This window comes from Columba livia, chromosome 6, assembly GCF_036013475.1.
Source record: "Columba livia isolate bColLiv1 breed racing homer chromosome 6, bColLiv1.pat.W.v2, whole genome shotgun sequence".
Classification (NCBI taxonomy): domain Eukaryota; kingdom Metazoa; phylum Chordata; class Aves; order Columbiformes; family Columbidae; genus Columba; species Columba livia.
In genome coordinates this window covers 24482566-25606074 of record NC_088607.1, presented here as the reverse complement: position 1 = coordinate 25606074, position 1123509 = coordinate 24482566, and the positions used below count along the sequence as shown (strand labels likewise).

General features: G+C 36.8%; 8 protein-coding genes and 1 long non-coding RNA gene across 82 annotated transcripts in view; 4 read left to right on the top strand and 5 right to left on the bottom strand.

Annotated features, from left to right (window-relative positions):
* Positions 1-2226: 2226 nt before the first annotated feature.
* On the bottom strand, positions 2227-38047 carry SHLD2 (shieldin complex subunit 2). Of its 15 annotated transcripts, none has more exons than XM_065067587.1 (12): positions 37919-38029; positions 35701-35841; positions 21432-21576; positions 19565-19669; positions 16160-18610; positions 14802-14909; positions 13760-13954; positions 11271-11405; positions 8627-8833; positions 7442-7676; positions 3669-3784; positions 2227-3090 (listed from the first exon to the last, which is right to left on the bottom strand). In XM_065067587.1, the coding sequence occupies exons 5-12, from the start codon at positions 17664-17666 to the stop codon at positions 2918-2920; spliced, it is 2676 nt and encodes an 891-aa protein (XP_064923659.1). In that variant the 5' UTR covers positions 17667-18610; positions 19565-19669; positions 21432-21576; positions 35701-35841; positions 37919-38029; the 3' UTR covers positions 2227-2917. The 15 variants fall into 15 exon arrangements, 14 of the variants coding, with proteins under 14 accessions (XP_064923659.1, XP_064923661.1, XP_005500162.2 ...); XM_065067589.1 differs by lacking the exon at positions 37919-38029 and adding an exon at positions 37750-37901; XM_005500105.3 differs by lacking the exon at positions 37919-38029 and adding an exon at positions 37688-37703.
* A 112-nt stretch (positions 38048-38159) lies between these two features.
* On the top strand, positions 38160-67562 carry LOC102097566 (glutamate dehydrogenase 1, mitochondrial). The gene is made up of 13 exons (XM_065067600.1): positions 38160-38727; positions 50612-50692; positions 51534-51589; positions 52479-52542; positions 54212-54306; positions 57591-57770; positions 59331-59468; positions 60534-60671; positions 60795-60875; positions 61709-61832; positions 63105-63196; positions 65500-65562; positions 66200-67562. The coding sequence occupies exons 1-13, from the start codon at positions 38298-38300 to the stop codon at positions 66317-66319; spliced, it is 1662 nt and encodes a 553-aa protein (XP_064923672.1). The 5' UTR covers positions 38160-38297; the 3' UTR covers positions 66320-67562.
* Positions 67563-79203: 11641 nt separating this feature from the next.
* On the bottom strand, positions 79204-85219 carry RPS24 (ribosomal protein S24). 4 transcript variants are annotated; one of them, XM_065067604.1, is made up of 7 exons: positions 85104-85219; positions 84350-84415; positions 83799-84008; positions 83259-83369; positions 82374-82391; positions 80203-80238; positions 79316-79404 (listed from the first exon to the last, which is right to left on the bottom strand). In XM_065067604.1, the coding sequence occupies exons 1-5, from the start codon at positions 85104-85106 to the stop codon at positions 82386-82388; spliced, it is 396 nt and encodes a 131-aa protein (XP_064923676.1). In that variant the 5' UTR covers positions 85107-85219; the 3' UTR covers positions 79316-79404; positions 80203-80238; positions 82374-82385. The 4 variants fall into 4 exon arrangements, with proteins under 4 accessions (XP_064923677.1, XP_064923676.1, XP_064923673.1 ...); XM_065067605.1 differs by lacking the exon at positions 82374-82391 and having other exon boundaries at positions 79204-79404; XM_065067601.1 differs by lacking the exons at positions 79316-79404; positions 80203-80238; positions 82374-82391 and adding an exon at positions 83084-83143.
* Positions 85220-85235: 16 nt separating this feature from the next.
* POLR3A (RNA polymerase III subunit A) lies at positions 85236-120573 on the top strand. Of its 2 annotated transcripts, XM_065067583.1 has the most exons (32): positions 85236-85651; positions 86184-86319; positions 86847-86984; positions 87552-87723; positions 89051-89205; positions 89372-89611; positions 90460-90622; positions 90819-90955; positions 91508-91611; positions 92319-92460; positions 92988-93128; positions 94318-94387; positions 95079-95206; positions 96763-96901; positions 98834-98998; positions 99292-99464; positions 100691-100802; positions 101406-101524; positions 102921-103058; positions 103597-103767; positions 104588-104701; positions 105934-105969; positions 109348-109434; positions 109524-109606; positions 110449-110619; positions 111177-111270; positions 111381-111473; positions 111901-112065; positions 112736-112900; positions 113223-113354; positions 114709-114841; positions 118600-120573. In XM_065067583.1, exons 1-32 carry the CDS (start codon positions 85236-85238, stop codon positions 118746-118748), a joined length of 4581 nt encoding a protein of 1526 aa, XP_064923655.1. In that variant the 3' UTR covers positions 118749-120573. The 2 variants fall into 2 exon arrangements, with proteins under 2 accessions (XP_064923655.1, XP_064923656.1); XM_065067584.1 differs by lacking the exon at positions 105934-105969.
* A 10509-nt stretch (positions 120574-131082) lies between these two features.
* Positions 131083-135718, bottom strand: LOC135579842 (uncharacterized). The gene is made up of 2 exons (XM_065068633.1): positions 134462-135718; positions 131083-131192 (listed from the first exon to the last, which is right to left on the bottom strand). The coding sequence occupies exon 1, from the start codon at positions 135716-135718 to the stop codon at positions 134753-134755; it is 966 nt and encodes a 321-aa protein (XP_064924705.1). The 3' UTR covers positions 131083-131192; positions 134462-134752.
* DLG5 (discs large MAGUK scaffold protein 5) lies at positions 135657-242942 on the top strand. Of its 5 annotated transcripts, none has more exons than XM_065068506.1 (34): positions 135657-136017; positions 176513-176581; positions 188613-188778; positions 193956-194099; positions 195246-195429; positions 198643-198902; positions 201609-201921; positions 205331-205561; positions 207560-207744; positions 208427-208552; positions 209275-209407; positions 211702-211829; positions 212510-212685; positions 213222-213325; positions 214040-214132; positions 215058-216077; positions 218934-219072; positions 221378-221522; positions 222034-222155; positions 223208-223297; positions 224525-224693; positions 227755-227832; positions 228491-228653; positions 229579-229712; positions 230279-230443; positions 230820-231003; positions 231940-232088; positions 232385-232555; positions 234653-234849; positions 235570-235713; positions 235894-236021; positions 236795-236904; positions 238576-238685; positions 241064-242942. In XM_065068506.1, exons 1-34 carry the CDS (start codon positions 135717-135719, stop codon positions 241165-241167), a joined length of 6135 nt encoding a protein of 2044 aa, XP_064924578.1. In that variant the 5' UTR covers positions 135657-135716; the 3' UTR covers positions 241168-242942. The 5 variants fall into 5 exon arrangements, with proteins under 5 accessions (XP_064924578.1, XP_064924577.1, XP_064924580.1 ...); XM_065068505.1 differs by having other exon boundaries at positions 221375-221522; XM_065068508.1 differs by lacking the exon at positions 227755-227832.
* Positions 242943-308390: 65448 nt separating this feature from the next.
* Positions 308391-788403, top strand: KCNMA1 (potassium calcium-activated channel subfamily M alpha 1). Of its 35 annotated transcripts, none has more exons than XM_065068522.1 (33): positions 308608-309289; positions 428083-428247; positions 521675-521736; positions 571274-571297; positions 583577-583670; positions 585567-585678; positions 610344-610419; positions 614452-614527; positions 616304-616474; positions 618112-618203; positions 634376-634486; positions 635807-635912; positions 637306-637388; positions 639665-639734; positions 641422-641577; positions 655319-655428; positions 659946-660014; positions 664052-664063; positions 675316-675402; positions 679612-679688; positions 712791-713084; positions 717413-717506; positions 728181-728304; positions 731209-731433; positions 734650-734842; positions 759879-759992; positions 760699-760782; positions 763213-763343; positions 771598-771792; positions 772877-772995; positions 774731-774955; positions 777014-777042; positions 781819-788403. In XM_065068522.1, the coding sequence occupies exons 1-33, from the start codon at positions 308978-308980 to the stop codon at positions 781971-781973; spliced, it is 4047 nt and encodes a 1348-aa protein (XP_064924594.1). In that variant the 5' UTR covers positions 308608-308977; the 3' UTR covers positions 781974-788403. The 35 variants fall into 35 exon arrangements, with proteins under 35 accessions (XP_064924613.1, XP_064924594.1, XP_064924600.1 ...); XM_065068528.1 differs by lacking the exon at positions 712791-713084 and adding an exon at positions 689132-689305; XM_065068524.1 differs by lacking the exon at positions 571274-571297.
* LOC110357179 (uncharacterized) lies at positions 782251-836737 on the bottom strand. Its single transcript, XR_010473638.1, has 2 exons — positions 821860-836737; positions 782251-784715 (listed from the first exon to the last, which is right to left on the bottom strand). It is a non-coding gene; the product is annotated as an uncharacterized LOC110357179 (long non-coding RNA).
* Positions 836738-907611: 70874 nt separating this feature from the next.
* Positions 907612-1123509, bottom strand: part of LRMDA (leucine rich melanocyte differentiation associated) — a 702006-nt gene continuing 486108 nt past the window's right edge. For 14 of the 18 annotated variants that reach the window (XM_065068554.1, XM_065068557.1, XM_065068570.1 and 11 more), the window contains 2 exons: positions 1016104-1016188; positions 907612-909786 (listed from right to left, as the gene is read on the bottom strand). In XM_065068554.1, coding sequence (XP_064924626.1) covers positions 909707-909786; positions 1016104-1016188 — 165 coding nt within the window. In that variant the 3' untranslated portion in view covers positions 907612-909706. Of the gene's footprint in view, positions 909787-926182; positions 926253-938194; positions 964256-1016103; positions 1016189-1123509 lie in introns of those variants that run through there. The other 4 variants (XM_065068562.1, XM_065068560.1, XM_065068563.1 and 1 more) reach the window with 4 other exon arrangements.

Below are 1123509 nucleotides of genomic sequence, written 5' to 3'. Positions count from 1 at the left end.
TAACAGATTCCACTTCACCTGATCCCCCATTTGAAATGTTCCCTGGTACCCTCAGTCCATCTCGCTAACGGCACCACTGGATATAAGGTGCGCCTAGACTCATTACATTTAATTGAATTTCACAAAGTGTTCAGCCCTCATTCTGTCTCTGTTAAGAGAACAATGCCAGCACCCCCAACACCAAAGAGACGTTTTCAAATTTTACTCCTACAAAATCACTGGGCGGGGGGAGGAAAATCAATCTAATAGGCAACATGCTCAAACCGGGAATGAAAACAATAATATATATAAACTCTATATTACTACAAGATAAAGCAATTTACCAGATACATTATGTCCCTCTTTATTATTTAAATCATACCAATAAACATTAAAGATGTTAAAAGTAAACTGTTAAGAATGTTTCAGACAGGTTTACTAGCTTGTGCAGAAGATGCATGTAACGTACAGTGTCTATTAACATAAATACCTCTAAAGGGGGAAGTCATCTGACTTGATGTATAGTCAAAGTGATAAAATAATGTATTGTACTAACGTGGTCTTTTTTCTTTGTGCTTCTTATAAATTAAAGTACCAATACTTACAGTTTGTGTGTGCAATAATTCCAGCTAAAATTATGAAGAAACATATTTAAATGCACTTATCAACGTACTTGACTTTGCTCAAGGTCATCCGAGTGAAGTAAATGAGAAAGGTCCCTCTTCAGATGAAGGAGGACTGATTGTAAGATCTCTCACTGCCTAACAGTGCCTCTTTTCCCCTAAAAAACTTTACAGTTTTACTAAAGCACATGGCACAGAAAACACAAAATAGATACAAGATCATACAAAATGTGACACCTTTGTCAGTACTTTCCATTACTATTTACAAATATAGGAACTTCTAAAGCTCTGCAAGAAATCTGTCATGTAACTTAGTGATAGCACAACTCCCTCAAATGACAGTAAGCAGCAAGTTACTACCATTTTAGAACAGACATCAATAATGGTTGCATTCTTGTTCTAAAGAACAGGATCCTGGAGAAGCCCTACCACTACTCAAGCAGAGTATTTATACTCCCTTGTGGTTCACTCTCCACCTTCCCTTTCCTCTCCAGAGAATTTGCAGTGTATCTGTTCTGCAAGTGGCTACCTAGTTTTTCCTGGACTTTTTGTCCCACCATCTGCACTTGATTTACACATCAGTGGTGCCAGTGTTGAGCATAGGTTTTGGTGTCACTGTGCTTTCTTGTACTAGTCTCAGGTATCTTGGCACCGCAGTAAATTGATTTTGCTGACATAAGATCAGTATTTCTATGCTTGCTGACAAAACTGCCAGAAACTGTTTCAGGGATAGACAAAAATACTGGGGATTTATTTTATCATAGGACAGCTAAGGCTTAAAGTGGGAGACTAAGTTTGCTTTGAGTAGCAGAGCTGCACAAACTTGTTTATCTATAGAATCTGACCATATTGATCAGTACACAAGTAGTTAAATAAGTGACCTTGTGACACTTCAGCTGAGAATTCATTTCTTCAAAGTCATCCAATAATCCTTAGGATTCTCTTGCTGCCAGACTTATAATGAATGTTACTACTTTCCCCTTTATTGGTACACAAGAAAACACATGGTTTACACATAGGTTTCTAATGGTGTTGAGTAAAGCTAACAGTCCCAAACTGTTTTCACATGAGATACAAAACCAGAATCCAAACCAGCACCAAGAAACACTGCTTTTCAATTTTAAGTAGCCACTTCCAAGAAACAGCACATGAAAGCTGTTCAACAGTCCTGTCACTTGTATTATGATACATTTGACAACCTGATTTATCAAATTCATTTTTGAGAACAGTTCTTTGTTTGAAGCCTGAGGACAGCTGAAAGGTCTATGTGGAAACTGATTTCCTAAATGAGAACAGTGCAGGTAAAGATCTGCAAGGACCTAGCCGGAGAGCAAACGTGATTCATACTGAGGCTGGTGTAAGCTGCAGGGTAAGAGGCACAATTTATATCAGAGAGAGATATTTATATCAGGGGAGAATACTGATCTATATATTTAACCACATTCAAAAGTAACAGTTATGAGATTGTTACTTTATGAAGCCAGTTGTAGTCATCATTTACTCAGTCTTCTACTGATAAAAATCCCTATCAGAATACACTAAAGACTTCAAAAAGAATTAAGTTCATTTCTAAATCTGACCAAGTCAGGAGAAAATTTTGCAGACCAGTATTAAACTGATTAAGTTGGCTTAAGGTGATGAAGTTTATTTGCCAGCTTATGCTGGATAAATACCACAACTAAATCATTTAAAGTGTCCATGAAAGAATGCATTATTTTAAGCTGTTTAAAACCTCTTAAATAAATCAGTGCAACAACTTCTAGATACACAAAATTAAATTCAGTGAGATGGTTCTGTTTTACAACAGAAAACAAAGGCAGCAAAATTGCTGAGGGTAAGTGGCAGAAATTCTGCTGTTAAAAAGAAGGAAAGCAAACACAACAGCAAAACAAGCAAAGACATAACCAGCTTACAGATAAGGTATAGGATAAGACAAAAAAAAACTCATAACTATAATAATACTACTGAGTTGTGGCTGTCTTCATCTAATCTGCCATATATGAGAAAATCTCAGTCTCTCAATGCTAGTGAATTTTTCTGGAGAGAAAAGGGAAACAGATACCCCGTAAAAGTTTATTAAGAAAACTGTATGTATAAAAAAATACTTTATAACAATTTATCAGTATTATAGCAGCAGTATAGACTATTAGCAGATATTCCATACCAGTCCTTTGTGTGAGCGTGTAAGTTAAAACCAAAATCCTTTCTTGTATTTTTAAAAAGATTTCCTTCCTTGAGCTAATTCATTTTTCTTCTGTTTGCCATCTGTGTATTCCTATGGTCTCTGTTACTCAGTTACAGCAGAGGTCGACACTTCAAAGATCAGGATGAAAATTTAGCAGATGGAAATCCTTTTGCAGAGGACAGCTGTTTTCATCTAGCACAAAATGGCTCCTAATTTCCAACAAATAGGATGCTTCCGTATCTGCCAGCAGCAAATGACACAGATCTGCTACTATTGTGCTGTAGGTTATATCTGAGGAGGGCACTGCAAAAGACAGAACAATCCAATGTACTCTTTATTTTCATAATAGCACTTAACATTCAAGTTCTGCTTCCATGAAAGCTACACAGACTTACTGGAAGCATAGCTCAACATCTGAATAGAAAATTAGCTTTTGGTTTTTAAATAATTTTTAACAACAATGTGCAAAGACTGTTTCCCATTAAACTGTAACACTTGTGAATCATGTAGAACACCTCAAGAAGCCAAACAGGATTATCAAGGGAAGCCTGTCTGAAATACAGCTCAGTTATTTACATTGTGAAAGCATGCCTGCTATTAAATTCTATTTTTCATAAGGAATTCTTTTATTTACTAAATACTTAGCTATATAATGTATAAGTGTTTAAACAAACTCACCTTTTGTTACTACCTCAACTCTGAATTTCTGAGTGTGTCAGCAACTGTTCTCTTTGAGATTTTTTTTTTGTATCATACAATGAGCAATTGTCATATTTCCAGAACAATCTCATCCCAGTTCTAAATTGCCAAAAATTAAAAATGTCACTTCCATTTTGAACTTTGCTGTCTGTTTTTATCACAAGTAACTCACGAAACAGTACCTACTAATCTGTTCAGCCAGTCTGCAGGAATGTTGAGGAAGATTTTTTCCATCAACTCAGACACCACATGAACATAAATTTCATATCCTTCATCTTCTACCGTCATCAAAGCAGGTCTAGGTCAGAAAAAAAGACTCTTGAAAGTTAGCTGCTATGGTTTTTTGATTGCAGCAACATTTCTGAAAGTAATACAACATGATATTACACTCCAACATAACACCAAGAACTAAAAAAAAAAAGCACCAAAACATGATATGTCAAATAAAGTAATAAAATAAGGCACAATCATCTTCAGTGCAGAACATTTCAGTAAGAGATGCTCCCAACAGGACAAGATATTAACTTCAAGAGGTCAGCCGAGCTGCACTGCCACAGAGGACAGTCAGTCAGTACTTCAGTATACTGACACTCAGAGTGTGTTACTAACGGACTAATTTAGTTAGCATGATCCAAAATATACCTAACAGCCCTAATTTGAATGCCTGTGAGGCACAAAGGCAGGTAACTGCAAATATGCTGCTTTCCCAGTAGGCAAATCATTTGACTCGCCATCTGTTGATCTAAAGCTACTGCTAAATTTCATAATCTTAAGTAACATGATCAAAAGAGATAAGAGAACTCCATGTCAGATTATCTGTCAGATTATTTCCAATCTGTTGGTTTAGGCAGAAACCAAGGCTCACACTATCTGTAGTCATTAAAGACTGCTAGCTCTCTTCATGAGAGAAAGCTTAACAGTACACTTGTATGCTCAGCTTCTCAAATAATTGTGGAGAATTGCTATTTTATCTCTGAAGACATGTATTTTGGTTTAGACAATTTATGCTGAAGTACATGAGAGTTATTATGATTTTCAGAAATACTAAATTAACATTGTGGAAACAGTATAATTAAATATGTTTGCAGTGAAACATACCAAGAGCTGTTGTAAAATTGAAAGCTTTCAAAGCCATAGGCAAATGTGGCCTACAGATGTAACTCACAAACCAAGTGATGCATTAGGAGAAATGTTGCTTAATTCCTGATTACTATATACCAACTACCTGTTTCTCAGTTCATACTCTGTTCTCAAGGCCATCTAAGTCTTCTTTCAGATAATCTGATTTACTTTAACAAAAGCGAACTGTCATATTGAGAAAATAATCCAACACAGCCTCCAAAACAGAACCTAGCACTGTTGGTTTTCTTTCACTAGCACCACAGAAAATGCAATTTAGTGATTAACTTTAATTTTTAAATATAACTGGTTTTAATGAGGTTAATTTAAATAATTGTAAACAGTTAAACATATTTAAGGATATTACTAAATTTCACTCAAAGCACACATAATTCTACCAAAATATTCCTTAGAGGCTACTGAGTAAACAACCTTTGGTACCTGTATACAAAGCTGGTGAAGTATGCCACTGAAATGGGCTTTTCCATTAGTATGGAAGGGTTAGAGTCAGTCTGTGTTGAGCACAAGTATATATGACTCTCTTATCAGATTACTACTACTGTTAAAACATTCATATTTTTAAGTGACACTCATTGGTATAGACTGAAAAATTAATTATCATACCAAATTCCAGGGAAAAGATGCTAGGAAACAAAGTTTGGCAAAACCAGATGTAAGAAACAAGGACCCATCTGTGATATCTGAAATCTAGGAGGTGAGCTCTGAAATATAAAATATTTTTCCTTGTCTTTCTTTTGTTTATTTCTTCCAGCTTGATATTGTCCTAGCTCAAAAAGAATATGGAAATATTTACACATAGTATACGACACCATTTATGTAAAGTAAAAGTTTCTAGGATCTTCTGCCTCATTATGACTGCTACTATTGAAACATTCAATGTTCTGGGTATTTAACTCAGGAAAGAAAAAAAAAAAGCAGCTAACATGCATCTATCTTAAGCTTGTGTCTTCAGCAGCTGAAGGAAAAGATGAGCTTCATTAGAATCACAGCAGATTAACAAAACTGGGCTCTTACATTCAAAGGAAAAAGGTGATAGGGGATGACTTCACTGACCCATAGTACTGACACCCTAGATTTTAAGGCTATGTAAGTCTCTTAAGTACTAAGACCTTACCACAATATCTATTTTCCTACCATAGTGTGTATTTAATCTCTTAAATATTCACACTCTTAAAAAAAAAAAAAGTATGTTGAATTAATAAGTTACTACATTCTCTGAATCACAAAGCAGCAAATCAAATTACAGACTAATCCTATGTTTTAAGAAGTCTGCAGTGTTTAGCATTATTACAATTCCTCATACTAAGTAGAAAACAATATGCAGATTTTAGCCCCAATGAGATGCTGGTAGCTATTGCCTTGCTAGAGATATAGCACACTGAATCCCGTTTATTGAAGGACTAAAACCAATCTGAGGTAAGGGGACGTGAATTAGCAAACTACAGGGAAAAAAACAAGTAATTTTCTACTCATGCATAGTTTTATAAACAAGACTAACACTAACCATTGACAAATCAAGCTGTTGAGCAGTGCAACCATGCTACAACAGCACATGTAGTTAATAAGTTAATGTCATTTCAACAAGGTATTTCTTTAGCAAAAGAGACTGATTTTTCTCCTGTTAGGATGTAAATGTACTAAGTCATCCTACAATACTGAATTTGGAAATACAACCACAGAGATGCATTGTGACTAAGAGCAAAATTTCAGTGCAAAAAATGACAGCCTTCTCTTTGAAAAAGTTGCGCATTTAAGTCCCACATCACACGCTGAGAATATAGACATTGGAAAACTTCATCACTTCTCTATCACCTTTTGAGCCAGAGAGTAAGTTGTGGTCCTCCAGGACCACATGAGAGATCAATCTTGGGAAAGAGACGGAGAATCTTTTCAGTTAAGAAAAAACTCTTTGCACTTAATCCTCCCTCATAGCAAAACACATAGTATCTAAATTTAAAGATACAAGACTATTTTGCATTGAGGAAAAAAAAAAAAAAAAAAAAAAAAGACAAAGTCACTGATCTTGTTAGACAAATGGGATTCTGGTATTCAAATCAAAGCCAAGGGAGAAACTATCAAGTATGCAATGATTCATTAAACTCACCATGAAATAGTTTAGCAATAATTTTAGACAGAATTTTGGTAGAAAACATACATATTCTACAATTCTGTTACATCTATGATTGTCTCGATTACTCTACCTACACATCTTCCAAGTTGCTACAATACTTACATTTCAAAAGCCCAAGATAAATTTAAGAATTAGAAAATTAGCTAATGATGATTTTCTTACACCACCTGGATCTGTTTAGTTTATTTTCTCTAAGTAAATGTGCATATACCTCTTGTCTCACAGTGCCACCTGCTGATAAGTTAGTATGTCTGCCCTCTATGTGAATGTTGACTGAAAACATTTGTTATTATTTCTGCAAGGCTAAAATTGATTAATCAGTTTAAAAATATGGTTGTGTGTTCACCCTACTTCAAACGTAGGTCAAAACAAGACACTCAAGGAGTTTTCCTTTGTTCCTCAAGCTCCTACTCTACCTTAGCTTACTGACACAGTAGAACTCATTACTCTAGGATGAAGTATTCAAAGAAATTTAAAAGTTAGATTTAAATGAAGGATATAATCTATACATGATGGTACTATAACACAGCAATTCAACAACAGATCATTGAAAATTCATTAGAAAAACAGAAATTGCTAACCACGTCTTAAATACAGGATTTTATATACGAAGGAACTTAAAATGGAGAAAATTGTAGCTTACTTCCCTAACGGTTCACATAATTTCAGTTTTGTTTTGTTTACCTGTAGAATGTTTTTACTTGGTTGTATGGCAAACATCTAATACATTGCTTGTAGATCATGTTCTCATCTGCCTGTAGTTCCAAACCACATTTAGCACAACCTGAATACGTAATCATAGGCAGAGAAGCCAAAACACACTCCAGCGAAGTGTCGGCACGGAAGATGACTTGCTTGTACTGGCCAGTTGAAATCGTGAACTTCAGTTCTAAGATATGGGCTTTCACGTGAATCACTCCTACAAAAATAACAATTTCAATCAAATCTGCATTCAGCTTTATTTATAACCAGAAGCGTAAGCAAGGGTTACAGATGATTCAAAACCAAATAATTATCAATGAAGCTTTGATATTTTTTCCTTTAGTAGCACGTGCTTATGTTTTTAGAGATTACTTAACCATAATGATTTTTTTCACTGTGTAAGTGTTATTTTAAAATGCATAGAAGTACCACATTTTTAGTTACTATTGCAGCAGATGCCAATACAGAAGAATCTAAGAGATCAAGACATTAGAATTGTGCACATAATTTCCAATTGCTTTTCTTCCAAGTTAACTCAGAGAAACTGAAAAAGCATAGCCTCAACAACTTAGCTTTCCACTATTTATACATGAACTACAGTTAGATGCTGCAGTACCAACTTTATTCAGTTACTCCTTAATGTTTAACACCAACCTCAGCAATCTTCTAGGTTTATCGGGGAGGGGGTGATTGTGTAAAATATATTCTTTGTTCTTTCATAAGAAGTTTTCAATTACAGTAGCTATTTTACTCCTGCTTTAGAGAATTCTAGTTTTGAATAAACAGTATTTGACAAACCTTCAGTGATTAAACACATAATTACTAGACTGGTTGGCATGAACAACAACAGGCAGCATTTCTCCCTATGTTCCAAAGCTATCACTGTGTGGTACCACATACCACCGATCCCACCTCTGGGCTCACTGAATGAAGGCTCTATTCATCGTTTGGCTGCATAGTGAGCAGCAGCCTCCAGAATAAATTCAGACTCCCAGAACAGTGCCAACTTAAAACAAAACAAACCCCACCAAAACCAACGCAACAACAACAAAAAAAATCACATGCAAGAGAACCAAACCACACATTTATTCGATCAACAGAACATCCATTTTGCATAGTTATCCACTGTACAACAGACTATTAAAGAGCTATGGGCAACAACTTTACCTGAGCATTTTTCCTCCAAATGTGCTGAGAGCTTTGTCACCTGCATATGGGACATTTTGCTTTTCTGAAACTTTTCTTTAAATTCAATTGCCCTTTTGTCATCATCAAACAAGCACTCGTAAGATGACCACGGAGTCGTGTGCAGTTCAAAGTCACCTGAGACAGAACTGTGTTGGACCAGAAGGTATTTAAAGTCCCATATGTGATCTACAGAAAAGCAAACAGAAATTACTTTCTATATGTTGTTTAATTCATAGAAATCCAAGGTCACCCATAACACTGAGAAACAAATCAGCAAGGCATTTTCATGACTGGTTTTGGCAACTGCATTTCAAGCCTGATGAAAGATAGGGCCTTTGATTTTCCCTTCCCTATAAACTTGGCATGAGTTTTCCCATAACCAAATGATGCTTTCATTTCATGTGTACTGAATTCAGCTTTCAAGACAACTCAACTTTTTGAAAAACAAACCAGTTGTGAAATTTCTTGTCAGCTCTCATAATTAAAAGTTGTCAATATCTAGAAGAAAAAACCCTTCATGTTATTAATCAACTTCCATGTTTAATATGTCCCTGTTTAATGTTCTGATTTTAAAATATTAATTCATTTTCCATCTTCCAATTGACTCTAATAAATACTTCAAGAATAGAGATTACAGAAGAGTAATATATTTAGGGTTGTCCTTCACTTTGTTATAGGAATCCAGTATGCACCTACTAATCAAACCTGATAACCATTTAGACTGTTATTTTTTCCAGTGTTTACTCAAGTTGAAAGTTTGAGCCAAAATAATTTTTGGAAATGAGGTTAGAAAAGTACTGGAGTTTTTTTCTTTGTTTTGGTGGTTTTTTTTGTTTGGTTGGTTGTTTTTGTTTGGTTGGGTTTTTTTCATATATTCAAATATCTGTACAAGCATTTTATTAGCATGCTTTAATATTTTCGTATTTTGGATCAGTCTGATTTTTGGTATAACTTGCTAAAATTGCAAGCTCCTGAAAAGTCTGCTGGCAGACAGTGTTTTACAGTAAAATACTCCAAAAAAAAGTCTCCTCTGAGCATCATTCTAGTTTCATGCACCTCACACCTGACTAGAGATCTTGCAGTCCCCTAGAACTGAGTATGTTCCAGTCCAAAGCAAGATTCAGACAGTAACACCAGAGCAACACTGAGGGAAAATCTAAACAGGAGGAAACAAACTGGCACTTGGTAAGAGAAGACAGAGACTAAGTAGGGTACAAGATGTGGCTGAAACCTGAATTTAACCTATTAAGATCTTCAGCGTTCCCCTGTTGATTGGAATATGACAGATGAGGCAAAACTTCACAACCCAATTCATTCAACTTTTGAAGCCTTGGTTGTGTGACATGCGGTTGGGTGTTGTCGTGGAGAAGAACTGGGTACTTTATATTGACTAATGCCGGCTGCGGGCGCTGTAGTTTTCTGTGCATCTCATTGATTTCCTAAGTAGGCTTCTCAGACGGAATGGTTTCATTGGGATTCGGAAAGTTGGAATGGATCAGACCAGCAGCAGATCACCAGTGACCATCACTTTTTTGGGGGGCAAGTTTGGCTTTGGAAAAGTGCTTTGGAGGTTCTTATTGGTCCAACCACTGAGCTGGTCATCACTGGTTGTCATATACTATTCGCTTGTCATTGCACGTCACAATCAGATCAAGAAATGGTTTGTTGTTGCGTAGAAGATGAGGACACTTCAAAACAACTATTTTTTTATTTTTGGTCAGCTCGTGAGGCACCCACATTTGCACCTTTCCAATTTGCTTCAAATGCTGAACAACTGTAGAATGGCTGACAGTGAGTTCTTCGGCAACTTCTCGTGGAGCTGTGAGAGGATCAGCTTCAGTGATTGCTCTCAATTGGTCTTTGTCAACTTCTGACGGCCACCAATATGCTCCTCATCTTCAAGGCTCTTGTCTCCTTTGCAAAACTTCTTGAACCACCACTGCACTGTATGTTTGTCAGCAGTTCCTGGACCAAATGCGTTGATGATGTTGCGAGTTGTCCCCACTGCTTTACAACCCATTTTGTACTAAAATAAGAAAATTGCTTGAATATGCTTTTTGTCTAACATAATTTCCATAGTCTATAATAAATATAAAATAAACAGCAAGTAATAAGTCAGTAGCAAAAAAAAGAAAGAAAAAAGCATATTCAAATGATGTAAAACAACCACGTTTAAGAATCTGTTCTAATACCAAATGGCAAACTTCAACAATGCAAAACCCACAACTCTTTTGCACCAACCTAATAGTAAAACCAGCAATTTGTGCCAAAACAGACAATAAGAAAAAGTCAGCAAAACTGATAACACAGTTAACACCCAGGTTTTTCTTACAGTTACATAACTGCCAGGCACCAGTGCATTTTGTGTCTGGATTCAAGTTTCTAAATACTCATGCTTTCTCAGTATTCTAAAGTGAGCGTATTCCAATTCTGTTGCTGATGGCACGGCTTCTGAACAGAGAAGACATGTTAAAATTGGTATCAAATTGGTATCAAATACTTTGCCCTTCCAAGGGGAGTATTTAGAGGTTGAACGGAAAAATGTTACCGGGTGAGCATTTAGAAGATACTAAGAGCATCACAAAAATCCTTTTACAGCTACTTACAGGTAGAAGGACTTTACCTTTTTTCCTTTGAAGCTGAGGGCACCAGGCAGCCCCTGCTCCCCACAGCACCATCCTGTAGTGTTGATCTCTGTTCTGTTCTACCGTTAGAATAATTTTCCTTTGGTTGCCACCTCTGTAGCTATACACAGATTCTGAAAAAGTTTGAAATTATGACTTCTACAGTAAAAACAAAACAAACACACAGAACCCATATGCCTCAATATTAAGATTAAATCACGCTGATATTGTATTTCATGGTACAATTATAAGCCAACAAGAATTACCTACAATTTCTTCATGACAGAAAGTAAACAATCCAATTTCTTCAGTAACATTAATCTAGTTTGAAGGAATACATAAACTATAATAATTTACCTTTATCCACCTAAATACTCAGAAACTGGACACCTCCCCTTGAAATAGCAGGTACCCTTCAGCTCCCACTCATCCTGACTGGTATAAGTGGAAAGAAATTGTACTCAATCTCTCAGCAACACACTGTCAATTTGAAGTGAAAGTTCCTGTAACTTCTATGGAATACACAACAATAAACATTTTTCTGGAACTTTTCACATAAAAGAAAACTATAGTAATGTACAAGCACACTAAGAGGATTAGTAACAGTATATATAAATTCGAAAAAAATTACCATCTCTACAGCACTCTTGCCTAGGATACTGCCCTTAAAGTTTCAGTTCCACACTTATGAACTACAATATTTCTCATAAAGAACACAATTTTGAACAAGAACTCATTTTAAACATCTAACAGTTCCGAGATTTATCTTCATAATTCTCTATTTATAATGAATAAACATGATATTGACAGTGTGGGCAAAAATTTGGATTGTACTAATACAAGCACTGATACAAGAAGATAGTGCAATATGACAACATTGAAATGCAAAGCTTTATGTGAAACACTGAGAAACAGTGGTACTGTGAAGAAAAGATAATCAGAACAGTCATGGAGGGAAGAGAGAGCAAGACCTTTTCTGCGAAGGAACTGTGGTCTTTAACTGCCCAAAGCATGTTAAAAAACATGGCAAGAAACTGCATATAATACTGAGAATGCCCCAAGATAATTTGGTTTTGTTCATTTTCGAAAATGGAGAGGATACTAGGAAGCAGCTGTAAGGCCTGATTGTGAAGAAATAGAAACAAATCATCAATTTTCAAGTGGAAAATTTCTTCCGCCAAAAAGAATCCTAAAATAATTGCATTCACTATTTGAAAAGGATGAAGAACAAGCTCAAAATCAGTACATGGATTGCTGAGCATGATTCTTTAGGGGAGAGGAGTTTTTACAATAAAAATATATAGGAAAGTCAGATTTCCAAAACCATTTATATTAATGAGGTAGCTCTCTGTTGTGCTCATGCAGGAGAAACAGGCATAACATAGAAAGACATCTTAGTAGTTTCACACTGTGCATTTTCCAGTGTTGAAAAATCAAGAACTTGTAAAAAATGCACACAAGTAAGGGTTATTATAAAGAAATACTGCATGGATTTCAGAAAACAGGAATGCTTAGCTTTAAGTATCTAACTAGGAAAAAATAGAAATAACCAATAAACCTTCTGAATAAAACATTAGAAAAGAGCACCACAGTTCCATTATAAAGTAAGAATGGCAAGCAAATCCTAAACAGTGGATTAAAATAATCAATAACTTATTTCATTCTTAAAAAAATCACATGATTTACAGTACAATCAAATTTTCATTTAATGACTGGATGCTTACGTGGAAGGCAGTTGGCAAGTAAGCTCTGAATTAGTAAAGCTTGACTGTCCCACTTGACATTTTCAAAAACCAACCCCATTTCTCAAGCAGTGGTCTACAGCAGGAAATGTACCTCTCAAATTTCCAGAGCCATTAAAAATACACATTTATGATCAGCCACCATAACTGCAGTAACTCCCTCTTCTCATCACTCCCGCTATACACATCTGTCTTCCCTGAAAAGGATTTTGAGCCCACATTCCTCCCAAGATGTTCCTTCTGCCATTCCACCTCCCAGCACTACACTTCATATCTGCATCTCTGCAATCCACCATCTTCTTGAAGATCAGGTACCACACTATTGGAACTGTGGAGATGCTCAAGCCATTTCACTGACAAGTCAACCCACTAGTAACTGCAGTTTGTGGTGAGTGCTCATTCCTTAGTGAAAACTCACCAAGCCCTCAGAAGCAGGATCCCTGATTAGCAGTGCCCACTGCCTGCATGCCTGTCCCACAGACTCTGGGAGATGCCATTAAAGAGCACTAGCAGCAGTAACCTCCTTTCAGCAGCTGATTACAGCCATTATTTCCCTCCTGCTGCTAACTCCATTTCTCTAACTGCTACGGACCCCGTGAGTGGATCATTACAAAGGTTGTACTTGGCACTCCCATGTCAAACACACGGGTACGGAATGAGAAGCAACCACAACTGCCTTGCAAAATTTCTTTCAGTTTCACCTGTTGCTGAAGTTCTGGAAGTTGAAGTCTAGTGCACAAACTTACCTGTTAATATGGCAATGTTGATAATTTTTAAGACTGAGTGGACCAACGTATTTGGCTGAAGCTGGTCTAGCTGCACATACTGAACACTGTCCAGTCTCTGAACTTGTCTTCGTGGAATGTCTCCGAAGTGTGGAAATGCTGATAATATGTATGCTAATAAACCACGGAGAACTTCACCATCCACTATAGGATAAACTTATTTGAAAAAACAATGTTAAAGGGATACCCCCTTTTTTTAAGCTTCAAAGTATAAAATTTATCAGTCGGTATCTATGCACACTGACAAACACAAAACTGTTTCAGAATAATTTTAAGGCAAGAAATTCTTGAGATGGGTAACACTAAAGTGAACCGTACCACTTCATCTGCCTCTTCTTGATAACATCTCGAAGTTAAGCTAAGTACAATACTTTAAATTACACCAAAAATAAGAAAGAAATCTTGTGTCACAGCTTGGTAAGAATAGCCATTCATGATCATTTACACCAGAATCCACCTTAAACAGCTGGCAATAATGGCCATCAGGAATCCAGTATGAACAATGCAAGTTCACAGTGATACTTCCACTGTATTTTCCCCCTTAGTCTCCAACTCTCCAAGGCTCAGGTATCTTTAAAGACTTTGTGCTTTATAGCCCACAGAGAATTACTTTCCCTGAATGGATCTGCTTACTCTATAAGCCTTTAAAATTTTTGCAAAAAATTTAAATAATCCTAATGAAATCTCAGACATCTTATGGTTGAGTCCTGGGATAACTGCTGTTTCTTAAAGCAAGTTCAAAGAATTCAGTTTTTCATAGTTCAGAGTTTTGAATGGTAACCACGCAACTTGAGCATCAACTCAGTGTGCCTATCTGGCATCTTCATGTCCACGTCTTGTCTACACATGTTCCTGTCATACTTTCCTATAATGCTTTGTACCTCTTGGATGCTCACATTTCTGTTTTATACTGTGTATGATGCATTGTCAACAAAATCACGCACTTTAAATAGCTGTTTTACTGTGATTTTTTTTGGTGGAAACTTATGCACTATAATCTTACATTCTTCTGGATTGAGGGCTGAGCAGTTCCCCAGATTCAGTAACTGACTGGTAAACGTAGATTGCAGCATGATTTCTCCACACCAGAGATTTTCATACATTATTATATCTGCAAGAAAAAAGCCACTTTACCAACTCAGGTATCAACCATATTGAAATATACTTCTTGACTAGAGAAGCATCATACATACAGGTGTGAAAAACGGTTTGAAATAGATCACTTGGAAACAAAAGGGTTTTTTAAAATCTACCAGCACCATTTACAATGAATTAATCAAATTTTCTCAACAGCTTGAGGTAATTCTTCAATACATATAAAATATTTAATAGCCTCACAGCAGGTACTGTTTAAGTGGTTTACCATATTGGGTAAATTATTACTGTGCAACATTTCAGAATGAGTAGTGAAGGACTAAGCCTACTCAGAGACACTTTTGGTGTATTCTGAGATACAAATGTCTAAGCTGAAAAGAAACAGCCCAACTTATCTTCAATCTCTTTGAAATATCTACCTTTGCATCTATACATAAGCACTTAAAGAACTCTTAAGAGAAATATGTATTTTAAACTGTAGAAGTATTCAAACAATTTTACGTTGTGTAATTTTTTGCATATTTCAAAACCTAAATGGCCAGATCACTATTGAGTTCTGGTCAACTCTAGCCCTAAGTTAGGTGCAATATTGTTTTTATAGTACTGCATCCTCTTACATGAGATGTGCTCTCTTAAAGAGAGAGGGTTTTCCTCCTGTTAGATATTGAAGAGTACAAAGGATTTATCAGGAGGAATCCTCATTATTAGCTGACGTTATGAAAAAGGTGAACTGCAAGCAGCATTTTATATTTTTGCAGTTTATGTCAGTTTCTAATTCACAATACGATCAACCTCAAAATGCTAGTACTAAGCTAAAGTTCTTCACAGGAGGAAAAGTACTTCTCATCCTGAGACTCAACATATCAGAATTTTCCAGTCCATCTGCTGGGTCGACAGCACAGAATTACAAAAAAGCCTACAAATCAAATAAATAGTAGATCTGGTTCGTAGTAGCACTTCTATCTTTCAGGAACAAGTGTTTGAAAACACTGTCAGGTTACAGAATACACCTGACTACCTATGGCACTGCTGGAGTGTCACTGCACTGCTGTGTCCCAGGCCAAAGAGACGGGCAAACTTCTGTGGGACAGTTGACACTCCACTGGCAGGATGACTGAGAATCAAAAGTGATGTTGAACAGTGTAATAAAGATACTTACAAATGCTTAGCCACAGTTCCAAATTACTGCTTACATATTGTTCTACTTTAAACAGACATTTTAAAGATCCACATTTAAAAAAAAAAGGCAAATAAAGGAATTCTCACCTGTAAGCAGCACAATATCCCCAGGAAACACAGTGAGTGACCAAAATGCAGCACCACGCCACAGCATCACCTTCCTCTCAATTTCTGACTGGTCAATAACTACAATTGTTGCTACAGGAATTTTACATGAAGATTTTGGTCTAGTCTTCACCTGTATTTCTTTGATATGACAAGGATGTACTACTGTGACTAAAACATTGTACTTTTGATTTTTGCAGCAGCAATTTTTAAGTGGCGATAGTTTGTTTTGAAGTTTCCTGAACTTCGTCATACTTTCTTGATCCACTCCCATCCCAGGACCAGCTGGAAAAGAATTCAGTTTAGCTCTCTTTGATTTCAGCTGCCCTTTAAACCCTGAATGAAAAATATTGGAGGAATCTTCACATTTGTGGGCTCTTTTAGAAGAGCTCTTATGAGAGCTGTTGACTTGAGAGCACAATATTCCTGAGCTCAATGGTTCAATATGGATTTCATTTACAAATGGCTCAGCAGGAATATTAAGTTCTTGAGACTTCTCTGTATTATCCTGAGCATTTTCTTCTTGTTTTGTAGCTTCAAAGCAAACATTTTTCTCATCACCCTCAGAACTGAAGAGTTCAAGGGAACTTGTATACTCTTCCTTACATTCATTTTCAGCCACATTAAGACATGTTCCAACACCAGAGTCAAATTGGACTTGATCACAATGTCCTTCTTCAGGTTTTTTGCCTGCTTCTGTTTCCAACAGTTTAATGATTTTCTTCTGCATCTTATTCTGATCCTGCACAAAAACAGCCATCTGACTTGAAGTCATTATGCTACGAAATTCAGTATCTGTTGACACTGCAAAGTCTAAACAATCCTTTGGTTCTTCTTTTGGTTTTGACTCTCGATTTTGGGGGAGAAACATGTTCAGATATTGACTTAGATGTTCATGGTGATCACTTCTACAATCTGATTGAACACTCTGTCCCACAGACCTCAGATGTATGCTAATCTGCTTAGTACTGTCAACCAAATCAGAAATGTCAGAGCTGTTAACATCTAAACGATGAGCTTTTCTTTCTGTGAGGTCTGCACAACAGCCACGTGATTGTTTGTCCTGCCCAGCTGACTCCGCACATTTTTGCTGAGCGTGGTGATCTGCAGCCTGTATGCATCTGTCTTTAGATATCTGACAATCAGAATAAATTAAGCTTTCAATCTTTTTAGGTGTGCTGGTACAAGTTACTGCCACAGGTACGAGAGATGTCGAATATTCATTTGCTACTGTTAATCTCCCCCGTTCAGACTGCCAAGAGCTCTCGTCATTTGTAGGAAGTGCTGTGACCAGAGAACTTTCTGCCTGAAACAACAAGTGGTCAGCACCTTGGACTTTTTCAGAAAAAAGACTACGGGTATCACACAAACAGCAGAGTTCTCTCCATTTTTCAGCAGCAGGTGCTGAACTATTTTGCTCTGACACCTCCAGCAGGCTTGGAATACTGGGTGCCCCCACAAAAACATGAATTTGAGGTCTTTTGGACATTTTTGATTGCTATGTAAGTTTGACTTTAAACAATGTGGTTTATGCAATAAGCACACCACCAAATACTAGAAAATAAAAAAAATTCATATTTGGCCTTTGCTTAATTTAAAAATACCTAAAATTCAAAAGAGTATTTCATAATTTAACTGGTAAAAACACTGCTACTCAAAGCCTATAAAATTAAATGTACAAAATAAAGAGTATAAGTTATTTATTGGGCCAAACTCACATAGAAAAATAAATTTAAAGTAACTGGAGAGAGATAGCAGATGCAGAATTACAGTGAAGTTCAATTTAAACTTAATTATTGAGCAAACATCTTCATTTACCATTGCTAATTAAAAAGCCTGATATGAATTCACTATTCAGTACCTTATTTGAATTAATGTGAAACAACTGTTTAAGCAATGTTCACAGCATAGTTAGGAGATAATCTAATCTCACAGAAAACTACAATTTCAACTAAATGATTAAAAATACTAGAGCTACTTGAAATTAATTTAAAAGTTTATAGTAATGCAATATTTTACATGCTGTTTTAGCACAAAAATACTGTATTAAGTGATGATTTTATGAAATTGAAGGTTCAGAATATTACTGATAAATTATAATTCTTTAGTAAGCACTAAGAGATCAGTAAAACTTGAGCAGATGATTCAGAATTTACTTTATTTCATTTATATAGCATCATACTACCCAAGAAGTTACTAGCTTTTCTAGCTATTTTTTAAAAGCCCACCTTACACAGCACAGAAGACGCTTTTTAAAAAAAAAATCTGCTATAATATAATTTCAAAATACTCAGCTACAGCTACAAGTGTTTGTTAAAATGCAGACACCTCGCTACATGTTTTGGGAGTGTTGTTAATAGAAGTTGCTGCAACAGGAAATTCTGCAGAGGTAGGAAACAGGACACCAGAAGCAAAATTTGGGAGGTAATCCATCTGCAAACAGAAGAAAAAGAGCACTGAAACAATACAGCATTGAAAAGTAAATTTTTGATTTAGCATGTATGAAATGAAAAGCCATTCTCCTAACAACCCACTAGGTGTCGATAAATCCACATGTTCATAAAGTTCATAATAACATGGAAAAACTATAAACATCCTATAACACTGGTATATTATAGGCATAACTGGAAAAACTATATATAATCACTAAAATTAGATATATCGTGTCATAATAGAAACAAACTACAAAAAAATAGTGACAGGTATCTCTCAGTTTTATAGTATTATTTGTTTTGCAATGAGCATAAAGATCAGAGTATCCAAACTTCTGCAGTTGTACATTTAAATTTAGACTCACAAAAATGCAACTTTTAAAGGACAATTTCCACACAATTGAAAGTTTTAAGTCATATAATTAAAGAATGGTGATATACAAATAACTAAAAAAGACAGAATTTACAGTTCAACAATAAAATAATGCATCAGGTAAGAAGGGAAAGAAAGCAAAGTGACAGTGAGGTTGAATCCCTAAAGAAGTGACATTAATACGTTTTGTAGATACAAAGTTGCCCACCAACACATGATGTAAAAAAACCTTCAGTAACAGACCCCATGACAAACAGAAAATGTTACCACTACCTTTAAATAAACTTTACAAGTGTAACCTAACTGATGAGATTAAATTTTTCCATTTCAAAATGTGTAAGTCTACTGATAGCTTTTTTCATTTGTTGTTCCCTTGGTTGCAGCCATTACAGATGGGTAGCTTTTCCTAATTAGATACTCTGTAGTCGAACAGTATAAATGTCTCTTAAGAAGTAGGATGAAGGGAATAAAAGGTTCAAATTAATTACAACAGATTTCTTCAAAATACGTGCTATAGTACAAAAGAGGTTGAACAGCAGAATTCTGATACAAGTCTGTGTCATTTCTAAAGAACTTGCATACCATGCAGAGATTAATGAAATCAGTTATTTCCAAACTGGGCTTTGGCAGAGTGAGCAGCTCCCTCACTTCAATCTTCAAGTTCTTCTACAAGGGCCCATCACTGACCTGTAACAGGTATAAGATATCATTTTATTCTAGTCTTACTGTCCTGTTGAAAAGTTCTCAAGTATTTGGGCACCAAGTTGCAAGGATATAGAAATCTTAAGTGAAGAAAAGTATGTTCAGGACCACACAATTTGCTTACCTGCTTTCTATACCCCCAGAGTAAGCTTATAACAGAATTCTTCTAAGTTTTCTTATAAGGAAAAACAAAGAGTCAACTACACTGAATAAGCCCATAGAATACTTCAGCTCTTGATGAGTTCTGAGGACACTGGAAGGACAATTTGGTTGCTAAATACACAAGATCATTAGAACAGTATATTTAGAGGCCAGCTTACAACCTGGTGTTGCAAGACCTTTCAGAGACTTTTGTATTCATAGAAAAGTTGGTGCTTAAGATGCCATGGTATAAGGAACTCAAAACTAAAATTAAAAAACTGTGAAGTGTCCTAGATTAGTTCATGTAAATATAATGCAGGGCTTTACATGCTGTACTAGAGCAATTTTTTCTACTTTAGTTAAATTATCTATGGGTAGGTAGGGGGTTAACTACACCAAAGATAAGAGGAGCAAAAGCTCAAAGATATAACCAAAACCTGAATGCACATATCCATTATACCTGTTAATTATTACACCATTTCTTAATTTGAGGAAAGGTGCTCTATTCATAATAGCCAATGAAAGCCTAGCTTTTTATCTCTGGAATGGTCAGAGTCTGATTGACGGGTCAATGATCTATTAAAAAACAGCGACTACATCAGCAAGTTTTACATTTGCAGGACACTGGAACCAAATATACCTATTACAAGAAATACATTATGGTACATAGTGTACCTGACCTAAACAGTAAGAGAGCAATTGTAAATTAAAAGGTTTTTTAAAATGAAACAACTATTAAAATAATTAGAAGTTTGACAATCTCTAGTGATTTGTTACACATAGGGCAAAATTAAAAATAGCTTTAAAACTCCTCTTCCAATTGCTAAATACTCCAGGAACATTGTGTGTTGCTACACATACAGCCTCAAATTACCCTTAAAATACCTTAGCAGTGTTCATAACTTCTATTCCATATTTCACTATTCATTAATATTATTCAATCACCATGATAAACACTTAAGCATTAGACCAAAGTAATATAAAGACAGTGACACAGCTTCAGCTTCCTGTCACTCCTGAGTATTAACGGTCATCAGATGCTTAAATCCCTGATTTTAAAAGTTACATTCTAATTTAGTTTCACTAAACCTTAACTGAAGCTCTCTACACTGAAAGTAAACCGCACTAATTCCACCTCTGGAGAATTTTCTTTATGTCTGTTACACGCTACAGCTTCAGTATACAATTACAATTACAGAAATAACAGACAACAATGCATCAGAAGACAAAGGATTAGAGCAATATAACCAAAAGTAATTTATTTCCCCCCTCCAGAATTCTCATATATGGGTAGCACTGAAGTTTTTTGAGATAAAACCAGTATATTCTTTTAACTCGCAGCTTCCATTTGGTACAGCTTGAAAATGAACATTCTAACCTGTAAGTAGTTAATCACTTGATTCCTACAACAGGCAAAAGCAATTATATTGTCCTTTATCTGCTGAAAAGCCAGCACTGTAGATTAAAAAATACATAAAGTAGGATATTCTTTAAATTCCAGATTTTAAGTTCTAATGTGAGCTTTCCCCTCCCCCTCATTTGCATGCTTGATTTTACACTTATCCTATCTGTAGTATAAAGAAAATTAAAGTACTGTCTCACTGACCTTACAACAGAAGAAACCAAGTTATTAATAGCCATCTTCAAAATATTTACTTTCAGTTCAATTCAAGCTGTGGGGCTGTTCGGCTGGGGTTTTTTCACAGCAGTTCATGCCATATAATAGCAGAGTAGAAAATCTACTAAGATACCTGATAACCAAAAGAAAACCAGAAATAAACCTCTGGATGCAGAATTCTGATCATATCACAGGAAACCCTTCTGTCACTTTTAACATGCTGCTCAAATCTTCCCCCAAAATTCAACTTTGTCTTTTTAAAAGCCAGGTACTGTAGCTGGACAACAATCTTGAAAAACTGAAGAAACAGCAACCAGTGTAGCTAACAGTTTCACACAAATAGCATCTGAAACAGTTTCCAAACAAAGTGATGAACACATTATATGTTTGCTTGCAACTTGTACAAGAAAATAGAAGGATGATCTTTATGCCAATAACTCCTGGTGGCACTGCAAATTAATCAATAGACCAGGAAAGCATGTATCTATCAAATCAATAAGAAGCTTAGTCTGAACATATATGTATTAAGAGGAACCCATTGCCCATTGGAAAATAAAAACTGCCAGAAGAAATCAAGCTAAGCAACTCCAAGCTGAAACAATCTTATATTCTACGTAAGAGCAAGGGCTGTATCATATGGGTTTAAAAGATTATACCTGTAGGTAAATGGCAGGAGATTTAAGTGGATTGCTTTAGACTAGACTAGTGGGACCTGACTGGAAGTCAAGAGAATATGCATGTGGTAGAAAGTACATGTACATATGGGCAACTGGAGAAATGGATATGCTAGGTATTTCTAGATCTTATTTTTGTCATCCTTTGTTTGGTGATCATTACAGTCACCAAATATATTTTATCTAAATTTTAATACAAGATTTCAGACAAAGACTGTAGTGTTATCTATAACTGACCTGTTTAACCAAAAGCAATTTTACTCCAAGTCGGTTATTTGGCTCACATAATGAAATAATGTTTCTGGAACACTGCAGAGAGGCAGCTGTTGACTACACACAGTGCTATAGCAAGAATCCTGCCAGTCAGTATCTAAAGTCACAAGCCTTCATTTGACTACAGCAGTACCTGTAATAATCAGTATAAAGTTATCTCTAAATACTACCCAAATATAGATCGCCCTTGATGGAATTTCTTTTAGTACTTATTATTTATACTAAATATAGCAGCAATACTAATCCTTCCAGTGTTTAGTTCTTGCCACTGGCTATTACCAGAAGGCTATAATACCATTTGGCCTCAAGACAGGTAGAGCTAGTTTACAAATACAAAACCACTGTATTTGGCAATATACAGCCATAAACCAACATGTATCCAACGTCAGCAACAAAACACTATTTTGAATATGAAACACCTATGATTTAGGCATTGCAATAGAAACCCTCATATACACTCCTACAGCATGAACAGGAAAATCAATAACTTAAACCAAAATCAGTGTTTTGATAAGTTCAGTTTTGAAAAGTTAAATCGAAACACTGAATAAAAGGTTAGAAACATTAAGTTGCTCTTCATAACTATTACTGAACTGTTAAAATAAATAACTCAGGCAAACAATCAAATGACATTGCTAACATTTCATGTGCACCTACTTGCCTGAGGAATCGAGGCCTGTGGTTTCTAAACCTGTGCCCTAAAATAATTTCCTTGATCTGAAATGAAGACATTCCTTCTGCAAATACAAGCTTGCATCATATAGAAGCATCTGCTCAGCAGTTTTACTTTAAAATTACTTTTTTTTTTAATCAAGTGATGCAAAAGTCTTAACACTGATAATCCATTTCCAATTCAGCCATTGAGATGGCTTTCATTGTGTTTGAAAATCAGAGTAAAGGTAGAAGGTTTCTGTGATTAACTTGATAATTCTCTCCTCACTGCCTTTGTGTCTTGCAAGATCTCCTTTTAAGTAAATGCTATTTATTGATTTTTCTCTTGCAATGCATAAAAACACATAATTAAGGAGATACGAACATACAGTGGCTCTTACAAACAAAAGAAGTTAAAAGTTCTGAAGAACAGTGACCTCTTGAGTAGGAAAGAAAGATAAAGGTAAAAGGTCAAAGATATACAAAAGTGCTGTGCGTGTTCTGTTGAAGAACACTCATTCCCTAAACGCATATTTTGGAGAGCTATTTAAGCAACTAAACTGCTATATCTTCTGTCAAGAAAGATATTCTTCCAGATATTTCAGCATCTTGAAAAAAAACTCACAATATTAGAAAGACATCATCATGACTTTTTTTTTAGAAGAATGTTTAAGTCTATGCAATGAAAATCTATTCTAGAACTTAATTCTTCTGATAAACTGAGGCTGATAAAACAATACATGACCTAAGACAAAGGTGAGGCAATTGGTCAGAGAAACATGATAATAATATCCCTACTTCCATCACCTTAGCTGCCTGTAGATTTATCAGAATCAGAAGATAAAGAAACACACAAGTTATCAGGCTAGCATCAGGTTTTATTTTCTTCTTGTAAAAGTCTGTTTTCCTTAACTGCATTTTTTTGACCAATCAGAAACATACAACTTCCTAAACTAAGGAACAATCTACTGGGCTTTAACACATTTCTGTAAAATGTACTTCCAGAACAGCAAATACCTTTCAGCATTAACTAGAAATGCAAATGCCAGAGCATCGCTATGATACTGTGCAACAGGCACTGTAATATTAATGAAGTACAATTTCCTGCACAAATCCATTGTATTTCTCAAAAAAAAAAAAGTTATTTATGCTCAAATCCTGTGAGTTGGTATTCCACATTATGAAAGTTATTGGAATTCACCTTCCACAACAGTTACATACATCACTGTGATTAACTGGTTATAGCATACAGATAACCATAATCAATGGCTGCTCTCTCAATTGCAGTTGCTTTAGTGGCCCGGGAAAGAGAATTTACTCCCCATACTGCCATATTCTATGTGGTTTCCATGCTATAACATGAAAAAAAACCACAAACCTAAAATACAAAGCCATCACTATTTTGTCACCTCACTCAAAAAAAAAAAAAAAAAAAAAAAAAAGATTAAGTTTTATAACAAGAAACTGGATGCTGACTGCACATTCATAGACAAATATGAGGTATCAATGTTTTGGACAACAGCTGCAGGTAATGCTGTGCTTGTGCTTTTGTGCTGTGGTAGGCAGGGTGTTGAAAATACATCATTCGTAAGATTACTTAGGTGGGATAAATCAGTAATTTACTAGTGTTAGTAAAATGCCTTTCAGTCTCCACCACAAGTGGCTATGTTAACACTGGACTTGAACAAAAGCCACACTTCCTCTTGCATTTAAGGCAAGTCTGGTATATTTTTAATTTGTCAGCATCACTAAACAATTCAAATTCAACGTCTGTTAACTAAAAACCAAACAAACGAACACCCACCCACTCAAATGAGTCATACTAGGAGCACACAAGTCATCACTAGATCAAGACGTGCTCCAAGGACATGCAAAACTAGGAACTACACAAGCAGCTCCAGAAAAAGCCAGATGGCATACAAGCCCACAAGACTTCTTTAGACCAACAGCTCAATCACGAGTTCATTTACATCCTCACTGTTTATGCAGGACCTCTTCAGGAGAGGAAATATTTAACCCTTCTGTAAACAGCAACAACAGCAAATATTTTTTGGCAGGACTGAGTCTATGGCACCAGACCTCTTCTAGTCTTTCCCCACCCCAAGCCACATTCTGCACCTTGTATCTGTTTCTGTAGTGTACAACTACATCCCTCATGTGCTATCATTAGTATATTTTGTGAGGTTCAAAGTAACTGGCAATCTGGTATACTAAAGAGCTGATGTCCTCAAAACATTCACATCTTGGGAAGATGAAAGCTGGCTTCGCAGAAAATTTCTATAACTCTGAGGTCTCAAAAGGAAAGCTCATAACACATGCTTCTGATGTGAGCATTGTATTTTAAACAATCCCCTTGACAAATGTTAACTACAGGGCAGTACTGACTTTTATATCCAAATCTCTAATATTACTGTAAAGAACTTTCCAGGATATTTTAGGATCCTCCTATTGCATACACTACATACACCTTCAGTAATACACTTCAGCCATAACAACTTCTGTCTAGAAGTTGAGGGGTTTAAGATGTTTTCAGAGATAAAGCTCCCTTAAGGAAATATAACCTTCAGACTTCAGCCAAGCTGGCTCTGTACAACAGTGAATAGCACTAAAGATCACAGATGGTTCACTGCACACACTTGCTCCTTATTGTGGCTACAGAAGCAACATAACCTACCGACCTTTTCATAGAACTGTATGAATGTCAGGCAAGCAAATGTTCTTTCACAGGTATTATGGCTAAGGAGTAAAGTTCTTAATGTACTAGAGCACTGCAGAAAAATCAAGACAAAAATTTCAGAGTATTTTAAGTTAGTGAAAACTACAGCAAAACTTCTCTAAGTGAAAATAAAGTTTTAAAGTCCTTTAGTGTTTACTTGACAAAAACATACGATACATAAAGAAAATCAGCATTAGCTTTTTAATATATAAGCCTTTAATGTCAATGGTTTAGATAGATGTTAGTTTAGCCAACTAGTTAAGCTTTAACAGATAACAGGTGACACTGAGTAACTATCAACACAGCTGACTGAGCCAAAGGTGCCTTTTAGATGCAAATTTCCCTATTTCAAAGAGGTAACTTTTCTCTCAGACTTTAAGGCAGCAATGCACTTCAACAAGTTATTCAAAATAATTTTATTATAGTTGAAAAAAAAAAAAGAGTAGATCTGACTTCTATCCTACTATGTCCATAAAATTTAAATGAAAGTCACAATTGAACAAAGTCTGTGAATAAAATGTTTAAAACATGGATATGACCTGTACATATATCTTCCCTTTCCCATGTTAACTCAGCTGTCTGAAAACACCTCAAGCAAAAATAAAAAACCTCAAGGTATGTTGTTACAAGCCACCTTGGGTCTCTCTCTACTGTTTTAAATCATAATGCATAGCAGCATAACCACTGACAAAAACTCCCCGTACCCATATTCTCAGTGAAGACACATCATTTTCTTCACTTTTTATGTTAGAGACAACACCTTGACTATTTTCTGTACCATGCTAATGTAACAATTGCTATGTAGTTTTACTCAGTTGCCCTAATTCAATAATTTTTAGAAATTATTTTATTACTTGCAGTACTACATAGTGCTCATTTGTGAGTTGTACTACACTAAGGAGGTGAGACCAGGCCCATCTGCCTGACTCACAGCTAATGTGATAAGTCTTCAACATTTATTTCCTCCTCATCATTTTAATACCTGGGAACATTCTTCCCACCCCTAACTCCTCCATCATGTGCTTTGGGAGAAAGTGCAGCCAGCTGTATGCACACTTAACATGTTCACGTACACCAGCAACCCACCTAGAGGAAAGCACCTTTCTTCAAAAAGAAGCTGGTGCTCTAGATGAGCAGTCTTACCACCAAACTAGATTGACAAAACCAGAAATACAAGAGCATGAAGGAACCACAAAATTTTAAGTTGTGTAACTTTCAAAGCTTCTAAAGTACAAAGAGTTAAGGATGGTTTATCTATTTATCCATTTGCCTTCATGCAGAAGCTGCTCCCATCTGAAGCAAAACTATAAATTGCTTCTAATTCAATATAATGAGGAAAGACACTCACCTCATAGTTTACTTAATACTTTGTGTACTGAAATTGCAATCCTGTTTGCAAACACAATTTTTTCTGTCTGCCAAATAGTTCAAGTTCTGTACTTGCTCTTTCGTAGGATAGAAACAATATGACTGATAGTGTACACAAGGCCAGTGTGGCTACTAGCGTACTAACATAGTTTTTATCCATACAACCCCATGAGCTGCTATATAAAGCAAAAATCACAGTAGTCTTCAGAAAAATGCCAAAAGAAAAACACTAGTCGTAAGTTTTCACATAGAACAAAAACGGCAGTGCCAATGTTAGAAATGTATCTGTACCAAGAATTCTGTTTAATGCCCCAATACACAAATGAGTTTGGTACTAGAGTACCTCTGAATAGTCTTTTGTAACCTGCCCTTATTCTACATCAACTGACACACTTTTACAGAAAGACAGTTACAGCTATGTCTAACTCACGGCACTTCAGTTTCATGTGCATACAGGTGGATTTCAACTTCTGTAAAGACCTAAAAGAGGAAAATTAGAGGTAAAATAAATTATGATTAATGCAGGGAGTTGAAGAAACACAGGGAACTTGCTACCCATTCCATATCAAACTATTGTATGTATTTGGCTAATGATTTCAGTAACTCCAGATTTTACTTGCTTCTGTTAGCAAGCATGTGGAATACAAATGATCAGCTATTGTAGTACTGAGCATAACATGTAGTGAGTAAATATACATTGGCTTTACCCTTCCCATAAATTTCACAAAAAAGATTTGTTTATATAAGTTTACTTTAAAGATTTTAAAATTAGCAGACGAAGTAGAAAACAAAAAAAAGCAAGTACATTAAACATATGACCTATTCTCTTTCTCCAGAGATTAATAATCTCTACAACTGACCAGAGAAAGGAATTCAAAAAGCAGTACAGTTTGTTCTACCTTAGCTAATGTTCTGAGTTACCTGACATCTCATTGCAAGAACTTTATTGACGTTTACACTATATAAAGCTTTATCTTGCAGCTAAAACTAGTACATCTTCCAAGTTAATGGCAGCTTAGGAACCGTGAGCTCATAACAACAAACATTAAGTGAAATATGGCAACATTTGATGTTAACAATTATGAAATACTGCAGCAGAAGAAGAAAGAGATTAATAAAAATACATAAAACTAAGCTATCATATCTATGAGCACAAACCTAAAAAGCAACAAACAGAGATTCAGTTTATGGTATGGAAATGAGATTTAAAAAATAATTGAAGGCATCTTCCCCAAGATAAAGATAGTGTTCATTCATTAAATACAAGGTATCAGTGACAAGAGAGAATCAAAATATTATGTTAACTGAAAGCTTTTCTCTACAGGAACTTGTATGATATTACAACATATTATACTACATATTATGAACTGCTGCTGCCAACAGAAAAACCACGCAGAAAACTGAATTGTCAGATAACAGAAAAAAAATAGCAAGTGATGGATGGAAGGCTTTAATCTTCACAAAATAAGCAAGTGGAAGTACCTGATTTGATTAACCTTGGGAAAAAAAAAATAAATCCAAAGCAGTGTCCATTTAAACTGTATTCCTCATTAAAAAAGGCAAATATAGAAGAGACAAAGGTAACATCATAATATATAAAAGAATTAAGAACTGTGTAATCATATTGTGTAGCCCTTAATTCTTTTACACATTATGATGTTCCTTCATGCTCCTTTCTCAATTTGGCAAACAAATAAGTTCTGCTCCCAAGAAAGCTAAAACCCTAATCTCAAATGGGAACCAGCTGTTAAGTCCCTTTACCTATGCCTATCTCTTTAATTTAGGAAACCCAGGGTTCAGAATACAAGTACTTACATTTTAAACAAGTGGAGAACTCACTCTGCGAATCTTTCATATTCTTATTTTAAACATTGCACTATCATTCCCCAATGCATATTCTTTCGCCTTTTGGGTAAGACAGAAAATTATCCTTTTTATCTCAACTTTTCAGCTTACCATGGAGATTTTAACATTCATCAACTCTGGTTATCCCATTTCTACATCTGCAATTTTCTCTCTTTCTGCAATCTAAGACTTATTGTCCTCCTCAAATGCTTCTAGTCCCTACTTGAGGCCTCAAGTGCAGACTTATACCAGCATAAAATAATCAAATTATTCAAAGCTGATTTTAACACAGGGCATCTGGTGCTACTTTTTGGTTTGTTTTGATCTTGACCCTCATACAATATTTGATAGAGGTTCTTTCTTACTTTATATACTGTGCAGAACCTACAAACACAACTAAGCCTTAATTTTCAAAACATTAAGAATTACTTTAAAATTTAAGTTCTGAGGCAGCGCACGATATTCTAACGCAACTTTAAGACTCATACACTCAGAGAAAAAAAGTGATGAGCACAACATTTGGCAAATAAGGTATCTTTTAGTTAACAGGCCTGTTAATTTCTTTGACTTAAAATAACCTTCACTGAATTAACCATGTAATAAACAAGAATAAATTAAACCTAAAACTCAATAGCACTAATGGACTTGCACTACAAGTATGGATTCACTGGTAGGTGAGGCATGAAGTGTACAGGGGAAACAGAACAGTGAAGGAGACTGGCTTCTTTTTCCTTCCTTCCTTCTCTACTTTTATGGAACATTTGTCACATGAGGAAAAAGCTAAATTTCTGTTTATATAGCCCAATGGTATGTTAATTTATATAACTGCTACATTTATTTATATAACTGCCACAATGCTAATGTAGACTACAAACCTGAGATGAATATACAGCATACACTCTATTCAAGAAAGCTGATCTCTAGTGATAATGGTAAATCGGCTAAAAGTATACATTAGACTGCCTGCTAGTTTTCCTTTACTAAATTAAAGCCAAATACTAGCTTATCTGAAAAACTGATAAGACAAAACAAAAGCAATCAAGATAAGCTTTTACAAATTGCATAACAATTTTAACACATTTAGTCAGATGACAGCAGTAAATACTCCTCCTGAAATCAGAAAAAACTGTTACCAATGATGTGCAGAGGCTCTACTTTACCAGTATTTCAAAATAAGGTTACCTTCAACCTACTGACTTTCAAACGAAAAAAAACAGAAGAGATAAAGACAGATAAACTAAACATCATCTTGCCAACATCGACAAGATTAGACAATAAATAATAATCAAGAAAAACTTAAACAGCACAAAATCTGCAGCTTGTTAATTAAAAGACACACATCTAAATCAGATTCTGTGGCAATGCTGAGAGTTTATGGCAGCAATTGCAAACTGTTCTCATGCCAGCATCCCTTGGATGCTCAGTACATCTCTGGACACAACTAGGTCCATTCCACCCTTGCCCCTTAAAGTGCCCACCGCTCCCACACCGGCACTGAGCAATGACAGCAATGACAGATATGTAGGTTTTGCCACAATTCCATAAGCTGGCACTTATGTTTGACACTGCATGGCTATACATTTAACATAAATGTCATATGACCACCTGAACACCATACATAACATATGATTTTAGTGAACTCCAGCACTTCCACAGAAATAAATTATTAATAAACCAAGTCATTTAAATATAACACATCAAAAGGACTAGAAAAATACATAACTTTTTATAACACAGTGATTTTAAAAACCATTCAAATGGGCTCAAAATGGGACAACGTAATTAAACCAGAAGTATTTCTTATTATGACCTATTTTCCCATTCCAAGATTTCTCTGGGAAGAGCAATGTAACAGTGACTTTGTGCACTGGATCTCTGCAACCAGTGGGCACCATGAACAATTTGAGGTCTGTGAAAGATGTCTACGAAAAGATACCACATTTTTAGCATCCAGCACAACTAGTGACTTTATCTTTTCAGGAAATCCATAATGTGTTGAAAAATACCAGTCAATGCACTCCTGGACTTTCCTGATCAACAATGTCAGTTTCAATTGTACCAACAAACTTCAGAGGCAATTCTTAATTTCTTTGTATTTGGGCTTCATCCACCAACATCTTCCAAATGGTTAAGTATTCAGACATATGTTAACAATATGGACTTCAATAACTGGTCTTCCAAAGTGAAAGATGATAAAGCTGATTTTGTTAACAGAAATCCGAACAAAAGCATTACAGAAGACTAGTACTCTCTAGTTCATGAGAGCTTTAATGTTTGTTATTTAAACAATACACTTGGTTTATGTCAACAACTTCTGATTGCCAATTGAGTATTAAAGCAAGAAAAAAAAAATGTTTTGCAGTTTCTGATGCTGTGATTCCAGTCTGTTAAGATCCTAGGTATAATTTTTAGCCAGACATCCAAGGCTAACAAGAACTGCAAAAAAAAATGTCAATTTTAATTGTAAATGTTACTTTCAAAGAATCCTTAGTTCACTCCGGCAAATCATACTATCTGTTGTTCACTGTATTGACTAAATGAGACAGTGGAAATAACTAATGGAAATAGTATAAATTCCAGTAAATAAACTGACTAAAGCACTTTCTTTCCTTCCTAATCCTATTTAAGGGAACAAATCTCACATGCTCACCATGTATCTCTGAAGTTTTTAATGCCTGTATACCTGTCACCTTTCACATTACCGGCTCTTTCATCAGCTGATTTCAGACACATTTAACAGTTGGATGGGAATCTCAAATATACTGGGTTTGGTAAAAGTATCATCCCCTCTTTTGTGTTTGAAACCGGAAGTAAGGAAAAAGCAAGCAAAAGCTAAAGATTATTCCACAAAGACACAAAAGTGCTGCTTTAACAAATTCTCACTGATCCAGGAACTGAAAAGGCAAAGCCTTCACATTGACCCACAAAAGCCCCTACTACTTCAGGAAGGGACATGTTGACTGAAAGGTCACTGAAATGAGATTAATTTGTTACGACATCAGATCTGTAGCCTCCAGAGAAAGTTACTTTTTGTCCTACCCATCTGAAAACCAGATTTGGCATTACAGAAAGTGTTATAAAAAACATATTTTATATTTCTCAGTTATATTATCTGGCAGTGCCTATCAGTAATGTATTGACAGTAACAGTACCAAAACATGGCATAGAAAATTTTTGCATAACTACAGACTGTCTAAACAGGAGATGAGGACATTATCTCTCCTGTATACATGAAGAGCTTTTTATATCTGTTCTGTCAGAGCTGAAGTAACCAGTTGGCAATCTCCCTCAGTCACCATGCACAGCAACCACGTAAACAGAAGAGGCAGACGGTCTTTAAAGCTGATAAACATAAACACCACCACTTTTCAGGGCAATCAAAGCTGTATTTACTCATGAGGTAGTTATCAGGATTTATTAAGTATTTTTTGACTTCTGCAGCAGAATTAACATTTTAAAAGCTCAGGAAACTACCCTCTGACACTTACTCTGAACTGCTTGCACAGTGGTCCACTTACTAAGGGTTTTCCAAGAGAATTAGGAACCCCTGTCAAATTTACATTCTGGAAAAAATAGATTAATAATTCTATTGGGAGAATTGTAAAATAAGAACAATATCTTGTTGCAGAAGTTTTGGGAAAGTAAAAATTAATAAGCTTAAATATTATTTTGCTCAGCTACTGATTGTTTTTGTAGCAATGCCTCAAGTATAAAAAACAAGACCCTCACTTTAGACTAGCATCTCCTAAAGAAAATCCCTGCTAGGCTAAACCTATCAACTTCTTACTTGTATAATTAAGAGCTTCATTCCCTATTTTTACAGGGCTATAGAGAAGCAAAAAAAGTTACTACTTACATGAACAGTTTATACTTTAACAATCATGAAAATACTTCTATGCATTATTTTGTATTAAGAGTAGTATCAAATAATCAGACCACAGGTACCTAAGCAACTCACTAATAACACAAAGTATTGGAAGCTTTAAAGTCTTTATCTCAATAGGAAATAATTCCGATACCTGTTCTCCAACTCCGCAGTATTACACAAAGCACATCTCAGATTTGTTGCATGTGCAAATGTAACTTCTGAAGCCTGCCTGGAAAACCACCAAATTCAGGTTCTTTTGTATCAAGGCAAAGGGAGCAAATACAGACAACCTGACAGTCTGCTCTCCACCTGAACTCAGCTGAAGCTATTTATTAAGGAAAGAAAAATCATCCCATGGGCCTCAGTTAAGGTATTCATAGGTCTTTATCAAAACTTCAAACTCAGCTTACTCCTCAGTCTCTAAACTGAGAAGGTAAGTATAGATACCTTATGCTGCCAGCGAAACAGCTTTTCATCACCTTGAGCCTCTAATTGGTTGTAAAGAGACAACCAAAATGAAGATTTCTTGTCAAGTGTTCATTATGTAAAAGTGCTTATATAGACAGATGACAAATTAAAGGAATCTTCTGGAATTTATCTAATTCATGTGTTGCCTGTACTAGTGTCTTACAGAGCGAGCTCTCTAGCAACACTGAAGCTAGACAACCCATGTCACACTTCTCATTTCATTCGTATTGTATTGTGTACTGGCTTGTCATAAAAAAGGAAGAATATGATCAGGAAATGTGGCACTTACAATATAACAACTTATTCACAAATTTTGAATTTGTGAAATAAAATTAGGGTCAGATTACATTAATCATTCCTTAGATTCCTTAGGCTGTAGTATATTTTATAAAAACATACAAATTTAAAAGAACACACGCTTTATCAACATGACCCACCATTATCCTGAAGATTGAATGCTAGAACATTTTCCTGCAAAGAAACAGCCATCTCTACTTTCATAATTAATAATCTTATAATGACACATTAAGTTTTACTTCAAAGCATTGTGAAGGTGGAAAATACAGTCCATAAAACTTGAGAATATCTCAAGTTAAAAATCTGCACAGGACTTCAACCAAGAGGAATATGAATAGGACTACAGCTAGTATTCCTGACAAATTCACACCCTCCCATTCTCCCAGTAACTATTATTCAGCCATCCACAGATCTGTTAACACAGAGGCTGAACAGTTTTTCTTCAGCAACAGTTTGGGACAATATATAATTATTTAGTTACACTACCATGGTCTGCATAAAGCAATATAGCACAACACTTAAGTCCAAGAAAAATAAGTTTTTTTTGTTGTTGTTTTTTTTTGTTTGTTTGTTTGTTTTTTACAACTTGTGGTGAAATGAGGAAGGGAAACATAATTGCTCATATAGGCAATTCAAAGGGGAACAAGAACTTGCTTCGATTCGTATAATATTCTAAACTATCCCAGTGGGTTAGAACCTCTGTTTTACAGCTTGCCACATTATTTCTGGAATCACTAGGAAAAAAATTGTCTTTATATGTACGTGTTAACCAATACTTGAACTTTATCTCAACCAATTCTTTAAGCAAATGTTAAGAACTACCAAAAACTTCACCTAATATGTCTGACAGCTTAAACTGAAGCTTGCTGAAACAACTGTAATTCAATTTGCAGAGTACTTAAAAAGCCATTTGTTTCCATTTCCCAGAAGAAAATTTGTTTACCACAGAAGGCATTATTTCTCTGCCTACCATACAGATCAACTTTCCTCCGGAGCATGCTGTCTAATTGGTGTTCAGACTCTGAAGCCTCTGAACTGGAAGCAATCCCAGGGTTACCCTGGGCTCCAAGGGGCTTAGCCACACAAGGGGCAGAGTTATTCAGAGCCTTGTGAGGACCCCTCACTTCCAGCTTCTCTCCTCTCACCTGCTCTGGCAAGCTCGTAAGTAGACAGGGATGCAAACTGGGGACAGCTGTCCTGGCTTCTGAGAGAATCCAGTACCAGTATATCCTGGGAACATTTTAGCCAAGTTGACAGACATTGACAGAAAACATTAAGCTGAACCTAACTGAGCTTTTAGTTTTAATAAAAATATATTTTCCATTTATGATGCCACTATAAATGATGCTAGACATAGGAAAAAGATTATCCTAGTCATCTGCACATTCTCAAATAGCTAACAGTTCAAATAAAATAATGGATGAAAGCAGAACATACTGGATTCCTGTCTTAGATCACTATTTTCAATAAGATGTTAAAACCTGACACATAATAAATTGGACCCCATTTGCTATTAAATTGATAACTCATACCTTAAAATTGTAGATTGCTTCAGGAAGGCACAATACAATGGTTATTATTGTCTCAAATATAATAAGAAACCAGTTTGTTAAAACCATAAAAATGTTTTAGAAGCAGTTTAGGAAATGAAATCAACTTGTGTCCTTCACCTGCACTTCAGATTTTAAATTAAATCTTGTACCAGTCTATCATCTATACACAATTTCATATGACCCTGTTGCAGAGTCCATGAATCATACAGACAGTTCCTATCACACAGGTATTAAGTTCTATGTACCTCCCTCTCTTCAGATGCAGGTCTAAGACCAACATTCATTATGGAACTAACAAAGTTAGTGAAACTGATCTTGAAGAAAAAAGTTACCTTTGAATCCATCCCAGAGATTCTTTTTTACTGATGCTACTCAAATATCAATCTTCTGATGGCAACTCATATGTTATACAAGAACAAAAAAGATACAGTTAATCTTTTATTATTGCAATTATCACTTTTGTACCTCCTAGAACTAATTCTAAAGCATGTGAATTTTACTTTCCTCTGACAAATATATTTTGCATCAACTGCTCACCACTTACCATATAAGAATACTGCAATGGGGTAGGTATATCACTTTTATTCTTCCTGAATACCCTCAGGCAGCATGGTTACTCTTGTTTCCACAAGGGATTCAAAGCAAACAAAAATATGGTAGGGATCTGCTGAGGCTGGTAAAGTACCTGTAAACATGATTTCATCCATAAAAACATGCAAACAGAAATCCCTAGTTATCTTTTCACTTACAATATTTAAAGACTAAGAAATTTAACATATTGGTTTGGTTATTCTCAGCATTTAGCACACAGTTTGTTGAATATTTTGCTGAAATCCAGTCCTGTTTAGAAAAGAGTACAACTGTGGTGCTGCCATTATACAAAATATAGTTGTGTGACTGAACCCATGGAGAGATCCACTTTGATCTCACACTGTCATGTCCCACACTCAGTCTCAAATACATTCACAAATGTGTATCGCAAACATAGCCTGATACTGCAAGCAGCTGATAACTGAGTGAAGCTCGTAAATTAGAGATGCCACAGCTGAAGGCAGGTCAGGAGCTACGCATGTTAGCCTTTTTATTTTCATCTAAGTCTACACACCTGAGCAAACTGGTTGATGGTATTTTTCACTCAACTTTTTGTGTCTGTGAAATAGTATTCTAAATAACCTACGAAACCAGGTGAAAAATCATTAGCTGATAAAGATTAACTGCCACAGTACCTTTCACTGACTTCTTTCCTACACATTTACAAAATTTAAGAACTTGTACAGAAGTTGAGCTTTAGCTAATGAGAACCTGGAGATAATGGAAATCAAATAATAGCTCAAAGCTAATACATCGCTTAGAGCACTGCAGTACTGTGAACTGAAAATGAACACCACAACAGAAGCTGTCTGTGAACCTCCTACAGCACGGACAGTAAATCAGCAAGGTTGTTTCTGAAGACCTGTGAGAACACCCAAATAACAAACTGGCCTAAGAACAAGCTTCTTTCTTTTGTTTTCCTAGTACTATCAAGGCCCTTTGTTCTCTAGACTATATCGTTATAAACCACCCTCGTTACAGATAAGAGGCGACCATTCTCTTTTTAGTGGTCCTTACTACAACTCAACCTTAGGATAAAGAAACAACATGAAACGAAGACAGAATTTGAATACCAGTTGCCTGAAAAGTTTATGTGCACTGAAAGAGCCTGTGACTAAGCTTCCTGCTGACAAATACACATGAAAGCTACACTACTTTCCCACAAGCTTCACAGCACAGCCCTTGGATGCCCATAGTGGTGAGAGAGATTCCCACTGAGATAAAGCAACTTCCTGGTCACACCTACCCTAAGGGCTTTGGTCTTCCACGTGCCTAAACAAACCAACCAACCAACAAAAAACACACCCACAACATCACAAACACACAAAAACCCCTCACAGTATTTTCCAATCAGCTGCCCAATCCTACAGAAAGTGAACAAATAACTTATTTCTTCTAAAATGAACCTGGTAAAGATGCTGAGACACACCATCTCCTACAGTCTGAAAGCAGCTGTTACAGCTTAAAACTACGTTCTTAGTGATGTATTCAAAAGTCTGAGCTATGTAAAGAACAACTCTCTACAATGGACCAAGACCCAGTAAAAGGCAACATGCTACTAACGTAACACCTGAGTAGACAAAGCAGCCACATTAGCAGTTTGACTTGAAGCCTCTGTCCTTTCTTGACAGCGCAGTCACTTAAATACAGGCGGATAAGCTGGGGTTTCCCAAGAGGCTCCCCTCAGAACAAGGGCTTACACAAACCGCCCTTTCCCTGAAGGATTCCGTACACTGCTCCCTATGGAAAGGCCCGCGCTTGTATTTGTGCTCGCGCTGCGAGCAACCACGTGTTTTGCACGGCAGGGGCAGCACGTGCCAGCCAGGCCTGTCACCCAGCGCACCGCAGTGTCCCCGCGGGGAGCAGGGCCGGAGAGGCGGCCCTGGAAGGCGGCCAGAGGGTCACGTTCACATGAAGGCTGCTGGCCGCAGGTTCCTCACCAGCAACAGCGCTTTCCCAGCGCACATTAGGGGAGCGGAGCACTGGCTAAAACGCAGCTCACCCGCGACGGATAGTGGGGCCCGGCAGCGGCCGTTACCGGTCACCTGGCGGGAGAGGCGGCCCGCGAGCGCGCAGGAACCCGCAGCTACGCAGGAGGAAAGGGGAGCAACCCGGGCGAGAGGGGCAGCGAGGCGTACCCGCCGCCACACGCGCGGTCGCCGCCAACCTACCGCAGGCTGTGCGAGCGCGGCCATGCGCGGTGTGTGCGGGAACGGGCGGGGGCACGCCCCGCCCGCCGCGCGCATGCTCGCCACACCCCTCGTGTCCCGCCCATAGCGAGACTCCCGCCCGCCGCGCCCCCTGCCCTCCGCGAATCCCGCCGGGGGCGGGGCGGAGAGCGAGCTGCGCACGCGCAGTTGGGACGCGCGGCGTGTGCCTGCCCCGCCAGCGCCGGTTCTGCCCCCCTTCCCCGCCCCCACACCGAGGCCGCTTAAAGGCGGCAGCGGCGGCGCACCGCGCCCCGGGTGGCAGCGGTGCCGCGTCGGAATCCGCCGCCTCGCCCCTACGGTCTCCTCTCCGCGCGTAGCGGAAGCGCCGGTGGCCGCCACCATGTACCGCTACTTGGGGGAGCTACTGGCGTCCCGCCTGGCCGCCGGTTCGGTGCTGGCGGGCGCGGAGCCGGGCGGGGCGGCAGCCGCAGCCGGTGGGGCGGCAGCGGCGGCGTGGGGCAGGGGCCGGTGCCCGCGGCGGCACTACTGCGAGGCGGCGACGAAGGAGGACGACCCCAACTTCTTCAAGATGGTGGAGGGGTTTTTCGACCGCGGCGCTAGCATCGTGGAGGACAAGCTGGTGGAGGGGCTGCGCACCCGCGAGAGCATGGAGGACCGGCGCCACCGCGTCCGCGGCATCCTCCGCATCATCAAGCCCTGCAACCATGTGCTCAGCGTCTCCTTCCCCATCAAGCGCGACAACGGCGAGTGGGAGGTGATCGAGGGCTACCGGGCACAGCACAGCCAGCACCGCACCCCCTGCAAGGGAGGTGAGACCCGCCGCCCCCCACACGCCCCCTCCCCAGTGCCCGGGCCCGCGGGGAGCCGTGCGGCCGGGCCCGCAGCGCCGCGGCCCTGCCCTTCCTGTGCCCAGCGGTCGCTCTCCCGCCGCGGGGCGGGCGCTTCCCGCGGCCGCTCCCTGAGGTAACGCGGGACGGCGCTTGGGTCCCCGCTACCAGCCCGGCCAGCGACCGTTAACAGCCGTTGCGGCGGGGACAGGCATCAGCCTCCCGTCTGCTTTCCGACGGGAAGGCGGGAGCAGAGGCAGAGCGGTTCCTGTGCCGCCCCTCGGCGGCCTGTGGCCCGGGCTCCCACGCGTGGCCGCCTGGTTAGCCGAGGTGTGAGGTGTCGGGGCGGCTGGTCGCACAGCCCTCGCCGCAGACACCGCTGGCTGGGTGTCGGGCAAGGTGAAGGGTGCGAGGACAGCTGGCGTGATTGCTCCGTGTGACTCAAGCTTTGGAAGTGTTTATTGGAAAATGTGTGGAAACTCCATGCTTGGAGTGTCTGCTCCTAAGCTGGGAGCTGGAGAGGCTGTCCCATTATATGCTGCCTGCCGCATTCACAAAATGGGAATGTTCACCCACAGAACATCAGTAGAGAAAGATAACAGATATTTGCAGTTACTGGCTGGGTATGCAGGAAGAGCCAAAAGTGTTTTTTCTAGGGAAAGCTGGCATCATAGGTGAGTCTGACAGCCTGGCTGTGCAAAGGGACCAGGAGGATGTATCCCACAGCTGAGCTCATGTGGCATCAGCTCTGATCTCAGAGGAATCCAACTCCCTTGTAGTCCAGGATAGATGGTATTTCCTTGAAAAACAAATGCAAATGTCCTTCAGCATAACTTATTCAGGAGCTCTGATCTTTGAGTGCAGTTAAGCATTGGAGACCATTTCAGGACTGTCTCAAACCAGAGCTGCTGTCATGTGTAAATATATTATTTTTTCTTCAGCTTAGACAAACTTTGTGGTAAATAATGATGGTTGTATAAGCAAGGTTTTCTGTTATTTCTTATCAGCTAAGACCTCTGACTTCTAGAATAGAGTATGAAGGGTGTTCTTAGGTAAATGCATTCTTGATAATCAGTTCAGCTGGTGTGTGTATATATGACGTGGGGATTTTTCTCTTTGCAGCACAAATAATCTGTCCTGTTACTGTGTTTCCATTTTTTTCAAAAGCAACCATGTAGTGAGCATCCTGTGACATGTTTACTTGTTATCCACAAGAGGATAACTCAAAATAAATTCTGGTGATTACTTGGAACAAGAGTCACCAGCATCAGACTGCGTTGTAGCTGAAGCTGACTATGACTGAAGCTTACTCTTTGTGGAGCTACTGCTTCTCTGCTGTAATTTCTTTGAAAATACTGATGGTTATTACAATTCTGTTTTGTCACTGCTTAGGTTAAGTTACTTTTTTGCCGCTGCTTACAAGGAGTCTGTACAACCTGTTACTCTTAAGATCCCTGCTTGCATAACAAAATACAGTTCAGAGGCATATGAAGTAACAAGATAGTATTTAACATATGATAACTTCTAGTATTTCACATTACTGTTGCTCAGAACTGAAAGAACTATAGTTTTCACAACAAAGCATTATAAAATTCTCTGTACATGAACAAAAACCACCAGTTGGGTGATTGGATACCTTCTGTTATTATACCTACATTTCTAAATCCTCAACAGAATTTCTTGATTTTCAGTAGCATTTTTTGTGCCTGTCTGCACTGGAACTGGAGCAAACACTGCAATGTTCATGGAAAGTTACAACTAAATTTCAAGGCAGTTGGAAATGACAGCTAAAGAAAATACTAGGTCTCAACAGTTTGTCCTTTTCTTCCTATGTTGCTCCCTGGCCCCTGTGGGTTTAGGGAAGGAATTGCAAATGATATTTCCTTTCCACTCTTTCAGGATAGTAATCATAAATGGATTTCACCTTCTAATGCTCTCTAGGAATTTGTTCACTATCAGATGACAGATCTGGCTTTGTAGTAAATTTAAGTGGCACATGTGATGAGTGTAGATCAAGTGCTTGGAACCTGCTATGAAAAAACATGGGAGGAAGTAAAACATTTCTACTTAAACTGCAGAGAAAAGGGGCAGTAAAGGTATTTCTGCCGTTATGGTGCATGGGATCCACTGGAAATGCACCAACAATGTGAGCTTTTGTCTAAAAGTGGTTTTTAAACTGGAAACCTAGTAGATTTGACAGGGAGAAAATAGCAAAGCCCAGTGAAATACAACTGAGACCCTGTAGTAGTATGATATGCGAAAACTTGCTGCAGTGAGTGTCTCTGATGCAAGTAATTCACACCAGCAAGAAACAAGGGACATAAGGCCACGTTTTAAAAGGAGGGATGAGATGACATCTGGAAGGCTTGCAGAGCAATAAGAGGAGCCCAGCTTCCACATATTTTCAGATGCAGAATTGTGAACTCTAACTTTGCACTTGCTGAAAAGTAAAGTTTGATAAAATCAGGTCCCCACACCATTTTTTTAAAGTTCCATATTTTAGTTACTGCTAAGTAATTTCTAGCAAGTAGGGATGCTTTGTCATCTGTCATTCTTTTAAGGAGCAGTGTACTTTATATGCTCATCTCTTGTATTTCTTTATGTTTACATGTTACATCAATTGTAATCAAATTTGGCCTTACATCTTTAAGTACATTTGCAGAAAAAGTACATAGCATGCCCATTTATTACTAATAAGCCTGGAGGATGAGATGCTGTTTAGATAATATGAAGTACTGTTCTGTATGCAGATTAGACAAATCATCAAAGTGCACTTTAAGGTTCAAATATGGGATGCAGGAAAACAAATGTTTTATGTCTTTTAAAGGTTGTTTTTCCTTAATTTTGTTCCTCATTTCTTTTTATACATCCATGCCAGAATACTTCATCAGTGATTGTATGTTATTCCTATACACTATTTTTCTTTACAAGGTCACTTACAGATTTAACCATGAACTAATGAAGGGTTTATACTGTAAATCAAATTAAAGCATCTTGATTTAACTGCTCTAAACCTGGAGACAGCTCAGTTACTTGAGAAAACAGACTAAATAAACATTTGAATTATCTGCATTTTAGCAGCACCTTCTGTTTCTACTAAATGTTTTTAGCTTAACATTACAGCAGTTAGATTATGTTCCTTCTGTTATAAACATCATCATCAATTTCTTCGCCTGCTCATTCTCTTCTAGGGTGAAACCTACCCCAACCACTGCTTAGTAGTCTGGCCCAAATCTGGAAAGTGCCAAATTTAATGCCAGGTTGATCTTTATGAAGCAAGTTCAGAACTCCACTGTGCCTGCAGATTATACCTGTTAGCAGAAATGCAGCAGCTCCTTGGCTGCTAGTCCTTCTGTACCTCCTCTGCTGTCTTCTCTGTTGCCTGCAAGTAGAAATAGCAGAATGAATGTGAGAAGAGGCCTGATTTGACAATAAGGCTTGTGGCTGGATGGATGACTGTGGCCTGAAACAGAAATGGAATGGCAGACCCACATGGGTTGGGCTGCATGAGTGCAAATTCCAGATCAGTCTTACCTTTTTTGCATAGGCAAACTTCTACATATCAGTGGGAAACTTGGCTGTCGTGTTTCAGTTCAAGTATGATGCTTAATACCCAAATCCTGGCAACCTAAACCACAGTTAATCAAAGTAGGAAGTTACTTAGTCCTTATCCTACTCTTCTCTTTCCTCCCAAAATGTGTAGGAACGCAAGTCAACTTGATTGTGTCACAGTTGTCACTACATGGTAGTGCAGGTGATTCTTTGTTGGGTCAAGAGAAGAGCTTTTCAGGAAAACTGGCACTAGGTAGTGAAACATGCTTTTTTTCAGTTTATAGCTTGTGGGTTTTTTTGCACCTCATTGAGAGAACTCAGAAATAACATCCTTTGGTGCTTACCTTTTTAATTGGTGTAGAAATGAATCTTTAATTCTACTTCAGGGGTTGCAAAGCTTTGCAACTCAAGAAGGCTTTTTCTTTTGGTGTGCTTCTGTGCTTTAGGAATCTTTACAAAATGGTCATTTAGGTGGTAGGCTTCACAGTATGTCTAGCACACAAGTCTAGATTTTAAAGACTAACTTTTCTGCAATGTAGCTGTTTGCTGGAAAGGAAAATTATTTGGAAGCCTCCTCACCCTATTGAGAACATGGAGATAAGCAGTTCTGTTGTGTGTTGGAACTCAAGTTGCTCACAATCCAAACTTAGTATTTATACGACTGGACTGATGCTGGGTGGTAGCTGAAGTAAGGCTGGGGTCAGATCACTCTTCCCTGTGCTTGTGCGGTGACGTGCGTGCTGGTGGCCAGCGCTGACAGGAAACCACAGCTGCTCTTGTTCACTGCACCGACAGCTGCCAAAAGAACTAAAACCAAACAGGGTACAGGAAATGAAATGGCTGAGTACAGATGACTTTGTTGAAAAGTACTCTGGTTGTTCCTACATAATAAATCTTTGTAAATAGTTTAATCAGGTTTATGAAAGGTATGAAACTGGTTAAGCTGCTTTTTATGTGGTTGCTGACGGCTGTTTTCATTAATAAGTTGGTTTCAGAGAACATGAGTGAAAATAACCAGTGTGCAAATATGAATAAGCTCAATGAGTTCCTACCTGTTTAGTAGTATGGAAATGACTCTGTGTTTGTTAGGCAGCAAGGATAAAGTTAAGTGGTTTTGAAACTTTATAAAGCCATTTTTTGTTAACTGACTGTCTAACAGGTCTGTTATCAATGAAAACAAATGAATCAGAGTTGTGAAACAGCCTAACCATTTGTTTATGCTCACACAGATTGCCTTAACCAAGTTTCAATGGCTTCCTCAGTTCTGAAAGGCTTTAATACCATTTTTAGTTTCAGACTAGATTTTATCTGACTTTGACTTACATTGGGATTTTGAAAAGCTCTGTCATATGTTACTTCAAAATTCACTATCTGTATATAAAGGCAGATGATTCTTAACTTCATTTGCTCAGTTGACTTGAAGGTGAATGAATCTGATTTCCTGCATGGTGCTGCTTTGGCTAGTTAGTGAAAGGAACTATTCTGTGTTACAAAACCTCTGTCTCTGGTTTTGACTGCTTTTCTTCTGCCTATCAGGATTCATCCTCCTGACATGACTTAGGAGGTCACATTAAAGAGCTTCTTACTGCCAATGGTGACATTCATTCATGCTATCCTTGCTGCCATTTTCCAGTTGCAGAGGTCTAAGGCCGATGATTATCTCAGTGCCCAGTCAACAAATAGCCTCTGTTGCACACATTCCTTTGTCTAAATCACTATATGTACATCGTGATAGTAACCTGACTTGCAAGAGGAGAAGCTTTACATACAAGAGTTTGGCAAGTACAACCTCATATGTTGTCTTGGCTACTGTGACATTGTTTATTTCCCTTTGTAAGAGGGGGAAGTAAGAAGTAGTGCTGTATGGTATTTTCACATCAGCAGAGCTCTCTTGATCCTGAGATTGCGTTGGTGGCTTTGCTTTTTCAAGTCATGCATGCATGAAAGTTCTGAGGTTGTGTCTTTGACCCAGGGGTCCTAGAGAGTAAGACATGGAATGTACCCAAGGGACAATGGACCTTTAACATAGATCATTTGTAACCTGAAATAAACCATGGAAACTGATCTGACTTCAAAGGAACAGGCAAGTTTTACCAAAAAAAAAGATAATTAGCTTGTGATAACAACACTTGCAGTGTTGCAGCTAAAGCTTACATGAGCGCTTTATTTTCATAGGTTTCCATTTTCTTGTAGAGCATACCTAACTTTACAATTTGTACAACAGTGGATATGTATTTAAATTGCAAATTGAAAAAACAGGACAAAGAATGGGTGTCCTGTGCTTTTGTTGTCCTCTAATAAGCTAGTTGTGATTCTCAATGAACCATATATGTTTCAGTGTTTTTACCTCTGATATTCTTGCAGGAGGCTGTGCCTTGCTCTTCTGGCTATGAATCTTTTCAGTCTCAGCTCTTTCATGTAATCAGCTCATATTGTTTGTGCAGTAGCCAGCTTTGTCCTTGATCTTAAATAGTTGTTTTCCCTTGCTGCTGTTGGCTCCTTGTCTATTTATAGAGAGATCATACCTCTCTCAGCATCGGGCTTTCTGGATAAACATGTGTTGGAGGGAGTGAGGAGGGGAATCTCTTGCATGATAGCCTCCCTCCTGTTCTCTGGGTTGTCCTAGCAGGTATTCTTTGTTACATGAATTGCAACAGCTCCTTTTCATCAGGAAATAAACTCATAGGCAAAGCAAGGAATTTGCCTGCTTTGTGTCAGCAGTATGGTGGCTTATTGTTTTGTGGCTCCTGTGGCATTTAGACTAGTCAGGGCCAATGTGTGTGTTATTTCCACCCTCTGCACACGCCCATGTGCATGGTATTAATATCTGCATGGCAGAAGAGTACTGCATCTCTGTACCAGTCCTTGTTACTACAGTGTTGAGTGCAGTGTAGGGAACAACCTACTCCTTTAGGTAGGGCTGAGATAGTTCTATAGGTGAGACTCTACTTCATAGCCATATTCTAAGTGCATGAATTCAGGGTAATATGTACTTGCTTGGTGGTATACTAAATTTGCCATGTTTACATTTAAAACACAAGATCTTACTAATGCACCACACTTTTTTTTAATAGAGAATATTCTTAGCTTCTCTCTTCATGGAATGAAATAAACATTTATTTGTATGTGTTTTAAGTATGTTTCAAGTATACGTACAGCTTATTAAAAGTATACAAGAAGTGGTTTGCTGAAGTATTCTGCCTGGTTAAGTACCTTATTGGTCACTGAACAGATACTTCTGGTTAAATAAGAATGGTGGGATGTCTGTAGGGGATTCTCTTTCCTGCCCCAGGTTATAGCTGGCTAATACTGTGTGGAAAGAGAAAGAATTTTATCTCCTCTCTTGGCAGTTAGTGAATTGAATTTAGGAATGTTCATGTTTTCCAGCACTAAATTACTCATCTTGCTTTGTTAGATTTTTCTGGCATTTCTTCATCTTCAATAATTACAAATTTGTCATTTTGCTGTTTACCACACTTTCCAAATGGTTAAACAAGGATAAACAGTTTCCTTAATAGGGAAAGGCTGGATTGTTTTTCTGCATTTAGGAAAATGTACTCAATCTGAAAGAGCCTAAGGATTGCTTGGAATATTGGTTCCTACTGTGTTAGGTGTCAATGATGATGTAGAGTTTGGTAGTATTAGCAGTCTCACCTGCTTACTTCCCAAATTTCATCTAAAGGAAAATGTTATACATAATCCAGAGGTAAAACATGAAGGAACTAAAGCATTACAGTAAATGCCGGAGCTGATTTATGTATTTTGTTTGGGGATTTTGCAGAATAGTTTGAACAAGGTGAGCATCTTTACTGAAGCTCCTTTAGACTCTGGATGTAATGTCAGCCTTTGGACAGGCTCAGGAAAGCTGTTAACCCATGAAGCCACTGCAGAATCCAGTGTTGCTGAGTGGGAGATTATTATGGTTGTAGTCAGTCTAAAAAGTTGCCAATGAGATAATAAAATCTGTTTTGCTGAGTGATATATGGATACTGTAGGGTAAGCTGCTGCCCTGAAACACTTGTTCTGTTGAGCAGGTATTTTGCAAATAGAGGTGAGTAGAACAAATGCACCATCATAACAAGAACTGTCATCTGTAAAGGACCCAAATTAGTTTTGAAGGTCAAAAGATGATCATAACTAGAAGAAAACAGTGTAGTCAAAGCAGGACAGAAGCCTCAGTCAGATATTAATAATTCAGACTGAGACACAAATCTGTTCCAGGTTCTGAGGAACTTGAGAGACTTGCTAAGATTTGCAAGATACTTAGTGCAGGAGGAGTAGTTTACCAAATGTTTTGCTCTGAAGTGTTACTATGGCAATTGTGTAGTTTTGAGACTTGCCTTTGAATATTTTACGCTCACCAGTAGTGAGAATATACGTAGATACTGTCACGTTAGATCACTGCACTAGAAAATCAAGAAATAATTAACTTTCCTACATGTAGATTTTTAGGCATACTAGAAAGGCAGGAATCATCCTTGAAAAGTCGGTGGTTCTGTACACCATGTTTTCTAAGGAAGCATAATAAAACACACTGAACATCATAGAACGTATTGCAATCTGTACAATGTAAAATCTAGTAGGATGTATAGCAAATTGTCTTTGAACTGCCCATTAGTGCACTCCTTAGTAAAAAATTGCTGGTTAAAATGGTAACTGACAGCTGTTGTTGCAGAATCCAAAATACAGTCTTATGGCTAATTACAACTTCAACACTTATTTAAAAAATGCTGTAGTTCGAGTGCTTTGTTACCTCCATTTGGAAAAGTGAACCTTAATCCGTAACATCTGTCTAAGAAGCGAAGTTTAAATCATGAGCAAATTTTACTTTGGCTAAAACAATTATTGGGCTCAGTGCAAGAGGGTGAAGTGTAATATCTCCAAAATACAGATCATAAAAAGGAAGTTTTAAAAGTGTAGGCACAGCAGTGTGATGATGAAGCCTTCTCTTTATAGTGGCCAGTAATGCAACAACATTAAAATGAAAACATTTCCTCTTCTAGAAGATCTTGTGCATAGAAAAACAAAGTCTCTCTCAGCATACTGTTTAACTTCTGGGGTGTGGCAAGGAAAGAGAATTCTCAACTAGAACAAGAATTTGTATGGTTTCCAGTGAAAAGTATTTTCCATAGCAGTGAGTCACACTGTAACTTGAGGCTTTCTTCAGACTCTTTTTGTAGCTAGTTTGCTGTAAAAGTCACAAGTTTCCAGAGACTTAATGCGTGGGACTTGCCAGGGTTTAAAAAAAATTACAATCTTGCTGTGTAGCTGTGGCTTTCATTTGCTTCTGTATTAAGAATCTTTTAAAAAAAAAAAAAAACAAAAACAAAAACCAAACCCAGTATTTTATCTGTGTATACAGTCCATTTTTAGACTCAGGCTATTTAATGCATAGTAACACTGCCAAAAGAGCCATAAAAATGCATGGCAATACTCTCCTCCTGCCAAATTCGGAAGCTGTCAAACTAAATTTCACTGACATCCAAATAGAATAGAGATTAAGTCTTTTATCTTTGTGCATCCCCTTGCAGCTGAAATGTACAGCATTCTCAGATGCCTGCTTCTCATCAGCCCTGACTGCTGAGCACAAAGAACTTCCCTGTCCAGAGACAGGCCCCCTGGAGAGTCATTACAGTTCCTGGAAAATGGTAACTGGCCAAATTGTGTAAAGGAATGAAATGTTAGCACAACTTAAATGTTGTCCACTCATGCCACAGGAGGGAAAAAATCATCACACGTGCCAGGGAGCCGGAAGTGCACACCTTGAGCTATGCCTGACACTGTAATGAACATTTTTAGCAGATAAACTGGAACAAGACAGCCAGTGAAGTCAGCACAACTCTCATGATTGACTAGTCTCCCACTTAAGAAGACAAAGCCAGCAGACAAGCCATTTTAAGTAAAGCTGCTTAAAAGGCTAGAAAAGAAGCCAAATCAAAACCATGAAGTTGTCCAGAAAAGGACAGTTTCAGCCTCAAGTCTGAAAGTTTTTCCTCTGTGTACATGGGTGACAAATAGGCAGCTCAGCTGAAAACCTTTCAGTACTTTGTTAGTCTTGGGGCTTTTTCCCTAGTTCCCTTGGTATGAAAGTTTAATATTTATTACAGTAAAGTTTATTCTAACCCTTGACTGTAATACAAGGAAACTGAAAAGGTAACTGTTTTGCATGTGTTTGAGCTTTTTAGTTAAACTGCTGCTTGTTCACCTTTTCAGATCCCGTCTTCCATATGATGTGCAGAAGAGGCTGCTCTCTCCTTTTGTATTTTGCTTCTCTGTTAAAACCCTATGAAATAACTATAGCAAAATTTTTAGCCCACCGCTGCTTTCCATATAACAATAAACATTTTGTGTGCCTGCAGGACTACAGTTATAGCAAAACTCCTTTGTGTGTGCAACTTGAAATTTGAATAAATATATGGGTTGAGTAAATACACAGTGACCTAGTCCAGCTGGGGGTGGAGGGGCAGAGTCCATTTTAGCCCAGCATAGATCAGGGCTTCAGACTCGTCTGGCTTGAGCAATGCTCAAATGAGACGTGTCCCAGAGTACCTGCTTGACCAAGAGGGAACAGTGTCCCCAGGCAGGACAGTCAGTGCCATAGGTGGTGTTTGTTCTTTCTCCAGGCTTGATTGAGGATAACCACTCCTCTGAAAAGATCAAAATAAGAAGAGTTTAAAAAGCATGTATTATACCATGTAACTTTGACTGGTCTGTTGGCCTGTGGTAGATTCTACTGAAATTTGAAATATTACTTCCTGTGAGAAGGCTCTTGAAAGCCCAGACATGAACACTGTACAGCTACCTAGGTCAGAAACTAGTTTGCTTTTGGAGACCACCCTTCCCCCATATACACACTAAATTGAAATTCTGTTCTTGAGAGGCATGGTGCTTTCTTTTACTGATTGAGCTCGCATGAGAAAGCAGCACTTGGCCCTCAGCTTTATTTGAGCAGCACTCAGTTCCTTTGAAACTGGGATTGTTTCCAGAACATTCAGAAATGGCTTTCACAGCAGCACAGTGCTTCAGTTTGGATAATGGATGCTGGCCTTTTCTCACTTCTGAGGACCTGAATATGGTCTTCTCTTTACATAATAGGAAATTTGTGGTGCCTTGTCCTAGCATCTAAAGGACACTCTGTGCCTGCTACAAACCAGTGTGCAACTTGGCACAAGGATTTGAGGAGTAGAGGTGGGGATACTAAGTTCTTCATGGATCTGTTATGTGCTTAGTGATGTAGGAGAAGCTTAGGTAGAAGCTAACAAATAGCTGTAGGTTTTTCTTTAATGTGGCCACATGACTTTGGGCACTGTGATCTTAAACATCATGTTTAGCCTTCTGTAGTTCTGTATATGTGCCCTGACAGTATGGTTAAATGTTTTCTACTCTGCGACTGCCTCCAGAATACATGGATTTTAACTTTGAGTTCAATCACTTTATTGGAGAGCTACAACCCCTTTTTAGAAGACTGGTAAGAGTGAGGCAGGTGACACATCTTCCTACCTTTGTGTAATCATTTTCCATTGAGTTTTGAACTGCCTCAATGACTGCAATCACCTGTTTTGCATACAAGGAGCTATTGGACCACAACAATTTGAATTTGCAGCTGGACTGTGTCAGAACACCCTGGCAGTTCTGCTGAATGACTCAGAGCAGGGAATGCAGGTGTGGGCTGACTTACACATGGGTGTGGGATGGTGGCCTGGTCACACAAGCTTACTGGGGTAGAGTTACTCCATCAAAATGTTTTGAACTAATTTAAATTAGCGGAGTGGCTTGATTCTTTCTGTTACGTGGCTGTGCCTAGCAGCCAGAGCTCTGAAACTGCATATGGTTTTGCTGTACCACAGGCAATGTATTGCAAGGCTCATAGCTTAACAGGAGCTTGCGTTACTCTAGCAAAGAAATCCTGATTATAACCTGGTAGATTAGGTTCACAAAGAAAGTTCATCTTGTATATACAAGTCCAAAACCAAAGATCTTATGGGATGCTGATGAGCTCTATCAGCCTCCTGAAAACTGAGTTATCTATCAGCTTGGCTCATTTTCCTCCCAAGTAATATTCACTTTTGTTCCAAGGTTGAGTGCTGCTGTTAAACTACTTGACAGAGAATTGTTGAAGTCTTGAATTTCTACTAAGTAGAAGACAGTTATTTAAGTAGGAGATTGGGGATTGTTCTTTAAGCCTTAATGCAAATAAGTTGATAAATTACATACTTGCATGTTATAGATGGCTAGTCTAGGAGTAACCTTCCCAGTTTATAAATACCTCCGAAGTTGTTCAGTTCATTCCTTTTTTCTCATTTGTCATTTTCAGGTATTCGTTATAGTTTGGATGTTAGTGTGGATGAAGTGAAAGCCTTAGCATCTCTAATGACATACAAATGTGCTGTGGTTGGTAAGTGATAATTTTTCAAGCAAGGATTCAATGTTTAATTTCAATCAGTACTGATGTAATCTACAGAAAAACATCTAAAGGATTAAATTAAGTTTTAGACATTAATCTCTGACTAAAATCTTAGCAAGATGGGAAGAAATATATAGTGACCAAAATAATAATATGTATTCCCCTCTGTTGTTACCATAGATACTTGAATAAAGTTACATTTTCATTTGAAAAGTCCAAATTCTGCTTGTTACTGCCTCCTGTAAAAGTACTGGTCTTTAACTCAAATCAAAGGATAACAAACCTGGATTAGGAGGGGACTAATTTTAGGGGAAACAAATGGAGGCTGTGAAGGATTCAGGCAGAGGAGCTGTGGAGAGAGAAGGATAAATTCCTTTACGTGGGTCCTAAAGACATGTAACTCATATACAGCTACTAAATTGTAGGGGAGTTTAGAGAGAATCTGCATATTATGTGTAAGAAAATGAAATACTTCTTAATGTATATAGAAACACTTTACTTAAGACTTCTAAAGTAAAATTCTTGCGCTAAACCAGTAAAATATAAACTGTAAAACTCATTGTTTCTACAAATGCCAAGTTCAAGAGCTTGAAGCATAGAATATTTAAATCATGATCTTCTGAGTTTCAAAGACCATTTTCAAGCGCCCTTGAAGATTTCCCATTTCTATAGGAGTACCTAGATGAGATTATAGCTTATGCTTGTGAAGCCCTAAATGTGGCAAAACCAAATTCACTGCTAAAATCAAAGATATAATTCCTCACACATATTACTGATGCGTTCTGCCTTTATTGTTGAAAAAGTAAAATGGTTTTCCTTTGCGTTCTTGTAGATGTGCCATTTGGTGGGGCAAAGGCTGGTGTCAAGATCAATCCCAAGAACTACACAGTAAGCTTAATCATAGATGAAAATTCGCTTACCTGAAGTACTGAAGCCAGCCAGTTAAAAAAGCTCTTCTAAGGCCATTTTTGACCACTTAAAACTTCCTGCCACTTCTGCCTCTGTAAAGGCAGAATTTAGCTTTTGCATGCAATAGATAGGAAAAGAATTTTTAAAAGCTGTGTCTTTCGGAGGTACAATACTTCAATTATTAATTACTTTTATTCTTAAAGTCAGAAGACTACAAATAATTTGGAGCCTGAATTTTTTTAAAGTTGAAACTGTTTAATCAAGGCTTAAATTAAATTACTTTCAGAAAAGAAATTAACCTTTTTGTTTATTTTGACAACTAGTTTTATGGTGCATTAACCTTTGTATGCAATGTTCCAGTGTGAATAATAACTAACTTGGCTTATAAAAAGTTTACTGCAGGCTTGCCTTCTTGCCCTAATTAAAATACCTTGTACAGAAAGGCATACTAGAATACATAACATGTATTCTAAGCTTAAATAGCTTATATGGATTTGTGTGAAGTCGTTCTACTGTGCTTATTACACAGTAGAACAACTATTGACTGTTGCTGCTGCTGGTGATAAAGAGCTCATGTAGGATATCAGATTTGTTTGCTGTAAATCTCTGCCACAAGTACAGGTGGTTCTTCCTGTGCCACACTTGTAACTTCTTGTGAAACAGAATGTACAGAAAGAACACTAAATATTTTCTTGTGATGCCTGAGTACCAAGGGTCTGTTAGGGTGTGGCATATAAATTATATAAATAAATGAGTCATCCTTTCTTTTAAAAGAAAAGGGCGTCTGTTTCTCTTTGGGCGTAAGTTTTAGCAAATACTAATAAGCACTAATGATGTCTTGTGATATTTATTGCATTTTTTTCTATAGGACAATGAATTAGAAAAGATCACAAGAAGGTTTACCATGGAGCTGGCAAAAAAGGGCTTTATTGGTATGTTGTGCTATTTTACTATTAAAATTCAGGAATCTGATTTAATGTGCATTGGCAGCATCCACTAGATAGTATCCTTAAATAACCATATTTTTGAGAGCTTTAAATAATTTGGGCAAGAACTTTCAGCAGAGAGGCACAAAGAATCGAGTTGTTGCATCTTAGTGCATTTTAAAAGGAACTGTGTCTTAATTTTTTTCTGCTATGAAAAGCCACAAAAGCTGAGCTCACAGGATCCAGAGTGAATCACATTTCTCTTGGAGGTAGATTAAAAAATTGTGACTAAGTTTGGTGCAATTTTTAACCTCAGTACCAAGTTCTTCACTGTTAATGTTTCCTGTAGTCTCAGTTGAGGCTCTTGGCAGATATCTGAGGAAACAGAGGAAGGAAACAGAGGATCCACCCCAGAAAAAGTTGATGGCTTCAGCCATGGCAAGCACAGGCTGCATGAGCAGCGTAGGCAAGCAGCACAGGTGCCTGTTGAAACAGAACTGCAGCCTCTGTAACATTAGTAGGTGTTCCAGTCAGACTCTCAGCCCAGGGTTGTTCTGATCACTTGCTGCCTGGAGTTGCTTTCTGGGAGTCTCCTCTGCAGAAAGCTGAATGTTATTAGCTCATCTTGTAATTAAGTGGAGGGTATTTACTTGGAGAAGGTTTTTATTCAACTGAATAATAAGGCCTGGAGCTAGTGAAAGGCCTGTCACGTACTCCTGATGTCTTAACAGCCCCTGGGAATATATATCCATTTATCTGCAATTTCTTGCTCTTCAGCCAGAGTGTTTGTCATCTGCTCTTTCAGCCAGAGTGTTTCTCATCTAAATTAAGCTTCTGTGTAAACACAGTTATTGATGTTACATGTGACTAGGGGAATACTATTCACTATGCCAGCTATAGTGATTGTTAGTTCAGTGACAATTTAAACAGCTTGATTAAATTTGTCTTTCTTTTTGGCTCTATAGTTGGTGCTATGCAGCTTTCATAAACCTTTTAAAAATACTTGGGGGGGGAAAAAAACCAACTAGTAGAGGCAGAGTTGCATTTAAAATCTTGCTGAGCAAGCCCCTCTGATCCTAAATAGATTGGGCAAATGCTATTTTTAGTTATCTAGAAAAAACAGAGATAATTTACTTTTATTACAACAGATGTGTGAAAGTTCTTTCAAAGGTTTATTTTGTCGAGAAAGATGAAATGTCTTTCTTGAAGTGAAGGGTAAGAACAAATGCATGTGCTACAGTGCAATGACTAGGAACAGCCTATTGTCAATTTTTAAACTCACCCAGGAATAAAAAGGAAATTCTAATGCAAAATAAAAAAAAGCCACCCATGAAGGTATATGTAAATTATACCTAAATAGTGCGCTTCCTGCTACAGCAATGATCATTAAAAAAAAAAGCTTTTGATACATTGACTTTTTGTTGACAAACTGACCTTAATTTTACTGAATGGTTTGTGTGAAAGGTTGGAGGTTTTGACAGTATCGTACAAATGCATGATATGGCATCTAAACCAGAATTCAATCCAGAAGAATCTGTTGATTGCATAATAAACTGAGGATTAAACAGGAAAACAGTTACTCTCTGTCAAGCCCTGCACAGTTCCCAAGGGAATAATGGTTGAAGATAACTGTTAATGTTCAATCCTTAAAAGCTGTTTTCACTGTTGTCATCAGGACCTGGTGTTGATGTGCCTGCTCCTGATATGAGCACAGGGGAGAGGGAGATGTCCTGGATTGCCGACACCTATGCCAGTACCATAGGACACTATGTAAGTTTTGGACAGAGACTTTGAAGTAGAAAAGCTTTCTTGGTTTTGACTGTACCAAAAACATGTCTGTTGACCAAACACTTTTGTTGTATACTTTTGACAGGCTGGACAAAAGAAAAATGTATTGTGGACAACTTATTTCTTAAGGCTTTACTGTCCCTGCTACCCAAGCTTTCTAGCTTCTCTTTCAGACATTGTTTCTGCTACTCCAGCATGTCATACTTTGCTAAGGAGTCTTGCTGTACCTTTGTATTAGTGTGTTGATATGCTGAGCACATTTGCCTATTCAGCTCCTTTTGAATTGAAAAGACATTTCCTTTCAGTTTCTGCAGTCCCTTCCAACAGCTCCTGAGAAACAGAGCAGGGTGTACACCCCCGTAATGAAGCATCAGAGCCACCCAACACGCATTTCTCTCTGGCGTGTCTGTTCAAGATGTGCCTGGCTTTCTTGATAAAGTCTCTTGACAGAATGCTCGTCTTGTGCTTGTCTGATGCCTTCAATAGGAGGATGGGAGCACACAGCTTATTCTAGATCTGACATACAGTCTGAAGTATCTTATGGGAGTAAAAAAAAAGAATGCTCGAGGAATAGACTGTGGCATGGTGATTAGTCAAGTTTAATCACTTTTACACAGAGCTGTGTGTTAGATGGGGGTAAGAGTGTAAAACATTACTTGCTTTTTGTTATTCACATATGTAAATGCCAATATTTTATCTAAAACTTCAAACCTGATAAAAAGCCAAACTTATGACTCCCAAAAGACTTCAACATGCAGAGTGGCAACTTGCTTCCCAGTCACAACAGTTTACTTGATTCTGCTGGGTTGCTAGTTTGTACATGGAAGAGAGAACAGTAGCTGTAGTGGAGCTCAGGAGCTATTGTGGAGAATGACCAGGTGTAGAGAAGGAAGGTGAGAACTCTGACAAGGCTGCAAAAAGTGGAGTAATGTATCAAAAACTGTTTGTAGAGGAAGATGCTTCAGATAACTATCTGGTTGAGACACCAAGAACAAAACCAAAGATGATTAAGGAACTACCAGATATACAAAAGTGACCATGGGGGAAGGAGGGAAGGAAGCTAGGAGGAGAAAATGACCATTGAGCAAAACTGAAGCTCACTGTAGTTTGGAAAACAGATGGAAGCTGTGCAGGGGACAACATGCAACTAAGTGGAAAGATAACTCTTGGGTGAGATCTACAGACCTGATGAGTCAGTGTGGTTGCACACAGATGTGTTCAGGGAGCTTGAAGTGGAAAGGAAAGCTAAGCAGCAGATACAAACAGATGGGGCAAGTCTGCTCAAAACCTGAGATGCAGAGCCAGGAGACAGGACAAACAAGGAGAATATTATTGCGGTGTGGAAAGGAGTTAAGAAACAAGCAAAAGTTCAGTGTCTGAACTTTGCCAGCTATGTTCACAGATTATTATTACTAATATAGGAGCCTTTAATGCTAGCTGTAAGCCATTTTACAAGCTTCTTGAAACTGTAGACTTTTTGTTTTTCCCAAGATGTGTTAAACATCTTTTGATTGACTTAAAACCAGAGATTTTAACATTTTGACGTCGACTGTGGTGGCTTCAAGAAGACCGAGACCTGCCCTCACCTCATGCTCTGTTTTCTTGCCAAACCACGCAAGTCTTTAATAACTACTGTGTTAACTGTTCCAGAAAATCCATCTTAAGTTTCTGGATCACTAAATTATCTATGGCTGAAGCTTTTTATTAAATTAATCCTTTTCATTCTTCTGTACTTCCTCACACATCCAACTGACTTCTGGGACATGTGAAGGGACTTCAATAAATACATTCTCATGTATGATTGGAGGGTGTATTTCTTTATTAGTAAAACATATTTCCTTTGTGAATGCATGAAGACTAAAATGTGGTTTCAATCTCAAACACAGTGAAAACCTAAAAATACATCAGAATTCAGGGCCAAGTTGTTCCTGGCCCAACAGCACACTTCTTGTGCATAGTCGGTGTGCCAGCAGAGGGAGCACACGGCTGAATGAGAGCAACGCAGCTACATTTTGGGAAACTGACTTCGGAATTTTGTGGCAAGCCGAGCATCACTTTTATTGTTTTTAAAGAGGGATTATCTTTGGCTTTACATTGTTAACTCACTATAATTTTCAAATAATAAATCGTTTTTGTTTCCATTGTGGCTCTAGTCATCTCCTGCCATTCTGCCTCTGCTCAATTTTGGCTGCTCCTTTCCTTCCTCTCATCAAGCATCCTGCACTCACGCCACAGGCATGCAAATGCATTTGGCACAAGTGATGGAGGGAACGGAGCCTCCCAGTGAATGTGTGGTTGATGGAACAGAAACCCATCCGGCTGCTGGCAGACTCTTTTCAGTGGATCCCCTTTCAGCCCTACTCTTTCACTTGTGTTGGATGCCAAGCCACTGTGTGACTGTGCTCCCAGGGTGTGGGAACCAGGGGTGGCAGAAGAGGGGCGCCCAAACAGCGTCTCATTTGGAAGATGTTTTTTCAAATTATTAATTTCAATTTGAAAAATTAACTCTGGTTTTAAATAGTCTATTTTAGCTAGCTGTCTAGCATATGGAAAATTTAATTTTATTACCACTAAACTAATGATAGAGGCTACATTGTATATATTGCTTTTCTGAATAAATGTCGTAAATACTTGCCTAACTTTTCCCATATGACCTTTGTACTGTAGACTTTCCTCTGAGATCAAACATCACTGTATTCTGACAACAGGAAGGTATTTAGGCCTGTATTGTTGTTTCTAAATAACTGGATTTGGTATAAAAGAGCATTGAACACTTTTTAAAGATAATTAAACAGCTTTAGCTGTGAACAGTCCAAGGATATGTCTAGTCCCTTTAAAAGATAAAAATGTCAAGAATAATGATGGAAATTATGGCTGTAATAGGAGCTAATTTTGAGAAACACACCTCTCAAAGCTTTTTCATTCATCAAAGGCCTGGTCTTTGCTAACAGTGCAGCAGAGATGTCACCATATTTAATTAGCCACAGACTGAAGTTCACATATACACTTAAATGCAACAAAAAATTTACAGAGCTTGTCTAATAATGTATTGCAAAACTTTTCCATCATCTACTGGAGTAGTTCTGAGAAGCTGTTCACACAAGCTCAGGAGGGAAATCATCTTTACAAACTGAATGTATATAAAATGTATAATGTTCTGATTTTCATGATTCCTTGTTTCCCTTATCTCTAAAGTGTACAAAACTTCTTACTACAGCTGTTCTTTGGTCAATTCCGTAGCTCACGTGTCCTTTACTATTTTACAGGATATTAATGCACATGCATGTGTAACTGGTAAACCCATCAGCCAGGGTGGGATCCATGGGCGTATATCTGCAACTGGTCGTGGTCTCTTCCATGGAATTGAAAATTTCATCAATGAAGCATCGTATATGAGTATATTAGGAATGACTCCTGGATTTGGGGATAAAACATTTGCCGTTCAGGTAACTTTTTTCTTTCAACTGCAGGGAAAAAGCAGTAAACTTCCAGTAAAGCTACTTTTAAAAAGGGTTGTAGCAATAAATCCTGTTAGGGTTTTACGACTTCCAAGTTAACCTTTACTCTCAAACTTTAGAAACACTTTTCAAGCAACATAGCTGCCCTTTATTTTGGACTCTTAAAAACTGAACTTTTGATTGCACTCCACAGGCAGAAAGCCAAATCTCCAGCCTTTATAACCATAGGTTGCAAAGAGCAAAGTGAAATACTAATACAGGAGTTCTTAAAGGCATTGCACACTTTTCAATGAGCCATGACACTGTGTCTGCTTACACAAAATTTGTTGCACTGTTTTGTAATAAATAATTTAGGGAGAGAGGGGATTGGCAGTTATGTTCTTGTTCCACTGTGGAATGAGCAGTTTGAAAAGTAGAAACCAATAACTTATCCTGAATTGTGGAGTTGAATGTATGTTTTCCATGTTCGTAAGACTTCAGGATTGGTGTAGTTGAATTTTGAAGGGGCTTGGTATTTGGTAATATAGGTTACCATTCTTAACAGTTCAAATAAATAACTTGTTCTGTTCAGCTTTGAAGAGTATGTTAAATGGAGAATTTGAAGCATGATTTTGTTGTTGTTAGTACCACTGCACTGGTGGTTAGAAATAGCAGAGTAATTGTAACCTCCAAGTTGTCCTCTAGTTAAGAAGTGGGTTGAAAACAACACCTCTGCCCTGCGGGGGCCCAGCAGCACACGCCTCCTCCTGCCCTTTGGCAGTTTCATGCCTGACAGAGGGTTCACCAGCAGGCACTGAGGTACAAGTTACACTGGAAACACGGCCAAAAGAGTAGCTGAAGATTCATCTAGGAAAACGAAGATACAGCATTGCAAAGAAACTTAGAGCATAATGAACTGTTGTACTGAAGCTTACTTCTAATATATAAACAAAAATTCTAAATATAATCGGAGATATGTTATACAGGAATTTAAAATTCAACTTTTTTCTAGTATAGAATGTTACTGCAAACTTCTGACAAGGATCGTTTGACCTTTTGGTCTGCCATGTGTTCCTTAACTTCCAGAATGTTGAATAATGGGCTGGAATTAGGTATTCTACACCTATAAGTGTGTAAAACATGCTAATGAAATGCAAGATTATTTAACTTTCTACAGGACCACTTAAGAAATGTATTAGAAATTAAATAGCTTCCTACTAGTTTGTGTGCTTTAATGTGAAGAATTAATTATATTCTTGGTTAATGCTTTGCATTTTGGGTTGGTTTTACACTTGTAAGCCTTCCTTATCCAAAGTAATTTAGAATATTTCCTGGCTTGCAAATATTAGTCAAACCTTGAAGTGGTCATACAGAAATCCATTAATCCCTCTAAGACAGTGCAAGTTGTAAAATAGATACACACAATGTTCCTATGTTGGTAATAATGCTAAGACACGCCAATAGATGAGAAACTATTTAAAGCTATTCAAAGCTCTAAAAGCTTTAGCAGTAATCATCATTTCAGTTGAAGGGCTAACTACTTTTCCCTTTCTCTTTTTCCACCTTCAGGGATTTGGCAATGTGGGCTTGCATTCTATGAGGTACTTGCATCGTTTTGGAGCAAAGTGTGTTGCTGTTGGAGAGTTTAATGGTTCTATCTGGAATCCTGATGGGATCGACCCAAAGGAACTAGAAGATTACAAGCTGGTATGAAACTTAGATGAGAAGAAATAGTTTCATTTTGGTCAGCTTTGCAAGCACATATGATGACTGTAGACTGGTGTTAACTTGTGATATTTAAATCATACAGCAATTAGTACTTAGAAAATGGCTTTAAGAATGTTGAATCTTCTGGCTTTTTCCTTATCCCAAATATGAATGCAGGTGGTACTTTTTTAACCATTTGACCTGACTCTCAGAAAACTGGCAAGGCTCCGCATGTGTGCAGGCAAATTACTTTGGTTTCAGAATCAGAATTCGTGATTATTTTTTCTTTCTTACAACTAAACTAGGGAAGATGTCTCAAGGAACCAGGGCAAGGAGGTTCCTGAAAGGATTCTTGACTGAAAATGACAATCGTGTGGACATCCTAAACTTTAAAGTGCACTTTTGTTGCTTCTTGCCTATTGGATGTTTCTGAAAAAAATGAAACCGTCTGGCAGTGTGACTTGAATACGTCATTCATGATGAAAATGGTTATGGTCTTTTTATTTCAGTTTCTGAGTGAAGCAGTCTTGAGGGGACAGTCCGTGAGTTTCTAAGGGGCTTATTTGATATGTTGGTAGGTCTTCTTTTACATAGGGAGTATTTGAATGTCTTTATCATCTCCTTTTTCAAAAGGATGAAAATATTTTGTCACTAAACAAAGCCTATCATTGTGGTACTGAATTTTCAAATGGTACTTCTAAATCTTATGTGATGGAACTTATCCTTTGAGTAGCAGACTGGTGGGTCATTTCAGTTGTTTGAAAACTATGCTATGTATTTTAAGACTTGAGAGGGACCATTTTTTTTAAGTACTCCAGAGCCCAGGTGGTTGTCAATATCTTTGGCCAGAGAGCAGTTACGTCTCAAATCATAGGAACTTTAACTGTTATCCAAGCTTTGTAGCTTGCTTTTTATGCCTAATCTAAGTAAAGAGAGGAATTACATTATGTGCTGTCTTTCTAGTACTGTTGCTTCTCCCTTTCTTTTTTTTTTAAATTAGAAGAAGGAAAGGAAGTAATGAGTGTGCATACACTAAAAACACACCGGTTTGTTTCCTTCAAACAGCAACATGGGACAATCATGGGCTTCCCTAAGGCACAGAAACTTGACGGCAGTATTCTGGAAATAGACTGCGACATTCTCATCCCTGCTGCCAGCGAGAAGCAGTTGACTAAGGCCAATGCTCACAAAGTTAAAGCAAAAGTAAGCTGGAGAGTTCAAATGCAAATGAAAAATAGGGAAGGCCTGTTTAAGTACTAACATTCAATAATTAGCACAGATAGAAACAAACATACATCTGAGTTACTCTGCTGTGATTCCTTTCAGATTATTGCTGAAGGTGCCAATGGACCTACGACTCCTGAAGCTGACAAGATCTTCTTGGAGCGGAATATCATGGTTATCCCTGTAAGGTTCTATTATGACCTTTGATTTTCATTGCAAGGGTAATATTTCTGTGAATTGTAGCATGATGTTATTTATTGACAGCCATTTATTCTCTTACAGTGGTCTTTAACAAATGATGTTTAGGAAATGGGTATCAATGTTGCTAAAGATGGGTAATTATTACTTAAAGATCTCACTGCAACTGTAAATGACCAGAGATAACTATTACATGAAGGCTATGGATTTGGAAGAGAGAACAATTGACAATTGGTTCTTAAATCTGCAGTTTTGCGTTTTGGAGTATTAACTGACATTTGCCCAACTAAATAGTCCACTAAGCAAAGGAAGGCGGCAGAGTAAATACATTGGCCGATTTGTAAACGTTGTGTCCCTGGGTGGTGCTTTGGCAGATCTTTGTATCATATATTGCAGAGAGTAAATGTTGCCTATGGTGATCATTTGAAAGAATAAGACCTATCCAGGTATAATGATAACCTGCTACCAGAGAGTGTCCTGATCAAGTGATATTGCTAGAAAGAGTAGCCGATCTTCAGCTTTTACTCACTGAGATGGCCTAAGAATACACTAATTGATTAAAAACTTGTGCTAAAATAAAAGAAAGTAGTCAATCAGGCACACCTGAATTTCATGTGTTCTAAAGTCAAGCCCTCTTAAATCTGTAATCTCTGGACTGCAGAAGAGATTGAGTGCTGTCATGTAAGTATAACAACTGGATTGTCTGCTGTACTGCAGCTTAAACTAATACTTTGTATATAATATTTATGCTTTCTTAATACAATAGAGTTGTCATTCTCAAATGGGCACAATTCAAGACATTTACTATTTCTGTGCAGGATCTTTACCTGAATGCTGGTGGTGTAACAGTATCCTATTTTGAGTGGCTGAAAAACTTGAACCACGTCAGCTATGGCCGCTTGACTTTTAAGTATGAAAGGGATTCAAACTACCACTTGCTCAGTAAGTGCTTTTGCTCACTGTTTAATTAATAGATTGGACTAGCATATACCAAATGTGGGAGAAATGAATATAGAACTATTTTAAATGCACCTCAAGTTCCCACAAGTCTATAAATGCTGCATACTGGAGAGCAGGAAATATTTGATAGGTTAACTGATGTTCAACTCTAATGACTTAAGTTAAATACATACTTTTTCAGTTAGCTTTTAATACATAAAGAGGTACTTTCCTCAGTTTTGTGTAAATACCAAACTCAAACCACTTATCTGAAACATGTATTACTTCTTAATAAACATCTTTCATCTGTATGCTTGGAATTTGAGATACATCTAAAGTTTGGGTGGGTAACATTGTTCTGCACGTCCAGCAATAGGGGATTTCTATAAAGGGCAATAATATAATTGGTACAAGTGCTGTAAAAATCTGCTTGTGGCCTACAGCTCCACTCCAGGGTCATTCTGTGCTTCCTAATTTCTGGGTCAGAATATGGATTATGTGGAGAGAGGAAGCTTACTTGAGAAGAACTGTAGGATATTGCTGCATTTTAAACAATATTCTGTAGAAAACATGAGACTCTTGGGGCATTGTACTTAAAAAACATACATCTGAATGTTTCTTAACATAACCTTTCCTCATAAATGAGACCTTTCAAGGTGCTTCTAAAGTGGTTGAGGGTTATGGCAATTCTAATTGAAATCCCTATCTTAACTTCAGTATTGTGTCATCTGAAATACTCTGTGATGTTGTTTAGGAAACCTTACTAATTAAATTTCAGTAATTAAGATGAAGTAAGTATAATTTCAAAATCCCAGAGCACTACTCACGTCCTAAAGAAAATCTAAAATTCCACATGGGCTTTTTTCTTAACAAGTAGTATGTATGGAAAGTGCAGTAGGAGATAATTGATTGCTTTAACTTCAAGAAATATTTTGTTTAATGCTATCTATAAAGTTAGGAAAGTTAATCCAGATTACTCTATCAGCTTTCTGCGGTTAGCAAAGTGGGATCAGTAAATCCACAGCTGTTTGCCATGTGACTGTACTATAGCAGTATTACTACTAATATTAGAGGCATTCACCTACAAAAACAGAAAAAAATCAACATCTTTCCTTTTTCTTAGCAAACAAAATAAGATTACTTTTTCACCCCCAGCCCCTATAATTTGCATTTTATGCCACTGAATGCTGGAAGTCCTGGGGTCAGCTCCTTCATTAGGGAGCACGTTCTTCTCCTTACCGGTTACCTCTTGCCTCTGCTTTTTTTGCTTTCTAGTGTCTGTCCAGGAAAGCTTGGAAAGAAAATTTGGGAAACATGGTGGAACTATTCCAGTTGTGCCTACAGCAGAATTTCAAGATAGGATATCGGTAAGTAGTTGCTGTTGGTTTTTTTTACTGTTACAGCGTTCTGGTATTATAACTGAATTTTACCATTTACCAGTTTTACCATTGTAGCTATCATGGAAGATTTTGCCCCAGGCAAGGCGTTAGTACATAGTTAGCCTGATGGCCAAACGAATAAAACAAGCAAGTGATCTGAACTGCTTAGGAATACTAGAAATAAGGTATTTTTTCTTTCTTTTACTTGAGCCCATACAAAATACCTGCAATATTGTTAAAAAGCGTAAGTTTTAATACAAATGTGTTTTGTGTTTTTAAGTAGTGCTAGATCGCATGTTGCTGTTCATGTAGGGTAGTTTTTCAGAGCAACAGACTATCTCCATTGTTAAGACAAACATGTGGGTTGGTTGGTTGGTTGTTTTTTAACAGGCAGGGTGCAGGGCATGATTCCTTTTGCAGGCTAGTAAGGAAAACTCAAAAGCCTGTGTTTTTTCCCGATGTTTTAGTTTGCTGTGAAATACTTGGTATTTCTGCTGGCTAACCTGATAAATATGTAGATTCTTTGAGCCCTAGCTATCACAGTCTATAGAGCTTTTGTAGTGGGAAATACTGCCTCAAACATGACCTGAATTTGTTTTGGAGATCTTGTTGCTATAGGTTGCCTGGATTTCCAAACAGCTTTCAACAAAATCTCACACCACAGGCAGTTTGGTATGCTGTTTCTGTAACTAAAGTGTAATATAGATGAGAGCTGACTGAAGAATTGTGGAATGTTCTTTTAAAACTGAATTAATGAGCAAAAAAAATGTCAGGTGAAATTTCTTTTTATCTAATGTGTAACAATACATAGTGGGGAAAATTTCCTATAAAATTATGGGCTGTGAGCTCATACATTTGTATTCACGTGGAAGACCTGGATGTAATGGCAAAGTATACACTGAGAAGTCCATTGCAATCAAAAACCAAATACAGGGTTCAAGATTGTTCTGAAGGGAAAAGAATAAGACTGACTAATGATGCCATAATATCAACCCAGAGTGTGTCTGCCTTCTGAATACTGCATGCAGGTTACGTCTCTTTATCTTCAAACATCGTAGAGGTGAAGAAAGTTCAGAGAAAGATCACAAGAATAATCAAAAATATGGAAGCTTCTCATACATGGAACAATGAACTAATCTAGGTCCTATTGTCCTGGAGTAGTCCTGGGGTGGAGACCGTGATCTGTAGAATGAGTGGTGTGAAAATCGATAGGTATGGATAGATTGTGCACTGGAAGGAAAGGAGAAAGAGGATGACGTGCTGTCAAACAAAACCAGTGAGGAGCAGAATGAAGAATGGGGATGGTTCCTGGCACAGCTGACAGTTAAGATGTGGAATACCAGGCCCAAGGCATGTGTGGAAGCTAAAAGGGTTGGTCAGTTTGCTTTTTAACACAAGTTCAAGAGAATGTGGGACAAATGATTGGGGGAGACAACCCAGTGAGTTGTGAAAAACATTAAACCATCCTTCCTCAGGAAGAAATTCGGGGAAGTGCATGTGAACTTGGGTCACTGTCAGTTGACAGAAACAAACTTTAGCCTGATCCAGTAAGATGCTAGCATTTTCATAAGTGTCAGGCTGAATTAGTAGCATGATAGGTAGGTTCTGTGACTGAAAGGAATTTCTGTGATCTTTTAAATACAAGCCATAGAAACTGCCCTCATAATTTCTACATCCATCCCAAAATGGTATTTGAGGAAAAGCATGTGTTTTGTGAAGCCAGGTCTGAAATTACTAGGAAGTTATAATAGTCAGATGATGGAACACTGAAGCTGATAGTCTGAATTAGGATGGTTCACCTCAGTTACTTGTTGTTCTGTGTATTTAAATTTTAATAGGAACAAAGTTATTGTGGAGTCCCTCAGGACTAATACAGTGTTGAGTATGTGAACTGGGGACCCATACCCTTCCTAAAACCTGACAGTCTTCAAAACAATTGGAAGTAGTTTCTATAGGTTAACTCTTGAGAGCTTTTTTGTTTAACATGTACTGTGTGTTTTGAAGGCTGAAAACAGTAGTTACATCAATTAAAAAATGTTAACATTATACATCTAGCTAAGCATATAAAAGACTCCAGCACTTATGTATGAGGTTTCAGAAGTGAATTGGCCATAATTAGCTCTTTGGGTAACACAGTGAAGGCAATTTAGTTTCTTACACCAGTCATCACAAGAAAATGAGCAAGCAAGCTTCAGTAATTATGGCAATTCAGTGTGTCATTGTCGCCGATACATGACTAGTACCTTTTTGTGTTCTGAATTAAACTCTGATTTCATTTCCTGTTGTTTCAGGGTGCATCGGAGAAAGACATTGTCCACTCTGGGTTGGCTTATACAATGGAGCGTTCTGCCCGGGTAAATATTGCATTAGTAAATGTACCTATAGGAAAAAGAACTTATGTGGCTTTGCAACATTTTTGAACGTGTGGTACAGAATTTTTTAGTAATTAAAGGAGGAGATAAACAGTTCATGGTAATGGAAATCACTGTATGAGGTATTTCTGCTCTGTGCAGGGATGACCAGCTCTAACTGACTATAGTAAACATTAGAGACTAATACATGAAATTGAAAGGATTTTCTAGTAGGAGCTGTAATAAGTAGAAACTTTTTAGTTGTCCTCCTGTACCTGACTGATCTGGGGTACATGCCTTAGAGTGCTTTACTTTGTAATCAGCAGTTTTAGATTAAACCCTTTACACAGTATTTTCAGTTAGTGGGGCAAAGACTGCTTGAGACATCTTGTCTCTCCCTGTATCTGAGGTATACATGGATCCAAGACCTGAAAAGAGGCAGTACAGTAAACTGGGAAAGATTTTCTTCTCTTTCAGATCTCAGTTGTAAGTGGAAGCAAGAAATTTTAGACTTGATCGTCAAAGGATCTGAGCTCTGATACCAGTCTAGCAGCTCTTATAATTTAGATCCTCTAAGCAAATCTAGTGTAGTTCCTATGGAGAAACTTGCGGAAGTCACACATAACCTTTTCTGTTTCAGCAAATCATGCGTACTGCCATGAAGTATAACCTGGGTCTGGACCTGAGAACAGCTGCCTACGTCAATGCAATCGAGAAAGTCTTCAAAGTGTACAATGAGGCTGGCCTGACCTTTACATAAACAGGCCATTACCGCTCCTTATTGTATCCCATCCCTCTCATCGTTAATGTTCTCTCTTCTTGAGAAAGCTTATCACAAGTTTACATGTAACCACAAAATTTTCTTTTCTTCTGACATAATAGTGGATCCTATTCTCAAATAGTTTCAGTCCGAACTAGCCTTTTTTACAATAAAAATCCATGGATTAGGAAGTTGTATACAAGTATGTATCTGAAGATAACAGTTCATCTGCACTTGTGGGGGCCATTCTGGGTATTTCGCCTACAAAACAAAATGGTACATTTTATATACAGAAGAGTGGTCTTGCCACTTGGGCCGCTTCTCAGACTTCAGATCAGATACTGTACTAGATGAGCACTTGGCTCATTATTACTTCATGCACTTTTGTTTAATGATGTAATTTTGGCTTTGGCACTTTCAGTAAGGCCTTGTATGATCAATGCTGTGGCATTGTCAAAGGAAGATCGGGCCTCCAGCAGGGATTAACTTTGACAAGAGTTTTATTTTTATTTGTAGAACAGCTTCAGGCCTGATTCTCTTTAGGCAATGTTTTTTTGTTTAACTGTGCTGCTGTTACAGGACTGCCTTTTATTGCTTGTTCAAGCTAGTTTGACTATCACCATGACATGTAGAGGTGACAGACTAATATTTTTGTAAGCTGAAACTACTAAGCAATTCAAGTTATGTTTTTAATCCAGTATCTACATAACTATTCTGACTATAGGTTGTTTCCTTTTTTTAAAAAAAAAAAAGTCTGAATCTGGTAAGCCATCATACATAGTTTTTTTGGAATTCTGTTTCAGTCTCTTCCTTTCAGAGGCTTTTTGAAAATCAGATATTGCCTCTGTGAAGAACTACAGTGAAACTGAACCCAGAAGTCATTGGCCAAAGTACAGAGGAGCTAGAATGCTGCTGCAAACTTAATCCACTGTCTTAACACACACAGCCTTTTCTTTTTTTTTTGTTATCAGGAGGTCTTGAAAGTTTGAAACATATTAGAGTACAACAAAATGGACCTCACCACAATATTGGATCAAGCACAGTTTTTAAAGTGTAAGGCTTTTGTCCAATGGAGTCCCCTTGAAGTGCCAGATGTTATTTATGTAATGAATATGAATGTTTTTTTTAAGAGACAACTAGTCCCTCCCAGAAACTCATGCTTTTTTTCTAACTACTTTGTAACTGCATGACATAACCTGGAGAGAAGAGCAGTTATTAAAAAAAGTTGACCTTTCCAAGCCTACTATGCTGGTGTATTACTATTTTCTATTTCATGCAATAGCTTTCTGTAGTTACAATCAGCCTGTGAATCCTCACAGCACTTGTTTATTCATTACATGCCTACTGATAAGATACTGTCTCTGAATTATCCTACAGGGCTCACTAATACAGATCTCAGTCTCTTGAACTTGCCTGTCAGCAAGACTTTCGAAGTTGGATATATTTGGTAAATCATTTCAGGTCTCTACTTTGTCCCCTCAAATTTGTGTGAAGAACTATTCTAGTAGTTAGCATAGAGCAATAAACCCATGTGATGCATTTAACTAGTGGCTTACTCCATCGTATATGCTGATATCCAGGGTTATAAAACTACTTACAAATCACTTCAGTGCAGTGTATATATGTATTAATATATATACTGGCATTTAGTTTTTAAAACATGAGAACCCTTTGAGCACAAAAGAATAACTGTGATCTATGGGTGGATCTCTAAACACGAAACCTGTATCTTGGATAATCTTTTTCAATGCAGTTTTTATGTACACATTTCTTAGACAGTAAAATGAAACTAAGATTTATGCCTGGCAAATTGCAGCCTACTTCCACCAAAACTCGGAGGCTAAAAACCTCACAGAAAAATCATTGTGTTATTGAGAAAGAATCTTAAAGGCCTAGTTGTGTTATCTGGCAGCAAAGTTGTTGAAAGCTAAGTGCAGTAGCTAATTTACTGTCTTTCTGCCCCTTTTCCCCACCTCATTTTCTCCCCTCTGCAGCTAGTTAAGCACCTCTAGTTTGGCTCTGCAAACTTGAAAAATGAGACCCTTTCAAATGTTGGAGCATACGGAAGGCGGGCACAGCCAGCTCACTGGGTTGTCTTCTACTTCCTACCCCACTTGAAGAAAAAAAAATCTCAAAAGCTGCACAGTGCTTGAATTCCCCAGTTCATTAGCATCTTCTATTCTTCTACACTCACATGTTAACACTTCCCAGGATGTCTTGAAAGAAAGCAAACCTACCGCCTGGCATGACTTTACCCAATCCAGAGATGGGTCCTTAAGGTTGACTGGATTTCTCCTCAGCCAACTTGACAGCAATTGTTACTGACCTCTTGTTTACAGGGTCAGTGGTGGGGACACACGAGACATGAATCTGAGCATATCCAAGGGCTGGTATAAGAATAACCTGCGGAGATTCTTGAGGAGGTTGATGCCTGGAGTCTGACTTAAGATTACAGCACATCAGCTGATTTGCCCTTTGCTTGTAGGTGAACACCAGAACCAAACTGCATCAGTGAATCCAGACTTCTTATGAGGGCCTGTTACAAAGTGGGCTTCTACACTGAGGCTTTGCTGGTGCTGAGCATTGTTGATCTCAGTCCTAATGTGATGGGTTTAGAAAAAAGTAAAATTGGGTGTTCCTTACCATGTTTTGTAGCACATACCTCTCAAGGCTTGGCAACAACGACAGAGAGAACAAAGTGGTAACGTTTCAGGCAGTTTCTATGAGTTAATGTAGTTTTAGAGGCCTGGGTGCAAAGCAGCTCCAGCCTATTCTTAGCACTTAGGCACAGCTGAAGAAAACAATCACTCTCTGAAGTGCAGGGGTATAAATATTGTGGTTTGGTGGTTTTGTTTTTTACTACAACTGTAACTTCAATTAGGTGTTAGATTAAACTTCTTGGGCAGTGCTCCCCTCCTCACATATGCATACCCCCACAAAGTTTTATCTTCCAGATAACAACATTGTCACCACTTTTATTCACTCACATTCATCGAGAAACTTGCCAGGTGTTTGGCAAGGTCAGTCGGTACCTGAAGTTAGGTATGGATGCAGATTTGAACGTGCTCTGAACCATGTTTACTATCTGGAGCAAAAGACATCCTTACCACAGCAGGTGTTTGGGATCTCTCATGCAGCATTAAGTGCTGTTTGTGCAGATAGTTTGTGCTGAACAGCATCTCGGTACATACTCTGGAGCTGGGAGTGAATTTCCTGAGAATGACAACTGCACTGTTCAAGGTTACATACTGCTGGCAGACTACGAAATGCAAGGTATCTCTGTGATACAGAAGAGCACACAGGTGCTTTCCTTGTATTGGAACAACTGTGGGGTGCTCAGCTTGTGAGACTTGCACACACATACACGATCGTGACTTACACTTGGTGACAAAATGGGAGAGACCAACTCTCAAGTCCTCGACTTTGCATTGTGCCCCCTCCAAGCCATCCCTTCCCATGTTAAAAAAAAAGCTGTTTGTCTGCATTAGTAGCACAGCACAGCTTTAGCTGTTTGCTGTGTATGGTAATCCAGTCTTTCTAGATCAGTGATTAGAAATGTCTTTTTAATATGTGTAGCCAAAGGATTCTTAAGGAATACATACAAGCCAAGTGGAGTGTAAGTATTTTCTTTATTTAAGAGTACATGTGTTAGAAATCTGTTTACAAAATTTTCAGTGATGGTACATTTTCTTCATTGTCCAAAGCTTTTGCCCCACGAAGTTGCTTGATTCGCTACATTTTTTACAGCTTTTTCACCAGTTTCAGCAACTTTGTAGACTTCATCAAGAACTGTTAAAACAGAAAAGGAAAGATCACCGTAGCATCACTGCAATACCTTCCCCTTTCCCACCAGGTGTGCGACAAGGAGCAAGGCAGGGTTGGGGGACCTATCTGGGATTTCACTGGTGTGACATTGTTGAAATAAACATTTCCGTACCTTTCTGACCAGCATCCTTAGCCTGTTCCACCGTTTGCTGCACAGTCTGGCCCACAGTGTTAACTGGAATTAGGAGAAAACCAGGTGTAAATCAAGCAGTCTTTATGCTTTCCCTAAACTCAGTAATCACATTTTAGAAAGGTTTGCTGAATGTTTCAGTGCTAGAAGATGAAGAATTATTCTATAAGGATGGGCACCCTGGTTTAGTGGGAGAGAGATGCCATTAGGAAACTGGCAGTAGTTGCCCATGTTACCACGTGTCTTGGTACAGATGAAGATTATGGAAGTTACCATCTGTGTCACCTGCAGTATCAGGAAACAAAGCCTGGTATAGAATCATGTGCAATGAAACCTTCATTTTAGTGGGCCTGGGTAGGAGCTGCAGAGGGCAGGCTTGGGCAGTTTGGTTGGTAAAGAGTCTCCCACCAACAGCGTAAAACTTGATGCTTACTGCCTGGAAGCAGCATGTCGTGAGGGCAGGACATCCAAGTTTAACGTACAGCCTAATGCTTCTCTTTTAGTTAGAGCAAATTGTACTCTGTAAGAGACCAGACTGGTTTTAGAGGCATGGAAATGTTGAGTAGAAGAGACGTGTTGAGACATGGAGACCAAGAGAAAGTATTGTCTTAAAGTAAAGGAATTGGATTATCAGCTTACAATACCTGTGATCAGGGAAGTCTTGCTTACAAGAGTCAAATAAAAATTTGGGGCAAATGGGTTTCGTTTGAACCTTTATTTGTTTTATTCCGCCTGGCTCCAAATACTACCTTTTAAAACAAACACTGGTGTGTGCTGCACAACAGACACCCAAGCGGGGGCTGACTAAGCAAGCCAAATTCCTCATGGACATGGCATGAGGGAGACGTGCTGCAGTGAGGAAGGACGTTTAAGTGGACTGGGAGTGTCTAAAACTTCAAAAGTCTCCAAGCTTGGATTGCATCGCTCAACCGTAGTTGTTTTGTTAAGTCTCTTGTAAAAAACAGTGGCCTATTTCACCTTGAGTTTGTAGGACACTTTCTAATGCTTTAAAAAGTACTAATTATCATCATGCATCATTTTTTGCTGCAGTTTCCTAACATGAATGATGTACGCTGCTCACAAGGTGTGGCTGAGGAAAATGCTTCCCGTAGTGACCTTAGGTCACAGCTGCATTCACGGCTCCTTGTACGAACCATGGGGTAGGTGCTAATTTTAGATGCTTACAAAGCCCAGTTGTATCATTCTGCACCTAGCAATGACTCATGAGACTGTGCCTTTGGGTCATGTGCAGGCACAACAGGCATAGTTCAGAGACAAGGTGATTAAGAGATTTACAGCCACCCATTGGACAGTCTTGTTTAATATTAGCAGAAAAATCCCCTTTTGTTTTCATCTAAATGGGGATTTGGAGGATACCTCTGTGCATAATACTCCCAGAGTGGGTGCAGTACTGCTACTGATGCAACATGAGTTCAGCATCATCATCAAGCTATGTGCTGATGGCACAGAAGTGGCCAAAGTCAGGCCAGTGCCTGGGGGCTCCTGCTGTTGTTCCAGGATCCAGCTCCAGCTGGAAGGGCTGTGCTGTGCCACAGTACTCGCTGGGTAGATGGTGTGCAAGGTGCAGGCAAAGAGCTTCAGAGCTCTGGTGCCTGACCAACTGGTTCAGCTTCAAGTGCTTGGGACAGAAGGACTGCTGGTGCCATCTAAAAACTCCGCTCTTAGAATTTGTTGACTCCTAAACAGTTAAATCAGCTGAACACCAAGATTACTACTCAGTCCCTTCAAGATGACAAATACCACTTCCAAAGCATCCACATCAGTCTTACAGCATAGGAAACAGCAGATAGTGTTTCCCCAGCATTAAAGAAAGTTGAGAACATCAAAAAGCCTGCTCAAGATATGCATTTTTAGGGATGCTGTACAGCAAAAGCAAAATGAAGACATTTTCATTTGAAAACAAAAATTGAGCATAAAAATAATTGATTCCTGAATAAAACCAAAGTCTTTGGAACGGGGAGCAGTGGGTGTGGAATGAGGCATCTTTCATCTTCCTAGCAAACTGAACCAAGGATAGGTGGTAAATAAGTAGCAGGCTTTCCACTTGATCACTGGGCACATAAGTAATATTTCTACTGCGTTTGAAGTTACAGACAAAATGCTTGGTTTGTAGAGTTTACCTAACTGTCATGTGAAGAAATACGAAACAGTCTCTAGTGTTTCATATATTGTACTAAGCACAATCATTTCAGGAATCGCATGAGTCAGATCTCTTGTTTGTGTTAAAGCTTCACTAACAATGGCTCATCTAAATGGCATGCTATTTAAATTCGGGGTCGATTCTGCAAGTCTCTCAGCAGGACTAAACTTGACTTAAGTGCCCTGAGCCCCCACAGCTGCACTTGTGCTTTTGGTGGGGTGAGTGGCTGTGACACCAGTGGGGCTGGAGCACTGACAGCACAGCGGAGCTGACTTAACTGCACGTATTTGTGCAGCACCGAGTAGATAAAAGACCTCAGAGCTTCAGGAAACTAATCCACTACTCCACTACAAAACTCATGTTTATCACGGCTGTTCATGTCAGAATACAAAGCCTTAAATAAACAGCCTTGCCTCCCCTCTGGGCTTTTCCTCTGTCCTCTCGTCAGTGCATCACCAAGACACCCACACAGTAAAATCCAGAGTGGGACAAGTTGTGAAAAACCAGTAGTTAATATTGGTCCTTCATTTCCTATAGTGTTAGAGGGTTTGGAGGTTGCAGTTCACTGACCACACTCTTGAGAGCATCTAAACCAGGGGTGTCAAACCCATTTTCACCGGGGACCACATCACCCCCCCGGTTGCCCGGGGGGGTGATGTGGTCCCCGGTGAAAATGGGTTTGACACCCCTGGTCTGTAGAGTTCCTGCCCAAGAGAGTGATTTGTTCCCAGCTGAGGGACAAAAATCCTGCAGGGGTGGCAGCCAAGCATATCCTTTAACACCTAAGACACAGGAGGAGGGAAAGCAGCAACTTATATTTACCTGCCGCCTGTGCAGCGCTTTCGGCCTGTTGCGTGGCTTCCTCAGCAAGCTTCTTCCCAATCCCGAACATGGCTGTGCTCAGTCCTCTCTCCTGCAGAGGATGGGCGAGTGAATCCCTAAATTCAGTGCTGTTACAATGTGCAGCAAAGTGCAGCTTTTTATAGACAAAGCAGGACTCCTCCCAGTAGTTACAGGGCAAATGCAAGCTGGAACATGGAAAGCCATGAGCCCTTGCCAGGTGATTAATATAGGAGGCATAAAGGGTGAAGGGACATTAGGTTTTGTTATGTTTTCCTCCCCAGAGAGAGGGCGTAGATTAATCGGCAGTTTTCCATGGCTCAGGAATGAAAGCTTTGTGTTTCCATGTTGAGGAGTTGGTAAACAGCATGTGTGCCACAGCTGTCCCGACCAAAGCTCCCGAAATGGTGCCGTTCAGAGAGATACGGAGACAAGCACAGTCCACTGGGAACCAGGCAGAAAAACATTGCATTGCAAAACACGCAGCTGAAGAATTACTTAAATCAACTTCGGCATTTCAAAACCTTACATAGAAAAGTATCCAGTTTCAGATGATTCTTTCCCACATTTTTTTTCTCATCAGTGAGACATAAAATTCATGTCTATAAAAAGAAATGGGAGGAGCTAACCCTGCTTTTTAATGTATCTGATGAAATCTTTGTTGTGTTAGACAAAGCTAATAATTTTGTGGTGTGTCATAATTAATATTTTAACCCCTTGTTTCCCATGCCTGGCTCAGGAGAGTGAAGACAGAAGGTTTGTGTCCTTCCCCTCTGTCCCCAGCGTGAACACTCAGGCCCCAGCGCAGCACACAGGGACCTGGGCAGCAGACCAGGGCTGGTGGGGGCAGCCCCGCCGCCTCTGCCCACCCTTTCCAGCTGCAGATCCAGGCTCACACCGCCTGCCCCAAGCGACAAAGAGCTGAGCTGCCACCTTGTCCCCAGGGCCAGCGGGGTGGGAAGTGGCACAGGGCCAGCCCGCACGACAGGACAGGACAGGCTGCCCAGCACGCTGTCCCCAGGCCACCCTGGTTCCTCCTGCTGGGCGCCCATACACTGTCCAGCCAGCTGGGAGCTGCTCGCACCTCAAACAACCAGGCTGATCAAATAATTGTTGCTGAAAAGGGGGAAAAAATATAACCTACCTCAGAACAAGGGATTTATTCATCAAACTGATGTTCTGCCTACAGTTACCAGCACAGCAGGCTCTAGGAATACCTCTCCTGATCCCAGACATATCACTTCATGAACAACAGTTCCTCTGCAATGTTCCTTCCAGCACTACAGTAAAAGTTCTGCTTTCTTCCAACCATTGCAGTTTCTTACCAATCACAAAGTCCTGCTTCATGTCAATTAAATTTAATGTGGAGGGATTTCTGGGGGTGGGGACAGGATTCTCTGCATCATTTTCTTCTGACAGCAGGGAGGGGATTACTCACCAAATCCGAAAGAAAATTCTACCAGAATATGCTCACAAAAAAAATAGAAGGAGGGAGACAATTCTGTTTTTAAATTAATGCCTTGATTTCAAGTCAAGGGGCCTTGTCAGAGTTTAGAACTGACCTACAGTGCAGAAAAATACCCTGAAATATTTCAGATAACTCAGAACAGCATTTGACCTCTGGAAATTCACTGCACAGCAGCCAAGCAGTAAACTGCACCCGTTGTTCCCTGACACAGCCCCAATCACCCACAGCTGGCCCTGCTTGCAGGAAACAGCAATTTCCTAGTCCTGCTGGGCTGCTGCTCCACTTGCTGACAGAGATGTGAGAAGACAGCGGGACTCAGTCAGCAACAGGCTTGTGTATTTGGTGAGGTGACTGTTGTAAAGAGACCCTAGAAACACCCCTCTTCATCCTATCCAAACTGCAAAGGGAAGGACAGTTCCTTCTCTTCCCCTCCAGTACTGCAAATGGTGCTCCTTTCTTTTTTTCAACAGCCACATCAACACCAGCTCATTAACAACTTCCACAAGAGCAGATTGGTACAGCTCCAGCACTGATGCTTTGACTTCCCAATGAACATGAGTGTCGAAATAAAACTACAGAGACAAACCTAATTGTATTACACTGATGCACTGCAGGTACATATTGAATTATAACACTAGAGGAAGTACGTGCCATTGCAACACTCCTACAAACAGGAAGGTGATGATTGCCTCACAGGAGTCAAAACACACAACATTAAAACACACTGCAGTTTTCAAATATAAAAAGGACCTATTTTGTGTTATAAGAAAATCGTCAAAGCTTGAGTGGCAAACATCCTCAAAGCCGAGAACTGACCTGCATAAAGTTTGTATCGGGAACATCTTCCTGGTGTCTGACCTGAAGCCTGGTATGCAGTGCTACTTTGACACATTTGCAGTACTCACCAACACTAACATAACCACTGTGTACATTGGCACCTTTGTCAGAAGAAGGAGGAGGCTAAATAGGAAACGGTTGAACTGAAGGATGGCAAAGTTACAGGTGTGTTCATTGAGAGAGGGGAAGCCGGATTTCTATGGTTTGTTCCTGTTTCATCTCACTAAAAAGTCACCTCCTCTGTTCATTCATGCTTGGATGCTGTTCAGATCCAAGTGAGAAGAGATGGAAAACTTCTCCTGTCTCAAAAGGTAGAGGGTGTGCAGCAGTGCCAGCTTTGAGGAAAAGCAAAAGCTAAGTATCTCATTAGACTGAAAGGGAGCAAAAAAAAGCGCTTCTGTGCCGAGGATCTTGGCTACAATTAGCACCAACAAACAGTCCTTTCCTTCTTTTCCTGAAGATACACGAGTCAAAGCCTTTGACAAACTCCACATGTGTTCTTTGGTCACGGTGGCTTCGCTGGGGATGCAGGAGAGAAACGTTCTGCATCTACAAAAGGGAAGTGGATGACAATTACAATGAAGAGCAGAAGAAAAGAGAGTAGAATAAAGCCAGTACGCCAGAAAGAAAAGTAACAGCCATTGTACACAAAGTCTTATCGAGGCGGGCCTCAGGAGCCCATTGCTCACACATTTGCACCTTGGTTATGTAATCCCTTTGGCGTATAATGACCAGCGTTCAGCTGAAGGCCACCAGGCCTGTGCTAAAGCCAGACTTAACTAATCGTGATGCTTCAAAATGCCTGAAGCTGCAAGGTCGGTGGTCTCGGTAGTGTCTGATCAGGCGTTTCGCAGGTCACTTTCAGCCTGTATGGAAGGGCGGGCTGACCAGCCCTGAGCGGATTCGCATGTCTGTGGGTCAGCGGTCGCCAGCAGGAGTCACGCTTCACGTGACACTGGGCACACCTGTCCCGACCGGGTGTGTTTGGTGCTGGTCCGCGCACGGTGCCCGTTCCGGGAACGCTGTAGGAGCACACAGGGTTTTAATTTCCACACAAAGGCGCGGGTTTGTTTGCGTTCCTCTGGGGCTGCGCCTCACGCGCCGCCATTTATCGCAGCCGCCGCGCGCCCCCCGAGCGCGCGCAGCCGTGCGCCGCCGGGCTCGTGCCCCCTGCAGCCGTCCCGCCGCGGCTCCGCTGCCCGGCGGCGGCGGCCTGGCTCCTCCCCGGCTCCTCCCGCCTTCCTCCGGAGCCGGTGGAGCCCCGCAACCAGCCGCTCTCCCTGGCGTCCCCCCGGTGCGGCGCAGTCCCCGGCACCAGCCCGGGCCTGTGCAAAGCGCGGGCACATCCGCGCCGCGCGGGGTCGCGCTGCAGCCGCCACGAGCGCGGGGCACAGTCGGGAAGGCGGGTGATGTCCGCGCGCCACCCGGCGGGCGCGCGGGGTAACGGCCGCCCGGGCCGGGCTGTCCCGCTCCAGCTCCAGCTCCCGCTCCAGCGGCAGCTCCGCCCCGCGCTGCCGGCCCGCGCTCCTCCCGCCCGGCTCCCGCTGCTGGGCGGCGGACGGTGGCGTTTTGTCTTGTTTTGTGCTGTGGCGCTGTCCCGGCCCGGGCTCCCCGGGCAGAGCTGCCTCCCGGAGGGTCTGGCCCCAGCCCTGCGGCTGAGGGGCCGGCCCGCCGGTCCTGCTCTTGACGCTCGGTGGAATGGATGATTTTATTCCTCGTTTCGGGATAATAAAGCCGGGCCTGTGAAAGATGTGGCTCAGCTGAACTGCGGGTCTCTCACACCCCAGCCGGGTCACATCCCTTGCCACCTCCTAATTGAATTGGAAATCTGTGGATCATCTGAAATCCCAATTATAACTATTCTGGTGGCTTGTTTGTACAGATAGAGGCATGCTGCTGGTAACACTTTTTAATATCTGTTTTTGTCACATCACCAGCAATGCTGAAGCTAACCCTTTATTCTCAGCCACAGCAGCTGATGCTGACCCATGAGGTTGTCAGAGACCTGGCTACCAGGAGTGAGCAACCCTGAGCATCTTCACTTGGATCATTCAGTTGCGTAGGATTGTGGAGACATCCTTTTGTTGAGATTGCATTTGTTGAGAAGGTCATCATCCTTTTCACATATTTGCTTTCTAGAGTAAAAATCTACATGCAGAGTGGCTTTTAGTAAGATAAATACTAATTATCTCCTTCTACAGTGGTCAGTAGAAGTGGGCACTCAATATTCCTCATTTCAAATAAAGCACAAGAAGCCCCAATTTTTGTTTTCTTGTTTTGCCATAATGACAGCACAGCAGTGGAGTAAAGACACATTACGTTGTGTATTTCTGGGGAAAAGCACTGTAGGATAAATTATGTCAGCGCTGTGTTTCCATATTTGAAGACATCTATGGATATTGATATAGTAGTTTCATGTCAAGCACTCCGAAAGTTTCCCTTTTTCAGTGTTTTCAAGCACTGAAGTCAATGATATACTTTAATTCCATTATTTAAGAGTTCCTAGGCCTGAGGAGAATATGTATTTTGATTTTTATTTTTTAACAAAACCTCTAAATCTATCACAGTGAAAACCTATTGATTGTGAATACAGAACAGACATTCTTTCTTCATTTCTTATTCACCGATACTAGAAATTGGGTAACTTTAATAGCAACTCTTATCCACCAAAGGCAGTGGAAAGATTTTTGGGTTTTGGCAGGGATAGCTTTTAAGCAACAGACGTGTTCATACATTTACCAAATACAATCTGGTGGCTGTTTATCACAGCAATGAGGTGTCATGAAATAGCAGCTTTTTTTCAACATGCTAATGTAACCTAAACTGAAGTGAGGACTTGACTAAATAAATATTTGGCATTGCAACTATATCTATTTGAAGACTATTTTAATGCATGTACACAGAGGAGATACAGTTGAACAGTACGCTAGTTCTGAAATCCCAAGTTTGCAGATTTTTTACTTTGAAAACTGATTGATCTTTTACGATCTTATTTTTTATTGTTGTTTGAAAGTCATTTATCTTCTCAAATCATAACAGAAGTGCAGTATTGAAAACAATAGGAATGATTACAAACAAAAGAGCAAATCCTCCTGAAAATCAAACATCATCATCTCTTGTCTTAAACTGTAATGATATTATATAAATTTATGGGAATCATACAAATATTTCTTACTTCAGAAGACATGTCTATTTGCTCAAATTATGTCTGGTATTGCCTTTTTGTTTTTCAATTTGTTTTCCGACTTGTAGCTAAGCTAAGATAGAAAGAAACAAATGGCCACCTAAAAAAACCTGAAAATCATGAGGCTTATACTTTATATGAAGTAACTCTTAAAGAAATTACTGGAATATTTTTCCTTTCTTGAAGCACTAGAAAAATTGTGTGGAAGTAAGCAGCTTTGAGTGTATCTGTCTACATGTTGGGTTCTCCCTTCAGCAATATTTTACAGGTCTATATAATCAAACAAGAACATCTCAAAAGGACCTTCCAAACCAGCGTGTGAACACCAGATGACAAAATCATGCCGACCTCCACGACCCAACGTTGCCTGCTTGGAATTCGGTTATACTACTGTCCATGGGAAGCTCTGATTCACTTCAAATTGATACTCAAAACGAGATTTGTTTAATTATGAAAAGATTTTAATACAGTGCAAACAGTGCACCAATCCTGAATGTCACGAACTTTACAAAATGGTAGCTTTCAAATCAAAACTAAAGGGCAAACCAGCATTTTATTGACATAGTTTATTTGATGTTAAACCCAGGTGAGAAGCTTCTTCCCACAATAATTCTTTCTATGCTTCATAGAATAATGTAATCTGTAAAGGAAAAGACAGATCAGTGCCACATGATTAAGACTTTTTTTTTACTTATACCTTTATAGGGCCTGAAAAACTAGTTCCCCAAGAAGTCAGGTGAACCACACTGCCTTTCTTAGAAGAACATAAGGTTCACAATCTCACAATACTGTCATGTGAATAAATAAGAGCCTAGATTACACCATTTCTGTAGAGGAGCTCCACAAGCTACAATTGCTTTACCAGCTTCTGTTTAAGACATTGCACTCACTACACCAGCCCCCAGACAGACTGTTTAAGGTGCTTTAAAATGAGTCATTCACACCATTTGTAACAAACGCAGAGTTCTCTGTAACGGTTACTGCCCACAGCACATCCAACTCACTTCAGGTTTCTGCAGCAAAGAGATATAGTCTAGGACTTGTCTAAAGAGTGTCAGGTTTGTTTATAAGGAATTTACTTGAAATAGTATCTCTAAGAAAATAAATCAGTCCTCAAAACAGAAACCATACTACTTTTATCTATTTAACACACTAAAAAACAAGGTGTGCTATCCTTTCCTTAGAATACCTACAAAAGAAAAAATGTAAGCCTTGTTTACAATAAGACTAAATAAGCAATAGTTTTAGCAACAGTATATCTGAACTGTCTGTTATTTCAGTCTTTATACTAGTCAGGTATTTCATGTAAGTGGAAGTCATAAATTATCACCTCAGTAGTAAGCACAATAATCTTTCTTTGTTTAAGTCAATACTAAACCTATCGTCATGACTACGGGCTACTGCATGTCTACCATTACAAAGAATTCTGAAGTCATACCTGTTGTCCATTTTCCATCTGAAGTATGCTCATTTACTGAAAAAGAAAAAGCATTAGTAAGATAATAGTTTTATCAAAGTTCTACTACTGCAGAAGATACAGCTTTGAGGCTTTTTACTGACACAATATGCTTTTTTCAACTACCACAGGGAAATGTGAAGGAAAATATCAAGGGTTTTTACTGATACAGAGGCTGAAGACTGAGATTTCATGCACTCTCTCAAACTGAAATAGGACCTAGCAATAGCTGTTTAGAGCTCGAGACACAGAATGCAATTGCATATTCAATTAGACCTACAGGCTACAATCGTTTAAAGCCATCCACACTTCTGTTTGATCAAGTGTTTTTTAAAAAACCATTTCTGTTTAGAAGGCTCACCTGTCAAAGGCTGTCACAAACTACACAACTGAAGTTGTGACATTAAAAGGCAGAGTGGGGATTTTTTGCATTTGCTCTGAACACAAACACTGTGTGGCATCCTTAACTACTTGTTGCAAACTTTTATGTGACCTCAACTAACAATAGTGCCACAGAATATATTAAATAACACAAACTACTTTAAAATACTTTTATTGAAACTGCAGTGAAAACAGAATGGGAATTCTGAAGGAGTAAGAATATAAAGGAAGCACCAAAGAAAACTTTTGACAGTCAGGCATCAGCACAGTTGATGTCTGACTTAAAAGTTCAAGAAAAACTATTTAAGTAGGAGTCATCATTTCAACAGTTTTCATGACTACATGGTGCGTAACTCTCAGAACAATACAAAATTACCTGAAGATGTCTCAGAATCAAGTGCCTACACTTTTCTGAGGTAATCAAGTTTTCACAGATCATGTAGGTGTACTCCAAAACATAGTCCATGACTCCTATTACAAATTCCATGCTACACTATCATGTTTAAACATGCATTTTTCAAGACAAAGCTTTAAGATAGACGTGTATTCCACAAGCTTTTTTTCTGTGATGCAGCACAGAACTCTACCAAGTTTTCCAGAAAGCACAGAAATTTATGTATTTAGTTTCAAGTCTAACACAAAGATTAACAAAACCTGTGAACAAATAAGATCTAACCTATGCATACTTATCAATTAAAAGATCATTGAAAATGACATAAAAAAAACCTCTAACCCCAAAAAATCATTTACATAGTACTGAGGATCACACGCTCCTTTGAGAAGCGCTTGATCCAGAAGTCACATCTGCGATACAATTATATATACCAGCACACAATCCTGGTCTTGTTTTCTGAAGTGTTCATATGCTTTACAATAATTTCTATGAACTGGACAGCTTTAGTAATTCAAGTGATAGTTCAACATTTTGTGTTAACACTCGATAAAAGCTACCTTCAAGTGCAAAATTCTTGAAGGGAAGGATTTAATTCATACTACTGGTCCCAGTGCAACACTAAATGACTCCCTTGACATTCACAAGAGGGTGTCAGTGTTACTACTATATCAAATACTTATTCATGCTGTTATACAGTAGACAATTGTAAGACTTCATGATTAAAACAGCATTAAAGCAGAAAGGTAAAGGGCTGCAAATCTCGTCTAGAACTTTGCAGTAACACTGGCTTCCTTCCATTCAACGATAACAAGACCTTCACTTATACAGGAATCGAAGAATTTAATTTCATGAAGCAATCTCTATTGTTTGTGTCTCAGCTTGGAATACTGCAGTGCAATAGTGAGATACAGTTTAATGCTGACAACTGTGTCATTTCCAACCACTGTCTCAAATGCACAAAGCTGTGATATGACTTAGCTATCATAAAGACACACAACTACTTTCACACAAAGGTCAAGTTACACATGCAATCACACTATACTACTTTGATTTGGAATGGGGGGGTGGTGGGGGGGTGGGCACAGTTTGAACCAATGCCTCAAATCAATAGCATTGAGTTTCTTTCTTCTCATTCAGGATTCCTTAGTTTAATGATGTTTCACTACTTCCAAAAGTCTTGTTTGTTTTTAGCCAAACCTCATTTTTAAGTTGCACAGAATGAAGTTCATTCTGTACTTATTTGAACCTCTACAGGACAGGAGCAAATTTAAAACAAACATGCACACATGCAAGGCAGTACAGTGCTTTAACTAAAAACACAGACATCTCTTTCAGTGATGTATAACTCAGTCACCACATCCATGCTTATTTTCAGTACCTGCTAGATACTTCATTTCTGATGGAGAATTCCAAGAGAGTAGAAAAAAGCAGAAGTGAAGATTACTAAAGTTCACAATGTCAGAGCACTTTAGCAGCTACAAAGCTAAGTATCAAAACCCATTGCCCTATCTTCCCTCGTTAAAACACTCAAAAAAACCTACTTAACTGTACAGCTTACTCAGTATTTTTCAGAGAACAAAAAGCTGCTATGGAAGATGTCTTCACATGTGGGGTATTCCTCCATTTTGGTGGGGTTTTTTTTTGTTTAAGGATAGAGGAACTCTGTCTCCCTCCAAGCTGGACATCTGACAAACTTGTATGAGGTTCCAGCCCCATCACAGGGAGCTCCCACCAGGAGAAAAGACCCCCACTATCTTGGGAATCAGTCACTTAAGCCCAGGATAAAGCTGGCATTCTACCTTATTTCTATTTACACACTGTCCTCGCTGCCTACACCACCACACTTCCTGAACAAAAATCTCCCCTATAAATAACATCATAAATAACAGTAACTTGGTGGAGTAAGCATTAGATATTACGGTAGCCTGAGTAACAAGTGTTAAAAATATCTATTTGTACATCGCAAGGCTGAGTTATGAAATTAGAACAATACTGTTAGGTTTATGAAAGTTTAGTTCAAGTGACATGTAAGAAACAATCATGTAAGAAGCATTGTTTCACATCATGTCAGCTAAGCTTGCAGCAGTGAGGAGCAAAACAAAGCTACTGAGCTGCTAAGAAGCTATACAACACCACACAGATTACCTTCTGATATCCAGTAGAACAGGTGAAAGAAATGGAAGAAAAACAATGTTATTCTGTTGAAGAGTTTCTATTTTAAAGGCAACACAGTCACTTTAGCTTATGGATATCCTCATCCTACCTTTTTGCCAGCACCAACATTTGCCTTGGCTGTGCCCCTGACTTTCTTCATTCTGTTCTTACGCTCCTTTCGCTGCTTCCTGGAAGTCTTCTTCTTTTCATACAAGCCATGCTATTGAAGAACAGTTAAAGTTCCATTTAGTTTCAGGCAGCAACTTCGAAATTTTTTACTGTTTCTAGACTCTTCAAATACTGTTTGAATTTGAAGCATTAGTTAAGTAGTGGGACAAGTTCATTACTTAATAAATGACTGAACACAAAATGCAAACGCTAAAGTAGCATACGTATCAGCCTCATCTCTTATGTTTCTTCAAGACCTTTGGTAGTGGTTAGTTATCTATTACCGCGAAATGGCACTGCTAACATGAATTTTGCCTTTGCAATTCCCCTATAATAAAAAATAAAAATATTTCCCTATTTTGCCAATGTATAAACTAGCCAGTACTATTCTAAGGCTTTTTACATAAGCTTTCATACACGTAAATCATGAACCACTAAATACTTCAGATCTATCCTAATTGTTTTCAAGAACACAACATACCCTGGCAAGCCTGTGCTTTGGTTCGTTTTTCTTTGCATAGTCCAGAGAATCATAGATCATGCCAAAACCTGTTGTCTTGCCACCACCAAAATGAGTTCTGAAGCCAAAGACGAAAATTACATCAGGGGTTGTCTTGTACATTTTTGCCAGCTTTTCCCTGATTTCTGTTTTGGGGACTGTGGCCTTCCCAGGATGAAGAACATCAATCACCTAAAAAGGAATTTTTTACAAGTTATATAAAAACAAGAGAAAGTCAATATCCGGTACAACAGCCAAGTACTACAGACCCACCATGAGCCCAACACTTAAGCTAACCCATCTCGGCAGGAGAAAGTATTATTAGTTTGATACCAAAGTTTCCTCCTTCAAAAGAAAGAACAGTTCACTAGCTCACCATCAGGATTCACCTTCAGCATGCACCAACACATTTGAACTAATGAGCTCATACAAGAACTCCAGAGGTTTCAAGGGCACTTTACTTATAACAGCTGAAGAACACTTGCAGCCCAGAACAAGCAGACAATTAAAGACAATTTCTTGTGTTCCTTTACCATCTGCTTGCGCTGAAGCAGCCTGTTTGTCATGAACTTCCTGGTTCTGATGGTCACCGTGTCATTCTGCAAGAGAAAACATTAAATAAACCAAAATAAGAGCTACACATGCAATCCAAACTTAATAAACATACAAATGCACAGTACAGCAACGCTCAGTAATCGCTATCTGGTCCTGAGCTACAGAAAATACCTCTCGAAGTACAATGAAAAACTGACAGACTTATCCCCAGATTCCCAACGCAGCAACACAAGTACTGTACCGCTCTGAAAAGCTGAGGCAGCTTTTAATGAAACAGATGGAGCATCCCAAGTACTACAACAGAAGTTTCCTTAACAAACCTTTACATTACAGTTTCCTTAATACAGGAGTTTACTTAGAAAACCTACATGTTTCTGTTTCCCTAAAGCTTCCAGGCAAGACCCACACAGACAAGCATAACCAACAGCACCCCCCTAACGCCCTCAGAGAAGAGCTGCGATGTGGCAGCTCCTGCCCAGGCCAGGAGCAGAGCGACAGGGCAGCGCGGGCACCGCACCCCGGCGCTCGCCGCAAACACCCGGCCCCGCGGCGCCGGGCCAGGCCGCAGGAGCCCCGGCTGCCGGCGGGAGGACAGGCCCGCTCAGCCCGGCCATACCCGCGCCGGCCGCTGCGGGCGGAGCGGCGGGGCCGGCCCGGGCGGCGCGCGGCCCCGCGGGGGCAGGATGGCGGCGGCGCGGGGCCGATTGTCGCGCGGCGGCACCCGGCACTCACCATGGCGGCGGCGGCGGCCCCGGCAGCGAGGGAGCAAAGGAAGAAGGTCCGCCTCGCAGCCAATCATAAAGCCGCGCAGCGGTCCTTGCGCCGGGGAGGAGCCGCGCTCAGGGGTGTCCTGCCAAGAGCCGGATGCGGAAGAAGCGACAAGGGGTGGCTTCTGTGTGCCTGCTGAGCAGAGCCGGGCAGCAGGCTCTGTTAGGGTCGGTGGGGCTGCGAGCGCGGCGAACTCCGCGCAGGCAGGCTCAGCCCGCGGCCGGGCGGCGGCGGGACTGTCGGCAGGGTCACGGCTCCGCCGGCATCTTTCGTGGGGCGGCCCGGGAGACCGCTCTCGGAGGACTCCTGCCGTGCCCCAGCAGGGGGCGCTGCAGGCAGAGCCCGCTCCGCACAGCCGCCGCTCCGCACAGCCGCTTCTCCACGCAGCCGCGGGGGCGGGCTCTGTGCCGCCGCGTGCAGGCCTGCCGGGCGCTCGTGGCCGCCGCCGGTCGCGGTCCCGCCGCCGCCATGGTGAAGGAGCAGTTCCGCGAGACGGACGTGGCCAAGAAAATGTGAGTGGGGCGGCCGGGGCGACGCCCCGCGCGGCGGGAGGGTCCCGCGCTGCCGCTCCGTTCCCCGGGGCTGCCGCTCCGTTCCCCGGGGCTGCCGCTCCGTTCCCCGGGGCTGCCGCTCCGTTCCCCGGGGCTGCCGCTCCGTTCCCGGGGCTGCGCGGCGCCCCGCGCTGAGGGTCCCGCGCTGCGGCCGCTGTGGAGGCGGCCGGGCAGCGGCTCAGCGGGCAGGGGGAGCGCAGCGCGGCGGGAGGTCCGGCTCTGTCCGCCCTGCGGGGCCGGGCCCAGGCCGCTGGCGGGGCTGTGTCGCTGGGCCGGCCCGGGAGCGCCGGTAGATCCGCCGCTGTGACCAGCTCACTGCAGAGCCGCGCTGCTTGTTGCAGTTATCCTGAAAGAGCCCACTGCGGGTACAGTGTGGAGCAGTTTGGCCTCCTCTGTATTCGCCTTTAAATACATATGTGTGGGCACGCCTGTAGTTATACGTATTTCTGCAAATATATGTGCGCATACCTACGTGTTAAACTCCCCATCCTAGAAGCCACATCTGTTTTGGCATGAAATCTCCAGAAGAGATGCGTCAGCAAGCTCACATCCAGGTGGTCAGCAAGAACTTGTACAGTCAGGACAACCACCATGCTCCACTGCAGTATGGGGTACTGGACCATCGCATGGTGAGAACCATTTTCTTTTTTCAAACCGTTTCTGTAGAATTATTTGAAGTGGCTAAAAGTAAGTCGGGATGACCAAAATGTACTGCTCATGCAAAATGTGTGTGGGTATGTCTCTTCTTGAATTGCACAGATTGTCAGTTGCAGTGACAGCTGCTTTCTTAATGCACTGGATGGTTCATAAAGTGTTCTTTTGAGGCAGGAGATCTGTTCTTTCTGCCTAGTTGTTGGGAGACCCAGACCCAGCCATCGACAAAATACCATATTGCAGATTAGCAGGCTGCAGATCCATTGCAAAAGCTGAATGAATTAGCATCACTGGTATCAGTGGGGTCTCTGTGAAAGACATTTTTCTTAAGGAGTGTGTGTGATGCTACTGACTTGCTTCTGATGCTGGGAAAAAGGAGTAAGTGCGCTGGGTCTGCTGTCAGCATAGCTAACTTGCTTATGAACTGTTGTATTTTCTGTGTACTCAGTTGCCTATAGCTAAAACTTCTTTTTTCTGTGTATGTGTTCTCCTCGTCCCAAAGGGAACCAGTGAAAAAGACCGTCCCTGTGAAACCTGTGGGAAAAATCTGGCTGATTGTTTAGGACATTATGGGTACATTGACTTAGAACTGCCCTGTTTTCATGTTGGATACTTCAAAGCTGTGATAGGCATCCTACAGGTAAACACAGTTATGGTTTGTCATCAGTTTCTAATCTAGAAAAAAGAAATTATCTGAAAAGAGGATGCTTGAAAGAGTAATTGAGAAGGCTTGGTTGTGTTATGGTTGTGTTATACATTTCATCTTTATCCATCTTATACTTTGTAAAAGAAATGTATTTAAATACCTGTCTTAGTGATTTTATTTTATATAATCCATTTTATTTTATATAATCTCACACTAAGTAATTTAATCCATTATTTTTCTGTAGTAGTTTGAATTAAATGTATGCAGTATAACTTGCCTTTTAGGACATCGTGGTAAATCAAAGCTCTGTTTGCTTTGTACCTGGATTTTTAAGGTCCTACAGAGCTTAGATAAGGATTTGCCTCATTGACTGTATCACTGACTGTATTTTTTTAATGTACTTTTTTTTGGTATATTTGAGCATATGAATTGGTCTTTTAACCAAGACCATTGTATTTAATTTAAAAAGTTGTGCTCCACTGAAGAATTTAAGTTATAATAGATGTTACAACTCTGGATGTGTCTGTTAAACAACTGTTTTTATATACGTTTACGTTTAAGATGATCTGCAAATCCTGTTGCCGTATCATGCTGTCGGTGGAAGAAAAAAAGCAATTTTTGGATTACCTGAAGCGGCCTGGCCTTACATATCTTCAGAAGAGAGGGCTAAAGAAGAAAGTGTCTGAAAAGTGCCGGAAGAAAAACACTTGTCCTTATTGTGGTGCCTTTAATGGTGAGTGTTGGCATTAGGAGTTAGTGGGAGCTGTCTGCTGTGATTGTTTTTACCTTGGTGGCTCTGATAGGCATCAAACTCCTGAATATCCCTGTTCGTTCCACAGCTAATGGATGTACTCTCTGGCCTTTATTAAGAACCTGGTAATTTCATTCTTAATGCTAAGCATGTGCTTTCTCACATCTCATTTGTGTGGATAGAGACATTGTCCTACTTGCTTGTTTTGTTTCACGTGCTATCTCTTCATGGCAGTAACCAATATTTGATACTTGAATAATGGAAAAAAAATCCTCACAACTGTTTAATGTGTTTTTAAAAACATTGGGAGCTATTGTCAGTGATCAGTACCTTAACTTAGAAGCATTTGTAGACTTGAATTTTGATTAAACTTCATTTTTCATCATTGTATTAAATTATCTTTCATAATACTAGATGTGTTAGTCATCTTCTCAGAGGGTATGTTCTGGAGTTTGGCAGTACTTGAGCTGTGATGAACTTGGGTTACACGGGAGTTTGTTCTTCAGGGAAGAGTATGTTAATATAATTTCACATTTGTTTTTCAAAATACATTTTTTTCTTTATGTTCTCTGATCAAGTGGTACTGCTGTTAAAGGACTTTCTGTGTTACAGTCATAGTGCAGAGTTAATTCATAACTCAACATTTTACATTTTTAATTAATTCAAATTTTGGCTTGTGATGATCAACAGCCTGAATAAATAAAGAGCTGCTTCATTATAAGTGCCACATATACATGTAGCGGGCACAAACAATAGGCATTTACAAAATTAAGTGGTAGGTCAGCATACCTCACTAAAACCAGAGTTTGGAAAGCACTTGGACTAATCTGTGGAAGTTTTATGAATACTGTTACCTGCATGACGTGAAAACAGTTGTCAGATTCTTTTTACAATTAACTTCTAAAATTACTTGAGAAGGTAGTGGAGTGATATATAAATGGCACATCCTGGTCCTGTTTTTAGTGTGTGAACTTAAAAAAAATCTCTGCTATGATGGAGGGGAAGTGGAAGTGGCATTAAAGTGGAGGCTCAGCCACCTGCTTTCAGCTTCAGAAGCTTCACCGTGACCTGGGCATGTGAAGCCAGCCACAGGAGGGGACATCACCTGAGTGTCTTCTGTGTTTGAAGAATTTAGGAAACTGGTTAATAAAGCTGACAGAGTTTTATTTTATTTTTGTGTTCACTGAAGGTTTAACTAGTTTTGGAACTGTTGCTTACTCATTTTAAGGCTTCTATTTGGTTGTTGTTTTTTGATTGGTTTCATGTTGGTTTTGTTTGTTTTAAAAGGAACACATTTATTTGCTTGCAGGAACTGTGAAGAAGTGTGGTTTGTTGAAAATAATACATGAAAAATACAAGACTAATAAGAAAGTGGTAGATCCAATGGTATCTACTTTTCTCCAGTCCTTTGAAACTGCCATAGAACATAACAAAGAAGTAGAACCCTTACTAGGAAGAGCTCAGGTGAATTTAATTATGAATTTTTTTTTCTTTTGCCTTTTGTGCTTTAAATAAAACTCCTTAAAGGTTTTCAATGTACAGCTTAAGCCTTGTGGTGATCCAAGAGTTGGGAGGTGTTGAAACTGTTACGTCATGGCTTGTTTTTCCCTTTCTCCAATGGATTTTGTAGGAAAACTTAAATCCTTTAGTAGTATTGAACCTCTTCAAAAGAATCCCAGCGGAAGATATCCCTCTGCTCCTGATGAACCCAGAAGCAGGGAAACCTTCGGATTTGATCCTCACGCGACTCTTAGTGCCTCCGCTGTGTATCAGACCCTCTGTGGTGAGTGACTTGAAGTCTGGCACAAACGAGGATGACTTAACGATGAAGCTGACAGAGATAATTTTCCTCAATGATGTAATAAAAAAGGTGAGTCATCCTTCAAGCTCTTAAAGACTGTTACCTTTGAAAAAAATCATTTAGAATTGAATAGAGTGAGTGTTTTTGCTTTGTTTTACTGCTTACAATCTAGCAAGCAGTCTGTACTGTACTGCTGTGTCGTTTGGAATTTATTGAAAGAAATAGAGAAACTTTCTTCAAATGGAGCTGCCTGACTGGCTGCTTGCAGTGGTGGATCATGGGACATGTTTTTTCATTTGAGTTCTGGTCTGTAAACTCTTCTCTCTTTCTCTCTCTCTTTTTTTTTCTCTCATGACTGTACCACTTTTTGAGTGGTCACTTAAAATTAAAACATTATACCTTTGGGTTGTGGTTTTTTTTTTGTGTTGTTTTTTTTTTTCAAGTAGACCTTCATCTTTTTTTACTACATCTTGGTCTTTATTTTTTGTTCAGAAGAACAGTTCTACCAAACTAATACACTTCAGGCTTTTCAAAACTGTCAGGAAAACAAAATCAAGTGAGACCTAACTCTCCCATGAATTGTTAATTACTGGTGATTTTCTTGTTTGTGAAGTTACATTAGTGTAACTTCAGTGGCTTGGGAAAAATGGAATTTAAACAAATGCATATTTTTGTTAGCAGCTGTCCAAAGCTTGTGGTAGTCAAAAGAATTTTTTTTTCTGGCTTCTCTAGTAAATGGCCTTATGCTGTAACATGCATTCTGTTATAACGTTATCCCACCTTTTTCATTCCAATGTATGAAGATTTTTTTAACGTTGTTTTCAAAAGAAGAGGTGTACTCATATCAGAAAAGTTATTTGCTAGTTTAACATGTGTTGTTATATTTATTTTCTGAACTGGATGACTATTTCGTTTAGCATAGGATATCAGGAGCCAAAACACAGATGATAATGGAGGATTGGGACTTTCTTCAGCTGCAGTGTGCCCTGTACATTAACAGTGAGCTCTCAGGAATTCCTCTCAACATGGCACCTAAAAAATGGACCAGAGGTTTTGTCCAGAGACTTAAAGGAAAGCAAGGTTTGTCTAGAAAATGGTTTTAATTATTGTTTTTTAATTAAGCCACAAATATTTGCTATTCTAAAGCACCTCTCAGCTACTATTGTGTTGTGCTTCAGTGATGTACCTTGAAAGATTTTCTAATGTGGTGTCTTAACAAATAATGTTTTGAAAACAGCTTTTATGTGAAGGAGTTTTCACTTGCTTATTTTGTTAGGTCGGTTTAGAGGCAATCTGTCTGGCAAGCGAGTGGATTTCTCTGGCAGAACAGTCATTTCACCTGATCCTAACTTAAGAATAGATGAAGTAGCAGTGCCTATTCATGTTGCTAAAATACTAACTTTTCCTGAAAAGGTAAGTAGTGGAGAACAAAACCTTTTTCTATTCTTGCTTTTTTTTCTTTCTTTTTCTACCAGACATCAGTGTTGTCCTTCTTTGTAGCTTTACTGTAAAGGAAGTGAATGTATTGCTTTGTGTTGGAAATGTCATTCAGTGACACTTGGCCAGTTCATTGCTGCTGATGAATGAAGGTCATCCTGTCAAATATATGCAAGTACTGTGAAGGCATGTGGTGTAAGGAGTGACATATCACGAGAGAAGAGTTTTCCTTTTTGGAACTCATATGTAGCTCCATATATTGGTCTATCTGTCTGAGAAGTAGCTGAGTGTTTTTATTTCTGAATTTACTTCCCAGGTTTTTTAATTTAGCTTCACTCATATCTTCTGCTCTATGATTGCCTTACATTTTCCTTCTCTGTTCCCTCCTGCCTGTTCCCTTCAGCAGCTGGAGGCTGTGAGGGTAATTGCGAGTTGAGCCTAAAATTTGAAAACGCAAAAGCCAGGAGTAAAAACAAGAGGTCCTGAAACATCTTTCATTTGTTTCTGATTGAAGTCTTTGTGCAACAGGTGAACAAAGCAAATATTAATTTCATGAGGAAACTTGTCCGTAATGGTCCTGATGTGCATCCTGGAGCCAACTTCATACAGCAAAGGCACACACAGATGAAACGGTATCATTCTTATCTATAATGATTCACCTGTGTCTCTCCCCATCAACTTGTTCTTGCTGCTGTGTAAAAACAGTTATACCTACAGGGATTAAAATTTGGTTTTAGAATCTTTCATAAAAGGCAGTAACAATAAAAAATTGTTCTTATCTCCTCAGGTTTAGCGTGTGATTTCTTTTTGGATAACCTGTTGGATTTAAACTTAAGTGGAAATAAATGATAGTGAACTGCAATTAGATTTTTTTTTTTTTTTTAAATAACTGAATCTCTCTTGTTTGGAATAGAGGCTGTAGTACAGAGATAAATGAAAACAGGCAGTTTTGGGCACATTGTTGTGCTGGCTGTTTTCATGGGAGAGCTAAGATGTGGTCAATTCATGGGTAGGAAGAAGTGATGGTATATGAGTGAAACTCCCTGATACAATTGAAGCAAATTCTTTGTTTGTTATAAGTAGCATTTTTTCTCACTTAGTTTGCTAGTAACTGTGGCTTTATTAAGTAGTGTCACAAATAGATTCATTATTTAAAATAGCAGCAGGGCTGATGTTTAACAATGCAATCCACAACAGTTTTGTCTTCTAGTTATTGGAATACAAAGAATCCAATGTTTAATGGAAGAACTTGCATGATAAACGTAAAATTTATTTTCAGTTGTCTTTACATCTTTCTGACTTCACTTATTCTGACTCCCTTGTTATGTGTGACTATAAGGTTTTTGAAATACGGAAACCGAGAAAAGATGGCCCAGGAGCTGAAGTTTGGTGATATTGTGGAGCGGCACCTCATAGATGGTGACATAGTTCTCTTCAATCGACAACCCTCTCTTCATAAGCTGAGCATCATGGCTCACATTGTAAGTGCACGTACATCCTAACACACAGGTAGCGCATCCTTGAATATTAGGTGATTTGCCTTCTCTGGTGTTTGTCTCTTGCACACACAAAATAAACAGCTTTTTGAAACACTGCGTGGGGTCGAGCATGAATATGGTGCAGTTGTGCTTTTGCATGCAGATTGATGCGTAACTGGGCAGCATGCTGTCTGAACGAGCCTGTTAATAGCCATAATTCACCTCGGTATCTGTTCTTGCGTAAGCATTTCATTTTTTAGAGTTGATGTGATCTCTAAAAAGCATGCTGTTTTCTGCATGTGTTTGTATAAATTATTAATAATAGAAGTTATTAGCTACCTCTGTATAATATAACGTGAATACAATTTTTGTCAGTTCCTGGTTGAGTTAAATTCTATAATCAGAAATTTTACCTCATGACTGTAATAAAAAGAGAGGATAAAGCCTACAAGGAAGCACCGCTCAGGCATGGCATTTCATCTTTTAGCATGCTTGACTGCACGTGCATCAGTTTATTTTTTTTTTTCCAGGCTAGAGTAAAACCTCATAGGACATTCAGATTTAATGAATGTGTCTGTACACCATACAATGCAGACTTCGATGGAGATGAGATGAACCTTCACCTTCCTCAGACAGAAGAAGCAAAAGCAGAAGCACTTGTTTTAATGGGGGTATGTAGATAATGTTGGGGTTAGGATTTTGCTAGTGACAGATGGGCTGAGCCCCGTATTTCTTAACTGAAATCTGAAATCCTGATGAGATTCCTGGTTATGGATAATGTGTAACTGTGAAGCTGCGCAAAAGATCTGCAAAAGGGAGTTTAGAATAAATTAGGAGTGTTATGCAATGGTAGCCTAGTAGACCTATATTTAGCATCTGTGGAAAACTCAGTGGTTTTAAATAAGTAGATGTCACTAGTATGTTTCTGCCTGACTTACTGATTGCTACCAAAATAGGGTGTCTCTGTTACCAAACACCGCTTTCTGGTCTGACAGCCCAGCAGCTGCAGGCAGTCAGACCAACTGGAAATGAGGCAGCAATAGTGTGCGTGTACAGAAGACAGGAGGCTCTTAGGGCAGGGAAAAAAGGGAGAAGGGAGGGTAGATAAAGAGGGATCTGATGGTTGTAGGCATTGATCTGTGGTGTGAAAGTAGAGTCAGTAGGAACAATCTGAGGATTTTCCAGTACGTTGCTCCTTTAGGGTGACTGAATGCCACCGCTACTTCAGACATACCAACACAGCTGTTGGCTGCAGCATGTGTTGTCTTGCTGAACTGATTTGGGAACTTGAAGCCCCCACTAAAGTGTGTGATTCGGGTTTGTTTGGGCCTGTGAAGAGTTCAGGTGAAACTGAGCTGCACAGGGCAGGAGATGAACTGGAGCAATAGTCTGAGTAAGCCATAAGAAAATGGGGCTAGTGGAAGCGACTGGCTTGGTTATTGCATATCAGTGGGGACCACACAACTTGCAATATTTCACTAGCACCCTGTAATGAGCGTAATTTCTTTTGTTCCTTCTCAGGTGCTTAAAGCTAGCTTGTCTTCCCTTCCCTGTCCTGTTCAAACAGTAACCTACCAAATGCATCAAGTTGATTGCAACTTCTGCTTTGGAAACAAAATGTGTAATTTCCAGTAACTGTTCTCAAGTTATTCCGTAACTGTCAATAGATTTGCATGGACCATAGTGAACTGAAACTTCCAGTTTATTTTTTCTACTTTTTGAAGAAAACTGTATTTTGATTTAGAATAAGCTTTTACCATTTTTGCTAAAATAACTGCCAGAAATGGTAAGTTTCCTTCTGGATAACAAACAGAATATCAGTGTCTTCAAATGCATATTTATTTTGGTTTTGTCACACAGACTAAAGCAAACTTGGTAACACCAAGAAATGGAGAACCTCTCATCGCTGCTATTCAGGATTTCCTCACAGGTGTGTCTATAAGCTGATTTTAGAGCTGTGTGATTTAACAGTTGTTCCTTCAGAATCACTTCTGTCTTTTCCAGAGTTTTTCTGTATTAATTAAAATTTTCTCCTTTCACAAGCCAAAGTGACATTACGAAGATAAGGCCACTGTTAGTCTGAAATACAGTGATGTGCTCAGAATCTCTTCTGATACTGTCTGCCTTTGTAGGTCCAATTATTATTACCTTTGCATATGTTCTGCAGTGTTTCTCCAACAGAGAAAATGAATGTTTGGGATTTTTGTACACATTGGTAGATGACGTAGACTGCTTATAATGATGGTAGAGGAGTTGAATAAATAAGTCAAAAATTCATTTTAACCTACAGTAAGTACCTTCAGGTTTCCTTAATTTTTTAAAAAATGGATATAAGGAAGAAAGTTATATCAAAAATTATACCAAGGCCTTATTTTTACCTCTAGGATGGAGTCTGAGAGAGAATAGATTCTAGAAATGCAGTGGTTTTAATTTTTAGAAATTTGAGTACGGAGCAATTAAAAATCTGGAAAAGATTTACAACTGAAGCTGTCCAAACTGTCATAATTTTGCATAGTAAGTAGGTAACTAATATTAGAATTAAGTCACTAATACTGAATATGCAATAGATTTTAAATTTAATCTCATTTTAGTCTGTCAAATTAATCATTTTTACATTCTAGGTGCCTATCTTCTTACATTAAAAGATACCTTTTTTGATCGAGCCAAAGCCTGTCAAATTATAGCTTCTATCCTGGTGGGCAAGGATGAAAAGATTAAAGTTCGTCTTCCGCCTCCAGCAATTCTGAAGGTGTGTCAAACTTTTTTTAACGTTACTAAGACTTTCTCTGCTGTATGTTCCTGACCCATGGTGATGTTCTCAGCAGAGACAGTTCTTGTTTTCTCTGACATTAGTTTTGTATGAGATTTTGTATTTGCAAAGTATAAAGTGCAAGGATCAGATTTCGGGGTCAAAGCTACGCAGGACTTGTTTGAGGGTTTGTGATGTTGAACAGAGTCAAGCTTGCGTGGTGCAGCGCAGATGCAGGGCTCCTTCAGGGTTCAAACACGGCCTTGCGACTGTCCTGCTGCTGTGAGACAGACTACATCTGTCTGTCTGCATCGTTCTTAGTAACCTCACTGTTACAGAATAATACGGGCTAAGTGGAGAAACTGTGTTGTTCCTTGGGTGCCTTCAAGTAACGTCATAAAATGCTCAACAGTTCCAGGTTTCAGTATCCCAAATGTAGGAGATGTTAAACTTGGGAAATAGTGTGCTTTAGTTATTAACCTGGCAATGTGTTAAAGATTAAAGAGGGTGAATATGTGATTTTGTTTGTTTGTTTTTGTTACATCATGAACACAAAATATTTATTATGAAGGGCAGAGTACTTGTGTATTTGTCACAAACTTTGAAGAGAGCTATAGTATCATTTGTTAGACTAGGGTCTGTTAAGCCTTCATTCACACACATTGCAGGGTGTCTGTATTTGATTAACTTTGTATTTGAGGCAAACAGTATTGTTTGGAGATAGTTTGGTACATTTTAAAATTTCTTAAATACTAAGTATTAGTGTATACATTTTTATACCCTTTATTTAATTTCAGGATGATAAGTGTAATGTTAGGGAAATTCATAAAGTGAAATTGAAATACCAATAAATAATCACTGACTCATAGATTGTTTGGGTTGGAAGGGACCTTCAAAGGTCATCCAGGCCAACTCCCCTGCATAAAAATCATATAATATAAAGCAAGGTCAGAACAATTACGGGCAGCATGTAAAATGAATTTTATAAATCTATATGAAGTTGTGCTAATAGCCAAGAGCAGTGATTCTCTGACTGCTTCTGTCACTCCAAATGAATAATTTCAGTACTGGCTGTGACAGTTACATTTAACTACAGCTGAGACAAGGACATAATTATATGAATCTTTAACCTCCTAAAATTTAAACCAAAGGCACTACATTAAGAAGGAATTACAAACGTTGCAACCCCTTTGGGAAAGAAAATGGGAAAGAAAATGACAGCAGCATAATCTCTTTTTTTTTGTTTTGTTTTGTTTTTCTTCTGTGATCAGAAAGGGAAGCATGACAGTAAGAGGAAGAGGTAGAGAATATTTCTCTGAATGCATGCACATACCATTATGTAAAGGATAACCATTCAGCAGTCTGTGTTTTTATATCTATAAAAGTGCATAATAATTCCCTATTCAAAGGAATGCTGCTATGCACTTCCACAAGTATAGTTCAGTATAGAAAGGTTTTGTACAGGATACAATTTTACAATTAAATTCTTACTTGGTGTTTTACTGTAGTTGTATCAAACTCTGTAATCCTAATTCCTGTCCTTTTGTTTCTCTAAGCCTGTAACACTCTGGACAGGAAAACAAGTCTTCAGCCTCATCCTGAAACCCAGTGATGATTGTCCTGTAAAAGCCAATCTACGAACCAAGGGCAAACAGTATTGTGGCAAAGGGGAAGACCTGTGTTACAATGATTCTTGTGAGTGACTCTTGTAAAGTCATTGTGTTTTGGAAGTCTGCAAAGAAATTATAGCTATTGTTTAGTTGAGTTTGCTGCTATTGAGCTCACTGTATTTCATGTAAATATTCTTGAAATGAAAAATCAGTAGTTTTTAGAAAAAGTTGAAGTCATGTTGAACACCAATAAATAAAATTTATTTAATAAAATTTCTTTTCATGATGCTGGACTTGTTGCGAGACTAACGTATTTGAAGGCGAGAGAGATAAAAGCAAAGAAGCTTAGGAAGTGGTTGTGCAGAGGGCAAATGGGAAAACTGAATATCTGAAGTGGGGTGGTGATACAGGGATTAGAAGTCAAACAGCAAGGAACTAGGATAAGTAGGGAAGATGAGAATCCCTAGGATATCAAACCATCTGTATCTTTTCAGTTAGGGAAGTCAGAGTGGCAGGCGGAATGCAGCGCATCAGGGTTAAAGCCTGTAGGAGATGACCAAGGCTTTGCTTGTTATTATTAATTTAACATTCTGGTAACAGATGAAAAAGAACTTGAGCAGGCAGCATTAGGCTGGCTCCTAGTTGCTCAGAAGTATGAGTTGAGGAACCACTGATTTACATAATTCTGTCATGTAATGTTGATGTGAGAAACAATTTTACCAATTTACAGTTTACCAGTCTACACCAGACTTAGCGGTTTCTTTAGAAAATAGGACCAGTGTGTGGTTGAGAAGTTGGTTATAACCGTGGTGACACAGTTTCCTACAGTCTCTAAGGAATGTTGGGTGAAGGCAACAGTTCACACTTTTTCACACCAGAAATCCTGTTCACACTCCTGTGAGTGTCAGCTTTGCTTTGTAGTCTTTTTATTTTAGGAAATATGGGAAGAATTTCCATTTTTTTGAGTTTGATGGTGGCAGATGATGTAGAAAGCTTCTGGCTGTCATTGGGGGCTCTCTTCAGTTCTCTGAAAAAACTTCAGTTCTGAAGCAATTTGAATTCTTTTCGGACGGTTCACGGCAAATTCTTCAGTCTCAAGAAATCCTGGTGTCATATTTTGATTGTATACAATAAGTGACAGAGCAGTGACTTCTGGTTCAAGAACATGACTCCCTAAATTCACATTGAAAATACTGAGCATAGGGTACAGTGTGCAAACGTCTATAATGTTCTGCATAAAATGATTTGAATTTGGATCCTTCTACATATGCCAGTTCTTCTTTGAAAGATGCATGAAGTTGAGGATGAACATATATTGTTCTGCTCTCATAGAAAATGTGTCTGAAATTGATAGACAGAAGATCTTTTTTAACCACTTAAAGGCTATAGCTTGTAAGGAACATTTAGTCCCTGAAATGGAAGGCCTCTGATGAAGCAAAAGGAAGAAGTGTGGCAGAGGGAATGTGTACAGGCCTACAGGCAGGATGGATGTCGTTATGATGTGCTTGTAATTAAAGAGACATCCAAGTCCAGTGTATCTTTTAAATTTAAGCTGTGCCTCCAGTGGCAATTGAGTTGAACTGAATGGTCAGAATCTTCGAGTAAGAGAGCTGTAACTTCACTTCTGAAATTGTTGCTCTGCTTTGTAAGTAAATAACTTTGGTTTACTATGCGTGATTGAGGACTTTATTTCTGGACAGTTAAGTCTGATTGAAGACTTTATTCTGATTAACGAAGTTTATATTTTTAACAAAAAGGATTATTCACAATATTTCTCACAAGTCTTAAATTGGATACAGATGTCTTTCTGAGGAGGAAGGGAAATAAATTGGTACGGTTAGACTGTAGGCTGTTCCCCTTACATACTTATTCATGCATTTGTACAAATACATTTAATGTATGAATTTGGGTTTTGTTCTTTTCATGAACCATTTAAAAACCTGCTCCATAACTTATTGCTGGAGTTTAGGTAGTGTTGTAGAAAAATAATGAGTTGTTTTTGTCTTTTTAATTCTAGATGTCACAATTCAAAACAGTGAGTTAATGAGTGGCAGCATGGACAAAGGAACTTTAGGTTCAGGATCCAAGAACAACATCTTCTACATCTTGCTGAGAGACTGGGGACAGGTAGAAGCTGCAGATGCCATGTCACGACTAGCCAGGCTTGCTCCTGTCTATCTTTGTAAGTAATGGGGGAAGTACATTTTCTTGTAAAATAGTATCTTAAAGCCAAAACATAGAACAATCAAGCACGTTTTTTGCTTCACATATGACGTATTATGTTTAAAAAAATAAGTCAGTTGTGAAGCTGACAGAAACAGTGAAACAAATGATTGTGCTTATGAAAAGCTTATGATGGTCGCATGATGACATGATGGAAGGAAAAAACCAATGTTCCCGATGCTAATATTTCCTGGATTTAACTTCTGTTTTCTCTGTATGAGATTAAGCTAGCAATTTTTTTTTTTTTAAAAGCTAATCGTGGATTTTCAATTGGAATTGGTGATGTAACCCCTGGGCAGGGACTGCTAAAAGCTAAATATGAGCTCCTGAATGCTGGCTATAAGAAATGCGATGAGTATATTGAAGCTCTGAACACTGGCAAGCTGCAGCAGCAGCCTGGTTGTACTGCAGAAGAGACATTGGAGGTAATTTTTTTTTTCTTTAAATCACAATATATTTAGAGACTTTATGAATGTATTAATGTAAATTCTGAAGTTCAAAGCTGTCTTCTGAAACCTAAAAATATGAGCAAATATGGTCCCTAGGTATGCAACTTTAGCTGAGTTTGTACAGGCTTAACATTTAGGTGCTTGTATGTATCTAAATATATTGGCTAAATACTAAACAACTGAAATCCTCCCTCCCTCCTGGCTGGATGTATTGGGGTGACATGTGAGATGATAAAATTACATAAGTCATTTTAACAGGGTTAATTACATTTGTCAATATTTGCTAAGTTAAGAAAAAACAGTAACAGCAAAGGACCTAATCCAAGAAGCAAAACATTGCTTTAGTTATAGTTCTGTATCTGTGCAACTGTTTTCTTGTTCTTTATTAGGGCAAACATTAAGTGGACTTCAGTTATGCCGGGTTTTTTCTTTTTTCTGTAGAAATTTGGATGAAGAGCAATGAATGTTATCCAAAAGCTTATGGACAGGGACTTTATTAAGTCAGCTGAAGAACACTCTTCATTGTCTTTAATTGCTTTATATGTTTGTCTTCTTGGCTAGTCAATGTCTAGTTTTTACCTAGAAAGACAGAATAAAAGCAAACAAAAAACCACAAACCCAAGCCAAACAAAAAAACCCCAACCAAATGAAAGCCCCCAAACAAACCAACCCCAGCAACAACAACAAAAACAAAAAAACACCACCAGAAAATCCTGCCCTATGATGAAGTACTGCTGCAGTTGCCCGGTCCATAGTGGCTCTCTGGCTGATAGACACCTGGGTATGTCCTATTTTTTTTTTAATGCATTTGTTATGTTTTTAACAACTGGAGATATCAGCATTGTACTCTCTGAAAGCAATCCAAAAATACTTTTTTTTTTGTGGTAATTTTTTATGTAGCACAGCAAGGCTTAGAGTTTAGGTCAATGCTCAGTTTAGCTAAAGCTTGTGCTGTTGACAAAAGATTTTGTCATGTCCCTGGCTACCTCTGTCTTACCCCCACAAAGACTTTGTGCAGCAACTGGAAGGTTATGTTAGTTAAAGGTTAAACTTGTTTGACCCAAAGCAACATCTAGGTTTCTTTTTCTTCATTGTGTGTTGAATTCCCTTTGACTACTGAAGGTATTGCTGGCAACTGGTAGAATACTGTTTGTGTATGGTATTTTTAACCAGTGCTGAATCTCCGATATCTTGGATTTCAGGCTTTAATCCTTAAAGAACTCTCTGTTATCCGAGATCACGCTGGCAGTGCCTGTCTCAGAGAACTGGACAAGAGCAACAGTCCCCTTATCATGGCTCTATGTGGTTCTAAAGGTAGGGATAGCGAAGCTTTGGAAGTAGATTGCTTGCTCCATCACTCTTCTCAAAATGGCTTATTCTGTCTTTATAGCTTATTTTATACAGTCAGATGTGGTATTATTAAAATCATGTCATATAGATTTGAAGTGACTCCTCTCACTAAGTACATATTGGGTATATTAAGTTGAAAAAACATCCTCTTAGTAGTTTAGATGTTCTTAAGACTTGAATTAATTAATCAATAAAAAGTTTACATTTGCCTTTCTGACTTCAAGTATCTATATTGCATACAGAATCAACTGGAAATGCTATATTAATGTGCTGGGTCATTCAATATGAGGTTTTTTAAAGGACTGTAGTCAAACAGTTGTGGCATGAATGCCTGTGACACAAAGGAGTTTTTAGGTATATTTTAGACTAGCTTAGTTGCCAGTCTCTGCATAAATGCTGAAATTACAGGACAAATAACAGCTTTTTTAACTGTTGCAATTCTAAATGCATCTTTGATGAATTGCAAAGGTAAATAATAGATCTTAATAGAAGTGAAGACAGCTTGTCAGAGCAGCACTGATATTCTGCATTTGTGAGTGAGAGGTTTTTTTTTTTCTTTCTTTTCAGGCTCCTTTATTAATATATCCCAGATGATTGCTTGTGTAGGTCAGCAGGCTATCAGTGGTTCCCGAGTTCCTGATGGATTTGAGAACAGATCCTTGCCTCACTTTGAGAAACATTCTAAGGTACGTTTACAATAAATTGTAAAGAAAAGTGAAACAAATTGCCTTAAACCATTTTAAGAAGGATGTATGATAGAGTGTGTTGTCATGACATGGTGAAAGAAAAGGATCACATATGCTGAATGTAAAATGTTTTGAATGTGATTTTGGGAGTGAACAGTAGTGTTGTGAATTGCTATAGGGTGTCTAGTTAGCTTGGATTTTTGCAGCTAACCCTTGCTTAGGCCTTTCTATGTTAGGTAAATTAGGTCTTATGAAACATTTTTAGTCCTGAGAGTCCTAAAAGCAACTTGTTAAAGTTCCTTTCTTGTGTTCACTGCACCAAGACTTACTCCAGGACAACTGCTGGGTGTGTGTTGGTATCTTTAGACAAGTGAAACGTAGCAGACTCCAGAATGGTTTATCTGGCTATATTTTCTTTTTCCACTAGGACAGATAGATTTCAGGTGCTACTGTGAACGTTCTGTGTCTGTGTTCTGTTCTGCTTGAAGCAATAAGGAGTCCAGTGCACTTGTTAATACAATTCAGCGAGATTAGGCTTTTTAAAACTGCTATCTGAATTCTAATGACTGGTAGAGAAGGTTCTAGGTACCGGCTGTCAGTCTGGTTAGTGTGTTGGGTAACTCAAGTGTCAGGTAGCCATGACACTTGCATTTGTCACTAAATGTCCAGATTTCTGAATTCTGTGATGTAAAATCTTTTATTTTCTGAATAAATTAAAGAAGAAAAAATATATTATGAGGAGGAAAAAGTTAAATCTTAACTATAACTTTTTTACTGATTTAGAAAACACTACCTGTTAAATAACAGCAAAAAAGTGATCCTCTAAGGTGAACCTTTTTGTATGTTGTATATTGTTCTGTGTGATCATGGAGGCAGTTTGGTGTTATTTGACTTAAAGGGATGCCTGCATAAAGTTCATTTGCAAGAACTCTTCTCAGAGGCGAGAGCAAACCATTTGAAATAATTAGTTATGTACATATATCCAGTCTTATTTTTTCTGGATTCCTTAGTCTTCAGTACGGCAAATACCTTTGTTATTCTATTGCAACATGAACATTCTTATTTCAATTTTTGCAACTCTAAGGGAGGCCGAAGTGTTCGAAGCTGGTGTAGTGTTTGCAAGGGATGGCTGGGAGCATGAAAAGCCTTGGAGGCGGAGGAAGAAAGTCTATTAGATTATTTTGAAAGAACTAGGAAAGGGTTTTGAAGCCTTTGTTCAGATGTGAAATACAGACATTAACTTCAAAGCTAAATGCAGCCGAGACAATTGCTCTGTGTTTGTGTATGTGTTGGCTAACTATCTGAGAGAATTTAGATGACATACAACCTGTTTTTCTGTAACATGCATACGAAATGTACATTGAATTTTAAGCCCATTTTCCCCACTCTTCTCTAGCTCCCAGCAGCAAAAGGCTTTGTTGCTAACAGCTTCTATTCTGGGTTGACTCCCACTGAATTTTTTTTTCATACGATGGCTGGTCGAGAAGGTCTGGTTGATACAGCTGTAAAAACAGCCGAAACTGGATATATGCAGGTAACTGACAGTGGAGTGAGGCTTTTATCAGCCTTGCAAAAGGAAGATGTTTCTTATGTGCATGTTGAGGTGAGGGAGAAGGGCTTTCATTATGTGTGTGTGTGTGTCTGTTTTTAACCTGTGAAATACAAGACTGGTTTTAATTCCATAAGCAAAAAGTGGTGTATCCCTTGAGAAATAAACCTGATTGGAAGAATATTAATATTCTGGTAAAAAGAAATAAATTTCCTCGGGCTATTGTATAATAGTTTCTTGCAACTTAGCATTATGTTTCCTATATGATGTGATTTCTAAATGTGAAAAATTGTGTGGTTGCTTTAAATTTTATTATTGTTGGCTTTCATGTTCTGGAGAATGTAAAGTAAAGCCCTAGGGATAACGTATGACTTAAAATAGGTTTCCATGCCTTCTAATCACTGTGTCAGATTTATTTCCCTTGTCCAGTTTTTATACTTTTCATAATCCAAATCAATAGCTTTTTTTCTTAAAAAAGGATTCCATTTACTTTCCTTGCGCCTTTTTTCTTTCCCCCCCTCAGAGGCGGCTGGTAAAATCACTGGAAGATCTTTGCTCGCAGTACGATTTGACAGTCAGAAGTTCTACTGGTGACATTATACAGTTTATTTATGGAGGAGATGGCTTGGATCCTGCAGCCATGGAAGGGAAGGATGAACCGCTGGAATTCAAGCGAGTTCTAGACAATATCAGAGTAAGGATTACTGAAATCTTTGTTGGAAGTGTGAAAAGACTAAGAAGCATGTAGGATGAAGTAATAAATTAAGGAGAAAATTGTTTCAGTTGGAGAATTTATTTTTGAATCACCTCTTTGAGTGGTTCTGGTCAGCCTTTCAGCATGTGTGTGCTAAGAGTTACAGGTATTTTTTACATTGGAACAGAGCAGCTAGGACCAAACTCTGTGTGTAAGCTGGGAAAAATAAAATGTTTTTTCTGTGCTTAGACATAGTTCTAGGGCCTAACACCCAGCTCACTAGATAAATTACTGCTGGCTTAGTTGGATCCTGGATTGGACAAAGTAAGTCCTTATTAAATCAAGGTGTGTGTTCTTTGTGTTGAACGGCTGCTTCTGTGAGAGGCCTGATGTGGTGTTTAGTAACTCTGGACACGCTGTGTTGTCTGAAGAATGGAATAGTTGGGTTTGGGGTTTGTGGTTGCTTTGATTGTTGGTTGTTCTTCACCCTGCCCCTGAGAGAAAAGCCTTTTGCTGACGTGAATCTTCAGATTTCTGTAATGTGAGTGTAATGAGTTGATAGAGTTAGAAATGTGTGTGTGTGTGTTTACCTTCAGGTTTAAAGAAGTCGAAGTGCATGTGGAGCTTCTCTTCACAGTAGTTTGGTATTACGTAGTAAAAACAAAACAAAAAAAAACAAAAAACCAAACACAAAAAACCCCACCGAACACCAGAACTGAGGAATATTATTAATCAGTTGTATATATCTATATTATTTTTCTTTACAAGGAAGTTTTTGTGTATATGTTTTATGTGAAGAAGTAATTGTTTTCTTCTTAAGGCTGTGTATCCATGCCGAAGTGAACCAGCCCTTAGTAAAAATGAATTGGTGTTAACATCTGAGTCCATAATGAAGAAGAATGAGTTTCTGTGCTGCCGAGACAGTTTTCTGCAGGTAACTATCTCATTTCCTTATCACAATGTGATTAACTTTTCCTTATAAATCAAGTAAATGAAATAAAATGATTTTATCAGTCTGTAGGAGCAGTGGCTGAATTTTATGAATTAGTAGCAGTAGTAGTAGTTTTTTCAGTAATATATTTGTACATTCAGGGCGCGGGGAGGTAGGACCAGTAATTTTAATTCTTGTTATGGTAGTTGTTCATATTCACCACAGGAGCTTTAGAACTAAGAGAAAAATCGAGTAATTTTTGAGTAGGAGATGCTGTGGAGATACCTGGCTGGAATTTCTCTCCCTAGCAAGGTGCTACAGGAATTGTGCGCTTCTCCTAGGATGTCAGCAATGAAATTATACTGACGCTATGTATGAAACCACTTGGACTGAGTCTCATGCTCTGTTATGCATGTGTTTTGATATTATCAACTTTCTGAATAACTGTTTTTACTCATTTGCTTACTTTCCCTTAATAGAAACACGAGCTATACACTTGCCCCTGTTTACTGTGCTTTCCTATGATACTAACCCAGCAGAAAATATCTGTCAAATGGAGTGCTTTGCTGGGCAGGGTTATATTCTGGGGAGTACTTAATTGTCTTTTAAGGATGAGTGGACATTTACATGACTGTTTACACTTGGGATTGTAAAAATCAATTTGTTTGAAAGAGCTTTAAGCGTTTTTAGTATTTGTGAGAGTAGTCGTGCTTAAGACTACTTTGGGAGACAGTGATAAAAACTGTAGAGTTAAGCTGTCTGTGGACACATAGTGGTATTACCTTGGTGAACCTTCTGGTTACTGGCAGTGATGAGAACAACATGAATTTAGTTTCCTGCTTTTGAAGGGTTTCTTTTTAGTAGACTAGAGTGCTTCAGAGCAGAAAGTGACAAAGCTAGTAAGCAGTTGTTTATAAACCTGATTTGCAATTCCATTAATAGAGCAGAGTTGAAAATAAAATTGCATCCATGCTTGAAATATACTGTAGATCTTAACAGCATCTCTGAAGGAAAAGATGTGCAATATAATAATACCAAAGTTTGGAGAGGAAGCTGTTCTTTGAGGTGTACATATTTTTGTTACTATCAGAAAAATCTAAATAACCGCTATTAATTTCAAAAGCACAGATTTGACTACATCACCTTAATAGTAATTAGTTTAATTTAAGATTTTAAAGTTTTAGCTACTGTTACATTTTCTTCTTTCCTTTTTTTTTTTCTGTTCATCCTTGAAGACATTAACTGAGACAGGTTATGAAAAATATAATGAGGTAATTGTAGCATGTGTGTGCACTGTGTGAGCATTAATGTTAGTGCTTTTTAGCTAAAAGTGTGTGTATAGTGCTAATGTAACTGATTAGCATATATAAATTACGGCTTGTTAAATTTTAACGTAGGTGTTCATCACAATAATTTACCCAATTCTTTTTTAATGGTGAAAAACATGACTCATGAAATAATATCCATAGTTGGATTTGAGGAAGCTTTCTTTTAGTACCTGACTTCCCTTTCTGAGACTCATTCTTTCAACCTTCAGGGATATAAGCATGTTTTTTCTGAGGTTTTACTGTCCCTTCCTCCATTTCTCCCTTCCAAAACGGAGCTATTTCTTATCCCTGTTATTTTACCAGGAGGTTCCTATAATAGGGTTATCCACTCTTGTACAGAAAACAGTCTGTCTAAATAGCTTTTTCAAACAGACTGGCATTCGTTCTGCCTGCGCTCCGACCTCACCGGAGGCCTGATGGAAAATCAGATTGCTGGCACAGTTTCAGTTGTGTTAATATTTTAACGTATTTTAGTATTTTAAGATACAGGTGAAGGCAAATTTTTGTTTTCTTCTCATCGAAAGTGGGAATATCTATAAAAACCCACAACAAATAACAACATTTTTCTGTTTGTTTTTTTTTTTCTGTTGGGGTTTTTGGTTTTTTTTGAGTGGATAGAACATGAGTACTGGGGAGCGTGGTGCAAACGTGGAAAGGGCTCAGCACACATCCAGTCAGTGCTGGTGGGTGCGGAGCTGACCGACTGCGTCTGCCTGGACCTACTGCTGAATGCCCTGGGATGGTGTGTACCGCCCGCGTTTCACTGGGCTTCTTCACTGGGGGCGTTCTGACACCAGCAGTGCTTCCCGTCTATAAATGACCCCACTAGCTTGAGTGCTGGGACACAGTTTGCAAACACTGGAGGGACCGGGCTTTATACCCCAGACTGCTGTTTGACTGAACATCAGCTCTGTGAGAACTGACAAAGCCCATGTTGAGCCAGAGTTTATTGTGTCAGTTTTGTGCCTTTTTGTTACTGAGTCCAGAATGAAAGACTTCGTAGGTTTAGACTGTGTGAAAGACCCAATGATTTCTTGAGCTCCCTCTGGATGTTATATGGCTGTGCTCATAAACAGCGTTGCACTGAATATGGTAACCCCTTAGCAACAGACAGACCCAGCAAAGAATGAGCTACAGTTTCTATTCATGGCATAGATTAATCCATAGTTTGGATGAATTGCTAACAGGCAATTGAAAGTTGAGAGGAATAGGTTATTTCCTTTTTTAGTTCTTGTGCGTGAATAAAACTTTTGACAACGAAAAATAAATCTCTTCAGAAATTTATTTTCTATTTCTCACCTTTATTCTTTGGCTCTAGTGCATGGAAGTAATGTATTGTTTGAGTACCTCATTTTTACAATTCAAAATGATGCATAACCATCGACTTAGTATGCTGGGGACATTTGTTTTTTTTTTCAAGTATTTTGGTACTTGGGAACTGTCAAAGGGAAGGTTGACAATGAATAGTTTGCTCTAATGCTTGTTGAACTTGTATGCTGATTTGGTCTCAGGTCTGCCCGATTGTGGTTTTCCTCCATATGACCGCATGAGTAGATCTTTGGCCAGTATGACACTCCTTTTGGGGAGTGGTGGTGGTGTTATTAGTACTGCCCCTGAGTTTCACGTGAGCAGGTGAAAATTTGAAAGAACTTAGTGTTTGGTGTTCTGGAGGGAGAACTTAGTGTTGTACCTTCTGCCTTCTTCCCCTTCCACTCCTCCCTTCCTGCCCCTCCACAAAAGCAGCATCTTTCAAGATAGAACTACAGTCTTTCCTTAGTGGTTGTTTTTTCTCTACAGCAAATGTTCTGAGTAATCTTCTGCAAGTCCTGCAATAATCCTCTTTCTTTTTTTTTTAATGCACCTGTAAATAAAAGGTTAATTTTTCTAACATTATTTTAGGAAATAAATTATCAATTTTATGAAGAGATTTCGAGGTCAAAAGCATTTACAATGGCAAAATATTTCATTTGTGCATTTCTACAACTTACTGCAGGGCAAAAGTGGCAGAAATGTAGGAATGCATCCTGTTGTCATCCAAGTGGGGAAACAACTTGAAGCATCCATTCCAGTAGCACACTTCCGTTGTTGGTTCTTTCGTTTGAACTTTGTTGTTGTATTCACAGAAAATAATCTACTCTCTGAAAATACCTGGAATACCAGTAAAAATGTTGTTATTTTGAGAATCTGAGGATTCTGTTAGGATATAATAGAAGTGTTTTGATAATGATTTATTCATTCAATTATTAAAAAAGAAAAAATTGTAAGTAATTTTTGGTGCCTGGCTACCAGAGTGGTTGGAAGGATTCCAGTAGTGAGTGAAGAATAGGTGATGTTATACAGTCATCATCCTGGCTGTCAGGCAGGACTAATAGGGTGGAAAGGGTTTAAAAGAACTCTAAAAATCCAACTGTTTACTCCTCCACAGAGGCTTTTTTGAATCATTATTGAAGTAGATGGGAAGGATGTATTTTTGCTTTTTGTTTATATTTCGGTCTTGATAAGCCTGTGTTACGGTTATGACTTGCACTGAGTCCACTTTCATGACTTCTGGTGTACATATCTATGTCCAAAGCATAATGCCTGAATGATGTTTCATAAAAATGTTTGATATTTTTCCGACAGTATTGTTTCAATTTATGTTCCAGTAGAGACTGCTAGAACTACTTGGGGTAAGAGAGTTAAAGGCTTAGGTACCACCACATGTTAAATGCAATTACTTGCAAGACCTCTCCACAGCACAGAGAAGTTATTTGAACTATGTTAGCTAGAGACTGACATGTATATACATCAATTTTGAGCGTTTTTTTTCCCACCCAAATGAAGTACATCTTGAATCTCTGAAATCTATCCAGCAGGTGACCGTCATATACTTTCTCTCTTGCCACAGTCTTTCCACTTTGTCTTATTTTGAATACTCAGGAATGGTGAGAGTGTGTTTGTGAGAAAATAAGGATTTGGAGATTGTTGTTGTTGCTGTTATTATTTTGATGGTAGGATCAGTTTCACTAAGTGGTGGGTAGGAAGGAAGGATCACTCGAAGTCAAATCTCTGAAGTTGTCAGTGTGTGCTCAGGATGGATGCTTTTGTTCAGCATGGACCAAATTCCTCATGTACTGCTACTAATTTGTGGTTACATAAGAGTGAATCTGGTTTGCTAAATTCTAGTTTGTGTGTGTGTCTTAAGTTTTGATGTTCTCTCTTCATATTGTGCATTGTTAATCTATGACTGTAAACATTCCATGAGGAGCTTTAAGCAAATAACTTACTGAAGGCTTCGCTAGGAAGGCCATGTTGCTTACTGTTGCTTTAATGTAATTTCAGGAAATTAAAAAGTTCATCAAAGGTGTTTCTGAGAAGATAAAAAAAACTAGGGACAAGTATGGCATTAATGACAATGGCACAACAGAGGTAAATATTTAATTTCAAGGGAGTAATTATGCAGTTATTTTAAATCTTCATAAGCTATTACTTTTCCAACTCTTCTACTCTCTTTTCAGCCACAAGTTTTATATCAGTTGGATAGGATTACTCCAACACAACTGGAGAAGTTTCTGGAGACTTGTAGAGACAAATACATGAGGTAAGTGTTTAGCCGGTTATTTTCTCTCAGTTTATCCCTCTCACCTGCCCCAAATTCAGTATTTATTGCTTTGTTTGCAATCTAGGAGAGTATTTTACTATTTTTACTGAATTAGTGTTGGTTCTGTTGTGAGTGCAATGCAAATAAAGAATAAGAAACAGTTGGCTCAGTGACAAACATTGCAAGATAAACCCCAACACATTGCCACCTACAGGTGAGCTTGTTAAGGGGACGTGTTCTCTTCCTCTCTTGCAGAAAATTGTTCCAGACCTCCAGAGAGTCCATGCAAAACACTGTCAGAATAGTTCAGTTCCAAATCCATGGTTATTCTTGATCTATGGAGTCTCTGTCACACTTTATGCTAACATTCTTGAATCTGTTACACACTTGTAAGAGCCTTTTGTTTGTTATTCTGGATTTTGTTCTGATTAAAAAGTAGTCCACATAATAATTTTTTAAAGAAGATTTCATAGAGGTCTCTTGTGCTTGAACTTATAAAGCAGAGTTTTGGAAATGTTAGAATACCGCATTTCCCTGAATGGGGAATCATGAATCTATTGCTTGATGCTTAAGAGGAAGAGGACAAGCATTTTGTTTTCTGTTATGGATATTACATGAATCCATGGAATGCCTGTGTGACAGAGCATCCTCTTGCCTTGCATGAGATCAGCGACTTGAGTATTGTTGGCCTTTTAACCTCTCTCATGTTTGTTTATTGAAAAAAAATAAAAAAAGTTCTCATATGTCTACTGGAATAGTTGGTGTCTTTCCTTGCTTCGGATTTTATGCCTTTTTGGGTTCTATGTCTCTTTACTTTTTTAATGAGAGAATTTCTTTATCAGGGCGCAGATGGAGCCTGGTTCTGCAGTAGGAGCTCTTTGTGCACAGAGTATTGGTGAGCCTGGCACACAGATGACTCTGAAGACTTTCCATTTTGCAGGCGTTGCTTCAATGAACATTACCTTGGGTGTGCCAAGAATCAAGGAAATCATTAATGCTTCAAAGGCTATTAGGTTTGGTTTGTTTTTTTCCCTTTGCTTAAGTGAAACCTGATGGATAAATTTGCAATATGTGACAGCCTTTCCCTGTTCTCAGAAATATACTATACAACATTGAATGCATAGAATACACAAACAGGAAAAGTGTAGCGTCTTTCCAATTAAGAAATACTTGGGCCCAAGAATGACAGGTTTTCTTTTTTTCTGAAAATCAAATTAAGTGTTTACTTATGAAGTTGAATATTCCATTAGGTTTCTCTGCTATACTGTGAAGCTTTCTGGTGTTTAGTGGTAGTTGAAGCAAACCGCTTCCGCGGTTGCCATGAACCCATACTTAAACAATAGTAGAATAGTGTATAGTCACTAGTTGTTGTCTTGTAATCTTTTGTATGTGTGCTTGTTTTTACCAACCTGAAGTACATGAACAATAATTTTCTTAAATGTACCCACGTAAGGTGAAGGTCTCATTATCATATTAAATATTACTCTAGATGATGAGGGAGATTCTGTAAGGCAAACAGTTTCCTAACTGTGTTTTTTTTTTTGTGTGTGTGTGTGTTTATTCTTTGTAGCACCCCTATTATAACAGCACAACTGGATAAAGATGATGATCCTGATTTTGCCCGCCTGGTTAAAGGAAGAATTGAGAAAACTTTATTAGGAGAGGTAGGAAAAAATGTATTATTGCTAATGCTTTAAGTATAAGCATTAGCCAATTGCTGTGGGGCATTTTAACCATTTTCATATGCTAACTATTTCATCCTTATCTCTTAAAGATTTCAGAATATATTGAGGAAGTGTTTCTTCCAGATGACTGTTTCATCCTAGTGAAGCTGTCTTTAGAGCGCATTAGACTACTGAGATTAGAGGTGAGTTGTTCAGTTCTTGTGCAGAATATGCCTTGGGTAAATTCCCAAGGGTCTCTTAATCCTGTCTTGGAAACAGAAATTTAGACCAGTGGAAGTTAAAAAAAGAAAAAAAGAAAGTAAACTAAGGATGTTCTGTAGCTACATTACATCTGGATTTTTTTTCCTTGTAAAGTGGATAATTTTTCCTTTATTTGGAAATGAGAGAATATACTTTCATTACATGGTGTCTGCTAAATACAAGGATGCCATTTCTGTCAACATATAGGCCGATACCCTATTGTAGTTCATGCAATTTGTAAGAGTAACAATTTTTGTTAATTTTTCTATGTTCTGCTTTTTTATCTTCTGTTGAAAGACTGCAGCATGTCCTTGATCATATTTATATAAGGGAAGTATCCTGATGTTTACTGGCTGACTTTTGCCACAGGTGAATGCAGAGACTGTGCGCTACTCTATTTGCATATCTAAACTCAGAGTGAAGCCTGGGGATGTTGCTGTCCATGGAGAAGCAGTTGTATGTGTGACCCCTCGTGAAAATAGCAAGAGTTCAATGTATTATGTATTGCAGTCCCTGAAGGAAGAACTACCGAAGGTAAAAAACAAAGGCTGTCCCATGTTTTTGTGGGAGGTAATCAGTAACAATAATTTGGGGTTCTGTAGTGGGAAGATGAAGTAATTCCTGTCAGTATTGACAATGAAGATGGGCTGAGATCATAACTCTTAGATTACGATGCTACTGCTTTACAGCTGAAACTAAGCCTTGGTTACTAATCCTTATAAATAAAATTGAAGCCACAATACTTTCCTGACAATATTTACTGAAGCATTCTGAATGCAGCAGTTGTGTGAAATAATTGCATCTTCTTCTAGCTACATGTAGAGTGGAACCATATGACAGTATTTGGCATTTTTGCAGCTGTGAGGACACTGTCTACTTTGGATTTTGGAAATCCTGATAGGTGAACCTTAGTTATGATGCTGGCTCAGTTGTGTGGATATACCACCATTCAGAGACCCAGATCTGAGTGTGAGGATATCTGGCATAAAATATAAAATGTAGGTAGTGTGAAAGGTTTAAAGTGTGAATGTCACGTTTGCACTAGTGTATTTAAGAACAGGAAATCTTCTTTCATATATATTTTAATTGAGCATTTACTCGAAAGGCTGGAGCTTCCAATTGTGTTTGAGCACTAAAAAGGGTTACCCTTTTATACTGCGTTACTGTACACATCAAAGTTACTATGTTTATTTGTTTTGTGAAGGTTGTAGTGCAAGGTATACCAGAGGTTTCCCGGGCTGTCATTCATATTGATGAACAAAGTGGAAAGGAAAAATATAAACTTCTAGTTGAAGGTGATAATCTGCGAGCTGTTATGGCTACTCATGGAGTGAAAGGAACAAAAACGTCCTCTAACAACACTTATGAGGTAATGTTCCAATGGGTACTGTGGGTTTTTCCCCATAGCATCTTATAATAAGTGCTTGTTTGTGCTCAGATGCAGCAGTTGATATGTAATCAAGCCTGATTTCACTAATAGTTGTCAGAATGCATTAACACAAGTGAGCAATTCGACTGGCAACACTGTTCACTTCAAAGAAGCTTTTTCTATAAATATTTTTAAAATGGAGAAATGCAAAAGGGTAGTAATGGAAATGACGTATTATCTGACTTCAGATGGTATTTGTTCCAGGGAAATGCTTGCTCCAAGCATTTGGCTCTTCATTAATCTGACAAAATCTCCCATGTAGGTAGAGAAGACACTAGGAATTGAAGCTGCTCGGACAACCATTATCAATGAGATTCAGTATACAATGGTGAACCATGGTATGAGCATTGACAGGAGACATGTTATGTTACTGTCTGATCTAATGACTTACAAGGTTTGTACTGTGCTTTTTCTAAATGTTACACTAGTCTGTTTATGCAAATTAATTTTATCGTGTTTGAGAAGGGCGAGTGAGCTAGGGAGATGGAAATCAGCTATAGTTTTAAAGAACTCTAAGTTATACTAACCAAATACTTATGTTTGTTTGTCAAATAAAATACTTAATTAAACTAGGTCTTGGGGGTGTGGAGGAGAAGGTCTATTTTTACTGAAAACAAGCTGGGGAGTCATAATTTCTTATTGGAAATAGTAATCCTAAAAATTGTGGCATGAAAATCAACTGTTTGGGTAACCATGCATGCAATTTAAGGCTTGCTGTGCAGAAAACCACATGAGGTGTGGTTCATAGCAGCTGCACTGTATATAAGGGTCAAAGCATACAGACATTACAAATAGAATCAGATTACATGTAGAGAATGAGCAGCCTTCTAGAACTTGCTAGTAGAAAATCCCTATCTGTTCTTTATTGATGGATTTTCTCTCCTTCACATCCAGTATGTTTTTTACATTTGAGTACATTTAGTGAAGTGAGATTTTCCACTTTGCCTGCCAGAGTGCAAGGGTTTGAGTCAAATGGATGGAGGAGTTCTGACTTCTCCCAGAACTGTAGGGCTTTGTTGTCCTGAGCTGCAGCAGTCCCCGGGCTGGCTCTGTGGAGCTGCCACACAATAGTGGAAAAGGGCATCAGAGCGCAGTGTTTCACACTTGCTGGGCTCCTAGCATTCTTTTGTTGGGACTTTTGACTTCTGCTTCTGTGCACAGTCTGTTATAATCAGGAAGTTTGTTAGAAACAGAGGCAGAAATAAACCAAGCTAGTTTAAGAAGCTAATTTCTTTTTTTTTCTGGAGAGTGTAAAAATGAAGATTTAACATCTGTGATGTTCAGGCAGCTCAAGTCAGATTTATCAGTAGACAGCAGGCAGTAGCTTCAGCATAGTGCTCTCAGAACCCACTCAAGTTTGTAGCTCACCAGCTAGTTTTATAGTTGCGTGATTTTTTTTTTTCTCATGGCCATGATTCTCTCAATCTTTCCAATATCCTTGCTTGAAAAAAAGTAATCTATTGACCATTTATAACAGCTTCTGTTGTATATATGAATAATCACTTCTGTTTTATTTAAATATTGATTGCTACCATACTATTAACCTTCAGAATGTTTAGCTGCAAACCAGCGTATTATGACAATGCTACATTGCAGATAGTAACCTTTTTACTTACCATTTATTTCATGTGTTTGTTAGAATAGAAGCTAGTTTTCTGTTGTTCACTTGATTTGCCTCTTCAGCAAACATAACTGACCTCCAGCCACTATTGTGATGTTCTGTCTTTCGGTTTTTTCCATCAATCAAGGGTGAGGTGCTGGGCATTACTAGGTTTGGACTGGCAAAAATGAAGGAAAGTGTGTTGATGCTGGCTTCCTTTGAAAAGACTGCAGACCATCTCTTTGATGCTGCCTACTTTGGACAGAAGGATTCTGTTTGTGGTAGGTATTACAAATTCTGCTGCAGTTTGCAGTCTTTACCCAGCATCTGTAAACCTCTTCAAAGCATTGGACTTTTGCCCCTGTTAAGCTTACTTGTCAAAAACTTCAGGTCTGAGGCTGATCCATACTTCTTGATCCTAGAAATGTGGTGGATGTTTCTCTACTTCAAATCTCAATCAGAGATCTTGAAATCAGTTGGAGATTTGTGGTATGTTTCTTAAAGTAAACTTTTAGTAATTTGGTTTTACTTCTCACTGCATAGCTCATTGAAATACCAGGAAGTCTGTCCCACTATCAGTAGTTCTGTTTTTTCAACTGTGAAAGTTTGTGTATCTTCAACATGTAGAGCTGATGAAGGAATCTAGTACCCCATTCAGTCTTTAAAGTTTGTTTTCATTCCTACCAAGAGGCAAAAGACATAGATGTCTTTTGCATAGGAGACTATCATACTGTGCATAATGGTTGCTTATGTGATTTGTCAGTTTTACATAGAAATTAACAAAGTTCTTGACTTCTTTAGTTACTTCTGATCTAAATAGGTTAAAATTGTGTTTGCATTTTTTTCTTTTTCATTAGAAGCCTTGTTTATCAGTACTCCGTTCATTAACAGAACAGAGAAGATCCCTGTCCTGAGAAACAGGTTTTTAAATTTATCTATAAATTTAAAAATTATAAAGTTATAAAGTTAAATTCATTAACACCCACTGAATAATCTTCTCACCAAATTCATGAAAGAATCTGATAAGAGTTTAAAAATACATGAGCTTGTGCATACAAGTTTATGCGCACATACATACAGCCAAATACAAAATTCAAATAGAGGAATTTTCTCATTCTGTTTGTCTCTTAATTTTGCATTTCTGCCATGTACTCTAATATTTGGAATTGAAAGTATTTTTCTTTTTTTAAACTTCTTTGCCTCCATTCCTCCCAGATTTCTCTCTACTTTAAGCTACATACATTTTGGGATTATTTGTTAACAAGTCTCTCTCTAGTAGTTTAAACAGAGAAAAGGAGAAGTCAGGCAGATTTTGCCCTCTCATCATTTGTTTATGTAATGCCTGCCGTCCCAGAGCTCTAACCGCTCATTTGGAGTTTCTGGGTGCTAATGATGTATAAAAATATGAGTGTATTATGTTAAGGTCTAGTGGTCTGTATATATTTCTAGGTGGTCTTAGAAAGTGTAGTCAATTTCAAACAGTGCTTTGTGGACACCGTGTTTTCTGAATCCCTGGAAGCTGTCAGAAACTTTTGTGCTATTAGTTTGTATTTTAAGAACTCTGCCACTTTCTGACTGTCCAGCATTCCACGTGACTGGGATTTTTTAATTATTATAACTATTATTATTATTTGTGCATGACTAAAGCAAAGATCCTATGGGAGATTGATTCCATCCTGGACCCTAAGAAAAAATAAATATTTTCTCAAAGTCTCCTCTGAGCCGGTAAAATCTTGTTTTGAATAATGTGGGAACCAAAGATCTTTTGATGTTGCCTTCTATATAAAAGTCTTAGTTTAAGTAAGAAAATGGAATGAACAAAACAAAATTGTTGTCTGTCTTCCAAAACTTGAGAGAGAATACTGGTTTGCTTGAATGCAAGTGCTGTGCAGCTGCCTGACCTGGCCATCACTGGTTACCTCTTGGAATTACTGTGAAAAGACTCTTAGACGCTCATGGTTTTGCATCTCCAGAGCAGTAAAAAATTATAAATATTGCCAAGAAAAATGAGTATGTACCCAAAATTAACTGTATGTCCTGAACTGAATGGCATCTCAAATCAGTGCTTCTCCTGAATGTGTGGGTGTAGTTTTAGACCATGTGGCCTTTGAATCCCTTTTGTTTTGCAAGATGCTTTTTAACACCACAACAAAATGGGACAAAGCTGCTCCCTGTTTTTACCTGCATAAAGAGAAGCATTTTCTTTTGAGAATTGCTGATCCCACCTGTCGGTGGGCAGAGTGGGTTGGAACAAGAGCGAAGGATGAGATCCAGTTCCAGCAGCAGCCACTGCAGCAGCAGGATCAGCAGGAGAGCTAGACGAGGTTCCTGGGGACATGGTTGGGCTTGATGATCTTGATGGTCTCCTCCAACCAGAATGATTGTATGATTTGATGAGATGCAGTCGATTTGCCTTTCTGTCCCCTTCCCAAGGAGCAGCCAACAGCACTCTCATTTCTAACTTCAAAGTGCAACTGCCAGCTACAGATCACTGCTGTGATACTCATAAATGAGGATGTGATCTGGAAGGGAAGTGTCAAGAATATGCTTCCCAATTAGAGCAGTGTGACTGGCTTCATCTCTGCCTAGCTTCTTCCAGCTGAAAGCGAGAGCAGCAGTGCCTTGCTGTCAGCTACATGCTTAGGTCTGCAAGAGATGACAACTGATAGTGTTACAAGGCATTGCACTGAAGGAGGCTTGAATGGTCAGTGGAGTGGAGTGTGCTGTCCTGGCAGTTGTTCTGCCATCATCAACATCATTATCGCACCCTCCCGGAATGATTGCTGTTGGCCTCCAGTTTACATTGATCTGAGCAGATAGAGGACACGCGCTTGGTTGTTACAGTGGCATTTTCTGCTAGACACGACTGCCGTCAGGTGAAGGGAGTCGTCTGCAAGGTGCAAGGGAGGTGGGGAGGAAGGGCTCCTGGTTATGCACATGGAAGTACTGCAGGGCAAGGAGGATTTCCAGAATTTAAGTGCAAGTTTCATGGTTCAGAGGTTGGCTCAGCTTGAAAGGTTATTGTGCAAAAACAGTTAAGTTTTATTTTGTTAGAAAAGTATTTCTTCTATCCATTGGAACCTGTGTGCTGTAGGGGCTGTACAGATTAGTGGGCCTGATTATACAGCGACTAACTCCTAGGAGTTCTATTTTGCACAAGATTGTTACGGTATGGTGTTGGAAAATGCAGTAGAAATGCAGCAATGGTCTAAGAGTAAAAATACTGAGTCTTCATTCATATACGTTTAATTTACCAATCAAATGTTGCCCAAATTTTAAGCAAATTTATTTTCATCCTTTGTGCATTCAAAGGTGCAGCTATTTATTGTTATTTTCTTAAACATTTATGTGAAGGACAATATTCTTATATTCCTGAGAATGTGTGAAAGTGTCATTTGAATTATAACAGTATGCCAAGAAAAAAAGCACTGGTATCCATCGGATAGCTTGCTTTTGATGTGGATTGTTCTTTGGGAAAGTTATATACATCAGTAGACCTGGGATATAAATCTGTCAGCACATTGCTGTGAAAATGTTATCGCTATCAAAAATAATTGGGGCAGACTAAATCTTTAAATTCAAACCAAGCATGTTTTGAACAGCGAAAATGCAAGAAGTGCTAGAGCTAAGGTGGTGGAATGACTCTCTCACTGGGATGTTGCTGAGCTTTCAAGGGAACCTCGACCAGGTGTGACTGAAGTCTTAGCATTAGTCAGAGAATGAACGTGAAGCATCTGCTGTTGTCACTGAGTGCAATGTGCCTTCTCTGAAAACAAACCTTCTGAAGCTCTTTAATTGCTGGAGATGTTCAGGTTTTTTCTTAACTGTCCAGAGTGCAAATAACACTGATGAAATAACACACTGATCTGATGACCATAATATTTAACTTTATCTACTGAAGAGGCCTTGGCCTGTACGTGAGGTTCAAGGAGATTTGATAGGCAATGCATACAGGATGAGCAAATGAAAATAGCTTTGTAAATACGTGCTCTGTAGATGTTCTACAAGTTCTTGTTTTGTTTTGTTTTGTTTTTCCTAGGTGTTTCTGAGTGCATCATCATGGGAATTCCAATGAATATTGGAACAGGACTCTTTAAACTGTTGCACAAAGCAGATAAAGAATCAACCCCTCCTAGGAGGCCTCTGGTATTTGATAATAATGAATTTCATATTCCCCTTGTTACATAGCACTTGGGCATAATACTATAGCAAAACAAGAAATAGCAAGAAAACATCATTTAAGTTAAGAAACATGCTTGATCAGTTCTGTGTGTCTCAATAACTGTGAATTGGTAAGTGAAAGACCATCAAAAGGATTGTCCAATTGTTTACCACCTGTTAGTACAGACCTTGAATGGGGAGGCTTCTCTGCAGCAGAGAGTGGAAATTAAAGTGGATTTCAGCTGATATAATTTTCATTTTCATGTGCTAGAATTAGATCTTTGTGTTAACATTAATGTTAATCTGTGGAGGTTGTTATTAACTCAGTATGAGACACGTATATTCAGATTTTATTTAAAAAAATAACCCGCAAAAGAGATCTGTGAGCTTGCACAGAGTACACGTGGAAATGGCCTTTGACCAGGAGCTGCCGGGCTCGGTCTAGCTCTTAAGAACAGAGACTTCAGAAAGCTAGAACTTAATTACTTTAAATACTTTTGCTGTTAAAATTGTTTGAAATGTTTGCTCTTTGATTGCATTTTTCATTGTTTTTTCGTTTATGCCAAGTTATTATCCGGTAAATGGTTTTCCTCCCCAGAATTCTGCTCTGGGTTTTACCTACATGAAGCTGCAGATGGTAGAGCTGTTACTAAATTCTGAGGAGACTGTTACAAGAACATTACAAATTATAAATAGCTTTTCATGTTACAGCAGCTGTTATACTGCTGGAATCTGCAATTTACAGCCATCTTAGTTTTGGGAAAGTTTCATGATTGAGCAAGGTCATATGAAAAACCTAGTTTTGTTTTAATATGTAAAGCAGAAATAGAACGGAAGCTGTTTTCATGCATGGACATGAAATAACTGGAAAGTATTTTAGTCTTTAGCCCACTAGAGCAGTTTCAGAATGAATACACATTTTTAAATTGTTTTAGTGTAGCATGTTTAATTTTACTCTGGTGCTATGGAGGGAAGGTATCTTAGTGTTTTCTAGTCGGCACTGTTGGGATATTCAGTGTACTTGTAACACGGATCAAGGTTGGAGAGAAACAAAATAGAGAGAAAAGCTGAAGTTGTGCACTCATGAGGTAAAATCAGGCTGCTGAATGAAAAAGCATTTCAAAATGAATGAGTTTGTGCTGCAGTTTGTCTTCATTTCATTCTTCATTCTTCTACATTCAGAGCATGTAAATCTGTTAAGTCTTAAAGTGCCACTGTGTCTGTTTTTAAAATCATCCTCCGTACAGAGAAGACGTGAATTGAAATTCAGCATAGCTGTTCTCAAATTATTTTGTATTTTCAATGTTATACTAAGACATACTTCTGCACAGATTTTGGCAGGGTAAAGATGAGAATGTAATGCGTTTAGTATCTGCTCTAAAAGCCATATGTATTTGCTATCTCCCTTTTAACAATAGAAACTTCAGAATAAATTTAAATTTTCTTTGTGATCTCAGTGAGATTGCCACTTACTGATTTGTCTGTAGAGAAGTCCAGCTCAATTTCTTTTTTAAAGATGTAAGTTTAAGAGAGGGGCCAAGTGGAGAGAAAGCCCATAAACCTTTCCTGTGGATAAGTACTTCATCTTATCATGGGAAATGCTACTGAAAGTACCTGGTGGTTTTGTGAACAAAGATTCTTCTGAAGGTGTAAATGGGTGGAATTTGTATTGAAATGAGTAACCACCTCTTTTTTTTTCTTTTTTTTTTTTCTTTTTTGTAAATATAGTGAAATGCGGTTATTTAAATGATGGGTTTACTTTTGTATGTGTTAAAAGTATTCAGTAAATGACATCTGTTATCATTGTCCTTAATATGACAATAAAAAGAGGCAGAGATAAAGGAAATATAAACCCTTTGTTTGTTTATTGATGCATTATATTTGTGCATAATGAATTTATAGATGACCTAACCTCCATCTCCCTCATTTACTGAGACAGTTGAGAATTATTGAGCTTAAATCTCAGGTATTTACACCCTAAATGGATATAATGCAAAACCTATCTTGCTTAAAGTAAACAGAAACATGTCTTGGCCTTTGAGCAGGCTATGCATTTCCTAAGGGTTTCAGCCAAAACCAGATTGCTTACCAGAGCACTCCGAATTAGTAAGTACTGTTTGGGCTTTCTGTACAGTCAGTAAAAGAATTAGCTGTTGAATTTCCCTCAGAAGCAGGTCTTTTTTAAGGGTGAGTTTTAATGACCACAGAAATGGAATATTAGGCTATTTCCTAAAATTTACTTATTAATTTATATTTCAAGAAATTGTTTCAGAAAAATTACTAGGTAACAGTAGAAGCCCTATAAGAGAACGTTCCAGACAGCCAACAGGTCTTCACGTGGAAAAGCATCACTGATTCATTTATGATGTGTCAGAACTATATTAAAACATTTGCGAGTTTAGTGCTGAGATCTGTAGCTGTTGGGTGACAGGGACAATCGGGTGCTAAGAAGATGATGGGCTGGTGTGGGGACCGGGCAGATGGAGCAGCCCAGGCAGGCAGCGCTGCCGCAGCCGCTGATGTGCTGTTGGTACCAAGGCGTGGGCTGAGCAGAACCTGAGCAAGGAGAGAGGGCGATGAGAAATGCAATGGAGACCCCGAGGAAGGCTCTGCTTCCTGAGACTGCTGCAGGAAGGTTCGGTACGTGCTGTGAAATACATTCCTGTGACAGCTGTGTGGACGGCAAGACGCAGCTGGGGACACTGTGGAAGGACAAGCGGCGTGTCCCGGGTCTGCAGCCCTCGCCGTGGAGCTGCCTGGGCAACACGGTCAGCACGGTCAGCTTTCCTGGCTCGTGGCTGAAGTTCAGCTGGAGCGCTTTTGCAAGCCTGTGTAATGTTATTCTGCAATGTATATAGCCTACATAATTTTGAACAGTAGATATAGCCATGACAGGATTATAATTTTTACAGGTGAAGTTTATACTATTTAACAACCTGTGCTTAACCTACATCTTTTGACAAATTACTGTTCTCTCCCTGTAGTATTTGTATTTGAAGGGAAGCGTACTTAAGGTGGAAGAAGCATGCAGGCAAAAGTTGTAGTTAAAATTAATTAGCAAACCAATAAGAAGAGAGCATTTTAAAACAAAAAACCACACTTCATTTAAAAAAAAAGAAGTAGTAAAGTCTGTTCTGTTCTTAGTATGTTTATCAGGATATTACTTTACACGTCTCTTATCTGCAGAGATAAGAAAACAGAAGCACGTGCTATATAGTTTTTCTGTTGTGAGTATGGAAGCTGGGAATGAATCTAGATCTGCGCTGCTTTGGCCCATCATTTGAAGAGACCGAGTGTGGAGAGCTATTCCTTTTTTTGCTTTATCTATGCTTCAAAAAAGAAAAAAAAGGAAAGCATACTCATACTGCATTTTACTGTATTTTATAAATTAACTACGAGTAGGGTAAAGTTTGGTACCATCACGACAAATGCTGATGTCTGACCACAAGTCACTGTTTCAGTATAAGCTGGAGGAACCATGGCAACAGGTAATGCCTCAATTTTGCATCCCGGTGCTTGCAGGCAGGAGTGTCTTTGGAAACCCATAGCAAACAGGACAAAGATTTCCATAGTATCTGCAGATTTGGCTGAATTCTTCCGTGAGCGTAACTCATGGATGCTTCATCTTCACCATGGTTAGCTAAAGCTGTGTATTCAGACCTAGAAAAAGTATGTCAATAATAAAATATGTGGAAAAATAAAAATCATAAGAAAAATTGACCAGTATTTTTTATAATGTCTGAGAACAGGAACACTTCAGGGGATTAAATTAGAAAATGTGTCAATACTACAAGGCACAAATATTTGGCAGGTTATTTGGATGTGGTTACAGTATTGTATATAAATGTATTGTATTTATTTTGAGGAATAAATACCGAAATCTTACACAATCTGAAAGAAATAAAACACAGCAGCCATACTACTCTTGTATGTCAGTGCTTGTGAAAATAAGTTTTGCTGTAACTGCTAAAATAAAAATTTTAAAACATTCTTTCTATAAAATTAGGTCATATCGTCATCTTCCACTAGAGAGCAGCGTTTTGTTTTGGGAAAAGGGGTGTTTGGGTAGCAATTCTTTATTTTTCTATTAGAGATGTTTTCTGCAATATCAGAGCTGAAATACAACTATGAGAAGGAAGGTTACCTGTTAAAATCATACACATTAGGAAGGAGATTAAGGGAATTCATTTTCCTAAGAAGGAGAAAAGGATCCAGACATGCTTTTTCACAAATTAGTGAGGACTTGCTTATCTTTTGCCCCATTTGGCTTAAAAACCCACCCAACCGGGACGCAGTAGCACTTCAGTAGAAGGCTGTAGTCGTTCCCAATGAACACGGCGAGTTGCTCCTGGCAAGCAGGAGAAGGAGGGCAGCAGATCTGTGCTGTGAAGGGGGACGTGCCTTTTGTTGCAGCGTTTTCCATGCAGCGGTGATGGTTACAATCTGCGTTCATTCCCCGTGGTGAGCCCTGAAATACAGCTCCAAGAGCTGCTCTGAAGCGTGAAGTTCTGTCAGCTCGCTGGGCAGCATCTCTCATTCTTCAGCTGCTGCAGAAACCCAGAGCAAGGCTGTATTAAAAATACGTGAAGGTGATGCTGAGATATGCAAGAGATGGATGTTTAGGAGAAAATAATATGAAACAGGTGGTCTTCCCTGTGTACAGACAGCTGAGAACAGCAAGATTTAGAAGGATGACTTCTACCTTGATGTCTGAAAGCTACAGGGATGCCTGTAGCTTTGTTGGTTCCCATCAGACGTATAACCCAATTCGCAGCGGTCTTTTGAGCAAGAGCTTAGTATTGACTGGCTGCATTTAGGGGTTTGGTTGGCCTTGAGCTTCTTTGAATACAGTGTTGTCTTAACCACCACAGTTCCTTCTAGTTGTATGTAAAGCTGCTGTGTGCATCAGATGGTAAAAGAGTCTGACTTGTGAGTCCCAAGCCCGCAAGATCAGGAATAACTGCATGTTCCTTTTGGAAGCAATGATGGTACGTGTGGCTGACGCTGCACAGGAATGCGGTGGTTTCTGCAGGTGCTGAAAAAAGGGGGAAGAAAGCTGAAAAGACAGAGCAGGCAGAGATAAGCAAGGGGATATAGAAGCAGAGTGGAAGTATATATCTATTTGAGGGGGCAACAGAAAAGTGCCGGCTTGATAAAGTGACACACAGATACTTGTAATCTCTACGAGGAGACCCAGTAAAGTGATGGAAACAGCTGGAAAATATGTGTGTTCCTGAGAACTAAGATTTTGTACTGGAGATTACTGTCACTGGCTGTGACAAGTGACGGTTAAATTATCATTCATTCATTAGATGACTATGAATAATGAGTAATAATTCTGAATTATTTTCTTCAGTTATTGTATCTGTTTGGTTATAATACTCTCAAACAACTATGCACAGTTATAGCTCCTTAACTACAGTGATATGCTACAGTTTAGTGTAAAAACTGCTGTGCATGTTGGGTTCTGGTACAGTCCGTATGTAAGATCATATCTAAAGTTAGGGGGCAAATAAGAATCTGTCCTTTAGTGTTGATACCTGCAGTTAGATCAGAAGCACTCCTGGAAAATCATTATCTTAGGAGTTTTTAATAATATGGACATCCTGCTACTGGGCCAAGATACAGAAATTACATTTTAGTCCATGGATAAAAGAGGACATGCGGGTGCTTCTGTAACTGTGGCTTTCATGGCCCACAGAAAGCTGAGGTACCCCACGGGATTTCATACCAAGTTCTTTCTCCTCCTTGATCGCTGTGGCCAGAAATGAAGCTGTTGCGAAAGCAGCAGGTATCTGGATTATTAACCACAGGCATTTTGTTCTCCTTTTTGTGAAAGTGGCTGTTGGTTAGCCAGCCTTTCAATACGTAGGGCAATTCTATCTACATGCACCAGTATAAAATGTTAAATTGTACAGATTTTTAAAAGCAAAGTAAAGAAAATAAACTGCCAATAAAAGCAGAATCAATAGTGAGACTATGCCAGTAAACATTAGGAATCCCAGAAAATACTGGAATTAGGTTTGAGACTTAAAAATTATTTGAATTGATTTATTATTCAGGGTTTGTTGGTTTCTGAGAATAATTGGTTAGCAGTGTGGTGTGATTCATCCCAGATTTTAATCATGTGATATTATTTTTCTTCTGTTACTTCATACAGGAGTTGCTTCTTAAAGTCCCCTCTTCTGCAGAATGAAGGCTGAGCAATGCACAGCCACGGGTGGGGGATCCTTTCACAGCATCTCTGTTGTAAACCGCTGATTGTTTTTGGAGGGACAAGGGTGGCCTTGGCCATGTCGTGGCGCAGGCTGGAAGCACCAGCAGCGGTGCTGGTTGACTCACTGTTGAAGGACACAGCGGGCAGGGGATCTCCTTCATGCACACCCTGGATGACGCACTCTTTACCCTGACCCCTGCACTTTTCCAGTGCAATGATGCTAAAATGTTTGCTGGATGAGCAGGTACTTTGACAAGCCCACACAACAACTCATTCCCTTTCCCATATGCCATTCTTCCAGATTTTCGGCTCATGCATTTTCCAGTTATATCGGGGGCTTCCTCTGAACTTCCATTCTTAGGAAGATATTTAGTCCTTCTGACTTAATGCCACTGCTGTGCATTTTCTAGCTCCTCTTTACGTTTGTTTCTTTCTCCTTGTCCTCCTCACACGGATTCCTCCCTTCTGGGCCCACAGTGACTGTCACTGCTGGTGACACCGCTTCCCCACGGCACGGCTGTGTCAACCATACTGTGCCACCGGCTGCCTTCAGCTCAGCCAGGCAAGGGCACTGTGAGCTTTGCCTGGAGGGCGATTCAGCCGCTCAAGGAAAAAAACCTCCTCAGCACATCTGGATGTGGAAATTTACTGCCATCAAAATTACAATTACAGTCAAATAACTTTGGAAAAAAAGACCTTATTATATAAGGGAATGTATTCATACTCTAAGCTTAAATGAAAGGCATCTCTGCTTCGTGTGGCTGTTTGTCAGCACTGAGAACTGTAGTCAGCTGTTTAATTTCTCTTTATCCTGCTGCTGGTCCTTCCCTCTTAACCTGACAGTGCTGTTTCCCTTGCTTGTGTTTGCATGTATTCTGTTGAGAGCAAAAACAAGGAGAAGCAATGATCAGCACAGGAGCTTTTGGAAGGTAGCTGGCACATGTAGAATCAGTTAATTGTTGCTGCCACAGACTTGTGTGACCTGGGGAAATCTTTAGGCTTTCTGTATTTTAGATTCAGTCTATTAAAGACTATTAAATCATAATAGTGTCTCGGCAGCAACGTGTTGTGAGAGGAGATGACAGAATCATCTGTGTGAGAGAAGGGACTGTGCTTGTGAAAACTTACACGCTATACAGAAGACTTAGTAAAAGGCATATACCTTCTTAGGTTTTTATTGCCAGGATGTGTGGATTAAATAATATGATTAGCATCTGCTGTGTATAGTTCTTCTTATTCTTTCATCTTCCAGAGAAAGCAGGAAAAGGCTACAAGTTGCTCTTCTTAAGTCACCTGCAAGACAGACGCTGACTTCTGCAGGGACGGGAAAGGGGGTGACGCAGTGAAGCTCTGTGCTGCCATTAGTATTCTGGAGGGGGAGAGCGGCAGCTCTGAATACGAGTTAAAGGGAAAAATTCTAATAGTACAAATAGCCCATAGTAAAAAGGATAATATTTGGCTTGCCTTGCTGATGAAGTGTATTAATCCTTCATGGAATATCCCTAGCAGACTTGGAGAGATTTTCTTTCAGTTATTCCTTTGCACAGTATTTTTATTACCACATCGGGGCTTAATCCAAGTCCCCTGGAAACCAATTAGAGAACTGCAACTCGGCAGAACTGGATGAGCTTTGATACATGCATTATATTAAATATTTCTATCCATCAAATTCCCTCCAGTTAATGCATCTTTATACATTTCAAACAGTTGCACAACACTTCTCTGAACATCATGGCTGCAGACTTGATCCAGGAAGAATCATTTTAATCCAAATCCTTTGCAAGGCTTCCATGCTGCTCAGGACTTTCTCAGATGTTCGTTCTTATTCTGGGTCATGCTGTTTGCTACATGTTCTTTTCCATTTATTATCAAGATGGGATTTTTCATATGTTTCGGGAGTTCTTTTGTTTGTTGCCCAATTCTGACAAATCTTGGCATTTATAACAACTTAAGTTTTAAGTTACGTTTGTGGCATTTTTCTTTGAAAAATACTAGTCAACATGAACTGTTGAATTTTTAATTTTTACTTTTGTGTTATGAGGGGAAAAATACAGATGTGCTGAAGATTTGTAACTCAGTCTAAACTGGATGACCAAACCTTGTGGAAGCTGGTAATGCAGCTGCCACTGTGCCAAGCCAAGACATTATTTCATTCTGGAAGTCTCTGACAGCTTTCCCATCCCTGCCAAGGCATGTAGACTGGCGCAGAGGCTGTGTTCCTTCTACCTTCTAAAATGGAGTGTGATTTAGGAGTTACTTCATTTCACGTTAGTTACTGTTTTCAGAACTGATTTTAGTTAAGTCCAGTATTTTTGTAATGCTAAACACCCCTCAGTCTTTATTTGCGTCTTGGCCACAGTCTGTTTCACCTGAGCAAATTGACTAGCCGAAGTTATACAAGGGTTTCTTTTTGACTCTGTTCTCACTGCAATCCCAGTCTCATTTTTACCTCCTAAAAAAATAATTTTCTCCTCCCATGCAGGGAATATCCTGAAATGTTAAAAGTAAAAATTTCTTCTCAAATCACAAACATATGGAATTTATGTAGTATTTATGTAAACAGACATCAATGTATCACTGTCAAATAGCAGTTAAAACCTTAGCTATGGGTATGACACATGCGGTCTCCTTAAAGACCAGCATATTTTTCAACCTCCTGACCATCTACATTTGTCTGGTTTTCACAAAGACTATAAAACTGTACACAGTTAATGGAAGCACACTAGAACTGCTTTCCCATTTCATAAAGCAGATGAATTCAGAATGCTAGAGCCTTTCGTGATGAAGCCAAATAGCTTTTGTTGGACTTGGGTGATGTTCCCCTCGGACTGGATGCTCCCCACAATCCTGCTCATCTGCTTCTATGTATGATAAGCTTTTGGAGTCAAAACCAAATCTGAGTGTTGGTCTAATCCAATATGCAGATACTCTGGGTACTGGGTACTAAACTGCCGTTTCTGCTCCTCCTTTAGCTTAAACATTACAAAACTGGTGAGCTGTGGGACCAGCTCTTCAGGCGTGTGTGACACGAGAGGTGTTGCACTGGATCTAGAGAAACACGGAGAACCACAGTTGCACACCTGTCTGTTTCCGCATGGAGCTCTCTGGGCTCGGACTAGAGATATCTGAACTGCCCTGCAGCTTTCAAGAATTATTGGCTTCTATTTAGCATCAAGAGCCTTTTTCTTCAAGTCCAGCTGTCCCACAATCAAAGTGCTGCCCCGTGCTGACCATCTGTAAACGAGTGCTGCCTCTGAGTCTTTCTAAAGCTCTGCTTTGTCATTTCTGCCTGCTAGGCTTGATGAGATGTTTTTTTGCTCTTTCTATACCCATCATGCTAATGTCTGACAGGAATTACATTCTATCAAAATAACTTCCCTTTCTCTCTGGCTGCATTTCTTTTAACATACTAAATTTTCTAATGCTAGCATAAAATGTGTATGTTTTGGGAGACAAGGAGCAAGACCAAAGCCATTTAAAATCAATGGGAGGACCAGTGTTACCCGCACGGAGTCTTGGATCAAGTCTTAGGTCCTTTCAGCCACTTGAAGATACTCAAAAACTTAGCTTGTAACTGAGATGTATTCAACTCCAACCCTTGCATGCCAGGGAGCAGTGGAACAACTTGCTATTAAAAGTAGATGTATAATTCTTAGCAGATCTGAGGCTTCAAACATGAAATGGAATACAAGAAAATACCCTTCCTTATTCAAGAGCCTTTACATGCAAATACAGTTTGAAAATGCTCATTGCTGACAGGAAAACAAGGAAGATGCTGAAACTGTGCCGAGACTTACCCTAGAGTCCTTACTGCTACATTTGTCTACCTCCTTCATCTGCAGTTTGGGTTTTCTTTTTATGAATTCTCAGCTTGTGCATGTCTTGATTATAGAAGTTACCCAGGGATGTTCTGGGCATCCATTTGCATTTACCTCCCCATTAGTGCTAAAAGAAGCAAAAGCAAATGATTGGTGTGAACAGCCTCTCTTGGCTTGACTTAAAAACTGACCTAGAAACGAAACCAATAACAAACTGCGAGTAACAGCTTTTAAAAGGGGCTGTTTAACATCTGCTTGCTTAGAGAATGTAACCACATCACAAGTCAGCCCAGTCTCCCAAAGAAAATTAAATTGCTCCCCAGTTCTGTTCTAAACAGATGGTGCTTGAGAGGTGCATGCAGGGCGCCTTCCCTACGGCTGCTGAGAACCTCGCAGCCCTGTGGGGTCACCACTAATGCGCCTCTGTAGTACTGCAGGTCTTCCTTTGCTGTCTGTTTTTGGAAGGAGTTGTCTGAGAAACAGAAGTGATTGTGTTTATTCACCACTCCCGGAGGAGCCATTTACCTCCCCTTTTCTTCTCCTCCTCCAAACAAACCAACCAGCCCTTTGTGCCAGGTATTTTACCCCAGGGGAGCACCTATTCTTCCTCTTTTAACAGGCAAATCTTTAGTTCCTTGAGTAAAACTTGTCTTTTTTTTTAATTTGCTTTTTCCACAGCCCATGGAAATTTAAAACCTTCAGCAGACAGGGTGTTTTCTTTGTATTGGACCTGAGTGAAGAAACTGTCTAATCTTCTTCATTCTCACTTGAATTACCAGTTTAGCTTCTGCCTAGAGTGTGAATAGGCCAAAATAATTACAACCTGAAAACCGCCTAGTGCAGTGCAAGATGAAATGACCAACTGGTTTTAAGGTTACAAAAAGAAAGAAAAAAAGGCAGGCAGCAATATAATCCTCTGGTCTGCTTTCCTTCATACTGTATGTCATAGGAGCTCATTTAAGAAAGAGCTAAACCATTTCCTGGAGTTCACGCTTACACATTTTTAGGAAGACAAATGATCCTTGTGCTTCTGTGAGAGTCCAGCAGCAGCTCCCTCGGCCCACAGCTCCAGCAGCAGCTCTGAGGACCTCAGGATTTATGGGCACAGCCCATTTCTGGAGGCCACACTGCCAGGTGAAATATTTCGCCTGGGCAGCACTGAGATTGCTCACATCATGTTTGGGGTTTTTTTCCTCTTTATGGGTAAATGAGATGTGATCTGATGGCCAATAAGACCAGTATCTTCCTATCCTGAAAATGCTAATTAATTGTCTATAAGCTATATCAAGCTGAAACAATAAACTTCTGTCGAGAACTGCTTAGCTGTTAGTATTTCATGTAATACCTATTACAAAATGTCAGTTGTGTTTACTTTCTATCTATACAGTTCTAATCCTAACTTGATATCTCCTGTATTTTTCATATACCTGTCTAGGAGATTATATGATCTTTCTCCCCAGGATGCACACAGTGTCGTCAGTTTCCATTAACTTACTGTAAATCTGTCAATATTTTTCTCTAAACCCTTAGTTTCTTGAATCATGTGATTACGTGAAAAGCTTAGCTTTCATTACAAAACCATTTCTAGCACACATGGCTGCCAATGAATCTTGAAGACCTGTGTCCTCAGGGCTCCAAAACCAAAAACCAAATAAAATGTCTCCCATGTACTTAAAAACAATAGAAAAAAGCCTCCTAATCCTAAAGAAAATCCTCTACTTTTGGCCATTGGAATTTCTGACTGGTTCAGATTAATGACACTGAGGAGAGGATTTAACAGTAAAACTACAGCAGCAAAGCTGCTGCTGTGACTCAGGCAGCAGTCAGCAGGTGGATGCGGAGAAGGAGGACGTATTTGACAAGGCAGGTGTTTTTTACACAGAAGACTATTGTCCTATAAAAAGTCCTATTAAAATGAGTAGAAGTGATCTGTTTTAGAACCCAGATGTTTCTAAAGTGTGCCTTATCAGAACACACCAAGCTAAAATAATACAGTAGTATCACTCCATACGTGGATGACCGATGTAGAATACAAATCTCATAATCTAACAGCTTTTGGAAGCAAAGATGTTGTGAGATAGAGCAGTCACTGGGCACAATCCCTGCCATTGCATGTGCAACATGGTATACTATCTTACTGAAATGAATCTTGAAAACAGGTTTCCCTTCCCTTCCCTTCCCTTCCCTTCCCTTCCCTTCCCTTCCCTTCCCTTCCCTTCCCTTCCCTTCCCTTCCCTTCCCTTCCCTTCCCTTCCCTTCCCTTCCCTTCCCTTCCCTTCCCTTCCCTTCCCTTCCCTTCCCTTCCCTTCCCTTCCCTTCCCTTCCCTTCCCTTCCCTTCCCTTCCTTCTTTCCTTTCCTTTTTCTCCTCTTCCCCTTTCCTGCTTGATTGTCATGATGTTCACAGTCTTCTCAGTTTCATCCTGAAGTTCTCTGATCTGTATGGAAGGTATATTTTACAGTGAGAACTACGTGCTAGATTATGTGAATTTGAATCTCTTTTTAGATTCCAGTGTGATTGTATGACACAACATAGTATTTCAGGCAAAGTGCTGAGTTTGCATGCACAAGCATTATGATTATTGCATAATAAAAAGGTATATTGACAGTTATGGGAACAAAATATTGTACTAAAGGTTGCATTTTTCTTCCACTGCTCTTGACTCTGATCTTAGTATTTTCAAAGGCTTGCATTTTAAACCTAGAGAAGGAGCTGTTTCAGAGGCACATATACCAAGCAGCTACTCAAACTGATTTTTCACATTCCAGTTTCTGCCTTTGAAAACCATCCCCAAGGTCTGATGCCATCTTCAGCCTTGTGTATTTTATCAGTATTTGAAAGACTTCATTTCTGCATGGCAACACTACTGTTTCTAGTTTTTTTTCCTGAAAAGAGGATACAAAATGGAATAAAAATAAAAATAACCCCCAATTTCTGCCTCCATGTCCCCATCCTGTTCCCCAAATGTTTCTCAAGCTTCCTGTGCATAGGTATTGCTAGCCTAATATGCTCTCTCAAAAAATCAGTGTTGTGTATTTTTTTCTAATGCCCAAAGCATACAGCCACAGGAGCTTAATTTCCAAATCTTAATTAAAAAAAAAAAAAAAAAAAAAAAAAAGAAAAAAGAAAAAAGAAAGATTCTGAAAGCTTTTCCAAAGCTTAGAAAAAACTACTTAGCTGCTGCTTCTGCTAACCTGTCAAGCTGTGGTTTGAATCCAATTTTACACAAGTACCCATGACATCCTGTGTCAGGGCTCCATATTTAATTACATTTTTTAACTCCTTCCTGTCTTCCTTTTGATACTCTGATAAACACCTGTTTGATTCTTGCATGTTTAGTGCAAACTGTAGACTTCGATTCACTTCAGGGATCTGTCTTGGATTAACTTAGATTTTAATTCTGAAAATTTATTCCACAGATACATTCTTTTATTTTTTTCTGAAAACTTGGCAGGGGAACCAGAGGAGTTTGCCTATTTATTTTTTCTTTTGGCAAAGGAAGGAAGGAATTAATTGAAAAAAAAATTGCTTCTTATTTTAGCAGTAGGGTTGTCCATTCTGGGGCACTGTAACGACCTGAATTTTGGTAACTTCATAAACCTGTGTTATAATGAATATGCATATGTTTCACAGTTTCAGCCTTCAAAGATGATCTGTATACCTAAGTCTTATGAAGACTGCAGTTGCTGAGGAGGGAGCCAAGCAACTGAGGTAACAGTAAAGTCCCTCTCTTACACAGGCAATTGCCTGTCTGGGGACCCATGGATGAGATAAATGTATCTGAATTTATCTGAGAGCAAATGAAACGCGCCATTTCTGAGAACAATGGAGTGTAAGAGAGTCAGAGAGGATGGAAAGATGGTAACCGCACTACCAGAAAGAAAGAAACTGATACGACAGGGATTCACCTGGCATTATCTGAGCAACTCCGATGGGAGATGTGGATCCACAAAAGGCGAGGTGGGCGCTGCAGGATGAGCAGAGCCCTGTTTTACTTGGGAGGGCAAAGGACTAAGACACACATTTGGGAAAGGCAGGAGTAAATGGAGTCCAGAGCAAACACTTGCCAAGGCACACCTCCCTCCAGACTTTGGAACGGGTCTGGCGATCCCCACGCCCTGCCCTGCCTGAATGGTGCTGTTCCTGTGTTCTGCAGCCACTGGCCATGAGCACGTACCTACCCCGAGTGCTGAGTCAGGCAGAGGGTGAAAACTGAGATTGTTCTTCAGTATTCCAAGTAGCAGAGGACTGCTGCATAAATCCAATGTGCGGCTCTTATCGTAATGGCCCATCATGAAATTTGGTGTTTTGTTTCCTGTTCTTACCAGGAAACTATATAAGCACACACATACACAATGAAACATTATTGTTAAAGGACTGCTGGTATTAGAAGGTCTTAAAAAATAGGAAACACTCAAGTAATTTGTGAAATCTTTGTTCAGTCTTCTGTGCCTTTGCCTTACAAAACACTTCCATGGCACGATCAGTTGCCCCTGGTTCTGCTGTGGGCACCGAGGGCAATGCCTTGGCACGGGCTGCGAGCTCCGGCTGTGCACCAGGTGACAAGGGGCAGGGCTTGTGTCTTACTGGTAGCTTTTCACTGTGTCCTGTTTCAACTTTGTTTTGCTGAGTTGAAGACAACAATTAATGCATACCGCCGTTAACTAGTATTTCTTGAATGTACGATTACTTTACTGGCTAAACTTTTCCCAACTTATTGGAGAGAAACAGGCAGATTTTCTGAAGAATTTAAATAGTCTAGAAAGAGCAAACTTTACAGGAATTTACAACATTAGTCATTGGCCAACAAAGCTCCGTGTATTTTGTCTAGTAAAGAAAGTTGCTAAAAAAATGGATGCAAAATTAGAAGAAATGAATCTAAAAGAGCATAAGTAACAATAGACCAAACGTGAAAAAATTGTTTCAAAATCATGCCATACTTTCAAATATCGTTTTAAATAATGAATTTTAAGGTTGAGAAAAATCCCTAGGTCCCTTTATTCCGTATCTGTCTCCACTAATAGCAGCAGAATGGATACCATGATTATGCACATAACCCAAGGCTGTTTTCACATACAAGAGACATCATCATCTGCTGAACCACATGATGTAACTTGAAACTCAGTTCAGCACCTGAATTCTCCAAATGGATGTGTTAACAGAAAATGTTAGGGAAGAATTGTTTCCTCTTGTACCTCACTGAGTCCAGCACTCTGGACACTAAGTAAAGCATACAAGTGATTGGAAAGGAAGCTTTCAGATAATTTTGATTGCTGCTAGGTGTAAGAGGGATAACACAAATACTGGTAACGCTCTTTCTGTGTCATTACAGCCGTTATTTTTGCAGGTTATCAGAAACATGCCTATACAGCAAGACAAGAGTATTTCATATTAAACGTGAATTTAAGGTTATAATTGCTTGCGGCCATTCTGCAGTCTGTTCCCCCAGCTGCCTGCAAATTAAGGTACCATTCGGTGCAGGTGATCTTGGCAGACTGTTTACTTTCAAACAGAAACGTTGTTATTCTCCTTTTTCTTTGCTGAACAATCACAACCTGCTGTTGCCGCTGAGTACAGACACATCTGTACTCTATTCGTAAATTGCCTGGCCCCTGGTTATTCACCAAACACTCGTGAAACTGCATTTGGGGGGAAGGTGAGCTAACAGATATTACCAATGTTTAGATCTTTTGTTTGAAAACTTACATTTTGTAAATTCTAACGGACAAAGCCCCAAACGGTCTGTTATTATTTTGACGTTTTGCTTTTTTCCAGCTTAGGATGAAGTAGATCTTGGCGTTTGAAGCTGTGTCCCCGCTGCAGACGGCGGTCCCGCAGCTGCACCGCCAGCACCATCAACAGGCGGCCGCTCCCGCCCCCGGACAGGGCCACGGTCCGGGCCGCCCGCCCGGGTCCGGACCGCCAGGGCGGGGGAGGCTGGCGGCCCCGTCCCCCGCCGCCAGGGAAGAGCACCGCCCGCCGCAGCGAGCCTTTGTCTCACCACCCAGACAGCCGGGGCCGATCACCCCCTCCCGCCCCGGCCAAGCCCCACTTTCCCGGAGGGAGGAGCGGGGGGAAGCTCCCCCTGGCCGCTCCGCACCGGGCGGGGGGCGTGGAACGACACGACGGGGGAGAGCGGGTCTCGCTCCCCCCGGCTCGGCCCGCTCCGCCCGGGTGCCGGCGCCCCGCCTCCGCGCCGCACGGGGGCCGGGGGAGCCCCTGACTGACGGCCGGGAGGCGGGCGGCGGCCGGGGAAGAGGCAGAGGCAGTCGCCGCGGCGCGTCGGCGGGAGGCGAGCAGCGGGCGGGCGGGCAATGCGCTGCGGCAGCTCCGTCTCGGCGCAGGCGGCAGCCTTGTGCAACCAATATGGCTGCGTGCGCCCGGGAATGAAAGGAGGCGCTTGGAGCTGAAGCCGTCTCCCCCCACCCCCTCCTCGCCCCGCGGCCGTGTGTCCTGTAGCGAGCGGAGAGAGAAGTTGTCCGGGGTGCCCCGCGGGGGCGTGGGGGGTGCGCGGGAGGCGGCAGCGGCCCTTCTCACGGCTCCTGCTCCCGGCTGTGTCGCTCCCGGGGGCAGGGAAGAGGAGAAGTTGTTTCGCCGCCCGGGGGGGCGGAAAGGAGCGAGAGGGCCGCCCGCTGGAGGAGGAAGAGGAGCAGCAGCCCCAGCGGCGGCTGGACCCCTCTCTGCCTGAGGGGCAGCGCGGCGGCGGCGCCTCCCGGCCCAGAGGAAGAGGCAAAGCCGCCCTCGGCCCAGCTCCTGCCCGAGCTCCGCGCCTCTTCTCCGGGACGAAGTTTCGCCGGGGCGCGCTGCGGGTGCGCCGGTTGCCGGAGGAGGGCGGCCGGCGGTGCCCCCCCTCGGCCCGCGCCTCCCCGGGGGCGGCGGTGGCGGAGCGGCGGGGCCGGGGGGCGGCGGCGGTGCGCGACCTCGGCGGGCGAAGTTTGGCCGGCGGCGGCCTGCCGCGGCCATGGAGCCGAAGCACAAGGAGCTGCTCGCCCAGTGCCGCCAGAGCCTGGCGGAGGCCATGACCGAGGTGGACAAGGTGGTGGAGCTGCTGGAGGCCGCCGGCGCTCTCGGTCCCCGCGACCTGCGCGACCTGGAGGCGGCGGGTAGCGGGAAGGCCGAGCTGCTCATCGCCCTGCTGCTGGCCAAGGAGCGGGACCACTTCCAGGACCTGCGGGTGGCCCTGGAGAAAACGCAGCCCCACCTGCTCTCCATCCTCTACCTGAACGGCGTGGCGGGGGCGCCGGCGGCGGCCGAGACGGCCGGTGAGTGGGGTCGGGGGGCGCGGACACGGTGCGGCCCAGGGAAGGTGCGGGGGAGGGGGAGGAGAAGGGCAGCGGCTGCCCTGGGGGGCTGGGTAGCCCGGGGACCCCCTGCTGAGGGTAGGAGGGAAGCGGGGCGGCTGCGGGCGGGGGTCGTCCTTTCCGGGGGCGGGGGAGAACTCCCCGTGTTCGCATTTGGGTTCTCGATTCGTGTTTTGCGCTCCCGATCTTTTTCCTTTCTCTTTTGGCGGGCACGCCGGGACTGGTCCCCGAGAGGCGCCGTGGATGCTGTGCGGTGCCCTTAGGAGAAGGCACCCCAGCCTGGTCCTTGCTGCTGCTCTCACCCTCTGGAGCCGGGTGCCGGTGGGGGCTTGGGAGAACCAGACTTGAAGGGGTTTTCCTCCCCCGAGCTCTTCTGGAGCTGCCGGTCGTGTTAAAACAGTCGCTTCTTGACCGGGCAAAACTGTGCAGCTCCCCTCTGCAGCCAGGCTGCTGGAGTAGGCTGGCTGGCAGGAGTCCAGCAGATGTGCGTTTGAATAAGTGTTGTAACTATTTTCTCCGGACAAACATGTGTTTGTTTCGTGCTGTGTTACTGTAACTCTTTTTGGTGGTTAGAACAGGAAAACAATTGGGTTAGCTGTAAACCTAGACAAGAAGAATTTGAGTGTAAACCTTCTTCTTAGTTAAGTTAGGCTTTTAACTGCAGGTCTTCCCCTGTTCTTCTGCCTCCAAAACAAGCCACAGTCTGCTTTTATGTGGACAATACCAGGCTTTAAAACAGTAATTAAAAAAAAGAAAAAAAAAAAGGGGATTTGGTGATACTACACAAGGCCTTGCAAGGGCAGCTGTGTTTCTGGATGAGAAATGCTTCAATTGAAGTAAATGGTCATTCTGTGTTATAGATTACAGATAAAGAATATGCAGTTCTTCAAGTGATGTGCAGGTGTTCTTTTCTGCTGTGTGTACAAGTTGACTGGTTCAGAAATATGGGGTCTGTTTTTGCTTTTGTCACCAGATTTGGCAGTTGCAGGGTTTGTTTGTTTTTAAGGCTGGGGAATGTTAGTAGCCCAGTACCATTAATGCATCTTCTCAACAAGACAAGACTAAGTATGAATCCAATAATACAAAAACATCACGGGTCTCATTCCGGAAGGCAGAAAGTGCCCTCATCTCCCATTGATGTCAGACTGTATAATGTCCGAAGTGTTGAGGTCTGCTGTTCAGTCCATTTTTCCCATCCTGTGAGGTCCTGCCATATATACATTACACGAAGTCATACACTATAATACACTGAAATAAAACGTTAGACCCTCACGCATTTTTTTGTGTTTATCAAACTCTTAGCATGGACAGCATCATTCAAATAAGGGCAGAGTACACAGCGCAGCTGAACGTGCACACTATTTTCCAAACAGAGGCAGCTCTTAAAGGGTTTTATTTTCTTATGAGAAATGGTATAGTTTATAAGAGCCAGGAAGCCCTCCCAATGCAGTTTCTTAGGTGATGGGTTTTAAAATTTTGGTGCTTTCATTTATCAGTATTAATAAAAAGCTAACTTTGAGAGTTAGGGTTTTGTTTCCCTTGTGATAAACGTGTCTACAAATTAGTACACAGGAGATTACTAACAGTGACCTTAAGAATAAACCATCACATACATAGGAAGGTAAAGGACCTGAGCCTTCAAGCGCTGTTGTATATGTTCCAACTTCACTCCCTGAGGAGGTCTCATGGTAACTAGTCATGAGGCTGCTTGCATGCCCACTGAGCGCCTCCGAAAAAATCCTGGGCTGTGCCCGAGTTTGTCCTGGATGTGTTATGCGAAGAGCTAATGTTTGAGGGTAACTGCCGTAAGAGGGTTCTTGTTTGAACCTCTATTCAGATTTAATTGGGTTTTATGCTGATATCTCCCTGTAGGAAGTCTGACCAACCATCTGCTCTTCTGCCATTTAGGAGTTTCACTCCTTTTCACTGAGGATTTTGAAAGCCGATAAGTCGTTTTTTGGTTTTTGGGTGTAGTAGCAAACTGTAAATGTGGTAGCAAGGAGAACTGTTGGATTCTATAATTAAAATACTTTAATAGTCCCTGAACCTATCCAGCTGAATTAATTTTTAAAATTACTATTAGTATATGAAAAAATGACAGTTTACAGTGGTACACTTAATTTTAGTATTGTTTGGAAGAGGAGGCTAATACAAAGTACATCCCCTGAATGCTTGTTGGAGGTGAAAGTTATTTATAACCAATAACCACTTGTAGTAGTGTTTGCTAATTTCTTTTTCCAATGTGCTCTTGTGAGAGAAATGGGAAGGTAATCAGCAACATAATTTTGTTCAAAGTTGCAGAATTCAGTTTGCAGTCTGCTCACTACACTAGCATGAGTGATTCTCTTTCGATTTTAATATACACAATGTGTACCATTACTTTGTGTTTTCTTCCTTCTCATTTTAAATATCCTCTCCCGTTGGACTTTAAAGGTGATATGCAAACTTGAATGGAAACTCAGTCTGTTAGTTATACGCACAGTTCTTATGGCTAGCTGGACAATGTAGAGCTGACGCTTCTGTAAGTATTTATCTACACAACAGGGAGGGAAGTAAACAGCTGTTGTGACTGCTAAAGGGAAAGAACTGGGGTCCATTAACAGCCAAAAGACTTCCAGTATAGACAACTCTGTCTTTACATTATGAGGAGCTTCCTTTTCTTCTTCTTCCCCCAGTTCACTTATCATGTAATATGTTTTGCCTTCTGTAGTGGGTTTTGATTGCTTTTTTTAAGCCTAAACCTATATAGTGGTTTGTGGATCACAGTTTCTCCAATAAAATGTGGATTTTCAAGTTTGTTTCGTTTCTAATTCAAGAATAGGGTGCCTAACAGTGTTAGTAAACAGAGTGCAGAATCTAACAGGAGACTGCCTTCTGTGAAAGCAGAAGCTGAACAAAGTGCCATTTGCTCTGTTTTACATAGTCGCCTGTAGAGACATCAGCCCCTCCTTGAGTAACACCTTTATTTACTACCCTGCGCTTTTGTGTAAATGGTGCTGTGAGAAATTGACTCTGTCCATGTGAAACTGACTGGCGGATTTAAAAATCTCACAGTACTTTGCACAGGGACTAATTTCTAAGTAATATGCCAAGTGCTTTTATTTATTTGTTTTGGGCGAATCGATGAATTATTATTAAATACTTGATTTGGTAGATTATCTCCATCATGCATGTGAGAAATCCTCTGTCCTGATAGAATAACATATCCCTTTTGATGTGGAAATAAATGACTTCTGAGCGTTCAATTATCTCTTAGATATCTTCCTAAGCAGATAATATTTCATTCTTTTAGTTGATATAATGTATACTTTGTGACATAAAATGTGCCCAAGACAGGAATACAGTGGAAGATACTTCATTTTGACAGGTACTATTAAAAATGTATTTTCTTTTAAATGTAATTAAAGGGCTAAACCAGAAATCTAATGGGACTGTGTAGGTTTTCGACTGTCTCAGATAATGTAGAGCTTTGTACTTAATGTTTTTGTGATATTAAAAGTTGGGAAAAAGGTGGGTTTTCTTGTAAAGCTTGTAATTTGTTTTTGGGGTGAGCTTGAGGGGCTACAAAGGCACTCCTAGTGCTTTATCCTCGAGCCGAGTAGATTGTTAAACTTAAAAAGCTTCACCGCTGGTTTCACAACTATTAAACTTCTAGGTTCACAGTTTCCTTTTATATTAGCAGTTGGTCTCCTGCTTGTCTGTACCCATACGGCTGCAATCAGTGAGTGTGCGCCTGTAAGCTTAACCATAACATAATGGCTTTTTTACTGTAAGGATTTAGCACCATTTTGTATTTCAAAAGCAGAGCGTGTTAGGCTTCAGAGGTATTTTATTTAACTGTTTCAAGATTGGAATTTAAGTTTTAAAGCTTCAAAATTTAAAATTCCATATTGATAGCATTTTAAAGAAGGTCTCTAAGGGGTCAGGAAGGAAAAAAGGGAGGTTGTTGTAGATTGACTTTGAAAGTTTTCCTTCTATAATTTAATAAGACTTATTAATGACTTATTTTTCTGTGTTTTTTTCTTTTAATCTTTTTTCCCCCTTAATTTCTACTTCTCTGGAGATCAAGTGTTTATTTCCAGTCAAAAAAAATGTGGGCATTTATAGGAGTAGGAAAAAGTTAGAATTCAAACTTTTATAGCTTTTTAGAGGGATTATATCAACTTCTTCTTTCTGCTTTATAAAAAAAAAAGAAGTCGTTCCAGACAATATCGAATTTAAAGTTTTAGGTTTACTTCTAAATATTGCAAAGTCTTTTAGCATGTTCAGAAACAAACACGAAGGCAAGCTCCGTGTGCGTGAATGTAGGGGATGGAGAGCTGGGACCCACTTCTCTTGCTGGCACCACCGAGGAAGCCCATGAGAAACGCTGTAATTCCAGGTGTTTCCCTGAGGAGCCAGGAGTGGGGCTGCCTGGGGCTGGTGCTGGGGCCTCCGCGTTGTGCCCCCTCTGCCCTGCCCCACAAAATGTTGCTGGTGACTGGCGAGAGGAGCTCATGAGCGGGAGTGAACTTGAGCTAGCGAGGAGGTGAGGGGTTGTGTGGAGGGTGTGAGGTGCGGAGGAGGGATGTGCTGCAGGAGCCAGGGAGAAGAAAGGGCATCTCAGGAAGCGGTGCGGCGAGGTAGGGGAACAAACCAGCAGATGCGTTGGAGATGAGAAAGAACGCTGGAAGTGTGCGTTCCCTGGGAAAAGAGGGAGGGGAGAACGAGGAGAAATTGTAAAAGCATAATTTACTGACTCAAGGACTCAACTGACAATTTTGCAATTAAGTACAATTTACACTCCCTTCCGTCACTGAAAATTGAAGAGTGGGAGAAGTAGAGCAGTATGTCTGGGTTTTTCCAGACCTGTTATTAGTTCCCAGGGCAGCTTTGCAAGTTAGGGGATTTCTTAAATGTTGCAGATGAAAAAGCAGGCAGCATTCAGAAGTCACAGTAGAAGTATAGGTCTTCAGCCGTGCTGAGCAGTAATTAAACTAGATAAAATACCCGCTGCTAGTTTTGTAGTACCTGTGTCTTCCGATCTCAGATTTGTGATATCTCTTGAAATTGTCAGGCTTAAGAAATGCAGTAAGTTTCTGGCAAGTGTCCAGAGGGATATTCCCAATGAAATGTCTAATAGTCAGTAAATGGAAGCAGGCTCTCCGTCCCAAAGAAGGAAATGTGTGTTTTAGTAGTTCACAGATCCCAAGGGTTGTAGTTCTCAATTACATTTTTGCTGTGCTCAGGAGGGTCTGGAAAGTAAGTTGGCCACAGTAAGCTCATGAGGACACAGTTTTCATCAGTGTAAAATGAATTAATAATAATTTTTGTGCTATCACTGCATACATCTATTGAGCTGCTTTGGACACATGCAGGACTGGGTGTTGTATAAAATTACAAAAGAGAAACAGACATTTTTTTGAATGGTTTGTTTAGTTTGTTACTTCTATGAGCATCCTGAAATAGACACATAAATTTCACTTCCAGACATGATCAGTGAGAAAAGCCAACAAGTTTCTGTAACTAGTTCCTGATTTATTCATTAAAGCTAAAGTTTGCAGGTCTCAGAGGTTTCAGATCTTTAGCTTGATTTAATTACTGTTCTCAGTCTCGTTGTCTTGGAGTTTTAACCAGTGTTGGTTGCTGTGAGCTTTTTGGACCTTTGGTCTAGATAGTGAAGACCACAGCCCAGTACCACATGGGTAGTGACTTTGGGCTTTCCAGTTCTGTTAGCAGCTTGTGATTTGAGCTAAGTGGTGTTATTCGTTTTCTTTGCTGCTTGCTTTTACCACTTTCTGTGTGTGTGTTTGTTTGTTTATTTGTTTTCCCCTTTCAATTTGCTTCTTGTCTTCCTTTGCACCTGTTTACTCTCTTTATCTTTCTCCCTTTAGTCCTGATTGTTATTTCAATTATTATTTTATAGCATTGCAATTCCTTATTCAAAATGCTAGTCATTGGAAAGTTTCTAGTAAGTCTTGATAAATTCCTTCTACTTTTCACTTTTTTTTCTAATAATTCTTATGCAGTAAAATCTCAAGGACAGAGGTATCATTCAGAGCTGTTCAGTCCCAAGCATGTGTGAGAAAATTAGTTCCTGTGGGGTGTGTTTTTTTATAATATATATATATGTGAACAATCTTAAAATGCTGTACATGTAATAAAGCAAAAACATTTCCTTATGTACGGTGTTCATAGCATTGATTGAGGTGGCAAAACTTATTAATGCATACAACATGGTATGGACAGAGCTGTAGTAATGAAGCTGAGGCATTTAGGCTCCTGCGACTCTCCAAGTTAAATTGTGTAGTCAGTGCTGAAACATTATTTGTGACCTTTAAGATGCAAGTCATTGCCCGCTTTATTGTGAACTGTGATAATGTGGAACTGAATCATTCTCATGTAGGAGCTGGAAATGTCACACCGACTGAGCTTTGGCTTGAGGCAAACCGATACTTTTCTAATGAAAGCACAAAAGAAGGGTCCTGTTCCCTGACAAGACGAGTGGTGTTAGTGGATCTGAAATGTTGGAACCTGTTTTTCTCCAAAAGGTCCATATTTTGGAGTTCTCAGTGTCATTCGGGTATATTAATTCTTGTTAATGCAAAATCGAATTACAAAAACATTAAAGCAGGTCCCTGGTACTGTACCTTAGAAACCAGTTCAAAATACCTAACATATAATGTTTGCTGTATAATTGATATATTTATATGCTTGCCATAGGCTGTGGTGCACCAGTAGGTATATTGATGGTGACAAATGGTAATACAAGCATCTCTTGCTTTTGTAACTAACACATCAGGTTAAATGTTGGAACCCCTGTGGTAAGCTGTTGTACAAGAGGAGTCTGATCTCCACAGGGCACCCTTTGCGGGCTTGAGAAGCTGGTGATAGCAGGGTGGGGTAGCTAGAATTGATGGTTCTTGAAGCAGCTGATGGAAGCACATGGCCACTAAGGGTGAACACTTAAAGAACACTTTCCTTTGCTGGGCAATACAGAATAACTTGGCAGAACTGGAAAGTCCTTCTTAACCAAACAGGTGTCAGAGGAAGTTAAGAACAGGCCATTTTATATAGATAATCCCCACCTTCTCCTGTCTCACAACTTCTAAAGCCTCCAATTCCACAATTCCTGGGTTGAGTTGCTCAGCAGTTTGCTTGCTCACAGCATTAATTAGTTTGTTCTGGAGAGCTGCTGTTTGTATTTTAGAAATTTTTTGAGTTGGCTGCTAAAGGAATTGAATTTTAAATAGGCCATATTGCCCTGATTCAGAAGCTTCCCAGGCATGCAACTGGCATGTAGCTGGAAAAAGAAAGCAAGCAGGAATCTAAAACCAGTAGGTGTTTCAGCTGGAGAGTTGGGGGGATTGGGTAAAGAGGGACAGTCTAAGGGTTGGTTCTTGGCAAACTTATTACATAATTGACCAATTAGTGTGTATTCAGATGATAAATCATCTGCTGGGATGCTGCTGGAATTCTTTCCTCTTCACACCTGAACCCTCAAAGCCTGCATTCTTTGAATTTATTTCTGAGTTGGCTTTCCTAGAAATCCAGTAGGGAGCATTCACTCTTACAATAATAATACCTTGTGACAATGTTCTTGCCTCTTGTGCCCCTTCTCCTTTCACCTTGGCTTTTTATTCTACCTGAACATAGTTGCTGATTCATGAACATGCTTGTTGTTCGTGTTCTTGCTTTCCAGCATGTGAGTAATCCCTGTTTATATGCGTCAGGTTAGGCATGTGCAAGTGTTGGCAGGATCCAGACCTTGGATTAGACAATGTCTTCAGTAAAATGCTGCTTGTGTGCTTGGGCCTCAGAAACTGAGGCTGGTGGCTGTTTGCTGTAGTAGCTGTAGTGTAGGTCGATGTATATTTTCCGTGAGGATTGATGCAAAATGTAGTTGGAGTTCTGGACTCACTTGGTGTAGTTGAGCTATGTCCTGTTGATGCTGGTGCAGCAAAATCTTTACCTTTAAATATATTCTTCCTTTACGAGACAGACAGGCCACTAGGTGTGCGTATGTATGGTTTTCTTTAAAAGCACCAGAACTTTTGGATTTGGGAAATAACGTTCATGAGGTAATATCCATACCAATTATCCAATACAGCTGCTAAATTGCCACATAGATATTAATTTATTTTAATAAGCATAAAAGTATATTTATCTCCTTTATTGTTTCTCTTTATTGTATTTGTTTTTAATGTAGAAGTTGACAGGAGATTGACAGATGTGGTTTTAGTGACTTGTTTCTTTCAGGAAACCTTGTAATGAAGTTTTAAAGTTCTCTTAACCCATTCATAGATTTTGTTGTGAACATTTGCAGTGATTTTTAAAAAGGTCTGCTTTGCATTTAGATCATGATGGTCTGTTTTTTCAGATGATGTGCAAGTGAATGTGTGTTTAATGGTGGTGAAATCAGGTTATCTAAAGGTTTTATTTGAGGCAATATGCATCATCACAATGCAAATATGCAGGTATTGATTTCAGCTCTTAATCTTTAAAATAATCATGAGCGTCCAGTCTGGTTTTTGCCTTCTGAATGCATTTTTGGGAAAGAGTGATGTTATTTGAGAGCTTGCTTAACCTTTAGTGGAAGATGAACCATGTTTTGTTTTTAAGAGAATTGCTCTTTCAGTTTGTTAAAGGCCATTTGGCTTAAGTAGGTGTGGTTAAAAAGAATATAAAAAGCTTAAGTCTTAAACAAAAACAAGAAAACCCAAACAGAAAACCCCAGGCAAGCCTTAGAGGACCGTAGGCTTTCCCTTGTAATTCATCAGCTGCCTTCTTGTCATCAGCTGCTCCTTCATATAGTTCTTGACTTGGGCTAGATTCAGAGTGAGCTATATAGGTACAGCCTTTGGGCATATTAGGAAAGGAGTCTTTCAGTGAGATGCATTGACTGCTTTAGGTCAAAGGTCTTGATTAGTCTGCCTTAGTGGGTTAAAAAAAACCAGCCAACCCTGTTGAGTAATGTGAGACTGACTTACGTATAGACTGCAGATGTGAACTTCGGGATATTTAGTGAGTTATTTTTCTAAATTGCTGGCCTTGAAAATGTGTAGGCCAGCACTTTAAGGTACACTACACGAACTCATGATTTGAATATACTTATCTCTTACCCTGGTTCATGAACCTTTCTTGTTTTTCTGGCATCTTTGCAGCAGTTGGGAGCATCTAGTGAGCCATATTGCTGCAAGTGGCGGAGCAGTGTTTTGACTGAGCGGGAGAAGGTTCCTTGATAACGCTGAGAAGCAGTTTTGGATGCTGAGGGCAGAGATGCTTTCCGCCTCAGGTTTTTAGAACTTGGTGGGATATCAAAAGTATTGGTATTAATATGAAAATCAGTTAATACAGTAAAGGAAATAATCAGGCAAGGCTGGTGCCAGTCCTGTTCTGCTGAAACCTCTGTGTAATGTGTGCTGGACTGGAAGGAAACACAATGTATAAACATTAAGCTGTTTTTCTGTCTCTGGCTGAGTTGATCTACAGTGATACGCTGTGCATACATGACTTGCATAAAATTTCTTTTGCCAGGGAGTATCCCATTATATTGTCTAGGATGTCAAATCCCAGTTTAATTTTAGACACAGCTATAGGCACAACAAATTCATTGAGTGCTGCAAAAAGCCAGGTTGTTAGTACAGTTTTTGTACTGAACTTTTGCTCTTTTGAGGCCCCCGTTTTCCTCCTTTCCAGTGATCACTGGAAGGCAAAGGCAGGCTGGTGAAGCTGTAAGGATTGCAGTGTGGCTGTTACCTGCCTACGGTGATGAGCAGTTTACTGCGCATACTGCGCTCCACAGCGTGCTCCTGTGTAAGGAATTTCAGGGTGCTATATTGCGTGTTGCTCAGCACCTCTGGGAAGTTATTTTTGAATTCTTCTGCATCTCTGCATTGCAACAATACAGTGTCGACTTTATTGGTTTTGCTCTGAATGTGTTTAGCTTTCTCACAGACGCATGAGCCAGATTGTATCTGAGGGTTGTAGTAGCTGATGTAAGGAATCCACATAAAATGTTGCATGAATTCATCTCATCAAGTGCATTTCTGTGTGTATGTTTATGCATGGAAATTTTTAATGCATGCTGCTTTAGTAACGGAAACAATTTTTTTGTGGGAGAAATTTTTACATTGAATGTAGGTGAGATTTTTTTAGAGACCCGTTCTCTCTTATCAAAATGATTGAGCATATTCCTACAATGTATTTGAGAAAACAATCAAGGAAAAAACGCAGAATTAAAGTTTTGCAGAATTATGGTGGCATACATTATCATGGAAGACATGAACCCACAGTAATCATTAAAACCATTTTATAGCACATTGTGGAGAAGTAATATCCTTTCACATAGTTTGCTGTGGCTAGAGCTTCCCTGGTCTTTGACAGTGAGACGAGGTGACTTTGGATCAGTGGGACTCCTTAGGATTTCTGACCATGTAGGTTAGAACATGAGACCTTGGCCTTTTGATTTGATTGCAACTAATATCAGACTTTGGATCGTATCCATCTATTACATGGAATTCTTAGTATTAAAAACACTTTTCTAGTCCTGTTTCAGAAAATCACTAACAATGGGCTTAATTTTCCTAATGTTTTCAACAGAACTTTGTTAGCTTATGGAGGGAAGTCTTATTTGGCTGGTTAATCTCTGTTCTCTATTTTCTGCTGTCCTCATGTGTTCTTCAGTTCACAGGGGGTGCATGAGAAGACGGGCTTCTCTGCTTTCCAGACAGTACTCGGTGTAGGAGGGCCTGTTATGTACATGCGCTAATGCACACACACACACTTGTGTGTCTTAAAAGGTGATGAAATGCAATATACTGTTTTAAGTAATTACTTAATTCTTAGTCCTACAGAATTTTAATCTAAATTTATTTTTTTCTTTTTTTGTGGTGTTCTTCCCACTCCTCTCAGCAGTGTGATCTAAATAGGAGTTATTATTATGGTAAGATATTGTATAACATTGTAAACTAAGGAATCCAGGAGCCACTTCAGTGACTCCCACTTTTGTTTTGTGGAGGATAAACATGTAAGAAAGCACTAGTAGGGCAAATAACTGTGCATTCCCTTAAGAGGTATCCTTATGTTAGCGGCTTTTTCAGTGAAACTCGAAAAGAATAAAGATCAGTTACGCTTTTTTAAAAAATTAAATGCATTCTGATTTGAAGAAGTTATGTATAACACCCATGTCTGATGTTTATGTTCTGAAGTTATTATATTCTGGATAGCAGAGTTGTTCTGAGCATTTGTAAATGAAGGTAATAAATAGGTGTGGAACATTGGGAAGTTTTAACAAAGCATCTGTGTCTTTGGCTGTTGGATTGCAAGGCCCAGTAGTGGCTGGGCTTATCCAGAAAGGACTTCCAAAAGTTCTTGAAGAAATAAACTTGTTCTTGGGTTCTGTTATGCTGGGCAAAAATGATTTAGGATAGCTAGTTTTTCTGCTCCAATGTTATAAATAAGTACATCTGCAGCCTTCTGAAAACTGTGCGTTTGTCAAAATGCTTCTTCATATCTCAGGTCTTACTGAAATTATGTATTTTTATTTTTTTTTTTTCGACTCAAAGCAAGTGCTTTGTGGCTTTATGAATTTATTAGCGTAATAAAACACATATATATGTGTGTATACGTATAAACTTTTTCCCTATAGCTTTTCTCAGATCGAGAATAGAGGTTAAATAAAGTAACTTTAGGTCCTCAAAAGCTACGTTCTTTTGTTTCTATCGATGTAACGTGCATCTGTATTTTTGGCTGGAGTGGCATCACTGGGAAAATATGTTATTCTGAGTGTTCTACACAGCTCTGGGTTCACTAAGAGCTTCATTAAGGGTGAACCTGCTAATGCGTAGGCTAAAAATGCTCATTTCATGCTAGTATAAAAAACAATTGCAGTTTCAAATAATCCTCCTAAAAAATGGCCTTTTAAAGAGAACCTTTCTTTGCCAACCGCCTTCTGTATAGTTTCCTTTCAGCCATTTTGTGGATGTCTAAGCTGAGCATCCAGCATTACTGATGTTAATTGTTCTGCCTTAGCTTTCTAGTGCAAAAATTGGGAATAAATATTGTAGAGCTAAGTGTCAGAATGCCGTGAATGGAATCACTGAAGGACTTGGGGACTTGCACCATGGAGAAGAGGGAAAATGGTTTGTATTCAGAGCAGGATGTGTATAATATATTGTTAATGAAGTATGAGGCAACTCGTTGCGGGACTTCCTGCATGTTGAAAATCAGAGTTCTGTAAGGAGAAAAAATAGATCATGGGCAATTATATGTGCTTGCTTAAGCCCTGAGCTTGTTTGCAGAGCTAGGTGACCTTTCATAGGCTTGGGTTGGAGTACGATTTAATACTGTGTGCAACCTGCCTTGCAACTGAGGTGTTTTGGGATCTCTGGGTGTTAGGAGGGAGCTCTGGCCAGCCTGGGCTTGGGGTCTCTGCCTTGTATCGTGGGTGGAGTGATGATGGGCTTTGCAGAGGTTTAGGGCTAAGGGGTGGAGTGGGTGGCTGAGAGAAGGGGGACCTCACTTGATCTTCGTCTGCAGTGGCGATTGTGAGCATTCATTCACTGTTTGCCATGATACAAAGTACATTAAGTTAGCTGTGTTAGCTTTTTTTTTTTTTTTCCCCAGTACTGCTGTGGTTGTTGTTGCTCTAGTTAAATGCATCTGGTTTTGACATACCAGTTTGAACACAACAATTGAAGGTTAGGATGTTTGTTGAGGTGAAGTCCAGGGCTCGGCTTGGCCAGACATGCAGCGATCCATAACTGAAAATGTGTATGGATACCCTTACCTCTCGTGGATTCTTAAATTTGTGAGTTCATGACCCTAAAGTTAAGAACTTCCCTCTGAATGTTTTGCCAGATTTGACTCCAATTACGTAAGTCTACTCCATGATTACTTTTTCAACTACTGTGTAAAGCTCATGCAAAAAGCCCTTTGCAGTGCATGGGAGAGGTAGTTGGGTGGGATAACCATGGTAAAATGCTTAGTGCAAATTTGCTGGTAATCTTCTGCTACTTTTAGGTATGCAAATGGTACACATACGATGATGGAATGTGAATTGACTGCATTATACGAAGACATAATCTTATTTTTTTTTCTGTGCTCAAATGCTACTTGCAGATCTGAAATAGAAGCGTATTAACATTTAAAATGTGCAATCTTAATGCTGTTTTCAGACACTAAGCAGAAAGTGTGTTCATGGATTTGCAGTTAATGGAAAATGTCGAGCTAGATGTCATATGCCTTGCTACTGGATATTCCGCTTTGGTGCTGATGCTGTGAGAAAATGGGAAATTATAGAAGTATAGTCAAACTACAGTTGCCCTACCATGTTTAGACATGGGATTGCAAAACTTGTCCTGAGTCTGAGTGTGAAGATGTCAGTTCGCTTCCAGGTGAAAAGTTGATTCTTAGGTGGAACCAGGTTTTTTGGTCTCTTTTCTCAAAATTGGCAAAAATTTCTCATTTCCATGAATGCACAGATCAGGCATTATAGCGTCAGTAATGAAGACTTTTGGAGAGGGTTTCTGTCATTCAAAGGAAACTAGTATGTGAATGTGAACACTACGGCAAAGCAGATCATGCATGACAAAAATAAATGATTTTCCAAGTTCCATCTTATTTTCATTAGCATTTATGTTCAGAATGATGGGTTTTTTCAGCAATTAAGCTCACTTCACAGGTTCAGAAAGGTGGCAAAGTGCAGTTTCACAGTTGGAGAGGTTTGAAGCAGAGAAGGGAGAAGTTCATCCCGACAGACAGAAACAAAGCTGGGAATGCAAGACCTGTTCCAGTGCTTTGTTAGACAGGGCAGCCCACAGAAACAGGAGTGAAATTGTCATTATTTTCAAAATCAGGGCCTCAAAATACATGATGCAAACTAAAGCTAATATTAAAGTGCTGTGACTGTGTCACAGTAGCTGTGTCTTCCTGGTATATTTTGACAAAAATAGCCTACCACCCAGTACAAAGAAGAAATACAGGAAAGCCTGCAACCTCTCCCGGTGGCTTACTGCTGATGGACTTTGTAATTACATCTGACTCCATCTGTACCCTGCTCGGCTAGAGGCTGGATTTAAGATTAATTGTATGCCGGAGGATTCTGGTTTACAGCTGTATCTTAATTAGAATTCACAATCTACTTTAAATAGAAATATCTGAAAACTGTTTTGTAAAAGAACACAGATTATAGGGCAAATGAAAAATTTTGATCTATCTTTTTTCATAATTTGGGAATAATTTAAGCACATATAAATATATTCTCATGCCATCTGGTTTATTTCTCTCTTCATCTTACCCTTGGCTTCTGCATCTTGCTTATTGCTCTTTGCCTTTTTAATTAGTAGGAAAAAGCAAACAGAAATGACTTTTCTGTGATCACAGTAACATTTAATAGATTTTTGAATGTTATGAAAAGTAGTGCTTTTCTGTGTTTTGAGATTTATTGCTGTTGAACATAGCTCTGATACTAAATCTGTTTCAGTTGGGTGTATAATATTTTCTTTAGTATAATCGATAACTTTTTTTCTGGAAAATACCACTTTTTTGGAAAGAAGTAGTTCAGTTCTTGAACTACAATGCTAAGGTTGAACTATGATGGTGTTATTTTTAATTCTTATGCACTATGAAGTTCTGGCTGAAATGGATTTGTTTCTGAAAGCTGTGGTTTGGAAGTATTTAACTAAATGTGCAGGAGGCAATATTTACCATATTCTGGGAACTCAGGATACAGTCTTGTGAAGACTGATAGAGAAATTCTGTCTGTTCTAAGGATTTGGGCAAGAGGAGAAAAAGAAGGAAAATATACAGTAGTCTTTTGTTTGGGTTAATTTAATCTCAAGTGCTACAATGTAACTTCAGAACTTTGTGTGTGTGTTTGTTTTTTTAACTCTGTAAACACAGTGTTTTGAGGCCAAGAGATTTTCTTCGTGTGAAGTGAGTTTCAATAAGGTAACCTCTTATGTCTTAGAAAAAAATGGGTGGGGGGGAGATAGGGGAATAGAGAAGGAAAAGGAAAAAAGGAGGAGAAAAAAGAGGAGGAGGTTGTAAAGACCTTCCTTAAATAGCACCACTTAAAAGGTTCTGTCTGGTTTGTTAAGGTGCGCAAGCAAATGCTCCTCTTAAGCAAGAGAACACTTCCTCTCTTGGGCTTTATAATGAGATTGGTGCTTGCGTGAGTTAAGATGATTAAGTGTGACCCTAATGTTGTTAAGCCGGTGCCTGAGTTCCTGATATGACGATTTGTAAACAGAATTTGCATTCTCATAGTGCCAGTTGTATTCCAGTTTGTCTGGCAGCATTTGGAAGTTAAATATCTTGGCTTGGTGCTTCATTGCTCCTGTTGGAGATCCTACAGGGGGAATGATCTTACACATGAAAGAAGATGCTGGACTGAAGGAAAAGCATGAAAATATTTTTAAAACCTCAAGGTTTCTGTATTTGTATTTGAAACTTTGTATTAAGCACCTGAATCATGGTTTAATAATTTTTGAAGTTACCTCAAAAATTAGGAAAATGAAGTTCCTTTTTACCCAAGGCTTAATGCATGTTTTTAAAATAAGAAAATATGCAGGTTTGTAACCTGATTGTAAGTGTTAAGAACTTCGTTTTCGTATTTATTTATTTATTTTTTAATGCCATTTATAACATCAGGTTCTCATGCATTTTGTTGTTTGGTAGCAATCTACACAAGGTCTGTGTTTTGCCAGAGAGGAAAAATAAAGTCAAGTAACCCTGATGTTCAGGGTGTTTTCCAGCTGGCCGGAGGTGGTGGCTGTGAAACCCCGTCCAGGACTGGCTGAAGGCCTGCCCTAAGCTGTGGGACTTCAATATGTGACTGCTCAGAGTAGATGACTTGAGCTAATTGCTGATTAGCAAGTGATCTTTAGCCTTACTGGAGCCATGCTAAGAGTGAAGACGTAAGAAATCTGATTTTTTTTTTACTACTGGATCATCTAAGAACCTTATTTTTGATTAAGACACTTGTATGGTATAGAGGTGTCTTGGCATCTTATTTTTGCTTGTTTCAGATCTGTCTTTGATAGTTTTGCATGCACGTTTGGAACTGGTGGTTAAGAGAAGTTGTCTTGGGGAGCAGCATTACTGGGAGAGGAAATAGTCCTTCTGGGACAGCACTGTGGGATTTGAGCTGATGATGAGAAGGGCAGTCCTGTGTGGTAGGATAGATGGTGTTGGCCCCAGTAGTGTCTTTAGCAGAGAAGAAAGCGTAACTGGATTTCTTTGTAAGGTGTGTCTTGAGTTGCTTATAGCATGTGTGAGAAACTTTACTTGGTGCTGCTTATACCTTCTGGAGGGGATGTTGTACTTTATTGCTGCACCTTGAGCATCTTTGGCAATAGAGTGTGATTTTTGTCTTTGCTAATTACTCCACAGCTGCTCACCCGCTTCCTCATCACCATCTCAGTTAACATTGTTACCTGGATCTTTAAGAGAAAGATCACAGTATCTATCTTTTACAAACTCAAATTATGTTATATGCATGTTAAAGCTATTAAGCTCATCTCAGCAGTTGCATTTTAATTTCGCAGTGAGCTTTAAACAGGAAAAAAAACAGTGGTGCAGTTATTTCCCCAGATTTAGGGGAAATCTGGAAGCCAGTTTTGCAAAGAAGCCGGTAATGCTGCTTCATGAAGGGTTGTACTGCAGTACTGAAATTCATCTGTGAGCAACCTCATGTACAACTTTCTAACTCCACACCAACACACCCTAATTGTCTGCTCAGGTCACAGCCAGCCTTTGTTGTCCCACGAACCAGCGAAGGGTACTGGGCCAACTGGTCCAGCTGCCACCCTGCTGCTGGTGCAGAACAGCAGCCCCTTGGGCGCAGGGAACGATGAACCCCCAGCCAGGCTCTTGTTCACTTGTGCTTCAATAAAGCGTGTGGTTTGGGTTATGTTACCACCAGTAGCACAAAGTCCAGGAGATGTCTACGGTGTGTTTTGTTTGGTTTTGGCTGTGAAGGTGTCTGCTCTGTGCTGTACGCACAGCTTCTGGTGCCTCAAGTGTGACAGTGTTTCCTGGGTGGGCTGGCAGACTTAGACTTTTCAGTCTGTGTTCTTGCAGGTGCTCTGCTTATGTTTTAGCTTATACCAGTGATGTTTCCTGTAAAAGCATACTAGGAGCTTGGTTGGTTTGTTTCTTTAACTACTTCTCTTCAGAAACCCTTGGACAAAGACTTCTACTCATTTATAGTTAAAACTAATTTTAGGATGCCTTTTCCAGACCTATGGGCATAAATGTCCTGGTATCGAGAATAAAATTTTAAACAGAAAAATGTCGATACATGCACACTGTTTTATGATTCCAAGGATATGGAAAACCAATAATTTGGGTTGTTACGGAGATGCTTGTTTATAAGAATATTGCTATGCCAGGAAGCATATGAAGCATTTTGAAAATGGATCTAAACTGATTTTCATGCAAGACATGAATTCATGTTCCATTGATTCAGACATTGTTACTGAGATTGTTAGTGCTGATTTTTATATCTTCTTGCCACTTTGATACAGAAACTTTCTGCAGTTTGACTAATAGAGTACCAGTCATACTTGGTTGTTCATTGTACATAAATACAATTTCCTTAGCTCTTCCCCTACTTTCCTCCCAGCATTAACTTGTATTTTTAAATCACAGAGACCAAGCAAAATAGTTTCTTTGATATATATGCATAGAATATATGTCGGTCCGTGTACAGTGCTTGGAAAAGTAGTATGGCTGCTTCTACTAACGCTTCCCTTGGCTTTTTTTTGTCTTTTTCTAATTTGTTTTTTCTGACTTTTTTTTTTTTTGTTCCGAGCTTGCATTAACTTAAGCTTAAGGCTTATTTCATTTAATGAGCACTTGCTGGTCTCATTCATTCCCTGAGCAATACTGAAGAGTGCAACAAATACATTATTGCTATAACATAGTAAAAATAATGAAAATCAAGTGTTATGCAGGCAGCACCTGAAACCAGGTGATAATGACTATGATTATTAAGCAGACTTGTCTGGCTTTAATCAGAGACCTGTTTGTGGAACACAAACTTGGTGAGGAAGACAATAGCAATGTGATAATGACAAAGCTTTGCTGGGTTGGGAGGACTCGGGAGCAGCGTATATGAGACACCATCTGTATGATCAGCCTGTGATCTTTGGAGTTGAGTTGGAAGATGAGTTGGAAGAGAGCAGAAGCAGAAATGCGTTGCTGTAAAGCTGCACTGAAAGGTATTGGAAAGTTGAGTGGCTGTGTTGGTGCTGAGTAGCTTTGTGGGCTCTGGGTTGGCTTTTCTTTCAGCTTTCTGTTTGGTTTTGGAAAGCAAATGGAAAAAGGATGTGAAAAATTTGTAGTAATGTTTCTTTTTTTCCTTCTACAATTTCTTTTTGCTACTCTCTGTCTGAAGGATTTGATTATAGCATTGATGTACATTTTGAGCAGTGGATTAATGTATTTCCGACATTCTTTGCAGTAGCTTGGCTGTAAAATACAGGAAGTTGTTGTTTACAGGCAAAAAATAATTGTAATAAATTGCCGAAATTCCTTTAAAGAGGGAATAACATTTTTACTGGCAAATCAGTCTGATGTCCAATCCAGACATCAGCTTATATGGTTTCTGGTAAGAAGTGAAACATTTTGAAACCAAAATTGGGCTTTTCAGGTGGTTTTATTGTGCTGGTGTCATAACCCACTTCCCTCTGTCGGTGTTCAGTAGCATGGGAAGCTCTTCAGCTGCCATCCCAACCACCTTCCTGTGGTTTTTTGGAGACTGATTAAAAGTCACACACGGGGAAAGAGAATTCTTGTTTCCTTCAAAGAAAAGCTGGATGGTGTGTTTTTTATTTTTTTTGCTTCCCTCCGCATGGCATATATATATTATAGCCATATATGTGCTGGGGAGTAATTTCTTGAGCCATATTACCTTTTTAGTTTTCTGTAGAACCTGTAGCAGGCAATCTGGTTACATATCTTTTCAGATCTTAACGTTAGTTCCTACACAGCTTTTCTAGACACAAACTCTTAAATGATACCTGGTAACAGGTAACAGCTGAAAAAATAGCTTGAAGAATTTTCAAGAATATAATTTATCTGGACGTGTCTCATACTGAAATCACAGATTGATACAAAGGTCCCTCTAAATGTGATGTTCAAGTTCTGGGTGTGCAAGTGTGATGTATCAATTTATACCTTCCTCCATTTATAATCTTGTATAGGGGATATAGCCTTACTAGTAGCTAAGAATAAAAACGAAGGCATTATAAACCTGGCTTTTGATAACTAGGGCTTTCTACAAGTGACTTCTATCTAAAGGGAGGTCTTGCTAGTCACCATGCTCAGACATGGTGTTTTCATTTCTGTATCTCCCCCCAATTTCTTTCATTCTTTGTTTTAAAGGTCTCGTGGAACTTTTCCTGGAAATCCCACTGGAGGGTTTGCATTGGTGGTTTGCAACAAAGTCTTGAGTTTGCAGCTGTGGAATCAAAGGGAAATTGCTGTGGTTTGGATATGCTACAGCTTATATTTTGGATGCAGTGAAGGGTATTAATGCATAGCTTTTCCTGTAGGAGTTAATTTATTGTCACAGTGTTGGTTCTACACAGTGTGTGTCGAATGGGACATGGCTGAAAACATCAACTCTGAAGCTTGCCAGGCTCTTCTAGAAGACCTGGTTGACTGAAGGCGTAAGTGGGGCTGCTCTTTGGAGCTGCTGTTTTTTTGTGAAACTCTCATTCATAATTGAGCTTATTTAAAAAAATACTTTTAATGAGAAAAGTGAGATGTGTAGCTGATGTTGAAACGTTTTCCAAAGCCTTTTTGCACCTACACAAGAGTTGTTAGGCATATCTGTAATGTATACCACTGCAGACATTCAGATGAAGGAGATTATTTGTCAGCATTATTTACTGAAGATATGAAACCTAAATAATACCCATTCACAGTCCTTTGACTTGTGTAATAGTTGATGTAATATTTTGGTAGTGAGAACATATTTCCAAATGAGCAGAATTCAATAAATTAACATTGTTCTAAGTTTCGAAAAGATAAATAGCATGTCAGCTTCTTATTCCACACACACAGAAAAGAAGTCACTAAGGATGAAAGCAGGAGTTAGATGGTGCACAGCAGTTGTCTTCTCCTGGGGCTGTGCTCAGATTGTGGTAAACTCCTGCAGGTCACACAGTCGTTTGAGGAAAAATAAGCAGAAGGAGGAACCACAGTCACCTGTGACTTTGTGAAGACAAAGATTTGAACAGTCAGCAGCTGCTTTTTCAGTCCACGGGCAAATGCAGGGACAGAGTCGTGGGACAGCATGAAGAACACTTGGCTTTACTGTTCGCCTCACTGGCATGGCACTTAAATTAAAGGAGACATGTATCTTATGGGGGAGACAACCTTTGCTTTTGCTATGTTGTACATTGCTGTGTTTATGGATTTCAGAGAAGATGAAATGTTAGAATATACATTTGTCTTTTAGTCTAATAAATGGCAATTGGCACCCACTCTTGTGGTACCTTTTGCTGCCTGAGGAGACATAGGAATATCAGGAGAAATTAACATTGGCTCCAGCTGCAGCTCAGGTTTCTACAGGTTCCCAATTTCATCCCCTGCTCTAATAGTCTAAAAGCACTCTTAAAGCTCAGTCTTATAAATTTTTGCTACTTGCATTCCTCTGTAGTATTTTTATTCAGACAATAAGCACAATTTTCCAGACTTGCCTTTGTAACAATCACAATAGTGCGATTCTGGAGCTTCTGTCTTGGTAGCAAAGTGGGTTTTACCATTCCAGTTTTCTTTTTGATGTATATACAAGCCCTGCTGACAGCTTTCCTGCTATTCACAGCTGAACGTGGAGGCAACGGGACTTTTTAAAACAAAAGCTGTGGTTTATTCTTTAGGACTTCTGGTTCATACATCTTATTCCTCTTAAAACGTGCTGTTACAGCTTTAATGTTTTAAATTGCAATTCTAAGCTGTACTGTCCATGTTTGTGTGTATGTGTTGGGTTTTTTTGTGGGGAAGGGGCAGCATTGCTGAAAATTTTTTGGTGGAAAAAAGCTCATGTGCTAACATGAGTTTTTGGTTTTCAAATTGGGGTTTTACTGTCTAGGCTTAGGTTAGTATGTGCTTGCATAATAACAAAATGCATGGAAAACATTACTCATTTAGAGATATTTTGTGCCTTAAATAGCTGTGATTTATTTTCTGGATTTTTCTTGCACTGTACCTGCTTCTCGTAGTGGATATGTGACGCTAAGAGTGCTGCGTTTCAGACTGAGCCGGCTCGATGGGATCAGTGGTCACAGTGGCAGGAGAGCTCTTGTGCCATGACACAGTTCAGAGTGCACAGTTGAGAAAACTTGCCCACTTATCCCTCCTCCTTGTTCTTGGCACTAGTTTCAGGACTTTTGAAGCTGTCTGTGCTTATACCATCTAGTCACAGGGACACAAGAGGTTCCTTCAAGTGCCTTGGAAGTTTGGCACAGGGAGCACAACACTGAAGAATGTGTTAGCATTGACATAGCTCCTCGATCAGTGAGCATTTCCTATCACACCACACAACTTTCTCCAGACCTGTTCCTGCTGTTATTTAGTGTATTGCATTGCAAATGGTCTGTTCTCCATTCTCTTTTCACCCGCTTCTATGCCTGCATTGCACAGAGCAATGCAGTGTTTAATGGATATTTCTGGTCTTTCAAAGCTTTACCATTGGAGAATGGACTCTGAGCTACTGTGTGTGATATTACTGTGCTGGCAATTTCTCAGAAGCTTCCTGCTTCCCATTAATTTTGGGGAAAATGCCCAGGGCTGATTTCTGATTTTGTCTTGTTGAATATTGCTGGCTAAAACTTCTGGCTGTCTAAAAACCAACAGTTGTCTGTTGTCTTTGTTTTCATTGTTTGTGGGAAGAACAATAAATGTATAGTGTACAATGAATGGACATACTGTGTTCTAACAGAAATTTTATAAACAGCAACAATGCTTTTGGTCATCACTAGATGCGTAATCATGTTCTTCTAAATGCAGGCTACTGCGCTTGGATTAAGATGCTGTTGATGTTGCAACTTGAAGAGGTTTGGAATAGGGAAGGTACAGGTTTTTTTTGACAGTTTATAGTTTTAAGAAGCTAAGCCTAAACCTGATCTTGCTTCTGTGTATCAGCAGTGACACTCTTATACTCTTCATTTTTTTTTTCTTTTTAGCTTTTAAGAAATTAATCCAGCCACTCTTATTGCCCTGTGCTAAGGCTTGCAGCAGAAAACCGATGCCATTTTTTCCAAATGACATCTGTTTAATAAGCAGTTCATTTGCCTTCCTAATGTGTTGCCACTTGTTATTACTGAAGACTTGAATTTTTCCACTTTATGAACATACATTTTCCATATTTAAAAAGAAAATAAACTCTGCAAGTGTTTTCCTTCCTTCATTTATTGGAAAGCAGAAGATATAGGCATGGTCTGTAGTTTTGAAAATAGAATACCAGATTTCTGGGTAGGAAATAGTTAGGAATATTGATGAGATGATGGATGTTTTGAGAGATTTTCATGTGCATATTTGGAGCCAAGGGCCATCATGTGGACTTTCTGGTCCTATAGATATTGGGCTGTTTGCTTTCAGAACACAGCTTTTCTTTCTCTTCTCCAAAAATATTAGTCATTAGAGCTCCTCCTCTTCATGATGATGAAAATTCTTACTAAGACAGACGAAAATATTAAAAAGTAGAAAAAAAAAGTTGCCTTCAGTAAGAGGATAAGCAATGTCTTGAAAAGCGGAAGAAAGATGATGATGAAGAGCTAGGACTAGATCTGTGTTTCTACAGTGAGATATAAGGATGAGATTGGAGCCACCTCCATTTAGGAGGGATGAGAATAGTACAGGGCCAGCAGGTTCCTTGGGGCTCTGACTTCTGCTGTTGGGGAACATGAAGGAGCATGGTTGCTTCTTTCTATGGACTTCCAGTGTCCTAATGGACTGAGAATAACTCTGCCAATGCCAGCGTGGATTTCCTAATCCTGTTTCTACTGGTTTTACTAGTTGTTTTTCTTCCCTGTCTGATGGGAGTGGAATAGTTTGTAAGATCCACTGTACTTTTGAAAGCACAAAGCAATTTCCAGTGCCTCTCTACATGTGCCAGTAAAACATGATGGCTCAGTTGTTTGATCTATAGTCTTTCTGTTTGAATGTTTATCTTCAGCATTTCTTTGAAATGTTGAGTCTTCTTTTCTCTGTAGCTGCCCATTATCACTGCTGCTTATTTGCTGGATGTTGCTTTTATTTGTATCTGCTGTTAATTTGTGTAGGTGATAAATGTGCAATTATGTGTGTGTGGGAGAAATAATCTCAAATTTAAATCTGCCAACATGTTTTTTCTGGTGAATTCTGAACCTGGCTGGCCAGAGGGCACATGCTTACCATGTAGGCACGAATCCGTGGGTGATGGTTTCGTCTGCAAAAATTCGCCCTTCTTGAGAGCTGAAGAACCAGGGAGGTTACATTTTTAAAGCATGTAAGTCGTGACTAGGATTTTCTCATCTTGAGAACAAGGTAACGCTCATTTATAGTGTCCAAATGTGAAGCGACTAATAGTAGTGGTTAGTGTTTGCACCTCCAGGCATGCTAACAGAGGTTCAGCCAGAAAGTAGCACAAGGGAGGTAAGTGCTGTAACCAAGCAGGGCACTTTCTTTGTCTTATTTAGTAAAACATATTTGCCTAATACGCTTTTCCAGTACAGGGCTGTTGGTTGCATATGCAAAGGGCCATGGTAGCTCAGAAATTCAAGGTTTCATTTTTTTACAAACTTCCTGATGGCTCCCCTTTCCAAGTGGTAATTGCTTCCAGATGGCATCACCAAAAAGCACTTGAGGCTGTGCTTTTTGATGGGGAAACTTCTGCTGTTTTTAAAATGAACCAGGTGCCAGATTGTCTTGGATGCAGCTGCAGCTCAGTTTGGAGTCGTAAGGCCTCTCCTGTAAGCCTGGGAAGATGCTTCTTGAATAGTTGCAAGGACTCAACAGTCAGCTCCTCTGTGTTGGATGTATGGAGCTGGTGGTAAGTTACCAGCTTCATTTTCTGCCCAGACAGGGCAGAGACATCAACAGTCCTCCCTCAGTTTATAGTTTTCTTTCTCCTAATAGTCTACCTGAAGGTAGGAACTTTATTGTTTTATTTATTTTATTTCAGGACTCTGATGCTTGTATTTGCTTATAGTGCAGGGGACTATGGTAGGCAGTTCTGGTCAGGTGGGTGGAGAGGGTTTGTGTGCCACTGATTTGTTTTATTTTTTTATCAAGTGTTAATTTACATTGGTGTGTTGAGTCGCTTCCTTCCAATAGTTTGTCTGAGGAATGGAGAAAAGCATAATTTATGAAACTGAAAAATAAATGAACATGACCAACCTCCAAACTCACGCCTGTCAGGATGCGTTACTGGATACATACAGAGAACATTGCTTAAAAAATAAGAATGCTCTCCAGATTAAACCCTGCTGTTATATCCCATTGTCCTCATACTGAGGGTAGTGGTGTGTAGGTTACCTGACTTTGCCCTTGATCAGATAAGTCTGGACCTATCTGAAAGTCTATGAAGATGTAAATATTTCCTCTGGTTGGAAACAAGCTTTCATTTTTTTTGCTTTCATGCTTCTCTACAGTAGCTTGGATTTCTTTTTCCTCATTTATTTTTTTTTTCCCCCAAATATCTCCATTCTGTGCATTTAATATATTTTTAAAGTACTGATTTATTAAATATTTCTGGAAGGTTCTCTGCATTTTATATAAAACAGTATCAGTGTAAGCATCACTAATTATAAAGCAAATTTAGCTGTTCAAGTGAAAAGTTACAGGTTTTTTTTTCTCAGCAGGATAAAATGTAGTGCGGGAAGCGAAAGCAAAGATTTTAAGAGGTACATGCTATCAACCTTGTTTCAGTCAAAGAATTTAAGTTTTCTCTGAAGTTTTCCACTGATGTTATTTATGAAAGAAAAAAAGATGGCTATATGCTTTCATACAAATTAAAACCCTTTTGGGATTTGTTGCTGTGTGGATTTTGAAATGTGAACTAGTTTCTAGCAGATCAAAGCTAATATTCACACTTGTTTCTGACAAATCTTCTAATGTACTCAAAATGTCAATTTTTGGAAGGTGTTACCCAAGCAGAAAGAAAATATGGTATTTCCCCTGAGGAACTTGTAGTTTACAGCATTATTAGAAAAGTCAGAACTGTTGACTTGAGCTCCGATCATCTATTTGCTTTTACATACTTCAGTTTATACAATTAAACTTACTAATTTTTTTAACGGTGTATTCTTAACATTAAAATCCCACAGCAACCTAAGAACAGACTGATGTGGAGAAACTGTAATTGAATGTGCCCTAGTTGTTTGCGATTTAAGTATCTTGAATATTTTTGATTTGTCTAATGGAAAAGTAGGATAAAAATACTTATGTAACAACAGGAGATGATACAGTACTATGCTAGAATAAATAAAAAATGGTGAAAATCTCTTGCAGAAAAGAGTTGCAGTATCAAAGATTGCTGTAAGTCATGACAGGGTAGATTTTAATCCTGTGCTTCTGAACAGTGATCCCTCTCAATCTGTGTTTTTACAGTAATTTCCTAAGCACTTTTTCATATTACAGACTAGTCGGATTTGGTCTTCACTGTAACGTGTTTAAAACATTTGGTGGTTATGAATATAGCAGCATGCTCATGTGTCTCAGTTTGGGTCTTGTGAGGGTTTCTTGGGGGAAGCCTTTTCTTACTGTATATGGAGTGCACGGTTTTGATTACAATTTAATCAGTGCTTAACTGTATGTCAGTGTTTCATACTGAAAGCAGTGTGTATGTGCGGAAAACAATGGATGGGTCTGTCTGTCTTTTTTTTTTTCTTCTCTCCCCCAAATCCATTGACATTCTCTTCTTGCTGTTTCTGTCCCCTGCACACCCTTGACCTCACTGGTGCTCTCATGGCTACTGCTAAAATGAGAAGCAAAATGAAACACTTGATCCTGATGGCAGCTGCTCTCAGTGACACCATCTCCTTCAGGAACATCCCCGGTGTCTTTAGAACCTGTTCAAGGAGGAAGATGTAAAGAAGGCAGGTTCACTGGGGGCTTAAAGTGGAGCAGAGGTGTCAAAGCCTGCTGTTAAGCCTATACAACAAGGCCTGTTGCAAGGCAACGTATGGAGGCCCAACTTTTACCATCTCTTGTGTTTCTGAAATGGGAACAATAAAATGTGGATGTTTACACAGTTAAATGAAGATCTTTCAAAGTGTTTCACAGTCTCTCTGCTACTCCAGACCACCTGGCATGCTTATTTAAGGTACCTCTGTGCTGGCAGCAGCAGCTGAACCTGGATGTTAAAGCTGTCCTCACTCAACCTTCACGCCTGACAAGTGGTGCTGATGGGGAGGCAGCATCCTCATCTACTCCGAGAGACGTGCGTGAGAGAAGGTTGAGGGGAAACCACAGCTCTGTGACAGGCAGGTGACTTTCCAAGCAGGACAGGTCTTGACTCGTTTATTGGCCCAGTCACCCCCCTCAGTTGGGAAACTATTCTTTCTCCCCTCAACAGTGCTGACTTGTCCTGTCCATCATGCCATGTTATACTTCAGAGTTGTATTGTCTTCTCTCCTGCCACTGCCTTAGTGGGTCATTGGAGCGATATGCTGGACGTTGGGTGGGTTTACTGAATTTTAGCCTGCAGGGAGGTCTGCTGCAGTCCTTCAAGCTCAGTGTGAGCTGTCATGTAATGCTAATGCTTCCTGGTAAGAGTGTGATTTCAGTCTTTTGTAGATACATTGTCAGTGCAGTAAACTTTAAAACTTTTTCCAGAATTGATGGAGCTGATAGCATTTGGCTGCCTGTACTGCAGGCATTTTTTTCCTTCTTATTATTGATCTTACAGTGAATATTTGGCTTATAAAAATCCTCACATTACTATGATCTGCCTGGTTGTCAGTAGTACCGCAAGTTCCTGCTTATTCTTTGTATGCTCACTGCAGTTGCTTGCTTGGCAACGCAGCAGTGTTGGCTTAAATGTTCATAGTTAAGCCATTTTAAAGTCATTAGCCACTCTGTGCTTGAGTTGCAGTAGTTGTAGTTGCTTTCTCCCAAAAGAATAATCTCAAAAAAGCTAAAAGGCCCATCTAGCATGTCGATACCCTTGCTATGCAGGAAAGATTCTCTCTAGACTCTGAAATTGATTTAGTCTCCAAACAGGGTCTGTCATCAAGGCATTACCCTGTTTCCCCAAAAATAAGACAGGATCTTATATTAATTTTTGCTCCAAATGGTGTGCTGGGGTTTATTTTCAGGAGATGTCTTATTTTTCCATGAACAACAATCTACATTTATTCTTTAACAAAAAAATGAACATTTATTCAAATAAAGTCATGTCATCACATCCTGGAACTTCATCATAACTCTCCAAACCCCAAATTCCATCATGAATTTCTTGTGACTCTGTTTCCTTTAGAACCATTGGCCCAAATTTCTCATGTCTAGCAATAGCACTTTCCTTAAACGCACACCTCTTGTCTTTGTAGTGTGCTCGTAGTGCATTGGCAACGCAACTGTTGGGTGTCTGCTTTTCTTGGTGAAGGGTCTGTCTGTCTTGCTGCATTCTATTGCCAATTAATTTTACTTTTTTACGTGCATAGCTGCCTGGACACTATTTAAATTGACTTTTTGAATGAACTGTAACTAGAGCTTATTTTTGGAGTAGGCCTTATATTTTGAGCATCCTCAAAAATCCTGAAAAATCATGCTAGGGCTTATTTTTGGGAGAACAGGGTACATAAAAAGTGAAGCTGGCAGAAGGAGCCCTGGGAATACATATGTCTAGGCAAGCAAACTCCTTCGGCACTGCAGAACAGCGTGTGACCACGCAGGGCTGCTCGGCTGCTCTGTCAAGGCACAGCAGAGGCTGAGGACACTGTCTCCTCCTTGCCCTGCCATGGCCATGAGAGAAGGAAAAGTAGCAGCATTCACATCCTGTGGAGAAGAGGCAAAAAAGGGGAGAGAGGAATGTGTGCCGTAATTGCTTCCAGATGAATTTCTTTTTCCTATCGTTCTCTGCTCTTAGCACCCAGGTAGAATGAGCATTTGTATGCATGAGTACCCTGTTACGTGGGGGAAGATGACTTTTTGTTGTATTTAGTTACATATGTTACTTTTGCCATTAGGAAGCTTAAGCAAGGTATTCCTGTGTTATTCTGTGTGTGTGGCAGGGAGAGGTCTGCTCAGGCACACTCTGGCAGTGCCTGTGCTGCTGGAGAAGGGTGTCAGCCTGTTGTTGCCATCATCACTGCTGAAGGTTACCTCTGGTAAGGGATGAAAAAGTTCCTGTGGGTGGTACAGCAGTAACCAGAAGAGGCATGAAGTTCACCCCTGGGGATTTCTGCAACAAATTATTTTTGTAAATAGTTCATAGGTAATAGACTTCTGTAATAATCACTCAGTACAGCAGAACACTTAAAGACATACTTAATTGCATTGTTTAAATGAGGGCGTAGGTGCAGTTTCTTTTTTATATCTGTGTGTTTGTCTTCTGAAAAAGTACAGTCTATGGTTCAAATATATTCTTAATAGATATCAGTACCTTCTCCGCCCCTCTTCTGCAGTCATATCACTGCTTGGCACTTTCAGAAGTTGCCTGGTTAAGCTTTGTGAAAACTTGTACATTTCTGGAAAGATCTTGTATAGACACACACAGAACATTTGCTCCAATTTGTCCAGTTTCAGAGAGGGGTCTCAGTCACTTTGCCATGGATGCAACATTTCTTTTGTCTGTAGCACTTCATAGAATCATAGGATAGTTTGGGTTGGAAGGTGCCTTTAAAGGTCATCTAGTCCAACTCCCCCTGCAGTGAGCAGGGACATATTCAACTAAATCAGGTTGTTCAGGGCCCCATCCAGCCTGACGTTCAGTGTCTCCAGGGATGGGGCATCTACCACCTCTCTGGGCAACCTGTTCCTGTATTTCACCATGCTCATTATAAAAAGCTTCTCTGTCATGTCTAGCAAGAATCTCCCCTCCTTTAGTTTAAAACCATTACCCTTTGTCCTATCACAACAGTCACTGCTAAAAAGTGTGTCCCCATCCTTCTTACAGGACCCTTTTAAGTACTGAAAGGCTGCAGTAGGTCTCCCCAGAGTCTTTTCCAGGCTGAACAAACCCAACTCTCTCAGTCTTTCCTCAGAGAGCTGTTCCAGCCCTCTGATCATTTTTGTGTCCCTGCTCTGACCCCTCTCCAACAGGTCCATGTCTTTCCTGTACTGAGGGCTCCAGAGCTGGACACAGGACTCCATGTGGGCTCTCACCAGAGCAGAGTAGAGGGGCAGAATTACCTCCCTTGACCTACTGGCCACAGTTCTTTTGATGCAGCCCAAAGTATGATGGGCACATTGCCGACTCATGTCCAGTACCAAGTCCTTCTCTGCAGGGCTGCTCTCAAGTCCTTCATCCCCCCAGCCTGTATTGATACCAGGGTTGGCCCCACCTCGGGTGCAGGACCTTGCACTTGGCCTTGTTGAACCTCATGGAGTTCCCACAGGCTCAGTTCTTGAGCTTGTCCAGGTCCGCCGTGGATGGCATCCCAGCCCTCAGGCCCGTCAGCTGCACCACTCAGCTTGGTGTCATTACAAACTTGCTGAGGGTGCACTCCATCCCACTTGCTGTGTGCTAGTAGCAGTCACAGAGTTCTGATGACCTTCTTGTAGTTGAAAATACCCTGAAGAGGACTTAGACCTGAAGTCTGTAGGTAGCAGGGACTTTTATCTCTTTTACTGAGCAGACCCTTGGACTCTGTGCCCATAGAATAAATATGTATGTATTTAATATGGATTTACTGCTGGCAGCAGGATTTCCTGCTCTACAGCACTGGAAGGGGAAAAAAAACCTCTTATGTTTTGTTCTTCTTTGCTTTTTCTTTCTTAAATGAGGGAGAGTCTTAGGGAAAAAATAAACTTACCAAGGAGACAAGAAGTCTTAGTTTAAATGATTTAGCTTAGATATGTGTTTTCTATTACCATTTTAATTAACAATTACTGTAAAGAGAAAGACAGAAGACTCTTGGAATGAGCTCTCTTCTGTATGAAAGAGCGTGTAGGTTTTTCCATTGTAGCAACAAAACAAAGTTGAATTTAAAGCCCTTCTCTGACATACCTCAGTGAAACCATCCCTGACACCTTTTTTTTAAATTATTTTTCTTGAAGGCTGGGATACTTAGAAGCTGAATACTGAAGCATGCTATGAAGAGCAGTATAAGGATAATTCATTTTTTAGGGCTTAGTTGGGGAGTATGGATCTCCTTTCAAGGAGGTTACTTGAGCATTATGTCAGGCTTCATACAAAGTAGCCTGAATCTCTTTTTCTAAAGGTGCATGATTTGAAAAAGTCAAATCTCATAATACCACTTGAATTTCAAAGGTGTGTTGAGTATTGACTTCCACATAGTCCAAGTTTGAATTATTGTATTGATACATCTCTTGCAATCCTTAAGAGCAGTAGATGTGAGCTGGTTTGTGACTTGTAAGAAAATGAGGAATTCAGGCTAGAAACAATAGGCTCTTAAGTTTTTCCTGATTAGTTATTATTTGTAGTGTGTAGAACAGCATATGAGGAGATATTGTGTAACAATAACTTCTTCAATCAGTTGCTGGTTTAGCTCTTGAATAGTAATGTTCTGTGTTTTGAGAAGCTACTTTGTTCTGTTTCTTATTAGAAAGGGAAATTTGGTCCTTATTAATAAGCTAGGACTGTAGAAATCAGGAGGATATTCCCAGAAGACAGATTTATGAGATTGAATTGTACACACCAGACGAGTTTAGATAAGGTAGGTAGTATGGGGAGAGGGGAAAAGAGCCTTTGGACTTTGATATGTTACTCCTCTGCTTGGAATCACAAAGGACTGGCCTAAACGTGGCTTTTTTTTTTCCCCCCTGAGCTGTAGATAGCACAAGCCCTTGGTGTGATGGTGGTTGTGTTTGTGTCGAGTTGCTTTCTTCCTTGTGTGCTTAATTCTTCTCCTGTACAGCAGTAAGCTAGAATTACATTAAACCACTTTGTCCTTGTTTAAAAGTCTGCAGAGCAGGATAGCTACCTGACTTGAACTGTACCATTATCATTGAAGCAGACTAGTTCTTATATATAGACTATGTTTATAGATGGGTGTAGGTACATATGTGTTCTTGATGACTTGTCCTAAAAAAACAGTTTGAACCATAATGCTTGTTTGTTATGGGCAAAGTTTGAATTGCCAGAGGAAAGCTCCAGTTAGGCACGTGATGGACGCGGCTCCAGGCTCCAGGCGTGTCCCCAGCTGCTTCTGCAGGGGAAATACCCGGCTGCAAGATACAGTGAGTTAATGAAAGGACTGGATGTGTCAAGAGGCTAATCTTGAGGAATTAATGCTTGCTTTCCTTGTTACCTGGTAGATTTCTAGTCTTTTGCATGTCAGTGTCTGCAGTTTTAAATACCTGTAGCTGCTTTTTCCTTTGTTCTTCCATGGAGGTTTTTGTAATGGCCTGGCCTCTTTACAAACATAATTAGGTGGTTACTTTGATTTAATTCCAAAATTTAAATTAAATTTTAAATATAGCATTTAGCTGTAGAGTTAATAATGCTATTTTTTAAATTTCAGTTTGCCATTCTTATTACCTGACTATACAATTATTTGATGAAACAATATACTACAAAGCTTTGTGTACATCTGTGCAAACTAAGTGAAGTTTGAATTTTTTGTCACCATTACAAATTTAGCAAGGCAACTGTTGCTGATTCAGAATACATTTGTAGGGATCTAGTATTTACCACCTTCATCCCACAACAGTTTCTTGCTCATGGCTGCATAATGTGTGGGTGTTTTCTGAACATAATTTCCTTTCACTTAAATCCTTCTAGAGTCAGTTACAAATTGCAGATGGTGTCATCCTCCAGAAATCTTAGACAGATTACTTGCAAAGCTTCTGGAGTATAGCTTGATGTAAAGAATTACCTCCAGATGTGGAAATAACTTTGCGAAGTGAGCTTTTCCTGAAAGCAGTGCTGCATAATGAAATGGGTAACCAACAAGTCTTTCTTCAAACTTAAAGAACTGGTCAGTGTGCTAGGAAAAATGGATGTGGATATATTATTATCTGGGGTTAAAAGAGCTCAGAAGTGCTCCAGCATCAACAGGTTTGAAGTGTGGGTTCCTGTGGATAGAGACCATTTGTAGCAGGAGCAATATACTCGGGCAATTCCTTATTTGCTGAGATGACTTATATACTGTTTAACTTCTGCTGTACTTGGCAGTAAAACTCATAAAATGGACCAGAAAGACTGATTAGTGGCCTTGAAAATGGGATTTTCTAAGTGTCTGTCAGATGAAAATGAATCATTATCTAGACACAGGGCAGATGAGAAACTTTTTAGGAATAGACAGGTCAAAGCTAGCACAGCCTATTGAAACAGTGTTGAGTAATAGGCAGCTGGGACCAAATGGGCCCAGGCCAGGTGCAAGGATAGGCAGAACTGGGATGTGCTTTAAGAACTGATAAGTAGAACAAAAAAGTTTGCAGGTGCTCCCTGGCTGGGGTAGATTGATGGTACCCGATGTCCTCCCACTGCCATGTGTGCAGAGGAGGAGAAATCCGTAGCTGCTTTGTGTTGGAGGTGGCATCTCATGGGTGGCTGTAGGGATGAAGAGTGCAGTGCTCAAGGTTGCGTGGGTCTGTGAGGGCCTGCTGGGGACTGCCATCGCAGCGCTGCCCAGGTGAAGAAGCCTTGAGCACTTCAGCAATACCTGGAATATCCAGCAAATGGTCAGAATGCCAATTTGCTGGACACCGTGCGGATGGAATTCTGAAGGAGCACGTGATTGCCAAGTGGATTTAGGCCCTAGGTTATCCGATTTCCTTCCTAGAGGGAAAGGGATTGGTCAATGTCCTCTACTGCATTTTGTTAATCCGGGAGGTTTAATGAAAATTTACATCTCTCATTTAATTATATCCTCTTATGTATAATGTAGTGAGTAATCTAGATTAAGATGATAACTTTAGGAGAAATGGAGTTTCAGATTGCAGGAAGCTTGTTAGAAAGTAAAATGCTCTTATATTTTTTTATGTGTGTCCCCACCCCCCCTTTTTTTTTTTCCTCTCCATTGGTTTATCATGCAGAACCCAGCAAAAAAATGTAATGTCCATGACAGCTAGAAGCGACAAAATGAATGGATGCACTGGCCTTCTTACCAGTGGAATGGAGATGGGTATTTCCAGACTAGGTTAACTGGCTTTGTTAAAGCAGCGATGTTAAAAATAATTAATAGAAATGATTTCTATGTTTATTTAATAAGGTAGTCAGCTGTAATAACACGTGTTTGTAGAACAGAAGACAGCACTGCTGCATTGATAGTAATGCAAGGACCACCTGTATAATCCACATAAGCTGAAATGAATGACAACTGAAATGAATGAAATGAAATGGCTGACAACTGCATTGCAGTTTTACTAAGTCTTGAATTTAAATGTAGCTTTTTCCTATCAGTACTAAAACTGAAGTTAAAGAATCTGGAGCCAGTTATTCTTTTCTCCACCTTTTGAGTGTCAGCTTACAAAAATATGCATTAGTCTTGTAAGAAAGTCAGCAGTGAAGGCAGTGTGTGCAGCTCTACAAACTGAAAGTTGTTCTTTTGCCAGAATCTGAGTAATGTAAATTTGCATGCTGATATTTTTGTGGTAGCCAGGTATATTGCTGTTAGCCTTAAAATAACTGAAAAATCATCACCCATCTTGCTGCACTAGCTAATGGAAATTCAGGGCTGTAAGAGCAGGGCACGGTCATTTGCTGTTGCAGTTTTCCTCAGCTGAAATGGGGTGTTGGAGACAAATGACTTGTCAAGACAAAATGCACTCACTCCAGTAGAGTTAAAAGCCGTCCCAGTCAAAAAGCAAGAACACAAAGGTTAAAGCAGTTGTTTCTGGAAAGGTTAAAGCAGTTGTTTCTGGTTCAGAACCGGAATTGCTGCAGGACGTTTTGAATAAGTAATAGCAGCAGCAATTATGATTGCATCTTTGGTCCTACTGCTCCAGCAGATATATTTAGTCACTTCTGATGTGGTTTCACATAGTGCCAGACATTAAATTAGTCATTTTATAAATTGCAAAGAAAGAAATGAAAGATTGGAGGTAGCAAGGGGCGTTATTTCTAGCTGACCTGATATGCTTGGGTGTGGTTTTGTTTGTTTTTTTAAGCATAGTTTTTTTTTTACATCTTTGCTCCCAATTACCAGCTGGTAATAGCTGCTATCCTGCTAATAAAACTTCATGGTAATTTGGCTCTTCAAAATTGCTTCCATTCTGCTCTTTAAAGCATCGTTAGAGCATCATGTCCATGGCAAAATAACTTGAATGCTGTCAGCTGAAGTACTGTCATCATGTGTGTTTTGTGAACCGAGCTATGCAAATCCAGATCTGTAAAGATTTTTAATCTTTTCTGTGCTTCTTTGTGTGAAAAGAGGATGATTGGACCCAGTGCTCGGAATGTGGTAAACAAGAACAGATAACGCTAATAAAGTATGTGGACAGTAGCAAGTGTATCTTAATGATAAAGTGATAATGTAGAAAAATGAACTACCTTGTTTTCTTGTCTTTTACCCTTTCATCTTATCTTTCTCATGGCTACTATTCTGCTTTTTTTAATGAAGGCACCGACATCTGCTTCCTTTCATATTTCACATTGCAGTAATATGCACAACAATAGTCCAGTGACTTGGATTTCTCTTAAAGATAGGTTGTAAATTCTTTTCAGTATAACTCACTATATTGCTTCCTGGCTAAAGAAAAAAATATCTATAGCAATGAGCATAGATGTTGCTAGAGAGGATACACTTAGGAATGCATATTTAGAAATATCAGTCTGTGGCTTTGTTCTACTATGAAGTGTTTTGAACAGATGTTGCCAAGAAAATAGGAATTTTACAGATGTCTAGTGTTGTTTCTAACACTTGAAGATCAAATGCTGTACTTGACTGTATGACTGACAACTAGGAAATTAAGCATCTGAACTCTGGGCTTCTTTAGTGATGTCTCTGGCCTATGGCAGGTTACTTAACTTTTCTGAATCTAAACCTAGAGAGAAATTGTCATATTAAATCAAAATCAGCCTGACTTCTTCTGTCACCAGTGCTGGATTTTGCTAAATGTTTCAGATAAAGGTGCCAGAGTCCTTGCTTGTGTGTGAAGTGTTCTGTCCATAACAAGAGGTTTTTAATTGCTTAGAATTGAAAGATGGCCTAAGCGCTAAAGCGCTTTTAATATTACTATCTTAATATTTCCTAAATAGGTTGTTATAAGATGTTTTCTACATTGTAAAAGGAAAATGAACTTTTTGACCCTCACTGTCTCTGTGAAAGTTACAGACTAAATGTTCATTTAGTTTTCATGGTGTCCTAAAGATGAGAGGATTTTATGCTGCAGGGCACAGTAGTAAGGAACCAAAGGTGTGCAGAGTAAGTAACAAAACCATATTTAAAACAGTTGAGGCAAGTTTTGCTGGTATGGCCTCTACTACTGTGTTACCTTTATTGCTAAGTTTGTAACTTTGTCTTGGAGTTACCAGTATCCTTAAAGGTAAATTACTGTGAAACATCTGAAATAACTACGACATGGGTGGAAGCAAATACCCAATTGAGGGTTTTGTGTGAGATCAGAATTTAACATCTGAACGTCACACAATTTGCAAGAATGGACCACGTCTTATGGTTTCTGACAAACCTGGCTGCACAGGTGGCGAAGAACACAACAGCCTCAGGGACAGGGCATGGCAGATCCATGTGATCCTAAGCTCCTTGGGCAGTTTGGTTTGTTGTAAAGGCAATGGGAACATTGTAATCTGGGTCATTTCCAGTTTTAATCAAAGTTTTTTGCTCCCCCACAGCAAGTAGGAGTCCTGCCAAAGTCAGTTTGGTTTGGTGCGTGGAGATGTGGATAAACAAATGTTTGTCACGCTGCCATCTTGCCCGGTGCGCTGGACCTCCAGCTGAAAAGTCATTTGCTGACAAGAGGTTGGATCAGCTGGTGGTCGCTGCGCTGGGAAGGGAGCAGGGAGGAAGAGCAGAGTTTAATTAACAACGGAAATTTGCAGCAGGGGGTTGTGAAGGGTTGCTTCATGTCATCCCGCATCTCATGGGATGGAACACCTAATGCTCCTTGAATTAAACCCTGGTTCTTCACACACAGAAACAGGTTCATTATATGTGTCTCTTTGGCCCTGTGCTGAAGGTGTGTACCTGATGCAGTAATTATTCTTATTCCTACACAGTCATTTAGTTAACATAGCAAATTTGGGAAGATGAAATAGCCTTTTGTCGAGGTGAATTATAATTTCCTAAATTTTTGAGAGTAAAATATACCTTTTGATAAAAGAAGAGTTGAAAGCATACGTGCAATGAATTTTGAAAGCTGAGTCCCTCTGTTGTCTGTTGCCACTAGTCCCCTTGGACAGACTGTGCTCTAGAGCCATGAGCAGCGCCTGCAGACATATGTGCATTTGTACATATGAGAGGGTTCTATGCAGCCATGACAACCCTGACATTCATCTAACCCCACATAATGCAAATTGAACACTGTGTTTTTCTCAGAATTTGTTCAATAATTTAGCATTTAGTCATAGAAAAAAAAAAATCTTACTTGCTCCTTTGTGCTGCTTTCTTCCAGAAGATACCAAGTACAAGGTTCTTTTGGAGACTTTACTTTGAGATTAGCTGGCTTGTCTTTTTTAGTCTCTCCTTGAAGTGTACAATACCCAGTGTTATGTGGTGTTTCACAATACAAAGTTTAGAAAGACTGAAGAGAGAAATGTTCTGTTTTAATTATGTGCTAATAGTTTAATTCCGTCCGTCTAGATTTGGCGTTGCTGATGAGGAAATTGCTTGGTTAGATGGTTGGTGTCTCCTTAGGACATAAATCTTTTTGTTTCCTCCATCATCATTGCCTTTTATAACAAGGAAAATATATATCACTGTTTTTTTGTGGACATTGTGTGAAACATGGAGAATCCAGTTCCTCTGCTGTCCCTGGAGGCAGCTTCCACTCTTAAGCAACTAGTTCCTTTCCTGAATTTGCAAGTTTTAAAGTGGCCTTCCTGTCATTTGACTAATAAATACAGTAATAACTTAAGGAAATTTGACTTGCTCTAATTGTTGAAAATAGAAGGAAGTGGGATTCTTAAGACTCTCAAGTATACACTTAGTGATTTCTAAATCCTTCTGCTCTGCCAAAGCTGTTTGATACAGCCGGGAACTGAGACAAAGCTTAAATCTGGATGAGCAAAAAAGAAATGCCACAAAAGTGAGTCTGCTGTGCAAAGACAGATGCTTATACTTTTTTTTATTTTTTGTCTCTGAATGAATGTGTATCTGTTAAAGACAGGTCACTCACTGCTTGGTTGGTTGTTTTTTTAATTAGGTATAAGTAGTATCTACCGTGTTTCTCAGAATCCTGTCATTTCAAGTTGTAATTTTGGACTTAGAGTATGTCAGCAATTGTTATGAATCAGTGAATTGTAATCAAATGTAGCAAGTTTTTGTACTGGGGGACTTGGCATACAAGATGAATACTAGTGGAAATGTATGAAAGAGAAATATTTGGAAAAGTATGGGGAAAGGCATGTAAATCCCTGGGTGTGAAGCACTTTCAACATTAACCTGAAAAAGTAGTTGTGGCTTGTTTGGTTTTCTGTTCTGATCTTATTTTTTGTGCAATTTGACAAGGTGGACAGATAGTTTTAAGAATATGAAATAAAGCAGAAAATTGCTTAGCAAGGGGGATGAGAGGGTAGTATGCAACAAATTTTTTAAAATACTGTGGGCACGTAGCTCATGAATAAATGGGGTGTTCTAGTGCCTTTGATTACTGAAGCTATCTTTTACCTTTTTCCTTGCCTTTTTGCCTGTATCTGAACTCCTGTTGTGGTGATTTTGAGCATTTTCATTTCTGTGAGGAGGTGTCCTATAGAGTGGGGATATACTGTCTTGGAGCATTTTCAGGTACTGCTGAGGTATTACTAGTTTGATTGAGCAGAATACATCAAGTACTATGCTATTTTAGCCTGAATTGAATGTGTACCTGTTCAGTACCTAAAGACGAAAGCTCTGTAGAGTCCTCTGATTATTTTTTCTAACGCTTACTAATAGCGCTTCTGATGAGGAAGGTGGCACGTGTTACCGATAATGGGCTCATATCCTGTGTGGTTTAAAAACAAACCCGACATAACCACAAACAGCTTTGCAAGCCAAACAAATGCTACTAGGTTTTTTTCCTTTGTTAGAAGTGAGGTATTATGAATGGGTCAGATGATTCCTCCCCTCTTCACAATTGTATGTTTTCTTGTGATAACATGCCATGCATACCGGATCTTGCATTTACAAATCTGAGCTAATGTTTTAAGAATATCGCTAGGGAGGGTCATATGTCTCCATTGATGAAGTCAGCTTCACAGAACTTTTCTATCTATTCCAGAGAGCAGAATTTAACTAATTTTAAGTCTTGGCTCTGGCTTTTAACAAAGGAAAAGACAACAGAGAAGATCAGCATTTCTTAAAGATAAATAAAAGCAAGAGGATGAGATTTTGAGTTTCTTCTTTTTCCACTCTTAAGAAGAAGCACAAGCAGCTAACAATCAGTAGAAGTTTGATTAGGTATGGGACTCCAGTGTAATCTTTTAGAGGAACTGGGCAAATTCACCTGAAGTTGCCAAATATAATGAAGTGTTGCTTCGTGGCATGAGATTTTATTGTGCTTGAGTCCCACACGGTTTTGATATAGTCTCGGTACACATTTTCTGTCATAAAGATGTCCTAATTTGTTTAATATATTGATCTGCTTTTTTTTTTGTTCTAATTTTCCTCATGATTCTAATAATTCTAGTCCAGACTACAGAAAATACTGCAAGTCGTATTAGTTTAGACTATGCAAAGAGGTTGTTTTTAATTAATGCAGAAATCATTTTGCTTTTAACAAGTGTATGTTTTCCTTAAAAAGCAGAACAAAACAAAAAACTGACATCTTGTACAACCAACTAGAATTATCTATAACCAGTACATTTCAAATAAATTTTCCCAGGGATTTGTCAGGTTAAATAGCCTATTTCGACTTCTAGTTCCTGTTCTGGTACTAATTTTCTGCAACACATGCTAGTAAAACCAGATGTTTTCCTTGGAAGGAGTTTTCCTTACATTCAAATACTTGTTTAAGTTTGCTTTTACCTATATGTCACTCCTTTTATCAAATGTAGGAGCCTTATTCTTTATCAAGATAAATAAACACACCCCATTAAAGTTAGGGTCCATATAGCTTTTTCTACCTGAAGTTTGGGCCCTAAGTGTGTTTGCTTTTTTGAATTCATTTTGTTGTTATTGCTTGTGTTGTTAGTAAACTTGCATCTAGTCTTTCCCGTGTCTAGCACCATGGTAGATACAGGGGTCATGTATTTTCCTAGTGAGAAGCAGAGGAGATGAGCAAAAACTAGGATTTCTTTCTTATTTTCCTGCCTGTCTTTAATCTATTTCAAAGATAGATCCATGTGTTTTATCTCATGCTGCTACTCAGCTTTTATTTCTTAATTTCAAAGAGACTGGAAGAAGCAAATATTGAAACTTAAGAAGGAGGACTACAAAAAAGTCAGCTCCTGAAAGCATTGAAGCTGTTTTTGAGCTTGGCTGTTGTGAAGACAGCTCACATCCTGGCCAGTACTGAAAATAGACCAGATTTCAAATCACTTTTGCACATAATCACACCCTGTCTTTACTTTGACGTGTTTATCCTGTTTGTGAGGGATGGTGGAGCTGTTTAGTTTGTAAGGTTTTGAAGTAGGACCTGTTTTTCTAGTTCTTCTGGTAAGTAAAATCTAACATACTTCTAAAACAACTAAAATAAAAGGCGCCTCTGTCTATTGGTTTATTAATACAGGAAAGAACTTGCTGTCGTCAGTAACAGCAGATAGCTGCTTTGGTTCTTGCTTTTAAGGTGAGATACTGAAAGTTACAAATGGATGCAAGCAAAATGTATTTACCAATGAAGTGAAATTTCTAAGTGAAGCAAGTTTGAGGATGAGAATACAGATCAGTTACACAATGAAATAGGAGCTGGTACATGTAAAAAGATAGCAAAAAAAGTTTGGACTGTTGCAGATGTCACTCATAATCTTCATATTGTACAGAAGAAACTCTGTATTTTTGGTATATCTGAAGTAACCATTGTATTAGTTCAGTGTTTTGCTGAACACATTTTTACTGTTTCATCTAAAATAGTTTCCTACTCAGTGCATAGTGCAATGTTCATTTACAATTATACATTTTCTGTTAGATTTTTATGCATTAGCGACGTGTTCTCAATAACTTAGTGTGTTTGGCATCTACAGTATCAAGAAAATGAGTGGTTAGCTTGATTTGGGGAGAGAAAAAAAATGTAATGCTGCCTTTATTTTTCTGATTTTTAGGATCTACATACAGTGTGCTGTCCATAATGCCTTCTGATTCCGAAAGCAGCAGTTCTTTGAGTAGCATTGGTGAGTAAAGTATTGATCTAACAATTTGATAAGTGTATCTTTCAGGGGCTGGGAGAACACATTTTTAAGATTGCCTTTGGGAAGGGTAAAGGGGTTCAGGTCATAACATCAAAGAAGTCCAGCTGCAAGATGTAACTGCATCTTCATGAAGAAAAGGTTATACCCCTTCTGTGTAGTGCAAGTTAAGCCTTTTCATAGCTGTATGCAGTTGTTGCCAGTAAAATCTCTTACATTTGGATACGTTAAATTGTGTAACTACCCTTTGAGTTACTTGGTAGTTACTGATGTAAAAATAGCAGTGTTAGTTTCCTACAAATCTCCATATAAAATATATATGTAGGCATGCATATGTGTGTATATATATATGTTTATGTAGATGTGAAAACTGTAGTACTTAAAAATAGTACTTAAATAGTACTTAAAAATATTATTAGCCAAGGTCATAGCCTTTTAAACTTCTGGAAGTAACTGCGAGCTTAAACCATTTTTTTCCTCCATCCAGTTAATTGCTTAATTTTCTCCGTAATGTCATTGGGAAAGAAAATATTAAAACACTAGAGGAAAAAGAAATGTGGACAAAAGACCTCTAACAACACGATGATCTTGGAATAGCTGTTTTAGCTATCAGTTTTCCTCTTCTTTGCTTACACAAATACTTTTATTGTGAAATCTATGTACCAGTCACTTGCCTTGGATTGGGAATGTAAGCTCTTGCATGTTTAAAGTTCCAGTGTTGTGTCAGGCATCTGTAGGCTTCCCTGACAGCAGCAGGCAAGCCAGTTGTCTGTTTAAGGATGTGAGCAGGCATCCGTCGCAGTCGCTGAGCTGAACATTTAACTCCAGCATACAGGAGCAAGATTTTAGCATTGACTGAACTTTTGGCTGAAAATATAGGAAGCTGTGGCATGCTATTTTCATTTTTATTAAGATCACACTTATATGCTGTTGTGTGAAGGAAGCATGTGATTTAATTTGCTATTAATAAATTTGGGCTTGGAATAGGAAGAAGAAAGTTTATAAATTTTTAGGACAGCCAGACTTGAGAAACAGAGCCTTTCAAAGAAGGAGGTTCTTTTTAGGTGAAATCCAGTAAGCTTGTGAAATAATAGGAAGAAGTGATGCCCGAGATAGAAGATGAAGGTGGTCCTTTCTAGTACCATGTTCCTGATTTTAAAACGGAATGGTTCACTTAAACCTTTTTTTTTTTTTTCAAATTTCTGTAATTTTGCGAATGCACATACTCAATTCTTTGTACGTGACCTTTTGGAGTCTTGGAAGCAAAGGTAAGTAAACGAACAGCTAGTGTTTGCCATTGCAAAGAGAACATTTGTGAGTGAACCACTTGCGAACTTACCTGGCCTTTATTTTCTATTTTGTTAATTTTCTGTGTCATAGTACCTTATGGGATACCTGTTTCTGACCAAACATTTGGAATTTATCACGTTACTTCTGAGACATTAATTGTTCCCATATATGAGTCAGAACTGAATTCTTTCCAAACTATGTTTTGTTCATGTTTTAAAATATTGAAGTTCATACTAAATCCTGCTCCATGTATTTTACCTAAAGGGCTGTCCTCGGATGTGTTTTATGCCTTTGGTGTGTGCAGTGATCAGAGTTGTTAGTAACCTAAAAATCAAGTGACCCACTATTAAACAAAACTTGTGATCTACTATTCCCCATAGTTTTGTTTTATTCAAATGATTAAAGTGAGTTAGGTGTTTAATATTGAGTACAGTAACAGCCAGGGGAATTATTTGTTTGAATCTGGCATAGGCTTGCTTAATAAACAAGATATCTTGAGGGTCTTTTCCAACAAAATCTATACTAATAGACATGTTTGCAAGTCACTTCAAAGCTGCAGTCAGATTATTTTAATACTGACTGATTTGTTGAATGACAAGCCATCATAACTGAAACTGTTTGCATGCCAGCTCCCCAAAGGCTTCATATGACTTCTTTGAATGGAATCCCAACAAATACTGAGTTGCTATAGCATTTCAGGAATTTTACATACATCTTCCCCCCAAGTCCCCATCTCACTGGAATGCATTTTCACAAGGGTAGTTCTGTGCTGTGGAAATGATAAGTTTTGCCTGTGAAATGAATACATCAGTGAAAAAAGATAAACAGCTCATGGTTTGGAGACAGTGTAAGCTTTGGAATATGTTCAGTTTGACATTGATAGTTAAATGATCACACACCTGCATATAAAGGAATATTTTCATTTCTCCACTCGCATGTGTCTTCCTCATGGAGCAGAAAAGGGATCTATTTTATTTTTCCTAAGTTCAGATCATGGGTTTTCATTAATATTCAACACATTTTTATTTCTGGTTTACCTTGCTTCTGTTTGTCAAGCAGCTCAGAAACATTTACGTGTTTGACCTTTCAGAAGAACTGAGAAGGGTGTTGGGGCCACTAGTTAAACCCAGATAAAGAAGTAGAGGGTGAATCTTAGCATCTTCTAATTAGCAGAGATAATACGATCTTTCATTTGTAGTTTTTGGACTCCACAGTTCATAAAAGTAATAGAAAAGGGTATGTACATGTGCTTCGTCTTTTCTTCCCAACCTTAATCACTGTAGCTATTGTTGGAGGTGGTTTCTGCTGCCAGAATTCTTAATTAAATGAACTTTTTCTGAAATATTTCCACGTAAGCCAGAATGTTGTAAAATTGAGGTGATTCACTGTGTTTTACAGCTATCCTGCATTTCAGAGTTAATTTATGAAGCTGATGTTATATACATCAACAACATGTTATATACATCAGCCAACAGTGGGCTTGTTTTCCAGAAAAGAACCCTGATCTAAGAACTAAGCTTAAACAGTACTAAGATGAGTGTTCTTAAAAGATAGTTATAAGAAAACATGGGCTCAGGTCAAATATATAAAACATGATGTTAAGATTTGGAATGGAAGAGGGAAGGATGAGAGTCACTGTGTAAATCCGTGATGTGCCTGAGTCTTGGGTATATTTGCAGTTCTGATTCTCCCATTGAAAGAGAAGCGGGCAGCAAGCACAGAGAGCAGTGGCATGGAAGAACAGCGGTGGAGCAGCCTCTGTACAGGGAACAACTGGGTACACTGGCATTCTCTCAGTCTTCGCTCATGTCATAGTCCTAATATGAGAGGAAAGCAATGAGCAGTGTAAATCAAAGAAGAGTTCAGGGCTAGTCTGTCCTGAGTACTGTGGTGTCATCCAAGCTTTTTTCCTCTTTCCCTGCCTAGATGGACTTGCAGGGCTTGAGGGCTGTAGCAAGGATGAACTTCCAGCCTCATGTGTATGTGGTAGAATTGATAAAGCCAGTTTTCCCACCTGTGTAGCAGCAGGGTAGCAACTTCAGAGAAGAAAATCCTCTTCATAGGTTTATCTGCCTTAATCATAGGTGTATCTGCCTTTTTTAACTTTCGTATCTGTATGTAAATAAAACAGAGTGACAGATCATTGCTCTTTACAGGTTTTGCTTGTATGTTTTCCTCATCATTCCAAATTGGTTTAGTTGACAGTATTTTCTTTTTATTTTATGCTTCCTTCTTTTTCTTTCCCGTGTATTAAGAAAGCTCATGCTTTCTTATATGTATATATATGTATATGTAAAATAGGTAGTTTCGATGGGACTAAGGGCAAATATTCACTTCTAATTTTCAAAAGAGGTATGATATAAACTGCTGTAATCCCTGCATCCCACCATTGTTCTCTGGCCCCACCTTCTTCCCCACAAAGGAACAAATCCTCATTAAATTGTCATACTCTCTCTGTATTTCCTTTCTCTTTGCTCTTGGCTAATGACAAATATTTTTGTGTGTAAATAGAATCATCTGTCATCTGCCCACTCCCTGTGCCTGGCAGACCCTCTGAATGGAGCTACAGTCCTGTGTCTTTGACATCAGAATAGTTACTTATGGAGATTCAGTGTCTGGCGTGCCAAGCATGGAACAACAGTGTCACTTAGGAATTGGATAGAAACCAGTAACACAGCTGTAAGTTGCAGTCACTGACTAGTCTCCCACTTGACCAGTTGTGATAATTGAGAGGAAAAGAAAGGCCCCCTTTTTAAAAAAACACTACAACAACAAGAGGAAGAAAGTTTGCATACTGCCACACAGTAATATGACATTTATCATTTTAAAGATAAATGCTCACCAGGCACTCTAGTAAATTGCTTAGTCTTGGTCGACTGACTCTAGGTGGTCCAGCTTAAATGGGAGGGTTGGACCAGATTTCTTTCTGTATCACAGTAGATAATGTTCTGGACCTGTAAAGGAAGGTATGGAAGGCCTGTGTTGTAAAAGATTATCTGTAGATGATATAATCTCAGTCAAATGTTACCTTATTTATATGATACTTCAGCCTGAAATAATCAAATTTGTTCTCAATGGGAAGTTGTAGCATGGTGTCCTTACTACTAGTGTCTCTGCTCCTCTCGGTTATCTACTCTACTTTCAGTTTCCATCCTTTTTACATACTCTTCCATTTTATGAGAATATACTGAGATCCTAATGAGAGGGTTTTTGGAATGGAAAAGGCCTCCTGTCTTTCCACATGTCTGATTTCCTTCTTTCCACAGCCAGATCTCTTTGCATTATTTTGATTACAGCTGTCAATCTTGTATCCTCTTCATTCCACATTGGGTACTATCACCTTTAACTTTTAACAGAATGTTATTGTTCCAACTGTTCAGTTCTTACCAATTTTATTAGTTTTCTTGTTCTTCACAGTACTACTTTTTCCTATGTGAATTTACATACCAGTCTGTAACAAACACTGTCATTGGCACAATTTTATGACTTTTTCTTGCAGCAATGAGAGAGTCATATATCTGTCCCCACCAAGCTTGTCCAACTTTGATGTCAACTGACAGTATTTCCTTGCTTAGTGCTTTGTTAGTTTAGCAGCCTGACAGACTATTTACAGACAGTTGCAATTCAAGTGACTTAATCTGAGGGCTTTAATTCTTACTCCAAAGCAAATGTTACCCCTCCCATTCGATGATAATTCCTTCCATACAACGTGCAATCCTTTATCCCCCATTTTCATGATAACCATTTTGACAAGTGTCCTTTTATGTTGTGGTTTCAGTTTATTGCTTTACACTTTCTTCAGCTGTAATTGTTTTTACTACTGATAGGAAGTATTCAGTTGCAGGTGTCATTTATGATAGTCCTTCAGTGAAATATAAACACTCATTAGTTGTCTGAAAAAGTGATTGATTTATTCTTCCATGACAGCCTATAGGAAACTCTCGCTGTATTTATTTTCTTAATAACACAACCCCAACATTTATTTTTAGTAAAAATACCTCAACTGTTAACACATACCGATAAAGGAACAAGTGACATTATTACACCTGTGAAAGGCCACAAGTGAATGAGAGAACGTACTAGGAATACCAGTGGTACACCACATCAGAATCCTTTTCTGTGCTGCAGTGATTGCCTTCCATGTTCCACCTCCTCACCAATCAGTCTCTCTATTCAGAAGTAATTTTTCTGTAAAACTTGGCTTCAGTAATTAAACTAATTTCTATATATTTATTTCATGTGTAATTTTCTTGTCCTTTGATCTGAGTAGTACCTGTTTAGCTTAGTGGAAGTAAGACTTTTAATTTTGGAAATAAACACCCTCTTCCACCAACTTAAAGTAACTTTATTCTCCTTCTATTTAACTCTGTTCATGAAACATGTCAATGTCTGTAGGACTGATCCTTAATCTCTTTGCCTAATTTTCAGTGTATTTGTTAATAACACTTTTCTCTTAAATAATGAGCACTCTGAATAGCTTTAATGTATTATCACTGACTTGTTTGGGATCCATTTGCAGGTAACTGTGAGTTGCCATGTAGTCATGCACGGTGTTCTCAACTTCTGTCACTTCAGAGGTACCCAAGAATTAATCAGTGGCTCTGATACCCTGTTTTAAACAAAACAACAGTAACAACAAAGTTAAGTGTGCTGATGTATACTGATGCAGTCTTGGAGGATGGGTGTTGGTTTTTGGTTTTTGTTTGGGTTAGGTTTTTTGCTTCTTTGGTTGTGGTTGGTGATGGTGTGTGTGTGTTCTTGTTTGTGTTTTTTTGTGGTTTTTTTATACTATTTTTTTTCCCCTTCCTATTGTTCTCTTCCCTGCGCCCCCTCCCCCCCCCCCCCTTTTTTTTAACATTTGCTGTAACGCATCAGTTTGAGTTACCTGTTGGTCTCTTAAGGGTTCTGCATGAATAGGGCTTGAAAACCGCTAATGAATAGCTGATTGCTTTATGGTATTTTGTTTGCTATAATATCGTCTTAACATTTGGCAGCTCCATGGAGAAATTTCTGAAGATTTGAGAAATTTCTGAAGATTTGGTTTGTCTATAATGATTTGAATGGAAATACAGTGTGTGTGAATACTCATCTTATTCACTCCAGACAGCATGTCTGGAACATGGTGTTTTTCACTGCTCCTTGAGGCACTTTATCAGTCTGCGTGAAATTCAGGAAATCCTTTGGTATCTGCAGTTTTGTTTTGAGGCCATAAAACAGTACGGTGAGATGATGCTCCCAACTTCTCTGCCAGAGATGATGTGAAGGAATGAGGGCTGGTGGAGTCTCATCCGCTTGGCCAGTGTGCAGTAGTTGTCCCATGTGGGTTCAGACTGGACAACTTTGTCCAGGTTCTGCTTTCAGTGTGTGGTTGTAAGCCTGACAAATGTAGGGTTTGAGCTTTCCCACCAGGGAGCTTCTGAATATTCATACCCAGAAGCTTTGGCTGTATTTTTCTTGGTGATGGTAACAGATTTTACTCTCTATTGTATTTTAGCTCAGCAAAGTTCTTCAATGACTTTTTGAATTGACATATCTGGCCTTTTTCCCTCCTCCTTGCTATTTTTAAAAATTAGGCTTTGACTGTGTTTCATGATGGTCTTTCTAGAACCACAGTTCAGTTCTGAAGTCTTAAACTTGCTGAGGTTGGAAGTTTGTTTTACATGCCTGGAGGGTTTGTTTAGCTTGTTATATTCTGCATTAAAGCACATTCTGAAGTGGTACCCATTCTTTTGTCTTTGCGTGTTACATGAGCCTCACTGCTTTGAGTACCTGTTAGGTTTTCTGTCAGATGAAACTGGTTCCACAGTTCATGATTTTACCTGTACGTTCCCTTTCCTCAATGTATTGCTGCTTGTTTTTACTATTTCAAGACCACCTCAGAAGATACATCTGAAGAAATGTATCTAAATGATAACTTCTGACATGTAATCCTGTTCTAGACCTCACAAATTATTGAAAGTAGATATTTTAGCATGCGTTTTCCTACAGCACGCCCAAGTTTTTACTCCCTACCCCTTCCCAAGCTTGGGGAGAAACCCTGTTGGTCATGCTTTGCAATATATTTTGCAAGTATTTTCTGTCATGATGTACAAGGCCGTAAGAAATAATATTCTGAACAACTTTTTTTTCTGTTTTGAAAGGAATGAAAAAGGCTTGACTGTACAATTAATAGTCTCCTGTGTGCAAACAAGAATTGGCACAAATTTGTAAGAGGAGTTGTCAAGGGTTTATATTGCGGGGTGACAATAAAACCCTGGCAGATGTATTGTTAACCCCCTCTCCCCCCCACTTCCCCCTTTTTTGCCCCTCACTCTCCCCCTTCCCACTCAGGACAGGTGATCCGGAGGGAAAGAAGGGCAGAAAGAAGAGAGTTGGAAAAATTAACAATGTTTTACTAATGCTACTAATAAGAATAGAGAAAATAATACAAAATATACAAAACCAATCTTGAAAGTCTCAGCAACTGCAGAGCTGGCACCTGAAGTCCTGGATTAGACTCTGCAGCCAATCGGAGCTGGATTCAGTCTCTCACTAGGCCTCAGTTCGCAGGGACGACTAGCAAGGTCCTCTCCTAATGTCAGCCATAAGCAGAAGGGAAAAAGCAAAGGCAAAAAGGGACGAGATCCTCGTGATCTCCCACTTTTATACAAAGTATTCACGTGAATGGAATGTTATACACAGTTGGTCAGTTTCTTGGTCACTTGTTTCTCGTCGCCCCTCTCGCGAGATGTCCATCCGTGCTTATCAATAAGTTTGCATTCCATTGCTAGGTTTACCAAAACATGTGTCTGGTTCTCCAGGAAAATACAGTTAACATGAAGGCTTTAGCCTATAGGCAAAATTCACTGAAAGAGAAACTTGTTTTTAACAAAACCAGGACAGGAGTTTAAAAAATTATCATAAAATTCAGACATTTGTTAGCTTGTGACAATTGTCTTTTGAAATACAAACTATTATTGTATACTGTGCAAGCAGTAATGAGTTTATTATAATTCAAAATATATTAATGATATTTTTTAAAAGTAGTTGTTTATATATTGGTACCCATTTTTCCACCTCAACATTATATTGATTCAGCATGGTGATACATCTTGGTCAGTTTAACAAGTTTCCCAGCCCACTTTCTCTTAAAGTGTGCTTTTTTTTTTTTCTTCAAAAATTGTGCTACCCCCTCTCCAAATATGATTATGAAGCTAACCGAGCAGTGGTTTCTGTGTGGCTGTGTTATCTCTTCAGTCAGTCATGATTAATCATCAAGAATTGTATGCAAGATAGGATTGCTTCAGCATCTGTTTTTAATGCTGTTCTTTTATACAATCTGTGATGGAAATCCTACAAAATCTTGCTTTAGGTACGTCAGTGTGTACTCAGGACTCAGTGCATGGACTGCATTACAGGCAAAATGCGTTTTGCCCACAGGACGCATCCTGGCTGTGGGTGGTAACGGGAGCTGGTGGGACACCCCTTACCTGGGGGCTGGCCGGGGAGGTGACTTCTGTATGGTTGGGTTCTCAGAGCCCAAGTGCAGCTCACCTGAGAAATGAGTTGCAAGGCTCATGAATGAGTTGCACTTGGCAGGACACGCAGTAAATACATTTCTACAAATCCAGGTTGTCCGATAAAGCAGGCGAGTTACTGAAAGGTGGCACAAATTGGATAATGGAGATTTAGCCTTTAGGCGTGCACGTTTTAAGACCAGTTTGACTGGGTAAAGCACAGAAAGGAAGTACTGTTGCGTAAAATATGCAGTCAGATGGAAAAAGAACACAAAGCTGGAAGCACAGCTCACTTTCCTCCTACTGGATCAAGATGTCAGATGCAATAAAGAGCTTTTAGCATTCAAATATAAAAGCCCCTTTAAAGGAAATGAAGAGTATTGATTTTTTTTTTTTTTTTTTTTTAAATGAAAGAGGAATTTATTGAAGCGGTGGTTGTGGTTTTTTTTTTTGAGCATCCACAAATCTGATTTAACATTTATGAAGCCTTTTGTCCAACTCCTGAAAATGTAAGGTTGTTAATAAATCAAGCAAAGATGAACTTTTTTTACTTGTTTTAAGGATAAGAGTGGGAATATCTGGATTGTATTGATCTGTGTTTTTACAGCACTTAGAAGGCACGTATCTCTTGGCTCGTATTACGTGTTGACAACAATATAACTGCATTTGAGTTGAAAGTATTTGTTGATGTACTTGTAAAAAGTGACAAGTTAATGAAAAATAACCGTTTCTGATACTAAGACAAATGGCTTCATGTTAGTCAAGAAAGCTTATTAGTCAAGAAGGCTAATTAGCCTGTCTTTATTTAAATCAGTCTTGTCTGGCTTGGCACAGTTTTGTAACTGTGTGCACAAATGTTTTCCTCACCTGCAGCAGATTGTTACTGGGATGTTGTCAAATCTGGGAGGGGAGAGAGGTGGAGGAACAGCAGTAAAACCTCCTTTTAGTCTGTTTTATATTCCCAGAGCAGCCACTGTGTGCTTGTGTCGGACTGTGCAGTGGACATTGTCTGTGGGACAGCTCCTGGGGATAATGCTGATATTGGTGCTGGACTATTGTTAATCCAGTGCCCTTTCCTCCATGTAAAGCACACCAGCCTTCCTGATTTATCTCCTCCTTCCTCTTGTGCCCTCTGCATCCTGTTGATCTGTTTTGCTCGCTGTTTTGCTCGCCAGCAGCCCCAGGGTGACAGATAAGCTTTTGAACTTCTCTGTTAGGCCGAGCAGGAGACTTTTTTCAGTGTTAGGTGTTTTCTGACATGTCAGCTCAAGTGTGAGGATGTGCAGGTTGCCACTGAATTTACACAAAACCATGCAGTCTGTCAGTACCTGAACTAGGTTTGTCTGTCGTTACCATTTCACTTGTTTATGAAATTCCCTGCTCATTGATGTGTCCAAAATATTCCAAATGAATACATACTCTGTCTTTTTTAATCTGTTCATTTTTTTCCCTATTTATTCCTTATATAATGAGCCTAAGATAGTGCATTTGCATTGGTGGCTGCATTTGTATAACCTTGCCGTAAAAGTTATGTAGAATGGTTCTTATTTTAGAAAAAGAAAGTATAACTGCATTATAAAAGTGAGAGATCCGTAGTCCGTGTACATGAAGGGGCTCTGGATGTATTGAGGAGTGAAACAAAGCAGTAAGATAAAGCTGAAGTGAAGCCTCCATTGAAAATTCTTTTGAGCGATGTGCATTTGTGCCTTTCTGCAGAATACAGCCTGCTCCTCAAATTTTTTATTTCTTCAGTTCACTATTAGAGCATTTACATACATAATTATGCAATAGTTAGATTAAAAGAACGGTCTGTGCTCATAAATTCTCCTTACAGAATTACACTAACAGCTGAAAGGAATAAGAACAGGGATCCTATTATTCTAGATGTTGTATGTGTGGTAGCCCTGACCCTGCAGGTATTTTGGTGTGAGAACTTCAAAGCACAGGTAGTTCTGCTTAAAAGTTGGAGGGAGTTTTTGCGCTCTGCAGTACATTCCCAAACTGGGCTTAGGTATAAAAAGCCAATCCTTGCAACTCATTAGCATTTGATCAGGGGAAATAACTGTTTGAAATGATTTCTTTGAGAAGGCAGCAATCAGAGAGTGTTATTTTACTTTTGCAGCTTTTGTTTTTTCATTAAAAAAAAAGGCATAGTAAAGGTACATCCTAAGCAGTTAATACATATGTTAACGTATTGTTTCAGTTGTATAAATACACAAACTGTTTCTAGAATTTATCTTTTGGATAGAAAATAATTTCCTTTATATGCTTAGGCCTTTATCTTTCACATCTATGACCTTTATCTTTGAGTTTGCTCTCATGTCTGGGATTAAAATGAGCAGAACTAAAATTACAGTTGAGTTAATTGTCAGCATGTTGTGAAACATAATATACCAAACTCTCATGTCTCAGGTGGAAGAAAACCTCTTTGTATTGGTATAGCTGTTTGAGAAGACAGTAGGCATCATTGTTCATTTCTGATATTAAGAAAACTGAGAATTGGAAGATCCCACAAAACTCTTTAACGTATGACTGCCCCTTAGAGGAAATGCCATATGTAGCCCAGTTGCAGTGATGGTAAATGTGCTTGTTTTCACCAGTGTTGTTAAAGATGAAGCCTGTTTCTCACAATTTGTTGGCAAGTCAAATCTTTGACTTCACACACTGGACTGATAAATTGCAGCATGTGGAAGCATAGAATTGTGTTAAAAATAAATATTGGCAGTAGCACATGGCAAAATAATATGTCTGTGCTGGTAGATAAAGGAAAAGAGCCCCTGTGCTGTAGCAGTTTCTCTGCTGTTGCTGAGGCAAGTGTAAATGACTTTTTTTTTAAATTATTTTTTTTAAAGAAAGAAGAATGTGGTTCTGTATTAGAAATACCTTTGTGCCTATGGCTTCTGTTACTATGGTAGTTCCTGAGGTCTTCGCAATTGCGACCGCAAACTTGCCTTGTTTTTTAGGCAACTTGGAAGTTCATGAGTAAGCAAGGAACCTACTCATGCAAAGTTAACTTGCAACACAGACAGGACCTTTCTGCTAGCATGGAATCTGACTGGAGTTATTCTTGTGTCAACTCACTAATGAAAACTTCCATTACTTGTTTCATTTTTGAACAGGATTCTGCAACCAGAAATGTAGGATCTTTTAAATCAGTGTTAACTTCTTGGTGAAGATGTATTGTTCTTTTAAGGAGTTCTCTGACTGCCAATTATTTATCTCTTGGTCAGGTACAACTGGTAAAGCATCATCTCCACCACCTGTAATAGACACAAGACAGATGAGTGAGAAGCTGGAGACAATATTATATCAGCTCCGTCAGGTAACTCGAGAGAGGGATGAGCTGCGCAAGAGACTTGCACTTTCATCTCCTGGATCAACTTTCGATGACTGCAGGTAAAAACAAAGAAATGTAACACTTTAATTACATTCTCAATAGTGTTTAAGTAGCTTGACTCCTGCTTGCCTGTAAAGCAGCAAAGATATTGTGATGTAAATATGTTGCTTGTAACTTACCTGCATCCTGGTGATGTGTGTGGGTGTAGGTGACCACGTCCAGGTCTTTGAGCTTCCTGTTGAATGTGTATTCCCACTTTGTCCAGCAATGTTGCTGGGAGAATGAGGGGAGTAGGGCTCATCTCTGTGTTGAGAGAAGAAAGCAAATAAGTTCCTTCGTTATGTTATGGGAAGAGAAGGAAGACAGTCGCTGAAGCATGTGCTGTTTTGAAAGCAAGAGAAAAGAAAGGGAAATAGCTCCAAACAATTGGCTGGAGAACAGAAATTACAAGAGAAAAAGATCTCAGCTATTCCTGTGCTTCTGCAAGGAGATAGAAGTTTGGACTTTCCTTGAGGGGAGTAAGTATTTTATAGGACATAAGCTTTCTGTTATGCATATATTGGGGGACTGTGTGGCATTAAGGTGTTGAGAGAAAGATACTCATCCAGTGAGAAGTTACGGGCACTGACAAATTAAAACACCACGTGTTCAAAAGTCAGTTAATACCAAGCAGCCTTGTGCAGCTCATTCTCATTTGAGAGTTGATTAGCTATGAGGAAGATAGTACTCTGGGAAAGTATGAGTTAATTGTAGATAAAGGAAACAGAATTGGTTTATTTTAGAGGAGTAAAGATCTGCTAAAGTTTATAAATGTAACTTTTGGCACACTGAACAGGTAGCTTTTTGCCTGCAGTAAGCACATGTAAAACAAACTTTTTAACCCTGGAAAAAAATTCTGTCATTGAATCTGAAATAAAAGCAAAGAGCAGATTACCTGGGAGATGTTGTATAGCACCTAGCTTCCTTGAACTTAAATGTTCTGTTTGTTGCTGTTTGTATCTTTTACTTCATCAGCTCAACCTAAATGTGTCCAGGTCATTAATTGGACTTTTTGTCCCTATAAGATAAGGTCAAGATTTGAACCACTGAACTAGAATTGGGAGAATCTGTGTATCTTATTCACACGTGAGCTACCCATCTTGATGCCCCCATCCTATCCCAGTGAGTTCTGAGGGCTCCTTTAAGAGCGTTGTGTTCGATCTGAGGGTCTGCAAGTGTTGCGGGAACAGGAGAGAAAAAGGTTGTCAAATGTCAATGTCTTTTGCATAGCTTCCAGTTAGTTACTCGTACAGAGGAACTTTTAAGTCACTAGAGTTTAGACATTTAGGATTTTATAGCTTACGTTAATGTTCTCCATAATCCAGGATACTATTAATAAAGTTTTGATGGGCTGGACTCTGAACTGCCCTAGTTTTTCTCCTTAACTGTTAATCTGCTGCTGCCAGTGTAGGATTTGTGTGTTGTGGAAAATATAAGTGTTTACAGCTTAGAGAAGGACTCATCAGAATAAACATTGTATTTGGGCAGTGCTTGGACAGTGTATGTTAGATGGAGAATGCTGCCTTCCAAACATTAAATATTTGAAGAGTGGGAAATAAATGAAGATTATTAGTTGACATTTTTTTTTTCTTCAGCATAAAAGCAACAGCTCCTCACATCCATATATACCTCTGTAGTTTTCGAAAGCTTCCTGGTATTTTTTTTTACTTTGTTGTGCATTCTTTCCTCATATAAAAGTAATCATCACCCTTCCAGGAGTCAAAGCCCAGACATTGCAAACTGTTATGCTGAAGTGTGAAAGGCGAAAGATCGTTGTTCAGATGGTGACTTTTATGACCCAAAAAGGGCTTTTGTCATACCAAACGCAGGTGCTGCAGAGGCGAATCTCGACACGTCACCACGGCGCAGTTCAAAACAGTTGCGGCTCTCAACACACTTGTAGGCTGGGCTGTGCTGGCGGTGAAGGCTGGCGGTTGCAAAACCAAGAGCTGTTTTCCAAAGCAAGTGTTGACTAAGCCCAGAGCAGTGGAAGAGGAGCCACAGAAGTGGATTGTGATGTGCTGAATCAGCTGAACATGTGTCATCCTGCTGGGCAGGAGCAGGATTGCTCATGCTGTGCTTGTGTCACTTGATGGTGACTGTACATGTGCACGTGTTGTGGTGGTCGAGCAAAGATTTGACCAAATAATTTAGCATGCTTAAGGTGCACTTTAGAGATTTAACCTTGCTATTCTTCCTGCTTTTGTGGTGGTGGAAGAGAACTGCAACACAAATAAACCGCCTGAAGGGACTGTCTTTGAGAAGAGGTTTTCTTTATGTGTGATACATAAGTGGTGGTGGTGGTGGAGGAATTGCAATAGTAAAGAAAAACATTTTCAAGTTGTTGGGTTGGCATTGCCCACAATTGCTGTTGGGATTAGCTTTTGTGTCAGCATCAGGTACATTTAAATGTCAGTCTCGTTGCGGCCTTGATTTATGCTTGGGGTAATTCTACTGGAATACGAAGGATTTTTAGAGCTGTTATACGAGTATCAGAAAAACTATGGGACCATTTTGTTACTGTTTGAACCAATGCTCCTAAAATAGTAACTGACACCTCTCTTTTATTGAAATAATATTTTCATGTACTTTATGAGGCATTTTAGCATAAAAGTGTGATGGTCTTACTTAAACAAGAGTCAACCACTGTGTGCGTTTGAATGGATTGCTTTGTTGCAACAGTTTTGATTTTTGACTTCTGACCAATGCTCCTCCTGTGCATATCCCTGTTTGTCTTGCTGAGACATAAAGCCTTGGAACAGTGCTGCAGAACATATGGCCCTGGCTATCCAGATGTTTTTTATTTCATCTAGATGACGTAAAATGCAGAATGTTACTGATGGCATTGTTGTTCATTCCTCATTGTGTATGTAGGCTAACTTCTGTAGTTACCTACATGGTATCCATAAGTTTATAGGATTTATTTTTGTTTTAAATTAGAGTAACGCTAGTGTTACTTCAGCAATACATGAAATACACGTGATTTGTGTTAAACTTGTAGAACAAGTTCTCACCATTGCTTTGACTCAACTAATAGTTATCCTTTAGTAAAAATTCATACACTGAAATATTTTGCACCAATATGAATTTATGATTACAGGCTTAATATGAACATGTGCTAATGGGTGTGAGTAAGGTTAACACTTCAACTGAGGATTAAACTGTTCTTCTATTAATGTTGTCAATTTAATAACTGTGGTGGACAGATGGTGTCTACTCTCAGGAAGTTCTCCCTAAAGTCTGATTTAAATAAATCCTTGGGTTTTTGTGTTTCTGTCAAGGGTGTGAACATTTCAAATTAAGTTCTACGTATGCTAACAACGGTTATATTTTAGAAGTATTAAGATGGTAGTAGTTTTGGTACTATGCCTGTAACATTGTATGAATAATGTACTAGTTCTTTTGCATCCCTAAACAATTAATAAAAAACCTAAAAGACATCCCTGTAGATATGACTTGAATATTCCATTGCTTTATATTAATTTAGCTTTTAACTGTTGCTGGAGTCTGTCAGTCAAGGAAGGGTTTCTTTGGTTTTGTTTTTCCCAGGAGCATTTCTCTGTAGAGAGGAGAAAAAGAGGAATTGCAGTTGAAGACCTTACTGGGTTGCTAAAAAACACCTTCATATCATATACATGCTGTCTAGAAGTCTGTGAATCAGATGTGGCTGGCATTTTCTTTTTGACAACTCTGACCACTGCAGCAGTGAGAAACCATTTTCATTTTGATTCGTGCCAGCTGCGTTTCAGTTCCAGAATCCATGGTGCTGTTGCTGTTCCTATATGAAGTGAATTCTGATTGCTTTTCAGGCTGCGCTTGCGGTGAAGCCGCTTGGGAGACAGAGCTGGGAGGGAGAAAGAGGGATCTGTGGAACAATGGAGCAAATCCAATATGTGAATAAACAGAGTTAAATTAGGAAGCAGTTGTTTTCTTCTCTTTTGGTGGTGGTGTGTGGGTGTGTAGTGTGTTTTGTTTTGGTTTGCCCCCTACCCGCCCATTGCCTGTGGAGTTAAGAGACCCAGGACGTGACACAGAGACAGCTGTCAGAAGCTTCATTTTGAAACTGGAGAATCAGATGGTGCAGAAATTTTGTGGCTATACAGAGGAGGAACAGTTCAATTTAGAGTCTCTTTCAGAAGCTTAGTGCTTCAAAACAAGAAGCCGTAACCCTGCTAATTTAGTTTCTAGCATGATTTATGATTTTTTAATAAATAAATAGAAGTATCTTGTGCAATCTAGAATAATGTGTTGCTTGACAATTGCTTGACAACGTAGATTATTTTAGAAAATGTCTCCTCTCCCGGTAATCCTTACATACTAAAAAAAAAATCAGTCATAAGTTATCTTTTGACTGACTTTGGCTTTCACTTTGTTCAGGTTACTGAAAATTTCTTATTGGAGATTGTATTGTACAGGAGATTCTTAGTAATTATTTTGAACAGAATTTGGGCTATTTTGTGGAAACACAAGGTAGATTCTGACTTATTTTCTCTTTTATGTATAGTAGTTTAAAAAACATGGTAGCACTCAATGAGATATGTAATTCAGCAGAATGACTTAGTCAAATTAATTAAATTCAATGCTCAATAAGTCAAATTGGTCAAGCTCTGCTGGCACAGATGCATGTGTTTGGTGTCCCATTGAAATGTTTTCTCTCAACTCTAACTCTGATGTTTCCATGGGAGCTGTAGACGAGATCCTCCAGCTGCTGCCTAGGTGAGAAGTTGTTCTTAGCCCAGGTCTCTGCGCAGCCCCCGCTTGGCGTTGGCAGCATCTTCTGAGCTCCGCTCAGTGCAGCTCAGTGCTGCTGCCGTGAGAGGTTTGCCCTGGCAGCGCAGGGAGCTGAGCTGCTGGGATTCACTTGTTCCTGTATCGAGTGACACTTCTGCCCTGTGATAATCCCGCTGCTCAGAAGAGGGGTGTATGCGTGCTCAGGACTGGTTTTGGTTATGTCAGTGTTAGAATGATCTCATTATTAGATGTTATCTCTCAGTATAAAACTAATACAGGTTAAAGTTGCTGAATTTTTATTTGTGGTTACATCTTAATGTGACATGGTCGGTGTTTTAATTACAGCATAATATAACCTAAGAATCAACAGTTGTCTGATACTATTTATTTATTGGATAGTAATTTCCCAGACTTTCCATTCTCTTTAATAGCTGACATTTGCCTTCATATTCTTTTTCCATGCTAGGCCCAGTCCAAAACCAAATCATGATTATGAAAGACTGAAGATTCAGTGCATGAAGGCCATGTCAGACCTACAGTCTCTGCAGAATCAACACACCAAGACACTTAAACGGTGTGAAGAAGCAGCAAAAGAGGCAGATTTTTATCAGTAAGTATTAGTAAAACTGTCCAAAGGAAGACTTTACCGGTCTGTGCTAGACCATAAAGTATTAGAACATGGTCATAAACATTTTTTTTTTTTTAATTCTGTTTTTTTCACTTTAATCACAAAGTTAATGTTTTCATGCATCAGGTAACACATTTCTGGCCTATTTGAAATGATAAAATATGGATTGGTTATTTTATTTTGAAGAATTTGAGATAGAAATCCCTGATGTTTTGATGGAGCACTGACAAGGAAAGCCTAGTTGCTGATTTACAGATACAATCTAATAGTCTTACTGTCGGGATGGAGAGCAGAATATAATTTGAGAGAATGTCACTGGTTACTGTTTTTAATAGGTAGTGATATCTCTCATGCTGACTTGTGTAAGTTTTAACAGAAACTTAGATCAATTGTAAGCTCTTATGAAAATGTGGTGAAACAGAGAGAAATTGGTGAATATTTCTAGCGTGTGCTTCTGTTTAAAAATCAGTCATTGGTGCAAGCAGCGTAACGTCTTGTTCACTTGAAAGGAAGACAACTCAGAAATAGAAGTGCGGATAAGTTCTTGGTTTGAAGTTTATATCGCCTAAATCTGCACTCTAAAGTGTGACTAGTATTTCATGACAGTGTTTGTTTTTGTTGGGGGCTGCTAGTTCTTACATAGCACTTTCACCCACAGCTCTTCAAGCCTTTAAAGATAGGCATCATTTCCTTATGTTCTTTTTCCAAAACCTCAAAATAGTATTAAATATTGTCACCAGGTGCAGATGTAGTAAGTTGCGTGGCTTCTTTACAAAGAGCTCGGAGTACTCTTGGAATACCATTTCTGTTTGTTTGCTTGTTTTTAAAATGGCTGTGAAATGGCACTGGTGGGTGGCGTAAATCCATCATCTCTTCTGGTGCTGTTTAGTACTGTGTACTTTTGTGTGTTTTTATGCTTATATCCCCATTTCTGGTGTTCTGATGTGTTGTGTGGTGTTGGTTTTGTTTCCCACCCCTCCTCCCGCCCCGGATGCTTGGAATACTCTACACAGAACTGAGTTAATTTGACTTGCTTTCTTGGTAGGAAACTCATGCTTGAAATTAGTTAGTCTAGGACTTTGTCCTGGCAAGTTGGCCTCTAAGAGCATTTTCTATGTGCCGTGACAGCACGTTGCACAGCCGGCTGCTGAGTGACCAGTCACAGCTGAAGGAGGACATGGATACCTTGAAGAGGAAAAACACGCAGTTGGTGCGAGAACATAATCACCTCCAGCAGTCGTGTGAGGAAATGAAGAGACTTCATGACGAGGATCAGAAGGAGATAACGGACCTGCGCAGTCAGCAGCAGCAGGTGAGCTGCAACTGGTAGTCTGAGGGCTGGGAGAGATCATGAATTGTCCCTTTGATAAATAAGTCAATAAAACCAAATATGCGGTGTTGCGGCCTTTTGTGTCATGCTCGTTCTAATACATCCACCTTACGTTTTACAGCACTAGGGGAGGAAATGAGATCTTGGATACTAATTGGTTTTCTGTGTTTAGCTGTGAAAAAAGAATGAGGGATGTAGAAGGTTAGGTGGTATTAAGAAACTTTGATGCAGAGATGAAAAAAAAGGTACGTGAGGAAGATTGTATATGTGTGATTTTTTTAAAAGTTGATTAATATTTTTTAACTTAAAAAAGGTAAGCTTTTCAGGAAGAGGTGGGCATTTCAGAACTGTATATAACAAGCTGTCTCTAGGCCAATGTTGTTCACACATTCTGAGGAAAGACGAATAACAATAAGGATCAACTGGTCATATCAGGTCCGTGGTTCACCTATGGAAAAGTCTGATCATGTAGTTAGGATAGTTACAGTAATATGTGGGATGGTTAAAGAGAATACCTTGGTTAACTGTGTGTAGCCTGATTCACAGGGCAAACTTGCAAGTCAAACTGACAAGTCAAACGTTAGGCTTCAGAAGCAATACCCATGTAAAGAAAAATAATTATTTGCTAGAGTAGGAGGGGCAAAGGTCAAAGTGAGCTGGATGTGCTGAGTGGCGCTTCAGGAGGTGCTTGAGAGCTTGTGCAAAAAGGAGTGAAGATCTGTGTTTCCCTTAGGGCCCTTCCTCTAATGTTAACTCAAGAGTTCTTCTGTGAAATGGTCGAGGGGCTTGGGTCTGCAGATAGCTGATGTTCTGTGTAGCAGAAATGGTTTGATGTGTAAACCTGGGCAAATTGCTTAGTTGTTCTGTGCCTCAGTTTGCTGGTCTGCAAAGCAGGGATGGTAAAACCTCCAGGAGAAGGCTATTGTATTTTGAGGTTCTGTCCTGAAGTTTGAAATTGTCTGGCAGCGGAGAAGAAGGCTGAAGTATCATTGTCAGTGTTTATTTATATAAATTCGGTCTCATGTCAACATCATGATTAAACCTTTAAAGAAAACTGTAAGTGACTCCGTCAGAAAGTTGTGTAACCCTGTTTCTCAGTATGTTACAGTGAATCACGGGGTCTTGAAGGGGCATCAAGAGTCTTGTCTGTGTCATTTCTCATCTGAATCAGTCAAACTTTGTGTTGACCTCTCTGACATGTTGTTTCATCGTCAGGCTGTAGCAAAACACAACATCTTAGTGGCTTCAGAGGGCAAAAATGTTTGCTTGGGTTACTCTTCGTGTGGGATTGTCATGGATTTGCTGTGGAGCAGCTGACCAGCTTAAGTTTCTGCTGCTTGCATATGAAGTTTCTTGTTGCCATGGCTGCCGTCCTCTGTCCAGCTGGGACTATTTACTTTTTCTCAGACTGGGATTTTGAATGGGAGACCTCCTTTAGTGCACTGCTCCCTGTTTATGGCATTTCTGTCCTCTGTCAAATCTCTGGTAGAAAGTTTATGCTGAATTCCATACCATTTTGAGTATATTTGTCCTTCTTTTCCTTAATGATTTAGTGTGTTTTCTGCAAAAAGTTATTCCATGTATGCTTTAGACAGAGAGAAGTGATTTGTTGCTGCTTGGATTCTCAAATACTTGGTTCTCAAACCTGTTCTCAGAATGCTTTGGGAAGCAGTCTTCAGGAAAGCAGCTCTCTTGAGTGGGTTTAAATCAAAATGTATTTACACTTTACATATGCTGACAGTTTATCACATTTAGCATGTCTGAAGTGGTTGACTGAAGCATGCTAGCTAATCACGGGTCCAACCTTGTGTGAATTATGCTACTGAATTCACTGAGAGTAGGACAAGTGTGTGGAGAATAGCCATAGCCATGAGACTCTCGTGAAGTGCAGCCTTGTTTCAGGGCCGCTTTATGAACAGTAACTTACTGCCTTTACACATCTGCATTATTTAAAGGAGAGCAGTGTCGGGCTGAAGAACGTTGTCTCTCCTATCTTGCCTGTGCAGAGAACAGATTTCCTGACAGTGCTGGTTGTTACCAGCTGCCTGTGGGCAGGGAGCGGGCAGTCTGTCCGGCTCCTTCCCTTCTGCTCTGCAGGCATCTGTGTGCTGCCCTGTGCGGGAACTGGTCCTTACTCTGAGCGTACGGCAGAAGAAGATGAGGAGACAATTTGTGCATGGGGGGTAGTTGCTATGTATTTGGTTTCAGCATTTTATAGAGCTGATATTTTCTGTCTTTTTTCTTCCTTTTTTTTTTTTTTTTTTAAATAGTCTTTATTTTCGGATAGTTGGGAACACACCTTTGTAGGCTAATGTTATGATTACAGGAATTCTGGCACCTCTCTATATAGAGTGTTCCTGTTTGTTCCCACTGCTCCATCAAGGACAAATTTCTATTTAAAAGGTGAAATGAAAAAATGAGCCTAGTATTTAAAAAAAAGGAGGGGAAAGGGGTAAGGTCTCATTTTGGGCACTTTTTTTTTGTCTTTTGAGAAGGAAGAAGGAAGGACTAGATTTGCTGAAGCTCATTAGTGCCTTTCTGTTGTTGCTGGTCATTTATCATCAACTTTGCTATTTACAACAAGATTCTTATGTCAATGGAAATTAATTTGAAACTAAGATTCAAGTCAGACTTTGTGTTTAAATGGATTTTTCTTTTCTTGTTCATATTTTATGGATAGCTTTTGAAACACAAACCTCTATGGGTAGTTCTCAGATGAAGTAGTGTATGAATATTAATACATATGCCTGAATGTATAACATATTTAGGGTAGATTTTATTCTCCTGAAGTTTTAATTTATTTGTTCATGGAGGATACAGGCAACCTGCCATCGCTGCCACCTCGTGGTCATTTCCTAAATTACAGCCATCATCTTGGTCATCAAATGACTTCTTGCTAAAACGACAAAGTACTTTGAAAACAACGTGGATTTAATAACTGTTGGTAGCGAGATTTACATAAACTTGTGCACTCTGAATTGTGATAAAGCAGGCTTTTACACAGTTAACCTTCAGCATATGTAGTAATAGACTTAACAGTAATGAGTGGCTCAGTGTTTCCTTAGTCATTAAAAAAATTATTATTAAACCTGATTAATATATTTTTGTTCTAATATTGTTTATATATATATATTTCAGATAAAATATATTGGACTGATTAAAAGTTTATTAATACTGTTTCTGGCATTTTTTTAGGTTATGAAGCAAAATGGGTCATCAGAGATATTAAATAAACTTTATGATACAGCAATGGACAAACTAGAGGGTGTGAAGAAGGATTATGATGCCCTAAGGAAACGGTACAATGAGAAGATTGCCAGTCACAATACGGATCTGAGCCGCCTAGAACAGGCTGAGGAGGAGAACAGGCGCCTTCAGAAACAGATCGACATGTTGATGAAGCAAAGGGACACAGCAATTCATTTTCAGCAGCAGTATTCATCCTCTCTTAGAAGGTATAACCAGGTTTTGATAACTTTCAGATATTCTGTAAAGGCAGTAACAATTCTAATGTAGCACCTTATTTTCTCTGTGGTACAATCACAAATACTTTTCTAACTTTTTTCCTAAAAATTTTCTTTAGTGTATTTTCTTTTGGTGTGGTGACTAAACATGCACTTCTCTATGTAAGATTTTTCTGGAAGGTCCTAGGAGGTGTGATGGAGCTCTTTATTTGGAGAAGTGGTGCATTTTTTCTCAAGAAAAGGATTTCACAGTTAGGGTTTTAGAGTTGTATGAGGAATTTTAACCATTGTTTAGCTCATGTGAGAAGGGGATATTCTGCCTTCCAAGCATGTTGACACAGGAGTCAAGTACAACCAAAGTTTTGTTAAACCTCAGACTTAGTGTTCCAAACAAACTCCTCAATGGATGGTGAGTCCATTAACATGTGTATCTTTGTTTAAATGATTTTTAAAAAGTCAATAGGAGGATGTGTTTAAAAGGTGTTCAGCAGATTAGGATGTTCTCAAACATAAGTTAACTTCTCATGAAAATTAGAACTGCAGACTGCATGGGACTCAGAGGCAGAGCTTCTGGCTGGCAGCAGAGTTCGCTGGATGCAGACGGCTGGGAGTGTTGCTTTGCGGAGAAGGTGCTGCTGCTGTGAGCACCACAAGTGCCAAACCAGACGGGCACAGACACTGTTTCATCCCACACTTCACCTCTCTCTGTTCCTCCTCGATACTGAGCCTACACAGTTACTCGAATAGGGTAGGAGGAATGCTAATATACATAAGGACTCCAAAGAGGATCTGTGTGCATGTTGGGAATGTTTTTAGTGCCATAAGTTAGGGATAATACACAACTCCCACAGACCAAAGCCAAAAAACATTGTTTTCCACATTCATAGACTTCTCGTCTTTCAAAAAGGGGAGGTTGCGCCTAGATAATAACGTACACGTGAATAGCGTGTACATAGTTGTGATCCATCAAATTAAACTATAGGAGAATATGAACAATAAGATAATAAGTTATTTAACTTAGACTGCCATGGATTCCTGAAAGTGAGGGAAAGCGTAACATACACTACAAGCAGTACTGCAACTATGCTGACACATGCAGAAACTCAACACAGTGGTATTGTGGCCTTGTGATTTAGGAAGTTGTGGTTCGATACTGAGCAGAGTTTGGTTCTTGAGAGGAAGGTGTGGGTTGATGCTGAGCAGAGGTTAGTTTTACAAATTTTATTAAAGATATTCACGTTCCTTTGAACCGGTGATCCACCTCAATTCATGTAACCAAACTTCAGGAATATTTGCCTTTTATTCAGTTGGCTTTAGGTCTGGGCTGCTTTTTCACTTTTTTCTATTTGTAGAAACCATTATTTGTCTCATGTTTATACCCTTTCTTCATAACCAAAACCATATTTCTCTGAGTGACTGACCAAAGATTTTTGAAGTGTGTTTCAGATGTGTATGCTTTTCAGAATGTAAAACTTAAAGTTGTAGTTTGAGGATGAATGGGTTATAAATTGCAGCACTATTTTTTTTAATACAAAATATAAACACAGTCAAAATAGCTTTTAAGGAGGGCAGGATGAGTAAGATTCAAAATCAGGTTTATAGGGGTCTCTTGGGAAAAGTCAGGCAATATGCTGTATGAGACAAGAAACTGCACTTTTAAACAGTGGGAGGTATATGGGGCGGGGGGAGAGAGGGAAGAAAGTCTGCCAGAAGTTTGTAGGCACCTGAAATTTGGATAACCCGAAAAGTTTGTCAACTTAGGTACAGTGTTTCTGTCAATGGCACTTACCTGTGAGTTTTGGAAAAAACAAGCAAGGAAATCCTAGTGTCCAGTTGTGGTAAAACACTGCTCTCGGGAGAAGTCTCTTTTCAAACCTAATCGTGAACTTGTCTGTAGAATGACATTCTTGCTTTAAAGAATGTTTTGTGAATATAAACACAAAGTTACTACTTGAAAAGCAAATAAAATGTTTAATGTCTTTTTTTTTTTAATTGTGCCACACTTCAGTATTTTGTAGTGATAAAGTACTGATGTTTTTGTCTGTGTTAAATTAAAAAAAATACTTTAGATAGTTCAAGATATTTTGCATTTCAATTTTATTTGATGACCTACTGGTGAAAACAAACAATGTTTGAATTACCTTGGTTTAGTTCCATTGTCTGCATTTTTACCATAAAAATCTGCTTTTGCTTTTTTTTGTTTTTCCCAACCCTGTGGCATATTTGGGCATGTGCAAGTTCTATTTTTTTTCCGATTTCTGCATTTGCTTCCCTTCTTCCCACATACCCGAGAGTGTGTGCTGAAAGAAGGAATTAACTTTGAAGATGAGCAGAGCTAAATGCAGTAAATAAAGTTAAACTTGTGCTATTAAATAACAACATTTTGCATTCCTCTTAGAATAAATTGTTAGAAATTTGCTTTCAATAATTAAAGTAATTATAAATTATTTCTGACAATTTTTATGTTTTGGTTCCTTAAGAAGGTTTCTTAACATTCCTAAAGGTTCCCTAATGTTCCTAAAGCAATAATTAGTCCAACTTTTATTTTACAGCACTCAGAGTACATTGTCTAAGGGAGTCCTCTGCAGTTGTGTGTTACCAATGGATATGCTTGATTATGCTGCCAAATCCATAATGTATGAAAAAAAAAGGAAAATAAGGAACAAGTACCTTATTGGTGTTTCTGCTTGTTTTTAGATTTGAATCAGTACAGCAGGAACTAAGCAGTGCCACAGCCCAAAATAAAGAGTTGCAGAGAGAGATGGAGCGGTTGCAGTCGGAGGTGACAAGGTTCAAAACAATGCAGCTGAAAGCAGCAAAGGATGCAGAAAAATATAAGGAAGAAAGGGATTCAGTTTTCAATGAATACCGCCTCATAATGAGTGAGAGAGATCAAGTGATTAAAGAAGTAGATAAGCTTCAAACAGAGCTGGAGCTTGCGGAGTCCAAACTGAAGAACACTTCTTCTGAGAAGCGAGTGGCTAGTGAAGAGATGGAAGCTTTAAGACAGGTACTAACATACTGTTTTGAAGGGGAATATTGTTGCTAGAATCTCAAATGTATGACTGATTAATGAAAAATAGGAATGCACTGCAAAGAGAAAATTCTGTGCTGATGTTTTCCTATAGCTGTCCTTTTTACTATAGATTTATTAAGATTTTTATGGTTGAACAGAGTACCTGTCAGTTGAAATTTGCTGTTCACTTGACTTAATGCTGTTCTCCTTTACTCCATTGGTCTTCTCTGCCTTTTCAAGTAATGCTCTCTGAAACAATATAGCTCTAAATATTCATTATTTTTAACTTCTTACTTGTACAGGAACCACTGGATACTATCCACTATAACTGAAGATGGTACATAATAAAGTAGTCTCAAATGTTTATGCAAAGCCTGTGCTGACATGCATGGTCTTACTTTCTTTCCCTCTTTCTGCCTTTGTGTTAAAGAGAATATTTTAAAGATTTTTCACTAGAACGCAGGCATGCCTTAGAGAATGTGAAACCAGAACTTTGTATTTCTCAGCAATATGTTCTTGAAATGCTTATATTTCCACCATGTTGTAATGATGCCGTTAAGATTTCCAAAACGCAACTTAATTCTCGGTTTCATTTCAGCTGATAGACATTGACGTGGCCCATTGGTTTACAGATACTAAATTCAGCATGAAATAGATACAAGTAAATATACCTCATTGCCTATAAATCTCATTTTACTTTTTTCACAGCATTACATCTGAGCAAAATGGTCTTCATGAAAAGTTAATGCGTGGAGCTTATTTTACATCACACCATTGTTGGTGGACATAATGTGAATTGTGACATACGGCATCAGAGCTTTAAAAATAACTGACTTCTGGTTTTCAGAATTCATAGTTTTCAACCTCGCATAGTTGCCACCTAAACAATGTAGCAACAGGTTTTAATACGTTTTGTACCTGTTCTACATTCATCAAAGCCATGAAGCCAACAGAAACATCTGTTGCTGATTTCAGTGGAATCAGGGTGACTACTAAGGAATATTGATGAAAACAGCCACAATTAGTCGTTCTGCTCCAATTTGTTATATCTGTCATTGTGGCACTATGAGTAATTTGCCAAAGTGCTTTAAGAGGCAGGAAATTAAAATTTTAAATACAACAGTGTTCTCTCCTACCTAAATGAGTTTGAAGAGATGTTTGAATAAGAACAGGTAAGCACATTGGACTGCTGAGCGAGGTGCTGGCAGGGCACAGACACATGCTTGTCTTTGCCCCTGGCACTGGCCTATCAGAAAGCAGAAATAACCACTTCTGTAATGTGTTAAAAGATGTAAAATAGCAGTACTGTGAGTTTTCCTTTTTTCCTGTTTTCCTGTGGCTATGACTCTTCTGCTTGTGAGCAGGTATGTTGCTGTGTCACATAGTACTTCTTGTGGTTCCATATGCCCAAACATAATGGGTTAATTTACATCCAGAATGTCATAATTTTCTGGCATTTATAAACAATAGAAGAAAGGTCAGGGTTTTCCACTATGGACAGTTTTGGATTAAGTTCTAGTGAGCTTGGTCACTCAAAGCTAGGGATTAGATATTATGTGTTTCTCCTTGTACATGCCCAGTGATGGTTTTGTTTGACATAATTTTTGCTCCAGGAAATACTTAGAATGTTGTGTTTCATCTCAGTGGTAGTCAACTTTCCCCAATGTTTAATGAACTTATTGTATTTTATCCTGTATGAAGTTATCTTACTAAATTCAGGTGCACGAACTTCCTTCCAACATATGAATTCTTCACAAATTCATAATCGTTCTTCAAACCAAACCACGTTGAGCTTTCCAAACAGAAGCTGTTCTAATCAGCGCCAAATGGCGCGTTGCCCTGTGCTGTCATGTTGTAATTTTGTGCAAATGTCACAGGAAAAAGACAGAGGAGGAATTTTACTACTGACCACTGGAGGCAATGGCTGCTCTTATTCAGATAGTTTGTCTTGAGCATGCTGGAATAAACTCTGGCAATGTGTATTTTTTTCCAGTCACTGTAAATTCCTGTTTAGCTAAGGGCTTTCTGCAAACTTTACCTCTGCCTTGATACTGTGATGACTTTGATCTCTGCTGCCTGCTGGAAAAGACTTAATATTTTTGTGTAAGTTTTATATGAACACTTGAATGCCCATTTTATAAAGTCTGTAGTTAAGCTGTGCAAAACATTGCTTCCAGTGCTAAAACTTGCCTGCACCAGCAGATGGGTTAGAGATTTCTTTTTAGAGGTACTGAGCAATGGAAGCTCTTACTGATGTTGAGGAAACTTAAGTGCTCTGGTAATTGCAATGCACTGATATGCTTAAAGTTCACAGAGTGAGTCATTAATTCTAGTACTTGTCTGTTACTCTACAGTAAAAATAGCTGTTTTAATACTGGCACGGAACTGTTGAAACAGCCTGACTAGCCTTAATTAAATGCCGTATCTCAAAAACAATTATGTCAATACAGCAAAATGCAATCATCTGTGCTTTAAATACTCAGTCTTATTCCTTGCAAATTGTAGAGGAAAGTAGAATGAAAGTCAGTTTATGGTATGATGTCTTTCTATCTTTGAGTATTTGGACCCTTTCTTTCTATTGCTTTTCAAATGTCAGCTGTCTCAGGTGACCTTTTTGAGATCAAAACATCAATAGTTTTCAGTTAGGAATGCTTATATGTAGAAGGACTTGTAGCCATTGTTTGAATGCTTCTAGAGAGTGGGACTATCTATTGTAATGGCATGAAATTCAACTGTTTCAATGCCTCATTCTTTCAATAGGAGCTCTAGTTTAAACTATTTTAAAAAGGCAGATTGTATCTTAGAGCTGTGTTTGCCTCATCTTTTTTATTATGGTGCAGCTGAATACCAAACTTAATAAAATGTCATTCTGCTTTACGGCATAACTGTGGTTTTATCTTTGAACGTGCTGTAGCTTGCACACTGCTATCATACTGGCATGTGACTTTAATATCCCTTTAAAACTGATGAAGAAGCTATAAGATATGTAGCTAGGTTGTCTGAGTGACTGCAGTCCGATAAACTCAGGGTAGTTGCTTAAAAAAATTCACAGTATATTCTTAGCCTTTGCCATACTTAAAGCCTTTCTTACAACACCAAGTCTGACTCGTTAATAACTTTCCTTCATTTAGAGTCCTCAAAGCTGTGAGTGCTCCCAGATTCTTGCTTATTTTTGACATTGGACTGTGCTAATGTGAAATTCTGTTCTCTTCAGTATTGATTTAATAATGTTTGCTAGTACTTAACTTGTATGTGATGTGATCACAGTCCTGTTCTGCTCCCATTTTTCAGACCATTAGTGGTAAACTCTTTGGGCTTTTAAGGTATCAGAGTGTATCCAGTTGGAAAGATGAACTGTTTCCTTCTGTACTTAACCTACTGCAAACAATGGATCTTGTTTTAGGAGCTAAATTCAGCTCTAGTGGAAAGAGATCGAGCAATTTGTGAGAGGAACGAGTTGCTGGAAAAATACTGTCATGAAGTGAAGGACAAAGCTGAGGCTCAGAAGGAACTTGATCAAGCCTGCAAGGATATAGAGACAGTGAAGGAAGAAAGAGACGTTGCCAGGAAGGAGAGAACAGAAGCTATCATCCAGAGAGACCATCTACTAAGGGAATATTACCAAGCCCGTCAGGTATTGCAAGTCTTCATAGATTACTGTTTCTTTCTTAGCTTCAAAGGGTCATTCATTTTGAAGAGATCAGTTAAAGGTCTGGGCACATGGAGTAGTGGAGGAAGATGCTCAAAGTCACTCTAAAGTACATACAAACGCATGTATGTTCTTCAAGACACAGTGACAGATCTTCTTGTTTGAAAAAAATACAGTTATGCTTAGTATTAGGTTTCTGTTCGTAGACGGCAAGTAAAATATTGTAATTAGTAGGTGAATGGGCAGATTATTACCTGCTGGTGGGCTTGATGACATCTTTAATGTGTTTTGTTTGTGCCTGTGACCTGCTTAGGATGTTAGCTACTTATAATACTTCATAAAGGAAGTTTATTGAAGTGCGATTGTACATTTTCTAATCTACACATGCTCTTAGTGTAAATATGCTATTCTGACGATTTATGTCCTTGTGTGGTTGGTAACATTCTTACAGTTCTGCACACTTACTGGCGTTCTTGTCATGTGTGCAATACTAAACATCAAGCCACATACAACTGTAAATGCTTGCAAGTAATGTAACATGAAAATGCGTACTATCACAACTTTTATGCTCATGAAATAACTAAGGAATATGAAATTATTTAATATTAAACTAGATTATTTTCATTAAACTTGTATTCTGTTTTCATTGAATACCGGTACAAATAAACTTTTTAGCCTTGCCAGTCACACAGATTTGCAAATCCTGAATGAGTGTGCAGGGAAGCAATTAAGTTATGTTTTCAGTTGTACTGGAGATAAATCTTTCATTGTGTTTGGCTCTTTATGACCAAACCAGTGAGATTTTGGAAACTTGTGCTTTTCTCAAGGAAGCTGCGTAAGCTTGGGTGAGCTTTGCTGTGACTTAGCAGTGTCCCTGCTCAGCTGCTCACCTTTGGCGGATTCCAAATCAGAATTGATGCTCAAAATAGAAACTTTTTTTGTTGCTTTGAGTGGTCTTTTCAATTGTCTTTTTCCTGCCAGTGAAGTGTCAGAGAAGAAAGTGATCATTGGAAATGAAGGAGACAATCAAAAGTCCAGACATGACTCTTCGTAGCCTTTGTTTGGTCTTATTTGTTGCAACTTTTTATTTTTAAACCTGGGGTTTAAGGTTTTGTGCTCTCTTATTTTTGAATATAATTGTAACTTGGAGGAAAAAAAAGAGCCTTTAAAATATTAATCATGACTTAGTCTCTCTCTGACGTACATGCATTCAGGTCTTAAAAACAGTCCTCCAAAGTTTAATCTTCAATCTAATGACAAGTCTAGTCAGATTCATTAGATTTATTTATATTCTTGAAGTGAAGCACACACAGTTTTTTTGCAAGCCCATGGCCTTCAGTGTTTGTGATGGGCTTTATCCTTTAGTTGGCTTGTGGTTATTGGGCTGCAAGCCTGGAGTGCTCTCTGTGTATCTGTCTTACTATTGTCACCATCTCGCTTGTTCAACATGGAGGATGTTAAAGAAACAAGTTGAATTAAGAAGAAAGTAGTTGTATCTAAACCAAGAAACATTCAAACAAAACTTTGTTAGAATTTTGTTGCTCAGATTTGGAGTTAAGGGGCCTCTGTGCATCGCAAAGTCAGTGTTGTGAAAGTGTGCATCTAGTTGTTCCAGGGTAAATATCAGACATTAATGCAGGAAATCTGTGTTGTAACTGCTTATAGTAGTATATCTGATTTCTAAATATCCTTGAATTTTTTTCTGCTGGTCAAGTAGAACAAGAAAGAAATATGGAATGTCATATCTGAAATACAAAAGATTCACTGATGTTATTTCGAAGTAAGGGTTTTTATTTCTGTAGGTTCTACTCAGGTTTGTGTACCACTGAGTGAAACACATTACAGCAATTTCAGTCTTCCCCCTGCCAAAGTTGCCAACAAGATAAATGAACATTTTTCATGAAAACATGAGAACTGAATACGTTTGTGTGTACTTACCTAAAAATTGTGCTTAAAATACTTATCTATGTTGTTCATTCCTAGATTCAAGATTCTGCTACCTTAGACATAGAAAGAGCAAACAAAGAAATTGAAATGCTTCGGAAACAATATGAGGCAATGTCACAAGAACTAAAGGAAGCTGTCCAGGAAGCAGAAGTAGCCAAGTGCAGGAGAGATTGGGCCTTTCAAGAGCGGGATAAGATTGTCGCAGAAAGGGAAAGTATACGGTAAATGAATGCTAGGTGGTGTGTGAATGATCTTTGTAACATCTTGTGTGCAGTTGGTCAAATTCCAGGTGTTGCTGGGTTTTCCTAGCACTTTCTTCAACTTGTCAAAACTTCTGCATTAGCTGTCACAGAGTGATTTCTTTTAAAACCTGAGGGCACCTTACTTTGTTTAGTCTGTACTTTCATACCCATAATGTCTCTAGTAAATACCATAGAGTCCAGCAGCACTGCTATGTAAGGACCACAAATTATGTGTTCTTTTAGGTGTGATATACCTAATCCTACTACAGCTGTAGTTCTGCAAATAATTCTTTACCTATGGGGACATTTTGCAAAAAGTATCCAATATATTTGTTACTAAACATGTTTAAGGAACCAAGGGAAAATACTTTAATAAGACTTTTTTTTTTCTGCTAGTTTAAAGAAGATAAGTAGAAATAAAGTTTTGAAAGGAATGAATAAAGTTTCTGTTATCTTGACTAATTTTTGCATAACACAATAGCATATGTAACTTTTTTCTTCCTTATACTTTTTTTTTTTTTTTTTTTTTTTGAAAGGGAACATTTGAAACTGCTTTTTAAAATTTTACATTAACTATACAGTGTTGTAAAACTAGTTTGTTACTTAGGTAACAAACTTAGGTTACTTAAGTAGCTAAATTGAAACTTCTTTGGTTTTGAAGGACTTTGTGTGACAACTTAAGGAGGGAGAGAGACCGGGCTGTGAGTGACTTGGCTGAAGCTCTTCGCAATCTGGATGACATGAGAAAGCAGAAAAATGATGCTGTGCGTGAACTGAAGGAGCTGAAGTATGTTAGTGAAATGATCAAACTGCATGGGAGCTTGTGATAAAATCTTCCGTTTGTTAGCTGTGTTTACAAGTGAACCATATGTTGTTATAGCCGTGGGCAGCACATGTTCATGACATCATGTGTGGAAACACAGCCTCTATTTTCAGTTATCATGGAAATTATTGTGATGGGTACTATGTTAACCTTTTAATCTTATTAATGAGACATATTCTAACCTTTGTACTGTGGAGATACGCTTGAGCAATATGAGATTCTTTCACTGAAGTCAGATTAACAGCAATTTAGTTTGTCTCAACTCTGTTCTGACTGGCTTATGAATGCAAGGAAAATGTGCATCATACATCATCTCAATGGGTTGTGGAAGAGGTTTTGCAGTTGGTATTTATCATGCCCTACCTGTCCTGAGCATATTTATGCAGCTCATCTGAGGGTAAACTAAATCCATTTTGACAGATGTTAGAAAACTAGTTGTGTGTTTCAATCATGGAAAAAGAATGCAAAAAATGTAAGACTATGTTAGGATGATATATAGAAAAGGAAAGTCAATTGAATAGCAGCCCAAGAATACTGGAAAGATGGAAACATGGGCCGAACTTTTGGTACATCTTGGATTTTTGATCTAGAAACCAAAATATAGTGTATCACATGATGATAACGTTAGGTATCAGTTTATTTAAAAGGCTTGTCTGTGTCTAGAAATAATTATTTTCTTTGTCTAGGGAGAAGATGGAGAATCAGTTGGAAAAGGAGGCCAGATTCCGTCAGCTGATGGCCCATAGTTCCCATGACTCAGCCATAGACACAGATTCTCTGGAATGGGAAACAGAAGTGGTAGAATTTGAAAAAGACAGAGTGAGTCAAAAGCATGAACTGCATTGTCTTATATATTGGGTAGCTTTGAAGTCAATTATAACATCTTGATACAGAGGATGATTAAAAATAACTGTATATTTTTAGTTCTTTATTGTTGTGCTAGGAACCGCACACACACATGCAGCAAGTGCAGTAACATCTAGATGAAAGTAGTTGACAAAACAAAGCTGTTGCACACAAGTTTTGGGTTTTTCTTCATATGAATTAGAAATACAAGGCATTTCAAGAAGATAGACCCAATTTCAAAGCATAGCGATTTCAAATTATGTCCATACTTTTTGAAACACCCTGTAGTTTCTTAATATGATCTTGCAAAGTACCCAGGTCCATGTACTGTAAAAAAACCAAATGTTTTAAAGTAAATGTTTAGTGTTCTTAAAGCTAGATTCATTGCAGAAACGGGAGTGCTAAGGCAGCAGAAACTGAAAATGTGATAGAAACACTGACATCAAAGAGCCCAGTCCTCTGCTGTTACAGGTGACATCACTTAATGCATAAAACAGTTAAGCTTCTCTGTGAAGCTATTTCTACTACATTTGCTCAGATTTGATGATTAGAAATGTTGAAGTATTAAAAATATTTATTAATAATGAACATATATAGGGCAACATTGCCCTTCAGCTAAAACATCTGTGATAAAAGGAGGTGCTAATTTCTCTTACTTGTCTGTAGAAAGGGTTAATTCTCTTTTCCATTTTGGCATCTTAAATAAAGTTCTTAGGTTTAGCTTTTCAGATAACCTTTACATCCTTTCATTATCCTGATAGTACTTTGTTTCATTTAATTTTCTTTTTCTTCATCGTAGTCTAGAATTTTTATTTCACTGCTTTGTATGCAAGTCTTGTATGCTGCTCTATTTAAAATTTTTGGCTGGCACATCACATGGTTCACTAATTGTAATTTTTTTGACTGCATAGAACTCACAGGTGGTCTCCCAGATTGTGTTTCATTTTTAACATCTTCTGGATATGCCAGCATTTCTTTCTTATTCCTGAATGACAAAGTGTGTGGTTTAATGCTGTTCCTTCTATTTTACTGCGGTATTGGGGGGTCATCTTTTTTCTGCTCTTTCACTCTGTCTGTGTTATGACAGTGCATCTCACCAGACTTACTAGTACGTTCCTTTTTTGATACCAAAAATATAATTTAGTAATATTATATGTTGAAATATATAGATTGAAAAGACTATATGAACTGAGTGCCAATGCTGATCCATCAGGGCCACCATCTGTAAATTGTTTCTGGAAAAACAATTCCCCTTTCACTGTGCTTTTTCATCTTGTTTGACCAGCTCCTTCATCATCAGATTTTGTGCATTGCCATCTTCTCCATTTTAAATGAAAGTAATAGTTTTGCTTCTTCATTGTCTGGAAAATTAGTCAGCAACTCTGTCATTTCATGTAGTCACGATAAACAACATTGTAGCCTAATGAATTTTCAATTCCTGTGCAGTTATTTAATTATTCTTCACTTCAAAGACTGTACCGAATGCTTGCATTACTGAGATCAAATGTTGTAGACATTGTCATCTGCATATAGCTTTTCCTTTTCGAAGTGTAGTATTATTTAACACTGAAAAATTCAATAATAAATCAGTTTGTGGTCAGTTGGTCTCAATTTTTAAAGTGACTTTGCCATTTAGCAAACACCAAATTAAAATTTCCCTGTTTGGTTCATTGACAAATTTGTTAAAGTTGTTTATCTCTTTATATATTGAGGATGATGAGTTTTGGACCAAGGCTGGTAGAATATTGTTGCTAATGTGTGTTTAGAAATGGTCCTCTAAAATGTTAGAGCTTGCTTTCCCGTTTGCTTCTGGTCTCTAGCCATATCAAAGCAAGCGTCTTTCTGAGTTCATCATTAAGACACAGTTCTGTTTCCTTACCTTTACAATTGTTTTTGGCCCAATTAATGCCCATTCTTGAGGAACATGTCCTTGTTCTCTCATGATGCATCCAGCATCATACCTGAAAATGGGTTATACGGGTCTGAACGTGCTTTCTTCTATGCCCTTCTACTTTCCTGTTCCTCTTTGAAGTTCCATTCTGTGTTATTTCAGCCTTAATTTTCATAATGCCAGAGGATGCCTAATAACTAATGGAATTGAGAATTGGGAGCTTATATATTGAAGTATAAAATATAAAAACTTGCCCAGAACAGGTACCCTGTAAATGTAAGTGCATAGTACAGACGTGCAGTAATGCCTCTTGCTAGCAGCCAGTGGCACAATGGTTGCCAGTGCAGTTGAGTCACTTATTAATAATATATTTTAGGATGATATGGACTTGAAAGCACTCGGTTTTGATGTGGCAGAAGGCGTGAATGAGCCATACCTCCCTGGAGACTGTGGGATCTTCGTTACCAAAGTAGACAAAGGAAGTATCGCTGATGGTCGATTAAGGTAGGGTTTGACTTTGGAAGATACTTGTCTTTTGTTCATTGTGATAAATTGAATATGACCATATTGTAAATTGCCTGCAGTTTTTCCCATTTTTTAAAGTTGTTTTTTATCATTGGTTATGTGTGTATTATTAATAGTGTTTGGGAAATTGAACTGAGAAGACAAATCCTGAAAGCATTACAGAAATTAAACAGTTTGACTCATCCCTTTAAAGCTTACCAGGATTTGAAGAGTTCTTTTGTTTCTCTGTCTTACCTACTCTGTTGATTATCTCCTCCAACTTTGATCTATTTATTTAAATTTTGGGAAAGACATGAGGGTGAGGTATTGAGGGAGAGGGAAAGGTGAGTAGAGCAAGGGATAATTTGAAACCTGCTCCCATTCTTAGTGTCAATAAGAGTTTTTTAACCACTCTCCTCTGTCCAAAATGTTGCTTTTAAATAAGGGGTAGTCATTACCAATTTCAGGATATACTTTTGCTTATGAAGTGCAGACTATAAGTTCTGGTTTTCATTTAGCTGCTATTCAATGCTTTTTCAGGAACAGAGAACTCCAGATAATTAAGGTTTGGTATAATGAGATCAGCTCTGCTGCATCCTTTTCCATGGATGTTATTCATGTGCTGCATCCAGCAAGGTATGCTTGTAACATTGACATGTTTATTTCTGTTTATCTGCTAGAGTGAACGATTGGTTGCTGAAGATAAATGATGTGGATCTTACTAATAAGGATAAAAAGCAAGTTATAAAAGCTGTTCTAAATGGAGGTGGTGTTATTAACATGGTAGTTCGAAGAAGGAAGTCCTTAGGTGGACGAGTGGTAACACCTCTTCACATCAATGTTTCCGGACATAAAGGTAATTGCTATAAAGGGTGTAGGTAACTGGTATGTGTTTGTTCAGCCAAAAATGGCTTGATGTAAAGGTGCCTGTTCTGAGCTTCTTAAATCCCACTTAAGCTGTTACTACCTCCTTTATAGGGATTTTAATTATTTGTTTTTAGCAAACTAAGAATGCTTATATTGATAGCTTTATTCTGTAAAGTACGGGTTTTCTGTTCTTGGGTGGGTTTTGGTTTTGTGGGGGGTGCGTCTGTTCCTTGTTTATTAGTTTATTTTTCATACTTCTAGTTAGCTGCCTGTCTGGAGTGCTACTGGAAGGCTAAACAGGATTCTTAAACCCATCAGGCACCTCAGGTTTTTATTATTACATTAGGTTTTAGGATATTTAAAAAATCCCTGTTTTCCGCCATTGTGTTCTTATTTATTTGTGTTTTCAGAAAATGAAATTCAATTAGTTCGCTAGTTCTTTCTTGTGCAAGCAGGTCAGACATGCTGTCTGGGCAAGGTATTTGAATTGCAGGAGTAAATGTATGTTTATTTTGTGTATTTCAGATAGTGGGGTCAGTCTGGAAAATGGAGTGTTTGTTGCTGCTGTTGTACCTGGAAGCCCAGCTGCCAAAGAGGGTTCCCTTACTGTGGGAGACAGAATAATTGCGGTAAGTCTTAAGAATACATTCTCTTCCTTGTTTTTTTTAAATTTATTTCAAAGTGTTATCATTGAGGCTCCTCTAAGATCCCAAACTTTCCAGTTAATTTTTTACTTTCACTGTATTATGACCTTTTTGTATATTCACTAAGTATTTATTATAAACAATGTGTTTGTAGACTGAGTGATTAATATAATGTGCAGGTTATTTGCTCCAGTTGGTTCATATGAGAATTAATGACAGAGACACTGACTCTTCACACTTGGCTTGTATATAATGATACTCGTTATTTTTGTACTGAATAGGAAAGGTCAGTTCCAAAAAGACATCCCTTGGTTGGATGAAAGGTTTCTTGTCATTCTTCTTGGTGGGGGAGGTTTTCTTCTATGTGCATTTGCAGCCTTAAACAACCTGTCTGATTTATGAACCCCCGAAGAAGGGAAGGCGATTACTGTTGATGTACAAATACCATAGAGGCTAATGTAGTGCAACAAGTGTTGTTACACTGTATCTCTAGTAGGAATAGCAAAATCTTAGTTAACAGGCTCGTTTATTTTAGTGGAGAATGGAAAAAGACAGGACAAGGTCAACCAGACTTGAGTCATGTACACATATAGAACTAGTGGGTTTTTTTTGTCTCAGCGATGCTACCTTAAGATGCTCCGCACCTGCTACCTTTGATTTACGGATCTCTGTTGTGTTTGGTTTTTTTTGTGTGTGCAGATCAATGGCATTGCACTAGATAATAAGTCACTTACTGAATGTGAAGCTTTGCTACGAAACTGTAGAGATTCCCTTACCCTGTCACTGATGAAGGTGAGTAGGAGAAGCTAAATTCGCAGAATTTTTTTGAACTTACACAGAATTATTTTAGTTCTTCAGGGAAGAGTATGCCACAAATGAATATATCATTATGAGGAAGTCTCTGCTAAAGATAAGACCATCTGGGTGCGTTTCATTGGTGGTACACTTAATAGTTATTTCCAAGTAAGGCTATTGTGGCATCTGGTAGGAAATGAAACTTATTTATTGCTCTTACTTCTTTCCCATTTGTTTGCTGGCTGCATGAAATGACTCCTAGCACAGTTCCTTCTTTTTTCTTGGTTTCGTCTTTGGGACTGCAGTAGTGTTGTACATGAAAGATAAACTGCCTTCTGACTACAGAAAGGTTTCCTTTAGTCCAGAGGGAGTTGTGCAGAGAACAGAACTCTGGCTATCGTGAGGATTAAGTACAAGACTTTCTTTTCAGACTTATTGCAATAAAAATATTATTCTGTTTTGCTTATTGAGGTTATAATCCTCTTATGCTGGGCCTGTGACATGGCCTTTGTGAGTGATAATTCCAGCTCCAGAGAGCTTGAGATCTTAAGAAAGTAAAAAGATGAAATATTTGAAGGGAAAATGGGCAATGAGAGATGACTTATTAGCATCACTTAACAGAGGTAGGAGTAGAGTGCAGGTCCTTTCACTGTCAGTAAAAGGCTTCTGCCACAGTGTGAAGTTGCCCTTCTGGAATTGTTCTGAAAGCATTTAAAATTTTTTTCTAGCTTCATTTTATCTGTGTTCCGTGTTTTGATCTCCAAAATTTTATTAAACCTTTCCCAACTGTATCTATACATGTGTTGGTGCATATTCAGGTATAGGTAAATCAAGGAGGCTAGAATATGCCTCATACTAAACAGAAACCAACCTTAATAATGTGATCACTTGTGGTGGTTTTTTGTTTGTTTGTTTGTTTTAGGTTTTTCCTCAGAGTTCATCTTGGAGCGGTCAAAATATATTTGAAAATCTGAAGGATTCAGAAAAAGTATCGAACTGTAGGGTTCATGCATCAGAGATACAATCCCAAAATAAAAGAAATCTGAAACTCAATAGCTCAACACAGACAGACATTTTCAATCCAGACATCATGGATGGCAAGAAGGAGCAGAGTGATCAGAGCAGTGGTTCATTTTGTGATCACAAACCTTTTCCTAATAACACACTACGAGTAGACTCTCGTAGGAACACAGTGCACAGTTGCCACAGTGATTCAGAACACAGTCTCAGCTCCTTCAGCCCAGAGGCATACGGGGACAGAGACTATGGAGCTGTTGACTTGGACAACAGAAGGCTGCCTTATGAACCCACGGGAGCTGACTGTATGGTGGTTGAGACCACGTGTGACAAAGGACATGGAGCTAAGCACAGTGGTGGTACCTGGCCAAAAGTCATGGTTAACATCTCAGCAACAGAAACGGAGAAGTTCTCTGTCTACAAAAAGCCAAAACAAAGGAAATCTATCTTTGATCCTGATACCTTCAAAAGACCACCAACTCCTCCCAAGCTGGAGTACCTTTCCCCTAATCAGGTGACAGGCCATTCACCTCAGCCATCAAAATCTGAAGTGGCTTCAACTCCTCCAACTCCTCCTAAGAGAAGTGACTCTATCAAATTCAAGCACAAACAGCAGGCAAGCTCTGCATCAGAGTCTACAGTAACAACGGGATCTCCACCCACCAGCCCAGCCACTGTCCAAGCTCCAGTTTCCTTGGCACTTAAGCAGGACTCTGCTACTCTCAAGGGGCGCAGCAGGAACACTGGGCATTATTATCGGGAGGAGGGTATTGACTGCACTCACCTCTCTTCAAGGAAATCCTGTGAAGATGACATTGGCTTTCAAAGAGTTGAAGAGCCAGAGATTAAAAGGCCAAGGCCAAAATCAGCTCCTGCATTGAGGCATAAAATGACCTCTATGCCCATTCCTAATCCTGCGCTTCAGGTAGAAGCTTGGTATATTGAAGCACAAAACTAGAAACCTTAAAGTGTATGTTCAGTGTGTGTTTGGGTGCCCAGTTTCATAGCATAACAGGAGAAGCATAACGTGTTCTCAAAAACCACATTCCCTGTGAAGCTACCCCAGACTCGACAGTTTGTAGTATCAAAGAGTACAAAACCAATTCTTGGAGTTGCAGTTTTTAACAGGTGCTGGTGGCCACCAAATGGAATCGTAGGGTTCTGTTTAACAGCCACATCTCAGGGTTTTAATGCTGCTCGGTGGAAAATCAGGGCTCTTTTGTGTATATTTTTGACCACCTGACCAAAAAAAGAAAATAAATAAAAATGCAAAGAGGCAGGTTTAGGAAAGCTAACAATAGAATCTCCTAAGTTTTCCAAAAGTCAGACTGGTTGCCCAGATCACTGTACAAACTATTGGAAAAAAGGTACGCCATTCACAGTGTTGGTTTTTTGAGTCTTTCTGTGTGTGTAAATTTTGTAAATCTAATCTGAAATTCATAGGGCATTAGGTACATTACACTCTAGATGGACTGTTTATGAAAATGTGGTTTAAGAATACAGTTCAAAATGAGATTATAGTTTGTTAGAATAAACAAGGCTACTGTGGAGACTGTGGGTCATGTCTTACCACAGTAGGTAGAAGAAAAATTTTATGTGGTCTAAGAAGATGAACCTATTTAGATGGCGACTTTATATAAAGTGGCAGCATCAATAATGTAGCTTTAGGTCTACTGCTTCAGATTTGCTAAGGTGGCAGATACAGATTATTTTTCCCAACTGAAATCAGAAGTTTCAAAAAGTCTTATCTTTGCTTGTATATAATCACACCATAATAACTCACAATATCATATTTTTTGCTTGTAACTGTTTATACCTGGATAATCCCATTATTTTCATTGAGTTTTAGAAGCAATACAGAGAGCAAAGCTGAATTGGAAGCAATGCAAGGTTTGGAGCCATATTCTGCAAAAATACTGGTATAAGAGAACAGCTAGCGGTTTTGTTTGTCTTTTTTTTTTTTTGACTGCTTTTATTGTATTTTTTTCTGCATTCCCTAACATTTCTTTGGGAAAAATAGTTACGGAGGGCTTTAAGCCTTTTTAATGAAAGTTTCCAGCAAGTTCTGCATTATCAATGACAGAAAAGCATAAGTACCTGAAAGCAGCAGATTTGTTCTAACCCAGGTCTGGAAAGCAGTACGGCTAAGAGAAAGGTCACAGCTTTTCATCAAGAGTTGCCCTGCAAAAAGCTGAGGAAGGAATGTTCTAACATCTTTTGGCACATATATAACAACAAAACAATATCAAACTATTCAACACATTTGAATGCAGGGTTTTTGCTTTATGTAGAATATCAGTAATGAGCACTGATACACCCATGCTTCGTTATAGTGCATTATCACGAGCATATAAGTTGTCCTGTGTTGATAATGAAGAGTTGGCAGCTGTGACGGGACACATGTAGGTAGGGGCTTACATGTAAGAAATTTGTTCGCTGGAACGGATGGAGTTTTTTTGGCACTCACTATTTAAAAGACTAGAAAGGATTGACAAGTGCATATTCTAGTTGGTTCTACATAGTGCCCAAGTGATAGTGCAGGTATCATAGAGGTGTTGGTCCGAGGTGAAACAAATTGTGTAATAGAACTATAAAGTCATAATTTTTGGTTTTTAAGATTACTTGATATATTAGTTAATTTACATTTCTAGGGTTAAATTAGGACTAGGTTCTGTGATTACTTTTAAATTTTTTTTCCTCCCTTAATTTCTTCCTTATCCTCCATGAAGATAGTCACAGCTTCGTATCTCTGAAGCTGTTGACTGGAGAGAGGTGATACTGTGCCTCAAAAAGTGGACATCATTCACTATGAAAATTTCTCTCTGGTGGAATCATTTTTGTGCACTATAACTACCTTAGGTTGTCTGGTGGTAGTATCCAGTCTGCATGTATTAACTGCAGAATTAGCATTTATAATATCAAAAATATGTATGTAGAACATGCAGCGTACTTGGATTTGTAGCCATATTGGGTGGTTATCAGTTTCCTTAGGTATATACAGAGTTAAGTTTGTGTACTTTGATAAGTGGATAAATTTAAGAGAACTTAATTCCTGAGTAGTGGTACAATTTCTAATACACCCATGGTAGTGATCAAGCATTCATTCTAAGAAGGTACCTCTGTATCTTATAGACTTTGTGCTCTCAGTAATTCTTCATTTAATTAATATCATAAAAACTGTAAGTACCTTTTCATTAATTCATTTTTCACTCATTCCATACTTCAGTCTCATGGTTTGTGTTGTATGTTTTAAATGTGTAAACCCTGAGTGCTGAGCCCTGAACTTGTCAGTTTCTGAGCTATTCTCATGTTCCTTAACTCACCAGTGTCAACACATTATGTACAGAAGTTGTGATGGTTCCAAAGCCTGAATTACTCTCTTGAAGAAAGGTTGCTCCACGCATACCCGAAAATGCAGACTGAGAGGGAAACACTTCCTGGCTTCTTAGCCGGGTCACCTTTAGGAAACACTTGCAAGAGCAGCTGAAATGACTGTTGAAATGTCCTGTGAAAGCAGTATTTTAAAGGAGAGACATAACTAAATGCTGGGTGTTTTTTTTTATGAAGGAGAGTATACCAGTTAAATTGCAAACATTGGCCTAAAAAGATTATGAAATAATTAAAATTAGTAACAGAGCAAGATGGAGGAAGGAAGGGGCAGAAGTGAACAGCAACATTGAAAGATAAAGTTGTAACAAGCGCTGTGATGGCAAGCACTTGTTTTGTTTTGTTTTTTTCTGAATCTCCAACTTCCTCTAATCAAATTTCTGTGTTTTTGTAGGTGCAGAAGTATGCTCCAGCTAGTGAGGAGCATCTGTCTCCAGAGCTACAGGAATGGGCACCATATTCACCAAAACGGTCTGCCAGGCACAGTGACGGTTTTGTGCCTGCCGCCTTGTATGCTGGCAGCATGTCAGCAGGTGAGTGACATCTTGTAGTTACTTTCTAGAAATTCCCCAAAGAGTCTGTACATATGGAAAATATTGGGGATTATTTGTGATAAGTGCAGAACAAATATCACACAAAACATATTTCTGTAATCTGTTGTAATATGAACATGGTCTGCTCAGCTTTTGGATTGTAAAGAAGTGAAACCTGTTAAAGAACCATTAAGGAAACTGAGCATCTCCTTGCTGAAGGACTTGTTTAATCATTTTCTGTGCTGAGAATTTTTGAATACATTAGTGGTGAACAAGTTGTAGCCTATACATTAGCACAAGTAAAATTAAAACATTCTGAGATACTTAACTTAGATGCTTAACTTCGCAAATACTTCCAAGGAAAAAGATCTGATGTTCAGAAAGTACAACATATTAAGTTCTACATACTGGAAATGAAATGCTTGGAGTTTCTCAGGTTGAGTGCCCAAACTGGTTTTAATCTTAATCTAAATTAAATATTAAATGCTGGTGCGTTTGAGATACTAAGCTGCTGAAGAGGGGACTTGCAAGCAGCTCACACAGAAATCAGTATAATCAGGTAAAACAGAAAACAATTAGCGTGTGGTCTCAATTGATCAAACAGTTGTTGGTATTGGGGTTCATGTTAGCAGGTCTTAAATTGACACAAACTAAAAGAAATGCTTCAGGACCTAATTAGGGTATCATACATTAGTTGGTTAGACCTGGTAAACTTGTTGCCAGATGGATTGTTCAGTCTTTAGCTACCTTCAGCAGCTGCATACAAAACTTGATTTTTCAAATCAAGATAATATTGATTTGTATGAGTTTACCCTCAGTTCTTTGGAAAGCCCCAAACTCCTGTGTGCTCTAGAAATTATGGAAGATTTTCTTCTTACTGGAGTCTGCGAAGGAGGTAATGACTTGTGTGTCTGGAAAAACAGACAGCTTCCAACCCAAACAATTATCAGAATGTAAAAGCATGCTCAAGAGTAGCTCAGATCAGTAAAGCTTTTGCTTTTCTTTGATTTTTTACTCTTTTCTGCCTCTTTTAATAATAGTAGAAAAAGTATTAAAAGGTATTATTTCTAACTTAAAAGCTTTATATTACCAAGATAGTTTGCATAATAACACAATCAAGTCAAACCAACATTTGACTGTACAGTGCTAAGTCCTGAAATGTGAACAAGTTTTTACTATTGTATTCTATGCAACAAACTCACTTAAGAGGAAGATGGCGAAATAGACTTCGGTTGAATCATAGAATAGTTTGAGTTGGAAGGGACCTTCAAAGCTCATCTGGTCCAGCCCTCCTGCCATGAGCAGGGACGTCTTCAACTAGATCAGGTTGCTCAGAGCCCCGTCCAGCCTGGACTAAAAAGTTTGTCCCTGTGTTTCTTGTAAGCCCCCTTTAAAGTACCGAAAGGCCATAGTAAAGTCTCACTGGAGCCTTCTTGAGGCTGAACAGCCCCAACTCTCTCAGCCTGTCCTCACATGAGAAGTGTGGCCTCCTCTTGCCCCTCTCCAACAGGTCCATGTCTTTCCTGTACTGATGGCTGCAGAGCTGGATGCTGTACTGCAGGTGGGGTCTCACCAGAGCAGAGCAGAGGGGCAGAATCACCTCCCTTGACCTGCTGGCCATGCTGCTTTTGATGCAGCCCAGGATACAGTTGGATTTCTGGGCTGCGAACGCACATTGCTGGGTCATGTTGAGCTTTTCATCCAACAGTACCCCCAGGTCCTTCTCCACAGGGCTGCTCTCGCTTGGTTGAGTACTAAAGCATGAATGTACTTGAAATCACAGCTTGAGAAATAAGTTTCACAAATATTGAAGTCCTATTATTTATAGTCATAGAACACACTAGAAGTGTGAGTCTTTGAGGCAATAGGAGAAGAACAAGAGTAGTTTTAGTGGCAGTCAGTTCAAGTACCAATTAAAAACTTGTGTTCCTATCAGAAGGCTATTCAGAGAGAAATGCAGAATTTTTATTACTGTATAAAAAAAGCTTGATACTTGAAAACAGAGGAAATCTTTTAGTTACCCGTGGACCTTAAAACAATATACTGTGAATGACTTCATTTTTTGGTAATCTTAATTACCGACTAACCACATTATAATCCAGATTGCAAATATGCGTGTACCACTTAGAAGGTGTAACATGGTGCTTAATAATATATTTTTCTGTATGCTAGTTGTATTTATATATACATGTTCATACATGCAGATGTTATAATATGTGATTATATAAATATTTAAATTCTTTAAAATTCTGTAGTTCATGTGCTAATAATGTTGGTAAGAATGTGTTTTTATCATCTTAAGCAGGTACTGTACCAAGAAGCCTAGCACCATGTCCTGCAGTAACTGCTGTCATGAGAAATCCAATCTATACTGCCTGGAGCCATAGAGTTCACACCAGCAATTGCCCATCAGTTGCCAGCCAAATATGCCATCAGCATCTGCATCCCAGGTGTTTTAAAACTTATTATTTCCTTAGGTTTTTGTTTTTGTTAGGATGAAATTGCTTCTCGTAGTTGTTTTATAGAGTGCAGAGTGAAACACAATGCTGTTGCTTGTTATTTTGACCTGGGGTTCTCGAAGCCATTATTGTGTAGAAGTGATGTGCCAGTTACTTTCCTGTCTTTCAGTAGCCGATGGATTAGGTTTCCCTCCGCTCCGCTGGCTGATATTGACAAAGAAATTTTTTTTTTAAGTGAACTAATTTCGAATGTTTTTTTTTCTTGTTCTTGCCAAAGCAAATAAAGCCTTCCCCTTTTTTTTATAGTACTTTGGGCTATCTTTCCTCTGACTTCTCTTAAGTCATAAAATGATGGGACAATTAGAAAGTGGGAAGGAGAGGAACATTCATTTTATTGAGTAACTCAGGGATATTCAGACTTCTTTGTTGGCCAGTTTGCTATTTGCTGAGGTCCTTTACCCAGTTCTAACTGTTGCCCTATTCTCCTTTTCTTTTGATGTAGTTCCCAGCATCAAGGTCGCCTGAGTTTGGACCTGAGTCATAAACACTCCAATGACTACTCTGAAAATTCACGTACAAGAGCATCTCATGGCTCAAATTCATTACCATCCAGTGCAAGACTTGGTAAATAGCTTTTCTGATTTATTTCCTCTGGAATTCCTGTATAGTGGAGGCAAAGAATAAATGGAAAATTCCTTAAACATATGCATCGTAGAATTGTCATAGCTAACAAAGCCTAAATGTATCATGTGTTCCTTCATTTTTTTTGTGGTTTTATGACTAAAGGTGTTCCCTAGAGATAGCTCTTTAATTTGTTCTTTACACTCTCTTTAAAATGCTGTGTGTTTGAGTGATTCTCCTTTCTGTGCCTGTTACTGTATAAAAGTACCCTTATAAAGATGGGAGGCCCAGCCAAAGTGTTTTTAAGATTCCGTGAAGTGGAGAGAAGAGAAAAGCAGCGGGCCCCCAGAACAAAACATCAAGCATGACTAATGGCCTAATGTAAATTATATCGTTGGATGATAAGTTACACCTGTGTTTACTTGATTGACATGTAAGATTGTTTATGCCTATCCCAGTAATACCAAGCAAATGCATGCTTTGTAGCAGCAATATTTTAACATTTTAGAATTTTTAACATTTCATATAATAACTTTTTTGTGTATGTATGTGTCTTGTGCTACATCAACGATTGACAGTTGCATCTGAATAGAGCATGACAGCTTTGTAACCACAGCAAAAATGGCATAACAGTTTACAGTGTCAAAAATGTATGTATTCATCCAGGCAGAATGTAATTAGAATATTTTAAGTGCCTTTTGGAGAGTCCTGTGGATTCTTAATCAACAGTTGTTAGATTCTCACTTGGACTTCAAGTTAAATTTTGTTTGTTTGAAAAAAAATTCAATTTTTTTCATACAAGAATGAATAGTATATATATACTGTATGGTTATGTTGTGCTCTGTTTATATTGGCTGTGTACTCAAGACAACTTACTAGAAATATGATATACACAGTATATATGAGGGTAATTATCAAGGCTTGTGCATAAATTCAGAGGCTGTTTTAATGCTTACTGAAGAAGCAGAATATAAATGTTTGTGGGTTTTTTTTTTTTTTTTGTTCATCGTAGTTTTTACTTTTGTTATTGTAATGATTTCCTGTTGTAAAAATAGGTTCTTCAAGTAACTTGCAATACAGAGCAGAACGAATTAAGATCCCTTTGACTCCAAGATATCCAAGGTCCATCATGGGCTCGGACAGAGGTGAGTTATTTCATAAGCAATTTTAGTCATACTATTTCCAGTATTGCTAATGCAAAGCATTTGCCGTTGTTAAATGAAGTTGTGCCAAAATCTAAGTATGACAGTTTTATTAAGGTTAGAAAATTTGCATTTTGCCACAGGAAGGTAGGAAAAGAAACTTTCTAATGAACGTTTATTTTTGCTGTTAGTTGATTCTAGGATGTGCACACCAAAAAAAAGTAAGAATAAGTATTGCTCTATATTTTACAGTTGTGGTTTATCTTATAGAACGATGTCTTAAAAATTTTAACAGTGAGATGACCTGCATTATTTTTTGATTGTTTATTATTTTGCATATTATTGTATTGCTGATTGTAAAGTATATTTTGAAATACAGTGAAAATACTTTAGTACTTCACTCATAATTGCTTGGTGTAGGATGTATAAACACATGAAACCAAATACCAGTTGGCGTGCTGGAGAGCTGTGGAATTCAAAGTTTGATGACATCATTGCTCAGATGTTCTGTAGCCTTAATGGATTTCATGCAGCACTTTTCCTAACTGGGCAAATAAAGTTCTTAGAAATGGCTGTCATTTGTGACTAGTAATATGAGATTTATTTTTTGTAGCTTTTTCAGAGGAAGCAAACTGAGTGTTTCTGTCAGGACACTTGCTCAGTCAGTTACTCAGGGGGAGGGTACAACCAGGGAAGAGATGCAAACAGTCATGTTAAGCTTGTTTGGAATTGCAGAGCTTTCCTGTCACTGTGTATGATTCATGCTGGGGTTTTGTTGGTGTTTCCAGATGTTTCATAATATATCTCATACCCAAAGGAAAGGACTGTACATAAATGTTATTTGAAAATAGGCCTACCTATTAAGTTTTATTTTACTTCTCCTTTCCTGTTTTTATTATTTTTCTTTAACTTTGTATTGCTAAGTGTTTTCAGACATGTATATGGTGTAGCTTGTCTGTGATGTCTTCTCCTTGTTGAGAATGGCAGTAGTTGCATGCACACATACAGGGGACAGATTTGACGTATAGTCATTAAAGACAGTAAATTTGCACTGTTTGAAATGAGTTATGTTGAGGAATGTTGAAGTGGTTTCCCTAAGCTCGTTATATGATTGAGTGCTAGTGAACAACCAGTCTCGTTTCAGATGTGTGTGTCTTTTGTTATGTCTGTGTAGATCTCCAGACTCTGACAGATGCAGGATACTAAAACTCAGCTGTTGGTTTTCCATAGGTTCCTTGTCACACTCTGAATGTAGCAGTCCTAGCTTGATAACTCCTCCGCAGTCACCTCTTAACTTGGAAACGTCTTCTTTCGCCAGCAGCCAGTCTCAGAACTCCCTTTCTACATTACCTAGGATTTCCATTAGCCCAGTATCTGTAGGAGAACGTAGAAAAGATAGGTAAGGTCTCCACGTTATTTGCTTTTCATACCAATGTGTCTGAGAAAATTTGGTACGTTTGTTTATTGGCCTGAAGGAATATGAACATTTAGTTTAAATGACAGAGATGTAGGTGCAGGAGTGCATCTCTGGTTCTGTTACTTGGTGTTTCTATTTTCTTTACAAAGTATGTGTGGATTTTTTCTTCAAAACTGAAGAGCAGATTCTCAAGTTTAGAAAATTAAGGCATTTAATAAGGGTTTTTTTTCTTCCATGTTAGATTATTGGCCACACCAAATAAGGGTGATCTAAATTGGAATACACCCCTTAAGGTGAACTATCTCAGGTGCTTGTTTTGTACTCTAGAAAACTAAATAAAATGAAGACCTAGTACCATCTGGTAGCTAAGTAATCAGGTGCCTTAGTGTTGTAGAATCTATGCTTGAACACTGTGCCTTGATTAATTTAGCCAGATAATATGAAAAATTGAGGTCATAACTGGGCAAGAATATATCTATATGTGCAGTTGCAGTTTTACTACTGTGACTGATACCTTTGGCTGTAGCTGGACCACTACTAGCAATAGCATTAATTACATGCTTGCACAATTGAACCTGATAGAATGGTTTTCTTAAACCCAGGAGATTTGTGTTTTGATGACTTTCTGTATCCATGATGAATATTTTCAAGATATATTGCTTCTGGTATCAGCCCTGGACACCTGATTTCATTTTCTCATGATCTGGCTAGACTGGATATATCAAAAAGTTTGCATGAATTCAAAGCTTTGAACACTAAGACATAAATCTGAATTGGGCTTTTATTTACAGTAAGGCAGCTGAATGCCATTCTGGCAGTGTAAAGCAGCTATGATGTTTTGGAACAGGTTACATTTATGAGGACTTCAAGACCCCTTTGTGTTCCTTGATTTATGTAAAAGCACTGACCATAAAAATGTAAATGATAAAGAATAAAGGATATTCTGTATTCTGAGTTTTCTGGTAGTAATAAAAACTTATTCATAAAATGTCATATGAAACTTTTATGTAAAGAATCAGTAATTCAGCTATTGCAGTAACTCTAGAATATGTATTGTGTACAGCGGACAGTGTTACTTGGAAAGGGAATGTAGAAAGGTCTCTGTGAATTTTCATCCTTTCTTCAGTGTGACTTTTGTACTACGTGTACTCAATTTGTGTCCTCATATAAATGTTTTTCTAATTGTCACTTGCAAATTCAAAGTCAGAATTTCTTTTCTCTTTCATGTGACTAATAATGTATAATGTTCAGCTGCAATAGCGAGGTTTTTGACACCCCTATGACTTTGTATCTCTGAGCACAAGATATGTGTTCTGATCTCTGGGAAATAACAATTTCTGTTAATGCTGATCAGATGATTGAAGTACAGTCAGGTTCCAGCCTCTTTGCTCTTGCTATGCATATGTGCAAACCATAGTCTGAATTGACTTTCTAAAAAGAATCTAATTCTAAGTTTGTTTTTAAAAAGCAAAATAAAAACCTAACTAACACAGACAATTTTTAACCTAAGAAAGTAGCTGATTTAAGTCTCTTTCCTAAGAAAATGTTTGAAGATGCCTAGATAATGTTTTAAATGGTTATTTGGTCTTAATTCTTTCTGCTTCCAACAACATATATGTAACTTTCTTGGCCTTTCTCCAGATAAAAATAATAATACAGATTAAAAAAAAAAAAGTTCGTTTGTTCTGTTGATTTTAATTTAAACAAAAATTAAAAGATCTGATCAATTAAGACTTTTTTTCTCATCGGTGTTCAGTAATTACGGCAGGGAGTGTGCCTGTTCTAGAAGAGTGCATTTCACTTAATTTCAATAACACTGCTTATCAAGAAAGACACTTTTAAAATGTTGTTGTTCTGTTTTACTTATTGATTCTCTACTACATGCATTACTAGGTATCATTCATATTTTGTGTTTACTAGAATTCTAAGATACAATCCTGTGCAATTTGTATGGGCTTGAGTCTTTCTTATTCCAATCCAGAACAAGCACACCAAATTTAAAAATGCATGTGGTAGATGGAAAAGCAGGAAGGTACAATAAATAAAAATTAGAAAGATGTAATTTTAGTTTTTAATGAGGTAGTATGCCATGATAATTTTTGTGGTATTAAGCAGCTTCATATAACATAACAATTTACATGCTCATAATGAGTAAAAAGAAATCATAAATTGCATTTTTCTGGGAGTTAACACAGTTTAGCTAAGAAATGCTACATACAAAAAATGTGGGCTTCAGTTTAACTTTGCTGGTAGTAGACCTACCTTGTCTTCATTACATTGATAGACAAGCTCTGAGGCCATTACTGCCAACAGTGATGTTGATATTAGAAGATTATTTGGTTCCAGAGTTGTATTTATATCATCAGCCAGTTTTTGTCTTTTATGCACTAGTAAGCTGGCAAACTATTATGCACATACTGCAGAAGTCTAGCAAATAGTTAAAATACTGTGGCAATAAACGTTATTTATGAAATTATTACTTCTTCCCTCTGCTCCCAGCCCTAAATCCTACTCTTTCCAAAAATACTTTTTTTCCAGCCCAGCTCACGTTGGTAGCAGTGAGTGCAGTCCTGTTAAGTCATCTGGTTTCTGAACAGCACAACTGAAATAGTTCAAGCAACTGGCACAATTTAGGGAACGTCTATATGATATAATGAAGTCTTAGGCAATAATACATTCAAACGAAAGCGTGTCAAAAGGAGTATAACCCTATTAAAATTAAAAATACACCACATCTGGTACCTAAGCTGTTTCATTCTGAATGAGCTTGACTGTTAATATGTGGTGACACTTTTTGCTGTGTAGACATTTTCATAATAATATGAACCAGCACTTTTTAGGAGACTACTGTTTGTTTATATACTCCATGAAGGGATCAGCCCTATTTGTACAGGTGGATACATCCCAGCTACGGGGGGAGGAAAGGGGAATTTATCAGGATTTTCTTTTGTATCAGCCATTCTCTTGTTATATTTCTAGTGTCTTACTACTGTGTGTCTTTTTCTAAGTGTTCTTTTCTTCTCAAATCTTCTACATCTTTCAGATATCTGTTCCGTAATAGGTCTTTTCTGAGAATCCCTGTGGCTCCTAGGCCTAGGTTCTCATCACTAAGGAGTTTGAGGTTGGCCTGATATAAGGTTGTCCTTCTTGAGCAGTATTGCGCACTTTGTGCTATTTGACATGTTTGGATAATTGCCCTGAGGAGAATTTGCATGGTAATTGTAATGCTACCATGCAAACTGCTGTCTTAATGGCTTGAGTTTGCAACTGCTTAATTTTCATTACTAATTTATGTTTCCCTGTATACAAATATGAAATCTGATATTTGTGCATTGTTGTTCCTTGGTTTTCCACGTTATCATTTATGATGTTTATTTTCACTGGCAATAAAGACCCCCAGCATTTATAATTGTAACATACCTTTCTGGAATATGATTTGTAAATTACATACTATATACAGTGGTTCAATTACTTTCATACAACATTCATCTGGAAGCTTCTTTCCTACCAACTTCACTATCATACTCTTTATCATTCGTATTTACCATAACATCTTTGAGCAGCTGTGTATCTGGTATACATTTACTTCTGCCACTGTACATTGCATGGTGTTAAAGGAATGCATTTAAGAGTTGACAGTAATTTTTTTAAAAGTATCTGTTTAAACATATTTTTATTACTACGATTCAGACAGCCATAAAGTATTGCATGTAACTTTGAAATTGTGATGGTTCCAGTGCAATTTTGTCCAAATCAGTTTTAACTATCTCCTCTAAAAGGCCCTACATGGAAGAGCCACGTCATGTTAAAGTGCAGAAGGGTTCTGAGCCACTAGGCATTTCCATTGTGAGCGGAGAAAATGGTGGAATATTTGTCTCTAAAGTAACAGGTGGGAGCATTGCCCATCAAGCTGGCCTTGAATATGGTGATCAGTTACTAGAGGTAATTGTTTGCTTACTATTCCTATGGCTTAATGCATCAGTTCATGTGACTCCAGCCATAACTACCTTCCCCAACAGAATATCTTGAGAAAGTGTGTATGCTGTGAGAAATAGCAAAGTGTGCTTACTCTGTATTGTAATATTCCAGTAATTGTGATTGTTGTGGCTTTTTCATAAAATAATGTCAAGCTTTATCATAAAATGTCTTTTTATGGTAGATCTGATTGCATCTTGTGTAAATGTAATTCAATTTTAAACCAGCTAGTTTCAGTACTTAAAAATATATTGTCCCAACACCATGCTCTGCCTGATAAGGTGAGTAAATATTCAGGCAGCTGTCTTGTACCGAGTTTCATGCTGCTATTGCTGTGCCATATGCTTACCTGAGAATACCTGCTTTAAAAAGTACTCAGGTATGCTACAGTCCTGTTTTTGCCTACAATATTAGGTTAACACATGGAAGAGCGTTTTGTACAGAGCTGCTTTGCAAATGTTAGATTTGTTCATGCTGGTGTATGGTTCAAGCATCTTCTGTTGCACAGTGTGTGGATGATGCTACAATGGACCGGAATAGATCATGGATCGGAATTTATCTTTAAATCCTGAATTCGTTCAGATTGGTGATCTGAACCTGCTTGTATTTAATCAGTGACATTAGATCATAAGACAGCTCAGAATAAATGTGTTTTTCAATAGTAAAAAGATTTTTAAACTCATGGTCAGGTTACCAAGTAGTTTAAAATTACAGTGATTCCTTCCAAGGAGTAAATCCTAGGAATCATTGCTTAACAGCATTTCCAGCCTATTTACCCTAGTGGAAATAAGTCAGCATGTAGACATTGAACTAATTAAGAGACTGAAAGAATTATTTTGCTAGTTTCCATTTGTAAACTTGACATTCTGGTTTGTGTTTCTTTCCCCCCTAGTTTAATGGAATCAATTTGAGAAATGCTACAGAGCAACAGGCTCGACTAATCATTGGACAGCAGTGTGATACCATTACTATTCTGGCTCAGTATAACCCACATATGTATCAGCTTGGCAATCATTCACGATCAAGGTAAGGCTGGCTGAGCTTTGAAAAAACTTCTCTCTGGTCCACACAATTATCTAGCTAGTAGATAACTTCTGTACAGATAATGTGTTTGCAAACATCAGCATGTTTGTGCTGATGAGAAGTGTGGTTGCTTAGAAAAATAATGTGTGGATACATATTTGTCAAAGGAAAAGAAATATGCTTGATGCACCTACTATATTTTCTCTCATGTTTGAGCATAATCTTCAGATACATTAAACTAAAGTCAAAGGTTACTTCTTCCTAGGATTATGAGATTCTAGTGCTTTTATTTTTTTTTTTTTATAGCTGGAGTTGCCAAAAACTAATTAGAAAGGGCATATGACCTACTGAAATTATCCATCCCGTTTTGATGCGTGATCACACTTCAAAACTGAGCTTTATCTTTCTCTTAGACTTATGGTCAACATATGTTCATATGTTACTTGGCATGCTGTTTTGGCATTTTTTTTTTTTTCCTTTATACTGCATGAAAAATACTTGGTGTTGGTGAAAAACTAACCACCAATCTTTTGTGGTGTGTGGTTTTTTTGTTTGTTTTATCCTCCTAGTTCTCGCCTAGAACATGTGAGTAATCATTCCACCCCTCAAGGCAGTGGAGGTGCAACGCCTGACAATCATTCCGTGATCGATACTGTGAGTGAACAGGATGAAGGAACAATGACACCCCCATCCAAACAAACCACACCAACTACAAGTCCCCGGAATTCCTTAAGGTAGAGAGTCAAATTTTTGCCTTAGAGGAAAGAAAAAAAAGTTCAAGGGTAGATGTGAAGGGTATTAAACAACAAAGTGTATTTCTGGTTGAAATAAGTCAGCAGACAAGTTAAGTGGACCCCGGGATAAAAATACATATATTTTCTGACTGTTTTTGAAAGATGGGGTCTGCAAGCAATGAAGAACGTTTACTACAAGAGTGATTTAGTTAACAAGGTCTGTAGGGAACATCAGGTTTGTCTTACAAGGCTCTATCTCTAGATGACTTATTTAGATTAGTAATTATGTATGTATATATATTTTAGATGGCTAGTTGATTATGTGTAATGCAAGTTTTTAACTTGAAGTACATGTGTTATTTCTCCCTGTCAAAAGGGGTCCTGTGGACACAAACAAAAGGACCCCTGAACCTAGAACTGTTGTTGTTAAAAAATCCCAAGTGGATCTTGGGATCCAGATATGTGGTGGAAACCTATATGGAATATTCGTCTCAGATGTAGATGATGATAGCCCAGCAAACGGACCTGATGGGCTAGTCTTGGGTGACATGATACTTGAGGTAAGCTTTTAAGAAGAGTCTGCAGCATACTAACAAAATGTCTAGATGGGTCTAAAGAGGATGTTGCAGTCTCCAATGAGAGATGTTCTGTGAATTTTGAGTTCCTGCCGCAAAACCTGGGTAAGAATGATGAGAATGCACAACCTCCATTCTGGCTGTGACACATGAAGAACTGGATGATGTGGACCTGGAGAACTCCCACTGTTGAGCGTGCAAGCTGCCCACAAGTTTGAAGGACTAATGCATTTCTACTTGGAATTATGAACACCTGCTCTCTTATCTCTAAATAATAAACCTTGAATCCAGTTGCTGTACATAGTAGAAAGGCAAGGATATGAAAGATTTTGCAAAACAGAGAAGAATATTGATCTTATCACTTTCAAATTCTAATGAGAGTTTGGGGAGAATGGTGCAATATGTCTTTGACTCTGCTTTCTATATCTGAAAAACAATTACTTGACAGAACTGTTAAGGTGATAAACACACATGTCTTTATGACCTTTTTAGTTTCAACTGAGCATTGAGACTGTGAGCACTGAGACTCTCCTATTGCACCTCTAGTATGCAGATAGAGATTTTGCTTTGTAATCGTGTTTCTGACTTCCCTCAGACCACTCGCTTTCCTTAAAATCCACACTGGAAAGAATTTACTATTTTTATGATTCTCAGTTTACACTTGGAAAACATTTTAAAGAAGTGCAGGCTGTCTCTCACAGTGCATGTCTGCTTTGTTTACTTGAGTATTTTGTTTTCCACCCCCATGTTTCAATCTCCTGCTATCAACATCTTAAGGTGCAAACTGCACTAGAGTTAAGTGACAAGATTTACTTATATAGAGAGCTTGCCAGTGGGAAAAACAATGCATGTTTTTCAAGCTCACCTGCTCCTATTGCTTATTAATATAGTTTCACATCTGAGGTTTATTGTGTTTTGCAGTATGGGTCCATTGATATGCGTAATAAAACAGCTGAGGAAGCTTATCTTGAAATGTTGAAGCCTGGCGAAAACATCAAAATAAAGACTCAATATAGAATAGAAGAATTTAATAAAATAAAAGACCTTCCTGGAGATGGATTCTATATCAGGTATTCGAGTGTGACTGGTAATGACAGCATAAGACTGTTAGGATAATATGCTGACCACCATGAGAGAGATAATACATCAGTTTTACTACACTTATAAAATTCAAAGTTTACTAATTTATCCCAACTAGTCTCTGACAGTGAGTAATCGGCCTGTAATATAGTAACTCTGCACATTTCTCTGTGAACTTGAAATACAGTGTGCACCACTGATCTTTTTTTTTCAAAGTAAGTATGCGTGTTCTTCCCTTGAGTTGGTGAAGATCAGTTGCAGAGCCTATTTATGTCTTCCTTTCCAGAGCACTTTATGACCGTCTGGCAGAGGTGGAACAGGATTTAAGCTTTAAGAAGGATGACATTTTATATGTTGATGACACTCTACCACAGGGAAACTTTGGTTGCTGGATGGCTTGGCAGCTAGATGAGAATGCTCAGAAGCTGGAAAGAGGACAGATTCCAAGTAAATATATGTGAGTGACCTCAGTTACAGTATTTATCTTATGGTCTCTAAAAGTCTGACTAGTGAGGTGTGATAAAAAAGACTTGTTTGCTTTTATTCTTTCTGGGAGATAATAATTCTTAGACACGTCATTTTAGGGATGGCATATTTTAATAACATTGAATTAAATATATTGCTCTATCAAGTTGTTTTCAATGCTAATAAATAGTTAACTAAAAATGGAAATGATATATAGATGAGTGTCATGATAAATAATTGAGACTAGTGCTGTTTAACTTCTTTGTGAGCAACATGAACAGTGGGATTCAGTGTACCCTCAGCAGGTTTCCCAATGACACCACACTGTGTGAGGCAGTCAACACACTGGATGGAAGGCATGCCATCTAAAGGGACCTTGACAGGCTCGGGAGGTGGGCCTGTGTAAACTTCATGAAGTTCAACAAGGCCACATGCGAGGTCTTGCCCATGGGTCAGTGTAATGCCCAGCACAAACGTAGTCTGGGCAGAGAGTGGATTGAGGGAAGCTCTGAGGAGAAGGACTGGTTGGTTGATGGGAAGTTCAACATGACCTGGCAATGTGTGCTTGCAGCCCAGAAAGCCAACTGTATTCTGGGCTGCATCAAAAGAAGTGTGACCAGCAAGTCAAGGAAGGTGATTCTCCTCCTCTATTTCACTCTTGTGAGACCTTACCTGCAGTACTGTGTCCAGCTCTGGGGCCCCCAGCATAAGAAGGACATGGACCTGTTGGAGCATGAGTCCAGAGGAGGGCCATGAAGATGATCAGAGGGCTAGAGCATCTCTCCTGTCAAGAAAGGTTGAGAGGTGGGGTTGTTCAGCCTGGAGACCTTTTAGCAGGGAGACCTTATAGCAGCCTTCCAGTATATAGAGGGGACCTACAAGAAAGCTGGAGAGGGACTTTTTACAAGGACCCATAGTGATAGGACAAGGGCTAATGGCTTTAAATGGAAAGAGGGTAGATTTAGATTCGATGTAAGGAAGAAATTCTTTACCATGAGGGTGGTGAGGCACTGAAACAGGCTGTCTAGAGAAGATGTGGATGCCCAGGCCAGGCTGGATGGGGCTTTGAGCAACTTGGTCTAGTGTAAGGTGTCCTTGCCCATGGTATGGAGGTTGGAACTAGATGATCTTTAAAGTCCCTTCCAACCTAAACCATTCTATGAAGTTCTATAACTCAATAACAAAAATGAGAGTAACTGCAGCAAAAATATATCCTTGATTCCAAGGTTATCACAGTTGTTCTTGGGAGCCATCAGTGGTTTTAGTTGTCTGTGGACAGTGATGTTGTTATAAGACCGTGTGTCCTTCACAATCTTAGAATGTTGGTAGAACAGTTAACAGGAATATGCAGGAACTAGAGGTTTTACATTGTTATTGAAACCATATTAGTTATCACTCAGTGATTAGAATATTTTTTCCGTGTTAAGATTATTGTTTTTCTGGTTCCTTTTCTTCCAGTAGCCTTCTCTCCATGTCATAACTTGAAATTCACCCTGACAGTGGTAGCAGTGGTACTATGTGCAATGTGTGGAAGTACCATATATGCATACAGACTCATACACATCATTGATAGGCTTGTTACTGGAAGACAGATAGTAAAACCAACTACATTTTACATGTGTTATGTGGCCTAAATATTTGTGCACATATAAAATAAGACTGCATAAAATAAAACTGTTATTTTGGATTGCTAGTAAGTTTTTCGTAAGGATGAGTATAATGTGCAGTTTCATAGAAAGAATGGGGTCTCCACATCTGCGTGAGGCTCACTTGACTGGAAGGTGGGTGCACACTGCTGCTTCTGCCTTGGAGAATTTTGCCCTGCCTGTCAGAGCGGTCACCTCTTGTGCCATGTTGCTATAATATTTTTACTATAACAATCCTAAGGAAATAATGATAGTGTGAGGTTTTCAGATGCTTATAATTTGTTAACATTTGTTTCTGATTAATTTTCTGTGATGAAGATATTTGTTCTAAGGCTTGAGATGAGCATTTCCAGTGCATTCCTGAAGCAGCAGTGACATTATTTGTTGAAGAAATTTATAAAAGATAACTTTAAATGCCAGCCAGTTGGTCTGTTTCATTATAGGATGGATCAGGAATTCTACAGGAGACACAGCATGTCTGAGGCTAAAGATGAAAACAGCTCATCGAAGACATTGTCAGCAGCAGCACGGAGGTCATTCTTCAGAAGAAAGCATAAACACAAGCGAAGTGGTTCCAAAGATGGGAAGGATTTACTGGCTCTTGATACAATCAGTACAGACTCAATTCCTTTCTTGGATGGCAAGTACCATTGTTATACTTGGGAGGGCTTTGCCTTCTCTTTAATTTTTAAATGGCTGCAGTGTGACACTTAAAAAATGATGTTGGTTTCTGGTCAGTTTGAGTACAAATGGCAAGCATATGTCCATTCACATTCATAATTTTTAATTTTTTTATTATTATTAAATAACAAGCCAGAGTGTTTAAATTTTTGGTAGTTTATTCCTAGATCTATTGGCATTAATATTTTGTTTGCAGAGGGCAATTGCTTTTTGATCCATGGTTTTGATCTTCCTTTCAACTATTTAATTTCTGTCCAGGTTGCTTAGTCTAGACAGAAATCCTGGGCACCTCTCAAAAATCTTCACTTCTCTGTCTTCACTTCTCTACAAAAATCACGTTAGTTACAATGCTTACTTTCTTGGAAGAGCTCAACAAACCAAACCAGGGAAACCAAATATGGTGTCTTTTTTACACTTTTAAGAAAAAATAGGAATGATTGGTTTTTAAGTTTGAGTGGGGAGAAGCACCAGCCAGGTTCAGTAAGAAAAACATCTATTTTAAGGTTGGTAAGAGGAGAAAAATGCTGTAATGGCTAGTGACCATTTCTTGTACTTGTCAAGGCCCTTATCCCTTGCCAGGGAGTTGTTTTCATAATTACCATTTAGGGTGCTTCTGTTTATCTGATGAATGCCAGGAAAATAATTTATACTTTTATAAGTAAACTTTCTCTGTGTGTAGATTCTGCAAGTCTGGCATATCAGCGTGTACAGAAAGTGGACTGCACCTCTCCTAGGCCTGTCCTTATTCTAGGACCTTTACTTGATGCTGTGAAAGACATGTTGGTCAAAGAATCCCCTGGAAAATTTTGCAGATGTCCTCTGGGTAAGTACACACATCTGACCAATTTATTGTTGTTTAGGGTACATGAAAGTAGCAGCTACATAAGTGAACTAGATTGTAGCACAAACATGGAAGAAAACCCAATAATCTGAATTTGCAGGCATTACTTTGTTAGCCTTCGAATAGTCATGAAAGTCGATCTTTTCTGGTTCTATGAAACAGAGGTTATGAAAGCTTCCCAACAAGCCATTGAACGGGGTGTGAAGGATTGTCTCTTTATCGATTATAAACGGAGGAGTGGACATTTTGACGTGACAACTGTAGCTTCAATAAAAGAGATAACAGAAAAGGTGAGTCACTTTTAATGCTGTAGTTCTTGGCAAAATTTTGAATGTATGGTCATACTATGTTGGGGGGATGGAAATTATGTTAGCATTGTCCTCCTTTAAGCCATTCAGAGAATCATTCCCTGGGCCACTGAGTAAATAAAAAAATAAAAAAGGCAGATAACTGTTTAAGGATTATTTTATATAAGCTCACCTTTGTAGAAACTCCTGTTGTTTTAGGGTGTTATTAAGTAAAGGTAGAACTTATTTTCTTAGATGCCATAGATTTCACCCCTAGCCCCGAAATGAGGATTTAAGTTTTTTAACTATTCCATTTAATGCAGTCATACAGAACATAAACATCATATTAATCCTAGAGACAGATGTTAATTAAAATCTGTATATTGCTTATAGTTTTCTGTCAAACGACACAGTCTTATTACTTTAATGCATGTGCTTGCTTATGACTTCTGAAAGAGAAAATGAATATGAGTATTTGGGAAAAAATGTATTGCATATATTTCAATCTGAGTTCTCATTTCATTAGTTCTTCAAATACTTTTATTTCTATCAATGCATGCTTTTGGTACTATGAGTGGAATTTCTTGCAGTTTTTCATCTTCTGTCTTTTGTTATAAATCCTTTGGGTACGAATTGCTCAGTAGCCCCCAAATGCTATATATGTGGCAAAATTCTCTTGGGTTGCTATGATTTAAGTAGGGGAATAAATGGGGGATTTGCATGTGTGCTTGAGATCTTTAACTGAATGAGTGTTTTGCATTTACATTTGATCTTAGGATTGTCATTGTCTGCTTGACATCGCTCCTCATGCCATCGAACGGCTCCACAGTGTTCATATCTACCCTATTGTAATTTTTATTCGCTACAAAAATGCTAAACAAATCAAGTAAGTCTGTGAGGGTTATAGTTCAGGGACATTTGTTGTAGCTTAAAATAAGCTTGTTACCTTTATTGTTTCTTTCATCCTAGTCATCTTAAATCTCTTTAAAATGTGGAAATTAATCCTTGTTAAAACTGCTGTTAGGTAAATAGTCTTAACTTCATTTTGGTTGCATGTCAATTAAGTGAATCTTTCAAAGACAATGTAGACTAAACTGTATGTACTCCAGGATACACTCAGATCTTTCCTGCTCACCTTTTTATTTAAACTATAGATATGGGTTAGATCCATCAAGGATTAAGTGGTGACCGTGACAAAGAGCTATTATTAATCTTCTCAATGGGGATGTAGTATGTGTATGGATGCAGTACAAATAGATTCATAACCTCACCTTTCCCACCTTCATTCTACAGTGAAAACAGCAAGGGACGTCCCCCTTTCCCATGGAGTGTATATAGTGTGGTCTTCTCGGGCAGTGCTCTTTCAGTAATGGTGAATTTGCTGCTCAAATATAGCCAGGAACAGAACACAGAGTTACAAACCCTGGTCCCTCCCATAACATTTAAGTAAGCCTTCACCCATTCCGATAGATTGATTTGGCAAAATGTGGCATAATCTCCCAAGATAAGTGTTAAGAAACAGTTTTGTTGAGAGATACAGTATACTTGTGTTATCTTCATTTTGAAAGTTGAAAACTTTTCATATTCTTGATCTGTAGTTAACTTTGAGAACTATGCATTTAATAAAGAACGTAAGTATCACCACTTTAAAGTAGAAGCAAGACATAAAATCAATGTGGTGTATTTCATTACCACTGTAGGATCATGCACTTGAATGATAAATGGAACTGTCATGGCTTGAAGCCCCTTTGGAAATGGAATGGTGACCATTAAGCTATTTCCCTTTTTGGGAAAGTGACAGAGAGTGATTGAACTAGACAAGCAAGAATTTCTAGCAGTAATCAAAATAAGATGCAGTGACACAATGTCTCTGTCTGTCATGAGCACCAAAGGTTTTTTTTCCAAACAGCCTTTTTGGTATAGCCCACGTTTTAGTGGCATTCTCTGAAATGCTACACAGCAGTCTGCTTAGTTGGTCCTTCCAAGTCAGATTTGGAGGAGAGTGTTAGAGCCCTTTATCAAAATTGAAATACTTTTTCCCCGCTTGCACTTGTATTTCTCTATATTTTTTCTTATTTTATTTCCAACAACATATATAATGGAAAAACAATTGTCTCAAAAATGTGTCATATGTAAGATGACATAAAATATGCCATTTGCTCAATGCTTGATGCTTGAAGCTCTTTAAAAGAGAGGTACTTGAGCCCAGCTTTTGTGTAGGGAGTACTGGAATATATATATATATATATATATATAAAAGACGATGATCCAGCTTACGTGAACTGGGAACTATTATTCTTTCTCAATCAACCGCATCCCAATCTCTGAGACTTTGAAGGAATACTGTCTTGGTCTGATCACAAACAGAATTTGTTAGCACTCATGACTATGCTGATACTGCTGAAACACAGTAGATGGCACTGTATGCACAGGATTATGCTTGCATGTTAATTAGCCTTTCACATTCCCCCAACTGCAGTTAATAATTGCAAATCCATTAAAAAAAAAATTACTCTCACAGAAGGTTTTTCTTTTTTTCTTTCTTTTTTCTTTGCAGAGAGCAAAAAGACCCAATCTTCCTGAGGGACAAAGTTACACAAAAACATTCCAAAGAACAGTTTGAAACAGCTCAGAAAATAGAACAAGAGTATAGCAAGTACTTTACAGGTTAGTATTTAATCTGCATTTCACTAGGAACACAGTGGCAATTTAATCTGTTTACACTGTAATTCAAAAGTTCTATGTTCCTTCAAAGAGCACCTTTTTTTTGTTTGTTTTTCATTCTACCTTCCCTTTTGGCAAACCCATGCTCTGGTGTTTTATTTTACTGGGAGAGGAAATCTCATGATAATAAGTACTGTCCCTTGCTTTTAAGTTGTTTTTGCTTTAGCGTGTTATGAATCTAACAATCTAAAGAGATTCTGGTAATGTTCTATTACAAGCCAGAAGTATGGTGTTTCAAGTTTTATACCATGTAAGGAATAAGATTTCATTTTGTAATTGTAAAATCAAACAAAGCCACCCAAAACCAACAAAAACCGAAAAAAACCTATAGCGTAAATTAAGGAATGATTTGTGAGCCATACTTTACATCTTTCCAGAAAGGAAAAACATTGTCAAAGGCTTATTAAGCTTATATTGTAATTTGGAATAATTAAATTCAACTTCAGAGGCCTTTTTAACATCCTAAAGTATATTATATGACTCTTGGGTTGTAGTTAATACTGTATTTTTGCCAGAGAAAGAAAACTGGGTTTGAAAACTGTCTCTGCTTATTTCGGAGTATGTTTGTGTGGTTCCACGTACATTCAAAAGAGCAGGTTTAAAATTCTAGCCATCCTGATGTGAATGGCAACAAAACTTCAGAACAAAAAAAAAACCCCACACCACCACATAAAAAAGAACACCACTCCACCAGCCAAACCCCAGCTTTTCATCCCCCAAACAATGGAGTTTCTACAGAAATGTTCTGAGGCATACCTGCCAAGTGCAGGGGAAGGAAGGGGGTGTATTTTTTAGTATAGAGCCAGCTCAGCTCATCTTGAGAGGTTGCACAGGGTCAACAAAGTCAGTTACCTGGTACATTATAGTCATACAAATGTTAATTTAAATGATACGTACTAAACCTTCACAGAGCTTGACCTGCACGTGGCCAGATTGCATCACCATGTGTTATCAACTGCTGCTTGTTAAGTCATGTGTTGCATTTTAACTTCACCCTGATAGCGAAAGTAGCACTTCATCCAAGAGGGCCCTATGTGTATCTTCTCACATGGCCTGTGGGAAGGGCCTCCTTCTGGTCCTGCCAAGGACAGTGGACTCCAGCTGTCATCAACATTTCCAGATGCTGGTAGTCAGAGAGGGTTGGTGTTCAAACTGCACTGACATTGAAGTTTGTTGAAATTATAATGTTGTGCATAAAATAAGCCTGTAGGATAGGCATGTTGCACATAGTAGCTTCCTGATGAAGCTACATGACACACTCTCTCACCTGGGCTCTGTGACTGTTTCATGAGGTAAATTTTTTTGACTAGTGACTCTTTTGTGTTGGGTTTGTTTCCTGTACCAACTTGTAAGCATGATGTGCAGTCTGGATCACTTCCTCACTGTTATTTGTCACCTTTCATAGAGCTTGTCAATACCTGCATCTGTATCCAAACTAACACGACATCATTAACTGTAGCGTATACTGCAGAGTCAAGTGATTTTTTTTATGTGAGATCAAATTCACTCTTAAAAAAATGGAAATTGTACCTTAAGCCTTATAAGACTTACTGTATTTTTCCAGCATTAGTGGTAGCTGAGGCCAGAGCCTTTGCTGACGTATTTCTCAAGTCATGAAGTTACCAACTTTTAAGTCTTAAAGCTAATACATTCTCCTCTCCTGTGTCAGTGCTGGCATTTTATTTTTTGTGACTGTTACGTTTAGCAAGAATAGAATGCAAGGTGTCCGTTTATCTTTTGAACTGATTTTCAGGGAGTTGCTTGCTGTTGGCCTTTTGTTCTCTGAATGTAGTTGACAATAAGAACTGCAGTAGCAACTGCTGCTGTTTTATTTAGCTCAAAGATCTGTGAGCTGCCTCATAATTTGCTTCTAATATTTTTAAGTAGGGTCTAGTTGCTACAACTGTAGTCTCTATGTATATTAACACATAAATATAAAACTCTGAACAAACACCACATGCTGAACAGAGAAGGTTTATTGTAGCAGGTTCTGACTTTGCCACCTGATGCCTCTGAAAAGAGTACATGGAAGCCTCTAAGAAGACAGTTGTCTTAGATGATTATAGCTATCAGTTTTGTGACTTCTTGGGGTGTTTTAAGAGCTAGCAGAAGAAACTTTATATTGAATGCTTGACCTCTTTGCTCTGCTTGTGCTTTTTCTTGTTTTAATAGAGTCATGCATCTGGCAAATATTGAATCAAGTAGGTTAATTATGATCTGTTGATAAACACTTTGCAGAAAAATGTAGAAGGCTGTTCTTCGTAATTAGTCATAACTGCTTGTTCCAGTCTCATTTGTGTGGTGGGGTTCTTTTTCTCCAGGCATTGTCCAGGGAGGAGCCCTTTCGAGCATTTGCACTCAGATTATGACAACTGTTGATCAGGAACAAAACAAAGTCCTGTGGATCCCAGCTGGCCCGCTGTAGACTTATTTCGCTGTGAAACTACTTTGCGGATGTAAATAACCAACTAACTTTCTATCCAAGGGACTCTGTCCATTTGTGTCTTTATAAAGATATCCGTAAGTGATTTCTGTTTCGTGAAGGGGAATGATAACACTGAACACGCAAAGACCTGATGAGGCACGTGGGAAGGGGTAGATCACTTCACCAAGCTTGTCTCTTATGTCGTACGTGTACATGTGACAGGTTGTCACGAGGCGTTGAGACCTGCGTGTACTTGTCCATGAGTAATGAATTTAACAATGCTGCAAAACCCTGTAGAATGACAAGTTTACAAAAGTATTTTCAAAGTATTTGGTTGTTGCTGTTTACTTGAATGTCTTTTTGTGTTTGTTTTTCTTTTTTGTTGTTTTGTTTTTTGTTTTTTAACTGTGTCCTTTCACTTAATGAGGTAACTCTCCAAAATGGAGTGAAATTTCTGAATATAAGTGAATTGTTCATGCGCAACGTGATTCTTAGTTGCAATTGTGACCATTTCTAAGCACGTTGTTGACTTGACAACCAGGTAATAATGTGGGATTGAATCGGTACGTCTTGGGAGTAAGCTCAGAAGGAAGTACACTCCTCTACAGGGCAGACCACTGTTTGTATCCTGTCAATGCTTGTCTGTTAAAGATATCATTTCTTGTTTTATGCATGAATCTAATATTTAAACGTCATAATATATCTGAACAATCCAAGCTTAATATGTGTTGAGAAATAATAATTTTTGGTTGTTGGGCCTGGTTTAAGTACTGGTGGGGAAGAGTCGTAAGCTAGGCCTAGCATGCTGTGTTCTGTCACTTTTCAATACTGTAAATATGGAAAACTTATGTCGGTGCAATTACGCAGGGTAATTCTTAAGCTTTGTACTTCAGTGTGTAGCATTCACATAGATTGTTTTTATTTAAGAGAAGCCACAGTTTTAGGGCTTTGATTAAAAGCCTTTAGAAAGGTACTAAATTGTTAGCATTTTCACTGTCAAAAAATAAGTGATCGTTTAGTTTTGGTTGCAATACTTATTTACCTATTGTACCAAACTCCATTGTATCGGTTCCATTTTTGTTTTTTTTTGCACTTCTGACTCTGTGTTCCTAACACAGGTTTTGTACCTGTCTCTTCTCTCTCTTGTGCCATGTGTCTTGGGTACTGTATTTTAATATTTTTAAAATATCATTTGGAGTAGAACTGCTTCTTGGTCACTGTTTCTAACATTTCAGTTTGTAGGGTTTCTAGTTTTACACTACAGGCTGTAGTTTTGCTTCTGTTTGTAGCTTTTTTTTAATTAAAAAAGGGATTTTTCTTGCACAGTTCTTCAAAGAAAGATCTGGTCCTAAATTTGAATTCTGTTTTAGAGATGCTATTTTATAGTTCAAAATACTTCATATAGCATTTATATAATTAAATACTGTAGAGATTTTGAACTATAATACGTATATATATAGTATTTTATATAGTATTATACCATACTATTATAATACTATATATATATAAATTAAAAGTAGGAAATGGTATTGATTAATAAGTAGTCAAAGAACTTCTCATGGTGAGGGACAGCAGTTTTTTTTTGTTTATCTCATTTTTTGTTTGTTTGTTTTTTAAAGTTTGAAGTCAGAGTAAACTCCAGTGGTACAACTGAAACAGACAGGTACTGTTCTGATATGGATTTTCTGTACTAAAATAAAAATGTCACTTTGTATCAAAAAAAAAAAAAGTTAAAGAAACTGATTACTAAATAAAGGTCAATTTCTATAACTTGACTTGTGTGTAAAAGGTGCTTATAGCTAATGTTCTTCTTGACTCTGTTTAGTTGAGTCCTTATATAAGGTTTTACTTTCTATCTAAAATTGGTGCATATAGGTTCAAGTGCCCACCTTGAGAGGAACGAGTTTTGATTTTGTGTTTTTGCCAAGCCTTGCCTACTTTAATACTAAAGACATTCAACAACTGTAGGACACAAGCGAGATGTTTTCTGTTAACATATTTTTAACTTTCTGACCCAGTGGTGATAAGGGTTTCAAGCAGAAATGCAGTTAATTGGATGGAGGCTTTAACAGAACAAGTCTATCACTGTTATTTTCAAGAGCATCACTGGAAAGTGGGGAAAACCTAACAGGTGAAAACATGAATCATTTAGCTTAAAGGCACATTGAAGAGTTTTGTGCCTCAGTTTTTACGCTTCAGGCAGACCATCCTGTTCTTTTCATTGAGTTATCTGAAAGCTTAGGGAAGGTAATTACTGTGTATATTAACTTTTCTGCTTCATCAATTGCTTTATTCTCAGATGCCAGATAGTCAGCTTCAGCATGAACCAGATTGGTGGTTGGTCAATTGTCTTGTAATCTGCATACCTAGTAATAGCCATCAATCATAAGACAGGACTTGTACCTTATCTGCTTTTCTTGGAAAAAAACACCAAGGTGCTATAATCTAATAAAGGATGAAGAAAATGAGAACAGGCAGGTTCTGGCAGGTCAGTAATGGCCATACCTTACATGTCTTCTAAACGCAACAAAGTAGAATTGAAGTCTTGATTAAACACTAGAAAGATTCCTTTCACTCAGATCAAGAGCTTCCTGATACATCATTTTATTTTATAATACTACATGCTGGAGCTAGATTTGGCCATCATTCTGAAAAGAGTAATGTTGTCCAGGTGTTTAAATAAAGATATAATTCTGTGGATATTTTAAAAATAATTTAAATGTAATATAGCTAAACAACAAAAGCCTGAAAATTCACCCTCATGCTTATAAGCCACCCTGCAGCATCTTTTAACTTTATTTCTCCATAGCTAAACTGACATAAAATGGCTGAAGATAACGGCAGCCCATATGTTTGATCTGTTGTTAATATGCTGATGGGCATCTGCTTGCTTTCAAACTTTTGCATTATCTTCTTATTGACCTGAATTGCAGGGCAAGTGTTTGCCAGATCCAGAATACACTCTGACAGCTGCCAACCTCTCCACCTCAGATAAGGGTCCCTTTTCAGTGTCTAGTAAATTGGAAGGCCGTATCACAATCCCTTCCGGTGAACGCAAACATTGCTGTAAGCAGCTTTGAAAAGCTTTCCCAGTTGCATCTTGTATGGGTGTATTCTTGGTTGAAGTACAGTCTTGTAATGTTTTCTAGACATATGTATAAGACTCCGGGTAGTTTCTAAGATTTTATGCCTTCATTTCACAATGGACAGTTTCTTTTAAAACACACTGACGTTAGAAAAATGTGCACTGGTTTAGAAACTAAGGAGACTGCTGTGAAAAATAGAGACCCAACACGGCAGTCTTTGATCTTGTGCAACAACTAGTGAAGGTCCCAGACCTGCAGTAGAAACTAAACTGTATAAAAACAGTGCTTAGTCTCTTCCTGTAAATTTTGTAGTGGCTGCTGTGCCAGTGAGCGTAAGGGTTTCTTATTCATTTGGTTGTTTCTAAAGAGATTTTTTTTTTTTTGCCAACCTTAATTCTCTGTTATTTTGCTTAGAAAAAGTCTTAGTGTTCTTCACTGAAAAAGTACATTTTTGATGAACATTCGGTAGCAGACTTTTTACCTATCCAGTTTGACTTCTTTCTCTCTTAATATTCAAAGAGATGCTTTTGCTAGCACAACACAAATTATGTGAGTGTGAATCCAAAACGCAGGTGAACAGGGGATCCTAGTATTTAAGTGTAAACATATTAGCTTAACTTGGGATTGTTCAAATTTATTTTAACAATTTTTTTCAATGCAAATGTGAATGACACTTCTTATGTAATCTTCCTTATGCCCTTCCTCCAAAGGCAGGGGATGATCAGCATTCCGAAGATGGTGACTTCGATCTTCAGAGGAAGTGACCCTTTTCTTGCAATTTTTGCATCTGGTTTTGCTGCAGGTTCATCTGATCCCATTAGCAAAAATGACAGTCAATTAAAATCATCATAATTTATTCATTTGCCAAATCTGCTTGCTCCACAAATACCTAACAGTTGAGCTTAGCATTTAGATGCTCAGATAATCTAATTGTTTAACCTAATTAAGACAATATTTGTGACCCACCTTTGACAAACCTAAGGTTTTAGGTTTTGAGCTTATCTGATGTTTGGCTAGCGTAGCCAATGAAAGGCTGAAAATGCACTGCTTCATTTAAATATGTGCAAGGGATCTAAATGTGATTATAAGTCATATAGTTCTGTCATGAAAATAAGAGTTATAGCATTTTGAGAGGATAATGCCAGTGGATTCAGCCAAAGGATTTTAAGTTAAGAGACAGAAGCTTGTTTTCTGCTGCAAAGATGTGATTTGAGAGTGCTAGCAATTGCTCGCATCATTTTAGTAACTAGTACGTTTGTGATGTGAAGATGAATAAGTGCAAATACTGAAGAAATCAAACCTGTGGAGCTGAATTCCAGGACGGTGATACAAGCTGTGTGACCTCAGCAACCCTTAAGGTTGGTCCCGTGGTGACAAATGTGTTTCACTTATATCTGGAGTTGGCTGAACTATGTGGCCTTGCAAAGCTTCTGGCTGCAGGTGTGTTTCTATTCAAATGAATACCCATACTTTTATACCCTGGCTTGTACTGTAGTAAAAAAAATGTGTGTTTAATAGCTGCAATTACAGTGTGATCTGTTGAGACCTGCTCTGACAGACTTGCAGTTCAATTATTTAGAATTCATTTTTCAGGGTGGTACTTCATATCTTCTGCCGGAGTGACTATTTTACAGCTGCGAACTAATTCAAATGAAGTTGTAAAAATCAATTGAATATCCTCCCCCATCTCCCAGCTTTACATGGCAGTTTCCCTCAGAGCTGCAAAGTCTGAACTCCAAGAGACACTTGAATTCCTATCTGGTGTTGTCCTGGACAGGAATGGTCAGAGCTGTCTCTGACAGTGTGGGTGAGGAAGCACTGGGGCTGCACTGGCTTCAGTCCACAGCTGTGCCCCCATGGGATGCCTCCTAATGCTGCTGTCTTTGCATGAGTTAACCCTAGTGAGATGCTTCCAGTCCAGGCTCCACACTGGCAGTTTTGTGCCTTCCGGAGCTGAAATGGGGTTTCTGACCAGCAATTGTGCTGCATTTTTTTCCTTTCAGTTGTCCCTTTTCTACTATGTAACCATACATGGGTGTATATAGTTTTGGCAAGTGCTCTGCAAAATCTTTCTTGGAATAGGAATAAGCTTTGAATTTATCTGAGAACTATATTATGGATACATCAGAAGTCTTCCCATTCTTTTACTGTTATATTCTGCTTTAGTTTCCCTTTCCTTTATAGTCTTGCTACGAGTAGTAGATAAATTTTCTTGCAAGGTGTGTCTGCCATGCAGTGCAGCCTCCCTGTTTGCCCCATTTCTGTGCTTTGTGCGTCACTTGTGTCATTGCTCCTCAACCCCTTGCACATATAAACTCTTATAGATATTTTTCCATTGCTGATGCAACCTAATCTCTCTCTTCCTCTCCCTGTTATCTAATGCTGAAGTATTTTGGGATGTTATGTAAAGTCTGTCTGTTTCATAAAGCATACTATGCTGTTGTGTATTAATTACTGATTTGATTCTAGATGCTTGTTACTCTGTTGATGATCTTGTGAACAGCAGCGGCTGATCCACTCCAGCATTCAGCAGCCTGCAATTTCAGATAATGTTTTAGCAAGGATTCCATGTCTGCAGTTTCTGAAAGTGATGCTTTACTATGTTTCCAGCAGTGTCAGCAGTACATTTGTAAAATAACCTACTTGGTAAGTAACAGAAGACAACTTGAGAAAGACCATACACCTGCTGTAGGATTTCATGATCTCTGCTGGCTTAGAGAGTCTTTGAATTAATTTGCATTTTCCTCTGCACTGTTCTGATTCAGTGCTGGTAAGGTATGCAGAAGTATAGCTGAACTGACTTTCTACAGATTACTGAGATTCACAAAAGATGCTTGATCTTCACTAGAAATAAACTACCATTATTCTGATTTTAACCTTTTTGCTTTAACTTAGGATGTTACTGAAGTTGTAAGAGGTCAGTTTATGAAGAGAGTTCTGAAATGCTGGAACTCACCAGAAGTAGCCGTATTTCCCTTGATTCTTTCCCACCCTACTCTTGCACTTAAGCCTAATTTTTATTTTACACCCCCTGTACTGTCAGTCGTTTGAAGCTGTAGGCAGTCTGTAATACACAATATGATGGGAAGAACAGCAGCAAACCTCTGTTGGGTGTTAGAAGTCGTAGGCCCTTAAAATCATTTTCAGTTATCTTACCTGCAACAAGAGCTACTCAGAAACACAAGTCCTGTTGTGAAACAATTAAGTCACGTTTTCAAAGTAATTTTCTTTCTTTCTCTCTCTCGTTACTCTGATAATAACTTTCCAAATCTAACTTCTCTATTTTTACAAATGATCTGATGGCCAGACCAAATGCATCTGTGGCACTTTAGTGATTGTTCTTGTGAAAATACTGTTTTTACTTCTCTGCCTCAGTATATGTACTTCATGATGCAGAGGACTTTCAGCTTGTGTTTTACTGAGCTAAACAGACTTACCTTTTAGACTCTTAAATGGTAGATTTCTTCATTCCTGCTACCTCTTCTCTGCACCTTTTCTAGACTGAATGAAGCTACTTTGAATAACCAAAGCTTACCACCACATGAACAAATGGAAATGTTGCTTTCTAGGCATTAAAAATAGTGTTGGTAAAGAAACAGAGCTTCTTTCTCCTAGCACAGAACAATGAAATTTATTGGAGCAAGGAAGAGTCTATTTACATAAAGTTCCGATCTCTGCCACAGTCTTATCTTGCTCTTTAAAACAGAGGTGGTTTGTTATTTTTCCATTGAGTTCTTAAAGGAGGTCTTTAATCCAGAGACAGCTTTCAAGTATGCTGGATGTAAACCTGATCTATTAATATTTCAATTATTTGGGTTTTGTGGGGTTTTGTTACAGCCTACTACTTATCAGATGTGGTTTTTGTTTAAATAAGGTTTTGTTCTATCATAACCATTGAGTCATCCTGCTTGATGCTGTGAATTCATGTTTCTATAGTCCATCCAAACCGAAGTGTCCTATTCCTTAAAAAAAACAAAGTTAGGTCGGCTAACCCATCCAGTGTGGCATTCTCCTTTGAGAATATGTCCTTGTGCTTTCTGACTGTGGTGCTTTGTTTTTTGCCTGTTCTGGTTTTCAATTATTTAGCCTTGTGTTTGGTTTTTGATATCCCCATCTTAAAAAGGTGTTTTGGGCCTGAAAGTTATATTTGGAAAATGTAAATGAATTGGGATGGAATATTTCATTTGATAAACACTGAAATATGAAGCATTAAGTTTCAGCAAAAGGAAGGCATCCAATTTTTGGTATTTGCTATTTTCAGGAAAATTTTCCGTAATTTCTGAAAAAGAAAGTACCCTTTAAAAGGTATCTTAAGCCGGCCACTCAAAACTGGAATTATACTATGTAATTAATCATCATTAAAAGTTTTGCTTGGGGATTTTTACTGTGTGTAGTACAGAATGTACGATTGGAGAGGAAAAAAATATTTCTGGTATGTGAGAGAGACTAAATCTTTCTTTTCCCAGTATGTTGATATGGCCAGCACAAAAACTACAAAAGAAGAAAAAAAAAAATTAGAAGTTATTTCTTCCACAGAAACAATAATACATGAAGATGACTTGCATTTATCAAACTGTTGTTTTAAAATTTGAGAAAGTCTCCCTTGATGCAAACTGGCACATCACATATTATCTCTGACACTCTATTTATTTTTGTAGTTAAAACATCTCATTTACAGTCATTTTATGCTGTATATAGCACTGATTGTTTTTTTTTCTCGCAAGATTAAGAGCGAAGCTTTAAAGTGTCATCCTCAAGGTCACAAGCCTGGCAGAAAATTCTTCTCTTCTTTTTTTTCCTCTTTTCTTTTAATCATGAAGTACTTCAGTAACCGAAAAAACAAACCAGACAGTCATGCTTAGGTTTAAGAAAATACAATAATATGTATTCTGTGACAATCGTCCAGAAGACAGCAAGTATTAACGAAGTCCGTGGTGAGAACTTGCAGCCTTAGCGATGACTGTAAATCAATGGCTGCCACATGTGGCATGAAAAAGTGCCTGAATCTTGAAATAATGCATTCTGCAGTCTATAATGCACAATTAATGGGAGTTCAAATAATGGTGGTTCTGAAGAGATTGAAAAGTAGCACGTATTTCTTTTCTGTAAATCCAACGTTTCTAGTGTGTTAAATCTAAGCACCTATTATGGGCGCTTTTGTCGCAATCACTCTAAATTGATGAAGGCAAACTAAGCCTTGTATGGCCACAGACCTTGAGTTGAGACCAGACAATAATAATGTCGTCTCTAAAGTATGCAAAAAGCACGAGAGAGCATCAGCCTGACTGGCTCAGTGTCAAATCATACTTATAAAAGGTATGACTTAAAAAGGAAAGCCTTTGTGACAGTTTATGCTGACTAGCTCAATGTGTATAGCCTGCGCAGGGAGTTATTATATTTTCCACTTATTCATGAATACACAAGCAAGGAAATTGGCTTTAAACACAGAGGGGTGCAGACATTTCTTTTGTTTAGTCAACTAAATATTTTCCGATGGACATTTAAGTCGTTTTAATTTATGATGAACAGATGGTATCTCTTCATTAGTAATTATTTTTCCTGAATATAACTCTGTGTTAAAATTTGTGAGGATTCATGAGCTCTTCTATCATAGGTAAAGCTCTTTCTCGAAACCACTTGATTCTTTTTAAACCAAAGCAACTTCCTCAAACCTCCAAAGCCTATTACTTTATTTTATTCTTTTTTTTAAAAAAAAAAAGCAAAGGCTGTTAAACATGTTGTTGCACTCTTCCCTAGAAGGACAATCCTTAAGTGTCATAGGATGCAGGCATAACAGAAGCTTGCTAGAACTGCCTCTACTCTTAACTCAGGTAAGATGTGATGGCATCCGATCAAGAGATCAGATATAAGTCCTGAAAACTCTTTTGAATCCGCCTGTGTTCAAAGTTAAGTGCTCAGAATTTCCTGACAATGAAAAAGCGTTATTCTTGTTTTGGGATGAGCGAACAGTTTGATTTTTGTCTCCACCCATATCCCACTAAAATAGACACTTTACTCTTTGCTGTAGGAACAGAACAGGAACTGAGGCCTCTCACGTTGTAAATGCTCGTGCCAGAAGCATATTGTTAAGTTCTATTTAAAGCATATGAAGTATTTTAAGTAATTGGAGCAATACTAAGAAGTTTTAACCTTAATAACTGATATACTGGTTCGACAAGGCATTCACAGCAGAAGTCGCTGTTGTATAAGCCTTCACAGACACAGCACTTTTCTCATTATGGAAACGTACAGCTTGAGTACCATTTTCCTTTTATGACATATTAAGAGGTCTCTACAATCCTTTAAGGTATATTAATACAAATATGTGGAGGAAGCCCTCTAAGACACAAGTATTTGAATTAGCAGTGACTAGTTATGTTGACTTAGAGCTTTACATTTTAAAGGTTCAGAATTGACTGATAGCATTTTTTCTCACTGACAGATGCACAATTTTAGTTATCAGCTTTGAGTTAGAGTTGCAGAACTTCCTCTTACTTGAAAAAATAGAGATTTGCATCTTTCTTTTGTTTAGGCATCAATGTAAGTTATACAGTCGTCAACTTGTCAACAAACTCCTCTGCCATGTGTTGCTGTCTTGTACGCGGCACATGTAAATTGTCCCAGTGCCTCACGAGAAGTCGCTACATGTCTTTCCTTTTGCGATCCATGCATGGGGCCGTGACCTTTCTCTTCTAAGTTTCTTTATTCAAATTACAGACAGCTCGGTGTGCAGTTTTTGCTGTGATCCGTGCCCTGGTGCCCGTGCTAACCTCTGCCATCCAAGGGCACAAGGAGCAGTCTCCCTCTGGCGCGCGCAGGAGCGTGGCAGCAGTCCAGCTCTGCCTCTTGCGCTTGCCCCGTGTGGTTCGCGCTGTTGTTTTTCAAGGGACGGAGGCAGCGGCTGTGGTTTGAGGCCCCCAGAGCCTCGATTTGCTAACCTTTATTTTTTCATTTCCTTTGAGAGCTGTAAAACTTTAAATTACCCGGATTTTACAGGTGTCCTACCTGTTTGTACAAAATCTAGTAATACAGAGAGGGAATGGGGCAGGGAGGTCAGTGAATGGTTAGCTGTTACTTGAAACAGGAGTATAACTAAAACAAACCCTTCAACAGCAAAGTGATCTGTGAACACCACTTTACCAGATGGGATTGCAGGGGCAAGTTTGTTCTGAGTGCCTTTGGCTCTTGGACGAACCTGTGTGTTATCCCAGAAGATTACAGAATCCTTTTTATGCTGCTTAACATCTTTTAAAGGATGCTTTACAGGTGGGAAACTGTATCCTGTTTTACAGATAGGAAACTGTGAGGCAAAGAAAGAGACGCTGATTTTTAAGAAATCATAAGGGATTTTTAGAAAATAAATAATACAATGCTCTAAATGATGGTATAAAGAGGAAAGGCATGTTATGCTAGGTATGTAGCTTAACTGGAGAGCTGTGCTACACAATGCTACATGGTGTCAAACTACCTCAGTGCAGCTGCTTTCAGTGCACTCACTGAAGCAAATAATTACTTCAGGAAATAACTATCAGTATCTCACAATCAGCATTTCTCTAGTTTACTCCTCACATCATTCTGTTCCTATTTCTTCTGGTCTTCCGGAACAGACTGTGAGCTCTTGGTTAGTGCCACTGAAGACAATAAAGTTTCTCCTCAAAGGCAAAACTTGTTTCCGCCATTTGTCATGTTCAGCAGCCCAACAATTCTCACCTTTCAGGAACGGGAAGGTAGGGGCACAAACATGAAGTTTTATTTTGAATTTCTTAATGCAGAGGGACTGATGAATGAGAAGTTTGGTCCTTTGGGGTTTGTGGTTTGTTTTTCTTTTTTTGTTTTTTTTTTTGAGCTAAAGCTGGGCAGCCCACATAATAGATATTGCTGTGGCATCCAGCCAGAGCTGGAGGAGCTGTCAGTCAGTTTTAACCTGCTTAAGGGCAGAGGTGGACAGAAATCCCCTTTTTCAATGAAGTGTCAACATTTTTCTTTTAGACTGCTTGCTTTTTTATTTTGTGAAACTTGTAGAGCAAAGGGAGCGATTTGAAGGAAAAGGTCTGCACCATGTGAGTGCTTAGTTTGTTAGTGGAGTTTTGATCTTAGTACAACAAGATTAGTCTTTGTTATGCAGCTTCTAGTTTTACATACAGGAGAGCTGAAATACAGTGACATTACAACCATTATTTCTACCAAGTACTAAATAGCACCACTTTCCTTAATGATGGGGGTCCCTGACTAGGAGCTACACAACCCTATGCAGGTCACTATAGGGTCAGCTCTCCAGTGCTCTCCTCTTTGTGCTGAAAACTGAGGCCTGCACCCCACTGAACTTCTGTGGTCAGTTCTTTGTGTCTAGAAAGAAGTGGCAGCTGCTGGTGTGCAGTGGCCTTAAAACACGGACTCAACCTGTGGCACTTTGTGACAATATGAAGGATGTTAGAGTGCCTGTATCTACTGACATTCCCTGCAGAGTCATTGCCCCCTGAATACAAGGGTATTAATTACAGCAAGAGAGAAACATGGTGACTCCAAGGTCAAGAGATGAGAGCGTGTAATCTGGAATTTCCATCACAACTGATTATGCTTACGCTTCAGCTATTAAAAGTTACAAGGTTGCATTTCTTACGTGGATGCTTGCTTCTAATTAAAGAAAATGTGTGTGCTTTCAGAACTCAAGAATAAATAGATTACAATTTTAATCTTTAATTTCTTAATTCCCTTTTCGTGTGAATGCTAGCTTACTCATTTTTTTGCGCAAATGTGGCTTGTGCATTTGTTGGATCAATTTAAGACGGCATTTGTACCTACCTGATAGCTTTAGGGGCAAGTCTTGCCTGTGACACAAGGTAAAATGAGCCCTATAGTCTTGTCTTATTCTTTTCTTCATCTGTGGTGCAGCCCTTTTCCTTTTCTCATTTACTGTCTGTCTGTATGGAGGTGCTTCATACAGTTAATCTAGTCAGGTGAATTTAATGTTGGTTACTTAAACCAAAATGAACAGTATGGATACACTTGTTCAACAACAGAGGCATTTTGAAGTGAGTTACACTGCAGAAACAAAAGCTCCTTGAATTTTGATGAAAGCATTCACGTTGCAATGTGAGATGTGAAAGTACGTCAATTAAAAAAACCTCAAATGATTTTTCCCAAGTGACTCTTTGCAAACGCAAATGAATCTGTTCTCTTGAGTCCAGCATCTTGGTAAAAGAATGAACCCATGTAGTTTGCTCTTCACCCCAGTACTACTCTCACTTGTAGCAGAAAGGTATGCACAGTTTCCCGTATAGAAAATACCCTCTCTTTTCACCAGTAACCTTATTGCTTTATTTGTGTTTCAATAATATAATTTGTGCTCCCTGTCTGCCTTCCTTATTGCTCTCCTGTTTATGCTTTCATTATTTGCTGTGGTTTGCATATACTGGTAGATGGTACTACTTATTGACGTAAGTCTTTTATGATGTTTATTGACGTTTTGTGAGAATAGTCTCATTGTAGCCTGTTCAGTTACTGTTTGTTTTGCTCTAATGTGCTGCTTTTCAGAAGCCTTTCTGTAAGCTGTGTGAAATGACAGTCCCAGCTGAGAGCAGTTCAGAACATCTCCTTTTGGAATAGTAGCTGCTTTACTGTTTCAACAAAGTAGGATTCAGTGAATGTACTGACACTCACATGAACATCTGAAGCTATGCTAGTTTAGGATGAAGACTGCAAGGGATATCAGGTATATGCTTCTGAAGACATGCTCATCTATAGCTGCACATAATATAGCACATTTATATAATGGGAGATTCTCCTATCAGCCAGTTGGTTTTGAAATAGTTGTTTTCCTTCCATCCTCTTTGAGCCTCTTGACATGTATCACAACTGTTAATAGAAGGAAGAAGGATAGTAGTTTACAGACTACAGTTCCTTCTGTATATACCAGATGTATTTCTATTAAAAGCAGAGGTTGCATTCAATGTACTGTGCTGTTAGTAGATGCAGAAATAAGGATGGAAGTGATTATAAGCTACTAGGTGGGCACTCAGAAAATTGTCTCCCATTTCTGGGAAATGTTGATTTTCTTTCGTAATCCTAGGCAATTCAGTCTGGTTTGACATTAGATGTCCCATGAAAGTCTCATCAGACCTAAAAGAAAAGAGGAGAATATTACAGTCCTAATATCCTTGAACTGGCATAAATCTACCCCAACTTGAGAAACTTTACCCCAAGTTGTATGCATTTCTTTTATCTTCTTTCTTCCTGGACCATCTAGACTATGTAGATTCACTCCAAAGGAGTTATCATTCTCTGTTTCACTTGGGTGTAGAAAAATAACACATTTCTTTGCTGGTCTTGTTGACTTCAGACTGTAGCTTTACTTGTGTATAACACCTTGTAGGCTGTGATTTCATCTATGGCCCTTGTGGAGCCCAAATAGGAAAATTTGTAGAACTGCTGTACATGGAAGAAAATGTTAATATAACAACTTTAGATATCATGTCTGTCTGGTGAAAGGGGATGGTCTGGAGCTGCCAAAACAGCAACTGAGGCACAAAATAGAGAGCATTATTTACTGATCACAGAATGTTTGATGCTTTGCAGCACCCTAGCCAAGTCTCAAAAACAAAGTGACATGAGAGAAGCAGCCAGTCCCTCTGCTCTCCTCCCTGCCCTGCCTTGCTGGTTTGAGTTCTTTAGAAGCCTCTAACAGTGGTGAAATGCATTTTCATCACTTGTGAAAATGCCTTACTATCAGTCTGTGTCCACCATCAGCGATGAAATTTCAGCGAATCAAAATACTGCAATTGGCAAACAGACTTTAAAAGCAGGGAAAAACAAAGGATGCAAGTGCCACAATGCAATTTCTGCCTTATAGGGAATAAAACTTTGCATTTTGCAGACACACGTAACAATTTCAAATAGTTAAGCTGCAGAGAATTGGCTAATGGAATAAATATAAATGTATTTAGTGCAAATCTTCAGGCACTTACGGCAATTAGCTGTGTGTCTGTCTACCCAAAGTTTTGCCTCTAAAGAGAAATGTATTGACTGCAGAGCAAGCACATGCCCCTTCAGTCTTTCCCAACAAAGAAAATAGCATTTCGTGACATGGGAGAAAGTGGGAGTTGATTTTTCACAGTAAAGCAGTGAAGGCTGAGGTCAGGCCTGCAGCGGTAACCTTTCCTGCTGTCAAGTGACAATATTGACAACTGGAGCATCACTGGAATACATGTATTTGGCTGTTTCTGCCAGCATCATGAACTTCTCACAAAGGTGATTTATATCTGCAGAAGGTGTAGGCATGCCCTGGAAAGAGCCCAGGGCTTTCACCAGTTGACACCGCTGTTGTGCTGGCACTTTGCCTGCAGCAGTCTGGCTATTGAGGGGCTGTGGTGTTCAGGGAAGAAATCCAAGTGGCAGAAAAGTGAACATTGCTGCTCAAATGAGGAAAAACTCAACGTAAATGAAGAGCATCCTCGTTACAAGAACTTTGGAAGACAAATTAATACATCGCATGCCTTTCGGTATCTTGCATGTGATTTTGGACGGTAAATATTTATTTCAGGGCATGCTGCCTCAGCCAGCGCATTGCAGGAAGGAGCACCAAAAGTGTTGTAGACAGGTCACTCCTCAGCTCAGGCTCCAGGCTGGCCGTAGGCGCAGATGTCTCTTTCTCTGGAGGATTCTTTTGCCTATTTACTTGTATTACTGACAGCTGTTCTCTTCTACAAGTATGATATACTGACCTGATATTCTGGCCAAATTCTAACTGTAATCCTTACTGCCTGCTTGACTTAAAATAACCTGTACATTAAAATATGTCATTTCTAACTGATGGTGTTTTTAAACAATTTCCATTTTTCACCCCAAATATGGCTCTTCCAGCTTTGAGTGTTTCTCTATTTCTAGCTTGTTAAAGTGCTTGGAAGGCATTATGCATTGCATTCATAAGACGAGCTGTTATAAATATTTAGCTAGTTAAAGCATTTGTGATTTTTTTAACTTCAGAGTTAGAAGTAAATGGGATACTTGCACAGAGTCTTGTATGTTTACAGAAAGTTAGCTAAATAAATCTTTCACAATAGTTTGGGACTTTTCACTGTGTGCCAAAATACCTCCTATCTCAGTACCACTGGGATTCAGAAATGAGACAAAGTGTCAGAGACTAAAACAAAGACTCATGCCTGGAATATTACTAGGACAGTGACAGTATCAGTGCTCTCTCAAAGTGCCATTCAAAATGCTTGTGTTTGTCTGTTCCTTTCTGTAGACCCTTCTCGGCTATTATCCCGTACCAGGGAGTGGGAGATGCAGCTTTGATCCTTCCCTCTCCTGTTGGATTCTTACAGGATCTAGGTTTCCCATTTTCAGGATGAGAATCCTTAATTGCTGTGGACTGTGAAACATAACTTCCTTTTCCACCCTGACAGCTTTGTTTTAATGGGAAAAAAGCAAGGCCTGCTCACTTCTTTCAGGGGACAGTTAAAGAGTTTGCCGGGGATGACACCACCTCAGGCTTGCGCTGAAGCTGAGTAAGCAGGACTCTGTGGAACAGAAAGACTGAACTCCAGTGGGGAGTTTAGTTCAAGGTGTCACCCAGACATTTAGCATTTTTTCTATTTTACTGACTAGCTTTAAACAGCTCCTTTTCTCCTGTTTGAACACACCCCTTTTGAAGCATTTGCTTTTTCTAAAGCACTGTGTCCTGTCCAAGTTCTTTTTTCCACTCCGGGCAGTTGTCACCCAGAGGCCCACAGCCTCTGGACCTGATGTTACCCAGCCATCAGACTTCTCAAGTGTCAAGAGAGTGTTCCTCTTCTTAGTCCATTCGAGTATTTGTATATATTGAATGTAAACCACTATAGTATGACATAGTAATGTTTTTTTAATAATTTTTACGATTTTTGACCCAAGGTTTTGTTCGGGGTAGGTCCCTATTTAGTACTTGAATTCTTTAATTGTATGTTTTCGGTTAGTTGGTCATTTTTTAAATACCGCACCAGCCTCATTACTGGCAGTTTACTATTTCACTCTGGTTTTATGGTTATTTTTTGACAAAATGAGAAATAGTTGAGTGGTGCTGGTTGGAGAGGATCAAGCAGTAAAATAATTTTCCTTTTTTCTCAGGGAAGACCAGATATTTCAGCGGAGTCCATGGTTTTGCTTCCCTTTCTGTCAAAAGCTCTGGGCAATCTCTAGAAGGCTGTGTAGCATCTCCAGGCCTTGCTCTTATGCTATAAAATAGGAGCATAGGTACATCCTTTCCTCATAGAAACATTTTCTGGATAAGATTGCAAGGTACTTCAATGCAAGTCTGTACAGTAACTGGATAAATGTTTCTTAGTTGTTTGATTAATATCCTGGGAACACAGCTGGACAAATAACTGAAAGTACCTTTTGTCTCTGTTTAAGAAAACGAAGAATTTCATCTGAGCAGTATTCTCATCTCAGCTGAGTATTTTAGCAAAGATGTTTGAAGAATCTGCGGCAAAGAATGTTTGTGAAACAGCTAATCTTAGACAAATAAAAGTGAATTATTTAAAGAAGGCAAATGTTGAACTCTGAGACACAACTATTTGCAAAAGGAGCCTGGTTTCACTCAAAGTAATGGAAACAGCTCACATGAGCTATTTATCAAGTGCTCTGCACGGCTAGGGTTTCAGAAAAAATTTAAATTGCTCAGAGTTTTTAAGCCAAAAACTTAATGCAGAAACTACTTAGAGAATATTAGTAAATGTGAGAATAACAAAATGTTCAGTGGCAATTCATCAACGAAATACTTTTGCTTCTGTATTGTTAGTCCTATGTCTAAATATTACTTTTTCCTTGTAGTCAGGTACAAAGAGAGTGGGAATGGAATTCTTGAAATGTAAGTGTTCAAGATTATCTTGAGAAAATGGAAAAGCTTCCCTGCTTTTTAGACCAGGTTTAGACCATAACTAATGTGCCCAGGATGGCATGAGCACTGTTCAGTCTCAAAGACATCCTCGTCTGCTTCCCTCTTTGTGCTAAAGGCACCACAAACCACTGGAGAGAGCATTACACATTTTCATCGTGTGTTTTTATTTTAATTGGACTGGATTTACTCTATGCCTAGATGTGCTTTCAAGAAGCTGTGGTTTTCATATTTTTTTCATTGAGACTGACTGAAACTGACAATTTATGGCTTGTAGAGCTGATGACTTAGTAGTTTCCAAGTTAGATCTGGAACCAAGCACTGCAGTAGTTATTTTGCAGTTGATTTCTTATGGACCTTTGAAAGCTGGGCTTGGGGACGGGTGAGGCTCAGAGGCAGTGCAGCAGAAGCAGGGGCAAAACAGCAAAGGGGGTCACTGGCAGTTCACACCAACTCCAAATCTCACTGTTGCACTTCTTTTCCAAAAGAAGCTTCCAGTCTGTGATGAAAGTGACTGACGTTCCTCTGTAGAAAACAGAGCAAAACTCTAGCACTTACATATCACGTTTGCTGAAAGATGTTTTAAAATCATTGCAGATTAGTCCATCACACTTTGCTGCTCCTTCCAACAACTGTAGATCCATAATCACATTATTCAGCTGCCTGAGAATCTCTAAATCTGCTTTTCACTTTTAAGTGTCACTTCTTGGTTGTTCTATTAAGCTCAAAAGGCAAATTGAGATGAAATTTATTTCAGAAAGGAGCAAAGGTGAAATCCACAAGGGATTCAAGATACTGCTCAAACTCAGCGTATGTATGGAAATTTCATGGTAAGTGTGATGTTTATCTCTACAGATTTTCCCTGGATCTCTGTGTGGCCCTTCTCTGGATTGGAGAAGACGAAAACAAGGGTGAAGTAGTTTCTAGCCATTACTTGCATACAGGATATAGTTGCCCTTGCATATAGGATATAGTTGCCTGCCTTTCTGCCTCTGATGTTTGCATTATATTCCACAGTATTTCTGCCAGTGAATTTGTCCCATAGGTCTCTTTAGTCAATTCATGGGAATGTTATGTCTTTTATAACTTGAGATCTTTTAAAGTAACAGCTCCCTCCCTCCTCTTTTTTCAAGTCACTTAAAAGTTAATGCCCCACTGACCTGTGTGTGTGGCTACCCCTGGAGTATACTACCATTTAGTATGAACAACAGTTTCAAAGTACCATGTATGTACTAGTCACCGTGTAATGACTGATGGAGATTTTCAAGTGTTCTTAAAAATTCCAGTCCTCCAGAGCTGTTTAAACTTTGCTGAGGTTACCTACATAGCCACAGTAGGAAACCAGGTGTTGACATGAGATTGTAGCTTCCAACAGCACCTACAAAGCCGAGATGCATATTAATGTCAGAAATTATTTTAAGGAGGCTTGGAGGAACAGCTTTATATACACTCTAAAACAGTGTGTGTAGATGCATATATATATATATATATATGTGTGTGTGTGTGTATATATATTTATAAAGACTGAAATACTCTTTGCCAGAGCCTTGGTGTTAGGATCTATCCACTGGGTCTTGCGCTGCATTAAATGCTTTGAGAAGCTGGTAGTGCCTCTTACTTTTGAAACAGATCTTTCAAAATGTCAGGTGCAATTTCATGCATTTTAGGGTAATGCAGGGACTGTAAATCGAACTGTGATTGAAAAAGTCTTGAACTGTCTCTTTCCATGGAAGCTTGTATTAAAGTAGCCCAACTCTAAACATAAGGAAGGGGGAGAAAAAAGCCATGTAGTGTTGTAATTTCAAAGCCACCTCATTTTAGGTGTATATTGCCTTTCTGATGCACAGCCAGAATTTTAAAAAAAATGAAAATTGCCATCAGAAAATGCAACCTTTTGCCATATCTAGCAGAATACTCTTTACCTCTCACCAATTCGTTGCTTTGATTCCCCTGCTTCCAGTGTCTGAACACTGTTTATAAAGCCTGGCTTCTAGTGATATGTAAAGATCGAGTGACTTGCTTAGAGGTCTTTGTATAGAACGTTTTCTGAAACAGTACAATTTATTCACAGTGGCTGCTTTTCATTACTGTGCTATTTTTTCCTACTGAAGCATTTTAGGGGTGGTTTCTTTGTTTGTTTTTAAGTCTATCCCTCCCACCTGGGTTGCTTTTTTTCTGTTTTTCCAATATTCTGGAAAATGCCCTGTCTCATTCATCTGCTACAGTTGACTGTGTTCCATCCCTCCATGCCAAAGATTGACTTTACCTATCATTTGTCTTTTCTTGATTTTTCTTTTTTTTTTTTTTTTTTTTTTTTTTCTTTCTCTGTACTGCCCTCCTTGTCTTTATCCTGGGAAGATCTGTTAATCTGTTAATCTTCACTCCCATTCTTGTCAGAGCTGTGAAATACAGGGAGGGGTTAAGGGTTTTTTTTCAGCCTAGGGCAATCCCAAAGGGTTTTATGCAGATATTGCAGCAACAAAAGACTTGGTAAAGAGTGTTAACTGCATCCTTAAACCCTATTAGTTTCAGAAGTACTACGTTTTGATTCTTATTGCAGAGATTTCCCTATACAGGGATACACTTTTGGAGATGATGCGACTTAGCATTAGTATGTGACTGCAAGCTAAGAGCTGGATGTATTCCCTTCAGGTTTTTCTTTCACTTGGGCTTGGTTCAAGGCCCATTGTGTAGTTTTTTTTTCTTATCCTCACCTTGTGGACTCTTTCTTTGCTTCCTTTCTTGTCAGTCTCTTTTCTTGCATTGTAGCTGCCCCAGCTTCTGTTGGTCAGCACCTCTGAAATCTCCCCAGCTCAGAGATGGTCCCTCCAGCTGCTGTCTCTGTCACCCGGGACAGAAAGGTGTGAGTGTGGGTGAAGCACTTTGGTAACTCCTCCTAGGCCACTGCTTCCCCTGGACACAGATACCCCATCTCACCATCTCCTGGCTAGCAAGGCTACCCCCATGCTCTCTGCAGAGTACTTGCTTTTTTTTCAGTGCACAGCAGGACTTTATTTTCTACACCTGTTTTCTGACAAACATGGAAGTGTGCTTAGTCTTACTAGTGACCTACCAATTATAGCTCTTTATGCCCTATATTATGGCACTTAATTGACTTCCATATATCAAAATATAGCTGAGAATTCCTACTCTTCCATATGCGCTTAGACTTGATGGGAGGGGGAATATCACGTGCAGGCAATGAGCTTGCCTTGCTTAGTGAGCTGAATAATTTGTAATTTACAAATTCAGTAAACAGTAAATGTGCTCTTGACCTTCCATTTGCACCAGCTGTCTGATGAGGCACCCAGCTGACATGTCCAGCTGCCTAATGCCTTTTCCCCATGTAAAACCCCACCGAAGCTCCTGCTTGCTCTGTGCTGGTGTTTTGGAAGGCAGTGTGGTACTGCCTACACTGCATTGTGCTTTCTGATTCATACTAATCCCCTCATCTTCCTATGGAACATTAAACACAATCACGATATTGAAAATGAAGGCGTTGCAGATTTAAAAGTGGGATCTGCTTAACTAAAAATAGCATTAAAGCAAACCCTGTCCTTCTGTGCTGAAGGACTGGCTGGTATTTACAGTGCCGTACAGTCATCAGACTCGAGCATAGGAATAGGAAAGAATGCCAGCCAAGAGGGACCAGGAATTAGAGGCTTGTCCTGGTTTATTCCAAGATCTGTTCCTCCTTTGCTGTGTGACCTTGAGCTTGTCACATCATCTGCCCAAACCACCATTTATTCTTCTTTAATGTGGGTATAAGGCTGGTTTTGCAACTCCTGAGTGTGAATAGAAGAATTCACATTTACAGAGTGCTTGAGGATCCTTAGAGCTGTGGTTGTGATCCATCAGGAGACCTCAGGTATATTTGGTACTCATTTCTCTGAATTCTAAAAGGAAAAGATTTGTGCAGTAGAAAAGATCAAAAAATTTATTGCAGAGGACACATCTTTGTCTCGGCACACAATAATAAGACACAGCTACAATGTACCCTCCAGTCTCTAGCCCCAGTTACCATGCTTATTTCTAGATTTGCTTTGGATGACACCAGGTAATTTGAAGCTTGCTTTTAAATACTGTGTGCCAAGGCAACTACAATAGAAGGAAAACGCAGTTATCTTATTCACATTTAGCCTTCTGTCCTCCACAACCTTGCTGGTTCCCTTTATACTTCCATGTGATTCTGTCAAACTAGTACTGACTTCCAAAACAAGACCATATTTACAATAGGAACCTTTTATCTTTCAATAGCTAAATTGTACAAATGACATGTCTCCTGAACACTTTTCCCTGTCTCTAAAGGTTTCATTATTTTCATTAAACTGATGTGTAAATTCAGTGAAGCTGTTGCAAATTCATTGTTGAAATGACCTGGTCAAGAGCTAGAAATATATTAATATTAAATGAAATCAGTCTCTCTCCTCAGTCCCTTAATTCTAAGAGCCGAGGCTCTAAGGCAAACACCAACTGTCACAAGTCTTGCCAATCTGCTTATGCATCTCACTATATCAGTTTTCCTTCCCTTCACTCTCCCTATTCTCTGCAGTTGACTCAGGCTTTTTTCTAGGTCTGAAAGCCTATTTAAAACTCTACTGCTTGCCTCCCACAGTGTCCTCTCTATAGTAACAAGCAGCTACAGTCTGCATTCAGATGTCCTGTGATCTTGCTTAGGGCCAAGGTCTGCAAGCTGGGCTGCATATTGTATAAGATTAGCTGGTCTTTGATAGACACCAGTGATTCTAGGGCTTTCAGACCATTTAAGATACTATCTTGTTGTCTCGGCTTAGGCAAGTCTCATGATCAATTATATAATCTTAAGCCGACTGGGTACCTCTTGCACACTTATCCTCAGCTTCCAACCATGCCTTTAACAAGGGAGAAGTTAAAATGTTTGGCTATTTCTGCCTGTATAAATGCTCAGTGAATAGGATTCAACTTCAGGCAGTCAAAACAACATAGAAAAATGGTCTGTGTTGTCATGGACAGTCCTGCACTGTGAAGAAATAAAAATTCCATAATTATGTTTTACTTTATGTAGACCTAAAAGGAGTTAAGGTCCAGGCCGTGCCTTTTATTGTGGCTTTCTGGCTGTTATTTTTGGGATGGCTGCCTGAAGCTCAGGAGACGGTGTTGTAAATAAGGCTGTGCTTTTCCCTTCTCGTTCTTGCTGTCTACATTTAGGCATGGAATGACCTTTGGTGAATATACAGGTTTGGCTTTGTTGTGTGTATGAATTTATCATTTGCAATACGGTGCTATTCTATTTTTTTGTTGTAAAATTAAAACTTTTAAGAGTGACTTTTCGTTTTGTGTTCTCTGCTTAGGTATTTTTTAGACATCTATCACTGCTGTCATAGCTATAAAAGAGAGAGAAGGATAAGCAGACTACAAGAGATATTTTTGAACTCAAGGGAATTAATATTTTTCCTTCTGTCAGGCTGGATCTGCTCTCTTGGTAACACACCCATAGGAATAAATCTGGTACTATATATGGTCATAGACAGCAACAGCCAACTAAATTGCATATAGGCAGTAGTGAGGATAGAATCCAGGATCCTCCATTTAAAAAGCTACAGGTCTTGACCACTGATATTAAAGAACAGCTCACGCTATTTTATTGACTAGTAGTCCCTCCTCCGTGAATTGGAGACTATTACAGCCACATGGAGATGCACATGCTTAGCCTATCTGATGCCATCTAGCAGATATATATACAAGCAGGCATTTACATAACAGAAGGTGGTAGAACTCACATAAAATTTGTCTTTTATCTCCAATACAGTCAAGCATACTCCTGGGTGCTGCTAGCTGAAATTCAGATTTTCTGCTTCTAATTAAAAGAGCATCTGTATTCAGTATTCTAGAAAAATTATTCCAGGCTAAGAGGCATATCCAGAACATAGCTGCTCCTCTAATTAGTATGCTGAATGCTTGTTTGTCATCTTCCTACTATTAAACGTTTTCATTGTATTTGGTGTTCATCTGTATTGCAAGCTATCCAATAAAACAGATAAGAGATGTCAACCTGTATCACGTACTGGCTAGTCTTAGTCTTTTTAATAAAATGATTTATATATTAAACAATGCACTATTTCGTTCCATACTGTGACATTTTACATAAATAGCATGATGAGTATAATGCGGGATATGGCATTCCGTACTATGCTGTGACTTGCCATTTTAAAGTGAAATGTACTGCTTCAAGTCTAATGGTAGCAGAGAGACTCTGTAGAGAACAGCATTTCTTTTAAGGAGAAATGTTGAAACAAATCCACTGCAATAGCATTTTATTTTAATGACCTTCAAAAGCCAACATGATTGCACAGCAGTGTAAAGGAAGTAATTAAGAAGTTGTTTCTAAGTAAGCATCCATGAATGAGCCTAAGCGTTTGCTAGATACAGATAAAACTGGAGCATCCTGTTAGAAACATAAAATCTAGTAACAAAATTTGGTCTAATCACATCAGAACCTGGGAAGATTTTTGAGTGGTGTTTGGAGCAGACTGTTGATCCAGGTATAAAAGGGGCAGTCTGGGAAGATTAAGGCTGTTGCTGAAAAGCTAAATGTATTGGTTGCATCAGTATTCAGGGAGAAGGTGATCAAAGATGTTCTTCCAGCAGTACTTAAAAAAAAATCAAAAACAAAACCGCAAAGAACCCCAACCCAAACAAACCTAAACCACAGCCATTAATTTGAGAAATCTTAAACTGCAGAAGCTATAAGTGAGGTGTTTTTTACAGAAAACTGCCAGTCTCAGTAGTAAAAAGTGCCAGGATCTGAGATTTTTTACCTTAATGTTCAAAAAGATGTTAAATATGAAATTGCTTATGTAGTAATGTGGTGTGTTCCTCAGAGGCACAGAGGCTGGGATGTCTACAGCTTGCATCCAGGGATGACTGCAGATTGACTCTAAGTTGGACTGGCATACTAGGCAAATTAATAGAAACTGTAATAAAGAATACAATTAGTAGACACACAGGTGGCTATAATATACTAGAGAAAAGGTGAGAGAACCTTTGTAACAGGGATGTCAGTACCTCACACCTCTGTGTTTGTTAACACTGTTAAAGACCTCATGAGGTAAGGGTCATTAGAGCATACTAGGGTTTTCAGAAAACATCAACGAAGGCCCTTTGTAAGCTCTGTTAGTAACTCTGGGATATGACAGGAATAGTCAACTTCTGAATTAAGAGCAAAATAAGAGAAAGCAAAGGAGAGGACTAAGTGTTTTTCCACCAGCAGGAGGATACCAGTAGCATATTAGTTATCATAAAAGAGAGGAAATGTGGGGTGACCCAAGTTTTTTGAAGTCATCAAATAAATCAAAAGGCAACTACAGAGAATTGTAGGATGGTAAATGCAAAGCAATAAGGGAACAAAGGGAAAACACATATATGTCTGTGTAGCTAATGTGATTAATAAATAGCAATTTAGCTGTGTGTGTGAACTATAAACTATCACCACCTTTACAAATACTTTTTCAAGACTGTAATGTTCATTGTAATTAAAAAGGTAAATAAGATGTTGGGACTTCTTGGAAAAGCAGTAGGAAATAAAATAGAAAACATTTACTGTACAAATCCGTTGAACAGTCTTCAGTACTGCGTGCCTTGTCAGAGGCCCTTAGACTCGTGAACAGATACATACCATTTTTCTAGTTCTAATAAGGATGATGTGTAACTACTGAGACACAAAAGAGAGATGAAATCTGTAAGAGAATATTGAGCTCCCTGAATTAATGAATGATGTAGAGAAGATGAATAGAAAAAAATTATCCCATGTGTCAAAATAAAAAAGATGAGACATCCTCAGAGATTGAGTTTCAAGCAAAGTTTGTTGTGTTTTTTTTTTTTTTTTTTTTTTGGTGTAGCAAAGGGAGTTATGTTTCTGTCTTCAATACTACAGGATTTGTGGGGGCAAAGAGCATGCTTCCTTTTGCAAATGGATCTTTGGAGCAGGAGTCCATCAGTGATTGTTGAATGTGAACTACATGTGCCTCCAAATCAAGCAGATCTTAAGCTGTTGATACTTGTGAGATATTGGTGCGAAAGGAAGCCCCTTTCTGGGTGGTGTTCTTTCATGAGCACCAACTAGTTGCCTGTTTGGAAGGGAAGTTACTGTCTAGAGAGTCTGGCGACAGCTCTCATCCAGTATAGCTATCCTCAGGTTAATACTTCTACAACAAATATAATGAAATAACATAACACTAGTCCACATTAAAAATTAAAATACACGTTCCACTGTGGAAAAAGACATAAACCATTGTTTCCTGGAATAATTTAGTTCTTTAACTTTTTTGTGACGGGAACTGATGTGGATTTATCTCATTAACCACTACTCAATGCAACATTTCTGGCAGGAAAACTGCTTATGTGATAAACTTTCTTCCCACTTTGGTTCTGGTCACAGAATTCTTCTCCTATCAATTTCATACACATCCATGTCAGTACATGCCAACATTTCTGCCATCCCAGTGGACCTAGTAAACTTCACAAGTGGGTTTCCTGTATCAGGTATCCCAAAGGATTCTTGCTCTTATTTCAATGAGACAGCAGATAACTGAGCACAGTTTTCTAGGTTCTGCAGCGACACATAATGAAATGGGAAGAAAACAAGGCAAGTAAATATGAGTTTGTACAAAGTATATCCCTTAATAATAACAGAACACTGTGAGCACAGCCCTTTGCACAGTGAATCCAACAAGTCTATATGCTTCTCTGCATAGTTAATGATAATACTTATGAGTATTATACATGGGCATGAAAAAGATGTGTTTAAATATTATATGTGAGAAATATAGCCATCAAGGTACTACAGTAATTGCCTGCATACTTTATGTCAGTAGCCTTGTCAATTTGATAATGGCTTCAACTCTTTATCTGGTTAGAACATAAGTCTTTGTACAATGTACGTTGTCATTAAAGACTTCATTGGTAAAGCTGTAAATGTCTTTCTTAATGATAGATTCTTTCCAAGGTAGCTGAAGTTTGTTGATATTACCTGTTCTGGCTTGGCACACTGAACACACACCTTAAAAAAGAGACTGAATAATAATAATCAGTGTATCTTTATGGTTGTGTTTTACAGCTGCTTTGAGTTTTTCTCCTCTTTGGTTAATGGTACCTTTGGCATCTGCTGCTGGCATCATTGTAAATGATGACCCATATCTGCAGATGGCATGGGCTGAAGAAGGACCATAGACTTCATCACTTCATTGTAATAATGAACTCTGTTGTCTTCATCAACAGAGAAATGGAAGAAGCTGAAGTGCCAGCAAAAGGCAAAAATTTGGCTCTTTCACTCAGTATAACAAATGACGAGTACCTAAAATTTAGCACAGAAATGGATGAAATAACTTGAGGACAGGAGGAATTTGTCATAATCGGGGCCTTCCTGTGACTGGACTAACCAAATGAGAAGTACTGATCTTCATGGCCAAGAGTTTGTCAGGGTCTAGGAAGTAATTAGCACTATAGGAATTTTTTTTTTTTCTTCACAGCTTCCCATGTATGTAGATGCTCTACGTGTCTTCCTTTAAAGCAGTTAACCCAGGCCTCAATCTGAAACAGGACATGTGTGTGCACATCTGTATCTATCAGATGGCAGTTTGGATGGGATCCCAAAAGGCAGGTCCCCTGTAAACTTATGTAAATCTTTGTTGCATGTTTTTCTTTAGAAGCTTAGGAGCATTTCAATTCAGGAACATCTTATAGGGAGTAATTTTTTAAAAATATTTTTACTTTTTTTTTTTTTTCTTTTCCCCCTGCCCCTCTGATAGATTATAACTAAAAACAAAACAAAAATCTTTTGTGTACAGAATGTTAGGTTACATGAACTATGATATTGTGAGTATCTTCCCTAAGTGAGTGACCGTGAAAAGGGGAAAATTTGCACTTTTGGAAAGGAACTACAGATAGGGTTTGGAATTCAGTATCTACATGTGAACGAACCAAGATCTTATTCTTTGTACTCACAGAAAGCAAAAATAATGAGCAATAATTTAAGCATCTTTAGCTAAAAAAATACAACAAATGGCAAACAGCATGTATTGTTTATCTACGTGGAGAAAAGAGTCATCTGCTGTCCTTTCATGACCTTAACATGATACCTAATCAAAACAGATTTTGATCAAATTATCAGAAAGCATGGCTTAAAACAAACATTGTTTAGTTTAAGCTGGTGACATATTATGATTTTTTATTTCAATAATTAATCTTGATTTGACTAAAATAGACTTGTCACTGGTCTTTATCAAATTGATCTACTACCCCAAAAATGAATACATGCAGAGAGATTTACACCTAAATATCCACATTACATGCATCTTTCATTTAAGTTGGTATAAATCTGTGCTGAGATTAGTTATTAGATGGGAGAGAGATGACAATTCAAACAGTGGAACGTGTGTATTTCAGATATGACCTCGTGGAGTGAGCTGACTGGGGACATTGGCGGAGACTCGTGTGCTTGAAAAAAGGCTGAGCACTTGCTAGCGGCTGTTGATGTGCCAATGGAAAATACTGAGGGTTCCAGACATTACAGAGGTATAATTTGGTCTGCAGTAAAAGTAAGCAGGAACACTCACTGAAAAGAGCTCCTGTTGTAATCAATGAGGTTTTGCCGTGGGCTATGGGAAAAGCACTAATGCTAAAGGGTTTTGGGGTACATTATTATTCCAATGGTATTTTAACAAGAGGTTTATATGGATAGCAGCGTGTGTGTTTTTGTCAAGACAGACTCTTATCTGGTGAACAAAATTTCCCATTATGAGCTATGGATATGTCTTCATTGTATTTGGAATGTATTGGAATATAGTATGTATTAGAATGTAAGGGGTAATTATCATGTAGTTTACAAAATATTTAGAATACCTTTGAAGATTTGAATGCTGTTAAAATATTAACATTTTATTTTTAATTTTGAGTTCATTTCTCATTCAAGGATGCTATTGTTTTACAGAGCATTAACAAGCCCTCTAATTCATCATTTTGTGCTATGTGAACCATAGCATAATGAACAGGAAAGTATTATTCCCAGTAGGTGTGATGCTGCATTCTTTTGAAATCTTGTTATGGCATAATCAGAGGCCATTGCTGAAGGATCTAGAACAATGATAGTTAAGGTTTTTTTAACTTTTCATTATAATTGGCTCAAATATTAAATTGTTAAGCTGTTTTCCAGGACTACAGACTTTATGAACATTAACTCCAAGATGTAAGTGGAGCGAGAATAATTCAGATAGGGTTTGAGAGGTAGGTGGCAAGGGGTATCTGATCATTAAAAACAATTTCTGTGATTTTTTTAAGAATGTCTTTGCAAAGGAAAACAGTTAGATTTCTCCCCTCCACACACACACACTGTTAATTAGCCATACGAAGCAGTACCTTTAACACGTTTAAAGAACTCAGTTTGACATGACCTAATTTTGATGGCAAAGTAGCAACATATCCATGGTCTTTTCTATGGACTCATCCTTAAAAAATATATCAACGATGCGTTAATATTAAATTGTCTTACTACTGTCACTATGAGATAAAATGAATGCTACTGCTCATAATTTATAGATGAAGATCTGAGAAATGCAGCTGTTCTCTAATTCTGACAATCTATTTTATGTATACAGAAACAGAGACTTTTTTTTCAGAGCACTTAATGTTACGTAGCACTTCACATGTTGTCTTAGCAGACAAATGAAATGTGGACTTCAGACCACAATATGTTAAGTTCTAGATGAAAATATCTCTGGCTTTTAGAGTACTCACTTGGAAAGGAGGTCAATCAGCAGATGTGAAGAATTAAAAACTCCATCTCTTAATGTGCCTGTACTCTGAAATGCTGTCAGTGAGGTTTATAGAACCTGTAAGACTTAAGGAAAGAACTCTGTAGAGAAAAGTCAGAAAAAGAAAGAATGGTGAAATCAAACACACATTTGCCCAACTGAGAGCATCATACTTTTAGGTTTTAATTCCAGTAGATTTTAACTGTCATGCCACACTATACTTTGCTAATGCCTTCAAGAATAAGTTCCCACTTGGTAAAAGCAAGTATTTTTATCATGCATTGTAGTGTGATGTTTAAATGAGTTTTGAAAGAAAAAAAATATTAACTGAGGTGTAATAATGGGAGAGACACCCCAGCCAGCCAAAGTGCTTGTAATAATCTTGTTACAACAGCTGGTTTCTTCTTCTGTCTCTTTGATGTTCTCATAGCTAGCTGATGCTTGCTTCACAGCCTTAATTTCAATATATGACCTGGTCTTATACCCCTGCAGTTGTTTTGATGATCCAGAATGCATACACATTCTGCACTTTTTAAAATTTTTTAATTTTTTTTTTTAACAGCTAGAGGCCAGGAAACCAGTTTTGGAATAAAGAAGGAAAAGTTCCTTTGATAGTTGCCATATTCTCCAATGCATGGAAAATCCTTCAACAAGCTTGCACTGAATTCCATTAGTAAAGTTAGAGTACCAAACAACATCACTTTGGTTCCTAAATCTACCAGATCTGAGACTCCAACCAGAGGTTCTGCACCAGAAATATAATACTTTCAGCCACAGTGGCATCAGCAGCAAACATCAAATTAAAAAGGACTGAGAGAACAAGTACTTTATTTCTCATTCTCCTCTGTGCTTGTCATCATGCTGCCATTTCAGATATTGAGATCGCTTAATCCTGACATGAGCAAAACCCGTCTCTGAGAACAACATGGCATGCAAAAGAACAGATTTCAGACTAGAATCTGAAAATATATTATTGTATTCAGTTGTGAAAATTCAGCCTCTGTGTTCTCCAGCTAAAATTAAACAATATTTCCTTCTTACTTCTATCACCTGAGGGTACATTTCCACCATTGAAATGAGAAACAAAACAAAGCTTTGCAACCTGTTCTAGAATATCTGCACGATCCAGCCACAAGTAGCTGATTTTTTCTTCTTAGTTTGCAGTCAAATAGGATCATCCCCATGATGCACAGTGTTACACTTGATAAGATACTGAAACTAGTCAAAGCACCTGCTCCATAGTCCAATTTGATTGAACATAATAACATTGCTGGCACTGCAAACCATCTCCTTACAAATAAGGAGGAAGGTTCTTGTATATAAAGAACGTATAAGCATATCTTTGGTTTCATTTCCGCTGCTCTCTTACTGTTGCTATCGAGAGTCACTCACAGACTGTAAATCAGCATAGTAAATATGGCAAAAAAGAGAGAAAAAGCTTTTTATGCAGTGAGGTTTCAGATGACAGATTGAAATTTGTAAGAGTGGAGCTGTTTTCTCCACTCTGCCAGTTCTTTTGAGGTTCTAGGTATAACCTTAAGTGCCTTTTGTCTCTGTTACCCATCAATAAAATGGGAAAATCGTACTTTTTTGTTTCACTGGAGTGCATTGGAAATAAGTGCATCACAGATTTTAAGTTCCACAGATGCTTCAGTAATGGGTTGCACAGACAAATCCAAGATAACAGGCTGCCTCAAGAAAAATGAAATTTAACAAGTTTAGCCAAGGCAAATTCTTAACCAGCGAGTAGACAACATTCAGCTTACATTGGTGGATGATCTTAAAGTATACCAGCTTTCTGAAAAATATTTTAAAGTAGGAGATCTCTTTCTTGCCTTACATAGCTTCAGTAAGTGCCCTTACATAATTTGTGCCTTTATGCTTTGACATTCTCTCAAGTGGGCTGTACTGGGGAGCAGTTTTCTCTTTATGCAGTGGCACAGTGTGATATGTAGCAGAAGTGAAAACTCAAAACATTTCCTGTAGCTAGAAATGAAATGAAGAGCACCTGAAATGAAGAGCAAGTTTCAAGATCGCAGGTGTGCATTGCATATCTGCCTTACTTCACAGAGGTGATTTATTACATCCTAGGTTAACATGTGGTAAGGGAGAAAGAAAAATAACTAAAACTGCAGGGAGACACTGATTTTTTTTCATTTTTATTTTAATGTTTTTTTTTTTAACCTTTACAGAAACAAGAGTTTCTGAAGATCCAAAGGTTTGGAGCCTTTCTTTGAGATATAACAGAAATGTCTTACTGGGACACTGAGTGATTTCTATTCAGACACACTGCTTCTGTGTTAAGCTTCATCTATTAATGTCCTTGGGAGTGTTTTGAAAACATTAGCTATAATGAGATTAGTTTATGAGATTCAGAAAGGACAAACTTCTGAAAATCGTGCTACTTAATTTTTTCAAATTCACACTGAGAGTAACTTCAGCCTTTGAGTACCTCTTTTGGTTCCTCTTAGATCACAGTTTATTTTTAAATATGACAGGATCAATAGGATCACAAAAATGGCATTTATCTTGTCCAATCTGGTTGATTTCTGGTTGGTGTTGGGTTAGTTTTAGTTGATTAATTCCTGTGTCATTTTACTAGTGATTTCTGACTGAAAAAAGAAATTTATTTGGCCTTGCTAGACTGGTGCCAAGCTAGAAACGCACTACAGCTACTGTCCAGAAAGCTGGACAGAAAATAAGATCTTCACATCACATGCCATGACTGGGGTCTTGGGAAAGTGCAGACGAAATTTACTTGAAATCTGGATCCGGGCTGAAATCATGGATTAGTGAATTTGTCTTTTGGCTAGCTCAGTGCTTTCTCCTCTGTCTTCTGTTGGAGCTGGGTTTACATGCTGTTTAGCTATAAATGTTTCAGCTACCCCTTTGAATTACATAACACATTTCCTCTGTGTTATTGGACCAAAACTAGTGATGACAGCAGGGGCAACATTTGAAGGCTAAGCTGCAGGGTCTTGCATCATCTCTGCTCTCCCTTTGCAGTTGCTACTAGATGAGCTTTTTCATTAAAATAACAGGAGAAGAAAGGTTATTAGACTTTAATTCCCAATGTGAAGTACACAGTTCTCAATAACTGTTAATATGAAGGCAATGATGGCAGCAGCAACTTCTCTAGGACAGACCGTGTCCCTGCTCAGGTGGAGCTGTGTCCAGGCCCATCTGGCACACGAGTGGCAGCACTGCAAACAGGCTCAGCCAGTGTAGGACAGGAAGGGATTGCTGGGGTTTTCTAGTGAAAAAAAAAATGCGGTGATATTTTTATTTTTTTAAACCTTTGAGGCAATTTCTTTACAACTGTACGAGAACAAACCATCAAAATCTCTTCTCAGTCTGTGCTTTAAAATTACTAATGATATTGAGAGGTTTTCTCTGTAACTTGTTACATTGTTTAAAAACATTCATTAATTACAGCTTAAAATTTTGCTTCCTTCAAGCTGAAATTTTAAGTCCTTTCCTGCATTGCTTCTCAAGGCTAAGATCCTAATGGCCATGTGGAACAATCAGTAACTGTTCTTTTTAGAACAATGTTTAAGGTTTTGAAAAATCAGAATCATGAGTCCCTTCAGACTTTTATTGCTACTCTGACTTCCTTCTAACTTTGCAAAGGGTCACATTTAAGCCTGTTACTCTCTTTGATCTTTTAAGGTGGGCTCCATGCAACTTGCTTCCATCTTTCTCAGTGCATTGTTTCTGGCTCCTGTTTAAGACTATACTTCACTCAGAGCTTCATCAGCACAAAACAAGGTGGATTAATTTAATATGTAATGGATCTGGTCATTTCATGCATTTAACAGAGACCAAATCATAAAGTTCTTCTCACCTAGTTGCCTTATTTTTCTTCTGTTTTATTTCAGAGTTTAAAACCAAAACCTTCTTAAGCATTGATTTATATTTCCACAGAGCTCATGTTGCCAAGACAACTATAATAAATGTTCTCTTCTGGAAAAACCTCTCGTAGACATAAGAAGCTTTCCCAGATATAGTATTCCAGCTGAAATGGTTGTAAAATGAAATATATACTAAATTCACTAGCATTTTTCCATACACTGTCAGTTTAATTGACATGGTGGGATTATTCCCCACTCTGTGTTTGCAGTAGATGTTATTTTTCATCTTCATCTGAACAGTATAAAAGAAAGAAATCAAATACATTTTGGTGATGTTTTTTGAGTTAAAAGGAGTAGGAAGTATTTCTGGTCAAATATTTTTGGTAGTAGAAATGCACGTTCCCTGTGTCGCTCTGACATTAATTATCAGTATCTTCATGCAGAAAAAGTGGGGGAGGCTTCGTTTCTGGCAGAAATATGTTAGCTGCTAAAGCAGCTAAAGAAATTAACAAGATTGTTGTTGGGTTTTGTATTGATTTCTGCATTTTTTCCATTTTATATTCTACTTCCTCTGCACTGTATAAGATAATGTCTCTAAGGGCAACAGCACTGACCCTGCTTCAATTCTGCAAATTTGAAAGCCCTAGAATAGAAAGATATAAGCTGTTCCCATAATTTTAACAACTACAAGAATTAGACCTGTGCCTTAGCTCATTAACAGTTATTAGTCATTGGTCTGTAGTGTGTTTCAAGGTTTGTACTTGTTTATCAAGGAACTGGGATCACATGAATTAGGTTACATACCACAGCATATGAACAATGAGAAAATTTGTGGGTGTTAATGAAGACCACAGGCAATAACCCATGCAATATTTTGAATGAAAACAGCTCTATTTCCATCTTGAAATAGGTTGGTGCTCTTTTTGCACAGCCTGCATTGGATAAATAAATCTGTGGTTGCACACCATAGTCTTCTCTTGATAGGGAGTCTTGGCTGTTGCATAGACAGATAGTTCAGTGAGGAATCCTAGCTCATGGGGAAGAATTTGAAGGACACAAACTGTACGTAATACGAAACACTAGATCAATGCTTTAGAATAATAAAAGGTATTCCATTTTCAGATAAACCCAAACCAACCTGTGTAAAATCAGCATTCTTGAAAAAAATTATGTTTAAATGATTAGCTAAAATTTCCTAACAAAATTGCTTGAATTGAAAAATTTCAATCACTTCTCTATTTTCAGTCAAGTTAGGGAAAACAGACCTGAGAAAAGTGAAAAATGGACAGAACTTGTGTTCACAGGAACTATTTAGATGAGTAGCCTCCAAAATACACAAAATATACGAGATTTGTGAATGGGTGAAGATGTGACGGATAAATGCACAAAGAGCTTCAGTTCTCAGTTGTGTGGGTTTGGTTTTGTGGTGTGTGGGTTTTGATGTGTGTGTGTGTTTGTTTGTTTGTTTCTACAACAGCTAGTTCAGCAAGGTATGGAAGAGATTTCAGAAGTAGAATGAGGAACTAAAGGGAGCAACCAGGAACGCATGTAATCCCTTCCTCCCACCAGCCCTCTAGATACAGAGAACTGAGAAGCTGTTTTGTTTTTTTTCTTCCAAAAAACATGTCTTTACAATTATAGCTGTTCTTGTTCTAAACATGTTTCAGCCATCAGAATTCGGGAGATAAAGACATCTGAAAAGCTGTATAACATAATGGCTGATTAAAGATTCTTCATCCCCAAGAGCACTGCTACAGGAGAATATTCTTTCTTTTGTAAAAACACATAGCAGTTCTGCATTTATATAAAGAAATAATTTAAGATGGGTAAAAAGGAGTTCTTGGCAACAGCAATGTCTTTGTGAGGAATATGTTGCTTTCTGTAGAGTTCCATCAACATATTCACGTTTCCTTCCAAGAATCTTTTTTCAGAATTAGCATATTTTTTTATAACTCCATCTCAAATACACTGTCACTTGCTCTGCACAGTTCCCATTTATAACTGATATCACATGAGCTTCATTAAGACTCAGAGCAGAGCCTGAGCTGTTATGACACCAGATCACATATATGGGCACAAATTTTCTTTAGTAAGTAGAGATTTTTAAAAAACTATTACTTTTAAGGTAGCATATCTGTACTAAATGTAACCACATCCAATACTGAAATAAATGGAGGTCCTGAAACTCCTCAAGATTTTGCCTCATCCAGATCATCTTGGCAGGGAGATGTGGATTCAGTTTCCCAGAAAACTGTCAAACAAATTCAGCTCCAAGAACCAAGAAAGTAGACACCAAACTCAAATGTCTTTCATAGTAAACTGTACTCTTATTTGCACGTAAGAACCCGTTCCTTGTTTCAAGTAATTTTCTTCGATCAAGGTGAGGCCCAGATCAGACTGATGGGCTTCACTGTAGGTTTCTACCTCCCTCTCTGCACAGTCACTACCTAAGCCATTCACAGGTTTTATTTATTAAGTTCTAGGTGTCATTTCCCTTGCTATGGTACCTTTATGGTGCTGTTTTGTGACTTGTGCCATGGACAGGGGATAGCTGCTTTGTGACTCTTTCTGAACTAGGCAGACGTTTGTTGCATGGTTGCCTGAAACCAGGAGTCCTGGCTTGGGTCATGCACATGTTGCCCAACAGTCCTGTACTTCTATGATCCGTATGTCCCTAAGAACATTATCAATGCTGCCATGACTGCATCTGACACACAGATGAAGAAACTAGCTTGAAACTAGACAAAGATTGCTATCAACATATCTGTAGCAGACTGCAGCTCAGTGTGGGCTTGCTGCCTGAATATTTATTATATTTAGCTTCCTGGGCAAGTTTTCTAGCTGAATTGGTCTGCAGCAACTACATGGCTAGCAGAAGCTGAGTTTAGCTGGGTGAATACTTGTATTAACCTACAGTATAAGGTTAATGCTTCTAAATGAGCTGCAGGGTGTCCAGAACAGAGATGACTGGCATGAACACAGGAATGTTGGATGCTTTTGGATAATGCCACCCATAAGGTGTTCTCCAGTGACTTACTGCATACACTGGTCTGATGAGTTAAAAGTTAGAAGGAATAACTTTCAATCAAAGTGAAGGGACTAAAGCAATATGATAGACTGGTGGAATGGTGCAACTTTTGATATACTCTGATGATTCTATTCCTCTGCAATTCTGTATTTCTGTCATGCACAGGGTGAGGTACACGGCTTATATCCACAACAAAACATTGAGAATGTCAATTATACTAAATCTTGCAATGTCAGGCAAAGGAACTAACTCACAAAACAGCTGTATTCCAGGAGAAGGGGAAGAAAGAAATATGTAATCACCTACTACTATCACAAGTGTTAAAATACATCATATCTAATGAAAAAAAAAAAAAAAAAAGCCTGGTGCATCCTAATAAAAAGGAAAGGGATAAGCAAGAGAGATGATGAATGAGCAACTTGTAGATGGTTGTAGACTCCATAAATCTTACAACATGGTAGCAGCGCAGTGCTGGGTACCTATCAAATACACTGAGTTGCAAATTATAGAAGGCAAGACCTGGCCCATGTAGCCATTTGATTTCTGATGCGCAGAGGAAAGGACAAAGCAGCCTTTGGGGCAATCAGGATCTCCAATGGGCTACAAGTTCACTTGAAAACTTCCTCTTTCATCAGTTGGGCTCTTATTTCTTCTCACTTTCTTCAAACTCAGGAAGTAAAAAGTTCATGCAATAGGACAAAGAACACCGATGCCTTTTGTTCTGTAGATACACCACACAATACTTATCAGTGTTAGGGATTGCAAAGTTTTGTTGATGTTCCTTCCAGATATTCCAATAGCAAATATTTACACAGTTCAAGAGATTAGAATGATGAAATAAAAAAATAAACGTTGTCCAACTGAATCTGGAGAATGTCAGCTGCTTCACCAATATATATATGTACATACACACACATATAACAACAAAAAAGAACATGAAATGGAAACCAGACGGGTTAGCATGAAACAAGCTGTATTGCTAGCTCTTTAGCTGATTTCAGAAAGTAAATTGCCTTCCTCTTTGACTTTCAGTTTTTCTAGAACCCTTGTAATTCACTATGGCCACCTTCTTGCTCAACTAGTATTTTGTGAGGTGCTTTTGGTTCGCATAAATCTGTACCTGTATTCTGTTTGAATTTATAACCATGTTTTCCATGTAAGCATTTTGTTTTGATGCTTTTACATACTGAATTCTCAAAGACTTAAGTACAATGCAAAATACTAGCCAGAAAGAAGGTAAAACAGTGCTGTCTATACAGTGAGCAGCTCATGTATTCCAAGGCGCTTCAGGGAGTGCTAGATTATATATTTGGACTGCAGGACAAAGGGAAAGTTTTGGAATGGCACGTACATCTGGATGGCTTCTTATCAACTTGAATCTGTAGAAACTCAAGAGCTTTCTCTGTTGCAGTAAGGGCATAGAATGAAGTATTGTTGCTACATGGTAGAATGTGAAGAGCTGTAGTGTGGTATCCTATGCTGGCATAGCAACAGAATCTATCAGCAGGAACATTTCTCACATAGATTTTGCCACAGTCTAGAAAGCATAAACTTCTGTTTTAGTCTGAATTAGTATTATTCTCACAGTGTAGAATTGAAGAGATACTGTTCTCTGGGAAAGAGCAATTCCCCAGAATGAAGAAGCGAGAAAGAAAATAATTCTACAGGGGAAAAAAAAGCCTTTTTTAATTAATTAATTTCATTTTGAATTTTCTTTTTAATATGTACAGAAGTTTATGAAGCACTAAAATGTTACGAAAAAGTGCAAAGTGCTATTCAGATTGTGTGGAGCACTTCTGGCTTTCTGCGTGCCTTGGCCTTGGAATGAAAGAAAGAAAGGGGGAACCTGGTAACCAGGAACCAAGTCAGGTAGGAAATTTTGAATCTGGATATCCTGGATATTCAGAGCTGTGAAAGGGGAAGAATGGAGCTCTACCATTATGTTTCTTCTACTTAATTGTGTTAGTATTAGCTTGATCTTGAAACTAAACGCAGCTGCAGTAGCAGTGTGAAAGGGTAAGTTTTGCTAGACTTATGCCAAGCAGCGGAGAGCCCTCAAAGACAAAGTTCATTCATGTTTGGTGGCTTTGTGAGAAGTTTAACTTTTCTCTGTTTGATCTGGATTAGCTGTGTGCAGCACAATCTGTCAGCAGGTCTCCAGAGCTCTTCCCAGCAGAATGTGGAGAGTGGAGCTGAGGCCAGAGCCAGGCTGATAACCAGCAGTACAGGGAGCTGTTTTGGTTGCTGCCCTACTTGTGTCTGCCTTGGGATGAGCCTTTAACTTTGCAACATATATCTATATGTAACTGGAACATATTGATGTGACTGGGAAGGCAGTGGCAGAAGAAAGCTTATTGAAGGTTTGTTTAATTTCTCACACATCAGAGACTTCTGGCAGCACTGAGGACTAATTATCTATCGGTCTCATATGAATTACGTAGAATTTCACTACACAGGGTTAGAACAACACCATCAGACAGCTCATTTCACATACTAATAGGCTTTAATATCCTTCTGCCATGTTTCACAGTCAAATTATTCATTTATTTAGCAAATCGAGATGAAAGGGAGAGGAAAAACGTATTATAGAGGATCTTAGCCACAGAAGTGGCCTGTATTGTAAAACCTATCCTTTTTTTTAAAAAAAATATATATTAACAGCTGATGATATGACTGGTAGCTTTGTAGGGTAGGGTCTTATACCAGCTTGACATCCTGCCTTGAATTTCTGTGGCCTGGCTGTTTTACTCAACCATCTCGTTCCATAGGCTCTATTTTCAGACCCCTTCTCTTTATTCCGTGATGCTAGCAACATCTGTGCAGGCATTTAAGCATTTTTTCCTTAAGTGAGGTTTGATTATAATGACATATCAGAGACTGAGCTATGCTGTAGTCCTGTCCTATATATCCATTTGTTACAGGGCACTCTATCCTTTAGCAGTTATTTTCTTATATGTATGAGGTTCTAGGAGTGGGTTTCTTATTACCAAAGAAGTACCCTTCATTACCTTCCAGCTAATGTCTCACTTCTAAAGTATGCTATTGCTTTTTTATTCAGCTTCACCATACTGATGCCTAAGTTTGGACCCGTTTGATAACGCTTCCAGAATAAATTAGCATCTTTTCTCCTGTCTGTGAGAAGTGCAGAGAAGGGAAGAAAGCACTACACTGAAGAAAAATGAATAGAGAGTAAAGCTTTGGGGAATACCTTACAAATGAAAACATGAAGAAAAAAGAACAAGACAATCCTATTTTCTTAAGATGCACCTCACAAATGGACAGCCAGAGAAACATGTTCTGGTCTAACCGCAAAGTAAATAAAAAACCCTTCCTTCTCTCTATTTTGTCATATTTTCTAGTGGAAGAGGAAAAAGAAGAAATAAGAAATATCTTAATTTCTTTGTTGTATAATGAGGCTTGTGAAAAACAAAGTAGAAGATTGCGGAGAATAGAAAATAAAATATCAATGTAAGATTTATAGGATTGAAGGAGAAAAAATCTACAGGCATTTTCAAAGATCCTTGCTGATTACCGTTATTCGTAGCTATTACTAAGTGCAACCAAAGTATGACTACTGCTTGAATTCTGCTTTTGAATTATTCATCACTTTTGCTTTCATGTAAAAGAACTATTTGTAAAGTCTTTAAGCCTTTTATTTATTTATTTTTACTATAACACGGAAATCTAAGGAGAACTTTAAGATTTACAGAGTGGTACTCTCTGTTAAAAACCTTGCCTAATTAGAAGGAAGTATGAGACACAGCAAATAGAGCACAAATCTAGAAGTGTGCCTGTAGCTTTAGCATTGTGGACTTTACAGTCTAAATGGCCAAGGAGGTTAAGGGGCCACAGAAAGAGGCAGGAAGAGTGCTCTTTGTTGAAGACTTTGCTACAGGAGGACGTCAAGGCCAGGAAGAGAACACAAGCTTGAGCCTATAACCCTGGTATCTCAATCCCTTACATGTGTGCCCTCTTTGCTTCTGGCTGCTGAATAGTTGGTGTTGAACAATGAAATGAATTTTTTGCCATGTATTCAATTTAAAGTTACTGTCAGCAGGAGAGAGTGTCAGAATGTGAACTCTTTTATAGAATTCTTTGTATGTATTTTGGAAAAGGTTTCATTAGCCATCAAACTTTTCCTTGTGCATTTTCATTTCAAAGCTCCATATATAAGCAGTTATTGGTGTCTCACAGCCTTCTGGCTTGCAGAAAATGTACTGTCATTCACTATGCACCCAATTTTTTATAGTCTGGCTCCCTAAAGAAAGAAGACTTAACTATGCTGTCTGTCTCTGTTTCCTGCAATTGCTATCTCTCTCAAATCACTTTTAAAACAGTTGTCTGATTTCATCCTCATTTGACAGAAGTGAAAAAAATCCATAAGAACACATAACTTCTACAGATCAAGCAAAAATATAGGGCTAGAAAGACAGGGGAGATAAAGCTTTGCTCATCTTGCTGCCTGTGGTACTTCACAGAATCACAGAATGTTAGGGATTGGAAGGGACCTTGAAAGATCATCCAGTCCAATCCCCCTGCTGGAGCAGGAACGCCTAGATGAGGCTACACAGGAATGTGTCCAGGCAGGTCTTGAATGCCTCCAGAGTAGGAGACTCCACAACCTCCCTGGGCAGCCTGTTCCAGTGCTCTGTCACCCTCACTGAGAAGTTGTTTCTTCTCAAATTTAAGTGGAACCTTTTGTGTTCCTGTTTGTACCCATTACCCCTTGTCCTATCATTGGTTGTCACCAAGAAGAGCCTGGCTCCATCCTTGTGACACTCACCCTTCATCTATCTGTAAACAAACTTACTCCTCTATCCTCACTGTCTGCCTGTTATTCCCATTAACCCCCTTCAGGTGGGTTACTGGTGAGAAAGGATGACCATGATTTAGGTGCTTTTCACATGAGCAGTCACTGTAACTTAAACGTTGCTGGATTCCATATACAGACTGCTACAGAGGCAACACAATTTTTCTCGAACGCTGATTTTAAGTATTTATTTGTTTTCATGAAAATGTTTTCAGCTTTTTAGAGCTTAAACATTTTGTCACTTAGGTTTTAAAAGTCGCTTTCTTTTTCCACATGCTTCTTTTCTATGAGGAGAAAGATTTAATAAATAGAAAAGGTGAAAAGAAACAGAAAAAGCTCCAAAGTTAATTTATTACTTTCTGCCATTTTCATTTAAATGTTTTCCTTCAAAATGTTCCTTTTCCAGTCATTTATAGAAGAACCTTTAGTATTACCATGGTCTCCTCTCATAGTTCAAAATATTTAAATTTGGGACACCTGCTTGGCCAACCTAGCTGCTTCATGAGGAACGACTGTCACTAGGAAAGGTTAAAAATTTTACTTTTCCTCTGAGACATAAATTGGCAAACTCTCCAGTAATCTGTCTTGACTATATTGATTTGTACTTCTAATTTGAGAACAGTTTTTTGTTAAAGTATCTGTTTTGGTTCAAACAGGTTATATGGTAAAAGTCACTATGTTTTATTTTCTGCTCTGTTGCTAATGATGAAGCGTCCCTTATGTCTGAAATTTTTCTAGCAGAAATGAAGTCTGTCAGCTAATAATAGCTCTTTCAGGGATCTGAGGCTTTTGAATCCCTTTACACAGACTTCCCTTGTATTATTTTGTTCTCTCTTTTTGGCAGGTGTTCCAAGGCTGAGATTTTGCTGTTTAAGGTACCATGAATAGTGTCTGTAGAATCTGAATGACTTCAGTTTGCTCAGCTGAAAGGAAAACTAAGGGAACTGAGGCATCTTGTTGTATTTTAGAGGCTCTGTGTTTACTATGACAGATGTATTTTTTTAAGATGGATAAGATGTGACAGAGTGTCCATTAGGGCTATCTCTTTTTAGCCTTTTTTTATATTAAAATGTCTAATGGTCTTAACTGCTGTTTCTGACAGGGGCCTAGAAATCAAATATTGCATCTCAGACTATACACACAACCATTTTCAAACATATAAAATGCATAGTCAAATATACCTCTGAAAAGAGAGAACCATTAACTTTTATTTTCTAGAGGAGGAATGCACTCAAATGTCCTTGTAAAGATGAAAGGAGACACTTTTTTTTCAATTAGATCCATTACTTGAGGAACAGATGCCTTAGAGTTTGAAATTGCATTGTGCAAAGAGCTCAAACACGCTGCACAGAACACCAGCCGAATGTACAAAATGACTGAGTAGGGTGTTTTCAGCTCTGTTTTTTATGACACAAGAAGCCCTGAGAGAGAAAGTTTTTGTTTTGCCTTAAGGAGGGTATGCAGGTTCAGGGGAGAAGGAGCTCGCTAATCACAGCTAACACTGTAATGAGTCTTGCCAGAAAGTAGTTGGCTCCCCAGGATAACAGGATTAAAGCCTCCCCTTCTGGAAGAGTACCAGAGCTGAACCGTCATCTGCAAGTATGCGGTAAAAACTCAAGACTGAGTATGACCATGGCACACAGTTCCTACTGCTGCAGATAAACAGGCAGCTTTACTCTGTCGTCACCTTTTACATAAACATGGAGGTTTTTCGTGGCTTTTCCGCAGAAGCACAGTGCTGGCTGCTAAGGCCCATTTTCAGGTGCCCCCTTCCTTTGGAGTGAGAGAATAAGTGAGACCTATAAGCGAGTAGGCTTTTCTCCTGCAGCAGATGGTTCAGGACATAAGCTTGCATTGCTGACCTGAAGGGATTTGGTGATGGGATGTAGAAACTGTCACTTTCAATCACTGCTTCTGCTGTGGTCTAACTGTTGTTTCTGAAGATTTACTACCACTGATTCGGTATTTTAAAGTCTGGGATGTTCTGTGAGATGATGGTGATGTAGTTAAAGTTTATTTCCTAATGAATAAAAATGAATCTGTGTTACCTATTTCAAAAGAGCAAATGAATGGAAAGGTCTTAGAGGACTGTCTCTTTTACAGGGAATATCTCTCCAGGGCTACTAGTGCTGCATCTTTTCAGCAGTTAAACATAAAAGCTTATTTGCAAGAGATATCAAACAGCACGTTTACATTTGTTTCAAGTCACTTGAGAAAGCCATTTGCTTGAAAACTCTATTTGAGAAGTTTTTCCTGTACTGCAGTAAAATTTAAAATAATAAGGAAGGCAGAAATTAAAACATTCATGCCAATAATGCTAATAACTTATAAGTTTTTCTTAAAAAACCCTGTGTCGCTGCGCAACATTACTGCTACTGAGAACAGTATGAGAACTTCTATGTGAAATCACTTCAAGCTTCTAAGTTCGGGATTTTGGTCAGTTAGTAGAAAGCGGCCATCAGACTCTGTGCATGTTTTGCCTTTGTAACAACTGGTCCCTGACTGAAAAGCTTGTAACAGGATGAAGTTGAGTGAGTCAAAGTGCTCCAGACTCCTCCTACGGCACGTGGGTTGTCTTTTCTACTCAGCACTACACTTCATCATTTGGTGTTATATTTTATACTGTGGTATGTTAAGTAATGGGAACCACATCGGTCATATGTCACTGCATTACTGAGATATTTAAAGTGTTAAACTGTTCAAAGGTCTTTTGAGGAGCAGATGCCTTTATAAAGCAATAGCTTTCTGTCTGCTATCTGGTCATATTTTCTGTTGTCTAGATACAATAATATTTTATTTACATTAAGAACTGAGAACAACTTTTCTTGACAATCAGTTGAGAAAATTAATGCAAGAAATAAAAATTGCTTCAGATAGTATTTCTAGCGCTGATTACAGAAGGAATTGATGTAAAGGAGGATTAATTCACAAATTCTCTTGAAGAAACAGGGAAATGCTTTATATTTACAATAGGGAACCATTCTTTATAGGCAGTGATTAAGATAAATACTCTAATTTTGTGATATAGGCTGTCAAATAAAGTCCTCAGGAGCGTATTTTGAGCAATTGCTCAAAGTGCAACTCTTTGTCATTAACCTGAGACACACTCTCCGTCTGTTATGGCTTATGTTGTGGATGGAAGACTGAGCCTAAACTCAGTACATAAATTTTCTGACACTACCCTGTTTTGAAGGTAATGCAGTCGATAGCTGGGAGAAAGCCATGTGGCTGGAAAGCAGTAATTGCCTTGCCTGCAGAGAAATATTGTCTCTCCTTTGGTTAGAGGCATGCAGGGAGGAGGAAGCAGACTGCAGAGAGTCAGAGATAAAGTAGCCAAAGGCGAGATCTTCTGAGAGAGCTTGTGGTGACTCTGGGCAGCTAAAGCCAGGCTGGGGCTACCTTTTCTTTATCCCACCTGGTTGGATAATGTGCCAATGCTACAGCTACATTTTTTCCCAAACGCTGCAGCTGAAGGGAGAATAAATGATGCCAGCATCTGAGGAGGCCTGCTGTTCCCCCTCAGAGCCTTGCTCGTAGGGCGGTGATGCACAAGTGGAGAGTAATGGACCAAAAAGGTTGAGAGCCATCCCCCTTCTCTGTTAGGAACAGACCTGTCACCACTGCTTATGCCGTGTGTTAACAGCTGATCTATCACCCCCTACTTAACACAGAAGGACTAGCACGGAAATGTGATCCCTAAATCTGCACGGATTAAATTTAAGTTATACACCAGGTATAATTCATCAAAAGTCTCTTTTGCCTTGACTGTGAAACTGCACAGGATGAGTCAACAACAAAACCCATCTTTTAGTAAAGATCTGGAGCCTTAGGCTAGCAAAATTTGAAAGCCAGAAGAAGCATTCAGGAGAATATTTCCATTCCTATTGAACAATGAAAGTAATCAATGTTTAGTGGAAATTAAATCAATAGATCAATATCCAAACACTGTCTAAAATAAGTGAAAGCATTTTTTTTATGTGTGGGCTACTAAGACCACTGTGAGCACAGTCTATCTGATTAAGGCTCTGGTTTGGGCTGCATTTTATCTTATTCTGTGGACATTGCATATCTTGTTCAGCATTTCATTTGGCAGAAGCTGATTCTAGTCTGATAGATGGTTCCATAAAGACAGTTATCTCTTAAATACAAAGTACTTTTTTTTTTTTTTTCAGTTTTGTTTCAATCTAAAGCAATGTTAAAATGTATATTAGGCTAAGGATTTGTTTATAATTTTTTTAGTTTTGAGGCAAAACACTTTCACATGAAAATTGAATGTTTAAAAAGAAATGGGCAAATGTCTGCGCTTCACTTGTAAGCATTATGTATAGTTGTAAGTGATGAAAAATATTTCCTCTTCTCATGAAAAAGATAGCAGTGTTTTTCAGGGCTTAAAGAAACAAGAGAGCTTAAAAAAAGGTTATTTTCTTTCTTGTGTTAGCAGTACTGTTATTGCCTTGTTGCATTTGTGACCAAAATACACTAGACACTGCAAGAGAAACAATTCCTCATCATAAGCGTTTAAAATCATTATGCCACTATTAAAATTAACTGACAATTACAGAATATGTTAAATACAAAAATTCATTTTTGGAACTTGAAATTGCTACTGATTGGGTTCATGTGTTTGACTCATACTGGAGCCCAAGGTATCTCATTCGTATGACTTAAGTTGTCTGGGGAAAATGTAAAATAATAGCACTCATCGAATTGACACTAGACTTGTTTTCAGTGGGAGATGCTGCAGTCCAAGCTCTGTCGAAAATTTTGTCTTTGAATCAGAGGTGGTTGCTGTGGGAAGGTGCACACTACCATATTATCATGGTTGAACTTCTGCAAATTGTGATGAAAGCCGTTTGCGGTCTCCTTTTCTGAAATAAATCACTACTGAATAAATGGCAAATCTAATAGCCCACTTGCAAGAAACATCAATACCTGTTTTACTCATTAAGAATTTTGTCCATTTAGAAATGCAGTATCAAAGCTTAACTTCATTCACTATGAAATCTTAAAGAGTACAAATGATTTCTTTTTTTCTCTGAAATATTACAGTGTTTCTATAGGCTGAAGCATAGGAAACCACACAGAAAAATACACCCTTTGCAACCAAGTCATTAAGTTTTTGTTTCAGATGAAAGAGAAATTCACACATTGTTGGCAATATTCAAAACTTCCTTTGTATCAATACATTTTGCTTTAGGTGAGTGAAACGTAGAGAACATCAACTATGCTGTCAAAATCTATCGATCTATAGAAATTACAATAGAAAATGTTACATTTTCTTACTAAAATGTCTAAAAGAAATTGTCCAGTTGTTAGAAGGTACTTTGTACAGAAGTACCATATGCCACTTTTAATTTATTGAAAAGGTCATAAATATGGTGTTGATGTAAAGAGCCTTTCAGTAGTTGAATATCATTTTTAGTTATGTTATGACATATTCAAAATACATGAATATTTATCTTAATTTGATATTTAGCTTAATCTGAACTTCTACAGTGAAATTTAAATGTAAGTTGCAACAAAGAATTGATGACAAAGCAGAAGCATAATTCTTATTTTAAAAAACCCTACATCATAGTTTAATAGTTATAATGGCTTTCATGTGGTAAAGCATGTTATCTTTAACTATATGATTTTTTTTTAGTTTTCAGCAGACAGGCTGTCATTTGATACTCTAATTTTCTTGGAATAACATGTCATTTTAGAATCTTTTTTTTTTTTCCTTTAACTCAATCAGCAAAGATTTATTTCCATCTTATGCTTATTATTACACAATTTAATTCTGTATGGCTGAAGGAGGCAGCAGATCTTGCCTGTAGGGAACACATTGATGGCCCAGTTCCCCAACTGATTATTATTTCTAGTAGAAATGTGTTGACTTCTCTTTACCCCCAAAAGAAAATGCACAAATCAGTAATGATAAAAGTCAAGAAATGTAGAAATGACCAATCAGTTGGGTTGCTTCTTATTTTGGGCATTTAGTACAAGACCCCTCAAATTTATTTCAGAGAAATTTACTGGAGGAGCAGTCCTCTCTAACAGTGTCTCAGATTCAGCATCCTGAAGTGAAGGCATCCAAAGGCACTCTGGGAAACCTTATGGTGACCATCAGTCTTAAATTTGTAGAATCTTTGTCCCCTTTCCAGATGGTGACCAAAGATAGCCTCTTGTTTACCTTCATAAATGGATATTTTGGGTGACATAAATCACCTTCATTAAAAACATAAATGTTGTACATGTTGTACATCCAAACAACCACTTCCTCCCAGCTGTATCTCCTTGCAGTAGTGCATACTGTGTGCCAAATGAAGACCTTGAAGTCTCATAGGAACTCCACCTCTACAGTCATGCTGTAATGTAAACCTCTTGGCATTTCTAAAACAGCAGTTCCACATATCAAAGCCATGCTTGTCTCAATTTGTTTTCAGATTTTATCATCTGCTGTAACAGCTGTCTCTGAAGTAGCACAGAATGGGCCCTGCAGACAAGTCTCACCATGGGAATTCTCCTCCAAGGGAAATCTTGTGCTGTGGCGATTAACAGCTCACATGTTTGGAGTGATGCATACCAGGCATGTTATGCTGGTTGAGATGTTAGAGGAGCCCTGACATGGAATGTTGCCTTGCTTCAGTAACAAGTGTAGAACAGCATGTCTGTACCTCATCCACATAGTAAAATATACCCATGCAGCACATAGAAAGATGTTTAAATTCAGTATCTATGAATGGAATTGAGAATTGTCATTCTTAAACTGCTTAGCTCATGTTAGATTCTGTTTTGTGTAGGTTACTTAGATGTCTCATTATTTTCCAACTATGAGTGGGAGAGAATATTTCTCATACTTTTCTACAGATGTTGGGGTTCACAGTGTGGCTTGGATTCACAAAAGCTGTCAAAACTTTACTGAAAGCTCTGCTGCAGGGGATCTGATAGAAAGCTTTGATGTAGGGAGTCTAATTCCAGAATGATCTCAGATCCTGTGTCATACTTTCCTTCTGATAAGCAAATGTGGTGGGTTTTGTGTGTGTGTGTGGTTGCTTGGTTGTTTGGTTTGGTTTGGTTTGGTTTTTTGCTCTGTTCAGAAGCCATTGTCCTAGCAACTTCCTCTTGAGTCGTCTTTAGGTGGTTACTTTTCATCTTCAGGTCTATTTATGTTACTGTTCTGATTTTACCTGAAATATTAAACGAGGACTTCAAGACCTAGTCTCCAACTTTGTTTTCTTAGCTTTAGGGAATAAACACCATCTAAAAAAGAATATTTGTACGCTCATGCCCTGCAAAAGGTATGACTAGCTACTTCTATGATATGACAAATATCTGAGTGCAACATTTTGTTTAGAAAGATGTTGTACTTAGCAGTATAGAGTTAATAATTTTAATTTTAGAATTTTAGTTTTTCAGGTAGGGAAATATAATTGAAATATAGTAATAATACGTATAAATATAACAAAATGCACAACACAAAACCTAATAAAGGGAGAAAACCAGAGCAGCTTTAAAAATGGGACAAGCACAATCACCATAAAACAGTTCAAATCCTCAGGAAAGCTTAAAACAGCTTGTAAAATGCAAGGATTCTCTTCCTGTCTCCACATCTACTGCTACTGTAGCTGTTCCTACAAAAGCTTCATTCTGCAAAAGTTAGTTTTAATACCGGTTGGAAAATGAGACTAAAATATTTTTGCTATGATCAGACTAGATGAATTTCACACCTCTCTGTAAAAGAACTGGCTGGGCCAACAGCAGTCAAGTCACACTTAATCCTTGTTTTGAGGGTTTAAAGGAAACATAAACCCTGTGCTCGTTCTCAGCTGAAGAATTAATGCAGAGTAAATTCTGTCCCTTTCCTCTAGCTACCAGGATGCCTTGCAATAAATAGGAGGTAATAAAAGGAAATGCAATATATAGCAATTTGCAGATCATCGAGGCTGACTCAGCAAGGTCTTTCTCTGTATTACATGAAGTTCTCACTGCAATATGTTGTTTCCTTTCCTCACCCATTTGCAAAAACAGGTGTTCAGGTTACTGTTCCTGCTGCTGCACTAAGGAGGTGACAATGACTGGCAGCACCAAGCAGACCTGCAGTTCCCCAATCCCTGGCTCACGTATTTCAGCTGGTTTTACAGGGAGGATTTTGGCATGTCTGTTCAGGCTAATTGGCTTGACAGCTAATTGGAGCTAACGAGCAGAAGCACAAAATAAACATGACATCTATGCTCTGCCTTTCATAACTCTGGCATTTTTCTCAATTTGGTGACGCCTATTCATGTCACATAGATTGAAGTACCCAGTTGATCTTATTAACCATATGACCACCCTGAGCACGTGGTAATGGATAACACAATGTAAGTCATTGTAGTGTTAACACGGGTCATCCCAATGGGGCTCTCCCATTCATTCAGAAATGTGGTTGAAGGACTGAACTAAACCAATTATTAAGTGGAAGGAGATGCCATATGGAAGAATTGTCTTCAAAGAAACTGTAACATAGTGAAGTTTTGAGCTGGATGCAATGGGTATTGAAAAAGAAATAACTGCTAAACACAATTAAAATTATGATCTTTTAATTCATATGACATTCATAAGAATGGCTGATTCATGAGTTGTAGAAAGAATAAGCTTAAAACAGCTGAGCTGATTCTGCTGCACATTATGAAAAGAAATGCTAAGTTCTACTCTATACTGCTGAAAGTTAACCAACACCTTTACTGTTATTAGCAACTAAAATTACCAAAATAAAAATAGAATAATTTTCTTACATGAATTACCTTATAACTGAGCTTTACTTTTCCAGCTCTAAATAAGATGTTTGAAAATGGAAAGGCCACATCCTGTTTTGGTGTCAAAACACAGAAGACCCATTGCATTACTACAGTATGTATTTGTTAGGTAGAACTGAGTTCCAGAAAGATTTTGGGCATGCGTACTTCTGCCAGTCTTTTCCTTCTGCAGCTGATCTCCAGGCTCTAGGCTCTGTTTGAATAGGATTGCACAGGCATTGCAGTTGTACATAGGCTTATTTGTTCTGTTTCTGCTTTTAATTTTGCTTTACAAGGAGGATTTGGACATGTAATATCATCTCTCTGGCTGAGTTCTTGGCCTGTACAATGGGGATGGTTATTCTTCCTTATTCAATTAATTATTTAGAAGGCTAGATGGAGTAAAACTGCCTTTTCAGGTGTCACTTTTATTGCCACTAGTGAAAATAATGCTACCATATCAGGTTCATTTTAAACTCATTGTCAGTATTTAAGTAACTACAAGCACTGCAGATACACAATTAGAGCCTGTATCTTAAGTGTTTACGGAAGGCTTGCATATCACAATGACAAACATAATTGAAAATGTTACAAACCTATATGACTTTTTGCTACCTCATCAGGTCTATCAAGTATTATTTTCAAGGTATAAGTAACCTTGTAAAAAGAAAAGGAGATGAAAAATAGAGCACACAGTTCAATGAGACTGATCCTGATTAGAACATTCAGGTCCCATAATAACACAAATAGATAACATATAGAGATATACTATCTATATAGGTATATTTAATGCATCTTTTCAATCAAGATTCGATGAAGAAATCCTCATCGATTTCCTCAGAGAGAGGCCATAAGGGAAGTATTAAATGACCTTTTTTTTTTTTTTTTAAAAAAATCTTGTTTCAAAGGAAATTACTACAATTAAGTATGAAACAGCATCTTCCATGCCAGCAATTTGCACCTCATGAGTTTACTTGACCAAAAAAAAATACAGTGCTAGAAGAATGCAGTGTTCAGTCTGGAAAGGTTTCAGCAATATAGTGATAGGATAAAGAATTGTTACGGTTAATAAGAGCTTTTGAGGAGAAGGGCAGAGAGGAGAGAAGCAGGTGTCATTTTCTTGGGTAGGTGTTCCATTCACGAAAACAGAGATAAGCATGTGTAAGAGCCCTGGGGATGAACAATGGGTTAATCAAGACACAGAAAGCATTTTAAGTTGCTGTTTTTTGTGGGTGTGTTGTTGTTTGTGGGTTTTTTTTTGTTGTTGTTTTTGTTTTTTTGTGTTTTTTTTTTTGGTTTTGTTTTGTTTTTAAATTGGGGAAAAATTGCCACAGCTTTTCTTAAATTTGTAGTCAGGGGTTTGCACGAGCTATTCAAAAGCCATTTCTTTCATATTGCATGCTCTTCCTCTTGGGGTTATTCCACAGGATTTAGAGTTCCCACTGCTGTCATAGTATCATATAAGAGGCTATTTGCTCCACATCCTCTAATACACGATTGCATTGTTTCTGATGACATATCAGCTGTGATGCATTCAACCAGTTCCTAAGTAAATCAAGGATGTTAATGTGTCCTTGCTTTCATGTATTACAATATATTATTAATTTTACCTATTGAAATAAACCCACCATTTCTTGGATTAAATATGCAAAGAATGGACAGGCCTGGATTGAAATAAGCTTTTTTTCCAGTGAATATCCCTTCCTAAAAGTATTGGTGTATGTTTCAATGGTTTATATGGGATGCTTAAATTATAATAGTTTTTGGACTAGTTTTCACAGTCTGTGTGACTCCCCTTTTGCAATTTCATGCTTATGGAAAACGGTAAAATGCTTCTGAGGTGGGGTTTATTGAGCCTTTTATTAAGCTGCTTTGTCTCCACTTAGGAAAAAAAAAAATATATACTATATGGATAGGAAGATTCCAGGGATCTATTTCAGGGTCTGTCGTCAACCTGCTACCAAATTATACTATTATTATTATTCAGTATTGTCCTCCAATGATTCTGCAGTGCTCAGTTCATAAGCAAAAAAGACTGACTTAGACAAGACTCCATGCCAGAGAGATTAAAGGAACTAATCTGTACGCCTACCTCATTAGGAGGAATTGCTCAAGAACATGTTGTCCTTATATACAGATTGGCCCTGTAAGGCTGCCAATGTCAGCAAGACCTTGGGTGCATCTGTCATGCCAGTGACTGTAGACTTGATATATTTTCTCGTGTCTAATTGTGCACGAGTGCAAAAAATTGCTGAACAATTTTGTTCTTGTGAGTTTACTCCCTTTGCTTCTTGGATCATATAAGAACAAGCATCTGTAATCAGGCCAAAACACTTTTTAAAAACAGATTAGATGGTAAGATCTCTCTTCTCCTATCTACAGGAACTTTTCTAATACTTGTGTTAATATTGCAAGTCAGTTTTTTGTCTGAATAAGATTTCAGCTCTTGTATATATTGGATAAGTCAAAAAACAAATTTCTTTATACTTATTAGCCAAGAAAAAAGGGATTTTGCAACTGTAAAAAAAAAAAAAAAGTTGTACAGATTGTCAGGACCAGTTATTTTACTATCTCAGTATACGAATGTCTTTCAGACACTTTGTTAGAAAGGTGTCTTCAGGACAGGAGTGCTCTGTGGTTGCTTGCACGTAGTTATTCACTGGTTCTCAAGGTAGTTGGTGACAGCTTTCTTCCCACTACTGCTCTGGGTATCACTGCAGCAATTTCAAATGATCAATTTTGTGCAGGAGTGATTCCACATTAAGAGTGTTGACTCTGTCCAGCAGATCTTGTGATCCTTCTTTTAATGGATGCTTTTGTCTTTTGCCACCTCCTATTTGGTTTTAATCTGCTTAATGTATGCCTTATCCTGCAGTGCTCCCAAAGCTAATAGTTTATATCTTATTGTAGTAGGGCTACATGACTTGCATAAATCTACTAAAATGGTAGTCTATGGCAAATTGCCTTCAAGATCTAATAAGCATTCAACTTCGTTCCTCAGCCAGCTGGCAGACCTTTGTGATATCATTCTGATTTTATGACAAAACACTGATAAATCAGTGATAACTAAAGCTAACTAAACTGAGATAACAAAACTGAATCAAAGGCTATGCAAAGGGTAATACAGAGTGACCCAAAAACATGCAGAAAATGAATGTGATGGCACTCATGAGGATGCCACTTTGGTATCCCAGTTTATTCTGCTACATTTGTGTACATTCCCATTCATTCTCTCAGAAAAGGCTTGAGCACTGACACTGTTTAATGTCAGTGTTTGGGGTGGTATCTGGTATTTGCATGGAAGGGTTGCTGTGGACAAAACATGGAAGCTGAAATTAAGAACTCAGACTGCAGTGTCTCTGGAGCTCTAGAAGTAATATTTCAAAATGGAACCCAGTCCTCCCACAAAGGATGCTCTCAACCAGTCCAAACTATGGATGTCCTGTGAGACTTACATTGTAAAATGTGTGAAAGGGAGAAGTCTTGTTCTTGAAAGAGAAATAGACTAGTTGACTTAACAGATATTTTCCCTTCTAACTTCTGGACTTAATGAGAAAATGATAAATAATGTTTCCCAGCAATCCTATTTTTCAAATAGACACACTGCTGCAGGAAAGAACCCAAGACTCTCTTCAGAAATAGAGGAGCTGAGAGCTTTGTGATCAATGACATCCGGCAAGTAATGCCTGGAATACTAAGTCCTCATTTTCCAAAATGTAATGGAAGAAAGTATAATGACAAATAGAAGGAAATGCCATGCCTTGCTTGCAAATGTAAATTCCTTCAAACAGAATATTTCACAAGTGAGCCCTCAGGATGGCAGGCACGTGTACATTTTAATCAGAGTCGAATGGTTAATCACAGGACTGGTCCTCAGAGGTTAAAGGCCTCAACCCTGTGTCCAGCTGCTGATGAGAGGCTGCCTCCCTAGTTAAGCCTGGGCATGGGGGGTATATCTTTTGAATCTGTCCATCAGAAGATTTCCAGCCAACTGAGTTCAGAAACCCAGACTGCTATGAGTGAGGAGTCCTGTTAAGCTAAACCTTGCAGGTTTCACAGAGCTGGTTCTGCTGCAGAATATTGTCATTCATAATGACATTCTCCTGTGCTTAAACAGCAAAGGTAGGGAGGAAATGTACTCTGATTTTGAATTTAAGAGTCACCTCACAATTTTCTAAGTCATCAAACAACTCTTTTGGGGATAAATAACAGCCATATTTTGTCCTTTTACTACAAAAGGGAAATCGATGTAATTAACATCAGACAGTGAGATGGTGCTTTGCTGTGTAATGGGAAGGTGACGTTGAATTTGGCATTTGGTGAATGCAGTCTAAGTTTATCAGATTGTTAACCAGATTCAATGCTTCTACTGACACCATCTTTTAGGACAGTGATACTATCAGTCTTGGGTTTGAAAGCAGGCGCATTCCAGCTTTGCCATTGTGTTTAACATCGGTCTGCAAACTTATGTGGGCTAGAGTTGGAAAAAAGGCATTGCCATGATATTAAGGAGATAAGGGCTCTTAGTTAGTGATATTGATTTAGTTCTGTGCTGCCACAAGACAACTTTTTAAAAAACTTCTGGCAGTCAGATGTATTCAAGGACATACTGTGATTCTAAGACAACTTGTTTTAATGCACATGGAGGAAGGAAGAAACTAGTATCCCTAGGGGGAAGGAGTGAGCTATCTGAACAAAAGTGATGTAATTCATTTCTGAATCCTCCCTGTCCAAGTCTGAAATGTTATACACCTGCAGAATTGTGTGCATCCAGAGACAGGCAGAGTCCACTGACTCTCAGACTTAGCACTCTTTTCCTTTTTTTCCCCCCTCACTCCATCTGTTCATATAGCACCTGTATTTCTATGCCTCACTGACTCTCCATCTGTTTCTATAATTTGTATCTTTCTCATCTGCTCATGGCCCTTAAAATTTATAATAGAGGTAGGAAGACATTAGGAATGAGTGCCTCAACATGTTCATCTCACGAAGTCTTTACACTAATGCTTTCAGTTCCTGCCTGCCGCAGCATCTCTCAAACCTGTCCCTACTCCTCCAGGGCAGCTTTAGACTGTTTCTAATAGCCCACCATCTGGCTACATTAAGCAGTTAAATCTTATTTCACCCAGCTGTTGCTGCTGATGCAATTTATACCTTTGTCCATGTACTTCCGCTGTTAGAGAATACAATCCAGCAGCAGGATCGCTATAGACCGCAGTGACCTGGTTTCTGACTGTCAGTGACTGACTTAGCTCATGGTGTACTGACAAAGTAGATTTCCTTCTCAGCTGGATGTTACTAGGCCTGGGGAAAAAATATATTTCCCTTCCTACATTGATATTGGCCAGTTCACAAGTTTAATCTCCCTCTACACCTTTCTTTCACAGAAGCCAAATGTATATAAAAAAAGAAAAAGCTGCCATTTAATGTGAAATATAATGCTGGAAACTGATCCTGTGATATATTTAAACTGCAACACATTAAGTGAAAATTTAATTGGATTCATGCCTTTCATTTAAAAAAAATAAAATACACACACATAGGCATATTAGAAATTTAATATAGAGTGCAAATTCTCATGCTTAATAGTTCAGTAATATGACTTATGCTATATCATTCATCACACCACTCAAACTGATACATTATGAGCAATCAGGCACTTCCTTAACCTCGACTAAAGAAACCCTTGAGATTATGCTTTGCAAACATTTTTGTTCATGTAGGAAACCAGCCAAAAAATACAGGAAAGTAACCTGCTATACAAACATAAAATATCAGTTGAGTTTTTGTCTTTTCAGACTGTCTCTCTTTGGACTGTGTTCTCTCATGTTTGTTTCTCTACATCTAAAGCTGCCACTAGCAGCTTTGTCTGATCCTGGGTATTTTCTGTTCCTCTCCTTGTTTCACCTGTACTAACACAGCACAAAAGATGTCTCTCTGCATGTTTCTATAAATGCTGTTAAATAACCCACATTCTTAGGTTCTGCGTTACAATACAGCAGGAGGAAAGACAATCTGCATAAATGGATGGCATTAAGGCCTTGAGAACCTTGGAACTCCAACTATATTTTAACACACATGATCTTAAATAAAGTCACAGCAACAGTTAATTATAGGGTAGCACTATTAAGTATCCTGGCCAGATGAGAGGTAGCTCGTGTTCCTATATCACGTATGATCTGGTATTATGAGTATTCAGTTACAGCTGCTGTTGTGTCACTGCTGGGAAAGTTAAGGATTAGAGAATTTTTTAAAGAGTGGTCCAGGATACATGAAAGCAAGCAGAGCTGCAGATGGTAATGCTGCTATTGTAAGGGTGAAACTATGTTAGGTGGCTTTTTTCATAGCTAAAAGTCATAGCCTTTTTCTTATTGTAACACCCCTGTCAATCAGCTGATTATCAAAATGGAAAATCTTCAAGAGTTGTTTCCAAAGGACTGAGTCTGTCTGCCATTTTTAGTTTTTCATAATGCAATCCAATCTGTTATTGAATGTCACTTTGCTCATATACACTTTGCTTGTAATGCTTTCAGTGTAACAAAATATAGGCTCTCCCACCATTTCTTAATCTTCTGCTGGTATTCATGCCATTTTAAGAAGGTGACCTAGTATCATTCTCTCAGGCATTCAGTTAATCTGGTGCAAAAGAACTTTAAATAAGTAGCTGCTGCAGTCTGTTTTATTGGAGAGGACCCTCAGCTTTGTAGAAATACAAATCCCCATGCTGGATACCTGAGCCATGAACTGGAAAGATATGTGTATATATATATACAAAATACATTTATATGAAATAAATAAGTAGTGCTTTGAGCTTTTACAGTACCTTTCATCTGAAGCTCTAAAAGCACTCTAGAAATATTAACCCACACAATACCCTTTGCACAGAAGTAAACATGAAACCCACGGAGTGAACAAGACCTGCTTAAGGTCACAAAGCCAAGGTTGCATGTGCCTCTTGGCTTTAGGGCTTCTGCTCTAATAAGTAAGCTACAATCCTAGACCCTTGGAAATTAAGCAAATACATAATAAAAAATTTTTTTTCAGTGGTCTGGTAGGACTGGCTGAAAATGACGTGTAGTTCAGAAGACTCCAAAATAATCTCATGCAGGTGTGTAAATTTGAAACTGACTTTAATTTTGTGTGGAATTAGAACAGTAATGAAATGAGATCGAACTCAAATGAATAATGAGCTCTAAATTGAGAAATGGTGTGATAATGCTTTCCATGGTTCAATTAGTCAGCCATCTGTAGTACTTTCTAGTAATAGATACATTGCCTGGTTTAGAAGATATTTAAATGCCTCTGTCTAGTTTTCAAGAACACGTACACATTATACAAGAGATATTGGGCATCGTGAGGAAAATGCAACGGGAAGTCTGTGTGCATTGACCCACATACAACAGATTTAAGTTTGATAGAATGCCAGTCTGAATATTCAAACTGTTAACTGGAAAAAATATCTGTATATAACTGAACCTGCCCCATGCATTTCCTTTGTAAACAGATACTTGAAACATTTATCTCAGACTTGAATATCTTTTTTGCCTTCAGTCTCCATTTCCATTGTCGAGCCCTTGTTTGGATGTTGCCTGGAATATTACCACTCAGGAGGGAAAAGTCCAGCACTGTCTTCTGTCACATTTTAAAAGCACTGAAAAGAGCTGACTTCTAACATAAGGTTATCCTCAGTATGGGACATTTTATCCTCAGTATCTTGACTTCCTAAAGATCTCATATTTCATCTAGGAGGGTTCAACAAGCTACAGAACTGGGATATTTTTATTATACACAGAGCGGCATGATTAGAAAAGGTGTTTCGGTATTGCAGAAGTATCAGTCTAAGCTGAGAACCAGGTAACATGGAACTTTTGAAAAAGTGGAGCAAGTTAAAGAAGATAAAGCAAATCTGATCTGATTGTTCAAAGAACAAATAGCTCTGTCTTCAGCATTTCCTGAAACCTGATACTAATCCAGAGAAGACTAAAGGGATGACACACCATGTTTCAAAATGTGTAATACTGAATTTATTAGGAGGGCAGGAACCCTTTTGCAAAAGGGAAGGTAAACCACTTAAGAAGGCTGGCTGTATGTTTTAGTTGGTGCTAGCAGTTACTGTGCCATTTGGGAAAAAAGGCAGTGGAAACCATTAAAAAAAACAACAAAAACCACAAATGAAATGCAATCTAGGTTATGTCTTTCACTTTATTGATGGTGATTTTAAAAAATGGTTAAATTTATTGCTTTGTGATTCTCGTAATGCATACAGAAGTGTGTTGCGTTGACACATCAATCAAAATTTAAACCATCACAATTAGTTGGCAGTGCCTGTCACCGAAAGGGCACTAACATGATGCACAAAGAACAAAGTGTATTGTCTAAATACTGTCTACTAAACCAGTATTTATTTATATTATTATTAACCTGCCCTTGACAAACTTTCATTGTCCTATTGCTCTGTTGCAGTTAGTAAATAATTTGCTCGTGATTGCCTGTCTCTAAATACCTTAATCTTTCCGCAAACAAAAGAGAAAGTGTTTTATGAACTTTTTCTCTGGGAGAAGGAGAATGAGTTTCCTTCCAGGTAAGCAAGCTGATAGTGAGCCTTTTCTGTCTATGGGAGTAAGTATAAGCATCCCTGAAATTTTAGTTTCATTTTTCTTTTTTTTTAAATTAGAATGAGTATCATGCTGCTAGGGCTCCTCCAGGAACACACTAAGACCACTAAAGTACTGATGATTCTGTCTTATAGAATCTTAATATGGTTGTAGGGTTCTCTAGCACTTAAAATGTCTTTTTAATTGTGGGTGATAAACACCGTACACATCTTTGCATTTCACCTGTCTTGATCCTAAGACACATATATGCTTATAGAGCTTCAACAGTTTGTAGACCTCAAAAAGTTCTAGGTTAACCATTTCTGGATTAAAAAAACCAAACAACAAAACCAACAACAACAACAACAAACCAAACTAGAAACCCCCAACAGCTGAAATATGACACTCTGGAAATTCAGAGCAGGGGGGGGAAAAGTGATGATTACCAGCCTAGTAAGCGTCAATAATACTTTATAATAAGCATTTAGCAATAGGCATAATTTGTGAAAAACAGATTGTTTAAAAAAATATTGAAAAAAACCCAACCTATGTAAAAATGAAAAATATTCTAACACATTTGTCAATAGAGTGTATATATTTGTTTCTCACATAAGAGAGCACTATTGCACGAGCAATGATAATGTATTGTATAGTAGGTATAGCAGTGAACTTCCTTCTACTAAAGGAAGCACTGGGAAAACCTGTTGTGTGAGATAAGGTAATATAACACAAGAGTTTATTGGCAGAGTCTTTGACTAAGACTTGACTGAGATGGTGACTAGATGGAAGGTTTGTGATTAACATATCTCACATTTAAATACAATTCAGTATTCCATTGCCTAAAACTGCATGTTAATTAATAATTAAAAATTATCTGCAGGATATCCACCTGTGAACATTTATGAAAACAGAAGAAAAGCATAATAAATCATCTAAGGTATTGAATCACTGATTATAAATTATCCTGTGTCTATTATTAGGGATGCACATGTAAATTATTATTAGATATCCACATGCATCTTTAATTGATGCAGCTATGGAGCTGTATTCGAAGGCAAAACTGCACCCACTGCATAAGACTCAGACAATCCATGCCTCTTCCCAAATAATTTATCTATATTCTGACCATAGGTTGAATTTACAACTAGCTTACGGCAGGAAACAGAAATCAACATCTGCCTGCGGATCATTTTAAATTAAAGCCATGAATACGAGTAGATGCAGCATATGGGACTATTCAGTTAATAAAGCTTAATTCCACCATTACTGTGTTGCTCAGGGGCTGCAACTGAAAGTCATAACTGAAGTTTCACTTTTTTGGTTGTCATTAAATATCCCACCATTCCACTGGTTTAGCATAGTAAAAAAATTATAAGCTCTGTTGGAAATACTGCCTTTTTGAGGCAGCCATTGATTGTGGCCTTGACTTCAATTAGTTTGAATTCAAGATTTTGTTTCATAGCCCGCTGTGGGCTTAGTACTACATATAAGACTGCTGCATTAGCAGAGTTATGACATTTGACACATATCTGTGAGTACTGGTATGTATTTGATCCTTAGCAGCACCATTGACTTGTGAGAGGATGCATTTGGATTTATCGTTGAGAAAACAGAAAATTATGTCTTTAGAATAGTACTCCAGAAGTTCATCTTATATCAAGACTAAAAAATAATGTCAGTTAATTACTGATTCTTCCAAAATTGAGACTAAGTCTAGTATTATTATTTCATCATTTTGTTAATTGAATAACATATAGTTCCAAATCAGAAAGGGAATCCTAAAGCTGTATTCATGCTGGAATTAAAGGTCACACTTGCAAATACAACCTCAGTAAGATATAAGTGCTGATGAAGTCAGCAAGCAATTAAGGACATGACTCCTACACAACCTCTTCAGCTTACTAGTCACTTAATCATACAAGGTGCTGAGCCTTGTCACTCTGGACCTAAACCAGATGCTTAATTTTAAACATGTGACTCAGTTACAGGATTCTGTGAGATTGCTTGTGCATAACATTAGACACCTGTTTAAATGCTTTGCTGGATCAAAGCAGGAATGCTCAGCATTTTGCAGCATTGCGCGTTAAATGGATTTTAGCTCTTCCTCCTATTGGAAAAACTCTTTGGTGGATATGTGCTTGTGCAGTGGGATGAGAAAGATTCTGTTGACATTCAGCATTTCAAAACCTACTGTATGGGATGATGTTTCACTAGTGAAAATGGTCCTGATTTATTTCTGTTCTAATTTATTTTCAGTTGCAAATTTCTGGTTGCCAGCTATTCTGTTTCATACAAGCATGAGAGACAAGAAAGCAAAGCAGATCATTGCAAATACTGTTCTTCCTGAAATTATGTTGAAGCTATCCTCAAAAATAAACAACAGGTTCCTAAATGTGAATATATGCTGAGGAGAACAAAGTGCGTTACAATAAGCTGCAAATAAATGGAGTGGCTGCTTATAAACATATGGTCTCTCCTTTATGGTTTTAGTATGCTTGATGTCTGGTTTTTCAGTGTTACACAGATTTACACCTGGTGGACATTAAATTAGTGTTCAGAGCTGTTTTTCTGAGTGGCTGGTTTCAGTACACATACATCTTCCCATTTTTCTTTGTTTTTCACAATTAGTTGACTTTTATGAAAAAGTCCATTGGCCTAAATGTAGTAGAGCAGCAGTACAGTCCTGCTACTATTTCTTTGCTTCCCAAGTGATTTTTGAAAACCGTACACCACAGAGTTTGGCGCCCTACAGTACATTAAGGCTGGCAGCTGGTTTCCATTGTAGGGGCTCTGACTCTGACAGCAGCATCTCTGCAAGTGCCACATGGCAAAGCTGGCTGCTAGACCTAAAAGAGAATTGACCAGTGCAAACAGGCATCTTTAGAAATATCATATTTTACCACGAAACTTCTTTTCATTCCCTTCCCTTTGATTCACATCTCAGAAGGGTCTAGAGTCAAAGCCAAATGTGTCCTAGAAGCAATTAAATAAAGCTACCTGGCCTATCCACTTCCAGTATGTAAGATATCAAGTAAAACGAATGGCAAAATATTAAATGATGAGACCATAACCATTTAATTCTCCAAATTAATTACATTTAAATAAATTAGTATTGGTCTTTGCAATCACTAGGCCAATACCTGAGCAGTTCTGGAATGCTTTGTTTGTAGCTAATAGTCATAGCCACAGTGGGAACGCTGTCAGAAACTGCACAAAGGTATGGGAGACACACACTGCTTTGTGTTATCATGACAGTGACACAGAGAGGACTTAAGTGTTTCCTGTACTACTATAATATTTGCTGTATTATTCTGAAGTTTCTGGGCCTATCTGGAAGGACCAAAAGATGCCAATATTTATACAAAGCTCTGGAGAGCTGCTTCTGCAAACCAAAGCCGCAAAGTGGTACAGAACGGAATCCTGGCATTGCAGCGATATGTTTGCAGGGTGATGGTGCTGGCCTGATTTGATACAACCTGACAAAATCAACACAAAGCAAAGTTAGAGAATTTTTACCCCACTTCTGGAGTGGATCTTTGTCCACTTCACATAACTTATTTGTCTGTTCTCTCATTATTGTTCCGTACAGGGTGAAGGCTTTGCTGCTTCTCTCTATGGTTGGGATGGATGTCAAGGCCCACTGAGAAAAAGGGGAACTAGTGGTTTAGGAGAGACATTTCAAAGGTCTTTTTAAAAATTTGATTTGTTTTGGGTATTGTTTTGATGCATTATTCAACTGCTAGTTCTGTATCTCCTTTGTTAGCCTACCTGTGTTTTAACAGTGGTTCATGCTATTCTGTCTTCAGAATGTCCCCCATATCTTCCTGCTTTCTTCTCTCCTGTGGCAAAATCCCTGACTGGAAGAGAAGATCATTAGTAGAAACAGTAATAAACAGACCCTGATTTGCAGGAGTCGAGAGTGCTTTTAAGTGTGTGGATTGATATTTATTAAATGCACTTATGGACCTCAGAGGATATAATATGGCTTAATATCACTCCTGAAGTAATCATTTCTGCTGTCACCTTTTTTTCAGATGCTAGCCATGTCTTCTTAACATTCCATTACATCTTAACATTCCATAAACAATACTAATTTTCCAACGGGAAGTGTCCTACTGGCAAGAAATAACACATCTAACCAAATACTGTGTAATCCAGGACATTTGGTAAGAGGAAAATGAGGACAAGAACGTATGCTTATGTCTAATAAACAAAATACGAGGATATCCAAGAAGTGCCCTATATATATGTGTATATATATATATATTTGAAAAAAAAAAAATCCATGGAAAATATCTCTGTAACACGAATTTGTATTAAATTTCTATTCATACCGTATGGATTAACACGAACAAGGGATTTTCTTTAATATTTTATTTGGCTGGATTGAGTGCAAGGGTTCCAGCGCTCTGGAGATGATCGCTCTGAATGATTGGATGACCCATTAAAGCATTCTGCTGAGATACGTCTTTGTCCCGCCAGCTGGAGGATTTTGCCAGGGTTAAGTGCCAAAATAGATCTCAATACAAAAGTTTTAACTAATTCAAGGAAAGTGTTATGCAACCTCGCTGCCAAGAACAGTGCTCACGTATACTGTTACAGAGAGATGTGATGAAATTGAATTTATTCATATTTGCAAAGTGCTTTGATAAAAAGGCGTTATAGAGTGCAATACATTATCACGCTAAACATGTAGTTCAGTCTTTGAACAGGGATTGGGTAGATGCAAAATAAGCTAAACAGGATTTCCAGTTAATATGTACTGAAATAGTCTGACTAAACTCTATGAAAAGAACAAATGCCAAAGATAATAATTTGTCGTATGCAAATATATAGTTATATGCAACCATGGTAGTCTTATATGCATGTTAGTATCACCTCCTGCAAATGTTTCCTCTTTAGAGTATGTGTTTTACATGTGTTTTACATCAGCATGGGATCTTCTTCAGTGTCTCAGAGAGCAAATATTTTGCATTAAACCAAAAATTGCTCAGAATAATTTCATTATAAGTTTTTGTTTCCTGTACCTGTCTAATCACTACAAGTGTATTATTTTTCACCCTTCTCCCAGGACAAAGTAGGAATAGTGAAGAACAGTATTAAAGCAAGGCTCAGAGTTAAATATGCAAGACATCTGTGATTATACATAAAGTCTGGTTGATATTTTGTCTCCATCATTTGATGTCAAGACCAAGTGCCCCAGTAATATACATCTAGCCCGTTGACAAGTAAACAATTTTTATTATTATTTTATTGTACTTATGCGTGCAAGTTCTTGCTCTGTCATAGCTACTGAAACAATATAAAAGCTAACAGCATGTTCTATGGTGACAATGTAAAGAACAAGGCCCTTGGTCACAAGTAGTAATTATTCATGCTGGCTAACCTATCATATAAGGTGACAACAGCACGTCCTATAAAGGATTGTTCATGTAGCAACCTGCAGCCTGGTGTTGCAGAGGATAAATACATACCAAATTGTTGGAACTTTGACTTTTTTTAACTTGGAAAAGTATTTACCTTTAGAGAAGCTTAAGTTGCTTGTTCAACATTTACTCTGTACCTTTAATTAAAGAGGAAGGTTTTATATATAACCATTAAAGAAACAAGTTGTGGCAAACAAGTTCCTCATTCTTCCTTACTTGTATCTTTAATTTATCCATTTGCTAAAACCAAACTTGTTCTGTGTGTTGAGATCATTGCTGAATTTGGGGGTGTGTGGAGGGGGTGTCTTTAATAGCAAAGATCCAGGTTTGATTAATATTTTGAACACTTTCTGCAGTACTGTGCACAGAATATCCACAAGAGGGAACTGTTTTACATAAAGAGGAGTCATTTTGTTGCTGCTAAAATACTGCTTTCTGGAACCAAACCCTCTGGATTGATGTTGAGCTGGCATGATTATGTCCTGGACTATGCTATATGGCAGCAACAGAAAAAACACTGGAACAGACAGTGTTTTTTATGTTATGTAAACAGTACTCAGTTAAATAAGTCAATTTTGAGCTCTCCTGTTGAAATATTAAATAGAAAATTAATCTGAAAACTAATCCACCTAAGTTTTGTGTTTGCTTGGAATAGATCTCTCCAAGAAACAGAGCTGGCAAACCTTGTTTGGTCTGAAGACATGAAATGCAGTTGTTGCCTCAGTAAACGAAGCACGCAGCCCCAGTGTGCTTTTTCAAGCTCCATTTTATAAAACCTGTGCTAGACAGAAGACGTTTCCTTATTCATAAACTAAACTCAAATGGTACTTGAGTGGCTCTCATTCAAGTATCATTTGTATCTCTGCCTGCAAATCAGTGAATACAAAGTTACCTACTTTATATACGCTTTGTCTTTAGCAGATAGTTCCTCTTAAGCAAAGTTTTCACTGGTAATTTAAGTTTCACCAGTTGATATCAACGAGTTTACCTTTGTATGTGAGTTTCATCATAAATATTTGTAGAACTGAGGCCTATTTGTATAAATAGGAGGAGTTTTGTTTATACAGATAACAGGAAAGCTTTTTCCCTGGATATATAGTGTGAAATTTACAAGCTAGAACCCCTAGTGTATGTGTTGGTTGGTTTATGAATGGTTTTGAGTAAAACTGAAAATCAGCTTTTTACAAGTGATCTCAATAAATCTCTTACCCCTGTCCAAATCTCTGTGTAAATGTTGTATAAACATGTTCAAATCAAATTATTTTAAAGCACAGTCTATATCCTGTGGTGCACTTGGTTTGCTTTAGTCTGATTTTTTTCTTTAGGACTATACTTTGTACTTGTGGGTACAGTGTTATGGGGATGGTATATTAGAAGTGCCTAATGGTCCTGTTTGTACCTGGACTGCTCATGAAACCAGTGTCTGCACCACTCAGCTGCAACAGTACCCAGGGTCAAATAAATGCTATTAAACTTATACCTTCTGAATACATATAGTGAGAAAGCAGATTTTCAGACTGCAGCCTCTCTGTCAAATCTTCTGGGCCCTCTCAAACAACAGCAAGAAAATATGTACTCCATATGTCAGCAGCTTCAGAGACCCAGCCCTTGTTATTTACCAGACCAGAATACAGAAGAAACTTCACCCTGCAAAAGCCCTCCCTGGGATATGCTGTGCTACTGCTGTTCATTGCCCAGGTCTTCCAAGGGGCACAGGTCTTGTGGCTTCCATCAGCTGTAAGAGCATCTGTAAGTACCTGGTGCTTCTGAAGATCAGACATTGAGTGGCTGTGTTATGATGCTGCTGGCTTGTTCCACTCCTGGCATTTCCTGATGGATAAAAGGATGTGTAGGTACGTGTTCAGCTGTGAAAAGGGTGCTCCTTGAACACCAACCCAGGAATACAGAGCAAATGATAATCAGGACTAGGTTCTGGGCCCAGGTCCCAAGGTGTGTGATCCTGCCACAACAACTGTTTGTGGCCCAGGTGGCTTTCTACCTGTGGGGACGGTATCAACCCTCTCATTATCAAATGAAAGACATGGGAAGGGGGAGCAGCTGTGGCAATGCAGTCTGGGGTTGCATGCTGCAGCTGTGGCACGCAGTTTCTTTTCAACCTGACTTGTTTCTGCACCTAGGAATCCTCCACTTAATTCTCTCTTAGAACAGTCTCCTGGGAACAGGCTGCCTCAGGTGCACTATATAACTATCAGTTTTCCTCCAGGATCCAGTAAAGTAGTATTTTCTCACTTGTATATACCTCCATATTATTGTCTAAGGCTTTTGCTATTCAGAGGCCTCTATGGATTCCTTCTTGAAAAAGGAAGCCCTCTCTTGAAGGAACCGACTGGCAGAACAGACTGGAGTGAGATATAATGACAAACTCGTTTAGTTAGACAAATGGTGGTGTTATTGCAGAAAAAAAGTGGAGGTGAGAGGGTTAGAGAGCCCCATAAAAAGCTCTGAGAACTGATAAAATCTCATTACCATCACCTAAGTACAAAACAAAAATAAACCCATGGCCAATGCAAAACAGGAACTACTCCTAGTAAAGGTTAAGAGATTACTATTTCATAATAGTGGCTCTGTGCATGTGTAGTGACTAGATCAGATGGGGAAATGTCATGCACACATAGGCTGTTGTACTTTTCCTTTGGAAAGATGTCAAGAGGATCTGCATAATACTTTGTACAGACAACCAGGTGAGCAGATCATGCCAAATGGAGATTTTCACTTTTTATATAAATAAAGATACAAATACATACACAAATTTGCTTTTCAATGGGAATCTGGGAAAAAAAAAGGCAACAAATATCCAGATTTTCTTACTGGATTCCACTCCCCTCCAGCGAGTCATTTTAAATTGCTATTTATATTTCTAAGGGTTAATTTCAGGAATGTTCTTGGGATGTGCAGCAATTTACGGTGCGTTTGTGGAGCTTTTGCAGTATCTTCCCGTGTCAAATAAAGACAAACCAAGAACGCCTTCAGCAGAAAGACCTACGCCACAGTTCCCCGATAGTTATTTCACGCTCCGTCTCCGCGTTTCCAAATCAGCACCCCCCGCTCGCATCCCCGGGCACCTGCTGCTGCAACTCAACCGCCTCCTGCAAGCCCCGAGCGCGTCCCCCTCCCCTCCCTCCCGCTGCCCCCATCTGCAAGCCCCGGCCCGGCCGCCCCCAAAGGCACCTTTGCGGCCGTGCTGCGGAGGGGCCGCGCTCGCCGTGTCGCGCTGCGAGGCGCGGGAGGGCTGGGGGAGATGGGCACCGGGGGAACCGGCACCGGGGGGGAGCCGGCGGGGCTGCGGGGGCCGGGGCCGTGACAGCGCTGTGCGTTAGCCGCTGCGTCATGACATCCGCCACTCCAGCCCCGCGCACGGCCGCGCGCGGGGGGGCTCTGCCGCCCGCCCCCGCCCCACCGCGGCTGCGGAGAGCGCTGCGCCGGCGATGGACCCGCTTGGGCCGGCAGGACTTGTTGGACCGGCAGCTCCCCGGCGCGGCCGGGCACCGCCTCGCCGCCACCTGTGAAGCGCCTCGGCTCCCCCCGCTTCATCGTCCTTCGGAGCGGTCGCTCGGCGCCTCGGCGGCCCCGCGAGCGGGACCGAGCGGCCGCGGGGCGGGGAGCGGAGCTGCCCATGGGGGGCCGGGAGCCCGCCTGAGCCGACGCTCTCACCCCCGGCGGCAGCGCGGCGTCCCAGGCCGGCCCGGCACCCCCTCCCCGCGGGGCCCTTCATGCGCCCCGCGCAGGGCCGCGGCTGCGGGGCCGTCGCGTCCCCCGGCAGCAGATAGGGAGGGGCGGGTAGCCGGCGGCGCCTCTGCGCGTGTGGGAGCAACAGCCTGAGCGACAGCCTGGGCCCTGGAGGGAGCTCCTGAAGGATGGGCGAGGAGGCGGCGGCAGCAGCAGCGGCAGCGCACGCACAGATGGGCCAGCGGAGGATGAATTAGAAGCCACAGGAGGCTGCTGCCGGCACCGAGGGGGGAAGAGGAGAGGAAGGGGCTGGACTTGGAAGAGGAGGAGGAGGAGGAGGAGGGTGCGCGGGGGGGGACTGAGTGTCGCTAATAACAAGTTAAAGACTAATAACAATAATAACAGACCACCTCCGGGAAGATCCGCGGCAGAGGCTGGGAGATCCCCGCTGAGGCCAGCGGGGTTGCAGCGCTGGGTATCTTGGAGAGACGCTCCGAGGCATCAGTTTGTGGTGGTGGTGGATGATTTTTTTTCGGGGGTGGGCGGGGTGGGGGCTGTGTATGCGGGAGAAGGAAGGGGTGGGAATCTGAGGAGAAGACTACCTTTTTGTTATTATTGTTATTTTTAATATATTATTTTCACCGTACAAGGAGGACGCTCGGAATTCACCGGCCTGTCGCCTCCCGAGAGGGACCCGGGGATTGTGCGGTCGCTTTTCTTCATTTTATTTTTGTTTGCTTTGTTTCGTTTGTTTTGATTTGGGGCTTTTTATTTTTATTATTATTTTTCTTTTTCCGCTGAGCAGCAGCGGCGGCAGCAGCAGCAGCAATATGGCTGGTGATGGGTTTTTTGGGGGGCGCTGGCGGCGGGAGGAGCTCTCGGCAGCCCCTGCGCGCCCGGCTCGCTGTTAGCTATGGCAAATGGCAGCGGCGGCGGCTCCTACCCGGGCGGCAGCGGCGGCGGCGGCATTAGAATGAGTAACAATATCAACGCCAACAATCTCAACACAGACTCGTCCTCCTCCCCCGTCAATGTGCCCAAGATGGATGCGCTGATCATCCCGGTGACCATGGAGGTGCCCTGCGATAGCCGCGGACAGCGCATGTGGTGGGCTTTCCTCGCCTCATCCATGGTCACTTTCTTTGGGGGACTGTTTATCATCCTGCTGTGGAGGACCCTCAAGTACCTGTGGACTGTCTGCTGCCACTGCGGGGTCAAAAACAAGGTAACTGCCCTTGCCCTTCCCCTCCTGGTGCCAGTTATGGTTTGGTGTGGTGGTGATGGTGGTGGTGAGGAGGAGTAGTGGGAGCCCAGCCTCGTAGAGCAGGACACCTGTGTGAGGTGGCACTGGAGGAGACGCCTTGGAGCTGTTGTTGCATGGCCGTGTGCTCTCATGGTAGGGTTGCCACAGGCTGTTGGGAGCCGCAATGTGGGGAGTGTGGCTGGAGGAGCGAGGTGTTTGGTGCAGCCTCGAGACATGGCCCCTGTCTCCCTCTCCCCCTCCCACCCTATATGATTTTGCCTGGTGGCACAAAAGTTAAACCTGGTGTTGGCTCACCCTCTCAGTGAGGCACATGCTGGGATAGTGGGACAGTGTGGTTCTGAAATTGTTCTGCATCCCCATGACCACATATGATGGAGGGGTGGGAGTGTTTATTTACTGATCTAAACTCTCAGTTCTCTTGTTGAATGAGAAACTTTGTCAAGATTGAAAAGGTAAACTTCTCACTCAAGTAAATCTTCTTAAAGCTAGTTCCACTCCCTGAGAATCTTTGGTACTTCTGTTTGATTAATGAAATGTAGATATAAAAAATATTTAGAGCATTTGTAAGTAACAAACTAGATCAATAGTATTTTAACCTAAGTGTGGAAGCTTTGAAGCGACCTGTCTGCCCCTTTAATTTTTGCATATTACCAGGTGGAAGAAAGTGTAGTACATTAAGTAAGGTCCTCTTCTGGTTTGAAAGGTCTCTTTCAAACCAAAGCCAAGAACATGCTCAGGTCTAAACTTCCATTTTTGTTTAAGACAAATGGGATAGAAAGTGTTAAGACTCTGTATTTGTGAAAGTGGATTTTGACAGACCCCAAAATAGACCAGCAGCTGGAGTTTCTCCCCTTCCCTTTTCACATTTTTTGGATTACAAATGGAATAATATCTGCTACAGTTATTCCTGGCACACAGACACCCATAAAAACACACACACCTTTTAATATATGGTTGCTAGGTTGCTGGCTTGCTTTGACGTACAGTGAGCTGTCTTTCCCCTTCTCCTGTCCCCGCCCCCCTAAACACATTTGATACAGCATGTAACCCAGCTGTATGAGTGATCCAACACTAAGGGGAAACCAGAAACAAAGTTGGAGTGTGAGAAGTTAATGGTACTTGTTTGTTTGGGTTTAGCGAGGTAGGTGTCCAGTTCAGATTGCTGAAACAAACCTCTACATCCCAGTTGGAAGTAGAACAGTTACTTGGCCTGTCTATGGAAGAAGTGATTGCTAGAGATAAGGAATAAATAAGAGCTTTTAACTCAACCTTAATCTCAGGAAACCTTCCAGGCAGTATTGCTTTTCTGTAGACATTTTTTGTTTTGTTCAAAACCAAACCTGAACTTTCTTAGAGAGTTGTTAGCCAGGTATGATGACAAAGCTCAAATAAATTTGTGATAATAAGCGTATCTTGCAAAATGCCATATCCTACAACAGCGAAACACAATTTTTCAAGAATGGGTGGGTAGTTAAGACTTACCTTCAGTTTCTTGTGTGTGTATTTAGCATTTTTCTCTCCACATAAGACGAATCTGCAAGGGCTATCAGGGATCTTGCTGAAAAAGAAAATCCTACAGGTTATCACCTCATGCTTCTTTCCTTGAGAGAAGGAAAAGTTAGGCACTTGTACAAAGACTTCTTAAGCAGTGTTTTGATGGGTATAATTGGTTTGATAGTCCATTCTTGGGAAACAGTTAAAACAGGTCATTCACTTCTTAACCGGTGCAGAAAGGCATTTCCAAATTGTCTTTAAAACCTCTTGGGCTAAATGTATCAGCTTGCTAAATAGCAGGTATCATTGAGAAGTTCCGACACTTCAAGTCTGAATGACTGGACATACCGTGGCTATGTCAGGTTGCAAGACTTGAGTTTATTTCACATTTGAGACCTGAAGTAGCTATGTCTGTGAATATCATTCCCTGAGGTAGGAGGATTAAGGACTCTGCAGGTAGGGGGAGATATATGTCTCTTTTTAGATTGTATTTGTTACACTTGTAAGGGTTTCCAAGCCTCTGGTGAGGAACTTTCAAGGGCTGCTCCTTCATTGCTTACATGCTAAAATGGGGAATTGGAGGGAATTCTGTGTGCACAACAAGTAACTGGTTATTGCAAAACTTTTTTCTAGTTTTTAGGGTATAAAGGCTAACTGAAGTAACAACTTGAAATGTCTTAAACTTTACTGTTATCAAACACACACTTTGTGCTTCCTGGTAACTTGGGAAAGGCTGCTGAGGCTGCAGCTGAAAAATGTGAATTCATATAAATGCTATGTTGACTATATTGGACCTGTTAGCTAAAGGAATTTTACAAGAAGTAGCTCCTCGTACTGTGGGACTGAAGAAGTTTTCTGCATGTTAGGACTTCCCTTCTCTGTGTTACCTCTTCTGCTGCTCTGCAGGTTGGAGCAGAGTTGGGTGATCCAACATTGTCTCACCATCTACATAAAGAGCAGTCTCAGTGAGTGACCTAAAAGAAATCTTAATTATGTCTACTTTCTGTGGCTTTTATTGAATAATTCACATATATATGTGAATAATTCACAGAGTTAACTGTGCTGACACCCAGGTCCACGTATGTTGTTGCCTGGAACTGCAAAAAGTTTCTTTTGTTTCCTGCTGTGTTCTAAGTGCAACATTGTATTCTTCAGATTTATCAATGATGGTCAACTTGGTTTTTGGATGTAACACTTTTTAATGATTGCATAAAAGGATTTAGATTCCGCCGCCCCCCCCCCCCCCCCCCCCCCCCCCCCGCCCCTTAACTAATTAAATTTAAAGCTGGAAATAAACAAGTTAACACTTTGTAGTATGAAATTTCACTACAGTGTTTTTTTTGTGTGTCTATGTGTTTGGTTTTTTTTTTTTTGAGATTAAAAAATCAAGATACTGTAAGTCAAAAATATGAAAACTTCTGGTAACAATGATAAATGTTGCCTCTTAAAATTCCATATTGAATTCATGTCATCATATATGAATGGAACATTAATATTAATCATGTACTAGAAATGGTTGCTGAAGTTTTAGGATTTTTATGCTCCATGCTTGCTTTGCAAAATGACATTTTCTAAAATCTGTCAAAAAACAAAATGTAAATCTTGGCCTGTGTTGTCAGTGTTTTATATAATGTGAGAGTCATTAGAGTTGAAGGCCTTGTATTCCTTTATTTAATGTGGTATATAATTTTAGATGTAATTCTTCCAAAATTAGCTACAGTAGTATTGCAGAGACTTAAATACTGCTTTTCTCCTTAGTGTTTACATCTACACTTTTAGGAATGCTTAGCTATTGTTAAACAACTTATCTCTCTTTGCTTTTTCTTTGTCCCTTGACCAACTCATTCCTATTGGTGTATGAAAAGTAGAATGTAAGACTGAAATTCAGTGTGCTGGACTCTGACACCATTAGTTGCTCTTGTTTCTGAAAATAACAAAATAAAATAAATGTACATGCTGAGGTACACAGTACACATAGTGGCTAAATGTGCATTATACAATTTCTAGTTTGTTTAATTATATGGATCTGCTACTGCATTTTCTATGCTCCTGAAGGGCATTTTCTCCTGACATTATCTGATACTGTATTTTGGATTTAAACTAACTCAAACAAGAAGCGCAGTGGAATGAGAGAGCACAAGTCTGGGCCACAGCCAGGTCCTGAAGCGAGCCAGTGCAGAATGAAATGACGTTTGTATCCTTTTGAAGAGTGTGATACCAGACCCATATCGCTGCTTCTTGATTCCCCAAAGAGTGTTACCTCTTATGCACCTTATGCCTTCAAGGGTCTAGCAGGTAGGATGTATCTTTATTGCTGTACTCTAGTTGGAATGATTTCAATGTTTTGCAGAGCTTTTCCTCCCCACCATACAGGAATTATACACATATACAATGAAATTACTTTATGATTATTGATAGCAGTTGCTAGTCTGAAATGACAAGCCATAATCGCCTTCTTTGATATTGGACAATGTATTTTGGAAGTTTAATAAATTATACAGTGCTACATCTTGGCAGTGGAAACCAAGCAACTTTCTCATTTGTTTTGAATAAAAAAAACAACCCAATTTTTACTGGTTGTACATATTTGCAGAAATCTTTGAAAAGTTATGAGTTTTCAGTCAGACCTCTAAGGCCTGAGAAAACTTGGAAGTGGAAAAATTTCAGTTTTCCCTAAAAGAAGCAGCATTTCTACCAAACTGGCTCTTATATACCTAGGTTCGTTGATTTCCTAGAAATATAATACCTGCACAAACATCCTCTACAAATAAAACTATATAAACAAATTCAAACCAAAGCATTATATATTGAGAAAAATAGGAGAGTACATTGGAAGGCGTGTGAGGACATGGAATCCCTAAGGTCCTTTCATTTAAATCTGTGTGTGGAAACCTCACCTTGACTCTTTCGAAGATGTACGGAGCAGAGGCATATGAACAACTGGGAGGCTCAGGGGCTTAGCAGCGGACTGTAATGCATTTCGCTTGTCAGTCACATGCGCAGCTTGGCGCAAGGCATCAGATGATTCCTGTCTCATGGCTGTCAGGTGGTCTGTGCGTAATTACTCCATGAGCGTCCCACTGGCCAGGTTGCCAGCTGAGAGATGGACATGGTGGAGAGGTCAAGGACTGAAGAAAAGGTACTCACAGCTCTTTGCACATGGTGTTTCTACAAGTGAAAAAGACACTGCTATGGAGCGATGTGTGCTGCTGTTTTCCACACTGTGAAAACAAAGACACTTTTGGCTCTCTGAAGCTCATAATGGATCCCGCATTTTATAAACACACGATAAAACTGGTAGTGCATGCAGAAAAGAAATGTATGGACATGGATTTAAGCTGTAAACCAAACAATATGGACTAAAATTTTATTTTGTTGCGGTATCATACTTAATTTCAAGGCTTTGCGACACGCATTAAAGGAGAAAATCTGTGCTCAGAAGGAATTTGCAACTCTCAGAAGTTTGCAGATCTGTAAATGCTGATTGGAAACCATTACCTTTCACAATTTTTTTCCAGTTTAGCTTGACAGAAGATATGCCTGTAACAGAGAACAAAAAGTTTTTAAATAGCAATGATCTACAGATGCGGTTTTGGTGCAGTGGGATTTCTGAATGCAGAATGAGGGCAGTTTACAGCCCCAGAGGTAGAAACACAAAAAATTTAGAGAACGCTAGTCCAAAGCATAACCGCTGTAGGGACAGGATCTAATTAGTATAATATAAAAAGCAATGATGTTCCATGTCAGTCCTGTACTATTGCAAGAAAGTGGATTGTCAGTCTTGGTCACAGAGTGTCCTTCATGGAACAAATTTTAAAAAGAAGCAATAATCTCTAGTCAGCAGGTAAAATACAGAACAATGGTTAATGTTCCTTCAGAGATGGGCTCTGCTATTCTGTGGAATTCAACTTAGGTTGACAAAAGTTTTTGTGAATTTCAGGGTTGGCTGGTAATAATTCCTTGTCAAGATCAGGCTGAAATTCAGCAGCACTGAAGCATTCTGTAGTGTGAGATTGCAGGACAGCTCTAGGTGAAATTATGGGATGTGTTACCCTTTAGGTTTTGTTAGACATCTCTAGTCATATTGTATAAAATTATGTATCTATCAGAAGTCTGGGAAGGACACAGTGAATACAGCTTGTGGAGGTTTTCTAAGGGAAAGATTACTGAAACATTTTGTGTGGGTGTTAATAGTTAAAAAATATTTTTTCTCCCCCACGTATAATTCCACTGACAAAAGCAAAGGGACTACACTTTAAGAAGCTAGCATAAAATGCTGTGTTTCTGGAGTGAGTTCATATGCCGCTACGTGGTTGAAGGCTTAGAAACAGAATAATAGATTATCTCAAGGTGGAAGGGACCCATAAGGATCACTGAGTCCAACTCCCTCTTTCTCCTAGGACTGCAGTGTTTGACTTTTCCACCCAGCCTGCAAAGTGAGTGCAAAACTCTGTTAGATCACAAGAGCAGACTGGCATTTACGCCAACTTTGCACAGTGCTAAATACACAAATTCCAGATTAGACCTCATGGTTTGTAAGTGTGAGTACTCTGTCTATGGCACGTAGCTCACCCTGGGTGACAATGAAAGATAGAAATGCAGCAGAAGTTTCTTAGCACTTTTTCCAACAACATAGCTGGATGAATAAATGAGAAGGATAGATACCTATTTTCCATGCCTGTCAGATGGAAAGTCAGGAGAGCCCCAGTTTGAATCCTGATGGTATTTATGGCCTGAGAATACATCAGGTTTGCCTCTTTGTGAGGAGCACTTTATTCCCATATATAGTATGCATGGCTCTGTTTGAATTAATGTGCTGCCACTGAAATGTGTTCAGTTTGCTTTAAGATGATATATTGCATGTATTTATCTGTTTGAGATTTACAGAAATAGCGTTATCCAAAGCCTGTTGACGTAGAGGGAGGCCATCCTAATAACTTCAATGGTTTTGGACTCAGGCCTGAATGTTCACAGTGTTCTAGATGAATGAGATATATTTTTCAAATGATTCTTATGTTAACATTTTAAGCTTTCAAAAGCTTTTTTCTTTTATTGTAGTGAGATGTATTTACTTGACTGTGTCTGGTATTTCAACATTAGAAACACGAAATTTAAAAATTGCATGTGGTATGTTTCCATTCCAGTTCAGACTTATCCCTTCTGCCAGGTCCCCCTTTGAAATCAAAATTTGGTTGCTTGAACTAGTGATGATATCAAATCATGGCATCTCCTCTGCAAGCAGATGCCATATTGGCTCTTTATTTAGAATAGGTGCCTGTTTAGTGGAGCTGGCAAAGGTCCCTTGCCCCATGAATCACCTGCAAGATGGACACAGATTTGCAGCTGCAGCCCTGAGTCCTGGAAATCCCTTTGCATGTCCTTAACTTTACTACCTAATTCAAATATCAGAACTGCTAACATACAGTGGAGAAAGAAGACAAATCTTATCCCCAGACCAGAAGAGTGTTGAGCAGTACTGTAACATCATAAACAACGGCAGCATAATGCAGCAACTGGGCTAGAATTTGAGTGGCTTGTCACTGTAACTGCTAGATAAAGGTCATAGCTGGTGCAGAGCCCTTCAGATACTTTCAGATATCGTGGTGAATCCTTTGGCTACAAGTGATTTATCATCATTTTTTGGAAGTGAGTTTGCCGATCAACAGGCAGATAGATATTGTGTGGTGTTTTATATTTTGTAGGTTATCTACTTCGGTTTTAACAGCTGAAAGAACAAAACCTCCTTTTTCCTCTTCCTTTTAATCACAAGTCTAGTTAGGAGACAACATTACAGGGTCTGTCTGTATGGGGTGCAAGCATTTTTCCCCATGAGGGATTTTTTTTAATGCTTTGATTATAGACTTCTGATAAATTTATTTTATTATATGAGAAATTTTTACTAGCTTTTTTGTTAGTTTTTTTATATTCCCAATACATTTATATCCAAAGGTGTCTGGTTCCTTCAGCGTCAGAGTTGGCTGCTGTTTTTATGTTTGCATTATTTTCAGATCTTAAGGCTCTTAGCAATAATGTGTACTTGTTTCCTTGAGTCTTTTACTGTAGTCTTATTTTTCTGCTGTTGGCCGGATAAGGTTATAGTCACCATTTGTTATGTTGTGCTTTTTTTTAGAGCGATGTGAATGATATGCTTAAGGAATGTCTTCTATTGAGGGACGGTCTGGTTTTTGCTTTAAGGCCATACCAAATTTTACTTGATGAAATATTGATTTTCTTTCTGTGACTCTATTTTTTATGTGTAAGGTATAGTGTTGTCTTTTCATGAGTCAGAAATGCAGAATCCATGTTATAGATCTGTTGTTCCTAAATAATATAACACTAAAAACTTCACAGTTTTGATTTTTGCAAAAATAATCTTAGTTGCTTTGCTGGAATGTGTCCCTAGGATATAATAAAGTTTTAATTTACTGTAAGTGGAAAATGCCGTCCAAAGTCTGGAGCTTTAGCTCTGCCTGTATGATTTAAGTAATAAAATGTTAATGTTAGCTTAAATTATTTTGTACTATAGGGAAACCTTGATGACTTTGAGTTGCCAACTGCATGATAAGATTTGATTCCAGAAGTTTGTCTACAAGGTTGATGCACACTCCTTAATAAAAAATATTTATTTCAAGCTAATTGCTCTTAGAAATACCTTTAATAAAGAATAAATAAAATAAAACAAATTTTTCATTCTCCAACACTGAAATTGTGGGTGTAATCAGAACATGTTATCATTTCCATGTCTTTGCCTTTATGGACTGTACATGCCATTATTTGTCTTTGGGTTTGTGTTCTTTAAAGTAAGAAATGCTAATGTCTTAGAGTGAATAGATCTTAATCTTGCTCCTGTGCCAGCTGTGTACAAAAGTAAAATGTATCCTTACAATTGATTTCAGAAATTGTATTTAGAAACCTTTCTTTCCTATTAAAGAGTGGTTGAATGAGAGAATATTTATTCATAATTTTTAGAGGTGGAAAATAGTTAAACCTCTAGGGTGAAACGTTTACCTAGTTTTTTAAACAACAAAGTAAAACCAGGATTTCATAGGTTTGTCTGTCTGCCTTTTATAGACAGAGAAATAGAATATTCCATTTTGAAATAGCTAGTATTTCTGCCTGCAACAGTTCAAGGGTACTGCAGAAAAGACTCAAAATTTACTGCACTGGATGCGGAAAGAAAGTAAACCTGCTGAATTACTAATTGATAAAATCCTTTACAGCCAGGGTATTGCTGAGTCCTCTTAAGAGGTGGGTCAGCTCACATAAGGAGTTTATTTCAGCCATATTATGCAGTGTTTACATCTGCTTTATGACTTGATAGGAAGTGAAGGTGATTTGAACCATACCTGCTCTGACATAATGACTGTTGAAGCTAAGTTACATCACTTACTGCTTTTTAAAAAACAAATTTAGTCCAGCAGAGCAAGTTAAGTATTTAATAGCAGCACTATTTTTGGCTAAGACTGGGCTCACCATCATGAACAGATTTGACTGTGTTAATAAATCAAAACTTTAAAGTCTGAGAGGGGACTGGCTACAAGGTACCTGAGCTGTGTTGCAAACAGGCTGTGACAATCAAGTGGTAGTAGCTCCAGATCCTAAACCATCGTAAGTGTTTTTAGGCATTTTTACTGAGCAGAAAGGATTTAATGGGTAAAAGGTGAATACTGAAAAGTTTTAAAAGTGAGAATTGTGAGAATTTTAATTGAAGCAGTGTGCAATGTATTGTACAGCTTCCTACAATTACTCTTCCAGAGAGCTCTTTCTTTTATTATGCCATAACTCTGTCTTCAGAGTTCAGGCTATGCTGATGGGCTCTCTGTGCCCTGGCTGTGCTGGCCCTGGCCAGTTGCCCTGGGCTGGTGGTTGAGGATGGGATGGTGAACCAGCAGGTTGGCAAAGATTGTAAGACTGTGACTTTGAATTATACGTTACTGCCCTAAAATGTCACAGGTATTGGGCTGTGACAGAAATATGGATTAGTTTTAGTGTAAGTGCTCTAAAATTACTTCAAATTCTTTTACTGATCTGAGAATTTTGGAGAGTCTATGAAGTCTGCGTGGATAATATTATTAATTGTCCTGACTGAGGGGAAAGAAAATGGTTTGGGACAGGTTGTTTAAGGCAGTTGTTGACTATTTAATCCAGTCTCAGAAAACAGGTGATAGAGCTTAGTGTCCTGACTGTTTTCAGTGCTTTTCCTATCCCTGGGAACTTGAGCTCTGGAGCTTTTATTTTCAAAACATTTATTAAAAGTGGAGAGAAAGATAATGATAGCTTCAATTAAAGGTAAAAGTTCTAGAAAAGCTCCTGGCAATATAAGCAAACTTCTAAATATTGTGTCTCATGTATTCGTATTCTCTCAACTCAATACAAAAAATCTTTAAAAACAAGAAGTACAGGAATAATTTTAAATGTGGGCTTTTATTTTTTTGTAACCATATTTCTCAGATTGAATTGTCTTTTCCTTGGGACCAATAATTTTGTTTCAGGTGATGGATTTTATTCAGCAGTGAATGTAAGACTGTAGTTTCTGTTTGCTTGCAAAATACTGTTTGGTTTTTAAATGGTAAGTAAATGTAGGCTGCTGTGTAACTCCTATAGAAAAAACATAATGCCCGTGACTTTTAAAACTGTTGGCTCTAACAGTTGTAGGTAAATGAGAATGAGAGCTGATGAAAATGGCAAGTCACTTATCTCAGAACAAGTTGTGTGTCTTAAGACCACAGCAGTGTTTTTGCCATTAAATCGGTTAAAGTAAAGGGTTCTTCACCTCTGTAATTAAATTGGTGGTGGTTCCTGGGTGTCTGCTTTTATGTGATAACTTATATTGGTTTAATTTGGCTACTTTCTAGTAATTTAAAAGAATATAAAGCTAAACTTAGATAATTCTTTTCTGAAAAAAGAAATACTGGTTTAACTATGCAGATTCTGTAGACAGTGCTACATTGATGTCAAGGTTTTTTTGATCGTTGGATTGTTCAGAATTTAATTATAAGTTGGTTTTATTTGTCTTCTGGTCTTGGGCTTCTGGTTGGGTTATGTAGTCTTGACTTGATGCCCTTTATGCATGCCACGAGACCTCTGAGGTTAAAAACCTGAGATTCCTGTGTAGATGTGTGACACTCCAAGCTAAACATTTATGAAAAAGTTTTAATATGCAGAGGGATGCCGTGTATCCCTTATGGAGACCGGCTTTGGAGAGGTGCCAGCACTGGTTGTAAGGTGGTTTGTGTTTCTTGTTGATGTGTTTGAAGTATTGTTTGTCAATGCTTCTGCACCATTTAAGTTCCATTTAGAGGACTGAAAGACTTGTGGTTTTTGTAGTATTTTCTGCACGTGGGAAAGTTCATTGCTAGGGCTTGAGGATATTGTTTTAAAATGTTCCATTCTATACAAGGAGTGTAGTGTATTCAAAATTTGACTTAACTTCAAAGGTCTATCTGAAGTATTTTTATTATTGTGGTATTCAGAGGCCATGTGGTTTTGCAGGCTTAGTTGTGCCAGATCCTATTACCAGCTTGGACAAAGGGGCAATCCACTGTCTCATGCATTTTATGTTCTGAAGGCAGATAGTAGGGAGAAAGCCAGGAGAAGAGGAGGGTTGTGAAGGAATTGGTTTGCTCCAGTCCATATAAAGCAAGCTAGTGATGAAGATGAGCAGGTTATTTCATTAATGTATGTCCAATTGCTCCATTTGTTAGTTTTACAAAGGGAAGATGGTTTGCAAGTCTATTAGATGAGTTATTCTTTTTAAAGAACTACAAGTGGTTATAACTAAGTTCCCTTCTTGAAGATTTTTCTTTTTACGTAAGCAGTGAATAAAAGAATTGTGAACCTTTATTTTAGATGAAATGAGATTTTAATGGTAGTGTGTTGAGGAATTTGTAAGAATAGAAAAATAGTATGGTGAAGGGAAGGAAGACTGACAGGAGGGGAATCTGTCTAGTCTAGTATGCAGTGTGTGGTATTCTCTTTATATGCAGACGCTTTGAATATGCTTGCTCCATTGCCATTAAAAAACAAAACAGTTTTTGAATACTCACACCCACACTGGATTTAAAGAATAATGTTACTTTTAGAATCTAGGTTCCCAGTTAAACATATGTTTGTTGATTGTACTATTTTTAGCTGCTTTGAACAACACGTGTTCTCTCTAGATATTTATTTGTGAATGTTGTATTCTGTTCTTAAAAGGAAAATCTCTCTGTGTCTAGATTTTTTTTTTTTTTCCCTCTGTCCAAGAAAGGAAAGAACCAGGGTTCTAGTCAGTGTTTCACTATTTGAAATCCTTGGAGATGGGGTAAACTAATTAAATCTAAACCAGATCCATCTGGTAGTGCTAGCAATGCCAGGGGAGAAGAACAGGTGAAAGCATTTGAGCCAAAATAAAGATATAATGCATTACGTAACTGGCAGTGTAACCTGTGACACGTTGCAAACAGGAGACTAATCTTGGTGTAAGACTATTTGCTTTTTGTGTAGTGTTGTTTTTAAGTAAAGGGTTAATGTGATAGTTTGAAATGCTTGTTTCTGTTGCATAGCTGATAAGTCAAATATTTTTTTCATTATTAATTATACAAATGTATTTGATGCATCCTATAAACAAGATATGATTCCCTGTATGGGTTTGCTTGAAAATAAATCAGTATCTGTTTAAAATTTGGAAAGCTATTATTTGAACTAAAAAAATCATGAAAGGTATGCTGCAAATTCATTTTTGCCCCTAAATTTATGTTTGTGTAAGAATACAAAATCTTTATGCAGATGTTTTTGTTGCCAAAATCACCTTGTTCTTTACAATGCTTTCAATGTAATCATTGCATCACTGGGAATAGGAATGTGGAAATCACTGTAAAAATGAATTGTATTACCTGCTTTGGTTGGCATGCAAAAGGTAAATAGTATAAATGCTGGAAAGAATTGAATTAGATTAGTAAATAAATGGTAATGAAGGGATTAAAGGACAGTGTCTATTTGCAATGCAGGGTTTGTAATTTGCCAGGGCTTCTTAATGCACATTCTGTTTTTATTATGGCACTAGTTAGATATGATTTCTGTGTCATTCCTTATGGTATGGAGCGTGTGGCTGATAGAAGACTTTGGGATATTTTGAGGGCAGGGCAGGTGACTGGGCCTTTAGACATGACTTTAAAAGAGATGGAGAAAGTAGGCCATAGAGCTTTTGTGAACTTAGGAGCTTAGTAGCTAGATCTTTAACCAGCTTAAAAAACAAAAAAAGAAAACACAAAACAAAACAACTGATTTCCTGCCTCTAAGTCAAAGTCCATCATTGTCCATCAATTGTTTTTCACTGTAGTTTGTGCTTTTATTTCTTGCTGTTTGAGTTTATCTTTTTCTTGTAGTTTAAAACAGGCAACAAACCAAGCAAACCATGGCAAGAATATTTCATATGAAGGTTGGAAGAGCTTGTCTCATTTGTCTCACTTGTCTCAAACTCTCAAGTAAAAGCTTCTAGGTGGCTTGCAGGATTATATAAATCTTGGGGTGTGTGCGTTGTGTTTTTTTTTTTTTGTTGTTGTTTTAGTTTTTTGTTTTTTTCTTTTTTTTTTCATAATGGAGAGGGCTGAATTCAATTTTTAACAAATATTTTTCAAGGAAATATAGTTCTGCCAAAATTGGAATAGTTACAAAACTGTCTGTTTAACCACATTGTTTTAATGGGAGGAGAAGAAAATATGATACTGAAATCCTTTTTTAAAAATTTTTTTTGAAAGGAAATAAATATTTGACTTTTTGGTCTATGTTTTAGTTCTTATCATAAAGTCAAAACCAAAGCCAGTTAATAGTTGATTCACAGTCTTCTTTCAGGAATCTTATTTTGGCAAGTCTTTATAGCTCTTGGGAGTTCTTTCTATATTAGAAATTAATTTGTTGATATTAAAATTCTATGCAATCTATTAATTCTGCTCTCTGCCCAACTATATTCTCTGAATGTTTCCATTCCTATGGTATGGCTTTATAGATACATATTTCTATATATATAAATATGAACAGTTGCACCAGATAAATTTTTACAGTGTACTGTTCTATTAGAATAAGTGTTATGCTCATTTTGATGTCTGTAATAGATTGTGGAAAGCATGCAAGAACAGGCCATTAAATATGTTTTTCATTTGTAGAAATACAGTAAATTCTAGAAATACTCTCAAATCAATTAATTAGATAATAAGGATGGATTTAGCAGCTAAATGACTATAAAAGCTGTGGTCAGCCATTTAATATGTTGCATTGGCTTTTAATAATTTGAGTGTTTTCATGTAATTGTAGATTTGTTAAGAATTTTATGTGGTTTATTTGTTGAAATAGCTATTACAGCAGAGACACATGAGTACGTTGTAACAGGCATACTTACTGAATGATGAGCCCTTGGGAAATTTAGCACAGCTTTTCAAGACTGGAATTAAAGGAAAGTGGCAAGATGAGAGCAATATACATCACAGAAGTAGCTGCTCTGTGAGAAGACAGTAAAAAATTATGTAATATTCAATGTTTTCTTTTCAAAGTGCTTTCTCATGCCTTTCTAGGCCATTCCTACACTTATTTTTTTATCAGTGTGCTTGTTGGTATGTTATAATGTTCACTGAATTCTTCAATGCAGTGGTTTTGGACTTAGATTTTTAACGCTGTTTTCTTTCATCTCATCTAAAGTCTATGCTCTCAACACAGAGTGAGGTATACATTGCAATAAATTACATACAGACTATCAGCCCATGTTTGGAAATTACCTATTTTTTTTTTAGGGGGTGAACATGAGAACTGTTGCTATACTGAGTGTGATTCATAATTCCTGGCTAGTGGCAGAATTTTGGCGAGACTGATTACCAGAAGTCAGAGAAGGTTTGATGCTGTTTCTGTATGTTTACAGGAGAAATAGATTGATGTCTCAGGCTATTCTACTTTGCAAAGAGAGGTCTGAAATAGTTATTTGCAATATATATATAGTAGGCTAATGCTCAATGTTATTCAGAACTTTGCTGCTTTGTGGTATTGGTCAATTGAGTTGAAAAATGCATGGTACACCAAATAACAATATAATGTAGTAGTCTTTGGAGATATGTGACCAGGTTTTTGTCCACAAGAAAATTAAATATCTGATTTTCTTCCTCTATTGCCCTCTTTATAAGCCTCATGAGTCCTTCACAGAGTGTCTTGAGCTGAGCTAGACCAGAAATAGATTTAGGCCAGGAAGGAGGCTTCCAGGTTGGAGCTAGTTGATGTGTGTAGCAGAAATAAGCAGTGCCCTGTGCTTTAAAGGAGCTCTAAAGTATCGGGCTTCTGAGTGCTGAGGTGTCTGCAGTCTGCCTTTGGCTGAAGCTGTGAGGGCTCAGTTTTAGTGAGAAATTACACCTTAATTTTTTAATATTTATCCAGATGGATTTCTGGTTACCTTGGTGCTATACAATGTGATCCTTTTATCCTGATTGGAAGAAAGTCTGTTACTATAGAACTTTAGTAAACATTCATTGTGTAGGTACTTAAAATACAGCTCAGTGACCAGATAATGGTTAAAACAGAACTTTTGTACTTTCTTTCCTGTTATAAGAATTTGGTTAGCCTCAATATTTTAATGATTTTACACTCTGATACTAGCAGCAAAGAGATTAAAAAAAAAAGCTAATGCTTTCTCAATGTAGTTACTGGTAGAAATTGATCATAGAAGTTATCAATGGGTAGGTTTTGGTCATTTCATATAAAGGAGCAACTTAATTTCTTAAAACGTCTACATGTGGTTGCATGGAAGAAAAAGTAGCGTACTATTTCATCACAGTCCACTAATGATACTTCATAAATAAGTACTGTGCAGTTGCTTCTTGTAAAGTGCTGTTTCTACCAATCCGGAGTGAAATTTTACAAAATATCCATGTAGATGCCACTGAAAAATCCAACTTTTGATAGCGTTACCTGGAATGAATTTTATTCTTGGATGCGTTTTTGAGACTTTAATCCGCAGAGCCTAGTGCTCTGTTTGTTGGGATCTTTGTGTGTTGCATTTATGCAAATGTAACTGGTAAATGTACAGCCGAAATCATTCAGAGGACTTCACTAGTGCAGATTTAATATTTCTTTTTGGTTTGCTTTTGTCCTTCCTCTAAATTACAGCGATGTGATACAGTACATTAAGAGATGCGATATAAAAAGCTGTGTGTGTTGCTTTTGTTCACCACTTCCTAGGAGTTTATTTTTCTGTTTTGGTGGCTAAACACTTCTGTCTTTTTGTCCGAGTCATTTTCCAATGAAATGCTTATATAATGATAGACTTAAAATCTCCACTATTTGTGCAGCCAAACATCAGTTAGGTTACCCACCCTTTTCTGCTTTTCAGCCCATGCCATATTGCAAAGAAGAGCCATTCTGTGCCTTTGTACAAATACCTTTGTCTGGTATGTTGTCTTTGGATTATTTTGAATGAATATCATACAGAGCAGTTGCATTCTTGAAGTAATACATTATAATATGCTACTTAATGCCAGCAGAAGTTTGTGTGCAAGTCTCTCTGATATTCTTCTAATGGTGTTGTGACTCTGGTGGTAAATGATAAGTTCCAGGTAATGCATGTGTCATGTAGGAATTTGAATAAAGATATATGTTCTTGCAGGACTATATGGTGTGGTTATGGAGATCCATCTCACCTTGGGTGCATCTGCCCTGGCAGCTTGTATATTACTTTGTTTAAAATAAGTCTCATTATTAGAACAACAATTTCACCAACAGTTCTGGAGTTGAAGTTAAGCTCTGCAGGTTTTGCCTCCTGCAGGGGATCTCTATGTTGAGCTGACTGGGTGAAAGTCTTTCCTGGGAACTGGAGGAGGGAAAGGTTAATAGAATTATCTTCCACATTCCTGAAGAGAAAAAACATTCTGTTCAGAGGTGTTCTCTCTTTTTTTCTTTTTTTAGTGCATCTAGCAAGTGTTCTTGGTCAAGTCTGAACTTGTACTTAAGTCATTTTTATCTGATTAGGACTGAAACACTTGTTCCGTGGTGTTCTGAGAACTCTTGGTTCATATTGAAGTCACTGTCAGTTGGAGTTCTTAAATCAGTACACAATTCTTAACTGCATAATTTATTACTGTTGGGGATACAAATGGGTCATTGCCAAAGCCTGAAATCCAAATAGAGGGATTTGGAATCAAGTCCAAGAATTGGATGTAAACTCAGCAAATCCTTGGCCAGAACTGGCAGCTTTCTGGCACTCCAGGTCCAAAGTAATTCATTGTCATTAGTGACATTCCAGCATTTGAAAGTGCTAGCTGTTTATTTAGGTATTGAAAGCCCCCTGATAACAGTTGTAAGGAGGTTAACGAGTTTAAAACCTCAAGAATGACGGGGATTTTGTGATCTTTCAGTAGGCTGTTTCCAGAGATGAAATCTCTTCATTTTAAAGAGAATCTCGTGCTAACTGAAGTTTTCCCTGGAAAGTAGTAATATAAAAAGGAGGAGGCTGTGAGGAAGGGGGGAACCCCCACCAGAAACAAAAGTGCTAAATATGCCTTACAAGTACTGTAAATACTGTAACTCAGTATTTCATTTTTAGCTACATAGAGATCTGGGAGGGCAATGGAGGATTGTGTGATGCTTGAATACTTTTTTTTTTTGAGATTTCACATTGAGCTCTGATACCTTTCAGTTTTTCTTTATTTTCCTTTAAAGAACATACTTATTGAAACAAAAAACATATCCCATAAGTTTAGGGGAGATGTCTCAAATTTTGAGTAGCTATATACTTATTTGTGTGTGTGGTGGTGTGGGGTTTTTTCATGTGTTGTTTGTTGTTGTTTTTTCACCCCTTCCCCCCCAATTTGAGAGAGTCCCAACAAAGAAATGTTAAACAGTATGTTTAATTAGTTGTTCTAGGATCACTATGAAATGCAGATACAAAACATGCCCATGTAATGCAAAGGCATTTGCTAAAATTTCAGTATGTTACCCAAGAATATATGTAGTTAGAGCTGGGCAACAATAGTTCTTGGGAAAAGTGTGTGTGTAAGTGTGAAAAACATCAGTCATCAGTTAAGTGGAGCATAGTGCTGGTATAACAGCACATGGAAACACTCCAGGAAAGAAAGAGTAGCAAGGAATATTATACTTAACACAAATTTGGATTCAGGTACTCAGAGGTGTTTACCCAAAATGAAATTTGTCAAGAAGCTCTGAATGAAAATAATCTTAAACATAAACACACATGCATAATTACTGAGAGTTGTGAATGAACCTAGAAAATAAGCCAGTTCTGCATTTTGGTGGAAAGTTAGGTTTTGAAGAGTAAAAAGATGAGAAATGTCAGACCATGGAAGAGCCTACAAAACATTCTTCACTTCTCCACCCTTGTATCTATTTCTTATCCTCTGTATCCCATAAACTCTGCCCTTTCCAGCTTTTATGGAGGCTTTCTTTCTCTATATTGCACAAGAAAGATCACATTTCTTCTTTACTATTCCTGTATCTGTTCCTATGAACAAGTGTATTGCACAATTTTGCTCAAGAGGAGAGAGAACAAAAAAAAACCCCAGCTTGCAGAAAACTGAGATCCAGGGGGTTATGCTTTAGGAGCAGGGTATGAGTGTCACCCAGGCAAAGAATGTGCATATCCCACATCCTAGAAAATGAAGGAAGACAACAGTTGTGTGGGATGACGGAGGATGCTCTAGTACTCAATGGGCAGAAGAAATAGCCTAAAAATACTCTTCAGGCTTCAGTAAACACAAATTCAGAAATAATATTAGTCACAGGCCTGATTTATAGGAAGATAAATGGCAATTTACAGAGAAATTCAGCAGCTTTTTTTGTTGCCTATGCAAGGAAGAGGTTGAAAGTTCAGTAGAAAAGGAGTGAGAATAGCAGCTATGGACCTTCATGTGGCAGAGTGTTTTCATTAAAGGGATTTGTCCTAAAAGATGAAGAGCAGAGAGGGGGGTGAAAAAACCCAGCAGGTACCACATAATTCAGGATGATTAATTGTGGTAAAGAGGGTGGGAGACTTGGAAAGACTGTAGAAACTTGTTGCTAGAAAAAAATAACTCTTTTTACATTTGCTTGGTCGGTGTCCAGTGCCCTCTTTTTATCCAGTATAAATAGGAAAAGATTGTGGGTACATAACTATTGGTCTTGGTTTATCATCCAAACACTTCTTTCACTAACTTTAGTGGGAATTTTGCTTTCTGTCCAAGTTCTAAATACTTCTCTCTGGTGTTAGAAAAACATTTCCTTAAATAGATTGCCATTTATGTTTCTTTAGAGCATTTGAAGGCTGGAGGACTGCTGTGAAAGTTCCACTTTTTAAGACAGGCCTGGGATACTAAAGGAAACAAATACTATATGTAGTAAAATGAGGATAATTTAAGTCCACCACAGGAACCAGCTTACTTTGTAAAAATGGAAGCTGAAATTATGTAATTGTTGTACATTTCTTGGAAACTCAGCTTTTTAAATGACACTTTTATAACCTTTTAAAGGGCAGCAGTACAAGCAGGATATTTTTTTTTTCAGTTTGCTTTTGATGAAAGGGCTTCCTAAATACAAATGACCTGTGTAAATTCCAAGATAAAAGCAGGAGGAAAATTGATTTTATTCAGGCTTTAGGAAAGAAGGTAAGAACATAGTTTATAATGGAAAGAAGAGAAACCTGTATGATGCCAGCATATGTTGATGCTCCTACTTGCAGATTTCTTAGCTTTGCCAGGTCATTGGAGTTTCAGTAGAAGTAGATAAGCTTGGCACAGCTGTGATCCCACACTGAAATATAAGTGTTACAGAATCTTTTTTTCCTCTACTAATCATAAATGTCAATGCCTTACTTGCTTTTACTTCAAAGTAAGGTAATTGGGGAGTCTGGTATGCCTTTTGAAATACCACATTTTTTGGCAACTGGTAAGTTGGAGAGCTATGTAACTTAAAGAGTTTTCCATGTGGCATTTCCATCTATTTCTGTAAATCTACCACCAGTATCACGTAGACAAAATAAGCACAGAGAGAATGAAAATCAAGCCTTGACCCTTACTTAAGTACAGGCTTTAAGTCTTTAAAGCATTGTGTGCTAGGAGATGAGAAGTAGATGATATATTAAAAAAAAAAAAAAGTTATTCTGGTGCCATGGAAATATCTTAAGTAAAAAAAAGTGGCAGTTACAAAGCCCGCCTTGTTAGAATCTTACTATATGGAAATTCTTGGCTCACAACGTGAACGCAGACTCTGCAGCTGTAGAAGGATGTAAAATACACAGAACAGATTTACACCTTAATAGTCTTTAGCACTTTTTCTGAGTGGATCACAAATGGCAGAAGCACTCTGAAGTCCATTTAAGGTTCCAAGCATGGAAACTGAAGCTCTAACTGTAGATCTGCAAGTGTCCTGAGCGTCTATAAATGCCCGTGCACCTGAACCAACAGAATAATGTAATTCCTCCCCCATTTCCCATTCTAATAAGTACTTCTGGTGTAGTGGCATCTGCTGCTCAGTGGAGACCAAAAGGTAAAACATTGGTGCTTCTAACACCTGTAACCCCACATAAGTCTTTGCATGTACAAAGGGATATGAAAATGCATGCTTCCATTGAAATCTTTCAGAACATTGTGCCTTCATGGATTGAACAGTTACTGTTTTTAGCACTGGTGTCAGTGGGACACTAAAATGTCGTATTATTGTTTAATTATGAATGTATGAGATGGTTTCAGCTTTTAAATTTATAGTTGTTGTCTCTAATAGTTCACTTATTGAGTCATGCAAAAAGCATACAAAGTCTGAGGCAGAGTTAAGTTGGGGCATTCAGTGTGGTGCAAACTATCTCTGCTGAGAAGCTCCAAATGGAGTTTTTTGCATTCACTCAGGCTGAGGTGATAGTGCAAGGCAAACTGAAGTTGCTTAAGTGGGGGAAAAATGCAGTCTTAATTAGAGGAGATGGTGGTACTAAGTAGCTGAATATGATCACATTGACAACTTGTCTTGACACATTTGGCAATTTCTTTTCTCATCTTCTGACTTAATGAGAGGACAAAAGGTTCATTTAAATGACGGTGAAGCTGGGCCCACACACAGTTATACTGAGAAAACAAGAAATCTGAGGTCTGAGTTCCTAATCTGGTTTTTAATTTGTTTAAAATACAACTACCTCAAATATGAAACTATTACAGCATGGTAAGCACGTTTTGACCACAGCCTCCTAGTGACCAGCATTCATCATGGCAGGAAATTTCCACTCCTGCAGGAATATCTTAACAATAAAAAGCCTAAAGTTATAGGCAGGGCGTTTTTGTTGTTTTTCACCCACGCAGTGAATCCACTGCGTTGGGCAGCAGGTTCTGCCATAGCTGTGTCCAGCACAGGTAGTTGTCCTTTGATGCTGCCTGTGTGACGAATGGCACTGCCTAAATAAAGTGTGTCTACTGTAATGATCCCATGTGGTCCAGCATGGATGAAAGGAAAATGGCTTGGACCCAAAACTTGGAAAGTGTACTCTCAGTGTTAAAGACTTTCAGAACACAGGTGCAGCTATAATGCAGAAACTCCTGGATTATTTAGTTTATTGTGCACAAGGATATTTCATCATCTAAACCTTAGCCAAAAAAAATCTCTTTGGGACTGTGTTTGGTGATCTCAGATAAACATAGATTGTATGGTTTACTGATCATATTTTGAATTCTTTCTGGTTTTGAAATGGAATCCAAACAACTCCGACATTATCATTGCCATCCTATTTGTCTTCTTTTACTTTTTTTTTTTTTTTCCTGCAGTGTTTTAACTTGCTCAGAGTTACTGCTTTCTGAGGGAAGTCTCTTCAAAATTCCTAACAAAGTTCTACAGAAATATGTTAAATATTGTAATTTTAGTCCTGTAAACCTGACTATGAAGGATAGCTTCTTTCTAGCTTTCCGGAGATGTAGAAGTATAACTATTCACAAGTAAGATTTAAAAAAACCCAAGCTCTGTGGTGTCTGTTATCTTATTGGCATTGTTCAATATTCCTTTTTGTATTTTTAATAGCGTCTTAATTGGACATTTTTTCCATCTATATGTAGGATAATAACAATTTATGCAAATAATGTCTAGTAAAGCTGTGGCGTTATTCCCGTTACTTATATTTTTATGATCTTGGAAACCCAGGCTTATGACTTCCCTGCAGGAACCTAGAAGGATCTTTCTTGGCTCTAAACCATGTGCACATTCTGTACTCATCGTAACTAACACCAGGGGTGAAGTACAGTTGGTGAATGTCAAGAGAGGGGATGTGAAAAGCTGGCTTGCTAGAGATTGCCATTTTGATGTAATGACTTGCGCTGTGTTTTAAGTTCATGTCAATTCCAATCCGAAACACTTGCAGCCTGCAGGCTCACATGAGTCTCTCTGCTTCCAGATCTTCTAGATATTTAAATGCTATGTGAATACTTAACTTGTCTACTAAGTTTTGCTTAAGGATGAATTGTTTATGGGGAAGTGAAACTTTTCTAACTCTGCTTTACAAATTTTGTTGGATATAATTTCCGAGTCTTAAAGCTGCCTCTGTTAGTGTGTAGTGAATTAGCCATGTTTGGAAGGTCTATTCGGCACTGGGAGATGGCTCACAAAGTGCAACTTTCTCAAGTTTTCTTGAAAAGGCTTGCTTTAAATAAGTAAAATACTCCCTTTCCCATTTATCTGAATGTTATGCACTTGCACAATGCCACTATGAAGAGATAGTTTGTCTTGGAACATTGGCAGAGCTGCATAACTGATTGTGGTTTATCCTTTCACTAAGATGTTTTATGTATTGTTTAGCATTATTAAGAAAACTGAAAGTGACTCTTAGGGAGATGTCTTAGAGAAATTGAAACTACACCAAGTGAATACAACAGATGGGCAAGTTTAAGAATCATTGTGTCTCTTGATCTCTTACATTCAAGAAAGATGCTTATGACTATAGAGACTTAATCTGCAGGAGAGGTGCAGCAAATATTTATGTTGCCTAGTAGGAATGAACTTAATAAGTGCAATATAAAATTTTCTCTGGTATATTGTACATCTTGAGGTTCAAACATTTTTTTAGTTATGTCAGAGACAAACAAAATTCCATAACATGACAAATGAGGAATAACTCGGAGTAAAAAAGATAAACCTAATGGCATGGAAAAAAAGAATGTAGAACATAAAATTTTAGTGAAACCCTTGAAATATACATAATCCCATATATTTTTCTTGAGGATCATGAAATTCTTCCAGACAAAACCATTATGTGGATGCTTGTGTTTTGGAAGAGAATTCTTTCTCTATTCTTGCACTTTTGGTGGTGTTAGATGTGTGTGCATCCATGTGAGGATCTTAATTTTGTAGGCACCAAAGCATATCAGACCACCTTTGAAAACTCTGAGGCTGAAGTCCTGGTTTTATTGGAATCAGATTTTCTTAACAGCAAGGAGAAGAAATAGTAATTTTTACCTTTGGTTTGATTCCTTGCTGCCCTGCTGCTGAGGCAGCTGTTGAAACTGTGGAAGAACAGAGTCTTGCACTAACTGGTCTGCTGTTGATACAACTTCACATTTGCTTTGCAGAAGTGTCAGCTAGCAGAGAGTGGTCTTTCCTGTTGGAGTGATCAGAAGAGTTGCCTAATGAATATTCTAAAACATTCTGAGTTATTTTAAAACATGGCTCTGAAATTCTTCGTTTACCTTCTGCAGTTGTGAGGAAATAAATGTCGCTGTCTCCAGTGCAGGTTAAACAATACTAAAAGCTGCGTTTCCATTAGTATGCTGCTGTATGTATTAGTATGTAATGTGTATTAGTACAGTGTTATTTTCTCAGCCTTTGCCTAAAGGGAGTAATTGCTGTTGTGTAAAGGTTCATCTTCTCACTCTGTCCCCTTTTTTAGTTAGTTGAAATTTTCTGCTCTAAAATCCTTCCTACCTTATCCTTCCACCTTTTGAAATGATTTAATTTCTTCTATTGCTAGATTCCAAACTCAGAAAAGATACTACTGCTGGTTCCACTGTGTCGTGAGAGGGTCTATTCGGTGCTGATGCTACTTCTTTTAATGGCTTAAACTGCACAGTAGCTCAAGCCAATTGCAGGGGGGAAGACCTATATTAAGACAATATATGGACATATAATAAGAGAAATGTGATCAACCCCAGAGTTCTGCTAGTGCAAGGGAAGATAATTTTTAGTGACATGGGCTAGATGAGAGGATGACAGGCAGCTGGGAGGAAAGTGCATTAGGTGCAACAAGAGTGATATTGAGGATGCAGGTTAGTATTGGTAATGCCAAAGGGGAAAGCGAGGGACTTATGCGAGCCAGGTTCTGAGAGAAGGGAGGAAAATATAAATGCTAGCACCACGGCTACTATGGATCTTCAGCGTTTGCCAGTGTCGCAGGGCATGTGTGAACGGATGTGTGCAAAAGGCAAACAGGGATGTAACGCTCAGCAGGGAGGAGAGAGCTGAGTAATGGGGTGATTTTTGCAGCTGTCATAACAAAAGATATTCTGGGTAAAGCTATGAAAACAAAGTAATGGGTGGTACAGGGCTGCTTTTTTGGTAGGGTTTGTAGAGCTTGGAGCTATGTGTACTACATGGTAAATTCTCATATACTTCCTGGAGGTTCTTGTGTAATTCAGGCTAAAGAATTCTGGCCTAAAATGTTTCTGTAGGTACAAAATATGAAATAACTAGATGGAAATGGAACAAAACGAATTTAAAAATAGCTACTTTTTTATTTGGGCAAGGGGCATTAAAAATGTATAAATGTATTTTATACTTTGAAAGTAGTTGTTCAAGCTGCTGTAAGTATGTATGTATTCAGGGAAAAAGTCAAAATTGTGTGGAACTTTAATTTGTATGTGAGAAATCACCAATAAGACTATTTAGCTTCATTTTATTCTTAATGTGTGAAAATAGTATTTTTATTTCCTTGAATATGTTCATATTTGTGTCTCATTTTTGCTTTCAGAATGTAACATCATTAAAGTTGCAGGAACAATAATTAGAAACTGTATTTTTAGATGTCAGTTAAAATTTGCCAGGTTTCATTCATGAGGTGTGACTGTGGAAGCAGAGTAATTGGGTAGAAATGGAAAAAAGAGGAAAAATAGGAGCTGAATGATCTTAGACTTGTTGCTTTGAGGGATATGCATGTGCTACAGTATATAGTCATGTCTGCCTAAGTTTTTTCTGTATTATAGACTTAGGTGTTTTGTCTTTCTGTTCATATCTGGCACTAGAAGATACGCAGCTGAAGTACAGCTTTCTTAACACCACCTAGGGACAAATTTGTAGTGTTCCAACGGTGTTGTCTTTCTGTCGTGCTTTTGCATTTGATTATAGGCCATGTTGCACATGTCTAGGGCTGTCTGTGTAAAATCTTTTGCTGATCAGGCAGCGGTTGCATGCTGGAAAGCATAACCTAAAGCATTTAAAATGGCACTAGCAGCCAGGGTTCAGATGCACTGTTGGTGTTACCCCACTGGGTTGTGACTACTCACTACTGTTGTGTTGGAAGGCTCTACTTGCTTTCTCCTGCTGTGGACTGTTAGTGTGTCTGCTGGTTGCAGGAGGGTGGGAGTCATCTCAACAGGCTTGAAGGTAAAGCCATGCTCCCTCCAACTCTATCTGGATTAAATTCTCACAAATGTTTTCTGTATGAATTCAGCCTCTTGAGTCTTAGCCCTTCAGTCTAAATGTAAACAAAATGTATTTGTATGGGACAGAATAACAGCATTGAGGGTTTACTCATCTACGCAACTGGAAAGCCACATCCACTCTGGCATGGGTGAAGCCATGGGCTCACATCCTGATGAGATTTGAGTAATCGATCAAGAATTCGTAGCTTGTTCCCCTCTTACATTTGAGGTGGTTATTTGTTGTATTCATCCTTTTCCATTAGATCTCAGTTTGAGTCAGAGGGTGTGGACAGAAATACTGGCTATGATCTTTTTTTGGACAGTGGGCTGTACCAGTTCTGGCTCTATATTTCCTACTGATGACTCTTCTGCTCTCTGCAGTCACTGATATAATATTCATCCTCTAAGGTATGATGGTTGGTTTTACTGATTTGGAAGAGCAATTTGGTTACAGAGATGCTAATCTGGATATAGGCATTACACTGCAGAAACCACCATGATCACAACACATAAAACATAAAATACACACAAAAGTCCTCCCTCAGTATATGCCTATGCATTTTTCTGTTCCAAAGTGAGTGCAATTTGCAGTATACGGCATAATTATTTTGCTATTGCTATGCCTCTTTTGTTGTAGATCAGTAATTTTGAGTATAAAGGTGCAAACCTAACAAGAAACTAAATTAACAGTAATAGGAAAAACGTGAACTACTTCTAAATAAATTATCTTTTCAATAGTGATGGTAGCAACAGATCTGGGCAGCCTGTGTGTTTCTATCTGCTTTTGTAGGCTGGCCTACTTTTTGGAAACAAACTAAGCTTTTAAGAAGGGACTTGTAGCATTTGATACCCTTAGAGGAGATCTGTTTATGTATATGTGTAGAAGTAATTGCTAATCTAAGCTGTGAGTGATTGGCAGATGAGGGTACAGAAGCAGTTTTCTTAAGTTACTTAAATAGCATCAATTTCTCACTAAAGGAGGACCACAACCAAAGTTTTTATGACATAACTATTTATTTTTTGGGGTCTTTTATTAAATCCATACCTGGCTGTAAGGCTTTACCACTGACAGCAGCACAGAATGGGATACTTGTTTGGACTTATTTTTCATTCAATAAATGAAGAAGGAACAAGGAGAACACTCATTACTGATGGCTGTAACTTTAAATACAGCAGAATGTGAACCAGCGTGTTAGAGATTTGATCTATAGTCTCACTTCTACTACCGAGATAAAAATAAACAGTACATCATAGACAATCACAACCAAAAGCCTTTTTTGAAAGGGCTTAAACAGCTAATACTGATACACTTAAATTATTCTATATGAAGGCCATTTGGAAACACAGGTCAAGGGAGAAACTTATCGTGACAGGATGAGAAGGGGGAAAGTGATTTCTACTAACTAATTTTGAGTCCTAAAAATCTTCCCTACACATATTGGTAACTCTGACTACAGGCCTATTTTTCTATTTTATAGTTTTCTGCACCTTTTAATATTTTCTGTTGGTTAGCCAAAATATGAACAACCACAAATCTTGGATCTTTGGAGTGGAGAGTGTGGTACTGAGGAACATCCTCTGTAACAGCAGCAATATTAGTTACAAACCAGCATAATTCTTGTATGCAAATATGTGTGGGGTAACTTACAGGCAGTGCTTTTGGGATTTGAACATTTTCAAGTATTCTGTGTGTATGCCCTTTGCTTCTGCCTCTTCAGACTCATTCTTGTTTTTTTTTCCAGGACAGGTTTAGCAGAACTTTGCAGGGGTTTGCTGTGTATGTGTTTGTGGCTTGTGTGGGTTTTGTGTGTGGTGTGTGTTTTGTTCCTTTGTTTTGTTTGTGATTGTTTTGTTTTGTTTTGTTTTTTGAAAATGAGAGATTAAATACCAAGATACCAAGGTAAGGTGGCAAAGTGTCCCTCTGGTCACCAGAAATAATAGGACAAGGCAAAACTAGGAAGTACTGGACTCATGGGAATAGTAGTGGAACAACTCTATCTTTGAGGCTCAGCTACTAGAGATACAAACTGGTATGAAAGAACCCTTTCATTTTGCTCAGCAAGCAGCAGTCACAATGCAGTCATCTGGCAAACTGCTTGAGTTAAAATGACTGGCCATGCATTAATGAATCACCACCACTCCACCAAGGGACCATGGTGATGGGGAAGAAAGTGCGTTGGACATGAGTCACAAGAGCCCCACCAACAAACACTTCTGAATGGAAAGTATGTATGTGGTGGTGAATCACCAAGAACTCCACCAAATGTCTGTGTGTACCTGTCTTAATGATTGTGGGGTAATGAGTATTGGTAATGAAAACTTCAGCTATTAAAAATCAACACCTCTGAATAGAACAGTCTGTAAGGTGTTTTAAACCTGACAATGTTGTTCTGTCCAGCTACAGGACTAAAAGGCACAGAGTTTTGTTCTCTAATTCTTAAAAGCCTTTTTTTTTTTTTGTTTGTTTTTATTTTGTTTGTTTGTTTAAGAGGTGTAGGTTTGTGCATGTAGAAGGCTTTTTCTACAAGGTGGATTATGCTTAGTTTGTAAAATATTTTGAGGTTTTAGTCTATAAGGTGCCATGAAAATGTAACAGACTGACCCACTTTTGAAGCGGGGGGAAGCACCAAGTTCTATGTTTTATCTGTTTATTAAGTAGAGTAAATCAATGGTGATATTCTAAATCTTTGTTCTAAGAAATTTTAGTGTAAGATTGCTAAAAATGCTATAAGGATGGTATAATGCTCACATAAATCTGTATTAAAAACCAAAAGAGACTTGGGTACAAGAAGGTCCTAAGTAAAGATAGGATTGGACAGATAAATATATTCCCCCATTTTCCTCATCTGTCATTTCTGCTTCACAGGGTGGCAGTGGTGCTTCTGTTCTTCCCTGTCCTAATCAGTGAGAATGTCATGTTATTAACCAGCGCTTGATCTGTAAGAGGATTGCTTCCTGTTTCTCTGAGATCTTTCTTTGTGGTGGTTTCCGAACTCTTATTTGAAGATGTGTCTAGAATCTATAATGACATTGCCTTGATACACTTCTAGGAGAGTCAGCTGGAGATTATACTGGACTTGCTTCTTAATGAGTGATGACGCTGACGATTTTTTCAGTTTCCAAGGGAACTTTTTAATAGTTTGTTAAATAGGATGCTGATCAAAGTTAGCCTCTGTAGGTAAAAGAAACAAAGAGTTTTGGGGTTTGGTGAAACATTAAATATGTCAATTATTGTTAAAATCAAATAGGCCTTATTAAAATATTATATGATTAGAAATTTCTAGAAAACCTGGGCATGCTATACAATATTTGTTTCATGAGGAGAAATTGGCATTGTCCTTAAGATGAAGAATATTAACTAATGTAACTTTTCCAGCAAGAAATGAATTCTAATAAAACTGTGCTTACATGTCTATATACTGGTTTTTAATTAAAACCAAAACCAAACAAACAAGAAGAGGAACAGCTGCAGCATGACCAGAATGAATCTCCTTTCAAGAGCGATGTGCTCATTATGGAAGATTAGTTTTATCTGATTGATTTTGGGGTGTTTTTGGAGCCCAGTGGAGGATGCAAGTACTTTAGGAATATCTAGAAAATTAAGAAAAAAAGATTATGAAAGAGAAGACTCCATGTGTTTTAAGACAAATTACTGTGGTAGTGAGGAATCTGTTGTCACACAGAGATGTTTCTGATAAGCTTAGGGGCTTTGTAGCATGACATTTGGACAATTAGTGTCTGTGTTCTGCCCTGTTCAAAGGGAAGCTCAGTGAGACTATCTTATGGTTTTAGTTTTTCTGTGAAGGCTGTCGTAAGTGCAGCCTTTTTGATTATCAGCTGTGGGGAACCGAGAGGATGCATTCATAAAGCATGCTGCATCTTACCCAGACATATGGCATATGTTCTAATAAAAGGGAGCTCAATATCTGGATGACAGTAGTGGCGATTCTCTTGTGTGTGCCAAATACTGCTTTGCATTGCTTGGATGGAAGCCCCTTTCATCTTGAAAGTGACCTGCTTCAGAGGCAGCTGGGTAATATGTCCAACTCTTTCTGCACCTGTGAGCTTGTGTAAGTTGATTCAGGCTTGAAACATTCAGCCAAAATAATTAGCAGAGAGTGTTTGGTTCTCCTCATGTCTGGCAAGTGGGTTATGCTTCAGAACAAGCGGACCTACTCTCCCTGTCACAGCAAGTGTTTGTGGGAATGGGAAACAAAACAGAATTCCTTTACTGTACATTTCCTTAATGTGATTCTGCAGATGTGGAACTTCTGTTTCAGCTGCTCTTAATATTTGAGTACTGACCCTTAAGTAAGTGCTTTTAAGAGGATGGTGATATGTGCATGACACATCTTGCTACACAAATATATGCTCACTTTATTTTCATATATGTATGCTAACTTTATATATATATAAATGTATATAAGCAAGTTTTTATAAAGGCAAGAGCTAATCCGATTAAGCTTGCTTAGTTTCTTCTGAAGTGCGGTTTTGTGACACCACGCTTAAACATCTCTTTGGGAAGATAAAACTGAAGAAAAATGAGATTGTTTCTATTTGCCTTTTTAAGTCTAATTGTGCAGGATAAAGACAATTTGTGTTTTTTCTTTAAAAAACAGCAAATCAAAATAACTAATGAGCAAAGACACAAATGCCTCTTTCCTGTTGATCCTACTTTTCAATGATCACAGCTCAACTTTTGTTTTATAGAATTTAAAGTACCTGCTGCATTTTTGAATGACTAGCATAATAAATCTCCAGCTCTGTATATCAGAAGATATTTATATCACCAATATATATGTATAGTTGGAAAGGGAGTATTATTTCTAACAAAACTTTATTTGGAAAGAGACAAGATAGAGAATGGAAGAGTGAAGGTAGTTTCTTTGTTTTCCGTGGCAATTTTTATTTAGTGCTTTTCTTTTTTAAATTTTTTTCCCCTCCTCCCTTCTACTTTGCAGAGAACTGGGATTGCAGCCACCAACTTTAAGTTTTTTCTGTGCCCAGGTAAGCTGATAGGAATGCTTTTTTTGAAAGTGTTAATGCAGGGTGAAACTCATCATGAGCAACTGGTGAGCTCCCATTGAAGTTCTTGATGCATAAACTCTACTTAAAACCAAACCAAAAAAACTGAACCACAAACCATGACATACATATTTTTATATATATGCACACACATCTAAAAGAAGGTCAAATGAAAAGCTATTGAAGAGGGGGAAGGCATACTGACGTATGCTTTTTAACAACTCTGGCATGCGCTTATTTTCAGTGACACTTGCAACTCTTTGCTGAGATTACCATTTATTTTTAAGAGAAGTGTGATGGGAGTGTGTTTCAGGAAAGAGTTTTTCCAGTTTTGGCTTCTTCCATGGGCTGGTGAAAGACCCAGAGTATTAGAAGACAAGAAGTATCACCATTTATGTGATGCATTTTCTTTGTGGGCACACTTCTGTTTAGGATCATAGTAAAACTACTGGTATATATTGCAGACTTGTAAGTGGCATGTGCCAGATAACGATTCTCATGTGTTGCTGATAGATTTGAACTGATAATTCAATCCAGATCGCATTTACAAAATGTGAAATTAAAGTGGACTTTGAGTCCATGTGCCAGATCAAACAGATCAAACTTTGCTTTGCTATGAGATGTCTGTGTGCAGCAGAGCCCCCTTCCATTTCCCTTGTGATGCTTTTTCTCTCAGCACCTCTTGGCACTGGAGCACAAGTCAGGAATCTAAGTTCAGTTGCCAGTGTTACCATGCAATGTCTTCTCTTCATCCTTAGATGTAATCTAGCAGTACTTACTAAAGCTACCTTAAGAATGCTTTTGGAGATACTTGGTGGGTATATTCAGGTCATTGGTGTTAGTCCAGCTGGTATTTCAGCATGGGATGCAATGACAGCAATGAAAAAATAATGAAATAATGTTTCAGAATGAGTAAACCACCACCAAAGCCACAATGGCATGTGGCTCTATTTAAAGAGGAGGAAATTATACAGTATAACTGTTTCATGCATATAATATGTACTTTAATTAATAGATCTAAGAATCTGGCTGGGTTAAATGCACTTTAAACAAACAGTATGATGCAACAGTGTGTATCCCTGTTGTCAAGGGCAAGCCTTCTAGTAGATTCATAATGTTGTGAAGTACAGAATATGCCAACAATTTGAACTTGTGGGATGCTTATGAAAAACCAGGTGTGAATGCAAGTTACCTATGAAATGTGAAGAAAAGGAAGGCATGATTGTAAAATGAAGACTTGATCAAGATTTTGTCACCTCAAAATGAATATCTAAATATAAATTGGAGAAAAGCAGGTTGCAGCTTTAGGGGAAGTGCTGTTTGTTTAATGGCTGTGCTGTCAAAGAATGGTTGTGTACGAGGATAATGCAGTATGCTTGCAGCACTAATCACTGTCAGCCTTTGAGGAAAGGAGTCTAAAACATGCTGGTTGACTTGTTTTAAGTCTTTGGATGGGGTTCTGTTAATAATTTTCTGACTTTCTGGAGGTTACTTTCAGAAGCAGAGTGTGGAAATGCTGACATCTCCTTCTCTGAAACATTTTAATTTCATTTGTTAATCTATAATGCATTTAAGACTTTTAGATGTGTGTTTCTACACACCCCTACTGTCTCTCGCTGCGTGCCCCCCCCCCCCCCCCCCCCAAGTCATAGAAGTAGATTTTCTTGTAGAAGTGGATTTTCTTGTCGTTGTTTTTTGTGGGGGTTTTTTGGTAGTTTTTATTTATCTAAATGAAACCACAGATTCTTATGTAAACATGACTTTGAAGTATTTTTAAAACAAACAAACAACCCAAAACCAATTTAAGCAACTGCCTCAAAACTTGAACATTTCTCCAGTCATTGCAAGGGATGCTTACGTCTGGTATCACCGATAGAGTGGTTGTGGAAGTGAAGTTAATCTCTAGCATAGTGGCCATAGAAGAATCTTTGTGCTGCCTTGATTGACTTCAGTTTGTTTTTAAGAATACAGCATTTCTTTATATGAAAGATTGCTCTGAAAGTAGGTTATATCTGATCAGCAAAAGGCTAACTCTAAGTAATTTCTGAAAACTATGCCTGAGCATATAACATGAGGGGCATATAGTGATCTTCTGAATTGTCATTGTGGGTTATTTGTAAAGCATTTCATTTTATTGAGAATAGGCGAGATTATCTGTCCAAAACTTGTCTCTTCCATGTAACTGTTGATACCAGGCATATTTTGACAATGGATTTGGCCCAGCTCTTGCACTGATTGGAAGATCAGGGTTGATTAGAAAAGCAGGATTCCTAATTGTCTGTCCAAGTCATCCTGTTTCATTGTGTTTTGAAAGGTAAAGCCTCCATCACAGTAACTGATGCTTGCTCTGAGCTCAGTTCCCTTTCATAGCTGTATGCCAGTCAAAAACTGCCTTGGCAGCTCTAACCCTTTCCTTATCAGGCACCATTGAGGAATTCATCTGGTATTATCAATATCATATATAATGTGTGGCAGGATGGAAATACACAGATACACTGGCATGATATTATTACAGAAATGTACCTCATCAAGAAATATTTGGTAAGTGTCAGAATACTACCTTGGGCTTGGTTTTGGATGTAATGGGAATGCTTGAAGTAGCACAAACTTGTTAAAAAATGCAGCCAGCTTTAGCATAACCCCATCATAGCAGCAGTGCTAGCCTTCTCAAGAGTTGACAGCCACTGGCAACCTCTAGCACAAGAACACTTAAATAAATGCTAATGCCAGAATATCAGGAGACTATTAGTGAAGGCAGAAAGACCAGTTTTGAGGAGATCACTTCCAGGGGCCTATTCTTTGTGCATATTATGAATCATTACCACTTGAACTTAAAAGTAAGATCATCTGTATGGGGAAAATGGGAAAGGCTGATCTGAACAGAAAAGAAAGGAAGGTAATTTGGAAAACAAAAACTACTGCTATTAAGAAAATAGATTTAAAAACATCTCTTATTGTTTAAATAGGATTAGATAAATATATATACATATGTATATACTTACTTGAAATCTAATAGCAGCAGCATTTTTGTGGGAGTTATGAAGTTATAGTTTAATTGGTGCTTGAAAACTTGATATGACATGTCAGTCTGCCCCAAGTGGCTTACAGACCAATTGGAACAGGTAGATAGCACATGAAGGGAAGACAGCAACAGATTAGCAGGATGGGCAGGGGAGTGGAAGGCAAGTGGTGTGTTACTGCTACTTTGAGTTTTGAAGTGGACTTACTTACAAAAGAATAAGCTAAGGGACAAGAAAAAAAGAACAGACATAAGAATGAAAGCTCTGAGACAACAGGCTGGGGAAGAGAAGACAGTACTTGTATCCTGGCATTCTTATTCAGGGCTCTTGCTTGCTACTCCAGAATGAAAGGCCAGAGCTGGGTGTTTTGTGCTGGGGATAAAGGAGAGGAAAGAAATGGAAAGGATAGGTGAGAGTGGGATAGCATGACTGGTGCTGACAGAAGAGCAGGGCTAAACAGTGGATTCTGTTTCATATTTTTTTCTCAGCAATAGCTGCTTCCCTCTTTCCTTGAACTTCTCTGTCACAGTGCTGGACAGCAGTAGCAGCTGGGCTTTGCAGGGTCAAGCAGACGGTCAGGACTGTTTCCTTTCTCCTGTGTGTTCGCTGTCCAATGCAGTTTGTCTGCTTTTTCCATGTCTACAATTAACTCTCTGGAGGAGGAGGTTGCTGTCCAAATTAACTTAGAAACTATGAGAAGTATGTTGATAATAAAAAGTTGTCTGTTTCGAAAGAGTGCTGACCTTCCTTTGTTAGACCCTGTAAAACGGTAAAAATGGGAAATCTTCTCTTTGTGAAAAATGGGGGTGTATAGCATGGGTAATGTGTGGTTGTTGCTGCTGGAATTTGACTAGTGTGACTAGAAAGGCTATTTAAAAAGTATTTAAAAAGGTTAAGAATATGACTTGTAAGTGCATATGTCTTGGAGTCAAAGTAGGAAGGTTTTTATAAGGTGGAAATGGGATTGCTTGGATATCAAGCTCTCTCTGATAGTGTGCCACTTCCAGACTTTCATGACAAGCTAGAAAATTCTCTTGGGGCAAAGCTAGCACATCCAGGCTTGGTGAGTGAAAAACAGTAGTTTTTGTGCCATCTTAAGAGCTACCCTGTGATATCATAGTGTGACATAGTGAATCAGAGCTGAGAATGTGGTGGCTGTACCTTCTTTCATTTGAATTTGTATGAGATTCTGGATAAAAGATTGTATTGCCTTTTCTGCTCCCAGTTTCTCAGCTGCATCACACTTAGCTGTTGAGGAAGAAGTGCCCTTGACCAACAAGGTAAGTGTGCATGTTGTACAGCAAACCCACTCCAGTGACTAGTTGATACTTTCCTAGGCACAACCATCTCTAAATCTTTGGTGGCTTTACGGAGGTTACCTGAAAGAGGACTATTACCAGTCTGGCAGGAGGCCAGCTGAGTCAATAAAATGCATCATCAGATACTTACATAATGCTGCCACTATAATAGCTAAGGGTTTTTTTTCTTGTTATCTGACCTAGCTCCTTGCATGGCCTATAGATTAGTATTATCTGGACTGTGTGAAATTAAAAGTAACAAAACCTGAAACAAAAGTAGCTTATCGGCTCTTGTTCTGCAGAGGCAGAAATAAAAACTGTGTAAATATTGGCTATGTTTCAGCATCCTGTATTATAAAACATGTAATGTAATACAAATGTGTCTAGGGGAAATGGAAAGGGGATTGTACATTTAAACACAAAAGACCCAGGCAAGGAGACCCAGGTCTGCAAGAGTATGAGCTTGGGGGTTGTACCCATCCCCTCTGGTGTGGCACAGAGCTGATTCCTCAGCCTGTACTGCTCATGCTGCACAGTTTTTATGTAGGTTCTGAACTTCCTAATGATCAGCAGATCCAGCTCTGTGCTTTCAGAAATAATTCCACCCTCACTTCCTAACTTTTTAAAATATTAACATCCCCCCATAGTATTCTTTAGAGACTGATTGTTTGCCATAATGGAGCTTTCAGGGAGGAATTGGTCTGATGCTTAGCTATTGGATCAAAGATAAAATTACTGGTCAGTGAACTGAGACGTTAATGTTTCAGCAGTGTCCTAGCCTCTTATTTGAGATTTTGCGGTGTTTGGGATAATGTTTCTGAGCAGTACTAGTCACTGTCTAGGTCTCTGTGGTTCATGCATTGTAATGGTATGGAAAGCAATGCCTTTGAACACGTGGATCTAATTGATTCTCTTTGTGCTGCTAACTAATTGTTTGTGAAGTTTGTGCTAGTTATCTTTATCCTGAAGATTTTGTGTAAATATAGGATACTTCAAAATAAGGAAAGTCCTTTAATTAACACCTGCAGAAAAGCACACTATCTCCTTCTTTTTTTTTTTTCTTTTCTTAAATAAGACTTTAAGTAGAATTTTTGAAGATGGTTAGACTTAATAAAAGAGAGCTACCAGGTAATTACTTTAAATGGAGGATACAGGTTGCAGAAAGAGCCCTGGGCCTAATTGAGTAGTTTTCCATTATAGAATATAGGCAGCTAACTTATTTTGACCCTTGTGAATGAGTAGACGCACTCTCATGATTTCTAATTATTTTGTAAGTTTGTCATTCTTGAGTATCTCCTCCATCATTTGGAGGTAATTCTGAATATAGATCTCTGTCCTTTTCAGTTTGACTGTTGTGCTTCTGTGTTGCAAGTTGAAACGAGCCAATTTACTCCCTGGGATCTCATCATGCCAAACCACTTCTATTTATACATGCATACCATCTTTAGAAATTCAGCAGGGTGTTTTTAGGGAAATGCCTACTGCTGCTTTGGCAGCTGGGTGGGGAGGAAAGGAGGAACTGAACTATGTATTTCTGTAGACCTTGTGAAAATTTCTCCTTGCAAGTGACCTGTGTGTTTTGAATAATCAGACCATTTGTCTCCACAGCAGTCATAGGTGGGACTAGAGCTGGTGGGGACAGTGTAGCTAACTTTGAATTAGATACTTTGAGTTATAACAACAGTGTAGCTATGGCAACACACAGCTCTACTTGGTCTAGCCACTACTTTTAGACAAGTTTTGGAGCCCGTGTTGATCTCCAGGCTTAGTTATGTTCCCATCAGTACTTGACAGAGATGATTTTAAGCTAACTAGATGCATATCCACCCGAGGGACAGCCAAAACCTGAGGGAGATATGCAAGTCCTCTCCACCACTTGGAAGTGGTGAGGCTTGCTCAAGGAGAGCTTGGTGGTGCTGAACCCTCAGGGCAGGAACCAGACTGACAGCCTTGGGGCAGGAAGGAGGATGATGGAGGGGCATTGCTGCAGGTGGTGGGAGCCTTGGCTGGTCATGGGAGGAGAGCGATGTGTCATCATGCGGTTAGAAAGGTCAAGAGTTTTAATATAAGAAAAGGGGAAACAATGTTGAGACTATTTAAATAAAGCTGGTAAAAATATATAGAATCTGCTGCCATTAAAACCCTCCCCAGGTTGGAGAAGATGATGATGCAGGAGGTGGAAGGGGGAGTGAAAACTGTACAAATAGTAATTTCTGGACTTATTTCTTACATATTTCCTTCAAAATGAATATTTTTTCAGACCAAAATATTTGACCATAGTTATTGGAAAAACTCATATTTTCTATTAAATAATGTAAATTTCAAAGGAAGAAAAATGTTCTCATTGGGAAAGGGGAGTAGTTTCTCAATAATCACCATTACTCACCCCATAAAGGGTTAAAAATGGGACAGGTGACTGTAGCAATGGAGGTATCTTTGGTTATAGGTGATAAAAATATTGGTTATGTCTATTTGCAATTACATGTTTTATGAATTGTTGGAAAGGGCATGGCAAGAAGACAGACAGCTTTTTTGTGCATTGTAGCCTGTGATAATCTGGGTCAGATCGAACAGCCCCTTTGAGGGAGAGGAACGCTCTTCTTCCTGAGGAGCAATGAACTTGTTCAGGTAGAAGAAACTTCAGGAGTACAAGGTGGGGCAAGGAGAAAACTGGAGAGGTAGGAATTAGGGATGCTGACAGCAGGAAGGCCAATCAGGAAAAATTGTGGTAAAGAGGGACCTTGCCATCACATAAGCAGCAGACTTGGAGCCAATTATAAGACATTTTGGTGAGAATATGGAGGCTTGTTTAAACTAGAGAAACAACCAGGAACGGATCAGTTAGAAAACAAGGTTGGCAAAGGGGTTGCATCCTTTCCTTTTTCCCATCTGGTACAGCAGATGTCAAGGTATCATTTTAAAAGGCTACCTTTTTCCAGTTTGAGTTATGTTGAAATATTGCTTTAGTGGTTTTAATCTTTTTAACAACTTCAAGCAAATTCACTTTTGTAAATAATATTCTGTGAAGCAGAATCCACAGAAGCAGCCAGATCTCAGTTCAATTATATTTGGCTCAGCTGTGAAGTACTGTTAAAAGCAAGGAAGAGGCTGCTTATGATCAGAATTGTGAAAGTAATTTGTAAATTCATGGGACCTTTGGGTCAAGATAGGGATAGGAAACCCAACTGCCATTAGTGCTGGTAAGGGAGGAATATGCCATTTGGTCAATCTTACACTGTTGTTTTGCTTTCAAGAAAGGGTGATGCCATTCTGCCTCAAAGGTTGGATTAATTCTGGATCTTGTCTGACTGGTCTTTATTTAAACACTTTTTTATAACAGTCTAATCTACAGTGTCGCTCTAGTTTTACATGAGAAATGAAAAGGTGCAGTAGTTCTTGAAATATTCCTTTCTATTGTATACACCAAAATGAAAAGTTCCTAGCTTATAAATATTTCTATTTTATTGCATCTTCTCAAGGGATATATGCATATTTTGTTTCACTTTTCCTACCCAAGTGGGAAAAGAAACTCCCATTACTTATTCAATTAAATTAGTTTCTATAAATTAATCAAGAATGGTTGTTTATATGGGCCAAAACTTCCTCAAGGGAAAGCTAAATGGTGAGTGATTTAAAATATATTTATTTAGAAATCAATGATAGTGATTTCAAGCTACCCAGTGAGATGAATGTGGGTAGCAGTAGTGCAGCATTTTGTCAGATTTATTACAAAAGTTATGATAAATCAAAAAAAGTTATTAATCTAGTTTAACAAACAAGAAAATAAAAAGAATGGTAGGTTCGATAAGGCACAATATTAACTTTTGCTGAAACTATTTAATGAAAGACAGATATATTTGTATCAAAAAGCATGTAGGTGGGGTTTTGTCCTGGAAGGAGCACAGTCTGTATCACAGGACTCCCAGTCCTGTGCTTATACCCAGATTCCATGTGAGTTTCTAGCAGCATAGCTATCTTGTTAGATGAGTGTGTGTGTGTGTATATCGGTGTGTGTGTGTGTATACATATATAAAAGACCTAAACCACACTTGAGGCACTCCAGCTGTGATGTAGCAACAATATGAGGAACCCAGTTTCATGTTCTTTCCTCAGAGAACTGAATTGCATCTGGTGCCTGCTATGCTGCTTCTCCTTTGCACTGGTCAGGTTGTTCTTGTTCCATCTGACCCTTGTGCTTTTTTCTACTCTCCCTACTATTTTTACCATCTATCTGTCACTCTCACTGTTCTGCCCCTGTTCTTTTGACTGACGGGACACTCCTCGAACAGACATTTCTACAGAGTAGATAAAACTGAACTCAACTAAAGCCAAGTTAATTGGTTTGTATTACTCACCTTATTCTTATGTACAATAAATACCCATTTTAAATTATATACAGCCCAGAACAGAAAATATAAAACAAAAAAATAACTTAAATTATTACTTTTTGTCCGGAACTGTTTAGGTTCTTTGACTTTGCCAGAGATACTTAAGATCAGTGAGGAGCTGGGTATTGGGAATTTCTGTTTATGCTCTTTTTCTATTACCTAATCTTGCTGTTAATACATCTTATTAAAAATACAAGGCAAAAATGGAGCAAATAATTTGATTATTACCAGTTCATTAGGCTTAAAATACGAATTGGAACTAACTTCAGCTTTCAGATTAATTCACGTGGCTCACACTGAAGTCAGTGAGAGGCACGTGCATATTCACAAATCCAGAATGTGGCTCTTTGCCCAAGATTTGAGTAGACCAGTGTTCAGTGAAGGCTCTGAGGTAGTAGATCATTTGTTATTTACAGCAGATAATGAAACATTACTCTGGTTTTACTTGAAGCTGTGTTACATAAAGGCTTTGAGTTGGTAGAGGGGGGGAAAATAATCTTCCAATAAATAAATTAAAAAAAAAAAAAAGTTAAAAGCAGCTCTGTGTACTTTGTAAAGGAATTAGGATGATTTTTTTTTTTTTTTAAAGTGTTTAACTGTAAAAGAGGATGACAAAATGCTTGTTGGGAATTCAGATTTCCTTGCCATGGCATTGGGCTCTGGTTGTATCTGTGTCACAGGTGTAGATGTTTTCCTCTAGCAAAATAGATGCTTCCAGCAGCTGGCTGCTCCAGAAATGCCATTTGGAAATGGAAACATTCAAAAATATTTCACAGCTTGCTTGTGGCGAGAAGTGCTTCTCACCACGTGAAGTCTTCAGATCATTGGGCTGAAGGGAAGGGCAGGAGTCTCCCTGTAAGGTGAAGCTGCCCTTGCTGGTCTTGGCAGCGGCACCCAGCTTGTATGGAGCAGCAGTGTCTGAACCCAGCTGGTGTTGCCGGCTCCAAGCATCCCTGTCACTGCCCTTCACCCACGCAGGGGGATGTGCCCACCCTCAGGGGAGAACAGAACATTCTCTGTGTGCATATGGCATCGCTTGGTGAGAGGCTAAACATTTATTTTTCAACAACACAGTTATTTAAAATGTGTGGTCCCCAAACACCACCATTTCCCCCATCCCCATGCTTTTCTTGCAATGGATTTCAGCATATCTTCTAAAGTACAAATGGTAACAGGGAGAGCAAGAAGGTTTGAGCTGAGGAGGAGTGAAAGAACATGTGTTTTGTTGCCCCAGCATAGAGTCCCTGTAATGATTACTTTTGAAATAAGTTTTTGATCCTTGAATGAAATATTTCAAACTGTCATTCTCCTTGAGTCAGCCTTGGTTTAAAGAGGAATTGTTCTCTCTCCTTCCAGTTATGTTTTGAGTAATTTTGAAGAGGTAGTGTGATATTTCATCATCCAGTACCATGGCCATGCTATCCAAATATGTGCTGCATCATGTGTAATTACAATCCAGGTATTACACACCATGCACCCACTATGATAGAATTACATCATGATGTCACTCTGTAAAATATAGCAAGTCAAATTTGATGTGATGGGTAGTAGATTTTGTAAAAGCAGATGATGACTTCCAGCTCTTAGGCAAGTGATAGAGTTATTTCTCAACAAAATGCATTGTCTCCTCCTCGCTACAACCAGAAATCACTGTAGTGCTGAATGGCTTTAGTCCTCAGAAGGTTTTCATTTAAGGAATCTCCCCCTCCTTGCCTGTACACTGGGTAGAACAATGCCCTAGAAATTAAAAATAGAAGTACTGTCCCAAAGGCAATGTCTGTCTGCCAGCAGTACGTATGACTTGTTTGGTGGCAAGTGTTTTAGAATTGTGAGCATGAACTCAATTGGAAAAATGTAAAACCTGATATTTTCTCCTAGCTTTAATACTCTCCCTCTTCCTTTGTTTTCTTTCCTGTATTGTGCCCTATGAATTTTAATAGTTTTAATTTACATCCTGTGGCAAGTGCATCTGTGGAGCTTCTTACCCGCAGTCAGGTTCTCTGCAGCAGGTGTTGACAGATTTAGCTGTTTGCCCCACGGGAGTGTGGATCTTGCTATGCATTTATACTATAATCCAAAACATCCCTTTTGGATATTATCCTGAGTGCAGCTTTAAATATCAGCAATGTATCTTGAGATCTGAGAGAAGGGGGAGATCCCTAGTTCCCCTGACCCCACCAGTATTTTCACTGAAAAGACAAACATTCTGTTACAGATTGAGCTTATGACATATAGAAGGTGATGGGGAATGTGTTGTTTTCTTATGAAATGTTTCTCGTAAGGAAAAACTTGTATAGTTTGCTTCTTGTATGAAATTTATTTTAATTGAAAATCTTACTTACCCATTTTATTTTTTATTAACAACATTGGTTTATTTATTTTTTTCACCTTTATAGCTGGAGTTGGCTGCTTATTTAAACAAACAAAAAGCACAAACAAAATGAGAACAAAACCAACCAAACAAAAAGCAATGAACCAAATACATACATAAGCCTTTAATGCTGTTTTGGGGTTACTTGACTGAATAGGGATAGAGAGGCAATACTACTGCCCTCCCAATCTATGATATTGTCTGTGTCCCTCATTAGATTAATGGCTGAGTTCAAACCTTTGTAGATAGTGACAGTTATTGAGAGAAACAGTGCAAGGTGATGGCAATGTTGGGTGTCTTCTGTCTTATTTCAGAGTACCATATTTCAGGTCATGGCTGGAAGAAGAAAATAATAACTACTCATGGCAGGACTTTTACAGAAGCAGGAATGGCAGCATACACTTATTTACTAAGTGACAGTTTATTTCCAAAGTTACAATTTGAGTAATGGCAGATAAGCCAAAATTGTTAGGAGACAGAAGTACTAGACCACTAAGCAGATTATATTTATGTGAAAGATGAGTTTCATAAGTCCAGTTGATACGTCACAGCCCCCAAAGCACAAGGAAAGTTCTCAGCTTTTGTAATCTTTTATTATTTTCTTTTAAAATCTAGTTCGAACTTAGTACTGTGATACATTTAACAAATTTGAATTATATCATGTTGCTACTCTACTAGTTGCTTGAAGCGTGTATGTTATTGCAGTGGATCTTAAATCCGGAAGCCATCTTTGTGTATGTATTTTACCTATCTGGGTTGCATGGGTAAGCCTGAAAGCAAGAATCCCTCAGAAAGCAGCTTTTTGGTGGAAACACTATTCACTGAAATTCTCTGAGGGAATTTAAAACTCTGAAATTAATATGTTTCTTCTTCAGATGTAATGTTTACCATAGCACAGGAGCTTACAAATAAATGAAATTCAAAGCTAGCTTTAGTTTTGTAACTGCAGCTGAAATAACACTTTTCAAGATTAAAAATTTAGAACTAAGGCTTGTAAGACTGCTCCCTGTCCCTGTCTGTCCTCTTCTTATCTTAGCGTAAATCAAAAAGATCGAGTATCAATTACAATTCAGGCTATCACTAGCTAATGCATTGTGTGTACACACACAACACTTCCATCTCCCAAAGAAATCTTGTTTTGAAGAGATTTGCTTATACCAGATCTATAGGTACACCTATTTACTTTATGGTGTCTTTATACCTTTAATAGTATGGTTTTCTGGTTTCTTTCCAGTTATATCTGTACCAAGTAGCAAGGAGACAATAAAAATCTGTCCTAGGTATCAGCTTTATTAAAGATTGTGATTTTCTCATTCCTAGGGGAGAAAAAGTAGGAAGAATTCCTGAAAATTTAAAGTAACACAGCAATATATGTTCATAATGGAAGTACATAATATGTTAACTCAGGCAGTTGAGTGTTTGTAATGCAACAACAGAATAAGCAGAAGAAGGAACTAACTAATTTACATGAAACAACATATCAATGCTTGATATTAAATAACCTGCCAGACCTGTAACATGCACTCTTCTGTTCTTGGCTGTAGGCATCATCATGATGATACCATTCTACTGCTTTTTTTGTGTTTTTCTACCCACTTTATTAAAAAATGAAATAAATGCTTCTGCATACCTGTCTTTAAATTCTGAGATCAGTGGAAAAGTTTTCACTAGCTGAAGTGATCAGTTAAAGCTTCAGGGATACCATGGTCAAGCATGCTGCAGTGATGCTTCACAGAAAACTTTCAAAATCTACCTGTGCAGTAGTAAATCAGTTAAAGTAAACAAAATGTAAATTTTAATGTCAAGTTGAAGGCACAGAGATTTGTATACAGCAGTCTTTTGTGTGTGCATTGTATACCTAATGCATACCTGTAAAGTTGAAAGCTTGCAAATACATAAACCCCCATAGATTTAATAGCTTTGAAACAAAAACCTAAAACTTTACACAAGGTCCTATGCATATTACTACATTTCACAGTGGACCTGTTTGTTTCTAATGGAAGTCTGGGCTACACCTGTCTTGATGCAGTTTTTTCCAGGCTTCATTAAAATCTGGATTCACTATGTGGGAAAAGCATTGTTCTGCAGGAGAACAAATTACAAACTAGAGTACTAGAAAGGCATTGGGTTTTGTTTTATTCATTGGAAATGTTTCCTTTGGGTAGAGCTGATTGAACGATGAAAGAAAAGGAAAGGCTTAGAAAGGAGGAGGACTGACTGGCAGCTGACTGGCAAACAGCCTGCACATTCAACCCCAGTTTATGGATTATTGATTGGAGAGGAGATGAAGTGCAGCTCCTGTTCTCAAGCCGAGCAGACTGCCTTACACAGAGTGCAGCTTAACTTTCTTTCTTAATTAGCATGGAATACATAATGTGTGTGGAAAAAAGAAGGTCTTGTTAATAGGTCAGAAGAAGTTAGGTTAGCTTTTGTGTTGCCTGTCCCAATAAAGGTGAAAAGTCATGAAAATGAATGTAGATTTTTTTTTTTTTCTCTTAGAGAAACTTGTGCTCATGAACTGTCTACATGTATATACTTTACGTAGACATTTTTTCACTCTAGTACCTCATCAAGATTAAAAAATGAGGGTGTTATCACAGAAGTCTAAATTCACCTCAACAGAGAAATTCAAAGCACTGATTCTACATTGATTCTACAGAGAACAGACACTTGAAAACCTGATTTAAACCAAACAAACACAACAGAAAACACCCCACAAACAAAAGAACCCCACCCTGGCCTGTTATCTTAACTTTGAGCAGAGCTCACCGGCAGTGCTCCAGTGAAATGTGTTCTTTTTGTCACAAAACACCACTTCGTCAAAACTGAAATGTGTCTGTCTTTCCATGTGTCCCCTGGAAGATGGGATGACTTCTGGAAACACATACCTTGCTTCTTGTCAGCTCATCAGGGCTCTGAAGTATTTCCAGTATCCAGCATCTGCTGCTCTGGGCTGAGAGCTGCAGTGCTGCTGGTGTCCCTGTCACAGTGCTGGGAACCCCAGAGCCTGCTGGGCTCTGAGGTCTGTTTTACAGCCTGCTTTCCAGCTTTGAGTTAGCTTCTGTCCCATGTTTGATATGAAACAAAATCTCATTTAAAAACAAAAACAAACCCCTACAAAATAAGTATCTAGAACTTACACAGAATAGAAATCCTGAGTTCCAAATACCTCTTGAGCAAGTCTTTGGTCAATGCAGAATATATAGTGCTTAAGGGTATTACAGTACACCAAGAAGCTGTATGTTTAGGCCTGTATTGAAGACTTGGTATTTTAGAGTGTGAATGTTTTGCTTCCAGAACCAATTTAAACGAATTCTGGCCTAATGTGACTTAGTAGCTACAAAAGCAGCATGTAGACATGGGAAGGAAAGCAAATAAAATGACAATATGCCATCAGGAGAATAGTTCCCTCCAGTTCAGGGCAGAGACGTCTCATTAGGGGGTTTTGTGGAAGAATATTTACTCTGTTGCTATCTTTTCCTGCTTGATCTGTGATATTAATAGAGGTGATATTTTGCAAAGCAATCTTTTGATGTTTCTGTGTGGCCCTGATTGTATAGGCAGTATTTATATAAACATCAAGAAAACACAGATTCATCTGTGAATATGTTGTAGTATAATGGCATTGAAATGAAACTCCAGGATGCAGTTCAGAATAAGAGGTCCTGCTATGCAGCAATGGAAAAAAAATATTGCTATTTTCCACACAGTTGGTGATTTTGTTGTTGTTGTTATGATTATACACTTATGCATTAAAAAAAAAAAATTAAAGCCTAACATGACTTAAGGTAGCTTATCATAATAAAAATAGGTATAAAAAGACCAATAATGCAGATAATGCTGTTCAAGTCTGGAGAAGAATACTTTTAACGATGGGGCTAAAGAATTTATAATTGCTGAATCATTAGTTAGTCCAATACTCTTTCAAATAAAATGTGTAACTTTGAATTATTTAATTGTAGCTTCTGGGGTCTGTTTTGCCAATCTATTCCAGAAGCCGCTGTCTTATTTTGGTTTTACCACTTTTTATCCCTCTTTAGAGCTGTATTGTCTTTGGTTAATGCTGTGATAGTCATCAGGATAGATTGTTTTGAAATCTCTTTTTTGAGGTTAAAAAGTATCAGTGGCAGGGATTGACAGCTGCTGAGAATACAATAATGAGAATTTTTATTCACACTGTCTGTGCAGATTTATCCCTGAGGTTTTATTTTTTTCATTTCTATGTGGAACCATTTACCTCTGCTACTCCCCTTGTGATCTACAGCTATGTTAATTGCCCCATCAAAACAACATTGGTTTATGTAGTTAGTATAAAAATACACAGCTTCTGCCAGAGATCATAATTATAAATAGAAAGGTAGGGAGGTACTCCTTAAAATAGTCAAGATCTGTTTTTCTGTTCTGCAGAACAGTGCGTGTTTTTCCTGTGTATGTACATATGGCCTATGGAATATAGTTTGAAACGATCTGCTGTCTGTGGTGTGCCAGTTGTTGTTCATCTTGTTTCCAGCAGTACACTTCCCCCTACCCACTATATAGATGTTGCAGGGAGACTGTGGTAACTGATATTGATAAACAGGAACATTGTTTGATGCAGGTACAGACCAACCTCCAGCACTTTGCTAGGGAGCATCCTAAGATGTGTGTGTCTGTGCTTCTAACAGTATAAACATGAATTTAGTCCTTCTCAGGTAGTTTATAAACTTTATGGAGTCTTTCAGAACATTATAGTACTGCAAAGGTACAACCAATATCTCGAAGGTCAGTAGCGGTTTCCTTGAGGTGGGAGGCTGTCCTCCATGCATTTTCTCATTTCCTGGTTGTTACTGCCGTTGTCACCCTGACTACACAACAATGCGCAAAGCTGGGCTTCCTTGTCTCTTCATGTGATTTGGGCAATTTATTTTAATAAAGATGTTGTTGTGTACAACAGAGGAAATAGCTATTATTTTACTGGAGTCATCTATGTTAACATAAAGGTCTGGATAGTCTACTTCTTTAGTATATGCTCTGAATATTTTTGTCTCTGTCCAGAATCCTACTAAGGCATTATGGCATTACCTAAACCAAACAAATAAACCCACCAAAAAACACACAAAAAACCCCCAAAACCAAACCAACCAAACAAACCACTCAGTGCTAGAAATATGTGCTATTTAAATAATTATGGGATGTAGAGAAGAAACCATAGCAATATAGGCAGAATTCTAGAAAGGAGGAGGTGAACACATTCATAGAGTAGCAAAGCCTTATTTAGTGCATAGACTCATCAAGGTAAATGAGTCATAAGCAGGAAAGAAAAATAGGAATTGGAGTCAAAGGAAATTGGTCATGGAAAAGAACCTGGAGTGATCATAATTCTCACTGAGCTGTCTTGCTGATTGGGCTTTTGTTTGTTTTTCTTTAACCTTGGCAACTTCTTAATTTTGTTTTGCCTTTTCCTTCTGTCATGAGGAAAATCTTATTTTTTTTGATTATCAGTCTTGATCCTCAAACACAAAGGAAAAATTCAGGGAACTTCCTCCCCCCTGCCCAAATAGTTAAGTGTAAAAGACTGTTAATGAAAACCTAGGTAAGAAAAGTAATTCAATATAATGAATGTATAAAGAAAACTTAGCTGTAGAGTATAATTCTTCTGAATCTTATAGCTGAGTTCAAAAGCTAAGAGAGCTTTTATTATCATAAAGTAGACTAGTATACACACAGCTAATACGTATATGTGTTTTTCTATATCTAAGTCTTGTTGGCTTACTGATGGAAAACTTCTTCACGTTGTTTATGGCTCTTTCCTGTTCTGTTTTCCAGTAATATGACAGTTTAGCTTTACTTATGTCAATTTAAGCTGGTTTCGGTTAACATATTTGCTATAAAGCATTCCAATGCCTACTCAAAATCCTTTAAGCCCTACCAAAAATGAGATGGCCTGATCTGGAACATCTTTGATAAACCAGCATGACTCATCACTGCTATGACAACTTCTCTATGAAAAGCAATAACTGGAGAAATTCTCTATTTTTCCTGTGGAATTAAATTATGTGCTTCTGAGATATGGTTGTAGAGACAACTGGTTCTTCTTTAAAGGTCTCTGGTTTTAGGTTTGATTAGTTTTTGAATGGTAGATGGGTCAGAATGGAGGTGCTGCAAGAAAAATTAATACTCAACTTTCAGAAGAAGATATTTTTGTCTTGTGTGAGGATACTAAAATTTAACTGGGGTCTTGAATGTTGTCTGAATTAAGTGTTTTCTGGTAGTATACAAAGTTAATATTTGGGAAAGCAAGAACATTGAATCACCTTTGACTTAGACACTAACATATCCCACTTCTGTAAAGAATCAGCTTACAATTTCTTCCTGGGAGCAAAAGAATGGTCTCTTTAAACATGGTGAATAACAAAAATGGTGTCTATAAACAAGGTGAAATAATACTAAAAACCAACACCACCACCACATGCTCCCCCCAAAAAAAACCAACCAACCAAACAAAAAACCACAGACAAACAACAGTGAAAAGTAAAATTACAGCTAAACGTAGTTTTATTTGGTTAGGGACAGATGAGATATACACCAGGCTTTTGAATGGACAATACTGCAGACATGCCTTTTCACTTTATGTATTGTATACACCTGCAAAATGTTGTCCAGCTGTGGATGCAGAGACTGCTTTCTCTGACTACGCCACTGTGAAACCGTGGTTGGATTCTGCAGCCTGTGTGATTAATTCTGCCTTGATTCTTCAATTTTTCTTGCCTGTTTGCAAGAATACCAGAAAATAACTTGTCAGGTCTATAGTGAATAAAGGGAATATGATATCTAGTGGTGGAAGATCCTCATGCATCTTCTCCTTCACTCTTACAGTGGTCGTTACTTCTTTCCTCTTTAAATTGCACCTCTACCTAATAAACAATCTTACTGGAGCACTTGATTTCCTTGAGGAGAATAAACTACTTTCATGTGTCTTGGAGCAGATTTACAAATGCCACAGGAATATCATAAATAACAATTAAAAGTTTCATTTTCATACTCCTGGTTTCATTGAATGATAACTTAAGGCTCGTTAAGCCCTTGTTAAGTCAAATTATATTAAATGAAACTGTTCAGGGAGTGAGATATTACTTAGCATGGCCAAAGGTGGCATAATCTAGCCCAAGTGCCGGTTTCCAGTTTGTATCAGCTGAACAGTAATAAAAATGAAATAGCTTAATTGGTACTTCTGGGATTTGCTGAAAATATGTTAGAGAGGGATGGACTGAACTTTATTCAAAATAGTAACACAAATAACTGTGCTGTCATACTTAAATTTGCTATACTTTGAGTTGAGGGGCTGCTTTTTCCCCTTTTTTGCCTTTGTCTTGGCTTCTCCCTCTGAAACTGTATTTGGGTTTCAGTGGGAAGCATGTACTTCATAACGGTAAATACTGTTTAGTGTGACTTGACATTTTTCAGGGAGATAATGTACCCAGGAGTGTCTCCTTCCTGGCCCAATGACTCAGAAAGCTCTGAAAATATACCACAGTGTGGGAAACTTCAGAAGTGTTGCAGGAGGAATTGCTGGTGACTAATTCAGTGACAAAACAGTGTGCCTAAGACGCATTTTGTGCATGTTGTTCAGCCACGTTTTAACTTAGTAGATCCTAACAGTGTGTTTCTGATGGACATCTGTAAGATTTGGAATTGCTGCTACTCCTCTTATTATTTGTAATCTCGAAGTATAATCTTGATACTTATCTAATATTCATGATCTTTCTTTTGTAATCTCTGTAATATCCTGTCTGTTGTATGTTTTCAAGAATCATACCAAAACCAACTTTTGTCTACTGTAAAATGTCTCTAGATTATTCAAGATTAGAGATTCTTTAAGTGTGAATAAAGAACCTGTGGTTAATAGTTTAAGGCCTGTTACTTAAAACAGATGAAGAGCAATACCTCCTTATGCAGCATGTTTCAGTTTCATTTCCATGAATGCAAACTGAGGCATAAGTTTGTACAAAGGGATTTAAAGATCTTAATTTAATAATTTTATTTAATTTACAAACATGAAAAAGTGGACAAACTGATATAGGAAGTAAAATGAGATCATCTTAGTCCTGACAGAAAACACTTTCTTTTCTGTTATGCAGTTTGATGCTGACGTTATGTAGCATCTTACACTTATTTCAGTGTTTCTGAGAAACTTAAATTTGAGTTGTATTTTCTTAGGTTCCAGCTGTTAGACATGATTGGAAATAACCTTCCTCTTGAAGCTCTTGCAAACAATTGAAAGACAGAGTAACACGTGTATGAAGAAACAGAGAAATAATAATAGTGCATGTATTTATTGAAATAATGTCAGGAATGCAGTTCTAGTGATTACCACTGAAATAATATTGAGATAGGTTTTGCAAAATATATATGCCAGGGAATGGTCTAGAAACCATGAACTGGGTCTCCTCCATCTTGGAGTAAGAAATTCTACATTGAGACTATACCTGTCAGGAGTAGGTTTCAAGAAACCAAAACTTCAGCCGCTTATCCTCTGAAGGTGTTAGCTGAAAGGTTGCCAGAAATGCTGGAGTCTTAGCAGAATCAGAGAAGTTGAGGGAAATTCTGAAAAGATATCCAAATAGATGGTGAACTGTCATCTACAAAAATAAAACATCATTTTACATGTGTAAAAGCATGAAGGATTTGGAATTAACTTTGCTCTTCCTCTGTTGTTGTAAGCATTTTGACAAAAGTGATCTGTGTAAGAAGTGGGTAATGAGCCATATTTCATAATAAGAAAAACACGTCTTGGAGAAATAAAGTTGCATGGATACATTTCTAGTACAAGCAGCAATTCTTTATTTGACCAGAAAGCTTATGTATGTTCAGGTTTTTAGATCTGCTAGAGCAATCTCCAGATCTTGGATAATGCTTTCTCTGTTAGCTCCTTAATAGTAGCAGTTTTTGTTTGACCAAGTTTGTTTATAAAAGAAGTAAAATCCTGTGCTAGGCTAGTAGAAGACCATTTGTAAAAAAACATAATTTCCTTCACAATTCTTAATGTCACTGTGAGGAGCAACACTGACCTGTACAGTGAGTTAGCTCAGGGTTAGAGCTACTGTTTCACTGCTTCATTGCAAAGTATTGTGGAAACAAAATTGAAAAAAGGCTAAGAAAAAACAAGAACTGTATTTACTGCTCTTTCAGGTTTTTTTTTCCACTGCCCATCAGTGATGCTGCCAGATAAACAAACATTCAAGTATCTAATTAAAAATGGCTAAATGTCATCAGGAAAAGCTTGCAAGAGGCAAATAACGTCAACTGAAGAAAAAATGTCTTATTCTTTTATAAATAACGTGCTAGAACTGAAAATGTATATATATTGGGACTAAAGAACAAACCCCACATCTGATACCTCAGAGGTGCCCTGATTTTGATGAAATGCTGCTGTTAAGAAACCAGAGGAGTTCACCCTTGGTTTGTGGTGGCTTTAGTATAACCCACTGCAAAATGATGAGGGTGTATCACATGTTCTTTCGTTTTCACTGCTGGGGTGCTTGGAAAATATTGATATGTTAGAAGTTGAAAAAGCAAGTTTAATAGAAGTTCCTGCCCTTCACATTGTGTTCCCAGAACAAGTGGTTTGGTAACTGTGTTTCAGTACTTTTGGTGAGACGGGTCTGGTGTGTGTAAATATTTGATCAGTGTTGAGGATGTGTTGCAACTCCCAGATAACTTGCTCTGTCATCACTAGAATTGCAGCAATCCACTGGAAGGAGGAAGTGTCGAAAGTTCACAGTGACAACAGCTATTCTTCAGACCTGTTAGATGTCAAATTTGAATTTTGACCAGTGTACGTTAACCATATTTATGTATTCATAGGCATTGACACACGTAAACAAAACGTATGTGGTCTGGATAGCAGAACAGAATTGACTTTGAGGCCTGCACACATAAGCAATGTACTTTGTGTCTTTATACTGTTAACAGTGTGATTGAAATTCAAAAAACCTCAACAATGCCCCCCCAACCAACCAAACTTTCTTCCAGAAATGTTTTGAAACTGCATAAGTATTTCCTTCTGAAAACAAATCCAATGCATCTTCTGAGTAGGGTTAAAAACTTATGAAAATGAAAGCATTTATTATGCAAAGAGATGTTTTGCTAAACTGGATAGGATTCTAGTTTGAGTTCCACAGAAAGACAAGTGCAAAATAAAATAGTAATTATTTGGAGTAGGTTGGTAAAATATACTGAAGATCTGTAAGAGGAAAAAAAGATCTATTTTTTAATTATTATTGTTTGTATGGGGACATGTGGAAAGAGAGGAGGATCCAGAACAGTTAAAATAGCTCTCTAGGCTCTTCTGTTTGAACAATACATCTTAAGAAGCTGGGGCACCAGCAACATTTTTTACCAGGAGCTATTAATAATGAACTTTTTCTATGAAGTTTTGAAGCAGACACTGGGAAAATGTTGGAAGCAATTTAAAGCAACGTGAGTTATGCTTATTAATCTCATTCCACACTATTTCTGTGAGAAGTGCTTTGATCTCTTTGTTTCATTATGTCTATTTGCAAAATGGAGATAAGACCGACCTGTTTCACAAGTGGTCACCTCCATGTACACAGAGGTGTGCAACTTGCCAATGTTTTTAAGAAACTCTATTTTTTTAAAGTCAGAGTTAAAAAAAAAAAGGCAGAAAAAAAATCAAAATAATCCAGCACAATTAGCATTTACTGCATGTGCGTTACAAGACAATGACAAACACAAACATCAGTAATTCAGAGTTCTTTTGTTTTAAACATATCAGCACATTTTTTTTTTCAGGACCTTGGCAGACACAGCAGTGGCAACAGAAGCCTATGTAATATATAACCAACATTAGCAAAACCAGGAAACAACTTTATTTAAAATATCTAGAAAGGAATACTGCAATAATTAAGTGGCACCATTCATCACCATTGTCAAAGACCCAGTCAAACTCAAGAACTTGTTCTGTAAATGTTGATCTGACTCTAAGGCTTCTGTTCAAGTATTAGGAATGACTGGTCATGCAACGAAATTAGTAATTGTAATGGAATGTCATGATTGTGTCAAGAACCATGCTGTTAACCAATGAGACACACAAAATGCTGATTATCTGTTGTTGGAGTTCAGTCCAAAAAATATAATTTTTTCTGAAGAGATCCTCAAAATTTTTGACTTTGTTTTTATTTTAATCATATAAATGTATCTGTTTAATAATAAAATACTAATTTTTAGCAAAATGTTTGTTAAAATCGTTCTTAAAAATATCAAACTCTAGCATATAACCAGATCTTTCAGAAAATTTTTTCTGTATTAAAAACTGCAAGAAAAATCCTGGATATATTTATTTTTAGACTTAATGTACTTCCCTCTCACTTGCTACTATTCAGAGCCTTCCCAGAAACTTGTTTTTCAGTTTCATTTCCATTTTTATTGATATATGAGGAGAAAACTTGTGTTGTAAATGCCAGTGTGCTTTTATGTTAATGCAGACTCATGAGGATGTTATTCTGCTTCCTTCCTTTCTATCTCCAGTTTCTTATTTTGGTGTGTGTGGTTTTCAAGGCTATATCTTCAGTTAGCTTCCAATTAATAAGCAAACAATCATTTTGAAAGCCCCTCTTTCTATTGCTGCAGGAAAAATCGTGTTATGTTTATCCCCATTAGGTGTATTTCTCTCATAAAAGAAAGAAGCCCTTCCTGCTCTACAAACAGTTGCTGAGCAATAGCAGGTGATGTTTCTCCACAGGCTTTTGAGCTATTTCATCTTTGATGTAATAAACAGTTTTGGTGCTGCAAGTTATGTTAAGTGCTGATAGACTGAGTTTATTTTATCCCTTTTAAAGTCAATTTATTACTTTGGCAGTGGACCAGTTTTGGCAATCTTGGAGACATAACTCCAAGTCTATTCAGTTGTAATCTTCCCTCACACCCATGCATGTCTTTATGCTCTTCAAAGTTCATCTTTTAACATTCTGGACAATTTCTTTGGTTATTTACACTTGGGTTTCTCTGAAGATGGCAATAAGAAAAGCTTCTAGCTGTGAATGAGGTTTCAGCAGTATTTCATTTATTTATTCTAATTTTGAACTGCTTTGTTACCTGGTCTGGATTTGTACTGACCAATTTCAGGGAGCAGACTCTGAATCATTTCTAAAACGTTGAGATAGCTTCACTCCCTAGTAGTCAGCATACCAGTTGGTTTTGTTAGATCTTTTTTTTTCTGCATATTGGTGGCTATGCTGTGTCACATAAATTTTCATCTTTGATCTTGTTTTCAAGACCTAGTTATTACTAGCTAACTAGAAAATTATTAAGATATATTTTGTAGACTTTGCAGCTATCCAGTAATACCATTTGGGGAATAAGAAAGGCTTAGTCCTTTCAAACCTTCTGGAGACTTATCATGCTCCTTTATTTCTCGTGCCAAACCTGCAGTTTACTAAACTTTATGCCAGCTTGGCCCTCCTGCCAGAAGCCTCCGTATTGTAACGGACTACACCAGAGTAAGTACTGAGAGATGCAGAAAAGATTTTTAAAAAATAGGTTAAAAAAAAAAAAAAAGGAATTATTGGCCTGTCAGAGTAGGTGCCTCAGAGCCCTGAGTTTATCTCCTGCTGTACCTATTATATGTAACACACAAAAAATTCTAAAGACTATCAGATTGGGCAGAGTCACACTTTTTCTGGCTTCTTAGTTGCTATATCCAGGTAGCAGAGGCTGACCTATTTTTTACATGCTGAATGAACACTATAATCAAACTGAAAAAAAAAAAAGTGTTTCACGTTGTAGGTCATTCTTATGTCTTCCCCATGACTTGTGTATCTCTGTAAATGTGAAGCTGTGAAATCTCCAGTCAAATGCCTGATTTTAAATTAATTTTCTTTTTAGATACTGCATCTTATTTATTTTTGGGTGCATACGTTACTACTTTTGGTTTTGTAAGTCTTGTGCAATAGGTTTTATTATTATTGTCTTGTACTTAAAGATATCTTGCAAATGTCTACGTTAAATTTGGTTTTATGTGTGCTCTCTTGCACTCCCTCTTTTTCTTTGGCCAAACAGCTTATAGCCTAGGTTTGAGTGGCAAGTTACACAGCTCTAGAGGTACAGGTTCTAAGTTAAAGGTTTAAGGACAACTTAGCCATCAATTACAATAAAGCTATAGTTGTGTTTCAGTAATCATGTCATAACAGTCCAGACATTAAATTATATTAGTAAAATGTAGTTGCTCTCAGGAAGATGAGAGGGAGGAGGGGAAGGGACTGAAAAATTCAGCTGCTGCGGCCCTCCAAAAGGTGTATTACTGGAAGGGAAGGGGATGGTGCAGAAATGGGAAGAAATAGGATAGGGTAATAAATAGGATAGAAGAAAATTCTAGGCATGCCAGAATAGGATGATGTAGGAGGATTTGTACAGAATGATCCTTTTTTTTCAACTGATGGGAAAAACACAGCAAATCTGGAGTTCTTTGTTTGGCTTCCTAGACATAGCGTTGCATTAAAAACCTCGGAGGACCATCCCAGTGGAATATAATAACGTGAGCCCTGGTTACTTCACATGTCTTTTCCTCACCTTGGCTGTATGACCATTTGGAGAATTTTCTGTTCTTCTGAGTTGTGAAGAGCACTATGAAGAGAAACCTATTAATAGTAAAGCCTAGAAAATTCTTTGTGTTTACAGAACTTCAGGATTGTTGGCTAAGAAGGAAGTTTGACTTTAAGTTAATATATTACTGAACTGTTTAGTATCCAACAGGATAAACTAACATTGCAAGATTTCTTCCTTTATACTGTGTATATCTGTATAAGCTCAGATTTTAATTCACAGCAATTAGAATTTCCAGTTCTTTATCGAAATAATACTGAAAATAAAACTTCTAAGAATAATGATGAAATTCTCATTGGCTTTCATATTTGAAGGGAATTTGTTTCTCAGTTTTTAACCATGATGAATGCTTTTAATGTGTCATTACCATAACATATAGTCTACACACCATCCTGTCTATAGACAGCAGCTCCATCAACTATCAACTACAGCTTTTTTCTGAGGAAACCTTTTGCTTAGCATTTACGAGAATTATGCACCTCACTTGATAATGTCTTGATGGAAGAGGTGTTTTCTTAGTGTAGTAAGCATCTGTTATTTAATCCCTTTCAGTTGGTAAGAAAACAAATCTAGCTTAGATTTGTACTGTGTCTGTACAGCTTTAGTTGATGTTTGATATGTTTCCTCCTCCTCTTCCTCTGGAAACAAGAGATGGCTGTGGAAGGTACTGCCAATAAGATGTGATGCATGTTTAATGAACAAAAAAAGTACTCTGCAAAATGAAAGGATTTAGGAAATGTTTAAAGATACACGGTTGTCTGAGGTATAGTCCTCAGCATGGGAAGATACAACATGTTGGTAGCTGGAGCTCCCACATGATTCAACATGACCAGTTGTCTTGTGGCGTGTGGAGATTAGCTGAATGTAAAAACGGGAAAAGCCATATGTCTTCCTTTCCAAATTAAAGTTTCTCCTGAGTGTTCAGAAAAAGATGGAGAACAGGCAGTTATATATTCTAGAAGTGAGAATAAATCCAACGTGGTCTAACAAAACTGCCATGCATCGTGTGGCCGGGGTGCAGTGGGGTTTATAGCTCACAGAGTGGGAGGCGGAAGGCAAATCAGTGCCTGGCCTTGGTGCTTGGTTTCCTCTGCATTCATTTCTCAACTTCTTCAATTAAATGAACCTTAGGAGGGCAGGGTGGAGTTAACCTCATCATCAAATACAATCCCGGTGTTAGTAAGAAAAGAGGAGTCTTTAGTGTTTGTTAAAAGCTGTACTCTGATTTATAAAATTGCGCTAGCCTGGAGTTTTCCTAGGTGCAGATTTCACAGAAGTGGATGATAGCTTAAAGGGTGGTTAAGCACCAGACTTCACCTTAAAAGTGGCTGATCCTAATTTTAGAGGAAACCTGTACACACCCAAGGCCAGAAGTTGGCCTTTTGCCAGCTCGTGTGTTCAGGAAGTATAGTAATTTTACTGACATGTTTAGTTCCTCTCTAGTGCTCATTCTTTTGTTATCATTATTGATAAAAACTATTTGTCAAAACCTTAGTCATTGACTAAGCCATCATTCCTCACCTGGGTAATTCCACTGAATTTAATTGCAACAGGAAATGTCATATTAAAATATTGTATCTTGTGGCAAAGGCTAATTATGTATAAGATGCTGAACAGTGGATTTTTCACATAATAGAAAAAGGAGGCTATGGTCTATACAAAAAATCTTTCTCAGGTTCATGTTAATTTTAGAATGTTGTTTCATTCCATTAGGTATACATGTCTTTTTATTACATAGCGTGCTCTGAATCTCCTTCAGGAAAAGTTTCAATATCTTCTCCGTTTGGGAAATTAAGAATGTAAATTATGTCAGTTCTTACTGTTGGCTTTTTCTCCTGTAAATAATAATCTGGTTTTCTCTCCTGTATAGTTAGTTCTCAGCAGTTATAAGGAATCTTTCCCTGTCCCTTTGTATTAATGCACCTTTTAAAGACTGTAAATAGGCTTTTCAGACTAGTTTCTTCTGGCTTAGAGGCAAAGCATGTCAGACATAACTATTTTTCTTTCACTGTTCCTTGAGAATGCTGCTTATTTCCAGTTGGAATAGCTGTAAAAGGATTCCTGACAAGTTGGTTTATCATGCACTATTTCATCCTTTACTTTGAGAGAACTGCTTTAAGATTCAAAGCTCTCTACAGGGTATTTCACACATCCAAATGAATGATATGGACTGTTGGGCTGCATAACTTTCATGCTGCTCAGAGATGTAAATTCTACTCTGAATTTTTCCTTTTTTGTTTGATCTTAGTAATTCTTCACTAGCAGCTTGAAGACTGAAACCTTTACCAACCACATTTTTTGTTACCACCCTGTCAGTTACAAATTAGATAGACTGAGGCCGATAGGTTTTTTTTTGATAGCATCCTCGTTTTTTTTCTCTATTGTGTTTGTATTCCCTTTTGTGATACAACAAAACACTGTTAAGAAGCTGGTTTAGAATATGAAAGATTCGGGATAGAAGACCTACTTATGATTTAAGGAGAAAGAAGTTTTTTCTCGGATCTGTCATGGGAAGGATTTTGCCCTGGCTTGCCCTATAAACAGACAGTAGTGGGTGAGATAATATTTCACTTCTCATCCCTTCCCTTCTATTTAAAATAAATAAAAAACAACCAACCAAACAGAATAGAAGTATTTAGAATTATGATGTCACTAGTGAATACCAATTTCCTTTCCAAATCATTTGTTAGTGGCTTTTCCAAGCATCCTAGCTGCTCAGGGGAAGATCCTGTCTAGACCTGGCGTGCACACCAGCTAATGGCGTACTTCTGCCTCCAACAGTGCTTTTGCTGGCTCCAGGGAGAGCAGCACAAACAGCATTTCCAGCTGTAGGCTACAGGGCAGTAAAGAGTACAAGGAACATCCTGCATGTCTAGTATTTTGATGGGCATGGACCTGTCTGACGACTTATTAAAATATTCAGTAAAAGGAGAGAAATAAATAGGGAGAGAAAAGTTATAAAAAGTTATTATCCTAAATTACATAGGAAAATATTAAATGTTGAAAGTTTTTTAGTTGCTGACTTTTTGGTTTGTTTTAATTGTCTCAAAATAACTTGGTATTTACTCTCTGGCTGAGAATGGGTGCCAATTATAAGCTGTCTGTGAGCTCTGCAGACAGTGGTCATGGACAGCAGATTACATCATGAGACTCATCCAGCAATAAATGTCATTGTCTGTTTTTTATGGCACCATAGTACAGATCTCTTGATGTTGAATTGCTGCCTCCCTATTTGCTTTTCTCTCTCTCACCTTTCTTTTTCTGTATCTGTTTGCACACCACAGGACAAGCTGCTCAGGGGATGCCAAAGGTGAGGTGCTATACACTGATGACTTCACCTTAATTAGTGTAGGCTGTGGTTAAAGAGACTGAAATATAAAACAAGAGATAATTTTCAGCTTATTTTTAAAGTTTGGGCTTCATGATGTGCATGAGTGGCATTCTGTGATATGCCCACTAGTTAGGAAAAAAAGTGGAGTTGCTCCAATGTTAGTTCCACAATTGTGTGTGGGAGGAAATTGTCCCATAATTTCTCTCTGGGACAAGGGAAAACAGACAAAAATATTTACTTATGTACTATCTTAGGTTTCAAGTTTATTTTATTTTATCACCATTGGCTTTCAAGAAAAAAACAAACAAACAAACAAAACCTGTTATTGCACCACATTAGATTCACATAAAATTTACAGGTGAATTCCAATATACAGCTTAGCTTTGGGAAGGTAGTCATGGACATGATGCTTTCCAGTGTTGATACTGCATGTTTCATACATGAAACTTGAACTTGGGGTTCATGATTGCAATATGCAGGAGTTTTACTTCCTATTTAGTTAGTGATTTAGTTTCTTTAGAAACGCAAGCTACACAGCCCTTGTATTGTAAACAAAACTTGCAGAAGGATGACTTCTAGATTCACCCCTAGTCCTGTAGTAGGAAAAAAAAAACCTTTTGCAGATAATTGCAAAGGAAAACATTTCTTATTCAAGAAAAGTTGAATCTACATACATACTTCCATATATGTGTGTGTGTGTGTGTGTGTGTGTATCACCTAAAATTCACACCACAGTAAACTAGTTGAATTTTTTTTTGGTAGGAAAAACAGGGTTTGAACTTAAATTTTTCCTTACATGATGATAGAACAGTTGGAGTGCTCAGCTTCTCTTGAATTGTAAAAGGCAATATAAAGTCTTCTAGAAAACTGCAGTCACCTGTGGTTCTCTGGTGAACACACACATTCCAATCTAAATCAGGTTCAGATTATTAATTTATAATGTGAATACTGAACATACTGTAAAATTACCAGTTCTCATTTGATACTCTTCAATGTATATCTGTTTTACAAGTGACAAATGAGAGTGGCCCTAATAAAAACCTCTTATCAAAGAGCCTTTTGTGTGGACTCCTTTCTGAATGTAGCTATATAGAGTTTTCTGTTGCTATTTTCACATACCTTTTAGGTTTTCAGCTGAAAGATACTGCTTAGTAACAATGGCCAGTATTTTAGTTTATACAGAAATAAAAAGCTATTGAGGTTGAAAAGGAGTAATAAGAAAAAACAGGATCTCCCTAGACTTCTTCAGAGTCAAACTCTTCAGAAAAGTGCAAATAGAATAGTTATTAATTTTTTTTCAGCAGATTTGTATTTGTCTTTAACTTATGCAGTTCATTCTAGTTGTATGAGTTGTATGGTTCTCAGATTACAAATGACAAAACCTATGTCTGGTAGAATTCCTTAAAGGATGAAAGTGGTTAGGAGCAGCGGTAATGTTTAGTAGATGTATTTTCACTAGCTAGTAATTTAGTATTGAGCAGTTGTTTGTTTGTTTTTTTTTTTGCCACTTTTTCTGCTGCTGATAAGATAGTAAAAAGACTGCCTCTTTCATATTTCTGTTTGTGGAGATGGTCCTTAAGCTGTTTGATTCTTATAAATGCAGAAGTGTGAGCATATTTCATGATAATGAATGGTTAAGTAGATAGCACAAGATGTCAGAACTGTAGCCTCTAATCTGCCATGATTTTTCTCTCTGAAACTTAAAATATTTCATTATGACATGGGAAGATGATGAAGCTGAAGTAAACATTGCAATTCTTCATATTTATAGTAAACTCTGCGGTTTCTAATAGTGAGAACGCATTCCAAATAACCTTGGATTACTGCATCCAGTCACCAGGCAACCATCCAGAGCAAATTAGTGCTTTTCTTTACCTTATTTGTGTGTGTATACATACACATGCTATATTGTGTTTGTGTGTACATATGCATGTATCTCTGTTCTATATATGAAGTGAAGTTCAAAATACAGAGTCTTAACTTTGACAAAAATCATACTGAGTTCAGATACACAATTGAGCAAACCATTGGCCGTCACTGCTGAGGACTGTAGCCGCGTGAGAGCATTGGCAGTCAAGGTATGGGAACAGGTAACGATGGAGGGTGATTTGTCTCTGTTTCAAGGAAAGGGAGTTTAAACAAACACATTGTTTTCTCCTTGGAGGAACAGGTGTTATTTCTCTTGTTAAAAGATAAGTGTAGCAGAACTGGCTCTATATTTGTACTAAATTTAGTTTGTTAAACAATCACTTCTGCACGGATATGTACCAGCTACTTGATAGCTTTTAACATGGGTAAACAGTGATTTTGCAGGAGTGAAGAGAGGAGGCACATAGCCACAGAGTAGTATATGATGAATCTTGTGAGAACACTAGAAAACTTGACTGTGCTCCTATTAATGTATATTGGTATTTTGACAAGATCTGCAAGACAGGATTTCTCTATGCTAGGTCATATCTATAACAAAAATGCTTTAGATTTCTAGGATATTGGTACGCTTTATTTGGCAAAATAATAATAAAGCAGGCGCAGTGGTGTTGCACAGCTGTGTTCTGTACTGACCACCCACTGCCCTGCGAAGCTGCTTTACTGCTGGGCTGCAGCAAGGGAGGCTTCCCTGGCACGTGGTGTTAGGGACTCTGCTTTTACACGTCACTCATCAATGTTGATTTTAGTGGCCAGAGGTCTGTAATACACTTCTTGCTGTTATCTCAGCAAGGTGTCCCAGGCCCTTTTTTTTACACTGAGCTCATTAAGTACTTTCGAGTTTTTTCTCTGTTTCTCCCCTGTTTAGCCACTGTATTAACCCAGTGCTTTCCACTACTCAGTGCCACGGCAATATTTGTTCTGATTTCTGTTAAAGATACCTGGTATTTCTAGTTGGCTATGCTAATGCTTCTGACTTTCTTTGGAAATGTGGGGAGTCAATCATGAAGGAAGGATGGGATGGGACCTTTACTATAATGGTGCCAGCCAAGAGATCAATACATTTTGTTTCTCCAGCATAATATATAATAAACTTTAAAGTTTTGGGCAATACTAAAGGTTTTAAATAGAGATGGAACCATGTGATAATGATATCAACTGTGGTTAGTCGCTTCTGCTTCCATGTTATCAGATGGCTACTTTAAAAATGTTGAATATTAGATATGCTGAAATATTTTTTTCTGCCACTTTCAGAAAATGAAAAGTCTGTTTTGTATACAGGGGTTCCTGTTTTCCACAATGGTACCACCTACAGAAATAGTTAACATGGTAGAAAACCGACAGTTTTACCAGGCTTCGAGCAATATTAGAGTCATACTGTGTCCTTGATGTCTGCATAGAGCTCACTTATCAGTGAGAAATGGCTTGCAGACCAAGGTGGGGATAAGCGACTTAATAAGTAGGTTTTAAAAAGAGCTGCAGTATCAACAGCACAGGAGGAATTTTGTGTGCAGTGAATGCAGAATGCATCTTTGGACTAAGGCAGCAGGCATTGGCAGGTAAGCTGATTGTCTGTGGCAAAGCAGAGTAGAGCTGCTGGTGAAGCTCCTGGAGGTGGGTGCTCTGCAGCCAATGCATTTCCCTGCCTGCAGAATGACTAAAGACAAGAATGGATAGATCTCTGCTGGTGCCATCTGTGATTCACAGCCATTTCATGGCATGCTCACTGCAATGTGGGAGTATACTCAAGCTGGCAATTTTCTGTGTAAAAGAGACTGCAATATGAGGGCTAATGCAGAACTTTGAGTCAGTTCAGCTGCATAACAACAAATGGCATACATAATTAGTAGTTGTATCAGAAGAGTGGCTTCTGTCTTATTCTCTGAATACATTATATTATATTATGCATCTTGAATGTATTGAATTCTATAGGGCAGAATAAATTAACTGCAAAATGTTATTGGCTTAGAATAGGTAGGTAAGGGATTTTTATCTGAAAGTATGCCTCTGGATTTAACCCAGTTTCCTTCTGTATAGCTTTTATTCCAATTTGTGAACATTCAGTGCTGCCGGCATTATGACAGACTTTAGGTGAGAAGCTCTTCGGCGTCTTGTAGAACTCCGTACCAGTGGTAGCCAGCCTGAGTCTGTGGTGTCATTTACCATCTTCAGTTTCCAGTTGTCCCCAAAATACCTGACCAGCAGATGGGTGTTTCACTGTAAGTTCTCTCTCCGCCCTTTATGCAAATTTCTCACTTCACAGGATTGCTAATAATGTAGCTTCATGTCACAAAAATGGGCCATCATAATTCCGAAAAAGAGCACACTTATTTTCTCCATTTCATGTAGACATCAAGTGAATCATAAAATGAAATATAGGTGGAAAACTCCCAGTGCCATTTTGTCAGTGTTTGTTAATATTATTTACTTATCTATTTTGAGGGATAGTAATTCCCCATGTTTATTCAGTGCTGACCTCTTTCACAACAAACATCCCAGTTTAACTGTGGGATGCTCTGGGAGGTGTTTGCAACTACGAAGTCTCTGCACTGCTGCAGCCTTGTCATGGGCACACTCATCCCAGAAGCCAGCACCTAGTGATATGCAAGCCTCTAACTTGCCTTGCAGCTAGGCAGGAGGCATGTGCATCCTGAATTCTTAAAACCCATTTGGATGGTTGGTGCCCCAAGATATTGCCCAACACCACACTTCAACTGGTTTCATTGTCACTAGGAAACATTGGTAGTATGCCTTGTATGCTGGCTTCACTTAAGTCTCTTTGTCTGACACATGTTTAAAGGTAAAAATATAATCTTGCTTTAATAAAGTGCAAGAATTAATTTGCAAAGTTTCACGCAAGGTGTATGAAGTTGAAATTAAGGTTGCAGTAAAATCCAGCCTTATGCTATACTTCATCTTGAATTGTTTTCATAATTGGCTATTAGGATTCTTAGTGGTAGAACAACCTGACAGCAAACCGCTACTCTGAGAACTGAATCTTAACATTTGATCAGAAAGAAATTCCTTTTTCTTTATAAATTATTTTAAAAGATGGTTAAGGTGGTTGAAGTAATGTATCTTATATGTAGCTATACATTGTGTTTTTCTGCTCTTCAACATACAGTTATTTCTGTATCTTGAGTTATTCAGAGAGACTGCACATAGCTCATCAGGACCCATAAGTTTATTACTCAAAGCACTTCATCAAAACTACTCCCAGTGTATTGATATGTGGCTTCATGGAATCACATCTGAACAATAACTGTCCTGTTCAACTAGCCAGTGTACAAATAATTTTGCTTAAGCCATCAATGAGAAATCAGGTAACAACTTCTGAGTTCCTGAGTTATCAGTAATGTGCAAGTTGTCTTTCAATATATGGAGGAGCATGGTTTATAACTTCTCTGAAGCACAGTACTTGATAACAGGTATCAAATCCTACCAAGTAATAGTTCTAGAACCAGTATTTACATTTTCAGATACTTTTTTGATGGTATATGCTTAAAATGAGTATGAAAGTTTTGAACTGATAGGTTACTAAACATTTTGATCATTTTGTGCTGAATATTTAAGAATGATTTCCTTTTTACTCAATATGAGATATGCTAGTACAAAAAAAAAAGTGATGAAGCTATACAACCCACACCAAAGCTGGGTGATTTTGAATAAAGTATCTGGCAGCGATAATGGTCTGAACTTGAAGGGGGGGGGACGGCTGCTTCCCCTAGCTAGTAATTCAGACAGTTATTTCTGTCACAGCTAGCAGAATGGCAATATAATTTTCAGTGAAACTGTTGTAATTCAAACAAGTCTGTATGCATTGAAGAATTCAAGAAGAAAAATGCATATCTGTTTTTGACATAAGGTCAAAAGATGGCAAAAACAAGAAGAGAGAGGAATACTTCAGAAAATGGAAGATGTTCTAGAAAATGTAATGAGCTGAGATGGTTTTAGTTATCCCACTTAATGTAAGCACTACCTGCCACGTTAAAAGAAATATGTAGTGCATTTTCCTAAAAACTGTAATACATGATTTGCAGTAAAGAAGCCTCTCTTTCTGAGATTGTGTAGCTACATTTCTTTAAGAGTTCTGTTCAAAAAATACTTTAAAACTATTTTTCAGTATCGTTCTGTATGCGTCTCTTTTACTAACAAGCAGTTAGGCTGGTAACTAGCAGCTAGCATAGTTTTTTTTTTTTTAAGTTTGCATTCCTGATGCTGCCTCTGTTAAAGAACTATTTTGGGCAACTGGACTGAATTTAATGAATATGTTGTCTTTTTGCTGTTTTTCCCATTACCTTTGCATCTCTCCCTTCTTCAACACAGCAACTGTGGCATTTTTCTTATTTATTACGTTGTTTGGGGAGAGTTCACTCCTGTAAATTCTAGTCTCTCTCCTCTCTTGTGTGGTCTGCATATTGCACAAAGAGCCAGGTCAGGCTTTATTTTTATCTGGCTTTCTGAACTAGTTCACTCATCTCTTCTTGATTTATCCTCAAAATGGCAGTGTTCTTTTCCCACCTATCCCAAATAGATTTGTGAATACTTAATTGCCTTGACCTAATATATAGCAGCCCTTTGAGAAGTATGCTACATAAAGCTGTAAGTTTTATAGTCTACAGTAAAATAACAATAATAATAAAATCAGTTTTTTCTTTTAAAAATTCATTGGAACTCCAGTAAGTAAAATTCAGCGCCATGAGCAGCTGAGCCTTCTGGCCAAGATAAATACCAGAAAACCAAGTGTAATTCATCAGATCATCTGTAGGCATATAAATGTGAGTTGACTTTCGAGAGGATCAGCTACATTGAAGCATGAGTGTTCCTCATGGCGATGAACTCTTCATGATGGCAAAGGAGAGGACTTATACCTATAAGTATTTTTCTGATTACCCATAAAATCCTTATTATTGGTCAGAAAAGCATGAGAGAAGAAAGAGAGTGGACCATGCTTACTGGGAGATCAGTGTATGGGTTGATTTGGTGGTGTGTTTTTTTTGTGTGTGTGTGTGGTGTGTTGTTTTTTTGATTTATTATTAAAAAAAAATAATATATATTTTTTTTAATTTTATGGAGCCCTCCATTCAATTAGAGGAATGCATGAAGTTAGCCTGACTTAAAAACCTTCATATAATTGTGATAGTTAGCATTGCCATTACACATGTGATTAGAAGGCCACTGACATCAAGCTCACTCTTATTTTTCAGGCATCTTTGTTAGAGGCCAGTTGGGAAATCTGATATTTTTTTTTTTTAACGCTGCAGTGGTTGGTACCTGTATTAGTCTGGCAAAATTACTTTTCCATGTGGCTGGTTAGCACAGCAAACTGTTAATGGTTTCTCTCTGTCTCTTCCTTTATTTCTTTGACGATGGTAATATAGGTACATTATGTGCATAGTGAATTTTAAGCAGTGCTTGAGTGTGAAAGATTTTGGAACTAAAACAGTTGGGGACAGGAGCACACGTTACTGTTCCATTGCAAGTGTTCTTGGAATAGCTGTCAAGGACAACGCACAGCTCCTTCTGGTGTCTGGCTTCTGTGGGGAAGATTTAATTTCAAGCATTTAAGAGCATGCTGCTTTAGTGAACAGTTCGGTATTTTACTGATGGCATTATCATTTGGTATGCATAAGTGGGATGTTTTAAGTGGGATCACTGTTAAGTTTCCTTGCTGGCTCATGACCGGTTGTTGCTAAGAGATGTTCACACGTATTTGCTGTGTGAGGGAGTTCATCTCTGTTATGTAGATTTTGATAGCAAGATCCAGAAAATATGAATATGCTAATGATTGAGCGGTACAGAGTGGGGAAAAAGCATGAAGCTAAATGCTCTAGTTTGTTGTTTTTTTTTTTTTTTAACAGATTCTGTAATAATTTTGTGTTGTAATTGCAGCCATTTTCTCAAATGTTTCTTTGGTCTTCTGAAGCAGAGCTTTCCAAGCAATGGGTGAGGTGATGGCACACAAACCAGAAATCATGGCTGCGTGAGAAGATGGCATGCAAAACAGCTGATGGTGTGAGCCTCTAGCACCAGTGTGAACCGGGCCCTTACAAGTGATAGTTCCAGGAATGGTTAATACCTACATGTTTTGGTAGAAATTGTTGAATAGTTGCAGTGAGGGTAAGATTTATCTTACATAGGGCACAATGTTTATCAGTGTTAAAATCCATCTGAACCCCCACTACTTCAGTGAGCATTGCCTGTTGATTTCCATATTACTATGTTTCTTATCAGTGGGTAGCACTGGATGGTGCTATCTAACTAGAGAAAAATTAAGAATTACTGGAAAAGAAGAATACAGCTTAGAAAATGTGGAATTTTAATGGTGTTTGAAAGGGGGAGTGGATAAATAAAATGGTGATATCCTTCTTTCCATGTTTTCCACCTAGGGGAAAAAAAGGTCAAGTTGTGATGGCATTTTAAAAGGATAAAATTTGTTTACATTTGTAACTGCAGACTCTATGCAGTGAACGTCATGCTGTTGACGTGATTTTCAACAGGGATTTCTGTATCCCTACAAACATTATATTTTTCTGTGTTCCTCAATTCAAAGATGAGCATTAGATGCTTTTAGGCTGCTTTAACACCTTAGATAATTTTTCATTTCTCTTACTTTCCTCATCGCATAAAATAAAACACTCTCCTGACCACAAAAACAAGAGCAAAGTTTGGAAGTGAAAAACAAGGGTGCATGATAATAGGTAGAAATACTAAGACAAAAGCCCTTTCAGGGCTTTTTCTGTGTATTAGCCTTTTCCTGAACAGCATGTGCCTTGGACCCGTATTTTATCGGTAACTTCAGATCTCCTGGAAAAATATACTGAGTTCTATCATATAAACAAAACAAAAAGTGTTTTGTTTAATAGATTTTTAAGAGAAGCTTAAGGCATAATAAAGCATCCTTCTCTTTCACAAAACTGGTTTTAAAAATAAAACAAAATTGTAACGGTAGCTATGTGAAAGAAATCAACAGATATGTACATATTTGATGTATGTACATCCTACGTAGATATTTTATACTCACTTGATATATTATTAAAGATAATTTGTCTTATTTCTAAAGCTAAAAAAAAAAAAAAGAACTGAAATTGAGGGAAATTTTAGCATTGTTAGCATTGGGACTTACAGAATTATCATATTCAATTGAATTTTTTCCAATAGTTGAAATCTGTGTGGCTTTACCTAACAGAGACCCAAACTAACTGGATTTTTCTTTTTTTTTTGAGGGGTTGGAGGTGGGAAGCTCTGCTATGTGGAAAATGTTAAACTTCAGACTGCCCTAAGCTTTGTTGTGTGAACAGCCATTATTGTGGGACTGAACCTTCAGCAAAGAGTGAGAAGTGACTCTGCAGCTAGGACTAAACAAACCTTCCAAGCATCCTCTGTAGTTTTGTATGGCAGTTAAGAAATAGGAATTACTATTTATATAATTCTGACATCTGGAGGGTAATATTTAGGTCCTGCTAGACTAAAGATACGAATCCTGCTACATCAAAATTGTGGTAGCAATTAACTTCATATTCTTGCACCAGGAGGAAGAAAAAAATAGGTATGTGAGGTATTAAAGTAGAAACAGCTAATTGCTTAATTCTCTTGTGATATCCTTGAGGCTCTCCCAAAATAAAAAAGGCGGAATGTAAGTCATTGTGCATTGTGACTTTACATCACGTGAACATCCTTACAAAGAAACCTATTTCCCTGTTGTGTTAAAATTTTCATCTGAGGACATATTACTTAGCCATTTCTGTCTTCAAAGGATCATATAAATGGAGAATTTATGCTTGCTCACCAAGGATTTATTCTCTCTCATTCAACCATGTCAATCTGTCAAAAAACCAAAAAAAGCTGGAAAATACTGTCTTGACTTCTAAGAGGCAGAAGTTCACTAAAAGACGTTGTGTCAGACTGATGTGGAACTCAGAAATTCTTGATGTGTGGTCATGTGTTCATCTCTCTCTTCCACTTCAATAGAGAAAATTATGTAGAAAAGCATTATTTATATTTTATTCTCCATGAATAAAAGAATTTTCAGACTGTTGCAAAGCTGCAATGTTGTTCTTCACCAAAGCCTAAACTGACATGAACTGTCATTAGGATTTAGATCATGTTCTTCCATCTGTGACTGACATTCTAATTAGTGGTTCCAAAACAAAGGCAAATTGCATGTAGAATTTATAGTTTAATCATCACTAGAAAGCAGTGGAAGGAGTATTTAAGTGCTGAAAAAGTAAGGTAGTCTGCTTGAGGCAAAAATATAATTCTAATTTTGTCCAGAATGCTATTCAACACTTCTCAGCCTTCGATCTGTCTTGTCATATCTTAGGATTCCTGTAAATTGTTCATGTGGTGTGTTGATATGTACAGGCTGCCACCTTCAAGTTTTTGTATTAATACAGACAAAAATACTTTACCAGGATACTTTACAGAACTGCAAAAACTCAGTGCTCTTAATCTCTGACTGCCAAGTTTTGTAACCCATTGAGTAAATAAAAGTGGCTTTCTTACTGAATAGCAGGAAGGCTCCACTGTCATTTTGTCATATTAGGAATGCCTCTGTGTTAACACATTCCTGTTTTTACTGTTTTCTGGAAGTTGAGGGCATCGTAAAGTACAGCAGCCATGCTCCTGTTGCAGTGTGAGCTGATCTGCTGCAGTTGAGCAGCTCTTGTTTGGATTTTTATTATAAATGAATGAAGAAAGCACAGTGAGTTAAAGATAATTGATGAAAAAAATAATTAAGGAAGATTATGATGCAAAGCGAAGAGTGAATTTTGGAACTTTGCTCCATCTTGTATGCTATATCCATAGGCAAACCTACTGTAATAATATCTAACAATTATTAACCATTTTTCCTTCTCTAACATTGAATGTCTTGCAAACGCATGCTTGATTTAGTAAGAGAAAGAGGTCTTAAATAGCTATTAGTATGAAAGCTGTCAGTGTGATTTCTGAGTTTATTAGAGGATATTTGGGGTTGATCTGTACAATAATGCTGGCCATAAAAACCATCCTGGAGAATGAGTTTGTTGTCCTTCAGCTGCCTTTTATTTCGGAGACATCTGTCACATGCAGGACATCAAAAATAACCTAGCGGTTAATAGCTGTCTCAAAATAACAGCCAGCAAAGTATTTAGAAAAAAGGAAATGAGAACTAAAATTACATTTCTGAAAAGGGTCATTTAATTACTGATTTATTTTAACTGCTGTAATGATTTCTGCTTGGGTGCTTAAATTTGCTGTGTGTTAACCTATATCTCTTTTAGCCAGAGGCAGTACGTGTAAGACTGAGTGTATGTTTGTCAGAGCTATATCTCACTGTCTGCAGAGAACTATAACCCCATAAGGTGTTGATCATGGTCTAGTGTGCCGTCAGGCATAATTTGTCAGTACGTATCACCTTTTTAAATGGCATTTAGAATATTTCTTATAGACTACTATATATATATATATATATTAATAATTGTATTTCTGCAGATCATGGTAAACTTGATTATTTAGTATGAACAATGTTGTTCTGTGTAATAAGAGAACTGTAAAACAGACATCTGGTTGAAAATCCAGTCTCTGGAGTTTGAATGATGTTTAGTTATACCATGCTTTTCTCTAAAATGTATTTTTTTTTTCTTGAAAATACAAGTAGAAAAGAAATTATTTAGAACTAGTTAAGAAAGGCAATTTACCTGCACCTGATACTTTGCAAGGTTCAGCACCAGTTCCAAGGTTCAGTATTGCTGCAGTTCCTGGTGTAGCTAACAACATTGGAGCCATAGCGGTATTTACATCAGTCCTTTTTTGAAGTGTTTCCTGTGTTGGGGTAAGAGAGGTTAAACTGTAGTTTGAGACAATACAGGAAATCTAACCAGGATTAAAATTTAGTGACCTATTTCTTCACTCTCTAGTTTATTCTCTAGGGCTGAGAGGGCTCTTGTCTTTGCATTTGTCTTGTCTCTGTATAAAACACCTTGAAAAAATATGTATGAATTTCAGTGCAAAGCAAAGGTAGAACATGTATTTATCATTTTTTTTTTCTTATTTTTCCGTTTAGATAATTTAATGTAAATAGTGCTGTTGGGGTGTGTGTGAGACACCAGGTGTTAGTCACAAAGAGAGAACGTGTTAAGGTGCTAACTGGAAAACACTCCTGCCTACTTCTGCTTGTAGCTGAAGGACTGTCAGTGTACTAAATCTCAGGTCATGGGCATGTATAATACTTGACCAAGATCTTAAATTTAACTGGTTACTTTTTGACTATTTAGGTCATTTAACAATTATATGGATTGTGCACTGAGGCACACATTTTTATGCTCTTTGTTAAGGGAACCATTAAACTAATGAGGCAAAGGCAGGAGGATGGAAGTTCAGTCTGAATGCTTCCTTTTGTCAGAAACCAAAAATGTCTTGCAAGCCATGTGGCAGTCACTCTTGTATGCACTGTGAACTCTGGCAACAGATCCTCTTGCATTATTGGTTGTGAGGGCTGAAGACACGAAGTCTTTTGTTAAAACAAAAGCTGGACTTTTCCATGGCATGAGTGATAATGTGATCTTTCTCCCACCTGTAACTTTTTCATTTTGCATCATGTTTGACATACCAGATACTTGGATTGATTAAAAAGAAAGATGTAGCCACTATTGAATGATGGTATCCATTTCTTGTTAAGTGCAAGGCACATAGCCTGCCATGTTCTGCGTCCTACCTTGTCAAGAGAAAATTTAATAGTGTTATCCAAGGCCACTTATACCTGTTGGGTTACTGTCTGCTTGCTAATTCATTCAAACTAATAGTTGATATAGTGTTCCAAGTGATATCTAGATTCCTCTTCAGTTTGAAAGTATTTGAGAGTAAGATTTATTGCAGTTATTTCTTATGAATGCTGTTTACCAGTTATTTGCTATGGAAACTAATGGAATGTTAATATGTGACTTAAGAAATTGCTTGCTGCTGTCATAAGGTGTAATTAACTGGCAGAATGGGGCAAGGTAAGACAAACAAACCTGCTTGCCAATGGGAAGTCAAAGTAATTCTCAGTGCCCCAGGATGCCCTGCACTTCAGTCTTCCAAGGTTCTGTTCCTGTTTAAATGACCTATTAGTTGTGAAAGGTGATTGACTTAGTACTAAAGGGAACGGCTTCTGTTTGACTGAAAAATGTATGTTGCAAAGAGAAATGCAGCATAATCTCTCCTTTGTGAGAAGATGTGGCTGTGGATGTCCAGCCGTACTGCAGATATCTCCTGAGACTCTATGAAGTTCATTACATTTCTGCATTCCTCTGGTTCTTGGCCTTTCCACTGAGGTTTGCAGCAAAAGTTAGTATTGTTCTCTGTGGCCTAGGCTGATTAGCTATGGAGATTTATTAAATATCACAAGCTACTAAATAGGCAACAGGTGATGCTAATTGGATTCACACTGGACTGAAAGGTTACGGTCTCTACCAGTTTGTGGCATGTCCTTCAAATGACTCTTGTGTTCAGTCTGTGGAAGATACAGAAAAACATGTATCTAAATGTAAAAATAGTCAAATACAGAAGTTACTGTATTTCTTTTCCCTTCACTTAAAATCCTAACTATTGTCTAAATCCATAGGTTTTTGATGAGGTTTCTGTTTCAAGTCACCAGTTTTGGAAGCTTCATCCGCTTTTCTACTGTACAGGGATTTTGGGCAAAGGAGACATAATCATTCTTAACTTTTAAAACTAGAAATACTTTGAGGAAATAAGTAGTAGGGAGATCAGCTGAGAAATCTTCAAAACATATTTACTTTAATCGTATTTCCTGGGTTTTGATGCACTTGTATTTCAGCGCGCTCTAGTTTTAAGACCCGAAGATTAGTGTTGAGGTTATGGAGTTTTGTCATACAGTATGATTTCCTCTTTCTGAATTTATTTTATCTGAAGCAGTAAAATTATTCTGTTTGTAGCTGTATAATTTAAAGTTTTAAGTGTGTTATTGATATGTAGTAGTTTGAGGGATTATTCAATACCCCTTATGTTGCTTTGATGTTTCTGTCAAGGGATCAAAGACAGCTAAGTTACAGAAAAATTCTTATAATTGTACTGTCTGTTCAGAGCCATGTATTTTGGTCTTACAGTTATTTTAATGTCTTTAAAAGGAATTTAAGATGTTTCTATTCCTGACTTTTAACTTGCACAATCTGCACAGGGGAAAATAAGATAACTTCTCTGACTTGAAAATAAATCTCTGCAAAAGCACAAAATGGTGCAGACATAATGGTAACAGTGCCCATTAATACATGCTCTGATTTAAATAGTTCTAATCCTGAACAGAGTTGCAGTAGATTAACAAAGGCTGCTGTAACACAATAGATTCATGACGAAAATATTTTAGCTGTTTGTGATTTGGCTTCTCAGTCTTACAATTTTTAAACACTTTCCAATAGTTCAGTTGGTATAAAATGCTATGCAGAACAACAGCATCTTTACTATGGCATGCTGGTAGAGGTTTTCCAAAGATAAGAATTTACGTTTTTAAATGGTGCCTCTGTGAAGTGTGGATACATACTTAGTTGTACTTAAGTCAATCACCTTAAAATATTAAAAAAATTAATCTAAATGATGGAAGCTTCTGACTTAATTAAAAGAATGACAATTATGCACAATTTTACAGAGATTTTGTTTGAGTATACCTAAGAAAATTTTGAGTTTTGTGATATTTTTCTCAAAGATATGATTTGACTTGGCAAGAAATCCACTAAAATATAAGGTCAAAACACATTAATTATTGAATGTGGTAAACCTGGATGAGTTTTGATTGTGGCAAAGCCAAATAGACTTAGAAGAAGAAGAAGAAAAAGTGAAAGGGTAGTGTGGATGCTTGAATTATTACCTGCTTAGTAGTAATGGAAAGCATTTTAATGGAAATGTGTTTGTAATCTCAATCAGTTTTTATATATGTAGCTCACAGCTGAATATATGAATGGCATGTGTTCATTCTGTAATGAATCCTAGGAGAGTGATACAATGAACAGGTAAAGTTGCTGTTGACAGGATAGGTTTCACACCTCTATTTCTAGTATTTATAAATGCTAGCAGAAACTTTTCAGAGAGTGTGTAAATATTCTCTTGTCCCTGCAGTTGAAAGAAACCTTGTTTACTTTGAATAAACTGGTAAATACCTGACAGAGCATAGGTGCATTCTCCTTTCATCCCATCATGCATGATTTTCAGAACATAAACTAGGCTTTAATCAGAACCAGGTGTTGTCTATCTTATCCTGTTTCCCCATTCTCCAAAAAGAGCTATACTTTTAACTTCAATTAGCTAATGTAAACCAAGCAGTATGTAGATTTTTGTGTGTACAGAAATCTATGAAATAGTTTTATATCCAGGCTGAGAGCTGGAAGCTGATTTGATAGCTCAGACCTTACAGACAGGTAGTCACTAAGAAGCCGATGCAGAAGCCGGAACTGCTAATGAAACGTTTCCTTTGGTTAGAAAAGGTGGTGAGGCTGGAGGCCACAGTGGACAAATGCTTCCTGGTTCACTAAGTGGACTTCTACCAGGTCCTTAATGCAGAGCTCCCCCATGTGACAAACAAACCCCAACAACAGCCCTTTCCGGGGGCAGATTTCCAGCAGTTACCTGGAAGAAGAGAGTAGAGAAGCCTTTGTCTACACTGTCCTAATCACTTATATGTAAGCCAGAAACTGCTTGTCTCCAGTAGAACTTTATCATGTTAACATCAGTTAGGGGATTATAAATAGTTCCCTTCTTTTATAGCGAAGTCTTTTGCCCAGAAAGCTTAGAAGATCTGCCCATGCCTAATATCAAGGCAGATTCTTACTTACTACTCAGTTTGCCACTGGGTTGCTTGGGAGGAATAGCATCTGAATAACATGCCCCAAATTACTTGAAGAATCATCAAGTGTAGCGGTTTCCAAACTTCTTTGATTTGTGCATTCCTATCAGTAAAACAAACGAATGAACAAACAAAAACTTAGCATATATCCCCACATATGCTTATTTATTTATAAATTATATACATGTACTACTGAAGTTCTAATGTTTTCCATGTGCACCCCAATTCATTGTCTTGTACACCCCACTTAGGAGACCACTGAGCTATAGTACTACTATTAGATCTCCAGCTTTTCTTCAGGTAAGTTCTTGAAAGACATGTTTATCACACTTAATGTGTGAATGACCAGAGAAACAGGTGGGTTTGAATTAGTTTTGGAAGAGTTTTTTGAATAGTTTTTCAGCTCTGATTTTTCCATAATATTAAGGTTAATCAATTTTATGGCTAGGAGTTGGGTTTATGCCTGGACATAACTGAAAATGAATTGATGTCTGTGTGCACTGCCACAGGTCATAACCTGACTAGGAAGCAGGGAATCAAAACTAGAAGGGAAAGTAATATAGCAATTATAAAGAAACTCAAATTCCTTTTAGCAGTTCACATATCTTCTAATTTATTTGGACATATCTATTAAAATAATTTATATTAAGTGATTTAAAAAAGGGTAGTATAAATGTCTGATTATAGTGACATGGGATTGTACATAGTTTTTGCTCTTAGCACTCTTGTAGATATATCACCAATTTTCCTTGATTCTATTTGATGCTTTTTTAAATTATTATAGTAATTGAATGATAATAGTTCAGACTGCATCCTTTAAGCTAAAGGAGACAGCAGAAATTTGAGCAGAATATATCACAGATCAGCACTTTTTAGTGTTATACATAGCCTAAGACAATGAAAACAAAAACAAAAAAAAAAACCTGTTTATGAACTGAATATTTCCCCCATATTCCACTGGGCTACAATTCTTGGAGTTTTATAAACCCAGTGCTGTTGCAGAAACTGAATTGAAGATATATATCAAAACTAGACATTTGTTGTATGTGCTAAGATCTTGGTATGAAGCATTACTCAGATGCAGTTTTTTCCAGTCATCCATACTTACTTATTTGTTGGTCAAAACAGACTGGCACTGTTCAGGGCTTTCAGAAACAGGGTAGCGTAGTGTGGCCCAGATTCACCCAGCCTAAATACCACCTAATTCCACCTAAATCCTTTTGTCTAATGTTTCCTACTGGCCTTTGGAAGCCCAGAGCCAACCAATAAGAACCAACAGGCAGGGGGCCTATTGTGGGATTATATGAGATTAAAACTGTAAATCTGAGCCATCTCTCTGCTCTGTGTGTGGTGGTGGGTTTTTTTTCCTGGATGTACCAAACAGTGTCAGCCTTATCTGACACTGATACACAGACCACAGACAGTACTGCCCCAGTGAAAACACTACCCAGTCTTACAGCATCATTTCAACCGACATTTCAAGGCTTAACTGCTCCATGAGCACCTGAGGAGGTTTTTCTGCTTTATGCGGAAGGGGTCTAAAATCACTTCCCTACTTTGATACAAGTTTACTGATGTGAGGTGGTTGGGGTGGAAGCATGGTTTTTTACTTGTGTCTGAACATAGTGCTATGTTTTACTTAAAAAGGTTTTTCCTTAGTCTTTTAAAAGGCATCTTTTGTCTGTCTTTTAAGTAGGTCAGCAGCCTAGTGGTTCCTAACTGGCCAAATCACAGGATACATCAATTTAAAATCTGTCAAGTTTGGAATATGGAAAAATATCTCTTAAACTTAGGTCAGGTTCAAAAGGGGAATTAATTCTGCTATATGTAAATATTGCCTTTTTGAAAAGTTGCCCAAAAATGTTTATAGATGAAATATGTATATATGCATAATAAAAGACAGACTGAATATTTTGTGAGAGCACTTGTTTCATGTGTCGTATTTTGCTGGTGATACTGAGGAACTAGCTGTGCCAAAGTTACTTTCTAGTTGTCTATAGTAGTGGTTTTATTTCTACAGAACATAGTCTATCTATATTGTGCCAGTATGGCAGTGTATTGAAGACTAGCATGGTATATCTGTACTGCGTTGGGAAGCCTGGCACGTTCTCCTAATAGTTCACAGATCCAGACACATAAAATTGTTAAATTCTTTAGCTGTATTATGGACTAAAGAAAATAGAAGAAACAGTTGCCAGTTTAGTGAGACTATGAGGAGACTACTTTTTAAGCCAATGAAATACTATTTTTCTTCCTATTAATTACTAAAATGAATCTAGAAATGTATGAACTGGAGATGTAAGTGGATCCTCTCACTGGCTTCTTGATAAATCGAGACAGAATGAAAAAATGATTGTGTTAATGTGACAAATTAATAAAGGAATCAGCAGCTACTGCATATTCTACTGTATATTCTGACAAGAATTTCTGGAGAAATAGAGAGGGAGCACCATCTGGGGGAGGGGGCCGTGTTTGAAGACCTGATTGGACAAATTCCAAAGCAATCTGTTTTCAATTTGGTACTTTCCATGTTTTCAGCAGTAGCTTGGACGAGGTGACCTTCTGAGGTCCCTGCCAGCCTGAATGATTCTATGAAAGATTTTGGAGGAGTTTGGATTTAAAAGTTGATTTTGATGCATCACTAACACAGTTTTCAATTTGAGCAAAAATGAAATGTAAATCTCTGCTGACTACATGAATTAAAAAAAAAAAAAAAGTGCTTTTTGAGCACTTGGGCAAATTAATTAGATAAATGCTGAATGAAGACTAGTGAAACTGGAAGCTCATCAGACGAAATCAGACACACTTACCTCTGTTTCCTCTTCCTGCTGCCACATAAGAAGTCTATTTTGGGAGCAGCTGCAACAAATACCATTTTAAAGAAAAAGAAATTTATCTGAGTAGGGAAAGTATTTGCATTTTATTTATGTTTTTTAATCAATGTACGTTCCATGAATAGACTTTCCTTTTTTGATGCCATATTAACTTATTTGTAATAAATTAAAGCAGAGTTGGTTTTGTAGTAGAGATTTGGTTGATAGGTTTACTGGGAGTCATGAACCTTGTAGCAGGATCCCTTAGTTCCAGTGCAGTTGGTGTGACCATTGGTGTCTCAGGAGCAAAGAATGCAGGATTTTTCAGAAAATAAATAGCTGAAACAGTAACAGAAACATTTAGAAGCTTGTTTTGTGGAGAAAGTTCAGAAAAAAACAAGATAGTTTTCCGAAATATTTCACCTTGGTGGAATAATCATTTCACGAAAAAATGTGTGACCAAAAACGTTCGTTAAAAAAAGGCTTCTCTTGATTTTCTGGCACTATTTTTTCGTAGGATTCTAGGTAAGATAACAGTATTTTTCATCTGGAATATATGAGGAATTTTGAGGGATAGACCCTCAAAATTAAATCTGGATATATTGTTAAGAAAGTTTGGTTCCTGGATTCCACTGTTTTAATCATAAGAATATATTATGTGCTGATTTACTGCTTTGTAAATATTCATGCTTGACCTGAAGCTGCTTTGTGAATATGCTGATATTCAGTATTTTAAAGTAGCTGATATTTCTTTTTCTCCAGTGCCTAGGCCCTTCAGTCTGGCTGATGGCATGGAAAAGGGGATGGCAAAGGAGAAGCAAGTGAAAGGGCTATTATACTGCAGATCATTATGTTATGAAAAATTTAACTATGGCTTGTCAAAAATTTAATTCAGTCTGATGAATGAACTGTGCGAATCTAAAATGAATTCTTTGCTTTGATTAAATAAAATGGAAGGACTTAAGAATTCATTCCAGTACTGTAGAATCAAGTGCTTTTGGATTGTCACAATAACCTCAGAACTCTCAGTCTTGCTGATGGAAGGGTATGGAGGACATGCATGTTCTTCTCTTTCTTAGATCAGATCCATCTAAATTAGAACTGAAAGGCTGTCAGTAGAGATCATTGTTACTATTATCATTTTCAGTCTGGTATTCAAAAAGCAATATGGAAAAAGTTTAAATGACATTACTTGGGGAAGGGGGTATTACATACAATTAAATACTTTAATTTTAGAGTATATGTTTTTGAATTATTAAATACTTTAAAATTCAAGGACTCATGATGCAATTGTTTCTTATACTGCTGAGTGTGTATTTACTATTACGTTAGCAGACTGCTGATTTAAGTGGAGTTACTTTCATGACAGTGGTGCACTAATAGCTGTATCAGATGCATAGTGAAACCTTTAAAGCTTAACAGCACCATGGAAAGATAAAGCTGATTATATGTGCACTTTAAAAGGATAATTGCTTTATAATGAATGTAAACAGTTGAATATAAATATTTTGAAAGTGTCATGTTGAATGATTTCACCGCTAATTTCGATCTAGCAGATACACATTCAAAGAATATATAACCTATAATATATTTTTGGTATAACTTGTGTGGAATGATTTGGTGCAGTCCCTTGAGTTCTTCATATATGAATTTCCACATTGAAGCTAGCAGAACTGTGGTTCTCCATATTCTTTGCATTCTGCACAAAAAGTCACTAGAATGAGATGAAGCAGAAATTATTTTCTCTCTCTCACTCATTCTATATGTATTTTTCATAGGCTAAGATGCATTTTAAAACTGCAGGGAGCTAAACCTAGATTACCCACAGGCTTATTAGAGAACTGTTCTGGAGATAATATGAAGCAAGTAGACTAAAAGTTAGTACTGGCTTTTTGGTATTTACATAAAAGGAAAAAAGACTTATCATGTTGTCTGGCATGTTTTATCATTATCACTATGAATTTAGCTATATCACAGAAAGGACAAGAAGTGAATGTGTAAGAGATCAAGCCTAAGGTAACATGCACAATTGTTTTTAAAAGAGATAGCAGATGATAGTCATTAGTAATTAAAATAAATTATGTTGTGTTTGTTTGTGTGGTTTTTTTTTGTTTGTTGCTGTTTTTTTTTATGAAGATCACAAAGAAAAGTAGAATAAAACCTCTGCAGTCCTAGGGGTATTGCCATCTATTTTTCCTATTTTTCTGTTTCAAAAATGAGAATTTCTGTGTTCCTGTTGCTTCTAATGAAAGAAAAAGGAAGGAAAGAGTTTTCATCACACTACATGGTCTTACCATGCTCAACTGCAAAGCAGCCTCTTGAATTTTCAGTGGCCCAGGGTGCTGGTCCCCTTAGGAGGATGATGATGTCTAATAATTGCCAAATTACTAAGCACGGTGGTACAGTCCAATTGATACTAACAAATTTGTTTTTCTAGATTATCCCATTGAGTTCTGCTACCAGCAGAACTCTATTTTGTTGTCCATGGTAGCAAATGAGTTTCCCAGTTTGCTGCAGGGAACCTTGACGTAATAATCTCTGGATTGTTAATATGTTACTGTGCTCAGGTGACAAAACTAATTTCATCACTAAATCACTGTAGATAACAATAATGCTGGGGCAGAAGAAAAATGTACATCAGGACTTGGAGAGGGATGACAATTGGGGCTTAACACAAGCAAAGCTTACTCTCCTGGGAAACAGCAATTTCTGGGGAATGAAATGGGATCAAAAAGGTGAATCAAATGGTCTTCAGTGGTCTGGAGGCATGGGGTTTAGGGTGATGGAGCAGGCGAGCATTGGAAATCTAATGAGAAAAAGCCTCTACTCGATGAGAAGCACTGATAACAACAGTGAATTAAAAAATACCAGTCAACTTACTGTTTCTTGAATTCATATTATAATGTAGTTTTTTATATATTGCTGTACCTTTTGACATGTAATTAAGCGGATGATTAAAACTTAAAAAAAAAAATATTTCTATGCATTGACGTAATTACAGTATATGTGTATAATCTATCAGGTCTGAGTGACATAAATAGGCTTTTCTCCTGAATGTTACTGGCAATAAACTCTTAGTATACCTTCAGTACCTTTGATCTAGTTTCAAGACATCTTTCTGTATCATAGGAAGTGGATTTATCCTTGAAGGCTAATCTGATGAGCAATCTGCATGGCAAGAGAAGGATTTTGTACTAATGCAATATTTTTGTTTAGAAGGAGCAGGTCCAAACTACTTGTTTCACAGTCCAACTTTGGGATGCTTGTTATTTGGTCTTGACCTGCCACTCTGAACAAAAATGCTGCTACATTTGGTGATTCAAATATATTATGTGGAAAAAATTTAGGTAGTTTTCTTATGCTTTTGTTTGTTTGTTTGTTCCTATAACCCTCAAGGTTCCTATAACCCTTAAAGGTGAAACCTTTAAAACTCCGTGCTTCCTACATACATCATTGTGGAGGTTTCAGCCATAATATGCTGGTCTGGACACTTGGACAGCCCATAGTATTGAAAATTTCTCAGAGGTGAGAAATTCCTTATGTTTTTAGCAACATTTAAATATAGGAAAAATACAACCAGGAGAACCTAGTAGGGTGTGGTGCATACTGGATGTAACTTCTGTTAAAAATGAACAGTCAAATCCAAAGTCGAAGAATTTAAAAAGGTGGTATTTGTATAAGAAAACATTACATAAATACTACAGATCAAGTGCCATTTGACAGCTACTTGGGTAGTTTGTTGAATGTATCATGCTTTGGAATCTACATGTGTCCATGTACACAGAAGTTATTTGAATTCTGATCTTAGCAGAGTAATTCCAGTTATGTCCCTTGCCAGAGACAAATTACTCTTCATGAGATGAGTTATTGTGCTTGCCAGAAGCTCACTTCCCCTCATACCTAAAGACATAATTTCAGACTTCTAATCTAAATTGAATCCTTAATAGCTTGTCACACTTGCTATAAATATATCTCCTTAAAGGCCAACTAATATAATTATTTTAATTAGGAAATAGTTTTAGTATGATTGCACTGCCTTGTTCTATTAATTGCTCATCACCGGCAGAACTGACTCAATTTTTCCATAGTCCTTAATATTATCACTTTTCTGCTTTTCTCTTCTGTCTCCATCTACATCAGCTACCTTCTCAGAAGTTACAGGCAAATGGAAGTGGTGAAACTTCTTGCCATGTTAGCTGGTTAGCTGCATAGTGGGGTTTGTTTGTTTGGTTGTTTTGTTTGTTTGTTTTGGTGTTTTTATTTTGTTTTGGTTTTGTTTTGTGTGTGTTTTAGAAGTGGCAGTAGTGTAGATGTTATAGACTGAGGAGCAATATTAGTTATTTCTGTGTTTTTCTGTGCTTAACAGCTACACCATCGGTGTTCATCCTTGTTATAACATATGTACTTCAGGAAAAGGACTGTATCAGAATCTGTATCTACACAGAGGATTTATCCTGACTTGTGTACATAAAACAACATATTTGTGGTGGGAGATTGGGGTGCAAAATGGACCAAAAGTAAATTGCCTCTTGTGGATGTACATGGCAGTTGATACTGTAAATTCTTTTCATCTGAGTTTATTAATAAGGCAATTGGCAAGGAAGTAGTGAGCATAAATAAATCAGCATTGTATTTTCTGTCCTGAAGGTCCATATGGGTTGCTGTTTGGTATCTAAAAAGAAAGGGTTTAGTTAATTTCCTGCTTGATTGTGATCCCCTTGATGTTTCTAGAGGCAGTGCTGGTATTGCTGGAATACTTTTCCTCATACTCTGCTTATTTGAATTTATTTTAAATTAAGGTAATTAATGCTAGAAAATTATGCTTTTGGATGGGAAGGGGAGTGGGAGAGAGGCATAGGGCAGGAAGTCAAGGTGACCCAATTCTGGCAATAGAGAATCTGAAAATAACCTTAAGGCTTTTAGAAGGAAAAGTTTAATCAGTTATTATAATGAATGAATGTTATGCTCCAGCACATGTCCTCCAGGGTACTTACAGAGCAGTTTGTGGAGTTCTGTTTGCGTCTCGCATAAGGATGATGCACTTGCTGTGTGTTTTGTTTAAGGCCTATGAAAGAAATTTAAACTCATGAAAAGATGTGGAAATCTTGGGGGGGAGAAAGAGGGGTGTCTATATAAATATGAGCATACACAGAAGGATAGAAAACAATTGGTTCTGGTGTGTATTTGGAAAAAGTTATTGTCGCCAGACCCCTTGTGCTCTGTAGTCTACACAGAGAAGACCTAAAAGAGCTCATTGACTGAACTCTGTGCTCTGGAGCTTTTCCCTCTTGGTGGAACATTGAACAAAATTAGCACAGGAGGATGAAAACTTATTTTCTTGTTCTATTATTAGAAAACAAACCACTAAAGACCTGCACATAGGCATCTTAAAGGATAAGGATGGGAGCTTTACCTGTTTTACCTGCAGGAAACTGAATTTGCTGTTGGTTTAACTCGAAATGGTGTTGGCAATAACGCAGACGTTAAATTCTGTATTTACTAATTTAAGCTAGTTTCTAGAAATCTCACCCTGAATTGCTTAAAATCCTCTGAAAAAGAGGTGAAAATAAATGGAACTCTGGAACAGGAAGTTGGCTCATACTGAGCAACATTTTCCCTGGAAAAATGCTGGCGTCTAGCTATGTAACGTGCATGTTACTGAAACATGGTTAGAGTATTTTCTGCTTGCTTGAGCAGTACATATGTTATAACAAGGATGAACACCGATGGTGTAGCTGTTAAGCACAGAAAAACACAGAAATAACTAATATTGCTCCTCAGTCTATAACATCTACACTACTGCCACTTCTAAAACACACACAAAACAAAACCAAAACAAAATAAAAACACCAAAACAAACAAACAAACACAACAAAAAAACAACCAACCAAACAAACCCCACTATGCGGCTAGCCAGCTAACATGGCAAGAAGTTTCACCACTTCCATTTGCCTGTAACTTCTGAGAAGGTAGCTGATGTAGATGGAGACAGAAGAGAAAAGCAGAAAAGTGATAATATGAAGGACTATGGAAAAATTGAGTCAGTTCTGCCGGTGATGAGCAAGTATTTCCTACTTGCTTGAGCTTACAGAGTGGGCACGCTTCAAAAGTCTATACAGTTTGAGAGAGAATTATGTTTGAAATCGTCCCTGTTGCTTAATACCACTGGAGCAAGAAAGTATTCTTTTTCCCCTAATAATATATGTCTGTTACTTACACAACTTAAGTGGTTATTCCACATTTAGTGTTATTCCATTTTATTTGTTCTTGATAAAACATGAAAGAAAACAAGGTCTAGTAGTCAACAGTACAGTATTGGAAATGGGAGGGAGACCTCTGTGAAAACCTCTGTCGTGTCACAGGCTTCTTGGTTGACATTGGGGAAATCTGTATGGATCAGAGGATCATTTGCAATTGATACTATGATCTTGTCGCAATTTTGTAAATAAACTTTTATGAAAAACTGTAGGTTCATACCAAAATGGAGGCCTTTCTTATTTTCAAGGAAGATAAATAGAACTTATCAGATATTTGGGCTAGTAATTCATAGGGGAAATTTTCCTTCTAATTTGCTCCTATAAATTGTTATCTGATAACAACTCCTTAGAACAAGTTCATTTGCATATACTGTAGTTAACAAGACTGTATGAATGGCATGTGTGCAGGAGAGTTTTTATGTCCCTGGTGTCAAATGTGAACTTGAATAAAGCTCTTCATCTGCTCATAGCGGTAGACTGTCCTTTTGAAATCTTTATTGAAAGACTTTAAGTTTAAAGGAAGATGTTAATTACCACCACTAGACCTCTTGATGTGGATTTATCTTCCTGGGTGTGGTATGTGGTTTTATTTTATTTTATTTTTTTTTTTTTTTTACTTTTTTTTTTTTTTTTCCCACGGGGGCTGGGAGGGAGTATAAAATTTAAGTAGCTGATAAGCCTTATCTATGTTTCTACAAAGTGGTGCTTTATGCTCCCATTCTCTCATTGACAGACAGCTAAAGATAAGATTGACAAGACAGATACTGACTGGCTAGCAGTAAGGATGTTATGATTGCTGTGGTTGTCAGAAGCCAGAACTGAGGAAGGAACCCAATGCTCTCACTGTGACCAAATCTGGACACAGCTAAATTAACTTAAAAAAGGGAACGGGGGAGAGGGACAGTTTGTTTTTTTTTTTTTTTTTTTTTTTTTTTTTTTGGTTCTTGTTGTTGTTTGTTATTTTTTTTTTTTTCTAATGAGCCTGAAAATAATGGAAACATTATAAATAATGTAAGTAGTAAAACGAGTATTTCTGAAATCTGTAAATGCAGAGAAGTTTCTGAAAGCTAGATCTTTACAAGGAGGGCACAAATATTGATTAGTCAATATAAGTTATTTTGCGGTTAATTTAATTTCACATACTACAGAAAGGGGAAAAAAAAATCTTAGGCTTGGCCTAAGACTCAAAAATCACGTTTTCATTTTATTGCTGGTAACCATGTCTTGTGTTTACTAAAATGTACAGGCAATGTTGTGGTTTTTTTTTCTATTTAATAGTCTTAATTTTTTTTTTTTTTTTTCCTGTTAGTACATGGTTTTAACTAAGAGCTCCACAAGGGGGCAAGTCCCATGTTTAAGTGACCCATTACCTAAATAGTTTCATAACCTCTAAGAGAAATAATTTTCTGCATCTCCACTGTGTGGTTGAAGAAGACATAGAGCTGCTTTATGTGATGGTACTATAGGAAGGAACTGCCTTTCTTACAGTGGTGATGGTCACTGTCAGTAGCTGGGCAGCTGGCCAGTGGCCATTCCTGTTCAGGTATTTCTGGGTGTTATCAACACACAACCACTCTGCAGTCCTCCTGGGGACACAGTCAATAACTTTTAATTGCCCTACTCTTTTCTACTGTCTCCTGTTTTTTTTTTTTTTTTTTCCTTCTGCTTTCATACCGTAATGATGACAGTGAGATGAGTTTTGTGAAGGATAATTTTAGGAAGATCAGTGCAGAAGTGAGTCAGTGGCCATTTCTGCTGTGCCAGATCTCCAAAGTGAAGTGGGGACAAAGTATGAGATTATTTTCTTGTTCAGCAAGTCTGTGATTTACCACCGAACCAACACTAAACCAATTGTTTTCCTTTGGTATTAGTAACCTGAAAAAGTACTTAGTAAACCTCCCTTTTGCTTAGGATAATGTGAAACTTTATGTATGAAAAATATGCTATTTTATAACTTCTAAATTAGTATTTCAAGTCAGTTTAATTTCTTTACTCTGATTACTTTTTTGGATCAAGATGCTCACAGCATACAATGTTAATTACATGTTTTCAGTATATATATTACGGTTCTGGCTTGTGAAATACTATGTTAAATGAAAGAATAGCAATTCATTTTTTACAAAGTGGAAGCAATGATTTAGTCACTTCTACATTTTTTAAATGTAGTGAAGTAAAATAAAGCCATAGTGAAATGCTTTGAGTTTTCCCAATGGGAAATTAAAGGAACTTAAGAAAAAGAAATCTAAAACAATTTTACTAAAAACCATCTAATAAGTAACTGGAAGGAATTATTATGTTCATGTACTAAACTGAAGTACTTGTGATTTGTGGTGATATTAAGAGAGCAGAAAGGGTAATGAGAAGGAAGGAAGGCTGGGAAAATAGAGTTGATTTTTAGGGAGGGAAGTCTCTCTGTTTTAGCAATAGCCAAACTAAACTGACTAATAGCATCACTATTTAGTAGTATGATTAGCGTAAACATGCTTAATCTGTGCCGTGTCTTACAACTTGTTTTCTAATCTGGTCACTTTGTGGACAACATAAGAAATCAAGAAACAAAATAACTTATCTATGGACATTTTACTTTCTAAGAGTTTGAGAATCCCGTGTCTTAAAAACACTATTATCCCTTCTGAGAGGTGCAGCTTCTTTTCTTTTCCAGGCTGGTTAAAAAACCTTTCTGCTAGCTTGAGTTTCTCTTCAGTATAGTGATGGTTGGGCTCTTGTTGGGCAAAGTAGTAGTTTCCTATATGCTCAGTTGGAAAAATCCAAATCAGATTTGTCTTTGTTCTCTCTCGAACTCTGGACATCTTCTTCTTATAAAATCAGTGTCTAATGGGACATGGGCCAGTAGATAAGATAAGCTGAACTTGGTGGTTTAAGGTTGCCATTGTGAGGGATTCTTGGCATTTATCCTTCAACACCTTGACATATTTGATATGACTAAACATTTTGAACAAGATTACTTTCATATGTTTTTCAGTTTGGTAATGAAGATGGTTTCTGAACACTAACAGGTAACCTTGGTTCCATTTACTTTGTATGATTGTCCTCCTGCAAGTAAAAAATATCATTTGAGTTTATTTGGAGTTAAGTATCTCTAATCTTTAAGTGCTATTGCCTGAAAATGTTCACTGTTGCTGGAGGATACTTTACCCTTCTGCTGGCCATAAATATCTCAGCATTAAGAACAGATCTGAATGTATATATAGTGGGATTTGGATCTCTCTAGGAAATTGGTTTAGAAACATGAGCTCTTATGAAGTTATTTAGCATTTCAGTTCCTGCATGGAGATGTCATAAAATAAATCTCTTTTTGTATGCAAAGTGGCAGTACTGTGGCAATGTAAATTATGAGTGTAACAGTACTTATTTACAGCAGAATTAATTTCAAAAATTGTTCCATTTAGGGAAACTCAGCAGGGAGCTGAGTTTTGTTCCTCTAGATACTTTATTTTGTCATTCTAGTTTGTAACTTTTATTTCTTCCTTCAACCCTCATAAAATCTACACTGTTGTATACAACCTCTGTGCTTAGTGTTTTGAAAAGTAATTTTAAAAATCAATGTCTAATTGTTTTTTTAATTAGATACTGTAATCTGTGTAAGTAAACGATGCATATCATGCTAACAGTGATAGGACATGATATGAAAACTTGTTAAGCCTACCATTACTGAGAGTTTAATGCCTGCATTTATGCATTTCTGTAGTCATAAATTATCCCTACTATAAATTTAGTTCTAATCAAGTCAGTTGTTCACAGTTACATGTGAATTATGCTGTGAGATCAAGAAGTCAAGACACCTCTTTCCTTGCACGTAATCAACACAATTATTCAAATTAAAACAAACAAAACCACAAAAATACCAATCAGAAACACACAAATAAAAAACCCGTAATAAACAAACAAAAAACCTATCAAAAAATGACCCAAAATAACAAAGCAAGAAACTCTGTATCATTCTACTTTAAATGAGGATCCAAAATCTAGTTCTGTAAAAGTAAACACAAATAGACAAGACACAGCCATGGCATAGACATGTACTTTTAAAGTATCCATAGAGTTATTCCACTCATCACAAAGTAAGGGGTGCTTCCCTGCATTCTGTATTCATCTACACATGCCAGCAAGACAAGAAATGCAAAGAAAAGCTCAAATATGTGTGATCTTGACCACCTTTCCAAGGCATGGAAAAGTCTGGTCCTCATAACCAGTTTGCCCATCTGTTTTTCTGTGGCTGAAGGCAAATTCTTTTTTTCTTTTGAATTAAAAAAACATTGTGTATCTGATAATTTTCTGTCTTGTTTGGTTCAAGAAAAGTCAACTTGTTCTATCGCTTCTGCAGGGAGCTTGCTGTTTTGACTGAAGTTGAATGAATAAAATTCATGCACATTAAATCAGGAAGTCTGTATATTCATCCAGTTGCATTATTGATTCCCAATTAACTTTCTGAAAAAGATCTTGTACTTGAGCTCTGATGAGCAAATGAAGCTACTTGCCAGGGTAGGCAGACAGTATATCACAGAAACAGTCCATCTGTGACTAAGAATTACCTGCAAATAGAATACATGATCTACTTATGAACTAAGGAGCACAAAAAATGGATATAGTCCATAGATATGTCTGCATGGTGTGCTCAATGGAAAGGCAATATTCCATATCCTTTCTTGCTCCTATGCAAGGACAGGAGTTTTGCAATAACATATTCTCATGAAATTCCTGGATTAGGTATTTAGGCTGAGGGGGCAGAGAGGGAAGGAACTTTGAGATTTTGAGTATTTTCCATTCAAGGTCTTACATCAACATCTGAGTCTCTAAAAATTTGCATTTCCCTCATTTGTCTCTACTGGATGTTTGCCACTTTGGATTTGATTCTTCTGAGCTTGCCAGTCATATTACCAGGTGCCTCTAATTGGATTAGATGGTTTCAGTCTTAGCCCTGTTCTGAGGAAGAGTAAATCTGGCTGCCATTTCAGAATATAATGTCTAACTATTTTTGTATTTAGTTAGGATGAAAGTGGTGAGATACCTGCAAAATGGAAGAGGCTTTGATCCTGTCTCCCTTGAAATATTTATATGGAAGAAAAAATGTTTTTTAGGGCTTCTGAATCACAGAAGCCAAGATCTCAGTGGGATGCCAATTAAATCTCTCCTGACTTGCTTTCCTGTTTGCCATTTGCCCTTGTTTATGTGGACAATACAGATTCACATGCTGCTCGGTGAATAAGCACTGTTATTTTATTTATTGTAGAACATATATAATTCATTCTGCAGTTAGAAGTATCAGAGCAAGGTGACCAGAAATTAACTTCTATACAATTTACGATTGCATTGTTCAACCTGCTAATAACAATTTCTCCTGTGCCTTTTAATATGTGAAATTAACCTACAATTTTAGGTTAATGCCCATGCTTAGAAATTCAGCTGTGTATTTCATTTATCACTTTGTAGGCTTGCATGCTACTTCAACATCTTAGAAAGTTCAGTTACATTTCTAGCTATCCAACAGCTATGGCACACATGTATTCTGCCTAAGTGTTGTAGAATTTTCTTCTTTGTGGTATAGGCAAGTGTAAACTTTTCCATTGTGATAATCCTGCAAAAACATAGGGAAGTTTCTTTCTGTATTTTAATTTTTAACATTCTTTAAAAGGCTAGTTTCCACTCTGTCTCTAAGATGACTGTTTCATCTCCATCCCTGTATCACACTGGCAGAGTGTGCCACGGTAGCCAAATGTCTGTTCAGTCTTGCTCTCGCCTTGTTACTTCTGATCACTTAGGCAGCAATCTTTAGATACTTAAGACTTAATCTTTCTTTAATAATTGACTACAAATACAAGTTGGTGGTCTTTAAATTGCAATTCTTTCAATCAATTGATGGTTTTCAACACTTTTCTCTGAAGGTCTTTTCACCCAAGAAAGGTGAAGCATCTGCAACTTAAAATAAAAAGTAGGCTTGCAAATGATCAGCAGTTTTCTAAGGTGCTTGAACTATCTATCTATCTATCTAGATATCTAGATATCTAGATATACAGGTATATGCTTAGCCATTACCATTTCTGGTAAACTGGGCATTTTAAGTTATTACAGATAAAAACTTAAAAATATTAGTGTACATTTAATGGTAAGTGTTGTGAAAATATTAGCTAATATTGTTTCTATGGCATTATAATAGCAGAACTCTATAACTGACCAAGTTTATGGTCTCTAAAGTAATCCAAACTTTACTTCTTTTATCCTCAGGTTCTATCTGGTAACAAGGTAGTCTTAGTGAGCTAAAGAAAATTAAGTTTTCCATTCCTATGAAAGTGATGAAGCATTAATGATGCTGACTGTAAAACTCTTGAATGTATTTCATCCAGCACTAGTTCTGAGCTTCTTGTGACTTAGATTAATGCTTTCTACAGTGTCAGATTTACTTGACAATAAAATAGCTACACCTTTGAAGATCAGACTTCAGTTCCACTCCAGTAAAATGGCTGTGAGATGCCCTACAGCTTGGAAACCAGTTCCTTTTGTTATAGCAATAAATGGCAACAGCCTTGAAACTGGAAGACTGGTCAGACATAGTTTTGTTTGGAGAAAAGACATATTTTTCTCCTGTGGAAGGAGACACTGGGCTGCTGCTGTGTGTGCTTATTCTTTATTTCTTCTAGAATTTTGTTGGCATTACTCCTCACACTGCCATTACCACACACAAAATAATGTTATAGAAAATATATGTAATGATATTGAATGATATAATGATATTGAATAAACTGAAAACTAGGATGTATCTTTGGCAAATAATTAGTTAGTTTGAGGACATCTTATCTTTTTGATGACTGTTGGAAGAACAGAGCCAACATAAGAGATAATAATTTGCAATTATAATACCCAAAGCTCCTAAAGGAATCTTTTACGTTAGGAGGTATTCAAAGTAATTTTTATAAGTTAGCACATAAACTCTGAGCATCCAAGCCATGAAAAACCTTTTTTTGTATCATTAGACTTCTTTGCCTCGGTTTGTTATGGGAAATGATATCTTAAATGTTTTCAATACACATATAGATGCACCTGCATGGATGGTGTGTTTTCTAGGTCTGAGTTTTTTGACATGACTTTTACACTGAATCTTCAAAAAAAAAAAAAAAAAGAGGAGCAAGTGGTGTAATAATAGCCCAATTAAGTTCCAGCTTCCACTATAATTTTACTAACAAGCAGTATAGAAAAGCAAAATCTGGAAGAAATAACTTAGGCTAGTGAATGGAGAATGTTTTTATGTGACTTATTTATTGACTGTGATAGTTTTATTTTCTGAGGATCTCACTTGTTTACTTTGTGTTTTTAAAATTCTAAGATCATAAGGGACAACTATTGTATGTAATAATATACTGCTATGTTACCTCAATTTTCAGAAGCCCTGATTGTACTTGGAGATCCCAAACACAGTTGATACACATAATGTTTGATATGTTTAGGGAAGAAAATAAAATACTGCCTGCTGTGTAGCATAGGAAATTTCTTACCTATGTCAAGTGAAATGCAAATTAGAATCTATTTGTCTGTCTTCCTTATCCTAGGCTCTGAATTGTATTTCCATGCTGTTTTTTACAGATGATTTTTATATAAGTATCAGGAATATGTTATCTTAATATGCTTTATTTATTTTAAAGAATGCTGTGGTGATGGTTAGTAAAAGCACTGTTCTGGAGGACAAAAATGAACATTGAAACACACTGTCATTTTTTTGCTTTTTATATAGATCCATAGACTATGGATTATAATTTATTTCTTGAAACATGACTAAATGTGTGGTTCTTGGGCTTCAACAGTGTTTTCCATCACAAAGCACTTTCATGGAAGTTCCATAGAAAGAACTAACATTCCAAAAGGAACACCTGAGAAAACATACCTTGCCTAAACTTATATCTGGGAAAACCCCTACAGAGTAAAGCAGCTTTACAGATTTTTATAATAATAAAAGAAAGATCTGGAGATGGTCAGTGTCACTGAATACTTTGTGCTTTTCATGGTTAAGAAGCAATTGCAACTACATTTTGATTTAGCTGCAAACATATAGGAATTACTTACCAAAAAAAGAAAAAAAATTGTTAACTCTTAAATTAATATTAGTCAAGTTCTCCCTGATTCTGTTCTGTGCAACATTCTAACTACTCATATTTTTGAAATGTAGCACATTTTAAAGCAATTTGGTACTGTCCACTCTTGTAACCAGCACTGAAACTTGGGTACCCTAAGATCACTGTCATTGGGAAGTGTCTGAACTTACTAGCGTTCTAGTTTCCTTGTTGCTAAAATAGCAATAGTACTTATCTGAGAGGAACCTCTGAGATTTTTTTGCACCAGTTTTCATATACTTATGTGAAGACAGTGTTGAAGATGGTCGTACACTGTGACCCAAGCATATTATTTGTTTGGAAGTGGTAACCTTGCCAGGAGAATGCTTTGGTGTAAGTTTCTGTAAGTTTTTTGCCTACATATATAATTTGTGGAAAAAAATGTAGGTAAGAGCTCTATTTTGGTTCATCTTTCCCTCAGGGATTTCAGTCTTGTGCATTTTCAGATTATGCAATGTTAACAGCTCTTAGAATTTTTCGTCATGACAATTGCTACAGAGACATCTTTTTACCTTCTGGTGCTATGTGGATGCATCAGAATTTAATCTTTCACTTGAAATAAAATGTGTAGTAGTTCCAGTTTTTTTTTGATTCTGATTTTTCAAAAAGAAGATCATAGAACATGTTAAAAAAAAAAAAAAACAAACAAATCTGAGGTGAGATGTGCAAGAATAGAGGGAAGACAGTCTTTAAGATGGCCCAAAGAGTTTGAATATGCACTATCAAGTCTTTTAATACCTCACATTTCATATCTTCCTGGTATATTTGCAAGGATGTTATTCTCACATAATAGCCTTTTCTTTGTTGGCAGAAACAGACTTTGAATTTGGGGAAGCATTATACCTGTGTTTTGGCTTTAAACTCCCATCCGTTCCTCCATGTTTGTGTTGTAATTATTGTGAAGGATTTTCAGTTTCAATGAGCTTGTGCAAAATCCCAGGATAATAGTATTTATTCATTTCTTCTAGTGAATTTTGTAATTAAAATGCAAGAAAACAACCACAATGTTCAACAAAATGCCTTTTACATCCAAGACTGTACTGTTATGACTTACCTTAAAACAAAAAACAGTTGTGCTACACATCATTACACAGCAGTAGCTGCACAGACATTTTTGTTATTGCATCAGAACCTACAGAGGGTTCTGGAAATATAAATTACAGTAAACTGTACCCAGACATGGAACCAAAGGAGTGTTTGCTAAATAGTGTCCTTTTCTGTCACTGAGAATTTTCCTCAGACTTGCACTTTATATGCTGAAATTGTCCTAATTTGGCTTCTGTGAAGGACTTAATTTTGGTTTTGGAAAGATCAAATGTCAGAGTATTGGAAGGGCAAGTAGGAAGAGATGAGATTTAAGTGATCTCCCCCACTCCCAAATCTCGGTAAAGACAGCTGAGATGTTGAATTATTACAGTTGGACATAAAAATAGCTCTGGTTGCTAGGCAATGATGAAGATTTGTTCTATAGGAAACCAGATTTGTGTTGCCCAGGATCTAAAATTGTATGTCGTGTGTGTTTGTTTTTGTGTATGTAAATGCATGTGTGTATATATACATATTAGCTAAATTCAGAAATAAGTATGAACTTGAAAGTTTGCATACACTAGGTTTTATTTTCATTTCTTACATTTTATACACGAGTGTACCAAAGACTTACTCATTCTAAGCCCTCTTATTTTTGACATATCTAGAGTGCCTCAGTTCTCCTGATTTTAGTTTCTCATTTTCTATCCCCTGCTTACTGTCTGGTTTTAGGTCCTCTCCTTAATGACACAAAAATCCCTCCTCCTTAAAAAAACCTAAACCTACAACCCTGAGGAAACAAAAGAGGAGGCAATAGTTGATGCTGCCTTAAACAATATGGGAATACAACAGTAATGGGTTATTCCACAGCTAAAATACTATAGATACTTCCTGGTATATCAGCGGTGTTAGAACATACAATCTTACTGTAGTGTTTCAGTGGAAATAAATATGTATTTGAATTAGACCAGCATGATTTGTCTCCTTAAGTATGATTTCTGTTTCATCCCATTTGCTCTTGATTTCACAACCATTCATTTATATTGGTCTTATATGATCCGCTATAATATACTTATAATGGATTTGGTAGATTTCAGTATTCTTGTCTTTTAAATGTAACATTGGAAAGGTTTTCATTTCACAGTGTTCAAATAATTCAGGGATCAGCCAAAGCTTTTTTTGTTTTAGCCACCCTCTTAGGCTGTCCCGCAATGCCCTTATCTTCATCTCAGACAGTCCTTAGAGTCAGGTAGGTCTGAATTAACTGCAGCAACAATACTTGCTGTTCTTAGAAGAAACGTGAATCTCAGTTTGAATTTGTAAGTTCAGTTGTTCATATGGAACTGTATGATTTCTTCAGTGTTTATTTGTCAATCTGCACTGAAATGTGCTGCTGTTATTCTCTTGAAGTTTTTCAGAAGTGTACAGCAGTGTGTGCCCCCACCTCAAACGTAAATACAGACACAACAAACTTGTAAGAGGATTTCTGTAAAGAGGAAAACTAGAATTCATTTTTGCATACTGAATAAGACAGGAACATGTATAAATTTGGTTTGTCAGTGGCAAGAATAAGAGTTAAAATAGGGGACTCTTTTAGACTTCATAAAAGGGAAGCATAACAATGGGTGAGGAGTGTGTCAAACATATTGTGAAGGGGCGGAATACGTGTTTATCAGCCTATTTGAACAGGGTACTAGAGCTTCAGTTTCATCTGCTGCTATAAAGAAGCAGTATCAGAGCGTGAAATTAGCAGTCAAGTAATACATATGCCATAGCCAAAAGCAAAACAATTAGCTGCACGGATCCACAGAGTTTATCTACTGATTCTATTGCGTTTTCAGCTCCCAACTTGATGTTTTTTCATTCACTGAGCAGTAAAGGCAGTAAACAAAATTCATTTGCTGAAAAAAGAAGTACTATTCTGCCCTGTAGCAGCAACTCAACCTTGTAGCTTCAGTGGGCAATATGCTGCATGTGGCATCTGTAGTGAATGATAAACATGTGGTGTTTGTGTACTGCAGACTAAAATACAGTAACTCATGTTAAAATCAGTTGGAACTTGTACTCCAACATGGATCTCCATTTGTGTATGTGTTACAGAAAACCTTTCAAAAATTCAGTTCTGTATTTGAGACCAAGGCACATGGGCACTGTCTAGTATTCTGCGGTTACTTGGTTTGAACTGCATAGAGGTCAGTATTGGAGTTCGCTGCCTTTTAGATGTAGGAAATGTCTAATTTATGATCATTTACTCTGTGAACTAACTACAAATACATTTTTTATGCATTGTTGGGTTTTGTGAAGTATCAAAACGTGTTAAACCCAGTTTGAGTCTGTTATCTTTTCTATGACTCCTGTTAAAATTAAATCACTCTAAAATTGCAAAGATGGGTAAAGAAAATGCATATTTTTGATTGCAGAAATACTGTTATACAGTAGTACTTACAAAAATAAATTAATGATGGCCAGTGGCATTAAAATCACCTAGAAAATTATAGTATTGAGCAAATGTTCTATATTAAGTAAGAAAATCTTAAGGCTTTTGGCATTTTTCCAGTCACAGTCATTTTGCTAGACTGTAATAAGGTCCACAGCATGCACTGTATTTCAGTTAATAACCATTTATAGTTTAAAGATGTTCCCTGTAGCCATGGTTTTATATTGTTTGTTTGCTCTTGTGAGCAGTTATGGAGTAGCATCCACTGTTCAGTGAGAACAGGCACATATGGAAGACAAATCTTAAGCTTAGGCTTTCAAATCTTTATGAATGGGGTTTTAATTCTGGGAATTTATCCTATAATCAGGGGTAGCAACGTATTCCAATGGAAAATATCTTCATTTGACATATCATTATTACAGTAACAGCCAGCTGTCCCTCAATTACAGAATGACATTTTGTATTTCAGCCTTTCTAGAACAAAGTTAATTAGAATGTATCCCCTAATGTTTGTCTAAGGACAATTATAAAAAAGAATGTGTGAAGAATGGCAAATGAAAAAGACAAGAGCACAAAATAAAATACATATGTTCCATATTTCTTTTCAAAGTAATCGGGCATAGGCATTTCCATTCTGTATCTTTTTACCCAAGATGTAACAACAAAGCAATGTTAAGACAGTGGAAACACAAACATGTACAGGCTAGATTTTGATCATAGTCTTTAAATCACCAGATTATTGTCATTTTGTCTTTTCTTTAGCTCTTTTTTGCTTCTCCTGTAAGCTAGGTAATACAAGGAGCATATTCATTGACACAGCCCTGTGTATAACTTACAATTTTTGGCACAAATGTTTTGCATATGTGTTGTGGCAGGTGACTGTAATCCTTTTAGCTTTACTGATTCCAAGCACTTAATTTCTCTATGAGGATGTGTTTGCCCTGCTTTCTTCCTTTCCAATTTAGCTAAACCAAAACATTCGTTTTGATAATCTAAGTAAATAATTCTATTCTACTCATGAAGAACATAATGAACAGGTTTGTATCAGCGCCATATAGCCCAATATTCTTTTGCAAATAGTAGCCGAAAGTGGATGCCTATAGAAGAACATTCAAGCAAGGCTGGCATATGTAATCATTCCCCTTATTCCTCTCCAAACCAGCAGCTGTTTGCAGCTGATTGATTTTTCTGAGTCAAATATGGTTGGTGTGCATTTAACAACTCATGGTTGATTTCTCTTCCATAAGTTTGTTTAATTTCTTACTGAATCCAAACAAATTCGCAGCATGTACAGCATCAAGCTTCAGTTTTTACAGCTGTGAACAGAATGCTGTGATCAAATACATTTTATTTTTTGTAACTAATCTACTATATAGGTGTAAAGTTTGATATAAATCCAAAACTTTTGCAATATGAAGTTCAGGGTAAAGATAACTGATATTAACATCACTTAAAACAAATTTTTAACATTATGAATTTAAGGTTGTTTTAAAAGAACTTGCATTTTCATGTATGAGAGGAGAAATTTTTGCCTTTCTCTTGTTTGGGTTGTAGAGATGCAGAAGCTTTGTCAGTGATACGCCACTGCTTATGACTTTTAGATCTATATTTTCTTTACTACACAAACCAAATCCCCAAGGGTGAAATCAGACTGAGTATGAAATTGCTTATTTTCTACCCTTTTCTACACAGATCTGTTATTCAGTTATCACAGAACATCTGTTATCTGAGAAAATTAAAACTGGACAGAAGACATGGTATTGCTTGAGCAATAAAATCGAACTGCTGTCAGAAGACAAATATTTATCAGTGCATTTATCACATCACTGTAGCATACTTTCACTTCAAGTTCCTATTTTTCAGGTGAAGTTTCTTATGACTTAAAACTTTTGTTCCAGCTGACAGGAATTCTGAACATTGTTAATGCAGATTAGAATTGTTCTTGTAAAGTTTTAAGCACTTGGGTAAGTGCTAGCTTGACAACTATAACTACTTTGTATCATTAATTTGTCAGAGTTGTTGGGACACTTTAAAACTGTTAACAAAAATTTTATAGGAACATATTTTATTATAAATATGCTCCTTGATGTGGAAATATATTTAGAAAGAAGTCAAGGTACAGCTAATTATAGAAGAGGAAACTTTCAAGAATAGATGCACATGAGCGAGTTTTCTGGTTTGTTTCATAATAGGTCACTAAATTGCTCGTCAGAGAGAAAATGAAGTAGAATCACTGTCATTGCTCTATCTGTTTCGCAGGTTCAAAATAGGATAATTTCTTTTTGTGTGTAAGAAAAAAAGAAAAAGCCTGAAGGATTAATATTCCTTGTTTTTATGATCTGAACTGCACTTTGTTGCCTTTATGGCCCATGAAATAGATATGAAGTATAACTCAGAACTGTGTTTTGAAAATGCTAAAAGAATATAATACTAATCTGGGAGAGACTTTTCTATACTGTGGAAACCTCTAGTATTATTTTACAGAATGAAATTCAAACAAGTTGTTTATTGTCTCAAACATTTTTTGAGATGGCTTCTCAGGGTTTTTCCGTATTGTTAAATTGTTCCTTGTTGCCTCCTCACAGACCCTTGGACCTTTTTTACAACAAAGCAGTTATCATTAAGTGGAACAGCAGTGCTAGCTGCAAAGGAAAATCAAAACCAACAAAATCAATAGAAAACCCTCAAATACAACCCTTCATTAACTTTCTAAATGTTCAATGAGTACTGTGTGAATTTAGTGAACCAAATCTCAGTGTCTGTATTAATATTTCCATCTGATGTAGATGCATTGTATTCTGAATTTAATCCAGCAGCAGTAAAAAAATCCATGAGAAAGATAAAGAATATTTGAATATAATAAAAAAGTTATGATTCCTAATTGACACAATAAGTGTTTAAGGATGTAATATGATGTTCACAGAACTATTCTCCAAGATACATTGATTTAACAAATGTGAAAGTACTCAGAAGTTCCATGAATAGCCTTCTCTGTTTTATAAACACACCTTTCAAAAGTGTTGCTGATAAAAATTAAATGACTTGCTATCAATGGACTGTTTGAAAACTTCCATGTAGCCTTTTATTTGTTGCTGCTAACTTAGTAGCTGTCAAAGAACCTCTTGATACTGTTGGAATTCTAGAGTAATGCTTCAAAAATTCTCAAGTAGGTTTTTATGCTTTCCATGGTTAAATATTGCTTTCCTTGGTGTGTATTAAGGACTAGGCATGTCACTTTCTGCTTGCAATCCAGTACTTAACATGCTTAACTGCTTACAGTAGTGGTTAATATAGCGATAGTTCAGCATATTGAATGTTGGATAATATAAAGCAAAACTGAGACATAATTTGGGATCTTAATGTTCAGAAATCATAGCGGATGGAAGCAGCTATTGCTCCTAACTATCTTGAGGGTAATGTTCACCTCTTACTCTCTAGGCTACCAAAATGAATAGAACAGAAACTGCTTTTGTATAGTTCTCATGCAGTACATTGGCTTCCTTAAATTAAGAGAGGCTGTTGCTTTTGTAGGCAACATAAGTCTCTGAAGTGTTGTGGTACTCTGTATTTAATTCTAAATTATTAGCTCCTGCTTTCTAAAACTTTACAGGGAAAAATGAATTCATGTTTGGAATGCAAAGTTTTTTATTCTCTCATCCTTGGACTGATTTTATTTTCTTCACAGACTGTAGTAACAGTTATTTGGATAGAAAAAGAATAAAGAATAGTCCTTGGCATGGCATGCAGGGATCCAGATTGATTTCAACCACTACACACAGGAGTTTCCTAAACATGAACTGAAGTAGCAGTTCCATTTTTTGACTGAGAATACTTTCAGATACACTTATCCTGAAAATTGTTATTCATTTGAAAATGGATTTCTTCATAGCAAGGACAACTTTTTATTTGACTTAGAATTCCAGGATTAGTGTGTGGATGAAGCTACTGTTCTGACTTTGTGCGGTTTTGCTGTATATGTGAGCTGTCCATCTGCTCTTATTACATTCGAAGGCTGAATTGTTGGTAGCAGACACAAGGAATTAAAGAACTAAATTGGTAATCCATTTTCTAAATGGCAACTTTTCAGGGGTTCTTATGATGAAACAATGTCTTACAAAAACATTGTTAGCTACTAGCTTGAATTTTATGAGGACCCTTCCTCTTCAAGGAAGGGGAAAAAAAATGAGGACATGGGCTAAATTTACAATCCTCAGAAGTACTATGTTTTCTAGACCAATGGAAACTAATTAGAATAGGAAATTGTCAAAGGACCCAGGCTATAGGGAACGCATTTTACATATACAAAAGTAACATGAGGTTATTTCAAAAAGATGACCTCAAGGACTTAAGTAAGATCTGTCAGGAGTGAGTTCAAGTATGTGTATGGTTTATTCAGCAAGGCAGAGGATTCTGTTTACATTTGCCACGTGAAAGAGGAAGGATGTTCCATTCATTAGTTTTATAGCTTAAAACATGTCACCTGAATTCACATCTGTATTTTGTTGCAGGCTTCCTGCATGCTTTCCATTTCTCTGTACCTGCTTTTTAAAATTGGAATAAGTGGGTCAAATAACACTTCCTTGCTTTGTCTGTTTCAAGACTGCCAGTGTTCTGAGTAAATCCTGAACTCTGTGAGATGTTTGGATATTATTGTAATGATAGCAAGATAGTATAAATAACTTATTTTTCTTCAGTCCTAGCTGCATGAAATATTTTATAAAGGTTGTTGATGATGATAGTACAAAAACTCTTCACTCCCAGCCAATATAACTAATCAATCTCAAGTGTGCAGTGATGTAACAGGCTTTCTCAGGTACTCCCCAAAATTCTGCTTTGCTGTTAATTAAAGTAGTTTGTCAGACCTCAGAGTCACCTTCCTGTCTCTTAGCTGTTTAGCTTTCTATTCTCCAGATGTCTCTGGGTGATAGCTTAGAGTGAAACTCCCAAATTGTGTTAGTAAATCCTGTGTACAAAAAATAGTCCCAATGTTACAGAGTCAGTGCTTTAAGGAAAGCAACTGTGTGGTAATAAATACATTTTTGTATTCATTTGATACTAATTATGTTAATGTAGGTAGTCTTTACTCACAGGATTAGCATAGTGATTTCCGTTGGAGGGGGAGTGTTATAATATGTAGATTCTTTTATGTTCACTACCTGTTTGACAGCACCCCAATCTAATTGTGGATGAACTTTCATTAGTTTCAGGGTGTTGTGGTTAGGCATTAAAGAACATTTCTACTTAGAATAGTTTAATTATACAAAAATAATACATTTATTTTAAAAAAATCCATTTTTTCTTATATAGTACTAGATCTTTGCTGTTGTTCAGTATGTACTAGGTAATAGTTTTATTTCTATTTATGTGGTATTTTCAGTAGTGTGTTCTACTGCTGACAATATAATGTTGTATTGTATATAATTTGGATTTTTGTGCCTGTCAAGGAAATACTCGTAATACATTTTTATTCCTAGGTAAGGGTAAGCTTGTATATGCACATATGTACCTAGAAAATAAAATAAGGCTCCAAAGTATTTCTCATGTTATATTTTATTGTTTTTCCCTTATAGAAAAAGAGAAATCTAAATTATAATGTTATTCTCTTTGTGGAGGTATGTGATCTGTGATGAATTAGCAAACTTCACTACTTTTATTTGCTCTCTTGACAGAGACTGACTACAACTTCCCACATACAGAAAACTAATGCTTAGTTGAAACACGAGTATGTCTTCAAGTTTATTTTGTCTCCAGAAGTACTCTGTCTTCTATTTTTAGAAAAGTTAAATGAATTGAGCACATAGAAAATTAGGCAGCTCAGAACAGAGTGAACTGTCCTAAGAGGTTGGAAAAAGTAGACTGCACGTTGTTTAATATGTATGTTTTCTGGATCCCAAGGCTACTGTTCCCATTCCTGTTAATAAAATTACAGAATTCTCAGAATTTTTTTCTTCCTCCTCCGTCCATCTTGCACAAAAGAACATATTACTTGCTTAGGCAGATTTTAGGGTTTTGTAACTTTTGCACAAGTACCAGCTGCTTGGCAGCTGCTTACCCTGGACATAAAAATTCTTATTCTAAAGCTGGTCATACATTAGCTGATGGCAACTAATAGTAGTCAGGTGAATGGTACTATAACAACATGTATTATTTATATATAGTAAGTCAGCACTTTGAGTGTCCATTGATTCTACCAGCAAAATGTAACCTTACTAGGCACAAAGTTGTGTTCTGAAAGAATGAGTATCTTACTTTCCCTTATTCCAAAATCAAACAAAAGATCACATCTGTCACAGCAAAGTGTCCAGTTGTTGGCTAGGGAAGGGAATTATACATGTTAGAGGGCTAATGGAAAGACAACTAGAACTATATTAAAAGGCTTCCCTTGCTCTTAAAGAGCAATTAGTGTTCAGCCTCTCTTTAAAAACAGAATGAGATGATAGTATCTAGTACAATTGTTATTTGTGCCTCCCAGTTGTATATACCATGTTTAAGACTTTGTTTTGATATAATTTTTCAAAGCTCTTCCTTTGCATTTTGAACAAAATACACCCAAACTGAAGTGATTTATGAGATTATGTGAATGGGTTTTAGGTCACAAGTAACTATTGCTGGCATTGTTTTGAATTTGTCCTTGAATTAATACAGAAATAAATCACTTGTATAGTATTTTGAATCAGAAAATAACCTCCAATTTATACTATTGTTGCAGTACACAGACTTGTGATCTCCACAGAGCTGTCCATCTGTTAAATATATTTAGACCTGCAATAATCTGTAAAATCTAGTAGAGGAAGACAATGCTTTACTTTAAAGAATAGCCACAGTAACCTGAAGCCTGCAAAAGAAGGCACCACTACATTTGTATTTCTAAGCCTAAATGGCTCTAGGGAATAGAGAATTTATTGCTGAGTGAAAGTTAATAGGCAAAATAAAAATTTCTGCACTTGAATTTGACTGTGGTAGCATGCTTAACTTCCTGGCACTTGAAAAAACATGTTTTTTTTTAAATAATTATAAGCAGCTGGATTTGATCTCGTTATATGCTATTATAGAATGGCTAAAAGACAGAGTTAAATGTTTCAGATTTCAATAATGTTTTAAATGGGTAGTGCTGCCTACTTAGATGAAGAGTTCCTTCTTTATGCATTAACTTGTGTTTGAACTGATCCAAACTCTAGTAATGTGAAGGGAAGTAACACTGCAGGAGACATCTTGATATTTGCTGAAGCAAGTTTAGTAGATTCTTTGCAATCTAAACTTGCTGTGTAGAAGAATGATGCTGACTCCTCAAAACTATTTCTTCTTACACTTGAACATAAACAGGGTACAAAAGGCAGTTTTCACTATTAATCCTTGTCCCAAGGAATTCTGAGAGAGCCAAGCAAGTTATTGTTTAAAAAGATTTCCTATTACTTTTAATGTTCCCTTTTTGTACTTATTAAAAAAATGTTGAAGTAACATCCTTGTGCAATAGAACTCTCACTTTATTCCCAGAACAAGCACTACCATACTGAATATCTTATTTTTCTTGGTCTTCCCTGTTAGTGTGGTTGAAGACTGTAGGCAGCAAAATTCAAGGGCAGAAAAATATTTAATTTTCTTTCAATTTATTCCATTATTTCTCTCCTGAAGCAAAGTCCAGCAATTTTTCCCTCAAAGTGTTAACTCAAGTTATTTATTCTTGATTGCATTGATAGCAATTTGTGCAATAGCCCTTAAATTAAGAAAGGACAAAGCTGCCAAGTTTTGTTTAATGAAAGTTGGTTCTGAGACTTGTGGGTGTCTTCCATGCATTTTTTAATAAAATTATTATTTAAATATTTCAACAGGTGCTATATGTGACAAGTAGCTGACTCTGACTTTGGTCATCTTTTTATTTTCTGTTCTTTGGAACTAAAATCTCTCTGGATCTGGATTTAGTCATTAAACTCTTAAACACATATATACAAAACCAGATAGACTTAATTTGCATTCATGCTGCAGAAAGTAACATGTGCTAGTGGTCATTGCATAGCACTGGTTTCAGGACTACAGGGATTACTTCTATAATTAGTAGATACACTTGTGTTCCCAGGCTGAATCCATAGAACTAATTGAGCTTAATGACTGATCTGTGGCCATAAGATAGTAGTTGCTTACTAATTTGAATTATTTTATCTCTGAAAGACACCAGAGAAAGAGTATATGAACTCCTTTGTGGAATACTAAAACTGAACAAACTAAATAATGCAAGCTTTCTGTATGGTTTTGTGACATTACCTTTTACCCAGTGAATAGGGCTAAGCAGTCAGCAGAGTAAATATAGTTCTGAGTTGCTCTTCTCATCATGGTGGAAGAAGTCAAAATGCAACCATGTTTATAATGGTTTCTGTGCAAAGAGACAAGTAGGTCAGAGTGCTACTGATTTTCATGTGGTAGAGCTCAGGTGTGTATTTTACCCTTAATACCTCTATAAATCTAATGAACCTCTTGGGTTGAATCATGTGTGATTCTACAGTATTTCTTTCCACTACTGGAGGCTGACTACAATTTTACTAATTTTATACGTATCCCAGAGAAAAATCCATTTCAGGTTATGCTTATATAGTACTGTTAAATATTATTTGTGAGCATTTAAAAAATATGATAAAATATGTGTGGTAAAAAGAAATATAGCAGGTGCTGGGTCAAATACAACATAGGTAAGGAAAGGATAATTTGTAAAGCCATACGGAGTCATTTATAGAGCCATATGCTTTGTCCTGTCCTGGAGGGAATGTGTCTTTATACTTGCTGGCCCAGATCCTTAATTCCTATGAATCAATGTACCTTTATTGTCTAGGTCACTGACTTGGAATTTTATTAGTTTAAAAAAACCCCAAACCTCTTGGTTTTGTTGTACTGTATAATTAAATTGATACCCTGTATATTCTAATAATCAGGATTTTAGCTTTTATTAGACCACTTGGAAGTCATTTGATGGTGATGCTGTATCACCACATTATAAAGAAATACTATTTTTTTTTTTTAAAGTTACATTTTGATTTCAAAGAAACATAGGAAGAGGAGGAAGTATTGACACTTTGGAGATAAGTATGCATGCTTTCATAAAACGGAAAGCATTCATTTTTTCAGGAAGCCATATTCAGTTCTTCAGATACCTCTGGAGATTTTATAGAATTAAGAGGAGTTTGGGAAAGATTGAGATGGTAATGTTGTTTTACTGAATATATGTGGGCAAAAATACTGATAATACTGATAATGTGTAAAAATCTGTTTTGTCACAACATGGATATTACTGTACATCAGTAATTGGAGAGGCACTCGAACAGCTTTAGGGTCTCTCAAGGAGCACAATTCTAGTATCTAGTGTGTAATTAATCTATGCTAGAATCTCTTTTCATCCTAGAGAGCACTGTGATATTTTGCAGGTGTGGTTCTTTGGTGTAAGCACTCTTACTAAGCTTGTTTGATTCAGTTGGAATACCTTCTCAAAATCAGAAACTTCATGTTTGTTCAGTCATCAGTTACCAAATACAGAAGGTGTTTTACTAATGTCAGGCATAACAGAAGTCACAAGGCAGTTTTTGTAGAAGTGTTTTAATATTGTTGATGTAATGATTTATCACAATCCGAACAACTGGCAATAGTATCAACTCTTTTGTCAGTTTTGTGCGCTATATCTGTGTTTAGCAGAAAAGGTGATTGCATTTCAGTGGATAAGGGTGTTATCAAATGTAGCTCATGTATCAGGATTTTCAAAAATACCTGGAGTGTATGTGAGAGTTAATCATTGAAAGCACAGACACAATCCCAGCCTCCCACAGAAGGAATGAGGGAGCAGGGGCAACAGTTTTGTTTTAGTGACCCAGGACCTGCATGCAAGTTGAATAAAGTTCTAACCTCACTTTTTCTGTTAAGTATTCCTTTTTTTTTTATACTATTCTACTGTTTTGCTCCAGCCATCTCATAAACAGCATACCTAACAGTTTCAGTCTGGCTTCCAACAGGGCTGACATTCGCATAATCGGTATGCCTATGTTGATAAAAAATTTCTCCCACTTGGATTCCAGCAGAACTCATTATTATAGGGAGTGAAGAGCACAGCAGAAAATCATACATTTTTTAAAATTGTGATTTTTTTTTGTTTTGTTTTGTTTGGGTTTTATTTTTTTTTTTTTTTTTTTTGGTGGCTGATGATCACTTTACTAAATATCACTGTTGCAAGATCTGAGTAATGAAAGCATTGATCTGAGCTCCAGGGTGTAGAGCACAGCAAGCCAACCATTACTGGGATGCTGTGTGTCTGAGGTGGCAGGAAGCAGACTCAAAACTGTATTCTAATAACCTAGAATTAATTGTTAAAAGGTCTGTAAACTCTTTGCAAGAAATTGGCCCTTCTTTTCATATGAGTTAATTGTTAGTATGGCCTTTGCTCTAGTCTGATGTCCAGGAACAAGATTTCTGTTCACACCTCTGATACTCTTCTTCCTCCAAGGTGAAGTAAGTCATGTAATGTAGTTAGGAATCTAACTTGTGATGGGAAGTTTGCCCTATTTCTGACATAATTTTGTGGGGATTGATTAATTCAGTTTCCTTCTGTTCTTCTAGCCATATTTGAGCCTATAGTAAAGGGTTTTTAAAATGCCTTTGAAAATAAAGGTTAAGCTGACTTAATAAAATATTTGGAAAGCACTATATGAAAATGAGAGCTGTATGGAGCCTTTTTTTAAAAAAAAAAAAATAGTAGACATGCTTCAGTTTGCTTTTAGAATAAATTTGATTATCTGTTAGAAACTTATTGGCACAGAAGTTTTTGTGGCTTGAAAAATATCACAGTGAATGAGACTTTCTTCAATTTGTCCCTCAGAACCACTAGGAAAATTATGTATAATTTATTTTCTCTATAATTTAAAATAGTAACTATATTGAATGTATGTAAAGGATTTCAGCTTTAATTTTAGATTCTTCCTGAAGTTGTCATTATTTCAAAATACATTTATTTTAAAATATGTTCAGTGGTGAGAAATTCTTAAATTTTGTGTCTAAATTTGCTAGACAAAACATATCAGAAGTAATGAAACAGACTCCAAGGAAATTCCATACTGGTAAAAATCTAAATTTGAGTTGATATAATTTTCAGAAATTAAGTTTCTCCCTAATTCCTCCAAGCTGTACATGAGCAAACTATGTCTGCATATTCATTTCAGCAATTCCCATATGTTTACTTTTACAATTAAACAGCCAAAACAATGCAACTTTCATCCTCCCTCTGGAGTCTGATTACTGTATGTGGTAGCTTTTATTATTCCAGTGTCCCAGTTGCAATAGACTTGCCAAACACACTACGGGGTCCTGCCTAATGGTATTTTTTATTACAGTTATATTTTTCTTCTGTTCTAGCAACAAAAATCTTTCCAGCAAGCTGAAAGGCTGTGTAACCTTTTGGTAATTTGGCATGTATCCTCCCATGAATGCTTTATTTAGTTAAACGGTGACCTCAGTGCTCACTGGACAATAATATTATTCCTGCTGTAAGTCTTGCTTTCATTTTTTGGCCCCTTCCCTTGTTAGTATTGGCTCCTGCAATGAGGAATAACAAAAACATCTGCTGTCACCCCAGGAGGCTGACATAGTTTCATCCAGAAGGTTGTGTGTTGCTGTTGATCATCTTTTCAGTACTCAGAACCACTGGAATCAATGGCAATAGTAGAAGATGCTATGAAAGAGAGTGGAGGCTCTGAGCCAGACTTGCAGACACCAAATGACAAACTTATGCATTGAATGGGGAGGGAGGTGGAAGGAAAAAATAAACAAAATAAAACTCCAACAACAAAAACACAAAACCAAACCAAACAAAAAACCAACAAACAAAACCTAAAAAAAACCCCTCACCCCCAAATCAAGTAAATGGAAAGTACAAAATTAAGAAGGATGATACCTCCCTATCTCCTGAATAAATGGCTTGGACCATAAATCTTATCTCTTAATATATTGTTCTTTGTCAATAGACACCTTCTACTGAACTAGTTGGAAGGCTTCTTTCCCCATCACTACTGCATTAGGTTAAATATCTTAACAGGGTCGGAAGTCATGGGTGTATAAGGACAGCAGGATTAGAAAGGTTAGATTTAGAAAAAGTCAGGTGTAGACTGAAGTTAAGGAGATTAGTCATAGAATTGTAGAATAAAGTGACCCGTAAGAATCACTGAGTCCAATTCCCTGCTCCTCACAGGACTACCTAAAATGAAATCAGATGACTAAGAGCGTCATCCAGAAGCTCCTTGAATTCTGACAGCCTTGGTGCTGTGATCACTTGCCTGGAGACCCAGTGATCAACCACCCTCTCAGTGAAGAACCTTTCCCCAGTCTCCAACCTGAACTCCCCTGATACAGCTTCATTCCATTTCCTTGTGCCCTACCACTGGTCACCAGAGAGGGGAGATCAGCACCTCCTCCTCCAGTGTCCCCCTTGAGGAAGTTGTAGGCTGCAATGAGGTCACCCCTCAGCTTTCCCTTCTCCAAGCTGAACAAACCAAGTGACCTTGGCCTCTTCTCCTAAGTCTCATCCCTGAGACCTTTCACTGTCATTGTCTCCCTCCACTGAACACACTCTAATAGTCTCATTGTATTGAGGACCCCAAAACTGCTCACAATACTTGAGGCTGGGTCACACTAGCTCATTGCAGAGCGAGACAATCACCTGCCTTGACCAGCTGGTGATGCTGTGCTTGATGCACCCCAGGACCTGTGTTGGCTCTTTTGGCTGCTGGGCACACTGTTGGATCAGGTTGCCATCAGCCCAAACCCAGTCAGAGAAACTACTAGATTCATCATTGTACTTCTATAGCTCTGGACAAAGTAGTATCACTGTGATTTTTTTTTAGTTTCATTTGATGCTTCACAACACTTATAATCTCTTTTTCTAGGTTATAATCTAGGTTACAATCCCTACAGAGATTCAGAGACATGGCTAGTTTTAGGTTCTTTTTTTTCCTGTTCTGACTTGCATTGGTTTGATAAGACACTGCGGGTTTTCACGGGTTTTGCTTTCATATCCTAAGAGCTGCTCTAGCTGATCATAATGGGAAACATGCCCAAGACTGAGGCTGGAGAGTGAGGGCACAGTCATTCTCTCCCCATTTCTGTTTAAATTGTATTTGTTATCAAACATTTCTTAAGAGGCAAGAGGGAAACTGTATTTAGCACCATACCTGCAAAGATGTTGCTGGAGATCAGAGAGCAGGAGAATTAATGAGGTGGGATGTACTTAAATAGTAGCTCACAAAAATGAGTTTCTGACCCATAGAAGCATTAAAGATTTGTAGGTTTGTGGGTGCGTGTGATGGACAAAGCTAAGAGCTTTAGGAAAACAGCTGATAGAAACAAAATTAGCTCAATTACTGAATCTCTGTGCGTGTGTTTGTGGTTGGCTTTTTTTTTTCATTAGCCTGTGTTTTGGGTAATTGATTGGAACTTTGTGTAAAATACTCTTTTATTTTATAAAAATGGAAGTAGAGTTTGGAAAGTTAGCTTAATTTATAGCTTTCTGTTACTCCTGTGGTTATCTACATGAGCAGAAAACAGTACAGGAAAATATTTTTGTGTAACTAAGTGATCCCAACTTAAATTCATATGGCAATAGTGGTGGGCTTTTAGAGAAAATAAAGTTGTTTTATCAGTTTTTTGAATTCTGAAAAAAAACCAAAACTGAATTAAGGTGACATATTTCTTCATTTGAATTTTTACAGCTCTTTCTATTGATCTAATCAATGACAAGGAGACTTTGTTTCCACTGAGTTCCCTTTAAAATAGATGTGAAGGCAAGTTTTATTAAAAGAGCACAGTGCAAAATCCATTACATGACTTAGTCTTAAGGAAGAAGCTTCCTCCATCACAGCCTAGGGTGAAGACCACTAGATGCCCTTAGCTGGTAAAACAAGTCAGTAACGGTTGCCAATATGCTCGTCATGAGCAAGTGAAAGTAAAACTACTGAAGTATTGCACGTCGCTTCTAGTACATCGAGCACTTTACAAGTGTTAATAAAATCAAGCACTTGAATTACATACAATGCAACCCATGATGACAGTGAGGATTTAGAGCAGGGGTGTCAGACTCATTTTCTCCAGGGGCCACAGCAAATTTAGGAATTTTAGAACTGTATAAATGCAGGAGTATTTACTAAAATGACATTCAGTCCTTTGAAGGCAACTGCAAGGCTGCTGTGGCCCCTGGAGAAAATGAGTTTGACACCCCTGATTTAGAGTGACTAGGAAGCAAAGTATTCTTGAATACTCTCTTACAGTTGTGTATCTGCAGACAAAATGGGACTCATGTTACACATGACTTCTGCCTTTGTAAACTGCAGATCCCATTTTCCTTGCTAAACTAGTTTGTGTGGATAAACATCACACTTTTAAACTACAAAACAAAGCTGATCTTACATGCCTTTCCTCTTTTTTTCTTGTTTCTATGAGCTGAACCTGAAATAGAGAGATATTTATTTCTCAAAAGTGAATTTCTAAAATGCATCCTGTAGTAACATGTATTACTTCACTGTCTCGTTACAGAATAAACTAGACTCAGATATTTGGAAGATGTAAATTACTGTTGTATGAATCACTACTTGTTTTTACTTTGCTAGGGCTTTTAATTAATCCCTTTTTTAAGTAGTAGTAAAGGTAAATTTTCTAACTTCGTGTGGTACTTGGATGGGATTGTCAATGAATCTCATTCACAGTTAAATTATGGAGGGCACCTGCATCTTGGGAAGCTGTGTGATGTAATTATGCAGCACTGTAAATGGAGAAAGACTCTAAAGTTTCAAGCTGAGTAGATTCTGAAAATGCGGCTTGTGAATAAAGTGTTACAACTTGCTTTGATGAGCTATTTGATCTTTATGCTGCTGTAAACTCTTTTGCCAGAATAATTTTATATAAATTTAAAGAAAAAACTGGAGTTCTGGTCCCTATAATAAAGTTACCAGATTATAAAAAAAATCCAAGATATAAAAAAATGGCATGGTGGATTTCCACTTCTTTTCAAGATTGAAATTCCGTAGTAGCATTAACTTTATCACAGATCATAGTCAACTTTGTCTGCTCTCGTGAAGGTTGAGCAAACTAAAACTCTGCTCTGATGACTTGGCAATTGTTATCCTTTAATTTATTTTTTAATATTATTTATTCTTAGAGAAAAAGCTAAAAATTTAAATGGACCTATCCTCTCACCTCTATTTGTTACCTTTCCTAATCAGTGGACAATAATTGCTTGCTGTTTTGTGCATAATTTAAAGATCCAGTGAGTATTCTGAGGTAACATCGTTTTGTGACATATGCACTATTTGCTGGTTTGATAAATCTTGAAGCAAAAAACTGCAGAGTCATGAGACAGAAGTATGTCTGCCTTTAAGCACCTCACCTGTCCTCTGCTACTAGTGCAACTCTGCCAGGGCTGCTTCTAACAATTTGGGATCCCAAGCAACTTCAGAGTTGCTGTTCTCATTTGCAAAATGACCTGTCAGAGTATGAGCATAATCTTCAGGTTTTGGTACAAGCACATTCAATCCTGACATGAGCAAGAAGACTTAGATGTAATTCTTCATGTTATGAGAGCCAAGAATGGAGAACATGTATCTTTATTTTCCAGTGTCTGACTTCGTATTGCTTACAAAGGCTATGTTCAATGTCACAGTCATGCGTCGATTCCTGGAGCTCCATCACTGGTACACCCACCATAGGAGGAAATGGTGTCTGTTCTGGTTATTCCTATTACTTAAAATGATAAGGTTAAGAAAGTCGAAGAGAATTTACTGGGCTTATTCTCATTCTATATGACATAAATAAAACTTAATGGATCTATAATATGTAAGTCAAACAAAAAATAAGCCTTTCTCTCTGCTGTATATTTCAGTCAGTATCTATGAATTTGCAGGAACTGTGTATGGTTCTTTGCATCATAAACGTACCAGCTGCTGTAGTCTACAAGTACTGACTTTGGATAATTTGGTTACTAATACTTAGTGTCTGGGAAACGAACCAAAATAATGTATGTTACCTAAAATAGATTTATCTTCAAGGATTTTTTTTCCCCTTTGTCTACTTAATCGTTTATGCAAGGAAGTAATGAGATTCATATTAAACAAAGTTGTTTCCATAGCATTGAGTAACGAATGAGGCCATAGCCACTTGTTTAAATAATAACACTTGTAGATTTCTTACAATGTGAGATAACTGGTCCTCTAGAGACAAAAGTTATTTTTGTCCCACTGCCTTCCTTCATCTTTTCTCCTGTTACCTCTAAAACATTCTGAAAAATCATAAATCTCTTTATAAACATATAAATGCCTATAAATTCTGTTTGACAGGTTCAGCATTAAGGTTGCCTATACACACTGTTAATGATTTGCTATTTCACATAAAATAGAAATCACAAGTGTTCCTCCCACGTGGAAGTGTTTGATTTGAATCAAATGAAAAGATTAAATTCTTGTCAGCAAGTTTTCTAGGGAGTTCTGCCATTCAAGGAAGTGAGTAGTTAATTCTGTTATGAGAGGACCAAGGTCACGGATTTGGAGCAGTTCTGGTACCTTGTGCTTCAAGATTCTGTCCTTTAAACTGTATAATGCCTTTCCTAAGGCGTCAGAGAGGTGCTTTTGAGCATCAGTTTTAGTCACTGGTTCTAACTGTACCAATCTCCTCATCTGTAATACACAGAAGAGGGGAAGAATCTCCTTTTACCATCTAGTCTGCATCTCTGTCTCTGATACCTCTGATAGCACAAGCAAGAAAGTATTATGAAGTTAGTACAATGAAAGAAAACATGACTGTTTGCTAATAGATAGAATCCTCCTTTTCTGTAATCGAGCAGGATGGAGAAATGCATGTAGCTGAAGAGATATTGTGAAATTTAATTTGACTGACAAAGCAGTTTGATACTTATTTTGTACATTGTATTTGTATACATCTTGTAGTGAAATAAACCTTCTACTGTTGGAATCTTTTAACAATGTGTTTTAATGTTGAATATTTCTGGCAGAGAATAAGTTTTTCCAGCAGTTTTCTTATTTCAGCTTCTATCATATAATTATTTCGTAAAAGCTACTCTCATAATTTAGATTATATAGATCATAAAAGATTTACTGGTAAACCTTGTCTTAAAATTAGGCACAATCAAATGTGTTCAACATATTTTAATCCTTTCACAGCAGTAAGGAAGTGCCAAGAGGTGAAGATTGAAAAACTTGGATTGGAGTTGGGTGTTACTTAATGTTAACAACAACAACAAAATTAGAAGCAATCAGCTGAAGTACTTTCTGTAATCAAGATAAACAAGTTAGGTGATTTCCCCCTGTTGATTACTTTTTTATTGTTTAAGACCTGTTTCACATTCATGAAGCACTTTGAGACTTTTGTATTGCAATGAATCATGTAGTGTCACAAAAATGAGTTAAGCATCAAGTCAGTAAGTGTTTTTCCTTGCTTGTAACAAGTTTTCTTTGAGTTATTTATGTTTAAAATGTATTATCATTTCTGACAAAAATTTCTCCTGGATTAATTGGGCAATAGCATGTAGGCCATGTGGCAGTGTTAACTTCATGATAATGTCTGTATCAATTTTATTTTCAATTGCATGCTTTTTTTTATTTGCTTCCTCTTAGATGGGAGGAAACAAAATGGGAGGAAAATGCACTCGCCTTTCTACACTTCTCTATGCTTTTCCATTAAGGATCCCTTCCCTATCTGTAGTTTTGATAACTCGTCCCATCTGATATTGCTTCATGCATTTTTAGAAGTTTAGTTTCCATGATATTTAAAGGTCATTGATCTGGCATAGCTACTATAAAGGTATTTTTAAAACACATTTTGAAATAACGGTCTCAGTATAATGTTTGAACGACAGAAAAAACAGTTAAAGACTAATATTCTATCTTACATAGTAATTGTCTAGTTTGCCTATCATACCTATTTTTATGGTATGTAGGGACCAAAGAATAATGATATGTTTCCTTTGATTTAAACTTAGTGTCCCCATTAATAAAATGAAATGCTTGTTTTACCCTTTTGTCTGCTACTTTATGATTGAACAGGGTCTCTAGGGAATATTTTAGTGCTATAATAATTCAGTCTTCCTAAAGGAAATTAATAAGTGCTTTGTTGAATATAGAAAAGGAAAATGAATTCATGGACATGGGCTAGACGTTAGTTTGAAAATTTTTGAAATATTTTCACTGAATACTCCTTACCTGTACATCACTGACTTGTCCTGTTTAATTTATTTCTATTTTGTAGACTAAGTTAACTTGTTATGTAGTTTTCTGACAAGTTCACTAGAACAGTTAGTTCTATAAATGTGTTCTGCTATACAATCAGAAGTAACAAAGGAGAACTTAAGGATATGTTTTTATGAATAAATATAAATGAAATTATTCACACAAACTTATGAACTTATAGTCAAAGCCTACATTACATTATCATTGCTAACTTGAACAAAGAATCAAAAGCTTTTTAAAAACAACCTGCTTGTCCATTTGACTGCATGTGTGTTTGTAATGGCTTTGTTTTTATCACAGATATTTAGTTCCAAGAATCATGCTCTCCTTTCAGTCTCTTTCATTAAGTGTGATCTTTTTTATTTTAAATTGTTGTTGGATGGCCATATTGTGCAATCCTTCTATATTCCGCCCCTGTTTACTCTTCTGTAACTTCAGTGGGCACTGGTTTTATAAACTATTTTTACTTCCTCATATCATTATTAAGACTGTGCTTTTTCATTCACTACAATGCCTGGAGTTGTTTATTCCTTCCCTTTTACACCTCTGTCTGTTTAACTAGTCTAACAATCTTTACTAGTATGCTTTCAGTGAGTCTTTATGATTCCCTACACCATGCCTGCATCGTCTGCCATTTGTATAATACTGAAGCACTTAAAATCCTAAGTATACTTCTCTTTATAAGATCACCATGCAACAGAAACTGTCATTAGCCTTGTTCTATAGTAGTGGGGTGAAGACATGGAGAGAGTAGATAATATAGCTAAGGGTTTTAAAAATTTGGGGGCAGAACAGGGACTTCAGCATGCCTCCCAATTCTTAGGCTGTTATGGAAATGACTCAGCCAGCTTTCTGATTATTCAGAAATACTGTTTTACATCAATGTAGCTGTTAAATCAAAAGATCTCCATTACCATGTAGAAACTTTTGGACTTTGAACTGAATCTGTTTGAATTTTATTCAGATTTCTGATAGGTGTTGGCTATTTAGTATTCTTAAGTGAGAACCATATCCAGGAACTCTTCATTTGACAGACTGTTATGCTGTTTGTGGGATCATGGCTGGAACACTGTATTTTGCTAATCTAGTTTCCCTTGCATCTCAGGTCAAGGCTTTAGAATTAATTCCTCTACTGCAGCAGTTTTTGTCAGTCAAAACAATGACATGAAAAGGGGATATTTATACAAGCAACCCATACCAGAAACATGAAGGGCACAGAAAAAAAGAAGTCTGTGAGGACTACTGAACATATGCACAAGTGCAACAGAGGAGCTGGTCACTGGAAAAAAAGGAGAAAATTGTGTTTGGTCTTGCAACCTAGACTCTTCATAGTGACCTGACGTGGGGGTGTTTTTTGTGGTTGTGTTTTTTTTTTTTTTTTTTTTTTTCTCTTCAGAACAGAAATTAAGGTTCTGGTTATAAGTGAGGACTGGTGAGGAGCTTCTTAGAATTTCAGCAGGAATACAGCAAACAAAACCAACAGTTGTCTCACTGGAGTTTATCAAAGAAAAGTTTTGGAATCTTTTTTGGATATATTTTTTCTTAAACTGCCCAATTTGCAAACACCAAATTACACAGCTTGTGAATACTTTATGAAAGAAAAATTCTTGGCTGTCTCATCAGCCATGTTTTCCACAGATCATTCTATTTACTTTCATTCAGTGAAAGGAATAATGTTTTTCTGGGTATCAATAATTAATCCTTTGAAACTAGGCAAACCGTAGCTACAGTATTATAACTGACGTCAATGTAATCTAATATTGACCAAGAACCTAATATTCAAAGGAATCCTGTGGAAAGGCGAGTTTAGAGGGAGTGCCTTGTAGCTCACGTGTAGTTAGTGTTTGCTTTCTCTGTCCTGTAAGATTGACTCTTTTCAAAGAGCTTTCTAAGTCTCCGTGCAGCTATTTTCCCCACATTCCTATCTGCAGCAGAGCAGGTGAACTGTTTCAGGTTTTTTGTCCTTTTGCTTGTTTTTAGTACTGTGAACTGGTACTTAGTAACTATTAAGATGAAGACTACAGATGGTAACTGTATCTGATGGAGAACATCTGCTGTGACAATGTATTCAGTAGGTACCTGATATCTTGACATACACTATATATTGCCCAGCTGCTGAGAATGGTCCATTACATTATAGTTTTACATAAACTTAAACCCCTGTTTGGGGTTATCAAAACGGCGAGATAAAGTATCTAAGGGCATGTAACAGAATTACTGATAAAAGTCTAATAATTTTAAACTCACTGTTTTAGAGGTCTGCCTAACAGAAAGGGGAAATGTATATGCAAAATTATTCCTTGTCACATAGCATCTGTTGGTGGCTTTGGGGAAACAGATGAATGAAGAGGAAAGGAATATAAGTGTAGATTTCCAATGTATAATAGTGGCCAGTATGAAAGTGGTGCTGATATGCTATAAAACATTTCTTAAAATGCAGGCTGTAGATGTGCAATGCTGTTAATTGAGGGGCAGTTAAGAGAGATAAAATTGCAAGTTACTCTCATCAATGTCTAAAGTAACCCTTCCGTAACTTTCCAAAACTACATTTTATTCCTCTGTTACTGTTGCATACTCCAAACCAGGTGCAACTGCCATTCTGGCAGGCCCTTTCTCATCGCATATGTGTAGGATGGAATTCCAGAGCCAGAATTGGGTTTACCACATTGCTATTACTCTTTTTAAACATCTGCATAAACTGAGCATACTGATTCCTTTTCTGTGCTGTGGGCGTGACTCAATGCCCTGTATTCTCCTTACAGTCGATACTTCATCATTTTTGTGTGCTGCTCATACTAGTTAAATATTAGATAATCAGGAATACCTAAAGTTCTTTTCTTTTGCATCAGACTTTAATACGGTTCTTTTTACTCACATCACTTGCATGTTTCCTGTTTTCTCTAACACATCTGATCAGGAGACCAATTTGTTGGTATAATTATTATTATTATTATTATTGTTATTATTATTCAGTACTTGTACTTCAGAGCATGCTTACCGGGTTGTCTGCATAGTGTCCTGTTTATTTTTGTTTGTTTGGTTGGTTGGTTTTGTTTTTAGGGCTTCTACAAAGGTGGATTATTCTCAGATGCTGTTTTAAGTCTTCCTAATGATTTTCTGATTTTTATGTAATGCAGCCCTGGGTTGAATGTAGTGTCTGTGGTTAGTTCTATGTTTGAACAGATACTTTAGAGAGAACTAAAGTGAAGCAGGAAGGGGAATACCTTTTATAAAAGGAAAACTGGTTTTGGGTGTCTTCCCTTTTTAAAGTCTGATTTCTTGTGGTAACTGTCTCTTATGGTAACTAAACTTGTGTAATCTAAATCAATATTTATTGCTGAAAATATAAGACAAATTATTGAAGTTTCTAGTACAGGTCTGTGTCAAACCACTGGTAGAACAGTGAGTCCTGATTCTTGTACACCCCTTCTCATCATACATTCTCTTCCATTTGTCATTAAGTTCAGGAAATGTATATTTCACAAAATATTCTACTTCTTACTTAATCTACCTGGATGTTCCTGTTTTCAAGTAATTAAAATAACGAACACTTTGTGAAACAACAGGTAAGCAGAGTGGATAAAGATAGCGTTATCTTACTTGTAGATACTGAGCCTGTAAATAATTGAACATTTGCTGTCACTCTCAGGTTATTTTTTTAAGCACCTTTTCCAGGTTGTGGTGTTGGTTACTCAATGAGGTGAAGAAATAGCCATGAAGCAGGTCTATACAGTTAATAACAGGACTGATTTGTACTCAGTGTAAATGAATATAATTACACCTCCTCTACAACGAAAACCCTGTCAATACTTTTATATTCAGTAGGAAACTGTAGAGAGTATAAAAGCGCACTGTGCTGTGCAGAGGAGTACTCATGGAGTAAAATCTGGTGTTTGCAGAGTTTACAATCTGATAGGTAAGCTTGATCAGTTACAAAAGGCGGTTGAACTGGTGGGAAGAGAGTAATAAATGGTAGGACAGGGCTGTGGGAAACTGTTGCCCTGGGTTGGGCTGAAATGGTGTCCTAGGCCACAGGTGGGCTGGGAGGAGACCCTGGGGGAGAGGGGCTAGGGCAGGTGAGGCCTGTAGGTGCACCCAAGGCCTTGTAGATGTGTCTAGGTTGCCTAAACCCAATGTTTTGTTTTATTACAGTGCCTGGTATATACAGCTAGGTTTTATTTTCTGGTTTATAGTCAAAACACCAGTGGTGGTCAAGATACTTCTTTAAGATTGATCTATATGGTGTGGTGATGAGACAGGTCACAAATCATCCCTAACTAAGTGTTACTCCTGGAAATGCATTGTGTTCTACCATATGTCACCATCCTAAGCCATGAGCTCATTTCTGTAGGTTGTGCTCTGTGCTTGTGCAATGCAGTATACGTCTTTCAAAGCTGAGTGCAAAGCATGTGATTCACTGTATCCAAATTTGTCAGGGAATGAGGTCCAGTTATGCAAATATAAAGTAGCTTTTATCATCTGTTTGGTTGTTTGCTTAGGAAGTACTGAATTCTGCTGTAACTCTGAATAGTTTGTTAAAATAGCTACATCATGCACTGTGCTGTAATCGCTAGTAAGAAGATAGAGCCTGCATTTTGGGAGGGAGACTAACAGAGAATAATCTGATTAGCTAATTAAGTTGCAATACTGTGATTCTCTAAGAACATGTGTTGCTCTATAGTCCTTTGTTGACAGATTCAGTGCAACTGCTTTATTAGTTCAGTACTCCTCTCAGGAAGTGCCCTTGCCTTTATGTCCAGCTGTGTCCTCAAGGCCATCTCACAGCCATGCGTTTTGACTGTGATAGTGTCGTATTCCTACTGTAGTAATAATCACTGAACCAGCGTCAAACATCTTTGCTTGTATGATGGATTTCCTGAAGGGGATTAATGGCAATTGATTTCCTGCTTAGTGGCCTATAGGCAAGTCAGCTATAAACAAGATATTTCAAGCTGTTGGTCTGTGCAGAGTGCTTGAAGCACTAATGTAGATCTATGGGTGCAGTTCAAGTGCTCAGTACTTGCCTCAGCACTGAATTTTTTGACTCCCCTATGCCTGGTTATCATAACTTGTCAATGTTCAGGAAGTCATCAGTATTATGTTGTCACTGAAGGCACGCTCATGGCACAGTCTGATACTTTGCATATGATGTGTTTTAGATGATGTACAATCCAGGCTGGCTTTTCCTATCTTTTCCCTTGATTTTTGTGCAGCATCTGTGACTGTAGCACATAGCAGGCAATTATAGAGGGCGACATCCTTGCTGCAGCATCCAGGAGAGAGTGATATGAATTCCAATGCATGTGACTCATCAGTCAGCTTAGTGCAGCTGAGGCTCCTCTTTAAATTCTAGTTCTACGAGAGCCACTTGCTGTCAGAAGAATTCCTGTGATATATTAAACACTTTCATTGAAACACTGACACTGGTTCAATGATAGTGTGGCAGCTCCCTGCAGATTGTCTGTGGTGTATTTTGTCTTCATGGTTGATAATTATTGTCTTGTTACATCATGTGTCTCAGTAAAGGTTTACTCAGATAATTAATTCTAGTGATAGTAAATTAAAATTGTACATAAATTATGTTCGCATCTAGTACATGTTATTTTGAACTACTACATCAAAAGGTCTTCCAGTGTATGTCTGACAAAGTCATTTATATGTAGCTCTCTAATTGCATGCATAGCTCTTGGCAATTAGGCTGCCTATAGATAAGGAACATATAGCATTTTTGATACCAAATATAGGTTTTATCATTTAGTGTCAAGGAGAGTATTATCTAGCTGTTAGCCTGATGTCTCATAGAATATTTTTCTTTCTTTTCTTTCTAAAGAGATATGACCACATAGGTGCTTAGTTTCATCTAGCAGGAATCCAGAAATCATAATTTGCTATTTTCATTGCATTTCTTAGCCACAACTGTATGCTGACTTTCAGTGTTAAATTGCTAAATATTAACTAACCCAAATACTTACTTTGCAGGAGGCCCAGAAGATCAATGGTGGTGGAGATACACAGGCAGATGGGGCCTGCAAACCAACAGATGAAAAAGAGGAGAATGTGGCAGCAGAAGTGGGATGGATGACCTCTGTGAAGGACTGGGCAGGAGTCATGATATCTGCCCAGACATTAACTGGCAGAGTACTTGTAAGTTTTCTATGACTTTCTATATTCTTATTTTAGAGAACATTTTTCAACAAACACGCCATCCCAGCGTTAGTAGAAGATTTTTGATTGGTTTGCTACATTAGAACTGAGTCAATCCCAAGTTTATATTTTGCAAGTAAAACAGCAGACTGATTCCCACTTCAAGAGAGAACTGGAGACAGCAAGTAAGAAAAATTAACTTCCAACCCACCCCCAGCCTATTTCAGTATTCTGGCACTATGATTTTGAACTGTGCTACAAACACTGACTTTAGTTTTGCCATATTATATCAAATTACTATAGGCCTATTTTGTCTGGAAGTCAATTTTGTGCTAGGAAAAATTGAAGCCAACTGTGAAAATAAGCACAGTGTTAAAAATTTAGATATTGGTCAGAACAGTAAAGCAAAGACAAGTCTGAATTGGCAATGCATTGGGGTTTGTGATACTTTTGATAGACTAGTAGTGATTTTGTTTTCTTGATTTTTTTTTTTTCTTTATTAACTTAGGAAGTCGTTCAAACATGAACTGTTATGTATCAAATAAAGCCACAAATCAGATATTGATAATATGTAGTTTCAAGTTCCACTGAAAAAACTTTATAGTTTTCACTTTCTTTGAATATAATTATTTTATGGCCTTGTCAGCTCATACTTAATTGTCAAGTGTGTTCTGAGAAATTTGCTGCAGTTAAAAATGTCTCATGCGATTTTGATTAGTTTCCTTGTTAGAATGCATGCACTTGCAAACTCATAGAAGTGATATTTAAATCCCATTTAAAACTTTTGAGAATTGCAGTGAGATTTTGAAACTCATTTGGGTTAAACTGAAAACAGAGTTCATGTCCTTAATTGTTTAAGATTGTTTACTTTCATTAAGTGATATTTTATTGTGAGTCAGTTATGATCTATAGAGTAATTACTTGGGTGGGGGAAGGAAAACAAAATAAATTGCACTTCCCAGTCAAGTTTCTTACGATGAAAGTCGAGGTGGCTCAGGTGCTGCTGTCTTGTTTAGTTCCGCAATAATATTATTTTGATTACCTTTTTTTTTTTAAGTACCTTTTGACAATTTGCTTATGTTAAATGCTGACTTTTATCAATAGCTTGAAAGCATGTTCTGTTGCCACTTTTAGTGTTAGATGTCTTCTGTGTGAAACTGGAATATTGATTGTCTCATGAAAAGCAGTATATTCATCTTTTGCATGTGTTCCTGATATCTTCAACATTAAAAATGCTTAGAGCCATGCTTCTTGTTCCACTTCAAGTATCAAGGCTAGAAATCTACCAAAACCAGAGTCCTATGTTACTTAGCTGTGCAATCAGAAGTTAGCATGTGTTATTTTTACTGAGGGATATGTGAGCACACAGACAAACAAATAATCAAGACCAAAACCTGAAATATAAACCACATTTTACTATGTGTTTTTATTCAAGATACTGGGAGAACTTATCAGCTCCATTTGATGTCTCTATTTCTTTTGGGGGTACTTTATTTATTTATTTATTTTGTATTTGCAGTTTACCATTGCATCTTATAAGGGACTAGTATATTTCCAGAGATTTTTTTTGTAGACAGCTGGCCAACATCATTGGGTCACATTATATCTGAAACTATATTTATAGGCTTGTCAAGGTGTAACGGCAGGTATTGTACACATCTTGGATCATCAATCTGACTAACTATCTGAGAAACAAATAGTAATGCATGGAGTATGTTAGTTAATTTTGTTCAGTTTAGAAAATAGTATGTATTTGTTCTATTATACCACTCATGGGTTTCAGGATTTGAATTGATAGGATGTAATTTCCAGAGGACTATTTTCAGTATGAACATTGATTGTTTATTTAAATTTTACTTCATGGTTATATTTGCTAAGGATCAACTGCTTCAATGAACACTTGTTCTAGAGAAAATATTCACGTTATTTGTAGATATAGGATGTAGCTAAGCCAAGTCAATATTTTTATCAAAGTATGTTATTTGAAAATGACTTACTCATGAATTCCTGCACACTTAACACAACCTGTTCCTACCAGCTGTTTTACAGGGTTTCAAAAAGATGGACCCAGAACGCCTTGTGTTGTGATTTCAAATTTTTGAAACACCCTGTATTTCTAAATTTAAGTATGAAATTACTTTTTTGTACTCTGAAGGAAGAACTCCTGGCTTTATGGTGCTATGAAATCAAAATTGTGTGAGATATCTGTAGCTAAAGAAAATAGAGTATATTTTTTACACTGTCAGATTTTAAATTAAAATAAGAATTACAGATCCGATGTTCACGAAAATGTTTTAAAAGTGGTCCATTGAAAATGGGGTTGGGAAAAGAGCAAAGATCTTCAGTTCAGCATGGTGACCCATCTGCCTGGGTTTATTTGACAAGAGAAGGAGGCAAGTTAGCAGAGTGCTGAACACACATTAGTGTAAGGTAGAATCTTATTTGTGTTTTCTGCTCATGGAAAAATCTCTCATCATTATTCTTGCCTTGGATAGTCATTTTCTACACAGTGAATCTTAGTGGAGTGTCAGGTGCTGTCTCTGGAACCAAAACATAATATTTTTTGCATCTCTTTCTACTGGAGTCTCTCACTATATCTTTGACATACCTGGTCTAGCTTTTATTTCTTCTCCAGTAACCTTACAAAACAACTTCTTAATTTATCAGATCAGTTTGTCCAGGTGCTTTGTGAGTGTTGGAACAAATATTTATATAGTGACTGCTCCTATAATTACCTCTTTAATATTTAATCTTAATGGCTACTGACAGGTGAAGAAAATAAAGGCCAACAATATGGAAAGTGCAGGACAAAATATATTTTTAAAGGTCACAGCTTCACATCTGTGCAGTTGTAGTACAAAATTGTACTTTTACATCAACATAAGATGATTTACCCATTTCTCTTGTGAAATCAAACATTTCTTTTTAGACAATAGCTGCAAATCAGTAGGCAACCTTCAAATACAGGCTAGAGCACCCACTTCAACCATAGCTGCAGAACTAGTTGAAAGCTCAAAAACTTACTTTTTTTGATTGTTGTTTAAAAAGTGTTTTGGAAAAAACATTTTTGAAATCACGCAGTTCAGTCCATCTACTGGAAAGTAAGGGATGTTGCTTGTTATTGATGATGTGGGTCATTGTTGAGAGAACTGAGACAGTGAAATGAGTCAATCCATTTCTGACAAACACAGTGGCTCTGAAATCCTTGAAAGAGGTGATTCCTCTCCACACTAGTTTTCCCAAAAACATTTAATTATTTGGTGGTTGTGGAGGGAAGAGTAACTGAAATTAAAAAAGTATTCTTAGTCTTCTACCCTCCCATTTCATTGATAAAAGAGGAAGAACTACGTTTACAGTCTAAATAAAGAGAGAAGAAATTTAAATCCTACTCAAACCTTGAAATATTTTGCTTTTGACTTCAATTAAATGTTCCATTTCAAATAAAAATAAACAAACATTTTTAAGTATCTGAAACTTTCTGTAAAACACCTATTGGTGATGGATATCTGGTCCTGCCAGCAGTGTTTTCTGTGAGTTGTGGAAAAATCCTCAGGCTTGTTATTTAAATTTTGGCAATATCTTGTACATGTACATGTTACAGCTAACTAGGTGAAGCCAAAGATATGGGTATTGTGCAAATTCATCTCTATTTACAGAAAAACATTCACACATTCTCTGTGGAAGTGATTCTGAACAATGGCAGAATTAACTGTCTCCCTGACACAAGCTTCTCATACTGGTACTCTTACATAAAACTCAGTATTGTTTCCACCTACTCTTTTTTACTTTTTTGAAGCACAGAATTCATGCTGCCAGTTTTATGTGTTGCTTCTCAGAAGTGGTAAATTATATCTGGTTCTTCAGTACAAAATGCTTGCCTCAGGTCATTTCATAGTATGCTACTCCCTCATCACTTAAGTATCTAAGAACAGGTTCATTGGAAAGAATAGTATCTCAAATATATCCTGTTAATATGTCCACTTGTATCCTTAGCTTTTGGTTACATGAGGTAGGAATTGCCCCTGTTCCTTGCTTCTCAGGGTGTTTTTGTATCAATTCAAACAGAAAACCATTAAGAAACAGATTTCTGTCCTTTCAGTCTCTAGTGTCAGTTAGGAGTAGGTGTTGTGTTTTTGTGGTGGTGTTTTGTTGTGTGTTTTTTGAGGGGAGCAGCATGAGAATGGGAAATTTACTTGCTAAATAATGAAACCATCAAATTTTCAAAATATTTGACCATCACTTGTTTTATCATGATGTCAACTTAATGTCTTATAGCCTGTAATTCGTAATTCTTGTCTGGTAATGACAGCACAGCTAGACAGAATAGACATGAAAGTGACACGTACATGGGATTGTGCTAATATTGCAGTTGATTTAGTAGTTTATTTGAATATTGTAGGGATAAAGTACTGAAATAGAACTCGACATTCTTACTGCTTTAGGAGTGAAATTCTTAACTTGACATTTCAAACGTGGTTCATGCACAAAGGAATATTCACACTACCCAGCTTCATGTGAAGAGCAGGCTTTGGAGGAAGTCATTTGTAGGGGGTGATCCAGAATGTACTTTAGTTAAAAATGTTTTTTGTTTTCTCAAGCAGTGCAGAACACTGAGCTGGAGAGGCATGGTGCCTGTAGCCGTGTGGTCAGAATATCCTTTTCTCCTCATTATTTAGGTTTTTAAAGCATGCCTGGAATGTAATGTTCTTGTTGGCACAGACTTTGAAAATGTTACTTTTGTTCTCAGATGATGTAGATGAGAATTTTACATACTGCTTAAAAAAATGTCCATATTAAATTGCATAAATACACGATTAACAACATGCTAATTGAACCCATGCAGTTCTGTTTGCAGATGATGTTGAGTGGCATAAGTATAAATAACAGTTAAAGGTAACAGTTTACTTAAAATCTGTTTAGGGAAATACCGATTTACTTTGAAGTGCTATATAATGCTGTAGATATTGGAAGTACCAGATAAAAGTTCCTGAGGTGAGTTTCTCAAAAGAGTCAGACACATAATTAATTTGAAGAAGCAGGAAATTAAAGGTGTTTATGGACTAATTTTGCTTCCTGAAATTAATTTTTCTGATCATTTGAGTAAGAAGAAAGAGACTTCCTTAATTAAGTGAAGTGCTTAATATACAAGATAAAGTCATATGTATATTGATGAAGTTACCACAGTTCACTCTAGGATGCAGTTGAATGTAGAGTCTCCTTGAAACTGATAAAGAAAGAAAAATCATTATTTCAATTGCAATTCCAGGAGATAAAATGCTGAAAAAAGTTGTTCTGTTTTTTTAACGTGTGACTTGTAAATGCATAGCAGAGATATGAGCTTTACTGAGCTTGTGCTAAGAGCCTTGTGGTGGTTTTGCCCACAGCCTTGACTCTCACAGTACCTGAAGGAAAGAGAATCAGTCAGAAACAGGCAAGCTTTTGTTTAAGTGGAGTCTATTAGGATTTGCGTTTTAATCACTGCATGATGAAAGTGTCTCTTAGATTGGCAGTATTGAAAGAAAGAGGAGAAGTCCTTGCTGGGTGGGAGGGGGTGAGGAGAGGAGATAAAGGAGGAGATGGCATTTTTAGTGGCAGTGGTATATTTAATTAAGTAGTTTATTACTAAGTTATTTAACTCAAAGATTAGGTTGCTTTTTTAATGCAAAGTAACTACATTTAAAAAACTAAAGATGAAGAAATGGTATATGAAGGTTTTTTCCTTAAATTAAAAAGTGCCTATATGTTCCCCAGTATACATTTAAAATGAAATAGAAATTTTCTGTAACGTAGTTTGGTTGGAATTTATAATTGTTGCTACGTTCTCTTCATCTATCAAAAAAATCAAGCAGTCATTCTTTTTTTCTCTGGCTCTGACTGTTGTACATGTTCAAAGGTTGAAAAATGCAAGTCTGACAAATATTTTGGCAAGATAGGACAAAGTTTTGAGGTTAGTGATAAAACTTGGGACTAGCTTGAGACTTGGGACCCTGCTTGGCAGAGGGTCTCCTTCTGCAAGGTTTGCACATTGCAGTTTCTGAGAAATTGGTGTCAAAGCTTTAGAATGTGATTAAAAGTCTGGATCTAAGACCATCCAGTGAATAGAGAGTGCACTAAACATTTACTGTGGAAAGATTAAGACCCTTAACTGGACTTCTGAAGAACTGTTAAAAATGCTGGAAGGCCTCACTGCTCATTCAAGGAAGGTTAAAAGTGACATCTTTCTCTGACTTTATAAAAACGTAAGCTTTCAGGTTTTCTGATTTGTATGTAATGATGACAGTTTGATCATAAATACATGTGGCACTGAAGTGCAACTAATTTGCAAGTCTTGCTGAAGCAAACATTCTGAAGTGTAAGTTGGTTATTTTTACTTGGATAAGATGTAGGTTTCATCCACAAATACGCCATAAAGAGGCTATTAATTAAAAATTATATCAGAGTACCCTAGAAGGGAAAAAAACATACATGAAGCAATGGACTTAAAAGTACTGATGGTTGTGTGTTGTGAGTTGGTGTGTGTTTTTTCCTGTGTGTGTTTTTGTTTGTTTGTTTTAACTTTGTATTCAGGTGAATTGAGAGCTAATAGAGTGTTTTGAAAAAAAACAAGTAGAGAGCACCACTGGATTTTTAAATATGTAAGTAATTATAGTAGATTTTCCTGGAAAAAAATGTATGCTATATACTGCTTATTTTTTTTCAGGATATTTTCACAGCTAGCTTGGCTCTTTGTGCTTGCTTTTTTTTTTTTTTTTTCCTGAAGGAGAGCACTCATTTTTTTTTTTTAACACTGAGGAGAAAAAAAAAACCCACTACTTCTTGCAATAAGTTACAGTTGCCTAGCAGCCAAAGTGAAATTTAGCAGCAGAGAAATTATGTGTGGTTCATATCTCCTTCCAAAGGCAGCAACGGTTCTTTTATGACTTTAATGAGAATAGATGCTCAAAGGATAATTTGGTATCCCTGGCAGATATGAATTTGGAGAGGCTGGATACATTTGGTATATATACATATTTTTTGACAGTGTTCTTTGCAATATGAGCTATTTGGCTAGATTTGTAAAGCAGGAAGAGAAAGCTTGAACACCCTGAGTAGGTAACATCTCAGAATTTGCATATGACATTTGAAAAACTTTCTCAGGAATAAACAAAGCTCTCGTAAATTTTGGTCTTTTTTTTCTTTCCATTGTGGGACGCTGTCATCCTGGAAATGTCTTGCATCCAATCTTGTGGAATTAACATACAGTGTTTTCTGAGTACCTGTAATGTTCTTAGGATGCAGTTAATCTGAGTAGAATTGAATTTCAAATAAAACGTATTAATTGATTTGACAATAGAAATTGAATGTATTCTTCAGAGACTTAGTCGTTCATACTCATATCCCAAGCCTTTTACAAATCGAAACCCTGACATCAGTTATTCAGCAGTGAAGTACATGCATTCTTGGATAACAAGATTTGTTTTGTAGTCTTTTGTTTATGACATTACAGTTTTTCTTAGATAGTGAAGGGAAGTTTGGTGTGGCCTATAAACTCCCCTAGTTAGGCTAAAACAACTAGTGCCATATTTTCCCTTGTATTTTGCTCTAGGTTTGTGATCTAGGGGAGGAAATCTTTCTCAGCCTCTGGGTCTGACTGGATGGTCAGGAACCACAGGATGTTCCATCCATGTCCTCTGTGGTGTGGTGTTTTTTTTTTTTTTTTTGTTTTGTTTTGTTTTCCTTGGGTATTTTTTCTTTGTTTTGTTTTTATATATAATATGTATCTTGAACCAAGACCCATATTAAGACTTGTTTTCATAAGCAAGTAAAATACTTCACAGAAGTTAAAGCAAAATTGGAGCTTCTCAGGTTGTGATAGAAAGATTTCAGAAGATACACTGAAGTTTCACTACAAGGTTTACTGTCATCCTCTTTCAGGAGAGAGAGCATACCTTTTATTTCTACTCTGTACTGAATCTACTTCCAATCCCTAGCATAAAAATGAGGTATTACTAGGCCATTTGGGAATGCTAAACATTTCAGGGACATTATAATTGTTATAAGTTATCTAATCACACTAACAATTAATTTACCTTTTTACATGTCCCTGAGGATGACAGAACAATAAATACTTGTTAATAACCTGAGTATACAACTGTCTCTTAAAGCAGATGACTTTTTATTTTGTGGATGAAGAAAGTAAAACACAAAGGATCTGATGATGACTGCAAAGTGCAGAAATTACTAGCACACTCCCACCCATGGCACCAAATATGTGGTTGATGAACTTCAATGTGTGCAAAAGTAGGGTGATGTATCAAGGGGGGAAAAAAAGAAAATCTAAATCACACTTACATGATTCTGAAGCCAGAATTGGCAGTATAAAAGATAAAGCTGAGGAAAGATTTTGGCATTATCATAGATAGTTCTCTGAAATAATTAGATTGATTCTGGGGATTGTCAAGAACAGGACAGGTGACGTGATTTAGAAAAAGACATGACTCAAAGTCTTTATGTACTCATAACTTGAGTAATGGGTGAAATCCTCGTTTTTGTATCTTAAGAGTGATAGAATAAAGGACAGAGAAAGGCAACAAAAGCAATAAGGATGCAAAACAGCTGCCTTATGAGGTAAAAATGGCTGGGAGTTTTCTGTTTGGAGAAAAGGCTGGTATTGGGTCAGCATTTACAAAGGAAGTTGGTGGACAATATATGCTGAGCTGTTACTAAACAGATGCTAAAAACAAGAATGATTTATGACAGTTGTTAGAAATCAACCTAACAGATTTTCTTTTAAGTTTTGGCTGTGTGGTGTTTTTCTTTTTTTTTTTTTTCTTTTGAACTTCTGTTTTTTGTGTGGGGTTTTTTTGTTTGTTTGTGTGGGTTTTTTTTTGTTTTTTTTTTTTTTTTTGTTTTTTTTTTGTTTTTTTGTTTTTTTTTTTTTTAATAAGGGATACTGTGCAGACAGTGTCATCAGGTTAAAAAAATAGATTGGACAAATGGGCAACAGATACCAAACAGCCATTACAGAGTATGGGAAAGAGTGATCTTCCAACACACCTATTCCAAAGACTGTATGAGTGGAATGGTCTACAGAAAGTTACTATTCTTTCTTGTTCTTCCTGAAAAGTATCTCATATTAACACGGTCAGAGATGTGTCTCTGCTAGACAGACAGCTGAACTGGCTCTGGGGTGACACTTTTACAGCTTCCAGTCATACCTTCTAATTGCTAGATCAAAATTTGACTCACTCTACACCTTTAGATTAATACAGTAGAAAAAGGAGACATAGAGTCAGAGGGGAGTGATGGGGAAGCATCTTACTTTTAATACATAGCCATTTAAATGTTCATGGATCTTATTTATTTAACAGTATGTATATTTCTGAACCTGTGTGTAGCAGATTATTTTTTAGGTCTTCTGGATGAAGAGTTGAACATGTATTTTAGATTATATACTACTACATCTGTATAAAAGTTCCCCTTTCCTCAGCCTAGTCAACAAATAAGAGAAATGTCCTAAGGACTAAAGGGTATAGTCTTATCAAATTAGGGCATTTGTACAAAGACAGTACACAAAGCTGCTGAGAATGGACATTTCAGTGTGTTAGTGTAACTGTACATGTTATCTGTTCATCACAATTGTTCACAGATTATGAAGTGGTTGCTGATGTTTGTTACCTACTGTTCATATGGAGTAGTTTGGATTTTGCTCCTCTGTGTTGAGAAATGGACCTTGTCAGTTTAGTGGGGCTTTTTAAAAATCTTTCATAGGCCTTGGCAGCACATAAATGAGTCCAAGAGATGTGTTCTAGATTGCCTTAATCTCCTGTGACAATGATGTGGGCTACTTCGAGGGTTTCCATAGGAATAAGAACAATGATTCTCAAATTGAGTTAATGAGATACTGAATGATAATGGAATAGAGTAGGAAGTGTTGAGTAAGTCTTGCTAGTTTCTATGGTAACTGCAGCTAGTTTAAGTTCTGGTATTTCTTTTTCTGAATATTTATTGATTGTTGACAATACCAAAGATTGTTTTGAAGGATTTTTGCTTTGAATCAAAGGGTGGGCTTCTGCACACAGTCTTGGAGGAGCGAAAGTTCTTTTAGTCTACATATTTCTTGAACATAGGACTATTCAATTCTGCAATGTAGCTGTAGCATTTCTAGTTGTCACTGCACCTTCAAGGTAGCCACCTTGTGTTTTGTGAAACTGCTGTAATTTCAGTGTCTTGTTAAAAATAGATATATATGTATATTTAGTAGTTAAACTAAAATAAGAAAACCAAGAACATGCTGATTTCTCAGTATGAGGCAAAATCTAGGACCAAGAAATTACTTTATTATCAGCTATGACACTGTTCTGTGGCAAGAAAGGTGGCTGACTTCAGTTGTTTCTCCATCATCTTGCTTTTCGTGTTAATATATGCTGATCTTAAACTTTCTTTTGTGTTAAGTCTCTCTTGAAGTGTATGGCTAATGAAACATAAATAGTACAGGGTGTTTAAGAAAGACGGACCAAATTTGCCAGTATACTGTTTTGAAGTTGGATTCATCTTTTGAAACACTTTGTAATTTTCTCCTCAGTTTTAAATACTGCTTTGTGGAGATGGATTAGATGAGCATGTTAAAATTAAATCAAGAAGAAGATAAACAGTATGTTTCATAAAAGAATGGCATGAACTATCCTGAGAACTTAACTGAACTTAAAACCTTACATTTGAATTCTTACTTCAGAAAGTGGAGTATTAGCAAATTAAGTGTATACATCACACGTGCAATTAATAATTTTTTCTCTTAATTAAAATTACTAATTTTAGAAGCCTTGTTTTTGTAAGCAAGATCTCAATGTAGTCTTGTGTCAATGTATCTACCCTGTTTTTGTGGTCTTTTGGTCACGTTGTAGGAGTTCTTCACTGTGCTACAGTGACTTCTGTGACCTCCAGATAGATGGCCAACTTGTAGAATCTGTTCTGTTATTATTACAAAGTGTGTGACTTTTCCTACAGTGGGAATAAATATACTCTGCTAACACCTTTAACATCTACCACTTCATTTTTTTTTTTTTTTCTAAATATAGGTGTCTGTGGAATTGTATCATTAAAATGAAGAGCAGTAAACACACTTAAAAATCATGTTCTGTCATATTTTGAATGGTATGATTATTTGGAGGAAATCAAAAACATGGTTAGTATTTAGACAGTTACAGCAAAACTGGCTCGGGGAAACTAGTATTGTAGGGGTATTTTTGAAAAATATTTAGAAGGCTCTATCACTACATGAATGTCAAACATAGATTATGAAAAGCCCTTGCTACTTCTTTCTTAGATACAGCTGGAAGGAAATTACATAAATACAGAAGTATTCCTTCTGATAACTCCGTATTGCATCCTCATAAGAGCATGGTGCAGAGGAAACTTACCTTCCACCTGTGAGCCACTGACAATAGTCAGATGTTGAAAAAAAGATATGGACACAACTGTTCCAAATGAAGCACGTTTGCAAAGCTCACCAGAGGAGACAGATGGCTTCCCTTTAAGGCCTTTAAGCCATTCCCATGCAAAGGGCTTCTCTGATAATGCAATTGATAATATTATTTGTTTAATATTTTTCTCTTTGCATTTAGTATATTTAATAAAATTGTGCATGTAATCAAAACACTGATGTGATAATGCATATTTTTAAAGATAATTCTGCATATAATTTTGTACAGCTCTACCATAAATTATTTTCTCTGAGATGCAGGGTAAATGGGACAAACTTCAAAGCTCATGGTTAAGGAAAAAAAAATCTCCATTTTTATGTCTAGAGAAAAACAATAGTTAATTTAAATACAAAATGTTATCTATCAAAATAGATTTCCTTTTGTTTCTTGGATATTCAGTATGTTTTTTATTTTTTAAATTTCAAGCTGTTGTTTGATAGTTACTTAAATACGCACAAGTTTCCTGAGAAATGCCCTCAGCGGATTCTTCTTGGCTTCAGTAGTTTTATGTGGCTCCTTAAATATGCAATGCTTTGGCATGGGAGGTTCCTCTCTGTTGTAAGTAATGCTTTATTTCAGCTTCAAAAGCTGAAGCAGAGACAACTTCACAGCTTACCACTAAAGCTGCAGAAAGTCTCACTTTTCCTGTGAAGTCTAATGTCTGTCCTGCTACTGGAAGAATAGTATAACATTCAGTCAGAATTAAAATGCCAGCTGCTGATGTGCAAGAGTCACAAAGCTAATTGACAAATTCCCCAGATTATTTATATATGTATGTATGTATGTGAAATGGTTCTCCTTATTGGTAAGGTTTTGAAGGCTCGGTTCAGGCTGAAGTAATAGTAAACAACCTACATGTATTTCTGAACAGGGAGCAGAAAATCTATTGGAAGAAATTAGAATGAAGCTATGAATTCAAAGTAAAAATCAGGAAGTGTTAACTGTCTGTTCCATGTGTTTCACCTAGAAGCTGAAAGTTCTCAGAGTCTTCTAGAAGTCTACAGCAAAATACCATGAGTTTAAGGGGGAAAGCTGCATGTCTGCTTCCTAGTAGGAGAGTTTTCATCCTGTAGACACTTCTCTCTGTCTTGGAATGAGGATAAGAGAAATGTTTGAGTAGGGAAGGTGGGAGAAAAGGAAAAAGTTATTAACGTTTCCTCAAAAGGTGAAGGGATGGGACTTTTCAGATGTTTGAAGTAGTCTTGCTGCTTCTTGCTGTCTTGTGAAGATTGCTTCTATTCAGCATAACTAGGCAGGGTAGATGAGTGAAAAGTCAATTTCTGCAATGGAATTCCATGCTTTCTAATGAGCTATAGAACCACTTACTGTGGTCATGGAGAGGGGCTCACACAACTAACTTAACTGAGGCAGGGTAGATATAGAATGACAAAGGAAACATAATCTGATTCTTCCTCTGTTTCTAGTCCAAACTTCAAAGAATTAGATTTCAAACACAGTGTAATTGTTACTGCTTAGAATGGGGATACCACATTTGGAGCTAAGGTGAAATGTGGAACCTGATCCTGCCTTGCGTATACAGATAGTCTTCGCTGCATGCAAACTGAAACATCCATTTCTGTCAGATGCCCACGGTCCTCTCATTGAAAATCATGCGACTCCTACGTACTGTTAAGAAACAATTTATGCCTGTCAAGAAAAATCTTGCAAAAATTACTTCTGTAGAGATAAGTAGATTTAGTGAGCCATCTGATTGTTGTGATGTATAAAATGTGATAATGTCATGAGCCTGCTGCAATGGATAGTAGAATGCTAAGCATTTGCACAGAGATACACTATTTTCTTTGTTATTGTCAATCATTATATCTAACACCATAACATACGTTCTGAAGTTACTGAATGTACCTTGGGTATAGCATTTCTGTCCTATATAGTTAAATCCATCTAGTATTAGGAAATACATAGTATGTCCTTTATATAAATATGTATATCTATACACACATATTTCTATATATATGAATTATTCTTACTTCCACATTTTGCAATTGAAGATGGCATATTCTGTCAAAATATGCTTTTACTGTACAGGCTTCCTTGGTGTTTTTGTTCTGTACTTCTGCTTTTTTATCTCTTTTGGGCCTGATAGGTGCAGACAGATAAACTGAATTTTTCGTTGCCATTCAGTTCACTAGACTCATTATGTATTCTCTTTTGGAAAGAGCCTTGGGCATCAACACTAGTTGCTCACGGTCTCTTTATAGCTGATGGTTCTTGATATGAAAGACCTATTTTTTAATGAAACAGTTCTATTGAATATCCAAACTCACTGTTTTACTTCTACAAATGAAAATCCTGCCTATGTGAGATCTTTTCTTGTTTCCATTAAGAGAAAGTATCTTGTGGTAAAAAATGTTACATCTGGTTTTAGAAAAATTAGCTATTAACGGAGAACTAAAAATGAGTTAATTTACTGATATGGAATTACACGAATAAACTGACGGTGAAGTTTGGAAACATTTGGTTTGCCACAAATTAAACATTGAATTGAGAGAGACTTCAGCTTTGTCTTATCTAGTGTAGTTACGAATACTGACATTAGATGCTTGCACTTATAAAGGAATTATCTAGCAGAGAAGAAACAGTTTAAGACATTGTTGAAATATATATTTGTTTGACCAATAGAAATTTGAGACCATTGAGAGGTTAAACTAAAGAGTTTTCAACACTTTCCATACTGTAATGTGGAATGCATTCATGCTGTCTTGCTTGCCTAGAAGAAAAATGGAGGGGAAAGCATTATAAAAATATTTACTATAATCCGTTACAAGTGATGTGGTGTTGATTTTTGTGTGTGTGTGGCAGTGGGGATGAGGGGTAGTGTTTCCCTTTTTGTGCGTGTTTTGGTTTTTGGTTTGTTGGTTGGTTGTTTCTGTGTTGTTTTTTTTTTTTGCCCTGTGGCAGCATCATTATTATTATTATTATTATTATTATTATTATTATTATTAATAATAATAATAATAATAATAATTCAGTGATCTCTACAGTAAATTAGGCATTGTCATTTGGTATTGTTGGATTCAGATTTCCAGATTCCCAAGCTTTCTTCAGCAAATAATGGCAGCCTGAACTGTATGGGGATTTAATATGTAGTTACTATTAGAATACTTTACAGAGAGAATTTTGATAGGCATTTGCAAAGCCCTGTGTGTAGTTTATGGGAACTATGGAAGCTGGTACTGACAATACCTTAATTCTCTAGACTTTTACATTATTCTGATGTTAGTGAGTATTTCAACCAATTCACTTGATATTAAAGCAAAGCATGCTCTACTGTTCCTTTTGATGTGATAGTTGGCAGCTAATACGAGTTTAAATAGAATAAGATTGACCAGTTCTCTGCAGGTTAGTCATATCGTTTATTGCAAATGAGGGACTTAATGTTTTTTGTAGTTGGTTCAGCAGCAGCTTTATTCTTAAACTGTCAAAGTCTTGGTCCTTCCTGTTCTTTGATCTTGACTTTATTTATTTATTTATTTATTTGATGTGTCCGTAGCAGATTGGAAGTTTCAATAGTCAGTTCAAGGACTTTATTTCAGATGAGTAACTGTGTTGCTGTGTCAGATGAACTATTTCTCTTTTATTGTAATATTGGTCTTTAGCTTACTTGTTTTTCTTAAGTTTATAATGAGTTACAGAAGTAAATTAGCGGCAGAGATGGATGTTTGAAACACTACTCCACAAAAGCATGATTTCTGTAAGTGTTAGGCTGTCTCCAGTCTAGGAGAACTGATTTGAGAGAGAAAGGGATCTGCTTGTCAAGGAAATTTATGTAGGGAGTTCTAATCCATTAAAGATGATCTGCATTGTCTCCAACCAAAGGCAATGAAATACAGGAGCTGGATAGTGTCTATTTTACTGCTTCCAAGTCCTCAGTGAGGGCAGGAGGGACTGGCAAAGAAGTAAACCTACTGTCTTATACATACTCTATACAAGGATGACAAAAGGCACTATTAGCCTTAAAGGTGCAGTTAATTTATGAGATTTGTTACTCTGAAATCCACTGTAATCTCTTGTGCTTTACCCATAAGTAGAAACAAACAATAAGAAGTGTACTTTGGGAAACTGTGACTTCCTCTCATCTTTCAGGTTAAAACAAAAGCAGTGCAACTTGGCTTCTCTTACACCTACAGAAAGCTATGTGCATGCCTTTTATTTCCTGATATAGTGAATTTTCTGCAATATTCTTATGGATGATAAAAAGTTCTTCAATTTTTCTAACAAAGTACAAAGTTATCTCCAACAATTCTAGTTTATTCCTTAAAAGAAGTGATAACAATGGAAGACAGTGAGTGCCGCCTGATCCACTTTTATTGGTCTTGGCTACTGGATTAGTTACAGCTTGAGAGATGTGACAATATGGTTTAACACTGCATAAAAATGAATAACTGACTAAAAAGAATTCAGCTAAAGCATGTGTCTTAACTTGGGAAACCTTGTTTAAACATGGTGTATAATAGGTATACTGCTGTATCTTTCATCTTGTACTAGGAGCAAAATATTGACTTTATTTTCCCTTTGTTTTTATGTTTTTTACTTTTAAGACTAGAGAACAAATATTTTTGAAATAGCAGGAAAGCTACTTTGCTCAATGTAACAAAAAAAAAAATTAGGTTTTAGTGTTTGCTTTTTTTAAATGGAGTATTCAATTTTAATTTTAAACACTAGAAAAAGTTGACAGGAGTATGTCTGCTAACATAAGCAGTTAGTTCAAAGTGCCATTGAAAAACAGTCAGGTATTGTAAAAACAAAAGGCATGTCTTTATTTGCTAGCAAAAAGAAAAACATCTCAAAAGCATAATTTAGCTTATGGAATTGTTGACAAATGTGTTATTTGAATTACCTTTCTCTGCTTACTGCTTTGTGTTGAAAAATGCATAGTGTGGTTCATTATGAATATGTCAAGAATACGTCAGAAGGAAAAAAAAATCAAAGGAACAGTAGGACTGAAAGCATTTTAAACCAATAAGATCTAGTTCAGTTTCTTGGTCTCGCCCATATCAGTGTAATTTAATTGTAGTGCAGTCAAACTACATTTACACTGGTTTAATTGAGGACAGATGTAGTTTGCTATTTTCGAGGATGAAAATAACTTATTTGGAAGAGCCTGTTCCTGTCAGAGAGCCAAATTAAACTTTATCAGAACTATAGACACCTGCCTTCTTACAAGAAGTTTAAGGACTAATGTATGTGAAGGCATGTCGCTAATATAAAACTAATTGTGGGATGTTTCTTGAAGGAAGGTGAATAGGCTTTTGCATTAAAGCAAAACAAAGCAGAAAAGCTTGCCTGCTACACTCCTCTAGAGAATTTTTCTGGGCTCAAGGTCAGATGATGTTGAATAGTAAATTAAATCCTGTCAAAACTTCCCCTGAAAGGACCAAATATGCACATACAATTAATATTTAATGGTAGTAACAGTTACAGGTGGAGTGAAAATTGGATGCAAGTAACTTATGTGTTTGGAGGCATTTTGTTTTTTGCCTGGCTCTCTATAGCACTTCCAGGTTTCTATACATGTTTTCCGTTTTGCAATGCCATGCTCTTATTTGCAGACTGAGTCTGTATGAGTTGCTAGATAGAAATCTGATGCTGTAACTTTAGTAAAAATTTTCAAACTTATCAGTGAGATCTTTTCCCATGTGTATGACCACAGAATTATATTTTCATTCCCAAGCTTCAATTGTATCTCATTCTTACTCTTCTTTTAATGCAGAATCTGATAACTTTATTTCTTTTTTGACTTCATCTTTCTAAATGCCACAGAAATTGCTAGATTTTTTTCATTTTTGAATCATATGTATAATGCAGAGATTATGATAACTCTGCCTTTTTCTAATGCGCTTACTAATTTGATGATAAAATACTCAACAGCAAGTTTACTTGGATGAATAAACATTGCTTTGAAGTTTCTCCACTTTAGAAAACTTTGTAGGAAATAATTTAATTTTAAAGTAATTCCTTCTCTATTTATGAATAATGAGTTGAAAGCAGGGTGTTGTTTTTCACTTCTAATTGTTAAAAGCATTGGCATCAAGTCACAGGAGAGAAGTGCTTTTGGAATGACTTTAATGATTTACATCTTGCACAAAATTTTCTATTGCATATCCTGTAGGAGTTGACATAGGGCGGTAAGGATGTTTGTCTTAATTGCCATACCGATTACCCTTGATCTAGCATGGATAAATCAGTATTAGATAATAAATAAACAAAGATGAATTTTAGTCTTGCAATTTAAATACAAAAAAAATCATGTCTATTGACAGATCCAGTGTTTAGTGAGAACTGCGAAAAAATTGCAAGTTTTGTTTGAAATATTGCCTACTTTCCTACTACTGCATAGTATGTTATTTGTTGTCTACAGATTTTTCCGGAAAACTTTTTAATACAGCCATGTGGAGTCTTTAGTATTGCTGTCTATTGGAACAAGGTCAAGGGAAGTTGTAGTGCAAAGCTTAATGCTTGGTGTTCTTGTTTGTTTGTTTTGTTTGTTGTTTTTTTCAACCCTCAAAATGTTTTCTTTTTGTAATTATCCAAACCCATGTTTTAATGTTACCATTGCAGCAATGAAATCTCATAGTATTTTGTTGAATAGAGTAATCAGTTAGAAGTAAAAAGACTTTCTTGTGTGGGAGGCACTTTTCACCTTTATTAATGGTAGTTGGGAAAGCAAAATGAAGCTGAGGTTTTGTTTCTTGTCCTACTGGGCTAGAGTCCCCCACATTTAACAAGATTAAACCAGTCTTCTGGAAAAGGTAATACTTTTTGTAAGGAAAGCATTATATTAGTGTCAACAATTTTCTTTTAAAATCAATAGATCTGGTAATGCATTAATGAACATAGTAAATTGCAAAAGATTTCTTTTTGAAAGTATTTTGAAATAGCAACATGAAAGACTATCAAGCCACTGTTAATATTATGAAATATCTTGACAACATAATGATTCGAATTAACTGTGATTGGAAATTTCACTGATGTAAAATGCCACAGAAGAGAAGTAGCACAACTTAACATTCTGACAGGTATGTAACACTGCTTAATCTGAGTTAAGTGTATGTAAGACACAACCTGGAAAATTGCTTCTAGGTAGAGCCAGAAACATGTGACTTTTCAAAATCACATTTTATGTGGTTTTATACCACTATTTATCGGACACAGCAATCCACTGTAGCTGATTCAGTTGAACGATGACCACAGAGCACTGAGCTGTCACTTTGCAATCACTGACTTAATTATTAATTTCCTCCCTCATCCCCCAATACGGCAGTCAAGAGTACGATGGCTAAAATGTCCGTGCTTACAGACGTGTTACTGCAGGTGCAATTGCATTGGTGAAAGTTATCTTCCCAGGAGAGTCTATGTCTAATAGCAAAACAGGCTACCTAGTACAAACACTATTTTTGTCAGCAAGATATGCTAAATTAAGTTTCATTGATGATGTTAAGAATGACTCATTGCATAACTTCTGAATATTAACATGGAATAAGTAATGAAGTTCAGTTGTATTCTTCAGTTTTAACACAAACACTCAGGTTAGATTTTAGCTTGAAGGAGCATAGAATGTTCAACAACAGCAAAAAACCAACCAAACAAACAAAACAACCTTTTTCTTTTTTCCTAAAAGACAGAGATAATGTCAGAATCATTACAGTCTGAAAGTTCATATAACATGCAGAAATATCTACCAGCAGAAGAAGGAAAACCCAACCAACCAACCAAAACAAAGACCCAAAACCAAAACAAAAACCCAAACAAACAAACAAAAAAAGCCCCACAACAACAAAAAGAACCCAAACCAAGGCTAAAGGTTCCTGATAAAATATATCTTTATTTTCATATTTGCTTGGAATGTAAAAGCTTTATTATTTGTTTTTCTATGTATTTATTATTTATATAGTGACTCTTTTGTCATATCAGTCTTACTTAACAAATGTTGAATGGGATTGCTGTTCAAATATAACCAAGTTTTAAGCTCTTAGTGTTTTACTAATGCCCTGTGGGTAAAAAAAGTCACTAAAAGAAACCTTGTATATTAAAAATTTATAGGATTTTCATGATATTTCATAAATCAGAGCTATGCTTTGCTAAGCACTATGAAGACACAAGAACATGAACAAGTGCTTTTCTAGAGAGCTTTCCATTTAATTAATATAGAAAGAGGGTGTGAAACCCAAACTCAGATTCTATACTGAAAGTTTACTCAGGAAATCAATATCAACATTCAGAAGTGAATATTAATTCAATGCTCTTCCTGATCATTAAAGAAAGTAAAATACCTCCTTTTTATGATCTTATACTACACCAGTTTCAGGAGCTTATGACTCTGCATTTATTCATTTAGCCACTTCTAAGGGTCAAAGTCAGGTGGTAAAACTACTTACCCAAGTTGTGCTTATTGGAAGAAATCTCAATTCTGATAGTTTGTCTTGGAGTTCTAAGGAAAAGGGAGTTATGAGTTTCATTTTGAAGGACATCTAGCACTGAAAAATGAAATCTGTGATACCCCTTTTCCAGCTTTGCATCGCAGCAGGATAACTTAAGAATAACCAGCAATGTCTCAGTTTGCATCCCACGTGGCTACATTGTGATTGACTTGACATGGATCTGACTTGGATGAAGGGAAAGATCTCCAGATCTCTAGACCAGACACATTATCATGAAGTTGCTTTTTCTTTTTTTTTTCTCCCAACTCCCCCCTAGCCTTTTCAGAAGGGGTAACCTGCCTTCAAATACTGTTACATCTAAATAGCGTGTATGGCCAGTTCTGTCAGATTGTATCAAGAAATTTGTGTTTTACCTTGGTTTGGAAGAGTGATATTATTGCATAACAGTAGACACAGTTCCTTTTTGTATAAACCTAATGAGGTTCAAATAAGCAAAAAGTGTTGTTATTCTAACTGCTTAAGTAATTTTTTAGGCTTTGAAATATAAAAATGAATTATATACTGAAAAGTTGTAAAAAGCCCAACAAAACAAAAGCTACCCTCAAAGCCCCCAACACCAAACCAAAATACTTGGAAAAAACTTCAGAATATGAACCATTAAAGCAAATCCCTAGAATGGACATCAATATCTGACTGTTCTGCATCATCCTGCTGAGTGCTTTAAGAATTTTATTCTCCTCCTATGCCTATGTACTTGACAACTTGCAGTGAACTTAGTGCTACCTGGAAATAATGTAGCTGTTTGTTAAGAGTTTTAAGCAGGAACCATTATGACCGTAAAGCATAGAAATTTCAAGATTATCTGTCAGGTTTTTAAACATACCATCACACAATTGGCTTTTCACAACACAGCAAAAAATTAATGACAAGATGAACAGGTTGCTGTACAACGAGTGTGATGATGGAGCATGGGATTTTTTCCATGCCTGCTTTTGCAATGCTCTTCAGCTTGGTTTTGTTCCCCTAGTTCTTGTTTTGGTAACAATCCCTTATTTATCTCACTGTATGGTCCTTCTTAGTAGATCGTATTTTAATGCTGAATTAAACACAGTGGAAGTGGAGAGAAATAGCTGTCACCTTCTGTATTGTATATATGCAAATGTGGAGGCTGTGGTCCTGACTCTGCACTTGCCTAGAATTCCAGAACAGGAAACTTTGGGTTCTGCACTTGCAATCTAGTTTTAATGTGAAGAGAGGTGTTTTTTTTGCTAAATTAGCATTCTTCAATAATACAGAATGTTATTCAGTTATAATATACATTTACTAGAAAGATTTGCTGGGCATATTTTGAAGAAGGGTGAGAACAATGTCATTTGACTTCTGCTGACTGTATTTCTTCTCCTGACCTGGTAAAGAAATAAGAGATTTTGAGACTTACTGCCTGGTGTTTCTGTTATTGTTCAGCTCACCTACTGTGATTGAAGACAATGACAGAAGTATTAGTGGCCTTTTTCTGTCTGTTGGAACCACTTATCAACTTCAGTAAGCACTTCTGTAATTGTCTCTGGAAATGTGTATTTTTGGTGAATTCTACATCTGAACATAGAGTTACTATGTAGCTTTTTCTATCTTTTAATATATAAAGTTGCGTGTGAATTTTTTTAGTCATCTCTAAATATTTAGTTCAACAATACATAATTCCAGAAAACTATAGACATAATGTAATCATCCTCTTGGAAGAAATTCTGGTCTTTTTGGAAAAGTTTCATGACAATTACATAATTTGTGAAGCAAATATCTTCAATTAGACTCTTCTTTCTTCAAAGTCTTTGTACTGATCTCATCATTAAACAAAGCTATCTGTCTCTGCAGTCTAGTAATTAGTATTGTAGCAGAACCCTTTTATTCAGATGTATAATTCTTCATTTGTCCCTTGACAGGGTTTAGACACCATTCAGGTTTCCAGTTTGATGGCATCTGTTGCAGGTGTGGTGGTGTTTTTTTTTTTTCTCACATGTGAAAATCTAAGTTGAAGAACTGTTAAGTGACGTTTCTCATCATAAAAAGTCATTTAAAATGTATTTTTTAACCTTTAACATCCTGTGTTCAAATGATACACAGGTTACACAAGATTTAATATTGGACACAGTTAAAGTAGTACCACATGTGAAACAAAACACAAAAAATCCCTATGATACAGAGATTATTTAGAGATTGTTTAGGACACTTAACTATTTTTCTGTCTCTTTGATATAGACATACAGATAGCTATAATAGAATCGCGCTGCTCTCATACCTGTCTAGATACTCTATCCTGATTAGACACTGGCTTTCTAGTCCTATTTGGGTCACACAGCTGATCAAACATCTGCACTTCTTTAGAGAGATAATTCTGTAATTTAATAAGCTGCAGCAAAGGGATGGTTTTATAATCCTCAAACTCTGAATTTTATATGTTGCCTAAGAAATGTATATATTACCTAAACCTTGTTACTTTAGGGGTTTTATATCTTTTTATCTTTGTACTTTTTTTCTATTATTTTTAACAGTGTCATGAAGCTAAAGGATTGATTGCCTCATAAATTGTATGCGTGCAAAAACATCTGAAAAGTCTTTAGGTTGTGGCAACTCCTAAAAACTCTTTTTGAAATAAAGTCACTTTTAATTTGTTTAAAATCTGGGGACACTGAAAGTTTGAACTGTTTTTCTGTGCAGAATGTCTGCTGCATTTACTTTCCAACTTTAAAATTTTAATAACAGATGAAGCATGAATGCAGTCTTTAGACTGGATTTCATTACATAGTCTTGGTGCAGTAGCAGTGTAATATTTATCTCCTGATCTCAGAGAAAATTTGGAAAGGGCAATCTGTGATTTTTCTAATCAATATTTTCTAGTCTAATTTTTTCTAAGCAATACAATCAATTTTAATCAAAATAATATTTTAATGCTGAAGTGCAAAAATAATTAAGGAAGTAAAAGCAATAAGATAATAGTAAATGTTATGGAACATTAGATTTATGTGTTATTTCTTAGTTTTCACTGCATTTAATGTTAAAATATTGTTCAACCATAGTTCCACTACTATTCTGTGTGGCAGGATAATTTGTGCATTTGCAGAAATCTTTGACAAGGTGTCTGTTCTAAACAAGCAACAGAAATTTTCAACAAACTCTGCAACTTGTCTCTTAGTTTTTCAGCAGTCTAATATTATCTGTAAAGGAAATGTAACGTGCTTAGTCTGAAACATTGACAAAACAGCTCCAAGTAATCTGCAGTTTTATAAGGAGGGTCCAGGTCAAGGAGTTATTTTAATATCAATACCGTCATTTGTAGCAGTGGTTCTCAGAGGTGCTTCTGGGTAGCTTTCTACCTAGAGTAGTGAGGCAAAGTGATTATTGTTCAGAAACTGAATTAGGGCACTTCAATATATTCTGATACATTAAGAACAAAAAACCCCCTTCCAAATTTCAGTGAATAAAAATCGAAGTGAAACATATTTCAAATGTGTAATTTACATGCAAATACTAAATGTCATGTAGTCTTTAAAACAAGGAATCTCAAAGAATCAAATTTAACTATAGTATTTGGATTCCAGCTACGCAATTAAATAATTTTAGCAGTATATTTAGGACAAGCCATAGTTAGAAAAACCTGTTGGCCTATACTAAGGTTTGTTTTATTTGAGTTCTGTTATTTTTCAGTTGCACAGAATGAATTTTGATCGACCGGGCTTGGAAAATTTGAAATTATTCTTACATGAAATCTTTGATATTTAATAACTCATTATGTCCTTAGATGTCTTTCTCTACATTTGATTTAGTCAGTAGTCCATTCAGATGACTGAAATTGGAAGAATACCTCTATGGTAAATCCATGCACTAAGGAATTAATGACAGTATCTGGTACTATGACAGTGCTATTTGCTGATTTCTTTTACCACTATTCAAATACTTCATTGTATGCAGAAACTTTTTTTTTTTTTTTTTTTTTTTGTATATAGAAGCTTCTGGATTGAAATGCACTAAAAAGTGCTAGCTGGGAAGCTGGATAACTTTAAAACTTCTTGTCCATGTTATTGGTCTGCATGTGGGTGATACTGGAAGCACGTAAAACATTCATGCGTTTCTTCCTGTTTGGACTAATTTAGAGAATCCTGTGCAATTTCTAGAATATGCTGCTTTATTTCCTTTCCAGTCTGAATTCACATCTTCAGTGGAACTAATTTAAATATTACAGCTTATTTATTTTCCAGTTTGTGAACAGCTGCAGCATCATATTGTTTCCAGCTCCTGTATTCCACCTTTTTTCTAGCTTGACAAATTTGTAAATATTTTCACAGAATCACAGGATGTTAGGGATTAGAGGAGACCTTGAAAGATCATCCAGTCCAATCCCCCTGCTGGAGCAGGAACATCTAGATGAGGCTACACAGGAATGTGCCGAGGTGGGTTCTGAATGTCTCCAGAATAGGAGACCCCACAGCCTCCCTGGGCAGCCTGTTCAGTATTCTGATAGCCTTGGTTGTCACTGAGAAGAGCCTGGCTCCATCCTTGTGACACTCACCCTTTATATATTTTTAAACATTAATCAGGTCACCCCTCAGTCTCCTCTTCTCCAAGCTAAAGAGACCCAGCTCCCTCAGCCTTTCCTCATAAGGGAGATGCTCCACTCCCTTAATCATCTTTGTTACCCTGCACTGGACTCTCTCCAGCAGTTCTCTGTCCTTCTTGAACTGAGGGGCCCAGAACTGGACACAATATTCTAGATGTGGTCTCACCAGGGCAGAGTAGAGGGGCAGGAGAACCTATCTCAACCTTCTAACAACCCCCCTTGTAATACACCCCAGGATACCATCAGCCTTCTTGGCCACAAGGGCACAGTGCTGACTCATGGTCATCCTGCTGTCCACCGGGACCTCCAGGTCCCTTTCCCCTAATAGGTCATTTCCCAACTTCTAGTGGAACCTGGAGTTCCTACCCAGGTGCAAGACTCTATGCCCATGCCCAACTCTCCAGCCTGTCCAGGTCTTGCTGGATGGCAGCATGGCCTTCTGGTGTGTCAGCCATTCCTCCCAGCTTGGTGTCATCATCAAACTTGCTGATAGTACACTCTATTCCCTCATCCAAGTCATTGATGAATACATTGAATAGTATTGGTCCCAGTACTGACCCTTGAGGCACTCCACTAGATACTGGTCTCCAACTAGACTCTACCCCATTGACCACGACTCTCTGGCTTCTTTCCTTCAGCCCGTTCGCAGTCCACCTCACTACCCAATCATCCAGACAACACTTCCTCAATGTAGCAGCAAGGATGCTGTGGGAGACTGTCAAATGCTTTACTGAAGACACGGTAGACCACATCCAGCACCCTGCCATCATCCATCCACCTCGTTATGTCCTCATAAAATGCTAGGAGGTTGGTCAAGCATGACTTCCCCTTGGTGAAGCCATGTTGACAGCCCCTAATGACCCTCTTATCCCTGATAAGCCTTGAGATGGCACCAAGGATAAGTTGTAGGATAAGTTGATTTTCAGCCTGTTTACTTGGTACTCTTGATATTAGAGGAGGAAGGCAGAATTAGAAGTAAGCCCTTTAAAAGGCTTCTTAAAATTAAAAGCTTATACTGTCACATTGTGTTTTCAATTCCTGATTAGCATTAAAATTTCATTATGTTTCTGAGTTGGCAGAAAGTTTTCCCATTATGCTGAGTTCTTCTGCATCTTGCTGCTTGTTGTGGCGAAACTAAATTCAACTTGATTATTTTGATTATCAAAGCTGCTTTAAGATGCAAATGCAAGTAGTAGGTACTGTACTGAAATTCTTGAGGAGGAAATGACAACATCAAGACAGCATGTGCTAGTGGCTCACTGCCAAAATATGTATATATGGGTGTGCATATGTATTATAAATATTATATATGTGTATGTACATAAACATATTAGAAGAATATCTGTGTGTACATGTGTGTATTGTGTATATATATATATATATATATATATATATATATATAAAGAATATATCTGTGGCTCAAGGCTGCAAACCAGGACCGATTCTAATATTGATGTACTATGCGACATCAAACACTGATCTTGCTTGGTCTTAGTTTCTCATTTGTAAGTGGAAATTATTGCTGAATTCCACATCCAACTTAATTTCCTTGCTTTCTTTGTTTTCTTGTTTTCTTTGTCTAGGCTGTAAAATGTTTAGGGAGCAAGGCTGATACAATGTAGGACCTAGAACAGTATGTTCTAAGAAGCTTTTAACCTAAAACCTTGTGGACTGCTGTAGACTGAAGTGGATATTTCATCATAGTCTCTTCATTTGCTTGCAGAACTTACTTGGAAAACTAAAGATCACACATATGAAAGAGTATATTTAATGGCTGAGAGCCTATTTATTTCAAAGCTCACTGCTTGCACATGGTGCCACATGGGACCTGGATATTTCCTATTCCCTCTTGAATAAGTTAAAATAAGAAGAGTTTATTCTTATGATGTGCTTAAAAGTATGTCTAAAATATTTGAATATGTTGTGCCTTGAAGAGTAGAGTCATGGCAAAAAACATTTGTACCTTACTTTGTAGCCAAGTTTGAACATGCCCAAATATTCAGAAGAATCTCAGCGTGTCAAAATGATATAAACTATTTTACATTTTTTCCTGTAAATCAGAAGGAATACCACCTATCTGATTTCATTCCAAGCAAAGTGCAGGACATGATGGTATAAAGAAAATAGTCTTCAGTCTGTGATGTACCTGGTAATATCCCTTGTCTTTAGTCTTCAGCACATTATGTTCATGCTAAGTGTAATTTATCAAGCTGGAGTGACTCCAACTAAGCTGTAGTTTAGTTCAGTTTATTTAACCATTTCACAATTAGCTGGCAAATAAAAAAAGAGGAAAAACCCAAAGGATTATTCCCATGTGTTGAAAATCCTATTTTTGTCCAGTTGATATGAAAAAAACATTACCATTGGAATACGTGGAAAGTATAGGGATGTGTATAGAAAAGTATTGGGATATGGGAAAGTATAGCCAGCCATACAACTTGTACTGGGATTGATATGGCAATTCTATTAAATTAGTTTTTACTATAGTCTGATAGTCTTGTTTATATCTCTAATGCCAACTTCACCCCTTTCCTTCCCATGTAACATTACCAATTATATGAAATAGAAATAAATCTTGATTGTTTGTATCCCTGAATGTAAGGTATTGATGTTGTTTTAAGTTACTCGGTGTTTAGTTTAATTATGGGAAGCCTCTTTTGGTAATTATCAGAGAACGTACATGGTTGCCTCGTTATCTTGCTGTGGTAGTATGTGGCTGTTGTATTATTTCTATCTGCTCACTCTCTTGGGGCTTGTTTACTCATGTCCCCCAAGGAAAACTGTATTAAATACTTCTGCAATCTTTCTTCCAGAAGCAGAAAAATCTTGTGTCTTGTGTTTTCCCATCTTCAATGCTGATGATAGCCAGTGTAGTTGAGCTACTTTACAGTATGACTTCAGCATAGCTGGAATACAATGGTTTGGATTTAATTTGGAAATCCCACCTTAAATTCTTATGAAACAAGGATTTCTAGAAATAACATCCTGGAGGTTGATATTTTCATGTAATGTATAAAACAGCATTTGAACTTTTTTGGAAGTCTGTAAATCAGGGTGCTTTAGAGTTCCAGGGGGAAGCTGCAGCATTGTGCAGGAGCCATGTGTGGCTGATGTGATGTGAGAACAGAAAACTGTAGCTAATGAACAAGTTAATGCTGCATTAGTCCCTGTCTGAGAGATCTGCACCTGTGTATTCATATTCATTGCTGTTAGGCTGCTGTAACTCTATCATTCCTGTACTTTCTCTAGGGCTGCAACACAGAACAAAACCTTTCAACAACTGGAATATGGTTGCCTAGTATTCCAAGGTGACTCATAAGCAGATTAAACAGACATAGAGAGGGCTGTTCTACTGATATGATAATTTGGGTTTCCAGTTATTTCAGCTAAAATTCACGTCAGTCTTCCATGATGTAAATTATATGGGTTATTAAAGAATCCTCTGGTTTTCAAGTGAGTAGTACCACATAATTATAGAACATTTAGAGACACTCAAACCTCAACATTCGCTACACACACATCTGTACCTCATAGAATATATTTACTGTATTAAGATGGGTATTTTTAATTTAGTGATCCTTGCAAGAGCTGAGGATCTGCTCTTTCTCACATCTTGTGGCACTATAAAATTGAATTGATTGAATTGATTTCAGTGGAGTTCCAGCTGTGTAAAACTAGGTCAATATTAGAATATGACTGAAAGAATAAAATAAAAAGATCCATTTAAAAAAATGTTCAATATATGCAGCACAAAGACCTTGTGGCTTGAATTCACAAATGAAATTTAGAAAACCGACCATATTTAGCAGTTTGCTTTGGAGGTCCTGAAACTTCTTACTTTGCTGACCAGAATGTCATATGTGGCTCACTTGTTTTAGCCCTTTCTTGAATATATTGAACCAGGTTTGATTTACAGTAGGCACCTTGTATGACAATATGATTTAGAGGCAGACCAAGAAATGTGGCAGATGATATCAATAATTTTCATTTTGGGAGCTAAGACTGAATGCTTTCACAGAATTGCTAGTCTTATGTGTCTGTTGAATACTTTTTGTAATAATTGAACAATAAATGTAATGGTGCAGCTAGAGACCGACTTGAAATTTTAGTGCTGATGATCATCTGTAACAAATAGTCATGAATAGGTGTCATTGTATCAGTGATCCCTTTTGTAGTCCTAGGATATGTAACCCTAATTAGGCTTGCCCAGTAAATGAGGGAAAAGATGTTAGGAGAGAAAACAAAAACCAGCAAACATTTGCAAAATAGTGCAAGAGGTGAGAATGACCTTACAAGCAAATCAGAATGTGATTGTGGAATATGACTGAAAATTAATGTTGTCTCTCAGACTTTTTATGAGGTTTTAGGGGGTAGTCAGTTTGGTTTTTGTTTTTAACCTGTAAAAACAAGGATGTGTTTTTTTCTGCTATGTTTTACTATCCTCTTTGTAGGGAAACAGAATACGTATTTTCATATATGTTCCAAAAATAGGAAGTTCCATTTAATAAAACACTTTCCCTCCTGCCTGTCTTAAAAAAAAAACCAAAAAACAAACCCCCATCCCCCCCAAAAAACAAAACCCCAACAAAAAAAACCCCACAAAAACAAACAAACAAAAGAAACCCAACCACAAAAAACCAAACCAAACCACAACCAAAAAAGCCCAAACAGTAAACCACACACAAGACACACAAATAATTAAAAACCAAATCCAGTGCACCCAAAACAAAACCTAAACAACTTCCTTGTCCTTTAACATTAATATTGGGCATTGAAGTGTGCAACATTTGAAAACACAGGAAGTCCTAGATGCCTGCTTTCTTTCATGATGATCTAAAATGTACATATAGACTGCAATCTAGATGAATGCGTGTGAGCCTGATGGTCACAGGATGCAGCTTTGTGGCCTTTTTTTGTCCTTAAAGAACCACGTCCTGGCTGTTTCTGGCAGCTGGGAGGTCATGAAATTAAAAAGAGTTCATAGTTCTTCTGTTGCTTTCAACACTCTTAAATAATGTTTTATTGCTTTCTCACACATCACTGTACCCTGATTTACTTCCACTGGCAGGCTGCAAAAAAGATTTTTGATAAGAGCTTTTCTGGATTTTTCCAGTTAAAGTTTATCACTGGCATAATGCATCATCCCAGTAAATGCTGCTTTTTGTTAGATGTATAGAGAAATCTGGAATTTCCCCACTGCTGCTTAGGTTTGGCATTTATACAGTTAAAAGCAGTAAGTTGATAGTCAACTAGAAGATCCAGCAACTATATCTTTTGATAATTTCTAATTCTCACCTCTAGCATGGAAAGAGAAGTTTTAAAGTTCCTAAGTATTCTAGCTTTATTGGTCATTTTAAGCTCTATATTATCTTAACAACATCTGATACTGCAGAGGGTAACTACATAGGATGTGTGCAGTAACTTCATCATTATTCTTACTAGCTTTTTTTAAGGTCTGCATTGGTATAATGATGAAAATACATTGTCTTAGTACTATCTAAGACTACAAAAATGTATGCATCTCCCCAAAATCTGATTTTTTTTTTTACTGTTGTTGCCTTCTAATAATCAGACATAATTTAGTTTGCATAGTTCTTTTAATCTCATATAATTCTTCAAAACTTAAATGCTAGAATTTCAGTCCTTTTAAGAACAATAGCTAAATCTCTATAGTTCTGTTAAATATTTTCATTTATTTGCAGAAGCTTCAAGTGCCTGCTTAGCAGGTTACTTTGGAGATGCAAAATCCCTTGCTTCTATAAATACAGCCTCAGAGCAATCTTTCATTAGAGAAAATGCCAGATAGCTAATGCAGACACATAGCATGGTGGATAACAAAACAGAAAAAAAAGAGCATGATTGAGACTTGTGACTTACGTGTCTCTACCACTGTTTTCTAAAGCTCATGACATTTTGTGATTTATACATCGGAGAAATGGTGCCAGTACTTAGTAAATCTCTAAGCTTGAAAATGCCTGAATATATATATATATTTTATGCTATTGGCTTAACTATGTCATCTTTGCAAAATTATAATATAAATTTGAAGACACTTTAAGGGTAGAAAACCTGTATAACCAGTCTTGACTAAGAAAATTAATACCATTCACTACAACGATATTGTTTCACTGCTGAAAGGAATATTGTTTCCAACAGGTCAGCATCAGAGGGAGAATTTAATCACATCACACTTTTGCACTGCCAAAAGATACACTCACTCTCTCATGTCTACGGAGGCCTCAAAATTATTTTTTTTCTGAATTGCTAGGTGTGTGTTTATATTCCCAGTGTGTTTGCACAGAAACTTGGAAGAGCAAAAAAAATGAAGCAAATGAAGAGTCTTGGAAAAGGAGTGAATTTTCTTTTTTAAATTTTCAGTTAAAGAAAAAAAGCAAAACAGGTAAATTAGCACCATTTTAGCACCATTTTGCAAAGCCTTTTTTTTCTGTCTCCCTTCTTTGTCTCCCTTGACTATTTATGTCCTACATATGGACTATATTTTATTTTTTAATGCATGTCATCTCAGTAACTGAAATTACAGAAACATTTCTCATTTTTCTTACTTTAATATTAGTGCTATGATGATTTACTTATATTCAAGTATTGCGAAGTTCATATATTTAATGATGTCTTCTGCCTGAGATTGTACATTTGCTGCATATTTTAGCCCCATGTTTCTTGGAAATAAAAACATTCTGATGTTTTCTGATATATTTGGGTGTAGTAATATGAGCTGTGATTTCTCCCAGTCAATACTTTAGTCGTTGATAAACTCTATGGGGGATCACATGTAAGCAAGGTTGTTTGTCAGCAGAGAGCTTGGTTTGTATGTACACAAATAAGAGTTCTTGTAATGGATGAGTAGAATTGTTCCTAATACCTATACACCTGAAGTATGAATACATTTGCATAAGTTAAGTCATGTACAGAACTTAGATGAAGTGACTGTAAATAATTTTTATCTATCCCACATTCCTATTTGAACAATTAAAACAATCTGAAATGTTAAGGGACTGATGACAGCCCATTGGCCCCACCCTAGGCCAGCCCTTAAAGAAAACTAAAAAAAGTTCAGGGCAAGTAGTTCTCTGTTTTACTTGGGCGTGAGTTTTTGGAGACCTTTCTATTCACGGTGTAACTTTTGCCCTGTGCTAAATATTGCATTAAAAAGTCACAGCATAAATAATAATTGGAAGCAATGTTCATTCTTAGCAGTATTTCAGTGCTTTAGAACAAGTTCAGTTTGATATTGCTACCCGTTACTGAGTGCCACAATTTGGTCCTTACCTCATTAGTCCTTGTTCACTTGCACTGGTCACAATGATTTGGCACAATGCAAAGAGATCATTGTGCATGTTTCACCAGAATGTTGAAGCACTGGTAAGTTTGCAAAATATGTTTCTCTGAAATGCACACCCATTTGCTCTGAAAGTTAATTTTCAGGACGTTAACTCACTTTCCAAATGTTTGTCTTGTAATTGTGATATTAAAAGGTAATTTGATTTGGTCCAGCACTATGGCTACATAGTTTCTAAGGCAGGAGTGTTCCACTCTCTTGACACACTAGTATACATGTGCAAATCATCAGACGGAACAGTTAACTTGGGGAAGGTTAGGCAGTGCTAATATTGCTATTCTTTCTGAAGATCTCAGGCAGGGGAAGAAAATTGTAACTGCTGAAGAGTCTTGTTAGGAGTGAATGCTTTGGGACTGTGCTGGACAGCATGGAACATAACGCTAAGACAAGATTTATCAGAAACTCTGTGATACTAAAGCAGGCTTCCTCAAATATTCAGTCTTCATCATTAATTTAGAACAAGAGCGATGTTCCTCTCGGTCAGATAAGCCAAATAGCTTTGTTGAGCTACATACTTACAAGCATCATAGTATTATGTAACATGGTAAAGAAATATTACCTGCCTGCAGGGCAGCATTTCCTTACTCTTTGTATTCATATTGGAGTCAATCAGGGCAATGTCCTGTTAATAAAAGCTGGCCGTTTTAGATAATACCACTTATGAAGCATACAAAAATGTCCAAAACCTGTAAAATAAATAGTGGCACATACAATTTAGAAACACCCTTGATAAGAAGGCTTTTGTGTATAAAAGTTTTCAGAACTGGGCTGGGTTTTGAACTTCTATCTCTAATCATATAAAGATTAGAGCCCATTGAGTCAGTAAACTTGTTTTGCCTCATGTAACCTGTTCTGCACTGATTTTAATGTAGGAGGCATGAAACAAGTTTAAAACAGAGCAATTCAATCAAGAAGCCTTCAGAAAAACTTTTCTGTGTATAACACAAGTGAGAGCTTCTTCCAAAGCTTAGTTAAACTGTGCCAGACTGGATACTATACATATCGGTATTGTGCTCTCAGTATTCTATGTATAGTTCTGATCATGTCGCCTAAAAAAAAAAAAAAAAAAAAAAGAGGCAAGCAGAAATGTAACACATGTGGAAACAAAAATAAGCCATAGAAAACAATTGCCAGCTGCCTAAGGTAAAAAAGAAGTATTTTTAAAGGTTAGATAGTCCTCTGTTGTTTTTAAAATTGCTCCTGAAAGCTTTGATGTTGTCAGACATAAAATAATAACTGGGGGAGATATGAAACTGACCACTAACTTAATCTGATTAATGGCATCCTTTCCTTATTTAATATATCTCCGATTTTACCTGTGAGTTAAATTGATGTAACAATGTCAGTGAATTGTGTGAAGCAAATGTAAAGTCATTGCAGTTTAATAATTCTACTGAAAAAAAAAATTACGGAGTAGAAAGACAGTAACTTTGACTAGAAGGTCATTGTTCCATGAATAGGGAACTAATAGTTTTCCAAATGAACTACTCTTATTTTCAGTTTAAGGAGAGATGAGAGTCTGAGGTGATGGAACTAAGGTTGAATTGAGAGTTTAATCTATGTGTCAAGAACCTTTGGCACTGAAAAGATAGTGAATAGATTAATTCATTTACAAACTGTAATGAATTCCTATTGAGAATTAATTATTCTTGGGACTTAGTTCTTAAACTGGAAACATATGTTGACCCTTGAAATCAGTACTTTTTTTCCTCCTTTTTTTTTTTTTTTTTTTTCCTCCTCATACCACCATGAACTAGGTACAGCTTCATAAATTCAACATTATAGAACTTAGGGTTTTTAAAATATATTATTCTTTTAACATATTGGAGTACAAGCACAGGCATTCTTCTTAGTCTCTTTTTAGTTTCAGTACACATACATCTGAATTATAATTGCTGTTCTTCCTGAATATCCTGAGTGGACATTACTGACTATTAATTAAGTGAAGGTGTGTGATGGTTTATGCTTTTGAGAGGTGAAAAACTTTGTTGAACCCTAACATGGTTGTATGCTTGGAAGTGTAAAGCGAAAAGCCAAGGATAGTCTTGGAACTTAAGGCAGAGAGCAATAGTGAAGGGATAAAAGCCTCAGATAGTGGCAGGAAGAGGCAGAAAATCACCCAGAACCAGTGTCTGTCATGAAGAGACATTCAGAATAATGGGCTGATCAGCAAGGGAGATTATATCACTTGCATGCATTTAGTTTCAAAGCCATATGAACACAAGAGTAACTTTCTTAACCATAACATATATTACCTAAACAGAGATATTTAGTATCAGTTTTACCTCTAGCTTTTAATCTCTAATTCTACATTGATGACACATTATTATGCAATAAATGTGACATTATCTAGAAGTTGTTGATGGAAGATAAAGGAAGAGTCACTGTTATCTGAATGATGTTACTTGCATGAAAGAATAGACATTGGTTATAACTGACATTTTTGACAGGTTCAATTCAGTTTTTGCAGGATATCTCAGAAGTCCAGTTGTAACAATTTTTGCTTTATACTAATGTATTTTTATATTAATAGTTACTGAAAAACTACAATTCCTCACAGAACAGGGTGGGAAAACTGGAAAAATCGTGTGAAAAGGAAGAAATCCCTCTAGATGACCTGTCAACATGCCCATCATTTGACATTTAAAATCTTACATGTCTTCTAAAAAGGGAAAGCAGAAAGATAAAATCAGAGAACCACTGATTTCCAGTGCTTCCATCTTAAAAAAAAAAAAAAAAAAGTTAATGCTAGAACTTTCTCTAATTAAAATGGTTTCCAAATTTTCATTAGACAGAATCAGGTCTGAGAATCAGAAACAGGTACAGATGAATCTTACCTGTTACCTTTCTACACCTTTTGTCCCTGAAAATATCACATATCTCATTAAGTCCACTAAGAGACCTTTGTCTCAGGTATAAGAAACATCCATCCTCTATTTTGTGTTCCTGAAATAAAGAATTCATTTTGTTTTTTTTAATGCTAAAAACATCACAGCTCTCCTCAACAATGCATGAAAAGTATGGACTGAAAGTGGGGAATTCTAATTTTTTAAATATTCCTTAATTTTGTGAATTGTAAATTCAGTGTTCTTATAGAAAGAGTAAATTATAAATTTCAGTATCCCTGTAGGATGAAGTTGCTGACATGATTTTTATTATCTAATTGTAAGTTTACTGCTTCAGCTGCCTTCTCAAAACAAAGTATGAAAATTTGTGAGATTTTTAGTCAACCTACAAAACCAGTGGATTTCTTACTAGTGTGTGTGTGTTGTGCTTTTTTTTTTTTCCTGAATGCTAAATGTGTACATATTTTAAACTAATTCATAAGATTATCTAATTTTTAAGTGAAAATGAAGACTTCTAAAAACAGGTGACATCTGAGTTAGTATGATAATACTGGTTATCTTTTCATTTATGTATAGTTTACTTCGGATACCCTGTGGTAGCTTGTGACAGAGAGGCAGTTGAAGATGCTGTGCTGAGGTACAATATTTCTGGTAGAAGATACCTATAAACATATTTGGATTAAAAAAAAATAGGTTCTCTCACCAGAGAAAAGTGATTTTTAACTATAGACAGAGGGAAAAGGGCTTTTATTCCTTTTGGAAATGTCAGTTTGATGGAGAGACCTTTCCAGTAGACAGAACTAAACAGAATTAAATGATAACATGCAAGTTTTTTGGGTCTAGTGATTTGATTAGGCTTGAAAATGGGGAATCTGTGGGCTTGATAGAGTTGGAGGCAGTTAATCTGACCTTTTAGGTGCTAGTAAATTACACTTTCGCCTGGCAGTGCTCCTACAATTTATCAAACAATCCATAATATTTTGAGTGAAGGAAAGTGTCACAGCATTGTCATTCTACTGACAGAGTACTATGGTCTTTGCTTGCCATCTTTTTCACATCTTCAGACTCTTTGTGGTAAGTCTTATGTTAGGAGATTGTGACTGATGTTGGAAGTTTCACTTGTGGTAATGTCTATTGGGATAGTGTATATCAGTATTCAGTTGATTCTGTGAAAATAAAATACAAAACTATATAATTGGTCCTTAAAACTCACTTTTGATGTGTTATGTATGAAACATTTTGTGAAGTCTAGAAAAAGAGAATGCCAGTTGTTTTATACTCTTCCTATATTTCATTTAATTCTGTGTTACAGATGTAAGGTCTGTTTCAAAAAGACCTTAAGTATCTTTTAATTATTGACAACAATGCAGTAATTAAACTATTTCAGTAATTTTATTTTATTTTTTTTTTAATTAGCTTTCTCAAGGTAAATGCTGTGTAGGGAACTTCTAAGTCAAAACCAAAGCAAACCTCCAAATTAAAAAACAACCAAACAAGCAAACAAAACCCAGAAAAATAACCCAGGCATTATGTACTTAACTGGTTGCATTAAAAGAGCTTAATTTACAGCAAAGGGGCTAACAAAACAAAGGATATTACTGGGCTTTTGCAAATTTGAGAGCAAGTATAATCGTATACTTATGGTGGTATAGATTCAAAAGATTCTAACATTTTTAGATTTTATTTTTGTTCAATTCAGTACTGGGTTGATGAGACAGCACTGTGCCTTCAAACGGATATGTAAAATAAAGGATTTTATCATGTGCATTCTGAGACAAACAACCTGACCTGTTGCATCAGATAATTGTGTTCCTTGAAAATAGGTAATAGTTAGAAGGGAGAAATTTGGGGGTTGTGAGAGTTAATTTATTTCCTGCCTGCCAATTCATATCCTTACTTCCTCTTTTCTCTCTAGTGGCAATAATGTATCGAAGGGAAATTACAGCTGCAATTGCTGTGAATTCTGTATAATCTGTTAAATGCTTTAAAATTGGCTAAGCTAAAAAATGACAGCCCTCTGAAATTTAGGTTTTTAATTACTAAAACAGTATTCTAAATTAATCTTGTGCATAGAATTTTTAATAGCTTTGATTTTCATGGTGGGTTGTGCTCACAAAAATTCAATTTAAATGTCAGGTGAGACTGATTTTCAGTATTGATTGCAAGCATTCTTCCTAAGTAACTGTGATGTAGATCGTTCTTCAGTTCTTTTTTTTTTTTATTCCAAGATTCTATAGAAAGTTGAGTGAAGTTTGTATTTCTATGCAAATTTGTCTGTTTATGCCTTTCATATTTTTGTTAAGTTTCAAACATGCAATATTGCAGCAATTATTAATTTATTTTGTGTGTAAGTGTCCAAATTTCAGAGCTCTTCCAGAATGTTGTCTGAGTAGATATCTTAGGTGGTGTTAGTAGTTGTCAGGTCATTGAAAAATAAAAAGTAGTTCCTGATTTAATAATGGAAGTGTTTCTCCAGAGACACAGCAGCTGACTTAAAAGTATTGGTGCCTGAGTAGCAAATACTGCCAATGTTTTCTAGTAAGCAGAGGCATTCAATTTCTTCTAAGTTAGCAGTTATAAAATATGTAAGGTAAATTCTAAGTGTGCTGCATCTTGACTTTTGTTTTAAGCTTTGCTGTAATTGCATGAATTTGGTCTGCAAGGATTGATGTCTCTAGTGGCTCACATGAGGAAGTTGTCACTGGCAGTAGCACGGGAATAGTTGTCATCTGTAGAACTGTATCTGAATATGCAAGAAGTACAATTCCTGTCACTCAACTGGGATTCAGCCGATTCACTTTCTTTTAATGTTTCACGCTAGCTATTTGAAGCTATTGAATTTAGACAGTTCTAAATTAAATACCAATCATGTTTATATTGTTAACACACAGTAGAGCCACTTCCAGCTTCCAAAATGACATGTTTACCTAGGTCTGTTTTTAAGAGGAAAAGGAAGTCTTCATTTGTACCTTAATTTGGTGCACAGGACAGCAACAGCAGTTGGAAAGCAAAATCGGTATGCAGGAATTCCAAATTGACAATGTTAACATCTCTAAATTATTAACTTAAAATACTGTAGTTTGCGTGTATTATGTTTATATACTAAAGGAATAAAAAAAGAAATCCCCCAACTCAGCTTTCCTGATCATTTAAGTTGTGATAATGATTAAAGGAAACCAAATCTAAACCAAAAAATCTCAATATTTTTGGTATTATACAAGTCCATCTTCAACTACTAAAATGTGTCTCAGCAGAAAGTATGTTCATTTCATTTGGATGTTAGTGGTTACCTGTTGTTCCTTCAGTGTTGTTAGAATTTCTACACATCAGATCAAAACCTAACCTACTTCAGATGGGAAGCAGATGTAAGTGCAATGTCTTTTCTGATATATATTTATAAAATTTTGAGGAGTTTTCAGTTGTGCAGGTTTCTGAGAATATGTTTTACAGTGCTTAACAAAAAAAGCGCTAGAATGGGCTTCCATTTCAGAAGTTGTATCTGCACAAAATATTGAAGCCCCCCTCAACGATCAAGGGAGAATACTCAGAATGTAATCCACCAAATTAAGTATTTGTTGGGGTGCTGTTAGGAGATAATGGCACGATCATGAATTGAATCTGTGAATTGTCTCATGATCCAACAATAAGTACTCCACTCTTTTTGTGAAGGTAATGTATTACTTCACTTCAAATTTTCATTAAAAATAAAGTATTTTTAAGAGACTAGAACAGAGGTTGAGCTGTCCGGGAACAGATACAGGGGTTTTTCTTGTGTACAGTCTAACTAATTAACCCTGCTGTGTCCTTAGGTCTCTTGCAACTGTGAAACATCCTTTTATACCCCTGCTGCTAGTTGTCAAATAATGACTAAACTGGTGCTTAAAGAAAAGAATAAAGATGTCCTTACATCCACTATGTCACTGGAATGATTGATTTAATTTATTTTAATATATTTATAAGCAGTGCTCTAAAATATGTCTGTTAGTCCTTGGTAATTGACATGATAGCTGAACAACTGGCATGAAGTAGATGTTCAAATCAATATATTCTAGCTGCCTTGGGGATCCTGCTTGTTGTGATGTCCATGCCTTGTCCTACTTCATCCGTTAAACTGCTCCCTCAATGGTCTACCAAAGCCTGTTGCACTGTGTTTTGAAATCTGCTTTTGCCAGCCAAATAGAAAGTTTCCATTGAGAGGAGCAGTAGCTGAAATCAAAGAGGATGAGCCTGGGAGCAGTAAATCCTGTGTTGTTTTGTGCAGTTTAGTAAGTATCTCTGGCGCAGATCACTTTATTAAAGCAACATCTGTTACAAGCACAGTACTTGGATTAGGGTTGACAGCCATTTGCAGCCAAATGAACTCTTAAAAATAGAAAATATTTAAATTTGACAAGGATTAGTGTTTTATTGGCTTGCTAAATTCTTAAGGCTTACAAGTAGCACTTCCTATGGATATTTTATATAGATGCTCTTTATTGTAATGTGTGATCTGCATCATCAGTTTTCTCAGCTTACCTTATAAATTTGCTTAGTTTTATATATGTATGTTCTCTATCATGATGTTCAGGCATAAGATGGCAATATTTTTCCCATTGGGGAATAGCTTAAAAAATATCAGCTGAGAGCCAAGAGGAGTTCTGTTTGTTCGGACACTTCTACCAGATCTACTGTCATTGGCACATCTATATCCAAGCAAGAGTTCTGAGATTGCTTAGGAAAACAGAAGCAGAATAAGGCCTCAATAAGTGTTGTGTTGGATGTGCTCCTGTACAGTTAATATAGTTGTCCTCCAGGCTTTTAAGCCTTAACCCTATAAACCAGTGTAACCCAAATTTAATAGATTCCTGTCCTCAGAACAAACTCTTGGTTGCCTAGTCAGATATTGAAGCCTTAGTGTGGATCCTGGAAACTTCAAGATCCTTTTCCTGAACCAGTTCCTTGCTTGAATTATGCTGTATTCAAAATTGCAGATTAAATCAGATGTTAATTAACTACTCTCATTGATGTAATGAGTATTCAGTAGTTAAATAATGTAGAGTCATAGAATCATTTGGTTGGTAAAGACCTTTAAGATCATCAAATCCAACTGTTAATCTAACATTGCCAAGTCCACCACTAAACTGTGTCCCCAGAAACCTCATCTAAAAGTGTTTTAAACACCTCCAGGGATGGTGACTCTACCATTTCCCTGAGCAGCATTCCAATGTTCGTGAAAAAAAGTTCCCTAATATCCAATCTGAACCTTTCCTGGCACAATTTGAGGCCATTTCCTCTCATCCTATTGCTTGTTATTTGTGAGAAGACACTGATACCCTCTTCTCTACAACCTCCTTTTAGATAGTTGTAGAAAGTGGAAAGGTCTCCCCTCAGCCTCCTTTTCTTCAGGCCTGCAGCATTTCATACGGTTGTTGTGACCTAAGTGCAGGACCCAGCACTTGGACTTGTTAAACTTCATACAATTGTCCTCAAGTCAACAATCCAGCTGGTCCAGATCCCTCTGTAGAACCTTACTACCCTCAAGCAAGTAAACTTTCCCACCCAACCTGGTGTTGTCTGCAGACTTACTGAGGTTATATATATATAATTTTAGAATAAAATATATAGTATTATCTCCTTTTTTTTTTTTTTTTTTTTACTCTGTGCATTCTAGATTATGAAAATCTGTGCAATAAGCCCTTTTTTTCTCAGAATTTTCTAATGAACAAGTTCATATCTTGAACTTTTTCTGGATCCTGGATTACAATTTCTGTTATCTTAAAAAACGTAGCTGCTTTTTTTTTTTTTCTTCTCCCCTGCCCCGCGCCCCCCCCATTCCTTCTGGTTATGTTTACTTTAGCTGTGCAGCAGCACAAGATTATTGTGTATGAAGACAACATGGTATGTGCCTAGAATTAGATAAAAGTATAAGCATCCAGTAATTTTGAATTATTTTGTTCCTCTGCTCTGAGATGGCTTCTCCCAGTAGGTTCTAGTAGTTTCATATTGTGCTAACATCTGATTTGAAGCCTGTGGAGCATTTGTGTGATTACTTTAGCACATTATTAAGAACTGGAAAGAGGGCAAGCAGCATTCTATGAATCAGTGTTTTGAACTGGTTATAGGAGGCATAATGGTACCAAGGTGCTGACCTCCAGTTGAATTGTGAAAAAAATCATATGCTGAACTTGAAGTTTACATATAAACAGTCAAGTGAGTTTAAAGGTTCTAACAAGAACTGTGTGAAACCACATAGTCTCAGTTTTTTCAATTCTATCACTGCAGTTTGGGCTACTATATTCCTGACAGAGGAAAAAAGAATATGGAGAGAAGAGCTCAAGAACTGGGAAACTGAGAATAATGGGGCCGAAGCCTGATACAAAAGGGAGTTTGGCATCTGGACTGAGGGCTGTGGCCTTGTGAACTAGGCTTGTCCTCAACCTCAGATCCCTGTTGAAGATGTAAAGACAGAAGCTTTGACTTGTGGCACAGGTCAACGTGGTAAAAGGACAACTTGGCTGAAATCGGACGGATTAGGAAATAATGAAGGGTGGGCCCTTTCACAGCTGAATTGTTTCTCCATGATAATTGTGACACATTCCCTCAGTATCTTCTGCTTCTTAATAGCCAAATAATAGGCTGAATCATGAATTAATCTAAGTTCTACTGAAGGGAAGCCCCAGAAGAGAACTTGGCTTAACACCTTCCAAAATTGACAAGGGAACAGTATGGAATATATAGCTTATGTAACAATAAAATCTTTTAATTATACACTTGTTTCAGCAGATGGATGTGCTATTTTGGGACTGAATAACAACTGAACCTTCACTCTAGTAACTTGGTTCATGGAAAAAAGCTTTTACAGTGATGGCAATCTGGACAAATGTGCTGTAGCTTCAAGGAGCTAATGCAGCTGGTGGAGGCAGAGCTCAGTGCGGGCTGGCAGCCTGCTGTGCTCCAAGCCCACACCTTTTTGTGTGACTCACTTTTTGTTCCTGCTCAGGCTCAAAGCCCAAGGCAAAGCATTGATCTGATCATGCAGTAGGAGTGGACAGAGTAGTTTTTTTCTGTTTTTATCTATACATCTAAAATACGAGACAAATGATCAAATATAAGAAAATCCGCCCATGTACAAGACTTGGGTGGAAAACCTACACACACGTAGAAATATTTGGTTGTATCATAAACCTAGCTAGAATGACTTTAGACAGTGTCACTCACATCTGTCCTCAGTCTTGCTCAGTTTTACTAATGAAAAACAACAGTACCCTTTTGAAGTTGTCTGCAAATTGCAATGACATTTGCACTGTAAAATATCCAATTATTTTTTATCTAATCTAGATACTGGTTTAATCCCTGTATCTTACTACTTTAGTTTTTTTAATAAAGTTTAATATCTTTGAATATGCTAAGTTGCAGTATCAAATTTTGTTTTGGGAAAGGAAGATATCAAGTTGAAACAAGGTTTGTATTATAAATTGAGAAAGTTCATCATTTATCTTTCTTTATCTGTGGCATTCACTTAAGTTTTCTCATACAGCTTCAGTGGTGCATACTAGTTCAAGGCTGTGTTCTGTAAGCAGCAATGCAATAAAACCAAGATAACATGAGATAGTATTCAGTGTCTTAAACGTAGATGCAACCCCCGTAAAAGAGTTAAGTGAATTCTCTAAACAGTTAAATGAATTCACTAGTCTGAAAGTTATTACCCTACATCCTACACTTCTGCTGTTGTTTAACTGTAGCCTGAAGAGTTATGTAATGGCAGTCCTATCGCTTATTTGATGCTTCAATTGGTTTGGAATTCTACACAACTGAGTGACTTCTAAACAACAACTAACCTAGCAGAATGAAATGACATTCTCATAAGATGACAGACATGTTTGTAGAATATATTTTTCTCTGGAAAAACAAAATGAAGCTAAAAATTAAATTCAAAGTTCTGTATTCCTAAAAAAAATGTTTTCTTCTTTGATTTTCTCAAAGGAAAAAAATCTTTGCAAAAAAATGAAGAAGGTCTTCCAAAAGAAAGTATTAATGAAGTTAACCAGGAGGCTATCACAAAAACGTAATTTGTTGTGGTTTAATTTATCTATTACAATGAATAATCATGTTATACTGAAAAAATGTGTTGGTGTTTCAGTTTTGTGAATATTATAACATTTGCATGTACAAAGCAGCTTTCCCTTAATATTCAGGTTGTCAGTGATGTGCAGCCACCTCTGGCAGCTAGTGAGTTCACAAGGCAATACTAAGTATCTGACAAGGATGATAAGAGAAAGAGCACAATTATTCACAGGAGAAATTTTTCAGGACACCTTGTCCTGAAAGGTGTCAACACCTTGTTCTGCGTGGAAAATGGCATTAGCTCTTTCATGACAGCAAGCAATCATCATGTAAAGTAATATATTTTCTAGAAAGAAGAGACCTACCTTCAAAGTTTACAAGAATGGAGGAATTCTCTTCAAATGGAGAAGAGCTATTTGTACTTTAGTGGCAAATTCAATGAAGAATTCTATAAATAATTATAAAAATATTATATCCTATAATAAAATTAATTCTTGCTTTCTTAACATTACAGGTAGTAATATCTTTCTACCTACATAATGCAAGGGGGAAAAAAAAAATAAAAATGCAGCTTTGCATTGAATTATGAAAAAATTTAAGAAGACCACCACTTACTAATCATGATGGAGTAGCTGTATACAATAAATCTGCTGACTTGGGCAGATTTCAAAATGTATCAACTTTTTATAGAATTATTTAATTAGCTGTGCACTGTACATTATAATATTTTGCTATCTTCTGATACATCATATTTCCTGTAGGTAAAATGTAGTAACCCAGACAATTTTGAGAAAGAAATTTTATTTCCCTAAAGGTAGAAATGTGGATAATCCACAACCTCAAATTATCCAAATTGGTGAGAGATGTCCTCTTGATAACATTTTCCTTTGGGCACGTACATGTCCATATGATGTATGTCATTGATGTATTAAATGGCTTTTCCAGATAATATCCTGCTTATCCGTATCAACGTGTTAATTTCAGTAGAGGCGGTTTTTCTAGTTCTATTTATAGAAAGCATCCAAATCATGTTCTGATGGGCTATTAATGCCATATTGATTTTGCAAAAGTGATTTTTTTCATGACTCCTCACTTCATGGAGTTTTAGGGATCATTTTCCACAGACAGTTGGGTGTCATAAGTTCATAAATTTGGTTCCCTGATTATTCTCATAAATGTCCACAACTGGAAGACATGCCACCTTGGAAGAACTAAGAACAGTTCATCACCTTATGTGGATGAGAAGAAATTGCCTCAAGTTGTGCTAGGGGAGTTTTAGATTGGATATGAGGAAAGCTTTCTTCACAGAAAGTGTTGTTAGACATTTGAACAGGCTGCCCAGGGAAGTGGTTGAATCACCATCTTTGGAGGTATTTAAAAGATGTGTAGATGTGGTTCTTGGGGATGTAGTTTAGTGCCAGAGTTAGGTTAATGGTTGAACTCTATGATCTTAAAGATCTTTTCCAACCAAATGATTCTACAGTTCTATGATCTTTTAATACTTCTCTGTAAGAGATGAAGAATTTGCCAGGTTTCTGCAGCCTTATTAGAACTCAATATTAGGAAATAATTTCAGATACCTAATTACCCATCATTTACCTTTCCTTATACTGTCATTTCTTTCATTCTGTAGACCCTACAAGATATGGGTAGTCCTTCTGCTGTTGTCCTTATGTTCTGCAGTTAAAAAATACTGTCTTTTCATATAAGTAAAGAAACTTAGAATTGTACTGGTTTTGGTAGGAAATACAAATAAAAACCTTTTCTTTCAGTTTAGGTTTTCAAAAGTTGCATTTAAATACATTTGAAACACTCCCAAAATATTTTAATATTATTTGTTAAAGTCTTAATTAAAAGTTTGAGATATATTTCAGAATTGTTAAAATACCTTAGGGTTTTTTCCATCTCAGTTTCAAAACTTTTTCATGATACTATGTGCAGCTTTTAGAAATTAAAATCTATATATCATAGAATCATGTTGTTTGGAAAAGACCTTTAAGATCAAGTCCAGTTGCTAACCTAGCACTGCCACAACAACCTCTAAACCATGTCCCTAAGCATCACATCTACAACAGTTTTGCAAACGTTACACAGTAAGATCTTTGGATTGTAACAGTGTCTTTTATGTGGTTACTTTCTTTCTTTGCCAAGTTTTTGATATGTAATGATTCACAAACAAATCGATTGTCTATTTTTTCTTGGTTTGTTTGCATTGAAAATTAGAATTAATCTAATGAGAAACCAAAGGACTGCATAAAAAGAAAAGACATTTCACCTTTCTGTTTATTGAATATGATATGAAAAATGTTTAAATGTTCAATGCATTAAATCTCCTTGAAGATGGATTTTGTCAGTGTGTTTAACTCACTTTGTAATTAGAGCATTGGTTGGAAGCTCATTTCTTACTTAGAGCTGTTTTTTATTTGGCTTAGGAGGCAAAAACTGTCATAACTTGTGGTTCATTATTTGCTTTCCATGTACTATGAAGAAGGCACTTAGATAAAGCTCTCTAAAATCCTTGATAGGCTGTATCCTGTTCTTGTTATCCTGTTTGGAGAATGCATACCATAGCTTGAAATATGGAAGAAGTGTTGTGGAGGAAATTTTAGTTAGATGTTGATTTTTAAAGCTGATTTTTTGGATTTAAGCAGAACTTTCTATACTGTCTCTCACAGTCTCCTTCTGGACAAAAAGTCCAGCATGCAGCTAGACAAGTCCATAGTATCTTAGGTGAGAAACTGTCTGATTGTTCAGGCTCAAAGAGTTATAGTAAATGGGGTTATATCAGACTGGTGGCCAGTCATGAGTGGGATTGCCCAGGTCTTAATTTTAGGGCCAGCACTCTCTAATGTTTTAATAAATCATCTGGATGCAGAAATTGAATGTATATTAAGCAAGTTTGCCAATGGTACTAAACTAGGAGGAGCTGTGGACTCCCTCTAGGGTAGAGAGGCCTTACACAGAGAGATCTGAATACACTAGAGAGCTGGTTAATAACAAAATGTATGTAATTTAACAAGAGCAAGAGCTGAATTCTCCCTCTGGAATGGGTAACCCTAGTTATACATACTAACTGGGGGACAAGAGGCTAGAGTGCAGCCCTGCAGAAAGAGATCTGGGAGTTTGAATTGATGGTGAGTTAAATATGAGTCAATAGTGTGCCTGGCAGCCAAAAGGGCCAACATGGGTCCTGGTGTACATCAAGGACAGCACAGCTAGCTGTTTGAGGGAGGTGACTGTCCCACTCTGCATTGCACTGGTGTGACCCAGCCTCAAGTACTGTGAACAGTTTTGGTGTCCTCAATACAACAAGGATATCAGACTATTAGAGTGTGTTCAGTGGAGGGAGACCATGACAGTGAAAGGTCTCAAGGACAAGACCTAGGAGAAGAGGCCAAGGTCACTTGGTTTCTTCAGCGTGGAGAAGGGAAGGCCGAGGGGTGACGTCGCAGTCTGCAACTTCCTCAAGAGGGACGCTGGAGGAGGAGGTGTTGATCTCCTCTCTCTGGTGACCAGTGGCAGGGCACAAGGAAATGGAGTAAGCTGCATCAGGGGAGTCTGGGTTGGACATTGGGGAGAGGTTCTTCACTGAGAGGGTGGTTGATCACTGGAACAGGCTCTCCAGGGAAGTGGTCACAGCACCAAGCCTGTCAGAGTTCAAGGAGCTTCTGGATGATGCTCTTAGTCATCTGATTTACTAGTAGTCCTCTAAGGAGCAGGAAGTTGGACTCCTTCTGAGTCCTTATGAGTCCATTCTAACTTGAGATACTCTATGATGTCCAGATAATTCCATATTTAGTATATTCCCAGATTAAATGTACTAAAGATTTTTCCAGATAGCCTATTCTGACAGTTTTGTTTTAGAAAACCTCACTGTTAAAATCAGGCTATATTCTTTGTCATTGATATGTGGTTTTGGCATGAGAAGAATACTCTTGCAGCCTTTCTAGGCAAATAAGGCATCTTTATTTTCTGTAATATGCAATTAGATAATTTTTCCAGTACTTAGGGTGCTTTGTAACTTGAGATATTTCTATGGTCTCTTGTCCTTTCCAAAACATTTTAGCTCTTCTTTAAAGAAGCTTCTGTTCTACTGAAACTTAGTGTCAGTCTACACTTGTTGTTAATCACAAAATATAGAATTGTGCCTGGAATTATGCTTGGGTGCATAAGCAAGCACTGTCTACAGGTATTGATTAATGAGAAGTCTTATCTGTGAATTAATGTTGCTTAAGAAATTAAGCATAACTAAACTGTCCGTAATGTTTTTTTTGGGGGAGTTTCCAAATGAATTACCTCCATAGGAATTGAGCTGTAGGAAGAGTATGTTTGTCTTTATTTTTTCAGCTTGAATATTTGGCATCAGCATTCATTACAATAAATCTAAATTATTTTCATTTTGTCACAATACTGCAAGGGAAGGCAACATTACAGTGTCACCTGTCTATTGGTCAGATAGATTTGTGTTAAAAGTCAGTTGAATGGAAATGTCCTGAGTTTCATCTATACTTTCTAAACTGGCTAGCTATGAATTTTATATTGCCTGGAATGGGTATTTTTCATGTGTATCATTATTAATGAAGCTTGTTTAAATATCTAACTCTTTTAACTTAAAAAGTGCATGAGAAGTGGAAAACTGTGGTATTTTATATTATTTTTAAAAAGGAAATGAACTCCCAGTTGTTTGGTTGGTAATTCTAGACAGCTCCACTGAAAGTGGTTTACAATCCTTAAGCATGCTAACGACAAGCTGACAGGGACTGTTCCTGTCAGAAACTTTCTGCAAAGACCTTAACTTTGACTGCTTGGGAAGAGCTTTCAGTACTTAATGGGAAACTCTCAAAAACAGGAATTAAATACAGTGCAGTTAGTTCTACTTTTCTGGTGTATAAATCATGTCAAAGACCAAAAGCACCTGATAAAGCCTAGTACCTCAGTTTTTTTCTTTTCTCGTCTTCATTACAGCAGCTTAATTTTCCAAGGACCCAGAACTCCCAAACAATAAACTTTGGCTTTTATTTTTTTTGGTTATGATTGATGGTAGCACTATAAGTTACAATTTTTCCTTGTTAGATGTCAATGAAGCAGGGCACCAACAGCAGCCCATTGACAAACCTGTTTTTTTCATACAAAAAAAAGTCATTTGAATGTTAGAGTAATTGTTAAAATCCACTTTTGAGTATTTATATTGTGTTATGTTTACAAGAGAAAATATCCATCCCTTTTCATGCAGTACAACCAATATCTAGGAATAATAAAAACAGAAAATAGAGATCTGGCTATCACAGACTAATGGCAAGAATATTTATACAGAATAGTATTTGTCCTTCCTAATGGATCTATACCTGAATTTCTTATTCAGAAAACAAACCACTACCAACAGCACAACAAAATCCCAAACCCATGCAAACAAACCCCACCAACCTAATTCAATTTAATTTGTTTCCTGATCTGTAAAAACTAATAAGGTTTGGGATTCTAATACATGCAACAAGAAAACCTCCACAAAATGTGTATGGCTGTAAAATATCTGTATATCCAAAAATCTTAAAACACTTGTTAGCATAGCAAACTACTAAAAATTTGTGTGGCATTCTTTATTTATACACAAATAACATGATGTTCAAAGGGACTGAGATACAATTGAAGTTCATAACTTTTATTTGTGCCATTTTTTGTATTTGATTCTTGGGAGTCTGGAGGGCAGCCTACCTTTCTTCTCATTTCTGCTTAGTTCAGGTAAGACAGCTTAACCAATTTTGTAAAATCATGTCTGAATGCCAGCGTCACAGAAATCTTACTTTCCCTTCCTTCACAGTCTACTTTAGCCAAACTTAGCTGGCAAGTGGATTTTGCAAAGTCTAGAGATATGCCTCAATCAGCATTACTTTTTCTGGGTCAGAATGGTTTTGTTTGCGGTACTGCATATATAGCTTTTTGTGTATAGATTACTTTAATCAGATTTGCATGAGTTTGGCAAGCTTTTGATAAGCAGAATGTATATACCAAGTATATACAGCTACCTGTGAGGAGGATTGGTCATTAGTTTCACCGATGTTGAGGAGGCAGAGACAACTTCTTTTGTTTGTTTTTCAATAAATAGGAAGTAGTTGGTCTGATGGCGCAGATTCTAACTGGAAAACATAGCACTGAGGTGATTTCATTAATATTTAGCTTCACTTTGATTTGATGGAAGGGAATGGTAGAAGGGATTTGTTTCAAATGACTGACAACTTCAAGATGTTGATTTGAAACTGAAGTAAGCACATGGGAGTCTCCAAGTATGAACAATGGAGAAAAATTTACTGTGGAAGATGCAAATGAAGTTGACAAGGCTCCGTTCACAGGGCAATCTTTGCTACTTGGTTTGACAGCAATGTCCCCGAGCTCCCACTGAGACAGCAAAAACTCCCAATATAGTAAGCCCTGTCAATTTAAATACAGCATTGGGTTATTTTGCATCCTTTTACAGCATCCAGACACAGCAGCTGACACAATACATTTCATTATATAGATCTGATGTTCTTTGCATGATGTGCAAAAAGGCACTTGGCATTCAAAACTTATTCATAAGTCTAGGCTCCTAGTTCTGTTCTGCACATGGACATTTTATTTCAATTTGTGACAAAGGAAATCTTCACAGATATTTACTGTGACTCATAGTTTTGTATTGACAAAGATCTTTGGTGATGTTTGTACTTATGTACCTATTTGATGTCAGGAAGCTAGATGTAGATATCACACTATTTTGCATCCCTTTTCTTCCTTGTTAGGTGAATGTAATTCTAGAGAAGGCCATGAAATTGACATCTGAGAAGACTGAAGACCTCATATCACAGTACAAATGTAATAAGGACACTGGCAGTGTATGCTGCCCAGTAACTGTTTCCAACCTACTCTGGCTAATTTTCATGATTTGTGAGGTGTGAGGATGCTAGCAAAAGATTGAGTACTAATACTTAATCAAAGATTAGATGCAGATGCTTGCTGTATTCTACCAAAACAGCTTCATTTCCCATCATTCATTTGCTTCATTCTTAAGAACTGAGTGAAAATTGTGAAGGTGGAATACTAGGTGGGAAGTTTCTCAATTTCAGGTTTGTTTTTTTTTTTCAGAGCTGTTGAATCAGTAGTAGACGACGAACTCCTTTTGCAATAGCAGATTAATAAAGTTGTCCATTTAATCTTATTCTATATTCCTCTTAACTTTTGTAACTGGTCATTTGGAATGACCAGTATCTTTAAACATGGCTTTACTGGGATCAATTAACTCTTTGCATTGGTTGCAAATTCAAAAACGTTTATTTATTCCTAAGCTTACTTCTTTCTCTCCCCTCCTGTGTTCCCTTTGGTTTTTGAATTTTATTACACTTAAATATTGAATCCGTCTGTCATGTTCTAGCAGACTTTTAATTACATCCAAGTTGTAGATGCTTGACAAACTATCTTAATGTAATGGGAAACCTAAAATATTCAGTGAACTTTGTGCCACAGTGGTAGGCAGATGAGTGTAACAAACCATAAAATGAATTACATTGCCTAGTGTGAATAGGCAGAAACTTGGTGAAAATAAACTTTGTAACTGGATATGTTCTGTGGACTAATATCAAATTAGAATTTTAAGGAGACATTTAAGGGATTGAGCATCTGCTGAATACAAGTAATTTGAATTATCCATGGACAACTCTTAAAGCCCTCACCAAGTTATTATTTGCATGTCGGAGCTTGCAATGCATGGAATCACGAGATGCTTGTGCCAGCATTATGAATTTTCCTTAATGTTGTAATATACTGAAAGCAAAGAAACATATTTCTTTGTGATTCCTATATTCTCCTCCCTCTTTTATTCCATTCTGCTAGAGACTGACAATAGGTTTCTGTGATTTTTGAATCCAGTATATAGAATAAAGATATGTCCAATGTAACACCAATATTTGTACAATATGCTCAAAGGGTAAAGCACTGCCTCAAGTGAAGGCAGGAATATGAGTTGATTGAATGAGATTTAACGTAATTTGCTTTCTTCATATACTGGCCAGGAAATTTAAAAATCAAAGATTGCTGCAGTTTGTACTTCCCAAATCGTGGAGCTGTATCTCAACAGACCACACTTCTTTCATCCATGAATTCTGACTAGTGAAGAACATAGTGTTTATACTAGATTTCCAGTGACATCATATGGGCAGAACAGGTGGTTGTTAGACGTAATGAAATGTTTATTGGGCTTTCTATTGTGTGAATGATTTCTAGGCTTTGCTAGATAGATGGATTTCAGCTTACCTTGAGGTTTAAAAACTCCTGAACTGACAACAGTGGTGTTAACACCTTTGGCAATGCCAGCCTCCTCACAAGTATGAGGAAAAAAAGCCTAAGAAATTTAAGTATTTAAAAATGAAAATACTAATTAGGGGGTCTTTATTTCTACCTTTACTTATGGTCATCTTGTTGAAATACTGAAATTCCAAGTATGTATGTGATTAACATTTGCAGGTCTCTCTCAGTTTCTCTTCGGATTCTGTCTGTACTGTTTTCATGAAGAGAGCCATCAATGCTTTCTATAGAACTTGGTACTTTGGGACTCAGCCATTTCCTTGTTTTTCCGATGAATTTTGCTGTGAGGATCACAGTTATTCTGCTTGGACTTTGAAAAAGTCTACCAGCATAGGGAATTAAAGCCTTCTATGAAACTTTTGGCACATTTATTTTGGGGAAGTAGGTTGTTGTTTGACATTTATATATTTATTGGTGGTAAAGGTCCTTTATGAACTAGTAGATGGAAAGGTAAATTGTCTTTCATTTTTTCAAGTATTTAGGCATTTGAGACCTATTTATTTCCCTCAAAGTTATATGCTTCTGGAAATCCTAGTCGTTTTTCTACTGAAGTCCAATTTCATACGTATGTATATACATGGGGGGATTTTCTGTGTGTATAAATGTTTGGTATTCAGTTTATAATTAAACTTATCCTTTATAATTTTAAAAATCCGTGCATTAGCTAATAGTCTCTAAATTAAGTGATATTTCAATATTTTTTATAGGTTTAAAATTCAGAGGGAGTCTTTAACCAGTTTTACTTGGAAATATTCCCTGTTTTGCGCCCAGGAAGTAAGCTGTTATGAATAAGAAAATGATTATTTATTTTGCATAAGTTTTTCTATATAAGGTTATGCCAAAACAGGAACTAAGAGTTCCCTTGCCAGTGTGCTTCTAGCTCACCACATCGCATTAATGTTCAAACAAGATGCTTCAGGAGTACAGTGGAGATGATTTTTAGTGATAAAATGACTAAAGTAACTTGTCAAAGTGGAACATAACACCAGGATTCAAGGTACTGTACTTTCATTACTATTAAGAGGAGGTTTTTTAAAAGGAACTACTGGCAACTTGTTGGAGTAAGAAGGATAGAATTGAATCCTCTTTTTTTTTTTTTTTTTTTTTTTTTAAATTTACTTGGGCTGAATTTACTAAAATGCATATTCATGTATTCACTGAAAATATAGTAATTAGTAACATAAAGGTTTGTTTTAAAAGTAATTTTTGTTTTCCTGCATTGCTTGTTATATCGTCATTGTCCTACTGCATGGAGCATGAAAGATAGAACTGACTGGAAGGAGAATCAGCCTGAGACAGCACTAAATATAAAACGAAATCTGTCCAAAATGATGATTTAAGTTTAGGGAGCTTCTTGGTCTATGATCAATATTGTTAGTAAATATATGTGTGTTTTCTAAAGATGCACATATTTTAGCATAATAGCTTCCTAAAAATAAGACTCCTTATTACTGTACTTAGAAGATACGCCTCAGGTCAGAGTCATATGTGGAGGCACATGGGGTAATCTCTTCATTGTTTTGTGACTAAATTGTTTGTTGACTGATTTAATTTGCAATGATGCTCCACGAATCTTCCTAAAAGACTTAATTTTTTTTTTTTTTCTTTGAAGTAGCTTCACTGCCTTGTTAAACCACACCTTGTCATGACCACACGATTACTCAAAAGAAGTATCAGACAGGTTATTGCTGTTTTCTCTGATGCATGGAGAAGTCAAGAACTGTTGTGCTAGAATCTAATCACATACTAAATTCTTTGAAATGTTGAAGGTATCCTGATAATCAATAACTATATTCTGTTTTTATCAACTCTAAGGGAAATAAAAATAATATCTAAAAAGTGCAGAATTATAGAATACTTTCAAAAGAATCAGGAAGTTTCTTCCTGCCCCAATCCACACCTTATTCTTTTTTTAGCTGGTAATATTTGCCACTCAGCCATAGCTTAGCTAACCAGACATAATGAACTTCCTAACACATTTTGTGGAAGACAGTGAACCAGACAGATAAACAAAGAAATGGCAAGTTAGTAGAACAGCAGCTGCAAGAGGCCATATTCATTAGTTCTTTAAAGCCTGAAGCTCTTCTGGGCATCGCTTTCCCACAAAGCAATATTTCTTTTCCAGTGCACTCTCATGTTTCACTCTAACCTATATAGCAGGATTTATTTCTGGATCATGTAAAGAGTCTTGGAAGGACCAATGCTGAGCACACAGGGGTTTGAAATGAAGAGAGATCTACAGGCTGCCTAACACCCTGTTTTAATCGCTTGTGATTTATTCAAACCTCCAGGATCATTGAGTTGCTATTTTGTGGAACAGATTTTAGAAACTTTTTAGACATTAACACTGTCATTTAAAGACATTATACAATTTCTGTTACCAGATAAAATACATTTTAAAGGTACCTTTTTCCCTGAGGGTCAGTGAGAGTGCAGCTTGCATTGAATGTTCCCAAATTGTCGGAAGTACTTTGTTGCTATTGCTTTGTTCTTGGGCACCCAGATAAATGGGGTGTGATAGGCAAAAAGAAAAGCATCACAAAAAGATCAGAACAAAAGCATAAAAGAAGGAAATCCTTTAGAGGAAAGTAAATAAAATTCAAAAATTCACCTTTTTCTATGGAAGGTGCTTGTGCTTTGCTTTTATGAGGAAAGGCTGAGAGACCAGAGTTTGTTCAGCCTTGAGAAGAGAAGGCTTAGGGGAGACCTAATCATCATGTTCCAGTATTTAAAGAGTCTGCAAAGAAGATGGAGAGTCCCTTTTTACAAGGAATCAAATGGAAAAGATGAAGGGCAATGGGTACAAATTAACCCAGAGAAAATTCTGATTGAACACAAGAGGAAAACTTTTCACAGTGAGAACAATCAGCCATTAGAATAATCTCCACAGGGAAGTGGTGAATTCCCCAACATTGGACACTTTAAAGATTTGGCTGGACAGGGTGCTGGGCCATCCTGCCTAGACCATGGTTTTGCCAAGGAAGGTTGGACCAGATTATCCTTGAGGGTCCCCTCCAACCTGCTATGTTATGTTTCTATGTCATAATTTGCATATAAATAGAACGATACATTATAAAATTTGACATTTATAAGCTATGATTTAAGAGATGTTTGGAATGGGTAAGGGATATTGCAAACTGGCATGCTCTAGACTTGAAATTCTTAACGGAGTTCAAAACTATTAATTTCCAAACACTAAATTGCAAATGAAGAGCCAAAAATGATCTCATTGGTGCTAGCTGGCTAAATGCAGATGTGGCACTAACTGGAATGTACTGAAAAACTAATATCTCTGCACTTGAATATTTCTGTTGACTATTGGGGCTTGTTAATGTTACTATGTAAAAAGTAAATTCCTTTTTGTGTGACAGGTCTTGTGCCATCATAGTGGAGTTGTAGTGACTGGGACAAAATACAAAGAAGAATAGAATAGAATAGAATAGAATAGTTTAATGACCTATGGCAGTTTAGGACCTGATCCAAATCCAAATGACATCAGTGGAAATATTTCTATTGAGCTCATTGAGCTCAAAGTCAAGCCTTTAATTCTTAAATGTAAACAGTGTGTTTACCAATTCAGGTGTTGCATGGTGCAAGAACCTTATGGGGAGCGAGAAGTGTATTTTATGCTATATTTTCTTTTTTTTTTTAAGATTTTGCTGTATTTTGAACACATTGTCTTGTCTGTAACTCAGAACTTCCTAGGCAGATCATGAAGATATAAAAGAAGGTGGTACATAGACGGCATCAATGAGAGAATTTTGGGAGGAAGTAAGAATTTAATTGAACTAAGGTTGTTAATAACAAAGCATGGTAAGACAGACGAGCACTGGAAAAATTAAAGTATGTTTCTGGCAACCACATCACTTTCAGTAGTGTAAGTTCTGGTTGTGTGTAGCAAAGAAATATGAAAAGAGAAGGACTGTATGTCAGCAAGGATTTTACCTTGCTCTTCCCTCTTGCAGGTACATACATACAAATATACATGGTTTGGTTATGAAAATTATTGATAATTGCTTCTAGACCACTAAGGGAGAGGAAAATCAAAAGACTTCATACAATACATTTGAAATGTTATGTTAAAATAGTGTGTTTATCATTAATACCTCTGTTAGTAGGCGTTTTATTAGTTCCATGTGACTATGTCAGTGGTGTATACATGAAGTTGCTCTGTAATGGAGAACAGTAAAATGTCTGAAATAGCTGCATCCCAACAGTGTTTCATTTTTAATAAAGCTAGGCATATCCTGTTTACTGGAGATTATATGTGACACACGAATATTCGGTTTATGGCAAGAGATAGGCATTTGAATTTTCTACTTCTGTTTCATTTACAAGGATTACCTTGGGAGAAAAGTATTTAAAACTTCTCTATTATATTTTACTTTTCCCCTTTTCTTCAGCTGATTTTTCTCAAAAGTGGAAATACATTGATGTACTCATAGAGAACACATATCTCCATATGTGTGGAACAAGGTAACTGTTTAACATATTTTGATTTAGTTTTTGAGACAGGGGGTTGGAATTTGAAAGCAACAATGGCTATTAATTCTAAAAGCACAAAAGACCCCTTATAAAGATGCTCTCCAAGCCAGTTTATAGTAGCAGGTATGATTCAGAAGATGCCTGAGTCATAGTAGGGCAACCTGTTCTTGTTTGCCTTGAGGAATCTCTGTGAAATGTGGCATTAGGCACAGTATCAATACAGATTTCTGCAGCTATCCCAATTTATTTTTTAAGTAGGATGGTAAGCCAGAATGTCCACATCTGTGCTATTTAATAAAATTAAAGCTAAAAAAAACCCCCAAAAATACAGCTGAATGATGGCATACTCAATGTGGAGATTTCTATCCTACTTTGAAAGCACAGGCATAATATCCAGGTTATCAGTGCCTCTCCAGAGTGCCTCTCTCTTCCAGAGAAAACACTCTGCCACTGACATGATGATCCCATCTAATTTTCTGTTTGCTTTCTCAATCCTGAAGGAGATGTGGTCTGAAATGCCTTTCATATATCTCTGTGTACCTGCATTTTGGGAATGGCAAAGCTAAAGTTTTCTTCCTCTTTGATTTCCCCCACAAAAATTTAGTCATTAGCACTGACTTTTTTCTAGAAATAACTCTCATCTCCTTTCATCCATCTAATTTACAAACACCTGTGAGAGCTCAGTGTGTGACTGAATGATCAGCTTCTCAGAGTTGTTATGGCTAATGTACAATGTGTGTGCATATGTAAGGTTTAATGTTATTCAGAGTAATTTTTATTGTTATCCACCGTGCAACTAATGGATCTAGCAAAACACTGTTCCTATGATACATCTATAATATCCTTCTCACTGCAATATCCTAAGGACCTCCCTACTCCCCTTTCGACCCAAGACTTACACTCATTTTTCCCCATGTCAGTGAGACTTTCCCAGCGGTTCTCTCTTCTACGTGTGTTGTGTATTCCATATAATAGTCTCAGTGCTATCCCATCACTCTTTCCCCATGTGCTGAAATGCTTCTTAAATTTGTTTCATTCAGTTGTGTGGCCTATCAGGAAGATCATAGATGAGATACTGTCGTGTTCTGTAATTAGGTGTGTGCTAATGGCCTAGCTAGCTACTGCCTATTGCCCTATGGATAAAAGCAACTAAAGGGTCAGGTCTCTACTTTTTCCTCAGAAGGAGCACTAATAGGATTGCTACACTCTCTCCAGATGCTGATTGACCAGAATACATGCTATAATTTTCAGATATTTATTGCTTTGTCAAATTTGGTTGAACTTAAGAACAGAAGAAAAAAATTTGAAGGATTACAGGCTGGCTATACAATATCATAATGTTTTATTCTACAAGTAACAGGACTAAAAATAGGATTGGTAAGGAATATAAGTTTGGCTTATGCTCATTATCTAGAATTTCCAAAACAAATAATAAGATTGTAGTCCTAATGGATACATAATATGTTTGGATGGAATTTTAAAATGAGACAGGTAAGGCAGTGCCTAGCTCATTTAATTCTAAGAGAAACCCTTCGGTGGACAGGTCCTGCTCCTTCTAATACCTTGACACTGGGGAGTCGATAAGAAAAACTGGAAGAAAGCAAGAGCAAGTTTCTCACTGCAGGGGGCATTTAAGAGCAAGAGCCTGGTTTACATGTTCTGATTTATCACCTGAGAAATCTTAAAAATATGAGCTTTAAGTAAATGAAAGTATTAAAAAAAAAACATAAATACATTATTAACTTTAGCAAAAGAGGTTCCTAAAGTTAAAGTTTTGAAAATTCTAGTTCAAAGTAAGAACAGTATCAAGTGCTTATCTTTTGGCCACACTCAGTGGGGGTATACTATCTTAGTAAAAGATAGGACTGTATGTCTTTGGTCTGTATAAAATCTTTTAATGTTTGTGGGTTTTTTTGTTTGTTTGTTTTGTTTTTTTGTTGTTGTTTGGTTTTCCCCAGTTCAGAACAGTGGAACTATGCAGTAACTTGAATGTTAAACATGGCCTGTAAATCACATGATAAAAGAAGAAAATACCTTGCTAAATTAATGTATGTTGCAGATGATTACCTTTTTTCTTCAGAAACAGTGTAGTGTTTTCTGAAGAAGCAATCTTAAGGTCAGGATCTCTTGACAGTCCAGTAGCTCACTCAGTATAGGTTACTCCCATCTGATTGTCAGTGACCCATACTTAGTATTAAAGTACACTTAATAAGTTTTACTATTTAATAACTTGCCTTTTTACTCTAATTTCTCCTATATTTCTGCATTCAGCCTTCTGTGACTAAATATGCAGTGCACAATTTTCCCAAAATAGCTAGTGCTCAGTTTTCAGTGCTTAGTTAACTCCAGTAGATGCAGGCATGCAGGTTAAGAGTTTTCTTGTTTATCTTACTGGGATATGCAAGGTAAATGCAAGTAGTCTGACAGAAGGGAAACCACCTAAGACAGAAGCAGTGCATTTGTTTCCACTTCTGAGCGTCTCATTTCATGCCGACATGTTGAGCATGTGTTGTGCTTCATCACCTCTTAAAGTTAGACCACATGTATTCTAAGTTTTCTTAGAGTAAAAAAAAATCTCCAGTTAGCTTTCCTTATTCAGCTATGTCCACTGTTTAATGATTTTTCTGGTCATAACTTCATTCTCATGAGAAGGAAAAGCCAAATTTTGCCAATAAAAGAAGACCCTAAGCATCTGTGTAAATTCTGAGTCAACAGTTGCAAGAGTGGCACTGGTTTAGCACAGTTCAAAGTATATATTTAAGTTTGTTTGGTTTGGTTAGTTTTTTTAGTCATATAACTTTGACCTGATTCAGAACTATTTCATTATTATTTAGACAGGTTCACACATCTACATATATATTACCATATTCCACACAGTTCTGATATGAAGTACTGGAAGTCTTTGGTTTTGATTTTTTCTTGCTGCTACGTTAACCACTAGAAATTCTCATTATACTTCATTCTCCTCATTTATCAGGTTGGTGTCTGGGACTTTGCATCTGTTTCCTTTATACAGTCATGTCACAGTGTTGACAAATCACCTTACGAATGTTATAGCAGAAATGCTGCATGGATTGTAATGAGCCTAGATTCACTGGGGGAAAGGAAGCATTAGCATTGGAAAAAATAAGGTAGTATTTAATCACTAATATGCCATGTAGTGGAAGGTACCTTGCCAAAACCCCAAGCACCTTGTAAGATGGGAATGTTATGGGGAGAAAATGGACACATAATTGTCAAGTCTCTGTCACTGCTTTTTATTTTGTAAAATACAGTAATAGTTTATGCTTTGCACATTTTGCAAAGGAACATGGATAAATATACCATAAAAAAATGGTACTTTATCTGCAGAGCTTAGGATCTCTGATTGCAGCTGTTAAAAAAGATTAGAATGAGTGAATAGATACAATCACAAGGATCCTTTTTTCAGTCTAGATACTGAAATTTCAAAAAGTCCTATGGAAACATGTGAAATAACTGAATAGCTTCCAAGTAATTAGAATAATCTACAGAAAAAAAGAAATCTGGTTTTGTCTATACTCCCTAGTACTTTTTTTTAAACATAAAAAAATATCTGTAAGTATGTTTCCCTTGAAATATTTTTTTCAGTCTTGTCATTTGCAATACTGGGAGCATGACACTTTGGCTAGCTGGTTGCATTTTGGTTTGATATGGTTTATTGTAAAAGCCATGTCTTTGACCTCTGTGTGTCTATGAACAGATAGAGTGAATTAAATTACACAACACAGCAGGGCTAATGAATTTGTAAGTTTTGTCTTGAAATAAACTAGTAGAAAATATACCCTTTAAAAATAGAGGACACATCATGTATCTTTTAAATAGTTCACTGAGGAATAAATTAGAAAAATGGTGTCCTAAGGATTTTACGGACTGTTTGTAACAAAACTAACGACTATTCAGCTTTTGTTGTTAAACAAAAGTAAAATAATGGGTCTGTTTCTAGATCTCCTGTTTCTAGCTCTTCTGTTGCTTGCAAAAAATGAATGTGTCTATACATCCGTCTTTATTGGCCTGTAAGAATCTCTCTACATTTTAGAACTGCATATGTCAGTATTATATCATCTTCCATGAGAGTAAAGAATTGTATTCACCTTTCAAGACCTGATCTTTTAGGATATATGAATGATGGATTGTTTTCATATCTGAATGCTTTACTGAAGAAGACTTTACTTAAATATGTATTTGGAGAAAGGCCATCTGCAACTATGTTACAAATATGAAAATGTTATAATGTGTCTAAGAATATTATTTTTTTTCTTCTTAAGACATTAAAGAGTCTTAGGGCCAAGCCTAAAAACATGATCACTAGATAATTCACACCAGAAGATGACTAAAAAGAACACCAAATTAGTTTTTAGGCTCAGGTCTCTTTTAGTAATTGATACCTGACTCGTGAGCCTTGTACATTTGGGAAGGGTAACCTTAAAATACTCAGTTTTGTTCACCACACAGTACGTTTGTAAAATAAGTACATTTTGTAATGCTGACCATGTCACATGATCATGTAATAAAGTAAAAAACTAGCTTGTGGCTTTTTAAAAATTGAAATGCATATTCAATTGCTCAAAGGGTGGAAGAAATACAAAAGGAACAAAGAAAAGGATATCTGTGCCCTAAGGGTTATGCTCTGAAGAAAACTAATAGTAGCTTTGTGCTGTGTAAAATTCAGGTACTTTTGTTAAAATTTTAAAGCATATTTGTTTCTCTCTAAAGTACTTACTATGGTCATTCTTGCTTAACAAATTCTCAGTTTGTGGCTGCAGAGTAACAGTTGTTGTTTCTATAATAACTCACATAAAAGAGCAAAACAGGTTGAAGAGGCAAACCAGTCTTCACTGTGTTCTGTGTCAATGACAGAGTGCTTACATGTACAACATCTAGTAAGACATCACTGATAGAAAGGCTTCCTGAATAGTGTTTTGTGTATGTGCAAATTTCACTTGGCTTCCCGAGTTCAGTTCCTAGAAGTCCAGCTGAAAACTGTCAAGTTTCTCAGCATCTAAGAAAGAGTCTGTAGACTCTTTCTTTTGGTATTCTTTTGGAATTTTTCCTGCTCTGTGGTTGAGTTGCATTGTCAAGCCTATTCTTGGGCCTGGGAATATGCAAAGTTTATTTTGAAAAAAATCCGCTTCAAAAATTTTTTTTGAAGGTCCATGCATTGTAACTCTTTTTGCGGGTTAGAATCCTACCTATTAATCAAGAAAAGTCCATTATTAATCATGAAAAAGTCTTAAGTGATATGCCTTATAGATAGGAAGGAACAAATACCTTTACATCAACAACTTACCTAATCAATGAAGTTGGAAATCATGGATATGACTTTCTCAAGTATTATAAGTCTCCTGTCCAATTAGATCTTTTGCTGTTAGAATCAGAGCTGGGCTGTTGATTATCAGAGGCATATCACAGTGATTTTTTTTTTAACCTCTATGTGCCCATTAAGTAGAGAACTTTTACCTTCCATTTTGTCTGTTACACCTCAGTAGCTCTTGTCAGGGAGCAACAGGGCTGGCTGCCTGTAGGGAAAATGAGCTGTAGGTGGCAGGCAGGGCCATGCCCTCACCCATCAGAGCATTCTGTATTCCAACGAAACTGACAGGGTAACTTTAGCAACTATAACCATGGTCAACTAAGAGTTCAGATTCCCAGACAAGCTGGGAAGCTATGAAAACTCAGGTCTCTGCGGGTCAGGATCTATGTCTGGGTCCATGAAGTACATGGCCAGGCACAAGCACAGCTGCAGCAGAGCTCAGACAAAGACCACAGCAAGGTATGTACATTCCATATGAAAAGAGTTATAACATTTTTCTGTCCTTAACCTGATAGGCTAATGAAATAATTTCTAATAGCCTACGTGTCTAACATATGAGTAGAATTTCTGGAGGCCACAATAAAATTGAGCCTGACTTTTGGAAAAAGTAAATAAAGTTTACTCCATGAGATAATCATGGTATTTCTGTTTGTGGGGAAAAAAAAATCAATAAAAACAAACAAACAAAACCCCAAGAAAATAATCCAAATTAATTTTGTTATTTCAATGGAATCAGATTATAGAATTAGGCATTACTTCACATTTACCTTTTCCCTCAGGCCAATGATAATTGGTGCTTTTTACTTAATTAATATGTTCTAAAACAACCATCATTCTGAAATTAATGGTATGAGTTTTCTCTGTTTCACTCAAGACTAAGATTGTCTGAGTCTGCAAAAAAATGCAGAGATGGAGGTGCATGTAATACTGAGCTGCTCAGTCAATGTTGCCGTATTGATTTAAGTCCAGTTCCTGAAGCAGGACTGAGAAACAGCTGCTATTTGTGATAACTGGTTGAGAAAGCTCTCACACCAAGCTGCTTTTTCAAAAATTTTGCAAGTCTGCATGTGATATTTTAGCTTTAACCTGTTACAGAACTAGCAAAAGCTTGGTTTTATGTCATCCATATATTACTATAAAAATAGATGTGTTGTATCAAAAATATATGTTAATACAAAAGAAAATATTTTTTTCATAGTAATATTCTGAATTCAGGCAGTTTGTAGAAATTTTGGCAGGAAGTCCACCTGACAAAGCAAGCAAGAGACAAATATACTGATGGTGCTGATGTATATGTGCAATATATGGAGTTTATTCTTGCTTTGAACACCTTTACTGTAGTGTCCCTGGAGTTTTGAGGAGAAGATAAGTGGTTAGTCATAGCACTGCTTGCTATTTAAATGTTAGAATATGCTGGTAATTTATCAAAATGTTTTAAGAGCTTTTCGTCATAGGAGATCCCTAAAGCTTTGGACTCTCAAGGTGTGAAGCACTACATTGAAAGTAGGCACAGTATGATTGGTGCTAATGGAGGTGCTTCTGCTTATGCCAGCACATATATTCCCATTTTGTCAGGTGATTTACCATGACTGTGAGACTGTGATAAAAGCTTTAGCAATCTCAGAAAGTATTTGTTAAGCGTATAGAGGTATTTGAAGTTGGACAGAACTCAAGTCAGAAAAAGCTATTGTATGATTTTATGTTTTTCTTTTTAACTTTATGAAAATGTTCATGTCTCAAGTATTTTCTGTCATCTTATAACACACAAATAGAAACTCTGATATTTAACAAGGTGATTTTGCTCAGTTACCCCTGATTTCTCTATTAAGTTTAGCTTGTTGTATTGTGATACAGTGTCCTTCTCCATAGTGAATGTTACAATAAAAATGTACCCAGGAAAATAGTATCAAAGAATCTCAGCTCTGCTCATCATTCTGCAGTTCCTCAGTTCTTGCAGTGGTATCCTTGAACAAAGGGGGAAGGGAAAGGAATTTACAATCACATTCTCTTATTCCACTTTATGTCTCTCTGTGCTTGAGTGACCACAATGTTTCCTTAGCATCCAAGTTTATTATTTTAGATAGATTATTCTTTTGGCTCCCATCATTGTTACTCTGTCTCCTTACAACCTCCTGCTGACCTTGAAGGGCTAATGCCAGAAGCATGAACTGGTGTGTACTTATTGGGAAGTAAGAGTTGGACCAAACAGAGAGAAGAAACAAAAAACAAAATGCTGATGGATTTCGCTTCAGCATAATATGAATTATGATAAAAACCCCCATATACATAATCCTGTATTTACGAAATAAAAGCATTTACAAGCTCCGAGCTAGTTTTGACAGCTTGTATTTCTTCAAGCTATTGTTTCATACTGTCTGCAGTATGAGGCAGATAACATTCTAATAATTCAACTTTCTAGAGTAAATGGCAATGATAGTTAAACAAATCAAAGCTCGGATTTTTGATCCCAGTTCAGCAACAAATGATGATACTAGGAAGCCATGGAATGCTCAGCCTCTCGTAGCTGACAAGTTGGCAAGTATTTTCAATGCTATGGCCTCACTAATTTAAAGCAGAGTGGCCTACAAGTAAAAAAATAGTTCTAACTTAGTCTGTATTTAAATTGCCAAGTCCTTAACAGCCTTATTTAAAAAAAAAAAAAAAAATCACTTCATTTTCTAAGTGACTTCATAGTGGTAGTAGCTTTTCTTTCTGTAATACAATCAGGGAACATGTAGCCTGGCTAAAGCTTAGCAATTTCTCATCATAAACTATTTTCTCCTTTTCCTCTAGGTCTTACCAGTGCTTATCATTTATTTATCCCTGTGTCCTAACTTACTATCCATCAAAGGACTTGTTTTATGCACCTTTTCATGATAAATTAAATTGGTTTAAGTAAGGTGATTATGCTGCTTCTCTTCGGGGTGTGTTTCCAGCAGAAGACTGATGCTCTAAAATGATGTCATTAATCTGTGGAAAAATAAATGTGGTATTTTCCTGACTCCATTTACCAGGATGCAATAAGCAACAAAGAGGGGGCAAAATTGTTAGATTTAAATATTATTAAATTAAATCTGTTTTCTGATTTCTTTAGATCAGATTATACTTGCAGTTCTCCAACTCTAAATAAAAAATCAATGTTTGGGAGATGAACAAAAATCTAATAATATGGAGATAAGGTGATTGTTTTCTTTTGTGTGGGCTTCAGTTTGTGCTACCCACTAAAACACAAGTCCTGTTGCAATCAGTAAGTTGAATAGGAAGGGTTGAATAGGACTAATGAGTGTAATTAGGCGTCATTACCAATGACAAAAGTTAACATATGCATTCAGGGGAGAACAGAGTCCTGAGTGTTTCTCTAGCTTTCCATTCAGTGCAACAGAGCATTGCAGAGTTTCATAATACAGGTTGGTCTCTGTTGTGTATGGCTCTTGCTGAATGAAATTGAATATGCTGAGCCACAGGGTTTAGAGAAAACTGGTTGAGAGGAGTGCTGTTTTCCTTGTACAGATACCTTTCCTAAATGAACGTGACATTTGTGTTACATGAAGGTCATAGTTTGTTATGAAATGTGACAACTCATCTACTCTAATCCTCTGCAGGTAATGCTTTTAACTGTAACTCTTTAAAGGCTTGCCTAATCTCAGGATATTTAGGTCAAGGTCTATTTATAAAAACTACAACAAAGATCTTAGGGCCTCTGGCTGAAAAGACTATTTCAAATTAAAATAGATTTATGTTTGTGATCATTTGTAACTAGCAAAAATCTTGATTTCTAAGGGAACGTTACTATGAGGAACAATATCATACAATTTGCAAGTATCAAACAACCCACATTACTATCGTTACCTTGAAATGGATACAATAAAATAATTTAATTAAAAAAAACCAATCTTAATTTTCAACCGTTATATTTTTGTTTCATTTTGTAGTTCATCTGTGGGTTAGTGAATTGAATCTGCTCAATTTTAGTTTAGTTTTTGTAAGAATGAATCCTTACAGTGGTGAACTACCAAAGAGATTAGGTCAGCTGTGGTTTTATTTAACTGAGTCTTGAAAGCCTCTGAGGACAGAGTTTCCATAATCTCTCTGGGAAAACTGTTCCAGTGTTGCTCTGATCTCTTATGGAATTTTTTTTCTTATGGCTGGCAGTGGACGTGTTAGGATGGTATTCATCTTCTTGGTGAAATTTTGCATTTCAAACATTATTTCAATTGAAAAGTAAACACAATGCAGTAAGTGTCTAATCACTTGTGTCATTCATCTTGTATGTATTATGATTCTCTTAATGTAAATGCCTAAAACAACACAATGAATAAAATCATAATTAGATGACAATTCCAATCCTTATTAATACATGTTTATCCCTTCGGTATGTTTATGTACCTAGTGAATTTATCAAACTCTAGAAAGCTAAGGTGTTCCATTATTCTGAAGTAGTTGCTCTATTTTTTTTTCCTCATTTATTTTACTGTGATATGGATGAATGAGTTGTTGAATTCAGTTAAATGTTGTGAGTATGCAAATATGACTCTGCAATTAATGACTTAAAATTCTCTTGGCACAAGTTGAAGTGTGGGTTTGAGGCAGAGGAAAAAAAAAATCAGTGAAAAACATAGTAGGATGAGTGGAAAAAAGCCACAGGAGATTTTGAAGAAAGAATACAGAAGGAAAAAAATGCCAATTAAAGTGAACACAGAATCAACATCATATTGTCCATAGGGAAATACTTTTTGCACTACTACAAGGGTTCATCTACCCCTCTAAAAAGGAATAAAACATAAAACCTTACCTCAATTAAGAAAGCAGATTTTTAATCAGATAGATCTATAAAAAACCAGCCCCGCCTCCCCCTCCCCAAACCAAAAAACATCACCACCCCCCACCCCAAGCCCAACAAAACCCCCCAAACAAACAACACATAAACAATGAAGTTCAGAAGCAAAGGCTTAGAATTCAAATTGATTTCACAGATCTTTAACAGTCTGCAAGACTACAATTTTTTCTTGAAATACATGCACAAATAAACTTTACAGTTTTTTTTAGGATATAATTAAAATGTAAAGCTTGTAAATATATTGGAAGTTTGTTTTTATCAATTTTTCTTCTAATGCCCATAAACTGAAATAAATAGAAGCACCTGGAAACTGAGAAGCTAACTTGAATTATGTGTTTGTCTCCTTTTCTGGATATACAGGAGGAGCACTTTTCAAGAGAGATATTTCAGTCCCCATCGTCACATTTAGCACCTCAAAAGTTTTAGCAAAAGGGAAGGTAGTATTTCTGCTCTAAGTAGATGAGATGAGGAGTATGTATACATTGAAAGAAATATATAATATATATTGTCTATAATATAATATATATATTTTTAATGTATATATACACACATTTTTTTTAATATATGTATATGATATATTTGCCCAAGTTGCAGAAGGGCTGGAGCACCTCTCCTGTGAAGACAGCATGAAAGAGTTGAGGTTTTTCAGCCTGGAGAAGACCTGATGAAACAGCAGCTCTGGGCAGACCTTATATAGCAGCCTTCTGGTACCTTAAGGGGACCTACAAAAAAGCTGGAAAGGGACTTTTTACAAGGGTGTGTAGCGCTAGGACAAAGGGTAATGGCTTTAAACTGAGAGAGGGTGGATTTAGATTAGATATAAGGAAGAAATACTTTACCATGAGGGTGGTGCGGCACTGGAACAGGCTGCTCAGAGAAGCTGTGCATGCCCCATCCCTGGAAGTGTTCAAGGCCAGGCTGGATGGGGCTTTGAGCGACTGGTCTGGCGGAAGGTAACCCTGTCCATGAAGGGGGGTTTGGAACCAGATGATATTTAACATCCCTTCCAACACAAAACATTCTTTTATTCTGTTATTACAGTTTGCTGAACAGCTCTTTTGGGATAACTTTGTTTATTGTGAAACTTTGTCTTCTAAGTGAAAGGCTGTAAATCTCTTTGTTAATCCCATTAGCTAGCTAATCTCTTAGTTAAGTACGATGTGGTCTGATTATGAGCATGTTGTTCTTTGTACTATAGAATATTGTACAATTAAAAACAAACAAAACCAAACACAAACCAAACAAAACCAAAAAAACAACCAACAACTTGATTTTTAAAAGTTTCTTAAACTCAAAATAGATATCATATGATTAATTTTCATGGCATTCCAGTTATATGAATAGCTCAATAAAGAGAAACTTTTTAAAAACATATGACATTGAAAATGGGAGAAATGACATACATAGGAAACCACAAATGACTCAAAACTCTGTGTCATCAATTGTATTATCATCTTTGAATCAAAATCATTCTTTTTCTGCTCTGGAAGTCATTAGACTGTATTGAATCAGAGTTTCTACAGCTCCCTGTAAAAGCAGTAAAATGGATTACTAAACCAGATTTAAATTGGAGTCAAAGTAATGTCAATCAAAAAGCCCTGCAAATATGTTAGTGAATTTATTTATGTTCTGGCAGACACCTTTTCCACTAGTAGATGAAAAAAACTCCCTTCTTCAATGCTGGAGGCAATTGTGTGATTAGAATTGCAGTTTTGGAAGACATATCCATGTTACAGTGCTTAGAGGTACAAGTATGTATCAGGGCATGCCAATAGGAAGTTTTATATACTGTAGCATCCTCATTTTCCTAGAACAATCTTATTTCCACTATCACACCTATATTATTATTTATATGTTTGGGTGTCAAAACTGTACAACTTTGCAGTGAACATCCATGTAGGATATTCATGTAGATTGAGTAGCTTTTTGTGTGAACTTCATGCATGTGTGTGTTGGGAAAAACGCACACCTGTTCCCATTCAAGTATTATGCAGTATCTTCCAAATAATTCTGTTTCAATGAGAAATTTGTCATATAAAGTAGTATTTAATCAAAAGAGTGACAGTCTTCAACAGTTGAGTAATCTCTTTTTTGCTTTTAATTTACCCTGTAAACCCATTGATCCACATTGCCATTGTTCAATTTGGATGACACCAATAGCATGTTACTTGTACATCTAAGTTATATTTGCACTAGCACAGCAGAGATGTTATTTTCAAGGCAGAATTAATCAGATTTGTTCTTTAAAGTGTAATTGGTAGTATTGGGTTATCAAAGCTAATTTGATGAAAAATAGACGTGGTACTTCTGGCAGTATAGAAAGGGCAGATAAAGCTTATATATGTTAAACACCTAATTATTTATGTAGTTTTTTGGGAGGTTTTCATGTTGTGTACCATGCTGCCATGGAGCTGCTGTCATTTAAATCAAGTAGAGCAGCTTAGCTATATGAAATTGGTTTAGATATGGCTTTTGAAAAGGTCTAGATCATTGACATATCCTGAAAATCGACATTTTAATTAGTTGTTATTAGTTAGGATCATATTTTATAAAGGGTGATATTAGAGCACACGTGAAGTAAACTCCTATCTACTGTTAATTAAAAGTAAAAAAAAAAAAAAGCGCTATACTAATGTAATAATTGTCTTTGCCAGTAATTTCAGACTAGTCAAAGAAACACTCACCTGATTTGGCAAAACATTTGAAGATGTTTTGACACAAAGATAATGGCAAGGATTTTGTCTCATCCAGTTTGCAGGCTGAAATATCAGTGAGCTTGGGAGGTTTAGACATGCTCCAAGGAGACTATTCTGATGCCCTTCATTTGGATGAGGTTTCTTTTAAAGCAACTGGATCTCTGTGTGCCAGAACAGAAAAAAGCCCTTTTATTCAATCAAGTTCTTACACAGCATACACTGTAAAAGAAATTGAAATGCCTCCTTATTCCGTCATAGTCAATTAAACCAGGTTTTCAGGTAAACTTTCCTTAAAGAAAATGCGTTATTTCTCATTACTGCTAAAACATATGGATTTTGCCTGCCCTAAATAGAAGATTGGATTCTGTATCTACTACCACGTCTATTTGCCAGTGTTATATTTGCGAATTCAAGTGACACTTTGCTGTCTGTCAGCAAACAGATCAAAATCTTCCAGAGCGAGATGTTTACTAAAACTGGAAGAGAATGTGTGGTTGATACCTCACTGAAGTTATTTGTTCTTGCTAAGGCAAGCAAATAAATTATTTTGTGGAAAAAATTTTTCTGAGCTATTCTACCACGTACACCTGGATATTGCCCCAAGTACCAGGCTTTATTAGCAATAAACTTTCCCCAGGGTTTTGTGAAGACTGTCTGTAAAAGAGATTATATCTGTCCTTGAAGGAGTAGAGCACGTGATAAATGGATTGGTTAAAATTCAAAAGACAATTTTGTCTCATAAATCTTAAGCTAGTCTGGGCTTTAATACCTGGCAAAACACGTAGTTGTCAGTCAAAGTCCACAGTCTGTTTTACCTTTTTTAAAGTTAATGGAAACATCCTCTCTACTTCTTTCTTTTAAGGTTTGGTTTGTGTCTTGAGTGTGTTCAGTAAAACAATCTTTATCTGCAGTATTTTGAATAATAGTGGAATGCCAAGACCTCTATATTCTGCCAGTGCTGCACAGAGGCTGAAAGTGAGTAGTACTTAGATCATTTGCATTAGAATTAAGTAGAAGAGACAGTGCTGAGATTGTTGTGAAGACTTCTCTTTCAAGTAAGCTGTCAGCTGTTGACTTTTTGAACAGGGGAAGGGAGATTCTTTTACTGTTCTGCGATCAGGGTATATCTGTGATAATCCAAATGTCTTCAGGGTGAATAACTATTCAATCTCAAATTAGTAGGATATGTCCTAACCCAGATAACTATCATTCCACTTTCCTGACCCAATTATTACTCATTCCATTTACTTTTATCTTGTTTTCTTTCTTGGCCTATTGCTTTTGTCATTAATTTAGCAGACTCTCTGCTATGAAGTTTTATTGGGAAGCGTTGTAACAGATTATAAGGAAGCAGGTCATCTGAGAAGGTCATTTTAGCATAGCTAATGATGGCTGAAGAGCCAGAAGACTTGGCAGATTGACTTGCTGAATTTCAGAATAGTTTCAAATAAGGATTATTAAATTTCATTTGCAGGGAACATCTCCTTCTCTTATCCACACTCTTCTCCCACAAACTGCTAGTGGACTTAACTATTTTTCTTGTAGTCTTATTGCACATCTCCACATCCTTAAGTTAGGATCCTAAACTACTCTTCCATCAAAAGCATACTTGGATTTCCTTCCTTACTGTGCCTATGTTGCTATGTCTGTACATTCAGGTCCTTCTTTCCCTAACTGTGTTTCTCCTAGCCCTGTGGACCACAGAAAAGCAGACTTGGCAGAGCCATGCATGTGGTCCAGAAATTTACCACTTCTGAGTCCAGGGCTAGTATCTGTCTGTGTGCAAACACTGATTTGTGGCTCAGGTACGTATGACTACCTAAATAATTACTGTGAGTAGGAGGTGTTTCCTGTGTGGATGCTCTTTTGTGAAAGACAGAACAAGCACATTTTCCACAAACAGTTATAACCAGTTAACAGGCAGTGGGAAAGCAGAGAGCCAGGTAAGAATCTCCACACTGACAGAGTCCGATGCTGTCCCTAGTCATGCCAAACAGCTTAGGCATGCCTGTTCGGAGTGATCTATATATTTATACATGGAGCACAAAGCTTTCTTACCTAATGGTCTGAAGAACATCTTTAATGAAGAAGAAAATGTCTGTTCAAAAACTATAGGAGAATGTAAGGCAATAGAAGAAATAAGAACAGAATCTGATAGAAAAAATATCAGTGGAAGAGACAATAAAGAATAGGCTGCCCTTTCTACCTCATGGGATGTAATCTAAGATCACAAAAAAGTTGCCAAAACTAAATTATGCTGGTATGGGATAAAATTCTGTAAATATTTTCGCTTGTTAAAGTTTCATAAAGATTTGGAAAATATTTGCTAGTGTATGCTTAAGTTAGATAGTGCTTTGCAGGGGCATTACATTAAAATAAAGAATACAGTTGGATATTCAGTCAAAATTCGAATTGGATCTCTCAGAGGAATTGTAACTTCAATGTCACTCCAAAATTCACAAAATTACTTTCTTATTGCCCCTGTACCAACTATGCAGAGTTCGTAAAAAGACATACATTGAGACAGAATGTAGATATGGTTTCATTCACATAATGGAAAGTGATCCTTTTACTGCTAATGCATTATACATTAATTGCCTTGTTATGCTGTGACACCATATTGGAGCTGAGAACAATAAGCCAAACCTGATAATGTGCTTTCTGTTTTGTTACTTATTCACAAGGTTCTTTGGAAGGTTTATTTATTTTCCTTCCCCAACAGCACTTTCCAGTGTTTGCTTTGGGAACAAAGCAGTAAACACTTGAAAACGTGCATTTTGATGAGTGCCTTTGCAACCTAGAAACTCATCGAGGAAGTTAGTTGTTGACAGTAAATCAGCAAGGCCAATGAGAGGAGGATGTGTTTCCAGATAGATAATACTTCAACAGTAGTAAGCAGGTGCACTTTGAAACAAAGTAGAGGGTGTAAAAGAATAATTAGACTGATGGAAACAGATAACAGGCCAAGTTATTTTTGTGACATCTGACAAGTTGATACAATTAAAGTTGTACTTGTTACTATTTTAGATTTTTGCACAAAGCAATAAATAATTTTCTTATCAAATAAGGTTAATCTGAAATGAAAGAAAAACACAAATACATTTTTGAAATGGTTGAAATAATACTTTGACTTTCTTTTCTACTCCAAATAATAAAAAAATACATGTTTTCATAATTTTGGTGGCACCAAATGTGTATTTCTTTTGAAGAAAAATATTGGACCAAAACAGTTTATCCAGTTGTTGAATGCAAAAGGACAATACTTTATGCTGTAAGATTTACCTTTAACCATGATTTAAATAAGCTTTCTAAACTGAATGATGACAACAAGTCTGTATTTCTAAGTGGGAAAAAAGCATATAAATATTAATATTTTTCATTAATTTTTCTAGTGTTTTAAGTTTTGTTGAATATTATTTTCTGCTTTCTGTGTGCACCAGTTTTTTAGATATTTGGAAGCTTAATCTGTTCAGATATCTGAGCATATGTCTCATTTCGATACTCCTGAACATGCACAATTTCCATCATCTTCAGTATCCAAACTTGAAACTTTTTGTCTGTATATGTGTTATGTTTCTTATTGTCACATCACTCAGCTTTACAGGCCTCTCCAAATTATAACTGCAAGAAATCATACAAAGCTATCCATGAAAGCATGCAATATAATTTAACCAAAAAATAGAAGGGATTTGATTAAGAAATACGCTTTTGGTTGATCGGTAATTAGTGGCAAGTTTTTTCCATATGGTATAGAAAAATACACATGGATGTATTATAAACTAGAGTCCATGAAATTGCAACTGAAGGAGCTCTCAGGCTCATGGTTGGAGCATCTTTATTGCAGTGTCATTAAAAAGCTGACTGAAGCATGATGCTACACTGTTGATCATTAAAGCTAAAGAGCTTGAAGTTGTTATATCACTGAAAAACAGGATAATGAAGCTGGATGAGTGTCGTCTGTTGGTTCAAATTGGAGCTTGATTTGGTACAAAGAAAAAGATAATCAAGGTACTCTCAAGTTCATTATTTGGAGTGGAAGATGAAATCAAAGTGAATTTTACCCAAGCAGACAATGGGCAGAAGAAATTAAAAATAAGCATAAAGCTTATATTTTTTGAAAATGTGTGTATGTTTTTAAAACAAGTTCAGTTTTCACACAATCAAGGGTGATTGTTATCTTTCAATAGGAAGTTCAAATATAATAGGTCACAGATTCAAAACATCCTGCTGCAAAAGGACCAGCAGAGAAAACCTGGCTCTTTAAACAAAGTGCCAGAACAATTTTTAAAGTACAGTGTTAATGCAAAACTTGTATGGCCTACTTTTCAACTGTGTCAGCCCACATGGTGTGAAAGAAGCAGCGTGAAGAAAATGTGCATGCTATAAACAGAAAAAATAAGAGGTGTGGGATTTTAAAACTAAGTAGATGATAATGTATACACTGGGTATATTCCATTACTTCTTGTTTAGTTCTGTCTGTGCTTTGTCTCCTGCCTTTCAACAGACAAAGCCTTCATCCTTCTGTGCCACAAAGAGGGCAGTGGATCTGGAGTATCCATTCGTACACACACGCATGTGTATACATATATGTATGTAAATGTATATGTGTGTTCATAGTCCAACTTCTTCCAATGGGGCCACCCAACTATGCAGTTAGAAATCTAGCCTCAACACTGTGGAATTATTTGTGATACTGAACCTCTACTATGTCTAGTGTTTAGACAGAATTGTTATTTATGGAGAACTGAATAATATGCTAGAGAGAATGTTGTGCTAGAGAAGGGCATCTAGAATTAAAATATGAGAAAACACCTTAGAGAATTCTGAGATCTAGATACTGAAAGATCATAATCTCACTGAAATGGAGATAAATGCAAGGGGATGGAGTTGTCCCATATTTTTGTGGTGGGTTGACCCTGACTGGATGTCATGTGCCCACCACAGCTGCTCTATCATTTCTGCTACTCAAGTGGGCAGGGAAGAGAAAATATAACAAAAGGCTTATAAATAGAGATAAGGACAGAGATATAACTCAGCAATTACTGTCATAGGCAAAACAGACTTGACTTGAGAAAAATAATTTAGTTTATTACCTATCAAATCTGAGTAGAGTAATGAAAAATAAAAACTACATCTTAAAATGCCTTCCCTCCACACCCTCCCTTCTTTCTGGGCTTAACTTCCAAAATCTACCTTCTCCACTCCCAGCAGCACAAGGGGATGAGGAATGGGGGTTGTGATCAGTTCATCACACACCTCTGCCACTCTGTCTTCAGGAAAAGGACTCCTCACCCTCTTCCCTGGCTCCAGCATGGAGTCCCTCATATGGGAGACAGTTCTCCATGAACTTCTTCAATGTGAGTACTTCCCATGGGCTGCAGTTTTTCATGAACTGCTCCAGTGTAGGTCCCTTCCACAGGGTGCAGTCCTTCAGGAAGAGACTGCTCCAGTGTGGGTACCCCATGGGGTCACAAGTCCTGCCAGCAAACTTGCTCCAGCGTGGGCTCCTCTCCCCACGGGGCCACAGGCTCTGCCAAGAGCCTGCTCCAGCATGGGGTCTCCATGGGGTCACAGCCTTCTTCAGTCACATCCACCTGCTCAGGTGTGGGGTCCTCCATGGGTAGGTGGATATCTGCTCCACCATGGACCTCCATGGGCTGCAGGGGACAGCCAGCCTCACCATGGTCTACACCACAGACTGCAGAGGAATCTCTACCCCAGCAGAGATTCTACCCTCCTGAAAGAGTGCAGATTTAGGTTAAATATAAGGACACATTCTTCACCGTGAGGGTGAGCAATTTGGTATAGTGGAAAGTGTCTCTGGCTATGGCAGGGGGTTGGAACTAGAGGATCTTTAAGGTCCTTTCTAACCTGAACCATTTTATCATTCTTCCACCTGGAGCACCTCTTTCCTTCTTCACTGACTTTGTGTACAGGGTTGTTTCTCTCACATATTCTCACTCCTCTCTCTTGGGTGCTGTTGTCCAGCATTGTTTCCCCTTTCTTAAATATGTTATCACAGAGGGTGCTACCACTATTGTTGATTGGCTTGGCCTTGGCCCGTGGCTCTATGGGACATAGGGGAAGCTTCTAGCAGCTTCTTACAGAAGCCACTCCTGTAGCTCCCCGTCCTGCCTGCTACCAAAGCCTTGCCACGCAAGCCCAATACAGCCTTATAGAAACCTACATCCTAAATTACCACGTATAGTCTGAGCTTGGAAACCTGCAAAATTCCCTGAATTTTTGTGTTTTCCACTACTGTATCAGACCATTCCTCAAAATAGTATTTCAGATGCTCTTTTGAATTCCACATCACAGTCAAGTGGCTTCAGTTGCTTTACTTGAAGGCAAGAGCTTTACCCCATTAAATATTTTCTATCATTGCAAAAAAGATGAAAGCCTGGGCTTTTCATCAGTCTGCTAGAAGCAGTATTTTGAGGACATGAACAAATACAGAATAAACAAAACTAAGTTTATAAAATCCGTGGGCTTTCAGTCTATTTGAACGTGAGAAAATGCTACTCATATGCTGAAAACACTTTGTCACAGAGTAATAATAGTAATAATATTTTTTTTTTTCTTTTTATCTGTGGCAAAGGGAGAGCAATGCATACGTGTAATGTACGTTCTTTTATAGTTTGTGCATGCATCAGGAGACTACAGAGTGAGTATCAAGTATACGGACATTGATCTGGTCACAAGGTTTAAAAGCTTCTGGATGAAATCTATAACTGAATAATTGCTGTTAAAGACTAGATTTTTAAAAGTGGTCAGATAGTAACTTTGCCAAGCATTTTTTAGTGTCAAGGTTATTGAAATGGAAAATGATTCACGTGAAAATCTTGCCCCCTTTCTAAAAAGCCTGTTCTGGTCTACCTTTTTATTGCTGCAGAACCACTAGCTGTAGTATATTTTGTTTTAAGGTACTTTGATCTAATTTTAGTTGTATATATATGTATTTTAAAATACAGCTTATGCTTGATTAAATAAACTTCCTAGATAAAAATAGCCATAGTATTTTGATGAATTAAATAAAATGCAAAACAAAATATAAAGGAAATGCTTCCAGGGATGGAGCAGCTACAAATTCTTTGGGAATCCTGTTCCAGTGCCTCACCACTGTCACAGTCAAGAATTTCTTCCTTATATCTAATCTAAACCTACTCTCAGTTTGAAACCATTATGCCTTGTCCTGGTTTATGAATTATAAAATTTAATGTAACTTTTAAACAAGAAACTTTCAGAATTTTGTCTGGAGTGGTTGGATTTACTTAATAAATCTTTTTTGATGGAAGAGATAAATCATAAAATGAATTTGACTGTGTAAAGAAAATGAAAAAAATCAATCCCCATAACCAGCCAAATAATACAGTTTGCACAAATTTGATTAAAATGGACAACTACTTATCAAAGCTTTATGCTGAAGGCATTAGGCTTTAAATTTGTTGCATAGTAAATGGAGCTGGGCTTAAGCTGCCTGTCTTTTGATGTGTAATAGATGACTATTGTTTTTTTGGCAGTTCTGTTGCAATTTGCTTTGATGAAATGAAGTTCTACATAATTTGCTAGTTTCAGCACAATGTTGGTGCTTATATTTTCGTCAGCAAAAATTAATGTGGTTCATTGCCAAAAAGAGACAAATGAGCAGAACTTGCAACTATGAAAGGGCTGAGGTACCCTGGGATGTAGCTTCCACAGGTCAGCTTCATAGTAACTCTAAAAAGCAGTTAAAAAAGCCTTAATCTGAATATTGTCTATATAGTCCTAAGGAAAAAAAATCTGAAAAAGTTAAAGGTGAGAAACTAGCATCTCAGTAGTAAAGAGTTGACCCGTTTTGCAAAATTTTCAATATGCTTTGGGATAAAGCATATTACTTGAAAATAATAATTCAAAATGAAGGAGAGACAGAGAGAGGAGAGAAAGGAGACTGTAAGAAGAACTCTTGAGAGCAGCCTAATTATAGCACTTAAATTGGTTGTGAGAGATGTGGCATGTTCTTTTTCCAAAGGATATTTAATTATTTACACAAAATACAGCATCTTGGATGAGAGGAACTGAGAGAGATGCATTGGAGGTACTAGTTTTCAAAAACTGAGATTTAACACCCTCATCTGATTTAAAAAAAATTTTAAAAAAGCTCATACATCTTAGGTAAATACCCTTCCCACTGACCAATGGCTGCTCTGAAATGGATGGACTTTCCATCTCTGAAATTCTTATGCCTATATGTATGTTTCCACTGAATTGTTGTGTGATTAATTGATTTTTTTTTTAATTTTTTTTTAAATGTAACACTATTAAACATAAACAAACCTTTTTTGTCTGAGAATTTCCAGGAGGACAAGTTGATTCAGCCATCATATATAATCATGTATTAAAGCATTCTTAATTTATTGGTATTCATGAGAAGAAAATACAATTTTAATTGACATATCTTCATGCTTATTCTTCTCAATTTCTGGATCATCTAGCTCTTTTGAAAGGTATTGGTTCATGTGAAGCCATATATTTTGAGAAGTGTTTTTCTCCTGAGGAGTTTGATATTATTGTCAGTTTTTAGATATTCTAAATTTAATTTTACCTTTCTGTTACATTGTACATTTTGGTTTTTATTCAAGTGTTGCAAAAAAACTACAGCCATTTGCTAATAATTTACTGTGGTGAGAGGACTTAAGCTTTTGCTGTAAATTCAGCATGCAGTACACCTGGTGGTAAATTTTGAAAGTGGTAACTTTTCCAGAGGATTTTATAGTTTTATAATTTATTTTATGTTTCAAAATTATTGCATAGATTGCACTATGAAAACTAAATAATGCTGTAAAAGTAGATGATGATGTTCAAGATCACCAGCTTTGTAACATGTAATAAACATTATTGTCAATAACACAGATTCCAAAGCATTTACTAGGCCTAAGTCTATATTCAAATTATTTTCAAAAGAATACATTTTAAAAGCACTGAGGTTTCTATTTTGTTACCTTCTAATATATAACTAGATGGACGTGTGTGTGGTTTTTTTTTTTTTTGTTTGTTTTGTTGTTGTTGTCATTGTTGTTGTTGATTTTTTTTGGTGTGGTTTCTTTTTTTTGTGAAATCTGAGATATTCATACTATTGGCAAACAAGGACGTAAACTGAAGTGGCAGACCAAATGGATACAATTTGGCAAGACTCATGATAAACTACTGTTAAGTGATACTGTCAAGAGTGGACTTCAAATAACAGTACAGAGCTTACTTCAATTTGCTTGGTTTTCTTTAATAATAATAATACATGTTTCACTGAATATAATTATGATGCTATTGGTCAGCTGTAGCATTCCTAGGAGATTATGGAGAAAAGCAAGGTTTATTCATCAGACCTCTTGATAAGAACTTAGCTCAAGTATTTTTAATCTGCATTTAATCCTTTTTTTGAGAAGACAAGTAAATGTAGCAGCTACAAGATATCTTCATTTATGAACAATTAGTAACTTAGTAGTAGTAACTTAGGCACACTCAGCTGCTTCTACAAGTGCTAGAAGAGCCCCTTCCGGAGTCTTGGGGTCTTAATAGAAAAAAAAAGTCATTTTCTCAAACTAATGGACTAATAATTTTATCATTTAAAATGTGGTTTGAGCTTTGATCACTCAATATGTCTTGGACTGCAGAAATAAAAAAATGTGGATTTCTTTTTTTTCATAAAATCACAGAGGAAAAACCTCCTTTTTAAAATGGTCACTGTTTCACTAGGTGTCAGAATGCTATCCTTAAATTTTAATTTTAACACAGTAAGTTTCTATGGGCTTGAACAAAATTTAAAAACATGAACTAAATGAATGTACTGACTCCTATAGTTTGGAGGGAATAAAAAAAACTTGTAACGAGAATTTAAAGTGGTTACACTCTTAAATTAAGGGTTACATATAAATTTAGAATTCTGGGGAAACTGGGAGGAAGTTTTGATCTGATACCTGTCACATGTATATATAAGGAAGTTTTTGCTTTAAAAATTTAAAATTTTTATAAGATATTAAATTTTTGAAGAGCATTGCAGGACTTTATTTTTTCAGCCTTCATTCTTTTTGGATGCAGGGGAGAGCAAGAAGGGGTTTGCTTATCTTATCTTTGTGCATCTACTTTTCCATAAAAATATTTCAGAAATTAAAATTACCAATAAGCTGCTATTCAACTAGCTTGCTTTATATATATATATATATATATATATATATATATATATATATAAAATAATAAATTAACTCTATATAATTCAAACATCCAAAAATGTTTGCTGGACAGACTTGCCTTTTTTCAGATTTGGTGGGCAGATTTCAGAAGAAGGTGAATTTCTGACTACTCTTTTTTTGCATATAAAGGAACTGTGCTTAAGTGCTGTAAAATCACACAAAGGGGTTTGTCCTGGGAAAATCTGTAAAGCGGTCAGAGTTAACACAGTCTAAACAGGTGCTCTGTATATTCAGTACGGTGATCATTTGCTTGTAGTCTGCCAAATAACTAGAACAAAAAAAAGTCAGCTTGCTCTACTAATGTGCAGCTTATAACTCCACTGTCAGTGGCAGCGCACCTGTCTTGGAGTTGTTTTGTCAATGCAAACTCTGTGTGTCACCCATTCAAACAAATGCTTTGCTCATTCACAAAAGCCTGTTGTCCTGGACATGTTTTCCATTGTGGACTAGCCCTGCAGCATGTTCTTGTTATTAGTTACATCCTACTATGGCTCTTGTAGTTAAGGAAAAGCTGTAGCTGTAAAGTCAGGTTTGTAAACAGATGTGGATATGTGTTTGGTCATCCTGGTGTTTAATATACCTGCACCATGATAAGAAACCAAACTATGCATTGAGAAACAGCTTAAACAAGAGATCTCCTAGGAACAGTTCAGTGCTGCTGGCAGTCATGTTAATGAATCAGTAGGTGGACTTCCTCTCTGAGTCAGCGGTGTTCAGTTGTCTTGGCACGCTCTTACATAGGTCTTTGTCATAAATTTGTTTTGATCAGAGAGGGATTCTGAGGTTTATAGGCAATCAGCAAAAGGAATTTTAATTTAATGTTTGAAGTTGTGAATGTTGCAAGTTCTTTCTTCTAGCTCTACCTGGGAGTCAGAGAGGAAGCTCATCAGCCAAGCTGTTGAGAAAATAAATTGTTAGTATTAGGATTTGATAGTGTTTGTTCCTGTGAAGTGTTATCACCACAGTATAAATATTTCTCATCTGCAGATTCCATATAAATATTTTTTGTCACTGGACTACATTTGATTCTCCTTTTTTTTTTTTTTTTTTTTTCCACTTTTTGGTCTTGTGCAGGTGTATGGGGGGAGGTCATTAGCAGAGCCCAGGGGTTGATGGGATTTTGGTTTGATACAAAACCAAACAGCCCATGCAGCACTGGTGCTCCTTCTCTTTCACCTGCCACACTTTCATTGAGTATTCTCTAAAAGATAAGAACAGCAGTATCTTCAGGGGAGTCTGAGAATCAGGGAAGTGGGTCTGGTCATTCAGCACAATGGAGGAAAGGAGCTGGGCCTACATCTGGGAGGGAAACTTCTCATCCCAGCCTAAAGACTTGTTGTTACATCTAAAAAGCATGTGTTAAAGAAGTAATTTCCCCATATCTGGCTGTCAAATTTGCTGCTCTAGAATATAGTCTAGAAAGGTGACCTACATTATAAGAAGCCATTTTTTGGATAAAGCGAAGTAGGACTGATTCTGTATAGACTGATGGTAAGTCAATACATACTTTCTGCTCTGCCCATTCTGTAGTATTTTAAAAGCGAACCTAACATAAAGATACTAACATAAAGACATGAGGTTGCAGCAATACCTCTTATAAATCTCTTTGGCCAGGATAGGTATGTGACTGCCTGGTGGTTTGTCCAGTTTTGGTTTTGGTGGTTTTCAGAATAAATGCACTTGTATCTCCTTGGAAAGAGAATATAACCAGGCTAAAGCAAGCATGCAGAAAAGGGGTAATTTTATGTACTGACTGATAGTTATGAGACAGAACATAAGCTGAAATTGTATGTTCCTCATTCTCAGCCCTCTTTTATGTCTGTGGATAAGACCACTTCAGAATGAAATGCAGTAGTCTTACAGTCTTAGACCTTCACAAGTGACCATATGAAGCATGCAGGAGATGGGCAGTATTCTAGGTCTCCACCCTCAAGAAGTCATCTTTAAGAAGAACAGAGATGCTGGAGAAAGATAGCACAGGCTAGGAAAGCCAGGTAAAGATGCAAAGACCATGGCCCCCAGGGGAAGGGGTGACTTTCAAAAGTTATCTTTGAATTAAACTCTTCATGTTATATAAAAAGAACAACAGAAGTCACGACACCAGAGGGTGAAAGTTAAAGGACTTGACATAGTGTTGTCACAAGGAAAAGTTCAGCTGAGGTAACAGTTGGTTTCGATGCTAGATTTAGTGATCACTGCTGTATGTTCTTTAAAAGCAAGGGTAGTAAACAAGACTATTAGAGTTACACTGGAAGTTGGTTCTGCAAGCCTTTTATGATATGATTATATGATTTTATCTTTAAACCCCATTAAAAAGGGTCATAAAAGAGCTTTCAGTTTTAGAATTATAGCTACATAACAGCACAGGAAAACTCATCTGCAAGAAACAAATTTGCCGAATAAATCAGTTTTGCATCCTTACAGACAGACTGCTCTTTCCATCCTGCCCCTCAAAACCAGAAGCAATATTCATCACAAGTAAAGGTTTGTTGTGTAAAATAACTTTTTACCTTTGCTTGATACATCATTGTCTATATAATTTGTTTTCTGCTTTGGTCTTTAGTGATAGCTGTAAAAGATTGATCCAATTTCATACCTCATGTGAATTTCTAATGATTTACTACATGATGCTGAATCAGAATTCCAGATTAACAGTGCAACATACCCTCAGCATTTCCTTGATGGTTAACAGTATGGAAATCACCAATGCCTGTAAATGATGGTATCAAAGACTTCTATGCCTTTCTCTGAAATATCAAAGTGTGAAGAACCTCCATGTAGCAGTGGAGCCTTGCACAAAATCATGAATCAAGTTTTCATTTGTAGTAGCATATAACTATACTTGTGCAGATTTTGCACAGGAAAAAAAGAAAATTTATGCTCATGTTTTTAAAGGAGCAGGAACCACTGTATCAACATTTGTTCGGTTTACTTCCCAAGCCCATTGAAAATGGCTTTCTTACCATGAGTGGATACTTCCCCATAAAACAAGATGACCACAACCCTGAACATTTGTCTAATTAGGCTTAGCTGCTTCAGCGAAATTGCTAAACTTTATTATCTATTTATGTAGAGATCTCATATCTCATGATTAATGACTGTGTCAGAAAATTAATTGGCAGGCTTTTCGGTTCAAATTAGTCTAAAAACAAAGGAGCTCACATTGTTTTTATTAATGTTGTCATGGGAAATTAAGAGTTCTGATTAGAATTATATTTTGAAATAGCTCCTGGAAAAATATTAGGCTGGTTTTATTTTTTGTTTTCAGATAAGTTGAGGTATATGCTCTTGTATAGAATTATCAGACATCTTAAGTCTGTACAATGACAAAAATTTAGTCAGTGCTACAATTTACAATCACTGCTCAGACTTGCTCTCTCTCTAGTTTTCCTTTGTGCGCTAATTGTAGGCAGCTTTTTGTATCCACAAATTCTCATATAGAGCTGGGTGATTACGCAGGTTTAGATTTATTCCTAATGATAAAAAAGTCATTTTCTCAGTCTTCAAGCAGATTGGTATGAGAGATGTTTTCCTGTGGCTATCAGTCAAAGCTATCAACTTCGGCAAAATGACTGAAGGACAAGCAATGCTGGAGAAAAATGTGCTGACAAAGGTGACTTTCAAAAATACTGTTGTTTAACTCCATCAGCAATAGCTTTCCCTCTTCCTATTTGGCATGGTTTCCTCACATTTATTTTGCTCGTTTATGTCCAGTGTTTGATATTTCATTTAATTCCGACAGGAAAGCTTCTGATGTAGTTGACAGTAAGCTGTGTCTAATCACTGAGTAGACAATGTGAATTAAAGTACTGTGAGTTCTTTCAAACCCTCATGCAAATCTCTGATGGTTTAGTGATACTTATTAAAAAGGTGTGTTTTTGATGGCTACCTCTCTTTAGAAGTCTATGAAGCAGCCATGGATTTTCCTAGACTTATAGAATTTGACCAAAGACTTCATTCATTTGCAGATAACAGAAATTGTTATACTCTGTTTGCTCTGGAAACAGAAGTAGAAATATTACAGTTCTGGAAATGATCTCTGTATTACAAAAGATTTAGGAAAACCCACCAAATTAGGTAATGTTAAATGGAAGATGAGAGCTGTAAAGTTGAGCACTGCAGCAGTTAATCAGTTGCATTTAGCAGTGATTCTTTCATCTTCTGAAGACTGTTTTCATACTGTTTTAAAGTACATTCCTTGACAAGCATTCAAATGCCTTTTTTGTAGGGTGATTTGACCATTTCTTCCTCATTCAGTCATTTTCTTGAATGAAATTTCACTATGCTTTACTGAAGCCAAGAGCTTTCAGTTTTTCAGAGAATACTTCCACAGCTGCATTGCCCTTTGCTGTATGTGTGAGTCCTTGTGATTGAGAACCTGAATAATTGAAAAGGGGAGGTAACTGTTTCTGTGCTTGTGGAGTTGTGCTATCTGAAAATTTAGGAATAGTAACAACAAATCTGAGTAAATTAACTTACCCAACCCGTTCAGTCATAAAACCTTAGCAAGAGGAAGTAACCTCTTTTAACCAATCCTTCTCTAATTTCTCTTTAAACATTTTTTGACATGACTCTCTGTCATGTAAGTTGCATGTCAGGCTCTAATGTACAAATGACTGAGAAAAGTGAGGATTCCTTTCGTCTACCATACAATTTGGCGTTAATTTGACTGTGTAAAGTAAATCATTCCAATAAATGTAATCCTTGAAGTGATCCATTCATAAAGAAATGTAATTCCTTTTAGTAATTTCTTATGGTATGGTGATAAAGCTAGAAATTCCTTTGGCAGCAGTGTTAATATATATAATATTATAAAAACACACTATGGATTGCAGGATCAGGCCTAAATTCTCAGAACGGCCTACACTGGCAACTTTATTCATTCCTGATAACACTTGCCAGTGGTTTTTTACTCCGGACACTTATGTCCAAAAATACATTTCTGATTTCAACAAGTAAAAGAGAGCATTTTCTTTATCCTGTTATATTATTCTTTTCTGGCATTTTAACCACCATTCTTTGGTTTCGATCTTGTTTTCACTTGACAGTTTCTTGGATGTTCTCTTATGTCATTGTTCAGTTAACAAACTGCTGATGGGAACTTGTGAGGAGTGCAGTATATTGAAGTAAAGAGAAGAGGAGCAGTGAAATTTGATTGCCTTATTTGTTTGTTTGTTTTAGAGAAATACTAATTAATAAAAAGAAAATTGCTTAATTTAAAAAGACAGAATTTTCCAGGGTGGTGGTGTGTGTTTGTTTGTTTCTACAGTTTATAATTTTCAGGTCTGTATTGTGGCATTCCAGACACAGGTCTGGGTTAACTGTTGGCAAATGTTTACTTTTTACTAATACAGACCTTATTTGATTTCCTCTTTGTTTCAGGTGATTAATTTCCCTGATGTTGAACCATTACTTAGATTATTTTCTAAATTATGTAGATTCTGGTTGTGATTTTGGGGCAATATCTTGTCTTATACTTTCCATAAGTTAGTGCACTTTTGTGCTTTTCAAGATGTTCCATTACAGGTGGAGATTTTGTTGTGTAGGCTCTATACCAGAAAATGCAAGAGCCTTTTCTTGCTTCTTTATCTCACTTCAATCACTTTATCCAGAGGCAGAATTTGGTATAATTAGAACAATAGTTCCGTCTGAAGTTATTTGGTTCCAGTTCTTCATCTGAAGATAAAAAGATTTCTATCACAACTGACACAGAGGAATATAGAAACAAACAAACAAAATTAATTACCATATATTGAGTTTCAGGGCATGACACTATAAGCAGAGGCTTTCCCCAGGGTTGGCACAGGGAATGGGACTGTGAATAATCGATCATCATTATGAGTGCTGCTCTCCTGCTGTGTTGTGTATAGTAGGGAGAATATGCTCTAGGATTGGGTTCTTTTGCCTTTGAGCAGTTTTGCAGCTGATTTTGTTTGCTTTTCAGTTGGCATGATTTGATTGTTTGACAGGTCAGCCCCTCATTTCTCTAAAATGACATTCCAGTCAGCTCACTGATGGTCTTTATCTACAGTCAGACTATGAGGAATCTGAAAATGAGAACATTGACAACTTAAGGAATAGTTTGTAGGTAACTGTTACAACATAACTCTTTTTCTGGAAATCAGTGTGAGTTATGCTTTTATGAATACTCAAAAAGTGGATTTTATTTTTGTTGACCATAATGGGAGGTGATCTGGATGACTGCTAGATAATCAGGATGTGAAGGACGTTTTAGGGTGAAATAAATATTTATTATTTATTTATTTATGTACACACGTACATTTTTACATACATATAATGCTATGCATTTAGCTCTAGAAAATGACACATTGTGATAGAAAGTACTGCTATTTTTTTTTTTTTGACTAATGGAATTAAATACTGAATTGAAAAAGTTGCATGCACTTTAATTGGTCGTATTGACATGAGTCTCACAGCAAACCTAATTAACTTCAAGCTACAGAGCATCATTAACAGATGGGACTTTTTGTCTTGTATTTTTTTCACTAATTAGAAAATCTCAATCTTTTCAAATTTCTATATTGAACAGAAATTTTCATTTTATTGTCAATATGTCAGTGGAAATTTGAGGAAAAACTCAGTATAAAGAAAGAGAAATAAATCTGACATATTAACATATATTAGAAGCATGTAAGGAAGAAAACATAGCAAAGATATTTCCTTTTTAAAAATTCTTCCCCATATGAGATTGGGAATGTGTGTGGAAAACAAAAGTACATTAAGATCCTGATTTTTTTTTTTTTTTTTGCTTTGATTTTTTTTGTATTCCCAGGTCTGATGTCTATTCTAATTATTTCTGAATTTTGATCCCACAACATCCCTTTAATAAGAAAGACCTATCAAACAGTCTGCTCCAATGAGAGGTAGTCTGTTAAAGTAGATGTCAGAACACTGAATCTTTTATTTGAGATAGGATAAAATACAGCTGAGAGCAGACATGCTGAATTTGCTAGTTCTGGTTTGTGGGATTTTATTCAGAGATGTTGGATATCCTACTCCCAGTGACCTATTACCTTAAGTACTTACTACACTTATAAATAGTTTGGTGAATCCACAGTGATTCAGGCCTTTACCAAGCATGTAACCTATACCTTTCAGATAATACTCAAATTACTGTTCTGATGCATAAGTTCAATACATAGGAGATGAATATTTCTTCTTCTTGGTATCTGTTCTGCATTTGTTTTCTCTCCCAGCAATTTTGTTTCTATATTTCTTATTTATTATTTTTCTATATTTCTTATCATTATTAGGCAAGTCTGTAAAAAGAGATGCTTTAAATATGAACTGTATTTTTAATATATATTTGCAATAAAACCATTTTTTAGTTTCAGTAATAAGTTAAAATCCTGCTATACTAGGTAGTAGCTTAATGGGTAATTCCAGGAAGATGAATAATAAGTTTATTTTAGAAAGAGATATTGACACCTTTCTGTTTAAATAAAATCCATTAATAAACAAAGTCCCTTTGCTCTCATAGATAGTGCTGATATTGTTACATAGTGTCCTACTCAAGCTTTTTATTATTATTGGGGCAGCACTAGAGGTCTCAGCTGTGCTAGATCCATTGCAAACACCAGTAATGGAGGACAGTGGTTGCCCTAACGAGTTGACATGCAATTTCTTTGTCAAATGAAAGCAAGAGGGAGAACTGGAACCATGGAGAGGTCAAGTAATATGTTTTAGGCACACACTGCATGAGTGACAGAACTAAGGATAATAACCAAGTCTTCTGATTGCTCGTGATCATCAGCCAGAGCTCATGCTGATCTACCTTACGGCTGTCTTTTCTTTTTAAAATCCTTGCTATGAAATCCCTGGAAAAGTTCACTGAGAACTTACTGCCTATTGGCTTATCAAATAGTCATGTCTTCCTCTCCTTTACCCCTCTTCATTTGGATGAATTTTGATTTTTCTTGGTAAATGCTTAGTGCTATGTGAGCTTTGCTGAAGGAGAAAATTTATGAAGTGCAGAATCTAATAAAGTTTCCAAAGTTTTCAGTACTCTTTTTAATGCACATTGGTGACTAAATTTATTTACTGTAGAATATAATAGCTAATTAAATTTTTAGTTATCTCCTTGTTATGTAATAAAGGTAAACAAAATAAAAAAGCAGAAAATGTAATTGAAAGGAAATAATTTGCATGCAAAGTTTTTAATGTGGCTATCGAAGTTTCAAGTCTGGATTTAGTACTGTAATTGCTTCAGGCTTAAAACTAAGAGTTGGTAAAGGCTCTTCAGAGTTGTGTGCTCTTGAACCTTTTCTGACTTCCCTGACAGATGGGGTTGCTCACTGTGTAGCTTGGAGGTGCTCAGTTTCCTTCTAGAATTGGATGCTAAATCCCATCTGACATTCAGAGCACAGAAGAAATAATAGAAATGTGTGGGGTTTATGGTTTGTGTGTGTGTTTGTTGTTGGGGTGGGTTTTTTTGTTTTATTTTTCTCTCCTGCACCACCTGCCTCTTCTACATGCAAAATGGCAGGATCAGTAAGTCACTGAGACAGATTTCCTAGCTAGCACACTGCCCAGCAGACACATCCCTTAAGATTCATAGCTGTTAGCATATATTCTGTCATTGACAGCAGGTGCTGCCTGTAGAATTTGCACTTTGTCTGTACTCACATGAGAACCGATGCATGTATCACTGCTTCCTCTTCACAGTATTATGTTCCATCAAGCCTTATACAGGGAGCATATTAACTGCAAAATCTATTTCCCCATATTTGTGAATAAAAGTAAATGACGGGAAATTTCCCAGTTTCTTAAAATCCTTGTTTGAACTTTTCATTTATTATTTATTACTGGTAAGAACAAGATGGAATCTTATTCTCTCTTTTCGTTATTTTCTCTCTTTATCTTTCTCCTCCTATTTACCTACTTCAGCCCTCATTTGGGTGTATTTTCTGGTTTGCTCTTTTAAAATGGTTTATGACAATTTATACATGGTTAGGTAGTTTAAAGAGAAGCTGGTATTATATGCAGTTGTTCTGGAAGATATTAAGAGAGCATTTCATCATTAAGAAATATGATCTTGCAAACCTGAATGGGGTAGAAGGACCTTCTGAGAGCACCTGGGGATTCATGACCTCATGAAGTAGATGGTGGATATTTAGTACTTTTGCCTTAATTATTTTTAGTTATTTAAACATGGGCCTGGGACGGACCAGATAAAGAAACAGAGGCAGAAGGCCAGGAGGCAGGGTAGTATGTTTTAAGTCTGGAGAAAAGTCAGTGTATAGGTCCACCCAGAGCATGATAATAGGTCCTGCTGATGGATTTTAGAGATCCTTACTCCAGCTTTACTCCAGCATATCAGGGTATAGTGGAGAAAAAAAAAAAAAAAAAGAGAAAAAAAAAAAAAAAAGAGAAAAAAAAAAAAGTGAATAAAAGAAAGAGAAAAAAAAGTCTCTAAAGAGAAATTTACTGTTTATTGCTATAACAAGATATATAACATTTTGTTTGTATTGAAAAATCATGAAGTTCTGAGGACTGTTTTGTTGGTTGAACTAATATGAGTTGTATAATTTAACATCATGAAGCTGCTTCACTGTGGAATGTCCAAAGGTAATATTAATGGAAACATACAAATAAAGTGCTACCATAGGGTATCAGTAAATGATACACAATTTAAGTAAGCCATTTTGGTTCTTCTGTGGTCTAGACTTGCGTAAAGTCTTACTTTTGTTAAACTGCAATGATTGCACACGTCCTGGTGCATATCCTGGAGTCGGAAAATTAATGCTGGGATTGCAAAGCAAGGATTAAGTAATTCCTGCCTCTGAAATGCAATTTGCATCTGGTGTGTCCTTAGAAAAGCAGGTTTACATTCCTAACAAATCCAGAGAAGTAAATTCTGATTGTCTGTGAAAGAAATACAATTGATTTTCATTTTTATGGTTATAAGAAGTTTGGTTTTTATTTTTAAAGTATGTAAACTTTAATTGAAATTGGGTTGTAACCTCAGGCTATTGACATCTTACTAATGCAAACTTTAGTGTTCCAGAATTAGTGGATCCTTGAGGATATAGCTTTTATGGTCACAAGAAATAATTTCTATTCTCCTTAAGTAATTTGAAATACAGAAGCTAATAGAGTTTTCTTTTAAAGCATCATATTTACTGTATGGATGTAGAAGTTAAAATTAAGCGAAATTCTAAAAATATTAATAATGAACAACCTAATATATTCTAAGCAATAAAATAGGCTTAGGGTTGAAAAATTTAATCGTAGAATAATAAGAGTTTCAGACAGATGTTTCTGAAGAAAAGTACACAATGGATTATCATCAGATAGCAAAATAGAGCCTCTCTGGTGCCCTGAGGTAAGTTTTTTCTTTTCACTGCCTGCTTCTTATTTTAATACTTAATGTTGAGAGGAATATAACAATAGGCAACTATTCCCTTTCTATTTCATGCTTTACCTCTTGAGCTATAAGCAAGAATTTGCCTTTGAAACTCCAATGAGGACTGTTCCATGTTCCACAGAACATTCAGACATTAGAGGGTAATAAGCGATTGAAATTCCTGCTCTCCAGCCCTCACATTGCTGGTTGTTGTGGCTGTGTTCACTGTAGCCCCCTCTCTCATGTGAGCAGCCTTTTCAGTTTCTCAATGTTTTTCAATAACACCAGGACATCAGTTCACTGCAGTTGTAGGGGAAACAGTGCCACCCGTTGGCTTATCAATATCAGCCTTTTTTTACAAAGCCCTGGTCCCAAAAGGTGTATGGTCTCCTTTATGATTATCATGGCTTAATTCTGATAGTATTTTCTCAATGCCCATACTTTCCCTGCAGTTTTATTATGTTGCTGCATCCTTATTAGATTATTTTATTTTATTTTTGGTCCTTAATGTGGATGCATAAAGTTTGACTGCAGTTTGCAACAGAGCAGTCATAGTTCTTCTGGAGCATCTTTCTAGCAGTGGAGAGCAAAACATTTTTACAGTTTTCTTTAAGTGGATTTTGTCTGCGTTTTCTCTGCCTTCTCACTCAAAAAGGCATTGGACACTTTTATTGAACTCTTGTTTGTTTGTTTGTTTGTTTTTAGGAAAGATTTAAGCATATGCAGCAACTATGCCTTGTTCTTCCCCCTCTTTAATGAGATTGGTGTTTTTAACTTGATACTAAGTGCTTAGTCAGTGTAGCTGCTAGCATATGACTTCAGATTTCTCAATCTTAAACAAACAGTAAGTTATTATATATTTAAAGATTATTTCCTTCCAGGCAGAGAGAAGTTATAATAGATGTGTAGCAATTGCAATATTGTGCCAAATGCATTGGAATAATAAATAGAGCAAGTAAGCTTCTCCCCATGGCCTGCTTAATGAAAAAAGCAATAATTCACATACATATAGGCTTTTTTTCTCCCTTAGATTGTAGTTGCTGTGAGTTTGGGATATCAGTCTGTCTATGTTCATACCTCTCTTCAAGCCCAGTAAGTTCCCCAAAAGAGGTGTTATCTCCCATAACAATCTAGCAGAGACTCTAATCTGAATCTAATTGTCTCCATGGGTCTGAATAACCAAATTGCATTCAGCTTTTTCAGTTGGGAAAAAAAATAGCAGAAACCTTGCATCTGAATGTCTGTCAAATGTTTTTATAATGTCATGGAAGGGTTATTTTTTTTTTTTTTTTTTTTTTAATTTTTATATAATTCTAACCCAATTGGTTCAGACGCTGTTTTTCCACATACTTATGTATTCAAGTTCAGCTCAATACCTCTGTCACTTAGCAAATGAAAAACGTGTTTCTCTGCTAGCAGCATAAAAATTAAGTTTAAGATTCCATTATCTTCTGATGCCTTTTCTGTGATTTTTGGGGATGTTATGAATTTAATGTTAGGCATGTGTTTTGGGGCAATAGGAGAGAAAACAAGCCTTGCTTTAAAATCACATAGATATTACAATGGGGGAATGGTGTAGTTCTGCATACATCTCTCTCTCTCTTTGATGGAGTATCGGAGTCTGGAGCTTCCTGCAAAATCTAGATATTTGCATTTTGGTGGCAGTTATGTGAATTGTCCTAGAACCTTTAAATTCCTTAATTGTCTTGGAAGTGCCTTACCCAGAATCTATATGACATTATTTAAGCAGCACAGTGATGATTACTAAGGGATTGGATATAACTAAAATGCAAGGCTGGTATACAGTAATGCTGGTTTTGTTCTAGACAATTCTTTTAGCTATTAGGCAATGGCTAGATGTTGTGACCTAAGACTTGCTATGTGAAATGGAAAATACAAGTCTAGCTTTACTTTTATACTTTGCAAAACTTGAAAGAATGGGAATCAGAGAGTCCCAAACAGATTATAAGTTTAGTTTGTAAAATATAATTTTCAGTATTTAATGGTCATTTCAGCATTCTTCAGCTCAAAACTCCTGCTATAGGGTGAATCTGGTAGGGGTTTTGTTGTTGATGGGTTTTTTTGTGTGTTTTGGGTTTGTTAGTTTGTTTTTAGGAGATACCTGTTTCTAATAGTGATTTTGATTGTGCTGTTGGTATAGAAATGATTCCACAGAGTGCAGGCTAGAACACCACTTGACTTTAAATTCTGTAAGACTGAATATCTATGTTTAAAACTGGTTTGGGTCAAATGAAATTTTCACCAAAAATGTAAGCACTGTATTCCCAGAACCCTCAGCACCTTGGTTAACTCTGTTTTTTTAAAAAATATGCAAAGACTTCTATTGAAATATATAATAATAAATCGTTCTAGAGCTAGACAATGGAGCTGATTTGATTCAGATCCAAACTGTGATTGTGTGTGGCTTGGCATACTGCAAGGGTTGCAGGGTGTGCACAATCAATTGGATTCCCAGTAACTTAGAGAAAAACGGGCTTTGCGGTCACTGCTTATCATAATTTGGGGTATACTGCCAGGTGACAATCCACAGGTTCTATTCACCACATTAGTTTCTTATGAGATGGTGATTTTCTCACCACTTGACATAGATTTAATAGCTTATTTCACCTTGCAACACCTGTACACATCTGATCAATAATACATGTATAATGAAAGAAGATTAAAACTCTAGATGTTAACGTTATATTAGACATAGGTAGTAAAAATTTTATTTGAAGAGTTTCTTGCTTCAGTCCTTGAATTTGACTGACGAATCTCACTGATTTGGTTGATAGTGCATCCGGTAAAACGACAAGTACTTGTACTCAGGTAAAATATTCTTTTACAGACATCCACAAAGCGAAAAGTTATGGTCAGCAAGATCTAAAAGGAATGAAAAATTAATTTAAACTTTCAACTGAATAGATTCTTTTAACAAGTTGTAGTGAATACATGATATCAAGAGATAAATGAGTTTCTTTTATTGGAAAATACATGCTTGTTTGATTTTGGCCCTGCAGAGCTCCAGAGTTTGGTTATATAATTAAACCTTGCTTCAGGTACTGCCGTTACAGCACTGAGTGACAGCTGAGAGTAGAGAAACTTCGAGGTTGTTTCAGTAAGGCTACTTAGAACCCAGACATTGCACATTCCCTGCTATTGTTTGCACTGTGACTGTCAAGCTCATTCCTAATATGGCAGCTTCAGAAAAAGTTCTGAAGCCTGCATTGAAGGAAGAAATTTTTGTTTCAGTGTCCATGTGTTGATGTAGCAATAGTAATAGTAGCATGCATTAGTTATGGTATTCATAGGGATTAATAAATCTGTTAAGAACTGGAATGACACCACTTTATTTATTTTCCTTTTCCTTTTCCTTTTCCTTTTCCTTTTCCTTTTCCTTTTCCTTTTCCTTTTCCTTTTCCTTTTCCTTTTCCTTTTCCTTTTCCTTTTCCTTTTCCTTTTCCTTTTCCTTTTCCTTTTCCTTTTCCTTTTCCTTTTCCTTTTCCTTTTTTTCCTTTCCTTCTTTCTCCACACATGCAGTTGTTTACATTATGTCTTAAATTTGAGCCACTTCTGACCTAAGAAGTCATATAAGAAGTCATATTTTAACTGGCAGTTTCAGGAGCTGTGTGTGCCCTTAATTATTAACCTGATTTGCCCAATCCTGAATGATCAGTTCTCTAGGTTTATTTTAAGGAATGTTACTTCTAACCAGCTACTTGAGATGCACCTCCCAGAAGACTGAAGGATGTTTTGTTTTGATTCTGTAAACCAGCAGATCAGATGAGCTGCGGGAGACATAACTTTCTATCTGTTTCCCAGCCTTAGTGCAGCAGACAAGAATATTTTCTTATTTCTTCCAGAAGAATTGCATTCTAAGATACATAAAAAAGCTTATTTGATTCATGTTTTCAGATTCCAAATCACCCAGTGGATAGTATTATTTAAGAGAAACCTAGAATATCAGAAATCTAGGTCACAATGGGTACAAAGACTGTGATGTACTTCATGATTATTCAAGGCAAAATTTGAGTCCAGATATTTCAATTATGCTGTCCTGTGTAGATGCAGACCTGCTTTGGCTAGGATGTGGAACTAAATTGTCCCACAATGTTGGGGAATGTTTGGGAGCCAGCAGAACAGACGATTGTCTTTGTGTTCAGAAGAATTTAAGGCAGATGGAGATGTGATTAATCCAGCTTCTGATGCACTAACCAGAAAAGCAAGTTCTGCCTTCTTAATGAGGCCTGAATGCTAGACCTAGCAAAATTATTTGGTTCAAAAACTTCAATAGATTTAAAGGGAGGAAAATGTTGGGACTACAAGGTCCCTGGGGTGTGTATTTATTGTATCAGAACGTGCTGCATCAAACTATTGTTTTAACATGTTTGAAAGTTAACTATACTGTTATTAAATAAATGACTCTTTTCTTTTGTAGGTTGTCTTAGTCTTCGCTCTTAGTATTGGTGCTCTTGTAATATACTTCATAGATTCGTCAAAGTGAGTATTCTAGTACATTCTCCTTTCCCTCCTTTCCTGTAGCAACCATACATCTTTAAATTGCTCCATTCATCTACTTCAAATCAGTGCTTTGTCTCATCGCCTGAGTGCGAAGAATTTTATAATAGTGCATGGTCTACCAAAATAACTAAAGATTGGGAAAAAGATCCTATATAAACTAGATTTGACACAGTCACTTGGATCTGTAGCATGGAGAGGAAAAACTACATTTGTGTGTTGAGATTATGTATACTGTTTCAAAATTAGAGTTTTTTTATGTTTATTTGGCATATGTACAATCTTTCAAATTCAAGACTAGGATAAGAAATACAGGGAAACAATATTTGCCAAATAATTAGTTTGCAGGAGAAAAAAGAAAAGTCTTAGGAGACTGATAGAAACACTCCTGAAAAACTGTGAATGAATTCCACAGTATGAGCATTACATCTTGCATATCTGTTCAGATTTCCAGCTCCTGGGTTTGATGGATTTCTCCTAAGATATGGTGAGCCAGTAAAAATCTACAAAGCACATCTCAAAATTTTTTAGATTTGCACTAACATTACCATATAGTGTTGTAGTTTTGTCCAGGCAATAGAAAGTTTCATCCTGATCTTTTGTGGTATGTGATGGTTTGATACAAACCAGCTTAACTAGGAGTATTCTCTCTTTGATATCATCCATGTTCCACCCTTGTTTTTGTATCAAGCTGGACACTGTCAGGGGTGTAACAGGCGAAATGGTAAACTAACACAGAAGAAAGCAATAAAAGGGGACTTAATAGAATACTATTCGGTTGAATCCAGTTATTTTGGGGAGATGATGTTTTGAACCATCAATAGTATTTTAAAGCTGCTTTCTCCCAACTACTTTTAGGCTTGCCATTACTGCAGTGGTGAAGATAGTATGCTGGAGTCATTTCATGTGAGCCAGCCTAGCTGTCTGTAATGACAGCGGTTATATTCTAAAACAATCCTTATTTGACTCAGAAAATCAGACATTCCACTGCTGACATCTGTACATAATGATATTTAGGTAGGTGGTAGCACCAGCAAAAGGCTTTCTCGAATACACGGATGTCAGCTCTATATTGTGTGATTTGCAAGCCATACCTTTATAGCCCAGACACGTTGAGCATAACACAAATAACTAATATAGAGATTTGCTTTGTGGAGAGGAGCCAAGTGGTGGGAAAACTCAAGTTCTACCTTCCTCTCCCTTGAAATGAGGACAATGCTTTTTCCTTCTTAACATTGTGCTGAGCATTCTCATTAATTTTAGGAAATTTTACTTTAACGTGTATGCTATTAAACCATAACAATATGCCACCACTGAAGCACATAAGGTGGTGGTTTTTCTGAAGATCTTTTAAAAATCTTTTTAAAACACAATGGCAAAGCTTCTGTGTGCCAAACATATCCAGGTCAGAAATGTCAAATAGAATAAAACTTGCTTCCACTTATATTTCCATTTCAGGCCAACAAAATACAGCTATTTATTTGAGCAATTATCTTTTCTGAAGGTAATTGATTATATAATGATTTCAATTTTTAGGCACTACTTTCTAGAAGGTTTTGTTGGATTGTTTTCCTCAAGGAGAGCAAAACTGACAACATGAGAGATTTCTCTGGGGTGCTTAAGCTTTCTGTGGGCCACCTAATCTGTGTATTGCTACCAGTTTATTGACTACTCTATCAATGGGGATAGAAAAGTATTTATAACTGTAGGTTTCTTTGGGTTTTCAGCCAATGTTAAACTCCCAACTGCAGTTTAAATTCAGCAACCTTAGGGTAATATACTTGCACACTTTTCTTTTGTTTTCTCCTCCTTCTTTCTTACCCTACTTTCTTCTTACTTCTTTTTTTTTTTTTTTTTTCAGTGAACTCATTAGGAGTTTATTTCAGGTTAGGAACTCCTGAGATATTTATTCTGTATTAGTAGATGACTTGACACCCATTTTGTCAATGTAGAATCAATTGTATTGAAATTCAATCTGTTTAATATCCCCAAGAGCAGGATTAGTGAAAGTAATTCCTTTTAGAGTTTGGTCAAAAAGGAATTATTGAAGTTAGGATGAGAGGAAAGCTTGTGAACAACAGAGACTATGACTTGGCCAGGACAAGTGAAGACAAACAGGATCTAGTGCACACACCAGACAGATAGTAGCATATAGACAGTAACATATACCATTGCTTGCTTTCCCTCGACTGCATTCTATAGCCTGTGCTGTGAACAGTTAGCTGTCATTAGATCATTAGAGCATAGACTGACAAAAATCATGTCTTCAATCCAAAGCTGAAGAGTACTAGTGTAAGCATTTGTCTAAAACAAAATGGCCATGGTCTGTTCATCCAAGACTCTTAATCTGTCAGTAGTTTTGCAGAGGCAATGGTAGAGATGTCCACAAAGGAATCCTGCATGGCTTCATACATAAGGGGCATCAAGGAAGATGAGAATAACACCACCAGTTTCTTATCTAGCAAAGGAAGGGGGAAGAGTGGAAAGATGACTGAGTTTTGTTGGGCAAGGATGTGTGCCATGATTAGTTCTAGTGAAAGATACTGAGGAAGTCCATAAGGCTCCTACTGAAGATACTACCCATTGCTCCCCCTGTTATATTCACACTATAGAGAAGGTGACTGGAGGAAAAAAAATGCTGTCACAGCTGTGACAGGAGGGTAAACTAGGAGCATTTTTATGCTACCCAGTTCATCACTCTAACAGACACTATCCCAGACTAGTCCTGCAACAAAGGGTATGTCCGGTGGAATGCTAGTTGGAGACATCTGAGGTCAGAAAATAGTGCAGCTTCCTCAACATAATCCATACCAATTAGTCCTACATATCAGCAAAGCCGATTAAGCAGCTTTGTGTCGCTGTACAACATGTCTGTTGAAACTCTGGTTCTGGCACAAACTTATGAGATCTCTCCACTATACTCCATTGCAAAATATGGGCAAAATTGTGATCCAATACATCTGCTTTAATCTCAATTGACTTTTCTTACTAAAAACAGTATTTAACTCACCTTTTAAGACAGGTTCTAAACAAAATCACTAAAATTATCATTCTTAGTGGAAAAAATGATCATTATTGATTTTGAAAACTATAGGGATTCCAGTACCTCTCATTAAGATTGTTTTGTTTATTCAATGCTTCTACTTTTTACAAGCCACCAACTCCTAGGACCACAACATATATGTATATAGAACATTTTTCTTTAAAGTGAATAGGTACCTTTTCCGTCATGCATTGTAGCAACTAATGGAGGTTTTCAGACCTTAAACAGGGAATTTATCTAGCAGTGAAATGACTATCTTGACATCCCTGTCAATTAAATCCGATCACATCCTGGTAGGAAATGTTTCGCATAGTAATAAGGACTAGACTGCTTTCTTCCTTTATTTGTTGAATCTCATTCATAAAATACTGTTTTCTTGGACAATTGTATTGTTCAATACTGGAAATAGCAGTTAAACATGAAACATTTACCAGTGAGATATTGAAAATATCACCCACATAATTATATTAATCTTTAGGTAACAAATAACCAAAAAATTACAGTTTTAGTTTTATAGATTCCTTCACTTTAATGTCTGTCTTCCATATTTAGTTTGAATTAAAGCAGAACATTCACAGTAGTCATAAGCATTTACTTAGAGTTTTGATTAAGAAAGTGATCTATTTAGTACAGAATAGCATCATATATCCTAATGATTGTTCTTTTCCAATTAATATTTCCTTTAAAATGTTTCATTATTTAATTCTTTGGGGTAAGGAAATAATGGAATTATCCTTTATTCTTAAGAGGAAAATCTGACTTGAAGCACACTCTTTAGATGGTTCTCTAGAGTCTGATGAATGTGCTGCAGTAGAATGGAGAGCTCGATGTCTGCCAATACTTTTTCATTTTCCATGCTTATTTATAAGTAGTTTTCACAACCTTCCTCTGTCCGCTTCTGTTTATTTTTTTGCATGTAAAAGTATATAAAGTACTTCTCTAAGTTTTCTTTACATTAGCATTAAAAATGAATTGTCTATCTTCATTTCCATTTGTCATCCTGACCTATGCATATTGTACTGAATTAGTGACTCAAATAGAGTAGAGAATAACATTTGCTTGCCATGATCATCTTTAGGCATGGTTGATAAAAGCACTAGCAGAAAACTCAATTTCCCACTAAACTGGGAAATGCTCCCATTTTGTATTTCTTGTAATGACAGTAGCACAGAAACTATCTATGTTGTGAATATCCTTTTCTACTCGACTTAGGTTTTATCTTCTGAGGTGTAGTACAATGTAATATGCAACCATAGATATAAGCTGTGCTTTTCAGGCACAGGTTTGTTTTTGGTTGGTCCCCCCGCCCCAAGGCCTTGCTTTCAATAAGCAGTTATTATCTTTGTGTTTCTTGAAGTTTACCTCATTATCTGGAGTCACTTCACTGAAGACTGATGTCATTGTAAAAACTCTCACAACTTGCTTTGTATGTCCTACTCATATGTGGTTTTCAGATTGTTTTTTTTGGAGTTGTTTGTATTTTTCAGAGGCACCAATGTAGTTAATCCAAAGTAGCTAATTTTTTCCAGTACTGTGTCACCTATTGTACTTGATTAGAATTGTACATAAAAGTACCATCTGGCAGTGGGTGTAAAACAGCTGGATCTAAGAATAACAGTGGCACTGTGAAGAGGAAGATTTATGCAAATATACACACAGACATATATGTTCATGCTGAGCCCTGAGCTTGTTCTCAGCTGTTGTGTCCTTAATCAGACAGCTTTATTTTTACACATGGAAAATATAAAGTTAAATTTATAGACAACTCTTAGTTCTATAGAACTTTTTTATGCTCAATGTATCTTTGTATATCTAAGAAGATTTCAGAAGTATTTGCTCATTTTGCATACTGATTGTAGATGTGATATTCAGGGAACCTGAATACTGCCCAAATGTAAAGCTACGAAGCTTGTCTTAACTGTACCATAGGGAAAATGCCCTTTTTCTGATTCTTAGCTTGATTTCTAATATATATATATATATATATATATTTTTTTTTTTTTTAAATGAGCTTTGCACTTTTTGCGAATGTGTCAATTCTAGACTTTCCTTAAAGCTTTCTAAGCTTCTGAAACTATCAGGAAGTACCTTACGTATCCTCCTCATCTCCATATCCCCTTTATCAATGTTATAACAGGAGAGAGTGCACAGAGATGTGTTTCTAGCAACCACGAACTGAAGTTTGATTGACATTGATCATTCTTTATTCTGTGGGAGTGTGAGAGCTTGGCCCATTTGGGATTGCATTAATTGTCAATTAATCCTTGAAGAGTCTGGGACAAAGCAATTGAAAACACAGTTTTAATTGATTGGATTAATTATCTTTACAGCTCTGCTTTAGGATATATTTTATTGAGGTAGTGTTTTTTGACAATGAACCACAAAGTTAATTTCAAACATCAATCAAGTAGTTTCATAAGAAAAGAAAAGGTTTTGAATTGTTGTTGTCTGCAGGTTAGCTGCTGACATTCTGACTAGTGTATTGTTATTCATTCTTTTGTCCAACTTTTATTAAATATATGTAAGAAGTATTTGCATACATATTTGACTGCATAAGTATGCACTCTCAATGACATGGTAATTGTATTCTTGTGTTCTGTTCTATACGTGGATGACATTTAGAAAGGATTACCATTCCTTTCTGAAATACAGATTTCTGTCTCCTGTGATGCCCTTCAGTTCAGTTTTTTCGCCTTGTCTTACTTATTTAGAGTAAAGTAAGTCTTTGCTACCTACTTCCTTAGTATCAGTATTAGCTGGAAATACAGTTCTCAGAGATGCTATACTAGAAATTCTTTAACAAAAAAAAAAGCAAAATGAAAGCTCTTGTTTTGAAGGTTTCACTATTTTTTGCCATTGTATGAGCATAGATTAGGAAAGATGCAGTGGAAATAAATATCTGAGGAATTTCCTGTGTGACAGCACAAAGAGAAAAACATCATTAGTAAGTTCTTAAAAAATGTTTTACTAGCAAAATATTTTTTTTTTTCTTAAGTGGCATTTTATTTCAAGTCCTTATGAACTCCATTCTGTGGGAATATTTGAGGATAAGCTGTGATTGTGTACAGTGCTGCAGTACAATATTGCTGCTTGTTTGCTACTGCTGCCATTTTGTCTTGTGAAAGACATTTGATTTACTGCAGCAAAATGTTCTATAGAAATACAAAAAGTCTGATGAGGATTATTTATTTAAATTTGTAACAGGTACAGACCGTCACTGCCTAAGAGTATTCACATATTTCTCATTTGTTTAGGCTATTACCCCACTTACAGATATACCTGAAGTATGAAGTTTAACTGAGTAGTAAGTCTGTGTAAACACCGAAAATCAGGTATTATAGATAATAATCTCAGATTTTTGTTACAGATTAGTCAGCTTTTCTACATGACCTGGACTAATCTGCAGAACATTTTGATGATTTTTTTTCTCATTTTCGTGGCCCTTGAGGGAAAAAGCAATTGAAATTTCAATTGTAAATCAAGCAATTCATTGCTACTGCATCTGAATTTTGAGGGAATCCCAGTGGCCTGATGTATGAAAAATTTAAGGTGTGTCTAAGAAGATCAGAAATACAGTTCTTGGAGAAAGTTCAATGTTTTGATATTTCATTTTGTTATTTCTATGATTTTATAAGCTTCAAGCTACAGTTTGATTTTTTTTTAAGTGTTGTGAATATATTTCTCTTTTACACTTTCATATGTCTTGCAGTTGTAAAAGAATACCATTTTCTGCTCCAGCGTGAAGAGTTTTAGAGCTATTCTTGCTGACGATATCCTCCAATGCTCTTAAGTATTCCATATACAAGTACAACAGAAAGAGCTTTTTCAAATACGTGGCAGATAAAACTAACACCAGAGGCAATGTAGGCCCACTGATGAACGAGGTGGATGCCCTGGTGACAGAAGATACAGAGAAGGCAGAGTTACTGAAAGCCTTCTTTGTCTCTGTCTACTCTGCCGGAGGCTGTCCTGGGGAGCCCTGTACCACTGAGGCCCCAGAGGAAGGCAGGACAATGGAGGAGTTTGCCTCAGTTGATGAGGACTGGGTTAGGGAGCAATTAGGCAATCTGGACATCCATAAATCCATGGGTCTGGATGGGATACACCCGTGGGTGCTGAGGGAGGTGGCTGAGGTCATTGCTGGACTGCTCTCCATCATCTTTGCCAAGTCTTGGGAAACAGGAGAGGTGCCTGAGGACTGGAGGAAAGCAAATGTCACTCCAGTCTTCAAAAAGCAGAGGAAGGAAGGAAGGAGGACCCAGGTAACTATAGACTGGTCAGCCTCACCTCCATCTCTGAGAAACTGATGGAACGACTTATCTTTGGTGCTATCTAAAGGCATATCAAGGATAAGAGGGTCATTAGGGGCAGTCAACATGGCTTCGCCAAGGGTAAGTCATGCTTGACCAACCTCATTGACTTTTATGAGGACATAACGAGGTGGATGGATGATGGCAGGGCAGTGGATGTGGTCTACCTTGACTTCAGTAAGGCATATGACACAGTCTCCCACAGCATCCTTACAGCTAGACTGAGGGAGTGCAGTCTGGACAATCGAGTAGTGAGATGGACTGCGAACTGGCTGAAGGGAAGAAGCCAGAGAGTCATGGTCAATGGGTGCAGTCTAGTTGGAGGCCAGTATCTAGTGGAGTGCCTCAGGGGTCAGTACTGGGGCCGGTATTATTCAATATATTCATCAACTATTTGGACAAGGGAATAGAGTGTACTATCAGCAAGTTTGCTGTTGACACCAAGCTGGGAGGAGTGGCTGACATGCCAGAAGGCTGTGCTGCCATCCAGCGAGACGTGGACAGGCTGGAGAGTTGGGCAGGGAAAAATTTAATGAAATATAACAAGGGCAAGTGTAGAGTCTTGCACCTGGGTAGGAACAACCCCAGGCTCCAGTGTAGGCTGGGGAATGACCTATTAGAGAGCAGCGAAGGGGAAAGGGACTTGGGGGTCCTGGTGGACAGCAGGGTGACCATGAGCCAGCACTGTGCCCTTGTGGCCAGGAAGGCCAATGGCATCCTGGGGTGTATTAGAAGGGGGGTGGTTAGTAGGTCCAGAGAGGTTCTCCTTTCCCTCTATTCTGCCCTGGTGAGACCACATCTGGAATATTGTGTCCAGTTCTGGGTCCCTCAGTTCAAGAAGGACAGGGAACAGCTGGAGAGAGTCCAGCGCAGTGCAGCAAAGATGATTAAGGGAGTGAAGCATCTCCCTTATGAAGAAAGGCTGAGGGAGCTGGGTCTCTTTAGCTTGGAGAAGAGGAGACTGAGGGGTGACCTCATTAATGTTTACAGATATATAAAGGGTGAGTGTCATAAGGATGGAGCCAGAATCTTCTCGGTGACAACCGAGAAGGACAAGGGGTAATGGATTCAAACTGGAACACAAGACATTCCGCTTAAATTTGAGAAGAAACTTCTTCTCAGTGAGGGTAACAGAACACTGGAACAGGCTGCCCAGGGGGGTTGTGGAGTCTCCTACTCTGGAGACATTCAAAACCCACCTGGATGCCTTCCTTTGTAGCCTCATCTAGGTGTTCCTGCTCCGGCAGGGGGATTGGACTGGATGATCTTTCGAGGTCCCTTCCAATCCCTAACATTCTGTGATTCTGTGATTTTGATTGTGTCCAGATTGTACATACCGTTTCAGTCCTCATATTTGAGGAATTAAGTAAGGAAGGCTTAAATAACACTAAGCTTTGTGTCAACTGTTCCCACTTATAGTGGAATTTATTCATGCAAAAATATTTTAATTATATTTATAAAACTCTTCTTTGTCTTATTACATTCATTAACCCACACTAAGTGGTCACTAGAGCATTCCTTCATACTTGAAGTATACATTAGAGTTAATACATATACTTTTTTTTCAATGATGTATGAATAGAGATGAAGAAGCCGACTTAAAATTCTGGGATCTGGTTCAAGGAAATGTTGTTAGATGATATTTAGTATTGCTAAAATTACATTGGTCTGTATCTTGTCAAGTAAATAAAACCAATATTATTCCTTCCATAATGAGAATTCTTGGGAAATAATACAGACAATCTCATACAGACTATCCAAATCTCCCATGCTACCCTGCAGACAGTCTCCTTGTCAATTTGGGGGAAGGTTGTTCATTTTAACTACTCAGTTTCTGGCCATTTCTGTGAGCTTATAAATTTTGTCTCATGCTGAAATACATCCAGTTGGATTTGTTCTCACCTCTCATTTACAAAAAGAGGGAAATAGAAAGAGTTAATTCCTAAAAACTACTCTTAGTTTTGTTAACTCCTCAATAGTCATAGAGTGAGTGATAGGTGTCATTTTTTGATGTAAAGAAAATGTAGGTTAAATTTGTAAATTAATTTCTCTTGACTCAATATTTTCAAGTCCCTTGAGTTTTACTATTATAACAGAAATATAACAGAAATATAACTGCAGCTGTTTCTACTGCTGACTCTCATTAAAAGACAAAACGTATGTTTTATAAACATGCTTTAATCTGACACAGCGCTAAATAATATTTTCAGTCATAAGTAAGGGCTAATTTAATCTTTACTGTATTTGTAATAGGTATCTGAGTGCACACCATTTTTGGTTTAATTGAAAAGTGATTTGCAGAAGAAAGCCTTATTTGTGGCAATGAATATGAATTTTCTTCATTGCCTTGCAAAGTCTCATAGGACAACATCCATAGCTAAGATTCGTTTTCATAATGGCATGCTACAGTTGAAGCCAGGTGGGAGTGCAGTGCAATTACATGTTGTGTGCAGCCAATTGAATATCAGGAAGATGGAGAGCCCTTGTTAGGTACAGATGGTGTAAATTATGAGTGGAAACCATTAACAACATTATTATAAGGCAAAAAGCAAAAGAAACAAGCCACAGTGGGAGTGAAGGGGATGGACAGACAGAGAGACCAACCAGATAATTATCTTCCATCTGTTAATATGCACTTAGGACAAAGGAATTAGGTATGAGTGTGTGTTTTCTTGGTTGGTTGGTAGACATCTGTCCCTTGAGATACAGCAAGCAGTTGTTATAGGTGTTATCTTTTGTGAATTATTAAAAAAAGTTGGATACCATGAGGCATACATGTAGAAATTAGATGCATGTTTTATGAGCTGTTCATTTCTTAGCTCAATGTTTGCATGCGTTCTCTGACATGCTCAGAGAGCTCGAATTTGGTAAATTATATGCAGATAAAAATTGTGAAATGCCACCTGAATAACTCTTCCAGTCCACTTAGAACTTGAAGAAAATTGTAAAACTCCTTTGTAAAATTTTCTAGTATTCTTCAGCTACATTATAATAGTAAATAAATATCTTTCTTCTATATCTGTTTATCCTATTGATGACTCAACATTGGAATTACAATGATTTTCACTAGTTGTACATAATCACTGGGTAGAAAATGTAGAAATATCCTGTTTTCTCCATACAAAACCGTACTATGAAGTTTCTATTAATCAATGCCAGTAGATTGTATTTGCTCAATGGTCAAAATTAATTGTTTCCTTTTATAATAATTGGCAAATCAAGCTCAGGTTATTTTTGGTTATTGGGTTACTCCTTGGTATTATACAGAAATTATTATCAGTCATGATACCTGATTATTATGTCTTCTGTAATGTGAAGGTGACTAGCTTGGGACACTGAAAGGAAATTAAGACCACTGTTGCTCTGTGGATCTAAGCCTGCAGAGTGGCAACAGTATCCATAGGATTTCAATCTTAGAAAAATACCCTTGGTAAAAAGTTAATATTTAGCTCCCTCACCTTTTACAATGCAGTTAATTATTTGTGGTGATAGAGACTGTCAGAAGACTGAAAGGAATCCAAGCTCAAGGAAGATTTGTAAGCCTTTTTGGGTCCAGGGCAGATGCTCTTTTCATAATATGGTGGTCAGCAGTTCAAGGTCACAATTACTCAGATAAAAGTTTGGTCTTTTAGTATAGCTGATCGGTGATATATATATGTGTGTATATATACACATACACATATATATATGTACATATTTTTAATCCAGAGGCTGTGTGTAGGTGTACAGGAATGCTTCTGAGGATTTGATGTTACATTTTAGCGTTTTATAGCTTTTCTGAAAATTAATAACAAATCCAACAAGTACATAGTACCAACAAGGAGAAAATTATTTGTCCTTTACTGTGTTACAAGTCAGTTCTGTCATCTCATGACAAATAGCATTCATGGCAAGAGAGTTTGTATTTGTGGTCCTGGAGCTGTTTGTAAAAAGCAGATGTGAAAGCATAGGTTTGCACCTCTACGTTATAATCTGATTTTGAGTTAAATTATTTTGTGTCTGCTGTATTTAAGAAAAAAAAAAAAAATTTCCCTGTTTGTGTGTGTGGGTGTTTTGTTGCTGGGTTGGTTTGATTTTAGATTGTTACACTTTACGTGGGATACCTGAGCTCCTTCAAGAGTTGGGGGGAGAACAGTGGCTTGAACAGAGACTATAGCTGATAATTGCCTCACTTTGCAATTTTTCTCTTAGCAAGTGCCCATTGATAAAGGGCATTTGAATACCACTGGCTGGTATTCAAACACTTTGGTGTTCCAAACTGCATCTTTCTTTCCCAACTAATTGCTCCTGCTTTTGTGCACTGAGAAATTAAAAGGCACCAGGTTAAACATCAGGGTGAAAAAGGACTGCAAATTGTCAGCTGCTTCTAGTTGATTCCTGGCAGTCTTCATTGCTTTCTAGCTTTGCTTTGGGAAGGTTGTCCCCATCTGCTCTAAATTCCATTAGTTTTTGTAGGGCAGTTTGATTCTTGCAAGAGTAAGAAAAGTGTGTAATTCACCTGAAGGTTCAGAGCAGATGTCAAACATAATCAGGCATTTCTAGAAAACCATACTTCTAAAATATGTTTTACTAATCATGGTTGCATCTCTGAATCAAAATTTACTGCCTGTACAACAGCAATGAAATAACAACTTTGTTGACACTTTGTTGACATTCTGTTGATAATTACTTGGATCTGAACTTCAGAAATATGGATAAAAAAATTTAGACTAGCATGTAATTGCAGCTTATATTCCAGTAGCTTTTACTGGGAACGAAGTTCTCAGGAAATCTGTCATGTGCTTGTTTCCACCACGTACTGCATGCAATAATTTGGAGGTCAGTTTGTGTAATGAAACAGTACACATCACATTTATGGTATGCTCAGTTTCATTACTTTGTTTTTACAAACTCATACCATGCTGTTTGATGTGTTTCTACTATTGCTGTGAGAACATATTCTTAAAGTACATTTTAAATTATTTAAAACTCACAGTATTATATAATTGATAAACAAGTTTGAACCTTTCTCTTGTTTACATTCTTTTCAAATGGATCTCTGCATTTTTTTTCATCCTAAAGCATCTGACAATGCATCCACAGATATCTCATCCTGTGCTTGCTTTCCCTGTGAATGGATTAGTAGTGCACACTGAATTAACAGCATTCTTCCTTACCATTGGACAAATTTACAAATCTATATATGTCAAAGACGAGATATCTTTGATGAAGTTTTAGAAATAGCAGATGCCATATAGCTGTTATCAAAATGTGGCTTGCAAAGATTTTCTTTCAGAGTGGAGTTAAATGTACAATAAGTGCCTTACCCTCTGCTTTTCAAGCTACAGATACAAATAAATATGTGACCTCTTTTCCTTTCCCCCCCTCCCTTTTGTCATGACAGCTTGACAAATTGTAGCTTTTGGGACACCCCTGTAGTTGATGAGTCATTTCAGCTTAAAAATAGAATTCCTTGCAGCAAGGACACCCATTCCACTTTTGACGCATATGTTGTTTCTGACAGAGTCACAGGGCCAACTATGTTAATTAAGCAACTAGGAGAAAAAAACAACCAACCAACCAAAAAATCAACAGCAACAAAAACCCCCTATATCTTCAGTAAATACCAGAGCTGGAATCCAACAACACTGAAAAAAAGGAAAAAGGAAATGTGTATGCGTGAACTTGAATATCTTGCACGCTTCCCCTACTTCCCTGTATGTCGCTGACATTTTGAGACTTCCTTAGATAACCGGTGCAATTTACAATTTAATGAAAAACATTATCCAACCTTTTTTTTTTTTTTTTTCTTTTTTTTTCTTTTTATTTTTTTCTTTTTTTTTAAACAAAACCAACCAAAACACAAACAAACAAACAAACCCACTAAAACCTCCTGAGACCTGACAGAACACCAGCTTCACAAAGGGAATTGTGACATCTGATTAGTGTAGGCATAAGAAATGCTGTAATGGAGCATTACAATGTTGTTATCCTTTTATTTGTGAGGCACTTGAAATGTGCCCAGGAAGAGTGCTGCAAGAGAACAGTGATCAAATGATCTGCAATATTCAGTATAAGGAACTTTTGATGGGGTAGCCTATAGAAGCCTCAATAAGATTGAGAGCATAAAATACAAATGTGATTAATATTAAAAATGGCCATTTGTTACACTGTAGTTTATCTTGCTCACTTTAACATTCACAAAGCTTTTATAACTCTTATGAGACCTAGCGCAATTAGAGCGAGTAGGGCAGACACTGGTCTTTAGCACAATTGTTAGCTCGTGGCATGTTTATTCATCTGCTGCTGAAGGGAAATATTTGGCCTCAAAAATGAGGACCAGCCACTTGTGTGGAAGAATTTGATGGCACATGAAACCATACCAGTACAGAGTTTTTTCTGGATATTTGCAGACTTGTTTTCCTCACAGGCTCTGCACCTTGATAAGCATTAGCAGATTCTACACAAGATGATTTCTTTGCAACATCCATAAAATAATTAATTTTTATAACTCAGAAAATTGCAGAAGTTTGCTGAAGACAATGTGATACCTGTAAGATTCATTAGACAATGTGAGCTTAATACTCTGATGCTAATAGCCCTTTTGAATTTAATGCTTTCTCAAAACAAAGTAATTTCACATGTAATTTCTAAAATTTCTGTTAATTATGCCCCATCTCTACTGAAAAAGATTCACATTTTTCAACAATGATGGCTCAGTTTCCATCTATTCCTAGGACAAAATAGAATTATAAGAATAAAATGCTATAGAGTATGTGAAGTATGTTTTGGTATTATTTATATATTTATACTCTTAAGCAGTATTCCTTCTGAATAATAGTCTACTTAATGTAACTGAACTTAGGTAACTAGTTCTGCTATCCACAAAGTCATATTAGATGACTTAGATCTTTAAAAATAGAAGGTAGCACTGAAGTCAACAGTTGTTATACTATTATTTACAGAAAATCCATTCTTCGCTGCTCATAATCTTTCTGAATAATACTAATGCTTTAAAACAGTCTTATCAAGCTGATAACTTAATTTTAACTTTCATTTTTCTCACATTATATTTGACATTTATGTTCAGTGTCCTGGATTATGTTATTATCATAAAACTCAAGTGAGAAATAATTAGGTTCAATAAAGTTGTATTGGAGTAAAAAAGAAAAAAAAAATAAAAATCCTGTTCTGAGTCAACTCAGATTAACAGCAACACCATGTGAAGCCCTATGATACTTTTACAGTATTACACTTTTCCTGTAGATCTGAAGTGTTGCAAACGTTTAGTGTAAAGTCAAGAAAGAGAGCAAAATAAAAGTGGAGAAAAAAACCCAAAAACCAGAGAGTGAAGGTAACTTCAGAGTTGTCTTGACTTGTCTTAATTAAAATTAATTTTCAACAGGGTGCCAGGTAAATTTTTTGAGCTGTGAATTCTATCTGGAGGAAACACCAGTTGAAATGGATTTTGTTTACTGATTTTGAAAATTTTATAAAGAAGAAATAAAGCTAAGAATTAAATTACCCCTCACTGTTACTGGTGATTGCTTATTTATTACAAAATTATGGCATATTTCACATCTTTCATTTCATGCATATGAAGATATTGTGGTATCTTGGCTTAAGGATTTCTTAAATAGTTTTGGGTTTTTTAATTACTGTGGTTGTAGACTTGGAAAAAGGCTAAATGAGATTGTGAAATACCAGTGGTTTTGCAATTTAAGCCAAAGAGCTTATTGTGATGATTTTTTCACATTTCTTAATATAGCTGTTCCTACAGTATTTTGTTTTAAACAGGTATCTTCTGATCAGAAAGGTATTTAGACATAATTTAAAAGATGTGGTGTGATACCAAGTCTAGACAAATAGTTGCAGTGCTTAACTGATCTTGCTGTTAAAAATGTATGTTAACTTCCAGTCCAAACATTTGGCTTCATGTTCCGCTTCCTGTTAGTAATCTTTCCACTGTGATATTTTGCAGAGATATTTCTAGGCATGTACAAATCACATTTTGACTTCCTCTTATATATGTGTATATATATATATATATGTATTTATATATATATAAACTGAATTTATTAAGCTTGTTTTCAGTTTCTGAAACCAGTACAAGTTTTAGACTAAATAATTGTAGCAGCTTTTTTTTTATTTTCCTGAATTCTTTGACATTTCCATTTTATTTCTAACATTCCAGTTCAAGCATTTTACAGTCCAAATTGGATGCTACTGGACATTGATATTGCAGTGATTTTTGAGTACTTCATTTCAATGAAAACTCTGCATTTTCATATTCTCCTCTGGTTATTTATGAAATGCATGATAGCAATTTATGAACGGCAAAGTTAATGCAGTGCTTTCTGTTTCTACTGATGCCTATTTAGCCCAAACAAAACCAATATCATGCTATTAGTTGTGAAGGAAACTTTTCCTCTATTTTGCATGGTAGAAGCTGTTCAGTATTTGAACTAAAGCACAGGGTTCAATTTCTCCCAAAGTGATGAAACCTGTTGTGATAGCTTTTGCATCCTCGCGTATCATACGTGTAGGCTAGCACATATTACATAACATTTTAATTTCGTGTTTATGTATGGAAACACTATTTCTGAAAATGTACTTTTAAAACCTGAATTGATCTGAGTAGTCTGTGCACATAGATCAGCACAGTACTTTGCTGTAGCTGTTTATTTATTCTCTCAGTTCTCCTAGTTTGTCTCCCGACTCCTGTCATGTACAGAATACGAAGAAAAAGGTACAAAGGCTGTAATGAAGAGAAAAAAATTTGGTGTTTCTTCTTTTTTGTGGACAGTTTCACTGCAGTGGCTTTAGTTCATGGCTGTTTGTAAAAGCCTGTAAAAGAGTAAGGAGCACAATAGTAGTACACACTGTGTAAACCATTAAAAAGAGGCATTGTTCTTCTTGGATATGGATTTTCTTTTTTAGAATAAATTCAGTCATATAATAATAATAACAAATGATCAATAAATTAAGGATATTTTATACTGCTTAACTGTATAATCTGTAAATATTAAATATAATAATATAAATATCTTTTTATTAAACTTCAGGAAGATAAATATAATTTAATACAAGTCATCACTGAATATAATATGGGATGTAGACCAGTGAATATAAACAGTATTGTTAGGACTAGATGTGGTGTGTTGGTTGTGGGGGTTGGTTTGGTTTGGGTTGGGTTTTTTTGTACTCCAAACACTGTTGCTAAGTCACAGGGTTGTGAACACTGAGAGGATATATTTTCCGGGACATAAATGGAAATGAGTCTATATTCCATTTAAACTACTGAATTCCTTAAGCAGGAGGGAGGCACTTGTTTCTGTTTCCTGTCAACCTAATATTTTAAACAAAGATTTGTAGGATTAGCTGGCTTTGAAACAACATTGAAGGGTTTTTTTTAAATGCAGTGATACTAAGTAGGTATGGCATATCTCTGGAGCACACTAATAAATGGCAGAGAGAATAAATATTTCTCAAAACATATTAGAAAGTGTAATTATTCAGAAAATTTCATATCATATGCATTTCTGTAATGGACTTCAACCCTCAAATCCAGGGTTTTTTTTAAAGAATAAATGTACATTCTCTGTCTGACCATCCAGAAACCAAGGTCTGCAAACCAATCTGGATTCTGTCTTTCTTGCAGTTGTCATTAACACTAAAGCTTTTACAGATGAATTCTAAATGACATTATGATGAGGTATGCTGCCAGAACTTTAGAATAAGTAAACTGATTCTCCTATGTATATGTTGGTGACCTTCTCCATGAAATACATACCATTTAGTGAGACCATGTCTTGGAAGACATACCGAGATAGAAAAGGCTCTGTCTTTACATAACAGTAATTTTTCCTTAGTTCCTCTCTGGCTTGTCATAGCAGCTCTATATTCTGTGTCAATGGATTTGGTAGCATCTGTGTAAGGATAGCCAGGACTGTATCAAATGCAAGTCCCTTTCTTCAAAGAATCTTTACATCATCCACTTCAGAGACAAGAGTGTCTGACAGATTCATCAGCACAAAGGAGAATGAGGGTACTGGATAAGCATCGTAGGGATTAGTGGGATTTTCAAGGTAGCAGGGAACTTAGGAGAAAGTCTGTTTAATTCTTCTCTCATACCTATGCAATTCTGGAGCAACTTTACTGAAGTAAAAAATGTTGCATAGTGTACATCTGGAACAAATGGCAAATGAATCAGATTCTAATGTCTGACCTTTTAAGAGATGCTTGTCAGACTGAGAAATTACTTGTCTATAAATAAAAACAAACAGAAAAGAAAATTGCAAACATGAAAACAAAGGCTGTGTCTGCAGTAGCAAGTAGTTGTCTAGCAGTAATACTTGTTCTTTGACTAAAACAGTTGGTGCTGAGGGGCTGGTGTCCACACCGTACCTTGAAGGGAGTTTGCTTCAGACTAGATCTAGTCAACTCCCAGGGAGTGAAGGTTCTTTCTCACTTGAGGGCTACTAGAAATCAGCACCATATTACTTGAAATTAAGGCCACCTTCGCTGAGATAATTTTCACATCTTAGTTGAATGTACTTAGCGAGAATTTGTAGAATTACTTGTGGTATCTAATTGATCCTTTTTTACTATTCCCAGTCTAGTAGCAAATAACAGAAAACCCAGAGATCTCAACTGTATTTTAGCTCAGTCACAAACTTTTGTTGTTATCATGTGCGAGCTCGTTACAGCCCATTTTTCAGAGGTGCCATACATATATATATATTTATATTTTTATATATATATATATATATCTTCTATTGACTTTATTGGAAAAGTTATGCTAGCAAAAATCTAGCTTCAAGCTGTGCTGTGAGAGGTTTTTTGTTTGTTTGTTCTGATTATTTTTTCCTGGATTTTTATGATACATATTATTCATGTTGTAGTTGGGAGATAAGGTAAATAGGATAAGGCATGAGACTTTAGTGTGGAACATCTAAATTGTGTACCTCAGTCCTGATGTGTCATCTGAGAGTTTAAGAAAACTTGATTCTGTGTCTTAGTTTCCGCAATATGGTGAGAGCTTAAAGTGAGACTTACTCCTTCCTCTAGACTGATATTGCTGGATGAAAGACAACATGGAAAAAGGTATGCAGCAATTAAGTAATTGTAATTAGGAAGTAAAATGATATCAGTACAGAAATAATTGTGTTTGGGGTTTTTTTGTACTGTTCAGATTAAAAATGGGACCAAAAGAAAAGAAAAAAAGAAATCGCTGGAATGCCTTGATATGAGTCAGTGAAGTTCCCTTTCCTCTGGTTACTCAGGCACTAATAATGCTGGGACTTCCCAAAGAGCTGAAGGGAATCTATTTTGTATTCCTCATCATGTGACTATTCATGCATATCCATGGTTGCTTCCTTTTCTGTTTTAATAATGATAGAAAACTCCCCTTGATTTCAGTCTCTAAGACAATTAATACAAAAAAGAAGTGTAGAAGTATTTAAGGTCTTGCTGCAAGTAGTAGGTGGTAATATAGCACCAGCTGGCACTAGTTATTGCTAGTGCTATGTTGTTACCTGAGATATTACATTACAAAAGAATAATGATAATGAGAACATAAAGAAATTTCTGACCTCTTGAAGACTGACTTGAGAGAAATGTCTGTGACAAACATAGATTTATTCAAAAACGAAGTTATTTGTTGGTCTCTGCCAAATATTGTACTGTGTACCTTTTCTTCCCCATTATTCAACTGTATTGTTGCATTTTGTATTTCCGTCTCAAAAATAGAAGTTTGGACATAATTTTTGTTGGAATTTTTTCCTTCCGATACCTTCTTTTTCTTAATCATCCTCAACTATCTTACTCATCTGATAATTTAGAATTAATCATATAAGTATGTGACATGGATTATCTGAAGCTCCTTTTTTAATTGGAAAATGAGTAATGGCTACTCTTTTTTTTTTTTTTTAATAAATTAACATGGAACTTAAATTTTCTAGGGTCCAGCAATGTCGGGCATATGTCACTTGCAAAATTTGTTTAGGTAAAATCAAAATTCAAGTAAGTAATGTACAACAGACTTTCTATATAGATATAATTTACATGAAGTACATTGAGGAGTAGAGTGAATGAGAATTCACCAAAATCTTACCTATCCCAAATACAGCTATCGTTTATGTATTTACATACAGCTTTTGCATCTCATTTACAGACATGTAGTATGCCGATAAGTGTTCAATTCAGCAAAAGTTTCCCAGTGAAGACGTGAAAATGAAATATCTACAAATTACCTCAGACATCTTACATTCATGATGAATACTTTATCAAAAATCAGAAATTAACCACATCTGCCAGTTCCGATTAAGGGGAGACTTTACCACACTGAATTCTTCATGGCTGTTTTTGTAGATATGTGAAACTGCATCTTTGTATGGTTTAAAACCTAGAAGCATATTAATCTATAAGGAATGCATGATTTTTAATATGGTACCAATATGCTACATGAAACAACCTGCAGTGTGCTTTATATCATATTCTTATTGTGTTGTTTTTCCTCTTTGTTTAATTCTAAGTGCAATGTACAATATCTCTAATATACAGACCCTAGATTGATCAGGTTGAAAATAATGGCTAAAAATAACAAATTTATAATGCTTAGTTAAAACAAAATGAACTGAGACATGTAATCATGTAAATGCTTAAATAAGAATTGGTTTGATTTACTCTTTATATCCCTATGGTGCCAGCTGCAGATCCATGGCACCCAGAGAGTCTACAGTGACTTGGACTCACTCCAAAGGTGGGACAGATGTTGTTTACATGTATATGTTTCCCAGGAGGTTTTCCTGTGGAAAGTCAGATTTGAATTTTAGTAATGATGGCATAGGAACCCCGCTGGCATTGTTGGAGAGGCATACAGTAGCTCGTTAGCAATTTAGCTAGGCCCTGCTTATTGTAGAGCTCCTTTGTGGCTCTGCCAGTCCAGGATCTAGGTTCTGCCATATCAGCCATCAAATGAGCTTCTCCTGACCACAAACTTCTATGTAACTCAAGTTGAAAATGTACTTGCTTCACTGTGCCAAAATCAGTGATTTTGGGGGAAGCGATGGGATTTTCTGTGGATTAGGAACTGGTGAAGTCCTCTAGATTACCTGAACAATCATTCTTTTTCCCCTGTGCTTTGGTTTTAGTAGACCAAGTACTGATGAATTTTGAAGTCCTAGTTGAAGAAGCCTCTTTCAGATGACTGAAAATGAGCTTTGAATTCCAGTAATATTAATTTTTCTGTGGACTTTAAACTGATCTAAGCTGTGGTGTTAGACATCTTGTGGTTAGTGTGCCAGTCTTTGTCAGGAAGGATTCCCATCTTGATATTAGGTTCAGGGAAGCTCTGCTAATCACAGCAGAATCTAGCCACCCTGCACTGCTGTTTTCTGAGAAATTACATAGTTTAGATACAGAATTTAGAAAGTTCATAGCAAGTTAACTTATTTTATTGGCTTGGTGTGAGGTTTTCCTGCTGGTCCTTTTTCTCTGCAATAGAAAATTCTTGTTTGAACTGGCAACAAGGTACCATCAAGGTGGCTCATGATGGTACTAAGACTCAGATTAATTGTCTCGTACTGTGATGCGAGATCATGAATTATGATCATATTGAAGTTGGTATTTGAGACTTGGATTATTAGATTAATTGTTGACCTAAACTCTATGCTCCTCAAGTGACAGAACTCAGCTCCATTTCTTTCTGAAACACTGTGAATGTAACCAGATTTGTACTATGATAATCTTTGGGGCAAGTTATGTATTTAATTTAAACAGTGGGAGTAAATGACCAGGTGCTCTTCCTTTCTAATTTATTTATTAAACTTCACTTTAGATATTTTCCACTTTATAAAGAATATCCTGGCAGGTATAATTTTCTTTTTGTGGTGATTGCTGCATTTTCACTTGTTTTCAGCACAGTTAATATTCGTGTCCCTCATAACCTTGATTTTTCAAAAATTAAATAATTTGGCGGATCATGATACAGTTTTAGGACAAGAATTAAAATTATTTAGAAGACCTAGTGATAACATGACGGACAAAAAGATCTACATCATGTTTTATTATGGAGTTCTAGTGCATTCATGTGAAAATACTGAAAGACTTAATGTTTATGAGGCATTTATTTTTATCACTAAACAAAAAATATAACAGAGGCATTCATGTTGTTGGAACGATGTATGTTGTTGAGGACATAAATAAGATGTGTATGCTTCTGAAATGAGCTACTCAACTTAATTGACTAAAAACAATGAAAATGAACACACCAGGAAATGCAAAGAAAGGACAGGAGATGATTCTTCCCACTATACAATATTCGTGTTTGGTTACTGGGTGTATTAATGTATGAACTTCCTCCTCTTTTGGCAAAGGAAAAAAATTGTCTTGCCAAGTCTGAAATGCCTGGTGAGACTCCAGGGCTTGCAGATGACTCAAAAAACCAAAAAAATCTGTAGCAAAAGCTTCAGCATTTTGGAATGCTGAAGGTACGAGAGAGGAGAGGAGTATTCTAAAGTTGTGGAATGTATACAGTTGATTTGCCTGGTATTTGTGTTTGTGTCACTGTTTATTAGGTTTATTGTGCTTAAGTGATAATAAATCTGTTAGAATAGCTTATAGGCCACATCATATTATAGATATGAATATTTTCTGAGCATATTATCTTAATGGTGAATTTGTTTATGTCCTCTTAATAATAATAAGAACATGGCTATAGAAAAGAGAGTAGGTATGCCTGAGAGAGAATGAGGAGGAATAAAATGCAGCTAGTAATGAGGCAGAAAAAAAAGGAAGTGGAGGCCTAGTCTTGCTTTGTAAGCATATGATTTCTTGATCAGAAATTAGCAGACAAAATATCTAGTGCCAATATTATGCTGAACAGAATTTTAAAGTATTAAAAATTTAATATGTATGTTTAGTGATCTGTTTGCATGTTTAGGCAAGTAGGTAAAGAACTAAGTTTAGTGTTTCAGTGGAAAAATGACACCAACATCATCGTCAGTGTATGGTCTTTACTGAAAAAACCTCAGTTTTTGTGCACTTCATTTTCTTAACTATGAATAAATACATATATAAATAAAGATTAAGCATAAGATAATATGAGCTACACGATAAAGTTCTAAAAAAGTGTGGATGTGGGATGTTAGGTGCAGATAACTACTGTTTCAGTTCTTAGTTTAAATTTTTTGAACCTTTGGTGAGCATGTTACATTTGTTTTATTTTTAAAGTGCAGTTTGATTTTTAAGGCATATTTACAGTTGAGTGGCAAACAAGTATATAGGATTTATGCTTCTAAGGACTACATTGCTTTTTATTTAGCACATATAATCATGAATCAAATGCTGCTTTTTCTCCGAATTCAGCATTCAGGTCTGTTTCCATTCAGATTTCTATGCAGTACTTAGGACTGCAGACAATGTGATAAAAGCACAAGTAGATCATACAAGGTGAATCAGAGTTCACAGGGTTTCATTTTTCATAATCCATGTCACAGCAGTTAGAATTTCCTGTTTGTTCCCTTAAAACATAAGAAGTCTGGAAATAGTGTGTGTGGGGTTTCTATATAGGTATTAAATGATATGCCTGTTTTTTTTGGTTTCTTTATATTATTCTGCCTAGCTCTTTGAACAACATAGTGTTCAATTTTCCCACTTGCTATGTAAAATTAGAGGACACAGGTGGTTAATATCTCTGAATTTTAATGTCTGAGTATTTTTCTCTTTAGAAGTATTTAATTCTATAGAAAATATTATTCCTACTCAATGAAAACAGTGAATACTTTACAGTGCTGGCATATTCGTGTAAAATGAATGACCCCCAGTGGTCATGTCATAGATTACCTGCTGTCAGTTACCACTTTTCCTCTTAACGGTGATAGAAATGGAATTCTAGATAGAGCACCCTTGATAAATGATTTTTTGTACTAAGAAATTACTTTCAATTTGAAATTGCAACAGGTCTATTCTGTGTATTTTAACAGCTAAGGAGACAGCTGCATAGAGACAAAAATGAGAAGACAACAAATATAGCTAAAAATCATTCAGAGCTCTGTGTACAAAAACAAGATCTGCACTCAGTTATGTTTAGGCATTTCATAAATGTATCTGTTTCTTCATGTTTTTAAGAGCAATTAACTAAAGATCCTTTTAAAGCAAAATGAAACAGCTCCAAGAGGACCTTACAGTAATAAGCAAGTAATTTTAATGTCTGTTTATCATAACACAGTGTTAATGTTTTGAATTATAAAATATTATTCCATTAATTAGTTACTTATGTTAACCACAGAACGAAGCCTTTTCTCTGCAAACACTCCTTCAAATAATACAAAAGGAATATGTTATGGTTCTGATTTTATTGAAGATTATTGGCACCTGAGAGGCTCAGGTGCATAAGCAGATTTTTCCTTAGTAACAAATTTTTGCCCTACACCAAGTTCATTTAAAATGTCTTTGATATCAATGTATGTATATGTTGTGCTACATAAAGTAACACTGTCTGAAATACAAAATACATATTAATATTTCTTTTGTTTTTTCCACTGGGTATTTATATTGAACTAAGTTTTTCAGCATGTAATATATATTCTTGCACTTTTTATTTTCTCTAGATGTGTGTATGGATAAATGTATACATGTTTAAAATCTTAGGCATTCTGTAAACGACCACTGAATACAAGTAAAGCAAAGAAGATATACAGCCACTGTATAACTCTAAATCAGACTTGGGCTCAGTCAAAAAGGGGATAAACAATAAAACTCTTGAGGGTAATCACTTGTGCTCCTTTTCCAAATGCTAATGAACCCCATTTCTACTGAATTTCAGTTCACATCAATGCTGGAAGTAGCAATAAGAAAGGCTTTCAGGTTAGAAATATAATTTTAAGCAGCAGATCAGACTTTTTAGCAAGCCCAGGCTCAGTTTCTGATAAAAATGGAAGTGTCATTTGTTGCTGCATTTTGCACACTGTCCTTAGACTGCTTACTCCCACTCATGCCAGCTGCCAGATCTTTTCCAATCCCCATGCAGCATCTGATGTACGTTTATAAATGAAATGCTGATAGAATGGAATATACTGTATGTGGGCCTTAATCTGATTCAGGAGACTGATATCTGTTAACACAGAGGGACACCACCTGAAATTGTCAAGTCTGAAATAGATCTCATCCAACAAGAGGAAGGAATCATGATGCGATCATGATGTATATCACAAGGGATTCTCTTATGTAAATTAGAGAAGGAATGAATAAAGAAACACATTACAGGCAGAAAGAACATCTTTAAATCTGTGTGTCTGAAAATGCATTACAAGGAGAGGTGAAGGCTGGATGGACAGATTGTATGGTAGATGCAACAGAAACAGCATAAGTCCTTACACATTCTGTATGAGACATACAAAGTTATCAGACGCCAACAGAGACAAAGAGAGGAAAAGGGAAAAATCCAGGCCACTATATTCAGACAAACACATAGATCCACAATTTAACCAGAAAGCCAGGGAAGAAAAGGTGTTTCAAAAGGGGATGGGTATATATAATATGAATCCCACAGTTTAAGAAGAGTAAGTGCTGATATATTGTTGATTGTATATTGCCTGTTAATTTATGTATTGCCTGTAGTGTGAGAAGGGGATCCTTTTATTTCTTTGCATTAGCCCAGAAAAGAATGGCTACCCTGCCCCACCAGCTCATAGTCTTTCCACTGATATTTGAATTTTATATATAAAAAAAGAGGGCAACCTACAACTTGAAACTTGTTATTATGAGTGGGGAGGATGTCAGTTTTATTTGGCAGGCTTGTATGTAAATAGAATTTATCAGATACATTTCTGTGTGCTTTTTCCTAAAAATATATTCTGTGATACAGTTTTAGTATTTGTTACAATTACCAAAATTCTCTAGAGAGTCCTTGACTTATCACTGTTGATGCTGCAGTAATGCTTTACCTATTCTATACATTAGATCAGGGATGTCAAGCTCATTTTCACTGGGGACCACATCAGCCTTGTGGTTACCTTCAAAGGGCTGAATGTAATTTTAGGACTGTATAAACATAGGAGTTGTTAGCATTAGAGCACTTGACACTTTTCATAAACTCTATGAACAGAAAAAAGAGTTTTGTTTTTTTTTTTTTTTTAAATATAGCTATAGTTTACTTCAGCAGGAGTTTAGAAACCTTTTTTAAAGTATTTTCTTAATGTTATAACGAATAAAGATGTAAACCAGCATTTTTAGCTATTTCCTAGTCAGTTGACCTCTGTATAAAGCCAACATCCATGCTGTTTATTTTCCTAATGCAAGTGACTTTAAACAGAGCTAAAAAGAATAACTTTTCACTGTAAACAATTTTGTGTTATTCTCTTCAGTATTATCATAATCTTTACTAAAATGAATTTACAGCATAGCAAAACCACACAAAACTGATCTTCTTTAGTGGTAGCATCAGAAGACTAAAGAAATATAGCCAGACCTGCAGCATTTATGTAAGCTTTGGTAAGTGAGCTATGGGAATTTTCTTTTACTATCCAGAGTTGTTACCATGTCCCTTGGGGCTACTTAGTGCAGAGTAGTATGCTACTGCTGTAGAAATGCTTAATGCATATTTATAGAAGTGTAATATTAATTTTTTTGTCATCTTCATAAATATCAATACATACACTTGATGGATTTGGAGTATCCAGATCCAGAATTGTGATTACAGCTCATCTTTAGTCATTGGAGTGCTCTAGCCAAACCGATGGAACCTGACATTAGGCAGGATAGGATTGGTGGCAACCCAAAGAAAAGAGATTGTGCTGGGAGAACATCGAAAGAAGGAGGAAAAATCTGATGAGTCTTTATAACCAAAGAATGTTCAGACTCTAAGAATCTGTAGGTATTTTAGAGGAACATTTTGTTCCATGTTTTACAAGGACTGTGATTTTTTTTTTTTCTAAATGATAAATAATATAATTCAAACCCTTCCAAAATGCAGAGATTTCTCCTCTTATAGGGAAATTTAACCCGTATAGGTATAATATAGGCTAGAATTTCTAAAGCTACTTGTTTAAAAACTGTTTTACTTAATGACTGAATTAAATGATTCCTTTGTTTTTCACAAAGTTTGCAGAAGTGCTTCATAGCTTCCATAGTTGTTTGTCTTCATTAAATATAAAATTAAAAATTATGTAGAAAAAGAAGCAACTGACAGTTTCTGAAGAGAATGGAGTTATTAAAAAAGTTGGGTTTATTCCAGTCATACATGAGATTGACAGTACTTAACCTTTGATTTCCTTTGAGGCTTTATATCAAAAAACAATTTAGGTTTGTAGTATTTTTTTTTCCTAAGTAGTTAGATTGATAAAATAATTTGCAGGTTTTTACCTGTTCAAATTATTAAGTTGTGCCCTCATATTTCGCTAAATTTGACCTGTTCCTTACCTGAAGAAGATTGTTTTTTTTTTTCCCCGTCTCTGTTTTTAATGTGATAGTTCTTGTTACCTTCAGAAAAACATACTAAGTAATACACAATGTTCACTTTCTTGAAAGATTTGCTGTCAGTGTGTGAGTGAAGAAAAAAAGGCTTTGACAGGAATGTGCTCGTTTTCTTTTGGATTTTTCACCTTTTAGTTTTATCCTGTTAGATAGGGCTACATTTTTTCTAAAAGGAAAAAGGAAAGCGATGCTGGTAGAAACATGAATCCCTTAAACTACACATTAATGAGTCAGTTTGATGTAGTATTTGTTTCTTTAAGTCATCTTACTTAAGTGTAGTGCAGTGCCATTCTTTTTATGTTGTGTGTATCATTTAAAATAAGATCAACATCTATTGTTAAATAATTCATAGTAGTATTGATCAGTCACGTCAAGACTGAAAAGTCTTTACTCATGTAAATACTGGTCGAAAGATTACAATTTTAAACTAAGCACCATTCTTCAGTTGCTCAAAAATGTTTATTAGACAGCCTTTGGCAGATTACATGAGAGAACTAGCAAGTAATTCATTTGGTATCAAATTGTAGACTAGACTTAATTTGTGAATGGTTCCTTTTGGCTGATGTGGCCTCTAAAAATTTAATATTTTCATGGTATTGGAGAGGGTAATCATTCTAAACTGGGAGAATGGTGAATAATTCTGCTCTGGTGGGAATATCTTTCTTTTTTTTGTGAATATTATGTTTTCAGAGAACTGCTACTTTCTGAAAAGAAAAAGAGATGACCATATTAAGTGATCTGAATGCAGCTGACCAAATAGCTGTGTACATTTCAAAACAATATTGGCTAATGCCTCCTAGAATTTTTGGTGGGTCCAATGTATTTGCCTCCTGACCTGTTTCAGACTGTGATCACTTATGTTAATGTTTTATTGATTGCTTGTTGTCTCACATATACGCAAATTTAGAATGAATTGTTTTTAGAAAATTATGTATTGATAATGATGTGTTTGACCCAAAAAGTAGAAGTATGCTACAAAAACTTGGTAGTTAAAGCTCAGGCTGCTTGGAAGGCTAAAAGCTCTTTTGGGAAACACAAAGCCAAAGAGTTGGTTTCTGTAGGTTTTGTTTCAATGCTTGCCATTTACAGGTTAAACCTAGATAAGATTTTATCAAGAGTCACAAATTAAGATGTTTCAAAAATGCTAAGAATCTGTATGTCCTTCTACACCTATGTTAATACTGTTGATAAATTTTAATTTTATTTGGTTTAAACTCTAGTATTTAAGTCTGTAAAGCCAGCATTGTTATGAAATATTATTATTTGTGTAGCAGTGGATCTGTGACCTTTTGTCAGTGTTTTGCCAAGAAAACTAATTTCTGCAGCCTAGTAGTTATTCCAGGACTTTTGTAAACAGAGTTCAGAATTTTTTATTTCTGTGTGTATTCATGTTCCTCTTCTCTGTTATCAAAGCACCATTAAGCACATTACCTAGACTTTATTTTCTTTCATGTTATTGTCGTCTTCTAATATTAGAATAATTTCTGCTAATATTTTTACATGTTTTGCAAAAATGCACTCACATCTAAACCATAGGAGAATTATATTGTTTTATTTGTGGACTTCCCCTGAAATAGGAGCAGGGTAGCTTTATTATGAGATGGACCAAGAAAATGCAATCCTCTTTTCTATTCATTTTTATGTGCAAACTGCAGCTGTATGTTTGCCAGTGCCTTTAGAAGGCATAAGATATATTTTAGGAGTGGTGTTTTCTTAATGATACACATTTTTGTAATTACTTTTTTACTTTAATGGAAAATAACACTAGGTAGTGATTACAAAACAAAATAATTGCGGGTAAATGCTCATTTTGAGTTTGTCCCATCTTGTTTAGCATAACAGCCTGAAGATAGTATTTTGTTGTCTTTTTTTTTTTCACTGCCTAAACCCCTGTAAATTAATTTTTAGTGCATAGTGCAGAAGTCAATTTTGAGAACACTTACTGGGGAAAGCAATTTCACTAATAATACTTTGCAGTTTTTACTTAAAAGTGAAAGTGACAATTTATAATCTTGCAGCTCCTGGCCAACCTCCTATACATAAACTGGCAATAATATTTCCATCCAAAAATTGCTTTTTTTCTTAGCCATTAAAATTTTCCACATACTCACTTGCTAGGTTTTGGCCTAGAGGAAATTGCATTCTGGCGAACAGGCATTTATGGCCCTGACAGTGTCCTCCCCCTGCACACAACCCAGGAGCCTCTTTATGCTTAGCCCAGGCTGGGCTGTGGGGGTGCTGCCCAGTCCGGGTTCACAGCTTTATCTGGGATTTCCTGGGTCCACAACGTTAATTGTACAAATAAACTGTAGTCAGCTACAATGTGTTTCAACGCTAAGAGATTTATATTGGAAAAGCTGAGATTGTGAACTCAGGAAATTGTGGATTTGTACACTGAAACATACAGCATAGTTTTCATGTAACCCCAGAAGACTGATAGTTTTCCTGCTGTGCTGTATTTCTGTTGCCATAGATACTATAAATCTGCAAGACCAAAGTTCTAATTTATTGGTTTTTTGGCAAATGCAAGCTTAAATACAGAATTTGATATGAGCATAGGATAAGATGAATAACAAATGGAGGGAAAAAACAAGCAAACACCCCTGCCCCCCAAAACTATAATAAAAACCCAAACCTATAAACCCAGTTTTACATCTGGAAGAAAAAGACACAGGCAGAGTGACTTGAGAAGAACCCAGTATATTAATTTGCTTTTTAGTCATTTACCTTACCTACAGAATCAGTGCACCATTTCAGGGTTTCACGTGCTCAGTTTTTATTTTCATTTAGTACTAGACAAACTCAAGTGCATTATCCCTGGTGGTTTAATATGTCCCACAGCAAAATTATAGTTTTGGTTGAATATTGTAGCTCAGATAATGCTTCACTGGTCAAGTTTTGATTGTGTATGTGAAATACAACTGTGTGTATGAGGTATTTGAATGACAAACACAGGAAATGTACTGTTTTGTAAGATAACAGCAATATAGCAGCAATACTGCAAACTAATTTTTATAGTTTTGTTTGGAAAAACAATCTCTGGTAGAAAAGACAGTAAATTTTCAATGTCCATGCAGCATGCATATTGATCATTTCAGCAACAGTTGGTGTGATTACAAAATGTATTTAATGGATTTTAAGATTGTTGTTGTTATTGTTAGTGGTAAGACCAACACCTATGCATCTGTACCCTTATAACCTCTCTGTACTGTGTGCTACATAAACTCAGAAAGTAACCTCTTCTCTACGAAACCCACAAGAAGAGTGAAAAAAACATTTGAGTGTTGTAAACAACAGACAGAGAAAAGCAGAAATGGGAAGAAAAAAACCTTGAAATAAGTGTCTCTTTACCACTTCTGTAAATGATGTGATCATTTGACCCACGCAAAATAAATTAAGATCACGAAGCTTGTTCATTTTGGGCAATATGCCTCACCTTCTTTTAGAATCAAAACCTCTGGCTTAACACGTAATGGTTATTGTCTTACTTGCCAGATCTCTCAAAATATTTGAGACTCCCATGACTTTCTGTTACTTTTTGACAGCTGCCTGCAACCTCTTGGACAGCTGCTGTTAGCTCAGGAATTTCTGGCTGGTTTTCTTGTGAGATTGCAGTTGCAGCCCCAGCTGGTAATTGTGGGTTGCAGGTCTCACCTGCCGCCAACAGAAGCTTCTGTTCTCAGACTCTGTATTTCATGATAGCTACTCGGTTTTCTCTCTCTTTTTTTTTTTTTTTTTTTTTTTTTTTTTTTTGTGCAGAAAGGAAAGAGAAATTGGAGTTTGCCAAGAGAATAATTAGGATTATTACCAGCAAAGGCAGAAGGGATCCTCAGACAATTGAGCAATATCACTCGTCATCTTCCCCCAAAACTGAACTAGTATTTGTTAGTAGACTTGGTTCATTCCTCTCTTCATTCTTTTTATCTGCTTCTGCCAACAATAGAGTTGGGAAGGACAGATGAACAGTGTAGAAGATACTATGCATGACTTACATCGACAAAGGTGTGGGTGCCAGTTTTGTAGTCAGAATTTTGAAAACAGACTAAGGATGATCATGATCATCCTTTGATTTTGAAGGGCATCCCCTGGTGATCCATTTGCTCTTCTTTTGCTTTTTCTTGAGTTGGCAAAACTGATCATCTTCATACCTAGCTGAAAATCAACATCAAGAAATAGTGATATATTGATTACTTCAGATGATAATTGAAACTAATTCCTTAGCATTCATAGTAATATTTTGGATGTGCAAGAAAAAAAACCATGGTTTTCATTGGTCCATATGAGCCTGAGAGTCTTGATCGTGATGAGCTATGATCTCTGAGTCCTGACCAATGGTCAGACTAGTGTCTCTTGCTAAGTCATTTGGACTGCAGATTCTTCTAACCCAGACTGTAACATTTAGCTTCCTGAATATTTGATTTTTTTTTACTGTTTTAGTACTCAGTTGAGCAGTTAGTTTTCAAGTAAAGTTCATGGCAATTTGACTATGAAGAAAGTGTGCCAGCTTGGTGCATCTGTGACTATGTAACTGGTAACATCCAAAAGATCCCCTTTTGGAAATAACAGGTGAAAAATTCCTGTGATGCAGGTATGATGGGGAAATGGCAAATAACATGGGAGTTATATCTGAAAACACAAGATAGTTATGGTGTCCCCTGACTTGGTGTACCTTTCTCTATAGGCAGTTGTTACTAAAAACACCCCAGCTTCCAATTCAGTTTTTAGGAGGTATGTTAACAGTTAACCTATTAGTTAGTGGGGTTTGTGTAAGTGCAAAAATATGAAGACTGAATATTCTTAGGGTCTACTTTCTGAGTACTCAACACAAGATTCTCCAAGATTTTGCATCTCGATAAATGGAAATGTTAGCAGAACTGAATCCCATTGAGTTCATAGTACAATATGAGGAGTATTGCTTTTGTAGCTTTTTATCTATTAAGTGTTAGTACTTTAAGGTGCAGCTTGTAGCACATGCTTGCACTGAGAAATCTGGGAATTTCTTCTCAAGTTGTTCAGATACTTTATGTGAGAGGATTTACAAAGCCATGACAAATAAGCATACTGTTCTGGAAGCTGGCACAAGAACCGTGATTTTTCTCTGCCAACAGAACACTGTCAGAGCTGTTTAGTACCCAGTTAAAACAATAATCTTCCAGTGTTTTGGGAGGGGGAGGACTCATGTTGTGGGATGGAAATATGAATCAACTTGGCAGCAGGCTGGTCAACAGTTCTTTCACCACATCAACACATTCCCTCACAAAACTGATATTTAACCGTGTTTATTGTTTATTGCATGTTTTTTAAAAATTATAATATTTAACTTGGCTGAGCCCCTCCTAACTTTTAAGTGCTATACCTACACTGTAACTATTATGGAGCCAGTGAGTTGTGAAAAAAGATTGCTTAAATTATAAAAATATTTTTGTGGTACTTATATTGATTGTCAAATTAAGTTATTCTGGTCACACAAAGTGTTAGACATATTTACTCCCTCCCTCTCCCAGTTTCTGAAGCTGAGTTTCAAAAGAACTTTTTAAGAATCAGTAAATCTGCGTATCTGTAAAGTTGAGAGCATGGCAGCTGGACTTAATAAATCAACAAGGGTGCTTTTGGTATATCTTCCTTTATTCTACTTTGTCTTAAAAAATTCTCTCAGAAACAGTGAGGAAGGGTGAGAAATTATTAAAACCGTTATCTTTCTCCTTTGAGACTTTATAAATTAAACAGACTGATTTTTTTCATTGATACATAGAGATGTATAGGTTTATTTTTTTTACTTCCAGCTACAAGAGTTTATTCGTACATCCTCTTGTTCAGAAGACAAACCCACTCCTCCCTTCCCCTTATCCCCTCCTAACCCCCATGGCTTTACATGTGCAATTTTGCAAACTGCATTACTTGTAGTGGTGGTAGTGGAATCAAGCTGTTGGATTGAAATCCTGCTGTTGTCATGGGAGTCAGACAAAATTTCCTTTTAAGTATTATTTTATAAAGTTGGTTGAAGACCAGTAATGTCTGCCCTTTTAAAGATCGCCATTCTCAAATATTTGTTGAAAAATCAGGAGAATCATAGAATGTCCTGAGTTGGAAGGGACCCACAAGGATCATTGAGTCTGATTCCTGTCCCTGCACAGGACAATCCCGCAATTCACACCATGTGTTTAGGGTATCGTCTAGTTCCTTCTTGAACACTGTCAGGCTTGGGGCCATGACTGCCTCCCTGGGGAGCCTGTTCTAGTGCTCCGCCACCCTCTGGATGAAGAATCTCTTCCTAATGTCCAATCTAAACCTCTCGTGACACATCTTCCTGCCATTCTCTTGGGTTCTATCACTGGTTGCCAGAGAGAAGAGATCAGAGAAAATTCACAAAATATAAGGCTAAGTCTGTACTAGTTGCTAGGAATTCATTTGATGGAACAACTCATTCTGGACATCATCTCCAAGTATGTGGAGGAAAAAAAGATTATCAAAAGTAGTCAACATGGATTCACCAAGAGGAAATCATGTTTGACCCACCTGATAGCCTTCTATGATGGTATGGCTGTCTGGGTAGATGAGGGTAGAGAGTAGATGTCTATCTTGACTTCAGCAAGGCTTTTGACACTGTCTCTCACAATATCCTCATAGGTAAGCTCAGGAAGTGCATGGTGAAATGGATTGAGAACTGGCTGGATGGCAGAACTCAGAGGGTTGTGATCAACAGTGCAGAGTCTGGCTGGAGGCCTGTAGTTAGTGGTGCTCTCCAGGGGTCAGTTCTGGGTTTAGTCTTGTTCAACCTGTTCATCAGTGAGCTGGATGAAGAGACTGAGTGCACCCTCAGCAAGTTTGCTGACGACACCAAACTGGGAGGAAGGTCTGACACACCAGAATGCTGTGCTGCTACTCAGCAAGATCTGGACAGACTGGAGGACTGGGCAGAGAAAAACCTGATAAAGTTCAACAGGGACAAGTGTAGGGTCCTGCACCTGAAGAGGGAGTGCAGTGGAGAGCTGCAAAGATTATCAGGGGTATGGAGCATCTTATGAGGAAAGACTGAGAGAGCTGGGTCTGTTCAGCCTGGAGAAGAGAAGGCATAGAGTGGGTCTCATCAATGCTTATAAATATCTCAAGGGTGGGTGTCAAGAGGATGGAACCAGACTCTTTTCAGTGGTGCCCAATGATAGGATGAGGGGCAATGAGCAGAGTTTCCATCTGAATATGAGGAGAAACTTCTTTACTTTGAGTGTGTCAGAACACTGGAACAGGCTGCCCAGAGAGGCTGTGGAGTCTCCTTTGCTGGAGACATTCAAAACCTGCCTGGGCACATTTCTGTGCAATCTACTCTAGGTGAACCTGCTTTAGCAGGTGGGTTGGACTAGATGATCTCCAGAGGTCCTTTCCAACCCCAGCCATTCTGTGATCCTGTGTTTGTCTTATTGATGGTCACTGTTGACACGAACAAGCTGTATTAAAAGAAATGTTGAGATGATTGTTCTTATCTGTCCTTGGTCATCATAATTAAAAAAGCTGTCAAGGACAAAACATTTTTGCATTGTAGACAAAGTCTGTGCTTGTCAACTAAATAATTGATCAGTAAATGGAAGACAAGATATTGGGATGGGATAATTCCACACAATGGTACAAGAGTGAACAAGGTACTTACAGTCTTGTGGAAGTTTTGCACCAAAGCTGAGTCATGGCTGAGATGTGGGTGGGTTTCATTAGTACTCCACAAAAAAGGTTTTCTGACTCCAGTTGCCACATAGATAAAACTTGGATTTATGGAGAAGGAGAGTTTTGGCATGTGACTATCAGTGAAAAGTAAATCAGAATTATTTTGTATTGATTAGGTGTGTCACTAACAGTTTTATCAGTTTTAGAGAAATGGGAATGAACCAGCCTTTGTAGGTTAATCAGTGGAATAACCTCTCAGGCAGGAGATAAATGAAAATAAATTACTTGTCTGCACAAGAACAAAGTCTGTTGACATTAGTCAAATATCATGAGTGTCTCACTCAAAGACTAGTGCCTGATGAACATTTGGAGCTTTTTTCTGTATGCAAATAAACAACTAAAAACCTCAAGGTTGAATGTCTTCGGAATGTAGAGAGGACAGGAAGAAGAGCACAGAAACTTAATCCTAAAATTTTAGTAATCAAGCAGAAAGCTACAGGTTAATGGTAAAGAAATACCAATACCACAAAAGGGGGTGGGGGTGTAGGGGGGGGTGGGGCTGGGAACTGGCACAGGTGGGAGGGAAAGGTATATTTGGCAGGTTGGCAACGTTTATTTAAAGACAGTTTTTTCATTCTCTGGCTTTTGGATCTTAAAATTGGCAGACATTACACTCAAGATAGCTTTACTTAACATTTAGAAAATCAGTCTTTGGAGTTCCATTCTTTTTGGCATTCACAGAGTGTAGCAAGAACATAATACATTATGAAGGAAAGTCTGTGAAGTACATACAAATGCCAGTACAGTACTTAAAAAAAAAATCCCTAAGGAACAGCTACTTGCATCAAAAGAAAATTATCCAAGGAAACATTTCCATGCAACAAAATGGTAACACACAATGAAAATAGACCTTAGCATGACAGCAGACCTTCTAAGAAAATAATATTCTGAGCATTAACTTCACAGCATGTGGTTCGTAAAATTCCATGCAGGTGAATAGCTATTTATGTAAATCTTTGTTGTGATCACAATACATTTTTGAAAAGATATTTTAGTATAGGAGGAGAAGGGGTCAATGGTGATTTGTTAAAATAAATAACATAAACTTTATTCCTTTTCCAAACTACTGATTTGTTGTGGTTTTTGCCCTACTCTTCCTGTTACAAGCTGTTCCATAACCATCCTACTGCAATAGTCTCAGTCACTTTGGTTGCTCTCTGTGGAACTTGTAATTTGAATTGATTGTTCTGGGGTTGCTGACCTGACAAATATTTTATTCCAGGTGTGGAATTCACAGTATCCTTCTGTATGATATCCTAGTGGATGTGTCTTGTTTCATGCAACCCATTCACAAATGAACTAAAACAGGGAGAGATAAAAGAAAAAGGCAACACCAAATTGACTAAAAGGAAGAAATGTATGATTTATAAAACTCTTTACTTTCTTACAATAAATAGATGTTTAGATACCAAAGCTATTTTCATATTGTGATTTTAGTGCCTTGGAACATCTTGCATCTGATTTCAAAGGACAGTTCTATAGAGATATAGGTAAATAAATTAATGTGTTTTCAGCTTTTTGTTGTAATGAAATGAGCATTTATCTGTGAGGGTGCGAAGAACTAGAGCTTGTAACCAAATGAAAAACAACAGGTAGCAAGCTGGCATTGAGACACAGTAATCCACTGCTGTCCTGATAAACTGGTCAGGATATCAGGTTCATAAGACGAGTTTTGAAAACAGCATCATCCTAACTGAAGCAGAACTACTTATAGTCAGACTTCCCCTCTCTGCACCTACTCACTTTCTAAAGAGTTGTTGCTTTGCTGAGGGGAGCATGGGAAGTAATACCCTTGCAGTAGCATGCTGTCACTGTGGAGGGCATGACATAGACTCTCTGAGTATGATCCTGTCTGATAAAATGGGGAAGGAATTGAGCTCTCTTGCATTTAAGCAGAGCTATGCAGCCAGTCTATGCCTTATTCTCATAATTCCTAGAAAATATTGTTGGGAGCAGGAAGAAGTCTGCGATATTTCTCTCATTTACTTCGGTTCACCCTCTGCCTCTTCTGACTCTAGATAGCTTATGCGCTCCTCAGCAATTTTGTTTGAGTGACAAGGATAGCAGCGTTCTGCTGAAGAAAATGCAGAACTCAAATTTTTGTTACTGTCTGCACTGTCATCTGCAAACAGCTAGTAGTTATATGAAGTTCATATTAAGTTAGGTCTTCATTCCCCACAGATACAAGGAAGCTGGTACTCCAGCTGGGAATTTGTCCATTTGCTGGCTGAAGCACGTATGCGAAGGGAAGGAAGCAAAGGGTGTGGAGACTGTGGCAATGAAAATCTATAGGATTTGGGAGTGTCCTTAGTGTCCTGTTATGTGTCTTTCTAAACCTTCTTGTTCACTTTCACATCTGTTCTTGGTAATGAGGGTTGTGTTAAATTGAAGAGTCATCTTACATTAAAGTCTGCTTTATGTTTGGGCCTCTATGAGACTTGCTGTGACTATAAGCACGCATTATCTATGTGTAACCGACAGAGCAAAAACCAGAGAAAATAATTTAAAATTCATAGGGAATGTTTAAACCATCTAGAAAGATTTTTCAAGCATATTTCCTCATGCTATCTCCCAAGGCAAATTAAAAAAAAAATCATGGCATCTAAATGTTCAGATATTACAAGATTTAATATTGGTTTCAACAGTCACTGCTTTTTTATTATCTTTAATAAGCACATCTGTAAGGGCCTTAATGCTATCAGGATTTTTTTTTGAACAGCCTAATTTTCCCTCCAACCTCCTGCCATTCATTTCCCTTCCAAGGAGTCATATAATCTAGCTTAGAATGAAATAGATCTAGCAGTGATTTGCAGCTCATGAATGACTGGCAAAATTGTGTCCCTTAACTCCATAAAGAAGGAACTCAAATTGAAGAGACAGCTTAGGAAAAAACCTCATGTTCAGCTAAAGTTGTTGTGACTATAACAAATTGAGATGATAAAGGGAGAATAAGGGAAGAGCGTTAGCTCATAATGAGAGCTTCTGCCTTTTCAGAAAAAGTGACCAGAGTCTCTTCATTATAAGATATGTAAAAATAAAGGAAAATTTGGGGATGTTTTACTCATATATCTTTTCAAAAGTTTTTAATATTATACAATGAGTGCAAACTATCTCTTGATGAGCTCTATCCATTTCTGTTCTTTTGCATCACTTAGATGGCTCAAAGAAACCAAAAAAACCCCAAACAAACAAACAAACAACAACAACACAACAAAACCCAAAAAGCGGGTGATGGAGTTTCCATATTAGTTTCTATACCAGTGTCCTATTCAGAAATGAGACATGGCAAGTTGTTATCAGATTTTCTTATGGTTATTAGGTTTCTGAGAAACTGACAACTGGGTCAGTCAACTTTTACATGGATGGTTCATACTGGAAATCAGCCTTTACATGATAAGTTCCAAGTTTAGACAAAATAACAATGGCAACAAACTGCTGCAGCATCCTGACTTACTTTGCTGATTTTCTTGACCTTTTTTCTGCTTCCTCAATTTGTATGGACTACAATTTGCCAGGATCATTGTTGTCAAATCAGTTGCCAAATATAAAACTCAATCTGCCTTCCTTTATTAAAAACTTACAATTAGTTGTCACAATAAAGATTTTAGCTCAACTGAGGATGGAGGAAAGCCTTTATTACTGGTTTTAAAGTTCAGAAATTACAAAATCTGACACATTTATTATTACAAGACAAGTGATCAAGTGCCTTCCTATGTTTTTAAGTCTTGCTATCATATGGATGTTATTTGCCTGTAAGTTTAGTTCTAAATGAAAACACTAAAATCAAGCTTATGGAATCATGGAGTAAAATAGAATGAGCTGTACTCTTCTATTGAAGGTGCTAGTCATACTCCCACAGAGGACTTTCTTGCACTTTTAAAGAGAAAAGAAAGTGCCACCTGCATATAATGAAGTATTACAGGCAGTCTTTTACCCATACTTCAGTATAGAAAAGAACAGTTAATCTGAACTATAGGTAACAAAATGGGGAAAGATAAGGCTTTTTTTCCAGATCAACTGATGATCTTTGTAGTTACTTATATCATTACTGACATGAAAGGAGAAGATGCAGAGGACAGTTTCAATCTAATTTGTCCCCCAGGGCCTGATGTAGGTCTGCCAGGTAAGCAGTGTAATTGTACAAGAGATTTATTGTGTGCAATACTCTATCAAATGTGAAGCTGTCATGACCCTGAGTATGTTTCTACTGCACAACTGAATGTCTGCCTTTTTTTTTTTTTTTTTTTTTTTAAGAAAAAGAAAGGTTCACAGTATGAAATTTGCAATTTTTTTACTTACATAGATATCTGGAAGTTTTTTTTTAAAGGCTTGGGAGCATGTGATTTGAAATGGATGTCTGAGGATCTGCAACAGTGTTTCCTGAACCATATGGAAAGATGAGATGCACACTGTCTAAAGCACACCATTGACATCAGTGTTGATAGCAGTGTCTTCCACTAAAAAAGTAACTTCAATTGAAGCGTGATTTTAGTGCTTTTCTAAATAAACCAAGGCTTACGGAGCTTTGGGTGTTATCTTCACTCTGTGAAAGCACTGCTGAGGACTGCAGATAGTCACTCTAGGGCCGCAGAAAGTGAACAGTGCAGAGCAGAGGAGACTTGGTGGCTGAAGGAAATTTCTTAGAGAGCACATTTAAAGGACTTGCTCACTTTGGTTTATTGAGAAGAGGATTGATGTGTGATTTGATTTGACTGTAGTAAGTGTATATGTGGAAGAAAGTAAAAGGCTATTTTATATGATAAATGCTTGACAAGAATCAATATCTTGAAGCTGATGCTGGACAAACTCAAATGGAAAATAAGGTATATAAAATGTTAATGGTGTGAGTGACTGTCCACTGAAGTATTCTGTCAAGAGAAAATGAGGACTTTTGTTTTCTGTGTTTGTTCGCGTTGTGATTTTTTTTTTTCCTGACAGATGCAGTTTATCAAAACATAAATTATGCTTCAGTTAAAATGCCAATAATTTACTCCATTCAGAAGTAAGCCGGTGAAGCTCAATGGCTTGTGGTGTACAAGACATCCAGTTAAATTAATTAAGAGTTTCCAGTCTTCAGTCCTATGAATGTTTATCTTGGGATTGTACTATCTCTTATCGATATACTTGTGTAAAGAATAATGACAATCTGTATGTCATGGAAACACCTATGTGGACCTTAGATCCTTTCCGTTCTCAGGAGAGAGTATTGAAAGGCAGGAAGTGTACAGAAGTGTAGCTTGTGCCCTCTAAAAGAAGTTTTTAATTCTTTTTTTTTTTTTTTTACTTCACCAGTAAAAATTAAAGTGGAAACACTTTAACTCCCAAACTGCCCTGCTCATTTGCGTATCTAGGGTAACCTAGTAAGTGTAGACCTAGGATAAAAATGTTTTGTTTCTTGTTCTGATTTAGCTTCAAAAATGCTTTTCCTTTTGTTTAGTCTCTCAAGTGTTCATTCTATGTTAAATACATATCACGCAAGGGTAGCGCACAGAGGCAGGACTAGACTGGTCAGTGTTCTAATGTACCTCAAAGTTATTTCAAGAAGTATTTCAAATAAATAAGTTACCATTTTTTAATGTATGTAGATTTTTTTATATACATGTCTTCAGGTGCATGTCTGAAGGTTTACTATTTCTGCTTTCACAAATACTGATATGCATATTTGTGATCTTAATAACATGTGTGAAATTTCCATACAAATCAATCTGGATGGAGTATACTCATGAATAAAAACTGCAATAGGCTATCATGCCACCTTTTATACGCTTCCATCTGCCTCCTCACAAAGTAGAAGAAATAGAAATGAGGAAAATTGAGTTGCAGTGTGTACCTTCAGCTCAACAGATTTGAACTTTGTCAGGTGGATTGAAGAACTTCAAAAGAGAACTCCACCTTAGAAAATACTGACCATTAAAATTGTCAATCATCTTGATTAGCAATTTCATAACATTATATTAACATAATATCAGAAAAGGTAGTCTGTTAGTACATGCCATAAACATTTTATGTAGTTTCTTACAGGAAGTTGGAAGGCAATGCAGGATTTAGAACGTAGATGATGTATATTTCTATAATAGGAACATCATGAACTAGAAATGTAGTTAATATAAAAAAGAGTTCAAACATTTTTTTTTAAAGTAGTTTTAAGTACCTCTTTTATTCTCCTGCCAACTGCATTGGCTTTATGTCATTCATTTGTTTTTCTTAAAAGGAAGTTTTTATCTGTCCCTGTACAATCACAATAAGCAGTGAAAAATGACTCGGTAGAAAAGCATTACTTCTTAAGTATGATTGAACCTAAAGACAAAGACTAGTTTACAGTGAAAAAATACAGTTTTGTTTTGGTATTTTGTGGAGTGTTTAGTGTTTGCTGTTCATCCAAAATGAAAATAGCATAACACATTTGTGTGAAAATACCAAAATATTTTGATTCTTAAATACTATACTATATACACTTTAACATAACAAACTGGTTATGCTGTTCATGTTATCAGTAAGAGAGAAAGACAAAAAATTATGGTATATGGGAACTCTGCATCAAAGCAAAAATATTATGGCAGTCTAGAAAATGAAAGAATTTTCATACCGTGTAGGTGCACAGATTATTTTAGCTGTGGATGTATTTTAGTATGAATCACTATTCAGTTATGCATTTCTATAACATTAAATTCTTAGACATCTTCAACTGCAGCGTTCCTTGATGCACACACAGAATAGTAATGCTGACATGAAAACTTCTCTCAGTTTTTCTCAAAAATTAATTAGAGGAGGGAATTAAAGATACTTTATTTTACCTTTTTTCGATCCAGAACTACATCAGTAATACTAACACATTTTGGAAAAGGGAAGAAATGTATATAAACCAAAAATATTGCTTAAATAGAGCTAGTATAGCTTTTCAAAGTACATGAACTGCAAGCCTTGATACTTAGGGAAGCACAGAGGTTGTTCCATATGTATATGTTTGTTTACTGGTATGGAACTGAAGTCCTGTCACAATCAGTTGGGAACATGTCTTTCAACTCCTTGTTTTTCCTAAGGCCATAATTCACCATCAGACCTAGTGTGAGTGTAAAAGCATGTCTGTCAGTGAAGTTGCAATAATTTATAACCTCCAGTATGCTGCTGCCATCGTGTATGATAAATATAACCCATCTTAAGACCTCAGGGATGCATGCAAGCTGCTAGAAGAGGCTGAATTACGGAATAAGGGTTCTGGTAGTTTGTAGTCTGGTAGTCTGTGTTCCATCTAAACAAGCAGCAAGAAGGGAGTAAAGCCTCCTATGGACTTACAAGACTAGTCTAATTACTTTTATTCAGCTAGTGCCAAGATTTACAGTACTGTTCTGTGGTTAATGAAGTTTGGACATGATTTTCCTTGATATTCAAAAAGCTAATTCTTCTCGCTTTCCAGAGTGTCTTTTGTGGGATGTGCTAAAGAGAAAATAAAGAATATAGAGAATTACTAATAGAATAATGAATAAAATAAATTACCATGCCAAGAACTAAATGTAGCTGCATGGATTCTATTGCTACACAAAGAATTTTTAGTACTGCAGCATTAGGTGAACATACAAAAAGCAGGCTTCACATATTTTCTCCCAGGTGATATTTTTTTGTAGTTGCTTGTGATGATGTGATAAAATGATTCAAAAGCTTGCATAATTTCCTATCGAAGTAGAAGCAAAAAGCACCTCAAATTATAATACACAAGTAATTACTACCAATGGTAATTTTCAATAATAAATTTTCAAATTTCGTATCCAAAAATAAGTATCTGAATCCAATGTTTTAACTTGCCAATTTACAGAAGTACTACTGAGTACTCAGAACTGCTGCTGAATTTGGCGGGGTATGAATGTTCAGCCCACAGATCATATTGCTTTGGAGTCAAATGCCTGAACTTTACATGAGAATTTTAGTTTTCAGCGGTTCTAGTAAACATAATTGTAAATAACTTTAAATAGTGAAATTTAGTTTGAAGTTTTGTTGGCATTCTTGTTTCCTAAAAAAATTATTGTAAAAATGTTTTTCAGTTAGCTGCAACTCCTCCCCTGCTGTTATTCAACTCAGAATTTTAGGTCTGTCAGTCTGACACCTCTGTTAAAAAGCATCCTTTGGCAGTATCATTATGAAAACAGATCTACCCACACAATTTTTCATAAAGCTGCTTTACATGTAGACCAGTAGGTCTAGGATTTTGCAATAGTGATGGGGTGATGGGTGTGCTAACACTCTAATCAATAATAATCTGCAAAAGTTTGTTATATGTGGTTCATAACTTAAAGTCTGTGATCAAATGTCTTATATTAGAAAGAATACTTAAAGATCCAGCTGTTTTGTAAAGCAGAATCCTGATAAATCTTCCCTGATACAACCTATTTAATGGCTAATAATCATTGCAGTACACTTTTTTAGACAAGCAGGTGTTGAATAGAAACACGTTCTTTACAGCCATAATCAGTCAGACTAGTAAGTGTTTATTCTCATCCTTGCCACTTTATCTACTACTATGCTACACTTTCTTTTTCCAGAAATCCTGGGACACTGGTCTTCCTAGTTCTCCAGTATATATGACTTAGTTTCTTCCCGTTTGTGTCTGGAACAAGCCCTTTTGGATTAAAGGTGTTTTGAATATTTGAACAATAGTCTTTATGATATATCCAGTCAGCAATGTTGAACCATACTAAATCTAATAGAAATGCATGTTATTTCTGTGAATAAGTTGTGGTTTACAGTTTTCGCCTGTTCTTTTTCCTGAGTTTCCATAAGCCCTTGACTAGAAAAGAATTTAGAAGCTCAGCTATTGGGTTCTGAGTCATTTGCTGTGTCTTTCTTTTCTCCTTAGTATCTCTAAACTTCCAGGTTACATAGTACTCTACTTTGCCAAGTGTGTTTATGCGGATATGCTCCTTCAGGAGGATGTAAAATGATTTTACTTATTTTTTTTTTAAAAAATTCTCCTTTGCAATGTTGACCTAGAGAAAATAATTAATCTTCTGCTTTTTCTGTACCATCTTTCATGAATTAAAAATTCAATACCTCTACAGTGGTTATGCATCTTATCCCAGACACATGTTCTGTAGAGCCAAAGGTTTCTGCCCTTGCTTTAACTTAAAAGCTGCTAGTATTTGTTATGCTAATTCATTTACATGGAAACACTGATGCAAGTGTTGCAAATTGGGAATTAGTTTTTTTTTTTTTCCCAGTTTTTAGTACAAGATAAAACATAGTGTATTTTTCCCTCCAGTTTGACTTGGCAATGGAGGTGAGAGTGTGGCTAAGTACTGAACGCGAGGAAGAAAGACAGTTGTCCTGAAGGAAGCAACGATGAACAATCTGCCCTTTCGTCACAGAGACCAGTGCTCTTGACCAGGTGTAATTCATTTCAGTAGATCAAAGGCAACTGCAGTTTCCTGATCAGAAGGCAGCTAGGTCTTGCCTTCTCTTTTTGCCTTTCTTCAATTAACCTGCATGTCAATCCTTTCACCTTCTACAGATCTGAGGAAAAACAAGCTCTGCCAGGAATAATTACAAAAAGGTATAGAAGCATAGAAGCACATTACAGAGAAAATCCTGGGTAGACAGGAACTAACTGCAGTGTGGTCCTTAAATGGTGTTTATAAGAAGAATTTGGGAGACTTTTTCTTTTTTTCCTCCTTTGTGTGAAAGAAGCTGACTGGGAAAAGAGAGAGTTCAGGAAAGGAAATGTAAGTGGCTTGATGAAAGTAGGGAAAAGAGGTGAGATAAACAGCTATAGTAATCAGGCTGGTGTTAGTCTGCCCTGTATGTACAAGGATGACTACTAAGTACACTTACTGAGAACTGTTTTAGCATGATATATTAAGGCTCGTCTCAAGGCACTGTTAGTTCATGGAAAATAAACATTTTTCTCTAGACCAGCTCTCTGGCATAAACACAAATGCCTGACATGAATTGAATAAGCTTACCCACCTAGGGAAAATTTTAAACTCCTATACATTTGATATTGTAAATAAAATGCAGTGGCAATGTAATTGTTTAAATCACCCTGGTTTAATGGATATAAATTCAGTCACTGTGTAGTTCCAATGACTTACTTATGGCCATCTTCAGTCAAGTAATTTGGAAGGGTTACTCAAACTTATTAACTCAGCTACCTGGTAAAGTGAAACCCTGCCCAAAGACTTAGAGGGGTCACACAGACAGTAACAGCTATGTTAGCACACAGCTTTGCAGAATATTTCTCATATCACTTTTATTTGCTGATTTGACTTCACATTTTTCTGATGCGGTATGTATTCTGTTAAACATGTTAAGTCATGTTAAACATGACTTCCTAGGTAGGTTATTCTCATCTCTGGCAATTATTCTCTTCAGTGCACATTGTGCTTCAAAGCTAGGTAACTGATTCTGCATTTCCACTTGAATCAGCCTCTTTGATTGTCTTTCCACTTGTTTTCTTTTTAATTTTGTTTTGTTTGCCATTATTTTTCTATCTGGAGAGGCAGAAATTAGATTGCTCGCAGTAATCTTTTTAGCACATGACCTGTGATGTGGAATTTCTGCATCTCTACGTTCATATCTGCTCTTTTTAAATTATTATTATTATTATTATTTTTACCAGCTTCAGTCAGGTGTATATAATTGTAACTAATTGCTATGGCTCTAGTGTTAAATACTAGTACTTATATTGTCAAAGGATAAATTTTGTTCTTAATTTCATATTATGATTTCCACAGCCTCAGAACTGGATTGTAGATATAGAATATATAGATATTTAATTTTATAACAAATATATATGTAATTCTGTAATATAGAATTTTATTCTGATATTGTGGAATATCAGCATAAAAATTAACTCTTCATATTTTGGAAAAGCTGCTGTGGACTAAGCCTCTGTCATTTTAAATTACCTTAATAATTAAAACTTTTTAGCTTTCCATTAAACAGTTAAAATAGTTTGATATAATTTGGCAGATTCTAAACAAAGAGTAAGCATCTATTCTGAATTATGGGATGTAGAGATAACAGATAGTGACTTTCTTTGCTGGCTACTTATTTTCTAAAGCAAAAACTCCTGTGACAATGATGGTTTACAGTCATTTTTTTTTCTATTATACCATGTGATATAATGAAAATGCAATAATCGTGGTTGATGGGTGTTTTTTATGTTAAGAGTACAGGTTGCTTATTGTTGCAAATTGTTGCAAATCTTCATTTTGTCAGGCTTAAGTGCTTCTACCATAGGGAAAATACATTATCCATAGTCTGAGATTTTTTTCTTACATCATTTTATGAGTAAGCTAATTTTCAGTGAATACTAGTGAAATACCAATGAAATGATCTTTTGACTATTTTTCCTGCTAGTTTATGCTTTTTATTGAAAGTGTAGGTGTTTTGTCAAATTCCTTCTTAAAGCAATATGTACTACCTTACATAGTAAATATTTATCAGTCTCTTTGGTATAAATATTTAATTTTAAATGCAGTGAGTTTTAATGTTTTGTCTTTGTTCTTTTTCAGATTTAGGAAAATATGGATGAATGTTTAGTTATATCTTTATTGTACTTTTGTTGAATTGTGATTTTGCTTTAATAGCATATCTGGCTAGGAACAAGGAGATGAATTTGTGATGTGTCAATATGATATACATATATATAGAAAAAGGCAATTCATATACATTTCCTAGAGTATGGAATATGTAATGAATTAAATTTTTCAAAAGCACTCAAGAGCTTCAATCGTTACATTTCTTAAAAGTATCAATGTTTAGTTTTACCAAACTTAAGGGAAAAAATGACAACAGCTTTCAAATACAGTATTGTCTTCAGATTCTGGAGGCTTAGATGTACTGCAATTAAGTGAAGGCTCGGACATCAATGTGTTAGAAAGTTCTCTCTGAAGCCAGAGGGAAACATTTTTGTTGCCATAAACATCTACCTCAATACAGACAAAACCAATAAGGATAATAAAAATTAAACCTTGTTATTAATTATTAATATTAATAATGATTTCTGAATTTGTAAGATCTATGAAGCATTGAAGCAAACTATCTAGAGATCTGAAATTTTTGTTCATGCAGTTATTCAGAATAAGTTAGACAAAAAGGCTGTGAATATAACTGAGCTTTCTTTAGTGAATGGGTTGGATCAGTTCATTTTATTATATTTATGGCTGAAGATTTGTATAGTATTTTTGGTCACATTTTACAAAAGGCTCCGTCCAATGTTCTGAACTCTGCATGTGAATAGTCTAGCTGAAATCCATGCAGTACGTTAGCAGGAATATTTTCAACACTGAGAATGTAGTTTGACCCATCCTATTTCTTGGCTATTCGTCACAGTATGCCTTGAAGAAAACAGAATGCTAGAATCAGGTGCCCTGTTTTTCCCAGATTAAACTTTGCCAGTAGTTGATTTATTAGAAGGAATTTCATATTTAAGGACTGGAAGGAATTGAATTCCAGAGCAAAATATCCCAGCGATTTAGTTAAATTCAGTAGCTCTGGTCATTTAGTTTTAACAGTATAACATAGTTCATAGTGATTAGTATTTATAATTTGCAACAGACTTGTATGAACTACATAAAGTTTGTTATGGCTTATGGCAACACCAAATGGGAGAAATTTCTGTAATTTAGCTTATTAGGAAATTAATGAGTTTGATAGATTCTCTCCGGCTGAAGCAGAGAAACTTTTCTAATGTGAGGTTGCTTTGCAGCAACAATATGAAAACAGAAGACTGAATCTCTTCTTGAACATAATAATTTGATCTCCCAAGACTAGCTGTTTTTATAGCAAAAATCACTATTCATAGGACAATAAACTGTTGTCAAGATGTATAGTAAACTGTAATTTAACCTGATCTTCAGAGATTCTTAATTTTGTAGCTTCTCTCATCCTCTACTGCATTAGTAGTAGATACTGAAGATATGATTCTTCTCATTTTATGTTTTACATTGTTATGTCCATATTCAGAGTTATGAGACTATAGAACTAAGGCCAGCTCTGTGTTCTGTCTTGTCTGGAGGATGTTTCTATTGTCACTAGATGAAAAATTACCTATTATTTCATTAAGAATAACTATAAGGATTTTTTTTCTTCTTTTGTAAAATCAATGTTTGTCAAGTAAGAAAAGATAGATTATTATGTTTTCATAACAATGGGAAAGTATGCATACATAATAAGTATCATTTATGTTGTGATGCATATATATTATAGTTTATACTGTGTATACCATAATTCCCATTGTTGACTGTACAGTAGCTATTTGGATGGTACACTTTGGAAGTCTGTAAGTTCAGTTTCCAAATTTTTGGGGTCCTCATCTTCTTGCCTTAAACAGTTTACTAGGTTACTGACTTCATCAGCAGTGCTTAAATGTCTTGACTCAGTAATCTTCTTCCTAGTCAATAACATTCTCATGCACACTGCACAGTTCATAAGTGCATACCTTTCCACTCAAGAAAGTGTTCACATCTTTAGTATACAATTAATGGAACATCCTACTAACCTTGTTAAATAGTACGTAGTGGCCAAAAGTGGTTTGAGTCATGACTAAGTCTATCCCTGTGAAAAGAATTGAAGTGTTTCCTGGAAAAATAATGTGTACTTCACTATTTAAGAATAGTACAATTGGAGGTTTTATAATGGGAATATGTAGGTGTGTGTGGTGGTGGTTTGGGTTGGTTGTGTTTTTGTTGTGTTGTGTTTTTTTTTTTTTTTTTTGTTTGTTTGTTTTGTTTTGTTTTAATCTATTTCAAAAGGTGCTGGCAGGTTTTTCTGCAAATCTTCTGAGCAATTTTAAGAGGCCAGAAAATAATTTCTGCCGTCAGTTAAACTGATTTTATTTTGATTTAAGTTTCTTTACAATTTGCTAAATAAAAATATTAGTGTTTCAAAAATTTATCAGAATATAAAAACAGAGATACCAAAAGCAATTTTTCTGCAACTGGAACAATAATAGATTCTGTTAAAAACTTTATACAGTAAATGAAATTCTAGTTTTCTTGATAAAATTATTTTTGGTGTTCCCTGAATTGCTGCCCTGTGTAATTAGTTGCTATATTTTGTAACTGTGATGAAAATAGAATAACCACCTACAATTATGGGTAATTAAGAAAAATTGCTCAAAACCAGAATACCTATTGAAAAACATGGAACAAATATTTTTGTAATGGAAGACATAATATGTTATAGTGTTACAGAATCATGTGTTTTTCATCACAGGGTAGGATCTTTTAACGCAAATGTTGCATTTAAATAGATGACCTGGTCAGCTATTCATTTCTGAGCTTACTGGAAGCAGGCTGTGAGGTACAGGGCCTAATGTGCATGCCTTAAAAGAGGCTGTTATTCAGGTCACAGTTTTACATTCAGAACAACTATGAAGGTAAGGTAAAGACAATTCAGAATTACCACAATTTCTGCAAAAAACTGCTTTATTCAGCAGAAAGATGTTTCTTATTAGAGAAGCAGCAGAAGGTGGCTGAATAAATCACTCAAACCAATGCGTCCCTTATATATTACCCATATTCATTCAATCCAATACATTATGCATTCAAATCAGTGGAAGTTGTGTGGTTTAGATCCTGTGCACTGCATTGAAAAATTCATCTTTACATATCTGTGTGTTTATTATCCTTAGTTATTCATCAGTTACTGAACACTATGGACATTTTAAAATTACCCTGTATCTCATTATTTCATCCATTCATTTTTGGCAAATTACATTGAAAATTCAAGTTTACTTTGAAAGCTCCAATGAGATTATTTTGAATTAAATACCAAAATGCTTATTAAAAAGGACTGATTGGATTTCAGACTTGTTATTGTAATTTATAATTCCTCCTTCCTCTTCTTCTCTTTCTCATCCTTTTTGTGCTCCTCTACAAGCATCTTTTCCCCCAGAGTAATACTGGTGCTATGTACAGTATTTTGTTTACAGTGGTATAAACATTTTCAGCCTGTGACTTCATTACTGAAATAACTCACCTCTTTCATATCAACTCTTACCTAGGAGCCGTACAGCAGACTCATTGATGTAGGTTTTTTTCTGCATGGCAGCCCAGGCCAAGCTGTGGTTTCATTGCATGATGCAACTTCACCTTTTATTGGTTGTCAATGGGATTAATTATAATCTATTCTTGTATTGCCTGTGCATGCCAATGTGCTTACCATAATGGTGTATACACTGAATGCAGTCTAAGCATTAAGTGCATGAACTGGAATTAAAAGAACCCATAAAATTAGAAGGTTTGAGCAAATGTAAATTATACTTATCCATATCTTGAAGCTTTTATAGAATGAATAGGACATAAGATGTATCAGGTCTATATATTTGAAATTTCCAGCATGTTACAGTAGTTTATTGACTAGGTAGACAATTGCAGTGAGGGCAAGGTGTGGGGAAACAAAGAATGCACGAACTATTCTGTTGTGATAAAAGCTAAATAATGCCAGTAGTGTTCAGAAAGATAAACCTCTCCCTGCTGTCAACTTTAAAGCAGGCGACAACGAAAGGAGGTAAGATTATACATAATAATTTGTTCAAAATCAGAATTTGGGAACAATTTTGAAGTGCAAGAGGTGTTTTTTTAATAATATTAAATAGCCTACAAAAATGTATTCATTCACAAGACACCACTAAAATATATGAAGAATTGTAACACTGCTCTAAGTTTCTTTTACAAATGATAATGTGACCATCCTAGGCAACCCATTATTCATATGTTCTTAAATGTATGCAAATAACCTTTTATCAGCACAGCAGAAGATTTTATTTAATGCTGAACCTATTGTTTCCTGATAGAATGATGAAACAGCACTTAAGAAAGGGCCTTGAAATATTGTGTCTGAACACAATTTTGTAGTGCAAAAGTTGAGAATATGTTTTCAGAAGTTACATTTTGTGTTTTTTGGGGGGGTCAAAATTAATTTACTTGTTGCAAATTAATATTCAACTTAGTCAAGAAACATCAATAAACATCATTTATCCTATACATTTAATTTTGAGAACCTATAATATAAAATTTTATGATATTTTAAAAATAATTGTGAACAGATGTATATATATAAAGCCAAAATACACTCTTAGTGTGTACTTCTAAGCTGGTAACTGAAAACATGCAATATAGTCAAAACAATAACAAAGGGAAGTAATTTCCAACCGTAAAATGTATGTGGTGGCATAAAGTTCTTTCAACTGAAATCAGTGCAAAAAAGATTATTACACCAGTCTCTTTGACTTTTCAGCAGCTCAGTGTGTAAGCCTAACTACACATCCATTTTTCACTGCACAGTAGCCAGAACAAAAAGATTTTGGGTGGTATAGTGTAAGCCGTTTTGAGATGGTGTTAGGAAAAAAAAGAGGCCACTATATTTTCATTTTTAACATCATTATAATCCTTTCCTTACATTGATGTAAAGTAGTTTTATATCAGGCTTGTGATAATTGATTTAAGCAACTGCTACAGGTGTTGGCAATATCTCACTCCATTGGTTGGAGATAAAGTGACTGCTAAAAAAGGAAAGGCATAGTGTCATTAACCTGCCTAAAAAGGGCTTTGCCTTTCCCATTTAGAAAAGCCACTGTGATTGGGGCTGTCACTCAGGATTCAGGCTTGTTTTCTTGTCTGAAAAGTTGAGCTAGGAAAGAATTGAGTTTGTGGGGTTTTAAAGAATTTCTTCTTTTTTTCATTTAAACAGTTTCTATTAATTTGCAAAGTAAATTTGGTTGTTCAGTTAGCCTTTCATAGAATCAGCATTTTGGCTTAAGAATATGGTAATTTCCTCCTAGGGCAGTTCTGGGAAATTGTCAGGTCCAACAGCTGGAACAGCTGTGACATGAAAATTTCAAAGTGGGTAAATTTACTAGATTTCAGTTATATGCATGTGGAAAGTAAGCCACGGCAGAGGAATGTATGGGTAGAGAAACTCTACTTGTGCTTTACTTTAAAAGGTATGTGCAATAAAGACTTTCCAGGAGTCCAGAGAAAGTAAAAGGGGAGACTGACAGAACTGCCAAAAAAATGTTTATATATGCTGGGTGTTTGTTACCTGGATTATGCCTGCAGTTTGTCCAAGACAGTGGAATTTAAACAGATTTACTGTGATGCTCAGGATATATTCAGTGATCTCAGTTACTCTTGATGGTTGTTTTTTTACTTCAATTCACTTGTCCTTTATTTCTAGTAAAGTGGAATAATTACACAAATACAGATCTCCCTGTGATTAAAAGGACCCTTATGCTGATGGGATAGATGAGGTTAAAAGGTCTTCATGAGGAATGAGAGAGAGAACCTGAAATAATGAAAACTTGTTTAGGAGTAATATGTTTTCTAGTTTTATGCAGATTTTTTGAAGGAATGTGCATGGTTCATGTTTACAGTCACGCCCTTGTTTGAAATAAGAAACAATATATCCTGCCTGGTGTAAATGTGTATTAGGACTGCTTTCAAATTACCATTAACATAATATGGATAGCTTTTTATGGATAATGATAGATTTGGATGTACACACTAAAAAGCATGACCAAAAAAAGCTGATTCATAATGTAAGGTCAGGTTTCTTCCACTTTGCAATACTTCCTGCTGTCATTGCTCGGTTATGTTACTGACTGACATTAAGTCAAGTAGTATGCCTTAGGTTCAATTTTATTACTGCTCAATAAAAACTAGACAGTAGCCAGATATTTTTCTTGAACTATCACAGGAAGGAGGGAATTCCAGAAAAGAGGGTCAGATGAATGAACTGGAAATATTTTAACACTCCAGTTCATTTAGTACTCTTGCCATTTTCAGTTAAGATAGTTGAATTTAGACTAAATTTCATAGAACAAGATTTTTTTTTGATTACAGTATGCAAGCAAGCAAGAAACATATAGAAAGAATACTCAAAATCATCTGGAGGAATCTGTTACACATATAAAGCATAAAATTTGAGCTCAATTTTATGATGACATACAAACTAAAAATTAATAATAATCTTAGTTTGGAGTCAGGATAGGTAGAGGACATCCTTACTTTCGAATACGGTACCATTTTTTTTTCAAAGAGTGCCATCAGGTGAAGGAGCTTTTTAAAAGTTAGACAGCACTATCAACAGAATACAAGGGTAATAAAAGGCACAGAGGTGGAAGAGTAGTTGGAGTTGGAATCTGATGGTGGTCTGTTGAAAACACTGAGTTTGAGGAAAGTGGATAGCAAATGCGTAAAGCACCTTGAGGTAATTTTAAAAGACAACATCTGCAAAATAGAATCACATAAAATGGACCAAGAAGGAATGTCAGGAAGTCACTCTTCCTTCTGCTGCAAGGTAAGAGTGGCTATACATACATTCACTCACTTATTTAAGAAGTCAAAGGTTCAGAGGCCCTCTCCTGCAGAAAGAGGAAATTTTAGAAATGTCACATGTGTAGATCATTGTATTGAGATATGTGAATGCAAGGACTGTAAGTGGTCCATGTATCTCAGGCTGAAAATATTTGCCACTTTTTAGAAATCTGAGATTTGCCATTCTCCCTAAAGAACCTGTTCCAGTGTTTAACTCTGTTTTAATTGGAAAAGTTTTATGCTTATGATATACTTCTGACTAACTTGATCCATTTGTTCAGTTCAATGTGAACATGGAAAAGGGATAGTATTCTTTTTGCAGCATAGTTTGACATGTTTGAATTTTCACATCACAAATTATTTTCTGCCCTCTGGAGTAAACAGCTACAACAACTTATTACTCCTTGATACACTTCAAAAAAGAATATTAAAGAACTATTACATTGAATAATAATAGATGAGAAGTAATAGAAAAGGGTTTTATTATGAAGTAGAAATGTGCAAGATTGTCATATCTAGTAAATAGTTCATGCAGTTTAAGAGAATCTTCCTATAATACAGTCAGCATACTAGATATAACTGAAATGGCTGATTAAATGTTGTCAAAAAAGGTAATAATATGTTAGTTGAAACAGTATAGTGGTGTTTTTCTCCTTAATATGTTAGTAGTCTCACATAAAAACCTTTGATTAAAAAAGTGATCCCTGGCATTGTTGCACTATCATTCTCTTAGAATTGGTTTGTCATCAGGGAGATTGTTTTGTCAATGTAATGTAATACTATTTGCAGAAGCCAATGTTTTCAGCTTATGGTAAGCAATTAACAAATCTAATGCAATATAAAATAATATATTCTTCCTACTTACCTATGTGGCTCTCAGCAAACTTTTCAAATGCAGTTATCTTAGGTAGGATTAAGATCATAATATGGTGTCTTTTGCAAGAAAGTGCCTGCTCTGTCTTCTGTATACTACTGAAAGAACTTCAAAGAGTTATGGAGACTGACTCTGGGCCATTTAGTGATGCCTGTGTTAATATTCAGTTCCTGGTTGTTTATCTGTTCTTCCAGAATCTTCCTTTAGCTTTTGTTTGTGGAAGTCAGTAATTAAAGACGGCATATGCTGCAGGCAGTACTGAATGAACATACATCCTGATGAAATTAAGGAATATATTCTTTTCAGAGTGAGCAATTTTAAAGTGTGTATTTTCTGTATTTCCCAGCAATTCACTGTAGAAATGTCAATGAAATTTTCTTGATATCACACTTGTATACAATTTTGTATTTGGGCTGAGGAAGAAAAGAATTTGATTTTGTGATAGGCTGGCCTATGCTTTACAAGGGCAGTCTGTGAAGAACGATGATGTACTTAAAATTAATGGAAAACTTGAAAAAGAAAGATGAAAACTGGCAGTATTTTACTGAATTTTACCAAGTTGTGCTTGTTCATTTTGGTAAAATAAGTACTAGCAATGTTACTTGACTCCCCCTCTTGGTATGTTGTCAGTTGCAAATAGCTCTGTAAAAGTCAGTAGAGTTATGCCAGGCAAAATCTTGTGCATCTGAGATGGGCATCAGGAAAATATACCTTTGTTCTGCAGTTGTACCAGCTTAATGTGGCTCTTGTTTTCATACATGGATGTAAGAGAAATTAAAATTAAATGCTTCTCTTTCCCACTGGAAGTCCTTCTCTATCTCAGTTTCTGAAATGAATTAATTTTGCATTAAAACTGTAAAGTCACAGCATTTAAATAGATCTTTAAGTTTAAAACAAGCTAACATTCAAAAGGGAAAAAACAACCAACCAACAAACCACTTTTATGCCCCATTCTTTATCAGATAATTCAGAAAAGTGAAGGAATCATAAGAAAAAACAGTGTCTCTGGCTCTGATTCTTAGAAAAATCTTTACTAAATGATGCCGTTGTACCAATTTATTACTGATTGATCTGGTTTTGTTGGTGCTTATTTCTTCTGACAGTGGATTTTTTTTGAAGGAGGATGAGGCAAACTGTTCATTTTACTCCAAATTACTCTAAAGCTTGTCAAGGTTTTACAGTGTTCTTAGGAGATATTATACAAGTACTTAGTTGTAGAAAGCATCTGCAGAACAGATGAGTCATGATGTATTTTTAATTAGGTTAGAAATAGAAGGGGCAATATTCTAATCCCAGCTTGTGATCTGCCAGGCTTTAAAGAATAACAGAAGACGTTGTGATAGAAATAAAGAAAGGAGAATAAGGACAGGCACTTGCATTGTTCCCCCCTTGAGGTGCCTGATATTTATAAGGTATAGGTTAAGCAATAGTCTCTGAAATCTTGGAAGGTAGCTTTATTTCTCATTATTTGGCAGTTCATCTTTTATTTTGATCAGATTTATGTTTTGCTTATTTATTTCAAAATTGAACAAAGAGGATACTGATTGTTTGGCTGAGTGTGTTGCCTAAGGTCAGCAATGCATTTTCAAAAGGAATATGAAAGAGAAAGGTGCATATCAAAGTGAAGAAGGGAGACCACTCCACATGTAGACAAAGCAGGAATGGAGATGGAAACAAAGACAGTAAGGCAGAGTAATACAAACTAAATTCATCACATGCTGAAGTTGAGAAGTTTTTTGTGGCTGGAAAAACAAATATGGTTGAGTTAATTAAGCAAAGAAGAGTCAGAATAGAGAATAATAATAATAAAAAAGATACTTTCCAAAGTCCTAAGGAATTATGCAGGAATATTTATCTGAAGCTTTCTGAAGGAAGAGGAAGATAACATAATATGCAAGATGGAGTCCAGACGGGAGGAAGGGACAATAAAAAATGCGAGAGAGAAACAACAAAGCATGGTCAACATCTTAGCTGTGAGTGTAAAAAAGCTCCAGGATTTGACACTAAAATGTGTTGGGAGCACAAACTTCTCTGGGTATGTACATGTGTGTGCAAAGGAGAAACAGTTAGCTAAGTATGTAGAGGTAGGAGATTGAGTGGTTAAAAAGAGGATGTAAATGTATCTATATCAATGACAAGATAAGAAGATACAGGAAATTTCCACAGGACCATTCTTTGCTATCAGGGCATAACTGCCTGGAAAATTCAGTGAGAAAGGGATGGTTCCTCCTTCACTCACTAGCTCCAGGTACACAAAAGCATCTTAAAAATATCCATGACTAGGGACACAGTGATCCCATGGAGTTTCATGGATCTCAAGACTTAGGGCTGTGGCGGCAGATTACACTGTCTTGCTGTGGCAAAGTGTGTCTTCCCCTTGCCTTCGCTAAAACATTGTTTTTCTCTAGCTGGCTGCCCTCCCTTTTCGGGGAGAAAGTCAGCTTAACTCTTCCTGCATATCCTTCAGTGCTAACTGAAAATACTAATAGCAAAACTTTCCCAGTGGTGGACCATGTCACATCAAGGGAGAGTGAAGTAATTCAGAAGACATTTGCCATCAAAAAAACTAATGAGCTTATTGATGTTCTGATTGAAAAAAAGGTCTTTGAAATTGAGTAATTTTCAAAGGCATTTGCATTTAGAAGATCGGTACACATACTGCAAGAAAACACTTTTAGTTTTCTTACTGTGGGACTACCTTGGTTAATAAGTGAAAGGCATTTGAAGTGAGAAAAAAATTGTTACACTTTCTATCACTGTGAGAATGAAATCTTTGACTTTTATTCATTTTCACTGATTTATTTTAATCCTGGTATTTGTTTCACTAGAGTAACACTTGATAGGCATGCATGTTTATAATTTTTCTATATGTTCATGCCTGTTTCAGTAAAAAAGATTTTAACTGCTTATTCCCTTCTGAGCTGTCCAACTAAACCATAGTTAAAGGAGCGGAAGGTATTCTGTGTTAGATGAACTTTTACTAAAAGACATATCCGGCATTTCCCCTAGTTTCGGTTTAGTACTACATCACTGAAACACGGTTGAAAAGCCTACACGTGAACCACTTATTTTTTTTTTTTTACTGTCCTGCCTCTAGCTGTATATAATTGTAATTAGTTTTTAAAATTCACTCTCATCAATGGACATTCCTTCTGATAGGAACTGCACATTTTACTGTTTTTTATTTTTTTTTTAATTTTTTTCATATAATGCACTGTTGTGCAATCTAAGATCTGTCATGTGCAAATAAAATGAAAAACTTCCTAATTTTATGGTAGTATCAGGTGGTTGTATTTCTTTCTCAGGCATGCTATGTTTGCAACAATTATTTTTAGTTCCAACCTTTCAATTTTGCATTTTATTTACTTAATATAGGAATTAAAATACATTTTATCTCATCTCATTAATAGATTTAGCTTTTTCTCCACCATTCAGAAGGCAACATTTCTTCCACAAATTAAAACCATAAAATTGGACAATTCTCTGAATTTCTAAAAGTTTCAATAACTTCCTAAATTTCGAAAAATGTAGCAGTCATGGTACAACAGTAACATTGATACTTTCCTGAGGTTACAGAAGTAATTTTCTTTTGTGGTGATTTCTGAGTGTTCTACATATAATGTCTTCAAAACACTCGGCAAAATGTAACTAGATTAATATGTCTTAAAATTAACCTTTTGCAAATTAACCTTTTGCATTTTGATATATAGTTACACATAGATAAAAATTGCCATCCATCTTAGTTTTGCAGGCCTTGTCACTAAAAACAACAACCACCAAAACCAAAACACCCTCCCAACAACAACAACAACCACCGCCAAAAAAAACCCCAGCCCAAACAAACAAAAAACCCCCACTCATTAGGAGAGTGACATGACACATGCCAAAAATACAAGAGTCCTCTTCCTTACACAGGAAGAAGCAAGAACTGTAAATTGCATGTTGGATAGTTATTTCAAGAGCTGAATTGGGTGTGCACAACCTTTCTCATTATAGTGGGGAACATTATATGTAAAATTATCCAGCATAAGAAGAACATGGACCTGTTTGAGCAAGTCCAGAGAGGGCCATGAAGATGAGGGCTTGAGCACCTCTCCTGTGAGGACAGGCTCAGAGAGTTAGGGTGTTCAGTCTGGAGAAGAGAAGGCTTCAGGGAGCCCTTATAGCAGCCTTCCAGTACGTCAAGGGGACCTGAAATAAAGTTGGACAGGGATTTGTTACAAGGGCAGGTAGTGATAGGACAAGGGATAGTGGCTTTAAACAGAAACAGTGCAGATTTAGATTAGATATAAGGAAGAAATTCTTTACCATGAGGGTGGTGAGGCACTGGAACAGGCTGCCCAGAGAAGCTGTGGATGCCCCATCCCTGGAAGTGTTCAAGGCCAGGCAGGATGGGGCTTTGAGCAACCTAGTGTAGTGTAAGGTGTCCCTGCCCATGACAGGGGTGTTGAAATTTGATTATTTTTGAATATTCTTTCCAACACAAACCATTTAATGGTTTTTATGATGAATTATTTTGAATTGAGGTTATGAGGGTTTTGTTCATTTGTTCAGCTATGGTAAAAGTGTCATGTAAAGTGTTGGCTTCAGTATCAATTGCAAAAATGTTTATGTATGCTGGGGACATCTTTTTAAAATTTTGCCCCTAGTAGAGTAATTTTGTTCCTTCTTATGTAGTCACTATTGCTCACTGAACTAGTTTATGCCCATGATACTTGTATAAGAAAGCTTTGTAAGGGCTAGTATTGCTATAAAAATGCTGTAATAATAGAACAAGTGAATAGAGGTAATGTGAAACTGAAAAGAATAGCAGTGTTTAAAGAGCAGGAGAGGAAGAGAATCAACAGATTGTAGGCAGTGCCTGAAAAATCAAATAAAGTTCTGTCTTCACTGTGGATTAGGCAAACCAAGCCCATTGTTGATTCTCTAGATGCAATTTTTATATTAAATTGTAGCATAGTGTACACAGTTACAGCAAATGATAACTTGATATAGATGTTGACCTGAAGAAAACTGTCAGTCTCTCAAATCTAGTATTTAGTTTATTACATAAAAAGATGGCAGAGCAAAGTCCTTGATAGATGATCAGCAGGATATCCCCATGTTAAGTAAAATAAAATAGATTTTATGAGTTTTTCTTTTTGAGACATGTAGCCATGGCTACTGCAGATTTATTTCAAATTTAATGTAGCAAATTAAAGATGCTCTTTTGAAGTGCACATGAACATTGCATTTAGAGTTACATCATCAATGTAATTTTTATCCGGTTGCATTAGATCTTTTCTATCGTTGTTAGTATAATATTATTCCATTGATTTCAGTGTTGTGTCTCCTGGATTTTAGCAGTATAAATGAATGAATTCACTTACAATGAAGCACGCTTACATGGAAGACTAATAAAAGCATTTCTAACAGTCTGTTGCCTCCTTTAATGGTGAAACATTTGCTGACTCATGGGCCAAGCCATCTGATTTTAGTTTAAAAGAGGGAATATATTATTAGTCTTGGAGAACCCAGCACACTCTTATCTGGAACTGTAAGAACTATAGCACATCTGGTTTTGGGAAACTTGATGTAAATAGGCGTTTCAATTTGGCTACCTTTCTGCAGCAGGCTCAACGGTGCTGTGAAAAGATTAGTGGCCATATTTTTCTATCAGCTCAAATGTGAGCTACTGATTAAAATAAAAAGTCCAGACTAAAGAAAAGCACCAAAATATAATTGGGTAAATTTAAAATTTTTTATGATCCACTGTGTGAGTAAAAACAAGCATTTCTTTAGCCTTAGTGACACGCCTTTCTGACAAAATAATTATTTACAATGAAAAGGAAAGGACATTGTGTTTTTCTTTGAAATGGCTAACTTAGAATTTGAAAGACAGATGATCTCTGAAATGAAAGATGCTTTAAGGGATATGACTAGCAGAAAAAGTAGCTCTGGTATTAGGTAAACAGGAGTCCTAAATCACAATTTTGGTTCACTGTGATAAGTGTTTTGCAAAAAACATGAGGATGTATTATGCATTAACTAATTTGCCAGATCTTGTAGGGTTTTGTAAAGGACAACAGTATAAAATTACAGTCATTAATTGCAACCTTAACTGACCTTATCTAACAATCATGACAAGTACCAAATAACTGTGGAAAGGAAGATAATGAAGCTCTCTATCCTAGTTATAAATCTGTGCAATTCCATTAGCTTCAGTGAATTTCTGCAGCTTTTACAGGAGCCTAACCTGGAATTAAGGGTCCAAGCCTCTGTGTTGGTGCCGGGTTGGCCGTTCTGCTTCTGCTGTACTTCCAGTGATTTCTGTTGATGGAGTGCATAGTGACTCAGTGTGTAGCCTACCTTATTTGGACAAAATCCTTTGCTCTCAATAATGCCATAGAGAAAATTATCCTGTTGGGTTCTCAGATCACATCCGCTCTTTTTGTAGCTAACGCTGTATTTGTAAAGTATGAGGTGCTGTCTTCTGTCCTATATGTTAACATTTGGCTTCTCTTCCCTTCTGCCTGCTTTTGTAAATCAATTTTATTTGAATTGTAACAGAAATGTTTCACAGCTTCAATGTCTTTGTGAATAGCTTTTTAAAAAACATTTTAATATAATTTCCTATAGCACTGAACTTTCTTAAAATACAAAGCTATTGCACATTAAGGAGAATTTTGCTGTATACATTCACGCGTCTAAAGACAGGAGAGGGCATGCTGTACTTAACTTGTTTGACCTGTAATGTATACAAGGAATGGAAAATTTGGCTGCATGTGTAATGACCTAGTAGACCAAGTAATTTCCTTTATGCCTTAAATTAGGTAACTGACATTGATAACGCATAGAATCTTGCTTGTTGGGCAGTCTAGCATTATATGTGCAGAGCTACCGCTATACTAACTGGTATTACATTCACATTCAGTGATTTATTTGACCCAGGAAGAATTTCTTCTTTCCTGAAAGGATGTTTTCTAGGGTTCCAAATGATCAAGTGATATGTGTTCTAGTTTTTCACTTTATTACAGTTGTGATAAATACACGATCATTTGCAATATATGTGTGTATATATGGTGGGACATTATGTGTATATAGTATATACATCAGCATATATTGGGACATGACTTTCACTTTGGTCTGTGACTTCAACATTGTTCTGGGGCTTCACCAACCTATTTTAGAAACCTCCCAAATAAATCACTAATCATACTTGTGGGAGTTACCTCCTTCCTTAGAAAAAAGTGTATCTATAAAGTACCAGTTTGTATAGAGTATGCTTTGGACCTGTCCCACTGTTAAATAAAGCATAATACAAAAGCTAGAATTTGCAATGGCTGCCTGACACACACAAAGGTATTTTAATTAACCTGCATGCAGAAATTAACCCTTAGAGTACTGCTTCAAATTCCTCAATGTATTTTGTTAATTTTACTAGTGGACTATGCTGCTTTTATACTCAACTCGTAGTACTGTACATAAAGCACATTAAATAGCCATACACAAAAAAGAAGCAAGAAAAAGGGAAAAAACCCCAACCATTCAATTAAAAAAAAAAAAAAACAAAAAACAAACCAACCATCAAACAAACAAAACCAAAACAACAAAACAAAGAAAACCAAACAACTTCTTATAAACAAGGGATGCTACAAGACTAAGTGCCTCAGGTTGCTAATGGGTAATGTATTCCTAAGCAACTACTTTTTGGTGGTTTTTTTTTAAGGGTTTATATTACGTTGTATTAAAATCTTGTAAAATTTCACCATAGCTCTGTGCTTGTTAGTTTTGTTCCTAAAGTATCATAGGTATGTATCCCATAGAAAGAAGTCAGTTCTTTAAGGGTTAATGTGTGGTTTAAGGAATCCTGAGGTATTCTGCTTGTCATTTCTTAAAGGTATCTGCATGTTAATTCTCAGATCTTACCTGAACAGGTGAATATAAATACTATATGAATGACTAACTGAATGAATGAAAAAATTCATTTGAAATGCTTGCTTGTATCTTGTAAATGACTGGAAAACAGAAATGTGATTTCTGAATCAAGGTCTTTAATGAAATGCATTAAAAAATCACTGGAGTAGAAACTGACAATTTACTCTGATTTTTTTTTTTTTTTTTTTCTTTCAAATAGCCCAATAGAATCCTGCCAGAATTTCTACAAAGATTTCACATTACAGATCGACATGGCTTTCAATGTGTTCTTCCTACTCTACTTCGGCTTGCGTGTAAGTAGCGTGTCTTTGACAGAATAAGTCAGGGAGGGAAAATAGCTATTAGATAGGGAGAGTCTTTGGATACAGCCTGACTTTACAATGGCTGGACAAAATTAAGCTAACATTTAGGTAATAATAGTAAGCATCTAAGATCACTAAGGAGGCAGATAGTTCATAAACTAAGCCGTCTGTTCCAGAATGTTCTTATGTGGTAGAAAGTAGAAACTATTACGGCTCAGTGCTGGTCAGTCATGTGGAATCTGGTTGTCAATGGAGTGAATACTTGATCTATTCCTTTGCTGCTAGATGTGTCTTTCACAGTTGAAGGTTGAGATAACCGCTGGTAGAGCTGCTGCATTGAGTTCTGTGCACATCCACTTTGCCCGACTTGGAAAGTCCTTCCTTTTGGAAGGAAGAGAGAGTACTGTAGAGTCTACTTTGATCCTGTTGACTGAACACACTTTAGCAGTTGCAACATGTGAAACTCATTGCTAAAACGCCTTTTTTTCAGTTTTATTTTCAACCAGAAGAAATCTTTGTGTTTTCCAAAACTGCTTTGTGATGCAAAGTGAAGTACAGTGAGTGGGGATAATAAGGATTCAATTCAGATTGGTACTCCTTATCTAAGTTAAAAGGCTAATATAGGTGCAACTTCAGTTCTCAAAGAAGTCCTGCTGAACTAAACAGGAGTTCCTGAGGAAAAGGTGATACTTGGTTGTGTGGATGCAAGAATTGGATTGATAATGAATTTGCTAGTTATGTAATAATATCTTTGTTTGTTTGTTTGTTTGTATGTTTTCTGATAAATATCTCCTGTGAGGACTCATTGGCAAACTAAATATTTGAAGAAATATTTTAGAATCTCATCCTTCCCCATCTGTTCTCCCCAAAATGATATTGCAACTCAAAAATCATAAAAATATGACTGTATCTTCAGTTCTGGAAGATATTTGTGTGCATTTGTGCTCATATATATCCATTTGAAAATCTTTGTTGGCTAGCATCCAACTATGTGAGAACTCAGAAGTGAAGTCTGTAAACTGCTGATGAAGACTAAGCCCAAATTGCATGAGTTAGCACATAATCAAGCAATAGGGTCTGGCAGAGATACGGCAAGTATGGCAGTAATCCTTCTTTGAAAGTGACAGAATTATGCTAGTGCTTCTAGAAGATCATGATATCTCTTCAAGCATGGTAGGATTGCTTCTGTAATGAAATTGGCTTTTATTAACTGCTAATTACCTGAATGAATGACTGTTAAAAACTTCCATGGAAAAGTATGAGTGACCTTTACAGTCAACAGACTTTGTTTTCACTGTTGAATAACACACTTTAACCTTTTTGAAAGCCTACAGGTTGTGCACTATGGAAAGATGAAATGCTGATTAGAACATGCAGTCCTGAATTATACCTTTTAGGAGTCATCCTGGTGATTACCTCTGACAGGATGTTAAAGTGACCCTTTGTAAACTGTCATATAATTAGAAACCTGTGAACAGCAGACACATGACGATATTACTGCCAACATGTTTGGTGTGCTAGAGTAAAGGTGATACACTTTGAAATATTTTATACTCACCTACATTTTCCTAATATTACTGATACATTGTTAATAAATATGAAGAAAATGTTTTTTAGCACAGATGCTACAATTAATCATATAAATAATGTGTCTCTTTGGTTAGACCTTTCATTTTAATCTCAATGTGGTTATCGAGCAATGCACAATACAGACTTCTATCCAGTGAGACATGTTGCTTTGTTTGAACTGACCTAAACCATGAGTTACTTCTCCACTAACATTGGAGTTTAATAGTTTAGAATAGAAAATATTGCACATACTTGAAACCACCATGAGCATTAATCTGGTTCTTTCACCCCTCCCCCTCTTTTTTTTTGTTTTTTCAGTTCATAGCAGCCAATGACAAGCTATGGTTTTGGCTAGAAGTTAATTCAGTAGTAGATTTCTTCACAGTCCCTCCAGTGTTTGTGTCAGTATATTTAAACAGAAGTTGGCTTGGTAAGTAAAATAGTTTTTCCTTTAAATAGCTGTTATAAAAATACTTAAACTTTTCACATTTTGATGAAGAATTTCTTCACCTTATTGTATTGTGTAAGCAAAAGGATATTACCCAAATAGTTTTAGTAGTGAATTTGCCATTTCAGTGGACAGGTAGGTTATGTCACAAAAAGCACTTACTAAGTCCAGTTTGTTCTTGATTCATTAACATAATCTACTCTCAGTGGTGGTGAACTCCAGCTTGGAAGTACTGTGTAATGTGAGGCCATTTTTATAAAACGACGGATCTGATGTAATCATATCAGCTTACAACCTGAACACATGATCCAGACCATTCATCCAGTGGACTGGACTGCCATGAATCATTGTCAACAATGAAGTCAATAAATTTTCTTCACATTTTGATCCAGTATAGCTAAATATTAAACTGTTGAAACCACGGATTTGGAAGATTTGTTTAGACACTTTCTGGGCTTAACATTTGTGTAAGACTGCTAGGAATGCATTAGGAAAGGATATGCCACATACAAAAGGAAATACAAAATAAAGCAGAGCAGACAAAATAAGCTAAGTAAAATGAAAGTCAAAATTTGCCAGTTCTTATTCAAGGAAAACTTCCTAAAAATGGCATACTTTGTGAATGCCTTTAGACAACATGTGAAACTTCACAATTTGACAATCCATTTCTCCAGAAATACAGGCACTCATTGTCCCTAAAACCTGAAGAGTGGTCATCTTAAACGTTTCACATGGAAAGGAAAAGAAAAGAGAGGACCTTTTATAGTATTATAATATTTTCAACTTGATATAGAAGTGCAGAGATGCAAAAATTATTAATTACTATTGTATGAAAATAGATTAATAAATGTATAACCATGTTAGAGCTCATACTGTACACATCACTGGTTATTAGTATGCCAAAGAAGAAAGCAGCAAGAAAACCAGAAAATAACACTGCAGTTCCTCATGTGGTTACTGTCTTCATTACGTACTTTTGTTGTATGTAAAATGAAGTAATGCTTTTTGGAGGGAAAATGTCATATGGTTCCATATTATTACAGGAAGTCACATAAAAGCAAATAAGGTATGTAAATAAAAACCAAAGCTTATGCTTAAAATACAATTGCTGATTTCACTAGTTATAACTCAATCCCAGATTCTTCGCATCATGTGAATTAATGAGATGCATTTTCACACTTCAGTGTGATGTATCAGAGTTTCCCAGAATTTTGAAATCATTGGAGATGATTAAAGAGCAAAAACTAGAATTGCAAAACTACAAAATTTGGGAAATGAGGCAAAGAGATAATTGAGATGAGTATCTTTTGTGAAAGTGACTGCATAATTGACTGACTCATGGTGACAGAGCAATCTAATCAACAGTACCAACAGGAATAATGCCCATGGAGCAGTTTCTGCTGGATAGTTTTTACAAGATTTATGTCATTTTGTAGACAGAGTTAAGCATTGCACTTATATTTATCCATAGGTTTGAAAGGATTTCCATCTCTCTTAATTACACCAATGTAACTTTTTATTGGTTTCTTGTTTATAGTCCTACCTTACCTGTTTTCTCAAGGAATCCTCCTGAGACATTTATTCACTTGCTGAGGAACAGATTTTTTTTTTTTTTTTTTTTAATTTAGAGATCTTAGGAGTGACATATTTACAATGTTTGAGCTTTACACCTGCTTCCATGGTGTTTATTTCAAAGGGATTTTCACTTTAGCATATATCATCCTTACTGAAATAATTCACTAACTCATAAAAGTGAGTTACTGGTGTCCCTGACACAGCTGCATTTTAGATCAGCAAATTATTTTGAGATGCTGTGATGAAAAAGTTTTTAAGCAAATATACTGAAGTGTATTAATAAAGATTTCTATTCCTTTACACCTTTTAAAAAGATGCCAAAATTTCCTCTGCCCATAAAAAACTTTGGGCATACCTGTAGGTAACGCTGTGGAAGGACTGGGAATATGAGTGGAGGGGGAAGGATGAATGCAACAAATTATTTACAACTTCAGGTTAGATGCCTCCTCTTCCTTTTATATAATTTTTGTAATTGAGAGAGAGATCCTTGTGCAGAGGGTGATTCAAAACATGTAAGTTCTGGTTTCTGCACCAAGTGTCCCTGTGGAAATAGGAATTACAGGGAGGTGCCTTCTAGCAAAGGAAGTAAATAGGGAGTGCTTAATGTTAGGCAATGCAAACATCATTTAACAGGTTTGGACTTCAGTGTATCCCAAGAATTCTTTGCGTGTTTTAAGAATTTGTTACTGATTAAGCAGATTAAGTCCTTTATAAGCCTTGAATTTCAAGATCATTTAGGAGTCAAAATACAGTACATTGTCTAGAATGTATTGTGCATCAGGGTCCTTCCAGTTTATTTCACTATTGATTTACATCAGCAGCTGTGACGAGTTAATCTAAGCACTAGACAGAATGAAAATCACCGGAATTTGGCTACCTGAATTCACGATTTCACAAGAAATGTCCTGGTTTAACTAACTGATGCTGAAGAAAGTACAAACATACAGTTTAAAGAGTATTTAAAAAACTCAGACCATGCTAAATAAAAAATAAACTTTGCCTTTGGAACACTAAATGCTCATAGAAAGATGTTCAGTTTAGCAGAGGATGTGGTCTGAATGTATAATCTTTTAATGTACTCTACTGGAAAGGCAGTGTTTTTTTTCCTTATGCTAGTTCAGAAATGCCACCATTCAGCTACTATATAACTCTTGGTATGTGAGGCCTTCCACTTCCCTTGCTACTCTTCTGTGTTCAGTTGTTCATAAAATGTATTTTTGTATCTCAAAATGCTGTATATGAATTAAATTTTCAAGCAGCATTCATAAAGGATATTGTTTCAAATCTAATCTTCTACCTAAGTTCCCGTATGCAAACAAAATTCAGTATACAAGGTGGATCAGTATATGCTATTATGATATTCTATCAAACGTTTTCTAGGCATGGTAGGGTGTTCACTGTCTGATATACACCTGAAGTCACAACATCACTTTCAACCTGCAAAATATCAAATTTTTAGGTTTGATAAATTGTATAGAAGAGAATTTCCAGGGTATCGGTTTTGCTAGCATAGGATAGCATGAGAAAAAGAAGTACATGAAGAGAATATAGCTGGCACATGGAATGATCTACATATTATTGAAAGATTGGGGAAAAGTAGAGAAAGGGAAGAAAATTTTAATGAATCTATAATTCAGTGATATAGTTCACTTTGACGGTATAAAAATTTGTTTTACTTTGACTTAAAACCGTACAGATAAAAATATCAGCATGTTTTCTGATTTTCATTTGCATCTAGATCCTCTTGACATTTTTCCAGCGCTGTTTTGCAAACAGCAGCAATTGTGTCGATGCTTAAACATAATCTAAAGCTATGCTTTATAAAATCATAAATATTTCTTGCACAACACTGTACAAGAAACTTTCTGATGATGACAGAAGGACAATTTTCCACTTCAAATGTTGGCTTCTGTGGAGTGGAGAGAATCTTCCCAAGGGAAGAATGATAACAGAAGGGGTGGAGTTTCTAACTCTTGAGATTTTACAGGTAATTTTGACAATTAGTTTTAATCAAGTGATTTTAATGCATAGCTGAGTCTGGATACTGTCTTTATATCTAAGTCAAGGTAGCCCGGTAGGCCCTAAAGGTTGTTGGGTGAAAACAAAACTTTGCAATGGGAAAAATAATGCCATGGTAAAACTCTATGGTGTTTTTTAACACAAGGTCATAATGATCTGAATATCATAAATAAGTTTCAGATTCAGACCTTTATTTCCCTGCATAGCTTCCAGTCTGCTAAGTTGGGGACCCCTGCAACAGATGAACAACTTTCAGTTGTATTCAGTAATGATTTACAAACACTACACGCACCACTTAAAACTGTTATTCTATCTCCAATGGTAGGAAACGCAATTCAGATAACTGAAATGCCTTTTATTGTGTACTTGTATGCTTATGGAAAAGGAAATATTGATTTTATGGGCAGACTGTATTGGAATAAATTACCTTGATAGGATGGTATTGTTAGAGGAAGATTAAACATGTAAAATATGATCTTGGCTTCACATTTACAAGGACACGTGAATGAGGAACAATCAGCCTTAGAACTACAGTGATTTAAATAAAGCCCAATGTATGGATTTGATAGTGTCTCATATTATTGAATCACATACATTAAAGATAAAAAAGACCTATTAAACAATCCATTTTCTTTTCCAGACCATGTGCTTTCAGTTCTTCACCTACTCTACTACACAAAATTTAAAATGAGTCAAACTCTTTGATTCCTTATAGATTCTATTGTCAGGAAGACTTCTTCATTGTCCTTCTTCCCTGGCATCCCATTTAGTTTAGGCTGTTACTGAAGCTGCACTATTTTTTCAGAAAAAAATTCAAGATTTACAGCAGGGAAGAGAAGATAGATAACATGGACACATGCATAGCATAGTGAACAAATCTCTTTGTGTGGTGATTAGCATAGTTATGGAAATAGGGGATCCTTTTTTCCAGTCTTTGCTCAGATTCTGTCCAGGTTCTGTTACAGACATCTCAAGTAATTTAGGATGAGGCTTGTGGTCTCTGCTTTGAATTCCTGATCTGAGAAGACTGTTTTCAGCATGTCTGGTGGACATTCAGCTATTTTTTTGTGAGTCAGAGAATGGAATTGGTTTCCCTTTGTGGAAAGATAGAGGACTTCAGAGAAAAAAGTGTCTTATTAAGATGCTTAAACTGATGGTGTGAATGCCTCCTGGCCATCCAGTAAGTGTGCTTCAAGATGAAGCTTCAGTTACAAATCTGTCACATGAAAACAACATTTGATTCAATACCCTGCAGCCTTTTTTTGACATCTAGAGAACAGCTTAGCCTGAAACCATATTTGAACCTGCAGAGCATTTGGAAAACATATACCTTTTAATGGAACTTAGAGCAGTACCTCAGTTAGTTACACTGTCACAAAGAAGTGCTCTGGTAACTAAACTGTAGGGATACCAGTGTGGGAGAGGAATTATGAGCTGCAAAACTTTATAAACATTTACTATCTTTTTATGCATCCCCAGGTCTCAAAACTATTTCTTTCTTAGCACCTTGAAGTTGCCATGATTTGGTTTGCTAAGTATTGTGTATTTCTGCCATCTATCGGCTAAAACTTTGAATACGCATCCAAATTCTACAATATTTCTTACAAAGCTAGTATGTTTTATATAGCTTTAAAGCATTTTGTCATTTTATAGTACTTACACTATAAGTTATTTTATATATAATGGAAGCTAAATTTTGTAAAATTTCCTAGGAGAATTGTATTTTATGTATATGTTCATATACACTGCTTTTCTGTAAAGTAACATTTCTTCGTATACTTCAAATGCCTTCAAACAAGTATCAGAATAAATTTAATGAAAGTGGTTCTGAATACTCAGCCTGTTTGGTGATTCAGCAATTATATGTCATTGAATGGACTGCATCACATATGTATTAGATTGAAGACAACAATTTTCTGATTTCTTCTGGCTACTGTGATGAGTTCAGTTTTCAGACAGCATGTACATTTTCACAAGGTATCAGTTAAAGTGAAACTTCACAACAGGCTTTGATTTGTTACAATATTGATAGCAAAAGCTAACCTTGTCACAAATATGCACCAATTATTATGAATATTGTTGCATGCAAGTGCAATGCATTCACCTCTCTTCTCCACTGATGAGAAGTCAAACAAGATAGTTAAAAGACACTGGAGCAAAGAAGCAGCACAGGGACAATATTAGTCTCAAGTGTCATTAGTTCCTGTCATCTAGCTGACATTCATATAAACTGTGTGCTTGCTTCCTTTCAACTCTGAATTGAAAGCAAACTGGATAATTTAAATTGTGTTCTCTTCCCAGTCTATCACTGCGACCTGTATTTAACACTGCTTAGAAAATTGACCGTAAATTAATTCCGCTTTCTAGTGTCCTCTGATTGGGAGGGGCCATAGATAGGGGCGTACCTAGATTTTTTCCTGTGTGAATGAGTGGCAAGCTTAGCCCAAAACTAGTCATCCTCTCTGAATGTTGAGGAACTATTGCAAGTTAATATCACAGCTGATACCAGTTATGTTGCTGTAAATAAAAGTGCTTCCTAATTTAGCTGGCTGGCTGGACTACTTAGACCTCTTGCATTTTTACTCCCAGAGAAAAAAAACAAACAAACCCTTGATTGAACAAGAATGCATCTTTAGTGGAAAGCTAGCTTGTTCTCTCCATTATCAAGCATTATATCCTCTAGTATCATTAGTTAACTTTATTAGCATGGATTTTACTTTTCCCCCAGAAAATTAATAGAAGTATTAAATAACTTAAGGTCAAGAACATATCCCTGAGAAGACTTTTAGGGAAGATATGCCAGATTCGTTTCAAGACTTAATGGTTCTTGGTCCGTTTAATGAGTGCTATAGCAATGCAAGCTATAGCAGTATTAATAGCTTTGCCACTCAAACATGACAGTTAATGGAAAAGCCAATGGGAGGTTTTTCTAAAACGTATACCCAAATATAATTCTTTATCTTGACAACTTAATTCCTTTGTAGTAGAAGTCTTTGTTTTGTCTGAGATTGATTGACAGTCTTATAGTTGCTTCTTTTAAACACGGAAATAACATTACTTTTCTTAAATGTTTCTAGAACTTCTATATATTATATGTGACAGACTTACTGAAAACTAACATTAAGTAATCCACAGAATGGATACATTTTAAAACTGTTGGATGCACATTACCCAGACATGATGACTTAAAAATGCCTGGCTTAATGAATGTGTTTGTTAGTATTCTTCATAGTCACGTTAGGAAGGCAAGTATGCCATCATTACATGTTTGGCTTTTACTTAGCTATAAAATAAAATATATATCTGGGACACTTATGCCTTTTCTCAGTTATTACTGAAATGTACACCATGCTGCTAGTCTAGAATGTTACAATTAAGATGTCTTTTATTTGCAATGCAGCAAATGTGTGCTTGGATATCATAGTTCGTAAACACTTTCTTCTTTTTGAAATGTGATGTTTTTGAATACAAAATATGTATTATTATTTTGACTTCTGTGGTGTTTGGTGATTTTTTTTTTTTTTTAAGGAACAATAAATATAGTCAGTATTTTAATTTAAACAACCTAAATTTGAATTCCGTAATCACTTTTTCCTTGTCTGTCAAGAAGAAGTAATATAGACAACTCTCCCTTCAATGAAATACTCTTATGATTCATTTGTAGTTATAATATATAGAACTTCCAAAGGTATACTAATTTTCTTTAGCATCTGTTTTTTTTTGTTTGTTTGTTTGTTTTTTTTTTTCAGATAGACATTTCTGTGGTGTAAACCAGACTCTTTCTTTCCACATGTAGCAGACAAAATAACATAAGCAACTAGACTGTATGTCATCTCATATACCCATGTCATCGGTGGTTGAAGCTCTATTTCATATTTTTTTCTGAAGATAAATTCATGAACATTCATGATCATGGTCTGCCAAATTTAATTATTCAGAAACACAGAATGTCACTTTGGTATAGACAGACTGTGAAATTCTAAGTACCTTATAATAACTGATTTTAACTTTTTCATTTCTATTTCATTCAGTCATACTCCTTCTAGGATAATAATAGGATTGTAATATCAAGTATATGGGATTTATGCTGAAAAATAAATCACTGCAGTTCCTTTTAATAGACAAACATTTTGCTTTTTTTTTGGTAAGATGTTAAGTAATTTTCTTCTCCCCATATCTCTTGTCTAATCAAAATATGTTCTCAACATCTGCATATTATGTGAAAAAAACACACTAATGTTTTCTTTTTACTCTGCTTTTGATTATCAGTTTAATTACTGTATGACTTTTCTTGTGTCCTCTAATGATTTCAATAGTCTTTCAGACTCTGTGATTAAGTCCCTTCTGTTCAAATGAAGGCTAACCAAACCGTACAGTTTTGTCTATCATAGAGCATGGAATAGTGTTCTAAAAGAAGAAAACCCTTTCCCTCAAACTGCTTAGGGATCCCATAGTTCACTTAGGCTGTCTTTTGACATTTGTATTCCTTTGCACATGGGACATTTAAAAATGCTACTTGTAGTGTCCAAAAAGATCACTGCATTATCATTAGTCAGATGTTTTCCTAATTTACCTCTGCTACCTACAGCATATAACTAACCTGCACACTTTCCTGACTTGTAATATGAGAGATAATTTTTGAAATTTAACTGACTGTTTTTTATCTTTAAAAGTCAGCTGAAAGACCAGTTAAAAATAAAATTTAATGTCTTGGCTCCAAGATAGTATGCTAACTTGTACAGTAACTTGTAAGTATTCATCTCTCTAGTCATTATTACGTTATTAATTTTTCTGTCGATATCTTCTTTCACTGATTTCTTGGTAACTTTTAAAAAAATGCGTTAACATTGTTACAGAGTGTGATCATCTCAGCTTTCAATTTTCAATGCTTGTTGTTCACACTATTTGGTATTTTATAAGTAATATAATTACTATGTGCATAATCCTTAAATCAGAAGACCTTACACCTAGAACGCGAGAGTTTATATTCTGGTTATTTTAAGATAAGTTTTATGATTTCTCATTACTGTTTTTGAACTTCAATTCATTTTGTTAACTCTAAGAATCTAACTTCTGTAACAGAACTTAAAGGTTCTTTTTATCTTTTAAGCCCTGGACTAAATGTACTGAGATGTCCACGTAGCTCTCATTAATTTAGCATCAGTTGTCTAGAGTGCTCTGTGGTACATGAGGCTTGGTTTATGTGGAATTAAGAAAAGACGCATTATGCAGTTTAATGAATTTAAAAAAAAATGTGTTCTGACCTTTTAGCAAGACTGAGCTAGTCAAAGCAAATCCTCTTGAGGCTGGAATTGGTATAAACTGATGCAAAGATAGTTGGTATCTCACTAGAAAGATTAGAAGTTAGGAACTCCGTATAAGAGTTCAGAAAGTTCGTATAGTGGCTGTTCTTACTGAGTATCAGAGAGCTCTGAATGAACTTACATACTCAACTGAGACTGAAGGTTTATATAAACCAGATCATTCATATCCTTTCTGTAATCTTTTGCCAATTCCTCCATTCAACTTCATATATATGAATCTAAGAAAAGTTGAGAGAGGATTTGATTCAGATTTTCACTCATAATAATTCCAAACTCAAAAGGGAAAACATCATTAATACATTTCTTTAGATGCACTGCTTGACTAGCACCTGATGGGGCAAAATGCCATTGGAATTACGTAAAATAACTTCTTCTGCTTCTATTCTTCAGGTATCAATATGAGCAAAATTCTGACCTTCCTGCTTACATGACATTTCAGAAGTAACAGCAGCATGAATAATAGTTTGTAACAAAGCTACATTCCTCCCCAGTCTGTTCCTTGATCCACTGTTCAATTTTCACAATTTCGGTAATTTGCCGTACAAAGTAAGGTGACATGTGAAAAAGGAAAATTTGGGATATATATATATGTGTTCTTTCAGCTGAACTATTTGAGGCTTTTTGTGAGGTTTTGGACTCAGGATATTTATACTATCTGCCAGAGTTTCATACAATATTAACTTAAGTCAAGAAAGCAGTATCTTTCATAGTTTGCCACTTTTTACCACTTGTTTCACATTGATTTTTTGAATGCCTAAGGTTCTCTAATACTTCTGTATTTATAGTGTCCATGCTTACAGGATGCAGAGCTTATTCTTGATTCACTGCTGACTCCCAGACATTTAGCATTCATCGACCTTGTTGTCACCTTTAGCAGTGTTTAGTATCACACCATATCAGATTTGTAGAATCATAGAATGTCCTGAGTTGGAAGAGATGCTCAATAAAATAAAACCAGAAACAGAGCAGAGAAAATCTGGTCCATAAATGGTAGGACATTTCTCTGCATCACAGAAGTGTCTCTGAAGCTATTGACTCCTTTGTAACTACTTGCACTGCAGTGGTGTACTTGATGGATTGCCAGAAAGTCTTTGCCAATAAAACTAGTGATGCTCAGAGGGCAGTGTTCGCTTGCTCTTTGTAAGTGCATACTTTTCAATCTTTCTGCTGCTTTTTCTAGTTTCTTCTGCTTGGAGAACACTGTAATATGGAGCAGTGTTAAATTACTAAAATTTGGAGTGCACTTTTTTCATTCAGGCATTTAGTTTTTAATTATTATTGAAATCAGTAAATTGTGTTCGCCCATTTTATATAGGCATATGTTAGTTATGAAACATTTTGATCCAAATCTCTCTACTGATCTTACTTCTTAAATATTAAATATATATTAAAGGGATATGAAGCCAAAGAATTTGAATTTTCTTGGTACTTTAGGTTCTGACTATGTAAGCTTATCTTGTCTTAAAAATTGCATAGGCTTTTGCCAGAAGTAGACTTTCTTATGAAATCTCTGTAGTTGCTACTTCAGGTCAAAAGCTGAAATATTGGAAAAGCAGCCTATTTGACTTTATCAGCTCTTTTGTTTCTTGCTAGAAAAAATATAGCAGATGGCAGATAAACATCAAAAATAGAATAATGCATCTTTAAAAATAGTATTCTGTCACGGTTGAGAAGGACAAATGACATAGACCAAGTTCTTCCAGGATGAAAGTAGTAGATGCCATTTATTGCCACAAGTGCATTTTTATACAGTATTACCAATTCATGTGTCTTCACTATTTGTTACAAGTTACAGCAGTAACATCTCATTGGCTATTTTTGCTATCATCAATGTTACTGTTTTACTCCCTTCTCTCTCATGGGTACATCCTTAACATCTCCGGATACTCATTTACTCCAACCTTTCTCACTGGTAGGCCTTAATATCTTCAAGGCTAATTTCTGTTCCCATGCCCTCTGTCAGGGAATCCAAGGACCCACCATAGTCCTCCACAGTATTCAAACATAAAAAAAATGCTTTTCTATGTAACTAAAACTCCCAGTATATAAAACTTTTTTTTTTTTTTTTTCCCTAAAACCATTTTCTTGTTTTAGTTTATACAGGGAAATCATTTTGCCTTCTTTTTTAAATCACCTCCTATAAAGTAAGGCAGATAGAAGTGTGCTGTACAGGGGGACAGGTCTAGTACACAGCATTTTGTAGAGCAACATCCTGTAAGGAGAGCTGTTTATATTAAAAATAATAATATTGTAGCATCATTCTGGGGGTTTACCTGAAAAGAATCAATTATTTAGTATCTTAACTGTCAAGTTCAGTTTCAAGAAGTTTTGCATTTAAGCTGAGATATCTGCATAATCAAAAGTAAAATGTAGTCCTTCATAAGCAAAGATGACTGAGATTAAAATTAGTTTACTGCATTATGAGATTTCTGAGGTCCTCAAAACTCTCCATTGGTTATTTCTCCATCATCACCTAGTTGCTCTGCTGCTCAGTATAAATTATCTGTCAGCTTTATTGTCTTCCGAATGGCTGGTTATGTTTTCCTTTGATCAATCCCTTACTCCGCGGAACATTTTCCTTCAGAACTGTGAGAGGTTTTGTGTACAGGTGTGCTCATGCTGTGCTACAGAGATACACTGGTTCCTTTCCAATCACTGTGCATCCAGCAGTTAATGCCAATCTCATTCATCCACACTGCAGCCCCTTGGTCATTCAGTGTCATGTACTTGAAAATGCAGAATAATTTCAGCTGATGCTCGACTTAGGGAATGCAGATGCATACCTCCATAATCTAGCAGAAAGGTCTTTTATTGCTATGAGCTAGCTGTAATGTTAGGGATCAAGTACAGCATTGACACTGTGTGCTGATGTTGGAGTGGATACTATTTTTACATTGTATCAGTTTGCTTGCTTTTACTTAATTCTGATCTAGGATGCTTTTCTGTGAATTGAGTGAGTCAGTGAAGTTCAAGAATGTAATTCTTCTTCAACCTTGTGACAGAGGAAGAAAAAATCACAGTGGGATAAACATAAAATCCTAATACAATTTGAATGCCTTTCGCAGCCTTTGTGGGCTTTTTTTGTTGCTATTGTTGTGTTTGTGGTGGTTCTGTTGGTGGTGTTTTGTTGTTTTGTTTTTGTGGGGTTTTTTGTTTGTTTGTTGTGGTTTTGTTTTGTTTGTTTGTTTGTTTTTTAATAATTCAACCTTTGTGACTCTTTCCTATTCAACATTCAACTTCCATAGCTGCTACTATAACACTAAGTCCTGTAGGGCGTCTTGCCAGTGTTCTGTTATGTAAAGGCTGCTGGAAGTAATAGCTATAATATAATATTATTTAGAAGTTCACTTCTTAATTATGTGCATAAGTGATTAATTATGTATGTAATGAAAAAGAAAGATAATTGTTAATTTTCTGTATTCAAATTTACATTGTATCTATATAACCTATATATAATTTTTATATAATTAAATTATTTTAAATTCAGATAATTATTAAAGCATAGTTAATGAAGTATTTAGTAATGGTGACATATGTGGTTAGGACTACTAACTCTTAAGAAAAAGTTGGTTTTATATTGGTTAGTGTTCAGGTGATATATATCATGGTGGTGTGACAAGTCAGTGAACAACTGTCTTTCTACATGTCAAATATTGCAAGTACAAATTCAAATAAGATGGTATAATTTGTAAAGAAAACAGTGTGATCTCAGCTTTTATTTTCTGTTAAATTTCATATTAACACTGAATTTTGATTCTTCTGCATTGCTTCATTTTCCTTTCTATTGTAGGCAAAGTATAGGTATCAGCACTGTAAAAGCAGAGACATCTAGAAAACAAAACCAAACAAAAATAGATTCATCTGAGTTCTCTCATGCTCACTGTTAGCTTGGAATTCATTGAAGGAAAATGATACACAATTGCATGCAAAGTGGATCACATAAGAAATATATTGCATTCAGCAGAAAATAAAAAATGGTACATAGATCTGATGGTATGGCATCTTCCAGGAAAGCATCACAGAATAACAAAATAATTGGGGTTGGAAAGGGCCTCTGGAGATCATCTATCTGGTCCAATCCACCTGCTAAAGCAGGTTCACCCAGAGTAGATTGCACAGGAATGTGTCCAGGCAGGTTTTGAATGTCTCCAGAGAAGGAGACTCCACAACCTCTCTGGGCAGCCTGTTCCAGTGCTCTGTCACCCTCAAAGTAAAGAAGTTTCTCCTTGTATTCAGATGAAACTTTCTAGGCACTGGTTCTAATCTAGTCTGGTAGTGCACAGAAATTCTCCTTGTCTTTTCTTAGTGATTTGGTAACATTGACCTACTAGTTCCATTTTTGTGCACTTAAAACTCCCTGAGAATTTGCTTCTCAGTAGGCTGATCATAGGCAGATTTCCTGTCCAATATGAAATTGAAGAGTTTTAAATGCTGTTCCCTTTACTGGATTTGTTCTTGATTCAGCCTTCGTGCTGAATTGACACTTGCAGTTCTATGTATTTAAGCATGATGCGATACTGAATAGGTGAAGACTAATTTTTAGTGCTGGCATGGGGTGAAATAAGGGATATTGATAATTGGTATACGGTCCTACATGACAACTACATTCCCAAAAAGCAGTGAAAACACCATAATCTTTGATTTGTCTGAAATTATATGCCTAAATTCTTAATCTGACATCTGGTATGAAATATCCTATTTGTTGTTATTACAATATAGATTTAAATTATATGGAAGGAATCATTCTTTGCACTAAGACACCTTCACTTCTCTTGGATAGGCATAAATATATTATGAAGCTTGGCATCCATCTCGTCAGAAAACTGATTTTTTTTTAATTGCACTTAATCACAGATAGAATTTTGTGGCTTATTGTTTTCATAACCCTTTTTCCATGATTAATTTATTTGTATGTATCTGCTCATATCTTTTTTTTTTTTTTTTTTTGTGCAGTTCAAAGGCTAAAGAAGGTTCAATGGCTAGGATGCATTAAATTGTACCAGTTGATTAGAACTTGAAATACTTGACTCCTTTTCAAGTTTTATTTCATAGCACGCTCATTGCTTCTTTGGCAGTTATGGCCCATGCCTTGTGACTCATAGGAGCAAAGACAGGCAGAATTGCAAATCTTTTTTTAAACCAACGTCCTGCAGCATGAGTCAGTCTTTAGATCTGCCCTTTGTCCTTCCCTTGTCTTTGTTCTTCTCATTTGTCCTACCCTACGGTTATAGCCTCTCAGAATAGCATATTCCTGATTTTAGCGCAATTTGTTCCTGATGAATGCCGGGGAAAATTATACAGGATGCTAACTTGTCATTGTCCGGGAAGTGGAACTACTGTATATTGAGTTATAATGGGCACTTTAAAAAAACAAACCCCAAGTTTCCAACCTTCAGTGGCATCTGTCTACAAGGTTAACTTGTTGAGGTGTAACCTCATAATTTCAAGGGTCATCTTGGTTTTAGTAGCATCATCAGTAAAGTGTCACTATAGAGATAAATTTTCTGTAATCTGATTTTACATCTAATATGAAAACATTTGGCCAACTAAGGCAGGTAATATAGAAGGTAGAAAACTGTACTCTCACTGAAAACAATAAGCTCCCTTTCATAATCAGATTGTAGAACAAAATGCTAAATAACATTCCCTAGGAAAGCAGAGATTTATGCACAGGAAAGTAATACGAACATCTTTGGCTCTGTTTGTGATGCTGAGTAGTGCTTCTCAGCCCAATATGTCATCATCCTGCTGCTGCTGAAATTTAGATTAATATTTTTGACTCATAGAACAGGTTTCCTTTACGTTTATTTCCAGTTATTGTCATTTTGTCATGTTTTCAGATTTTAGTGTATGCAACAGTTAGCAATGCACTGACAGGAAAAGGGAGAAAATTGATAAAATCCTGAATATTCTAGGGAGATGAGAATTAAAGGAATACTGTCAAATTACTAAAACCAAAATATAGGTTATGTAAGCTAAATGGCTTGGCTCTTACTTGGGTACGGTTCTCCTTTAGAGATGTTCCAGGCTCACAAGGTAAATGGATCCTGCACCCAAGCATTAACTGTACTAAGTACAAAGTACACTAATGGTAAGTTTAAAATTGGATAACAAGACTATAATACTATTCAAGATAAAATACAAAAAAGAAAGTAAAATAGATGCCTTATATGGTAAAAAGTAAGTAGGACATTATTTCACTTCGAGGTGTACAAGATGTAATTAGTAACACAGATAACTACTACTTTGTTGAAATCATTTCAATTTGAGAAGAATTATTAAAGTGCTCACAGATATATTATATTTATGTCTGTGCACATATGTATAGTATTAAAAACTATTCCCAGTAGACTCAATGGAACTTTACTACTGTGACCAGTGGGAACATAACTAGATTCCTTGTTACAATGTAAAGGAGTCATAGAAGTGATTTGCCTCTGATTCACTCATTGTGTATTACTTGAAATTTGAAATTTGTGTGTGCTGTTCTCCCCATTTCCATAGTTGGCGTTGTCACACTATAATAACATTTCCAAAATTCTTTGAGATGCTGTACATTTCATATAAGCACATGGTGCAGTCTATTTTTGTGTCTGCTTTATACTCCAGATGGCATCAATATATTTTTGGCATATACATCTTTGTGGCTCCTCTGGGGACAAAAAATAGGAATGATAAGAATATTCCTCGTAATGAAGATAGCTTTTCAGGGTGAAGTTTGTATGTTATGCTTAAGGCAGGAAAGTTGACTAAAAAACCATAACATATATAATGGAAGGTAATATCACATATTTATACTACATTTTATTTTAAAGAGTTTTTTTCTAATTGAATGGCATGATAGCTGACTGAACAGAAATCCACTTTTGTGAATATTCACAGAGCGAGTCTGTTTGAGAGAACTAATATGCTCTATTCTTTGTGCTCTTGCTTGGTAGCTCCCCGCCCCGCCCCCGCCAAGTAATATAGCTGTCATTAACTGGGATTAAATGAACGGTTGTTGTGTTTGGATTTTTTATTTCATCTGGGATAAATCCTGTAAGAGTTGCCTGATTATCTGACCTCTGCCTTCTGCATACTGGCTTTAACCCGAAGACAGATACGTAAAGTTGACAAAGAAAATAATACACACTAAACAACTCCCTTTATGCAAATGAACTACAACTATATTCTTTATCACAGTACGTGTTCATTCTAAGTGAACAACAACATGTTTGTGGGTTTTCTATCGATGGGTGTGGTTCTTTGATGCATCTGAAAGAAGCTTATGTGGTAATATCCGGATAGAAGATGGCTTTTAAGCTCTAATACATCATGGATTGGAGGAGCATCTGCACTGCCTGCCTGCTTCTGTGATTTGTTTTGTCCATCCAGTTCATGATACTCTCATTTGTTTTGTGAGGCTGAGCTTTGTATTTGAATTAATTCTGTTTGTTTCATGCTAACAGAAATGGGCTAGATGACACTGAATTATCTTTTGGTAGCAACATATAAAGGTGAACTTTGCATTATCCTGTGTTCAGTTAGATAAATTTGCTTCCAAAGAGAAGTTCTGTTAAAGAACAACCTCTGAGCTCTCTCTCTGTGTTGATACTGAATTAGCAAAGACAAGGGTAAATGTGTGACTGTCTTCGCTATTGGTGGATGCTGTGACTGAAGACTGGACCACAACACTTACATGCAGTGCTCCTGAAGCTGAAGATACATAATTATGATTCCCAGCAAGATTTTGGTCTACCATAACCCTTCCGGGGGCACGCGTACAGAAACTTATAGAAGTACTAGAAGGCGTAAAAAATCTCTTGGAGAATTGTTCCAAAATGGATATCGTGTCAAAGCTGGTCATAGTATCCCTGAAAAGGAAGAACAACATACTTTTCGAAACTCGTTGGTGTCTTGTTATAGGGTCGGCTCGTACTGGGGTAAGATCCAATTCTAAATATTTTGTTCAGAACTGTAGTTGTGATTCTGTCTCTGCTGCTAGTGTTATTCTTTTCTAAAAAGGTATTTTATTTATTTTCAGCTTCAAAATAATGTTACAGGAATTCATTTGCTTTATAGGAAGAATTTCTTCTGAAACTCTCATGCTGTAATGTGTCCATATGTCCAATACCTCATCAAAGGGGTTCGGTGTTCACCTAGAATCAAGTAGTCCAGCCTTTATTGAAGGATGGAATGTAATAATCTACATGGAGTTACTAAGAAATTATTTTTAAAACTTCTGTCATTAGTTTGACAGGTGTAAAAGTTAAAGAAATGTGCAGCAGAGAGATTTATTAACAAGTATTTGGTACAGTATTGTTTGAAAGCAACTACTGTACAACCCATGTAGATTCCGAACTTGGTGCAGTTTTGCTGTCCCGGTGTATTGATTTTTTTCATGCTGTGGGCTGTTTTTGCTGCTTGTACACTTGTGTAACAGAGGCAGGGAAAGTTGTCAAAGTATTTTGGCTGTGTTGCTTCCAATGAATGGCAGATTTTTTTTCTCCATGCTGTTTTTTCTTGGCTTGTTCTTTAAGCAAACTTATCCACAGGGAATGAAATCTCAAGTTTCTCAATTGCATTGTGTGAAGGCTTTCAGGATAGGACTATTTTGCACCCTAAGAATTACCCCTTCTTTATATGCATCTCAGAAAAGGTTCTGGTTTCCTAAATATAGATTCTTCTTTTTTTTAATTCTTCTCTAAACCATATGGTCTTAATCAAATATAGGGTAGAACTAGCCATTGATACTTTTGATGATGAATAGGTGAATGGTTTCTCAGGAATATAAATCCTATACAGAATGTCTGTGGTCTGAATGCTTCTACCAATATTTTGGATGTGCTGTTGACAGAAAAAGCAACATATGGCAAGAAGAAAGGGATTATGTATCTCATTGATGAGAAAAAATGTAATGCTTGATGGTGTTCTGGTAGATTGACCCCTCATGTTGAATGAAGAAGTATCGCAATTCCTGTTTTTATTTTTCAGAATCTCATTGAAGGCAAATAAGTTGTCATGATTTCCTCCTAGTTCCCTTTATAGATTTAAAAATGTAAATTTCCTTTTTGGGGTGTTGTAACCTATGGGTAGTCCTGATTGCTGCTGTATATTAATCCAGTGGGAAGCATCAGTTCAGCCAAGAGACTGCGAAACTGCCTGACAGACAGGAAAGTGCCATATTTCAGCACCCTTAAGACTGTAAAGTCAAAGAAAGCTTAAAATAATGTAGTTTGTTTTGCTGTAAACTTTACAGACAAAATAATTTTCTACAGTAATTGCATTGCCACTGGCACATAGTTTATTGCTTATGTTTATATTACTGTTCTGGTCTGAGGAATCTTTTTACTGTGTCTTAGTAATGAGTATTGGTATTTGCCCCTCACCTCACAGAACTGAACAAGTGTGAAGTGAAATGAGTAAAAATACTCCTGTTGTATTCGAGATTTAGCACAGTATTTCAAAGTAACATATTGTTTCCTTTTGCACAAATCATTGATTTCTGTAATATTTAAGATTTATTTCAGTTTTTTGGGTGGTATTTGGCCTCTCTTAGTGGCCCTTCAAAATTGGCCTGAAAGATGTGGATGTGTCAATTCTTCATATCAGTGTATAAAATTTTGGGAGGGTAGACATTTAATATCTGGGAGTCAAGCATGGTGGTTCTTGGTTTGTTTTTTGTGGTGTGGTGGGTTTTGCGCATTTATTATTGTTGTTGTTGTTGTTATTATTATTATTTTAGGTTCCAGGTCAAAAACTCAGAATCAGAAATAAAATTTCACCACACATGTTATCCAGGAAATTACCTTGTAAAAAGAATAGAACATATTTTAAATTTTCAGTGTCCTTTGAAAATGGTCCTTCAGCAGTACAGGCAGCACAGGTAGTGAAACATTTTCACAGTAAGAAAATAATCCTGTGGTATACTTGCCGGTTCATTTGATTGTTACACCTACAACCCAAATTATTATACTAGAGACAGAAACTATTGACTAGAAAGATTTTCTCATATTATTGAAGAAAACTGGTTTGATAATCAGAAAAGATTTTTCTTGTCTAGAAATCTATGAATCTATTGGCTTTATCCTGAGCATTGCAACTCAAAAAATCTCCAGCTCAGAGGCATACTTTAGTCATCCTTTTAGAATCAGTATACTGACAAGCTGAAGAAGCCATTCATTTTATCATTTTTTTTTGTGATTAGAGAGATTTTCTAGGTAAATTTAATCTTTTGATACTTTTTTTTTTTTTTTTAATATAAATTATAGTATAGGAGACTATATCCTGTTCCAGTCAGATCCTGTAAGAAAATTCCAATATAAACCTCTTGCTGAGAAAAGAGTGAGTGACATGATGGAAACAAAATTACATGATGGAGCAAGTAGTTCTAGAGCATTCCGTTCAGCAGTTTGGTCAATTAACTTCAGCAAGCAGGATCCTATTAAATGTGCAAAATTAGAATAGACTTTATTGTAATAAGTAGGAAACTTGCCCTATCTCAACTATCGATTATCTAACTTAAATGTGAAATAGTTTTGTAGTTATTTCATATTAGAAGAAATTATTCTTCTCCACATGTATAAAATACATTCCCAAATATTGCTAAGGAAAGAGAGAGGTACACATTTCTCTAAGTAGCTGAGACAGCTTTGGGACAATGGGAGTTTTTGTTAGTGTTCCTATCCAAGAATTTTGCCTACTATTCTCGATGCATGAACAAATATTAAAAAGTCGTATTCCTGGTGAGTTTGTGGGCCTGAAAGAGATAACGTCTTAACTGTGAGTCAAATTAAATTTTAAAACAATGAGAGAGCATAGTATGGGGCATTGTGTTACTGATTACATGTTGTTAGTTTTCAGAGACAGGCTATTTTTTACAGCTGCTTTAGAAAGAATTACTCTTGTGTTAGACATATCAAAATATTTTCTATTCATCTCATTTTAATTTTGATCTTGGGTAGATACATAGTAGGCTACCTACTGAATAATTTAGGCCATTTTTGGTTTGACAACAGTCTCACTGCAACAAGGTTATTGCTGTGAGGGTTACTGTGTCGTCATTTTATGGATGCATGTATGATTGCAAGCACATTTTCACGTGTCATTAATGCCCGCACCACAATGAAGTGCTGTGGGGACTTTTCCTCTGGGAATTATTCAGTTAATTCATCCAATTGCTTAGTTCAAGCTGATATAAATAATAATACATTTAGGGGTAAATTAATTTCATCTGAGTTTTGCACTTGCAGTTTGTTATCAGAAGCAGTTTTTTGTAGTCTGTTTGAAGAACAAAGCTGAAGTCTCTGAATTAGCTGCAGTTTTTCATAATGAACATAACTTACTAGAAGGTCAAGCAATCAATGCTATTAAATGTTTTAGAGTGCCAAACATGCATTCAAAACCAGCACCTCTTATCTCTTTCACAGTCAAGCTTTAGAAATAAGTATTCAAGAATGGCAATTCCTCTTTCTCTCTTGCTTTATTTCAGCTGGTATTAGTAGATGTTGACAACAAACCACATGGTGTAACCTATGGGGGAGGTGTGTGCACTAGTACATTGTACAGTGTAATTTGTCCCTACTACTGAGAGTTGTTTTGTATGACTGACTCTTTGTGTTAGTAGCCTTATGAGGAGTAAACAGTGCAGGCATAGTGGGTTTCAGTTGCAAACACTGAACTGATTCTTTTACTCTCAACCCCTGAGAGTAAGGTACTGAGTACCTGGAAACAAGGACACTGAAACCTGCCAGCTGCAGCTCTGCCATTATCCAGTCTTTTTATGTGTTTCATACACGCCACTTTTCAGAGTTATTTTTTTACACTGTTCTCGAATACCCACCTCTTATGAATATTTTTGATTTTCCTTCTTTAAACAGGCTTCATCTCTGCTCAACTGTAATCCTTTCAGCCCTACTTTCAAACTGTCTTTCTCACCATGGTTTATACTAAGAATGCTACTCCCAGTCTCTGCTTGTTTCGTCCTGAGCCAGGTTCTCCTTTATTCTGACATCAATGTCAAATGGATTTTAAAGTACTCAGTTAGTTAGATTTTCTGCTGAAGTGGATTATAAAACTCAGAAATGATCCAGTAGATTCATCACTAAATCCAGCACCCTAACACTCTGTCCCACTGGAGCAGTCTGTACTCCTTGTTCAGCACCTGCTCAGGACCAGTGACTATCAGGGGAAACAAAATTGTTTTCCTGCAATATTAATTCTGCTGATGACATTTATATGAGGCAATATCTCTACATAGCACAAAATAATATTGTATTGCAATTAGGTTTTCATTAAAAAAGACCTTTGAGAGATACCTTGAAGCAAAACTGAGAATATAATTTTAATGGGCATTGAAAATACTTGAAACACAATTTTTATAGGTTTCAAAAGTTGTATTGTCATGAAGGGTTTTCCTTATCTCTGGTTCCTATATGTATTGATTTATTAGAGGACTTTTTTGACTGATATAGAATATAACTTATAATAAATACCAAATTTCAATATTTCTAGCATGACTGATGTTTCTACAAAAGCTAATTAATTATAAACATGTCTATAGAATATGAAGAGGTAGCATCTTACAAGGTCACTGTAGTTTGACTATGAAGTTTTCAATATCTCATTGAACTAATCTGCCTTTTTCTGGTGCCTGCTAATAGAGGTTATGCCTTGATACTATGAACATAAGAAGAGATTCTTGTTAAATATTACTTTCCTGCTAGGTTGATGGAACTCACAGATTATTTGCAAGACAGGAAGTACAGAAGATCACATAAAATTACATGTTCATAGGAACCTAGTAACAGAACTGTTTGGGTCTTGAGAAGAGTAGGATACTGGAGAGAATTCATTTGTCATCATCATAAGGAAAACTGTTATTTTAATTTAATTTCTGTTCTTCATATTGGAACCACACAAAGCAGGTAATACAAAGCAGGAGATTTATGATGATCAATATTTGATCATCTATATGCAATAATTCCTTTAACTATAAAACACAGCCCACAAGTAATGTCCTAGACAAGATACAGAGGTTACAAGGTGATTGTAACCTTTTATAATTACAAGCCAGTTCCATTTGTAGTTCAAGCAATCTCTCCACTTTCATTTTTTTAAATTCTATTCTCTGAAGGGAATTCTTTAGAATAGTGTAGGCTGTAGCAAATGCAGAAATTAATCCATAATGATTTTCTTCTTCCAGAAAAGATACATTGAAATCATAGTCTTTCTGTTCTATCATTCAAGTCTCAGCAACTAAAATATATCTTAAGCATTGTAAGAGTTTGGAGACAGTCATTTTCTTGCTGACTTTTATGTTTCTCAGATTTCTTTTTGAAACATTGCAATGAGTAACTCAACCATCTTATTAGCTTCAGATGCAGTGCAAAACATTTGAAAGAAAAGATTTGTCTCCCAGCAGCCATTTTTCAAAAAGTTCGTAGGGAGTGGAGTAAGGGGGACATAGCTGGATGGAGTAGAGCTGAGGAAGATTAGGGTTGCTAGTAAAGATCCCTTCCCTTCCTGTCCATCTGTATCTCTTTGGACAGAACTAGCAACTGTGGGAACTACTGCAACTGGAGCAGAAGGAAATGTCTCTCATAGTTTCAGCACTATGATCCAAAATCATCACAGAATCTTAGAATCATAGAATCATCTAGGTTGGAAAAGACCTCAAAGATCATAAAGTCACACCGTTAACCTGAGACTGCCACATCCACCACTAAACCATGTCCCTCAGCACCACATCTACGGATCTTTTAAACATCTCCAGGGATGGTGACTCATGCACTTCCCTGGGCAGCCTGTTCCAAAGTTTGCCAAGCCTTTTCTTGAAGAAAATTTTCCTAATATCCAATCTGAACCTTCCCTGGTGCAACTTGAGGCCATTTCCTCTTGCCCGATCACTTGTTACTTGGAAGAAGAGGCCAACACCCTCCATGCTACAACCTCCTTTCAGGTAGTTGTAGAGAGTGATAAGATCTCCCCTCAGCCTCCTTTTCTCTAGACTAAACTGCCCCATTTCCCTCATATGCTCCTTGTAATACGACTTATGCTCCAAACCATTCACCAGCTTCATCACCCTTTGTACATGCTCTGACATCTCAATGTCTTTCATGTAGTGGAGGGCCCAAAACTGAACACAGTATTTGAGGTGTACAGGGAGACTCCCCTAGTCCTGGTGGCTACACTATTTCTGATACAAGCCAGGATGCTGTTGGCCTTCTTGGCCACCTGGGTACACTGCTGGCTCATGTTCAGCCAGCTGTTGACCAAGGCACCCAGGTCCTTTTCTGCCAGGCAGCTTTCTAGCCACTCTTCCCCGAGCATGTGTCGCTGCCTGAGGTTGTTGTGACCCAAGTGCATCATTTTGTTGCTTTTCATCTAAATCCCCAAATCCAGTTTTCAAATTGTGATTAATCTTCAGAGTTCTCCATGGTCAGTAACTACAAAGAAACTTTATATCCATGTAGTACACAGACAGGAGCTACTTATAAGTCTCAACAAGAGTAAATTTTCATTTAACAACTTCACAAGAATACTGCAGAAATAAAGCCTTGATTTAAACACATCTCACCAAATGCCTCTTTGCTGTCAAAGGGAACCTCTTGACTCCACTGAGGTGACAAAGGTTGTGACCATGTTTATAAGTTTGCCAGGACCAGTCTTAAGTGTCTAGAAATAAAATGTGGTTTATAGCACTGGAAGTGGGTAAAGTAAATGTTAATAAGGAGGAAGTATGAGAAGAACTTACCATGGACCTAACTATAACAGTTGCAATACCATGTTACACAACATTTATGTAACTCTTGGCTGTACCATCTAATAAAAATTATCCTCAAAGCCTTATTTTAATTTTATAAGCTGTGCATGGGTATAATACACAATGTACTTCTATTCGTATGCCGAAGAGCTGCAGCCAAATTATTTACTATCAGCATAAGTCTGTTTTATAATTTAAGCCCTTAATCTTCTATAGTATTTTCTTTTGCGCATGCTCTCTCTGTGTATGTCTCACTGGTTTTGCAGTTGTCTGTGAATTGCTATCAATGCAACCTGATTTCAATACAAAAATGCTATTTCTTTGTGAAAATTATTACTTCTTTAATAGTCAAAATGTAATCTATTCCTGTAGTTATATTCTAATGGAAAGAATTACAGTATATTTATCAGTTTTAAGAAAGAATGTGTCATTTCTCTGTTCTCCTGCTTGAGTTTTTGGAAATAAGGTGAACATAGGGAGCATTATCAGAACAAAAGGTTTTACGTCATTAAGATTTACCAATTTAATCAGCTATATACACAGTGTACTTTATCCAGGTTATCAGATTTCTTGTCCATAATCTCTGATTTTTCACTAAGCAACGTGAGAGCTTGGAGGACTGAGGATGTTTCAGATCTATATGTATCTTTGACAGCCTCATAGAGGAAGACGTGCACTAGAACTACCAATAGAACCTCAGTGAGGTTTTTTCATCTTAGCTTTCATCTCCTCCTGTGGCTTCCTACATAAACTAAGGCTTTCTGGTAGGATGCTTCAGCTATTAAGGAAATAAGTTTAAAACATTTTTAAAAAGACCTGATAAGGATCTTGGAACCATTAAATATGGAAGAACATTTCAAAGGTATTTGACATTTTGTATGCTACCTCTGTTGATTTCATTGATCACTGTCATTGTAAGTGAAATGTTATAATTTGAATTATTCTTTACCAGAGTTTGTTGATTTTTTTTTTTTTTTAAACTGCAGGTTTAAGATTTTTAAGAGCCCTTAGACTGATTCAGTTTTCAGAAATTTTGCAGTTTCTGAATATCCTTAAAACAAGGTAAGACATTTTCTTATGTACTGAGTTAGTTGCATTGGTGACAGAACAAAAATGTTTTATTGTTTGTGGTCTTAGCAATATACTGTTTACTTTTCTGGAGAAAAAAGAAAAAACTTGTTATGTGTTCTTCAAACCTTTTTGTGTTGATGAATGATTTATCAATGTCAGCATCTTTTGCCATGTGACCACTAGAAGATTTTACTTCATGTGTTGAAATATTTGGAAAAGACTAAGTGCTGATAAATTAAAAGCAGAATGAATTATAAAGCTCTGCACTGATTAAGTATTCCTTCTTTCCACATACTCAGTCCATATTCTGCTGCCTTGGAAAAGCAGAAATCACAATTCATTCAACAGAATACAGCTAAAAATTACTTTGAGAAATAACCATTGTGGCTCTATTTCAGTTTTTGTTTTGAACTGAGCATACTTCTTCCCATCAAAAACATATGGAAAAATTAATTTTATACTCAGATATCTTTATATTGTGTTCACAGTCATCAGCATATTCCAAGTGACCTTCTGACTTTCACTGATTCTTCAGGCTATTAATACATGAAAGTTGTGCAGAAGCACAACTTTGAACAAAAGATCACTTTGAGGGAAAAAAAAGTAACCTTACCATGCCTTGCAGTTGAAGACACATGGCCTTTCATTATTCCCTAAAATTCCCCAGCTGAAGTATTTGATCCAGCTTCCAATAATTATTGTAAACTCAGTTCCATTCTGAAATCCTGTGCTCTCTTCACTAGTCGATGATGCATGTCTGAAGGCTTTACGTACAAGTAGCTCCATTTATTTGCTATGTTAATTAGTAGCAATGGGAAAATACATAATTGAGATTTGTACACACTCACAGTAAACAGCTGTTTTTTAACCCTTAACCTTGAAACTATTCTCCTTGCTGTAAAATTCTCACACTGTCTGTGTGACTCTAGGGAATCCAGTTCTTGTCAAAAAAAAAGAAGAAAATAATGTGCTGTGAAGATGTGGTCCAGTAGCTTGGATTACTACCTGTACAGTAGAGGAGAGTAATTTGTGGAGGAGCTCAGAATATCTGATGAGAACAACCTGGCCAAAAGAAATAGCAGTCAATGGAAAAGCCTCATAAACTCAAAGGATTTTTAGATAAAGGCTAAAAGCCCCTTCAGAAGGGGTGGATTTGTAAACTTCCAGATCCATCAAGGAAGGGATACTGCATTAAGCACATTCAGCACATTTAAAGCTGGCTTATTCAAGATTTAAATGTTCACTTAAAGTAGCGTTTCTCTGATGCAAAATTTACTCTTAGCTTGGATATAATCTCTGTGATTATTTATATAAATGTATGAAAGTATCTGTAAAACACAAATATTGATTATTAGAAAGCCTGTAAAGCAGAGACTCCTTGTATGGCTGCTTTTGACTAGAGGTATTTTAGTGTACTTGGCATTAATAACAAGTAAATACTGACAAGATGAGAAACTGATCGGGTGTAAAGGGCATTGCTGTGTTTTTAATATTTGGCGCAATTAGAGAAGAGACTTGGTCTTTTTTTCTTTTTTTTTCGCTCAGTAAAGAAAAAGGTTTATTCTAGCCTATAAATCACAATTACTCCTGGAATAAGTGACTGAGATACAAGGGTTAAAGAAGCATATATTGTTTACACAGTGGGCAGAAGGGTTGTTTCAAACACTGGAATCCAAAGAAAGAAGCTAAACAGTGCAAAAATAGAGGCAGTGAGAAGCCTAACAACGTAGTGTGGGAGTGTTACATAATTATCTGAATATCTGAAAAATTGTTAATTTTATATCAAAAGAACCAGTAAGGCAAAGCAAAATCTTTCTGCAGCGTAATAAAAGGCTGTGCTCTGACAAAGATTTTTGTTTCCCTAATATGAAATTAAATGTATTTTACTCAATAATTTTTGTTCCTGTGTTTTATGAAAGAGAATGAATTGTGTGGTGTTCAATTGAAAATTTCTCCATCACTTCACCATTTTCTAATATTTTTCAACAAAACTACCGAGGCTTAGGTAGGGCTCACAGTAAGAGATTTTGCACAGATGTTGGAAAGAGCTTAAAGAGAGGAAAATGTTTGTGACTAATCCTTCATCTATATTTAGACTGTGGCAGAAACACAGGAGTATTTCATAGATGAGAGATAAGGTACAATGTTTAATAAATCTGCAAAAATAAAATGTACTAAACAAGTCATGTAAATAGTTATTTTTAATGACCGCTGTCATTTGCTTGTATTAAATTAATATGTGGAGACCAGCTGACACATTATTGTATCAGGAGTCACTCTTGTTCTAAATTCAGGTGAAGAATACTTTTTGTAACGGAGCTCAGCATAAGTGTGCTTTCTATTATTTGGTTCAATATAGGAACCTGTTTTTTAGGGTCCTGTGCTATGACTGAATTTTATCGCCAAAAAATACAAACTTACACCAACCATATCTTAAGAAACAGAGAAATAAGGAATATGTGTTGACGCAGGGGAACACCAACTAATTGCAGAACTTCTGATATATTATCTTATTTTTGAGGATTTTTATATTTCTTTCCTAGTACTCACAGTTGCCCACTTCACTAACTCTAACTCTCAAAATTATTTTTAATGGAGCCGGTCTGATCAATTTTCCAGGTTCGTTTTGTTTTGTTTTGCATTTTTATTGTCCTTAAAGTAGTTATAACCAGAAGCATTAATTAATTATACTGCAAAACTGCAAAACTACTCCCACTAACACTGACAGCGAATTTTTCCCAATTTTTATTATTTTGGAGTGTAATGCTTTAGGAATAATAGTGATTTTCCTGAGGCATTATTCTTTCTTCAAAATATTTTCAAAAACCAAAGGAGAGCTATTTCAAATAGTTCCATGAGTGGATAGGATTATTTAGACATAGTAATACATGGACTTCCTTGTTGAATATCCTTCTTAGCTTTTGAAATCATAGCAATTTTTGTAAGAAAGAGGGAGTGAGCTTTACTTATATTTCTTCCACAAACTTTTAAGTTTGGTATAATATGGTGTTTTCCCGCTGAATGGAGAGAGGTCCTTGCTTCAAAATCACTTCTGTACACAACAGAGAACATATTATTTAATTAGACTATAAAGAGTCGGAGTTTGACTGGTAGGTTTCAATCTGTGTTTTTTTATTTTTTAAGAAAAATGTGAATGTGGAGTATGAAATACTCCAGGAAATACTCTAGCTCCATCTGAATTTCCACAAAGAATTTCATAGGAGTTCAAGCAAGCAGAATAACAGGAAAATTATATAGAACTTTACACATGAAGTGTAAAATACTTAAGTTATTTAATTTGAGAAAGGTAATTTTTTCATAAAACCAGCATGATGTATGGATTGACTGCAATAATTCAATAATTGTTTACTATAACTGTCGGGAAATATAGTCTTGCCCTGTGGTCATGTATGCCACTGTTAACATGTGGTGAGTATGCAAGAAAAACATCCTCTTGCTGTTAATTTTTGAAGCCTCCACAAGTCTGGGGTCAAAAGCACAATGAGTATAGAAGAAGCTTAAAAGCTACGAAAAATGAAATAATTCAAAAACCATCAGTCAATTGTATGTACGGATGCAGTGTTCAGCAGTTAACATTAATTGTCATTTCTCGTTTTAATTCATTGGACCTGCATGGATGTATTCCAGAGTGGCAGAATATGTAAATGTAAATAATTGCTGAGGTGTATAGTAATGAAAAATGAGAAGATGAGTGTACTGAGATGCACCCAAATAATTTGTGAAAAAGCATTATTTATTTCTATTTGATTGTGACTACAGATGTAGTTAATGTTTCCATTTGTGCTCTCAAATCTATGGGAATTTTTCTTTCAAGGTATCTAAATTATGCAAATGTGAACTCTGAAAAGAACAAATAATGCATATTTTGCATAGGTTTTTTATCAAGTTTTTTAGGGAACCTGCATCTCTTCAGTCTAAACTGCACACCTGTGTATGTATCATAAAAGTGTGATAAATTCCAGTCTAAGTTCCTATTTGTTGTTGGGTTTTGTTTATTTTCAGTAATTCCATCAAGCTAGTGAATCTGTGCTCTATATTTATCAGCACGTGGCTGACAGCAGCTGGGTTCATACATTTGGTAAGTACATTTGAAAATACTTCATTGACTTTTTATCATGGATCATCTGCTTTCTGAGCTACTTTATTACCTGAAATTGCCTTGCTCTGGAAATCCCTTAACACATCTATAGAGTACAATAAAAAAAGACATCACAGCTTCCCGAATTTTAGGCTTCTACTCAAAACTAATTCTGAATAGTAGGTAATACATCATTAACCTCAGCATTAAAATACGAGACTTGAAATGACGCAACTTCTGGAATGATTACAAATTACCAGTAGGTGGCAATGTGTCCTAAATAACTACCCGGAGAGCTTCCTGGGAGGGGCTGGCCGAGCTGAAATGATGCTGAAGTCCGGAGGAATCAATGATTGTTCTAGAAGAAAGCAGTTCTGTATTTCCACGAGAAGTAATGGGATTGCTAACATGCCAGGTGGCATTTTTATAGAGAGAATTTCCTTCTATTTTGTTTTTAAATTTCAAGTTTTTGTAGTAGCTTTCAGTCAGTGATAACATAGCTGTTTTGTTTTGATTTGTTTTTTTAAAAAACAGGTTTTTATTCCACACTTAACAGTACCTGAAAAATGTAAGATAATATAGAAGTATATATGAGTTCATAAATGGGAATATCCATGTGTCTTTGATAGGCATGTGTTTTTTAAACTAGTAGCTTCTACTGATTTGTTTGGTAAATATAATTAAATCCTGTTAAGTGTTTATCCTTTAAGTGCACTTTATGATCAACTTAGAATCAGGAAAATTTCAAGGTGCTAGTAGTAACAAATTATTTAGGAATAGTTTGGGACTAATATTACAATTTAATTATATTAATGTTAGTCCAGAGCAATTCAACTGACTTCACTTGAATTACCTTGAGCAGCATCCAGTTATATAAGATTAAATTTGGAATGTTCATCCTCTTATTATACTAGATAGTAATTTAATTGTCACTGATAAAGAAAATTACAGAATTTTGGATGTTTACGATATACTTCTTATTAATGGATGACCACTTTTTTATACTCCTCTGGGTAAATATAGCACTTTTATCATAGAAACATTAGATTTTTCTATTTTTTGAAGCAAAAAAAAACCAACATGAGGAGGGAAGGAATGCTGGTTTTTAGGACTTAAATTTGTTTGTTTTGGTGTTTTGTTTCTTTTGGGTATTTTTTTATTTGTTTTCTTTTGTTCTTCCTCCCCCCAACCCCGGCATCAGTTTCTCTTTCATACTGTAGGAATCCTCACACTTCAAAATCTTTACTGTGAAACAAGGTATTAGAAGGTATTCTCCTTTCCCACTGATAAATTCATAACTTTGTAATGTACAGTAGCTGGCCTCTTGGAAAAGTAATAGCGTATCACTAAAGTTAATGTATCAGTAATGCCTTCAATAGCTTTAAAAATAACACTTTAAACCAAAAAAACATAATACTTAAAAACAAAAACATGAAGAAGTATAATTGCGTTACAAGTAAGATTTACCCTGAAAATATTCTAAGAAAACTGCTATAAAATGAACTTGCCTGTCTGTGCTAGTAAATTATATTATTTATTGGTGAATGGAAAAGATACTTTCCATAAATAGTATGAGTGGCAAGACTGTGCATATTGGCAAAAGAGCTGTAATGCTACAATTGGGACAGGGTTAGATTCTGTATTTGTTCAAAATAAATCACAGGAAATGATCTAGATTTTATATTATGTGCCAAATTATATATATACACACACATATTTCAGTAATTTGTGGTACAACTCTATTAATTAATTCTATGTTTTCTTGTACATTTTAAGGTGGAGAACTCAGGGGATCCATGGGAAAATTTCCAAAATAATCAGCCACTAACGTATTGGGAATGTGTTTATTTACTGATGGTTACAATGTCCACTGTGGGCTACGGAGATGTTTATGCAAAAACAACCCTTGGTCGCCTTTTCATGGTCTTCTTCATCCTTGGGGGATTGGTAAAAACTCTTTTTTTTTTAATTATTGTTATTCCAGCTATCTGTATATCTCAGTGCTGTGATTAAAGAAAAAGAATATCTGGTTTAGTGAATTAAAATTAATTATAAAACTTCTAAACATGTTTAATACACCCCATTTTTTAATAGATATTTTGGCAGAACTTGTCCAATTAGTCCAGTTTAGTAGAGTCAGAATTTTAAAATGCATTTAAATGAGTAATGCCTGTGAATGCATGAAGTGCCTTAATATTTCAGCTTATAATGTTATTTGTAGTCCTTTACTTTTTAGTGACTGACTGTAGTGCATTTTTTGAGGCTGTTATTAATACTTAAAGGCACTTTGCGGTTTCAGAAATTCTACCCACCCTTCTGTGTTCCTTCCCAGAATTCCAACAAACACTGTGGCTTTGGACTGTCTTAAAGAGCAGCTTGCCTGATCCAGATGAAGGCAAACCACATTCTCTTTCATTTCAAACATCCTTTCATGTCATGTAGCACACAGTTTGTCACATGGCCATAACCCGTATGCTTTTGTATCAGCAAATTCTCATGTTCTCTGTCCTGCATGTGCATAGTACCAAAGTAACTAATTGTCTTATGTCAACTTTTCTATTACATATAAATGTTAGTAATATTATAGGACCTGTTGTAATGTTAGTCTCTGAAATAGCAAGGTTTATTTTAATCACACTGTGCAAGGTAAGTGCTTTATGTATTACTCACAATATATACTGTGCACCCGCATACAAATGTATATCGTCACTTTACTCTCGTATATTGATTTCAGATATACCTACATCTTGCAGAGGTGATATGCATATAACTAATTTTATGAATGCCATATATGAGACACATGCAGATACATGGATATGAGTATATATATGAGCACAAATATATGCATTCCCATCGATGCTTATTGACATATGAAGTCAAAGACTATGTCAACTGGCAGTAGCTCTTCTATATATCCAGCCACAAGGAAGATGTTTGTTGGACAAAACATGGCAGAATAATTTTTATTTTCTCCTCAAAATCTTTTTTCTATCATGTGTTATTCCAATCCTTTTGAAAACAAACTTTTGGAAAAGTTTTTTTTTTGGGGGTGGGGTGGTGACCCTTTTGTTTCTTGACAGGGGAATAACCCCTCATTCCATCTTGTTTTTGCTACTTTTGAATCCTAATCATGGGGGAAAAAAGTCTGTCTTTTAAAACAGAAATGTAACAGTACTCATAATACTTGTTTTTGTTTTGTTTTGTTTTGTTTTCAATGGAGCTTGGATAGTTTTTTTCCCCTCCCCTTTTCAGGAAGAATTAGACATAACTATATTTTGTGATTAGATATGAGTTTGAATTAATTTTGTTCTTGTTTTGTTTTGTGTCCCTATTTTTCCTCTTTGGATTGCTTTCTTAATTTATAAGGTGTGTACCTTCTCCAAGACCAACTTTTGCATTGCGCTTCTTGTTTTGTTTGATAAGAACTTTTGCATTTTTAAAATTTTCTTTTTAAACAACTTCATAGATCTAATTCTTTTACATTTTCAGATCTTAAAGATATATATCTTCTGAAAATATTCATCATCCCCCTTTCTTTGGCCTCTCTTTTTAGTCTTTTCTTCTGTCTCCTATCTTCTTCTTAGGCCATGTTTGCCAGCTACGTCCCTGAAATCATAGAGTTAATAGGAAACCGCAAGAAATATGGTGGTTCCTATAGTGCGGTTAGTGGAAGAAAGTAAGTATCCCAAGAGGCTCTGCTGCCTCTGCTGCAGTAGAACACTCTCTGCATGCCATTTTCTTTTTTTTTTTTGTGTTTTTGTTTCATGCATGTAGGCAATGTTTGCTCGCTACGTGCCAGAAATTGCTGCTCTCATCCTTAATCGGAAGAAATACGGCGGGACTTTTAACTCAACCCGAGGCAGAAAGTAAGTCAAAAAAGACCAGGTGTGGTTGTGTGACTTTAAAGAGCCCCTGAATGTGGTAACAGCTGACTCACAGCTTATAAGGCTGTATTCCTTGACATCAGATGTTACCACTGGACAGTCGTCACACTATAATTAGAGACCTGGGCTATGCTATGGTACAAGTCACAACATTTTGCCCCTACTTCAAGGGAACCTGGATACCACTAAGACTATACTGACATGTAAAAAATGCTGCTATTGCATATGCATTTAGCTTCTGGAACAGGGCTGACTTGTCATTTCACAGTTTTGGGCATCATATTGTCATGCGGTCATCTCTTAACTAAGTGACAGTGATAATTCACATGATCTTCACCCAGCTCAGTTCTTTAGATAGCTTTGGTTTACTCGAGTGCAAAATATGGGATTTATGTTGATCAGCTTATTCCATTAGACAATGTCAGAAGTCTGACAGTGCTGTTTCTTGTTGTTCAAACAGCAGATTCAGATCTCATGCTGACTTCATATGAATATGGTAACCCTTGTGATTTTAGAATATATGACCAGGGATTTAAAAGTAATTTCCTTCCACACTCCATATAAAACCTATCTTAAGAAGAGCAAGTAGTAGCCATAGTATGGAAAAAAAAAAGCAAACCCATAAAAAATACTATTTTTGCCTGGTAGCAAAAGTTAAAGTGGGGTCACATTAGCTCATTACATTTCTGTTGAAAGCCTGCTTGTTTTCTTGACCAAGTTAAAATCAGCTCTTTCTGGCATTCCCAGCATCTAGACCTGCTGGGTTATAGCCTTTAATGAACTATAATAGATGTACTTGCCAGTATAGTAACTTCTCCTTTATATCACCTCTGTTGCCATCTTTTGTGTCATTCCATACCATTGTAATATTCACTGGTAGAGATATATTTGCCCTAAAAGACAAGTCATATAGAATCCTTTCCATATAACATAATGAAGGTATTGCAACAATACAACTAGTTAGTTCTCCCTCCCCTTACTTTAAGAAGTTATGTTTTTTATTTTATTCCTTTCGAATCATCACCCATGCATAATTTTATAAATTTGGATTATGGTTTTGTCAGGTTGTTTTTCCTCTCAGTGGAGCAGAAAGACTGTAAATATCTCACAGAGCTAATTCTACAGTACTGTTGTACATCACTGGGTAGATAAATCAAAGTTTTTTCCTTATAGCTTATAGTATTGTATATTTAAGAATACTCAGGCAATTAGATGATGATTGAAAACTGCAATATTTTCATTTTTTGAGATACCATCAAATGTCTAAAGCCTTTTTTTTTCACATCATAATTCACTTATCCAGATTAACAAAATGCTTTAACTTATTTCTGAGATAGAGTAGTATCATTAATTTCCTAAAATATTTATTTGTGACAGAGGCCTACTCAGTTTCATATTTTTATTCGTATTTGTTTTCTTAAAGAGAGAAATTTTTTAAACATAGAAGTTGCACCTCTGTTTTTGAGTCTCCAAAGGAGTAATAGCAGAGGGGGAATGTGGATAAAAACTATTTTACATATAGTGTTTTAGTCTGTTCCTTTCTACCTTGTCACTAGTACCCAGCATTGCTCAGATGTCTCTAAACTTGGACCTGATCTTCAGTCAGAACCCCACATCCTGAAAAGCTCAACTCGAGATTACATGCTTCTGCTAGCTTTGGGGCGTGCTTTATATGTTGGGGTTTTTTTTCCACTTTATTATTTTTGTTATTTTTTTGGCTTTATTTATATGCACTGTTTGTTTTTAGCTTACTCTGTTGTCAGTACTTTCTCTGCTGATCTCTACTGCCCATATAACTTGTTGTTTGAAACTTAGCTCTGTCATCAGCATACAAACTGTTCAATTCTTTATGCATTGTTTTCTGTTTCAATTATTAATTGCTAAGTACTTTAAAGATGTCCTTTGCTCATGTGAGTCTTTCATCAGAGAATCTAAGCTTGGGAACTGCACAGTAAGAAGCCATTAGTACCCCTTGTTTGATGTTGATTTTGCAATCAATAGAACAAGATTGATGAAATGTTATGTTTGGCCAAAATTTAAGTTTTCATTTGGAATTCAGTGTTGAAAGAATGGATTGTCAGAACCAATAAGTTTTCCTTTGCCTGGGATATGGGCATGTGGTAGTAATTAGCAATATAAGGTCTTTAGTTGAGCAATCATGCATGGATTCTGGCAGTGAACATAATGCGATACTACAGTTGTTCTATTCCTAATGTCAGAAATTTTCTAGATAACATTAAACTCACATATAAAATGAAAGCAGCTAAATTTATTGAAAGATGTAGTTTCACCTCTTAAAAATAGCAAATGTGTATACTTATTGAATTTCTCCAAAATAGATAAGTACATGGAAGCTGCTCTGTAGCATTTATTTATGTGTTTATATATGTTACCTCATGAACTATGTTTGTGGAATAACATACTTCTATATGATTATTGAACATCTAGGTGGGAAGTTAAAATTAGCTTATGATTATATACATTTAGAAGATTGCACTATATCACTTTAATACTAATGAAAGCCTTGTTATAGAATTGTGACTATCAAAGCAGCTAGAATGTATGAATAAAAATTATTTCTACAAACTTCACTTACTAAAGAAGAGAAACAACTGACGTACCAGCAGGTTTGATCTTGAATTGCATTTTGCTTTTCAGCCAATGAAATCCCCAAAGGACTTGTAAATGATATAGGAATGATTTTGCACACTAGAAAAGCTTACTTCTCTCTTAGATGAGACAGATACACACAGAGTTTGGAAACAGAAGTCGTTTGTAGGCAGTATGCAATTATTACTGGTTAAATTTACTAGATACGAGGTAGTTTTGTTACAAAAGTCCACAAGGAATTTTAAATTTTAAATAAAATCTGTGGTCTCTGCTTTGTCATATATTCCTGTAATGAGACTTCTGAGGTCTCATAGAACACAAAGCAGGAATTTTATTATAGTCTTTGATTGAAGTGTCACCTGTTAAATGAGCAGTACTCACTGTTGCATATATACCAATATGCATACCAATATATCTATATAAAATGTGGCTGAGACCAAACATAGGTAAATAAGGTAATGACTTTGGCACAACTACAACCTAATGCAAAGAAAAAAATGAAGAAGTTACCAAAAAAGTAACAGTCATTGTCTTGAATTTCAGATTTGTAAGCAATTACATTTGCTCTTTGCAAAATGAGTTTACTGCTAAACAGCTGTTTTGCTACTGTTTACAGATCAACTAATCAGAAGACTCTGTAATGTATTTACTACGTGCCCTGATACACCAGTACCAGATGGTCATTAGGCAAGGATAAACTGGCCTTCTTAGTTTAGTTATACTTAGAAAAAAACCAAACAATCGCTTCTTGCTATAGTCACCGCTACAGAGAAATGATACACAGAAAACCAGACCGTAGTTACAAAGACAGAAAATAGTTCACATTCAATATTTATATGTAACTCAGATGTAACTGGGAAATAAAATTCAGGCATGAGAAGCGATCAGAACTGTGAAAAAAGAAAAAAAAATTAATACTGCTAAGAGGCATCTTAGGATAACAAAGATGTGGCTTCCAATATTTTCCTCACTGAGTCCTACATAGTTTTTCTCTTCTTTCACATGGGCAATTAATTCACTACTGTTTGTCCTTCCTGTGCATTTCCCTGGATAAATTATGTAGTTGTTATTTTACTTCTTGGGAAATACTTTTTGCAAAGCAGGTATAGCACATAGTATTATTTACATTTTAGCTGTTGTTCTGCTGATATCTGTAGAAGTATGTAACAACATAACAGTCTCTGCAGAGAAGTTGGCATAATTTTATTATTAATGAGCTAGTAACTACCTGAGAGAGTCTTTGTGAGATTTAACAGAGCCAAGTTTATACCTGCTGAAGATAAGAAATGTTTTTAAAATGCATATACCTGCTGAAGATAAGAAATGTTTTTAAAATGCAAAGTAGACAAATTTATAATGAAGGTTAACTCTTTTTAATTGCTTCATCACCAAACATTATGTTCTTACCCTAAAAATTATCTGCAATATTATATAGGTCATATCTCACTACAACATTTTAAACTTACTAGATCACTAAGAAATGAGTAATGAAAGCATATGTTTGAAAGAAGTTATATTCAGGTAATTTCTTTAAGGAAATTAGTGTCAAACTAGTACCATTATCAACAGATAAAATGATAATGAGAAAATACTGGGTACAAATACTGGAGATAAAAGCTAGATGTTACAGGTAGTTGGGTGGAGAAGGAAAAAAAATCTGACCTTTTATTACAGTATTATAAAAAGTCTATTGATAAGACTCTAGATTAGAAAATTAGGTATAATTTTATATAGATAAGCAGGGAAGGTTTGTGGGGTTTTTTTGTTTGACTTTCTTTTTTTTTTCTTTAATCACCTACAAACTTTAATGTTAGATAGCTTGAATATTAATTAGATTTCCTCTTAGCCTTTTTTCTTAATAATTTTGAGACCGGTAGCTGGTTCTCTACACCCTCTCTACATTTAGTGAGTTTATTTTAAGACTTTTATTTGACTCTGTTCAGGTTCTTTCTGTAACCTATCTGTAGAACTCGTGCGTTAGTATTCAAAGGATCATTTCAAGGTGATATTTTGAAAGTGAAGTACAACAAAAGGATGAAATGGTATCTGGCGGTCTGTAACTGATGGGCTGTTGTTTTTAGAGTGTAGCAATAAGCCTACAGGTTAGTTCATGCATGCATACCTCCGGAAGGCTGGAAGAGGCAGTGATCTCTTCGGTTTTGGTTGGTTTTCTGAAGTGCTCCAGCTATCCTCTTTACAAAGCTTAGGCTTTAAGTCTTAAGAGAGAGGGGTTTTCTTCAAGAAATCCATGGTTTTGAATAAGTGGAATTCTGCTGTTGCACTCTTTTTGTGAAATTTAGAACTTAGATGTTCAGTCCTAGCCAAAAGAGGACTTAGAAGATCATCTCTGTTACTTCTTTTAAGCCAGGAAAAAAACAAAAACAAAACCAAAAAAGAATCTTGTTTTATTTGTTTATTTATAATGCTCATATTACTCAGGTCTGGTCTGAGATTTGTTGTTTAAAGATCCAGATTTGTTTTACCTCTATTATTTTTTAATTAATCTTTTATTTTGCATTCACTAATTTATGTGGGAATCAAGATTGTTCTTATTCAGTTGTTTCATTTCTGTATTCATGTGTTCATATGATCAGACTGGATTTTAATTCTGTGAAATATTTTCCAGTTGAAGACATTTGCTTATTGTAAATCAGCCTGCGTGAAGCTCTAGAAAGCATATGGGAAGATCTTTTGTAAACTGATGGACTGAAAGGGAGACTACATAACTTAATGATTTTTTTAAGTCTTTCCTCTACATTGAGTTATTGACTTTTAATTCCATGGAGTAAATTCTGCTTGCCTTTTTACTGTGGAACTGCTATCAAATCCAATGGAAACTCTTTATGAGGGCATCAAGCTGAACACAGCTTCACATAAATAGATATGTAACAGAGAGAGGGATTATTATAATTTTATATGCATATGTGTGTATATATATATATACATAAACTGCTTATCTTGTTGCAATAGTAAGTATCTATGCTAAACTGTTGAATTTTCAAGATTTAAAAAAAAAATACAGAGGCGTTGATATAGTTTATGTAAATATTAAAAATTGTATTTTTATGAAATCACAGTTCTTTACTATATAAGCTATTAAAAGCTCTTGTTTCTCTTCTCTCATGATCTGTTTTGCTTCCCAGAGATGTCTTCATATTTCTTAAATTTCCAAGCCATAAATTAGCAAATCATCAATGTATCAATGGGAAGAATCATCTGTTAGAGATTCCTTCCAGAAGGAAACATGGGATTCAATAACTAAACTTCACAAAGAAAAATAAAAACTGTAGACAGATAGATATGGTAAACAGAAAGACAAACAGATAATTTAAGTTGACAGGGCATCTTGGACTCGTTAGACATTTGATTTTGATTAAAAATTAGAAAGAAAAAAAAAATACTTGTCCAAATACTTTGGCAAAGGTCCATTTGCTGCAGTAACGAGAGGCATAGCTCCAAAGAAAGTGACATTAGATTATTATATTAAATTATTTGATACAATATGTAAGATATTATTTTCCAGTGGGATGAGAATGTAATAAGAGAATGTAACATGGATTGCATTGTGATCCCTAGGGGTGTCTCTGTTTCCCATCTGCTAGCCATTCTTCTAATCCCACTGTTTCAAATGAAGTCTCACTTAGTGATAAAGAAAAACTGATGAGTGTTAAATAGACTGACAGATAGAACTAATAGGACAAACTTTTTTTTTTTTTCCCCAATTTTACATGCTTATTAAGCTATTTCCATTCTAATGGAAGCAAGAAAGGAAATGTGGGAAGTGACATATTATGATATTATGATTTTTAAAATATGCATTCTAGGTCTCAAATCACATTCCAGTCCTGCAATAACAGCACTAATTTTATATTTCTAGTTAAAATTGTAAAAAATTCAACTTCTCCTTCTCTCTGCCTAAACTCTAAAAAAAACCTTAGAGGCTTGACATCAAAATGGCAGTCGTTGCTCCCAAAGTTTAACCCAAGAAAGACTCAATCTGGTTTGAAAACCTGCTGATCTACCATATTCAACAAAATATACGGGTCATAATTTTAAGTGTGGACATCACAGAGAGTGCAATATGAAATGGCAGAAATGGTGAATTGATTGGCAAGTTTTAGTGATTTATGACTTTTGTTTTCATTCAGGTTCTATTGCAGAAAATTAGTCATGACATTTTGGGGTGTTTTCTATGGAAAGAAATGCAGTGGCTCTGGTCATGAATTAAACGCTCAAAAATCTGAAAGCCTTTGCTAACTCCTGCATTGCTTTCAAAGGATTTAATTTTTTTTTTTTTTTTTTGACACATTGAGCATTTAAAAAATGAATAAGGCATTTTGAAAATTAGTAATGGTGGGAACACAGAAAGCAATTTAATTAAAGAAAAATATTTTCAATTAATTTCAAAAGTAATAACAGTGCCTTGTTTGTGTGTGATATCCACTGCACAAAATAGTACAAGAAAGAAGCCCAGGTTTTGGATGGATTAGAGCAGTATGTTAGGACCTGTTTGCAACTGAGATGCTGATGCTGGCGATGTGGTTTACTCTTGCATTTTACTATTAAGATTTCTAGCACAAACTCCTTGTGCATGGTATAGAATTTAACAGTTTTTACTTCTGTTAATACTAAATTATTCACTTATTTCTTATGGTGATATAGCTGTCTTGTGTCTAAATGTTTGGTATTTTTTATGGAAGTGGAAATACTCTAGATAATATTGCCATCAAGACTGAACGAAAGAATGGATATTCATCCTTTACTTTAAAGGTACAGTGGAAGCCTCTTTAACTAATCCAGGCCCTGGAAGAAACAAATCACTGTTCTTTCTTCTAATTATTGCAGTTTCAGAGGTGCACATCAGCGAAGCATATTAACTTTTATTTCTTAACTTGCTCTATAGACAAGCATGGCACAATTCCTTAAATCATAAAAGTGTAAGATAAATTCATTTAGCTGTAACTGAGCAAGGATATTGAAATAAACAAAGCAGTTTGCAGTGAATTACCTGTGAGAGCACACTGTTGCAAACAGATGCAAGCTTGAACATGCTGTTTAAGCAAAGGCATGTGCTATTCAGGATTAAAGTATCTGAAATGCATTCTGTCAGCCTGTTCTCTAGTAGAAATCTCATTTAGGTGGGCATAATATATTTGAGGACCTGTGTAGGTGAATTCCTGTGTACCATGAGCTTCAGAAACAATTTCTAATATTTAAAGCTTGCCAGAGACACAGCACCAATATCCACTGAGCAAGGCTGAAACACGCATTTGTATAAAGTGCACTTGATACACTTTCATAGCTGTTATAATTCACAGCCGAGTCTTGTGTGTGTCTGTATATTTGTCACACATCACCAATTTTATGTTTAAGAGAATTTGAGTGATTCTTTCTTGATCCTTAATTTTACATACTTATACTTGTCACAAAGTAAATTAATATCTGCATTAGAGGTAACTTTTGAATGCCTGACATTAATGATTTCCCATTTATGTTAATCTGATGTATAATCCAGTGCTGTTCCACTGATCTGTACTGCATGCCTTATACTAAATACAGCTCTGAGTGTTTTCTAGTATTACCTAATTCCTTTTTCATTACTCATAATATAAGAGAGATTCTAAAGAGTGTGGAACCTGTTGATAGGAACAGATAGTTTCTGTCAGAATTAATCACAGCAGCTTCAGTACAGGCTGTATGAGTTCACTCTGGTTCCTAAATAGTTGGCAGCTGAAGCTATCAGGTCCAATTTACAGAAATTAGATGTACCTCAGTCATGTTCTCAGATACTGCAGTCACGTCTCTAGTCCCAGTGTAGTAATATTTTTTTATACATTTAATGTTGATACATATTTGAAAGTCAGTGCTTTGGGCTTCTCAGTAACTTCAACACTTTTCAAATTTTTAATTCTTCAGGCATAAAAAGAATAATGAAATTCTACTTTTTAACTAACAGTTGAAGGAGAACAAATATTAAAGTTGCTGGGATGTTACACACTTGACAGACAGTTTGCTATATGCTTGAATATTTTTGACTTGTCTCCTTTGTACTACAAGATTTCTAGAGCCTGGTTTGAGAATCAGAGTGATAAAATAGCTTACAGTTGAATTTTTTAAAAAATATAATGTCTTGATTGGAGTGTGTTTCATGCTTTGTCATCACAGACTTGACCAACTAATGCTAAAGGCAAGTTCGGGAATAATACTTTCATTTCATACCTCCTAGAATTATTTTTTAAAAGCTAACATGATTTGCCTTTTTTTTTTGGTCAAGAAGTCTCTGTTCTAGATAAGTTGTTCTCAGCCTTTGCTCTTTTCTTATGTACAATACATAAGCAAGTTTTTTTAGTGGTTAAAATATTCTAACTTATTGTCCTAGCTCCCTGTACACATTGGCTATATAAGTGATCCCTGGGTTCAAGTGTTCTGTGAAAAAAGAGAAAAACATGAAATAATGACTGTACAGCACCTATTACTCTATTTGTATTAATCCGAGAGGGGAGTTTATATTGAAATAAGGCATTTGTTTAACAAATAAGACAGAGACACATAAGCACATGCATAAAGTTGTCACTTAATTTAACTGAATTAATAGAATTTTGTGTAATGTTAGGTAAATCATATAAAGCACAAGGAGCTAGAAATGTATTGTACACTGGTATATTTAAAAAATGCATGCCACTAATAGAGCAACAAGATGACTATGTGTACGGTCTCTGTTGACATATATTGACTTTTCTTAATAAGAAAAAGTAGCTGAGATCTATTTTGAGGAAAACCAGTTGGACTTTACAAGAACCTGTTTACTTAAACCACAACCTGCTACCAGTATACAGAGAAAGAACAGAGGTGATGGATAGATGAAGGAATGATCAGTACACTAAGCAAAAAGACCATAAAGATATTTGAGCATATGTATTTGATACAAATATCATATTATTATAGAGACATGTAGGTCAATATGTGCCACATTTCATTTAGTTACTTGACAAGTGAACGCCATGTTTTCAACTGGGTGCTGAACTGAATTTTGTATTTATTATCTTTGATTTATTATGAAAGACTAATTAGAGTGAGTTTTTTCAAGTTCTTTATACTTGTTCCAATAAAATGAGTATAATTTCTTTCAACATAAACAGGCAAAAGATTTGCCTTTCATATTATGTCTTCTGAAGGAAGAACCACACAAAGAAGAATTCTTTTTGAAGAACCCTATTCACAGTTAATCTGTTTTCATTTACAGTGCTGTTTACATGGATTAAGTATATGTTCTCAATTATCTCATGTCAGAATTCTGGATGGTTTAGCTTTTGCTTATTTCATTTTTTTTTTTCTTCCTGAAACAGTTTGTGATAGCTTTGGGCATTTTATCACCATTTTTGTTTACTTTATAAAAAGCTAGAGTATTTTTAGCAAGTGTATCATTATGTCAGTACTTGAGTGGAAAAAAAAATAAGTACTGTAGAGAATTTCAACTGTGTATAATTTTTCGTAGTTAGTCATGTAATTAATTTTGACAATGATACGTACATATGGGATAGAATGGATTAGTCTGGCTTTATTGGTTGATAGAATATGGCTCCTGATAAGCTTTTGAGTCTCTGTAAAAGATTTTTTGCAGCATCACAATTGTGCAATATGGATTCCAAATTGGTATATTAAACCAGTTTCATCTCTGATACAATGACACCAGTGACAACTATTACTTAACAGAAAACTCAGTCCTCCTGGATATTTATCAGCAGTTGGTAATCATAATAATTTAGCTGAATAGTGTATTACTTTTGAAGTTTTTCATAAACAAAAGCTTAATGCAGAGGTTAGACATTTCTCTTGACCCAAAATTATTGATACAATATATTCCTGCCAAGCAACTATAGCTGAAAGCAAAAGAAATTCAGTATGTTTGCTTTACTTAAACTCTTGCTATGTGGAAAAAAATGGGTGGTACATGGGAAGGGAATGGTTATTGGAACAAACAGAGGAAGTTATAAATCTTCAAATCCATATACAATACAGACTGGAACAGTATAAGCTGTCCAAGTTTTCTTAACTAATGTACCTAATAACTCTCTCTGGGTAAGCAGCAAATCTGTTTTCAATTTCTACTTCTAAGCAAAAATATAATTTATGTTAAAAGGAGGGGTTTTTGTGGGAGTTTTCAATCAAAAAGGAATGCAAGTATCTCATCAGAAAATATTGTTTGAAAACCAGGAGTTTTTGTTGCAATCACTGCTCAGGACACTGTCTTGCACTATATGAGAACAGCAAAGAAGAGAAGAATAGATCATGTCCAAGGCAAGGCAAAAAGCCAGCTTCTTTGAGCAGGGATCTTCTTCTTGAAATACAGCAAAAAAAGAAATTACATGGTCAGTGGAAGCAAGGTCAGGCAACATGGAAGAACTATAGAGATGCTGCTTGCAGCACCTCTAGGGAGAAATTTCGCTCTGCCAAAGCTCAATTAGACTTTAAGCTGGCCAGTACTGTGAGGGACATTAAAAAAGGCTTTTAAAAACGTATTAATAGCAAAAGGCAAACTAGAAATAACATTGACCCATTACTTGTGCACGGTCGCCTTATTAACAGGGACATAGACAAAGCTGAGACATTTAATGCTTTCTTCTCCTTGATCTTCAACACTAATGATAGACTTGGAGGCCCCCATAAGCCTGGATTAGAAATCCATGGCTGCGAAAATGATAAACTTCCAATCAATCTAAAACTTGTATGGGATTTGCTACTCCAGCTAGATCCCTTCAAGTCAATGGCATCTGATGGGATTCATCCAAGGTTGCTTGAAGAGCTGGCTGATGTCATAGCAAGACCCCTCTCTGTGATTTTGCAACACTCCTGGGAACCTGGAGAGTCTCAGATGACTGGAAGCCGGCAAACATTGTCCCAGTCTACAAGAAGGGCAGCAGGGATGACCCTGGCAACTACAGGCCTGTCAGCCTCACCTCTTTTCCTGGCAAAATCATGGAGAAGATTGTTCTGGGAGTTGGTGAAAAACATCTGAACAACAAAGCAGTCATTGGTCCCAGCCAGCACAGGTTCGTGAGGGGAATGTCTTGCTTAACAAATTTAATTTTATTCTACAACAAGGTTACCTATCTGGTTGACAAAGGAAAGCCTGTCCATGTGATCTTTTTGGATTTTAGTAAAGCCTTTGATATTGTCTCACAGTATTCTCCTGGACAAAATGGCCAGCACACAGTTGGATAAACACACAATACAGTGGGTGAGCAATTGACTGATGGGCTGGGCTCGAAGTGTTCTAGTAAATGGGGTTATGTTGGGCTGCTGACCACTCACTAGTGGGGTTCCACAGGGATTCATCTTAGGGCCAGAGCACTCTTCCATGTCTTCATAAATGACCTAGACTCAGGAATTGAGGGATTACTTAATAAGTTTGCTGATGGCACAAAATCAGGAGGAGTTGTTGACGCTCTCAAGGGCAGAGGGGCCCTGCAGAGGGATCTGGAAAAAGTGGAGAACTAAGCAATCACCAACCACATGGAGTCCAACAAGGGCAAGTGCCAGATTTTGCACATGGGACATGGCAATCCTGGCTGTACATACAGACTGGGGGATGAGATGCTGGAAAGCAGCTCCGCAGAGAGGGACCTGGGTGTTCTGGTTGACGGCAAGTTGAACGTGAGCCAACAGTGTGTCCTGGCAGCCAAGAGGGCCAACCATGTCCTGTGGTACATCAAGCACAGCATTGCCAGCCGGGCGATGGAGTTGATTGTCCTGCTCTTCTCTGCACTGGTGCAGCCTCACCTGGAGCACAGTGTGCAGTTCTGGGCACCAAAGTATAAAAAGGACATAAAGCTACAGGAGAGCGTCCAGAAGAGGGCTACAAAGTTGGTGAAGGGTTTGGAGGGGAAGCCATATAAGGAGCGACTAAAGTCACTTGTGTCAGCCTGGAAAAGAGGAGACTAAGGGGAGACCTCATTGCGGTCTACAGCTTCCTCACAAGGGGAGGAGGAAGGGAAGGAACTGATCTCTTCTCTTTGGCGACCAATGACAGAACATGAGGGAATGGCAGGAAGATGTGCCAGGGGAGGTTTAGGTTGGACATTAGGAAAAGGTTCTTCTCCCAGAGGCTCACCAAGGAGGTAGTCATGGCCCCAAGCCTGTCACTATTCAAGAAAAGACTGGACAACGCCATCAGACACGTGGTAGGAACTGTGGAATTGTCCTGTGCAGGGGCAGGAGTTGGACTTGATGATCCTTGTGGGTCCCTTCCAACTCAGGGCATTCTGTGATTCTATGAACCCCAAATCAGAGTGCTAAAATCAAACCATGGTGCAGGTGTGTTCTGACACTTGCAAAAGAATCAGTCCTGATGCTAAAATGCAAGAGTATTTTACAGCCAAATATTTTATTTTTACTGGAGCAGATTGCTATGAAACCCAACTAAATGAGAAGCATAACAGGACTGAATTATTGTATCAAATGCATCGGCTTTTAGTGAGAGGGTTTTGGAGTAGGTAACCTCTGGAGGTCTTTTCCAACCTCAGTTATCTTGCAATCTTATGATCCTATGAAAATTTCCTCTGCAATAAATTAATTTGGGCTGTTTTTTTTTTCTCTTCAGTCTATCTGTGGACTCCTAGTTAATCACAGAATATAACCTATATGAAGTGAAATCTCCGAGGAAGGAAGTAAATTCTCTGCACAGGAATGCAGTGTAGCACAAAAGTATGCAGGAAGAGACCCTGCTAAAGTTAACAGTGCAGGATCTGTGCAAAGCAGTTGCCTACAAGAAGAAATTATTTCTGTTATTAAAAATAATGCATCAACTATGCAAATGGAAAGTTCAGTTTCTTAATTAGCAATAGATGGAAACATCTGAAGAAAGTAATACCCATAGTTTAAAATTAGTTGTCTTAGAAAATGTGTACAGACAGTGTAAGGAATACAAACAAATATTTTTAGCTGTTATTTATGATTTTCTCGGGCTTTTGCATTTTTGATGCCAGATGGATTTACAGTCAGGAAAAGTGCTGAATGCCACTAGATGACTAGAAGTTCCCAATATGTTAGTGTATCAAAAACAGTCTGTTCAGAATTTAGATCTAGTAAACTACTCAGGTTTTAAACATCTCTTCAGAATCTGAACTTTCTGGAGGTTTTCATTTTACATTGATATATTGGATGGAGATTCATCTGTTTGGTGAGGAATGTATCTTAGTGCTTGAAATCATGTTTACTCTTATGATCTGGAGATTGTTATCCTGACCTAACTGTGAGTGCAATAACGTGTGCAGACATGGCAGCTTGGATAATTGACCACTAGGGAAACTGAGGAAGAGTGTTTCTGAAAGCAGGAATGTAGGCACAGTTTTGGCCAGTACAGAGGCTGCTGCAAACTCTGCCAAGTGCAAAGATGCCAGAGGAAACCTCTTAAGGACGTCTTGCACCAAACAAGGATGTCTTCTTTTCAGATATTGTGCTTAGCACATCATAAAAGAGGAGAGCTTTAACTCAGGGATTTTTGTGGGTTTACATGTTTACAGTCTGAGAACTCAGCACTTTGTAGACCTATGGCACCAAAAACTTACGTTAAAATTGAGCAAAATCTTACTGAAGCCAAAGTGACACTCTGGCTAGCTAGTTTAGCAATAGAAGTCAATTGTATTGAGTCTCATATAAACATTGTTAAACATTTGTCAAAAAGAATGAAACCATTGGAGTTTTTGACTGCTGCTATTTCTAAAATTATATCTGAGTCCTGGTGATGTCACTAAGAACTCATGGAAAAGGAGTATTTTGGTTTATCATGTTTCTAAATAAAGCTTTAAATCTCTGTGCTACACTATTAATAAAAGTTGTAGTAGAACAATATCATAAGCTGTGCTGGACTGATATAATAGTTTGTCATATTTTGTTCTAGTGACCATCTGAACCACTGCAAAAATAACAGTGCATGATGGTGGTATTATTTACTGTGTGATGCATATTACTGATTTATACTTTGTTCTGCATAATTATCCCCTTTCCAATGAGTTCTAAGCACTTTTCACACACATTTCATCCAGCATCAAATTATGAAGCAAGAAGAGACTGCTATTATACCCCATTACATAAGTAATCATTGCTGCCACCTATTATTTTGTTGTTTCCAGCCAATGAGGTTTGTGCGTTACTGAGTTTTTTACTGAGTTTTCCACAGAACAATTATGAAGTAGGTGAGGCTTCATAACCTTGAAATTACTTTGCTTCACATTTGGCAGTTAAAGTGCCCAAAATGTTTGAGATATTGTGTGTTTGTAGTGTTTGTGCATAGCCTATATGACAGCAATGAAGTAAATTTTCTGTTAGTTCGGGAATTGTATGTATAGCACCTTGTCCCTCTTCCTGACTTCTGTGAGCAATGTGGCAGTTGGAACTGTTAGCAGTAGAAGTATCAAAATCATCATCCATCTTAAACACATGACAATAATGGAAGCTGGGGTTGAGTGTATTCCATGAAATAAGTTCTGAGACAGTGTAGCATATTCCAATCACAAACTTCCGGACTTTCCTTTACGATAATAAAGGAGCAAAAATCCCTGAAGTCAGGGAGAGTGCTATTTCCTAGGCCTTTTATTCAGCAGCTCAGAATTTAAGATGTAGAATTCAAGAGTGTGTGTGTGGATATATATTGTTCTTCCATCTTATATGGTCAGATACATCTATTAATGGAAACATGGAACAACAGAAAACTTCATAAGATCACAGCCTGTGTAAATTTTGATTTTTCTAAGTAATCTATTGCAATAGTGCAATAAATAACGTTTTCTAATTGTAAAGTACAATTGTCCTTGTAGGAGTTATGTTAGTAAAAAGATTTCTTTTTAACTATTTAAGTCCTATAATTGGAAAGCTTTGCACTGCCCTCATTGGCCTAAGAGTCTGCTTTCAACCATCGAAAAATATTGAATAATTTTAGGGAGATTTGCCATCTCATTATGCCATAAACCAAAAATTTGAACAGTAAATCTCAGTAGAGGAAGTAAAGATGTGGAGACAGATTTGTAAAATAAAGAAATACGACTTTGAAAGGGATTGCTTAATGCAGTGTATAAACATATACATAAATGATGCCACTCACCATTAAATGTGTAATACAACTTTGCCAAATGGTTTATTAATAGTAGTCTTTGCGAGTGAGAGTGTATATGTACTTGCAATTACAAAGCACCTTTTGGAACTGATGTTTTCATTCTCTGACTTCATGGAATAAGATCTAAAGAAACATCAAGAAGAAACTAATACTTTTGTTTGCCCAATAAATTACAATTTCCTTCTTTGCTTTCTTGCTTGTTTTATATTCTTTACAAGATTAACTCTGATTTTTCTGTAACAGGCACATAGTTGTCTGTGGTCACATAACACTTGAAAGTGTGTCCAACTTCCTGAAGGACTTCTTGCACAAGGATAGGGATGATGTCAACGTAGAAATCGTCTTTCTGCATAAGTGAGTAATCTTTCAAGATTAGTCTTATCATCTATTACTGATACTCAGTATATTTAGCCGTATCTTTTGTTTTGGTAAGATAGAAGATCTTTCAAGCTCCAAATAACCATAAAACTAGTGTTTGCAGTTACTTGTGTTAACAATATATTTTGAAAAATTAGTTGTTTTCTGCAGTTGTTTTATAACCTGTTGCTAAGTATAGGTGTTTCAAGCAGACAGTCTTCAGACCCAGTCACTTCAATTGTGAGATGGATAGCTAAGCACATAGTCGAAGTGGGAATGGCATTATGAAATAAAAAACTGAAATAAATAGATGTGAGAATTTTATTTCAAATATTTTTAGAGAACTACCAAAACTGTTTAAGTCAGTAAAATTAGTGAAAAATACTGTATGTCATGTTAACTTATGCTATCTGAAAATACATTTTTACTTGTGATTTCACTAGGAAAAAATTTATTTCATATTGCAAACTTCCAAAAGAAAACTGTAGGTACAGATGTAGTTTTAATATAAATGAGATACGTTACAGATACTGCTCTCTTACTCATATACCCAGACCTACCTGCACATAGTCTCTTGCATTTTTCTCATGTGGGATTTGGAAAGGGTGTCTTAGGGTGGTTACAGTTTGTTGTAGGCTCTGCACTACATGTAATTCACCATGAAATATGTGTATCTATGGGGAGAAGCTGCTAGAAATAGCCATGTGCTAGAGAGAGAGACAGTATGAAAGGTCTTTTCTGCTCTGGAATGCCATCTGTTTAGAAGTGTTGCAAGCTATGAATGACTAATGTTTTTTTGCATTAAGCATCAAGTAATTAAGCATTAATTAAGCATTTTTCTGCTTGTGAAAGAAAATGGTTAAAAAGTTAAAGAATCTTTTATGATAATTCAACAACAGAAGCTGAAAAACTAAGAACCAGCAGCACTTGCACACTTTTTTAATCTTGTCCTGACTGTTTTAACAATGGTGGGGACAGGCAGAGGATGATTGTCTTGCTAGACAATTTGTGTGGAGAATGCTGTGTGAGCATGTTTTCAAATGTTTCCAGTTCTTCTGGATTCATGTCTGCGAGAAACTGATAGGTGGTGAACAGGCAGAGTAGCTCAATGAAGTGGGCCAGAAGTAAGAAAGTGAAAGCGGTGTAGTATTTGTCCTTTAAGTACTGCATGCTGTTTCCATGCCTCAGGAAAAGCATCAGCGGAAGTCTGAATATGTGAAATAAATAAATAGGTTGGTTTATAAATGAAAGAAATGGACCAGTTATGAAAACTGACTTTTCATTTGTTCTTGTGTTTTCTTCCTCTTCCTAATGCAGTATCTCCCCTAACCTTGAGCTGGAAGCTCTTTTTAAACGACACTTCACTCAGGTGGAATTTTATCAGGGTTCAGTCCTTAATCCCCATGACCTGGCGAGAGTGAAGGTAACAGCTCTGTTTTGTTCTCCAGCTAATTGATTTTTTTTAAAGTACTCACTGTATTATTTGGAAAAAAAACAGTAAAGCTTTTCTCCATGTAACTCCAAAAGATTGTTTTTCCGTCTCTAATAGCTTGCCTAATAAATTATAGTATCTATCCTTGTAAACCTCGTTTTCCCTATATCTTTAGATCTCCAAAGCTACAGTAACACTGCAACTTAAGATACATTGTCTGCCATTCTGTTGAACACTTTATGAATTTTTCTTTGGGGTTTAATTCAAGAGTCTATTTTACACTAATGTTTGATATAATAGAACATTGTCTACAGTAATTGCTTAAAATGCTATTGTCTTACCTCATCAGAATGATTAGAAAATGATTTTTCACCTATAAAAACCTTTTTCTATTGTCTAGAATCCTGGAAAAAAATACAATGTAAGATTTTTAGTAGCTAAAAGGAGATGGCTTATATTGTCTAGAATTCTCTATGGTAAATTGTTCTGTAATCTTAAAGCAAAGCATGAAGCTTAAAAAATGTCAAGCTGTCAGATACAACATTTACAGCATTAACTCTTTCATGTTGCCTTTTTTTTTAATGGAACATAAATAATCTATTGAAGCCAGGAATATTTTAGTTCAATATTAAGACTTTCTGGAGTATTAATCATGTCTTTTGTCCATTGTGGCTGCAGAAATTGCTTAACCTTTTGTAGTCCAACACACACTGTTTCAGTTCATCAGAACATAATGTTCTAATTATGACCATAAAATTGTGTGTTGTTATTTTGTGTTCTGTGTTCCACCCTTCTTTGTGTTTTTATTTGGTTGTATACACTGAAAAATACTTTTGTCATCTGCTTTGAGTTTAATAGAGCTAAGTTTTGTGTGAACACAGAAGTCCTGTGAACAGATCAGTTCTCCTCCTCCCACTTTCTAAAACTGGTGCTCAGATTCTAAATCAGAAGTTCAGCTGCCTCTTCCTGTCTCTGAATTCCCAAACAAAGCTACGGGACTTGTGGGTGCACTGTACTGATATAACTGCAACTTTCTATGGATTTAGGGGTCAAAATTTCAGTATGCGGTTACAAAAGTTGTGTCTATTAACACCTCCATGCCTCAGCTAATGCAATGTAGGAGTCAATAACTGAGCTACTGACCTGGTCTGAGCATCTCATGTGTTTGCTGTGTGTATGTGAGAGCTGTTACCATCACTCACATTAACTCATGTTAGCCCTGTCACGTTTTTGGTCTTCAGTATTAAGAACTGACGTTCACACTCATGCTGACAATGTTGGATTCCCTAATACTTTATGATGAGAGAGGAGCTGGAAAGAGAGGTTGCTATTGATTTTTTGTTGTTGTTGTTGTTGTTGTTTTTTTTTTTTTTTGGTGTCTTAGATAGAGTCAGCAGATGCGTGCCTAATCCTTGCCAATAAATACTGCGCTGACCCAGATGCTGAAGATGCCTCCAATATTATGAGGTAAACTCATTAGTTTTTGATAGGTTTTTGGTTGTTAACTCTGATTAGCTAACTTCTGGTGTCCTGATAGACTACAGCCACGTAGAGCTTTACTGCTGATCTGTTGTACTTGAAGAACATTGCAGGAATTATTTTAGGGGACGAATTACAAGATTGTCTTAAAAGTTCAGAGTTGAGGATAGCCTAAATTCCTGCCTAAACTGTTTTAATTTAGCTTTTTTGGAAGGACCGTGTTAGAAGAGACACTTGGAGCACAAGGTTTGGTACTCTTAGTTATTTTGCAGGACCCAGGATTTAAGTATTCATGGTTGAAGAGAGTCCCAATAGAAATGTGAGGAAAGGGAATGCAGTTATGTTGTTGCAACAATATGGTACCCGAGTGCATGTACTGCATGGGTTGGTGCTAATCATGGGACAGAAGGACCCTTAGTCACTTCATCCCTCATTGTTCCTTGGTTCCTTCTAAAAGTAATTACAGTGCTTTGGGGAAAGCAACATATACACATCATGGTGGTAATGTACAGTAGTCTCCTACCTCTATCCTCCATTTTTACACTGAAGACCAAACGTTCCTGATTTTTATTGACAAGGTACTTAACACATTACCGATCACCAGATCTTTTCCTGCTTTCCTCTTTACGTTTTCTGAAGGAAGATGATGAGTGTTGGTCAGTAGATGGCAGCTAGAGTTACAACAAAGCTAAGCCATTCCATTTTTGTGTTTTGTACATACAACCCTAGTTTTAATGAGACTAGTCTCTCCTTTTTTACATGTCAATGATTTCTTAAGGATTCTCTAACAAAGAATTGGTCAATATTATGAGCCAATTTTACTGACCTTTCAGATGTTTGCATGCGGTGAATTGAAGTAAGGGGAGAAATAAAAAAAAATCCTCTGGAAGAAGTTCATTGGGTGGAAGAGATCTGGCTATCTGTGAAAAGTGCAGGACTTCAATATGCCTAATTTCATTTTTCAAACATGTTTTTGAGTTTCAGTGTAAGAAAACTTATTTTTACATTAACTGCATAAAACACTTTAAAAATATTCCAGTTGCAGATCAGTGCATTCTTCATAGATTTAATACATTAAAAGTAATAAAATGCAGAAGTGTTATTTTATGAGTGGAATTCTCTTGTGTTATCTTATTTAACACATTCAACAAAATTGAATGTTTAATTAAGTAATTCAGTAAGAAATGGAAAATGAGAAGGAAGACTTGTTTTCTCCTTCCAATCTAGAAAATTAAGTCATGCTTACAACTTTTTTTACCTATTTCATGCTCTAGCTTTGATATGCTTCAAAGCAGAAGCCAGGCCAGCAGTTTGCAAGATATTTCCTACAAAATGTCAATGTAAAAAGTTATGGTGTTCAGACTTTATGGGACTGGTGATTCCATAATAGTTCTAATTATTTTTCATTTTGATTATTTTGTCTTCTTTTTCTACCTTTAGTGTGTATATACAGAACTGATTTAGGGGGTTGTTTCTGTCTTTAATTTTGCTCAATGCTTTTTCAATTTTTAAATTGAATGTTTCTCTCTTCATAACATGTTATCAATCCCCTAATTTCTCAAACATTTTTCTTTCCAGCCACTTTTAATACGTATATGGTTCAGGATATCTTAGGCTCATTAAATAATTAAGAATGCAGTCAAGTTGCAGATTGTGGAAGTAGCCCCATATTTTATAAATTCAGAGTTCAAATATCAGTTTCAATATTGAGGTTTGGAACAATCCATAAAAATTAATATGAAATTGCATGTGGATTTATGTCAAACAAAATTATTCAAGGTTTTTGAATATAAGAAATATCTAGCAACTATAAATAAATAATATGTGGTGCACCAGAAAGAAAGGGATTATTTTCAGACACTTATCATTGGGAAAACTTATTAATTATGGTGATTCAAAGACATGAAGATAATAATTGAAGATGACATAATAATTGCAAGTGTATTATTTGCTTAACAGAATGTCTACAGTATCTGAACAGAGCTGCTAAAAGTAGTTTCTTTTTCTGTAAATTCCATAAAAGTAAACCATTCAGCTGTATAATTCCTGAAGGCTGATGTTCTCTAGTATTAGTTGATGGTTATTAACTGAATTCACTAGATGTAAATATTGCATAGGTCTGACTTCAATCAGTATGTTTTACAGCCAGAGGAATAAGAAAGTACACTTTAAACTGTGAAACTTGACAGCACATTAAATGTATTGGGATATATTATCTGGATATCCCACCAGCTAAAAGTTTTGATTTATTTTTATTTTTTTAGAGTTATTTCAATAAAGAATTATCATCCGAAGATAAGAATTATCACTCAGATGTTGCAGTATCACAATAAGGTAACGTGGCAACCAACAGTGTTTCTCCCCAGAGTTTTTTGCTACATTGCATTCACTCATACACATTTTTTCTGTCTCCACTTATTTTTTTTATCTGAACAAAAATGTCCTAGTAAGCCTTATAATCTAATCCAGTTACAAGGTAACTCAGTTTTATTTATATTTGTAAGGGACATCATCAAAATCCTCTGACATTCATTAATTGTATGGGGTCTAATTCTTAAAGCTACAATGTCCATAGCTGCTCTTGATTACAGATGAGCTTTTAACCACTTGGCTTCTCTAAGCATTGCTCATCTTAGAGCTACCCAAGATGAACTGATAGCCTTTAGGCAAGCCACCTGAAGTTAGTTCTTTGTGGATACTTAAACAAAAAAATGCACAGAATTATTGTCCTTTTAGAGATTTGCTTTGATTAGTAACATTAAGTGTTTTTTTTTTTTGTTTTTTGTTTTTTTTTTTTTTAATTTAAAGCATAATTCAGTTGTGGAATTTGTTCCTAAAAATGTTGTGGACTTCAAAATCCATGGAAAGAAATTGGCCAAATTTTTGATGGTAAATCTGTGGGTTTTAAATGCAATGAGGTAATTTGATTCAGTCCTGAGATGAGGAAGCCCATAAACTGCAGGGCTAGAAGGAATATATCAGAGGACAGAGTACTCATATGTGACTTGCTTCTTTGATTATTTCTAAAAGCATCAACCAGTGCCCAGTGCTGGAGAAAAAGCATGGCTAGGGAGATCTTAATTCCTTTGGCTAGAACAAGAGCAATTACTGTTGCTGGCAATGACCGCTTCCTGTACATAAATGGAAGGAGCCGGTACCTGTGTTTTTATAGAATAAAAGCAAGGTGCTTGTATGCTTTAAACACATTGAGAGGGGAAGGTCCTTTAAATACTGCGTTTTCCTTTGTATTTCCAATGAACATGTCTTCAAGAATAGCTTTTATCATAGCACAGAACTGTAATATTAATTTATGATGGGAAACAAGCATGAAGGCCTCTGTTTTCTTATGTCTATGCATTTTTATAAGGCAGATAGAAGAGAGAATCTGACAGAGTCATGCCAATAACTGAAGAACATACATATCTAACCAAGTGGTGACAATACTAGAGGTCTCACTTGATCTGCTATTTTCTTTATTCTATCCTTATAATTAGCAGTCTTAGAAAAAAGTTTGGATTTTCACTAAGTCAAGTGTTATCCTTTAGGGTGGAAGAAATGAAATAGAAAAGACATAAGATGTATACCTTATTAAATAACAATCTTATAAAGGTTGCAGCTTCACACAAGTTGCAATCTAAGTTATATTAGATTCCTGCATATTATGTATGTGACTTATTAGGCAGAGAGTAGCTCAAAGTGCAGTGAGAGAAATACACAGAAGGGAAGGAAAACTTTACAAGAGTCTGTGGTTTGTTTAGGTGTGAGGATGGGCCTGACAGAGTGTCACAGCCAGAATATGGCTTGAGAAATGTAAGATTTTGTCTATAATAGGTAAGATTGGAACATTTATTTGCATAGACTTAAAAGCCCTAAAATACTTGGAGTGCTTCTGCTAACTTAGAAGAAGTCAAGCCAATAACAAAGAAAATTGTTCTCTGCCATCTCCTTCAATACTGTACTGTATTTGAGGAAGTATTTCTGGTTCTTCACCAGTGTTTTTATTTGTCTGTTTGTTTTCCAGGCTCACCTGCTAAATATCCCAAGCTGGAACTGGAAAGAAGGCGATGACGCAATCTGTCTTGCTGAGCTCAAGCTGGGTTTCATAGCCCAGAGCTGCCTGGCACCGGGCCTTTCAACAATGTTAGCCAACCTCTTCTCTATGAGATCGTTCATAAAGGTAGTATTTTGTGTCATTAGAATGTATGAGTCCACAATTCAGTTTGTCAGAGTGCTGAATAGAAAACATGGCTCAAATATGAAACAGATAGGAACACATCAGTGGATTTTTTAAGCAAAAAAAAAAACCCAGTGCACACTTACATGCAAAAGTTCTCTGCTGCAAATTGGGCAATGAGCCAGGTTATGTCAAGCTATGTTTTTATTTTTATTGAGCAAGTGTTTGGCCTTTAAATGATTGTTCCTAAGCATCACTTATTTCTAGGGAGATATTTCTGGTGTTTTGCTTTGTTTTAGATAAAATGCATGTTTATCTTTGAGAACAGCCCCCACTGCTAAACAAAAATAAGATTTATATATATACCATATAGCAACAAAATGTCCAGGAAAAAGGACTGATCATTTTGGTCTTTTACATCAAGTGGCTAGTGGACCTCTGACTGTGAGAGTAAAAACATGTGTTGGAACTGAAGCCTGGACTTCCTACTACATCATTTGTGTAGTTGTTTCTCCTCAAAGAGCTTTTCTTGACTTACACGGCAAAATTTTAATCCAGTTATTCCTAGACTTCTAGTGGCAGCTGTACTAGTTCACTGTACTACTTCACTGGATCAGGGCCTTGATTGAAGCAATCTGTGCTTCTTTCCTTGTGCCTTTCTGGGACACTGATTCCAAACATAAAGGGCGGTCAGTTTTCAATGCCATGAGTATTGTTAATGGCATGGGAAACATGGACCACTTCAAGTCCATCCTGCAAGTAAGAAGAAAAAAAATAAAAAAAGGGAGCCTAATATCCTCAGGTGACAAAGCCAGAGCTCTTCAGTGCAGGGTAATGGGTCTTTATTTCTTTTGATGTCCTGAAGTTCTTATTAAGTCATCCTTTGGAAACCTCCAAAAAATTGGAGACAACAAACTCCTGTGTGTCAAGAATATTTCAGACTATCACAAATAGTCAAAAAAGTGTGCCAGTATTCAAAATGGAAACAAGCCTGGGCTCAGTACTTTACTGTGTGCAGTGAAAATGTTGGCATCTTTACTCATGTTCTTAAAAAAAAAAAAAAAAAAAGCTGTTTTCTTTGGTAATGCCATATGACTTATCAGCATATGGTCACTTTGATATTAATCCTTTCTAATTATATCCCAAAAGAAAACTATTTCTCTTATGAACTTCAGTTCTCTTGCTGGGCATTTCAGTCTGCCTCACTCTTGTCTGGTGCAGTAACCCAGGAGTCTCAAACATTTTTAACAGTCACACTAATGTGTCTAAATTACTGAGGCAACCTATTGTATGAACTTACTCTCGGAATCACAAGTAGGCCTGAAATATTTGCTCAGCTTCTGTCTTTCCAAAAATCAGAGAGGATCAGTTTTCTCTCAGGGAGATGCAAATGTATGGGTATATTCAGTCTTCACGCAAGTTGTTTTAATACTGAATTTAAACTTGCAGCGAGAAAACTGCGAGATTCAGAAAGTGGTAAAGTATACAGATACCTGACTGTTGGAGGACTGTACTAGAGAGAGACGCATTTATGGCCTGGATTTGTAGTTAAATCATTTAGACAAGTGAAAAGCTGTAAATGTAAAGGTACAAGCTTTCCAGGAAATATATCTAGCCACTTATGCCATCATCTCACCCACCTTCAGTCCCATTGTTTTTTATTTTCTAAGATATTCTTATAATAATTTCAATACAGTGACAGATTGGACTATCTCACTGATGAACAGAAGGCTCAACTTTGCAAGGCAGTACTCAGATTACATCTGAGTATTTCTATATACACTGAGTGACCATAAAAATAGCAATGATTTTGATTTGGAGGAAGATATTAATGTCAGTTTTGCTCTTGGATCTGTGATTAGATACAGTTAGAGACAGAACAGGATGCAGGCATAACTTAACTTGTGTTACTTCAGATGTCATCTTCAGACGATACTGAGAGAAAAAATACCATCAAATAGTAGAGAATGCAAGACTGTTAATACTGCTTAAAAGGATGCCTGCTACTTAGCTAAGGATGAATTGTCCAGGCAAGTAAAATGCATATCGTCATTTCCAAATATCTCTGAGTATATTTAAGTCTAAAGCTAAAAAGTGTACAAGAACAGAGACATATTTCTTCGAGAGAATCCAACTCAGTTGGCAACAACAAAAGTTTTATTTCTTTATTGTAGCTCAAAGAATGTTATTTCTTCAAGCTGTCTTACTCTTAAAACTCTATTTGAAAGAGAAAACCATTACTTAGTGGTGGCTATGAATCAACAATGTATTGTAGGAGAGCAGCTACATTGACTGAAATTGTTAAAGAGGATTCTATTGAAAAGAAATATGTCCATTCCCTAAAAGAACTTCCACCCCTTTTCACTTAGAGCACTGAATTTAAACACTGTCAGGCCTTCATAAATTCCTTGGGTAAATGTTGGTGGTGGAGTCTCCCACAAGTTAGGAGATCGCCAGGAATATGTACTGGAACTTCTGTATTTTTTAAAGAAAGCTTGGAATGTGTGTTCCTCCTCCTTCATAATGTAATTAGAAAGTGATTTAATGTGCCATAAATGTTTGGTCAGTCAAACACAAATGAACATGATCAATGGTGACTTTGCACACATTTAACTCATTATGTCTTACTCTACAGCAAAATGATTTGTGTAAACAATGTGCCCAGTATTAGAGGTAAAACAAATGAAGAAACCTCAAAATACTGTATTTGTTCCTAATATTTTCCTTTTGGTTTTAGCAATGTATTCTCATATGGAATCTTTTATATTCTCTTTGGCATCAAGCTGAACAAAAATAAAATTAGCTCAAAAAGATTAAGGTTCTGTAAACACTTAAAGAAAGAAAGATATATTGCTCAGCAAATGATATGTTAAGAAAAAAAAAAAAAAAAACAAAACAACCCCAAACTGCAACTTTACACCTGAAAATTGTATTTCAATGGTCCATTTCTTTTATAGCACACAATGTTATCTTTGGTATATTAATACAGGAACTGGGACTCTTTATTACTTGCATAGCCTCAGAAAAAGGTGGAAATACTATGCTGTACCACAATTTTTGTGTTGTTTAGATTAGAAAATATATACCAGAAGTCTACCCATATGAAAAACATTGCAAAGAGTAAGTAAATAGAAGAAAAGGCAGAGATGGCCAAATTCTGTCCCTTTATACAGCCATGCAAGCCAATATGTGTTAGCATTGTTGCATACATTAATAAAAATTGGAATGTGGTTCTTGAGTGTAACACATGTCCACAGACAAATTAGTTTTGTCTTTGCTCTGTTGGTAACATGTACACCTCATTCCAGATCTGAAAATTTATCTAGAGCAGTCTTAATTCTCCTCTAAGCTATTTTGAGAGCAGGAACGTTCTGTGGGCTCTTTTGGCAGCTGTTGCTCACACCCCAACATAAGCAGTGCCCCCTTCTCCCACTACATTCCTTTCTAGTCCGGGCTGAAAGACATAATAAAGCCACCCAGATTTACATCTGTCAGGTACTTACCTACACTGATGGAACACATCAACTGGTTGACTCTTTATTTTTGGCCACCTAGGCAGCCTTGGCTATTTTTAAGTGTGATATGTGCAGTAATTTATTGAAATGAAGGAGAAAGTGATCTGGGGGTGTTGATTGACAGCCGGCTGAACGTGAGCCAGCAGTGTGCCCAGGTGGCCAAAAAGGCCAGCAGCATCCTGGCTTGCATCAGGAATAGTGTGGCCAGCAGAACTAGAGAAGTGATTATCCCACTGTACTCGGCACTGGGGAGGCCACACCTTGAATCCTGTGTTCAGTTTTGGGCCCCTCATCATAAGAAGGACATTGAGGTACTAGAGAGAGTGCAGAGGAGGATGATGAAGCTGGTGAGGGGCCTGGAGAACAAGTCTTATAGGGAGTGGCTGAGGGAGCTGGGGCTGTTTAGCCTGGAGAAAAGGAGGCTGATGGAAGACATCATTGCTGTCTACAACTACCTGAAAGGAGGTTGTAGCATCGAAGGTGTTGGTGTCTTGTCTCAAGTAGCAAGTAATAGATAGGACAAGAGGAAAAAGCCTCAAGTTGTGCCAGGGGATTATTGGATATTAGGAAAAAGATCTTCACAGAAAGATTGTCAGGCATTGGAACAGGCTGCCCAGGGAAGTGGTGGAGTCACCATCTCTGGAGATGTTTAAAAGGCATATTGACAAGGTTCTTAGGGACATCCCTTTAAAAGGGGGATGGGAAGGAAATGCAACTTCTCTATTTATTGTGAAGTTCTTTTGGAGGCTGCATAATAAAATGGTTACCTGATCCTCATTACAGGATTTAGACCAAATATTAATGTAGCCTGTTCACAAAGACATTTATTCTCTAAAAGGTCTGTCTGAATATAAGATTTTTAATCACTGAGTCAAGAAATTAAAAACTGCTGTGGTTGAAAACTGTTTGCTATTTACAAATAGTATCAGTCCTTGTAATAAGAGTGAGGATCCTTGTGGTCCCTTCCAACCTGGTAGTCTATGATTTTATATGATTCTTGGGTGGAAGTCTACCATGGAGTGCATTTTTCAGTCAATCATTTGAATAGATCAACACCTTTGATCTACCTTTTCCATTATGACTGAATATAAATATCACTGTGTTTTATAAATTTGAAAGTATTAAAAGTAGGGCCTGTGTGCCTTTGAGTTCAAACTTATCAAGGCCAGCATCTAAAGAATTAGGTGTCATAATATTTCAAGAATACTGTCTGTGCTTTGACCTATGGAACAATGAAAAAGTGCATGTATCTCTCTTTTGAAATTAGAGCTAATCTTAATTAGCATATTTGATGTTTTATAAAAGATACTTTTTTCATGCCAATTTTAAAAATAATTCTTGCATACAGATAGAATTGTGGAAATAGTTGGCTGGGGTGGTAAACTTTTTATGCTACTAGGGATACTTGTTAGCTTTGATTTAAGCAGACAGTGGAATTGAGTAAAGAGGTAGTTGATAGTTTAGAATACTTAAGGAAATTCAATTATAAGACTGTAAGTCTAAGAAGCTTCACTCTTTGCTAGGAATGTATGAACTGCTTTCAGCCAAGTACTTATCTGTCAGATTTCGATATCTGTATCTAAAGACATAATAAAAACAAGACATTCACACAAGTAATTTTGGTGGACTGAAAGGGCATGGTAGGTGAATATGAAGAAATGTTTAAAATACATTGGTTTCAATGTACAATTTATTTTCAACTACCAAGCAAGAATATTCTATGTGTACTTTCCTTTTATTTTCATCTATGTTATTAGGAGAAAGAAGCAACCAACAACCAAAAAAATAAGGCTGTGGAGAAAAGAATTGTAAAATTAAATGTCAGGAAATCCTGGAAGCCTTCTGAGCCTAGGGGGAGGCAGGAGTCCTTGTGTTAGATGTAAGTTGATGAAAACAGCTTGGAAAGGGCTCAAGGAAATTTCCTCAGGGAAGATGTTATTTTCTAGTTTTTGTAAACCATTTCTTTACATGGTGTTCTGGGCATCTTGGAAGAGAAAATTTTATGTGTACTTTAGAAACTAAATAGGTAACAACTTCCATGTTGGTTACACAACACTTTATTTCATTTTCTATAGGAACTGTATAATTTTGGGAAGATATTTCAGAAATTCTGAATTGCATGCACTTAGATAAAGTACTGCATACTGGGACACGTATGCTGAACAAAGAGAAGGCCGTTAGAGTAAAGCAAGATCACTTAATAAAAGAACTAAAATATTCAAGTGCTGTTCTGGAAACATAATGAATAGAATTAACATATTAATTTACTGTGCTTTATTATTATTTTAATTCAGTTAGGTAGGGTTGTTTATCAAAGTAAAAAAGTGTCTAAAATATCAAATAGATGGTCTTCTTCCAGACATCTGAAATTATTCTCAGAGGCTTTGAACTATTTTATGCTCTTTCGTTGGTGGTGATGAACTCAGCTTATTCAGTGTTAGGGAGCAGACTTTACAGCTGCTTTCATTGTGCTATGAAGAATTTTCATTCTGTCACTTCTTTAATATTTATAAAGACACCCAACCATCCTCTCCCTCTTCCCTTGCAAAATACAATGAAAGAACCTAGGTCATACTACAATTCTAGAACTAGTTCTCTGTCTTGATAGTGAGACTTAGATCTTGACAGCAGATTATACAGCCTTATGGGGTTCAGATATACTCAAATCTCTTTCATGTAACTATTTACATCATTACACTGAGAAGCAAATGGTATGAATAAGATAGATCAGTTAGGACTAGAGAGGTCCTGATATTATACTGCCAGGGGGTAAGACTGGGTGTATTAAGGATTTAGTATTTTTCCTGAAAATACTAATGGTTGTGCTTTCAAGATGCACATCATTTTTTCACCTCTGTGTCATCATGTCTCATCACTAGGAAATGACTGTATTATGTAAATATATTTGCTGATAACAATATTGTATCTATATATAGATGGAGGAAAGCAGAGGAGCATTGTGACTTAAAAAAAAAATGCAGATGGAAATTAGATTTCTTCTCTCGGGATATACTGTGTCATTTTCCAGTTATTCTTCATTTAAGCTATTGCATCAGTGTGTGATTTGTTTTATGACCATCCAGGAGACAAAACTGCAGTGCAGCATAGTCAGGGGAAGATAATCATGTGCTAACAGTACTAGAGAGGAACTTGGGAGATATAGATACATTTAGTCTTGTTGTGGTATCAGCTTGAAGACTGTTAGTTATTTAACTTCAGGGATAAAAATAACAGAATGACCTGCAAAGCCTTCTCCTTAGGGTGGTACAGGAAAACGTCTTTCATAAAGACAGATGCTCTTTTTCTGTAAGGGAAAGTGTGCAGAAGTTCTTTTCACTGTATGGTAATGTGCTTGAGGTGTACAATATTTGATGAGTAAAGAAGGAGGTCCAAATGAAAAAAGGTGAATAGAGTTGTCCTTGATCAACTGTTGTGTCTTCATTCAGCAGCTATACCTTATGTAAGATCTGTGGAGGCCTCTGTATGAGGCTAAATTAAAATGGGAATAACATGGAAGAAATGAGAGGAGGGAAAAGGGAAAAGAATAAATGATAGCAGCACCAAATAATATCAAGGGGTTTTGTTGCTTATTTTTCCTGCACTGAAGTGGTTCACTGTAATTGTGTTTGTGTACTTCATGCCTTCCAGCATTCTCATGTTGCACCTCACTGCAGTTTCCTGCTGCATTCTATTCTATTATAAATATTGGGTGGCATTAACTTCTGCTTTGATTGATCTGCCAGCAAAGACACATCTCCTCATTCCAAAGCAGTATTTTACCACTTAATTATTTACAATTTTTATTACCAAGCAAGCATTTTCCAGTACAAAATAAAGGTTTTATCTTGGAATGGCATGCCCCATCCCTAGAAGTGTTCATGGTCAGGTTGGATGAAGCTTTGAGCAACCTGATCTAGTGGAAGATGTCACTGCCCATGGCAGGAGGGTTGGAATTAGATCTTTAAAGATTCCTTCCAACTCAGACCATCCTGTGATTCTATGATCTGAGTTCCTAACTTCTCAAGCTGGCAGTTTATCCACAGAGGTTTTGATGAACCAGAGGTAAAGCGTGCTGTCAGTCTCTCATATCAGAACTAAACTAGCACATTTGGGTTCCTGGAATCCACAATGCTTAGTAAAGGTAGATTTATGCTTTCTGATGGAATATGTTTAACTAACAAGAAAATCTTTACCTCAGGAAAGTTTTCACAGAAATGAAATCTATTCTCTATGTCTCAAAGGTGTTAGTCCATACTAAACAAAAGCACAAAATACAAGTATCCAGATTCTGCTGTCAGGACCTGAAATACTGTAGACCAGAAATTATTTGCAGCAACAAAATTAATTTATAACTGTAGAATTGAAACTATTGTAGGTTTTTCTTTGTTTTTCGTCTTTGCAAGCACAACAAAATTTTCACGCCAAAATCAAGGTATAAATTCCACAACCAGATAAATAACTTTCATAGTTTTACTGAATGACATTTGTGGTAAGTTTGATTAGTCCCATCTTGAACCAAACTCACCCCAAATTCACCTCTCTTTTTATTTCTATAAAGTTTACATAACATTTAAATATTCCCCATTGTTTTAGGCAACTGACCTGTGAAATATCCATTTTGTAAGTGAATATGGGAAAGATTTTTTTATCTCTACATTAACAGTTAGGCTTTGGCAACTTACTCTTAATGTGTAGATAAGTATTAGTAAGTCCAGAGGTGGACTGGATGACAATCATTCAACTTATGGTTAAGTATTTTAAAGGAAAGTAAATGCACATTTTGAAGAATCAGATTGGTTTAGGGATTCAGTTTTTGAGGTTAACTGCAGCAGCAGACTTTAAAATACCATTAAAAGGCTTAAATTAGTCAAGAACACAGTGAGTCCTAAACAATTATTCTCAGTTTAAGGATTTTCGAAATTAGTACCTTACTGACATGGATTTGGGGAGAAACTGTTTGTGTTTATCTGTGGAAACTTACTCTATTAAAACTCAGGATAACTTACAAGACCCAAAGAATTAAGAAAGCAGTACTGAACACTGTTCTTCATAATTGTTTTATTCTAGCAGATCAGCAGGTATTGCTTCTCAAAAAATATCAGGCAGGTAACCATCTCTCTCTTTGAAATTACAGGGAAAACGTCATTGTTCAAGTGGATATAAAATACAAAGAACATCCTTAGTCCCTTATATCTTATAATAACATTTTATAGCATCCCAAATATCAGCAATTCTTTAAATCCATTAATCAATATTTGATGGTATCCGAACAGAACATATCTTAAATATTCAGATCACTTCATGAAGGTTAATTTAACAGTAACTGGTATCTATGAAACTTGCTTACTGAGTTCTGAATTACTTAGGTTTTTTCCAATCCTTTCTTGGTCCTTGACTAAGGCTGACCACTTAACTATAGGTCTGATCTGCAGTTCCTTCCTCCAAAGCAAAACCATTTGCCTAAAGAAAACAGGGGAATAAAGTAGAAAGGAGAAATCAGTAATGTACTGGTATATTTTTTCCAACCCCAGGTGCTGTCAATCTAAGAGAAAGCCACAAAATAGGCAATAAATTAAAAACATGTCCTTGCTATCATTACTCTTACTTTACCAAGCCTGCAATTTATCTGTTTTCTGTACATAAAGAGTTGCTGATCAGCAACATTTGCAAACTTCACATAAATAAATAAAAAGATTATAAAAAATGTGATATGATTCTGTGTGTGGTGGAGAATAACACAATGCAAATCCCTTTTAGCATCCCACATGGTCTCTGAATGGTGAAACCATTTCTATGGAAGAAATTTCACTTGATTGTTTGCAGCCCACTTGTCAGGGAGTATACAATTTGGAACATCTCCACATCGCAATTTATTCTTGCAGTTGTTTCCTTCTCCAGACCTAGAGCAACTGGTTGCCTGACAGTCTCTCAACAGGAGAAGAATCCTTCTGTTCTTTAGAACATTCTTTTGAAAGAGTACCTTTTGACTAGTTTAACATGGGGAAAAAATGGTGAATATCCAAATGGGTTACTCAGCCTGTAAGACAGAAAATGCAAACTTCTATAAAATACTATACAAGGCCTTTCAATGTAGCTGTAGAATTCGTATTTTTTTAGTATTAGAAAATTTTTGGTCTAAGAGACATTTGTGTCATACCGAATTCCAATTGAATTTATATTATACTCTAAAATAATATATAATAATATAATAGAAAATTATTATTTAGTAATGTAACATAACACTATAATACATTTTCTTTCATAATATAATATTATAACATAATAATGATATAACATGACATTTATTTTGATTTATATTTTTTGAACTTAAAGCCTTATATCAAAACAGATTGTTGTTTCTGCTTTGGTGTTATTCAGAAAATGTTCCTAAGCATGTCAGGATCAGTAAAGAAGGTTCAAGTGGTTTGAAAAGGCTGTGGATCAGGCTGTTAGAGGGAAGAGGTTCTTTTAAATTGTAAAAGAGTTTGAAAATCTCAGCATTATTATGATTATAGCATTTCAATACAAGCTATGTGTGCACATAGTGTGAAAATGCTTCTTTAAGTTGGAAAATTAGCAGAGCTTTAGCTCTTATATACACTGCTGTGATACTGTACTCCTGACATGGGCCTCTGCAACTGTAGAGGCTCAGCTGTAATTCTCCTTCTGAAGCTTTTTAGTGTGGCTGTTACTTTATGTCCTGTCAATGTATAGTATAAACTCAGTTTTACTCGTTGTGCTTAGTATGTATGCCAGCAATGCATCTCTCATGAAATGTTAGAGAAGAGGCAGAGACTTATGGAACTGCAGGCAGGGGAAGTGACTATGAAGACAGCTCTCCAAAAAAAGGAAAGAAAAGGAGTAGGAAGAGCAACATCACTGCATTTCTATAGAATTCTTATTTTATGGGGTTTTGTAAGCTTCATGATTTGGAACTTGAATATGGAATACAGAAATATAACTTCAAACTTCTAGAAAATATTAAGTTTCTAATAAAAATGTATAAGAAGGAACAAGAAAAATCTGTTCTAGTCTCTTGGGGAATAAAGGCGACTATGTAACTATTATAGCTTTTGTTTTTAAAAGGTAGTTTACTTTTACAGCTTGTGCTGTATACATTTTATTTCTTAAAACATATAATTTTTAATAGTTCCTAAAGATTTAATTTTAAATTAAAAATATGAATTACTTAGCCTAAAAGTTTTGTTAAACACTTAACATTTTCATCTGATTATACCTTGTTTAGAAGCATAATTTAGAGTAGAATAATAATAAGTACAACTAATGAAACAATCATCTAAACAAACCAGTTAAAGGCAAAATAGAATTATATCCAGAAAAAAGTCTTGAATGACATCTATGTAGGCATGAGTTCATTTATAAATATAGGAGGTAGAAAGCCAGTTGCTGGTTACATTATAAATACATACAGTATGTTGTTGGCTGCAGACCTGAGCTGTCTGGTGGTTAGAGGATGTGCTTTATTTTTTCACATCTTAAATTTTTATCCATTTTATCCTTTTCAATTTACATGGTGAGATTTCCTTTAAGCCTTGTATGTTGTGCAAGAACTTGTTGCTTTAACGTTTTTTTAAAACAGCTGTAGTTCGGCACAAGAGACAAAGATAAATTGTTGGTTAAAGGTGCTTTTTTCAATTTGATTTGTTGCTGAACAGCTGAAAAATTAATTTGGATACATTTACCCAAGTCACTTTCTTCCCTCGTATTAATTTATTTTCTTGAATACCGACAGAAATGTACATTTATATTGCTCTTTCAAATATTTGCTCATAAAAAAACTCACACTCTTACTAACCATACTATAATGCTTTTACCATAAAGAATATACATGTTTTGCTGCCATGAGCTATTTCATACCTTTGAAATCGTTGACAGGGTATTATCCAAGGCTTTTGACATCATAGGAGGTAATGCAGCTGTACAAAATTTTAAAGCAGTAGTAAGCTGTTTGTCTTATTGAACTTAATTATTTGATAAGAGTTTCTGAAATGCTGAGAGTTCTTTATGCAGTGGGAAAATAAATTCTGGTTCATACTTAACTGGTTGCTATTACACTGGCTCTGGGACTCTAGACAAGAAACATCAACAGTGGAGATTAAGGCACTTGAGCCTTCCCTGCAGTAATTTATGAGGATGGATGTTCCTGAAGCATCCTTTTTGTCACTCTCTTGGCCTGTCTACAGCTCTTTTTCCTGAAGGATTAGTACCTTCATCTCTTTACACAAGGTAGACTGAGTTTTGGTAAAAGCTGGGTATATCAGAAAAGGAATGATTATGAAATGTTTAAGATATATGTAGTTAACCAAGTCCTCCTCAAATCAGTCAGTATTTGGTACTTCAGCCTTTCAGGTAGCTTTGTAATTCTCTACCAATAGTTTAAAACAAAACAAAACCAAAAACTAACCCAATTTTCCCTATGTCAATTTTTTGGCCTTCACATATAAACTCAATGTTGTTTCACTTCCTGCCTGTAAGATGAAGAGTATAACGGGGCTACCTAAACAGTGGAGCTACAAGTTTCTTTATTTTTTTTGTAAAGAATAAAATGTAGCTTTTAGACATAAACTAAATTAAAAGACAAATGTTTCCATTATCTCTAAAATCATGCACCTTAATTAAAACAATTAAAATCTCTGATCTCTTAATCTCTTTCTCTTTACTTGTTTCCTATTTAGTATCTAGTTGTATAGACTCTGGTTAATGAAAATGTGGTAACGTAAAGAAAACAAATATATCACATTATTTTTGCTAGTCTGAGGTAATTGACATGTTTCTCTCTAATTTTATATATACTGTATTGTCATACCTACATTTTTGGCACTGTGTATGATTCTTGCAAATATGAATTTCTCTGTTCACACAATTTATATATCCTGTTTCCCTGAAAATAAGCCCTAGCATGATTTTTCAGGATTTTAGAGGATGCTTGAAATGTAAACCTTACTCCAAAAATAAGCCCTAGTTACAGTTCATAAAAAAGTCAATTTAAATACTGTCCAGGCAGCTCTACAAGTAAAAAAGTAATAAGATTTGGAGCAAAAATTAGTATAAGACGCTGTCTTATTTTCAGGGAAACAGGGTAGCACACTTAGTGAATAAAACCAAAGAAATAATTACATGTAGGAATGTCCCATCCTGATTGAAATTTTTGCTCTTTTTTAATGTGATGTAATAAATAGGGAAACAACTGTTTGGTGTGAAGTCATACATATTTCAAGCTGCATGTTTGTGGTGGTTTCCCTAGTTTGCCTAGGAAGGTCTCACTGGGAATGAAAGTCAGATTTCAAACAAACTTTGGATGAGGGCACAAACTACAGTATGGAGAACTGGGATTTCAACAGTGAACAGCTTCAGCATGTGGCGTATTTCCAATCACATCAGCTAGCTTTGCATTTGCTCTTCTGAATTATAGTGCTATTCCTGCTGATGGATACTAAGCAGCTTGATCCAGTTACTTTCATACAGGTGTTTGATGCTATTGAAAGATGTTATAAAGCTTTATAGTTATGACATAGCATCCACAGACCTCAAGGCAGCAGCTGCAAGATACGTGGGATCATGGGATTGCTTTTACATCTCAAGTATCATTAGAAACTTCTGCTTAGGCAAATATATTGAGCTTTTGATCTTAGTCCTGTAGTATCTCTGACTTCATACCTTCAACAAGAAAATATCTCTGAATTTAGCAGTAAAAGTTTTCTCCAGTTGTTTAAAGCACTGATGACCGCTGAATAAATGGTTTCAATATATGTTTCTCATATTTCCTTGTCAGTTATAGATGCAGAGAAGAAAAAAACAAGTTTTAAATAATTAATTTTGACTGCTAATCAGTTTCTAAACAAGGTGAAAATAACTGAAATGTTGTTAGGCTCAAAGAACAATATAACATAAGCATTTGACTTGAGAATTTTCAAAAAGAGAAAATTGAGAAACTTTTTTTCCTCAGTCTCTCTACAAACTTATATCACCTCATGCTGAGTATGCTTGCCAAGAATTGAGTGAATTATTTTTACATAGGATCCTTGATTGACTGACTATGTGGACTCTTTATTTTTGGCATTCCAGGAAATCCTGTAAAAATAAGCAATATTAATTGCCATAATAGTCTACTGACTTATTTGTTAAAATTTGATTCATGTTTAAGCAGTTGTTTGTAAATTTTAAAGAAAACTTTTGGTTTTACTCAGACCTCTGTTTCTTTGTTTTAGATTGAAGAGGATACGTGGCAGAAATACTACCTGGAAGGAGTTGCAAATGAAATGTATACAGAGTATCTGTCTAGTGCCTTTGTGGGTTTGTCCTTCCCTGCAGTTTGTGAGTAAGTAGAAGTACATATTAATATGCATAAGTATTTGCCTTCTCTCAAGTGAAATCTAGGGTTTCTGCAGGAGATATTTTGACTCTGCTACAGTCCTAATGTTGCTACATCAGATGGAATCCAATAAAGTAAACATTAAAGCAACCACTGCATGGAAGTATTCCAAACATTGTAATGCCTGTTTTCAGAAGAGATTTGGAATTAAGTGATAGTAAATGAAAGCATAAATGTTTTTGGTGTTGAACAAATTAATCAATCATCCATTTAAATTGAATCATTTACTCATAAATGCTGTTCTGTTGTTTCTTCTGATTCCCATTCTTTGAATAGTGATTGTCAGCATCACTGTCTTGGCTTATGTCCCTTTCCAAGGAAACAATTCATTAATTGAAAAAGATGTAGTGGAGTCAGATAAGTAGTGTGATACCCAGAACTCTGTAGAGCTGATTGCAAATCAATTTTAACAAGTGAAATACGTCAGAAAAAAGATGTCTATTCTGTAATGAAAAAGGAGTATTTGAAGCATGTACTATTGTTATGGTTTAAGGCAAGGTGGCAATAAACCGTGGCAGACGCTCTCTGTTATCCCCTTTACTTCCCGTCACCCATTCCTTTAGATCAGAAAGATGATAAGAAAGATAAGGGGAAAGAAGAGAGACTTAGACTTCAAGTTGGAGAGTTTTAAGGGGTTTTACAAATGCTACTAATAAATGGAGAATACATATATATATATATAAAATATGCAAAACCAATCTCAAATGCTCGATGTGGAGTTGGTGTCGCTCCAGCAGCGGCGGAGCTGGGTGTGCAGAGCTGGCGGCTCCAGCAGGTGCAGGCCAGGCCCCCTGGAAGTCATGGACGGGACTTCACAGCAAACCAGAACCTGTTTGCAGGGATGCAGGGCCTAAGACCTGTGGATCACAGGCAGACAGACAGGGTCCTGTCTAGATGCTGGCCATGGTCGAAGAGAGTGTGACCTTATATAGGGGGTACAGTGATTATGGGATGGAATACTTCCGTTGGTCAGTTCTAGTCACCTGTTCCAACCACCCCTCCTCAAACACGCCCCTCTCACAACAGAACATGGGAAAACTTATCAGTCTTTTCTTAGCTACCATAGTAATAAATCTAAACACGAGCTTCTTCAGCATTCCATTGGTCTCTTATCAGCACCGAGTACAGCATCCTGGGAAAAATATGCAGGCTAAAACTCAGAAAAGTACAGCCACCTAGAAGAACTTAGCGGAAAGAAATATCACTAAAAGAGAACCGGTCTTGTTTTTAACAAATCCAGGACAACTATATAAGCATAGCTTAAGCCATGCTACAGATTTATTTCTAGAGACTGAAAATTCTTATATTTGCCCTAGAATAATTCTCTTAATGGGAGATTTGTATGCACAATACTGTGGCTACAAATATAGTCAGGATAGTTTAACACTATAATAGCCATATCTCCTCTTCTTTTGGCATTGTTCTTCATTACAGCTGTACCAAAAGGCACCAAAGGCTGTGGACAGCTTTTGCTGGGCACTGTTGAAATGCTTAAAAAGAAACAGACTCTGCTCTGAAGAGTTTGATATCTAACTAGATAAAATAGAAAATATTCTGCAAACTCCATTCTTAGAGGAGGAAATAGAGGAAAAAGATATCATCTCGTATGTAAAGGAGAATGATTTTGCTTTAATTCCTCTCACTTCTCCCGCTTCTGATTTTTACAGTAGCATAAACATAGGTTATGGCATAAGAATGAGGGAGAAACAACTGTCAGACAAATGTTATCCATTTAAATGTCTGTCTTTTTCTGCGATGTAGCTATGACAGAGCCCAGTTTTCAATTTTCTAATGTAATAACAGTGCTAATAAAAATGGAGAGGCTCACAACCTCTCCCTCCACTCCTTAACCAGACTGTTACTAGGTTATGGAGGGAAAATGTTTATTACTGTAAATAAAAATTTTTGCCTGAATATCCTGAAATAGAAAATCTCATAAGGTATTCTAGAAATGTGTGTTATATTGAGAATGAAAGATAATTTGTGCTTATACTGACTACAATAATGAAAACTCTATCTCCACACCAAACTGTTGTCAGAGTGGAGTTTTTACAGAAGGTCTTAGAAACATGTGGCTGAGACTGCATTTGACAGCTGACATTCATTTAACTGTGCTGGTAGAGCTGAGACAAAATAATCATAAAGAAAGGGCATTTATTGACATTTAGAAACATGACTGAACTTTGGAGCTCTCCTCAAGCATTTGATTATCTGGAGGCTTAATTAACTTTTTCCTAGTTTAAATTAAAGAAAAAATATATATCTCAAATTTTCCAGCAGTTTTAATAACTCTATTAAATTCAGGTTAATTAAAGCATATTGAAAATTAAAATGTAATGTTGCATATGAAAGAGTTGGGTGCACAGGTATTTTCATTGCTGTAAGAACTGGCCATTCAATTTCCAGAAGAACCAAAGAACAGCAAAAAGTCTGTTGCGTGCATTTGTGAAAGCTTAATGTGATGAACTACCCACAAAATACGCAGACTTTGAGAATAGTTTTCATAATTTAGCTTTTAAAATCCATGCAGTCAATGATGTTTTAAAACCCTGAAACTAAATGAGATGTGCTGCTTCCTTGGGTTATTGGTCTTGATTGCTGGTCCAGGAATGTGATTTTTGGATAAATAGGCTGCCATACACTTTGGATAACAAGCATAAAGAAAGTGCAGAAACATCTCCTGTTTCAGTGGGGATGAGACACTCAATAGTCAACACCAGGGTGAAGAATTAGACACAAACAGAAGTTATTGTCAGTCCACAAGTTTTATTTATAGTTCTGTGTGTGGACTGTGTGAATATATTCCTACCAATATATTTTCAATGCGTGAATGTAATTCCCGTAATTCTGTGCACTTGGATGTTGTCAGACCAGGTTTAGATGATGCTGATTGAAGAGGAGACTAACCAAACCATCCTGAACTAGTGCAGTCTTCTAGGGAGCCTTCTAATATTTACTACTGCAAAGCTAACCTTCTTCCAGGTTTTAGGCCCACCATTCTTGACCCAAAGATTTTCCTAGTGAGGACAGTACGTCTATGGGTTCACACTTGACCTAACAGTAGAAACAGCATATTTGTCGTGGGGGAGTAATTTAGGGTTCTGCTGGTTTGGCTGGGCGTGGTGGGTCAAGTGCATCAGCCACGCTATGAAAGGTGTCCACTTAATACATGTTAAATCAGACCCATTTGCTGTTGGTTCATTTTTTAAGTCACTCATTCAAAGAAAGAAAGAAGAGCGGAATGAATGGAATTTTGGCATTTGAATAGCCCTGTAAGATCTTGATCTCTTAAGGAAAAGAAAAAAATGTTGTGTTCACAGCCATTCATGAGTAATATTCTACAAAATTATTGCTAAAAACTTTGTTAGGTCTTTGTTAAGTGCTTAAAAGACCCATACCAAATGCTCAGCTTCTGCACATGATAGAGCTGATAGCTTATTTTATTTTATTATTTTATTTATTTTCCCACGTCTTACTCTGTTGGACAGGAAGCTAATCCTTGTAAACTTCAGCCAGAAGATTATTTAAAAACTGGATGGACAAGAACCTTTTCCAGATACTTGACGCAATGAGCCTTCAAAGACAAAGTAGCATCATATCATGAAGTAAACAAAGCAAAAGCAAAGAGTTCAAAACTTGTATATGGTATTCAGATACATCAGGGAAACGTTGACTAAAGTACTAAAGTACATTTAAAGCTTCGCCATGCAGGTGCATTAGGTATTGTTTTTATGTAATGCATTTCATCAGTTTCAAATCTCTTTCTGATACATCTATTAATTCCTGACTCTGAGTAAAGAAATGAAAAACTGCATTCCTCAGTGTTTTGGCAGTAAGCATGAGCAATGTTTTTAATGCACCAAACCTGGCAATGAGTATTGCTTTGTAGCCAGTGATTAATAACTTGCAAAATACGAAATTTAATTGTGTTTAATTTTATTGGTCAGGTGGGATTAGACCGTAAAACATACCTTATCTAGGAAAAAAGCAGGAATAAGATCATTTTAATCAAGTTGAACTACATTTGCACAGTACAGTTAAATAGTGAGACTTATTTATCCTAATGTTGAATTACATGGCATGTATACCTATTTATGTTACCGCTTAAATATTCCTAAAGATAAGAATGAGATATTGATATCTAAGACTAGGCTAGTATTGGTATTTCTTTTTTGGTTTCTCCCTGTTTAGGAAGATACATATATAGATAGATTATCAAATACTAGAAAACCAAGGAAGAGAAGTTAAGTTGCTTCTAAGTTTATTTGTAGGCAATATGTGTTCATTAACTTCAAAACAGAAAATGGAAAAACATTAATATATGTTCTGTGTAAACCTAACTGAAAAAAGTGGGAAAATATCTTTATATGTGTTCTCAAAGAAAATACCTACCCTGCAGCCATCTCCATAAGTGATGTTGGTTGTGAAAAAGAACTGACTCTTGGTCTCTTCTCTTCTTGCAGACTGGTGTTTGCGAAACTAAAGCTCTTAATGATAGCCATAGAATACAAATCGGAAAAACGAGAAAGCAGGTATGTCCAATGCCTACAATTTTTGAAGTTTTGGAATGCACTTTCAATAATTTTGCCTGCTTTTTTTTCCAGAATGAACATAATTATTCCTATATTTTTTAAACATTTCAGAGTATAATTAGCATCCCATCACATTACACCATTTCATATAGTGCTGAAAGGCTTTTACTTCTTCTCCATTCTTCTTCTTTAAAAGTATTTAAGTCAGAACATTTAGGAGAAAGTGAGGGGACCGTGATACATATGTCCTATCTCCAGAAGAGCGCTTCATTTTTACTTAAACAAAAACTTACAATGTGTTTGTTCATAGTCTATCAGTTTTGACTGGAGGTCCAACTTATTTTACTGAAAATGGAAAAGTGGAAAAAAGATGTGGTGTATTTATATGGTATCTATTCTGACAAAACTTGCATATATGAATAACATCATAAAATTGGAAAAGATTAGTTTAGCCTTGAAATTAGCAAGTGGCTGACTCCTTTCCTCAACCAAAAATAAAAATGAAAAAAAAAATCATTTTTATTTGTACATATTCACAGACAGGAAAAGAAGTATTTCTTGTTGTTTTTTATACAAAAATTCATAAAAATCTGAGTGAACATTGGAGTCAATCTTTTCCATCAGTGCTTTATATGACATTCCTTTTGCATAACAAAAATGTTATAAATATTCTCTGCAACATGTAGAGGAGCTTATAATAAAAATATAATATTACTGACTGTGAGCTGAATTTCATTTTCCTCTGTCAAAAACCATGGTCTGTTCTACTGTAGTAAATCTGGAACAGTACATATTAGTTCACCTTATTTTTGGCCACTAATTACCTAAAACTTTTGAGGGCAATTGTTTTCTTCACAGGGGAACCAAATCTGTCATTTGAGCTCATGCCAAATGTTGAAAGTTTATTTTAGTGTTTATTATTATCTGTTGTCATTTTTCTTTACTAAAAATATCTATAAAACCTATGTGGGGCATTTGACACGGAAAATGCAATGTTACAACTGTTTAAAATAGTATTTTCATGCCCTATAGTTGGTTTCTTTCTTATGTTATAAAGTGATATGTGAAGAGGAGTATGTGCTCTTGGATATTCTTTTTGTTCACACGTGCTGATAAAGAAATGCCCTTTCTTTTTTTTTTTTTTTTTTGAAATAACAGATTTTTTCTTAAATGTTTCCAGCTGCCATGGCCTCTTAAAAATTTCCATTGAATGAACTCATTCCACGTTAGTTAACATAAAGGAAATTATTTATTATTCTTTTCTCTGTGAACAGTTTCATCTTTTCCTAGAAAAAAGAAAAACACAATAGTAACAGCAGTGGAACTATTTACCAGATTTTGTATTTCTAATGTTAGAAAATATCTAGTTTCTGTTGGTTCTCCTGAGAATTACTGCTCAGCATTAGGTTGTCATTACTTCAGTTGTCATTTACTTACATAAATGCTAATATTACAGTCTTTTTTAATAATAACAGATAATTCACAGATAAGCATTCTTTGCACTAACTTCAGTGGGAGTTGGATTGAGTTCTTAATCACAAGGTGATGCAGAGGTTGCCACAAAAAGTAGCACAATGTGATAAAATCATATATTTCTTTTTACTTAAAACCATTCAGGTAACAGTTCACAATTAATTAGTTTGGTTGGAAAAAAAAAGGCCTGAAAATTGCAGGAAACACTACTAACAAAGGGATGTTAACAGTTTTATTTTGCGAATATGTATGTAACAAAAGGAGAGCATGTAGCCTAGATATTCACATTTTCTTATAACTGTGATCCACAGTGATGTCTGCTGACTTTATTAACCAGTGATAACTTTATTGTCACTGTTGGATGAACAACAGAGCTACCTGCAGCATGTCTTACTGTTCTACTTGCTCCTGTGCTCTTCAACCCAAATCTTTTCAGTACATGTTTGTGGGTTTCTAAGCTGGAGCATCTAGTCTAACCAGAAAAGTAGTGGAACAAAACATCAGTTTCTCACTTCTTAAGTATACTTGGATTTCCTTGTGTGTTATTAAATGAAAAGATGAGGGATTAAGATAAAAAATTAGAATAACATGGTTTGCAAGTGCAAGCTGTCTTTGAAAAAGATGAATTTGTCACTTACCAGTTATTTTTATTGATGTTGATTTTGGAGATACTTTATTCTACTTCATACCATAAGTTCTTCATTGGTGATTTTCACAAAAGTGTAGGTTGAACTGATCATGGTAGCCTTTTAGCTTTCACTTTTTATGAGAATTGCCAACAGTAGATATGTGCTGATTTATTTTATGATTATAGTTTAGCTTAATATTTTGGAAAGCTATTGAGAGCTTTTACATAGTTTACGATTTAGTGCAGCAACAATAAATACAAATTAAAATGTAGCCAATTATGTAGGCGGCACCCTTTTATTCAGTGCTAGTATTTTGAGCTGTAGCTGAGACAGGTCTAGGACCAGTATTTTCAGAAGCAGAGGAAATTTTCAAAGCATTCTTTCTGCCTAAGGCATGAGAAAAATCTTACACCCACCAGTTTAATTTTTGTTACTAATTGTAATAGAATATCTCTATAAGTAAATTATATATCTGATTTTTCATTTACACCAGGAGTTTCTTTTTAAGATTAGTTTAACCTGCCTTCATCATTTTGCACTCAGAACTAAAGGAACAGAAAATGAATTCAGAAGTGTGTGCAGCTGTCCCAAGTGGTAATGTGAGGGTGTCTGAGATTTCCCAGTTCACTCTACATTTACACCTCAGTGCTAAGGATAAATTCTAGTGCCATTTCAAGTCAAGGACAGAATTTTCTGTTATTTTGTTAGTCTTCATTATATGTCAAATGGTATAAATACTCATTTACCTATGCACTTTCTCATCCCAGGCATTCTCCTAGATGTTGGTTTTCTAAAGCTTTCTATTTTACAGCCAGATTATATTAACTCTACTGTAGGGATTTTGAGATCAATAGTAATTATAAATCATCAGAACTCTATCCAAGCCAATATTAATGTATGTTTCAGCAGTAGCTGAGCTTCCTGCTTGCAGTTTGGTTTATTTTCCTTTTTTCCTGACTCCTAATAAAGCTACAGAAAACAGTAAGCTCACCTAGAAAACAAGTTTTGACAGTATTAGATTGTTAATTAGAAACAATTTATAATTTTACAAGATTCCTTAAAAGCAGAATTTAAAAGTTTTCAAGCCTAAATATAGGTAATGTAGTCATAGATATGATAATTACAAACTAGTTTCCAAATAATGGGTAAAGTATCTATAGTATATTTATCTTTTTATGCAACTATTTCTCACCAGGGTATCTTGAAGGTTAATCAAAATAGCCATGATTTGTTTAACCCTTTACATTTATATATTTATTAATGTTTAAATTGCTGCTCAGTTACAAAGAAACCTCTGAGTTTACAAAATGTGACTGAATTTAGTGTGTTTCTGACCAGCTACTAATGTTTGTACTTCAGTAGTTTCAGGTCGCAATATGAGTCAGCCATTCCTTCATCTCTAATTAGTATCTGGGAATATTATGATCAGTTATTAAGAGCAGGAAGCACTTCTTAAATAAGTTTTTGTGTCTTTGATATAAGTATTTACTTTACTTTAAAAAATGGTCTTAGTTCACTTGTAGAGAGATTTTTATTATTCTGTAGAAAAATGATAAAGGACCATCAAATCAAAAATTCCCAGCAGAACTTGCTGAATAGATAGCAAAAAATATCAGTTCAAAATGCAGACATTCAAACTCACCTGAGATCATTTTTAGAGATATTTTTCTTCTCTTTTTTCCATGTATTTTTTTCCTTTTTATACATGAAAAAGCAAGAAGGAAAGCTTAACCAGGATTCTTCCCTCCTGCACCCTGTGTTTACTCCTCTTGTTAAATTTTCTCTTTGTCTATCTGTATATTTGTTCTCTTTCTCAGCAGAAAAACCTTTGAGCCTTGAAGACTTTTAAATAAAGGGTTTTTTTGCTTTTGCTTTGGTGTCAGCTGTTATCTTATCGAAGTGTTTGATTTGCAATTTTTTTCTTGTCGTTTGCAGAAGCCGAAAGCGGTATGCCCTCTTCGTTACCTTTCCTTCCAACCTCAATCCTACCTCCACTCCTTCTAACTTCAGGACTAATTCCTTGCCAAGAATACAGGAAGATAACATCTTTGTCTATCTTTCTCTGTATATACACACACATATATGCATATATATATTCATCTGTCTATGTGTGTATATATATATATTTGTGTGTGTATTTATATATGAGCCCCCAATATCAAAGAGGAGAGAGAATAGTGTTTTTATCTCTCCATTGGTTCTTGTGTCTCATGCACTAACTTCTTTGCAGGAAGTACAAAATAAAACAGTTTAAGTTTTTTAGGCTTTTTTTTTGTCCCCTGTGGAGTCATTGATGTATCACATTGTTACATTTCAAAACCAGACTTTACTGTTAACCTCTCCCCTCCCCTTTTTTTCATTTCTACCGTGTCATGACAATGTATATTTCGTCTTTACCAGCACTTGTGCTGCCATATTGTCTCCATATTCACACCTTCATCGATGTCTTTCTTTCCCCAGAGTCTTTCTTCAAAACATGTCTTAAAATACAGTAGTTCCTGTTCTCTTGTAGTCTCACCTTTCATTAACAACAACCAAATACTTAATTCTTTGCAATGCTGGTCCTGTTTTCAGCCCAGTTATTCGTAATACAGTACTCATTAAAGCTCTTGTACTGTTCCAGTGAAAGTGTCATGGATAGATTGTACTATATGTCACATTCATTTTAATGACATTTATTAAGCTCAATTATTAAGATGTTATTGAATGTATTTGTTTCCCAGTTTTGGTTTTCCTTTGGGATGGCATGTTCTGCATTTTCTTTTGGTACACCATGCTGTGAGCCCCTCTCTAGCCTATGTTCTCTCTTGCTGCTATTGGTTTGGATGAAGGGAATCAGGCATGCTCTTCCATATCCTCTCCTCTCCCCTTCTCATCTTTTCCCCCTCCTACTTTTGTTTTTCTAATCGCTTATAGTGCTCTGTCTGACTGTCATGGTGCTCTTTAGAGACCCATTCTCGTTGTCCAAACATTTCCATTTCCTTCTTCATCGTATTCTCTAAACTTTACTTCCCACGTCTGTTCTGTTGCGTGTGTTGTATGTGTTATATTTATTTATTTTTAGTCTTATTCTCCTGTGGTTTCTGAGTAGATGTGTGAAAAGAGAGGTGGCTTCCTGTCAGTTTGGCATTATTGATATGATCCAACTGCAGAGAAGTTACTGCAACACTTAGCATCTTCAAGGATCTGCAGTTGTTGCACCTCTACTTCGCTTCTTGCTTTTAAGTATATATTATCTTGTGGTGAAGGCATGTTAATGCTGGCATGATGAGCAATATGAAGAAATGTTGTACCAAGTGAAGTTGCTTGCTCCCAGAATATTGTCCTGCTTCATTGTACTGATAATCACTTCTGGAACCAGAAGGAATAGTTTAATTGTTTCAAACTGTATTGAATTCACCAGCACCATTGAACTAGTTTGGACTATGCCTCAATAAAATACCTTACACACATTCTGTAGACCATGACTTAGTATTTGCTGTTGTAAAGAACTTAACTCCTGGGAGCAACCTTTTATATGCTTGTAGTAATTAAGCTTTAATATACTATAGCATGTAATGTGCACTGTGTCTTTTGCCTTGTATTCTTTTTAGTGTCTTACTGGATTTTTCTGTGTAGAGCAATATGGATCTAAACTAATGTAAATGATGGAGCCCAGAAGAAAGAAGCAATACTTATGAGTTACAATCAGTGTGAAGCACACAACTCCCACTGTGGAATTTGTGCACCTACACTCTGCTTTGAAACATACTCTGAAAAAAAAAATAGTGTCTCAAACTAATTTTGTAATCCCAATTCTATAGTTGTGTGAATGACATGGCACATTTTAAAAGACCATTATGCTAACAGTAGTGCATTTCATCTGGGCATAGCATGAAACAATCAAGAATAATAGCTGGTTTTATTTTAAAATGTGGTAGCTATAGTCAGCAGTACCACATAGATACTGTATTAATAGTACTCAAAAAATACTATAACTTCCTGATTACTAGATGGTATTGCTGCTGTTTCAGTCGCACGGGGAATGGTACAGTACATCTACCACAAGGTTTAAAATGGAGTTATTACAGTTTTTGTCATTTGTTTAGTCAAAATTTTGCTGTTTGTGTTTCATTTAATTCAACAATTAATATTTTCTTTTTTTTTTTAGACAAGGATGATTGCAGTTACAAGGGTAGCCATCAATCTGAAAAACAAACAAACCAACCAACAAAACAAACAAAACCCAACCAAAAACCAAGAAAAAAACACCATCACAACAAAAAACAACAAAACAAAGCACCACCACCACTACAACAAAAAAGAGTTTTATTGAATCAGACATTTCATTGATGCAGGGATGAAATGTTCGATAGATCTCTGATAAAGGGGTTAATCTCACCTAACTTTATCAATCTAAATATTATGAATAGATGTCTTGGAGCATAAGTCTTATGAGGAGCAGTTGAGGGAGCTGGAGTTGTTTAGCCTGAGAAAAAGAGGCTGAGGGGAGATCTTATTGCTGTCTAGAACTACCTGAAAGGAGGTTGTAGCATGAAGGGTGTTGGACTCTTCTCCCAAGTAGCAAGGAGATGGCCTCAAGTTGAGTCAAGAGAGGTTTACATTGGATATTAGGAAAAAAAATCTTCACAGAAAGGGTTGTCAGGCTTCCCAGGGAAGTGGTGGAGTCACCAGCCCTGGAGGTGTTTAAAAGGTATTTAGATGAGGTTCTGAGGCACGTGGTTTAGTGGTAGAGTTAGGTTAGGATGTGGTTTGAATTGATGATCCTGAGAGTCTCTTCCACCTGAAACGATTCTATGATTCCATGATCTCCTTTTAGTTATTGAAATTCATGCCATGATTTCAAGGAAAGAGAGAGACAGTTATTGAAAGTAGCCTCCATTCTAAGACAGATAATATGAGTCCCACCTTCAGTGCTGTCTAAAATTTAACCTTGAAAGTAAGAAGAAATAAGGACATAACTGAGGCTACTGATAAGGAAAGTTTTTAAGAGAACTCTTCCAGTATGCGTCTCTAATGATTCTAGTTCTTAGTCTTTATATAGCACCGCTAAAATGTTGTCACCCTTGCCTGTTTTCTGTGCTGTACTTGCTTGGCATCTCCATATGCCTTAGCTTAGATTCTTTTACTGAACCTCTTCCATCTAAATAAGATTATTTCTCAGAAAAGACTGATGGTTATACAAATATACAAAAAGATACATCATCTACTGTATAAATGCTGGGTCTAGATTAAAAGTTTGAAGTTATGTCCATTTACGACTTCAGCAACAATGGAAGACAGCTCAGTTTCAAGATGTGCAAAGCAAATTGTGGAGCAACGCCACTTAGCAAGTGGCCTACCAATAAATACATACAGTGTAACGATGGTTCAGACTCTAATGTTGATTGGTTGTTTTTTTCAATGTAGTTCTCAGAGAAGATAGCTAACTATTCTAGAAAGCTACAGGAAATATCTCTGATCCATGTGGGCATGGATGACTATGTCCTTTTCAGGAAAGACAGGCCAGCCAGGCGTGGTGGTGGAGTTGCTCTTTATGTGAGAGAGCAACTACAATGTGTTAAGTATTGTCCAGGCACGGATGAAGAGAGAGTTGAGAATCTATGGGTGAAAGTTAAGGGGCAGGCTGGCAAGGGTGATACTATTCTGGGCATCTATTACAGGCCACCAGATCAGGGTGAGGAAGTTGACGAGGCCTTCTACAGACAGCTGAGAGCACCCTCACAATCACAGGCCGTGGTTGTGGTGAGGGATTTTAACTTCCCTGATGTTTGTTGGAAGGACTACTCAGCCAGCCAGCCACAGACTAGGAGGTTCCTCCAGTGCCTTGACGATAACTTTCTGATGCAAAGGATGGAGGAGCCGACTAGAAGAGGTACATTGCTGGACCTCATCCTCACTAACAAGGAGGGTCTGGTTGAAGCCGTAAGGGTTGAGGGCTGCCTTGGTTGCAGCGACCATGAGATGGTGGAGTTCAGGATCTCATGTGGCAGGAGCAGGATAGCAAGCAGAATTGCAACCCCGGATTTCAGCAGGGCAAACTTTGGCCTTTTCAGGCAATTGCTAGGGGAAATCCCGTGGGCAAGGCTGCTTAAAGGTAAAGGGACCCAAGGTAGTTGGTTAGCGTTCAGGGACTGTTTCTACCAGGCACAAGATCAGAGCATCCCAACACATAGGAAGTCAAGGAAGGGAGCCAGGAGACCTGCGTGGTTAAAGAGGGAAATGCTGGGTGTGCTCAAGTGGAAGAAGAGAGTTTATAGGTCATGGAATGGAGGGACTGGCCACTTGGGGAGAATATAAGGCTGTTGTCAGAGGGTGTAGGGAGGCAACTAGGAAAGCTAAGGCCTCCTTAGAATTAAACCTGACAAGAGGGGTCAAGGACAACAGGAAGAGCTTTTTCCAATATGTGGCAGACAAAAACTAATACCAGAGGCAATGTAGGCTCACTGATGAATGAGGTGGGTGCCCTGGTGACAGAAGATACAGAGAAGGCAGAGTTACTGAATGCCTTCTTTGTCTCTGTCTACTCTGCCGAAGGCTATCCTGTGTAGCCCAGTACCACTGAGGCCCCAGATGAAGGCAGGACAATGGAGGAGCTTGCCTCGGTTGATGAGGACTGGGTTAGGGAGCAATTAGGCAATCTGGACATCCATAAATCCATGGATCTGGAAGGGCTGCACCTGTGTGTGCTAAGGAAGCTGGCTGAGGTCATTGCTGGACTGCTCTCCATCATCTTTGCCAAGTCTTGGGAAACAGGAGAGGTGCCTGAGGACTGGAGGGAAGCAAATGTCACTCCATTCTTCAAAAAGGGCAAGAAAGAGGACCCGGGTAACTATAGACCTGTCAGCCTCACCTCTATCCCTGGGAAACTGATGGAACGACTAATCCTTGGTGCCATCTCAAGGCATATCAGGGATAGGAGGGTCATTAGGGGCAGTCAACATGGCTTCACCAAGGGGAAGTCATGCTTGACCAACCTCATTGATTTTTATGAGGACATAACAAGATGGATGGATGATGGCAGAGCAGTGGACGTGATCTACCTTGACTTCAGCAAGGCACTTGACACAGTCTTCCACAGTATCCTCACAGCTAAGCTGAGGGAGTGTGGTCTGGATGACCGGGTAGTGAGGTGGACTGCAAACTGGCTGAAGGGAAGAAGCCAGAGAGTCATGGTCAATGGGGCAGAGTCTAGTTGGGGGCCTGTATCTAGTGGAGTGCCTCAGGGGTCAGTACTGGGGCCTGTATTATTGAATATATTCATCAATGATTTGGACAAGGAAATAGAGTGTACTGTCAGCAAGTTTGCTCATGACACCAAGCTGGGAGGAGTGGCTGACATGCCAGAAGGCTGTGCCGCCATCCAGCGAGGCCTGGACAGGCTGGGGAGTTGAGTGGGGAAAAATTTAATGAAATATAACAAGGGCAAGTGTAGAGTCTTGCATCTGGGTAGGAACAATCCCAGGTTCCAGTATAAGTTGGGGAATGACCTATTAGAGAGCAGCGCAGGGGAAAGGGACCTGGGGGGTCCTGGTGGACAGCAGGATGACCATGAGCCAGCACTGTGCCCTTGTGGCCAGGAAGGCCAGTGGCATCCTGGGGTGTATTAGAAGGGGGGTGGTTAGTAGGTCTAGAGAGGTTCTCCTTCCCCTCTACTCTGCCCTGGTGAGACCACATCTGGAATACAGTGTCCAGTTCTGGGCCTCTCAGTTCAAGAAGGACAGGGAACTGCTGGAGAGGGTCCAGTGTAGGGCAGCAAAGATGATTAAGGGAGTGGAGCATCTCCCTTATGAGGAAAGGCTGAGGGAGCTGGGTCTCTATAGCCTGGAGAAGAGGAGACTGAGGGGTGACCTCATTCATGTTTACAGATATATAAAGGGTGAGTGCCGTGAGGATGGAGCCAGGCTCTTCTCAGTGACAACCAATGATAGGACAAGGGGTAATGGGTTCAAACTGGTACACAAAAGGTTCCACTTAAATTTGAGAAGAAACTTCTCAGTAAGGGTAACAGAGCACTGGAACAGGCTGCCTAGGATGGTTGTGGAGTCTCCTCCTCTGGAGACATTCAAAACCTGCATGGACACCTTCCTGTGTAACCTCATGTAGGTGTTCCTGCTCTGGCAGGGGGATTGGACTAGATGATCTTTTGAGGTCCCTTCCAATCCCTAACATTCCGTGATTCTGTGATTCTACTGAAGTTTTTGTATACTGAAAATTTATTAAAAAGAATGTTTTATATATTCTAATAACATGGAAAGATATCAGCCATCAAAGTTTCTAATGCTGTCTCCACCCAAGAAACATAATTTGAATCTAACATGTGTGATAATTGAAAGCAGGATACAAATAAATATAACTGAACAGCAGAAATGAGTAAAAAATAAATAGTTGTAAGGAATTAGTCCTGTTCCAAAGAGTCAGTTCGCAAATTGTCTTACAGTTCAAACCTCCAACTATCAGATTCTCCATCAAATATCTTTAAGTTCAGCAAAATATGGAAGACCTACAATTCATAATCAAAACCTTAGCTCACTTCTAATGCTTCGTGGGAAGGTAGAATATGGTATTCCTTATTTAGGTCACAATATTACTATATTGTGCAGCCAGTCATCCATGCTCTACAAAAAAGATATTGAACAACCTCATGTTTTGTGGTAGTTTCAGGTAAATAAAAGTGAATGAACAGATATTTACATATAACTGTATTTTACTGAGGGTAGCAGGTATACTTAAAACATCAGAAAGATATAATCCAGAGAGTCAATTGATCAAAATTAACGCATTGTCAAAGTTACTATCAGATATCTGCTCTCCACTGACATATGAAAAACTTCCTCATATCCCATCTGAACTTTTCATTGAACAATCTATAGAAAGAGATCCGTAAACGTTTGTATAGAATTTTTGTGACCACATTTGAATTTATTTTTTTTTTCTTTTTTTTAACTGTGCATCTCAAGTGTGCACGTGATTAGTTTCTGAGGTAACCTGAACTAGAAATGTTACAAAATTATAAAATTTTATCAAGATCTTAGAAGCTTTTAAAGTATTTTGCTTGATTTCATGGCCTGAATTAGGGGATAAACATATAAATATGTTTTATGATAAATACATATAGTTGGAAAAATCAGGGGTATTATCTTCAACAACTTTTTTTTCTAAAGTGTGTCTCAGAATGCATATAGATTAGCTATATATATCGCTATTAAATGTAATGAGTTTCTGTCCTTTTTTCCCCCTTTTCCTAAACCTTCCTATACCTGCAAAACTCCTTATCCTTTGAGATACATACAAATGAGACATTAGCTGAAGCTTTCTCTCTTACAGCTCTGATTTACTTTGCCATGTACTTATCTTCTCAACTGTGAGGATATACAGGGTGTTTCAAAGAGATGGATCCAATTTCAAAGATATAGTGACTTCAAACTGGGTCCATCTTTTTGAAACACCCTTAATACGCATACTTTCATGAGCTGCTTAAATAGATACATGCATCTCTAAATAACGGATACATTCTTCTTGGTATGCTCATAGGCCTGTTTTATTTTTCTCTGTCCTCTTTGTTCCCTATATTCAGTTCTTTTAATTCAAAACATTTCCCTTCCTGTATGTATTAGAGTGAGTGTTTATCAAAGCATAACTTTAGCTAATGACACTACAGGTCTCATAAGAAATAATTCAATTGCTGCTTTAATAAGCAGCATATTTAATAAATCCGTATAGACTCTGTAGAAATTGCTCATTACTTTGCTCTGGTTAAATATCAATGTGTATAAAACCCCAAAGCTTTATGAGCCTTTGTGGTAACTCTTTGCCAAGAGCAGTGATGGGGCAAATTAATTTTTATTCCCAACAGAAGATTTTGCTGCTGGGGTCATACTGCATTTACTACTATCACATCTATATTTTGTGGTTTTAAATACATTGTATTTGTGAAAATAAGTATATGTGAACAAAGTATAAGATCTTACAAAAATAAAGTCTGTACACTGACCCATCTGAATTGATTTAATGTGTCTCAGAGAATCCTGAGATAAAAAATCATGCTCACAATACATCTTAAATCAGAAATAACTAACTTAAGAGTACGTTCACTGCTTCTTAAAAGAACTGCTTAATTTGCTTATTAATTTGTGAAATCTTACGTTCTGTGAGAAAGAGTGAACATTTACAGATCTAGTGATTGCCTCAGCTTGTGGAGTTAGGGTTTTCAAGCTTTTGGTAGGATTTTTTTACTGCATGGGTAGGGTTTATTGATCTCCAAGAATGGGATGGGAGAGTGGAAAAAACGTGCCTATGTGAAGAAGTTCATCTATTTTGACTGCAAAGCTGTAATACGTCTGTGATTAAGGGCAAAGAATGAAATAAGGACAAACAAAGTATTTTTCTTACAGAGCAGTACCCATTTGTACCTAAGAAAAATAGCCAACCCTCACCGTATTGCAAGTCTTCACATATAGCAGAAAGAACAATGTAGTAGAAATAAATGAGACTAGCATCTGTAGATTTTTGAGTTTAACAGCTAAATTCTCAGTATAATGGCAGATTAAGGATTAGCAGGCAAGGAAGAGGAAAGATGGAGACTGAAACACAGATGCAGTTTATGGACATGATAGAAAGTTTTGGCAGAAAGAGTTTGGTGAGTTAGTGGCAGAAGGTTTTTTTTTGTGATTCTTGACAGGTGCCTTATCTAGGCTCATATAGGCTCGCAGGCTTAAGAGATACCATTCTCAGCTTTTTTCTATGAGTGTAATGGTAGAGTGTATGTCTCATCTCCCTTAGGAATGGCCTGTTAAAGTATCTCTGTAGCAACTAGTAAGTGCTCTGTTGGATAAAGTGACAATAGTTTGTGCAGAGAATCTAAGTTTTCCAACCAGTTTGTGACTTGAGTGACTGGTTTCATATAAAGAAATTAATGTGGGGTTATTTGTGTTTTTTTCCCGTCTGTTTCATTCCATTTTAAAACTTGTGAAATTGCATTTTAAAACTGCGGTAGGTAAATGTTTCGGTTGCAAGCTCAACCACTAAGCCCAAATCACTAACAAAAGAAATACCAGGCATGAAGTTTACCTGTGCAACTTTAATTCATCCCATTTATCTGTGTGCATAACATAGGTGTTGTTTACACTATTGCATTTCATTTTTTTGCAATACTACTGAAGCATGCTGTGGAGATGAATCTGCTTTCTGTGGCGCTGACTTCTGTTTTCTGTAGTTCTTTTCTTTTTTTTTTGTTGCAAAGCATAAAACTGTGAACAAAGGAAAAGGAAGGATGTCTGGCTAAATGTTTTCTTTGATATACAATTTCTGTTCAAGCCTCTGCCACAGAATATCTGTGTGAGAGTGAGCCAGTAATTTAGACCAAAACTTTTACAGATGACTTCTGATTAAGTGTTTATTATATTGAGAAAGAGAGGCTAGGTTTTTGGAAGTGCTGAGCATTCTTACAGCAGAAGTCCCTAGAAGGTGTATAGGGAGCTATGCTATGTTAAATACTTAAAAAAATGGCCTGTAGGCATTCCGAATTAATAGCTACTATATCTCATAGTGACTTAATCTCACATCTGTAAAATGGGATGATATTACATCTTCAGTCTAGTTGTAAAATAACTTATGTATTTGTGAATCTTTTGCATGCTATAGTGATGAACGCTGCAGAAAAACACATAAGAAAAATATGTTGATTTTAAGGAAAGATAAACTACATGAAGCCATGCTGGGAGTAATGGCAGTGAAACACCACTGAATGAAGTTCCCAATTGTGAGGAAAAAGTAGTTTGTCACTATTAACTTAAGAACTATATCATAACATCTGTATAATAGGGGCTGAATTATGGCTGCATGACTAACCTTTTAATTCTTAACACATGAATGCTTTATTCTGCAGCCTGGATATTCCTTTCATAGGATCTTGTGGGCATGTGTAATCACACAAAACAATGTGCCCGTTATAAAGCTTTCAGGTATATTTTTTGTCACACTAATTTATTACTAATCTATAGATAATAAATAACATCTTGAATAAGAGACTCATTTTCCCTTCTAACATTAACATGGAAGATTTTTGCTTTCACATTTTAGTGCCTGTCAAATTTTATGTCTGTTCAGAAATGTGCTTTATTTTTGTATATATATGCTAACCCCAAATCAATTTTTGACAAATCCACAAGCATTTAAATTGCTGTTAGTCTTTATTTACTGTAAATTGTATATGTGTGCTGTTACTACATTTTGACTTACAGTGGCTAAGCTTTAAGAAAAGACAAAAGGAGAATTTCTGACAAGTTTTACTAAGTTCTAGCAAATCAAAAGCTTAATTGTATTACACATTAATAAAACTTATTGGATAATATATTTACATCTATATCTGTGTATTCATATTTAGCTTGATACTTTGCAAATTGCCTTACCTAAAATCTAGTGTTAAATTGTTATGAAAATAAAGAAGATATTTCATAGAGAGACATGGAGTACCTCACTTCTTGATAGCAGTTTATAATTTCCTTCATGAAAATTAACTGAGGCTATTCTGTCAGTGTGGTTGGGTTACTTTTGTTCTTCCACAGCTGCATAGCAGTGTTTTAAAAATTTTCTATTCATTTTATGTTTTTTCAGCTACCGTGACTGGTTGTCTTGTACCATTCCCCTTGAGTGTATGTGTGTATTTATTATTTTAAATAATAACATTATATGTCCAGATAGGGGTCCCATTAACATCGTATTTCACTAGAAACTGACAAAAATTGCATCAAAGAGTTAAGCTTCATAAATGATATGTTGTTTTGTTATTGAGTGGTGGTTGCTGGTTCTTCTCTTTTCACCCTATTGTGAATTTTTCACCACTTTGCATGACAGAGCAAGAAAGCTGAAATGCTCAGCTTCACACATCATGTTTCTGAGAGGCTTAATTTCATGTAATCTATATTTAATGCAAAAAGTAAGAAAACAGATGTAAACACTTAAATAATGTGATTATATACAGAGGCCTGTGACTGTCTCATACCTACGATTTTGTAAAGAGCATGCGAAACTGTTATTTGATTGGAAATTTCAAGGAAAAATGGCTTAAAATTTCCTTGCAGCCTTTCCTGACTAGTGGGTCCCCTATAACAGAACCAAACAAAGCTATTTTTGAACATTCAGTTAGAAGTAATTTAAACTTATGGTTTTGTTGTTTTTCTTCTTGTTTCACTGAGCAGTATATTAATCAATCCTGGAAACCACGTCAAGATTCAAGAAGGTACATTAGGATTCTTCATTGCAAGTGATGCCAAAGAAGTAAAAAGGTAACTAATATATTTTTATCTTTGAATTTGAACAAATAATAGTCAATTTATGTTGGTTTTGGTTTCTGTTTTTGTTGTTGTTTGTTTGTTTGTTTGTTTGTTTTTCTTTACACCTTGCCTAAGTTTCATTAGTATCCATTTAAAGATTCTCTGGGGAACTAAGTTGGTACTCTAGTGAACCATCCATGTGTGTATGCCATTTTCTTAAAATAACAATTTTATGACAGATGTGGAAAGAAATGAAGAGGTTTTTTTGGTCTGAGTCCTATTGGAAAATGTAAGATATTTTGATCTGATTTCTCTATAATTAATTTGACTCAGTGAGCTATAGTTTTGTCTCAGTTTCAGGCTTAGAGTAGTTCTTATTTACATAGACTCTAGTAAATATTTGTTGTGAGCAAGCTACTGTATTCCTTCAGTAATTGCATTAGCAGAACAATATTTATGTTACTGTCGTTTTTCTTTACTGGAACTAAATACTCTATGGCCTCATAATAATAAATGAAACTACAACGGTGCAATATATCCCAGCCATGGCAGACAACTTCGCTGGATTGTTCTACTTATCTGTATTAGATTTGGGTTGAATGAAAAGGATTTTTATGGTATTGTGTTTTGAACCAAACCTGTGTACTCATATTTGTTAGGATAATAATATGCTTGGAATAAATAAAAGAGTAGTGTGAAAATATAATTTTTAAAATAAATAATTATTCAATGTCTATAAGTTTGTTGTTTTTTTTAAAGAATATTTGCAGCTGAATACTTCCTCACAATTTGTATTTTTTGTAAGTCATGCTATCAAGAATCTGATTTTTAATACATCCTATACTCAGAAGGTTAAAATATTCAAATTATAACCCTTACTAGGTCCTAATCTTTTTATGAATAACTTACAGTGAAAAGAATATTTAAGCAAGGCATGTTTGCCACAAATATGTAAAGAAAATCAAAACAGTGAAATCACTAAGAATTCTGTTTTCATCAAAAGAGTTTTTCACTAGGTGAAGCATATAAAACAGCACAGCAGAGCTTCTGTCCTCTCATACTTCTAGCACCATCTTTGGAGTACTTGCATCCAGCACTGCCTCAGGTTCGCTGCCCTTCAGCATATAGTTCTTTTCCTCTCTGTTGTTTTTCTCCATTTGAATATACAGAACCACCTTCACATTTCTGTACTGAGATACTTGCTTTTTTCATTTATAAGGCATTTTACACTCTCCTATGAAATTATTTCAGACTCTAAGTAAAAATTACCTGGCCTGGCCTTTTTGACAGGGAGAAGTTGAGGTTTATTAGTGAGTTTAGAGAAAATACATACATCATTAATCTAGCATGTTTTATCTCATAGCAAGCTGAAACAAAATTCCCAATTTTGCCTTGCTTTTTGCAGAAGGCTTTCTTTAGAAACATGCTGCTTCCTTTATCACATTTCTTAGCTATCCAATGCAAAGCAAATGATTATCAAATGTGTTTCAACTAATAAAACAGATTATGTGAAATGCTGATTTCACCCTTTTGAGCTGTGAGTCAGACTCAGAAAATTGTTCTAAACTTGAAGTATTTTGAAGGGGAAAAAAAAGTTATTGTTTTTAATATGGAAAAATTAAACATGTTATATACCTGAAATTCAAATTAAGTTATTCTGGTTTTATGTTACATGCTAATGGAGAAAATTCAGCTCCTTTAAGCTAAATCTATTCATATTTATCATATATGTATTCCACAATGAAATGTAACATGCAATATTCAATTACTTTTCTTGCTAGAATTACTTTTGCATTTTTAGAATAATAGTCTCACATTAAAACAATTATACATATAAAAAATTATGTCTAGTTATTTAGCTTCATGTAAAATGTTGAGTGTTTAAATATATTAAAAACTGTATGAATTGCATCTTATTATTTTTTATTCATTTATGTGTTGGTACGAACATTAGAAATCCACTTAATTCAACCCAATTGTTAAGAAGGATAATTTTATTACAGCAATCACTTCAGGCATTTGCTCTTGACTTTTCAGATAGGATTGAAGGTACTTTTTAGGACACTTGTCCTCCAGCGGACTTCAGAAAAATGGTCTGTAGAAATTACCTGTGTCAAATTTGTGTAATGAAGTTTTGTGAGGGAACATTTGTGATACTGGATTCTTGTTCAATATAGAAGTTTACAGCTGGATTGGGGAGAAATTATAAAAATTGGAGGCAGTTTTCTTCTCCTTGTTTACACCTTGTCTCATTTTTTGAAAAATATTTTATTCTCATGACCTTGGGAGGCACTTTGTTTTCTTTTTTGTTGAAACGTGAATATTTTGAAGACCAGAAACTTTCTGCAGTGAAGTATACAAATGGTGAAGGTTTTTTCATTTTACATTTTGCTTATTGGATATAGTAAGACATTTTCACAGTCTGAAAGAGTAATCTTTCCGGAAGATTCTTGGACAAATTAAGGCTGCTACATCTAGGACTTATATCTTCCATCAGTAGTTTGCATGCTCTCTTGATTTTAGAAATGTTGATGACATTGTGAGGTCTTACTGCAAATTTAAAGTTGGATTCTCTGGTCCATATCTCATATGCTAGACCTGCTGCATTTCTTGTGATGCCCCATTTTACCTGGGCCAGTATTCAGAGGTGTAAAATAACTTAGATAAATTCATAATTATTTGAATTAGGTATTCAGTTCATATTTCTGAACGTTTGTTTTAATATAGTTCCACCTGTGGTGGACACTGTCTCCTTAATCTAAAAGAATTAGTAGCGATTGTCCTAGCTAAACTGCCAAATGCTGCATTTATTCAGAGGCTGTGTATTAATATTGGGTTGGGGGTTTGTTTGTTTGTTTGCCTTTTTTTTATGGTGCTTTGTTTTTTGTGGGGTGTTTTTTTTGTTTGTTTGGTGGGTTTGTTTGTTTTGTTGGTTTTGTTTGTTTGTTTGTTTGTTTTAATTTTTTGTAATTTGGTCTATAGATTGTTCTGTTCCAGTGATCTCCATACTGTTGTAGCAATCCAACCATCCTACATTTATGAATAGTGCTGTCAGCAAAATCCATGGGTGGTTACAAAGTGGCACCTTTGGTTCTTACTGCCAGTTTGCTTTTAGCAGTATGCAATGAGAGAGGGTTGTGAAGATAGGTATGGAGCTGACATATCCTGCGTATGGATAAGTACAGGGAAATTTCAGCAGGTTAAAAAATATGTTTAATTCATGATGCCAGGAAGAATAATGGTAAACAGTAACTGTCCAGTTAGAGGCCAGCTGTCTGATCTTCATGAAATGTGTCACAGCAGCCTTACATGACATGTTGACTTGACAGGCATGATTAAAATTTCCTGTGGGCAGTCTGATGCATATTTATTAAAATGAACTTTTGCTTTAATCTTATATAATGTCAAATGTTTACCCTTTCTCACTTCCATGGTTCTCCTTGTGCTTCACCTAACGGTGAGCCATTTGATACAAGAGTAGAAGTTCATAGCCAAAAACATTAAATGGAAGCCTAGATGGTTCACCTTGCTAATTGCATATTTTTGTTTGAAATTTTGGCTTTTGTCTGTTCAGAACCAAGATGCTCCTGCTCTGTTTGGATATAAAACCAAAAAAAGAGTCTGAACCAAGATTATTTCAGTTCTTTCATTTATATGTTCCTTTAGGAACTTACTTTTAGTGGCTTTTTCCCTTCCTGGTTTTGGTTGTGGTTTGTTTTTGTAAATAACGTATCTGATGTTATTGTCATGTTGATTTCATGGCAATCTCTCATTGTATTCAAAATGAAGTTCTATGTGTGACCAGGCTGAAAAAATGGCCCAGGGTGCTAGAAATTATTTACCCAAAGAGAAAAAAATCTGGTATATCCAATAAGAAAAGACAATTAATTATATATATATTTTATTCATTGGATGCTGTTTTTTCTAAGATGAAAGACAAATGAACTGATATACTGTGTTATAATTATTATCTGTTCTCCCAATTAATTTTCAAATAAAAGTATATTAAAAGAAACACTAATTTGAAGTCATATGTTTGAGATTAATGGTCTTTCTTGCAGCAAATATTTCCTACTTTAAATGTTTAAATCTTTTCAAAGATCAGAGGAAATTAGTGCTGGCTTGTTTTGTTAATTTGGCACTGCAACAAGAGGAAATGTGGGACTAATTTCATTCGTATGGATTAAGAAATGTGTCAATTTTTCCATTCTGTCTCTGTAGGGCATTTTTTTACTGCAAGGCCTGTCATGATGACATCACGGATCCCAAAAGGATAAAAAAATGTGGCTGCAAACGGCGTAAGTAATATTTTTATCACTTCTTTGCTCTCCTTTTCATGAACTGAAGAATATCTGTATATGCATTTCCATGTTTTACACCGTGGTACAGAAAAGCTAAGAAATAAATGCACAGCAACGTAGTAAGTTCTATTTGCATTTCTGAAGTACACATATTTTTGTTACATTTTACACCTGTTTCTTCATTAAAAATTCCATTAGAGTCCAAAGCTAACAAAACCTTAAAAATTAAATCAAACTAGATCTAATTGTGAAAGTTTCTGAGTTAAGAATGAGCTAACAGTGATATTCTGCTCTCATTTGTACCTTGCAAAAAGCCAGTTATTTCAATAATTTTCTGTAAAGAACTTCTGTCTATCTTGCTGAACATGATTCTATAAAAGAAGAAACTAGGGAATATAATTCCATCATATAACTATTAAAATAAAGTATTATTGAAATAAAGTGTCAGTTTTACTGGAGGATGGGATTGTCTGGAAGAAATTAAATATTAGCGTCTCTTACATATATCCTTTTAGAAGATTCTGTAGCTGAAATGCTAGTATTTGGTTTAGTTAAATTCTTAGGTCTACTCTTTAAATTGTTTGGAAAATTTCACATGAAGAAGTAATTGAGTTTTGAAATTGAGATCAGGCTTTGCATCTGTATCTTTAGAAATATATAGGAATTAGTATTTTATCTATATATTCTTTGTACGAACTATCACAACCACATTTGGCAAAAATGTGTGTTTGACCCACGTGCATTTGCAATACTGATATCAAAAGGATTTAGGGACTCATTTCTCAGTGGATAGCTGAATATTTATGTGCATTCCATGGTATTCTGCCGTGAAAAAGATAATTCAGTTCAAAAGTACTGATTAGGTAAATTGAAAGATCTCAGAAAAGTTTGATCATGTCTATTTTACCATTACTTTTAAAAGGGAACAAAGTTTTATTTATAGATTCAGTCATAGCGTTATCACTGCACTGTCTTAGAGGACTGGACCTTCTCTGCCTTTAAGGGATGCCTGAAATTAATGAATTCTTGAAGATGTTTTTTTTTTAAAAATATGTCACTGGAGTTTTTAAATAAACTCCTCTCCTCACAAAAATCAGGAGTGTGGATCAAAGTAGTATAATTGAGAGAAAGCTGAAACACTGTCAGAAAATGGTATTTATACTCCCAGTAGCCACAAGGAGAGCAAAGCACATGGAAAGCATGCCTGATGTGGAAGGAATGTATGCATTGCCTAACATATTGGAAGAAAATTGTTCGAGAACAGTTTATCCATGTGAGAATGTGAACTTAGAACTGCTGCCAAAGCCAATGAAGCTGCCGAGTAAGTTCTGGTAAAGCCAGTTACAGATGCCTAGGGGTGCCTGTAACTTCAAACCCAATCTATTTTCCAAATTACTCCACAGTTAAAGAGCAATATGTTACCTGTTTAATTTTATCTGATGTTGTCAAAAAAGACCTATTTTATTTGCATTTTCTTCTCTACTTCTCCTTCACAGTGTATGCTTTTCACACATGTGCTGATCAAATGAAATAAATAAATTCCTAAAGATCTGTCATTTTAATGTGAGATCCACGCTTTTCGTTGAAATCTGTTAGAATATAGGAATCAGGAATTCACAGTATAAAGGGCAAGAGCCCAATATTATACAATAATTGTAACCTCCTCAGTACTAGGAAACCAGGGAGAAAACAAAGTATCCCGTGACCCAGCTGACACAGTGGAGGTATTACCAGCAGTAGGGCCATGGAGAGGTGAGAGTGACAACTTCTGTGTGCAGCACTAGGAAATGTTCCAAATGGCATGGTCACATGTATCGGTCCAGTAAATGAAAGGGTGTTGGATAGATGAAGAAACAAAATGATGGGTTTAGTGAGGCTGAAGGAGGTAGCTGTCAGAGCTGCCGCAGTGAGCACTGAACACTAAGGAGGGAACCCTCTGAGTCAAGTGAAAAAGAAAAAAGGTCAGTGTGAATAAAATCTGAAATTTCTCTTTCATTGTCTCCCCTCTCTCCCTCTCCCCACTTGCCCTCTCCCCTCTCCTTTCCTGCATACACACACAGGTGCTCACAAACACCATGATAGCTGGCAGCTCTCAGTACAGCTGAGAACAACTTCCACTTAGGAGCACGCTCACAATTGTTAAGCATAAAACAATTGCTTTGCTTTTAAGTTCTGTCAATCAGCAAGAAATTTAAAGGAAAAATTCCAACAGTAATTAGTGATTTTTTGGTCTCTCAAATTTTGATAACAATCTTGAGATCCCTTTTATGGGACCTGATTCTCTTTTAAAGGTAAGTCCATAGTACAGTCTATTATTCACACAAAATGCCTTAGCTTTAGCTTTCAAATAGCTAATGACTTTTGAAAATCTTAACTGTGTTATCCATCTGTAGGCTACACAAATCATTGGTCTTAACACTGAAGTTTAACCAAAACAATGTATAAACTAAGAAAACTCTTTGCCTATTGAATTAGGAAAATGTTAACTGATCTGTCAACAGCTAATCTGTCAATTTGATTTTCAATGACATTTCAAACAGTCACATATGCGTATATGTAGTCCTATATGATAAATATATTTTTTAATTAGTGAGTAACACATCAATTAGAGGCAGCTGAATGCAGAAAATATGTAAGATGAAGTGAAAGGTTGCATGTAAAAATACTGACATATTCAGGTGAACTAAATGTGAAAGAATATCTTTATGTGGAAAACTTAATCATGGTAGCATTAATTAATGCAGCTTCCCGTGACACTTGAAAACCACATTCTTTAAATAATGTATCTGAAATTGCACATCAATTTGGATACCATCTGAACATTGTCTTGTGGTATTGCTGGGGTCTAAACATGAGTCTGACCTACATAGTTATTCGTCCAAACCTGTTAGGCCTAATATTAATAATTCAGGGCAGATCAGTATGTTTCCACATGGCCAGGGATAATTAAAGTAACCTTGCTTTCTTTTGCAGTTTCTTTGCCATCCCTTTCTTTTTACCTATCCCACTCCCTGAATAACATATGAAGGCTAATGTCACATTGTCCAGAGAAATGCTTGTGTGGAAATTTTATTCTCAGATTGTCAATATTTTAAAAAATGTTTTCAATCTCTTTCCTATTCCCTTTAACTGTAGTTTTCGCAGCAAGGGGCCAAATACATATATATATATTTATACAAAATGCAACCACGTTGGAATGAAATCTCTAAACCGGATGACCTCCTACTCCTGTTTCTTTCATTTTGTGCAACAGCTATGGGTCTAATTCTCTATATATTTTTTCCAGTGACAGTGCTTGCTGTGAACAGTGGGGGTTGAACCCCAGAGGAGACATATCATGTGTACATTGATGTGTTTGAAGGAATTTCTTGTAATCTATGACAATTGACAAACTTTTGATTTATTTTTCCTCTTGCTGCCTTGGAACACGGCCCCTACTATATTTTAACTGCACACTGATAGTGATCTATTGTGAGTAAAAATGGGTTCCCTGTAGCCCAGAGTGCGGTCCAACCTGTCTTTCTCTAGCAGAGAGTATTTTTGTTCAGTATTTTGGTTCTTTTCTTTATTTATGTTGCATGTAGCAGTGACGTCATACCCACAAGTTTCTCATCGTTTACACCCACGGAGATTAGGGTGACGTTGAAGAAAATACAGCAGTTTCCCCCTCTTCCACATTTTTGCCCCTTTTTTTTCCCACGACCTTATTTTTTAATCCCTATTTGAAAATGAGGTTTTAGCAATGGCATTTCCTTGAAATTATTCTATCGATATTTCATGAATTTTTAGGGTAATCAGGCTGGGGTAATTGCCACTATAGCACTGTTTGCCTGGTTAAGTGCAATTCATAGTCAGACAATTTTATTGTACTTTGTCTTTTCCATTGCATAGCTGACACATAGAGCAACACAGCAATGTTTTACTGTCCTTATCTGCCTTTCTCCTCACTGGCAAAAAAAAAAAAAAGAAAAAAAAGGGGTAAATCCACACAATGAATTAAATGTGAGGCCAGCTTCTAATGTATAAACCTACAGATATGTTCAACAGGAAAAAAACTACAGTGATTATTTTCCCCAGCTTGCTTGCTTTGAAATTAGTTACATGAGTAGAGCCACACTGACTTTTCAGGACCTAAGCTGTGAAGTTTTACCTTTTTATTTATATATAGAATAAAAACTTTATAGACCACTTCATGTCAATCTAAGTCATACCACTTTAAAGCATACAGAACCTATGAAGGCTCTCATCAGCCACTTTTAGTGTATACAGTCATATTAATTTAAACAAACACAGCATTTGGGACATGGAAATAAAATTGCTGCTTAGAAATACAAGCACTGCAAAGAATTGTACTGGTTGTACGGAAGCTCTGGGATTATATGAGCTTGTTCTTTCAACATCAAGAGGGATCATATATTTCACGGCTGCACTGAGGCATCACTGTACCAGATTGAGACTGCTAACCATACTGTATAACTGCAGGTATTCTAAATTAGTGAGACTATAAGACCTCCACTATTTCAGCAGATATTCCAAATTTATTGTGTGATAACACTTCAGGTCTTAATCAGGATTGAGATATTTTTTTCCCCTCTCAGCTGTACACACCATAGAATCTTGTGAAGAATCAAATAAAAGTTGACACTCCTGGAGTTGCATGATAAAGTGATAGCCATCTTGGAATTGTGATGGGCTTCATTATGATTATCATTATTTACTATTTATCTTATTGTGGCGCCTGCAAACTACAATAAAAGATTGAGATCCTTTGTGGTAGAAAGCATTCAAATGGAGAGCAGAAATTTCTCCAAATATCTATTTTCAGCCAGTAGAATGACACAGCAGAAAGATGGGTAGCACAGAAAAGTAGATTGTGAAACAGGTCAGCATGATAAGAATCAATACTTCATAAGAAACCAGAGAGAAATTAATCTATATGGATAAAATGATGAATCCTATTGACTTTGAGGCAAAATACTGGAAGTAATTTGAATTTATTTGAGGCAATGTATTTGTTTTAAATGTGTTTCTATGTTGAGACCTTCTATGGACCAGAGAAATTAGTTTAAATAGTAATAAATAAACAAATAAGAAACCTCTTCATGCTAAGAGAGTATTAAAACAGAAAAGGTCACATAGCTTAGACTTGGGTTTTTTTTTCCATTTCCCCAATAGCTTCAGTTTGTTCAGAAATGCAGTTAGCTTTGAGAGTATGCTGGCTGAGAGTCTTTTATAAGGTAATAAAGGAAAGGTCATGATCAGATTTGAAAATGTAACTGGTCTATAATGAACTGGTCTATAAATTACTTCAAAACCTGTGAGTCATTCTTATAGTTATAAAAAATAGGGTAAAATGTCCACTCAGGTCACCTGCTGTCTCTACAGTTTCAATGAAGAGCAGCAGTGTGTGAATTTTAGCAAACAACCAAACAGTTGCCTTTGACTGCAAAAATTGCAAGATAGTGACCAAGCTGGCTTGATGGTCTTGAAGTTGTTCTGTGAAAATTAGAGAGATAGCTTTGTCTGCTGTGTTAAGAGAAAATAAATTCTCACAAACAGTATAAGCTGCTGTATTTTTCAGGAAACTGAAATTGTGTTGGGGGAAGTCCTTTCAATATTTCAGTCTCATGATACTAACAAGCATTGCTGAAAGGCGATCAAATCAATCTGGTCGTCCTTTAATGCTGCTGTTATTTTACTCACAGTGTGGATCATGAGAACTTGATGAATTGAAATGACACTGTATGCATTTCAGTTCTTAAGTGTAGCGAGACTATTTTTACCATTTGCTGGTCAGGAAGCTCTCAGCTATTCTTAACCAGCTGTTGTCTCATAGAGATCCACTAGATGTCCTCGGAGATCTACTTTTTATTGGCGTGGCGGCCACAAGCAAAGCGGCTATGGTGATGGGTGGAACACGAGGACTGTGTAGACTGTACGGTTTAAAAAACAAACAAACAACAACAACAAAAAACAACCTCAGCAAAAATGAGGAGATACTTAGTTCTGCTTGCTTAAAATGTTAAGGAGCTGTTCCTTGACATCTTAGGTAGAGAATAATCTGCAGTTTCCTTTGCTTATTTTTGCAGCTGGAAATATTTCCCATTACTGTTTGTGAACTCTAAGTAACATCTCAGATCCAGACAATCTAGAAATCCAGAGTGGGCTTTTTGAGTTTTTGATTTCAGAAAGCAAGGTATTGCTAGAAGCTTAGACATGTAAGGAACATTCCTTCCTTATTAGAACGGAAGGCTATTGCCTTCTGGAAAAAAAAATGGCAACAGTAACAACACAAAAAGTTTTTAGAAGTATTTCTTTACCTTACAAATAATTGACAGAAATTTTGCTTTCCTTTAACAAATCAGAAAATGACTAGTTCTTATATTCCTTGTTTTATCAGTAAATTAAGTAGTCAAGTAGCCTGGATTCCGCGTCCATGATAACTTCCCATGAAATTTTTACTAATTCAAAATAGTAATTCAAATACTGTGGTATTGTCATAATACTAACTAGAAGGATCTGTTCTTCCTTTTTGTCCATTTATTAGGCAATTGAAAATAGGGAAGTAATTTCCTTTATGTCCCAACTTATATTTTCACTATTTACAAATAACAGTTCTATTCAACATCCATAACCTTTCTATGAATAGAAACTAGTTGATTATTGTGCAGGTGCTACAGGTGTCAAATGAAGTTAACACCCACCCAGAGGCTGTTCTTAAGGTCCCCCTGTCTCTCTGATGATTCCCATTTTTTTGTTACTGTTTATGGAAGTTTTATAGGAAATGGTATGTGTGTGGCTGAACCATTTAAAATCATTTTTGTCTTGTCTGTGACCTTGTCACTAGTCATTCCTACTAATAATCGGTGTTTTGTTTTATTTAAAAGAGAATAAGTATTGTATTTGGTATGAATGTAACAATGACTGTTTAAAAGGAATGAAGAGTAATAGCATGTTTTCTTTTCAAAATATATTGCTCTGATATGCAGTTGCTTATCTACTGTTTGAAACCCTTATAGCAAGTCCTTTCTGCTACTTGTATTTCCAGGTCCAAGCCTGTTTCCTGCATGTTGATGATGTGAAATATTAAGATGATGCATGATATCCAGAACGACTGATAATAATAGTTAAAAACAGTCCCTGAAAGGGTATTGCTTTGGGGAAGTGCTGTGGAGTCCTTCCTCTATTGAACAGAAGGGCTTAAATTTCCCACTTCATTGGTTTAAGTCTGATGAAAATGCTACAAAAAAGGTTTTCCTTCCAAACCCTGTTTGCCCTTAAGGATGACTTATTTTAATTTTTATAAATGTGTCCTATCCTATTATTGACTGTTGACAAGATATGGCTATAAGTAAATGAAAAACAGGGACTGTTACTAACCAGTGACATAGAAGTTGAGAATTTCTGAGCAGTGTGTTTTGCTACAGCATTTGATTAGAAAAAGTCCTTCAAAACAGCTATAATTAAAACAAAATGGGCCTGCCTTTTACTTCACCTACTGCTAGTGTGTCTCACAAATGCCCTTTATTTTTCTTTCATTTCCTTAAAGCAAAAATAATGAATTAGGCATAATGGAAAGACTTCTACATTTTTTAAACATATTTCACTTTTATTTTGCTACCCAACTTTTCAAATTTAAAGAATGTGTTGGGAAGAGGAGGGAAACCATGGGAAAACAAATGCTGTTTTGAATTTTCTGTGTAGTTTGAATGTGTATGCAACAAAAGCTGCAGTGGAAAACTTCTTACTAAAAGCCAAGCTCTGAGGAATGATGTACCGTGCAATGAACAAGCCTGATGCTGCATGATGACTTTCTGACCAGCTGTAAGATAACTCTACTAGGATGCTAAAAGAACATGGCATTAGTCATGTGAGCAAAGTTTTAGAGGAATGGAGTCGCTGCTGAAGAGATCACTCATTCATCTCCCTCAATGCCTGTTTTCCACAATCATAATGTTACCCTTGCTTGACAAGTATACTGTATGGCAAGTCATCAAGGCCTTAGAACAGGACTTGACCCATTTGAGTGGTTTCAATCCCTCTTCCCTGGTGACTGTGGCTCTAAGAAACTGGAAAAAAAATATGAGAAATAATTTCAAATTTAATGTCATTACCATAATGCAAAAAAGACATCCTAAACTGAAGGTACAGGCCAGAGAAACATTACCTTTTTTCTGCATTTGCTTTTAAGGTTTTGTTTTTGCCTGTCAGTGTTCTGTTTTGTTTTTAGTATAATTGAGTCAGTTCAATCTAAACCATTACCAAAAGTGTTGGTTCAGTGCAACATGTGAAACAATCTAAGCGGCCTTTGCATTTCTTCAGATTTAAATGTGCCAGTGATTCAGGCAAGTGATGAAATTGCATGATGGCAGTTACACATATATTTATAAAATAGGATGCTGTATGTTTCTAGAAAAATATACAAAGGGACATTCCCATGCCTAAAAAACCAAGAAATGTTCTGTTCTAACCTACGACTGCTTTTGGAATTAGCCCCTAATTCTACATTGTCATTTGATGCTTGATCTACCTTTGAATCCAGAGCAGCAAACATGCCAAGAATTGGTTCAGCATGTTTCAGTGGACCAATGCTCTGTGTGCTTTTGGTGATGCCTTATTTGTGAACTGATTTTAATGTCAAGCATATTTGCCATTATTAGTTGTGTCTCTTATATGGGCAAATTTTGGTATTTTGTCAAGAGTTAATTTTAATTCCTGAAGATATAATGTAAATGAAGTAAATTTTTCGGAAAATTTTATTAACATCTTGTAATTCTTCAGTTATGTGTGATCTATTACAATAAGAGAGTTCCCTGGCACAGTTTAATACAGAGAAATTATTAGCATATGTTTAAGAAGAAATATATATATATATGTATATATATGTATGTATGTCTATAATGTATATGTGTGCGAGAGTGTGTATATAAGAATATATGTGTACGTGTGGTTTTCTGTGTGTATACATACATACATACATACATATACATATAGATATATAAAAGTATTTTATTTTTACAGGAAGCCGGATAGGCAAAAAATATCTAATGGATTAGCAACTTTAGATTTTTCTTTTCATTTTAGTCCAATTGTATTAATTGTGCCAAGGGAAAAATATATTCTTAGAAATCTCTGCTTTTACTATATTCTTTTTTGATCCAAACACTTGACTGTAAACAGTAATTTTTCCCCATGTTTTCGGTCATCCTATAAGACTGAATGGAAATAAAGAGCAATTTATCTTTTGCCCTGTTTTTGATGTACAGCCAAAGTGTTATCAATAATCTTATTGCATTTTTTTTCCTGGGTCAAGACTGTTAACATAAACTAAGGCCTGTATTAAATCCCTTAAATTACCTTCCAGCTGCCTTGTTATATATATATAACCTTGCCATTAACCTGCTGCTCTTCCTCTCCTCCCATCCAACACATGGTTATAGCCAAGATGTCCATCTACAAGAGAATGAAACTGGCATGTTGTTTTGATTGCGGACGCTCTGAGCGTGACTGCTCTTGCATGTCAGGCAGTGTACATAGTAACATGGACACCCTTGAGAGAGCCTTCCCACTTTCTTCTGTCTCTGTTAATGATTGCTCCACCAGTTTACGTGCCTGTAAGTTTTAACACCAACACATGCTGTTCCATGTCTGTGATGTCTGTGGTATCATTCCCCGTCTTGTGTCGTCATTGTAGTTCTGTGAGTTTTACTGGGCTGATGCTTTTTCAAAATATCGAACCCAAATTTTAATACACCTCTGTATTATAATTTATATTGTTTATATTATTTAATTTATTTTTAATAGGAAAAAATATTATTTTGCTTTGTGTGCTCTTTATGAAGCGTACTTTTACAATAGCATGCAGGACCTTAGTAGTAAAGTTTGGTGACATCTTTTTTTATTTAATTCATACAATATAAATTGTGATTAAATAAACAGTAAGTGCTTCAGTGGCAGAGTAGGCCTGTGTCTAAATCTGTGACTGATGCTAAGTGGACAGCTTTAATAGTGCTGGCACTGGAGCAGCATGCAATAGGCAGTGAATAAATATACAGGATACAATTTAGTAGCTGAACTGTAGTAGCTGGAATTCTGTTCTATTCTATGCTGCTATCATTAGTTTTGCTTGTAACCCTTCATTCTCGATAAGGCAGGATCTTTCATCTACTACTGAAACTGCAGAAATCTTAATAAAAATAGCTGTACTTTTCTAGTGCCTTTTTAGAATGGCTAGCCTGATGCAAACTTCTTGAAATTAACAGTGGAATCTGTCCCATAGGACAGTACCATACTGGAGTATAGCCCAAAAGCTCTTTTGAAAGATCAGAGTTGAGAGGGTGAAGACACAGAAGTTATAACAATCCTGCGTAGCCATTAATTCTTTGGGCAAGCGGTAGGGATTCCAAAGCTTCCTTTATCTGTGTGATGTCAACAATTGAGGAAGATTGTTAAATAAAATGGTGATTAGGTTTTTTGTTTGTTTGTTTTGGTTTGGTTTGGTTTTGTTGTGTTTTTTTTTTTCATTTTCATATCCTCTTTAGACATTCATAACAGGCAAAACTATGTCTTGGGACAGGAACTATTTTCCTTTTCTTACTCAAGTGGTAAACAAACACTATAAAACGATTCATATACATTTATAAGGTGTATTAGGAGTTTTGATCAGGAAGCATGTCTGCTTTATATTACGAGTCATTACAGATAAAAATGCCTTCCACTACTAAGAGTACAATGTAGTTAGTGGATTATACATCTGGTTGCCTTTTGGTACCTTATGTGTACTGCAATATGTAGTCCAAGTAGTGAATGACTTTGCTTTAACTATTTTGACATTTGAACTATTTTTCCAGACACAAATTTTTAGTGTATAACAATACTATTATTTGTGTTAGCATTTTTCTCAAACTGTTTCTAACAGGTTTTCTTAGAGACTTTAGCAGAAATTTTCTCTCTGTATATGAGTGTAAGCACTCTGAATGTCCTTTCTATCTACTTGGTTGCAATTCTGCATTACCTCAGGGGAGATGGTTCCCAGTTTTAAGTCCTATTCTAAATTACAGGAGTTTTTGTCCTTTAAAGAAGTCTTTATCAAAGTAAAACATAGCCATACGTATTTTGAACAAGAAACCTTCTTGGATTGAGAATTACTGCAGGCAGTGTCACACAGCCTAAGAGCCTCAGTAACACAGTGCCTGGTATAGCTTGCATTAATTCAGACTAGTACAGAGAGTATGTGGTTGGGTCCCGGCACTGGTGCTAACAGCAACCAGACCAGACCAAATGGGTAAAATTTCTACCATTAGCACTGTTTGACAAGGAAAGAAAACCCATAATTTGTAGGTTTACCGTAGCTTTCAAGTTCACTTAAGACTCCACAGAGGCAGATAAAGTAAACATTTTTGATTGTATAGCCTGCTGAGCCAAAAACCTCCACAATAATGGTATTATTGCCACCAAAAACAATACTGTTGGGAAACACGTTAGGTCTATGTTATATTTGAGTGATAAGTGATATTGACAGTTTTGAGAATTTTTAGCATCCTGTCTTTCAAAGGCCTTTTCCTCCCTTCATCACTCCATCAAATCAAAAGAGATCTCACTCTTCCCCTTGTGAGACTAGTCACCTTTGCTAATAAGTACGAAAATCAATACCAATTCACACTCTTTGCAAAACAGCATAAGCCTTTCTTTTCCAATTAAAATATATATATATATATATACACATGCAACATTTCACTGGCAAGTCTTCAATAGAAATCAGTGTGTTTTCTTTGCAGTGCACAGGGGTCGTATGATGCCTGTCTTGACAGAGCTAGTTAACTCAAAGAATGGTGGTGAGAGTCAGCTTTTCATTAAATATGAGCAGATGTGAAATGTAGAGTGTTTGACAATTAGAAATGGCAGCAGCAGGGCCCCAGAATCAAAGTGAGGTCAGATTGGTGGATCAGATTACCTCTCTTACATTCTTTAGTTGTTCTGAAAATCATTTTGAATTAGTGTCAGTGGAGCCATGATGGGTTTTGCCCTTTGTCTTTTATGCTAGGACTGTATTGTTTCCCCAGACGCTCATTAAAGGTCATTATACTATTACAGGGCTTGCTTTGGTCGTAGTGCCCCAGTTGGGTTGGTTTGCTTCTACAATTGCTTAATGCATTTCTTTCTTTCCTTTTTTTTTTTTTTTTTTAAACTTTATTTTTGGGTATAAAAGCAGGCACTCTTTTTTTTTTTTTTGAAGGTAAATAAAATCACAGACCATTGTATGAAACTTCTTGAAACAATGAGTAGCTTTTGTAATAATAAATGCTGTTTGTAAGAGTCTGATGTCAAGTAGAAGATATCAGTTTACATATTCATTGATGTATACAGAATTTAGTGTACTAACTGTGTAAAATATTGAGAAAGTGATGCTTGCAGTGTATTTTCCACTGTGAATCTGTTTCTTTGTTATTATATTGTTGCCCGTACTTCCAGAAAATGAAAATCATAATTTGATTAAGTATAATTACATTAAAATAGCTTTTGAGTTTATAGGCAGTTGCCTAGGAAAAAAAAAAAAAAAGAGATGTGATCTTTCTGAGTGCAAGAAAACAGAATTTTAAAATATTTTCTGTCTACATTTTTTCATGTTTAGCTTCTTTAGGTCAGTTGCTACATGAACAACAGTCAAATGGTACAAGCATTTTTGTATGGGAGACTCAAGTGAATTAGAGTGGAGAGAGACACCTAGCCACTGAAAAACCTGGTCTGGTTTACACAGTGAAATTGTTACTAATAAGTGTGATGTTTCTGCTTAGACCTGTGCCAAATCTTGGGGAGTGTCATTCGAATGATGACCTGGCTCAGACAGAACCTTAATCTGAGCCATTTAATTTCTGTGTTTCTGTATCACCATATGGCTGCTTCTTCTCAGGAGCATCAAAAGTTCATGTTCCAAAAGGAAACGTTTTCTAAACCTGTCACTGATACTAGGCCCAGGCATGTCTAATTCAGCTTGTGAGAAAACATGCTTGGGCATGCTCTGATAGTTCTGAAAACCTTTATGTGAAGACTTGGACTTTGGTGAATATCAGGGATCTCCAGAGACAAAAGACAAGACTAATTATCACTGCATTTTGAATTCAGAGTTCAGCCCAAACTCCTAGTCATCCTATTTGGAAAGAAAGACCATGTGAAGACAAGTTGGAGACAGTTTAACTTTTGAAAGTAGCCAAAGCATGTACTTACGCGTGTGCCCAACCCAGTTTAGAACCATATATTTTGTTTGGTCTTCTAGTGCCATAGCATGGTTTATGCTGAACAGGCAAGTTAACTGCTGAGTCTTTCTCAAAGGACCTAAAACTGCATTCTGCAAGATTAGACAAACATTTTGGGTAGCTCAAATAAGGATGGCTGTGGAACCAAAGTTGGTACACTGTGCTGAAGCTGTCTGGCAACATGGTTTAGCAAGTTAGGTCAAGGAACACTCCAGCTGCTTCATTGAACTGTGCTATTTAGGGCAGTTTAGGCCCTGCTTGTGTGTCTTTACAACTTAAAAAAACAAATTTTATAATGAGCGTTGAAGTGACATGTCACTTACTGATTTAGCCAGAGAGAAGAATGCATAACAAACACACACATTGGTCAGTGTATCTAAAATTCATCATTACTATAACTATGCTTGGGCTTTTCTGAATGAGTTGACTATTAAGTATTGGATTCCTAAATTATTGGCTGAAAAGACTGTGTAGTCTTTATTTCTCGTAGAATGCAAGTACTGTGTCCTCTTCTTTTTACAGAGTAAAACTACCTACTACTTCTCTAGTCCTGCTGCAGTAGCCAAGACAACAAGAAATACTTGCTTTTATGGATGAGCTAAGGTGAAGGAAGGACTTAAGTGTGCCCTGTCAAAAGACAACTTTCAGTGCTAGAATTGTCTTTTCACTCTTTAGGAGCAATGGTTTCCCTTTTACAGGATACATATACCACCTTGTGGTGGCTACAGACTTTGAGATTCTTAAACCAGATGTAAATATAATCCCATTTACACTATATTTATAACACTCTGAAGAGGGAAAGTGGAGTGCTAGCACCGCACACCTTTTCTGAACTGTGAGAATTCTATTTTGGCTACAGGAGGGATGGAGACTCCTTTGCTCTGAAATTCTTACCGTTACATATGCTGCATAAACACCTTTCTCTTTAATATAACCCACTGATCCCTGTGTGGTAAAACTGTTTCGTCTTTGTCCTGCACAAAAGGCCAATAGAACACTAATGTTTTGAGGAAGAAGAAATCGAAGGAGTAAATAAGCAGTCAGGTCTGCTTGGAAGGAAAGATGTTGTCCCTCAGGGTGGCATCATAATGTCATAAACACGTGATTATAATCAGATAGTTATGTTTTTACAGCTCAATTCTATGGAATGACTCCATCTCTGTATACTGGAGAATGATACAGCATTATCTTCGGTAGCCTGCTGGTTTTCTGGTGTTTTTTTTTTGTTTGTTTTTTGGGGTTTTGTGTTTGTTGTTGTTTGTTTTTTTTTTTGTTTTGTTGGGTTTTATTTGTTTATTTGTTTGGTTGGGTTTTTTGGTCGTTTTGTGTGTGTGTGTGTGTGTTTTGTTCGTTTGGTGGTGGTGTTGTTTTTTAATGAGGTGGATGAAAATGGGGCATTAGAATGAGTAGTACCAAATAAATGCCTGTTAATTCAAAGCCACAGAGAATATAAATCATAAGCCTGTGAACCACACTGTGGCTAATTTTGATTTACGTAAACCTAGTTCCAAATATTGTTCTTTCTTTTAGAGTGACAGATATTTACTTTAGTTACCTCAGTTCCCATGTGTTCAGGGTTGTGTTCCTGAGAACTGACAAGGCTATGATGTTTCCTCTAAATATCTCTACAAGACTGCACATTCCCCTTTCAAAATACTGAAAATAATGTAAAAATGAACACCTGTGTATATTTTAGAGTGTTTAATTTTACAGAGAAAAAAAATAACTTTAAGTAACTTGGTTAAGATACAAGTCAAATACAGCTGGAAAAAAATCAGGCATATACATCTTAATGTAGTCCGTGTTGCTACTGGGTAACGAAGAAAACAAACTTACCTACCTTAGCCACCTTCTCAGAATTAATGTCAAGAAAGTTGTCGTTACCAGAACTGGCCAATGTGTCTTTTAAACATATGAAACCAGACAGTGGGAAAATTGAAAAAGCAAATATCAGCGTGGCAGTTTCCTGTGCTGTTTTGTAGAGGTTCTTATGGTGTAGCCATTGACATGGAGTCAATGCTTGTACATGCTAGAGATTTGCTATATTTGCCGCCAACTCAGTAGCCTGTGGTACTGACAAACTAGAAACCAGACATTATGAGACCTGCTTTTCTGAGAATGAAAATCTCCTAATTATTCTTCCACTTTCAAGGTTAGCTTATATTTGCAATTCTGCTGAACATACTTTCTTTCTGTTACCTTCTCATTCTGGCAGTCCTACAAAGGTGCCTACAGGGGCTTCCACTGAAGAAGACAGGATGAAATGACTTAATATATGCAATCACAGTCTTAACCGGCATTCTAGAACTCTTGCTAGAACAGTGGTTTCTCTTAATCAACACTTTGACTTGTACACCTTTGTCTCACTTCTGATGTGCAGACCTTCAAGTGATCCTCTCCTTGATGCAACTGTATGTTTTTTCTGCATTGCTAACATAGAGATAGAAGTAGTGATCAGAATGGAGTGGTATATGCCCTCCTGAGATTCCAAGTATCTATTCAATCTTTTTTCATATGAATGAATGCACAAGGACTTTACTATTTAATTTTCAAACACTGAATAGACATTAATTATGGTGGTGGGAGAAAGTTGGCATGAAAAAATAGGTATTTTACAATAGGTGACTTCAAGTAGGTAGTTTGACTGAAATGAATACTTTCTATTCTTCTATATTTTAATAGAACCTGAGTGCTGCTAAATTATTTAACTTTCTTTTGGATATAATATGAGAATATAGATGAACACTGAGATATAGAAATGAGTATGAAAAAATACTCCACCACCCCCAAACCAAGCTGTTGCTTTTCAGGTGGTCGAATGGTAAAAGTGAGACAATCTGACTTGTTACTCAAGGCCAGAAAATATAAATAACGAAGCACGTGCCTTTTGAGATGACTTTTGTGATGCTGTATACCACTAGGCTGATGAGAGGATGCTCTGCCTAATTTGCGATGTCTGTAACAAGAAGCTGAACTCTTGCATCACTGTGGGTTGGAGGCACTGCGAAATTTAGTAGCAAATCTTTTGAAGAATTTGGGACATGGGGGAAGGGGAGATCCAGAAATCTACATTGAATTCTTTTAGGCCTCTGTGTTGAGGAGTGATTCTTATCAGGGTTACAGGGAAGAGTCTCGTGAGTGGCTTTCTTTGATGGGAACAAGCTAGAAAAGATGTTGTCTGCATCTTGTGGAGTAAATTTAGCAGAGGGTCTTATGCAAGGTGACATGGAAATTATGTTTGCATTTTTAGTTCCTGAGTGTGGCTGGTTGTCATGAAACTCACCATGACAGTTTCTTACCACTAGGCAGCAGATTCTTCCTGTTACCTCCTTGGTGTGGGACAGATGCTAGCCGGTTAGGTCTCCTACTCTACTGTTTCTGAGCTATTTCAAGCGACAGATGCCAGAGCTGGCTCGGTTTCAGCTTGAGTATTTCTGTCATAGCCCTGCCTTGAGCCTAAATTCTGACCTTTACTATGTGAAATAAAGTACTTATGAACAAGCAGTGGCTTGATCCAGAGCAGGCTTAGAGCAAATGTCAAGTGTCAAGTCAGTCTCCTGCCTCCTTATTCCACCTGCATTAGGAACCTAGATTAGACCCTAGACTAGAGCACTGACTGCCTTAGGCTTTATGGGTCTGGAGAGACATAACTTATTAACCAAGAGTTATTAAATTTTTATCCGTTTTACAACACAATGTAAATGACTTCTATGAATTTACATTGTATTCATTATAATTTAAAATGTTAATTAAGTCAAAACTGCATTTAATTTACTTATAAATGTGCCTTTGGGAGGAAGCTTTTAAAAACAGCTACAGGATTGAGAAACTCATTGATGCTGTGAAGTTGTTAGTACCACTTTTCAGGATAGGTCCCCCAAGTTGATTGCCATTTTGAGTGTTTGTGTTGGTGTTATTGGGCAAGGTCTTAAATTAATATTGAGCCAGTAACAGCACTAAGCTATCAGCTCATGCTAATGACAGATACATGTTGTGTTCTTTTCAAATTGCTTCTGAACAAAAAAGAACAGTTGATTTGTAAAGCATGTATTTCTTATACTCTTGTATTATATTTTTTTTCACTCGGTGTCCTTATTGGTTAGCTTCTTTTATAATTCAGGGAAAAACATGTTCACTGACTTGGAATATTGTCCCTCAGATGCATAGAAAAAGAAATACTCTTGCCCAGGTCTTCTACTTTTTATGTGATCTGGAGTTATTGTAATGTATAGAAGGAGGTCCTTATTGAAATATACAACAGACCACAGGATAGTATCAACATATAAAGTGGAATGCTGTTTATTATTAAAAAGAAAAAAACAAACAAACCAAAACAAAAACAAACAAAAACGCACACAGAAAAAAAACCCCACACAGAATAAAAGCCCTCCAAACCAATTTAAAATGTGCTTGACTTGCGTTATGTCTGGAAATGTTATTACTTTTCATACATTTTGATGTAAAGACAAGAGAAAGAAGAAAAAAATTAAATCACAGTACTTCCACCATCTGATTATTCCATTGTGTATTCCCTAGTGTATACATGCATACTTTTAATCAGGTAAGTAGTCACATTAGCTGTAGTCTGACCACTAATGCACATGCTACATGATTCATACTTCTAGACCTGGAGCCAGAGGCAACCTACCTAGTGCTTACCTAAGGTAGGAGAGTCCATTGAGAAAATCTGAAGATCTCTGGTTCTAATTCGAGTTCAGCATAGGTCCAGCAGAGTGATCCAGTCCTCAGCCTGGAAGCCAGAAGCAACTTGCAAGCCAATTTTTTCTCACTCATCATATTTTCTGCTGAGAATCTAGAATGTTTCCAGGTATTTGTATATGCCAGGATACATAACCTCATTCTTTTTTTTATGTGCTCTTTGAAAAGAGGAGATTGTTGTCACATAACTTCATATATAGTTCTTGAAGTGCCACAAAACAGTTACCCATCCTGTATCATTTCTTTGACTGAGGTTGTAGTATAAATGAGGGAATTTAACAGATGAGGAAAAGTTTTAGTTGAATTTTAAGTAATCATAGACATAATTTTTTAGTATGTCAAATTCTTAAATATGTTGATGACATTCTTTAACATAGGTTAAAGTTCAGTTGTTGTACTTTTACTACTTGAGACTTGTTGAGCTTCTGTTAGCATTCCTCTTTATTATACAATGATACAGCTTTCCTTGTGATATTTTACATATTACTGAATGCAGTAATGCTGTGATTCACTTTTTATCAATGACTTGGAAACATACTGTGTGCTATGTCAGAAACACAGACTTCACTGATACTGATCAGATGTTGTCAGCAGAGTACAATAATTCTGAAAAAGAAGGTTGGAAAAAGCATTACTACCGTGTAACATGTGGCCAGTGTCATCTGGTTAAAAATTCATGTGGACATTTTAGTTCAATTGGAAATTCTATCTAGGCAAATGGCACAAAGCAAAGATCTCGATCTTGGCTCTGCCACAGACTTACTACATGACTGTGGCTCCTTTTCTACCCAGAGACTGAGAACATTGTATTCTCAATATATTGTATTTCGTGCTAAGTCCTTTGACACTGAAGTGCTGAACATAAACCTGGGTGTCCTTTTGACATAGTGATTCTCCTACAGAGGACAATTTTCATGTCTTCTGATATATGCTGAAGGCGATCATAGATACCAGCAGGGAGAGGAAAGCAGAATGGAGTACATGACAAAAAGAAGGAATGAAGAAATCACCAGAACTGCCTTGCTGTTGTTTGATTTAGGGAGGTTTTCAAAAGGGATACTATCTTAAAGGGCATGAACACCTTCTGTTTATCTGCATCAGTGAGGAAGTATCTCTTTTTAGATTTCCAGGGGAAAAAAAAAAAAAAAAAAAAAAAAATTAAAATCACCTGCAGTTTCTGGCTGCTTCTAGACTTTAATGGTAGTGCAGACCTTTTTTGCTGTGAAGAACTGCTGAAGGAAATCCAAAAAATCATTATAGGATCTTTGATCTTTGTCACACAATTTCCTTTGTTCTTGCATAAAAGATTTTGGTCGCATTAAGCATGTTGTTTTCTCCATTTCCATGTTCCTGACATTATTATCTTCACTCTTGAACTCAGTGGTGTTATGTATCGTCTGACATGGCACTACAGTATGGAGAGAGATTTTACATCACCATTACTATGCTGTGGAGGAAGATTGGCAACAGGGTGTGGTGGTTCTCTCCTTGAGGAGACTTTTGCCAGAATGGACTAACAGGTGTGGCATCTAGCAGTGTAGATGGTTTATTATACAACTAGCCCCTCTTCTATAATACTTACATGATCCCATATGAGCCATATTGCTTGGATTTTAAGTAAAAGAGGAGTTGTAACATATGGACAACAACTTAGAAGTTATGTTAATAATTCACCTAGCTGATATAGTTTCATCATCTAATAGAACTAAGATTCTTCTAGCAAAGACTGAAAACAATTAGAAGTTTTGAGCCTAATGTAAAGATGATATTTAGTCTTGTTCCATGAGGAGGGCCACAAAAACGATCAGAGGGATGGAACACCTCTCCTCTGAAGAAAGACTGAGAGGACTGGGGTTGTTCAGCCTGGAGAAGAGAAGACTCCAGGGAGATCCTATTACAGCCTTTCAGTACTTATAGGGGGGCTCATAAGAAAGATGAGAACAAACATTTTAGCAGGTCCTGTTGCGATAGGACAAGGGGTAATGGTTTTAAACTAGACGAGGGGAGATTCAACCTAGACATGAGGAAGAAATTTTTTACAATGAGGGTGGTAAAATACTGGAACAGGTTGGTAGATGTGGTAGAGGTGGTAGATGCCCCATCCCTGGAAACATGCAAGACCAGGCTCGATGGGGCTCTAAGCAACCTTATCTAGTTGAAGATGTCCTTGCCCATTGCAGGGGAGTGGGCTAGATGAGATTTGAAGGACCCTTCCAACCCAAACTGTTTTATGCGTAACATGAGGTAAAATCTACAGTCACAAACTGATAGCATGTTTCATTAACAGACATTTGTCCAGTTACTTTTTAATTCATACTTTATCTCTATTAGAATTATTCTTGACTTAGCAAAACATGCAATGACTGTCAGGTTCTCTGTGATCATCAGTCACAAGATAGGTGGCAACAAACAGATGGTACAGTACGTATTTAGCATCGCAGGGTGGGAAAATTAATATAATTCACAGGATGAGGGAGCAGAAGGGTGAAAAGAAGTAAGATGCACCACTGGATAGAGCAGGTGTACTTCTCTGGATTGCACTACGTAATGTCCTTCGCACATATAGGGAAACATTTCCCAAATTTTCAAATGGCATGCTAATGTTTTTCACTAACAACAGAATTGGACTCATAGGCATTCTTACATCTTGCCTTGTCTTTGACTCGAAATACTGCTTTTTTACTTGGTTCTGAACAAAGTCAATATGTTTTGCAGTGTCAAGGTAAGCAACAAAATAGCAAAATACATTTTATTAATTCTTGCACACTAAGAGCTGCTTTTGATATTCCACAGAAAAATATCTGTCTTATTGTGTGAGGTTGCACATATTCAGAGTAGGACTCAAATTAAATTTTAATTGTTGCTAAATTATATTTTGTGTAACTTGAGACATGAAAATGTAATTTTATTTCATTTTATGTACAAAAAATCTGCTGAGAACTAAATCAGTTTTCATTTGGTAAAGATCTGAATTTTTCCACAGTTCTTAAAATCTGGATTTTTTGCACCGAGAGCTTATGTTCCATAGAAAATTGTCCAAGGAAAAATGAATATATATATATATTTATAAAGCATTTCATTGTGTGTATTTTTATTGTTTCTAGTTGAGAGTCTCACTGCCCTAGGTAACAAGATATACATTGTTGATTTCTTCATTCAGACAAAAGAAGGAGATGAGAGATCAGTAGACTTAGGACAGGTGTTGGTCTCAGCACAGATTCTGTGGTGTTAATCATCATGCAAGGGTCTGCAGAGACTGGAATCAGTAATACAATATTAGTTTTATACATGGAGTCCAAATTATAGTCATCTTACACTTTGGAGAGTTGTATGACTCAGCAAAAGCCCTTGGTTATGTTTGGAAGATAAGTAAATGAAAACACAATTTGCAGTGACAGGGAAGATTCAAGCCAAGAATCTGTGATCATGCAGTCTAGACTTGTCTGATATTACATTAACCTGAAATTCTGCAAGAGCAGGAACTGGCATTCTTTTAACCCATTGACACCAGATCCTTCTGTGTGTTGATTTATGTAGTATGAATTCCATCTGTGCACTTCAATATGCCATTTTTATATAATTCTGCAATTTTTAGAACCCCCTATACCTAAATTTGCCTGTTTTCAGGCATGGAATTGTTTTGATTTTGCTTCAGATCTCCCCTGTGATCACCACCAGATGTTCTTTTTTTGTTACAGCATAGTCTGTGGAACTTTCATTTTCTTCCTTTATTTTCTGAATAATTCCTGAAAATACTATCTCCTACTTGAATGAAAATTCATATTCTGGTTTTGGATTTTGGATTTCTAGTGTTATCATGTCTAGTAGCTGATCAAGCTTTAATGGTCTTTTTGATTGGCTGATTGAATCTCTGAATGCTGCAGCACATTCATCTACAGTTTTACTGGGATTTCTCCTGCTAACTAGATAGATAGGCTCTCATTTTGCACCTCAAATAGTAGCTTGAGGGAATGAAAGAATTGTATCTTTAGGCTTATATATTCAGCCTCAATACTCAAGCCCCACATACTCCTGAGGAAATATCCTGAAGTTGTCCCTTGGGTCCCACATATTTCCTCGGTAGTATCCTTGAGTTCTGCCTATGAGGAATATAGAATATGCATTGATTTTAGTCTGCCTTTAGCATATGAGTCTTTTGTCTGCCCTCTTCTTTCTCCTCAAGCAGGACAAAATACAATCCTCAGAGGTACAGCTCCAAGCAATTTGCTTTTGGAAGATGCCTTACTTGACAGCTGTCAGTGTCTCCTGAGCACTGGATTTTTGGATGCTTTCAGTATCTGACTCTCAAAACATCTGGCAGCAACACTGTTTCCAAATATATTGACATCCTGTGGCATTTGTGGTTGATATAGTTACTTTCAGGGTGGTAACTGACCCATGAATCTTATGAAATCTTATTTATCCATTTTCTCCTTGTTGGAGGGAGTTCCTAATCGTCCAGGTGATTGTGGACTTTATTTTGAAATTGGTGTGATACTTATAACAGAAATACTGGTAGTTCAGTGGTTTCCTGCAGATTTTTTTTTCTTTATCAGTCTTCTTTCCTCCTTATAATGCTACCTGTTTTTAAGTGAACATCATTTTTATTTAATTTTATGTTTACAGCCTATAAGTGATTTCCATGGTGTAACACTGAGCACACCAAGCATTCTGCAAGACATAGCTAAGCAACACAAGCGACTAATTGGACACTTTGACAATCCTCTCTTAAAAATTCTCCATTGCCTTCTTTTCTCTTGTTTCAGTGCATTGTGTACTAACAGTGAGGGTGCTGCTCTTAGGCTGCCTTCACTCTCTCTGCTAATGTCCATATTCTCATCAGGGCTTGGTTAATGAAAACAGAAATATGTAGCACAATGCAATTCCCTTTGATGAAGTTTTCTTTCTAAAGCTGTTCCTTGTCACGGGTTGTGATCTCTTTGCATGATCTGCCTATTCCTTGCTGTGAACTCTGCAAGCTTGACACCTCTGTGTAGCCTTAGTAACAAAGTGAAAAATAAAAGGGCAAAACATATTTAATTTAATTTTTAAAGCTGACTATCAGTTTTGTTTGGTAGATTCAGTATTATTTGCTTTCTTTCTCAGTTTTCAGTATACTGCATACTTTTATACCGTTGTAGTTCATCTTATGTGAAGTGAATGTGAGATAGCATGCATTTCCCTCTTACAATAATTCTGAATAGTTCAACTCTAACTTCTGCATGTATATCAGTGTTATCAGTGCAGTATTTTTGAGTATTATAGAAATTATCAGATGAAATTTATAACAGTATTTTTTTTGCTTTGTTGTTTTTTATAGAGGTATATTAATTGTATTTAGGTCGTATCTAAAAAAATACAATCCTTGCTAAAGACATCCGTCCTTTTGAGTACTCTCTTTGTCAGAGATCAAAACACTGTTGTAAGTAACATTGTTATTAGTTATCACCACTGGATTTCTTAGCTTATGCATTATTTTTTACCCTTATGAAACTGCCAGCCCTTGCTTCTCCATAGCAAATTATTTCAGCCAGGCTCTACTGTATGCTTTGGCAGAGATGTGAGTTAATTATTTTGCAGGTCCTTTTGCAGATACAGTCAGAGGTAGACATATTTCCATTTATTATTATTATTATTATTATTATTATTATTAGTAGTAGTATTAGTATTGCATTGGTTTACTTCCTTTGTTTTGCCATTGTTTACTTAGAAAGTATGTGCTATACTTCCCTAATTTTCTATAGCAAGGAATTATAGTCCATCTCTATTCTTGCAATCAGTATTTTGCTATTATTTTGTAGATTTAATCTTATTTATATCTTGGTTGTTTCTTATAGTGATATATTTACCATGTGATATTGTTTTTTTAGATACCTTTGTTCAGAGAAAAACAGAGCTTTACAAGAATGGAGTATTTTATAGAACTCATTAAAATAGGGAACACTAGAAAACATACTGATCTCTTATTGTCATGAATTGTATTTAACTGTTTATCTGTAAGTGATAAAACCAGTATATGTTATAAGAGGCTTTTAAATGCAACAGATTCAATCTATTTGATTAATTTGGATGTTTATCCTGTGACTTACAGCACTTTGTGTAAGAGAATTGGTTTGTCAACAATTAACATTCCCTGCTTTTATGAAAGCTGTACTTCATGTAATAGAGTCTTATTGAACTGCAAACAATGTGCTAAAAATCTTCTGGCAATAACATTTCTATGTATAAGAGCAGCTGGGAAATACTGTTCTATGCTTACACGTAGATTTGAAGATAGAAAAACAGCACTGGGCTTGAAACTCCATGTAACCAGCAGGTGGTGGTGCTGGCTTAGTAATAAGTAGTGACTGAAAAGTCTCCAAGAACTCTTACGTTTTGCTTTTGTGGGAAACGATTTTATTCAAAAAACTCCACTAATATTTCAGATGGCTCGTTTTAATTGTATACAAGTGTTTCTGAATATAGGTATATACAGTGTAAACACTTGTATGTAAAACCAGCATATATGTAAACATGCTCAACATTTTATACTTATTTCATATATGAAAATGATATCATGACCTCACAGGTAACAGTTGTGTGAAGACCTCCATCCCAGAGGAGTATTGTAGCTGATCCTGAAAAAGTAGTGGGATCACTGAGTCTAGTCCTATTAACATTTAATAAATGGAAGTTTTTCCACTGATGTGGATGAAAGCCAGGTAAGACTGATGATGAGAAAGACAGAGTTAAATGTCAAGATTTCAATTCTTCTTGTTCAGAGACACAGACACTTCTACACCCTTTTGTACAAGGGTAAACAAGAGCCAAAAAGGGAAAAGAAATTCAATGGTAGCAAAGTTTAAAAAGTTAAAATATATATAAAAAAGCAATTTATTGGTGGCACAAAAGCAAACAAGCAAACAAAGAAAACCCCAAACAACAACCCTAAGCAATGCCTTCTAAATTGTGTGTTTAAGAAAGAAGACAACTTACTGAGAAGCAGAGAGAGAACTGAAAAAAGGAAAATCTGAAAGTTAAGAATAAAGTCCCCTAGATTTAGAAGATGTTTATGAAAATCTCTATTCAGCAATGCTGTACTGCCAGGGAAATGGGCAAAGGGGCCTAATACATCTTCTTCAGGAAATGTGTTAATGAAAGCACCATCACAAATTTATTTTTTAATTTGTCGTGAGCAGGGTAGAGAAAAGCTTACTTCAGTTTAAAATTTCAGGATATGCAGATTGGAATTACATTGGAAATGTGTATTTTAAATATGTTAAGATAAATTGGCACTTTGAACTGGAAAAAAAATAGTAGTAATGCTAATGAGATTTCTGCAAGATGAAATCTGCATTTCCCAGTGTTCTTAGGAAGGAAACAGTTGCAACAAGACGTAGCTGAAATTTGTGGAGTCCTGCTCCAAAGAAGTCAGCATATAACTATCCCTTTCTAATCCCAAGGAGCAGAGCAATTGCTAAGGACTTCTGTGCTTCCTTTTTCCTTAGTTATTTCTAGACATTGTATATTTTCCCAGTGAATTTAATGGCGCTGAGTGAGTGCAAACAGCAAGCTGTTCATATGCAGAATGTTGAGTGGCCTTTCATTTTTTTTTTTTTTTTTTTTAAATAGGAGCTTATTTTTTGTCCACATAGAGAAATTCACTGGTTTTAGCAGTGACTGATTGGAGTGTGAGTGTATTCAGTCACAAGGGGGGACACAAGGACAGATTTCTGTTACAGCTTGGCGGAACTATATAACTATAGTCTACCCTTGCTAGTGCTGCAACTACTTGATCTGTGTCCCTTAGAGTTGGTGTCAAAATCCTCTCTGAGGCAACTGGACAAAGGACAATACACTTTGGGTTGCTGTGTATTGAGTCAAGGATAGTCTTTGCATATGCACTGAATTCAGAACTACGGTTGTAGAAATACTAAAATACTACAATTTGCTGAGTGATACTACTCTGAAAGAGTGATTATCAGCCACATTTTCAGGTAATTTGGTCACTTGAGTCTTACCTATTAGTAAAAAAGTCCATTAAAGGAGAGTTGACTGCAAGTGAGCAATCCAAGGCTGTGTAACAGGTCAGTGGTAGAACTAAATTCCCAGTTAAGAGAATCCCAGTCCTCTCTTTGCAGCCATGGGATCATCAGGTAGTCTATTAAAAAGTTAACTTGTGGCTTTGAGCAATCTTTTTGTACTGTGCTTCTGCCAGACACAGCAGCTGGAGCTCTAAAATTGGAGTTTGTAGCTGTGTGTGACGCAGTAGGACACACAGGGTCTGAACAGCTCTTTTCTGACACAGAGGGCTAACACTTTGCTGTTGCTCCTCCTTCAAGTTCAGATAGCAGAACAGCTTGTCATAATGAACTAACAGAATTTAATGTTTAACTCAGAGAATATTTACAGTCGCCATACCCCATGACAGACTTTTCCATATTCTCCAAAGTGCGCTCTCAAAAGATGAAGTCAATTCCCTTCACTTTGATGTTTGTCTAGTGAGCAGATCCCCATGAACACAGACCATGTTCTAAGTTCTACTATTTAGACACATGTCCCTTTGTTCATGCTTTTTCAAAATAAAATTAATTTTACCCAAATAATAGTCTATGGGTGCAACATGTAGAACAGTCAATTGGACAATTAAATGGACAGGGAAAAACAAGTACACTGATGCTTTCTTTTTAACTTTTCATTTGACAGTTTTCCAATAACAATATGATTACTTGAATAAACAATTACAGAGAGAATCATAAATTGAAAAGGCAATGGAGAATGAAGACTGAAAATCAAGAATAATGTGAGAGGGCATATTAAAATATGAATCAGAAATGTTGTTCAAGGTTTAATGGGCATATGACTTAGTCTAAATATAAATTAGGATTTGACTAAGAATTAAATAAAGTAGCTTTTTCTACTGTGCACATTTGTCAGGGGAAAGGGAAGATGGTTGTAATGTACGAATAGTGTTACGTTGTGTGTAAATTTCTGTATAGGAATAAGAAACCGGTCCGTGAAATCTATATCTTTTCTTCTCTAAATTGCCCAAGCCAATTGTGAAATGCTGTGTATATGGGACAGGCTTTCTTCCCGCCCCATTTTATCAACTTGCTCCCTGAAGCATGAGATATGAACAGCTCCTGATCTGAAGTCCACCAAAGTCAATGTTAAGTATTTTGTCTGACTTCAATGCTCTATAGATCAGCCACAATTTGAATAGGCCTTAAAGCCCTCTTTTCTTGCTGAAGTTGTAGTAATAAAGAAATGATAGCAACTGGTATCTCTGGAAAGTATTTATAAAAATTATGCTCTTGAATTAAACCGGAGGTACAAAGGAAAAAAAAAAAAGTCAAAGTTCTACAGTAACCTTAGGGGGTTGATCTAGCCCTAAAAATAAATTGAAGTAGTGTAAAACCACAGCCTGGACTTTTTTCACAGAAAGATTCAAGTTAAAATTTTGCTGGGTTCCCAACACCTTTTCAGTCTATCTTTCATTCTATATACAAGTGTAACCCTAAAAGCTCAGGAACTTGAAGTTTATCTTGGTTTCACAGAATATCAGAGCAGCCGTCTAGAATACATAACAGGCTCCAGCCTAGAAACATTTCACATTTTCTATTAACTTTTTACAGCATTCAGGGAAAAGCAAAGGTGAGAAATATATCTGTAGCTGAGTCTCAGTCCTGCATGTGTGAGAAGAATTAAGACTGAAAGACTGTATATGATTAATATAAAGATTAAGCATCGTATACTAATAGAAAAAAAATAGAGAAATATATTTGTCATTCAATTTTGTGTGCCTTTAGCAAAAAGGTACAAGCTTGGGAGAAAAAGAGGAAAAAAAAAGAAAAAAAGATGTTTCTAGGGCTAAACTGTTTCAAAGACAATGTCTCATGTAAGCACTATTCAGTATTTGTAAAATGTTCTGGGATGATGCATTCTTGACATTCTCGGATCTTCATGTTTTCTATCTGCTTCAGATCACACACTCTGCAACTAAAAGCCAGTGAGCCTCACCTGCTTTTCTAATGGTACTAGTATGTAGAGGTACACAACGTATCTGTTTCTCTTTGTATTAAAAAAAGCAATGAAATGCATTTCCCTGAGTTTGTAATGCACATAGAAACCAAAACAGCAATTCTGTTTCATTTGAATTACTATTTCAGACACCAAGCACACTGCTCTGATGTTTCTAAAATTAGTATTCTTGTATTTTATCAAGCACCATTGCATTGTAGTTTCTAGTCAATGATTTCATTACATCTGCTACCACCAAAAAATCAGGTAATAATTATAAATTTGTAAAATAAATGGTTCATCGGCATAAATGATTTTTTAAATAATATTTTTTCCCAACAAAGAACAATTGTTCTGATTAAGCCATATTTCCATACTATGCTAAATTCCAACCCCAACTGATTTGGCACATTTTCTTTTCTGAAACTACCTTTGATAAGAAATGCATTACAAACTCATCAGTTTAGCTTCCTGTTAACAAAGAGACAGCAGCCGTCTGGATTATTCTAGATCCGCAGTGAAACTGCCACACTATGTATACTCAAAGTAAAGCTGTGCAAGTTTGACAAGGGGCAGATGAATCCAGGAGTTATTGTGCAGGGGTTTAAGTCTATGCGGCAGCTGACGGTTGAAATAATCATCTATACATCGCTCTGAGCTAGCTGGGGAAAGGTTGAAGCTGTATATTTTCAAGATATCTAGCCTAATGGTTAATCTGTTGTCTTGTACAGGGGGTGCTGGGTGGAATCACAGCAATAGCTGACAGTTTGGAGGAATTGCTGTGGGTATTTTCAGTTGCCTGATTCACAAAGTGGTAGGTAGCACAGTCTAAACAGGCTTGTCGTTGAAAGAGGGGAGTCATGTTTACTCGTTCCCATCAAAAGAACTCCGGTAGCCAAAAGCTCAATCAACAAATTGATTATTTGCATTTAGTAATACAGAGCTGCAGCTTGTCCTCACCCACCACATGAAATCTGAGCTTTATGGAAGACATGCCAGATTGCAGAATGGTGGTTGCTCCTTTGGAAGTCAGCTGGGAAGATGCTTAGGAGAAAGACAACAGTTAAGTCGAAGGGAGAAATAAAATATGTTTTCAAACCAAGGTAGTTTAACTGTTAAAAATGGGCTCTGTACTTCTAGTGCTGGATCTGGCATATCTGCACAGTGACATGGCATTACTCACTACAGAGATTAAGGGGGTGCAGTATGAATTAGATTGAAACAAAAATGAAGTATCTGCAAGTGACAGCTCTGGCTGATGGCTGACTATGAAGGAAAACACTGTGCTAGTGTCTGGTGAAAAACAGTGCTGAAAGCCTAGCAGCTGATAGAGATGGGGGAGGAAAGGAGCAGTGGGTATCGGTGGTGGTTGTTTAGAATGGCTGGGTTTGGTCAGGATATTTTTTCTCCTTTAAAACACATTTTCATCTTCCCTTCCAGGCAAATCATGCTGAAGCCAGTTTCAGCCATTTTGTTGAAAGCACTGTACTGGTATTCTGCCTTGTTACATTTAAATTAAAGCTCAGCCTAGTTTTAAGTTATGGCAAGTGTATGCTCACAAATAATAAATAGAGATTGCCATAGGCATTCGATTAACTACATTGGTTGTTTTAAAAATGTTCAGGGAGTTGCAGATTGCATTTCAAATTATCTTCATTATAATAAATAAAATGTATAGAAATAGAAACAGGCATGATTCCCTAATGCAGTCTGTAGGCAAGTGTATATTCACTGAGCTTGAAAGAGAGTTCTTGAGCGTGGGGGGAAGGAATAGGAATGTATGCAGATTCAAAATACCTTTACATAAATTGTAGTAATATCTTCACATTTTATAGGCATTATTTTTTATCTGTCTAATTTTGACAGGTTTCTTGGCTAAGTTCTGTACAGTATTTACCCAAAGCAGGTAGTGTTCACCCAGGGTTCAATTAGGAAATACTACAGAAAATATGGAGTTTCTTATTAATACTCCATTCTTACCCACTTTCTTATTGTTTGCTTTTCTCAAAAAGCTATTCAAAATTTACTCTCAAAATGACCAGCAAGTATCTCTGGTCTTAGTTAACAATAGTAATGCCTTATGGATACACGACAAGTGTTTTATACAGTTCTAATGAGCCAGGCATATGTCATATTAGATAAAGAGAAATTAACTATGACTTGAAAATAGTTCTCTTTCAGTAAACTGGCTGGTGCTAAACTCATCACATACTTGGAAGAGAACACTTGTGGATTTGGAAGTTGTGGTTTAACATTGCACAGTGGTACAACAAATTACCCCAATCTAGTCAGTTCGATTGCCAGATCTAGTGATGCAGTGGCGATATGTAAGGTTGTATTTAGTTCCATATAATTAGCAGCAATCTTTGTTTCCTAAGTACGTTTTCTCTGAAAATTAGCCCACATAGTGGTGCAAGGACCCAATCAGATTTCTAAGAAATTATTAATAAGAAAAAATTGCATTTGCTCAACAATAGGATGCTATGAAAAATGTGGTTTAGGTTCTGAACATTATAGTATGTATCTGCACCTAGTGCAGTATGTATCTCACCTAGTGGTACAGTACTGCTTAATCTGAAAGCATAGTAATATCTTGAGTTCAGAACTGCACCTCTGTGCTTGCACTTGTAATTCCACATGTATCCTGAGATGCTTGTATTTGTGGCACAGTCTGCATGTACAACTTGACAGGCTGTTTAGACTACAAATAACCAGTTTTACTCTTCTAGGGTAAAAAATAAATAATTGTATTAGAGAAACGGAGAAAGAGGTAATTATCTCTACCAAAGATATGTTATTCAGATATTATACTGTACTCTTCTCAATATTGAGTAAAAAGACACGAGCCATAAACTGTTGGAATCAGAAAGAAACTTGTCATATGAACAAGTTATTCCATACTTCTCCACAGTGGAGCTTCTTCCATTTTCATCTGAAGCAGCTAAGCTCTTGTCAGAAGTGGGAGGTCAGAAGTCATGGGATGAATATGTTAGTTAGAATTTTTAAATCTGGAATAATTTGACCAAAAAAAAAAAAAAAGCAACTCAGCCCCATTGCTTAATGTTTTTCTTTTCAGTGGTAGTACCATATCCACACTGTTGGAAATAAGGGAAAGTAGGATATATCTTAAGGAGCTCAGTCTGTACTCATGCTAAACAAGATCATGTGATGCTATTAAATATGATGCCAAGCTCAAGCTATTAAGCCATGCTGAAAGACAATGTATTTTAGTTCTGGCTCATGCTGTGCCACTGCAAGCACAAAATCTTGGGGAAGCTTGCTTATGTCTGCATGGAATATGCCAGAAGATATACACTGTTAGGGAAATTTAATGCTTAAGTCTGGTATCTGAAACCATCACTTATTCAACTCCAGAAGAGACTGTAAAAAGATTATGATGTTTCTTAAACAACTTGATTGGAGTGTGGATAAGCATTATTAATAGATTTTGTTCTTCTTCCATTGTATGTGAAGACATTTTAGTGCAGACATGTAGATTTATGAAGATTATTTCCAATATTACTCTCATTTAAAAATTGATGCATTTCAAAATGTTCAAATATATGCTTAACCAGTGACTTGTGTAGGGAGATAGGTCTCTGCATATATATTTTATCATCTGGAAATTGTTTCAGTGGAGGAATGTCAAAGATAGAAGTACAAGATTTGACAAAAACACGGTATCTCTGAGGTAAAATTGATGATTTTCAAGTAGTGTATCCAATATGATACACAGCATTTTTTGTGTCAGTTCTTCCTAATCAAAGATACATGCTATCTTCCAATGATTTAAAATATACATGAACTCTCATGAGTATGCATTTTTGTCATTATGCTTTAAATGTTACTACTATTAGCAAAGAACAAAATAACATTGTGGGTTAGACTCTACTGCTGTTCTTGCTGATTTTTCAATCCACCTCAGAGTAGTATCAAGCCATCAGTTCAGAGATCATTAAGTGGGAATGGATACTTGGTTGGCAGATAGTTGAACTTTGTTAAAAAGTACATTCAATTGACTCTAGTAACTGACATATCACCTTTTTTGTGTGAGAGACAGATTTTGTGCTTGAACAAAAATGGCAAGCTTGTGGGTGCTATATACTTATCTTTCTCATTACCAGATAGTGTTTCTAGCTGATAGTGAGCTAGACAAAAATACCAAAACGCATGCCAACCTCCTAAACCAATTTTGGGCTACTTTCTACTCAAAGTTCTCCCTGGAAACTTTAAGGCAATTGAAACATATGGAAATAATGCTGCAAGATTATCAGTCCATAAAGTACTCCCTACCTAACCTCCTCACCTCATAATGTATAACAGAATATAAGATCTCAGTGGCTCAGTAATATACCTTCTTTTCTATAATATACTCATTCAGAATGAAGCAAGCATTAGGAGAAGATCATTACTGCATATTTTTACCAGAAAAAGTATTGTTATTGTCTTTTACATAGGATTTCTTAGAGGTATTAATATGGGGGTTTTGTTTAATTAGCTTTGATGTATTAGAAATGAAAGCCTAAGGGTCACAATTTCAAGTTAAATCGGTACTTAGGAAATTAAATTTATTAGGTTTCTTCTCAGAGGTGCTATATATGACCTCTGAAATTTACAGTATTCAGCACTTCTGAATACCCAGCAACTTTTATGTAGGTTTCTAAACATCAGTTCAATTCCACAAGTATGCTTGCACAATTTTGAAGCGTTGACCTCACTTTTTTCTATTGTTCCTTATTTATTTTAATAGCAGCAGAATGCTGCACCTCCCCTGTCATTGTCAGTAGATTCAAAGAAATAAACATCTTCAACAGCTAGCAAATCTCAAAGCCTTTATCAACATGTGGGAAATAAGTGTTCCCTCAGACACACTTATCCTAGGATGGGATTATTGCTTAAACATGATAATATTGTGAAATAATCCTTTTATAAGTATTCTTTTATAAAAAGCCATTTTTAGAAAAAAACTTATAAAAACTGCAGGTATAAACATTTATTTCAGCTGTAGAAACTGATAGCTTAAGGTTTAAAGTCTGTAACTCCACATAATATCAAAATTGATTCATGCCTGTGGTTTGAAAGAATTTTACTACAAAGGCATTAATTTAAATTTTTTCTTGTTATTTAGAAGTAAAGAATGCAGCTAGATCAAGTTACCCAAAATGTTCATATCAGTTCAAGAATGCAACTACTAGTGCATTGGTTGGTGCCAAGTCCACTGAAGGAATCCTGGAACCTGTTCCACTTGTTAATAATCGTAAAGGGAGCCTCTTCCTACCCAACAACCCCTCGCTGCTGCACCTTAACTTACTGAGTTCTGTTGAACAAGGAAAACCTGCGTACTGTAGCTTGCAAAAGGCACACAGCTTGCCTGTAAAATACCACTACCACGCCCACAAGCCTGGGTTGAACCAAGATCTCCGTAGGTAGTCCCGTAGTTGGATGCATAAGGCAATAGAGATTGGTTTGTGCATGGTTTTGCAGTCTGTTTTCAATGTGACTATGACATTACTAATGCTCTGTTAAGTGCTTACAGATGTGGGTTTCTCCAGATGTGGTGATTAATAAGTTAATCAAGATAGCCAGTCAACTAATGTTTATGGGTGGTTTGTACTTTACCTTTCATATGGTTTACTTGCTCTGAAGCATTTATGTGCTAGGCAGAATGAGTTTACCAGGTATTCCAGTTCATGTGATGTTCAGTAACAGAGATGTTATTTCAAATTCCAGCTCTTTTCGGGGTCTGAGAAACAGTGTCTGTAAACTGTTCTGCTAGTGACCTGGGAGAGGCAGTGAAGGAGACAGATTTATTTAAAAAACAGTAACAAAATAACAAAGAAAAAAATTATGAACTTGTCCACTGTTTCTGAAAGACATTCCCTTTATTTTGCTTAAAAAATAAAATGAAGATAAAAGTCAAGTAATATGTTGTTACAGATGTTCAGCTCCACATTAAGGCTGTTAAAATTACCAGTACATCTTAAATCAATTCATGGAACATTGTCTGGAGGTTATGTCATTGAAATAATGAATCTTCTTTACTCAAGAATAGGCAAACATGTTAAAACATCAGTCTAACTTTAATTTAAACTCCAGCATAAAGTGGAGCATCTGAAGCCTCATTAGACTTGCCTGACATTTTTCTAGCACTAAGTCTTCGTGAACTGCAAAGCTGTTAGATTCTCTGACTATTAGACAAGTGAGCACTGGGTTGTTACAACAGTACAGTAAGTGTTATACTTAGGGATGTACAAACAAGCTCTTGAATATTATTAGCACCCAGAGGCTGGATTGAATTCTGATTCTATAAAATTCTGTGTCTGATTCTTGAACTTATTTGCAGTTTTCATGAGAACTGGTAAAGAAAGTCTGCATAATATAATATGACTGTATTTTAATACAAATCCTGTAGCATAAAGACATCAAAAACACTAAAAATGGGGACACATTCTCATAACAAAAGCACTAGGTCAAACATACAGTATCAGAGTTGAGTTCTCATATATCACAGTCCATTATTCAAATATGGTAGTCTTTCATAAGAGCAAGCAAATTTAAGACTCACTTTTAAATTAGGCAGACACAGGAACCATGAAACTAAAATGATATTTTATGGCTTTACTAAAACTTTTGTTAGATCTATTTCTTTAAATACACAGGAAATTGATAATAGTATCTGAAGGGTAATAATTAAATATGTTTTATATCCTTCTTACTATTAAGAAGCCACTTGTGAGTTATCATTGCAACACTTTTGGGAACTAAGCCATAGGTAATGGTGTCCATTATATGCCATTCACATATTTCAGCTCTGCAGATTCCCTTCCTCAAATCTTAAACTGCAGATGCCCTGTAAACTCTGCACGCAGATTTCATTGAAAAACAAAATCTTGTTTGGATGTGATATGATTAAGATAGATCACCTTTCATTGCTGCAATGAGAATAAATGGCCTCCTTGCTTAAGCAAGGCACTGCTTTAGCAACAAATGGAGCTCCCTCACAAGGCTTTGCTAAAAGGTATTAACTAGTGAGCCACATCAACCTTGGACTTTCCAGGCAACTGGTGACAGTAACATAGTTTGAATATGACAAGCACATATCAAGAGGGAACTTGCTGATTGTAGATGTAGTACCAACAACAACTGCAGACTGCTACAAATCTAGTTCTAGAAATGTTTTTTCTAGATGATTACTAGTAAGACTTTGTTTTTTTAATTGGACAGCAGGGTAGCATCACCTGCCAGCACTGGAGAGCACAAATGTTGGAATATTTAGCACAAATGATCTTTGTCGTATTAGATTTCAGTATTTGAAATGATCAGACAGGAATCTTATTAGCTAGCTGAAACTTGGAAAAGTATTATTTCATAATAGGGTTTTCTATTGTTCATAGGAATATATCTGTCTGTAATATGATCTACAGTTCACTTGTGTTAATGTAAGATTTTGCACATGATCTTGATGATTATCTTTCCGTAAACAGTTAAAATAGAATAACGATACAATTTATTTATGGTTCAGTACTGAATACCTTGATAAACATCTGTAACCCTATATTAGCAGATTAAATTAAGTGAAATTTAGAATGTTTACTACCAAGAGAGCAAAACATATCAGTTGTAGCTGGTTTCTGGAAGGAACATTTTGCATGGTTCTTGTTCCTTTGATCTTTTAATTGATGGATTCATTAGATTGGAAGTGAATATTTATATCCTGTAAAGAACAAGAGAGCACAGTGTATATCTTGAAAGCAACATATTGCCTGTGTGGAATAGTGTGCAAATAGCTTTTTGATAGACAAGTTTAAATCAAGACTAGGCCATTTCCAAGAGATTGATTTGCAGAGGGTGTTCTGAAATTCACAAATACTTACACTTTGGCATAATCAGAAAAAAAAAAAAACCCACCCATATTACTAACAAAATGATTCTGTGCATATTCACTTCATGTTACAAATAACTAAATACTGAAGTGATCTAGCTTAATCCAAACAAACTGTCACACAAAGAAAATTTAAATTTGTATATTTTTGAGAACTTTCTATGGGTTTATTTATCTCGCAGCCAAAGAAAGAATGGTACTTGCCTAACCATCTATAAGCATTTCCACTCAAAAAAAAAAAAAAATTAAATGAGAAGGAAACGGCTTTGTCTTTGGGGGTGCTGCCTGATAAGAAGAGAAAGTTATTGAGATAAATCATTATTAGACCATCATTGCTCTGATCCGAGTATTAACTTTTACACCAGTTGTTGGGGCATTTATTTTGGGATTAGCTTTTTCTTTGTTTGTATGTTTTCTTTTGCAATGCTTTTTTTTTTTTTTTTTTTTTAATTTGATTCCCTTGGTGTGTTAGGTGATGCCAGATCATTTACAAAGGCAGCACATCTGTCTTTTCAGAGCCCAGTCCTTCAGTCTTGACCAAGGCAAAATGAAGTTCAATAGCAGACTTGGGGAAACCAGCAGACATGACAGGCCAGAACGCAGTTTGTAATAAAATAGTGCCAGAAGAGGGTTGTAGCAGAAGGCTATTGCTTCATTTGTTCCCAGATAAGTCTAGGGCAGGTGACATATATCCAGGTTTTGTTGTTGTTCCTATGTAGCTAATTGCAAAATAGAGTTTTTTTCTGAGCCTTTGCTTATGCACTGCTAGTGTGTATTAAGCTATTTTAATATAGCTACTACTACTACTAATTTCTTTCCTTTTAGCTTTGAAGAAACAGCTTCCTAGGCTTCAGTTTTATTATCTTCTAGTTAATTTTTCGGTTAACAATAGGATGGGGAAAAAAGTGTATTTTTCCTTCTTTATATTAAAGTAATTAGTGCGAATTTGAGAAAGCAGGCATAATTCCACTTGATGGCACATGTAAACCTTATGCACAGATTATCAAGTGCAGTAACAATCCTGAAACAGTGAAGATGATGGTTAATTCTAGTAGATGCATTATTAAGAAGCTGCACTTGTTTAAGCAATACGTATTGTGACATAGGTTATCCGAGAATAGTTTATGATTGGCAAAACTGTAAGAGATTTTACATCTGGAGATTGATCTGTCATTGAAAATGCACCTCATCCTCATTAAAAGATTGCATAACACATGCATCCTCTGTTATACAGGTATTGTCTTCCTACTTTCATTCAACCTCATTCTGTTCACTCCTGTTAAAACTCCCTTTTGTGAGAAGGGTAGAGCGATGAGGTCTGACTTGTGCTGGAGATCTGTGCACAATGGCAGACTGCGTTCACATTCCCAACTAACTGAATCATTGAACATCAAGGCATTGAATATTTTACATCTCTTCATGAAGACTCTGTTGTTTGGCATGTGAGGAGCAAGAACCAACTGGTGTCTAGTTCATTAGCAAATGCAGGCTGGCAGCTGTTATGTTGGTATTGCAAATAGTACTTCATCTTTCTGGGAATATAGCAGAGCACTAATTCTACTTTTTTGTAGTGCAGATTAACTGAAAATAACTCTAAGAATAACCCGAATGTGGTTTCCCCCCTTTGTTTTTGAAGTATGAAACCAATTTGAACGCCTATGTTCAAAAACCTGGTATTCTTCTCTGCTTCTCCTTCAAACCAATCTCTTTGACTAACATGTATTTGATTTTTATTACCGTTTGGCCTATGTTAGCAAAGAAGTATCAGTGCGTGAATGGACATAGAGTGTGTGTTCTTTGCTACTTCACTTGTATATCATATTGCACTTAGAGCAGTACTTAATCTCATGAGTTCCTTATATTTCCAGTTGAAGATGAGCAGCCGTCAACACTATCACCCAAAAAAAAGCAGCGAAATGGAGGCATGCGAAATTCACCCAACTCCTCACCCAAATTGATGAGGTAAGACTGTAAGAAACTCATATCTTCATCTCCTTTCTTTCTTCCTTCCTCTTCTCCTCCCCCCCACATCAAAAATAAGGGGAGGGAGTGGAAAAAAAAGGTTGTTAGATGGTTTCTGAAAGGCTGAAGTATTTATTCTGTCAGCTTGTCAGCAGTTAATGATAGAGCTGAAAAAAATTCTGTCATGAAAAACAGTTTGAAAAGCTGTTTGAAAAATACATAGGCTTTAAAGTCTTAGCTGTCACCCTGTCCTGTCCGTGTGTAGTTCTTAAACAGCAGTGGCACTAATGATAGCACTAACCAATCAGGGGAACTCATGTGGTTAGTTTGCCTCAGGCAATTCTCTTTTTGTTGGATTCCCTCTGAGTACTGTTTTCTGTACTTAAGGCCATATGTGAGATGTATCATCACAATCAAAAATGAACCTGAATATTACCTTCCTTTTATCCTGTCGATTGAAATCAAATTTCTGTTAATTGATTTAGACTGATAAAAAAAGTCTAATAATCTATGTACTTGCCAAAGCAAAGTTCAAAACTAATGCAGTTTTACTCAGGCTAAAAGCACATTAATTATGAAATACAGGGATTTTTAAAAGGGTAGTATGTACTCTAAAAGTGGGTGATGAAAACATCATCCTGTTAGTGATATTTTTCCCCTGTTGATGTGTGTACATTATTTTACACCAATATTCCTTTATATAACTATGTAGTTTCCTTCCATAGGACAAATTACCTCTAAGACATTGGTTAAGACTAGAACTGCAACAAGAAATTGGAACCTACTAAAATAATATGGCATTTCCTTTCTGTCTCACTGTGCATCACCTTTTGCCTGTTCAAGTCAGTCAAAAAAGGATCAGATAGCAAACCTGCAGTTTTCTACAACGAGGCTGCGCTTGCTCTGGTTTTCTGTATCTGAAGTAGCCAGGCTAGAACCTGAATCCATAATTTTATCCAGCACTAAATATCATAGCAAAGGTTTTCCACTGTATGTATGTATGTATATATATATATATATAAATGTAACCTTATTTGCAAATATAAACAGACACATTCAGGCAGTTTGGGTGTGTGTATAACAGTAACTGCTCTGCAGGTAAAGAAAAAAATAATATGAATATATAATTAGTTCTATATATAAAGTCAATCGTTACTTTTCTTGTATTGTTGACAATTATTTTGTTCATTTAATGATTCTGGGCACAGCTAGGTAATATTCCTCTTTATATTTCAGTCAGTAGACTGGAAGTTTTCTTTGGACAGTTACAGAAGCATCTATATTTATTTATTGTTACCACAATATAGGGCATATTCAAGGACATAACTTCTACAAGTTGTTTTCATCTCTCTTTAGGCTACAGAACCAAAAGTGAGATTGATTCACTGAGGAAAATGCACCCAGCTATGTCTTTTTTCCTATTGACCATCTATTTCTGTTAAATGTATCATTAAAACTTCTCTGCCTTCCTGTTAGCTCAGCCTTGCCCATATGACACTGATTTACATGCTTGTTTACAGTCTATGAAGAAGAATAAAATGAACATACGGGCAAGCTTGTGATTTTTATAGTGTCAGTTGTCATGCTAGCATCGTTTTCAATTTACTTATGTTTGGATAGTCTTCTTATCTGGTACTAATAGTTTTAATCACTTAAAGTTTTATACATGTGGGGGATTTTTCCCCCTCACCAAATCCTAATTTTGGGGAAATAGAAATAAAAATAAGAGAGGGAAAGAGCTGAAACATTTGGAGCTGAGCCCACTGTCCCTGTTTGCTATGTAAAGTATGCCTCATTTCTTTGATCTTGAGTAATAATAATTCTGGGGAGTTATACTGTTTTCATATGCTTCAAAGCTGTGTCAAAGTTTTGCTGCTTAAGGGTACTTCTTTATTCTATTGGCTCTTGGGTACTGAGATGACAGGTCCTCTGTACTAGGTGCAGGCTTTTTCAAGTCATAGCCTTCAGCAAAACATCAAATTACCAAATACAGGGTAACATACTTCTACACAAATGCCTTTCCTGTAGATATATTATACCATATATATTAAATACTTTAGTGTTACACGGTACATTTTATGTGCAATAGAAAGTGATGGTTTGAGGTAGCCTTAGGGGTACTTTTTTCCACAAGCAGAAAAAGCTAGTGTATACCGTATCAAGTATGGTTTTTACAGGACTTTCTGCCCGAAGGCCTTTGTAAATAAGTAATGATCAACAGATTGGCTGTGGGTTTTTGAAAAGCATGCCTGTGTCAGTTTGCATGATGGGGGAAGATTTTCAAAGTGGAGCTTGCTTTCATTGCCTGCTGAAGAGGGACTGAGGGAGAGTAGTCGTCCTGAGCCTGAGCTGTCTGCTCAGTAGCACATCAGAATTGCTAAATACAGGTCGAGCAGTGACTGGAGAACTTGCCAGGCTTCCAAATCCAGACATTATATTCTTCCTCTTCTCTCTTGCTGCTAAATTTATTCACCAGCCCTGTGTTGGCACCCTCAGTCGCTCCCCAGACCAAACCATCTCTTTGTCTTACCCTTTATCTACACTGACTTAACTTTGGTTCAAAGTGCTAAACAGGAGAAAGTGGATTGAATCAGAAGAGGACTCTGTTAAGCTTTGTGCGCAATGACCAAACACTTTTCTCCTTTCCAATAAACAAAGGTGGGCTGAATTATCTGCTATTTTGTATCCTCATAAATTACCTAAAGTGACAGGTACTTGCTTTCCTGCCCAGAAATCTTTAGTGTATGTCAGCTAACAGTAAACAAGAGGTAAATCAGCTAAAGCACTGTCATCTCTATAGCTGATATTTATCTTTGCAATATTTTTCCTAAATTTACTTTAAAAGCTCCTTTTCAAAACCATCTTTGCCCCTGTCCCTCCCACAGAAACAGCTGGCTGCTTTGCAGACTTTTCTTCAGCTTTGATCCTGGATCTTGAGGGGGCTTGGAGGACAAAAAGTCTAGAGCGTGTAAAGGAATAATATGTAAAAAGTTCATTTATAAATTGTAATCAGACTTGTGACTTCAGAATCCCTTTCTGAGCAGTCCCACAGTTAAGATAGTGTTGAAAATGCTGTGTAGATTTTAGATTTCCACAGGGACTCGATCATATCAAGGAAGAGGGTATTATGCCATGATATAAAACTTTGACTTCTGCTGCCACTGGAGTAGAACAGAGGACAGAAGCTAGATCATAAGGATTCCCTGGGACATTGTGACAAGAGGTCTGACAGGTGCTTATTTAGACCTAGTCAGAAAGTGGGAATTTCTGAGATCTGCTCACACAAAAGTAGAAAGCTGTATTACTAAATAAGATCTGGATGGATGGATAGATAGATAGATAGACAGATAGATAAATAGATGATAGACAGTTAGATTGAGGACATTTTTTCCATGTTATCTTTTTTATGTTATAGTCTTTAAATGCCAATAAATTACTAACTGAAATAAATAGATGGTAGGCATACAGATGTTCTTTGTATACATCACAAACCATCTAGAAAGTCACTGTACTAACTGAATCCTGCATTCCCATCAAATAACATGAGCAGAATCAGTGATGCAATTCTGAAAGAATCTAATAAATCGGAAACAAATCCTTCAAATTCCAACTATAGCTACAAATGCAAATTAATAAGAAAAATACTCTGCAATGTCATGGTTCTTTATATCTGTTTTACATCAACAGAAGTCTGTCTCATTAAGCTAAAAAGAACATGGGTATTATTTAAAAATAACTTAAACTCCAACAGGAAGAAATAGATACTTCTGTGGACATGTAAACACAAGGTCATCCTATTACAACAAAAAGTAAAATTAAAATAGAAAGTGGAAGGAAATCTATGAGTAGCAAATTAATCACACATCAGGTCTTCTGCTTCATGAGATGGGGAAGAAATGTAGAACCATTTGATGCCTCTGGTGTCACGCAGTGACACCAAGTCACCTGTTCATCATCTCACAGTCACAGGCTTTGATGCATGTTATCGATGAACAGCCACACTAAATATGAAGAGTCTATGTCACCCAAATATCAAATAGCAATTCTAGCTTTACAAAAAATGTGTCATTTTGGATTCCAGAATTACCAGTAAAAATCTGAAAAGCCCTGGATATGAATCAAAAAAGCCATTTAAAAGGATTGTTGCTGGGGCTCAAGTCTGCACTTAATGCTTTGGTAGCTGCTACTGCATGAGTGGAATACACTGACTTGAAGGAAATGTCAGCCCAGCTGAGTCAAACTACCTCTTAATGCAAGAACAAATAGCATGTGACAGGGCCCAAGGGGCCTGAAGAGCAAACAAATAGTTTGTCCCTGTCCACTTTGAATGTAGTGGTGTAGTTGACATGGGCCTCTAGACAAGTAGCATACTCAGCAAAGGGTCATTATCATTAGTGTCCCTGATCACATAAGAATCAGAGGCATCAGACAGAGGACGCTGTCTTTTCAGTGTGTTGCCAAGGAGAATTTCATAAGCCTGCAGATTTTTCTTGATGAAGGATCTAAAATAATTCCCAACCAAACCATAAAACCTGCTCAGAGACTGTCAAGACCCAGTTAAGTGATACAGAAAAAAGGGAGCTTTTTGGCATTTGCTTCTGGAAACCTAATGAGATTACTTATCTGAAGATGAAGGGGAATCCTCCTGTCTTTTTTCCTGAAGTTGGATATAATATTCTAAGTATATGAACAATGGCTGTGCGCATTTATCGCCTCATCCAACCACCCAGTTACATACACTCAAATGTACACAAACATTTTTGCTAGTGCCTCTCAGGATGGGTTTATATTGCCCCTGCCATTGTAGTGCTGTCCTTCCATGAGCTTAAACTGTGAGCTTTCTCATAGGAATCAAAAAAAAAAAAAGTGATGGGAGTGTAGAAGGGAACATTTCCTGACCATAAACTGGTAATATAAGTTCAATCTGATCATTTTCTATGACTTCCCTAAACCAGGCATGAAGGTATGGTAAGGTTTGTTGAGGTGAAACTCACTGATTAACCCTTATAATAGTTTATATTGATGTCCCTCAGTCTCGGAGATTTTGATCATGTACTCTAAAATCTACATCCTTTGTTAAGGATTTACAAGGCTAACTTTATGCGGTGCTGATATTCAATGATAACTAAGCTGCAACACAGCAGGTATTTAATAGCACATTTCACTTCCTGATTCTGTTTTACAAATTCACTACAACCAACATGAGCAACAGGAGTAGTTCAGTAATCACTGTTTTCTTAGGCCTGTTTTTAACAAGATTATAGAATGAAAAGGTTTGAATGATAGGGGTAGCATATGCTAGCCCTCTGACTCTTGCCACGCTGGTAGTTTTGTTACAAACCATCGGAATAAGAATATCAGATTATTTTTTTTTTTTAGAGTACTGTGAAATCTTGCATAAGTGTTTTGAGATGAGAGAGCAGTGTTAGGAATGAAAAGGATAATTTCCAGCAGAAAAAATCAACAGGCTTTTTTATAAAGTTCAGGATAACAGAAGATCCACTCAGATCAAGGCAATGGAAAGAAAAAACTCTAGCTTTAAACCAGGTTTAAAGAAAATAACATATTCTTATAAACTTTGACTGGTGAAATCGGTAGCTTTTATCATAAGCTATAAAGGCTACACATTTCATTTAACTTGCAAAAAACACTCCTGTATTTTATGATGCCACTTAACTGTGGGTTTATTTTTTTACAAAGGAGAAATTATTTTTTCAAGTACATTCTCCTACCCCTCAAAGATTGCTAGTTCTGCTGCCTGAGAAAATATAAATGGAAAATATTAAAACCAGAAGATACATTGGCTTTGTGCCTTCTCCCCCCCGCCATTAAATTGGTCATACAAAAGCCTAATATTAACTATTTTGTTACTTTTCTATGTGAGAGGATACATACTTCAGAAGCATATTCTGAGCAAGTCCTGTGGTATCAAGATACTTGAACGAGCAAGATTCTTAAAGTAAACAGCTCTATATCAATGTCCTTTGTAGTCTTGATAAATTAACGTGAACTCTTCAGTAAGGCTTCTGAGGATAAAAAGAACTTCAGTGACATCTGGGCAGAGCAAGAGGGAAGGAAGGAGAATTGTTGGTATTCCTGGCACTGTAATTCAGCCCATAAGCTAGCACAGAGCACTAGATACCAACCACAGTATTTAGTAGTTTTCCTAAATCTTCTTTGTAGAAGTCAGACAGTGTGAGATTGTAACCAATATTAGGATAGCTACTGAACATTACAATGAAAGCATTTAACAGTAAACTGCAGGCTTTCTTTCTCTTGTCACGTTGGGTTTTCTTCTCTAAAGCCCCGTGTGTCTGGGCACTGAATCCTTACCAATTTCATTGCTGATTAACCAGTGAAAAGAAAGATCAGTAAGAGAGTGTCATTGGTGTAACACACATAGGCAACAAATTCTCATTACAACTTAATGCCATCCACACAGACTGCAGAGGGTCACGGGGAATGGCTAATGGTAGCCGACAAATGTTGGGTGTATTAGTCACAAAACATTTGCTGAATTCCATCAGAATGTCGTGACAACCTTCAAAGCTAGTCCCAGCGAGCTGCTGGAATCAGTGGAGTTTGCCTGTGACAAGCTGTCACTCTGTCTTGGTTGAGCTTTATAGCACCAGTCAAAGCAGTCAGAGAAGATTGAAGTGACAGAGGCCCACTGAGTAAATAGTGAAACATGCAGCACATCATGAAATATTCAGCCAGGGTGTAAAAGCTCTAAATGCTTTTTCAGTTATTAGCACCTGCACTGGCTGCATACATCTAACACTAACAGCATGTTAATTGCCACAATTTGTTAGGATAGTTGTAGGAGAAATTTCAAAGGCATGAGATGTTCTCTAGTGTGTCTTCAATTCGTATCTTACCTTCAGCAAACACACTCCTTCCTCCTAAAATTGAGTATGTGTGTGTGCGTACACTCGCAAACTCACAGCCACATACAAAATCAGGTAGGAAAACTCAGAATTCTTAGACCACACACAAGGTGAGTTTCAAGATCCTGAATCTTCAGCAGGAGACTGTTAAACATCTTTCTGTTGGCAAAATTTAGATATATTATATCTACCTGAGAAAGGCATAATTGGAGACTTTAACAAACAGAAGTTAAAGAGCAATTGTGTTTTCAGGTGTGTTTTGTCATTGATTTGATAGAAGGGGAATTTTATGGGGGGGGCAGAATTAAAAGTAGTCAAGACATTCTTTTACTGATACGCAAAGATTAACAAATTACAATTTATTTTCAAATAACACCACGGTCCCTACCGATCATATCATACTCTTCTTCCCTGTGCTCAACATATGGGCAGTTCCACTGCAGATCAATGAGGGTATGTTGTTCTAATGCTCAATTGCATGTGAATGACAGCAAGAGGGTTAAAACAAACGTGGCAGAATACATGGATATGTTAAACAATAGTAATTTAATGAGGCAGCCATTTAGCCTCGTATGGTCTTTTCTCCGCATTTATTGCTTGGGAGATCCAGACTCGAAAACTCCAAGTAAATAAGTTTGCGGTAATAATAAATATGTGCTAGAAAAGCGGCGCTCTTTAAAATGTAATAGTAACTTCCTTGCAATAGGTTTGCTGGAAATGGGATTTATGGTTTTGCTTTAGGCTATTGTCTTCCAGGCAGGCTTTTTGGGGTTGCAGCTGTAGCATGGCATTTAGGATCGTTTTCAAGTTTAATTGATCATAAGTGGCATTATATGCTATTCAAAACCTTGAAAAGAGGATATTTTGCTCTTCATTTTAAGTCATGCGTATGTAATATCTGCCAAAGAACCAGAGAAGCTATTTTTAAACAGGGGTTGTAGATGAAGGAAATTTAAGTTTTGCTCCTTTTCTCCTATGCATGCTGTACAAACCTGCCTCTTTCTAGCTGGAATTATCAAATGCTTTGGTTATTACAAACCATAAAAGCCAACATCTCAATTAAAACAAACACTATAGATTTTAATTGATAAGAGGTGGTTTTCTTCCTATAATTTGAATTTTTCAAGTGGATGACTTTACAGCCCTGGAGAACGTAACAGCTGCAGGACTAATACAAGCATTTCCACAGTAACCGGCCAATGTGACTTAAGCATGGCTTGACAGGGCCATCTCCAAGGATGAGAGGGGCAAAGAGACTCTAGAAACATTCAGTACATGATTTGGCTGCAAAGCCAACAACTGTAATGCTCTGTGTAATGTAAATTTTAGTGGGAAGAGGGTGTCCAAACCCCTTAGGCAGATTAGACAGACTTGGCCTCTGTGTGTCTGTCTTAATGAATTTTCAATGTTTGCAAAACGGGTTTAGATCATCGGATTAACAAGATGATATATGTCCAAAGTAGTAATACTATTTCATTATTGTATTACTTCTTAAAATGATCATTTAAAAAAAAAAATAAAAATCCAAAGATCAGTTTTTAAGTACATAAGCCAGCGTATCTTCTAACATCTGAGGACAAAGCAGTAAACACTTTCAAACTCCATAGACATCTTTGGAGATTGCTTTACTGAGAATGAAAAATTGATTACATAGAGATTGAAATAATAGTGTAGCCCATAAGATTTTAATTTAATAAACACACTTATATGTAAAACACCTATAGATTCCAAAACACACAGCATCGCTAAGCTTCTCATGATTTCTTTGTCAGGTAATAATCTAGTCTCCTAAACTCATGCAGTAATATCTAACAGCATAACTTCTTGTTGTGTGTCGCATCATCTTTGCTTCTTTGAAGGCTCCCCCTTGCCGTACTCAAGCAGTGAAGCAGAGGATCCAAACACTTCATCATATTGCTAATAAATGCATGTATTGATTAAAACAAACAAACAAAAACAAAAAAAACCCACACACCACAATTTGTTAATGAGAACTTCAACAGGGAGTTATGTCTGATGATTCACATTCTTCTTCCCTTTCATAGCACACTTCTGTTCGAACCTAAGACAACTAGAAAATATAGTATTGAGGTAAATTAAATCTGAACTAGGGTCAGAAACTCCCCTAGAGACTCCTCTGCTGCCAGTGGGTAGATAGTGAAATGCACTGAACTGTATCTCTGTTAAGTGAATCTAAAAAACTTTTAAAACACAGCATTTCTTTTTTCCAGATGAGACTGATTTATGCCTTTGCCGTGTAATGCGTTGCTTTTTCTTAAATGGTTTAAATGAAACATTGTATTAATAGTTTCTCAGGCTCTTTTAAGCCACTTTCTATGGAGTTAAGCTTGTTTGAGTGAAATGAATGAGAATTTTCCACTGATTTCAATGGATATATAATCAGTGGCTATAAAATTACGCAAATTAATCACCATAATGTAATTAGAGATTATACCTTTCTTAAGCATGCAAGCGTAACTGTTTTAAGTATGGTAACTTACCATACTGTATTCAGGGTAAATTAACCTATATCATACACTAAGTCTACTTTAACATACAATGCAGAGGAGACGTTCTTGCCACAGTCTTCTGGCTCAATGTTTTAAAAGCAGAAAAGTTCCCAGCTTTGAGAGTTTAACCAATATCGGCATTTCTTTAACAGGCTTCAAAAGGCAAACTGCTTTAAAATTTGGCTGCTGGTCTCAGAGTACTTAACACATTCATACATTGCAAATATTTTATTCTTTGAAATGTTACAATTCTGTATCAGGATATTTCAAGAATTCATGACAAAAACCTTAAGTAAAGACTAGTTTTGCCAGATAAAGTGTTGCCCCTTCCTGTAATTCAAGATTGTAGGGTCAGTTTGCCATGTGCCTTGTTAATGTAGTCCTCATTCTAATGCTATTGTATAATTTAATCACCTAGGGGTCCTCGCTGGCATCTGAGAGTGCTGGAGTCTCTTAGTACTTAGCTTAATATTTGGTTTTAGCATATGAATTAAAGAACTGTATGTATCTGTGCTTACATGTAACTGTATTGCTAGAAAGCAAGTTTATAAAATTGTCTTTTATTTGCTTCTCCTTTGAGAAGCCTTGTGCTTTAACATCTTGCTGCAAAAAGACTTAGAAGGTTATCACAGGTAGAGTTGTCAGAGAAAATGGACATTGTTGTTTGGTATTAAAATAATGTATTCTAGATATGGGCATTTGTTAGGCAGTCTGCTCAAAAATGACACACTTTTGAATCTTTAAAGGGCTTCAGTTTGGGAAAGCAAAATATGATTGGGCAAATTGCTAAAATATTTAAAATGCAGCCTGTTAAAGCTTTTACTGTGAAGAGCATCACGTCAGAAGTTATATGTGGTAAAAGCAAGTAATTGGCTTTCCATACTTATGCCAGTCAGTCAGCATGGGGCTCTGTTCTTATCCCTTCTACTTCATTGCAGATGCTAATAGCAGATCTGGTATTTGTTTTGGAGAGGTGGCACTGTAAAGAAAAAAACTCCAACTTTTATAGATGTGATGGTGTCAGAAAGTCCTGTTTAAAATTAAATTGTTGGTGGTGAAAATCTTCAAAACTGCACCCAAAACTTACAAATTAACTTTTTTAAAAAAATTATTTTCAGCTTTTTTTTTAAAGTGCTTTCATTGAAATAATGTTAAAGTGTAAATACATTTCATATTTTTTACTTTTACCCCTCTTTGTACACAGCTCTTGGGATATCTTTCCATCCATAATTCATAATATTTTCCACTTATGTTGTCCTGAACTTGTTTTTCCCCAGGCATGACCCCTTGTTAATTCCTGGCAACGAGCAGATTGACAATATGGATGCCAATGTGAAAAAATATGACTCTACAGGGATGTTTCATTGGTGTCCGGCCAAGGACATTGAAAAGGTCATTTTGGTAGGTATTGATGCTGTATTTGAAAAGAGATTACTTGAACCATCAAACTGATGTCTAATGGATTAATAAATGAATTGCTACTATTATTAAATCCAGTATATTGAAATTGGAAACACAGTGTGGTGTAATCAAAGGTAGCATTTTGGTCCAAGAATTATGATTATATAAATCTGTATGCCAATTGCAACAATCAAAATTGGTCCAAAATAGATAATTTCTTTTTTCATAAGCTGAAATTTGCATATTGAGCTTAGATCTTTAGAGAATTAAGACTGGAAATATTAAAGTGTTTACATACTCCATTTGTCTCTTTACACAAGGCAGTAATGGTTCTAATACAGGCAAGTGTTGCTTTGCATTCTCATTTATTTATGTGAATTTTGCTCTCTTAGAACTTCTCTCTCAATTTCCAACATTTCAAGATGCCTAAATAGGCCAGAGTAAGTAGTACTACTACTCTGCCTCTCTAGCACGTTGCAGTGAGCCTAGTCTATGTTTGATTTGTTTGTTTAACTGGGGAAACCACCAAACTGACTCAAGTAGTTAAAAATAATTAGAAGGCCTATCACAGTCTATTTTGTTCGGTGAAAGTTTGTGCCACTTGTGTTCATGTACTCATACCTAAGAGTAACAAGTAACTAACTACAGATCACATATGCAAAACTGATGATATTTGAAATGAACTCCCTAGTGGATCTTCACTTTGTCGCACTTCATAAAGCTTTTCCTGAGCCTGCTTACTTAGATTTTCTTGCACTGTGGCGTGGTGCAGCTGATGATGGTGACAGCCCTGCTTTATTCTAGCAATCAGGGGTTAAAAGCTTGTCTCTATTTCTCCCTGGGGGTTCCTGTAATAACCATGGCATTGCCTGGAATAGCAATATTGGTGTTTAAACAGTTGAGCAAGTAAATTCCAAATTCTAGAGACTGGGCTGTAAGACAGTTTGGCTGAGCCGCTTTAAATATATGCATTTATATGTATTGAGCAGGCAAGGAGAGGCAGCCCTGCTATACAATACTTTGTAAATAGACAGAGACAGAAATCTTCTTTCATGTTCTAAACGCATTTTAGCAGACAACCTTTACATGCTGTCCCACTTTGGAAATTGTTGGTCCTAAAAAGGCGTTGTGGAGTGCCTAATTTTTCATCTTTTGGTGACGCCATGTCAGTTTTTCCCTCTACTAGCCTGTGAACTGTAAGTCTCGCCTGGTTCTTTCTGCTTCATGCATCATCACCAATAAAGACACTACCAGCAAAATGCTTCCCTACACCTTTTCAAACTCACTGTCCACAATTTATGGTTACCGTCATAACTATGCAAATTTAATGTTGTCCTTAGAGACTACACAAGTACAAATTAGTACATAATTTGAAGATGATGGGATTTCCCCCAGTTGCCTTCTAATTGATACTTGATGATGCCTCAATCAGAAAATAATTAATTTTAATGCCCAAGGTCTCTAAGATTCCTGCAGTATCAGGTAGTAAGAACTTACTTTGACATACAGTGAAATGTACGTGGCTACATACATATCAATGACTATAGAATGACATTTTTTATATAGTTTCTTTCATAACTCAGTCTCTGTCTTGTAAAGTCTGAGTGTTTCAGGCCCATAGGCAGAGGCATAGAACAATTTATATGCTGCACTTGAGCATTCACTCTTGTCTTCTGCTGTTTGAAGGGCCAAGACTACTGTCTTCGTAGAGTTTTATGAAAATCAGTGTAGTGGCCCCAGAGAAACTGAAAGCTCATTTTATTTTTTTAACTGATCAGAAAACTTCTGCTCAGAGTTCCTACTCTTCTTACATGGTGAACTCCTCTGCTGAATATTCTAACCTGTATTGCTCATTGTCATGCTTCCATAATTTAGAAAAAGGACATAAACTATGCATAAGTGAGGGGAAAATTTTGCAGTTCACCATTGTCTTAGTTTTATTAATTGGCAAGTTTTCTATGTAATGGTACAGAGTGTACAACTTCTTGACAATATAATATCAGTGAATCTTCAGCTACTTGATGGAGTGCAATAATGCTATGATTGGCTCAAGAAATGAAGGTCGTTTTTTCCTAATGACTTTATTTAGTCATCTTGGTGTTTGAGTTGCCTGCTCAACTGACATTACCACTGACAAAATTAGTGCAAAAATTTATTCTTGTCACTGAAACAAGAAGATAATTTGGAATACCATTCAAATGTTCTCCATGAGACTTTTTTCATTCTGTCTTTTCAAATACTCAGGAAGTCCAGTGGGCTTGAAAAGTTAGCATTAGTTATGATCTTGCATGCTATTTTTTTCTTACTGAGAGAAGCTCCATGGAGTATGGTGGACATCCATTGTAAAACAGAACAATGTAAAGCATTCTTTGATTGATTCTCAGGTTAGCAGCAGCTTGTCCTAAAATAAGAACTTTGACTCTAAGATAATATGGTCCTCAATTCACAAGATGTGTAATACCACAAATCCCTGCTAAGACAACAGGCACTCACATTTTCCTTTTCAAATTGGTCCTGAAAAAAACACACTAGTGATTTGTCAGCTAAGTCATGGTTTTGCATCTTATTTCTATAATCCTTCTAATGGCTAAAGGCATAGTGGGTCAAATTCTGTTTCTAGCTGAAGCAATGGCACTTTGATTGTAAGCAGAATCTTTAATTCACATGTGTGGAAACAAATATATATAGGACCAGAATGCGGTCCAGTACAATGTCTTCCCAAACACTGAAGAATTTGCAAACAGAACAAATTTTTTTTCTGAACAGCTATTATCAAACCACTTCTTTGTGCATGAACAATATTGACAGTTGTGTTTTTCCTGGTTTAAAACTCAATATGTGATTTAAGCTTTCCTTTGTTTCATTACTCCCTTGACTTATGTTATGTTTTGTTTTGTTTTTTAGACTCGAAGTGAAGCAGCGATGACAGTTTTAAGTGGGCATGTAGTCGTTTGCATATTTGGGGATGTTAAATCTGCTTTGATTGGATTAAGAAATTTAGTGATGCCTTTACGAGCCAGCAACTTTCACTACCATGAACTCAAACACATTGTGTTTGTGGGTTCACTTGAATACCTGAGAAGGGAATGGGAGACACTGCATAACTTCCCCAAGGTTTCAATCTTGCCTGTAAGTCCAAAGCCATATTATTGATACTTTGTTATTTAGGACACCAACTGGACAGATTTTTATTGACTTTGATCTTAGGCTTTTTTACTTTTGTCTACTTATAGGCCTGAGGACTTAGATTTTTCCTTTTACTGTGTCTATGAAAACAGAGCCCTGTGAGACCTTATTAGAAGATATTTGTTGCAGTGTTCAGATCCTCATCATCCTCATCGGATGAATTTCAGCTGCTATCAAATGCGTTAGCTCTGTTATATATCAAACATTGACTGTAGTGCACTGTATGTAGCCAGTTCCTATGTGATTTCCCTGACAGAATGACAGTAGCTATTTATGACATTATTTATGTATTTATACCCACAAAACCTTTGAAAAATATTATTGTTACTTAAGCTACATTATATCTACCTAAGTTCATTAAGAAATCCTGTAGGCTGACCTAGTATATAAGGAGTATTGCCATAGCACTTCTGACTCCTGCCAAACTCACACATGGAAGTACAGCAAAACTCTGAAAAGCTCCTATTGATTTTAGTAGGGACAACCACTAAAACCATGATTCAGAGGTCCTTTCTCTCCTGTATATCATCATCATTCAGTTATGTGTCCAAAATATAGAAGCATGAGCTCCAGAACAAACAAATGAAGCCCCCACAAGCTAGTGATCTTAGGTGGTTATAGCTATAAATGACCCACAAATCTGTAGGCAGGAGGGAAACAAGCCCACAGTATACGTATAAAAGAGAATGCTCTGTACATTACAGAGTAAAGTAAGTTTGGATATTTTTCTGAGAATGAAACAATATTAATTTACCAGTTATTAATAATTACATTTCAGCACTTAAAAGTAAATAAATCAATGATGGGTGTAACCTAAACTGAATAATTGGTAAAATAGCTATAGAATTGAAAGACTGCGTTCGCTTTCTGATTAATTCAGGCTGTAGGTCTTTGTTACTGTAAATGCAGTTTTAGTGTTAGCCCTTGGCTTTTTTTCTGTAAACTGATACAACAGATGGTGTCACAAGATTCTCTGCTGTCACAAAAATGGTGTCAATATCAGGTTTGGTCAGTTAATATTCTTCCCTTCCTGCCAATTCCTTTTAATTCCAGTCACTGTGAAGACTAAAGACTAAGGAATCAGAATTAAATTAATAATACTCTTGAACTGTGGAACAGAACAGAATCCATCTACTCCTTCCAAACTATCCAGTATATAATGTACATCTATGTGTATTCTTAAAGTTTTCATTCTGAATTCTGAAGAGACATTAAGGAAATGTATGCCGCCTTTACATTCTCCAATCAGTTTGCACCCAAATTTAGAGTAGTTTTGGACTAATTTCAAGTTAAAAGGCTTAGATAGTTAATACACCTTTAAAAATAGAGAATATATAAAAGAATTGTATCCTACACAGTAATTAAGGGTGCTGAAGACCACACAGACTTCCATACTGCTTTTTCTTCCCTTTTTTTTTTCCTTCCGCCCCCCCCAGCCTATCTGGTTCAAAATGGTGATATAAAGTTAAAAATACCAACATCATTCTGATCTAACTATTCTAATTTAAAAGACTACTAAATTTTCTCAGATCATACTGTTAGGAATCATATGTTAAAAGGAGGCCACTCAAAATCAATGCTTCTCTCTGCTTTGGTTCATGAGGTAAAACTGATGGGGATGTGGTTACAGCTGAATAGAAAAACATCTGTTCTGATTTAAAAAAAAAAAAAAAGTGGAAATTCATTTAAAGTCTGTATTAAAAGAGGCATTTAAGCTGCTGAATAAACTCTTAAAAAGTAGGCAAATGCCAATTTTAAATATCCTCAGGCAGCCTTAATTCTGTCCCTTTGCATAAAATCATTAGGAGTAAGCCTTTAATTAATTACATAATTGAATACTATTTTTGCCCACAGGAATCTTGCTTTACTTGGTACACAGCACAGACGCAAAGGGCAAAGTTAAGGTGGCAGGAATAATCATATCCTAACTTTTTAGTACTCTATGATGAAATCGTATCTCTTTGATATATACTGTTTTCCATAAGGTTTCATGCCTCAAATTATTGAAAGTGATGTGGAATAGCGAGGCTGGTATCTGAAAGGAGATGGCAATCACTGAATAAGAATTGAGCTCTGCGTTCATTTTGCTCATTTAAAATTCACTTTTGCATTGAATATTCTCAGTGGAGTTCAGGAGATGTTCACCGTGAGTCATCAGGAGATGGAATAGTAGGGTCTTGACTCGGTTTTACGAAAGTCACTGCATGACAAAGGGACAGCTTAGTCTCCTCATCATCATTAGGGTCTTTGGGTACCAAACTATATGAGGCAGCAGAGCAAAATCTAGCTTCCATAAAATAATCTTTAGTTTTCCTGGACTTTGCAGCCCCCTGACATAGACTTAATATACTGTAACTAGAGATGTGGACCGTTGGATGTGAAAGGCAAGTGTTAATTTTAAACAAAACATAATGGGTTAAGTGTCACATCTCGGTTGTGTTAACTATGAAAAAAACCCCACGGACTACCACAGCTTTTCATTTTAATTATTGCATTCTCCAATTTAGAATTATGGAAGCAGGGAATGTTACATGAGTTGTGCCAATTAAAGTAAAGTCTTGTTTCTGTTTCGAAGATTTAATCACACAACTTTGAAGATAAGTGTGTTTTCCTTCTAGAAGTACCATAAACATGCATTGAAAGGAATTAACCTTTTTCATGTGTTGCTTCAGGTAGAAAAAAAATAGCATTATCCTGATTGCATTTCAAATGTGTAGGACACATAATGCCTTCCTGTTTAAATTGCTGTTTCTTTGCCCAAGACTGTTGTGACTTGGTAGTAGAAAAACAGACATTTAAAACACACCCCTTGTTATATACAGAGAGCCAGAGGTTGCCACATGATAGCAACTTAAATCAAGACAATTTCAAGTCACCGACGAGATGTAGAATGCTGGCATTATTCCTGTTTCTTGTTTGTTAGTAATAGCTTGACTGAGTATTGAGACTGAACCTAAAATGCTGCCATCAGCACCAACTACCCTTTAGATTAGCACTCATCTCCTATTCCCTGGCACATAGTTAGACCAGCTTAATGTCAGAGCATAAAAAAGATACTTGTTAAATAATTTCCCAAAGCTCCTTCTCAATCTTTAATTTGTTTTTCTTTTTTTCCTTTCTTCCCCCCCAACCCCCCCGTTTTTTTTCTCTGTGCCGAAGGGTACGCCATTAAGTCGGGCTGATTTAAGGGCTGTCAACATCAACCTCTGCGACATGTGCGTTATCCTGTCAGCCAATCAGAATAATATTGATGATGCTTCGCTGCAGGACAAGGAATGCATCTTGGCGTCACTCAACATCAAATCTATGCAGTTTGATGACAGCATTGGGGTCTTGCAGGCTAATTCCCAAGGTAAGGACTGCCCTATAATACTTCTCTGCAGTGCCTACAGGGGACAGGACCTGGCAGGAAGAATATCCCTCACTCAGTAATTCAAAGAGCCCTACATCAGCTTGCTTGACAGTTAAACCTGCTGATTGGTATGATGGCTTTTAAAGGGACAGTCATGTAGTTTCTCTGCTACATCACAAAGCACATCTTGCAGAGGAAAAATGAATGAACATGAAACTATCAGTTTTGTCAATTTAAAATTTTCCTCAAAATATAAATAAAAACATTGCTTTCTCACCCTGCCCTGCTCTGTGGCTTTCTTACCAGGGCAGTTGCTGTTATGTAGCCAAAGCTAACTCATGCTCACTTTGGAATACCTGAAGCCACTGCCTAGCAAGATTTCTTTTTTATGTAAATCACATTGCAACCACAGAGAAAAAGAGCTGAGTAATACAAGCCAAAAGTAAAATTAAAAGAAAAAGAATTTTGAATTGTCTTTACAGTTCCTGTGCCTTCTTGCTCAAAACCCACTTAGAATTAACTCAAAGCTGATTTATTCCCATAGTTTGACATGTACTCATTCCATTTAAGGACATTGAACAAAATCCTTCCATCTTTGCTGAGAGCAGGGGACTGATTCATAGGTAGCCAAAGGCTATTTTACACCAACTATGCCTGTGCAAAGCAGCTGCAAAGCAATCATAAGCACCCTGGCAAAGACCATCAGTGCAGAAAAAAATCATCTTCCCATCCCTGAAGGGTCTTGCAGCTTATGCAGCTGAAGTCCTACCTTTGATAAACCTATTAAGTGCTGCAGTAAATATTTCCTCTGGATCTAGCCCTGCTATAAATGTGGGTGTAGAAGGGATACTGTGTTGGTCTGCAATTTCCCCATGAGCCTGACCCATACACAGTTTTCCCTCAAGGACTGTGAGAACTAAGATTAAGTTCAGTTTTTCCTCTTTACACTCTAATCAGGAAATAGGAATTATGATCCAAAAATCAGAGGCAGCAGTGTAACTTTTTGAATACAGAAACTTCTTGAACATGGAAAATTCATTCTTAGAATCAGCAATAAAACTGGAATTTAATACCCAAATTAAATTGTATCAGAAATTTTCGAAGTCAGGCTGGGTAGTTCTCTGGGTAACAACTAGATTTAGAGAAGAAGGGTAAGGAAGTGATTTTTCAGTCCCATGGGTGTTAGAAGTTTCAAATCTGTGGCCTGGATGCAATACAACCCCAAATATTTTGGAGTTCTTCCCTTAAAAATTTGTGAGACTGACTTGCTCACACTGTGATAACTTCTAGTCATGATTAGGAAATTAATTGCAGAAGTGTAAGACAGGCATAGAGGTTCCTTGTTTTGTTGATTTAGGCCTCGGATTCAAAATTTTTTATCTCAAAACCAAACATCTACTTTTACTACGTTGGCTATACTTTGGTGGGTCTCTCCATCTTCTGTCACACACATAATTAAAATCATCGAGAAATAGACTCTGTCTCACTCCTTTCCTCCCTTCCTTCCTGTTCTTGAGCATGGGCAATCTGAGAGAATTTCCTTCTTCTGCTCTTGCTTAAAGGTTAGTGATGTTTCCAACATGCCTCTGGGAGCACACTGGATCTTAGACAGTCCCTGAATGAGGATGGAAAAACCTAGAAATATAACAGTCTTGTGTGCCACATGAACACCTGTAATTTTTTGCTCTCCATCCTTGGAGGTATTCAAGACCTGACTGCATAAAGCCCTGAAGAACTTCATCTGAAATCATAGCTGACCCCACTTTGAGCAGGAAGTCTAGAGACCCTTTCAGCCTGAATTGTTGTATGATTCTGTAATATCCAGGTTGCTGTTACAGCATTGCCCCTATAGGTCCGGAAGTGTAGGCTGGGGCCATGGTCCGGATACATTTGGCCCTATTCAGTGTTGCTGATGCAGAAAAGCACATACTTAGAAATTTTGGACATTTCTTCAGGTAATTATCAGTTTGCACGTAAAAAAGAAAGTGACTCTTTCTGGGTAAACAGGGCATAAGGCAGATAACCATCAGCCTATTATATAGGCAGCACTGACTAGGGGTGGAGTTCCTCTAATACCAGTTGCTTCAGAAAATAATTATCTTTCTGGTAAATTCTCTACTTACAGTATTCACAACTCCTGAGATGGTTGCATTGCTTTCCATACAGTAAATTTTATTGAAAGACCTTGAATACAGTGGTTAGACTATCAGAAGCAATTTGATCAATAGACAGCACAAACTTTACTGTAAGTTATACCCAATGTGACATTTTTGTCTAGGAAATGCAGCTTTAATGTATCATGGGCACAACTATTATTATAATTCTATAAACTCAGGAGATTCAACTTTTGCTGGTCAACAAGGAGCATACTAGAACCATCTCACAGCTCCTTACTGGCAATTAAGTACCTTTATTTACAGAGGGAGTTGTCATTTTACTTTTGTTTAAATATTTGTCTATTATTTGACATACTTAGCCTCAACACATTAGCTGGTACAAACCTTAAGCATTGCCAATCTGAATTTTTCTAGATCTGACTGTATGATTTTGAATTAAGACATTCCTCATCAACACCATCCCTTGAAAGAGTGTTCTATGTTGTTCTTTTATGTGACTCCTGTTACTGATGATAGGAAACACTGACATTAAAAAAATCTGGATGTGAGGAAGAATGTCAGTTGACCTGTGACAGGGTGTTGAAAAGAGGAGAAACAAAACAAAATATGTGAACAGCCTGCAAAACATACAGGCAAAGCTGCAAGATTTTTGGTGAGGGATTTAAAAGTGTACTATTACCCTTGATATTCTAAGTAATAAGGCAGTGTAATTCAGTAGTTACTAGGCAGTGAAATATCTTATGAAAACCTGATATGTAATTTATGCTTATGCCTCTGAAAAAGAAAAATTTTCCGTCATTTAATTTATAGGTTATTGAATGCACAAGGATCTTTCCAGTGTTTATCTGTGATTATTTCACTCCAGCATCAGACAAAAGGTGACACCAGTACAAGAAGTGCACCATAAAAAGCAGGATGCAAATTCATTTAACTATCAGACAAGCCATAATCCTTAACCAATGCTAAAGTACAGGACCATACCTATAAAGATCCTTTTTTCTAAGTTGGTAGCAGAAAATACACAAGTTTGGGTATTTCATTCCCTTTTGCCCAGAGCCTCACTCTCCTCACCAACTTTATCACTGAAGTCACTTCCAGTCCTAGGCATATAATCACTAGTTCATCTTCTTTATCAATCTAAACATGCTCTTTCTGACCAGGGACATAGCATTGCACCAAGAACTAAACCCAGATGCAATCTGAGATAAAGGAGGGTGGGCAAGGCTTCCTGACAGGGAAAGTTCTGTAACAATAGGGCTGCCAGTTCTCAATGGATTAACTTCTGAAAGAAAGTCTACTGAATTAATCTGGTTTATGTCAACAAAGGATTTTCTCGTTACTAGTTCATGATGAACTTAATGCACACGTAGCGGTTCTCATGCAGGAACAAAGACTTGCTAGTGTCTCTTTATAATGTTAAAATATTCCCAGGCTTTTGAACTGGGTAGCATTAATTAACCAAACCTTCTATAAGTAGTGCAACAACACTTTTGTCCTCTGGTCTGCCTGCCTTGAGTCCTAACTGATCCTGCCAGAGCTGCATATTAACCAACCATAGTGCTCTGCCTTGACCCCCTGAAGAAGAACAAAATAGCTCACAGTTCCAAGGCACAGGAAAAAAAACCAAAACACTGAACCAGAGCTACAAAGGACCCTGGAGTACCCAGAGCAGATGACAGCAAACTATCTAAGTTGTCAAATCTGTGGTCATCAGGAACATGTGACCAAACACAAGACTACACAGAACTGTGAATGGAAACAAGGTGCCTTCCTTAGAAGGAAGAGCTTACTAACTGTTCTGGAAGGATTTGCTAGTTTCCTTTCCGTGAAGCGTGTAATTCTACTCAAAAAGAACAAGAAAGCCAAATTGGACCTATGTTGTTGAAACTCTCATGTTGAAAGCATTCCTATGGCTGCCTGCGTTGAACATTTCAAAGCTGACTGGCAACTCCTTAGGCTTTCTAGAGTTTAGAATTGCAGACTTTATGTCCTGAAAAAGCATTTGGAAATCGTCAGGCCATTTTTTTTGCCTTTGGGAGACCTAGATTTCAAGGACAGAAAGGCCAAAGTGTATCCTGCTGAAGATGCAGCAAACTATCGCTTTCATTAAGATATCTCAGCTTCTGAGATACTAAGTGTTGTAAAGTTGGAGCTTGGCCAACCTCTTCACAAAATGACTCATAAACTCAGTCAGATGTCCTATTTGTGACAAGGAAAGTCCTTTTTTTATCTTGCAGTTGACTGATAGATGTTGACTTACAGGTGTTGGCTGATTACCTTCTTAGAAAGGTTTGTAAAGAGGTGGATTTCTGGTGGAGAAAAAAAATTCACCCTCAGGTACTGAGATATGTTTTTATTGTCCCTTGATCCTTTCTGATTCTCATTCTGTCTTCTCAAATACAAAGTGGGCTTATTTTATCAAGAAGTGTTTTGGAGAGAACACCGAAGAATATTAGATCAATGTTAACTGTGTGTGCTCCCTAGCCGTAACACTTTTCCAAAGCACTCTGTAACACTGAGTCTGGGATGGGCTCTAGCTTCGCAGTTATGTTGGGAGAGCTCCAGTAATTTTCCTTTCCCTCATTCTTTGGACCTTTCCATCCTTTCTTCCTCAAGTAGCATCTGTTGACTGTTCCCACTTAGTTTTTCCATGTTTCTTGTATTTTCTTTCAGAGTCTTTCATTGTGGGAATTTTACTTGTTTTACCCACTAGATGAACAGGACCCAACACAAAATATCTTTCTTCAAGTGTAACTAAAGCTGCTATTTGGCTTTCTTCCCAAAATCCAGAAAGACAATTATACTTAACTGTTCAGAGATGTATAAATACTGTAACAGAGTAGTCTCTGGGTAGTAACTTTAGATATCCAACTTAATAATTTTCTTTTACTGGATAGTGATTTAGATCTTATTTTGAGTCCTATATAATAAGAGCAGTACATTTCATTAGAAAACACTTACTAAACAGTAAAGAAAAGTGATCTTATGGCTCCAAGCAGGTCTAAAGTACAGAAAGGGGAGGCTGTATAGTAACATTTTTTCTATAGACATTGCAAGACAGATCACAGTACAGCAGGGTAGATGTATTTCAGCATAGTAACAATTGCAGCTGTTTTCTCAATGACTTCAACATATGAGAATTTTCCCTAGGAACACTATTTCAACACATGAGAGATCTTTTTAAGGTCTCCATTTACAGTTCTTGTAATAGATCCTCCAACAAGAAAGAATAAAGAGAAAAAAATAAAGAGGGGATGAACTCCTGGATAATACATCTCATACATCATGGCAGGATTCTTCTGGGTAAGATCCTATAAAATCAAGTAGACATACTCAGAATTTTACACCCTGACATTCAAGTGTAACAGATTACACAAGCTAAAATAACCTTGGACAAGTTTAGTTTCATTTGATCAAGTTCCTTTAAAAATCACTTGTGGCTTCATCATCTCTTTTTTTTGTTGTTGTTGGAGCTGGCTTAAACTTCAATTGAAAAGACAAAAGCAGTCACTGGCTTTCATTAGATTTGTTTCACAATCTGTTGATTAATTCTTAAGTTATGGCAATTTTTTATGGACTTTGTCTCACAATCTGCTGCAAGAAATTTCGTATTAAAATGAATTTGAGATCTACATTCTATTGTGTTTGCAGGTAATATAGTCTTTTTCACCCCTACCAATTAATTATTCTTGATTGTTTTATCTCTGAAATGTTAGCAAAAGAGAGAACAACAATAGTATTATCAGGATTGGAAACATGAGATAATTCTCAAACAAGGGGAAAGGATAAATACTGTCTGAAATGCTTGGTTAGCAAAGGTTTTGTGTCACTTTCAGAGATAGCTATATGGTAGTACTGTTAGAGATGTTTGCTGTAAGTTCAAAACAACAGTTGTATTCCTGAAGGAGGATTTTTGGTGAATGTTGCATCTTATTTCTCTTATTTTATAGTTATAAGATCATTTTTTAAAGTGAAGGTTTCAGAACAGAGTTTTTCAGAACAGAGTTCAGAACAGAGAGTTTTATAATCATAGATGCAGTTACTTTTTAGGCTGCTATGGAATTCAGTGTTCTGTGGCAACTGCAGCACTGTTCTCTATGTTTAATTTGTTATATTACACAAAAACGTAGAAATAAAGAGCCTTGCATTTAAACAAAGAAAATCAAATTCTACTTAAGCCTGCTAAATAGTTTCAGAGTTTAAGGAGTTATTTAACCTTGTCAGGAAAGCACATAAGTAAATGTGGAATACAAAATGTAGAGGTAATATTAAAAATAAAGAAAAATGAATAGTTCTGGCAAAAAGTGAAAGATTTGGGGTAATTTTTTAAAGTGTCAAAGTGCGCTATGACACTAAATTTAATCTTTTAAACAGATTGCTGTGTGTCTTTGCAAATCAAGGTAATTTAGGCTGCAGAATGCTTGTTATACTTAAAGATAGCTCATAATTTTGTAAATTGCACAGATGTTTTGAAAAATTTTCTCCTAGACAATATCACTCCTACCAGTCACGTTTGCAAAAATGGCAAGTATTTTGCACAACATTAGGGTTATCGGTTTGTCAGGATTGATAGTTTATTGTAGGGGTTACATCTGATTAAGGTTGCTTTTGTGCTGTGTGTTTCTGAATGCTGCTTTTATTTTTGCGAACATCAGTTGTTGTAAATTACAAAAATAATCCAATTAACAAAATTTTCTACTTGGTTGTTTAGTGCTTAAGTAACAGAATTTTGAAATGTTTATTGTAATTCAGTTTCATTATTATTTTTCAAAACAAAGGCTGACCATCCTAAGTAATGAAGTTAAAAACTAAAAAATGAGATGAGGGTATCCTAACTTCCCAGCACATGTCCCACATCACCATTTGCTCACAAAAAATCCGATTTTTGAAGATTAGGTCACTGTGATAAATGACTCAGTACTGCCTTTTTGCAACACACACATAATTTCTTATCCTGCTGAACCAGATGGATCAGCTGATAGCTGTTATTTATTTTATGGTAGCACACTGGAGCTCTAGATGGGATTAAGAGCTTGTTGTCATAGTCCTGAAATATACAAGAATAAAATATGGTCTTTGCCCTGGTAAGTTTACAATCTGATGCCTTGCTTGTTCCAAAACTTAAGTTATGTGCTCAATGTTATACAGGTTAATAAATCTCTCTGACTTCAATGAAACTATCCACCTGTATAAAGTTAGATTATGTGCAAGTCTTTGCAGCATTTGGACTTAAATAAACTAAAGAGGCTGGGTGGGAGAGAGGCTGTTCACTTTGTTTCCTGTGCTGTAGAAGACATCTATGTCAGGAGTCATTCACTTCTGTCAAGCAGAACCTTGCTAGCTTTCCAGCCTTCACAAGAAACCCTTCAGAGAGAAGTTTCTACCCAGAACCATTTGCATTTCATGTATTTTCCTTGCAGCTGGATGTTAACATTAGTTGCTGGATTTACACGCATGCAGAATAGTTTCTTGTCTCTTTCAAAGTTTTCCTAGGAAGAGAGAAAAGCTATTAAGAAAAGAGATTTTCAACTCTGTTGCTTATAAACTAAAAATGTGTTGGGAAATGGCTGGAGAGACATGTTTCTTTGACACAATTTCTCTGTATTTGAGAAACGCTTCAAGGTCCTAGCCTAAAGACCTTCAAGCTTTCACAATTTTTTCTTTCTCCTCTGCTTTCAAGAAACTTTCTGCTTCAGCCAGGGAAAGATAAGACCAGGCAAAGGAGGTAGATAGTACAGTACATCAAGCACGTGATTTCACATTTAAACTATAAATTTATTTAACCATCCCAAGACTGTTATAAATTCATGGTGACTCTATTTTATTATTATCTGCTGTTCAACATCTTGAAAGCAACCCCCCTATTATGAAGGTGTGCTATTTTGTGCATTTCTGATGCTGAGGAATAAAAAAACCCTGCTCTTTTTATGAGCATTAATTATACACCAGGCAAGGAAGCAATTGCCTCTATGTTATGAAATATTAAATCAAAATGCTTCCTGTTCCCAGATGTCCCAGAGATAAATACAGCAGTATTTTGAAGCCCCACTTGGAGCTGTTTTGTCTGCAAATTTATAGTTTTGTCTCCATTTTCAGAAAACCCTGTTTTATGTGAAGTATAGCACTCTTGGTAGTTTTTAAGGAGCAAACTCCTCTGGAGTTGCCTATGTAGGCAACAACTCTTACGTAGATTGCACACAAGGGATCTGAAGTTGAAAGGCTCCTTTAAGATGACAAATGGGTTGAAAGTGTTATTGTCTTTGATTGCATGCCTTACATCATCTGTATGTAGGAATAAGAGAGCTATACTTTATCTTTAGCCGTTTTATAAATATTTAAGTCCTTATAGTTGCCTAAAGATATTAAAGCATATTTTACAGTAGTTGGAATATAAATATTATATATAGCACAAGATACCAAAGTAGTTTAATGAATTCATAATTTTCTGTTCACTTTTATTGGAATGTGTTTTATGTTCCAAAACTTCCATTTAAAGAATAAGAGACCATTCTCCTCCCTGACAAGATGTGAGCCAATAATGAATGTTATCAAGGTTACTTTAAGTGATAATATGGGGCTTCAATTAGCAAAAAGTAAGGGAACGTGGATATTAGAATGTACTACATGTTTGTTTCAACTTTCAAAAAAGTAGTTTTTGCAGAAACCATTTTTTTTAAGTCTTTATGAAACTGTAAGGTGTTTTGCTTCTCTGTTTCTGTATTTTTCAAAAGTTCTTAATTGCAGAAGGAGATCTAGATCCAATTATACAAGAGTAAATTTTTTTAAATGTGAAGGTTAGTTTCTAAAGTAATCAACCATAAAACCCTGCAACATGAAATTTATAAAAGGTCCATTTTTTATGGCCCTTTGAATACAAAGGTGTGTTGAGGTTCTAATTGTGAATCTTTCAAATTCCCTTAAAAAAAATCTTTTTAATATTTCACAGTTTCACTGTTTCCCAGTAGGAGTCCATGCTGGATAATCCTTGCTAATTACCCACAACAAAAGTAGACACACAATACTGGTAAATTACCTGACCCTTTGCATTTTAATGAGACAACAAGGATTTCATGAAGTGATGTTGTTTCAGTGGTTAATGGTGTCAGCGATGTTGTAATTGTAGGCTGAGGCACATTAGCTGCACAACCACATGTAGGAAGGGTTTCTCTTGACAGGCCCTTTGGAGAATAGAACAGGGTATTGTCATTAAGCCTATGTCATTTGCATGCTGCTAATCACTTACTTTATTATCTTATGTATCCATTGTCTTTCTTTAATTGCACTTTAAATGAAAATTAAAAATAGTTCCAATGCCCATGATACTTGTGATAGCATCTTGATTATGAAGATAACTTCAAGAAAATTGAACATTTAGATAATATATTACAGGATTACAGGATACTTTGAAAGTTATACACCATAGCAAGCAGCCTCATGAGCGTTATTCTTGTATCTTTCTTTGCTTCAGTATGTATTGTTTGTTTTATAAATGGTTATTTATATGCATAAAGGTAGCTGTTCTTTAAAGGACATATATGAATTCCGATATCAATGTCACTGTTTTTGGTTTAGTGTGGAAAAGATATAAAGCATCCGTATCCAGCAGATTCCACCTGTCTAATAGCATTACAGAAGGAAGCTAGATTTTAGTTCTTTGTTCTTTCCATTAAATCCTCTTCTGTGATATCCATTGTAGAAGAGCAGAATCTAACACCTACTAGTGAGCTGCAGAACTTCAACAGCTTTAGGGTAAAACTTACAAAAAAGCTGGTGTTCCTTTATCAAGACAGATCTGTTGATTTTTGACGTGGTTATATTTGAGGCAGCCTAGACCTTTCATATTAGGCAGTCTCTAAAAATTTGGTAGCTTCTGATTATCAAGAGCATTCCAAACCTTTCCGCATCTGCAGAGCTGGATATGAAGGATGAACTGGGCCACAGCATTAATTTGAGAACCAATACTGCTGTGATCTTAATGTAATTTTACAACTTTACTTTATAATATCTCAACAAACCAAGCCTGAGAAAGTAAATTTAAGAATTTTGCAAATGGTAGGTGTTTTAATGAAAGAAGAAGGGTAAATTTTGTTCTTGACTAAATATTATGATTTATTTTTTGTTCAACACACCCCGAGATGATTATGGTTACTGGGAATGTCTGTACTGACCTATTTGGATACAAGAAAGATTATATAAAGTTTCTGTAATATCACAGGAATACCTGATCTTTTGCTAACTCTGCGTAGAGCTTTAAAGTAGATCCTGTGAAAGTATAATTGAGATTGGACCTTTCGTATTGATTTGAGGATTGGTTGCTGGTTAAAATTTTGCATTCAGCTTTAAATGTCAAATACTCCTAATAATACAACAGCATGATTACTGATTAGCAGTGAGAGGCAAAGTATCTCTACAGTGTAACAGCGTATATATTTTCTGTAAGTTTTATGTTACAGAGTTTTTGCTTGAATGCATAGGCAAGATTATAATGCAACTGAATGTCCTCATAGGATTTCCTGTTTCTGCTAACTTCATGTCAGTCTCCAGGTCAGAGCAAAGATAGCCAGACATTTTTGAAATAAAAACAAAGAAGAGAAATCGCACTGAAATCAGGCAGTGTCATGTGGAATATGAGAAAACCTTGGTGGAATTGTTTCTTATGTTTGAGGACAGATGGATTGGATTAATAATGCTACAGTTACAGGTCATATTCTTAAGAACAAATATTCCATTAGCCAGAAGTGTGAGTTTGCTCAAAACCAGATTATGCTGTAACCAAAATTAAATTCAGAAAAGGTACTCTTTTGTTTAGCGTTTTAAGATGTGTATTTTAGAAAATCTATCTGTTGTATATCCTCAATAATTTGTGCATTGTTCCCGTTCTAACTTTCCATGTATGAAGATGATGTCTTCCTAGAACAGTAACTTCGAACTTTCCAGAAAGAAATTCAGCTATAGATATTAAAAATCTCAATTGAATTGATGCATCTAATCTACCCTGGCTTGAAATCAGTGTTTGACAAGCTGCTTAAAATAATGTTTTGATGAACTCTTTCTTAGAGGACAAATATAAAAAAGCTTTTTCCATATCACTCTGATTTAGCAACCTTGCTATTTCCAATTTAATAAATGTACCTAAGCAAACAGATACATCTCAGATACTCTATTATAGACTAGTTGATTTCATTGCCTGCCTCTTGCTACCAAATCTTTTTTAATGTTCATAAAAAAAAGAGATTTTGCCACAAAATTGTGAAAAAGGTTTTATTCAAGTATGACATTCATGGAGTTTTTAAACACAGGTTGGAAGTCTAATTTACAACATTTTCTTAGCCGGTCGTGTGACAAGTGGTGTTCCCATTCTCAACTCTTGTTTATTTTCAGTGTCTAGCACCTACAGTAGTTTAACTAAAAACTAATGAAAATTGGAGGCTTTTTGTTTTAAAATTTCATTATTAGGTGTTGATAAGCCTAGTGTGAGACCTAAATACCATGAGAGGGAAGAAATACCCTCAACCTTTTTCTTGTCAAACAGGAGAGACCAAGTTGTTAGCTAGCAATGTAGAAAGGACCCAGTTTTTCCAACTAGGTGTTCAGGAGTGGAAAGGCTGGGGACTGAAGCTCTCACTTGCTGATCAATGAAGGGGGGCAGTGCCTTCCTGAGCTTTTCTTCCAAGACTAGTACTCTCTTGACTCATTTCTTCATAGGGCTTCCCTCATGTGAGTCAAAGCAGGAGCTACCCTTTGATAAGCAACGGGAAGTCTGTCAGGAGAAAAATGTGGGGAAGTGCTTATGCAAAGTATCTTGTGATGCACATTTCAAAACACTCTTCTTGCAAAAGAGGGAAGATGCTTACTTGCTTGAGAAGTGCAACCTTACCTTGTGCCTTCCAGGTTTCTGCCAAAAACCAGAGATTCAAACTTCTTAAACTAACTCACTACCTACAAAAATCCACATTGCAACCTGAATATTTATTCTTAGAATCCTATCAAATAACTAGAAATAGGCTAAAGAATGTTAGAAACATTCAAATCCCCTAGTTGAAAGGACATTGGCACTAACTATCCACTGATATTGGCACTAATGAAATTCAAACCAGGAAGTAACCATTTTATTTTTTATCAACTCATTTAATTCTCTAATAAATAATAATGGATAGGAACGTTAACGTGTTAAGTGTTTATAGATGTTATGTTGTTTTTAAATCTACTAACAGTAGTATTTAGATGCATGAATGACAGTAAATAGTCAACATAATGGTGAAAACAAAACAAAACAAAAAAAGCAGCTGCTTACTGGAAATATGACTGTACTGTGCACTGAATACCATGGCATATATTTTATGGTTGCCACTCAATTTTCACTACTGAAAGAATACCACATTACATTTTACTTTTATAATTGTCTTTACCAGCTTGGTTGCTAGTGTAATGGGTTTTGGATCCCATATTAATAAAAAAAATAAGGAGCTGATGTAGAGACACTTCTGATGGTACTTCTTTAAATATAAAAAGACATTTGAACTATTCAAGGCAGGAAAAGCCCTTAAAGATTTTAGCAAAACTCTAATAAAATAGTGAGTCATTCTATCATGATAATGAGTTACTTTTAATTCTAAGGTTAATATTGACTGAACAGTAGAAAAACTGTGAGCCAAAATAGCATAAATTTAGCAAGGGAGAGGTGATTTTTTTCTCAGGAGGAGGCAATACCTCATTGTTTTTGTGTATATTTTTCCTTTTTTCTTGATACATTTGAGCAAATTATCTGTTTATTGACACTGAAGACTGTATGCTTTGGAAATTCTTGCCCCCAGAATGGACATCAGAGCATAAATAACTTTCTGGCATCTTGATTCTGGATCCTATACTGATTGAAGAAGTTCCCAGATTTTATAGATTGGATACTACCAGCAGTATCACTGCTGTTCTTCTGGCAGTTGTGTCTACACAACCTTAGATATCATTAGTAGCTAATATATTGTTTCTTGTACATCATTCAAGAATATGCAGTTAGAGAGAGACTTCAGATTCATCCTGATTTTGTAACTGCAATTTCTATGTAGATTTCTTTTTTTAATGTGAAAACGGAGAAGTAGAAAGAAAAGGGAATCCTCATAATCTGTATATTTCTAGTCAGTCAAGAGAAATTGCAATAAAATATCCAATTTTAGTATTTGGTAGACTTATACTGACACTTAAAGAGAATGTCCCGTAATGTATATGTGACATATAAAACAGGGGTAACATTGCAAGCTGAACAGAGTATAAGGCTGGCTTGCTGTGTTAGCCATTCCTGTGAACTACAGTGTCAGAGGGCTGACATTTAATTTAATGGAAGTACTTTCTGAGCTACTTACCTTCCTATTATTTTATTGTGCATGGCAGGGATGATTTTCATACTGGCCAGTAACACTGATAATTCAGAAGTGCAAATAATTGTGCTGATGGGATGATGTGTGTGTTTTGAAACGATAGTCCCTTGGGATAGTTTCCTTATTCTTGATTCAAATGGGGCACCATACGTTATTTGCAAAGTTCAGATTAAACTGCAGTAGGGATGTAGTAAGCTCCTTCTTTGGATCAGGAGGGTTTTGTTTAAAGAAATACACAGACACTCTTTAGGTGATTATCATTCCCCACAGTGGTAGCTGCACCTGAGTGTGAGTGATTTATTGGGCTTCCTATGGAAAATTGTATGCAGACTGGCATAGTCCAAAACCACTTGATACTCGTTTTCATACATGATATCTACTAAGATGTCTTTAACAGACATGCTACTCTGAGGTGTGTGTTACAGAAGGAAGTGTTTGAGTGACAAAGAACATGACAATGATTTTTTTTCCCGTGTTTATGGTGTTCAAATTGGAGTTCTGGTAAAAAAATTTTGGCTTGTGGAGAATGTTTTCAGTGATATGCTGAAAGCATGAATGCCAGAAAGAAACCATCTGCTAAGCCTCTTTTTAAGAAATATATTCACACATGAACACAAATCCCATGATCCATTGATCCATGATCCATGATCCATTAAGCATTTAATCAAGCCCTGTAGTTTTTAAAATACAAATTTAATCTTTCGGAATCACCTGCATGCTGTCAATTGACTGTGTTTTTATGACAACCTGTCCACTAGAAAGTTGTGACAGGATTTGGTGAAATCTGGCAGGGTTGCACATGGGCACAATATGCTCTCTAGTAGGCAGGCTTTGTCAAGTGTTGCTTTTTTACAATATGGAGTAAGATGGAGGAAGAGCTGTTGGATAATTGCAAATAGATTAGACAGAAGAAAATTTGCAGAAGGCCTATGGAGCATACCTGCCAGAGAAATTAGAGGTGGTCTTGATCTGAATCCAACCTGTCTCAGAGCTCAGCTCTGAGAATCCAATTTATATTTCTTTGATAAAATGAGGCTTTAGGCTTCAGAGTTAAATCTGTGATCCCCAAGACAGCCTTGAAAGTGGGATTTTGGTTTTGACCCAGCCTGTAGAGAACTTAATGACATTTTACCATAGGTTTCCAGCTCAGTTCCAGCTTGAGTAATTTACAAGTCTGCTGGCACTATTTAGCCCACACAGACCATGAAGTTGACTGTAAGTCCAAGTTGATGGAAAAACAATACTGCTAGAAGAGAGTGATAGATGTTGATTATCACAAAATGTCTGTTTAAGTGTTTTGTATGGACCAATTTCCTCACGGCATACACCTGAAATTTTTGTAGAAGTTACAAAGTAATTGTACTTACAGACATGGAATCATCTGCTAAAGAAATTGTCAGAATACATTTTGCAAAAAATGACTGCTGTGGTTATTACTGTTGCTGCTCAGGGGAGCTATTCAGATGCCTCATTTATTGGAGCTTAATAGATTAAAAGTCCAAATTGAGTCTCATGATATAAACCTAATCAAATTCTAATCTGCATAATTTTCCCATAAGCAGCAATGGGAAATTTGTTTAATTTATATTTCAGTAGTTGCCAATCATGCAATGGACAGCATTCTTATTTTATTTATCTAAATATTTTTATTGATTGCTTGCTGTAGCATCCGGGTTTGCTCTTCCTTTTTCACTAAGGAAAAATTTACTTTATTTTATATAATGTAGGATATAATGACATAACGTAGAGTCTTGCCTAACATGCCAATATATCATTTTTAACGATAAACTCTCAATTTTATTTGTAGTTATTGAATACCTGTCTCTCTGAAATAGGTAATATAGCTTAATTTATTTGATAAGTTTTATTCAGCATATTTATTTATTTTTGCCTGCGGCCTAAATATGCAATGTTGATTAATGACTAAGCTGAAAAGAATTTGGCATCACTTAATACTAAATTCTTATAGCTGCAAACCTGTGCTACACTGAGATGCTACCAACTTCGTGCCATAGAGGTAGCTAGTGTAGAAAACTATTAAACGGTAAATGGAGAGTAGAGATAATTGAAAATTAAGTTTGTAATTAAAGTGGCTGAAGAACATAGAAATTATAATTTCTGATGTTATTATGAATTAAAGTGTGTTCCGTAATAATTGCTGGATGAACATGTTACTATTTCTTCTCTCTATCTGAACATTTGCCTAGTTCTAGTGGTTCTTTCTGAACCAAATAAGAAAAAGAAGTCTGTGAGAAGTAACAAAACTACTCTAGCACCTGGAGAGTAGTATTAGGAATAGGTGCTATACCTAGAGGTGCAATCCACCAGAAAGAATGCATAGTCACTTGTTACCGAGAAATAAATTTCCACTAGAAGAACAATGTGAGAAAACTAAATTCTTTCCCAACAGGACTAGGCTTTGGAAAAGCAAGTTCATGACAACAGAGAAAGGCAGGGTGGAGGTGGGGAAGAAGTAGATGGAAAACCAAAGATGAGATTACAATTACAAAACAAAACAAGAATTTAACAAATACAAAACATATGGTATGTTGGCAGGAGTTAAAATATTTTCTGACCAGTTTGTAAAAACATAGCATAAAATTAAAGTGAACCCATCGCATGCAGTGGGTATGTGTGAAGTAGTTTGAAAACTGATGTCCTGTGCATTCTAGAAGTCCTTGTATTTTACTGTGTTTTGTGCCATGTGGATTACCCAAACATTCCTCTATTTCTGGAGATGGCTTAAAAAAATAGATGGTGCTACCAGGCAATAAATTCCTGATGGCCCACCCCTTCTTCTCCTTGCGCAATGGAGAAGCTGCTGAGTGTCTGAGTTTAGTATTTGATTTCCCTTCTTTGTAGTCTGAAAGCCCCAAGCAATTTTCTTTATTTGTCACCATTATGCCTGTCTTCATGACCCTCCTAGGTTTCTGTGAGTCACTCTTTTTTGTGCCATACAGTGCTTTAAAAAAATAAGAAATTATTTTCCTGAGTTTTACACATCCAGAATCATTTGCTCCTACACTAGAGACTGAATAAGAAGTCACTGATGTACTCCTGAAGTACATTTTATGTTCCCAAGACAGATGTTTATAAAACAAGATGGCTGCATTGCATAACAGGAGATCTAGTTAAACCTTGACTTTATTGGCTGAAAACAAAACAAAACCAAATCAAAACCAAAACCACAACAGTAACAACAAACCCAAACCAAATAAAATTAAAAAGTGTGTGTCAGGACAAAGAAATCAGTAACCTAGGGAAAAACTTGCTTAGAGGTTTAAAAAATTGGTATAGCACTCAAAAAATAAGGATGAAGACTCAACAAAGGAAATTTTGAGGTTTCTATATTCCCTTTGCCCAATATAAAAATAAATTCAGTAAAATCGTGCTTGATTCCACTGACAGTGAGAAGTTCATGTCAGACTAATACTGGGCCAGGAATATTTACTGTCTAGAGTAATAAAGGTTCTGTTCTAGCAGACATGAGGGCAGTGCAATGGCTAGTAACTATGTATTATCTTACTTAAAGCAAACAAAACAGCAAGGAGAGAGCATCAAGGCTACATCCTGCAAAACATTAGTAAAGAAAGCCCATTTGTTCTGGTACCTTTGGGTTGTGTAAGCTTGTGGTGAATCTTGGCAGAACTACGTTTTGGATAATTACCATATGAGATTTTGTGGAAAAAAACCCTGGGCAGTTAGAGATGGACTTCATGTTGATTTTTTTTTGTGTGTATTTGATAATGAAACTGACAATGATGCTTAAACTGGGAGGAGACTTCTATAAGTACCTGTGAACAAACCTCTCTAAGTTATACATGGTTCCACACTGTGCTTAAAATATAATGCTATTTCTAATATATTGTTCACAATTGAAAATGGAAACAACAATGTGGTATCATTCTACGCTAGACCTCAAGACGATGAAACTCCAATCCTTCTCTTGATCTTTGTGTTTACAGCTTAATCCTGCCTCACTAGAGCGGTGCAAGAACCAATAGACCTAGAAATCCTTTACACTATCAGCACATGGGATCACTAATCCACCCAGGAATGCTTCCTCACACTTTGGGAGCAGAAACTCACATCAGTCCCACTGCACCTTTATTAGAGCTGGGATTTGGAAAGTTTCACTATAGGTTTCTGTAATTTAGCAGCATGGGAATGAATAAATGTTAAAGAAGAGCCATTTTCTTGGGAGCAAGGTGGCAGCTTGTTCTCCATAGCAGTGTCTCTCAGTGTTCAGTGTTCCAGGGGTTTTTCCAGTCTCAAAGCGTTGGAGGGACGTTACAATTGAGAAGTATATCCTTCTTCACCATCTACTCTCTGCAGAATTAGCTTGGCCTATGTTTGGACCCAGAGCATCCTTGAAGGTGCTACAGTCTCTGAGAGAGCTTTTGCAGCCACATCTGGACTTGCACATTCCTCTGCTTTTCCAGAGCTCTAGAGATAGTCTCCAAGAGATTATTAGGTCTTCAGGCAAAAATTCAGAACTGAAATTTCAGTCAGAACTGAAAACAGAATTTAGGATTTCCATGTTCTGAGGCCAGACTACAACTCTCTGTCTCAGACCACATGGGACATTGAAGCTAGAATTGTTTCTAAATTGAATGGCTGTAAGAGATTCCCATGAATGTCAGCAGCTCTTTAGCTGCATGACTGCTGCTGAACTTTCCAGGTATACCCAAGTGGCTGTACTTGGGAGAATAACAGATAAAGTCTATCATTCAATTGAATTCAGTGGAATATTAATGGACATTGTCAGCAAACAGTAGCAAAGGGATGTAGCTGTGAGGTCTTTTTGTAAGAGAATGATTTCTTTTTGTCTGGCTCTTCTTAATGAAAATCCTTATTCCTGCATGATAATTTGTCAGGGACATGTTTGGCAGTTCACCACCTGTGTGTTATTCATATATACTCAAAATATGATTGTTGTTTCATGCATCTTAGATGAGCCAGAACTAGTTTATAGTATGTGTGCTTTTAAAATCATATTTTTGAGGACTTTAGTCTATACATTACCCAGTGAATCCCATGGCACCTTTCCCTAGAACAGCATTATTTAAAAGGCACTATCAATTTACACGGCACTTTAATGACAAGGCCACAACCTTTGGGTCTGCCAAGTGGATTTTCAGTTTGGGAAACTGCATTCTGCCTGCACAGAGTTCCAGTCTAGTAAAACATAAATCTTTGAAAGGGAAGAGAGACAAAGAGGAAAGGAGCAGGAGGAAAGAGGAAGAGGATCATAAAGTATCCATTATAATCCTTTAGAACAGAAGATATTTTATAAATGTAACATAAAAATCTGGTTTGAGAATATGCCCATCTGGCTCTCAGTGAAGTCAGTGGAACAGAAGCAGTGCACATCCAAAAGCCAAATTTGTTTCTACATCAAAACCCCAGTAAACCTTTACTGACCCCTCAGCAAACTAAAAGGAGATATTTACTGCTATGCAGAGCAAGCCTTCCTGCATTTCATGGGTATCGAGGGTTAAGATTGTGGGGTGACAATAAAACCCTGGCAGATGTATTGTTAACCCCCTCTCCCCCTCACTTCCCACTTTTTGCCCCTCCCTCTCCCCCCTTCCCACTCAGGACAGGTGATCGGGGAGAAAGAAGGACAGAGAGAAGAGAGTTGGAAAAATTAACAATGTTTTACTAATACTACTAATAAGAATAGAGAAAAATAATACAAAATATACAAAACCAATCTTGAAAGTCTCAGCAACTGCAGAGCTGGCAACCAAAGTCCTGGATTAGACTCTGCAGCCAACCGGAGCTGGATTCAGTCTCTCACTAGGCCTCAGTTTGCAGGGACAACTAGCAAGGTCCTCTCCTAATGTCGGCCGTAAGCAGAAGGGAAAAAGCAAAGGCAAAAGGGAAAAAGGGCAAAAGGAACGAGATCCTCATGATCTCCCACTTTTATATGAAGTATTCACGTGAATGGAATGTTATACACAGTTGGTCAGTTTCTTGGTCACCGGTTTCTCGTTGCCCCTCTTGAGAGATGTCCATCCATGCTTATCAATAAGTTTGTATTCCATTGCTAGGTTTGCCAAAACATGTGTCTGGTTCTCCAGGAAAATGCAGTTAACATGAAGCTTTAGATGACAGGCAAAATTCACTGAAAGAGAAACTTGTTTTTAACAAAACCAGGACAACGGGACATCACGTAGTCAAGTGCACAAACAGCAGATCACTTGGCCATCAGGCTAGTTGCTCCGAAAAACATGTGAGCAGTGCAAACTGTAATTATTGCTGGTGCTTTCAGTGGGCAGAAATCAGTTAAGCCCTGCCAGCATTCCTTAATTTTGAACTTCATCACAGTGTCACTGTGGCTCCCAGAATACGTGTATGTTACTGCTGAGCCATAGTTAGTGTCCGTCTGAGTTCCTCAGAGGACCATGGATCAGCCTGGCTCAGAAGGCACAGGTCTTATGGAAACATAATACTGCTCATCACTTTGTAGGTGGGATTTTGTAAGAGACAAGGGTGTCTCATAGCCAGCTGGCCCTGCTGAGCTCTGAGCAGGACAGCTCAGTAACTCTTAGAAAATCGCCAGTAAGTCTTGGGAAAAAGAGCTTGCGTCCTTGTGGGGAGAAAGTTTCCCTGAGGTTCTCCTTCCACAAAGATGGGAACATCTTCAAGACATTGGACCTTGCCTCTAATGCATTTGTTCAGTTGTTTCACCTACTTTTGCAAGCAATAGTATCCCAGAGGGAGCTGGGAGATATTTCTTTGCACAGAATCAAGACATTGAACTAGCTGCTTTCTGCAGAGAATTGCAGGAAGCTTAAATTGCTTCAGAGCAGATAGCTGAGTTAGGCTATGGGATTCCCTGCCACTCCAATAAGGAGGGCAGCTGCCTGTCCTCACTGATTTTGGGCATGTTAGAAACCCAGAGCCTGTGTTCCTCTCAGATGCATTATATATCTAATCCACTGGCAGTATCTTGTTTGAGACAGGCACAGGCACTTGGTACCTCCTGTTGAAGTCCAAACCATTTTCTCAATTTGATGTTGAGGTCGTTATCACGATAGCAAATGGTGATGGGTTGACCCTGACTGGCAGAGGGCTGACCCAGTCTCTTGCTCAGTTCCCCCCAGTGGAACGTTGGAGAGAAGCAGAAGGGCAAAAGTAAGAAAAAAGTTCATGGGTTGAGATAAAGACAGTTTAATGAGTGAAGAAGCAGGAAAAAAAAAAAAAAGTGATGTAAAGGCAATCACTCACCCAGTACAGCAACTAAGAACCAGATGCAGTGGCTGGAGGAACCGATATGATTGTGCTGCACCTTACCTCCTAACTGTTGGCAAAGGGAATTCCCTTCTCCAGAAGCCCCTCACTGCCACTGTAGTTCTTTATGCAGGGACTGTGCTCAGGCTTGTACAGGCCATGCAGATTTTACTCTAGAGGTTGATCCTGTTAAGCAATGGTAGCCACAGCTCCATCAGTTGTTTGTTGAAGAAGGAGACACTGTGGTTATAAGAAGATCACAACTATCAGCCTTGTTTTACGATTTTTATGAGCGTTAATGGAACAAGGTTTGGTGACTGAAGGAGAAAATGGAATATGAAAAGGAGAATGAAAAGAGGCTGTGAGGAAAGCATGTCATTTCTAAATGAATGCTCTGTGCAGAGGAATTGAATCTTTTCACAGCTGAAAATGGATCTTAAATCTGATGCCTTAGCTTGTTTCAGTTTCTGTAATGAAATAGAGTTTTCCTAATACCCTGTGACCTGAATTTCTCCCTGCTTTATGGGTGCTATTCCTTGACGTACAAACCTGTATTTTCTCAAGTCAGCATTTGATGATGGATGTCAAAATACAGGTCATGTATTATGCATATAGCATTACCGATTTAAGGTGTTTACTTGTCAAGTTGAAGAAATTCAGAAATGTCACATTCACTGAATCTGCACAGCTGTCACTTGTAGTTTTTCATGCCTTTAAATGAAAGTTCTGATAAAGCAGGTTAGTTTTCCTGCACTTTTTTTTCCCCCTCTCTTCTGGAGGGAAAAAAATAGAGAGTCTATCTATAGAATTTACATTTTGGCTTGAGAGCAGGAGTGTGGCCTGAAGGTGTATGATGCCCTGTGACTCCAAATACAGCCACACAAAATCACCAAGTACTTCCAGTTTTCCTTTCCTGAAAATATTCCAAGATTTTTATATTTTTTAAAAGTAGATTTTTAGAAGTATTAGAATTAAGCACAGACAAGGAAATTAAATAAAGATAACAGATATTTCTCACATCTTCCAAGATCATAGAATGAAAAATATTAAGGCATGAGTCTGCTTTTCGTTCAAGGAGAAAACAAAATCCCTTTAACATGCCTCCTGCATTCCAGACTGAATGTACTATATGTGCAGTATGCAATTACAGATCTCCCGACACTCTGTGTCTAATAGAAATGACACATTTACTTCAAGCTTCTAACATCATCCTAGGAAGACAAATATTTGAAGGGTTAGAGAGGTGGCTACAAATAGCCTTCGAAGGAGAGTGTGCACTTGCATGACTCTGTGTGTGTGCACATTGCAGTAGAGGGAGGGCAAGAAGGACTTACACATTTAGACTCAGTTATGCCAACTTTCTTCAGCATGTTTTTAGCTGGTAGAAAAATACCAATGTGCTGTTACCTTCTGAAGAGCCTGATTCGCTGAAAGATATTTTAAGGAGTGTATCCTGAGATAGAGAGAGAAAAGCCTTCAGGAAAAAGGGAGAACCAAGGCCTCTAGGAATGCTCCCAGATGTGCAACCCCTCGAGTGCATGGGAACAGGATTAGTTTTCTCTGCTCTCACATAAGTGAGTGTAAAAGGTCTTGCTGTTGCCACTTCGACTTTTATTTCTGGAGAGGACCCAACTGGGCCTGCCACTTTGCTCAAGGAGTCTAGAGCTACTTGAGCTTTTTTTAATGTAGCATGACAAAAGTCATGTCTAGCCTTTTCTGTAGCATAACAGAATGCAAAACTTAAACCCTGGAGCCTGCTGCAGAAGGAGGTGTCTCACTGATAGCCACCTCTCCTCAGATGGCCTTCCCTCCCTTTGGAGTCCCACTTTAATTTTCGTGCTGTTGTGAGTGTCAGAGTTACCTCTAACTCATGAGGTGGTGCCCGGAGGAACTCCATTGATTCACTTTGTGAGTCTCAGAAATCCTCAGCTCTGTTATGTAGAAGTAAGCATTCAAAGACCCAGTATGGCTCTCAGTCACAGTGCCAGACACAAGGAAACATCTGCAAGCCCATACCAGTTGGGAATGCAACTTACTGTCACCATGCCGATCTTATTGAATTAGTTTCAGCACAATGAGTAGTATTAAATGACTGGCTGTTAACGTTGCCAATATTTCCAATAGCCTCTAAGAAATCCACTTCCTAAAGATTTTCTATACCTTCGTAATATTAAATAGAATTGCTTTGCTCTCTTAGGTTTGCCTATGGCGATAATTTTGTCTTGCAAGCCTGTTGAAGATACAACATCCACTTCTTCTAAGGAATTTTTTCACAGATTTTTCACTCCATTTTTACTTATCTTGTCCTTACAATCCCCATGTTGTATCTAACTTCATGTGATAGTCAGAAGGAAATTCATAATGGTACCTTCTGGAGGGACAAGTAAGTCTCTCTTCTCAGGGATTCTAGTTTTATTACTTATATATTCCGTATGTGATATAGACAGAACACAGGGAGAAATAAACTGAATGTCAAATAAAAATTCAAATCCAATTAAATCAAGAAGTTCAGATCTAGCGGTCCTTATAGTTTGTCGTGTTTAGGGACAGTTTAAGAGTGATGGTAATTATCACAGAATCACAGACTGTTATCACTTGAAAAGAACCATAAATCCCTCAGAAAGACAATATAAATCCAGTACCACAGGTTAACAACTACAGTTTAGGTTAGAGACTTCCTGGTTTGCACATTAGTCCCCAAACTGAAGAAAGGTAAAGCAGGTAATATAATTTCATCTTCTTCTGAATTCAGTACCAGATGAACATATCAATGAAATTAACACAGTGAAACACTTTCCACACTGCAAGAAGATAATGAAGTTACATCAGGAATTAATTTGGTTGTGATTAATTTAGAATTAATATATGGAGAATTCAAAACTAGTTCAGACCAGTAATGACAGAGGATCAAAAGCCTACCCCTGGATGGTCAGATGTTAAGTCAAAGAACTTGGGCATAATGTGGCAAAAACATGAATGTTTTCTCAGAAACGTGTTTTAAAATTACCTTGGCTCAATCCTATTCCTTGCAGAAATATATTTGTTTAAAAATGCTGCCTTGACATTGGTCTGCATGAAACCCTGAAGTCAAACCCTGTATTCACCATCACTTCTACAATAATGACCTTAAATGAACATGCCCATGCTTTCCATAACTTTAATGGACAAGGGAGATGGAATGCATTAGTCTCAACTGTGAATTTCCAGTCCAGCAGTTGTGTGGGCTTTTATTTAACTGCCTATTTTTCAGTACTTACAATCAAACTCCAAAGAACTTTGCCTGAGTATTTTTTTATTTACACACACACACAGAAAGATTAGACAATGCTCAGTGTCAAGAGCTCAATTTCAAACTGTGTAGAAAATCAGGCTGAAAACACCTTGCTGCTCTCCAGATCTTCTTTTTCTTTGAGTGCCTGCCAATATGTTTCCTCTCCCACTGTTGTTTCCTTTACATCCCCAAAGGTATAAAACTCTTTCTGGTTTCTTTTCAAGCATTCCTCTTACATACCATTTGAAAGCCTGTGTCTTTTTTCTTCCATCTCATCTTTGTTTTTCTTCTGTTAGAATGAGCCCTTCAGTCCCATTATTCTTATAGTTGTAATACTTATAAAAACACATATTGTGAATAGTACATCTGGAAAACAAGCAAACAAACACAACCAGCAAAAAAACCTAAACATACAAAAAACCACCAGAACAAACAAAACCAACCAGCCAAACCAAAAACCAAACCAACTAACTAACTACTTTATGTGGGTTGTACTGCTCCTGGAAAACAGAAAATTTGAAATCCTGTGTGTTGATCAAACCTAAAACCTGCTAATGGAAACAATTTGTTACTTGTGGTTGTATTAGTGTTTACAAACAATACTCTTTAAAATGTTAATTGAGGTTTAAGGAAAGGTGTTTGTTTCGGAATTATTTGAAATACCCATAGGACAAAATTAAATCTCTCTAACACTGAAGTCTTTATTTTTTAATTTTTATTTAAGTAAGCATTACTCCTTCCATTTTGCATGTTTTGATGCAGAGGCTACCTCAGATAAAATAAATTTCTGTTCCTCCATTAGCTACAAAATATCTTACAGTAGAAATGCATATTTGTGAAGGATTATGCTTTTAAGAAGTAATTGTTGAAAATTGAGTCTATTTTTGTTTTAATGGCAATTTTTTTATCATACTGTTCAAGGTGGGTGGGGCTAGGGAGAGAGAGAGAGGTAAGGGGTTGCCTGTTGATGGTGATTTTTTAAATATAGTTTGTCCAATGTAAACTTTCTCTCTCGCTTTTTTTTCTCTTTCTTTTAGGCTTTACCCCCCCTGGCATGGATAGGTCATCTCCAGACAACAGTCCAGTCCATGGCTTGTTACGTCAACCCTCCATTACAACAGGAGCCAACATCCCTATTATAACAGAACTAGGTAACAAAAGCTAACATTTATCCTTTCATGTACATTCCCATATCTTTTTCCCACTTCCCTTGTTATGCAGTCTCGGGAAAATTACTGATACTGTATCTTACACTGGTATGTTTTCTCTTCTGATAACTGTTGTGAATTACTCTCTCTAAAGAAAGATTAGTTACAGTTGTTTCACTTTATTTGAATAACTGAAATGTATTTGTCTCTCTCCTTTGGGTTTTCTCCATTTTCTTAAATAAACACTCTATCAGATAAGATGCTTTTTACATAGCATAACAAATAAGCAGGGATCTTTGGGCTAAGGTTAGAAGAGAAAAAAACCACAGTAAGTATGAGCAGACATTTCCTGTACATTTAATCAATAATAAGAGGCCATTTGTTTATTTCTTCATGGTCCAGAACTGTTTAATCATGTGTAACCAAACTCTGTATAATAGTATGAGACATTTTACTCCTGAGAATATGATGATGGTAGGTAACCAGACTCTGATTTCCACTCTAGCTGTGGGTATTTATGTTGTCAAGTGGTGTGATGTGAAGTGCAGAAGCTGTTCTGTTTTTTTCATGGCAAATACAAACTTGATTTGTGGTCCTTTGTCCTTTTATTTTCCTTTTCAGTTTTATTTTTTAGAGCCTTACCTGTCTTTTTCCCTTACTTTATTCTCTTTCTGTACTTTCTTTTCCCCCTAAATACTTTACTTATTAGCTAAGCCTGGCAAACTTCTGCCTTTGGTTTCAATCAGTCAGGAAAAAAACAGTGGAACCCACATTCTAATGATAACTGAACTGGGTAAGAAGTGCCTTTTTCCTTCACATCACTGTCTTATTTTCTGTTGTTGTTGTTCTTACTGTCATCAGCTTTCTCTTTATTTATCTGGCTGTATCAGAGGGGCTACCCTCATGGCACTGCTTTGAATGTGTTTTATTTGTACTTTTGGTTGAAATTGACTGTCCTGTTCTGGCCTTTCTTAATGATTTTTTTTTTTTTTTTTTTTTTTCACGCAGCATCAGTAAACCTTTGATCACACCCGTCTGACCTACCGGCTGTTTTCATAGCACCTTCTCACCAACTCATTTTCTTTGGCCTGGGTCCCCACCTTCTGGGCTCTATACCCAATTTTTTCTCTCCTTTTCTCTCTCTCTCTCTTTTTGTTATTTCAGCCTATTGCCAATTTGGTGGACATGCCTTAGCAGTTCTCACAGGAAGTCAAAGAAGAATTAAATGATATCAGAAAAGAAACCCCAGCATCATACTTTCCCTTAAGCTATTTGTTTACTTTCAGGAGTAGGCCTTGTCTCAGAAGCTCAGGTTTTGAAGCTGTAAAAAAGCAGCCAAGCTTTTGCATTGATCCCTCTCAATAAAGAGAGGTCTCACCAGCTTTTGTGAGCAGTGTTTGACGAGCTTTTCCTACGGCACAGCACCAGGCGTTTGAACCTACCTCTGCCAGCCCAGGGACCTTCTGTAGAAATGCTAGCATGCTAACTTTCATCAGGAAGATAAAGATATTGAGGATAAACCTGTACTTGCAGAATTTGCCTTAGATTTGTAGTACCTTGGAAACTGACACCAGGCACAGCTAGCAAGCTGGCGTCAAAGTTAGGTATTAGTCTGCCAGATGTAAGTGGAAAAAGAATGCTACTGTCGATAGTGCCTACTCTCAAATGTTAAATTAAACCAAGGCACAAGCTTTTCAAAAAGTACATTTTGAAATGGTACATCAGGCTTTCAAATGCTATTTTGCTCAATAATCTGGATAATAAATTGGTAGCCATTGTACAAAGAAAGGAGTATTGTGGATATTGGTGTTTGCTAGGATGAAATTCTCCTGGCTCCCAAGGCAGAACACTTCTCTGTTTACAATGATGAGATGTTATGTTTTCATGGTTACATCAGGGAGTGGGAAGGCAGGTCCTGACTGAATGATCATGACCAGGTACGGGCTCAACAGGGTAGCAATTCTCATCTCTTTTAGACAGCTATTGTGAGGCTTTATCTATAGTTATTCATGTTTTATAAGCTAAGCATGGCGAGCGCGATAGTATATACAGGTTGGAAAAGGAGCGGATGGAAAATGAAACTATACAGGAAGGAAGATCAGAATAGCAGGCAGAAGAATTTCTAGCCTAACAAGTCCGGAGCTGAAACCTGATCAAGCTAACAGTAGTTCTCATGCTGCTTTCAAAGCTTGCTGGGTTAGCTTGGGAGATGTGTTCACATAGGGAATAGGAACATAGTCAATATGTGCAGTTTCAAATGCTGAAAAAAAAATTGAATTTCCCTTACTTGCATGGGAACTGAAATTTATTTGTCATTTAGTAAGTTAAAGGGTATTTCAATGGCATAGCTAAGAAGTCTGTGCTTTCATGCCTGAGGACGACTAATATGGAACTGAAATATTTCATGAAATATGAACCACTTGATACACTGATCTCAAGAAAACAACTATTTTTAGTGGAATGAGGTGGAGGCAGAGAGCTTAACTGTGACAATGAAATGCCAGAGAAAGTCTATATGAAAAATATTACTTTATTTGGGTTTTTTCCTTTAAAACAGCCTGATGTAGATTCTTTTTCACACTGCCTAATATAGAGTTTGTGGCTAAGGGAGTGAAGTTATGGAGACAAATATCTGAACAAAAGGCAGTGCTGTAAGAGAATAGCTGGAGTATTGCTTATTCATTCAGATAGATGCATGTTAAAGGGACAGTTTATCCTCTTTTGAGCTATAAGTGCATTAACAGCACTCCAGTAAGAATCACAGAACATGCCTGTGGGCTACATCAGAGTTTTAGGGACAGTCTTTATTTTTACGATGGGGTTCTGACTTGGTATCTTGTGATAACATTTCACTGCACATGCATACAGCCTTAGCCACTGTACCTAACCAATACCAAGATTGTCTCAATATATAAAAGAGCATTGTGTATCTCATTTTGAGTGCAGGCAGCTGGTGCCACAAAGCTACTTTTATGACAAAGGGATAGTCATCTCTCAAGAGCAAGAAAGTCACCTCTTACAAGCAATATAATGATCAACAGATTTTTAAATGCACATTTTCACATCCATCTTGACTTCATTTTCAGTGACGTCAAAGACACAAGTCTGTGTTTCCAGACATATGCTGTTTCTTTTTCTTTCTGACTGTGTAATGTGTAAGGTAATATGCTGGTGACCCAGAAGCACCTTACGATTTTATTATTATTATTATTATTATTTTCAGTAAATGATTCAAATGTTCAGTTCTTGGACCAAGATGACGACGATGACCCAGACACAGAACTGTATCTCACGCAGCCCTTTGCATGTGGAACTGCATTTGCTGTCAGTGTGCTGGACTCTCTCATGAGCGCAGTAAGCAAACAAAACCTTTTTCATTCAGTTCCATCGGACTTATTGTGAAAGTCTATGAAAGTGTACGAAAGTGTAGCCCCTTTTCCACAGGTAATCAGCAGAAGACACACTTCTCTTAGATGTCAAGAGAATTTCAGGGCCTAAGCTAGGTTATTTTTTAGTTGGACACAAAGACCTTAAAACAACTGAGATGTATAGGATTACCATAAGTCCACATTTTTAAAAGCAGAGGGTCTTATGTCCAGATGATATTTTCCAAAGAATGTTGTATCTCTCTCCTGAAACGCAGCTGCAAATTCAGTGTGTCAGTCCCTGTGCTCGCTCTTCCTGTCAGACAGCACCAACCATGTTTTAAGCTTTTAATTTCCTGTAGCCATGAAAAATATTCTGAGTCTGAGCAGTAGGGGACACTGACAGAACTAGACAAAAGCCATTGTACACATCAGATGAACTCTAATTGTGTGAAGAGAGGTCATAATCTCTTTTTCACTTGAGTTGTCTTGTGAACCAAAACATAAAAGTGCATGCCAGAAACTACAGATGGTAGTCTTTGGTTATGTCTACGTTTGGGTTTTGGTTTGCAGCCAAAGTACAGTTTTGAAGCAAACACCTCACTCCTTTTCATCCTCCCTTGCTTCATAAAGATTAGGTTTTCAGACCAGTCTTGCTCTGAGCGAGCTGCACTTCTTTCAGAGGGACCTTAAGCTCTGCTACATGTAGCAAGGACATAGTCTTTTTAAAATCTGAGCATAGGCTTTCTGACTTCCACATGGAATAAAGTTCCACAGTTCTGGGAATCATCTAAACCCCATCTAATATTGGAAATGAGCAAAGAGATTTCCCTAAAGGAGCCAAGTCTGACCTTCACCTAAATTCAGAATGAAGCTTTTTACCTCTAAGAAAAATTCACTGTGATCTTTATTATTTGATATTTTATTCGTATTTCATATTTATGTATCTGTATTTTGTATTTGTATCCGCTGCTATATTCTTCGTATGTTCTATCCACAGATGAATAATGTCAGTGTACACTGATAAAATTTTATTCTAATGCAGCCTAGTAGTATGCAATAAACTCAGAGAATACTTTTCTTGAAAGCCATTGGCCGTATTTTGCAGATGTGACAAATTCAGAAAGCCTAAGCAAACACACAAATCCTGTGCCTTATCTAATTAAAATCTCCATGTATAAAATATTTAATGGTTTCATATTGTAAATGGCAATAATTTAATATGAAGGTTCCAAATTTATACTGAGAGCTGTTCATCTCCTCACATTATCTAAATCAATGTCCCTGAATGAATCGTGCCATAGGGCACTTCCAGAATCTTGGAAAAAGTATGGTTAATTCTTCTGATTGCCACTGGCATCACCACAAAAAGAAAGCAAAATGTTGTGGACACCATTGCTTTCTTGCGTAAAGGTATATCATGCAGGTAATAATGAGGCAATAAGAAATATGTGAAACATGACTGTTCAGTAGTTTTTACTTGGAACTCATCAAATAATCCTCGCAATATTTTTAGCTATTGCTAGATTTTATTAGCTTTTAGTTTTTGACAACATGCCTCTCTGCAAATCCTGTCTTCAACAAAGTTTTTTTTATAACATTTTCACATCTAAGAGGTCATATTATATGTCAAGGACAGTACAGCCTGAAGCCAGAGAAGTAAATGTGATAACAAGAGTAGAAAATCCTAACTTAGAAAAAATACTAATCAAGAAGACAAGCCATGGATTCAGTCAGTTAGAATTGTTCACCATCCTGTTTTTTCTTTCACCACTTTGCTGATCAGTGGCAGCATTATTTTATCTTTTATTCCTCAAAAGCCTAGTAAAGAACTGGAAAAGTAGAATTCTTCTTGACCCTTCAGAACGTGTGAGATGTGTGAGGTGTTTTGCCTTTGCTATCCCTGTTCTCCTGGGAAGAATGTATGCTCCTTTCACTTCTCAAAGGAAAAGAGCATTTCTCACACAAACTAATCTACTTCCACTATATTATCTCTCCCTCTCTTTTTTTTTTTTTTTTTTTAAGAGTAAATTGTTTTTAGGAACCAGTGTCTATTTATTCTGCCTAGCTTCAACCCAGTACTGGGAAACCGAACCCAAATTCCTAACTAAATTGAGATCTGCAGTCACACTTTCATCCTGTTAATTGCACAGGAATTCTGCAAGAAAGAAATAATTCACACTGTTCTGGCTGGTGCCAGCTCACTTTGAGACAAAGATATAGTCTATTACTTGATCCTTTTAATACTTATTTTTTATAGAAAAATTCCAGCTTATGATCTCTGTTCATATCCCTGGAATGCAAATTCCCGGGATTTAAAATAATTTGCTGAAGTATTCAGTTACTGAATAACAACAATTAAACAGTATTAATAATTGTTAACTTATTATTTTATTTTATACCATTTTATTAATATAGAAATAGTAAAGGAAACCTTACTCATGAATAGCAGATTAGAAAATGCGTTGTCACTTTCTGATTCGAATCTGAATGCTGAATATCATTACTTTCTGCTAGTTAGTGTTATTTCATCATTTAAGATGATGGCATCAGACATTTTAAATTTGAAATTTTCTGTCTCTTTCTTATTTCAAAGATAAAAGGCTTCATGAAGTTTACTTTTCAAAATGCCATCTACAGGCTATCTACACACAGTTTGTCCTCTACAGCAAAGACAATATATTCCACAAGCCTATGATTCACAGTGTAGCAGTTTGAAGATCATTGCTCAGAAGAGAATAACGAGCTCAAAAACTGCATTGTCTTTTTGATGACTTGGTAACGGTGGTTTTCTCCAGGCTTCAGTTAAAGTGCATTATTGTACTCTGTGTGAAGACTGTAGGCATGGTTCATGTTTTAAGTGTGGCAGTGGCTATTTTAAATCACGCCAGCTAATCATTATTATGTCTTTAAAGAGACATCTACTGCCATCAGACACTTGAATGATATGTTAATATTTGTTTTGTCATAACATATGCAAACCCAGGGAAAGAATACACGTAGTCTGTCAGTCTCAAGGTGTCACCACTCCTGAAAAAGCAAAGCACATTCTCATCACCAAATTGAACACAATTAAAAAGCATCATATTGGAAGCATCTTTTAGATAATTTGAGTGTTTTTGTAAAAAGGTTATTGTCAGCTATAAAAAAGTTACTTGACATAGGATAGCTGAAAAGAAACAAATTTTTTTTCGAGGAGAAGTACGTTCTCTTTTTCTGGGTCTTGTTGGGATAGTTATTCCAGAAAATCCTGTGTGTGCAAGGAAATCAGTTTTAACAACACAGTGTGTTTGAAGGTTTGAAAAGTTGGCCTGAGAGCCAAAGCTTCTCTGTTACTTCTTTTGGCACTGAAGTTATGAGAACGACAAAAGTTCTGGCAGGTTGGCATCGCTCCCATGCATAGCCCTGACAATAGACTTGTTATACTGCCAGAGTGATGCCATTAGAAGCAAGGATCTCCAGAAAAAAGATTACAGAATTGTGCTAGAACGTTAAGTCTTGATTTTTGTTCTATAATACTAAATTCTACTTCTTCTTATAAGTGAAAGCACAGAATGGAAGAAAATAGTTAAAACAGTTAAAAGAAACTTTTTGGTATATCCCTTACTCAAGAGTTTTCCTTCAGGGATCCTCGCAGTCTTCATACAGAAAAGAAACTGCTCTAATCTATGATGTGGATATTTTGAAACATGAGAGGTTTGATTTTTTTTTTTGGTGCAAGTCTGTTCAGGGAATTAGCAAGCAGCATCTTTTAACCGAAAGTGTCCCAAACTTCTTCAAAGTCTGGACAATATTTTGAGAATCAATATATTTTCAAATACTGTGAAACTCTGTTGTTTCTTTTCTGCTGTTGATTCTGTCTCAAATGAATTTTTGTTATTGGTATAAGTAACTGATGTTAGCTCAGTCATTCCCCAGGTTTGGGTATACATGATTAATTCAACAGAATTCCTCCAATTTAAAAAGAAAAGCAAGTTAAAATATTTGTTTGAAAGCTATGTTAAAAACTGCATGCAGTGGAAGAAGGGTCTTAAAAGAAATGAATAAACAAACCACTAGGAAACACAAAAAATGGCAGATATGACTTGGAAAAAGACAATTTTAGAGTAATTATAAATGAAAGGCAAAGCGTTATTAAAGTTAAAGCAATGTTATTAAAAGATGTGCTAATTTTCAGTTAAATTTTCTGTAAATGACCAATTAGTTTAAAAGGCTTGACAGCATTAACTGCAAAACATAAGCACTCTGGTAATTATATTCAAAAAATGATTGAACCAACGGGAAAGCAACCCTGAAACAGCTGAAAGAGCTGCACTACAATTTCAGAGCACAGGCTAGGTGGCACTGCTAGCTCAGATATCTGTTGCAGAATTTCCTTGCAGTTTACCCAGTTTCAGTGTCTAAGATACATTTCCTTTTTTTTTTTTTTTCTGTATTTAGACTACACCTATTTCATACTCTTATTCCGGATGCCAATTATAGGATGCCACATCCAGTGTGGGGTTCAGTTAATGGCAGCAGCAAACAAATATTTCTTCAGTTACAATTTTACAGTCAACAAAAAGGATTCACTGCTATCACTGGAAAGTGTCTCGCTACTTTAAGTACAGCAGTACCTTTCCAAAGACATTCTGTAGATCAGTTTTTTATAGGTACTGGCATATCCAGGCCATGTACCCTCCCACAGAGCAAGTACAAGATCACTCTCTAATTAATTTCAGTGTATTATTATTCCAAAGGAAATGGATATTAGCTAGTTCAGCTTTTCAGTGTCCCCCAGTTCCAAACTGGCAAGAGGTAATGAGAGGAGTCTGATTTTTGTGCCAATCAAAATCATGGATAGATGAGTTTTTCCTGAGGAGAACTAAACATATTAGCACAGGAAGAAGCAACCCTATTTAGCAGAAGGTGACAAGTTACAGCTTCCTATTCACCTGTCCTTTCTTTCTTGTGGATGATAATTTTCTGATCGGTTGCAATGCCAGAGCAGTCCATCCTAAAAACTGGAATCTTTTCACTCATTGATGGCAAATAAAGAAAAACTATCATTTGGCTGCACCCATCCATCTGAATCAATGGTGACATCCACATCAGTCATGGTGTGAAACCCAAATTAAGCCATTATTCCAGGATAAATTTGCCTCCTTTGCTAATAAGTGTCTTAGCTTTGCTTTAACATTTGTCTAGCAGTGGGAGGGCTTTCTCCAGTGACAGCATTCTGTTGCATCAGCAATAGACCTGATTCTTTTCTCATTTGCATTGGTTTCATAGCAGTGTATGGCTCCCAGAGTTAATCCTGGTTGGCACATGACATAAGTCAGAATTGGGACCATTATGTCTGAGTTGGACTGGGGTTTGGGAGGGAGGGTATTTTATTTGGTTTGTATTAATGAATTTGTGACAGGTGCCTGACTTGGTACATTATTTTACTACTGCTTTCATTTCTTGGTTTAATATGAAATCTGTAGTAAAATAAATGAAATGGCCATAGTATAATTTCTTTGTAGATCATGCTCTAGTGAGCTACAACTAAATTTACAGTAAGGGGTAATTGTGCAGTTGCACAGTGCAAAATTCAGATGAGCTAAGAATAAACGTATTTAAATCTTGGCTTCTGGCTATAGTTGCCATAATTTGAATTACAGAATAAAGAGAGAGAAAAAGGGTTGGAAACCAGTGAAGGCTGGCCTAATGATACCTCCTAAAGACTAATAAAATGATTAGTACAATTTTAGACTTTTGCATGTTTTACCAATCACTGCAAGTCAGCAGTCTGTAAAACCAGGCTGTTTTACATGAACCAACATCTATCAGGCTTAGAGCAGCTGAACATTTCTTACCATAGTTGTCCTCCTTGTAAACCAGACTTGAATATCTACCAGCAAAGCTATCCTTTATTTTTTTTCCTGTTCTTCTGTCTTGATTTATTAATGTAAAACTGAGAATAGCATTTTCTAATAATATGAAATATCACTACTTAGAGAAGAAAAAAAGGATCAAAAATACTGAATAAAAGAGTGGGGAAGGCATGAGAAAAGATACTATTCAGAAAATGGTATGCTTTTATGAAGATGTGTACTTAAAGTGCCACATAGAATATCTTGAAGCACATTTGTAGGGAAAGGGCTTTTCCAGCTTCTACAGTTGCAGTGCCTTCAACCTCTAGATCTGGCAGAATGTAGCTCAATATCCCTAAAACATGTCAACTAACATCACTGCCTAATTGCGGAAGCAACAGAATTATGCTAATTATTTTAGTTTGGAGTTGTATGTAGTCTACGGTGACAAAGGCCAAGAAAAGAGGCTAAACTTAAGGCTGATTTTTTTTTTTTTTTTTTTTTTTAATTCTGAGTACTTCCATGTTAGAAAAGTATAGCACAGAGGGAAGAGTTGTCAAAGAGGACACCTCTAGTTCTCACCTCAGGGACGTCAAGGAAGAAGTAACTGACGAATAAACAGTCATGCCTGAATGTCTTCTCTCTCTCAACATAGCAATTCCTATTAAACTTCATGTAATCAATCCAGATTTACCTTCCTGCAAGGCATCACATTGATTTTTCTATATGTTAAGAAATGTTTGAGTATTACACTTGAATTGTTACACAGTGCATCAACATATGTAGGTGCTGCTTTGAGATTAGCTGTTGGTTTAGACTAACTGAACCTTCCTGAACCTCTGCTAATGTCAGACAACTCCTTACAGTACACTTTGTATTTAGAATATGTAGTGCCTTACCCGGGCTAGTTTAAAATAATTGGAGTTGATGAGATGCAAATATTTGCTTTAGGGCATGTATAACAATAACAATATGTTCCTCTCATTTTAATTTAGTCAACAGGTGAATGGCATATATGCCTATGTAAATAAGCACAGAAGCTTGAAGTTATGAAACTTCATTGTAATAGTCAAGAATGCTGCCACATAGAATTCATTTTCTGCATTTTTATCTGTCATCTCAAGTGAACAATAAAACTGAAGTTTCATTATACAAAGAAAGAATATCAAAGTAACATGGATAGGAAGCCAGTTCTGCTTTTTGATCTCGGGAAAAATATTTCAAACTACACCTTAGTTTACTGATGTATTAAACACAATTACATTATATGGATAGAGCAATGAATTTCATTGAAAAGTATTACCAAAAAACTACTATTTTGGGGCAACAAACACTGAGAATTCAGTATTCATTTTTACTAGGTTGGATTACAGACATCTGTTCCAAATCCTAAGTTCAACAAAAGTCACAAATCTAGCAATGTGAATCCAGAAACCCAGTAATGTCAACCTTGTGTACTCTATAGTGAGCTCATTTTCTTCTGCTATGTCCCCCACACTTGCAAGACTTCTGAAAACACAGACATTAGTGACAGTGTAAGTGATGGTGTATGCTTTTTTTGTTGTACATTTTTTCTTGCCCAGTACATTACATTGCAGATATTTAACTGAGTATCTCTGAACTATACCAGTATACTTTTAAGTGAACTTGAAAGTCATTCATCTGGCATTAAATTAATATTTAAAATACCCATTGTTTGCCTGACAGACCAGGAATGCTATAGATGCTGGCAAAATGTCAGTGTGGAGTAAATCTTCCCTAATAAACCACACTTACCCTATACCCTAGAGTTTTTTAAAAGGACCACCAGGATCCCAAACTCATCATACATTTATCTAGAATGAACTCAAGATGTTTAATTGATACATGCTTATGTCTGAACACTGTCAAGTCTCGTAATAAGATGTTTAGTACAATACATCGGTTAGACTGCTAGAGTCCAGCCACAGTAATAAGTAATGACATTTGCAGCACAAAGGCAGCTCCCCAACGAATTGGTGACAAGAGTAAAAAGGCAATCTAGCCTGTGTAAGCTTTAAATGTGGTCTGAGTTTTACAATTACATGTCCTAAAGCCCATTATTAGACATGAAGGCAATGAGAAGGAAAGCAGTCATTGCATCACCACTAACACCAATTATAGGAAACATAAATCATTCAAATTTTTGTACTTTAATAAAAATCAGCCTGAATTGGTGTTTAAAAGGAAGGATCTAGTATAAGAGCCTAATGGGATAGAAGAAAATAGAGTAATTGGAGGCTGCTGTCTTTTCACTTTCTATATAAAATTATTTGAAGAGACAGCCAAGAACTTTAAACAGCAGAAACACAGAAAAGTTGTAATTTGGATGTCTTCAGTTGTGACTTTAATGGTGTTTGCTTAAAGAGCTTTCTTTTATCTCTGCAGACATACTTCAATGACAATATCCTCACACTGATACGGACATTGGTAACAGGAGGAGCCACACCGGAGCTGGAAGCACTGATTGCTGAGGAAAATGCATTGAGAGGAGGTTACAGCACGCCCCAGACCCTTGCAAACAGGGACAGGTGTCGAGTTGCTCAGTTGGCTTTGTATGATGGGCCCTTTGCAGACCTAGGGGTAAGATCATGAGGGAAATGTAGGACCAAAACTGGTCTGCAATCTATTTGTTTTCTCTCAGGCTGAATTAAAAAGCTGTTTTAATTGATGTATGATTTCTATTATTTAATTTAATAGATTTTTTAGATCATTTGACAATTCACAGCACAGGGTGCCAGGTTTGCTCTTACCCTTTTTAAGAAGCTATATGACTTCCCATACTACTTGCCTAGATATTGCTCACTGAAAATCCTCTTAGTTAACTGTCAGCTAAGGAAATGGATGAGCTGACTTGGATGATGTAACCATTCTAACAATATTCCATTGTAAATGTGAGCAATATCTATACCTTTTCTGGGTTTTGATAAGCTTACTTAGTCTTTCCATGGAGCTTCCAGTTCTTGGTTAAAATATGCTTATTAGCCAGATGAACTAAAATTCTTGCAAAATCCTAATTTTCTGACATTTTGACTCCACTACCTTAAGATTGAAGTAAACAACAACAACAACAATAACAACAAAACAAACAAACAAAAAATAAAACAAAACAAACACAAAAACAAAAACAAAAACAAAACAAAAAAAAAAAAACAAAACAAAAAACAAAAAAACCAAAACCACAACAACAAACCCAAGCCTTAAGAAATCATGTATTTAGATAAAGAAGTATCTAGAAATGTTTTATGGACCAAATCTTGTAATCTTCTTGAAGCAAATGCTAAAATACCCACTTTGTTTGATGGTGATGTAGGATTTGGTATTTCTTAAATTAACCTTGTGTTCACCAGCTCTGTTCAAAAAGAATGGAGTGACTTCACAGAAATGACAGGGAGTCCCAGTTTAAGGGGTTTTACTGTCATTTAATGGAGCAAGGCTCTCCAAAATAATAGGCACTTAGTTACTTATTTGAAACAAAAAATTTAGGTTACTTACTTTCTTGGGTAAAAAATTCTCCTTTGGGACAGACTGTCTATATGTTGTCATTTTTGTACGGGTTAATACTGAAAATCCTATTCCGTGACACGGTGTAACAGAGAAAAGAGAGGAAAAACATGTGCTGTTCTCTCTCTCTTTTTTTTTCCCCCCTCTCCTTTCTTTCTTCTAGGATGGAGGTTGTTATGGAGATCTATTTTGTAAAGCACTGAAAACATACAATATGCTTTGCTTTGGAATTTATCGATTAAGGGATGCACATCTAAGTACTCCCAGCCAATGCACTAAACGGTAAGTCCAGTCTTTTAGAACATCTCTGCTTCACTGTTCTTCAGTCTTCTCAGTGAGGAAGATCCCAGTGCCTGTAATACATCTAAAAAAGAGCTTTTCTCTATTTTCTTACATAAGTTTGCCACAAAATCTAACTCTTTGAAGACTTCATGCTGATTCTTTAGCTGAGTTTAAATCATAGGCTGGATATCACAGCATAAGTTTTCAGCTAATTTTAATAAACTTTTAAAGTAAATTTTCAGAACATATCTTTATCTTGTTTGATTTATGAAGAACCACTGCTTGAATACGAAGAAAGGATTTCTGGTTGCTTACATCAATCAGCTGTAAGTTACTGGATAATAATTTAGACAATAGTAGCTAGGCTTTCTTTTTTTTTGAGTGCTCAGAAAATACTTCTGTGTGCTTCCCATCGGTACTATCTCTATTTAATCATGATTTCTTCCAGTAAATTGAAACCCTTCTCTTGGTAGGCTGCATATTTACATTGATAGCACCAAGGCTGACTTCAGTGCTTTATATAGAGCAGATACATTTCCATCTTTGCAAACTGAAAGCCATTTAATGGCTTACTTGAAATGTGTCTTAATGAAGTGCCTACTAGAAATACATGTACAGACGCATACCAGAACTATCACAAATCTACCATCTGTTACTGTTTCATTCTATACAAAAAGCATCATTATTGGTTGAACATGGCAATAAGCAACCTGCAGCCCACCAAAGTGGTTTCTTCTGTGAGGATTTGGACAAATTGGGTAGAAAAAATTATTTTCAGTTAAGATTTATACTGTCCTTACTACACATGGGATTATTTGTTGGACTAATAAATGACTTCTGTCCCTGAGGCAGCTAAGCCAGATTTCTTATGAGCACTGAATTAATTTGAAAAGAAGTCATGAGCTTTGTGATCAGTTTTTACTCATTTCTTGCTTGAACAGAAAATAACTTTTGCCTTGCTCAAATATGTTTTTCACATATACGAAAAATTTAGCAGCAGGGTCTATAAGCCCTTCCATCCTGAAAACGGGTTAGTTGAAGGTGAGGATTCTTGAAATTGATAGAGGTTTTACTTCAGGCTTGGTGTGTACACTTAGCAATGCTGGATTCTTGGATGTGCGGATTTCTCTTTATAAATGCCCTTTGAGGCCATGAATGTACATGTAGAATGAATGAACAAAATTAAGCTCACTGCAAATTTGCTGATATATTTCACTTAACATGTTTTATGTACAGTCACAACCCAAACAAATAATTATATCCCTTGCTCTATTGACAGTATTTAAATATTTGATAAATATAAAGATGTATTTAAATACAACTGCACCTAAAATCCTCCTCTCCCTGCATTTTAGCCATTCTTTTGAATACCATTGCTGGTGGATATGTTACTGGTTTCTGTCAACAGGTAGATTTGTTTGCTAGACTCATTGCATTCTAGTGCAGCTAGAGAAAGGAGGGTGATTTCTTTGGTGTCTTCTTTGAAAAATCATGACTTGATTCACTTGAAAAAGATCCTACTCAGACTGTGCCACAGAAAACATACAAAAAGAGATATCTGACATAAGAAGATCCTTAGTGGGTGTTATGTGAGCTAAAATGATGTACACACTGAAGGAAACAGAAACACAAAAACCTGGGCAAATGTTCATGAGATAACAACTGCAGAGTAATTTTTTAGTATAAATCTAAACCTGCTTTCTCTTTTTTTCTTTCTTTCTTCCTTTCTTTTCAGTTATGTTATCACAAACCCACCATATGAATTTGAGCTTGTGCCGACAGACTTGATCTTCTGTTTGATGCAATTTGACCACAATGCTGGCCAGTCCCGGGCCAGTCTTTCTCATTCCTCCCATTCCTCCTATTCTTCCAGCAAGAAGAGCTCATCTGTTCACTCCATCCCATCAACAGCAAATCGACCGAACCGCACCAAGACCAGGGATTCCCGGGAAAAACAGAAGTATGTGCAGGAAGATAGACTTTGATATGTGTACCTGCTCCCACTGTGTGTGAAACTTGCATTCACCACCCATTCTCCACAGTTAATGTTTCCAGCAGTAACATTCCCTGTTTTCCCATGGAGTTCTCCCTTTTTGTACACATATTTTGCATATGTTTGACAGTGTGCATGTGATTGTCATTTTTATTTCACCGCCATAAAACCCTTAAGCACAACAGCAACAAAGCAGACGGACCAAAAGTTATTTATGATGCTAGGGGAGAAAAAAAATTCTAAACCCATAGGCACACTGAAAACATAAATAACTCACTGCAGTTACTCTACATCAGAAAACGGAGTATATTTAACATGAACACTTGCTCTTGATGTCAGAGTTACACAAAGAAAGTCATTTAGTGCAGAAGTATTGATGTATGTTGCAATAGGTTTTTTTTTTTATATTCATATTTACAGGAGTTGCTACATTTATTTGAAGCTTGCAAAACTAACTCATAAAAAAAAAAAAACCAAATAAAAAACACACTGATTTTTCACTATCAAAGCTTATATTGTATAGAGCTTATGATCTTTGTATAGATTATTGCTACGCACCTGCTTTATACCAAAGCAACATCAGGGATTTTTCTGCTTGTTTAAGGTCTTTCTCTAAAATACTAGCCTTTTGGAGATAATGTCTTTTCCCCATAACACTGAAATGGTCTGGGCATGGAGCTGTAAAACTCCAATGGTTTAATTTAAGTTTAGAAAGAGTCTAATTGCATATTAAATTATTATTCTGTCTATTTGTACTGCCACATGAATAGCTATATTTTCTTTCACTTTTGACATTTGGGATAAAAAGCCATATGTATCATAAATATTGGATGTAAGTCATTAAAAATTGCCTTCCTGGGACTTTTACATCTTTAAAAGGTGAATTAGTCACCTTATGTACAGAATAAATAATGTTCAGAAAAGAGCAAGCATTTTTCTATGCTTAAGTATCAAGTCTTGAGGAACTTTGTTCCTTTCCCCAGATGGTAGTTTAACTTTTCCAAGAAAGAGTGGGTGGTATAAATCTTCCAACGAGAGTCCTAATATGAAAAGATCCTCCAGAAATCCTGCTCCATGTTCTAGCTGGTTCTTTTCAACAGGTGCATGCCAGTACACAGGAATATAGGGGAAGACAACTGAGTGCCTTTCAGGTCTCTCCCATTTGGGAAGAAAAGGTGCTGTGCCTTAGACAGCTAATGAGCAGAATAGAAAGGCTGGGGTGGAAATATTCACTGTGCTGAGGCATCATGTTCTAGGCACTTTCCAGAGTTTGGTTCTTGCAGATTCTCACCAATTACACACCTAGCCAGCCAAAAGTTGTGTCAGGGACTTAAATAAAGTAGTGGAAAGGAACATATACTAGACAGCCATAGAAATTATACTTCCAGCTTGTTTTTTTTTTAATTTGAAATGCCAATCTTTTGAAATATAGAACTAGTTCTAGGTGGTATTAAGAGTTTCCCAGGGTAAGGATGCCAGCAACACATACCACCTCCCTGGCTACCCAGCAAGAAAGCATGTAGACTGAAAATAAATATTTACATGTAGGAGTGATTAGCATTGTAACTGCCAACCCAGACAAGGTGCTTTTATGGTTAGTATTGTTTTCTACCTTCCCTTTACCCAAGCATGATAATTTTGAAGATTTGCTTGCTGTGTGAGTTGACAATTAAGCCAAGCACTTTTACTGACAAAACCTGGAACCATATAAGTGGGCTACAGAGTCCCACTGCACAGTGTTAAGTGTAATGATTGGAATACAGTATATGTGTGTGCATTCAAATGCAGCTGTAAGCCCTATCAGTGAAATATGTTGCAAATTATGGATCCACCCCTGCAAACGAGTCTATTACAGTTGCTCTTCATCATAAAGACAAATTCATGTGTTTCTTTTTCCGAAGAAAGTTATCATGTTTTGCCCTAAGAATATTTATTATTACAAGGATGTGCCAGTTAAAGTGCTCAACAGGAAATATGAGTTTAAAAGCATTGTAAAACTTACATAGCTTACTTCTTTTTCTAAAGTGCAACAAGGATGAATAGAATGGGCCAAGGTATGACAATTAATGGTTCTGCATGACCTAGCAACTGCTGTGGGTTTCCTTCTATAACTTTGTCCTTGTGAAAACTTGTGAAATTAAAAAAAATAGTTACAAACTTTATTCATTGGTTTGTTTGTTTGGTTGGTTGTTTTGTTGGTTTTCTTTTGCCCTTTTTTTTCCCTCCAAACCAGAAGTAAAACTGGCTGCTGCTGCTGCTGTTGCTCAACCCTGTTTTATTTTTTTATCCTCTCATCTGCTTGCCTTTCTAATTGCACGTGTCCTTTTGTAAACATCCAGGTTCCTGCTCAATGAAGATTCCTACCCTGGTGCAGACATTGCTTTAATTTCCCATTCCCCATTCCAATTCCTTTCCTCCTTCCCTCTCCCTACTTCCCTCTCCCCTGTGTATCTTCATGAGCATTTTTATGTTGGCAATATTGACTGAAGATAGGAGAGAGCAGTTATGCATTTTGGAAGAATGTTAATGGCTTTGACACCAAAATGCTTTTCCATTAATGTTTCATCTGTTTTCCATTTAACAGAGGAAGGAAGAGTGTTAATATGAAGCCACTTGTCACATACTACATAATGATTTTATAAAAAAAAAATAGTATTTGTATAACTATGCAGCTCAAATAGAAAAAATATAAACAGTGTATATTAGAGAAGCAACTCGTCTACTTACTTTGTGAGTAGTAGAAGAGAAATATCTAATATGGATGCAGACCTGAATTCTCAAAATCATTTGAAGTCTAATTCTCCTCCATCTTCTGTCTTAAAGTCAGAAGTTTTGACTTTTAGTTATATCATGTGCAATTTTCACTGCTAATGATAGTCGAATTGATCAAATAATTTAATATAGTGTTGAAGATTTTCTAATACAGACATACTAATGAAATTGGGAGGTTGGTCATTAGAAGTAGAGGGATTTTTAAATCAACTATGTTATGTTGTCAATTTTTTTTTTTTTAATTGAAAAGTAACAGGAAATCTCCAGTTTCTTCAGAAAACTATCCCAAATCAAACATTCTTAGTAACTAAGTACTTAGTAACTAAGATGTTAATTTTGATTTGTTTGTAATAAGAGCATGAGGCCTTTAGAACCTTCAGGGATGCACTGGGATGCTGATATAGCCCATTGCAAACACAGGTGTTTCAGAGGAAAGCAAATGTTCTCTGCTTTCTGATACATTAAGTAAGCTGTTCCAACATCTCTCAGGTGATGCTGTCAAAAACAAACCTGTCAAATAGCATAGGAAGATCAGGAACTCTCTTGAACACCTCGTAAAGAAAAAAAAAAATAGAAAACCATGCCTGTTCTCACTATAATGTAGAAAAACATATGGTAAGGACCAATATACATATGCCAGAAGGGAGAGAAACAGAGTGAACATGACAGAGAACTAAAAAAAAAAAAAGCTAGTGAATATAACAATATATGAAGACTTAAAAAAGGGTTTTCTGGGCTGATTTAAAGAAAAGTGTAAGTAGTGTGTTTAAGATACGTAAAAATCTGTGCTGAGACTTCGAAAAACATATCAAAGCCAGACTGTGATCATAACAAAAAAAAATTGAAATGTGTGCAAGGCATTCAAGAAGGACATTTAGTAACTGGGAGCAGAATATCTTAGTGGCCAAGAGTAAAAATTAGTGTCAAGCTCACATTTCAAAGGTAAGTATAGAGGTTGATGGGCTTTCACAGGAGATTTGTCATTATATGGTCAAAGACAATTTTAAGAGCAGAAAAGGAACAGGAAAGATGTAAAGCTGGGTCCAAGCATTTGATGTTGGAGATGATAATGCCTGGATCAAGGTGTCAGCATCAGCAAAAAGAAATTTAAACAGCAAAAGAAATTAGAGTTTACCAGTTTCTTAATTTATTATTTATTTTCTGTATTTCTACTTGCCAGGTAAAGGCAAAAGAGACCAAATGGTATTGTTTTAAAGATCAGCTCCTTGGATATCAGTTTTATTGTAAAGATTAACATATAAATAATTGCCTTGTTTTCAAAATTCTGAGGAAAAGCCGGACGATGGAAGTGCTTTGCACAGACTGCTGAGAAACAGTTCACTTCATCCCCGATCCTTGGCACTCACACAGTTCCCCCTTTCTTGCTACGAGATAGAATTAACTTGCAACAAGTTCTGTTTGTAAGGGAAATTTTGTTCACCATGTGTTAAAAGATAAGCTAGAGATAAAAGTTCACAGTGCTTAACTTGCCTCAAAATCATTTTAAACACAAACCATTAGAAAACTGTTAGTTTGAAATTGTTTATGTGATCTTGCAAGGATTTTAAAACATGATAACTATCACACTTTACACCTCTCTGAAAGGTTAGTTTAATCGTATATCACATAAAATTGGTTTCCACAAATGCATAATAGTTCATGTGTCACACTTGAACTAAATGGTTTTTTAAATGGAGCTGAAATTATTTTGATGTGTACACATTCCCAGATTTTTTTTTTCTACAACCTTTCTTAAACCAGCCACCATCAGGAACTATTCCCTTAAAGTCTCATTAATAATTCAGATGTTCTGATGACTTTAAAAGATCTATGGAATTGAGGCTTTTTTTTTTTTTTTTTTTAAACTGCTTGACAAAAAGATAAATGAATGTAGAAAGAAGCGGTAGGAGTCTGGCGAGCTGTAGATCATCTCTGAACAGATTGTAACTTTATCATTCTGTCAGGAAGAATAATTTAAAGCACTTAATCAGTTAGCTTCAGTGTGCAGGATGTAACATTATGAATTCCTATCGTCCAATCTGTTCAAATCAAAGGGAACTTAATTATAATAGGTAAGAGCGAGAGAGATGGGAGATTGAACATGGTTCAGGCTCGGGGAACTTTAAGGGGGCAGGGAACTATTTACCCTGATGAGTAGAAAATTTTAAGAATTAGTAAAATACATTTTAGAAAATGACAAGAAAAACAATACAGTAGGTTACCCTCAGTAATCAGCCACTAATGATTTTAATATGATTCAATTTTTTTTCTTTTTTTTTTTTAAGCATGAGCACAGGTAACACAGCTGAATTTAAAAAATTGAATAAACTCTCATGAGTTCCTTATCAGGTATAAGTGTTGAAATTTCATATTCACAAAAGTGACTGAGAAGTCCAGTCATTCTGGAAACCAAACCACTTCTTCAGAGGCCCTTAGTTGCTTATTTTTATGCACTTGTGCCCAGGTATTTCTCCTTTATTCTTCCTAGTCTTCCAGTTTCTATTTGCTCCACCTCCTGAGCTTTTGTGCTCAGTGCTTGGGTTTTGAAGGTGGATTTTGCTTTGCTTATTGTTATTTATTTATTTAAAATGAACACTCCTTCCACTCCTGCCCTGATACCAGCACAGATAGAGCAGCATGTCACTGGTAAGCAAAAGTGGCAGTTTGTATTAAATGAGACACTAAAGCTTCTGAAGCATTTTGAGTTCCCCATTGGAATGAGAAGTATTTTGTACATGTAAGAGCAGCAGCTCTGCTGTGCCCCAGTTATAGAATCCCATCTCCAGAACCATTCATATCCACTACTCTGCACATCCACCTCTGGAATTTGGGGAAGGCGGGTGAGAATGGAGACCCCATTCACAAATACTTGTCAAAGCACAAGCACCTAATGGCCATAAACCACTCTAAGACAAGGAATTTCTAAGTCTGTGAATAGAGCTATCTTGCAAATTTGCACACCTGTAATTAAGAAATGACAGCAGTGATTGCTCTCTAAAAGGTTTAAGAAAAAATTATTTTGCCTTTTTTTTTCTTTTGTGAACTCTAAGAAGTTTTTTTTGTCTGCATCTGCATATGAACAATTCAATGTAGTGCTTCCAATCATAAGCAGGTAGGGAATGGCTGCAAAGCTGCAGCGTCTAAGCATCCTCACGTCCTCCCATATTGCTCCCAGCCCAACCTAAATCAGTACCATAAAATTCTTCCTATCTTCATGGAAACAGACACTACCCAAATATGTTAGAAAGAACATTTTCCCCTCTGATCTTCCTTTAAGCCCTTCCTTTGCCTTGCTGTCATGTATCACTACCAAGCCATTCAGGATTAACTTGCTCCCCTACTACAGTCATCTGTAGCATCATGTGTGTTCCATGCCCCTTCACGAAGTGGAGAGCTCAGCAGGGCCCAAGCAGACAGATTGATAAGTAGCAATATACTGGCCATACTGTGCAAGAAAGCAGCCACCTGGCAGCGTGAATGCAAGCCCAATTTATTCTAGCACCAATTGTGGAAAGTTCTTTACATTCTCCTGCACGATTTCTGAACCATTAGCAGTGACCGCCCTGAGGATGAAATGGTTCAGAAAACCTCAAACTTTTTAGGTGCTCCTCCATATATGGACTTGACTTGTGTTCTTTTCTGCATTACTCTTACTCCATATGCTCTCCCTGGCTTCTCAGTTTAGCCTTTTATTTGTATCATTTTTTTCCAATAAAGGAATCAGAGGGTGTTCACCTGAGCATGAAGAAAAAGGAGCTATCTTACATTCCACAAGCAAACTAACATATTTACAGTTTTCTTTAGCTTATAGTATCAAATCTGCAAACATGTCATCCTCCTTTCATGAAAAAAGTATTTTCAGAGGTATTAATCCAACACACTGTGCTTCTAGTAATTAGTCAAAGTCACCTCCTATTGATTGCCTTTTTCTATAAACTTTACTGACTGCTCTCCCACCTTTTTTTTTTTTTTTTGGTGTTTTTTATATGTATGTGCTTCACTAATTAAAACTCTCATTTTTTCCTCCTTATTCTGTCTCTACCCATTTTGCTCTTTAGCAGAAAAGAAATGGTTTACAGATGAGCCGGATAATGCCTATCCCAGAAACATTCAAATCAAGCCCATGAGCACTCACATGGCCAATCAGATCAATCAATATAAATCAACAAGCAGCTTGATACCACCAATCAGAGAAGTTGAAGATGAATGTTGACTCCTTTGAGGCCAGAACTATTTTTTTAAAGCCTGACAAACTTCATGAATGGTGATGTGACATTTATTCCTCTTACATGCTGAACCACTGATGGAGAAGTTAAGAAGGGCAAGCTTAACGGGAAAATAAAGTAGACAGATCTCTGTTTGTCTGCCTTTAATATTGCTTCCACGTATTTTGGAAACTATTATTTCATTTATAAATGAACATAATCAAAACTAGTCATGTATAGCCTCTAATGTTTTAAATTATTTTTGTTTATTAGAAAAAAAATATATTTTTCTTTTTTTTTTTTTTTCCCATTGTCAAGTATTTCCCTTAGAAAAATCAAAGAAAAAAACTGCATATGTGGCCAGACTCCTAAGAATTTAAAAACCCCCAAACCTCAGTCTTTGGTTTAAAGGAGAATGATGGTCACAGTTATAAAAACATGTAATTAAGGGGGACAAAAGATATATTTGCAAAAAAAAGAAAAAAAGAAAAAAAAAAACAGAAGAAAAAAGGTCCAACTTGTATTTTAGTAAATCAAAAAATAAAAAAAAAAAAAGAAGAAAAAAAAAAAGGAACAGTTCACCGAAATGTTTCTTTACTGGCGGATGTGTATTTTGTTCCACATTGACACCAGCTCTTAATAAACTGAACTTATTTATTTTCGATGTTGAAAGTTATATTTTCCTACATGCAACATTCTTCCAAACTATTCTTTGTTTTGTTACCACACACGGATCATTTTAATTGCCAGTGATGTTGAGGTCCAACAACCCCACGCACTCTGTGCCCTCTCCTCTCCACACCACTTGCGCACACACACTCCCCCAGCATCCTTGATCACTTTCTGCCACACTAGCACAGTGACCGCCAGTACCCTAAACCAAAGGCTGCATAGATAAGTTGCTCATAGACAGCACTTGCTATCAGTGGTGAATCTGACAATTTCACTCTGCTTCGCAGCAGCAGTTGCTAATTCCAGGAAGGCAAGCTTGGCAATTCCTCTTCTTTTGCCATGTATTTCAGTGCTTTAATCCAGAGTGCTTAAACAGTGTGTGAAATCATAAGTCTTCTCATCAACCATATTTTTTTGGTTCCTTACCTCAGAAGTGCTGATGCCATTGCATCAGTCGTATTTGGTTCAAATTCTTCCTGATATTTGTAGAGGTTTAGCTCCAGATCTTTGCACTTAGGTGATATCTCATACCCTGGTAAAAGGCACTGAATCTCCTTTTGGTGAGCTCAGATCAGGATAAAAACTGGTTTAGGTGGGCTCAGATCAGGATAAAAACATGCTGTTCTCAGTTAATTCCTACACACAGCAACACTTTTTTTTTTCATTTAGTGTAATCTATATTCACTTTGCTAGGACACAATACATAAAAGTACAGAAATAACCAGTTAAAAAAGTAAAAGCAATGAATGTATTTATTATGATAATTTACAAAAGGCCTTTGATGGGTGCCTTTTGTGTTAGTAGTTTCACAAAGTTGCCAACAAGCTTTACAGTCGTCAGAAAAAATGTGATGTTTCATGTCTGTGCTGCAGTATGTATCCACCCAAGCATTTGATGTTCTAAATGACTCAATAACTCTCTCTGTCTCAAATTAGCAACATCTAACACAATTGTCTGAAGGAAAAAAATAAAAGAAAAATAAAATTTAAAAAAAGGCTGAGCTAATAAGGATTAAAACAAAAAAGCGTAGGACCCAGTCATCAGGAAAGGCAGGTTTTCATTGTGCAGGTTAACTTTAGGCTTTGTAATTTTGCAGAATTGTTGAACAAACACCACAATAAAACATACTGTGGTACTTTTAGAGAAATATCAGTGAATCAAACAAATACAAAGCAGATGAACTTATTGTGAAAACAATTATGTCCAGTATGTAATCCAACATTTACGGTAAACTATCTCAGCTTTAATGTTTGTCCACTGGCTGCAGTACAAATATAACCATACTAACACCTAATAGGCTTTATTCTGGAGTGACTTCTTGGACTGTGATTACTTTGTTGTTACATTTTGTAGAGTAGCTATTTAAAGACAATAACAAGACTTCTTGTTAATACAGTATCTGTAAAATTGGATTGTTTAAAATATTTCACTCTCTTACAAAGCAACAATGTAAGCAGTTTTCTCATTATTAGTTAGGGCATTTTAACCCATTTCACAGGTCCCAAAACAAAAGATGATTCTGATGAGTTCTTCCAATCTATGCTGCTTCAGCTAGTGACACATTATAATCTATATCAAGTTTCTACTTTGGGTCATGTTAAGCCTTTACTTCGAAGTCAGTGCTCCTTTTTCATTTATGAACTGTATTCATATTATAAGCAAAACAAATAACAACAACAAAAAAGCTGGTACTGAGTACAGGAGAATTTTTGAAATTTGCATTCAACTTCATCAAGTAGATGTGGGATTTTTTTTTTTTTTTTTTTTTTTTTTTTTTCCTGTAGAAGACTGGTGGTTATTGTAGGGGCACAGAACATTATATCTTATACTTTATCATATACAGTGCCATTTCTGAGTGTCCTTCCTTCAGAAGGGAGCGTTCACTGGATAAAACATACTAATGAATCAAATACAACACTCCTACCTAGCTAAGGTTTGTGTGTCTTTGTCCGGTTTAACTGTTACACCCCAAAATATCATGCTACCAACTTGTACATAGATAAAGGACAAGATCTAAATACACTTACACTGTCTGTCAGCAAAGATAGTTCCACACGTAATGATAGATAGAACAACACCTGCAGAGAGTGAGAAAAACAAGTATAGTTAGTGTTTTGCACTTCTCATTTATAGAAAAGCTAAGAGCACTCAATAATCTTTTGTTACTCCTCTTTTTGATGATCAAAGACACAGGACCAACTTCTGGCAATTAGATGGCAGAACATGAAGAAAACCTGTTGGACATCTTTGGCATTCAGCCATTAAAGGCTACAGTAAGGTCAGCACCAGTATTTGGATGTAGGCGAGTGGCCTAAGTGACAGCTGACAAACCATAAGATATCGCATGTAGAAATAAGTTTTTGATCTTTATTAATAATTCTTACTCCTTCCTCAAAAGACAACAACGACAACCAAAAAAAACAGGAAAAAAAAAAGAAGGAATTCCAGTTTTTTTCATTAATTGCCTACACAATTAACATTCACCAAAGAATTCTGGGGTTTTTTTGGTAACTCAGATAGAGAGTGTGTCTCTGTGTGTGTTTGCGTCGATGCATGTTCACACATATGTATGTGTGGACATGCATTCATATATATATATATTATATATACATAAAAGATGGTGTGCACATGTTTGATACAGTCATCACAAGAAGATGGTCATTTTTTAAGGGGTTAGGGTGGGGTGAAGAAAGACACAAAGAAAAAGAAAAACTGTGACTTACAGACTAGCACATGGAGAAATTGTACCTACTGTTTCTTCTTGGTTTGATCCGAAAAAGCAGCCATTCCTGTTAGTTATATTAATGGTTCACTGACAGTCCACTGCAGAAAACTCTCTCACTGCTGAAGGAAATGCGTGCTCCTGGCTCCTCCTCAAACCCATGCACAGGCATACTCCCACATTTCCAGAAAGTCTGCTCTCTCCTGGCTATTATTTAAATTTGGCCCCTGAAGCCTGTTAAACACTAAGATGAAAGGCTAAAATTGTCTTCTGATGAGGTGTTGTTTGGGTGCCAAGCACAGCAAAAGTTAAGATGTAAAAAAAAACCAAGATATTCAGAGTCTAAATGCAGTTTGTTAAGGCCTCCATGTAAGATGATAACTATACAAAGTATTTATTACCGGGGAAAAAAAAATGCAAACATTTCCTTGCATTTTTCAAAAACTTTCTAAAACTGTCACCTGCATTTTAACATCATTTCTTCTTTCAAATTAGCATTGATGGCCAAATAGTAGAAGGTACACGTGGCAGAACATACAAACCACTTGAAGTGGGGCATGACTAGTTATAAGTGCTACAGGTTAATGAACAACCTTCTTACTCCACCTGTAACACAATGGGACCCTGCAGCTGTAAGCATGTGGCTATTTACAGTTCATCTTTGATGGGAAAGCAGGTGCTGCTTATACACGGTGAAGGCCAGAAGCTTCAGGATAATGAAGATCCTGTGACCCTTATTAAGCCACACAGATGTATTGAAAGAGTCATCAGCAGCTTACACGCTGTTGTAGCAGGCAGCTAGGTTTAGTCCCACTAAAGATATTTTTTTCCCTATTTTTGAATTTTAAAGAAGGCAAACACCACCCAATGACTCAGGCAGCATGGATTTGAAAAGACTTGATTGGCTTCAGCCAAATGTGGAAAAGGGGAAAAGCAGTTCGTGTGTGATGTACAGGAGACACTACAAAAGCATTGTCTGTAGCCTTTTAATATAGGGTGTTGGGTGGTAGTCAGCAAGCTGGTGGTTTTTTTGGCCAATGTAAGAAAGATCTACATTTCTTGAACCCTTCACAGAGTAGGAGAAGAGAAAAATTATAATAGCATGTTCTCATTCTGAAAAGAGTGTATTTGTTGGGGTTTGTGTGTGTGTGAACTACATCTAACAACTACTGCAATAATTGGATGCATAACTAATGTATAGTAAAAAAGCAATAATTTATAAATGGGTAATTATGCATGTTTTCAATGCTTGGTTGCTCACTGGCAAATCCATAAACATGTAGCAACTTCCCTGTTCTAGCTGACTCACATGGGCTCAAAGTTAAAAACAGAGCAGGTGCTTAAATGGTTTTATCAAGAAGTATGTTTGTAAGGGCTTCTGGATCCCACGTTGAGTTCAGAGTGTGGGGAGGGGTATTTTGTTTTAAAAGCTGTTATCATTGTGCATTTTCTTAGCACCAAAAGAAGCGTGCGTCTGACTTCTAATCTCTAGTCTCAAATGTGCTTAAACAAAACAACCAAGTGTGTGAAAGGCAGTGTTATTCAACGTGAAAACAGAAATCCTTTCCTGTATTACATTGGGTCGGCCTGGGAATATCTGTCAAAGTCAATGGCCAATGCATAGAAAAATTCAGGGGAAAGGATAGTTCTTTATTTTCCCTGTTTTGTTTTCCTTTCCCTGCCACCTCAACCACCAATATCCCCAACATTTGAATAAGCACTTTTTTTTTTCTTCATTCTAGGGGTGTTAGAACAATCCCAGGTTTAGGGGACATAGTGCTTTTAAATTCATTATATATGCACACCAGGTCTCCTAATATTCTGTTAGCAGGCATAATATTTGTAGTACTTTTGTACTGAGCAATACTTGTAGGTGTGGGTACAGTCCCCATCTGAAATAATGGAAGGAATGGAGTAGCTGTTCAGCTGTTGCTGCCGCCTAGGATGGTACATAGGCCTATAGTATTGACAACTCTGCCCCGGCATTTATCAAAGCTGTATTATACAAGTAATGTAGCTATTCTGCACAGATATTCTCTCCTATAGAACATGCACCCACATTGAAACGATATAGTTTATAATGTGCAGTAGTCTATATAACCAAGTAAATTCCACTGAAGTTAATAGAATAGGACTGCTGGACTAAAGTATCTATTTTATATAATGGTAAAAATGAGAAGGGGAAGGAAGAAAAAAAAAATATATAAAATACTTTTTTTTAATCACTTTGGGTCTCATGAAGAAGAACATCTAACTTAAGAAGCTAAACACAGTAACGCTGCATCTAATTAGAACCCTAGTGAGGTTGAGAGAAAACTTCTTACTGCTTCAGCCAATACATTTTAGAGGAGGTTTTTATAACGTTAAAAAAAAAAAAAATCAACAAACCACCACCAACACAACACATATGCAGCTAAATATATGTAATAGAAAAGATTTTTTCAGAAATGAAAAATTTGTCATATGAGCACTTTGTTGGCTGGACAATAACTAACAGGAACTACACGAAAGGGTCATCAGATGTTATCTCAAGTTTTCCTTAAGTAGGAGTTAAAAAGTACTGCTTCTGCCATGGTATAGCTTGGGACATATACACTTATCCAAAAAAAAAGAAAGGTTGAGGTAACTTTAACTACTGCACTTCTGTAGAGTTCAAAGCTGATAGATTTTTCTTCCTTCAGAAAAAAATACACATACACACGAACACATATATAGAATATATTTTGATGGCTACTCATGTCTATTTAATTATGGTTTGGGAGTGGGGTTGAGGGATGTAAACTGAGAACCAGCTGTCATCTTAACTTAAAAGTTCATCAAGAAAAAGGAGTATGACTTCATCATTTTACTTTGTACCATTATGGGTTGGTGAGAGAGAACAAATGCTGGTGCTCAGAAATGATCTACCTGACTTTGTCATATGTAATATCCAGTGATAAATATATTGTCCTGTAAAAAAGGTTTGTACATAACTTGTACATGGTTTCATTTTGTATTTTTCTCAGATTAAAATTTATGTATTTGTGTTCTAAAAGCAGGAGAGATTGTTGTGTTTTCTTTTTTCCTCTTCAAGACAGGCTTTGTCCCATAAAGTTATGCAACATGCATCACCAAGTAATGAATAATACTTTATTCACTAAAATAATGCTATTAATACTTCAAACTTAAGCCTAACCCAGCTGTTTACTCTTCAGAATCAACCCCTTCCTAATAGTAATTAACATCAGCTGCCACAGAGAATCCTGTGAGGGTTGTAAGTGAATAATTCTGCAGTAACAACAAACGTCACGCTAACACCAGTCATGTAGTCAAATACAATTATAAGCTGGTATGATTTAGCTACTTTACATGGTTGAACAGAACATCTCATGGAACCTTTAGCTCCAACATAGGTCAGGTTATGATGGATTGACAATTTTGCTAAGCAGTCCAAAGATTTTGTAATCTCTCATGACAAGTACATTTAAAATTTATTTGAAAGATCCAGACTATGCTTCTTCTATTGCAGTGCAGGAACTAGGTATAATCCTACATGCAACTGTACGGTTGTTTTAAGTTGTTTAAGAATAATTTAGTCTCCTGTTGGAGTCTGCAAGATTGAATGCGTGTGGCTGGCATTTTGCTATTTAAAATAACCTTATCCTTAAAGTTAACATCATTAATCTTCTGTGCAGCAGCATCACCACAGTGATTTGTAATCAACCACAGTACGATAAACCTTCTTTTGATTCTGAATTATAGAGAGGAAAGAAGAGTGAAGCATTGCAAAATACTCAGTTAAGCATCCAAAAAAAAACCCCAAAAGTCCAAATAGTTAATTCAATCCTAACTTGGACCTGGTATAAAATGGCTACACTGGGGTTTTCTAAGCAAATAGAGTGTTTCAGGGGGAAGAAAAACAAACAAACAAAAAACACAAAATCAATGCACAACAGTATTTGTGCAGGACTATGGAGAACTGTGTAACAAATAGGCTCAGCACCTCTGTCAGTGAAGAGAACTGGTCCAGCCCTCACCTGTCAAAACCGTCCTTAGGTACTTTCACTGGAGAAGATAGTTTGTGTACCATAAAAACTTTGATGTTGGCCTAGAGCAGTTTAATGAAAGGACTACTCTGTGTTAGTAAATGTGCATGGAGATGTATACTAGGTGTACTTTAGATCTTACTCCTCCACATCATGCCTTCATGGTGTCAGGCACTAATTAGTAAGTTTGACTTCTAATTACTGAAGACAAATGATAACAAGAAAGTGAGGCACAACCATGTAAGCCACCAAGAACAGGTATCCATTTTAAGATGAGAAGATAATTCTTCATCACAGGTTTAATCTGCTTCCTGCACAAGGATCTATATCACAAAAGAAGTATTTATCCATACATAGTCATTCATTAATATATGAGTGTGTGTTTGGATGTGAATATTTTTATCTGCACATATATGTCACTACCTAATAATTTTTTTAGGGTCTTGACTGCTAAATGGCACAGTTTGCTGCCCATAGAATAGCTAAACTAAGAAGCTATTTTGTTGTGTATCTACAGTCCTGTTTACTCACTAGTACAAAGGTTAGGCTGAGCAGCACCCTTTGCAGTTTCTCTGAAATGATGTGGTAGTCCTACTCAGCAAGTGGTTGCACTGAATGAGCAGGCTGCTCACACCTTTTCTGGACTATGAGGCAGTACTACTAGTCTTTCACCATACTTCAATTAGGATACAATTGCCTTTTGCTGTATATGATGATAAATATAAATTTTGGTTTAAACTAGGGAGGTAATTTCAAAGGCAAGGTCAAACATGCACACACACACACAAAGACTCTCAAATATCCTGGGACTAAACTGATTGCCAGTGTGTTGTGGTTTAACCTCGCTGTCAACTAACCACCACATGGTGGGATGGAAGAGAGAATCAGACAAGGAAAAGTGAGAAAACTCAGCATTGTATACTGAACATGATGTCATATGTTATAGAATATCCCCTTGGTCAGTTGGGGTCAGCTGTCACAGCTCTGTCTGCTCCCATCTTTTTGTGCTCTCCAAGACTACTCACTGGTGAAGTGGTATGAGAAGCCAAAAAGGCCTTGTCTCTGTGTAAGCACTGCTCAGCAATCACTAAAACATTCCTGTATTATCAACACTGTTTCCACCACAAATCCAAAACACAACCCCATACTGGCTACTAGGAAGAAAATTAACTCCACCCCAGCGAAAAGCAGCACATAGGGCCACAGTATCTGGCTAAAAGGAGATCCTAATTCAAACAGGAATTAGTAAGCCACTGTATGATCTGAACAGGTTAAGGGGAAAAAAAAAAAAAACAAACATGAGAAGGAAGATGGAATAATGTAACTTGCTATTGAAATGGAAGACATTTCAGCAATTCCTACCACATTATTCTTTTGTAGATGTATATAAAAGCTGTGATACGACTTGCAGTAAAGTATATGAATAGCCTCAGAAAGCTTGAGATGTTACTGCCTCAAATGCTGCGTGCCAGGCAAAGGACGCAAGTGAATCCTGCTACTAGTTAGTATTCAAGGGGATATCTCTTGTCCTACAGTGCAAGAGAAAAACCCATGCTACCCCAGAACTGTCCTAAGCAAACTGGGATGTGAGGCACTTACACATATGTATCTTGCTCGAGGCATAGAGTGGGTGGAAGGAGGGAAACTTCAGGTCCAAATCAACAGCATAGTTTCTCATCCAGAGCCCTTTGCTGGGCCTGCTTGCTACCTGGCTCACTGTTTGCTGGTGCTGTCATATGTAATCACACCTGGGGAGCTTGGAGAAAGGCTGCATGGCTGGGACCTGCACCTTCTTCGCCTGGATTTGCTACCAGAAATAATTGATTATGTAATTGCATCCTATGGAGATAGATAAATTACAAATGTGAGTGAAATCAAGTAAGAAAATCTCTACAGTGTATTGGAAGAAAAGGACCTCTGCTTTCAGGGTGAGTATTTGATAAAACTTTGCAGATTTTGATCCTGGCTCTTCCATCCTCAAGAATCCTCTTCAAGAATGGTGACTGACAGGGGATTGAAACCTGTTACTATCCACATCAAGGGACCAAAAGTAGAAAATACAGAAAGTGATATCTTCATGTCTGTTTTCTGTCACTTATCTGCCTCCCTCCTAGGGAGGAACTTCATTTCTGAAGCCAGTACTTACTCTTAAAATGCAAGTAGTGCTGCCATACACTGGCCTTTATTAAATCAATTGCTCTGAGTTAATATTCAGACTTCGTTTTCTGCAATGGTTCTTTACTCTTCTATACAGCAAGTGAGTTCACTGTGCCTGGCTGTTTCATAAGCTAGCACAGAGACCTAACCTAACCCTTCCAATTAGGCATTATGCATCTAAAAAACTCTACCTGTAAAAGAAAATGGGGAAAGAAGAAAAGGGACAAATAACTAAATAATATTCAAACATAACACAATAGGAAATAAAATAGGCAGGTTTCATTGGCAAAGATTTTGTGCTGTCTTGGTTAAGTTAGAAAAAATTTAATTGTATATCCATGAGCACTTGAAGTATGTAGTGTTTCTGCAGCTAAGCCAGGTCATAAGCATGATTTCTGGCTATATGTACTCAACTGACCTCTTTAAAAAAACACTACCTCCTTCCATTCCCCCAGGTCCTCAGGCCTGAAAACACACGTATATTATCAGAAATTCTTTTCAGAACATACCTTACGCAAAATTTTTCATATACCACTGGGTGTGGTTTGCCTTTTTCTACTTTCTCATTTATTTCCAGCAACTAGACACTAGTATCCAGTCACCAGACACTTTCAGTCTCTGTCAAAAATATCTTACTGTTAGGAGGACAGTGAGATCTAAGTGTCCCAGTCGATGTGTTGGAGAGAGATGAACACTCCATAGCACTTTTTTTTACTGCTTTCTTCAGTTTCCATTTTCTTTTCCTGCTTGGAAGAGGAAACTCTTATTTCTAACATCTTTGTCTTCTTAGACTCTCCACAGAAATTTGCAAATCAAACCAAAGTAAAGACTGGTGAAATAATACATTGTATTTGCAACTTCTGATTTTGGAGAAACTGTAAGGATATCTGTTTTTTTCAGTGCATTCATTCAAGTGTTATCCGGCAAACTCATCTATGTAGATATCAGATACAATACAACATACATTTTGAAATGCATTTATCTCGAGGAATGGTGCAAAACAAATAAGTAAATGTTGGTTTTATCATGGATAAAAGACTTTATATGTAGGGTGCATAATCCATGTGTGCAAACTGAATTAGGTAGCCTTTTGCCCCAGGCCTACAGCTTGAATGCAAATCTTTTTTAAAAGCCAATACCATGTTGATTTAAGGTTTGGAATTGATAGAAACAGGACTGGTTCCTCTGCTTCAAAGACAACTGGTGATATCAGTTAAAGCCAAGAAAGGCTATGATTTGCACATATATATATTTTCCCACTGAGGAAGAGATCATTTCAAAGATAACTTTTCCTTGTGATAGACTTTCTGAAGTGTGTTGTAAAATTTGTTTCCTATCCCCCCATTACACAGGATCAGCCACCTCTCTTCTGTCTTTTCATAATGCACAAACGTCATTGCTGTTTCTGCAATATTCTAGTCAGATAATGAAAACTCTCATCCTTCCATCATCCTGTATATGGATAAGGACACTTCCCGTGATTGAGAGCGCCTCACCTCCTCCTGTGGTGAGTGGTTATTTTTCTCTACTGGATATATCCTTGAATGAGTCCACGCTTAACTCAGACAAGTGTGAGCCCTCGCCTAACCCAGGCAAGTGATTATTTCCTCTGGATACCCTGGAGTGAGAGGCTCCTAGTTTTGTTTCCTGTGAGCAAATGTGTGTAGGTTGTGGATTGTCATTATTCTTCAGTTGTCGTACCCTGATAATCTCCTCAAATGATATCCAAACCTGTATTTTATGTTGTTAGAGTGTAAATAATTGTATAAAGCCTGTTTCTAGTTGGTTTATTTGCTACACTTTTCTGTCTAGAATAAAATCTGTTTCGGAACTTGTTGTTCACCTAAAATTGACTTTTGGGGTGCCTTCGTGACACATATAGTATCCCACACTGATGAATTACTTGTTGAGAAACAGCATTTTACAGAATGAAATTTAAGCAGATTGTTAAAATTATTGAATTATTTAAAAACTTATGGACTGCCTGGGAAACCTGGATGGAGAAAAAGAGGAGGTGCTTAGGTGTGTAGACTATTACATATGACAGTGAAACTAGAGAGGTTTAATAACAGGGGATTTGAAGCTGGGTAGAGGTTTGGGTAGCTGAGTACCTCAGTTTTTTGCATGGATGGTAAGTGTGACAAAGAAACCCTCTTAAATTTGCTCATTGCATCAGCCTTCATGTTTCCCTGCAGTGTTGGATCAGTTTCTGCAACGGTATATTACTTCATCACTTTAGATTCCGCAGATGCTTTTTGTATTCGGCCTCTGTGCAAAGAATTTGTAGGGAAGATGGTAGCATCAAGCAATGAAACTCCTTACAGCCATTTGATTCAATTTGTTGAAACTGGACTTTCAATAAACAGTTCTGTTAATGTGTGCTTGAATGCCTGCAGGGTATTTTGTAGGGAAATCAGCAGGCTGGGCTTTGTAATGCTCCTTTGACAACTCGAATCTCACTGAAAAGCATTGTTCTGCCCAGGATGAAACCAACCGCCTGCTGAATGCAGGAGAAACTCTAAGCAAAGGATTGTTGTCCTTTCTAGTTTACACTCTTTGTTCTAATCAATTATGAGCCTCACACCCTTTGCTTGCAAGTGACAAATCAAAACTGTCTCTATGAATAATGTGAAAATCTATACTTGTTATAAACTATGCTTTTCATCCATCTTTGTTAGAAATATCCAAGATACACCTGGAGATCCTTTTCAGAATGCAAAAGGTTGGGGTATGACATGCCTAACTACAACAATGCAAACAGTACCAAATACCAGCAGCAGAACATAGTTTTATCCCCTATTACGTGTAGCTTAGTTGTGTGTGGTAGCTTTAATACTTGTATTACTATTTCCTACCACTAAGATACACCTGAAGAATACTGATTAGAGAAGCCCTCTACAAAACAGGACCTTTTCCACCTCTGCTGGCAAAGGATATGAGTCCTGGAAGGAATAGATGTAAAGTTTATTTCTATTGCTCCTTTCAAACATTGTGATGTGTTACACAGTGACCACTGGAGAGTGTATATGTGGCCTGGGCTTTGACACAACCACTCTGGACCCCTCCAAAACAAATAATAAAAGTGCTTACAGTCATAATAATAGCTGTATCTGCAGTATGATTTGCATAGTTATTATCTGATTTTTTTTTTTTTTTTTTTTCTATAGAGTCCCTTGTAATAAATTCAGTGCTGTTGGAAGCTGCAGGATCAGCTCATCATCCTCCAGCAGTTCTCTCATTAATACACCTCTGACCTGGAGGCCTATTGCTAGCAGGACTGAGACTCTCCAGCTAGTTAAATCACCTGTCCCTTGGCTATAAATGCTGTGAAGACATAATTATAAGGATTAGACTGAGACCATTAATTTAGAGCAAAAATAATACTGTCTGTAAGACTCTGAACATTTAAATCCTCCAGGCTGAGTAACCCTATTCTGGTAAAGCTTATGTTGTTGGACAGTGACCTACTGCTGTCTTGAAGTCTCACAGAACATGCTCCAAAGCTACGGTTACTTTCCATGGACTCTACCATTATCACATTTCATAATACCTTTAGCATGCTTAGTAAGCACGTGGACCAAGCTCATGCTAGCAAACAGCAGTTATTTAACATAAACTGCCTTTTGAAGATGTTTATCAGTCCTGATTGTCTATGAAAGGAGTCTAATGTAACTGGATATCTGAGACACTTGAGTTTAGATGAAATTAATCTATGCCGCATACTCTGTGACCCCTTTGTGGAAGACCAGTTGTGACGTACTGTGATGAAAGAAATTTTTGTAATGTGAATGGCTTGAGGTGACCTTCTTTTACAGCTCACCTATTCAGGAAAATATAATAATTGAAGCACAGAACACGAGTTTGCATTCTAACAAAGTCGTTCTTCAGCTTAGAAAGAGGAAGAACCTCTAATACCTCTATTCTTACCACGCCTCTGTTGCTGAAAACTCGTGTTTTAGAGCAATTTGCCCAGAATCCTTTAATGTGACAAGGAACTCCTTTCTAATGTACATAGGTTCATCCTCTAACAACTCTTAACAATGTAATTATTCTCTTGCTATACATTCACTGGGTTTTGGTTGTTTTTTTTTTTTTGTTAGTCATATAAAAACATCTGATCATAAATTCTGGCCTTTTATCTTGCCCTGTTACCCTACACACTTAAACATGTAGTTTAATTTACCTTTTTCTTGATCACATAGTTTATTTAAAACATTCCTGCTTGCATGCTCCTGTTCCCTTTTGTCCATCACAGACATATTATCATCTAACGAATCAATATAAATAAATTGCTGTGGGAATTTTGACAGTAGCTCTATCTGCTTCCCCTTATTTGAAGTCTTTACTTAGGTACAACCCCACAGTATGAATCCATTTAAGAATGTAGCCCCTGGGACATAGCTGAAGGAACAAATCTGTATTCCATGTTTAACTTGAAACTAACCTTAAATGTAATTACCTGCAATCTGCTGTTATTTATTTGGAAAAGTTAGATTTCACATGCTCTGCAGATTAAAAAAAAAAAAAAAAAAAAAAAGTAAAAAACCCACTTTATAAGACCAACAAAGAAATAAACGTTATTCAAGACAGTTAAGGAAGTGATGAGAGAAGGGGGAGGCATATGAAGAACCTCATTAGGAAGGGGTGTGCTGGAGAGAGCAGTATGGAGAAAATGGAGCAAATGGCCAAGCATTAAAACAGAAAAGCAGAAACACTATCACAGAAAAGGAAACCAACTGAAAAGACAAGGAGGGGAGAAACAATGCAAAAGAGTTCAAGATTGCTGCAGAATGATCAGGCCAAAACTAATGAGCTTTTTGTCAGCCTCTAAAATCGACAGATCTACCATGTGCTTCAGCGAGCTGTGGTTTCTTTCCACAGCAAGGCGGATGACTTTTTATCAGATGTGTCACTTGGTGAAATAATTGCCAGCAATAATGGTGCAACAGCAGCATACTCAAAGCACAATTTATCCATGTCTATTCTATCTTTCAACTTCAAAGCTTCTGCTGCCTCACAGATCACATCAAAATGACACCTCTGTCATTAATGACAGTGGTCTAATGTAACACCGAGAAGTCAAATCACTTCTCCAGATAGGCAGAATGCTCTCATACAGAAACTAGGCATGTGCACAGGTCCTGACATACATATTCAGATTTGTATTTGTGGGGAAGAGGGTGGGGTTGTCATACAGATTTATTCATATTTGAAACAGCCTGATTTTATAAAGCACAAAATTCACTAGAATTAGAAGGGAGGAGGGACACCAGAAGAATGCAAGTTAATGGCTAGATGTAGGAAATTACCATTTCCACAGCCTACTGCATGGGTTAGCCAGTGTCAGAGGTCAGAGATGTGAGTTATCTTTAAATAAACAAACAAATAAATAAGTCAAATAAAGATAAATGTACCTTGAAATGCACACACTGTCCTTGTAGGCAAAACCCACATATTCCCTGGATCTTGTAACTAACCAAGCTGCTGCGAAGACCCTTATGGCGGTCATTAGTCACGTAACAAAGAAAGCCAGCAATCTACAGTTCTTAAAAAGAAAGAACTGTCTGCTTGTATTCCAGTGCTGTTTGGAAATTACCATAGAACAATAAATCTTTAGGTATGAAAAATATTCAGTTTGCTTCCATGCTATACATAAACACACATGCAACCAACACAGTGGCGGGGACACCATTTGTTTACGTTTCATTAGGATATGTAGTTAAAAGCCTTACTAAAAGTGTCCATTTCTCACTTCAGTGACTAAATTTATCGCCTGAAGGTTAAGTAATGCTTCAGAGGAAGAATGAGGTTTAGGAAAATTTTCATATTTCACCAACTTTTCCAACAGAAACATTTTCTGCAATGGCTGCTTGGGTGGAGGATTGAGACTTCACCATAGTGCACATTTTCACAGTGTTTAATATAGAAAATAGACAAAATTAACAGCTCTCACACCTCCCCAACTCAAAAAATCAACCAAAAAAGCTAACCAAAAACTCACAAAACCAAAGCAGGTTTGGTGTTGTTGTTGGTTTTTCTTTTTTTTTTTTTTTTTCCAAATATTATTGCTATTCCACAAACATAGTGAGGAGGGCTTGGTTTAAAAGACAAATTAAATAAATAAATTGAAGAAAAAAGTTTTAGAAAACATTCTCCAGTTTAAGTGTTTAGATGGTGAAAGGGACAGATTCTTCCACAACCGTGTACCGTTATTTGAATAGTGTATAGAATGTAAATTACTGACTGTATATTAGGGTGCTTTTGTGGCCTTGTCTTTTATTAATCATAGGCATATCTGAGCCATGTAACTTGAAAATCAGTGCTGTGAATCAAATTTTATTCCTAGACCATGATTTTGGGTCGGGGGACCATAATACTTCCATGAAACTTGGTCATGGGGTGGGGAGTTTTACAGAGGTACGAAGAGGCTGTGTACATTAAAATACAGTGCACTGCAAAGAGCAGTGAATATCAACTGTTTCATTGCTTTTCTTTTTAATTATTTATCTTAAAGTTATCATACGTAGGAGACAGCAGAAAGATTGACACCTCTTCAGTTCCTGTTACCCTCTTCTTTCATGTAGTCTTTATTTTTCATTCTACTTGTGCTTAATTTATATCTTTTGTGTTAATTTATGTCCATGACCACTGACCCTTTTCTTCCCCTCCCAGAAGTCCATTTTCACTTGTGTTACTGTACTAAAGTTGGAATCGGCTCTTTTGTCTTTATATGCATAGGCTCCTCTCTGTCAGAAATAGTTCCCAGTTGTGCTCTGAAAGGTGACTAGAGTAGGTTTCTCCAAAGCTGTCCTGACTTACTTTGCTGTCAATCAACAAGAAATTTTTAGGGTAATTTACAGAAACCACAGGGTGGAAAGGGTTTCTTCTGACCCAGAATACAGTATTAGATGTCCTTCTTTCTTTCCAGTATCTGTCATATTGCTGAGAACTAATTAAAATATTTCCATACAGACCTGCTGGGAAACATGCCTGAACAATGCTGTCACCAAGTAAGTACAAAATTCCTTGGAATTCTCCATTAAAACTCGCCTTCCTCTGCCTATTGCCCTAGCTAACTGTTACCAAGCAGATTGAGCCTGGAACAAGAGGCCACACATAAAAGCATTAACTAAAGTCCTTAAATTGTTTTATTGTTGGTTTAATTTATTTAGATAGGTCAGAAAACCTAAAAATTCTGTTTTCTCAGAGGGTCGGAGTGGCACATGAGGAATTACTGGAAGTTTCTCCTACCTACCCTGCTAACATGGTTCATCTATTACTCGTAGTGACTGTTGTCTAAGGACAAAGCTATAATTTGCCTTGGTTAGGTGTTCATACTCAGTGTTTCTAGTTTAACCTCCCCACACTGACACAGTATTACTATCACATTAATTGAGTTCCAAATGGATTGTGCTGGCACATTTCAATGTCATCTATCACACCATTTCTGAAACAATGGTTGTTTTCCAACTGTCATTAGCATCCTGAGTAAATGTTGAGTAGTAAACTTAAAGGGAAAAATCTCTGTCTTCCCACAACCATGCCTTGTACCTATCATAAGGCATTTTTTCTCTTTGTTTATATACATAAATAATATATATATATATATTTGCATTTTTAATCCAGAAAACCTTTTACTTATATAGACAATGCCAAAAATCCAATTGCAGGTTTTCTATAAATTTTCAGCATGAAGTTCTCTGGATAATGATTATCTTAAAATGTCCTACAGTTTTAATGCACAAAAATTGCTTTCCAAATAAGAGAAAGAATCAACAGGACTGTCATTTTTTTTCCCCATTAAAATTCATAACATTCTGACTAAATCTGTATAACAAATGCAAAATCTCTTATCTTGAGAGACATTATAACAACATGTAAAAGCATTTTGAGCTTTGTACACAAAAACTTGAATTTGGTTCTCTCAAGTATTCTGCTCAAATATCCTCAAATACAGAAACTGAAGAATAAGGCCTAGATCTGAAACTTTGGGAAGATCAGAGAACATCTGTCTGTCACTTAGGGCAGAATTCAGACTGCTGCTGGACTCCTTACACAGAATCTCTGGGTTTTTTTGTATCATGATTTGACTGGACTTCTATATTTCTATGCTATTTTCTTAATTTTATTTATTTTTTTTTTAATATTTATGCATGCAAAAGCCCACCTTTGTAGGATAAAATTGAGATGTAGTGACCCATCATCCTTTTGACAGTGAGTTCAGTTTCCCTGTAGGTCAGAAAATTCTGTACAAACTGCAGATAAGAGGTGGTTTACATGAAACTCTCTGTGTATTCACCATTATTTATGCCCACTGCCTTTCTACTGTTACTTCAAACTTTAAACATAGAGTTTTGTTCAAAGCACTGACCATTGGTAGCTGCTGAAACAAGTATACTTTTATCTATTTCACGTTCTGTATCACATTTATATTAAAATATCACCATGGAAAAACCCACTACATGTAAGTTCTTTCCTTCACTATAGTAAGCATAGAAACGTTTTTGTCCTCACAATGACTTTGTAAGAATCCTTCTGAAACCTCTGCCCTGTAATCATCCAAGGAACCTAACTAAAAAGTGCTTTTAGAAAGTGCAAAGATATAATAGTCCCAAGATGAATCTGCCCTACAGTTCCATTTTCTACCATACAAACGTTTGGGAGTTTATCAGTGAAGCCACATTAGTCTTGATTTAAGGTCTTTTGACACATTATTACAGCACACTGCCATCACTTCACACCTGCCATTCTGTCAGTCAGAAGAGAGGGAGGGGAAACAATTTTGATGTCAATCAACAAATCCTTTGGGAGGTGTAACCTGTTAAGACATATTACCCTTTGCCCATTGCGATTTACAGGCTTTGAATTTAAAGGACATATGCCAGAAATAATTAAAGACTAATCTTTATTGTACTTGCTTATGAATGAAGGCATTTGGCACCACCAGTACATTTATATTGTTTGGAAGAAAGAGAAAGGGGACATGAATGTGGTGCTGCTAATCTTGCCATTTCTATTAATCAAGCATTCTGACTGGTTGTTAAAATCCTCTGCCCTCACAGAGGAAATATTTAGAACAGTAGCCACAACTGTTATACTTGTATTAGTGTCCTAGAAAAGTACAGGTGATTCCAGCATGATGCAAGGTCTGTAACATTGTTTATGAATCAAGACATTATTTAAAAAATAGAAATGATTACACGAAATTATTGAAAAAAATAATCTGGCAAAATAGAAAAAAATACTGTCCTTTACAATTTATTTGCTACAAAAAAACCAGTCTTGACCTGAAGAATTACAACTTACATGAGCATGGCTTTAGATCACCTTGCAACTATTCTGTTGCAGTTTACTCAAGATGAATGAAAGGACTGATAACAACCTCAAAATCTGACTGAATTTAGGACCTAAATCTTGAACTAAAGGACACTTCCCACCCCAACAAGCTAGGTTTTCAGAATGACACAGAAGATGCATTTACAAAGCCTACTTGTTACAACTCATCTCTGGAAGGAACATCTTATCCTTAGAGTGACTTTAGAGCTACAAGCTAAAGAAAATAGCTACAAAATGAGAACAGTTATGGAGTAAATAAAACAACAGGCAGCAACTACACAGCCCAGAAAGAACAAGAGTTTAAATATATATATATATATATATATATACTGTAAATTTTTTTACACTCTTGCACCATAGTAGTATACACACAGTTTGGGCTAGAAATTGGATGGAACTGTGCAAGCTCTGACTTGCAGTTGCCATGGCATATTGACAAATCACTACTGGGGAGAACAGTTTTGGCAGCTAATCTGAAAAAAACTTAGGATATTTTGTTAAACAGGCAAATCCTACATCATTAATTCATCATCACTGGACTAGAGCAAGGGATATTCCTTTCCTCTAAGGAAATATGCTCTTTCCTACATCTTTTTTCTTCCTTACCTCCCTCATTATACGTACACACACTGGAAAAGGCAACACGAAGATAGGGAGAAGAAAGCAATTGCTCTCAACTGTGCCACAGACCTTCAGAGACTAATACATCATCCTCGTAGAGAAGCAAATACGATGTGGCATGTTCTGCTCATAGACAGTGTGGCTATCAAGATCACACAGGTAATTAGGACACACATAGTACCCTCAATTTGTATTCACAAATCATTTGCATCAAGAGGACAGAGATTCACACACAGACAAAAGCATTATACACATATTTGTTTATTAATTTGATCTGAGAGACTGCAAGAGCTATATTATTTTTATTTGCTGATAGTGACAAAGGTGTGTGCTGGTAACTGTTAATTTTCCATTGAAGCAAGTCTCTTTCTACAAAACATTGGAGTCATCTCACACATGAAAGACTATGACTTCCTAGCTCTTGTAATTTAAAGAGGTACTCTGAGGAGGGTGGGAAGTTGAAGTACAGGGAAGTAAGAATGAGAGGTGGATTTTAATTTTTTACACAGAGGAAGGAGGAATAGGAGTGCTTCTTCAGCATCTACCTCCCCTCCCTTTTAAATATGCCATCTGTCTGACTAGATACTCGTTGCCTCTTTTCGCATTTTCATGGTACATGAGCATCTCTAGCTATTACATTTTCCTCCATCTGCATTGCTTTCTGCTCTCTTGGGAGGTGGCTCAGACATGACTGTGTCAGCCAGTCCTTTTACCTCAGACGCAGCTTGCTGTGGCATTCATTAACTTAACATACAACATCAGCAATTGTTCCTTGACTGCAAGCTATGCTGGAAGTGAAAAATAGTATACCAGTTTTTACACAAGAAGATAAGATTTTCTAGGACAGACCAGAACTGCTGATTTCAGCAAATATCAGCACCCACAGCCATGCATAATCCAGATGCCAAATAACTCTATCTAATACAAGAACAAAATACTATAAGCAGTGTCTTGTCTCATATTTTGTGGTAATAATAACATATAGAAGCTATGTGGTTCCTGCTGGCAGCTGATGGCCGATTCTGCTTTTACTTTCTACGTTTAAAGCAACACTGGCAATGGAGTAAAGCTGGTAGAAAATGTGATATGAATCAGTCTCCTAGTTTGAAGCTGGTCAGAATAGAACCTTGTCAGCCTGGAAGGCTGTCGAATATGCTGTGACATTTAATCAACTGTTTGACTACAGGCTCACCTCTAGTGTCTGTGGTGAAGTGAACATGATTTCCCTCACCTTACTTCACATCACACATCACTTTTCAGTGCACTGCCATAGAGAGCTGGGTTATAGCCCTTTTTTTTTTTTCCCCTAAGAGGAACACAGTAACAGAGGTCAGCTACAGTCATGAATTTTATGAAAGGTTTGCTGGGAAACCACATTAAATGGCAACATCAGTCCATACATCAGCTCTGCAACGCTCTTATTCCAAGACTCTGCAGTTGAGTGATTTGCAATGTACTTGGATTTCATGGCCATCATTTTCAAGCAATGTCATTTGCCTTGGTATCAGACACTTCAGCTGCACCAGAATCTGCCCACTATTCATCATAAATTTCCTTCAAGAAAAAAATCTTCACCAGAAACACTCTCAGGATCCCCAAACTCTGATCTCAGGAAGCCTTGGATATAAAACCAGGCACAGACATTTCAAAATACAATAGAGGCTGGAGAGGAAAAGCTGAGACCTAAATTACTATCCCAGGATTCAGAAATGTAACAACTTTGGATTCAGAAGTGAAACAGGACAATTTCTTTGTGTTTAGTGTTTGAACTAAGCTATCCTTCACTTAGAGCAGCCCAACAAAATCATGCAAAACAAACACATAATCCCAAAAATCTCTATCACTATGGCAACCCATAAAAGCATATATTTTAGGCAAGCAAGAAAACATTGTATAAACCTCCAGATCAGAGGCCCACTACATTAGCATCCATGTGCACATAAAACAGAAGGCTAGATCTAGCAGAGCTGACCTTATGTTCAATTGTTGCTGTGATCCTCATCTTGCTATTTATGATACAGAGGCATACAGTTAATATGACTGAGGTCAACAGATGTTATTGAGTGTAAGATTAGGTCTATATAGTCAACAAATATAGTGTTTTGGTTTAGAACAAAAATCAACACAAGTGATTTTTTTTTCCCAAAGAGTATTCTTTCAAACAATAATATTGCCTCTGTTCCCATCATGGTAACATATATTTTCTTCTGTAGTGAATCACATTATTGATCCTGGATGACAGCAGAAGCTTTAATATTGCAAAATATTCAGTTGCATAAGTAATATCCTGGTAACCACACCACAGATCCACTGAATTTGTCAATACACAAATGTGCTAAAACAACAGGCCTCTCAGTCCCTCAAAAAGTCACTTAAAAAGTAACAATAAACACTCAAAATTGTAAGAATTTGTGATAACATTTCCACATCACAGAAACAGTCTTTATCACCATGATTAAATCTAATGAAAGTCTAATAAAAGTAGAACTCCTATTGAAATGTCTCAAAATGCTAGACATTAGGATGTAATCTTCACGGACATCTTTCTTGCATCTAGGAAACTGTTTTACTGGCATATTCAAGAGTGCTCTCCATGAAATTTGCCATGTACTTTGCAGCCATACTGTAATAGCAGGCCATAATGTATCTAATGGCCACATTAATTTTAGACATGTTTTTTCTTAGTGGTGCATCAAAATACCTTTCTTCTGTTCAGAAAGCCATTTTTCATAACACACTAAGAAGGAGTTCTGTTGGCTGGTTATTGCCATCCTGAATGAGTGGAAAGCACACAGAAGACACACAGATTGACCCAGGAGCCACTCAAAGCATAGAAGGAGAAGTGCCACATGCAAATCAGAAGTCTCAAGAAGGGAAGGAGTTATATATTCTCACAACTTGGGAAACCTGTTCCCAAAGTGCCTTCATAAATTTAAGTTTTAGGTGTCAGATGTCTTGTAACAACAGCAATAATTACACATGGATGCGCAGCCCTCCTAATTTCACTTACAGATCCTTAGACCAGAAGTCTGTGTCTGCAACTCTAAAAAAACAAAGCACCATTTTGCACGTGTGATAACAGTACAGTATCTGGCCTAGTATTTAAGAAAGAGCTGCACTTTTTTTTTCCTTATTCAAAGAGAAAGAGAATAAAGGCATTCAATAGCTACGGACCCTTAATGGCTGGGAGAAGCAGCCATGTCTTTTCTCAGTCTTCCTGCTCCCACATATATAATTTCTGTTGCAGATTTTCCAAGAATGACTGTGTTTACATCATCACATATCTACTATTCTGAATCAAAGCTTCTTTACCAAAAGGACTTACTTGGTACATTATCTCCACCTGTTTAGGTAGGCACTCTGTATCCATGACAAGGAGAAACTTTACCACTGAACTTAACTCCTGTTAACAGTGTGATGGTTATGAAACTCTACTTCTAGCAGACCCATTTGCAGCCAGGGTTTACTGACTCACCTTGCTGTTGTTCTTCAGTCTCTGCTTTACATCACTGACTTGGCAGTCAGTCTGTAGAATGCCTCTCACTAGGACCATGGAGACAGTGAGTGATTGAGTACAGTTCACTGGCTCAGTGTTTAGGAAGTAAAATCGTACACAGAATTACAGTAGTAGATAACATAGCAAGAATGGAGAGCTACATCCTTACAATAAACACGTTTTTTTACCTGACATCTCCTATATTTATTCAAAGTGAAAGAGCCCTACTCCAGGAGCAGTAGTTCAAAATGCCAACCAAGGACGCTGAGGCAGTTGAATGAAGGGGCTGGTAAGATGGGATAAAAAAAAAAAAAAAAAAAAAAAATCACAGTAAGCCTCCTTTCCATTTATACCTTAAGAAACTTTGTATAAAGAGTAACTGATTGCCTTAAATATTATCTCTGTCCTATTGGTGGATCAAGAAATACCAAGAAAGGACTGGCTGACCTCTTGACACTTAGGAACCAGCATTTACATGACAATTGTATCTGTGTTATTTGCACCAAAACTGAAGGAACTTGTACAGGAAATTTCAGTATATTACAGTATTTGTTAGGTGTTAAACTGTAAGTCTGAATCCCTTCCAGGTAATCCTAAAACCCAGTGGTTGTCTGATGATGCCTGACATGCACCCAAAAAATGTAAAAAAATGAAAAGACCTCCCCCAAGTGATTTAGGAAGAGTTCTCTCTTCACCCATTCTCAGCTCTCTACTTGACAAAGAGGACAAGCTGATAGAGCATCTACAGGAAAACAACACCGAACAACTGCCTTGCTTCTCTTTACATTATAGCTGTTCTACAGAGCTAGAGTATCGCAGTCTCCAGCACTGCCATAGTGATGTTCTTTGCAAAAGAAAATGTGCACATCCGTAAATTTCAGCAGTAGAAATAGTTTAAGAGTGCTGTCACCTTCTTCATTGTATATATAGCTTGGTAAATAAAGAAGAGAAAGTGTGCTCTTGGCAAAACCATTGGGCATTCTGTGCTCAGCCTTCCCTCCTGAAATAAAATACAATACTAAGTTTTTCACATTGGTTGGTTGATCTATGGCTCTGTTCCACCTCATCATTCTAGTATGATTCAACAAACATTAGAGAGAAATTCTTCTGTTTAAATCCTCTACTGCAACAGAAGTAAATATCTTACTTTTAGAAAACACATTTCTTAAAGATAAAATACAATTCTACAATAGTCTTTCAGATAGATTTGCCATAAGTCAGATACCCTTGTTCAAATAATGGACTATGAACCTAATATATCTTGTGCCTTCAAGAAGTACAGAACTTGCTCTTATTAAGGTGCTCCATTATGAGAGTCTGAGACTGATAAAATGAATTGTTTTTCATCTGTGCTTGGTTGCCGTTATAAGTCTTCTCATTGAATGAAAATGCAATTAAGGAGGAAAGTATTTAACAAGAGATCAAACCAAAATGATACAGTTTTAAGGACAGATCATTATTACAATGACATTTAAACTGTCATTCAGCTAAAATAAAATAACAATATAAAGCTGCATGGGACTCTGGCAAGGGTGATGGGAACAAACTTATTAATTCAGAAGGAAAAACCCCACTTCATGCTGTAATAATACTTTGAATAAAGAACATGTTTTTCACTTCCTTTTTATACTCCTCCCTAAATTACAAATACAAATGGAAGCAAGTGTAACTTCCTTTTTCAGATGACCTGATCAAATACATACCTGAACAACTCATATATCTAGATGAAATTTTCTAATCTTCTGTTTTTCAAAGATAAACATTCTAAATTGCAGAGTACCATTAACATTTGGGTGAAACTACTTCAGTGTATAATAAATCCAGAAGAAGTAGCTGAGTTCTTTTAATGCTTAGAGGTTATCTCAGTCATATGTGAGGAAACAGTCCTTGTGGTATGCAAAGTTACATGTATATGATGGTACTGGTCAGTACACTATAGTGTAAAATAGGTAACTCTAAGGAAATAAAAGCAAAGCTGTGAGAGGCATTAATAATAGCTGGACTACACATTATAGACTGTAGCTCTCTTGAGGTATAGAGATTTTATTTAGTTTTTCACCAAAGCATCATGAAATTATGTCTAATTGTTGCTTTTGAACACATAGTTCCAGCAAGGCACCTACTTGCACGTATCTTACTCTGTTTGTTTGCTGACTCTATTTAACATTTAAATGTTATGTTAGTGCCAGAAATGGGATCAAAGCAGGTGGAAAATTTTGACTATTCAAAAAATTATGACCAAGTTCAACTTGTGTTCATCCCTAGTTTAATTTGTGCTGTCTTTAATGACACTGCTTAATATCTTACCTGGAGCCTACAAGGGGGGCTTTTTGGAAGAGACAGCAAAATCAGAGCTTCTAACTTTTGCTTCTAATTCTGCTGAAGGCAATGAATACCAACTCAACAGAGTTTTGTCTGAAACTTTCCTTCCTTCCCTTAGCACCAGTATTGCTATGAAAGCTAGCCACAGTTTATTTCATAAATTGACTTTTTCTTCCAAAACAATAACAGAACTGGTAACTAATGAATGAATCTCACCAGCTGTCCTTACAGGGCTTATCTTTCCTGAAAAATTTTTCTAGATTTAAATGTAAAGCATTAAAGCATTAAAGGATCTGAAATCCTCTCTCATACAAGGTCATACTTCATTATCTTCTTGCCCTTTCTATCCTCTCCCATCCCAAAGCTCCACTCAAGTTGTGAAGTTGGTCTGTTGTTCACACTGAGCAGGGGCCATGTAGCACAGTTCTTAATGACTAACAGGCTTGCAGGTTTATCATGTACATTCATTTTATAAAAATCTTGCAAAAGTTTAACTCACAACATAATTGACAAGAGTTTCACTCCATGGATCCTTAACCTGAATTGCTACAGAGCAAGCAAAGGGGAAATTAATTGTGATTGCAAAAGTGCCATGGGACTAATTCACATCTGACATGAATCAACTTCCACTGCAAGCATGAGAGTATCTCTGTGAACACTGGGTATGGTATTTCATAGGGAGTAGAAAGACCTTTTAAAACTATTTTCCTGCATGAGATAAATCATTTAAAAGTTGGAGGGTTAGTATAAAAAGGAACCACACAGCTTTAGTCAGAAAAAAGATGCTTCTTTTTTATTTTTTTCTTTGTTAAAGAAAATAGACATCAAAGAGGTGAGGGATAAGCTGAAATTTTATTTACTCTTATTAACAAAAGGATATACTTTAAATGAGTTTTCTAATTATGTAGAGATATAACACACTGGTGTAGTGGTTGTTAAATCTCACAAATTAAAAGTCAAAAGCTGAACTGCAACCCAGAGTTTTTAGAGCACTCTCAGAGCTTGAAGAATTCATAAACCAAGTAAACCTTCTGACATAACTATAAAATGTGGTATAAACCCTAGGAAAAAATAGCCATCTTGAAAGGGTAACAGCACTTTTATGAGAATTTCAACTGCACCATGGCAACATCAACCCATCAAAGCAAATGAAGGGCAGTAAAACTAAAATTAAAAATGATGAAGGGGACACCAGCTTGCTAACAGCTTTCCAAGCTGTAAAGCTTTCAAATATTATCTCTTCATTGGTTTGTTCAATCACACACCCCTGTTACCAAGCTTTATCATATTGTGTATCTTTCCCATCACTGTAGGCTGACAGGTTTTGATGGACCTATACGTAAAAAAAAAAAAATAAAAAATAAAAAATTCCCTCTTGGTGCACATCCCTCCTTATTTGTTTTTTCTACATTGGTGCCAATGATGACACCTCCTGTTATTAACTAAAGCTACAAAAACCATGAGAGTTAGCTCCAAGGACTCCTAGCTACTTAGCTTCCCCTTCCTCCCTCTTCCTTGCTCCACCCACATGCCCCTGAGTCTGTCATCACGGCTTTCAAACCCTGAACTTGTGGTGACTGCCCTCCCAGGTGTGCTATGTATCACAGCACCTACTGTTTAGATATCCTCTCTTTAAATGTTCTATCAACCATACAAGCAAATGGCATTTTACTAAATTGCAACTCATTCATTGCATTGTAGCATTGTTTTTGAATTTTCTTCAATTGCTTTAAGTATTTTGAGGTACAGTATTTATGTAAGACTCAAATGCAGAGTTCCATGTATCACAGAATGGTTGGGGTTGGAAGGGACCTCTGCAGATCCTCTAGTTCAACCCACCTGCTAAAGCAGGTTCACCGGAGCAGATCACTCAAGAATGTGTCCAGGTCTGCCTTGAATGTCTCCAGGGAAGGAGACTCCACAACCTCTCTGGGCAGCCTGTTCCATTGCTCTGTCACTCCCAAAGTAAAGCAGCTTCTCCTCATATTCAGACAGGATCTCCTGTGCTTCAGTCTGTGCCTTTTGCCCCTCATCCTATCATTGGGCACCACTGAAAAGAGTCTGATCTCATCCTCTTGACATCCACCCTTGAGATATTTATAAGCATTGATAAGAACCCCTCTCAGCCTTCTCCAGGTTTAACAGAGCCAGCTCGCTCAGTCTCTCCTCATAAGAAAGATGTTCCAGACCTCTACTAATCTTTGTAGCTCTCTGCTGGACTCCCTCCAGTGATTCCTTGTCCTTCCCTCCATTCCCTTGTCCTTCCTTCCTTCTCCTCCTTGTCAATGAGAACTCCCAGGTTCTTCTGTAATGCTCCTTTCCTGCAGGTCAACTGCTCTCCCCTAATCTACCCAGCCAGTCATACCATCATAGAAGGCTATTAGGTCAAACATGATTTCCCTTTGGTGAATCCATGTTGACTACTCCTGATAACCTTCTTTTCCTTTTCAAATAACTTTCTCATTTTAAAATGGCATTAAATCAGATCATAAGCATTGCATTTATGTTTCATTGTAATTAAAAAGATCTTATACTGCAAAAGGAGTTTCGTTAAAAGATAACATTAATAAAGTTGTAAGTAGAAGAGGGGGTCTATTTTGATTAAAATCAGTCATTAAAGGGCCTCTACCTTTCAAAATAGAGTATTATTAAAATGTAGATTCCTCAAGCTGTATGTATGACACCTCCCTCTTTTGGGGCAGAAAGTCCTTTGACTCTTACATATTTAAGCTGTCATTAATGGAAACTACTTGTGATTAAGCCATTGCATGTATTGTGTAACACATGCTCTATTTTAAGCCCAAAAGAAAAGGTTTTCTGACAGTGTCTCATTAAATATGAACACTATCAGATTTGTTATTTTTTTTTTGGTTTCTGGAGGGAGACAAAATTTTTAATGTTTTCTCTAATCAACCAGATCAGTATGACTACCATGGCAGGATTTGAAAGACTGCACAAAGAAACACTGCTTGTTTGCACAACTGCATTAAATCAAATGGAGTAAAAATGGTCTTTTTCCTTTATGTTCCTACAAGATGGATAATACGGAGAGCGAGTAGAAGTTATATGAATTGTAGACATATAAGAAGATAATGTAAAGTAGGAGTAAAAGTCTAGAGCAGAGGTTCTGCCCCAGGCTGAAGTTTGTCAAACTGAATTTTATTGTGTAAGTTTTTCCTGAGTGAAGCATTGCTTTTTTCCAGTGCAAGTTAGAAAAAGGCAAATTATAATCTCTAAAATATGCAAGCTGGCTGTTGCTTGTCAGTATTTTGGATCCACCACTGCTAAGCCAGGTGGACCAGGATCTGCTCCTCCATGATCATCCTGCCTCAGCAAGAACCTGTAACCACCCTTTCTTATTACACTTGCTGATCTTCTGAGTACACCCTGTTAACTTAAACAAATCTCCACGAAACTTTTGCAGTTATGCTCAATAAAACCACACTACCAGAATTCATACAACTGAATTAATGCAGTTTGGGCTGATCAGTTTGATGAAACTTGTCAATGTTGACGAGTTCACAGATGTCTGTGTTCACTTGGCATCTTTTCTAGGCAGTGCCTGGGTTCATACAAATAAAGATGACTGAAAGTAACAGATTGCTCAAGCAAACAGAAGTGTCAATGACCACTGAACCTGAGGAAAAGGATATTGATGGAAACATCTGTTGAGCTTATTGCACCTGATAGCTAACATAGACATCTCACTGAGCATAGAAATAAGGGTTGCCTTTCTTGTTCGTTTGTTTGTGTTTTGTTTTGGGGTGTTTTTTTTGTTTGTTTTTTTGTTGTCTGTCTGTTTTTTTTGTTGTTTGTTTGTTTGTTTTTTGTTAGGGAACTACCAGAGACTCCCACAGCTGCTTCATCAATCAGTTCAGAGTTTATTCAGCCACCTGAAACATTTGAAAATTTGGTGGCCAGAGGTTGCCAACCCATGCTACATCTGAAGGATAGCCACAGAGGAAGCTTGTAGCAGTCAGTTAGCATATAGGCTTCTCCAGCTGCACTGGTATCACAAATGAGATATAAAGCCATATCTGCTGACCTTCAGCTTCAGAAAGCACTTGATTCAGTTTTGGTTTCGCTGACTTTGTGTGAACAGAATGCATAAAATGTACCACAGAACACGTGGAATTCTCTGGACTCATTGTCCTGCAAATTTTGTCTGGCCCAGTATTTGTGTTTTTTGGTACTGAAGTTCAAGAAGCACAGGCTTCGAGCCAAGAAAGCTTTGATTTCTATTTCAGCAGTTGTTAAATATCAGGGAGACATGCTCTTGGATAACTGAAGGGAAAATGGAGGTTCTTTGGGGTCATTGTCAAGAGACTCCATATACTTTTCTTGTCAGTGTTTATTTTCTCACTGTTCTCAATTTACTATTCCAGGAAGCCCTATAACTGCTTCTACTGCCATTGTGGAGATACTACTCAGAGCTTCACTCTAGCTCTTTTCCTTACAGCGTATCTATTTCAGAGTTCTGAGCCATGGACAGAGAATATGATTGGAGCTTCCCAATCAGTTCCTGGTGAGGCAGTGTCCACACTGTCTATATGCCTGAATGGGACAGACTTAGATGTCCACAAATTGTATTTGCATTCTAAGTACAGAACTGCTCTTCTTAGACATCAGGAATCAGCAGCAATAAATAAAATCTTAACTTACACTCAGAAGAAGTATAAATTACTGGTTCTGACAGACATTTAAGGATCTTACAGCTCAAGTATTTCCCTATCAATGGAACCAGTAAAACCAGTGCAAAGAATTAAACATTTAGGAATGTGAAAAAAACCCACAATTGTATTCTGTATTCAGTGAAGATTCATTATTCATGACTTCACACTCCGAATCATAAAACAATTACGATGAACTCCATTCTGGCAGATGTTCGTGTAGACTTTCTAGTAATTACAGTAGGGAACCCATAGGATCCTCCAATAGCAATAACATCTCATACTGCTACCAGTGGTAGATTACTATCTGTTAGCTCACTTACATAAGCTTTCGACTTTAAAATCACAACTAACTGAAAATTATAAATTTAATAATTCCCTTATTATCCTTATTTTGTCACAGTATTATCCTTATTGCATCATTATTCTTACTAATATCCCATTGCATTTATGAGGGGGTATCCATAAATGTAAACATAAACAGCTAGCATACTACATAGTAGCTTTGACTTCAGAATTCAAAATCTTGTTAGGAAACAAAATTCCCAACACTAGCCACACAACCACAACCAACACCACAAATTCCCCCCCCCTCAGATCCACCAAATACCCCCAAACCTCAAACACCCAATCAAAGAAACTCAAGGCAAAAAGCCTACTGGTAACAGCTTTTCCTTTCCAAAATACATAACTGCTTAGTGTTCTGGAAAGAATTTTTCAACTTATCTGGACAGGAAGAGCTAGTCAAATTAGAATCCTCACTGACAGAATTTTATTCCACAGCATGCCCTATGGTTATTACAGTAAATAATTTTGGAAGTTATGTCTCTATCAAATGATTGGAACTGATATTTGAAGAGGAAAACTACATTCCAGAAAGTTTTTTTCAAATGCTAAATATACGTACTTAGAGCCTGGCTGAAGAAGTTTATCAGCCTTGTAAATATATGAAAATATATATTATTTCTCTTTCTATTCAGAAAGTGACTGCATAAAAAATTTGTATATATTTTTGTTTTATGTTTTTTAGCTAAAGAAATTTGCTTATGATATTGAAACATAAATCATCAACAAAACCCTGGTTCCCATATGTATGTTAATATTTTCTTGACCTTTGAAAGCCCTGTTGACTATTATGTGCTTCACACTAAACTGTATGAAATTTATAGGACTCACTAATGGAACATTTTACCTCCCAACTCAGATGCTGGTGGGCAGTGGAATGAATCATTAGTGATGAAATTTGCTATATTTAAGTCTCTTCACCTAGTGTATCTGCCAAGAGGAAAACTGATAGAATCTCTGGTGCGCCTACCCTTGCATATGAAAAATGGACAAAAAGGCTTGTACTTGGGTTTACAGACATAATTGCATCACTCAGCTGGATGCAGGACAGGAATCCCAGTATCAACAAAAAAGAATGTGGATCAGGGAAATCAAGAAACAGGCCAGAACTGTTTTGTGACTTGGTAGAGTCACATAATAGAGCCACCTGCAAGAATCTGAAGCAAAGACAGAACGTGGCATATCAAGAAAGGAGAGAAAATAGCTAAAGGATCAGAAATTATCTGAGCTAAACTCTTGCACTGTTCCTCAAATTGAAGGCATTATTTCTGTAATCATAAACAACCTTTTGGACTAGAAAGTGGTAACCATACTCTTTAAATTAGTCTCAATCTGCTGTTTCAGGCAACCTATTCTCTGCCATGCCAACACAAATCTAGAATCAGCAAGGAAAGAAATTATCTCCAGGGTATTGGTACTAGGGCTCCAAAGCAGATTTCTAACTTTTATGCTATGCTTCAAGAGATGAAGGATTTTTTTCATTACGCTTTTAGGAATAAGGATCAATGATTTCCCTTCAATCAAGCCCACAGCTCTGTTTGATTTCATTTTCTTATGTTTTTATTGTGTAGTGCCCTGAGATGTTTCTTTGATAAAGTGCCCCATAAATGGGGATTTTTATTGTTATTGTCATTGCACTTCTTAGGTCCCAAACTATACATTGTTGTCATACTAGCGTTTTAGACTGTCTGATTTTTCATTGCTGAAAAGGATTGATCAGTCTTGTTGCTCTTGCTAGTGAGACCAATATATTTTGTAATTAATAAAGTACTCTTTTGTAGAGTGCTACGTTGGACTGGATGCCTAAGTAGAGAGTTATTCCTCTTTACACACAGCTCCGCATTTATTCCAACAATAATATCATATCAGTAAATAACAGAATTAGGAAGCTTCCCAAGTGCAGTTCTGTTTCTTTGCTCTTTAATACAGTGAGCAGTCATCTAATCCAAAATACTGCTGTCTGAGTCCTAAGAAAAAACAAATTATTCTCAAATAAACAAATCAAAGGGCTTCAATGAAGGTCTCCATCAGAGAGAAATATGACATTTGTATTTCTAATATAAGCAAAGGGCATGACAGAAGAGCTTCTAAATACACCATTTGGTGCCTTTTTATAATTAAACAGATTTCACAGTCATCTTATTTCCTATCCTATCATCTTTATCCTGTCTTCTTTAATTCTCACTGCCCTTCAGCCTTCAGTCCAAATTTGTTAAACCACACAACACTGTTAGAGTACAGTGTAAAAACAAGGTTGAAGTGGCCCACATGAAGTCAAATTTGGCAAAATACAGCCTGGAATAAATGGCTACATATGTTAGAAAGTAGACCAGGACAAAATGTGTCAGGATGTGAATAGCATTGATAAGAAGTTAATCAAGTTTTAGTTAATCAAAAAGACATTATAAATTATCAAGTAATGTAATTTAGATCACCATTCACATCAGTGTTGAGTTTTACTTCACCGACTTGAATGTGATCACAGTTATGCTGGCTAAATCCACACAAATTCAATGGATTAATGGAATAATAGAAGACTTAAACCAAAGTAACAGAAGAATTCGCTTATCTCTTCTTGCACACACATCCCAAATTAGATCTGCTCACACTTGACTGATATGAATACATTTTAGCATGTTTTATTATCGTAGCTCAACTGGTTCTAAAATACCATAGTGACTGGGCCACAATCCTTTTAAGTTCACACATAATCCATATAATTTTGAAACATGTTCTCTAGTCTTTGGACCAGAGAATTGCTTCAACTGAGCTACAGAAATTTCAGCCAATTCTCAATTTTTACTGCCAGGGCCAAAATATAGTTCCAAAAATAAACTGTTATTCCCAATTCCCAAGTCGAAGTTGCAGAATTGGCATTTAAAGTAAATATAGTTTAATTTGCTTACAAATGGAGCACAATTGATGCTGCAAGATAATAAATATGAAGCCCTAAGTGGCACATAATGGAGCCACTTTCAATGTTATACTACGTATGCAGTTAGAGTGTGGGTGAGCTACAACAGAGAGCTTTCTAACCACTGATGGACTAGGAAAAAATATGGATTAAGATTATGGCATTTTTTTCACTGTTTTACTAAAGTATCTTTTTTATATTGGAAATCTAAGTAAGACAACCAAAGGAGCATACACCTTGCATACTAAATAAAGTAAGAAATTTGTGATTTTCTACTTTGGTTCCTTTTGGCAAGAACAGATGGATCTGCTTTCATTTTTCAGCCCTTAGATCTCTTGTGCACAAGCTATCATCATGCTAATAAATTTCACTGCAATGCAACTCTTTGCACTTCTTAACTTTAAATTTTGGTTAATCCAACCCTTTCAGACTCTGGGAGCTGCTGGGAATGGCAGATGTGCCCAGGGCTTTGCTTTATATTAGGGAAGCCAACATCTTAGCAGGGAACTCTGACATCTCAGAAGAGATCTGCATAGTCTTGCAGACCGCCAGCATGCACATCCCATGGGGGGATCTTGGATACTAGGGTCCCAAAGAAAATGCAACTTGTTATGCTCAATAAAACCACACTGCCCCACCACACACATTATTCTGTCTTTGCTAGTCACCTCCTTACTTGTTTCCTGATCAAAAGTGGGGAGGGGGGGGGGGGGGGAAGTAAAAAATAAATCGATAATGCATCAACTATTTGATGGGGAAGGGAAGATAGATGGTTCTGCATATTACTCTATGTCCAGTTGTTCCATTTCATCCTGAAATGTACTGAAACACAGCCGGTAAGATAGCCGCTAGGGTCAGACTAAAGTCTTCAGAGAGAGAAGCTACTATGAGCTAGATGCCTAGAGATATCAATAATCTCCCTCAATAAGCTAACGACAGCTCTATTAAAATACTTTTCACCACATAGTAGTTGTAATTTTCATTATATTTTTGGCAATATTTGCACTTTTCCTCATCTTCAAATTTAAACATTCTAGAAATTGCTGTAATTAACAAAAAAAAATTATATTTGTACCTTCATGTACCTCCTGAGAATTCAGTCCAGTAATATGAATGCATAACACTTGTGCTAACGAGCAGCAAGACAGTGGAAAAAAATATACCAAAAGTTACAAAGTAGTGCAAAGCACTCAACACCAACAAATAAAGATCACAGAGGAAAGAAGTCTTAATCAGTCAAAAGTAACTCAGGAAAGAGATACTGAAATGCATTATTTGTTTAAGCATTTGTCTTATTATAAAGAGCATGAAAAGAAACAAGATCCTTATAAGCACCCAGAAGTCACTACATAACTCAAGCAAAATGCCAAAGACAACTTGCAGAACTACCAATAACAGTCCATTAATATGTTCTCGTTTTGTAAGATGACCAGTAGGATACGAGAGCTGGATGAACTAGTCTGTGTCAGTGTTTCATTAATGTACAGTTATGAACGTAGCTTAGCTTTCTTTAACCTGTACCATACTTTCAGAATCAGAATTGGCCTGCTTAAAATTACTTTATATTTGTTTCTGCTGTATTAAGTTTGAGCTTCGTAACTGTCCCAGACTACCTTTTTTCTTATTTCCTTTACCCTGGCATCACTACAAGCAGATGAGTCCTCGCTTTGTAATATCTTCCCTATGTCTGCAAGACACAGCTTTCATTATGAAATTCAAGTGAGGCATTCCATATGCAGGATCAAGTCAGTACACACTGTAAAATCATCAAGATGGTAATATTAAAAGAGCAATAATAAACCAAATTAGTAATTAAAGCCTCCTGCACAGACAGGACACAGAACTCAGTGTCAGATAGCAGGCAACTGTATCAGAGAGAGAAACCATACAATTTGGGAGGATTACTGGCAGTATTATATTTGTGAGCTGGAAAAAACAAACTTAGTCATAGGTAATAATGTGTTATTATTTATATTGCTGTAGGTCCTGGGAGCCCTAGTCACAGACCAGGTATCCGTAGCATGATATTATCTCAGGAGCCAGAAAATCAGTGCCTCTATAGCTAATTTATGATTTTTAGTAGTCAGTAGAATGATTCATTTTAATCCTCAGACTTTTCTTCTGAAGACATTTCCACAAAGAATCAGGGTAGCATAATCAGGTATTTACACAAATATCATCCTTCTGGTAATTATAAGTTTCTATTATTTGTCAGTGTATATATATATATATAAAATTTAAAACCATTATGATGTATATATGATTTAACTTACATTTTCTGTAAGTATATTTGCTTCACTGAATAATACAGACTATCATCTGGGCTACACCTATGGAATATCCAGATTTTCATAATTCTGAGGTGGCAAAATCCGCTACTATAATCATAGACATACATTGACTGCATCCATAGTTTGCTTGCTCATGAGGAATTTGTTTATAATGGTGATTTTTACAAGATTCAGCAGCCACAGGAGGACTGGGTAGAAGTAAAGATCCACACTCTGATGGTAGTCCATCAAACTGGGGTAAGGATATACAACATAATTCTGTGAAGGAAGTGAGCAGACAGTAAATACTGCACATACAGAAATCAATTGTTTTTCTAACTAGGTGTAACATATTTTTTTTTACTATTATTTCATCTCTGTATTGAAAGCACTGGCCTTCCAGAAAACCATAAGCATTCTTACAAAGTTTCTATCTGGTACTCATCTGTAGCTCAAAACCTGTCTTCATAAAAATAATGACAAATGAGCTCAGGGTTTTGTTGATGATGAGAGAGTATGAAATGAATTAAATGGAAATCATGGCCATCACTAACAAAAATACTTGTGTGAAAATATCAGTTGACTTATAACACCAAACAGTGTTACGTTTGCTTACGTTGGCACAAGCCTGTCATACCAGACAAGCCATTTAAACAGAACACCTTTAAAGGCTCAGCAAACAGCTGGACCAGCTCTATCTGAAAACAGAAGTGGAAGTCAACTGAGGAGCAGGAGTATCATCTAAAATAAGCCAGCCCAGAAAGATGAAGTTCCTTTGAAGAAAGGCGAGAAAGCCCTAACAACACAAAAGTCGCATGAGAACTTTCTGTACAGGAAAGAGGATCTCACACACATCTCTTCCTCTGTCAGCCCAGAAATAGCTCACCTGCTGTCCTGGTTTTGCTAAAAACAAGTTTCTCTTTTAGTGAATTTGCCTGTCAGCTAAAGCCTTCATATTAACTGCATTTTCCTGGAGAACCAGACACATGTTTTGGTAAACCTAGCAATGGAATGCAAACTTATTGATAAGCACGGATGGACATCTCTCGAGAGGGGCGACGAGAAACAAGTGACCAAGAAACTGACCAACTGTGTATAACATTCCATTCACGTGAATACTTCATATAAAAGTGGGAGATCACAAGGATCTCGTCCCTTTTCCCTTTTTGCCTTTGCTTTTTCCCTTCTGCTTATGGCCGACATTAGGAGAGGACCTTGCTAGTCGTCCCTGCAAACTGAGGCCCAGTGACAGACTGAATCCAGCTCCGGTGTGCTGCAGAGTCTAATCCAGGACTTCAGGTGCCGGCTCCGCAGTTGCTGAGACTTTCAAGATTGGTTTTGTATATTTTGTATTATTTTCTCTATTCTCATTAGTAGCATTAGTAAAACATCTTTAATTTTTTCCAACTCCCTTCTCTCTGTCCTTTTCCTCCCAATCACCTCTCCTTAGTGGAAAGGGGGGAGAGCGAGGGGCAAAAAGGGGGAAGTGGGGGGGGAAGAGGGGGTTAACAATACATCTGCCAGGGTTTTATTGTCACCCCACAATCTTAACCCTCGCCACCTGCCAAAGTAGCATCTTGAGTGCAACACCTAAGGACATGATTACTGCCTTTAAAAAAAAAAAAAAAAAAAAAAAAGGAAAAAGAAAAAAGAAAAAAAAAAGTTTTGTCTTCTGTGGCCTAAAAGTCATAGGGAGACAAGGCTGGGGGAAGGCAGCCGCACAGTGTTTCACTCATCTCCCTTCCTCCCTTCCTAACAGACTGCTGAAGGGAATTTATGCAACAGAGAAGGAAGAGGAGGCTTCCCAAGCTCCGTGAGACCAGTGGGCAAGGGAAAGCAGGATTTGAGCTCAGGAAGGGCAAGGAAGAATGCCACATTCTGCAGTTTTAGTGTAGAGGCAGAGCCTGTCCCCACCGTAACAGCTGATTAGGTGTTAGCAAACTAAATATAAGAGACATGTCACCCAGAGTCCTGGCACCCCACTTTTTAATATTAACATGGTACAATTTAGGAGGATATCCATATAGTCAAAAGGTAACATGAATCGACAGCTGATATTGCCTTCTTCACATTTATAACTTTTTTAAAATAACTAAGGCTGGTTAGAAAGACTAACTGCAGAAAACACATGTGGGCTGGGAGACAGCAAGACATACAGCCATGCTAAATATATGAAATGCTTCAATATTCACACACTGTAAAAGGGAGAAGCTGAAGCTCCAAACTTGCCAAGAACACCCTACACTATTTGGTAAGAGATACTTCACCAAAGTATCCTACAATAAATGAGAGCATAAACAAAAGGATTACAGCTGAGGTTAGTCAGAGTTAGATTAGGCAAAGCATCATCTGTGTGCAATATTAGTTTCCACACAATCACATGAGGTTTCACTTTTATTTTGACTGTATTTCCAAGAGTGGCACACTTGTTTAATATGCAAATCTCTGAGAAGCTTTGCATCTAAACTAGTAACTAAGCAATTACTTTGTAATCAGATGGCGTTGACAATGCCATCATGTGGCAACGTGTAATTACACAGCATAACATCGTGTGCAGTATTTTGCACTACACCTTGCAAACTAAGTGTTGCCATATTTTTTTCCTCAACTGAATAAGACTCCAGAGATTCTAAACAATGCACTCAACCTTAAAACATGATTCTCACAGCTTTTTTGTTGACATAAGTGAAATGCCCAGACAGACCAATAAAAAAAAAAAAAAAAAAAAAGTAGAATATACCTTCTTCACTCTCTTTTATTTAGGGTAGTATGAAGTGTCTTAAAGGAAGAGTTTGGAGACCAAGCCGTATATCTGTATCTCTCCCCTGGGACAGCTTCTCCAACCACTGGCAGCTGGAAGACCCTCTCTCTGCACAGGCAAAATTTAGCAATTCATCATGTCAAAGAAAAAGGAGAACTTCTCTGACTCTGGGGATCGATCTTAACACCCAAGGGGCACAAGGGCAGGATATAAAGTCTCTGAGTTACTGTTAACGTTGCCTTCTCGTAATAAAGGCCATTCATTCCATCCATTGTTCTTAAAATTCCCAACATATTGGGATTTTTTCTATGAGAAAGCACTCACACTTTTGGAATGCCTGAAAAGTGACCTGATGCATATGAATAATTATAGTTACTAAAAATAAAACCACCACCAGCACCAAATAATTACGGGCTGTTTGGTTTGAGTTTTTTGTTTTGTTTTCTAAAAACAAACAAACAAACAAACAATTTCTCCATAATTTTAGAATAAATGTTTGTTGCACTTCTAATTTCTAGAGTACTACAGACAGACAGTTTAAATTGATGGCTTGTTAGTGAGGACTGGCCCCTTTGTGAGATGTTTTCAGAATGATTGATTTACAATAAAGTGGCTCCTGGTGGGTGCACGCAGGTGGAACTGATTCAGATCGATTCCACAGAAGCTGACTAATCAGCTGTTTAAACTGGCAGAGTGCTCAATGACAGAAACACTGCAGCTATCATTTTCTATCTAAGATTACAAATTAACTTGTTCTGTTTATCCTGTATGCCATCAATATGGAGAGAAGCAGCTGAGAGGGAAGTGGGATTCTGGACTGAGGTAAAAAGCCTTCCCTGCAGATGTGCTTTCAAAATTGACAATAAAGGCACAAGGGGAAATTTCATTACATATTAATGAAAGCAGTGGAGAGCACCACCAAATGAGGAGGGCTCCTTTAATTAATTAACCAGAGTGGGATGTCAACAATATTTTTAAAATGTGACCACAAAAGAATAAATCAATGCCAAAATAGCCAAGAGTACATATGTACTGCTGCTTCTTCCCCTGTCCCACACACCCTACCAGTCTGTCCCTCTCCATACATATTATATGCACACCAGAGGACTAGCATCTTTAGAGACTGATATTTCCAGAAATGATTAATGTTAGGTAATCAACATTTCAGCCTCTACAGTCATATCCCTGAAAGTGTCATTTTTACAACGATGAAAAACTCCACGGGGAACACAATGTGTGCGGGTAAGTGAAAGGTGTCAGAGAGAATGCAGGTAAGTGAAAGGAGAATAGATATTCCCTGCCTCAGAGATGATAACAAGAGCAGGGTTACGAGTCGGGTGGGGGCTTAGCAAAATAATTCTAACCATCTCTCATCCATAATGCTTCTTTCATACAATCTCTCTCTGGCGTTTGAAAAGTGCGACATTTTGTTTTTATCCTTCCTTGCCATCCCACATAGACATACCCCATATGTTAATTACTTTTAAAGCTGCACAAAAATACTAAGTATGTCCCAGTGCAAGCAGCAGTTCTCATCTTGTTCACAACAGGGAGTGCCAGTAAATGAGGTTTAGTTAACCTACCAAACGAGTTCCGTTCACCAGCCTTTTCAGCCTTACCTGCAAAAAGGAGGGAGACAGAAAAAAGTTAAGCTTCTCTGGGTCTGTTCAATCCTTAGTCTCTCTGCAGAGCTTGACTAACAGACTGAGAATTGTTGGCAATTTTGAGAGCAACTCATGGCACTCAGGGTTAAAAACAAACAAGCAAAAAAAAACCCAATCCACCTGACCACTGTCAATACCAAACCAGCCCAAATTAAAAGCAGTTATTGAAAAGTGCTGCACAAACACCAGTGTTTACCTTAAAGAAGCATTTAGATGCAACAGCCCGGTAAATATTAAGATCCCTGTCAATCTGATTTATTACTCGCACACATTTAAGGAGAAACTCCAAGATATGCCACAAATTCAAACTGTTATTTTATTGTAACTTGTGAGATGCATAATGTAGTGTCTTACTGTCATCTGCTTTCCTCTGGTATTGATAACGTAGAAATTAAAATGCTAAGCAGATACTGACATCAAATCTGGTGGCCTAGGAGGTGAATGTTTTGACAGAGGTATTGCTAAAGCTGCTTTTTATTACTACAGAAATGAAAGTAAAACTTGATTTTCAGTAATAAAGGAAAACAATACCTGTATTGCTACATGAATGCTAAATGTCAAACACAGTCGAGCATGTCTTTATCATAAAATAAGTTTGTGAAGGGCAATACATTCGTGTCTAAAAATGAAAATCAGAGCAAAACCCTTTTGAGCTGGACAACCACACCTTTGGATACTCACAGAAAAAATGCTACTATTTACCAATAAAAGAAAGGACTCTAATTTAAGAGAAAGCAATTATTAAGTAAACTTTGGATGTGTCACATTATTTTCTATGATCATCTGTTCTTGAGAAGATTAGCCTCCTGACCTTCACTGTTTTAGCCTTGAAAAGAGTTGAATGCTCGGTGTACAGAAGTAAAATTTAGCTGCCTCATTGCTGGCTTCCTTTTGAGTCTTCAACCCTGACCTGAAGGCATCTTTTCTGACTCTCAGTCTCCAGAGAGAAGAAATAATTAAGTGCTCCTGCAAATGTAGGCCTAGCTCTCTCCTGAGCAAAATGCCAAAGCCAGCTGAATTATGTGTGCTGGTATTGTGATGTGGGCTGCTCACAGCAAATTGATCTGATAGCGCTGAAGTCATTTCACTTCAGACCTCAGGTTGATGTGCAGTCTCAGAAGTGAGATAAGCTACCTGGTTCTGAACTGAACAAGACATGTTTCTTCAAGATAAGACTGGCAATTCAAAAACAGCCACTGCTTGGACAACCAAGCACAGGCATTGAGCATGATCTATCACACAGTTTGGTTCACACATATGTAGTACAGAAACAGACACACACTCCAAACTTTTGCTGTCCGAGTATCAGAGACAATTAACACATGGATGTGTTGTACACAAGAAAACCTAGTTGAAAACTCAAGAAACAACCTACCAGCCATCCTATCTACTATTTGCATTGCACCTGCTTAAGAAATTGCTAGCATGCTGTGATATACCAACACCAATGCAACTGAATTGGCCTTTGCCATGTGTACAATTTATCAACAGAAGAAACAGGCACAGAGCATGATATTTCCAGATGTACTTTTCCATCACAAGTGAAAATGTGTCTCCAGACACATGCTCCTCTTTTTGGGTTAATACACATCTTTGGTCACCTCCCTCAGTATTACCACATTCACTCTGATGCCCCTGGTCGTAAAGAAGCTCAGGTATCCTTCTTTTCCACCCAAAGGTAAAAAGATGATCAAAAGCATGAATATGTAAAAATAAGCCACACCTCATTTGTTAGCATCAGTTGTATGCTTTGAAACATGAATTGCAAATATAGTAGAAGTCTCAAATTCTTTAATGTGGAAGCTTCAATTGCTGCAATTTTCTAGTCATGCATCTAATTAATATCTTTCAAAGTGAGGAAGAAGCCAACTGAAATCCAATTTTAATGAACACTTTCCTCATCAGATCTGATACTGTGGGCATGATTATGAAGCCAGTTCTGAACTACCACAACCGTATGACTAGACAAAATAAATCTAGCTCTATACTACTAAGACTCTCTATTAAACCAGCTTAATGCCTATGAAAAGTCTTTCAGCCAGTAAAATCTTTTTTGAAATGGTTCAGAATTGCACAAGAACAAGGCAATATCGGTGCTGCCAGTGTCCTGTGGCTTGGGAGTTCTTTTTCTGTTGGTCACAGCCCTTTAATTAAGTTGCATCTCATTATCAAAACAGTTGGAAACACACCATAACTTTCATATTCACAGCTTACCTTACACATTTCTTAGGCTCTTTCCTGAGAACTGTTTGAATACAGTCTATTGCCATTTGAACACTCAAAGGACAACCCTGAGTATGCTAAGCACACTGCAAACACAAGCACGTGGAGCTCTGGGCAAAGACCATTGCATTGCATGTAAGTGAGGCTGGGGCTCTTCTGCTCAAGAAAGAGCAGGGTCCAAAAGCTTCTTTTCATTCTATGCAAACTTATTCAAACAGGGATGAAATCTCCAGTCCCAGCAGTGTTTGTTTGAACTGTACTAATCTGCCACCAAAAGAGTCTTTTATTTTAATGAACTTCAGATAGACACAAGGATACTCACAGAAAACCACTTCCTGGAGAGCAATGTCTTTTTGTTATTTGCCTAATATATTGCCTTTTAAGTACATAAGTACATGTTAAGTACACAGGACTTTCTATCTGTTCCCTGTAGGTTATTAGCAATCATTTCCCTTGTTAAAAAATGTAATTGCAAGGAATTCCAGAGGAATATTAATTATTCTGTAGTTATCTGTTATTTGCTAAGAAAAAAATACTAAATGAGGTCAGAGGAGTGAACAAAACTACATAATCACTGATGACCTAACTACTTACGTACTATAACACTAGGCCACTTTGAGCCTAGCAGAATCTTCATTGCCAAAACGGTTCCTGTGTTACGTAGCCTCTCAACCTGTGACTCTCTTTGTTTTACAAAAGCAAAAATATCAAGAAAACACATTCCAATAAAACTACATATTTAAGGAACTAGTTTTTTTTTCCCTCGTACCTTTTGGCTGCAATCAAAAGAGCCACTTTGTCTTGCATTTTACCTTCATAACCTCAAACCGCAAGTCAAATTCTGAAGTGAAAGATGTGGTGATATTTCTTTCACCTTTAATAAAATTTCCCCAGATGCAATGTACAAGGGGGAGCTAACAAATTACACTAGAAAGTTTTCATATACTAACCATAAGACAGTGGGAAAAAATATGAAATAATGTACATTTCCTGGTTGTCAATTTGGAAGAAACTTAGCATTTGAGCAGATGTCAGCATTAATAATTATTTTCTGTTGTTGCTAGTAACTTGATAATCAAGTAAAGCTGCCATTAAAAATAGTCAAAGAGACACATATACAACCAGCCTAAACCTTTAGACTAAAGCCCCATTCTTAAAGACCTCACATTGAACCGTTGTTTTCCATGGAACACTTTGCTTTGGTACATATACTTCTTTTAAGGTCCCAGACTGACCAGGATTCATGACCACACACTATGAGCAAAATTAGAGGAGAGTGTTTGCCATTAAGATTTCAGTGAATTTGGGAATGTGTTTTAAACTGAAATAACCACAACATCAGTAAGATATGAGGAAAAGTGTGGAAAGAGGGATTCCTTAAGTAAAATTCACAGGGCAAGCCAAAAAAATAGAGGTAACTAAGACTTACATAAAACAGTGTGAATGGTAGTAACTGATGCAAACTTTGTTGTTCTACAATTTTGGGAAAGGTCTGGAAAAGACAGCAATGATTAGTATGATGTTGATTGTCAACAGATTAAATCATTTGTCCTCATGATAAATCAAACATTCAATTTTTTCACTGACAGGAGTTCAAGTCCTCAAACAATAACTGATCATTTATCTAAAACACTTTCTCCATAAAGAAGAGTTTTTAGGACTTTCAGGGATGAATTCTCCTCATTCTAGGAACAGAAAGAGATAAGTTAATTTTTGAAAAAGCTGAAAGAAAACTGCATGTCAAAGGTATTTGACTGTTCAGCAATCATGAATGGGTTTTCAGTGCTGCTTTTAATATTGAAATTGCATATGTACAGCTTAATTGCCCATGGGCAAGAACTGAGGGACTTGTTTTTTTTTTTTTTTTTTAAAGAACAACCAGATGTCTTCTGTATTCAAAAACTGTTGGTCAAACAAAACCTTTCATTTAATATTTCTCACTGTGCTGTGTGTACAAAAGACAGAAGAAAAGAGAGAGTAAGTATGGGATTTTTATCAAAGATTTGCACTTCAGGGAACCAGCTTTAGATCTAAATCCAGTCAAGAATGCAATAGGGGTTTCTTCCCAGGTGGGGAAGAGGATAATTAGCATAATTCAGGGAAGGAAATTAATTGTGATAGATTAGAATATTTTATATCAAATGCAAATTTCCCATTGATTTTTGTACTTGAATTCTAACAGCTACCATGTATTGAAGATAGGGAACTATAATAATAATGATGACATTAATAGCACTCTAGTGTAAAGAATTATTAAGACTTAAATGTGCTACTTTTCAATAATGGTAGATGAAACAAATTTGAGGTATATTCAAGGAAAGGTTCAAGCATTGATTGAATACCATTTTATACCAGTAAATTAGACTAATGTCATGTTACCATCCTTAGGGTTGAAAAGTAAGAAAATTAAAGATTTTTTTCTTTTTTTCCCCCATAGCATTTATAGTTAATTTATTTCTAGGCAGTAACTTATGTTTGATACACCTTTATTATAAACAACATCATAACAGAGAAGATATTTGGCACCAGGAAGGGAAATATGCCTGTCTTCTTAAAACTGCCCAGGACATCATATTAACTGGGACTTTAAATGTGGAGCCTGGACAGAGTTAGCCACATCAAGCTCTTGTGCTAGAGCTACAAAGAAACACTCGTCTGTTTATGTTAACCAAATGGACTGGCCTGACTGTGAAGGCGCTTTTGTGTATTGTCAGTGAGCATTAAAAAAATTTAACCTTACCAAGGTCTTATGAGGTTCTTTGTATGACATAGTATGTCATGGTTCTTTACCAGGAAATATTTACCATATAAAGAGATGGACATTATGAGAACAATTTGCAATGTTGAACACTTTTTTTCACATATCTGCATGATGCTTTAAAGAGGAAGAGTGTCCTCCTGAGATGAGAAACAAAAGGAGGATAAGTTTAAAAACAGAGCCTAAGTGGACCATCAGGCCCTGAAAAAGGCAAATGAACAGGGATACTGGTTTGGCAGGAAGAAGAAAAAACATCACCTACCAGTCATTATTTTTTAAGCATGTGAATTATACCATATGAGCTTCATGAGAAGCCTGTCTTTTCTGACGTGGATCAACAAAAGCAGTATGTCACTCCGGTTACTACAAGGCATAAAAATAAGTTGCCTTAGATTTGCTTCCTGTTTTATCCCTGAGAATAAATTTAGTCTATTTTGGTATGGAAGCAAAGTTATACTAGTGTTAGGTTTTCATGCCCAGCATCAGCTATGAAAGAATGTAAAAAAGTTTGCCTCTCCACAGATATTATAGCAACACTCAATCCCAAGGTAAAGAGTCTGCATAAAACACAAAGATGTACAGCAAAACACATAGGGGAAAAAATGTATGACATATCACATATTTTGTATACTTATTGGGGTAGGGGTAGAAGTTTTCTTTGGTTTTATTTGTACAGTTATAAAATAAATTGTTCTGTGTGGCAGATACTGTATTATTATTTCATATTCAACTGAGGCCAACACAATTCCCTTATATCTGCCTTCAAGCAATTTACTATCATAACCTGTGGAGGTTATTTTCCTAGCAAAAGAGTAAGAATCATTGTTTTTCATATTGTTCTTGAGATACTACTATTAGTGAGGTTTCAACTGTGGATAAACTTGTGTTTTGCAGAAAATAATGGGTTTGGGGGTTCCATTAAGCTCCTGACAGAGGAAATGAGACCTTTGCAGGTTTTTTTTTTTTTATAACTGACAGGCTGTAACAGCGAAGGGCTCCAAAAAGCGAGACTTAAGAGTGCTGGTGGAAGAAGTCACAAGAACACAATGGAACAAGCCGCTATCCTCAGTGGTTAAAGAACACTAAGCCATGTGTACGGAAATGAACTGAACCATACCTTGCATTGTGAGATTCTGCAAGAGGGTAGCTTGCCTCTGTCTGCCACATTCCTGCTTCCAAAAGGAACTGCCCAATTCTCTCTGCATGTGTCAATCTTTCTGGGGTAATGAGGTCACACGTATACATCCTTTTCCCTGTGTTAAATGTGATTTTGAGAAGGTGATGGGCATATTAAGTATTCAGCTCAGGCAGAGGCCTGAAATTACTATTAGATGAATTTCAAGTGACATCTGAGTTCCCTCTCTCACTGAGGGATGCAGCAGAGCCATGAGTGCTCAAAGCCTCCTGTCTCTGTAGTGATAGGAAGACCCTTTTTTTTTTTGTACTAAGGCGGTATTTTTAGCATGTTGAAACATATTGCAAGGGAAACACTCTGTATTTCAAGTAGAAAATAAACCTGTATGTAAAACAGGTTTTAGTTGTATGTACAACTGAACGCAGACCTGAAAATAGACAAGTTGGAGTTTAACAGCAAGAGGCCTACATTATTAAAATGCAGCACATATTTGACATCAAGGACAACCCTTAAACAAGGCTGTAGGAACTCTTCAAGGTGGGGGTTCAATTCCCTGGGAAGATTTTCCCCCAAGGTAGGAGATAACCAGAGTCTCTGCTTTTGCCAGGAGATGGCTGTGGCTGGGGGCTCAGTTGCTCAGCAGGAGAAAGCTTTCAAGTTTTAGATGGAGTCTTCATGGTCTCATTCTGCAAGATCACACCTGGAGCTGATGTGAGCTCTAACACAGGTCAGAAAACACAGCTTTCTGGGTCAGTTCAATTTCAGCTGTGAAGTTACAGTCTTGCAACACTGCAATTTCCAGTATTCACACTTTAAACAAGAGAGTCAGATGCTGAGTGTGGACTAGTATATTCTAACCTAAAAGCTAAATAGAAATCTGAGATTCTGAAAATATATTTAGAAATCAGTCTTATCTAGTACTGTGATTAACAGCTTCCTGGAAAAGTACTGACCAGCATTTGAAACCTGTGATTTAACAAAGCAGAAAGGAGTTGGGGGAGAAATTGCTCAACTATTTTTTTAAAATAAACTGTATCATATAAATAATTTATAACTGACATACACCATTTTGAAATAGAAAGCTTGCAATCTTTCCTCTTACTGAGTGGTTTCTTTGACTCGATAAGCATGAGGCTGCATGACATCTCCATGTAAATAGCATCCCTTTGAAATATTATAACACTTTTTGATCAATGCTTATATAGAATATTACCTTTTAACTCCAATACAAAAAACAGCATTGCTGAACATATAAAAAAAGTTAATAGTATAATTAATGGGTGTACTGATTCACAGCAGTTGGCCTGAGAAATAAGGCCAGTAGTTTTTAAAGCTATTGTTCAAGCTATTACACCAACATGAAATAACTTAAAAAAATATCCCAGCTGTAGTTAACTTAAATTCCTTCCAACCACACACTGACCATGCAAGCAATATAGGTGAAAAGTCATCTCAACTAATATAAGCTATTCAAAATCAGCCAGAAACTGTAAGCTAGTTGTCAAGTCTCTCTCCAAAACCAAGATATAAAGAGAGCTACTGAGAACAATTAATTCTCCCTACCTCTTGAAGATCTCTTTCAGAAAGAGGTAAATCTGAAAACTCTCCCTTCTTACAGGTGAAACCTGAACTCAGCTAAGAAAAGCACCTCACCTGTACAATAAATGGTAAAAGGTTGGCATGCACTTATTTCATAATACCAAACAGGTATCTTTAAATTTCATTTTAAAGTCCCACGATGTTAAGATTTTTTATTTTTTACCACATGCTTGCTTTTCTTCCTGAAACAAAAGATGTTATTTGTAAAGCATGAAAATAAATATCACCTTTATTCTGAACTGATATAAATTATTTTTGAAAACCTCATTTTACTCTAATTTGATATTGTAAATGTAACACGCTGTGTTATGGTTTCCTTACAAAGCAGGATTGAGCTAATTCTTGGGAGAAAGTATTTACGTTACCTCCAAATACTTATTTAAAAACTACTTCAGCTCACTTATTTACTGATATGGACTTGTATCTGTTAGTTGTGTATGTTGTAGTAGTGTTTAGCTTTCTGTAAGAATGTTGTACTGTTAATAGAACTGAGTCAGGTATTTTCTGCCAGATTGCTTCTAACAAGCAAAAAAAAAAAAAAAAATTGCCCTAAAATGTATTTTTCTCATTGAAACTTGATCTTTTAAATCATAAGCCCTTCAAGTGTTTATGGTCCAAAACAAAAAACAATAACAGAAACCCAAAACACAAACAAACAAAACCAAACCCAGCCCCCAAAACAAAAACAAACACACACACACAAACAAAAACAAAACAAAAAAAACCAACAAACAAACAAAACCCCAAACCAAACAAAACACAAATTCCCACAAAATCTTACAATAGAATTACAATTTACAATAGAATCACTAGGTCTGCCTCAAAGGGATCTAAATTGCAGCTCATGGAACTGAGCCGAAATATTTAGTGTCAGGTCAGTGGAAGTGTAATTCTCTTTCCACTTCTGTTGCCATGAAGCCCCATGAAAGTTTGGGGAGTCTGGGTGAGGCACAAGATATCAAGATTCCATCTTTTAGGAGACATCACTGATATTCAGGAGAATTTTTATTTTGTCTGTGTTTGATGTAACCTTCTTTTTCAGTTGTTATACTCAAAAGATTTTTTATGTGCAAAAAGACCATTCTCTTTGCGTATGAAACCAGGAATTAATAAATAGTCTAACTAAACTAATAACAGTCTAATTAAAGAGTTACTGTTAGCTCAAGACTTATTATTACAGAAAAGGATAGAAAAAAGGAAAAAATAATAATATTATGGAATATAACTTAATAATAATAATAATGCAGTTGAAATTATTATACACACTCCTCATATCTAACCCCTTTCTCTGCTATCATACTTACTGAAATTAAGGATTTATGTCATCAGGATGTATTACCACAAGATTTTCATGTTACCAGTAAGATATTAATGGTAGGTGTTCCTTTTTTCTTTTTGCTGTGAGTGGCATGAGGTTAATATTGATTATTTTTTTCCTTATTCTAAGATTAACTTGGGGATGAGCTTTGGTCCTAAAATTTTTTCACATCTTTCTCTTTCTTCGTTGGCTAGAAACTTCATGTTACATCTGAATTTACTATATAGAGAGAAAGGCTCGATTATGTAGTTCTTTGTTCCCTTTTTTGGTCCTCAGATTGGTTTCATTCTCCCTCCCAAAGGTGCATTCCTGTGCAACAACTAGCTGGTGAGTTACTTGCAGTCCTGGCACCATTCCAGGTCAGTACCTGTGCTGTCCTGCTTAGTCACCTGGTGAAGATGCACCTTCTGAGTGAAGATTCATCCCTGCTGTATTTTATTCTAGGGTCATAGGTGGTTCATCCTACAATGAATAATTACTTGCTATTGTTGTCTAACTGTTACAAAAATATATACAAAAATAAGAATTAAACCACAATTGTACTAAAATTTAAAAGAAATCAGAAAAATAACCACCCAATTGTTAGATAAGCTGTTACAAGCTAAAACAATTCACCAGGCAGGCCAAAATAAGTCCAGAGAGGTCCTGACACAGCCTAAGGTCTCTGTTGAGAGCTTAACACAAAGCCTGCAGCCTGTAACAAGCAACAACCAACACAATATTCACTGGGATACCCCACTCAGAAATGTATCAAATTAGTAGCACCTTTAAATAGCAGATATATTGGTAAATTCTCATAAAAAATAATTAACAATAAGCAAAGGAGATAACTTCATCAATATTAATAGAACATAGTCCTTAATAAGTAGGGTGCCTGAACAGCATGTTAGTGAGATGATCCAGCTTTAGCTGTGGAATTGCAAAAATACTTTCATTATTCATAATCCTTTCTAAGGCACATTTTTCAAGTATAGAATATGCTTTCTCACATGTAACTTCATCTCATAGGGTTTTTTACATGTCTGACTTTCAAAGGTTAAAAGAAATCTCCTGCAGATTTCTACCTCGTTTCCAAGAAGGCACACTCCCATTCTTAGTATGGCTTCAATTGCCTACATTTGCTACGTGACTGTCTAAATGATTCAGGACTACCTTTAATGTGTATTTCAGAATCTCTTTGACAAACACTTTAATTTTATACATCTCATGTAAATCCATAAACCAGCACGATCTAAAATTCCTAACAAACTTATTAATGAAAATTTAAATATGCATGTGTTACTTACGTGGTTTTCAGTTAATTATATGGCAATATTGTCTCATATACACCTTAATTAAATTAATTATTGATTAGTGCACTTTCCAGTGATATTTCATTAACACACAATAACTGTCTCATTATATCTGGATGAAGTTTTAATTAATTAAAGTGTGGCTGTAAGTGCAAAGTTAAGGAAACAAATTCAATGGCAGAATCATTTAAATTCAAGTGAATGAGTAAGAGTAAGCATGTTAATTACATTAAAAAAGAAGAATGAGCCATGAAACTACTTTGGCAGTTTAAAGTAATTGATTTAATAAAGATAATTATAATTTATAAAGGATTACAGTTTTAACATTAGTAAGAGTAAATTTGTCTATATCGTGGAGCAAGACAATTGAAATATTATTGTTAGACTTGTAGGATTATGTCCTTGTTTTATTTCAGGCAGACTCATATTTTAAGCAGCACCATAGATTTCTAAATATGTCATTATGACTGTTTATTTTCACACTGATCAGCTACAAGCTATTCCAATAGATTGATGCTGTAATTCTCACACGATCTGGCAAATAATTCACAGGACTTTTATGTTGTCATTAACTGTCACATTTCTTGAGTTAAATATGAGCCCTGTCACTTGAAAGTCAGAAAGCTACTTCTAAATTTTGCAATTTCATTAGCAACTGATTCAAATCACTTCTATAAAAGAGCCTGGATTGACGTATGAATTGCACTGGTTCCACAGCTTAGTGATTAATTAAGCAGGTTATCAGGCTCATGTTCACCTATTTATTAATCTTAAAATTCTCCATTCATTATACAAGGCTAATTATTACATGTAATCACTGTATTTATCTTTTATGAAATTTTGAAAAAAAATTAATTGTTGGGAAAAAACTATCAAACTGTTTCTCATCAGCAAAACTGTAACATCAGTAACAATAATCTATAGGCAGACCTAAAGCACTGTTAGAATTCTGACAAAACCGACTGTGAAAATAGCTGTCAACATAAAATAAAAGTACAGGTTTCTTTAAAAAACTGAAAGTAATGTCAGCGTGTGATGTTCAAGGTGTATACAGTGCAATGGTACAGTTCATACACCAAAGTGTGTGCTTTGTGCTTGGCTGTATATCCTTCATGACATTTACATTTGAATGTAAACAAACAAGCATAAACACCCTTCTGTTGCCCTTGACAGTAAAAAAAATTAGGGCAAGAAATTGACATATGCTTAACCACACAAAAGCCCCAAACAGAAGATAATATACAACAGAGTAGCTTAATGATTTGAGAGTAATCCATTGGCTTGAAAATAAAGTTAACTTCTAAGTCTTTGAAAAATACAGTATTTGTGGCTTTTTAAGAAGGGATAAACAAATGTAGTTCTTCCGCACATAAATTCTTTCAGCTTCCCTGTTCTTAAAAGGGTGACAGTGACACAGCGACTCATCTAAATGTTGAGAAATTAGTTTACTTTGTCTCTTTCATTTAAGAAAGTATCTACAAAACCAGAGATTCCAGAATTGCCCTATGCTAATGCTCAGTTCCAGCAGGCTTCACCTAATAAGGTCGCTGATATTACTGGCTCATTTTGTACATCCCTTTTAAATTTCTCCAGAAGTAAACAATATTGATCCTGTAGGTGCCAACTTCAAGGAAAAGCTTAATCAAAAGTTGCAATTAACAAGGAGGCTCAAATATTTAATCTTCTTTTAATGCTAGTGTTTACCGAACTGCTTTTAATTCAAGGCTGTGTGCTTGTGAAGAAGAAAAATAAGCTAAAATTCTGAGCCATTTGTGAAAACTTTGCATATGCAGCTCTTCTGCTTCTAAGTGCAAAATACAACTATGCTCTGACCATCAGGTGTAGCAGCGCTTCACGATTTCTGCATACTTAGGATCTGTGTAAAATAAAGACGTCTCTTGCTATTCTGAGAAGAAGTAAAACCTACTCCTTATCTTAATATGCTGAAATTATGCACAAATATTTTCCTTGTTTCATGAAAGATTGGGACAAAGGAAACTGAGCATGTAACCTGTGGGTCATAGTCGGATTGCACAGTTTCCTTTGACAGACTGTCTGTTAGGGAAGTATAGGAGTGGACAAAGTATGGGTTTTGATTGTTTTGGGTTTATTTTTGTTGTGGGGTTGTTTGTTTGTTTGTTTGTTAGGTTTTCTCCTGGTTTTTGTTTTGGTTTGGGTTTTTTGTTGTTGTTGTGTGGGGCTTTTTTTTCACCCTCCGTTTTTGAGTTTCTCAGCCAATATTTGAATTATATTAATTATTCCACAAATAAGTTCTCAGTTGATGTTCTAACCTCTATTCCCTACTTAGTTATTCTAAAACTGTATTTACTTGTTAGTTTGAAAAATATACCTGCAAACCTAAGACCAATGTCCAGCTTCACAGATTATGGCAGAAATTAGATAAGAATAGTGGCTATTGCGCTAGATGCTGTGCTAACAGGACAGAGAGAGAGAGAACCCTTTCACTGAAGTCTTTGGGGTTTAAAATGCACAGGCAAAGACCAGAGAGTGTGGATGAAGGAAACATGCAAACAAGTTTCTTAATGTATCTTTACGTCAAGATTAAGTGTATTTTCAGAACAGCGCAAGGAGCTGTGTTTTTTTTTTTTTTTTCAATATGACCACTTAGGGCAGAATCAACAGTGTTCACATAGAACAACACAGAACTGTCAGGTTTGCCAACAATTTTGGAGCCAAATTCAAGGTAGTGACCTAGAATGAAATATTATATATGCCATTATGTGTTCTCTATTATATTAACGCTCAAGTGAGATTTATTCTTCTGTATGAGTATGGATCCATAGACCATTAGTATGGTAATGGGACATAAAGCACAAAAAACTTTAGGCTATAACAAAAAAGTTACCTGCAATTAAAGTGATTCTATGAAAGAAAATAGAAGTCTAGACATTCACAGAGCATATTAATCTCATGAAGAAAATAATATGGTTGTTTGAATTGTAGCTTTATTCAGATGCCACAATCAAAACCCAGGTCTATGCTATACCCATCATAAAGCTATTAGAGACATAGTCTTCACTTCATGAAACTGTGCAACCCAAAGCTGATCTTTTCAAAAGAAAGACCCAGGGAGATATGGGCATTCCATTGCATGATATAAGTCCAGAGGTCATTGAAAATGCCTGCCTAAATAGGCCAATATAAGATGAGTGTCACAGAGAGAGCTGAAACAGCAGGTCCACAGCAGCAGGTCAGAGCTGAATCAACAGAACTTAAGCCCCAATAACAGTCCAGAGTACTATCTGCTGAAATTGGAATTTTTTACCAATTGCCAGAGGTGTGTAAGAGCGTAAATCCCATAGACTTTTAGTGTTAGTTATGCTCCTAAATGCCTTAAGCACTTTTCAAAAATCCCACTCTGGGCTGTTCTGTCCATTGGCTGTTCTAAAAAGCACCATATGTGGTTTAATAACTATAAGCAAGCTGAATTTCAGCTTTTCATCTCAAGATGTCTTCTTGAGAGAACAAATTGATTTTGTGGATTATCTGGTTTAAGCTCATGAAGAGCGTAGTTACAGGTTCCTAGCAGATTGGGGATCTGAACAGTTAAGTAAGGCTACACTGAACAGACTTACCTGCTCAGGACTGGAAGTTCAAGGAGAGCAAGGATTTCTCTGTGTACTGTTTTTGGAGCAGAGCTGGCAAGGCTGCAGTGAACTAGACATCTCAGCACCTGTGCTCACTTTACTCTTCCAGCTATATGACTGATGCAGCTTTACATATCTTTAATATTTCTCAAACAGTGATGGAGTCATGTTCACAAAGCAATAGATTTTCCCATCCGACATGATTGCAGCAACTTCAGTAAAATGTTTAAAAGCCTATTGTTTTCAATACATTACTCCTATTGAAATGGAGATATCAAATCAATATGTCTTTTCACAGATGGAAACTTTCACTAGGACTATTTTACTTCTACCTCTTAAGTGAATCCAATATTAGTCAGGCCAAATACACTTCATTGAAAGTTGGCAATGTAAGTTATTTTACAGCCTCAGCAAATGCAAAGAAACAAATTCAGACACTCATAATTTAGAATTACAATTAGAATATTTGCTTGAAAACAAAATACATAAATTCATAGGATTCAAAACATTACAAGTAGCTACATGTGGCAGGCTTCAGGTGTCAAAACATACTGCCACTGCCACCAGATACCTCCCACGAGAACCAGTACAGCAGTTTCATTTAATTGGTCTATATACATTATTCATGGAGCTTACCTTTGTGATAATTCTGGTATTCATGAGAGGGGAAGGGGCAGGGGGTTTTCTTACCACAAAACACACAAAATTTAACTTAGGTTACCACATCTTTCTAAACATGAGCAATTACAGGAGCTGTAATAAAGAAAACACTGGAAATATTTTAGGGAAGAATGATAAAGAATGGATTAGTTACTTACAGGAGAAACAAACTTCCAAAAGTAATGGAAAGTGCAATATCAAGCTCCAGTACAGCTTAGGACCTTCAAGGACTCACCTTATGTCTATCAGATGCTTGTGCTCCAAAAGGAATACTCAGGCACAAGTGTGATCATCCCATCAGTGCACCCTCCTTCTTCCTGCATCACTTTTGACCATGGAGAGCTTCAGAGATGTTGGTAGGGCACCATAACACCATTGGCTCTGCCTGTTGCCAGCTGTAGGCACTTCCAAACACTACAAGAAATATACAGTTTCCTAGTCTCTTCATTTTTCTATAATAACACAAAAGGTATCAGAAGAAGGGACCAGGAAATGTCCTGTAAATTGTACTACCTCTGCTTGACTTTTTTTAAGCAAATTAATATATTTGCATGGCAGACACCCAGAAACTGAAATTATAACGTGATAAAATCCATCTAGCCTTGTTGATACACTTGTAAATTCATCGAAAGGAAAGATGAAACAAGATTGAAACTAGAGACCATTAGTTGGTCCTTACATATCAAAAAATCTCCAAGAATACTGTTTGACTGAATATTTGTTTAAACAAATGACAAGGAGTTCTCCATACCTTTAAGAAATCACATTCATGAACTGTTACTACAACTACTATAAAGAAAATGTGTTTGGTTTTTTTTGCCTCTTGATTAAAATACAATAATTCACAGTCCTTTACACAAACTTGTCATGAATATTTTAGTTTATGATTTTACATCTATCACAGATGCATGATCTACCTAGGAAAATACAAGATTAATGCATATCAGTATGCCTTATTCAAAGACATTTTAAATGAGCCTGCAACTTGCACACAATGATCAAACACAAGCAAGAGCTGGAACACACTCTGGTTGTCATAAAGTGAACTGATTGTCATCTAAATGAGAGCTGGATTTATAAGAAGGCATTAATAATGAAATACTTTCTGCATTCCAATGCAAACATATATTTAGATCACAGATGGTAATCATCTTAACTGTTACAGTCGATTGAGTGAATAATACAATCTATAACAGGGTTCACAGATGAAATGGAATTTGTAGTTGTTAGTTTTTACTAAGAAGTTAAATAAGACTTGTATGTCGAAAAAATATGCAATAAAAATGACTTCTTATATTTCCTTTCTGTATTAATTCATATTCATATAATGAAACAGAAAAACGTGTTTGGGAAGGGGAGAAACAGAACTGATTCAAAGTAAGAGGGTGCAGCAAAAGTTATGAGATACACAATCTCATCAGTGATGTAAAACAAACTAAGCTCTATTTACTGCCACTGTCAGCACAATCAATAAGTAACATTTTCTGAGACACAATGTGATAAACTTCAAGCCGCAGCATCAGCAAAGGCTCTTTTCCTTTCCTTGTTGACAGGTGTACAGCTCTTTTCTCTGTGGTCAAATACACAGAAAAATTCTAAAGGCTGCTACATCCCAACAGAAAATATGAAAGGCCCATCACAAATTATAAGAAAATGCCTGTTCTCTAGATTGTGGGGTACACAGACATAGCCAAAGAAAAGGCACCAAATATATTCTTTCACCATCAAAAAAAATGCAGAGTGCTGCCAAAATGTATTAGTAAAACTACAAGTAGTTAATCTAAGCAAGCTTGCTCTTCAGAAATTTAGAATATTAAAAGGTATTGAAAACATTCTTAAAAAGAGAGCAGAAAATACCATACTCTGCTCAAAGCTCTACTAACTTATGAAGACCAGGCAGTTCAGTAGCAAACACAGCAACAAACAAAAGAGAAAAGTTGTGAAAGAAATAGAACAAAGTAATAATGAGACATTTAAATTAAGAAACCAAATAGTAATATTTAGACATATTACTAATGAGGAAAAAAAGAATCCTCAGCACATATAGAATACGATTTAACAACCTTAGAATGAATCTTGTAAAAGGATACAATAAGAAAACATCAGAAATCTCACAATTTCTCAAAAGCATGCAAGAAAAGGTAGTAACACAATGTGGATTGAAACAATCAAACTTGCTCTCGATTTTGATGTGCCTATTAGTTTTTCAGACTGACACAGAAAAGGCAAGCCAAGACAGGAATGCTGCCATAAGAATTACACCAACCTTTGGTTTCAAAAGAAGTTACAGCAGATGCTTGACAACCTGAAAGGTTATTTTACCAAGAATACTCTCAGGCCTCCTGCTTGAAGCATATATAAAAGAGTTACCTTAAGGTAAGAAAACACATGTGCTTACCCACTCTGTAGCCTCAGCCACAGCTGTGGACATTCTGCTAAACTCCAAATATATTGTCACCTGTTTCCACCAGCCAGGGCCCTGAGATATGTCACATCTACCATGTGCGGGCAGTTGCTGTGGGCAACTACCACAGCACAACTGCTGTTTCATGAGTGCACTCCTGTTTCCTTTCTGGACACCTCTTGGCATGTTCATAGTTTAGGTTAAAACACCCAGACACAGGAAGACTGAAGAGTGCACAATGTGTCCTGCTGAAAGAAAAACAACTGTGTACTTCCTGTAGTGACATATGAAAAGTACCTTGGGGAGCAGTATCATAAAGGTATGAGCTGAACTACAGTCCAGATTCTAGTTGCAAAGTTCTACATAAGCTTTTGCAACTAAAAAGCTTGTGCCGTCCCCTTTACACCAGACCAAAATGCAACTAAGGGAAAATATCAAGTGTACTAAGGGAATAAAAAAATTTGGGGAAATGAGCACTATTTTGAACAATGAGGCAAATATAAAGGTCTGTAAAGTAATGACTTTTTATTGCTATGCAATGATACTGTATGCTGCCAAAAGACACAGGGAGACTTAGGTCTGTTCCCTATGATTCCCTAAAATGATTTCCCATTGCAATGTTAATCATGGTAGGTCTGGTAGAGCCACAAACAATGATTTATTTATATCCTCTCCTTAAAAAAAAAAAAAAAACAAAAAAAACCAAAAAGAAACAAGCAAACAAAAATACCCAAGTAACTGTGCAACTCACCTTAGCTAAGCAAACACTTTAAGTGTGCCAGAAAAGTTTATGTTTTCAATGAAATATTCAGAGCAATAATTGCTTGTATCCTTACTCTCCAGGAGTTCTAACTGCTAACAGATTTATACTTTCCCAACTGCCTTCAACAGAAATGTCTTTGGGAAGTTCTTATTTCTCTGTGACTACTAAATGAAGTACAACTAATATAGAATAATAACAATAATGATAATAAAAGTCCAAACAAATTATTTGAAAGAGCTGAGGCTTCTTTGTGCTGTACAATAGGATGCCCTCGTATAAAATATTGTATGTTTTTGCCTCATCAGAAGTACAATAGAGTGGAATTGAAAAGATACACAAAAAGGAAATAGAGCTTTTGAGAACCATGACAGAATATACATCTATTGAAAACTGGGAAAATTAATAGTTATTCAGCTTGGAAAAGTTGGATGGCTCCAGGACACTTGATTGCAAACAGCAAAATGAAAACTGATCAGATTTCAATTTGAAAATATTTGGTACCCTGCTATGAGAAACAAGAAGAAACATCCTAAAAGAAGATTCAGAATCAATTAAATTAGAAACTAGAAATCTCGTGACTATTGAAGTCTCACCCGAAAAAAAATTGTTACAGTGGTTGGCCAGCAACAAGTAGTTGTTTAAATTGGGACTAGTCATTGCAGTTAATGGAAATTCTGACATACCACAAGAGGAATCCATTTTGGAAAAACATCTGTCTTTTCTACAAATACATGGCATACGGCAGTCTTCTAAGACTATTCTAAGGTAGAGCAGACTTGCTGAGACATAAGTGAAACACACAATGAACACAATAGCTTTTCTTAACACGCAAACTCCTTTTGTACATTTGAGGGCGAAAAAAAAATGTTTGCAATCCATGCTCAGTTGAGACAAGTTCACTGCTTGATTCTAGGAAAAATCATCCTCTCATCTTCCAGACTCATTCAGATGAAAGGCAGCAGCTGATCTACTTGCAGTTTGTCTTACTTCATGTATAGTGTCAAGTCATCTTTTTGTCAACCTAGCCTTAAAGTCCACACTTTGTACCTAAAATTATCAAATACTTCATTAGTGCTTTTTCATTAGTGTTTTTTTAATATAATTTTAAACTGTACTAACAGCAAGATTGTATGAAGGGCAGAAATACAACAGAATAAAGAAGATTAAAGGACGACTTCGTCTTGCTGTTTTCTCAGGCCTTGCCTCTCCTCAGCAGATCCATCCTGAAGTTTCAGGTGTTGGAGGTAATTAATGAAGTATGGAGTTTTAAAAGATTATTGCTTAGCTGCCACAACCTAGTCTTTCCACAAAACACAAGTCATACAACTACTGGCTTTGAAATTGCAGCACAAATCTGGTGGTTCCAAATCCACATATTCTAGTCAAACAATAGGAACCAACTCTCCAAGAAGAGGCTCAATGAGTAAAGCAAGAGAACTTATGAATTAGTTGGTTAAACTAAGTTTAGATTATGACAAGGTCCTTTAATATACTAGAGCAGAACCATGTCACCTCAAAGTAGTCACCAGGGCCAGCCTGTTTTACAAGTCTGCTGTCTGGTTTAAATGGGAAAGCTACCCTCTTGTCTTGCCCCTCTGAATATCAAACTCTAATGAGGATCATTATTTAAGCCTATCAGGAAAAGGTTCAGGGAGTTCTTCAAGATGTAGAATGCAATTTCATTGAATTTAAGATCTGGATTTTAAAGTTCATCTCTATACGCAATTATTTTGCAGAAATCATCAAATACTGTGCGCATTGCTCCTAGAGAAAAAACAAACAAACCAACCAAATCAGAATAAAGAGTTATCCTTGAAAAGGATCAAGTTTTTCTTAAAAGGACAAAAACCCATCATTCTAGGAATAAGCTTATCACACAAAGGTTTTCTCTTTTGGCTTGTAAAACCTAAGAATTTGATTTGATTAGGGAGGACTCTCTTAAAATCATATTGAACATTTAGCACTTGAAAGGACTGCATCAAAAAGATTGACAAATGTTCATTAGATCTTGCATTTTTATTGAAATGAAACACAAATACACTGAGTGGTTAAACAGCAAGTTAGTGTTAGGGGCAGGTTGCTTTACCTTGACAGATAGAAAAGGCCTCAAAAATGCCTTTACTTTTGAAATCTCACAAAATGAGCATTGAGGAGAATGTTTTTCCAAATGTAAAAACATCCACTTCAGCTCTTGAATAAGTGCAAGGCAAACTTTCGTAGATAAGCAAGCCAAAAAACCTAAACCTAAATATTGTATTTTAGCCTAAAGGGTCTCATTCAAGAGTATTTATTGAAAAAAAAAATATGCTGATTACACTGCCAATTTCAATTTCAAGTGCTATTTAGGGTGCATGCAGTATCCCTCTTGGTTAAATCAACGTTCTGATGCCATATAGGTGTTCTTCAATATGATGAGCTATAACTTTGAAATAGGTTTCAATTTAAAGTGATACAATAATCCCACATTAATTTGAATTACAGGGAATGCAATGTCAATACAGCAGACAAAATACAATCTACTAGAAGTTTTACAGTGAATCTTTTCTGGAGTTTGTAATTTTAGTATTTATTTAACTGAACTCCACATAATCTACCTCAACACAGTACACATTGTATTTTCCTGTCTGACATCAACATATAGGAATATATTTTATTTAGTACATGAAATATGTATATATCTCACAGATAAATACATTTCAAAATGTGTAAGATTAAACTCTGAAGAATTCTAAGATATTGAATACTACTAGTTATATTTATTTAAACCCCAAAGCATTTTAAAATATGTAATACTACTAATATATTTATTTGTGTTTTTTTAATGTTGACAACCTAAGGCTATAGTTTTACTAAGTAAGCAAGCATGTGTGGCATAAGAGAATGGTGAGTTTGTTTGGATCAGGGAAAGAAGAATTCCTGGATTCTATTTTCTGTTTTATGTAGCAAGCAACTGCCTTTATATTGGGCTGTATGAAGAAGATAAAGAAACTATTTTTTTTTGGTCCCAATCAGATAATTTCTTCTGTGTAATGAAATGTAGAAGACTTCTGCACCTTTGAAAGTCAAACAATGAAGATAGTGATTCCTTACAGACTCAGACCCTGACAAGTTCCAGAGTTTACTCACTGCAAGATGGATTTGCTAAACTACTGCTATACAGAATTTTCATTGTTTCAATGGAGGACTGGGATGTTCCAAGCAAACAAAAGCTCAAAATCTAAACCTGACAAATATTTTCTAAGCCAGAACTCATATTATAAACTTAGCCTGGATCATGTAAAGAGCAGACCCTAAACCAAAGAATTTTCTTAAGAGAACATTTCCCATGTTAGGAATGACCCCAGAGGCCACCAAGAAGTAACTATAAATGCAAATACAGGAAAACACATTGTGCCTCTCAAAAATAGCTCTTTTCAGAAGATTTTGAAACATTCTATACTTCTGACGGATTTATTCCTTTCCAGAGAAAGGTAAATGTAATCACAACCATCTTTGACCTTAGTACAACATTTGAAATAGTTAATCAATGGGAAAAACCTTAGATGTTTTTATTTTTGGTTCCAGATAATGTTACTGGAAAAACTTCCTAACTTGTGTTCTGAGAAATTAATATTTCAAAAACTGTGATTTTTGCACATCTTTCTCAAAGGAGAATGCCAGAAAGAACTTTCAGTACACTGTATTGTGCAATGAAGTGCTAAGAAACTGTGATGATATCTTGCCAAGAAAATTTAGAAGCAAAGCAGAAATATAATATTAATGACTGCGTGCCCAGATGAAAACTGATTGCATGGTGCGGGAAATATTACTCAGTACTTTTTCAAATATTGTGAAAGGCATTACATTATTCATTAGGTTAAACAAGGAAATCAATAAGACACATCTGTCAATAACCCAAACTATTAGCTCACGACTGGATGATTGTGTATTAGATTGAACGGAGAGAAATGGTAGGTATTACTGCAGCTAGATACCAATTTTGACATCTCATTCAGTCAGATACCTTAAGAAATAACGGGTCCTAAGTCTGGGTAGCCTTGCAATGTGTAAGATGAAGAATGAAACTGAAATAATTCTTAATTTTCAAATAAAAACCCCTTTTTCTAAAGTGCTACTTCTGTAGCATCATTCTTTCATTCGTAGCTCATGGCCACTAGCTAAGAGCTCATCTTCTATCGACATGTTTTCAAACAATACTTCCCAATTACTAAGCCGTGTATGAAAGATGATTCTTCACATAAAAAACTTTGTGGCTTTTCTTTTCTTCTCATCAAAAATCGATGTACAGGAAATTGCTCAAATTTGTCAGAACAACCACTTCTGTTGCAGCTTAATCATTAGATCTAGCCTGCAAGAGAACCTGCTATACTTCTTCCAAGAAATCAGCTATCATGTCTTACAGACTAACCTGTTAGAATTATTTGCTTCATAGAAGCGTCTCTTTTTCACCTTTTTTTTTTTTTTTTTTCCCTAAATCACTGTGGTAACCGTGCTTGTTTCAGGCTTCTCCTAAATGTGGTGTACTAAGAAAGTATTTCTAGAGACAGTAAAGATCACACACTTGTATACGAAATGCAAGAATGAAATGGCTGAAAAAATATATTTGCACTGGACAAGGGAGAATTTAGTCGTAAGGAGTCAGATATGACTTTCACTCACCATTACCTTAAAGCTACAAGGAAACAGGGAAAAAAGTATTACTTATAGGCTGCCACACTTTCAACATGATCCAGAAAAAGTTCTATAAATCATCTAACCCCCTCCTCCCCAAATACTGTTTTTCTTGATGGATATACTTGCCTCAAATATGAAGGTTTTTTTAAATTTCTGTCTTGATTTTCTTGTTTCTTTCTTCAAGGACAAGCACCCTAAACTACTGGCAAGCTACACAAGTCAAAGAGCAAAATTTTGAAAAGAAAACAAACAAACAAAATAAAGAATGGCACTTCCTTACTTCAAAGTAAAGAAGCTGCCTGGGCTTCATAAAATACTCAAGGGAAGTGCCCTAAACAGCCACAGTCCTTTAATTCCTGCTGGCCAGGCTACAGAACTAGCTGCAAATTTTCTAAGTCTAATGAATGGTCAGCGATTAGTATTATTGAAGTGGAAGGTACTTCATTGAAATATTCAGTGTCTCATATTAGTGTCACACACCACAGCATTAATGGGATCAAGATACAACAATAATAGTTTCCATGACAATGCAGCACATGCGCTCAGCAGCACCTCCCTGGGTAAACAGTAATCCTTCAGAAAAACAAGAAGGTCATTACAGCATCTTGTCAAATCAATGCAGAGAGTGTCTGAGCCGATTAAGGCACCTTCTCTCAGCTCTGACATGGTGTCAATAGTACTGGGCCACTAGTGCTCAGTCAGATGACTGAAGTGAAATGCCCATCAGTCAGGGAGCTGAGGTGGACTAATGATTCCCTGTGCTGCCTATTAGAACTACATGACAACTCAATCCTGTTTGCTTAAAAAAAAAAAAAAAAAAAAAAAAAAAAAAAAAATTGACCTTGTTGCTTTGTTTGAAGCTGAATTAAATTGACAACAGCAGCTAATCTTTACCTAGGGCGATTAACAGAATTAAAGTACAACAACAAAGGGACACAAGGTTTTACAGTTTATATTCTTAGTTTGATAATGCTTGCAAGCTACTACAAGCTTTACAAGCAAATATATTGTAAATATGTATTCCAAGCCAAGCTATTTTTAAATGGCTCTGAATTAATCTATTTGTAAGAGGACACTATTTTAAGTGAGTAAATGAGCAGAGACGAAGTATGGTTTAAATACAGTAATAATCATCCACTATTAAAAAAAAAAAAAAAAAGTGAAGGAATTGTTCAAATGAAAAAACTGTCCTATAATTGTCAGCCTACATGTGTGGGTGCTGCTCCAGGTAAGGAAAGGATACACTCAATGGGAACATTACTTTAAAGATGCTTTAGGCCTGTAGCTTTTAGTGTGAATACATAGTGTCACAGTACGTCCCCCAAAATACACAGGCACAGTATGTACCTTATTATTTTATAGCTATAGTGAAAATGTTTAACAAATAACTGATACAAAACAAACATGCATAAGTATGTAGGTATACATGCTTTTCACCTAAGGCCATTCCAAACTGACCAGCTTGATGAAAGTCTTCATGTTCACATCATGTTTCCCAGCAATTTATCAGTTTACATTACTGACCTACTCAATCAAGAGGAAGACAGAAGTTACAAAGAGGAAAGAAGAATCCTGGGCATAATGTTTTATCTATGTTAAAGCCAAAATCTGAGCTGTTAGTAAAACTGAGAGATTGTCCTTCTTTATTCTACCCATGCATATATTTCTTTAAAGATATATTTTTTACCCACAACATTGTACACGAAGTAGAATTGACTTTAACCAGTTAAATTTTGGAAAAATATGCATGGAACCACTGAGCTTGAGCTGTGGATTGCACTGAAGAAAAGGACAAATAAATACACAGCTGCTCAAATTCTTTTCACTATGGCCTCAAAACCCAACAAAGCCAGAGTTAATTGATGTTTGTGGACTTTGAAATGAATCCTCATTGCAAGAGCACTACTTATTTATTTTTTTTTTCCAGATGATGTAAATGAGAATAGAATAGGGTTCAAATCTATAGAAAAATCTACCACAAAGATATGATACAAAGCCTACACAAAATCTGCTGCAGAGTAACAAACATGATGAGGACAAAGGGGATTTATGTTTACCAAGAAATAAGTCATTGGAAGGACTAAATAGCTCAAGGGACTGGTACTGAGTTTGAAAGCTTTTCACCTCTTAGTATCAACTCAAATCTAGCCCCAAGCTGTAGCTATTGAAGGTCATTATCATCCAGTGGCTGTTCAATATTGTGAAAACAGCCCACTTCTCACTGGACAGGGAGTCACATTTCAAAGACAGAAGCATTTCTGAGGTTCATTAGAACCCATAATTTTAGTTTCAGCATAGAGAGCAGTTTATCAGCTGCTGAGCGTCATGCCCTCCAGAGGCTGACAGATCAGACAGGGAAAGTTTGCAGCACTGCCACAATGCTGGCCGTGCTGTATGTAACAGAGGACTTTTATTCCTGTGTTTCTAATCTAGCAGGCTTTGAACTGTAACTGCACAAGTTAGAAAATATAAAATAATTTAAATATTTCAGCGCTTGGTTCTGGTTTTATTGAACAGGAGTAAAAATTTTAAACAGTTTCTCACTCACACAATCTCAAATAAGAAATGACAACATTTTAAGAGTGAGTTCCCAGTAACATTTGCAGTGAGAACAAGCCTTAGACAGGAAATACACAGTCTTACTCTTTCTCCTGAAGTTCTCATTCTGTGCTCTAAACAATTTACTAGTAGTGTATCATATGTAGTCATATGTAGTCATACTTTAATTCTTTCAACACTAGTTTTTATGATGTGTGTTCCTTTATACCAGTTGACAACTGCACTCTTACCTTGATTAGTTTATGTTGCACAAAAGGTTCACATCAGTGCTCATTATTTTATGTAATTGAGTAAAGCACATCAGTAAGCCTATGCAGTTTGCTTTCAGGCAAAGTAAAATTTGTTATTTGAGTATAAATTTACCATTGTAGCACGAAATTTCCATTGATATAGAGAAACATATATTATTATTTTTATATATTTTACATAAATGATTTGCATAAAAGATTCACTGGACAGAATCATAGACATTTACAGATATACTGCCCATGGTGTTCCAGCATGCTGTGTTGGAGTGTGACAAAGTACAACTAACACTATTAATATTTCCCATGTGCCTGGTGGCAGCCTGTGTAATAGTTACTAGATCCATACAACCCAACAGCAAGAATTTAACAGTATTAAGGTCTTTCACTGGGGAATGATTTAATTGTTGGTTGTTAATCAACTTGACCATGTTTCACTAATCTTGAATTACTTTCTAATCTGACAGTACATGCACTCATGAGAAAGAACACTGGGGAAAGACAGGATTTTATATATTAATTCTGAAACATGACTAAGAGCTCTCTCATTTTATATGATGATTGAAACTCCACTTCCAAGTGAATCAAAAAATAATGAGGTAAAAAGATATTTTTCTATATGCAAATTAAGGCTGACATGATGGCAGACAATTCTAAAAGGATAAAAAAAGTGGGGAGGGGAAAACAAACAAAAATTCTAACAGTCGAAAAACTAAGCTGATTTTCTTAAAATTAAGTGATATTTTCCGATTAACCATTAGCTCTTAGAAGACAAAAACTTTTATTTGTGATACCTCACAGATCTCAAAAGACAATAAGGAATTTCTTTCAGGTTTCTAACAAGCATAGATAACATATAAATTGAGTATTTTCCTGATTGTTAGGCAGGAACTCTTTTGGGTAGTTTGTAATCAACAGTGATGACAATTACTGTCTCTATCAGGAGACAATATTTTCATTTTAACCCAAATGGTGCCCTCACCAACTAGAAGAACTATTAAAAAATATATACTTTTCCTGACATTTGTGTATAAATGAAGGTTGCAATTATTACTGAACTATCCCATTGTAGATCAAACAGAAACTGAAAAGCAAAGGAAGCTTTGATGAATAGCTACTGCAGAAGAATCTTGTGAACAACGTGTCTCTCGGCATGATGCTTTACATATGCCTATTTAAAGTTCTTATTCAAGCAGTGCTGCTACTCAAAAATTAAAAAGAATTTAAAAAAAAACCCTCTACACTATTCCTCCAAAACCACAAGCAATCCTTTAAGGGTGATATCCTATCTTACGAAAAACAGAGGCCATGAAGTCTAAAACGTCGGACCTCCATTGCCTAAATCTAGAATTAGTTTTTCACTATAAGACATAAGTGCTTAATTTTGAAGGTAGCATTTGAGGTTATTAGCATATGCTTTCTTGAAAAGCTTGAATGGACTTTGGAGGTGTACATACTCTTAGTAAAAATCACTTTGAATATATTTTTGCTTCAGAAACCCCAAATCTAGACTTCTATTTCAAACATGTCAGTTTGTACTTTGAAGTCACAGAACAAGTTCTCTAAACTCTATATACACATTTAGAAATGTGTATGTGTGTGTAAACATTTAATAATCCTTTTAGCAGGGTCCACTATAATGAAAGCAAATAGATTTTAGCAACAAGCAGCATATTCTTTTAAAGTAACTTACAATTTTTTAAATTGTAGAATACCCTTCTACAAGGCTTGCAAAACAAAGAGCAAACTTACAAGACAGAGAAGTAGCATAAAATTATTAGTATAATAATTCATGTATGTCAAGCTAAAGCTAGAACCAAGCATTTTCTACTTGTAGCAAAGCCACATTGATCCTGATGCACTGCTACAGATTCAAAAGCCTTCAGGAACTGAAATTAAATTATGCTCAGGACTACCAAGACATAGAGAGATGGATAGTCAGAAAAACTAGGAAGAAAGGTCATAGCTTAACAGGGTTCCTATAGGATGAAGAAAATCACCTGCTTCTCTTATATTGCCTTTTCAGGCTCTTTGAGATGTTTTAATCATTAAGCACATCTCACAGGTCAGGTTTCTCTTGTACACAAGAGTAACATTTGAATGTTTTGGCCCCATAAATTAAGTTTGACAAGTCTGACAAATGTTCTTGGAAATCCTGTGAAAATTGTGACTCAAAGAGAACAGAAGGCCTGACTGGGAGAAGGGCTGTTTTTAAACTAATAATGTTCTTCAGAACTATACATTTGCTTAAACCTATTAAGTTTCACAGGAAGGCATCAAGATCCTTTAATTTACTATTCTTTACTTTTTCACAGTTCTGTCTCAGTTGGAGCTCCTTGTTACTGCAGCCCTCAAAGACTCACAATGGAGGCAAAACTGAAAAGCTATACATACTGCAACATCTCAAAGAACCAAATTATGGTAAGGTGACTTTATTTTCTTATCAACTATGTGTCCATGTGTCAAACAAAATTTCTTCAAGATGGTAGTGACAGTGCCAGGCAGAGAGAGACTGAAGGCTCTCTTCAACTCGATATTCAACCTAAATAACATACTAACTACACAGTGTCTAATAAAAGGTAGTTAGTTGGTACATGTAGCCACTTCAAACACCTCAAAAATCAGACTTTAAGAATCATAAGGACTAAGGCAACCATTTCCTTCGTCCTGGCAGAATACACCTTAAGGTTCAAAAGGAAAGATTCGTAGCTTCACTGAAAGAGGATGTAAAAGCCATATGTGATCTATTCTGACATTCTCAGTATGATATAATTTACCCTGTCAACATCCTGGATGTAGCTATATAAACTAACAAACAAACAAAAAAAAAGGATAACATAGAAATCTCTGATGATAATCAGAGTATATCTTCATCCTTCACATCTTCTAGCTTAGAGGAGGAACTCCATCAGCTACTGAAATGGTTCAAGGAGAACTATGGTACTGTCTCATGGATTAGTTTAATTAATTCAAATAGAAGGCTAATGTCTCCTATGGAAACAGAAGATAAGCTACATGATATGCAGACACCAAGTGAAAAGATTGCTGTAAATGAAGATTAACCTATGAGCTTATGAAAGGTGATGACAAGAGGAACACTTGACACTCATAAATGGTCTTTGGATCACTACAGTCATTGAAGAAAGAAGAGCTTTTAAAATGGAGACTCAAATTTCTGTGAATCTTCAAGAATTCTGTTAAAAACAGTGGAGAAATTACAGATTGGTACTGACAGAAATATAATGTATCTGTTAAACGTGTGCACTACTGGCACGTTAAAAATAACTAAATATCAAGCCATTAAGGTCATAAGAACTTTCTGAATATGTGAGTTTAAGATGCGGTTGTATAAATTTTACTCTCCGTAATAAATCCTCGTGTGCTCCCATAGGATATAAGGGACAACAGCATTGATATCCATGAAATTGTGTAACCCAGTGGGAATCATAACAGAGAACTTGTTAAGCACCAGCAAGGTTTTGAATGACTGTAATTAAGTAACCTGCTTCTGCCCTTCTGTTCCATCACAACAGCCGAGGTCAGCTGTAACACTTGAGTCCCTAAATATAAATGTCAGGGGATGCTGACAGGAAATTCTCAGCACAAGCCCTTCACCTCTGGAATTCACTTCTCTTATTATAGCTCTGACAGAGCCCAGGTCAGTTGACAATTAAGATGTAGAGCAATGCCTCTTTCATAATACTTCCCAACAGGCCCATAAAGATGACTTTTAAGAAGCTGTTGTGGCTGATTAGTTACTTAAGCACACTAAACCAAATAACAAACAGTATTTTGATTTCCCTGTTAAATGTCTAGAAACATTTTTTTAAATAAATCCATCAAAAAGTACTGAGAGAAGCTGTATGTTAGAGAGCTGAATGGAAGTATGACTGAAAACATCAGACACACAATGTTTACATCTGTAATGAGAAAAGCAAAGAAAATGTACAGTAATGAGGGGTAATTTAGAGAATAATCAAAGTAATATTGTAGTGAATACAACCAGCATATCATGCCTGAAGGGAAATATCCTGAAGGGATATCTTGCCTAAAGGGATATGGTCTACACCACAAAAGCTTGGAGCCATTGAAACCCCTAGAGAAAGATGATAATGGCCGTACATAAAGTATAATTTATTTACAATTTGAGGAAGGCTTCCATCAAGTCCCTAATGACAGGCTTACTAGTTACATTAAAAGCTGTGCTGATTCTGATAAAAGCATGAAGTCAATAAAGTAAGTAAAAGGGATCTGCAATGCAAGGAGAAAATAGATGCTGCTTACTAGGGAAGAAGAAACAGAAATCTGGGAAGAAACACACACTTAAAAAAAAATCTGTATCAAAAGAAGTCTCAAATACCTGACTTCATGGCAGCAGACAGACTGTACTGACTACTCATAAGGAAGCATGATCCAATGTGGATCTAACAGCTCCATTATCTTGAAGATATTGAGATACCATTATAGACACCCATCTCTGTATCTTTTTTAACATTTTATACTTACTTATTCTTTGCTTGTGTTTTTAACTGTTTGTGGGAAAGGAAAACTGAAGAGTTTTCTAGGAATAGAAGTCTCCTAACTATTTTCTCAGTGTCTCTGAACAAATGAGTCATCTATTGATAAAAACATGTGTAAGGGTAAAAGACAGATAAATTTTAAAATTACTGAAAAAGACAACATACAAATCAGAATAAACAGCAATAAAATGAAAATGAAAAATAGTGTGTGAAATTTATTTTGCATAAGAAATTAGTCTTCTGTCTTTCAGTAATGTAAATCAGGAGATAATCCATTGAAAACTACCTGGCAGTACTAGTGCAAAACTAGTGAAAAGAAAAAGGAAAACTCCACCACCAAATTCAGACTTGTAAAAGGTTTCTACAATACCAAAAGAGAAAAATCACCACCTGCTTGATGGAATCAGTAGAACTCATATTAACTTGTGCTCACTTCCTGTCACATTACTGTAAAACTTCAGATGTGCAAATCCCACCAATATTTCCTGTCCTACAATCAGTTCTCCATGGTGCTCAAAACTCATTCTGAACAGGCATTGACATTTTAAAACCATGCCCTGCTCTCACAGTGACCCTGATTCCATGTCATTACATATTTTTTGATCCTTGTTTAAATGTTTATCATGAGATGTTAACAGAAACCATTAAAAATAATTTTTAAAAAATCCAACAGGCAAAACTTCAAATATACTGTAAGTATATTGTTTTCAATATCCTATGATTTTAAAAATGTACTGGGAGTAATTGCAAAGTACCATCACTTCAGCTACAGCCAATTCATCTGACCTTGTGCAATATTTAAGACATAAAATCTGATAGCTGGATTGCTCTGTAGATTGCACCTTCAAAAGAGATCTCCTTAAGGGAAAAGAATTCATTTTAACAGTCATAGGTTGTACCACAATTTATTTGGTTTGTGGAATTAGATAATTAAAAAAAAAACAAACTAGAAGAGAACCATTAAGGCTTCTATCCATTTTTTGTTTCAGGTTTTCAAAACTGCGTACTTTTCATATCAATCATCAAAGAAAAACTTCTTCACTTGCCCACTGTACAGGATAGTCCCTACAAAGAGACTGGAATCAAAACTTTACACCTACTGACACCTGTGACCATTAAACCTCAGGGCTGAAAGATCATGTTCACTGAGCTCACAAATGAATATGCAATTCTTTTATGCAAAATGTGTGGTGTATCCTTAAGGTCAGGAGGGTACCTACAGGCTAGAAAATCCTATGCAGAACTAAGGACTGGGAGGTTCTGGTAAAGAAAGCAGTAAGCTCTGTGGAGATGGAAGGAGTGGGTTTGAAACTGTATCTTGCCTATTTGGGATGAATATAATTTCAAAGACATGCTCTTCCTCTACAATCTAGAAAGCATTTAAGACTCTACATTCCTTATGGAGATATGTGTATCATCATGAAGATATGCATATTCCTTATGGAGATGCATATCTCCATGTAAGTCAGGCACTCCTGTCTTATGAATTTCCTATTCTCTCATGTTTCAAGATACTCAGCAGCATATCTGCTGTAGGTGCCACAACGAGATTCCTAACATCTTCCATGAATTCAATACAGAATTTGGAGATCTCACTTAAGTCTCTCAATACCAGTCTAGGAAGGAGGCACCTAAAGATTAATAAAATACTATAGCGCATAGCTTATACCCATCTATGATTTTAGTCTAGTCCTTTAAAAATATATGCAGGACCTGAAAACTAAACCTAAGATATCAAATGTCTACATCTTGACTTGTTTTTTCTCTGAGAAGTCAGTAAATTCTAGGTGGAGAAATGTCAAGGAAATAGGAGGGACTAAAGAGTAGAAAATTCTGGGTGCATAGCAGGAACCGTAGCAATTGGTCTCTGTAAGGAAAATATCATAGAAATATGTTACATTTTCCAAGAAGGTTTTAGTTGTGAAAAAGAGCAGAAGCTTCAATTGTGAGTTATAAGCCAGACTGAAACTTCAAAAGGAAAAACAAGGAAGATAAGAAAAAAAGAGTTTGTTCACAAGTGAATAAGCAAGTTGGAAAAACCACTCTGATTCTAAAATTCAGAAGACAGAGAGCATGAAGGAGATTGAGGTTTCAGAGGAAAGAGATGCAAATGAAACGTTGACTTCTTATGACAGAATAAAGACATAACAGATAGTCTAGCAAATCTGTGAGCATTCATAAAGACTTCTTCACTCATATGAATGTACTCTTTGGGAGCAGTAAGACAGCGAGAAACAAGGGAGACATTTATTTGAAGCTGTAAAAACTGAGAATAAGAAATACTGTAATCTTCAACATCCATCAGAGCATAATTGTTGTTTTCCATTTAGTGGCAAAGTATGACTTTCCAAGGGCTGATAGAAGAATCACTGTTTCTCAAGGACATCTCTGATGATGAACAATGGTCCTGGTGTCCTAGTAAGATGCTTTAATATCCTTTTTTTCTCCCCTTGCCTTTCTCCCTTGCTATGACACGATGCCAGTTATAAAATCTTGGTGTAATCCCCAGAGGTTATAGAGAAAGTGCATTAGACATAAGGAGAGCAAGGCAGACCTTGGCTTTGGCAGCTATGTGAACTGATGAAGAGCAGCATCCAGCTCCCTTGATGGATAAAGGGAAATTCATTCCTCTTCTGAATCACTATTCACACAGTACCAAACAACCAATCTGAGCCACAAATTCACCATGTTTATATGTAAAAGTATAAATTCACATACAGATCAGTAACAGAGGCTTCCACCAGAAAACAAATGTTTTCACGTTTTTCTTGGTTTGCACTAATTCTGCACATATCCCTACAAACTTCACCTGAAGTCTATTAGAGTTTAAAAATCTGGGTCTAATCAAAAGAAAAATGAATCTTATTTTTATAGTTACATGATGGAACAGTACACAAAGTGAGATGTAGTTAATTTTAGCATTTGAGGTTATTTGATACAGTTCTGGAACTGTAATCTCATCAGAAAATGAGCACAAAATTAAAACAACTTTCTTTTGCATAGTTTCATTTACGTTAAGTATGGCAAGTTATATGCAGCAAAAAAATCTCAGCCTAGATTAGCAATCCTATATTTTCACAATATGCAAGGCAAGGAAAGGGCACATGATTAAAATATAATATAAGCACACACCACCGGTTAGTTCTGAAAAAAAAACTAGTTTTAGACAGTAAAATAATGGTGCAAGCCCACACAAATAAACAGCCACGTTAAAATTTCTCAGGCTTCTAACATCACAGCTTCCTCTTACAGCACTGTTATGAAATCCTCTTCTATTCTCTTGAACATAAGTCATATCTAAAATCTAATGAGATCTACAATGGAAATTTTCCTAGATTCATGTCAGTTTAATGTCAAGTGGTGAAATACACATAATTATTTTCTATAAATACGTTTATGTGCATTCTCTCTGCCACTGTATATCACAGCTAGTGAATGTATGGTATAGTCAAAGGTCTTCAGTAAGTCATTATATAAATGCTAGAAATAAAACTCCTTAGAAGCAAAGTCAAATACAAATCAAGACACTTTTTTGTTGTTTTTAATCCTTCTAAGAAGAGTTTGAGTCAACAAAAATTAGCCACCTCTTTGATTATATTAAGATATCAGTGAACTAGTACTGACAATGATGCTACTTAGTTGCAAAATGAGAGCTTCACTGAACTATGAAAACAGCCTGGAAACCCAAAATTAAAATAAATAAATACATACATACATACATACATATATATATATATATATACACACATATATATGAATTATTCCTTCACTATTCACATTTGCATCAAGCAAATTTCTTGAATTTGATCCTTAGTACTTTATTGTCATGCCATGAAGATTTCTTTTTTTTTTTTTTTTTTTTTATGGATCATCGGTAACAGCATTACAGTGGTTGCTTTGCAAAGCTTCTGTGCATGTGTAATGCAGGATTCTTTCATTTGCAAAATAATAGTGCTGGGAGACACTAATGATGGACCATGCAAACATAAATAGTAGTGCCTACCCTAAAGTCCTCATATAACTTTAAAGCAAGTCTCAAAAATGTGGACAGCCACATACTTGATTCACCAGTGCAACTTGGATGCAAGTGTGGAAACTCATTAGCTAAATAAATCCCTAGGAAGACAAGAATTCTTAGTGTGTAAACTGTTGCTTGTTAATGTGCTTGAATCGTTCAAAATGCCTACAAAATTGTCTGCTCCTGACCTTAAGACAGTCTTAAATCAATTCTAGTCTGACAGTACTCTGCTCTTCCTGAAGAGAGACCCAGAGACTGATTTTAGAAACGTTGGTTGGCAGAGGTCTCTGGAGGTTATCCAGACCAGCTTCACATTCAATGGTAGCTCTAATGCTCTACCTCTTTTGGTAGGAATTTTGACAGAAAATGTTCCAGTACATTTAACACATGTAGTGCAGGTGTACTTCCACAAGCGCACAGACACTTATAATGCAAAAGTTTTAAGAGATCAGTGTTGTACCAACCAAGACAGTATCAGTTATTCTTTAACAAGGTGAGAATATTTATTTGGTATATTCTTGAAAACACACCAAAAAAGTGTCCATCATCTTTTAAAGGACCTTGTCATATTTTTCTTGCATGTCTCTTTCCATAGGTCATCCTATTTGCCAAATGCATGCTTCTGCAAAACCCCCCAGAGGGCTACTATGCAACATCATGAGAACTCTGTACCACAGAGTAACTCTGCAGTAATTAATCATTTTGTCAATCATTACATGTTATGACAAGTTTATAGTTTCCTTTCTTGTACAACAGACCTAAACCTCTACAGCACCAATCTGCGACAGTGTGCAACTACTAAGGCAGAACAGCAACGAAAGATTTTAGGGAAGTTTCTAATATTTTTGTGTTGATGAACCCCACTGCTTCCATGATAAGAACTGCCCACGCTGCAAAGCAGACTATTGCAAACAGTACATGAGGTCAGCTGTGGCTTTGTTTAGGCAATTTCTAAAAGCCTTCAAGCAGATTCTCCAGGCTCTATTGGTCATCTGTTCCAGCACTGCACTACCTTCCTAGTAAAGATGTTTTTCCTAATGACAGAGCAACCCGCAAAGCCACAAGATGTGATAATGTGGAGCTTTTTAGTTACTGAATTCCAGCTGATTCTATTCTGCATTGCTACTGTTTTACTGTGGCTTATGTTGATGGGCCAGCTAACAAGTGATTGCAACCACTGAACTAGAGAACAAATGCAGTTTTGAGTAGAATTACATTGCCTTGCCCTATTTAAATTAGATCTAATAAGAACTGAAAATGTCCACAGTCGTCTATCCCTACATTTACAAGTCTGTTGTTACAACCATTGATCTGTGGGTCTAAACAGCTATTGATTACCTTGAGAAGTGTGGCAGCTGCAGACAAGAGCTACGAAAGAAGGTGGACTCTTTCCTTCCACTGCACCATAGCTGGTGGTGTAAAGTAATGTGCCAAAGGAGATTTTCAGTTGCATGTTTTCAGTTTCAGGACATCTAACCCAGACTTTCCTGTTTTCTTGCAACTTGATTAACTAGAGGAAAAACCAAACAGTATAAGCATTATGACTGCATATTTGCCTTTAAAGCATGAGATAACAGCGTTCCATAAGGACAGCATTTTTCCAAGGGGGAGCAGTAGAAGTCTTCTCATACGCTTGTTAATACAAAACTACAAACAGTCTGCACCACATAATAGACATTGACTGACACAGAATTAACTTGTTTTAAACTGCACAGAGCATTTAACAGGGCAGGTATGGAGGCAATAGGTGAGGCCATGGGAACTACAGCCTTCATCACTAGTACCACTGCATAGCATATGGAAGGGCACAATCGTAACATGCTCCTGAACTCATTTTCCTTGTGTTTTAGCATGCAGAATGCCACACCACACTAGACTAAAGTATGGATATGGTCTCCTACTTAAGTGATTACTCACCAAACACAGCTCTTATATAGCTGGGAATCAAATATGTTCAAAAGATAGCTAGCTACTACACAGATTTATATAAAAATACAGTATTTTATGGGTTAAACACAGAAGTCTTTCTGAATCTGATGGCAAAGCTAAATACCGCATCACTTCCTTAATAAAGCATTTATAACTGTTGCCACCATTACACTTCTGAGTGTTCTTTCCCCTTACAACTCCCAGAAGTTAATTGGGGCACAATTATTATTACCTCATTTGCCGCAATTTTATATAAGTCTCAAAAGAATGCAAATAGCAATGTTATTCGTAGTTATCTGATGCAGCATGACACTTCTTACACAATTTCTTTCTATTCTTGTCCAAGAAATAGATACAGAATCTTAGGAAGGGTATCCTGGCAGGGGAAGAATACCCAAGATTTCTGAATAACCCAGGAAACTAAATGACAGCTCTTCTAAAGTTCATAGGTGAAATTCATTCTCTTTGCACTCCCCCAGACATTAACCTATAAAATTATATTAAATAAGTTTTAAACCAGTACACTGTAATAGCTGAGATTTCAGATTTGCAAAAAATATTATTTTAATTGAATATCAAACCCACCAAATTCAAAAAGTCAAAGGCAAAATAGAGGAAGAAGGAGGTGTACAAGCAATGATTTAACAAAGTATACATGTAATTGAGAGAAACAAAACCAAAACCAACCGACCAAAAAGCCCACAACTCTCTAACATTTAGATAATATAAAGAGAGACAAGATTTGGCATGTGTTAATTGCATGCTCTTGAATGGGAAAATGAGGAGCACACAGATATAACAGAGCCTAAGGAGACTCTTGAGTGATGGGAATGGTGACGTGCTCTCTGAAGAGATAGTTACCATTTGATTTATCTAAGTTACAGAGATCTGTACTCAGATAAAAAAGCTGCAGCAGCTGTGAAAGCGCTCAAATACAATACTTAAATGCACTGTGAAGTACCACGTGATACACAAGTAGGCAACTGGTATTTACAGCAGCAAGTTGATCAAAAATAAGAAGGCTGGAGACATGAATGAGTACTATTTACAAGAAGCATATGATCATATTCACCTCAGGAAACAAATAGTTGGTGTCAGCCTTTGACATTCATCTTTAGATGGCTATAATAAGTGATAATGATGAATGTAATCCACACAGCCAACAGCTTTACTAGCATGGTAAATCACATTTGGTATTCTCCACTTTTGAAGCATGTGCCCTAAATATTAATTTACAGCTTTCCATTGCTCTTATAGGCTATATTAATGAACTAATTTTTAGCCTTTATATTATCGTAGTATTCTTCTGGATACTTTTAGCAGCACTGAGCCTACTGAAGCTTTTTAGATGTTGCCAGCCATTTCCTGTGCAATGACTTCATATATGCAGTAGAATCGGTCCTCAGACAACAAGACACTTCCTGAAGAGCAACTTAACTAGTTGAACTACAAGGTGTACCTATCTCCTAAAAGGGGAAACAAGACAAAATAAGAGGACTTCCTTACATATATCCTTTCATAGGATCTGAACCTACTCTTTTAGATGTCAGAGGGAGAGAGAACCGGACTCATAATCAAATAACTCCTGTCTACTACCAGTTCTCACAAAATAATGCAAAGCATGTAAACGTGTTTCCACCACATTCAACCTCCAACTAATCCCTGAGCTAGAGTTGTCACCTTCGGACTTGATAACATTTTAAGAACTTTTCTTTCTTGCTATCAGGTAGTTTCTAAAAGCAGTATGTAGTTAAAGTTTTCACAATGGCCTGTGGCAAAGAAGTTCCACAGCTTGAGTTTGCTTTGTTAATAGAAACAATTTTTGTTTCTCACAAAATCACAGAATGGTTGGGGTTGGAAGGGACCTCTGGAGTCCAAGCCACCTGGCTAAAGCAGGTTCACCAGAGCAGATCACACAGCAATGTGTCCAGGCGGGTCTTAAATGTCTCCAGACAAGGAGACTCCACAACCTCTCTGGGCAGCCTGTTCAGTGCTCTGGCACCCTCAAAGTAAAGTTTTTCCTCATATTCAGATGGAACTTTCTATACTTCAGCCTGTGCCTGTTGCCTCTCATCGGGCACCACTGAAAAGCGTCTGGTCCCCTCCTCTTGACATTCACCCTTGAGATATTTATAAACATTGATGAGAACCCCTCTCAGCCTTCTCTTCTCCAGGCTGAACAGACCCAGCTTTCTCAGTCACTACTCATAAGAAAGGTGCTCTAGGCACCTAATCATCTTCACAACCCACCGCTGGACTATCTCCAGTAATTCCTTATCCATCTTAAAATGGGGAGACCAGAACTGGACGCAGTACTCCAGATATGGCCTCAGCAGAGCAGAGCGGGAGGACAACCTCCCTTGACCTGCTGATCACACTTTTCTTCATGCACCTGAGGATACCGTTGGCCTTTTTGGCCAAAAGGGCACATTGTTGACTCATGGTCAACCTGTTTGTATGCACTATGTTCTCTTGATGCAATTTTGGTTTCATATTGGAAGGGAGAGTGAATAATTACTCATTTTCCTATGTCTGCAAGAATTTGACAAGCTTTTTTCTTATTATTTTCTCTGCACACCTTTTCATTTATCTCATTCCAGATTGAAAATTCCTACTCAGTTTAGTTTTTAGCTCACAAGGAAATTGTTCCATCGCTTACATCATGGTTTTGACTCTGTTTCTTTTCTGAAGTTTCTCTAATTCTACTACATCTTTTTTGAATTGTAAAAATTGGTGATGTGCACAATGCTAAAATACAGGCATACTTTGGATTTGTATAGCAGTATTATTATTTCCAAGTTTGCTTTCTAATCTTTCCCTAGTAAATCCTGATATTCTGTTCTTTTTGACCATTACTGAGAACTGAACTACCTATTTCATTTAACTATCATGAAGCTAAAGCCTTGATTCTGCATATGAAGATATTTTGTAATCTATATCATTCATGTTTTTCCTTAGGAAACATTCTTAAAGAATGATCAAGCTATTACCTTCTAAACTTAAACAAAAAAAAACTCCAATCAAATCACCTGTCTCCTTGCTAAGAAATTTATTTTGCATTTATATTTAATTGGAATGTATTTTGAACACAGTTGTTTCATTATTTGAAAATTTTGTTTACAATAGACATTCCTGAACATAGGCAGCTGGATCTACTGAAGATGTCAGCTAAGAATTTGTATGACATTATTTTAAAATAACCTTATTCAATGAGAATTCTTATTTTTTTCATTGTCTTGTAAGAAACACAACTAGCATAAGTGGCACTATTTAAAGGTGCAGCATTAGATCTGATGGGTGCCTCAGTATGTGGTTTAATCCTAAACAAATCAATCACCTTTAAAAAATAATGAAAAAACTGTTCAAAGAACCTGTTGTGTTCCCTTCATGGATTTATTGCTGTTGTGGACAGCAATTTATTTATTGGCATTTCAATGGACACCCCTTAAGAAAATGATGCTACACTTCCTCACTTGCTTATTTTGTGTAGTCTCTGGAATTTTATTTAAAGCTTGGTAAGACATCTTTCTTAATCCCTTTCTCTTTTTCAGAACCACAGGCTTATCCTATCTCTTCTTGCCATTTTGACAAGACTAGCATGCCTAATTTCCCTGTAAAAAACATTCTGGCAATTCTTTTCACCAAATTCTGCTTCCTGAAATATCACAGAATCACTGAGTATTTATTTCACTTAGGCCACTAAATTTTTAAGAAACAGCAGCTCTTTGGATCACAATATATCTAGACAGCATCTGAAAGCTTGAAACATGTTTCATCACCAGGTATTCTGACAGTTCGGTTCAAACTGAAGGCATAGATGAAAATTTAGAACATGCTTCTCTGACGCCATGCTGCATGGAATGAATGTTTGCAAGACTCAGTACTTATCCAGTTACTGCAAGTACATTTACCATATACAGAGGAATTACAACAGGACATCATTGATGATTAAACGAATTCTTAATGCAATGACTATACATCAGTGTCATAGCAAAAACCAGTTGTATATCTATGGAAGGAGACAAAATAATCTTAATCTTATGTCCAATAACAGTATGATTCAGTGTAAGATAATATATCAAATGGTGTGTCCTGCTCTTTTTGGACATTAATCCTGACAGAAAAATCTTTAGCTTTGTATGGATTAGTCAATGCAAATTCATTAACTACTTGTCATGCTTCTAATACAATTTGCCCTGACCCTAAAGACCTGACAGTGCAGTGTTAATCAAATCTACACAAGATTCCATACAGACAAAACAATCTGTTTCAGGTTAGACAGATTTCTTTTTTCCCCTAAAAAAATAAAAAAAAGAAAAGGAAAAACAAAGTATGCGAGAAGAATATTTTAAAAATATGACTTCAATTTACACTTCAATTTATTATTTAAATTTTAATAAAATTATTCCATTTTCTATATAACAAGGAAAAAAAAAAATCAAGGACAATTTTAGTTGTTTTTGCCACTTCTTGTCAGAGTTCAACCTTACAAAGTATAAACTGAAAACATGTTTTAATTTTAATGAACATGTCTTTTCCTCTTAAGAAAATATTTTTGGGAAATATTTTGGAAATTTATATGCTTCCATGCTACCCAGCCATTTCAGTATTTCTTTGATCTTATTAAAAAAGTATTAGCCACTGAACCCAAAGGTACATGAAGGAATGGTATAGCAAGAGTGCATAATATCTGTCTGCCTTGAACTCCTAAGCCCAAATGATCAGATAGCCATTTAGAACTTGATTAGCTAACAGCACCTTTTAGCTCAAGTCTGGCTCTCAAACATGCAATCCAAAGTGGAACATATCATCTGTTCCACTTCCATATCTCATACTAAAAAAACGTAGTGTTAGCAAGCTTTAGTAAATGCAGCTCACAGACCATATATTGTAGACCAATATATGTCTAGCTTTGACTTGACCTTTTAAAAATCTTTAAACAATCATCAAGAGAATTTGACTAATCAGTTTTCTCATACATGTCCAAAAAGAAAAGTAAAACCCGGCCTAATTATCAAAATAATCCCACTTATTACAAAAAATACATTTTTCTACACTTTGGTTTTCAAAAAACTTCGCTTAGAAAAATAATATACAATGGCTTTTCTTTCGGAGTTTCGTGTTTAGTCACTGGTGCCAGGCGTCTCGTTTTAGCTATCTGACCATGACTTGATACACAAAAGCTTTTTAGCTTAATTGACCCGTCTCTCTTACTGAAGTGATATATTTTAGAAGCTGAATACTTTCAGACTTGCTAACAACAGCTGCTTGTACTCAGTTGCATAAAACTTCTCTCTTCCAGATGCAGTTAATTAACAAGGAACCATCTCATCAGTTACACCAAAATTTAGTGCTCTGTATTCCAATGTACTTATAACAGTTTAGACAAACTACATATGAAAAAGGTTTACTTCTGAGCCCGCTGCAATGTATAGCCAACAATCTACCTGTAATATACTATATAAATAATCATTTCACATGGTGTTATGATTCCTATAAACTTCCTTTGTAACAAAATAAAAAATATTTCTCTTATTTTTCTTTGAAATTAAAGAAATATGAGAAACATTATAATCCTTAATTATTTTTATCATCTTTATTGTTTTTACAGCCATGTATCATGTAAGTTACAGTTTTCCACTATATCAGATGTGAAATAAGAACTCAAAAGTCATAATGTGAATATCTTAATTTTCATGAAGAGCATTCTGCAGTCAGTAATGTTATCAATAATGGTCATTCTGTATTACCAGTAAGAACAATGTTCAGTACTAAACACTCATGATATTGTAGTCACAGTATTAATTGAGTTTGATTTGGCTGATGTCTTCTGTCAACTATTAAATGAAGCAATGAATAGTGAGATAAACAAATATTGGTTCCTAAGCAATCTACAAAGCCAAGCAGATAACACTAAAATGAAGAGCTGAAAATATTACTAGATATTTTAACTGCTGATGGTTATATACATTCCATAATCTAGTGCAATAGCATCCTAGAGAAACCTGTTAGCAGAAACAAACATCACTTAGAAAGGTATGAATAACACAAACTTAGATAAGCCTAATTCATCATTTTAGCTATAATCCTTGCATGAGACAATACTGAAATGCCATTTTATCCATCTCTTTAAACTTAGAGAGCAAGACCAATACACTAAGGCTATTCCAATATATATTGGGGAAACTGTTTTATGCCTTACATCATGTAAGGGAAAAGAATCTGTAAAAAATAATATGACACTATGGGCACTCAGTCTATGGCATCAAAGCTGTGATGAGACTCATTTGCTTGGCAATGCCATACCTTAGTATAAGGCATGACATGTTATGGTGGTGTGGGGAGATTCATTATGAGAGGAATGACACTGAAGTAGTGGCAGATAAGTTTGAGTTGTAAAGAAGAAATAGGTACAGCAAATTGGTCCTGAAATAATCAGTTAGGCTATGATAGTAACAAGAAATGCTTATCTGAACAATTAATAGCTCCTACTCCCCTTGAACAAAGCATTTTCTTTCACGATGTGCAGATCCAGCACAGTCTTCATGTCCAAGTGCTAAACTTCTCCCATGGAGTCAGACAACAGCAATATGAAAAATCTGTCACAAAAATTTGAAATAAGATTTGTTTAAGAAAACCTGGCTTCACCAAAAAATCAAAACACTGCTTTAAAACAATTGCATCGTAAAAGATTGAAGGAGCTGCCTGCAGGGAACTTGCAAATAACAAAAGAATGAATGTAATGAAGTGTTCGCTTTGTACCTATCAAACTAGTTTTATTTTAACAACTTGGTTTTAGTTTGCCCTTTGACGCATTTGACCACAGATGAAATTTACCTCCCTCTTTAGATTTTCCTCTGTTTATTCACTTTCCCTGTTGTTATTTCCCCTTACAAAAACCTGTAACTCATGCCTTTTTGCCCATATGGCTGTTTATGAAGGGATTAAATGTATAAACGTATAAATTTCAACCTTGTTATAATCTAATTTCATGGTTTGTTTTACCTTCAACAAGAAGCGTCTTTAATCTAATGAAAGTAATTTCTTGCATAGTTATTAGACCTTCACTTAATCACATGCATGGTTTTAAAGCTTCTGTAACTGTTTTTCTTCTCTGCTGAGAGATACCTGTGATGCCAAGGAGAAGTCACAGTTACCATGTAGGCATTTGGGGATTTCTCTCCTGAACATTTAAAAGATCTATGTAACAAACACCCAAATGGTATGTATGAGACTTCTGCTGGATGGCTGCTGCATATGCCATGATTCACATTTAGATCAGGCAGTTGTTAAGGAATGAAAGGCCAGCACGAGATAAGACTATCAAATTGCTATGTATAACAACATTTATAACTTTAATACACTACAAAATGGTGCTTTATTACTAATAAAAGTCACACAGGGTTTTTTGAAGTATTTAGGTTATCCAGGAGTACCTTATGCTCAGTTATTTAGGCCTTTTTGAAAAACTTTGCCTGGATAATTTAGGAAAAGGCTTTAATAATCAAAACTAAATAAAGTACAATATAATACTCTTATTTGTTTAACTAAACTGAAGCAAACAGACACCATTGCCCCAGCTCTTTACATAAAGGGTTTTAATTTGTTTCTGTGTTGGGAACTGCCAGCTATTCCCTTTCTCATTTACCCAGACACCCATTCTGCAGTCTCACACAGAAAATATAAAGGGCAAGGAAATTGCTATCTATTGTCACCTCTTTTCTATACAAATTATTGCCACACACTCATTCTCAAAGGCCAGAGATTCAGCCTTGAGTATTGAGAAAAGGGTTTTGGTCTCTATGTATAAGAGCTCAGCAAATTGATACTAATAAAACAACACCTCTAGCTTGGAGTGCACTTTCTTTTCAACAAATTAGCTGGCTCCTCTAGGAAATCATTTTATATACCTGGTATTTCCTTTTTTTTGTCAATTGAGATATATTATTATACCTTTTCATTTATTGTTTTCCTGCTCTAATATTACTGATTGAAACAAGGTGTTCTTTATTACACTGAGTACTATGAAAGAGGACAAAATCAGGTCCACATCATGATTTGGATACTAATGTAAACCTGAACTAAGGAATGAAATCAATGCTTTGCAAAGCCAAACACCGAGAAGGCTAAAAGCTTATTGTACTCTAAATTAATTCAAAGGGTGAAACTTTGAGAACATATTCTGCTCTGAACATCCACCAGGACACACACATAATGCTGCTAATGTAATTCCCCAAATAAACAAGAAAGTTGTGGTCAAAATCAGATTTCTAAAAAATTTTGCAATAGCTGCTTTTGGTATCAAAATGGCTGTAAAGAATATGGAGACATTCATGCTTTCAGTTTTGTGGTGAAAAAGAAAGTGCATCTCCATCCCTAATGTATATATAAGCACTTAAAAAAAATTATATACATATAGGTATTTGTATAAATAGACTAAATTGCTAGCAACCAATAGAAATTATTATGGTTTCCTACAAAAATTCAGCAGACTGAATATGAAAATATTGATAAAAAAATAAAATAATATATTCTCAAGCAATTGTGTTTAACATACAACATGCTTCAATTAATTCTCTACTGCATTCTGTCTTCTCATATCAGTCACTAGTTCTGAAAGCAAGTATCTTAGCCATTCCCTTCTTATTTTAGGAAATCATGTCTACCCCACTATCCTTTTGGTTAAAAAAACAAACCAAACCAAACCCAACAACACCAACTTACTATAAATGCCAGTGTTTTGAAACCTCAATATCACCATTAAGAAGCCAACTTCTTAATTTTTATTTTCAAATGGCCACCTCTCCAAAATAAAATTCAAATTACATATATTTTGTCAGGTAGACAGGTTATGCAATCCAAATATCAGACTTATGTTCTTACCTACTTCTCAGCTAAACCTCTACTTACACTCCATGGAGTAAGTTAGTTTTCAAAAGCTTGATTAAAAGGCCTCATATGAAATGTTAAACAATGTATTTCAAAAATATCTTATTAATATCTGGAAACATTTAAGCTATATTCACAGCAACAGTCTGAATCTGTGTGTGGAGTTAAATGAAAAACATTCAAACCTTCTCAACACCTATCCCTTTAAAGAAAACTTAACTGAAACATTCTTTTCCACAAGAAATTAGAAGAAAACATGGAGAAAGTGTTTATGGAGCAGAAAATTACTAAAGAAAAATACAGCCCTTTAAAAATAGCAAAGAATTTTATATTGCACCAATCCAACTGATTACTTTACAAGATTAGGTACCTCACAGGTACCTATCATTTATCTATGGGCACTTGTACTACTTTTTACTATGACCTGTATCTTTGACAATGTAAAAGACATACTTTCATAGTTACGTTCTTCAAGAAGATTCTCTATTCTTAGAGAAATATTTTAATAGAGAAACTCTAACCAGTTCTAGTTGTATCTGTTTATGTGAGATCCATGGTGTGCAGCTGTAGAAATCATCACCACTATGTCTCAAAGTAAGATTGGATCTGCAGCCATACAATCATGAAAATTGTCAGATTTGAAGAAAAAGGGATTTAATTATTTGTGATAGTGACCCTTTCTCTGCTATGTTGTAAAAAAAAAAATCTCAGAAGTGTTGTCATCAAACTCTTTTGCCCTGGAGATTTCACAATGCTCCTCCTATTAATTTCTCTTGCCACACTTTCTTGAGCAAGTTTTCTCTGACTGACAAAAATTCCTCCTCTTGGATTTAAAAGTCAGAGGTCTGAAGTCATCTTTGCAACTTTGTCAAAGCTGGAGAAAACTTCGGTCTTGGACATCTTGGGAAAAGTAGACAAGAAGCGTCACAGAAATCCCCATGTTCGTGCTTTGTCTGAAAACAACATCACTCCTGAGTAGCGCTTTCATTCTGATAGTGGGGTAGTCATTAGGAAAGGAAACATAATTTGGTCCAGCTCAGACACTGTCTCATTACATGTAATACAATTTTCAAATACTTTATGAATTCACTGCTACATGGCAATGAGACTAGACCAGACATAGGTAAACTGAGGCTTGGAAAAGATATGTTCATGATGGGGTTATTTAATGGTTAATACGGGATGTCTGCTTAAAAATTAACTGAGAAAAGAGTTCATACAATTATTAACTGAACTTTAGATAATTATTGTAAGGTAGAAAATAATTAAGCTAGTGAATAATTACCAAATGAATGAAATAATAATTAATTCAGAAAATAAAGTAATTTCTGTAGGTTACCTAAAAAATAGTTAATGTGTAAATCTGGTTATGGGTGGTTAATATGAAATGTAAGCAAAGTGATCAATGAATGAAAATATTAATGATTGATAGGGGAATATCAATTAAGCCAGGTTGATAAGGAGTCATTAAGTAGTGAAACTAGTTAGCTTGGTAAAAAACTGCAGCTTCTTAATAAGTATATGGATTTTTTTAATGTTATCATATCACGAATGACTCTTGGATTTGTATTAGTTCTGCTAGTTTTAAGTAAACATTGTAAGTTTTGGAGTACAGAGACACATAAAGACTTCATTTACTTATGCACATCACAGCTCATTGTTCACTCTTGGGAATGTGTATTTGATAAAATAAAACAGAATTATTTTGAAATACATGTTGCTATTTTCCCCAACCAAATTAGAAACTTCCTGCCCTTATGTTCAGCAAACACAGTGGGATGTTCATATTTAAATATTTCTTCTTGCATATGTGCAACTTGTCAGGTAGTTTATGAATATTTACATATTAATGGGCCTGACATCTGTCATAATTGCATATTAATTAGTCTTGTTTTAATCAGATAATTGATTTATTATACTGCTGTCCACAATTCTAGGGGAACATTCCTGAGGGAAAATGCATGTGTACATATGAATTTGGTCTTCTTCCTACAGCACTCCTCCACTGGTCATCTGAAAAAGTTTTGCTGTTTTTGTTTTTTTTTTTTTTACTAGAAACAGTTGCGTTTTAGAATTTGATCCAGTGCTTGTTAAAACTAAGCTGAAATACTTCCATTGACTTCAGTGAGCTTCAGCTTAGGCCTTTAGTCAATGTAACAAACCATTTCTGAAACAGAATGACAAAAATCAATGGGCTTTTTGATTTTGAATCAATGGAGAATTACAATTCCAGTGTATAAATTACACAGGAAGAGAAGATTAGGTTACAGAAGCGGGTGAGCAGCAGACGCTGCATCTGAAAGATGTACTGATTCTATATAGAGATGGTAAATTGCAAATGAACAAATATAATGTTCAGATTCTTAGTTCACTTAAACTCAACACTTAAAAAGAATCCACTAAATATATCAACTTCAGTAAAGTGTACATACTCTCTTCGAGGAGACAACCATGTTTTGTGCAGTGTCGGAAAACCAGGTCAAGCTAATATACTATCATAGTGTAATTACAGGGTATAGGAAACACACCAAGGAAAAATCTCAGAATGGGCAAGAAAATGCTAGAGCCTACTTAAACCCAACCATTTCAGAAAAAATTGAGAGCATTGGTTCTTGTTATAGCAGACCTCTCACTGCGCAGCCTAGCAAGTATTCAGATGCCAGAAGTTCTATAAGAGCAGTGTGACATGCTTGACAGAAATATAAACATTTTTAAAAGAGGCTGTTTCTCCCCCCACACTCCCCCATCTGACCACTTTCTGGATGGTTAAAGCCAAATAGAAAAGCCTGAATGGTGAGCACCTCCCCACCTCCCAAGGAGTGGGAAGAAATAAGTATTGAGATTCCTGGCACAAGAAAACCAGCCCACAACTCACATGAAAAGCCTAAGCATGACATTCACAGGCATAAAGCAGATGAGGGCACCCATTTCATACAGGGCATCCACTTTGTGCTGGCAGGGCAAGCAGGAGAGGAAGGAACCAACACCAGAGGAGATCCCAAGCCACAGCCGATGAGCAAGCTGGGGTAGAGGACACCAGAGAAGGACAGCAAATTGTTTCAGAAGGGGCAGTTGCAGGTTCAAAGCAATGAGTGTCCAACAGTTTGTCAGATATTGTGTGCCTGATGCCTAAACTCCCCATATTAGTCCCCAAAAGGTTGATTTTATTCAACATCACCCTTAGAAAGTTAACTGATGTTTGAACCTTTTGAAATCCAGATGCACAAATAACTGTTTATCTGCATCTCCACAGTGATATTAAAGGCAGGAATTAAAAAAAGGCTCAGATGATGTTCTGTCATTACCACATGGCAATAATACTACCATATATTTCACTTTACATTTAATTGATATAGTCACTTCCAGTAAGTTGTATTACATCTTTGAACTGGCCTATCCTAATGGAGTCTAACATGGATTTGGATTGGCACCAATATCACTTCAAACCCTGCCAGATCCCTCAGCCACACCATTTGTAACTCTCACATCATTTCTCATTCACAGTTTAGACCCTGAGCAGAAAAGAAACTGCATGGCAGTCTGCCAAAAGGAGTGTTTATTGCTTATAAATTATGAACAACGTGTGTATTTCTGCAATTGGCAGTTTCTATCTTAAAGAAAGCAAGCTTTATTTATAAAAAATTAGAACATCTTGTTTTGTCCTGTGTTATGGCAGATTGTCTAGGATGATACAAAACACACATGTATGAGCTACATTAAAAAAAAAAAGGCTCAGTATGTCCAGACCCAAAGGGTATGCAAAGGGTATGTTCTAGTTATTATATTATTTGAAGTCATTACCACTAATTAAGATGCAGAAGTCAAGCAAACAGGTTCAGGAAACAGGTTCACAATTTTATACATATTGAGTGGGAGTCTTGTTACTTTTCACGGCATTTGCAGTTCTCCTAAGTAAGCTTCAGTGTTTGCAATATCATCTGACTTCAGTGCAACTCCACAAATGGAACATGACAAATCAGATATTAAATTTGAATGTTGAACATATGACTGAAAACATAATTTTTAAAATATTTCAGTTGTTTCTACTGCATTTTATAGAATACCATCACATTTATTTTGTCTAACAGTAACATGAGAAATCTGTGGACACAAAATAAGTTCATTAACTTTCTGATTTAAAAAAAAAAATCTGTTCTGTTTTTATGAAGAGACTGTAAAGGATCAAAACAGAGAGCTGTTCAGAAAATACCTGCAGTAGTGATAGAAACACTGAATAGCTCTGAAGCATTCATTTCCAAATAAAAGCTTGAAACAGTGATTTCAGTCCCTGAGAGCAGAGTCTAGCGATATTTGAAAATAATGAGAAACAATGACTTGCTGCATTCATGAATATCTTGGGAATATTGCCACAAAGTGTTGTGGCTTTTTAAGAACTGGTACAATATGGTTTATTTTAAAAGCTAACTCACATCTAGAGTGTATCTTGACCACATAATTCAAGTTTAAAGCAATCAGCTATACAAAGAAAGAGCTGGAGCGGAAGTGGGAAACAAATGAGATAGAAGGAGGGGGAGAATAAAAGGAAAAAAGACAGAGACACAACAAAAGGGTATCTTAAGCCACTCTCGCCTTCCCTTTCTTCAAGTTGTAGAAGACAGATGATCACGAGAGAAATGGAAGAAAGAAGGGCTGGTTTGGATGCTTATATTACCCAATGTGAACTAGCCAAGAATAGGAATCCTCAAATAATTTTGTAAGGAGGTTGCTGAGTGCAAGAGCATTCCCTTTCCTGCTGCCAGGAAGCATGGCCACATGCTGCTGTGCACCTCAACGGCATCATGCTTCTCCACCCTCACTGTGTCACTGCTTTTCAAACCTGCCTAAACAGACAAAAGCAGTGCTAGCCACTTTATTTTGTTTTGGTCCAAATTCAAGAAGGAGACTACAAGGGCAATGGCAAGTGTGGGAACCACCTGTATGATGACAGAGGAGAATCCATGATTACAAGGAAAACTTACCCCACAGTTTCAGAGCTGAAAGTGACCTCACCTTCAAGTTGAACATGTTGCCAGCCCATCCAAAGTACAGTTCTGGGGCAAGGAGAGCAGCACCACGCTGTGCAGACCCTCCTGCGAAGGATGCTCTTACCTATGGCCCTGCGTGGCCCCTCGCGTCACAGAGAAAGGCTTCCCCAAGCTCTGCTCGGGTGGGAAATGGGGCACAGTGAGTGGTGGGGCACAAAGCCCAAGTGGCACTAGCAGCAGAGCAGCTGAGAAAAATATTAAGGAAGATGAAAACAATGAAGGATGGAATTAGGAGTTAAAAGAATGAGGGAGAAGATGGGAAAGCAAGGTCTGCAAGGATATGAACACAATGCCACAACCCTTTTTGTACCTGTATTATATTTTGTTCTCATTTAGAAAAGTATGTCACAGTCTGTCCCTCATATCAAATAAATAAATCCAGATATAATACCTTCTCTCTGTTCTCTACAACCCTGACAGCTTTCATTTTAACGCTATTTTCACCTCCATCTGTTTAGAAAGTGAACTCAAAAAGTAGCTGTTCCAGCACATTCTTCCAGAGATCATTTTGGAACACTCTAACGCTACCAGGACTAAGAAAAAAAGGAACTGCCCTCTCTGAATCCGGACAATCCCAGTGGTGAGAAAGCAAGTAACTCATTATTACTCATTACGCAAAAGAATATTTTGTATTAAAAAAAGAAAAAAAATATATATATGTATATATATTTACATGTTAAAACAAATAAGTGCAATTTATATAAAATGTCACTTTTAGAAAAATACTGGCATAATACAGTCTGATTTTGCAGGAGGATTTCCGGCCATACATACGCATCCACAATTTTCTCCTTCTAGTCTCTGACAAAGGCAATTTTACACAACTGGAAGACCAAAAGTTTTAACACCTTTTAATTTCTATGTATACCAGCTGTGTACACGTAACTTGGAAATTTTGTCTATTACTGAGCACATATGGAACTCATGAGAGAATACACAGCACTGAGGCAGTGACATGTTCTGTCTGTTATTCTGACATGGCATGACTAAAACAAGTACATAATTAAAAGTTAAAACAAAATACTATGGCATAGTCTTACTAGATGTCTCAGAATATTTTAAAATTCCTGATAAAGGTTTCTAAATGGCAGCTATTTTAATTCAGGCAGCATATTTATTGCCCTTATATCTCTGTCTTCCCATATGTCACACTTTCCAACAGAGAGTTAGTTTCTGAACATATGTAGACTTTGGTCGTATTTTGGCCCTTGTTTGATTCATTTGATCTTTCAGTAGCCAGTAATTATAGCTATACGTATAACCTTTAGCTTTCCAGCGATATGTATAGTTACACCTCTCCTCTCTTCTGTAAAATCCTTTAACCGAGTATTCTGAATTCATTCCTCTTTCGGGGATAATGCATGTCTCAGTGTTTCTGCAAGGGTACAGATCAGGGGCTATGGTGCTAATTTAGCATCAGCATCACTACCAGGGAAACAGTTATATTCTGTATTGACTAATTTTTCTCCTGTGACTGTATTGAACCTGCTCCTCAACCTTTTCTTCACGGAATGCCATCACCATCTAAGTAATACATCATCAGTGCAGTTCACTCTGATGATGTATTATACTAACATATCATTAGTGCAACAGCAGAGCAAGGCGCTTTGATGATGTATTAATGCAATACATCATCAGAATGAGTCACTCTGATGATGTATAACTCAAAAGATGGTACTATCCAGGGAAACACAGACATTCAATAAATCAGAAACAACATTAAAGAATAAAATCTAGGACACCTTCTAAGGAAAAACAAAGCTTCCGAAAGCTTTGAATGAATATAGGATGAGGTTTCCCTAAAAAAAAAAAAAAAAAAAAAAAAAAGAAATCATCATAATAATAAAAAACCAAACATATATATATAACATAAACTGTAATTTTATCAGAAATGTAGATTTCTGTTGAGTACAACTACCACGATATCGAAACTTGAATTCTCTTCTGCAATGATGCCAAATATATGCAGGGCATTTTAAGATAGTGTAAAATGTGTGATCCAGGTGCTAATATAATCACTTGAGACTTACCCTACCTGGAAGCAGAGAAAAAGTGAAGCAAGTGTAAAAAACCCAAATCCCTCCCTGACAAAAAAAAAAAGCTGACACTTTTTTCAAATTGCTGAAAGGACCAGTTACAATTTAGTGTTAAGATTTTCTAAGCACTTGATATAAATCTAACAGATCAGTCTACTGACACCAGTGCAAGCAGAAATGCAAACTTTAAATAAGTATAGCGCTGACGATTAAAAAGCACTGAGCCATAAATATTGATATCAATACACTAGTTCTGGTAAATAACAGAAGAAAAAAGTGCATATCCATTGATTTACATAACTGATTTCAACCTATCAAAGTTCAAATCTTAAATACAGTAACTTTTCATAAGAAAGCTAGTAAATGCAATTTTGAGTAACTCGCAAAATTTTTCAGGAAATTTAATTAGCAAATTAAAAAAAGAATTTCAACATCCTGAACACATCTAATATAAATTAAGAGGGTTTTCACTAGTCACAGAAACTACATATTTGGAAAGAAAAAGGACAGATGTTCTTTTTCCCCAATCCTTCAGGTCTTATGGCAGGGCCAGAAAATAACCACTGTAAGAAATATCATACGGCACTCTAATTAAACAACGAAAAACTCCTCTGATGTTACATGTTTACTTCTGGGTTTCTTATTCAAACAAATACCCAGCTTTCACTCACACATACTTGCACACACAGACATCCTTCTCACCACATACCTTAAGGTGCTTAGAAGGGGGTAATGTCTGAGCATGCCTTTTATACCATCAGACCTATTGTTCTGAGAACAGCTCTGCAAATCCCTGTTTCCCCTTGCCATGAGAACAGGCATATTTTGTTGTTGTTGTTTTGTTTTAAATTGGCCTCAGCTGCATTTGATTGCTCCAAGCTTGTGGAGATTCTCCAGCTGAGGCCCTGCAATCCCCCTTAGGATTTAACTCCTCAGTCTCACTGTCCCTGGCTCTCTAAATCCCAGCTCTGCTGATACGCATAATGAATGTGCTCATATGTGTGGGTAGGACAGACTGAGAGAAAATCTCGGTAAGTTGTAACCCTGAGCACTTGCACTCAGAGCAAAGCTTGATGCTCCCTGGACAAGGTGATCTGTGGGGCTTACTGAGGCAGCAACATGGTGCAAGCACTGCCCCAGCAGATGCTGCCAACTGTCTCTACTCATAGCAAAACTCTGAAATTTCAAGACATCTCAGTCACTTTATGAAAGAAATCACTTTTCCTGAAGCATTCAATTAATCGCAGTCTGTAGAAGGAAAACATATTAAAAACATATTTAAAACACACCTGAAGATGGAATGGAGACTTGTAAAAATTGATGAGAGAGAGAGAGAGGAAGTTAAGCTGCTTTGCAGAGGCTCATTTCTGAACATCAGCTTACTTCAGTCGACTCCAGGATCACAGACCTCAACACACTGAGCCTACATGCACAAAAATCAAAGCTGTAGGTGCTCTGAAACTGGAGAATATCACCAAGCAGCCTTGGTCAGCTGGCATCCATTACAGAGCCAAAGTCTACCTCAGAGGGCACCGTGCCCCCCTCCCTGCAGTCAAAAGAAAGAGCAGTTTCTCCCTCCTGTGACCCTCTCTGGCTGGTGATAACAACGTGAGTAAATGTCATAGTATGCAGCAAGCTACAGTGTAGCTGTTTGTGTTTAAAGTCAGGCATGCTGATTCAGAGCTCCAGGCCAGGCTGATGTTAGCCACAGCACAGCATACACTGGGGTTAGAGAAGAGTCTACTCCATCAATAAAACACAGCCACCCTGAGGGGTATAAAAAGTATATGGGATCCTTAACTGCCTCAGCAGTAGTTAAGAGAAAAAGAAGCTTTTATTGTTCTTAACTAAAGAACCTTGCTATGCTGCCTTAGACTGAACCAAACACATATCCCGTCAGTGTTCCTAGGGAGCTGCAGTTCCTTGCAAGCAGTTAAAAGCCTCCCCAAAACTCGCTTGTTTCTATGTGCTTTTGCTAGCTAACAACTGTAGTTCTGCCTTTTATGTCCTTGTGCTTTCATGCCACCATATGAAATAAAAAAATATGTATTTTTGTGCAAAAATCAAACATGGAAGAAACCAGCTAACGTCACTGTTTTAAACAATGGTGCGAGGCCATGACTTGCTATGTTAAGCATGTTGAAGTAGTTGTGTGAAAAGAGGAAAAACGCATAGAAATGGTTCCCTGTCCTAGTTTACCTTCCACTAACTACTAGCCCCTTTCCTATGTATGGAAGTCAAACATAGAGAAAGAAGTAAAGGCTGACCTAAAAAGATCAACTATGAAGTAATATCAAGCAACAAGCCTCCTCAACTCTCACTTATTTTATTTATTTATTTATTTGTTTGTTTGTTTTAGGGCATGGTGCTGTAGAATTCTAAGTGAAAAAGGAGACTGACTCATTTGGCTTAATCCTACATGACAATACAGACAGTACCCAAGAAACACAGACGAACAGTTTAATACCAAAGTCCACACCAAATTCAAGTGCAAGTAGATAATGAGTTTTAATTATATCACATGTGAGGCAAGACCTAGTGATTTCAGCTACAGGTAAGAGGACTCTATTAACAAGACTGTTGTCTTATATTTATGCAACAGAAACATCTTTACTGCCTCAATTTTCTGGACAGGAGCACTTAGAATTACATATTTTAAGCAATTTCTCACTCTTGGTCCCTTAGTCTTCATTACACAGGGCTGAAAAGTGCCCAGTCCTTTCCTTCTTACTTGTAAAAAAAGGATAACATTTTAAATTCCATCTCCTAATTTTTATAAAACCAATGATCCTGAAATCATGTGGAAGGACAGCCTCATATAAAGAGTGAGAAAATAGCCCATAAGAGCTTGATCCTAATAATATGATTTCTACAACACACTAAGTAGTTTCTTAAACAATGTGTCTTGGGTTTGCTGTTTTTTGAGAGATCTTTTTTACTTCTATTTCTTGCAACTAAAACTATTGTAATTTGATGTTAGGAAGTTGCCATTTTATTGGGACTTTTCCTCATACCCTTCTGAGATAAGGAAAACATCTAGAGAGCAAAATGTAACACTCCCTTATTTGGCAGTGTTGCATCTCCAACTGAACATACTACATAACTATAGACTCTGTAGGTGGAGTAAATTTACTTGGCTTCACGGAAGAGAATCCTGAATATACACATAATTTCAAACCATTGTGCAGATAAAACCTCTCTGAAAAATTTTTATTTAGACATTCAAGCTGGGGAGATGTCCAGTAATTTAGGGGATTTAGTTCAGAATCATCTTTGGCAGTACAATAGTGTCTTTAAGTCAACCAGAAATAGTCTCCTGAACTCAAATCTTCTCTCTGGGCATTTGTACCTAAAAGTTCAAAAAATCTATTTATTTATTGACTGTTTTTTACATCTGAACAGAAAGTACTAGGGTCTCTACCCAAAGATAGCTTTAATCCTCAGGGTGTTATAGCTGATATGGCAAGCATTTACACTTCTCATGAAATTATGCTACTGTCACACAATATTTTATTACTATTTTACATATGTATCATGGCATCTTCATCTCAAACAGGAATAACTCTCCAATGCACTGGCACCTATGTTGACCATAAAATGGTTCTGCTCTGAAAACGATGCTTAAAAAACAGGAGGTGGCACTGGGTCCAATAAAAAAGTGGAAACTCAGAGGGAAGAAAAATGGAAAGGACCTCCTAATTCCACTAACTGTGAATTTCATTACAAGAGAAATCTTTCCTTTATGAATAAACATAACAAATTATGTAAAAGGATAAGCACATACCTCATTCAGTTCTCATAATACCAATCATTATATACACTTGAAGTGGTTCTGTGGGAAAGTCAATTTGTTCAAGACTTTTCCCACTTTTGTAACAATAGGTAGACAATAAGATTTGAGACTGGACAACAGCAATATGCACATCTAAACCTATTTAAACTTTTCCAATGCCATCTTAAATTCAACTGCAATAAATAAAAACCTCTCTATATTATTTTTCCCAGCAGTTTTATAAGATGGAAGTGCAAGCACTAATAAAATATATGGTTTAATTAACTAAACTTATGCTGTAGTGTACATTAGAAGTGGATGATTTACAGAGTGTTATCCTCTTTGCAAACAGCATAATTAAAAGTTGATGAGAAGTGTATTTATTGACTGCACAGGAAGAATAGACACTTAGATTTATGATACACAAAGTGTACCTTTCATTTGCAATATTAACATTTTAAAGTCCAAAGCATCAGAATAATGCACCAAAACTGTTCTATGCTGCATCCATATAATTTAGCCCTGTTAATCCTCATACCGCTGACAGTAAATTATGTGACCTGAACGTATACTAGTGTAACATGATATATTGTGATATCATGATTATGTTCATTGAGATGTCTGTGGATGCCATATATCACATTTGCCTGTCTGTAAGGACATGCGAAATAGTTGAAGGGCCAGTCATTTATTTGTGACATGAATTTCAGGGCTATCAGTCATAGACTCACTAATGCAAAAGAAGCAGCCACTGCTTAATTTTAATGAAAGTACTTTTAGAACATTTCAGCTTACATTCATGTGGATCAGGGCCTGTTGAGGCTTAGGTACTTGACGTATTATTTTGAGAATTCAGAAAGAGCATAAATGTTCTAGAAGATAAAATGTATATTATTACCATGGGAGTGTTGATCTGCTGGAGGGTAGGAAGTCTTTACAAAGGGATCTGGACCGACTGGATCACTGGGCTGAGGCCAATCACACAGAGTTCAACAAGGACAAGTGCTGGGTCCTGACTTGGGTCACAACAGCGCTAGGCAGCGCTATGAGTGTGGGGAAGAGTGGCTGGAAAGCTGCCTGGGGGAAAAGGATCTGGGGGTGTTGATGGACAGCCAGCTGAATATGAGCCAGCAGTGTGCCCAGGTGGCCAAAAAGGTCAATAGCACCCTGGCATCCATCAAGAATAGTATGGCTACCAGGACTAGGAAAATGACTCTACCCCTGTACTTGGGGCTGGTGAAGCCCCACTTCTGAATCCTGTGTTCAGTTTTAGGCCCCTCACTACAAGCAAGACGTGGAGGTGCTGGAGAGAGTGCAGAGGAGGTGTCGAATCTGGTGAGAGGTCTGGAGCACAAGTCTTACGAGGAGCAGCTGAGGGAACTGGGGCTGTTCAGCCTGGAGAAAAGGAGGCTGAGGAGAGACCTTATTGCTGTCTGCAGCTACCTGAAAGGAGGTTGTAGCATGGAGGGTGTTCGTCACTTCTCCCGAGTAGCAAGTGATAGACCCTGAAGGCATTTAAAAGATGTGTAGATGAGGCTCTTAGGGACATAGTTTGGTGCTATAGTTAGGTTATGGTTGGACCCGATGATCTCAAGGGTCTCTTCCAAACAAAATGATTCTACGACTCTATGAATTTCCAAAAGTGTAAGGTAGGTAGACACAAGATCACAAAACAGTAATTTTGTCCTCTGTATTAATATTTAGCCAAGTCCATGATTCTCACAGTTGAAAAAATCAGGTTTTGGATGTCCAGAGATAGATACTAAGCACAACAATTACTATCCAAAGATCAACACTAGTGAATTATTTAAAGAGAGATATTTACAGAGATCATGTACATAGTAATGCTTTATGTCAATATCTAAATCATGTGGTAGATGTACCTCCAAGCAGTTATAACATGTCTCAGTTATGAAATAATTGTCTTCCTTGTAAGTGTATTGTGTTTTGAATAGTTTGATGCACAAAGAATCTTATGTGAGGGGCTTGAAGATCCATGTTAAAAAAGATAATAGCAGTTACAGTTATGAAAACAAATTTGGAGAGAGGAGGCAATTGGGGTAAAAAAAAAAACGCTCCTTTATGTAGCACCATCTTCACGCATTAATTTTTTTCAGAAAATTATTTATTTAAAAAGGTGACAGGAGAGGAATAAAATCTGTTGGTCCTTTATAAATAGGAGTCGAATTCTTTCTGAACTTCCATTTCTTTTTACCCCTCTCCCAATTAAAAATGTATTTCTGGCAAAACCCCTAGGCTCATTCTATGAACTCATCAGAACTGGCAAGTAGGTGTGCCTATGGATATGAAAATGTTTAGTTACACTAGGATCTTCCATATGTTACAAGATTTTCACAATAACACAAAAGTTGCTGTTCCTTACCCTAATAAGAACTTTTTGTTACAGGCATGTAAACACACTGGGGCAAATTTACCGGGGAAAGGGATGGCTAGATTGAAAGGACCAGTTTTTGTCTCTCCTATTAGCAATGCTCAATAAAACACAGGTTCCCAACTCTGCAATGATGAGCACATAACTGTAGGTAAGTCCATTACCAAATCACAGCTACCTCTGTGGTTGGCATATTTATGCATGCAAGTTTACCCATGCAAGCTAACTCTAACCCTGCTATGTGCACACTTACATTTAAATATATTTTAAAGCTTTGTATTAAGATCTCAGTAAAGGTGGGTAAGTAATCACCATGTACCCAAAAAACTCTGCTCAGCACACTCTCCTTCCTTTCAGTAGAAATCCTAATGGCTAAAGATACATACCAGATCTTAACCACAGACTGTAATTTTTAAATTGATAGAATCCCATTGCAAAGTAGTTAGTAAATACGAAGAATTTTACCCCTTCTCTGCTTACAGCTGGTTAGGGGCAATTTCCTCAAAAGTTTAAAAAGTAGGCCAGAGTGTTCATTTGTGCATTATTATTTCAACTTGTATTCACATGGGGTTTTTTTTCCACTGGGGAGGTGTGTGTGTAAATGCACAGGACTGACAACTGGATCACAAAGAAAAATGCACCACAGATATCAGGCTAAGTAATTTCCAGCTAAGCAAACCGGGATTTCCCCTTTTACAATATCTCCATTTCTTCATTATAGTTTGCAGCTAATAGAATAATTTATGGTTCTGGTATGGATTTGCTGTGAATCCTTGGGCAAACCACTTGAACTGTTTGTATTTTGGTTTCTTAATTTGTAAAAATTTCTATTAATTTCTTTTCACCACTTGAAATGAACTAATAAGCAAAAAAAAAAAAAACCTCTGTGGATTTTAAGCATTACTATTAAGACAAATATAAACCCACTTATTGTTGATGGTATATTAATTGAATCATTATTTTCAGCCATAGTTCATTTCAGGCACAAAATGCACTTAAAAAAAAAAAACCCAAAATAACGAACAACTTCAGGAAGGAGGTATAAGTAGCTAAATTAAGCACAAGGAAAATAATATAAATTCTTACTTACAGTCAGGTTTATTATCCTTTTTCAAAGCTTATTCAGTCTTGGTTATTATTATTTCTATTCTACTCAGAAATATATGAGGATAGAGATACTAAGGTTTACATTACCAATCCCATTCCAGAATGCCGAGACTTGAAAATTAATTTGTCAGTCTTTTACTGGAAATAGTCAATATTACATGCCTAACATATACAAGCTAAGCTTACTTTTGCTTAATGGGCAATGCCTTTTCAAGGACAAGTCAGGATGTAGCAAAGGACAGAATAAATTATTTTTAGTGATGGTCCCTTTGGGATAAGGCTAATTTTTCCTGAAGTGATCTGTGAAATGCATGTATATTAACGCAGCAGCTAACTCTACGTAATTTCTCCGGATAATAAGTTTTCTCTTGGAAGTGGTGTCTACATATCCATTTAAGTGGAAAAATCTCCTGGTATCTTTTTCTGAGGTTGTGACATTTCTCACAAAACAGACCTTTAATCAAACGAGGGCTTTAGCCAAAGTTTAGAAATTGGCTAATATTCTACTCTATTGGAGTTTGACATGAGGAAGCTGGTTTATAGCATTCTTTTTCTCTTAATTTTCTTATGCTAAGGCCCCTTTCCAAATTTGTTTTAAACACCCGGTACTTTGGCAATGACAGAAATACTCCACTTTATATACTTTCTTTTGTATTATATAGCATATGAATCGTGAGAATCAAGTAAGGGTTTAGGTATGCCAATGGAAATAAACTGAATAACCTACTATGTTATAAATAGGCAAGGTTGTGTCTTTTCACATGTGGCATGCTCAGGACCTGGCACAGCTTGCTTTCCCTCTATGTGTAACTGAAGCTGTATACCATACATTCTGATCTACAAAGTGTTTTACTTTTTCCATTGTGCCAGGACTCACTGTCACTACTACTGATGTCCATCCTCACTCATGAATATACCATAATCTAGTGTGTGACTGCTTTCCTTTACTGCAACCTTTCCTGGCTTCCAACCATAACCTGAGGTGGTTGTGGTGTCTTATCCCATGTCTCAATGCTACAATGCAAAATTTCCAGACATGCAGAAACTGGTCTACAAAAAAAACAAACAATAAACAAACAAAAACCAAACACAAAACAGGTGGTATATAATACATTGTGATAGCAAAATAGTTAGAAACAAAAGCAAACCAACATAACCACATTCATTGTTTTCTCCATGCATTAACACCTATGCAGGTGAAAGAAAATTTAAAAAAGACATATAAAAATACTTCTAGCAAACAAATCTGGTGATGACTGAATGTTTTTTTCATTCATTTGTGAAATTAGGCTATGTTATTATCTCATCTGTGTAGGTAAATAGAATTTCCCTCTGGAACAACCAGATGATGCAACAAATATTGTAAATAGCAACTTTTGCCATTCATTCAGCAGTGGCTCAGTTACAAAACAGAAGCAGCAGAGATAAAACATTTGAAATGCTGATAGCAAGAGTTACCTCTGGCAACTTACATCTATATGATTAGCAATATTTGACAGGAAAGTAGGTTTCCAGAAAGAGATAGTAAATAGAGCTACTTAATCCATTTTCACTAAGGCAGATTTACTCACATCATGGAGTATGTATTGTTTTAGGCGTTAGTCTAGAAAGTAAAATGCTATTATCAAGGTTAGTATCAAAGGAGACACAAACAAGAAAGTATAGGTAAAGTTATAAGGAAATACATATGGACGCTAGGAAAGACAGTAATGAAACAAATACCTACTGCCAATGAAGATCAAGAGGGAACCAGTCTGAGATGAAAGCTGGTGTGCAGAAGCAAGGTAGACAGTCCATGTTCTCCTCCAACAGGAGAATAAAATTGTTCACCAATCATCCAGATTACGCCTAGGTAGTTTTGCATTTCCTTTGATACAGATATAGTGTTTAGCAGATCATGTACATATAACATTTTAGGGCCTGATATTGCAGCTCACCACTCAACACAAAGAACATCTTACAGCATTATTGGCATAACACCAACACAGACTTGCACCATACCTAAACCATAGCAAGAAAAGCAAATGAGAAATTCTATCGACTCAATTAAAAAAGCTTATATTTGTGATCATCTGACATAGTAAAAATGCTGGATTCTAATATCCCAAGATTATAGTTAGGTCTTTCTAATTACACCATTGAAATATCTTGTACCTTCTATAGATTTTGACTTCGATTATAGTCTTAGATATTGGTAGAATAGTGACTCTTCCTTCTTTTGTTCACTCATTAACAACTTCCATACACGAAGTCAATAGTTCACACATTTTGTTAAACACCAGACCTCAAATTAAAATTGGCTGATAAATAAGAAGAGACTTCAAGGTCCTAAGAACTTAACCTAATACACTCTACTTGTCAAGAATCACTTAGAAGTGTGTGCATTTGTATGTACCTTTAGTTTACCCAGAAGACTCAGGAAGTACCTTTGAGTTTGAAGAATCCAGTAGGTACTACAGAAGTTAATTTGCACTTCCTGCATCAGGATTGCAACAAGCATTATTAATTTATTATTAACTTTTTTCAGTAGGGAGCCTTCTGGAGGTCAGATGCAGGCATGAGACTCGTACAAAAAATCACATGTGGAGGGAAAAGAACCAAAATTAATAGGAGCTGCATCCAAGATAGAATTTAATATATATACAAATATATTTTTAAAGCAGTGCAGACTCACTAATTTTTTTGTTTATATTGTCAGATAGAGCCTGCATTGTAAGTGGTGTTATCATGTTACTGTAATCCCATTAGGAATAAAATCTAAACACAATCATTGGAAGTAACACAAGTCAATCTGGTAAACAATGTATTTATTTTTATTTTGGTCAAAAGACAGAAATAGTCAACAAGAACACTAGATTCAAGCACCGCAGATTTTTCTGGCAAATACTGGTCAGGAGTCAGAACTCGGGTATGAATCTGATCATGGCTGGCTCTTGTCTGCATTTTAGGCTGAAGTACTGTGAAGGCAAAGAATGCCTTTACTCTTGGAGAAGTTCAAACTCTACACTCATTCATGACAAACAATGAATTACAGATATGAACTCAAGCCCCTAACTCTTCTTATCCTCTTCTCTCAGGAGTTGGACTTCACTCATCCTCATGTACCTGGGTTAGATTTGGTTGGTTTGTTTTTCTGGGATTCCACAAGAGAGTAAAGCACAGTAACAAACTGTGCCTAGGCCCAACTGCGTGTTAGATTCTTCCCAGCAACCAGAGCAGGTGCTGAGGATACCTCCTGCTGCGACCCTGCAGAAAGCAAACATCAGTCTGTGCTTTTGCTCCCTGTATTTTTTTCTGATCCCAGGGTCACAGCACACCCTTTTGTGAAAGGAACAAGATTGCTCGATGAGAGTCCAGTGTGTTTTTTGGCAGCAACCTGATGTGATGCATGCTGTGTTCCCTTCTTGTAGCATGGGCACAAAGTGTGCTCAGGGTTTCCAACCTGACAATCCATTACAAATGCATTCCCAAATAGAAAGGTGAACTCAAAACGACATGTAATTTGAACCACTGATTCATCACCACTTCTTATTTTTTTAAATCAAAAATCATTCAGGAAAAAAAATAAGGAAAGACTCTGAGCAAATTTTTGAAGTGCAAATGATTTAAACAACATGGCTAGGAAAACCTCTCCTTGTAACAAACTATAATAAATTAATTTTCAGATTTGTATAGTCTAAAATTTGACTACAAATAAAAAAAAATACGAGTAACAGAGCACTTCTGAATGAAGCTGAAACATTTGAAAATATCACAGTGTAGGAAATGTAGCTAAATGCATTTCAGTTCTTGCTGCTTTATGGGCTTTATTTCTTTAAGGCCATTGTGTAGCTATGGTGACCCTAACTGATAGCAAAACAACTGAAAGGAAAAACAGGAGAAAAGAGTACTAAGGAAGAAAAACAAGCAGCTTCTCAACTCTGGTAAATACCAGTAGGTCTGTTATTTGCCATTTACCACCAGACAGATGCTGACAGTCAGACAGTGGGAGAGGAGGACAAGAAAAGAGTTCGTCCATTTCAAGGCTTGCCAAACAATCCTACCACCTTGTGTAATGGAGCACTTCTTACCCTGACTCCCTGTAGTTTGTGTACATTCAGCTTTTCACTTTCAAGTGTTTCCTTCACCAGCCTACAAATCCCGCTCCATCCCACTCCCAGCTTTCAAGGCCAGGGAACTGATATGGGAGGGAGAGAGCAGGAGAGCACACTTCCCTTTGTTGTGGGTTTCTCCCTACAGGCTCGTCCAGCTTAGCAGATGGTAGCACACCAGACCTTTTTCTTTTTTTTCTTTCATTTTCTTTTTTTTTTTTTCTCCTTCTGATGCTAAGCATGATTTACAGGCCTGAGTTATTATTTATCATTATTCATTTTCTGTCACCAGTGCATTGAAGGTTAATAGAAATGCCAGCATGCTCACTGATTTACTTAGTAAAATATTTGTTCCAAGGTTTAGGTCAGATGATTGGTGTCTGAGGGAGCTTCAGGTTTATGCATTATGAAAAGCAAGCTGACTTGACCTTGAGCCACTAGCATTAGCACTATATATTACTTTAGTGGAGTGACCTTCAGAGACCCAAGACACACTAGATGTATTCAACACATGTTTTCCTCTCCCATACTGCTGACATTGTATACATTCCAGCTGAACTTATGTAATGTAAGATGATACTCACTTTTCATCTAATGAATTTGAGTAGGATGACACTTTCAACTAAAACCCCACACACCTTGGGGGTAACAAACTACCTTTGAATCCCAGATGGGCTGAGGCTCAGCAAGTACTTCAGGCTAATTGCCACACTTTGTCAAGCAGAGCATCCGGTTCACCAACCCACGCAGGAGACAGAGGGCCTAATTCTGACATTCGCTACCTTGGTACAAGTGAGGACTAACTCCAGTGATGTCCATAGAATTAAGTGAGAGAAAGAGAAAGACCATGCATGAGAATTCACAAACTAGCAGGATTTATGCCTGGATTTTGACACCTGTTAATACTTGAGTTAAAGTGGCATAGTGCAGCCCTGCATGCCTTCTCTTTCATTCCTGTCTAAATAGACCCTTAAGTGTGGTGTTGCCAGACAAGAATACACAAATGAAAACAATGGTTACGGAAACTATTTCCTTACCCTTGACTTGCATATTGGCCCAGTCTTCTTTCTATCATCACTTGTGTAGCAGTATATTAGGATCTTCAGATGATTTCTTTTTATTCCATGAGGTCAAACAAACAATGGTGACTATAACCAAAAAGAAAAATCTTTACAACGCTGAGATTTAACTATTATTTAATTTGAAAGGCTCTCAGTTTGCTGTCAGCTACACTGGGACAAATCCAGACTAATTCCAGAATATTTAGTGGATCTCCTCCAGACTCACATCAGCAAAAATAAGACCAGAATTTGGCACAATATATATAGATGTATTTCTTCCAGCTCTATTTTAATTCTTCCCAGGTATCAAGCAGAGAAATATAATCCTTTAGAAGAATTAAAAGCAGAACCTTTTACCTCCATACCCTATTAGGACAGAAACACCTTCTTAATTTTTCACTTCCCCCATACATGACATTTTTAGATAGCCGAGATTTATATAGGCAGATTTGGCAGCCTTTTCATATTTACTTACACTCAGAAATAAATCAAATCCAGAGCACTCTCTCCAAGAATAAGTTATTTGTTATCTGACTAAGTATGTGTTAGTGGATCAGACATAGGAAAGGTATTTCTATTATAACTGTGTTGTTTGGCTATGATTTACTGTGGTAGATGATAGTATTTTTCATTCTTGATTATACAGTTTATTCTCATATTGTCTTATGTATTTCAACACAGCTAGTTATTGGGAGAGTAAGGGGAGAGGAAAGCGAATTGGTGTTTGACACATTAACCAAAGGAAAGAAACTGAACCCCATCAGGAGGAGGAGAGAAAACTTAATCCTGCTAATGTTGAATCAGGAGCAATTAACCTCACCTGGAGTCTGCCAAGGAAAAAAGGCACCTCAGGAGAAAACATAGGTGAAATTAAAATTTATTACTGTATATTTGCATTAATCCTGCAAAAGTCCCTGAAAGGAAAAAGTTTAAATATTATATGTAGTAACTTAACACCCTTCTACCCTCCACTCTGAAGAGGAACTGTGTGAGATAACATCATTATGTTCTCAGGGTACCCCTATTCTTTTAGTGACTTTACTGTTCTTCTATTTAGAACAGCATGCAAGCACTACATCTCCTGAGAGAAGGGTAGCTAGCACTATATTATCAAAAATTCTACTTTTAATGAGAAAAGACAGTCTCAGCATCACTCTCACACCTCTTTATATACCTTTTGACTGTCCTAACTGTCTTTCAGTTCTGGAAGGTATGAGCTCTGAGTCCCAGTGCAGCTTCACACTTGGGTTGTACCTCAGAGTAGCAGATACCTCTGCCATAAGCAGAATTAAGATTTCTCTAAGACCACATCTTTTTCATCTTTCATCCAAGCTGACATTGTTTCTGACCCTGAGACATGCAGGACTACTGATTCCAAGAATTTGAGTTGTGGTGAGTTACTTCTCTTCAAAAATCAAAACATTAAAAATGTATAACTTCTGTAGCAGCATCAGAAGGGATCTTGTGGAGGGTCAGAGGACCAACTAATTTTTAAGACTTCCTTCAACAATCAAGACAGTCAAAGCTATTACAAACCTAATATTAACTCCAAGAGTAGCGTTTTAGTAAGGATGCATAGTCTTGTAATAAGACTAAATTAGATCTTCATCCTCTTTACTCAAGAACTGTGTAAAATAAAACCAATAGTGGAATTTAATAATAAGAATCCCCAACCTCTCAATGGAACCTATACCATCAGCTTCAACAGAAGAGCTAGCATAATCCACATATCTTAGCAGGCACAAAGTCTGGTACTTCGGTAAGCAGTCCCTATATGCCACAGTAGGCAGCACTCTACACATCTGCCTCAATTTCCTTTTTCTTTAGCAAGTTTAATTTTCACCCTCTTTTTAGCTAAAGATAGGTTAACCAACCTACTCACTGCATGGTGCGTACTAGATTTTGCTATTATGAGTAAATAGCATGCTCTCATCCTGTTCTGTATTCCCCTTTTTTCCTTGATCCGTTTCCTACAATTTCAAGAACTGATCTAGAAAGCTTCAGAAAAGTAAAGAAAATACATACCAAGAACGAAAACATTTTTAATCAAGCCTATCTACTAAAGCCATAAAGTATGACAGATGCTTTAAAACTAAAGGTATGTTAGTCTGGCTGCTGGAGACACTGCAGAAGATAAAACACTCCTCTTAGTAACAAAAGTTCTAGGGAGAAACTCATATCCTATGCACTCATACTGTTTTATTTACTGTTTCTATTAAAGTCATCCAGAAAAATCCCTTCAGAAACAGTGTTGTATGAACTCACGCGAACAGCCACTGCCCTCCAAGCTCATGCTCCAAAGAGAATATTAGTTCCTCGGTTCTAACCTAAATGTCTAATGAAGGGCAGGTTTTCAAAGCCCCCAGAATCAACATCTGTGATATGTACAACCAGATTTCAAAGATCTAGATATGTTGAACTAGTAAGGCCTTTTTTCATCTATTCCCCCCTTCTCCTCTTTCCCTTCCATCCTCTGCCCACCATCAGCCTGGCTTCTTAATTAGCTGCGCAATAAAGAACTGAGCTTCAGAAAAATCTGTCATTGTTTGGACATGCTGGCCCCTTCTGACAAGCTAGATCTAAGAGATGCAAACAGTGATGAAGCGAAAGAGGGTCTATGGTAAAAGACAGAGGAAACCCAACTCTGATGTTGAATGGCAGCTAATTAGACCTAAAGGAAAGAGGAGGAGTATGTTTAAAAATTCATGTGATTATGTAAATCAGTCAGCCATTAAAAAGAAAAGTAACTGAAAATCACATCAATTATATTGATGTCTGTGGGCCTCTTTCATCTACGTACTGAAGCTGAATTCTTGCCTCTTCCCCACCTGCCTGTATTTTTTATTACCCCAAGGTTAATCTAAAAGGATGTTTATGCTAGTTCATGATGAAAACCTGGTCATTACTGTATTATTAGCTCAAATTCACTAAGTTATAACAAGTATGTACTATTCCAATGGTCTCAATAGTAAATAGCCATAAGAGCTTGGAATTTTAGTGTGCAACTTCAAGCAACAGATAAAAACACATAACACCCTGACACACACAGAATAAAACTAGATAATATCTCCTATTTTCAGCTAAACCAAGGTGCTAAATTCATTGTATTCTGTACTTCACCTCTACAAAGAGCTATTTTCAGGCATTTAGAAGAAAAAGGAGCAGCAATATCTAAGTAAGTAGTGCCATTAGTTTTCCCTGTATTTGCCTTCCAGGAATACAAAATATCACATAGTATGTTCACTTCTTTCTTTAGGAATCATTAAAATATACCTAATAAAAATGATTATTTTAAACTATTTTAGAGTAAAAAAATCCTTCTGTATTTTTGTTAAAAGTAAAAGTGATGGTACTAGAAGTCTTAGGTAATATTAACTGCCCTTTGACAAACCACCTCCCTGATGGAAACCTGTTGCTTGTTTCAAGAATAGTAGTTGCTCACTTAGCCCTAAGTTTCGGTAGCACCAATGATATTGGTAGTTACAATAGAAAAGCTGAATTATCATGGTAACATCACAAATGATGGTGGGTAAACTAAGCTCATTTAATTTGCCATCTCCTGCTAAATCACTTGGCTTGTTTGTATAGTCCATGTCACCATGGAACTGAATTTCCCCAGAATGGAGGTCAATAGTTCTGCAGACAAAATACCAATACTACCTGCTAGACCTTTCTTTCCAGACTAAATCAAACTTATTTTACTTTTATGCTTGAAATAATTATTGTGAATACAAGGAAAGCATTGAAACCTCCTTTCTATTCAAGAGAAAAAGTGCACTAAATTATCCGCGACATGAGGTCAGTGAAGCAATTTCACTAGAAATGCAGAAGCATCGCAAAGAACATGATGACAACAATACCACTGGAGTACTACAGAGCTGATCTGCAAAGATTCTGCCCAAATCTTACTGCTGCCTTTTGAAACAAACTCCTGAAAGCTGTAAAAGGTGGATCATTTGGACCAAAACTGAGTTTAATTTATATACACTGTAGTTTAACTGAGGTATCATTGTTTAAACACAGCTCCTCATTTTCAGGACTTGCTGAGCTACTCTGCAGAGTAGAAACAGGATATAGTTCCTAATGAGATGTGAAACAGATGGTCTTTCCCCTCAATAATACTGAATTTCCATCACCCTTTCCTAGAGATGATCTCCAAGTGCTTAAAAAGACCTTAATTGTGTTAATATGCACACGGCCTTTGCGAGGTGAGCATTCTCTGTCCCTCTGGTGAGGGGAAGCTGTGATGACAGACGCACCGCTTTCCCGGCAGTCACTCAGCAGCATCCCTGTAGCAGGGCTTGGAAGGGAACCCAGCTCTGCGCCGCTGTACGCCTGGGCTTTGTACACCACAGATTGCTCTCACTCTTTCTCCTGTTCTTCCTGCTAAAACAGTGAGCTGTATATCCAAAATCTGAAAGCTTTTGTGCCCTGAAAGCTTGATTAAGCTAGTTATGGCACCATTGTCACAGTCTGAAACAATGCACAGACACAGCAGACATGTTTCTGGTTTTAAGTATGGTAAATGTCAGTGTTTATGTTTTTGATAGCTGGCCTAATTACCACGTGTCCTCTAAAACTCTCTCTTGAAACTACCACTCACCACACTGACACCTACTGCTAAGGAGAGAGCTGATCAGCTACAGAATTTCTTTACTCCTGGACCCAGCCCACAAACTGCATCTGACACCAACAGATGTTTCTGGTTTTAAAACAGTGGGAACTTTATGAACTGTTTTCCTCAACCTCCCAGGAGTAAATGCCACCATAGTTGAAAAGTTGGAAATGTTTGTCAGGCTCTGAACAAAGCTGTGAATGAATGCTACAGTAATTTACTGCTTCTACGGTCCATTCTTTTTTAAAAAAACAGCAGATGAGACTACAGAAAAGACCATTAGCAAAAGCAGTACTGTGGGGGTTCTGCCAGTACAGGCTTTGTGTTATCTACATATGTATCACAGCACATGGAGAAACAGCTAAGGAGAATATCACTCTAGAGAGTGTTTGTAACTTGGTGTCTTTTGTAAAGGAATGTCCATTAACTCACAGGGCTGTTCTGAATTTTTTTCAGCAAAAACAGAATAGCTTGGCTCAGATTTCATAACTGTAACTGTACAGGGAAAGGGGACGAAAAAAAATCAATAAGTTCAGTGTAAGCAAGTCAGAGCAACCTTTAAAATAATAAGACAAATCAATTTATTTCACAAATGTCTTTATTTCCAAATGCCATTGTTTGGTGCTTTCTGCTGTCATTGCTCATGACATTTGAGAAAACTTGGCTCTTAGTTATTTAGGTGCAGCAGAAACTATCATGTAAGAGCTGTGTGAAAAGATTATACATTCACCTCAGTGAAGATCTGCTGTAACAACCTTGTCCTATGGGGTAAGGACTGTGTAGGAGGCGGGTGAAGGCAAGAAAGGCAAGTTTTAAATATGGACAGAAAAGCCCTACTTTATTGCTATATACAATGAAAAGTAATTACAGAGAAAAATGAAAGCTGCTTCTTGCTGTTAGCAGGAAGAAAAAGGGAATTCTGTTCCTTTTTAAAGCTTGGAGTCCATTTTGATATAATTGGTTCCAGAATTATTTATGACATTAATTGCTGCATTATCGACTGCCTGTCAGCTCTCCTGGCAGTTAGTCCATCTTTCTTACCACAGAAAGCCAGCTCAGCCCAAACTAGACTGACAAGCTAATTATACCCATCTTCCCCTTCAATGACAAATGCTGCTCATCGGAAACCTTTCTAGAAATAAGCTTTCATTCTTTCCCCTTTTTCCTGAGCCAGACACAACCTATATCTCAAGGTACAGATCACAGCTGAAATTCTGCTCACAGGGCTATTAGCTCTGAACATCTCACTTGAGCCAAAATGCCTAAGCATCTTATGTTATCAAACTGTATGTCATTCCCTGATGCTAGTTTTCAGTGGATGTGCACTGGGCCATAGTTGTCACTCAAAGCTGTGGCAGATGGAGCAAACTTGACTGCATTAGCTGAGTACTTCTTAACAGCTGAGGCAGGCCTCTGACAGCCATTCCAAGGCTCAGAAGAAAGACTTTCTATTAGCTTCAAATAAAATTCCAGAATCAATATTTTACAGCTTTTATATCCCTTTATTCCACAAATGAAGGGTGACACTGACCAGAACAAAATGTTCCTTTAGAACAAGGAAACTGGGAATACTGCTGTGAGGGGAAATGCCAGAGGAAAAGAGAGAACCCGATTAACATGACATTCTAACCTCCCTCAGAATTCAGGATCATATTCAAGCAGCCTGGTGCCCTGGATGCGCACCTGTCCAGTGCCACTGCATCATTGTGCCATAATGTGAGCTGCTGCAAACTATTCATAGAATCACTTAGGTTGGCAAAGATGTGTAAGATCAGCAAGTTCAACCATTACCTAGCACTGCCAAGTTCATTACTACATGATGTCTTTTAAACACCTTCATGGATGGTGACTCAAACACCTCCTTGGGCAGCCTGTTTCGATGCTTGACAACTCTTTCGATGAAGACATTTTCTTAATTTCCAATCAAAACCTCCTCTAGTGCAACCCAACGCCATTTCCTTTTGTCCTATTGCTTGCTACTTGGGAGAAAAGACCAACACCCTTCCATGCTACAACCTCCTTTCAGATAGTTGTAGACAGCGATAAGGTCTCCCCTCAGCCACCTTTTCTGCAGGCTGAACAGCCCCCAGCTCCCTAAACTGCTCCTTGTAAGACCTGTGCTCTAGACTCTTCACAAGTTTTGTTGCCCTTCTTTGGACACATACCTTCTTATGCACCATGTAACCCAAAGCCAGTTTCATTTTTCAATATTTTATATATATATAAACATATATATTTATGCAGCATTTTATTTGTAACCATAAAGGGTTTAAGAATCTCTTATTTTTTGTTGTTGTGGTTTTTGTGTGGCTTTTTTTGTTTGTTTTTGTTTTCTTCTGTTTTGTATTTTTTTGGGGGTTTGGTTTGGTGTTTTTAATATTAGACCCTGGAACACCTACACTGTGACAATGTCAGTTCTTGACAGATTTGGGTCCCATTGCCATTGAGGCCAGAGTAATAAAGATGATGATGATGATCACAACACGGACCGAGGTATGCACTCCTCAGTATTTATTAATTTGCCCTGCAGTTCAGTTTCTTGTCTGTCAAAGAATTTGAAATACATGTGGTGGCTGGTAACATGGCAAGGAGTCAGTGTCTCTTCTGGGTGGAACAACCACATACATAAAGTATATATACTACATACAGATGATATAGAGTGAATTTCAGTCCAGTTTTTACAAAACAGGGTTCAGCATTACAACAGGTATTAGGAGGCACCCCCTCACAGGTAGTCTCTAATTAAAAATCAAATATACTCCTGCCTAGAAGAAGGCTCTTTCATATCAGATACAAGGGATGCTAGTAGTGGTACAATGCAAGATAGCTAATCTTATTGCTACCTAAACCTGCTATCCATTGCACTCAATCTGACAGCTATCAGCAGCATTTAATTTACTGTGAATTTCAACTAAATAAAATTGAGGACAATATTTCAACAGAACTATACTCAAAAATGGCCTTGTACATTTCAGCTGCTGTGGTAACTTCTCACTTTACTCAACAACGCAGTAAGATGTTGCACGGACTTGCATAAAAGGTAAGCATGCCAATTAAAATGACCACAGGGCTGCCGTGATTTATAATACATCCTGTCCTTGCCCTTTTACGTCCTTATTTCAGAAAACACTTGTAGTTCCTGGCTTGGACTGAACAGGCTCCTAGTTTTTTTTTGTGAACACCAAGTTGCCAAGTAAAGTGTGGGTTGTAACTGAGTAGAAATCTTGTGCATTCTACACTTTTTCTAGGTAAAATCCACAGGAAAAACAGCACATAAATTGAGTTTGAAGCTTTACAAATTGGCTACTTAAACCACTCCACACCTATAAACTGTGCAGTGCTGTAGGCCATCTTTCTTTAGACACTATCATTCATGACAAGAAGACCTAGAGGAGAGAATTGAGAACCTGATAAACATTGTGGTAAAAGAAGTCATCTGCTCAGTAGATGATGCAGCAAAATTTGCATCACTGCTTTGTGGTTTTCTATAACATATTACATACTATTGTGAACAGAAAGCTAGTGCATTTACAGGATTCCTGAGCTTTTGAAAATATACGAAATATATCCCTCATATTTTCATACAATTTTCTGAATCAGACCAGTTGTGACAACAAGGATCTCTTCTAAAGTTATGAAATCCAAACATGGCAATTTCACTTTGATACACAACAGCATGTGCAACATATTATATTTCTGTATACTTTATAAAGTAATTGTAGTTCTAGGTCGTGCTCATATTAAACACAAATAAAACTACAAAAAAAGCAAACAACGGCTCATGTGCTTGAAGTAAACTCTGTGAGATGTAAATTGTTTATAAATGCAGCAAAATTCCTTTTTTTTTTTTTTTTTTCCTTGGTACTTGGCATTCTGAGAGCATAAAACCCACCAGGAAGTGACTATTAATATGATGTGTTATAACTCTACAAGTCTTGTTACTGCCGACTAACCTTAGCCTTTTTTTTTTCCAGTGATTTATCACTCATCATTTCTATAATCTTCCTGATAATAATTCAGAGTACTTGATAGAAATTTGTCTACTTTATGTTTCAGTGTTGCAGTGGTCTTAGTAAAGCTTATTCACATTAAGCACTAAACATCTTTGCAGAACACTAAATACTAAAAAAAAAAAAAAAAAAAGTGTTTTCCTGTAAAACCATCAGTAAATACATAAAGTAATACTCAAGAGAGCATGTCAGCATTTCTGCCCAATAGCACAATGATGAGACAAGTTACTTCAAGAGCACTAAGAATAATAGTCTACTGGATTTTCATTTGTTGAGGTTAAAGGAATAGCCATATGCTTTAAGAAAGTACCTTCCACTATCAAAATCAGTGTATGCTTTAAGGACTCATTGACAGCTGAAATAAAGTCACTAGGGCTTGTATACAGCTGACCTTGATAGCTTTTTAGTTTAAAACATTTTAAAGGTACAACAACATTGGCAAGGGAGGAAAGAAAGAAAGCAAATGCCAGGAGATCTAACAGAAGCAAGATGCATTTGTTTTTGACTTCTAATTAATCAAGATAACATCTCTTTCAGCCATTAGACAGTAAAATCAATAAGCTGGGCAGTCTGGCTGCCAGTTAGACTTATACACCAACACCTATTATTGGCAAAACTGTGATGTATTTAACCATTTCATCCTTTATTATATTAAAAAAAAGTAACCAGTGCTTGTGAGAGACTAGAAGAAAAAGTCCAGCACCACAGATAGTTGCTTACCCAGTTGTCGGCAAATTTCCCACTAGTGCCTCCTCCAGATGCTCCCCAATGAAACCTTTCTGTAATTGCTACTTTCCCTTACTGGAGTGACTGTTACAGAAATAAACCAATACAAAGCACCCCAAACTTCAGCTGCATCACTACCAGATCTCAAGAGAAACTGGATATATGATGATTCTGGGAATCAGTGATACTCTGAGTTAAGCAGAAAATACTACAAATAATCCTGTTGTAACAGTGCTGCAGGAAAAGTGATGACACCTGACCAGAAAAGAGGCAGATCTTAGAAATCATTACAGTGGTTTCATTTCAGAGGCAAGTTAAATGGATTCTTATACATAAACTGTCTATTGTGAGGTCCTGCAACCTCTTCCCCTGGTCAATAATCCCATTAAGACTGTGACATTCCTACAAAAGTGCCAAATCCTGAAATCTTTTCTCATTAATTAGCTCATTTCCCAAACAATCTCATTGAATTTAGACTCTTTAATCAATGCAGACAAAAATGCTTCATTCCCAAAAGCTGAAAAGATCCAGTCCATTTTATCTAATTTTAGGAAGTCTTTCAAGCTTGGGCCCATCTTAATTTATGAGGCCTAAAGGGGAAAGCTTTTTCTAAGACTGACATTTTGAAGGCCACAAAGTCTTTGGAACTCTTCTTCCTTTCACTAGCCAGACAACCAGCATTGGTATCAATGGTCACAACAGACCAGCAAAACTAGTAACTCCACTCTGGACCTGCAGTTAAGGCTGATCCCTTAACCCACAGAATCTGATCAACAATGTTGTGACTTACTGCTGCATTGCACAAGATTATTTTCCTTCATCTTCGCTAGCAAAGACTCCTTTCCAATTCAGTCTCTGTTGAACTAGATTTACCATTTGAAGTCTTGACTCTACAATTTAAATACATAAAGTAATTAGAAACTTCTTCCTAAAAAGTACAAATCTAGGAAATAGTGGACATTATGGGGTGGCCCCACAAAACTTTATAGGGTTGTTTGTTTTCATTCCTTCCCACAGTTTGCCATTAAAAAAGGTCACGAGCCAAAAATGTTCCTCGAAAAGACTGGATATTTGTAATCGGCATAAGATAAACAAAGTGCAACACAGCTCAACACATTAAATCAAATTATTTAGCGTACACATATTTAAAAAGGACAATATAAATGGACCAGTAATTATGATATTAAATTGTTTTCATGCTTTATTTGTCTTTTTCTATTCTTCACAGGTGATCAGATGTACAGTTAATTACACTTAATAATGACAATTACAGCTTTATTTTACAATGCATCAAATTAATTCAATCAGGCATTCTATAATGCAAAGGATGCTATGGTTGTTATTATAACAGAAGAGAAATATTTAAAATCAACATTGGTCTCTAGGGGTCTTTCGACTTACCTTCTTTTGCTGTGCCACCGATCTATTGTACCATGTGGGGTAACTCCCATTAAGGCAAATGGGAAATTCCTAGCTTACATAAATCCTCTGAAATTATCTGGCAGAAAATAAAACTGAGTTCCTGTTGCAGAGAGAAAAAAAATAACTTATATTGCTGTCAAGTACACAAACGTTCTGCAATGACAAAAAATGAGTGGATGGAATCCAACAACATAATTTTAATGAAGAGTTTCTCTCCTGCACTTTAGTCGAGTTTCCTGAAGAGGACAGCACATTTGTGGTACAGGGAAAGAATAACCACATCCTGTATTCAACAGGAAGATGACATACAAGGAAGAAACAAAGTTAGGAATGGGCTTTCTGCCACAATCTTAACTCTGCCCCGCGGAACACTATTACGACAAAAGGTCATTGAACAGTTATACGTGATTTATGAAAACAGACAACTATAGTCACCAATATTATAAAAAAAAGTTTTAAACTTCCACCACTATGTTCTTTTATACCATTTGTCATTGTCATTACTGTAAACAAATGAGGCACTGCCCATGTCTTTTCCCCTTTACACCTTTCTTCCTACTCATTTAATTTTCTATTGTTACTCTCCAATTTCACTGTGTGTAGGCACATAATATATACAGAAGTTTTGGTTGGAGGAGGTAGATGTACAGCCACAACATTTCCACAATCCAGTTTAAAAGGAGGATTTTATAGTGTCACCAAAAAGAGCAAAGAAACTACCATCTCAGTTTACCGCACTGTTCCCCATTCCAAGCCTTTTGTGCATCAAGCTCCACAAGACAGAAATTGTTCACAGCCTCAGCACAACAATTTCAAGTATCATTCTCTGCCAGCAATGGAACCACCTTGTGCCACTGTAAATGGGGACAAAGAAATGTGGTTTGCCCCTCAAGACGCAAGTTGACTCATCACAGAACAGTACTGATTTACATTGACGCTGTTAGTCAGACCCAGCTGAGACATGACCAAGGCTTATTTCCTCTGTGAGGTGCCATTAAGAAAGATATATTACCTGGGTTTTGCTCTGTTCTCCCTGCAGGCCTTAACTGCAGATCCTCCAGGACAAGAATTTTGCATGAAGCCCAGTGTTCCTGTCAGATGCAGAAAGGACAGACATTCAAGCCAACCTGTTTTCCCTTCACTGATATTGTGAGGCACTATCTGCCCTACACAGATTCTCTGTGGGCAAGCCAGCAGCTGCCTGCTCTGTCCTTTGGCAACACTGATACCTGCTGTAACCTCCCCACCGAACTATGAGCCTCACCATTCTCTAGTTCAGACACCAGGCACATACCTCATGAAAATACCCACCAAGGCATAAGAAATCATGTGAAATGGAAACGTCCAATTCCAAGCATCATTTTCTTCAAGAGGGCAACAAAGTTTTAATGTCAGTGTAGCTAGTATTAAGGTTGTCAAAGGGAGAACCTCAAAACATTCAGAGTTTGGGTCTAAGCATACTAACTTGGCTTCTCCTAAAGCTATGTTTAATGAGAGAGGAAAAAAAGGGGGTCTCTATGATAGAAATATCCCAATATATGGTTTTTTTACAATGTTTTCAAGCTTTTGACTCTGCTGTTGCATGCAAAGATAAAGAGAAAAAAAAAAGACCGTTTTAAAAACATTTTTGAGTTTCAGACAAGAAAACAATACAACATTCCTTCCCAACAATGCAATTGATAGATGGGTAGTAACAAATATATTTGTCAATTCTCTAATAAAACCACATAAAATATGTGTATATTAAACACATTCCTCCGCTGAACCTTCCCTTCACCACCGTAACATCTATAAAGTTGTGGATGTCTTATAAGTCTGTTTTAACATATAGAAAAAAAGTACTGTTAAATCCATGCTTGATTTATCACCATGCCTAGGTAGCCAAAAGATTTAAGTAGAAACCAGTCCAATAGCCTGCAGGTACCACTGACTTTTTAATATAAAAGATTTTTTTTTTTTTTTTTTTTTAAACTTGCCAGGGGACTCACATTATCAGAGGCTGATTGTATTTGGAAAATGCTAAAATTGAATCCTCTGCATTCACCTCCCAGGCTGCTAAATAGAAAAGTATTCCCTATATTAAACTCGAAGTTAGTTGAAGGGCAGGCGCTCATCCCTTGCAATCAATGACGAGCTAATGTGCTGCTGACTATAAAATCTCCAGAAACCTAAATACGAAGCTCTTGATTCAAGTGATCTGTGCTGCAAGTTTGTGCTGCAAGTTCTTTAACCACTGCAGGCAACCGGCAACCAGTTTTATTTACATGAACTTTTTGGACCAACATTAAAAAAAACACACTACTTGAAAGAAGATGCCAACATGTTAACCCAAGAAGAATGTTATTTTATGCTGCCTGCACCTCCGTATGACAAGGATATAATCAGAAATAGAGGTGGTAAAATAACTGGAGATATTATAATCAATGAATTATCAAGTCTTTAGTACAATAATCATTGTTAGCTGGATCCTAAGCCAGTGTAAATAAATAACATGGGCCACGCATGACAAGTTGGTTCATCAAGGGTTGAAGCCTTTTTATCTTTATATGTTTTGATTATTAAGGAGTATCTTTGGCAAGCCTGTGCTATTTCTGACTAAACAGTTCATGTATGTGGGTCACCCTTAGAGAAAGCATGAAAGACTTATCCTTCTGACTTGGGGGAAAATTGCAGAAAAAATGGGTGCTGACCTCCTGTCTTTCTACTTGGTGGCTGGTAAATGTTAGCCCAGCTTGATAATATCAATTAGACTAGGAAGCTTTATTTTAAGTTTTTTGAACTATCACTACTGCCTGTGTCCATTTGTCTTTTTTATTCTCTAGATGTGCCATGACAAGGATTAAATGCGACACACACCAAACTTTGAATGTCCCGCAGCCAGTTCCAATGGCTTGGATGCTGTCATTTCGAGCTACATCAGGAACAGTGGCTCAATGGCTGCATCTGTGACACATGTCAGAAACTTTTAAATGTCTGCTCTTTTTTTCATCAGGATGCTTCTGTATCCTAGCTAGGGAAGAGATGACATTTTGTGTTTGGGTGGAACTTGTTGTGGCTCCCTCTTCCTGCCTCCTCTAACTGTCAGCCTGAGTTTCCCCTAAACATATCAAAATACAGACAAATAAACCTTGTCATTTAGAAATATATTCAGTAGTAACCATGCTTGAAAACAATGTTTTAGGAGGAACTTGGGCACATTTTCTCATAGAATGATGCGCTACACAAAACACAGTGCTAGGCTATTTCTGACCTTTGTTATGTGCCGCCTTAGAAGATTGATGTGCACAACTCAGATACACGTGGATTCCTTAACATTTCTGTTCTTTTTCCATTAAAGTGGAATAATTTGGCATATAAAATACACAGCGTATCAGGGTTGTTTTTTTCAAGGCTTGGAAGAATTAACATTTTGATAAGAATACATAGTTTAAGGGTATAAAATGGATCTGCTAATGGACACTAAGGAGTCTCAGGGCAGGACTCCAGGAGTTGAAAACACAATTCAGAAGAAGAAGAGGGCAGTCTTGTATCATTATTAAAATAAATACATGTCATTTTTAAGATCAGATTGGGATTTGTCTTTCAAAATTTAAGGAAAAAAAAAAAAAGCCTAAAACTCTGGAATCCTTGATTATGACATTTTCCCTTTGGGTTTAATTGGTATAATAAATAATAATTTTTCTTTCTTTTCCCTGGGCAGCCTGAGTTCTTCAGATTCTCCTAGAGTTATTTGTGCCTTTGTATGGGCAGCCAGACATGTTTCACACACTTAAACACTGTAATTTTACTCTGGGGCTCTCTTTGCCCATTTTAGTTGGCCATGTTTCAGCTGGATTTAACTAACAGTTAGACTTGAAAAAAATCTACTTCTTAAAATAATTATTTGGGCTCCTGGTTAAAGTTATATTTAAAAACATAAGAGAAATTCAATGATGGCATATGAGCTTGCATGTATGTGCAAACAAGCAGTTTAACCTTGTTTTTTAAAGATATATATGTCCATTTCACTGCTACTCCTAGACGGATTGATTCCTTTTAGAGGAAACATTCAGCCTATTTGCATCTGACTGTGGAGAAAGCTGGGCTCAGGTGGAAGATGCACATTTTGCAGAGAGTAACCTGAGACACTGCAGAGAGCACTTCCAAAACTTCAAGTAAAATGCAGCCACTCTGCCTCTGGATGGATGAGCATTCCAGTCCTCAGTGTTCTGCCCAGCCTTTGCTGTGTACCCAACGCACTGTGCATTCAATCCTGACTTTTGGGGCCTCCAGTTTGTTTCAGTTTTCCTCTGAGGTACTGCTTCACTATTTATTTCATTGCTACATGAAAGACCATCATTCCAAACATAAAAATTCATTAACTTCTACTAAACTCCAGGTAAGTTACTTTAAAAGTGAATGCTCCTGCAGTCACCTTTTTCTTTACTGTACTGAAGGTTAAATGAACAAGTTAATACCAAAAAATCAGAGAATCATATAACCAGAATCATATAACCATCACTGCACACAGTCAAGAATTTACTTTAGCATTCCATATAATTAGGGAATCAGTGACTGTGTAGCAGCGAGAAAGGTGGGAAGGGCTAGAATACACTTGTTATCCTCAATTACACAGCTATGGTTAGTTAAGGATAAACAAGATTCTCAAACCTTTCATGGCAGTACCTTTATTCTCTATGGGGATGAGCAGATGTAGCCTAGCAGCAGGAGATGAAACTTCTCACAAAAGGTAGATTTCTGCTTTCTAGCCAAGAACTACTACAATTTAGCATGACCCAGACATGATTAAACAAGAAAACATAGCTGAAGCTTTCTGAAGCACTTGTAGATTTGCTGTCAAACACATGAGCAGGAGAGATACATGAACACAAGGCATACTGTGGACTCAAATTCAAACTGCTCCAATAAGATACAACTGTTAGTATTGTTATTTATTTTAGAATGCCCTTATGGATGAATTTTAACAATGACATTAACAGTGACATTTATTTAGGATTTAATTCTACTAAAAATAGAAAAACAAAGTTTTTTAAATATAGCATTTTGTACAACATAAAAACAGAGTGAGAACACAATTATTTTGGTATGTTATTGCAATAGAGCTAGGAATGTTTTAGTTAACTAAGTCTCAGCATCCTCTTGGGTAAGGTTATTAGTTATATTATTCCAACAGAGAAACTAAGACACATTTTTATTTTTGTAACTTTTAAAAGTAAGCTATCTTGTCTCATAGTCCTGAAATCTACTTTTATACCTTCTTGTTAAACATTCATCAGCACAGTCTACAGATCTAGAGAGTTTGTTCGGGTTTCAAAACTTTCAGTGAAACTGGCCTTCCAGTTAGGTAAAATGTGACCTTGCTGAACCTTAAAATCCAAATGTAGCAGAATGCCTTACAGACTAAATCCTTCATGTTTTCATTTGACAAAAAACATAAACCAAACCCATCAGACCTCACTAAATGCTTAAATATAATTACTTTTGGAATAGATTAAAATTTTGTAAAATAATTTAATTTCCATTTTGACAGCTAATGGATTGTTTCCACTGTGTAAATCTCCAGAAATTTATCAGCCAGCAGCTGCTTCAAAACTAATGAATCTGGGCTTCTTTCTTAGTGCAGGTGATAAACACTCATTCTTCACATCATATATTTTGATTCCTTATGTCAAAGGCTCTCCTTTACTGTGCATTTTGATACCACGTAAGAAAATGCAAACCTTTCCAACATAAGGCTGAAACTTGTGTTTGCTTCTATATTGCCACTAAGTATTTCTGGGTGCAAAAGTGAATGTGCAAGTGGAGCAAAACATTCAAAGATACAGCATCCTACTCCTGGCTTTCTTAGTTTAAGGCAGACCTCTACTTTTTCCTTTTAAACTGGGTATGCATTCCCATATTTTGTGATATTTGCTCCTAGTGCCATTGATATTGAAATTTTTGCCACTGACATGAATAGAAAGAGGATAAGACTCAGAATGTGCTTATGATATAAACTTGTGATCAACATTAACAGCTGGTAGGGTTGGTGGTGTTTTTTCTTTTTTCACTCTTAAGCCTCATAAATACAGCTGAAAAAGCATTTATCTGAAAGTGGAAAATGAGGGCTTAGCTAGAGCTGTGCAAACCTTTCATAATGAAACCCAGAACTCTCCCAGATTTGGGAGAGCTGCTAGAGGTTTGACATTCAGGCCAGGTTTGCTAACCCCTCAGTGAACACAGCTGATTTACAGTTTCAGATGAAAACCACATGCAGCTCAGTAGTGGTTTTGGCTGAATGATGCTTTCAGCTTTTGCTTGAACTTGAAACTTATTGGGTGTGAACCCACAATAACCAAAACTTATAAAAAAGAAAGAAAGAAAAAAGACTAGTTTGAGCAACCACATGGACAGAAACCACCCAAGACTCTCAGAAACCCAAGTACAGCAAGCAAAGCTGGGGGAAGGTACATTAGGCATTACAGATGTTGGGATCTTGCACTCTCTACCTCCATCTGAATGGCCAAGGAGGTTTGTAATCAGGGGAGCTCAAGCTAAAGCTAAACATATTGGGCACCAGTTGATAACTGCAGTTTACCCAAATAATTTCCCCGTGCAATGACATTTCTATTGCATTTTATAAAATGTGCATTGTATAGTAGGTGGTGATTTGGTGGTCTGGGAAATAGCCAAGCAAGGAGACCCAAAGTATAGTGAACTTTCTTCCAAAATTGATGTTGAAATTTGGCTACTTGAAACACATTACAAGTCATGGTTAAATCAGTAGAGTATTAAAAAGGAAATGACTCTTGAGCAGAGGTTTGCTTTTTCCTTCTCTTGCATTGTAATCCTCTGACCAGCCCTAAATCGACTACTAAGCTAAAGGAAATTAAAGAAAAGATGAATAAAAAAAAATCTCAGGCTGGGCCAAATTCATCCCCTGTGTAGCTTAGCTCAAGTAGAGTTAAATCAATGGAGTTCCACCAGGGATGAATTTGGCATATTGTCAAAAGGAAATGAAGCAACTGTGCCCTCATTTACAGCTATCAACTTAAACAGAAATTTCATTATATGGGAATTTCTGAAAACAATTCCTAGGTAAAATAAAATTGCTAAGGTTGAACAGCACATGTGTTGGAAAATTCCCTGAAGTCCACAACTGTCTACTTACTCAGTAGATACACTGAATGCTAGATAATTGAGTGCACACATTGTTTCAAAGCTCTTATAAAATCAGAGGAGCCTATAAAATGAATAAGCAGATTGTCTTCAGAAATCTCCTTCTTTGTTTTCCCTGTATTGAATCTTAAATACTCATTTGCAAAAATAGTGTTAATTCAAAAGTAGGAGGGCCATTACAGATAAAATTATGCCAGCAATATCAATTTCAGCTACCTTGACGTTCTTTATTTGATTTTCTAAATTCAAATGTAAAAGTAACATAGAATTTCTTAAACTGCACTCTTCTGCCACTGATTTTCTCCAGAGTATGACCTGAAGAGATCCTGTGAAGTTCTTCTTTATTTCCAACTATAACACTAATTAAAACATTAACACTGACATTTCCAAACAGATTTCTTTCTATATGTTTACTATAAAACTATAATACCACAAGGATCTATTTCTTTTCTAAGAGGACCTATGGAATTGTGGATGAGAGGTGAGATAATCTGTTAAAAAAATTCTGGATTAAGATAAACTAGGCTGGAAAACCCCTTGACTTCACAGATTTGTTTTTGAATTGGCAGCAAACTTTCAATCAGAATGCAAAATATTTGCAAGAAATTTTGAAGTTGTGCTGGAAGGTTGTTTTGAACACATTTAGGAACTTGATCTCATAGTCCAAATACAATAACGTACAATACATTTTTATGTTAAAACCTATGAACACAACCTAGAACCAAACATTTTCCAACATGCTGTTCCCTTAAAATGCTGAGGATGCTGAGATGATGATGATATTTTGTGAATGTGCCACGACCACAACGTAGCTTGTCCTTAAAAATATCTGCTCCTTGAAGGCTTGTGAAAAACCTGATCTGAAACCCTAATCTAATTGTCAGCAACTATAAGAAAGGGTCAGCTTCAGGTTGACACCACCACCAGAGGCAAGTCCATCAGAGCCACCTAACCTAAAAGGTAACTTTTAGAAAGATTCAGCTGCATTAGTACCGCATAAAGAAAATGTACTCATTTAACCAGCTTTGAGGAACTAGGAGTGCTGGGTATTCTGAACAGTCTCACATAACAAATGCTAAAGACAATACTCCCAAAACTTCTTGAGAACAGGTTATAAATGATTGGAAGAAAACATTTTCCCTGGGACTAACTCTCACATAATCCAAGATCATGGTAGGTTATTCGGATAATCATAGAAATAAAATGAGTATTAAGTCATTTGAGGTAAGACAACATTCTGTAATCACCTAAGACTGCTAGAGTGGCATAAGGAAATCAAAGGCTCTAGCGGTTGTTCAGAGTCACAGGCTAACTCCAAGAAGGATCCAAAGCAGAAGACGTCTCAGTCTTTCAAGACATTTAGACGTGGTTGTGTATCACAATGCTCACCTGTCACATAGAGTTGTTAGCATAGGCAGGGTCCCACAGTAACATCTTTAGATGGTTGTTTTCTCACAATCATGTCTTGTTTGTTTTATTCCTCTTACTAGGACTAGAAAGAAATGCAGAAAAGAGATTTTAACTAAATAGCAAGATGCAACAGCTACCAGGTATACGTATAAAACCACTAAAAAAGCAAACTATGTATTTCAATTGTTATACTACAAGCAGCGAAGCAGAAACTTCACTTTAAAAACAAAAGGGGAGCACTTACCTATTTTGTGCCATCACTTGCCTGCAGAGCAATGACATGGCAATTGAAGCAGACAAGGACACAGTCAGAGATCTTTAGGAACAAAGGACAACAGCTAGCAAGCCATGCAAGACCCCTGACTTCATGTCACCTGATTCACTGTCAGATTTCCCAGACTGAACCTGAAAAAGGATACTTAGAAATCTAAGTGTCCAACACACAAACTCAGTCTTGGCTATACGGTTACACTTCTGGAATGCTGAATTTAATCTTTCTTTCACATATGCCAACCGTTTCACAAAACAGAAAGATAGACAGTTGTACACAGAGTAAAGAGAATAAACCTTCCCAAACTGGGCAAGTAGAGACTCCTGTGCCAACTATCATACCACATAAAGAAGAAATATGTGGTACGACTCAGTATGAGTCAGTATAAAATGGGTTGATTCAGAACCTCACCACAAAGGCTGCATCTAGCAAAGTTCCACTGGGGGTAAATGTTTCCAAACATACTCATATTGTTGACAGGAATAAAAAAATATTAACACATCCACTGGCAGCAAGTTAACCCTGTAATTTGCAGAAAGAATTTTCAAAAACACAGACAGGTTTGTTTGTTTCTTCTGACTTAAATGGGAGCAACATTGCACCAACATACAGTGATTTTTCACCTGCAAACACGTAATGCTCTGCTCAAAGAAACAAATATATTAAAAAGAGAGCTGCATACCAGCCTTCCAATACTAGTAACCGTAACTCTCATAGATAACAACATTGACTTCAAAGGGACTCATGGTTTGAGTCAAGCAAATACTAGAATAAGTACTGTGAGACTTAGCCCTAACAAAGAAGAAAAAAGTGATTTCAGTGGTAACATACTTTCAGCAATCCCATAAATCACTTATGCATGCAACACATGTAATAAGAGACAGTTTACTGTAAAGTTATGTCTGTGTATCCATAACAGTGGGATTCACTGAAGGTCACTTATCTTAAAAAATATCACTTCTATATTGTAGTTTGGATTTTTAATTAAAAGGTTAGAAATTAACATTCTTCTAGTTTTCATTTGTGAAGGCATGTGATGTCTGCCAAAAGCCAAAATACTGGTAATCATAAGACTGAACGTATACCTTAAGTTTGAATATTTTTTTGGTTACATTTGTATAATTTGAATATTACTTGTTCAAGCATATCTTGGATCTCAAACCTTGTTAACTGTCAAGAAACATAGCTGGCGAAAACTTTTCTTGTGACAACACAAAGAACTAAAAATGCAGTGATTCCTCAGAAAGATATGCATTTAAAAATCCTTATAGCTTTGTAGGCAAAACTTTTATTTTTAATAGCCTAGTTAATCTTGAGAGGGAAAGTTGTGCCATGTATGCAGAAGAGGTGAAGAAGGGAGAGTGGAGTCTCTTCTTAGATTACTTTACTACAACTTTAATCCTTAATGATACTCAGTTCAGTTAAGACATTCAGGCGCAGTTCCCACTGAGGAAAGAACCAGGTGTAGATAGCAGCCCCAGGTTTTAAAAGTTTGCAGCCTCTTAAAACGGAACATCAGCAGAAAACATCTGAAAATAAATTGCTCTTCGTATTAAAAAAAGAATTATGTTAGCATATACAGTAATAATCATCTAATCTTGTTTTTAAATAATATTCTAATATTAATACTTTTGTAATATAAAATAATTATTCACAGACTATCATTTTGATTTTCTAGAATCAGTGATATTGAGTATGAATTCCCTTCGAGCAAATTTTAATTAGGGCTTCAGATCATAAATCACAGAATCAGTCAAGGCTTTACTATATTTATCTATAGGTATATAGTTCCCCCAAGTGAAAACTAAAACCAAAATGCAAGAGCCTTTGATCACATCTCGTTCCAAAAATATTTTTGCCTCCAAAGCTTTGCTTGGAAGAAAACACTCCTGAAAATGATACAAATGGTTTTGACATTAGAAAAAGTAAACAAGCAAAATAAAGATGGTAAAATCATGCGGTCAGTTTGCAAGTGCTTTTTATTGTTTGAGGCAGGGTTAAAGCCTTTTATAAAGACAAGAACATATATGCAACCAGACTGAAAGTGACATTAGGTTATTCTGAACACCCCTATTTGGAACTCTGCTGCCTGTAATATGCCATGGCCAAAATATATGGAGGCTGCAAAACAGTCAATATGACAGGAACAAACTAGGATTGCTGTTATTTTGGTAAGAGACAAAAAGTGCCCTAAATATTTCTAATGATATTTTTTTATTAAAAAAAAGAGAGGCATGCAGTTTTCCTTTATCTATTATCTCCTAGGACTTCTAATATGAACTGGCATTTCATTTGTAGCCATGTATGACATTAGCAGAGCCATTACAAGTGGCCAAAATGTGCTTTCCGGACACCAATTTATATGGCAAACAGCTCAATTTAAACCAAAGGTGGTGTGAACTGGATCATTCTAAGTTCATTTTTAACTATCGTAAAGATTTATCATAGACTTTGGGAGTGAGTGAAGGCTTCCATTTACTGAGTAAAGCCTAAAACATTCAGCAGCAGCAAGATCTGCTCCATCTCTCTGCCAGTGTCTCATTCTTTTTCATCAGGCAAACCTGACTTCACAATTGCTCCAATATCCAGTTCACTTCCACTTGCAACACTAGCTGATAATACCACCCCGAAGAAGGAAACATCTAACAACTGACATTTTTTTAACCAGGAAAGTGAGTGAAGACCACAAAATAATTTCAAACAAGCCAAGAACAGCCAGACAATGATGGCTCTCAAAAGGGACCAATATTCATGGGGTTAGAACAGCTTGGAGGTCACACTATTTGCATATTTCTTGGCCAATCCCACTGAATCACTAGCACATAACATAATATATGCATAAAGTACTGAGATTTTTTTTTTTTCGCAGTAATAGGTTCATGATTCTAAATATGTCCAAACTGTTTATCGGAAAATTAGGAAGTGTCATACATTTTTATTTTCTCTACTGAAAATTTGACAATAGCTTATCTTAAACAGACATCAAAAGGGATTACTCAGAACTTGTCTCTATAACTTATTAGTAAAAATGTTAATTGTGTTAATTCCACCAGTTACTTTCATTGACTTTATTTTTCCTCTGAATAATCATACCCATCTGGTGGTAATTTTATTTTATATCACTCCTTTTAAGCACATTTTAAGCATTAAATTCTAAGTGTAATCTCTGTCCAAGTTAAAAATATCTTGTGCAATAAACCAGGAATAATACACACTGTCACAATATCAAAATTGAGGGTTTCTTCCAAGTACATACAGTAAAGCTCTGTTGCTATTCCACAGCATTAAAAAAAGATTGCTTATCTGAAGGTCAAAGTCAGTAAATGTTGAGATGTAATTAGCAAATTTTGTTTGTCTAAAAAATTGCTTTAATACTTTTTCTTTGCATATAAACAAGTATACAAATTAACAGTACTTTGCATGGCCAAAATATTTTCAGGATATATTTTTTTCCCCTCTTGAAAGAAAGAATAATCCATCTAGGCTCATTTGGGGGTGAAGGGGGGGACACCAAATCACAAAAAAAACCCACTGTGAAAGGATTTGTGTAAGCATGTATGAGATAATAGAAACACAAGCACTTAATTCACAGAGAAAAAAAACAAGAACAGATAAGGGCTTTTTCATCTCAAATTATAGCTTCTCTCTTCTATAAACACTTTGATATCACCAGCCACTTTTGCTCAACAAGCAAGCTGGAGATAAAGGCGTTGCTTTTGCTGCGGCGCCGAGCGATGGAGCATGCTCACTGGAGCCCCAGGTGTGACCCCTGCTCTTCTGCAAGCAGCAATTGGACCAGGCAATCCATCATGGTGCTCCTCCTGTCAGGCCGGGTGCTCGGCTGCAGCTGTCTGTCACGCTGGTGGATGGGACCTGCTTAAAGGCAATCATGTCAATCTCTGTGTGACTACTCAGACTAAGATAGAAGGATGATCTTGACAGGCTTGGCAAAGTCGGCAGAAGGCACTAGAGGACTTTAGTTATATGCTTAAAATGTAGATGCAATTTGTGCTTCTTATGTGGAGGGATTGAAGAGGCATGAAACAATGCTGTATTTTATAGCTGGTCGTCTCGGATGAATCTGTTGCCCTCTGAATGTTTTCCATAGTAAATGTAGCGACATTTTCCCAAAATGCCTACAATAAAAATAAAATTAATTACAATTATGACAGCAATGGCATAATACACAAAGAAAGCACATAACTAGGGAAATTTGAAGGACATAAGGGAACAGGTTTCTCTTGTCCTGCAAAAGAAAGTTTGGCTATTTGGAATACTTAGTATTAACATTTCAGCCAGCAGTTTTTAATCAACCAGGAAAACATGTTCAAATACCTGCACAACCCCTCCTGTTAAACATACATCCACTAGTGTCTTCAAAGCTGTAATGACATTATGCTGAAACATCATTCAATGTGTTTTAAACCACAGTATCTCTCTCCCACTTTTGAAAAACAGAAAGTCTGCATTGAAGGCACATTTTATACTCTCAGTTATCTCCCTACTACATATTTAAAGCCTTTTCCTGATGATTAAAATAAAAAAGATAAAGAAGTAAATAGCTACAATTTATGTGGATTTAGAAAAAACCTTTCAAACCTTCACAAAATCATCCTGCAAGTGCCTAAAGCCATCCCTGTTTTGCAGTGTCAGAGAACTGAAGTGACTGTCTGAAATCCACACGTGAAGTCATTAACAGACATGGGCTACAACTTGGGACTTTCTTACAGTTAGCCCTCCAGCTTTTTTCCCAGACATAAAAATAAACCTTTTATTAAAAACATTTCCAAAATAGCTCTCCAAAAAACACCCCATGAGCAAGATTCAATTATAAATTATACTAAACATTGGTACATAGATGATGCTTTCAAAAATTATCCAGAACACTGTTTTTGGGAGACAAGGTACATTATTCTTAGTGGGTACAGGCGGCAAGAGGCTGGAAGAAGCCTTAACTGCTGTGGGTGAGACATACATACCTGCATATCTCACCACTTCATTCAAAACCATCCCCTCTGGTGGTACTAAGTGGTATGTGAAAGCGTAAGTTCACAGTCACATCCCACCTGTAAACATCCTCGAAGATACTAAATTTTACTAGCAGAGTTGTTCTTTGTGCCCCCAGGCACGTATAGTCAAATTAAAGTCATCTCCCACGCACGAAAAGAAGGTGAAATAGTCTCCTCTACCTTAGGAGTGTTCTTAACATAGCATCACTGAAGTACCTAGCTCTCCCCCATAAGGGCAAACATAACCTAGCCCAAAGGAGACAAACACTGCCTTACATAAAGGGTAAAGATGGGGGAGGAATAGATCCTCAATTTATTGCTGTTTTAAGCTTTACATGACTCACACAGCAAATACTGTGCTCACCTGCAGTATGAATTAATTTTGCAGGCTTTTATATTCTGCATTTATTTTCCCAGTATAATGTGCATCAGAAAAACAACTAAGGCCTTGGAAGGCATGGGCTGTACACGATTAATATTGGGCCATGCTATCCTTTCCAAAACATCAGGATAGTAACACATGCTTACACAGAAAGAAGAAAAAAAAAAGAGAGAGAATGAAGACCTGTCATTTGTTGTGAAAAACACATTCCTCTTCAGGACAACACAAATAGGGATGATATGGTGCCATGCCTGATCCCTTTCCCTTCCTCCACGAAGCTTTCGTCGATAATTTCAAATTTCAATAATTTCACTAGTGGAGCAGTTTCCACATTCAAGGGATGACATTGTCATTCCTAAACAAACGTCTAATAAAAAGCAAGGATTTTTTCCGTCTAAACAGATGATATTCTAAGTCAAATTGCAGCAGGCGTTAGGTTGGTAACAAGGCCATTTAGAGCTCTAAATGTAAAGAATATGAACGGTTTATTAATGGCATTCTTCAGACTCCTTTTTCATCAGTATTGATAAAAGTCTTGTTTGAGGTCTGCCGCACTTCTTAAGGACTGGAAGCAAGACTGTTTATAGAGATGCTGGTGAGAGAGTGCTGTTTGATGAATGCTGGAGACTGTAGCTAGGTGTCAGCGCTTAGAAAATGAGGCAAGGACATGAGGTATTAATATTGTCAATGATCTCTTGACAGGAAAACAGATACTGCATTCACCGTCAGATTTAAATAGACATCAAGTGCATTAATGACAAAAGGGCAGACTTCAAACAAAGGGGGCTGTATGGTGCTGTGCTGAGCTAGTCTCCAACTTGGCAATAACCTGATCTGAAAAGACACTGTCAGGGCTACAGACAGGCCTGGGATTGTGTGCGGTGACAGAAAACAGAGATGCTGACAAAGATACCGGTGCCATATTATGCCAAGTATATTCTAACACTGTCTCCAGCCCTAACTAAATCTGACATCATTTCCTATCGCTTATAGTATCCTCCACTGCTCCAGCAGAATATTTCTCCCCAGACATCATTACAAACTCCACTGTAGTTTTAAAGTTACTGGCAGGCCTGTGCTGTCATGGAGGCTGGGTCTAGAGGCCTAAGGATAACCTCAGTCAATCTAAATTTGGAGTTTGCTGGAGAAGTGCTCTCATTTTCACTGATATCTCGGCTACTTGAGGTGATCTGAACGCTAAAGTGTGAGGAGCTGTCACCTTGAATAAAATCCTTAAAGTAAAGACGCTCAGTTCCCAGGATGTTCGGCAAAGATGTTGGACAGTCTGGCAGCAGGAAATGAAATCCAGCTGCTGCTGCTCGCCTGGGGATAAAGGTGCTTGGGCTAGTGACAGTTAAAGTCAGCTGAAATTTTTGAACTCCTGCAGCTTACAATTGTTCAAATTAAGGAAGTGTTGTCTCCGCAGAGATTCCCTACCCAGGCACACAGCTGTGAGTCGATTGCCAGGCATATTACACACACCGCTCAGAGAGCCTTGATAAAAGCACAGCTGAAAATGTTGCCATGAGACTTTATTTATCATGAAGGTTATTTGTAAAACAATAATCTTTCTCATAAATTAAATGCCGTGACTTGTTTTTTTGTTTTCTTTTGTTTTGTTTTCCACCTCCCTTTGGCAACTGCTGAAAACTCAGATAACTACAAAAGGCTTGTGTGCTGCAATGAGAATTTTGATGCTAAGATATGTCACACATGAATTTAGTAAACGTACTGCTTCTTTCCTGCCTATCTGCTACGGTGTTCATTCCTTGCAGTTCAGGGGCAGGAATATGCTTGTGTTTTTGCACAGAGACAAGGGAAGGAATAAGGGGGAAACAATACATCTGTGGCTGTTGTGGTGTTTTTTAATTAAAATATCCAGCATTAGCCATAATAAGCTAAGTATACGCCCTATACATCAAAACAACACACAGAATCCTGAATGAGGTTTCTGCTTGCGGTTCTTAAGAGATGACAACACAAGGTCTCTTGAGGGATCATCTTCCCTGAATGAGGCTTCTAATTTTTCTTAAGTAGCTGCTTCTACCATCACCACAAGCTGTTAAAACTATAATTATGAAAAAAAAGCATTGGGAAGAATAATTTTTAAATTCTCTCTTTATCTTTTAAATGTTTCCCCACTTCAGAATGGATGTTCTAATTATGCTGGGTAAGTAATGACCTTGCAGTTGCTTGCATGTGTTGTGGCATCAGTCTTTCTTCACAAACACATTGTAATGTCAGCAACACCAGCTTTTCTTTAGCTGAGTGAAAACTCAATTATCCAAATAAATAAATAAATACATACATGCATACTAAAGCACATGAAAAATTGTTCAAGTCATGTTTGCTCCCTTTAAACTGGGGATGTGTTGCAGAGAGGGCTGGTGCAGTCAGACCTCCGTACACTTTCCTAGAGTAAAAAAAAGTTTGCAGATCTTCATTTATTATATGGAAAATGGTAACAAGAAGTCACAATGGGATGTGCTAGACCTATAGATCATACAGACTCAGTCACAGGTCAAAATTCAGCTCAGGCCAACAGTGACCTAAACAAGTTGTTGTCTGGCAGCATCTTGTTGCCTTTCTTGGTTTCCTCTTTTTCCTAGCAAATAAATGCTCTACATGTATTAAAAAAACACCTCTCAGCCATCACAGCTGGGGCATCTGTTAGGAACACAGCCTTCCCCAGTAGCATTCAGTTTTCTTTAAAAAGTAATTACTAAAATTAAGCAGTCAAGTCAAAACTTTTGCCACCCCCATCAAAACCTATTGCTACATCTGTCCAAGATCCCCCTCAGGCACCCATTTTAACATCAAATGTTTTTAATAAATCCCTCTGCAAGTGCAAACAGCAAAGTATTCACAATTAAATTTGTTTGTCAAACACGTTGGTTTACAGCATACATCAGGGATTACATTTCAGCACAGAGTCCTCTGCCTGTCTTTCACATGGGCTCACCACAGGTCCTTATAGTAGGATCTGTGGCCAGATAAAGTGCAGCACGTCACACAAAAACCTCAATATTCTAGTGGAATTCCACTTTGCCTAACTTTGATTTGAGTACAGTACCTAAATCCTTCACTGCCAATTTGTATTTGATCCATAGTCATCTCTTTTTCCACAACCTGCTGTTGTATAGTTTTGCTATGGGCTATTAAACAGCTGCCACGTTCCACCAAGAAGCTGGGTGCATTTCAGTATGGTTATACTGCCAATCTGTAAATTGTTTTGAGACCCTTCAGGATGAAATATCAATACCATTATCCTTTTTTTTTTTTAGGCACTTGGGCATTTTCTACAATTAATGAACAGAAGTTGCAAAATTCTCTTGAATATTAATATAAACTTCCTTCAAAGGAAAAGAATTCCCTACTTAGAACATTTAGAGGAGAATAAATACCTATCTACAAACAGTTTCAAGTCTACAATGCTACTGATTTAGGCAAAGTACCTCCATCAGTGAATTAATTCAAACCTCCTAAAAACCCTTTCATCTAAGGAATAAGAAAGGTGGTTTGAAACAAAAAATCCTTTTGTACAGAGGTATAGTAATTTTTCATTTTATATTTATCTTCATGGAAATTGTAACAACTTCAGCAAGTTTACTAGTTGACAACTTATTTTCAATTCTACCTTAGCTTTCTATGAGAAATGAAACACTAGAGATTTTAAAGAAATTAGAAGCTTAATCTCACCTTCAGTAGCACATAGGCTACTCTTTCTGCTAAAGCAGGAGAATTAAATTATATATACTCTCAGTCATTTTAGTTATTAAAAAAAAAAATAAATCACTCCACCTAATTGTACCTGATCTATTTATTCTATATTCGTTACTAAGAACATTCTAACTCCTGAATACTGAAAAAAGCACTAATACAAAAATATTTCCAAATGCATGCTCCTTCAAAAATATTTGCTTTGTAATCCTTAATAAGTCATTAAAAAAAATATATAAAATGAAAGGAAAAAATGCCTGGTATTCAGCAAAATCAGCTTGCAATTTGGGGAACACAGATCCATGCAAAGATTCACAACAGGCAAGGTTGGGGTGGGGGACAGAGTGGGAGCAGAGGAGAGAAATATCTAATAGTAATAGGGGGAAAAAGAATAAACAGAATGTTGCTTGTACCCAAGCAGTGTGCTTTTAGGTCTACTGTGTCTTGTGGCTGTAACATCAGGGAGATACTTTACAAATAAAAAATTCCAACTATATTGAGTATTTGTGTCAGTCTCTCACTTTTCTAAGGTTCATTCATCTCCTTCAACTTGCAAACATTTATCTATTTATAGTTGGACCTTCATAGCTGTTTATGCAAAAATACATTTTCATAAACAAGAACAATAGTTTGAGCAATTAGAAACAAGAAATCCCTTAGTTTTAGAGATCTGTTAAAGTCAAAAGCAGAAAAGAACGTTTGTTGAGTTATGTTGTTGGTCCATGTTCCATAAAATGGATCAAATTTAATAAACAATTTAAAACTACAAACTTACAGGACAAGAAAGAAGGGAATTACAGACAGGCTCTTTGTACATCGGTGGAACATAAGAATTGTTTCTGTTGAACATGACCCATCCAATGAACTCCCTGACACAGGAAACTGAGAAGATTACTTGGAAGATAAGGAAAGGTGTAAGGGATCACCAGAGTCACTAAGTACTACCAAAAGCAGCCAAGTCTGTAAATCAGAGAGGTCCACTCAGACATTCACCTTGTCCCAGCAAAAAAAGCAGTCAGTATGGGGAAGCTTGAGCTCAAGAACTGCAACATGACACAGCAAAGAACAGAAGAGTTGCAGCTGCCCTTGTTAATGTGACAGGATCTCTGACTACTACAATTAAACCTGTTCATTGCAACCACAGTTTCTAGAATGCCCCAGGCTGGAGTCGAGACATAGGACCTAGACTGCTTAAATCACAGCAGAGGAAGCAACAGAAAGAGGAGCATAAAACAGATAAGGATATGAACACCTTTGGTTGTGCTACACCTGAGTGCTGTAGAATAGTTACCTTACAAAGACCTGAAACATCATAGCAAAAAACCAAAACCAAACAAAAAAAAAAAATCCCTAAAATAGTATCATCGAATACTCATAAGTGCTCAAATAACAAATGCACAAATATTAATTAGTTTATAATGTACAGAAAGTTTATTTTTAAGGGAACAGAAACACTAAATGTAAGCAAAAATAATGCATAATTTCTCCAAAACTATCTGTGCATAAAGGGGTCAGATTATGCTTGAGGAGGCTGAGGACAGAGCTCACTGTGGCTAAAGCAGAATTCACACACCATGGCCACAATATGCACAGAGTGGTTCCCAAATATTCCCAAAGAGTTCCCCGTGAATCAGGGAATGTGGTCCACTGCAGGTTTCGTGGAGAAGGAGGACATTCCTTCAGTAGCAAATGGCTGATCCTGATTCTCCCCTCCCTCTGCGGATAACAACACTAAAGGAAGGTAACCTTCTCATTCAGAGGAGATGAATTACCTCTCTGCTCTGCTCCCTGCTCAGGGATGCCAAAAAGTGATAATATTTACCTCTGGACACCCTACAGCATGAGGCACGAAGTGGTCTTCTAGACTGAAAGAAATTACCAAAAGGCACAGAATCAAATCAGTATCCAGTCTACAGGAACGGTGTTGGAATTATACACCTAAGCTAGAGCTGGGAGGAATCAGAGCAGGCAAACTAAGACACTGAATTATTGCAATTATCCTGCACAGACAAGTACTGTGACATGTCAAGTCTCACTGGCCTGTTTGTAGGAAGAGGGGAAGAAAAGGGGGAGTATGTGGGGAATTGAGAGTAGGGGAGGGGAAGGAAAGCAGTCAACAGGGAGAGGATGTTGGAAAAATTTGCAATGAAGGTGATAGGAATACAAAGATGTGAAGTTTGCATCCCAGGCCAAGGGAGCTGCATAAATGTTCAGTGTAAACTAGCAGTCAAGCTGATGTGTGATGAAGTGCAGCCTGCTGTAAATACACTTCAGGGCTCCCAATGCAGCTGGGGTTGAAACTTGTAATTTGGGAGAGGAAGGAAAAAAAAAAGAAAAAGGAAAAGAAAAAAAAATGCACTGCAAGCTTTTTCTCACATAATCTGTTACTGGAAAATTGAGAGGCTTGTCCAAGTCCGTGGGAATAAGCTGATGAGCTGATACTTAATAATAAACCATATTGTGTCATGGTGCAGAGTCATCTAGATCCATTCAGGCCACAAACTATATTACTTTATACAGCCCTGGCTGACATACATTTAAAGCCCTCTACACATTAAGGGGCCATTAGGCTGACAGATTAAAAGTTATCTTGGAGCTAATGTTTCCATTATGCGTATCCTGGCAGTGGAACAATCAACACACTGTTCCTCAGATGTCATACTTTGTTTAAAAAAGGGTAGGGGGGAGAGAAGGGGGAAAGGAGAGTATCTCTCCCTCCTTGAATGACATTGACATGATCAGCTTTGATCTGGGCATGTGCTGTCTACAGATTCTCTACTGTTGGCTAAAATAGGAGCATTTAGGGCATAATACTTTAAATCATTAACCAGTTCCATACTCCTCTGGGTATCATTGTTACAATTTAAGGTCCCACACTTGGGATTACTTTGGAATCTTTCCATTCTTATTGTAATCATCATCAGAGAAAAATGTTGGGGGAGATGTCTCTCTCCAGTGAAAATGAAGCAAAAAGCACCAAAAAAAAAAAAAAAAACCAAAAAACAAAAAACAAGTGCTCTTGTCTCTTCAGTGCATCTTTACTATTTTTGCACTCTCAAATAACATCATGGATGGAATTAATGCCAACTTTATGATAAAATATTTCTTGTTGAACATGTTGAAATTTTAAAGCAGATTTTTTTTTTTTTTTAAATACTCTGAAACACAAATTGTATGATCAGTTAGGTAGTGCAGTCAAAGAAACCTAAGTGTATAGAAAGAATCAGCATGCCAGATATTATGGGTGAACCCATGCTTAAATCGAGATATATTGAATACACTTGATGGAGATGGAGGAAAGGAAGTATGGGTTCACAGTTCTTTTAGTCTTTTAAACGCTTCTTCATATGTCTTATTCTCTCACATATGCCCTAAATAAAAGTAGTAGACTAAATGCAGAACAAGTTACTGTAAATACCCAATGCAAATCAGGTTACATCTGTGAAACACCCCTAAACTCTAAACCCACGTCACAAGAGCTTAATTGCTTTCTATTAATGACCAAAGACCCCGAAATGGACTAGCAGTTTTGGCAACCAGGCAAAAAGCCACTCCCTGCCAAAACAGACCCATCTCCCCGGCTCCCCTTCCCGTCAGGCAGCTTCAAGCCAAGAGCATCAGCACTAGAGGGCAGCATGCATTTGTCTAAAAAACGGACCACACCAGCAAACTAAATACTCAGATATGACAATTAAAGCAATACTGTTTGTTACTTTTGCAGCCAGTTTCTTGTTCTGTCATGATCAAAGCCTATATTTATACGACCTCTGCTTTCAGTCTCTTGCCCAGGAGCCTGACTTCTGGTGGACTGATCTCAGTGAGCATCAGTTTGTGTACACAGAGGGCTAAAGGATGTCACTGGGTATTGGTCTGAACAAAAGGCTCAGAATGTTGTATGTGGGGGAGGTGGCTGCCCATCTAGACTACCGGCTCCCAGTGCAGCTGGAGTGACTTCTTGTTCTCTCACATTCACTATATCAATGCCAGTGCTGTTTTGAATGATCTTTCTATTACTTTTGATAATGCAAAGGTATGATCACTGAAGCAACATAAGATGCACTTTTAATATATTCAGAATGGTGGAGGAAAAGGAGCTTGTAAAGTCCCATCCCTACCATATATTAAAGTTCAGCTTTTCAGCGTACACTCACCATAATTCAGAAGATTTTCAGTTAATTTGGCTAACATATGCAAAAATGGCATTTCTGGAGGCTGTTCTATATTTTGGGCTACATTCTACTAATAATACTTACATTAAACAGCAATGGAGTTAAACCATAAAGAATGATAGGGTCATTAAGAAAACAGAAAGTGAGGATAATTATATTGTACTTCACAAACTTTAACCATGCAGAGATTGCATTAGTAGTAAAATGCAAGGTGAAAAAAGAGGAAAGTAAGCTCTTTTAGTAACAGTGATAGAATTAAACAAATGTACCATGATTTATGGGGCAGAAAGCAAACTTTTGGAATAATTGTTTGGAAAGTCTGCAAGCATTCCAATAAAATTACAAATTCTTATGTGAAAAAATTTGAGCAGCAGGGCCCTTCTGGAGAGTTTCGACATAAATTTGGCTCATCTCATGAGTAAAATTTGTTCTTGGATCTCAAATGTTTTCCTGCTGGAGGAGTTCACATTAGGAAAAAAAAAAAAAGCCATACAAAATTCAGTCTGGCTCAACTGGTTTGAAATTTCTCAAGAGAGTCATCTGAAATAAAGACAAGTTGCTTTTTATTTTTAAAGCTGGGAAAGAAAGTCTCTCAAATAAAATTAAAGAGCATAATGAAATAGTGCTGCTGTCACATTATGATACAGTTAAGGGAACCTTCTTTGCATGCCACTACTTGCTCCTTTCCATAAGCCCTTCCCCAGAAACAAAGGAAACATTTAACTAACTGCTAATAATAGGATTGCTATGATTCTTCCTAATACAAAACCAAGCATTTTTTAAGAAGCTGATACTACAAGGCCCTGCATTCCTTTGATTTCCAGTGGAAGCTGGAGGCATTTGGCACTTTTTGAGACACATCCGGACCCCACACCACTGGTGAGCTCCTTTATCTCTTCTATACCTGTGCTATACAGCACCAAATGAAATCAGAAATGCATCTGCAATGTATTCAGCGAGTATCTAGTTCTTCAGACTAAGTCTGGACTTGCCTCTTAGCAGAAGCTTGATCTAAACTATATCACATATGACACCATCTGCTATTGCTAAATACTTACTGGCCACAGTCTAGCTCCCCTGAACACTCACTGCCTCCAGTACTTCATGCCAAAACATTGTTATTGTTTCCTATCCTCAACTCTTTTTCCCCTCCTCAGCCTCCTTTTACAAACATGCTAATGAGAGGGAGGCTGAAGGTTAAATCACAGTGGACAGCGGAACATAGTTTACAAGTGCACTTTTAGCCTCTATGGAAGCTTTTGCTAAAGATAAAAGATAGGGGCCTAAGAAATAGCTCAAGAGAGACACATTAAAACCCCTCCATTAGGGTCAGAGTCATTAAAGTTTAGTCAAAGCACCAAAGACTTTCTAACAAGCATTATGCTTAGTAAACCTTTTCCACTGGAGCACGAATATTGGTGAGAGCTTTTGGAGTGTGTCAGTTAATCAGTATTCACTCACTTTGACAGCTTGAAATATTACTCACTTATTTGGCTGGTTCAAATTTGTCAGACTTGACTATGTCATAAGTTAACATGTCCCCATATTAAAAAGGAGCCAACTGGCAAATGTGCACATTGGACCTAATAAAACACATCTGGCCAAACAATCAAGCAACACTGATCACTGTATCACTCACAAGCACAAATTAACAGCAACTGTCTTTGAGACTACCAAGCTAAACAGGAAGCAATAACCTACTACCTACTGCTTTACCAAATACCCTCTAAATGGTTAACTGAAGGATAAAACCTCCACCTCATTCTGTGTCTGAGACATACAGTTGTTTGGTTAAAGCTGCATAAATATTGTAGATGTCTTGCGTTATTTGCTGATACAAATGGAAGAAATGCTTAAGACAGAAGCCATCCCTCAATCCAGAAAATGTTTTTTGGTCAAGGAAGCCCCATCTGCCACAGGAAGGCCATTTACGCAATGGCTTTTACAGGTAATACTCTACACCTTCACTCTCAGAGTGGGTGTCATTAAATGAGAAATTGCTTTGAAGGCAGCAGGTAGTCCAGGATTAGCCCATCACAGTAATTCACAGTGGGAAAGCTAGTCACATGTACTCACTGGTTAAACATATCCAGCAGCAGGGTACATGGCTGCTGCTGTTAAGCCTGGGGCAGCACTGAACAGTCTCTGTCCTGAAGGAGTAGGTATTGGGCACACCAACTTGCACAGCATCCTTTGTGCTCTGACAGAAGCAATGCACATCACAACTGCCCTACTGAGGACCTCTAAGATCTCAAAACTAATAACAAAAAATTACACAAGAAAGATCTATTCAGGGATAAGGAAAGCTTAACCACTTATGTGTGTGCAGTGAACCCTCTGGTCCTTTCAGAGAAGCTCCTGGGAAGCAGCTATATGGTACTGTAGTATTTCAGTCTTTGGACAAAACAAGCTTGACATCCTTGTTGGCATCTCTGCTGAGAACAGACACTGGCCTGACTCAGAAAACATCAAACATGACCTTCTGCTAGCCATGGCTGTGGCAAAGCTGAATACTGAAGGCAGAGAGAGGAAAGGTCATAGAGGAAACAGTAGTTAACGGGGTAAAGGGAGTGTTATAATCCCCAAATTGCGGTTATACTGAATGTTTTCAGACAATTTGCCTGTCTAAATCAAGACAGTATCATTTTTCTTTCTTCTAGGAGAGGGTTAAGAATAATCTGAAGCTTGGAAAATGGCTGCTGTTGATACTAGTGAGGTCTTCTCTTTAACTAGATCCTTCAGGAAAAAACAAATTAATCAACAGCCAGCTGAAGTGGGTTTAATGATTGCATTCTGCATACAATCAGCTTTTCCCTTTTCAAGGGCCATCAATATGTCAAGGGAAGACATATCTGAAGGATATAGCTCTTAACATCAAGGTTATCTATTCTCCACAAGGCTCCCACTCCTTACTGGGCTGATACTTTACACTGCCTGTGTCTAACATTTTCATCAACTCTGCAATCAATCAAGGTAATAATGTTGTGCAAAAAATCAATTAACAACGCAATTAAACTTTCCTTATTATCTCAAAGGGCTGAAATAATACCTAAAGGGAAGATAGACTCACTGAATGCAGACATCCATAACCCAATGTGAAAGTGAATTATGAGGTTAGACAGATGCAGGCATGTACTGGCGCTGTTATTTTCAAAGGGATATATCTCATCCAGGCAGTGTATCAGTCACCACCAATCCCATACCCTAAAATTCCAAATTACTTTTAAGAAATATACGATGTGCAATATCCGTTTCATATTCTCTTTTAGAGATAAACCCCCCAAAATCTGAACAGGAGTATTATTCAAAGACAAAATGATCTTTCAGAGAGAACATAAAATATAAAAGCTATAATAACATTTACATCTGTATACCACCCATGTCTGTAAATGCAGGTCATCAATTATACATAATCTGTAGTGAATAAGGAACAGAAGAAGCAGCACAACATTTAAAGCCCAAAGGCTCAAATTTGCAAATACCTTGCATCAAGTACACTGAAGGAAGAGCCTCAGTATAAACACATGCAGCAACAACAGCAAGGACTTAAGTATCACTCACCAAAAATAAGACAGAGTGCCTATATTATTTTGTAATTATATTCAACCCTCATGGAAACATCATTCCCAAGAGCTTGGAGTTTTAAAGTGCACTGAAAGCAGACAATTAACCCCTTGCTGTTGGAGGATTTGGGTTTTAGCATAAAGACATTAAGGATCAGGGGCACTCAGCACACTAGCTCAGTAGAGTTAATATAGTTAAGAAACCAGGTGCAATAGTCTTGTGTCAGAGATGCATGGATGAGGATTTGGGGGAATGCAAAGAGAAAGAATACAACTAAAATTAACTACCGTATGAGTGATCTTACTAGTCTGCAGGGACAAACAAAAAACCCCAGTGTTGCTATGTAAAGAAAATGACCACGATCAAGTTAGGTGTTTTGTGGGGTTTTTAGACACCTATCATTTTCTAGCACAGAACCTGAGCATTCCCCCTTAGCCCCCCTTACTAATTTCCCAACACACATACACAGCCTGCAACCTCTGTTGTTTCAATTTAACATAAGGAAAAAAGAAAATGAAAATAGAAAACATTTAAGGGAAACCTATGTTAGCGCAACAAGCCAGGATCACATCCTATAATAAGCTCAGAAAAATTTGGAAGTGGAAAAGGTTTAACTTAGACACTGCATTTTGAATTCCTCTATTAAAGGGCACTCTGTGTGTCTGTGTTAGCAGAGTTGTTCTACAAAGCAGTTCTCCCAGCAGGGTTTGCTTAAGCACATAACAGCTACAGTTTAGAAATACTCTATTCTTATAATTAGCTCATGTTGTGCAAGTGGCTTGTTTAGACCAAGAATGTATTTTTCTTGGTTGATAATTCTCCCTGGTTTTGTCTTTGTTTTGCACTTCCTGCTCTTCCCCCTGGTACTCCCTGTGCTGTGGAGTCAGTCATGGGAGAGACACAAACAGGTGAATTCAAAACTAAATTTTCCACAGTTTTTGAAACGTTACACACTTTTATTGCATGGATTTGGGGCATTAATATTATTCCAGGATTAGAGAATTCAGCCATTACTATCTTAACCTTTAGAAACATAATTAATATGTTTTCATTTTCAATGACTTCATTGTGTGTCTATCAACTGGAACCATTCCTGCTGTGTATTTGATTCCACTGACGATGGGGTGTGTTGGATTTTAAATGATGTGCTAGCACTTCTGTTCCCTATATACTCTAGTTTATGTGTTATTCATGACTTGCATTTGGAGACATGGATGATACACAGATGTAAATGTTATTAAAGCTTTTGTGTTTTAGCTTCATTGTGAAAGACTTCTTTGTTTTCAGATAATTCTTTTAACCATCACAAATAACCAGCAATACATGACACTGTCTTAAGACTTTTTTCTTTCCTGTTAAGCTTTTTGATAAGGAGATTTTTTTTTCTCCCTAATGTTCTCTCTTCATCAAAATAAAATACAGGATAAACTGACAGACAGCAGAGTTACACCTGCAGGATAATGTAGGATAAACCCCTTTTTTGTCATATGCTCATTATACAAAATCAGAACCAAAAGTTACTTCAGTTTTTAATAGCTGTCAAGGCTGTGGGTCCCAGTTAAAGAAGGCTGCAAATGGCATAATTCTCAAACTGCTTTCACCCTTTAACATCACATTCATATTCCTGAGGGATTCAAAATGAACATGGTAAAGAAAAAGGTACTTTTCCAAATCACGGTTCCTTATCTTTAATAAATTAAAATATTTCAGATTAATAGTTTTGTATCACTATTTAAAGATTTTTTTTTTTACTATCTGACAAACCATCTATCTTTGTTGCACTGCTACTATGTAGGAAAAAAACCACAAATATGTACTTAGATGCACAATACATATCAGGCTTGAAAAACATTATCAAGCCAGTAGTCAGGGGCAATTTTTCTGATGAACAGATAAAAATCATTAGATTTTTTTCATCGTCACTTATTAAGGCAAAGGGTGAGCAGATAGATTTCTGTGTCTGGGCTGGTGAATCTTCAAGACAGTTCTGTGAGGCTGCTGTACTTAAGTACATATATACACCCACATAACTAAGAACTGAATGAAATGTGCTCTTAAAAAGCCATGGTTAATCACTAACAATTCCATCATTTGACAATTTTTTTTTCATACATCCTTAGATACTTTCTCTCAATGAAGTTGAATCTCACTTCAAATGTTGTCACATTTTCTGCTTTTTTGCTTTAAAAGGAATCTTTTACAGCAGGTTTTTTTATTTCTGTTTTTTATACATTAAGCCTGTAATACATAGCAGCAGTCTCTCTACAGAGTTTGAATATTCAGAAACCACAGTAAAAGGGTCTAAAATTCAAGCTTCCTGTAAAAATTTAGTAAAAATATTTAGTAAATTAGTCAAATGGTATAACAGGTTGACCAAGAAAATATCTTGTCTTCTACTGTGGCAGTACTATGCTGGATAATGGAAGCTTGCACTCCACAATGTACTGTTATACAGAGGACTTCATATCTTGTGAACAGTTGCCGAAAAGAGAGTTTTCCATCTGACAGAGAGAATCAATCTTATGTCACCCACTCTTTACCTCCAATTTTCTACTAGCACCACCTCTGTCTGGTGCAATCTTGTTAGTGTTTTACTGTAGATACCTGCTGTTTTACTTCACATGCCACTAAAGCTTACTGCTTTTGAGCAGTTTCGGAAAACCGCTTTTGAGCTTTATGAAAAATATGACAATTTTTGAAACTAAAGCAAATTGCAACTTAGTTCATCAGGACACTGCAGTCCTGCTTCCAAGTCTTTGATGCTTCATTATGACAATAATAGGCTCCAACGTTCCCTTTCAGCAGTTGCATTGAAGTCAGCTCAGAACAACTCAACAGACCATTTCTAATGGCCATAAAACAGCATGTCACAGCTCAGTTGCCTTTCACTGCATTCCAGGTAAATCTGAGTCATAGTGCGGTGTGGCCATGCAATGGAAAGAACAACCCACTCCCTACTGCAGAAGGTAAAATCAGGAGAAAGTTACACGTCCATTTTTGCGTGATTTCAATCTTGTGCTGCATGATGGGCTCTTCAGCCTTCACAGACTGTCTGGCCAATGTACTCATTTCATTCTTTTACTTTTCATGGTGTAAAGACATATTTACTTATGAGCTTGCACAAAAATACAAATAGTAGATAAGAGTAACACTTTCAGATGTTTCTTCAACAATTATTTTGTTATCAAGAAGCAGTGTATGATCTCCTATAAACACGACACTATCATTTCAATCTACAACATTATTTGGCCAAATCTGGCTTTATTCACAATATTAGTAGTCACCTTATCCAAAATAGAACCTGATGGCACATAACAAGATGTTGAAATAGATACTGCTGTTAGAATAAAACTACCTACCTGCCAAATGAGAATTAGATTTGTCAAGTGCCTCTGTATTAAGATGAGATTTCTGCCACTCCCCCAATACATTTACCTGCCTTAAACAGTCTAGGGTAAAGCCTACACAAATACACTTGGAAATCATGAAGCAGGGGGTCAGACATCAAACCTGTACCACATGACTTGCTGCTCTGTTATTAAGAGCAAGTATTTAACTGAATGGAATATTTTAGAAAGATGATGAAATCAAGAGAGAATCAGTTCAACCAGTCACCAAAGGAGCAAACAGTGACCCATAGGCTTGAAACCACCCTCTCTTCCTGAAGCGGTTCCATAGTATACGTTACCAGAAGCGTCATGACACCACTCTAGGCCATCAAGGGTCCATTCAGGTAAGATCAGCCAAAAAATGGGATGCTGAAACATTACAGAAATATGGTAAAACACGGATCTTCTTTTTTTCTTCCATTTATTGGAGTTTTTTGTTTAATGGGGAAGAAGTTTGCTTTTTTATATAAGATCAAATGATAGGACAACAACATTTTTCTTCAGATAAAGAAAATAAATTCACGCTGTCTTTCACATAGCCAAGCAACTGTGCAGGCCTGGTGAATCTGGCAGTCTTGTATAGCCTCCTTCCCCATTTATAGCAATGATGGGTAAGTCCTGGACACACACAGCTCTAAAATTTATTGCCTTCAACTGCAATTAATATCCAAGCTTCTGAGAAGCTTACATAATCTCTTCAAAGGAGTGAAAAAAAAAAAAGGACCATCACATGGTTATTCTGAAAGTTGTTTTTCTGTTTTTCTTTGTCTCAAAAAGGAAAGGCAGGGGGATGGGGGGGGCAACTGCTCCATAATTATAAATCTTCTGAAATTGTAACTCAGGAAAAGACTTTTCAAATAAAATGTTTCCCAGAAAAGAGTATTTGGCAGCGTTTGGCTCTTGTTTTCACTAATAACCATTAAAAGTCTGCCCTAGTAAACCATTTTACTGCAACGTTTGAAATGGTAGAGTTTACATTTTATTTAATGAATAGTTGCAGAGCATTAAAGCAACATATCGTCGGCAAAACAGCTCCTTATCCTCACTTTGTCTCAATTGGTTTTTTTACATTCCATTTTCAATGACATGTCAGCCGTCTCTCACCAACCTCAAAGGAAAGTTGAATGCGGGGCTTACAAAGTTAAGCTGACATTTGCTCTCTTCCAATAAAAAATATTTAGTCCATTAAACATAAATACCTGTCATTATGATACATGGACTGGGTACAAGCCTCCCGTTTCCCTCTGATGTTTATTACATCCAAACAACTGCAGTGCCTGCATGTTTTCAACTTTAGTGTATTGATTAAACTTTTAAATGGCTGCCATATAACCCAGGGACATCAGGAAGATTAATTTGCGTCAATGTTCATCTGTAATTCATTAGCCATTTATTCTTTACAACCACATGGGCTATCAAGAAAATGCAGGCCATTTTTCACTCTGCACAGGCTTGGGAACAGATCCTGAAATTTGTGCTGCATACAAATAAGCTCCCCAGGCCCGGCCACTTAAACTGCTTGGCTTTTCAAAAGTTAAAGTTGGGAATAACAGCAGAAAAAAAGGAACATAAAAAACCAGAAATGGACAAAATATACGTCCTCAGGGTACTAAGGATTTAACTGAGTTTGTCCACTGTCTTTTCATCCATGGATTATGGTTTCTTATTTCAGTCAGATTAAAATAACTGAAACTTGTTTCTGTGCAAAGGCAATAAATAAAATGAGTTGCACCCCCCTCTAATACCTTCGAAGATGCAGTTACTTGGAGAAAGCTAGAAAGCAGCAGTGAAGTATAAAAAGCTCATGCCTCAAGGAGGTTGTAGCTGTGAATCTAAGAAAATGATGCAGTTTTAACCAACTCTCACATTTATTGTGGATTCCAGCCCTGCCTTTATTTGGTAAAATGCCCAGCTAAATATTGGTATGTTTCCTTGGGGTAGAGGTAAGCCATCTGGCTCCTCGATTTGCCCTACTGACCCCTTGGCACAGTATGAAGTACATATTAAATAAGGAAAAGGAAAGAGAACAGCTATAAAGCAAACAAAAATGCACATGAATTTTACATTTACAACATGGAAAGATCAATGAAATGAATCCTGGTTTCTTTCCTCTTCGCTACCTATAAATAAAGCTCTGTCACTGTGCTGGGTAAACACATAGTGGTAGGGCATTAGACTCATTGAGCCTAACGGCAGTAATTTAGCTTCCAAAAATGAAGATCTCATAGAAAACAAAACCAACAGGTTCCCTGTTGCAGACAGGAACAAAAGCATAGTAGCACCCTCTAACAAACATAGAAATCTCCACAAAGGCCTAATACATCATTTGGGATGTAGTGATCTTTACCTACAGAAACAGTCAATGTGCTGCTTTTAAAATCTGGATTTATGCATAAATTTGAAAACAAGGAACGATGAGGCAATTAGCATAAGATATAAAGTATCAGTGATCATCTTGCTGTTAAATATCAGCCTGGGTGAAAAGAACCCTGGAGAGAGCACCCAAAGCCAGCATAATACCAGCAACAGCATGAGGTGAAAGAACCAACACAGTAAGCTACGCAAGGACGTTGCTTCAGGAAGTTTGTGAAACTGAAGAAGACAACCAAAAGCATGGCCTTGGAACTCTGGGAGATCATTTGCCAACTTGGCCAAATAAAGATTCTTTTATAAAGATGTAGAAAAGGCAAACGTTACATGTATGAATGACGAGACATCTGTTGTGAATGTGCTGTCGTGTATACGGTAATCCTCACAACTGCAAGGTTGATGCCATGCTTCACATGACTGCACTGTCTAGCCTGGCCTCTTTGCGCCCATGGTCAGTTGTGATCCTATTGCAGAACATTCTCTGCTAAGGCACAGTAGGGAGCAGAAGGCTCCAGTCAAGTCTAAGGAACACACCAGAGGCCACGGTGTATCTGAACAACATGACCGGTGAAGCAGCAAGATTTTAGCATATATCTTCCATCAGCATAGCTCCAAAGAAATCAATGCTGCCCTGCCGTTACCTTACAAGCCAAAGAACTGCCATTTGGTACACGTCTCCGCAATATGTGTACCAGTATGTACACGGGTAGTCTGCAGGTGGGATTGCTAAGCGGCATTTCTCTGTCAGTTGACTGGTTTTTAACTGCCCAAAAATAAGTGACCTAAAAATAAATTATCAGATACATAGGAATATACTCAAAGTGAATTTTGGATATGCTTTTGTGTTTTGTTAGATGACTGAAATTTAGACTCAGTTCAACTGAAGACTCATTATGGTTCATCAATCTCACAAGCAAACCTAAGTTGATTTGTGGTTTCATTTTGTACAAATACTTACTTTTAACAGGCAGGAGAAATTAAATGAGCTTTGGTCAGATATTTGGATTCCTTTGAATGTGAAAGTCAAGTCAAAAAGAATGTTGGGAAATGAGCCAGTTACAAAGCCATATGTACAAGGGAAAGAGTCCATTTATCTAAATCTGAATAGTTTTATGCTGTACACATTACCTGAATCACTCTGGTCTGCATCTTGCCCCACTGCACAAGGAAAAGATGAAATCTCAGCTTTAATTTTATTCTGTTTTGGTTTTGTCAGCTTTAGTTAGACCTTCAAAATAATTTAAACATAACTTGTTTGTAGTGAATTAATTTTCTACAATGACATGAGACAGACCAGGAGCTTCGGCAATGAAAATATCCTGGTAACAAATGAGTTCAAAATACTGCAAAATTTACCTAGCCTAAGTAGGAAAAAAAAGATGCAGTGCTAAAACTGTACCTTAATTTAAGAACAGCAAAGCGTAGCACAACCACGGAGTTTCTATCACATCAGAAAAGAAATCTTAGATAATATGTAAAACAACCACGAGCGTCCTAGAACAGAGTCATTATGAATTCAGTGCAAGATTTTTCAACTAGTTTCTGCAGATATCAAAAGCTACCTCATGGTGCTCACTAAAGAGAGTGTTTTCTTAGAAACTTTAACCTTTATTTTTCTACTTGCTATCATTAGCTTACAGTACAATACAGTTAAGATGCACCAAGACCTTGGGGTTCATTTCTTCAGTGTATCCAGTATAACATTTCTGCAACAACAGTGATATAGTACAGGAGTAGAAATCCCAAAGAGAGGCTCACCAATCCAGGATCTAATTAACTCTTGACAAATTAGGTACAGCAATCCAGGGGAACATTTGCCATTGTGCCCAGGTTGTAAAACTTCTTTCCTGGGAACATCCCTTGCAGGCTGCATGCCACAGCTCTGTGGCACGGGAGCTGGCTATTGCGGCTCAGCATCGCACTTGGACTCTTTCGTGCTGCAGGAATCTCCAAACAGGAAGACGAGGTGGCTTTGAACTCCTGCTTACACCAGGGGGGCCTAAAGCAGTGAGCTCAGGACTCAGCCATTTGTTTTCATTTTCATATAATGATGTGTCTAGCTCTCATGGTTGCACAGAAAACTGTATCAACTCGAACCATATGTTAACTGAGGCAGCAATATGTTCTTAAATTGGCAGACAGCTCAAAATGACAGTTCAGCAAGATGTGAACTATTTTCAATCATCTCAATAGGGTGTTAACTCTGAAACCTAAACAGTGCCTGTATATATATTTTGTTAACCATTTCATTACTAAATACTTTGAAACAGCTAATCTGTTCCTCCACACTCTCCAAGACAAAAATATCCCACCTTCTAATTTGAAAGCCTCTCTGTATATAAATTGGCCTAGTTCTATATTTGGCTCAATCATTTTAAACATCTTACAATCAATGTATTTATCCTTACACAATCATGAGGCAGTGAAGTGTTGTCATCTCCTTTTTACAGATGGAGGAAAAAAAAGCAAGAACATGATAAAAAGGAAACAGAACACAGATAAGCTGAACTTAAGCCTTTTGTCTGAACCAGCAGATTAGCTTTTCCTTTTACATGGAAGTTATGTGGAGACAGCAAAAAATCCACTGAATTAAAGTAAGAGAGGCTGATTATTTAAGAGTAGTATTATCCATATACGTAGCAGATTTAATTTTGAAAAGGTTGTGTGTGGTTCAGTTTAAATTAATTCAGTTCTTTCACTGAATAACACAGCATTTCCAAGGATTTGCTCAAATTTAAGGCCAGCTTACCACAGAGCACAGAATCTTGTCCCCTTACCTCTAGCTGGTCAACTTCATTAATACAATGTCTTAGCTCTAAAGCATAGCACACAATAAAATAAATATAAGACAAATGCCAAATTTTAAAACCAACAGAAGCTGGTCAAATAAACAAAGGATCTGGATCAGTAACACTTTTAAAAATCATACCCACCTAAACCAATGCACAAAACCAAAATATCAGGACTTAAAAATACATTTGTTTAGGTCTCAAGTTCCTTTCTTGCACTTATTTTTCTTAGTTTTGTGGCCAGTCAGGCAAAGAGGGTGGCGGCCAGTATAATTTAAAATGTTTTTCTACCTAGCAAGCACTTCAGATTTTGAGTCACAGCAGTAAATGCATCCAAGCTATTTATTACTCAGGTGACAACACAGGTTACTAGAAAGTGGATAGAATGAAAAAGCTTTGGCTTGACCGGACTACATGGGCAAAGATGGTTGTGTCCTGATACCAGTAGGAGTCCCTTTCAAACAACTGACTGCAAAACTATCTAGTTTGTGAAGTATTTTGTGATGAAAGGCACTCTACACATGTAAAATATTATTACTACATTTCCAAAATGAAATTTCTAAGAGAAAAAGCACAGAACATGCCAACAACAATAAAGCAATCAATTGCAATAGGATGCAATAACTTGCAATAAATTGCTTTGTAGACAAGGATTAAATTGTTTCAGCACCAGCCACCCAATCCAACCTAACTAACAAAGAGAAAAAAGAAAATGAGAAACATTCGCTTAAAAAGCTCATAACTGTCAATGTGTTCACAACACCAGCATGTCCTGCTACACCTAATACCTTTGTCAAGGTGGCCTATCTGGAAGTACTCTTTCCCATTCCCCGCAGGCTTCAGTCGCAGAGTTTCCCCACAGACTCTCGTTGTATTTGCCAGCGCTGGATCTCTGCTTGGGGTCTGAGTTTGAGACAATCCAGATCCACACACACAGCCCCCCTTACCCTGCTCCCCCTTCAGTATCACTCATCACAGCTTAAGCTTGTCTGGTTTGCACTGGCAGTGACCTGGATGTTACACATGCTACAATGCAATAAGAGAACAATACCGGCAATAAGACTGTCCGTGCAATGTTGGTTTTTCATAAAGATGTGCTTAACCTTCTTCCAACAACATTATTGTTATAATATTTTTTTCTCTGCACTGATTCTACAAATCAGCATTACATTAAACTGAAAAAGAAGCGTATTTGGTCTTAAATCCTTGTATTAAGCATTCCCTTTGAACAAAGGCTTTAAGAGATTTGGTTTGCTATTCCTCAAGACCTTTTAATAAATCAGTATCTCAATTCCTAATACTTTCTTCTATTAACACATAAAATTGTAACTTTCTCTTCTCTACATAGTTACATACTATTTTAAGTAACATCAAAACTGAGCCTTTAAATGACAGAAATTCAAAAGAAGTCTGATTGTCCATTTGTGCCATGGCCTTTGCCTTGCAGCACACGTTCTATGTAAGACTGCAAAATAACTACAAATAACATTGGGTAGCAGACTAGAGACTTACCATTCATCTTCATTTCCACGGGACAGGTTAGCTAACACCCTGACTGTCATAGACAAAGCATCCAAAAATACTTCCACTTTTTAAGTAACAACATGGCACTGTGAGGCAAAGCAGTGACTGAAACACCCTTTGGGTATTTAGCCATAGGAAGGGCTCTACACTATGAGGCAGGATTGTATGCATTTTCGTGGTTTATTACTCTTCTGCAACATGATTTACTAAAACAACTGCATGTTATAACATGAGTGTCAAGAAAATCTTATGAATGTTCATATGATTATATTTTCAAATTAATTTAAAATATTTTATAGTTAAAGTTACAAGAAATATTAGTTCTATTTTTAAACTAATTTAGCTGCTTAAGGAAAAAAAAAATCTCACATAGGCCTAAACCCACAAAGATATTAAACTGGCAACAAAGAGAACCATTACTCCTTTTTGAGTTAACAACTGTCACCTAAGATCCCTAAATTATGTTATAACACAACTGTAAAGAAAAACAGGTATCCAGATGCTAGACCTGTGTTCCGCAATATACTGCAATGCTGGTCACCACGCACATCTCCATACTGGGAAGAAACACAGCTCTGTTCCATTTTCCTGACTACCTGGGCAAGAAGCTTCTGTACAGCCCCTGGTGGGACAAACTCTAGTCTGTGGTGCTCCATGGTGATCACGTATCCCATCTGGAGTGTGGCCTGGATGTGCTTGCTGAAATAACAGAACTGGGCACATCACTGAGCACTGTGACCCACAGCGTAAGGGAGAACCTACAGGGAGGATTCTCAGCAGAGACCATAGTGTGAGAGAGGAGGATGAAAAAAAATTGTCAGATAGCACTGGAGAGGTAGAGAAAAACCCCATTCCTGTCGTGGATATTCAGAATATACTCCCACCTTGTGACTAGCTTGCCATTACCCTTCTGCCTGGGGTTGTGGAGTGAACGTGTCTGTGACTGCCATGATCTGCACTGAATTGCATGCTGCCCACTCAGACATGCACTGTTACTCTCAAAGGACTCGGAGTTTGCAAATCATGAGGGGCTGGGGAAGGACTCAGCCACAAAAGCCTCTGCACAGCCAAAATGGCAGCCTCTGACAGCCTGTGCCACAGCAGAGCATTAAATGCTTGGGCAACTTCATTTATTAAAACATACACAGCTAGAGGCTTTCAGTCACTCATACATCTGATCAGCACTGTATCTATGATTCTGTTGCTCCTAAAAGCTTGAACCACATTGATCTTGCCCTTAGAGCCTAGTGCTTAGCCACTTTCAAAACACTTGCCCCTAGAGTTTAGATGTGTATCTATAGAAATGAACCCTGCACACTTAGCTGCTTCTCTTGCCCTCACAGGGGGTTGGTGCTAGCACTGGAAAACGAGCCCACTTCATTAGTTGCCTAAATTGGGATTTACAGCTGGAAGTTTCAAAATAATTTAGCACTATAACTGTGGTTGGATATTCAGAAGAGCTTAAGTCCTATTAGGCAATGAAAAGAAGCAGCCAGCATCTCAAAATGCACTGTGTCCAGCAGCTTACACTGCTCTTCACTAACTAAAGAAATCAGAAAACTAGGTCCAATTAAATTGCCAAATTTACCTTAATTAGTATGTTTCCTTAATGCTTCATTACTCAAATTCAAAACCTTTGAAGTTTATTGCCTGTTCATGGCAACCTGAAGAGGGGTTTCATTTGCTGAGCATTCAGCAGTTTACGATGTTCTCAGTGAGACCTAATATATTAATTTATTTTTTGAAAATATAATTGTGCAAAATTCATTTGAGGGTCACGTTTTGAAAAACTTAACCTTCAAGTATGGCACAGGTCACAAATGTAATACACCAAGGGAATACTTTATTTCAATAGAATAGATTACATCTTAAAACACAGAGACTCTGCTCCACTCCTTTCCCATGCAGTGGAGGGGACAAATTGACAACTTGGGGTCCAGAAAAGATACATTCTTACACAACCTTTTGTACACTTCAAGAACATCTATAAAATTACAGCACTGCAGTACAGATTCACAAATTAAAAAGGGGTATTATGATGTATTATGCCCTCTGAAAGTAGATTTAGAACAGCACAACTTATATTTTTACGTATTTTTGCTTTAAAAGTCCTTTCAAAAAATGGCTGAATATCTGGAATATTGTGGGTTTTTTTTCCCCAACACCTTGTTTTACTTTTTGCAAGCAAAGCAGCCTAATCTCTATTGTAATGCAACATCTTTAAACATTTCATTTCACAACAAAGCACAACCCCAAACAAACCCCACTCCAGAAAACAAGCAAATATTTGCTTTACTTCTAGAGAATGAAGAGGCCACTATCAAACAAAATGAAATTTGGAAAATAAATGTCATCTTTTCAATCAAAACTTTCATTTTAATGGAGACTTTGAAACAGAAAAAAAATATTTTTCCTAAACAACTGTCCATAAGAAGGACCAATTTAACAAAACAGAAACAGTTGGGAATTGGAACCAGCACCTTTCATCACCCAATTCAATTACTTAAATACAGCCTGTTTAGCAATGTAAAAATGACTACATTAAAACCTAACGGTAATCCAGCACCTTCTATATAGGATTTTGCAATATTGACATGTTTTCTATGAGAAATTGATTCATTTTTGCAGACACATCAACAATCACTGATACTAACTTTCATTATTGGCCAGAAATTACTGGACATGGACCCCTGCCCACAGAGGCTGTCCTTGACATCAGCAGTTTGAAGCTCCCTATACTGTCAGTAATTTTGTTGTATCTACTCCGGGTTAAAACTCATTTCAAGGCAGCTGTACCTCACTTTTTAAATTAATACAACTGTCTTACAAACAAACAGTCACAACAACAAACAACCCCAAACAAAAACAAACAGTCAAACAGAAAACCCCCACAAACACAAACCAAAACCACCAACTGGTAGGGCAGCAACTGGAACTTAATGAAGACTTGCACAGTCAGCTTGTATAACAAGCAGTTAACAGTCCTTTGGTCACAAAAGTTAAATGCTAAAAAGGCATCAAAAAGGTTTTCAACGTCTCTCTACAACTATATAATATAAAGTCCTAGCAACAATGTTTTTTTGATCTAAAGAGTCCTGTCCATAGTATATCCGGGTAATGACTGCTAGTTGTGTTCACGCATTACATTTTTCACACAGGACATTTTATCTACATTACAGATTGTGTATTTGAATCTAAGGCTCAGACCACAAAAGCCCACATTACTTATCAATTTCCTTATGGTCAAAGTCTATTTTGCTGTTAGGTTAACTGTGTAAAAATTCTTAAATCGGGTTATCATAAAATAAGGCTACCTCTGTAACACTACTTTGGGAACCACAGGTTTGCTTAAGTCTCAAAAACCATGTTAATTTTTTTCTTCCTCCCTTTCCCCCTCCCCCCCGCCTCTTATTTTTTTTCCATCTAAGCTACAACAAGCAGTCTCAAGTTAGGCTGAGTGTCGAACCACAAAATCTAAGAGTCTGACAAACCATATACCTCAACTGAAAAAAAAAAAGGCCTGTAGGATTCTGCTTCCACTAAAGTTATTTTTCGTTTTCAAACAACATATAAAGGGGAAGACAGAATTCTACCTTTTTTTTTTTACTTTACTTACTTACTAATGCCATCTGAGATTCTACACTTTCCTAATATTTAGCAAAGACATAACTGAAGTCTTGTAGGATAAAAAATAATTTTCTTTGGACACATGCTAAAATTATCTTTACTCATAGAATCCAGCTTGCAAATGTCATCCAATATTTATGCATTTGTCTGAAGAAATAAATTATTTGGATAACATTCCCCTGGCACATTTTTCCTGGGTTATTCTGAATTTCAAGGTTCAGAATCAACTTTGTAATCGACAGCAACTTCAAGAGGAAATACCAGAATTCTTGCAAGAAATTTTATTCCAGCCCAGCTTTGAGGAAAGCTGCAGAAATGATATCTAGTTTTGACTGTGGTCTAAATCACCTATGCCTGAAGACTCTTATTTGGACATAGCCTACTGAGTATTTCCAGAATTCAGAATTAAAGGTCCAGATATCACCAGCTGAAAACCTTTCAATGGTGTGAAAAAGCAAGATAAAACAAGCAACACAGGGCACACCATAGCAGGAAGAAGGTAAAAGCGACATTTAAGATTTAAAGCATCAAAAATGCATCTTAAAGACTGAGTGTTCCTGTGGTATCTGTGACATGCTGGTGTTTAAAAAGTGGGGGAGAATAGTGCGCCAAGAGGAAAAACTGGTATTTGAATCTATGTTCCTAACTAATTTGTTTCAAATTCTGCCACAGTCTTACATGTGAGAAATGACATTAGGGGCAAAGGGTGACGGTGCAGAGATAAAGCAACAAGAAGGTATTTAAAATACTTGCCAAGAAAAAAGCACTCATCTGATAAAAATTTAGACAGGAAGGATGCCAAAAACCAGGAGAGACACAATGGAGAGATTTGATGAGGTGATTGCTGCTGCAGTTGTCAGGCTTGTCAGTAGAAAGGGGATGCCAGATTTTAACTCAAAAATAGTGTCAGCTTAAAAGTTGCCTCTTTTTTCACCACATGTTTCTAATTAAGATGACATTAGGAGCTTACTTTTGGCAACTATAAATAAAACTGTTTGGGATTTAGTGTAAAAGATTAGGTAGAAGTGTTTTTCAATATCTTAAAATAGAGAAAGAAAAAGAAACCTGTTACACAGAGAAAGCCCCAACAACTTGTGCAACTGCCACAATCCAACAATAATTTCAAGATGGTTTTGAATTTGAATAATGGAGCATTAAAAAAGATACTCATTGAGTGGAATGTGACAACTTTAGCAAAGCCATTTTTCTGTTTTACCTTGAGCAACTTTTAAGAGATGCTCTTCAGGTTAACTGCAGTACTTCAGAAAAGTAAGAAAACGAAGCTCCTCTTGCCACCCAAAAAATGGGACAGACTGAAACCTAATCTTACTCAGTTTTCATAGTTTTTGCAATCCCAGTCTTTAGCACTTATTTTGACGATCCTATCTCTAATTCATCTTTTGAAGAAATTTACTGTATTACATCTCATACACATGTCTGCCTAAGTCTTAAGCACATCAAGAGACTACTGCCTTAACTGGGAGAAGCCACACAAACCAAGTTACTAAAATGCCCTTTTATGTTAGTATGAGGATGTTTCTAACACTAGGGCTGGCCTTTGGGATTGCAAGAGGCAATTGGAAAGGATAAGCTTTCAATTTACAGCCTGGATCTTCAGATGGGGTTAGTCACAAAACTTGGCTGATTTACAGAAGGCAAGGATCTGGAGCCATGTTTTCACTCTAATGAGGTCATAATTTAAAAAATAATAATAATAAAAAAATAGATAAATATATTTAACAGGCATTTCCAGGCTAACAAGAATGAAGCCTCTGGGGACTAATTAAGTCAATGAGGTTTATAAATCATAGGTTTATAATACATGCACAGTAAATCTCCTCTATGTAAGAACTGAAAAGACATTGTCATTTTATCTAAGCCTTTTCAAATTCAGTATTGTGTTTAATTACTGTATCCAGTGAAGCTATACACACACCCTACCCAACCCAACCCTGTTAAACTTCTATTCAAAATTCTGTAAGCCAAATAAAAATTTTCAACACTGCAAGAAAGAGATGTCTAATGTCACATGGTTTCTCATTTTTCACACAATAGACATCCACATCTTCACTGAGCATAATTGATCTGGCTCTGGACAGAACTACAGGTGGACTGAAACCGAAGTGGAAGTAGCTAAAGGCTGGGGAACCATTTACAAGAGGTATGAGCCTTACAAAAAGCAAGCGCACAATTGTGATCCTCTGATTCCTCTTGGGATGATTTAACAGCAGTAGAAGCTCTTTCATTAGCACATGCAGGGAATGGCACAGAGAAGCTTTCCCTTTATTGCTTGTGAGGGTGGGGACACATCATGTCCTTGCACCTTTCAGGTTAGCAGATTACTTTGCTGCTGGTAATAGCAAGCAGACAAGGAAGATTTGTCCATAGCCTACTCACCTACATTCAAAGACAGAAAGGGAATGTACCATGAATATCACATTTCCTTTGTTATGTGTGGAAATGAGATATGTGGAGGCAGTTTGAGTGAGGAATCACCTGCAACCATCAAGCCCCAGGATAACCCTGAACATTTTCAGGGTCAGAAGAAAATACATTCTGATTAACAGCACAAATGTAGACTCAAAAATGCAGCTGTATCTCTTCTCAGATTTCTTTTTCCTGGAGAAGCCACGAGCATCACATAAATGGAAACAACAATAGACGTGATACTGAATGGAATAAGCAAAGGGAAAGCATAGCTGCATCTTGCAACAGACTATAAAGGAGATCCAGGTCACTAGGCTATTACAGAAAGAGCAGCCGTTTTGACATGCACCAAAACTAGTCAGTCTGTCAGTGAAGAAAAGCTTTTAGCTTTGCTACTGTTCCATTTGAAAGCAGCTAAACTGCTTTCAGAAGTTGATCAGATTTCAACATACTTAGAATAGCACCGTGTATAAAGGTAATGAGCTTGGAATATCAAGATTTGACCTAGCTGTTGTTGAACTTTGGTGAGTGGCTCAACTGAGACATCCCCTACAAATTCTTCCCTCTAATATTTCAGATTTTGCTTACTGTTAAAAAAAATGTTCATAGCTATCCCTGCGCACATAACACAGATAAGAATCAATGCAGAAGCAGACCACGCGATCATGTTCCACAGTCAGGACAATATTGAATTTTACAACATAGGGTTGTTGCTGAATCTATCAATCCTGCAAGCCATGACAAATGGCCACTAGAGAAACGCCTGTGCCTATTTAGGATGCTAATCCCCATTTCAGTTTCTAACTGCTTTTGACATGTTTTGCTGAGGGTCACTACCATTACATCTGAGCCAGTGGAGCAGTCTCTGCAAGAACCAACACCTCCTCCACTACAAAGCCAGACCGAATTTGCAAATCTTCAATGGTGAGCTAAGCTAACCTTTTGCAGTTTAGTTGTGACTCAGTTTAACCTTCTGTCTTTGCCCATAATTTGTAACATGGCAAACCCGTGCAGATGTTTCTGTGGTGACCATCACATCACAGATTTAGCTTATATTGTTCAAGGAGATGCTGTGCCTAGATTTAGAAAAATCCCATCTGTTGTTATAGGCCATCTCTTCCGTACAGAGATATGTCCACGTTTGCATAGGCATTTCACTAAAAAAGATAATGCAAAGGTCAAGAATTCAAATAGAACATAACTCAGTGCGATATGAAATAACTCCCACCTGAAAGTAAGAAGGCATCTCAACACAGTGTATCACTAGTTTAGCTGGGGGGAGAGCAGTGGGAGGAAAAACAGAGAACTTGCAGTAAGGAGTCAGTTATTATTATTTGCTACAACACATGTATTACACAACAGTATGCAGTGCAACATTCACTCTTGAGTACTTGGTTTTGTTCCTGTTTACTTAGCTCCACCACATATTTTGTTTCCTTATTACAGTACAATTATTTTCTCTTCTTTCCAATCCCAAACTGAAAAACTCCCATATTTCTTGCATATATTCATATAGCAAACCAAGGAGAAATGTACTTACGTGATCACACCAGCACAGACTTCACATACATTCTGTGAAACACACAGTTTTCTACAGGCAAGAAAGTAATACTCCAATTTTTCAGCATTCACCACACCCTCCTCAATCTCCAGATATTCCTTGACACCTAGCTCTACATATTTAATAGCCCTTGTGCCATCATACTACAAACCAGCGTTCACCCCTTATCTCCTGTGAAACTCCCATAGCAATCTTTAAAGACATTAATGATGAAAAATTAGAGGCCTTAAAAAATAAGAAGGAGAGCTGACCTTTGCCAGTGTGAACTGCCTATGCTTGAATGAACTTCTGTGCACATTCAGCAAAACTTTTCAAGCCTGTACAGCTTTGGTAGATAGCCAATATTATCCTAGCATCACTTTTCAGAATAAAATTGACAATCTTTAATCCTAATTTGAGTTCATTGCACAGTGCAGACATTTGTGATTGTGCCATTGTGCAGTAAATTGTACTCCTGCTAAGTGAAAAGATGAGAGAAAGAAATACTTACACTTGGATTTTTAAGGCCAAAACTGAACAATCTTTTTCCTTTATAATCTAGACTGTATAAGGATGAACAGAAAAACAACTCAAAAGAAAGACTAAAAAGGAGCAAAGGATAGATGACTAATGTAATAAGGATTACTTATGGTCACTGTAAAAGCTATTATTAGAAATGATGCCACATAACTCAATCCATAACATTTCCTAGGTTACAAATATGCACTTAAATCTTACAAAAAATATTTTTAACAGGATGTGACTATAACTAAACCCAGCTACAATTAGAATTTAGAAGAAAACATTTAGCGTCACCCAAATTAGTATGATTATTTACAACTATGAGAACACAGTAAACACTTTGTAACAAATCAAAATGTACCACTAATCTAGACCAGAAAAGTATTTTGGAAAATTTTTCTTTTAAGTATGTTTTAGAGCATGTAAGAAACATATTAGTTATCACTAACTGCAAAGTTTTGCTCTACCTTGGTTTTCACACAGAAATTTAAGTCAGAACAACTTCAACCTGCTGTTCTATTCCCAAACTGTATTTTTGCAACTTTTCTAAGTTCTCACTCCAACACAGACTTCTGTGGTTTCATAAATGGTAAAGACTTCCGTTTTTCTGAAATTATACTGTCTCCTTCCATTTCTATTAGGCAGAAACAAAGCAAACAAATCTTAAAACATAAAACAATAAAAACAACAACAAAAAGACCACACAAAACCAAAATCCACATAAACAAAAAACAAAATTTGAGGGAGCAGTAAAACAATACCCTCAAGAAAAAGAAAAAAAAAAAAAGGACATTTACAAAGGCAGAAACCTCCTTCCATTTTCAGAATCTGTTGGTGGTATTTCTTGCATTTTTTTAATATACAGGCAGGGGAAGAAGGACTTGAGAGCAAGTAGTGACAGACTAAGAGAAGAGCCCTCCTTTCTAACACACACACAGTAGCAGTGATTGTAGAGATTTATTCAGATCAATTACTTTTCTGGAGACTGTATGGTAGCACCGCAGACCTCTTTACATAAATACAGTCTGGAATAGTACAGGCACCAAAGACAAGACAAAAGATTTTTTTTTTTTTCCCCATGAATTGTACATATAGATTTATGCCATATAAAAATTTTTTAAGGATACATTAAATTTGCCAGAAACCTAGGCAAACACATGTTCAGTTTTGTATGATTAACATAAGGAAATCTTGCCATACTAGATTTAGGCCAGAATTACTGAAGGCCTACAGAATTGCAGATGATTTTAAAACATTAGGCAAGTTTAAGTTTCAACTGTCTTTTCCAGTTCAAGAGCCAGGGCTTATCAAGAGAAATCAGTGGGAAAAAAGGCTCAAAACAAACAAAGATACGGCTATTTGCATGACAAGTGGGAGACCTGTAAAATTTCTTGCCAGAAGCTGCTGGACATGGAAGCTTATATGAACTCCAAGCGAGACTGGAGATCCTGCACAGGTCAGTAAAGAAGCTAAGCTGAAAAAAGTCAAATGTTGGAAGAGTACTAAGGGGAAGTATCATATATACTTGCTCAGTTCCTCTCCAAACATCTGCTTCTCACCGCATGTAAAAGAAAGAATATTGGGCCAGTTGGGCAGCTGGTCTGAACTAGAGAGAGCATTCTGCAAGTTCTATGTCATGCTTTGGGAAGCACATGATCAATTTAAGTCCTTTATACTTCGCCAGCTTATTTCTTTTCTCTTGGATTGGTTATCAATATGAACACACCACTTATAGTCCCTATAATGCTGTCTCAAAAGCATTGAAATTATCAATCATTTGATTTCCCACTTTAACTCATGAAGTTACAGTAATTTTGTTCCTTTGGGGACTCTCCATATTTCCGTTTTCACTTATTTTGGCAAGGGGGGTGTCATACATTTTCTACAAAAGAATTAAAAGCTCAATTCTTATGAATATCATTCTGTTTGCAAAACAAACTATCATTTTGCCAACCTGACTGGTCTGCTTTCTTTTTTAGAAATGGCAAGTTAGTAACTAAGAGTAGATATATTTCTACACAAGTTCTAATGATTTTTCCAATACTCTTTTGTGAGGTTGTATTTCAGCCTTCCTGCAGACAAAAATCATAATACAGATAACAGTGCCATGATACAGATAAATATCAACACCTCAAATACAAGTGGAGGTGACAGCTCTGCTAAACACAAAGGCAATATTTTCCTATACACAGTCCAAAGCGTGACAGACACTTCCGACTTTCTACCCACTGCAATAATCCAGTAGTAACTTCCTGGTCTTATACAAATCTGTAGGATGCCACAAAGAAATGCATGATTACAACTGCTGCAGCTGTTCGAAGTTGATAGAACATTTAAATAGATTATTAATGCATATGCTCTGTTTAATTTTCTGCCCTGCTGGCACTAACATTTAATCAGATTTGGGGTATATTCTTCTCTACTAATTGAGTTTACAAAACCTTGATAATCATGTGCAGCTGACACAAGAAATTACTACTCTATTTTTTTTTTTCCCCTAGTCATCCCTGTACTTTATACTATAGATTCTTAAACAGGAGCATGTTTCCAAAAGGAAATCATAGGCATATAATAGATTTCACTATTCCAGCCAATACGCTCCCTCTAGATGTCAATATTTTCAAATAGATTTTATTTATGAGCGGTAAAATCCTGCCCACCCCCCATTTTACCTTACATTTTGTTCTTTACTTAACAGCAGACGAATCATCATTTCAGACAGAGCCTGTCACTTACAGATTAATTTTTGAATCCTCCCCTTGTCAATTGTCCCATCATTTTATTTTCTTTAAAAGAACTATTGCATTGTAACTTTCTATAAAGTTTTTAACCGAGCTCATTTAAAACCAAAACAGGAAATGTAATAGAAAGCCAATAGCTGAATTTTTTAATTATTTCAGAATACACATTTCATTGGAAATATTTGTAAGGATGCCAACAATTCAGATAGAAATTGCTGTCACTATATTGTATGACAATGTCAACTCTCAAAGCCTTCTTTCCAAGACAACATTTCTTTCAGCTATACTATTTCTTACATTAAGTGCATGTTCCTTTCCTTGCATGTGCCCTTAATATGATTAAAAACTGAACTAAATCATCTAATTACAACATTCTCTTAGATTACCCTTCACATACAAAATCTTGTATTCACATGATTAAGCACTACACCTTTCCTCACAAGCAGGATTTACCTGCTTTTATCTTTCGGTGCCTTGAATATAGTGAGGATGAACTAGGCAGAACCAGTTTGATTTTAAGTACACAGTGACTTAATAAACTCAGTCCTGTAGGGGTCAGCAATTATTAATGAAGGGTAAATTTCAAAATTAGCCACAGAATGATTTAAAAGACATTTGTTCCTGAAAGTTCTTCCTCCTCTTTCTCAAATAAAATAGATTAAGAAGGAAATTAAATTCTTCAAGAAATAAATTTTGACTGAAGTGAGAAATCATGCTAAGAAGCTAATTTAAGAAAGATGAAATTAATTTTGGTGACATTTATTCTATTTAGCAAAAACGGCGACAAAACATATAGTAGCTCTGTTACCATGAGATAAGAGGTTAGTAATTTAAGGCTGGGCATAGCTACAGTCTACAACGATTTAATCCTTCTGGTACAACATCCCTTGTGACCTATCATTAAAGGTTTAGAGTAAAACTGACAATTATTATTAGCTGGTAATTGGATTTTGGAGATTGAGTATAAAGTTAGGATAATTTAAATTACTGTTGACATTGGAAAGATTATGTAAACGTTCTGAATCAGCTGTATTTATCAATTTATTTGGTTGGATGAGAAAGACTTAGCTTATCACTATCGCCTAAAACAGAATGCAAAATGTGCAAGATTACTGCAGTACTCTTTTTCAAATTAATAAATAAAAGCAAAGAAACAGTAAGAAACAGTTCCTTAGAGAGGAAGGACCACATGTAGACCATATTAGCATCTGTCAAAATTTTTAACTACTAACTTCAATTACAGTAGATGAAAAGCAAATTTTTAGAAATGTATTAATCTTAAAACAAAAAATACCGAATATGTATCAAAAATACATGGTATGCATAGAGAAAAATGAAAAGTGTATGGCACATTATTTTATTATATGGATTTTTAATTATCTATCCTAAGTTTCAGAGAATAAAAAAATAAATTAGAACACAGCAAGCTTTGGAAATTTATAGGGCATTCAAACCAGTTTTCCTTCTAGCTTCAAGATTCTGGTTTCTATAACAGTGATGTATACATGCACGTTCCAGTCCTGCCTACAACTCCGCACATTGGGGGAAAAAAAAAAAAAAAAGAAAATAAAAACAATTTTTTTCCAGGGCAAATCACATTTTCTGTGCTTGGTGCAAAAACATGGTAGTATCTAAGATTTTATTTCAATCATTAGCACACAGTATCTCAGCCAAAAGCATGAAGCAACACTGATATTTGATTATTCATCGTTCTTTAATAACCACTTTCTTAAATAGACACTTTGGCATAATTATGAAAAGGTGCTTGCCAATACTAATATCTGATACTGAAATAATAAACCCCGGCCTCAGTACCTGAAAAATTCTCTTTTACTGATATTTCCATCCCCAGTACCTTTGTTTCCTTCTGTTACTATTACCAGTGCCCTTTACTTCCTACATGAATGTTACAATAGAGTATGGCTGCCATAATTCATTTCTGCCCTCCAAGCAGCAAGTACACCATCTAAGAAATACACACTGAATAAAACTTTCAAGACCTCAAGATCCGAGGTCCATTTCAGAATATCATAGGACTTAAGTCATATGCCTGAAATCACTATGCAAACCTCAGAACTATCCCTTGAATGGGTACAAAAGAACCAATAAGAAACTGAAAACAAAAGAAACTTTCTTTTATCAAAGAAAGCTGATGAAGTAGATTATAGTGATCTCCATTAAAACATCAACATTCACACTGAGTTATCATATAAAGTGTATATCACAAAAGCAATTCCTATTCCAACCGCAGCAGAAATGTTTTCGCAGATAGTGCTATGATCTACATGCTCCTAAACATTAAAGCTAGTCATCATATTAATTTTGCTGAAGTATCCAGCTTTCTATTATTCCTGATGTACTCAGAGTTTTCTTGGTTTGTAAACAAGTATTCCTTTACAAATATTTGTTCTCTGTTAGGCAGTGTTGCACAACTGAGCACTTAAAGCTAAGATATTAAGTCCTTGTTTTGGTGAGCAGCAACTTTCACTGACTTAGACAAACTGATTACTACTGCTAAGTATCTTGTATCCGAAAATCAGCCTACTTGTTTAGGCATCTAAAAGGAGGGGTTGGGGGGGCAGAATTAAAAAAGAAATATACATATATATTTAGTAGCTGTTAACAACTGGTGGAAGTTGTTCCTGGAGGAAGGCATTTGGAGTACAGAAGCCATTTTATTCACTCTACAAAACCCGGAAATATATTCCCTGTTCCCGAATGCCATTTACTGGCACTTTATTAACAACTTACTATGGCTGTATAGGACTGTTTTAGAAAGTATTTAAATACCCTAAGATCTGTATTCATTACACCTGAGAACATAATGTATGTTGACATCCTCCATGAAAGAAAATTCAAAAATAAATCCAGCTGTAGTAGATTGGCAAGTAGATTGTCCTCTCTAAATTTCATCTTTCTTAAATTAGCATTGAAATCCAGTTAATGAAGTCAAAGTCAAAGCTTTACTTCAAGGAAAAAAAAAAAAAAAAAAAAAAAAAGAAAGAAAAAAGCTAGCTTTCAACATATACCAAAATGGAATGTTTCAACATTTTGCTCTCCAAATAAATCCAGGTAAAACAAACAATTTCCAAAGCACAATAACTCTGGAAGAATTTAATGCTCTGCAGTAAAATAACTTATGAAGATTCTTAAACTAATATGCAAAATTCCTCTAAAATGAGCATAAACTGTAACTACTTAATTTATAAATGCTGATGCTTCACCTTTTAGGGCCTGATTCAGTGAGGATCTAAGGTACAGTATGGACTTGTTTTTAATAAGCTATTTTCAACCTACAGCATATATAGATTGTTGTATAGCCTGAAGACATGCCAGTACACACATGATCCAATGTAATTAGTCAAATTTCATCACCCAGCACTGAAAATATCTCAGAGCAGTGTGACTGTGTTGTTCATGCCTGTGTGGAAGAAAGGCATTTTTCCAAGACCAGCCTGTACACAGACTGATAAGCATGAGGGATAAGGTAGTAAAAACCCCTCCTGAAGAGGAAAACATAACTATCTTCCAGATAAAACTGAGCGCAAAACCCAGTGAGTCATTTTTACTCTATAACCAATCATTGGTAGAAGAGTTTTTAAAGGCACTAAGGATAGATACAATAACGGTGGTTGAATATCCAAAACTCCGTTTGGGTTTTTTAAATATGCCCTTTTATCCCACATTAAAAGAGCAACAATATAATCCCTTTCTTTACTGCATCACTTCTACACCTCGCCAGTTTAAGTTCCAGCTTCTCTAGAAAAATAGAAATATTTCACAATCATCACAAAGCATCTTGCACAATCAGACTCCAAGTTTTTGTAGGTACAAATTATAACAAAATTGAAGGAAGAAAATGTGGCATCACCCAGATGCAGGACAAGACACGTTTGCCCATCACCTATCGGCAGAGAGAATATAAACAGAAAGATTCAAACTAATTTAAACTATTCTTTGATTTGGACAAAAATCCTGTGTCTTGATTAGGAAAAACAGGCTAGAAGAGGCTTCATTTTGGGATGAGGACACAGAAGGAAGCCATATGAGTTGTGTACTAAATTGATACAACACATCCATATTATGAATATCCCTGATGACCACATACTTTTGGAAGCAGGTTGCCAGAGAGAAAGAGAGAGAAAGAGAGAGAAAGAGAGAGAAAGAGAGAGAAAGAGAGAGAAAGAGAGAGAAAGAGAGAGAAAGAGAGAGAAAGAGAGAGAAAGAGAGAGAAAGAGAGAGAAAGAGAGAGAAAGAGAGAGAAAGAGAGAGAAAGAGAGAGAAAGAGAGAGAAAGAGAGAGAAAGAGAGAGAAAGAGAGAAGATGAACATGATGACAGCAGCAGAGGGCTGAAGGATCATACATTTCCATACTCAAATAAGGAAGACAAACAAGTTATCCCAAAGAGTTTCAACATTAAAGAGGAAGAATTATAAATCAACAGAAAAACTGTAAATATAATCTGTACCGTTATGACTTTAAAGCAAGGATATCACTGCTTTATCAAATTCCTATAATGCATAAATACCACTGATATCAAATTCCTATAACGCATAAAATCAAAATGATAGTGAGAGTAAAAAATATCTCTGGTAAGAATACCTGAATTTGAGAGTACTCATGGAAATGTTAGTATTCAGGTAGCGATGGTTATTAAAAGATACGGATTTTGAGAAAAAATTAGAACTGGTGTAAGGGGCCAGTTGCTCAGATCTCAATTCTCTGTCTTCTTTATATAAAGAGAAGCAGATCATTAGAAGAGCAGCACGCCAGAGCATTTTGCAAATTTTCTGGGGAGGGTCAGGGCTATACTGATTTTTCCCAGTTTAAAGGGCTGTCTATTATAATATGGCTAATGGCATATGCAGCATTGGATTCCTGCAGCTTCTTTGCTTTTTGTTAGATACCCAAAAAAGTTTTTTCTACCTTTATCTTTGCTTTGCTAACAGACAGCGTGCTCAGACGTTACCACTGTTATTCCTCTCTTTGTAAGTTCAGGAATGTATACCTCAGCACGCTCCTTTTCAGAGCTACTCAAGAGGATCCAGTAGAAACTTCAGACTGTGTGGAAGTAGAATACCTGTGTAATTACTGATTTCATAAGAAATTTCACAAATTAAACATCTGCACGTTGCAGAGTGCAGTGTACACATGCATTTTCTGGTCAAAGCAAAAATGCTGCCTTCATCACAGTTCAACACAATTTTGGTAAAAAACTGTCCTACAAGTCTTCATTCTATTTGTGGTCTGTACAATCTGGTGACTACACCCACAGAAATACCAGTGACTCTTAAAGACACCTTCACTGCTAGGGCTCTGGGACCCACCTGCCTTTTTGTTTGTTTGTTTTTGCATGCCCAGTTCAATGCCACCACCACCATTTGTCTTCCAATGGGCCTTTATTCCATATTGCACATTTTAGGAACTAGTAATGACTGTAAAGCTGTTGGAGATATTTGAATCTCTGACTCTTCAAACATAAGATTTTTATTTTTTAATTTTTTTTTTTTCTTAGGCAAGTGATGTGCAGGTTGAGAGATAAGAATGCCTGGATACCACTACTACTCACCGGCTTATAGTCTTCACTCATTTATTGAATCCCAGTTAGCAAGCATTAAATCACTGTGATTTTCAGTTACTGTCAAGAGCATCCAGAAACTAAATAAAAATATTTAGTTAGCCCAGATCATTCATTCAGTGACTTCCCACAAACTACCTAGTCTATCTAAATTAGTCATTTCCAATTATGCATATAGTTAATAGTGTTTTCTGAACTTAATAACAGAAACATGCTCCAGATTGAGGGAGTCACCTAGATCTGCATTTCTCATCCAAGCAGTGCTGTTATCAGTCAAGGGCAAAACCTATCAGTTGTGAAATTTCCTTTGCCAATTTATTGTAATGAATCTGCTTTACAATTAGAAACGTAGTCAGCAATAGCAAAATGAGTGCCTACACTTACAGCATGCACAGATATGTGCACTTTGGGATTAAATGATTCTGCATAAAACACTGTCACCACACCTTTTACTGCTATGCCCTCATAGCCCTCACGTATAGTAAAGTTTACATGGCGCAAGAAACTGAAGTTTGGCACCAACTTTCTTTCCTCCTGATATGAAGCTAAAACATTCAGATATCTTATCAACATTCATCTCTTTAGAGCAAAACAAGGTCACTGATATCATGACCAACATCAAGCAATGTGGATTTTTTGCTTTCTCCTTAGGAAAGGATATGCGACCTGTGAGCTCATTTAAAACCTCTGTTAGTTTAAGAACATCAGGAGTTCAGGAGTAGAATTTAAGTCTTCATAAATCATCGGCAGTCTAAAATCCCATTTTGTCCCATCTGAAGTGTGCTAAATGTAATAGCAGAAACTAAGAAACACACACAGAGACACTAGTAAATCAATCTGAAGAGACCCTGTAAGACATCTTGGACCAATGTCTCTTATGTTTTATATACTGCTACTCTGTTTGCAACCTCCACTGTGCATAAGAAATCAGACATTTTTAGGGCTATTAAGCACAACATTCTCACAGCAGAACAGCATGAAGTTATTTGTCTGGGGCACAGGTGTTTCTTTAATTATATAACATTTGGAAAATTCACTGCACTCAGTGACCTTCAGATCACACTCCTACTTTTGTGGTTTTGTAAGCTCACGTAAAGTAACAACATAAAAACAAAGGTTGTCCCTGGACTTAAGTGTTTTCTTATGCTGCCCTTTGTTATGTTTTCCGTGTTTCTGGGAGCAACTGGCTATTCCAGTATTCCTGAATCAACATACATTTCAAGAGCTGGTGACTCCAAGGTAAGAAGGTGTGCTAGCTGTGAACAAGGACAGTTGCAAAATTCAGACCTATTTTATGCCAATTGGTTGAACAACTACAAGATGCACAAAAATGCTGCCTGAACAAAGTTATATAATACATCAGCAGCTGAGAGCATAATGATGGAACAGTTCCAGCAGTGTTTTGATCTTGAAGTGCTATGGTAAAGCTGCTTTCCAGGTAAGTATTGAACTGGCAAGTACACACCCTCAAAATACTCTCCAAGTGGAAGTTATGCTATGATAGTTATGTTCATGTACCACTAAGTCCTGATCAAATGTCTACAGTGGGCTGGGGAAAACCAAAGCTCTAGTTAATTCACGGCTCTATCACTGATGCTCTTTACATTGATTCATAATGCCATAAACCTAGACAAAACAGAGGTTATGAAAATTAATTCAGTACAATTTGCAAAGTCTTAGAAATGTTTTGCAAAACATGTTTCATGAGTGATATATAACATTTCATATAAACCTACTAATAAAAACTCAAAAACTGAGATCACTTAAACACATCTGAAGAAACTGAGCTAAAGCCAGAGAAACCCACAACACACACATACATAAAAAAAATAAATAAAAAAGGAAGAGATCTTGCCAACAGGCTGGCAAAGATTAGCCATACTCAATGAGATATCCCTTAATGAGTTGCTTAGATAGTTTTATAGGTTCATGTACAACAAGGCAAGATTTGGCAGAATCCAAGAAGCCTTTCTACCCTTCCCTAAGGTGGTATTTTTCTCCTTTTGAACTTCAGCATATAGAGTCTAGAAGGCCTGCACTTCAGACCAGACAAGGCCAGCTAAGGGATGAAATCAGATACAAAACATCACCATTAGGAGTGTGTAAACCTGACAGTAATGGTGACCCTTGGGAAGAAATCTCACATTTTAATGAGAACTCACAAGAATGAAAAGGTTCAGGCTACAGATGTCACAAAGTAAACTCTTCCTTCTCAGTTACTAGTTAAAGATCAGCACCAAAAAAGAATTACTGAACCTCAGGTCACGACAACCTGATATATTCTGGTGCTAAGAGCTGTCCCCCCCAATTTGAAATGACTAGCAAAGATGCTCAATTAAGAGTCTATTTCAATGCCATTATGCAATAACACCTAAACAAATAGAGCATAACAATGAGAGGAAAGATTTGATGAGCAAAAAAGTTACTGAGCCTTCCTGAGGCAGACACAATGTAAAACTGCACCTTAATTGTGAAAGAGGCAGCAGAAACATGCACTATGAACGTTCCCTCTAATGTTTTGCAACAGACAAAAACACATAATGCCTTTATTAAACAGCATGAAATCTATTTAACGCTTCTTTGGATGCACTAATTAGGTTTTGTATTATGGGACAGAGTGATACAGCACTAAGGGCAAAATGCTCCACTTAGTTAAGTTCCATGCTACTCCTGTTCACAGAACAAAATATGAGAGAAGTCAGTACATTCTCCAAGAGACAGTAATGAGCTTTTTACTACTATTTCAGTCCCAATATTAAAACACATACACTCTTTTTAATATTAGGAACAAAATATTGACTTGCAGGAACGTAACAGTCCGTGGAACCTCTCTTCTCCAGTGTGTCTCCTTTAAAGGACAAATAATACTTCTGCATACAATTTAGCCTTAATTCTGAAAACTGTGAAGTGCATGCTCAATTTTACATCTCCTTGAACTCATTGCATTCCGTGAGTGCAGATGAGTTAACTCATGCGCCTGAAGTTAAGAACTTTCATAACATTTTGAAGCTTGCAGCTCCACTGTCTCCTTCATGAAGTTTTGAGATAGCAACAAAAGGAAATTCAAAGCAAGTTTAAACATTTTTTGTATTTTGTCTGCTAAGTAAGTACAAAGAGGTAATTTCAGAAATGTTGCATCTAACTTATGTTATTTAAATGAATAAATCATGCTAATACACTGTAACGAACAATGGGCCATTGCTGTGCTGATTTAGGAAACGAGCCAGTTGTGTTCTTTATTCAATATACTATAGATTAAATGCAGAATGAAAATATTTTAAAAGGGAGTCTTCAAATAAAGATGAAATACAGCTGGGGAGCTGCAACTTTCACATACTTCACGAAATTGAGACAGTTGCCCTGAAGTGGTGGAATACATACTACAATATATATTACGTCAAACTGTTACAGAAAGGGGGGTGGCAGAACTTGCCCAAAATCTCACAGACATCAACAGGCTTCTGCATAGGCAGCTGAGGTTCCCTACACACACCTCATCCTCACTCGCCCCCACCAAAAAGACAACAAACCGCCACCAAAACCTAGACTCAGATAAGTCTCCTCTTAAAGCATTCAATTCCAAAGGAGATTAAATTCTTCAAATATGAACACTTAAATTGCAAGGCCATCAGTACAGTCTATGGTAATACTACAGTGACATGTGGTCCTGGTAACTCTTTGCAGGAATGCAAAGATTGTGGCTTCATATTCAGAACCAACTACATTCATTCGCAAATATTTATGTTCCTATTATCTCTAAGTACATGTTTCTGCACACAGCAATACTACATGGTAAAAGAACATCTTCAGTTTCCTCAAGTTTTGGATGGGTTGGTTTGTTTTTTTGTTGTTTGAGGTTTCTTTGTTGAAAACAAATCAATGGAGCTATTAGCAAATGAATATTATGAAATCTGAGAAAAGTATGTATACATCATTCTGTGTATAGAAAATCAATAAGCTCCTTAATGTCCATCTAAATATTTACATGTAAGTAAAAAAATACAGTGGTGTCTCAAGACTGATAGTTTTGGAAATACAAACAGTACCGCATATTAGGTAATATGGCTTTGAATCTTAAGATTTATTTTAGCAGTCCAAACCTCAACCTAGAACTCAATAAAATCCATATTATCTTCTTATAACCCTTTCCCAACATTTGGGTTTCAAATACCTCCCAAACATGGTCTAAGTTGGTGTTGGACATGAGCAATAATCATGGTGTTGGACAGGAGCAATAATCTTTTCTGGAAGTGACACAATAAGCTAAAAAAAGGGCTAGGAGGGTTGACCATGCAAAATTCTCCCCCATTACGATATGTATTTTTATAGGACATGCCCATTTTCCCCTGTTCTGTAAGGAACTGTCAAGGTCTACATGAAGCTCACTCACCCTGTTTCAACTGTATTGCACTAGCTTGCCTGCAGAAAAGGGAGAAAAGACTGAATGCACATGGCACTTGCTAAAACCAGCCAAAGCCTGGGTGAGAAACATGTAACTGTCCATAATGAGACAAGAACATTGGGTTAAGAATAAGATATGCAAGCCTGGCTTAGAAAGCAAGTGAAATTGTAGTGAAGACAGCTCACAAGACTCATCCTGGCACCACTGGCAGTATAGGTAACAAGCTGGAGCAACAGCATCTTCTGTTACTTGGCCAGGCATTTACTGGAAGTGAAACTCCCAGAATCTTACTGTGTACCACTTGAAACAGAATCCCAACTCATCTATGCTCTGCTGGTGCATCCTGAAGAGATAAATATTCTCTCCTCTCAAGTCCTTTAATTACTAAGAAAATCATGCCCACTATTGAAGTCCTGTATTTCTCACTTTCCAGGTACATTCCCATTATGGAAACTGTATCATGTAACTCCACCTTGCTTGCTCCCACACCTTTCTTACAGTACGTTCCCAAAATGGGACACCAATCTCCCTGCAGCATGTGACTCTCAGCACTTCCTTGGCTCTCTGTGCTCTGTCCTGAGCTGGAAGCAGAGATCTTGGCACCCTCCAAATTCCTAATCCAGATGCTCTTGGGCACAGCACAACAGACTGGAAGGGCAGAAGCAATGACTGGGCTCTGTATCCGCTCCAAGCTAAAAGTCCTCATAAGTGCATCATCCCTCATGGTGCAGGCAAGTGCCACCTGGGTGATATTACCAACTCAACCATAACCATCTCTGTCTGGACTTGAGTATCTCCACACTTGCAAATCTATGATTAATATGGTGCTAACTGACTTGACTGGTAAGTGCTTCTACACCTGCAATTAAACCATCACAGACAATTATGAGCTGCCAGACTCTTGGTCCAGCCTGTGAATAAATACTTTCAAGCATCCAGAACCTCAGTATGGAGAATTTTTTTTATAACAAGGGTGGTAAAACTCCATAACAGGTTACCAAGAGAGAGGGTAGATGCACCATCCATGGAAACATTCAAGGCCAGGCTGAATGGGCCTCTGAGCAAACCAATCTGGTTAAAGATGTCCCTGCTCGTGGCAGGGGGTTGGACTAAATGACCTTTGAAGGCCCCTTCCAACCCAAACAATTCTAGGATTCTACAAAAGCTATTGGAAGAAAATATTAACTCTCTCCCAAGGCATTATCTCATTATTCTCAAATTAAATCCAAACCAAAAGACATTGCTAGCTACTAAGAAGAAAAGATTCTAACTTCATGGGAAATTACTTTGATTTCAGCTAACCCAACACACTGATCTACTCAAGCAGATTTGCCAGAGACTCCTGGAAGGAAGAATTAGAACAAGAAATTTAGTCAAGCAGCACAATAACACACAACTCCTTGTCATCACTCCATTCTCTCTCTATATGCATACCAGGTAGGAGGGTTATGCCTATGCAAGAGGGACAAGTACACTGGTCTCATCATGAAACTACCATAGAAATGGCAAGAATGAAGACGCAGTGATTCTGAGAAGAATACAAAATACCCCTTGTACAGTGTCAAAATTCCAGCATCCAAAGGGCACTAAGCAAACACCTTCACATCTCAGCTACAGCAACAGATGCAAGAGGAGAGAAAAATGTCATTGTTCACAACAACAAAAGAAGCTCTTGAAAACAGAAGCCATCCTTACTGACAAGAACTATTACATGAATGGAAAAGAGTAGCTCATCAATGTGTGTTTCTTTCACTGAATCGCAAATTGTATCTCACAATGCATCTGCACCTGTAACACGAACCTCATTGAAAAGTCATTTCATTAATAAAAGGTGTTTTAAAATCAGGTTTATTTTGTTTTTATTTATTATAAAATATATGTATTATAAAACATTATAACATATTATTAATATTTTATATTTATACTATAAAAAGTACAGATGGCTGTGCTGGTTTGACTGAAATCAAGGTAGTTTTTCTTTATACAGTTAGAAACTTTTCCTATTAGTAGCTAGAACAAATTTTGGTTTGGATTTACCATGAGAATAATGAGAAAACATGTTAGGTTTTCCATATTTTGACTGAGAAGAGCCAACTTATTTCTTTCAGTAGCTAGGCTACCTTTCAGGAGCTGGTATGAAAAGAACGTAAGAACTCACTGATATCTGGGCTGTTGGCAAGGACGTATAATCTGTCCACCCACAGCTGAAAAATAGCAGCTGGGAGAGAAAATAACAGAACAGCACCCAGACTGCACTCCCATTTGGTCAATGAACTAGTCCCTACCATTAGTGTCATGCTCAGTATATAACTGGAGCTGGCTTTTCCAGCTAGTCAGTTCACTTCGGGAGTTTGATTCCATTCTGCTCCATTTGGAGTTATGTTGGAATCTGGCCTTTTGCCATTCTGCCGTTTTGCAGTTAGCTTTTGGCCTGTTTGCCTTTTTGCTCTTTGCTGGGATCAGCTGTTTGGGACCAGGGAGTCCGCCTTTCTAAGACCAGCTGTTAGGCACTGACAGAGTTCATGAGAAATTGCAGTGATTATCACTTATTTTATATATTAGTAGTAGTATATTATTATTTTAGTTGTCTTATTAAACTGTTCTTATTTCAACCCACAAGTCTCTCCCTTCCTCTTCGGTTTTCTCCCACACCTCACTTTGGTGGTGAGTGGCTACTATGGCCCTAGTTGCAAGTTGGGGTTAAACCACAACAATGGTTAAACCACAAGCACTGATCACTACTTCAAGAACAATTTTTATTATTAAACTCTTTTTGGAACTTTCCTTATTCTTATCAACTCATTCAAATTGGCCTGAATGAAAGTAGATCTTTTTTCTCATTGTGTTAACACTGCTCTATAACTGTTTTAGCAGTTACATCTTTAAGGTATCACCTCTGCTGCTTCAAAGCATCATGAGTCAAAAACTTGATCTGCTGACTGAAAACTTTGATTTTCATGAAATAACCTTTCCAAGAGTAGATGCACACGTCAGGTAGTTTTCTGTTTCAGAACTTGGTTTTTCACCTAAAGTACTGGAAATGTAATTGCATCACACTTTTTTTTTTTATTCCCCCTAAGGATTAGAAAAAGAAGTACTTGGAACACCAATGAAAGAGCAGGGCAGAGAACAGATGTGACCTTTCTAGTGAGGTGAGATTTGCTGATGTTCAGTCTATCCCCTTCAGTATTCAACCATGGGCAATAATCTTTCCTCTCTGCTGTAACACAGTCTCTATTCTTCATCCCACCAAAGTGCCTTTGGGAAGGCAGCAATTCTGATATTGTCAGTTCATGTTCCGTTTAGTGTTCCCCATTAAGCCTCAGTTTCTTAAGGCATATGGTAACAAGGAATTACTTGCTTTTACTAGAAATGCTTTAGGACTAGGCTTTTTAGGACTGTGATCTGAAAGTTCCAGTAACCAAATAAAAGAGACTGCAAGTGCACTGGTTTTAACTCTTAGTGATTCAAAGCCACCATTTTCAAGAGTCTGACTAAAATGTTTTGAACATCACTGTTAGTGAACTCTTTTGTCAACCCTGATATAACCTTCCTCCTGCACCAGTCTAGTTCTCTTAGACAAAAAGAAGCAGTATTGTCAAAATGGTAAATACAGAGCAGTAATACAATCATACTAAACTTTTAAATATCCAGCTAAATTAAGTGGTACAAACAAGTAAATGAAAAAGTCTGGAATGTTTTCTTAGATTACTTTATTTACTCCTATCCCTATTCCCAAACAACAAATAAGTAGGAATATTTCAAGAAATATAGTTTAAATCACAGATATTTGATACCATTCTAAAGACTTACTCTTTGTAGTAATTACTGTGTATTATTTAAACTGATACAATTTAAGCACCTTTTTATCTAAACAGCAGCTTTTAAGAAAGGGTCTCAAAATATCTGCCTCAATCTTCTAAGCAACTGCGCTGGGTTGCTGCACAGGAAAGATATAGCACAGAGAGCTTTTATTCTGCTCCTGCAGAAGCTGTCAGAACATAAGTATTTTCTATGTTGTTTCTCTAGCACATGTTCCTCCAGGAACCTTAAATCAATTGTTAACTGACAGAGCACAGTAAAATTCTACCTTACTCCCCCTTCCTCCTGCTATTAGAAAGCTGTGGTAGAAGAGGGAAAGATCCTGCTGCCCTGATCATTGACCCCAGCTACTTCACATCAACAAGTGCTCCCATAAAAGGAATTCTCCACTGGCCCTTTACAGCAAGGAGTCAACATTTTTTTTAACAGCTAGAGTTATTGAGGAAGGAGGGCCTTTGTTTTAACTGATTAAACAACCTAACAGCAACATGATGTGAAGTTATCCAGTATGTCTCCCTACCAGTTTTCCACTCAAAACCTCTTTTTCCATCTCCTATATAAGCATATAAATTATTCCACTTGCCTTTTTAACTTTAGCACACCTGCAACAGGCTACAAAAGAGCAATGTATTTTCACGTCACTGGAAGATATAATAAAGAAATTTGCATCCAACTTACAATGGTAGAGAAATATTGCATCATATTGAGCCCATTCTGTTTTAAAGGCGAATTGACTGAGGAGACAAACTATGAGAAGTGGGTGGAAAAAAGCACCAAAGCCAGAACCAGAACATGAAAAATACCCCCAGTACCCCAAAACAAGAAGAAATATGAAAGATTCAACTTGCCAGAAAAAAATTACTCCTGTTAGATAGAGTAACTCAATTAACTAATACATAATAAAGACACACTTGCCTGATTGAAATATGCATTCCATCTCCAGTTCTAGCCAGACAGCTAAAGAGATAAATCAGTGGCTAAGATTAAGGGTGTGCATACATGGTTAGGAGATTTCACTCAATCCCAAACTCATTCCAGCATTCACACTAACACACTGAATTTGTGCTAACATTTGACATCTTAATATGTATCAAGTCATCCACACACTGTCACATGCAACACATCAAAGTAGAGACAGTTACTGACCGCTGAAAGGCAGCAGTTGCCTTCAATCACCTTGTAGCTAGATGGGTGAAGCTAACAGTTAAGCATGGAACTTGGTGTCTACATTTCATAAAGCTTGTGATAAGTATTATGTCTAAAGCCCTGATCTACTTTCTCCACTGGAATACTTCACGCATGCTGGACTTCAGCCAACACGTGCACCAAAAGTTTACATATTCTTACAAGGTATTCTGAGGCTTCACTGGATTGCTTTCCTAAAGGTATCCTGAAAGCAGTAAGCCCTGCAGTGCTGGCTCCAAGAAATAGCAGAAATGATACAGCAACAACAATATCAAAGCATCCATAAGAGAGTAGCAGACTATGAGGTATAAAATCAGCCCATAATCTGTCCTGCAGAACATGACTTTTCATATTGAAGAACCAACAGATCCTGTTAGTTTGACAGCTGTGACCAAAGGCATCCTGAACTCCTCAAGCATGTTAGTACAAATATTTTTGGACAAGTGGACACAACTCACAAACACTTGAACAAACTACTGGCCTGTTCAAACCTCCACACTGTTTTGAACACTGTTTTCATCTCCCCACTGTTTTGAACACAGAAATGCCTGTACATCCACCCACTCCCTTGAATATGGAATACTTTGGAGTCTATACAAATGATTCATGACAGCAAGTACCACAACTAGGCATGAGGGTTTGCAAGATGCGTCTTCCATGTTACACATGCAAATTTAACTCTATCCACATGTACATTAGGCCACAATCCAGTTACAGAGAGCACATTATTTCTCAAATAACAAAATACGTTCTAGTATTTCTTCCCTAGCCACAACAGTTTGGGGCTTTTTTTGCTTTGTTTTTAAGTCTCACCCTATATTCTCATACACACTAACAACAGCAAGCATGGCTTGGCCAAGAAGAATTTCTGGTATCCATGAGCTTAAATACTGGTCTAGAAATGGAACAGGCTGCTACTTTATTTAAAACATAAATTTTTTTAGTGTCTACAGGAAAAAAAATCACAAATACATAAATTTATGTTTTAAACCAAGTATAAAACATACTGTGGTGGTTTCCAGCACTATCCATCCTGCATGATTTATTCATAAACAGTGTAAGACCAGATAATCCATAACACTGCAAACAAATGTGGTCTGGTTTCATTCACATCTTCCATGCAAACAGATGCTTATCATATTTTTCTCAAAATAAAACAGATGTTCCACTGTTGAAATCCTGGGGATACAGGTTAAAAAAATTGCCATTTGCAGTAGGTAATAGTTTGAATATTTAGTAGCATTATGTGAAACTCTATGTTTTTAATCAAAAACAAGACTGTAAAATTAACTATTGATATCACCCATCAGTTATGTTTTACTCTTGTCTTACATCTCCAACAGCATAATCATTATTTCAATGCTAATTATGAAAGTATTAGGAAATATCAAAAAGTACCATCAAAAATAAAAACTTAAGATTTACAATTAGGTGTTTAACGCAGAGGTTTTAGAGCAATGACCTAAAGCAACAATGAAAAAACTTAGTTTCACAGTTTTTATAAAGGTGGCCAAATCATTAAACAAACAATTAGTGCTTGCAGCTCTTTTAAGCTCTCTTAGGGACATGGACTTGAACACAGTCCAGAAAAGGTGACTGAAAATCATTCCTCACTTTTACGGTAGCCTTTGCAAACCCCGTTTAATAAAATCACATCATTCCAGTTTTGTTCTGAGCAAGCACTTCGTACTAATTTACCAGTCTGAGCTGGATAAAGGCCTTGAAATAAAGAGAAAAGAAGTAATTGTCCTCTGAGACAGCAAAGGCTTTCTAAAATGACCATGGTAGATGAAGATGACCTGACAGAGAAAAGGGTAAAAAGCATTTCCTCGATTCAGCATCCCGTAACTCTGACAACAAGAAAGGGGAAAAAAGCTAGTGCTATTGCAGCAGTAACACCGTGGGTAAGCCTCAAGGACCAGGCATGAAACATTAGTATCTATCTAAGGCAACTATTTTCCTCATGCACATTACATATAAAGATAATTATACAGAAGTATTTCTGTTGTTTCTAACAAAGCTATAGAGCACAGAAGATATCACACTTTTCAAATCAGCGGAAATTATGTATTTACCAATACCAACAGAAATAGTAAATACCGAAGTGCCAGGTTCCTTTGGATTCCTCACAGGAGAGGAAGAGACTTGACTTGAAATACAGATGCGTATGAACAGAACACAATCACAGAAAGTTACCTACGAAACCTTTATATTGAAATACCTCCCCACCCCAAACTGTCTCTGCCCTTTTCGTGTCCTCAAACCCAATAGCAAAAACTATTGTGGCAGTCATTACAGATACTAATGACTGTAGTGCAACAGATGCTGAAGTGGCAACATACAGGTTAGATCTTATTCCTACACTACAAAAAACACCTCTGTCTGCTAAATGGTAGAATGAAAAAACTACAGCACCACAAAAGGTAATATTAGCAATAAGGTATGGACACTGCAGTAAGAATATATAGCAGAATAATTATGAGGGTCTATGGGAGCCATCAGCTGCATGAATACAGCTTTTAGTTATTAGTGAGCACATAAAAATTAATCCTATCAGCCCTAGTATCTATGCTTCACTATATGAATTGTGCAATATTATTCATACAATTATAATCAACTGTATAATTTGCTTTAGTTTTCAGGATCCAAGCCTACATACATTCTTTAAACACCAAATCAACATTGTATACAAGAGACAGCTAAAATACACATAAATATATCAAAATAGTAACATTCACTCAGATTTTAAAAATCACCTTCTTGGCGCTACAAAACTTTGATCGGTTTCAGATACCCACAAGAGAAGGAGCAAAAACTGTAGAACAGGAGGGGAAGGTGGAGCTACCAACTCAGCTAAATAAGGAAAGGACTTAATGGAATAAGCAGAAATAATAACACAGTGACTCAGTTCTGCAATGAACTGACAAGCAGATAATTGATACTAAAAGTTGATATACAATGTTCAGTATTCTTAGCTTTTTGAATAGCTGAAACAGCAAAATCCTGAAGGCAATGCCCAAGCTGAAAGCATCTCCAGCAGATACTAGAAATTAGAGCATTAAAATCAAAAGGTTTGGAAGTAAGCAAAGCAGTTTTTCAAAACTGTGTATACTGAGTACTACGCAAAGTTACATCACAATCATGGAAACATTATATAAATAAGGAGAAATCTTGCTATTTAAAACAAAACAAGAAGACTTCATAAAGTAAGGAGGGCATTGATTGAAAGAGGATAAATAAAACTAGCTGTGATGATAAAGACAGTTTATTGTGAAAAGGAAACAAGCAGAATTCTAATAACAAAGTTATATGAAAAACTTGCTTAAACAGACAAAAATGCTACTTTGATCCAAGTTCTTTTATGACCAATCTATGATTGATATAGGAAAAGAAGCATAAAGCTTGAGACAGCAGTATGTATATTTAGTATAAGAACCAGGAAATTACAAAATATACACCAGAAACTTGTCCACTGTTAGAACTTTTAGACACTTAAATTTACTTTCAAATATAAAAACTTTAAGATGCTTAAATTAGCTCAGCCCATCAAGATCTGCGTCCTTTATCTTCATATTTATAGTGACTTAATCCAAGTTGCAGATTTTTGGCTAGCAATTGTGCACCTTAAAGTCTTAAAAATCAGGAAACTATAGAACTGAGAGTTACACCCAGATATTGTCATTTTCTGTTTCTGACTAAGTGCACAAAGCTCTTGGAATGCATAGAAAACTGAAGTCAGTTCTAAATGAGGACTTCTGGAGTTCTACACTTCACTCCATGTGTGAATATTTCACATAAATAGTGAATACACTAAAATATTAAAAGAGGAGAAGAATAAAGTAAACTCATATATGCAAATTAATGCTCCCTGCCTGAAATTTTAATACCAATTTGTGTGCTCAGGTCAATTGATTTTGTACATATTGGTCAAATGATGCCACACTATTTATCTGATAATACTGTACATCATCTGAATACTGAGTTACCTCCAGCTACTTCGCCAGCTTTTTCTTTATTTTATTAGCATCTTAAATACTATATAATATTAATATTTAAATAAACTTTTAACTAGGTAGTTAAATAATATTTAACAGTAATAATCTATTAAGTAAATATTTGCTACTATTTTTTTTGTTACTGAGAGATGATAGTAATCTCTTTATATACTGCATAGAGAAGGAAGTAAGTAGCTACTAAGTTTTGTTACTAGTGTTCATGTATATCATCTTCTTAAGTACAAACCAAGAATTAATTCATTTAAAGCAACAAATATAGATATGATAAAATCTCATTACTACTCAGTCTAAAAAAGCTATAGTCTGTTTTGTTTAGAAGTTGTGAAAAGAGTAATAAAACTATTAACATGTGTCAGAAAAGAATCTCTGTGCAGGAGATTACATAAATTTGCCCTTGAAGTTGAGAAATCTTAGACATAGCTGTGATTTTAAGTGAACAGACTTCACTGTATTTGAATCTATCTACTGTAGAGCATTCTAAGATCTTTCATGTCTAAATGAAATTACAGAGAAAAAGTTTCATTTGAAAAACTATAATTGAGTATATGCAAAAATCAGAAAATTATCAGTAAATATTATTTTTAACATAGCTCTTCCCACTTGAAAAATTAAATTATAGTGCTTTTTAAGATTTTAAAAATTAAATATTACCATTAAAAAAAATAATTGTGTAGGGAACTCCTTATTCTGTTTATTTTCAAAAAAAACCCAAAACATAAATTGCACTCTCCTAGACTTTAAAGCTGTTCTGGTTCATAAGAAAAGCTCACTTTGCAACACCTCATTTTTTAAATATTTGGCTGAAAGTCAAAGGAATGCCTGGCCTAACACTTTATATTAGATAGAGTACAGACATTCACTGTGTGGCAAATAGTGAAGACTGTAGGAAGAAGCCTTTTGCCTCAACACTCAAGATGTGATCTTTTTGGATTTCAGTAAAGCCTTTGATACCGTCTCTCAAAGTGTTCTCCTGGACAAGATGTCCAGCACACAGCTGGACAAACACACAGTGCAGTGGGTGAGTAACTGGCTGACGGGCTGGGCTCCAAGCATTCTAGTAAATGGGGTTATGTTGGGCTGGCAACCCATCACTAGTGGGGTTCCACAGGGCTCCATCTTAGGGCCAGCACCCTTCAATGTCTTTATAAATGACTTGGACACAGGATGTGAGGAAATACTAAGTAAGTTTGCTAATGACACTAAATTTGGAGGAGCTGTTGACACTCTCAAGGGCAGAGAGGCCCTGCAGAGGGATTTGGACAAATTAGAGAACTGGGCAATCACCAACCACATGAAGTTCAACAAGGGCAAGTGCTGGATTTTGCACCTGAGACACAGCAACCCTAGCTGCACATATGGACTGGGGACAAGATGCTGGAAAGCAGCTCCGCAGAGAGGGGTCTGGGGGTTCTGGTTGACAGCAAGTTGACCATAAGCCAACAGTGTGTCTTGGCAGCCAAGAAGGCCAACCATGTCCTGGGTGCATCCAGGTGATCGTCCCACTCTACTCTGCACTGGTGCGGTCTCACCTGGAGCACAGTGTGCAGTTCGGGGTGCCACAGTAAAAAAAAAAAAATATATATATATATACATATACACACATATATATATATATAAACACACACACATACATATATGTATTAGAAGATTATAATATTGGTGAAGGGTTTGGAGGGGAAGCCGTATGAGGAGCAACTGAAGTCACTTGGCTTGTTCAGCTTGGAGAACAGGAGACTAAGGCAAGACCTCACTGTAGTCTACAACTTCCTCACGAGAGGAGGAGGAAGGATAGGAGCCGATATCTTCTCTTTAGTGATCAACAACAAAACCTGAGGGAATGACAGGAAAATGTGCCAGGGAGGTTTAGGTTAGACATTAGGAAAAAGTTCTTCACCCAGAAGTTAAGCTCTGCTGCACCCAGCCTCCCAGTGAAATACTGAGGACAAGCTGGAACACAACGGAGTTTAGCTTCTGCTAAATTAACCTTCTTGATGCAACAGACACAAGAGAAAATTTTTTCATTATGAGAATAACCAGCCATTGTCTCCCCAGGGAAGTGGTGGATTCTCCAACATTGGACACTTTTAAGATTGAGCTGGACAGGGTACCAGGCCATCTTGTTTAGACAGTGCTTTTGCCAAGAAAGTTTGGACCAGGCAATCCTTGAGGTCCCTTCCAACCTGATATTCTATGATATCAAACTGAATTCAATATAAGTTCCAATTATAGTTTTAAGAATGATAAAAGCTCTCTTAGAGTTTCAGATATATGCTAAAATTTCTAAGAATCGAAGCCATGACATTAGCATCTGAAGACAAACTTTCCAAAATTCAGGGGTGAGCATGTTCATATGAACTCAACAAAAAGAACAAGAGTATTTGCAAAAACCAAGTTCTCCATTTCAAGCAATTCCAAATATTGGAAGAATTAAGTTTAAGTAAATCTTCACTTTGAACAACTGAAGTGGTTTTTGTCACTTCACTTCATTGACAGCAGCATTATCTAGGTTCTTTACAATATAAGCATCCATGGAGATTTACCATGAGAATGCCAGAGAAAGTACCTGACTTGTTCTGTATTAGACATGTACTGATATTCTGTACCACTTACATAGTATTTTCCAAGGAGGGTAACCAGCTCCACTTGAATACAGATTTTATATATAGTGTATCACAGTAATAACTTCATGCAACTTATTTGTTTAATTCAGCCTATTCCAGTATACAACCAATTTTAAATGACTGTTTCTTAGTTTCTAATTTTTTAATTTTTTCAATATATTTTGCTGACCAGTTGCTAATATTGGGTCATGAAAGATTATCTTGCACCATATGTGTGCAATACACTTAGCTTTTGCTGTAAAATTGGTCTTATGATAAACATTTTACCCAAATTTTACAACCTTTCCAATAAATGGTCAAAGTACATGTGCCTGTTATATTTATGATATGATTTTTTTAAAGAGATACATGGCAAAAGAATCTTAAGCAATCTGATTCCACCCTAACATTTATTCCCAGTTTAAGTTTTGTGTAATAGCCTGAGGAATTGCTTTCTTAACTCTTCAGTAATAAAGAATCAAGAAACAGATATTTTTTTCAATTTCTTTCCATTACATTTTATGTCCACATTTAGATGTATCTGGTAAAATCTGAACACTGACACCAATGTGAGAGTCCCCAAGGATTCACAAATATAATTTCCATGCCACTCTGAGAACCGAGAAAAAATGGAAAATGTGAGCTGTTATAAATTTGAGCTAATCTCCTCCTGCCATAACCTAAAATGATCGTCAGCAGCCAGGTAATCTTCCAGTATTCGATAGCGTTAAGAAGAGCTTGTCTATCTGAGCCTCAGTGGCTGGTAGGAATATCAAAATCTCCTAACATACTTGCACAAGCAACTGCAGTGTAGAATTCCTGATCCCGGCAAGCATTTTTTCAATGTTATACTGAAGGTCAGTGACACAAGATCAGTAATCTCCAGTAAGCTTGCTTTACTCTTCCATTTGTGTATCCTAAAATACCAGTTACTATATATGCACAAATTAAATAAACCTCATCAAATCCACAGCAGGACACGAGGGAAAAAATGTTTAAGACTATCATAGCATTTTTCATTGGTCCCATTTTCCAATGCACTATACATGCTAAGTCTTATTGGAAGTTGACAGGATTTTAGTTTCCTGTGAAACTAAGGTGCTTAAGAAATTTCAGATATATTAAACACAAAACTAACCACTGTGATATCACTATTTTAAACTCTGAACTTCAGAATTCCAGCTATATTGCTATGATTTCTAAAAGCTTAACCTTATTCATATGCACTAATTTAAGCTTACATTACTGTGGAGGAAAAAAACAAAACAAAACCCAACCAACCAACCAACACTTCTTCATTTACACGAAAAAGAAAGGCATGTTACTTTTTTTTTGCCTGATATTTGAATAAGAAGATTCCATAAAATGTTGAACCCACACATCAATGTTTCTGTGTCAGTAAAATGGGTGTATATCTGAAACAATAGCACTGTAAATCCTACGTTTTTCCAAGTCTTTAACCTCCAGACGCTAGAATCAAGACATAATTTTTTCTGAAGTGTCTGTGTAAGCTTTTAGCCTTTGCACTTCTTAACAAAAAATTGGTAACAGACCTGGATTTATATTACAATTTAAGAAAGAAACCTAAAGGAAAGAACCCCACAAAAGAGGCTTTTTGGGTGGGTGGGAGAGAGTATAATTTTGTTTTAAAAGTCTCAAGGCTGATTTCAGGGTCTCAGGGTTAAAGATCTCTTAATTTTGAAATTGTGTCAAAATCAGATTTCAGGTAATTATTCTGTTTTGCCAACTCCTATTATGCTGCTCTGTATTTTCAGTTTGATAGCACTTTTCATTTCCTGTAGTGTTGTTAATGCTACTACAGAGCTTGAACTTAGATATCTTTATAGATATGATATAGATGATATAGACATGATGATACTGATGCCATGGACAAACTAATTTGCAAGTCTTTGTAATGCTACAGTAGCACGCACAAGAAACAGTAACCTACTGCTAAAGGTAAATGATGAAATAATATCATTTAGACCAGACTAAAGTCACAGCAATACTATGGTGAAAGTAGATGGGTTGTACCATGGGTTGAACAGTGATGTCTTTTAAAACCACTTCTGCTTCATCTGACACACACAGTAATTTAGCAATTCACAAGAATTTTCGAGAATTCTCATTATTATACATGCATGATATATACAATTTAAACACATTGTTATTTTTCTCTTTGATAAGGAATTCAAATATTAGGGGTTTTTTAAAAAAAAAAACAAATAACTGGACTAACACAGTGCTGTTACTGAGTTGACACCACTGTTTTGCTCATCTCTGAAGCTGGATGACCACTGATCATGAAAGATTAAAGACAGTTTCCAGTGGGGCACCAGGAGCAAAGTTTCAGAAAAGGAAAACAAACGAATATATATATATATACATATATATATATATATATAAAAGTGTTGAAGTAACGGCAGGCAGCATGGTCATCAGACTAAAGTGTCTTCAAAACAGAATGAGAACAAAGGAGTTGAGAAAGGCATCAACAGCACAAGAATCAGAAAGATTCATATAACCAAACAGAAATATCAATAACTGTGAGGACCATATCATTCTTCCTGTATGAAAGCCACTACTACTAATCATCTTGGTTGTAATTTCCCAAAAAGTGTATACAAGGTCATAATCACTAAATCAACATTTTTCTTAAGCACAGAAACATTGAAAGCCATGGAAGCCCTGGGTCAGACAAATCTCTCCCTAAGCTGCTGAAGTAATCAGTGCTCTGAAATAGATAAAATGATAGCATTAACTCTTGACTCCGCTATTACAAAAAGCATTTTATAAAGGACTGTCTTCTTTGGCTAAGGATGCTATTCTATCAGCCAAGACTAATTAGGAATAAATGCTAAATAATAAAATAGATCTCCCAAATGTCCAAATTTTTATTGGATGCTAGGATTTTATTTAGGTAAAAACTAATAAAAGTTGATGTTAATATGCAGGTTTAGTCAATATTTGTGATGAACCTGAACTAGATAATAGAAATCTCTAAATACCTTTTAGCAACTCCTGAAACTATTGTTTGCTTTACAGCCACAGCAATAGAATGGCGTCTCATTTTCCAGAACCACCTCTCAGGTATTTCATACATGTTTAATAAAGAAAAGTTCATTTCAGGTCTCTCATATGAGGCTTTTAACTTCACTTAAAAGAGAAAAAAAAAGGCTCAGAGAGACTAGGACATATGTCTCAACAGCAAAAGCAGGACTAGAACTCATTAGGAGTCATTTAGCATTAATCACAGATTACATGTCTTGCACTCAAACCCAGTTCATAACATGAGAGTGTAGTACACAAGACTGGACGATTCTTTTAACACATTTTATTCATCTCTAGTGCCATCCTGCTTTTCCAAGCTTGCTATCACAGTTTAAAACAAACAAATAAATAAATAAAAAGCTGCTTCTTGCTTGAATTGCCCTGTTTGTAATAGAGTCCCATCACTAGTTATTGAGGCAACGGTCTTCAAGTTGTCACCAAGATCATGTAGCCTTTTCTTTCCAGTAAACAACCTTGTTGAAAAATAGAGCTTCCTAGCCTTAGGCTGCTGAAAATAGGTCCCAAAAAAACCTGTGCTCTTTTGCTACCGAAACAAAATGTCAAAAAAAGGTAGTTTCCTTTAAAATCCTGAATGACAGCAGTCTACACAGACATTCATCTGAATGCACAACGACTTAGTTGAAACACACGAATCGAAATAGTCCATGAGACATCAGACCCATTAGCTACCTACAGTAAACGAATGTTTGTCATGCTCTGACTGGTTCTGTGAAAAGCCCTGTCTGTAACCCAGGCAGGTGGAGCGCAGGAGAGTGAGTGACACAGAGGCTGAAGCGTCAGCCCTTGAGTGATACAGTTTCCCTTTGAGAGGTATGTCAGGTCATTTTAGGCCTCTCTTTCCTATTCTGAATTCTGGATGATAATTCTGGCTCATCTCCCCCCTTCCTACAGGTCCTTTCAGTGTGCTGTCTCAGAGTTTCCTAGTTGAAGACATTTATTAATATAATTCTTTGTCAAGGTAGTCATCTGTCAGTAGCTACAGAACAGTAAGCAATGTCAGGTTTTCTTTCTGGCTAATGGAAAATCCTTTGCTTCTTTGGTTTTAATATTTCTTTACAAAGCAGAGATGAATAATAATAACACAACACTATTTTCAATTTATGACAGGTAGAAAAGACTATAAAGTTAAGTCTTCTTGTCCGAGACAGATATTTTATGAAGAAAACGACTAAGGAAGAAGTCACCTTTGCAGTGATTTTTTCTGTTAAGTTAGCAAGCTTTTATTTTTACCTATTCTGCTTAAATATTAATAGCTTTTTACAGTTGTATTATAAGTAAATATATGGAATTCATCATGACGTTTCATTTCAAAATTTAATTTCCGAATATAGTTTCGCAGACACTCCATTTGCTCAGAATTCTAATTTTCTACAAATTTCCAATAGCAAATAAAGACACAGAGTCAAAAACCACTGTGTTATCTTGGAGGTGAATTACAAGACCTAAGATGTGTTGCCATGTTATGTTTTCCCTCTGTTTATACAATATCAGATGCAGACAGATCCCTCTCATCTTTACCAGAAAGCTTAAGGTGCTTATCCTATAGCAAAGAGGATCAACTGCAATATACCTAGCTGCACAGTATATCACAATCAATACTATGGGACTGAATACTGTCTAAGAAAACTTCACCACATGCCTCCTGGTTGGCAACCATTCTCAACAATGACTTCCGAAATATTATGGAAATGAAAAAATAGGGCAAGGAGGTAAATAAAGGATGACAAAATGTTACTTTTTGGACATCCAATATATGCAAACAAAAAACATTCACACCCTTTAAATTAGCTTGCAAAAGCCTAGCTAGATAAAAAGAGAGAAATCATGAAAAATGTCATCCAACTCACATCACTGACTTTAAAGGAATTAATATTCGTTAGTTTGAATTTAGCGCCCAAAAACTGACTCAAAGTTATTTACTGCACTGTTTCCATGCACGTATCAACACAACTGGAGCTATATTTGAATTTCTTGGTTTAATTCTGCTCTGTCCTGAAGACTGACCCTTTTCCAACCCTGAAATGATGCTTCCTTTCCATTTTCACTTATAAACTCATACCTTCAGATTTCCCTAGCAAAGCTTATTTATACTTTCCTCTGTTTCTCAAATCCCTTTTAAACAACTAAACATTATACATTTAAAAAATATTCTGTTTAAGTTTTCCATCACATTCAGAATTTCAGCTGCCTTCAGGAACTGGTGGCACTGTATTTATTATTACAAACCAGCACTGAATTTTATCATGCTTTAGATTTATTTTTTTTTTTTTTCACATAAAATTAACTGAATATGCACTAGTGTTTTGTTGAATAATTTGATATTTTCATTGGTGTAAAGAATAACAAAAAGTATCATAAATCCTATGAGGAAACAGTGATTGTTGATACATACTTCTAACTATCATTCCAAAACATTGCACTTTATTGTTCTTGTCTGAAAGAGCCCTGTATTGTAAGATATTACTACATAAAATAAGATTTCTTTCTTTTGATTCCCACTTGCAATTTATCTACTTAAAACATGCAACTTAAAGTCATATTTATCCTCTTGTAATGCTAATTTGCACTATCCTCAGGTAACGATAAATGAAACAAACCCCACAGTCCTCATCAACTAAGATAACCCTGCTGGTTTACTGTATTTGATTAGCAGCAATTTTGTTCGAATCTCTAGGTTTAAGGAGGAAACAGGCTTGATCTAAGTTTCTATTTTTGCAAACATCAGCTTTGCGGAGAAACACTCTCTTCCTACTCTCACAAACCTGCCACTTCTGCTTTGACTATCAGAATACTTTATCACCCACCTTTGATTTAATACAGAAGCTACATGCACTCAGACGTCAAAATGTCTTTGTACTTGTGCTTTGTTCTGCTGTGCTGGAGGTTGGGTCAGAAACCCTAAGACTTCTAGCTGGAGCAAGCTTTTTAATCTTCATGTGCCAGAGTACAGAATCATTCTCCTCTTTGGGGCAGTTGCTGCTAGTCAGAAAATAATTGAGATGGAGTGGTTTAGAAGGTCCATAGTGAGTACAACAGGGCACGTGCTTATGAAACCATAATTCAAAGTTTCAGGTGAAGTTTTGAAGCTTAAGCGCAGCACTTTCACAAGTCACTTTTGCAAACATTCTTCCTCATAGTCATAGTTACAACAGAACTCCACCTAAGAGATAACAGCTGTACCGCATAAACTGCAGGGATTTTCTGTATACATATTACGGTGCAATTGTGATATACCAGTTGGTTCTATTCCACTAAAACCAAAACAAATGAAACTCCAACATTGTTCCTGTAACGTAACTAACCTGCAAATGGTTCATGGTACAGGACTCACGGTGTAATTCCTAGTTTGCATTGACACAGAGCTGACATGTTATATGCTTCAAAACAAAATTACCAGAAGCAATGCCAGTCAACATCAAATCTAGAGAAATTATTTCTAGACTGTAAAGTATTTTGAGAACCCTAAATAAAGAGTCTTACAAGTGAAAATTATTTTTTGCTTGTATAAGGAGCCTAACACAGGCCCTTGAAAACACTGAAAGAAGTTGGGAAGTTGCAAATATTTTGTTCTACAAGTTAAAATTGTGTAATAATAAGAAGCCCTCCAGATTTGTCAGATGTGTACCTAAAAAAAATGTTACATTAAAACATTCCTATATTACATATAAATATTTTCTAATTATTTATTTGTAAACATCAGCAGGACAGATTCACCTCCATGATCAGACCAAACACACACTGAACAGCCATTTATTTCTAATGTAATACTTATTCTCATTAACTTCTCCAACTCACCTTGATGAGCAGAAGCTCCTAATGGTTGGAGTTGGTAGGAACAGAAAAATTGCTCTCACTATGATACAAATAGAATGTCTTTTCTTATATGAGTCTTCATATGACATACTCCACAGCACCTCTTTCCAGGATTGCATGCAAAGACAAAAAAAAACTTGGAGCATATTTTTGTGGCCAGTCACAGGCTCACACTTTTCAGCTTTTAAAATATTCATCAGCTCAAGGTCTGGTTTCAGCTGGCAGCCACTTAAAGCAGTTTTGTGGGCTCTTCATATCTCTTTGACTGAAAGAACACTGTTATCAGAAAACTTGACAAATAATGCAAACACATGAGCAAGATCTGGATAATGTTATGGCTGGCAGGTCATTGGGCCTTACAGTTATAACATATGTTTTCATTAAACCAGATATTCACACAATCCATTTTCTGATGAGTAACTACTTCAGCAGGTATCAAAGACAATCTGTGAAAAACTGATTAAAAACTAAGATTTTAAAAGGAAGCAAAAGAGTAGAAACATTTGTGTTCTATTTCCTTCTAAACTACAGAAGTACTTGGGAAGTGGGCAACAAAGAACTCCTGGAGGGACACTAAACACCAATAAAAATATCTTAAACTCAAATGTTTCTGTTTTTTAATACAGTTAAATACTTCAATAATAACAGGCTAATAAAGAAAATAATTCTGAATTCCAGTAGTTTCTACACAGTGATACCTTGATTGACAAAATGTGTCAGAGCTCATGTCATTGACACTCATGGTCAATGGTTGAATTCTAATGCTTAGTCAGACAAAAAGATTGTGATCAGCTCTTTGGGAAGTTAACCCAGCTGAAGAAATCTACAAGTCATCTTTGATAAAACCTATGATTTTCCTGCAGATACTTTTAGTTGGTCAGTCCAGTATGACCTTTTCAGCATTTTTTTTTTTTGGCATATATTAAGAATTGGCCAGAAGATAATATTTAAGTGAAAGACATACTCAAAAAATAAAAATCCGGATACACACTTGGCAGCCAATGTCCTCTTGTGGAAGAAAGAATTGTTCAGTGTCTTGCTCTGTGGATGTAATTCTGTGGCTCAGATAGCTTAACTACCATTAAAATATCACACTACTTCCAATGTTTTTGGAAATCATCCTTTTGGTAACATCCATGAGAGATTTTAAACAACAAATGATGATGTAATTAGCAAAACTTAGAGGAAGAAATAAATATGGAAATGTACATAGATTACTCAGCTAGTCTTTTTTTTCCATTCACCTTGACCATCATCATGTAGAAGTCATTCAGTTTTGCTAGGTCTCCATTGTCTTCTAGCAGGAATAATTAAAAGATATCTCTAGGTGGAACACTGTCGGACCATAAAGATAATTTATCTTTAATAGTAAATAACTGTAAAGCAGACTTCCTGTCACCATCTTGAAAACTACAGATATTTCTGCATATTACTCTAATTCCTGAAACATGAAAGGCAGTGTCATTAAGACTGAGATTACAAAGCAAAGTTATTTATGTCTCAAAACGACAAAAAAGTTGGCTGCAACATTTTGTCCCCAGACTCACCCATGACTAGGCCAAGAGTATTTGATTAATTTTTACAAAATGCAAATTAAAAGTGACCTTTGAGTTATGCTAGATTTAATGAAAGAGTGCATTCTTTCCCCAGTACTAAAAAGCAGAAAAGAAAACAGATGGGTATGAAGAAAACATTGGTACGCCACGGATCACTTTTAATTCTGCTACAAACTAACTAAATTAAAGACTAAAACCAAGGCAGGCTTCAAGTTCAAGGTAAAAGCAGCAAAAAAGATTGGAAGAGCTTTTTCACTAAGGAAAATAAATATATTCATAATTTAAGATGGTACAGTATTTACTTGTACGAAAAGATACATGCTGCTAGAGACAAAGTGAGGCAGCGTCTCATTATACACTTCCTCAAAATGAAAAGAAGGCAGAAGAAAAAATGGCTTGAAGGGCGTTCTCACTTTTGACCCCAGTACAATGTATCTAGTCTCCTGGCACAACCTTTGTCCACTTCTGGAAAGTGGGTGAATGCATGGTGTGATTGCATTACACCAATGTCTCACCTTTTGCTGCTTCTGCCTGGGCACAGAAAACTGCCCATGTTTCAGCAGTGTTGGAAGAACCTGTCAGAGACTGATTTACAAACAAAAGAGATCTTTGTCCAATACACTAGTAACAAACGGTTTCAGTTTTGATAAAAAAGTAAAAAGGAGACAAAAATTCACTTTGTAACAAATAAGTAACACTAAATTAGTACCATGCATTAGCAACAAAATAAAAGTTAAATAGGTAAGAAGCTGGCTGAAATGCCAGTCAGTGTGTTGTCATCATCTAAAGGTGTTCAATGGGGGTTGATGAAGGACTGGCCCTATCCATAAAATATAAGACTGTATTACACAAAGTAGAGTGTCTGAAAAAACTTTAGGGAACATGGTGGGTGAGCAATTCAACAGAAAGTCCTAACACGATGCTAAGGCAAGATGGGTGAAAGTAATTGCTTTTACTTTCAGAGTTAAAGAGACAGGGAGATGAAATCAACAGAGGAACAGAATGTGAAAATTATTTTACTTCTGTTCATGCATGAGATTAGATTAGTGAAAATGGTTCTGATGACCATATTTTTTAAAGCACATTGAAAAACTAGAAAAGTGTGATGAGAAGACCCACAATCCATATTTAAGGATTGGAGAAAACACCTCACAGTGAGGGGTTTCAACAGTACAATGTTTTTAGCATATATATATATATATATATATATATATAAGACTGGGAGGCTATTTCATTACACTGCATAACTACACTACACGAAGACAAAATACTAAATATTAATGGGCTAATATTCAGTATTAATATTACAAAAGTAGCTCCCAAGGCTGAAAGTGGAAGCCAGACAAAATTAGACACATTTTTACCATATGGTGATTAACAATTTGAACAGACCATCGAGTAAATCAATGGAGTCTGCATTTTTTAATCAAGCCAGTGCTTTTGTGGAAGACAGGCAAACACAACTTACTGCGTTCAGTTAAGGGACAATTATGTGAAATGCAAGGTCTGTGAGGTACAGAACACCAAGCCAGTCTGAATAGCTTTGGATTGCATGAATCTATAAAAATGTGGAAAACAATGGGCTTATCTGATTAAACATTAGGAAAGAAAAAAAAAATAATGAAAGATCCATCTCCTCTGGACAGAAACAAGGCACTAAATTATCTCATATAGCTAGAAATGTCATATAATTGTAAGCAAATGGAAATGCTTAGGCTACATCAATCATTGCTGTTGCTATTGCTGCAAATAGAATTATTGTCATGCAAGCATGTATATATATACACATCAACACGTACAAAAATAGGCTATAGCTAGAATATTATTCAAGCTCCTCATCTTTGTCAAACATTTTGACTTAAAGAAAATGGAACAAGTATCCAAAGTTCCAGCTACAAGCTTACAAAAACAGAGAGTAAATTTGTAACCTACCCTCCAAACAGGCATACACAGAAAGCACCTTTAATTGATATGAAAGCTGAGTCCCAATTAAAGGCCTAAACAGCATGAGAAAAGAGCACACATTATGCATATATGTTGAATATATTTGCACAGATCTAGACAGTTTGGGATCAGAAGGTAATAAGCCTAGTAAAAGCAACAGTAGAGGATGTTATAGATCCATTCCCTTCAGAGCTATGTAGAAAGGTGAGGTAGCAAGACATACATTGAAATCTAAAAAGCACAGTACTTTTTTCTTTTTTAAAAAATATTATGTTTTCTTTTTACTTTTTCCTTTATATATATAATGCTGTTCTTCATACCAGAGTTGATTACAAGATAGCCACTGACTATTCTGTTTTCTCAAATAAGCATCTTGATGTGTACAGAGTGACAGACATCAGCACTGATCTCCTCAGCTTGCCTGTAACTGGATCCTGAGACAAGCCAGTCTACACCTGCTTGTCCACAGGATGCACGTCTGGTTCTTCTCCCTAGAATCCACTAACACCACTTATTAGCTGACTCCTTCCCTGAGAAGTGTGTTTGTGCTGCCTTCTGGTTCTCATTATTATATTCATTTCAATGTGGTTCCTGAAGTCTGATACCTCAGTACTTGAGAGGTCCTGCATGTGCCACCGAACAATGATTCAACATGACATTGTGACAGAAAACAGGGAGAAGGGATAGAAATAAAAGAACAAAGGATCAAAACAACTGCATTTGGCTCTCTGTGTGGGGTGTGCCTATCAACACCAATAACTGTTAACAGTGAGTCAGATGTCACATTGATAGAGGAGTCAGATCACTCACGTCAGTCTTCCATTTTACTGGAAGGTATCAGTCTTCTTCCCTTATCTAAAAGGACATATAAAAATATAATGGGCTACTAACTCTTATTTTTACATTGCTATATAAGTTAGTTTTGGTAAGTTCTTCATTCCCCTCCAGTTCCTTAGAGATCCCTGTTCATTATGAACACTTCAAGACTTTAATTGCTATAAGTGCTTTGTTTTACCACCACAACAGTGAAAGCAACTAACATACTTGTTAATGTTGTGTCTGACTTAACAGTACAGGGATTTCACTTGAAAAAAAAACTATGTCAAAAGACACCAACTTCAAGTATGAAGTATGAATTTTGCTTGATTTACCAACAGTTGTACTCCTAATACTATATGTATACATGCAAGACGAAGAAGAGAAGCAGCAGTCAGTTCATCTAAGAGAACTCAAGAGGCCGAGGCTTGTGCTCTTGACTGTGACTAACCAACAACATGATAATAAAGATATTAAGTACTTGTAAGCTTTTGGGATTCTATTTTCTTACTCAAATATCCATTTTAGTTTGGAATAGAGAATATAACTTTTCATACAAAGCACAGAATGACAGGGTGTGTATTGCATAGAGCACGACTGTTAAAAAAATCATCATCAGCGAATATGAGTTTGCAAACAAGCTCAACTTCGCATCTTTACAATTACACGATAAATAAAACGTGTTCAGGATGATGTGTAAAAGAACTTGATTTTTTTCACTTTTCATTCAAATACTTCATAAATACTTCTTTCTTTTTTTTTTTTTTTTTGTTATTTATGCTTATAAAATGGAGACAATTCTCAAAAGATGCAGTGGCTAATTTTAGTGAATAAATTGTTGGTTTACTACGTATAGACAAAAACTATCCGATAAGCTCCTTCTCCATCAGAGCTGCTATATCTAAGTCAATTTCCTAACTGTGAAGATTTAAAGACTTCTTAAACCAGTTCTTCAGAAAAGATGGGCTTCTATTAGGATTTTCCACTCACTAAAAGCATTGTCAAGCTTCTTTGCTCATCAGCCTTCCAGAACCTACATCCATATTTCATTATATAGCACTTGCCAGTAAATACTATTTTGGGCTAGTTTTGTGCTTTTTTTTTTTAATGTATATAAGAAAGGCCTGCTACATATATAAATCATTAGGAATTATTAACTGAATGATTGCATAAATAATCTGTTTTAAAATATACTTCAGATACTTTCAAGATAATGTGCAACAAAATGAGAAAAGTCTCACAGAGAGAAAGAAATATACCATGTTTCAAACATAATTTCTAAGCTGTTTAAATATGAAACAAAACCTTGTCAAGCTACAAGTTTCCAGCTGTTATGATATCATAAGATAAATCTACAGCTACAAAGCAGCTTGGTGAGAAAAAAAAAATATTTGCTTTCACAGAATATGGAAATATAAATGTTTCAAGCACTGCAACTGTCCAAACAAATTAGTACAAGCAAAAATAGTTGAATTCAGTATGGTTTGATTTTGTACCAGCTTCATAGCACTTGTTATAATTACTTAAAGCTGTAGGCAAAATGTGATTGAAAGCTTAGCATGATGCATTTAACGTTAACATAAAATGACGTGATAAAAGTATACAGGTGGTCTCAGTGTCTAGCATTTTGTTGTATGTTATTAACTGGAATAATAATTCTTTTCCCTAATTAAGCAATAATGAAGCTGGATAACTGGGCTCTGAAAGCCTGCTATGTGTTCATGTTTAAATTCTAAACCAGAGCTGAAATGAAAAAGGAGTTTCTTTCCTCTGTGACTTTGAAAAGAATAGAGTGGTGATTAACAGCAATATTTTTTTTAATGAAACACAACCTTTCATCCCTATCATCTTCTGACCATCCTCGCTTGTACGCAGCTCTCTGACAAGTAGAATAATAACGGTCATACATCACTGCCCTGAAAGTCCAATCATCTAAATCTTCACTCGCTGCAGCCTCTGAGACTCAATTACTTTATTGACATGCAATCTTCATAAGGGGAGAAATATTGTGCATGTAAGGTCACTTGGTTATGAAGACATATTATCATATTATCTGCATGAGGGTTGCAGGGCTAAGACCTGACAGAGCTAATTATAATAGTACATGATAGAGAGCTCAGTACACATTATTTGCTTGGCTGAAACTAAAGGTGAGGTAAGACCATGACATCATGGTTTCAAAAGAAAATAATTCCCTTTCCCTTAGAGGCTATTAATTTTATTGTTTAATGTTTTGTGTTGTGTTGTTTATATTCATGCACTTCATGTGAGCAAGCAAACAGTGAGAATTTCTGAACTCAATTCTGTTTCCATTTGGAAGTACTTTTCAAGAAACCAAAGGCTAATCCATAATAATGCAGTCCTTTTCACTTGAGACTTAAATCACATTTTCCCTGTCCTTCCATCACCCCCTAAATGTGTATCTATACATATACAGAAAACAAAATATAGTCCAAAATTTGAACAGAGCTAATACATACTGCCACAGTATTTTCTACATATCCAAACCCATGTAAGCCTCCAGTGAAATGCTGAGTGAAGTACATCAGAAGAGTGTTTCAAGCCTCTTATTTTGCAAAATTCATTTTCATCTTGCTTTTCTCTATAGTAACTTCCTTTCCACAACACACCAACCTACTCTCCATAATGCCTACTAATCCTCCATCACCTGGTACTTGCACACAGACCATTTCTGCTCTAGAATGACTGGTACAAATGCAACTCCTAATCCTTTTCTTGTCATTCCTTTACATTAGAAGAGAAAACGGTCAGAAAATAATGCATCTGTTGTGTCTTTAGACAAACAATCAATATAAATTACTAAACTATTACACTCACTGAAGAGCAAAATAGCAGGGTTCTTGGGGTTTTTGTTGTTGTTCTTCTGGGTCTCTGAGTTTTTTTTCGTGTGTGTGTTTTGTTTTTTGTTTGTTGTTGTTGTGGGTTTTTGAGGGCGGGGGGAGTATGGTTTGTTTGTTGGGTTTTGGGGGAGGGTCAAGGGATTTTTGTGTTTGTTTTTGTTTTTCCCAAACTAGCTTAGACTTTTATTTTTTAATTTATTATCTAACTTTTTCAGGTGGGAAACACAAACTTCTCTCTTACAATAGTTCCAGAATTGCAATGTATGATACTAGTGACCTAGAGTAAATTATATTGTACACTTGAGATGGAGGGCATCTCTTCTTTTATAAAAACTCTAATCAGTACGATGTGATGATTCTGTAGCAAATCATGCTGTACAAAGACCGTCATTATCCTTGTTTGAAGGCAGGGTACAGAAGCCATCCCAACAAACAGATCCCAACTCTCAATAACATCTTTGCTCTCAACAAGTCTTTGCACCATTGTTTGAGTACAAAACGTTCAACACAAGCACAGACATGTAACTTCAGTGATATTGCCAGACTGAGACCTCACATATAGGTGGTTTCAGTCATCTATTTTAATTAAACTCTTCTCCTGTAAAAAAAAAAAAAAAAAAAAAAAAAAAAAAGTTATTCATAATAACATATTTACAGGCTACCTTTTCTTTTTTCTTGGGGGGTGGTGGGTAAAGGGCAAAGAGGACCTAAAACGAGACATAAAAGTTCACTGCACCAGTAAGTGCACTCCTAGAATTATATTTTCTTTTTTCCAAAAGTGGCAAAATTTACAAACTATAATGTGTTAGACATTATGCCATCTTTTCAGCAACAGCTTAGCCTGCCTATATTTTTTATAAGTTTACATCTTGCTAACTATGCCTACTGTGTTTTGCTTCTGAAAGAATCCCATCTGAGGTTGGGTAGCATGTAGAAAGCTTATATGATTTTGTATTTAAGACCTCCGACAATGTGATATTTCAAAAGAATTTGATTCAAGTGTTCAGCAAAGAGAAACAAAAAGTTCTTGGAAGACGACTGCAGATACAAATAGGAAGATGTTAGACCTTGCCTCTCTTCAGGCGTAATGTTCATGGTTAAAAGCATCTTTTGCTGAGGTTAGGTTCCAGCAACAAAAAGGAGACAGTGAAGTAATCAAGGCCTGGGGTGAGGGCACAGGAATGACCACACCCTAGAATAGTAATGTAATAACTGACAGACTGGCAGCTGAATAGCTGATGAGAAACCACTCAGGTAGTGAGCCATTAAACAAGGAAAGAGAAGCAAAACATCTTGTGTGACAGCTGTAAAATTCTGCCTCTTAAAGTGAGTTGTTAATTTAAAACTTTGCACTGCCCTGCAAGCTTCTGGTAACTGAGATATAACTGAGATGGAATGACCCTGACATGCATGCAGGGAAAAAAGGCCACCAAAACTAAGCCAAAGCACAGAGACCAGAATTCAGATCATGAACAGGCGAGCTACACATGCAATTTCTTAAGCAACTATGTGAATACTCAATTTATGGGAATATGAAGGAAAAGGTCACCCCCTTGGGCATCAAACACTTTTTATCAAAGAAATGGAACAAGAACTAAGGGATAACAAATGTTAATGTCATGCCCAAAACCACAAAACATTTTTATTGCCAAAATTGCTTTGAAACTAACAGGGCCAGGCACATGATATCAGCTCAATATATTTCAGAGATGTGGATTGCAAGGCACCTAATCCAATAAACAGAATGTGAGGTACACATGGCTAGGTGTTTTGTACCTAGTGGTAATTAATGTGGACAACATGACATTGATAATATCAGCCATAGAAGAGATGGAACTGGGACACTCTCCAGAAAACACAATAAAAAAAAAAAAAAAAATTACAATTAAGAGCAGTAGCCAAAAGGGGAAATGAGATCCCCATATTGTGCATCCAATCTTGAAGACAAAGAACCAGTAAAAAGGGCATGACTTGAAAGACAAGTAAATGAACAGGGAACTGCTATAGTAAAGCTGTAATAGTAAAATAAATAGTAAAATAATAACATTTATGTTAGATAATATAAAGTACTATTGGTGAATGAAATATTCAAGTATTGAATACTGAATGAAACATGTAACAAAGGTTCTCCATCATGTTCTGGTAACACAAATAACTTTTAGAAGGAAGTTTGGAAGTTGGCAAGAACACGTCAACGAGAAGAACTGGGAATGCTACTTAGGTACAGGATGGATTAGCCTACCTCAGTTATTAAAATAATAATAATAATAATAAAAACATTACAGTTTAACCTACAGTAGGGGAAAATAAGTAAATAAATAATCCCTTGTTTAGCTGAACACACAGAGATACTGTGCAAAACACTGGCATGTTTTCAAAATATAGTTAGAGAATACTGGTTACTCTCTAAACTTCTCCTTAAAAAGAAGATTAGTGGAAAAAAAAATGAAACAGCTAATTATCAGCTACTCTTATGCAGGATGCAAAATATGGTGAGAGCAAAATTCATCATGTCACACGAGATTTTTCTGTAACTTTGGCTACCATGTGATGGTCAGCATACCATAAGTACAGAACAAACAATTTACTGGCACTGTAGGAAAAAAAAAAAAGGCCTTTTGCTCTCCTTTTCAATACTAAAAGAAAAATAAAAGGTGAATAAGGCACAGGTTATTTTTTCAATACTTTTCCTAATATTTATCTTTTGTAAAATTAATTGCTGTGCAACCAGGATTTAGTACTCAAGGCCAAGCAAACCTTTTGACACAAAACTCCATTGGCAACAAAATGGAGACTTAGTGGCACTAAAGTCTTTTTTTGCGTCAGTCTGACTTAAATTTGGTAAAAAGAGGGAGACAAGCTGAAATAAATTTTGAAAAAGCCCCAGTTTTGTATAACTATTTTTTAAACTATTTTCAATATTGATTTAAAGTAGTTTTCAAATTTCCCAGGTTGTTCAATTATTTTTAATTGTAAATGAATTGAAAAAGTACTACATTACTTTATTGACACATTACTGAGTTGCAAAGAGAGAAACGTGTCTATAAAATAGATTCCTAGTCCAGTTGAGACTCATAGACCAAAGAGAATGAGGACTTGATGGAACCAAAATACAATTTCCATGTGGCACCGTTCCAGCATACCTTAAAGTATGGTCTACCCCACATTCCTTACCTACCCCATCTCACATGCACACACGCAGATATATTAAAACCACCATTGTGGAGAACTCTCAGTTTCCAATAAGAGCTATTATTTGTTGAAAATAAGTTTTCAGCCAAATCTTATCTAAAACTTGCCTGCCAGATGAATATATCTCTGGAAATGCAGACTTCCAAAGAAAAAAATTACTAACACAGAAAAGGGAGGAAGTGGGAACTAAGAGTATCTGACATGTTGCTGTTGAAGGCCCAACAATGGCACAAAGTTGTTGTCTGAATTACAATTTAAATCTCAATTCTTTTACTAGAAAAAAGAAAAATTGCTATGTTAATCAGTAATGCCAATTGTAGCTTATCAAGTAAGTATTGCAAATAAATAAAACTAAAGATTTTATTAATTTTGGTAATACTAAGAATAGTAACAAATGAATTTTTGTCATCCCCACTCTGTGGAAACACAGACCAATTTTCTAATCAATAAGGTCAACAGCAACACTCTTCATTGACTTCAAAGACAGCATATTCTAACTCAAAAGCACCTTAGAGGGAAAATCTAAGATTTGAGCTATGATGATTACTTCAAATAGTTTCAGCACTTTGTATTTTTTGAACCCTTCTGGCAACAACTCCTCCCTTTAAACCATTTCCCAAGTCACAGTTTGTTAGAAAGACTGTTAAACGAGGATATAATATATTGGGAAAAGGGTAGGGAAATCAAAAGCCATAAGAAATAAACAACAAACAGAAGCTTTTTTGTGTGTGACTTACACTCTGTTAAAAAATTGTCCAGCAAATATTGTCAGCCTTTTAGGATTTGAACTCTAATGATCCCTGTTGTTACGGCTTCAGGGGCTCATGTGCCTATTTCATGAATTTGCCTTACACAAGCTAATAGGAAACTGTAATAAAATTCAAATTAAGGTATGGTAAAATAAAATAAAGTGATCTTAAAAATTAATAACCAAATAGTATAAAAGAAAATATTAGGAATGAAACCAATAATACTCCCTTGTGCCAAAATCTGGAGATGCAGATTGACCCCAAATTGCTCCTCAGACTGCTATAAAATACACCTATTTACCCTGTCACTGTCTGACCACAAGAGATTCAAAGTCAAATCTAACCCAGAGGAAAGACCAAGAGAAGCATATTCACACCATTCCACATCCACATAAACCAACTTTTCTATATAAATTTAAAGCTTGAATGAACAGGTACCACAAAAAAAAAAAAAAAGTATGCATAAGTCACATATGCAAGCCCAAAGACTGACACACAGAATTATTACTGCAGTTTAAAGGAAGTGCCATAGGAATTTAGCTGCGTCTTCCCTAACTACCCAGCTTCCAGTTGGAAAAACATAATTATATGTTCTCCTTTTCAATATACCAGATTAATAGAAACAAATATACAGTTATGCATTTCCCCTTTTCTGAACCATCCACCAATATTTCCTTTGCCCAGAGTCAGGACTATTCCAGTGAAATCCAATTTTTAAATAAATAACACATGAGACTGTAAACTAAATCTACCAGCTCGATTTTTTAATTTTGTAATTTATTGAGTTCCATCATTAATCAGGTGTGTTTTTATAAGGATGAACAAAGGAAAAGTGGAGGCTTTTGGCTGTTCTGATCACCTTCTTAAATTACTGGCTTTGCAAAGACAGAAAAAATGTAAGTGCTAAGGTTAGCCACATAATCTCATACCTTTTTTTTTTTCCTTTTTCATTCCCCACACCCCCCCCCCTTTTTTTTTTTTTTTTTTTTTTTTTGTTTTCCTGGTTCAAATCAATCCATTACCTTGCAAATTTACAGTATTTTAGAGTCAGCTGTTACATCTGACCTCTGGAATTCATTCATCTGAATCTTCTTGAAGTGACATTGCTTGTCTAAACTCATCAGCCAATCAAATTCTTAAACTGAAGTGAGCTGTCCTCTCAAATTAAAATGCTATTTTACCCCGATTTTTCCATACAAAAGTCGCATTGTGCATTTCCATCAGACCACCTTCATTTTCAGGAACTTTATCACAATCCAAGTATTTATCCTTTAATCTTCCAAAAGGCAAGGGGGCACATAATTAAAATTCTCTTTGACAAATTGACACAATTTGAATGAATGACAAAGTAGGTGAGAATGTTTCTATTATGTTCTAAGATGTCTTCATTTTAAACCAGATGGGAAACCGTAAAGAACTCATGCCAATTTCAGAAACCTCAGGAATCGCTTTCCCTGCAGCTCCTTCCTTTCTTCCCTTATTCTCAGTCATGCTCATGTATTCGACTTCAGTGCAATAAATCTTCTCCTTTTTAAGGAAAAGTGCTACAAAACTCTCTCTTTGATGGAGATCTTTCTGTAAAAGCATGACAGATCTACGCTCTGGTCCCCTCCCAAGAAAATTTCTTCAATATAGTTAACCCAGCCCAAACAAAACTCTTCAGAAAAGTGAGATCCCAACTCTCCATCCAGTCTGCCAGAAAACTGTGCTAAAGTCTCACTTCAGTAGGATGAAAACATGTGCTCATGTATCACTTCTGAAGATATATTTTCCTGTATAGAGAGATTACACTTATGAATCTTATTTTGGGCAAAGCTAGAGGAGTGCCCAATTCATGAGGAGCAACAGTTAATTCTTCAAAAGGACCAGTTTAACAATGTCTGTCCATTTAATTTGTTTATCCACTTCTTCACTTGGTGGTGACCAGAATGAGTCTAAGACTCATAAGATCAGTACATTTCTAAACAACATATTTCTGCATAGAGACGATGGCAGAGAAAAGGCTGAAAAGGTATTTAAGGTATGTTTTGTCAAAACCACAAACTAATCCATTTTCTTGCCATGGGACTGGAGGAGAGAAATGGAAGGGAGTTTAGTATAACAATCTACAGCTGAAGAGAAATCCCACTGCAAATATTACAGACCTGGCTGAGCAATGTGGATATGGGCTTCGTAGGCTTCCACTTTGCTCTACTGAGAGTCAAATAGCCCAGTAGGTAGGAATGGGACACTTAAAAAGGTGCATCAAAAAGTGAAAGTAAAAGACAGTTTTGAAGACAGGGTAAAAATTGCTTGCCTAAATTACATGTACGAAACTGTTAGAGAATCTTGAAATGCTCAAAGCTGTAAAGATAATATCAAACACTAGAGCCAAGTAGCAACATGAAGCATCAGTAAATAAGTGTCAAAGAAACTGGTTTATAAAATTAAACAGGTATATATATATATTTTAATGTCTGCTAAATGTTTCTTTCAGGAAACATTAGGCACTAATAAAAACCAGTGCCTTCAGGCTTCTGTAGTGCTGGATATATCAAAGTGGGTTTTTACTAACAATTTGGGGAGTTTATGCCTCTGGGTGCTACTGCTGTGATTGCAAAATGGAATTATCTGATGCTATGTGATTTCTTGAATCATTAGTTTTCCATCTCTTCTAACTTATTTTCCATCTTTCTTTTATTTATACACACACATACAGATACAAGCTGCCACAAAGCAATAATGAAGAGAGCCTTGGAAACAAAATATTACTTGATACTTTCATAAAATGTATTAAATATATATATACCCGACATGATTATCTAACGAGATGTTCCTGATTAATATTTGCATGCCAAATTCATCTCTAATATATATCGCAGGAGGCATCACTGCATCCTTGCTCTGCTACACTATCATCACAAGATGAGAATGTATTACGCACAACTTTGTCTGACTTCTAAATACTGTAACACAAATCCCTATATCAGTCATTGAAATCAGCAAACATCACAAGTTTTTAAAACTACATAGAGAGCTATGACATTGCACAAAAGGGGGCCTTAAATTACTAAAATTAGCATTAAGATTCTGTCATTCTTTTCTATATGAAAGACTATTCTATAAAAAAATTCACACAACTCCTCGTGTTAAAGAACTAATGTCAGAAAGGAAACACAAGGATCAAATGAGTAAAGGGGGTGAAGTGCACATTTTAAAGACTTTTCAGTACTGTGCTCCATAGTATTCCATCCTGACTCAACAACACAGAAAGTTTTCCAATTATTCTTGACAGGAAGTGGGCATGTAAAAAAATGAGAAATTTTTGCCTCTTTTTTCATTTGTGAATGTGGAATTAAGACCATTGTCCTAAGCATAAAATGTTCTAAAAATCATCTAAAAGAAATATCCACTACTGAACCAGAATTGATAGCCAAGAAGTAGCCTGTGAGACTTAACACATGAAAGCCACATCAAAATATCAATAAAATAACTTCTCTAATTCTGACTTATCAGCAGTGAAAACTTTTTAGGTAAAGAAGTCTTTTCTCTATCCTGTTTTGTAATCTGACAGAAAGATAAAACTTGGGGAAAAAAAAAAAAAAACAAAAAACAAAAGGACATCAGAAATTTATCAACACATTTCTTATTTTCTTTGAATAAGAAATTTTTGCCATTAAGCAGAAAATAATTTGTTATCCATTCCTCAGTTCTCAAAACACATTTAATTCTATACCACTGATACATACAGAAGAATTCCTGTCTTTTGGTGGGGGGTGTGTGTGTGTGTGTGTGAAATAATCAAATCCTTCTGCCTCTTCTGAGTCAAAACAAATTTCATCCTTAAATATTAAGGTTGGAATAAAGCTTTGACTTAAAGGTATGAAGTCAGCTATAGGAATGTATGGTCATTTCTTCCATATTTGTTCCCAAACAAAGAATATGTACATTTCTGAATAACCAATCTAATGCTGGATCTGATCAAGCAACAGATTTTACATACAGTCCAACTTTACTCCCCGACACCACAGAATTTATAACAATGCTTAAACAGTTTGGAGAGCTATGAAGTAATTTTGATTAAGAACATATTTAATTTCAGTCAGCTGTGTACAATACAGACTATGTGTGCAATTTTTCTATCTTGTAGACTAGTTAAGACTCAGTTCATGTGACAAATTTCTTGTGAAATCAGAAAAAAAAATAGCAGGCTTGGGGGAACAAATGATTTTGAAGACTCTGGCTGCAACTAGATGAATATTATCAAAAAAGAGATGGTGAAACAAAAAGAAAAAGAAACATTTAATAACTTGAAACTCAAGATTCTAATGAGAGATAAAAAAAAATGCCTAGAACAAACAAACTCAGACCTGAATGCAGTCAAACCTTGCATGGTAAAAGCTTCCAACTGAGAAAGAACTGAAAAATGCAAGAGTGAGCAGGACAAATCCCATGGACTTCAGTCTACATTGCAAACAAAGCATGAGACAGTAAGTGGCAAGGCTACTGCTCAGGTGTTTTAGGCCTAAAATATATCAATGACTTTTTATATCGTCAATGGTACCCAAGACTGGAAATATCTAATGAAGTGTGACAACTTCAGAATGTATCAACGTGATGTTGCTTTTACTTTCCAAGTCTAGGTGATGGCTGGTAAAAGAGGAGTTCGGTACTTCCATTTCATACTGCCAGGTGACCTATTGCAATATAACACACATCCATTAATCTAATCTAATATCTCTACCATGTCTCTTTTATTTTTTTAAAAAATAATATTGTTTTTAACTAAAACACACAGTCTTGACCTTAAAGACACATAAGGCCAAAAACAAAAAGAAAAACCCAATATCACCCGTAAAGACACTAAAAGTTTGCCTGCTGCCAGATTATTTTCACTATCTGTCAGACAGAATTTATCAAGATTCTGTAAATCCAATTGTTGGATATAAAAAGTAAAGTACAATACCCTTAAGGCCATGCACAACTCATTTAGACGTCAGTTGGGACTGTGTACTTCCTTTCCTTAATTTCTAGTCTAGGGTCATCCTAGACTAAGAGCCATTAGAGCCAACAGTCCCATTTCCACTGTGAAGTGTGTCTGAGAGATATTGCAAGGTTGCTAGGTTGTATTATCAGAGTATTAAGAACACCAGAATTAGAATAGAACACTAGGAAACAATGAAACAGGTAAAATTAAGGGCAGTGGGAAGAGCAGGAAGAAACAATCAGGTTTGGTCTTTCGCTTAAATGTCACCAACTGTTGCAGCAGCAGTGTGATCGCAGATGTGACTGTGAGGATCTAGGCAACAGATCATTTGTAGCAGGAGGTAATAGCTTTTCTGAGAGGAACTAATGTAGAGAAAAGAGACAGACAAGCTTTTGGGTACATATGCCCTTCTTCAAGTCTGCTTTTCCTCCCAGACCTTATCTTCTTATTTCATTCATTTTTGTCAGGTGATCAAACAGATAAGTTTTGTAGTCTGACAACAGACTTGAAGAAGGGCACATCTGTCCAAAAAGTTCAAACATTTCCTTCTTCTACATGAGTTGCTCTAATGAAAGGTACTACCTGTCACTGTAAACCTTTCTTCAGTTCCTTTTCACATCCTACACAAACTCCAAAAATTCCTTCAAGTAATTCAGACACAAGGGAAGAAATACCTGCTTCTCCTCTTGTCTCTGCATTGTTTAGTCATGCAAAGACCAGAACCCAAAGTGCCAAAATGCTGTAGGAAAAGATACTTCCATGATACTTGCACTTTGACAAGCATCCAGAAGTATTAGAAATCCCACGGAAAACAGTAGTTTCCAAACTGATTTACAACTCAGGGTCAAATAAGCATTCTCATCTTTGCTAGCAATAAGTTCCAAAACAGACAAACAGCTGAAGATTCTTCTAACTTTATTAAGAAAATAGAGAAGAGTCCAGTCTTCCATTTGTCTCTGCAGTGTCTTACAATGCCTAGTCTATATCATAACTGATAATTACTTAAAATTTGAATATATTTTGAATGAAAGCATTTCAAAGCTCACAGGGCTCTGTTCCCAGTAAGTCTGGTCTCTATATAATGAAATTATTTTCTTCTGGCTAATGTTAAACATTTGGTGTTTGGTAGGTGCAAAAATTCCAAACTTGCATCTTACAATTGCCCCTCTAAACAGTCATTTATTGTCCACGCTGTTTATCAGCATGTGTCTGAAATGAATGCCACTTCAATGCAAAGCAACAGGAGGTCACAATATAATTGGAATGCAATCAGTGGAACTGGTTATGATTTGGTATCCTTTCTAAAATGACAATCCATGCCACACATCTGTTATTATATTAATGTTTTCTGCGTTATTGAAAAGGAGAAAAAAAAAAAAAAAGCCTTTCCAGTGAATAGCTGATATAGTTGTCTTTAACTAAAAGATTGCATGAGCCAAACAAGACTCAAACAGTTCACCTTTAAAATACCAAACCATCTGGCTGGCTGTCCCATGATAAATCTCAATGATGAATGTTTTCAGTTTGATGTTACAAAGGAACCAAAGACCTGCTCAGTTTTGGCACAGCTGAAAACACACTGGCAACAGCAGAATAGAACTCAGATGTCCAAAAAATAAAACTAAATCATTTTGACCTGCAGGGCGCAGTATATTTAGAGCAAATCTGATTGCAACAAAAGAAAAAGAAAAAAAAGGTTTGGACTCATCGGAATTTTTCTCCAGAGAGACATTAAAAAAAAAAAAAATCCTTGTTGCATTTTAGCAGATATTCAGCTTCAGATCAGCTTGATGTGCAACTAAAGGTACTGAGTTTTCTGAAGAAGCCTTTGGAGCTTTCTGGTTTGGTCATTTGGTTTGGGGTTGGGTTTTTTTTTGTTTGTTTTATTGATGTTGTTGGTTTGTTTGTTTTAATCTCTACAATTCCACCTTCATCCAGACAAAGCAGAAAACTTGAAATGGGCATGATAGAAATTATTACAACCTATGATAAATCAATTCATATTTTGTCAGTGTGTCATTATTATTAAGGATAGATTAGACTTAAAAATCTGAAGGTTTATGGCAAAGACAATAATAAAAGCAGCTCTAAATTTATGCAGATAGAAAGTCACATATATTTTACCATATCTGAGCATAAAACTTCTATACTTACCCAAAGGTACAAAGCCAAGTTTCAGTATAAAATTTGTATTAATTTTCTTATGTCAATGTTCCTAATATAGAAACGGGCAAATACTGAGGCTTCTATTCACTACAGTAATACCTAAAAATATCAAATGCACCTCAACCAAGCAGAAGGCACGTCTAATTATTTTTTTTTAAAACAAAAACAAAAATTTGTGGACATACTCCAAAGTTTTATAAACTTCAGCAAATGTTAATAAAATTGTTAATCTTTCAATATTTCCACCAAGATTTATTTTATTGCCATGTATTGAAAAATATATTCCTGTTCCTTTTCATTGTTTAGCCAAACAAGATCAGAACTATAAATAATTTCTCAAAATTTCTCTCAGTAACGTCTCAAGCATTTAAGTGGTCAGCTTGGAATTCCCTCTTCTCTACCTATTGACCTTTGCTAGATAAAGTCCATTACAATATAAGGTTCTGTAACTGAATTCAGAAGGCTTTTCTCCAGGTAATGACATTGCAGCATTTTCTAGTACTCTGTTCCTGCTCTTACTTCACTTCTTTCCATTTCCTCATCGTACATACCACAGGCAATCATCCCAGTCCTTTCACTAGACAGTTGCAAAATCTTTTTTTGGCCACTTTCACCTTCCTTCAAGAGTTTTCTCTAGTAAGTCCTGCATTTCTTTTTTACTTCCCCATCTGTTTCTGGATATTAATTTTATTTTTCTCATTCCATTCTACTGTTCAGCTATTTATAATAATTCTGAAAGATGTGGATGATTCTTCTACGCCCTTGCTTATATATACAGTACTTAATTACTCACAAATGCATTGCTTCCTATCCAACCAATGCTCCTTCTGTTGCATAGCAAAGACAAAATATCTCTTATTTGAGTCTTCTTTTTGTGCAAGGCAATTTTTTTAGGTATCTCACCACTTTCATTACCATATATTGAACTCCTAACAGTCTACAGGTATCTTTCAAGTAAGTTACTACAACACTCAGATTGCTAGAAGGCAGTTATGGAGAGTAATATAGGGGCTACACATGTCCAGTCCCCAACTCATTTGCCTTTATTTTCCAGTCCGATCATATCATAAACTTCCAATGTTCTATTCACTCTCATATATATCAGTGGGTGTCATAACACATACATATATCCTTTCTAGGTTTGACTCTATGGATCTATTTAAACCATTCACTTTCTCCTTGCATTACTTTCAGGAGTAATTCTATTTTTAGCCTGCTTACTTCTCCTATGTCCTCACAAAAAACTTCCCCATCATCAACAAAGAAAATCATAAGAGTCTCCCAGCATCACTCAAATTTTGCACTAAGGATTAGGATGATAAAGGATAACAGAGCTGGAAGTAGCACAGAGTCTGGCAGAGACAAACAGAGAAGCAGAGCCACAGGACTGCACTAAGGAAATGGTATTGAGACAAAAGGTTGTGGGACAAAACCAAAGGGTCTATAACTAAAAAAGGTTAGTTTGTACCACTGTGGCAGGCAGAAATACTGAAATGGGCATTTTGGAAAACAGAAGTGCCGAGAAAATTTAGGCAGGCAGTATCAGGAATTTCACAAGAAGATGCTCTCTTTCACAATGCATGCTCCCATCATTTATTTCTACTTTTCCTTTGGATTCAAGTGAAGAAGTCAATATGCAATTCACACTCAATTCATGTCCATCAGTATGATACACAAGTATTCCAGCAGGGAGTACATAACTTCAGTTGAACTGTAATTTTATCTTACTTCTTTCTTTACATGTACTGTAGTTCTGGGAATTCCATCCAGCAGAAGTTAGTAGAGAATGGAATCACATCTCTTTCATTGCTCAATTTGGATTTCATGGTATATGCCATGTGGGTAAATACCTAACATCTCTCAGAAAACTACAATGGAATAATTCCTTAGGGAGATTAAGCCATTACCCTGTTCCAGTGATTACAGCATGCCCATGAAAGCTGTAATCCAAATGGGAAGACACTTTTTCCTCAGCAATTACTAGACTGTAAAGAGACAGGAGATCAATGTTTGTATTGATGCTCTTCTATAAAATTTACATTTTTATCTTATTGTAAAGACTTGTGCTTTTTCATTTGCTTCAGAATCCAATCTAACTTTTAGTATCCAAACTATGTTATACTTTATAGACTTCTGGATATCCTATAAAATGCTCAATACATTGCATCTTTTATAGGCATCATTACTGGAAAGTAGGAAAAATTATTAATTAATTATAGAACTCTTTTTTTTTTTCTACTTGCAGCTAACAAGTTCCATTTACTGAAATATCTACTCTAAGACTTTCACCAATATTTGATCACTTAATGTTCAATCAGTCCCTCCAGCAGTTCTCAAAAATTCCAGAGGAATGAATGACAAAATTAACTATACAAGAGAACTATGATAATAGCTTAGATCACAAAAAAGAGATTAAGTAAATCCCTCAGGGGAAAAAAACCCAAAACACCACCACCAACAAAAACAACAGTTCAGCATTTAGAGCTGAAGGTTAATTTTTACTTTTTGTTTCACCAAGATCTAGAATTTCTTTACCAAAGTCTTAGCTGGAGTAGTACTGAGAACGGTGGCTGAAGCAGCTAGAAGAGGTAAAACTTAATCACTTCCCTGTTGGAGTACAAAACACACCATCAGTAGTACTAATTTTTTGAATGTTCTAAACCTAAACTTATATTTATTATCTATATACATTCCAATATTAATATAATTACCTTTCATAGTGTATTGAATACTGTAAAAGATGGACAGCCAACTAGTCATCATATTACTATAGGAAGAACATATTTGAAATTGCCCTTAGCGTAATACCTTTACCCACAAGGAGGTAGAAGCCAAAGCAAATTGTAAACCGTAGCTCAGAAATAACTTTAAGATTGCCCTAACACCAAAAACATAAAGCCAAGTGTATCCCCAAATGGTGGTTAATGTTGTGGGTTTTATTTTTTTTTCCATTATGATACTCTAAAAGTACCAGGAAAAATTCAAGAACTTTTCTCTTGCTTCAAATGATGCAGAGGTATAATAAACTTCTTACACACTCAGGGTATCGTCAAGATTGAGAAAGATCCCTCCTTCAAAAGTTTGGATGATAACCTTGGAATTTTTTCAAGCAAAACGGTAGCAAGCCAACAGCTCAAAGAGTTGCATATCAATTTTGAAGTGTTTTACTCCAAATTCAATTTTTACTATTTATTAATTACATTGTCTTAAATCTTCATTATTTAAATTTTTAATGCTACCGAACTTGATTTGCTTTGTATTTAATGTTTTAAGAACTTACTATAATTAAATCTTAAATAGTTTATTTAATTTCATACAATACATCATAATATTCATTTTAAGATGGAAAATGAGGACAATAAATATATTTCTAGAAAGTTCAGATTTCGGTCACTCCCTAAACCAGGAGTACTCATCCAGCTTTTCCATGGGAGCAATTAGCTCTAGTTTGACCATGCACCTCATGGAGTGACCAGACCTGCAGCACATACAGAGTTTGATAAGTTGATCTCTACGTGAGCAGCAGGCCCAGACGTTAGGTGTTAACTTCATAGCACATTTACACAGCTAAGTCTTTGCCCATTCCTGAAGGGTTCATAGGAAAAAGACCAGCCAGGTTGTGACAGGCTGTCACAGCCAGAACAGTTCATCAAGGCTACAGCATTCTCCATGCCAGTGTTAGAGGGGCTCCTGAGAAAAGGAACAGCCAGAAACCTAAGAGAGGGTGGACAAATTGGTCTAATGGGCCACATACGGCTTGAGGCATCATTTGGGTATCACTGCTGGAAAACATAGAACTCTATAAGCTTCTTGGAATAAGCACTGTTATATTCACAGGGGAATGTATTACTTTTTACCTTAGATGCTGCTCTCTATTTCATATGGAGAAGGGAAAGATATAGAATTTCTTTTATGAGTTATACAAAGATCAAGTATATAAACAACTGGTAATAAACATCATCCTTAATCACACTGTTTTTCCATTTGTTTCTTGTAAGCATGAGTGCTGGAAAGAGCACAAGCCACCCTGGAGGTATTTCTGTTCTACTGCCTGCAGATATTCTCAGAAAGGCCGCCTTCTTTTCTAGTGGTGGTGGCTGTGGGATGAATGGAAACTACAAATGCCTCATTTGTCCACTCTCTCTTTGAAAAATGCTAGTCATAGTTCCTGCTTAGCTAGATGATAGAAGGTGATAATTCTTTCCGGAATGTCACACTTAATATCTACTTTGGGTGTGCTAATCACTAAATTCCAAGGAGATTAGCACATAGAATCCACTAAAAGAAAACTGCTACAGTAATAGGGCAGTCCAAGTAGAAAATTAATAAGAGTATATAGCAATATTTTGTAAAATCATCAAATTTTACTCCAATGTGTTTCCTTTGAGCAAGCTTCTAATAAGCTTTCACACAGGTGAAAAGGAAATTTCTACTAAACGATGCAGTGTTTTCTGAAAATCTGTTATTTGCACTAATGTGTAACAGATTAAAAATATTAGTCAGTAAGAGATCACCTGTCATAGAATCCATTGCAAACAAACTTTCTACAAGAATCTGCAGTCTACAATAAAACTATTGATTCCATGGTCTTCTCAAAGCAGTCAATATATTGGCTATATTCTTCATATTGACACATTGATAGTAAACTCAACTTGAGGACAGATTTATTAAGTTATTCAGAAGTTAGTTCAGATGAGTCAGCTCAGGCAAAATGTTCACAGAGAGACTAAGAGCCTGGGAATGTAAGTCTCAGAGGGTTGGCCTAGTAGATACAATTCCACTGTGACAGTTTCTGATCACTCTCAGACCATGCTGCCTGTCATACTGGTGCTGTTTCCTAATCTTCCTAGATTAAAAACTCTGTAATTTGAAACAGAGAGGGAAAATCCAGGATACAGTGTCAGAACCCAAAGGGATGAGACAAGCATTAAGCTTTGGTCTAACAAAGATAGAAGAAAAAAAATTGCAAAAAAGATCTGTTGGAATCTACTAATCCTCCTGATTAATTAGAACAATGGGAGGAGACCATTCTGTTTCACAGATTTCAAGAAGGAATGTGAAACCATAGATAAAACCTTTATTTTCAAAAGTGTTTATTGAAAGTAAATATATTCCACTCTTATAGTTTAAGGACTACATTTTTAAGGTTCACGTTATTAAGGCAGCATCATCTTAATGCAGCTAGGCATGTTAACCAAGATAATTCCATGTTATGAAAACATTAATAGCGTACAAGACCATAGGTGGGATAACATGAGTTATCTGAATATGAATAGCCCAGAATGGATATAAAACATGAGAACAATTGTTCCTATGACAATTCTGACTAATATTGTGGAAATATTATAAGAAAGGTGAACATATGACACTCCTATTCAAAAAACAAGGTGAAATTTAAAATATTTTAAAGTCAATAAATACAAATATTCACGGAATTTTGAAATCAAATCTAGTCCTTTATTCAGCCTAAGACCTCATTGTGTTCATTTAAAAACAAACATCAAATACCAGCCACTGGAGATACTTCAAATTTTAGTAGCCAATGTAGGAAATTCTGTTGGCAAGTCACAAGGAAGCAAACAAATCTGCCAAGTACAGTGAACATTGTAGGACCATACATGTCCACTAACTCTTCTATTTGACTTATATTTCAATACATTGTTGAAAATGTTGAACTTTTGACTGCACAATTCCTTGTACCATAAACCACTTACAGTAGTGCAGAGGCAAGAAGGTAGACTGGTAACACTGTGTGTATATGCATCATGATACTTACTATTAGTTGTAGCAGTAAATACATTTTAGATCATTACGCAAAAGCTTCCAGTCAGGAATGGAGAGATGTGGGAGACTGAATCAGGAATGAAAGGAAAAAAGACTCTTTCTTATGAAAGATTACTGATATTTTGCCACTAATTAGTAGCATGTAAACATTCAATTGGAGTCCATAATAATAATACGTAACTCCTTTTTCTTTAATACACTGGATTAAAATTTAATGCCTAAGAAAAGTTCTTCCTGAAAAGAAATCAGATCTCTCTGAATTTTAGTTTCTTCCTTGCAGATTAATAACCCAGTTTAGCATATCCTGCACTTATTGATGGAAGCTCATGTTAGAAATATTGGCCAACATAAAGCCAAGATTTCCTATAATGTCCCAAATTAGTTGGCTACCACAGGTTTATGGATTATTAATGCATCTCCTGTTGGCATTTTGCCTCATAGCATTTTTCATTGAAATATTAAACCAAATTCAATCTTTTCGGGATTTTTAGTAACATAAAGCTTGCAAACAGCATTAACCCCTGTTCCAATAAGTAGTCTCTCGTTCAATAAGTCTTTCAGACATATGCTTAAAACCATCAATATCCAGCAAAAGACAAAAGCACATAATGGAATTCAAGTGACAGTTCAGATGTTTTGTGAGACTAAGGTAGTGTCCCAACCCATAAGCCTTTCATTGTATTTTCTCTCCCTTGTCCAGCTGAGGAGGGGGAATGATAGAGGAGCTTAGGTGGGCACCAGCCAGGGTCAAAATAAAAAAAAAAAAGGGAAAACGAAAAAAAAACACAAAACAACCCCCCAAAACCAACAAAAAACCCCACACCACCAAAAACAACCAACCAAACAACACAAAACAGAAATACCACTCAAAACACAACACTACAATAAATAGTATACTTACATTAGTAAAGTGAATTCCGATTTTATAAATTGGAATACATAATCTAAACAACTAAGTATAAACATTCACTACTGTTTTTTTGCAACAAGGAATTAAGGCACTTCTTGTCAGTCAGACAAGGATGTAGAATTGAGTACTTGGTGGGAATTTCACCTAACAGCTGAATTCACTGGTAAAAAAATCTTAAATATTAAATAAAATTTTTTTCTTTGTCTGAAGTATTACTAACATTTCTAGATCATTAAAACAGATAATTGTATTCAACAGAAGGAAGCATCTATGTTTTGTTCAACCAAAGTGCCTGATAAGGTTAAGTAACACAATACAGTTAACACACATTACATTAAATAAATAAATAAACTGAACTTATCCTCTTTCTCCTTATGAAAGGCCCAGTAAAGTAATAATACAGCTACTGAAATCTTTAATTTAATGAAAACACTTCATAAATCTTTCCAACTATTTTATGCTCACATTGTTATTTTTATGCAATAATTATTATTTTATGGTTAACCATTAGAAACTACAATATGAATATATTTTATAAATTACAGCACTTTTCCTCTTTCATGTTAAAAAATTTGAAGATACTAGCACATAATTTAGAGAGGTGAAATCACTATCCTAACAATCTCTCCCTGTTGAAACAAAAAGGCAGCAACATTCCTTCCAGATGTGCAATAAGAAGAGTCACTCTGTTCCCAGAGGATGCAAGAACTCTTCGAATTTCAAAGGCTGAAGCCAAGAAGCCCTGCCAGATACACTTCACAAAAAGTGTCTGATGAATTACTATGGTGAGCATCAACTTTTCAGATAAATGACAGAAAATAAAATAGTTTATATCTCAATGGAGAGGATAAATTTCCATTTTGCTTTGGGAACTTGAAGTATCGAGAAAGCTGTTGACCATTCCACCTCCTGCAAAACTAACAACTTTGTACTAAAGATGTGTTGCTTTCCAAATGTCCTTTCACTGTGGCTCAACAAACTTCGTCAGAGAGAAAGATGCCCTCAAAAATTCTTATGCTACAGGAGGATAACCAAGTGATTTGGAAACTGCCTGAATCTGCACAGGAGATGGAAGTCACTGATCTGCAATGTTAAATACATAATTAATTTACAAATTGTATGAAGCTTCACAAAGGAGGGGAACTGCAAAATATGATTCCAGTGTTGACTAACACATACAGACTCTACTATCTTATAAACAAAGCTGATTACAACATAGGCTGTGAATAAATATTTACATGATGAAAGTTATTAAAAAATCAGCAGTGTGGCAATTTTTAGCAGACAAATTCTTCTGTGATGAAGCAGAAGAAACAAGGCCATGCACTGAATAGACACTTTTAATTCCTCAACTATGAAAGCTGATCTTACACTTTCTCCTAAACTTGTGCGTACAGAAAAAACTAACCTTCACTCTGTAGTACCTATGTGCAATAACATGCCTTTAAGGGAAGAAAGCATTTTTCTTCTTGACTGATGAGGACAACCTAAGAGAGGTTCAAGATTGTTATAAGAATTGGCCAGCAATCACAGAGATTCATTCTGCATGTCTACAGTGATTAAAAATGATTTAATTCTGAATAGAACTGAAAGAATCACAACTGCTGAGAACGAATTTCAGAATGGCATCATCAGCTATGGAAGAGTCAGAAATACTACAAAAAGAAAGGACAACCTGAATGTAAAGTACTTCTTCAAAGTAGTGCAGGCTTTTAATGACATCTGCCTTCATGCTCCTAAATATTTCTAGGACTATTCAAATGACTTAAACCAAATATGATTTGTGCATAAGAAACACTTTTGGCTAAAAACAGGAGGGCTTATTACTACATTTCTTTACTGGCACAAAATCTGAGAAAAGCCTCAAGGTGCAAATGATCTGCAGTCTATTTAACATCATGGTTATTTATTTTTATGAGCACTCATTATTACTCTTTACCCTAAATTATAGGTACATTCCTGGCTCCATTTCCCACTGTTCTGTAATCTTTATAATAATATGATTTTTCAGATTTCCAAATCCTCCTCAATACCTCATCAATCAAAAATGCATGTAACCTCTACTAGTTGTTATACTGGACAGAGACAGCAAACCATGAAACTGTAGCTTGGACCCCAGATAAAGACCTTACTCATACCCCAAGACTGGGATATATGCCATAGCTTGGGTAGAACTTACTAAGAAAACCTATTTTGCAATACCTTTTAAACAGAGTCTTTGCATATCAAACCAATATGCACTGAATTAGTGTTTAAATACCACAGCTCCTATTTTATTATGGATTATGTGCTGAACTAGTTCTGTCAAGATTAGAACAGTATGCCATAATTTTTACTACATTTAAGCACATGCATCTTTTTCCATGGAAACAGTATTACAAGTATGCCCATTTCTCCTGTCACAGTAAATTTTCATGAATATTTTGATAAACAGCTGTTACGCTATAGTCATTTATAGCCATAATAGCATCAGCTTCTGCAAAGAAATGACACAGCATCAGAAGTAATCACACAACACTTAATTATTTTCGTGAACAACTCAGAAAAGTATATTGTGGATCATTTCAATTTTGGGATTTACTGGACAGGAAAAAACTTGTGCTTTGATGAAAAAGCCCTTGGCTTGCTCATCATCTATCCATTAAAGCTGAGCTGGGATGCTGTCACTCTCTTGACAATACCTTTAGAGAAGAGTGGGTTTGAACAGAATAATGATATGGTATTGCTTCTTTCCTGAAACTGTGTTTTGTAATTGCTAAAAAAGAAAGGCTGTAACAAAAGGAGGAATCCTTTAGCAAAATTTTAAAAAACAAACAAACAAAAAAATAAAACACACACACAAACACAAAAACCAACAAACCAAACAAAAAAACCTCAAACAAACAAGAAAAACCCCTACAACACAAGCCTACTTGCATTGAAGGCTCCTTGTCATGTTCAAGAGGATAATGGTGTCAGATGCCCAGCATTGTTAATTTTCACCCACCTGTCTACATCCCCTCTCACCTGCTTCTTTTATTTACTTTTATACTTGATGAGATTTATTCATCAGGATTAACAACTATGCAGTGACTATACAGTGCTTCTGACCATCCTTTATATGGTCATTTTATCTTGTGGGAAGTTTTTAAATATGTACAAATATATTTGATTAGATCACCAAAAAAAAGTAAAACAAATGATAAGTGAAAAGGTAGTCAGAATAACCCAGACAGGAGAGCTCTTGATACGATGAAAACAAGCAATTTGTAGACAGCAGTGATAAAAGACATATGATTAAAATTATCTAAGCAGCATGTATGCACTTGACAAACATTTGCAATGGATGGGGTATTCTAGTTATTAAATCCACAGACTAATAATTAGGATGCTTAAGTCCATGCAATGGCACAGACATTTTGGTTTAGCCACTGTACTTGGTGCTTTCTGCTGGACCTTCTCAAATACAAAAGTTAGGAAAACAGTATTTTCTTTCTTTTATTCACTGCCTATATTGTACATTAACTAAGTAAATGCACTGGGCCATGGATCACTTCTTGCTACACACATGCTTGACAAAAGGTCCATATAAAAGATTTCATGATACTCAAATAAGGTGACAATGCAGCTGTAAGAGAAAACCACCCTTCTTTATACATTCAAAAGAAGAAAGCATAAGATCCTCAAGAACAGTAAAGGAAACATAGTAGTACCCAAATCTTTCAATTCTTCTCCAAATCAGCATATACATCATTAAAATTCTTCCTGTGTTTCAATATGAAACAGTAGTGTCCAGCATTAATTTTTCAGTAGATGTGTCACTTGCATCAGTAGCAGATAAATATAAATAAATAAAATTAAACTTGGTAAGCTCCACAATAATTCTGTTATGAAAAGTAGCATAAATTCCTTTGTTTATTTTCTCTTAGAACCACCTCTATGATGTTAAAAAGATGGAGAGAGAGACAAAAAATAAGGCAATTCTCTCAACAGCTTCAGTAAGTAGCCCTTCCCTATTACTCTTACCTGAGTCGAGGGTGCATATGATGTGGTATTACCACACAGGTATTCAGATACATGCTGAGCCACAGTGAGTTGAAATCAAGAAAAGGAAACATATTCCATGAGTGGATTTACTAATTCTTTCTCTAAACAAATACAAAGACTGGAGACGGCAGGTGCCAGACCCTTTATTAATTGTGCCCCAAGGCTCCAAAGCATGCTGCCTTATGACATTAGATCAAGCTCCTTTCTTTTCCTGCTTTCAAAATTCCCATTCTTCCAAGCTTTTTTACTTGCTTGGCCAAGCCCCACAGATTATTGCATTGTAAGTGGCCAGAAAAACTTTACATAAAAGACACTTCATAAATACAGGTTGCTTTGTTAATCAGAATCTTCCCTCTTTGGCTTGTTAGCCAAAGCAGCTCTTTAAGCCTTTTCCAGTGCTGCTAATTTTTCTTTCCCCCCCCCCCCGCCCCGCTCACTCCCATCCCCATCCTTTTCTTTATTAAGCATCAAGGAACAATATGCAAAAAAATTAACTCAAAAACTTAATTCAGCTATGCAACAAGCACAGGAAAATGTAGAAGGCTTTAAATCAGTTAGAGAAGGTTTTGTAATTACTGAAAAGCACACCCAAGCTCATCAAATGCAACCCTATTATTTCCTGGGTCATACAAGATATCTCTGGGATTGTCCTTGAAGTCTTCTGTCTTTACACATACTCATATGTAATTTCTTTTATAATATGGCTGATGCTGGGTCATACAAGATATCTCTGGGATTGTCCTTGAAGTCTTCTGTCTTTACACATACTCATATGTAATTTATTTTATAATATGGCTGTATGAGATAAAATTCAACTCTCCTTGTCTAGGCTTCTCATGGGGTATTAAGAGTTACATGAGAGAAAAGGTAAAAAAGGATGAGTTGACTAATGAAATCGGTGAGAGCACTTTTTTGTCTAAATATTGGAGCAATTGTCAAGGAGACAGAAGCTCTGACCGTATTTCATCTTCAAATTATGATTGTCATTGTTCATAGACTAAAAGAAATGTGACAGCCATCCTAAGATTTAAGATTCATAAGTATCTTTTCAATGACATATTTCAGTGCATTTGATTACTGAAATTACAATATGATCTATTTCATACTGTCCCCCTCCCCCTTCTAATTTAAACATGTTATCTATCAAACTCTCATTACAGAGGTTAAATTTCATCAAGCTGTTCTTAGGCACCTCCAAGTCTATTTCCAAATCAACAATCACCAAAATATTAGTGCTGCTGCTTAGCACTCAAAACATTTAAACTACTTAAAAGAGGAGCAGAAACTTTGCAATACATCTTGAACAGAATTCACCCATAAGCTTCCATTTATTCTGTTGCCATCTACAGCTTGGCAAGCAAGATCAAAATACCCAAGATCAACATTTGGATGAATGGTTCCTCATATCTTTCTAGACACTATGGGAAATGTTCACACTTATGAAGAAGTGATTCTTCTCCTGAGTTACTCTCCTAATATACTGTCAACAAACTTTCAGGCTACTTAAGATTACATTTTAGGATGTGACACAAAACTGACATATTTGTCTAGCTGTGACGCTCAAAAATCTGCGGCCAGCTCAGATGACTACATCTTACCTATAGGAAAAGGAATATTTAGATGCTTCCACACTGACCTAAATTTGTTCCCAAGAAGCCAGAGCTTAGTAGTAAGGAATATAGTTGTGGCTTATTGAGTAGACAGGGAAGCTCTATAGAGAGGAAGGTGTTTTCCTCACAAGTTCATCACAATGGGTGACTAATAGAGAGAGCATATTACCTGTATGCATACATAGTGCCTCTCATCCTCAAAGATTTTAAAGTAATGGTACACAAATATCGCTCATTAATTGATTTGGAATGAACATACGAGAAACAGAAATAAAGCAATAACTCACTACATATGACATCATAACCTCTACATGTATATGTGTCTTGTTTCCCACCTCCCTCAACATCTCATTACTCTGCAAGTGAAGACTTGGCTGAAAATCTGAAAAGCCTCATCATATATCCAGCCATATGTGTGTGGCTAAAACACCTGCAGGTAGTTGTTTTAAAGCACAGAGATGCCTAGCATGCATATGGATTTACTCCCCATAATCTGTGCAGGTTTAACTACAGCCAAGGGGAGAAACTGTCCAGAGATTCTACTCTTGTATTAGCATATTTTCTTCCAACACAGTACTTCTAGCCTACAGATCACAGAAACCACTCCCTAGATTGGCTGAAAAATCTTCTATATTAAGCTAATGAAATATAGAAATCAACAAGAAGTAAAAATCAGATGTCTTTTTTATTAGGAAGTAATATAATAGTATGTTGGGGGGGGGGAAGAAAAAGAAAAAATATTTATCTCAAAATCCACAAATTAGAGCAGTTCAAAATACCTACAAACTGGTATTACATGGTTTGCTTTGGAACCTAAGTCTTCCAAACATCTGAAGAAAAAAAGAACAAAACAAGTAAAAATTTCAGATGAGGAATGTACTAGTTCTTTAGTTCTTTTAGTTAAGAAGTATAAGTGTTAGCTCAACCATCAATATTTTTTTTTTCTTTGCATTTCACTCTTTGTTCCATCACCACAACTAAGAAAAAAAAAAAAAAAACTTAGAATGAAAGGTAAAGTAAGTTTGACCTTCACAGATAAAAATGATTAGAATTTGCTGTTGAGCCTTTTTTTATTTAAAAGGATTTTCTGAAGGAACCGGTTAAAATTCAGTATTATCAGAACAATTCTGTCTGAATTTTAAATAACTCCTATAATACCAACCAAAATAATTCCACAGATGTTAAAACAGGGTTCCTTACTGTCAAAACCTCATTTTCTGAATCAGATGCTCTTTGCCTTCCCAAACTATGGGATTGAAAAACTGCATGTTTTAAGCTAATTTATAAACTGGCATCTTCTAGAATTTCTGCAGAAAAGCTCTACATTTTGTCTCTTACACAGACAAGAACAAGTCCTGAACAACCTTCAGAACTTCACAATAGCAGTATTCATTCTTCACCTTTCCTGCCTGTGGTAGTGAAAAAAAGAATGACAGAGTAAGATTCAGCTCCTTGGTGAGATTCTGTAGCTTCTTCAGGGGTTACATTGACAAGGAACGATTTTAGATCCTTAAGATTAATCTGTCAGGAAAATCCTCTATGCAGGATGGATAATTTAAGGTTACAAGAACCTTTCTCATTGTCGTTTTCTAACCTGGATCTCCCACTCAGTGCAGTTCTAGGTACTGTAGCAGCCACAGCAAATTTGCATCTGTTCTCACTGACCAAGTCACTACTAGAGCTCTTCCAAGTTTTCTTTGTACTCTGCAGAACATATCTGTACTTTGCACCTCTTTTTTTCACTTACCAAAATGCAATTCATATTTTAACTTCTCATGGGAACTTTTTCCTGCCTGAATTATCTATCTCCCAAATGAAGGCCATTCTTTCAATCTCTTTTTGCTAGGTCACTTCTTCTCTAAACATGCAGGCAACAGAAACAAAGAATAAACACACAAACAAACAAACAAACAAAATCCCAACAGCACATAAGGGTTAGCAGAACAAAAGAATTCACAGACATTAAGACATTCAAGTACTCTCTCCTTTGAAGCTTGTGGGACCACCGAATAAAAATCATTATACTCCTTTACTGCAAACAGATTAAAAAAAAAGAATAAAAGCTTAGCTGACAATTTCTCTTTCACTTTAGTATTAAACTCGCCTTGATAAAGGAATTACTTCTTATAATGACACAGTGGAACAAAAGTGAAAAGAAAGCAGTGCAATGATTTATAGCTAAGAGAGGGACTCCTTCAGCTATCCTCCATGATTCTGCTCCCATTGTGTTCTAGCACAAGATTATGGGGTAGAGGCAAACTTCACAGTTAGCAGCCCAGTAGATGTTTACACATCTCCTTTTTATCATACTGTAATTTTACCTGGTATTTCTTTCTCTTAACACATCATATACTTTACATCAGTAATGGCTGGCATTAGACAGCACCAAATTGCTTTTGAATGATATAATAGTTCTTTACCCAGAGCATATTTGAGCACTGGAAGAGGCTCCCCAGGGAGGTGTCATAGCCCCAAATCTGGCAGTATTCAAGAAGAGACTGGACAAGGCCCTCAGACACGTGGTGTGAACTGTGGGGTTGTTATATACAGGGACAGGAGTAGGACCCAATGATCCTTGTGGGTCCCTTCTAACTCAGGACATGCTATGATATCTAGTCTATTTATTACAAAGTTGCCTTCTTTCCTCCCCCTCATGGTGCAGTTTTTCTAAGCACATATTTGGCTAAATACAGTGCTAAAGATGTTACAGATACCACTACTGCCGCTGCTGGTGGTGAGGAAGCTAAGATAGCATAGGGAAATCCAGCACACTGGCATGGGAGCCCTGTGGTTTTGGTACACATTCTGACAAGACATGAGCACTAACTTAGTCCTCCATTAATTCCAAGGAGCCACGTTTACCACTACTAATGGTTTTGAAAGACCTAACTCGGGCCATGTGATCTTTCCATCTCTCTGTATGTGACCCAACACTGAGCAAAAGTAAAAGAAAACAAATTGAGGGATTGCAGTCGCACTTGGTCTTTAAGTAGATGTCACAAGGGTTGCTTGGATCCCCGCCTGTACGGCATTCCTGTGAAAGGACTCTTATTCACCAGCCTTATATTTTTTCAGCCTACTGTGCTAAATATGATCATTACATTTGGTAGGCATTCTAACAGAACTGCAATACAAATCTGTTTCACTTGAGAAGCAAAGCTTACGGTTCTGTAGGTTTTATAACATAGCACTTAGTACAAATTCGCTGAATTTTTTCCAGTGCTTCACTATGTGATTTTAGGAGTCTATTTTCCCCAGTGGCATGCAAGTACTAAAACTGCACTGCATTGCATTTTGCTCTCAGTAGGTGAGAAAGTGCATACTCAATGGGTTATTTTCCATTCTTTATTTTAGTTTTATGCAGCCATAGGTGGGGGGTCTTTCAGGTGGTTGCCTAGGTTTACCAGACACTTTAGAGTCATAGACAAGCTTTCTTAAAAGGGTCTTACAAAACATACCCATGTTGTCTGTCAATCATGCCTTAAAAGAATTTCATCCTGTGTAAATAGAAATAACTCAAAATCTCTCAAACTGTAAAAGGCAACACAACGAGTACCGACAAAAAAAAGGATAAGTCATCATCTGTTTGGTAAGGGACACAAAAGATTTTCACTTGTTTATACTTATCGTTTACCCTTCTGTCTCCTCCCTTTCTTCTCACCAGGTGCGATTTCTCTGTTCAAGGGCATACAAAGCTAATGAAGGATGTCATGCTACTTTTCTAGCATTGAGGCTACTAACAGAACACAAAAACTTCACAAAACAGGTGAAAAAGGGAAATCACCAACCTACTTAACATTTGCTTTCAGATCTCTAAAAGGAACTTGGATCAGCAAACATATCATTAGCTCATTAATTCGGGTATTCATATCCTATATGATGTTGACAACTTTCTTTTCTTGCATAAAAGCACGCAATGAAATCATACAAAGATATCCTGAAGGCAAAATTAAAGAAAAGAACCTTCACCAACTCCTGGCAAAGCACACACACTGAATAAAGAAATGCAAAATACATTGCATCTTTTTGACTGTTTGTACTTTGGAATACATGTACGTGTTATAGCAAGATGTGCATACCATAAAGAACCAACACACAAGGGGACAAAATCATTTCATTGCTGTTAAGAAGATGGCTGCCCTTCTGACTGTGAAGGAAACTTGTCCCCTCAATTTTGAAGTAGGCTTCCACATGTATTCACTATTTGTTTCTGATGAGACCCAGGTACCCTTCACTCAGCTCAGTAACACTAAACACAGGACAGCAGCCAAGGTCACTTAAGCATCCTTTCCTGCTAAGAAGTCTAAATCCTCAGAGAAATGCAGCTCAAAATTGAACGTCCAAATGATTTTAACCATGAGCAATATGAAGAATTGTGAACAGCATTCAGATGTTGTAGTACTTTTTGTGTGCACGTTGGTTTCCTTTCCTCAAGAAAGAGTACAGCTATTCAGAAACTAAGATGTGCAAGCTCAAAAGTAAGATTCTATATCATATATATTCAAAGGCCTATATTTGTGCATCCAAAATAGTAGCAGTCCATTAGGCAAATTCATTTTCATGAATAATAATCCTGGTTTGTAGAATATTTTGTGACCACATAGTAATATCTCAGATGACAGCCAGCAGTTTTGTCTGCAAAAGGATCAAGAGTCTCCCGAAATTTTCCTCAAAAAAATGCATTAAATGAAACAATGAGAATTTAAATTTTCATTAGACTCTAATTTTCATGAGAAAACACCATCTTTCACATTTCCAACATTCGATATACCAACTCTTAGCATGGGGCAGATATTTACTGCCTCTGGAATTAAAATATGCTCATATAACACAATATTAAAATGGAACATGTACTGTAAAGATTTTATTTTTTTAACCAATACTATAAAGCTTTATCCTCTCTGTTCTACAGAACAGTACAGGCTATATGGAATATAACAACACATGTCTATATGTTATTAAAAACAGTAAATTCCCATTTAAACAAGGGTTCCAATCTGTACACTAAACACTCATTAATGGTTATGAATCAAAATAAAGGGGGGGCCTTGTAGCAGGTGTGCATATCTATGAATTTCAATACATTGTAAAACTGTCTGTAGCCAACAGCTTCTTCATTTGGCCTTTCTGAGCTCAGAGACAGGCAATTTTTCATGATTTTACTATTTCTGGCCAAACAAAAAGTTTTTAATTAAATATACCACATGATTCCAGATGTTTGTTTATTTGTTCCAATGAGGCTGTAAAAATGCCTGAATGATAAAATCGGAGGACTCCTGCAAAAACAGGCTAGGCTGGAGTGCTAACTAAACATGGGGATCTCTCAGGAGACTGTATATGCACAGCAGTGTGTGTGCTTTGAACCTGATTTCTCTGGAAGGACTGTAATACTGCAGCCCATGACTTCCCTTTCTTTATTGTAAAAGATTATAAAGCCAAGTGGCAAATTTATTGGATTTTTTTTTTTTAATTGCCAGTTGCAGACTTAATGCATTATTTGCTCTCCTACATAACTAAAAAAAGTTTTAGATAGGTTTAAGTTTTTGGATCCCAAGTTTCCACTTATAGAAGCCAATGGTTTCTATGTTTTTCTGCCACTTTATAGTCATTCTGCTTGGAGCTCGAGCATTCTCATGGTGTCTTATTGCCAGCATGACAAAATGAGCTATGTTGTGAAACATCAGAAACTTTTGAGTCTACCCAAAAATATGAAGTTACAGTTTTTTCCTCATTAATCATATTCCCTCTGATGTGACACTTGTATGGGTGACTGAAGCCCAGACAGCTAGGTTAGTTTTGGCAAATACAGGAAAACCTGCAATGAAAACCTCAGGAATTATGGGAATAGTGACAAAAATATGGAAAATGGTCAGAGCTTCAACAGCCAGATTGGGGAATGTGCACTGTGGAAAAATGAAAGTCTCTATAATATCTGGAAAAACACAGCTGACAGTTTTGAAAAGCTGCCTCAGTCTTAGGCTCCTAATTCACATTAGATGCAGAATGTGAATTTTGTACCCAACTCCTTAGACATATAATAATATTTTAATCTAAATTTTATTAACCACTTAATTGCTCTATTTTTGTATTTTTAAGTCTTGCTGCAGAGAAACAACCCTATTTTACTCCCACAGAAACACAGCACTCCAGGAAGTGAACCTCCTCAAGCTTATTTCTGGTCAGCTTAGTCACACCCATTGGACTCACTTTCAAACCACAGAACACAGAGAACCTTCACAAATTAATATATGCTGTCATTCAAAATGAAAATTTAACTTTTCTGGCCATCAAGAAAGACTTTGCACAATACTGCAAGTCACCCTATATATCATCCCTAACTCATTCACCCCACCCTAGTTTCACGTGATCAGCTGCTCTCATTATTGCAATATACAACAGTACATTTTTATGCCAAAGTTTTAATACTCTACAGATTCAAATCCAACATTCCTTGTATACACAGACAAGAAATTGTTGACCCTGTTAAGTGACAAGGACATGAATCCAATGATCCAGAAAATGTATTTCTTGAACCATATTAGTCAAGGTCACACTCAAATCCAACCACAATTTATTCCACATTTGGGAAATTCTTTGTGTTTTACAGAGAGACATACAGGCGCTGATCAAGTGAGGTGAACTGGTCCACAAAAGGCCACCGGTATTGGTGGCGGCTCTATTCCAGTAAACAAATATATTAGGACTCAGCAGAGGTACTACATGGGACCCTCCTTAATCTGCTCATTCATTTCTGCCCGGCAATAAACCACTCCAGGGCTGAAAGCCGAACAGATCCCACGTATGTGCACTAGACCTCTCAATTCCTTTGAAAGGCAACATCTGTGACGCTGCTTCAATTCACACAGTAGGGACAGATGTCTAATGCATTTGCAGACTCAGGGCAGATACTACTACATGTGGGCTTCTCTTATCAGATGGAAGCATTTCGTAGTAGTAAACATCTCTAAGGACATGTGCCTTCAAGCATTTCTCCTGATCTACTTTGTTTCAACTCATTCCATCTACCTACTCTTCTCCCTGTAAAGCAAGGACATGAGAAAAACTGAGGAGACAGAGTGCAGTGTGGAAGGAAAAAATCACAGTTAGAGGTATGAAATTAGTTGCACTACTGAAGTAACAGACACTGGCCAGAGCCATTCATCTCATCTCCAAGTGTCAGGTTTGGCAGGTCTACAGGCACAAGCAGGGGCCATTGCATGGTGACTACGAGAAAGACCTGGCCTGCCTTTCAGCTGCACCAAAAATAGCTCACAACAGAGCTCTTTAAACATCTGACACTACCTTCTCACATCTCCAGACTGCAAGGACTTCAATGCACCTCTGACAGTTTTTCTCTTTACAATCCCTTTAACTAAGGGAAAATAAGACAGGTAAACAAAAATCTTCTCTTAACCAAGTCTTCCCTCACATTGGCACGCATCTTTACCATCACCTTGCTTTCCATGCTTTTCCCACATCTCTCATGGTTCCATTAGTGTTCATCTCCCAAACTGAAAAACTAAGCAAGACACTAGAACCCAATTTCTCATTTCATACAGGCAATCCAAATAAGATTTCTTTTTTTTTTTTTTTTTTTTTATTTTTTTCATAACAGGCTCCTTATTTAAGTCTTCTCCCATAGTGCCAGAAGAGAAGGATTTTTACCCACTGCCTTTGGGGCTAAGTCATGAGCACAGCAAAACTCACTGTTGGGATATATTTCCTGGCATTAATAGGAAATGTCATAGCTTATTTTTGAGTGTTTCTGCCCCTGGAAAATATGGTCTTGCCTGTTACATGCTACTGTGAACTTTTTTTGTTTGTTTTAAGGTTATTCATCTCATAGTCAGAAGATCCTGGCCTAAAAAGTATGCAGTCTATCACCGACCATAATATCATGCAGTTTGAAAAGTAGGGTATTTTCAAAGGACACGTCATGTAAGTGAAAAAGGAAAATTTCTCTCTATTCACAGCATCTCTGCCTGATACAGAACTTCCATGTACTGCACCTGCTTGCAGTTCTTTTATTCATCCCGTTATTAGACAAGTTAAAGCTAATACTTCTCATATATACATAGACACGTTTTGTTTAAAAAGTGTTTAGGATTCCTTAGACTGACTGAATGATAAAGTACTACCTGCAGATTTTTTAATTATTTTTATTCTCTTTTTGGACAACTTACAATGGGCTGCTTTATGCAGATATACAGAAAAAAAAATCAATTGATAAGCATAAAGTGCAGTTCACATTAAGAAAACTAACTAATTATGATAAGTTGCTACATAAATTGCTTTGTGACTTTCCCAGCAATCAATTTCAAACTTTAAATAAGCCTCTGGCTTGAAAATACAATGAGTACCTAACAACTGTGTCAATAACAACAACAGAGAAGACTGCAATGATAATATAAACAGGATAATTATCTTTCTGGAAGTAAGTTTTTATGCAAACCGATTTCCTTTTCTTTTTATGCCTGCGATTTAAAGACAGCGTGGCTTTTCAGAGTGCATGTGTACTGAGTTGAAAGCCTTCAAAAATAAGAACTGTGTGCTAACATTTGTTATTAAGAAGTGTGCATCAATTTTATAATTCGCTTCAGAAAGTTAAAAGTATTATTTTAAAACTCTAGACCCAACTCTTGAAGAATTAACATACATTATTAGTTCCAGATGAACCTGAGAATATTTATTTCTGAAGTATGAGCAGGCTAAGCTAACTGAGGTAGAACAGGTAAATCCCAGAGAATAGTTTGGGGCTTTAACACATCACGTAAATTATATTACTGCTTCTGGTTCTCCAAAAATGCTACCTTTTCCCTTCGACACCAAATTTTGAGAGTAGTAGCTCTCCTTTGACACCTATTAGATTGTAAATTCCAGCACAACTTGGATGGCCCAATGCCTGTTGTGCATTCTAAAGCACACTTCTGTCTTGACCTAGTGCATATCTCAACTCCTACAAAGCCAGTAGCTGGCTTACATATATGGTACATGCTAAAAATCAGTCAGAATGCATTCTGTCTAGTCATACCAGTCATTACTGAAGAGTTAGTATGCCAACACTCTGAGTACAATTGTACAGTATAACGACCACAGAGGGGAAAAAAAAATCAAGTTCAGGTGTTTTCTCTAACAGTTTATGTATATAAATCACTACATGCTTTTGCTGGGTTAGGAATGTGGAAGTCTGGAGAGAACCCATTTCCAAGCAAATCTTCAGCATACCTCTGTTAGACAAAAAGAGAAACTGAAAGCAAAAAGAATCTCTTATTTTACTCTGTTCAAAAATGCTTTATAAAATTAACTCCAGAGTGCTAATAGGAAGCTTAAAAATATTATGTCCCAGGACTTCTGGACATTGCTTCTGAATGCAGTTTATGACTTTCAAACTCAGATGGACGGTTTCAGAAAATAAGCAAATAAGTCTGTCATTACTCAAACATATTGGTAGAATAAATAATAATTTTCCATTTGGGCACTCATCATTCAAATAGAAAATGAGAAAACAATGTCTATTCATACCAGAACACTTGGATAATTAACTGAATAGACACCAAAACAGGACAGTGGATTTGTTCAGGAAGTTCTTACAAGCCAGAATAGATTAGAACTATTAAACCTTGGCATAAATCCAAGCTAAGGCTCTAAAAACTACTTATGTAAATACAGGCTTAGTTTTTAATGGAAACTGCTACTTCTTCCTTTTACCAGTAAGCTATGGGGTAGACTTACCACTGGTTGTTCCCAGAAACAGGAGTGCAAGAAAAGGAGTAATTTGTAAAATGTTACTGGAAACCAAATGGCTTCATCAAATGAACAGGTTTTCAAGTAAATCAGGTAATAGACAATGTTGTAAAATAGCTGTTTATATGAAGGGCATTCAGCACTTTTTTTTTTTTTTTTTTATATGGGAAAAACAGATTTTCATGATAGCCATGATTTAGTAATATTGCTTCTCAAAAGACAGAATGATAAATTACTATTTGCCCCACCAACTGGAAAGCACTGTTCTTTTTGGAAGGCAATTCGGGTTTGAATGATTGCATGTAACAAAGAAACTTCCTTACCAAAGATGTCATTGTGAAAAAGGATTATACAACCTGAGTGGAGTGAGGAGCCTTTTCCACACATTGAGCAAATCATCCTTAAAATTACAATTTTTATACTTCTTTTTGCATAAATTTCAACTACGTTAAAAATTGAAAGCTCTATTTTAAGATTTTATATGTACCCAGGTAATAAACTGTCAATAAGGAACAGAAGGGTACCTGGCCCATACATACAAAATAACATTTTTTGAGCAACTTCCTACTAAAATGCACTACATTTCACTACTACTGTGTACTGGGAGCATGGCCATTTCTATTTAAAAACAACAATAAGTTACTGGTTGTTTTTTTTTTTTTCTTGATGATAAGTAGATCTGGACAAGCAGAAAGAAAGGTGTGGCATCATCAGCAAATTTGAAAAATAGAACAATACAAGCAATTAAATTTTAAAATGAATTAAATACGTTGTACGATCGGAGGACATTTATTTAAAATTACTTGTTTTATCTGGCTAAAAGAATATTTACAAATTGCACACAAGTAAATCATCGATGTCTAAAATAATGTAAAATGAAATATAAAATACTACTTTAACAATGACCAAAAAAGACCCTTAGGAGACTGAGATCATTGATTTGGAATCAAAACAAAAATAAAACTAGCTATAAAATTACCACTTTGGAAGACTTGTCTGATGGGATAGTAATTTGACCTCATAAAGAATCAAGTCATATTACTGTTAGGTGACCAAAACCTGCACAGAAGTCCAGTATATCTTCTGCTAAAAAAATGTGAACAGTGGAACCAAGTAAAGGTTCAACTTTAGAAAGTAGGTATAAGCAACAAAGTAATTTAAAGGAAAACAACTTTCCCAAGATGGCCAGTTTTTTTAAAGCTTAAAAACATGTATCCAATATTTATTGCTTTCTTCACATACTTATATGCTCAAGCATCTTAACACTTGATTTAGTATTTTCACTGATTTTTCCATATCATTCCTTCTGAGGCTGCACTGTCATATGCTGTTTCTGTGGGTTCTGAAAGTGAGCAGAGGTATTTACAATTCCAGGATATTGTTTATACAAAATATGGAAAGAACTCAAAAAACAGATCCTGCCTGGAAATAATATACTGAATGCGTGAACATGAATGCTATAAGATTCATGGTGCAATGCATGCAGAACTATATGCTTTTTCTCTCCCTGCAAAACTCATAGGTGAATAGAGTGAGAAATGTCAAAGTAAAACTCAACCATTCAAATACCTTCCACTTGCTCTTGGTCCTCCCCAGAATCCCCCCAAAATCATTTTACAGCTGTAGCAAACCATTTGCCAGACTTTCAGATTCTGGTAAACAAATTTCTCCAGGGACAAATAAAAGCACTTAGAAGCTTACAGGATTCCTCTTCCTAGTTTGCGTTGAAAACTGCCAATATTTACAGATGCAACACCTGATTCAATCATTTTTTACAACACTGAAAGCATTCAGTGAAGAAAAAATTGAAGATATTAATAATCTAAAATGGCAGGTATTTCATTCTTTTCTTGGAGATTTTTCTATTGACTCCAATTAATTTTGTATGGGCTTGTGAAATTAAGAGATTTTTCTTTGTATAAAATAAGCTGACTGAGTTAATAGGCCCTGCTAGCAGGTTGTTTCAAGCTTTATTTACAACACCTGGCATTTTGGAAAATTGTCTTAATTATTTCTTTGTGAATACATTTTTATATAAAGACTTATTGGATCACACTAATAATGTCTCTTTTAGGGCCATTTTTACCCTTTCTTTGGAAGACACTCTCTTTTCCATTCACTTTATTTATAACAGTGCTTAATCATCAAGGAAATTTTCAGCACATGTTTAGCATGCAAAGCAGACTATTTCTGGGAAGAGTAAAGACAGAAGTAACAAAGAATTATGTGAACAGCTAAGGATTAGAAGTTGATAATTTGGGGAATATAATTTTCCCATTTCATAGAGAGCAGGCCTTCTCAAACCCTAGACAAGACAGTAGTACTTAGAACCTGCTAAGCTCCAGCTCTGAACGGACACCTGTATGGACATGCCTGCAACAGTTACTAGAGCCACACAACTGCTTTATTGGAAGAGAAGACCACCAGTAATGCAGGCACACATTTGATGCTTAATGCTGCCAGCCTTTCTTTGGCCAAGTCAGAACCCAAAATCAGCCATGAAGCCACACTTGTATTCATTATCACCTAAGCAAACAGATCTGAGGATACCTGGCTTTTAATGGTATTTTAATATATTTTTTAGAAACTTACACATTTACAACACTCTGATATTCTACTTATTGTTTTACTATAACCTAGCCATTTAATCCAACACTAGAAATCCAACCTCAAAGCAAATATGCTTACCTGAAAATCAAAGCCACAACACATACCTTGGGAAACGGAGGGGTAGCGGGTTGCAGTTATTTTTCTTTTGTTTTGTTTGGGTCGGTTTTGTGTGTTGTTTTTTTGGTTGATTGGTTGGGGTTTGGTTGTGGGTGGGTTTTTTTGTTTTTGTTAATCCCTGAAGACCAGCTGTGTGCTTAAATCCAGGAACTTGGTTTGGTCCATTTTTCTTTAATAAGTACCAGTTACTGTAGAAACTCAGTGTCAGAATACAACACTCTAAAGTACTTTCAGAACATGTGATTTCCAGTACACAATATCAGTTTATACCAAGACCAGAATATAGCTTCACAACCATCTTTAGCCCTGCCACAACAACAGTGATATAGGCTGCAACAAATTACAGTTTAATCAGTTGCTTTCCTCATCCTTCCCACCTGATCCTTGTTCAGTTGCATTGCAAAACTGCCTCTACACAAATGGGTTACATGATATCAATGCATAATGTGAGATATAAAGTTCATTTATTTAATTTAAGATGAAAAATTCTGCAAACTTTATAAATTTCTCCTTTTTAGAACAAAGGTGAAGAATTTGGAAAACACCCTTCCAGATTGTTCCAGTTTTTCAACTGTTCCTTGAACATTTTGCTCCATAGGTATGCAAAAGGAATCTGAATATTTGCCCAAGGTGTTTTTTAAGTTCTAAAGATTGGTGAAAAAGGAAATTGAACACTTATCCACCTGTGATGTTGAAATAAAGAGAAGAATCCCTTCTTACTGCAAAGAAAATGTGTTAACATTCCAAAATTATAGCTCTAAATTGTTAAACTGCCAAAAAGCTCTCTCTTACAAATATTAGAAAGTTTACAAATTCTCTCAAAATTACCAGTGCTGCACATAGTCATCTACTTAACAATATTTAAGTACTCTAATCTCTTTACATTTCTCTCACGTACACAAAATTATCACTGAATGTTATTATCCATAGATTTGTTTGCTTTCCCAGTAGACCACCTTTAAATCCTATTTAAGATGAGTCAAAATCTGTAGGCTTGACAGGTATGGTTTTCTCATCTAGTGCTTGAAAGGCACAGTGTTCTCTGTGGAGTGCCAGTGTTGCAGTAGCTAATACATAGAAGGCTTTACAGCAAAGCTGACCACCTTGCAGCAATTCATACCAATAAAAGTTGAGTTCATACCTCTGTGATTGGTAAGGTCTCTGGATCCCGAAGGCAGAGGTGTATAATGCATCTCTGGAGAAGCGGAGGCAGCATCACTAGAAGTCTGTGTGATAAAACAAAGACCAGTACTCTGAGTCAGTCAATGATTATGCAAAGAGGATGCACCTGTGAGATGAGGTCTATGATGTGGTTACAGGTGCACAGTTACCAGCCAAGGAGGATTAATTTGTTTTTGTTAAGGCTGCCTGCAATCTTTCAAGGTCACTGTACTCACAAGAGTTTACACATTGATATAAGGTATAATTACTAAAAAAAAATATTTTCATACAGATCACAGGTTCAAAAAATTTCTATTATCAAGAAACCTTATTCAATGTTAAAACTGTTAAAAACTCTTGGTGAAACAGATTAATATTTACCTGAAGGAAGTTATGAGTGTGTCGACATGTAAGAAAGGAGACAGAAAATAGAAAGCTGCAATAAGATACCACACTTCTCAAAACTAATTAAAAAAAAAGGAAAAAAAAAAAAAGATTTTGCCATTCCACTGTCCTGTGAGCTAAACAAAGGGATCTCTCAAAAATTATAATGCCTATAAATGCACAAAAGTGGACAAGGATATAGGAGTTTATAATAATAAACACTTAAAACCCATATCAGAAGTCTAACGCATTTGAAGTACCAAGAAAACTTGCTCAGAATCCTTAAAGGAAAAATGTTTAGGGAGAAGAAAGGAAACCCAAATCTTTCCCCATAATAAAGGTTGCAAGTTCCTATCATGCCAATTTAAAAATATTAGACTGTGGAGCTATAGCTTGCAATAATCTTCATCCAGTTGGAGTTTTCATCTGAAGGAAAGAGCAATCTAAACCCAAGCCAAGCCACATTTACCATCTTGCTTTTTAGTTTTAGAGCAACAGTGCTAGATTGTTAGGAGGAGATATGAAAATAAACAATCATGTAGGTGAATATGAACCATCATGCCAGTTTTTGAAATTTAATTTAAGTTAGATGGATTGATATCATGGTAGTGATGTGTCCAGTTTCAGGTACAGAGTTTGCTCTGGAGTGTTTACAATCTACCCATTGCAACGTGCATAAATAAAATGAGTTTTAATAAAAGACATAAAGGACAGTGTTCACTGAAAGTTACATGATAATTTATACTATCATTTTGATAATAATGATAAGGCAAATAAAGATAAGAAATACAAAAGCTAATCTATTGAGGCTCATGATAATTTACTAAAGGAAGTCTTGAGAAAAGAATTGCCATCTTCTCTGCAGGCTGTTCCATACTGATATATTGGCTTATAAATTCCAACAGTCAGTCGAAGGAATCCACCTCTATTTTACTTCTTATTTTGTAGTTAATCATATCCTCAGATTTTATATAATTTTAACTGAAATGAATTCAAACCCAGACTTACAATGTCTGGTTAAGACAAAAGTGTAAAACAGGGCTGTGATGTTTTGGAGAAGAAAAAGCTTAAATACTACTTCAAATCTTAATTGCCAGACTAAACCTGAGGTAAACAACCAGATATCCACAATAATGAAAACTAATCATAGTAATAAGTTTATTAAAGGCTGTAACTTAGAAATCTTCTTTATCATAGCTGCTGGACTCCTAGATCACAGTATATTAAAATGTTTAAAGATAAGTGACTGAATAGATTAGTATACCAAGCTTTTTCTTTTGGAGACCAGCTGTTATGTCAGACCATAGTTATAGTCCCATTTTTGTCCCCAGGTGATAACATGAAGACACATCATGCGTCAGAACAAACACCTTAATAGGGACAAGTTTGTAAGGATGCTACTTATCAGATATGAATACAAAATCTAGAAAATCCTGCCTCCACTTTTTCACCAGTGAAGACATACCCTCCTTTTCAGAGACCTGATATCATAGATAGAACTCTCTCCCTTCAGCTAGAGTGAATAATTCTTGGATTTTAGCAAACTGTAAACAATCTACACTGGACTACAAAGTATTGGAAATTTTCCCTCTGATGACTAATATGAGCTGAGGGCACATAACATTTCAGAGGATGATAGATGCCCCTAACACCCAGCAATGTAACATCTGAAATGAATTCCAAGAACAGCCATCTGTTCACAACTACCTGTTTTCTTTGGGCCTAGTTGTTCTGGGTAAGACAGGAAGAAAAAAGTCACTATTTAACTTAAGCCTTCATGCCTGTAAATCACTCAAAAAACTGGAGAAATAAGTGGTCTCATACTGCACACTCTAGATGTTATCTGCTTATTCAAGTGTACTTATTTGGGACTCTGATAACAGTGAAGGTTTCTCTTTGGTACTTTTATTCTCAATTTAGACTGTTGACAGCTTGATGATAGGTTTTCCTAAAATTACTGGAAGAGACTTTGCCTTTTCAGCAATATACTACTGAGTGAGCAAAATTCAAGAGCTTCTAAAAAGGATATTGGAATGAAAGGACAATTTAGCTTTATTTCCAATTCTAGGAAAAGCAAAAACAGAAGGATTTGTTTATTGGTGTTTTGCTGTTGTTTTATGTACAGTATATAATTCCTTGTCAAATACAGAACAGTTTTCATTACCTTTGAGCTAAGCGTTCAGTTAGAGCAATTTTCATTCTATGGAATATCATCCAGGGTTAGGATTGTTTTGCACTGGCTGGAGTTCTGAATCACATTTCTGAGTAAGCCTGTGCACCAGCAGAAAGATAACTATTTGTTTCCTCTACCACATACTGATGTTTGGCCCTAAGCTATTTTCCAAAGTGTAATTGTATTACTTTTAATATTCATGGGAATATTTTGACAGTGACAGCACTGACATGTGACAGTTATGTCTACAAGTATTGGTGACATATGCACCAGAAGTTCTTGTTGCAGTGGAAAGCAACTACAAATAGCTTTGAGGAACACTGGTTAAAATGGGTGGTAGCTTCGGTTTTATAGGAACGCGTCACCAAAAGGATCAATAAAGAAATTCTAACAGTATTATTAGAGGAGAAGCTTGTATTCTTGCAAGCATTACAGTAATAGGAAGTACAAGGTATAAAAGTTACAAGACCAATAAAGTTAGAGTACTCACAGTACTAAACATTTGCCAAATGGAAGTATCACTGTCTTTCATATTAACCTGTAAGTTTTGTCTTGTCTTGTCTAAGAGTTGTACTTGATACTAAATAGACAGATTGTAAAAGAGTATGTGATTTTCAACTATGTTCATAAAAATTACAGATACTGTAGAAGCCGAAGTAGGAAAAACAAAACAAAACCACAACAACCAACCAACAAAAACATCTACCGTCCCACCAAAAACACCACTCCACCTAAACTTTGAGTAATTTTAATTAAAGCAAGGGTTATTGTTTAGGAAATTTTACTTTCTGTTGATGTGCAAGATGTGGCTTGATATTAGTCTATATTGGAATATCACTAATAGCCGTTGATACTTTATATTCTTCTATTTTTTCATACAGCTTGTATTTGTATCCCAGTACTTCTCTACTCATATTTACCCTTATTTCTAAGGCATGTCACAAATTCTTTACAAGCCTATACACATCAGTAATGGTAGTAGGCATCAATGTATTATACCTGATAAATTTTACAATACAGGAAGAACATTGCTGACAAGGGTTCAATAGATATACTATGCACTTAAGGAAAGATGTGGTAAGTGAAGTTGTTTCAACACACATATGCATACAAAGATTTCCTTAGCTACATAGATTTAATTCCAAAATGTTTTCAGAGGAAGCCACAGAGAAAAACCTTAGTTTGACCAAGGTATCATCCAAAAGAGAGATGGTAGAGTGCAAAATGAGATGTGGTCAGGAGGGCGGGGGGGGAACAAACAAACAAACAAACAAACAACAACAAAACACCAAAACACCCACAAAAAAAATCCAGGAAAAAACAAACAAACAAACAAACAAAAAAAACAACTCACCTTAAGAAAACATTATGCACTGTGGAGCTCAAGAGATAGACTAAGGATTCTCTTGTATCTCTTACTTCAGAAAGATATTAAGTGTTTGGCACTTCTCCTTTGCAATATGTTTCTTATCCAGTATATGAAGAGGCAAGTTTCTTGGGGACAGCATGATATTCATTCTCCTGACACACAATTATCTAGAATTCTTGTGTTCTGTGGTACTGTTGTTTGTTTTTATTCATTACAGTTTTAACACTTGCCAAAGTCATCCTGTAGGGTCATTGAGAAATGACCTTAGCAATCTGAAAGCTCATTGCTTCTCATTTAGTGATTTATATTCAAATAAAAATGTAAAGCAATATTGTGACATTACAGTAATCAGCCCAATGGTATGTATCAGATTATCAGATGCAAAACTTGGATTTAGTAAGAAAGTATGATTTATTTCAAAAGATGTTTAATATATCCATGGGGAAACTACAATTAAGAATGAAGGAAATCACTGCGTTATCCATTTTTTAAACTGACAAAAACATTTCTCCAGAAAGGTATATGATTAATGGGACAATCTGTGATTTAATTCCAACTTAAAGCATGAACTCATACTTGCTTTAAAATAACTTTTCCTTTTATTTAAACTAAAAGTAATATTCATTTATTCTGTCTCAAATGCACTCAGTGCTCAAAATTAATCATACTTTAACAGATACATGGCTTATTATAATTTTAAAAAATGTCTGCATAAACAGCTGCTTGGGTTCAGGACTCATTTTGGATCTCTTGGGCACAAATATCTTTCCCAAGAGACACAATGGCAACAGTTCTCAATAATTCATATATATTTCAAAAACTTGCCTAAATATCTGTGTACCAATACGTCAAACCCTTTGTAACACTGAATGCAGCAACTCACATCTTAACCCATGAGTATACTGAACCATCATGATTTTGTTATATTTGTGATAAAATGTACACAAACTTTCCATGGAACTCCTCCTCAAGATATTCTTCCCCCAAATTTTAGACATAACAAACTAGAAATTAATTGTATACAGAGTAAATATATCTATATAAATCATATAAATGTGTGGTGAGGAGAACAATCTGCCTAATAACAGAAAGTTATTTAAATGTATTAATTTTATGTTGGATTTATGACATGCCTGGGGAGGGTATCAAAACACTACTCTAGATGGACTGTTTTTTCCCATAACTTTGCAGAGCACCAAGCACAACGAGGCTTTGATTTCAGTGTGAGGTCTTCGAGAGCCTCGTGATAGCAGAAAATATTACAGGAAGCAACAATACACCAAGTCTTTAACTGTTCCATCCTAGGGAATGGTTAGGGAAGAACAACTTCATTTAAAATGTATTTGCTTTTCCATGAACTCAGGAACCACACAGCCAGTGAAAGAAAGGGATGAAGTGGGAAAGAAATGGTAAAGAAAGAGACTAGAAAATATGCAGAAGTAGGACCTGACAAAAACCACTACACATGGCAAGCTACAAAAAGTCTCGATTACTTCTCTCCAGCTGTGAACTAGACTAGAGGTCTCAAATTGGCCAGCCTGAGTTTGTGACCCATCCTAATACGCTATTACATTCCGGAAAGCCAAGAGGTGGCATGGCATTCTCACAGGGGAGAGACAGCTTTCCCTGACGAAAGGGGATTTCCAAACTCCCCTGCTCCACAGCCAAGCATAGTTAACTACAAGTCAGCAGTTGCCTTTACTAAACTCTCAGCATAAATCAGAGTCACATCAGTTAAGGGGAAAGGAGAAAACAAATGTGTGGTGTTATCACAACTTGCCTGACCTCCACAGGCTTACTGAGATGACCTCCTAACCCAGCATTGAAATAGTGATTTGTTTTAAAATCTGGTTTTAGACATTTGACCATGGTACTGAAAAACAGAAGAACACAGCAAATGAGTACTGCATAGAAGGTGGGAAGGAAGGAAAAGGGTGTCACCCGCTGCTGTCTCAGTCTCATGCCTTGAACTGTGCTTCTCATGTTTTGCTGAATGTCACAAAGATCTGAATTACTTTCTTTCATCAGCAGCCATTTTTAAGAAAATAAAAAGTAGTAATTTAACCAATCCTAATAGAAAAGACAAGCAAAATCTGATTACATTTTAATTTATTTTTATAAAAGTATCTCATCAGAAATAATTTCCTAGGTACTCTTTTTCAATTTTTTTTTATAATAACCAGAATTCATGAAACAAGAACTTAAGGGAAAGTATTGGTAGAATAATGGATTTTTTTTCTTTATACTTTTTTTGCCTACTAATCTAATACTGATAATAATTTTTTAAAAAGTCATCAGGAGTCTGACCTTCTAAAGTCTGTGATGCATAACTTCTAGTATGATGTGGAACTGAAAAATATTTTTCTAGTATGCAAACACAAAAGTAAGGCATGAAGGGAAAAATAAAAGAATAACATATTATAACATTTAGAAGAGAATGAAGTGAGCCACGCACTGGCAATTGGCTCTCAAGAGTCTGGAAATCTAATTAGACTAAAGAAAAGTTTCATTTGTTTAATCCCTGAATTCCACATTTCAAGGAATAAAACCCCCAATATTTGGATGTTACCAGTAAATTAACATCCTGTGTAGTATCAGGATATAGTGTACATCTGCTGCGTTGAAACAAATTTGTAGAGACCAATGGTTCATAAATACAAATGATCTGCTATTTTTGGCAACCACACACATTCCTTCAAATACTTTCAGCTGCTGAAGCGGGCCTTGAGAAACAGTAACATTTAAATGACTCCACTTTCCAAACTAAATCTCTCTAGTAGACATTTCCTTTTTATATTTCTAAACACAAGAATAAACAAAAAATAATCTAATATTTATACCTATGTTAGCAAAAACAGCTACAACCCATTTAATAAATAACACAAATATTTCAGCTATAATCAAGCGTGTGACTTTGAACTTAGCAAATATTCATTCCAGACATTTTAGCAGTTTATTTTCATATGTGATGCTATTAATAGAGTAGGCCAAATTATTGTAGTACTAGGATGACAAGGAGAACAGTGATCTTATATTTTGGTTGGCCTTTCAATTCTAGCAATCTTTAGTAAGAAAAGGCAAGAGAATTTTGCTTATTTAACAGAAGTAGTGGAGCTTCAGACAATTCAAAGCATTTCAGAATATATTTCTCATTCTCATACAAGAGAGTTTATCACACTTCTCACTCGAATTTACCCTTTGGTTTTCACTTGATGTTACATTGCAAGGTTGGAAGCAGTGCACAACTGGATCAAAAATGTAAATGAACATTACATAATTCTTAAGCATTTAGGCTTAACTGAGTGTAATCGATATGTCTGGTTTGCAGCCAAATTCAACTATTGTGAAAAGCACCTAATGTATGGACATTATTTTTAGACTACTGAATGCCAGAAAATAATGAGCTGGCATTCAGCTTTGGTGAATCAGACCTTGAATTTTCATCTAAGAGCAGCTCTGAATTATTACTGAAGATAAGGTGTAAATGTGCAAGGGAATTTTATCCATGTTTCTCCCATGAATCATAAATGAGGAAAAAAATTACAGTCTAAATTGCACTTAAAAGGAATAAAGTCTTTTCATGTCATACATGATTTATCAAAATGATCTCATTTTAAGAGTACTGTGGTGTATCTTGATTAATAACATTAGTAAGCATGATGAATGGCCTCTTTAATGGTAACACTGAATTTATTGGCAAAATCCCTACTTCTACCAAAAAGGGTTGGAAGTAGGGAGCAGCAGCTAGTAACTTGCAAAAACAGCTTATGCAAACTCTGTTCTGTGTATTCTGACATTTTGAAAATTCTTAATTTGAGTTTATTCTCAGGTTCATTTTGAAAACAAGTAACAGGTTTTACCTAATGTGGCAGCTCTAACCCCTACAAATGTCACCTTGGAGCTCCCTGAAAACAAGCTGAACACTGCATGTACTGTAAGAGGATGTAGTGTGTTAAGGTATTTCAGGAACATTGGCCCCATCCCTTTATGACCTTTTTCAATATCCTCTTCATTTTGCTTTCATATCCTAAATGCTTCCCTTCTCCCATTTCTCCATCTTCCCCCTTCCCCTCCCTTTTTTAAGCCTGCTCCAGTCCGCTCTAACTAATTTCCTTTTGGGCTGACAGATCAGAGGCCTTCCTACCACTGTTCCTTTTAGACCTGTGAAGCCCTCCTCGTAATCCTGCTGCTTGTCCACAATTAATCTTTCCAGTTGCCACATTATTAACACTACCACCCACAGACAGAGGATGCCTGAGCATGGCTGTACACTTGCTCCCCACTGGAGCATCAAAGTTGTCAATCACACACTAGTCAGAAAGTTGCCTGCTGTCAACATCAGAGGTTTTCATCCTCTCCTACCCGCTGATCAAACATTTTTCTTCAGAAGATTAATTCCATGTCCCCACCCATTTCCTCCCATATCCTCTTTCCCTTTTAGGTTTACTCAATGATCCATCTTCTGTATGGAAAGGAAGCAGTGTATAATAGAAATCCTTTCAAAACAAAAGTTCAGCAAAACTAAATTTAAATCCCAGCTGTTATCAACCTCATTCTCCCCCCCTCACCCCCACAAATTAAACACCTTAAAGAGCCTGGATTAGATCTAGTCACAAATGCCTTTCTTTGATCAAAGGCTCCAAGACTTTACACAAATATAATCACAAGGCAATGACTGCATCTAAGGAGCCTGAATTGATTTGTTCTACTGTAACACACAGCATACAAAACACCCACTAGTTTTTTTTGACTTCTGAGACTATGGTTTTTCAACTTATATCACTCACAACCCAAGAATTTTAGCATCTTCTTCACGCCACTTTTTCAAACGCAGTAGGAAAAATACCTGACTTCTTATTGCATAGTATTTGCCTTATATATTTTTATCAATAAACGTATCTTAGCTACCTACATTTAAAAGCAGAAGTATGCAAGAGATTCTGCTGCTCACTCAGTTCAGTTTAACAAGTTGAAGAAAAGTAACTTCACTATTACCACCTCTCCCTGACCATAAACCAGATAGTGTATTTTCAGTATCTTCTGTTATGGTAGATAACAGATCTGTCCCTAAAGGAGCACTTAAACATTCTAGCAATACAACAGTAAATTAAAGAAATAGCCACTAACATAATCCAATAAGAAATCTATTCACTGTAGAACTTAATGCTAGGTTTTAAAATAAGAATAAATTCATTTAAAATCTCACTACAAAATAAATTCAAAGTTGCTAAATCATACCCCTAAACCAGATTTTTTTGAATGATTTTTCTTGTCTTAGACTGCTATTGATGAAAATAAGGAAATCAGCAAAAGACTCCCAAAAATATAAAACAATAAAGGAAAATCGGCTGACCTTGACTCCTGATCTGAATTTGAGAAAGTAAATCCAAGCAAGAAGTACACATTTTATCTGGCATTTCTTTACCATCATCTTAACCATCTTCACCTTCTGGAAACACACTTTTAAAGAATTATTCAATGGCCTTACACTCTAGTAAAATAAAGCACAAGGGAAATAAAACAACACACACACATACACAAAAAGCAACAACAACAACAACAACCCTGTCGTATCCTAAAACAGAGAACTCTGCAACCATTGCTAGAGAATTTTGAGTTGTCACAGAGAACTATTCTTTGAGGTGTCTTGTAAAGCTAACCACAAATGAACTTCTGGATGCTAGCAGATGATAACCTTTTCCTAAATTCCTACTTCACCAATGCCCAAACACGTCATTTATTGCATTTCACTCATCACCCGACAGCCCCAAAGGAGCGAAAGAACAACACTGAGCTTTTAAATGTTACAACTTCAACACAGGTGTAAAAGCATAGGTAGTCACTTACGTGAAGGGAATACACTTATAATGTATTAGATTCCAAGTTTCCTTCAGTCATTCTCTGTAATATTTTTCAACCAATTATATCACAACTGAAAAAAAGAGCACTCTTGGAGTAAATACAGAGATTATGCTATGCTATGGCATAGCAACAGTATACAAGCTACATATAAACACAGATGCAGAACTCAAATACATGACATACAATACAGTAACTTTCTGCTTTTCATAGATGTGTATTTTGAAATACAGACAATTCAGAACTTCTACACTTGTTTTGTTGTTGATGTCCATATATTCTTCAAGAGCAAAGACAGAATCAGCAAGGTAAACTACATTTTTTTTTTATAGGAACCTCTGAGACTATTGCATAAATTAAATCAGTAACATAATATCATCACTTGCAAACACATTCAGTTACAATCAGAGGAATGTAGAAGTGGGCATACATTTCACTGACTAAGCATAATTGTTTGCAATGCTAGAGGGTTTACTTTACTTTACTCTTCACCCGCCTGCTTCATTATTTCATAAGTATGGACAATGCTGCAAAAATTACAGCTGGGTCCTAAATATTATGATACCAACAGTTTAACGACTCATGTTGAGTTCCACCAACGTCCTCACAGGAGTTAAGGGTCAGGAATTGTGAAATGAGAAGGGTAAAAATGCTTCCAAGGCATCTTCATTCTGTCCTGTGGGAACAAAACCGAACTGCAGCTAAAACCTCTTGTCACACTACCTAGTCAGCAGAAGGGGGTGCTGTAGTGTAACCTATTTAAAATGCAAATAGAGTAACTTTTGTAAAAGCAGATTAAAACTAGCGTTTTATTCAGTTGGCATACCCACAGCATACCGAATGCTGGAATCAGACTTGTCACTGCACACCACAGGTTATTAATAGAGCTCAGAACGGTGTTGCTAAATGTGCAAGTTAAAAGCAAATAAACAAAACCGGATTTATCTGTGGTATTTGTTCTCTAGGATAATTCAGCAAGGTCTGCCTTACACTGCACATTTGTTTATCCAAGATCACTGAGGCTCTTTTTTTAAAGCATTTGATTGATAGACACCACAGCCAGAAGTTCTGGGATATGTGATCTATAGCATTAACATTCTAGAGAAAAACACATTTTCAACATGGACAAATAAATCTATTAAATAAGACACACAGGAAAGAGTCTAGGGTGCATAACCACTAATTTCTAATAGGCCTTTCTGGACTCTCGTGAACTACCAACACATGAGAAAACACAAAGTCAAAGGCTTGAGCAGAGCCAAATCAACAAATTGTGCTATGGCTTTACACTTCATTTTCCTACAATGTCAGGTGCTAGGGAAGGCAAGTGGGTTTCCCTTCTATATTCAAGCCAGCTCCTCTGCTCCTCATCTTGATCTCTCAGAGATTCATCAAAAATGTGATTTAATTACATCTCCTCCCCCTTGCCCCCCTCCCAAAAAGAGTGTAAACATGACTCCTTTTTATCTCCTGATACATCTGGACAAGTAGACAATGTGCTAAAACAAAATAAATCTGCCCTGACAGTCACATCAAAGGGTTCAGCTAGGGGCTTGCAGCTACTTAAGGCACAGGAATGTTGTTGCTAAGCATCGCTCTACAACCTATCAGTCCCTTAAAGAAGAGCTTTTTTCTTTCAGAGGGAGATGAGGAAAGCTGGAGAGTGGGAACCAGAGTGCAAAGGGAGATTGGGGATTTTGGAGGATTTTAAAGCTTAAACTGAATTGTGTGAAGAAAAAGGGGTTTGTTTTGTTTTGCCTCTTGACATACAGTCTACATTGGGGGAAGGAAGGAGGAAGGAGGGGTTAAAACTTGTTGATGAAACATTTTCTGAATTTTCCCCTTGTATAAAACCAAGCAAAGTCTTTGATATCCTTTTTCAAATCCATGTACTTACTGTAAATTCAAAATAGAAAGTTTGTGACCAAAAGCAACAGGGCTGGGATACCAAGCCTGTTAAATTATATTGCTAAACGCATCACATGCCCTGCTTTTCTGTCAAGTATTTGATAAATACATGTACATTCCTAAATACGTGAAACCATGAACAATGTCCGTATCTAATAAATATGCTCTACAGAGAAAGGAAACTTTTGATACGTATGCACGTAACACAATTTGATGCTCGATTTACTAGTAAAAACTATTCCCTTTAGAGAGAAGGCTTCACTGAAATGATCCGTCTTCCACACCATGCCCTGCAAGACTTAATTTGTACACGTTTATAGTGCTTAAAACTCCAAACTCCAAGCCAAAGGAAGATAAAACCATCCTAAAAGCAGACCTTATAACTATACTAATTATAAACACAGCCATGATTAAATGGACAGCTAAAAATTCAAATTATGCTCTCTTCTCACAGATGCAGAAACATATCCAGCACAGACAGAAAATCCAGGTTTAAAAGTATGAAACAATCAGTTTCAAAGCTTAATCAGCCTGAAGGTAAGCAAAGAAAATCAGCAGTCTGGTTACAGCACCACTGAGAGGTGAATGAACTTTGATCACACACCTTTGGCTTTTAAAAACAGTTTAAAACTTCAAAAAAATCTCCTTTCCTTTTTAAGAATAAAACAAAGAAAATGTGAAATGCACTCATTCTACATGCAGGGTAACTATCAAGAACATGAACAATTACTGAGCCCATGATATTACACAAATAAATAACACTTAGCATTATCTGCAACACTATCATATTTATTAAACAGTGACTGAGGGCAGCAGTAACCATTTTTATTGTCCCATATAGCTCTTATTTTCTAATTAAACAGAAGGTTATTTCCACTGTCAGTGCAACCATTTATCTTATTTGAGTGTTACATAATATTTTTCGCCAGCCAAGCCTGACTATAAAGTGTTCTGTGTGGTGAACTGTAGCCCAACTTGCTTTCCTGTTTGGTAATCATAGAAATGGGCCATTCTGTGCTGTGTTAATAAATAAACTTTTTGCAATTTCTCCTAAAACATGATAAAGCTTATACTTTGTCCTACCCTCTAGCTTCAATACAAGGGCAATGAGCTGTATTATTAAAGATATAGGTCAAGCAAACCTGATGATTTCAGTCCTGTGGGGTGCTTTAGAAACTGTAGTCATATTACTGAGATCATTCTGCTGTTCCTAATTATTCCTCTTGGTTGCTTCACATTTCAAGTGATTTCTCTCACACTTATGTCAAAATTTATAAGCTGCTCTGTGTAACAACACTGCATTATTTCCTCACTTGTTATGGTAATATAGAACAGAAACTAGGAGAATGCTTTAATCTAGCTGACAAGGATAATGTAGTCTAGAAATGTAATAAACTTTGTATTCTACTACAGAGTTGTGGGCTTTTTTCCTACCATGAAACATTTCATATAGATAGACATCTTAGAAAAACTAATTGCTACAGTAACTTCAATATCTTCTTATCAGAGTTGCTTTTATCAGAAATATGTATTAGCATTAAAGGATTCACTCCAATAGCTCATGCTTTCTCCTTATTCCCATAATTGCTATTCTGCAACATTTTGTTGACTATACTGTAAAACTACATACTGCCAAAGGAAACCTATTTCCAAGAAATCTGTGCATCACACAAACAGCGTAAAGCATTTGTAATTAACAGGCTGGGCTTTAACAGCGCTGTAACACATCTTGGGCTGACTGGCACAAAATTTTATTTGCACTAAGTAGCCTAAGACTGGGAAGATAAAAACACTTTATGTGATAGCTTCAGGTTCCAGTGTCTTTTGAAGAATTTCAGAATGTAAGGAAAGCTACCAGTGTAAAAGGTAGTCTAATGAAAGGTTTTTATTTTAAAGCTAGTGTGAGTACTATCCTATGGAAGCATCATTTTCTTCAGAACATTCTACAGGGTACAAAATAATGTGAATGTTAAACCGCTCCCCTCAAAAAACAAACAAACAAACAAACAATCAAAAAACCCACAAACAAACAAAACCCAAACAAACAAAAAACAAACACCACATCAATCCACACAACTCCAGTTACACAATGTCATATGAGTAACTCAAACATGACATCCATCCTAGTGCTTCTAAGTTTAATTTTCGTCATGAGCAAGCTGAAAAAAAAAAAACACTAACAGACCTATTGCCTCATAGTTTTGTTCTGTATCATCATGAATATAGAAGAGTGAGTACACTGAATCAAAGCCATCAGGTAATAAAATAGGAATAGCAGCATTGGTCTACGATGGCAACCTTTAAAGGGACTTTTTGCAGATACAAGAAAACTAATATTTAATTAAACATGCCCACAGGAGATAGAGAGGAGACAAAGATGAAGCTGGTGTTGTTACAATTAGAAATACTGTCAGGGCAAAAGAAAAAAAATACTGAAGAGAATTCTGGTTTTGTCTCTGTTCCTGCTTCTGTGTGCCTTTATACAGTTGATGACCTGAGCACTTCCAGTCTTGGCTAAAAATCTGCCACTTATGTACAGTCTGTTGCAATTCTAGGAAATCTGTTCCAACAAATTAGCACTACCATTAAAACTATTCTTTTTTATTCTACCCTGGCTCCATAAGCTTCAGTTACAACAGCTGGTTCTTTTCATATCCACTGCCCATTAGGTGGAAGCTCTGAATCTTATTCCTCATGTTGTTATTCACTTGAGGTAATGCTATTGACATATTGTGATCAGCTCTTCACATTCCTCTGATTACCCAAGATGGACAGAATTTCCTGAAATTTCTCACCATGTTATCTACTCTTCTAAGAAATTGCTTGCCTTGTCCCCCTTAGTTCTCTCTTGTCTCCCAGCAACTTTCTAGAATCACAGGCTTCTCCAAATCTAAACATGGTGTTCTAGTAGCAGTTCTGCTACTAACAAAGACAATTATAATATTAAAATTTCCCCTCTTAAAATTTCTCTTCTTCAATGAGAATGAGATGCATGTACTAAAATCTAATGATTTTATGTTTTGTCTCACCAATAAAAGTTTACACAGCACTGGGCAAAGAAGTGATCTCCATTAAATCATCTCTGCTTTATCAACATAAAACCTGTTTTCTGGTACTTAATTAATTGAATATAAGCCATGTTGAATTTGCACTATTCTAGCTTCTTAATCCAAGTAATGTATGCCATATTTGCTTAATTGGATCACAGAAATAAATGAAAGTCATTGTTATTATCAGCACTGAAGCCCACAGCTTGCATTGACCAAAGAGAAGATGGACTAAAGGAGCAAGACATCCTTCTTCCATTCCAGTTCTCGTCTGTCCCTCTTGCTTTTCACCAGTACTTGAATCTACCACTTGTCACTAAGATAACATTTTCAGAAATAGCATACACATTCACGGAATGTAACAAATGCATTGTGAATCATAAAATTGCTCACAGAAGTTGGGGGTATTCTCATTTTATAATAGCAAAAATATCAAAGGAACCCTGAAAATTAGATATAAGCATGGATCATTGAACTGGGTGGTTAGCGAGAGTGGAAAGAATATTTATCTTTTCTCCACCCTGAATATACAAAACTGGATAGAAATAATAGTGATACCACAAGCAGACAACTCAGAATTACCTCAGACAAAGTAAAACTACTAAAGAACTGAAATTAAATAGGAAGAGAAAATAAGCCTGAGTTATGCAGTGGATAATTTCAAGAGCTGCTTGCATTCGTATTTGGAGTAAAACCAAGTACACAACAACATAAAATGATACAAAATTATTCCACTGTATTTACATAAATGGAGTTACCTTTTCCTAAACTACTGTTTCTGTGTGATCAACAGAGATACCGTAAGTTTAAAATGCAGCTAACTAACCAAATGTAAAGATTTGTCACTGTCTGCAATTCTGCATTGACTGGTTTCTTGAGGCATAGCTGTACTTCTTAAATAATGCTTCCCGTTGTTTGAACGTGTCTCACATATTTTTCACAAGTTACATTTCTTACATTGTGTTAGCTTTGCAAAGGGTAATTCCATTTGCGTCAACGTCTACTTTTTTTTTCCTGTTTGCATACAGTCAGAATTTAACAAGCATTTGCATACCTGTCTGAAGGAGGGTTGGTAGCCTCAGAGATGAAGAGGTGATATTCTAGATAATTTCTCAGCTTCACATTGGTAAGTGTATCTGTGAATTTCTCATAGCAGAATTTAATGCAATCCTGATGGAAAAAGTTTTCCAGCTGTGTTCTGCTCACAAGACCAGCATATCATATACTGACTACTTTCTTCCCTTCTGCAAGTGCTTCAAGAACACAGACCAAATATAAGTCTCTTACATAGCAAGAGAAAACATAACACTGCTATGGCATCTGTTGGGGGGAGGATGGGAAATAAACTCTTCAAGTTGTGCCTCTATGAATTTATATAAATTGTACTCCAAAATGCTTTTGATTTTTCTTTTGTCTATTAATTCAGAAGTGGAAGATGGGGGTTATGGTAGAAAATCTAAATGTTTCTAGAAAATTGAGCTAATTGTTCTATAATCACAAATTCTCAGACAACATAATGAAACAAAATGAACAGAGCCAGCTTTCAGATCTCTGACTCCTCTGCTCCAGTTATCCGGCTTCATGCATGGAATAACAGGAATAAATATAATGGCAAATATCTTCTGACATTCAGACTTAAACAAAGAATTTATTTCCAGTTACACTTATTCTGAAACTTTTGGAGTAAGTACTACAAAAAAAAAATTATAACATTCTGCTGTTTGAGCATTGGACTTTGGTCTCAGCACCTATCTCCTGGCATGATTTCTTTTTGTTTTGTTTTGTTTTGATTTTTTTTTTTTTTTTTTTAAATATAATATCTATAGGCTGCATAAAGTATGAAAGCTAAAAAGACGATGACATATTTTGACTATTCATGTCAGCACTCACATTCTGTTACTCATAATTTTAGATTAAATTATTTTTTAAAGACCGAACTAACTGTTTTACACTTTGCAAAACAATTGTTCCAACAGCATTATTTAAAAAAAATTGAAACTGCTCAGTTCCATGAAGTACAACTATTACATCTGGAGTTTACTTATTTTCTCTCATTGAAACACCTTTTGTTTGTGCTAAAGGACAATTTTTTTTTCTTTTTTCTTCTTTCCTTTTTGCCATTGAATCTGGCACTTTAGATACAATATTATTTTATTACTCAGAAATACTTTATTACTGAAATAAAAGTGCACTTTCTACTGCAAAATATATTATTAAATTGTGCCTTCAATAACTGTCTCACCTTATAGTGAATGCTAAATCAAAATTTGAAGTCAAAGATCCTGTTGATTTCACAAGCAGAAGATTACTTATTAATAGGGCAGGGCAATAGAACACAAAAGGAAAAGAAAAATGTCCCCAGTAGTTTACACAGTTATACATACTGAATTTCTGGTTTTAATGCTATTTTGTTTCTTGCAGTGCCATCATCACAAAGAGTGCCTGAGAAATGTCCAGTTACATAGCAAAGAAAATGATGAACATTTGATATTTCATAACGCTCCCCGAGAGGAGCACCCAACAGATGGTCACTTCTTAGCAGTCTCACTACTATGCATTCTGGCTAGAAAAGATTGGAGACCTATGCCTTTCACGTGCAGGTAGACACCTGTAGGCTAGCATCACTTTATTACTCTCCTATTGAAAAACCAAAGGAATTAAGTTTGTTCTCATTAGCATGATCCCTAAACCATTGTATCACTTAGCAAATTATTCCTATATTAACACACGCAGAGATTTAGCCATTTGTACCTAGCAGAACTGCAAGTACATCAGTATAAGAGAAATATGGCATATCCTACATTGGTTGAGACACTAACTTGATTAAGACTCTCCCATCCTCTATCTTATTTTACTGTCAAAAATGTTGTTATTATATATGTAAAATTCTTGTGTATCATATTTTCAAGTTCCTATTTTTCAAACTGCCTTGCAGCCTTCTTGTTCTTTTTTCTACAAAGCATGTGTCTGAAACTGAATTGCAAAGTGTTCTTCTGTACTAGTGAAAGAAAATAAAACAGATGCTTTCTCAATCCATTTTTTAGTTTATGGATATAATCTCAAAAGAAGAGAAACAATCAACTAAGTAATGGTAGCTCTAAACACACTACTTAATATATGAACAATTTAACCTCAATTTTCATCTATAAGGGGGGGAAAAAAAAAAAAAGAAAAAAAAGAAAAACCAAACACAAAACTTGCTACACATTTTAACATCTTTCCAAACTTATATTTTATTGTAACCATACTTGCTCTCTCTGAAATGAACAGTCACAAATACAGGAACATCAGAAGTCCAGCTAGAGAGAGAAAATAATCTTTTCCATCTCAGCTATTTAAGATAGAAAGGTAATAATCACACACCACCATTACTACTTGTAAAGAACCTCTTTCATCAGGCTCAGATTTATTGAGAAAATTAAACATAAAGCTAAAGTTTGCAGAAGATTTTTCAGTGAATCAAACACTCACCTACTAGTTTCTCATCTTGCAGAATGTACCTGACTTTTCCTTTCTACTTTTAAAACTATAGCATTACTTATCTACTTCCTCTCTCTCCATTTCCATCTACAGAGGAAAGAAGTAGTTTATTTTAAAAACTTTAACATTTTTTTTAGTGAATTAATCCTAAAAGAAGCCTTTTCCAGCTTCACAGAACAAGGAGCACTGAGTATGTTTCTGAATGTTGGATACTCATCTAAGAGAAATTAAACCAGCAAGGTCCATCTATCACTTGTTAATACATCTCCAGAATACATTTTCCTGAATGACTAAATCATTAGAAGACTGATGAGTTATTTTTTCATGCACAGCAGCTGCTTTCTGAAATAACCACATTTAAATAAAAATTAACTAAGCTAATTGAAACAGGGAAAAATGCTGATTCCAGATGTTGGATGAAATGCATTGCAATTTTTTTTTTTTTTTTTTTTAAGGGCAATAAACTTTGTATGATAATTGGTAAAAGAAAAGCATGGTCAGGTCAAAAGAAAACACCTGATCAGGGCTGGAGACCTCTATGTAGCTTTATTTTTATTTTTTATTTAACCATGTTCTTACATGATATTCTGAACTGAGTTTAAGTTTTTTCCTGAAGTAGGCTTGATACAACAGTCACAGGAGCGACTGTCTTTCTACAGTCTGCATGTCCAGTATTTAGGATCCACAGAGACAACTTTAGTCCAAGAGATTATTTTTTTGCTACGCATTATAGCTTTTAACTAATATCCTGTGCTTTACAATGGATTTTATACTTTTAAAATTAATTTAGGGTTTGAATAGCTTGTTATTACACCACGCAAGGCTTCTAATAGTGTTGGACTGGCAACTTCAGGAAAATGATATTATTGTGATGTGCTACTCAGCAGGAATGGTGTTGAGTGAATTTTTAAACGATATGCTAGTTCTACTTGACTGAGCTTGCACCCTGTAAATGGATCACATGATCACTGATCACAAGTTAAACTGCTTTTGTTGCTCGCATGGCATGAACCGAGGGTCTGTTGTACTGTACCAGAGGTTCGTGTGCAGCTCTGTGTAAGACAAGGGAAGGTTACATGCAACAGGCAGTTAATGGCTCATACCAGCAAGCCCTCAACTGAATGGAGCTCATGAGGTTGAATTTTAAATAGGTAGCTGACCTTGCAGCTGGGAGCTTTAACTGTGTTTTTACCCATTTATACCTGGATAAGTAAACAGCTACTGAATGCTGAAAGGGCCAGAAAGCACTATTTTAGCCAAAGGCTAATCCCCGTTCTCTGTGGATGAAAGGACTCAAAATGAAAACAAAACAAAAATATTCTCTGCTTCAGGTAACACAAAGGTAAAACTGCAATAAACAATTCCATTAATTTTAAACTTAACATTGCCTTACCCTCCATTTCTAATGAGTGCTTCAGCCATCAAAAAACACTGAATTCTAAAAATTATACAAACAGTCACAGTAAAAAGGATAACTATAACATAAACCAAAATAGCTTAGAAGGTTTCATCTAATGTGGATGAAAGTATAAGAATAAGCGATCAGCAAACTGCTAGTTACATAGCTTAAACCCAATAAAAAATGTTCATTATTCAGGTTGCAGAAAACACAAGTGATGTCCAAATGTACGAGATATTAGAAGGCAGTGATCTTCAGCCCTATGCATTCATCTCAGTATTTGATATTTTTCTCGGTACTACTGTTGAAACTAATGAAGAATTAATAGGTTTCTCTGTCAAGTGTGGCTGTTTCATAGTGCAAAGAACTCGCATTGGTTATGTGAGGAAGGTCAAAAGGTTTTAAGGATAAAAACAACTTCTGGACTGAAGACTTCTTATTCATTTTACAGATCGTTTCACATGAATTTTAGCATACTATCCTAGGTAAAAGTTTTTTTCAGGATCCCTAGCTTATTTTGTTATTGTATTTCATCTATTTTGTAGACAACAGAAGAATGTTAACACTTTAATAGCTTCCATAGCTGCCCAATATTCTTCTACATGCACAGACATATATATATTTAAGATACATGATAAACAGATGTTGGAGGAGGAGAAGAAAGACCAAGTGGGATGTAGCCCTCATCCACTGTGCGGTATGCATTATCTCAGTTGACTGACATGGTAGCAAAAATGCACCTCACAGCTCTCAGTTTATTTTCTAGCTGACAGTCCAGATCTGGCATTTGATGGCTTGCTAATACCCATATGGTACAAAGTCAAACCTTCACTCTAACTACAGGCACTAAACCCTAGAATTTTAAGTTCTTTTCTATTCATTCCTCAGTCCATGAATTCAACCTAGCAGCAACAACATGCATCCATCTTTTGTGATAAACCAGTCAGTATCCTGCACTGACTTCTCAACCCAAAAGACCATTTAACTTCCATTCATTATTTTTAAAGTCTAGTAGATACCAGCAGCCCATCTAAATGAAATATCACAACTGTACTTCATGCATTTAAATTTTGATCATGTAGCGGAACAGAATGGTCCTTTCTTCTCTTCAATCTCACATGTCTGTCTGCAATGCAAACTACAAAAGGAAAACCCCAATCTGGGAAAATCTGTTACCTGCATCTAACAAGATCAGGCACCTAAAAAGCATAATGCAAATAATACTATTTCTGATACTACATGAATAAAAGACAAGTAGAGGAGATTCTTGTGACAAGTTGTATAAAATCTAAATTTAATATGCCTTTCCTAAAGAATTTTAAGTTTTAGTAAAATACTATTGCTGTTTTAAAAGTCTGTCTTCAATAGCCTAAAACTACTTTACCACATCATTGATTTTAGGCAGGTTAAAATGAAGAATTTTTAACTGCATTACAGCTTGAAGAGAACAACAGCATTCAATTCAAAACTTTACCTTCACATGTTAATCTCACCAAAGTTAGACCGGTTTTAGCTGCAAAGGTCTTAGAAAATATAGAACTTCTAATGCTTTGTCCATCCCCTTGAAAATAAACATTTTTTTTAAATACTACTATAAATAAGGCCTGTTTGGATACTACTTCTTGTTCACATGTACCCATGTGGTTTATGATCATTGCAAAACAGAAAGTTCAGGAAATACAGGGGGTGAAGAAACTGCCTTGCAGAAGCACGTCTAGGCAAAGCAACTTGTTGCCACACCTATTACCCATGTGCATTAGAAACTGTCCAGACATCACGAACCTGACGTTATATGCTTAACTGATGTTCTGCATCAGATTTAATAGGAGTGTGCTGGCAGGCCTCAACTGGGCTTGAAAGACTGTCCAGGTTGTGTGACAAAAGAGGCTGCAGGAAAGCTATGAACAAAGAACTCATAGTCGCCAAGCATTCAAATTAAAATAGTTCCATTTTACTAAGAGATGTTTAAATCATCCACACCTCTGCTTAAGGCCTAAACTCCTAAAGCCAGTAGAAACATGAGTCATGGCAGTTGCAGTGATATTAGATATGAAGTAGAAACAGTGACTAACATAAAGGAGAAAAATGGGGAGAATTTCGAAAGTATGGTTAAAGTCATGACTGGATTCACCTGGGAACTTCTTGGCATCAGTGGGAAGAGTGTTTCAGAAGCTAAGGACAGACTATGATGCAGGAGAAAAACCAGCCTGTACTAGCATCACTTGTAAACTTCAATTCCAACATGGTACCTAAACACTTAGCCTTAAGTTTTGTTTAAAACAGATTTTTGTTTTACCTGTAAGACAGTCTGATGTTGGGGAATAAGCAAATCAGAGTGTAACGGTTAAACTCATATTGAACCTTAATTTTAAATGGTGTACGTAGAAAACAATTAGGTGACAGACCCCAACAGGAAACATTACAAGAGGAATTAAAATGGTCAGCCTTACTTAACATTACAGGACTTCTAGTTGTCATAAAGTAGACACAAATTAATAGATTCTTAGAAAATCTATTCCATGCAGCAAGAAGAAAGGAAAGTAGTCATGTGGCCACACTGTTTCTTCCATTGCACTTAGGAATCTAATACTTGGCAACAAATGAGCCAAAACCAAGCATTCTGGTGTCTTACACTGAAGGTAATCAGCGGTGTTGAATAGCATCACTTCTTGGGTGCTCATATACTCTTATATAGCTTGTACCCAAAAAGACTTTTGTCTGTGTTCTGGTTTCAGCAGAGATAGAGTGAATTTTCTGCCTGATAGTAGCTGGTATATAGTGCTGTGTTTTGGATTTAGTGGAAGAATGCTGATGTTTTGGTTGTTGCCAAGCAATGTTTATACCAAGTCAAGGACTTTTCAGCCAGAAGGCTTCAGGTGAGCAAGAAGCTGGGAGGGAGCAGAGCCAAGAGACCTGACCCAAGCTGGCCAAAAGGTTATTCCTTACCACATGAGGTCACACTTGGTGTACAAACTGGAGTTGGCCAGGGGGCAAATACTGTTGCTCAGGAGCTATCAGGCTATTGGTGTCTTGTGTGGTGAGAAACTGCATTGTGCACCTGAGAAGACTAACTACTTAACTGGAAAACGATACACAAGACACATTTTTTAAAAAAGTTCTCATGAGAAATTTATCAGATGGTAAGTATCACTAAGTAGAAAGACTGCCAAGACCGTCATTATTACCTCATCAAAACAAGAGCTGAATCCAACCAAAAGACACACTAAAGAAAGAAAATAAATTTAGCACAATGTTAGTATGCATGCATATGTATTTATCAAGACAAAAGTCATAGACTTACTCCATTAAGACAAGAACTTTCAATTATTGTGATTTTATCATTCCTACACTTTTCATACTTTAAATCTGAAGCAGGATACAGGGTAGAAAATCTAAAAATGGATAAATGGAAAACGTATAACATTTATGAGGAAAAAAGAGCACGGAACAAAAAGCTACAAATACATCGTTTTCATGCAATAATAGAAAGTGGACTATCTCTAGAGTTACATTTTTTGATTTAAGAATGCAATACTAGATATTCCACTAGAAGCAGCATCTCAATTAATATTCCTGCATCGTTGGCACCTAGGTGTCTAGTATACTTACCAGCTAAGAAGCTCTACTGGTGTTATAGATGATTTGAGAAGAAAACACAGACAATGGCACTAAGAGAGAAAAAGCTATAAAAAGATTCAAGTTTCCTCCAGAGGCAGAAGCAAAAACATCAGCTCCTTTTGTAATTTCAGAGTGAAACCAGAAAGGGCAATAAAAGAGAGGAATTTAAAAAAAAAAAAAAAAAAAAAAGCCTTCTTAAGAGTCTTAATCAAACTCTTACATTTAACAGCATTAATGCTAAGTATGCAAACGTTCATCCCACTGATCATTATGGTATCAAGAACTAATTTTCCTCCTTTTAAGAGCTTATATGTCACATCACACCCCTTGGGCCTTCCAGAGATGTATTTAAATGTCTAACAAGGGGAAAAGAAAAGCATTCCAGACAGCCAGGTGTTACTGATTCACCCATTAAAACTTCAGTTATAAAATATCCCACACAATGGTAAAACATTTCAGTCATTACCCGATCATAAATAGATTAAGATGACATTCTAAATTATTATGACTATATGTGTATAAAATTTACATTGCTCATCACATAATCACAGCTAGTGACACCTGAGATAATCTGAAGTTAAAGATGAAGCACGTGTATTATTTGTTCTAAGAACTTAAGGAAAAGAAAGACCAAGTCAGAAGTAGCAAATGTAACATTAATCCTGAGACAGAAGAGAACTTTGGCTTTATTTGTAATGATGCTCACTCATTTACAATTATATCACTGAAAATGAGGTCTTGTTTCCTTTTATTGTAAGCTTTACATCAGCCTTACTATTTCACATAATGAATGTGAAATAGTAAAAGAAATAAAAATTTTTAAACCTTATATTTCCTAAACTCCTGTTTTCTAAATAAGGAAAATACTTAATGAACATCTAACACTGCACATTTCAATATCAACTTTAACAACAAAAGATGGACTATTCAAATTATATTATTCTCTTTCTAATGGTGTGCTATCTATTCACACAAATTTAGTTGCCTATGTACATGAAGAAAATTTCTGTGTTTATTTTTTTTTTCTTTATCTACACTGTCAAACAAAATTTGAATTCTATCATTAAAATGTATTCAACTCATTTCTCCCATTTGACAGTGGCATGTGATAAAATTTCTGAGTTAATAAATTAGGAAGCATCTCATGTTTCCATAACTGTCAGTGGGCATGCTCTTAGTGCACAGTCAGTGTGAAAAAAAATTGAGTCAACTTAATCTAGATTAGAAGATAACTGATCTAAATCAAATTATGTTGCATTTACCATGATCAAAAAGTTTGTAACAGTCACTGTCACGCTAGAGATGCACAAGGATACTCTATACTAAAAGAATATAATTTCACAACTGGATTAAGCCAGTTAAGATGCATCGTCACCAAGAAAGTAGGTTTTCCTGCCCTCACAGTCATGCCTGAAATGAATCTCCATTCTCTCCCATGAGCTGGTACTTGCACAAAGCATTTTGGATGACCTCTCTGACCCATCTGAAAGTTAAAAAACATAACAAAACAAACAAACAAACAAAACCTAAAACATAAATAAGAAGGCTAATTTTCCGTCAGGTCAAATTAAACTGACCCACTGTACAGTCATCAGCCAAAAACACAAGCTGAGAAGAGGACCGTTCCTTTCGGTGGTGGCATAGTCTCAGAGCACACAACAAGGTAACCGAGTATCGGTTTGAAGGAACAAGAAAAGCAGGACACAGCAGTGTGTTGTCTCACAGTAGACTCGCTGATAACTAGATGTCAAACCACAGGTCTTACACTCCTGGCATTCTGAGTAACCTTGCACTCACTGTTTCAGCTCTCTGCATGTCTGTTCCCCATTCCAGGATTTGTCAGTCTTGTCTTTTGAATTCTCTATTCATCTATACAAGATTGCTTGTCACTGTATATATATATGCTATCTACACACACACTCAAACATATTTTCTAATATGGCCACAGTCTCCAGGTATATGAAAAACAAGCAACTTATCTCTCTGACTCACCCTATTTCCAGGAACAGCCTTTTCCTAGCTTTTGCTTTTCATTCTTTTTGTTTAATTTTAGGAGTGAAATGTTTCAAGTTTTGCCACTGACTCCAAAAGAAAGAGATTTCATTTTTCAGTGTTTTTAATGATCAACATTAACTAAATACAAACTATATAAAATGCTGTCACCAAGGTTCATAACTCAGAAACAACCCTACAGTAATAAATCAGTCAAGACCAAAGCATCAGCATGCTGCAAACATTCCCGGTTTATGTTTCAAAAAATATGTTAGTAAACAATGACTTTAAAAATTATGTAATCTAGCAGACCACATCTTTTTAAGAAGAAATACATGCCAATTTTCTAGCTATACAACACAAGATTATTTACATCAGAGACAAACAAGCACCTGAAAGAACGGAATTACTTTCTCCTCTGCTTGAGGATGAGAACTGATCCACTCTAGCATGTCTGGTCAAATGTATGAGCTTCCTCTCAAGGAATGTTAGAACGAGGTTGACTTCAAAAGACCGGAAAACTACACAGCTTTTGCCATATGGGCTTCAGGTGTTTCTGGCTTCCCATTTCTTACAAGGCCCTATCATGTTCTTTCAATGTTTTCTTTGCTGTGATACAGTACACTGAGGCCGCTGTTCACTTCAGAGAAAAAAACTTTTACTCTCTTTGCAGGATAAAGCCCACCTGAACACACTGTTTTGTTTAGAACCCAGGCAAAAGAAATATAATGTGAATCAAATCCAATAATTAATTCATAAATAGAGAGAAGATAAAAGTCAAGAAGAAAGAAGAAAGAGGAATAGAAAAGAAACAAAAAGAAAGAAACCAAAAAAGACAAGAAAGAAAGAAAAAGAAGAAAGAAAATACAAAGAAGAAAACCAAAAAAATGTGGAGAGAAAGAATTTTTCACAAATACAGATTTAAGTCTTTCTTACAGCCAAAGAAATTGAGGCACAAGAAAGTGGTAAGATTTGCCAAATAGATTTTGAAACCCAAAATTATATTGGAAACATATTATTACAATATTACAAATTGTGTTTATACTAATACTCTCCAATAAGATGGAAACATTCCTTTGTTAGCTGTGACTGCACTTGCTTGTAGCATTTCACCTGCAACATTCTGTCTTAGTACTTACGACTGAGAATAACAATGTAGGTGTGGCTTTAAAAGCTATACAAGTAAACAATTCAGAGATTCAGGTTAGTACGATCACCGGAAAAAGATCCAAGCAAATCATCATGTACTCTTGGCCACACTTCTTGGCAGACGTATTAATAATAAAAACAGACACAAAAGCAAAAAAAAAAAACAACCCACAAACATTCCCCACAGCCATTTTTTTTTCCAAAAAGCATAGTTATGTGACACCACAATCTGTCAAAACCCTAGTCAAGGAAACACTAATGACTATATCCAAAAAATTAAAATTCTGCTGTCCTAAGCCACCAAATTGTTGCCAAAATTCAACTTACACAGGATGGAATGCATGTTGAGTGTACCTTTTTATTATATCAGGTCCTTTGAAAAGGCTAACTGGAAGTGGATTAGCCTAAATTTAAGAGGATAAAAAAGATTATTTTTTTTTCCAGTAGGTAACAAATACGGGTAGCACTGAGCAGCCTTTTCATGGCATGTTTTCTGTAAGCATAAAATGAAACAGGAGAGGCAGACCTGGTAATAATCAAGAGATCATCTCAATTTCAGATGCATTGTACAGCCTGAACAAACCCAAGGCATCTGCCTAACGTCAGCAGAAGCCAAGCATTCCTTTTCCTTTCTTTAATTCCACCTTGCATAGTATCATAGTATCAGCTCTTCAAACCCTTATGGCACAATGTGGTGCACTGGTTGTCTGTAGGAAAAGTAAAACTGGGGGGAACTTGGCATGGATGACTAGCTAGAGGGCTGGTAATTCACTTTGGTTGCAAGAGACATTTTGCGTGAGGAGCTAATCTTGACTGTTCTCCAGTGACTGTCCATCATGGGGAAATACCAAACATCCTGTAAGGTATTTCAATACATGGCCTCATCCATTAAAAGCAAGGGAAATATCTTTACCCATCTTTCACCCATTGATTAAAGAGAGAAGGTAGAATCTGGTACTTAGCACTTGATAAAAAAATAGCAGTAGTGGTGAGTTGCCTGTCTTTTTCTCTATGAAACTTCTTTTTCTTAGCTCAAATGCATAGTTTATTATAAATCCTATTTTGTCAACTATACTGTCCTATTTAGAATATATTTATCATTATCTGGGGTAAAATTTAGTAGTAATCTCATACACTGCATATGCAAAACAGGTATTGGTCTAACAGCAATTTCACAAGATTTTATTTTCTCAATTTTTTACATTTTCATTTAAAACTTTGGATAAGACTCATCACAGGGCTTATCCAAAATACACAAAAGGCAATATCAGCTTTTTACTTCATATAATTTTAGATAAAACCCCACATACTTTCAAAATCTTATCGCTGCAATGTGGAAAAGTAAGTATTCCATTAATATGGTCTTCCATTCTATTATTTCATAATTAATATTGGGGTGGAGGGGAGATTATGGAATAGAGGATGTAACTTTGAAATACATCCATTTAATTTTTGTGCATTTTCCAGCATATAATCTATCACCTGACTAAAATTTTGAACTTGGATGTTCAGTTGAAAATTTGGGGAAAAAAATAAGCAAAGTAATGAAAAATTCCTTTTAAGTCACTTTGTTTTTTAAGTTTAGTCCCTTACGAACATTTCCCAATACTATAGCAAAGACATCTCAATTTCAGTCATTCCAATAGCAAACTCCAAGTGGACTGCCTGTAATTAGAAACAGGTGTGAAGAACTGACCAAAATAAACCAATATGCCTATTTGAGTTATACTTCTAATTGTTAGGATTTCTAACATCCAAACATCTGTAAAAGCATGCGTTTACCTCTCAAGCGTCTTCCGACATTTTAGTGCTGACTTATTATAAGGAATTTTAAAGAATAATACCCTGCCAAAATTCAGTGTTATCTATTTAGTCCTGTAATAGGATTATTGTTTTTATTTGTGCACAAAAATTTATTTCAAGGAGTGTGATGCATAAACAATAGATTTCAGAATGCAGAAATTGCATTATGAAAAACTTGTCTTCACCACTTCTCTCAATAAAAAATTAAACTTGGCCTGCTGACTAGAGATGATGAGAACCTTTGGGGAGAACAGATGGGAGCCGAGGTGCTGCTCACAGCCCCACAGGAGACATCAGGCATATTAAGAGAGTAGGTCTCCTATTATAACAGCAAATGGAGAAAGATTTTGAATGATAACTCACTCAGTGGCTCATTCTACTTTTCTCCATCTAATATGTTCACCATCATGAAAGTCTTTCCATAGCAACAGCTGAAACCATTCAGTTTTATTGGGGATTTTGTGTTGGACCCCAACCTGATCTTGAGTCAAAAGAACAATAAACATATCCATCTAAGCCAAGTGTATTATAAAAGCATTTGATTTTTGAAGCATTCAGGCCACAAATCATTGCTTAAATATCGATACAAACAGCTTTGCTGCAATATTTAGCAGGAGCTGCTCATGAAGCATAGCAACGATGTCATCGATAATGCCAACATCTATCCAAATTCTAAACAAGTTCGTATTACTAGAAAGAGTCTTGTTTTCTACTGCGTATAAGAAAAATGGAACCTAAATATTATTAGATATAAAATACAAAGAACAAGATACTAAAACAGGTTTCTTTTACTTTTCTATATTTTAACTGTTGTACTTACAATTTAAGTGTATTTTTGTGATTAGAAGTGTGCTTGATTTTGAACACAATACCAAATCAAGAACTGTGGGTGAATCCAGTAATGAAGTTCAACCAAGATGAACCAGTAAAAGCTACTCCGAAATAGCTTGATGATATATATATATATATATATATTTTATATATATATATTTACACACTATTTTTTTTTTTTTTTTTTTTTTTTTTTAATAAGAGCACACACACTACAGGGAGAACATCAGTGACTTCAGTCTCTGGCCTTCTAACCAAGAAAGGACTTGTGAAGGTGAATGGTTTGCAGACGAAGGGGATATAAAAGAGACAAAACCAGGATAAAAATTAAATAAAAAGTAGCTGTCTTAAACTGTAATTGCACTCCTCTGCTGAGCATGCTTTCAGATATATAAATGTGATTTACCATCAGCTTGCAACTACAAATCAGGTCTTAAGAAACACTTGTGCTATGAAATTGTTTAATCTCATCAAGCTCTGCTTTCACAGCAAGCCATAAATCACGAAGTCTTTGTTATCATAGACCTCCATGAGCGCCTCTCAGGCAGGCAATGGATCGTGGGCATATATAATCCTGACTGCACAAACAGTGGGGTCGTCGCAGCCTGAAATACTTTCATAATAGCCACTGTGCAGCTGGTGGAACACAAGCCTATGATGGATATCTCATTTCCTACAGGCGGCATCTATTTCGAGCAAATTATTACCACATAAATTTCTTGTCAACAGAAACGGCCAATTAATTAAGTTAAAAATTTACTCGTGATCACATCTACAAACCAAATAGAACTGCAAGGCAATTTTACAGTTACTGAATATACTGCAGGTCAGTTTAATGAATAATTTTTAACTTTGTCATAAACTCAAAGACAGGCTAATATCTTGAGGAACCTGACTGGAGAGCAGCTGCCAACAGATTTACACAAAATATATTTATTCAGATTTTGACTGCTGACATCTGGGGACAGAAATAAACTTCATACAATTACAGAAGCTTCACAGGAATATGAAATTTACTTTTTAAAAATATACAAGTTTTCCTCTAAAACACTGTATTTAAATGTGAACAGCGTTTAAAAGGATACAGAGCTGTTGTGTAAAAAAAATGGCTTATTATCAAAGCTGAGAAATATAGTAAGTAAAATACTGTTGATTAGGCTTGCTTTTTAAATTACTTTGTTTTCAGACTTCTAAAAGTGCATTTTGCATGTGTATTTATCACATACACATAAAAACACATAAGGTAGTGATAATTAGTGTGTGGAGATAATTGCATGTTTTCTCAACCTCAACAATGAGTAAAAGTTATTCTTTCCAAGGTGTCTTCACATCAGTTAAAACATTGTCAGCAGTGCAGTAGAGTGCAAGAGAAAATTTAGAACTATGCCCTCCATACAAATCAAAGTGGGCAGATTGACAGAGGCATGAATACAGCTACTTACTTTAGGTTATTACAGACATAAAACTGGTCTGCATGAGAACATGCACATTTGTAAGTACTTCATAATTTTTATTTTAACCTTCTTTCACCCTCTTCCTCCATGCACACATTCTTCCTGAAGTAAAAGCAAATATATCCCAGTCACACCTAACTATGAGATGAAATAGCCTTTTCCAACAGATAAAAAATAGAGTATTAGTTCAGCTATGGAGTGGTTTTTGCCTCTATGTAGAAGGTTCACTTTTCTTAGAGGTAGGCAATGACCCTAAGAAACAACATGGAGGAAATGGTTTGACAGTGGTGGTTATGTGACTGTTTTTTGCTTTTTTAATTTTTATGCAATTCTGTTAGCTTGTATTAATTAAAACTGAGATATAAGTGTTATATCTTTCATTAATAAGTAATGAATCAACTGTAGACATCTTGGAAAGGTTAATAATTAATGATGTAATCAACACAAAAAAAGCAGAAATTCCTCATCATACAATTCCAAGTGGGGAAAAAATGCCTAAGAGTCAAAACCAATCTGCAAGTACCACCTACCCATTATTCTCCTCATTGCAAGGAGTCTGAGTAAATAGGTGGGCCTTATAGAATAACTTCAAGTACAATCATGGCAGAGCAGTTCAAGAAGCAAGCCCTGATAGCCAGAAATTCAAAAAAAACACTCTTAATTATATAAAGAGAACTCCAGCTTTAAAACCTACACTAATTGTGCCTGTGGCAGAATGGGAAATCACAGTAGAAAACATCTGGAAAAGGCTGATCACTCAAAGGTGATATCAAAACCATAGGAGGACCACAGAAGTTGAAAAACTCATTTTATTTAGAAATTACAGAAGTGTTAGAGGGCAACAGTGAAGAAGGCCTCTTTGTTCTCATTGCATTCCTCCGGATTTGGAGGAGAGGTGACCACTACTGATCTGGGCAACTGAAGTAAAGGACCTGCACCAAGGAATGTGTTTGGCATGGGGAGAATATGTAGACAAACTTAATCTAATTTTATCTGGTTTGCTTCCTGAGTTTCTTTAGTCTGCGTTCATTGTTCTAACTTATGATCTAACAAAACCATGTGATTTTCAAACTGATAAATGGCTTTTCAGAGGAAACTCTGGGGTTGGGGGGAAGGGGGAGGGAAGAAAATTACCCTCAAAGTTCTGATGCTGGTAAGGTCCCATGAGAGCCAAAGAACAAAGATGTCAAGGCATGAAACACTGCAAAGATGAAGAGCTTTTTATGGTAGAATTGACCAAAATTAATTTGCACATCACTCAGACAGCACAACCGCAAAGGAACAGTACCATTCATATGCATCTACACAGGTTCACAAGAAAAAGAGCCATAGTGTACAGCATTTTCTTGCAATTTGAACTAAAAGTCAAACTTTGACCTTCTCCAGATTGTTGGGCCTTTTTTTGGCTTTGTGCACTTTTTTTTTTTTTTTTTTAAATGCTACAAAGCTACACTCTCAACCTTAACCAGAGGTCTAATGGTTCTGATCAAAGGCAAGATGTGGAGGTTGGGAAGTCTGAAGGACAGTTGTTTTCATTTTAAGGGCTGTTGTTTTCATTTTCTTTTGAAGAAGAGTCAGCTTGGTTTATTTTAGACCTTTTCCTGAGAGTTACACTAGTCTGACATGAGTTGTGAACTCCTCTGATGACTGCTTCAATACATTTTTTCTTTCTAGAGAAAAAACAAAAAAAAGAAAACAAAAAACAAACATAGTCTAGGAGATAGATGGCTCATGGTGCTTGGAAAAACCTTCAAATAGTACAAAAGAAAAACATTTCAAAGTATTTTTCATTTAGCAAAGACTAATGTAAGAATAATAAAACATTCAAATACCCCTCACTATCAGTACTTCTAAAGTAGATAGATGTTTGTCTGAAGAACATAAGACTTTGAAATATGCTTTAAAACAAGCAGACTCTCTAGTATCTTTCTGAACTTGCACTTCTGAAATTAGTTATGAAAGCTGTTCAAGTTATGAAAGTCATTCAAGAATATTACGTGAATATTCTCAAAATGGTTGCGAAAGTATACAAGGTAAGTTTTACTTTAGTTACTATCAAATAATCAAGTACTTACGTGTCAAGGACTTTCTTTCACTTCTATCCTATATAGAAAACAGAAATTTTCAGAAAAAAAGATGGGAAGTGGCCACAGAAGAAAAAGGGGGCAAAAAAAGCAGATGCAAACTATACAACCAAACAGCTGCAGAATTTAGAGAAGACAGTAGCAACAAAAAACCCTCCAAAAAAATGAGAACAAAATTTCCATGAAAAATGCTTTGATTAATTCAGAGTACTTATGTTGGAAAATATCTTAGACTTGTTTAAGTATGCAGAGTTAAGTCTTTTATCAAAATTGCAAAATTGCAAAATGAGCAACAAACTACTGTACTCTAGTGTTAAGGAAAAAAACTAACAAACAAAAAACGTGTCAGGCTAAACAGTATTCTCCATCAAAATTATATCATAATGGTAAACACTAAAGTACTTATGCATTTTCTGTGCAACTTGATACAATGTTCCTCAGTGAACTTTGAGTATACCAAGAAACATCAGAGCATCTACTGAATGTTTCGAGTGTCCAAGATTCCTCAAAAAATTCATGAAATCCTTAAAGGAAATCTGGAATAGAATGATTGGGAAAAAGCTGCAGCATTTGACAATTACTGCAATTAAATTAAGCTACTTAAATACTTTAGAGAAAAAAAAAATAATTTGGAGATGACTTCACAGATCACACATAAAGTGCTCTTTATTATGTCTTCTTGGGAAGTATGGGAAAAGGAACTTTTCATATTCTGCATCATATTTACATGTGGAATATTTCTACTTGACAGAATGGTTATACTATAGAATCATAAAACGTCCTGAATTGGAAGGGACCCACACGGACTGAGTCCAACTCCTGTCTCTGCATGTGACAACCCCACAGTTCACACCATGTGTCTGAGGGCATTGTCCAGTTTCTTCTTAAACACTGCCAGGCTTGGGGCTGTGACACCTCCCTGGGGAGCCTATTCCCGTGCTCCACTATCCTCCGCGTGAAGAACCTTTTCCTAATGTCCAGCCTAAACCTCCCCTGGCACAACTTCCTGCTGTTCCCTGGGTTCTGTTGTCAGTTAACATTATTTTTCTAAAATAACTCTTTGTCTCAAATTTTATTTAACTGTATGGTTTCTTCCCTTCACACTACTGCCATGAGAGTCATCAAAATTAACTGAACTTACCAAACACCACAAGAAAAATTTCAACTTTTATTAACGATTTCCTGCCAGTAACACTATCTTTCCCATAATAAAGTGAAAACTTCAAGAAAGGTAAGCATATAAACATCAAATCATTTAATCTCTTCCCACCACTCATTAAGGTAGAGAAGAAAGAAATGGAATGAGTAAATAATTGAGGAAAATGTACATACTCACTCCTAATGGTGCCAAATGTAAAGTCACTCCAAATTCAAAACACTAAAACCATTAAATTATATATTCCAGTACTTAATTTGTACCTATACAATAGCAAAAGCATCCCAACTTTGATTTGTAGTCCTGCTTCCTAAACTACAAGATGACTACAGAAGAATCATGCTACTGAAGTTCTTGAAGAATGAGGTAAACTTACAAGGCTGTGGCCCAAGGTACCAACAAAAATCAAATGACATCTATACTTGAACTATGAAGTATCATATTTTTTCCTTGTTACCATCACTGTGGAACATTCTCTTCCTCTGCTGTTTATTCTTCTCATTTGTCCACATTTGGGTGTACAGAGGCATTACCTCTGCCAGGAAATTTTTATTTAAATTGCATGTAGGAGAAGTTCAGTTTCCACACATACAAACTCTGTTTTATAAGACACAAAGTGGGCCCAAAATAAACAAAAGATACTCAGATAGTTAGCTGTCTTCCTAGCTGAATAACTGATTTGGTCCATTAGGAGACAACAGAAAGAGGAATGAGGAACAAGAAATATGACCTTATTCATATATACAGTTTTGGCAAGTACTCATTCCTTGTGAGCTGAAAACGCATTGTTTCCAGATAATATACAGAACACTATTAATTTCTTTTCAGGCTTTAGTAATGTTACTAAAGTGTAATTAAAACTACAGCAATGTCACTGAATAAACTGAATAAAATTATCTGAGAGACACATCTTTTTCTATTCTGAGCATGGCTATTATATTTAACAAGGCACTTATATGACAAGATCCTATCATCACTGTGTACGTAGATTGTGACATTACCTACAAATACCAGTAAAATTTTGTTATGTAACCATTAAACACAGACAGAAGGGAAGACAGTGTCTGCTCCAGAGACCTAGAAGCTAGAACTCCTTCCATGTTACAGGAGTCCCTCTATGCAGGAGTGTAAGGCAATACACTAGTAACAGCCATTTAATGATGATATTGAAAATAGAAGTATGGAGCTCAAAGTCCACAGAAAACAAGACAACAACAGAATGAGAAACTATTGGTGTAATCTGTTAGTGGACCTATTTGCTGAAAGTCTCGTAAGATTCATGAGTGTTCTAATACCTCAAGCAAATTACGCCAGAGATTAATTGGAAGTAACACAAGAAATGCCCATCTTTAAAAATAATGGAAACAATCAGTTGATAGAAATGGTTACCTACTTCTTTCTAGATGGTATCTGCATTCCACTGAAGAACACTATTTGAAGGTAAGGTAATATAACACAAAACACCGTTTCTGGAGACATTGTTGTGAGCAGAAAAATCTTGTTTTGATTAATTATTCAGTCTGGTAAAATTACAGCTTGTTTAAAGGAGCATAAGCAATCTTTCAGAATGCTTCAGTTGCTTCTTCATACATAAAAGTAATTCATTCCAGGTGTAAATTTGCCTAATTAAGAAGCAGCACCCCATCTTTCTCCATTCGAGTGGATAAATTTAAACCCACGAAACAAATAACACAAATCAAAAATTGGCATTATAGTCCTGAGATCCGACACAGACTGCAAGCTAAAAAAAAAAGAAAAGGGAGGGGAGGCAGGGGGGATATTCTACACAGAAATTACTTTCACTGCCTGAACTAATATAGAGAAGAAATATTTTGGAGAGTTCATGCAATTTGTGCTGTAATATTAATCATCAGTATTCCTTTGCTTTCCCTACTGTTCATATTTGTTGCATTTTATGTTCTTCTACCATCGCCATGGACTCCTTTTTTTCTTGAACCACTGAGAAGACAAGGCAGACAGGTCTTCGAGGACTGCAACACGATGGTATCCCCACAGGCAGCACAACAGGACTCTGCCATCACAGCAGACATATTTCAAAAAAAAAAAAACAGTCAAGAACCAGATGCCCAAGATTAACTAAGCTGTGCAAAGAGAGATCGGCCCCAACTTTTACATCTGTTCTAAACACATTTTTCGTATATTCTTCACTGAGGTCCTGTGAAGTGACTTCTCAGAAAATGTGAGGAAGAGACAAACTTTTTAAGGAAGAGACATATTAAGAGAGACTGGGGCAGATACAGAACCATTAAACAAAGTCTAGTACTATTCACTGTCATCTGAACATGCATAAACTCTGTCTTCTTCTCAGAAAGTCCAACTTAACCCACCATTCCACTGCCAATACCTATGAATGACAGCAAAAACTACTTGCTGATTAACACTAAAAATATTGCCTAAATGATATATTTTTGCATTTGACAGACTGTTAAAATGCAATTCTAAACATCTACTTAACAGTGTGTAATACTACTTTAAACTTTAGAGTTAGCATTGACGAAGCACTTGCAACCATTTAGAATACAGGAAAGCAACTAGGAAAATAAAGATTTCTTTAGGTTCTATCTGAAAAAACACCATGATATACGGTCAATCAAAACCAACAGAAACCCAGTGCTGTTATGGAAATACCACATCTATTTTCAAACTTCTAGATTAACTGAGACATATTTTAAATAACTGTACATATATTTTTCCTTTTTCATCATATTGAGGAAGCAATGACTCACAAATTATTTCAATGACTGTTTTAGGAGAAAGTTACAATTAAAATTTTTCCCAGGAAAAAGATACTAGTAGAAAAGAAATCAGTTTAGGGAGGAGTAGAGGGAAGAAATACATCCTTCCAAATAACTTAAATGATGTTGGAGTTCTCTTTTTTAAAAAAATTTCAGTGCCTTGAGCCATGAGGAACTTTCTACAGCTAGAGACAGAGTTAAAACAGTAACCCATATAAACTCAGAAAAGGCAGTATAGTGTTTGCTTATTCTCCATGAATTTAAGATACAATCTATTAATCATTCTAGATAGCACTGTTGGAATATTTTATTAATTGTATTAGTTACATTATTTCTTACATTTCATTGTTAATGTCACCAGATTTAAAAAGTTGTTTACCCATATAACTTTTACTGGTAAATCTATATTTAAAAAAAAAAAATAGCTGTGACCAAATTAAAAAGTTGAAATATTAGGCTTCCACTAATTTGTTTTTTCTACCATATTCTCCTAATATTATATCTAAGTGATTAACAAATATGCACCTAGAAGGATTTGCAAAAGGATTATGCAAATTAGCATGGCCTACTTAACACTTGATTTACTTTGTCACTGTTATGCACCCTGTATGACAACCCTATCCACCTGAACAAAGAAAATTGACAAATATAGGGAAACAGGCAAAAGTCTGTTGAAAGAAGATGCTCCAAAAAAAGAAAAAAAGTCAAGATTGACTTCCAGGCCTCTTGTAGAATACTCTGCAGTGACTTTAAACAGATTTAAGATAAACTGGCATTCCACAACTACAGCTCAGAATATCACTGTCTTCGGGTCATTTATTTCTCTCTCCATGTAGAAGAATATGTTCCCAAAGTAGTACTGGGGCACAACATTTAAGGACAAACTGAAATTATCACTCACTAAACCCAGACTTAGATATGTTGTTGTTAATGAAGAATGTAAGGTATATTCCGTAAAGTTCAAGTATATACTCTTTGATCACAGAACAAATTGGTTATTAATGAATATGTAAACTGCTGTTTAATTTGTAAATTAAAATCTTTAAAATAATTCCACTGCTGTAGCCTCCCTATCTCTTTTCTAAATTGTCTTCATCTGAAGATAATAAAATTTTATGAAATAGTTTGCGGTGAGTTTTTTTATCCTGCTGAGGAAGTAAAAAATTCCAGTGCAAAATCTAATTTAATGTTAAATTATATTTAAAGATTAGATTACTTGAACATTAACAAGTGACAATAAAATATGTCACAAGAATGCCAACATATCCCTAAAGCCGATCATTCATAAACAAACTCAGAGATTAAGTGCCAGCTTAACAGAAATAGAAATATTGTGAAGCATGAAAATGCAAACTTTTAATTCTGATCTATTTTGATGTACTGAACTTGCTATATGAGCTTTGTGACTGAAAAAAAAAAAAAAAAATTGCTCTAAACCCTACTTTGTAAGACAGAAGGAAACAAAAACAGAATGAAAAATTCAAAACACAATTATGTAATCACTATCAATTACACTGTGTTGAAGTCACCCTTAACTACTTCAAGCCACAATGAACTACTTCTGAACAATCTCCTTTATCCCAGCTCCTTGAGATTCAGTAGTATCAAGAATAAATTGTTATTTGGCAATGGAAATACTGTCCAGGATTTCTGACCCTGCCACATACTCCTACTCAGCTTTTGGCTGTTATAAAGACTACAGTGGAAAACAGCCTCTTCTTACACCGGAGGGGAACCTCAACTCCTAGAACATTCTTACAAAAGATTAGGGCTGTCAGAGGATAAATTTTAACATGCTATCATCTTAGAGATCTATTAGCAATAGCTGGACATAACAAAAGTGATTTTCAATGTCAGTGAAGAGCAAACTATAAGAAATACACTGGGCTCATGCAAATTTTCACAGGAACAGGCCAGATTCACAAAGTGCAAATATAACCAAAAGATCTGATTCTGATTGCTTTCAACACATGAACTTAGACCTAAAGAGCAGAGATACAACATTACAAGAAAGGCAGGGATGGGAATTGTAAAAATCTGTAAAATTAGCATCTAGTAATACTGGAAAATAAACTAATCATTCCTAGAGCATTAATGTAAATCTGTGGCCTTTCAGAGCCTAGAAGTCACCAGAAGTTGCATTTAGTATTATATTTTCAGACAAAATCTAAAGAGGAGTAAGCAATAAAACCTATAATTACTAGCCATAAATAACACAGAAATAAGCACCATGCAGTGTCCAAACAAAATAATAATCACATGTGTGTGTTGCAACGGGAGGAAATAGGGCAGTAAAATGAATAACCAGTCTTCAAGCCATGAAGTCAGAGATTTCCCTGATGGAATAAAGGTTTAAGGACACTTTGTTGATTTACTCTGTGACAGGCTGACATTCTTGTAAGCGTAATACTCAAAAGCTCATTTCATCAGTTTTAAGCAGCACAGCACTTTTTCCTGATTTATGTCTGGTTTATGGTAGCTGGAAATGAACGTAGTCATTGTGGCCATAGTTTGAAATGAAGTTAAGTGATGTCCTTGATGCAGAACCAGTGTCAAAAATGAAAACCATGAAAAAAATGAAAATGATTAAATACACCTTGATAATTTAGCCCAGTGGAAATAGGGCAAAGGGAAAAGATGATTCGTAGCGCAAGCAAAGATTGCACTCTTTGGAGAAGTAAATTCAAGACTGGTAATACATAATGGCTATGTTTTCAGAGGTCAGCAGTCAAAGCCACTGTCAGACTGGCTCATTGAAGTTATGCATACACCTTCTGTTTGTTCATTTTCTGTAACCACATCAAATTTTCATTTACTCCCTCAACTGAGCTAGAAAAGAACAGTTATGTCAGGACACAATACACTCCTCAGATTAGGCTTCAAAATCCAGAGAAGACAACTTATTAAAATTTCTGTATGTAAATTAACAGCTTTTGAATAAAAGTTTATGAAAGGGAAAATGAAGTGATCACGCAAACTGGACGGGGTGGGGTAGGGGAGAAGTTTAGTTCCCTTACTTGGTTTTCCTCAATATTTTACTAAAAACTATCAGTAAACTTACACTGGAGCTAAGAGATGGTGAGTCTGTCTTTGGAAGTTACTCAGTATCAGCCAGTGAGTCAAGAAGATTAGAATATCCTAAGAGTCACAGTTAAAGTGCCATTAAAAGGAACTACTAGTTATTCAATCTGTTACCCGTGAACTTTGTAAGTATTTTTTTTCAGATTCAAAACATTCCCAGTGTGAATACAAGTATGAAAGATGGGGAAAATATTTCAATCAGAAAAAAAACAGGATCTCCACATGAAAGCTGTGAAAGTTGAGAAGTGTGCAACTGCCTGAAATGACTTAAGGGATAACTGTCACTGGAATTAATACAGTTTGAATGTTTAAAAATTACAACAGATTCCTTTACATTTCAGAGACTGTCTGATTCCTGCTGTGAAAGCTTAATGTCTTTCAATTTGATGGAGAGTTGTGGCTGTTTCAGTATACAGTTGACTAATGCTTGTTTAATGGATTAAAATGGTCAACAAGTGTCAGAGACAGAAGCACAAAGGTTAAGTTAGGAGTTGGGTATTTATTCCCTTTTCTGTTGATATGCTGTCAGTCACGCCTCAGAAAGAATGGTGAAGGGCAATGAAGCAAGAACTTTTAAATATACAATCTACAGAAAATAGCAATAAAGCAAAATACAATGAAAAGAAAAAAAAAAAAAAAAAAAAGAGAAAACTCCCCGGACATCTTAGTAGAAAAAGACAGAGTTGCAGCTTGAGTTCACCATTTAAAATTTTTTGCTATTTCACTTGTATAACAGTGCACTTGGGCTCATAAGGAAAAAATTTTAAGTGTTATAGAGTAAAACAAAATCTAAGCTGGTAAAAATTACTGCATATAGGGCATTCTTCAAGTTTCCTTGTGCATCTACCATTAGGCTTCAAGAATTAACAAGAAAACACCAGCTACCTCTCTTGACTAACATCCTACACTGACTTTCAAATAAGCCCCTCCAGTGCAACCCCAAATGAAGCAGAGTTAGCAACCAGCAATTTAATTATGTGAAATACTCAATAAACGAGGATTCTATGCAATACCAAAGAAAAAGAACACATGGATGGCCTTCTCACCTCCAGGTCTTTTCCCTAGAATTTGTTTACCTTTGTCACAGAGGCATCCCAAAAGTCAATTTAGGGAGGTGACAAGATCTGAACAAACTTTGTTCTAATCAGAACTGTTTAGTGGAAAACCAGCTACAAACAGGGTTTATCCAATATTATTCAGCACTCCAACATTATAAAACACAGGTTTGGATACTGGTTAGGAGTTCAGTTACTACACAGCCAACTCAAACTCAATGGGATCAGATCCCATACTCTAGAGGGATGATTCAAAATGTGCATCTTCCCACTCTAACAAAGTGAGGACTCTCAAGGGCAACCAGATCACTTACCATGTCCACAAGGTGTCTCAGTCCTTGAGGAATATTCCTTAGACGGTCAGTTTGAGGAGGAGAGTCTTCGACTGTAGACCCACTGCTCCAAGAAAGACCAACTCAAAGAGGGCTCTTTGACAGGGGTCCCATTTTACATTCTGGTCAAATCTGGCTGTGGTCATCACAAGCATGGTCCAGAAGCTTCTCACCTTTATTGGGTCTGGTCACCTTCTCGGCTGAGGACCCTATCTGTTGACCAATGGTCCCATCCCTCCTGCCCTCCTCAGCCGGGAGGAGATGAACGGGAGGAGTCACTGTGCCCGGGAGGGGCCAAATGTAACTGTTGGCACCTTGGTACAGACCAAGGTGGATATGTGAGGACAGACAGTGTGGCACAGAAAAGGTGCTTAAGAGCCATCAACTGCCCTATTGAATGCTCCAGACCTCACTGTTAGTGGGGAGGGGAAGAGAGTGGGAGGGCTGGGGGTCGGGGAGTGCAACTTAACCTTTAACTCTTAGACTTCTAAATGGTTGACCCAATGCAGCTTTCAAATACAACATTCCTGGAAAGACGAGGCAGCATCTAATAACATCACACTTCTTTTTACATTGGTGATTATTTATTTATTAAATTGAGAGTATAATTATTGGAAAACACATTCGAGTATTCTGACTGAATTGTCTCTAAAAAAGTGATTTTTGAACTGTATACAGAAGAAAGAAATGTTCTGCAAGTTTTAACAAACAGCCATTTAATATGGTTTATTCTCAATCCAGAAACTGCTCTGTATGTGTATTACAGAGATACAGAATATAAAACAAAGTCCTTCACCTCTCATTTAGTCCAGTGCCTACAGTGGAGATACTGAGTCTTCAGCACCAATTACTTTGCTCTGCATATCTGTTACACTGGGGAACCAACCAACATGGACTTAGCATGCCAGCTTCATTGCTGGAAAAGAAGTTCAGGTAATCTGCTGGGATACACACTTTGAGGTGCTCTAGAGATCCATACGCATTGCTTTACTTCTACCACTTCATGACCAAACAGCTACAAAAGTCAAGTTTCTTCCACACAGACACCAATATGAAACCAACAAAGCCAAGTTTCTCTTGTCCCTCTTTCTTTAACTGAGGACTTCTACATCAAGTATTACTTCACAAAAAAACTATCAAGTCATCATCAGCTGTGGTTAAACCAGAATGAACATTTCATTTAGAATAAATATTACAATAAAATGAACTTAACAGGGCAAACTTTTGAAGCCAGCCTTGGCAGGAATATAGTTTTCATTTACAGTCTGAGATGAATAGCTAAGAAATAAAACTACAAAGACAGGAGCTTGTTTGCCTTCCAGCTTTTGAGACTTTAATGAGTAAATTTTAAAGAGAAAGAAGAGAAGAAAGGAAAGAAAACCTAAATTTTTAAATCTGTCTTGGCAAAGCTCAAAGTACAGGGGCCTTTTGTAAAGCTTGTGATGTAAACAAACCAAAGAAAAACAATAAGACCAACGAATTTCTGTACTCAATAACATAACCAAAACATGGATCATATATTCACAAAATGGAGCAAGTAAAATCTAAACCTCAGGTCTGATTTTCATTGCTTGAAGTAGAAGAAAAGTGGTCCAATAACCTCAGGCTTCCACATCTGAATTTAAATTCAAGTTTGACAAACATGAGAAAAATGGAGCAGAAAGGATGGCTACTCAAATGCAACTAGGACAGCCTAGAGAGAGCTGGGGTTTGTGAAATTTCCATTTCTGTACACCATCACCACACAAAATATTGGGATTCTCACATCTGACTTCAAGTTTATATCTGATTTGGTAACCATTTCTATTGGTTATCTCAATTGTTTATATATTCAAAATATACAGAATACCAGGATACAGGGATCATTGTTACTCAGATAACATACAGAACGCAAGAGAGGAAAAGTGAATGAGCAAGAGGCACAAGCGAGCACAAGACAGAGAGGGGGACTAATAGATTGAGAGGGCCTGAGATGGGGAGAGAGGATGAGCAGAAGTGAAAGTGGGACGTGTGTAGGCAAGTGAAAGTGCACAGCAAAACGAGAAAGAGTGCACACCAAAATGAGAAAGAGCGCACACATGAGGGTGAAACGGAGGGAGGGAGGAAGGGAAGGAGGAGAAAAGAGGAAAAGGGCAAGGGAGAAATAAAGTGAGGGGGAGAGAGAGAGGAAGGGCAAGAAAAGGAGGGATAAAAAGCACTTGAGAGAAAATAAGTCATTTTGATAAAATCAAATTAAAAGTTCGTCTGCTAGAGCCAGATATGAATCATACATCTTCTTTATCCAAAACCCAGTACCTTAATGATCTTCTTTGCTTGTGGCATACAGCCAACATCATGAAATGAGTCATATGACCCTAATGGACTAATACCCAGAGTTTTACTGAGCTTTGCACAGTGCATATTTTCTTTATATCAACCCAGCATAGTTTAGATCCAGCCTTTTTCTTTTTTAGCAATTTCAATACAGCTCAATCTGCTATATTTTTGATTCAAACCATAGCATTGTTATGTTTTATTCAGTTCAGTGCACTTTCTAATCAATTCTCTTATCTGCTTTATTCAATTCATTATTATGTATATATCATGCTATGTTTTATTTATTTCAGTATGACATATATCAATTTTGTTGTATGTTACATCAAGCCCTCAGCATGTTGTATCCATTTCTTCATCTGCTACATCCATTTTGTCATGCATTCTAGCACACATTGAATCTGTTGTGATATGGTTTTACATCTTTCTTCTGATTTGTTTAGAGAATTTGTGTGGTATTAATGTGATTTCATTTTCATCTGCTTCTGCATTAATTTTCTTTAAGCTACCTCATATTTAAAGAGCAGTGAAGTAAAATATAATCAGGTTAATGTTAAAAATCTGAATAATAAACTGAATAAACTGAATGTGTACAATTAAGTCTTTAACTTTCTAAAGAATGATTCCTAGAAGACACCATGGTGTGCTGTTGAATTCATTTGAACTGTGTTTGAATTTCTTACTGTCATATTCAGTGGAAGTCTATAATGTTTCTTTTGAAAACTATAAGAGATTACAATAGTCTCCTATATATTATATTTCATCTTCATATTTTCTATGCTCTTCTCTTTCCTGAATTTAAGGAATAAGAAGCAGAATTCATTTTCATAAAGAAATAAAACGGCAAACTCCAAGCATTTAAAAAAACAAACTCTTCATGTAAAGAACAAAATCCTTGAAAATCAGAAGGTAGGATTTTGAAATAGTTCTATGTTTTTTAGCCTTTAGATTTTAAACATCAGTGAAATGTAGATTCCCTCTCTTTTTCTACATTTGTTTAGTTTGAGGGGGAGAAATCTGGCCTTTTTTGAGGGATTTTTTTGCACACATGAGAAGTAGAAATTTTAAATATCTACCTCTTTTCATTAAAAAGCTCTTGAGATTCTAACAATTTGACTCAGAAAACAGGGGTATAAGAAATTATTAACTATCAAGAATATTATTTTAAAATATTACATTAATAATGAAAATCAGCATAACATCAAAACTAATTTGTTATATAAATAGAACATGAACTTTGGCCTTATCTTCATCTATGTCCCTGGAGTTGGGAATGAAGAGATGGATTGCAAGACCATCAGACTCTTAAAAGCAGAGGTTGTTTTTTGCTATGTCTTTGAATAAATATGAAACACTTGCATGTATTACCACTAACAAACAGTAAAGTACTTCCTGTTATATATCCATCTGCCTTGCCCGGGCAACGCCACAAAGCAGACTCCACATTGCTCTTTCTTTATCCCAAATCATGTTTTAGAATGTTCAGCACATGCGGATTCCCTCTTCCTGGGAACCAGCTGCTCTGTTCATCAAAACGGAGCAATTTATCAATTTTGGCACAGCCTGTCGTCTTCTCTCTTTTTAAGTTAGGACATAATCTGAAAAGCTTCCTTTAATTACTTATCATCCATTGGTGAAACATGTGATGTATGTTGCCCTGAGGACAGAGATCATTAAGTGTGCTAGAAACTGCTGTAGGAAGCGCCCCCTGCTCCACCCATACCTCCACAGAGACTCCTATCCCCTGGCTGCTCAACATCCAAAAAGCCACATTACTGTAGAGACTCGCACACATCTGCATGCCACTGTGCCAAAAAGCATGTTCACCTTCAGAACTGCTGACCTGGATCATCTGGAGAATTTTCAGCCTCCCAACAGCGAGAGAGTGACTTAAGCCTCTTTCCATTCCTCACAGTGCATTATACTTTTCCTATTTCAGAGAACCACTGTATGATCTGGCTGTCAAGTAAAAGGGAGAAAGGGCAAGTCCTTAAAGAATATACATGGAATTTCAATTTCCATTCTAAATTCAACTTGTTAAAGTTTGTAAGCCAATGTCAGTGTACTAAAAGCAGACAAAATTTGTAGGATGAGGTTTCTGATGTAAAAGCAAATAATTTCATCAACCTTTAACTACAGGAGAATTTTAATACCTGTGCAAAGGCTCAGCATGAGGACCATATGCTACAAAAAACTGGTTTGAGCTTTTGCTTGAGAATTTAAATAATGATCAGGTCTTGTGCTGGCACGGTCTTCACAAAAATTAACATTTTCTATTTAACACAAGTAACACAACACTTCATAAATCTTCATATTTCTGAAAGGTGGAGTGGTGAGGGAACAGAACTACATTCTTTTTACAAGAGACACACATAAAAGCACCCCAAATAATACCTGATCCCCCAGCTCTTTGTTCTAATAATATGAAAAACATTGTTTTGGCCCAGTCAACATATTTTTCAGCTACAGATTTACATGTTTAACATGTGTTAAGTGTGTGAATAAGAGTAACATACAGAATGTAGATTCCATTACGCTGTTCAGAAATTTTGGCATTCAGTTAGGCTACAATATATCTGGAGATGCTCCACTGAATTTACTCCAACTTTGCAGTGAACAATGAACAACCAAGAACTGAGGCTGTGCATGCTATTTACTTGCTTCCAACATTAGAATATAATGAACAGTGTTGATAAGACATATTCGGGACTGTATAATGATAGCCGTGTTCTGGGAAAACATTAATGAATTTGATTTTAAATACTATTTTTCTTCTTTTAAAAAAATGTGTGCATGTGCTTGCATAAACTTACATCTGCATGCTCTTATTCTGTTCATCAGTTTTCAAACCAGGGCAAAAATTTTTACAGCTGACATCCAAACCACTCAAGGATAATATAATGGAAATGCTGACACCAAGCTAGCTGTGGTGGCATTAACAACACTCGTATAAAACAAAAAGCAAAGGTTCCTCAAAATAAACTACATGAAGTTCAAACCTCAGATTAAAAACATATGAACCTGAAGTAATTTTATTGATGACTATATTCAGTGAACTCAATCCAGAGAGCAAGATTTTGAAAGTCATGATATTTTCAAGTTTTCTTTGGAAAATTCAAATGCTGTAGGGTATCTAGCCTGATAGCTCTTACTTGTATTTGCAAAACCTATATGCCCTTTTTACAGCATGCATTGTGGCTATTGGTATGCATGGACACATTCTAATATTGTCCCCCACAACAAAAACCATCATTCTGGCAAAAGGAGACAAGAAAATCTAACACTCTCCTACCATGACCAAGACGGTCAGAGCTGCTGCAGTTGCCAAATACGATACACAAAACATTTAATTTATAATAGTTAGAACTTGGCCCTTGACCAAGCCCAAAGAACTATGTCTTATTTCACTTGCTCTTGAATATGTCTCTTTCAGAGATAAATGACTGTGCTGTTTGCCAGTTCTCTCCTCTGTTTGGCGTTTTGTTTAGCTCTGCTTGTGACAAGCCAAGAGTTGATGCATCTGCTTGAATGTGTAATATACATCTTTGGTCAACTTAGCTTTTTTCCTTGACAATATTATGTCAAACAATCACATCACAACTGCCTCTGATCTCTTTGTTGTTAGCTAATAAATTAAAGAGTATTTATTATCTGCAATCCTTTTTTCCCTTTTAATGGTGACACATTTGTGGTGAATTACAGGGCAGCTTTATAAACTAGGCTGTGGGCCAGTATCAGCCCCTGTGTTCATGTGAATGTTCCCTCTCCCACTTGGCCTCCCAGCCTGGTGGTAAATCAAGGCAGCTGTCACAGCACACTAAGTTAGTGTGCGTCATTGGGGAGAGCAGGAAGCGTTGGGGGTATAATTCTGTCCATCAAACTAATATGTTATATCAGTAGCTTTGTAATCTTCTGCTATAAGTTATGGGAAGTGACACCTAAGAATTCACTTTGAAAGCAATGTGTTCCTCAGACTTGAAGCTAAAACAGACCCAATCTGCAGCAAGAGTTCCTCTGTTTATATGAGCAGATTTGTAGCAGCTAGCCACCCCATCGCTATCAATGCAGCAGTATTTTACACATTCCACTGCAAGCCTCTTTCTGTTTACAGTCTTTGCAGCAGAATTTGTAAACTTTTAAAACATGATTTCTTCCCTTCTCCTTTTTTTTTACCCTTGCTTTAACCTCCAGTAGCAGGACAGATAAATATACTCCTTGAATGTTATCATGACAAAGTGAACTCCTGACAGATAGGAATGAATGGGGGACCTATTTCCCTTGTCCATACCCCCTTCAACCTTTGCCTTGACAAATGTGGGAAATAGTCACATAGGATAGGAGAAGAATACACACAGCACTATGATAGGAATGTCAGCTTTTTTGTTAAATGTTCACATGATACTGAAAGAAATAAGTGAAGATAACCCTAAATAAGAAACATGTTTTCTAAACAGCTTTACAGAGATCCAATTCACACTGTATCACCCCTAAAAGGATGGCTTATTTTCAGTGACTATTTTTAATGCTTTTGAAGACCAACAAAAGAGGAACTTGGACTCAATTAAGTGTTTTTGTGAGGTGTGATCTGACCTGAAAGAAGCCTATGGGGCATCTTCAAAGAATCTAAACCAGACAAGCATGTCCCACAACCCCACCATGCTGAAATCAAAGATGTGTGCTAAAGACATCAAATATCTGTATGCTCTTTGCCAAACTATTTTAAGGAAGATTTAGCACTAAACCACACAGAAGTTTGCTTTGATAATCTTTGTAATCAATAGTAACTGTTTAAAAAGCACTAGAAAACAGTACTCTCTTCATCATTAAATCTAATTCCAGAGGCTATTACAATACAGAAAAGACTTATTCAGAAAATCTAACTTCACTCGGTCTTAATACACACACAGAGGATTATCATAGTTTCATCAAACATTGATCCAGCTTTCTATTGAAAAATGCAGTTTACAGTGCATTTTAAAGCATGTTTAGGATATTTAGAGAAATTTCTGATTCCGTTAATCTGTTCAATATACAAGTGCTGTTTTAACTTCCATTTCAATGTCAACTTGAAAATCATTAATGATATTTCACAGGATCATGTGGCATACTACATTGCCTATAACCTTAAAAAGTCTTGTGTTGAATAGTATCAGGTCTTGTTCGCATGCCTTAAAAATTTGAAAACACATGCGTCGGACTTGGTTAAACATTAATAACATGAAACACTTTATCCTGAAAGTAATCTACTTAGAAACCACTTTTCTTTCTTATAGTGATGCCAGATAATAAAAGCAGCAGTGATTTGGGATATTTCCTCTTTTAACAACATTTCCAAAATATATTCAAATTTTTTTTTCCGGTTGTAACCCCCATCATCTGAACAAAACTGTCTCATTTTTAAAAAGTCTAATTAAGCCCATAGTTGATGGGATTTCAAATAAAAAAGATCCATTATCACATGAGATACAGGAAATTATAATTAAGATGTTTGCACCAATCATCAGATCATACATCTGTGCAGTTGATGGCAAGACAGGAGGGTTTTCCAGTGCTATGCTTTTCGTGTGTTATTTATTTACTTGGTCTGTCTTGTACTCTTGTCTGCTTCATGTCCATCTCACTTTTTTAAGGTAAAAGGTCTCTCTCTCGCTGCTGAACCTCACACCTCAGAGTGCCCCAAAAAATTTCTAATTCATACTTACCTGTGACTGAAGGGGCAAAACCAGAGCTTTGTAGAGATTCCAGGTCTAGACTGCAACAAAATCTCCAGTATTTAATGGGCTTTTGCATTGATAGCTATTTTTCTAGAAATCACTTGTCATGATGCCTTCCACCACAACTCTCCTTTACATGGTCCATTCAACACACTGGTGCATGCCAGTATTAAGATCACAATTATTAGGTCTTGTTTCATGCTCCAAAGCTCTCAAATATTCACCATCGTGGTTATTTTCACTTAGGAAATTGACTTGTAGCTGTAATACATTAGCCATAACCAACCATTCCTTCAATAAAGTATCCAGTGATTTAATAAGGTCTAAAGAAATGTTCGAACTTCATGTTTTTTTTCAGCAGAAGCAGCTAAAAATGTAGTAGTTTTAGCTCATAAAGACATTCTACAAATACCTCTGTTTAAGACAGACCACGAAAGCCCAGATCCTGCAAACAACAGTCATCAAGAATGAAGGGAAAGCAACTCTGATGTCTTGATTGATCAAGAACTGCTCCTTCCAAAGAGAAAGCTAATGGTTAGAGTTTGGAAACCATGCCCAAAGATTCAATAGACTCTTTCCTTCTTCCCTCTACACCAGTTCAGCCTTCTCTGAACAAACTTTCCTGCAGCTGCTGAGGACTAAGCTTCAGCTGAAGTTATTTGAAGAAGTACTGTAAAAACCTGAATCAAACATTTGTGATATTTTTCACAGTCAAAGGTATTTTTTCCCACCTGTGACTGCTGACTAAGGTGTTTGGTCCAAATACTTCAAGTGCAGCCATGCCAGTCTTGCCATTAACACATTCATTGTTCCCCACTGCTGGATAATAACTGTATTTCTCAAGTCACCTACAAAAATTATAGCAGTAGCACTAGATTGGCCACCTGAGATTTGGCAATGAAATAGCTTGCTCCTGTTTTTATCAGTACTCATGTAAAGCCAGATAAAAATTTATCCAGAGTTCAAAGTATATCAGCGAGACAGACTGTCAGTACCTAAAGTTAACATTTGGATTGAATCACCCATCACTACCTAAGCACTCAGAAATCAAGTAAAGCACATTTTGTAAGCAAGGGCAGAGTCCTGTGACTTCCCCACTACCTGACCTCCTAAAACCAAATGTCACCATATTCGCCAGAAAGTCGTCAGCTTTTTCCTTCTTCTATGCATACACTTTAACTAGAATTTTTAAAGAGCACAGCAGAGCTGAACAGTCACATTTCACTGAAAATTAACACAAAATGGACAGCTTATCCACTCCACCTCTTTTGGAACTCCTTGCTTTCACTTCGGTTTAGCATTTGGGACATTCAGAAATCAATGTAAAAAAACAAAGCTAGTATTTTCAAATTAATTAAACATATCAAATAAGTTTAAGACTCTCTGACACCAATATGCACAAATCTGATGCAGCATTTTAGAATAAAACATAATATGGTTCCAGCTGATGCAGATTCCAAAATCATATTCCTTGAACAAGTCCTTACGCAGACTTGGTCACACAGGCTATACTTGAAAGGATTTGTCCAGCTTAAAGTCTTAAAATTCTGCAGTCTAAGGTGGCAACCTGCTAAACCTCATCCTAGGAAATATTACAAATTTCAGTTACTTGTAAGGCACTTGGCTTTTCTAGCTTGGTACTCTTTTAGCAGAAATACAGGACTACTCTGGTTTTGAGACAGATGCAGGGATGCTAATTAAAAGCTAACTTCAAGGCATCTCACATGTGTCTTCCTAGAGTATAAAATTTATGCTTTTTTCTGTCCAATACAAGCAAAAAATATCACCTGAGTCAAATTTTCATTACATTTTGCATAGTTAGTTAACAATGGCAGTTCCCCTAGCTACTATACGTATTTAATAAATCCTAAGTCAATAACAATTATGTAAGACAATGTAAAACAAACATTTGGTGAAAAATACCACATCAAGTAATTTAAAAAAAAATCTCACACAAATAAATATGTTTTCATTTTACAGCCTCCTTTAACAGCTCTTTCACAATTATACTAATTTAAAGAAGTTGATGTCAATGAACATTTCTCCAGTAGTTCTAATATTTGAATTAGATATGAAAATGTCTCCTGCAAATCCAAAATAAGAGGTGACAATGTTCAGCACCACCAGCAAATAATTTTTAGGACGCATTTCACAATACTTTTCTAAATCTAAGTGTTTTTCTTCTACTAGTCACCAGGCTTAAAAAATAGAGTACTTAATTCTATATTGATTAAAGTTGCTCTCTTTTCATCTGTATTCACAGACATTTTGTGATTTTCTTTTCCAAATCAATTAGAAGCTCTGCTGGGTTCAGTTTCTGCTTCTTCTCTATTTTAAGTGAGAAAAAAAACCTGAAGTTATTTCTCTGTTGTAAATTATTGTCTTTTTTCTCATCTAAACCCATCTTGTTTCAATCTTACACACTCTTTGAGACTGTAATACAAATGACAACCCCCTTTCCTTAATATAAACAGAAAGTATTAGAAAGAACAAACATCAGCTGAGCTAATCCTTCAGTCAGCCATTCTTTTGTAGCTTGCATGATCCTAAACTAGCTTTTCTGACTTGTAAAAAAACGTAACAGGCTCCATCAACAGGGCTAATAGTGCACACTGGATCACAACTTTGTAGTGAGTTTTGGGATTTTGATCACTTCTGCTCCACCTTCTTGTGCAAATTTCAGTCCTAGAAAAGCAAAACACAATCACATTGTTCCATCCCACACAGACAGAAAACAGATTTACAAAATGGTTTGCTTGAACAAGCACTCTCCAGTAATTGTGAAGATTCTTCAAATACCATTTGATTTTGGAGATGACGGCTATTTTCTTCCACATACGCCCAAATCTCATCACTGTAAGAAATAGCATATAAACAGAGCTACAGGTTGCACTTGTAAACAGACTGTTTCTCTAGAAGTGTTTAATTAAGAGACTGCCATTTTTTGTTTTTCTGAATCTTTACTGCTGTTTTAAATGGGACATAAGCAGTCATGACCTTTTGTGTCTGATGTCAGAGAATTAAAAGGCCCAGCAATAACTGGAGTTTACATTGGCTTCCTTTAGCAGTCCAGAATTAAATACACACTATATCCAGTCCACCATACATTCTTGAAGGCTTAAAATGTGATTCAAGTCCTCAAGAAAACAGATAACAGCTGGAAAACTGTGGAGTAGTTCCAACAGGGACTTGTGCTTCCTCATAGAGCCCTGCTCAATGAATTACAATTATAATATCTCTGTGGTTGTCAAACAACTCCTGACTTTAAAAACACCAGATGTACTTGCTGCCCTTTCTTCTTTTCTTGCTGCAAGACTTACCAAACAACTAAAATATAGTATATTCTTCAGTGAAAGGCTAGCCTGGAAACTTTGAAGAAGATTAGAAGAAAACAAAACAAGTCAACTCATAGTTGCTATATATACACTAGCTAAAATTATCTAATTCTACTATGCTCAATGTTCAGCAACTGAATAAAATGGTCTGTATTTGAGAGGATTTAAGTACCCATTTAATGTCTTTTGGGATTGCCTGGATTTATCTATGCAAGTATATCATTATCAAATCTATCAAAGATTTTATTATCATGACAGCTTTTCAAATGCCAGCTGTGTGCCAGTTTACATAAACTTCTATAAAAAACGCTTACTTCCCCCCCACCCCCCACCTTGTTTAATGTCTCCAGAGTATATAACCTAACAATAAAGGATGTAAATTCAAAGGAATAACAGAAAGTTGAATAAAGCAATAACAATGACTTTCTTTTAGCAGGTTCAATTCTATATTGTTAACAGCAGAAAAAACAGGAGTCTTTTCTGTTATACCTTTCACAGGATTCCTACGAGTAAAAACAATGTAATATGCAAATTAGTGATCCATTGCACCTGGGATCCTGATCACAAGCACCACTATTACCAGGTATTTGAAAGAAGACACAAAGCCTAGGATGAAAACCAAAATCTTTATTGAAAGGTGCTCCACCAATACTATTACATATTTTTGAAAACCAAAACCTTCATCTGTTCATAAGGAACAGTATTTAATACAATCATCCCTGGGTTTGGCCAATTCCAGCTGCTTATTAGAAACAGTCTCGTGCTGTTTCCATACAAATTTGATCTGAAATCCATTTTTTCCCCATTACCTCTGGGTTTCTGTGAATTGCCTACAAGTGGCTGTTTCACTTCCTTGAGACCCATTTGAAACACACCCTGTGTGCTGGGCTTCAGACTGCACATGTTTCACAGGGAAAGCACGTTTTACTCTCATAAAGGAACAAAATCTAAATAGCATGACACAGTCTCTGGAAACCTGCATTTGTTTCTTCAAATGTATTTCTAACATGCAGGTTTCTCAAACTCAGTTTTAGATGGTATTTTTCTATACTTCTCTATTTTGCCTTCAACTCCATTCTTGGATGCTTTCCTCTTCATTTCTCATCCCACCTTTATATCTATTTTTTTTTCAATACCTCCTTTTGCACTATTTCAGAAGGCAAGCAGGTGACAGTTATTTGAAAATGACAACTTACTTTTCAGCATAGTCAAACTGACAGCCCTGGTACAGGCTGCTGGTGAAAACTGATAATGCTAAAACTTGCCAACAGATTTATACACAGAAATAAAAAATTCTATTCTACCCCCAGAGTTTTTAAAAAGATATCACTTTCTCTAGGAAAGACAAATCATATTTTGGGAGTGATTTATTAATCACTTTTGATTAAAGTCCGATTCATCCCATGCCCCATCACACCAGTCAAGATCAAAAGGCTCTCTTCACTTGCTGTGCAAGGCTCAAACTAGCAGACCCTTCTTGTGGAAACTCCATGAACATGTCCAGAGTCTCTCTGAGACTATTTTGAGCTGTTATTAATCCTTCCCAAGTCACTTCTGTGAAGAGCATTTAAACTTTTCACATTCCTACTCACTCATCATTTTAGTAATCAAATAGGTTCTGTAAATTCACCTGTTCCAAGTATCTTCTTCCAACAAAGATATTCCACCAACTAGAATGAAAATAACCCACAGATATTTTTTTCAGTACTAAAATACTTAAGTAACTTTTGGACATGGGTAGCAACATGACTGTAGAGCAGTTGGCTTTGCTAACTGTGAAGAGTATCGTGTATCTGAGCACAGAGCATAGAGCTAGCAGAGCAGCACAACAGTAATTGCACAGCCCAGTGGGAGCCCTTTCTAACCACAGGGTAAGAACTTTTCATTTCTCATTATAAGGGTTTCAAGTCTCAGCTGAGCACAGAAATGTTTTGTGGTCATTTGGAAACAGATACTGAATGGTGCTTAGCAAGCACCGATCTCAAGATTTGAGATTCAGAACCAACCAGGATGAGGCCATTTTTGCATAGCCTGAGGGTTTGCATTCTGGCAGTCCGTAGCTGAAGCAAGTCCAGAAGACGCTAAGTCTTCAAGCACTCAGGCCATAGAAGGTGACAACTGTGTTTGTCTACCCATAAAGAATCTGACAAAAAAGAGTGGAAATTTTGCATTCAGTTTTCACGAAACCACAGAATAATTAGAGTGTAACCTATTAAGGTTCAACAGAAATGCCTTGTTTTATAGTCCCTGTAATATTATTTCACTATTTGCTATGATGCCACTGTGTTTTCAAACAATTTGAAACGCCCGCTGTTAGACTGATGTTTACATTACAGCTGCAAGTTCTGTCTATATCTCTTCCCATCCTACATTATTAAAATATTTGCCTACTCTTGTTCACACTAGATTCACATTACATGCATACCAACAGCTGCAAATGGGGCAAAGAAGAGCTTCTCCATGCTAAACTTATGCTAGAATATAACAGAAAAATCTTTACAGAGCTCTAGTCGATTTGGACTGACTTCATGAAATAATATACACTGTTCCAAAAAGGTGAAGAGGGGGAGGAAAAAAAGAGGAAAAAGAAAATAAAAAGGAGGAAGGGGGGAATTAAGGTACATCTACATTTTGAAATGCTTCATCCCATCCCACTTTAGCTTCTGTTGTTGCTTTGTATGCTTCCATAAAAAATTAAAAAGAAAAAAAAAAGCTCCATAGGATTGTCATTGGATTCCAACAGAAATCTTACTCTGACTTCCATTAAATAGAATTATGCAAAAGAGTTACCAGGCTCAGCAAATGAAGAAGCCTAATACCATCTTCTTGAATTAAGTTTAGTTAACCTGTCATCAGAATTAAAGTTGGAGATAATCTCATGTTAAAACTGAAAGTAAATATCATATTTTTCTTTTGCTAGAATAATATTTTTTAGAGTCTTCAATAGAAATTATATGTATGCATAGAGCATAATATTGCAATTTAACTAACGAGTATAGAGCCATTTTAATCTCTGGAGGAGACAGTAAACATTGTAGGCAGGGGTTCTACTTAACCCACACACTCTGCTAATACATTTTAGATAACAGGCCAGTGCTTTTAAATATAGTTCAGATTCAATTTAATAGTATTTGTTACAAAGCTTTATCTAATTATATTAGTCAATCTTTATTACTAGCCTCACAAGAGCAGAGAACCCTATTATAATCCTTCTTTCTAATGATCTCTCCACTATCATAGTAATAACACTCAGCTATAAATTAATCATCTGTTTGCAATCATGAGTAAACATCAACTCAATTAACAACTGATAAATAAACAGTCGACTCTGGAGGCTATTTCTGTAATAAATGCGAGTACTGAAGGTTTCAGCACATCTTTGCAATTTAACTCAAAAGAGCATTTCTGCACTGTTTAAATGAAACGTGTTACATGAGCTGAGTAGCTTTCCTACCACAACTGTGGCACTCATCTTTTGTGCTGCTAGTTGTGGGGGAAGATATTGTCTGTCTTTTCCAGGATTACTTTGTTCCTCTCAGACCAAATGCAAGGTGAAGTTAACACACAGAACTGTTTGTTTCTCTTGTTAAAACTGCTTAGTAATATTTTTAATCTTTAAGCATTTTTGAGTCCAGTGCTAGATCACAATTTTCCCTCTTTAATTATTTTTTCCTCATTTCAGTTTGTTTGTTTTTCTTTCCCCTTGGTGCAGGTGAATAGACATTACTAGAACAACTGTGAAAAGTGAAGAAAACACCTCCTTTGCTTACCCACCCTGACCTGAAAGCAGCAGCTCAATTACCATGCCCCTTAATTTGTTTCAGTTTTCAGATTTTGTCTTTCAGAGTGCGATGACAACAGAATCATACCACAAGCTCAAGGATATCCAATTATCTCAATGACCAAAGGTTCTGGCCTCTGCTGGAACTGAAGAATTTCCACTCCACTGCCTCCTGTCTACCCACTGTTCTACATCTGCATTTTTCCCATAACATTCCTGCGAAATTTCTACATCAAATTTTCTCATTTCTTCTAGCTGCCACATATAAACTTGAAACACTGACAGCTGTCCAGAAGACAACACAAATGCTTGGTTCTGTCTCTGTTGGTCAAGGCATAGCAACCACAGACAGAATAGATCAGCTAAAAGGTCATAACTTTCATTCACCTGCTATAAAACATAAGACCCCCCAACCAAAGAGTAGGATTACTCCCATTTTTGCAGATTTACTGCATATTTCTGTCTAAACACTACAGCTTGCCTGAAGTTTCTGGAAGCTGAAATAAACTGCAATCCTGCAGAAGAGTGAAGGAAAAACACCTCTGTCTGAAAACTGATGAGCCCCCATGTTCTGATCCAATGCCGAGGGCTGATCTGGAAAAAAGGTGACTGATACCTGCCTGCTACAAATTGGGCCAGCATTTGCCCAGGAATATGTTCCTGTTTTGACAACAAATACCATTTCCTGCTGTCATTTTTTCTGTATGTTTCATGTGAACAGACACCTAACCCACAAGAAAAGGAAGAAAAAAAACCCAAACAAACAAAAACAAAAACCAAAAACCCATAAACCCAACCACTTGCAAAATGAAATGACAATTCTTATTGGAAAAGTGCAGCAGTACACATGGAATCTGGCAGGACAAACATAGACTACAAGAGCAAAATTTGAAGGAAGCACAAGAAAACCTGTCTGCTGATGGCTGGGATATGCCATACATAATCTATATATCATTAAGAATAAGGTTAATTTTTAGAAATGAGTACTCTTTCCAGATTATTACCCTTTCCTAATACGTAAAATATTCCAGTCCTAGTGACCATTTGTTTTAAGCTGTAGAGCCAGTCCTCGAACATATTTCACATTTGTCCTGCCCTTGAAATAGTCTCTTCAATGAAAGACTTATTTATTTGGGAACTCTCTAGCTTCACTAACGTCAACTGAGACTTGCATTGAATAAACACATGCTTTTGACCATAATACATAAAGAATCCTTAAATGTTGCTTTGAGGGAAAGAGATAGTGATTATTCCTATTTTCACGTGCAGGTCTGTGATGAGTACTGTCTGTGACGCCTTCATGACTGTATGTTCTCATAAACAATGGAACACTGTAAGGCTATGCTGGCTCAGTCCTCCAGCAATTCTTTCCCCAGCCAGCATCACTTTAGTCACTCCTAATATTTGTCCTAGCTTGTACTTTCAGTTTCAGATTTTGTTGGAACAATTTTAAAGCAGATTTCTTTGCAATCCTTTCCATCTCCTGTGTCAAAAAGACTAGTATTTTTCAAAATACCAACCAGGAGAAGCCTGAAGGGATTCACATCAGAAAAAAACAACTAAGATGATGACTGTCCATAAAGTTTTTGAGGAAGGAAACTAGGCCAGAAAATTGCAGAATACCGTAAAAATACTGTAATCCATGACAAGTCTTGATTGCAGTTTTTCTATGGTTGTGACTATTTCATAACCCACAATGTACAGGAGAAAGTATGTCTTTTTAATGAAAGAAAAAAAAAAAGGTCATCATGTCTATTAACCATTCTGTTAAATTTGGATTGCTGCATGAACATACACATTGCAAAATAAAAATGGTGAGGTTAATAAGAAACTCATCAATATTAAAAAGAGTTGAAGCGATAAATCAGGTATAGGTTTTTTTTGGTGTTACTTTGGGTGGGCATCTTTTTGCCATTTTATTGAAGTCAGCACTCACTTCTGCTGCTAGATAACAAATCCCCATGTCAGTACTACACAAAATGTCCAGCAGTAACTGTGAATGATCTTCTATTTCTGACATTATAACTTCTTGTAAAAATAAATTGACAGTCCATAGTAATACATGGTAGTTAGCAAGCCACTCTGCAAAGCTGAGAAAAGTAAAGTAAAATTTGGATAGAAAACCAAAGGCCTATTGATTCAGAATCTAGTGCTCTAAGTCCTCCAAGCTCACAATTCCCAGTGAAAAAGAGTTCTGTCCCACTGAAGAATTCCTTCCATAGGATGCTCTAAGTGCATGGGGAGCTAAAAGTGCTCATCCCTAAAATGGAAATTATCTGTAGAGATAACTCATAGGGTCAGATCCTACAAAAGAAGCTTATCTAATATACTCCAGAAATGCAGTCAGCTTGAAGCCAGTTCTATGAGCAAAAGTCTGATCCAGAGTTGTGAGATTGCCAGAAACTTAAGCACATACCTAAAATTAAGAAAGCAGTTTCCTTGCATGTAACGAATCAATACCATACTTGAAATCACAGCCCTGATCCCTTTTATTCATTCCAATGCAGCTTACTAAAGATCAAGGTGTTCTAACACGAGGGTTTAGCTGTACTGATTTCCATAGGTTACCCAGTGCAATAAGAGTCATTATGGATGATAACCTTCCGTTGTCCCTGATATGGGAGATATATGGCATGTGACTTGATCCACATAAACTGAGATGTTCAATGATGCAGGAATTTCATAACCTCTAAGGAATTCATATTACTTCTGCAACACTGAATGAACTGGAATTACACTAATCTTCCACTACCTTATCCTACATCTTTAAAAACTGCTAAAGATGGCAGTGTCCATTTTATTCATTCATTAGTTTTCTTTCCTATAATAACTTGGAAGACAGTTATTACTAAGAGCACAGTTACAAAGTCTATATATTAATATGAGAGTTTCAGAATTCAGAGCAGTGACATGACACTAATAAGCAAGCACTAAGCCCAAGCACAGAAGGCCATCAACCAAAGCATTGAATACATGCTCTTCCCATTAGTTATTAAGAAGAAACTTCAGCAAAACAACTTTAGTCCCAGTGAAGTAACAGTGTCTTCACCAGAGAAACTGCTCATTAGAACTTTTAAGAGGAAAATTATGTGGTGTTTGAAAAAACACCAAGCCTGAGACATTCGGGAGTGAATTCAGTAGTTGTCACAAAAGACACTAACAAAACCATGGAAAATTTGATCAGGAGACCATAACAGAGGAACACACTTTCATAGAAGAGTTTGGTTTAACTGAGAAACAACTAAGAAAAAAGCAGAGTTGTGCCCATGGGAAAGCAACAAAGGCCTTATGCAAGAAATAATGTCTGAAATGGGTCAGGTCTTTGACCCAGTTAAATGTAATGAGCGTTCAATACTGGGAGAAATCCAAAGCCAGAAGTTACAGGCAGACAGTATTACCTGACCAGAACTTTACCATTTGCAAAAGGAGGTTACTCTTGGAATGCTTTCAAAGCATGCATCTGTTTGTGTCAATTACCATTTACACATAATCCTAATGAAAGGCGCTTTAAACTTCCCCACACACACACTTTTTCCTCTGAAGCCTAGTTCTGTGACAAACTCAAGCTACTGGCAAGTTCCTAGTCATCAGTAGAGTTCTTGAGAGCCTAAGGCACTCGGCTTACAAAAACTCCTTTTCCTGTGGAGTTACATGCAGATCGTGTACTGCAAGTTATTTTGGAAATGGTCTCCTGAAGATAAACAAAAAACAGATCTACAAAGCCCTGTTCAGAGACCTCTGCAGATGCTGTAAAGATATTGCTGATATAGGTTTCACTACATTGCTAAATACTTTTAATGCAGTTAACAGCTTTTAAAATACCCTTATTTTTTTTTTCCTGAATCAAGAAATACTTTTTAGAAATAATCTTATTCTATGCAAAGAGGTTTCACCAATTATTTATGCAGAAGTTGTTTCCTAATGCTTTTATGCTATTTGGTGTGCCGCCTTTGACAGTATTATCGTATAATCTTCCCTGTTTAAAAAGTAGATATTAAAAACTGCCACACAGGGCTACAGATAATTCTACCACAACTATCTAGAAATCTCTATCTTCAGTCTTACTTTTCATTCTGAATTAAGAGCCAGATGCAGTGAGAGGGTATCCTACCTTAAGGTCCTCTGTTATTATGTGAATACAAGCCTGCAAATATGGGAGCTTATTAAAGATTAAACCTCAGTAAGATTCAATAAAATCTATATAACAGCAACAAAAATCTCTACTTTCCAAAAAAAAAACACACTGGAAATTCTTAAACAATCTACTGCAAAACACCCACAAGATCTTTTTTATTTATCCCCAGACTTTTTCAGGCTAGAAGTAGCTATGCCATTGAACATTTGGAGGTGGGAGGGGGTTGTAATGAAGCTTATGCAAATGTAGCTGTACAATTCTTCCATTCACAGCTGGCTTTAATGTAACAACAATCCAAAAACATAAAATCTTTTTACATTAATGATGTCACACATAGCTGAATTTCAACAGTCTATACATACGTACATAAATATAAATATAAATATATAAAAATAGGGACTACACTGTATTCCTAAATGCTCATCAAGCTATGCTGTCTTAGCTATGGCACCACATAGAGATGGAATCTATTGAAGCTAGAAATCTCAGACCATCTTTACAACATCTTTGATTCCAGTGCTTCCAATATAAGTAGGCCATAAGTAGGTTATAACCACCCTGCTACGCAAGTTGTCAGATGGTCATGTCTCTTCACTTCCCCCAGGAACCTTTTCCGCCCACAGTCTCTTCCACCTTCTCCTTTAACCATCACTGTTTCTCCTCTGGCTGTGGATAACACCAGCTGAATGTGAAAATTATACACAGCTTTGAAAGGAGTGAGATTTGTGGTCATTCTATCCTCCTCCAGAACTAGGCTCCACAGCCTTGAACCAGCTGCTGAGAAAGCTCTGTCTGTTGCTTTCAGAAGCATCATTCTCAAGGTTGACAGTTTCACAGTTCCTGTGAAACGTAGCTGTCAAGTGAATCTGTCACTACAGCTGGAGAAAAGCAATTTCTTAGATAGTTTGAGCCAGTTCCATGAAGGGCTTTGAAAATTATGGGGGGAAAAACTGAATTTAACCCAATATTCCAGTAGCAATAAGGTGGGGACCAGCAGTGGAGTGTAGTCCCAGAGACAAAGTGTCACCAGTCCTTACTGCATATAATTACAAGAGAATGGTTTCTCTTTTGACATGCTGGCTCCTGCTTTAAACACAAATCAGGAAATTTGCAGGTCTGCTAGCAGAAAGCCCAACTTATTTCTGTATATTTGACTCTCTCAGAAAGGTTCCAAGGGAACTTGGGATAGTTCTTATTACATTAGATCCTGCACCATTTTAATCCCTATTTTAGTTCTGATAAGGAAAACATGTTTACTACTTGCACCTTGTCTGAAACAGAAAGACTCTAGACACTACAAGTATACTGGTACAATTAAAAATAATACAATTCCTCTTGCAAGCATGTAGGAATTACATATTGAGTTAACTTCTTCCACATCAGAGAGGAAATAAGCTATATGGACATGTCATTTTGAGTTAACTCCTCCTAGATCAGAGAGGAAACAATCTACATCAATATAAGCCTCTTTCGAACTGCTCAATTTACCTACCACAGTTTCAGTCCAGGTTATTTCCCCACTCAGCTCCTAGGCCTTGCCCATTCCAAGTGCATAACTTCCCACTAGCAGGAGTGGACAGGACAGCTACATATGCTAGTTGAGATGTTTTTATTTTGACCATTCATTTTCTACTTTGTTACTATAGTTATTAGGGAAAAAAGAAAAAAAAGTCACCCCTTCCTAGTCTAACACTGTGCAGACTGTACAGCCAGAAACATAATGTAAATAAAATCTAACATCGAATTCCCCAGAGCACATCCCTTTTGTTACAGTGGCATTTCTGATAACAGGAATTACAGCCACATGGAGACTTTTTCTTGCCCATCTGAGAGCAGATGATGGTTTTATTACAAAAACTTTTGTAGTTTGGAAAAAGCAGTAGTAAAAGTTAGTTCAAGGCTTTTCTCATGATTCAGAGGAAACACATTGGTGATGTATGAAAAGATTGCTTGTTTCCAACCAGCACACAGGGAAAGGAAAGGAAAGGGAAAGGGAAAGGGAAAGGGAAAGGGAAAGGGAAAGGGAAAGGGAAAGGGAAAGGGAAAGGGAAAGGGAAAGGGAAAGGGAAAGGGAAAGGGAAAGGGAAAGGAAACCAGCAGAATTACAATACGGAGCACCTCCCAGGATCTCTTTCACCATTCTCCCCATTTGTGTATTAAGCAAAAAGGCAGCTGTTGAACAAGTACTATCAACAAAGCAATCTTCTAGCCCTTTGATTTAGGCTATTCATATCTTCTGCCCTGAAATAAAATGACTTTCACAATTAAAACACCGAAATCAATGCTGTATCTATTGTCATGTCTGCAGGAGAAAAGCTTTAATTACAACCCTAGTTAGATAACACAATCATTACACCTCCTTAATCTCAAATATAAAACCAGTACCCTTTGAGTGCTATGCCACCCTTTCTTTGATTTTTTTTTACGTGAATGGCTTTTTATCTGAGCACTTTAATTTGCATGCCTTTGCTGCGAGGCAGCTCCCCATGATATGTTAATTGCAGAGTGCTTTAAGTACTAAAAGATTAACATAAAACCCTTTGCAAACAAGCTAATAGTTTATGATAATTTTTGCATGGCCTTTGTCTGTCTATCACTGGATTGCCTCTAGCTGTAATTTTATAAAGAAGCTGTAAAATATCATTTAAACAAGTTCATTTACACATAATTATTACCAGAATCACATTATTCAATTTAGATACTCCAGCCTATTAACAATCCATGAACTAAAATGTAATTAAACTATTTTCCTTTTATGAACCTATTCATTACAATGTGTGGGAGATGAATCTCTGAGTTTCACTGAAAATTTCAGCACTTTGTTGTTGGAATTGACAAGTCTGGCACTCATTCTGTGCTTTTAATTATATTAAAAGTATTTCAAGACAGCTAAGATAAAGAATATATTTAGAAAAGAATGTGTAGAAATGCCAAGATGGTGTCATCCAGAAATATATATTTATTTCACCCCAAGTTTGCACCTTCTTATTGGAGAAAATAAAACCAGGATATACCATTTCAATTAAAAGTTCTCACGTTTTTAAGTTTTTGAATACATATGTGGAAAAAAAAATATTAATTGTTAACAAGACTGTTTAAGTATTTCCATTACAGTTCTAGTCTAGAACCCTACATTACAGAGACTTGCATTGTGTAGCTGTGGATATTGATTAAGATCTTTGTAGCTCACAAATTTATTACATTTCAACAAAGACTAAAATTTATGTAAGCTGCTCATCTGTCCACCAGTAGGAGGCACCTTAGTGGGCCCAGAGATTGTTATTCTGTGACTCAGATTGTCAAGACAACCTCATAACAACCAAAAGATGCTATACTTAGCCTTTCACAAAGCATAGGTATCAGACCCTGTTCATTTATTGTGCTTTTATCCCAATTATCCCAGCTTATCAAAGGAAGAATCTTATCTGGATAAAGAAACACTCCATTTGCTCAATGATACAAGCTGCAATCCCTCCTACATAAACCACACCTTAAAACCACTGCTGGAATAAATCCAATGGAAGCCTAACACAGGGGCAGCTTGCCCTGATGATGAAAAATATTTTTATCAGAAACATACAGATAAGCCTGACACTAAGCATTTCCTTAAATCTTTGAGGATAGTAGCCACCACATACAAATCTCACTCGTGAGGACAAAAAAGAAGCTGGATGGAACCCTTAATGACTACAAGTACTAATCACCCCAACTTTCAGTTCTCTCATGACTGTGTTAGAATAGAGAACCTATACAAAATTCAAGCAGGGAATCAGAAGGTGCCATTCCTAAGCCAAAAACAGGTCAGAAGTATGCTGCAGATGAGGAACAAAGCACAAATCAGGTCATTCCTCTAACAGGCATGAAGCTCAAGTATCTCTTTTACTTTTGGTGACTCCATTCAAAATGAATCATCTATAAATTCACTATACTTAATATGTCTGATGCCTACTTTTCCAGTTGAATTTAAAAGCTGCAACTTCATTGCATTATGGATACTTCTCTTAAACACAGGTAAAAATACTAAAAAATTTGGCCCTAAAAAATTTGTTAATATACTGATGATTCCGGTTTCTTATCTGAAAAATAATAAGCACAAAATAATCAAGTAATAACACTAATAAGAATAATGCCCACAGAAATTACTATGGGAGTGAAATGCTTTACAAAGAAATTCTGTTACAAAATAGGGAATGGATAAGAAAACTCTAACAGATATTTTAGTCTAAATGGCCTGGGATCTGTGAATCATCGAGGCTTATATGGTTAATTATTTGCAGCAGTCTTTGAGAGCAAATCTTTCATTCAAATGCCAATCTGAATTTTACCATTTAGATCAGTTCTTAAAGAAGTTAATGACTATAAACTCAGCGGGTAACTCCAACAGAAGAACGACAATGAAAGTTGAGACCTTATAATTCTCTCTAAATTCCCAGAGTGTATGATAGAACTACTGTTTCTCTGTATTGCTACCTCACAACTGTTAGTAGTGGACTTTGTAGAAGTTGTCAGTTACTACAGTCTAGTGAAAAAATTAAATAAAATTCAGGCATACACTTTTTCCTTTTTTCTTTTTTTTTTTTTTTTCTTCCCCCTTATTTCAGTCAAGGGTACAGAAAAATGACAGATTTTAAATAAATTCAAGTTTGACTGTCATTTTAGAGCCTAGTCTAGATGTGCCAGAACTTCTTCTAGCCCTCTAAAACTTTTACCAAAGCAAAGTGAATTGCAGTCCCCAGTGTTCTTGATACTCTGTATTTTAGAGTCATTAAGAGTTCCTTTTTTTCTTAAGCACCAAGGGAATATAAATTATTTTTGCTCTTTGGATTGCCAGCATCTGCAATTTATCTTCATTGTCAGAGACTTCTAAGTACTTTAAAATACAACTGACACCATTGCTTTTATATACCTACTCAGAAGTTAATCATTCATTGGCAGAGTAAGACTAAAACAGTGTCACTGAGAAGAATAGGTGTTGGGAAGGGTAGGTCAGGGATGGCTGCACCATGTCTTAGATGCTTGACCTTGCACAGAAGATCCTTTATTCAGTTCCTAAAGTATCCCTACAGTTGAGATAGAAGTGGCAAGACTTGCAGTGCTCTTTAAAAACAAACCCAAAAAATCCTCTAACAAAACACTCTAGCATTCCTGTTTACATAAGTAGCTTCACAATGCTTTAGATAATGGTCTAGGAATAAAATCACTGCATTTCCTTTTCACAACAGTAGGCTTCATCCTCAAAACAAGTTATAAACAGTTGTTCAAATGTGTGTGGGTTTTTTTTAGTTTCATGCTGGTTTAAATCAAACTGTTTCTTATGTAGCAATAAGTTTATGACGGAACCACAATGTATGAAGAGAAGCAGTTTTTCATTTTAGTATCTCCCGGTTCGTTCCAAACTCCCATTATTTGGACTGTCACCCTGACACTGCCTGAGGTGCATTCTAGCTCTCTGCAAGAGAATCTGCTTCCCCACTAATGGGGCTGTTCTTGCAATGGCAAATGTAATTTTCCACTCCATTACAAATACTGTGCAAAAGGACCTATTTCTCACTGCACACAGATCAGTTCCCATTGACATCCTATTCACCAAATATTACAACAGCAGAATCCACTTCAAATACAGGTGCTTTTTCAGGGCTGGACAAACAGCTCTGATCCAATATTAGACGCCTGAACATTCACTATTCCAATATTCATCAGTGTTAGAGAAAAATACCCAACAGGTTCAGAAGGAACAAATTAAGAAGAAACAGAGAAAGCAAATGCTGTCATGATACCTTCTCAGTATATTGTTAACCTACTGCTTTTCTTTAACAGCCAGGCATTGTACAGATTTATACATCGACTGTTACTGTATGGCATAATTCCTTTCAATTCACAAATCCATTAAAACACCAAACGGTGCCCTAACTACACTTTGAATGTCTTACAAAGTTCAAAATTGGATGCCTTTGCAGCAAAATAAAAGTCAAGTAAAATAAATTAAAATTCTTTAACAAAAAATAGTTATGTCCAGCTATATTTCATATTTATTCACCTAAATTTATTTCTCTGTATCATTACATCAACAAGACAATCATACAAAAAAGAATTAAAATCATCACAGAAGAACTTATACACATGCTGTGTCTCATAACTCAGTACAAATTGCTCTGATGCAAGCCTCTTCAGGAAACAGCTCCACACACATTGATTAAAAGAAATAAAGACTAAAACACTGCATAAAGAACTGCCTTTGAGAATTCTATGCCTAGAGCTCTAAACTGGGCAATAATTTTATACAAAAAAAACACAAAACAACAGTTTTCAATTAAAACTGAGCAGCCTCAAAATGCAACTTTTCCTGAGTTTTCCTCCTTCTACCGTGTTACAAAAATAACACTACTAAAGTAAATTAAATGAATTTGAGGTATTTATCATGAAAGGAAAAGATACCTCCTGTAGAGTGTACAATATGTATTGTAGCACCATTCCCTAGGAAGTACAATTAACAAATCACTCAACTGTATTCACCCCTATACACTTCCAGGACTGAGGCTACAGAAGGCTAGGAGAAGATTTTCTGAAATCAAACAAAAAATAAAAATTGTGTTTGCATTAATCAGGGTTCAATAAAAGAAGTATAAAGGTAATGCTGCACTTTTCAGAACTGTATCCACACTTTTTAGTTCATATGGTTGTGCTAGTTCAAGATTTCCAATAGGAACACACAGTGACAATCTCAGATATGTATCAGCATTTCCCAAAGACAAAGACGACTAAGCTAAACAAACAATAGTCTTCCTTGTCAAGAAAGTTAATTTTAGAAGTAAGAGGCATTCCATTATTTTTCTTTTAATGTGATAATCTTTGCATTTTTAAGTTTCAAACTAAGTTTATAATCTAGGAAAAGGAGATCTAGAGTCTTCAGGTATAAATAAGCAAAGAACTTTTCTTTATTTCTTGCCATCACTGTTGAATTACTCCTAGACAAATAAGCAGTCTATGTCCCATGCTTCTAAATTCTTCCATCCTAAACATGCAACCTTGGATAGCATGTTTTAATCTAACAGTTCAACAATGAAAAATATTTTCATTATAATTTTGAAGGTAAGCAAAATCACTATTGTGACAATGTGGAGACATCTATGTAGATATCTATCACCGTTGGCAGCTTTTTAGCTAGGTATTCGAAAGTTAAGAAGTATTCAAGAATATAAAAATATCACATCTGGGGAATCTTCAAAGACTAAGCATCAAATCACTGATCTGAATGATAAAGGCAGATGACAGGTGACTGTAGTAAAAGAAAATGGTAATAAAGTGACTACAGCGGACATTTCCACAATGTATCATGGCAAGAATAAGAAAAGCACCCTTCTGTAGCTCATGCAGTGTATACCATAGAGCTATGCAGCTTCTTTAGACAGTAAGTAGAACAATAGCCAAACACGTCAGCCAGGCACTTCAGTGATTTAGTTATCGATGTCTCCCGGGCAGACACACTGACATGCTCAGTGAAGTAGCATGGAACGACAAAGCACCAAGATCCCTGACAAACTGCGAGTGCAGTTGACTCCTTAACTTTGAATGACTACTCAAGCAAGCCCAAATATGAATGCTTTAAATACCCTTCCATTTTGTGGTATCTCTGTTTTAAAATGTTACAGTTAGCAGGATCTCTCAAATTGTCCCTGTCAGTTCCAGCCAAGAGTTATAATAACATTTCTCCTGTAAAAAATATGTGGTTCTAAGCTTTAATAAGGGCAAGCCTTGTCCTGGAGACAATAGAAATAATTTAAATAATTTTACATCTTGAAATAATTTACAAAAATTTACAGGAATATTCTTACAGGAATGCGTATTTGCAGTCATTAGAACAATTCACTGTAGAAGAATCACTTGAAAGGGATATCAGCTTTCTTTCCAAAGGTAATGCCTCAAAGAAAGAACCTTCTAAAGACATTTTAAAGTTAGAAACCTGACTTAGGAATCAAAGTCTAATTTGATTAGGAAACACGCTTAACCAAATATCCCAACTAAAACTTAGCCATTAAGGAGATACCAGCACTTTGATTTTAAGCAGTTTACAACTTGGAAATAATTATTTTTCCTACTTAAACTGAACATACTCCAATTTTATTTCAAGGATTCAAATAAGTTCTTTAGTTAAATGACAAAGAAAGCAAACACCCTCACAATTCAGCACTGTTAGATGTGTATGGAAATATAGGATAAACAGAGAAGTTACACTTATAAATCTCTCTTAATCATTATTATTATCAGCTATATGACTATACTCAGACTACTTCCATAAGAAGGTACAACTTAGATGTACCTAACTACCATAAAAGAGTTATTATAATTCCTAGCTCTCGTAAAATTTCCTGGGAAATTGCTATTGCATATAGTCTTGCTTGGACCAACAGGTTAGAATGGACATAACTTCTCTGAAGAGCTGCTCCTGTATTTATACTGTTCAAGGGGAGCACTACCTAGACAAGAGACTAAAGGCCAGTAAGCCTGATCTACCACACCATCTTTAGATGCAAGTTTAGATATCTAAATGCTTCAGTACTTCAATGCAAGACAGTTGTGTTGCGTCATGGAATGGAACAGAATAAGGAAAATTCAGGTTATTTTAGTGCTACAGATGGTTGCTGAAGATAGGGCCAAAACCCCCTCTAAACAGCAACAGCAACAAACCCAAAGGAGTGAAAATGTAGTGGAAATACCAAGTTATTCCACTCAGCCTGAGAATAGTCTTCTATTCATGTTTCTGGCATATTTGAATCGACCTCCAAAGTGATGCCTGCTGGAGTTCACTAAAGAAAAGAATCATGGTGTGGAACAACAGGAATTATAAACTGTGGATTAAATATTTACAAATTACTGCTACTTTGCATTTTTCTAATAGTCTAAATTAACAGAATTGCTATGCAGCTCATTACTTAAGAGAGTCTATAATTTTTCCCCCTCTTGTACTAGAAATACTTTAAATCATGGTGTAATTAATGTAATTAAGTTATTAATAAAGATTGAAGAGGTCGGACACTGTGTGAAATCCTTAATTTTGTGTATCTTTAGTTGACTGACTGTTTAGGTTTGTATTTCAACTGTCAGCCAAATTATGTGTAATTAAGCCAAAGCAGAGATCTGTCTCTCTTTTAACCAGTGCTAATGTCAGACAGATTCATAGTTCTGGATGGTGGGTGGTAAATCTGCCCACTCTTTTCTATCTGTTGAATTTTCTTTTATGCTTTATTCATGTACTGCATGTATCAGTGTATTCATACTTTGAATTTCTCTATTAGTCTGTAATGCAGAATAGATGGTTATGCTGCAGAAATGAAATGCTCTGAATTTATCTAATAATAAAATAGATGAACTCTTATCCTCATGCAATTCATCCTGTTGCTGTGGTAATCCAAACACCAGCATGACACTACTTGCTCTCTCATTGTTCTGTTTCCTCACTCAACATCTGCACAAAACTAGTACTCTGTTGAAGCATGTACAACTTGGAAGAGATTGGCATTATTTATTCTAGACACAATCCTGGAGCTCAAAACTGATGCCAAATCTACCTCAGAATCCTGGATCAACATTTGGCTGGGGCACAACAGTTAAGGTAATCTGTTGGTGTAATGAAGACATTTCTTGAACTCCACAGCAGTTCCAACACCCTCCTATGAAGTCTTGTGGTAATGTTAATGCTTGGAGGCTAATACTGAAATGTTCACACATGCTGCACATTGTCAGCAGCACTGGCCTCCATTGGTATCTCATCAGTAAGATGTGCCGTATTTTGTTAAATTAGTAATTGTAACTGATTTCAGCAGGCCTGAGGTTGTTCTTGCACTTGATTAAAAATGCTGCAGTTTCACATTTCTAGGGGACCAAGATTTTTGTCTGTATTTTACTGTACGTCATGGATTCTAATGATACTTTTATTTAAATGTGGGTTTGTTTGGTGTTGTGGGTTTTTGGTTTTGTGGTTTTGGTTTGGGTTTTGGTTTTGTGTGTGTGTTGTTTTGGTTTTTAACCTCAGCATGCTTCCAAAACCACCTGAAGCAAGACAAACAACAGAAACATATTGATCAAGTCAACAATAGTTAACAGGTCTTAAAATAATTTAAGGTCTATCTTCTGCAATCAAGACTTGAAGATGCCTGATATTAGACCATGCCCTGGCTTCTAGACAGTCAGGGTCATAAGCTCTATATACTTATCAGCTGTATCAAGATCGCATAGGGCAGACAGAGTATACAGACATTTCAAAGAAGCATAAAAGCAAGGGGCTCATATTCTGAATGAAACAACTGAATACTTGTGTTCTTTCTACTGAGCTCTGATTTAAAACTATATCATTTTAAGTCATTTACTCAAGGGAACAAGCCTTCATCTAGTCAGAAGACAAGGATTCTAAATGTGAGATCACTGTCTTGGGCCCCTTGCAAAGAGTAACAATGAGAAAGAGCTTTACTACTTATATTCTTCCAACTATAGCATTTTTTTATTGCTATAACATTAAAAGCCATTTTCAATTTCACAAATAAAAACTTTCTACACAGTTGCAAAATGCTGTCCAGAACAGCCATCAATATCCCAACTCTTCTCTGCTAAATGATATGGAAAGTAAACAGAGACTAGTTGTAATAAGCCAATTGTAATAAGCCAATGACTTTAAATGCAGCAATACTGTCAGCAACTGCACAGTTCCCCAGACTGATAGAAGTTCTTCACAGGCTTTGTCTTTTATAAAATACACGGAGCATTTTCTACTTAAATCTACCACGACAGACACAAGGTATAAACATATAAAATAAGTCTTAGCCAACCACAACTTGTATTTCAACTCCTAGATAGATTTTTTTTGTTTTTCTTTCAAGTCATTAAAGATTTGGACATTTCAACTCAAAGTGAATGTAGTATGAATATCATATGGAGCTCACAAAGAACTTTTTAAAATAAATGTGCATCAAATTTTCAGAATATCCTTTTTATTCAGTGAGAAACACAGTGGACCTTTACTTTGTTTACACTCTTGTAGTCATAAAAGTTTTATGAAACACAGCATAGGAAGCTGAATTCACTTCTGAGGCCCATCAATAAGAGCACTTTAAGCTAAGGAAACCAAGCTTTCTGCCTACCCTCACTATTCCCATTAAAGGCTCATGAGGCATTCTGGTCAATAAAAGCAGCTGGAGATGTCCTTGATCTTTCTGTGGCTTTTATAGAAGCCAGATGGCTTGGCTCTGGAACATCTCATAATTCAGTGACATGAAGAATTAAAGGAAGAGTTCTGAATTAGCAAAATTAAAATGCATGATCAAGAGTTACCGAAAAGCAAAACCACTATTTCTTTTTGCTAGAATGTTATACATACTGCAGGCTCTTAAATAAGCTCATAGAAAAATAAAAATGGGCTGAGATCGTATATTTCAATAGTTCTGAGCAATGGATTTGAAATTCAGGAAAAAAAAAAAAAAAATCAAAACTATTTTTCCCAGTTACACATACTTTGTCCAAGATGCCTACCAAGCACAACAGAATTTTGTATTAGTTTGATTCAGTCACCCCTTTCTTTTAAGACTGAAGCACCGCTGATATCATAGCGGAATCATCAATATCATGATAATAAGACAGTTAGCTGAATTGTACTATGTGCTAACAGAAGTGAAATACTGTGTATAGGACTAGAGCAAGGAAAGAGTGTTAAGGAGTCACCATTATCTAAATAAAACAAATAATAAATCAAAATAAACCTTTGCACACATATAAATCTTTTCACCAAGAAATCTGAGAACATTCCTTATGCACTATGATGCTGGCTCTTCAGCACCCTGGGTAATATATATTTAAGCTGAAAAACTCCTTAGACAGAAGCTCAAATTCAATTCTTATTTCATCATATGTCTGTTCAGCTCACAAGATCTTTTAGATACTGTATTTTACTTCATATTTTCTCAGCACTACATAAACAATCACACACCTTTCTCATGCTATCAAAAATTATTTAATAATTATTTCCAAGACAGAGAGCTTGTTTTGATTCTTTTATTTACTTTGCAGTTCTGTTACATATCATACATTGGTGTCATGTTTGAATTTCATTCCTGCCCTCCAGCAATATCCCATGTGATTTTCTCTAAGATCTTGTGATGGTTATTGAAGACTTTGTTTTCAGAGAAAACATTAGCCCTCAGTTTTGAAGAATTGCTTGAGGTGGAAAAAGAATTTGAATTATACCCTGCTAAAACTGTCATCAAAGTGAGTTATCACTGTTTACAGTTGTGTTCATTAATTTTACCTGTATCTGTCCACCTAGATAATACATATAAAGATAGCACGCACATAAAGAGAGACTGTATAAGAGGCTGCAAAATAAAATAAAATATATATTTAAAAAAAAAAAAAAGCAAACAACCCTCAGCAGTTAGAAATGACAGGATTAATGCTGCCCATGGAAGTGTAATTGAAACCTCCTTTGTACAACTACTCTTCACATGCAAATAGCACATAGCAAATCTAATAGCAAAGCACAGAGTATAAACCTATTCTCTCAGGCTAATATCTGAAATACAAGATGACAGTCTCCTTGGTTCTATAGTAATCTATTCTATTTACTTATCCTCAAAAGCATCATACTTAGACCTAGCAAGACAAGAAGAATGCAGCTGTATAATTATAAATTGGACATAAGATGCAATGCACACCAGGAAAAACTGAAGGAAGCTAACATTTTTAATATTACACAAATATTGAGTACTTAATTTCATCACCTAAAAGATATTTTAGTATAAGCAATTTCCTAGATTAAAAAAAAAAAAAGTAGTTGCATACTGTAACACTGATATCTCGCAAAGGTCAAAAATAACCCTGATAATCAGTATCTTGATATACACAGTCAAGAGGTATATCATGAAGGCAAAATTGTAGCTGCTTCACTTTTTGAACCAGACAAAAGACTGAGTGGCTTGCACATGCTGCTGTAGGACAAAAGGAAATGTCAGACACTCAAAAAAGATGGGCTCTATTAGCAGGTTTGAAGAGGAATTTTAGCAAATGTCCACAATAAAAGCAAATTACTAGATGCAATTAAGCTGCATTCATGTTTTCCAATCAGCATGGTCAATGCTTGGCCAAGTTGTAGGCACTGAAAGCACACTTTTAACAAAAAGTAGGAAGTACAGTTTGTTGTATACCTCACATTCCATTTTGTCTGCACAAAGAGATATATGTGTTATTATCTGCTGACTATTACCTTGTTATTTTGTATAATACTTGACACTGCCAAGAGGCAGTGTGATCTCTGTCATGATTATAGTACCTCAACTGCATCCAGTCACACTAAGAATTTGTAAGAAAACATACCAGAAAAGCTCTAGTATCCCCAAATAACACATCACAATTCAAGAAGCTGATAAAAATACTAAGTTTCTATCTAAGAGTAAATTCAAGGATAAACTTTTTGTCACGCTTTGTCACACAGGAATCCAACAATAAACTTAAGATATTAATAGGCTGTGAATGAAACTTCATGTTCACAATTTCAAGTGGTATCTCCAACATACGTAATTAAAATACACATCAAAGCACTCCAACGGAAAATACAATTATACTTTTTTTTTTTTCTCTCCTATGATCCCAATATCTAAGCAAGCCTGGGGGCAAACAATCCTTACAAAAAATTAGTCAGCAGATTTCTCTAGACCACATCCTGAGGAATATTTGTTCTAGGTTAAATGTAGCAAGATTTTTTTTTTTTTCCACATGTAAAAGTGTAACTGGTTCTGAGAACTCTGGCTCCTATTTATCAATAGGACCAAGGCTTGGAAATATTTTTTTAACATGCAATTTTAGTCTTGCATATACTGGAAAGTAAGACAAGAACTTAGATCAGCTATTTGCTCAGAGGCTCCTGTGCTGCTGGAACACACATACACACACACGCTGCTGCCTTTGCTGTCAGCCCACATTCTCACAGAATGCACCATCCACTTTGGCCTCACAGCTCCTGATACTGTCCGGCTTCTGGACCTCACCCTTCTTGATATTCTTCAGTACTACATGTCAAATAACAGGCTAAGATGTTTCAGGATGACTAAGATGCCACATGTCTAGGCTTTAACTTTAAAGTAAAGTTACAGAACACTCCTGCATGAGCCCTCATTTTTAATCATTTTAATCAAGTTGACTTAAAAGAATATTTAAGGGTAGGAAACAAGAAGATACATCGAAGAAGAAATACTTGTAAGTGATGAGATAAAATTAGAAGGCTATTTCTCAGCTTCAGACCTTCATGTCCTGCAAAACCAAAACCAGATAAAAACAGCCTAGATTTTACAAGGTAGATGTTTACACTATAGACCGGTTCCTGTGGGAGCTGTGAAAAACAAACCAACAAAAAAGAGATTGAATTATTTGCTGTGGAAATATGATTTTCATAAAATACACTTGCTTCTGGTTTGTAAGTTTTTTCCCCACCTCTGAAATTTTATATGGAATTTAGCATATTCACATTCACAGCAGAAGATTAACATGATAAAATTTAACAACAGTGAAGCAGGCACTATAGCCTTGGAGTTAATAATTCATTAAATATACACCATAATATCAAGACAAGTTTTTGGGTTTGGATTTAAAAAAAAAAAAAAAAAAAGAAAAAGGTTTTATTTTCAAGCTTTAAGTTTAAAAAATATCCAAGCTCATCTGCCAATACTTGGCATCTATAACACCCTTACAGTGGACTTCCCCTTTCTGTAAGGCTCAGATTCATGAAGGGTGTTTACGTTTTTGTACTTTTAATGCATAATCTAGCACATTTTATACTGAAAATTTGGTTTTAAGTTGATGATAAACAGACGATATAATGACAGGTACAAGAATTTGATTTCACTAACTCAAAGAACTCATCAAGCAATTTTGATACACAATGGTACAAACTGGCCTAATCTATTACCTCATCCCTGAAATTTACAACAGGAACAGAGCAGAAGGGTTTTAATACTTACTGCATTCAACACAGTATGATTCTATAGTCAAAGGTTATAAAATCAACACCTAGAATAATTTATAAATACTCACAAAGAATTTGTCACATTGAAAAACAAACAAGTGAAAATTATACTCCATTACTTGTGATTAGAGTGTTTTCCTTTAGTTTTCGTTACAGAAACACATTCCAGTTACAGTTCTCACACAAACAGTGTTGTTTTGTTGTTGTTTTTCTCTTTTCTAAATTTTAATTTGTAAGTACCCTGTTACAATTAAATAAAATTTCCTGTCGACTGTGTAACATTGTGGTCTAGGTATCATTACACCAGTCCACTAGGGGCTGTGTTTCTTTGGCTGCACTAATGCATTAATTACTATCCATGTTAATACCCTGTGACTTAAAGGTTATTGAGACAGTAATCCAACTCAAAGCTGCATTACTTTTCTTAAAAAAAAATAAAAAAGCTTCCATTGTTATTGTGATATAAGGAAAGTTGCTTTCTTAAAAAGATTTTGAAGAGTGAAGAGTAAGGCAATAAAAAATCCCGAGGCTGGAACTGAATGACAGAAGAACCAAATGTGTTATTAAAAACACTTCAAATAATTATTAAAACAAAATTATTCATTGCTGAATATCCTGACTTTCAAGCATGAACAGAGCAGAAATATTGAGTCCTTACTGAATTTCCAGGCCAGCATTAATCTTTAAGATATCCAAAACATTTTTCCTATTGAAATTCACCACAGAGCTGTATCTGCAAGTTCGAGTTACCCATATGCCACCACCACAGGGAAGGGGGAAGAGGCTTTCCCACTCTTTGTTTTTCTACAATGTAAGCACAAGACAACACCGTAAGAATAGTCTCTTCAGGTTATCTCAGTTATGCATACAAACCTCAAAAGCTACAGAGGCACAGACCTTGCCAGTATTCTTCTGATACAGTGCTGGAAAACCAGAATGTAAAATTCAGTTCCCTGTGACAGCAATGATTCAGCACACCAAAACGGTCAAGTTATTTGCAGGACATATAAAAGTTATGTGACAATCAAGATGACCTTTCACTTTTCACAACAGTTGTTTCCTATTTGACCACTTTGGCAGGGATCAAAAGTTAAATTTCAGCAACCAAGTCAAGCTTTCAAAGAGAAATATTCAGTAGCATTCATGGAAACATGGCAAAGTTTAATGAAACTAAACACCACCCTACTGATCACATCTCCCAAGATCCAGACCAAGCACAGATTTCACTACTTCCTACTCACTCACATCTAACAAGCATCTCACTGCAGTGAAGTCAGGGCTTTATAAACCTCACCTGTCCCAGATCTTCATGAAGTCTCCTTACCAATTCAATCACTGTTCAAAATTTGCCCTTTTTTTCTGAGATCCTATTTATCAGGCACCTACAACTCAGACCATTATAATTATTACTTTGGTCAGATTATTTTTTACTTCTTCTATATTATTGCAGAACATTCCCCTTTGCAAAGCAAAGCTGTGTTTCTTTGCTAATGATAGTATCAGTCATGAGTATCACAGTCCTAAACTGAGATCTCTGAAGTGTTTTATCTCCAGATTCAATTGATGCCTTTAGGAAAGTAACCACTGAATACTCAAAACCTTCTTTTAGTAAGTTTTTCAAGTTGTCTTTTTTTGTTTGGTTGCTTGTTTTGTGGGTTTGGGTTTTTCTGTTTGGTCGGTTGTCGTCTTTTTTTTTCCTAAACCCTCAGATGACAAAAATTAGACTGTTAAATTTTGAAAAAAAATTGTTTCTACCACTATTATGAGGATTTGTTCTTGAATTTATATTTTTCAGGCTCTTCTCCATGTAAAGAAATGCCTTTTGAAATGTGACAAGTGACAAAAGCAAGATACTAAGAATTATAGGAGGGAGTTGCAAACCATGTGGAAATAACCTCTTTTGTAGAAATGATTTATGTAGGCTTTTTTTTTTTTTTTTTTGGTAACTCAATAGTGGTATTGTTGCCACTTCATGTTAACCCTTTCAGTTACACCTGAATAAAAAATAAAAAAAAAAAAAAAGTTGTTCTAGTTGCAAACCTCTCTAGATCTGAGGAATGTATCAAGTGTAACTGTACAGTTATTTCAATAACAAAGTCTACTTCCAGTGATTTTTTTCATGCATGTAACTAATCTAAAATAAGGTAAGGGTGGGTGTTGGAGGGCAAGGGAGAACAGGACTGTGGAGAGAGAGAGGGAGGAAGGGATAGAGGCAGAAGGCAATGCCTCTGGAATAGAAAACATAACAAAACAGAACAGAGGGAGAGATTCCAAAACTGTTGAATTAATTCTGCTCTTCAATATTGTAAAGCTAGTTAGCTTGGCAGTTCAAAGACACATTCTCCCATTCCTTTTAGACCATGGGATGGGTAAACCAAAAGCTGGATAATTGCTACTGACAGAGACACGATCACGGGATTAGACCCTGCTAGTACCACAGAGGAAAAGTGCTACTTCCACACTGCTCAAGTGTCTCTTGAGAAAAAGACATTGAGTACGTTTAATTCAGTGTTCTCATTGCCCCAGTAAAGGCACAGCCTTCACCAAGGCATGAAGGTAATGGGCAGAGAACTGGTATCACTTTCCTTATGTTTATTTTTCAATCATAATCTACTCATTTTGTCTCAAGGCAAGCAAGGTTAAGAAGTTATTAGCTACTGAGAGGATCACACGATGAAAACAGCAACATCAGAAAATATTCAGATTGGAACAGGAGAAAAGCTTATTTGGCATCTGGTAGAGAATAAAGGTAGAGTTCCCAAGGGAAGACAGATTTGAATAATTTTCTGCAGAATGATGACCATCAATTAGTAATGCCAAGTGAAATGAGCAAAAGACTGAGATTCCTCACAGTCAGCACTGGTCTTGTTCTCACCTCAGAAGGAAAACATCATCCTACTCAGAACCAGTTCAGAACTGGGAAACTGAATGTAAGGAAAATACAGCTGTCAAAACACACCTACTATCGACTTACAGAATAAGGAGAAATATGCAAAACTAGAGATGCCCAATCTAAAAGTCTAGAATCCAAAACTTATAAAGAAGAATATTGCCCTTCTTAAGTCTCAGTGTATTTTGTTTATTAAGAAACATGTTATTTAATAACCATCTGCAAACCAACATTATACTAGATGCACATATTATAATCCATAATCTCTACCACATATACATATGGTGGCCACTTGTAATAATTTCATTTGTACAGACACAACAGATACCACAGTAGCTTCATATGGTAGAAACACAAAGCAGTGGTGGGCTCTACACCACCTTTGTGTAGTAATTGGTAACGTAAAGCAGTGGGCTGTCTACCCACTTTTCTCTAGATGTTAGAAGATAGGGGTAACACTTGTCAAAGTAACAGTTCATTGAATTACTGACCTTTTCTGTTAATTCACTAAATGCACCTGTCTTGTCATTCCCAGCATGGGTGTGGAGTTGCTACTGAGTTATTGGGCAGAACATGAAGTCTATAATCTCATTATGCCACTGATTAATATTCTGTGGCATCAGTGAGTTTAGTCCCTTGAAACACTTGGGACCAGTGACTTGGACTGATGACCACAGTTCACTCCCTTGTTACACCTGCATTACAGAAACATTAAGGGTTGTCAAACTGCAAACATTACAGCAAATAATGTCTCAGTTTTCATGTGCATCTCAAGCTGTGGTGTTCACAGTAGCTACCTAAATAAGAATGCAACAGAAGAGAGAGAAAAGCATGTTTATTCTGTGCTGAGAAGAGTCTTCCTATACAGGAAGAGAAACATTCTGTGCATATTGTAAGATTCGCAGATTCTTACAGGCAGTAAGCCTGTCAATGAGTCACTATATTATAAATATCTTTAAAAGATAATACATGGAATTCAGAATTAAAATCTTAATTCACTGTTAAAGAAGTTCCCCCACCTCCAGCCCAATGGATCTTGATTCCTTTATCCTGGACTCACATGGTCTCTACAGAGTGAAGTCTCTCTCTCCTTTCTTATTCTCAAGAACAGCAGCATCAACAGTTCTCTAGGCCAAACAATTTCCTCTCTCAGGAGAAACCTCCTTCTTTCCATCACTTACGAAAGCTGGCTTTTTGTCTGTTTCTGACAGCCTCCCATGCTTTTCTTCCTGCTGCAAAATTCCTGTTTGCTGGTACTTTTTGCTCCTTGCCTGCTTCAGCTTATGCTTGGGTGGGTTTTCTGGTGACCAAGCTCAGTTGTTTCCAAACAAGAACTGACCTCTCACTACTTCCAGATAGTCCCACCTAACCAACAGTGAGTGCAGCACTACGAAGTATAAAGAAAGAGATTTTCTCTCTCTGTTCAGACACACACATTTTTTTGTTGTTTTGAGGATTTTGTTTTTTAATAGTCAACATAGATCAAATTCAAAACAAGCCAATTAAACATTTCAACCATGACCCATATGGGTCACATTTTCAAAAAAGAATACATACTTTAGTTCATTAACTTCAGATGTGTTAGTACCATTCTTCTTCTTAGGGTAAATGCCTGGCATCCTTAGAAGATGCAAGTCTTGTTCTTCCAGAAGTCTTTCTTATAGAGCTTTTAAATCTTCAACTTCACAAACCCCACTTTTTTTATTTTCGTAAGTCACATGGCAATATAAATCTTCTCTCATCTCTTAGCAAACACTGATGTGAAACATTTTATTTTGCCTTTATTGCTCATGTGTAACAGACAGCAAGATCCTAGTATGACTTTTTTTATACAAAATAGCCAAATAGCACGGGCAAAAATATGGTGCTTTAACTTTGTGGACTAAAGCTTAAGAAAAAAACAAAAAGCATTAGGAATGAATGTGAGTGTATAACCACCAAGCAATGCAGGAAAATCATATATTTTTTTGATGATAGAAAACCCAAGAAAAAGGTTTTTGGAAGCAAATAGACACAGATCCAAATCTAGACATTTGGAGAACATCAGCAGTACTTCTGTGGACTTTTTCATCCACTGGATAGATCTCATGACTCTTCTTTATAAATGGGTGTCCAACACTTCTCTGTAATTTTCAATTAAACTAAAGATGAATAGTAAAAAAAAATCTTGAGGCATTATGAAAACACACTGTGGACCAGCTTCCGTATTTTGAGGGGGTAAGAGGAGAGGAAGGGAAGAAGGACAAATCATACAGAAAGACAGAACACAGATCTTTGCAACTGGTAATTTTAGTTTGCTGCATCAGCTGTACTCGCCCTGAAGCCCCACTTTGTTAACACTCTTAACCACATCTACCACTTGAGTAACTCTTGTGATTTAAACCTCAGGGCACAGATCATAAGGTTTCCTGAGCAAAACACTAATTGACATCACAGGAATATATTTAGTATCTTCTCACTGACAAGCTAGATGGCATTTTTCTGTAGTGAAACATGTCAGTGATATTAAAACAGATTTCCTATCCTGGTTTACTTAGCAACATCTTTGAAAAAGTTTTATTAAAGTCAACAGGAAACAAGTCATACTTATCTACCAAGCAGGCATTAAAACAAAAGGTTCATTCACAAAACAGTCCTCTAACTTCCATGCATATTCTTCAGATTTTGTACACGTTTGTTTCTGCATTTTGAATAGCTGCATTTCTTTAAAGAATCAATGAACATTAAACTGGTTTCTCTTGCATCAAAGTTTTTGCTGTTTTATAACAGCACCTTGGTCTTATTTCAAAGAACGACAGATTTACAGCTCCAGATTGAGAAGTTATGACTAAACCCATAGCAAAAATTCCAGGTCACAGAACTGAGAAAACAGATTAAAATTAAGAGGTAAGCATAGGAATTGGAAGGGTCTTATAATAGATAAATGTCCAAATTCTAATTTCAGATGCTCAACATGACAGTTTGAAAACTTAATATCTCTGGAATTTGTTTAAAAGGCATAAGATCACTCTGAAGTTTTTGAGGTGAGCTGTTCGCTCAATTATGAAAAACCCCAGAGCTTCAACTGAGTAAATTTTAAGATCAAGAAATATATTTGTCACATCTGCATTGAATTGTCCCAGAAAGTTCATACCTACCTACACGAAGGTAAAAAAATGAAACAAAATCTATTTTGTTCCCCAGAAGGTGATACAAATGGTTTTCAAATCTTGCTGAGTATCACTAAACAACAGACAGATGCCTGGGAATGACACAAAATTCTGAAAACCTGTAATATTTTTTTCTCTAAGCGTATTAGTTTTAATGGGGACTCTTAACACTTGTTCCTTTCTATCAAATTACTGTTAAACTATGGTCTCTTTTACACATTCAAATGCTGAGTACATCATTCATTTCCAGCTATCCCAACAGACTTGAATACATGCACAGTTAGATCAGACTCCACGGGAACATAAGCTTTTATGCATCAGTCAACAACTAACTGATGAGGTTAAGTAGAAACTTTACCCAGGGGCAGGCAATTTCAATAACTGTCCTCTGAGGAGTTTCTTTGAGTCTCTGGTCTGGAACTGGCTGGGATCTGATAACATAAATGGACTGCGCAAGGCAAACATCTGAACCACTTCTTAGTTAATGCTGAACTAACCACATATCCACCTCCACTGCCTAACACATCTGTAAATTCTCCAAAACCAATTTTCTGACGACATATTCAAATCAGATCAGTTTTTTACAAGATACTAGTTATAACAGAATCTACAAGAACAAAAAAACCCAGTGTAAATAATGCAGTGCAAATAAAATAACATATAAGAAATAGCTGCTGGAACTGCAAACGAGGCCAAGACTGAGGCCTTTCTTCAAAAACACAACTAATGTATTTAAAAATTAAAATGTTATTTCCGTGTTTAAAATTTCAGAAGTGTCTCTCACTGTTTCCAGTTTATATTTAAAAATAAAGCAAACTTAAAATATTGCTGATGTAATCCAGACACACACTGGATTTCAAGAAACAGTGTCTTATCTATGGCTAAATATTTATGCGATGTATCTAAGACTGACAATGAGCAGCCTACAAGGCTTTTTATAAGACATGCTGAGCAGCAATAACGTTAGAGAGCAAACAGCACTGTTAAATACTTTTCACAGTATTTAATTTGCTTTTAAATTTAAGTTCCAATATTGTGACTCAGAAATAGTAGGGAATTTACACTCAGTTTTTGTGCTTGTTTTTCAAAATGAGGAGCCCTTTTCCATTAACACACATTCAAAACTTAGTTATGTACACATATCAATTTCCATTTAGGTTGAACATACGCTGGACCAAATTATTGTTCCATTTATGATTCTGTCAATGAATGTAATTTGCAGAAACAATTTTTAGAGGTTTCCTAACTATAGTTAACTACCACACAACTATTTAATACTGTTAAAATATGTAAGACTACAGGTGATTTATAAGATATTGATTTTTTTCAATAGTGCCAAACTGTATCAACTTTTTTTCTTTTTTAAAGAATGTACAACAAAGAAAGGATTATAGTAATATGGCCGAAACTTACATAATAATTCAAGGGAAGAGGTATGCAATAAATTACTAATCTGACATCGAAAGTATTTATTACATTTTCAGAGTGCTGTATTCTGTGTAGATCTAATTCAAGATCACATGGAACAGATCTGTTCAATGCATCAGATCTTTTCCTCTAAATGCCATTTGAACTATTACTTCATGAACATCAAAAAGCTGGCATAAGGATGAATTGAACAGACAAAAAGAGTAAAAAAAAAATTACATTATACAAAGGCCTCTTTGTCTTAAGAAACCAAGATATGAATCATCTCTTTTCACCTACTGCTGGAGTATGAACTGAAGAAAAGTCTGGCATCTTCTACACACAAGTATGAGAAAGATTACTACTGTGTTCAGTGAACCTTTGCCCACACATACACTGAGACTCTCAAGGGGAAAGTGGGTCACAGTCTAATCATAAAAATGCACTGACTTGCACAAGAAAACATTTTATTACCCTTTAAACTTTTGTTTTTGCAGCTGCAAAACAGGTTTATTAAGAGAGATAACACATATGTGATCATCTGCCATCATGGTAGTGCCTGTGTACTGTTAACACAGCTTCTTTTCAATATATGTTACTAAAATGGATATGCACTTCTGGGGACCTCCTATCTCACACCGTTAGTCAAAAGAGAACAGTTAGTAATCAGTAAAATAGGTACATCTGATGAACTCACTGATTCACTAACACTTTCACACTTTCAGTGGTATATACAGGATATTAAAGGATTTTGTTAGGTTTAGTGGTTACTGCAAATTAGCAAAAAACTGGATAAAATGGGAATATTTAATAAATTTATCTATAAACTAGCCACAGAACCCAAGCTCACAAAGACAGGCATGGTTCTTGATATCATTCCTCCTGAAGAGAACAGGACCGCTTGTTAAATGAGAATCTTCAAATAAATGAAGATATATAGCAGCACACTTCAAAAATATCCTTTACATTACTTTCAAAAGAAAAAAAAAAATTTTTAGAAGAGAACAATTTTACATTGACCAGAATGTCCCAAAAGGCCTAAAGGCCTTAGGTGAACAATTTCAACCTGCCTTTAAATCACTGCTTTGCATTCCACAGTGAAAGTAAAACTGATTCTCATCCAAAACCTTAGCTATCTCTGACACAATTCAAGAGTAAAAACTAGTAGCAGGTAGCCCCTCTGCACTTGTCACCCGATCTCAAAACTGTACACCTGCAAAACACAGAACATTCCTTTCTGCCATACAGTACCAACTCCCACCTCCTTTAACACCCATCAAAAATACTTTGGCCTTGCCACATGTTTAAAAGAGGTCAATTGACCAGAAATATTTTAGACAAGCATAAGCAGCTGAAAGGTCCCTCCTTGTCTGTCTCCTCTCTTTCTTTTTTAAATGTCTAACAAATATAACTCATACAAGGTTTCTACTTTTCCAGTTTCGCTTCTAGTGTTAAATCAATTGTTAATCTTGGGTGCTTTGTCTGCACTTTGTTCACTTAATCCATAACTTTAATTGAAATTAGTCTATGACTGAGAACAAAAGGGCTTATCTGAGAAAAAAAAATGTTTAGTATACATCAGAGAACACATTTAACTACTAAGTACTATTACACTGTAAGCAGGCTGATGCTTCTCTTCAAAGCTAGAGAACCCCGAAGAAAAAACATTCTGGCTATGCAGGGAAAAATATAAGAACACAAAACACCATAGAGGATATAGGTATTCTGCCTGATTTATTTAAATTGAAAAAGACATAAGTTCATTTATAAGAATTGCTTCAGCTTTTGTACAGCTCTTTTATTTATCAGTGTCCCTGATCTTACCTCCATTACAATCCTGACAGAATAATTAATTTCAGTCAATCAATCATTTAACAAAAACTCACAGGTGACCTCAAAATAACACATAATCCACCAAGAACCAGTCACAACAACAATCTTTAAATTCCCTTGGAAAGGAAAATTAAGTCAGCTATGTGTGGCTTGGGGCAACCTAAGCTGTAAATCTCTTTTCTGATCTCTTCATATAGATGAAAGAGTAGTGCCGCTCTGGATTACATAGAACAATTATGTGTTCTAAAAGCTCAGGGAATCGAGTTTCAGACAGCTTTAATCATTACCAATTAACTGCATCTTTTGCCACCCTTTAATAGTTCCACCGATGTCTACAAATACTCAAGAATCGCTTTAATAAGCCAGTCCTTTACATTTAGGTTATGTTTATGGATCCTAAAAAGCCTGATCATATTTGTCAGTAAATCCAAATAGTGGTCAGTTGCCTGACTGGAAAAATACCTACCTTTTCCCTCTTCTGCATACCTTAAAAAATGTGGATCAGACTTTGAACACTTGAGTAGGCTGCTACTAGTGCGAATGCGTGGAAGAAACAGTGGATGTGGATTTCATGGTTTGCTCTGGCAACTACTCAAAGAACATAAACATTTAAATTTCCTCTTTTATGGATATAAACTTGTTGCACTGTCCTTAAAATTAAGAGTTATTCTCTCTAGCGGTACTGTCTTCACTATTTTGAAGACTGACAATATGCATTCTCTAGCTTGCTTACAACAGCCCTTCCTTTGAAATTTCCCACCAACACACCACTCCCAACAGGAACAACGGTGTGGATACTAAAATAAGACACCAGCAGCTGCCAGAATATTACTACTTTGGGCTCAGTCTGAGAAACTGTAGATAACACAATGGTTAAAATGCTGATGCCTTTTCTATACTACTACTCTCATCATTGCTATCCATAGCAGTGCTTCTCCAAGGAGAAATTTTATGGAAACCTTGGTGTAAATAGCCACTCAGGACTGCAAAAAGATTATATATATAAAGTCATAACAGTCCAGAAAATGTGAAGCTCCTAAAACACAAAAAGCTCAGCAGTGTAAATCCAGGAAGATAAACTGGCAATAGTTAGTAATTCAACCAAACAAGGCAGTTGTTACCTAGACAAAAAAACCTTAGTAAAATTTACTTTTGTTTTTAATTACTCAAAGCACCTTATGCCCAAGGGCACCACACTTTGATTTAGGAACACTAAATTCCTGTCCTCATATTCCCCAGCAGGCAAAAACTATTAGGTAGCAAAGCTTTCACAGCAAACCTAAAACGAAGGAAACTGCTCTCAAATAGACAGCAGCAGAGAAAATCAATCCAGCAAAAAAGATGAACCCCACCTTTTCAAGGTTGCTATTATATCAGGAGGCAACTGAGTTGTTGTAAACTGAAGGATACACAATAAGCAAGAAAACACTATCTGCAGAGCAAAGAATGGTAGAGGTAATAACTTCTTAGACTGAGGCATATAGTTAATGAAAACTGGACAAACCTTTTGACATGCATATCATTCTTCACATCTGAACCATGATCAACAACATTTGATCTAATTACTAGTTGAGAAAAGCTGCTATAAATTTATCCAGATTATGCTAATCAGTGAGATAATCTGAGAGAAAAAGCAGTTAATATCTGTGGCGCAGAGAGGAGTGTTAATAAAGAGAGGGTACCTGGCTCACACACACCTAAAGCCATGATTTTACCTTCCTAATTTGTCTGCTGCTCTAGGCAAGTAACTACTTTGCCTATAGCTCAAGCAATCCTAGTGAGCCAGCTGAACTAAAAACTGAAAGAAGATTCTTTATACCTTCATTATAAACATACTGGAACTTCAGCAAAATGAGCGCATGTTTTGAATCGGCAGCAAGTATTTCAGGATTCAGTTCTGTGCTGCCAGGAGACTGTGCCGTGGCAAATAAATACTATGGTTTTGACTGTAGAACTTCTGGGCTTTAAACCGGCTTCTACCTGTCACTGTTCATACAAACGGGGAGTAAAGTCTCCCATAAACTTAACTGCTTGAAGGCATTTGTTCTGAAACAAAAGGGTTGATTACAGCAGCTCCAAAGAAAGTTTGCAAGTGTATATGGGGTGTAGAATAGTAGCATATCCACATGCTATCAATAAAGTAAGGGCTGACTTTTTCAAAAGCACTCTGTAAGCTCCTTCTCTCAGCAGAAGCACTTCTGTATGGAAGGATGTTACTGTCCTGAAGTCTCCAAGGAGTCCTTTCTTGAAGCACAAAAAAACAAGATGTGGAGCTCCATTATCACTAGCAAAGTTTTCAACCATCAATGTAAAATTGAGCCAAAGTTATAAATCAATTAAGCTTTATCATCAACACACAGACAAAAAACCTATTAAACACCCTCTCCAGTTCATAGGATGTGCAAGCATGTTTTGGAAACCATATGAGGAGGTTACCCAGAAAGTTAGTTTTGAAACATCAAGTCTTTTTTTTTTGTCCTGGACCACAAAGAATCAACCAGTTGAGTACTGGACTGAAAAGCTCGGTGACCTTCACCTCCTCCTCTGGTGGAGAACAAAACAACAGAAAGAGCGAAAGAGAGTGTGTTTTTGATCAGTCTGAACACAAGACAGCTTTGAATGTAAGGCAACTATCATTTCTTAAGAAAAAAACATGCTAACACTGATCCACATCACACACACACACACACTTGTCCCATGCAGATTTGCTACAGAACTAAAATTGCTCAGTTTTGAGTCCTTTGCACCATAGCCAGAGCTCCTACCACATGTGGTGTTCTTCATTCAGTCCAGTCACTCAGAAACTGTGAAAAGATGCAGTCCAACTCTTAACGGAGCTATGCCAGAAACCCAGCCCTGTACTCTACACAGGTCTTTAAGATTTTTATTGAGTTTCTGAGTTCTCTTTCTGCTTTTTTGATCTGACAGAGATCAGCACAGCCCTTTTCCACTATGGTCTTCAAATGTGCTTTAACTTTTTATGACAACAACTCATTCTAGAAAGGATGCAATAGACAGCTCCATTTAGAAGCTGAGAAATCTTTCATACCCTGTTCATGCAGAAAAGTAACTTTTGTACTGACCACGAATTCTTTATTTGAGTAAAATAAAATGCTGCTGTTTACTTGACAGAAACAGGTGATTCTATTTAAAGTAGACAGGTTGCAATAAAACATTTGAGCTACCAATTGCCGACTGCTTACTTCTACATTCCAACCACAAAATGTTGGTACCTTGATAGTCATTAACCACTTCTAATGCCTCAATGAATCAGCCATGCTGCAACAAAAAGTGAAAACTACCACTTTGTTTCCCTATAAATGTAGATTGCAATACCCAAGACAGAAATAAACTAAGCAGGGCTGCTGGGCTGCACTTCTGAAAATTAGGTACTTCTAGGATGACTGAAAATTCCTGCAACCTGATTTTTAGTGAGGCTATTGCACTTCTCTTTTCATGTTGCAAAAGACTTCTGGGTTTTCACAGTTTTGATATTTGTCAGTGGGGTTTTCCAATATATCTACATATTTTGCAAAGAAAAAAATTATTGTTTTGAATTTGTCCAGGAAGTGATCAACCTTCACTCATTTGGAGCGATATTTCAACTAAATAATAAGAAAAATATATACACTGAAGGTCCTAATAACAGCAGCACAAGGGATACTATGTTCTCAAGACTAACTGCAAAAACAAACAAAAAGAAATAGGACTGTGCTGTCTGGGCACTCAAAGAAGCATCCCTACGCCACGTCTGGCCTGCGTTACAGGGGAGCGAAAATCTAGTAACACCTTTTCAGTGGCTGAAGATGACTGTGCCAGAAGTCTGTCCTGCCCATCTGACTCACAATTAAAACAGCCTCAGTGCTTTAATTAAGACAATATTCCACACCTCAGGCTACAGATTATTTTTTATATATAAAATTTCTCCTGGATATGGCAAATGAGAAAATAATAGTACTTCATAGTAATAGACATCTGTTTAAGAAATATCACATTATCTGCAGGTATATTTAACAATATGCTCATTGTTTTTGCAAAAACTATACAGAGCATAAGATAAAACAATATATTTTCTGAAGTTGCCAATAAATTCCATTCTAATAAGTCATACTACATGGAAGTCATTGGTATTATTAAATTGTATATATTTTAGTATTCCTGGTAGTCAGGAGGCCATATAACTTTTTTTTTTTTTTTTTTTTTTTTAAGGGTAAACTAGACACCTAAATGTGTTAAATGCTTAGAAATTGAATTAGAAACAAAATTGACTTTTATAAGCCTTGAGAATGCAGATATTGTTCATAGAAGTAGATATACATGAGGTCTGTACTGGAATAACCCTTACAAATACAGGAAGTGAGGAGAAGCAACTTTGTGTATTTATAGACCTCTATTCCCTTTCTGTGTGCCTAAACTTTCATTAATGCAAATATAAATTCAGACAACATGAAAATTAAGGATATCATATCTCGTCTACATTGCATACTTAGAATCTAACTTACCCTCAAGTTAGATTTACTCCTGAGCAGTAAATTTTCTTTTTATACTTTCATGCATGAAAGTCATTAGGCATAGACCATGCAGTATACAAACATATGTCAATATAGTATACTGTGATTCTATTGTACAATAATATAGATCCAGACAAGTCTGGCCTTATCATGATTGATTATTCTTTAAACAACAAAAAAATTGTCCCTCTAAGCATAACTAATTGTGATTACACTGCAAAGGCAAGAGGTGAGTTTCTCCAAAGTTAAATAAACAGTTCTGTAGGCTGCAACTATAAAAACATAATATCTCTATGAAAACATATGTTGGCCCTAGAAACTGAACTAGGACCTTCACCCAGTGCTTGCTTAAAAAAAAAAAAAAAAAAAAAAAAAACCACTTAAAAAAACAATAATAACGAAAACTGTGTATTTAAGTAACTGTTCAATCAGTTATTTATGGATTCCCTTGAATTGAACATTTTGTCTACTCCTTTACAGATGTTAACAGAATCTTCTGATATATCTAATATATTGCCCACACTTTGGAGAATTAACCCAGAGAAGAGACAGCTGGCTTTAACAAGTCCATAGGTTTAGAGCACTTCAGTCCTTAGCCTAATGTGAAATAAGATACTACTGGATTTTTAAAGGTTCTGAGTATCCATAATTCCATGTAGTTCACAAAAGATCCAGATACTCAAAGAAAGAAAAATAACCCCCATAAAAGCTGAAAGTCAGGTAGTCAAAAATTATCTCACCAAAATTAGCAGACACTTTAAAATGTAGGCCTCAGTGATTTGACTCTAATTAACTGGAAGTTGAAGTCAGAGCCAGGATTAGAAGCCACAGGGGATCCTTTGATCTCAGTTTCTCAGACTAGGCTGCTTTTTGCACTACCGCACTTTCCCTTCACTTCAGCAACTCTTACGCTGCTGCTTTAGCAGAAGAGCCAAATCAACTACAGCATGTGGTTGGGAAGGAATTTTGGGCATCCCTGCAATCATCCACAAATGGTATTATCTTCAACAGATAAAGACCGATATTTCCCAAGTCAAAAGTCCTCCTAAAGCTTTAGTCCACTGGACCCTCACAGTCCATGTTTTTCTGAGTATTTTATACAGGTCAAGCATACTTTACATTGTTTACAATTACAGAGTGGCACATCCAAAATAAATGCAATATGGCATTGCAGAAGACAATAAATAAAACCTCAAAAAGCTGACAATATACAGTTACTACAGAGCTAACACTCTACATAAATATACTTGGAGGGCATTTCATACTCTGCCTTTATAAATAACTATTTCTCCTTCTGCCACGAAGGCCTTTTCCAAAATTGGTACAGACATTAAGCTCCTGAGAAATAGCATGAGGAATGTTTAGCTTGTGAACTTCAGTTATGCATTTTGACAATTTTGAAGGGACGAGCATAAAAGAAATCTTAAACAATCTCACCGCAAAAAGGACTCCTATTTTGTCTTCACATGCCAAAAAAATAAACATGCAAAAATAGAAAATTTTAACTAAAAAGAATTTGTCAGGGAAATATAAATGGGTTGTCAGGGAACTGTACCACACTAACACATGCAAAATCTAGCAGAAAGTTAACATATACTATAAAGGCTCCAATAGAGTATGTGGCATATTTTGTGTTAACACCGCTAAAATAAAATTGAAAATGGAGCTTCACTGAGCGGATAAGGCTACATTAGAGTGCTATGGTAGCATAGATTAGTGTAGATGGTCCCAGATCAGCTGGTTTCCAAAAGAAGTGCAGCTGTAAAACAGGGCTGAAGAAACGCCTTCAGGTACTTTAGCTCTCCTCATACCTGAAAGGAGATGTAATTTAAAACTTAATTTAGCAGCTTTAAAATACACAGGAGCATGTTATTATGTTATGATAGCCCCAGAATTATTCACTGCATCTCTCCACCACTGTCAAACATCATGAAGGTTATTTTTAAAAGTAATCTTTTTTATAAAATCTGACCATTATTCTAAATCTACTAACATAAGTGAACTTTAGTGCATAATAATTAATTAAATTACTTTCTGAACACATTTTGTTTTCCATATAAAGATGAAGTTATTTTTGAAGCTAGTGAAAAATGTAAACAAAGATTGCATGTGTATTAAGTTGTAAGCTATTCACTTTGGAATGGATCTGCACAGGCTACGTAGAGATTTCAACTAACAACTCACTGATTTTCAAACTAGTACCACATGATGCATACAATTCAATAAGACCTTTTCTCTGTGGACAGACATCTAACAATCAATTAGTGCTCTTTATTTTCTTTGTTATGGAAATTTCATTTTAGTGCAAGTATTATAACTTGCTAGGAACATACAAGTGTGACTAACAGCACAACTAATTTACAAGTTTTTTCTGCTATTTATTGTGCTGGTTCTATATATACAATTACAAAAAACATAAATATATTTTCCTCTCAAGAAGTACATTAGACAGCCAACATTTTTTTATCATGACTTAAAAAATACATATTTTAAAGATATAGGAAATACTAAACACTTTGCCAATTTTTGCTAGCATTGCAACTTCCAGTGTTCTAAGCAGTAGAAGCAGTATCTTAAAGAAATGTGGATTCACTTTTTTTTTGAATAATATTGATTGTCCAGATTCCAAAAATTTTGTTGCACATACAGGTGACAAAAGCATTTTTTCAGATTAATAGCATTTGACAATGGCAGGAACGTTTTATGCAGTTTAAATGGAGAGAAACACGGACACACCCCCAAACATTAATGTGTACTTCTGCAGACATACTTTACACTGCTCGCTTACTGTATACAATACTTAGAAATCTGTTCGAAATTATTTCACCATGAAAACTCAGTAGCACCTGCATTTGCAGATTTAGGTTGTACAAAAAAAAAAAAAAAAAAGTGCTTTTAAGATGCAAAATAAGTGGAGTTCTGCCTTTAAAAATTTAGCGGTGCCTTCTCTCTCACAAGACTAAATCAAAGCTTAGCCAGCTAATCTCATGGAGGTCAATTTGTTTAAATCTGCACTATCTCCACTTTCTGACGATCTGCACTGTAAATCTCTTGTGAACCAAATGTTACTCAGTTTGAAATATTAATATCGTGGTCATGAAAAGGGCAACAAAAATTAAGATAATGCTAGCCTGCTGTGCCCTTTTCTCAGGAGCATTAGCTGTTATGTTTTTGGTGATTTTAAATAACTATCCTTAAAAGCATGACCATTGTATCAAATGAAATGCCTTAAAGCTCATTCCAATCAGCCTGGCCCATTTACCAATTATGTGCATTTTTCTTGTTTGAAATTAAGAACATGAGTTTAAATGGTATTGAAAGCTTTGCCAAAAACGTACAATAATAAAACTCAAAATGCCTGATGCAGCAGACACAGACATTCTCCATAGCCAGGGGTACATGGGCTTATGATATTGATATAAGATGGCTGCAGTCATCGTTAGCGAGGGAAAGTTGTTCAGTTAACCAACAGAGGAAGAGGCAATCACCTTGCAATCATTCTGTTCAGAATAACTTAAAAGCAAAAAGAATTTATCAAAGTGTTCTAGCATGTTCTAGGCTGGGCTTGTTTTTGCCATCACTTTTAAAGACACTCTTACTATCAAGGGTCACCTCTTTTAAAATTGACATCTCTGGAGAGAGGTGTTCTTGACTTTTACAACAATACAAAGAAAAGAATGCTGCCTGAGAAAGAAACTAAAATAAACAGACCTTATGTCTAGTATTCTAACAGTTGCATTTAACAGTAAGAAATAAACTGGGGAAAAAAAAAAGAAAAAAAGACAAAAGAAAAAGCTCTGGTATGACCAGCATTCATTGGAACACAACTAGAGTAGGTGTCTAATGCAACACAAATTTTGTAGTCTGTTTTAGCGCTTTACACAAGCAACTTTCTAATTACATTTTGGATGTTCATTCTGGGATGCACCATAGTCCTTACAATGCCCTTACTTATTTTTGAATTATATAAATGCTGAGGAAAAGCAGTAGTTTTGCTTATTATGCAAGACAGTATTTGTAAAATACTAACTGGTGGTCAAAATACTTTGCTATAAGTAGTAGCAAGCCTTATGTTCATGGAGACAGAATAGAATTTTGGGAAGAGAAACCAGACTTTGGAATGACATCAGGACTGGTAAGCTGCTTTTCTGGATTTAGTTAAAATTTCTTCAGTACTGTGGGCAACATTTCTAGTTTTGTAGTTGAGTTTTCAAACAATGAAATGTTCTTGTTTCACACAAGCAAAGGAGCTAAATCACTTATAAAACTCTTAGTAAAAATGTTTTGAGTCAATATTGCTCCAGGTAACACTCTCTGTGCTTTGGGACTAAAAATGAAATCATTAATTCAGAATATAAGTGGGCAAAAAAAAGCAAGCTCTGTAGAGTTTTCAAAAATGCATCTTCCTTCTGCATTTGAAGCTAAGCTCACTATTTATGAGAAATCTTGGCAGAACATAAAAATTTGAAACAACACAGTTGCAAAAGAGTGTCAGTTCTTTACTTTTTGTAAAATGATAGGTCTTTTACTACAAAGACATTGGCAAGTTGTTAAAGAATACATGTATATATATATATATATATATATAAAAAAATCTGTTTAGTACTCAATTGCACGAGACTTTTTGAGCCATGTGAAAAGTGCTTACCATAAAGTTCCCTAAATTTGACAAGAAGCAAAATTGCTTGGCACTTAACTGAAACTGGCCAATTAATGGCTTCAACACTCAACTGAGGAATTTGGGAAAGACACAGTGAAGTCAATGAAAATTCATTTGAATAGGCTTTAAATCAGAACAGAAGTCAAAAGGATAGATGACTAAACTTGATTAATTTCTTCATTTCTATGCAACTAGCAGTACTAAACAGTCTCCTTGCTAATATTTAAACTTAAATGAGTGACTTATTCTGTGTGTGATCCCCAGGAGATTAATCAAGAAAACAATAGAAGAATTGAAAACAGCCTTCTATCCTACAATCTTATCAGAAGTTACAACTTTACAAAACTTTCACATTATGCCCTTACTACAGTAATGAAGGCTTTACATAAGGATCCAGTCAGACTCTCCCAAGTTGAAATGGTGGCTTCACAGCACTTTAGTGCCTTAATAATGCCGTATGATACCCAAGCAAGCAGCTATATACAGTTTTCCTCATTTATTCCTATGAATTAGTGTCTGTGATTTTATCTACAGCTTCTCCTTTGTGCATGCAAGTGTGTGTGTTGTCATGCCCCAAGCAGTTCTGTGGAGTTCTCAGGGTTGAAGCAGCTCTTTTATTGTAATCAGTTTTCATTACAGTCCTTTGATCTCTCTCCATTCTTTGTATACAACACTTCATCACCTTTATTTTCTGTCATAATTGCATGTGAAAGATTTCTCCTTTGATAGACCCTGAATGCCAAATCAGTACTGAAAAGAGTGTTGAAAAGTGTCATGTGCTCTGTCTCCTTTAGAAGGCATCCCATACACCTGTGGAAGACAAACAATTTTTCAGTGATATGACATATCTATCATCCGTCCACAGGATATGAGCTGTTCTGTCTGCTTAATAGCAAGGGGCTATGCATAGCAAAATAGTAACTGCTGAAAGAAATGTGTAGCACATTGCAAACTGTCTGGCAGTCCTCCCTAAGCCTCATCTCATTCTGGCCTGCTGATAATTCACAGACTGTGTTCCCGTGAGCTCATCACTCCAGCAGTAAGAGTGGCTAGATAGGGCCCCCTGTCTCTGCTCCCTGTCACACTGTCATTCAGGTGTGTCTGTCTGCCATCACCTGCTGACAGAGCCACATGCCTCTCAATTACAGAATAGGCTTCTACTCACACTGCTGATGAAGATGTTCAATCTGTACCAGCTAAAAGCATTCTCCCTTAAAGATGTGTCTTTTGGGGCTCGTGAAAAGAGACACCAGGTGAAGCCTGTTGGCTGCTACAGAATAGTATTTTTCACCGTAGTTTTGATAACAAATTATCAGTGGCCAGTCCTTTCCTCTACAATTCCTAGCTTCTACCATCCCCTGCAATGGTAAAATACAGTGAAGGGCTAATAAAGACTTTTTTTCCCCCCTCTCTCCTTCTGAGTGAAGACAAGTGATTGAGCAGCAAAACTGGAAAACCTGATATGATACAATGTCAAAGCAATTTATTCCTCCTTTATATTACAAACTCCACTCATTTTTGTGACCAAGGATGTTTTTAACACTGCCAACATGGCAGTGATGACATCCATATTCATCTTATTAAGAAAAAAAAAGGTACAAGCAGGGAAACTTTTTGGAGCTGGTAATATTATATATATTACTGTTATATGTGTACCCCATATACCCAGGGATGGTAACACTCAGTGGTGTTTGACCAGCAATGACACATGAATTATTGTTGTCTATATGCCAGATTTCTCATTTGATTTAGATTCCTACTAGTTTTAGATTACTTGGTGATTCAAGTTTTAATACCTGTATGTGCATCAGGAAGCATCATGTTACAAGGCTTTCCATTTAGAACTGATCTCTGCACTAGGATTAAGCAAAATGTGAAAAAAATTATTATACAACCACACTCTGCATGACCAAGGTTTAGAAGAACAGTATAACATTAATATTACTACAGTTATCATTACTAATAGTAGTAGTAATAAGGTGTTATGCAGTTTATTCTGGATAAAATGCAAGGTTTCATTCTCATAAAAGGTAGGTTATTAGGTAAGATCTTTCATGCATATATGAGATATTGTAGCATGTAAACAGAAATTATTTGTATGCAATCTTGGCTAAAAAGCCAGGAATGAGAAATGGACAATATAGGAAGAAAGGAAGCCGCAAGCAGCAATTTCTATTGTTTGGAAAGTTAAGCCTGAAGGAGAGATTAAAAATCACAATTGTATATTGTGATGATAATTGCAGGCTGTAAAACCTAATAAATAAGTTGCTAGTTTTGCTGGGGTTCTCAGTTACTATTTAGAGATCTCCATTTGGAGTAACAGTTATGTACTTCAGAGACTGAAGCAACTAGTATCTGCTTCTTTATGCAGTGCATATAGAAATACAGGAGTCCTCACTCTGTCCCAGGTTAAGATCTGGACATTTGACTTTTTCTCTGGTAACTGACAGAAGATCAAGAAAGTTAGGCCAATAATTTTTCTTCTGAAAAATACCCAATTTACACACATAATCTTAGCTCACACAAGGCCTTTTAAAAAGTAGCTCCTTCTGATGTGCAACTCACCACACTTATTACATTTTACGTCTTTCTCTCTATAATTAAATGGTAATATATTCAATGTTTTTCGGATATATCACTTACTCCTCTTGACAAACAGCACTTTTCTCCTTCCCTCCTGACCAAAAACTTAAATAGGGAATTGCCTTCAGTTCTAGAAAGGTACTTTCATTCAATAGGCTTTAAAATAGTTATTCATTATTAAATCCAGATTCACATATTGGAACTTTATAATAAAATTGAAGTAACTGCTATTACTATTAAGTAGAATTAATGCAATATTTTTACTTTTGCACAGATGGATTCATTGTTGTTGAGATTTCTCAATTTCCCAGCAGTCACATATTATAAATGAGATCTATAGCATTTAAACTAAACAGCTCACTTCTCTGACTTCACATACTGGAATTAAGAATTCTAATATTCATCAACAAGCAGCCCAACACAAGTACCTTGAAAATACACATTGAAAATAAAGCTACAATTATCTTTCTCTGACAGTATTACAAGGAGACATAGATCTACCTGCCATGTATGTACAAACAACAGAGTCCTTGATACTTACATCAGGGCACCACTTAGCACATATTGAGTTCTAGTCCCCTATCAGTCTCATTTATGCACTTTTCCTAAACATGAACAAACTGACTGAATGAAAGAATATTTACCATAAACTAGAGAATATTGATGCCTAGGTTATTCCTCCTTGAACTCACATGAGTTACTTGCACAAACTCCTTCTAGATGGTGACCCTTAAAACACCAGAAAGTAAGATTTTTATTCAACAACAAGAAATATTTGCAAGACTGAATACAGAAAATGAAACTCAAGGACAGTCATGAAGTCTCTGTCCGAATTTAATCTTTTCAAGATTAAAGGTATTAAATTAAGCTCAAGAACATCCATATACAACTAGCAGAAATAAGTAATTATTATTGGGTGTGACAAGTGAAAGGGGAAATTACATCTAGTCCTCTTCATTTTTAAAAACGCTGGCTTGTGAGCTCAGCTCAACAAATAGGAAATCTTAAGGCTGAAATTACTCTGTAGTTAGATTTCTTGCTTCTTTACTTTCTCCTCTCCCTGCAATGTGCACAGGAATGGTAATGTGCAAATTTATTTTATACTCTGTCCTGTTCCTAGTGTTGTCAAAGACAACTGGGCTAAACATCCAGAGAACTAAAAATATCCACACCGTAAAGGCAAAGTCACAGTAAGAGGCTGTGTGGCTGCCTGAATTGTGAAGGCATACAAAGAAGTAAAGATTTAGATGTGTGGAAAAGAAGTTAAATCCAAGCTGGTAACCTGTGTACATAGGTACAATCCACTCTATGCAGTTCTGCAAATTTTGAAAATAGCTTAACTTAAAAACATCAACAAAACAAAAAAACCACAAACAAATACCACAAAACAACCGGAGGGGAAAGGGCAAAGGGGAAAGGAAGGGGAAAGAAACCCCCAAAGTAATGTCAATGCTTAGAGCCTTCTTACCTCATAAAGTAGGACTAGACTCGGTAAGAACCACAAGAGGAAGAAACTTTTCAAGGAAAAGTTGATATTTGGATAGAATCTCTCTCCACTTCATATTTCTCCAACTGATATTGTAATACATACTCTCTTTTTAGAGCCAAACATTTGAGATGTGTCTCAATTTTCCTTAGTTTTTTTTTTGTTTGCTCTGGTTCCCCCCGCCATACATCTCACACATGTCTGTTTCTATCTCAACAGTTTCTCAAGACTGGAAGATGTACCTCCATTTTCTTGATAGTCTCATTGAGTCTAGTGTCTTCAAGGCACAAAAACTTCTGACTATATCTTTTTGTAACATTAAAGCACCAAAGAACATTTAACATTCTAGTTTTGATGTCTAGAAGATACTTAAATGTCAAAAAATACCACAGAAAAAGCAACTGTCAGCAGTATTTAGAATAGCAATTAGAAATATCTAATATCTGACATAAAATTATTGTTTAGTCATACTAATGACTACACTCCTTAGTAGAATACAGAAGTGTAATAGAAAACAATTCTAGACTTCTGAAAGTTAAGACCTGAGCAGACAAGACAAAAAAAAGAAAATAAAACAGAGGTAGACAGTGATTAAATTATTTGCTCAAGGCTACCTAACGGGTCAAAGGCAGAAATGTGAACTGGAAACAACTCCCCTAGCTTTCCAACACAATTCCTGAACACCAGACTATCTTGTATTTTCAAGTCTGGCATAAAAAAACTCTTCAATGAAAAAACACTTTTAACCTCATTGCCAAAAAGTCTATGGAACTCCTAATCCTGGCACTTTGTAATAATTTTAAATCTTCTGCATGCACATGTGTGTGTAATTTCGTGTAGCTGTAATTTGGTGTCTCTTGGCTAATCGTGAGTGTTGCCTCACACTTCCATAGGATGAGAGAACTGTAAAGCAAAGCTGACCAAAACTGTGACCCTTGGGTCACAGAAATCAACACTGTTGATTATGTCGGAGGATGCCCAGGGTGCATCTGCTGGCATTGTGTAAATCATTGTTATTTATCTTTTAAAAACACTTCATAAATTATTTTAACATGAAAAATGTTATGTCTGGGAGAAACACTTTAGGAAAAAAGGTGACATAATAGAACAATTGCATGTTTTAAAAAAATTATTCACCACAGCACCGAGTATTCAATGTGATGTAACTTGAGTTATGGACTCATCTCTCAATACGGCTTTCTCAGTGCAAAGAAATGCCAATAATGTGTAGTGGCATTGATACAATAAACACAAGTAAGAAAATGCAGCCTATAAGACATGAAGGTATCCATAACTGCATAGCATATTTAAATGAATAAGCACAATCAAACTATGAATACAGACTTCATCTACCTTGACGCAAAAGCAAACCCAGCAAAGACATCGGTAGAACCTGAGGTGTAAAAAACCTCAATGTTACATACTTCTCCTTCAACTCGATGTTTATGGTCATTTTCATCTATTAAATCATTACAGCTTTTCTTCACTTGAGAAGATGAGATCTGCATTTGACCATCGCCACATTCCTTACAATCAAATCTCAGCATCTTCAGATGCTGGAAGTCCAGCAGCATTCACAAGAGCCTTCTAGCTGTTAACATATGGTACACTTCCATGAGATTGTTACCAACAAACAACTTCCGGTAACTGACATCCAGAAGGCAAAAAAAATTCAAAATGTTACCCTGCTAAAACTAACAGCTCTCTGTTAATGAATCACATTATCACAAAGTTGGTATGATCGCAAAGAGATTGCCTCTGCATGCCATAGGCTGAGATACTGCATATTTATATATTCAAGTTAGATTAATTAATTGTATTTACATCTCTTTCTGCAGAGATTTTATCTCCTACTTTTAGCATAACAAAATATCAGACTCTAACCTCATTTTTGTTATTGGGCTGCTGACAGTCTACCTGAAAGACAGGCCTAGTCTTGTACAAACTACACACCCAAAACCGTAATGTAAAGTCAATAAGCTTTGCTTTCTTGTAGCAGGAGACTCACCTACCTGAAGACAAATTCAATTCATCATGCCAGGAAAACTTCCTTAAATAAGAATCCTTATTTTCAGGACCTTGCTACTAAAATATATATATGAAAACAGCATTCAGGCTGGCAAAATAGTAAGAATTTAAGTGTTGGAAGTTCACTCTGGAAAAGTAAACACTCTTCTGTAAAACCATAGCAAAACTCGCTTTGTTTAGCTCATTCAAGCTAACTTATAATGCAGAGGGAGAGAGAGTTGTAGCTAGCGCATGTGGAAACAAGAAAACAGCATGAGGTACAGAAGGAATCTTCATTCTTTAAAAACGAACAAAAAAACTCAAACAAGACACAACAAAAAATGCCACAACATTCTAAAGATGTTTATTTTTAAGTGTTGAGACCTATTCAGTTACACAGTACAGAAAACAAAGATATTTATGCAGCTACTCTATCACCATACTTTTAAAAAAAAAAAAAAAAAAAAAAAACACAAAAAAAACCAGAAAATTTTCCCACCACTCACAGTTTCATCCTAAGTAAGGATTCTCTGTATTTAGCATATCAGTTTCCTAACTGAGGCATGCAGAAAGCAATCTGTAACTATTGTTCTACTGCTTTAGCTGGAGCTGTAATCTGCTTAAGTTAGCTAGAAGCAGGCTGCCCTGTCACACCCTCACAACATTATCACTTGTTTGAGATTTTCTGAAAGACATTCAATTTGGCAATAACAATACAATGCAGTAATAGGTTTATTCATTTATATACAGGCTTGAATAAGAGAGCATAACCTCTTCCTAGCTCTGTTATCAAAAGACCTATCTCCGTGGATATTATGCTTTATGTTGACTCAGTAGGATCTTTGTGCATGCTGAGAGACAGAAAAATGTCATCTATGACACAAGCCAGGAATGCTCAAAATTTCTTCGGTGGATCAGTACCGGACCATATTGTTTCACCCATTGAAAGTATTAGCTGTAACTTAAACTTCAGGCCTCATTTATGTGTTAAACTCATGATTATGAATCATGAACACATGGCTCCAATTGCAACATCAGTCAACAGAAAAGTCACCTCACAGAGCAGCACTCTACTTTCAAGGCACAGAAAAACAGAAAAACTTGTTTCAAACCTATAGTGTGATAGCATTAGGGAGACACTATAGTACAAACAAAATACAAAAAACAATTTGTTACTTCAGCAAGGACCTTGTGACATCTTGAGTTCCTTCAAACAGCTAGAACATGGACCTTTTCAGAGGTCTAAACATCACCTTTTCAAAGAAGTCTTTTCAGAATAGTTGTCATGCAGATATCATGAAATCATGAGTCAGAAGGAAGAGGGTCAGAAAGACTGGATAAGCAAGAAAGGTGTGATCAGTGCTTCAAAAAAACAAAGATCAAACTGCTCATTTCAGGACAACACAATTAATAAAAAGGAGCTGGAAAAAAAAAAATCGCTAAAAACCCTCACATCATAGGAAATCAAAACAAAAAAACACATTCCAAGACTTGTGTATACAGAATACTAATAAACACAGGCATGGGACCTTTAAAGAGAAGAGGATCTGCCTCCAACTAAATAGCAGCAATTTAAATCTCTGCTTCAGCCTGATAAGGTACAAACTATCCAGCTAAGCTGTCCAGAGATAAAACTAAAAAACCTGACACTGGCAGACTCTCTTGGTTTAACAGAGCTTCTTCATTAATTATCTAGACATTGGCACTGCTACTGTGAAGTCCCAAAGATACAGGGCAAGAAAAATTCATTTGGCCACAAGCAGCTGAAGGTTAAAAAAAAAAAAAAAGCTGCATTTCACTGGATGCAGCATTTGTATGCTTATCTACGGGTTTTTAATGTCACTTTACAGTTAATAATTAGTCCTCCTCTGGCCTGCACAAAGAGTGCCACTGAGACAAAGGAAAACGTTAAGTGTGTTAGCTATACTTGCCACTGGTATAAATAGTCAAAGGGATGATTAATGAATGAGGGGGAGAATTAAACAGAGCAGTGAACAAAGACAAAGCCCGTTTGCTTGGCTGCCCACAAACCAAGACAAGCTGCATCCATAAAGAAACTACAGAAAGTGACAAACAAAAAATCAGCTTAATAGACAGCTCATGAAGACTTTATTTAACCCCACATTATGACAGCCTCAGCGCTTTATTAACACTCTGACATGTTAAGATGCCAGGGTCATTTGAGGCTAAAACACACATTTGTTGGGGGGAAAGGCAGAGAAAAAAATGCACATTTTTGTGCCACAGAAGGAAAAACAGAGAAGGCCCAAATAACTTAAACACCACCAATCAGTCCTCCTTTGTGGAGCATGCCAAAATCGACATTTTTAGAGTTGTTTAGAGATGTCAAACAAAGCAGATGAAGCACTAACACAACCAGCCCAGCAGAAGTAGCTTGACAGGCCTTATCCTTCTCTTCAAATGGCTGCATTTTAGACAGACGCCTTTCAGATTAAAAAAAAAAAAGGTGACAGCTTTTAGATTTAAGGCAAGTTATACTTGCATTTTTCCCTTTAAATGAGCTAATGGACATTCCCACATTCCCAGCTACTCTCTACACATTACTACAGATACCTAATTTCCTATATAAACTTCTATGATTTCTGAATGAAAAATCTTGCAGTAAAGTTGATAAACACAATGGAGTCCAGCACCTTTATTGCTTAGGCCATTTTGAAACTTTGACTTTAACAGAGACAAACTAAACATGTACTTTAATTTGAGCTTTCTTGCCTTTTCTTTTGTTAAGTGGATTTTATTTTTTTTTTAATAAAAGTAGTAGACTTTCACAAATAGACTGTTTCCCTTCATCACCTGGCCAATGCACTGGCCAAATGTAATACACATTCAGTAAAATGGGATATACAGCACAGTACAGAAAATGCTAAAAAGAAAACTACAATGAAAACCCCACAGTACGTGAACAAGTGTCATAATAAAATAACTTTTTCTTCAGCTTGTAATGCCATAAGTAGCCACATCTTCTAAAAAGTCAACACAGCATGTAAATATTTTGTTGTTACTGACAAATAAGAATACAAACTTCCTCTTGTTGCTATGGATTCAATATTGTATATCCTTGCAATATACAAAAAAAATTCCTTATTCTTTCCATAACATTATACAATTTATTTATTAGATAAATACATCCAATCTATAGAGTTTTTTTTTTTAACTGAACTTTACGTTTTTAGTAGAAATATTCTTATCCTCTCAAATCATCATTAATATTCCTTTAAGTTTCCCGTCTCACTTTGTGAGATATCTTGAGATATTTGTTTATTGCGAAAACCTTTAGCTAGCAACTGAATCTGCATTGGTGAGTCCAAATCATATGCTGATGTTATCTAGAGCAGTTCATACACTGCAAGAACATTTTAAATTTACTGAAGGCACTCAGGAGACTAAAGAGCACTCTCTCTTACATACCAAAATTGTCCCGAGTTTCAACACTACACTGTTTTTAATGTTATTTCCAGTATTGTTAAAAAAAAAAAAAAAGGCAAAAAAAGCAATCGCATTTTGGACAGTTGGTCAGACAATTATTTTCTTTAATACATTCTATTTTTAGAAAGAATTCCAATTCCAAGTCAAGTCTCCGATTAGACTTGAGTATCTACCTGCTCTAGATTCCTTTGAAAGCTCTAGATGGATTATATGTACTCTGAGCTAAAACCTCTGTTGATAAATATCTCAAAATACAGAATGTGCAATGTAACAGAAACACTGTAGAATCTGTCTGAGACTTCCAAGTTTTGAGTTCTTAGCTCAGTTCTGATTGAATATCAAAGCTGAGCAGATCTTGTTCTAATGTATAACACCTTTCAGAAAAAGTTTATTTTCTTTCCCATTGCAATTTCTTTAAAAAGCTTTGATATACAATTTGAAATGTGGGGCAGAGCGGGGGTGTTATTCTCCAGATGTCCTACGAGGTGAGATAGAAAGTATGTGAACATGCGAACATGCAGTTTTTACTTAAGGAACACAATGAAAACTGATAATCTGATTAATTAAGAGGTATCAACTTCAATAGTTAAATACAAACTTTCCTGGAGGAGCAGCAGAAGGAGGGAAGTAAGTAATCTCTGAGTGTTTAAGTGTGATCTCTACAGGTAACTGCCACATGCAATCGTATATCCACATCTGGGATGTGTAGGCATTTTTAGTGCCTTGTCTTTTTCCAACTGCCAATAAACCCACTGTTGATCTCCTGTACTTCCCCATCACTCATAGAATCACAGAAGGTAGAGGCAGAGGAGACATATTAGGCCATCTAGTCCATATCTCTGCCAGTGGGTGAGATGTTGTACTTAAATGAATAATGACTGGAAAAGCCTCTCTGGATTTTTCATGCTGTGACATCATTCTCACACCAGTATCATTCTCTTGTAGATGAAGCTTTAAAAATGATAACCAAGTGTGACACACACTCTAAGAGTAAATAAAGCGAAAACCAAGACATTTATGCCCCATCTACACTGTGAAGCATTCAAATCTCTGGAACAACCAAAACATTTTCCTAGCCACTTACATTTATTCTTGCTAATCCAGGCATGTGTTTCACGAACAGTGAGTCAGGAGGGTGACAGATCCTGTAAGAAGAGTCACTGCATCCAGTGAAGGGAATTGTCTTGTTTGTAAGAAAAGTGCCCAACGGACATTGCTCCTAATTCACTCTACCACAATACTGTCATATATGTGTGTGTATAGACATTTATAAACCAAATAATGCTTTCTTCAATCAGCTAAGCAACACTAGTGTCAAAGAATGAATATAAGCATCAATCCTCAGTACTGTAAAAAGTTTTATATGTAGCTGAAAATAACAGAAAATGTTAAGAGATATCTATTTATTTATTAATCCCTTAACACCCTCTATTGATCTATAACCTCCATTTTGAGTTTTCTAATCTCAGAATAAGAAATCTGTGTTAATTTGAGTCACTTTAAAGACAAAATAAAAGTAAGGCAAAGTAATAAGCTAATACAAGGCAAGTTACAAGAAAAAAAAAATTGAACTTTTATTTCTTGTTTTTCTGATGCACCATCTACAAAGTAAACATTTCTTTCATTCAAACTAACACCACATGCTTAGGAAAACTGCATGTACAAGGAAGAACTTATAGTTTTAACATTATTTTCTCAGTGGAATCATACTACCTCTTCACAGTTTTACAATCAAATTAATTAGATTAATTGACGTTACTGATTTCATTTTAAAGTTTAGTTCCACCTGTGTCCCCTCCCCTTGTACACTCCCAGTCTTCTTGTCTGGCAGAGAGAAAACCTTGGCGCTGTGTGAGCACTGTTCAGCAACAACCAAAACATTGGTGTGCTTTCAACACCGTTTCAGTCACAAACCCCCCAAAAACCTAACTCCATCCCAGACAGATCAAGTATAAGTTTATATACTTAAAGAAATTAGTCAGTGAATTTATATAGCTTAGCTATCTCTTGAAAGAAAGGCATAGAAAACTGCTGGGGGATGGGAGAGAGAAATCAGTCACTTGAAACTGAGCAGACAAATAGTGACAGTACAGACTCTTACAGTGCCCAGATTAAGCTTAAATCTGTCAAAGTCCAGCTAAAATTTAAGATCTAAACAAGAAGCTGTATTCATAGCAGCTTATTTATTAGAAAAGACACAGTAAGAATAAAGCACTTCAAGTCCTTCAGCAAAGCTGAACCCTCATTTTTGAATTTATTTTAAATTCAGTTGTGTCCACTGAGCAACTTAAACATGCAAAGGAAAACATATTTTACATCATTATTTATCATTCCATAAAACAGAACAGTAGCCTATAAAATGATCTACTTCTCTATGCATCATTTTCATTCCACTTCAAATGTGCAATCCAATTTTTTTATACTTTAGATTGAAAGGTTAAAACTTCTCTCCTTGCATTCATCACAATAAAGAGACAATGGATTCAGGATGCTGGATTCTGCAACTCTCTAAAGTAGAAACTAGAGAGACTGAAAATGGCAATCAGATGAAAAAACTACTCTATCAACAAAAATATAGTTACTTCTGAAAAAGTGATCATGCTAAATAACGACATCTATGTTCAATCTACATTTTCTTGAAAGAACAGCAAAAAATGTGTCTATCAACCAGTTAACAGAAAACAGTAGTCTGAATATATTTTTGTTCATATTTTTAAAAATGAAACATAAAATTATGTTTACATACTCGTATTTCTCATGCATCGTTCATTCAAACTTCCTTTTTCATTTTTTTATTTTTTTTTCTAACTTGTTATTAATATGCATGCAAAAATGATAAGCCATTTGCTTCTAAAGCTATATGCTGAAGAAGGTTTGGTTTATACGTTATATTACACATGTATTATAAAACCCTCTTAGTTACAATGTGGCCAAGCATAGCAGCAATTTTAATAAGAATTAGTGCATTTTGCTCCTACAATTTTCTGTTACTGTCTACTTCCAGAAATACATTTTAACCTAGCAACTTCAATTTTTAAGGAATATTCTATGGCTACAGGGCACTAATTGAGGTTCTTGGCCTGGAACTCAAAACTACATTTCAAATTCTCTTCCATATTGGAAAATAAATTGGAGCTCAATTTCTGAATTGCTATGTTTTTTCTCCAGGATTTTGCTCCAGGATTAAAATGGAAGATGATTCTTCCCTTTTTCTACATAATAAGCTCAGCTTACATGATATGCTGTTTTTTTCAGCCTACAGTTATTTCTAATGAAAAAAAAAAAAAGCCAAAAGCAATCAGCAAAATTTCTGTAAGACTGGATATAACACTTATCATGCAACCGCAATGCTTAAAAACCTAAATCAGGGTTAACTAAACAGGAATACATTGACTAACACTCATGGAAGGGTCTGACATCACCAATCCCATCTTTCATTACAAGACCTATTCTGCTTTCATTGTATCCATGTTATGTGTTTGGATGCTCCTGAGAGCAAATATGTACAAAACAAGTACAACGAAGAAGCATTACACATCTGTTTCCTCTTCACATCAGTTTTACTGACTAGTGAAGACACTGGGCCAAAAATGGGTGCTTTTGTCTTTTCTCAAAAGAGCATTGTAAAGAAGCTGATGTGTTGTCCATGGGACAGCTGTTGTCCCCTCAACAGCAAATTCATTTTTAATTAATAAAAGAGATCTTTACAAAATTGTTGCATAAGTAAGTAGCACTCATGAGATTCTTCATGAATTGAAAAAAAGAGAATTGTGAAATCATAGGTCTATCTACATATCTACCCTAAAGCACAAAGTAGTTAGATATCATTTTGATGTCTTTATGAAACAAAGAAGTTCAAAGAAGTTGTCATCAAACAAACAGAAAGCCCACCCTTGCTTGCTGGCATCCAGTTTCATTCATTTTCAGCCTCAATCTAAGAAATTCATCAAGAATCAGCGTGAAAAGGTGGGATTTTAAAAATTTCTTTTAAAAAGCATATTCCAGTGGTTGTAAAGTAGGAATGAGACTAATATTAAACCTGTACCTCACTTTCTTCCAAATTTTAACTAAAATGTATACCAGAGACATCAAGGCAGAGGGTTACTTAGCAAAACTAAGATGCTGCTAACAACAATTCAGCAAACTTTAATTGATTCATGACAACTAGATCCATAAAGAATTGCATTTCTGAAATATAACAATT

What these genes read in the sequence shown, in the direction of transcription:
- RPS24 (XM_065067601.1), bottom strand. An exon ending in TGCTTCAGCGCAAGCAGATG is followed by an intron (nt 84,009 to 84,349) that starts GTAAAGGAACAC and finishes ATTCCTTTTTAG; the next exon opens with GTGATTGATGTTCTTCATCC. An exon ending in ATGTTGGTGCTGGCAAAAAG is followed by an intron (nt 83,144 to 83,258) that starts GTAGGATGAGGA and finishes ACTGGATATCAG; the next exon opens with AAGGTAATCTGTGTGGTGTT.
- SHLD2 (XM_065067588.1), bottom strand. Translation starts at nt 17,666, where the DNA reads ATGTCCAAAAGACCTCAAATTCATGTTTTTGTGGGGGCACCCAGTATT. An exon ending in AGCCCTCAATCCAGAAGAAT is followed by an intron (nt 13,955 to 14,801) that starts GTAAGATTATAG and finishes TTTTCAAATAAG; the next exon opens with TTTATCCTATAGTGGATGGT. An exon ending in CAAGTAAAAACATTCTACAG is followed by an intron (nt 3,785 to 7,441) that starts GTAAACAAAACA and finishes TTTCTGACCTAG; the next exon opens with ACCTGCTTTGATGACGGTAG.
- LOC102097566 (XM_065067600.1), top strand. Translation starts at nt 38,298, where the DNA reads ATGTACCGCTACTTGGGGGAGCTACTGGCGTCCCGCCTGGCCGCCGGT. An exon ending in AACTAGAAGATTACAAGCTG is followed by an intron (nt 59,469 to 60,533) that starts GTATGAAACTTA and finishes TCCTTCAAACAG; the next exon opens with CAACATGGGACAATCATGGG. An exon ending in CAATGGAGCGTTCTGCCCGG is followed by an intron (nt 65,563 to 66,199) that starts GTAAATATTGCA and finishes TTTCTGTTTCAG; the next exon opens with CAAATCATGCGTACTGCCAT.
- DLG5 (XM_065068505.1), top strand. Translation starts at nt 135,717, where the DNA reads ATGGAGCCGAAGCACAAGGAGCTGCTCGCCCAGTGCCGCCAGAGCCTG. An exon ending in AATATTACCAAGCCCGTCAG is followed by an intron (nt 205,562 to 207,559) that starts GTATTGCAAGTC and finishes GTTCATTCCTAG; the next exon opens with ATTCAAGATTCTGCTACCTT. An exon ending in TGGGTGACATGATACTTGAG is followed by an intron (nt 231,004 to 231,939) that starts GTAAGCTTTTAA and finishes TGTGTTTTGCAG; the next exon opens with TATGGGTCCATTGATATGCG.
- LOC135579842 (XM_065068633.1), bottom strand. Translation starts at nt 135,718, where the DNA reads ATGGCCGCGGCAGGCCGCCGCCGGCCAAACTTCGCCCGCCGAGGTCGC.
- POLR3A (XM_065067583.1), top strand. Translation starts at nt 85,236, where the DNA reads ATGCGGAAGAAGCGACAAGGGGTGGCTTCTGTGTGCCTGCTGAGCAGA. An exon ending in CTGTGATAGGCATCCTACAG is followed by an intron (nt 86,985 to 87,551) that starts GTAAACACAGTT and finishes TTTACGTTTAAG; the next exon opens with ATGATCTGCAAATCCTGTTG. An exon ending in TGAAGGAAGAACTACCGAAG is followed by an intron (nt 112,066 to 112,735) that starts GTAAAAAACAAA and finishes TGTTTTGTGAAG; the next exon opens with GTTGTAGTGCAAGGTATACC.
- KCNMA1 (XM_065068522.1), top strand. Translation starts at nt 308,978, where the DNA reads ATGGCAAATGGCAGCGGCGGCGGCTCCTACCCGGGCGGCAGCGGCGGC. An exon ending in TCCTTCCCTGCAGTTTGTGA is followed by an intron (nt 655,429 to 659,945) that starts GTAAGTAGAAGT and finishes CTCTTCTTGCAG; the next exon opens with ACTGGTGTTTGCGAAACTAA. An exon ending in CCAAGGTTTCAATCTTGCCT is followed by an intron (nt 731,434 to 734,649) that starts GTAAGTCCAAAG and finishes TCTGTGCCGAAG; the next exon opens with GGTACGCCATTAAGTCGGGC.